General features: G+C 37.0%; 1 protein-coding gene and 1 pseudogene across 15 annotated transcripts; one reads left to right on the top strand and one right to left on the bottom strand.

Annotated features, from left to right (window-relative positions):
• The first annotated feature begins 305,032 nt into the window (after positions 1-305,032).
• On the top strand, positions 305,033-305,320 carry LOC148092460 (dynein light chain 1, cytoplasmic pseudogene; annotated as a pseudogene).
• A 44,768-nt stretch (positions 305,321-350,088) lies between these two features.
• Positions 350,089-839,380, bottom strand: ADGRL2 (adhesion G protein-coupled receptor L2). Of its 15 annotated transcripts, XM_016220628.2 has the most exons (23): positions 839,275-839,380; positions 813,310-813,377; positions 561,286-561,327; positions 495,193-495,365; positions 434,269-434,482; positions 405,408-405,517; positions 398,390-399,190; positions 391,232-391,525; positions 390,591-390,694; positions 389,543-389,728; positions 388,641-388,679; positions 385,421-385,604; positions 378,831-378,956; positions 378,340-378,545; positions 377,108-377,281; positions 375,471-375,680; positions 374,321-374,541; positions 372,817-372,883; positions 364,858-364,949; positions 362,849-363,017; positions 360,148-360,276; positions 359,505-359,601; positions 350,089-354,341 (listed from the first exon to the last, which is right to left on the bottom strand). In XM_016220628.2, exons 4-23 carry the CDS (start codon positions 495,263-495,265, stop codon positions 353,587-353,589), a joined length of 4,251 nt encoding a protein of 1,416 aa, XP_016076114.2. In that variant the 5' UTR covers positions 495,266-495,365; positions 561,286-561,327; positions 813,310-813,377; positions 839,275-839,380; the 3' UTR covers positions 350,089-353,586. The 15 variants fall into 15 exon arrangements, with proteins under 15 accessions (XP_016076114.2, XP_087676670.1, XP_087676672.1 ...); XM_087820548.1 differs by lacking the exons at positions 561,286-561,327; positions 813,310-813,377; positions 839,275-839,380 and adding exons at positions 357,384-357,436; positions 528,384-528,491 and having other exon boundaries at positions 354,235-354,341; XM_087820549.1 differs by lacking the exons at positions 561,286-561,327; positions 813,310-813,377; positions 839,275-839,380 and adding exons at positions 357,384-357,465; positions 528,384-528,491 and having other exon boundaries at positions 354,297-354,341.
• Between the last annotated feature and the right edge of the window lie 314,053 nt (positions 839,381-1,153,433).

The following is a 1,153,433-nucleotide window of genomic DNA, read 5'->3' as shown; positions in this document are numbered from 1 at the left end:
TAAAACTATGCTTCAATCCTGCAAAGGCATTGTGCTGGGTCTGAGATAGGTAGATATTAAAGATGAAAAAGGAGACTTCATGTGGGGCTAGCATGGTTGGAAACCTGGACTCAGAAATGTGCAGACACTTGGACATTCTCATAATGAGAGTTAGGTTGGACTGTAACTTGTGAAAACCTGCCAAGAATTAGGTCCTTATCCAGAGGTTGGTTTGAGGCCTAAGAATACTGTTTCCAGTAGTAGTCTAATTCCACTTTGCTTGTACTTCAGCTTACTGTAAGCATCCAGCCCATTTTTGTCAAACACAATGTACTAACTTGAACTATACTTCAGATTTTAGAAACTTAAAATCAGCGTGGCTCAGTGGTTGAGCGTGGACCTATGAACCAGGAGCGGGGGTTATTCCCCAGTGAGGGTGTATGCAGGAGGCAGTCAATCAATGACTCTCATCACTGATATTTCTATCTCTCTCCCTCTCCCTTCCGCTTTCTGAAATCAATAAAAACATTTTTTTTTTTTTTAAATGGGGCCTAAATTCACACTTAAATTTTTATAGCGATTGAAGACCTGGGGAAAGACAACAATTAAACAATGATAATCTGAAGAACTCTGAACACACTTCAAAGTAAAAATGGCTGGTGGAATGACAAGTGATCCACAAGATTGATATGAAGAACATTTCAGCATTTCTAAGAGACCCGAGAAGAGGGGCTTGGTAGAATTATGGCTTTCCCAATTTGTAGGATGAAGTCCCCAGATCACAGTTTGATTGTTAAAGGCAGATTGACTTGTGTTGGGAGCCACAGGTTAAGATATCTCACAGCATATAAGTTTTCTTATAATGGGCACAGTCCTCTCATTGGTTAAAAAAGAACATAAAGAGAGAAATGGACTCCTCAGCACAAATCACTGGGGAAGCATGTGTCATAGCCCTGGAAGACAATCATGTTCATTACGTGAAAATTCATCAAGCTGTACATATTTCATCCACTTGTCTATTAGCCTATTATACATAAAAGTTCACACACATACATACACATTTGAATAGTCTACATATAGTAAATACTCAAGAAATGTTAGCAATTATTATTAGAGGTAAATATATGGGGCAATAATTCCTTACTCTCAGGCTTGTGAAAATCAATTGTGATGACTGAGCCAGAGGAGGCTGCAGAAAGACATGAGAGGAAATGTGACATTCCCAGTAGAACAAGATGGAAATGAGTAATAGACTAGAAATGGAGTGCGTCTGGGTCGCACATTTAAATATTGTTCATCTCTTCTCAACTCCTAACCAGAAAGAAAGAGTGATTGAACAAAAATCACTAACTTATTACAGTTCCAAATCTTTCTCCTTTCTTTATAAGCTAAAGAGGGTTCTGGCCTTTGTACTTTTAGCTTGCTGCCCCCTTTCCAAAGAGAATTCTGCTCTTGCCAGATGGTTTGTTGGGTTTTTGTAATGCTAAATCAGTATAAGGAGAAGGGAACAGTACTTGAGAAATAGTATATTAAAGGGACAGTGGGAGGACGATATTCAGATCGTATATGTTTCCTCTGTAATGAGATTTAGCTTAAAAGAAAGATTTTTCTTTCTAGAAAATTAACACTGAAAAAGAAACTTAGAGGAAAAAATGAGAGAGAGAGAGACCTTGCTGAATGAATCAGTCAATATCTGGTTCAAAAACAATTCCCCATGTTCAGAGTTAAATATCAAGTGATACCTGAGTTCAGAAGACTGTGAGACATAATTACTGAATAAATGTCTTATCGTCATGAAAGTAGCAGATACCAATCAAATAGTAGCTTCTAAAGAGAGAGAGATAGCACTGTAGACCTTAGATTTATCAATATAATATTTTCTGATAATAGAGAGCAAAATGGTAGAGAGTTTCTGGAAGCAGCATCCTTGGCACGGTTCCCATCAGTTGGAAAAATAATTTGAGCTTGGGGCTAAAGGATGATTAACAGGTTGTAGAAACAAAATTTCTAGGAGCTTCTCCTTCAGTGTTGGGGAAATGGAGGAGAGATAGGGGAAGAGGTCTCCTGCCGGCCACACATGGTGGTGAAGTGATATCTCTGTGTTCACTCCAGTTCACTCCAGATTGATCTAAGGCTGCTGACGTGGTCATTTCACCTGGCTTCCTCTGTCATTAAGTTATAAGCTTCTAAACCCTTTATTGAGACCAGTGTATAGTCACTTGGCAAATAGCTTTCCAGACTAAACCATGGCCCACACCTGCTCCTCCGACCTCCTTGAGCATGGAAGACTGGGGCAATAGGGCAAGGTGAGGATTACCTCCGTGTTTTTTAAGGCACACGATATTGTGACTATCTTTAAGTACTCTTGACCTTTCAGCTATGGATACCTTAGACCGGAATTGTGCAGTTGTGGCCCCAAATTTTAGAGAATACATAAAAGGTATAGTCCTTTTTTCTTCTTCATGATAAAAGAGGGAACTGAAAAGGACAATGTGCCTTAATGTCTGAGTTTCCAGAATGCTCAGCTGGAGCCCTGCAACCTATTCCACTCCACTGGGGTGGGGTTGAAGGGTTGTGGCTAAACAAACATAGAGTTGAAAATGAAAAAGTGGTTTCCACTGCTTGCACCCACCTCAACACTTAGGAATCATTTTCTTGGAAAACTTCCCTTTATCTTGAGGAAGAAGCAAAAATCTTTGCTTACCAAGAAGAGGCGAGGTTCTAGCATTTTGCCATAAATACTAAACTCCTAAAAAAAAATAATTACTCTCTCAGTTCTCTGTTTGTATTGGTTTATTGAGCATTGGCTGTTGAAGGTACAGGGATAGATTGCAAATGTATTTGTGGTAGGATCAGTGTTGGTGGGGCAGTTTTTGCCTCAATTCATGGTAACTCCTTGAACTTAGAATTCAGAGTACTTGGAGTCATTTCTGTTATTTAAATTGCTGGCTACAATTCTAGGACAAGACATTTTTCATTCAAAACCCTGTTAGAAAGAGATGAATACATTTCTATATAACAGTGATTGGCAACCCAAAGCAATTTTGCCTTGAGTGGACACTTGGCAATCACTAGAAATATATTTAGTTGCCACAACTTCAAGGGTACTACTGGGATCTAGCGGGGAGAGGACAGGGCTATTGCTAAACATCCTATAATGAACAAGAGAACCCCCACAAGGATTTATGCAGCTCAAGTGTCAATATTGCTGAGGTTGACAAATTCTGGTCTAAAGCATATCTAAAAGTAAAATCTAAAGTTAACAGATATTTAATGGGAATCTGGTAGTCCTATAAATTCCATGTCTTTTGGTGAAAATGATTATTCCTAAAATACAATTAGCATTTTTATGTGTTTTTTTAAGGGTTGCATGTTCCTTATTCCAAAACTTTTGTGTAGTTAATTCCACTTGCAACATGATCCTTCATATCTCCAAATGTAACCTAGCTCGTATGTATACTGGTTTTAGGTCAATAAAAATTAATTACTAAGATTCACTGATCTCGTTTCAATGTTTTAGCTTCCCCAATTTTGGCAGTCACCAAAATCTGATGATAATTTCAACAATTGGATGGAAAATCTGAAAGGAGAATAAGCCCATAACTGTATCCCTTTCACACTCTTCAGAGGTACCATCAAACCAGCTCAGTTTATTGTTTCACCAGAAACAAGTAACTGCAAAACTATGTAACCACTAGGCCAGGTGGTAAAGCAACCCAGAGGTCAAACAAGCAAATTGACATAACATTTAAAATATGCTGTTTTGTCAGGGTGAATGACAGTTCTGTTATGTGCATAAAATCACAGATTTATCTGAATGCTAAGTTACTTGTCAAGGAGTCATTTTACCATTCTTTTTTTTATATATTTTTTTCCTTGTGTCATGTAAGATTCCTTGAAGCAACTAAAAAAACAGCCATAATCCATTTGATTTTCTGCCTTCCCATGAGAAAAACTTTGACAGATGATAAATAGCAACTGCTGACAATCATCAATGTGAAGCTATCAGGCTTTTACATTAAATACAAAAACAGAGTTGTAAAGTCACAAGGGATAGGACTTTTGACACATAAGAGACAAATATATAATCCTCAGAACTAAATCACTGCTGGGATCTAAGCAAGTGCAACAAAGCACAGCTGCTTTTAGAATCCCACAAAGTCAAACTACAGCTAACTTTGATATCTGGAACCTAATGCATGTCCCAACCCATGTGCCATGCTCTCCTTATCGAGAAGCTCAAGTGAAACTTGCAAACAACAGCGAATGCATGTGCACAGAGGAAATGGCCAGTTTATCATACTGTCTCTTTTAATTAAGGCTGAAAAGGAGACTCGAAAACAAATAAAAAATACCATAAAACCTAGTTCATTAGAATAGAAGAGCAGTTCTGAGGCAGAGAGGTTTAAGTATCCAACGTCTGTATCTCATTAAACCCGCACTAGAGCTAAGCATGTATGAACCTTCAAAGAAAAACAGTAAATTGTCCAGATTACTTGTCAGTATGAGGAAGTCATCTGCAAAGGTTACTTCCTTTATAGTCGAAGCTGCTCCCCCTTCTGCTGTTGACAGGTAATCAGAGTGGTTCACAGATCATTTTCTCACAGCTAACTCCTGGCTATTTAGTGGCGTTCCCTTCGAGTTATCTAGCCAATTTAACAGCCCAAGGTACCCTTGGGACCCAATTTCCACCTCAAATTATATATATTTTTGTGCTTTGGATTAAATGACTAATTTTAATGGGGAAATCTTATCTAATAGGCTGGGGAATAGCAGTTATTTCAAATTTCATACTATTCTGAATGATCCTGAGAACAAATTTAAAAGGTTTTGCAGCATACTGTTTATTTACCTAATTGCTAATACAACAGCCTTTTGGTTTTTATCTAAGCTTGTTTTGCCCTATTTTGCCTAATTGCCCCATGGGAGAAAAAAGGTGAGATAGACAGAGTTAGAGAGATTATTTCCTACTCTCCGATCACCTTTCTTTCTTACTCCTACTACTTGCACACACACACACACGGTTTGTGCTCTGCATGGGTTACAGTGCAGAGGTTCTCTATCACTGAAAATCTTTGGATGGTACCATATTTTTTGAAAGTCCTTCCAAGGATATTTGGCATTTTCTATAGCTGTGAGATTTTTCTAGATTCATTCAACATGTCTACATTTCTAATTGTGTCCTTTCAGTGATCTAATCAGTTTTGAGAATAACTGGCAACATATACAAAGATAGATTATGTATATTTAGAGTACAGTTAAATGGAAGGAGCACCTACGTGAAAGTTGGCAGGGGTGCTGATGATGTGACAGCGATTCCATTAAGAACTTTACATTGTGATTTTATTTAATCCTACAACAACCCTATTGGGGAGATTATAGTGTCCAAATTTATAGCAGTGAAGTAGCTTATTCAATGTTCCACCTTTAGGAGGTAGAAGAACCAGACCTTGAATTAGTTTTTGCCTAAGTTTTGGTCATTGATTCCCTTCAGTGCCACTCACAGAAATGATTAGTTCAATCACTTTCCTTTTTTATTTTTTCATTTAAAAAATAGTTTTATAGTATCTTCATTCAAAAGAATGAAAGAATGCATATATTAGAAGTTATACAGGCTCGTGTAACACCAATAAATGAAGAATAATGATTTTAAAAATAGTTAAGCTTCAAATTCTTTTTCTTTATTTTACCTTTTTAGTGAATAATTTTTATTATTATATTTACAAGTTTAGTCATTGATAAAAATATACATAATAAACATATTTTTAGTCTTTCACACTAACCAATTATGGGTTTGAGAAATTATTCTTTCAAACCTTGAAATATGAGAAAATGAGAACAACGAATTAGAATTTAAGTAGGTCTTACTAAGAAGTGAAATAAAGACATCAAGGAGCATAACCCTCCATAGTTAATTCAGGTCAATGGAAGTGACTGGAATTAATATTACCTTGAGGTGGACGATAGAATCCTAAGAAACTTAAAGGCACTGACAACCTAGATAATAGACATTTACAAAAAGAAATATTTATTTGTATTTACATGTAATTAGAAAAGTATACAGTGACTTTTATATTAAACTGTTAAGTTTTAAGCAAAATGAAGCATATAGTTTGTATAAATATCAGCCAGAAGTGATTTCTAATATTGGTTAGTTATTTTCCCATTAAGGTTGAATAGATGCTATAACTAATAAAGTTGTATACGCTTTATCTGAGAATACTCAGAAATAGAGCAGGTGAATATATCCATCTTGGGATACATTTTAGAACTATTTATTTACTAAGTGCATCACACAGTAGATGCACTGCATTTTCCTTTTGTTGCAGATTAAAGCAGGGGACCCTCATGTGAAAGAAACCAGCACTGTAAAAAAATTCTTAGTCTTTCACGGTCATCTGACCTTGATTGTACTTGAAAAAGGGAAGACATTTTTTTTCCAAAATACTCTCTGTCCTAACATCTATGTCAGCCTGATCTTTATAAACCAAATAATATAAAGGCAGAAATACTATGATACCTGGATGATTGTCCTAGGGATAGAGGCAAGAATAACTCTAAACCATGTTGACTGGCATGTATATATAGTGTCTTAGTCTGTTTGGGCTGCTGTAACAAAAATGCCTTCGACTGGGTGGCTTGAACAGCAAACATTTGTTTCTCACAGTTCCAGAGGCTGAGAAGTCCAAGTTCAAGACACTACCAGATTAATGTCTGGTGAATGCTCACTTGCTGTTTCAGAGGCAGTGGTCTTTGTGCTGTGTCGTTGCGTGGCAGAAGCGTGAAGGAGCTCTCTGGAGTCTCTCTTAGAAGGGTATAATCCCCTTAATGAAGTCTCCACTCTCCCAAAAGCCTTACCTTCAACTGTCATCCCACTGGGGATTAGGTTTAAAAATAATAATAATTTAAGTAGGACACAAATATTCAATTTACAGCATATAATATGGTACTTAATAATTTCTTATTTCATAAAACACTTAAGAGGGAACATTCTAATAAGAAATTTAAAATCAGAAAATAATACTTGTATAACTGAACCTTATCAAGTACTTCCTTATCACTTATTACCCCAGGTCCGAATTAGGACAAATTTACTTGTCTCCTCTTGCATTTCATTACAGAAGGGGGCGGGGAGGACTTTATTTCCCTATAGCTCAAGTATCTTATTATGCCATCAGTATATTATGGGCTTTTGCCATTTATATTTATCTGTCTCACCAAAAATAATATCTAAAATTATAGAAGACAAATAAAATTATAGCAATTTATCACCCAGTTATAGCAAGTTTGAAAGACAATAATACTACCTAGCCAAACCATAAAGCAAGATAACTGAAATCCCAATACTAAATATTTCACTAGATTTTATGTTCTTGCAACTCAGGAAAAGTGAACTTGAGGTAATCAATGGCCCTTAAGTAGAGATCATAACACCTGCTACATCCTATTCTTTCTCTAAGGATATTCTCTGGTGGCTATGGGAGCAGGAAAATGTGGCCAGTTAATTTGACTAGTTCTGAGTACTCATAAGGATAAGGTCAAAGGTTGAGTGCTAAACAGACCAGTAAACTTCAAACGAAGAAGACATCTGTTCCTCAGTCGCATATTGTTTCCCCAATAATCCTGGCCAGCTGTCTCAAACATTTCAATCACAATAGAGATCAGTGGAAACTGTGGAGATAGTGCATTGGTTTAGGGTAAATATATCACCACTACAGGTAAGAGAGATCAGAAGTCAGCCCCCCGCTGATGATCTGTTAGCAATTTTAATGCACAAGACCCCCACTTATTTTTAAAAATTAAAAATTGCTTTTGTCTACACAACGCCAGCAAAAGCATCTATTCAATGAATGCACATCAATTACAATATTTAACACTGCACGTAGTACAAATACTATTTCAGTGTTTTGTATTTTCCAGCTGTCACCAAGACAAAGCCTTCCTCTTTGTCTTATTAAATTTGTTTTCAGTTGCATTCAACGTTTGGATCAAATTGACATTTGAAAAACCTAGGAAGTGTTTATTTATTCCTTTTGCCAAGGAATAAGGCAGGTCATTCGCCCTGTGACAGATGGACCACAAAAGAATCAGAGAGTTTAGTGACTCTTCCAAAGAGACAGTCTATTAGCAAAGTATGAGGCTTGGACCTGGGTCTCTAAAACACAAAATTTTTATTGTGTCTTAAACCCATTGTAAACCAGTCATTATTTAAGCACATTTTGAATTTGGGATGTTAAATTATCCCTGCATTCTCATTGTTTAAAAGGGTTTTTGAATACTTAACAACTAACATAGTTAATGAGAAAGACATTATTTAAAACCTAGAAATTATTTCCAATACATCAAGTCATTCATTGTCTCCCACAACATTGTCTGTGATTATCTTTTCAAAAATATTGAATAAACGATACAAACAAATCACAAAATGTTTAAAAATTTGCATTGCTTTCTTACCAGGCAGTCTGAAGCTATGTAAAACAATCTTGAGTTCAAATATTATTTTCTTTCTCTAAGGAGACCAAAAAAACAGGCAAAACTCTTAATTTTATTCTAAAGTTAATTAAAAAGTGCCAGAGAAAGAGAGAGAGAGAAGTGTATAGACTTATGCTGGGGAAAATTCTAAGAATGTGTGTTGACTTTCCTAGAAACAAGGAAAGAAGCTAATATAGATTATAGAGGTTCCCCAGTACCCAGTAAATCAAGTAGCAATTTAAAAATCAGATTATTGCCTGGCCGGGTGTGGCTCAGCGGTTGAGCGTAGCTTAGGATCCAGGCAATCAGCCTTAGATTCCTGGTCAGGGCACATGCCCGGGTTGAGGGCTCCATCAATGACTCTCTCATCATTGATGTTTCTGTCTCGCTCTCTCTCCCCCTTTCCTTTCCTCTCTCTGAAATCAATAAAGATATATTTAAAAAAAAAAATCAGATTATTTTAAATTAACACACTCAGGATCAGAAGTGTGCTTGAACTTTAGTATTACTGTATCTGATTTCTGGTCCTCTTCAAATACAATGTCAACCCCTTTGATCATTTCGTTGACTGTGACAGGATTATTTTTATCTGTTACCAATATATTTTTAAGCACCAGTGATTTATTAGACTATCTACAATTTTGATCCATAGATCATTTAACATAAATTTGGGTGGTTTGTTAAATGCAGCTATCTTCAAATAAATCTGGCTAAGTGCTTAGACGGCCTTAATTGCAGTAGGTAATTCTAATGACTGTTAGTACCATCTTCTTTTTATGGATTTCTGGGCAAAAAGACAAAAGAAGGCATCTGATTCTCAAATGGTGAACCATTTTTTATTAAATTTATTGGGGTGACATTGGTTAATAGGATTATATAGGTTTCAGGTGTAGATTTCTATGACACAAGATCTGCATATTACTGTGTGCCCACCACTCAAAGTCAAATCTTCCATCAGTATTATAGATATATTTTTAATATATATATATTTTAAAGAAAGTGTTTCCTCATACCCATGAAATACCATCTTTCAACAAATGTGTTTCAGTGTGGCTATGGAAGAGGTTAAGAGGATGTCTAAAGGAAGAAGAAATATAATGTAAGCTCAATGTTTAGTTACTTTTTGCAATAATATGACTGAATTTCCTCCTAAATACCATTTTTTGAGGAGGGCAACTAAAATGTCAACCTCAACCAAAAGAATAATTATTAAAATACCAAATGCTAGAAATGTACATTTCAGAATAAAAATATAAGCCTTTTAGTTGAAAGATATTTGTGAATTTATTAATTATACAAATATTTATTTGACACTGAAGTTTGAGAAGACTAGTCCTCAACCAGGAGGACAACGGATGGGAAAAAAAGCTGACTCTGTCCACTAGTATTAAAATACACCTGAGACATCTTCATTCTAAAGCCAATTGTGTTCCCTTAGGCTCAGAATTCCTTTTATCTGTAAGTGAGCCCAAACAGAAAGGACTGATCCTCCTCGCCCCCACATATACACACACCCTTCCGTCTGTATATTGCCTTTTATGAAAGTATTTACTCTTCTGATTTGCTCTTGAGGCTTCTTTGAATATAAACATTGTAAGACATGGGGGCCATGCCATGAAATTTACCTAATTCCATGCAGCCCATATGAACGACCTTGTAATGAAGAGTAGCACAGCTCTACAATTCAATTTAAACGTGATTATAAACTGAGTGAAGGCAGGCACCACTGTACCTCCTTCATCATTTTGTGTTCCAGGGCTTGGAATATAGTAGGTGCTAAATAAATATGTTAATATAAGACATAAATGAATGAATTCTTAAAACTAAAAAAGTGAAAGGTACACTCTAACACCAACATATAATAAAGACTTTATTTTATTTTGCACAGATTTTTATCCTGGTTCTTCCAATCTTGCCCTTCTCTTTTCCCAAAGCATTTGTTCGTGACTGTTTAGAGCCCTTCTCATGGTTTGGCTTCCATAGGTATTGTTTACGCATCTATTTCCCTGATTAGACAGCAATCCCTTGAGGGCAAAGCATACACCCTCCCTCCTCTATTTATGCAGCTGGTACCTAGGAGAATGCCTCTCACAGGGCAGTGCTCAATAAATATTAGAAGGAATTGTTTTGACTGGTGTGTACATGTATATTATAATTGACTGAATGAGGCCCATGTTTATAAGGAACAAAAGAACACCCAGACACAGTGCTAGGCATTTTCCACATACAATTTCATTAAACATAAACAACTCCCTTAAGTAGGTCTCATTAAACTCATTTCAGCTTTGGAGACTCGAATTCAGAGAAGTAAGGCAATTTGACTCAAGTTGTAAGTGTTAGTAGAGGCAGAATGAGAATTGAAATATCTTTCCAAATCCAATGTCAATGCCCCTTCTACTATATTATGTTTCCTCTCTATTTGCCCTTCAAATGCTTAAGACAAAACTAAACTAAAACTTTAGTCCTTTTAAATCTGTAACCTATATTCTAGCTACTGTTTGCAGTTACCAATATTATAGTGCTAGAATCTTTTGTAAAGTTTTACCAATGGAAGGGTTAAACTTATAATTTAATCCATTTTTAATATCTTTAGTAATTGTACTTCAACAACCTTTTTTAGCCAGCTTTCTTAGCAAGCTTTTCCATTTGTCTGATAGACTCTCACTGTTCGGAAGTGTTGCCTAATTTACATTTCCCCCTTTTCAATTAGAAGTCATCATCAATCCAGCCTTTCCTCTCAGTCCCTAATAAACCTCTTACAGTTCTCTTTTTAGTCATCTTTCCTAAGACCATATTTGCTAAAGCCGGATAACCATTCTTCCTGCATAATGCTCTATCCTCTTAAATATTACATTTATTTGGTTGCCCTCCATCCTACCACTTTAATTTTAGTGATGTCCTTTCAACAGAATAATACGGTGATCTTCAGTGTACATAGCATGTTACTCGGAACACCACTTCGCTTTCATTCTGGGTCTGCCCAAATAACTTGGGTTGATTTAGAATCCATGCTCTGACTAGCCATGTCCTCTTTCAAAAATGTTTTTAAACACGGGCTTTGTCACTCTATTTTTGCCAAAGTATTTTATAGTGAGAATTTTAATATATTAATACACTTGTACAACCATTTCCTCTTGTCATTTGCTCAAGCCAGAGTCTATAGTGTACATTGATTTGATTCTGGCCTTTTATGATTTTCTATCCCTGTACTCATTACAGTTATATGGAATCATAATAGTCATTTGGAACCCTATAAACCAATTATACAAAACATGATTATGTTTGCTCTGTTCCTCAGTACTTTCTAATTCTTAACTAGAAATTTGTGTTATAAGCAGATTTAGATGCTCTGAAAGAATGCCTTACCTAAGGTCATTTCTACACTACTAAAAGATTCCTACATAAAACTAGAGTACTCAACTAAGTTCAATGTTTAGTATTTACTGTTTTAAATCCATTTTATTTATTTTTAAATAGGATATACATTTTTTCAACATAGAGATATTTTTAAAAATTTAATCACTTTGTCCTTTATTATACTTGTTTTCTAAGTTACTGTAGTCTCAGTCACTTATTCATGTACCTGCCTCTCTAAATCTGTACTGCCCCATACAGTATCTGCCAGCCACATGTGGCTATTAAATTCAAATTGATTAAAATTAAATTATTTTATTGCACTAGCCACCTCTCAAGGGCTCCATGGTCACATGTGCTCACAGTCTGTTGTATCAGACAGTGCAGGTTATGGAGCATTTTCATCATCACAGAAGTTTCTGTCAGAAGCACTGCCCTGAAGGATATACAGACCCCCACAGGGACTGTCTCTCTCTGAATGTTACGTCTTTCTCAGTACGCTGCTGTTATACAGCAATCAATAAATATTTATTCAGTTTATTTGTTCTAGAATAATTGATATTTAAAGTTAGTAGGGTTGGATTATTTTAAATATTACCCACTTTAATGCCATCACTTTATAGAAGATGGAGTTCAGCTCAGAGAGATTAATTTATTTCTTCAAAGTAAACCCAAGACAATATTGGTCTCCTAAAGACCAAACTACAGTGCTTTTTTACAAATTCACACGGAATTCCTTATGAATTCATGGCCTCTATGAACTTCTCATGCTGATATCAAAAATCACAGGGATACTCACAGAAAAAAATGTGGTAGCATATTTTTATGCTAAATAAAATTAAAATAAAATCACAAGCATCACTGTGATGCCACCATTAAAATAAAATCACAATCGCTGTGATGCCACCATTAACCACTCATTATACAATGACTGCCTATTTAAAATGGTATTAAAATTGTATAATGTGCGAACATGTGCATTATTGTTACTGTTTACTGTGAGGTATATATTAGCAGACAGAGATAAGAGGGGAATGCATGTATTTATTCATTCAGCAAACATTTACTGAGCATCTACTATGTGTTTGGCACTGAATATATAATAATTAACAAAGTATATGGCTAGGCCAGAACTACCATACTATGGGAACAGCAGACTTATAACTAGCACATCTCAAAGGGGGTTGTAAATACAGCAATAGAGGCCAATATGGAATCACATAAAAGAGACCACAAACTCCTCCTTGGAGAATGTCAGAAAAAAGCTTACTGGAATAACCCTGTATTCATCCATTCCTTCAACCAACAATGAATTAACATACAGTAAGTGCACCAATATTGTGAGAGAACACAGATGTAAATAAGCCAGACCCTATCAAACTGAATCCTCAATCTAGCCTAACAACCCACTCTTACAACACAGTGCCAGAAAGATTGAAGGATCTTAAGAGATCTAAGACCTTATACTAATATGCGCTTGGATTATCATTTGTCTGTCACATGACCATGCAATGGGAGTGATTGATTGAAACAGGTGTGCTATTGTTGCCACTAACTGGAAATCGTTAGAAACAAGTGTTTTCTGATTCTGGTGTAATGAACAAGACTATTGTTTTTAAAGTTCTATATTCCAGGCAACAATAATTCATATGGATACCAGCAGAACTTAGTGAAACCTGTAAAACGTGTAGAATTTGGAAAGTAAGTAATAAGCATTGTGTGATTATTAAATTATTATTCAGTGTAGCAATATTTCAAGTATTTTAAAAATGCAGCAGTAATCCATTCAAAGATTTTATAGCAAGGTGATAAGGACAGTGTTCAAAGTTGACTCTGGTATTACTAAATTATGCATTACCAAATGTTTGGTAATTGTCAGTTACTTAAATCCTAGACTGGGTCTTTCCACCAGCTTTCAAGGTGACTTCTTTTTGTGTCTGTTTTAACACCTATAAATCAAGGTAGGAGATTCTGAAATGATACTTGCTGCCTACTTTTGAAAGGTCTTTTGATAATTGGTAGGTTAATATCTATAAGCACACTACAATCATTGCATATAAAAAAGAAAAAGACCTCAGAAGATTCAGTCTTTCTTGGGGAGTTATTTCCAGGACCATGTGTGTGTGTGTGTGTGTGTGTGTGTGTGTGTGCTTTTCTCAAATATGAAAACATATTAGTACTCTTCAGCCCTGTGGTGGGATGTGATCCTCAATGAATTATCAAAAGTATTCACTAAAAATTGTACTATTTGTTATTTCCTCCAGAATTCTAGTGAGTAATGCTTTTAAACTAATGCTCTGTCAAATTTAATAGTTGTAATTGCCTAATTATCTGCTCTACGGTGATGGTAAAGCCTTTTAACATCTCACTTCCCCCCAAGGAGAATGCATTGCAGTTTCTTGAATGCTACCTTCCTCTTCTTTGGGAAATACTCAAGCAAATAATTCATTTTGCTCTCAGCTAAATAAACCATATCCCTGTCCTCAATAGCTATTTTTGTATTTGCTGTCCTTTTGTTTTGTTTTTTTAATTCTCTTTGCCTCTCTTCATAGGTCTCAGTTATACAACATGTTTTTAAATGGATTAGCATTCACATTCATAAAACATTGTTGTTCTTTTGTTTTGGGAGTTTGTCCATTAATTTTATGGTATTCCTTTCCAAAGGGCCTTTTCATCTTTACCTTCTTGAATATTGCATGTCTAGAAATATGTCTTTCATTTTCATAATAATTAACACTCTACTTATGCCACTTCTAAGGATTTATATCATTTCACACAATACAATTAATTAGCATTCATGACCAGATGACATTTTCATTAAAATGAATTAATTTTTGCTTGAGTTTATTTTTATTTGCTTGTTTTGATTTTTATACAATTTTAGCTCAGAACCTAATTGCAACATGCGAAGTACATTATCAGGATATTAGTTTTCGCCTTTGACTTTAAAACTGTGCCCCTGAACTTGATCTTTTAATATCTAGCTTATTTGAGTATCCAGTGTGGTGGATGCCACAAGATAAAAATATGATTGATACACAAAGATACTGGCCTGCACAGAGGATGTGATACCACTGTAATTGGCTAGTTATTAATAATAGGAAAGGAACAAAGGGAGAGGCCAGACATTATAAGCATGGTCATTTAGGCGGCTTCACCAGGAAGCTGCAATTTCACACTCCAGGGAACCACCAGTAATTTGTTGCAGAGCACTGGAGGAAGGGACTGGACAAAGGGGGGGACGATGCATGTGCAGTAAAGTTGGGGCAATGTTGGGAAGGTGCCTGTCAGTCAAAACCGAGAATAGAGATCATTGGCTAGAGCGGCCAGGGCCACTGCAAGCCTGTGAAAATTTGGGGATATATAATGGATATATAATACCCCAAACAAAGGGGTTCGCTCTCTTGGCTCTTGGTTCTCTTGGTGCTTGTGACTCTTTTGTTTGCCTGTGTTCCCTCCATAGCCATGTGATCCTCCACACACAACAGCTGGGAACACAAACTAAACTAGCCCGATGCTGAAGCAGACCCATGCTCCAACATGGAACAGAAACTCTGGGCAACAGCTTTAATTTTAGCCCCATTAAAGGCACAATTGAACTTCTTCCTTGGTGGAACTAAGGGAAATGGGATCTTGGAAACTCAGGAGTTTAATTCTACAGAAATAATGCTTTCTACAGTATCTCATTTTCCCTTGCAAGTCTCAGAAAATTCCTTTTCTTAAGATATTGCAAGAAACCCACATTCCCTAGCAATAGGTGGTGATAAGTAATGCTCCCCACAAATAAGATGCAGAGCATCTCTTTTAATAAAGGATGCAAAAAATTGCAGAGACAAATCTATAAACCTAGAAATAACAAAGAGTGTGTCTAGATAGGGCGTAAAGATTCCCAGGTACTGCAAAGCTCTCTACAGGAATATAGGGCACTCTGACAGGCTGGCCAATCATGAAACACATTCAGCAGTGTGAAACAAGTCCAAAGCAAAGGTCAGTAGTTGGAGGAATCACACTTAGGCCCAAACTTCAGACTTATTCAAAGTCCTCTCCTCAAGTTTATATTTTTAGAGTATCAATTCAAACCAATCAGTTGGGAAGGTATTTTATCATTGAAACAAATAAGATACTTCACTTTCTTTAACTTATTGAATGATCTGACCACCAGTCCCCATTCTGAGTGTGTCTGTGTCTGTGTGTATGCATGCACTGCCGAGTACAAAAGGATTGATTATATTGATAGATAGGCATGACTTTTATCTATCACACTTAAATGTTCATCTTGAAAACTCTTGCCCCAGTCATGGAATGATCTCTGCTACAAGGAGTCCCGTTTCCTTCAGTGAAGGGTAATATCAGAGAACCCAATCTAGAGGCTAAGATATCATGCAATAATCTATTGGAGATAAACAGAATGACCCAAAGAGAAGAGGGTATTTAAATCACTGTCGAGACTGAGCAAAAAATTAACTTTCTCCTCAACAGTCATGAGTACTATCTGTTATTTTCAACTTCACATGTTCCTTCTACCTTGCTCTAAAATGAGAGATTTTTTTATTCATGTTTCTCCTTCTTTCTGCTCATGGGTAAGCATTATGCCTATACTGTCACACATAACAATGTTATTGTGGTTTCTTCTTCTTTGACTTTATGCTGAAACACTAGGAACTGGCAGCAGACTTCCTCATGATTTTCCTTTTAGCGTCCCTTGAACATTAATACTGAGAAGAGGAGAAGCTATTCCAACTTTAAGCTAAGCAAACCTCTCAAAATATACACATTCCCAACAATCACAAATGACCCAATGGAGAAAAATACATGTTTACAACCCTCCTTTGGCTTTTGATTTCTATGGGCCCTTGCATCATTATTAGTCTTTTATTATCGATGCTTTTAATTCTGTTTTAATTTCTGAAATAGTTTTAAATAAATGTAGGAATTCAATATATTTATACTGTATCAGTCTGTGGATGAAAAATCAACCACATACTAAACCTGAAATGCTCAGGGGAGGCCTGCATGGTGGGCCTTACAAACTCAGAGACCGAAAGTAACCACATAGGATGGTCTGAAATTAAAACTCCCTAGCTAAAAGCAAGTCGCCATGGCTAGTCACATCCCAGGCCAGTAACTTCCCTGACAAAGGTCAATCTTTACCTTAACTGAGCCTGTCTGTTGTTTTTTTGCATCTATGATAACCGGCCTTTGGAATGTCAGGGTAACTTCCTTTTTCCAGACTCCTCAGGGCACAATTTCCCACCAGAGCCTGGAGACCACAGAACCCCTCGTTGTTATTGTTAACATGTTAATTATCAACTGGTAACTATCCTTTACATGCCGATGTAAAAGAAGTATCTGTCTATTTGTTTTACTCTATCCAATCCCAGAGATTTCCTCTCTTTGCTTTCTCACACCTCCCTAATCTATCACCAATGGATTTCATGTAACCCCCTTATAGTTTCTCCTTTGATTCAATGTATAAAATAAGTGGTAAAACTGCCATTTCCTGGAGCATTTTCTCAACCCATTGAGATTTTGCTTCCTGGCAATTGTCATCAGTTTGGTTGAAATAAACTCCAAAAAAAATCTCTACAGGTTTGGATGTTTCTAACATTGACAAGTCTCACTTTTTTCAAAAAACAAAACATATAAAAAAAACTAAGATGACAGAAAATACTGCAAAATTAACATTAAAAAATCAGCATAGAATTTAGAAAACTATCTCAAAAATCAAGCAAACCGTTTTGATAGGGCACATTTTTTCACAATACTGCCCGGTTTCCATAAGAACCAATTCTTTTTCTTTTTTTTTTTAAGAGAGAGAGGAAGAGAAAGAGAGAGAGAAAAGGAAATATTGATGTGAGAGAAAAACATGGATCAGTTGCCTCCCACACTCGCCCTGACTGGGGATGGGACCCACAACCTAGGCATGTACCCTGACCGGGAATTGAACCTGCGACCTTTTGGTATATGGGACGGTTACTAGAGGATCAATTTCTCCTTTGCTAGTGGAGTGGAGGTTCTGCTGGAATAAGAATTTCCAGAAGCCTCCCCGGAGGGTGAAATATGGTAGAAGACTTTTTTGGCGTGGAGTTACATTCCTCAGTCTCCCTTTTCCCATTTCCCTTGAGCCAGTCCTGAGTGGCGGCTGCTGGGAGTTCAGCAAAGCCAAAAGCAGGGCCAGCCTCCAGAGTTTCCTTTCCACGTTGCAGCCGGGTATAGTTCAGCATCCAAGCTACTTAAAGTCCAGGTTCAGCCCATTAATCCACTGTGGGAGTCCCACATGGCCATGAGCACAGGGGAGCCTATGTCATGTGGGCACAGGGGAGCACAGCCCCCTGCCACGGGAGTCCCAAGAAGGCCGGTGGGTATGAAAGAGAAGGAGTGTGATGCTTCTTTGTTTAGACGTATAAATACTCAGGTTTCTTGAGCTTGCAGTGGCCACACCTATTTTGGCCAATTACCTTTTTCTGGGTGTGATTGCCAGGCAAGCACCTTCCTAGGAGGTCAATCAGATCTGTACTGGGCTTGCGTCTACACTACCTTCGTCCAGTCCCTTCCCCCAGCAATCAGCGGGGAAGAGACTTAGAGAATGTTAAATGCAGCTTTTTGGCAAAGTTATATAAATGGCATGCTTATATTATCTTCCTTTCCTGTTAAATAATAACCAGGGTATTACAACGGCATCAGGACAGCTCTCCAACCAACTGAGCAACACCGGCCACGTCAGAACCAATTCTTAAATGACACTAAAACCCCTAGGTTATAGTACATTTTAGTTGATGTACTATATTGATGTCTTTCGGGTAACTCCCAATAATACCCCTTTAAGTATTTCCCAGAAATTTTTGGACAGCCTCCAGAAATTTTATTTCCAATTAAAATGATCAGAGTAAATCAGCTTCTGTGAAAATATCCAAAATGTAAATGAATTCACATGTACATGCTCACATTTTTGCGTTCTGTGTAACAGCATGAAAATCGTCAGTGGAGCAAAATGTCTCCTTAGGTCTACAGGATTTCTACAGATTAAGACATCATGATGAACTCAGCACTAAAGACTACCAAAAACATAAGGCAACAAGCCACTTTGAATGTAAAAACAATAGTTTTAGATTCCTCAAAGCACATCAGATATTACAATAGTTAAATACAGATAAAGTAATATGAGATTTCATTCTAAAGAGCAAGAAAACAAATATGAAAATAATTAAAATTTTAGGGATGAAATATATAATCAAAATTATAAAGCAAAATACACCATAAATAGAATTTTAAAAAGACTAGGACATACTAGGAAAGAAAATTAAAAATATATAACTGGCCCTGGCTGGTGTGGCTCAGTTGGTTGGAGTTCCATCCCGTACACCAAAAGCTGGAGGGTTCAATTCCCAGTCAGGGCACATACCCAGCTTACAGTTTTGATCCCTGATCTGGGAGCATGCAGGAGGCAACCGATGGATGTTTGTCACATCAGTGTTTCTCTCCTCTCTCTCCCTTTCTCTCTCTTTCTCTTTCCCTTCTTCTCTCTATAAATCAGTAAAATTTAAGAAAGAAAAATAATATTAAAAAAAATCTTAATTACAAAATACATAACTGACCCAGAATTCATATACTGCACTGTATAAAATGCAAAACTTAGCAAAAATGTGAAATAGGCACTAAACTATAGGAAACTAAAAAGGATTAATATGTATTTGAAAGCTACTCAGCTGCACACAAAAATAAGAGAAATAACATTAAAATAATAAAAGCATTGAGCACTGGTGAGGATGGGGAAATATAAACTTTTTGCTACTGTGTCTGCTGCCTTTGGGGTTGTAAACTGATGCAGCCATTTCGGAAAACAACCTGGTGGCAGTTAAATGAAGCACGCAGATATATTAAAACCCATTCGTTTAACATCTGTGCCTGCACCCAAAAGACACACAGAGGCACACAAATGGCATGAGCACGAATGGGCCTAATAAATGCCTTTTTTGTAAGGAGGGGTAGGGGTCATTGATGCTTTGTTTTTCTGTAGCTCTCCTTTTCTCCCTAATCTGCCTTTCTGCACCCTGCTCTCCTGCCTTCCCCTCCTGTCGCCCTCCCTTCCCCTCTCCTGTTCCTCTCTTCCATCTCTCTCCCTCATTCGTAGGTTCCCTGCTTTCTTCTCCTCATATCATTGTCTGACCACTTGTTTAGCTTTCAGCATCAGAGTATTTGTCTATCTGCCTCCCTCTCTCAACAGGCTGTGAGCTTCTTAAAATCAGGTTGAAACACATGATCTTTCAGAGACGTTGGCTAAGTACGGTGTCTGGCACCTAGCAGGGCACCAACGCACACATTTACAATGTACAAAAGCACAACATTTCTTTGTGTGTTATTAAATTGTTTTTGGATAATGTGACATACCCATTTTGAATCACATTTATCCATGTGATTCAAAATATTAGAAATTTTTTATTTGTGAAAGGTTTTATTTTGAAATATCTGTTGTTTGGGTTCTAAAGAGTCAAGGACAACCAGAAGCTCTGCTTAACCTCAGGCTCTGATTAAATAGTATAAACACTCTTGATTTCATGAAGCATTAAAGTTGAACTTTTACAATATGAAACACATATCTGTAAGCTATTACAAGAACCTTGGCCTCCTTTACTAACAATTTCCTTTCTATTTAAGAAATAGAAATTCATTGTAGATGGTGATCAACCTACATATTATGGAGAGCTATTTTGTATGTGTGTGTACAGCTCAAAGACAGTGATAGTTAAACTTTAGAATGAAAGTTATTTAATTGAAATATCTTTGTTTCAAACTTATGCCCCCCTTGAATATAAAGTAAATCATTTAAAATTTTTATATGTATTTTGATAATATCTAATTTCAAGGGGAAATAAATATAGAATAGTTCTCAAATCTGTAACACTGAATTAAGATAGAACATGACACAAAACCTATAAGCTGGAATCCTCATATGGAAGGCAATATATGAAACCTCTTTAGATTGTGAACTAATAAGGACATTTAAAATGCACAATTTTTTTTACAATGGTTCCTATTTGTAACACAGAGAACATAATGCCTACCTAGCTCAAAAATCATATAATAAGAATTAATTGTAAAAAACTAATAATTAGTAAAATAGTAAAATAATTAGTGCAATGCTTGGCACACAGGTTGCCACTGATAACTATCACACCGTATTTCTCTGCTCTTCCTATCAGACAGGGAGTAAATTGAGGGTATGGAGTGCCAGTTCTTTATATTTGTATTTTCACAGCATTAGTAACATAGTTCCTTAACATATAGTTAGTGTTCAACAGAAGTTTGGTAATTAGATATTTTTAAATTAATATTCTGATATTATCCAGTAAGAAAATTATTTAAAATATGATTTAACCTTAAATGATATTCTTTTTCAAAATTAAATGTATTGGTATTCTAAGTGCAAGAAAAAGAGAATATATGAAACATTGCATTTGTATATCATATGCTCTCATACAAGCACTACTGTTTTGAAACCTTTGAGAAGAACTTATCACAGTGAAAAAAGCAAGAGTCTTCAGAATCACACTCTAATTGCTGAAGGATCTTGATTAGGTTCTTCTATTTCTCTGCGCCTCCGTGTCTTCCCCTGTGTAATGATGCACATTCCCCAGGGTGTGGGATTCATTAAATGAGATAATGTGTATAAAGTACTAGTCTCATACTTGGCACATGATATTTTCTCCATTCATGTTAGTAAACTCCCATCACTCTCATCACTTCCCTACTTGTCTTATAATTTAGAAACCAATCCATCACTACAAAAATATAAAAGCTGCCTGTAATTCGATACCAGGCTTACTTATGAGAAGGTAGACAGAAAAAAGTCTCAATTGAATTGAATGAATCTTTATGAAAGTAATCAGAAAATGAGTGGATATATGTTAATGATCCTCATATTTACATTTCTACTCCTTAGTGATTCAGATAAGTATATACAACTATTTGCCAACTCTATTTGGAAAACTCACTGGCATAGCAATTACACAAAATCCATGCCCTAAATCCTCAAAACCTAGTCTTTTCCCAATGTGTCCTGTCTTAGTGAACTGCCTGATACTCACTCATTCCAATGGTGAAAACTAGTATTTTAAAGTCATCGTTAACCCCCTGTCTCTCCAGTTATCCCTTCTACCACCACCACCTAATATGACTGCTGATTTTTCCTTCTAAATACCTCTCGGACCTGTTCACTTCTCTTCATCTCCATCACAATTACCTTTGTTCAGGGTGTTGTCATATCACACCTGGACAAGTGCAATAGTTTCTTCACTTTCCTGTTAATAACCACGTTGGTCCCTTTCCAATTTATTCTCCAAAGACTGAAGAATCTCAGAGGGAAGCGGGGAGGGGAGAAGGGAAGATTAACCAAAGAACTTATAGGCATCTGTGCATAACCCATGGACACAGACAATAGTGCGGTGAAGGCCTGAGGGCGTGGGAGTGGGGTGGAGGGGGTCAGTGGGGGGGAAAGGGGGGACATCTGTAATGTTTTCAACAATAAAGATAATTTTTTAAAAAATAAAAATAATTTCAAAAAAAATTTAAGACAATAAAAACTGGAGTGATCACTAAATGAACAACAAAATGCCTAAAACCAAGGTGAAACAAACAAAGAACACACTGTGTGAGATCTCTTGAAATCACTTAAGCTGCATTCATTGGCATGGTCCACAAATCCCTGCACTGTCTATGTAGGCCCTGCTTAGCTTTTAAACAACACCTTCCACAACTCACTGTCATCTCTTCTTCACTCTGCTCTTTATTGGTGCTCAAATCTTTAAAAATACAATACACCTTCTTGCCTAAAGGACTTGGCACATTATATCTTCTGCCTGGAAAGTTCTTCTTACTTTTCCTGAATCTACCGTCTACCTGATTATATCCTACTTAGTCTTCAGAGTTTAGTCTAAACCCTACATCCCCAGAAAAGTCTCTTCTACCAGACTAGATCAGTTCTCTGCTCTGTCTTTTCCAGTCCCTCTACTTTTCTTTAATAGGGCTTATCACAATTTGTATTTACATATTTGTGCGTCATTTGATTAATTTGCCCCTTCCATTTCAGACCATAAGCTATTTAAGTCTGTTTGGCTCACTGCTGCATTCCTGTTAGGCTCACTGCAGCTGGCATATCACAGATGGTAAATAGCTACTGAATAAAATAATGGATGGATGAATATAAACTAAGCTGAGGCCGTCACTATTTCTCATCCATCTATTCCCCATCCCCTCTTGCCCAGTCCCACAAAACATGGGTGATTGTTGCTTATTTGGTATTTGTTTTTCAGAGAAAAGAAATGAAAGAACATTGGAGAAATGAGCATATGGTGCACAGTGGAAACCTTTTGCTAAAGTGAGATCTATAGTCATTTATAGTAATTGTAGATATCAGAGCAAACAGAGATAAAGTCAAGGAATCTGTTTTGGCCTTTAACACTAACTTTTCTCTGCTTTTCTATTTTCCATATGCTACTTTTTTGGTATTAATAGTCTGTCTGGAATGAGAAACAGGATGGTACTGAAGCACAGACAGACAACCTGAGCTCTATCTTCTACTAGAGAAAAAGACAGCAATCTGCTTGCTATCATCTAAAAGTCAAGGAAGGGTCCAATGAGTTTTTATACATGTATATATATGTATATGGAGTATTTAAGATCAGTCTATAAGGATCTAGGAAGTCAATATGTCTATTTAGAGTTGAAATGGCAATGTTGAAATAGGTTTTATCTCAGGACCCCCAACACTGAACTATTAAGAGTGGCTTCTAAAGAGATGTATGTTGACAAGAATTCTGACACCACATCTGAGCCACAGCCAAGAATGTTATGATCAATTAGTGATGTCAGTCAGGCTTTGAATGGGTACTGGTGGAATGCAAGCTAGGCATTTGCATTCACTCTTCAGAGACCAGAAAGTGGAGTGGAAGCTGGGTGGGGATTGGATTAGCATTCCATTCATTCCCATTAAAGGATTAAAAAATACATTTCTTTGGAATGGGAGCTCCATATCTCTTCTCTGCCCAGGTCAGACACGCTGTTCATCATTCTCGATTAACAATTTGCAAATTGGCCTGAGAACTGTAGATATAGAAATGCTAAGTGGTTTCAACCAAGATATTTATGAGAGCTCATGACAGGGTTAGAGGAATTTTCATTCCAGTGCCTTATTTTAATCAATATAAGTCTCATTTTAAATTCACAATCTGTGATGTAAAAATACCCGACCATGTTTAATGAGATCAATTAAATATTTAGCTTGACATTGTCAACAGGAAATGGAACATTTGCATGGAAATAGGCACCACTGCCTTGACTATTCTAAGTAATACTCTACTTTGCAGTTCAATTTTCTGGTCACTCTTGTGCCACAGAAAATGTCTCTGGAGATAATGTCAAGCCTGGCTACCCTCAGGGGAAGGTGGAGAGTGAGTATGCCTAGTTTGCATTATTTATTTTTTTCTTATTGTGAAATCCCAGCTCAGAGTTTCTTATCAGTGTTTGTTGAAATATACATGAAAAGGTTTACTGAGATCTATCTACTTCAACCATCAGCTGTCAGTGTGACATGAAGTATGTAATGGATGTCTCTAGATTCTCTGTGTCAACCTGAAAGCACACATATCATGTTTGTAAACACATTTTCTCCCATCGACTGTCGTCTTTCCTCTGCTTTAGAATACATAAGTTGATTAGAGTTGTGTGGGTGGAGTAATATCTGCAGTGCCAAACCACCTACACGCTGTAATGTATCACCCATGTCTCTGGGGAATCTAACTCACTAATTACTTCTCCAGAAATATACAAGAGGTCACTAGCTTGCTACCTTTCATCATTACTTACCCACCAATAAGAGCTTTAAAATGGTTGCAAAGATAAAGGAGAAAATGACGGACATTTATAAAACTCAGAAGCCAACCTCATTGGTAAGAGTTCAAATCACAGTTCAGATATATGCAGTAGATGCTGCAGGAAGCAGTTTGGAAAACAGGACAGTTAGAAAGAAGAAACCAATAGGGAGGAGAAGGAGGTTTCTACCACTCCTTAAAAACATATAGAATTGAACTTATGAAAAAAAAAAAATATATATATATATATATACACATATACACCCACACACACATGCTAGATTTATTTCTTGTAAACTTTGCAGCAAACTCTTAGCTCTTGGCTATGCTTTAAAATGATTATTTGTATAGTTTACACAAAGATTTTTAAATCCTTTCAAATATAATCTGGCAGATTGCATTTCCTGTTTTGAATTGAAATGGGGAACAAAGTTGAAGATGTCATCCTTGGATTTCAGAGCCCAGAGATCTGCCAGATGATGAAGCCCCCAGGGTCGAGCAGTCCTACTGTCCACTCATGGTTTCAGCACCTCTGTAGTGGTATCAGCATCACTCTCTACACTACTAGGCAAAGCCACTACAGAGCCTATCATTTGCCCCTAACCAATTGGTTCAACTGTGACTCTTCTCCAGTTTTCAGGTATGTGTGGGAAGGTTAGGGGGAATAGGGATGGCATCATTGTTTTATGGAGAAGAGGTGAGAAGAATTCAGATTTATGATTCTCTGAGGGATCAAGATATTGAAAATAGAGAGGGCTTAAAAAATTATTTTGCTCTTGGAAAAAAAACCAGGCTATTCCTCATTTTAAGTTAGAAAATCAAGACACAGTGATGAATTTTTAAAATATCAGTAAGTCTAAATGCATATTAAAACAAAATTTCCAAGACTGAGATTTAGTTTTATAGTCATGACAGTGCACTTTCCCACTGGTTCTCATTGACATGCATCTAGTTTGCATGTATGTGTAATCATAATTTCACGTACTTTCAAAAAGCATGATGGTATTTCCAATCATTCTTTCTGAAGAGGAAAAACTAGCCAGTATTTTGTGCCATTAGTTTTGGGCATCTGTTTGATATTGATTGTTATTGGGGAAATTGGGGTGTCCATTTCCCCACAGGGTTCTGGGGGTAGGATCCTTATGATATTTCCAGAAAAATAATTTTCTGAGACTCTCATGGGAAGACAAGTGATTTTTATTTGCATGGAATTATATCCCTAGGTTTCCAAAGTCCCATTCCAGTCATAGAACAAGTATAGCTGGGGTTTCAGTAAAGCTAAAAGCAAAGCCAGTGTCCAAAGTCTTCTTTTCATGTTGGAACCGGGTCTAGTTCAATATCAGGCTAGCAGCAATCCATTAGTTCATTGTTTGTCGGTGTCCACATGGCTGTGGGCCATGTGGGCGAATGCAGGAGAGTACATCCAGAGCATAGGAGTTCCAAGAGCATAAGAGGAACCAAGAGCACAAGAGAGCAAACTCCTTTGGGGGATTAAATATCCCAAATTTCATGCCCTTGCAGTAGCCATGCTCATCCTGGCCAATGATTTGTTCCCAGGTGTGACTGGCAGGCAAGTACCTTCCCAGTGTCACCCCAACTTACTGCACATGCGCCCATCCTTCCTCTGTCCAGTCCTTTCCGCCAGCAACCTGTGGGGAATACATCAGTGGTTCCCTGGGGAGTGTAAAGTTTTAGCTTCCTGGTGAAGCTGCCCAAATGATGTACCTATAATATTTGACTGTCTCTTTGCTCCTTTCTGGCTATTAAAATAACTAGCTAATTACAACAGTATCATTATCACCAGCTCCTTCAAGTCCTACAGTAACTGCTTTAAGATATTTAAGAGCAGATGAATTGTGCATTGAAATTGGCCTCCTCTTTGGCATATTGAGTTTCCTATTATTCTCATTAACCCCATGATCTCCGTCATAGTCATTAACAAGTAAGTACCTATTAGGTGCTAGGAGATACGTAAGGCCACAGCCATCTGGTAGCTTAAAATTATCCTAAAACATATCTAGCAGAGAACATAGAGGAACCTGATGAACTTTCCAGTCTGATATAATCATATTATATTCAATATTAGTAAAAAGCTTCCCTGATCTCAAGAGACCACTGACTGGCAAATACATGGCCTTAGTGTGTTAATTGGTTGTTTTCCAATGCTTTAATTTTTTTTCTTTCCAAAACTAACTCTCCACTCTATAAACAAGATCATATATGAAAGAAAAAACTACTGTGAAAAGAAGATTAAGAGGACATAGTTAAGGTACCTATGAATCTGAAGGGCAAGTTTATGTAATGTTGCTAATTTCAAAGGTCTGGATAAAAAATAGCATAAATTATGTTCATTTTTACCATACTTTTCAGGTTTAGTAAAGAATTATGACATTAAAATGAATCATTAGAAATAAGCAGAGTAAGAATTAGTATCTCTAATATGTAGATGAGTTTTATAAATAGATTTAGATAAATTGATCATATTCATATGACTAAATGATTGAACTTAGCTATTCTTAGTCAATTGTCTCTTACTTTATACATCTAAGAATGTCTTAATTTTTCCTGACTCACATAAATTTAAACAGTAATGGTAATTGTACAGTTATAAATTCATATCTTAACGATACAGAACTTAAGTGGGTTCATTGTTGAAATTATAATCATCTTTAAAAGATTATCATTACCTATATAACAGCCTAACTTCGACAGCAAGTGTATCAGTATTACCTTGATGGTAAAGTTTTGGTGAGAAAAGAACAGACCCCAGAACTTTCTTTGAAAACAAGCTAACATGAGCTTTTAGGGGAAGGAAATTTTAATTTTCTAAGCACTAGGAGTCAAGAGTACTTTGAAAAGTTTTAGGTGGTTTTCATAAAGCAAATTTCCTGTCCTACACTCTCCCTACTGAAAACTGATAGAAAAGCCACAAATGGGAAGATGGTACTCCATTAGTCCACAGTAATTTCCCTTGTACAAATTAATACAAGGAGTACACGGAAATAGTTATCAGTTTGCCTTCCTGCAGGGGTGCCCACGTGGGCCAGTGCTGAATCACTCCATGAGTAATTGGGTGACAACCTTAGGGGCACTGCAGACAAAAGAAATCAGCTCTAAAGAACAGACACCCCCACCCTGAAGACCTACATAAAAAGTCACTCTTCACATGGCTCTCTCGGTTTCCCTCCTTTTCTTTCTTTTTAAACAACCACAAACCACAAGCCCCGCCTAAGGGTGTTATATTGTAAACCATATGGATCACTAAGCTTTCAGCCCCTGGCTTCTACAGCTTTGTCATCCAGGATGCTGATATTTCTACAATTCACTGACATGACAAGAACAAGACACGCATCTTCCCGCATCTTCCTTTGGGGGGAGGGAAAAAAAGAAAATCTGAAAGCTGTACTTTATTAGTAAAAATTTCCAAGAAAATCAATCCATTTGATGATCCCCCTCTCCCCCAAGGCTGCAAGATCATCCTGGTATTGCAATGCATTATATGTTGTAGCAGGGGTAAGAAGCAAGACACAAAAGTTCAGTATCTGGGTCATCATGCAATGTTGAGAGGAAGCTCATACACAGCCCAAATGGTGAGATAATACTCTCATGCCATTGTTTGGAACAATAAGTCACCAGGTCCCAGACTCATATCTCTGCCTCCATCTGCTTTCCTGTCTGCAAAATTAAAAAAGAAAGTGTATTTATTTACTGATAGACTGTTCCTTGGTAACATTCTTACAATTTCTACATCCTGCTTAATCATGCTATATCTGAACTGTTGGGTTCATTGTCTAACTTCTTCTTGTAAATCATCCCTGCATTGAAAAAATATCCACAGACAGAAAAAAATTAGATATTTTTTCTCATAAGTCAAATAAAAGAAGTAAATCTCTATGGACCTAGGATTTGTGTTGTTATATTTCTGCCTCAAGCATCTACAATAAAATATTGAAAATGCTTAGTAGAGATTTTAGCTCATAGGAAGACCTGAAACAATTTTCATTCTGGCACAAGGACCATTTCCTAGGGACAGAGGAAAGGAATTGTGAAATAGGACTTTCTTCACTGAGGCAGTATGCAATGAGTAATGGGCAACCCTCTTCACTCAATTATTTATGCTCTGCATAACAAATCTGCACATAATTATTTGGGAGACAGAAATATGTCATGTTTTTAGATGCCCTCAGGTAGGAGCTGCATCTCTTTAGGATGCATTTTATAGGATACTGACAATTATTAGGAATCTTGCAAGTCAATTTTTCATGCAATGCAAAAATCGCTTTCACAACATCATTGCCAAGTAGTTGTCTAGTGTCCACCTTTAAATATTAACAAAAACTTACTAAACACTAAAGTAAACAGTAAGCTAAGCACATGCAAAGATTCAAAATAGAAAACAAATGCATAAATCTTGCCCTCAAGATTCTCACAATCTAGATAAAAAGAAATACATGTAATCAATTATAACAACAATGCTAAGAAAAAGGTGAAAGGTAATAATTCTGAGTGATTGGAGGGTGGGAGGAATTACAGAAAAAATTAATAAAAGGATGAGATCTTACAAATAAGGAGATTTTCCACAGATGGAGAAGGGATGAAGGACATTCTAAGCAAGCAAACAAACAAAAAGCACATTGAGAAATATGCAAATTTGGGAAATATTAAATTCATGTTGAAACATTTCTTTCTTCTACAGCTATACTGTCTAATATGGTAGCTACTATTAACATGGCTATTAAAAGATTGAAGCTAGTTCCAATTAAAATGCACTTCAAGTGTAAAATATACACTAGATTTAAGAGATTTAAAAGACTATAAAATGTATTATTAATGTATTTCTCCACAACAGTTTACCCTAAAAATTTAGTAGTTTAAAAATAGTAATAATTATCTCAAGTTTTGGTAGGGCAGGAATTTGAGAGTGAGTCTTGCTCAGGAGCCTTCCTGAGTTTCCAATTCAGATGTCCCTCAGGGCTCCAGACATTTGAAAGTTTGAGTGATGCTGGAGGATTCACTCCCCTGTGTATCACTCACATTCCTGTTAGCAGGAGACCTCAGTTCCTTGTTGGCTGTTGTTGGTCAGAGGCCTTAATTTCTTGCCACAACAGCCATCACCATAAAGAGTCTTCATGATTTGGGAGCTGGCTTACCAGAATGAGTGATTGAAGAGAGAGAAAGCAAGGTGGAACCTATAATGCCTTTTAATGACTTTGTCTCCAAAGTCAAACAATATCATCTCTATTTTATTCATTAGAAAGTCTATTTCACACTCAAGGAAAGGGGAATTTGGCCCTACCTTTTGAAGAGAAGAAATATGTTAAATATGTATACTCTTTGGCTACTAAGTATTTAATTCTTCCCACATGCAAAATATGTGTACTCTTTCCCAAATCCACCCAAAGTCTCATCCCGTCACAGTATTGGTTTGAAGTTCAGAATCTTGTCATCTAGATCAAGGGCAGGTGTTAGTGTAGGTAACTAGATATTAATAAAAGAAGGGATCAAAGGAAATCAGATATTAAGAAGCCTAACAAACTGGGGAGCTGAACTGGAAAATAGACCTGTTGACTTCACTAGGAAGTTACAGCTTTATACATTCCCCATGGTACATTGAGTCCACCTGCCCAGACTACAAGGGAAGGAATAAACAATAAAGAGGAAATTCCTCTGCTGGACACATGCCCAGTAGAAGCCAAGATGGTGCAGGGGGAGGTGCTTCTATTAGGAGGCATGTGCAGTAAGAACCAACATGGTTACCAAAAGGTGGGTCTGTTTAGCCTGGGGAAAGGATTAGATTGGATAAGGGACACAAAATCCTGGAAGATCTAGGAAATTGATTTATTAGTTTGAAAGGGTGCCTGGTCCTTCCCAAGACTGAGAAAATATAATACAAGCTAACAAAGGGCTTTCTCTCTCTCACTCTCCCTTTCTCTCACCTGGTAACACATGCTCCCCCCATTTGTTGACACATTTTCTCCCCATAGCCATGTAGGTCTAGCAGCCCCACGGCCAGCAACTGCATGGACTCCAAGCATGGGCCTGGGCACAGACAGAACCAGCCAGGGGTCATCCAGGACCAGAAGCTAAGCTAGCTGAATGAAGACAGATGTGGATTGAACCAATGGAGCAAAATGTCTGAACACTGGCCCTATTTCTGGGCCTGATGAAGACAAGACCTAATGAATTTTTTCCATGGTGTGATGGACTGAGATGGGACACTGGAAACCTGGGGTGGGCCTTCTATTTCCACCCAAATAAATATTACAACATATGTGGGTCCCTGGAATGCTTTCCTTGCAACTCTGTTAAAGGGCCTCATTTCCACCAGCAACATAGGTACATGTGGGTATAGTTCCTTATATACAGCTTCTCAAGTATAGTTCTGTTGTGGTAATTAGTTAGTTTATTAATATTAATAATAGGAAGAGAGCAAAAGGAAGTCAGACATTATAAGCATGGTCAACTGGGCAGCTTCACCAGGAAGCTACAGCTTCACACTCCCCAGGGAACCACTGGTCCATTCTCTGCAGATCACTGGGGGAAGGGATCAAACAAAGGGGGAGATGAGCACAGGCGTGATATAGGAAATTGGTGAAGTCAGGGTGATATAGGAAATTGCTTGCCTGTTGTCTAGCCTGGGGAACAATGGATTGGCTAAAAGGATGAAGATCCTACAAGCACACAAAATCTTGGAAAGTTAAAATCCCCCCACAAAGAATTCCCTCACTGCCTTTTCTGTCTTGCTCTATGACCTGCACTCACCAGTGTGCTTGCCTGTTCTCTCTCCATAGCCATCTGGCCTTAAGAAGCTGCATGGGGCCCATGGCCCTGCAAAACCCACACACAGTGGACTGCAGCTGGGAACACAAGCTAAACTAGCCAGATACTGGACTGGACTGGATTTTAATATGGAACAGAAATTCTGGGCAGTGGCCTTAATTCTAGCCCTGCTGAAGATAAGATTGGGCTTCTTCCATGGCGAGACAGACAGAGATGGGACCTTGGAGGGGAACCCCCTTAATTTTACATCATCAATAACACTTTCAACAAAATCCCATCCTCCTGTGGGGGCCTCAGTAAATTCCTTTCTTTGAGGCACCGCAAGAATTCCACTTCCACCACTAACAGGTCCTCTTTAACAGACCTGTAAACTAAAGAGACAAATTATATATTCCACACACGCGTAACATACAGTGGGACGGGCATAATTTAACCAGTACAGATATTTCTGTTTCTGAGGGCGGGCAGAGAAAAACTTGCTAGTCAAAACATTTCTGAAACTAAATGGGAAAATGTTGGGTATCTCTTGACCCAGCTCCATTCCTTCCCAGGACTCATTGTCCATGGCACTCACCCCCACTCTCTGGGTTCTTGTTTCTGCCCTCTGACTCATCCTTCCTCCCCTAAGGAAGAAGCCTGTGTTTTGCAGCCTTAGGTTTCCCAGCCTCTTTCCTGCCTGTAGAATTCTGATCATTGAAGGTTTCTTTTCACTTATCTTATACTTTTCATATTATCTTATACTTTTATGTCCAAGCTGGCACTATTTTTGTGAATGTAATCATTCTTAATACTTTCTGAATCTCCTGTGATTCTTACTAGGGTTCATTCTATGAGACAGAAGTCACACCTACAATTCCCTTCAGAATGGGTCCTATTCTATCTCGAGTTTCTCCTAAGATGGTTGAGGGACAAGACCCTCAAGTATTTAGAAGCCCTACTGTTGGAGAGGTTCTGGGAGGTATAACTTTAAACCTTTTCGAGAGACTTCTACCTGATTGAACTCTATTGCACTCTGAGGTAATACCTATGATCTTTCTGAAGTCTTCACAAAAGATTTTACAGTCCCGTCTGCAACTTCATCTTTGAATCATGTTTTCTTGAGAGTGCCATGCATGGATTTGATCTTTGCTCATAAAATATTTGATTTTAACATCTAAGTTCTAGCCAACACCATCTGAGTTGGCTAGAAATTTTCAAAAGCATAAAGTTCTTATTCTTCCCTGTTTAAGTCATTCCTTTAGTTTATTTCTCTCCTCTCATTTAACTATAAGAAGCAAGAAAAATCCAGTTATCATCTTCACCACTTTGCCTGAAAATCTCCTTAGCTAGCTCATTCAGCACATTTTCTACATTCCACGTTATTATAGGCAGCAATGTTACTATACTTTTTGACACTACCTAACAAGGCTTTCCTCAATTTCCTTTGAGCCTTCATTCACAGATCCTCAAAGGATATCATGTTTCTAAAAACAGGTTTTACAAGGCTCTTCTTATTATCAGTAACACTCTCCTTAAATATCTTACAGTTCCTACCCACTGCCTGGTTCCAAAGCCATGCCCACATTTTTGGGTTTTGTTACAACTGCACCCCACTTGCTCAAATCTGTATTAGCATAAAACTGTTGCATAACATATTACTTCAAAATTTTGATCTTAAAACAATAAACATTTATTATCTCACACAGTTTCTGAGGGTTAGGTATAAGGAAATAGATTACCTGGGTTGTTCTGACTCAGGGTCTCTCATGAGTTTGCAGTAAAGATGTCAGGTGGGGTTGTTGTCATCTAAGTTTGACAATGGTTGGATGATGTGCTCCATGATGGATCATTTATTTCTGTGGCCTCTGGCAGGATGCCTCAGTTCCTCGCTGGTTGTTGGCAGAAAATCTCAATTCTTCTCTGCACAGGCTTACCTGAGTGCTCTGACTACACAGCAGCTGGCTTCTCTTAGGATGAATGATCCAAGAGAGGGCAAGACAAAAAGAAGCCACAAGACCTTTTATAACCTACCCTGAGAAGTGACATATCATCTGCCATATTCTTTCAGTAATACCAGCCAACCCTGACTCAGTGTTAGGAGGGATCACAGGTAATCAAGAGCCCTTGATCTTGGCAGAGATCAATAAAGGCCATTTTCAAGCTGGCAGAGGGATAGAAAGATAGAAACATCTATAAGAAAGGCATCATTGATTGGCTGCCTCCTGCACACCCTGTACTGGGGATCAAGCCTACAACTGGGCATGTGCCCTGACTGGGAATCAAACCATGACCTCTTGGTTCCTAGGTCGATGCTCAACCACTGAGCCACACCGGCCAGGCTCACTTGTTTATTTTTACTTTTATCTTAATGTGGCTACTAACTATACATCTGGCTCATATTATATTTCTACTGGACAGCAATGTCCTAGAGAATACAGAAAAGAAGCAAAAATAAGATTGAAGGAAAAAAGCAAAAGACAAGTTGTGAAACATCCTGAATCCCCTCTTCATGCGTTTAGACCCTCTTCTCTAAGCAATGAAGACGCCTTGAAGAGTTGAGCAGGGACACGACAGTCTCAGAGCTGTGTGTCAAGGTGATTACCTCGAGCAGCAGGGTGTTAGATGGAGTAGCGCAGAGGAGACATTGAAGAAAGACCCCAGAGACAGTGAAGCAAACAAGGCTTGAGTCCAGAAGAAAAACCAGGATTGAGAACATAAAACATTGGGGAGTTGCATCCTTATGGGATCGTAGTCGAAGGTTTGCAAAGGATGAGCCCACTAAAAAGAACAGGGTGCATTCTTAAAGGAAATTTAAGACTTATGGGTGAAGAAAAGTCAAAGAAAAGGGAAGGAAGGCCATCCAAAGGAGGAGTGATGTAGGAGGACAGCAAATGGACTTTTCTGTCTTCGTTAGAATTGCTGTTGTGGGTTCTAGAACTAGTTTTAGGTCCTCGCAGAGGCTCTGGAGGAATAGAGCAGCATCCTACAGCAACTGCTGCACAGGACGGTTGTTTTTTCTCCACCCAGCAAACATTGCTTTTAAAACAGTACTTCTTTGTTATTCGCAGGTGGTAAACTCCTCCAGACACGTAATTGGCAGAGCTCTGATTAAGATATCTTCTCTTTATCTTTTGCCAGCTCCTATCTTCTATCAGACTTGTGGGAAGGAGGCAGTTGTGGATAAGCAGTTTGGGTGTCATCCTGAGCTCTGGTCTAAATGTTTATGATGTGCTGCTATAGAAGAGGAAGTGAAAGGAACAGCTGGCTTTATTCAGTTGAGATTGAAAAGGCTTTTAATGAAAAGTTTAAATTGCTCTTCCATCTTTGAAAAAATGCTTTGTCAGTAGCCCTACAAATGGTGAACTCAGTAGCGTTTTGCATTATGTAAAATATAATTCTTTAACTTTTAGGAAATATTTTCAAGTAACTTTTCCCCTTGTGCCAAACCTGTTTTCTGAATTTTTATATCAGTTCCATGGTTGGATAAATCATCATTGTGTAAAAGGCAGTAAGATTTTATATAAAGTGATGTTAACAATATTAATCACATTTATAGACAATAAAAATTTTTAGCACTACAAGTAAGGAAACCCAAAACAGTACAAACCAAAGGAATTGGTAACACACATGGAATTTTTTGTTTTTCAGTTTGCTACTAAAATTTAAAGCATTATGTGCTACTATTAAGGCTAAGCCTGTAAATAGGACCTAGAGAAAAAAAGAAAGTTTCCATTTTGATGCATTTTCTCCCTTAACCTCTCTGGTAATTTGAAAAGTATAATTGCCAAGATTTTTTTTTTTACTGCCCACTAGAAATTGGAACAAGATCAACAGTTCCCATAAGACCTAGACAGTTTTATTCTCTACATTGTTAAGACTTGTTCAGTCAATTATATTTGGTGATGAGTAAATATTTATTTTTTTCCATTAATGTGTAAAGTTTTTATTGATAGAGTAATTTTTATAAGTTAATTATATCTGGAAAACAAAGAAATTATAAGAGCGGTTGTCATTACAATTCCAAGAGTGATTCAGTGTAAAAAGTAAATTTAAATCTATTCTTTATTCTGCATATGTAGCAAGGTAAAGTGAACACCTTTTAAAAACATGTCACAGTATTCCTTTTCTAACAGGTAGCCTTGCACATTGTATTTGGTGAATGGATAAGTGAGAAAAATAAATAAATAAAAAGGAAAGGAAGGAACCCCATACAAATAGAAATAAGCAAGGAATTTTTATCTTGCTTTCTTGCTTGCTTCCTTTCATACATTCAACCAATATTTATTAAACAACTACTTTATCCTAGGCATGCTTATCTATGCTGGGAAATGCAAAGCTTAATTATATTTCTTCTTTCAATGTGATTATATATATTCCATCAGGGAAAGCAAGTATTTATACAACTAACAAAATCATTTACACAAAGTGATTAGTATTAGAATAATGATTTCTATCGAGGTAGCATTTATATATATTGTATAAGCTGCAAATCATTTTCACATGCATCATTTCATTTAATCCTAATAACAAACTGGTTTAGTAGGCAAGTTATTATCCTTGACACCATCAATTAATAAAACAGGAAACTGAGACATAGGGGCAGTGCTCAACAGCACACCCTTTAAGGAGAACAGAAAACAGCAATTGGAGTCCAGTGGAATTCTTCCTAAAATGTACAATGGATCTTGCAAGAAAAAGTAATTTTTTAAAGTGAAAATGATAAGCTTTTATAGAAAAACTGACATTAAAGTAAATTCTTCATGGACCAATACCATTTAACTCAGGAAGAAAGAACATCTCAGACAAATCAAACATTCCTTATGTAGACCTGTTCCCACAAATGAGAGATTCTAGGATCAGTAATTCTGGAGTTACGGGGTGATGACGCTGGAAAGGAGATAGTAGCCTGTATGGGAGAGACTTAGCTATCATCCTGAGTACATTGGCCTTTGTAGCTAAAGGTAAGGGGAACCACTTAGGAGGTGCTTTATTATTTAAGCAAAAGAGTAAAACAATATAGGCTTTGTGTTTTAAGGAGACAGCTTGGGTGCAGGTATAAAGAACGTACTGGAGGCAGGGAGAGCAGGTCGTGTCAGCACAGTGGACCAATGGGGGAAAAGAAAACACAAGTAAAGCAATGAAAATAGGGGAAGAAAGGTCTGCATAGAATTAAAAAATATTCTGGGGAAAGAAAAAAAAAAAGCAGGTAAAACCCTGAGGATTCTTTTTCATTCTCTACTGCCGAGCGATCCAATACCCAGAGAGATGTGAAAAAGGCAATTAGGCCTACTGTGCTGCAAATACTTATGTAAGAAATTTAATGAGAGAAACCCTATATATCCATTGCTTGAGGATTCTGCCAGAAACCAGGAGTATGCCTGGCAAAAGGTAAAAATCTAAAGATGTAACCAAATATTTCTTAACCGGTAAAGAAAATCCACAGCTGATTTCATGTTGTATAAGGATGTATCATAAGCTGTAATTATTAGTACATCCCGCAGGGATTTTTGCATTCTGAATACATAGTTAGAGATGGTTTTACTTCAGGTTGAAGCAGCATATCTTGTCATCACTTTGCAGCTCTTCAGATATTGTCAGTGTTCTTTGTTACATAGAGCAACCTTTGTGTCCTTCAGCTAATAAAACAGCAATAAAGGGCAGGGTCCCAGGGCCAGTGTTCTTTCCTCAGGGAAGGAGCTAGCAGCTTAGCAGGCTATCAAACACTTGTTGGGACTTGTTTCTGCTAAATAGCGCTCTTACCCAAAGGCACTGAAAATACTTAGGTGTTCCTTAATAATACTGAACATTTTTTGTAGCACTTTCTAATCATTAATTAGTTAATCTAAACACCATCCCTATGAGATAGGTAAGGATAATTATCCTCATTTTACAGATGAGAAAACAAACACTAAGAGGTTAAATGACTTTGACAAAGGATATTTAGGGAGCTGGGGAGGCAGAGCCAAAATACAGACAACTTTCAGACCTGGAAAAATAAAATGCTCTTTCCTTCAGCGTGAAGCAAATATAATTCTAGTATATTTAAGCAATTCATATGATGTAATTGTTTTCCTTTTGATCTAGATGACTTAGGGCCTTAAACCTAGTCCATTGAATCATTATTTAGTGATGAGTAGTGACTAATAGGCCAATATATGTTGCTGTTGGCTGCCACCAGCGCTAAACTGCCTACAAATGGTGGGGAAAAAATGTAAGAAGATTAAAAACCAAGTATAATAAAGAGTAACTTTGACACTGAGTTCAAGTGAAAACAATTATTAATTTTAATGTCCCTATATAAAGAGAAATAACTCTCAGGAGTTAGAAGCCCAATCAAAGTGTTAGATGGGCCAGGTACAGAAACTAGGGTACAGACGCTCACTAGGGCAGGAAGCCCCAATGCCTAGCAAAGGGCAAACCTGGGAAAACAAGAACTTTGCCCCTAGGGTAACCTATCCTCCCCCAGCATTTCCTCCCTAAGGATAACACCTAGGCCTCAGTTGCATTTCAGCTCCAGGCCCAGAGAAGCAGCAAGAAGACAGAAAAGTGGGCCCTGGCTGCCTCAGGACCAGCTACATTGACTAATGACCCCCAGCCCTGGCACCAACCAATCAGTGAAGACCACGACCCTGAGAGAGCACTTCTGGGAAGCTGATGGATATTCTACTGAGACCCTCCCCTGAGACCTCCCCTCAGATTCCTGCCTACAAGAAAGAGATAAACACATTCTGGACCAATGATCCAGCACGCACTGCCCCCAAGGGGAGCATGACAGCACCATCTCCATGCTTCTGAGGGGACCCCATGAGACTTGCGAAAGGGGAGCAATGGGCAGCAGCAGCTCATCTAGGGCTTACCCCCACCCCCTGAACCTGTCTCCAAGGCTCCCTTCTCTCTCTGAATTCCCAGGGAGCCCAAGCAGCCCAGACGAGGCTCTCCTATTGATTCTATGCTCTTCCTTGTTTCACTGTCCCAAGTATATTTTGCTGCCATCATGGACCCAATACCCTTTGACTCAGTGCTGTGTAGCCCTTCCCTTTGGACATCCCCATTCCTTTTTAATAAATTTTATTTTATTTTACTCACCCTTCTGAGACGGCTATTTAGCCTGCCAGAGCACCATAGACCATTAACCTTTCACAAAGCCTGTATCAAAACATGAAGAAAAAATCAGGACTTGTTTTAAACTATGTGATCTTAATAATACTGTCAGTCTGCAACAGCAAAAATTAATAAACACAGTCTAGAAACATTTACAACAATGTCTGCCAAAAAGATTAAGTGATTGGTGAATTCCACATATTTCAAAATAACTGATTGGTCAGGGACTAATTCAAGCTTAAATATTAATTTAAAATTTAACATTTATAGTACAGATATTTAAAATAAACAAGTTTACCAAAATCATGAGTTTTTTTCACATTTCTTATCTATATACAAAATAATGAATCTATAAAAAAGCAAACTGAGTCCTGTCCAGTATGGCTCAATGGTTAGAGCATCAGCCTGTACCCTGGAGGGCTGGGAGTTGGATTCCCAGTCAAGAGCATGTTACCTGGGTTGCAAGTTCGATCCCTGGCCCCAGTCAGGTGTGTGTGGGAGGCAACCAATAGATGTGTCTCTCTCACACTCATGTTTCTTTCTCCTCTCTCCTGTCCCTTCCTCCTCCCTTCCACTCTCCCTAAAAACAAAATCAATGCAAAAAATATCCTCACTCCTGAGTGAGGATTTAAAAAAAAGACAAACTGAAGTCAAATGTTCTTATCAACCATCCTGCTCTTCCTCAAATTCAGAGTTCCCTGAACTATTGGAATGATCTCAGCAGCATTTGCTCACTTGTGGCATGTCAACCAAAGAACATTCAGCTTAAGAAAAAGCCTTGTAAGAGTTTATTTCATCAAAATGATGACAAATGCCAGGAAGCAAAATCTCAATGGGTTGAGAAAATATTCTGGAGAAGAGCAGTTTTTGAAGCTTATTTTATTTATTAGAATCAAAGGAAGAGATGTAAGGAGGGTTACATGAAATCCATTGGTGGTAGATTAAGTGGGCAGGAGAAAGCAAAAATGGAAATCTCTGAGATTGGATAAAAAAGTAAAATGGAGAGAGACATACTTCTTTTTCATTGGTGGGTACAGAATAGTTACATTTACAGCACCTAGAGATGACATGTGGGCAAATGAGATAAGAATTAGGGGTTCTGTGGTCTCATGCTTTGGTGGGATGTTTTGACCAGAGGGGTCTGGAAATAGAGGTTACTCTGACATATCAAAGTTATGTTATCTTAGATGCAAAAAGGCAGCAGACAGGCTCACTTAAGGTAAAGATTGACCTTTGTCAAGGGAGCTACAGGCTTAGCATGTAACTACCTACCATGACTCACTTTTAGTTAGCAATTTTTATGTTCACACTATCTTATGTGGTAACTTTCAGTTTCTGAATTTGTAAGCCCACCATGCAGGCCTCCCCTGATCTTGTCAGGTTCCGTATGGGGTCCCATCTTCATCCACGGGCAATGGTCATATGAGTTGTAAAGTTGTAATTTTTTATCAGCATTAATATATATTCATAGGCTGTCCACTTGCATATTGGCTCCTATGGGACAAATATTACACAACTCCAATGTCTCAACATTCACATAGATACCAAGGATGTTGTTTTGCCCTAGCATAAAGCCTATTATTACTTGGCTAATGTAGGTAGCATTTGTGACATTAGGCTTCTTTTGTTTAATAATAGAACTCTCAATATAAAACTAATGCATGTTCCAGGGACAAGCAATCTCCTGGGAAAACCTACAAGGAAGGTAAAACAAGAAGTAATTCACTGTAAATAAAGAACACGTATGAAACCAATCTTTTATATCCTTCATTTGATTTGCACAGCATGTCTTTTTATTTTAAATTACACATTTTTTCCCCATGAAAATAGATATTTTAAGCCCAAATATAATTGAGGAAATTCTCAATATTGTCTTCAAGAAATAGATTTACTTGAGTTCAAAGCATTAAAGAGCAACTTAAATTTTGTAATGCCTTTTCATGGAATAAAGTAGAGTACACCCATTTTAAACTCAATTACAAGATTTCCTCAACATCCCCTTGAACCATTTCTCACTTCCCTCAAATTTTATCTGTGTTGTGTGCAAATATCTCTTCTCACTCTCCCAGCAAAACTTTTCTATCAACACCCTTCCTCTCTAATACTTCTCCCTCCACTGCCCCACCCAGGTCCATTTTACTCCCACTCTTATCCTTGTATCCTTGGACTGCTTCCAGGTTTGTCTACTGCCCCTTTATATCTTTTTATTTCTACACCATAATTCAACCCTTTTTTACTTTTTTTTCACATGAATTCTCATCCATCTGCTCAGCTGCACATTAAATCTTCCTGTAGATCCTATTTCCTTAAAGAGCTCAAGAAAAAGAGATATAAATATGCACCATTTGATATTTCCCTTGTTACAAATCAAAAGAATAAAGGAAAAATAATAGAGGACATGAAAAACTAATGGAAAATAGGAGAAACAAATGTTAACTCTGATACATATAAAGCTAACAAAGGTGAAATGACTAAGAAAGGTCCCATGGACAGAGACGTTTAAAAGCAGCCTTACAGGACTGCAGATTTGCCTCTGTGAAATCAAAAAGGAAAAGGAAACTGATCAGATATCATGGCAGCCAACATGCCTCCTTTAGTAGGGCATCGTTTTCCCAACAGGGGGTCTTTCTCCTGTATGAGCTTCTCAGAATCAGTGCTCACAATCAATCTTTATTGAGCGAGGACAATTTCAGTCTACTGAGCGAATCTTTGAAAACCTACCAAAGAGAATCTCTAAAGAGGGACTTCCTGCAGCAAAGTGACCCTGATAATGGTAAAGAAAGGTCACAGCCTCCCAACGGATGATAACCCACCACCAAAGCTTTTTGTTTATTTTTTCATTTCTCGTGCCAGTCACTGAGGGCATTAGATCAGTAATGCTATTGGTAACAATGATCTGAAAAAATGAAAAAATAAAAAAGACACTAGTAAATCAATAGTAAAGAAGAAAATGTTACTGGGGTTTTGCAAGGGAGATATATCTAATGCTGTGGAAGCAGCAAGTTGGTGCATTACTGTCTTCTGCTGGTGAGGACAGAGACAATGTGGAAGCTAGGGGTTGCATGTAAGCATTTCACTTGAGCATGGGGAAAAGAAAGGAAGTTATCTTTGGGAAGGTTTCATTGTATTCTTTTAAATAAAAGAGAGAATAGTGGGTTGACAGTTGATAATGAAGCCACTGGAAGACAAATTTGTTAAATATGTGGTTTATCATTAGAAATCTCTGGGGGGTGGGGCAGTGAGACAAGGAAGACAAGACTGAACTCACTTCTGAAGATGTACAAGGGTATATGTCATGAATGAATGAAGGTGATGGAACCAGTGGGAATGGGCAAATACATACATACATACATACATACATATAGCTGAAAAACATATCAAAAACAGATACTAATTCCTTGAAAAAAGGGATTATATTGAAGATGTTTCCATGAAATTCTCAAACACTAACAAATAATTCAAACTCCAGTGGAATCTTAAATGTATTTAAAGAATATTATTAAAACTTGCAATCTCCACAAAGAAAAATGTAGTAAGAAAGAGGGACGTGAGTGAATATATATTAAAATAGATCCGGAGGCTCTCAAAATTTAGTGAGTCTGAGAGTCACCAGGAGAATGGGCTTGTTAACAGATTTCTTGGCTCCATTTCCAAGGGATGGATTTTAGTAAGTCTGGGATGGGGCCTAAAATTTTGCATTCCCATCACCTCCAAGGTGATGGAGATGCTTCTGGTCTATGGACCACAGCTCGATAGCACAGACTTAAAATATGCAACCATTATGATAAATTCAGATTTATCATAAGCAATCAGTCACCAGAGGCCTTAATTTCAGAGTGGTTTGTTGAGACATTTGACACTAATCTCTCCATCTCTACACACCTCAGTTTCCCTTTATGTGGCATTAAGATAGCTATCCTTAATTTTCTAGCGCAGTTTGATAATTAGGTGCATTCTTAATGGTAGGTGAGGCCCCTAATTACACAATTAAGGTTTTAAAACCTTTTGAAATCTTAATGTGGAGAGGGCTCTCACACAAGCGTCTCCTCATTATTATTTTTAAAACCCCTGTAATATCAACCAAATCCAGCAGAAGCAATTCTGCAATCTATAGCCAATTCACACTTGCCCCAGATAGTAATTATAAAAACCTTATGACTTTTCTGTTTGTAAAGGCTGAAGTTTGGAAGGAAATAAGCAGTTTCCAAATGTCAAGCACTCAACAGAGCCTCCTCTTCTGCTAAGAGGCTGCTGCAGCTGCGACTACGGGTAGGAGAGTTTCCAATATTAGAAAAGAGATTTACTCTGACCAGCTTGCATTGACCTGTGGGGCCAAGAGTCATTGGTTCATTTGGCCTTTTCTGCAAGAAGGAGAACATTTTAACCATATTTCTTCCATTAAAAAAAAAATTTCTCTACTCTGACTCTATTTCTGGACACTTAGCTATAAAAAATCAAGAGAATTAAGACATTACTTATTTTTCCCATTTTTTTTTCTAATAAATGCAATGAAATCTCATTATTTCTAGAAAACATCTCTTTACCAAATACATCACAAAGGTTTGAAAAAGATGCCCTTGCTAATATTATCATGAAAATAATACTAAATTCACTAGAATTGGTAATGAAAATAATTAATTCATTGATCTCTCCTTCCCTCTTGACTTGCCTTCTTTCCCCTCCTGTCTTTGCATTCCTTTTCCATTTTCCTTTGCCTTCTCTCTACGCCTTCCTTCTATCTCCCTCCTAATAGGGACATTATATGATTCAAGTTAAAACTCATCAGCACCATCAAAAATTGATTCAACACCATTAAGTACAATCATGTGGCATTATTATCATCATTATCTCAGGCTGCTGGAGACGCCAGAGCCTGTTCCTCCCCTCCTCTCTTCCTTTCCCACAGCTTCCAAGATAAGAGGACCTTTATTCTCATGTCAACCTCCCTGGTTCTGAATACAAAAGAAAAAGTTATTTTCTCTTTCCTTCTCCTTTTCCCCCAAAACCATGCACTGCCGATGTAATTTCTGTTGGTTCTTCACTTTATTTGCTTTACCAGCAATTATTTGCAGCTCCTCAACTGAAAATAAATTGGCAAGGAAAGCTGGCATTGGACAGCATTTTAGATTTTGCTCAGTGGTGTAAAGATGTGTAAATGACTTCCTGTGAAGTACCAATGAACTAGATTGTCCTATTAACTATTTAAGTGAGCATGCAAGATTATCACTTCAAAGCTTCATCTGCTGCAATTATGCCTAATATGCCTTCACTGAGAAGATTCTGGATGTGATGTCGAAGGGTCATTTCCAAGTTAAAATCATGCCTCTCTCTCCATAGTAAAATAAGATGTCAACATAGTCACAGCTCACTGAAGGAGAGGGCGTGTACACAGTTGTCTCAGGGTTGCAGATCGAGTCCAGAGATCTCCTCTTAGATAAATAACTTAGTGTTGCTTCAAACATTATTTTATTTCCTAATTGGTAGGGCATACTTCTGTGCCGGGTAAATGGAATGGACTAGGTATGGCATCATCCTTAATTAATTGGTGTGCTAGCTACTTAAGAGGGCACACACCACTTGTGTTATTAAACAGTGTCATGTCAGATTTAAATGGATGTCATTATGGAGGTTCCTCAGGGATTAATCCTTGGGCTATTGTTATTTATGATCTTTATAAATGAGCTGACAAGGCAGTGTTCTGAGTGTAGTGTGCATCTTTATGCTGATGATACAGCCCTGGGTGGGATGCTCAGTCACTGAGTGAACTTGGAGGTGATCCTGTTCAGGGATGTCTTAGAAGGAAATTGAATTTTTTGCAACTAGGCAACAAAACACTTCTGCATTTTGTGTAGAAATTCTCCAAAATTAAGTGCATGCTAAGATAAAAGTTAAATGCCCAAGTATTTCTGTGGTCAGGATGATTTTCTATAAAGAGCTATTATTGGTTATTATTGACAAATACATTTACATTTAAAGCGTGTCAAGGAAGTTGTATTCAGAGAGAAGATTCAGAATATTTTGATTCAGAAAATTTATATGTTTCTGCTATGAGATTAATGGAGAGAAAAGAACCTAATTGGCTTCAGTGTATATATTCCCTCTGCCTAAGGGCGCTTCTTGACCTCCCTAGTCTGCATTAGGTAAGCTTTCCATGTATTCTCATTTGCACCTTGTGTGCACTTTTCAGTCTTCTCATCAGATTTTCAGCTTTTTGAGGGCAGGACCATGTCTTTAGCTCAGCAGTCTCAGAGTCTAGCCCGGCACCGGGCATACCTTAGGTACTAAGAAAATGTTTACGGAATGAGTGTGTTGGCCTATGTTTTCATCGAGATAAAAGAAAGAAACACTGCAGGGATTATGGAAAGAAAGGAATGTATATACAAAGTGGGAATAACAAAGATGTGGGATGTGAAGTTCCAGAAGGCTGCACTGGATGGAGTGGGGGAACTGTCACTTGAGGCTTCTGCTTGAAGCACTGCAATGTGTGGAATGTCAGAGCTCACTTGAAGAGTTTGAGAAGCTACAACTCTGGGAGAAATAAGAAATTGTAAGGGAGTCTGGGAAGCTGCATGTATGGTCAGCTTGGCAAAAGAGTAAGTTTCTGGAATAGACAGAGAAGCCATCATATCTGACAGACACAGTCTTCTGAGAATAAAGGCCTCTCCTCCTCTCTGCCTTCTCGTTTTCTAACTTTAACTTGTGACCATACATGGGAGGGGATTATGAGACTTGTAAGCTGGACTTTTCCACCACAGAGGAGATATTAAGAACAGAAGAAGGAGAGAGAGAAGGACTGATGCATAGCTGACAGGTAACAATCCCGTGAGATATAAAAATAAAGTGCAAGCATTCCAATGCAAAGGAATGTCTACTCACCAACCATTACCCCAGGTAGAAGGAGACTTTGTCTCAGGACACTATTTAGATGTGAGTTAAATCAACAAAGGAGAGAAAGTACCTGCCAACTACTGTGTATTATCTTTAAAGTTAGTCTATGAGATAATAGAATAAACATGGGCAAAAGAATAAAAAGAGCTACCTCTGCCCCCCAAAAGTGTTTCTATTCTGAGAAAATAGAAAAATTAACATAGAAAGCAGAATTTAGTTATTTTATTGAAAATGATTGAAGACACAAAGTCAAAAATAATTTTATATTTTATGATTTAACAGCTAAGCATCACAGGAATAATGCCAATTGTCTCTCTTTTGGGACATTGCTGTCATTGAATCGCTAGAAATAGTCTTACTTGTCCTGGCTTGACAGACAGTGATCATGTTGTGGTAGGTTCAGAAGCATTTCAAGTGAGCCCTCTTCTAATCCATTTACATCACAGTTTACATTTACACAATGAAAACCCACAAATAATTGTATTATAAGCAAATGGTTCTTGATTGTTGTAATTAGGTACAATATGAGTAAAACTATTGCAATTTTATATGTCAGACAATGTGCCATCATTCCTCTCTGGAACTAAACATGGTGAGAATGGACTTGGTGCTATGACTTCCATAAGACAAAACCCAAGGAGTAGGATAAAAAAGACAAATCATTCTCTCTTTTTCTTACATGTCTAAATATCTTGTTTCCCCCTAAAGATTTGTGTTAAATATAATGTTGCAGTGGAGTTCTCAACAAATAGAAACTGAAAAATAGTGTGCTTTAATTTGACAATTATTTGTACCTAAAGAAGATAGAACTCTTTTTTTAGGTAGAAATTCTGATAATATGACCAAATTTATAGTTCATTCATTTACTTAGTGAATATTTACCAAGAAGCACTTAGTATGTACATGGCACTATATTAAGCCCTATGGTGAATAAAAAGATGTGTAAGCTCTACCCATAATGTTTAAAATCTGATAAAGGAAATAAAATAAATTCACAAATAACTTTAATACAAATGTGAAAGATAAGTGTTAAAATATTTAAGTTCACTACTATGCAAGTAGTAGGATCAGAGAAGCTTTCTTGGATATGTCATTGAGTTTTGCTTTGTAGAATAGGTGTTCTCCAGTTGGGCTTCTGTCCCTCCACAAAACTGATTTCATCAAGGTCACTCATGACTTTCAAGCTGATCAGATGTTATCTTGCTTGGCATATCAACATTAGTAGACACAGTTGACTATTCAGTTTTTCTTCAGTTGACTTCCAAGACTTTGTAGCTGCGGTTTTCTCTTGTTTCCCTGGTTGCCTCATCTTAGCACCTTGGCTGGCTCTTACTGTACTCCAGCCATACTGGCCCCCTAGCTATTCTCAACATGTAAAGGCACTCTCCTACCTTAAAAACTTTACTCTGGGTGTCCTTCTACCTGGATCATTCTTTGTCCAGATAATCATATGGCTAACTCTTTCACTTGCTCCAAATATTTCCTCAGATGTTGGAGAGAGTTAAATGATAGCCCCCAAAAAACATATCTCCACATCTTGAACCCCCAGAACCTATCAATATACACTTATTGGAAAAAGAACCTTCATAGATGTAATTAAGTTAATGAACCTGAGATAAGAACATCCTGGATTATCCAGTTGTTCCAACAATAAGTGGCCTTATAAGATACACAGAGAAGAGAGATAGAGGGTGAGAAGGAAAACACACAGAGGAGAAAGCCATTTAAAGATGGAGACGGCGAATGGAGTTATGTACTCACAAGCCAAAGACAGACAGGAGCCATGGAAGCTGCAAGAAGCAAGCCAGGATTTTCTCCCCAACACTGCAGGAGTGCAGTCCTGCTACCACCTAGATTTTGAACCTCTAGCCTTCAGAACTGTGAAAGAATAAATTTCTTTTGTAAGTCACACAGTTTGTAGTAATTTTTCATAGAAGCCCTAAGAAACTAGTAATAGATGTCAAGTTTTCAATAAACCTTACCTTGACCATCCTTTCAAAAATGTCTTCTCATCTCTGCAGTGCCCCTGGTACTTCTGCTTTTGTTATCCTGCTCTATTTTTATAGCACATATCACTTCCTAAAATACTGTGAGTTTACTTTTTCCAATATATATTGTTTATTATCTGTCTCTCACTAGAAAATAGAATCCACAATGGCAAGGATTTTTGTATATTTTGTTTACTGATGTATCCCCACTGCCTAAAATAGTGTCTGGCATGTACATGTTAGGTACACAATAAACATGAGGGCACAGTCACGAACGTAGGAAAGGACAGGGGATGTTTAATGAACAATTAGAACCACAGTCTTGAGTTTACCAAAGTGTACTTATAATATAAACCTAGAAAATAAGAGTGGGAGAAATTTGGATTGCAGAAGACAAGGAATTCAAACTTAACTTGTGAACCAACAGAGCTTTATTTTATGTAGGGACATTGAGTGATCAGAGCTATGCTTTGTTGTACATACCTGATGATTCTTTCTTTGTTGGGGAAGTCACCTAATCTAAATTTCCTGGCCCCTCATGGCTTCTTCACTCATTTTTCCCAACGGAAGAGATGGTACTTATTTCATGGTGAGGTTGATAAAGGAATAAGCTAGACTAGTTCAGTGTACACTCTTCCTCTTTTCTCTCTTTTGAGAGACTGCTCACAGGATGTCATTTCCTTTGCTCTCCCACACCATTAATTTTAAGAGGGCCAGGCCCCTGCATGGAGTCACCTGCAGTGTTCAGAGCTGCTTGTGAAAGTGTAACTGATCTAAGAGTCATAAGAACAGCCATAGAAACTAAAAAGAGGTCATGCTTTCTATTCTGTTGCACCATGATATTACTAGATGAAGTCACCAAAATGGGCAAAGATTATTTCTTCACTGACATCAGATAATATAAGGTGAATTTTCCCCAATCTGTGATTTTCATATTACATCTCAGTTTGACATAAGTTATAAAATCAAAAGCCATCCATAAAGGCAAAAGATGTGTTCTGAAAGTAGAAATGAAGTGTCACTTTTAAAATGCAATTAGAAATATTCTGGAAACTGTGGTTAGAGCCATCAGGATACCCTGGTTTTTCTATAGACAAATAAAAAAACACTGTTTTTCAAGAGGACAGAAGGAAGATACCTCAGCCCAGGTCTAAGGTCTGTATTTTACCAGATCTTTTGATTTGGCCTTTTTTTTTTTTTTTTTTTTTGGTCTCTTGGCTTCAGTTTCCTCATGTATAATTTAGGGGATTTTTTTTCTTATAAGGTTCTTCTGAGTGTTAAATGACTTGTGTTCCTGAGAGCCTCCATCCTTCTATGAGAAGGAAGGTAGAGTAATTTTTGATAGAGTAACAAACACTCTTGGATTTTCTTCACTCTCTCATCAACCCATAGGAAGAAGGAATGACTTACCTTGGTGGGATGTTTGAGAGAAAGAAGTGACCATGTTCTGCTCAGTCTCTTCTTGTTTCTCTCTTGAAAGTAGCCAAAGTAATAGCAAAACTATTGTGGGTGCACATATATTCCATGTCCTCAATTCAGCTTTGATCAATAACAAGACTTAATTTTCTTTCGACCTCACTGATATTTATATTTATTTCTCATATGTTTCCAAACGTGGGTAAGGAAGGGGTACATCATTATTAATGGTTTTCCTCAAAACTCCAACATTCTCTACAAATGCAAATTAGTGCAATTATTATGCATTATCTTTGAGCTGTATACATGCAAATGACTACCATGTGTATTTATTTTGGCTTATTTTCTCTGGCAAAAGCACAGAAATATCTTTATCTCAGAGACCAAATTTTCTACACCAATAGCAAATCAGAAAAAGGCATAAAAGAAAGAAATGAGATTAAATACTCAGTATATGATACAGATTTGTTGTGCTTTATAATTATGCTCCTTCACTGTATACTTCTTTAAAAATAGGAGACTTCCTGCTCATCCATTTAAATGACTCTATGGGATTTGATTTGCGTGTGTGTGTGGGTGTGTGTGAGTGTGTGTTTATTTTTTCATCAAAGGGATCGCTCTTTCTTATCTTTAGAAAAAAATTATCAAAGAGAAGTTTGTTTTTCCATCACACCCCTGCAACTCCTTGGCTCCTTCCACTCCCCAGGTGAGGTCATTATTACCCCATACCCAGGGAAAAAGAAGAAATTGGCCTTGTGTTTTCTTCTTCAGCCTCAAATGGCTAGAAGACATTGCTTCTTGAGCTTAATCACTAAATAGCCTAATATCCTCCAAGCATGGGTTACATGGTTATTTAAAAGAAAACCATAGTTGTTTTAATATGGTTATTGTAGCCATACATTTCTTTTTTATGAGTTTTTGTATAGCACTATTACTTGTGTGGTAATCTTAAGGATATTGTTATAATTTGTTTTATGTGTTAAGTATCATAGAGGCCTTGCTAGCACTGCTATAGTTAAAGGTCTGCAAGCATCTTTTTCGATTCAAGCATATTCTCAGATTTAAACCATTTCTTGATACTGTGGGCTCCATATACATTGATTTAGGCCATTTGTTATTGGAAACTTTAGTCCTTTTTCTTCAAAAGTAGATCATCTCCAATTTTCTGTAAATGATGTCAATGAGAAATTGCCCATGTTCTACACACTCTTCTACGTGTGCACAGCTCTGCAGTCTCCTATTAGCCTAATAAATATCACTTCTTTTGATTCCTGTGTGTCAGCACTGAGTTTGTTCATGATTTATCCCTTCTTTCTGTTTCTCTAACTTTTCAAGCTGTACCATTAGTGCTCGGTTGTTTTGTTTTTGGTTGTTGTTGTTTAGTCTATCTTTTAAAAAATCATAGATTTGAGGTGCCATTATTACTCCTATGCCTTCAACCTATATTCTCTGTTTTGTTTTGTTTTAATTCACATAGAGAGATGTTCCTCTGAGAGGGCCATTCTGAAGTTGTCATGACATCTTATTTTCCTGGACTCATTCTAGAAAAGGTGTTGCTATTATTCAAGCAAGAATAATTTACTTCTTATGCTATGGATTACTGCATAGGTGACAACATTTGACAATGTATAGGAATGAGAGAGGATGAAGACTTCATGCTTCCAGTTTATTTTGTTTTTTAGGACTTACTCCATGCTTGTTAGGAATATATGTTATGTTTTGAAAGTTTTTTGGTTTGGGTTAACATATAGAAACACACTTTTACATGCTGAACATTCACTAATAGATGTATGTAAATCACAGATGGCATCTAATCAACTAATTATATAAGATATTTTAAATTTTAAATTAAATATCTACAGCTAGAGAATAAAGAGAAGAAATAAAATTATACTGTAAGTGTCATGGTCACTTATAGTCTCCAATAAACTGTTCTTTACAATGACATGAAAAAAGGACTTCTCGTTTGGATTAGAATATAGGAAGTTCCAAGATACAATCTTTCCCACCCTAACAATGAGCCACTTAAGCTCCAAAGCAGAGATTTTAAACCAAAACAAAAGCTGAGGAGACAAAAATAAATTAAATTCCAAAAAGTGATGAATTTTCTAGAAAAGATACACAGCTGCTTTCAATGTTGTTAGAGTGGTAGAGAAGATGGGAAAGTTAAACCAGACAACCTTTTAACAAACTAGTTGTGACCACCTGTGGGCTGATGGGATGGATTAGAATCACTAAAAGCCACTGAGTGAGTCTGACTCTACTTACCAACCCTTTGCCATGACACTTCACCAAACACACAGATGTAATATGCCAAAGGCTGGGAGAGACTTCCCCCCATGGTTTGTAGAGCCTAGTGTAAGTCAGTGGCAAGGTTGTGTAGGAGAACAGAGGGAAATCCCTCTGGCGCACACTCAAAGCCTTCATTTAGTGAAGCCTCTGGCTGCAAAAGATCTAAGAAGGGGCTGGAGAAATGAAAAAATACTCCTCTAAGACACTCTGAGCTTTGACTCAGTGCATGCAGAGGTCTTCCAAAGGTTAGTGCAGGCAAGCAGAGTGCAGAGACTAACTCCTGAGGTACTGAAAGTTAAGAGTGGAACTGTAGTGAAAAGATAATTCACCGGTGACTAACAAAACCATCAGTTGGGTATAAAGAAGAGAGAAATCACCCACAATTTGGAAAGCTAGTAGGAAGATTTTAAAACATAAAGAAATCTCTAGAGTCCCTCAAACACTTGAAGTCAGTAGTGATCTGCAACTAACTAAAGCTGCAACAAAGCCAAAACCCAGCTCAATTTCCTGATTAGACTGATACCACTGGTCACTCCAGCAGCCTGATAGAAGAAAATGTGCCTTTTTCTGGTAAATAAATATTATTTATTTTAGTCTTTAGTGATCTTTTACACACCATGTGCAACATATAATTAAAAATCATGAGACATGAGGAATCAAGAAAATGTCACTTACAACTAAGAGATACACTAGAAATGGCACAGATATTAGAATTATGAGACAATGATTTAAAACCCATGTTCTTATATTTAAATATGTTAAAGAACCTTGGGAGAAAGGTAGAAAAGTTCCATGAACAGTTGCAGAATTTGAGCAGGGAGAGGTAAACAACAACAACAAAAAGTGAATAGAAATATAAAAGACATTATCAGAAATGAACATTATGTTCAGTGGGCTTAACATGTAAATGAAAATAGCAGCATAAATATTCAGTGAACTTGAATACAGCTCAGGAAAAAATTATTCAAACTAGAATACAAAAGAAAAATATAAATGAGAAACCAGAACTATAAGATCTGTGGGACAATATTAAAATACTAAATGGTATGACATGAATACTTGAAATCTAAGATGGGAAGAGAGACAAAATAAAGCAGAATATTTGACTGAAAAAGAAATACTGAGAATTTTCCAACATTGATTAGATACACAGATCCTAGGATCCAAAAAGCAAAGTGAAAACCAAGCAGGATAAATTTAAATGAAACCCATCTTAAGCACTTTATTGTCAAAGTTCTGTAAATTAAAGAAAAAGAGAAAACAAAAAACCCAGCCAAAGAAGAAAGGTAGATACATTACACACTGAGAAACAAAAGAAAGAGTGATGGCTGACTTAGCATCAGAAACAATGAGGTCAGAAGGAAGTTGAGCAACATAATAAAAGAGCAGAAAGAAAAGAAAAAAAAAAATACTAAAATTATATATCCAGCGAAAAAACTATCAATTATGAAGGTGAAATAGAGATATTTTTAAATATTTAGAAAGAAGCTGAGAGAATTAATTCCCAGCAGAACTGCCCTGTGGAGCATTAAGGTTTTTCAGGCTGCAGGAAATTGATATCAGAGAAAAGAGCACATCATTAAGAAAAACTAAAAGCAACAGAAAGAGTGAATATATGGGAAAAATATAAGACTTTTGTTTAAAAAGACTATTGACCAGTTCAACCAAAAGTACTAACAATGTGTGCATAAGTAAAATATATGATAGTAGAGAGAAAGTGGGGTGTGGGGGGAAAGAAAGTATAAAGATATAAAGGGTTTTGTTTTTGTTTTTTAAAACTTTATGTTCTTTTATAGATATAAAGTTCTTATCTTGTTTTTGAAATAGTAAAATTATTATTTAAAGGTACTCTGTGATAAGGTAAGGTGCATATTCAAATCTCTGGAGAAATACTAAAAATAACACAGATAGGTATAGCAAACTAATATATGAGAAAAACAGAACACTAAAAAATATTTGATTTGCTAAAATAAAAGCAGAAAATGAAAAACAAGAACAAAGAATTGATGGGAATAATAGAAAATAAATATTGATCATTTTAACTTAGATCCAGCTGTCAATAATTACAATAAATGTAAACGGAATCAACACTCCCATTAAATGGCAGAGACTCTTAGATTGGATTTTCAAAAAAAGCAAAACCAATCTATATGTTGTTTGCAAGAGATATATTTTAATATCAAGACAAAAATGTTTTTAAAAATACAAAGTGTGAGGAAAGATACACTTTGCAAGCACTAAGCATAAAAAAAGCTGGTATGGTTATATTAATATAAAAATAAAACGTATTGCCCGGCCGGGCGTGGCTCAGCGGTTGAGCGTCGGCCTAGGATCCAGGCGATCGGGGTTCAATTCCCGGTCAGGGCACATGCCCGGGTTGCGGGCTCCATCAATGACTCTCTCATCATTGATGTTTCTGTCTCTCTCTCTCCTTCTCCTTTCCTCGCTCTGAAATCAATAAAGATATATTTAAAAAAATAAAAATAAATAAAACGTATTGAAATAAGCAACTGTTGTATACAGAATAATGCCACACACACACACACACAACACACAAAACATCCTAGTCCTTGAAACCTATGAATGTGTTACTTTATATGGCAAATGGATTTTTCAGATGTGATTAAGAATCTTCAGATGCTAAGAATTTCCTGGTTTATCTAGGTGCTCTGAATAAAATCACAAGAGATTATAAGTGAAGGAAGAGGGTCAAAGTCACACAGAAGTTGCTATGACAAAGAAAGCAAAGGAACAAAGAGCAAAGAGAGAGACTGGAAGATGCTATGGTGCTGGATTTTAAATGGGATATGGGGTTTCAGAGGCATGCAGGTCAAAGAATAAGATTGCCTCTAGAAACTAGAAAAAGCAAGAAAAGAGATTGTTCCTTAGAGCTTCCAGGAAAATACAGCTCTGACAACCCATTTTAAGACTTCTGACCCCAGAACAAAAAAGCAATAAAGTTATATTGTTTTAAGCCTGCGGTGATTTGTTACAGCAACTGGAGAAACTAATACAAAATTTAGCAAAGTACCATAATAGAAGATCAATATATAAAAAAATGAATTCTATTTCCATATACTAGCAATGAACAATCAGGAAATATTTTTTAACTATTGAGAAGAACATTTAGATTATCAAATATAAATAAATCTTATAAAATATGTACATAACTAAAAACTATAAAACATTGCTAAGTTAGAACCATAAGATTTTAGAAGAAAAAGAAAAGAATAATTATACAACCATGGGTTATTCCAAGATTTATTAGAGAAGCTAAAAAGTAGTAACCATAAAATTTTTTAATTTTAAAAATTTGTAGAGCAGCTGGAAACTCAGGCGGGGTTTCTATGCTGCAGTTTTGATGCAGAATTTCTTCTCTGGGAAACCTATTTTTCCTCTTAAAATCTTCAGCTGACTGGATGAAGCCCATTCACCTTACCAAGGGTAATATCCTTTACTTAAAATCAACTGATTACAGATGTTGATTACATCTACAAAACACCACACAGATATACACAGGTGTGTATTTGTATTCACAAACATCTAGATTAGTGTTTAATTAACTGGATACTACAGTCTAGTCAAGTTGATACATAAAATTAACCACTACAGACACCAATAAGAAAATAAATAATAAAGCCACAGTTTAGGGGAAAAAATTATAAAACAATTTTCTGAGAAAGAACTCATATCAAAAATATGTAAAGAATGTTTAAGTCCACAGAGAAGCAACACAATAAAAGTAAACTAAACACTTAGATAATTCGAAAAAGGAAATATATGAATTAACAATAAGCAAATAAAATGGCACTCTATGTTATTTCTTATAAGGGAAATACAAATTAAAATTATAATGAGAAACCATTGTGTACCCATTAGAAAATCGAAGATCAAAACTGCTGATAATACCAAAAGTTGGTGAGAATGTGTAGCAATTGGAACTCTCCTGCATTGCTGATGGGAGTAAAGAATGATAAAACACTTTAAAGAACTGTTTCCTATAAAAGTAAGTATATAGCTAATCTATACATTCGTAGTAGTAGCAATATTACTTCTAGGTTTATGCCCAAAAGAAATGAAACAAAAAGTTCAAAAGACTTTTACAAGAATGTCCATGATATCTTTACTCACAATAGCCATTAGCTAGGAAGCCTACATGACCATCTAGAGGAATGCACAAAAATCTGGATAATAATTTGGATAATGTTCAGCAATGCAGAATATTATTAAATAATATAAAACAATGTACTCTTGATACATGCAACAACATGGATGAATCTCAAAAACATGTTGAGATTGAAAGAAACCAGATGTAGAAGAACACATACTGAATGATTAAAATTTATATGAAGTTCAGGAACAGGCAAAACTAATCTACAGTAAAATGAACCAAAAGGTGATTGCCTTGGAGGAGTAACGGGAATGAACTCTATAGGGTGAGGAAAATGTTCTGTATCTTGTTTGGGCACCAGTTACAATTGTCAAAGATACAATTGTCAGAATGTATGAACCTGAACCTTTAAGGTCTTTATATTTTATTGTTTGTAAATTATCCCTCAATGAAAAAAAAGAAAAAATACAAAAGAAGAAGCACAACAGCTTATTGAAGAGACTATTTTACTGCTCTATAGAGGCAGTTTCCAAAGTCTTAGATTAGAAAGGAAAGGATACTCTAAAAAAGGGTGCTGGCTTTTTCCCAGAGAAAAAGAACTTTTTAGTGTGAAACATTTACCTCTAGAGACAGAGAGAGCAGAATAAAAAATAATGGAATTTTCCCTGAGACAAAACAGATCAAGTCTGATCAATTTGTGCTGATTGTATGTGAAGGAACAGAAGTTTGACACACGGAAGTAGTCTTGTAAAATGTTTGCTTAAACTTTTATAATGATCTACATTTTAAAGGGGAGTTCATTGAAATTGAAAGTATTTGAGTTTGGGGGTTTTATAGGTATAAAAACCTATCTTAATTGCATAGTTCCTTTAAGTCAGACACAAAAGACAGACAAAGCTTGCTAAACAAACACACATGGGGACCAGGGGGAATGGTTTCCTTAGCAATGTTACCCATATGTATTAAGCAACCAGCTCAAATATATGACAGAAGCCACACAAAGACGGAGTACTACATTGCCTAGGCTATTGCTTATGGACCACACGTAAGATTTTACTAATTTATGATGGAAATGTTTCACACTAAAAAGTTGTTTCTTTGAAACAATCTGTGTAGTTCCATAATCATGTCTCACACTACACATGTGTCAATACATATATTTATGCATTTATATGTGTACATGTAAATATGATTAATAACATAACATCTGGCATTTTGAGGAACTGAAATTGCTGGAATGTTCTACATCATTTTTCAATGATGACAGTAGCAAATTTTCTGACAGAGATTGAAGAAAGAGTAATGATGTAGATGTTTATTTTGGAAGATATTTTCTAGGGAGAGGGTTTTAAGCAAAGATATATTACTTGAATCCTAGAACTGGAAGGAATGAGGGGTCATCTGGTTCATCTTCCATGTCCAAACTCGAACTCTCTACTACATTGACTGATGACTAACCTGCCTCTGCTTGAATTCTTTCAACCACAGGGAAGTTTCTACTTTGGAAGTGAGCCTGATCAGAATCCTCTCTTGAGAAAAAATGAATGTAGAGTTGCATTTACTGACTTTTCGCTCTTATGAGCTCTGGAGCTGAAAGGTCACAGAGAGTCAAAACTGGAGTTGCAAATAAAGCTGGGGGAAGGAGAACTGCGAGAGTGAAAAAGGAGAGGAATGTAAGTTACCAAAAAGGAGAATGACAGAGAGAAACAGAGATAGGAAGCCATGCAGTCCTTGCCGGAGTTGCCTTGCTTCCTGACTATTTCTCTCTGTTTCTTCATCCAAGTGCCTTCCAACTTCCTTTGCTTGGGTTTAACTATTTCAAAATATGTGCCATTGGGCAAGATAGCCTTCTAGAAACTATAAAGTGATCTAAACAAATGAACAAAATTGTTTGACATGGTGACTATAGAAGCACATATTGCCTCACCACCCAAGCACCAGCCTCTTTTCAGCATTCAAAGAGATATGCGGGCTCTGAAGAGACAGAGCCCCTCTCTAGCGAGAAGAGGCTAGAGAGGGTGGCAGGGCTTTGACAGTCTGACACGACAGGACCCACTAAAAGATGTGACCCATTTTTGCCAATTAAAGTATTCCTGTTAAAATAACGATCTTTTTAAAGCTAAAAGTAACAAATCTTTTCATTAAGGGACCAGTGGTTTGAGAATGTTATTTTGTTCTGACAAAATGACAAGAGGAAGAAGAAACGATGGAGATTGTGACAGTAGGAGTTGGTCATGAATGAGGGTGATGGTCACTAATTTGAAGAGCATTCGGTCTTTACCTTTGTCCAAGAAAATGTGTTCACTTACTTCATTACAACGTCAGGTAAATTCACTGCTTTATTACGTAAACATGTTACAGTCCTGTGAAAGGGGACTTTTTTCCTTAATCTTCCTTGTCACTCATTCTTGACAGTTTGGGCGCATTCCCTCCTTACGCTTCGACTCTCTGTATACACTTACGTCCCTCCATAGTATGTAGACATCTTCACAATTGTAGGCATTTTTTTTCATGTTTCATATCTAGGAAAAGAAGTTCATCTCCAAAGTTGCCTATTGCTGACTTAGAAATCCAATTCTGTCGTATCTATGGATAAGAGTTCCTCTGGGTGTTACTAAATGATGTAGAATAGAGGGCTAACCTTCAGATATTTACCACAAAATTGGATTATAATTCTTTTTCCAAGAAGAGGAACTTGGCAATTATACATTTAAAAAAATTTATTAATCCCCATAGAGTGCCAAAAAGTACAAAAGTATACAAATAAAATGTCTGAATCCTGTTGAGTCTACTTCAGTACAGCCACATATCAAAGCCATTTAGGGAATACTTATTGTCTTTCCATGTTTTAAAAAAATCTTATTTAAAGAAAGAAGAAAGGAAGAGCAAACAATATGGTCCTTTTTAATTTATAATTGATTTTAGAGAGAGAAAGGGAGGGAGGGAGAAAGAGAGAGAGAAATAGATGTGAAAGAGAAACATCGATAGGTTGCCTCCTGCCCACACCCCAACTAGGGATTGAATCTGAAACCTGGGTATTTGCCCTGACCAGGAATCTTGAACCTGCCACCTTTTGGCGTATGTGACAATCTTCCAACCAACTGAGACACACTGGCCAGGGCAAATAATTCAGTTCTTAAAAGGTTTGAAGCACCTTTCATTTTAATATCCTTTTAATTTCAATAAATGCCCTTCTCTAAAAAGAACACTATTCTCATGAAATTTCTATGCTACGTAAATTCGCACAAGCTTATGATAAGAAAATTGGTAACATGTACTAATGTTCAAATATATACAAAGCCACAAATATATTTCCTTTTAAAATATGTTTTCAATTATTGATTTTTAGAGAGAAAGGAAGGGAGAGGGAAAAGGGAGATAGAGGTAGAAACATTGATGTGAGAGAGAAACATTGAGCATCTGCCTCCTGCACGCTCCCTACTGGGAACAGAACCTGCAACCCCGGCATATGCCATGATTGGGAATTGAACCACTGACCTCTTGGTGCATGGGTTGACACTCAACCACTGAGCCACACAGGCCAGGCTCTTTTCTTAAAATATAACCTTAGACAATAGTTGGACAAATACACATATATATCTATGCATATATGCTTATGTACTCATGTGTGCATGTTTGTATCACTGTTCACTGAAATAAATTTTATAATAGAAAAACTTGGAAACATCCTCAATATCACTCTAAATAATTAACAAAATATAGTATATCTAATCAGTAGAATACAGTTCAGCAATTAAAATGAAAAAGTGTATCTTTAATCAATGACACAGAAGCAGGTTAATAATTTCCATGTGAGAAAAGCAGTTATAGAACGGCATATATAGCATATAAAAAACTGTATGAATATGTGGGTGCACACACACATTCCATGTGCACAAAAATAAACATAAAAAAGGAGGTTTATAGAGATATTAACAGTAGTTACCTCTCCCTTGAGAGAATGGAGGTAAATTTTAATTTAAAAAATATTTATTAGTTATCATAGCATGTATAATTTTACAGTAGAAAAACTTTATAGCATTCTTATTTTTAAATAAAGACATTACTTACTGGATGCAGCACAGCAAAAATCATCGGCAGCTGTGTGTCTTAGACATAAAGAAATTCCATTTAACTTTCATATGAGTAGGTCATACTCTCATAATAATGCTTTTTAAAAAAAATATGTTTTTATTGATCTGAGAGAGAGAGGAAGGGAGAGAGAGAGATAAAAACATCAATGAGAGACAAACATGGATCAGCTTTCTCCTGCAGGCCCTCTACCGGGGACTGAGCCTGCAACCTGGGCATGTGCCTGAACCTGGAATGGAACCAGACACCAGAGACCTCTTGGTGCACTGGATGATGCTCTCATAATAATGCTTCTGATGAGTTAATTTCATTGAGTGTGCAGCTCTGCTTTCCTAAAGTATCTTTTAGACACTTTCATAGAAACACGTAACACACACTTAGAACATTGAGGATATCTGATTGGGTAGAGAAAAGTTTATACCAGAGTGAAAATGAGGAAATAAGGATTTCTTAATCTTCTGCTGAAAACATGTAGCAAGCAAGAGGAATTGTTGTGATTTTTTCCCTATGTACTTAAGAAGTTATCAGGAATTGAATTCTGAATCATTCTATTCACTTTTTTAAACAAATAAGAATATGTACTACTTTAGACAGTTTTTAACCATCAATTTCATTTTAAAGTTATTCGCTAATAAACTACATTTTGCTACCTTAAGTTACTCAGAACTAGATTTGAGGGAGAATATATATTCTGAAAGAAATATTAAGACAGGTTGTCAGTCTGAGATATTGTACAATGAGTGGGACTATTTGAAAGTAGGACTAAATAGAAAAAGCAAGGATTTACTTGACACTATATGAGTAAAAATTTTATGAGGGGTTTGTTATTTGGATATAGGATCCGTCAACATGCCAAAAAGCAATTTAACTAAAGGCCTTTATTTTTTCGCTACCACTTAGTAGCTTAAAACAACAACCTTTATTTTCTCACAATTCTATAGGTTAGGAATTCAGGCAGAGCTCCTCTGGGTGGTTCCACATGGTTTTAGCTGAGGTCACTCAGGAGGTTATAGTTAGTTGGCGGTTAAGGATCCAACATCATACATGGCTTTACAACATATCTGGTGCCTTAGAGTGGATGAAAAATGTGTTTCTCTTTCCTTCTCTCTCTCTTTCTCTCTCTCTCTCCACGTGGTTCTTTCTATGTGGCTACATAGCATGGGCTTTTTTACATGTGTATTAATCCCACACATCCAGCAGATCTGATGGTGTATGAAGTGTTTGTGGCAAATAGGAATATGGTATTGAGCCTCTGGCATCCCTGCTATAGGTGGAACACAGTTAAAAAATTTGGGATTTTGGAGAAAAGCTATGCTCTGAGCATACTTATTTTTCTTTAAGGAACAGCTTCCAGTTTCCTACTAAGACCCAGTAGCAACTCAACACTTGGCCATGGCAAACAAAGTTACAGTGCAAGCTGAGTTTCCCATTACAAACTCAAGGTTGTCTCACCCAACCAGCTATTTGGGCAACACCCCATCATCAAGTACAAGTGTTATATACAAGACTAAGCTTTAGCAAATCTCCAAAGCAAAATAAAATTACATGAGCAAGTGGCTCAGATTTCCACAGTCTCTTCCTACTACACTGCTTTTTCTCTTTCAACTCATACCTATGACTTCATGGAGAGTTTCCTATAACCACTGAGAAAAGAAGAAAAAATTGGCCTAGTTACAGTCCAGTCCTGCACAATATGCTGGCACTGCCTTAAGGTGGATGAATGCAGCACTATAGCCCCACTCAAGGTGAACTTTCAAAAAGAGTGAAGAAAGTAAATCCATCTGTCAGCAGAACTTCAAGTAATGTACCTGCTTGTTAATTTTGCTTGAAAGGAGATATGGCAGGAGGTATAAATATACACTGATTTATGGGTAATGGCTGAGAGGTCAGGAAGTTGGAGAAAACACAACTGGAAAATTAATGGCAAGAAAGTCTGAAGGATAGATATGAGCATAGATTTCTCTGATTAGTCACTGAGCATAAAGATATTCATGTCTCATGTGAAGGCTCACCAAAAAGCAACTTCAGCAGAGGAGGGTATTAATACTCTGGTAAATAAAATTACCTGTGTGAGTATCATATGTCTTCTCCACCCACCCTTGTTCTTATACAATAGGATTATGAACATAGTACCATGGTGTCAAGAATGGAAGCTACACCCAGGCTCAGAAACATGAACTTCCACTTATCAAGGCTAATCTGGATAAAGCCATTGCCAAGTATCTACCTGGTGAACAGCAGAAACCAACACTAATACCCCACATGGTAGAGATCCCCAAACTATTTATTTAGTGTCAGGCTGATTACATCTGACCATTTCCATTAAAGAAGAGGCAGAATCTTGTTCTCCCTGGAATAGATACTTATCTGGATATAGACTTGCCTTCCTTGCCGGCAATGCTTTTGCCAAAACCACCACTGTGAGCTTGCAGAATGCTTCAGTTACCATCTGGGAATTCTACTCAGCATTGCTCCTCAACTGGGAACTCATTTGTAGCAAGTGAAGCATGGCAGGCAATGGGCTCAGGTTCATGAAATTCACTGGTCTTGCCATGTATCCCATCACCCTGAAGCAACTAACTGGACAGAATGGTGAAATGGCCACTTGAATAATCAGTTATAGTACCAAATGGATGACAACACCTTCAGAGCCAGGGAGATGTGTCTGTAGGATGTGGTCTATACTCTAAATCAGTAACCAAAATACTAGTTTCTTTCATACCTAAGATTCACAGGTCTGGGAATAAAAGGATAGAAATGGAAGTAACTCTTACCACTATTAGTCTTAATTATACCTGAATGACTTCTGTACTTCTTAATCTTGCAACTTTCAGCCTCTCTTGGTATAGAAGTCTTAGTTCCCAAAAGCAATGTACTTTTACTAGGGAACACACAATGGTTCCATTAAACCGACAACTTTAGGGTCCTCATGTTAGTGAACCAAAGGCAAATAGGGGTGTTAATATACTGACTCTGATGATCAGTTCTCTTAATAAGAAATTGTGTTACTTCCCCATAATGACAGGAAGGGAGAAATATGTCTGAACATAGATTATCTTGGGCACCTCTAAGCATCCCAATTTCCTATGATAAAAGTTAGTGTAAAACTTCGGCAACAAGTAGGATACAGGTAGGAATACTAATGACACAGATTCTTCAAGATTGAAGTTTTGAGTCACTCAACAGGCAAAGAACCATGACCAACTGAGATGTCTGCTAAGGTCAAAGGAAATATGGTGTGAACAAAGAAAGGTTATAAATACAATAAATGAGAAGTTTTAATAGTTATAATTATTTTCTATTTATTTTTATATAAATATTTTAAAATATCATAACTTCTTTTTTGGTATTCTTTAATTTCCCCCCTATTCATTCCTCTTTAACCCATAGCTTACAGATATACTTTTTAAATATAAAATAACTTCCTTGGTCTGAACTAATGTCTGATGAGATATCATGATGGTGAATGAGACATTCCAAAAATCAAGGGATGGTAGTGATGGCAACAGGGCTGTAGGCAACAAAGACAAATTCATGTTCACAATGTTTTTATTCAGGTTACATGCAAGTGTTTCCCTGTTCATGATCGAAGGGAACTAATTAAATAATTTCCATCAGGCTACATAGAAGGCTCAGTGTTGGCTTTTGATATTGGCCAAGTTAGTCTCTAAAGAGGGATAGTAACCACATCAACAGTAATGACAGCAAGTCTATGATTCCATCCTACATACAACCTGAATTCCTGCCACTATGGCCACTTTGTACAAGAGCCCGGTGGGCAAGGGCCCAGAGAGGAGCTCCTGCCTCAAAAATTAGAATTATGGAAGTCATTTAGCCACTACTAGAAATACTGCCAGAATTGAGGGGAGGGGGGGGAACAGAAAGAGGAAAAACAATGGCTTCTCCCTTCTCTTTGCTTTCTGATCTCACAAGAATCCTGGGAATTATAATTTGGAAACTCTCAGCCCCATCATCACATAACAGTATCAAAGGAAGGGTAAGAGGTGAAAAGATAGGAAAATAGTTGTCACACCAGCCACTACATACTGCTGAGAAACCCCCACAGAAATAGAGGAATACCAAGAAACTGAGGTGTGGCATAGGAGTTGAGAGACATTACCACTGCAATTATTACTGGAATCTTCTAAGATTTCATAATCTGATCACTAATAAATTGTCTTTATTTTCGTTGTCATTATTTTTTTACCCACTCAATCATATCACCTTTTGTTTTTTAAAATTAATTTTCAAATATTTACTAATAAATTTGAAAACAAATTTTGTCTTCTCCCCAGAACATTACCTTAAAGATTGGGACAAGGCAATGGATCTGAAGTGATATGAGCATAGAAAGAATACTCCTGAGATAAGAAAGATAGACACAATTACCAATTAGGTTGTGACTCCACTTTAACCAACCTGAAATTATAGGAAATTTCCAGAGTGAAGAGTAGGCACATTTCAGCCCTGAAAAATATGCTCCTTTTTTCTGATTTTCTGTCCACTTAAATGATACTGGATCTGTAGTCCTCCGAGATATAGCTTGATTCAAGTTTTAATTGTTTCACACATATGTTACAGCTGTGGTTCTGGCAGATGTAACAGAACAGTATTCCACTGACAACCAAATAATTCTTGTGAATGAATACTGATTAAATGTGCAGTGCAGTTTAACCAACACAATGGGTCATTTTGCCCTATTAAGTGCAGTACATGAAATTCAAGCTTATCAAGAATGATAGCAATATTTTGTGTTTAGACCAATGCAACAAATTTCCAGACATTCTTGATTCTTCAGCTGACTGTCACTCTCTCTCTGTGTGAGCCTGGTAAGTCATTTAGACTTTAAACGTTTTCATTCTCCATCTGTAAAATGGGATAATTAAACAGACTTTAAAATGTTCAGATGAAAGGGATGATGCAAATGCAAAATAATCTAGTCATTAGGAAGACAAGATTATCTACTCATGAAAGTGAAAGGTAGTAGAAAAACTTTGGTCAAAGTAGAGAGACATTAAAAGAGATCCTTATCATCACAGGAAGCTAATTGACCAACTTACTCATAAGATAGGTATGCAGTTTATTCTGTATCTTTGCAATTTTTTAATGATAGTAGTGTCTCAAAGGAGCAATTCACTATGATTTAAAGGGAGAATTTTAAAGGCATTGCTCAATATTTTTTAAAGGCCTAAAATGCTCCCCACAAAACAAACAAATTAATTAATTTTGCTGTTTTGAGATAAACTATAGGAAAAAAAAAGTACATCTAATTATTTTAGATTAACACAATTTAGTTTCCGAACTTATCAAATTGAAGCATGGCAGAGATATTCTACTCAAGAGTTAGACTCTCGTATTGCCCTTGGTGAACAGTAGCAATGAGATTATGATATCACAATCATAGATTCTGAGCAAACTACAATATTACTTTCAGACATTTTTTGCAAGTAAGTTCTAAGTATTATTTTTTCCAGCTGGACCCTAAAATTGGGTACTGTTTGTAGGACTGATTAGAAAAAGTGATAAAAGTGGTAATATAACCCTGGCCAGTGTGGTTCAGTTGGTTGAACGTCCTCCCATGCACCAAAAGGTCACCTGTTCGATTCTCAGTCAGGGCCACATGCCCAGGTTCTGAGTTCGGTCCCCGGTCGGGGTGTGTATGGGAGGCAACCAATCCATGTTTCTCTCCCTCTCCCTTTCCTTTCCCTCTCTCAATTAAAAAAAAAAAAATCAATAAAAAGATATTTTTTAAAGTGGTGATTTTAATACATAAATACAATAAAATAATAAAAGTTACCTCTACAATTTTTGAGAAACATATTTAATTTCTTTTAAGTACTTTTTAAGGCATCTTGTTCAATAGTGTTTGCCAACCAACCTAATGTAAAGGATACTAAAAGACAGAAAGAGAGAATGTCTTCAAGGAAAGCTTATGTTTTTATCTGTACTTCAAAAGCCCCAAAGTAGCTAATTCAGTTGTGCCATCTCCAAGGACTATACACATCTTCTAGGAGTTCTAACTTTTAAGTAAAATGTTTATGTATAAACACTACATTTTCATAGTCATCAATTCCTTTTCTACAGACTAACCATAATAAGCTTTGTATGTAATTAACAGTGACATAATTTTTAAACAGTTCCAACCTTAAAGCCACAAAGAGGAATTACTTTGAAAAACCAGGTGTGAAAAGTAGGCATGGGGTGGGGGAAGTTCTGGGGCAGCAATTTTGCTTTTTGCTCTGGTGAAGGGAAGTATATGATTAATGAAATCTTAGATTTTTAAAACAAAGTGATTAGCTAGATAATTGCCTTGAGTCTCTTACCCAAAGGGGTACATTTACCAATAGCTTCCCTTTATAATTCCAGAGGAAAACTATTCTCAAATGTCTGTAGAAACACAATTTTAAAATGTTACAGGTTAATGCAAAAGGAGCAATAAATTAAACAAACTTAAAGCTGAAATCGCTCCTCTCCTGGATATCTTTTGAATATAGAATGATATAGATACACCCGTGTGGCATTCTGGGCTCCACTGGCTGTCATGAAGGAACTTGACACATGACCTTTTCCCTGTGGCTAGGGAGAAAGTTGGGGAATATTCAAAACCACCGAATTCAAGATATGTAGCTAACTTCAGAATAAGCTGAGTGAATGATGGCATGAGTTCAGTGTTATGAAAGGAGTCAAAAGCAGGGATATAAGAACAGAGAAAATTCTTGTTAAGTCATGAGACAGCCTATGATGATTGAATTTTAAAAATACAAAGAGTTGGTTGGAGATACATGAGCAAAGTCTAACCACCTGGAAAAGAAATGGCAAAGGTGGAGGGGTAGGAGGGGGAGGTTACCAGGGGACCAGAGTTAAAATCAGAAATAGGGCCAGAGTTTGGATATATGAGGTGAAAGCTAAAGTTTGATGATCATGTTGGTGCTATATGTTCTCTTATTTAATTCTTAAGATATCCAGGCAATGGCCAGTAGTATCCTTATAAAACCAGGTATTAACTAGAAAGAGGTAAAACCTGCATTAAAACCTGAATCTTTCTGACTTCACATCCTATGACCTTTATAAATATATTTTGTGCTATAGATAAGAAAACTGATCTGCCCAAGTCACATAAGTAGCAGATAGTAACAAAAACAATAATCCCACATGATGCTGGGATTAAAAATTCTAATAACCCATGGATACAGACAATAGTGTGCTAGGCCTGGGGGGAGGGGAGGGAGGCAGGGGTAGAGAGAGTCAATGGAGGTAATACTTTCAACAATAAAGATACATTTAAAGAAATAAAATATATATATATATATATATATATATATATATATATATATATATATACCTTATTTAATTCTCTATGCAAGAATTGCTATGCAAGAATTGGTTAAGGAAGAGACTTCAGGCAAAAAGAAATTTCAAACATGAAGCACATAAAGACTGACATGTGTATCCACCCCTTAGAAAGACATTTAAAAATGTTTCTTCATCAAGAAAAAAAAAAGAAAAAGACTAAGATTCATGTGACCCTCTCTACACTAGAAGTCAAAGGATTATTAATTCAAGATATACAGAAGGGCTGGCAATTCTTGGCAGGAGCTGCCTAAGAGAGTAATCAATATTCCAGGTAGGAGGTCTGGGGCCACATCCAAAAGGTTGGTTTTTATCAGCCTTGATATGCCATGGATGAATGGACAGATGGGAGTGGAAGCCAGGAAACACAGCCAGAAATTGGAAGTCCGGAAGATAGCCAACCCATGAATGAAACCAGAATTACTAATCACAAATGAGCCTAGAGAACATGTAAAAGTTGGCAAATGAAAAAATACTCTAGAAGCACTGGGTATATGGAATGACATTTTTCTCCCTAGATAGTCTATAGATTATGCAATCACATGGGACAAAATCATTGAATTATTATACTAGATCTTATAAGGAATACATACAAATTAACAAACATATTCTGGTTGCTGTGTTTTTGTTGCTACACACAAAGCAATGGACAAAAAAAAAGGCCTGGACCTCAGATGGCTTATACATATATATAAGAAAAATAAATGCATAAATAACATGACCTGACCATGTGGCTTGGTCTGTTGGAGCGTAGTCCCATACACCAAAAGGTTGCAGGTTATATTCCCAGTCAGGGCACGTACCCAGGTTGTGACTGGATCCCTGATTAGCACACATATGAGAGGCAACCTTTGATGTTTCTGTCTCACATTGATGTTTCTCTCTTTCTCTCTCCCTTCCTCTCTCTCTAAAACCAATTTAAAACAAACATATACTCTGGTGAGGATAAATAAATAATAAAATAATGTTCAATAGCAGTTAGTGCTAAGAAGAAAAATTGAAAATGATGGGATAGGAAGCTTAGGGCCTTGGAGGTCTTAAAGATAGTGAACATTTCAGGGAGAATTTCTTTGAGGCAGAAACATTTGACACAGACAGTAGTAAATTTAAGAAACTAGCCTGGCGAATACCAAGGAGAAAAGAACAAGAAACAAAAAGCCATGAAAAATAAACCATGTTTGAGCAAAATCAAGAAGACTAGCGTGGCTAGTACAGAAGGAGCAAGGTGGATGAGCTTGCAGAGAGACGCGGGTTCAGATCATGGAAGGCCATGAGGTAAGGGGTCTGGTCCAAGTTTGAGAAAGAAAATGACATCCTCGATTGACATTTTCAAAAGGTCAGTAGTCACAACAGAAAGACTAGTTAGAAGAATGGCTATTTGGATGAGGGCGGTAACATTGGAGACGGTGGTCTTTGGAGGCAGTATGTATGTTGAAGGTAAGTGGAAGAAAATTTGCTCATTAGTGCTGGGGATGAAGGAAAGAGAGGACTCAAGGACAGCTTTCTACGTGTCTTGGCCTGAGCAACTGAGTCAGTAAAAGTGCCATTTATGAAATGGGGAAGGTTGGAAAAGAAGCCAGTGCCAGATGGTGGTAAAGAGGGGCAGGGCTGGGGAACAAGGCACAATTGATGAAGAGCTCAGTATAGAAGTGTTCAGTTTGATAGGAACATTAGACATTTAACCACAGATGTGGAGTTGCGTTGTAGATACACTTAGGAGTTTAAAGGAATGGTCCAGGCAAAAAACTATAGAGTAAGATTCACCAATGTAGACATGGTATTTAGTCACAGGACTGGAGAAGACATGGATAAATATTTATTACTAGATAAATCAATCACTAGAAAAAAACAGAGTCCTGAAAAGGTTGACTAGGAAGAGGAGGTGCCAAGATTGGAACCAAGACATCTCCAAGTTTGTGTTCTTAGTCTATACTTTCCCAAATCCTCTCATATATCAGTGCTGATTTAATAATTGTCATAGCAGTCTTGTGAAAAAAATATTTTATAACCATTTACGTAAGATAAAATACACACAACTAGTAAATTATAAAACACTTGTATCCTATGAAAAATTGAAGAACTTAGTATTTAAAAGCAGAGGCTCAAAAGGTGAATTAGATGCATCCGATTCTGGCTCCATTGCTTGCTGTGTGACCTTGGATAAGTTAACAAAATTTTCTGTGCCTCAGTTTCTTTATCTATAGAATAGAGCAAATAATAGTACCTCCTTATAGGGTTCTTGTTATGATTAATTGTGATTTTATTTGTAACTTTGAAGAGTTCCTGGCAAGCAGCAAAAGTTATAATGGTGCAGCTAGGTCAGAGGCAGCAGAGTGGAAGGGTTAAGAATGAGTGCTCTTCTACCAGGTTGCCCGGCAGTGCATTCCAGCTCTTCATTTACTGACTATGCACCTCATGCAACTTAACTTACCTGGATCTCAGGTTCCTCATTTATATATTGGGCATAAAAAATGCATACCTCACAGGATTACTGTGACACATTAATATACCTATAGTATTTAGTACAACAAATGACCCGTAAGTGCTCAATGAATGTACGTATTGATATCTACTCTAAATCCATTCCAACATCCGATATACCCTAACTGAATTCTGGGCATCAGACAATAACTATTATAAAAAAGCTAATAAGCACACTTACAAGAGCTCAAATTTTACAAAATCCACACTCTGGATACTTTTATGAATCAAATCTATAAATATTTAGAGGCTTCTTTGATACCAATCACCATCAATGCTTTCACTGTAAGACAATAAACACCAAGCATTTTTATGAGCAGTTTTGTGAATAAGACAGATGCTTTTGTTCATAAATCAGATAGTGACCTCAATCATTAACAAACAAATCAGGGCCAGAGTGGCAAGAGAATGTGAAGAGTAATTTGGTAAGGAAGCCAATAAATTTATTCAACACAAATAATCTAAACAAAGAATTTATTCTTAATCTTGCCATGCTAATGGCTTCTGTTCCAATGAAAATGATTAAATCAAATTTGGCTTTAATTTGTTGAGTTTAGATACAGTTTCTCCCTGAGTGATAAATTACTGTGAGAGCAAGTCAAACAATGTGGAATTTACTAGGAGCCTAGTGTTGCATGAAAGTGGAATGAAACAAGAAACAAGCCAAGAGTTATTTAGCAGATAGTTCACTGAATTCAAGGAGAAAAAGTATTATGAGAACCTCACATACCTTTACACCTGTTGTTGATCTGTTAAAGAATGAATTACTTTTACCTCAAGGCTGGTCTATATCAAAATCTTTCATGTCATGGCCTACTGGGGGCTTCTTGGGACAAGTCATGGTCTGTGATCAGGACATTCTTTCAACTTCAAAGATGTCACAGACTCATAAGATGCTTCTGCTGCGAGACACGCCAGAACTTGTTTATCTCAACTTTCTCACTTTATAAACTAGGAATATGAACCCCTGAAAGGTTTAATGACCTCCCCAAATCCCACTTGGGAGAGAGCCACAAGTCAGATGCAGTTGCTGTGTGTTCTGTTAGTCCAAATGGGAAAGGGAGACAGGAACGAGGTGGACAGAGTAAACAGAGAGCTGCTAGACCCTCAGCCTGCAGTTTATTTAGTATAAAACACAATTTTCTAAAACTCTTCTTTCTCCAATTAAGCAGGTATTAACGAACTCTTCAGCTACCCAACAGCTCAGTCCCAACTTGTATTTCTCTATTTTAAAAGTTGTACTAGGATAGAGTGGTTTGGATTTGTTAACTTTAAATATTTTTTGAAGGCATTATTTCCATGAACTTGTCTATTTTTGCCATTTCAAGCTTTCAAAGAAATTAGTGGGCATCATCTGTATCTCTGCATCAGAAAAATCATAAATAAATAAATTAAATAAATAAATAAATAAATAGATAAATAGTGGGAGTGAAACTGAAAATTGTAGCAAAAGCAAGTTGAAGCACCTGCAAATGAAACAGAAGGACAGGCCACAGGGGGTAATGAAGGGTCACAGCAGAAAGAAGGAGAAAGGTAATCAGAATGACTCGGAAATTTTCACCTGGTATGGAAACAGAACACGGTAAATTTAATCTGTCATGAGGAGGCCAGCCTACTCGACACTGGCAAAGAGTAATTAAGGAGTCCCTCTCCAAAGAAAACTATTTTTATAAGTGGAAGTCAATGGGCTCACTCCCCGCACCGCCACCGGCTGCCACTGAATTTGTGGCTTTGCGTTACCTGAAGTGGCTGATTAAATCACTCGCACTTGGAGCCGAACAGGAACTTGCAGTCTTCACACTGCACTGGGCTAATCAGGCCAGCCACTGGGCAGGGGACAGCGAGACCTGAACTGCTGTCCTGACAGCACTAATGGAGGAGAGAAAGACCTGTTCAGTGCCCTAAACTACTCTGGTGCTGAGCACCGGTCCTGTCAGTCTACGGGGAAGCCAGTACCGGGAGACTGCCTAGTGCAGGACTTTAATGGTGACAGGACAAGACTGCTCGTCTTCACCATGCCAATCCCTGACGCGAGCACCTTTTTTTTTTTAGCTCTTACTCAAAATAGGAACTAGGAAGAATGAGGAAAACGCTAAGAGGAATAAAACAGTCCAGATTGTTATATTCTCATCCTGGCTGGTTTAAGCTTTGTTCACATGCATGTGCAAGTGATTTCAGCAGAGCCAGTACTAGAACATGGGTCCTCTGTCTTAGCCCAGGGCCCTTTAGAGTATGGCAGAAACTCTAATCCTTGCACGGGTCATCCAGGCTTTGATCATAAATAGGTCATAAATTTACCCAGCATCTCTACATCAGGTCAAATTCACAGTAAGAATTCTCCGGACACAGGTTTGTAGAAAGTGGGTCTTCTTATCAGTGAACAGGTGTATTTGTCAACAGCATACGTACAATTATCTTTTCCCATGTAGTTCAGCTCCCCAGAAGCCTGTCCAGGACTCACTGTCCTCCACATCCATTCTGACAAGTAACCTAACTTTATATTATTTAATGCTGTGCAATATGAATATATTCTTTTCTTCCCACCCACCCCTCTCTCCTCTCTTTCTCCCTTCCTTCCTTTTTCTCTTTTTTCCTTTTATTTCTACCATTATGTATAAGGAACTATAATAAATAATGCCTTAGTTTAGGCTGCTAGAACAAATCGTCACAGGTTTGGTGACTCATAAACAGCAAACTTTTTTTCTTACAAACCTGGAGGCTGAGAAGTCCAGGATCAGGGCACCAGTAAATGTCTAGTGTCTGGTAAGGGCCTGCTTCCCAGTTCATAGACAGTTGGGTCCCCTTATGAAAGAAAGGAAGAGGGAGCCCTCTGGGGCCTTTTTTTCAGGGCACTAATCCCATTCCTCAGGTCTCATAATCTAATCACCTCACTGCCTCCAAATACCATCACACTGGGAATTAGATCTCAATATATGAATTCTGGGTGGGGGGAACAAACATTCAGCCCATTCTACTTTTCATTTGGGTTTGGGTACAAAAAGCACCAAGCCAAAGTTTTCATATGCTAAGAACCAGTATCCACATTAATTGGTGGCATTTTATTTAAATTTGATTTCTGTGAACAAATCTACACATGGCTTAGTCTAGATTCTACCAATTGCTTTCTAAATACATTGTCAAATTACCTTGACATATAGAAGAGGTCTCTGGCAAGTCTCCCATTTTATAGAAAGCAAACTGCAACCCTGAATTTTAAATTTCTGGATGACCCATAACAAAAATGTAGGATTTGTAACAAGTTTATGATTTCTTATTTATTTATTTATTTATTTATTTATTTATTTATTTATTTATTTTGCTTAATCCCTTCACCTTTTCCACCCATCTCCCTATCTATTCTCCTCTGACAGTTGCCAGTCTGTTCTCTATGAGTCTATTTCTATTTTGTAAGTCAGTTTATTTTGTTCATTAGATTCCACATATAAGTGAGATTATATGGTATTTGTCTTTCTCTGACTGGCTTATTTCACTTAGCATAATACTCTCCAGGTCCATCCATGCTGTCTTAAAAAGTATGAGTTCCTTCTTTCTTATGGCCAAGTAGTATTCTATTGTGTAAAGGGCCCTGGACCAAGAAATAAGACCCAGTACTGACTCTGCTGGAATCACTAATGTATGCATTTGAACAAAACAAAAAGCTTTTTTATCCACTCATCTACTGATAGGCATTTGGGCTGCTTCCAAATCTTGACTATTGTAAATAATGCTGCAATGAACATAGAGGTGCAGATACTCTTCCAAGTTAGTGTTTCGAGTTTCTTCAGATATATTCTCAGAAGTGAAATCACTGAGTCACAAGGCAGTTCCATTTTTAACTTTTTAAGGTAACTCCATACTGTTTTCCACAGTGACTACATCAATCTGCTTTCCCACCAACAGTGCACAATCCTCACCAACACTTGTTTGCTGATTTATTGACGATAGCCATTCTGACAAGTATGAGGTGATATCTCATTGTGGTTTTAATTTGCATTTCTCTGATGATTAGTGATGTTGTGTGTCTTTTCACATGTCTATTGGCCATTTGTATGTCCTCTTTGGAGAACAATGCAAGTCCTATCAAGACACCAATGTTGTATTTCACAGAACTAGAACAAATATCCCCAAAACTTATGTGGAACCACAAAAGAACCTGAAGAGCCACATCAATCTTGAGAAAGAAGAACAAAGTTAGAGGAATCACACTTCCTGATATCAAACTATACTAAAAGGTCATAGTAATTAAAACAGCATGGTACTGGCATAAAAATGGACATATAGATCACTGGAACAGAACAGAGAGACCAGAAATAAACCTATGCCATTATTGTCAATTAATATTTGACAAAATATGCAAGAATATATAATGGGGTATAGATAGTCTATTCAAAAGATGTTGTTGGAAAAATTCGACAGATACATGCAAAAAAATGAAATTAGACCACCTTCTTACACCATACACAAGAATAAACTCAAAATGGATTAAAGACTTAAATGTGGATCTAAAAACCCCAAAACTCTTAGGAAAAAAAAAAAAAGGTAGTAAAATCTTGGACATTTCTCATAGCAATATTTTTTCTGATATATCTCCTCAGGAAAAGGAAACAAAAGAAAAAATAAATAAATGGGACTACATCAAACTAAAAAGTTTTGCACAGTAAAGGAAACCATCAACAGAATGAAAAGAAAACCCACTGAATGGGAGGACATATTTGCAGATACATCTGATAAGGGATTAATATCCAAAATTTATAAATAACTTATAAAACTCAACACCAATAAAACAACCAATCCAATTTAAAAACGGGCAAAGGACTTGAGTTTATGATATCCCACCTCCACATTAGAACATGGTAAAGAAGCAACACATTATTGTGATAACCTTGATCCTTCTCCTTGGGATCAATTTTTTCTGTACACTTGTCTTTACAGTATCAGAATCAGTGTCACAACTACACAAAATAAAGGAGCAATTTTACTTGCAAGGGTTAGCTGCAGGTAGCTCAGGTGCCTCACTTTCCGACAAATTAGAGGAAATAATATAATCTCAAGTCATTGAACTCTGACTTTGAATCAGGGTAGAGCTACCACCATTAAAACCCAGATCAAGACTTCCAGTAGCACTTTTAATGGCTCTTATATCTGAAGAAGCAGATTCAAGGCGAATCCTTCTTAGTCTCTCTCCCAGAGGTTTGTTCTTAGGTTATAGTGTTTGACAGAACTGAAGAGGTAGGGCTTGGAAGGTGGAAGAAGTGCTGAATATGCAAAATATTATAAGCATGATCTTTCTAAATTGCAAATCTGAAATATGCCACACCTCTGCATCCCCACTTATACTCCTTTAGTGGCTCCCATTGTTCTCTAAATCAATATGATATTCCAGAGCCCCCAATGTAGTCTCTGTTACTTTTCCATTTCACCCCTCACCACTTCTCTTCCCTCTCATCTGGAGCTATCCAGTTCTTAACCACACTGCGCTTTTTCCCATGGTCATAGGTGCAGCTTCTTGGCTTTCTCAACTCAATAGCAGTCTCACTTTGGTGTACTCTCCTTCCTGAGTCAACTAAAATCACATTTCCCATTCTATTTCAGCCAACATTCTAGATGTGTCTTACATTCTATCAAACAGATGCACTATAAAATGAAAAGAAAAAAAAAAAGAGGACAATAATTTATTCAAACAGAATAAATTTTAAAATGTATTCAAATATTTAAAAACAGTGCCAACTCCTATTTTTGAAAAGGACTTAACATCTAAAAGAATCATTAGCTTTAAGAAACACCCTATAATTCTAAACATAATTCCACAGGACTATATCAACATCTTTTATTAAAGAAAATGTTAGAGTTACTGTGTGTCATCATTTCATTCATTCTTTCAAGTAGATACTTGTTGGTTCCCTTCTCTGTGCTCAATGAAAGCACTATAATTGACATATGCATTGGTTTCCAGAGATAAGTTATACTGCAGTACTGAAGATTCTGCAAATCTCAGTGACTTAGAAAACAAAAGTTTATTTCGCATTCACTGCTAAAATTCTACCATGACTGACAGCTCTGTTCGTCATCTCTTCACTCAGGGATCCAGGCTGATAATATAGAGACTATCTTGAACATTCCCATTAACTGAGTCAGAAGGCAAAGATGTGTTCAAAAGAGTCTCTGCTCTAAAAACGATATATCTCTCTTTCATTTACAACTGATTGGCCGGGACTAGTTACATGGCCCAATGCAACCCAGGGGAGCCAGAATGTACTTGGAAGGAAATAAAATCTGAAATGTTTAATAAATATCACCAATGTCCATTACAATCTTATCTTCTGAATCATCAAATATTTGGTTCATCTTCTTTTCTGCATGAAAATATGCTTACCTTTACCCCAATAGAGAAAACTCTAAATTCCATACAGTCGTTACATCAAGTTCTTGGCTATACATTGTAGTTTCTACATTGAGGTCATGTGCGATAGTTTTCATATTCTAGCCACACGGTCTTTCTCTTTATCAGAACTATAAGTGAAACAAACAAGTCATTTGCCTTTTCCAAAAGCTATATAAAAGGTGGAACAGGAGCAAGATAACTGGTATAAACACTACTATCAGAATGGTGGAGAAAGAGAGGCACACTATCCACATTAATCCACAGTCCCCTACCCTGGAGTAGGGGGATGATTCTTGTTTAAGAAACTTAAATTCTGGGAAAGGTTCCCTAGCCCAGGGTTCTCTGTGGCCCTTAGATCTTACCTTTGTCTGTTATACTTTCTGGCAATCGAAGAACAGCCTACCCCTGTGGTCTGAACAACTTCTCCAGTCCACTTCCTGTCTGCAGTCACAAAATCTGTTAATCCAGGTTCTAGTTTCTTTCTAACTGGTATCTTTTTTGTTGTTGTTGTTTAATAGCTCTATGTGCCAACAACCGCACTAAAAATTCTCAAGACACCTATGTCATTCTCTCTTGACCTACTTGCACATACCTGGAGGCTGTATGGCTTCAGTGATAGAGCCATACCCCCACTCTCTTGTCCTTGAGACAATTTTTCTTCAAACTGAAGAGATGTATTGGGCACCCCTTAATTCATTTAGAAGTTTTAACAATAGATGTGACAACCATGTCCTTGATTTTATCCTTGACTCTAGGTTGAGTTGTAGTAAGTGTTTGTAGTTTAAAAAAACATCTCTCAATTTTAGTTTTTGTTGCTTGGGTTTAGAAAGAGTTGCCTCTTCTAATTTTTGGACTTTCTCTGTACTCTGTCATGCCTACTTTCAAACTGACCAATTATTTTCTAAGCTTGTCTCTTCCTTATATTGTCTTATCAAATGCCACAAAAAGCAGTCAATTTATCTTACTTACATCCTAATATCCAATTCCTTCCCTAAAAGTTACAAATTCATTAGGAATATCACCTTCCTTTCTTGTTATCCAAAGCAACATCTTAACAAAGTCTCATTCCCAAGTAACTTGGATTGCCTTTCTTCTGGCCTCCAATACCTGTTTCCTTGATACCTACAAAGAGCCCTCCACATCAAACTAATCCCATGTATTATAATTTTGTGTTTGTTTCAGTAGCATCCCACTCCTTATACCAATTTTTAAAGAAGGCAGAATGTGCTAGTTTAAACTGAGTAACACATGATCCCCAAATCTCAATAACTGATAACAAAGATTTTCAATTTCTTCATAGGGGGGAACACTTTTATATACTGAACACTTGGAATCAATCTAGCACTTTCTCTTTAGGTTTCACTATGGCCTTAGTGTAAAAGACTCATGCAATTTTTCCCTTAGGTGCTTTCAAACCTCTCCCTCTCAAGTCTTGAACTCATACACCACAAGCTGCCAGGAGAATGACCTGCGTATGATACAAATCTGATTATGATCCTTCAGTTTACATCTTTCAACTCTTTCCAGTCATATTGAGGATAAAAATCCCCTTTTTGTAAGCATATAAATTATTTTATGATATAACTACTAACTACTTTTGTAGCTCATCTCTGACCATTTTTAAACAGGCATCTATGTTACAGTCTTACAAACACTCTGATTATGTTTGCCTCCAGCTATAAGCCCTTTCTCTTATTTTTTCTCTTTTGTTAACTTCTACACATTTTTTAAAGACTCAACTAAACACAGAAAAATCATCCCACGACCCCTCTCCAAGTTGGGCTACTTGAATTTTGTCCTTAATTAGTATCCTGTGAATACTTTATTAAATTGTTCATTGCATTATAATCTATGGTTTATTTCTGTCCCCTACAGTTGACTATTAGCTCTTTGAAGTCAGTAACTACCTTGCTCATTTGTCTCAATTCCTAGAACAGGGACAGACATGTGGTAGATGTTTATTGGTCATTAATTCATTCAGTCCTTATTTATGGAGCACCTACTCTGTCACTAGGCACTGTACTAGACTCAGAAGACAAAATAATTTAAATAATTATTTTCTTCTTTAGCTCAAGACCCTTGCCACCGAGTACAAGTGATGTCATTTTCTGAGTGTGCCATAGAACTCTCTGATCCTCAGAGATGGATGAAAACATCTGATTCTGAGAAAGAGAGAGAGAGAGAGAGAGAGAGAGAGAGAAAGAAACCCATCTGCTTTAGCGAAGCTAGTTTACTGCCTCATAATTTTATGCTCTTGAAGTCTTGACCCTGATCCCTAAACATTCCAAAGGTAGCCTGATTCCATTACACAGGGTTTTGTAGTATATTTTACTAAATCTAATATAAGTCACAACACAGAGTTTTAATTCTCCTCTCATTTCTTCCTTCCTGGCACTATTTTCTTTTAGTAATGAAAAGTTAATTTAAGACATTTAAAGGTACTTATTTATATATTTTAAAGGTTGCAAAAACTTATTTATAATAATTATACAGATGTATAATCTGTACAGGTTTTGAACACCTGGAACAGGTTTTGAACACCTGGAACCGAGATTGTAAAGTGTGAAGCCTCATTATCTTTGTTTTAGTACCTGGATGTTTTTATTTCTATGGATTACTCCAATACCTACTACTTCTCAGCTTTCTTCATATTGCAAAATCTACCTAATGCAATATTTTATGCTACCCACAGGAATATGCCTTGTGTTTATAATTTTTAAAAAATTATTTGTTCCCTTTTTTAATAACCTCTCATAGCCTGGAAGGGTTTATATTGCCATATGCTCACCAAATTACTTAAACTTCAAATTTTCTTTCTACAAAATTTGTTGCTGTTGTTTTTTATTTTGCAACTATTAAATACTAGAAAAAGAAAGAAGGAGAATTCTAAATAAATAAGAAAGAAGTTTTAAAAATGTTTTGTGGTTTTTGATGGTAATGATGCAAATGGTAGAAAGAAATGTATTCAATCAACATGTCCATAACCCAGAGCTCAACTTGGTGGTGTGAAACCTTATGCTTAGGTATTTTTGACAAAAATGAGATATGTGGAGGCTGTATGTCATAATGGATAGAGAACAAAATTTGGAGTCAGGCACAACTTAAAATAAATTAAGATTCTGACAAATACCAGCTCTAAGCCCTAACCCATTTCAAACCACTGTCTCCTCTGCTTCAGTCCCTTATCTCTAGATTAATGGTAATAATCCTTGAACTTGGGAATAATCCAAGACTGCTACAGGATCACAGGTGAAGTAGGTGACACACAGTAGACACTTGAAAACTATATTATTTTTTTCTATTGTCTTTTAAGAACTAAAGATTATTCTCTTTTTCTCTTTAAACTTTTATAAGTTTATTCTATCCATCATTGGGAGGCTTCCCTCCCTTTTTCACAGATGATTACTTCTTTAAAAAAACAGAAAGGAATTATAATTATGTTATTTTGCATTCCAACCGCAGTTATGAATAATATTATTATAAGAAAAACTCCAGTGTGATCAGTGAGGATTAATTTTTAATAACAAATAAAGGGAAATGTAATATGCCAAGCATTTGGTGAACTTTAGTTGAACAGTCAGAGTCCCAATGGTTAGCAACATGGAATGGAAAGAGCAGGGTCCTCCTGCCACTCATTGTACCTGCAACTTAAGTCTTGGATAATCAGAGCATTTTGGAGAATGCAAATATGGACTAACAGATGGTAGTAACTTGACAACTTAGTAGAGAAGGTAAGTAGTGGTGGCAGCTGATCAATGTGCACCTAGACTTGGAATACAAATAAGATACAAGTAGAAGTGACCAACTTACACACACTGATCTTAATTTATGCCACAGAACAAAGATTTTCAATGAACAATAAAAAATTCAATAGAATGAACTCTTGAATAACCACAAATGCTGAACAAGAAATGGTAATTTTTTAAAAAAGTAAACAACGATAAAAGTTGCTCATAAAAGTTGCCTTCAAAAGCAGGCACACTCTATGATAGCGTGATGCAGTCTCAGATTCTTATATACTCCCCTCTCAGACTTGAAACCTGATGCAATCATATTATTAGCTGCTCAGATTCTATATGTATATGAGGAAAATAGTCTAAGATTATTATTTACTAATTTTATTTCCATTTATAGTCTTCTCTGACTCTTTTATTTTTCATCTACCAGTTCATGGTTTCACAAATTTTAATATATATTTCCTCTTTGACATGAATTACAGTACTGATTTCAAGGTTATCTGCAATAATTACCAATTACTAGGGCTCTTGGGACCTTGAAAGCCTTGAAAACATTGGTCAGAAGAGAGGGATATGGTCCTCACCCGTCCATTAAGTTGTGTCACCTCAAGAAAGTTATTTAACTTCTTTAGACTTCATTTTTTATCATTAGTAAAATGAAAACTTCAAGGTCTTTTGTGTAGTTCAGAGATTTTGGTTTTTCCAATAGTTCAAAGATTTCTCATTCTGTAACTTCATAAGTATCACAAGAGAGAGAGGTAACAATGGAAACTACTAATAATGATCTCTAACACTTAATTAGCAGTTACCATATCCAAGGTCTGTTCAATGCACTTTATATTAATAAGCAATTTAATCATCACAAGGAATTCCCACCTATGTCCCACTAGCCCTAGTTTTATAGATGTAAGATTTGAAGCACTGGCAGACTGAGGAACTTAAGACACTCAACTAGTAAGAGGCAGAGGCAGAATTTAAACCCATGTATGTCTCTCTCTACAGAGGCCATCTCTTTATATCTACACTGCTCAGGGAGCAGGAAAAAAGCTATAGAATGCCTTTCCCAGGCTTTGAATGCCTGGGAAAATATATTTGTGAAGAAAAAGGGAGCTATCTAAGGATGTTGAATAGCAGATATGTTTGACCCAATCTGCACTTGATGGAACAGTCCAGAAAGAGTATTACAAATTGAAAAATATAGAAAAGAAGAGGCAGAAAATCAGTTGGGGGTGAAGGTATCATGGTCACTGGGATGAGCAAAAGCTAGGTAGGTCAACTAAAATAGAGAAAATAGAAATGAAAAAAAGGGGTTAAACTCACCTGACATTGAAAATGTAGAACATGTATATAGTCTAAGTCATAGTCCACATTTTCTACCCTAGATGGCAGGGAAAATAGTGGTACCATTAGAAGATATAGGCAAATTTTAATGAGAAATAAGATTTTTAGGGTAAAGATGCTGAGAAAGATTTGGTAAAAACTTGAGAGCTAGTTTGAGGAATCAGAATTTAGTTAATGCAGGAATAAGTCAGAATGATGGTGGTAATGTGACATTGTCCTCCCTTTGCAAGGCTGTGACTTGGGTTGATGATGGGTTCACAGCTTCAGTGAGGTGGTGGTGAGGAAGGTCAGTGGCAGCATTGAGAGAAATATGAACACAATAAAATGTTCATTTTTGTTCTTCTTTCACCAAACTTTGTCCTTCTGGTCTGAAGAGAAAATGTCAGACACTTAACAGAACAAAATATCAGGAAGACCTCTCTTTGCTTTCATGACACACAAAAACAAGCTCTATAGGCACTGACTTCTCCAAATGTGGGTTATAAGTAATTCAAATAGCAGCCAAGGACACAGAATTAAGGTGCTAGGTAAGCCTTCTTTATGAATTTCCTAACCTTTAGAACTTCAGAAGTTTAAAATTCTAACATTCCAGTAATAGAAATTTTATTATAACATTCCCACATTTAAGAGAATCCTGAACATTCATTCCCTTTCAAGACACCAGTCACAGTAACTTTTAAATTTCTGTATACTTTTACATTTCCTGTACTGAACAACCAAAAAGCTTCATGTAAAAATCCACAGGACAGGGTTCTGATCTGCCCTTTTGTTTAAGCAAAAAAAAATCCATAAAAAAACTTCACCTTTCTTTTTATCAAGTTTGCTTATATTTTCACGCTTTTGTTTGAGTGACATGGTACCCCTGGAAAGGTCAGGTTTTTAAAAATTTTCCTCAGTGTACGGAGACTGGTGGGAAAACCAAACCTATGAATGAGGGCTAGCAGTGTCCACGCCACCTTTTATTCATTTGGCTAATATTTATCACATACTGAACATCTGTTAAGTATACACTGCTATTCTGGGTAGAAAAACATACATAATGACATGTGACATAATCCGTGCCTTTTCTGAGAATTAGAGAGAAATGGGCAAAACCAAAATGAAAGGAGCACATTAAAAATGCCCTATGTGTAGTAAGAATAATACTTTGAAGAAGGAAAAGATCATTTCTGCCCAGAGTGAACTGCTTAACATACTCCTGGAATTGTGTGCTTTCTCGCACATTTGTGTGTTCTAATAGACTCACTGTCTTTCTACGTGGAAAAGTCCCAAACCACCAATTTCATTTGTTTTATCTGGGAGATCTCTTCTCCTTCAGTACATTGCTGAAGAGTAACCCTTCCAGAAGGGGCCCATGTTGGATGAAAATGGTGCTGTTGTAGTTTCTTAAAATATAGATTACAGTGTAGAACTATTATATAATATATAAAATTATATTGTATCATATAGTATATTTCTGCCTTAGTAGGGACAATGTCATGAACTTGTTTGCTCAGCACTATGCACAAAGTCTGCAACGTGGCAGGCATTAAAAAAACAGTTTATAGAATGAAGGGGAAATGTGTTTTTCTTGGTTCTTCAAGAATGGACAGGACTCCTACAAGTAGTGATGACAGGGAGGGGACTCCAAGAAAGGGGAAAGTGGGTAAAAACACAAGAAAAATTAGAGGAATGAAAAACAAAGATAACAATTTTTTTTAAATGGAAGAGGTAAAAGGTAATAAAAGATATGATTTAAAGATAGGTAAAGAAAGATTTTTAAAGGCTTTAAATTCAAGTGTGACATATTTGATCTCTAAAATCTCTTTCACTACTTTTCCTATGCATTCCCACACTTCACCGAAAGTTAGTTTAAGATAAATCACAGAAGTTTATGAAACATCCAAAGAGCTTAATAGGTGTAGAAAAAAAGAGGGAAAACGTTTAAGAATGGCCGTATTTGGAAAGTGAGAAAAGGGAGACAAATCAATGAAGACAGAATGGAGGAGTTGTCAGCCTGAACCAAATCATGAAACTGCAATGAGGTAAAGGCTGAACAGTTCTGAGAAGGGAAAGGGGCAAATGTACCAAATTGGCAAAAGTGGTTAGGAGCTTGCAACCTGAGGAAAGGTACTGAAAATCATAACTCAGAGATTTATTACTGACTGACAAATGAGACAATTCAGTAGAACAGGAAAAGCATGAGACAGATGAGAAGGGCCTTAGGAAGGGGCAGGGAAAGGAAATCAGGCAGAGACGTAACCCACTGGGAAATTATATGCCAGCAGAGGGAATTTGCTGGTATGTGGTGTATATTATGGGAGGAAATTTTATGCTATTCCAGGTCCCATGTATTTGCTGATGAGTGTGTATTTTATGTGTTGTCAGGAGTTTAAAATTTTGGAGATGAAAAACTCTCTACTGACAATCTCTTTGTTTTCTATCTTTTATAAGTAAAAATGAGAAAAGCTGTCATACTCACATTCATTCATTCTACAAACACATATTTGCCAGGAAAGAAAGAAGGAAGGGTGAGAACAAAAGCAAATGGGGGGGGGGGGGGGGCGGGGTTAGTCCATTCTATTTCTTCAAAAAGCCAGAAGCCCAAATCAATTTACAGTTAACCTTTCAATTTTCCTACAATCTGGAAGGAGGAAAGCAGTTTTGGCATGCATCTGATATTTGATTCTGGATGTTTTCCAGACAGAGTCTCAATACAAACCCACTGTCTGCACACATAATCAGCTTAGTACTTGATTTGATATGAAAAACCCACAAAGTAAAAATACCACTTTGGGGACCCCCTGATTGACTTCAGTAGGAAGCTTTGAGCTATAAAACAGTGCTTCCACTTTAACACTTGGATACTCACCCTGTGTGAACTGGCTTATTTCCTCCCCAAGCAACCATATCCATATTCACATTTTCTAGATAATTACTTCTGATACCCAATTCACTTTGTGTTTGGAGACACTGATTAGAATCATGATTTTAGACTTAGAAAGAACTGGATGGAACATATGTCCCAACCTCCTCATTAACAGATAAAAACCCAAGGCTCCAAAAACAAACTCAAGGTTACAAAGCTAGTGAGTCTCTCAGAAAGAACTAGTGTCCACGTGTTCTGGCTTCTGTTCCAGGGCTCTGCCCCAATCATGCTTTTCACTGTGTGTTGGAAATTGCCAGCCTTCTTACCACTCATCTGTATTTCTGGTCTTGGTGTTGCCATTATCTTTTTTAGCCATGAGCACATTACTCTATGTAGAGGACTCAGTTTTGTCATGTGTAAAATAAGGGACTTGAATTAGGTATCTATAGTCCAGTCTAGCTAAAAGGTAACATAATCCCATGACCATCATGAAACCAATAGTCTTATTTGTAGGTCTATCGGTTTCATGTAACAGAAAGCCAGTTAAGCAAGTGTAATTTTAAAAAGGTAGATTTATTATCGGGACACAATCTCACAGATCCCAAGGTGAAGTACAAAGGACTTCACCAGGAACGAGTGAGACAAGATAGTAAGAAGCTAAGGAAATTCCTGGCAAGTGGAATGGGGAAACTGAGACAAAAATATTTAACAAGGCCAAACAATTTGGCCAACTTACACAGAGCCAGTGAATCACAAGACCTCATCTTCCATAACCAAGGACACTTGAAAACAGATGATTTATACCTCTCCTCCCTAAGCAGAGAATAAATAGCTTAAATCAACTTGGTTGGGGAGATAGAGAATAGAGACCCAATTAATGCCATTTGTGCCAGCCAAACACAAGGACTGATGAAATCAGGAGAACAAATAACAAAAACCTGACTAGAGCCAGACAGATCCAAGATAAAAGTAAGGCAGTGACGCTGACCAGAGAATAAACCCAAACTATATGCTCATTTTGATGCATCAGCGTATTTAAAATATTCCTGGAAAGCAGATGAATATTCCATTGAAACTCTCCCCTAAGATTCTTGCCCACAGAAAAGAGATAAAAACACTCAAGAAAAAGGATGCCAGTGCAGGCTTTCTCTGGCATGATCTTTTTACTTTCTTCCTAAAATCTAAGGGGCCCCACAAGACTTGCAACCAGGGGAACAGAGGGCAGCAGCAGCTCGTTTTGGGCTAACCCCCTGAACCAGTCCCCAAAGTCTCCTTGTCTCTGACTTCCCTATGAGCTAACAACAGCCCCGCTTTGGCTCATTTCTTTCCTATAACGTTTCTAGAGAATCACAACAGAGCACCACCTAGGCTCTCTCCTGTTGCTTCTTCTACCTTAAGACCTTCCTTTGTTTCACTGTCCCTAACTTTAATAATAAATGCACTCTCAAAATCACTTGGACCTGTCTTATGAAATCTGTCCTGCACAAAGTCAAGAACCCACACACTATAGGCCAGCTTGAGCAGACCCACTTCAGGCCTGGTCCCCATCCTGTGACACTAGGACTATAAACTGTGACTATAAAAAGTTTATAATTGATTTCTTCTGTGTCTCTGAGGGGCCCCTGCATTCTTATTCTTGCTAGTCTCTGAATATTAGTTTTATTTCCTCCCCTTCAGTTCAGTTCTCACTGCTTCATCAGGTACAGAAGATGGCTGTCCAGAGAGACAGCCTCCTTGTTGCAGGCAGTTAGACAGACACGAGCAGAGCAAGGATGATGGGCCAGGTACAGAAGGTCACCAGGGGTGGAAAGCCCTGGGTGCCTAGCCAAGAAAAATTGTAGGGTGGACCTCATCCCCAGGGTGACCTTTCCTCCCCTAGCATATAGCTGTCCATATGGTTTGACCCTCTGACCTTTCCTCCCTAAAGATAACATCCAGGCCTCAGTTGCATTTCAGCTCTAGGCCCAGAAAACTAGCAAAACCAGACAAACAATGCCATGGTTGACCTCAGTACCAGCTGCATTGGGTAATGACACCCTGCCTTGGCACCAACCAATCAATCAGTGGAGACCCTGACCCTGAAAGAACATACCTAGAAAGTTGACTGTTCTATTAAGATCTTTCACCACCCTTAGGACAGAGGACCCAGTGTGCTCTCCCTCCTGAGAGCGCTCTTAAGCCTTTTCTTTCCCCCCTCCCCACCTCCTTTCCCCCAAGCACATCACCATTACCTTTCCTCATTCCAAAGTTTCCAGGGCCCTTCCTTTGCCCCTATAACTTGTTTTCTCAGTCCATTTTTTTCTACTAATTACTTCTTCTACCTCTGTGATTTTATAAATAAATGTTCTCTTATAGTTTGAGTCTTGGCTCTGAATCCTTTCCTAGTCAGAATTCAAGTACTGAAGTTGCTGAATGCAGGCCCAGTCTGGCCCCACAGGTCTAACGCCTGGTGTCATTCCCGCTGCCCACACATTCCCACTCAATTCAAATGCTGCCGGAACCTAACTAGCATTTCTAAATCCCAATCCTAAACATCTTCCCTCTCAATCAAAGCTGGGTGTTCCAGCCCTGGTTCGATGTCTATGAAGCTCCATAAGTTGGGGCCAGCGTGAGAAGGTCAAAATCCACTCTCTCTTGTGGATTTGTCCTAGGCAGCACCCTCCAAGGACTGCTCTATATTGAGAGCTACCAGGATCAGTTGCGACGTGATTGACATAAGGATGACAATGGTTATGTGGCTAAATCAGAGATGCTATAAACCCAATATGAATGTTTGACCAAAATCTACCCTGATAATATAGATGAATATTTACCCTACTTAGCTATTTCAGACTGTCTTATCTTAAAGATTCCATACCCTGGCCTTTCAAAAGACTTACATGAAAAAGAAAAGTAAATTCAGGGTAACAGTTTAGAATGAAAATAAAATGTAAAGCCAAAAAAATAGAAACAACAAAACCTTCTCTAGAGAGGAGTAAACCCATAACCACCAGAACTAAAAGAATCCCCCACAAAAAAAGTAGTCTCTAGATACAGGAAAAAGCATAGTTATTCCTTTGGGAGGGCCTTGATTTAAAGGGATTAAGATAAATATTTAGGATAAAAATAGAATCAACTAGGACAAGACAGCTAGGAATTCAATGTGATTTCTCTTTGAACCGGAGCTGGTTTGTTATTATAATGAAACGAGCCCCCCACTGGCACATTTTCCACGACTTGTTTCCAGTCCTACTGAGATTTCTACCCTTCAAAAGAAAGGAAGTGGACTATTAGACTCTTGGCAGGGGGTACAGGAAAATCTATGCTGTTCTAGGCCCAACCCAGCAGTGCTGGATTAATGTGTGATTGAATGGATTGGCAATCATCAACCCCACACTCAGGAGGCACCTCCAAATTCTATCAGGATCCTCAACAAGGCAGTTTTCCCAGGAGAATTCCCCTCTGTTGCTCTCATTTCTTCTTTAATTTTTTTTCCCTTTCATTCACTTCCTTGAATTTCACTGGTTAGTTTTGCCAATCTGTCACCAGGCTATGTTTCTTCAAATATGTTTTTAAAAGTTGTTGAGGTAGGGAGAGAAGTATTCTTTATTGCATTTGAAGAAAACATCACATTGGGGTATCCCTATTTTAGTAATTGTACATTTTGAACTGTCTGAATTAATCTACTTAAATCAGTTTGAATCAGGCTGGGCCAGAGAGCTTTTTTTTATGGCAATTTAATCCCCTGGTCCTTAAGAAAAGAGGATAATGTGTTTCTGTTTCTGTTGTTTTACTCTAGAGACATCCAAAATATTATTTTATAAATAAAGACAACACTAAAATCTTGATTTTTTTAAAAATATATTTAATTGAAAAAAAGAAAGGTATCTTCAGTACAATCTATATGCATGTGTATATGTATCATATATAATATATGCTATTACTGTATATATGCTATATCAGAGTATATATCAGTTTATGCTATGTCAGAGACAAGGGCAAATGACCTAAAATTCATAGATGTCTAATTAAAACACCCATATCCATGGATATTGAGCCTAATCAAGACAAAACTTCTCAAGTAAGCTTTTAAGGACTTCTCGCCACAATATAGAAGCCTTCATCTGCCTTTTTTATATCATTACTAACAGTTTGTAAATAAAAGTATGTTTGCTTTTGAATGGGCACTTTCAGTTGTGAATGGCATTTTGAAAAGCAAAAAGTAGAAATAGGACTTGGGCTTGTCACTTCAGTGATCATACCTGCCTCCTGTGGGTTGATATTAGCCATTTTCAGTGTTCCCACGTCATGGCTCTCATGTACAAATGAACCCATTTCTGATAAGCATGTTTTATCTATGCGAGAATTTGGGAGCACTTACCAAGATGTAAATACTTCCAAAACTCTTAGGGTTATTTTCTCTTCAGATAAATAGGGCAAAAAACCCAGGCTCTAATGAAAAATAGTTTGCTGTCTTTTTCTGCTTTTCTGAATTATCAAGACCATGTTTTCAAATAAGTACTACCAGAGCCTAAATAATATCTCTAAATCCCAGTTCCAAAATTATTTTCAATCAAATCTGATTGAATCCAACCTGGTCAGATTTCTACCTAGCATAATGAGCTGGGGCCAGTAGGGCAAGCCAGAATCTCTTCATCTTCAGAGAAGGACAATCTTGTCTAAGTAGATCTAGTTAGGGATTATATTTCTAGAGATCCCTCTAATTAAGATTGGTTTTTGACATTCTGCACTATAGAACTTTCTTTCCTCTAACATTAAACAAAAGAATAGGAAATTTTAGAGCAGTGGTTTTCATACTATTCCTTTCATTCCACATTTCAGTTTTGGAAACTGGAGAATATAATAGGTTCTCTGTTTTAATAAAGAATTACAGAGAAACAAAATACAAATCAAATTGATAACAAAACAGCAGAATGAATGAAAGTTTTAAAAGACACACCTAATATATATGACTACCAACAAAAGTAGCACCTGCAAATCATCACTGAATCAAGATGCCCTGAAGATGAAGCATCCTTCCCCAGTAGAGCAGGAGTTTCACAAACATGTACAAGCTAGATTTCCAAAGTTATCAAGGATTGTGTGGCCGCCATAACTCTTATGGGGACATGGAACTATTGTCTTCTGTGTTCCAGTAACATGGGGATTTTGCTTAAAGATATCAAGTTTTGGTAACCCTTAACAATTCAACACTTTACTAGTTAATAGCCAAATTTCCTTTAGAATAAAACTGTATGAAATTGCAAGTAAAATGACTAAATATATGACACTACTTTTACTTTTCCATGCAGTTGGGAAGATAACAGTGGCCTACCACAGGTTTAAGGATGGAATGGTGGGAAACGTTGCTCATTTCATGTCTAGCAATTAAGAACTAACTCAGATCTTGGCCAGGTTTCTTGAGTGATAGATTTTGTGGGGAAGGAAAAACAAGAAAGTGGAATTATGAATGTTTGTCACCCCTCTTTCAAAGTCTCTCCTTTCTCTTCATATTTTTTCCCTCCCCTTTGCCAAGCATGAAATATAAGAGGAAAAAAAGTTGTGAATGCTTATTAATTGATTGTGTATATCTACCTATCATGTCATGCAAAGGCTCTTAAGAATGGTTTTATCTTTACATGGAGCATGGTATCCAATTTGTGTAGCTTTTTTTGTTTGTTTTTATTTCATTTTTTGCTGTTAGATGCTAACTGCCATGTATGTCAGGAAGTGCCTTTGCCCCAGTCTGTGGAATTAGACTGCTTTGGAATTTTCTATATTTTTGCTGCTGACCAGAGATAAAATTTGCGCTTCTTACACAACCCATGAAATTCCTCAGTAAAACCTCCTGAAATTCAATTATCAAAAGTGGTACTACTTCCCAAAGTTAAGATGTAGTCAGTAAAGGCCCCTGAAATTCTCCTGATACCCAATGTGATGGGCATATTCTACACCAGTGCTGTTTTCTCGAGGTAGTTTTTGATTTAGGTCTCAATCCTTGACCAAAATTGAGGGAAGATACCGATTTACAAATCCACCTGGAGGAAAAAGAATTCCTAGGAATTGAAGAACAAAAATCTTAACCAGTGATTAACTGCTCTTAAAGAAATACTCATTGCATTAAACAGTTATCTCACACAGTATTCCACCAAGTGTAATTAACTTTTGTTTTTATATGTTACCATGAGAGTTAGGAAATGTTCTCAGGAATCTCATCAATTAATGATCAATAATAAATAAAGATCAATCTTCAATTACTGAGCTGTAAAATTAAAATTGTGGAATTAAATCAGTGGTAAATTAGAATTTTATGCAGAACAACAATCATTTTACATGTAACCTTTCAGAAAGTAATCCATTACTTCTGCTTTAAATAGACCAAATCTTTTGGATAATGCTTGGGCTGTATTGTCTCTCTCTCTGCCTCTCTCTCCGCTACAGTGTATTGAGTGTTTACTATTTGTTAGACATTACATTTCACAGTTAATGGAATATCTATTTTAATTATCACAATAACCCTTTGGTTAATTATTATTATCCTCCCATTGAAAATTAGAAAAACCAATACATAAGCAGGTAGGATCACAATCCTCTAGCATATGGAAAAGTTGGAATCAAAATCTACGCCCTTCTGGCTCTAAAAGTGTTTTCTTAACTACAGAGCAGCTTTTCTCAAGAGTGACAAAAGCAAATCCCTTGCCTTTGCCTGCAGAAAAATAAAAAAGTCTTAAAGGCTAAACACTTATGCTTAAATTTATGTAGGGAGGAGCACATACATTTCTTTTCTTTCCCTTAAAGGCAGTTTGGGGGCATGACACGAAACTGACAACCAAAGAAAAAGTAAATATTGATAATAACCCGGGTGGTTGAATAGGCTTCTAATTTTTTATTACTATTCAGGAAGTGTCACTCAAACTAGGTTCCTTTATTGCAGCGGTGCTGTGGATCACTGTCATAAATTTTCTGTTTGTACAATTTTTCCTCTCATATTGTCAAGTATCTCGTGGTTTTATTAGTGGCTTGCCTGTAATTAGATTCCAGGTACGGACGCACACTCATCTTTCCAGTCAGAAAATCAGAAAGGCTATCACTCGTCTTCTGCTATTCCAGTGAATTGAGTTTGGGATATAAGATACGTTAGTGGTAATTTCATTTGTGGGTTGCACAATACCCAGTGACAATGGACTCTGCTCTCCTGATATTTCCACAACCTCCCTCATTTGGGATTTTGCTCCATCTGAACAGTTATGCTTTTAAGTGATCATCTCTCTCATGTTTTGGGAATTATGCAAACTAAAATAAAAAAATAAAAAGCATATAAGTGTTGCTGTTTCATTTGAGCCTTCAACATTCTCAAGTATCTGATGTTCCTTTTATCATTTTTGTAATTCCTGGTATCAGGAAAAAGACTGTGTTAAATAAAGCATCCCTCCTATAAACAAAATTTCCAGAGACAACTTATTGCTATATTTTTCTGAAATTCATAGGTTAATGACATTTATTTTTATTTGTAGATCAGCTAGCTGATTGTACACTGTAAAGTGCAGTTCTCAGTGATACATGCTTATTTTCTTCATTACACCCAAACGAAACTTTCAAATGATATGACTTTGGTTTCAATAAATTCAAAAAAATCTGTCAGCGAATCTGATATTGTCACATTTATGAACACCTTGTCCCCAGGGACTATCAAACACAAAGGGCAAAGAGACTGAGTAAACATTTTATAAGAAAGGCCAACAACAGCAATATAACCTATCAGATCATGAAGTGACCATCTTTGGCCTGTGTAAGAAAACACAGAGGTTCCTTTTTTTTCAGTCTGTTCAGAGGCTCACAGTTCAGGACACATGTGCACTTCAGAACAGATTCAGGTAAAAAGATGCTCAGATATTAAGGGAAATATCCCATTTTCTTTTGATTAATTAAAAAGGATTTTAGGAGAAAACTAATAATGTTCCACAGGGAAGAGAGGCCATTAATGTCAAGGAATATATATTAGCAATTATCCTACTTTATTGACAACCTATTTTCCTGCTGAAAACAAGAATGCATAAGATACATAAATTGTCATTAAATGAATATATGTAAAATTCACGAAAGCTTAAAAACAGATTGTCAATATGATGATATTATTGAGAATTAAAATAATTTAGTATTTTTTAGCCACCAAAATATATGAGATGACCTTTCAAATAATGTTAAATAAGTAAAGGGATTGTAATGAAATGAGGCCTTAATTAGACTGTCCTCATTTTGATCTTCACTTAAACATCTTCTAATTCCCTTTTACAGAGACACACAGAGTAGAAGTTGATGTAAATTTGGAATCAACCAGACAAACTCTGGGTGTTTATTTTTTCACAGAGGAAGAAATATCAAGATGATTCCTGTAGGTGAACAGAACAACTTTGAGCTAATAACAGTGTAGTCCTGATCTGGGTGCTCATTGACTTCTTTACTTAAAAATGGAATAATCCCTAGAAATCTGGATTTTTCAGTGCCTGACCTGGAATTAAGGTTATAATATGGGAGAATTCCTGATTGGAGCATCAGGGTTCCAGGCTAAAGCATCACAGTGTTGTGTGTTTGAACCCTAATGTTGACTTTAGTAGTACCCGGAGGTCAAGCACAGGGTTAAATCTAAGTGCATTTTTCTGAATGAAAGGCCTGCTCCGAACTTAACTCAAATATAGATTCTAATTTCCAAATATTTATTGAGCAACTTCAATGCAATGCACACTTTCTGACTATACGCAGGTGGGGGAGTGAAGGGAAAGATGTGTTTTAAGTTTAAAGAAACATAAACTATTCTTGCAAGGTAAGTATCATGAGGTGTAGCATGAAAATAAACTGATCTTTGAAGTTAAATTCCAACTGGGTTTTAAATTTTTTCACCTCTTTGATTTCTCAGTTCTTTCCTCCATAAAATGGGAGTGACAAAAAACTACTTCCTAAGGTTATTCAGATGATTAAATGAGAGTTTGTTCATGAGACATCTGGCACATTGTGCACACTCTGTTGATTGCAGCCATTAAATACATTTACAATACTTAGTAGTACTTGTACTTGATGTACTTGATAAAAATTAACTTTTTCTCCTAACACCATGCATCAATTTGAAAATGCCAAGATAATGGTTCAGAAAATAAGTATTATAGAAACACATTGAAGATTAAGACAACGGCATAGGCTTCACAGGTAAAGCAGGGCTTAAATAAGCATATGAGAGAAGACACAACCAGAAAACCAATGTATAGAAGAGGGAATTATTTGAATGTTTGAGGAATAATAAATGAGAAAAAAATCAGTCAAACTAGAGGTAAAATACTGTGATGTGGAATAGAGAACATTCAGATTAGAGAAGGGGCAGTTGGAGAAATTTCTAGTTTTTCAGGAACATCACATGGATGGCATTTTAGTCAAGTAGGAAAATTAAGGAAGAGTGCTCTGAAGTGCTTAATAAAATAATAAAAAGGAAAACTTTTCAATACATAATGTTGCATGAGTTATTTCTAGCTGTATTTGATCATCTGTACCTATTAAGTAAATGTTTGCTGCTGTGGCAAGCAGGACTCCAAATCTCAGTGGGTTAGTACAATAAAATTTTATTTTTCCACATAAATTACATGTTCCTGGTCAATGAGCAGCCTTGTATATTGTCAGCCATGAAGCCACACTCCTTCTGTGTTATAGTTTTATCATCCTCTAGATCTACAAGGCACTTGCTATTCATCAAAAGAACAGGAGAAGAAAGAGTGGAGGATTACCACAAGAGGCTTAAATTGTTTCTGTGTAGAAGGAGTGTTCATCATTTTTGGCCAGAATTCAATCACATGGGCCTTATCCAATTGAACAGGTGGCTGGGAAGAGAGAAAAAGTATATATTTTTAAAAACCCTTAGTAATCTGCCATATATCTAAGATGTTTGTCCATTCCGGCTGGAATTTACAGCATTCAGAGTTTGATAAACGTAATACAGGGTGGGGCAAAAATAGGTTTACCATTATGAGTATGCAGAACAAGAGTTTATTCTTGTATTATTATTTATTGCATTATTTTCCATACAAACAAATGTAACCTACTTTTTCCACACCCTTATATGAACAAGAAGAGATGAAAACTCATGTCTATATTATTAATCATGGTATCATTTTTATTTAGAATTGACTCATCAGTCTCAGGAGAAAACACTCGTTTTAATTTTTTATCAAGCAGACCTAAATTAAGATAAATGATTAGTTGGATTCTAAACTGTCTAAAAATTTAAGAACATATTTAAATTATTTAGGCCTGTCTATATGTCCTGATACAGGAGACTATTTCAATATTTCATTGTATTATATGTAACCTTTCCAAATAGCCATATTCTCTTTGTGAATTTCACATTAATTACTGAAAGAATATTTGTTGCTGAATATTAAAAAGTACCATAAGGTATCCAGATGTAGAATATTGTAAAATTTTTAAATGTACCTGAAAATTCTAAATTACAAAAGTATTACATAAAAAAGGGTATCATATAAACCAGTTTATAAAAAATATGACAACCAAGAAAGCGCATAATAAAATTCCTTTCTATTAATTTAAGTAGTGGACATAATATCCAGTGATTTGTTACGGGCTCAATTGTGTTTCCCTCAAAACTTGTATTTTAAAGCCCTAGCCTTTCCTACTTCAGAATGTTACTGTATTTGGAGATGGGGCCTGTAAAGATTTGGTGAAGTTAAAATGAGCTGCTAGGATGGGCCCTAATCCAATCTGACTGGTGTCCTTGTAAGAAGTGAAAATTTGGACACACAAAGTTTAGGCATATGTGCACACAGTGAGAAAGCAGCCATCTGTAAGCCAAGAACTGAGGCCTCAGGAGAAAACTAACATGCTGATACCTTTATCTTAGACTTGCAGGCTCCAGAACTGCGAGAAAGTAAATTTCTGTTGTTTAAGGTACCTGGTCTGTGGTACTTTGTTATGGCAGCCCAAGTAGACTACGACATGTGCTTATGAGATGACAGGTCTGATTTCAAATTGATGGTCCTAAACGCAAATATTTACCACAGAGTTTTTACTAAAATAAAGACCTAAAGTACTTCTGCAATCAGAAAGGCCAGCAAACTGAGTATCACCAGAGACCTGTAACACAACAATTCCTTTGATTAATCCTGGAAAATTGTGAAATATCACTTAATTTATATATTTTTGTAATGTGCTTATAACCTAATTATCTGGTATGTAGAATGCAAATTCTTATGGAAAAAGTAACAGTAAGGCTTTATTAATAACAAAAGGTTACATTTACCAGGAAGATACAAAATATTAATTTTTATTTACCTAAAAGCATGTCCTTAAAATATACAAAGCAAAATTTGACATAAATGAAAGAAGAAATCCAAATATACAATTATAAAAGGAGGTCTTAATACACCTCTTTCAATACTTGATAAGACAAGCAGACAAAAATCAGTGAGGATACAGAAATCTGTGCGACATGATTCACAAATGATCTAATTGTTGTATATGGAACATTGCATCCTACAACTGCAGAGCATTTCCAAGGGTGCATAGGAGATGGAATTACTGCACATGTAAGAATGCCTATCTTCTGTCTTTATATCCACAATTTCCTGATTAGAAAGTTTATATGTTATACTTTCTTTCCCTGAAACATTGTAGCCATTTGCCAATCTCTTTCACCATTGAAGAATGATAAACAAAAGTCTCTAAGGAGCCAATGAAAGGATTAATAGAGACATTATGGGAAAATGGTTAATTAGGACATTGACTTCATTCAATTGCAAAACTAAGACCAAACATCTGATTAAATAATGGTTATAAAATAAAAAAAAGTCACAAACCACAAAAATAAAACAAAAATGTATTAAAACATAATTGGAAGCAAAGCAAAGAAAAAAGATGGAAAGAATTATAAGTACTTCAAATGGGTTTTTAAAAACTGATAAAAATGTAATTGGAATACAACTGTTTTTAAAAATGTAGAGGTACATAGTATACAAAATAAGAAAAAGATTATGTTCATTTGTAATCTCAAATTGGAAATAAAGAGAAGAGATTGAGGAATTATAATAATTTTGTTAATGAACAAAACTGTAATTCAGCAGTTACTGCCTAGAGACATAGAGCAGTAAGTGTATTACAAAAATTATGTGTAAATGTAATCACTAAAAGAACTGACAATAAAGGTACAACTTACAACTAACAACAACAACAAAAATGTGCACACAAGACCAAGCATAGAGGAAAATATACTATTTAATAATACAAATAAATCAAAGAAACCATCAGAAGTGAAAGCATAACATAAAGGACTATGAGAGAACTAAGCCCAAACAAATCTGTCACTTCAATAAATATAGATAGGCTAAACATGCTTATTAAAAGAAAACAGGTCTCAGGTTGAACAAAGCTTATAAAAGATATAAACCCAAAATAAAGTGTCTTAAAAAGATCGAAAATCACATAATAGGAAAAGTCAAGGCAAATGCAAACAAAAAGAAGACAGGATAAGCAATCTTAATACCAGACAAAGTTGTGTTCAGGGCAAAAAGAAAAAGAGCCAATGCACTAAGAAAACTGAAAACCATTAAGAATAATAAGAATTGAGGAAAAATACTCTTAAATTATCTCTGTTTACAAATAATATATCAGTATGCCTAGGGAACCAAAGAGAATTAATGATAAAACTAGTTCACACAAGAAAATAATTCATTAAAGGGACAAGATTAAAATTAGTATTTAAATATGTATTTATATGCTTATTATATGTTAGTATAAAAAATAATGTATATAGATTAAAATAGCCAATTGGAGATAAAAATTAAAGAGAAAACCCACTTATAATAACACCACAAAAATTAAATATTTAAGAGTAAACTTAAGAAATTTGGGCAAAAAGAGAAAACTTTAAAAACATTCCTAAAAGACACAAAGGTAGACTTGCACAAATGGAAAGTGTTCTTCAGTATTGGAAAAAAAAAATTACTCCTCAAGTTTATTTTCCCAAAATATTATAGATTTAAAATGACCACAAAAATAAATTAGCAGAGATTTATTTAGAGATAGACAAGTTTAAGTTTATTTGAGAAAAAAATATATAAGAAAAACTAGTAAAAATAAAACAGCAAAAGAAACCTACTGTTACTGCACTCACTAGGTGCTACAACTAGAAAACTGACAACACCAAAAGTTAAGCAACTGTAATTCACATACATTAGATAAAAGAGCGGCAGTTCCTTATACAATTAAATACTCACACCTTCAAAATTTTGCTTCTAAGTATTTACCCAAGATGAATGAAAACATTTGTCCCCCAACTAGTTATTCAACAGTGTTCATAACAGCATAACTCATAGTAGCCAGAAACTGGAAACAGTCCAAGGGTCTGCCAGTAAAACAACAAAAAAAACACATGAAGAAAGTGTGGTATATTTATACCATGGGATACTACTCAGCAATTAAAAGAAATGATTTACTCATACACACAACATGGATGACTATCAAAACATATTGCTTAGTGAAAGAAACTTTTCACAAAAGTTTATCTGGTGTATAATTCTATTTACATGAAGTCCTAGAACAAGCAAAACTAATTTGTGGAGGGGAAAAAAATCAAGAGTGATTGCCTCTGGGGCAGGAGTGTGAGTGGAAATTTACTGGTAAAAAGAATGAGAGATTTTTACCGGATTGCAAGGTATATGGATTACAAGAATTTATTGGATGCTACATTTAAGATTTAAGATAGATTTAAGATTTAAGATTTGTGCATTTCATCATCATAAAAATTTACCTCAAAAAAAGAGAGCTCTAACAAATATTTAACCCCGTTATGAATGAGGTATTTAGGAGGGTGATAGTGATACCTGCAATTTATTTCTGAATGCATCAAAAAATAAGATGGAGTGATGGAAAGATGGACGAATAGATAGATAAGTATGTAATTAATTTTGTTACACAGAATTTCACACATCTGTAGAAATGTGTATATGGATACTGAGTAGCCATAGTGGTGAGTTGTACTGGTTCCCAAGCTATTATCTCTTGGCTCCAAACATCCCCTCCCATACTCCCCTCTACGATGCTGGCACTCTCTAAAGTATATTGTACTCTTGCCACTTAACTACTCATGAGGAAGCAATCAGACAAACCCAGACGGTGTGACATTCTACCAAACAATTTTTTTTTGAACTATTAAAAATGTCAATATTACATGATTTAAAAAAAAAAGAAATTGAGAAAGCTGTTGTAGATTAAAGAAGGCTGAAGAGAGAAATGAGTGCAATGTGTAACTCTTGATGGATTCTCAGTGGGGGGAAACAGCTATTAAAGACATTAGGGCACTAGAAAATTAGAATATGGACTGTGTATTAGACGATTGTAGAGTACCAATGTTACATCCTTTGAGAGTGAAAATATATAATGGCTATGAGTAGAATGTCCTCACTCTTGGAAAATAAATGCTGAGGTATTTCAGGGTGATGCATTAAATGTACATACATGCCAATATACATATATGTAAAGATGCATATACAAAGATAAAGGTGGTAAATGGGTGAATTTAAATGATGGTTATATAGCTGTTCATTGTACTTTTCTTTCATCTTTTCAAAGGCAACCATAAGACTAGAATGGCCCTACAAAATTGGCCCAAGCTTGGCCGAAGGGACCAGGCCTTTGTCAATCTGATGGAGGCTGCCCTGGAAAAGCAGGGGCCTGGGCAGGCCATTCTCCAGCTGAGGCAATCCTGGGAGATTTCTCAAAGTTTTCTTTCTACAGCATTCCCAGCAGCTGGGCCAATAAGTGTCCTTTATAGGGGTGTCTGGGCAGCACATCACAGTGTCCACTTTGGATACTTTAAGATACATAAAGAAACTTCAGAAGTTATTGCCAGAGGGGACATTATTTTCCCAGCCAAAGAAAAACAAATGGGAAGGCGGATCCTCTGCACTGATGTGACTCTTGATAACGCACCACATTCTCTCCTAGCATTGTTATTGCTGCCAAGGATTTATTTTTGAAGCTATCCATTTAAATCAACTCATGTTTACGTGACTCTAAAGAAAACAGCTCTTCTCACCCTGAAATTATGTGCCTGGTTTGGCTGAAAGAAATATGGTAATACATAATCTTAACTGAAAAACTGAAGCATAGTAGAGCAATTTTCTTCTGTGAAGATCAGGGTTAACCTTCAATGCCCTTACTCATATAAGGAAATATCTTTAACTACTATCAGCATATTTCATTAAGTTCACATTGCCCTTCAAGGTGCAAAAGGGCTTTCATCATTAAGAAGACAACAACTAATTAGAAATAAAGTTGTAAGAAAGGCACAGCCATTGCAGGGAAGGCATTTTAAAGGCTCTAGAAACCATTCAGGAGTGCAGAATAGAAAACAGAAACTAGGCTCTTTCACATGAAACTTTTTAAAGATGCAATGGCCTTGTTATTAAAATTCTAAGATTCATGAAAGGTGTGTGTGTGTGTGTGTGTGTGTGTGTGTGTGTGCATGCTCGCAGGCACACAGGCATGTGTTGTTTCTCGTGGCTCATAAGAATGGGGTTAATAAATTTCAGTTTACTTATGACAGTCACAATTGAAAATGTTTGATGGTTTTGCTCTCAGAACATAAACCATTACTTCATCCTGGAAATTCCAAGTTTGAGATTCAGAATATAACTATCAGACAATATCTTTAACATGAAAATTAATTAACTTATCATTATAGGTAATATAAGGAAACTGTAAGACTATGATAAGTACACAAAGATCCAGTGTCAAACTATGTGTCATGTATCTATCTTTATTTAGGAAAAACAGCATAATGCCTGACACATAACAGGTACATGATATGTATTCAGTGTATAGAGTTCAATGTCTCCCCAGTACTTTAGGAAGTATAAAAATAATGTTACTGGTTAAAGTTCTCTGTATGCTCCGAATAATTTTAATGGGTAGAATTTAATAAACAGGAACTTAGTTAACTATAGTTAACTATTAAAATTTTGTTCTTCACAAGCTTCACCAAATAAAAATTTGCCTAGTTTTTGGAAAATATTGCCATCTTTGTATAACAAAATATGATTTCTAAAAATCAACAAGCACATTGAATGTCTACTTCACATTTTGGTCCAGTGAGTTTTCATGCCATTTTCTGGTCATGTAACCCATTTAGAAGATGCAGTACCTACAATTTTTTTTCTTTTCTTTTTTCCCCCCTGAAAACTCCATGGGAGTGGGAGAAAGATTTCTCATTATTTTGAAGCCTGATATCAAATGTACATAAGACCATACTTAGAAGCTGCCAAACTGAAAAAAATTTCCCAGTTTACCTTAAAGCAGCTACTTACATAAATTAAATAAATGTGTCTGCATGAGGATAGAAAGGGGGAAAAGTCAATAGATTGAACCATTCCTGGACATACATACCTTAAAACAAGTTGCCAAAGCTATCCAAAGGTTAGTATTTGTGAGATAGTTATAGTTTTAACCATAAATTCTAGCACTACTGAGTTAGAAAAAATAGCTGTAGGGCAATTGGAGATTCCTATTTATTTTCTCAATTTATTTGGTACTGCCTTGACAGGACAGGAAGGATGAGTTGTTTGAATTTGAATGCAAAGTCTGTTTTCTATCCATTAAATCTGTTTCTTTCTCCCTCCTCCCCCTTAAAAATGTTTCCCAATATGGTACTTGTTCTGGTGTGTTTGATTTTATTTTGAAATATGTCTTTTGTAGTCTCTGCTTTGTTTTGTTTTTGTTTTTCTCCATCTTGAGATACTCATTTTGAATCTCTGTGTCAGGAAACAGAAGTGTTATCTCTAAATTAGAAGCATATGCAAGAAACTCAACCAATGTGGAATTTCAATGAACTGGTGGTTCTAATGTCATGAAACTCTGTCATATGTTAACAGAATTCTTCAGGAAGCATTCAAATCACAGCCTCTTCTATCAGCATTTGATAATAACCCAACATCTATGATCTATCAAGGTACTGGAGTCTCTGAAGAAAGATCATGACGTTCTCAGGCCAGTACAGAATAAAGTGTGCATTTCCGGTTGTTGAACATTTCTCAACTTTACAGTTGTTTTCTGAAGCTAATGCATGGCAAATATAAAAAGTAATGGACAATAAAAACACTCATTCATTACCTGAAAATAGTTCTCTTTAAAGTGATTGTATGTTTACTTGACAGTTCTCTCTTTGCAGGTTTAGAAAGAAAAGCTAATAAGAAAATTATATAGGCTTTTCTTTATCCAAATGCTCTAAATGGAAGCACAAAAAATGTTATTTAATAGTTCAACCACAGCATTAAATACATATTTTTAAAAGTCTTTTCCAGTTTATGTGTCACACCATGACATTTTCTTAAAGACAAGTATGCAATATAGATAATGTACAACGACAGTGTTTCTTACCTTAAGGTAGTCTGATTTATTTAAATAATGATGCTAAACTCTGGAAATCAACATTCAAGGGGTAGTGGGTGCCTTGAATTCTCACCACAATTTATAGGGTTCAAAAGGCTGTCACTTAATTCATTAACTAAAACCTACCTCCCTTCTGCCTCCTTCCCGCTTCAATTACTATCTCCTGAATTCTTGGATATTCAAGGCTGGAAAGGTAGAGCCATGAACAGAGGTTTGGAAACAATAACAATTCAAAGAGAATCCTAGGGCTATTTTTATTTCAGCCCAGTTGGGCCTAGTATCAAATGATTCCATGGCTGCTGATCTTGGTCCAAGCCATTTCTTACACTATTGTGAGGCAAGATCTGGAGCACAGAATAGCTACCTTCAACAAGCAGGTGATAAAATTAAAAAGCCAATTTACAATGCCCTGCTCCAGAGGCTGCTGCAAGTAAAAGGGCTGAACCATCCCAGTCCTACACCATCGGGAAAGGGTTTCACAGCAGTTTTTTCAGGCGCATTCACAAAGTGCTGTAAGCTCTGAAAGAACAGGGTCCATTTAAGTTCTGGTCACTTCTGTTATCTGCATTCACTGCACCTAACATAGTGCTTGAAACAGTAAATAGACACTCAAAGAATGAATGGACCAACACTCAAGAATCACTGTTACCAGCTGTTAGGGTCTCTTCCTTCCTCTGAGAGTCCCACAAATTCCCTGAAGCCAACCATGCAACCATAGTAAACATCCTCAGGCATACATATCATTTTGAGTGTGTGCATATATGCGTATATGTGTGTGTGTGTGTGTGAATGGGACACAGCAGTGATGAATAGTCCAGCCAAAAATATAAATTAGCGCATCCTGATCATGCTTTAATATACAGCTGTTACAGTTATACAACTTGAAATCAAAAGCACAAAACAACATAGCATTTAGAAAGTCAGATTTTTCCAGGTTTGAGTGTATTATTGGAGTTATTAAAAAATTTTAAACTCCTTAACTAGTTAATAGGGCTTTAGGTTTTAATCTTAGTACTAATTGGAAAACTTAGAAAATTATTGCAACCAAAATAATGATTAGATCTTAAAAGACCTTGAGCTGAAAATCAAATCATAGACCGAAATTTAAATCAAAGAGAAAAAAAATATTTAAGTAAAATGAAAATATATGTTTGTAGTATAATTTATTTGGTAAATCACAATACAAATATAATTTGATATTTATTTGGGACATTAAATCAAATTCACAATCATTTGAATTATATTCCTTATATCCATCAATACGAAAAAAATTTCTCTTTCCTTTCTTTTTATTTCTCAGCTCATACTGTCAATGACAATGCTTCTTACTTTTCTATTTGTATTAATTCTACCTTTCAATATTGTACCTCTAGATTTATAGAGGTGTGTTTTTCTGTCTTCTAGTCTTAATCAGATAATTACTCTCACAGCTCTAACTCTTAACTTGCCCATATTCTGAAATAATTTTAAACTAAGCTCATCCAAGATCTCTTTTCTGAGAATCAGGCTTATATATTTACTTAGACATCTCTATTTGGATGTTCTAGGAGTCTTAAACTCCCCTTGTCAAAGTTGATCACATCAGCTCCTGCTTAATCCCCAAATCACAATACCTTCCTATATTTCTTATCTCATTACCTACTAAGTTACTCCAACTAGTGCAAAGTCCACATCAACCACTCTCCCTTACCAACCACTCTAAACACAATTTAATCATTAAGTTCTATCAATTCTACCTTCTAAAGTTTTCTCTAATTTAGCCACTTCTGATTCAGGTCATCATGGTCCCTGGTTTGGCTGACTGCCACACTGTTAACTAGTCTGTGTTTGATCTACCCTCTGCTACTGACCCCCACCTCCATTCATTCTTCACTGTGCAACCAGAAAGAATCCTTACAAAGGGTGAATCTGATCGCTGTAGCCTGCAGAATTCTTCAATGACTCCCAAGTGCCCTAAAATTTATTAATCTAGATGCACAATCTGACATTCAGGAATTTTATTATCTTTCCCATTCCTTTACTTCATTGACTAAACCTTAGGCTATACTGAACTGCAGAAGTAAGCATATTACTCTCTGTTATAGACTAGATTGTAGCCTCCTCCAGTTCCTATGTTGAAACCATAACCTAAGATGTGACAGTAGATAGGTCCTTTAATGAGATAATTAAGGTAAAATAAAGTCATAAGGGTGGGGTCCTTATCCAATCGGACTGATGATTTTTTTTAAGAAGAGGAGGAGATACTAACAGTGCACACAAACAGGTAAGGTCAAGTGAGGACACATCGAAAAGGTAATCATCTGCAAGCCAAAGAGAGAGGCCTCACAGAAGCAGCCATGACAGCACCTTGATCTTGGACTTCTAGCCTCCAGAACCGTGAAAAAATAAATTTCTGTTGTTTTAGCCACTTAATATGTGCTATTGTTATGGCCACCCTAGCAGACTAACACACCCTCCTTCCATTCTAATCCCACTCCCCCTTTTCTGCATCCCATCTGCATTCCCCCAATGGACAGGCTAGTCCCTGGTAGTCTTTTCTGCGTCAGTGAAACTATTAATACATCTAACAATCTCGATGCCCCATCTAGGCAACACTGAATTAGTTGCTCCTCATAAATGACAGACACTGTAGTCCCTTATTATATTTAAATGGTTTAGAGTTAAAATTCCACCAAAATGCAAATTATTTGCAAGTAGGGAATATATTTTATACATTCTTTTATTACCAGGGCATTCAAGTTCATTTGTTAAACAAATGAATGAGCAGCATCTAGTATATAGTAGATGTTCAATAACTGCTAAATAAAAGAAAGACAAGTTGTGTCAATAACTTTCACTGAAATTGAGGAAAACTTCAAGTGACTGTAACTAAAGAGCTAAGAGTAACTGCAAAAGTTCAGTATAAAAGCAAGTCAAGGGCAAATCTAGCACTTCAGTTTGATGTCTAGACAAATGGGTAGCACAGGGTACATAAACAATAACAAGATACATGGCAGAAAACAAATTAGGTAGCATATTTGGAATAGATTGAGACATAAGTAACTGTTCTACATCAAATAAGCATGTGCATTTGTACAAGAGTGCAAATTTCATCTCCTTCATTTCTTTTTTCTCCTACATACACCTTTCGGAAAAATAGTTATAAAATAAACCTTTTAAGATTTCTTGAGATATTTCATGTTTGGTCCCTCTAATGGTTCTATTATGTCTCTTCAAAGGGGCACTTTTCTACCAGAGCAAACTTGAAAGAACAGAACATTTATTCCAAAAGCAATTTCCTTCCCCAGTTATTTTCTGTATTCCCTTGGCAGTGTTTTTTGATAGTTTTATTTGAATAAGAGCTTATTTGGTCCCAAACCAGTCTGTCTTGCCATTTGAACCTGTAGCCAAGTCTCAGGCCTTTGTGGGTGACCCTAATCTGCTACCATGGAAATGATTACAATCATATGCATTCACACAAGTGCATATTTTATTGTAAATGAGTTCAGATATTTATAAAAAACATTAAAGCAAACTCTTGGGAAATGTATTTAAAAACATATTTTGTTTCTTTGTCTTAATCCATTCAAAGAAAGTAAACAGGTTCCCAATAAAACTTTTCATATGTACAGAAAAAAGTTAAAAACAAAGAGATAATGGTGATGATGATGATGATGATTCCATATAAATATATAATATTATAGTGTTTGCAACAGACTGGTTTACAACAACCCCAGAAAGAAAGAAAGATTAATTTTAATATTCCCATTTTACAGATAAGAAAACAGACTCAGGAAAGTTAATTTACTTAAAATTATTCCGTTTTTCAACCAGCAGAGACCTTATAGAAATGTCCGGTGCCAGTTCCTTTGTTTTGCAAGTAAGAGATCTGATGTGGATAACATTACTGTGTGGGCAGCTGGGCTCTTCTGATGCTTGAGTTCCAAGCCAAGAATAAAGCCAGTTTCAGAAAAGGTACGTGTATTTATTCTTTTTTGACCATAATTTGTAAGAGTTGAGAGTAACCAAGTGGCCCCAAGTATCCCTGGGTGTTACTAAAGGGGGCCTACCTGGAAAGTTCACACAGCAATTAAAAACAATCTGTAGAAGATTTAGACCTTCAAGGGTCTTTTGAGGCCTACTTGGGGCCCTCACACCTAGTTGTCAAAGTGTTTCCTGCTTCTGGAGCTCCTGGAGAGCACGTGTACAGTAGGTTTTTCAGTTTTCTCCAGCTTTGCATCATTACCCTCATGATTCATCACACCCCTACTGGAGATTTCAAAAATAAAGCTTCTAGGGGGGAAAAAAAGAGCTCCTTATTAGAAAAAGGTCATGGATTCATTGTGTCAGAAGGCCCTTTGAATGCAACTAAATTCAGCAAGTATCCATGGGATGCTTTTCTGTATTCACAAAAGGATTTTAAAGCATGCCACTAGTAGCCTGAGAGAAATAATGTGACTTTAAAAAAAAGTATATATATTTTCCATATGGGGAGCTATATAACAAGTTTGTTTCTGTTTTCACTGAATTCCAGATCTGTTCCTTTTTTCAGCCCCTTGCTTTTCTCTGCTCTCCCTCTAACCCTGACCACAACGTCAGAACTTACCACTAATCTTAGGCCCTTCCTCACAGTCAGGCAGAGTCCCATCCAGAGCGGCGAAAGCAACCACTGCAGCCCCTTCCTGGTGCCTCCCTAGCTGTCCAGGCGCCCCTGTGAGGTCTGACATCCATTTCCCTTTCTAACCAAACCAGCTGGGATCCCATCAGGTAAGGAATAATGACCATTTTCTTCTCTAAACACACACTCCACCTGTCACTCAGCAGAGTCCACCTGCCACCTAGATGCGGATTCGGGGAAAGAGAGGGGCATTTCCCCAGTAATGCCATCTCAGGGACAGGACACCCCAGGTGCTTTGGCTTTACACGGCGAGACTCCAGATCCTCTACCAGATCCCCAGAGTCAGCCTCAGCTTTTGGATCTCCTTCCTCTATTCGCCCTTACCCCTTCTTCCTCTCCCACTTTCCTGCCTCTAGCCCTTCCAAACAGTGCTGCCAGGGTTCGGGCTCTGAACAGTGTCTTAAACTTGCAGTCCCCCAGGTGTCTCAAGTGAAAATTCCTGGGGCAGAGAACACAGAGCTCAGCACGTGCTTTCACAGGCAATGGGAAGGAATCCTGCCTCTGCCCCTGATGGCTTCCCTCCCTAGCAGGCTTCCTGACACCCCTGGATGTGTGGGGACACTGACATTGGCAGAATATTTCTTTTTTTATGGCTCTCATTGCTTTGACAGCTTTGATTTTATGGCAATTTTAATCACATGTGTCCCATTCCTTCACCTCTGGCATTTTGCAAATATTCCATTTCTCTGTCGCTGGGACCATAACTGCCTTCAACAAACTGTGATTCATCAAACTCTTTCCCCCATGTCTGTCCTTCTACTCTGTCCATGGGGGAAACCCCAGAGGAAGCCGCATCGAGCAAACAAGGTGATGTTAAATGATCATGAGTGAGAAAATCTATTAATTAAAAAGAGGAGGTGAGAGGGGAGGGGAAGAAAGAAAAATTACGTGTATAAGTCAACGCAGTCCCAAGGCACCACCGGCTGTAACTTATGCACTGACACTTTAAACAGGCTTTATGGGTCTGTTTACTCCGTTCACGACTGTTCATGAAAAAGTGCTACCAAGTATAACACCATGTACAGGTGTTATCTTAAAGATACAGCGAGTCAATGCATCATACCTGAGTTTTAACAATATTTTATTTCCCTTTCTTGTATATTCACAGAATAATGGAAATGGAACTGAAAAAGAGCTGGAGATGGAAAAGATCATGTAGGCTACCCACTCCGTCTCGCTCTGACAGAGGCTCAGTCTGGAGTAATACATCTTCAGTTTTGTCAGCGGGAAATTAGTGCATTCTCTGTGTCACAGCCTTCAACCACTTTTCTTAGCAGTTTATTTCTGAATAGCAGAGTTCTTAGACTCTGGTTGTTTTCCATTAAAACCAGACCTAAAAATTGACTTTGCCAGTTTTCTCACCCTCTCTCAGTCTAATTCTCTGGACGCTAGGTACAAATTTCTTCTGCTATGAACATTTATACTATTTAATATCACTTGGCTGATTCCCTAGTCCCCAGTCCTCCTTCAAGACAAATCCATTAGCTGGTTCTCCTTCTTTGCTAAGGAAATATATATTGCCTGTATATGCTGTGCCTAGGAAATATATATTGCTCCCCCCACGCCAACTGTATTGTGTGTACTGCTTTCTCGAGGTGGTGAGATTAGGATAAGGTTCAGATCTTTGCAAAAGGAAATGCCTCTCCCCTGCCACCCTGTTTCCAGCACTCTCTAAACTGGGGAGAGATTTGCCCATGAGCCCCTGCAGCTTTCACTCTTCACCCTGGCAGCCATTTCTGCCAATTGAACATCTATATTTCTGATTAATAGGTCCCACTTTGCACTTAAATCTTACTTAGCTGTAAGCCCTATTTCTATTCCAAGACAGTTTGGTCCATGTTTACGATCCTTCTTTTCTTGCAAATATTGGCATTGTTTTCAAATTTCATTACTCCCTTTTATAGATCATTAAAGATTTTCTCATTGTGAGTGAAGTTAATACTACAGTTTACTAACTACCTCTCCAGAATAATCGATTCATGGCCATTTTAAAACATTATTATGCTTTGTTTACTAAAGCTACGCCAGTTTTCGAGTTGTTGGCTTTGAGACCATCTCCCCAAAAAGGAAAAAATACATAAGATGCTACAAAATATTTTATAGAACTCATTGTCATTATTAATGGCTAAGAAATAGTTTAGAATTTGTGACATTAATGCAAAAAAATATAGATTGTAAGGGTCAATAGTTTATTCACTTTTTACCTCCAGATCTGGCATAATGATGCTCAATATAAACAGAATTAAATGTGTATTTTTAGTCCGGCCGGGCATGGCTCAGTGGCTGAGCATTGACCTAAGATCTAGGAGATCAAGATTTGATCCCCAGTCAGGGCACATGCCCAGGTTTCAGGCCCAATCCCCAGTAAAGGGCTTGCAGGAGGCCTCCTATCAATGAAACTCTCTCATCATTAATGTTTCTATCTCTCTCTCTCTCACCCTCTTCCTCCCACTCTCTGAAATCAATGAAGGTATATATATATTTTTTTTATAAAGTGTATTTTTATATAATACGTTATTTGTTCAGAGCCAAACAATTTTGAGAGTGTTAATATTTTTATACAAAACACTTAGTTTTAACTTCACAAACATGAAATCAAGGGTTAGGAAATGCTTGTGCAGATGTCCCAAAATAGTGCTTTGCAATTTACATGTATTGAGTCTAAACCATGCAAGATCCCTACAAGTGAAAGGGGCAATCTAAGGTACAGGTAAACTTGCCTAAGATCACAAAAAAAGATTAAGGGATAGAGACCGAATTAGAATACAGGTATGTCTTCCCAATACCAGGGAGGGTATGCAGAATATAGATTGAAAGGAAAGGCCAGAGCTGGAAGTCAAATGTGGGAGCTCTGTCAGCAGTCCAAGTATGCACGATGATACCGAAGCATGAAATAGCACGGTGATACAGGGAACACGAGAAACTAAAGACAGGTATGAAGAGACACTGCAGTGACTACAGTGGGAGAAGTACATAGAAGCTTGATCATAAAGACCTTGCTTTGTTTGCTGCCTAAAATGGTTTCAAGTTTATCCCAATCTATTGGGAAATGGAATCATTGTAGAGCTTTAAGCAAAAATACTCTTGGGATCCCTCTGGCTTATAGCATCAAGAATTGATTTGAAGAGAAATAGAACACATAAGGAAACCTGCTAAGAGGGATTCTTCAATAGTCCAGGTAAAGAATGAGGGATCTTTGCCCAGCTGGCATGGCTCAGCAGTTGAGCATCGACCTATGATCCAGGAGATCCCAGTTCAATTCCTGGTCAGGGCACTTGCCCGGGTTGTGGACTGTATCCCCAGTGGGGGTATGCAGGAGGCAGCTAATCAATGACTCTCATCATTGATGTTTCTATTTCTCTCTCTCCCCCTTTCTTCCTCTCTCTGAATTCAACAAAGATATATTTTTTAAAAAAATGAGGGGTCCTTGGACTCTAAAGTGGGGGCAGTGAGAGCAGAAGTAATAAGTAATGCTAATTTGTAAAGGAATAAGAAATTCATTTGTGGAGGAGAGATAAGAAAACGGGAGACTAGCTCACTGGTAACAGAATATGGTATGCCCTCCATTGATGTAGAAATGTATAACCCAGAAACTATTACAGAAGAAAGACATGTGTATATAAGGCTAGGGGCACTGAGGCAAAGGGAGGGACAAGCTGGATGAGATGGCTTGGAAATCATCAAGTTAAATTTGGTACATGTTGAATTTGATGGATACATCAAGTCTAGTAGAATATTAATGGTTGTAAGATCATGGATTGGATGAGATTACTCAGAAAAAATATATGAAAAGTTGTGTACTCAACTGTGAGAATTTTCCAAAATATACCCAAGACCCATCTTAGAAAAAGTTGTGTACTCAACTGTGAGAATTTTTCAAAATATACCCAAGACCCACCCTAGAAACTAAAATTCAGTAGCTCTGAGCTGAAGCTAAGGCTAATAAAAACCAACTAAACAATCAACAAAAACACTTACTAGGTTAATGAAGCACATCTGTAGGAACCTTGCTAGATGGATAGAGCCTCAAAGTGTCTAGGTTACTACTATTTCTCTGTTTTTATTGCTAGTGTGTTACAAACTATGGATCACAACCTATTGGTTACTCATAAAATCAATTTAGTAGGTTGCAATAAATGTTTTAGTAAAATTTAGCAAAATAGAAAGTATCAGAGCTAATTGCACATAGAAGAATAAGTACTATTTTTAATATTTTTCTATCTGTTTTATATGTATGTATTGTATAGATATATGCATAGTGTGTGTATGCATGTACTGATTTATAATATAAAATTAATTTTTTCTTTCACAGTCAAAAAAGTTTAAAGTCATTGCTTTAGATGACAAAAAATTAAGACAAAAGGTTAGAATTTCTTTTTTAATGTCAAAGTGGTCAAATTCTATGGAAAAAACAACTGACCTAAATATTAAGAAACATGATTTTATGTCTAGCTTCATTACCTATACATTGTTGGTTTCTGTGCAAGTTGAGATCTCTAAACGGCTTTATTATTTTTAAATAGAGTATATAATAGCACTTGTAAACTACCTCACTGACAGCAATTTAATAATACCATTTATGTCAAATGCTTTGAAATCTGAGAGAAATAGACTATTAAAAAAATTACATAAATTTGTGTAACTTTTGGGAAACTATGACAGTTATTTGAAACAACTTTTCTATAACTCATGTATTTCATTACATAGCTTCCTTCTTCCTGTTAAGTAACAATTTTAAATTGTATTTTATAATTTCCAATAAACCTTCCCATATATAATAAATTTAGCTCCCAAGAGAAGTCTACGAGGAAGGCAGGACAAATTGCTATATGTGCATTTTTAAGATGAGGACATCAGTCTCGAAGAGGTTAAATGATTTACCCATGGTAACCACAACATGATTATTAAATATTAACAGATATTTCTGATACAATTATGATTTCATTAGTTTATATACAATATGTATATTAAACAATTCAACTAAAGCTGATGATCTCAAGACATTTTACCTCTATCACTGCCTGAAGCCAGTACTGTAGATACATACTCTAAATAACTCAATTTTGCTATGAAAATATTTTCCTTTCATGTTTCTGTCCAACTCTATTTTATCCATGTCTCTATACCTCAAGGAATATCATTCTGTTCTCAGCTCAAGAACAGGTCCTGAATGATTTAACTCTATCAAGGTTAAACCATTCTTCTTATGAATATTTGGCTTACAGATGGACGTGTGACCCATTCTGGCCAATGAGACCTAATGGTGACATATCTGGATTTGACTACTGGAACTGCAGCAGCCATTCCGCAATCATAAGAGAAGCTGGCCTGAGGACCAAGACAATTCCCAAATTGTGGCAATAATAAAATGAAAAAAACCTTAATCTCTGATGACTCTGTTGAGTTGTTGAACTACTCAGCCTTGGGATCATCCTATATCAGAACTATTTATATGTGAAACAATAAACTTTCTCTCAAGTTAAGCATTTTGAGTTGTGTTTTTTGATACTTGCAGCCAAACGTATCTTACCCAATAAAAATCTCCATTGCATTTGGTTTATAGGCCAAACTTTTGCAACTAAATATCTTGTTTCCACTTAACTGCTTTTTGTTTTATCATTTTATCAATAACTTTTAAATACTTTAGTTCTAACTATGTTTTTACCCAGTTAATATAAAATACCATTTTATGCCTATTATGTGTGTGTTTTCATTGAGGACCTATTTTCTAAGCTTTTAAAAATGTATTTGAAGAATATAATATTTTATAAACCATTCAGAAACATATTGGATGAATATGAATAATGACATCAAATATATGCTAAAATCCCCATGCTAATAATCTCTCCCATGCAATTAATTTAGAAAATATTTAGTTGACTCATTTCATAATTTTTGAGCTACTAGACACCATATTTCTAACACAATAAATGTATTGTGTAAAGGGTATACTAACCTACTCAAATGGACAGGAGGGATACATGAATAATCTTAGGGTAGCATCTAATATCTTCTAAAATTTTATTGAAAATTTATTATTTGCATATTTATTTGCATATTTTTCTGGGTAGACTATCTGCAGCTTTTATCAGTCAGTGGAAAGGATTAAGAATCTCTGTTTATGATAAAATTCTATTCCTTTACTATTCTTGACTTAGACTGACACAAGCCAACACTGCTCATCAAGTAAAGAATGATTTGATCTTTAATACGCCACTTCATATAAACACAGCTCACATCACTGTTTATATACAAGGCTATACCACTTAGTGGAGGCTGAAAAATACTAGAAGCTTTCGATGTTTTTCCAGAAAGCAAGACGTAAATTAAGCAATTGGATTTTTAGTTCTGCACCATTTCATCCACAGCAATATAGAGTGGTTTAATTTTCTTTCCAATATTCAATAAAATAAGCTCATGAAAAATGTAGGAAAGAACTTTTAGAATAGTACAGTATTCATAAAGTTATACTACTAAACTTTGGAATACCAAGCCTAACATATGTATCATAGTGTCTACCATTCAGGGTTTATCTCTGAAAACCCCACCCCACCTTCTACTCCATGCATTCACATGCTAATGATAAAGGAAGTACTCTTCTCCCTACAATGAAAACTTACTCTGAACATACCATTTCCCTCTTCTACAATGTTTTCTCCTCTTGTATTCACTTGTTGCTTGGAATATGTTCCATTACTCAGTACTTTTTCCAGAGTCACCTCCTCTGAGAAGAACCTCCTAAAAAAGAATATAATACTTCTTCCTTTTTTCTCTCAAAGGACCCCAGGCACTCATTTACAAATATTTATTTAATGTATTCAGGCACTGGGGCTACAGCAGTAATCAAAACAATACTGCTCTCATGGAGATAATATTGTAGTTGGAGTAAATACACAATAAAGAAGCATATATATATATATATATATATATATATATATATATATATATATATATATATATATATATAAAACTATTATAGGTAAGATGGAGAGAAAAATACTCCAGGACAGTGTAACATTTGAACAAATCTCAAAATTGAGTGAGGGGTATCATACTACTTAGAGGAAGAGTATTCAGGGAAGATGAAACAGCAAATGCACAAGCTTGGAGGTAGGAGCCTACTTAGAATGTTTGAAGAAAAGATGAGAAAGAGAGGGAGTGAAAGAAGGGTGAGAGAAATAAGAGATGAGGTGAGAAAATTAGCCTGGTGCCAACTCAGGCTCTTGTAAGCTCTGGCAAGGACTTGTGTTTTTTACTTTAGTAAGATGAAAGCTTTGGGAAAGTATGATGACTTGACTTTATTTCTGTTTCTCAAAGCTCACTCTAGCTGCTCTGAGTAGACTATACAGGATTGACAGTGAGAAACAGGGAGGCATAGAAAAGGGTCCCGTGGTACCGTGGCCCAGGTTAAACCTGCTGGTCATAGCTTGTCCCGGGATGGCTGCAGAGACAGGGAAGTGAAAACTATGAATACTTACAATCCTTCTAAGGAAGTTTTCTATAGAAGAGAGAAGAAAAATGTTTAATACCCTGGAGAGGGTAGTGAGGTCAATAGATAATTATTATTAAGATATATTTCAGTATATGTTATGCTGATGGAAAAGATCTATGAAAGTGTTGATGATGTAGAATTGAGAGGGGCTAATTCCCATGTTCTTTGGTAGGTGAGAAGGGGTGGGATCCAGGATGTAAAAAGATGGAGCAGCCTTTGTGGACCAGGGAAAGAAAGTTCCATTACTAGAGTATACAGGAATGCAGAGAATTTAGATGAGGACACATGTGCAGTAGTAGACTTGGTGGTACAACTATTTGGACAGTCTCTTTGACATTCTATAGATGGGGAAAAGAGGGCAGGGGGATGTGGTAAGAAATTATCTCAAATATCAAAAGGTAGCTAACAGAACAGAGATGTATTGGCTAGCTGGGCAGCACTAAGAGGCCTTTTAATATTTTGGCTGTTGAGTATAAAATGAAATCAGTCAGCATTAAAATTCTTGAGTCCTAGTTGTAAAGTTTTAAAATTAGGTTTCTGGCATCTACCTTAAAGACTGAGATTCATAGTGAAGAAAGTCCCTAAACATATGAAGGATGTTCAGGTGATGCTGGGCAATCAACACTATAACCAATATAATCTACAGGTACTTACATATTTACTGTTACATTCCCATGCTTTTTACAATACACAATAAAAATAAGCCTGTATTAAATTTTGTTGAATAAATGAATAAATAAATAAATGGGTAACTACTTTTTATCATAGCAATTTGTTATTTTTGTTTGTTTGTTTTGACCCTTGGCCCCCACCTTAAATTGCACAAATAGTATAAGCTGAACTGGGGCATTAAAGCATTAAAATGGGATATTTTAGAGCACAAAAATGCTACTTTCAATCTCTGGGACTGTGATGAATATTTTCCTGTATCACTTTGAAGTTTTTATAGCATTTTAAAATGTACACATATTTTTTATAGTATGAGAGTACCAGAACCAGGCCCCTTTTGTTGACCATTTAGACAGTTTCCAATGTTTGATTATGATAAGCAATGCTGCAGTGAACATCCTTGTAAGTGCCTATTTTCACATTTATCTGATTGTTTCTTTAGAATGATTTCATAAATTTGAAATTGCCAGGTCAAAGAGTCACCAAATTTAAAAATTGTTAATGTGTATGCCAAACTCCCCTCCAGAAAAAATATACCAGTTTCATTCTCCACTGCAGCATGTGTGAGAATGTCTATTTCCTACACCCTAGCATATTCTACTTTTTTGATTATTAATCAACTTCTGATGATTCAGCCAGTGATTCTCGCAGTAGGGAGAAAGGTAGGTGGACGGCTGTCAGCAGATGATAAGTCAACAGATTTTTTGATGTGTAACATTTATCTGCAGGATTACCCTATGCCCAGTGGGATCCTTACCTGTTTCATGCTGATAGGAATGCTTAAAAAACTTCAGAAGGAAGAAAGGAGAAGAGGGGAGCAAATGTGTCCATAAAACCCACCCTTGTCATTATTGCCAATTCCATTTTTCATTAATAAAAAATATTAATTGCAGTGAAAAATATATGTCAATAATGTTGGTACTGACAAGTACAATTTAGTTTTCCAGATATGCTTGTTCCTGGTACACAGAGCTATCAAAGGCAAATGGAAATATAGTTTAGCTTATATATTGAACAATTTAGAAAGCATATATCATCTCTTGGAATGTTCACATCCTACTCAGGAATAACCTCTAGAATCCAAAGAAGAGATGATACTTAAGTGGATAGTCATTTTTATTACATGTTTGTTCCACTTCCCAAATTGTATTATTTAATACTTATTGATGTACACTAATGATCAGAAATATCACAAACATTAGCTCTCTCAATCCAAATAATTATGTTAGGATTAATCTCCCCATTTTATTGTTAAGATCTAAATAAACTGACTAAGGTTATAGCTAATAAATGATAGATTATCATCTTGAAATCAGCTTTATTTGACCCCAAAGCCCATAGGTAATTTTAAGCTTTATGACAAACTGTTACCTGAGATGTGACCAATGACCACTTAACACCAGGGTTCAGCCCGGACCTTGGGGCTCACTAATTGAGAATCGACCTATGATCCAGGAGATCGAGATTCGAGTCCAGGTCAGGGCACATGCTGGGGTTGCAGGCTCAATCCCCAGTGGGGGGCGTGCAGGAGGCAGCCGACCAATGACTCTCTCATCATTGTGGTTTCTATCTCTGTCTCTCCCTCTCCCTTCCTCTCTCTGAAATCAATAAAGATACAAAAAAAAAAAAAAAAAAAGAGGAAGCTCCACTGAGTCAATCCCAGAGGTCACTTGCCTCTAATTCAGAATTAGTCCCCTCTACCCCAATACAGAAAAGTCCATTACACAAGGTCCACGGAAATTTGGAAAACTGAGTTGAGCCTGTGCGAACTGGGAAAACCATGCAGAGTACACATCCCTTTACTGTTATTATTGGTTCTGGCAGGACCCCACCTCTCTCTGCACAGCTTGAACCCATTAGCCCTTAAATCTCCCAATCCCAGGAGTGCTACTCATAGCCAGAGCAAAGGTTAGAAAACCCTTATCCTTAGCACAAGTGAAACCTTGGCATCTTTATAAACCCACCAAATAGGAGCTAGTTAGGATCTGTACCCAGGCTCCTAGTTAATTCCTCTTGTTTCTTGTTAACTCTGCCCTACTGTCTGGCTTGAACTTGTACTCATTGAATAACCCTACCTAGTAAGACTCCAAAATCTGCTTATGGCTTCCACTTTGGCCTCAGCCTTTCCCATCCCTCTCCCTAAAACCACACTCTCCAGCTGTGGTACCTGGCCCACTGCTGGCACACTAACTCTGCCTTTGTTTGAGCAGAGCCAGATCTTTATATCTTTCCTAGAAAATGGAAGTTCACAAACGTCCTCAGGATACAGACTGAGCTGTTTTCTGAATGAGAATAGGATACTAAGTACATTTCTATAAATTTCCTCCTTTAGACTTCATAACAATTCTAAGGAATAAATCCTTTTTATATAAGTAAGAAAACCAAGGAACAGGCAGATTAAGTGACTCGTCTAGCTTTTACAGAATGGATGGAAGATCTGAACCCAGGTCTCAAATCCAAATCAAAGGTATTCCGTCTTATAATATTGAGATGGCACCACTCAGATCAGGCCTAAACAAGTCTTGAAACAGAGGTGGTTCCTTTTCATATCTAGATTTAGTCATTTTCAGCTGAACAAAAAATTCCCATATCTGGCCTATGTGTGTCCCTCATCCAAAGCACCAGACTAAAAGACAGACCCATGTATCAGACAGGCAGCCACCGCTTTGCACATAATCTATAACATCAGATATGAAGCACAGGTAACAAATAGACACCAATGCTTAGTAATAGAAGGATGAGTTAGTTGGCCTATGCGAAACTTAAAATGCACAGAGAATTTATAAAAATGTAAAAACTATCTTCCTGCCTTACACCCCACACAGTCCCCCCAGCAAGATACATCATCCCAACATGAGTCCCATGCAAAGGTGTCCCAATTAGTAAGAGACCTTAGGCATCTCAACATGTAAAATAGCATTCAAAAGGATTGTGATTATATAACATGCTATATTTCCCCCCAAAAAAAGAGAAAAAGAAAAATTCTGCTTTATAGTTCTCATTTAATTGCCCTCATAGATTAATCAGGAAAGAGAATGATGCTATCTCCAATCTCTAACCTTTTGATCTGCTCCCTACCAGGATTTATTTCATTTTCTCAAAACCACAAAAAGAATAAAACAAGGTGATCAAGGCTGAAGTGACCCCCTTTGCGGTTTTCCCTGACTTGACACACTTTTTATGGCTAAGCTGACTCATGTAAGATTTTCATTTAGTAAGTTACAGGATTACTACTGCTCTTACAGAATTTCTTAACAAAATGCCCATTTGTTTAGGTTAAACAGTGTTTTTCTTAAATGAATTGCCATAGTTACGTTAACTAATTACAATTAGAATTCTAGTTTGCACTAAGACACTATGACCACTATACAATTAGAATTCTAGTTGGCACTAAGATAGTGTGACCAGTATAACAACACACACAGATCTTGAAATCGACATAGCTAGTCTGCACCAAAAGAAGAGTTAGCTTCTGAAACAGTTCTTACACCATGCAGAATATTACTGGAACTGTTATTAGGCTTTCAATATACATTGTGCTGCATCATGAATACCAATACTATTGGTATTTATAATGTCATGAATTATGGTATTCAAGTTCACACAAATTGTATAATCTCAAATTTGCACAAATTGTATAATCACTCGAGCCGCTGCAGGGGTTACTTAGAAAGCAAATGTGACAACATTTATCATATTGATTCTTGTCTATAAACAAATAACTTGTATCTTCCCTCTCTACAGCATTTTCTTAAATGTCATTCAGTATTAACCAGAGAAACAGAATAATAACATTTTCGGAATCAGGATTAGCATTTAGGTCTTTGCTAGGCATTTTAAGATGTGAAGAAAATAGCCTTTAGTCTTTGTCTGGAGGAACAGAGGTGACGGGGACCTTACCAGTGCTCATGCTTATCTTAGTCTAGAGAATATAATGTATCATATTTCTTCCCTCAAACATCAAAGAATGGTCACTTGCTTACCTTTTGTGTGTGTGTCTGATTGAGTAATATTTCCTATAAATTTGAATCAATGGAAAGTTCTATACCTGCAGAACAATAGAATTATTTAAAACTTAAATGGACCTTGGTGAACTTGCATGTTATGAACTAAGTCTCAGAGGGGTCAAATGTGACCGATTCTACCTTTCTTTCACTATATACATTATTTTCTTAATCTTATTAGGAGCCTATTAAAGATGTCTTTCAGGAAGAAAAATAGAGCAATAAATCATGAACATGGTCAATTATTGTTCACTGACTTATTGTGCTCAAAATAAGAGGACATCAGATTAAAAATTTATCAGTTATTTGTTGGGCATTTCATGTGACAAAAGAGAAAATGTACTTTGTGCTGTTTGTCTACAGTTATTTACATCAATATAGCTACCAAAGTCTAAGTATTTGTCTAATTAGAATTGGAAGAAATGGGTGCATTTTAAATAGCCCAAAAATATATTATGGTACATAATATATGTACCATGTTATGATACTTAAATTTTCTTGTCCCCCAATTCCACATTTCTGTTTGTTATTGGAAATGGCCAGAGGTCTCATCGAGAAGATTTTAGAATTCTTTCACGATCATTTTACAGCATAGTTCCAACCCATAATAACAAATCTTAGCGATGTTTTCCATTCCCAAATTCAGTCAGAACACTGCTTCTTTCTTATCTTGAAGAAATTAAACATAAAAGATTCTTTGTGTCTAGATGGTCTCTGTTCTCTCATCTTTCCCTTGAAAGAAATTTTTTTTCTTCTTCTCTTAATTTACTCCATTTACCTGTATTATAAAAATTATTCCTTCCCACTTTCTATGCTAATTTAATCCCACAGGCCTCCTCCTAGTTTCTTCAATTAACCTCTTCATATTGGCTCTTATGCTTTCATTTTCAAAAAGTCTCAGGTAACTCTTGTTTTAAATAAATTTCCACCAATTATGTTTTGTTAATTTAGCAGTAACTCTTTCTAATAATTCAAAATGACATTCTCTGACTGATCTTAGCCTATTCTTTTCTGGACATGCCTTTCTGCTTTGATTTCAGTGATGATAAACAATCTTAAGGTTTTTTCCTATTGTTCTCTCTTTGATTGAACTTTTTATCTCTTATATTCCTATTTGTTTCTTAGGATTCTGCCCTCAGTTCTTCATTCTTCATTCTTTCTTCTAGGCTTTTCAATGATTTAAATTAATATTTTCAACTAACCTTTCTATATGAATAATTCCTGTGTTATTTAGGCCAACCCCTAAATTTGTGGATTGTTCATGCAATGATCCCGCCAGGTATTTCTGGTCGGCCACCTCTCTGGGCCAGCTCTCCTCAACTGGCTCATTCCATCCAGAAAGACCTCAGAATCCTTCACTAGATCCTCTGTGTTCTGGCTAATAGATAAGGTGGGGGGAGAGGGAGAGAATATAAGGTATTGAGCAGGAATTTTGCATTTCCTTTTGGTTTTGGTTTTGGTTTGTTTGTTTGTTGTGTATGAGGGGTTTTTTGGTGATTGTTATTGTTTTTGTTGTTTTAGACCTAGCTTGGAATTTGCACCTATCACTTTGAGTCTATATCGCAGTGGTCCAAACTCAGTGTTATTGTTACCCCTAACCCCAAAGAAGGCTGAAGTGTGGAGGCAACATCTATCAAGGAGGAAATGAAAGAGTGTTCTAATGAATGCATGACCATCTCTGCCATGACTTCCACACTCTCTGACTCTAGCTCTAACTTAAATCTGAGCAAGCTCTCTATTCACTGATGCTGCAAGATGTCTAGGGATGGTTTTCTCATATTCAGCCCACCAAGTTCAAAATTGACTTAACCATATACTTATAATTTTTATACACCCAAGTTTCACTGTTGTTATGATCTTTAATAAGTAAATATTTCTTCAGTGCCTAAAACTGTACTTTGCTGATAGAAAATCCTAAGTGCTTGTTAAAGAAATGTGCTAAAGGAAACAATAAGGCAGGAAAGAAGGAGAGATGGGAGGGTTTAGAATTGTAGATCAGGTAGCCAGGGAATGCTGCACTGGGAAGATGATGTATGGATAGAGTTGAAGAAAGTTAGGCAGCAAATTATTTTGATATCTTAGGGAAGAATATTCAAGGCAGAGAAAATCTCAGGTACAAAAGTGTTAAAGCAGGAGTTTTCCTAGTGTGCTGGAGGAACTAAGGAGGTCACTGTGGCTGGATAAAAGCACACTGAGAGGGTGAGAGTATATTAGTCAAAATCAAAGAGGGAATAAGAGAGATAGATAAAGTGCTATTTGAGGCTTGGAGGCACAGGAATATAAAGTTTTTTTATTGTCATTTACAGAGTTTTACCTGGCTCTGATACTCAAAATAGTTTTAAATGAGGCAAGAAACCATTTATGCTGCCACTGCAACATATCAGATGGAAGATGTTTGTAGCCTTGACCAAAAAGGGCACAGTGAGATGGCAAAAAGTGGTAAGATTTGAGGTTTACTTTGAAATAAGAGTCAATAGATTTTACTGTCATATTAGATGTGGGTTGTGAAAAAAATTATGAGTCAAGGATTATTCAATAACTTTAGCCTAAATAACTGAAAAATAGAATTACAATTAAATGATATGAGAACTATTATAAGAAGAGTAAGTTAAGGAGGAAGATCAGCAATGTGGTTTTAGGCGTAGTAAGTGTGAAGAACTGGTTTCCCCTCCCAAGTGGAGATATAAAGTAGACATTTGAGTCTAGAGTTAAAAGAGATAGCCAGACTAAAATTATACACTCAGGCATTGTCAGTGATAGATAGTAATTGGATCCACAGGAGTAGATAAAGTGAGGAAGAGAGCATAGTTTGATCAAAGAGAGAACATATGCAAGGAATGGTCCCTGGCATGCTCAAAGATTTACAAAATACCAGCAACAAACATAGGAGATAGAAAGGAGCAGTCAGTGAAGTTGAAGGAAAACCAAGGGAATGTGGTGTTTCTTGGAAGTCAAGTGGGAAATGCATTGTAAGAAGGAGAAAGCACTCAACATCTTCAAGTGATCAATCTCAACAAATAATCAACTTTGTCAAGTAGGTTAGTTAAAAAGAGATTCAAGAATTATGAGTTATATTTAGTAACTTAAAGGTTTTTGGTGAACCTGAAAAGATGGATTTCAATAAAGTCAGAGAAGCAAAACCTTGAGAGGAAAACACAGTGTAAAAGGAATTTGAGTGAATATAATTTTTCAAGGAGTTTTGCTATATAAGTAAATATATGGTATGTAAAGATTTAAGTAAATAAACAGAAGTTAGATTTCTATGAGAAAAAAACATTTTTATGCTAATAGGAAAGGTCCAATAGAGAAAAAATGATAAAGCAAGAAAGCAGTAACATTTATTTCCAATTGAATCCTAGAGCCCATTCTTTCCTTTGAATTACACTTCCTGCTGTTCCTATCCACCTATTAATTTACTCAGGCCAGTCATCAAAAATCGAAATCTTGCTTTTCTGCCACCGATTTTATTAATACTCCCATTTGTTTGCCAAGGAATTTGGAAATTTTGTGAATCTTTTTCTAGAACATTACCTCTCCCCCTCACCCTACCTGAAGACTGGATTTACATGATGGTGCCACTTCTCCAGGACCTTATGCAAGTGGAACATGCTCACTTTGTTCTATTTGATCCCTTGGACAATCACTTTGACTACATCATTGTCATTATAAGCTTAAATTCTCTTTTGTCTCTTGTTCTGACACACTTGCCTCCAGTGCTACACCTGCTGATTGGCCCCGTAATGAAGGTTTCCAATCTCAGTTGAACTTCACCTTCAGTAAGAAATACATTTATTGACAATGTATTGGCAATAGTCTGAGGTAGATGCTCAAAGCTTTGTTTCCTATTTTCATGTCTCCCTCTCATTCTAAGAATATTTGATTCACTCATTATACATTTACCAAGGGCCTGCTACATGTTTAATTCTCTGCTTGGCACTAGTTATACAAAGGTCCTTAACTTCAAAGATTTCATAATCTCTCAAAATGAAAAAAATTGGATTAAAACAATAAATCAAAGAGAAACAATAAAGCTATAAACAGAATTAAACAAACAAAAACAGCCTCTAATACAATTTGATACATGTTTTAACAGGGGTATTAAATTAAGTAAACACAGAAGAATAACTCTGCAAGAGAATGTCAGGAAATGTCTGGTAGAAGATGTGGTATTTGATTTGGAAATTAGAGAGTAACCAGAAAGTTTACAAGTTCAGTAAGAAGAGATTGGGCAAAAGGTAATTCTATAAAAAAGGACTTCCTAGAGCAAGACAATGAGACATAAGGTCATGGCTTTCTTGTGAACTAACCACTAGATTCAATGTTCTTAGAGTTTAAGTACAAGCTGAAGAGTTGGGACAACTTTAGAACCTGAGAAGCATGAAAGAGTTTTGCAAAGAGTGGGTGGAAACATGGATATGTCTGTTTAAGAAATATTACTGGGAGTTACATGGAACATAGACTGAAGAAGGGGAGAGACGTAATAGAGTTGAGTGGAAACTAAGGCAATAAACTAGAAATAAATGATAAAGGTCTCTAGAGCCATATTGTCAGGAAAAAAAAGAGTGAGCACGGTAAATTTTTGTGAAAATGTAATTGAAAAGATTTCTGATGGGTTGGATTTAGAGAGCTATAAAGGGAGAGGAGTTAAGCTTGACTTTGATACTTTTAGCTGGGTAATTGGGTGTTTATTGGTACATCAATTAAGATAATGAACACAGGAAGCTTTGAAATAGAATAACAAAACAGGAAAGCAACAAACAGGTTGAGTCTGAGATGCCTGTAAAAATAAATCTGAGTACATATGTCCAGTAAACATTTGGAAATTCAGATCTGGAGCTTCTGAGAGATATTGGGGCTGGAGATATTTATTTAGATGCCATCAGGATGTAGGTGCAAGTTCAAGTTGGAACAGTGGACTAAATCCTCTGAGACAGTGCCAAGTAAGAACAAGAGGACAGCATAAAAAAGATATACACTTTGAAGGCTACTAGGGTTGTTTCCAGAATATAGTCTCTTTGCCATTTATACTTGCCACCTATTTCCTCAATCTTATTAACCAATAAAATCTGACAAGGCCTAGCTCCTAAACTTAAATCTTAAAAAGTACTAAACCCCAGCTTCTTTTCTCCCAGTTTTCTTCTCCTTTTTCCTTTTTAAGAATTTATATTTTCAGCCCAGCCAGCACGGCTCAGTGGATGAGCATCCACCTAGGATTCAGGAGATCAAGGTCTGATTCCCAGTCATGGCACATGCCAGGGTTGTGGGCTCGATCCCCAGTGGGGGGTGTGCAGGAGGCAGCTGATCAATGAGGACTTTCTCATCATTGATGTTTCTCTCTCTCTCCCCCTCTCTTTTCTTCTCTCTGAAATCAATAAAGACGTATTTAAAAAATAAATTAAAAATTTTTTTAAATTATATTTTCAAAGAATGTCAGATGATTTCTTCAAGTTTCTCTTCTCTCATAGCTGGCAAATTAACACTGTTTAATTTGAAGATTCTGTGATTTTGGTCCATTATCACCCACTTTGTTTTTCTACTGGATGCATGTACTTTATTCTCAGAAGTTAGCTCTGGCATGTGGTGGGCATTGCAGGGTTTATGTTTAGCAAATGATTCTTCTGAATTCCAGCACACTTAACACTCCTTGTTGCCTCCCATCTTAAATGCCCAGTACATTGTGCAGCTTTTCAATTATGAGTTTCAGGATACATTCACCTATGTCACAAGGAACATCATCACAAAAACACCTCTTTTTTTTTAAGAAGACATACAAAGTTTACACCCTTGAATAAAGTACACGGTGGTTATACCTAGATACAGTATGGCTTGAGTTTAGCAATAAATTGTGAGCTGAAGCAAAGAGAAAGCACTGCAGTCTTGAATTGGGATATTTTTAGACTTTTACTTGAGCATATTCAGGTGAGAAACCATTTTTATTAATGCATTAGAAAGTTAATTGATCTGTAATATGCTTGAGAGTGGCCAGAGAAAATGGAAAACAAGAGTACTTATTCTGTACCCCACTCATATATTTAAACTCTACGTACTTTTAACTTTTACCATCAGCACTTAATATACAGATAACTCATTTTTAAATTGAAAGGTTATAGGATTATAATTTCTCCTCACTAATGCCTGATATATCACATTTAAAGAGTGCGGTAAAACACATTCCAAGGATTTCTGCACCTCACAAAATTTAAAGAAATTTCTTAACCAATGACTAAAATTCTAGCTTATTTGAGATTAAATATAATACAACTACTGAATGAGGTAAGCAATAAAAGTATTTCTATGTGTGTGTGTGTACCCTCAAGGATTCTTAAACTCTTTACTTATTTCGAGAATCTCAAAAATATTTTTTTATATAGGAAATTGTTTTCTGAGTTGTTACTAATCCTCAATCAAAGTAATTTTGTATCACTAGCAGATTCTGAAATTCATCCCTCTCTCTCCCCATCATTCTTCTCCACCCTCCCAACCTAAGTCATAAATATACTGAACTACTCTACTCATGGTATAGTTTTGGGGGTATCCATTTACATTTCATCTATGAAAAAAATGGCCCATATATTCTTATTATTTATTTTTCCTTCCATAAGCAAATTTTAATCCCTAATAGTACCTTTACTCTCTCATCTTCTTTTATGGTTTAATCTTTTAAAGACTCCATGAAAATCCTGTTAAAGTTTTATCCATCATACCTTATAACTTTTTTTGCAATTAAACCTTTTCAAAACCACCTTACAAGTTAGTGAAGCAAAATTATTTTAGAGATCTGTTCTCCCTTACTTGTGAGTGGTTAAGCACAGCCACAATTAATAACCAAACCCCGCTTGTGGCGCTGTGGTTTTGCAAAAATATCCTTAAGGGATGGGGTGAACCAATGTTGGGTTGACGACGGCAAAACACAGACTCTATGAAAACTCAAGGCTACTTCTGTACTATTTTCAGGATCAGTAATTTCAGTATTATGTGATCTGAAATTCCTTCCTGCCAGGATCCTGCCTTCCTTTCCAGAAGATACTGTTTCTCTGCCCACACTAAATGACAACATTCTCTTCCTTCACCAACAGCTGTACATCTTTCAGTTCTTGGGTTGGGTGTCACCAGCCTCTACCACGTGCCTCCCACTCTTCCTGCCTTTGCCTAGGAGAATGTAATTCTCTTAGTCATTCATAAAGGCTCAAGTGACAAATGAATTTTTCTACCCCTGCTGCTCTCTAAACTTTGGGAAGTATCAAGTGAACCATTAGCCATTTCATGATATTCAACTTGGGTGACCATGCTGGGAATAGCTGCAATTTAATGCCTTTTTAAATGTATGGTTATGGGCTATATCATATCCAGTTCTATTACATTTTTCTACCATATATTTTCATTTTAGTGTGCCATTAATAATTTATTTTCTTTATTTTTATTATCACATTACAATAATTGTTATATTTCCATTATTGTGTTCTTATTTCTTTTCATAATGGTTGTAAAATTAATAAAATATTTGACACTGTCTTGGGAGGTCAGCAGGATCCCCAAAGTGCCCCCGGTAAACTCCTCATGATGCACACTTTGTTCAGGTCCTATTTGGACATCTCTTGCAAATGTAACAGTGGACAACGAGCAAATCAGTCAATTCGTTATTTTTAATCTGAAAATTATACATAATATATACATCTAGCTATCAGATAATGGTGTTAAAAAAATGAAATCATTTTTTTTCTGGCAACATAAAAAGTCCATCATTCCTAGGAAACATAAAGATATGTGTGAAAACAAAATACCTCAAAGATATTATTTTATGACATCTAAATAATGTTAAAACATCTAATATTGTAGTTGACAATAATATTGACAGTGCAGCTGAAATCTATTTTTTAAATTATAAATTAAGGATCAGAGGAAGAAAGAAGTTTGATTTTTATAAATAGGAGAAAATCATATCAATTCAAAATAGGAATGAAAGAAAGATACCTTGAGGCCTGGTTTTAAATTTATTTGAGATTAGTCCTGCTAAACTTAAGAGGCAGTACACTGTTTTAAAAAGTCCTTGATTAGCCATAGTTCTTTTATTTTCCTATTTCTGTCTCTAAGTAGTCCTAAGAGTTTTTTTAATGTAGAAAATTGCTCATATCTACAGCAAATGCTTAATGGCTTATAATGTTGACGAGGGCAGAGACCATGTTGAGCTCACTGTTGCAGCTCTAGTGCCCACAACATCAGAGATTCTCAATAAACATTTGCAGAATAAATCAATAAATAAGATATATTTGTGTGTCTGTCATATCATATATGTGCTATTTAATTTAATATCTGATTAACACAAATAGCAGATTACATATGTAGTACTATACTTAGAAAAATACTATTTGGACAATCTTCATGGAATTTTACCTTAGTTTATTATATTGATGTTATTTGGCATCATATAAGCAAGGATGTATAGTTCTTTGTACACTAGAATATCAAATTCTGTTTTAACTTGAATATTAGGCCCACAAATGGTCGAGATTACAAACCCATTTAGTAACACAGTTATTCACAACATTATTTTTAAATGTAGTTTTGTTTCTTTTATTAAGAAAGAACCTCTAAAACAATAAACTCCAGCTATTTATCTCAAAAAAAAAAAAAAAAAAAAAAAGAATGCTATTGTAATATTGCTCTTTCCTAGAGAATTTACACATCAATCTTTTTTAAAACTCTCTATAAAAATAGGAAATATAGCCCAGCCAGCATAGCTCAGTGATTGAGCATCGACTTATGATCCAGGAGGATTCTGGTTCGATTCCCTGTCAGGGCATATTCCCGGGTTGTGGGTTCGATCCCCAGTAGGGTGCGTGCAGGAGGCAGCCAATCAATGACTCTCATCATTGATGTTTCTCTCTCTCCCCCTCCCTTCCTCTCTCTGAAATCAATAAAGACATATTTTTTTAAAAAATAGGAAATATAGTAATTTTTGTTTTTGCTTTTTGATAGCACATGACAGTGTGTGTCAGATATATTTCTGATCCACGCCTAGTACACTATTGACTACAAATTGATGAACTTCCAACACTAATTAGCAAATAAAATAGACATCTAATAGGACTCCTAAAAGATATGCTATAGTATAATGCAGCACTTTGAATTTCAGCAGAGCAGTCAAAGATAAAAGAAAATAGTATGTCAGTCTCATAATTGATCATTATGTCACCTACCTTTCCTTATACAAAAGCCATGCTTATAAAGTGTTTGCTAAAGGCCATTTCATTTTCCTCAGATGTGAACACCACATCTAATTAGAGAGGAAATTTAATTTCTAATAAACTTCCTTTCTTTGTGTGTTTAATGTTCTTTAATGTACTTCAACTTAGGTGTTGAATTCAGATCTTTGGAATTTTAAGTGATAAAAAAGTAAAACAATAGCAACTTCCATTTAGAACACACTAAAATAACTTATCCTTTTACCTAATGTTTGGTTTAGTGATATAAATGTATAGTTAAACAAATACACATAGAGCATGAAACTTCCCTATAATTATATCCTGGAGATACATACCTGAGAACATCTTATTTATAAAGTCCATTAACAGCCACTACTTTCTAAACAAGAGATCATGAAAGAAAACCATCTCATATAAAATTCCAAAATATATATTATATTGTTAGCCAGGTTCCAGTTTATATATTAAGACATAAAAAATGCATTTACAGATTAGAATCCCACCCACTCAGGCACCTGATAATTAGACCAGTGAAACCTGAGCATTCTCTACTGAGATATGTATTATTTAATTGTGCTTTGATTTTCTTATAAATTGGAAACTTTCTAGATGAAAGATAGGTGCTCATATTAATATAGAAAAATAAGATCAAGAGTCATGGAATCCTACTGAAGAGGCAGTGTATCCTTCAATGCATCCTACCTGGAGGCAATGTGTTCAAATGGGTAATTAGAGAAGAGTTTAAAAGGGAGATATTTATAAAGATCTTGGACTAGTAACAGTGGGAGCTACTCCTGGGTCTGATGGGAAGTGGAAAGGAGATGTTCATCTGAATGAGGTGACAGAATATGTGGAGAGGACCACCTAACCTGATGCTACCAACCCTTGGTGACCCTATAAAGTCTTCATACTCACTGCTTTTCCCTTTCTCCATGGGTCAGACACATCCAGAAGCCAGAAAAGTGTGGGCCACTGATGCAGGACATTATTAAAGCAGAGCAAAGTAGAGAAGGGGGAAATCACTCTAAAGGAGCCAACAGAAGATACTGAGCACAGGAGGGAACTGAAAAGAGAATCTATTAGAAGACCAAAAAACAGACAAAGAAAATGTACAATGTCCAAGGAAAAGCAATAGCTTATCAACTAAGTAGACAAGAAAAATAAATAAGTTATCATGCTGTCAGCAGGATGTCGCATCTAAAGGGATCATGGAAGAAATCAGTGAAGAAAGGGAATTAACGATTATAGCACAGCTACTATGTATTAAACACTGTTTAGGTAGTTTTTTTGGTAAGTGACATATTTTAATTCATATAACTTGCCAGTGAGAAAGTATAACAATTTTAAAGATATAGGAATTGCAACACATAAGAAAACCTGCTCACCTATTACCATTATAAGTGCATCTGTATATTAGCACTTAGCCACTAACAAACAGTTTCACCACCAAAGCAAAGGGATCCAAAATTCCCTTTAGGGTAATCCTAGTCTGGTAATGAATCATGGCCTCATGATTTTTCTGGCCAGGAGGAACCAATAGAAACTTGTGCCCCCTTTCCAGCAACTTCCACAGCTCCCTTTCTCACCAGCACCTCCAGAGTCAATGTGTATAAGATTGTGCTGCTGTGTCTGCCAAGTCACCTTCTACTAGATCTCTCATTCTCCCCCTTTAATGGAGCCAGGAAAAGTAAGTCAGGCATATAGTCTTACAATGCCTATGAAATCCATTAGGCAATCCTACCTGAACCTAAAAAATAATAACTCTACTTTTCTTCTAACTTAAAATTGGCTGTTACAATTGCACATTCATTCAAAGCTATTTCCAGCAAGTTTATATTGTAGCTATGGTAACACATATTTGTCTTATCAAATCCGTATTATCAACAAAATTAATTTTACATTCTTTTGCTCCAGCTTTACAGTTTTCCTTAGAGCCTCCCCATATGTAACCACAGCACACTCTTCAGATTTAATCACAGCTAACATTTCAAGAGGGGGGCGTACCTGGACTAAGGATCAGGACAGGGTTTATCTCATGGAATCTTTTCAATGGAGCTCTGAGGTAGGACCTATTATTAGCCCATTTCAGAACTAAGCAATGGAGGCCGAGATTAAGTGGTTTTCCATTGTTCCCACAGCAGGCAGTGTTCAAGACACACTTTAAGCTCAGGAATTCTGGTTCCATGGCCTGCATGTTGCTTCTCTGTTTTCAATAAAGTTCTGTTTCCCACTCCACCTCCCCCCACCGTGTCCCAAACAACTGACAGAGTTGTACTAAAAGTTGCCTTCTACTCGCTTTCTTAGATAGCCACATTTTCTTGTTCTTCCTGTTATTTATTTATTACTTTCCCTTGTCATCTTCTCTGGTTAGAAACACCACTTATTTCCCCCTCTACTTTGGACAATATTAAAGCATCTTCCAACACAACCAAATTGTCTACAACTTTCCCAACAAAGCCAATTAAGCAATGGATATTATCAGACCATCAACCTGTGTTCAAATTTGTCGGTGTAGCAAAACCACATTCAGCTAAATTGTACATTCAGACAAATAGCTGGTAAACACTCCTTCATGAAATATTTTACCACTTCTGGTCACGTAATTGCCAATCAGGGAAATAATGAATAATAAAATGTACCAACTCTAATGACTACATTAGTGACATGAAATTAAAATAAAAAACATTTGAGTTCTAGAGGCACTAAAGAGACTTGTTTTAATATGGAAAAAAAAAAAAAAAAAACCTCAAAAATTCCTTACTAATAAAAAATCCTGTGTGGAATCTGAGACCTAACAGAAAAACCATTTTATTTGAATTTCCTGTATAATAACGTTTTCAATATACTAATGTTTGAAATAGTGACTGACCAAACTCAGATGTGAGAAAAGATGGCATGAGACGTATCAGACAAGCCCTGGTGAGGTAGCTAAGTTCGTTGGATCTTCGTGTGCTAGCATTGCAGGCTCGATTCCTTGTTGGGGCTCATACAGGGATCAACCAGTGAACGCATGGTTGGGTGGAATATCGGATTGATCTTTCTTTTTATCTCTCTCCTTCTCTCCCTCCCTTCCTCTCTGGAATCAATCAATAAATAAAAATTAACAAAAATACCAGACAAAAGAAAATGAAAGATTTTCAGCATTCTTTAGGTAAGACACTAAAATGTTAATAGTTCCACTTTGATATACATAGCACATAAAGCTTCTCTATGTTTGTATTTTCTTTATATCCATGATAATACACCAAGAAGTCTTTTTCTTTCTATGACACTGATTAGAATTATTGTTTTTGATTCTTTGTTTTGATTCTGCATTGTCATCTCTTTTCTCAAACATAGCATAAAATCATTGTTTTTGCTCATTTCTTATGTTTTTGCATATGTAATTGGATAGGTACTCACAGGACTGTGGGACAGCTGGAATTACTATGAAATTGGTGACATAAATTTTGCAGCCAGCCTGACATTGATTTAAAATGCATTTCACACTGATGAAAGCTGGTGGAGTCACAGTCCCTGAGACTGAAGTCCTCTGGTTCTTCATCTAACAAAGAGCACCCGGGGACCTGCAGTGCCCCATAAACTTGCTTCAACTGTGAGGTGACATTCACCATAAAGAGACATGTTGAGGAGGTATACCTGAAAGAACTAGATTATCGGAAATGTACACTTCACTTAGGTGGAAAAAGAGTAGCTGGATTGTTCCTGTTGTTATGATATAGTAGGCAGTTAGACAGACATGAGCAGAGCAGATGCGATAAGCCAAGTATGAAAGGTCACCAGTGCAGAAAGCCACAGGTGCCTAGCAATGGACAATTGTAAAGTGGGACCTCACCCCCAGGGTGACCTTTCCTCCTCTAGCATATCACTCATCATCAGTTTAGACCCCCTGACCTTTCATATCACTGGTCATGTGGTTCAGACTCTCCCCTGACCTTTCTCCTCCTGGCATGTTGCTAATCATGTGGCAGACTCCCTTAGAGGAGAAACAAGGGGCCCCACTAATAGGCTCATATGACTCCCTTGCACAACCACATCCATAAGAATTAAACCCTAGAGATAACATCTAGGCCTCAGTTTTGTTTTGGCTTCAGGCCCAGAAAAACAGCAAGGCCAAGAGAGATGATGCCAAGGCTGATATCAGGACCAGCTGCGATGATTCCCTACCTAGGCACCAACCAATCATTAGAGACCACAACCCTGAAAGGGCACACTTGGAAAGCTAATAAATATTCTATTGGGATCCTTCCCTGAGACCTCCAGATAAAAACCCTCAAGGAAAACAACTCGGTGCATTCTCTCCTTCTCTCTCCTATGCCTTTCCTCTTCTTTTTTTGCCCTCAAGGTGTACACTTTGCTTTCTTTCTCCTAAGCTCCAAGGGCCTTTCTTTTGCTTCTGTAACTTGTTTTCTGAGCTCATAAAACTCATTGGCTCACTTCTTCCATGGCTCACTTCTTCCATGGCTTATAACTTCTACCACTGTGAACTTCTAAATAAACTCTTGCATTCTTTCTTAGCCAAAACTCAAGGACCAAGGTTTAACATTCTGGTACCATTGGTCATTAATAGTCAGATGAGTCAAATTAGAACCTCTTGTTGTCTTTCACTCAAAAATTATTTAATAATTTTTTCTCATGTTATTTTTTCCCCCTCAAAAGGCCTAGATTTTTCTAAAATATGAGATTTTCTGTAAATTTAAATTTGTCGTTATTCAGAAATTTTTACTAACTAGCTATGCAAAATTAGGCAAGTTACTGTGTCTCTCTGTGACTTGGTTAACATATCTATTAAGTGGGGGTTAACCTGGATGGTTCATGAGACATCTTCTAGCTCTAAAATCCAGATATATGGTCACAGTGAGGTAGGATAGAAAGAAGTTAGGGAAAATCTTGGTAAGTGGGATGAGAAATAGGAGCAGACATCCTCTCACCAGAGCCCCCAGTTTATGGCAGAAAAACCTGTCTCATAGTTGTCCAAGTCAACAACAAGGACTGGCTAGAGCCAGGTCATTCCGAGATGGAGGGAAAATTGCCCAGAGCTCAACCCCAATGCTCACTATGCCATCATTATAATGGAAACTGACACAAGTAGAAGGGGGACAAATGTCACAACACTTCTGGAACAGACCATGTTAGGGACAAAGCCTCCTCACAACCAGAAGGTGGAGTCAGAATTTGGAGCCACCAAACTTGAAGGCTCCCTCACTACACCCCACCTTGAAAACACATAAAATCACAAGAACTAACTGACCATGGATGCACAACTCATTCTTGAGTTGACCCATGTCCAGTCGGACATGTAATTTTCTTTCCTTTCACAGTGGTGCCCTTGCCCTGGCCTCTTTCTTTTTCTCTAACCTGAATAAAATTTGTTTTTCTCTCACTCTGATAAATCCTTAAAATCTTTACTGGGTGAGTCAAGGGCCTGGAGATTGCCTCACACATGAAGGGTCCCTCACAGTGTTGGGGCAAGACCAGTCCGCCCACCCCCCATGGGAAAGAGGAAGCGGTCTGGTAACAACAGTTTAACATGAGGAAAATGTTTCCCTACAATCCCATGGAGCTATCTTGAAAAAGTAGTTCCTTCTTCTCTATCAGGTATTTTGAATTCTAACATATGATGGACATCTAGAATAAGGAATAAAGACAATCTCATGTGGTTTTCACAAAAATCTGCAGAGGTATATTTCAAAATATGTTTGTTTGTGCCCACTTACATAGTAAATGTGTAGTCTAGCCACTTCCTGTCTCTTCCCTACACAATTTCAATTTCTTTTTTTTAAAAAAAAAAAAGAGAGAGCAAGAAGAAGACAACTAACCCTTGTTTCCTTGGCAAAATGATAGATGTTTTAGGACTGAGCTATAAGGAATCAACATAGGAAAATGGCTTTTGAAATATGCTATAACAAATCTGATTCTCTATCATTCAGAAATAGTCTCATGCTGTGGGTCATGCTATTGGCCTACAAACAGATTTTTCCAGTTACATAGACCTCATGTGGAAATAAAACTGAAGGGGAAAAAATATAGTTCACTAAAGTTGTCTTATTACCCAATAGATTTAAATCAGGTCTAATGGAATGGGAGATGTATGATAAGCAGAGGGGGAGGGAAAAAAGAGAGAGACATAAAGTATGTGCTCCTTTGGATTCTAACCAAAATCAGGACTTAGTGTTTTGGAGCATTTGGATTTGTGTGCTATTTTATCTTGCTTTCCTTCTTTCTCTCACTCTTAAGCCCCACCTATTCTAATTTAACTAATTCACATACACTCACACATACATTCAGTTCAGTCTACCTGCTTATTACCTATATCCTTATGTTATTGAAACCAGTTATAAACCATCAGCATGTTATGTGATCCAAGACAACAGACTCAGGTCACAGGGAACTTCAGCCATCGTCTTCTGTCACTCAAAAGATAATGCTAGCTCTTTTAAGTGTGTAAATACTGTAGAAGAAAACCTTATAATAAAACCACGTACAATCCTTTTAATTTACTCCATCATTAAAAAAATCTTTGTTTCCTTCAATGAATGCTCATTAATTTCTATACCAAGGAAAATGATGTTTGAATTTATTGATTTGTAACTAAATACCTACTGATGGCTAATTTTAATAGTGAGATGGGGGAAAAACCATTTATACTTTTACTCTCAAGACATATCATTTGACTTTTTTAGAGGAGGAAACCAGTTTTAGCACCAGGCCCTCAGTATGTAAGAAAATGTATATTATAGGCAATAGTATATTCATGGTGACCTCAGCTCCATGATTGTGCCTTTGAAACAACTCTCTGAGCCAAGAAGGACCAAAGAACCAAGTAGAACAAACCTCTTGTCTATTGAACAAGGAGCACATATTAGAGATTAAGCTTCTCTGTTTCCTCTGGCATTCGTAGGAGTATGCTATGCACACAACAGGTGACTGCACATATTCAAATCAAGGAGATACTCTAAATGATCTCTCCTTTATTCTAGATGGGTAACTGCATGGCTGAGAAGCAGCAATGAGTGGTGGAAATCATCATGGACAAGCCATCAAGTATAAGAAAGCCTCCACCTAATTCAAAGTCTCAGTTTCTTCAACTGTGAAATCATCATAATAATAATGCTTTCCTTATTTATTTCACAGGTTTGCTGAGAGCTTCATGTAAAATAAATAATATGATAGCAATAATAGCATCTTCATTGATTGAGCACTTAGATAATAAACACATGCTCAAAATTTCACAAGCGTTATTGCACTTAGCCATTAAACAAACCTATGAACTGAATAATACTGATCCAATTTTGCAGTTGAAAATAGCTAAGCTCAGAGAATTAAAATTTTACAGATTATAAATGGGAAAGCAGAGAGATTTGATTCTGAGGATTTTAGGTGACATCTTGTGTAAGTCATACCAAGGAGAATTTATTCATTAAATACCAACAAGAAGAGGGTTCTGTTCTCCTAGCCTCTATGTTTTCAAATGATAATAATGTTTGGTGGTAATAATTGCACTTCTGCTGATGTCAAGTTCTAAATTAATAGGACACTGAGTTGACAAAGTTACATTTAAGTAGAAAACCTATGAAAATTTAAAGAAGGGAAGTTTCTCCTTTCATAGGTAAAGCTCTCTCTCTCTCTCTCTCTCTCTTTCACTTTCTTTTACCTTTCATTTAAAGGCTGAGGGGAGGGTCTTAATACTTTTCTTTTCTTTTTTTTTGCCCTTGAATGTTGGTAATAATTGTCTTCTGCCCATGATACTGTCCCCTCATTTACCTAAAAAATGGCACATTTTTTAAAATTAAAATCTGCAGTGGAAAAGGTGATATTAGGCCATTTAAAGTCTCCTTCTGCCATTTGAGATCCAGTTAAGGGCATTTAGTCTCTCTCATTCATGAAAAGATGCAAATAACCCCTTTGACCAAAGTGCTATTTAATTAGACCAAGAGCACTAAAAAGTCACTTTCTCTCCAGTTATTCAACCCAGCTCTGAAAGACACAAAGGTCTGCCTCTTTTGGATGGTTTCTCCCTTAGGTAGATAATGGAAATGATTCTAGTTTGGCGGCTCCAATACTAAAGTGTCATAATGATGAAGTGTCATAGATAAATATAGGAATAGCTTCTTACAAATATTTTTCTTTCCTTTTTTTGCAATCTGGTGTTGCATACAGATGCTAGGAATAGGTAATGTAAATGGTCTCTTCTAATTTACATTTGAACAGGGGCTTAAAAAGGATCAGGGAACACCACTCTGCCTTGAAAAGCTATAGCCTAAAAAGAGTGACAGGGATTGTCATCTGTATTAAAATTATTACCAAGTTCCAAAAAACAGACTCTTGTTAAGAATGGATCTGTCTCTGCAGGGGATATCCAAGACCGTGGAGCATGGATAAAATATAAATCAAGGATTAAAACCAAAAATCCAAGTTACATTTTCAGAAGAGAATCTTACATTAAAATAGTGATAAAAGTGGGTAATTACAGAGAATTTATATATCTTTTAATATAATTAATGATATATAACACCGAAGCTTGAAATTTAAAGTCCATGTATTTTAAATTATGTTTCTGAATTTACAAATATTATTAGAATGAAAATAAGTATAGAATGGTTAAATCAATAAGTATGAACAGCATGGAGGGAACTAGAAAGTATTATGCTAAGTGAAATAAGCCAGTCAGAGAAAGACAAGTACCCCATGGTCTCACTTATTTGTGGAATATAATAAACAAAATAAACTGATGAACAAAGTGGATCCGGAGACATAGAAGCATGGAACAGACTGAGGGAGCTCAGAGGGAATGCAGGGAGGGGGCAGTGGGTGGGGAGAGATTAATCAAAGAACTTATATGTTTATAAGCATAACCCATGGACACAGACATTGGTCTGGGGAAAGCTTGGGGGTGGGATGGATGCTGGGTGGAGGGCATCAATGGGGATAAAAAGGGGGCATCTGTAATATTCTCAACAATAAAGAAAATAAATAATAAAGTCCATCTATTTAAAATTATGCTTCTGAATTTACAAATATTATTAGAATGAAAATAAGTGTAGAATGGTATAATCAGTAAGTATAAACTAATCATGGATCAGATTTTTGTCCAATGTGAGTATTACTGAAGGAAGCAAGAATTGCTTCTCATATTAAGCAGATTCTAGTTAACTTCAGGTTATTTACTAAAACTAATATTAATATTACCTTAGTTAACTTTTCATATATAACAAGTGCTGGGTAAATAAACTCTGTATGAAATCTGGAATGTAATTTATAATGAATTTGTGCTAATGATATTTAATGTACCTAGTTAAAATGGAAGCTTTATTGGTAATAAATGTTGCTCATTTACTTCAAAGGGAGTTACCAAACATGTGTAATTTGAAGGTAATTTAAGAAATAAAACAATGCTAGCTAATATAAGTATAATTTATAAATTTCCTTATGAAAATACAGTACATGTGTTATATATTTTTTCTTAATTGTTTACTAGTAAAAAAAACTTCTCAGATTCTATGGAATCTCCAAAAATTCAAACATATAACTGATAATGTTGTAATTAACTAGTTATTAATAGTAGAAAAGAAGCACAGGATGGGCAAACATTATAGGCATGTCATTTGGGCAGCTTCACCAGGAAGCCACAATTCTACACTCCCTAGGAATCCAACTAAGGGAAATAGATGCATGCCTAGTAAAGTTGGGGTGACATAGGGAATGTGCTTGCTATCAGTCATACCTGGAAACAGAGGTCATTGACCAAAATGGGTGTGGCCACTGCAAGGGCAAGAACATTTGGGAATATATAATCCTTGAAACAAAAGAGTTCACTCTCTTGGTTCCTCCTGGCACACTTGGCTCATGGCTCACACTTGGCTTCCTGGCATTCTCCTGTGTGGCCCACAGCCATGAGAACACCCCCACACAATGGACTAATGGACGCAACTGGCCTAATACTGTATTGGACCCTGCTCCAACATGGAATGGAAACTCTGGACACCAGCTTTGCTTCCAGCTCGACTGAAACCCCAGCTACATTTCTGTAACTGGACTAAGGGAAACAGGACTTTGAAAACCCAGGGATTTAATTCCACCCAAATAAAAGTCACTCATTCTCCTGTATGCGTCTAAGAAAATTCTTTTCTCAAGATATCGTAAGAAGTCCACCCCAGCAGCACTCAGTGGGGAAGAGGACACCCCCCCACACACTTCCACTGATAACATAACTATTTGAGAATATGTATATGTGGTAGGCAGAAATAATGGCTCCTCAAAAATTTCTGCACCTTAATCTCTGCCACCTATAAACATGCAACATTGTTACATGGCAAACGGGAGTTTGCAGATAAAATTAAGGTTGCAGACCTTAACCTAAGAAGATTATCAGTATCTTATTATTAGATGTTTTCAATCACAAGACCCTTTAAAAGCAGAGAATGTTTTCCAGACATTCTCTGGAAATAAATGTGGAAGAAGCATCTAGACAAGTAAGGCCGCAGAGGAGGTCAGTGAGAAATACAAAAAGGACTCGACCTACCTTTGCTGGTTTTGAAGGTGAAGGTAACTGGGAAGGCCACCAGAACCTGAGAAGGACTCCTGGCCCAAGGCCAGCAAGGAAATGGTAACTACAGTCCTACAACTGCAAGGAACTGAATTCTACCAAGAACATGAAGGAGCCTGGAAGTTTTCCTTGGGTAGAACACAACTCTACTGACAGTGAGGCCTTGCTGGTCTGCTAACCTACTCAACTGTGAGATAAGAAGTGTGTGCTGTTTTAAGCCACAAACTGTGTGGTAATTTGTTAATGCATCAACAGAAAGCTAATACCATACTGCATTATATATACAGTATAAACACGCATTAGCAAGTGAACATTAAGATGATCAAAATTCCCTTTCATGAGAGAACATCATGGAATCGATATGAATGAGAATTTAAAAATTCTAAAGTTTCAGAGAATAAATTTTTTTAAATTGGCATCTTAACTAATGATGTAAAACAAAAGAACAGCTTTCAAAAACTAAAAATGGGTGTTTGCATATTCAACATAAGCAATGGAACTCACAGTTCAGAGATTTTTTTTTTCCATTTTCCAAAATAAAGACTGTATGATCTTGCACCTTTTTTGTTGTTTCTTCCAAACAATTTTATCATTTTAGTAAAACTACAGTTTATTACTACAGCTAGTCTTTACTTATCAATGATACATATTTTGTGTCAATTTTAAGAAATACAAATTTGGTTTCATTTTTGAAACTTACATAATTGATTAGTGATTTTTGCCTGCACTTACTCTAAATGATTAAAGAAGAAAGTAGTTTTTATACCAGATGTATTTGTTGTTTTATTAAAAATAAGATATGGCACCTGCACATTCAGAAGCTCAGTTTCCAGAAGCCAGTTGATTATTTGGTTTTAACTTACTGCATCATTCAGTTGTGGGGAGTCTATTAATCCCTGTTCCTCACATTTCCATAAATAGGGAAGAAACTTTTTCTCTCCCCAAAAAGCACAAAGAGCATGGAGTGAGCACTCCCCTTCCCCCCTCCCTCAGCTTACTTCCTCCATGGAGGATGGCAGAATGCTCTACTTGGTGAGGCCCGAGAGCCCAGTATCTATTGTCTGCTCTGTCAGAAGTATTCACTCTTCCTAATTGTTTTTGTATTTAGAAATCAGCATTGATACATTTCAAAGCGTAGTGGAGTTTTGATAAAACAATGGAACATAAAGATAAGCCATTCAAGCAGCTATTTAAGTGTTGTGCTTTTGTTGCATTTCTACCTGATTTTTCAGAGGGAAGCATTGTCTCCAGTCTTTCCATTTTAGTAGTAAGTGAAACAGACAAACAAACAAAAACCCAGCAAATTCCAAAACTCTATAATGGAAATTGCCAGAGATCCTCAGACCGTTTACAAACATGTTCTGTCCTCTCTGCTCACTTAGCAATTTGTTCTTTTATTGGCAAAAAGACTTACACTCCTGCACTATAACTTTTTGAACATATGTATATTTCCTATCCCTCTACCTCCTGATCCCTTACAACTTTCTTGCAACTACTGATGCCTTTTTCTCACATTCATTTCCAATTTATCTCCAACTCCTATAGATTTCACTTTACAAGCACTCTGTCCCCTCCACTGCCACCACACTCACATCAAACCTATCTCCTAGCCCTGCTGCGTAGCAATTGCCTCCCTATATAGTCTTGTCTCAGTGAATTTTTTTCTACTCTACAAACTTGAAAATCTTTCCAAAATGGAAATCAGATAAACTCTCATGCTCTTGGCTGCATCTCAACCTTTTCTTGCATCACTCTCATCCACTAAGATGGCAAATATACCTTGAACTCTTGGTGGGTGTCAAACACATTGTGCTAAGTATTTCCCATGTCTTATTTCACTTATTCCTCACAGACCACTCTGGGGTTGCTACACAACGTGTCATCCCAGTAAGTATTTGAAAAAGTTGATGCAGAATGTGGTTAAATAATTTGTCCAAAGAGCCACCAGTCCAACATTTAGCTTTCTTTTAGTTTCCTATATGCTGCCTGTTCCTCCTTACGTTCTCTACATCTCTTTCTTTTCCTTACCTGAGCCACCTTCCTCTCCATCTTTGACTAGATCAACACTTCTGATTCTTTAGATCAGCTCAAGTGTGACTTACTTACAAAAGACTTTTCTGACTATTCCGTGCTGTCATTGGACCTTTATCCCTTCCTTCGTAATGCTTAGTGTATAATCAGTCATTCATGGCTGTGTTTGTCCCATCAATGTCTATCTGTAACACCAGACATTTCATTAGCTGGTGCGCTCCAAGGAACAGGAGCCTTGTCTGCTTCTGCTCACCATGGTGTCCTTAGTGCTTACCACTATCTAGCAAGTAGGTGCTAGATAAACATAGGATAAATGACTAAATTAATGCTTCTTTCTGCTTTTCACCATATTCTCTCTAATTAACTCGATCCCTTCACATGGTATTATACCAGCTGGCAATAGTTTTGGGGGATCACATCTTTCAGCTCCACCCTCAGAGAAAGATTCAATAAAGCCCTTTCTCCTGCTCTGGTTTGAAAACTTCTGGGGAGGGACTTTGACTGGTATGGATTGAATTAAGTCCTATCCATAGTCCAATTTACTCTCAACAAAGAGGTCATATCCTGATGCATTTCTGAATATCTGGACCATTCTCAAAAAGGGGGATGTTATGTGCTGAAAAGACATTCTAATTAGTGTCCACCACAACACCCAAGTGGATATAAATGACTAGGTCTCAAAAACTAGTCTAACTGAACTTAATTAAAATTATGGTGATATAAACTCCAGTTGCTATAAGCAAAACATGTTGCTAAATGTTTTACCCATGCTATTTCATTTCATATTTATGATAATCTTATGAGTATCCTACACATATTATTATTTCATTTCACACATGAGAAATTGAGGCTTAGAGAGCTTAAGTGATTTACTCAGAATAACTAGAAAATGGAAGAGTGAACCCAAATTGTCTAACTCCAAAGTCTGTGCTCAGAACTGCTATAAATCCTGCCTTCTTAATAGCAAAGCTATTTGAGTATATAGAGTAACCCAAAACTTACTACATAATTAGCCATATACAGATGCAAAGGAAAGGGTCTACTTAGTAATTACCCACAGAGCCTGTAATACTTAGGTGGCACATTGGGAGGAAGAATAAAAAGAAGATGTAGACAAAATACAGCAGGGGTTATTTCTGTTTAATGACAGTGAAGTAGTAAATGTAAATAAATAAGATTATGTGAAGTTGTGTTAAACATAGGCATGCACACACAAACAAACACATAACAAATCAGCAAGGAATTTCAGGCCATTCCAGTCTTACGTTTGCTGTGCAGACCTATCCTGGAGGGTGAATGAAGTCCCTCTCCCAAGAGAGCAAAGTAGGATAAATGAATGCAAATATTGATGAGAAACCATGATTAAATGCATGCATTTTAATTTTCAAAGTTGAAAATTTTATTGAATTCCCCCAAAGTATTGTATTCAAAATCTACTAAAGGGGAATCTCTAAAAAAGAAAATACAAGTTGAATATCTTATGCTGAGACTCTTTATTTTAAAGATTTAGGAGTGAAAGATAAAAGAAACTAATTTTCTATAAACCCTGGTACATTAAATTATTTAACAATTTAACACATTGTAACATTTAAAATGACATTTCTTTAAATGGTTACGAAGCATTGAATCTAATTGAATAAAACTATGTAAAATGCATTACCATATGAAGTCAATCTGATCAATTTCATAATAATACATATTATGATGTAGAATACTATTAAAAATGTATTAATATAGTTCTCTTTAAACCATTTTTCCTCTGATATTGGACATACAACCAAATGTTCTAATTTATTCTCTAAACATTATCTTGACTATTGATTTCTGAAATTGTTTTTTGGATGATTTAACTATGAAATATTTCAAGATTACAGTTTTATAGAATATGTAATGCACAATTAATTGTATTTTGTATGACTCTCTTAGATATCTTAGAATGTTCCTGTAATTAAACAATAAAAGTACTTATGTATTGAATTCTGTTCTAATTGTCATTTGTTCTAATTCTGATCTGTTTAAAAAGTGAGCTGAAAGTAGATTTAAAAATCTGAGAACCTTAAAGGATATGGTGCATTTATGAATCAGGTTTTAAACATTTATAATGGAACATTCAAAGAACTATTACTTTTAAAATAAAATAATAATAAAGTCATAGATTTTTAGCATAAAATAATGATATCTTTGTACTTGTAATCATTCAATCAATTTGCATATATATATTTCTATGTATCAGAAATATTTATATATACAATAAAAGCTGGAGAGATATTCAGTTTTGTATTTGTTCACTTGACATTTAATGCCAATAAAATTCTCTAAATAAATTATATATAGATTTTTTAAATAATAAGCATTGAGGAAATGAAGTATAGAGTAGTGGTGAGATCAGTGGAATGACTCGGTATCACTGTGCCCTCAGTCCAAAAGTTGGGCACAGCTCATGAGCCCCAGCAGTGCACAAACCTCTGTGTTTGTATCTCCCGTGGTCTAGATCCCTTTGCCTCCCTGTTCCTGAATATCTCCCCTGTCCTTCTCCTTAAAAACTCAGCCTCCCACAAACATCTTACAACCAACAAACATCACAATAAGGCTCATTCTAAGCACTACATCTGACCAACAACATTCAATTCATGTTTACGTGTGCTGGTGATGTGAACTGATATCACCAAGCCTAAAATTCTCCTTTATTTCCAGAACTTACATAATTAAATTCTGGCTGAATGCCAGTCCACTTGGATATCCTATAGGCATTTTTTATTTAACATTTTAAAAGCAATTTATACCATCTCTACTCCCTAACCCACACCTGTGTCTCTACCTGTATTCAGTGGTGCCAATATCTACCCTTTGCTCAAGGCACGGACTCAGAAGCTATTCTAGGTGCTTTCCTTATGTCAAGCAATATTCCTCATTCCCCAGCATGTCATCAATTACCACATACTGATGGGCTTCATTTCAGATTCGTGGCCGCTAAGTCCCAGTGTGCTCTTAGCAATCCTACAGGCTTGGTCAATCAGCTCACTCTTTCTCCTAAATGACAATTTCATAATTTTTTGTTATCCTTAGACTACCAATACCTATACCTGGTCTTCATTCTCAGATAATGATTTTGCATTTTATTTCACTGCTCAACGAAAGCAATCCAGAAAACCTTCTATACCTCCTGCTTCCACATCTCAATCTTCTGCCTCAAGACCCACCTATGTTGAGTCTCCTGAAGTCAGCCACTCGACACTCACCTGGTCTCCATTCCTTCTCAAGAGGTGAGCTCGGTCACCTACATAAATCATCAATTATTGATTTAATGGGCCATTGATTTTAAGACATATTATCATTTTATATACTAAGAAAGAAAAATATTTCCAATTAAACCACGACATAAAACTTTCTTATCACTTAGACTTGTTACTGAAAAATTCTTTTAGAATTAGCCAGACATAGGTTTTATTAAGTCTCATTCTTATTCAACTTGAAAATACAAGCGAAATAAATTATTTAAGGTATATCTAAATTTTTTTCAAATTCAGAATCCATCTGTTGCAAATCACTTATTTGACTCAGGGTCTTGTCATCCATTTTTTTCCACAATGTCATTCTTTATATGATTAATGGTGTCATTTTCATAAAAGAATTCTTTATTTTTTAATCCTCACCTGGGGATATTTTTTCTACTGCTTTTTCAGAGAGCGTGGCAGAGAGAGAAACATCGATGTGAGAGAGACACATTGATTGGTTGCCTCCTGCACAGGAATTGAGCCTGCAACCAAGGTGCATGACCTTGGCCGGAATTGAACCTGGGACCCTTCAGTCCAAGGGCAAATGCTCTAACCACTGAGCAAAACCAGCTAGGGCATGACAAGAGGATTCTTAAAACACTAAAATACTTTGATGTTGATCTCTTAATTAGTTTTGCATTATGTACAGCTAGCCATATTTTTTATTCCCTTTGGGGGAATATTACTAACTATATCTACTTCACTACTTCACTTCATTCCCACAGCACTGGTTCTTTACATGTGTAGTACTCATGTAGCCATTGCCATATCAACTACAGAACACCTCCACTGCACCATGATGCGGGCACTTGTTGATGTGCGTGCTTGCATAGGTAATGACGACCTTATTCTGAATAGTTGCCTGGCCACTAACATTTGTAAGACATCACTTATTATAAGATGATTCCAATTTTTAGATATGTTAAAAGTTCAGGATAAAATTAACAAAATTAAAAATATCATTTTGACTAGAACAATATTCAATATTTATTTATTAGACTGATGTAGATGTTAATCATTGCAGAGGTGAATTTACTGTGAAGTTAATGAAGGGCCTTTCACTGGGATAGGCATCTTCAAAGTCCCTGGAAGGGGACCCAGCAATGTGTTTACATGATCATAATTTTTGTAAAAATTACAAAGGTAAGGTATTTTAATGGCAACCAGTTAAGTTCGACAGCCCTTTCCACTCTGACTTCATGTGTATGGTCTGTCACATTGCCCCTCATGATCGATTAGCCATAATCCTATTTGCAAGAGAAGCTAATATGAAGAGACACTGAGTTTGGGATTAGAGGGTTTTCTTTATGTAGTTTGCAGTCACTTCTATGTACTGTTAAGCTGTTGTTAACCACCCTTCTAAGTAGTTATTGCTGCTATTCACTGTGCCAGTTCACCAGGTATCGTGACCTGAAGTGCAGGGTGAAAACTTATACAGTCACAGGTGCTAAGAGTGCTGAGCACTGGGACCACGGAAGAAAAAGGAAGTTTGAAATGTCTGAAGCCTGAAGCTAATCTATATAAAAACATACATGTAGGAGTCAGTTCTCATCAAAGCCTACTCGGAATAGTGCTCTTCTCTTAGAAATATACCCCGTGATGCAGTGCAATACTGACATCAACAAGAGTAACATAAAATTTATAATACGCTGTTACAATGAGGACATCGCCAACAAGTTGCTGGAGAGTTGTTAATGCGGAAAGTATTAAAGATCAGTTTCTGCCTCAGAAAATTTGAAATGTGCTGAAATCTTACTGCTACTATATGAACAAAAGTATGACAGAGATTTTTCCCAAATCTGACCCAAAAAATCTAAATCTTCACTTGACATCAGCATTAGCAAACTGTTTAGCAGAAAGAAATTTTCTCAAGTATTAATAATAAAACCCAAATTTTGATGAACCATGCTAAAGGAAAGACTAAATTGTCTTTTATCTCTCTTCAGAAAATGACATCATGATGTTTTCATAAGGAGAGAAGATGACAATACATACAGCCAAAACTGCACAAAAAAATGTATTACAGAGATGTGTGTCAGGCAGTCAGTTTAACAAAAGCAATGCTGTATTTCTCTGGATATTTGCAATATTTGCAGTATTTTGTATGTTTTTTATTTTGTCATTTTCTGTAAATTATTTTATCACTCTAAATTCATTTTTACTCAGACCAAAATTTTGTAGCTTCATGTTCTTTTTTGGAAAGGGAGCCCCCATAATGGCATTTGCGTCAGCCCCAGGAAACCTGGAATTTTCCCTGACTATGATTACCTTTCCTTTCTGGCACACTGACCTCCCTGAAACCTTCAGAGCCCTTCATGCTCCTGGTTCAGGCCTTTGCCCTTGCTGATTCCTCATCAGCATGTTGTTTCCAAACATAGCAACGTGATTTGTTCTGCACTTCCTTCTGGGCAACACTCAAAGATCATACATTAGGGAGGCTTCCCTCACCATCCTCTATAAATAGCACCTCCAACCACAATGGGATTGCTAGATAAAGTACAGGACACCTGGTTACATTGAAATTTCAGATAAACATAAGTAAATTTTTGTGTATGTTGCCCAAAATGCATGGAATATACCAGTAGCAAAAAAATTATACATTGTTCATCTGAAATTCAAGTCTAATCCCATGCCTTGTTTGTTTTGGGGGGGGGGGTGTTTTTTGTTTGTTTTTGGCTAAATCTGGTGATCCTACCTCCTCACTTTCTATCCCCCTACTCCACGGCATAGCACTGCCATTTAGTACACTACACATTTACTTTTCTGTTATTGCCCATCTTCCCCACTGAAATGTTAGCCTCGTGATGGCAGAGATGCTTTCCTGTGTCATTCACTAATGTATTCAAGCACCTAAGCTGGTGCCTGGCACATGGCAGGCACTCAGTGAATATTAATTTTCAGAAATTCATGAATAAACAGTCTAAACCTTACAACTTTACCTCTTAGCATTTCTCAAAGCCTCTCTTTTTACTGTCTTAATAACTCCTTTAATCAAGGCCCCAGGCTATTGCTATTGTGTTCTGACTGGTCCCCTTGCATCAAGCACTGCCGTTCTTAAATCCATTCACTATAAATAGGCATCCGATTGATCTAAAACACAAATCTCAGGAAACCACTGCCCTGCAAGAACTCCTTAACGGGAAACCATCAACTAGAGGAAAACATCCAAGCACTGTGGCATAGTACTTGCGGCCTTCTCCATGGTACCCCCACCTACTTCTCCATCTCACCCCCATCCCTAGCCTGCCCTTTACATTTCCATACTCATGTTTATTAGGTTACTTCTGCCCATCACACACTCTCACTTTTTTTTTTCATCAAACGCTTTCATATCCTTAAGGACTTATTTCAGGTATTGTTCTCCATAAATTCCTCCAGCCCTTACATAAGTGAGCTGAACTAAGTGTGGTTTTATCTGTGCTTCCATAGCATCCTGTGCATAATTCTTTCATAGTATAGTTTATATTATATTAAAACCACCTCTATGTTTATCCAGTGTGGAACTTATCTTTGATTCATGGCATACAGCGTAATGCATTGTACAAATGGCCTTCCATAAGTGTTTGTTGAACTAAATAAATTCAACTAAGTTATTCAAATTTAAGATACTCAAATCTATCAGATGGAGACTGCTGACCTGGGGTTATCGAAAGATTTATATATAATGTCAGGGGGCCCTAATAAAAAAAAAAATGAGTTTTTTTCAAAATCAGGGGAAACAATTTGTGAACTGGCTATGTCTAGAGACAGTAGAAGGTTCCAGATTAGTGCAAAGAGAAGTCCAGAATGGTGGGGACTAAACAGAAGAGAGCAGAGTCTCTGAAGGAGCCAATCATGAGGGTGGTGTCAAGTGGACCAGCAATGGTAAACTACTGAGATCAATAGTAGAAGAGGTCTGAGGAAGAAATGTGTGAGGCAAGTGCTAAAATCATCAAGCTCAGTGCCAGTGGACCCATGAAAGCAGTAGACATCCACATTTAGAACTTGGAAGGTTCATAAGTGTTGAGCTTCAAGTGAAGAGAGGCAGTGACGGGAGCTAGCTATTGATATATAATCCATCAACTGGAGAAAAGGGACAGGCTCACCCTCCCCTACCCAGGCTCAAGAAGAAGGACATGAGCAAGCTAGGTTCATGTGGAATAAATTCATAAAGGAAATATAAGAATCATCTCACAAGAATACATTTTGATTTTTAAAAAAGAGTCTACATTGAGTAAGAGGAAGAGAAACCAACAAAGAAATAGTATCAAAAAGGAGGTGACCTCTCTTCTTCAGTGTCTGGACTAAGTCTCATCTGCAAGTTGATCCATGGCCTATCTCTTTCCTTGCAGGGGTTTGCTGAGTGAAGAAAACAGAGGATTCCCTAATGACAGAATGACAATTCAGTCCTCTATTTGGTGATTCCAAAACCTGCTTTGCATCGGAATTTGCAAGGAAGCTTTTAAAAACTGCATGATGTCTATGCCTCCTCAACCACCCACTGACCTTTGCTATTGAATCTGAATTTTTGCCTGCAAACCTCAGGACTCTGTAGAAACCTCTCAGGTCACTGTGTTATGAGGTGTTGTCTTTGGAAACTACCATTCTAGTTTATGTCAGTGCTGGGCATGTGAAGGGTTCTTATGACATGCTCATTCCAAATCTCAAACCCTCTTCCTCTGATGGGACCCCGTAAGACTGAGAGAAAGAAAGAAATTCTCTTGCCAACATTCCAGGAAACTGTAGTTTCTTGAAGAACTTTTTCAAGCCACAACTCTGCAAAAACTTGTTCAAGGAAAGAAAAAAGTGAAACATACCACTATAACACACAGTTTTCCTCTCTTTACTTTCCTCATTTCTTCCATTAAAATCAATCCAGTAATAAGAATTGACTAAATAAATTCACACACACATAAAACAATTCACACAATATCCTACCCATCAGAAACTTTGGTATTTTTTTTCTTTAAAAAAGGCTCACTGCACAGTCTTCTCTACACAACTTTTTCATAGTGTTAGACAGCCTTGGAAGTGGAAAACCTCAGCCTTGGAAGTGGAAAACCTATTTCCATTCAAAAACAAAAAAAGCTCCTGACTTAACTTCATGGAAAAATATAACCCAAAAGAGGTGTATCAAATGAAGGATGTTGTGTCGAAAAAGAAAACTAGAGTGTCTCCAAGGAGTCTGAGAATAAGGTCTGAGCACTACAAGATGGAACCTTCCATCAGATTGCTGTTCAACTTAATTATGGTTTAAGATGTGCACATGTGAAATTAATATTCAGGATCCTGGTGATTCAAAAAACAGCAATCCACCACCATTTGAATTCATAGACTTGTAATCCATCTTTTCCCGTGAAACAGCTACTACAATATGATATCCGTGCTCAGATTTCTGAAGACAGAAAGCAGTGGCCCTATTTTTTTAAAAAATAATGTATATGTAACTTAAATGCAAAAGGGGGAAATTATATTAATACTAAGAGGAAACTACAAAGTTTCCATCTTTTTAGTCCCAAACCAAGTAGGAATCCCCACTTAGCTGTTTAGGTCTATTAAGAATGTGATTGCACACAGGCCAATGTCATATTCTTAAAATGTTCTCTGAGCCTCAGGCTATGTTCATGTTCACAGCTTTTCATGGTCAGAAGTGGAAATACTAAATTAAGGATGAGACCTAGACTATTCTGATGGAAACTGCACTGATAATAACCCATTTCTACCTGCCACTTCTTCTCATGGTTGCTAATAAACAGTGTCCAGAGACATGTGCCCCGGGGAAATCAGAAAAATGATTGTCTTCTCCATGCCTCCACTCTGGTACAAAGAAGCCCTGACTCCTGCTTTCTATGTCTCAGTATTTGCTTTCCACAAATGCCTTATACAGGCCATCCCTCCCTAGGGTCCAACAGATTTCTGTTCGGCAGCTACCACATCCTCCTAGAGCTTCCTGGCTCCTCTGTATTGGACACTTATATGTGAGATCACTGTTCCATTCTCTGCATTCTGCCTTGTCACTGTCAGGAGGAAGCAGCTTGGCACAGTAGAAACACTTCAAGCTTTGGAGTCAGGTTTAGGCTCTTTTACCCACTCATGGCCATGTGATCTTGGATAGGTTACTCAACTACTCTGAACCCTTTCTGTTTGTTTGTCTGTTTACCTAGGGAAATAGAGATGCACTGTACTAACAGGGCTGTAAATATCAAATGAGAAGAAAATATGTAAAATACCTAGTATTGGGACTACCATACATGAAATGTTTGGTAAACCTTAGTTCCTGTCACTGCCATAGAACGCAATCCACCAAGAATAAAGTTAACACCATTGAGTTTGTGTTGTGCTGATGAAACTCCATGAGGGCAGTTGAGAGAGTGGTAAGTCAAGCTGCCCCTGCTAACATGGCAGATCTGGCTCCTTTACCCTCTTGAGCCTCATCTCAGATGTATACAGCCATGCTCACTGCCAAGGTCAAGTGACAATGGCCTTCCCTAAACTGGAACATTCTGGGTTCTTGCTTTTACCAGATTCTTGCTGATACCTTTTTCCTAGCTCTTCCTAGGACTATTCTTTCTCCTTAGGTCTCACTTGAAATGTTCTATCCTCAGAGAAATTATTTCTGACTATCCCTATCTAAAAAAAAAAAAATCTGTATATTTTATATTCCAACATCTACTCTCTTTTTCTGAACACACACCACAATCTGTAATGACTTTATTTATCTGGTTGTGTCATATAATATAATCTCCCTTAGAATCTTTGTATTCTTTGTATCCTTCATGCCCAGGAAAGTGCTTGGCACATAACAGATGTACAATACAGGTTTTGATAAATGAATGAATGAAAAAATTATTGTCACTGCACTATTGCCTATGTTTTTTTAAAAAAAGCTCTTTTGGCTGCATTCCCATTTAAATAAAACATCGAGAGATAGTTAATCTTTTCTTAGCTTTGAGAAAAGACATTGTGAAAAAGTAAATGAAATAGTCTATGATGGTCTCTTAATATATACTCAACATATATTAATTATTTATGGTGATATTCTGTTAATTAAAGAACAGTAGCCTCAATATCATGAGAGAACACAGTATCTTCATTTCCCTTTGCCTTGGTTACCTCAACTATAAAATGAGGAAACTAACCAAATGTACATCATGTGTGCTATGAAAATTAAGTGAGTTTATACATGTAAAGTGCTTGAACTGGTACCTGGAATACGGTCAGTGATAAAAACAGCATTTCTGAAATTGATAATTACTAGAGTCAATGGCAAAGACAATTTTAGTGTAACTGAACAATTCACCTCACTGAGGCCACAGATATGGAAAAAGGCAGAATCCATGCAGTGCTGATGAACAGAAAGAGCCCTGCTGTAATACACAGGGTTAAAGAAAAGTATATAATACCTATTAGTGGAGAATTAGTATAGACTGATACTGATATTACCTGACAAGATGAAAATGTTGCTCCACTAAAATCCCTAGAGAGATTATATCCTCAAAAAATTCTGGAGAAAGCTGTATTTTTACTAGCAAAGTATAACTATCAAAAAGTTATTTTAAATCCATGCTGACCAAACTGATCAGAGATAACAAAATATATAAGAATCTTCTGGTCACATGAACACAAAGCTTGTTGGATAAAATCCACGCTAGTTGTATTTATAGTAATACATAAGTCAGCAAGTCCCTGGATTTGTCTGTTATACTTTCTGCTATGTATTATCATGACCCTTGAATAAAGATTCATTTCAGTACAATAGCTAGTAAGATTTTTTATACGATTTCAATACAAATACAGAGTTTTCAACTTACAATAAACTCAATGTGTCTGTTTATAAAGATAAAAAGGTTTTTTTAAATATCCATGTTAGTAGAAAACTAAAAATAGCAAATGGTCCTATATTTATATCTCAGTAGTCAGAATACAAATAAACATCCTTGGTGAAAACACATCAGTGCTTCCAATTAAGGCAATATAATTGCATGCTTTGAAGTGGAACAATGGAAAAATCTGACAATCCGTTGTATTAATATGAGACACAGACTTTAGAGACATATAAAAAAATAACATTTAATTTCTGTAAAGCATCTGCTTCTATATACTTTTTGCATAACATTTATGTATTGTGTGTAAATATACACATTAGATAGATAAATAGATAACTCGATAGATAAACAAATGTTAAAGAGCTAGATAAAATCTGGTGCAGGCCACTAATTCACTTTAGTAAGCCATTTCACTGTTCCTGCTGCAAGTTCTATTGTCTTCTGCAGTTTCATTGTTTTCAAGACAAGGTAGAGCTTTACACATTTATATTCAGCCACTTGATGTACTGGCCTGGCACAGATCTTTAACGACCTATGTGAAGGTGAAGGGGAAAATCTCAAATAAAGAAGCAGAACTTCACTTTAGGGGCACAGACTTGGGCAGACACCAGTGTTCTACCTACAGGGTGAAGAAAAAGGGTCTTTCTGAGAAAGAGAAGAGAAATTATTAAATGAACAAAACAAAACAATCTCCTTCGGTGTGATGAAAATAAGTTACTCTTTAGTGATACAGGGCTGGTTACTGATTTTAAAGAATGTCCTTAATTATCAGTCCTTGTGACCAGGAGATCTGCTTGCTTGTTAGCTTTACAAATAGTTGCTTGTAAGACAATGTTGGTTTGGCCCAATTCAAAGGCAATTTTGCCCAGTTCAAACATTCCAAACCTTCAAGGCATAAGACGTCATATAACGCAATTCCTTCGGAATTGGGGCCGTGACTCCATTTAAAAATGCTTCCATTTATGCCAAATTTTTATACTTTGCACTCATCACAGATAAGCTACAATTAGGAGACTTTTTTTCATTCCAATCTCTCTACTTCTGCCACAATCACAACAAATTCTCTTCTAACATTTTTCTGTTGTTGTTTTTTTAACATTAAAAAAATCTTAAGCTATTTTTTAGTACAGAAAATAATTTATATTTTAGCCATCTTCCATTAGAATCAATAATCCTACAATGCAAACATGCTACAGTATTCCAGGTTGTAGTAACTCTTTGTAATATAAAATTTTATGACATAAAATTGATTTATGCATAACCTGCACTGCTTTTGCTGTGAAATATTTACTGCTGTGGGTGTAGATTCTTTAGTGAAATGCACTGCATTGAATCCAGAGATGTACTTTAATAATTACTAAGGATTTTACAAAGTACCTCTGAAACTCTTCTTGATACTCATGAATAAAGTTTCAGTGTGACAGTCCAAACAATGAAATTAAAATATCCATCTCATAGGCAAAAGGTGTGCTTCAGGGTATGGCCATGCACACAATTTCTGCCTTGCTAAGACCGTTGTGGTAACTGAACACTCTGGGTTTCTTTGCCCCTATTGTCAATCTCTAACATCACAGGATACATCCATCAACAGAATTTTGAGCACTGGTTTTAAAAATTGAGTCAAAGTTGTAATTGATCAGTAATAAGTATTCACCATCCAAGAAACTGAGTCAAGATGTAGCATTACTAAAGGCATTCATTTAAATTTGAAATAATTAAAAAGAAAATAAATAAATGAATAATTTAAGGTTGAGCTACCATGTTACTGCTATGACTGTATCTCTCTTATCATGCTTTGCTTTATCACACATCACAAATGGTTCCTTGTTTACAAATTGAAAGCCAGACCCTCCACCAGCAAAAAGATGATGACTTACCTTACTGCAGTGGTCTGGAACTGAAGTCACAATATCTCCAAGGTATGCCTGTATCTAGAGTCCTATCATACCATACTGAGTCTAGATGTCTCTTTAACACAGATGGTTTGGCTACTACACATATATATCCTGGGGGGAAAGTAATCATTGTTTTTTACAAATTAAAAAAAAAAAATTGGTTATTCTTTAGTGTCACACATAGCTAGAGATAAATATTTAAAAAGGAACATTTATTCCTTCTTAAGAAAGAAAGATAAGGAAGTTAAATTTTACTAAAATAAAAAATGTGAGGGGATATGCAAGTAAACTAGGAGCAGCTCTCAGTAGTCAAATGGCATCATCATACCAGGAAAGTTCAACAATTACCATCTGCCTATGATTCCACTGCACAACTTTCAGGGGTTAAAACTCTATGTTTCAGACTCTGTAACATTGGGAAAATCATTATGCTAGCTTATTTAAGAGTCTTTGTAAAGCCTGAGAGACATCTGAAGTGTTGTGGCAGGCTCAGGGTCAGAAATGTGAAAGCTTTGGCACTCCTGGGTTAAGCGATCTCATAAACTAAGATGGAATTACAGCAAGAGGCAAATAATAATGCATTAACTTTTAATTTATCGTTGTCTCAGAGTTTGAAGGACTCTGAGAAGTTGAACAAAAAGCTACTAAGAATAACCTACTAGAAATACACTCCAAAGAAGAAAGTAAACAATGAACCTCAAATAGTTCAAGGCAAGGCACACCTAACAGTGTGTAGGACCAAAAATAAAAGTGTGAAGAGAAACTAAAAAGCTTTGAGACTGGCCTTTAGGGTGGTGCATATGAGAGGGGGAAGAATTTCTAGTTAAAGCTTTTCAAGATCCAACACATTATACTTTTTGATGGCCAATAGTATCGTTCTGACCTTGACTGCTGCTACAGAAAATAGAGGGGCATTCAAATATGGCCATGCATTCGCTCCACGTCAGTCAGACACGGAGGATAATGATGGCCCAAGAACAGAGGTCCTTTTGTAAAATTCTTTGTTCTCTGCGGGAGGAAAATCTGAGAAATATTCTCTATTATAACCCAAATAGCACTCTTTCTCACAGTCCGTAATAGTGGGGAAAGGGAAGAGGGTTATTAAATGAGTAAAAAAGTTTACTGAGGGAAATATATATAGTACATAGAGAAACTTTAGTTTATCGCATGCCATTAGAGTCTAGGATTCCACAAGACACTTTATCCATGTGAATTTATTTAATTCTAAAAACACTCAGAGGTAGTCATTATTATTTTTATTTTGTAGGCAAGAAAACAGAGACGGAGAAGACTAAGCCATTTGCCAAAGAACATTTAGTGACTGAGTGATGAGGCAAGATTTGTACCACAATCTTTTGAGTCCAAACTCACAGTTTTAACCATTTTCCTACCCATTATTAAATCTCAAAGTTGTGGGATCATCTCTAGTAAGTTCTATCTTTTCATCCAACTACTGTGGGAAAATATTATCTAGAACATCCTGAGTTCCACTGCATCCTATAGAGAAATAGCTGACCTCTACATGGTTATTAAGAATCTACCTATGAAGGACATTCACTATGAAGCTGCACCCAGCCCTTCTATCAATTAAATTCTAAAGGACCCAAGTAATGAACTCATTCCACTCAAATGACAAAGATACTGGTGAAGGGAATCAGACCACAGCAACTCATTTAGTAACTGAAAGGTTTCACACTCATTAAACCATAGCCATGACAGAAAAACTCCAGAGTTCTCTGAGAATATCCCGCTAATGCAATGTCATCTCCCTGGAAGTTCAACATTTTTGCAGAGGTTGTCTTAATGCCAAACAGTTAACCAAAACAGTTAAGTAAGACCTGCATCTTCGATCATCAAGTAAAGTGGAATATTCCATTTTTCTTATGTGCACATTATTTCAAATGTTCATAATGAAATAATCCTGTCCTCAAATTGGATTCATTTGTCTAAAATCATGCTAATAATTTTTTTCAATTTTTTTCTGCAAAATGAACAAATACTGTCTTACCACCTCCTTCGGTAATAGTATAAAAAGTATAATTTTGTGTGAATTCTGAGAACATCTCCATTTGACCTCAGTAAGATTAACTATTCACAATAGAAAGCCATTTCAAACACAGCATTTGGGAGGGGTCATCCATCAGAGACTAACACATTCTCCATGCTAGACTGAAGCTTAGGACTTAATGGCCAGTTATTGACAGCTTTCATCTTCACAGCTGCCCCTGGAATCTGTTAACAAATCTGTCCTTCTGACAGGCAGATACTAGAAGAAACTCACAGTATTCCAATGAACACAATAAAAGAGATGCAACCTTCTAAAAAACTATGCCTTTATTCTCTTGAACTAAGTAAATGTACCTTTTAGTGGTCATCAATCAAGTATAGTTAACAAATCTAGTTGTATAGTTTTTATCACCTTTAATAAAACTATTTCTAGCAAACAAATAGTGAAAAGAATTCAATGTGTCAAAATTTTCAAATTCTTTTTTTTTAATTGCAGTTCTTATATTGCAGTTCTACCATCATTTATGTCAGCAGCAGCCTATTAAAATATACGTAGTGTAATAACATTTACTCTTGATTAATTCTCAAAACAATCTTCTGTGATAGGTACTATTGATTCTTTTTTTTCTTTGCAGATAAATAAATTGAAGCTTTGCGAAATTAAGGAACATGCCTAGATTATACAGTCAGGTAGTGGCAGAATAACCAATTTTTTTTTCCCATTCAATAAATATCTACTTTTCCACAGATATAGAGAACTAGCCTTAGAATTGAAGTTAGAATAAACATTTTTTTCTATCTTAATGTGAATTAACAACAGTATCTCTTTAAAATTATAGGTACTGGAATAAAAGTGAGTTGAAATTAAATTTTCTTAAAGATATTTCTAGTCTAAGTCCTACATAACTTACATATAAATGTAGTTCTTATAAAGTCTAAATATATAAATATGTATATATTAAACAAATAATTGCTCAATAGATGAAGTAGAAAGCCTCCTTTGTAAAAAAAAAAAAAAAAAAAAAAAATTTTTTTAAATTGAAAGACTGAAATAAACCCTCTGTCAAAATTCTGATCATACTGCGATTATCACAACACCCATCAACGGCATTTCGAAGGTCCTTAAATTTTTACCATGAGTCATGTTCTTGAGTTGAGGCATCAAAGACTCTTATTAAAACAACTGTGCTGTTGGGTGAAGCTGGGGGTGTATCACATTAAATCATTATAAGCCACTAATATTATTCTACAATCCTACTTAACTAACTGTAATCATCTAGCAGGTCCTTGAAGAACTAGATCACCAAGAACAAAAACAGGTAAGTTTGGTACTAGAGAATGGAGAAGGGGAAGGTTAAGAGCATTCATAAATTTGTTATTTCTAAAATATACATTTGAATTTATTCTACCAGGTTTTTCTCAGGCTGATGAAATTGGTCATTGAATGCATTAATGCACACAGCATCATAATCAGACAGATATTGTCACATTCTACAGCATGCAGAACAGCTTGCCCTCAGCAGAGCCCTGCCTCCCCATAATAATACTAAACTTTTCAGACTGCTGGGGCTATTTCTCACGACGTCAACCATACATGGCTCTTCAGAGAACATTTTCTGTCACCTTTTCTTCTTTCAAGTTCTATTCTCTGTTACTTTTCTTTCTGTCAGGGGACAAATGTAGCGGAAGTGCCAGTGAAGGGTACATTTTTCATTTATAAACAATAATTGCATATTTGTGAGTAAACAATCACCTAAATATCAAAGGCAGGTCCCGGACTGGTGCCAGGCATAATAGCATAGCTCATACTGAAACAGCTCCTGGAATCGCAAACCACCTATCACAGACTCTCCTCTGAAAACTCCTCCTGGTCTACCCTATACTTAAATCGAGTATGAAAAACCAGAGGATAGTTATTTGGGATATGCATTATTTGAAAATGTATTTTAATAACAATTCCAAGTTTGGAGGGTTTAAATTTTCCAATAGTTCCATAGTTTTCTCTATGTTTGTCCAGATAGTCTCATATCCCTGCATTCTATTGTCAAAAAAAAATTTTTTTAAATAGCACTTAGCCATGATCCCTCTGAGAACACTGCTGAGGCAATGAATCATCCACTGTGTTTGCTCATCTGTTCAACCCATAAGAAGTCAAGTGACTACAGATTTAACATTATCTCTTCACTTTTAAAATGTGCAGAGATTTTGCCCTTTAAGAATTACTTCTCTCAAATAGTTACTATCCTAGTTATCTAGAAATCGCATTAAAAAACATGAAAAATACTGAGAACTCAATAAATAAATGAAAAAAAGGGCAAGGACAGCTCACAAAATGAGGAAACACAACTAGAATAAATACTGTTAAAAATTTTCAGGGTTTTATTACTAAAAAAAATTCAAGTAAACCAAAAAGAAACCATATTTAACCACAACTTTTTAATTGTAAACTAAAATTATGGTTGAGAGCATAAATCGGTCAAGGCTTTTGGAAAGTAATTTAGCTATAATATGTGTCAAAAGTATGAAAACAGCCTTTGAATTCAAAGAAATAAACCTAAATGTGAGGGACAAAGCATGTAAAAATTAGTTTATCCCAGAATTTGTCCTAATATTGGAAAACTAGAAATAATCTAATATCCAACAATAGGGGAAGGAGCTATGTAGCTGGTGTTACAGCTACTCCATTGTAATACAAGGTTAAAAATGAGATGAGGAAAGACTGGTCAAATGGGGGATAACTGTTGAAGTGGACTGATAGGTGCATGAGTTCCTTTACAAAAAGGAAATTTCTTAAACGATAGTGTTAAAGGGAAGGAAATGCATGTATGTTGGAAGAAAAACTATAGAAAGAAATGCAACAGAATGTTAGTAGTAAATACGTTTTCTTTTAAAGATAATTTTAGAGCAGTTTTAGGTTACAATAAAATTGAGGGCAGAGTACAGAGATTCCTATATATCCCCTGCTCCCACACATGTAGCCTCCCCCATGATCAACATCATTCAGCAGAATGGTACATTTTTTACCAAGGATGAACTGACATCGTAATCGCCGAAAGTCCATAGTTTACTTAAGGGTTGCCTCTTGGTGATGTATATTTAAGAGGTTTGGACAAATGTACATTAATGTACATCCCTCATTATAATATCATATAAATTATTTTTACTGTCCTAAAAATCTTCTATGCTTTATCCATTCATCATTCCTACCCACTCCTCTACTCCTGACAACCACTGAGCTTCTTGTTGTCCCCATAGTGTTGCCTTTTCCAGAATGTCATACAGCTGGAATCACATAGCATGAATAAGCTTTTAAAATTTTTTCTTAGAATCTATGTTTATAATCATTTGCAAATAAGCATTACCCTCTTCACAAAACCCATGGAAACCATGAGAATTCCTCCATGAAAGTAAAGAAGGTATTGATAAAATAAAGCCTTCAGAAAGATAAAGAAAGCTGACACATTAATAATAACAATTCAACTGTGGGAACACTAGGGAAAAAATCTAATTTTAAAAAAATATTATAAGTGAAGGAATGGTTTCATTTCACAAACAAAATTCTTGGGAAACATATCTCCCTGGCAATGAAACACCTTGGCAGGCTCAGAATCAAGACTGGATTGTGGACAGGGAAGAGCTAGAGAACAAAGAGGAAGAACCAGAAAGCTGTTCAATAACTGAATATTTCAGGGGGCAAAATAAGAATGCTTTCTGCACAAAGTTTTAAAAAAAGGAATAGACAAATGTGGTCCATAAGACATTGCTGAGATGGCTGTGTAATATTTCCAATCTGCAGAATCTGAAAGGACTTCTATTGTTTTCCAGCCCTTCAGTGTACTTTGGAAAGGAACCATGACCTGAGGTATTGTTGTCTTTGGAGACTAAGAGAAATGCAGTTCTCTGCTATCGTTCCTCTGATTCTCTCCAATTATAACCCATTGCAGGCAGTTATGGGTGGCCTTTGCAGGTCGGTGACTACTAAATAATTGGAGTTGAGATGTCAAATATTTCCCTAATGAGCTCAAGGTCCAAAGTAAATCCTGTACTGCAACCACAGTCATGAGGCATTTCAGTGTGTCTGCTCTGGATGGGTTAGAGCTGCTATGCCTCCGAAAACGTGTGCGTGATTCCTTGGGGGGGGAACAAAGAACGAAAATGAGCATAAAGAAGAAAGGAATCTCTTTCTGTAATAATTAAGGGGACTATCATTTTTAAATTGTTATTTCTATCACTGAGGTTTAGAGACTCAGCCCTAGAACGATTGATTCTGAACATTTCTAATTCTATTCAAATCTAACTCAATGTAGAAAGCTGGAGAAAAAAAGGATTCTTTGGGAAACAAAACACACCATAAGCCCTCTTCAGAAATGACTAGCATATTGGTGGAAGCTCTGCTATTTTTGTCAAAGGGGTACCTGGCACCTCTAAGCGCAGATAAACACAGGTGTTACTTCCAGACACAGCCAAGCCTCATCCCCCAGTGAATGCTCCAGGTCGCTGCCTGTCCTGTCATGTTGAGGTGAAGGTGAACCAGAGAGAGACGTCACTCCCAGCCTGCACGACTCCGGCTGCAGGAAACTTCTGTTCTAAATAAGTAGTTAGACTTGAACAAAGATACTGATGGTGTTTGCCACCCTAAAATTTAAAGGAACAATATTGTGATGAAGGTCTATCATTATCATAAATAAAGAAGCTAGAGGCTCACAGCTTTGGTTAAAAGTCTGTTCTGAGGCTCCATCCACTAAAGCTGGTTGACACGGCCTTCAAATAATGGTACCATTATAGCAAGAATGTGGAAGCTTTCAATTAGCAGATTGCATTAGAAAATAATTTTATGTAGTCCCTCCTCCTCATTGAAACAATCGTTGTAAGCAGCCCATGGTGTTACGAACACAGTGATCTGAATTATGTTTTATTAAACAGAAGCTTTCCAATCCTTTGAATCAGCATGTTGGCTTGGGAGCAGGTTTTGCCTCACCATTTGGAGTGTGGACACGTTTGTGCTTGTCTCTTTTTATTGCTTTGGGGATTTTCCCAATGTAAATCCTCTTGGAACTCAGCTCTCCAGCTTTGTACAGATGTACTGTAACTGACTCTTTGTTTATGATCCTGTATCCAGTATTTTTTTTAATGGGAGTAGACAGATTAGACACACTTCTAAAGGAACTATTGTGCATTGTGAGTACTGTGTGCTTAATTGCAAAAAGAAGAAAAAAAAAGCAGCTGCTTAATTTATGGATATCAGCAAAAGGGCCAGCAATTTCGACATGGAAAGTGGAACTCTCATCATTCATAAAGTTGGCAAGAGTTTCTTCTGAATTTCAGACTGAACAAGAATCTCTTTGTTTTTCTCCAATTACTTTTTCAAACAACTAAATTGAGTGCTCATGGAAGGTGCTTGTTTTCCTAAGTGAAGTCCTCTATTTCACCAGTGAACAGGTGCAGCAGAGGGAGTGGCATTCAAAGCATTACGAACGTCCTCAAATTCCTCGAGCATGCCTTACACTTAATCTAGATGTTTCTAGGGATCGATAAAGCTGAGCTTCTGTGGCCTTAGTCTATTCTTTGACATTATCTATAAAACCACCAATTACAATGGTAATTTTTCAGAATCAGGTAGACCTGGAAAAAATACACATTACTTCTCTAATGTATTACATCACACAATTTTGACTCATTTCCTTCTGTACTTGGCCCAGAGCCATCAATATCATAGGGACCCCTCAAGGCCTTCCAACTAAAACAGCGATGGTGTGTTGAAGATGGCAAGGGCAAGGCCAATGCCAAGAGCTCTTTTCTTGGCCTTATTTTTCTCCTGACTCTTTTTCTGATCTCTCCTTGGTCAAAATGCATCATTTTCCCTTCTAACAATAAATATTTGGGGGAATGGTCTGATGATACAAGGAGCTCAAAATGATCTCTATCTTGATGTATGGGCCACAGTTTTTCTAGACATTATGAGAACTCAATTGTACTTTCTTATGACACTGTCTTTGAAGTCCCAAGACTTTGGAATCTTCTTAAAATAAGACTGTGTGGAACAATAAATAATTAATGTCTTTAAAAAATCAAATTCTCTTGGGTGGGATTCAGAAAGTATTTTCTTTAATTATGAAAATATTTTCAGAGGCAAATAGTCTTAGAGTGGAGTTTCAATGTATTGTGAACAGATGATCTTTAGCATGAAACAATGTCAGAGGAGTAGTCACAAGGAGTACCTGCTCAACAATAAGTAAAAGGAATCAGAAAAGCAAACGCACACACATGGAAAATGTTGTTTTTAAAAATAAAAATGTCAGTTCATTAAACAGAGGCATTCCATCCTAAATTATTCCTCCAGAGCTTCTAAAATTCCCAAATGCAACAGATTTGGGGTTACTAATAATTGAGTCTGGATTCATGCCCACAAATTGAAGATAACATATTCCCGTATCCCATTACTAATTCCTTTAACAAGGCTTCCTCTGACTATTTTTCACTTTTTAACCCTTTTGGCTACTGAACTTGCATTTACCAGAGCAGTTTCATAGGAAGCCCTTCAATCTTACTTCTGCCCAAGTATCTGAGAGGCAGCTGTTTAATAAGATGTCCCAATGGTTACTGTCAAATGCTTTGGCATAAAGCCAGTTTCGCATAGCCACACTTGGATTTGTAATGTGAGGACAATATAATCCTATATACAAAAAGATGTATGTAAATGACAATTTGGCCTTATATCTAGAAACCCTCTGGAGAAGTAGGCATTTTCTCACTCAGTTGGATAAGCCAGAACCTAAAGTGAAAACATGAGTCAATGGTAGTAACTTTAATTTGAATGTATTATGTATTTGGTTTCCTGAACTGCTCATAAACTAGGCTCCAAGTTAGGATACTCATATATATGTAATTTTTAAAACAATTACCACTAGGCTAGTTCTTGTTCCAATTTGGTCACTAATTAGCTTTAGAAGCTAAAGCAAGATACAGCTTCTCAGGTGGTTTCTTCATTTCCTCTGCACGAGATAATAATGATAACAGATTTACATTCCTTACAGGGTTAATGTGAGGATTAAATGCTACCATACAAGGGAAAAGCACTTTAGTAAAAACACCATCTAAATACAGAGAGCCATTATTTATGTCCCCCAAAAATCTGATTGTTGGACCATCAACCCAATGTTCATGAGATTTTTATTTGCCCTTAAAGAGAAGCGAATGGGAAGCCTCATCTGGTTATGACAGTCATTCATTCCATAAATCCTTACTGAACTCTCACCATTCCTCAACTTGTTTGTTAGCTGCTATCTACAAAGTGATGACTAAGTTATATATCAACTTGCCTGCATGGAGCTTATAGTCCAAGTGCAGGAGCTGGATATTAAGCAGATACTCATAATAATTACATAATTGAAACCATGACCAAGAGTTATAAAAAAAGAGTGCATTTTGAGAGCACAAACAAGGCCCAAACTATATTTCGGGTTTTGATGAAATTTTGTAAATAAATGACTAAGCTGAGACTGAAAGCACAAGAAGGAGTTACCCAAATAAGCACAAAGGGTAAGACTGCAGGCAGGGAAAATAGCATGGATGAGACTTTGACACAGGAAAAGTAAGGGGCAGAATGGAGCTGGGTGTAGAAATGTAGGGAGAGGTAAGGTCACACCAAAATAGATGTCAGGGATTTGGAATAGATGGGAAATTTTTAACACGGACAGAAAGAAATCCAGAATTGTACATATAAACTCGTGGTTTCTTTTTTCTGATTGCCAAATTTGAAATGTATTATTGCAGCCTTTTAATCCTAGACTCTATTGCTCTGGATCAGTGATTTTCTCACTGTGCTCTCTAAAATCCTAGGCTTCTCCAGCACTGCCTCGGCAGGGGCCTGAGCTGGGCCAGGACAGCAGCATCCCATGGCTGCACCCACAAACCACCCCGCCCCCTGCCACCACCAGAGCAGGTACACTGTTGATTGATATATTGGGCTTCTGCATAAGAATCACAGAAAAGATTCCAAAGTCAAGGAAGGCAGGATGGTTGTGGAGGGAGGGAGAGAGGGAGAGGCAGGAAGAGAGAGAAAGAGACTATCTTTCATGAACAATAAGGTTATTTATATATGACCTTCAGCCACATTTTTTTCTTTTTTGCCTAGAGGAGTTGGTGTTTTATTTTCCAAGAGTTTATCATTGTTTTCTCTGCTGACTGCTTGCCCGTGGATCATCATATTATATCAGATCATTTGTCTTAAAATGGAGCCTAACTGGCTAGTCCACAGGGCCTCTGGAAATCTGTGATGCCTCGGGAGGCAGCCTTCTGAGTACCCTCTTTTATGGAAGGGAGAGGCTTTTTTTTTTCACTGGGTGATAGTAATTTGCCTTGACTGTGGTGGTACTTCCTCAGGCTTTCTGTCTGAGGTTTTAAAACCTTTTTATTGCAGCTTCCAGGGCTTTGTTCTGGATGGTTGATGGTGTTCTGAGACCTGGGGAGAGAAGAACAGCAACCGTGGTACATATTGTACAGAAAAGAAATATGGATGCTGAGCTTCATCTCCAGGCTGAAAAAAGAGTGCCAGCGACTGCCTGCTGGCTCGCAGGAAGTAGGAGGGGACACAGCCTTGCCCTCCCCTCCCCGCCCTATGCCCTGTCCCCCAGGTTAGCTAAATGAAGGCTGACATTGATACGAAATGGACTCAGGCGTGGCAATCCTGCAAAGGGTAATAAAGGAAAGAAAGTGTAAGGTTTCAATCCCAGAATCTCCCGAGGGAACCAGTGTTGCTGATCCATTTATTATTTTCTGTCTCTCTCCTCCTTGGTGGAATGCTACCTTTTAGCCTCTCTCTACCCAAGCCAGCAAAGTGGCAATCCCATGCCAAGTCATACATCAGTGAAGCTCCCAAATATTACCATTCATTTTTGTGGGTCAAAGTCTTCCAGAATTACCATTTCTAGTCTTGATTTGTCAAGGGGAGAAAGACACTATAGCAAACAGAGAGAGATGGTCCTGTTAATACCTAACTTGGAGGAACTTTATCAATCCAGGATCACAGGTTCAAACTAAAACAGTCCAAGACGTGTTGTAAAGTCCAACCTGCGCGCTTTAGTTTTAAGATCTCAGTAGACAATATGGCCTGCTTCACTGATGTGGCAGAGAAAAACACACTCACCCAATATTATGCATGCTGCCCAAAAATGTCTAGACTCCCTTGAAGGGAGGGTAGGGCCACTGACTCTTCTGTCCAATAAGTTGGGAGCTGAAGAGATACCCTGGTTGGATTCACTTAGGAGTGGCTGTGAGCTCCATAGTCTTTCATCTGCTTCCTGAGCAATCAGAAAGCCAGCTGGCAAGCCCAGAGGAGACATAAATGAAGCCTGCCCTGGGGTCACCACGCTGCAGGGACTGCTTGAAAGAGTCACTTTCCCATGGTACCCACTGGGATTTCACTGGGGGCCACCCAGTCTGCATCAACTAATACAAACCACAAGACTAATTTAAGGCAAATCTTCAATTATACCCCTTGATTCTTCAAGCTCTCCACCACTCTGATTCTTCAAGCTCTCCACCACTCGCTGCCGTATCTCTCCCAGTTGTGATTCTCTCATGTCGTAGGACTAACTTCAGTCCTCTTCATTCTCCTGAGCCTGCTTTCTCAAGGATTACCACTGAGAGAGCTGGGAATACCAAACTATTTCTTCTTGGTCTTAATCTCCTTTTACTTCCCTGGAACACTGGGTATTCTGCATTGAAAAATATAGCCTTGTTTTTCTTTAAATTTTCTTTTCCCTGTGTTTTTATAATTCTATTACATGAATCAACCAAAAAGTGTTTGTTGAGCAACTACGTACACCAAAACTGTCTATGTCCCTTGGACTCTGTACCCTTTATATTTCCCCATTGAGAAATCTTGTAGCTTTATTCACAGTTCCCCTAAGCTTTAGTTTCCTAAAAAATGACATAGTGGTTATAAAGAAACCTATTGACCAAGCAAGAAATATAGGAGTTGCAGAATCCCTACATCACTGCAACATGAGGTTTCAGACAGAGAGATAGCGACAGGCGCTCCAAGAACTGGATATTAATGGGATGGAAGAGACATTTTTGGTGGGATTAAAAAGCAGAAGGAACTGGAGGGCTCAGAGTTTGCTGTGTTTTTGTCAGAGGATGGAATTATGAAGTAGAAGAGTCCTGAGTACTGACTAAGGCCAGTTAAGGCCATGGGAGAGGGTTGTTAAAAGGGAAAAAGTTAAAAAAAAAAAAAAACACAACACAAGTTACTTGTCAGGTGCCTTATCCACAAGGAGGTCAAAGTCATCCATGGTGCTGGCAGGAGTAGTGATAAAGGGGAGGACTGTGAGATGATGCCAAGTTCCTCAACAAGGAGACTGACTGCAACAGAGCGGATGGTGATCAAAAACTCATCCAGATGTTATGAAGTTCAGGGTATTTTGTGTAAAGGTGGCATAGCTTGAAAGAGGCAATGGGAAAGCTAGGAGAATGCCCCCTGTGGAAGAGTTCTGGGCCCTCTTCACCTTTCTGAAATGGCTACTACCCTGGAACCTCGCCATCCACTGCACTGAAGTGGAATAAAATTGAAAACTGGACGGATCCTTCTAGGTGGGTTAGTTGCTGAAGTAATAGAAATGCCTCATTTTGAGCGTTTCTCACATAGAAAGAGGATTTCAGCACAGATTTCAGTCACATTAGAGAGATTTCTAGTAAATTTACGAGCTATTAAAATTATTTCTCTTAAATAAGTCTCTAGAGTCATCTTCATTGCTTCTAACTTACACAGGTCACTAACCAAGACTAACAGAGACCACCCACAGAGAAAACTAAAAATTTCGCTGGCTCTATTTCATTGGTTGTATGGATAGTATCCAAAGATTTTCAGCACCCGAGATTTCATAGGATTGTGAATTTATGTAAACCACCAACATTCTGAGGTTAGTGGTGCAAGGAATAAACAGAGAAAACTGAACAGATAATTCAAGCTGTGTAGCAATTTCGGGGGGAAAAAAAGTAGTTTTATCTCAGATTAATAGAATGGAAATTGTGCTGCTAGAGCTATGTTGCTCCTTGTTCCTGCCAAATCTCTTTTGCATTTGTATGATCAGAAGCTCATAATCCTATTGAATGCACACAAAATTGGATAATAAAGTTCTCCAAGTGTTATTGTTAGTATCTGCTCACCAATACAGAGAGAAAGCTGTATGCATATAAGATGTTACAATATTATAAACTTCTGAATCTTTTTAATATTTTCTTTTCAATGTTCAAAATATATGTCCAAATTAAGAATTGAAAGGTCATTTCTATCAGACAGAATAGGCATATCTATCACATAAAATAGTAATGTGATTAGCTATTGCTTGGATAGGAAAATAGAATTGTTACAATTTACGCTCTTTGCATCAAGACCTGAAGAAAAGTTTGGCTACAAAATGAATAGCTGTTCTGAAATGGCATTGTTTTCTCTTCTGCAGCACTGTGTTTGGGCTATGAAGTAAAGTGTTATCATCTACTACTGCCGCAGAAGGAGAGTGTTGTGCTTGTGGACCAGAATGTGTTCGGGGGAGACACAGGAGGCTGCTGATGATTAACAGAAATTGATAATACAATATTGATTCTCATTTCTTTTCTCATCTCCAAAATGCCGTAAGACAGACCACAAAGAAAATCCCGTAAGACAGCAAAAGTTATGAACAGAAACTCTTTCATTGAATCTCAAAGCAGCATATTAGAAGAATCTCAAAGGTAAATGTTTCCTTTGGAACATTACATTGGCACAATACCAAGCATATTTTTTATGAACCCTTAAAACAATATGACTCATAGAAATTCTATTTATAAGATGTGAGGAGAGAGAAATCCTGTCCAAATTCAGCTTTATCTAAATTTCAAAATCATTCAACTAGAAGAGGGGGTAAACTTGTCTCTTAGATGGGGAATATAGTACTTCAAAAATGAGATAGCAAGTTTTTGTTTCATTTTGCTTTGTTTTGTTTATCTGGAGTTAGAATAGCCCTTGAGAAGTTCCCTAGATTTCAAATTGAGTACAACAAATGGAAAGGGGGGGGGGGAAGCAAGGTGGGATGTGGGGAGCAGCGCTCTGTAACATATCCCCTGTTCAACATTACTGAATTATTTATGTGCCAGTTGCTAGCCACATGTTTATCATATAGAGTATGCATATACCTTTTAAACAATGAAGAAAAACAGATATAATTTCTTTTTCATCTCACTCTGGAGACGAAAGATTTGTAATCATTGAAGACATGTAACTGTGTCCTAAAAGAGCTTAGGTAATGTTAAAGCAAGAAAGCCTGCATGTCTGATGCTGGTACTCACATTACCCTCTGCTACTCTTATTTTAATGTCTCTATCCATTTAATTCCAACCAAAAGTCACTGTCATTTTTCTTTATTATAAACACAGTATTCAGCACCCAGGTTAATTGTTTCCTCTGATTCCAATACAAAGAAAGGAAAGCTTTATAGTTAAGAAAATTTAGCTTATCAAAATATCCCATTTGCAAAGAAAAAGGCTGAAAATTTTCTTTACATTTTTTAAGCACAGGATTTTCACAGTAGACAGAGTAGAAAGGAAAAAAAAAAACCAACCAGACAATATGAAAAAGTAAAAAGGAATAGAGAGAGGCCTAGAATAATGTAATACCCTACAGTATTAAATTTTTAATCTCTTACCAGGGCAAGCAATTCTTCTCTGTCGGACAGTGACATCCTAATGCAACCTCCCAATGTCCTGATGACTTTAGAATGACCCACAGAGCTTCTCTTGATTATGCACAGTTTTCTAGAAATCTTAGTCCCTGGTGGGAAATCACTACTTAAAGTTTTTCTTGTTGTCAAGCAAAGGCTAAGTAATTAATTTCTTGTTTCCTTCCCTACAGGATTATGATCTGTCCCTTTTCCCTTCCTTAAAAAGGATGGCTTCTAACACATATGCTAGCTCCTAATACATATTAACTCATCAATAAAATGTGTTTTATAAAGAAAGACTGACAGTATCTATCAGCTTTATTTTAGGTAAGGTAAAAGAAAAGCCTCAAATATGAAATTATTTTGACACTTAATCTAAAAGTTTCCAAAATTTTTCATGTAGGAATGGGGGGGATGGGGAGGGATGCTAAAGATTAACAAGAGATAGACTTCCAACAATATTTAAAGTAGAGTTATAAAAGCTCTCCATTAGTATTCAGAAACCCCACTGGTTTTAAGCGAGTTTCCAGTACAATTGGGGCTCTGGAGAAAGTGATTAAATAATACTGTATTTGCTCTAATGCGCATACGAACATTTGGCGGAGGCTATGTATGCTTTTCTGACATCAGAGCGTGATATTCCATAGACCCACCATACGGCTCCATTACGCAGAAGGATCCACTAGAGAACTCCTGCTATGGAGCAAAGCTGAAATATCTGCCTCTTTTATGCAGGCAATATTCCATTTTAAAATGTTTTCCAATCTGGCTCAAAATAACCCCCTCTGTGAACCAAATGTGTCCATTACCAAATATTCTCCATGGTTTTCCTCCAAGGACTGAGACAGCCTCCAGGTGTTAGCAATGACCTAATCATACAAGAGCCAGCTCATTTATCTGCCCTTACCACCCCCCCCCCCCAAATGTGGCTAGGCTTCCTTCTTAGCCTACTTCGCTGCAACAGCCCCCATACATCTGCTGATCACATATTTGTAAATCTCTCCTTTTATCTCCCCAACAGATGCAGGCAGTGATGAGAAATGCCGAAGCACACATTAGAGGCAGTGATGGTTGTCAGCCTAGCAGCGGCTGACGGGCCTCCTCAGGTCCCGCCGTGGAGCCAACGGGACGCCAGGAAATGGTTGGCTGGGGAGCCCTCCACATTGTCAGGAGCACTGGGGAAGAGATGCAAGAGAACCACGCGGGGAAAACCAGAGAATGGCAAATGTTTCCCTGAAGCGATCTGTTACATTGCTCCTTGCAGAGGGGATGCCTGGCCGGAGAGGAGGGGAGCAATAGGACTGAGAGGAAGGGAGGAAATAGAAGCCAGGAGAGCGGGACAGAAAGCGAAGATGCACAGCATGTATTGTAACCACTCGAATATTGGGACTCCTCCTGAACTTAATCCAACTTTCAGGCTACTGAAAATTTATTGTTTCCCTTCTATATGTGTGGAAAACAGGCAGAAAATGTGTAAGAAAAATAGAAAGAGGCAAAAAAATATATAAGAGGAGAGAGAGAGAAACTGAGGGAGAGACAAAGCCGAGAACTTGGGAGTCTAATTCCTATTTCTCCCTCCTTGGTCAGACCAAGTAAAACATTTAAAATCAGCAGCAGATATTGGCTGATTCTCATCATTTTGAAAGTGGCTATTCAAGCCTTTTAGAGAAGGAACTGGTCCTTGCACCAATTATTGGCCAAGGTATGACATGTAAGAATAGCACTTCAGGGACAATGGCCTTTTGATGACCATCAGGTTCCAGTGCTTCTAAATTGGCCAATTTTGTGTGTCAGGAGGCCAGGAGACATACAATCACATAAGAAAAACACTTTAATCCAGTCATTATAAGGAAGGAGCCGAAACAGAGTGGCTGAGGTGTTTATGGGTATAGCTGTAATTTCGGCTTAGGTTCATTCAGTCAAGAAGATTGTTTCCCTTCTAGTAGAAAACACTTCCAATAAGCTTGAATTACAACCTCAATATCTTTCTTTCTTTCTTTCTTTTTTCATGTTAACATGTGAAATAAAGAGACTTCCTCAATGTCATACTTACTTTTACTGCCTAAAAACCAATAAATACCTTCCCATTTGGAAACAAATAGATTGTTTTATTTTAATCTCTCAGCAAACTGGTGGTAAAAAAATGGGTTTTGCATTTTCCGTTTTCATTTACTTTTCTGCAATGGATCACTGGTATTAAAAAGATGAGAAACTAGACATCAGCTGCTATCTTCTACAGGGGTTTTCATTCATTAGAGTTCTTTCTCTCGCTCTCTGCTTTGATCCTATGTCTAAAGAAGAAAACGACAATGCACAGGAAATAACTTACCCTTTTGCAAATCAAGTATTGTCGGATGTGACATTAAGCAATGGCTAAGAAGATATACTTCTTAAACTACAGCGCCAGAATAACCATCTCAGAATTATTAGTTTAATTGCTAATAGAACTCTCAAGTGTAGTCATTTTGTACAGAATAAATTTTAGACAGTAAATTTTAACTTCAAAAAGATCTATGGAGTTTACATGGTAAAAAGTGAAATGGAGCCTTATCTAACTGGCTCTTGACCTTGAGCACCTTCCCTTCCAAACCAGACCTTTCCCATTTTCAGACATCACATGTGCTCATTATTTCTGGAGACCCAAAGAGGTTTGGAAGATATTCACAGAAAGGGGTTTGTACTCATGGGGGATGAGTCTACAGCTGTGTATTAACCTCTCTACTTAAGCAAGAATAGAACTAGGAAATAGGCCTAATTGGCAACAAATATTTAGGTATACAAGCTAAGTTTATTGTCCTGAAAGTTCACCCCTATCCAGTCATGATTTAGTCGTTTATGGACAGTAGAAAATGAAGAAAAATGCTCTCTCCACATGTAGGAGAACAGCAAAGTAGGTTGGGTGTTAAAGCAGAAACAGGCCAAGAACTGAGGTTCAACAGAATTCTGAGAAGCTGGGATTCAGGATGGAAACTTGGTTTCTTCCTTTAATTCTTTCTTTCCTTTAAAAATTTGTTTATTTATATATTTATATTTTAGGGCAAGGAGTCAGTCTTGTTTTTATTATCAGCCTTGAAGCCAGACTGGCACAACACCTTTATATTTGGGAAAATGCCAGTCTTGGGGAAGAGACAGACAGGCTTGACACTATACTACCGCTCCTTCCTCTTCACGCCCCTGCTGAGCCTGAGAGACAGCCACCTCCTCACACCCTCTAGAGTGCACATGAACGCAAGATGGAAGCCAAATGACACAGTGACCTGTGCTTTCAACATTTCTGCTGCCATGACAACCATGAAGGAGCCCACCTGGGCTTCCACTCCTTTGTTACATAATCTCTCAGAAACACATTTTCAAGGTTCGCATTCTTATTAATGGAATAAATGCTGCCCAAATACACCATATCATTAAGGGAGCTTGACTTTGCAACTCAAGACAATTTCTAATAATGTTGGAATTTGCTGTGTAGCTCAGATTAGCTTCAAAGAAAGGGCAGCTCGGACAGTATATCACTGCTTGTGTGACCCTTGTCAGCATATTAAAGCAGTGGTGCAATACTGGACCACACTGCATTAAGAGAGGGTAGAAGGAGATATCGTCTCTTGAATGGCTTGGGATCTAAAGCATTGGTCATTGCCTTGCGAGACAATAGAACTCTGCCAGTGAGTCTTCTATTTGTCTAACAATATTGCCTCCTAAATTCAGGTCAATCTTTGAGCTGAATCTAAGTGGGTCTTTACACCAAAATCTAAACTATAGACAAGCCTGTTTAAACCTTAGCGATGATACCTGTTCTGGGCAGCAGGGTGATTCATCAGAATCCACCACTCAGAGAACAAATAGCTGGGCTGTGTTATCAAGGTGTCTTTATTTTCCTGTTGGGTTCCTGTCTCAGTATGTTTACCACTCTGGTTTCACTATGTCCATAGCAGCTCCTATAGCCCTTCTGGGCCTCCTGCTAGTGAATTCCTGCATTACTCTCATAGAAAGTAAGAGCACCCAGAAAGATTAAGATTTAATAACTTGCTGATGGTAGTATCCAAACTCCTCTCCTTTATGATGTAAGTCCTTCCAAGTCCTGACCTATGCCAAGACCTCAGGCTTATGTTTTGGTTCTTTGTGCTTCCCCTTCTAAACTTCAATGATGACAAACTGATTGCTAACCATTGAATGGTCTATGCCGTTTCACAGCCTCACAACTTGACTTATGCTGTTCCTCTGTGGAACACCATCACCCCTTCACCCATCCACATCTCTTTCCTCTTGGCCAAAGCACTTCTAAGCTACTCTTTCTGACTCTCCAATAAGAATTAATGGGCTCATAAGTGATTTGCTGCACATGACTCCATCACAGCTCCTGCCACACTGCCTTGGGACTGCTTATTTACTCTCTTATACTCAGACAATTCTCAGAAGCCCAGGGTTTGCTCTATTATGCCAGATTTCTTAAAATACATTTTTATTGATTTTTAGAGAGAGAGGAAGACGGGGGGGGGGGGGGAGAGAGAGAAACATCAATTGGTTGCCTCCTGCATGGGCCCAACCAGAGATGGAACCCACAACCTGAGTATGTGCCTTGATGGGAATCAAACCGGCGACCTTTTTATACCAGATTTTTTTAACACCAAATCATGACCCCAGGATTAAGATAGAGGGAGAAGAATGAAAAGCAGGAAAAATTTAAAAAGAACCCAGCTACATCTGCTTGTGGACATAGAGAAAAGTAAAGGTAAAAAGTAGCTTTAAAAAATCTGTCCTGTCAGTGCACACATAAGTGATTTAAAAGTCACAACTTCAAATCACACCATCTAATGTGAAGTGCAAAAATATCTATGAAAGCGTTGGTGGCGTCTGATATCCAACACATATTTTAGTTAGAATGATTCTGCCACCGATATCAGTAGGGGAAAAGCTCTTTCTTTTAATAAATGGTAGTCGGACATCCATTTGAACAGTGTGAACCTCCAGTAACCTCTAAGAATATTCATCACCTGCCTTGTTAGATACCATTCTATGCTGGGAGGCAGACTCTGTGCCTTCTTTAAGTTCTTTTTAGCCCTCTGATTTTAATTCTTTGATTTTCTATTTGTGATCTTCTAGAGCAGAGGAATGGAGTGGAATTATTCACATTAACTCCATTGATATATTTTGAATAAAGTATAGAAGAGGGTTTTGAGTGAATCCACACTTACCTTAAGGTCTGTGACCTGGGAACTGCCTCAAGGCTTTCTCTTCAACCTCTCTTTGGGGCATTTCTAACCTATTCAATGTTTTTCTTAAGCTCTCCATTCTTTGGATGATTTCCTTTTTAGTATTTACGGAACGAGGCTATCCGTTACCAAACATGTGTCTACTTCTCTAATTAAGAGTCATCTCTAATAAATAAGCAAACAAAATAGTAAGGATGGAGCTTCATCAAGAGTATCTCAATGCCCACTGAACGTCTGTGATCTCAGTGTGCAAAGGACAGAGACCCTAGGTGACATTACCCTCTGAATTGAGTTGGCTCACATTTTTTTCTGAGGCCATCTGTACTTATCAAGGGCTCCATTCAACAATGTGATACAAAGGAAAAGCTTTGTGGCCATTTCACATCTCCCATTCTAAACTCCATAGACTCCCAACCATCCATATGTATTTCTTTTTTATTCCTTAAAGAAATAGCAATTCTGCTATGATTGTAGTAATTTCTCTAAGAAGGCTATTTCTTGCAATTTAAGAAGAAAGTCCTGTTTTCCTCCTCTGGGGTACATGTTGATTTTAGAGCCTGTGGTTAGGCCACATTCAAGGTGGAGTGAATCTCTAGTGGAGGTGGTATTGCAGCTACCAAGTCTACCCAGTAAAAGAACACCATAGGATAGGCTTTTTAACAATTACCCATTAGTTGGGCTGTAGAACCAAATGGCTATATTCCTTCCTCACTCATGTAGTCAAGTTTGTTTTAGTAAATCCTGTAGAGAAATAGGGGCACTTAATAGTCTCTTTAGAAATAACACCCACAAATTGAAATGGGATACCACTGTTCATGAAAAAAGTACTTTACAAGATGATTTTTCCACTAAAGAAAAATATTTTGTTTTGTAACTTGTTTTTGAAAACATAATTTGGGATTGTATAATGGAATTTTGATCAAAAGTGTGAATGAGTTTTCTGCAAGAAACTACAAATCCTTATATGCACTCCATTTCCATAGTAATTATATCTCTCAATCAAAATGTTATATGGTTCTTATTCTTACAGATAATAGAGAAAGCTACTGTGAGACAAAACTTCTAAAATGTATTAATTTTGTCCTAAAGAAATGCTAAATAAAACAAATAATTGCATATTCTTTTTTGCTGTTGCTCTATTCCAAAAATAAAAGGGAAATACATAGCTCAAGAAAGTTAAAAAGTATTTATTAAATATCTGTTATGAATCTGACACTAGAGTAACAGCTCAAAAAAGAATTGTCTAGGGGAAGATTTAGCCATCTTAAGGGTCACCTTTATTACTTTCATTAATGCAGGTAAAAATTACCAATGTATATTAGTGATGATAATATCAGTGTTGTAGCAAACCAACCACCAAATTGCATGGCTTAACCCAACAAAATTTAATGTATGACTCATTGACCAACTAATGCCACTGTCCCTGGTTAAGCAGCTTTCCACATTTTAATTTACAGACAAAGACTTTTTTATATTGTGGCTCTGCCTTCTTTTAGGGTCTTGAAAGGGTCTTCTTTTAGCCACTCAGTGAGGAAAGAGACTAGGTCACCTACAAGACGTATTTAAGGGTGAGCTTGAAAGTCATGCCTATCACTTCTGTCTATGTGCCAGTGGCTGGAGCTTGATCATGTGGCCACATCTAACTGAAAAGGAAGATAGGAAATGTAGTCCAGCTGTGTGCCCAGAAAGAAGAGGAAAAGGATTTGGGGAGCAGCTAGCTACATAATGATAAGAGCATTAGATGTAAATCAAAAGTCAGAATTTCAGATTTTGTGTATGCTGTGGGATAAGTTTTTAATAGTTTGGGGCCGTAGTTTTTGCATAAGTGGAGTTAGGCGTGACATTCTGATCCTATATGAGAAAGGTAGGAAAGCAAATCTATGGAATAACAGTAAAGTTGGAAGGAAATTAAAAATACAGTTGTTATGAATCAGAAACAGCAATAATGTCTGCCTAAAACATATTTGCTCAACAGCTTTATTGAGGTATAACTGACATTCAGCAAACTGCATGTATTTCGTGGAAACAGTTTAAGCTTTGACATATATTCACTTATCCAGATAAACATCTTACACCCCCAAATTTTCTCCTGCTGCATTGTAATCTCCCACACTCTACTCATCCATGCCACCATTTCTAGGCAACCACCAATATATTTTTTGTCATTATAAATTAGTTTGTCTTTTCTAGAATTTTATAGAAATAAAAATTCCTTTTTTCACTGACTTTTTAAACTCATCATTATATGACAGGGAATCATCCATGTTGTACAAGTAGTCTAAAGATTTATTCCTTATGATTTTCAAGTAATATTCCATTATATAAATATAACACGATTTGCTTATCCTATAAACTGTTGGTGGATATTTGGGTTATTTAAAGGTTTCTGCTATTACCAATAAAGTAGTTATGAGAATTTGTATACAAATATTTCTATGGACATACATTTTTATTTTGCCTCAATAAAGAATGGCTGCATCATGCTGTCCTTCATTTCTTATCTATTATTTTTTTGCCTCCTCTTGGGTTAACTGATCGATTTTTATGATTCCATTATATCTCTTCTACTGAATTATTATTATTTATATCCTTTAAAAATTTTGGAATTTGTTATAAGGTTTTTCAATATACATTTTAAAACTATCTGAATCTGCCCTGCCGGGCATGGCTCAGCGATTGAGCATCAACCTAGGATCCAGGAGAATGTGGTTCGATTCCCAGTCAGGGCACATGCCCGGGTTGTGGGCTCGATCCCCAGTTGGGGGCGTGCAGGAGGCAGCCGATCAATGACGACTCTCTCATCATTGATGTTTCTATCTCTCTCTCCCTCCCCCTTTCTCTCTCTGAAATCAATAAAGATATACTTTATAAAAAAAAACAACTATCTGAATCTACCTTCAAATAGTATACCGCTTCAGTTGCAGTGTTAGGGTTTTATAAGAATACATTCCAATTTTTCTCTTGTATTATTTGCATCATTCTTATTTTTAAACATATGCACTCAGCACACATTATATTATTACTATTTTTGATTTAATAATCAGTATCTTTTAGAGTAGTAAGTTGTAAGAAAAATATAAATTTCATTTTATTCGTTTTTCAACACTCCTCATTTCTTCTAATTGATACCATAATACATACTTTTGTCTGAAAAACTTCCTTTAAAATGCCTGCAGAGTAGGTTTACTGAGAATTAATTCTTTTCACTTTTGTGTGTCTGAGAAAGTTTTTATTTATCCTCTACGTTTAGAGGATATTTTTGCTGGCCATGAGTTCTGGGTTGACAGTGTTGTTGATTTTCCAGCATCCTAAAGATGTCGCTCATTTGTCTTCTTGCTTCCCTGGTGTCTGATGAGGTCTGCTTCAATGATTACCGTATTCCACTGTAAGTAAGGTATCTCTTTTCACACTGAAAACGGAATACAAAGAGATAATCTTGACGGCAGCTAGAGGAAAAAAAAGATTTTCACCACCACCCACCTTCGGCCGTTCGGTATGAAAGGGAAATAGAAGAACAATGGTTCTGGGTGAAGTTTTGGCAGTGGCTGCTCTCTCCTTCTACCAAAGAGCACCTTGAAAAAAACTGACCTCAGAACTCTTCCCATCATCCCTATTAGTGCTTTGTGGGGTGAAGGCTTTTATTGCAAGACTGTGAGAGTGTTTTAATATCTGAAGTCCCAGGGGCTTTCCACTCTAATGCCAGTCCACATCCGACCATTAGTAATTTGTTAATATCTAGCTATACATTCTTACCAGCTTTTATAACAGCTAGTGGTGTCTGCCCCAGGGAAGCAAATGCTTGGGTTCTGTTTCTCTGTGCAGATGTCTCACTATCACAAGATTTCCCATTGCAAATCTCTGATAAATTCAAGAAAAGTCATTAATCTAAAGTTTGTCCGGTATTTTTCTCACGCAATGTTTTTTCCAGGTCTCCAAGTTGAAACAGAAGTTGACCTGGTTATAGAATTCCTCCTTGACAGTTTTTCTTTTTGAGAAACGCTGCTCTACAATCTTCTCACTCTCATTGTTTTTGAAAAAAAAATGTGGTGCTATCCTTATTTTTGTTGTGGTTCTTCTGTATATAACATGTCTTTTTTATCTGGCATCTGGCTGGTTTTAAGATTTTCATTTTATTCTCATTTGGAGTAAATAGATTATTTTGTGCTTTAGTATAGTTTTCTACTTGGGGTTCACTGAGCATCTTTCACTTGTGGTTTTATAGTTTTCATCAATTTTTTTAACACTTTATTAAATTTATTGGGATGACAATGGTTAGTGAACATATAGGTTTCAGGTGTTGGTTTCTCTGTTACAAGATCTGTATATTGCTCTGTGTGCCCACCACCCAAAGTCATGTCTTCTTCCATCACCATATATTAAGACCCCCTTCACTCCTCACCTCCCCCAACCCCCTTCCCTCTGGCAGCCACCACACTGCTGTTGGTGCCCACAAGTTTCAGTTTTATATCCCACATATGAGTGAAATTATATGGTTCTTAGCTTTTTCTGACTGACTTATTTCACATAGCATAATATTCTCATTTTTGCCATTATTTCTCAAATATTTTCTTCTCCCCTTTGAGACTTCAATTACACATGCACTGGGTTTCCTGAAATTGTTCCCTGATGATCTGGTTTTGTTATTTTCATTGAGTCTCTTCCTTTCTCATTTTGCATAGCTTTTTTGCTAGATCTTAAAGTTTACTAATCATTTCTTCTGCAGATCTAACCTACCATTAATCCTATTTCAGTGCATTTTTCATCTCAGACATTGTTGTATTCATCTCCAGAAGTTTGATTTTGGTCTCTTATATCTTCCACATCTCTCCATGTCTCCTTGTAACATTTTCAATTCTTTCCTCTATTTTTTGAATATATGGAGTATAGTTATAAAAATTGTTTTAATCTCCTTTGCTGACTCAAACTTCTGTTTCAGAGCTGGGTTGATATCAACTAATTTTTCTCCTCATAATGAGTTTTATTTCCCTGCTTCTTTTCAGGCCTGTTAATTTGTTGATTCACACCAGAAATTCTGATTCATACCCTGTTAGGAGCTGGATGTTTTTATATTCCTCTAAAATTCTTGAACTTTGTTCCAGAATTTAGTTGAGTAACTTAGAAACAGTTTGATCTTTTGGGACTTGCTTTTAAGATTTGTTAGGCTGAAGCAAAAGTAATCTATATCTAATTTTTCCCCTCTACTGACCCTTCTGAATACTTACCCAAGTCTCTGTGAATTACATGATTTTCCAGTCCAGCTGGGAAATAAGCAATATTCTTGGCCCAGTGTGAGCTCTGACTACTGTTGTTTCTAATGCTATCAGGTAATTTTTTTCCTTGGTCTCCAGTATTTCCTCCTGCACATTTGCTGAGCAGTACTTTGCTAATTTACTCAAGAAGGACTCCCTGAAGATGCCTAGAGGCATTTTTTGTTCCTTGGTTTCTTGGTTGATTTTTCTGCCCCTCAGTCTTCCTAGACTCTCAGCTCCTTCCCCCCCACTCAGGAAGTCTGCCCAGCCCTGCATGGGCTTTCCCTCCCTGCCCTGCGGCAGGAAAATCCTCTTACAGAAATAAACAGGCAATTACAGGGCTTACCTCGTGTTTCCTGACGCTGAGGTATCGCTGTTCTTCATTCTCTAATGTTCAATTTCTTGAAAACACTAGTTTAGCACATTTTTGTCTACTTTTTCAGTTATTTCAAGGAGGATAACTATGTTACTGGGAAATAAGTTACTTCATCTTGGTTGACACTGCTTGATTGAAAGCAGCAGTCTTAAAACCATATTTGAATCCACAAAATATGTTGGTGCTTATAGAATACCTAGCTACATAGCTTCCTCCTTAGAAATACCCATGGAATAAAGTACTTGTGATAAAATGACAGCATGATACTGAAGAGTTTATTTTTATTTTTATTTTTATTTTTTTTTGCTTCTCTGTCCAACATTTATTCCCTTTTTTTTTCTATGACATTACATCAAAATTTCTTTGAAGAATCTGCCTTCCTGACTAGTCCATGTGGCATATTTGGGGCTCCATTCCTAGTTTAGATCATTGAAAAATCGTACTTCATTGCACTTTTACATTTTTCTTCTTATGAATGGCATTAAGCAAATCTTCATATGCTTAAGGGCAATTTGTATTTCCTTTTCAGTGAACTGTCAGTTCCTATCTTGGGTCCATTCCTCTTTTGGGTTGTTCATCCCTCTCTTAACAACTTCTATAAGCATTCTATGTAGCAGAGAGTTTGACCCATGTGTCTCATAATTTTGCATTGATCATTTGTTTGCCCATTGAGTTTTATCATGCTTAAGCCCTTTTTTGACTCAGCAGATGAACTTTATTTTTATATAGCAAATTTTTTTTGACTTAATATTTTAAATCATTGATAGGCTTTTTCTACTCTTCTTAAGGACTTCCCAGATGCCTCCTTTTCTTCCGTTTATTGTTTTATTTATAAGACCTTTTACAAATTAGTTTCTAACATTTATTAACAATATCCAAATATTCCAGTGACATAGCTTTTTTCTGATTTCTCCCAGGATTAATTGGCCCACATCATTTATTAAAATCACTTTCTTTCTTAATATTTTTATATTATAGTATTTCATGTATGTCATGGTCCCTAGCTAAAATATGAGCTCAGTAACAACACAGGTCACAAATTCTCTTTCTTTGTGTCCACAAAGTTCTAGTACAATGTGAGCACAGAATACAACCTACTTAAAGACTAGATGTTGATAACAAAGTATACAGGAAGGTATTATGTTCTCCATCTTATCAATTCTTCGGTATGTTTTGTTAAATGGTATGTTTCTAATGCTTAATTAACATTTTAAAATTCTGGCTATATGCATAATAAGTAAACTAAAGTTGTGTCTTCGTTATGCTATAAAAATAATTTGAAAATTTTATAGCATATACACAATGTACATGATATGTAAAAATGATAAATATATATTTTGTAATAGCAGCACTTCTCCCATAATTCAATGGCTTTATATAGTTTAATTTCAATTTTACAATGACTTTCACAGTGATTTTTTTTTATCATATTCTGGTTTCTCCAAGTCATATACCATAATCTCATTTGATACCTATGGTTTAAAAATCATTTTCCTCATATTTCCTAAACTCTTGATATTCTAAATATTGTGTATCTTGAAAAAGTTACATAACATTCCTGAACCTATTGCCTTACTTGTTAATGCCAATAAGATCTTAGTTTAAAGCTCAAGAATAAAAAAAACTAAAACCAAAACTATAATGCCTAGTATAGAGCCAGGCATATAATTAGTGTTTATAAAATAGTATTATCATCATTATGATTATCTTCATCATTTTTGTTCTAAGTTATTTCCTTTAGGAATTTTTTAATGGCATTTTTTGGTTTTTGGTTTTTGTTGTATTTTTTTAAATATCTCTTTATTGATTTCAGAGAGAGGAAAGGATAGGGAGAGAGAGATAGAAACATCAATGATGAGAGAGTCATTGATCGGCTGCCTCCTGCACGCCCCCAACTTGGGATCGAGCCTGCAACCAGGGCATATGCCCCGACCGGGAATTGAATCTCCATCTCCTGGATCCTAGGTCAATGCTCAATCACTGAGCCACGCCCGGCTAGGTTTCTTTAGTTTTATTTTTTAAAGACATCTTTCACTTGTGTGATTTCTTTCTTTTTTTAAATCTTTCTTTCCTTCTTTCTGTTGTTTCTTCTTTTTTCTTTAATATGCTCATTTGCTCCAATCTCGCTTTAACTTTACTCTCTTACTCTGAGCATAGCCTGTATTTCATCAGACGTCTTGAAATATTTGGAAGCATGATGTGCTATACTTAAATGTCCAGTTTTAAATTATTTTTTCTGTATTAGGTAAGCAGTACCTAAAAGAGGCTCTACAAACTTAGGTACCCAGCATTATCACCGACCCCTCTGAAACTACCATCTTGAATGAGGAATTTATTTATTGAATTTTTGCTATTTATCAGGCAACGTTCTGAAAGTTTTATGAGTGTTACCTCATGGAATCTTTGACAACACATTGAAGTAGATATTATGTCATATTTACAATGAGTAAACTTAGAGTTAATGATGTTAAATAACTTAACCCAAGGTCACACACAGCTGGTAAGTGGCAGGCACAAGATCTGAACCCAAATGTGCATAAGTCAAAAATCCACACGTTCTGCCTATAAAACCAACTGTATGCTTTAAGAGAAAGAAGTACATTCACCATGTCACTCAAAACAAAAACCTAGTGAGAATGACAGAATACCCCAAAATTGGCTTTGAACCTAAAAGATGCCTAAGAAATAGCCCATTAAATGAGTTCTGAACCACAGGCAGATATCACAGGGCAGGTTAAAAAACAAATGCTCTAAAGGGAATTTTCAGGGTGGAATTGAAAATGCTCTTTGGATCCACTATAATATTTTACCAAGGATAAACTATATCTTCCCTTCAATTACGAAGTGGACAAAATGTCAGCTTTGCTTTCATATATTTTAAAGTTCAGGATGGTCAAATATTAAACTTCACATCCTCTCAACTGATCAGTCTTCACTATGCACTGAATTCCTTTTAGAGTACGAACAAAATGAATTTCTATTGTATGTTGTTTGTTCTAAACTCCTGCCTGTATTTCTTTAACTCTGTTTTTAAATTAGTCATTTCCACTATCTCATGCAATCTTCTAAATTACTTTTTAGAGTGCTGGCTATTAATATTTTAGGTAGCTTTGATGTTTTACTTTATAGTCTTCAATTTTATTTTACATTTCACAGGTTCCTAGTTGCAAATAATCCTACAGGCAATTTTCTCGCACTGTGACTATTCCTTGAAAGATATGCTAATATAGCACGACACTTGTGATACTGGGGGTTAAGTTAATCACCCAAAATGAGTTGTATTACTGTCAGTGGGTGTATAAAGGCATCCCATTGTGAATTACAAGGAAGGCCAGCTTTAAAGCTGCATTTCAAAAAACACCCAAAGCTGGAGATGAACAAAAATAAGCATTTGTTTCAAAGTCCATTGAGCTAAAGAATCAAACATTTGTTATTTCTGGTGTCAGAATTACCAAGTATAAATAAAGCGACTCGTACTTTTCAAAATTTCATTACCAGGAAAATCCTTACAGATCTCACACTCTGTCTCTGGGCAAGACAAACACTACATAGCAGTTTCTATCTTCACATTTGTCTGCGGAGAAAGGAAGAAATCACTGTTTCACTTTTTGTTTCGCTGAATCACAGGCTAGTTCTAAAAACCTGGGCAGCAAATTGCCATCTCTGTTCCCTCGGTGAAATTGACACTCATGCCAGCGTCACAATCTAACCATGACTTTGCCAGAAATCAGGGAGCCGTACATCGTACATGTGTCCATCTATTTCCTTCCACTGTTCAGCTTTTCCTTGTGCTGAAGTGTGGATTATGCAGGAGATTTGAGGACCTGCCAATTATGTGACCCTCTCAAATCTTTGAAATCCAAGTATCAACCTCATAACTGTGAAGGCACCCCATCACCTACATTTCCAGCCTCCAGTATTACTTTGTTCTGGGGAGAGATTAACATTGCCTCTCTCCCCCACCCAGATGCAGAGCCACACTGCAGTTCCATTCTCTCCTACATGCAAAGCTAAGAGCATCCATTGCTGCCAGCCCTGCTCCTGATTGGCGGCATCACGTGCATGGCTACAGTGCTTTTCCATATAGGCCGCAGATTAAGGGCTGTCAGGAAGCCTTAATCCTTTCTGGCGGAAGGGTGCTTCTCTGTAGACTGGCTGCTTGAAGGCAAACTGAGGTAGAGTTCTGAGCTGCATTTAAAACAGCAGCAAGTCTGCACTTACAATGATCTAGATTTCTCATTTCTGTCTGGCAAAAAATATTGAAATGAGATTTAGTTACAATGTTGTGATACGCATTTTTATGAGAGAAGAAATACATTGTGAAAAGAGCTTTGCTTCACTTGAAAAGATCAAGAGAGTGGGAAGGAACAGAAGTTTAGCAAGAACATAGTATTTATTTGCCATGCATATTTGATAGGAGTTCATTAAATACGCAATGGAAGTGTCAACATAAAGTGCTGTTTAGATCAAGCTCTGAAAACAAACTGCTGTGGTTTAAGGTTGGAATATACTAAGCTGTGGTTAAATGCAAGCCTTTTTTACTATAAAGAAATATTTTGTTGACTATTGTTAAATAACCATCTACTTAGCCTAATTGAATTTGTCCTTTATTTATAAAAATTGATTGGTTAAATGCTTAGGACAGTGTGGTTGACACTTTTACATACCACCCCTTTGCCATTACATGGATTTTTCTCTTCTCACCCATGACATTCAGTAATTAGCAATTATCACCAGTCCGTGCCTAATTTGAGAGTATTTTCTCAGTCTCACTGGACCGTTGCCAAAGCCCCATCCAGTGAGGCAACAAAGCACAGAAGCATCTCTTTAAGGAACACTTGCTGTAGAACCGGAGTGCGTCTGACTGCACCGAAGCACGAAAACCCGCTCACTGGCACAGGAAGTGCTTCCTAAAACGGAGTAGAGTCATTTGAGTGTCCTCTGGGATTTAAATTTAAACATAGATATTCTGGATTAAATCACTGATACCTCGGGCATTCTGGGTAGCCTTCCTGCCACACTGCCTTCCTGACGATCATTAACATAATGCAAAAGCACAAAGATAGGAGACTACTGTCATCCTCACGTCCCATGCAATACGCAGGAAAGCTAAACTTGCTGTAATTAATACTGACCCTTTCTTTACTGGTAGCTCACGTAGCAATTTTTAGGGAAGGCTATCAGAAGAACAAATGCACAGTTAAACATTTTAAAACCCTGGCTTTTGCCTTACAAATGATTTCTGCCACTGCTCTGAACTTCATCCTTCAGGGTAGTAGAAATAAAGGTCAGAAGTAAAGATGTTGCCACCAGGATATATAAATACTTTACAAGCAATGAAAACATTGGGACTTACTCAAACTCATTTCAAAGTTGTTTAAACCCATATACTCAAATGCCATTTCCCTGATTAAAGCTAATGCAAAAATACATATATCAAATATTCTTACTGTCAGTGCTGTATTTTTTAGTTGCTTATTTTGTGATTTCTGAAGAACCTATTAGTGGAGCTATTGACATGAAGTCAGAGGTATTAATTTTTAAATTCTTTAACTTAATGGTAGTGTATATCCTTCTTTTATCTCCCTCTACTCAATCATTTAGATAAAAGGGTTCCAATGGATAACTATGTTTTTAAGGTTCAGGATTCAAAGGAAATGGGTATAAACTCTAAAATTAACTTCTTTGCATTGATGGGATAGTAGATTCAAATTACATGGTTCCAGTTATCTGTCATTCTTCTTTAGTTATATTCTGCAAATTTCTCACTGCCACCTAGACTAATTCCAGGTAAGGAGTTTCATATCTTACTTGGACTCTGATAAATGTGAATATTAAAATAGCAAGATTCTCTCTCTAGGGGAAGAAACAGGGTTTTCACATGAAAAACTAGGCAACATACATACGCCTTTGCCCAGTGGTTTCAACCAAAGCCATTTATTACTTTGTACAAATTTCTCTTTGGATAAATATATGTGAAAAACACTTCACTTGCAATTTTTTCTCTTTAAGGACCACCCACCACTTAAGATCTTAACTAACAAGGTGATACCAAAAACCAGCTAAATTGGTCCCAATGAGTGAGTTTCTGGTAAAATTTAGTTTTTTGTTTATATTTTACTTGATGCAACAATAAATATAGAAATTCATTTCACTAATGAAAAATTGGTCAAGTATTACTGAATTCTCAGAAGCATTTTTGTGTATGTTAAGAATATCAAGACAAGCAGGTGCCAAGGAACTGTAAAAATTCATTGCCACAATCTTTTCTATCGCACCCTTTCTCCTGCCTTTCCCAACATGTAGCTCCTTTTCTGGAGCTGCCTTTTCCTTTTAACAGCGTCACCATTAATTCAGTCAACCAAGCTACAGACCCTGAAGTTAACATTGACATCTCTCCCTTTAACTCCTTGTTGCTGCCTACAGTGCCTCTCCTCTTCAATCCCTCCTCTCTTCTGTTGCCATAATTATCTTTCTGAAACAAGTGTCAACCACAGCTCCAAGGAAATGTGGAAGACTGGGGAAAGGAGGGACAAAGAGGGTGATGATATCATTGATTACCTTTTTATTTATGTCTTTGACATTGAGCTATGTATTCTATTTAAAACAAGAATTGGTTTTGGAATCAACATTTTGACTTTGTGTGTCACACAATCAGGCAATCTTTTACAAATTACTTGACTTTATGAGGTTTTCTCATCTATATAGGATGCTCATACACAGGAATCCTTCTTAATCAAAACTCAAATTCACATAATTTTTTTTATCAACCAAGAATCTTAAATGAATAGTCTATATTAATTTTTCTACACTGTTTCATGTAACCAATATATTATAATTTAGCTTCCAGTTCTATCCCCACAACTAAACTACACATGTACAAATTCTCATCCCAGACTCAATAGGCATGTCTCAGCCTACATCTTAGTGAACCTATTTTCAGGATTTAGCTCTACTGACTTCTCAAAGAGTAATCAAATGTTCTAGTGCCTTTCCTGGTTCTCCCTATGTATTGACAGTTCCTTATTTATATCCTTCCTGGGCTTCTATTTTATTTAAACCCAGACTTTCCCTCCAGGTTCCATTCTGGACAATGATTTCTCTTTCCCTTTAGGTTTCAGATTTGCATATTTGCTTGACTGCTGTCATGACGTTGGCTGTCTCATGATCATTTTTAAATCAGCGTACCCTCACCAGGACTCTTATTACCTCCAACATGTCTCTGTTCTCTTAGATAGGAACACAGAAGTTTCTTTAATCTCCAAAACAGAAACATGCCTTTCTGTTTCCTCTGTACCACTCACCACATAATCATCTGATACTTAGAATTTTCTCCTGATAATATCTTGCTTATACTACCTGCTTTCTATTTTTATTCTCACTGATATAGGTCAGAGCCTCTTTCTTTTCTTTTTTTTTTTTTAATATATCTTTATTGATTTCAGAGAGAGGAAAGGAGAGGGACAGAGAGAGATAGAAACATCAATGATGAGAGAGTCATTGATCAAGCCTGCAACCGGGCATATGCCCTGACCGGGAATCGAACCCCGATCGCCTGCATCCTAGGTCGACGCTCAACCGCTGAGCCAAGCCCGGCAGGGCCCCTCTTGCTTTCTAATCTGAAGTAATAGCCCTCTAATTTTCCTCCCTCCAGTATTTCCTATTCCATACCACATCTTCCCCACAACAAATAAAGTGGCAGATCCAAAATCAAGATTCCTCTATTTAACATTTTTCAATGGTTCCCATCACCCATGGCTTCTTAGCATGATATGTAAGACTCTCTATGGCCTTGTCTATGTCTACCCGTGCAATTTCATGTCCACTCTTACTGCCATAAATATTGTATTTATTGTGTTATACGATATTGTTATGCAAATGACTCATACCACCTTCCAGTCATTAAGCTTTGTAGTTCATCTGTGCCTTTGCTTTGGTGCTCTCTCTGCTTCATATATTCTTCCTGCTTTGCAACTAACTCCAAGATTTATTCTTTAACACTCAGGAAAGGAAAATTTTCAATAAATTTCTAATCCAATTAAAAAGACTTTTCTCTATATCATCCTTACCACTGACCAAAATAGAGCAAAATTATAATTTTGTGTTGATTTCCCCTAATAGATAGAACCCACTGAAGAACAGGATCTGCCTCATAATCAACGTCACACTCTCAGCATCCAGCACAGCACCATACACAGAGAGGTGACTCTGAAGACACCCAATGTCCATCTTGGGCAACTGAGTAGATGAAGATGCCTTTCAGCCAAAACAAGAAATAAAGGGAGCTAGGCATATGGAGCTAGATTATGTGTTTGAGATGCTAAGGAATACTCAGATGAAAATATCTAGTAGGTAAAGAGGATATGAGTCTGAATCAGGTGTTAAAAAAAGGGATCTGGGCCAGAGATAAAGGCTGAGAAGTCTTAATTATATAAGTGATAATAGTGCAATAAAAATGTATGAATTGTTTCCTCTTTAGACTTTCATTCCAAAAGCTAATTATTTAGACCTGTTTTAATCAGAGTTGCTACTATGCAAAATTGTTTTAATTAACTGAAATACTCAAGAATCTGCATGCTTACAATATCCTTTGGACTAGATTAAGAAACAGTTTTGATTTCAACTAGACTGTTCTGTTATTATTTTGGGAATGAAAATTACCCACATGAGGCTATTAAATAATCATGACAAAACATATACATTGAAAGGCTGAGTTAAAGATTACTTAGTTCTAGCCCTGGCCAGTGGCTCAGTTGGTCGGGCATCATCCTGCACTGAAAGGTTGCTGGTTCGATTTCCAGTCAGGGCACATGCCTGAGTTGTAGGCTCGATCACAGGTAGGGGGTGTGCAGAGGTAGCCGATTGATGTTACACTCTCACACTGATGTCTCTCTCTCTCTCCCTCTTTCTCTAAAAATGAATAAAAATCTTTGAAAAAAATAAAAATTATTGAGTTCTAAAAGGCATGACATTAAAGATTAAGTGCTGCTTTGTGACATGAAAGGTGGACAATATGTCTGTAATTCTAACATGACTTCCAAACTCATGTTAGTTGGGCTATAAAAAAATAAAAATTTACTTATATATGTAAAGGTAGTATAACATTGTCCGGCTAGGTAATAAAAAGATAAAGGGCATAAACTAGATATGCACTTCTTTTCTAGTCACTAGAACTATGAATGGGATGCCGGAAACCTATCATGGACATAGAAATAATTTATTATTTAATATTTATCAAATATTATTGAGGACTTACTAAATGTCATCACTACTTGGCACACTGGAAAAAGAGCAGTAAAAAAAAAGGGGGGGGGGGAATTTTCCACCCTCATTGAGCTGATAGTCCAGTGAGGGAGAAAACAAATAATAAAATAAATATAGATGGTGCTAGATGGTGATGAGTCCTATGAAGTAAAATGAGACAGGAAAGGGTAATATAGTATGCAATGGAAGGGGCAATTAACTTGAAAGAAAGTAGACACAAAGGTTACACATTTTAACAATGATCTAAAGAACGTTCAAGAGTGAGCCTTGTGAATATCTGAGGGAAGAAAATTCCAGGCAGAGGCAAAGACCATGAAGTGAAATATTCTGTAGGTGTTCAAAGAACAGCAGAAAGACTTTATGTGAGAAAAGGGAAGCAAGGGGAAGTAGTCAGATTAGTAACAAGTGTCCCTATCATGTCAAACCCTTAGACCTTCTTAAGGTTGTTGGCTTTTATTAGATTTTATGCTGAGTGGGAACCATTGAAGGGAGTTGAGCAGAAAGTGTCATGATCTAACTTATTTTTATCCACTTCTAGGGCATCACTGTGGCTTCTGTGCTAAGAGTAGACTGTAGAGGCATGAGAACTGAAGCAGGGAGAGCAGTTAGGAGACACTTACAACAATCCAGGAAATGGGTTAGACTAGGATGGTAGCAGAAGATATGCTGAGAAGTGGACAGATTCAGGATATATTTTAAAGCTAAAATCATAACACTTGCTAATAGCTTGAATATAAATTATAGGAAAAAGTGAAGTATTGAGAATGACTATAATGTTTAAGCATAATCAATTGGAATAATGAGGTTGTAGTAGAGGATGCAGGTTTGAAGCAGATGATGGGAGAAATCAATTGTATTTTGAGCCTATTTGAGGTGTTTGTTAAATATCCCAATAGGGGTGGTAGATGGACTGTGAGTTAAAGGAGTCTGGAGTTTAGAAATGCAGACCGAGCTAGAGATACAAATATGAGAATTATCAATATATAGATGCTGGGAGAGAAAAAAAAGAGAATATGAAATAATTATCTAAGAGAATCAAATAGTAAGTAGGCTAAGGAAATTTAGTCTGATTGCCTGACAGCACAAAGGGCTGATTTATCTAGTTAATCATAAGTTAGAAGTAAAACTGAAAGGTGTAGGTACAAAATCAGCAGAGATCAATTCAACTAAGGTTGTAATTTTGCCGGTTGTGCCAGATGTTGAAATGGAATTGAGTACAAAAAATTTATTCGGGAATAATGCCCCTAAAATTAAAAGGGAGGAAACAAGATTGGAAAGAGTCAACCGGTAGACTCTAACACAGACTGACAAACTCCACTGGTGGAACAGGAAGACCATTAGAGAAGTTCTGCACTAAGTGAATTGGGTTAAAGCTTGGTACCACTGCCTTGCTCAGTCATTGGCTGGAGTCACTGAACAACTCCAAGGAGTTCACAGCAGATGCAAAGGTGTTAAAAGCTGGAAGCTATAAGCCAATCATACTCTTAGCTATTCAGCAATTTCTTTCTCAAGGGAGAATCTGAGCAACACATCTCCCCAAGTCTACCAGACCAACCCTATCATAACTAAGTGAAAATGAAAGATTATTTTATTAAACATGAAATGTAAGCTGTCTAGGAAAGAAAGTAAAAACATGAGATGTATAAAGGAGAGTAAGAATAGAATCAATGAATGTAGATTCAAGCAGGATTTACAGATTTTTGGAGTCAAGACCCTAGGAGAATTGCACTGAAACAAATAGGAGGTGGTGGTCATTATATGGGTTATGTGAACTTGGGATTATGGAAAGGTTTTTGGCAATGAGAAGGTTTAGGATGTGACCCTGGGAGTAGGTGGAAGACAAAAATCATTGGAAGAAGAGGTTAAGGAACTGAGAGGCTGTCATATGGGAAGGATCACCTATAACAATATTTAATTACCATTCTTGATGGTAATGATGGCATTTGATTGAGAAGCAAAGCTCCAGGAGGAAGTCTTTATGTAATGAAGGGGAGTGAACCAGGGATTGGTAAGTGAATGCAACAGGAAAGGTAGTGATAAAAAGATGATATAAGATTCAAAGTTGGGAGAATTTACAAAGAAAGGTGAGGAAAATGGAGCAGAAACAGTAATATGGACCAGAGTAGACACCTACCATTCAGATATAGTATAGTGGAGTGGTAGAAAAATTAACACCCACTGGAGAGGTTTGCAGAAGTAGCCATGTCTACAGCCAGCTTTCCAGTGAGAGCAAGAAGGTGAGACAGTTGTTTAGGGGTGGTGGTGACTGTTCAGAGGATTTGGTGAGTAATTATTACCTATGATTTCCAGAGCGCCCTGTAGCAAGATTTTCTGAACTGATCTAGGGCATTAGAGAGCAAGAGAAGAGAGGTGGCTGGGACTCTGGGGATTTTTCTATGGGAGAAAAACAGGCAGAAGCAATACACAAACATGGTTCGATCTGTGGATCTCAGAGCAGGTAATGGTGGTGAAGCTGGAGTGATAAGAAGCTGGAGAATGGGTGGGGTCTGGAGTTTCCTCCCAACTCGTCAGTAGAGACATAAAACATGGGGAGGGGAACTGAAAGCCCATATTATACACTGATGTTCTTGATTCAAGCACCGTATTAAGGGCATTTGCATTTTTGTACGTAGGTGATTTTACACAGCCATCGATGCACAATACTGATTTTGAGAAAGAATAAAACAAAAGCAATATTTTGAGCACTTAGACTACCTGAGACATAGAGTTCATTGTTTGCACATACTTTACCTCAACTAACTTCTCAACGCATCTGTAAGGAGGGTGTTTACAATTTTTTTTACTGCATGAGAAACCTGAGATTTAAGAAGGCCAAATGACTTGTCTAAGATCATAGCTAATTCACCGAACGGCTAGGATTTCTCAATTATGTCTCTTTGACTTGAAGCCTGGGCGAGGTCCTTTATGCTAACTTTAATACCCATTTTGCAGGATGCCTCCATGTCAATGTGGTTTTAAAATTTTATATTTCTGAAAAGAGTTGTTCAATTTTGGAGGTATGATGTTACATACATTTCTGTTATATGTATGCACACATATGGTTATATATTATCCATTATAATCATTTTCAATAAATTAGTTTATAATCTTGCAAAAAAATTTCCAATTCCCTAAGCATTCTTTTTCCTGACTGAAACCAATTTGCCAGGTTGAATAGTCACCTTAAATTTACAGATATAAACATCAGATTAGATGGGATTAAATACAGAGGTTTGAGGCGCAAAGCATTCACAGCTCAGATTTCCATCAAGAATTGAAAAGGAGGTCCACATAATAAGAACTGCAGGTCTGGAACCAATAAGTAGTGGTCAAACCAAAGGCCCAAATTCCATACAAGTTATGCATTTTTCACCCATATCAAACTAAGCTGTTAAAAATATATGTACCTTCATACATTTATGAGATTACCTAAGAGATATTAGCTATATTAAATTAACTTCATATTTCATTAAAATTATAGATTTTATTATATAAATAATAGATTTTAATAGTAATTAACAAGTTTGTAACACTTCAAGTAATTATACAAACAGCTCACTGTAATCATAAATATTTTTGTATATAATGTGTCTATTTTATCAAATATATTTTATTAAATGTATTATCAATTATTATAAGCTGTAGTCTATCCATTAACTCAAGCAATGACTCCATTCAGTTATATTTAATAGAAGAAATTATTATATTGTCATTTTTTAAAAATTATCTTAATGTATTATTAAAATAGCTGCTTTACAAATTATGTGAATTTTTTGGACTCGGCCAACAAAAGCATCCAAAATATTTGTCAAATCTTGTTTCCTAGGCTCTCTCATCCTTGTAAATACCAATCAGCCCATTAGGATGGTGATGAGGAAAGAGGGGATTTTAATCACAAAGCATATTTAGTTCCCAAAGAGAATAAATCTTTGAAGATTGATATTTACCATATTTCATGATGTCTGCAATGTATGTTTTCTAAAATCTGGATGTCTTTTTATAATCAAAGGCATCATAGATTTGACAAAATTTTAAAATTACATTAAATGTGTTTTAATCTATCGAGCATGGCAGAGCAATTCAGACTGGGTAAACTTCTTTCTCCACGGCTTCCAGACAGATCTGCAGACTCTGACAATGGCAGAGTGAACAGCAGAGACTCGTAACACAAGAACTCTCTGAGCAGCTACCCAAATATGAATATCCTTTATCCAAAGCAGGCCCATGCCCACAGAAGTGACACAGGTCAAGAGTGAGTGCCAAAATGATGAGTTGCAAAGTATCTGCAAACAACTAAGCACCACAGGGTTCACTTATCAGCAGCAAAATCTTAGATAAGACAATTCACCAACAGACCCAGTGGAGTGGACAGTTTTTTAAAAAGATTTAACTAATATTAAGTTTTTACTGGTGCCAAATATGGTTCTGACAATTTTATGTATGTATCCTCATTTACTTCTAAAAACAACACCTTGAGGTAAATATTATTACCTGATCTACAGATGTAGAAACTGAAGCTCTGAGACATTAAATAACTTGTCCAAAATCCGCCATATAAAAAGTGACAAATCAGAATTGGAATATAAGCTCAGTACGCCTTCCATTGCCCCAGAGCTCTATTCCATTGTCTGTTGGATGGTTGTAAACTCATGAGCAAAGACAGCCTCAGAAGTCCCTGTTCACCTAGTTCAGGGCATGAAAGCAAACTTTGGAATCTGAATTGAGAATATGCAAAAAAAAAAAAAAAAAAAAAAGAAGCACACACATGTCCATCTTCCCTCAGAGACTTCTCATGTCCCTTGTAATTCAATTACTTTTGTGTACATGCTATAATAAATTGCAATTTTCACATTACAATTGGAAACACTGATTCCAGAAATAAGCACTAACTATGGAATAATTTAGAATTGTAGTTGTAAAATAATAAATTATACAAAGAATGTAAGATAATGTGTCCCACAAAAAACTTTTCAAGTTTTAGACAAAATCTCTAGCATCTTTTTAGTGATTAACCAATATCTTATTAATATCTTACATTTAGTAAGTGTTGATTATGTGTAATACATTTAATTAGATCTCACTTGATCCTTATGGCAATGAGATTGATACTATCATTATCTTCATTTTTACAGATGACAAAATGAAGGAAGAGCGACATTAAATAATTTGCCTAAGATGAACTGACCAGCATGTCTAAATTGGTCTTTCAAACCTCAAAATCCATTTTATTAACCATTACGCTATACTCCCTCTCGGCCCTCCTGAATTGCCGTAATGTAATGTGAAGATGAAAAGGCAGTGACATTGTGAAGCCACGACTAGAGGAGGAAGGACGTGGGAATCCCTATAATCACCTGGCTATTTCTGATTGCTCAAAATTTTTCAAATGGCATGTGACATCTACTAAAGGCAAATTGTGCGTTGGCAGAAATTAGTCTATAAAAGGCAAAAGTATCAAAGTGTACTATGAAAAAGAAAAGGTATACATGTGGGGAAATGAGTTTTTAAAAAATAACTTAAGGAGAGAAACAAGATGGCACGTAGGTAGCAGCTGCACCCGCCGCCTCCCGCAACCACATCAAAATTACAACTAAAATACAGAACCACCAGCACTCAGAGCCTCCTGAGATCTGGCTGCACAGAAGCCCCACAACCAGGGACCTGAAGGAGCATCGGGACCAGGAGGAGGGGCGGAGACGCGGGCGGATTGGGGCTGAATCAGAGACTCGGCTACAGGCCCACACCCAGGAGGGAATCTTGGTGACGGAGGAGCGAGGGGGTCCCAGCCCCACAGCAGGCCCCAGCCCAGGGCTCCAGGGCTGGAAAGAGACATTCCCCACAACTCCGGGCTGTGAAACCAGCGGGGACTGTCCCTGAGGGTGGCGGAGGCTGTGGGAGCCCCAGCAGCTCCTCTCAAAGGGCCCGGCACGGACTCACTCGGACGCTCCCTCTGAGCCCAGCGCCGGGCAGCAGCCTGAAATGACCTGGGACACTCGGGGGGGACTAACCTGCCTGAAGTCGGGGCGAGAGCTGGAAGGGCGGCTTCCTCCCAGGCAGAAGGGCTGGCGGAGGCCATGGCTCCTTTGGCGGGTCCTCCCCGCACACAGCCGGCAGGCAGGCGCCATGTTTGAGTCGCCAGCACCTGACTCTCACCTTTGGCCCCGCCCCGTGATTCCCGGAGGCCCCGCCCCTCCCCACCTGCAGCTCATCCAGGCCATTTCCAGGGGCTTTTCTGTGCAAGTGGCCTCTCAAGCCTCATGCTCAGGACTTTCCTAAAATCTCTCAAACAAGCAGCAGCGGGTCCCATATGGCTTGATAAGCGGCCCCAGGCCTGGCACTAGTGGCAGCTGCATTGGCTCATAGCTTGGTCTCTCGTGGACACCTCCAAGCCCAGCACAAGCAGCAGCCAACTATGGTTTGCTGAGTAGCTCATGCTGGGTGGCCCTGGGCAAGGGACAGGCACAGGCTGACTTTGCACCTCCCGGGAGGCCCCAGAGACAGTGCACCTGGTGGTCAGACTCGACCACGCTGGATTACCACCCTACCACATCCACAAGTGACACACTCAAGGGGTGCACTTGGTGAACACCAAAGCCCCACTGAAGTAAATCCTGCTCCATAGGGGTGTCTCCAGCATAGCAGCTCTTTGGCTGCAGTTGCAGCTGGTCCTCACAGCTGACTGGCCTGGGGGTCAGTTCCTCCCAGTGACGCCAACAGCAACCAAGGCTCAACTACAACAGGACAGTGCACACAGCCCACACAGGGGAGCACCTAGAAGGCCCAGCTCAGGTGACTGGGAGGCTGAGCCACTGGACCCTACAGGACACCTGCTACACAAAGCCATTCTACAAATTCCAGGAGACATAGCAGCTCTACCTAATACATAGAAACAAACACCTGGAAGCAGCCAAAATGTGGAGGCAAAGAAACATGTCACAAAGGAAAGAACAGAACAAATCTCTAGAAGAGAAACTAAATGAAATAGATCCAAGCAAACTAACAGATAGAGAGTTCAGAATTTTGTTTATAAGGATGTTTAAGCAGACTATTAGGGAAATAACTGAGAAAATTGATAACATAATAAAGTACCAATTTCTTTCTTTCTTTCTTTCTTTCTTTCTTTCTTTCTTTCTTTCTTTCTTTCTTTCTTTCTTTCATCTGTTTTTTGGGCTTTTTTAAAATATATCTTTATTGATTTCAGAGAGAGGAAAGGAGAGAGAGAGATAGAAACATCAATGATGAGTCATTGATTGAGCCCGCAACCCGGGCATGTGCCCTGACAGGGAATCGAACCCTGATCGCCTGGATCCTAGGTCGAAGCTCAACTGCAGAGCCATGCCCAGCTGGGCTAAAGTACCAGTTTAAAATGAAGGCTACAGGAACTGCAATGAAGAATAATTTACATGGAATCAACAGTAGAGTAGAGGATGCTGAGAATCAAATCAGCAATTTGGAACATGAGGAAACAAAAAACACCCAACCAGAAGAGCAAAAAGAAAAAAGAATCCAGAAATATGAAATAGTATAAGGAGCCTCTGGGACAACTTCAAGAGTCCCAACATTCATATTATTGGGGTACCAGAGGGGAAGAAAAAGACCAATAAATTGAAAACCTATTTGAAAAAATAATTACAGAAAACTTCCCCTACCTGGAAAAAGAAATAGACTTACTAGTTCAGGAAGCACAGAGGGTCCCAGAGAAGAGGAACCCAAAGAGGCCCACAGCAAGACACATCATAATTAAAATGCCAAAGGTTAAAGACAAAGAGAGAATCTCAAAAGCAGCAAGAGAAAAGCAATTAGTTACCTATGACTGTCAACTGATTTCTCAACAGAAACTTTGCAGGCCAGAAGGGAGTGGCAAGAAATATTCAAAGTGATGAAAAACATGGAACTACAACCAAGATTGCTTTACCCAGCAAAGCTATCATTTAGAACTGAAGGTCAAATAAAGAGCTTCACAGATAAGAAAAAGCTGAAGGAGTTCATCACCACCAGACCAGCACTACAGGAAAAGTTAAAGGATCTTTAAGAAGAAGCTAATGAACAAAAGAATCTGATGAACTAAATGGGTCCAGAGACACTGACGCATGCAACAGATGATCATTTTTCAGAGGGAAGAGGGAAGGGGGTGGAGGGTGGGAAAGATTAACCAAAGAAGTTATATGCATATATGCATAACCCACAGTCAGTAACGGGCTGAAAGTCTGGGGAGGGGGTGGGAGCGAAGTGGAGGGGGTCAATTGGGGGGGAAAAATGGGGCACATGTAATACTTTCAATAATAAAGATAAATTTAAAAAATAAATAAATAATATTTTGATAAATATTTGGAAAAAAATAACAACTTCAATTTTCAGTCTCATGAGTTTTATAGTGATTTAAATAAGAGTTATAACATTCAATATTCTGAGGTTTTGAAAAACAGAATTAATTTTTAAATTCCTTTGGAAGACATTAAAGATTGCAGTGAATTAATATTTTTAATGATACTAAACAGATCTCACTAGGAAATTTAAAGGTTCTACAACAGAAAGTTCTCAACACTTAATTTTTGGGAAAACCTCAAACTCTCTTTTCTTTGATAAGAAAGATAAACTTGAGCATCAAAACATTTTACAGCCAGGTGGACAAGAAGGAAAACATTTCCAAATCTATATACCAAACTTAGAGAAACACTGGAGTCACTTGTAGGTAACATGTTCTTATATGTGAGTGTGGGTGGAAAGACAAAGGTGGAGCAAAGAGAATGGCATCTCTGTACAAAGATCAGCTGGGTCACACAATGATTGCTAAGATATTTATGAATCTCCAACGTTTACACATAAACTAGTATAAAAATAACACCTTCAAAATAAGTGAATCTGTGATTTTTAAAAGAAAGTTTTGGTAGATGATTCAAAATAGTCTGAAATGTTGAAGATCAAATATTGGTGATACAATCATTTGTAATTAGATTAACAATTTAAGCTAGTAATTTTGACAATAAAATAAATACATAACACTGGTGAGTCAGAGTGGCTCAGTGGTTAGAGTGTCTGCTTGTGCACCAAAGGGTCTTGGGTTCAATTCCCCTTCAAGGGCACATACCTGAGCTGCAGGTTCGACCCCAGTCGGGGCACTTGAGTGAGGCAACTGATCAATGTGTCTCTCTCACATCGATGTTTCTCTCTCTGTCTTCCCCTCCTGACCTTCCTCCCACTCTCTCTAAAAAACAATGAAAAATGTCTCCAGGTGAAGATTAAGAACAACAAAAATACCATTAGTGAGAAATCAGATAATATCTGAACAAGATCATGTCCTCATCAAGAACTAGTAATGAGCCAACTGCTAGTTACTTTTTTTTTTCCTCCAGTCTCCTTTCATACAATAAAAGTGAACACTTATCTCCATATCTACTTATCTTATTTTTCATTAATTGAAAATTTTCACAAGCAACCACAAGGTAATGACAAAAATATGGTTCCAGAAAAATCCACATCCACCTAAATACAAAAGATCTGTTAAAGAAAAGTTACACTTTTCCCATCACTCTGGCCTCGCTCCTTGCTCCAGAAATCACTCCCTCTAGCAGGCTTTCCCTACTTTTTATCCCATCCTCCTGGAATCATTTCAAATGACTTAGAAAGATGTGGTAGTAGCACTCATGTCATGCTGTTACTGTATGTGGGAAAGAATTATTTTGACTCCCGCTTTTGCCAAATAAAGTCTGACCTATACAAGGGATATGAGAGAGTTTATTATAATTCCAGATACTATCTCAAATTATTGGGGGGAAAAATGAAGTTGAAAATAATCAGGTTTTATTCTGAACATATTATCCCAATTTCAATTAAAAACAACAGCTGAATATAAAAAAAAAAAAAGCCTTTTACAACTTGTGGGAAATCTATTACTATCTTTTAACAACCCTCTACCTGACCCTACAAAATTGTGCCTTGTAGGTGAAAACAAGAGACAGGCTGTGAACTGCCTTCATTTATCTCAACTTGTTTTGTGCTGACACACAGAACAAGAGGTGGGCAGAAAGCCGAGAAGGAGGCAGTTGAAGCCCTCAGACAAGCGGAAGGGGGAATCCTGCTGAAGAGCAGGAACCCACATTAGTCCTCCCAGCTCATGCCACTGGGCTTGTTAACTACAATGTGTTCTTAATTTTTCTTTCTGTAGAGCAAAATTGAAACTGGGGAGGGAAAACGAAAGAGTCAAGGTAGATATTTCATCTCTAGTAGTTTTTTTGCCAGAAATTTAGGAACAGTTCTAGAAGGAAATCCAGTTCAGAGCATCTTCCCTTACTGCAAAAAAAAAGAAAAAGAAAGAAGAGAGAGAGAGAGAGAGAGAGAGAGAGAGAGAGAGAGAGAGAGAGAGAGAGAGAAAGAAAGAAAGAAAGAAAGAAAGAAAGAAAGAAAGAAAGAAAGAAAGAAAGAAAGAAAGAAAGAAAGAAAGAAAGAAAGAAAGAAAGAAAGAAAGAAAGAAAGAAAAAGAAATCTCATCTCTGCAGCCTCCTGCACATCAAACATCAGTGTCATTATTTTATGAAGACATCACTCCAGCAGCCATTAAGAGTGCTGGAGGTGACTGATAATAATTAATATATCTCTTCAATTACAGCCTCTGACACTATTACTGATAGGCATGTCATGGATAACGTTACATAACAAAGGATGTGTTGAAAGTATTTTGTTATATGACTATTCCATCACTTGCATTTCCTCTATCTGCTACTCTCCTTTCTTCTGCTAGGACTGATGTGACGGCTTCCAATGGCATTTGTAAAAGTCCAGTTGTATCTCTAGGACCAAATTTTCATGAACTAGTGCTAGATTCACCTGCAGAGATTTATATTGTTTCAAAAGAAGATTGATTTGCCTTAGCCAGTTTGGCTCAGTGATTAGAGTGTCGGTCTGCGGACAGAAGCGTCCTGCGTTCAATTCCTGCCAAAGGCACGTACCTCAGTTGCAGGCTCGAACCTCAGCCTGGGTCTTGGGGCACACAGGAGGCAACCAATCGATGTGTCTCTCTTACATCAATGTTTCCTTCTCTCTCTCCCTTCCATTCTCTCTGAAAAGTAATGGGGAAAATATCCTTGGGTGAGGAGTTTAAAAAAAAAGAGAGATCTATTTGACTCAAACGAAAAGTATTACCCAACATGGCATGTAGATGTTACACTTTCTTTAGTGAGGCCTGGGATTAAGGGAGTCTCAATTATGAATCCATATTTTTTTATGGGAGAAAGTCGGCTCTGTACTTTTTGAAAATTTATCTTTTAATGTACATTTTGTTCTCAAGGGGAAACTCAGCATCATTGTGTATTTCCTAAATTAATCCAATTATAATGATTTCTATATTTAACGATGAGCTACAAATGTTTTTAATCATGTCTCATTCCCTATGGAACAGCTAGCACAATACCTTTGTGTACATAATAAATAATTGCACAAAAATAGCCTTGTACACTAATGGAAAACCTGCCAATGCAAGGAATTCATCCTCAAAGCTCAAATCACTTTCTGAGAGGGCAGAAGCCACAGATTTGGAACCACACTAAAGTCTGTTACGCTCATGTTTTCTTTGGCATTCTCTACCCAGCCCAACTGGATAATTCCAACAGAAAGTATTCACCTTGAGGCCTAAAATTATACCCTTAAAATTAACAGGATAATTACCCACTTTGTATTTTTACTTTACTCTGAAGACACAACCTTTGTCTTGTGGCTTCCAGGAAGAAATGCTAAGAATTTGACAGAGAAAAAAACACACATCAGGGTTGGGAACTCCTTGCATTACCTTGAGCCCCAGCTTTGGAAAGCCAGATTGGGGACCAGGGGTCCAGCCCTGGAAAAGGCAGAAGGCACTTGATGACTCTTTTCATTTGTAATTTATATACGCTTGCATAAGAGTGTTCTTATAAATGATTTTTTACCCAGAAATGGGTGGAAATTTGTAAAATTATTTCAATGTGTTCAATAAGATGTTTGGCAAAGGCTAGCCGGGAATTATAGGGTGACTTAGGGTGAAATCTCAGTTATGTGCGCTCATTTGGAAGTTTTGGTTCTTAAACTTTTGAATATTCTTCAAAGAGAAACATTGAAGGAAATTGTATTAGTTTCCTGGGGCCACCATAACAAAGTACCACAAATTGAGTGGCTTAAAAAAACAGAAATGTATAGCCTCACAGTTGTGGAGTCTAGAAGTCAGTAGGGTTGGTTCCTTCTGAGGGCTCCAAGGCAGGATCTGTTCCATGCCTCTCTCCTAGCTTCTGATGGTCTCACGCAATCCTTGGCTTGTAGATGCTGTATTTCCTGTACCTATTTGTTTCTGTATTGAAATTTCCCCCTTTTATATGAACTCCAGTCATATTGGATTAGTGCAAGCCTTAAGGATCACAACTTCACCTGATCATTTGCAAAGACCCTATTTCCAAATAAAGTCACATTCAGAGATGCTAGGGTATAGCACTTAAACATCTTTTGGGGAAACATAATTCAACCCATAACAGGGATCGAATTATTTCCAAATGTTAATGATTTATTCAATATAAAAGTATGTTATTTAGAAAAATATAGCAGGGATTCTAAGCTGGCTAAGGTTTGGGGAGAGTAGGTCAGCAGATTAGGAAAGGGTTGGTGAGGGAGGAATGGCTTAATATTGTGGAGGAATGACTGATACCTGGAGGTATCAGAATCAAAATCAGGTGTGTTTTTAAAATTTGTGTTCAACAATAGAATTTTATATTTGAAATATGAAAACATAACTATTTTTTATATTACAGATAGACAGCCCTGGCCAGTTTGGCTCAGGGGTTAGAGTGTCAGCCACTGGACTGAAGGGTCCCAGGTTCGATTCCAGCCAAGGGCATGCACCTCAGTTGCAGGCTACAACCCTGGCCCTGGCCGGGGCGAGTGCAGGAGGCAACCAGTAGTGTTTCTCTCTCTCTCTCTGAAAAGCAATGGAAAAAATATCCTCTGGTGAGGATTTAAAAAAAAAGATAGACAGCATCCCTCATCAAAGTACTGTTGGCTGGTAGGAATAAGTGAAAGATATTTCTAGTGCTCCTCCCTCAACCATGCTCTTCCTCCAGGGGTATCAAAGTAGGTTGGGGAGTGGGAGTAGGTTGAGAATCAGCATGACCCTCTCTATCACAGGGAGCAAGGCTTTTCAACACTAAAACACTATTAGTAAGATAACAATTGACTAATACTGTACTCAGACATGCAAAGAAAATGGACCAACTTTCTCATAAATCACTAAATGCTCAACATTATCCCCTCCCTGTTGGGTAGGAAAGGGGTACAGAACAAAATATAATGCAATCCAGTAAATTCAGTCTGATCCCATTTGGATGACTTTAGTCTGCTCAGTAACTGCTCAATTTTTTGGATTGCCTCCTCCCCTCCTGCTTCTTGTCTGAATGATATTTAGATACTTGGTGGCTAAAAAGGTGACCAGGTTCAGATGATCTGAAGGTCCTATACGTTAAGGGGATCTCACATATCCTAGTGTCCTCTGGGCCCTTTTGTTGCGACTAGATGCCTGCTCTGGTCTTCTGACTACTGACGTCTGAGACACATTCTGATATTTTGGAAGATTGAGTGCCAAAGAGTGGGAGTTGGTGATCTGTAGCTTGAAAGCCAAATCCAGCTTATTATTTAATTTTATAAATGAAATTGAAGTGAAAAATGGCCATACCCATCCATTTATGTATTGTCTATTATGGCTGCTTTTGTGGAACCAAAGCAGCAGAGTTGAGTAATGGTAACAAAATCCAAATGAGCCAAAAAGCCTAAATATTTACTGAGTTTTAACAAGAAAAATTTGATAATCACTGACTTAAAAGTTTGCAATGTTTATTTGTATGCCTAAGAAAGTTATGCTAGTACACACACACACACACACACAAACACACACACATACACTCAGAGCTATGTTCCTGGACTCCTTAATATTATGCAGATTTTTTTGACACTCCTTCCTTGAATTTCCACTCCAAAAAAAAGAAAGCACAAGAAAACATAAACTACAAATCTTTGCTTTACCTTAGTCTCAATTTTCCCATCATTCAGGAGCACAAGAAGGGGTAGACCATGTCTTTATTATATCTTGTCCTTTTATCTACTCCTGACACATTCAAGAGAGAGAGAGAGAGAACTCATGGCCATGGACAACAGTGGAGAGATTACAGAGGAGAGACGGAGGTGGAAAGGGGCATTGAGGGGATAAATGGTGATGGGAAAATTAAAATAAAATAAAATAAAATAAATTTGATTTTTTTATTGTTGAAAGTATTACAAATGTCCCTCATTTCCCCCCCTTTGCCCCCTCCACCCATCTCTCACCCTTCCCCAGGCTCATACCTATCTCTTGTCTGTGTGCATGGGATGTTCCTATACGCTTATAAGTTCTTCAGTCAATCTCTTCCTTCCCTCCTCCCACCTTCCCTCTGAGGTCTGTGGGTCTGTCCCATGCTTCCATGTCTGTGGTCCTATCTTGTTCATTAGTCTATCCTGTTCCTTAGATTCCACATATGAGTTTAGCCCATACTGTTTTCTCCTTTTTCTAAATACCTATGGCATTTAAAGTCAATGGCACACAGCTCGAAAGTCTTTATGTCTGTATCATATTCTGTGTCATATCACAATAATCTCTGACTGTATCCATCATTAGCAGAAGGAACACCTGATCCATCTTTAGATTCTAAATGGTACTTTGCAGATGGTTTGCATCTGTTTATGTCTGGTATGATGAATGGCTAGTTTTGTTTTAGAGTTAATTATCAAAGTTCTCAAGAATAAAGAAAATATCTAATATTGCTTATTTATTTCACATAGAATACCTAGGAATATGCTGATGTTAACAAATATTTGTTGATTGATCTTTCAAGGTCACGTTCAGAACTTTTAAGCTACTGCAAACTACAAACTGCAACTACTACATACATTTTAGGGAGCTATACAAGCTCCTGGAAAGCAGGAAAGTAATACAGGCACACCTCAGAAATATTACAGGTTTGGTTCCAGACCACAGCAATAAAGTGAGTATCACAATAAAGCGAGTCATAATCTTTTTGCCGTTGGAGGGTCTTGCCTTTGATCTGTGAAAATGCAGCATCCCTGAAGCTCAGTAAAGCAAAGTGCAATAAAACAATGCATGCCTGTAGAGAGTATTTGTTTTATTATTTTTCTTCTGGCCCCACAGAGGAAACCTCAGACTTTTAAACTTAGGTTCTGAGCAACTTACTCTGAACCAAATATATCCAGTGCTTCTTTGGCCTTTATTCTATTCACTGCTTAGTTCCAAACTTCTCCAGAAAATTTGTTCCACTGCAAATCATTTCTAGGAAAGAAGAATTTGCACATTTTAGTTGGAGCCTCCTTGTTGTAGAAATGAAACTCTAGGGAGGGTCATAGTTTTCAAATTTTAATAGAGGGTTTTTTTCCTAAAGAAATGTAGGCTTCATGTGATCAGGAACCTTTTCTGGTTTGTTCACCCTTAAATCCCCAGAACCTAGACAATTGACTGCCACATAATAGATATTCAATGAATATAAATAAAGGAAAATATAGTTACAAGATAGAAAAGAAAGAAAAATAGTGATATTAAATGAAATTAAAATTAAACAAAATGAAAACTTGGACAGACACTCCAATATAAAAAAATATAAAAGTGTGTTCTAGTATGAATTTATTTTATTAGTTTGGATTCGTCATATTAACTCAGAAAGTCAATAGATAAGAAAATAAGATTATTGAACTATACATGAAACTTTGAAACCAGGCGCTATAATTGATGATTGTGATCTGATTTCAGCATGAGTTTCCAATTTATTTCTGCATTTGTTTGCATTGCATAGGCCAGAGAAAATCTTGATTTATACAGATGACTAGTGAATTTTTTTAACATCTCACTTTGTAATCTCAGAAGTTTTCAATTAACATCTTGCTTTGTAATCTCAGAAGTCTTCAATGAAACACATGTACTTGAAAGAGTAGTACCAAATTTTTGTTTGCAATTTGGAAACTAACTATAACTCAGAATTACAATTGATAAATAAATTTCTCAATAAGTTTAAATTTTTACTGATACATGTAAAATATGTGTGCATATATATGACATATGTATCTTGAAATATTATGAGACAGTCAATAATGTCATTTAAAATTTTCATATATCTCAATACCCATCTCTATCACATATTCAGAGTATATTAAGAATCAAATTTACCTTAATTTTCATGTCTAATCCAAATTTGAAGTTTCAACTTTATTGCTAACTTTATAAGTTATAAATATGATTGTTATGGCAGGCTAGCAATGTCCTATTGAGTTCCTTCGGCTTACTAAAAATGTCAGCTTATTAAAAACACAAGTAAAGCACAACCATGTTTTAGCACAGGACTTGTTGTTGTTATTACTTGGAAGAGAAAAAAAATTACTTGGCTCATTTGAAAGATTTTCATCGGTCCTTGGCCTTGGAAGAACCAACTCACTCCAACTGAAAAGGATATTTTGGAACTCATCCTCTACATAACAACAAATAATGCTAAAAATTCTGCATTATAAAGAAGATAACTGAAACATTTGTCAATTTCTATCATAAAATCGAACACTGTTTTGAAAGATGCTCATTAATCTGTTTAATAGCAAGTGCTTGTCTATACAACATACTATAATTATTTGAACTCATGTTGGCAACTGCTCTTATATGAATTAGAAATCCTACAGTTTTTCCAGCCATTGGTTTCTCAGTGCTAATTGCAACACCAATACATTTTTGACAATGGATTTGATGGCATATTTTTAAAATTAACATAAAACTTAAAACACTTTTTCCTGCTGTATGTGCTCCAAAAATTTTACCCAGCAATATACATCCTTTGTATTTACTTATATAGTCCTACTTTACCAATAAATTGGTATAATGCCCAGTATTCATACCTTAAAACAGTTGAATTATAATGGTTTTACATAATTCACTTTTTGAAATAAACAATTTCTTCATGAACAGCTTCTTAGTGTTCTTTTCACACAATATTTTAAGATAACGACAGCAAGTGTGTTCCTTGCTTGTTCATCAACCGTAATGGTTCCAAAATCAATAGCATAGGGTTGAATGAGTGCTTTCCTGATGTCCTGTGCTTTTGTCTTACTTACAATGTGATAACTTCAAATGATGCTATGAATATTTTTTATTGGTGGACTTACATTTATAAGTGCACTTTTTCAAGAATATAAAATGATGATTCAAATTGCACTAACACATTCTAGGAGACATGCTTTAATAGTCAATCTTTTATTTCAGAACTTGTCAGAATTTACAGAACAAAGAACTTTGCAAATTTGAACACAAACACAATGAGAACTTTGTGTAGAGGGCACTACACTTGGAGCTGGTATAACCTGACTCATGTCATCTGATCCTCATAATGTTCATGGTATTAACCATGAAATTTTATTTTCTTTTGAAACTTCCTGTTTTTAATTAGTGACTGGTTTCTAGTTTGAGCAGCAATGATTTCGCCTCAATTTTAACAATTACACTTCTATGCATATTTAATTTAGGCAAGTAACATCTGACGCTATCATAAGTACGATACGGTCACGATGCAGTGTATAGAGTTCACCTGCTATTGCACAATGGTTTCATAAGCCACGATAGGAGCATGAGCCGAGCAGATGTGTCTGAGCTTTGCCTGGCATTCAATGGAGCACAGTACACATGTGCTGAACTAGTGAACTCACTTGTATAATTTTACATGAGCAGACGTGGACAAGCTTAAATTCAAAGAAAGGCCAGAGAAAAACCTCCTCTTTCCTAATCAATTACACATTTGCAGGAAGGTTAAATATATGCATAAATAAGCAAAAGAAACCACAGACTGAAATCTGCCTGAAAACAGGTTAAATCCAGTGCACAAGGTATGCTTGACGGTCTCTAACATGCAGAAAATTGGCAAATAACATATTTTAGTGTTTGTTGTTTTTGTTTGGGGTTTTTGCTTTGATTATAGCTTTTTAAGTAATAAAATATAATTTTTAGTGAGAGAAAGTGATAAAATGATTGTAATGACCATATATTGGGCACTTTCTATGTGCCAGGCACTCACTGTGTTAAATGCATTCCATACACATTCTCTTTTATTTCTTAAAACACTAGGAGATAGAAAATATAATTTTTTTCACACATGGGAAAATTTTGGCTTAAAATGTTAATAGCCTAAGGTAAAACAGTTGGTAAGGGAATCTAGAGCGATTTCAAGTTGTATCTCTATGATTCCAAAATCTATGTTAATAACTCTTAAACTCTATACCTCTTCCTTGAAACTTACATAATCTCAAGTTCAATGTATCTCTGACCAATTAATTGCCCATGAGTTAAATTTTCCACCTGATTTAGCCCATTATCACAGCTTATAATTTTTTGAGATATTTTTCTGAATAAGTATTTTAATTTCATACTTTACCTGCCCAATGTAGTAGAAAGGACATAGAGACATATCTTTTTTTAAAGGTTGACAGATTTCAAACTTTATTTTTAAAAACCAGGATTTTAAAATCCTACAATTCTTACAATACTCTCAAATCAATAGAAAACTTTTATCACATCTATGCCCCACCAGAAAAAAATCTTGAATTTTTTTTCCAATTTTGAATATTCCAGTGATACTTCTGCCAAGCAATATTGAGAAAGCAAAGGAACCATAGGTTAGTTAAATCTCTTTATCTTCCCATGGGAACATGGAAATGCATACATGTCCATAGGAACATGGCTGCCTGCATGTACACATACACATGCACACACAAGTACATACACTTTGCCTTCTGTTTTTTTATCCCATCACTCAGCTTTCTTTACCACAAGTTCCTCTCTCTCCTGCTTCTTTAACCCAGAAAGAGCTTTCTCACTGACCTTCTCACAGTAGAACACTGCCAAGGTTACCCAATTGATTCAACTATTTGCCATTATCTCCACGTAGCCAGCAGTCAGGGACACTGCGAATCTCCTTTTCCTTCTCAAATATTCTTTAACCAATCATTTGCAATCATTTGCAAGCACTTCCCATTGCATGTCCTGTTAGGTAGAGATTGACCTCTTGAAATTGATCATCAGTCAGTCAATCCTTAGCACTGTGGTTATCAACTGTGCTTCTCCTTTAGTAAAAATCATAGTATGATGATATTTTGAAAGTGGGAGAAAATTTTATTCAATCCCCTTACTTAACAGATGAAGAAATTGTGGCTCATTATAGACTAGGCATAGTAAAATACTAGGAATGGTCAAGACTGCTCAATGAAAATGGAATTAGAATCCAGTACTACAGGCAGAGCTAGTGTATTCAAAAGTCCACCCTTTCAAGCACATTGTAGAGCCTGTGGCATACCACTCACACGGCTGAAATGCCGTCTTTACTGTGAATACACATGTCTATAACCTCACTCTTATGTATTAGCTCTTTCATCATATAACCAACTGGCAGCTACTTGAGCAAATGAATTCTCTGTCTCATTTTGTAAAATGATTTTATTCTTCCTTTATTATTCTATGATGGATATTCTTTCACATTCCTATTACTTTGGCATGACACACCATGCTGTCTTATGAAAAAAGCCCACACTTTTGAATAGACTATTATGCAATCTTGATATAACCAGTGTCACTTCATATAATGAATGAGTTAATAAAACACAAAATGATTGCTTCTCTTCCTCAATTTCTGTATATCATGGTTGCCGGCTGCTACAAGTACATACAATATAATAATTATTATTGCACTCTATTGACAAAATATATTGAAGACTTAACAACTACCGATGAGCAAATCTCAATGGGGTTTGAGTTGGAAGCACTTTAGACAAAAAAAAAGTGCTCACTAAAGTAGACTTCTCATAAAATCCTTAGGGTTCCTTAGTCTCCACTGAGAGAAAAATTCTATAATAACATTTTTCTTTTTATTTCTGGCATATATAATTAGAGTCGTAGCCTAGGCTATGAGTTAGGAGCTTAAATTCTATTCTCTTCAAACCCTTATTGCTAGAATGTGTGCTTCAATCAAAAGCCTTGCGGTGTTTAATCCTTCAGAAGAATACTATTTTTTTATACTCAGGCCAATATTTTTCTGGCTTATATCCCAGTATTTTATGGCCTATGTTTTATACCTGGAGCAAAATCCTTCCATCTCTTAATATTGTCTTCCTTAAATCCAATGAAGAATAATTTGTGGTATTTTCACAAACTGCTAATCCACATTCAAGTTGAAACATTTTTCTCAGCTAATTAGCATTATACAACAAGAATGGGCAGGCCTGGATTTCATTTTATCCAGTTCCTGGGTCAAATACCAAGCAGTAATAGTGTTGTTTATGCCCAATATTATAAAAAATGCAACCTTGTAATATGTCCTTAATAGTAAAATCATTAAGTATCATAAACTGGACATGTTGCCCAACCAAAATTTGTCTGTGTAGTCTATTTTCTCTCATCCTTAGTATGTACTTCTCTTTAGTACCTCTGTCTTTATTTCTCTCTCTCTCTCTCTCTCTCTCTCTCTCTCTCTCTCTCTCTCTTTCTCACACACACACACACACACACACACACACACAATATTCTTTCAGATTCAACTTGGAGTCTGTTCTCTCTACAAAGATAACTACCATGATTGCCCCCAAGGAGCTCAACCACACACTCTGGGAACTCAGCACATGCCACTGCTGACTAAATCTCAAGGTATGTTTTGTGGTCTGGCTCATTTCTGAGAAGTCTCCCTGAAGCATACAGGACTTCAATTCTAACCTTGCCACTCCATCTAGAAAAATTCACCCTCTAGCACTACCTTCATATTCTCCAAAGAGATTGCATGGAAGATTATGTCCTGTTCCACTCTACCCTGCTCTTGAGGGGAATTATGAAGTAGTCAAGTTGTATCTTTGCCTAAACAAACAAAATTCTCACTCTTCTGCTGTTCTCACATGTCTGTATCTCTTTCAGGAATTCCAAACAAGTCCTCCCTCCTTTAGATTTTTTACTAGGCCTTCTATCTTCTTACTGTCTTCCCATTTCCCTTCCTATGAAGTATTGGATCCCTGAAGGACCTAAGCATGTCCTAACTCCAGTCTCCCCGCTAAACCTCTCCCTTGTTCAGGATTCTAACTCTCACCTTTCAGAGCTCTTCATTCTCATAAGCAATGGAAGCTCCTTTAACATCACAGCTTGAGTTCTTTCCACCTAAGGCTTAAAATAAAACTCTATGTTCAGTCTGGATTATTACTCTCAAGACCTCCTTTTCAGCTGGGATTTCACTTTGTATTCTCCTGTGTTGGATTTCCCTGCTTTCTAAATCCTGTGATTTTATTTTATTTTATTTTATATTTTTTTATTCTATCACTGTGCTGAAACAGACTTTAGTATATTTCTAAGAAAGATTATACAAAAAGATATTTGTTTCTGAGAACTTGCAGGTTGAAAACATCTTTATTTCAACCTTCACACTTGATTATTAGTTTATGTCCCTTTATACAGAATGGGAATTCTTTCCTTTCTATACATCAAAAGAATTACTCCAATGTATTCCAGGTTCAAGTGTTGCTAATAGGACCATTTCTCCCTAATTCTTAATAGGCAATTAGTTGTTGTTGGTTTATTCTCTTTTATTTCTTCGCATGAGCTTCTAGGTTCTTTATCTCTGGGTGTAGCGGAGACAGCTAGTTGCTCCCGAGTATCCATCCAGTCCACTTTTCTTCATTTAGTAATAAAAGCTCTAGCATTTAACTAAGCACACGGCAACCCAAACTGAAGACTACAATTCCCAGCTTCCCTTGTAGTGGGGTGATCATGTGACTGAATTTGGGCCTCGTGGATGTGAGAAGAAAGTATGTACAGCTTCTGGAATGGGCTCTGAAAAGAGAGGGAGATGAGCTCACTTTCCATTTCTCGTCCCTGCTGGCTGTACCACAGGTGCGATGGCAGGAGCTAAACAGTCATCTTCAACCAAGGCAAGAATCATATTTTAAGAATGGCAAGATAAAAGGAGCTTGAGCTCTCGGTACCACGGAGCAGTTATGCTGCTTGTGTTTGGACTGATGCAGAGGACAGAAATAAATTTACATCATGCTTCCACCACTATTATTTTGGCCTCTGTAAGAGCAGGCAATAGTGTATCCTCGGTAATATTCTTCTACTCATAAAATTTATTGACAGTCCTTCTGGGAAGTTGGTGGTGCCTTTCAACATGGAGACATGTCTTTAAAAATAGTGAAACTGTCTTTGTACAATTTCTTTGATAATTTCCTTCCCTTTCTTTTCTGTTTTCTTTCTTTCTGGAGCTAGTTGTTGAACCTCCATAATTGGTCTTCTAATTGTCTTAGCTCTCTCCCTCCTATTTTCTACCTTTATCTTTTTGTTCTAATTCCAGAAAGATGTCCTCAACTTCATCTTTACAGCCTATTGAATTTTTATTTTAATTGTTATATATCTAAAGCCTCCTTTCTTGTATTGCTTTTTTATTTTTAGAATCCTGTTTTGCTTCATAGATACAATGTATTTGGTTATTTCTCTGAGGATATTATTAGGGAGGGTTTTTTTTTTCAGTGTTCTTCTGCTTCCTTTATTGCTGTTTCCTAAGAGTTCCATTTTACAGATTATTTCGATTTTGTCTCTTTCCTGCCAGAGACTTTCTTTCATTATCTGTTGACCTTATCTGTCCATTTTTATGTTTAAGAGCAAGGTATTTAAAACACTCATGGGAAGTTCTCTGTGTTAGGGTGGGACTTGCTAACTATTGAGTCTTATTATAAGGTGATTGAGTGACAGGCTAAACTTTTTGTGGGAGAAATCACAAGGAATGTCAAGATTTAAAGATTACTTTTTTCATTAGGGCCATTCTGCTTTTTTTTCAGAGGAAAGTTCTCCAGTCTCCTACCTGGGGTGGGAGGGGAAAGGGATGTCCTGCCATCTCTCTGCATTCTGCAAGAGGTGAGAGCTGGCTATCCCACCTTTCAATATGCAGAAACCAATCAGTCATCCTGTTTTCAGCACTTAACCTGACCTTACCCGTGGCTGGGTCTGAGGTACCTAAAATCAGAGACTTCCTAGTTTCTGATTTCAGTTTCTAAAGGAGTTGAGCTTCTAGTCATGAGCAGCAGATGTGGGTTGGCTCAGTGGTGGGAAAAGGTTAGAGAGTAAGCATCAGAGTCACTGAGCTGAGCCATGTCAAGAAGCTGACTTGGGGCATTGAATTGTTCCATCTGCAGACCCTTTGTGTTCATTGGCATTCCTGTTTCATGCCTCCACGGTGGCTGGCACCTCTTTTCTAAGTTCTGCAGAGCATATTTAACCCCCTCTCTTCACCACTCTCTTCTGCTGGTGTTCAGTATATACGTTCTCACCTTGCCTAAATTAGATTCAGTCCTCAAAACTCAGTCTCCCTAAGACTCATTCTCTACTATTGCCTTCTCTCCTATTATTTTCTTATGTGTTTATGGGTCTGTGTTTTTATTCCTCTACTTTTGCTGAGCTTTTGAGAGGGAATTTAGAGAAATGTGTGTTTAATCATCCAGATGGCCTTGTGCACATTTAACTTATCTTTGTGCAAAATATGTTGCAACTATGTTATACTGACCTGTTTGGAACCGCAAATTCCCCAACTTAATGTCTTAATTCCTTCTCAACATCAAATACAGTCCTTATACCTAGTGTCAATACAAAAGTGAAATGAATATAAATAGATGATTTGGTTTTTTTCATTCAGCAAACCTCTCTAGAAAGTACAATTTCTATTTATATTGTAAGCTACAGATATTTATTTTAAAAGAAAATAGACTCTTTTTTTCTCCGTGAATAACCAATATTATATGCATGACTCTGCTTGCAAATTCATTTACAAGTGAGGATAATGTTGGCCAAAGAGTCACACTAAGACTGATCCAGAACAATAAATTTCCCTATGAAACTTCCTGTTGCATTAACCCTGTTCCTCTAGGTCAAGCCCCTTGAGTAGTGGGAGAAAGCCATTGCTAGCTACTGTTTTAAAGTTTATATCTAAGATATAAATAAGTCCATTGGAGCCCCCTGAATGAGGCATGTCTGGTTTTTCAGTAAACTGTAGTCCTGAACTTCAAGTTACTGCCCAATCAGAGAAGGCAGTAGAAATATGTCTGCCTGTCTGGGTGCCTGCTGTAATCTCGAATGATAGACTTAGTCCCTGCTGAGTGTCAGTATAGGGAATTTTCATTTTCTGGTAAACAGAAACTAGTCCTAGAAAATTACATCTTGCTTTTAACAGTTGCATGGCATTGGAAAGCCACCAATATCCAGTTTCTGTTAGCGTTCAGATTCTATAATACTTTGTATCATGAGCCACTAAAAGCTTCTACCTCCTTTTACCCATTGTCATAATTCAGAAAACTCTGCCTCAAGCCTTTCCTTGAAGTTTCTTATTTTGTTTTGTGTTGTTTTTTAATCCCCTTTCAAACAATATGCTCTGTGTTTCCATTTGCTCAGTCATTGGATAAGACTGTACCTATAATTCTTCTCTTATTCAATTATATTAATTTGAATTTTACATATCTTAAACCCCATTCCAGTTTACACACTCAACTGGTTTTTATCAAAGCACAGAGCTGTGCTACGTTTGTCTATCTCGACCCTTTTCATTTCAGAAATCGGGACTTTGTTTGCTCCTCTCTTCTATCTTTCCTTTCTAAAATTGGTTTCTGACTCCTTTGGAGTTCATTCAGCTTTTCATGCCAGTTGGAAAAATGACAGAATTATTACTCAGATACTTCGTTTAAAACTTCACTTCTGAAAAAGAGATTTTTTTCTCCCTCTCAACTTTGTGACAGGAAATAGAACACTGAGCCGTCCAAGGCAGGAACAACTGAAGAAACAGGCCCCATGCTACAGTCATTATGTCACTTCTGATGAAGCTCAGCCTTCCACCCTTCAGGAACTTTTTTAGCATATTCAGATTCCAGAATCTACCCCAGACCTAAAAATCATTTAGGGTCTACTCCACTTACCCTGATCGAATGTCAATGCCCTAGTTTTTTATTCTTCTTTCAAATAGCTCTGGGTGACAAAAATACACCAGTGCAAGTCTGCAACCCGTAGGCATGTTACACACCAAATATGCAAGTCAAACATGACAAGTTTTCTACGATGGTCATTGAAACTAATGAAGTGAAAAAAGCAGACAAAGGGATTACGCACAAGGGGGGATTTTTTTTAAATGTTTTTTTTATTTAACTCATTAAAGTCTCATGCTGCTTTCTCATTACCAAAATATGAATAGGTTATCAAACATGGCAAGTTGCTTCTTTAAGCTCCCACACTCTAGACTCAGATATGCCTGAATTTGCTCTCCAACCCTGCCTCTGATGAACTATGTGACATTTTAACCAAATCATTTAACTTCTCTAAATAGCCATCTTTTCAGTTGCAAATCCTAGTAATAATACTTACTCAGAAGTTGATTTTGAGGAGTCACTGAAAATATGCACAAATGACATAATACATAAACAGAAAGCCTGATGCAACATAGGGACCGATATTTATGACATTATAATTTTATAAACATAATATCATTGTTGTCAATGAAAAAATAATGAATCACCAAAGTCTTATTAGAAAGAACTCTGCACTCTGATTCTGACCCATGACCTTGTTTGTAACACCACAATCATTTTTATTTGTTTAATATTGTATAATTGTTATAAAGATATTGAGCAGAAGCCAAATATGTTTGATAATTAAGGAAAGAAATATAGCAGCTTTTATAGGAATTATGGACTACAAATTTTGTCACTTGCCAAAATAGAACTTCTCATCCCTCACCCCTCACCTTTACCCTGGAAATGGTAAAAAGGTGCATTTCAAAGCCTGACAATATTTTTAATTTCAGAGATAAATGTAAATCATTACATTCCCATTCCAATTAAGTTATTCATTCTTCATTGAATATCCTATAGTTTACTCAATGTGTCACCTTTTTATTAGGAAGGATTTCCAATGTTCTGGATATACATTTGATACAATGAAGATTTCATATTAGTAAATACATAATGCAAATGTCAATCTCAGAAAATTTAATGAGCCTGGCTCTTCTATTTTTCAACATATTTAGGACTGAAGAAGTAGTTCTTACTCTTAAAGTGTGTAAAAATATCCTGGCATGCTTGTTAAAAACATGTTTTCTGGCCTAACCCCCAAAATTTTGATTTGATGTATTTGGGTTGGGACCCAGAAAGCTGCATTTTAATAGATGTACCATGTGGTCTCCATTACAGGTGAGTCTCTAAGCTCACTTGGAGAAAACTAAAGGAACAATCTAGAATATTTTGCTTCCATTTCATATGAAATTCTCAATAACATTATAAAAATGATTGTAGATTCCCCTAAAAACTGAGATCTCCTACATGCATCTTTTAGAGATGAGAAAATTGTTTCTCTATTCACACATGTACAAAATGTCTTTCTATTTTCCCCATTTTAATAGCAATCTTGCTCAATCTTACCTCAATATTCTAAAAAATAGATTTTAAGAAAATAAAACACAAACAACCACTGAAGCTAGAGACTAAATAAATCAAGATTTTTTTTTCTTTTGTTTTGTTTTACAGGAGTACGTATTTTTCAAATGGATGTACTTTGGAGCTATTTGAAGAGTGAGCTCTGAACAAGTAAGTGTGTATTCACTTAATATCACTTGCTATAGCATCTGTTGGGACAGGCATCATTAAAGTTAGAGTGGCAAGGCCACAACCAATTAAATATGAATCAGAAATGAAAATAAAGCAGATCTGAAATTATGATGTAAATTCAATGTAAATATATTCATTCATTCTTTTTGTTAGCTAGTATGTATTTATCATGCTTCAATTTATTTTTAAAATACATCTATTGTATAAAGCAAAATATACCCACAAGGGATAACAGAGTGACATTTACAGGCTCTTTGGGGTATATTTAAATGTATGTCTGATCTTCAAGAGTAAGCCTTTGAACACAAAAATAACAATGGTGCTGAATTAAAATAATCACCAAAAATCATCACTGAAACCTTCACAAAGTCTATCAGTTTTTTCCTGCCTTCCACAGTCTTATTTCTAACTTCCAAAGCATGTAGCTCATATCATTTGTTCATATCTTTTATTTTGAACTTGACTAACTTCAGTTTTCTAATAAACCTGTGGAACAGGACAGATTACAAGTCTCTGACATTTTCCAATATTCCTCACCCACACTCAAACAAATAGAAATCATACTTAAAACAAAATTAACATTATTTTTTTTTTTTTAATTTTTATTTTTTAAGTTAATCCTCATAGGAGGACACACTTATGGATTTTAGAGAGAAGGGAAGAGACAAGGAGAGAGAGAGAGAGAGAGAGAAACATTGACGTGAAAGAGAAACATCAATCAGTTGCCTCCTGTTGGCACCCTGACCTGGGTTTGAACCACAGCCTAGGTATGTGCCCTGACTGGGAATCAAACTCGAAACCTTTCAGTGTACAGGGCAATGCTCCAACCAACTGAGCCACACCAGCCAGAGATAACATTCCTTTTTTGAAACACTGCTGGAATATCTAGGGAGGAGTAATTTTTGAAATAATATTTTTAATGGGTATGTATTCAGAGTCTTCATGACCTTATTAGGCAAGTCATAGAACTTCTCTGAGCTGTAATGGCTTCATGTGCAAACAGGCGTAATAGCTCATTGTAGGGCTGGTGTGTACAAATTCATGGGGATAATGTATATAAAATAGCAAGTAGAGTATCTGGCAAGTGTAAGTGATAATAAATAGAAGTTGTATGATGAGACAATAAAGATGTTTCTGCTATTGAATTGGTCTCTCATTATTTCCTGGATGTATATTTTATCTCTTCTACTAGACTGAAAATTATTTGAGAACTGAGATGGTGTCACTATTTTTTTAATCACCATCAATCTGGCACAGTATTAGGTAAATAGTACCTGCTATGTAAATAGTCACTTAATTAAATTAGAGATAACCATATCAATTGAAGGGAGTGTAAATTTTTTCTCTTGCTAAAATCTGAGCTGTATCTTACCTAAGAACACTACTTGAAGTATCTCAAGCTTGGAATAAACATCTCCTGAAGAAAGCTAAGCATGACAGCATTAGCTGCTAATCAAATTCTATTTTGATGCTTCTGTGTGCCAAATACTATCGAGGCACTTTGCATGTATTAACTCATGTAATTCTTTCAACAACCATAAGGTGAAGAAACCATTGTTATTTCTGTTTCATGAATGAGGGAAGTGGGAATTAGATAGGTTAAGTGGCTTCCCTGGGTCACACAAGTAGTAAATGACAGAAGCAGGGTCTGAAAACCCAGAGTGTTGGCCACAAACTCTGTACACTTAACTGCTGTTCTATATTTTAGCTATGGCAGATTAAGAGAGAAAAAAGGGAAGGGTGAGAAAGGTTTTTGGTGTGAGATACAGAAAAAGAACCCATTTAAATCTAATGAAATGGGTTGTTGACCTTTACGTTCATCTGCTTCTCTTTCAAAATCTCAGCATAGTGAAATGATTGCTAAGAGTGTTAACTTCCTCCCTGAGGAACAAGTTTGTACTTTAATTAATACTCATCACGTAGCACAGGCAAAGAGACACATACATCATCATGGAAGAAAGTAATCTGTTGCATTTGGAACCACTTGAAAATTACTGATGCCAAATTTCACAGCAAGCTCCAAACTTTAGTGAGGTTGGAGCTACCTTGCCTCTAGCAGCACACAGAGTCGAGTCTGCCACAGAGTTACCGGGCGGGGAGGGCACTAAATTCCTCATTGGTTGTTATTCTTTTATCCCTCCCTAATGTTTTTATAGAAACAGGACCAGACTTCCTCTCAAATATCAATTTCTATTTTCAACTTTGTGAAATCTTCAAATGATTTAGAAAGGGAATACCAACTATTTACTTAACCGTTATCTTTATATTGGTTTTATCAGGGGTCAGTAAGCTTTTTTCTATAAAGGGTCAGATAGTAAATATTTTAGGCTTTGCTGGCCAAATGGTGTCTACCACAACTACTCAATTCTTCCTTTGAAGCGTGAAAGCCTCCACAGACAATACACAAGTGAAAAGATGTTGCCCTGTTCCAATAAAACTTTGTTTACAAACTTAGGCAGCAGGCCAGATTTGGGCCCCAGGCAACACTGTGCTGACCCTATGTTTATAGGAGTCCATAATTTTACAAGCCAAATTATTCTTGAATCATTGCAATTAGCCTGCCACTTTATCCCAATATATATGATCTTATTTAATTTTTCCAGCAGCTCTTTAAAAAAAAGCTCAGGCAGATCAAGTGGACCAGGGTTAAACATATAGTAGGTTATGGAGAAGTTAAGAAGCAAAGAATCAAACGCACATGGTTTGCTTATAAGCTCTGTGTCTACTCTGCCTGATACACAAGGCTAAAGCTTTTATGGCAATTTTTTAAAGAAGATCAAAATATTTTTCAGTTAAATGGGTTGTAACTAGAGATAGTTGGTTTCAGTAACAATAATAGTTGGTTAACAGTAACTTGGAGAGAATGAAAGAGTGAATCATTGACCAAAATACTTTGAGAATACAGAACACTGACCTAGCCTTTGACACATCGTAAGAATAAGAAAGAAGACTGCAGAATGCCTGCTAGTCTGATCCTTCAAAACAGTAAGGATGTAACTAATAGGTAGGCCAAGTTCAAAGTCTCTTTCCAAAAGTTTTATGCTTAACTTGTGTCTCATCACCATGAAATTAAATTCTGACTAGTGTGTTTATGAAATAATCTCAAGTGACATTGTGACTTCTTAAGCTGCCTTGTTATATATTGTCCATCTTGGTGCTATGATGTATGCTTTACTTATTTGTTGGAGTAATTTATATTTATTTGTTATTTTTTGATAGGTGACATTAAGTTTAACTGATTCATAGACTTTATACTACTTAATCAACTGCCTATAACTTAACTGATTTATTAAATAAGATAACCTGGAATTTAGAAAAACACCTCTTTCTCTTTGTACAGTTGTGTAAATAAAAATAGTAATTATGACAGAATCTTTTTTGAAACAATTCAGAACCCTACCATTTTATTCTGCTCTCTCTACTAATTCCTCTTATTCCAACACGCACTAATCTCTATTAAGACTACCCAGGCTTGGTCACCATGAAAAACATCTGCTTTAAAATCTAGACTAGCAGCTTTTTTTTTTAATGGTAGGCAGGATGCAAAAAAAATCTTGGAAAATTAACCTAGATGCCTGTCTGTGAAAAGGAGAATTTTTCTCTTTGGAATAGAGTTTTGTTTTATTCATCTTTATCTAAAAATTGTATGAAGAGAAAATTTTCAGTTTTCTATTCAATGGGAATAGAAATCATAACTTGCATTTTCTGATTGAATCATATGACACTTTTAGAACAGTAAATTAGAATGCTTTTATTATTTCTCAAGAAAAAAAAAACTATTGCAAAGTGTTCTGTCAAGTTTATGGAAAAGGAAACTTTAATATGTCATTTAGCAGAAAAAATGAAAGCAAATGGCAGCTTTTAATGAATGCTGTGGTGATACGCAGAGTGGTCACCATTTGAAAGGATAGAAATTGTGTCATACTTTATGTGAGAACTTGATCATTTGAAGCCAGGTTAACATACAGATAGTCACGGAGAGGAGGCAGGTATTTTTCTTTACAAGCAAAAGTCCTGTATCCCAGCATGTTCCAATTGCAGTGCCTTTATACCTCAATAGTCCTAAAGTGAACTACCAGTGATGACTGTACTTTACAGAGAAAATTCTTATCCAATCAAAGTAAAAAAAATAACTCCAAGTGTATTAAGTGGGGTTCTAGGATCCCCCAGAGAAATAAAATAATAGGACGTATATACAGATACAGATATAGATATAGAATGATATGGGTATGGTATAGTTCTGGGTAAAGACATAGACATGTATATGGAGAGAGAGAGTAGCCATCATAGATATATATATCAGCCTCCATAGTCGCCTGAGGCAATTCCTTATCTGTTTATATTTTGGCTCAGGTGATTGCAGAGGCTGACAAGTCCAAAATCTATAGTGTGGGCCACTTGTCTGGAGATCCAGGAAAGCCAGTGGTGCAGTTTCAGTCCAAACACTGGCCTAGGAGAGCTGCTACTCCAGTTCCTCTCCAAAAGCAGTCAGCTTTCACCCAAACACTCCCTGCACCTAAACACTGCTATGATGAACCTGGAGGAGGTCAAGAGGAGGGCAGATAGAATGACTATGAGGGTAGAAGTTTACCATATAAGAACAATGTTCTTTCGAAGCTTTCTGCCTAGAAGGGTGAAGGCTTTGGTGGGAAAGATCACCAAAGTTTACAAAATCAAATAACTATAAATAAATGCAAAAGCACTTGAATCTGCACCTAGAAGCTGTAAAAGGATGATTTAAAGACAATTCATTTTATATAAACTCCATATCCAATACAGCAGCAAACCCCGTTGGCCCATTACCTTTAAAATATCTCAGAATCCAACCACTTTTCACCACCACCACTGTTAACATTCTTTTCTAAGCCCCCATTATCTCTTGCCTGGGTTATTTCAGTAGTGTCCCAATTCATCATTTTACTTCCAATATTGCCTCCATACAGCTTTGTCAAAATGGCAAATAAATTGTTTAAAACAAGTCATCTCTTTTCTTAAAAGCTTCCAATGACTTCCTATTTCACTTAGAGCAAAAGTCAAAATCCCTATCATGGCCAACAATATGCTTCACAGTCAGGCCCCCAACTATCTGCTACTTTCTCCACTGCACTGTAGCCTCTTTGCTGTTCCTTAAAAATCCCAGGCCTGCTCTTTTTCCAGGGCCTTCGTACTTCCTCAGTCTTCAACCTGGAAATTTCTTCTCCCAGATTCTACATTCCTCACCTCCTTTAGGACTTTCCTCAAAGGCCACCTTTTCAACGAGGCCTTGTCTGACCACCCAGTTTAAAATTATAATCTTCCTCTCCCCATATCACAAATGCCTCCTTTCCCCACAGCTTACTTACCTCCATTTATTTTAATATTTTAATACGATGATCTTTCCTTTGGGATATAAGCTTAAAGGAGAGAAGGATTTTCAGTCTATCCTCACTGCTGGCTCCTCAGTGCCTGGAGCAATGCCCTCAACACAGAGTAGGTGCTCAATCACTGTTTGTTAATTAAATTAATTAATATCTTCTAATAAAAGAGTGGAGCTCTGGAAGAAAATGTATATATGCAAACAACAAAGGTGCTCATGAATTCCTGATGATTAATCCTCACAGGGTTTTATTTCTACCTCATTTCAAGATTCATGTCATGTAAAGCCACCACAGCTCCCAGGAAACACCTCCCTGTGCCACTCTCAGGTACAAAACACAAAGCCAAATAGGCCACTTGATCGAGTCAGTACAGCGAGTTCTATGTTCTACTCCAACATCTACTATTACTAGCGCTATTCATCAATACTGCTTCTGCCACATTTTTATCTATACTTTGAAAGGTGACATTTAAAATAATAGGTCCCTTCACATCTGTTCTCCTCCCTCTCTAAAAAGCAATCAAGGGACACTCCATGGTATGAAAACAAGCACCATGGTAAATGTTCAAATGACAAGGGGGAATGCCAGGAGGTTTCAGATTTCCTGCATCACGCCTATTTTTTGCAGAGGGGAAAGAAAGGTTTCATAATCTAAATCCATTCCTTTTCGAATGCCTGCTGCCTGTGTAAATACTGCTCAGATAAATGGCTCCTTGTCCAATATATTTGTTCCCCTGCAGTTGTTAGCAGGCCTCAGAGCAGTTGCTGCCTCAGTCAGTACTAGGGGCTCTCTCTCCACTTACCAGGGTCCTCGCACCCTACTTTTTGTCTCCTCTCCAGATGGCCTTCATTACAGAGAGAAATTTTACCAACAGGTGCTCCTTGTGCCTGGAAATGCCATCCCGAAATTCAAGGAAGAGCTAATCTTCTGTGTGCGTTAGTGGTGTGTGGGGGTTTAAATGCGTGCATGGTTTAGGAAACCCACACTCCGCGGACATATTTCTTGACACTGATAGGTTTGCTCCTCACTCTTAGCAAAATCTATCCCCTTCACAGGAAACTGCAGTCTCATCATCATAATTTCACTCCTTTACAGTAAGATGCCATTTGAAGAAGAAAAGAGAAACTCCTTCCTAGGTCCACACAAACCAGATATCCCGACAGTGGAGTTGAAATGGAGAGAATATTACACTACACAGGCTCCTGAATATTCATTCGCTTCTTTAACAACTACTTTCCCTCTCTGACAGCTTCTCCATTGGCAAGCGAAACCTTTTCTTTTCGAAATTAAAATCTGCCTCCTGTTTCTCAAGTTAGGTTTTTCACTAGTTCCACAGGCTGGGGGTTAATTGTTCACACTCTCCACCGACTCTTAATTCTGTGGCTGGAGGCCACTGCTTCACCACGTGCAAATCACGTTTTGCCGTGGAAAACGCACACTGATGCTCATTGATCTGAGCAGAAATGACTGAGGATGGTGAGGGAATTTGTTCCTGACAAGAAAAGTGATTTTGAGGCCTCGGTAGATGCAGAATCCTTTCCGCTGCGCACATTAGCGGTAATCAGGGAGCGTTGCTATGGTTCAGTAGAAGCCGGTACTGAACTTCACAGAACTCTTTCAACCTTCCCTCTCTCGCTGTGTAAATGCGAAAGTAACAATAAATCTTGTTGACAATTACTTCCACGTCTATTGGCAGGGAGTCAGCAGCAGTTTGAAGAGTATTGTGAGCAATCTGTGCAGTAGAGCCAACACCCATTAACTATCTCCCTAGTTTCTACTGTGACTTATAGAACATGTTATTTTTCCCCAGTGAGCAACCCCTCCAAATGCCGAATTAGTAATATTAGCACCAAATACCACTAATTTGTCAGCTAAGCTGTGTTTTTCCATAGCGCTTGCAGTGGGGTCCGATTACCCCTTTGCAGCAGAGCTGAGCAAAGATAAAAATCTGAAGACATTTTATTTATATAATTTTGTCGAGCTTTACAAAAACACATTAAAACAGTAGCAGGGGTGACTGAGATACAGTTCAAAAGACTCACCCGACTACAAAACAGAATCCTGGCGTTTTAACCTAAGCCTCCAATGAAGGTGGCATTTTGGCAACACCAAGACTCTTTTTGAATTTCACAAACTAAGTGACTTAATTCATCCAGTGACTTTCAAATGTTCATTCTGAATTGAAAAATAAGTAGTTCATTCTCCCAAAATGCTCTCCCAGAGTTTTATGAAGAACTAAGGGCAGAGAGCCAGGCAGGGAAGGGAAGGAGAAAGGTGTCCTCAGAGCCCCACAACTGTTTCCATCTGACACTTCTGCCCAGCACAGGAGGCCCAGGCAGGATGCGGGATCCCAGCTGCGGTGTCAGCTGCTCGGTAGAAGGGGTGGAATGTCTACTAGCTCGCTTGTCTCTAAGAGCACAGATGCTCCCAAAGTTTCAAATTCAAAAGAGGAGTCAATGTCGATTTTGAGGCCTGCTTGGTTCCTCAGAAACTGTAACTTTGAATTTCATTTAATGGAAAGATCTTAGTTAGGGGGTGACTCCTCTGCACATCTTTGAAAGCTAAAAGGTTTAAGATTCCCTAAGACCTTCACACATACCACCCAAGGGAGTATGGCCCCAAGGGTGGCATAGGGAGGAGCTGGAAGAGGACCTGGCCATGCAGACTGTCCAGGGACTCTATGGGTGCCATTGAACACCTACAGTTTCTTTCCTATTATTCTAGTTCTTTCCCATTCCATTTTCCAGAGACAAGACAATGTATGAAAAAAACTCATTACCTTAAAAAGTAAGCACTGCTTGGCCAATTTAAATTTCTCATTTCCTTGCCCAATACTAGTGAAAAAATACTTAAACTTGAGGCCATCCTATGACTTCGTCAAACCAGGACACTTTTGAGTGCTAGTGGATGCTATTGACGACATGCCAGAGGAATGGGTATAAGCCAATGGGACCCAGGACGAACTATTATGCCTGGACCCCTACCCAAATGAATGCTTAGGCCTTTGGGGGTGGGAAACATACTCTTGGATGGTTGGGGATGGGAGAGGAGCTGAGTTCTTTGCTCCTTGGCAGAGGACTGAGAATAGAAATAGACTGATTCAAATTTCTTCACCTTACAAGCACTTACTCTCATCCAGAGTTTAGCACATTACTGAGCTTGTGACCAGCATCAAATCCACATTCGTTCAGTTCAAGTGTCTTCCAACTTTAAAATTTACCATCTCCTGGATGCAGTCTCATGAGTGTACCTGCTGCTTTGGGCTCTCTGAGCATGCTTCTTGGTCAAGCAGCACATGGGCTCTGTAACCCTGGGAACAAATTTGTAGTCTACAGATTTGGGAAAGAGGAAACAAGAAACATGATGCAAACACAGGCTTTGGGTCAAGATCACACTTCTTTACTCTCTGCCTCTCTTTATTTAGCAAGTGATTTAACCTCTGTGAGTTTCAGTTCCCACTCCCATAAAACAGTAAAAATAGAGCAACTTTGTGGAGTTCTTAAAAGGTATAAACAAGATAACTAAGTGCACTTGATTGTTTAGCACAAGAGTGGTTGCTAATAATAATAGTATTCTCATTTTCAGTGTAAAGGTCAGTGGCCTGAAGTCTGTCAGTGTAGCCCTGAATTTCTATTGTCGAGTGTTAGCCCTCTTGGTCTTCTCACCATCCTGTAGTTTACTGTGCCCTAATTTTGGTTTCAAGGTGGAAGACACCAATTTACAAGCAACAAAGGATTACCTTGTCAGCCACTTGTTCTTTGCCTGCTTTTACTGTTACACAAAAGATTAACTGGTCAGCTGCAAGAACCAGTCCATTTCTTAAAACGGATGCCTAGACTCAAGTGTTGGCAGCAGCTTTCCCTAGATTTTTAAGTTCCAACATGCATGTAGATATTTGCCCGGTTCCCCGCTAGCATTTTTACTTGTACAATATTTCTTTGTGTGATTCCTTAGGAAGTGCCCTCAGAGAGTTTCAGATGATCCATCAGGCTGGGAGTGGGGGGCGGGGGAGGGAAGGGGAAAAGCCCTGTAGGGGTTCTCCATTCAGAAGGGGAAAGGGAGTGAGCTAACTATGAAAAATCGAATACAATTTTGCATGGTATGAGGTTTCAACTGGCTGCTCAGCTCTTTCCCAGATGCTGGAAAGCCAGAGAACCAATAGATCTTTTTTCAGCTGACAGTTCTTCGCACCTTGTAATGCCCTCAGCAAAACTGTTTATACCCGGTGACAACATCTACAGACAGTTTGTTCATTGTTCTTCCCCCTTCCCTTAAAAAAGCGATATGTCCAAACATAAATTTGAAATAGTAGTTCTTTCTTGCATGAGTCAAGCCCCAAGTGATGAAAATTCGAAACAGCAAGAGAAAGTGTGTGAGGCTCTGGAACAGCTACACCCAGACCTGAGGATGCCTGACTCTTACATGAGGGAAACAACCCACACCTCTTTTTTAGCATTTCATCAGTAAAATGCATACAATAGCATTGGTTTATATGGCTTCTATTAATCTTCTTAAAGGTATAAAGATAAAAATTTATAGGACAAATGCATGAAAAAGAATAGCAGCAGAATATTCCTTTCCCAGACAGCAAACTTTAATTTACATCATCTTATGATCCCGATGGCTCTGAAGGAGGAAAGAGTTTTTCAAGGAAAGAGTACCATAGAACACCCCCCAAAGAGAAGACAGATGCCTCTCACATTGAAGTCTGAAGTTGAGTTTATGTAGGGAAGCAACTCATGCCTTTGGGTGTCAAATCTGTTGCAGAATAAACCATGGGAACAGCTGAACTCCGAAGGGCATCTCAGCATACACAGGCCTAAGACTGTGCTAGTCTGACAGGAGCTTGTGTTGGAAAGCAGGGTCCTCGGTCTAGCCCCGGCACTGACCACAGCTACCTATTCAATCGACAGTGCCCATCCAACTATCTAAGCTGATGGAATTTTAATATATGTGGATATTGAGCAGAATTCAAATTCTACTATAGTATCTGTTTTCAAATAATTCTTCATGGGGGAAAAAAATTTTATTGAGAACAATTTTGGCAATATATCTAGACATAGAAATACTATATTATACTGAAATATTAACTCTCTTATTCACACAACTAGCACATAATTTTTGCCAGTACTAAGCTAGAGCATCTAGATGCAAATTTAAATAAGACATATGAAGTGTTATCAAGGACAAGACACTTCAGCTGGGGAGCCAGACATATAAGAAATAAATATAATGCAGTGTAATAACTACTGTAAAAGACTAGCACAGGGTGCTACAGTAGTAGAAGAAGATGTAACAAATTCATCAGAAAGAACAAATATGCCCTGGCCTTTAAAAATAAGTAGGAGTTTATTCCTGGCCCCCAGAAATAAATGTATTCATAATATTGTCCAATATTTTTTGAGACCCAATTTTGTGTCAGGTAGTAAACTAAGGACTTTATAAATATTATTTCAATTAATCCTCACAACAATCCAACAATATAGGTATAATATATGTATCTTATGGCTGAGGAAACTGAGGTACAGAGCAGTCAAGCAACTTGCCCAAGATCACACAGCCATAAGGTGGCAGAGTAGGTATAGTATGTTTATGAACTGGCCAAGAGTCTGATAAGAATTAATACATTATGCATGAGATTAAACAGGAAAGGAGAAAGTGTGAATCACCCAGGAGAGTGGGAAAGTGAATGCGGTAGAAATGCATTACACCACTATAATATTATGGTACTATTTACCATCATTAGAAAAGCCCAAAGAGATTCAAGGTACATAAAGAAGCCAGTGAGGACACTGGGTTAGTAAGGAAAATGCAAAATAATTATCCCAATACATTAGAGGTCACTGTGGTGCCAAAAGCTCCTTGAGAGTGAGGAAAGAGAGAGAAACCTGGAAAGATATGAGGGAGTAGCAGGGAATGAAAGGCTGGGAGTTTGAATTATGGGGAGATGTTGTCAAACCTTTAAGAGTACGACCTCAGAAAGGAAACGCTAAAGTAGGTGTAAGGAAAGATTCCTGGAGAAGTCGTCAAGGGACTGAGGAGCCAAGGACTAGAAAGATCAGCTCTGTGCATATTTATTTAAATCACCACGAAGGGAAGTCACGACTTTGGAGGTAATGCTGGTGAGAATGGCAATGGGCTACGAGTGAACATCGCCAAATGAAGAGGCGGAACCACCCAGAGGTCAGTAGAGGTCAGCAACAATGGGGGAGACACTGACAAACTGAGATCAGACTTGGGATCTTTAGAGTGTAAGGGAAAGCAAGTGACGTGGAAGGGCAAGGAGGAGCGGGGCCTGTGAGGGGAGGGCTGTGGGGAGACTAAAAGAATTCCCACTAGAGAGGGGTGTAAGTGAAGAAGTCCTCAGCACAGAGCCAGATTCCCAGCCAAGCAAAACCATGACGGGAACATTGAGAGAAGAAGTCGAGAGCACAGGATTGTTTGCTAATATTGGAACAGAGTCATAATGAAAGGGCACCAAGAGTTTGGAGGATGTCGGTACGGGTGAGCCTTTTGGGGATTAGAGTGGGGTAGGAAGGGGTGACTTGGACCTGGGACTCTCGAAATGACTGACATATACAGTAAAACATAGGGTGGGCTCCAGGCAGACAGCGATGGAGAGGCTATGGAGGGAGAGGGGGGTTCTGGAGCTTCCTTTCCTAACTGTGAAGATGGAAGCAGAAAGCTGTGGGAAAAAGGCACTTAGATTCGTCAACATTCCAATGTATTACAGTAGTAACCTGTTTTCACTGAGCTTATAATAAAAGAGGAAACTCATCTGAGCTGAAAAGGTAGAACAACCCTTTAAGTTCTCTAAGCCCAGAAAGAAAAACAGTAAAGGTAAACATGAAAGAGATGCCTGCTACCCAAAGTTGAATGTAGCAGGAGCGGAAATTCCCACGTGAAGTGCTGGCACCCCACAGGTGACACCCTGTGTCCTTCTACACTTCATGTCACTTTTAACACAGGAACCCCACCTTGCTGTGCATTCTTTGGCTTTTTCCTTTTGCCTAAAAGTGGCAAGATTTTTACAAAATTACTCAGTTTGCTTTTGTTTTAAATCACCCCAGGGTCGGGGGTTACCCTGACAGTAAGCTAAGGGGATGGGAGAGGAAAGATTAATCACACTTTCTTAAAGAACAGATCAGATTCTCATCCGAAAGACAATGGTCTTGGATATCATTAGGCCAGGAGAGGAATTTTAACATGAAGAAAATAAAAAGAAATAATCCAGAAGAAAATGAAAGGTCAAAGAATTGTCTTATCTTTTTTAATGCTCAGGGCCTCTGGTGAGCAGGGAAAAACTGAAATAGACGTTATCATTGTCTCTTGCCTCTGTGTGTCCCATTTCAGTTGCTTTATCTCCACCTATAACTTAGAAAGAGCAATTATAAGCAAATGGGGCCCAGCATGAGCACCTCTCTGGCAGCCTCTCAGGGTCAATTGTCTCCTCCCCGCTCCTGCACCAGCAGAGTGATGCATGGTCCCTTGGATGTCAGCGTGAGGAGCAGCTAAGGAGGCAAGCGGTCTGTGATTTAAACCCTTGCCTGCCTTTTTGTCCGCTCCGCGAAGAATTGCCATCAGGAAGGGAGTTTGGACAAAGCTTTGCTACTTTAAAATAACAGGAATGGATACAGAATATATGATGAGCATACAGAGTGATTCAAGGGGAAAAAAGCGATGAAAATCATTTCCCATTATAATCCCCACGAATTGCCTTACATCTCTAATATAGATCGCTTGGGAAATAATTTAAAAGCATTTAAAAATATCTCCCATTTTCTATTATGAGCCTTTGGATTTCCACAGTTTGAAAGAGTGAAGAGTCTGTAGCTTAGAAAACTAATTACAAAACATAAAAATGCTCAAGTCTAATGGAACATATCAGATTGGAGGGAGATTCCAGACATGGCAGGCAGTGTTACAAATGTCGCCGGAATGAAAGAGGCGCGTCTGAAACGGAGACAGTGTTTCTACCTAAATGTCTTGTTCTCCACATCTTTGTTTTACATTTTCTTTGTTCCTGTTGGCTTACTAATTAGCTGTGATTTTTTTTAATGCCCCTTACAGTAGGTTAATTTTGTCTAACTCACCAGCAGGGGTTTTTGTAATACATAATTCACAGAGCAATGTCAATGATTAAAATTCTTTCATTAACACAGCACCTTAAAGATAATAAATATGAAGCATTTAGCTCCCAATCTATTGGTGCAGAAAACCTCATTCTGCGTAGAAAGAAAATGCATGCTCAGATAACTTGACACTAGAGAACAAAATAGATTCTGTTTGGGGGTATTGCAAACACAAAGTCAAACAAATCAAAGAGCACTTATTTTGAGAACAATGCTGTAGCAGGGGGGTTTCAGAGAAGGAATTCTAATAATGCACTTGAGGAATGTGAGACGTGCCATCAGAAGAGCTCTTTTCTGGCATTTTTGTGGGCAGTGCTCTGCCTTTGTGGGTGATCAGCTGAAGAGAGGGTCATGCAGCATGTTTTGGGCTAAAAGTTGTCAGCAGTCAGGGTGTAGGTTGCTTTGCCTTCTACATGCCATTTCTCTTCAATTTCCTCAAGAAGTTGAACAGGTCAGACTCGTCAGGATACAAGAAGAACTATGCAATAATTAGACATAAGATATGAAATTTCAATTTGAAAAGTTTTAATAACTCTTGGAACATCTGTGTGTGTTTTTAACTCTATCACTTCCTTTCTACCTACACCCAAATGAGTCTTCTATTTCATTCGCTAAGTGCAAGCTCTGTTTGCTTCCATGTGTTCATCCTAACGCAAAAAGGATAATTGCAGATGCCTTGGCAACAGCAGCCAAGAAAACAGAATCTGATCACTGTGTGGGATTTTGCTTAGACCCTTTTCCCTCATGTATTATTTTCCCCCTCTTTCTCCTCTCCAAAGATGAATCAGATTATTTTTTGTTGGCTCTTCTGGCAGAGGAATGGCTATATGTATTTTGGGTCGTAATAATAAATAGCACTTCTCCAATTCAAAACATTTTCCTGTGTTAAATATGTGAATTGAGAGTAACTTTGCACAGAAGCAGCTTAAAGCTCAAAGACATGAAAGTAGAATTAAAAACCACAAAATTGTCACCGAGTCCAAAGGTTATGCCTCAAATTTAACAGGTGGCCCTGACATAATGCATTTTCTACTCTCAGCTATGGTTCTAACAGATTTGTCTCCGGAACCAAAGTGCAGCATCAAACGAAACCCTCAACTGGCATTTTGAGCTGAAGAGACATGGGCCCGGGTGAGAGAAGGGGGCTTCCCAACACGTCACCAGTTCAAGTAAATGGCCTGTGCACTTCTAGAGAGAGGTCAGCAGCAGGCCAGTCAGAGGAAATGTTCCTGGACTTGCTCCTGCTCTGTAATTTGCCTGTGGTTAATTTCATCATTTCTATTTTTACTGTTTGGTTGCTCCTATCATTCTCATAAGTACAAATAATTGCTCCCATTTTTAAAAAGAAAGCAGCAAATAGCCCCTTAGTAGGGCAAGCCACTGAACTAGCTACTAAAGTTAATACTGAATGCCAGTGAAATTTGCTCCTGATCAACACATTAAGAGGAACATTGTAGCAAATAGTTCTATTTTAAAAATGATAGTGAGGCAAACTTAGTTCTTTTAGGCTAGGCAGGGTTTTTAAACCAGAATTGTTTTTAATTTCACACATATAAACCAAAAAGAATTGATTTTTTTTTTCTTGTTTCCACTTATGGATTAAAGTCTGGGTAACTTGCCAAGCTTGGTCAACCGATTAATGTTAACGATAACAGATGAGGTAGGTGCAGAGCGATTGATACCCGTAACTATGGGGCAATATATACATATGATTCAAATAAATCAAGAATTTTATATGGATAGATTGCAACATACTTGAGCATCTGACTTTATCCCCCTTCAATGCCACATGAAAGAGGACAGTAAATGCTAAGAGTACAGCCTCTATGTCAGATCAGTCTCCTTCCTCCCAATGAAAAGATCCAGTTTGGAATTTTTCTTCTTCCTAAAGCATCCATGGCCACCTTTAACCAGATTGCTCTTAATGTGAAAAACTAGACTATTTGTCAATCAAATACTCAGACTTCCGTGTCAGTGCAGTCCACCTCCTCCACCCTAGACAACCATAATAACTAGCTGGATCTTGGCTTTGAAATTAAGCTGGGAGGGGCTTTGTATACAGGTTAAAAGTCATATCCTTTTAGCCTTTCATCCAGCCTTTCATCCTAGATATCTGTTGAGTTCCTACATTGAGTCTAAAGGTTCATGGTAAGGACTTTGGATTTTGTTTTGAAATGGGAAAGATTTTAAATTGAAGAGTGACACGATCTGAGTTCAGATTTTAAAAGATCCTTCTGGATGCTGTATTGACAGGAATCTTTCCTGGGGTAAAGACAGAAAGCTAATGCAATAAGAGGCTAATCCATCCAGGAGAAGGATGATTGTGGCTTGGACTAGGTGGAAAGGGGTATAGATATAGAAAGTGGCCAGATTGAGATATATTATGAAAGTAGAATCAACAGAATTAGCTGATGGGGCCCAAGAGAGACAGAAATCAAGTTCACTAAAATGTAAACTCCATTTTGAGAGGTGTGGGCATGTATGTGTGAGCTCAACTGATGGATCCCCACAATTTACAACAGAGCCTGGAATATATCTGTCACTCAATAATTGTTTGTTGAATAACTGATATGGTGGCTCCAAGGTTTGAACAGAGAAATCAGGTGGATGGAGTTGCCATTTATTGGGGCAAGGACAGGAAACGACTGCAAAGGCAGGATGTTTGTTTTGTTAGTGGGAGAGCGTGAAGTCAGTAGTTCAGCTCTGGACATGTTAAGTTTAAAACGTCTACTAGATGTTCAAGTGGAGAGATCAAATTGGCCATGTTCATCTGGAATATAGGAAAAAGTCAGAGATAGAAAATAAATTTGGCTCTTGTTAGGAAATAGATGGTATTTAAAGCTATGGGGCAGATGAGACCAGCTAGGTTGTGAATACCATAGAGAAGCTTGAGGAACTAGCCCAATATCACTTGTATATGTGTAGCTCAGGAAAATAAAGATAAACCAGCAAAGAAAGATTAACCAATGAAATCAAAGAGGAACCAAGAGTGAGTGGTGTCTCAGATACATAGAAAGAAAAGTATATGTCTTGAGAAGAATGGTTAAGTCATTTTGTCAAATACTGATGAGTCTATTATATATATATATATATATATATATATATATATATACACACACACATATATATAACCTATATGTTGCAAAATCCAACAGTCAATATATATTTTTAATGTATTTAATGGTCCACTAAATACCTAATATCAACAGAAGACATCTATGCGAACTGAAATCAGCTGCAGTCAGAGTTATGTGTTACCCATGAAATCTGTTTCTGAATCTACTGTCAAAGGATGTGATAAGATAGTTATTAAAGGCCATGCGCACATTCCCTGCAGTGCATTCGTAATCACTATCTTTACTCTTCAGGCCTATGCCAATGCAGTAAATTTTAAATTGTCCATTTATTTTTAGTCTTACAGGTAGACAAATCAGATCCACTCATAGTTAATAAAAGTGATTTTGTAGAAATAAATCATGAGACTTCTTAGAAAAAAGTAACTAAAAATAGTTGATTTAGCAGCTTTTAAAGACAATTTTTTTTACACATTATCTACCATATTGACACAGTGATAACAAATAATGCTATATATCAGCTAACTTCAGACTCAAACAGAGATCTTATAACTTTAGTATTATAAAGGAATCTGGTTCCCAAATTCTCCAAATTATTAACTATCCTAATAAAAATTCCTTATAACAAATCCACGATTATAAGATATTAATGGAACCCATTTTAAGCAAATGCACAACCTGTCATTTTTCTTTCAATTGTGTGACTTAATTAGTCTAAAAATGAGGCTGAAGACTAATAAGAATATTGTGGCCCCTAGATTATTTTAGTACATTTAAAACAATATTTTAAATGTTCTATTACATGTTTCTATTTTATACTTTAGCTACATTTGAATAGAAGTAAGTTATAATTGATGAACAAACAAATGAATAAGTGGATAAGTTAATACATTTTTAAAACAACCATTATTTTCTACTGAATTCAAATTCAATAGCATGTATTAATCATTTAGCTTTTGTGTTAGGCAATTTCACATGTATTTAATTTTCTAAATAAAAGCAAAACCTATTTTTTAACATAGTCACACACAAAAAAATATCTCTATGTAAATGACCAAAAGAAAATCAAGCATTCTACCTAAACTTTTTATCTTGATCCATTCAAAATAGTTAATTCTAATATAAATGAAAATGCTTATGGTTAATAAAAGCTATAATATAAAAATATATATTTAAACTAGAAATAAGACAGATATCCTTAAAATATGCATTGTCAGGGATAAAATTCACCTGTTTTCCTTGAGACATATGCAGAAATATAATCCATTTAATGATTATTTCAGATTTAGGTTCTGACTCTTAAGGAACTGTGCCACTAATTAATTATACTATTATTTAAAGTATAAGTGAAGGACTAATTATTTTAAAATATATTTTTGTTATAAATTTTGCTATTGTTAAAAAATCAGGAGACATCAAAAATGACCAAAAAAATTAATAAAGTCACATACAATATCACACCAACCACATAACAGCTTTAACATGTAGGTGCAATACTTTCTGGGTGATTTTTTTTTTTTAAGGTTTATATTATGTTCGATTATAAAACTGGAATCCTATAGTAATTAAATTAGGTTTTTTTTCAGTTGCACACTATAAATATTCCCAAAACTTTAAGTATCCAGCTATAAGATATTTTTAATGGCTGCTTAGTATTACATCAAATGAATTTGCCAGCCTTTTTAAGCATTCCCATATTGAACACATAGATTATTTCTAGTTTTCTCCATTATAAACAAAACTATAAGTAACATTCTTTTAGATAAATATTTGTACAATATCATAATTACATCCTTTGGCTACCTTTTCAGGTTTGGTTTATTATTGAGCTTCACTATATAGCTGAAACTATAGAAATGAATAGAAACTTGAAGGATTTGACTCTTTCTCTCAAAATTGGATCCTTCCATTCTTCACTTCCTTCTTCGGACAGAACCTAACATTTTGCGGGCTTTAGTGCTAAGAGATTTTATAAAGCCAAATTCTTAGAAAAACCCTGTTTGATAGATCCTATTATCTCCATTTCATAAAAAAAAAGAAAAGTGGGACTCCAAAAGGTTAAGTAAGCTGCCCAAAGCCACATGGCTTATAATACACAAAGCTAGAATTTAAACTTGGGTGCGATCCCAAAGGCCATGCTCTCTCAGGGCAGGCCCCATGCTTCTGTGGATGGGGAAGGGCTTGTCATTTATTGCACTTCAGTTCCTTTCAAAGTCCTGAAAATTCACCCAAGAGGCAGCAGAAACTGATAAATTAGATCCTAAAATACGTAAATTTTAAAACGCCCATTAAGGAGAGAAATTCTGTTGTTTGTAATCAGATGGCCTGAGCGTCGCTGGCTTGTTTTGGTGACATCTTTCTTTTCTTCCAAGTGCTTATGATAGTTCCCTTCACTTTCGCCTTCAGGAGCATTAAAAGGAGCTTGGTACAAACCGGGCAGATTTCTGCCTAGCCTTATTGTCTGGCCGGGCTGAAGGTCTCAACATCATCAAGACAAGCCTGGCATTACAATTAGCCACACTTCCTTTTGAGTACAGTCCTACTGGAATGCAATGCCCCCCCTCACCTGACACTGAATGGTCCCACTGGTGTGGAACAAAGCTCTTAAACATCATGACAAAGGTAAAATTTGACAAGAGAAAATTAATGGTTCTCACTCACTATGGCTCCTTCTGATAGGTTTTCCTATAGGCGTGACACCAGGCAGGGAGGGTTCAAAGGTCCCGCAAGCCCTTCTATATTATACTGAGCAAAAAGCTTCCTCCTTTTCAAGCCATCAAGAAGAGTTGAGAAATTTCACTTTAATTAATCAATTAATCACTATTATGTTTATGAAATATAAGTATTTATACAATCAAACTGAAAGGATGTTATCAAAGTCTGAGAAGTGTTTAACTAAAATTGCATTTTATTTTTTCCATCCCAACTCTCACCTCTCTAAAGTTCTGCTTATTGGAACGTTTATTTTTATTTTGCTTAACAAAGATATTTTCTCAGGACCTTAAATCAAATTGTCCATTTTTCCTAGGTTCTAAATCTTCTCACTACATACACCTGAAACCCTCTTTTTTCCAAACATTCCTTCTACAAAAAATTTTACTGAGCATTTAGGTAGTCCAGATGCCATGTTAGCCCCTCAAAATAGCAAAACTATTACCTTAGAAAGTTCTCTATGAGTAACTGGAATTAGTGAGGTTGTTTCTCCCTCAATAGCAGATATTCTGATAGACACATTTCATGTCTCAAATTTCACTTCCCAAGCATTGTGCAAACAATTGTACATTGTGCAAATATTTGGTTCAATTTACTTTGTTGGTTGATGTTGGCATTTGTCTGTGTATCTTTCAATCTGTTTATGCATATGCCACTCATATTAAGCTCTTAGACATTAAAGGATCTGTTTATATTTAACTTAGATGTGAACAAACCAGCAAGTATTAATACTAATCCAGATGGATGTTTCTTGAGTTATTTCAACAATTATAATATTCCCCTAAGTTCTTAATACATAAATGACTCTATTTTTGTGCAGTACCAGCCAAATATTCTTCTCAACACCAGCTACATTATCATGATAAGCTTAATACAGGCATAGCCTGGGGACCAAAATTATGTTGATGATAGCCACCTATTTGATAGGGAGAGTAGATGTATTCATATGTTCATCCATATAGCTTTTCACACTGGTCTCTAGCCAGGTTGTAATAAGATAAAGAGATCCTTGCCAGATCTTGTCTGGCAGATCAATGTGACTTGAAGGAATCTTTGGCCTAGAGTTTGATCAATAGATGCCAGAATCACCTAAAGAATTGAGAACATATGGACAAATGTCTGGGCTTCCAAACACTGATTAACTGTATTTGTTGATAGAATATATTTAGTTTTTCTGAGTATATTTTTAAAATGCCCCAATGTGGTAATTTTCTTTATGGGCGTGTGAAATTTGGCATGTATAGTTTTCTTTATTGACATGAATAGTTGTTAATTATAAAAGTCATGTGTACCTTACTGGAATTTAGGGAGATACAAACCTTTTTAAGTTCCCAGTGATCCCTAAAGAATAACCTCTTTCACTAAAATTCAAATCAATGAGATCACCATTTTCAGAAACCTGAGGTATCTATGCTTTTCATGATTGAGTTCCTTCTTTTTGCAGGGAGAGGGAGGGAGATTTGGAAAAGTTGTGGTTTGTCAAACACCAGATAATCTAAATAGAAAAATTATCATATATATTATGGTTTATAAAACAATAGGACAAGTCTGTCAAGTCTATGTTTTTAATTGAGTGGTTAGCCTTACAAGAAATTGCGTGTATACACACTCACACACATAAATCAAAAAGAGACCATTACACTAGGCCAAAAAATGATGGCAATTTATCTTCTGACCGAATGATGATTCTTACTGGTTCCATTCAGAGTGTATTTTTCTTACCAATTCTCTGTGGATGAGGAATTGTGTTAGCCTGTCATTCACATAATACACATAACAACACTGATATAAGGATCATCCTTCAACAGCGACATCATCTCTCAGTCTATTGCCTCAGTCCCCCTGGGTGGTTGCCTGGGTGGCAGTTAAATAGTTGCTGTAACCCCTGTGCTCCATGGTTCCTAAAAGAATTGGCCAAGGTTTTGAGTGATGACATTGAGAACCTCATACAAAGGTGGTACTTTACGTGAGGGCATCAAAGTCAAACATTCCCAAACCCCTCAGCTCCTCTGAGATAAAAGTGCTTTCTCCATTTTGGACTGTCAAAAGGTGAACAGAGAGAGGGGGAGAAGCCTGAAGAAATCAACTGGCAAATGTAACACAGATGATTTTCTTTCCTCCCTGTAGGAAATCACTGGAATGTATAGATAAAAGAATAAAATGAAATGTCATCGAAATAGTTGTGGGTGTCTTTTTATACACATATATTTTATCACTGCTATTAACTGCATAACTGTTTTAAACAAGCATTTTCAATAGTTACTTTTAACTTTTGTAGGTTTATTTTATAGTCATTCATCAAAAGTTTTATATATATATCAAAACCTCACAAATAAAGTTGACATAAAGTCGGTAAATTGAAAAAATACTTGTAATATCTGTAACGAAGTGCTAATATCCATGATATAATAATTAATATTATAAGTGCTTCCTAGGTAATGGGCACTGTTCTCACTGGTTAGCAGGTACTATGTCATAACAACCCCAAAGGGCGGTTCTATTATAATTGTCATTGAAGGGAAAGGCGGTTAAGTAACTTGCCAGGAGTCACAGTTACCGAGTGACAGAATATGCTTGTGAGAAGTGCACGAACGGCGCCCATACATAAACCTAAGGGGTTTGAATCCTGCCTGTCATTTTGCCATCTCCATACCCTAATTCAGTCTTACAGATCGATAGGGAAAAGATGAACTTCTCTTTAGGGCAACAAAAAAGGCCAATCATATGGACAGGTGATTCCAGAAAGAAGAAATACAAATTTCAAAGAAGTCCAAAAAAAGAGAAGAAAAACCCCACCAAATTCCCATCAAATGCACACGCCGTGTTGCAGGTGGGCTGGTTGCTCGTTTGCCCAGACACTGGCCTGCACGCCAGCTCCCTCGCCCACCTTCCTCAGTGTGCCACAGAGATACCATATTTTACATGACCTATGACATGAAAAAGTTGGGAAGTTCTGACTACCATCTTTGCTTTTCCACTTCCTCTTGTATAAATGAAGGTAATATAAGGAACTACCTCACAGCATTGCTGTGAAATGTAATGAAAGGATGTCCGTAAGCCACCTAGCAAAGTGCTGGGCACCTGAGAACCACTCAAAATTCACAGTGCCTACTTTAGGCTGAATGGGGTATGCTGTCCAGCAACCCATTAGCAGTTGTGAGAAACACTGTATTCCCCCTTTTCCCACCTACCAGATGCTTCTGTGATGTGCTAACCTTATTCACTAGAGGGTTTTGAATAAAACTGGAACAAGGTAGGCATTCGAAAACACGTGGAAGACCTGGTCCCACTACAGGCCTGTGCCCGCAGAACTCTGAGTTGGACTCCGACTCCTGTTACTGTCTTCCAGATCATGGCGAAGTTCAGTACCCTCTCGCCTCATACTCTGCGGAGTAACTATTTACATATAACACAGCAGACGTACAAAAGCTAATTACTATGTCCTGTAGTTCGTAATGCGCCAAGAAGCACCTCCTACAGTAATGGCCTTATCAGAGTATCTCCACGCACCACACGATGCCCTCTTAAGAACAGACACGTTTGTGTGATCTACTGGATCATGCATCATCCCCCTGCTCCCTGGAAGGAAGAAGTGAAATGATGGACAGTAACAAGGGGCGGGGAAAGGAGGTGTTAAGTCATATCCAAAAGAAACAAACATAAAATTATTTGACAGCAACAATCTGTGAGTCAACAGGGAAGCTTAGTACAATGAAGGGCAGTGAATCAAAATGATGAAATGATTTTATTAGTTTCGTTTTATTAGTCAGATCTATTACTTTTTTTTTTATGACCAGAGAAAAACAAAATAATTATAATCAATTTATCAAGGCAGACCCCAGTGGAAACTATACCTCTGATTCTCTGATTCCACTCCAGTCTCGCAGTGCCCACTGCCCTTCGACTAAGAATACTTAGCTTCCCAATTCACTCAGTCCTCAGAGGGAGGACCCTGGATGCAGCCAACAAAGCTTTCTCACAAAATGCCTTCGCAACACCGAGAGAAAAATAGTGTGTGCTATTGTATTTAAAAAGCACTGGAGATGGACACTTTTCAAAGCTGAGAGGGGGAAAAAAATCTTAATTTATCTTCAAGCCCCAGACTGTAAATATACTGCCTGCACTCACAGCAGAAGCTTTCCTCACACCACTGCCCTCTTTCGCAAGCCCCTGAACCTCACCTGGAGTAATCACATTCTCGGTGGGAGAGAGGGATTCAGTCACCATGATAGCTTATTCCCGGGCAGCCCCTAAGCAAAGACGACGCATCGTTAGAAGCCATTCCAGATTATAGATGGGCCCTGGATGATGTAGGCTGTTGTAGACAGGGCTGAGACAATTACCAAATGAAAGAGATATTATTATTTTAAGAAATCTAACATTTTAATACGGTGTGAAAAATGATGAGGGAATAATAAATGGAGTACATAAAAAGAGCTAATAATAAAAAAGAGCTTGGTGAGAAATCCCGCTGTCATATTTGCATTTACCCTGAAACTAATGCCATGCACATTTCTGAATGCAAATAATTCACGAGAGGAAGCAAAATGAGGATGTTAATAATCATTTTTCCCTTAATGAGAAGCTGTTCTTTGACTGAAAGGTGCTTTAAGATGGACTAAGTGAGGCTTAACAAAAGAGTTCCTTTTTAGGGCAATGCATAAATGAAGGCGGTTGGGTTTCATTCTGGGATTTAAAGGCGGCGGCATTAACATTATCATCACAAATATTATTTCTACATTTTTAAATAATAAAAATTCAAGTGTCAGTTTAAAATTCCTCCTTGTACTGACTTTAACTGAAAGTGATATTTCTTATGGGATTTTCAGGTATTAAAAGCATGTTTCAGTATTACTTTTAGCCGTGCCAGGCTTCTGCTACCTTTAGTAATAATCACTGATGTTAACGGATTGCTTATTATTGGACAGATAGTGTACTAGGAGTTTGACAAGGGTCACCCTCACCTTCAAGCTAATGAAACTCCCAGAGATGGAGGCAAAATTTATCCAAGAACACCAGTGAGTAGGCAGAATTTATTTAAACTCAGGAGACCAAACTGCCCTTTCCACCTTGGTAGCTTCCATCCCCTTTGATACTATGAAGAGACCTAAGCGTAGTAACAGCAACCTGTCTAGACTGACATGCAATGTAAAGCCTAGAGATGCTGTTCTCTTCAAACTGAGCTTAGCATCTCTTCTGTTTGCTCTCTTTCTTCCTTCAAGTAGGCGGCTAAGTACAGGATAAAAGTGTATAAAGACAGAAGAAGTTGTACAAAATGAGCCCCGATTACATATCTGTAGGTCTATATGCACCTCTCTGTATGATTCATGCCAGGATCAATGGCCAGACTACCAATGGCATTTCAATAGCAGAAATTCGTATTACTGATATGTTTCCATTTCATTAGTGAACTGACATGTTTTATGGCCGGCTGAAATGTTACTGAGTCAGTGTGGTCTAGTGGCTGATAATGTGAGTTTTGCAGTCAAAGTATGCTGGGAGGCAAGTCTGCATGGCTTTCACATTTCTCCACATCTTTTGAGCAGTGGCACTGGCTGACTTTGCTCCAAGCTATCTTTTCAAGCATGATTAAATAGGAAACAGCCTTGGAAGATCAAGATAGCATTTCCCCTCCAGAGCAAAAAGCAGCCATAATTAGTGCCCATTATTTAAAATATATATATATATTTTTTTTTTTTTTCTTCCTCAGCTCAGGTTTTCTCTCTTAAAACTCAGCTTACTGCATGTGCTAGTGACACCTGGGCCCCTTCTCACCACTCTGTAAAAACAGGGGTTCAGGAAAATGCTGATACTGTGGCTATTATTATTAATATGTATAATAAAGTCCTTTGTTTCTGACTTAAGAGTTTCGAGTCTCCTGCCAGCATGCATGAGACTATAGCAGGCTAACTTGTTAGATTGAAAGGAAGTTAAAAGTCTCAGACACTTCATAGTCCTTCACTAGACCCATATTAAATTCCTGGTTCTTTTGCTTACTAATTATGTAATGTTAAGAAAGTTACTTAAACTCTCTAAACCTCAGTTTACTCAACTGTCAAGTGGGGTCAGCCTTAAGGGTTTAAGTGCTATATGACATATATTACATTATATAACAAATAACACATGCATTAGCACAATGCCAGGCACATAGTATGTGCTCAATAAATTTACCTACTATGGCTTTTGTATGATGAAGGAATTACTTGGAATTAGGAAACAAAGTCTAGCCCCCTTTCTGTATAACCTCAAAAGTCACTCAACTCATCCAGGACTGGATTTTATTCTCTGTAAAATGAGACAGGTAGATGAGGTGATCTCTAAGTTTCCTCTTAGCTTTAAATTCTGAAACTTTGTTCCAGCTTCTCCTCACCATCTTCCTGCTATTCCCTTAAAAGTAGTTTCTCTCATAAATTTCTTCCATAGGTAGCAGATCAAGTGTAGGGCCTGACTAATACTAGAATCAAGCCCCAGTTCTGGCCCACAAGAGGAAAGTCTGACTGTTGCAGGAGAGGAAGTTGAATTGCTAAAGTCAGTTGAAGATGAAGCTACCAGTGTTGCTATTAAACCAAAAGAGTCGTACTAATTTTAGCTTTTCTCTCTGACTCACACCCAAGTGGCTTTCCTGTTGCAACTCAAACAAGGCAGAGACAATAAAAATGTAGAGGGGTATTCGTACATTAGAAATAATGAAGTAGAACCAAGAGTTGGACCTGTTGACCTGTTGCCTAATTTGATGTGGCATATGAGCAAGAAGATGAGAAGATCTAGCTATTTTCCAAATTTTTATTGAATTTATTGGGGTGACATTGGTTAATAAAATTATATGTTTCAAGTGTACAATTCTATAAATATCATCTGTATATTGCATTGTGTGTTCACCACTCAAAGTGAAATCTCTTTCCATCACCATTTACTCATCCTTTACCATCTTCTACCTCCCCCCAACTCCACTTTCCTTCTGGTAAACACCATACTGTAGTCTGTGTCTATGAGGTTTTTTGTTGGTTTTGCTTAATCCCTTCACTTTTTTCACCCAGCCCCCCAACCCCCACCCCTCTGATAGCTGTCAATCTATTCTCTGCATCTATGAGTCTGTTTCTATTTTGTTTGTTTCTTTATTTTGTTCATTCGATTCTGCATGTAAGTAAAATCATATGGTATTTGTCTTTGTCTGACTGGCTTATTTTACTTAACATAAATACTCTCCAGGTCGATCCATGTGGCCCAGATTAATCCATAGACTCTTCCTAGGTCTCAGTTTCCTCACAGGTACTATGAGGACACTAGATTAGATGATTCCTGAGATCCCTTTTGACTTTACATTCTATGATTACTAATGTCATTAACACTTCTTAGCTCCCCAAATAATGTATCTGAATAAATGACTAAATTTATCTTAACTTCAGGCAGAGAAATCAAATTAGTTGACAAGAAATTTTAGAATATACATAGCCAGGAGTGTGCAGGCAGAGAACGACAACTGTCATCTTGATCTAGAATCTACTTTCGTCTCAATGTGTACTCCACCAATGTTATGTCAGGTCTGGGTGATAATGGATACGTTTATTAATACGGATATTATCTGAATATTCCATTCTTGACCTTCTTGTCCATATTGAGTGCCTTCCTCAATAACAGTGATGCCCTTGCTCATTTCCACCCATAGATGCCTACATTTTCCTTCTTGCACCCAAGATACATGCTCATGAGACAATTGGCAGTGTAAGTATGTGGAATGGTGTCTAGGAACACAACAAACCAATCAGTGATTAAGCCCCAACAGTTAACTCATCAGCAGCAAGCTCTAACCAACCAATGTCAGGAAAATACCAATACCATTTTGTAATAATTGCAGTGGGAAAACATACAAGGTTTTATTCCCACTGCACATCAATGAAATTTTTATTTTAACACTTAGCAAGATACATACTTTTTTATCTCTGCCATGATGAAACGAATTTCTTCTGGGCTACGTTATCTTTATCGTTGAATCTACCCCTGTTATTCAATGTAACAATGCTTTGGAGTGTATCATACCTGGTTTTAAATTCTAGCCTTTTCATTTGCTAACTGTGTGACTTTGAACAAGTTACTTAACCTCTCAGACTTAATTACTTCATTTGTGCAATTAACATCATAAGGCCGACCTCACAGAGGGGTTGTTATAATTTAATGATGCAACTTTTAAAGTGTAAAGTACAGTGTCTGACATAAAATGAGCTTTATATATTGCAACTTTTAGTGTAGCAGATCATCAATATATATTTATTAAATAAATAGTTATGATTTCTCAATTATTGACTGTGTATCAGACCCTAAGTTATTATTCCACATAAAACTCTGTAATTTAGGCACTGTTATAGGTCTCAGTCTGAAAGATGAAGGACCTGAGAAAAGGAAAGTAAAGTGAAATGCTGCCATAGGTCCAACAGTAAACAGCAGGCATTGTAGTTCCAGAGTCCAAGCTCCTAATAACACACAGTATTAAATGAATGAATAATTTGGTTTCAAATAGAGCTAGGGAGCCAGAAGACACAAAAGATGATTTATTGTGTCCTTTAGTCTTAAGTCTCTATATTTTTATCTAGAACTAGATGTGGAACCACATTTATTAAATTTTTATTACCAGTTTTAAAATCTTCAAGAGTAGGACATGGAAGACACATTCTGACTAATCTATTCCACTAATTTCCACATATTTATGACCACCAATATCCATAGACAGAAAGAATAATTAGATAGTTCATTAAATCCCTTTTTTCACAGAAACATAGTCAAATATAATGCAAATAGGTCTTTCTCCATAAAAGTATTAGTTGTGTTAATAGTCACTGGTCGAGAAGAATAAAATGTAAAATTCTAACTTGCAGATAGAACATAAAAAAAGATTGCTTATGAAAAATCATTATTAAGCATCCTTAAAAAATCTTTACAATAAAAATTATATCATGTTTTTAACAGGGTTTCTTTGAAGAATTCATTTGCAAATAATTCTTTGTAATAAATCTTTGGCCATCTTCTATATTTTCAAGCTTTTCTATTGTTTTTCTTTGAAGATAGAGTAAAATGGGTTACAAATCTCCATATTGTAAAAATATATTCTAACATAATTACTCAACAACTAGAAAAATCTGTTTATGCTTTTGGTAAAATAATGAAACTATAATTCAAGATGCAATGTCATTCATCATTTCAATACAGAAAAAAAATAAGTGAGTTCATTAATTTCATTGTTTTATGTAAAAAAAAACTGAAAGGAGAAGAAAAGTTTTTGACCAAGATCTAAGAAGAAAAAAAGTATGATGAAATGGGCCTGGCTACTCAATGTTTTGTTCAGGTCTGCAGAAGAAACAAATCTAAAAAATGTAAAATGATAAAATAAAATAGAAGTTTCTTTCTCTTTGCACAACAGGCTGAGACAGATGTTTCTAGTGAGCAGGAGACCTTCTACATAGTAACTCACAGACCCAGGCCCCTTCCAACTTGTGGCTCAGCCACCCTTTAGGACCTCATTATGGTTATATTCCAGCAGGTAGGGGAGGAAACAGAGGTGGGCTTACCCTTTTTTTTTTTTTTTTTTTTTTGAGAGACCTAGAAATTGCACATATAATATCCACCACATTCACATTTCATTGGCTAGAATTCAAACATATTGCTACATGTCAGTACAAATGAGATTGGGAAATATGGCCTAGCACAGGAAAAAGAAGTAACAAGCATTTGATGAATAGCTAATAGCCTATCCCACACATACCATGTCATTCCAGAGTTGAAAGAATTCAGACATAGAGAATTTTTAAGGAATCTTCCATTATATCTTTCTAAACATACCCATATTCTTGAATATTTGAAGCAACAATTTACTTATTCTATAATAATATAAGATAATTGGGATCAAGATACATTTTCTGTTTGTCCCATACATATAAACAGCCTTTTCATTTTGGACGTTTGTCAGCATTCTCTTTTATTTTACCAGAGTAACAATATTTAAGAATCAGAAAATTAGAAATGTTATTTAAAAATTCTCTGATCTATTGTCCTACTTTCAGGAAGGTCAACACCTACACCATTCTATTTTAATGAAAACACTTTTTCAAAGAGGATTCCAACAAGTCCTGTATGCCCAATAATATTCTCTGTCAGGAAATTCTTTCTTGTTGCTAATTTAAATTTTTATCCTGTAGCTTAAGCCCAGTTCCTTTTTGATTTTTCTTAAACACAGGAAACAGATGTTCTTTTATCCTTTATATATTACACATTCCCACTTTTCACATTTAGCCTTGTCTTTAGCAAACTGAATAATCCCAGAACCTTTTCCCAACAAGTTCCATGCCCAAACCCTTTAACTGTATTTATGACTCTCCGTAGAAAGCTTTCCATCTTTCCCAGATTCCTTTTAAGTTGTCACGATCTTGAATGAGATCCTCTTAATTTACCCTAGTTTTGAAAGTACCTGATCTATGAGAATACAGGAAACACAGAGAGAAATGAATTTAATTTCCATGCAAATGATATTCTATCAACAATAAAATAAATTATCATCACTATACTTTGTCTTTTGTAGCCAGTTTCTGCTTTTTGACACATTTATCATCCCTTTAGACAGAAGTCTTGGCTCACGATCTAAGTTTCCAGTTACAGAACTGGCAAAGCCATATACTCCCTTCTCAGCACATCCTTATCTCAGGAAAGTCAACACTTTTACCCATAAATGTTGAGAATCTTTCACATGTTCACAACCAAGACACTTAAAATAATTCACATTCAAATAGACCCTTACAGTTTGCAAAATGCTCTAACACATGTATTCTCATTACCTCTTCACAGCCACCCTGTGAGGTAAATTACACATCTTTATCTGAAAGACAAGAAACCCCAGAAATGGAGGCTAATTGTTTACTTAACATCACATAAGAGTAGGTGGAAGTTATGGGTCACTAATTCAGATCACCTAATTCCAAGCCTAGTACGTTTGCAGAATACCATATAAGCGAACAGGTTTTTTTTCTTTCTTTATTTTTAGATATACTACCTAAGAATCCTAACAAAAATAATGTAATTATTGAAAATAAAAGGATGCCATGCAAGTTATATCAATAAAGCAGCTGATTTTAAAAGTATTTCATATTATTAAAGAAGGGTGTTGAAATATAGCTTCAGTGTCTTAGGAATGATTTTCATATCATGATTTCATAAAATACTGGCCTTCACCATGGTTCAATAAAACTATGAGCCCTGGCCAGGTGGCTCTGTTTGTTGGAGCATTGTCCCATAAACCAAAGGGTTGTGGGTTTGATTCTCAGTCAGATCACACACCTAGGTTACATGTTCAGTCCTCCGTCACGGTGCATATAGGAGGCAACTGATCGATGCTTCTCTCTCATGTTGCTGTTTCTCTCTTTCTCTCCCTTCCTCTCTGTAAAAAAAAATAGACATATCCTCAGGTGAAGATAAATAATAAGAGTATGACTGTGTATACTCTTAACAAGGTGACACTGTATTTGCTGCCTAGTAGGTGCTCAATAGATGTGCATCTGAGGGAAGAATCATTATCCATTATACTTATGAAATTTTTGTGGAGTTTAGCAGAGCACTGAAAAGCTTGGTCACACTTCTCACTCATCCCTAAGAAAAAAATACCAAAGTAGATAAACAGAGTAAAAAGAGAAAAGATCAGGAATGGGAATTTGACTAATTAAAAGGCACCTGGAGGGAAAAGATAAGATGAAGTGGAAAAGTATTCTTCACAGAGGATATCTAGATATGTCACCTGTAAAACACACACCTTTGTTTATAAGCAGGTTAAATACATATTCCTACTTCAGTTTTTGTTTTGGATTCATAACCTTCTGACTCTGATCAAGTAATGAATCATTCTATATGCTAATAAATACTGTACTAAGAATCTAAGACCAATAATGCCTAGCAAAGCCCTGGATGTCCTAAGGAGAGCGCCAGCTTATTAGAAGGCAGTAGGCAGGTTTGGATATTGGTTTTATTACCTCACAGAATCACTGATATTCCTGGCATTCGATGCCTGATTTCTAAATAAAAGTCAACTCTGGGTTCACAGGCTAATGAGTTTATAAAGAAACAAGGAAACTACAAATGAAAATGAGAATTTGGCTTCTTATTTTAAATGGCAGGGTAGAGATACAAAATCAGTATCAAAACTTCAGTCCTGATATTTAAATGACTGCTTTGGATCTTTTCTCCTTTTTTGCCTTTCTTCTTTATTTGATCAAAAGATGAAAACTTTAAAGTACAAAGGTTTCACCAGCCCAGCAAGCAGATTCATAGACTAAGTCCCTGAAAATTGTCCAGGTTCCCCTCCTTCAGCACCAGAAGAGGCCTGACTGGAAGCAGTCATTTCACGGAAGTCTCAGATCTTTGCAATGTTACTTACATTGTGTGGGTAATGAACCTTGGCCAGATAAAGGATTCTCACTAATGTATAATATTGACAATGTTTTCCATTCACCACGCAAGATGTACACAGATGGACCCTGATTTTCTTGATTTCTGCTCTACAAGACATAGAGTTTAATGCTTTGCACTGGATTCCTGGTGAGAGAGGTAGAAAGATTTTCCATGCTCCTCATAGAAGCTAAGGATCATGATTCAGGAAGAGTCACTTACAGAGAGTTTGGGGAACATTGGTGGCTGCTTCGATGTTCTTTGCACAGCAAGCCTGAGGGCAAAAGGTTATCAAAAAGGGAGAAGGGAAAAAAAACTTGAGGATTAAATGGAACTGAATAGAAATTCAAATATGCTTAAATCACTTTTTTTTTCTCTTGGGCTTTAATTCCAGTCTTTGATTAGCATTCTTCTAAAAAAAATTAAATGATGTTTTAAATATGGCAGTCCTTTTGTATCCATCATTTAATCACAAACCTTTGACTCTGGGCATTGTTAATAACATTAAATATTAGGCTTACATTGTTAGCTTAATAGTAATTGGAAAGGATGGCTTTGTAATTGTATGGTTTTCCTCACTCAAGTCTTTTTTTTTAATAAGTCCGTTTAAAAATTCAATAGACAGTCTAATACTAGGGTACTTACTAGAGGAACTGCTCATCCAAGAAAGAGGCAAAGCCAGTGCAAATCATTTAAATTTTAGAAATTAATGAGTTCTACCAGCTGAGTTTATTCTTAAAAATTACTGACATGCCACCTGAAATTTGTGTTAATTAGACATACAGTATCTTAGGTTTCTTAAATATTGCAAATCAGTTTTTAAATATTATTTGAAAATAAACTAAGTAGAATTAACAATCATTAACCCTCTATTGAACCTTCATCCCCTCTACCAAGTAAATTTTAAAGTAGGTTGTTTATAACTTAAAATTAACAGTATTGAATTATTACATTTAACTTAGCAACATATTATTTGAGCTTTTGTAATATCTATTTTTTTAGATTCTTTTTTATTTTGAAAATATCTAACTTTTTTTTCCCCTAATAAACTGGAATCTACAGATTTTCTCTTGCATATCTGTGGACTCAGAGGGAGCTGGCCTAAAATCACAATCTTTTCTTGTCTGAGGTACTCTTTCTTCAAATCAGTTTCATAAAAAACAGCTCAAAGTTAAGAAATGGTCATATTACAGCTTATAGAAAGAGTGCACACAGTTATTCAGTGGTTTGTGTGCATTATTGTAGAAATATTGGTATTAGAAAACCCAGTCAATATGAGCCAGTTTGTATCTATACAGCTTTTCTCTTAGTAAAAAGAAAAAGTGTCTTTATTTGTTCATTTATATTAATCAATCAATATAAATAGACAAAATGGGTAGTACCATTTCTGTAATGAAGATTATTAATTATTATTCACTGTCTCATTTTTTTTTTTTTTATCTTCACCCAAGGATATATTTTTTAGAAAGAGGAAGGAAGAAAAAGAGCGAGTAAGAGAGAGAGAGATACATCAATGTGAAAGAAAAACATCAATTGGTTGCCTCCCGTATGCACCCGGACTGGGGATTGAAACTGCAACCTAGGTATGTGCTCTGACCATGAATCAAGCCCACAGTCTTTTGGTGTAGAAACAATACTTCAGCCAACTGAGCCATCCAGTATGGGTACCTTCTCCTTTTTTGACAATAGAACTGAGTTAAGCTTGGCAAACATCCTCTCAGCTATAGACCACAAAAATCTACAGTTAGTATGGTCATTTGCCCAGATTCTAAGTAATAGGATTAGAAGAAAAGTGATGATAGATATGCTAATTGGAGGCCTTCTCCATTAAAAAACAAAACAAACAAAAAGATTGAGCCAGGCTCTTTGTTCTCTCTGATTGGGTATTAAAACAACTGAAACAGACACTGTGAACCCAGAGAAGACAGCTATGGGTTGAGAATGGCAGCATCTTCTCACCACCTTTGGATCCTCAAACTCAGGATTGTTGAAAGAGGAACAGACAGTTCTATCAGTTTAAATCACTACTCTGGATTCTCTTTGCTGGAACATTTTAGCCCATACACAGTTTAATACAGTTCCTATTAGGGAGAAAACAATATGTTGGTATGTTTAAGTAAGGACCACTGCCCAAACCACACAGGTTATGCTCTGCACACTCTTGAAAATGCCATTCATTGATTACAATGGACTTGGAAAAGATACTAGAGTTCACCGACAGGTACTGGAGAGCCATTGAAGGGCTCTGTGTTTTGAAATGAATAAATATGTGATTGGGAATGATTAATCTAAAGGCAAGGAGAACACAGTCTCCAGGACTTTGTTACCAATGTCATAGTCCTAATCACTCACACACACACACAAATGCTAAAAACCTGACCCATGGTAGCAAAAGTGGAAAGAGAATGGGCCTTAAGTTCATTAATCTGGATAGGCAAATAGAGAGGAATATACAGATATGAGTGGAAAAGTGATTGATGATTGAGGTGTGTTAGTTGTGAGGGGTTTGAGATTCTGTGGCTGATGTTTAGTGTGGTCAGTAGATAGTTGAACATGTGGCTCAGAGTAAGAGTTTAGGTTGCACAGGTGGATATGGTTACACAAAAGCAGGTATTAACATCATGGGTTTGGGTAAATAACCCAGGAATGGCAAAAAATGAGAAAGACAATGGGGCTAGAAACTTGCAGAACAGTTACAGTTTAGAGGTAAGTAAAGGAAGAGTGATCTTTGAAAGGATTAATAGCAATGGTCTTAGACTTGTAAAGAAAATCAAGAAAAATGACATTTAAGAATCAAAGTCTGCATGAAAGACCTGTAAATCAGACAACCACCTAAGAATTTGGTCAACTAGGAGGTAATTTGAGACTCTAAGTCAGAGGAGTTTTAGTGAAGTAAATTAAACAATTACAGCCTAAATTGAAACATCAGTGCATTCCTTAATAATGACATAGATAAGACTCTCAAAAATGTCATCAAGTAGTTATTGGGCACCCAAGATCCTTCTATCACTGTATTAGGTGTTACAGATATGACATGAAAGAAACTCAGAGTCTACTAGGAAAAATGGACTCGAGCAGGCACGTATTACCAGTACAAGTGCTACAGTAAGGGAAAACACGACGTTTCATCAGAGAATCCCATTTGGGGGACACATGTTTTAGTCTGATGTGGTAGGGGACAGGAGAGGGGATACATTCAGGGGGGTGGTATTGGGCAGTTTCTGCACTGAAGAGCACATTCCAGTTTGCCAAATGTGGAAGGCTGATGAATGTCCCCCCAAAGATGTCCATATTCTATTCACCAGAGCTTGTGAATATGTTTCCTCATATGACAAAAGGAATCTTACAAAGATGATTAAGAATTTCAGGATAAGGAGTTTACCATGGACTAGTCAAGTAAGCCAAATATAATCACAAGAGTTCTTATAAGAGATGGGGAGGAGGGGCAGAGTAAGAAAACTACGGTAGATGTGATGACAGTAGCAGCAGAGTCAGAGAGAAGGATCTGAAGGTGCTGTTCCACCTCTTAAAGATGAAGAAAGAGGCCACAAGCCAAGGAGTACAAGCGGCCTCTAAAAGCTGTAAAAGGTGTGAGGATAGATTCTCTCTAGTGCTTTCAAAGGAATGCAGCCCTGATGACACCTTGGTTTTAGCTTAGTCACATACATGTCAGGCTTCTGACCTTCGAAACTGTAAGATAATTGCGTTTGTGTTGTTTTAAGCCAGTAAGTTTGTGGTAATTTGTTATAGCAGCAATGGAAAACCAATACACCAAAAGAGAGGCAATAGGGTGCGGTAGTTCCCCGCAAAGCAAATGATACCCACTGAAGGACAGAGGGGTGTGCGTTCACATTTAGCACTTTGAGCCGTACCTCTAAACTTGGTTATAATATCTTGGTATTCCAAACCCTGTAGACAAGTGTTGCTGAAATACTGTCTGAAACACGATACCAGCTGTATCCTCCTACAGGGATTGTCCTAACTTGGTCATCTAGAAATGTTGCTCACAGACCTAAGGGTTCGGTAACACTAGAAATAAACTGCACTGTCCACGCAACCTACAGCCACTGCTCCTCTCTGCCCGGCGTGGTCATCCCCTTCTCTCTGGATGGCCCCATGGTAAACCTTCGACGTACAATACCCTCTACTCTGAGAGTGTGTATTATATCGTATGACCGCAGAAAGTTGAAAAAAGCATGAGTCAAAATTTTTATCAGGTTATTTTAAATATATAAACACAGTCTTCAATCACTACTTTTAATTAATCTTAGTTAACCCTTATATTTTAAAAAAACAACCATACTATTATATTGAACATACCATCCATGTGTATTTCCTCTTTTGTAAACAATTACTTCTGTATAAATTGTTGACTCAGACTATCCGCCGTGAAGATGCTACATTCACATTTAATTTCTAAATAACAGATAATTTATACAGCTTGCTTCCAAATATTTTCCAAGTGCAGAAGTGTGGAGGAAGGGGGGGAAAAAAATCGTGTAGTTATATAACTGTTCAATATATATTATGTCCAAGTTTAAAATTGTTCAAAGGAGAGACTCCTTTAGAGACTCCTTTAAAAATGAGAGACTAAACATCAAAATAATCCATGCTGGAATCACGTCGAAATAGTAAGAGCAAGTGCACATTATATTAAATTATGTTAAATAATGCTTATCATGCCTAAATAGGGAACTGACCCTCCTCTCAAACAGTAAAGAGAATCTAGAAGTAGAAAATCATGAAGGAAACATGTATTTGAGCATTTCCTAAAGTGCTCACAGATCACTAATCCCATACATAGCACATAAAACAAAGATATAATAAGTAATTTTATTATAAATTATTATTACTTATAAATGCTCAAGTATATTTTTTTATAAAATACTAATATAGTATTGCCCTTTAATGTGCATTAGTACATTAATTGCACTGAAAAATCCCACAGTAAGGAAAAAATTAAATTGGATTAACCTAGTGTTTCCCTAACTATTTGACCTTTGACTAATCCCACCCATTAAAATCCTCTTTAACTATTGTCATATGGAAATACTTAGGGGAACCTTACACTACTAGAGCAAGGGTCAGCTAAGTGTTTCTGTAAAGAGCCAAATAAGAACAACTTTAGGTTTTGCAGCCCAAGTGGTCCTTGTAAAAATTAATTCAACTCTACCTTTGCAGCATGAAATAGCCATAATTGGTATGTGAATGAAGGGGTGTGGCCATGATCCATTACAACTTTGTGTACAAAAGCACAGAGACCAGATTTAGTCCATGGGCCATAGTTGGCCAACCCCTGAGTTAGAGGCATAATCCTTCTCCCAGGAATAGAAGCTGAAAATTCACCATTTTATCTAATAGGGTTTGTCTGCAAGTGTCCTTCAGGAAGCAATGGTCACAAGGAATTTCCTTAATCTTTATTGTGGCATGAAAAGACATATTCAGGCAGTGATGGTCCAATTTTATCAACTGGGCTGGATAAAGACACCCCAAGTTTAAGATAGCTATGGCCTTTAGCTCAAAACAAGTAAGTATTTATTAAATGACCTGAGATAAGTGCACAGATTTTAGATAGCTATATGATCCCAAGCAAATGCAAAGAATTAAGTTAGACATATACCTCAAAAATAGAATTAAGGTAAATATAGTTATTAAATGTGCCAGGAAGTTTAAAAGACACTACTTATGTTCTTGATTTTATTTTGGTTAGTAATTGCAACTTGTAATTTTCATAAAGTAATATATTATTCTAGGCAAGTGACTAGATATAAGGGGTAAAATAATATAGTGATATTTATCCTACCAAAGTTCTCCTTAAAACAATATCATCATCTCATGTAAATAACCTCAAGTGACTAAAGCAACAAACAGTGATGTAAAATTGAATAATTTTTCCCATTACAGTCCTTTCCTTGCTCTCATTCTATTATTTAAAAGCTCAAATAACTTATCAAATTAGCAAAAATGTTAGCAAGCATTGCCGTCCTGGCTCCCAACATTAGTTTTGATCATTCAGCTCATTTCTTCAATTCTCTGGAGGTTCAAAAGACCTTTGGCAATTCCATGGAATGATCTGTTATTTTCCCTTGTCAATGTCATTTTCCTAATCTAGTAATTAATGAAAAACAAAAACCAGTTCCCTCCATGAGTGCTGCTTGCTTGTTTTTTGTGCTGCATTTCTACCATTTGCTATTTCTTACCCCCCAAAAATGAGGTTATTATTATTAATGACTAACATTTAATTAGGTTGTTTGATCTTTGGTTAAACAAGTTGGCAGATTTTCATTAACATACCTACAAAGATCAGTCCTACTGTTTTAATGAATATTGATGTCTTCATATAATGACAAAGCCCTTTATTTTCTGGCCACTGAATGACTAGGCAGTGATCACAAGAAAACATGTGATACACACTAAACAGCAATCCTTGATTTTTTACAAAAATCTAATTTCCGGTGAAGGATTTAGGTCAATAGTGTGTATTGTGTGATCATAATTACATCAAGGCAGAACTTCATAAACAGGAGATTTTCTAATTATTTGAATTGAGGCATAGCTGTTAATAGCTAGATTTATACAGAATTTTTTTTTATTACACATATTTATTTTAGTTTTGTTAATTTCAAAGATTTAAGGCAGAGAAAAAATAATGTGCCAGGACTGCAGGCAAGGCTGTCAACTGAACTGGGGTTTAGGTAGTTTAATCCACCCTAGGATCTACCAGGGAGACCTCCCCCCAGGTGACAGGTCCTGTTGCTGGGGCACAGTTGAGAGTTGGGAGGCAGATGGAAGAGGGCTCCCCACAGTAGTCTGAGAGTTAATAAAGAGAATAAAAATCTTGGAAGAGGACAGTAGTCTTGTGGGTGACTGATTAGAGGGGAGCCTAACAGCCCTTCCTCCAACTGGGACTCCGAGGCAGGACCAGGGTCGGTTGTTGACAACCTCGGTGTTCTGATGACAGGCCCATACTCCTCTTTACCCAGCAAAGTGGGGGCTCAGAAGTTAGCCAACTCACATATCTGGGGTACTATCTTTTAAGTTGTCTCCATCTAACTTTTAAGCAGAACCCCCAAACTCAATTCCTCTACCTTTGAAATCAGCTTTTCTCCCCCTCTGCACCTGCTACAGGGAATGGCATGACGAGCTGGCCAGGTACCCAACTCAGAAACATAAGATGATTCCTAGAATCTTCTCTTTCTCCTCTCCTCTTCCTCTTAACCTATCCTCTCCATTCCTCCTGCCAGGTCTCCAGAATGTCTCCTCGCATGTCCATTTCCACTGCAGTGTCTTCAAGCAGGCTCCCAGCATCTCTCATCTGTACAAACCCACCTAGCTGATCTCCACATCTTCAGCTCACAAACTTCAATTCATTGGTACACAGCAGCCAACAAGGTCTTTTTAAAACGCAAATCTGATCATGCCATTGCCCTGCTTAAACCCTGCAATGACTCCCCAAAGCTTTCGGGATACAGTTCAAGCTCATCCGTTTAGTTCAAAGCCCTCTGCCTGAGCCAGATCAGTGCCCTTAATAGCTCCCTCCCCGCCAGTACAGGAGGCTGCAAGTGCCCTATAAAAATCTGCTGCAGCTATGTTCTGGCTGCTCAGGAAATTCCTCCAAGCTCCACATCACACCCTGGTCGCAGCTTTGAGCCTCTGCTCTCGTCTGAGTTCCTGGTTTAAGTCCCTGCCCTCAAATCTAAACTCTGCCTGGTTGCCTCCTTAGCTGTAGGATCTGCTTGCTTTCAATTCTCTCCAAAGAGTGGTCTCTTCAGTCATCCTTTGTGCTCTGCTGCACACTGTGGCCCATGGACAAGGGGCACTCCAGCCCCTGCTCCTGACCCAGGCTCCTCTGATTCTGTTCTCCAGTGTTGCCCAGCATTGTTTCTACCTGCTTGGAAGAAGACAGTGGACTGTTTCTACAAATACATCTATCTCTGTGCTCCATCCGCACAGAGCACTTGCCGGTCCTCAAACAGTTCATGCTGTTGCACATCTCTGACTCCTCACACAAGCTGTTCCCTTTGCCAGGAATACACCCCAATCTTCTCCCAGCACGTACCCAGTAGCTTACTCAGGCCAGCACTTGAAGATTCAATACTCGGAAGCCTTTGGTTATATTCACCCTGGTCTTAATTCAAAAGCTCTCTTCTGTCTTCTGAATCCATCTATACAAGTCTAACATGGTGCCTATTGTTGAAAAGTCCTTCCATTTCCTTTTGCCTGCTATCAGACTGTCAGGGAACTATAATCCGTCTTTGTATCTCAGCGCCTAGTATAGTGCTTAATACATTATGATACCTAATACATAAGTTTTTAATGAGTGAATGATCAAATTAATTTTGTAGTAGTGAAATAGATTGAATAAATGTGATTTTGAAACATTTCTGAATATAATGGAAATTTCACATCGCCATGAGATGTAAACAGCTCCAAGTGTATATGTTAATATTAGCACTTTTATAACTAGACACTTTCCAAAATATCTCTAAGAATCACGTGACAAGCTTCTACTTTTAACTTAGACTTCTAATGTATTGACTTCTTTAAAAATAAGATCAGTGCCCATCAATTTCTTTCTCTGGAAGCCTACATGACGACACAGGGAGTCTCAGCAGAGCTTGCCATGTGCAGAATTATGTAGTGTGTTTGATGTGGATAAATTCCCACCAGGGAATAAAATAAGATCCCCTCATTCTTTCTTGTTGTGCATTTGCAAGGCTTTTAGGAAAGAATATTTGTATTGCAACTTTCTGAGCAACTTAGCTCCTGTGGTGTTTTTAATTGTGCTATTTATACCTGACACTATTATCCCTATGACTAGATGTAATATTACCAAACATATATAGTTATTGGACATATTTTTTAAATTGGTAAAGGCAAATGTGTGAAATATAGAATGCTGATATTATTTTGCCTGATATAATACTTCATAGTTTTAAGCCCTAACGTACACACACACACACACATACACACACCTTTAACTATATTTAAATAGTATGTGATGCATGATTTTAGTAATAGCCAACAATTACTAAGGGCTTACTATGAAACAGGAACCGCTCTGACAATTTTATGTACATTTTAGCATTTAGATCTTACAACAATCTGAAGGAACAGGTAATATTATTACCCCTTTTTTTCAGTTGAGGAAAAGAAATAGAGAAAGATAAATAGCCTGAGGTCATATAGCTAGTGAGTCCTAAAGCCAGAACAGAAATCCAGGCAGTCTAATTGCAGAGCTCTGCCTTTAATCTCTGCTATCTTGTCTTTGTACAAAACATATCATAATGTAAAACAAAGGTTTGCATGGCTTTACCAAGAAAAGTGATTAAAAAAATGGAAATGATCTTTCCATAAATGGAACTAAATGTATGCAATAAAACTAAGTAGTATTCATGTACTTTCTATCATATCTACCAATTTATCTCCTCTCTCTCCCATCTAACAGTGACCAACCTTTTATCGTTAACATATGGTAGAGACCTTGGTGTCCAAGAAAGAATGAATAATATTCAGAACACATACCAAGGAAGATAGGATTTGATCAATAAATTTTAAAGCCACAGATTAAGCCACAATAAATACTTTCTTTTCAGTATTCCATTTAATCCTCAATAATTGTGACATGAGGTAGAAATTATCATCCCATTTTATCCTTGTTTTCTGTGATTTACAGAAGTTAAGTAACTTTCTGTAGGTGGCAGAGCTGCTAAGTGATAAACCCAGGACTCAAACCCAGGACTCAAACCCAGGTCTGCATTGCTACAAATCTCAATGTGGTCAAGGAGTTAAGCACGTTAAGCTATAAAATCTTACTACTAAAAGAGACCAGGTATTGGGTTGGATTTGCTGGCTCTGTCCAGCCTGGGAATTTTGTGTTTTCATCAGTGCTCATTTTCTAGCTGCAGGATTATGAAACATAAGCAGTGCCAATTAGATAGTATTACCTATGTCAGGGAAACAAATTCATGAACATTGTTTTGCTCCAAGTTTTTTTTGCGCTCCCATTTTACTTATTTTTCAATTGAGAATGGGTATACTTACAAGGGACAGGATATTGAACTCTGATGTTGCTACAGAAGAAGGAATTAGGAGCTAATCAAGCTTCCAAGTGACCCTTGCAGAGCTCTCAGGATTCTATTTCCATATGAGTAGTGCTACCTATGAACTCAGTGCAACAGGTGAGTCTAAGAGAATTTTAGAGAAGCCCAAACAAAACTGATCATTCAACACATTGTTCAAAATACAAGTTAAAAAGTGAAAACATATCCTGAAAAAAAGATCTCACAAAGTATCCATTTTTGATGCTAGCATAAAGCCGAAAACACAGTTAATGAAGAGTAAAGAAAAGTAAAATATGTTCCATACTTAGCAAAGGTAAGGCTAGAAAGAGTAAAAAAGTAATCATTTAACAAAGCACCTCACCATAGTCGGCACTCAGTAAATATTTATTGAATAAATGAATGAGATTTACATTTACTTCTATAAAATAAGCTACATTCCACTAAAGATAACTGGTGAAATACATTATCAAAATTATTCTAAATATAAGAGGGAAGGGGGAGAGGGGTGGGAAGAGATTAATGAAAGAACTTATATTTATATATGCATAGCCCATGGACACAGACAATAGTGTGGTGAAGGCCTGGGGGGGGGGGCAGGATCCCGGTGGAGGGGTGCAAGGGGGGAAAAAAGGGGGGATATCTGTAATACTGTCAACAATAAAGACAATTTTTTTAATTATTATAAATAACTATAAATAAAATTGAGCTAAAGCCTTAAAATGTATTCTTTTAAATACAAACTTTATTTTACTATGTTAAAGATAACATGGAATTAATTTGAATTTCTTTTTCTACTTAAGTGATCACAGATATTGCTTGACACTGTGTGGGGGAGGAAAAGTGTCATTGGTCAAAATTCCCTTTCTGTATGTATATCCTTATTAGTCACTCATACAGATTAATATTGATGCAAATTAACTTCCTAATGCTGAAAATGTCAATTAAAACAACTTGGCCTGGTTTCCAGACCTAAATGTATCTCCTTTAACTATTTTTTGGATTCCTTTGCAATAACCTAGTTTTTAGAAATCCTAGTTTATTCTGGCTCTGATTCAATCTCCCAAAATTTCCTTTCTGTTTACTTGGAAAAGTTCCAAGTTTGTCTCTTGTCTCTGAAAGAAGATGAATGAAACTGAAATTGCATTTACTGTTGTTTTTTTGACTCTCATGTTTGTGCTCAAAAACAGATCTAATTTCTCTGATAATTTTTAAAAAGAAAAATTTCCAAATTATTTTAGCACTCACGAAAACAAGGTTTATTCACAGCTAATATTACATTATTCCCATTCTTTTATTAAACAGTAAAATCCTTATGAAAAGATAGATTGCTGTTTTCTCAGGTATACCTATAAAAATCCTTGTACATTCCCTAACATTTTGGAATAACCTAAAAGTTAAACTCTTTTTAGAGTTGAAGAAATTGAGGCCTGAAACAGATAGACCCATTCAAAAGCACATGGCTAATGAGTGGCTAAACTGGGACCGGAATCCTAATCTAGCACCGGTTCTGACTTCTTCTCACTCCTGTGAAGCCTGTAAGACTTTTCAGATTATTCTACTTCTGCTTTGATCTTCAAAGTTTATATGGAATGTTGAAAAGTCAACGATTTCTCTCATTCTTTCTAAAACCATACACTGTGATATCTTGATCTTTCTCAAAAGAGAAATAGGAACAACTAAACTTCAAAAATCATTATGTGCCATAAATATGGAGAAAGTACAAACCATGTACCTTGAGAAAATACATAGCAAACAGATGATAGATTGATAAGTACTGTAGATGTAGATGACAGACCCAGAGACTGATAGAAAATGCTCCCACTATTACATTTCAATACATAACACTTAACTCCTCAAAGGCTTTTGTGCACACAAGCAAAAGAACCCTCAGCTTAAGGGCATCTATGAATTTTTAGTAGTCTGGGCAAATATTTCAATTCAAAACTACATGTCTAGTATTGTCCTACAAAAATGTAAAGTACTTTGAATTGCTTGAGAGAAGATGTTTCACATGAGACAAAATAAAGTTATTATAATGATTTCTTATGCCCCATATTCTTTCTGATTATTAGTTTATAAAAGCATATGAGCACCTGCAAAAGGCTGAGAAACAAATATGTATCTGGCCTAATGTAATAGCTACGTTTCAGAAAATTTATGAATGAATCAATTTTTTGTAAATAATAATCTTATTTTAAAATGTGTTGCAAGCTTTCTATTTGAGGGAATCCTGCAGTAACTCTTAAAAGAATAATACAGAATATTCACTCTATAACAGAACCATCTAAGAGAGAAGCTGAATGGACACCTTAGCAGGCCCCAGAGGTAGCCGGCACTATGATGGAGTAAGACCTTAAAGATGTCCGATTCTTATTTGGAACATCTAGACCAGTTCTCAGCCTGGACTACACCTTTTAATCAGCTGGACAGCTTATAAAAAATAACAGGGCCCAGGCAGGTCCCATCCCAGACTAATTAAGTCAAAACTTCAGTATTGATAATACTAACAAGAACAGTTCTACTGGAATGCAGCTACCAAAACTTTAAAAAAGTGGATTCACAAGAAAATATGGAGGGGAGAATTAGAAACAGCAAATACAAGCAACTCCTTCAAGAAATTTTGTCTAAAGGGAAAAAAGAAATAATCACAAGAAGTAGATTCACAAACAAGAGAAGATTTTTATATGTTTGGGGGTTAGAGAAAGAAGGGGCATTGCTTGTGGGCTGGCCTCGAATGACCAAAGGGGAATGAGTGATGCAGAGCACAGGAGAAGGCACTGGAGCAGGACAGTTCATCCCCAGGAGAGGGGAAAGACAGACTGTGTGAGCACAGATGCAGAAAGAGGGAGAGTTCTGGTGGAGCAAGCCTACAAAAAGTTCCCTCCAATAGCTTCTGTTTCTCAGTGAAAAAAGAAATAAGGTCATCAAGTGAGAGAAAAGAATGGGGATGGGATTTTGCAGATCTGTAGCGAGGGCAGATGTAAAATAATCACGCAACTAGATGAATGAAATGCCTAGAGAAATGTCACCACATTGGCCTGTTGTACCAGAAAATCAATGCCATTCAAAAATGAAATGCATTATTCTCACATGCTTTGATCTTAGTGAGTCCATATGGGGTCCTAATGACCATCACTTCCTCTTATAGAAGTGTGAAACCACCCTCCTCTAGTTCATTCTTGTCTTGCCAGAGATCAATAAAGCTTGCCACTCTCTGATTTGCAAAATATTTCTTCCCTTTTTTAAAACTCAGAATGATATTTGCTTATCTCAAGTTTGCCGATTTCTAGTCCCCAGAATTCCTTAATCATAAAATCACTGGAAATTGCTCAGCAATCTCATTTCTGAACACTCTCAAGGCCCCTCAGTATAATTTCATTTAATCAGCACATGCGAACTCATTTAAAAATACTGGGCTCTCCATCTCTCCACCCCGAACATAATTCAGCATGGTGAGAAATCCCTAACGTATTCTCGCTGTGTTCTATTTTGTCTGTCAGCTTGGCCTGTTACACATCCAGTAAATTCTGTATACCCACTTTATTTCTTTCTAAACTCTTATATTATCTGACAGCCTACAAGCATTTGTAAGTACTTCCCAAGATTAAGTTAGATGAATGCACTCTTATCAAATGAATGCAAGATAGGAGGTGACTTTTGAACTTCTGGAAAACTATAAGCATTTCTGACACTAAGAGCCACTTATGCTCAGGAGAAATAAAATCATATGTTATTATTTTCCTCTAATAGTAATGTCATGCCCTTCATTCAGGCTTCTTCTCAGCTCTTGATTTACATCATTAAACTCTCCAAAACTCCTGTCCTTTCCTCTCTCTTTACCCTTCCAATTTTTCTAACTACTGCTTCCAAAAAACAACTTTCACAAAGTATTGTTCTGTTGATCTCATGGTGATGTGAAAAGCACATAACATTTGAACCCCCACAGGCCCTGGTTCAAGTCCTGCTCTGGGTTGTGGATTAGTTACATCTCTTTGGAGTATAATTGTCTTTATCTGTAAAGTGGGTATAATAAGAGGATTGCAGGCATAAAAATAAGCTCTCTCTCCCAATACTGAAAATATACTAAATGTTCCAAATATGTATATATTATGTTCCTTTCTTTTTCTCTCCTGCTCACAAATGGTCCCACTTTTCCAATAGGGCAAAATTCCAAAGTAACATTTTTTTCTAGTAAATGCAAACAATGATCTCCACCATTTTCATTCTTGATTTTTCATATTCTACTCAGATCAGAGTGTATTTTACTTGTTCATATCAAACTCTGATTTGTTTGTCATTTTACATATTAAAATATCATTAACTCCCAAATGAAGTTATAGCGATAGATAAAAATACAGATACAGAGAAATAACAATTTATAGATATAGGCTTAGGTGTTTATATGTATAGATACGGATGTGGATATGGCTTTATATACATGATTTTTATATATCATGTATTACATATATATACAATTATATTTTAGGTTCAGCAGCTAGGTATAAAGTCTGTTAAACCAGACAGACAAGACCCCAAGCCCTCACTCAGGAGCTTACTCTCTTTAAATTCTCTAAACTTGCATTTCTTTGCCTGTAAAATAACTTCTTCATTGCAGAGCTGTTGTATTTAAGAGGACAATGTTTGTAAAATTCTGGCATATAGTAGGTTTGCAGTAAATTGTTGTTCTATTATTATTATTTTCACAAATCTTATTTTTTCTGCAATGCCAGACATGTTTAATAGCAACAGTACATAAAGGCCTACTGAGCTGGATATTGCTATGACTCCATCTTGTTAATAGTAGTGAGTAAATTGGCAGAGTTGATGTTTTTAAATTTTAAAAGATGCCATTTTTTGACCGAATCTTGTAACATCTGTGCTTTGGCTGGGAAAAGATTAGGCCAATGAATAAGATCTTTTTCTAACTCACACATCAAATGAAATAGCTACGTGATACTATACTGCTGAAGTAGTCCATTTGCAACCCACGCAGAGAATTTTGTTGTGGGGCTCCTACACATAAATCAGTAATAAAAGTAGGAGCACGTCTACACATACATTCCAGCTTCCGGGACACAGTTCTTCATTTTAGTTTTTTCTCTTTCCTTCTCTCTCTCTTTCTCTCCATATAATAGCTCTGGTTTTATATATGTATATTTAGTAGTGCTCTTTACTATATATTACTAGTCACTATATACATATATATTTACTATTGCTCTCTGGATAATCAAACCTACCTTGACACTTTTACTATTAACTTTTCTGTAGTTTCTCCATTTTTCTAAATGCAATATAGAGCAGAGTCTAATAAACATTTAGCAATTTCTTCTCTTTACATCTTCTGCATTTCTTTTTTATCAATAATATTTTTGCTAAAATAAATGATAGCAGTATACCTATTTCACATCACTGAAGCTGACTGTGAAGGAATTTCAAGACCAGGAAAACAAAACAGAGATTATTGGCTTGACAGTTAGCGAGACTAGAAGAAATAAGAGCTGCAGTACATCTAGAAAAATTACCTCTAAATTGATTGCTGAAAGTAAATCAATATCTTAGCCTTTTTACATGTTGGCAAGTTAATGGAAAGGAATAGGTTTGTTTATTTATTTGAGTGATATTCAACCTAATAACATTTCAGTGAGTGAATCAAGAAAACTCAAGAAGAAAAATCCAATGTGACTTAAAGGAGGTAGTTAAATTTTGGAAAAAGTGATTTTTATCCTCCTCAGAGGAATGTTTATATTCTCTAAATTGATGAAGAATTGTTTTCACATGTACCTTATTTGACTTGCATTTCACAATATTTTGGATTAATAGATAGTATTAACCTAGAGCTTTCCGAAACTGGGAGTGCATAGTCGCCATTCTTGGTGGTGGTGGTGGTGGGGGGGTGTTAATTCAAAAATAGTTGTGCTTTTTTTTTTTAATACAACTAAAAAGGCAACTTCATGTAATACAAAAAATATATATATCAGATTGTGTGCAATAGATATATCCCAGAATGCACAATTTTTAGCTCTATGACTTGGGAAAGATATTTGACCTCCATCAGTTTTACTATTTCTCATAAATAAAATGATAATTATCATACCCACCTTAGAGATGATTGTAAGATTTAAAATGTGTATTTCATGAAAAGCACCTGAAAAATATCCTGAGAATGGACCATTAACGTAGCACTTACACTCCCAAGTAGTGTGTATCAGTTGTCTTTCTGTTGTGTGTGTATGCATGAGTACTTTCAAAATAAATATTTCTGAGGTTTTTAAAGTTTTTCTTTTAAAAACTTAAAACATCTTTCCCACTAAGACCTATTTTTTTTAAAGGGACTCGTAATAGGTTTGCCTTTGAATAAAAAAGTAGTATCTGGCTGAGCCATGAAAATTCTGATGAAGCACTGGCATATACAGGAAGAAATGGCAACTCTAAAAATAATAATAATAATGATAACAAGCATGTGCTTGCTTTACCCAAATGCTTCATATGTATTATTCCATAAATACTAGATACCCATTAGGAAACTGCTGTTTTATTTTATTGTATTTTATTATTTTATTTTATTTTTAAATATATCTTTATTGATTTCAGAGAGAGGAAAGGAGAGGGAGAGAGAGAGATGGAAATGTCAATGATGAGAGTCATTGATCGAGCCCGCACCCCGGGCATGTGCCCTGACCGGGAATCGAACCCTGATCGCCTGGATCCCAGGTCGACGCTCAACCGCTGAGCCACGCCCAGCCGGGCGGAAATTGCTGTTTTAAACTTTTTCTAATTAAACATTTAAAACTTGCTCAGATTATGAAATATAGTCCTTGTTCCCTAGGTAGTAATTAGCACACCTGGCACTTGTACTCTAAGTCCTGAGTGGGACGGAGCTCTCGATCGCCATGCCGTCAACGTCCACGTGAAGGGGGTATGAGTAGCTCTCAGGAATGACGCTTTAAGTGGGCATCGCCAAGGAAGAGAAAAGGAAAGTTTTATAAACCTCTGAAAGAAAACACTATAACTTACACCTGTTTCCAAATTTTTTTTCTATTTGCTTATACAAATCCATTTTCTATTTGCTAATCATAAATCCATTCTGTCAACCAGTGATCATTGGTGCCAATTAAACACAACAACTTGGCCTGTGGTGAAGAAGGACCTTTACTCAGTGCAAAGCAGCAGGGCTGTGAAATCGGCACAGCTGTGAGGCAGCCCCGCGGCCAGGGCCCTCTGCTCAGGCAGCTCTGGGCCTCGCCGGGCTGCTGGGCAGGGCACCGCTCTGCGCTCTTCCGGGCCAGTCTGCCCCGTCCTGCGCTGCTGCTTCTGCTCTGCCCCCCCCCCCCCCCCCCCAGGCATCTTGGGTGCTGCCGCTCAGCCAGGGAGACCTGGTGGGAAGGAAAATTACACTCCCAGGGGCAGAGGGCAGCTGGCTCATACCAGAAGTCTCTGCCAGCTCCCTGACTGGCATGCCATTATGCAAATGAGGACTGCATTCCTTGCAGTTTGATTGGTCAAACAGAGCTGCTCTGGTTGGTCGGAGCTATGCAGCTCCAGGTGGGGAGAGCCTCAGTCCTATTGGTTGAAACAGGATTCCAGAAACTGCTTTATAAGGGCCGGCTCAGGGGGCAGGGAGCGCAGGCAGGCAGGCAGGTCAGGGGGAGGCAGGCGGTTCAGTGCAGGCTTCTCCTGGACGAGCGGTTTGTGAGAGAGAGAAATCTGTGTAAAAAAGCTGCTAAGCTCCGTTTTTTAAAATGTATGCCCAGTTAGCCACCAAGAGCCCTTCTTAGTAGGTATCCTGTTTCTCCAGGTTCACAATTCCAACACACATCTCTTCAACCAAACTTTCTACCAAGGACCATGCACTCAGTCCTGTGTGACTTCAGAATCAAAGAAGGTATCAGATACCAAAATAAATATTTGATAATAATATTGGGGAAGGGGTATAAGTTTTCAAATCCAATCTTTAAGATAAAAATATTCCTCAAAGTTTCAAATGCCCCACTACAGAGAGATGCAATTCTATAAATTAAGGTATCGAAAGCTAAAATATACTAAAGGGTGTCCCCCCAAAATGTATACACACTTTGAATACTTATAAAGGCAGTGTTTATTAAAATACATTTCATTTTCAAAATTGAGCTATCAGCTGTTAAAGTGTGTATACATTTTTGGGGGACACCCTGTATTAAAGTGTAGTTGATAAAGGCTACTCCAAACTTCAGAGCCTGTGAAACAAATCCAAATATAATGATTTTACATGACTCAACACAATGATTATCAGCAAAATAAAATAAATTTTCTTATTAGTACATAAAATAGTAACAATTTTCTCTTTATAGAATTAAAAGGAAAATAAGCTTGAGAAATAAGCTGTGGGCACTTTGTTCGTTAAAATGTAAGCAGGGTAAAGTATGTAAAGAAGTAAGCCTGCTCAGGAAGTGAGCTTCTTTATTTTGAACACCTCTAAACTTACAAACCATGGACATTTAAGTGACATCCAGATAATATTTGAGCCTGTTTAGTTGAGCGTGCAAATCAGTAAAATTGTGTATATAATGGATGATTAAGTGAGCACATTGGAGCCTGTGCTTGCAATCCAAATTTACATGTGTAATCATCACACTTGTATTTCATTGAGAATGGTTTACACACACATATCTCAATTGTAAAGGTTTCATGCATATGTATTTTTATACCTATGGTTTCCATTTCTGATACAGACAAATAATCCCCTTGTATATTTTCCTTTGAAGTTCATCTTGTTTTCTATATTATTATATATGGCATAAGAAACTCTGAGGTTGTTGGATGGACTGTGCATTCATTGTTTGTTAATTGTTTTGATTATAGCTATGGCCCCTGCCTCAGATCTGGGAGCACCATAGAGTGAGGAAAGAGATAGGTTTTCTGCCTTTTGAACATGCTTTTTGCAACAGCCCTCTTTTTCTAATAATATCTTAAACATTTTAAACACCTAGAACAAAAAATTAATTTTTAATTGGGTAAAAAATAATATGATATTTACTTTCACACTTTAACTCTCACTTAAATAGAGCTAATTATTAAATTCACACTTTGCATATCTATTTCTGTTTGGAAGGTGACCTATAGAAATCTTTCAACATCAGGTTTAAGAGGGGGAAACTGAAGTTCCATAAGGCTGTGTGCTTTTCCATAGCCACTGCTTTTTCCCCACAACTTTCAGAAGAAAAAGATGGCGTGTTCTGTTTATCCATACAGAAGACCTACCAAGGATTTCAGTTCAGCCCTTCACAAGCTTCAACCTGACATCCCCTCTTCTTGACTGGACATTTCTATGCAGACGCTTCTCCAGTACTCAACAGAATGTTTCCCCTTTCTTCCTAAACCTATTCCCCATACTGTTCCTGGGTCACACAGTCAGGAATGACTCTTTCCTTTGATACTCTCATATGATCATCAACAAGCTTTTTCCATTAGTTCTTCTTTTCAAATGTCCTTCTTTTTTATCATTAGTTTCCACCCATCACATCTGGCCCTTTGAACATCACATCAGATTTACTGCAAAAGCAACTCCCCAGTCTTGTTGCTTCACACCCTGTCCTCTGCAGTCCTTCCACATTCTACGCCATATGATTCATTCAAAACCGCCTACATTATGTATTTGCATCTGTCTATTGTTTAACATAAAATAAAATTAACCATAACAAATAACAAGCATCAAGGGTCTAATATGGTGCCAGGTGCTCTGCAAAGTGTGTTATATCAGTTACCTCATAATAATCACATGGAGATATATTCTGGCTGACTCTGTTTTATAGATGAAAAAGTTTAAGTTTTGAGACATTGATTAATTTGCCCAAGTTTACATCATTAATGAATCTAGTAGTGTTCAAACACAAGATGCATGCAATTCTAGAACTTAAACTATTAACTGCTATCCTAAAGATATGCAGGAATGTCTCCTGTGAAAGAGACAGAAGCGAAAGCCATTTGGAAGGGGCAGGGTAAAAGTGAGGACCAGAAAAGGCATCTTCAGTCTTCTAGAGTTTGTACTTACAAGACAAGCAACTTAGAGAACCATGAGTTGTTTTCTTTAAGTTTTCTGTCTTTTGCCTCTTTATTTCTTTTCACTTAAATAAACAATGCTGTTTAATATCTGAAATAATAGAAGCAGGATGATAAGTTTCCAAAGGAACAGCAGTTTGGCTTGTGAAAAAGCTAACAAAATGTTATAATTAATAAATGAAACCATCACAGCACACACAAACACACACAAAGTTTCCTTTCTTCTGTAAAAAGACATCCAAATAGAATAAAACAGACTTTTAATGGCTTTCCTTTTTGAATATTTTTTGTATACTACATTTGGTAATCAGTCAAGGAAGGGACACAATTACTTTTAACCATGGGCAGAAGGATAGTGTAAAAATTGCATTTCAAAACTCTGTTTAGAGATGTAATTTGTGTCAACACCAAAGCTCATCACACAGACTGCTAGGCTTTGGGAAATCCAAAGGAAAAGTAAAAACAGCATACAGAGATGTTTCAGTTTTATATTATACGTATTTGATATCAGTCAAGAAGTTCGAACCCTTTTTATGTGGCATATGGTGAAAGAGATCACAATCTCCAAAATGTCCCTCTACCCTCCTCCCCCGCCCCCCCGCAGTTCACTAAAGACACTGGGAGGCTGAGTGTTTAGGTTTAATACTGGAGTCCAGGGGCTCCCCACACAAACTTTAGCCCTGTCTTTGTCAGGCTTCCATGATTGTAAACATCAGAAACTCATTCTGTATAAGCAGAAAGAGAATGTATTAGAGCAATCTTGGGGAACTCAAAACAGCAAAACATCTTTAAGCCAGGCTTAGAGTCAGCTCAGCATCAGTCAAGAAACAGCCAGCTTTGGGTGTCAAAGACACAGGACCACCTTGACCATCTGTCTCTTCAGGATTGCACAGGAGGGAGTAAACACCACCTTTCATATTCTCATAACCACCCCCACACAAAGGAAATAAGGTGATGGGTTTGGTCTGGGGAAAATGCCCACCTGTTGGCTAAGGAAGTGCAGAGACCCTTATTCAAGGCCCAGCAAGAATGCAAAGGAGAGTGAGGTCATTCTTCAAACAGAAGTCAGGGCACTGTTTGGAAAAGGTAATGGTGGGTGGACAGCCAAAAACCCAATGGTAAGCTGATATAACAGAGGCTGTTACAGAATTGCATATTTATTCTTTTCGGAAACAAGAATTTAAGATTATTTTATCTGAAAAAGAGAAAAACATGGAATTTTTTCATTAGTTTTTCACATATCCATATAATTGTTAAGAAGAGACTAATCCGTTGTTTTCTATCTGAACAGGAGTTGAACAGAGTTCAGTTCAATGAAGCCTGGTTCAGGTTAAGCTAAAAGATAAGCAAGATCATTTGCTCATCAGGCAAAATTCTGCTGTGATAAAGGGGATAAAACAAATAGTGGGTAAGCTTAATTTTCCCCCCCACTGTATTTTTCAATATGCAGAATCCAAGATCTTGAAAATACATTGGAGATTATCTAAGACAAACTAGTTATTTTATAGGTTAGGGAACTGAGATCCCGAGCATTAAAATGACTTGTCCAAGGTCACATTACTGCTCAGTATCAAAAACAAATCCACTACCCAGATTTTCTGATTCATAGTAACATGTACTATTCTTCACTCTTTTCTTAGAGCTCGTGTGTCCTGGTTGATTTAGACACTCACCATTAAAGGTAATTTCTTCAATTTGTTTTTGATTCCATCATCTATAATTTTATGATTTGGGATAACTTTATATCCCTAACATGTATGCTTTAAACGGCAATATTTCATCAAATCAGTTTGCCATTAATTATAACATACACCTCTAGGAAATTAAACAAAGTGCTGGCAATCAAAGTAGGACACAATGTTTTCTTATACTTAGTGAAAGAGCTCTTCCAGACTCATTAACACTTGGGTTTTTATCATGCATTGTTCTTGTTCATAGACTAAAAGGAAAATATAAGCAAAATATATTTTAATAGCAGCTTTAAAACACTTCCTCACATGTGGACTCGAACTCTCCTGACTGACATTTCACCTCAGAGCCATTGATACCATGTTACCAACATCAACCTCTATGCTTCTAGCGCATCAGGAATGCATCATTTCTTAAAATTGTCTCCAGCCTTTTCATTCATGCTACTGACACCCATTCTGCACTCACAGTCCTTCTCAAATAGCCCTGATGGGTTTTGGCTGAAATGTCAAGAGGTCGCATTGCCCAGCCACACCACCAAGAATAACAATTCAGCTCACACATGTACACACCGTGACACCAACCTTACCACTGCCACCTGGTCAACAGCAATTGCAAGACTCCGTTGACAGCACACATCCTCATTTCAGGTATGTTAAACTGGAAAGAAGGGTCAGAGTCTGGGGAAGGAGCGTCAGGCACTAGGTCCAGCAGTAAAGGTGGCAAGAAGAAGCTTCTGGAACATCCCAAAAAGCAGGCCAAGGAGAGGGTGAGGAAGATGAGGCAGTCAAGAAGCAAATGGGGGAGCAGAAGAAACTTCAGGAGCTAAAAGTGGAGATTTGGAGAAGGGGCCCCTGGCCATAGGTGGAATGAAGAAAACTGGCAAAAAGTGAGCTGTGCCTTGTGGGGCAGTGGTGGTCCTCAATTCCATTCCTGTGTTAACATCTGGATTCCTGCCCTAACATCTGTTGCCACTATAGTTAGAATGAAGTGTTGTCTTGGAGTCTGTTGTACATTTAAGGATAAACTTTTGTAAATAAGCTTAATCATAACCACGTAGTGGCTCATCTCTTTAGTTTTCTCACTCAGCCATTTCAGCCTTAGCTGTGAGGTAAGAGTAAACCCAGCCCGGAACTCTGCCAAAGTGTGTTCTTCAGGCTTCGTTCTATCCCAAATTCTGTACCACCTGGAATGAAAACAACTCATGTGAAATGGCCAAAAAAAAAGTGGAAAAATATGTACATTAAAACATGAATGTTATAATGAAATATATATTTTTTTAATTTTAGACCCTGAAAAGAGTACGAGGAAATAGCTTCCTCACTGTTATAAAATTTCCTAAGCCTTTTTATACGACCACATGTCTGTAAATGATGTGTTCTTGTGGAAGCAGAGTAAGCTTCCTCCGGTTATTTCTGGCTGACATTGTTATGGAGACTGAACAGGTACGTGTGCTGTTCCTATTTCCCAAGCTGTGCCCCAGGAGATGCTGTTATACATGCACTAGCCTCCACTTAGTTAGATCAAAACAATTTTTCTGTTTTCTAAAAAATGTAGAATTTTCAAAAATTAAATAATTCTCTACTTCCTTTTTTGGCTCAAAATCTTTCATGGAGGTCATAATGAGAAAGTAGCATTTTCTGGGAGAATAAACCCAGATTATTGGACACACACAAATAAAGTTTAATCCGCAATGATGAGCACAGTTCTGCCAGCTTGGGAAGAAACCCTAGCGTGTGCTCACAGCGTGGCCCATGGAGCCGCGGCAGCACCTGGGAGCTTGTGAGCAAGCAGACTCCAGCCGCCCCGGCCTGCAGAACCAGAATCTTCGCCTCGCCAGATCCCAAGGGAGACACAGGCACGTTATAGCTCGAGAAGCAATGGCCTAAAAGATGGGCTGTTCAGTTCGAGCTGAGTACACACTTCCCAGAAACTCGGGCTGCTGTAGCCATTTTATTGCCACAGCTGACATAAGTGGCTATTAGGCTCTGAGGTATTTCCAGGCCCACTGCTAGTTCCTAGCAGAGTTTCAGTCTTCAGAGGTGAATAAGGGGGGAAAGAAGGAAGGAGTGGGTAGTGAAAGGCACAGATCTTTACCGAGGTTACTGAATCTTTAAATAGTGGAGCAATAAAGAGGTAGAGAGGCTGTGAGTTGGAGGAAAAACTCTCTTAGCTCGATCATCCACTCTGTTTCACCAATAGTATTGACCACTTTCTACCGGCCTCACATTTACCCTTTCTGCCTCTCTAAAACATGTCTTCTCACACTTTCTCCGCTCTCCCTGTGAAGTCTGGAGTGACTCTTTAAACCAAGGACTCTTTAGCAGGAGTTCAGAGATTGCCCTCAGGGAGCCCGTAAATCTAATGATAGTTTAAAAATTGGGGTGTGGGTATATGTGTATATGTACATTTTCATAGAGAAAAAAATCTGTGCTCTTATCAGAATTTGAAAAGGGATTTCAGTCACTCACTCACTCAATCAATAGTTAAGAACAAATAGCGGTCTAAGTAAGTAATGTCTATCCACCATCTATTTTAAAGTCATTGATATAAACTTTTTAGTTGCAAAAATTATCCAGTTGCATTTGGAAATTGGCTCATTATGGGCTAACTAATACTCCCAAACTAGTTTTGTGCTGTCACATATCTTTTTGCAGAAAAACAACAACAAACATGGACATGGGAAAAGATCATATCACTTTACTCTAAGAGGACCTCACTTAACCATATAATCTTGTTGGCACCACTTCCCATTTTCCTGTCCTCCATTCCTTCATTCTCTATGTCATCTTTCATTCTTAAAGAATCATTGATGCTATTCCTCCCTCAGTGTTAGCTCCCCTATGACCTTCCTAAAGTGTGGCATAGCTATATTGTTCTATATTCTATTCCTCCCGCTTTGTCTCTCTGTCAATTTCAAATTTTCATTCAAGAAACAGCAAAGAAAGTTCAGAATTGGCTTTGGCTAGCTATCATAATATGCATCATCCTCTCACCCTTAGCCCAGGTGCCCACAAAAGAGGTGATATCTTTTAATGCCTTTGAAATCATCGAGAGAAATCAAAGAAACCATTTCCAATCCTATCTTTATAAGCAGAAGCCCATTGATCAGTGTAGGTAAAGGGATGGCACATCAAGGGGTAATGGCATTTAGAAAGTATGATTTGATCCACACAGCTGAGTGATCACAGCAAGCACAAATCCCATCTGAGCTGGGCAATAAATCTATAATCCTGGCAGCTCTGAAATATCTCATTCACGAAGCACAGGTAAGAAATCACCTCTAGTTGACGTTAAATTACCAAGCACATTTGCTTTGCAGTGGTCCATATGTAGAGTTTTACAATTAAGAGAACAATGTAGCCCCAGAAATTCAATACCATCAAGTACCTAACATCAAGGCCTGAACTCCAGTTTTTCTGCTAAATGGTTGGGAAATTTGGTCCCAAACACTTTTTCCCTCTGGGACTCAGTTTGTTTATCTAAAAAAGGAAAGAGTTGCATTCATATTAGAATGGTCAAAATCTAGAACACTGACAACACCAAATACTGACAAGGATATGGAGCAACAGAAACTCTCATTCATTGCTGGTGGAAACATAAAATGGTACCGTCACTTCAGAAGACAGTTTGGCAGTTTCTTACAAAACTAAACATGCTCTTAAAACCCAATAATTATTTTCCTTGGTATTTACCCAAAGATGTTGAAAACTGGTGTTCACACAAAAAACCTGCATGTATATGTTTATAGCAGCTTTGTCATAATTACCAAAACTTGGAAGCAATCAAGATGTCCTTCAGTAGATGAATGGATAAATAAGCTGTGGTCCATCCAGACTGGAATATTATTCAGCACTAAAAAGGAATGAACTCTCAAACCATGAAAGGCATAGAAAAAACTTAAATGCATATTACTAAGTAAAAGAAGTCAACCTGAGAAGGACACATGCTACATGATTCCAATTATATGACACTCTGGAAAATGCAAAACTATAAAGAAAATTTAAAAATCAGTGCTTACCAGAAGTGAGGGAAGGGGAGAGGAATAGGCAAAATGCAGAGGATTTTTAAGGCAATCAAAATATTCTGTATGTTATAATAATGGATATATGTTATTATATATTTTCCCAAACCCACAGAATGGACAAGTCCAAAATTGAACCCTCAGGTAAATCATGGACTTTGGATGATTATGATGCATCAATGTAGGTTCATCTTTGGTTCAAAATTCTGGTGAGCAATGTTGATAAGGGGTGAGGGGCTATGCATAATGGGAGCACAGGGAAATCACTGTACCTTTCTTTCAATTTTATTGTAACCTAAAACTGCTCTAAAAATATACACTTTTTGAAAAGGGTTGGGTGAACTGCTCTCAAAAGAAACAGGTTGGAGTAGAAGTTGAAACCTTGAACTGTATCATAAAAGAGACTTGGGTTCAAATTCAAACTCTGCAACTCACCATCTTCTGAGCTTGGTCAAATTACCCAACTACTTTAAGCCTCACTTTTTCATTTGTAAAATGAGGGTGATAATTGTTCTGACTGTACAAAGTATATAAAATATGTTTTATTATTCAATAATAAGGTCAGAATTCCAAGGGCATATTTCAGATTCTAATTATTGAAACATGTTTTCCCTTACTCTGAGGACTATTCTCCCTACTTGTGTCACTGTGAATATCAATTGAGGTAATAGGTCAAAAAGTACTTAAAAAACTGTATATTACTGTATTATTGATATGAGGAAATACTACTGATATTATTTTATCCCTCTTACTTTCAGAGGTACTAAATAAATAATCCCAAAAATAATGCTTTCATTCTAAATATCAAATTGAGTAATGTAAATTTTAAAATTTTTTTAAATACCCTAGTTCTAGAAAATTTTATTGTACAGAGATTTAAAAGACTATGTCTAAAATCCAATTTCTAAAAATAAGTACAAATATTGAAACAACATTTAAAAAGTAGAACAACTTATATTAACTGATATGGAGCTTGTTTTCTATTTTCAATAGTATTAAGATGAATCAGATTATTTTTATTAGGCCTAAATTTTAATAAGAGCTGTTAAATCACAGGTAAAATGGTGCCAAAGCCAAATGGACTTTATCTCAGCTCTGGGAAACCTGAAATGACTAATAATGAGGGAAAATAGAGCCGAAGAAATATCACATCTCAGGATTTTTACCCCCTTTTTCCTAATAATCGAGCTTCTTTCTCCCAAACATCTTGTACTGATCATTCACTTCTTTTCCTCTTCAAGCATTTAGGTAATACACACACACAAAAAAAGCTCTGGCTGTTTAGAAAACAAATCAAACCAAACACTTGTATGAAGCTACTGATTTCGATAAATCTCCATGTTATTTGATTTGGAAATTATTTACAGCTACTTAAACTGCCTCTTCCATGATTGAAATCTTTTAAAGTAATTCATTACAAATAGAATTTTATCAAGACAGTTAAAAATAATTTTTTTGTTTTGTGCCAATATATATTCTCAAAAGTCCTGTTGATGAAGCATGAGAAAAGGAAAATTGGTAAAAAGGAAGTCATACTTAGGCACTTTTTAACCACTACGGTACCACTTCATCAAAATGATGTTGACCTGTCAGTTATATCTTTTTTTCCTCTGTGGATATGCCTCCATGTTGCAGGGGAGATATACATATTGGCACGTATTGAAATAGTCTGAATCAAATTATCATCTAGTTGAGATGGGGATGTAGCAAGGGGATGTCTCCATGACTCAAAATCCCACAGAGAGGAACCACAGTGTCAAACTTGTGATATGGTGTCAAGATGAAATATGCTTTGAATTTTATTAATAGTAGGGAGCATATTTCACTGCTCATTCAAGTGTCATGCTAGAACTAGGTGAGTGTTGCCAATATAAGTGGATGGAGATCAACACTTTTTTGACACTCCTGCTACCAAGTGCCTATAAAATGTTTATACCTATAATTGTGTCAAATTATGCTAATTGAGTACTGAAAAGACACTATAAGTTGAAGTATTCAAAAAGTACATTTCTCAGAATCTCATGGGGCTCTTCAAGTCAGACACTTGGAGGACCTTTTTTCCCTTTACCAAGTAGTGTCAAAGTACAATGTCATAAAGTGTCATTTGCTCTTAATTTAATCTTTAAAAGTAAGTATGGGGAAAGCAAATTCATTTAAACTCTTGATTGTACAAATATAAGGTACTGAAGGCTTTAACTTCACTGGTTTTATTTTGTGGTGTGCGTTTTTTCAGCCCAGTGTACTAGTATCAGTTAGGAATATTTCTTTGATAGAGTGTTTTTATTATAAAAGATAGTTTGAGTGCAGCTCAGGATCTTTAACAATGTCAGCCCAGCAATAGACGTTAATATATCAGGTGTGATTGTGAGTCAGGAAGAAAATGAAATAAGATACTGGTTCCTAGTAGAGTTTCTTTTTTCCCCCTAATTCCTCTCAGGTCAAAATGAATAGGGATTTTTCTGAATGTCATTAGAGATGAACACAACTTCAATGACTTCTCAATTTTATTTTAGAATATTCTGCTTTCAGAAATATAGATAACAATCCTTGAGTTCCCAAATTCTGACCATATTCTATTAAAATCATTTTTCTACTTTTCTGTTAAACTGTATTTAATCCTTTATGTCAATGTGCTGAGGAAGATAGTAAAGATATACCTGAACTTTGCCTTAAACTTCTTTAATCTTTTTTTAAGCTCTCATTCATGTAACGCGGCTTCAGCAATCTGATTTCAACACCCCATCTCCCAGGGGGAAAATGCTAAGATTTCCAAGTTCAGAGACCAGTGTGAACCCAATTCTCCTCAACTAAAAGGTATTTAATTCTAACCACAGATTCTCCACAGTGCCTCCTGGAGGTCTTTCAAGTCTTTTAAATTTTAATGGCAGTAAAGAGATCTTTTGTACCGGCTAAAGGGGTCCTAGACCTGAGGGGATTGGTAGTGGCATATGGCACAGGTGGTCACAGAGAATTTTTATCTGGCGTGGGAAACATCAACCATCTTACGAGGCAGTATATGCCTCCAAGAACACATTTGCCCAAAACCTTTGTTCCTGTGATGGCTATAAGCACAACTTAGCAACCAATTTAAAATGCTGTTGTATTTCCAAGGCCCTTAATGATGTGGGATTCAGCTATGGAAGAAACCTACTGATAGTGCTGTTCTGTCACATTCCTTTCACTTTTCTACAGCACAAATGGAGAATAAATCTCTCCAGGAATGTTTGCTTGCAGGCCTGAGAGTCGATTCCTAGCTCTTGTCTCTAGCCTCAGCCAATTCCAAGAGCACTCTCCAGTGTGAAGTAGCTCTGAACTCTTTTGCCTGTAAACAAGAAACACCACAGTTTTCCACCATTCCTCACTGTCTCCACTCAACGTCCCTTCTCTCAGTTAAAATAAGTCGCTTTTTCTCATGCCCCTTTGGCATACTTCTCATATTTTTGCATGAGAAATTATGTATTCCAATAACAATGATAGTCCCGCACCCAAGGAGATCTGCTGGCAGATGGAGAGCAAGTTGGAGCTCACTAAGCCTGAGCTGACAATTAAAACATCTAGCCCAGATTGATGGTGATTGCTGTCTACCAGTTAGCCAAAGGCTTCACGACCCAAGCTGACAGTGGCAGCGCATGCCATGGCAAAGAAACAAAATCACAGTTGAAGTGTACACTTGATAAAGCCTTTCGTTTACATGAACAGCTTTAGCAATTAATTTCTTTGTAACAAAGAGAGCAAGAGATTACACTCCACCAGTGTCGTATGGCAAAAAATGGAGGAATGCCCTGGCCGGGCGTGGCTCAGTGGCTGAGCATCGACCTAGGATCCAGGAGACTGGGGTTCGATTCCCGGTCAGGGCATGTGCCCAGGATGTGGGCTTGATTCCCCAGTCGGGGGCGTGCAGAAGGCGGACCATCAATGATGACTCTCTCATCATTGATGTTTCTATCTCTCTCCCCCCGCTCCCTTCCTCTCTCTGAAATCAGTAAAGATATGTTAAAAAAAAAAATCTTAAAAAAAAATGGTGGAACGATTTTGAAAATACCTTAGCCCTCTAGAGCAAGTATAAAGAGTATTATCATTATTATGCACGACACAGTGAATTTCTGATGTACCCCATACAGAAGCTAAATTAAAAGAATGTCACTCCACACTATATTAGAAAAAAATTAATGAATTCACTCAGCGTCTTCATATGGATTGTGTCCCTTATCTTGGAAACATACTAGACTGTGGAAGGCCCATTTGGTTGTTATTCCTACAAGTGCAAGTGCTAGAACACAGTCTCTATAGGGCAGAAATGACCATCCTACACAACCTAGATTTTTCTGCACTGCTCATCTTTCCCTTTTGGAACCAGGCAGCAAAACATGATAATTGAAATAATTAAAGTTATTTTAGCAGATAGAAAATTGGACTGCTAATTCTCCCTTTTATAAATTAGTCTCTATAATCATTCCAGAAAGTAAAGAAATGCTTTTCAAAAAATTGATGATAGGAGTTTCTTTAGGGATCACAGGAGCTTCCAATGGTCAAAGGTAGAATAATCTGAGCAACAACAACAAAATGTTAAGTCGCCAAAAAAAGAAAAGAAAAGGTCCAGGTGTTATTATCCTCCTGCTTTGCCTAGGTCAGCCGACTGGGCCTCATTCTCCAGCTCAGCAACTCACTTCCTTGTTTGCAAGGAGGTTGTAGCAGCTCTAAGCTTCCTTTCCCTCGACAACATGGGTCAATAGGACAAGGAAAGAGGCAGCAGTAAAACAAAGAATAGAAATACATTTGACCCTTAGCAGCGCTGGAGTTAGGGGAACAGAGCCTCACACAGTGGACAATGCGCCTACAACTTTTAACTCAACCGTCAGCAAGTTGGTGATTCGCAGGTAATTTGTATCCACAGAGTCAATACAGTGGTTAGACAATCATATGCTTTACAAAGTTAGAAAAGAACATTTTTATCCACAGTTGGGAATTAGCAATTGGAAAACTGCGGCTAGGAATGTGTCCAGGTCATCAAAAACAAAGAAAAAGTGAAAAACTCCCACAACCAAGAAGAGCCTAAGGAGACACTGTGACCAACTGGAATGTAGCTCCCTGGATGGAATTCTGGAAGATAAAAAGGAAATTAGGCAAAATCTAAGGAAATCTGAGTAAAGTATGGACTTTAGTGAATGCATCAATAGTCAATCACTAATTACCATATTAACGTAAAATGTAATATAGGGGAAACTGGACGTGGGGTATAATAATAATAAGCGTTGCAATTTTTCTGCAAATCTAAAACTATTCTAAAATACGTAATCTCTCCAGCCCTGCAGCTTGCTCTCGTCATAACTCTGGCTCCGTCTTACCTAGGCCGTCTTGCTCTCTATCACCGACTCATGCCCAGGCCCACACATACACAGATATTGCGCTATCAGAGTCATTAGCCCTATTTGCCATACTTCTTTTTCTCCTGTCCCCTTTGAAGTCAGGCATAATCCTATTCCTTGCCTTGTCCAGTGAAATGTGAAGGGAAGGAAAATATGTCACTTTCAGGCACAAGACGAAACAGCTAGTGTTAGATTCACTGCGCCCCTTCCTCCTACCACAATGCTGGTAGAAGTACAGTCGAGATAGGCCTGCCATCACTTGGGTCACTGAGTGACTACAAAGACCAGAGTCCCCTGCTGCCTTCCATTGGAAGAGATATAAATATTGATGTATTTAGCCACTGAGAATCTGAGAGTGTTTCTACAGCATAGCTTGGCCATCCCAGCAGATACACCTATACACGCAGCATCTATCACTTGATAACACAGCGACTCTTAAGCATTCACATCGGAGAGCTAATTCTTTAGAGTACATGTATTTATCACAATGCGTTTACATTATGGGAGGAAAACAGATGTTTTTGGCAGAATTATAATAGTAATTCTATTCTTACTGACAATTTAGAACTTTTAAACTTTTTTAGTAATTCTCACATTTTATAGCTGTGGAGATTGATCTTTGGTTAAGAACAGGAAGACCTGTTTCTGTTGGAGTTGGTACTGGATTTTGCAAGTAGATTTAGGGTTAAATTCACTATGTCTGGAGATAATTTGGGAACTTGTTCTCTTTTCAAAGCACTCTTAACCTTGGTTCTTTTTCCTTAATGAGAAAGGACAAGTAAAGTGGCTAATATTTTTTTAAGAGAAAATAAAGGTTTCACAAAAAGAGAAAAAGAAAAATCTTGAAAACACATCCAGCAATAAAACAGTGGGAAGATTCATTTTTATAACATAATTTTAAGAGGAAAAACAATCTTTATGATTCCTATAAATAGGTTAGTTAGGTATTCCTTCCACACTGATGTACATTAAAAAACATAAAAATTGTTGTAGAGAAATAGACTAATGATCCTCTGGAGGAGGCATAAAACCACCATAATGCACTTGATAGTGCGGTACTTGGGGGTATCAGGAAAGGATAATTCCTTCATTTCCCCCCTCAGAGCTCAGTTTATGCAGGAAGCATTAGGATTTTAAAACTTCAAGGTCCTTAACCAGATGCCAGTCATGGCCATATGTTTTCACCTTCAATGACGTCTTATGGCACCCAGTTCCAAAATCAAAATTTGTTTTATTTAAAATACATTTGCTCATTTAGTGGAATTAACATACTTCTCCATCTTCACTACGCATACAAACATCACCAGGCCTGGGGAGTTTAACCACTGTTGTGCAAACGGCACTGTCTTAAAAATAGAATAAAGAGAGTGCCATAATCTTTTTCAAAAGACTATCTTAAAAGACTTAATTTTTCATGAAAATAGCCCATTCTAAAGGCCACATAAAGAGGTACTAGAACATATGACAGATTTTTCACAAAAGTATGTTTTTAAATATGTTTTATATTTTACATATACACCCATGTGTATAATATTCTGTAAGAATATCACTGTTTCATTCATAAACTTCATGTGAATGAGCCTTGCAAAGTATTTTGATTGCCTCTATACCAGTTGATTCATCACCTAATATTTATTTGAAATAGTGGAAGAAACTGAGAAACTGTTTGCTTATCGCACATACCAGTTTTACCATATCATCATGTCTGATATTGGATAAAGATTGAAAATGGAATAGAAAATTCTCCCAAAGGAAGAAGAAAGAACACTTTCAATGGGGCCAGATAAAGAATTGATGTCTTAAAAAATATATGACTTCTTAGTACAGTTATACAGAACCATGTGTAACACAGATAACTTTTAATGGAATCATAAAGAGAAATAAACTGTGTTTGGGTGGTGGGGCTGTGGGAATATGTTTTTTTTTAAAGCTCTATAGTAAAGTACTTTAAGGGAGAAAATGAGTTAATGAACAATAGTTAAGAGAAGTAAAATATGTTGAAAATATAGTTAAAATACTCAAAAGTTTAAGCATTTACAAATAAAATTTATTTTCCTTAGCACCTAAACTCTTTAAAATAACCAAATGGTATTTTTTTCTCCACAAAAATTCACTTAAAATTCAATGCATAACCTAGGAACCCAACTGAGCTCATCTCTGCTTCAGAAAATTGTGAAGTGCACTTTAAAGAGTTGGGGTCTGATGATGTGGTTAGGTTTATAATCTACAACAAAACACTTCTCTTTATTACTTACAGGAAAATCATTTTCTACAATGACTCACTGACACTTCTCTCTCTAATCATCATTTCTGCAGCATTTAGGTATAGGACCCATGGTGTCCTCTCCTCAGATGCCAACAGAATAACAATGAGCCAGCAACATGAACCAATGCAGTCACAGCCAGATGCTATGTAGCTTCCCCAGTGACTGCAAAGAATATACTAAGGGTGTCCTTCACAAGTGGACACAAGAGGACTTCCAGAAAGCAGAGAGAGTTACCATGCAAATATGGCTCATCAAGAATACAGAAACTAGGAAGAATTAGAAACAAGGATTTGTCACTGGTTGTAGACTCCAGATACCTCGCCTCTGGGTTTTCATAAAGCAGAGCTAAGCCTATGTTAGTCTTTGAGATTCATGTAGAGTGAGGAAGCAAATCTCTTGCCACTCATTGGCCCACCAATTACTGATGTTACCTGAAGCTCGTCATGCATGTTACCCTTTTAAGAAAAAAAAAAGAGTACCCCGAACAATCTATTGGAATTGAGTTCACAATTGGTAAAATGTAATGTTTTCAAACACTTTAAAATATTCTGCCCTGTGTACACTGTATTGGTTAATTTTATTTGTCCACTTGACTGAGCCACAGAGTTCTCAGAATTGGTCAGACATAATCCTGGATGTGTCCGTGAAGATGCTTTTGGATGAGATTAACATTTGAGTTGACAGAATGAGTAAAACAGTTTGTTCTCCACAATGGGGGTGGGCCTCATCCAATCAGCTGAAGGCTTGAATAGAACAAAAATGTTAACCTTCCAGCAAGAACAAAATTCTTCCTGCCTAATGGCCTTTGAACTAGAACATTGGCATTTTTCTTGCCTTTGGACTCAAACTAAAACATTAGAATTACCTGGGTCTCAAGTCTCTAGCCCTCAGACTTGAACTACACCATTGACTGTGTGGAGCCTCTGGTTTGCCAGCTCACCCTACAGATCTTGGGTTTTGCCAGCATCCATCATTGTCTGAGCCCATTTCTTATACTATGTATTTCTGGTTCTGGTTCTCTAGAGATATCTGACAAATACAGATACTTTTGCATAGGAGAAGGGTTGGATCTCTTAATTTCATAGCTTTCTTGGGCAGTGTCTGCATGTAAATGGATATAATGTTGTTTGAGTGAATCAGGCAATTTAGAAAAACATAGTTATCAACCAATAAAACTTGATTTTAGCTAATGGATTAGTCAGTTTAAAGGTCAAACAAGCTGCTCAGAACCAAGTTGAGAAGATATGTTCTAGTTTAAAAACTCTTACTGAGATTATAATATAAATTGAAAAGTTCCCAACTTCTCAATTTATATTTAGCCAGGAATATTTATTTCTGAGATTCTTTTGTTTTACACCATGAATTTATTTAGGGAACTTACATATGAGGCTCATGTCTGTTCCTGAGCTCCTTATTCTCTTGAATTATCTATAAATCTATAGAGAGTAAGTGGATTTACTCCCTCTGAGCATTTCTGAGCTAAGTGGATGGCCATCCAGAAGAGGAACTAAAGCATTCAAGAAGGACAAGAAGGATAAGTCTGTCTGGATCCATATGTGTTATCCCTTACATATGCATAGTTGTTCAAGGTGATCACAGGCCACAAGCTCTAATGAAGACCTGCTTTCCATTGACTTCTTAACCAGGCTCAAGGAACTCTAAGTTAGGCCCACCTTTACTGACTCCATAAGAAAAATATTCTTCAGTATTAAGAATGTACACTTGAGAGGGAGGAGGGGGTTAATCACAAATAATGTTTAAACTTCAAATTAAGGTACAATTATCAAAAGTTTTATGTAAGATCTGAAGACTTAAAAAAACACTGGGGAATACGAAGCAATGAAAAAAACATCATGTGTATAGAATATTGTATCCTTAGTATTTGGAAACTGAGAAATTTCTAACAGCTGAAGTACATGTCAGAAATATTATGGCCCAAATAAAGGAATCACGTATGAAAGGTCTTTCTTTAGATACCTAAAGTTTCCTATACAGTGGAGCTGGCAGAATATCAGAGGCAGGAATGATCTGACACATAATCTGTTAGCTGCTCTCAGAAGAATCTTTGTTCGGTAGTTGGATGGGTTTCACCGATTGCTGGCCTCTGAGGACATCAATAGTGCCACGTAGACAAAGAATACATAAAATAGCAGAAACAGGAAAGACTAAGGGGGGTAGTGCTGATGTCATAGTGCCTTAGTCCAAAAGAAAGAAATTTTTTTTCTTATCCTGATAAATATAACATAAGTCGTAATAATTATATGACCCTCTGTTCATAAACTCCTTGGGGAGTATTTCCACAAGTTTCCATAACAACTTGATACAGGTTTTTAATGTGGTTGTAACTTACTCTGAATCTATGATATCCCAGAATATTTTCTACACTTGACCCAGCAATCATCAATTGCAATAATATTAATTTCATAACAAACCTCCTTTACTAATTCAGTTCCAGATCTATTATAGTTCCAACATGGCCTGTATACTTTAAAGAGGCCAAAGTGACTGTTGAAAACTTTACGACCCCTAGAAGGAAAATTTAGTGTTCTTATTGCACCCATATTTATTTTTTTATTTTAAAATTTAATAAAATTACTTGATATATTTTACTTTCTCGATTCATAGTCCATTTGATCTACTCATGGCCATTTTTGCCTTTCGGTTCCAATTTGCCATTCCAAGACCTCAGAGGCTGTTGCTTAATAGAAAGCAGATAGTAGAGATAGATGATAGATAATAGAGAAGTAGGAAGAGAAATGGGCAGGAAGGCACTTTACTAACTTAACTGTTTTCTTTGCCTTAAATATTAAATTAAAATTTTAAGACATGGGGAAGAAGGGTTAGGTTTAAAAATCAATGAATAAAATGTTACACCTGCCATCTACTAGCTATGTAAATTACTAAGCCCTCTGATACGTTGGTTTCCACATGTGAAAGACAGAGAGAGAAAAACCAACCTTATATATTATATGTAAAATACCAAGCACAAGCATCTAGCATGCAACAATCCCTCAACCACCAGTAGAAAGAGGTCTCTGCCTCCTGCTATTATTTCTAGGACTCATATCGTTGGTCTCCTGCTAAAAATGTTAGTCTCATTCAGGCCCTGGGCAAATGTGGTCGGCCTCCAGGATGTTTGCACCCTGTTTTCTGGAACCCGTGAATATGTTATATTACATGGTTATAGGGGCCTTACAGATGGAAAATAAGGTTGTGGACCATGTTGGTTTACAATCCACAACCTGCTGGGGCTCACAGTATAGTGGCAGAAACAGACGCACACCGAAAAAAAAAAAATTCACATATTAGTGAAATAAACAAGTGATCTCAGGAATACAGTTCAAATTATACTTCATATTTTACTCACCTTCCTGGCCCAGTAACTAATGCCAACATCTGCCACTGACCAGGGTCACAGGTTCCTTGCCTCCAAGTGCAGGCCACAAGCTCGCATTGTTCTCACGCTTCTGGATTACGGTTCTTGTCATAGGTTTATAGCACCAAGGACGATTTTACATCAAGTACTTGGGATTCTTCAATACCAACTGGTTGCAAAATGCAGCTTGTGGGAAAAAGGTTAAGCTTATTTAATACAAAACTGAGAGAAGCATGGCTCTTCTTTGACATGCACACACAAACACACACTTCCTTGCACAGATCTTAAAATTTCTAATGTTAAAATTACTGCATCAAGAAAAATGGTTACTTTATCATGAAGAAAATCAGCAGAAACAATCTTAACCAAGTGAACACGGTCAGCATCACCACTAATAAGACTCAGCTATATCAGGTACTGTACATATGACTCACAGGTCACATTTGTGCAATTTTGCCCAAAATGCATAACCTTTGTCTAATTATGATAAAACAACAGACAAACCCAATTCTGGAGACGTTCTATGAAATAACTGACCATACCCTGGAAAAATGTCAAGGTACTGAAAGACAAGACTGAGAACCTGTCACAGACTGGAAGAAACTAAGCAGAAATAACTAAATGCTGGAAAAGAAAATAAAAGACACTAAGGGGGGGAGGGGGAACTAAAATGTAATTTAAAGAATCTTGAATTTGAGGAAATTTAAATAAACTATAACTAATTTAAGAGTATTACAGCAGTTTTAACGTTCTGCTTGTAATAATTGTGCTATGGTTATGTAAGTTTTAATATTAAGAAAAGCTGGGTAAAGGGTACATTGAGAACTTCAGGTATAGCTTTTGCAAATTTGTGTAAGTCTATAACTGTTTCAAGATAAGTTAAAAATAAAAAATAATTTATCATATCAAGGGTTAGATACTCCCAGGTAGACTTCAATGTAAAGCACTTCTCCATTTTGTTATAATATCCATGAGACAGCATCTCAAAAGCATCTTTCCAAAGTGAACAATTAAGGACAAGTCAGAAGCTCAGTCATGAGGCCTGTAAACGTTTTGATTGAGGGGACTGGAGAGAGCTGGGAACTGAATTGAGACAAGACCACTAATTTCACTCAGACCACCTGCCTGGTTCGGATACAAGCCAGTGACCTAGACATGATGGGCCATTACCAGCCCTCTGCTGGCATTCTGAAATGACTGCAGAAGAGACAGATTCAGGGATGGCAAGATTTACAAATGGCATGTGAACAGCAGAGGAGTAATGACTTTTTGTGAGCATCTGAGACACCTCACAAGTCACCAGGAGCTACGCTGCATGAAGTAACAGGGCCCAGTCACCCAAAATGAAAATTTTCCCCAATAAGTTGTGACATGCAATGCAATGTATTATGAAAAAAATCTCTAAATAGAACTTTTCATCACATTTCTTGAGACAATAGAATAAAATATTTAAAATACAATTATGTCTTAGTTTGCTCTTTTTTTGTCAAGCATGCGGCGACTTTTCCTTCCTTCTGAAGCAGTTTGCACCATGACGAGTGAAAGGAGAGAAAAGGAACTATGATTGTGTCAACCACAACTGCACAAATACATTTATTAAAAAGAACTCCCACCAGAAACGGAAGAAGCCTCAGTCTCATTCTTTTTATATACTAACTCTATTATGAACTGAAATGTCCCTTTCTTTTATTTTAAATTATTGTCATCCCCTGTGCATGTACCAACCAGTGATTTACACTGTCAGATGATAATATGCTAGTAAATTTGGTGTTTTAATGGCTATCATGGCTGTAATAAAAAAATTAAATCAGATGTCACATGCAGAAGGTACATTTTTGGCCTCTAACTATACACTGAATTATAGCAGGCTAAATATGATGAAGCAAACATGCATCTGTTTGCCGTTGAAAGCGTGTGTTGAAACCACTCTCGAATCAGCCAAGGAAGCTCTGGAGGCAGCAGGGAAGCAAGTAAAGGTGCTGGTTTCCTAGAATAAACGGTCCTTTCTCCCAATTCTTTCAACTCTGTCCTTATGATGAATCACTCTAAATTTCATCCTGTAGAACATCACGCTGGACTCTTCCCCTCCTCTGGTCCAACCCAAACCTTAGAACCCAGGCCCGTAATTTTTATATGCATATAATTTCACACTGTTGATGAATATAACACGCCATGGGTAAACAGCAGGGAGGGGCTAAATGGAAAACTCATTTGTTAGTTTTCCCACTTGGAGGTTGTTATTTTTTAAATTACGGATATTGGACACTGTAGGAGTGCCCTTTTTCATCCACACTGAAGCACTCCACTGGCCCCAGGAGTCACTAAGACTAGTGGATTTTAATAGTTATAGATCTTAAATGGAGGGTTAGAAATTGTTTCTTTTCATTACAATTACAACAAGGAATTAACCCCAAGGGTATCCACTTAATTTCATAATATATAGACTGGAACGCTAATGTGGCTCTTCTACAGTGTAATAAAGAGGCAACTGGCCCTTCTCTCCCCAGGGTGGGTTTCTGTAAAATGCATCACAAAAAAATGTAAAACGAAGAAGATCTGAAGTTAACAAGCTTCGTAGTGTCACCGGCTCTGGAGCCCGGCGCGAGCGGGCCTGGCAGGCACGGAGCGCTGCTTTCTTCGCAGTCCCAGCACTTTCTGAATCGCTTCACTGACACAAGGAAAATGGAAAGTGAGAGAAGGAAGAATAGTTTACAATTAAGCACGGAATGTCACAGGACAGGGAGTGGGGGCGGTGGGGGAGCGACTTGGAGATGGACTCCCTTTCTGAGATAGGAGGAGTCCCAGTCCTGTACACAGGCCACTTAGTCCTGTCACTTTAACCTTTTGCTCTCTGCAGTGACCTCAGCTCCATTCTATGGAAACACCCTCCCTACTTGCTGGAACCAAGATTTTCCATCTTCAGGCTCCAAACATCTGAAGACACTTCTCGGCAGAGATTTGAAATCTTGGATCCCTGCTGATTAGCCCTCTCAAAGGCATTTTTATTTCCCAATTTTTAATGATGTTTGACCACTGCTCTCTGAGACAGATGAGAGGAAGGACACTACTTTAGAAATAGAGCTTTAAACAGAAGTAGGACAGGGTCAGTGGGGCCGGCAAATGGCAATTCAATAAGAGCACAACCCAGAGTGGAGAATGTTCTTGTCTTACATTATGCATTTCCAACATGTATGGTCACAGTTGACCACTACAGGCTTCCAGCCAGCCATAACCTGGGCCTCACTTCTTCCTTTCCCACTGAAGTGTCAGCTCTGCAGAAATCTGCAAATTTGCCAGCCAAGTAGAGATAAACTGATGATCCAGAGAGAAGAAATTGCAGATCCCTCAACTCATTTGTTCACATCTATCATGTAGATCACATTTTCAGAGACAGATAAGACTGTATAGGATAGCCACACAGGAACTCTGGCTTCAATAAAAAGCACCCCTTTACACATCAAAATTCCCAGCTTCCCTCCTGAGACGGGAAGCAGGAGCTCGAAGCAGATGTCAGGGCTGCCAAGAGGGCCCCAGCAAAGAGAAGTCACTAGAGAGGACCAAAGGAGACATTGATCACAAGAGAAAGTTGAGAGTCCTTGTAGCTAACTCAGAGTTCAGTACCATTCGAAAACCTACGAGGAGTAGAAAGGGTAGTAGATGGCATGTTGTCCCAAAAAAAAAAAAAAAAAAAACACAAAAAAAACACAGTGAGGATTCTACCAAAAAACCAAAGAGGCAGTGTACATGGTTTCACAGATGATTCTCAGCTTAGCCAAGTGGCCAAGACTTTGTAAATTAAACCATGGACTCAGTATCAAGAATGGTGGGAGTAATGCATATGCTGGTCAATGGTCACAAACTTTTCTGTCCCCCTATTCCCTCATTCCCCATTTTATCTCCTTAAAACCACATCTCTATATGCTAAGTTTCCTGGATATATCAAATGTTGACTTATTAAAAGTGTGCATGGCAAATTAGCTCCTTAGGCGTTTTCCCCCAGTGACTTTAATTGTGTTTGTTCTGGGCTCATAAACTTGGGAAACTTGAAGCATTTAAAAAACACACACAAGTGTGGTATCCAAACGTTTTGGTTTTTCTAAGCTCAATGCACTCTAATTGGCTCATTCCTTTAAAAAAATATTTAATTAAAAGTAATAAGCTCACCTATGTAGAAATTTCTCATTTCTTTATTTACCTTAAATCTTTTCATGCAGGAAACTGTTAATGTTCTTTGTTTTGTATTAAACAGAATTAGGATACAAAACAATTCTCTAATTAGAATTACATAGGATATATGCCTTACAAGTTTGATTTTCTGAATTTCCCCCTGACATTTTCAAATTAAATATCATGTTCAATATCAATCTAACCAATAAAAAGCAATTTAATTTCTATAATGAAGCATGAGAATATCTGAATTTGGCATTATCAGGCAGTTTTTGTCTCTGTTGGATTATTTTTAAAGATATTTTAGTTAAACTGACTTAAAATAGTAAATTTCACATCCTCCAAGTAATATAAGACTGTTGCCCCCTGATGTATTATAATTATTTAGGGCTAAAATTTATTCATATCAAATCATACCTGGTAAAGTGTCTGAAGTACCTACTATGATTTGTTCTGCTTATAACACTATTTGCTGCATAGGTGTTATTTTCTCAAAGATTGTAAGCTTTTCAATATCAGATGCAGCATCATAGAATTGATATTTCAATATCTATAACAATGTCAGTGATTATTTTGATTGCACAAATACTTTTACTGCACAAAGTAATATCATACTTTTCAAATAATATAAATGTTTACTATTTTATAAATAAGATAGGCAAATCAATTTATAATAGATTGCCTCCCCCAAACAAGCAGGCTATTTCAAAAATAGAATATAAATACATCAAAAAATAAAACTTTTCTTCTTGACTAGATTCTAGTGATCACACCAGTAGATGGCCAGTGGAAGAACAAAAGTCATATCTGACAGCTGGACTGCTATGAAAATTAGAAACATCCCCCAACTCTTTAAGTCTGGCCCTGACCGTCTCTTGAACTTTTGTCCAACATGACCAATGACCCTGAAGACAGTGGTCCAAAATGGAATGCTTTCATTTCTATCATAAAACTGTTTCTTCTCCCATGTTTCCCTTTTTGGTGAAAGCAACAAATTATTTTCTCAGTCCACAGGGGGCATGTTAAGTTGACATATTATTAGACTTGCATTTGGATATATCAGGCAACAATATAGATATATGAGTTTGGGCAATCAGACTGGAGAGATAAACTAGGAATCACCAATATAGAGATGGGATTTATATCCATGAAATTACCTAAGTGGTGAATATAGATGCAGAAGGGAAAAAGTCTGAGAGCTGAGCTACAGAGAATTCCAAAATCTAGACAAGATGAGAGGAAGCCATCAAAGGATATGAGAAGGAGCAGTGAGATGGGCAGAAATCTTGGCTAGAGTGTGTCCTATATTTCTAGGGAAGCTGGTATTTCAGGAAGGAGAGCAATCAACTCTGTCAACTGCTGCTTATAGGTCAGGTTTAGATAGTTAACCACTGTCTTTATCAACATTATGATTATCAGTGAGCTTGAAATGAGCTGCTTCAATGAGTGCTGAGGGTGAAAACGACTAGAGTGATTCCAAAAGTGGAGTGGCAAAGACAAGGAGGAAAGATTGTAAGAAATCTCCAATGAAAGAGAGCAGATAACTGAGAGGGTAACCGGAGAGTATTTTTAAGATAGAAAAAATTATAGTATGCTTATGTATCAATATGCAAAGTGTCTAATTAACGATTGGAAAGTGAAAATTTGGTTTTGCGGTAGAGTAAAAAGATAGTTACTGTGTGATTCCCTTGAGTAGGAAAGAGAGGGTGGAATCCAGTTGACTAGTGAGGGAGACAAACAGGGGGAGTTCGTCATTAGCACCAGGAAGGAGGGCAGAGTCCCTGAGGTGGACAGATGTGGTGACAGCAGATGGAAATTTCTCATCTGATGGTTTATGTTTTCTTATCATTCAGGTCTTAGAGCAGCTGCCACCGCTCAAAAAGCCTTCCTTGACCACTCAGTGTAAGAAGCTTTCCTTTTCCTAAGGTCCCATACAACCCTATTTTACTGTCTTTATAGCACTCATGGCTTTTGTTGACATTTTTTGTATAATTTGTTTAATTGAGTGTGTATACATTTCCCAACTAGGAACATAAACTTTATTTCTATTCTTTACTACTATATCCTTAATTTCCATAACTAAAAAGCAGGGAATATAAGTAGAATCTTAATAGATAATTGCTGGATGAATAAATCAATGAAAATTTCAGAAACAAGCATTTCCTACAATCCAAATGATTTTAAATGTGATATTACAAGTCTCAAGTGTATTTTCCAGGCTTACTCATACAGGTGGCAACATCGTGGATAGTTGTGCCGGTACTACTTGCTCTATTGAAAATGCACACTCCCGAGGGTTTTGGAATCGTGAATTAGAGCATGCATGGACACATCATAGGCCGCAGACCAAGAGCATTACCCAAGAGCAGGAATCTCCAACACAAAACGTTCAGCGAGTCTTACTGAGGCTCTGACTTGGCGTCTGAAGAGGGGCACAGAGAAAGAAAAGATCAGTCAGAAAATGGAGAAAAGCCCAGGAACTCAAAACCATTAAATAAAAGAAAATTATCCTTAAATGTTTGTCTAGCACTTGATATTTGCTTTCTATAATTTTTATTAGAACTCCACCAAATCACTTCAAGGTCAGCTAATATTTGTTGGACTCACTTTTACAGGGTTGTAAACTGAAACGCTAGGATATTAAGTGCTCTGCACAAAGGAAGTTATCTGCAGCTGCAGAAACAGAATTTGCTGCCGTGCTGCCTGGTTTTCATAGCCCGACTAAGCCCACTATCCCTCTAAGAGCCACAGAGTGACGGAGTCTATGGCTGGATGATCACTTACAGCTAGCAGCAACAATTGGCCAATATATATATTGTTGTATTCAATGTTAAATGAAAAGAATAGGATATATATGTGTGTGTATACATATATATGTATATGTGTGTGTGTATATATATATATATATATTTTTTTTTTTTTTTTCTGATACTGATTTTACATCTAGCAGGGCTGACTTGCATTGACCTGAGTCAAGAATATTTATGAGGAAGAAATAGTGTTTCCATGAACACCAAGTCTAAATCTTGCTCAGAGTGTTTATGCCCTGGTCACTCTATGCCAAAAAACCTTTAGACATTACCCAGTGGCCCTGGGTTTAACCTGTTATTTATACAGTAGTCAGAGAGAATCCACAAAATTATCTATGGTAAGGTACCTTGGAAATTTTCCCAAGTTATTTTTCAAAGGTTAACTGGTATTGCTGGTCACCCTTGCCAAGTAGAAATTTAAAAAGGGAGAGAAATGAGGGAACCCAAAAACAGAGATAGAGATCTTCTGAAAAACAAGAAAGCTTAGGAGAACATGATCGCGTTTTGATTAAAAAAAAAAAAAAAGATGAAATTTAACAGTTTGCCCTTTTCTTTTTGTTTTCTCTAATTTTTAGTAGTGGGAGAAGCTTTGTTTTGAAAGGTAGATCATTCTTCTTCCAAAATGGTGTTTCCAAATGAGAAATAACATTCCATTCTCCTCTAAGTCTCCAGTGAAGGAGAATTTCACACCCCAGTTCCAAACCACATATTAGAATAATAACATTCTGCCTGAGGTGTAGAATGACTTCCATAATCCACCTCCTTGCTCATCACAGACTTTTGCAAATATAGAGTACAAAGTAATATTGTTTGATTATGTTCCCTCAGAATGAGGTGTCATTAGCTAAGGGGGGAAGTGGAAGATCAATCTCTAAAACCCATACATGTCTAAGAACAACCCAGGTTTCTCCATTATTTTGTACTTTCTTCATCCCTTCCTTCCCTCTTTCTTTTTTTCCCTCTATTTATTTTATTTATTTATCTTTGGTGTTTACTATCAATGTCAAAACTTCTAAAACAATCAGGTCATGAACTAGTCCCTAATAAATGTCATCCCCCAAATGATGTAGAGAAGAAGGTGGCCTTTGTTCTAAAACTCTGTCTTCCCAGGTTGGGTCTCACCTGTTGCTCTGATCATCCTAACTACTTCCCCCTGACCTAGGGAGCTGCTTCATTTTCTACTTCTGGGATTCTATCCTAAGACATCATCCAAATTTTAGGAAAAAGTTGTGGACAAAGCTGTATTCATTAAGCAAAAATGTGTAGAAATAATAATAACCCAAGTCTTCCAAATTAAAAATATTAAGTAAATTCTAATTTATATTGTTAGAAATAATATAAAGATATTTAAATTAAATTACAAAGAACATCCAATATATGTGGGAATGTTTTGGATAGTCAGTATTCAATGAAAACAATAGGATGCAAAATTGCATAATTATATCATGAGAATTATATCTAAATTAGGAAGGATAAATAAAATTAAATGTTAACAGTTTAGTTAAGATAGTTATCTTCTTTTGTTTTCTCTATATTCCAGATTTCTGTGAAGTTAAGCTAAATTTTAATTTTTTAGTTTAAAAGAGATTTGTGATGTAAAAGAATCCATGTTTATTCAATTGTTCCTTTGTCTTTTTAGGCATTTCTAGCTTCTTGGAATAGATGTTTGGGGGGGGGGGGTGGATTAGGCCAAGTTTCTATTGTCTGAGCCAGTTGATAAGGGCAGGGATTTAGAAAGAGAAAAAGTTATGTAATCAGTATTTTATTGAAACTCTCTGGGATTTTATAGGTTGTCTGTTTGAAGTTCCACATGTATAATGAAAAAACTGAGAAGGAAAAAGCTAGAAAAATATAAGGAACAGATATATGAGTGAATCCAATAAACATGTTGTGAGTTTAATGAAATTTTGTAGGCATAATTATTTCAGAGGGTCTGGAAAGAGCTAATAGTAGATCTATGTAGTAGAATGCTGCTGTCTTTTAACTCACTCCCCTGCTCCATTCTGACTAGTGACTTCCAGCTCTTTGCACCAGAAAGATCTATTTCTCTGGAGAGTCTGCAGATCAATGTTTACAAAACCCAGAGATAGTGCTGAAGATATTTATTGGAATTGTCTAAGTTCTAGGAACAATGCACATAATCAACGCTGTGGACCCCACTCTGTGCTGAGGCTTCTATTCCCCCATCTTCTGGGCATGAGAGCTGCTGACTGTCCACTCTGAGTTCCTCTCTGTGAATTGCCCTTGGTCAAAGCCACCTCACTCAAGCTACACCCTTACAGGGGGTGGCAGTCTGCACCCAATGAGGGTAATTAGGGGTATAAAGACTCAGTTGTCTTGCCTGGATTTAAGACAACTCCAAAGGCCATTTCAGTTCCAGATCTCCCAAATGGATCAGCTGGGCCTCTACTGCAAATACATTGCAGGTCAACCCTTCTCTGTTCCCAACTTGCTTCCCTCACTCCCCAGTAAACCTCCTACAGGCAAATCTCAAAGTCTATCTTCCAGGCAACGCATCCCAAGACAATGCAACTGTAGCATCACATAAGAAGTTCATTACAAAACTTTTAGTTCATAGTTAGTTCATTTGGACTGAAACTGTGTTGTTTTCAAATTCTTACTGCTGATAAAACAAAAACAGGGGCTTGTTTTCAGAGTTAGGGACCTTCTCTTCCCAACAGCAAAATTAGGTAGAGAGTTGGACAGTTGTCTATTGAATGTGATCAGTTTAGAAAACTAATCTTGCTTGAATACTCCTTTCCTTAATAACAAGAATTCTTTACACTGATTGATTTTCTTCATTATTTCTCTGTAGAAGTTGTAAGCCTGTATGATAAATTAATCCAAGGACCATCTTTATATTTGCTATTCAAAGTGTGGTCGCTGTACCAGCAGCACAGGTACAGCCTGCGAGCTTGTTAGCAACGCAGAATCTCAGGCGCCCCAGGCCTCCTGACTCAGAATCTGTACTTGGTCAAGATTGTCAGATGACTTGTGTGCACATTAGAGTTTGACAAGCACTGAACTGGACCACTGATGTCCAATCAGATGGCACATGAGCATTGTCAGAGGAAAACAAGCATTGAAGTCCGAAGAACTCAGCAGGAGTTCCAGCTCTGCTTCCACCTTGCTGAGCACCGTGGGCAAGTGAGTTTTCATTTCCTGGGAATCCATTTGCTCGCCCTTAAGAGTCTGTACAACAATATGTACCCTAGAGGATTATTATGAGGATTCATACTTGCTTTTATTTAAATAACTTTAACTGAGCTTCTGTAATGGGTCACACACTGTTTTAAAGGCTTGAGCATTATGAAAAACAATAGACTCAAGTCTTGGCTGTCAGACATTCCACAAACATGCATTGAGCAAAGACCATGTGCTAGAATTACAGCAATAAAAATGGTAGTCTTTTTTGGAGTGAAGACAGAACAAACACAGAGTAAGTTGTCACACACAAAAGAAATCAGTATTACAAAGGAGAAATATAGCTGCAGTGAGAACTTGTATTAGGGGAATCATCTAGGTTAGGAGAGGGAGTTCTCAAAATCTCTCCACCTTCGTGTTATTTTCTGACTAATGAAGGTGTACAGACAAATAAATATAAAATTCCAACACCATAGTAGGAATGAGGTAAAGAGTGATGTGCGGGTGCATAGGAGGTCCTATCTCAGATCCAATGGGGAACGGGGCAGAGGAGAGGAATGAGATGGATGGGACTGAGGGGAGATCTCCCAGAAAAAAAAAATGTCTTTCACTGAGACAATATGAGTACAATTGATTCAGAAAAATGTGGAGATTAAGGTGACACAAAAAGGAAGAAGAGCATGAACTAATTTAGGGTTTTAAAAAAGAAGTGACATAATCAACAACACATTTCTAAAGAATCTCTTTTATCATGGAAATAAATTAGGTTGATATTGCATTCTGTAAATGCCTCCTACCTGGTCTCCTAAGTCTCCCACTTGTTTCCTTTCAACCTGTTTTTGAATTCACCTCAGTGAGTATTTTGGACCAGACACTCACTTGGGTACTTTTCCTATATATCATTGGATTAAGCATGTTTTTTATCCTGAGGTTTTGACATCTGGGGCTCTGCTGGCTCTGAAGAGACTGCCCCTTCCGGGGATTGCCAATTCTTAGAGATCATAAACAATTCACCTTTCACATAAAAAAGGCAATCCAGAGCCCATACCCCAACCATCCTTTATTAGGCTCTTTCACTCACTACCCTACTGTCCTATCACCCCAGAACCAGTACAACTACAAACAGGTCCTAGGCCCCAAAGCCTGCTAAAATCATTCATACTAGTCAATCCCAACCCTTCTTACCCTGCTTTGACCATTCCTTCCCTCCAAAATAATACTAAAGGCTCTTGTCCACATGTTCCCCTCATTCCCTCTGCCACCTGACTAAACCTGGTACTTCCCCATGTGGCCCTGCAGGATATGACACACCTGCTCCTCTTGGGAACTATGAGTGACAAACTACCTTTTTCTAAAACAAACAAACAAACAAACAAAATAACTATACACTTTATTTTTATTTATTTTTTTTAAATATGTTTTTATCGATTTTCAGAGAGAGGAAGGGAGAAGGAAACAGAAAGAGAAACATTGACGTGAGAAATATCAATCGGCTGCCTCCAGCACACACCCTTCCTAGGGATCGAGCCTATAACCTGGGCATGTACCCTTACTGGGAATCTAACGGGTAACCTGTCTGTGCACAGGACAATGCTCAACAAACTGAGCCACACTGGCCAGGGCCAAACTACCCTTTTTAATGACAATCGCCTCCTGGTCTGTTGGCCCCAGCATACACAAATACAGATAAAACTTACATTTTAAAAGTTACCTCATTTAGCTTTTATAACATTCCTATAGGGTGGGGTTCATTCTTCCCCCCCTTTTTTTAAGATGACAAAGTTGAGACCTATCTATCTAGAGCCTTCTATTTTGGTTAAGCCAATATAATGTGGTAGAAAGAGTATAATATTTCTAGTAAAATAGATTGGCCATGATTCAAATCCCACCCAGTATGATTCTGGCAGTAGTAAGCAACCTCAAGAATCTTAGTTGCTCTATACATAAAAGTTTATTACCCATTTTCACAAACCCTCTGCAAGTCTAGATACTCTCCAGGGCAGTTCACTTCCCAGCAGTGAATCATGGACCCTTCCAGATCCTATTTTGTGGTTCCACCATTTCAACACATGGCTTCCAAGGCTCCAAGACAAGCAAAAAGAGGGCAGAAAGAATTCAAAACTAATCATGAATATCATTGTCTGGAGGTGATACATGTCACATCTACCTCCCATGCCATTGACCACAACTCATAGAATAACCTAACTAAAAGGAAGTCTTCAAAATATAGTGGAGTACATGGGTATTTGGTGAGTCTTACTGTCTACGACACACACTTCCACCACTTTTGAGCTTGGACAATATCCTTACCTCCCACCAGCTTATTACATTGTCCCAAGTGCAGAGTTCAATAGCTATTGTACTGAAAAAATATGTTGTGAATTATTCCTTCCATTTTAAACATGGATACAATCAGAGCTTAATATGTCATTTCTTTTATAGCCACTCAAGCCCTCTAGTTATATTTTCATTGATTCAATAACCTCCTTAATTCTTTATACTTACAATATAAATTATTAAAATTAGAATTTACTTCATTCTCATTGCCACTTTCAAATTTGGTTTTGGGCTTCTCATGTGCTTTCTCATTTTCGATCATTTTGGTTTTATTAAAAGTTTATACTCTAGGATCAGAATCACACACAGAAAACTGTTTCAGTTCTTTTTTTGGGTACCACAGAAATTAAATCTATCTATTTTTCCTTTTTAACTACTTTATTTCTTTTTCTATCAGCTACTTCTTCCTGTTTTATTTTTAGTGTCTCTCTGTATGTTTTAAAAGCCCCAAAACAAATAATCTAATTGGTTTAGTTAATAATTTTCTAATTGTAGCACCTCTTTGGGACTAAGTTGTCATATGAGGCCCCTTCATAGATCACAACTAAGTCTATATATGGTTGCCTTGGTCAGGGACATAGTCCTAATACAATCTGCCATAGTCATAGATGCTGACTGTCATATGACACTGTGTGCTCTTTAACTCATCTCTGGCAGCTTAGCTCAGGAGATAACTTCGGATAAAGCAAAGTCTCACAGTTTCTTGAATTCCTGTTCAAAATAGCATTGTAAATAACTTTTTCTATAAATATAGCTACATTTATTATTTTCAGTTTACTATGGCTTAGCATTCTAGAGAGCAGGAAAATATTGAACCATAGGGTCAGCCACCTGTGGCATAGTTAACAGGTAGGTTCTTCAAGACAAAGAAAAACATGTGAAAAACACATCTAGCCATCCTGTTTCTGCCATGCATATGACAGATTTTCACTGTTTGTTGTAGTATTGGACTTTGTTAATTTACATTTCGAATTATTATAGAAATGGTATTGTTACCATGACAAAAATGCAAACTGAATTTTTCTCTCAAACATAGGTCACCCGGTGAGCACAACAGAAAGCTATGATAATTGTAAATTTAAGCAAGAAGAGAAAACAGATCAATTCTGAGCAAAGGGCATGACTAATCTATAAGTAACCTTTATACTATGGAGCATTATGTAAAATATTAAAGAATTTTTAAAGGGTAAAAAAGAATTGAAACAAAACTAAAATTTATCTCAAAAACTCAGTTTCCCCATAAACATAAGAAAGACTCATTAAAGAAGGAAACTCATCAGTTAATTGGGTTCTGGACATTTCAGTGCAGCATTAGTTGTGATTAGGGAGGGAATATTAGAAGCAACCTGTGTCCATCACAGGAGAGTAGATAAGTCAAATGTGCTAAGATGCACAATATGGAGCATCAAGTGGCAATTAGAAACAGCAGATGAGATTTGGTCATAGCAACATGGATGGATCCTTTAAAAAAAAGAAAGGAAAAAAAACAGAATGAGATATGCATCTGATGTCATTTACAATAAAATGATATATGAAACAAAATTTGCACATTAAAATAGTTGCCTATGGTAGTGGAACTAACACCTTTCAATAAAATATCTAGGTGCACAAGAATTTCCTAAGTCCCATTCAAACTGCCCCATGTGTCATTTTCAATGGCCCAGAACATGAAAGGTAAGATTCCTAAACTAAAGTTCTGGAACCCCTTCCATTCTCGCAGCCTCTGCTCTGAGGGTAAATGGGTGGGGTAGCAATAAAAGGAAATGCATTTGAAACAAACAGGAGATAATCCTCCACACTGGATTAAGCTAATTTGTCTGCTGAGAACTAGGGAGTAGGATTAAATAGCATCTGAGATCCAAGAAAGAGAAATAGTACTCTCTCGTCATTACAAAATGTTTAACTTGACTGTATATTTTTAGTTTTTTGGGGGGGTTTTGTTTTGCCTATCATAATAGTCCATCTGACCATCAGGAGTTCAAGAGAATGTAGACCCAAACACCTACAAAAAGTACTGCAGTTAAGAATCAAACCTTAGCAGCCATGCAGTTGGTTGTTTAACCCCCAGCACAAATCAATCGAAAAGCAATAGACTCAAAGCTACATAGAAATGTGGATTAATCATCAACAGTACATCCATCACTTGGTTAGGTTTGGGAATCTGCGAGCCACAAATATTATGTTCCAACAAGTAGGATGTGACAAGTAGGCAGGAAAATAAAAGGCAGTCATGGTACTGAGTATTACAGGTGATCAAAAGTCAGGTCCCAAACCTTCACACAATTGAAAATGATTATGGAGTATTCCTTTTGATAAAGTTTCAGGGCACTAGATGCTGGTGAGCAACTTTCTACAATAGCTAAGGGAAAGTTAGAAGGAACTAAGTAATAGGAAATAGCCAAGACTGATTTGGAAGCTTCCAATCATGTGTAACAAAGCACATTCTGTTTTAGGGGACTGTGGCCAGGTGGGGCATTGGTTTATGAAGGCAGTCTCTACGTGACATGATTTATTGAGAGGCCCACAAACACGCTGACACAATTCCACACAATGGCACACTGGACAAGTTATATGGCTTTCCAAAGGAGATGTATACAGGATGAGAAATGGAAACAAGATTTTATGATTTAGGAAACAAATCACAGCCTTCCTGCAGTCACGTGTCCAACATTTAATCTCTAAGTTATTACAAGCAAAGAAGCCAACATTTCCATTCCTGCAGAATGACTGACACATGGTTTAATGTTCCGCTCCCCTCCTGGGAATGTACTTTCCCCAGGAGCCCAATGAAAGGAGGCTTGTCTGGTCATATCTCTGGAAAAATATCATTGACTCTGCCAGCTTTGATGTTTATTACCTTCCTACAGTGAAGCTACAGAAATTATGAAAAAAATATGTAGAAGTGAAACAAAGACTATGTCTCAATATATTCTCATTGAACTAGTTCTGTTTTGACAACATTCCTTCTTCTCCTAAGACCAGCGGTGACATTCAACACAAGAAACAGCCATTGTGGCACAGGCACAGCCAATCAAACTGCCTAAAAATCAACTACAGTGGTAGTGATGCCCAGTGGCACAACACAACCTAAAGCCCTACTGGGGTAACCCCCAAATACTAGAGACCATTTTTCTACTTTGTACTGGAGTAGGTCTAGAAAACTAGCTTCAATTTCCAGAACCATCTCAAAAATTTGCTGAAGGTCCCTATATAATCCCTGCTGTAGTTTCATATTACAGGGATTCCAAGTCTCTGCCCACCATTGGCTGCCCCAGGGAAACTCAACACATACAAAGTCAGAGCAGTCCCTCAAATAACACCCTGTCCCTGGATTTATCCTGAGAGTGAGATTCATTTCACCCCACATGTGAAGAAGGCACATGATCCAAGTGCCCACCTCCACCCAGCATTCTTTTGCACTGATGTGTTCACTCCTGAGAGGAGCTGGGGCAGGGAGAGGCAGCCCAGCATGGGAGTTCCACCTTCATTGGTTCTGTTCCTTCCTCCACCCAAAAGGCCCTAGTCAATGAACAGGGAACCCAGGGCCACTTTCCAGACCTGGGGATGCTCTCAAAAGGGATTACAGAAGAGACTCTGGCCCCTGGCTGATCTCACTAGAACTTTCCACACCTGAAAGAACAAACAAGCTAACACTGGCAAGTTCCCAGTAATACTTTTTATTGCAAAGAAATATAGATGTCATTCTTTCCACGTTGCTGGGGAACTCTTGTTATTTGTTGAAACACTAAAACAATGCTTTAAATATACACATATATGAAAGCATATGCACTGTACAGGGAATGCTATCCTGTCACTATTCACAAATACAAATTTTCTGACCACTTCTATGTAAGGACACGCTTCTACGCATTTAAAGACAGATATAGTATCTAGCTGGAGATACTAGAGCCAGGCTATATACCCTGGCTGGTCCTCTGAGTGGCTATGGAATCTTGAGTCCGTTTCTTAATCCCTTCAGGGCTCAGGCTCTTGAGTCTCCTCATCAATAACATGAAGGCAACATTGTAGGATCCTTGGGAGCATTAAAAAAATTCCACATAAAAGGTGCTTAGCAAGAGGATATGCCTCCACGGCGCAGACAAAATGGTCAGATGATCCTGATAACGCAAATCATCAGATTCTCTGGAATCCTACAGATAGTATTTTATAAAAACATTCACAATTTAATTTGTTATTGTGGATTTATTCAACAGATATCTCTTGAGAGATAACTATGTGCCAGACCTTGTGGCAGCAATTGAGAATACAAAAAAGAATGAGATACGGCCTGTACGATAGTAAAGATTACAATCAGGTGGGGAGACAGACATGGAAACACATCTGCAATGCACAGAGTGGTTTTAGATGGGGAACAAAGAAAGAGGGGCTTAACCCATATCAGGGGCCCCAAATGATATATGCCCCCCCACACACACCTCTGAATAGTGGTATTGTGGGGTCAAGATTTATATATATATTTATATATACGTAACCAGACTCACCAGACTTGTGAACCATAATCCCAATGATGTCAGAAGCAAATACTAGATCTTCCTATTTCAAGAGAACTCGGACCTTTCTTTTTAAAGTTTAACATCCTTTCCCTATCCCTAAGGGGCTTATGAACTGGGCTGTCATTAGAGAAAGGACATCTGGCTCTTGCTTGGTGTCTGAGCAGCAAACAGCCTTTCATTGCACCCAAGTAAGTGTCTTTTCCTGATATCTGTGGTCTGATTCCTTAGCATGGAGGTGGTAGCTTTCATGTAGCTCAGTCTTCTCTGCCCATAGCCTCTAGCTTCCACCTCAGCACTGACAGACTCAACTGACCTGAGATTCAGCCACATCCTCACCTGGACCCAGCTTTGGGTTATTCAATCCATAGTTTCCAATTTAAGCTATGGCAACATCCTGGAAGATGTGCTGTTTTCTAATTCTCAAATACCATCCCATGCTCCAGTTTTAAGAATTTTCCAGGGCCCAGCTTGGCATGGCTCAGCGGTTGAGCATTGACCTAGGATCTAGGCAAATAGGGTTCAATTCCCAGTCAGGGCACATGCCCCGGTTGTGGGCTTGATCAGTGACTCTCTCATCATTGATGTTTCTATCTCTCTCTCTCTCTCTCTCCTTTCCTCTCTCTGAAACCAATAAAGATACGTTTTAAAAAAAGAATTTTCCAGGATCTCCTTTCTGGATTTGAGGAGACTTGGAGACCTGGACTAGCTCCAGACTGGTTATTTTGTACTCATAGCACCATAATTTCTGCTCTACGGAGGATGCCTCTTTTGAGGTGATTATCTCCATGCAGAGTTCCAGGCAAGATGTGAGAACCAAGTTCCCTCTAATCAGAGATTTCTAAAGCCACTTGGGGTCCCAGTCCCACGCAGGCCCTGGAACCAGCCCCAGTTCAGGCCTCAGGAATCTTGATTTCCTCTCATTCTGTCTCTCCAGGCTCCTCCCCTCCAGTTTTCTTCTTTCCAGTATATTAGAAGATTATCTTTGTGTTATACTCTTTATTTTCTGTATTCTGTGACTTATAGTAAATCTTTCTTTCTTCAGTCTTCTAACTTCTTAATATTTTAAGAGAATAATTAATATTTAAAGCAAAGCTTCCTATTTCTCTTTTAACAAACCTAGGTATTGCAAGTTAATGTCTTGGCGTTTCAAAACTATTGTCTCTGAAATTAGCTTCAAGAGCATGTTTTGGAATTGAAAAACTGAACATTGTCTCCTTTGTTCTTGGCTGCGTTCTGCCCTCCTCCTGGAGCAATGGATATATCATGACTCAACGGGAGGGACTCTGGAGCCAAGGAACTAACAGGAATTAAAGATACAGAAAGGGAAGTTTCAAAATCATGCCTTCTTTGTCCCAAATTAAAAAAACACATATTAATTCCAAAAGATTGGGTAACAAAATAACATTGGGCACATTTGTTCTTGAACATACCTTTGCCATCCAGTGGCCTAGATCAAGTCACAGGAATGTAAAAGCAGAAACATTCAAAAACAGACAAAACTGTATCATAACCACCCTGACTCACAGAGTGAGTGAACATTCCAACTTCAAAAAAAGGCTTTGCCACTGTCTGCAATAAACAAGGTTGTTCTGGAGAGAGGTGAGAAGGACAATGGGGAAGGCTGACATAAATGACAGAAACCATAGATTTAAAAAACAAAAAACAAAAAGCATTTCCTATATGACTGCCCATGAACTGAACATCCAAAATGACCGAGTGATAGTTTCCACTATCAACTTTAGATATTAAGGACTATCGTTCTAGCTCTCCATGACTAACTTGTGCTTTCCTATCTGTCACCTAATTTGATTCTGTCTGTGAAATAAAACCATAGCAACCCATTTCCACTTGAGGAGCCTGAAGCTCACTGGCTTTCTTAAAGCCAAATAGAGGTAGCGGTAAGAGGAAAATTTAGACCGCCACACTCCCCACAAGAAAGGTTATTTACATTCTTCATCCTTATAAGCACTGCTACTTAATTTCCTTTTTTAGAAGTGATTAAAATCACTTCTAATTTTTATCCCATGCTTTATGATTATTTCCATATGATCTTTATTCTTTCCCAATATTGATAGGCTACAATTATATTAATTCATGCAGGTTCCTCCCAGCATTGTGTATGGCATGGCTTGCTTATCCTGAATTTCAAGTCATTAAGTCATCTCACCTTTATGTTTGATCTGTCCTCTGAAATTACTTCTAATTTTGAAGAAGCTTGCACTCTTTATGAGATGCCTCATGGGCTCTGCCTATTTATTAGCCACTGTTTATTACCTAAAAAAGATTTCTCCTTTGTCGCTTTCCAACTCTCATTCAAAGTATCTAATGTCTCAAGGCTTCCACTGACTAGGTCAGTTCTATCTAGGACTCTCCTTTCCATAGAGTGCTGTATGTGTGGGTCAGATCAGCACCCATCTTCTCAGCAAAATGTAGTATCAGTTATTTTAACTTAGCAAATTAAAAGTAGCATAACTCTAATCATTAACTTCTGCTACACAGTAATCCTGAAATGTAATGGCTTAGAACAACAATCATTTATTTAGCTTACAATTCTGCAGGTCAACAATTTTGGCTATGTATAGCTGGGTAGTTCTGGTCTTGGCTAGGTTCAATCAATTCTATCTTCAGTCAGTTGCCGGGTCAGCTAGGAACCAGTTGGTTTAGGATATCCTCAACTGGGATAGCTGTCTAGACCTAGGAACCAGTTGGTTTAGGATATCCTCAACTGGGATAGCTGTCTAGACTTGTTCACACAGCAATTATGGAAAGTTTAAAGAGAGCAAAGGGAAGATATAAGCTTGGAACTGGCACATCATTATTTCTGTCATATTCAATTGGCCAAAGCAAATTCTAAGTCCAGACAAGATTCAAGGGTTGGGTAAAGAGACTATCTCTTGGTGGGAGATGCTGCAAAATCACATTGCAGAAATGAGGTGATTTTTGTATTAATCCATCAAAGTATCTATGCTAAAAATGGTCAAATAATAAACTTTGAGTGCGATGAGAACTATTGCACTCTGTGTGGGCAGATAACACTGAATTCATAGCTCCCAATCTTGTCAGAAGGTCAAGATATCACTTTACTGACAGACCTGGGTTACCATGAATAGAATGTTTTTATACCAGGGATATTCAATAAGGTAGTCTTAAACTGGTTCAGTCCAGTCTCCTTCCATTACCTGCCACATAATGGCCTCAGGTGAGCCTCGGTCTTTGTTCTGTGCCCGAATATCAGATAGTCAACAACATTGTTTGCTCTCTGTCTCCCCAGCACTCCTTACCACTCAATATATGCTCAACACCCACGTTTCTCTATTTTTAGCATTTATAATCCTAAGGCTATTTCATCCTCAATACTGAGATGTGGCTTCCACTTCGGTTGCCTCAGCAGTGAAGGATTCATCCCCTTTTTGATGCCCAATACCAGTCATACATTTGTTCAGGCAATAACGATTTATCACACGTTGGCAGCTACGGCCTAGAAGTATTATATAATGGTAAACAAGACAATTACAGCCTCTGTCCTCATGACTCCTCTAATCTTTAAAGAGAGACTGATGTTTAAGCAGGAATTACACAAGTGATGTTCAATCGTGTTTATATATCCTATAAAGAAAAATACGAGGTAGTATAAGAACAAAACAAGAAAAATTTTAGTCACCTGACAGACGAGCAAAAATTGACCCCAAAAGGGAATGGAAGGGACCGAGGAGAGGTGTCTGAGGTGGGGGACCCAGGTTGGGTGTGGAGGAGCCTGGCAGGTTGGGAAGCAGAAAGATGGTCAGGCAGTGGCTAGAGCTGAGTATGGAGGAGAATCACAGGTGATGGGGCTGGAGGGGAAGAAAACAGCCAGCCTGCAGGAATGGAGCCGGCACTCTACACAAAGACGCTTTTCTCCAGAACTATGCCAAAGTTAGAATGAATGTGACTTCAGAATGAACCCACATTCACAATTGTTCATTTCATTTGCAGTTTATCATTCAAAGAATGTCTAACTTTTTTTTTCTTTTAATTTATCTTTATTGTTTGAAAGTATTACAAATGTCCCCTTTTCCCCTCCACCCTGCACCCCCACCCTTCTGGGCCTTCACCACACTATTGTCTGTGTCCATAGGTTATGCATATATGCATATAAGTTCTTCGGTTAATCTCTCCCCACTCGCCCACCCACCCCTGCCTTCCCTCAAAGAATATCTAACTTTTTAATCCACAGGTTCACCTTCAATTCTGACCAGTTCCAGTTTCTCCAATATTTCCTCAAAACAGGGTAGAATTAACTTTGGCTCAACCAGTCAAAAACTAAAGAGAGTTTCTAGGATAAAAAATGTTTTACAGGCTTGTAGGGACTGAAACATCTCCCAGAGCACAGAATAAGGGTGGTAGGAGAACAGCGTTAGGACCTGGTTCACTCTGCTCTCTCTCTGAGCGTGTTCAAGCTAAAAGTTATGCCCTACCTCCTGACCCTTAGAATCTAAAGAAGTTAGGCTGACCCCCACATTCTAAAGACTCCCCCAATCCTCTTTTCTGAGTTACTCTCCAAAGCCTTTCTTTATCTCTAATATTTTGTTTTAAATTTTTTTAAAATTAGAACTTGGAACAAATGTGTCTCATATGCAAATATTTGACTGTTTCTGTGTGTAAAATGTAGTTGAAAATCAAAGTTGCAAAAAAAAAAAGAAAAGAAAAGAAAACAAAAACCTTAAGAACTCAAACTCTGCCCACGTTGATTGGAAATGTGTGTGATTGCGGGTTTAGGGATGCTGGGGAGTTGCTCACAAAAGACAAATCTGGAAGGGAGATTACACTACGCTTTACTTCTCTAAGGCCCCTGTATTTGAAGAGACTGAGATTTTACCCCTTTTTCCCTTTATTTTGACTAACCAAAGAATTAACATGCAGCCATGTCCTGTGCTGCATTCCTCCTGCGCTTGTCGTTCCCCAAACCAGCTGTACAACCACCCCGTTTTAGACTTATGGCCATTGTGGGTTTCCCACCGAACACACAACATAATCCTTTATGTAATTCAGCATCTTTTTTCCTGCTCTTAACCAGCATGTGACACTTTGGTCCACACTGTTCAATTCACCCGAGTTTAAAGAAACCCTGAGTCAACTCTGAGGTCAAAAGTTTCGGGGTTACTCCTCTTCTCAGGAAGCCACTTTATTTGGGTGAGTGATGCCATTTGGCATCCATTTTCAGAGTTGAAACATAATATCAAATTAAAACACTTTTTTAAGAGCTCAGTTCCCACCCTGGATTCTGTTATCTTAAAACTTGAGCTAAAAACTTCCTGGGGGTGACTAAGTTTTCTTAGTCCCCGGCGAGGCTGCAGTGAATGATTCCCAAAGCCTTTTCTGAGAGTCGCCAAATTCGCTTTTCGCAACCCAAGTGTTATACATTTAAATGCATGCCAGGGGCATGCAAATTGAAAGAACGAATGAAATTTCTAAGTGGAAAGTTTTAAAATGGGTAAAGAGACAGAGAAAGCTGGAGATGCTTCTCAGCTTGGGTAGGCGCCAGCTTCTCCTGCAGGGTCTGGGCCTCGCTAACCCCTCTCCCCCGGGAGACCATTGCGGTGGGCCAGGCCCGTTCTACCGTAACCATGTGCAACCAAAAGGCGGTGATCGAAAACGCCAGCATGTTAGAGGAGACGCAGCAGGACTCAGAATGTGCTACTCAGGCGCTGGAGAAACATAGCAGAGGGAAGGATACTGAGGCCCATATTAAGAAGGAGTTAGACAGGAACAGGCCCACCCGGCCCTGCGTTGCCCGGGAACTTCAGGAGTTATGAGACACCTGAAACCAAACACTTCCTCGACTGCTGCCCAGGCCAATGGCCATTCTTCTGATCAAATCGTTTAAGGCATGGACTGTGCCACACGCTCGGTGATCCACCCGTAAACAAGGCCTGCAGCCCAAATCCCAAATCCCAGAGACCGAAATCTTCAGCCTTGCACAAAGGAACCCCTTGATCTTGAACCTTTGTGGTGTTGTTTTGTACAGGGCGTTCTCTGTAGTAATTTGCTGTGGTTTTAAAATAATTAGCAAAACATAACAACCAAGCAAAAAAGAAACCGAGAAAGCTTCACTTGAGGTAATAAAGTGAAAACAAAGCTTAGAGTTCCAATCTCACCCCAGATAGTGGACCCCAAGAAAGCGACTCTGGTTTCCCACGCTAATGCCACCTGATGGCATTCTTTCGGAGATGAAATGAATTAACATGTGTAATTCATTTCTTACCTTTTAGCTTTCCTAACATCTAACTAACCAGCACGATAGGGCAGGGAGTAACTCATGTTCTGCTTTTTTTAATGAACTAATGGAGATTCATTGATTTATGCAATCAATTATAAGTATGGGCAACAGCCAAACAGGCAAGTTACTTGAAGGGGAAAAAAATCCTCAGGTCACTGAAACGGTAATTAGCAAGTATTGTGGGGAGAGGAGGGGAGGAAACCGGAGTAGGAAAAAGACCTGATGAGGCAAATCGCCTTTAATTGTCCTTAAACGTTCTCTCCTCTTCTTTTGATGCCATAAGACCCCCTGCAGTTCCAAAACAAAATAAGCCTGGGTTTTGCTTTGCTCTTTTAAATAGGAACATAATAGCCACTGTGGAAACATGTTCTTAATCAAAGGTATTAAACTCCTGGCTGCTCTCCTTCGTTTGCAATTGCCTGGGTTCATTATTATCAAGGGGAAGAGAAGTCTAGTCACCATTTAGTTCCCATCTTAGTAAATTAAAATATTAATTACAAAATACGTTATTTTTATCTTATATCTTAAGCTATTAGATACTGTGGCTAGGGGAAAAAAAAAAAGAGGACTCACTTTTGCCTAAGCAATTTTCCTAACAAAGCCTTCATAGTTATTTTCTAGTTCCTGGAAATCAAATCAGTACATGAAATGCTGCATTCTGAGAGCCATCTGAATAAATTAGGCAGCAATTTCATTTATTTTTTTTGTCTCAGAGATAAGTGCGCAATTACGGTTGCCGCGTCCACACGCCCTGGACGTGCGGCCACTCAGACAAGGCCGTTGGCTGCCGCCAGTGCCAGGCAGGCTCGGGAGGAAAGAAAGAGCGTCTCCTTTTCATTTCCGCGGCACAATGCAGCAATCGATCTTATGCCCGTAGACACAAATGCTCAATCTCTGGGAAAGAGGCAAATAAAGCCACAGAATAGACATGAGAGCCAACTAAACCCTCATTGTCTGCCTCTTCAAAGACTCAAATTACCTGCAAGGTATTGAGGTGACAGGAGGAAGTCACAAGGAAACACAAGCCAATGGTGAGCAAACCCCTGAAGCATATGCAGATTACCTGGTCCCGCGGTGCCTGAAGTCATCACAAAATACACCAAAGCTGGGACTCTTTTTTTTAATATGTCTTTATTGATCTCAGAGAAAGGAAAGGAGAGAGATAGCGAGAGATAGAAACATAGATGATGAGAGAGTCATTGATCGAGCCCCCAACCTGGGCATGTGCCCTGACCAGGAATCGAACCCCGATCACCTGGATCCCAGGTCGATGCTCAACCGCTGAGCCACGCCCGGCCGGGCCAAAGCTGAGACTCTTTTAGGGCTGAGAGTTATGTACAGTAGTCAGGAACTGCGGGGGTTTTATTTGGGGAGGATCTAAAAGCCACCATTCTCCTTGCAAAATATTTTCTCCTTTGCCCGCTACCTGCATGGTTCCTGAAATTACATTCTTCCCCCTCACATTTGGGAGAACATTCAGTGTAAGAGGTTACAATTTAATTTCAGAAACAGCTAGAGAGATAAGACTTTACAGCTGACACCATTTATTAAGTGCCCACCATGTACTAAGTACTTTACCCATATTAGTTTCTTGATTCGTTATAATAATCTTATGAAGTAGACAGTTTTTATAGCACCATGTTACTCAAGTGAAAACTGAGGCTTAGAAAGATTAAGTCACTTGAACAGTTGGCAAGTGGTACAGGGAAGCTCTAAATCCAGGTGCCTAATTGTAAAGCCCTTGCTCTTGCCATATCTGCAGGCTTCTATCTGACAGTATGTGCTGGGGTTCGAGGGACAGAGTGCTGGGGCATTGAAAAACAGTGAGGGTCCCAAAAAGGGAGGTGAAGGGGCATTGGAGAGAAGGGTGAATCACCCCTACATACGCTGACTCACGGAAGGGAGGCCTCTCTTCGCCAGACTGCCAGATGGAAGCATTCATGCTCGGCCTGCTCATCCCTCCCTCTGATCATCATCCAAACCAACCTTCTTTTCAGGGCTTTGTGCATATGTCCCACTGAAACGCACAAAACCCACAGTCCCTCTGAGTGAGCAAAGTGGGTTGCAATTCTTTCACAAATGCTTTTCTGTGTCCCTGGTGAACTTGAGTCATATGTCCCTCCTCTCAGAAAGGGGCAGGCTCACTGGTCTCAACACAGCCAAGACCCTGGGAGTCAGGAGAGTGCAGGACATTACAGGGTAAGTGGGGCAGGGCACGGCTGTGTAGCTTAGGGCAAGCCACTTACTCTAGCTTCAAATACCTCATTGGAAACCTGGGGTCAATAATGGTGCCTCCTTCACAGGATCGCAGTGACTAGCAGATAGAAAACATTGAACAGATGTTAGCTATTGATTGTAGTAAAGTAATAAACAATTGATTTAACTGGGCAGGATAGGATTTCTCAACGGTGTGCTGTAAAACAATTCCTGAGCCAAATGAGTTTGGAAAACATTGACTACTTGACCTGCTCTTGCAAATGCACAGCGTAACTTAGCATATAAAAGACTCCCTTTAAACTGCAGTCTAGAAACCTATTTTAATATGTTGAACATGCTCATTCCATGAAGCACTCCTGAGGGATTAGTGTTTCAAGGAATTCCCTTTGGGAATTTGAACTAGGACAAAGTAATGTGCATTTAACTGCACTGGTTCTATTGCACCTGTTACAAGTTCATACACTATAACCAAAACCCCTCTTTTGGATTCAAAACTCAGCTGACCATTGAGGAGAATAGTCTTGAGCAAGTTGCTCATCTCTTAATTCTAGTTTCTGCATCCATGATTATGAGTCTGTCTTGTCAATGGTAAGGATCAGCTTTATTCATCTTTTAATTTCCAACATCTATCTCAGAGCCCAAAACATTGCTGGTGCTGAGAATATTTGTAGAATGAACTAGAGGCACAAAATGGTGAATCCAGTGAAAATTTATCACCAACTTGATTTAATCCCATAAACTTTTGCTGAGTCCATGCGAATCCTTCTGGAAGCAGACAGTGCATTAGGGGTGCAAAAGATTAACCGGGAGGTATTGCCTGTGAAACACAGAGGGCAGGAGCAGGGTGGGCGTGGAGAAGCTCAGACTGCAATGCGTATCTGATAGTCAGCCCGCCTCATGGGGAGCTCCAGAGCAAAGACTGCAAATAGCAAGAAGCCAAGTCCTAGGTCCCCACTGGGCTCAGTCATTGGCTGGAGGCTGCCCAGGAGAGTGTGCCTTTGGGTCAAATGCTGCAGCAAAGGCAAATCCCTAAAGCAGAGTATCAGCCAACCCCTTCCTTACAGCTGAATGGGAAGCTCTTCTATGAAGTGCAATTCAGCAGAGCACCTCTGTGGTTGCCACAAGGAGCCTCTGCTATGTGCCTGACTCAGTAGGTTCCGAGATAAACAAGGCTTAACATTTACACTAGACTGTAATGTAATAGGAAAATAAACTATTAATTTAAATTAGTCTAAGGAAGCAGTATGTGGGTAGTTCTTTAAGGAAATTAAAATCCGCTATGGGGTGATTGATTAGAAATTTCTGCCATGAACAAAGAAGGAGACAGTAAGTATCCAGACACATGTATTTGCCACCACTGGCCTACCCCTCCCCTCTGCCAACTCAAATTTCCCTCAAGGTCCAGCTGAAGTCTCATATTTTCTGTAATTATCTTGCATACAGTAAGTCCTCACTTAACGTCTTCAATAGGTTCTTGAAAACTGAGACTTTAAGGGAAACAACAAAACCAATTTTACTACCACTGGCCACTTGATAGAGAAAAAAGTTAAATTCCTACAGCATATTTCTGCTCACAGAAACATCACCAAAAAGACCTAAAACACTTCTAAATTCTAAACACTGAAATAAGTGTGAGCTATACATACATTTAAGAAAGATAAATAAAAACAAGTAATGTAATTCTTTCCGAACCAGCTCATTCCAGTTCAGGGGCTGGCTGAGTTCAGGGTCCCAGGTTGGCCAGAGCCCATCCTGGCAGCTCAGGCACAAGGCGGAACCTCAGCCTGGACAGGATGCCCTTCCTTCCCACACTCACGCAGGCTGGGCAATGGAGACACGCCAGTTCACCTCAGTGCACATCTTTGGGATGTGAGAGGAAACCAGAGTTCCCAGAGAAACCCCATGCAGACATGGGGAGTACAAACAAACTCCACACACAGTAGCCCTGGCTGGGTATTGATGATTTTTTTTCTCATCAATATTATAACAAAATTACCTCGAAACAATCCATGTCATTTGAGAACCTGCTATATACTTCTGTCTATTAAAGGTCTCTCCTTTTATAATCAACTACATGTATTACCTTCTCATAATTTATCACAGAATTTACATTTCCTGTATTATTATCCTACAGTTATTTCCTTCTCTTACAGCTACTCTGAATCACCAAACTATAAGCAATTTGGCATCATATTGTCTTACTTTTCCCTTTTTGAATGGTCCCACACCCCTTAACACACTGTGGAAAAATTACTAGTTGGTCGATATCTACATGCGGGTATATGGATGGATTGACTAGACTCATGGTTTGATAGGAAATCAGAAACCCTGTTGTAAGAATGCACATGTATTATTTCTTTCCTTTAGCATTAAAGCTACAAAAGACAGGAGTATCATTCTCAGTTGACATTTTTCTGTGTGTATATTTGTATGTTTCTGTGCGTATATTCCTTTTATTGGTCCTAGTACCCACTGGCAGATTATAGAGTGTGCAAGAGGGAAACTAAGCTTTAGGAACACTTCTATAATCTCCATCAGTACCATCCCACCATCCTCTGAAATGTCTAACTTTAATTTTATAATTTAATATAAATGTCTCTGCAAGCACAGCTTCTGGCATCCTGGCCACCAGTGCCCCTTGCAACAATGCTGCCACACTGAGCCTCACAAGCCAAAATTCTGGAGCTGCTTCTGCTACTTCCCTCTGAAATTCATACAAGCAAGAGTCTAGTCTCAAATTCTATTTTCTCCATCAAAATTCCCTAGGGACTGGGTAGTCAATTCTCGTTTCTTTAAATTCTCCACTTCTGGTATTTTGGTTCCTACCCAGCCTCTCTCCAAGGGTCAACTTTCTAGTTAGCTCTCTATAGCAAGAAACAAAAAGGGAAAATAAGATTGGGATGAATCACTTTTTTTTCTTTCTATAAAGCAGTTTTCCTTCTATACATCTGGTTGGGGGGGGGGGAAGATATTTGATTCTAAAATTAATGAAGTTGGATCTACTCATTCAAATTATTTAACCTTTTTTATATTTTAGCTAACATTAGTTTGCCAGTTCATAACATTCACAGCATTTAAAATAAATAGTAGTTTTCAGGAAAATCTCTTTAAACCCCAACCTAAGAATCAGTCCTCATCACATTCCATATGTTTACATGGTCATGATCAGCATCCCTGCTTTAAACGCACTTAAAAGAGTGTCGGAAGGTAAGTGATTTGCTGGAGGTCACAGTGAATCCTGTGAGTGAGGAATAGAAGCCTGCTGTTTGGACAGGCTGCCCCACGTTCTAATCACCTCAATAGCATTCAGTCCCACACACCCCATTACCACAGAGACACTTGCCCTAGAGCTCTGTCCAATTCATCTTTTAAAAAAGGGCTGTGGCCGTGCTCACACCACCCTTTTCACATCTCAATCTGATTCTGACTCATTGCAAAGTCTTCTTACCAAAGCCAAGTATGGCCATTTGGTTATTTTCAGATGAAATAATCTGAAATAATCTGTTTTTCTTTTTCAATATAAAATATCACTGTAAACGTTAAAGATTTTGCAAAAGCACAGGTGCAGAAATTTCCCCCCACTTCATGTTTTGCCACTGTGAGTTCAGTGAGTGCTCCCTGTGTGCTAGGCACAGGGCTAACAAAACACGGGCCGTGGCTTCAAGTTTACCATTTATAGTGGAAGACAAACAATTAAGCAGGCAACACGGTATAATAAGTTTCATCATAAGGGGAAATTCCAAGTGTTAAATAAGTTCATGGAGCTCTTGCTGGGTGGCTCAATTGGTTGGAGTGTCATCCCGTACACCAAAAGGTTGTGGGTTCTATTCCAGGGCACATATCTAGGTTTCAGGTTTCATCCCCAGAGGAAACCGATCGATGTTTCTCTCTCTTAATGTATATATCTATAATCTCCCTTCCTTTCTCTCTAAAAATCAATAAAAACATATCCTCAGGTAAGGATTAAAACAAAAGAAGTTTACAGAAAGTCCATTTCATCTCAGAGGATCAAGAAGACTGTTTAAAAGCCATGTTCTCAGGAAAGATTCCAGCCAGGTATCATGAATTGAATTATGTCCCCCTAAAAAAAAAGATGTGTTGAAGTCCTAACTCACCAATACCTCACAATTTGAATTCATTTGGTAATGCAGTCTTTACAGAGATAATCAAATTAAAATGAGGTCTTCAGGGTGGACCCTTACCCAGTGTGACTGGTATCCTTACCAAAATGGGAAATTTAGACCCAGAGCCAGACTAACAGAGAGGGAAGGTGATGTAAAGTCACACCAAAAGAACACCACGTGGGATGGGGAATTGCAGTGATGCATCTATAAAGCAAGAAACGCAGAAGATTGCCAACGAACCACCAGAGGCCAGGAAGAGGCAAAGAATTCCCCTACAGGCTTCAGAGGCAGCAGGGCCCTGCCAAAACCTTGATCTCAGACTTCCAGCCTCCGGAATAGGGAGACAATACATTCCTGGTGGGGTTTTTTTAAGCCACCAATGTGTAGCATTTTGTTAGAGCAGCCCTACAAAACTAACAGACCAGGTCAAAGAGAAGACAAAGGGGCATTCTAGGTAAGGAAAATCGAGAGGCAACTGCCTAGAGAGAAAACATCCCCTATGGCTGGTTTGAGTTAGTGTGCTGAAAACCTCGCAGTGGAAACGGGCCACTGAGAGCTGAGGTGTGACAGGAGTCAGGGCCCAGCTCTTGAGGACTTTGTATAAATATTTAGTCTACCCTTTGCTATCAGGGAACCTATGCAGGGAAACGTTTTAGATAGTGTATGTTCTGTACATCTGCCGATAAGCTCTGAACCCTGCACTTCCTCCGCAGCCAGCAGCTTGGAGCATCAAAGCTTCTGTTTCAGCACCACATCAAAACTCAGGAAGCTTTCAAGTCCATCCAAACACCCAGCTCTGGCCGAGAGAAGACCCGGGACTCTGGAGACAAGCAATGAACTGTCTCAAGGATCCTTCTGACAATAAGTATCTGATAAGTGGACCTTTATTTACATCCTGGAATGTCTCTTCCTGTTCCGAGACTACTCCAGACAGAAATACAAAAAGCTACGTCAGTTTGGTCTAAGAGAGGGCTGCAACCCACCACAGGCCATATGACCAGGGAGCAAAACCCTGAGGCTCAGCCCACAGCCAGCCCCATTGCCTCTGCTCTGTGCAGAGACGACTTGGCCCTGGCCGGGTGGCTCAGGAGGTTGGAGCGTTGTCCAGGACACCGAAGAGGTTGTGGGCTCCATCCCAGGTCAGGACCGGTATGGAAGGCAACCAATCAACGTCTCTCTCTCACATCTATGTTTCTCTCTCTCTCCCTCCCACCGCTCTCTCTTCATCTCTCTCTAAAATCAATAAATAAAAACAAAAACATATCCTGGGGTGAGGATTTTTAAAAAAAGAGAGAGATCTTAGGCCATCATCCTGGACCATGCAAACATGTTCCTTGGGAAGGGGCTAAAATAAGCCCCTTCAATCCCTCTTAGAAATATCCCCACACTAAAGAAGGTATTTTTAGCAGACTTCCCATAAAGTCCAGTTTCATGCATTTCCTGCCAGACACTTGACTGGAGAAAAGTTCATATGATCCACCAAATTGGAGCCGCCTGGTCAGTGAGGCAAAGCTTGGAAGGGCCGCAGCTCCACGGAACCCAGAAAAGGACTGGAAGTGGGAGACCCCTTCAGGAAGGGGCGCGAGCAGTCCAGGACTCCTTTTTTCCTTTGATGGGGACGAATGTCTCCTTAATGAGAGGAGCTGCCTTGTGGAAACACAACAGAGAAAGTAAAGAATCAAATGCCTGCATTTTCACAGTGTGGTTCCTGAGTCGGTGTTTAGAGCCAAAGTGTCACGTTTCAACTTCCTTATGCAGACGAAATTCCCATTTGAGGGGCCTGAAGGCTGGAGGGGAAGGGGCGGGGGCAGAAAGCTGAGCTTTCCTCCCTGCCGCACACGCATTGGGTTTGAATTTTGACGGCTCTGGGTTGCAGCTGGTTGTGCTTGCTTTGTTTTCTCTGCATTGAAGGGAAGGAAATTTAAATGCAGGTTTATTTTATTTTATTTTGTATTGTTGACCCTATTACAGATGTCCCCCTTTTCCCCCTTTTGCCCACCTCCACCCTGTGCCCCTTCCCTGGCCTTCACCACACTGTTTTGTGTGTCCGTGGCTATGCATATATGTTCATCGGCTAATCTCTGCCCTGTCCTTCATCCAGTGCCCCTCCCTAACCCCATCCCCTCTGACACCTGTCAGTCTGTTCCTGTATCCATGCCTCTGGCTCTATTTTGATTGTCAGTTTTAAATGCAGGCTTATTGGTAGGTTCAGCACCCAACTGTACAAAGCCCAAACAGCAGAGGGTTTTATTTTAAGTATTACAATAAATTTTTAATCATAGTAATCTGCATTTTCCTTACCCCTGAATAGGACTTTTTTCCTTCCTTCTTCTCGTGAGTCTTTGACCATAATTCAGTCATGAGCTTAGCTACCCCCACTTTATTATAACTTAGCGTCATATCCCCCCCAAGCTAACAGCAGCATCTTAATCATCTGTGAGTCCCCAACTCCATGGAATAAATATACCTTTAATTTCTCCCAAAATAATGAAGAGCATACATCTTGGACAACCACCCACTGCAGAGCCAAATCTGCCATGTCAGCTCATCACTGCACCTCCTGAGGGGTGTGCCAAACTCCTGCATGTGACTGCCGAGGACGCAAAGGGACAGGGGTACCGCCACCCAGAGAACGCTCTCCTGGAGCCCAAGCCCAGGCTTTCCCACCTCTGATTCTGTATGGGTCTTCCCTGCGTGGAAATATTCTTTAGAACACAGAAAATAACTAATTAAGTTAGCAGTTTAGAAGCTATTCTAAAGCATGGGAGCTGCAGCCCCACACTATTCTATGTTATACAGATGTTTATATACACAGATTTTAATATCGCATTTATATAAACTATGCATGCCATACATAATTTCTACTCTTTATTTAAACGTGTTCCTTGCAAAATGCAATAAACTCCATTATAATTATGGTAGCTTTATTTATAATAGTTTGTCTCAAAAATTCAAAGCATTTAATTGGCTTTCCCATCTACCCACACTGTCCTCATTTGCCTGAGGGGAAGGAGAGCATGAGTCAGTGGCTGAGTGTAGAAGGCAGTGCTCTGGAACCACTCTGGAGTGAACAGCAGACTGCAGTGCAAGGCTGGCTTTCATCCAAAAAGGGTTTTATTAGAGAAGTAGAGTAATGCCTCTATTAATGAAGATGCTATGTTCAAACAGCACACTTTATTGTCAGAATCTTTACTACCATAGCTTGAAATATATGAGGCATTAGGGATATATTCTAGTATGTCAGTAGGAGAGCCAATTATGGTCTGATCATATCATCAACACTACATGAAATAATATCACTTATTCTAGAAAGTAAAATAATTTTTATGAAAGAAGGAGGTAAAGTTTGGGTTTGGGGAAGTCTGAAAATGAAAAAAAGTTGTAAGATAAGCTTCCTGGTGTTGGGAGAAACATGTAGAGAAAGTGATTACATATATATATATGTATATATATATATATGGCTTCATATCCCATCTGAAGACCTGCAACCTCCACCTAGAATTTGTAAAGAAGTCACCTATTCTTTTTAATAAGAGATTAAAAAGAATGAGAGAACATATTGGATAAAGAATTAAGATAGAACTTTTATAAATTCAAAAACTACCACTAAGCCTTTTCATTTAAGAGTTAGCAGTCATCAAAGAAGAGAGATGATGAAGAAGTTTTCGTAAGTCCAGTTACTCAACAGACACAGTGTGGGGCAGTGGAAAGGAAAGACAGGTTTGGGGACCAGACAAGCCAGACCGTGTAAACTGACCAAGTTAGTTCACTCACTGAAGACGCATTCTTCTTCATCAATAAAACAAGTGCAATATTATTTACCTAACCAGGTGGTTTAGAGATTTAAGATTATGTAGGTAAAACACTTAGCATGGTGCCAGGCATATACCACGTGTTCAATAGAAAGGAGCTATTATTATAGCCAAAATATTAAATTTCATTTACCATCAGCACAGCCTCACAGAAAATGAGATTCAGTAGTATTCATGCCCAAATTCAATGTGTCCCCTTTTAAAATAATTTCAAATGTCAGCAAACAAGAGGGGAGAAAGTCCTATTTTTATGTAACAGAAAAAGATAAGTAAAAGGTAAGAGGCTGAAAGATTAAAACTACATTAAAAGGTAGTAAATCGATCTTTCACCAAGTGTAAATCATTGATACTAGATTCCTTCCATTTTTTATTTTATAAGGGAAGAGAAAAGCTAGTAAAAGAAAGGAAACAATAGAAGTGGGGGAAGAAAGGAATAACAACCTGAAGGAAAAGGAACCAAAGAGAAGAGAATGAGCGTGCTTACCCTGAGTTTGAATGATTAAAACAGAAATTTGGCAAGGCAGGGAAATATGGGAGGCAAAAATTGTTACATTATAAAGACCATATTCCAGTTTCTTGATTAAAATAACCACAATGCGAAATAAAATATATATTTTTTTAATTTTAATGTATTACTAAACAGGCATGGTATTAAGAAGTTCATGGAAATAAAAACAAAGGAACAGGACCCTGGAGAGAAATGTAATTCAATCTGGCTTTCGCCCCGAGTTTCTGCCCAGCTTTGGAAATCTTGGGCTTCCTTCTTGACAGATGCAGTGTGAGCAGCAGACAGGAGATAAAATCAGAGGTGGTTTAAGGTGGAAGATCCCAAAGGTCTCTATCCTCAACATAAGAGTAAACTTGAAATAAAATATGCCACATAGTAGTAGTTAGCAATGAGAATATCTTGCCATGATCTTGGTTCCGGGGGGGAAATAAAAAATATTTCCTGACAGTTTATAAATGCAACTGGCCTACATAGAGGTTAGTAATCCAAATTCGTGTTGCCTATATGATCATAAAATAAAACTGGATAATTTAATTTAACCTAAATTGATCCAGAGTAGGTAGTCCCAACAGGGAACTACCAGAAGAAAATATAAATTCTCTATAAGAAAATTAAGATTCAACCTGGTCCTTGCAGAATAACACTTAATCTATAAAGCATAAGAAAAATAGATCACCCACAGTAAACCAAAAAAAAAAAAAAAAAATCACAAAACATATTGAAGAGAAGGCACCATGAATTGGAATCAGGAAAAACAACAGGAATAAAACATAGGCCCATAAGGGCTTCAGAAATTGACAGTCTTATACAGATATAAAATGAATAGCATTGATTCATTTAAATAAAAAAGAAAAGCACAAACATTGATTAGTGAATGAGAGATTTTAAATAATGATTAAGCATATTTTAAAAAGAATCGAAATAGAACTTCTATAAATGAAAAATACAAGTATTTAAGTTAAAGGAAAAAATGGATGAATTAAACAAAAGAAAAGATAACACTAAAGAGAGATTTAGTGAACTGGAAAATAAAGAACTATCCAGAATGCACTCTGAAGGAACAAAGAAATAGAAAATATGGACACAGATTGTCAGACATAAACATGAGAGAATATAATCAAAGTTCCAGATGGAATTAATGAGAATATAGGAAAGAGGCAATATTCAGAGAGATAAGGACTGAATTTTTTTCAGAACTGATGAAGCAACACTAATGATCAGATGCAGGAAGCTCAAAAAACCTCGAACAGGAAATTAGAAGGACATGACACCCAGATCGATTAGGAGAAACTGTATGGCACAAAGTAAAAAAGAATATAAATTCAGCCAGAGGAAAACAGCAGCTCATCTTCAAGAAAACAAGGCAATTAAACTGGTGGCGACTTCTTCGTATCACCAATAGAAGCGAGAGACAGTGAAATGATATCAATGCTTTGAGAGAAAATAACTTTCAGCATAGAGCTTTATCTATGTTGCAATATGGAAGCAATCTTTCAGGAGCTGGGGAAGGAGGAGAGAAAGATATTCTTAGAGAGACAGAAACTGATATTTTTACTACAAAAAAAGACCTTCACTAAAGGAGATTGCAAAGGATCTCCACGCAGAAGGAAATAATCCAAGAATCAAGAAAAAATATTGAATGGAACGTCTCTTATGCGCTTCCCATTCTCTTGGCTGTACCTTCGATTCCAGCCACAGCGGCACCAGTAAATTGCAGGCAGACTTTAATCAGCTCACAGCACTGCACTTTCCCTTTCTGCCCTGGGAATTCTCATACATGGTCAACCCAGGACCAGCAAGTAATTAATGCCTCAAAGGATAACCAGAGCTTTTGACCAAAGGAACTGGGAGCAAATGAGTAATGCCCCACCCCCCACACTGCTCCTTACCCATAGTCTGCGTCTCCATTAGGTTCCCTTTGAGGTCCTGAAGGGTTACACGCCCAGCCACTTCTAACAGGGGTTAACTCAACAACCCGTTTGTGTGCCGGCTTCCCTGTGTCACTCCATCGTCCCTCAGTTACCATGCTCCCAGATAAACTACTTTCTTAAATCCTTGCCTCACACTCACACTCTGCTTTCTAAGGAACCCAGGCTAATACAACAATGTCTAAAACAATGACAATGATTAATTTGATGAAGGTGGGGACCAGGGAGCAAGGTATTTCAAAACAAAGATATTTCAAAACAAAGGCATGTAAGTTAGGAACTAGTTAAGAGTTAATCCTTTCTAAAGTCCTTTTATTGCTTGAGCAATGGGTAAAATGTTGAATAACTTTAGAGACCGTTAATTATACATTTTGAAATAACTATGAAACCACTAAAGTAATAGGCATAAGCCATACAATTTGCAAAGGAAGAGAGAAGAAAGATCGGAGGAAGGCAGGGAGGGGTGAGCTGGAAACTGAGCCAATACAAAGTAAGGCAAAGCAGGAGCAGGATAACAGTAACAGGTGGATACGTGTCATTATATGTTTCCCCAAAGCCACAGAATGTGCAATACCAAGAATGAAATGTAATGTAAACTGTGTTTTTGGGTGATTATGTTCTGTCAAAGCAGGTTCATCAATTGCAGCAAATGCACTCCTCTAGTTGGGGGTGTTGATAACACGGGAAGACTATGCATGCATGGAAATAGAGAGTACATGGAAAACCACATGTTCCTTTCATTTTGCTGTGAACCTCAACTTGCTCTTAAAAATAATAGTCTTAATTTTTTAAGTATCAAAAAAAAGGGAAAATAGAAAGCACAACATTACAAAGTAGAAACAATTCAAATACATCCATATAAACTGCCTAAGCCCTCCAAATAAAACAAAGATATTACATGGATTAAAACAAAATCCAGAGATATGCTACTTACAACAGATACCTTTAAAACATAAGGATACAGGTTGTAAACAGTTAATAAGAGAAATAAGAAAACCAAGTCCGGAATAAGCTAAATAATACGCCCAAGGTCGCAGGAGCCCGGTGCTTCTGTTCTGATGCCCGCATCCAGTTGTCTTCCATCGTGTCACACCGGCTACTGAGGACAGGCCACGGTCTTAGCACCTCTATGTACCTGCCACCATCCGGCACAGCAACAAAGCGATGCCTCGGAATTCATGCAACCGAAGGTGTGCGCGTGTGCAATTTATCAGGAGCGTGTTGAACATTCTCAGAAGAGTGACGCTTCATGTAATTTATGAAGAATGATTTGTTCCGATATCTCTAACATAATAACTGAGCTGCATTTCTCCCTAGAGGGTAAAATCGAGGCGTAGCTCAGCCTAGAAAATATCTACATGTGCGGTGATTCGTAAGGGGACAGGCGTGGCCATAAAATTTGCATTTATTTATTTATTTATTTATTTATTTATTTATTTATTTATTTATTTATTCTATGCAGATTTATTCATCTAATTTGTGCAGACACTGAGTAGGCATATGGATACAATGATAAATAAAAGGAACCAAATTCTTACCATTTTGGAAATCGCAGGCTAGTTGCTGTATACCAAAACTTCAAAGTATTTTAAAAATTGATTCGTTTGAACAGTTTAATTGTTATTACTTTTAGGAAATTTCTTGACCACAAAGTAAAATTTCAGCTAATCTTAATTTATTATCTGGAGAATCTTGGGCACATCATTCCGTCCTGTGGGTCATTAGCTTCTCTGAGGCTCATGTTTCTTATCTCAAAGTTTGAGACTAATCCTAACCTCTCATGGTGGCAAGTATCTAAGACTATGTGCCAGGCATGGTGATGTTCAATAAATGCCAATTCTCTACAGAACCAAATTAATACCACCGTGGCCTGATTTAATATGTACCATATCCCCTTTGTAAATATTAAGCATTATGCAGTCCAGGAATCAGGTTTCAGAAACAGGGAGCCATCTAGATGCAGCAAGATTGTTATTTATTAGAAACAGGTTTACTGAGGTCCAAACAAGAATGTAATGTATGTATATTTATTCATACTTTGTATCTATTACACAGATGATGGACTAGCAACTATGATTTGAATAATCTGCTGGCATTTAGTTGTAATAATGATCTCATTATGTTCTGAATAGTTAACACATATAATTTAAGGTATTGCTTTCCACCCCCAAAAAAGCATATGATCTAATGAAAACTTAAAAAGCAGTGTTTTGACCATGATCCCCAAGCTCACTCTTTAACCAAGCAGATGGAGAAATATATTTATTGGATATGCTGCATAAAGCTAAAGACTCTGAAATTAATAGAGACCTGGTTGCCACAGGATATGACTACACCTAATGGGCTATTAAAAAATGATTAATATATGTCCCAGTGGGTTAGCAAAGAGAAGGGGCACGATTTTGAATAAAAATGAAAAATTAATTTGACCTATCATGGCAATGAAAAGGGTTAGTCCATGTTGCAGAGCACTGACTGTGGAAAGAGGCTAAAAGCACTGGCTGGCTTTATGAGCTTCTAAAAAACAATATTTTTTAAAGAAAAAAAGCAGAGTTTACTAGAGCAAGTTTTACATTGGGTCTTGCTGCAGTGGCTCAATCTTTCAGTGTTAAGTGCTATTTTGCCTTTGATTTGCCATGTCGGTGTGCTGTAAGTCAATTGCATGCAAGGAGCATTAAACAGTGCCTTTGGGGAAACTACTAAACTCCTGAGGATACTGGGATGAAAGATGCTTTGTAATTGCAAGAGTTTATTATTAATTATTGTTATTCAGACTCTCATTTTCCAATATTTCCCATTTCAGATGAACGATATAAAGCCCCGTCACTGCCTTCCCAAACACAAACTGAAGATGCTTGAAGTATTAGAAAGCGTTGTGTCTTTACTATTCTGTATTCAGAGCCACATATGAATAGATTTTTTTTAATCTTCTCAGCAGCTATAAGATGAGCCATTAAATCTCTCACATTGTTTGGATGCCTCAGTTGTTGAATGAAACATTTTTTAAATTTGGACTCTTTTTTCACTGTTTCTTTTAAAACACTCCCTCTCCAGCTTCAGCTTGCGTGTTGCTGATTATTTCTTCTTATTACTATTACCTGTTGAATGCTGTTAGTCAAATAAGGAACATTTCTGGAAGCCACACACATTAGAATAAGTTATAGAGGTGACAAGAAAATTGATTATGACAATTGTAAAACTTAAAAAAACATACTCATTAAATATCTCTTTTGAAATAAATGACTAAAGGTGGTTAAATGCATTAATTTTTAACTAACCATTTTAGGAAATTGGGAGGCCAATCACAGCTGTTTCAAGCATTAATGATTTGGGGAGAAACAAAATTTCTTCTACCCTCAAGGTCCTTCTGGCTGTTTTCATAATCAAATAGACATGAGATAGATTAGCAACAGAAAATAACCAAATTTAACACATACATATGTATGAGGACCCCACATACATGAAAGAGTTGGAGAGCCCACATGCAAGAGAGGTTCAGAGACAGAAAGGGGGATTGAGGTATAGGAGACATTCTGAGCACCTTGGGGGCTTCACAGGGTCTTTGCAGGATGAAAAGAAGACAGATGCTTAGTAAATAATAGTTTGCCCTGCCATATAGGTGGGTCAAAAAGGTTATTGCTGATAATCTCTTATTATGGGCAGAAGTTTCTCTTGAGCTTATGGCTAATTGCCATTTAGCTCAAAACAAGCTGCATACCAGAGAAGCACATCTTGGGATGACTCACTCTGAACCCACACAGCAAAAACCACTAAATCCAAAAGATTATTCAATCAGAGGATCACTTCACATAATCATGAGAAAAGGTCCTTCCTGGTGAATGGGAAGACTGGGAATGGGGAAGATTTCTTGAAAAAAAAAAATAAAGTGCCAGGTTTACAGACACTTTTTTCTACTGACTGACCTTGGTTGTTTCAATCTTTGTCCCCCACACACAAATTCACATGTTTATGTATTCACAGGGGAAGGAGGACTATACCTAGTGCTTATTACATGCTAGACACTTGATATATTTATCTTATTTAATCTTTACATAACCCTAGAAAGCAGCTATTATTATTAGCCCCATTTCACAAATGTCCATAGTGAAACTAAAAAACATTAATTCGCCCAAAGTCACATGGCTAATAAGTGATAAAGTTGACTTTCACACACAGATCTTATTGAAACCAACCCTAAGCATTTTCCTCTATTTTTATTCATTCGTTTATTTTGTTGAACACCTACTATGCTTCTGGTTGTATACTGGCTCTATAGCAAGTGCTTCAGGGAGTAAAGAACTCCATCCTGATAAGTCTGCTACCGGGCAGGGCCGGTCTAAACAGATGTCAGGAAACATGAAACCAAAACCAAGTCTTCAAACATGAGTAGGTGAAGCCAGAGAGGCCAAGAGGAGAAGGCTTTGCAGGAAAACAGAGCAGCGTGGCAAAAGACAGATTCGCCTGAAAATTTTAATTTAGGAGAAATTTCTAGAATACAAGGTTCAAAGAGGGGTATAGAGAGAAGTCACAGGTTGGGTTAGGTTGGTGATCAAAAGTTGTTTTTTTTCAGATGGGAACATGAGAAAATTCTTAAATGTCTTTTCCACATAAAGAAGTAGAATATTCATAAAGCAATACAATCTGTGTGAGAAAAATCAAATAAAATCAATCTTCCGCTAAAACTGGTCAGAGAATGAAGATAAAAGGCATCGTCTAAAAGAAGGGGGGCTGGGGGAGAATGAAGAAGATTTATGGTGATAGAGGGAGACCAGACTTCAGGTAGTGAGCACATAATACAACATACAGATTGTGCACCTATAACATGTACTGTTATTAACCAGTGTCATTTCAATAAACTTAATAAATAAAACAAAGCATTGTCTGTATGTGGAGCATGAAGCAGACTGGCCTTCTCATAGTGGAACTGGATCTACCTACTCTGTGTGCACAGTCTGCACCCCTACCCCGGGCACCAGTGTACCCTGAAATGTTAGCAAAGCCTGGGTTGTCTCTGGAAGAGTGACTTGGAAATATGAACACGCTACGGAACCAGGTAATACCCATAAAGATGGCATATGGTATAGCATTCCCATTGCTAGCCTGCAACCCACTTCCTCCAAAGTCTGCAAAATGTACCCTGGAGCCCGCTCCACAGATAGTTCAGAGTAGTCCAGCGTAGTCTGTGGGACTTCCTCTTGATCTTCTGGTCTACCTGTGCATTGGCAGGTGATGGGACGAAAGAGGGAGGTGAAGTGTCCCTAGACTGGACGACACTACCGACAGATTGACTCAGGCTTGCACCGGGCTATGTGGGAGCCCCACCAGAGGCAGCTGCAGCCCCCCTTCACACACCATGACGGCCAGCCCCTGCTGAGATTCCCAGGGGCCTGACCGAGGGAGCCCCGCGTTGGAAGGATCTCACAGTGACGAGCTGCAGACTCCGGGTTTGTAGGTGAAGCACCGAGCAGCGTGCTTCGTTCTGGGGCTGGGTGGCAAGGGGATGCAGAACGAGCTTCGTTTTCACTTTCCATTTTCTTGTAGAACCTTCTGCTGCATAGATAAGTCCAAAGGTGAAGAATGGTGAGCACAGATTGGCATCACAAATTGCCCCTCAACATTTCAGAATCATGGGACTACGAAAAATGGGAATGACTCCACCAATCACATTGAAGTCATGCGACCTAGGCAAGCAAGGACTGTTAAACGAGCCTTGAAGGTAACCATTAGACCCTCAGCAGCTCACCAGGAAGATTTTTCCATTCCCTGTTTCTCTCTGCCTCCGTCTCTGCCTTTGTCTTCTTCCCTCTGTCCCTTGACTCTCTCTCTCTCTCTCTCACTGTATGTCCAATTTCTCCAGAATTCTACCACAATTCTATAGGACGTATCGAGGTTTACATCGTAGGAATAACACCTTCATTTGATAGAAAAGTCCCATTAGTTTCTTGACCAAAATAGGACAAACACTCTCACAATTAAACTATTTTTAGCAACAAAATGAGCCTCAAACATAATTTCCTTTTATGGCTCTCTAAAAAAAATCAAAGGAAATAATCTACTACAATAGATTTTTGTGTCAAAAGATAAAGATGTTGATCAATCAATCTCAGGGCCTTTCCTCTTTTTTTCAAGAATCTTTCTTCATGCCAAATGTTCTTTGCTTTCTTTGGAGAGGTGGAAGTTAGCAAGCTGCCAAGTGCAGATATTGTTTCCCACACATGGGAAAGAACTTCCTTGATCGGCACACATGCCGTATTAAAAAAATAAAAAAAAATTCTTCTGAAACTTGCCTCCCAAACTTGTGAATGAACCTATTATGCATCCGATTCTGTACTTTCTTAAAAACAGATTTGTAATGAACTATTTTATTCCCCTTAAATAATTTAAAATCCCAAAGATGCCGTTTTCAGCAAAGTTTTAGCACACACATGCATCGGTATGCGCTGCAGATATCAGATCGCACTTAATTTTTAGATTCAGTCACAGGTACATGTCAGGATTTTGATATGTTCTGCATTGGTTTAGAAGAGCTACTTATTACCACAGAGTCATCTCACCAGTAAATATTTATAGGCAATTTTATTTCTAGTTTAGGATTTGAGTGTCGTCTCCTACAATACCTAAGAGAAGGCATTGTCGATTTGCTATTTTAGCTTTTGATAGAGAGTGTGTTTACGGCCTGGCTGTGGGAGGTTTTTTTCTTTAATAATTTACAAAATTACTTGCAGTAAAATCTTCACCTGTTCTTTGTTTTCTTAGCAGCACAAAAGTGGAATTACATATAAAACCTTTCCTCCGGGAGATTTATGTCTACCACGAAAAGAAAATCTCCACTGAAATTTTTATGAAACATCAAAATTACCGTCTCCTTTAGCAAAACAATACAAAGGAGCCTTTTGCTGGGTGAGGAGTATTTCCATTATTTGAGGACACCATTTTTTTTTTTTTTTTTTTATCTCTTGTTTAATCTCTATTTTCCTGTGGCAGCTTCTTTTTTGGTTTCATCGATTCTCCTGTTTGTATGTGCAATGTGCTAATTTGTCTTTCATTACAGAAAGTTCCAAGCACCAACCACAGAGGCTAACCCCAGCCAGAGGACAGGCCTCCCAGATGGCTGTGCTTTTCACAGTTTAATTTAAAGTTGTTCCATAAAAAGACCGCTAGCTGGTCCTTTCTTTTCCCTTGGACTGACCACCCCACCCTTGAAGGGCAGCAGTCCCCACCTGGCGGCCCCAGTTTAGCTGCACATGGAAGCAAAGAAGCACAAATGCGACCCTTCGTTTGATTTGGACTTAAATCTCTCTTTATTGAATTATGTGGTTTATCGTCCACAAAGCAGTTATCAATTAATTACCGATGGAAATTTAGGGGATGTTACAGTTATTATACCCAGGGCATTAGACATATGTCACATAAAAGAGGCAGTCTCCTTGAAATTATATTAGCAAGGCTGCCTTTTTCCTATAGAATATTATACATTCTAATGTGAAAATTGAGTTAAAAACTTATTAGGAGATAGGAATGGCATGTTCCAAATGGTTGAAGGCAGGCTTATACACATTCCCAGTAAGCTCAGCAGAAATTTAAGAAATTGTGCCTGCTTTGTGAGACATTTCTTAAGTTCTTAGGACACTCTTGCCTTTGGTGGATTGGGGTTTTGTATTTCAGAGAGCGAATAGGTAGCTCCTTCAGAGTCCTGGCTCCATCTGATTCAACCCAGGGATTCATCCAGAGCCACCTGAAGGTACTGCTCAGGCCAGGGGAGCTGATGTGTGTCCCGCCAGGTAGGAGCAGTCCTAAAGCAGAGAGCTTTGTACCTATGCACCTGAATGCAGGGGCCAGAAAGGGCAGAGTAGAGGGAAATAATGGGGAAAGATAAATGGTGACAGGGATCCAGGATATGACTGAAAGAGAAGGGAAGAAAAGAGATCTTCTGTATCCCAGAACAGTGATAGCAATCATGGGGCATGGCAGGGCCACTGGGAAAGGGAAGCAGAGAGGACACTCAGATGGCCTTCAGGTGAGAAAGCTGCCAACAGGTTTAAAAAGATTATTCCGCTCTGCACTGGCCCGGAGGATGACCAGAACTCTCAGCCTCCAAACAAATGTTTCATGTCTGGGATAAAAGCTTATTTTGTTTGTTTGAGAGCAAACGGTGGTGGTGGTTGTTTCTTTATGTTTTGTTTTCTGTTTATTTTTTAACTTATTTCCGGAAAATACTTTCCTTCTTGGGTGAAAATAATTATGGAGTTGCATTCGTTATTTTTGAAGCTGCAATCTAAAATAGAAAATCAAAGTCATGGCTTTGGGACATTGTCCTACATTGAGTTTTAGAAAAATGATTACCATAGTTAGAGTTTTAAAATACCAGAAATCAGTGAAATGTTTTCATTTAGCTATTGCTTAAAGAAATCTGAACAATTCCTAAGTCAAAAATTTACCCTAATACATTGTTACTATTAAAACAGAAATCATTCCTTTCATGCATTCAGCATTCAGTTTTAGTTCATCCCTGGGGAGGGACTATCAGGAGTCATAAAGAGAGGACACAGCCCTTGGTCTCAAGAGTAAAGAGAGAGGCAGGAATGAAAAGGAACACTGGAGATCCAGGTTGATGAGTGATCTACCGGGCAATGTAAGAAGCGATGTGAACACCAAGAGGCGTGAGTGCCTAATTCTACCAGCAAAGCTGGGCAAGGAGCGCAGTGTCACAGCTGGGCCTTGACAATTCAAAAGGTAGCCAGAATGGGAAAACAATACCCCATGGAGGAGACGCGCAAGTCACATGACAATGAAATCCCCCAGGTCTGTTCTTTCCTAAACCTGGGATTGTGAAGGGCAGGTCCAATGACAGATTGGGTTGGCCTCCTCTGGTTCAGGTATCTGAGGATGACTAGGACACAGAGGAGGCCCAGACTTTCTATTCTAGGGGCCAAGATTGTCTCTGGGGGGAAAACAAACACACAACTCCACTGATTCTAACTTAAGAGTGAATATTAAAGGTACTAGGGAACTAGAAATACCACAGATTTTGCACAAAAAACTTTTCATGCAAGGCCTAACATGCCCCATTAGAATTTTGGTCATTCGCTGATGTCAAAAATAGTTTAAGTGAAAGTTCAGCTAGGTACTTATGGTTAGTTTTTAAGTGAACCACAGTTGACTGACGAAATACAAAAGATCATCAAACATGAGAATGAAATAAGTCTGTTGAATGGAGTGTTCTGAAGGTAAGTACACAGTATTTGGTTACATTTGGTTACATAGTCAGTTTAGGGGTCAAATGGCAATAACCCCTGATAGTCAATAGTGATGTCACATTTATTCTACTCTTAGAATCATTTTACAGTCCAGAAAGGTTTGATGATTTATTCAACCTTTGGATTATTAATGACAAAATTCCCCAAGTGTCCATATTCCTAAACCTATTATTTGAGCTTCTTTTCTGCAGTATATATACCTCCATCCAAAAGATTTTGCCAAGCTTCTCCAGATGCAAAACTTAAAATATAATATTCACCTAAGAAGTGTTTTTTCATACTGAGTGAAGATGAAGATTATCCACTAACTTAATCTATTTTTCCTCTTCTGCATACATAGTTTGATGTTTTTTGCCAATTGCAGCCATAGCATGAAATGACCTAAAACTGACAATATAACTCAGCATGGCAATGCTCTAAGTTTGCCTTAGAAAGAATCTGGTAAACTCTTATCTATATTAAACAAAGATTTGGAACATGGGAGGAAATTACTGCTTATGTTAGAATGGAAAAAATAATCGATTGACATATCAGAAGAAATCAGAAAAAAAAAGCAAAGCTCAAGTAGATAATGAATTTGAATTATTTGGGCTACCAAAATAACCCATATACTCCTGGTAGCATTAATTATTCAGATTCATGTTTTACTTTGAGTGTGTTGGATAATTGTCAAAATTGTACTTATTTTTTATTCAAATATTTATGATTAATATTAATCATAAATTTTAAAGCTTCATTTAAAACAAGCTTTAAATATTACTTTTGGTTCCAAGGTTGAAAAGTAAATACATTACCAATGCATAAACAACCCCAGTTTTTTATTTCACTCTTTAAAAACATGTTTATGTATTTGAGAATTAAATTCAAAGTCACTAAAGATTTTCTTTTAGCTCTTCTAAGATATTATAAAAGTAACATTTTGTTGTAGTACTAACTAAACAATACATTTATTCTTCCTGTCTTATTGTTAAGACTTTTCATTCTTGATAGCATATTTTGTTCTTTGTGCTCTTTATAATGACTATAATCGGAAGAGTTAGTTGCTATGGCTGAAAGGGTAACTGCCAGCAGGAATCCGTGAGAGCAAATTCATTAATATGCTTTATAGTATAAGGGGAATATGTAAAAAATCCCTTGCATTCATGTAATGTATTTATATGGTCACTCTACTAATTCCTAGGGCTGCCAAAACAAATTAGCACAAATTTAGTGGCTTGAAACAACAGACATTTATTTTCTTACAGTTCTAGAAGGTAGAAGTCTGAAATCAAGGTGCCAGCAGTGCCATGCTCCCTACAAAGGCTCTAGAAGAGAATCCTTCCTTGCCTCTTCCAGCTTCTGGTAGCACCAGGCATTCCTTGACTTGTGGCTGTGTCACTCTGTTGTAGATGGTGGGGACCAGCACCAGATGTTAGACTGGTAAGGTCGGACTGGTCCTGGGTTCAGCAACCTCAGTACTTAAGTTCTGGCTAGGAAAGAATTCAGAGCCAAGACTCAGACTATAAGAGAGCATTTATTTATAAAATCACGGAGGTAGAATAAGTAATTTGTAGAAGAAATGGGCTTAGGAAATAAGTTGCAGACATAAAGGAAGGGCCTTTGGAGTTTGGGAATGAGGAAGTTAATGGTAATGCACCTGGCAGGGAGGGGAAGAGGGAGGGGAAGGGGAAGGGGAAGGGGAAGGGGAAGGGGAAGGGGAAGGGGAAGGGGAAGGGGAAGGGGAAGGGGAAGGGGAAGGGGAAGGGGAAGGGGAAGGGGAAGGGGAAGGGGGAAGGGAAGGGAAGGGAAGGGAAGGGAAGGGAAGGGAAGGGAAGGGAAGGGAAGGGAAGGGAAGGGAAGGGAAGGGAAGGGAAGGGAAGGGAAGGGAAGGGAAGGGAAGGGAAGGGAAGGGAAGGGAAGGGAAGGGAAGGGAAGGGAAGGGAAGGGAAGGGAAGGGAAGGGAAGGGAAGGGAAGGGAAGGGAAGGGAAGGGAAAGGGAAAGGTGTGGGCATGCCCCTGGAAGGGAGAGCATTCTGGGTTCTCTGTCCTAAGGGTTTTAAGGGTGGAGATTTTAGGGGAGGTCCCAGGGGAAGATCTTAATAGAATATTTAGCAGCTTTCCAAGTGTGTCCTTTCAGGGTCTAGGTTTCCACTGATTGATTGGTTGACACCAAGGGGATCATCATTCAATGCAGCTGGTCCTGAGGGCAGCCTTGGTGTCACTTGTCTGGTTTTGCTGCTTTTCTGGGCCTGGAACTGAAATACAACTGAGGCCTAGATGTTACCTCTAGGGAGGAAAGGTCAGGGGGTCCAAAGCACATGACCGGTGATATGCTAGGGGAGGAAAGGTCACCCTGGGGGTGAGGTCCTACCCTACAATTGTCCTTTGCTGGCACTTGGGGCTTTCCATCTTGGTGACCTTCTGTACCTGGCCCATCACCCTTGCTCTGCTCATGTCTGTCTAACTGCCTACCACAACTCCAATATTTTCCCCTATCTTCACATGGCCCTCATCTTTGCACATCTCTCCTCTGTACGTCTCTTATAAGGACACTTGTCACTGGACTTAGGGCCTATCTGGACAATCCAGGATGGTTTCATCTAGAGATTCTTTAACTTAATTATATTTGCAAAGACCTTTTTCCGAATAAGATCACACTCACAGGTTCCAAGGGTTAGAACACAGACACATCTTTTGGGGACCACCATTCAACCTACTCCAGTCACCTTCCAAAGATGTTTACTCACACATTCGCTGCCATTAAATTGTCATTCTGTACTGTTACTACAGGGCAGGGACGAGAACACACTGAGTCACTGATCCTATGGCAAAGTCCCAATCCTCGTGATCATGTGACTGGGAGGAAAGAGCTCCGGGAAAAGCAACCCTGTTGTACATGCAGGAAGACAATAGACAGGCTCACTTAAAGTAAAGATTGGCCTGTGTCAAGGAAGCTAAAGGCCAAAGATGTGACTACCCACCATGACTTGTTTTTAGTTGGGAATTCTTATGTTCAGACCATCTATCTGGTTACTTTCAGTCTCTGAGTTTCTAGGGCCTGCCGTGCTAGCCTCCCCTGAGCTTGTCAGGTTTAGTGTGTGGTCCTTCGTTGTCCACTAAGTTCAACATCTTTCACTTGTGTACATTACCACTAGAAGACTTTACTGCATTTATTTTATATCTTAGGACACTTGTGAGGAAGGCATTCATCTTTAAGGACTGATACCTAAGGTGGAGAGCAGGTGCATGTAGGGCTATATGCCTACATCATAGGTACCAAAGATTTTACTATGATCACTTTCCTCGTCAGCACTGAGCCGATCCCAGCCAAGGCTGGCAGATCAGTGAGCTCCCCAACTCAAGAATTAATCTTGGTGCTATAAACCAAGTTTCAGTGTGCCTGGGACAGATACAACATCTCTACTCATCTGCAATGTTGCCCCACACCCTATAGGCACAGCATCTATCTCAACCCCATGTCAACATAGGCTTTGTGTTTTAGAAGAAATTTTAGACAGAGGTCCCGTGTAATAAAGAACTTAGCCAACTGTGGTCCCTAGTTCCTGAGAGGTTATCTCTAAATCCTCAGAACTGTCTAAGTGATAGGAGTGTCTTTGATATTCATATGGGCCTGACCACATTGAGTTCATGCTAATAAGATGATTCTAAGTGGGCTCCTCGATGGTTCGTGCTCATAAGGTGACTCAGGATGGGGGCTGGCCATGCCAGAAAGACCGACCATGTGATTAGAGGGTTGGGGCTTTGAGCCATATGCTATTAGCTGAACCACTGTGGAGAGGAATGCTAGTGGAGGTTGAGTGCAACCACATAACCATTGATTCAATCTGTGGTGTTTTGTAATGAGGCCCCAACATCAACTCTGGACATCGAAGTTTGAGTGACCTTCCCTGGTGGACAGTACTCTGCTATTGTCACACATCAGTGTGCTAGCAGGGTGCTGCACCCTGACCCCACAGGGAGAGGAAAAGAGAAGCTTCACATTTGGGACCCTCCCAGACCTCCTCCTGTGCATCTCCCTTTAGCTGGTCCTAATTTGTATCTCTTTGCTATAAGAAAACTGTAATTGTATATGTACTGCTTTCCTGTTGTTCTAGCAAATTATCAAAGCTGAGGGGTTAATGAGAAGCCCTTGAATTTGTAGTTGGAAGGTCAGTGGACTCTCAGCTTGCAGCTAAAGTGAGGGCAGCCCTGTGGTGGACCATGCCCTTAACCTGTGAGGTTTGGCTGAACTCCAGCTAGTGGGTATCAGATATCATTACAGCCCCAAATTTGCTACTTGCACCAGGGATTTTATATATTGTATTAGCTTCCTACTGCTGCTGCAAATCACCACAAACTAAATGCTAAAAACAACACAATTTATTATCTTCATTTCGGAACATAGAGATTAACTGTCAGGTGCCGCGTTCCTTCTGGAAGCTCTAAGGAAGAGTCAATTTTGTCTTTCCCAGTTTGTAGAGGAGACTACATTCCTTGTCTCGTGGCACCACATAATCTTGCCATACCCCCTGTGCTCCCCCTGCTTCCACTGTCACATCGCCTTCCTTGACTTTGACCCTCTTATAAGGACCATTGTGATTACATTGGGGCTACGCAGGTAATCAAAAATAATCTCCCCATCTCACGATCCTTACTTTCATCTCATCTGCAAAGCCTCCTTTGCCTCGCAAAGTAACATACTCATAGGTTTCGGGCAGTAGGACGTGGGCATATTTGGGCACCATTACTCTGTCGCCTTACGTAAGGCTTTTGGCACCAGAAGACGACTCACAAGCAGTAACCTCCAGTAGGTATCTGTTCAAAGGTAAAGCCACACTTTGAAATCGTTTCAGGAGGCACAAGTATATTTTGCTAAATGTAATCGGTTTCTGTCTATCTACACAGGCCGTTCTTGTTAAAATTTAATTATTACCACCCTCAGGGTTGTCTTTCTTTAATTTTTCTTTTTATTTCCTCTTACATACCTATGATTATTAACCCAGATGCTTTACACTAGAGTTTCTATCTGAGGATGGATAATAAGATTCTAAATTCTATTGCTAAATTTATTACATTCCTTCTTAAAATGGCTTCTGATCCTAACACACTCATTCTTCTCAACAGCAATAGAGCAGAATAGCAACAGCGGGTAAGACCATGAGTTACACGTTTTGGTTCCCCTATTTAACTAGTGTGTTCTTGGAGAAGCCACTAAAACTCTTTAAGGTTCAGTTTCATCATAAATATAATGGCAATAATAGTTTTGTTCAAATCATATTAATAATTAGATTGCTGTAAGGATGAGAAATTTAGTGCAGTGCCTTGCACATAATAGGTAAAGAAAAAAAAAATGCCCTTGAGGGAAAACAGTGTATCCCATGCTTCTGCTACTAGTCCATAGCCTGAAAGCATAGTAGGCATTTGATAAATGGTTTTGGAATTGGCCTTCCCTTGCTCCAAGTAACACACGCTGCTCAAGAACCTTAAGAAATATGCCCAGGATCATGTTTATATTTACAACTAGTTTTCACTAAATTGCTTTCTTTTGAACAATGTGGCTCATCGATATATTGAATTGACTAAATAAAATTTAATTGCAATTCACATTTGTAGTTTGCAATCTTTAAGCGATACACGGTGGGGGTCACCAAAAATGTTGCTGGGCCACTAATAGCACTCCTAAGCCTCATTTTATAGATTTTTTTGCCTCAAGTTTTGGGGTTTCTCATTGTTTCTTTCCTGTAGTAATCACTCCAGGGTGTATGTAGGGACTGGATAGTTATAGCAAATAGCAAACTGTGTTAATGGGAGTCAGGGAAGAACTTAAGTATTCTCCCAATTTCCAAAGGCAATGTTGTGTTATGTTAATACTTCTCCTTCGTCTTCCTGCCTCTAGTAGCTGAAAGTGAAGTCCAGGCCCCGGTGTGTTTGCACAGGTGTCACACATCACACATTGGCCCCTTTTCAATGGAAGAGCTGTTTTCTCCTGATGCTACTTGTCTGTACAGACCATGGACAGAATGGTGTGGACTAGGAAAATAGAGTTGACAATGTTTTACTCCAAATTTATTCCAGGAGTTTTTTGGGGTTTTTTTAAAACTTAGGATTTTCCCTGAATGATTTCTATTCTGCAGGGCTGGTGGCTCTTACTCACCAAATCTTCTAAGGGTCTTTTTAATTAGCATATTTAATCAATTTTAGTAGTATTCTCAAAGCCTCTGAAATCCTGAAGACAATAAACCTGCAATTTTACAATACAGTGACGGGACAAATCAACATTTCATTGTCAAAGAATGGAAATGCCTGGCCGTTCCTCCCGGTGTGTGACTAAGGCCAGGGCGTCCCTCTCACTCATTACTTTCACAGTGCAGATAGGGTGGCAACTGAACTGTTGATTCTCACATATGAGCCAATGGAACCCAGTGCTTAGGATATCAGGCTATGCGACCGTAGGCAAAACAAGCTCTGAGTGTAGCTTGTACAAGTGTCGGTGGAATTCCATAATTAGAAATGTCCTGAGAATTACCAGATAAAATTGCTAAGCAGTAGAAATTTGTAGAAATGAAATTTTCCCTTGAATTCAAAATATTATTAAAATCATAATGTTAAGTATAAAAAGACAGTTAAAAACAAAACATTCGGGGGAAAGGTAATAAAAAGAAACAGAGGAAGGAAAAAGAGATGAAAGTGAAGGAAAAGGAAGGGAAAAAAAGGAAGACAGAGAGAGAAAATTAATTTTGAGATGTTTAAACAGTTATTAACTCTGGCTGTTGAGACTGTATCAATTGCCTTTTCTTTTGCTTATCTCTGCTTATTTTTTGTATAATAATATGCATCTTATAAGCAAATACACACACACACATATATAGCACATATATGAACGAATTTATTTAGAAATATCTGCAGTGCCAGAATTCTCATCATACATTATTTTCTAACCTCACCCAAGGATATGTTTGTTGAATTTTAGAGAGAGAGGGACAGAGAGAGAGGGAAGGGAGAAACATTGATGTGAGAGAGAAACATCAATCCGTTGCATGCCCCTCGTGGGCACGGAACCCACCGCCTAGTTGTGTGCCTTGCCCAGGACATTAGAGTAGAGCATCCCTCACAGGCCTCCCAGATCCCCATTCTGTAATTTGGGCCTCAGTGGCCCTGGGAACTGTGGAAGTCCTACAAAAGAGGCAGCCCAAGGACTTTTGCTGCAACTTCCACGGCTGCTCCTGCATCAGGCCAGGGGATGCTGATGTGGCACCTGCCTGAGCCCCTTGCTGTGCTACAGGGAGTGTTTGAATGTCAAAGAAGAAGTGAGAGCCTGGCTCCTCGCACAGAAAATGGTGCACTAAATTTTGTCATTTTCCCCACTGTTTTATTGCCCTTACCTGTTGAGAGAAAGTGATTAAGCAGCGAGTGTTAGCTGTACTTGCAGGGCGAGGAGGAACCGTGCATGCGGGCGCCGGCTCCCGCTCCGCGCGCAGCTGATGAGGCGGAGGGGGGCCTGAGGAGCGGGACAGGGCCTGAGCCCCGGCAGGGCCAGCCCGCCCGTTCGCACTGGATGAGGGGCGGGCTTCCTCCCGGAGCTTCATGAAACAGGCCATTTCCAGCCTGCTTTTCCATCTTTCTTTTCCTTGCCTCCGGTCTCTGACCTCCAAGGTCAAACCTCGCCCCACGAAAAGCAAATGCACGGAGCCCGAATGTGGCCATTCCGCTCACAGCCTTAGCCTGATCTCTGATTTCTGCAGGACTTATTAATAGTGCGTTTAGTCCCACTGTGCTATGTTTATGCTTTTCTAAGTGAGTTAAATAGAATCAATTCCCGTGTCTACAGGCCTACGTCTCAGACCGCACTGCATTAATGCGGTCAAAATAGAATTATCCGACCTGGGTGATGCTGGAGCAGAAGCAAGCCCATTCTAAATAAGTATCACATTATGTTTTGAGTTCAGCGGCTGTGGTTTTTGTGGAGTGAGCAAGTAGCAGGTTAGAATAAAGGAGAGATTCAATATCACACACACTTAGGTATGATGGGCCGTGGGGAGGAAGGAAAAATGAAAGAGATCTTTGAAGGCTCTAAGTGAACGTATTTGGCAAATCCAGGCAGGGGAAACTCTCTAGACGCTGGAGGGAAAAGCATACAGGCATGCAATTAAAAGAAAATTGAGGTGTCTCCAGAAAGAAGGAGAGCAGGAACTGAATGAAGGGTGGAAAATTGAATTGAGTGGTAAGAAGATTAGTATGGGCGCACAGAGAATAATGGGTGGAGAGATCAGGGTGCCATGACTGGAAAGAGGTGCAAAAGAGCCTTTCTGCTTTGCTCACACTACCAGTGTGTATGGTGTGATTTCTTCGCACGTACAGTCAGAAGTACTGATTCTCAAATTTCTTCTCTTCTTGTACTTTCTGAGGAGTTATGAGCATCTAAATGCTTGACTAGTGTTTTTGTAACTAGCGTTTTTTTGTCGTTTGAACTTCTGATTAGCCTTTAAAAAGTTGCCAAGAAGTCCTGAACTTTAGGAGATTTGCCACAATGATCTGGGAAAGATGGCCCGCTTATTTGCTTGACTCATTCATTCAAGAAGCGTTTAATGAGCTAATCTGTTTTGTCAACTGCCTGGGTTGATTTGAATCTCTTTGTTATTTAGTCACAACTTCAAAAATATGCTTGGCTTTGTTTTTCATGTATTAAGGGAACTGGGGTTTGATTTGGAATAAACACATTTAAAAAACTTAAGAAAGTTAATAACCTGGGTGATTAATGCATTTCGTAATTTATGGTCAATTGTGTACAGATAACAATGCATAAAATGCAACCTTACTTTCTTAAATTAAATTAATACAGAGACAATATATTTGGCTTCTCTTTCCCTCTCTCGGACCTGACTTAGCAATCAAGTCCTGCAAATCCTTCCTCTATAACCTCTCGAGTAAGCCTGCCTTCCTATTCCCACTCACCTCTCTCTTACCTAAGATCCAAGCCACTTCAGCATCTCAAGACTGTCGTTCTCACCTCCAGCACCTGTTCACCACTGGAATAAGAATTACTCACAATGCGATCAGCACCCCTGTGCAAAAGAGTCATCGTTCTTCTCAGAAACTCACAAAGGCCTACCTAGAATAAAATACAAACTTTGCTGGAAGTGTCCTAAATATCCCACCATCTGTCCTCAGGCTCTTTTCCAAGCCAATTGTTCGCAGTCCCTTGACAGCTCCGTTTCTCTTAACTTCTCTGTGCCTCAGTTTCTTCATCTTAGAAAGAACTAATAGTGCCTTCCTCAAAGACTTATTGAAAGATTAAGTAAGTGTCTGGCACATAGTGAGCATTATCTCTTTCAATGTGATAATTATTATTACTTGTAGCACCAATATAAGTCCAGCTTTGAATATTTGAAGATATGAATACATATAGAATATATATATACACACACACACATATATCTCCCCAATTCTCACCTATATTTGCTGCTAGTGTTCCAAGTCTTATTTGCTGAGGTGCCTCCTATGATCAGGCTCTGGTTAAGCATTTTTCATGTGGTTCTCTAATTTAATGCACTTCATACAAACCCTGAGAGAATATCTGATTTTAACAGACCCCAAAGAGAATTCTTTTGGTGGAGCAAATAACTTGCTCCATTGGCTTGATCTTGTAACGAATCAAGCACCATGCGTAAGTGGACTCCATGACATTAAAGGAATATTCCAGCCTAGAGCGTGAGAGTTGGTTTTATCGAGTAGCACAATCTGTTTGAGACATGCTTTTTAAAGCTGCATCGCATAAAATCTGGTTTGGAATCACAGCTGCAAAGGGGTCCTTAGGAAGATTTTTAGGAGAGCTTCTGATCTCAAGCTGAAGCACCTGAGATAGAAGAAAATCACTTCTGTTTTTAAATATCATCCAAAAAGATTTCCGAACCATCTTTCATAACCCACTGCACAGCCTGTGTCTCAGAATATCCAAAATACCTGCCTGTAATATCAATTATCCTGCAGGATACACTTTCTGGTGTTCTTTCTTCTGTAGAAATGAAAACAATTAATGCCCTTTGGTATAACAACAATTCTATGATGGTTTTAAGTCCTCTTGTCCTTAGATTAAATAAATATCAGCATCTATGGGCTTGCTGCAATCTCATCATCTCTGTTTCTCCTCACTGAACTTGCCCAGAAATACCTCACTTAAACTCGTGAAGAACAAAACAGTTCAAAGAATTCTGGGCTCACTATTGGTAAATACAATAAGAAAGGTAACTCAGGTTCGTTGGACATTTTGCTACGATGTTGAAGTTGCCTATTTTACTCACTGAGCAGTTCTCCCTGGTAATAATTTATACCTGTTTGATACTAGTAAACCTGAATGTGTTTTAATATTTTTTTATTAAGTAGTGATTGCTTCATACTTTTTTCATTATTTCTATGAATAGTTTTATTTTCACATGATCTAATAATATTTATGTCTTTCCTTCATTACTCTTATGATACAAAATCTTTCTATAGCCAAACCTCTTAATCTACATTTTTTTAACTTTAAAAATTACAATTTTTATATTTAATGCTTTAATGTTCATGATTGAGCTTAGATTGTTTGCTTTGTTCTTTTAATGTCACCACAGAAAAGATCCTTTTTCCCCCTAAAAGTACAAATAGTTCCTAGAGTTTTACAGTATTGCTTTTTATACATTAAGGCATCATATAGACCAATGATCTGCTTTAGGGAAAACTGTTTTCAGTTGGTCTGGGTCCACTTTCTATTAGTTGTAGCTAGGTTAAATAAATGATTGACTAAATAATTGATATTTTATTTGGGTTTACTTCTCAAGATGCTTCAAAAAGTAAGGCCTGAACATAAGATGATAAAACCCCTGGTATTCTGAGTGGTTTAGGGGCGCCTATTTAGGGAACATCAACTTTTTACTATTCTTTCATGTAAGCAGGCCCTCTCTAACACAAAAGGACACCTGCGATTTCCTAATATAAATTCGAGGTGCAAACCCACATGAGAGCCACCTCGAGGCTAGGAATTCTCAGACAGGTCCCTGTAAACTGTCTGATTCCCATGCTTTCATGCACCACGAAAACCAGGGATCCAGTTTCCCAGGTTCAGTGCAGCTCTCGAGGGAAGAGGCAACATTCGGTTTCAGTGTTTAGCTTACATAAGTTTATACCTATAGGTTCCATCTTTCTCTTCGTTTTCGGCTTTACTTTCTGATAGCTCATCAATGCCTTTTAAAGGACATTTTAAAATATTTTGTTTAGCACTTTTAACTGTATTCAGTGGGAAGATCAGTCAAGGTATCCAGACCTCTATTGCCAGAAAAAAGTTCATTAGTTAATATGATCAATATATACAGATATTTAACGTGTCCTTAGTATGCACCAAGAACTCTGCTAGAAATGGGGATACCAGGGAGAAAACATCCATCAAATTGTAGGTCATAGTGTCTGGAAGTCAGGGAATCTTCCGAGACAGGGTGGCGGGTGGGGCTCAGGCAGACGGGAGCACGGGAAGGATGAGGCTTGGGAAGAGACGCCGAGGCCCCAGCGGGCTGGAGAGCGAGGGGAGGCGGAGTGGAAAGCACACCTCAGTGGTTTGACTAGTTGGAGGCGGTCGGATCATGGAGAACTTTGAATGCCAAGAATGAAAGTTTTATTTTGCTGTCACTGGGAAGGTGTAGAAAAAAAGGAGCAAAATCTTAGAAAAATACACCTGGTGTTAAATAGTGACTATTGGAGAGTGGAGAGAGGGACAGGCCACCACGAGAAGGTCTGATGTTACAGAGCCTGTGCTACGGCGTTGTCACAGACACTGAGAAGACGGGGCACATCGAAGGCATGAGTTGAGACAGGTGTTTGAGGATGTAGCATGGTGCCTTGCAAATAATAGGCACTTAATAAACACTAGCTTTACTTTTATTTTCCTTCATGGAAAAGGAATTAAACTGAGACGTGGTGAATTACTGCACATAGGTGACAAAGAATGGGAAGGGCAGTGGGACCTCTATGTCAACTGAATTAATTTTATTGAGTAGTTTTTTTCTATCCATACCTCCAAATTATCAGTTTATTAACATTTTTTAAATTCCTAAAATCCAGGTCCATTACATAGCAACTACAATTGATGCTGATATGAAGAATCCTAAGATTTCAAATATTTTAAAAGTGCAAAACCAAACAGGGCCAATAGAATAACACTTTGAAATGCCTCAAATTGAATGTAGAAAAAAATTTGCAAAACCTATCATCAACTGAGATAATTTTTTTATTTTTTTAAATAATTTAGTTTCAATTACTGTTTATCTCCAATATTATTTTGAATTGGTTTCAGGTGTACAGCATATACTTTACATATACTTCTGATATTTATAGTACCCACCTGGCACCATACATATTTATTGCAATAGTATTGACTTTATTCCCTATGCTGTACTTTACAACCTAGGGACTATTCTGTAACTACTAATCTGTACTTTTTAATCCCTTTACCTTTCACCCAGTCCCCCAAACCCCCTTCCCTCTAGCAACCACCAGTCCACTCTCTGTGCCAACTTGGCTGGACCAGGATGCCAAAATATGTGGTCAAATATTATTCTGGCTGTTTCTGTGAGGGTGTTTTTGGATAAGATTAACAATTAAATCATGTTCATGGACTTTGAGTAAAACAAATGGCCCTCCATAGTGTAGATGTTCCTCAACCAGTCAGTTAAAGGCCTAAATAGACTGACCTCCCCTGAGAGAGAGGGCATTCCTCAGATTGACAGTCTTCAGACTTAAAATGCATCATTAGCTCTCCCCTGGGTCTCTGGCTGCCTGCCCACCCTGCAGGTTTTGGAATTGTGAGCCTCCATAATCATGTGAGCCAATTCTTTAAAATAAATGTCTCTCTATATATCCATATCTATATCTATACACATCCTGTTGGCTCTGTGTCTCTGGAGAAATTTGAATAATACAACAAATATCAAAGCATTAAATTTACTTAGGAAAATTCTCCCCTTACCTAGACTGTTCATTCGTTTAGGGCAAAGTTTATACTGGTTTTCTGATGATCAAACTCAACTCTATGATAAAAAAGCTTTTTCCAAGCTTTAGTGGGTGATAAAAATACTCGAGGATATTCTACTTCATTTCAAACACCTCTTTTCACTTCATGAAAGTAAACCTTCCTTACAAAATTCTATTAAACCCAGGCCCAGGATCATTTAAACTGCATCAACCTGTTACTGTTAAATATTCATATTGCCACTGCCAAGCGATATTGTATTTTAATACCAATCGCATTTTTAAGAAGAAACAATCTTGAACTTGCCGAAACAGATCCCATTCTTGAAAACTCCCAAACTTCTGTCAAACTCCCCTCAGCTCTTTATTTTCTTCAGCACATTCTCAATTTTCCGCTCTCCATGGCACTGTTTGTATATTAGTCAATGTGTGTCAAGATGATGATAATTAAATTTCACTTGAAGTTCAGAGACAAAGTGATTAAATTTGAACTTGAATCTCTTTAAATTAGGTGGCTCTCTTGTTTTTCACGGAAGGAAAATTCTACTTGAGTGTTAGGAAGAATATAATTATCTTGTTCAAGATACTGGATCGTTCAAGAAACAATGCAATATTATCTCCGGTGGGAAGAGGGTAATCAGAAATTCAAAGCAGCTTTTTCTGAGTTATTTTACATTTTTAGGAAGGAATTGTACTTGCCTCGTGCACAGACATTCGCCATGGCCATAAGACAGAGGACATCAAAGAAGGCTCCTGTTTACCTCCCTCGGTGTAAAAGAAAAAAGGGAGAAAATATGATGTCTCCGTGGGGATGAGGGAAGACGGTGGACAGTCTGAGCGGCAAACGCTGCTACAGTGGCCCAGCAACGACAGCTGCAGGTCCCTGCCGCTCGGAGCTGCACGCAGAGAAGGCTGCCCTCAGAGGCTCCCAGCTGCGGGGACCCTCCAGCGCGTGGGCCTCGTCGCCCGCCGTTGGGTTGGGGGCAAGAGGGGGAGGAAGATCTTTCCCCAGAGCCGGGCCTGGCAGATAAGGACCGGGGACCGTGGAATCCAGCTTTGCCTATCAGTAATCTAATTCAAATTCACCTGCTAAATTGAAGGGCTATCCAATTTCCCGTCGCACTGTAACTTTAATTCGGCACTTTCCCTTATCTTACATGCGGCATCGATTAAGGAATCTGAATGCGAAAGTCAGAGTTGCACTAGAGGCCCAGGCTGCGCGTCGGCGCCGAAGGGTCGTCCCTATTCTCGGTGTGAATTGGGAGCAAGCGCTAATTAAAATTATAAGCTAGAGAGAACATGCATTGAAAAAAAGAAGCCGTCCCTAACCAGTAATTCCAGGGATAAATCATACTTGATTTGCTAACATATAGAAGTGTCCGGGAACTATGATCTACAAATGTCTCGAATATGGTTATAATCAGTCTGCAGGATAATCAAGGAGGCGTATAATTAGAACAGGCTCATCCCGTAACATTGTCTCACCTTGAAACAGTGCACAGCCTCCTGTCTCAAAAGTAAGGACTAATTCAAACACAGGCAGTTTTCGCATTTGAAATGCTCCGGGACAGGCTTCTAGCATTCCGGGCACACAGCTCCGGACTTCCGACGCATCCGGGTGAAGTTCATTGAGCCTCCCGCTCTTTCTGCCCTCCTCTCCCTTCACTCGGACCCTCATCGGCTACAGGAGTGTGAAAAGGATTCGAGCCTGAGGTGCCTTCATGGGGGCTCCGAGCCCCAGCTGGCGATTTGCAGTCAGTAATAAAGATAGCAGACAAGAAACTCTAAGAACATAAGCCAGTCATGTTCTTTTATAAGCTACAGACGTCCTAGAGTTCTTGGTTACACCATTGTCATCAGGTGGGAAAGCACAGCTAAGCATGCACAAGAAGAAACCAAGTTCTCTTTCTTTTCTTTTTTCCCCCCTTAAATTTATCTTTACTGTTGAAAGTATTACAGATGTCCCTTTTTCCCCCCTCCCCATTGATCCCCTGCACCCCGCATCCGCCGTATCCCCAGGCCTTTCCCACACTATTGTCTGTGTCCATGGGTCATACATTTATGCATATAAGTTCTTAGGTTAATCTCTCCCCACCGACTCCCCCACCCCCGCCTTCCCTCTGAGATCTCTCAGTCTATTCCATGCTTCTGGATCTATTTTGTTCATCAGTTTATTTTGTTCATTATATTCCACATATGAGTGAGATCATGTGGTATTTGTCTTTCTCTGACTGGCTTATTTCACTTAGCATAACACTCTCTAGGCCCCACCATGCTGTCTCAAAGGGTAAAAGATCCTTCTTTTTTATAGCTGCATAGTATTCCATGGTGTAAATGTGCCACAGCTTTTTTATCCACTCATCTACTGATAGCTATTGCAAATTGCACTGCTATGAACATCGGGGTGCATAAGTTCTCTCTGATTGGTGTTTTGGGTTAAAGAAACCAAGTTTTGAACACTTGCTACTTGCCTTGTCATTCTAAGCTTTTATATGGTCACATTTATTCCAAAGAGGAGGCCCACGCAGTTGATTTACAACACAGAACAAATATGTTTAATATGTGTCAAAGGTGATATTCCAACCCATCTCTCTACAGATCCCAGCCTGTTCTTAGCTAAGGCCTCATTTCCCTCCATTCTCTTCTTTCTGACTATAAACATGCCAAGTTCATCCCTGGCTCAGAGCCTTTGTACTGCTGCTCCTTGTGCTTGGGATATTCTCCCTCCCGGTTTTCACACAAACATCTCCTCTTCACTACTCAGGTCTCCAACTCAGCCAGCCTTCCGCAGGGTGGCCTTTCCCAGCTTCCTGGCTAGACCAGCCCGGTCACTGCAGTGTTTACTATTTTACCTTTCAGAGCACTGCGGTTATGCGCCCAGACCCTGAAGCTAAACCGCCTGGGCTGGGGCCCTGCCCTCTGCTTACTAACGGCAGGACATAAGGCAGTCTCCATGCTTCAGCAACCTCATCTGTAAAATAATGGTGAAGAGGACAGCCACTGGGTCTACCTCATGGTTTTGTTTTGAGAATTACACAAAACAATACTGATAAAGTACTTAGAATAGGGCCTGCTACTAAGCCAGTACTCCTGGCCCTGACTGGCAGCTGAAGGCAGCTTCCTGGATGTCTAAATGTCCATTACGAGCCTGGGAATCTGCTTTGCTTCTATGCCCTCCACAGCTAGAGAGGTAACTGGCACACAATAAATTATTGTGTATTTCACTGAGTAAGCACTCAATAAATTATTGTTGACTAGAGATTGAATGATTTATACCTCATTTTATACTGGCCTTCAGGCTTTAGACGATGATACTGGATCGGAGTCTTAGTTCTGCTACTCTCTGGCTCTGATATAAAACTAGTTATTTAACCTATCCAAGTTTTATTATTTGTGAAAGAGAGATCATAATAACTACTCCAAGGCTGGATACATAATTTATAATATAGTGATCAATGGAACATTATACAGCAATGAAGAGGAATGAATTACATCTGCATATGCCTGCATGAATGAATTTCACATGCATAATGTTGAAAAGAAAGCATACACAAAATATTATATATTGAAACGTTTCACTTTACACAGTTAAAAAACAGGCAAGGTTAAACTACAGTGTTGGGAGTCAGGTCCCCTCAGCCTTGGAGGTTTCAGGGCTTGAAGAGGACACTGGGCAGCTTCTGCAGTTCCATGCCCCCCCCCCCCCATTCTGGGTGCTAGTTTCATTGGTATGATCATTTCATGAGAAAACAGCAAGTGCTACCCTTATAATTTATAAACTTCAAGCAAAATTATAATAATGAATAACATCCTTGTATGGTTGTGAGAATTGGATGAAATAATGTAAATTAAGTCTGAAATAATGTAAATGAGACACAGAAGGGAAACTAAACACTAATTTCCTCCCCTTCTCCCAACATGCGCTAAAAGCAGCAGACGTCAGTCCCGGTGCGCAAGGGGCATTCGAGGCCCCTCTCAGTCCGGCTTCAATCTATCTACCCCGACTTTTGGCTCGCCGCACTTCATCACACACCGTATTATTCCGATCGCATTGAACTTCTCACTCAGACATCTCATGTCTTTTCACACCTGTTTGCTTTTCACATAATTTTATATCCACTCAGATGCTCCTTCTGTACTTTGTTCTTGCAGCAAACTTCTACTTATCCGTCAAGACCCAGTCCCAGCCCCCTCTCCTCAATAAAGCCTTTCTCAGCGTTCCTTTCAGTCCATCGTCCTCTCCTTTGTCATTTCACAATAGTGAAGCCTTTACCTGATCATGTTGTAATTATGCTTTTAAATATGTTTCGGTTTCAAGCCACATCAGTTTGATCATAACAAGGTCCTTAAACTTAGGCTCTCAGGTTCCTCACTCGCTCCATTTTTAATCTTCAGCAAGTCACTTCACCGTGGTGAGCCTGTTTCCTCCCTTATAAAAGGCAGGTAAGTTCTTTGATGAATCTCTCCCCACCCACTCCCCCACCTCTGAGGTTCGTCTGTTCCATGCTTCTATGTCTCTGGAAAGAACTTCCATGCATAAATGCATAACCCATGAACACTGACAATAATAGTATGGGGAAGGCCCAGGGTGGGGCGGATGCGGGGTGCAGGAAATAATCGGGAGGGGAGAGGTCATCTGTAATACTTCCAATGATAAAGATTAAAAGAAAAAAGGGCAGGTAATAATAGTTTTAATGCTATAGAATTGTTATAAGAATAATTTTTAAAATAACCTTATGTTCATGAGGAGTTTAAATACAGAACTTAGCAAACAGTAGCAATCAACATTAGTCATTACCATTCTTAATTCAAGGGCAAGATCATCCTTTATTTCTGTGTCCCACCACCTACTTTTGTACATGAAACTCATAGTAGATACTCAACCAATGCCTGTTAAAGAAAGTTAAAGCAAGAGCCTTGTCTACTGCTATGTAGGAAAGAACGGAAAAGAAGGCAAAATGAAGGAAAGAGAAAGTAGAGAAGTGGAAAAACTGACACATTTCTCTGCAGAAGATAAATGTTTTTAATTAGCTAAATTAATATTCCAGAAGGAGACTCAGAGGCTGCTCCCCTTTGCTCTCATTAACCTAGATCTCTGCAGGAAGCCGAGCCTTCCCTGGAGTCACCCACCCCTTATAGGTGGGAGGCTGGTGGCTGCAGGCACATTGTTCATAAAAGTGTCCCTGATATATTCCTGTAGCCACATGGCTTGAGGCAGACAATCCAGTTGAAGTCCTGATGACTTATTATTTTTCTGCAACTGAAAGTCATGAGATGTTTATGCCAGTCCAAATATCTTTCTAAAGAAAAAAGCTACCTTGCATCGGGTGCCTATCAGGTGCAGCGCTGCACTGAGGCACTTTGCATACATGGCTTCTAATGCGCACGGCCACCCTCGGCAAGGTCGGCCGGTTTAATTTTACGGAGAAAATAACTTCAGAGAGGTTAAGTAATATGCCTGCGAAAGAGCAAAGGCTTAAACCTACGTCTATGTGAATCTAAAGTTTCCATAACCATAATACCTCTACTTCATTAAATTATTTATATGAATATCTTATCATATCAAATGAAACACTAAAATTGGGGTACCTATGTAAGAATGACAGGCAGGACTGAAATACTGGAGAGCCCTTTTCAATGCCACCACCATCTTTGTGGCTATGAGTCCTGAAGACTGTTGAAAAAGAAAGTTAAGAGAAACAAATGAAAAAGCAGCAGAGGGATTTTGCTTTTTTAATAATGTGAGGGGCAGAAGGAAATTAAAAAGTAGAATTAGGAGAAATTTAAATATCAACAAGTTTATATTCCAATAAATATTAAAGGTTAAGACTAAGGAAAAATAAACAAAACTAAATGAGATTTTTTTAAAAAAAAGCATATGAAGCCAGAAGACAAAGAAAGGAAAGAGGAAATCCGCAGACTAAAATACAGGGTGGGGCAAAATCAGGTTTACAGTGTGAGGACTCAGAATACAGTTTATTCTTGTATTCTTATTAATTATTGTATTGTTTTCCATATGAACAACTGTCAACCTACGTTTGCCCTACCCTGTGTATACCCTAGTAAGAAAAAGACTAAAATCCATGAAATATCAAGATGACACATAAACGTAGATATGATTGAGAATTAGAATGTTTTTTTAAATCAAATAAATAATTTTTTAAAGGAGAAAATTAAGAGAAAAAGAAAACCAAAAAGTCTGAAGAGGAAAGAAATAAGAGGGAATTAAGGGGTTAAGGGAGGCAGGCAGGAGCCAAGCACCAACAAGGCCACCCAGACTCAGCCGGCTCCCGGGTGCAGCGGCCAGGAGCAGAGACTGTCCACCCTGGGTAGCAGCGGCCGCACAGACTCACATCCCTACGTGCTCTTCCTTTCCTCTGCGGCCCCGGGCCAGCTCCATAATGAGCAGTCCCCTAGAAAACCAGTGCGTGAGGCTTTCTGCTGCTGACGGCTGCAGAGCTCCTGGGGGACTCTGGGAGGCTCTAGGGGGCCAGATGAGTCCCAGAGACAGAATTAAACGGTGCTCAAGTGCTTGCGCTCCGGTATGAAGCTAAGTTGCAATTCCCAGCCACCACTTTGTCGTTGGCTACACTGAAGTACTTTGGTACAGGTTCCTTATGATTTTGAGAATTAATGCAATAAATCACAAAGCTCAGCACAGTGCCTGTTTTAGTAGGCTACATGTATAACTTAATTCACAAGGAACCCTTAACCACCTTGCCTTTCTGAGTTTCCCTGTAACTCTGGGACCCTGCAGGGCAATTTTTGGGGAAAAAACAAAATACAATACTTAATTCAAACTCTTCATTTTTCAGAGCAAAATGTCAAAGACAAAACTAGATTACGAACTTGAAAAACCCTAAATACTGAAATACACACACACGCCAATTACTTAAATTTAAAACAACATTAACTTTTAAAATAATTTAAGGAACTCAAATATTTTGACTTTTCACATGACTTTCTCACTGTTGTTATGGCTTGGTTGTGAAGGAAAGTAAAAAGCACAAAGCACATAATGGAATAAACTGCTGCTCATTTTTTGTGTGATTGTTGATCACACTGCTGACTGGGTAAACCAGTATTGTTTTATTGGTCAAAGGCGGCCTACAAACTCAACATCCTGAATCAAAATCTGTGATTTTTTTTCCTCCCTGCTACAACTCCCTCGTGATGACCTTTTATGTTCTTTCCAAGAGGGTCAATCAGTGACCAATAAAGTTTACATTCCACTACCACCCAGCTAATGCACCCACTTAATCTTTTACCAGAGGTATCTTCTTCTGAAACACACTGACGTCTTTAATACCTTTTTAAAATTTATTTTAGAGAAAGGGAGAGAGAGAGAACGAATCATCGATATGAGAGAAATACATCAATTGGTTGCCTCCCACACAGGCCCCGACTGGGGATCAAACCCACAACCTTGGTATGTGCCCTAACTGGGACTCGCACCCACCACCTTTCCGTGTATGGGAAGACGCTCCAACCAACCGAGCCACACCGCCAGGGCAATAACTGAGCACTTCATTTTACTTTACAGCTCTATAGACTCAAAACAAACAAACCCTCTCTGACTGCAGTCCCAGCAAAGAGTCCATCGAGCCTAAGGAATATTCTTGGAAATTGGAGTAAAGCCAGAGGTGGCGCATGTCGGTGAAATGCTCAACTCTGGAGCCAAACGAACATCACGCTAGTGTAGGCTCGGCCACTCCCCAGCTATAAGACCTTGAGCAAGTTATTTCTCTACTTTTGCAGAAGTGTATGAGTACCCCTCACAGAGGATTGCTGCCATCAAGAACATAACAGATGGCACAGCGCCTGGCATATAGCAAGCGCCTATTAAATGCCAGGTGCTAGCACTTTTATTCTGGTGCAATACGTAAACTTAGTAAACGGGACACAATCATTTTGCCTGCGGTATCTTTAAAAGAGTACACACTGTGCTTTGTAGCTCCTTTATTATAGTGTTAAAAGAATTTACTGTGTGCTACTGCTATGTTTTGGTTTAAAAGGCATGTATTTATAAAGATTGATATTACAGCAGAAAAACATTTACTGCATCTTTCATCTAATCAATATTTCTGATATCTATCATTATTGTTCCTGGGTGTTCTATATTGTAGCTGCCAGCCTTTCTAAGAGAGTATCAAAAGATCAGTCATTTTTTTGCCTAATAAAATCAAGCAAGAAAGCCACATTGCTGGGACTGCCAAATGCTTTTTAAAAAGCTCAGCTCCGACATATGATTTAAAAATGCTTATGTAAAAATATTCAATAAACTACCCAAACATTGATCATCACTAGTTTGCTTGAGATTAACTATGCTTTTAAAACATTTCTAAGAGATTTTGGTCTTACAGTTTCAGAAGCAAATAGAGAAATGTGTGAAAGATTCACGGGACAGTGTTTTTTCCCCACAGCAGGTAAAGATTTCGGTGAGCTCAATTGTATTGGGTTACTTGTCTTGTTATTTCTTATTTCAAACAATGATCTATAGCATTAAAAGCCAGCATACCCAACAGCATTTCACAGTGCGTTAATTCAGAAAAACTTCACCAGTTAAAACTGGGCTTTAACACGGTCTCACGTGTATGTGCAATCTAATGAACAAAATAAACTGATGAACAAAACAAATCCAGAGACACTGAAACATGCAACAGACTGATGTGTTTCGGAGGGCAAGGTAGGGGCAGGAAGAGATTAACCTGAGAACTTACATGCATATATGCTTAGCCCACAGGCAGACAATAGTTCGGGGGAGGCCTGGGGAGGGGCTGGAGCGGGGTGAAGGGAGTCAGTGGGGGAAAAGGGGGCATCTGTAATCCTTTCAACAATAGTTTTTAAATGGGCTTTAAAAATCGAACGGACTTCTGAAGACTTCTTCCTGAGAAACTGCACTCAGTAAACAGTACCATCACCAGGGAAAGGATGGCGACTCCAGAGGCCTTAAAGAGAGGAGGGGTGGTCTGATCCCAATATGTGAAAAACATGGCACACTTAATTAGCCTAATTACATGGTACACTTACGGCTTATTATTAACTCCCCCTGACAGAGAGATGTCAGCCTGGCCTTGAAAGCATGGTGGCCATAGTGCCTTGAGTTGAACTTGGACAATGTCCAGGAGCTTCCATCAGTCCCTTACATTTTGGAACAAAGCATCAGTGATATGCACCAAGTGTACACCGGTTAGAAATGTGACATCCTTAAACACCCAAGTTCTGGGCTTGGTGCATTTAGCTAACATATTGTGTTTCTATGCTCATTTGGAGACTCAAAGTGACATAACAGAAAATTCCCAGCCCATCCCATTCAAATGATAATGAAGGAGCCAGGAATTAGTCTCCAAACCCAGTACCCTTCACTCATCCTTCGGCTCTGCTCCCAGTCTGCTTTTAAGGGCCGCTGGACATCACCTGCAGGCTCCCTAGCAGGAAGCGTGTGATCAGGAAGGCCTTCTCACCAAAAAGCACCCTAATTTTATTACCCTGTGAAGCCCTCCGCATCTATATTCAACACGTCAGTACCTTTTCATACTCATGTTTGAGGTTTAATGCAACAGTTTCATGGAAAGAGAAATAATATCTGGAACACAGGTAGTTTTTTTTTATTTGTAAAACACTGCAGGAATAACTGTTTTTAAAGAAAATTTCAGTATCAATAAAATACGAAGAGCTGTTTTCATTACAAAAATTCAACTTGTATGCATTCTTTCAAGTTTTTCTACTTAGGTTATAACCACAATAAAAGTCTTAGTGAGTCAATGTTCTTTACAAAACATTATATCCCATGAGAGCATCATAAAGGTCAGTTTGAAGCCTGAGGTTCAAAGTTGAGTTGATGGAAAAGTACATTTTCTCCCTTTTCATTTAAATAAATACATAAAGCAGGGGTCCTGAAAACACTGTTAGAACAAACGCACATGAATATTTCTTTTGAAATCTGGCAATGAATTTGTGCATGGTGCTTTTCTTTACGGGGGAGAGAACAGTGACGGTGATTTTCTGTCCTGTTGTTATACTGGTTAAAATATTATATGTAACTACCCTCAAATGAATGTGGAGGAGATGGACTTGGCAACATATTTAAGTAACTTGAGACTTGTATGGATTCTCTCCCACATACATGATTTTAAAAGCCTGTACGATGAATATATACACATGTATAAGCTCTACTTTTCTTTCGTAACTAGAACACACACAAGCCTAGATTTTCAAATAAGTCAATCTGGACTAATCCCTATCAAGCTACATCTAAAACAAATTGAAAACAAGCATTCCTTATTATGAACAGACCAGCAGAGTAACTGTCCCTGGGAAGAGGTACAATAATGTGACTTTATAAAAGTTCACAGTTGTGACTATCACAAAGAGAAACAATCAAGGATGTAGACACTGTGTATCCAGGTGAAGTCTGGGCAGACCCCGAGAACCTACTGGGCTAATAAACAGAGTAATGCATCAGACAGTAGATTAATAATTTTAAACTTAAGAAATTAACTTGTTACTAGGAGGAAGCCTAGATGGAATTTAAGGCAACACTGATGTATTTTTACAAAGAAATCTGTTTTCAAAACAATTTTTCTTTTGGTGGCAAAGATGAATGATACCTTCCAAATTGTATTCTCTAATATAAAGACTCAAAATAAATTACTTTGTTAAAAGAGAACATGTACTTTTAAAAGGTACTTGTTCCCATCATACCAGTTTTAAGAACTGCTTCAAGAGAAACAGCTCTAACTGAATAATCAATGCTGTGTGGGGGTTTTAATTGGTAATTCATTAATGAACCAACCTGATCCTAACATAGTTTGTATCCTGGGAAGTACATATCACACAACACTGTATAGTTTCAGGCTTTGAAAGGAAAGAAGTATAAAATAGAAAATGTTTGATTCTATAATACCCCCTTCCAGCAAATAAAATTCTGTTAAGTGGCTAAAGAATTTTAGCCAAAGAAATATGACTATCCTCAGAGAATTAAATCTGTTTGAATAGAAATATAATTTCTTATAGTCAATCTCCAGCTTGTTAGGTATTAACTACATGTGAATATACTCCTCCATGGTTACCCTATTAAATATTGATACTCTGTTATATAGTGTCTACCTTACTATATCCACATTTAGATATATAAATATATACTTGAAAATTTTTTTCTCATTACTCTTTTTAAACTCAACAGGCATGACTAAGTGTGTCCCCATAAAATAAAGTGATTTCTAACTTGGTAGGAGCACTGGAAAGAACCACTAAGCTGTAGAAGAATTTGGTATAAACACTTATGATGTGGACAGGAAAAAATCTATTTGTTGAGATTCAATTATATGATTTTTAAACCTTTCCACGATAACAAATATTGTCATTCGCAGCTCCCTATAGGGATACTTATAATCCTCAAACTGTAAAAGTATGTTTTAGGAATGTCTTCAATAATGCTGAAAAATCAATTTTTTTTTTTTTTATGCTCCTCAATTTGACTGTAGAATTTGCAAGCCTTCTTTTTTCCACTGTTCTTTTTTAAGTTCTGGTGCAATCCAACAAACAAAAAAAGCTTTCAATATATTCCCCTGATTGAAACGTATGGGCCAAATTTTGAGCATGGGTAATAGGTAATCAGAATACAAATATATACTTTTTAGCATATAAAACCATCAGGTAACTTAATTGTATTCCTTCACATACCCATGGGTTATATGATGAAGGGATCTAAACATATCCAAGGGGGAGGAGTAGGAAAGGACCAGCGTGTTAAAGCCAATTGTGTATCATACATAAAAGTGCACATGTTAACTACTTGAAAAAATTCACATTTATTTACTGTCAAACCGTGTTAAACTTTACACTGGATATTAGTGATGGGCTCATTATTAACAGGTTTACACAAAGGGATGAAAAGAAAAGCAGAATTTGGCTGAAACAATTTACATTTCATTAGACTTTATCATAAAATAAATTAATTACTAAATATAGGCAGAAGGAATATGGAAGAGTAATATTTATGTTTTATTTTATTTAAAAAAAAAGAATAGGCACCTTTTTGTTCACGAGAAAGTTTGTGAGAAGTGCCCAGTGCGCTCTCTGCCCTCTGTTCCAGACTAAACAGAGGGTGACACCCCATCTCTCTAGATTTCACCACATTTGTGCAAGGCATGGCGTAACTGGCTTCAAAGAGCTTGCTCCCCATAAAACGCGCTCTTTTGGCAATAAGAAACTTCAATGTAAGGATAAAAACTAACATGTCAAAGCAGAACGCTGTATACAGTGGAAAGTAAGTGAAAATGGGTAGAACTTACCATGACAAAGTGTAAGAAAAAACATTTCATAACATGTGCAACCAAGAGCTTTTTCACAATATTTTCTTCAAACCCTTTAAAATTATTTTAATGACAATTCTATTTCAGTTGGACACAAATGTATTTATTTTACCCTAGCAATAGAACAAAATATAATTTCTTTAGCCATTTTTTTTTCTCATGAGAATAGTTCATTGTACAGTTGAGGAAACATACGAAATAAGGCCTGTGGCTTGATTGCTAGTGGTTAAACATGTTTTCAAACTTTGCCTTAATGTAAAAGACTTGCAGTGAACTGCAAACTGACGCAGAATCTCTCTCCTGCTTTTCCAAGTCTCGTCAGGAACAGTAAGGTACAGTAAATTTGTCCCACAGGATTTTAAAGCCTACGTCTTGTATATAATACAATGCAGGCCTACAAAAAACGGTGCAGCCATATTTACAAATTTAGTTCGCAAACTGCTGCAAGTAAAATGGCTGGAAAGTTCTGTTTTGCTCGTTTCACAATTTCTCTAAACAGCAGCAGAATCTTAAAATACCTGGTTGGCATCTCTTTTCTTTGTAACAAATAATTCATTTTAGTATACTCTGTGTATATACAAAGTTTTTTTTTTTGTATGTTTTATAAAAATTCACGGAACGGCAAGGTTCAGTCATCTTTCTTTACACTGGAGGGAGCCACGGGTGACCAGGCGGGCGCCTCGGGCAGAGTCCGAGGGAACCGCTCGGGGCCGCGGGGGCCGGCTTCCCGAGCCCTCGCCGGTGGCCCGGGCGTTCCCGGCCGCGATCAGAGGCTCGTCACCAGCTGCATCTGCCCTTCCCTGACGTCGCCCTCGGGAACGCAGCCCTCCTTGTGGATGGGGATGATGTAGCCGTCGCTGTTGCCCCTGCCCAGCGGGTGGCACGGGCGCAGCTGGTGGCCGGCCCCCAGGTTGGGCATGCTCTTGTAGTAAACGTCGTCGCTCTCGCTCCGGCGGGAGGGCGACAGGTCCTCTTCCAGGTCCGGGCTGCTCTCCTGGTAGGGAGAGTCCCTGAGGTTGGGCATGCTCGTGTACAGAGAGTCTCTGTTGGGCGACTGCAGGTGGTCCTCGGCCTCGGCCGTCAGCTGGGACGCGTAGCTGTCGGTGCCCTGCGCCTTCGCCTTCTTCTGCGGCTGGTACAGGAGCGAGTGAGTCCGCTGGGGGATGAGCGGCGCCTCGAGCTCCTTGGGGTGCAGCTCCAGCCCCGGGTTGTCCCCGTGCATCAAAGACGACGCGTCGGCCACGATGGCGTCGTCCTCGCTGCTGCTCCCTCCGATGCCGGGCTTGACGGGGAGCGTGAGCTCGAGGTGGTGAGTCTTGCCGCCGCCCCGCAGGTTGTTGTGCACTAACTCTGAAATGATCATCTTCTCAAAAGCGGTGTCATTCAGACTCAGTCCACAGTCCACGACCTGCACGCTGTCGTGATAGTCCCCTTTGCGCAGTGAGTAGCTGTTGTTAAAGTTACCATTTAGCGGTAGAGTATCCATGGCACTTGTATCCCTGGCATTGTTCAGTGAATGTCCTGAAACAGAAAACGGGGTTTCCGTTATTGCCTCCGCTCCTTCCGAAAGGATCGTTCATTCCTTTGTACAAGACGTTTTAATGTCGTTCAGGACAAAGTTGTATTTGAAAGCTAACACTTGGAAAGTGCCAAGCTTTCCCGCATTCCCAACTGTAAACAGTTGCAACCCCTTAGGTAATACAAAAAAGTGTGAAAGAATAATACTGTTTTTCCAGGGAGGGAAGATGGCATCCAGAATATTACTTCATCAATTTCGGGGAGACAGTAGTTCATTGATTTTGGGTCAAATCTCTGACACTTACAAAAAAAAAAAAAAAAAGACTTCACTCCATGCCCTTGCATAGTTAATGCAAAGCAATTCATTACTGACAATTACATTTCCAAGTACGAGACTATGATTTATAAAAATAAAATTAACAGAATTTGTCCTAAACAACACTAAATTAAAAAGGAACACGTCACATACAAAAACCAAAGGCAAATGTACAACAACACAAACCCACGTAAGTGGCAAGCAACTTTTTTTTAAACAACATCTAACATTTCCTTTTTCTGGAGATGAAATAAAAAAAAGAATGAAAACAATGGACAGATACAAAGAATTCATGTTAAACACACACGGCAGCCATCTCTCACACGGACTGGACCAGGGGCCCACAAGCACCATCCAACAACACGACAGACAGCAGGTGGAATGACTCACTTTGGACAACTCACATCATGTCTGTCTGCTCAGGCTATCTGGCCTAAGAGTAGCTGATATATAAAAGAAAGTAAAATGATTTATTGTAACATGATGAAGAATTTCTAAGCTTCTCAGCAACTTAGTCAGAGCAAGGGTTCAACAAATTAGATTACCAGCAATAGCAGCCTTTTAGTTTTTCATTTAATACGTCTTTAATTATTTTGAGATATATCTATATTTTTGATACTAATGCTAATAGCAATGGCCCCAGGCTCCTAGTGGTCAAGCGTTTGCCTGCAGCCCTGCAGTCCGCATCAGTCACAGTGACAGCACCGAATGAACCAGCAGCAGTCCACTGCACGAGACGGCCCACAGACACCACGGGCATGGAGGTTAAACGCAGAAATGTCAGCGATCTCTTCAGTATGGGTCACAGAAATTAAACCAAGAATAAATATTAACTATGGAATGGGAAAAGGGTGTCAGCCTTGGCTAATATATTTTTATCTCTAAAGGAATGAAAGATTGGATAAGTCTACTGAAGATATGAAAAGAGATTTAGGAAGAAAAAAAAATGGTAACATGCTCTCTTTGAATCAGAGTTGTATTTTCTACAGACACATAAACATGTAAACTAAGACATCACAGTGCTTTTCAGGCAAATGAAAAGAAAAATATAGGAAATTAAATGGAAAGTTAGGTTATTCATTCTCAAAATCCTAGGGGGGGGGAAAAATCACTTGTCTACAGATAGGTCTGAAAAAGAAAAAAAAAAGAATGAAATGATGTTATTGAAATGAAACTGACCACTGTGAGGCTGCTGCATTGTATGCAAGGCTTGGAGGAGTTTAGGAAAAACGTTTAATTCTTGGAAAAAATAGGAAATTTCCCTTTTTAGTGCTCACTCAACTCTTAAAGCTGCAGCTTATCCTAGAAAACTCAACTGCATGACCAATAAATATATGATAATTGTTTGATAAATTATCATTAGCAGAAAATGAGAAAATGGGGGGATGATATTTGTTGGTCACTCATGTTGTTTTAAAAATTCCGATCCAACTTCTAAATTTGAGCCACTGACAATTCAGTTGGTATCATGCTTCATGTATGACAAAATGAAGTTATGATATTTATAAGGGCTCCTTTACCGTGGCTGACACAATTCTCTAGCTTTGTGAGTTGATATACGCACCACAATCTTTATTTATAAGATCCACCACCGGAAAACACTTGGTGTTTTAAGTTACAGGTGACAGGATGGATGGATCACTGGCTAGGGTTTGTTTCCTACAGAGGTGAGATTTTTTTCTTTCTTTTTATTGTGGCTTAATAAATATAAATAAGTATACTGGGTAATCCAGAAAGTGTTTTCTATGATATACTGCAGATTTAAGCACATCTTTGATTGGTTTTGAAGAGACAACTTTTTCTGCCCAAGTTCAGGTAATTCACTTGAAGACTGTCCACAGCCTGTAGCAAGATGACTGTGGGAATGCAGAAATGACAAGTCAATTATTAAGCATTCTGGCTGACAGTACCTCAGGCTTTAAAAAGCAAATTATTTCAGCATTGCTTATACTTAAGCATGGACAGCATTTGCTACAGACCTCTATTGTTGCGAAAGGGCAGTACGGACAGATGTACTGTTTCAATTTGGTAACTTTTTAGTTGCAAATTGTGAACCACTTGCCCGCTGAGTCTACTTCATGACTGCTAGTTATGTTTTAATTGTGCCGGTTAAAAATCATGCTGAAAAAATTTACATTTGATAGGCAAAGTTAAGTTTTACTCCCATACTTGTCTCTCTGTAGGTTGCTAGAGGAAAGCATAAGGAAAGTAAGAAAAACAAGAGAATGAAAAGAGAAGCTGCAGTTACGTTAAAAAGGAATTTCAAGGAAAAAAAAAAACACACAGAAGCCAAGTTCCTGTGTTAAATTTAGCGGCAAATATCCATCACAAATAAAGATTATACGCTAGCAGTAATTATGCGATAATGTTTACCAAAATCTTGAAAATTCTGTTAAATATATAGGCTTTTTAAAAAATAAGCTATTAGAAAACACAGTAATACAGAACGGGTTAGTGACAATCTCTCTCCCCACCCAGTTAAAACACACACACAAAACTATAGGTATAAACTGACTAATATTAACTTTATTTTCAAAGTTATTTTAAGTATAAAAAGAAAAACTACCATAAAGCTGCACTATACTATAGTTGGGTTACATTGATAATGCTGGATGTAGTTTTCTAAACCTAGGCATCCAAATCATCTTTATTAACTAATTCATTCCAAAAGCAAATTCTATCGGCAAGCTTTAGAGTCAACTGAACAGTATATTACATAGATAGGATACCTCTAAATGATATAAATCTTGAAGATGGGCTCTCGGACCATGTGATGTCAGTCCTGTAATAATATATTAAGATTTATGCCACCTGTGTCAAAAACATGGATAATTATTGGTAAATACTATCGTGACTGAATTTTTACTATAATATAGTGCAGTTTTAGAAGCCTGGCATGGTCAATACCGTTCTTTTTCAATTGAGCAACTAAGAATGTAATAATAAATATATGGCAACTTGAATATTCTAGAAAAAGGGCAAAGCTCAGAGCTCTGTTTATAGCAGCAAAGAAAGGCAGTTTTATTCATAAGTATAAGCACACCTGGTGAGTTAAATACAGGAGCTGAAGGGGCATTACATACAACTGTTTCAGCGAGCAATGTGTTATAGGGGTTGTTAGTGCCGTGGGGTCGAAGAAGAGGGTTTGTTAGTAGGTAATTGCCAGTCATTCCTAAAGCAAAAAAGAAAAGAAAAGGAAGGAGAGGAAAGAAAAGACAAGACATCAGTTCTCTTATTTTAGTGTTACAGTTGCAGTACAGTACTTTTTGTATTCATCAAGGGTAGTGAACAAGTTGGCAACGAAAAATCTGCTGAAATTTTCTGACTGTATTTGAACTACTAATTTGAAGGAGAAAGGGTAGAGGGAAGTTAAATTTCAGTAATTCACAGGTGCTTTCTAAGTCCCCCAAGTAAACACCTGCTGAGGATGACATTTACTAATTTATACAAAAAATCACTGTTAAACAAAAATGGCAATTAAATGCACAGAGATCAACATTATGTTTCAAGATGTTACTGCTTAATATTAAAAACCTAACCACTGAGGCCCAGAAGAGGGAATCTCAAACTTTCAGAATTTACAGGTGTGGGATTATCCCTCATGAAAACATCTGTGTTAATACCAACTTTGATACAAGCAGGAGGAAAAACAACTTCAAACAGATAAAAAGTATGACACATTGCACAAAGCTTCTCTTAGTAAATGCAAGAGCACACATGCTGAGGAAGAAAAAGGCTGTGTATAATGAATTATTGGACCATTCACAAATTTTACATAACAAGAATTTTATTTGCCAGGTTTCAAGAATGAATCATTGAATAATTCATTTCCTCTTTGATAGTCATCTTAACAAAATTAGGTAAAACATCAGAGCCGTGGAATAAACACACATTTCACTTATTCTAATTTACAAATTACAAACCTTTCAATACGTATCAAACAAGTTTTGCATAGCTAATGTAATCTGACTCAAAAATATTTTAAGATTCAACCTGGTTTTGATGTCATACATGCTCCTTTTTTCACATTTTAAACCAACTCTTATCAAAGCAATGTCAACAATGAAAAAATGTCATTGTGATAAAACATTAAATGTTATATTACCAATCAGCACAACGAAACTAAAATTACCTGGATAAATTGCCTTTCCACTGATATATAAAACAACATGATTTTCTTCATACCAAACTAAAACTGAGTAAGCTTGCATGCAGAAATACGTGTGTGTACATGCACTTGTGTCTTTATCTTGCGAAATTATTTTATTTTCCAGCTTATTGTAAGAATCACATTGATGATGATAAATTTAAAGTTCTAATTGTAGACACATGAGAAACAGTTCAAAGAGAAAGAATTACTTTGTAAATTCTCATGTATTTTGTTTATGAAGACTTACTATAAATGTTTTTGACACTTTTTACTTTTTGAAAGAAATGTAAAATAAAAACTTCTGCAAACAGGAATTTTGGCATTGTTTAATGTGATTAGTAGTTATTCTAATTGTACTGATGGTTTTAGGAGGAAAACTCTGGTAAATGTCTCAGTTAAAAGAATAAATTTGTACTCACTAGGAAAACATTTGAATCTGTGGCAAAGTATATTTTCAGTAACTACTTTTTCTAGCCTTACTCCTAATGTGAACTCTAAAGTTATACTTTTTTTGTATGACAATACTGAATAAAAAGGAATTTATATGTACTTTAATAAAGGATAAATATTCACTCAACAGATTTAGGAGCTTGTGATCGATATAAACCCATTTGACAGAAAAGTTCCCAATTTTCTCTAGAATTACTGTAAATTGGCAAAAGGTACAAAATTTATATTGTAAATTTTCCTAGTAACTGACCTTGATTAAGTGTTGAAGTGCTATTGATGTCACCTGAGATAAAAGAAGATTCAGATTGTTTTCTCACAGTGTCATTCCACATCCTTCTTATACGACTCTATCAACATAAAATAGCAAGACAGACGTTATGTTAGTTTCCCCAAGCTCAACCTTATTAAAGACACACAAAGATTTACCCTAACAAACCGTGGACGACTATCTGTTGGGCTTTTAAAAGAAAATGTGTGTGGATACTGGCCTAAAATTACGCAAGTTTATACTGCTCCGTTGCTTTTCAACGAAGGGGCATTTAAATCCTATACTCTTTAAAAACCTTTTAGTTTAAAGTTGCCTTTCTTTTAAATGTGGAGACGACTAATTATTCAGCGGATGTTCACTGAGTGCCCACAACGAGCACTGTGCCATACATATAAGCCTCCAAGATGAAATGATGATGATACACTTTTTAAGCAAGTATACCTCTCATAAAAGGATGCTCGCACCTAAAGAAACACTTTCGAGCAATACTTCAGAAGAAATTAAAACCACAATACTAACAAAGCAAGTATCTGCTATCAGGACACCCTTACAATGAGACGGCTCGTGCCCCTGAACAGGAGCCGTCTGGGGGCTTTCACGGGGGGGGGCTGCCCGAGGCTGTTACCTGCGTGCCGGAGGAGTAGCGAGCGCTGGTCCTGCTGGTGGACGCCTTGGCCGAGCTGTGGGGGCTCTCGGTCGGGAGGCCGCTGCAGCAGTACGAGTGCCTGAAGCACTTGCCGTATTCTTTCCGCACCTGCGATGGGCAACCAGGCCGAGGCATCAGTACAGACACCGCTGCTTCCCCCTCTCCCCAACTAAACACGCACTGGCGGCAACCAAGAGTTCCACAGGTATTTTTCGGTGCAGACAATAAACTGAACTGACAAAAACAAGTTCAACTGAAACTGCTGAAATCGGGAAAATATCTCTGTCCGCTAGCACTGGCTAGTGAAATCTTTCAATTGTGACATACTTTATAACCTATTATGCAAATGTTATTAATACAGTAGTAATATTCTAAAAGCCTTGTTTTGTCTATATACTTAGTAACCCCAATTTTATATTTCGTGCTAAGAAAATAGGACAAAATGTTTCCTTGCTTAATTACATTTAACCACTCGTAATTCAGTCACTTAAGTTTTATACGCTTCATATCCTCTTAGGTAGGTCAATATACATAAACTTCTTTTACTGGATTGCGTCGTAGTTTTTGTGGGTAACCTCTTTATAATGACAAGGCTATTTTGGCACAAGAATAAAGAAAAAAAAGTACTTTGATAATATGCCATTAATAACAAGGGAATGTTTTCTGCATTTTCTGAAGTGTCTAGCTTTAGCATTTAGTATGGAGTCTAAGATGCCTATTCACTTCATTAGCACAAAGGAACTACTTATCCAACTTCCATTCCCATTAATGAGTTACCCGTGTAATTTCCCTCTTCCCCCTGAAGCTTGGATATATGAATAGATAGAAAAGTTATTAGGTCTAAAAGAAAGTTTAAAGTAAACTATAAAAGAGAAGTCCAAACACTCGCTAAATAACAGGGCACCTGGAGAGGTGGTACAAAACTGGAAGGAGTAGGTGAGAGTCCTGGGATTCTATGCAACTATATTGGCATATAAACATGTACTGCTGAGGCTGAGCCAGGCTGTGAAATTACAAGACAGACTAAAAGGAGATATTGCATAAGAAATTATTTTTTGAGCAGGTTACAAAAACACACTCAAAGGCTTCCCCCACTCACAGTTCTATGCTCAGTTACCTGCCTGCAAAGACCATGATTCTGACACTTATTACTTGCAAAATTGGATAATTAAAGTCACTAAGATGACCTTTTAAATCTAAGTGCACTTGCATTTTCCTCTTAGCTTTATTTAATTACACTTATTAGAATAACTAACAATGGGATTGAACTTTCAAAGCATTTTCTTTGCCTAAATATGCTCACTGAAGTAGTAAGAACCATGATTTTAACTAAATCAGTTTATATCACATTCTTAACAAGTCATAGTGGCCACACCCAATAGGATGTATCCAAGAGTAAGCAGAACATGTTCAAAAGTGCTGCATGATGTTTTTAAATGTAACTCTAATTAAAAAGCATAGCAAAATCTTTGTTCAATTAATACACATAACTCTATGAGGAAATAATGGCTATGTTTAGGCTTTATCTCAAAATAATTTGGCAGAAATTATGAATGTGATCATAGGCATGTATACAAAATGCTCATTTATAAAGTAAGAAATATATAAAAACCAAAGTAATTACAAAGGTTATACCTGAATAATGTTTAGAAATTTAAAATTCAATGTTATTAAATAACCCATGATACCTTACAAAAACTGTGTGCACATTTAATGGCTACTAACTGCTCTGAAATGCTCTATAATCAAGACAATGGCAATCAAAATGGTATTTTATCCAAATAATACTCTCCGGTGTTGGTGCTGCCTAATGCCTATATTGCTGTGAATGTACATTACCTGTCAGTACTGCATATTCCACTGTTATTATCTCAAAATTATAGCTTATTCAAAACTGATGGAAGTAACAACACTATCATCTTGTCAGGACTGAAAACATAATAGTTTTCACTTTTGCAATTCTATTTCTCTGTTCAATTTAAGTGACCAACTAGTAATGACAGAATAAAAAGACTGCACTGGATATGCAGACAGGGAAAAGATGGTACCTAGTGGAACGCTTGGAAATTTTAAACTTAAATGGTGCTAAACTATTCGTAGGTTTATATCTTCTTACAACAGATGGACGTATTTCATCTCCAAACAAACATTAATTTTTGAATCATTTCTGCTTACACCACTTAATATAAAAATCGGAACTCAATAATAAAATGTGAGATATTCAATTACTAAATTTTAGTCCCATTAAAATTACTCGAAAGGCAACATAAATGTTAAATTTTTGTATGGAGAGTGCTTTTAAATGAAGGGCACTTATCCTTTTACTAAATTTCACTTTGGACCACTGCATTCTCTTCCTCGAGCAAAGAACAAGATAATTTAACCCTTTCTTTATCTTGTATACCCTTTCCATAAAGCATTTTTATAAACCGCACTAGCAAAGAAGACATCTTAACGTAAATATCTAGTTTATAACAGTCCCAAATAGAGATCCAAAAACTGATGGCTGACATCTTTTACAGGTGAAGCCTGAATTTCCAGGCACGCACGACAATTAATTTAGGATTAAACATATAACGGTATTGAGTAATGTGCCGGTTGTAACTTAGCATCTTCTCTACTGTATCTATCATTTCCAATGAAAGAGCCAGCCAGCCGAGCCGGCGGGGAGGCCACCTACTTTCTTCTGGAGGGCGCAGTGGAAGATGAAAATGAACAAGCCCTGGAAGGCGTTGCACACGGTGAAGAGATAGGCCATGACCACAGTGTCCTCGTTGACGAACAGCAGCCCGAACGACCAGGTGAGGCCGAGGAGACACAGGAGAGCGAACGCGCCGAGCACCCAGGACCTGAAAAAGTAAAGGGAGTCCTGTTCACAGGGTCAGCGAGGGCACGGCGCACATCACACTTAATATGAACGGGTCAGTAGTAGCAGTTGACTTTCTCTATGTTCACATTCAGATTCAACAGCGTTTTGGCTTTAACCTCTCACTGATTCAAGGAAGAATGACAGCGTTTGGGACTGCAGCCTCCAGGGAAAACAGCAACGGCAGGTATGACCTTTTTTTACTCCAGAATAAACAAGGCATCAAAACTACATGAAAGTACAGGTGCAAAAACATCCCTCAGGACTTTATTGCCTTTTATGTGCATTTTGGTATAAGAAATTAGGAGTCCTTCATTAGTTTACTCCTGTATTTTTATTTCTGTGGGACACCCATGACACCGAACAATGTGACACATACAGAAAGGTTAAATGGCAGATAATCGGCTCCTAGACTTCAGATTCTGAAAAACTAATCTGAGGTGAACCTACGGTTTTATAACTAAAGCATGAAGAAGCCTAGCTGAAATGGGACGAAAAAAAACCATGAGAACAACTTGAAAATAAAATAATTTTGGAGAGATTTCATCATGAACAGCTTAAGGAGAAAAAAACTGCAGAAAATAGGACGGAATGAGAAGGGTTTAAAGTCGGTGCATTCCATGTCTAACTAATGATCTTACTTGATAAATGGCTTATTATCTTCATAGCTAGAAAGCATTATAAGCAGAAAAGAGAAACAAAATTATTAGGCAGAATTAAAATAGAAAGTAATAAGAAAGCATTTATATATTTTATAAATTAGTCAAAATTAAGAAAGTCAAAATGCAGAGGCAAGCAATCAAAAAAATAAAGGCATATTATAGTTTTAAAATACTGTAGCAAATTAGATATTCCAAAATAATTATAAGAATTAAGGGCAATTCATGACACTGACAGATATGTAAAAATATAAATCATGCCGTAAATTTGTTAATGTAGGGTTCTACCTTACCCAGGCAAGTCCGTATTATAGTAGCCATCACAAACACGGTAATTACTGGTGTAGATGAGACGACAGAAAGAGGAAAGGGGAGAAAAGAGAGATGCTAAAGATTAGCTCTCTCCCTTACCATGCAACATGCAATGAGGCTGGACTAACCTATCTAAAACATCTAATTTTTTAAAAATTACCCTTACTATAGATCTGCCATTTTTTTACATTTAAAATAATATATATTTTTTTGCAATCCCATTATACCCAACTGGTATAATATCTCATCAAAATTTAAATTAAGGCTCGTACTTAAAAAATAACTGGCAATGCTTCCATAAGATGACTCAGGAGTCAACAGCTATCAATTTTTTTGCTAACTGGATAGTGCTTTTCCACTGATAGTACATTGCAGTTTTTATTTGGCATTGAAATACGCTAAACATTTATTTAATTATCATAAAAACAACAGATAATCTCCAAGTTAACAACAGTAATAGAGTGTATTCTCTTAAGAAAGCAAGATTAGAAACTGCTCAGGATCCTTAAATCAAAAAAGTCATTTAACAAAAACAAACCGAATATAATCTTATCAGCCATGCAAACAGGAACATCATTCTGAACTGCACTTTAAATTCAAATGAGACGGCTACAATGATATGGAATTTCCACAAAGCTACTGAAACAATTTCTTGGCTCTAGATCAAGACAGAAATTAGTATCTAATTTTTGACCAATGTCTGTGACATGGTCACAGTGAGACTCAACCTTGTATGATAAAACCTCATTCTGAATAATTTCTACAGTTGATAGAAGGTACTCATGTATTCCCTGTGGAGAGTATCTTTCACTTAGTTTGTCAAGCACTAAAACTAACATACAACACACTTACTTAATGTTTTCCAACCTGCTCGAGTCGGGTTTCAGGGTGTTTGAATGCTTCACCATTTTGCACAACGTGATCACCAGGAAGATAATATTTAGCTGTTAAAACAAGTTAAAAAAAAAAAAAAAAAAAAAGAATTAGATCACTACAACCAAAGAATAAAAAATAAGATTCTGCAAATTTATTTGGTGAGTTAATGCAGTGAAATATCAATGACATAAGTATATAGTAGACAATGATTCCATTTTAGTTTACATATGTAATGATCCAGTTAAGTCTAAATAATAAAATACTCTAGCTATGTATGATCGATTTTTTAATAGATCATTTGACATGGAATTGCAACCTCATTAAAACAGTATCATGTGGTGATGATTAAATAAATTAGATACCTAAATTAGTTTCTTTAGCTAGAGGTACTCCAGGGCCTAAAAACCATCTAATGCAAACAGTGAAGTAAATTCCTTAGAAAAGGCATTTATATCACGTAGCTTATAATGGAAGGATTGCTGCGTATGAGACCCTAAGACTTAGCTGAGCGTTTAGCTTTTGATGTTGGCTGATTACATGACAGTAATAACATTTGCACAATCTATTTGTAAGGTAATTGTGAGGATTAAATGTAATAAAATATATGAAAAAGGTTAGCTATTTAAAGTAAGATAAACTTAAATACATATACATATATACTTGCTATTTACCTATTAAAAGCCATCAGTTCTTTTTTCCTAGTCTCTGTATTATATGGGAATAGGTAACTTCTGAAAAAGGCTCTTTGAGTCCCTCTAAAACATTCAGCCGTGCAAAAAAATGAGGTGGTAACAAAAGCAAACTGGGGAAGATGAAGCCTGGCACGGAAGGAAGGTTTGGGAGATGAACATGAGTGAACTCAGAAGAAAGGAGGTGGGTTTTGATCGAGGAGAGGTCAAGGTTTGTAATTTGTATTTGCTTCTACAGTCACCTGGCAGAATGTTGGACGGAGGGAAGGCCGTTCCATTTTTACACTGTAAAAGTAGAACTAAACTAGATTGTTCCTGGCTTTTTGACATTTTATTTAGTTCAGATTATCACTTTTAAAAAGGAAAAACAAGATTTTGTGAGCTTTATATGACTTAAAAGACAGTGCAAGCCCAAATGGTATATTCAGGAAAAGACCCACTAAATGTGGGAGGAAAGCAATTTCTTGGTGGTAGATAATAATCGGCTTAACTTTGTTACAATAAAATGATCCTTTTTACTAAGTCACAATACCATATGACAAAATGAGGACATATTTTAACCATATGTCCCTACTTCTAATTTTATATTAGGAAAAATGATATAGGACAATAAATAAAATTTCCAAGTCATTCCTAACGAGTTTAGGGGACACAGCAAAGACCCCAAGCTGTTTTTCAGTCCTTCTGTTCACTGTGCCTTATTTTCTCTTAGATGTAGAATTTCTTCTTAAGGGATGAAATGAGGCTAATAGGCACAATTTGCAAGTGTTGGCAGATAGTGTTCTGTGTTAATTACTTGAGGACAAAAGAAGCTCTCTGTTTAAAATGGTACTTAAAATGAATTTCCTAAAATACTTGTATAGAGAAAAAGCAAATACATTTGTAGAAACACTTTTTTAGTTTTACATTCTGAGTATTTTCCCAGTTGGTCACAATATAAATAAATGCTTACACTTTCAGGGATATTACACTGTGATACATTTTATTCAACAAGTATTTACTGACTTGACTGCCCCACGCAAGAATGTGCTTATTGTATTGTGGATAAGACAATTTCTGCCTCTGAGAAATTAGAGATATCTTTCTGGCAGTACAGTAAATATTAGATTTATTTATTTTTTAAAATATGACACAGTGTATCTCTAATTTTTTTAAAAGACAAAAGCAACAGTGCTTTTATTTTTTATTTTATGCTACAGTAAGCCTTAAACGTAAGGAATGGTTGAAAACAAGAACTCTAAATATCCTAAAAACAAACCAAAACCCACGTAAACAAAGTGACTACAACCCTTAGGTAAGAAAGGCCGCTTTATAGATTCAGAGTTAAAATCCTTTGAACTTCCTGACCCTCATTTTTGAATGTCCTAATGAAGTGTTTTTTTTTTTATCCCCCAAAACTTCTGGACCTAGTTTTTCTTGAACAATTTCCTGAAGCATATAGAGTCTCAATTTGGTGTTCATTATTTTCTAAGCATATTAATTATCCCTTAAGGAACAAAATAATAGTAGTAATAGTAGTAGTATATTCCAGGAAGAAAAAAGTTATTTTCCACTACAATGTATAAGCTATAAGAAAATAAAAAACATGAATGTGAAAAAAAATGTGGATATATAAAGTATTACGCTATGAAAAGAAAATGAGTAGAAAATGTGAAATCTTGGGGGTGAACCCATCCAAACATTTTTCAATGAAAAAAATCAGGTAAAAATCAGTGACACGTATTCAATAAAAATAAATTCTACTACATAAAAGTAGAATTGAAGCTAAGTATCATACAAAGACATTTTCATCTTGTTAAGACTGAGAACTAACCAAGTAGAAGGTGCCACAGAAAACATATCTCATTTAATCCTAAAAAATATCGACTGTTAGCTGCATTTTCCCCTCTCTCCTTTTACCCTACTGAGGTTAACATTATGTGTGTGTGTGGCTTTTTTCCCCTAGTAACAAATGTAATGCATTCACAATACATAAAGTTCTGAAAATTAAAAGGGGGGAAAAACCAACAACCTATAATCTTATTTCTGGAGGTTAGTTAGCAGGCAGCACTCCCCCCCCCCCCTTCTATTTCCTTTCTTGTTCTTTTAAAATATAACTAAATAGCCATTTTGCAAATCTGTGATGTTAAGTTTCTTGCCAAAGATTCCTTAGCTACTATAATGTCAGTGCTGAGATTTAGTATACTTGTGGTCTGGCTCCACAGTACACAGTCTCTCCAAATAAAATGAAGCAATTTATTCTGGGAGAAAAAATTAGCCTTCAAACAAAACAGAGATATAGTAGTTTTATATTTTAAAAAGTGTTCCACTTCTATAAAGAGTAATCCAATTTATAAATCACTCCTATGGTGAATTAGTTGAAGATAAATAGTAAAGTAATGACTGTATAAAATACAGCCTCAGAGAAATCCTAAATAACATGAGGTGTGCTTGTCAAATGACTTCCACCTGATGGACTTGCCAAAATAACTAATTCTCAATTTCCTTTGTAGAACACTACCATCCCATCACCAGCAAACAGCTAAAATGCCCATACACTTTCACTCCCACTAGCCAAACTGTATGCTTACCAGCTGCGTTTTCTCAAACCTGTTTGTCTTAAACTCACGTAACTAAATATCACACAGAGCCATAAAAGCTGAGTGCAAAAATAGGGGCTATAGTTTCTAAAGTATTTAATATCAAATGTTTCTAAGGGACATTTAAAAAGTGAGTCTCTTTAAAGCCAACTAAAAATAATAGAAATAAAATCATAAAATCACTGAAGGATATTTGACTCAGATGCTTTCAGAAGTGTCTGTGAATTCTCCAATTCAAAGAACTGAAATTAAATTATAGACGATCCACTAATATTTAGATCCCACGAAATGTACAGTTAAATCCAACACCAATTTAGCCTTTGAAATATGACTTGAAGTTAGACAAGTGGAGAGGCAATGGTATCTTTAGTAGGAAGAAATACCACCAAGTCAAAGTAATTATGAAAAAAAGCCTGCATAACATATTGAAAATCATAACATAAGGTGGCAAAAAAAGCTAAGATGCTTTTCTCCAACTCTACATTTAAAAAAACCTTCATGACAAATAAAAAAATAAATATCATTTAGGTATTGGATACTTTAATATGTTACTATCAACACATATGACAGTGAAATATTTTCTGGAATTAGAGCATATACTGAAATGTAAATAAACTTTTAAATGTGTTCTTTCATTTTTTTCCAATGCTTTAAAAATGCCAATTTTTATTTTCAGAGAATAAATATTGTTCTATGATCTTTTCTGGAGATAATATACTCTAATAAGAATCATGATTTTGTAGAGTAAAATACTTCAACAGATATGTTTCCCTTCTCTCCTCTACTCCTTTCTTGCTCTCTTAAAATACAACTGAAAATCAAAACAAACAGGCAAATAGAAACATCTTGGATCAAATCTATCATCCCAAATAGTCACTTGAAGACTGAAAGCATTTAATTTCAAATAAAGTACTGGATGCAACTGTGAGCTCTTCCTTCTTTGCACTTTTCCCATGACATAAATGGCCCTTTCCAGCCACACACTGCCGTGCTTCTGTTTTTTTCTTTTGGTTGGAGTACGTGATCTCTTTTTTCTCTCAGTTTTATTTCTTCCAATTTATTTTCCTGCATTTGGCACGCATTGAAAAGATAAATCACAACCAACAAACACGAAATCTTCCCATTTCTCACCGGAGGTGGGCCACAAGACAAGGAGGAGGGGCTGTCCCCACTGTCCGAGTGTTGCTCGTCTCCCTCCAATTCCAACACAGCCCCCTTTGGCCCTCATTCTTTGTCTTTCCTCTCCGGCATAAACACTACGGAGTCTAAAACACAGTATCTTGGGATAGGTTGAAAGGTGTTATGTACCAGTGAGAAAGGAGAAAGACAGAGTTGCAGCTATGTACACAAAGATTTGTCTAACCCTGGTGGGTACATGGCATCGTTCAACGATTCACAGGCTGGCAGGGCTGTGTTACATGCTGTATGTCAACTCGCCGGCCTAAAAGCCCATACTGGTGATCAATTTTGGAGATGAGGCAACTCATCCAGGAATTAATCACATTTCAGCTCCACCCTGTACGTGTACGTGTGTATACGTGTGCTTGCACATGCATGTGTGTACACAGGTAAACAGGTATATAGGCATCTCAACAGAATTCTGTGTAAAAGACTGACAGCAAATTCAGAAGGAAAAAATCTTTTCCTATTTAGCTAAAACATAGTAAATCCCAAAATGGGGGGATTCTTTCTCTTCCAATGACAAATGACACTTTTACCTATCACAAAATAACAATTGTATAAATTATCGTTTAAATAACCCTCCAGCATAGTTTGCCAATAAAATGAATCACTACTTAATGATATGCACAGCTCATCACCACCCATACTGATGACATGAGAAATTTAAAAACAGAAAAAGGGTCCACGGATTACAGGAATGCACAGTTTGTGTTACACAGTCATCAACCTGCTCAACTGAATCACATCCGCCTGAGCTTAGCAGCTTAAAATTCATTCCACAGCTTGCAGTGCTGACATGGACACGATAAGACAGAAGAACAGGAACACCACTCTGAAGTAACCCAACTGAACTGCACATGTTCTGACCCTTTCTGCCCTCCCTGGAGCTTTTGCTGCCTGGCAAATGCAACTCTAAAACTGCACTTGTATCTCCAGATCTTTGCTGTTAGCCAAGCAGAAACCGATTTCTCCCAGGGACGAGCAGCCAGAGAGGTGTTCTCTGAAGAAGACTTCTAAATGAGTGTGTGAGCTGAACTCTTACTGAACTGAATTAATTATTAACGATGCAGATGGAGCTGTCCAAATGATAAGAATAGCTCCTGAGGTGTCATGATCCAAGCTTTCATTAAACCATTTCAGGCATACTAATGGTTTCCCACTGCTCATTACTTACAAGCACTCTTCTCATAGATATAATAACTCTAGTGGCCCGTAGGCGAGACATTCAATAGAAACGCAGAAGTGGGAAGTTTCATCTTCCATAGCATGTTATTTTTCTTCATAGAACATTATTAAAGATGTACACTTATTTAATATTACTAAGCTTTAACAGATTCAATTCAGAAAATTTGGAAATGAAACATTTGTTATAAGAGTACTCCATAAAAGCGTAGAGGATACTATATAATTTATATTATTAAGATTTGTGTCTGAGCTACCCTTTAAAAGTCCTGTATTACCAGAAAAATAAATGCAGGTAAATATATTATTATTCAACAAACATGTATTCTACCATCCTATTGTATCTCAATTCAGGAGACACGCAAGACAATGTTCTACACTCTATTTCACTCTGTGTCTGCGCTGGGACGGTTAGAGGGCAAAGCAATTGCGAGAGAAGAATTACTCTCAGCATCTTTAACTGTGATTGCTACCTGCTGTTTTGTTTTGTTTTAAGTTGGGAACACTGCTCCCCAAAGCCCTTCACATCTCAACTTAGATGATTTGGTAGGCGATAATAATGACACTGTAAATGGGCAATGTAATAAAATGTCCTTTCCCTCTTTTCTTGCTGGAAAATAAGTATATGTGAACATTCACTGCTTCTGCCACGTGAAATGTTTTTTAGTACTCTAAAGTCAGTGTTTATCCTTAGAGACGGAAAATAAACAAAGCTGCAGTACAAAAGAAGTAAACACATATAGAACCAATATCCTTAAAAGGGTCTTCACAATTTTCAACATATCCGTAAGCTTGGTCAAGGGCTGAGGGGGGAAAAAGAAGCTTGAGTCTTTAAGGACCGTATCCCTTCATGTGAGCTATTTGTTTTATAATTCGAGATAGGTTTAGGCAGTGTTAACATCAGTAAACCAAGGACAAAAACTGGGGCAATCATCTGGATTGAATAATTCCAATGAGAAATCCACTTTGCTGGTGTGATTCATACAGGCATTCACCTCAAATTTTCATTTTGCTTTGAATAACTGTGTAAAAAATTCATTTTAGTGACAAATGTGCATATACTTAAAGTAGTTTTATATTTCCTTGAACTACTAAAAATTTTTCTCAATTTTATGAAATGCAAGTTAACCAGAGAAATATCCTAATAGGTTCATTTGTGTCACTTTTAAAAGAAAAAGAAGGGTTAACCTGTAATCAAAAGATGTAGGCAATATCTAAACTTGTTCATGTTTCCTTTTCAATGTTGTAACGGTCAATAACACCTATTTCTAACGATGCTATGATTAGTGAAAAGTTTTAAATACAGAAATCCAAGTATCTTAGCAGCCACATTTTTTTGTTTCAACTATATTTCAAATATTTGACTAACACTAACGTAAGAAGTTTAAAAAATACCTAACGTCAATATACTTATATCAAATTTATTTTAAAATAAAAGCTAGCTGGTATTTTAAGTCTTAGAAAACTAACTTTATTTCTAATGGACCTAAAATGGATTTATTATTCACTCATTAATCTAAGCTTAAAATATCTTTTTGACCACCATATAGTTTACAAAGTGGTCCCCTCGATATTTCAAGTACCCACCTGGCACCATACAAAGTTATTACAATATGATTGACTATATTCCTTCTGCTGTACTTTACATCCCCATGACTACTTTGTTACTACCCATCTGTACTTCTTAATCCCTTCACCTTTTTCATCCCCAAAGCCCCTCCTCTCTGGCAACCAACAGTCTGTTCTCTCAAACTAATACAAAATAATGTTGAATGCAAACTGTAATGGAAAAAAAAAAAAATCACACACACAAAAAATCTATCCTTAAAAGAACTTAGGGTATGGACATTTAAAAGTACTAAATTACTGTGTGAAAATTAAGATAATAAATATTAAGTTAATGTTCTTTCACTTCCATAAAACATTCATTTAATTCATAAATGCCATACAAACTTGGTATACCACTAATATTATAGATTTTGGAGACAGAACTTCCTGAATTAAAACTCTTCGTAAAAACACTCCACTACTCAAAAACAATATACGCTACACATATCAGTTATTCCCTTCTAATTATCAAATTCATTTCACATCATGCAATCTTAACATGGTTTATATATGAATAGATTTTCAAACATTATGACATGACATTTTTATCAAACTAAATTAGAAATGAGAAAAAGTACTTTTTAGAGGAGAGAGGATTTCAGAAACAGTACTAATTACAATAAAACAAATTATCCCCTTTTCAATAGCACTGCTAAAGCAGCAAGCTAGAAATGAAGGGAAAATAGTCTGCTTACCAGAATAATGAAAGAAACAGGTCCAATGAAACTCCATATAAAATAGTTATCAACTTGAAGCCAGCAACTATTATGAAAAGAAAAGAAGATGTATTAAGTAGCTTCAATGGACCCTCAACATCACAAGGAAAACTGAAATTCAAAAATCTAATGAACAAAACTATCTTTGTATTTGCCTTTGAAAATTCATTTGTCATGGACAAGAACAGTTTTATTAATTTTGAGTTGGCTTTGCCTTAAAAAGTAGTAATTTATTTACCTACTGGCTTTCATTTCAGTTTTTAAATTTGAGAAAGACGCAGTTATGTTCGTATGAGGGAATAATAAATCCCACCACATCCCAATCCCTAATTCTTTTTTTTTTAATTTTTATTTTTGTTTAAAGTATTACAGATGTCCCCTTTTCTCCCCAATGACCCGCTCCCCCCGTTCCTTCCCCCTCCCCAGTCACTCTCCCCACCAATCCCTAATTCTTAAGACCTCCGACTTTCCTAAGAAAAACTTGAAACTCAATATTCCAAATTATCTCATCATGTTAAAGTTGTCTTCAATTTTTGCCCTTCCGATCTATATGTGAGCTAAAGTGCTTAACCTCTATGAAACACAACAGACAAAAAAATGATTGCATTATGTTTGTTGCAAAACTGCACAGCATAAATATAATACCTCAACTGGGAATGGATGAATACTAGAGGAAAAAAAAATCAAAGCATCGACTCCTACAGTATTAGAGTAAATGATGCATAAACTTATTAAGACAGATTTCACTTAGTGGTTCATTTTTCATATAACACTGAATCCCCACTGAATTTCTTTTATTTGTCTTTCATCATCTGTACAGTCAAAAAGCTTTCTTTAGTCCAAAGAATCTTTATATAACTAATTTTATCAAAGGAATAAATAAACAGAATTAGAAGGCAAATTCATGCCTCCAGCAAATAAAATCCTTAGAAACATGGCTCTGTCCTACCTTCTGTCACTTTCCATAAATATCTATATTTTTATAAATGAAAGACAGTGACTTATTTTAAGCCTTTCAAACTGCCTGATAAAATATTATCAAAGTAAAACATATGGGGAGGAATGTGCTCCTGTCTCAGTTCAGAATGAGAGTTAGCTAGAGGGTCCACTGCACAAAGAGAGCTAATGAAGCATTAGCTTAAAACTGAGTAGTTAAACCTGTCAGATGCTTTAAGTTCAGAAGAATTTTTACTTAATATCTTTCTAAAGGCCAAAAAGTTATTTACTTTTTCAATTTGTTTCAGGTCAATCTTTTGTGTTAAAAAGTAAGTCCGTAATTTAGAATCTGCCTCCACAGAGTACAGATCCTCTGAACCCAGAAAATTACAAAAGACTTGATTGTAATTTGTGCACGGCATGCCCATTCTCTTTCCAATAAAGCTTTCAGAGGCTATTTGAGTCTGTCAGGGAACCTCACTGACAGCTAACAGGCTTTAAAAAATTATTCACTTGAAAAACACTCAGGTCGCTTGCAATTACTTACGCTTTTTTTGTTCCATAGCTGTTATAGTCGATAGCAGCTGAAACTCCAACCACTGTGGCAGGAAACAAGTAACCCGCAACATAGTAATATTTCTTCCTTGAATATTCACTTTCAAAAACTTCAACTAACATTAGGTAGAGCTGCACACCTTCTAAGCACATCCAGGCAAAAGCAGCCAAAAAGAAAAAGTGTAGAAGTCCTGCAAATATTGGGCATGCGATCTATAGAAAAGGGAACAAACAGAACGAGGGAGAACAGGTGAATGTAAACGGCTCGCTCCAAAGCCGAGGGTCCCTGCGCCGGTGCTCACTACTCTCTCTAAAATACATCGTTATTTAAACACTGCTTTCTTAAAATTCTTTTTTCCCCCCCAAAAATGGAAATACTGCCAAATTTGAAGAATTTAATGCTTATAGTATAATGCCAGGTGTGCTAGAAATTTTTTCACTATAAGACATCACTATTTGTAGTGAAATAAAAAATTTTTTTTCAAGGAATAAGAAAACATATCTTAATTTCTCTTCTAGAATTATCCATTATTAAATCTTTAATATTCTACTTGGAGATGATCTGTTTCCTAAGTCTGCAGAACAGCTGTTTCCAAATATATTATTTCTATTTTTTTATGTACCAGAATTTAAAAAATTTGCTTTGATGACACATACCTCAGCTCTAATTACCTAACATTATTTTCCTGTCATATGTGGAGGATTCTTACATTCACCCCAGTGCAGGTGAATACAGGGTGAAAAATTACTAAGTTCTGTTTCTAACATGGAAATCTCATGACAAATAAAGTGCTCAGAATATGAAGAAATGATCACTGATCAGAATAACTATGTGAGAAAACTAAAATTGTAAAAACAGGATCTTTCCATTTCAGTATCCCCAGCATTCTGCTAATCAAATTATGTGTCTTAGTAACAACCCCCAAGAATGCAACTGTACCTAAATATGAGAAATGAATGAACTCATGACAACTTTACTTAATGACTGGGCTGTCTTTTCATTTACTACAAATTATCCTTCAATTGTGCCATGTCAATTAGATTGTTACGAGGTCAAATATTAGTATCAGCATATGAGGGGATTCACACTTGTCATAATAATTTTCAGAGATCCAAGGTCAATAAACTGAAGGGGTACTTACCCTGTAGTCTGTCTTATCAATGCCTATTAGAAAAATAAATTCAGCAATGAAAAGGTTGATACAAAGATTCTTGTGAATTGTATTACGGTCACTCTGTAGGCCACGGAAGAAGCAGAAGGTAAAAATGCAGATGGCCAGGCAAACAAGGGAAATGACAATTCCCACCCAGGTGATGACTCTAAGGAGTAATTCGTGAACTCCGTCTTTGTACTGAAAATAAAAACGGATAAGAAACGTTAATATTCCTCATTACATCAACTAAAGGTGAGATAGTTTTCAAATGTGATAGCTCATCTGTTAATACTGAGCTCTCTGAACATTCATGTGTGTTCAAATAGGGCTTAATACTAAAAAGAAATTTTGATCATATAGGACAGATCAATATCATCAACTTTTATATCCAAAGAATGACCTATGAAAGTGTAAGATTCTACTAGAAAGTAATGCAAGAGCCCAATTATTTCAAAGTAATTGAAATAACTGCCTATATAAACATATAGAAAATATACTTAGTTATGATTTAAAATACTTGGTATTTAAATGACTTTCCCAGCTAACATACAAGTCAAATTTTAAATGTGAACTTTCCCTTTGGGTTTTTATATTTATATACTAAGAGTTGAGTACACAACAGATCTGAGAGCTTTCATGCTAAAATATTTTTATCTTCTGGCTATTATTTTCTTAATCACAAAAAGGAATACTTCCTGGGTATATACCCAAAAAACTCCAAAACATGTACGTATTCGCAAAGATATATGCCCCCGATGCTCATTGAAACAGTATTCACGGTGGCCAAGACATGGAAACAACCAAAGTGTCCTGCAACAGAGGACTGATAAAGAAGATGCGGTACATGCACACAATGGACTACTACTTAGACAAAGGAAGGGATGAAATACTGCCATTCGTAACAACGTGGATGGCCCTTGAGAATACTATGCTAAGTGAGTCAAGTCAGGCAGAAAAAGCTAAGAACCATATGATTTCACTCATATGTGGGATATAAAACTGAAACTCATGGATACAAACAAAGGTGTGGTGGTTGCCAGAGGGGAACTGAAGAAGGTCTTAATATATGGTGATGGGAGAAGATATGACTTTGGGTGGTGAGCACACAGAGCAATATACAGATCTTTGAACAAAGAAACCCACACCTGAAACCTATATGTTCATATTAACCAATGTCACCCCAATTAATTTAATTTAAAAAAAAAAAGGAATACACTAAGAAACATTCCAGAAGCCATTCCGACCTTTCAAAGTCTGCAGTTTTGCAGTGTGCAAAATGATTAGGAAACTTAAAAGTTGTGAAATGAGATTTGAACATTCATGATGAGGCGGGTATTAAACTTTAGAGCCCTCTCTCTTTCGTATGACCTATTGCTGTTCAGTCCCCAACCATCTCTGCCAAAGGAGAAAAATTTAGAATAAGTCTGTAAAGCCCATGATTTTGAGATGGAACAAGAAATATAGTGCCAAGGTTTCCTAAAATACATGGCCAGTGTACAAACAATTAGAAGTCCACATTATTCTGCTTTTTAGTTACAATTAGCACCCAAAGAAGGGATTGTCAACAAGCTGTTTTGAATCTCTAAGGTTTTTCTTTGCTACTAATTAGAAGTGCAAATACTTACTGTAATTTCTCTGTGGGCCATGAGAATTGCAAAATTGGTTAGGTGGCTGCATGCACACGTTGTACGAGTTTTATTAGTGTCAACCAGCTTGCAGCCCTGGGTAGACCAATATCCCATCATGGTTCTCTCTGAGTAGTTCCAGAAGGAGCAGTTTGCATTGAAATAATTGTCAGGCTGGGAAATAAAATGACAAGATAAAATTAGGATTTTACACTCTAAGATGGCAATAGCAATTGTTTAATATGTGTAAAAGGTAATTTAGATTAAACTTTGCATGTTTCGGACTATAAAGTTTTTCATCAGCAAAACTGTAGACTACATTATACAAGGCAGATACCGAACTTAAAAGGGGCTTTATAGTCCGAAACACTAAAGTGTACCCTAAATTACCAAAGACCCATTTTACACAATTACAATTTCCATCTTATGATTTTATATTCTGATCGTACAACAGAATCATTTCTTTTCCTTTTCTGACGTAATTAGACCCATGAATTCGTTCTAAGAAAATTCTATAAGAACCAAGTGTTTTAAAATCCATTTCGCACGCTGGGCTCATTTTTGTTCTCAGTGACACATGAGCAACGTTAAGGTTCTTAAAAGAGCGAAATCAGCTGCAGCAGAAATAATATCAATACCACACAAATTTATCTTTCTTTGCCCCTTCTGGAGATCCACTGGGCTATCGGTGGGCACTTTTCACTCTACATATAACAGCTGCCAAAATTCTTCAGTCTTCCAACACAGTGTAATTCTTTAACTACCAACTTGTACTCTAAGGCATGTCTCTTCAATCCTAGATTTTTAAAAGCACAGTACTTGATAACAATTTTGTCAAATATGATCAATAAAACCAAAAAAGATCTGCCACTCTAAAAAACCAGAGTCCTGTCAGTTAACACTCTGGTATCCTGCTGCTAAGGCAAGAGTTAATTTTCATTCTAAAACAAATTACAGTCATTTACATTTTCCTGTTGATTACTGTATTAGCTTTCATTAAGAATACACGTAAGTTCTAATAATCACTGAACCTCAATTAATTTTATGTTCACAGACTTAAATAAACTTATCTCTTTGACCTAGTCCAACATTTGAAATTCAAATGAAAAGATCCTTCCTTCCTCTCTGCCATCTCCCCATTCCCCCTCTCCCCATGTCCAGCATGTCAGCTTTGCCTTCCTTCCTCGCTGGTTTTATAACCTCCCACTACTTCACTAACATACATAACTTACATCAATGTGTGGCAGGGTGAAAAGCACAGGATCTGTCAAGTATACTCGGCTGGATTCTTTATTGATTGAAACTGAAATGACGTGGGAATTCACCGCAATGGTGCTATTACGACCAATAAAGTCAGCACCCAGTTTTATGGTTGCGTTTTCTGTACTGAGGAACTGTCCCAGGCTCCGGTAAATGATGAATACCAACTTTGCAAGTCCTAGAAAAATACAAACAGTCTCATGACTTTACAGGTACTGTGTTTACTACTATTAAAAAAAAAAAAAAAATTATATTAAAATAAGAATAAAATGAAAAAGTCCTTATGGAATCTTTATTTAGATTGAGTTCACTGGGAAACAGTAAAGCATTATTTTAAACCTGCTTTTAAATGTTAGGGGGTATTTGTTATATAAGGAGTCAAATACTCAGCATTTTAGTACGAAAAGGTATAACTGAACAAAAAAAACCTGTCCACAGGATTTAGAAGACGGTTCCGTCTTACCATTCCTGCTGTTCTGTTTGACAGTGTTTGCAGAGAGCTGGATTGAGCTGCCTGCTCCTTTGATGCCCAGAGGAAATTTGAAGTCTTGGACCTGTCCTTCTGTACTGAGTACTGCAACTTCCAGAACTGGATGAGGCAAAGAAATAAAGAAGGAGGAATAGGAGAGCATTGTTTAAACTACAAAGAGCAGATGATAATTGCACAAAAAACAGTTTCTTTTTATCTACTTACAAAACTTTACTGTTAGGGTTCAACAAAATATGAAATAAATTACTCTAAGAAGTTCTTAAGCCTTGACTATTCTAAAAAAATTTCCTATAATCATTTTCACATATTACATACGTTTCTGTGTAAACATTTTCTTTATAGTTTTATATTTTTGGTCATGAACTAATTCCAGACTTTTAGCCTATGAATATGAACAGTGTATGAATTCATAACACAAAAATTTCAAAGTTTCATTTAAATTATTCAAAACATTTCAAAAAGGTATTTTTGGCTCTTTATGTTAAACAACTTTTCCATGGGTATTTACATGTCAATGGGAAAACTATGAAGTATAAATCTGAATGTCTTTATTGCATGTATACATCTATTTATATGTTTAAGACACATTTTAATACATAAGACTACACAGGTCAGTTTTGCAATAATATATTTTCCTCCAATTTCTAAATGTAGTAGGACCAGCAAAGCTTACTTAGGAGAAAATGTCTGGCAAGATATTAAAATTCCCCATTAATTCTCACTAGTAACCATTAATCTTTACATATTTAAGTTGGGCAAAATAGGCCCCATGTGCCAAATCTGGCCTGCCACCTGCTTTTGGAAATAGAAGTCTTATTGGAACACAGCCATGCTTACTTATTTACATACTGTCTTATGGCTGCTTTGGTACTGCAATGCCAGTTAAATATTTGTAACTTAGACCTCATGGCCTGGAAAGCCTGAAATATATACTATTTGGGTTTTCACAGTAAAAGTTTGCCAAGCAAGGGCAACACATACTCTAACTAATTCAATAAATACAGTCCATATATTTTCTCTGAATATCACCCTCTCTAATGATGTAAATCCTTGCAAAGCTATTTCTATACTTCGACAAACATGTATGTGTACACACATACACACACATGATGAATTTACTCCCTTTATTCCTTTTCACAAAAATGAGCTTATACCATTATAGAGTAACTCTTGGGTATTTATTTATTTCTTATCTTTCAGAACTTTGTTTTGTAAAATACATATAAATTTAGCTGTGAATAGGAAATCATAATCCTGGGAGATTTTTATATGCTATCAGACCACATGTCAAACAACTAAAATACAAGTTTATCATGAAAGTCATATAACTCCTAGAATTCAACGAGCTGCAGAAGCTTACTGAAATACTTATTTTATTGGCCTATGCTTAGAAAGATTAAGCTGGTGGGCAGATGAATGACCTGCTCTCCTCATATCAGATGTGTGGGTAGGGGGTAAAGGGGAATTAGAAGAGTAACAAAAATGCACATCTAATATATGTCTCTTTCACGGAAAGGCACTCTAAATCGTCATTCTTAAAACAGGATGGAAGACAGGGTGAAAAAAGGAAATCCTTTGAGTTTCATGAAATGCTCCAAATACAGATATACATGTACAAAGAGTTCATTTCATTCAACAAATATTTACCTATTAGTGTTTTTGAGTGGCATGCTCTACCACTCAAAAATTCTATTTCTAAGCATATGTGTGCGTATGTCTAGAAGGCACACATACATTTGAACAAGATGACATATAAAAACTTTCACTGTAGTTTTCTTATAGTATCAGCAAAAAAGCATAAGCCACTAAAATATCTATCACTGGCACACAAATAACTGTGAAGTCTTCTTAGATCAAATGAATGAACTAGAGATGCATGTATCAACATGCATAAATATGAAAATTATCATAGCAGAAACAAAATATTCAATTACATGTGTAATGTGAAATCATTAACTTTAAAAACATAAAAAGTAATTGTTAAATGTACACCACCAGTAGAGCAAAAAAAATATTTTTTTAAAAAGCTTACTAATGCTAACAAGTAATTTAAGGATGACAGGTTACTCCCTTCTTGATCTGATCAGGAAAGAGGCGGCCCAGAGGATTTATAACACATTATCTAAAACTATTTCTTTCTCCCCAGTTCTGAAGTGAATATGGTAAAATACTAAGATGAGGCTCAGCTGGGTGACTGGAACATGTTTACAATATTCTCCATTTCTGTGTGCTTGAAATAATACATGTTCAACGGATTCCCTGAAATTGAATAAACGTGATTCATAGGAGCAGAGCCTCATCGACAACCAATGCCGTAGATAGGATTTTAATATATTCTCTGACCCCTTTCTCAAATTCGTCATAGAGTACCTGCTGCAATGAGAGGAGAGGGGAAGTAAGGAAGGGAGCACACAGGGAAAACTATGGCTTCAGCCAGGAGACCCACCACATCGCAGGCTCCATCAACCTGAGGCCGGGGGTAAAAACCACATGGAGCAGAGCCAAAGCCAAGCCTCCAATGGTGACTCGGCAGGACGAAGTATAAACCTTCTCTCGTAGGGAGCTGCTGTCACTTTGGGGGTTTTGTTACTGCAATGTAACCAGCTTAAATCGACAGATACAGTCATGCTGGCTGCTAAACCCATTGGGAAAATAAATGATAGGGAATTTTATAATGGATGAATTAGGCTGATAATCCTGAACCACCTAATCAATCATAAGCTCACAAAGAAAGACAATCGAACATGTGCCTCTTGAATAGGAAGCAATAGAAAGTTATTAGGGGGGAGGGGTGCGTAAAACCTACACCTGACCTGATCAAGCCTCCTGATCTAATTATCAGTATATATCGATCATGGTAAAATGGTAACATGAGGATGAAATATGCCAAATCCAGAATGTGGGATATTCTACAGACAAATTATCTGTTCAAGTTCTTCAACAAGAATGAAAAAGGTTTTAAAAAATAAGCTGTAGGCTTTTAATTAAAAGAGACTCGAGCAATGTATCAATCAAATGTAGGACATGAACTTTGCATTTGGTTTAAAAAATTAAGTAATTAAATATTAACAAATTTATAAAAATCAAGTGCATTTAAGCACCTGTTTGTTATCTTTTGAAGCTATTTTTGTTCATTTTTAAAGTATGACAATGACATTGTGTTTTCTTTTTTAAAAAGTACAGGATATTTACCAAAGTATTTACAGTAATAATAACATGTTAGGATTTGCTTTAAAATAATACAATAACAAGAAGAATAAGTGAAACAGGATTAGGGTAGATGTTGAAGCTGGGTAATAATTTTTTATCAGAATTTAAAACTTCTGCTGCTCTCAAGATATCATTAAGAAAAAAATTTTTAAAGTCACATACTGAGGAAAACATGCAGAGCACATATACTCAACAAGATTTGTATTGAGAATATATAAAGAGTCTTTATAACTTATTACTGAAAACAAAAAAAGACAATTAAAAATGAGCAAAATATATGAACAGACACTTCACAAAAAGATACATGAAAGGCCAATAAGCAGATGAAAAGAACAATTATCAACAAAATGTAACTTAGCAACCATACAAGGACAAAATAAGACCAAAATGAGATGCCACTACAAACCACTAGGCTAAAATTAAAAAGACATTTGAGAAGATAACCTTAAATGTTTGTAAGAATGTGGAGCAACTGGAACTCTCATTGCTGCTAAGGGTATAAAATGGTACAATGACTTGGGAAAAGAGCAGCTTTAATAGTAACAGTCAGAGTAGAAATAACTTAAATGTCTAACAAGTGAGTAAGTGTACAAATAGTGGTATGTCCTTAAGATGGAATACTACTCAGCAATGAAAAGGAGTGGACTATGGATGCTCGCACCAGCATGGATGAATCTCAAAAACATTATTTCTGCATAAAAGAAGCAAGGTCAAAAAAGAGTATATGTGGTATGGTTCCACTCAACGGAAGTTCTAGAAAAAGCAAAACTAAACTACAGTGACAGAAAACAGATCAGTGGTTGCCTGGAGCTAGGAGTACAAGAAGACTGACTGCAAAAGAGTATAAAGAACCCTTTTGAGGTGACAGAAATGCTGACCATGCTGTTGGGTATATGGGTGTACATTTGTCAAAACTCATCAAACTGTACACTTACAACTGTTCTTATTGTATATAAGTTATATCTCAAAGTTGATATTTAAAAGCCATATCAGATACAGTTGTAGCAGATATAATTATACTATTTTTATGAGGTTATACATAAGGGTAAACCATACAATAAAGTAAATTAAGGGTTCAAGGAGAAATCACTAAGGAGAAAAATCAAACTGTCTTAATAACCAAAGACACTGCAACCATATTCTAAATGCAGAAAAGAGAATCCAGAGAGTGAAGACATAAAAAGATAATGGGCCATCTTATTCCTCCATCTAAAACGGGAATAAGTCCTCAGGAAAAGTTGAATGTAATCCTCATACTAAATCATGTATAGTATTTGTCGCAAGACTGTTCATATCTTAGAAATAAAAAGACGTAACTATATTAAAATATGTAAAATGACTTTGACAGTAATAATTCTTGGGTAATCCATATATGCATATGGTTCAGGGCATTATTTTTGAGAAGTCAAAAATGTGTACTACAGCCCGGCCGGGCGTGGCTCAGCGGTTGAGCATCAACCTAGGATCCGGGTGATCAGGTTTGATTCCCGGTCAAGGCACATGCCTGGTTGCAGGCTGCAGCTGATCAATGACTCTCTCATCATTGATGTTTCTATCTCTCTCTCTCCCTCTCTCTTCCTCTCTCTGAAATCAATAAAGATATATTAAAAAAAAAAAAAAAATGTGTACTATATCCTATAGGAATTCCCACCCATAATGTTCTTTAAATTAAAAATTTAAAAACACACACACAAAAAAACAGTATGAAGAATAATCCCTTAGGGCTCTGAAAACAGAAAATATATTAGGAAAAATATATTCCTGGACATTTAAATTTTCAGACTATGTCTCAAACGGAGATAAAATATCTCAGACATATCCTCAGAGTTGTTCTGCATTATGCAAAGCTAATGGGAGCACAGACTATCAACCTGGCCTGTCAAATTTTCTGGCACACTTGGGAGAAGCATAAGAGGGAAATTTCAGTTTGAGGGATTTTTGTTTGTTTGTTTTCAAAACAGTCCTTAGAAGACTTAGCAAACAAACTGAGGCTGTAACATGCCACTTGAGATAACACTTTCCATGACTCATCTTTGTCTACACTCCTTTATCCTTACAGGTACATCACTGGGAACACTTGAGAAGACTTGCTTAAGGTATATCTTAGGAATTTCATTATACTAATAAACAAATTAACCTCAAAAATAATAAAAGCTTTAGACAGAAGGGGAGAGCTTTATTCATTCTGTATTACTACTAAGGCTAAGGTAGAGTCCCACTTCCCTTGTGACTGGTCTCCCAGATCAAGACTGGCCAAATTATTTGGACTTCACTGAATTTGAAGTTATTGAGTTATGTATCCTAAAACCTCACAGTAAATAAAAACAGGATTTTAAAAATACTTTCTTTCTTTCTAGAAATTCATTTATTTAAATAAAGTTTTGAGTTAAATCCAAGTATCATAATCTGGTTAATGTCTCTCTCTTCTAAATACCTTACTTTTCAGCATTTTTTAATATAAAGTCCCATGATTTAAGCTGACACAATTAGGTAATGAGATATGGCATCCCAGATAGCAAGACTCTGTTCATTATCTGCTGTTCCAGATATATACTCTTTTGGTGAAAGGCTAGTCTATGGGGTTTTTTTACATTTACGCTTGGGAAACTTTTTAACTTCATTTACTAAGGGGCACTACAAAACTTCATCTAAGCTCAAACTCGCTGAGCTGAATAACTGACAGTTTTAAATCAGTCAAACCTAAATTAATATAATTTTATTGTACTTCTTTCAAATATCATCACAAGTTAATTCTTGACTCTTGTGGCTAGCCCTTTAATTCTAAATCATGCTTCAAAACTTTCGGCAGCTATTTTGCAATCTATGAAGCATGGGTATTCTGCTTTACAGAAGATGTAGTTCACTGACCACATTTTCACCTGAAGGTAGTTGTGTTTAATACAAACATTTGCCTCAAATTCTGTTTGCCTAAAATATCTGACTGGGAGAACACATTCCAGAAAGTTATTTAAATTCATTAGGAACATAATATATGAAATGGAAAAGCATTTGACACAGTTCCATAGCAAGCACTTTCATTACTTCAGCAATCCATATTCGGGCATTCAAGCACTCTAACACATTTTTCCTTTAATGATTTTTCAGTTGGAATTTAAAAAAAAACCACCACCACCACATGACACCAACTTTTAAAAGATATAAGAAAAATTTTGGCTTTTGCATTAATTTTATGAAATGTGATCAATAATGTCTCTTGTTAGCAGACAAAAATAATTCAACAAAAGAGAAGTCTGGCCCTGAGAAATAACTCATTGGATTCAGAATGGAAACATCATTCTCTTAAACATCTGTCTTCTAAATCAAAATTAAAACCTGACAACAGATTCACTTACCAATATTTTCTGTGGGCATTGAGACTCTGGTTGGTTCTACCAGATTGTCAGCCAGGACAAAAGCTCCTTCTTCCAAGGTATCCAGTAACATTGTTGCAGTGTGTGCTTGCTCCGAAGAATTCATGTGCTTCCAGGATTCCAGAGCTTCAGGTTTCAGAAGGTTGTCCACTGTGTCAACAATTGCCTGCATCCATTAGGAAACCATCATTAGTTCTGACTACTTCTAGTACCAAGGTGATTTTCAATCACTGACTAGTGACAATTGTAATATTTATCTGTCATGATGATTTACTCTTATTTCAAGATGGAAGAACACCTTGACAACATATATCTGGTCAACTTATAACATATCTTACTATTGCAAAACAGGATTAATTGAGGATTAGTAGGCTACTATTTGATTATAAAGAGTAAGTGTAAAAAGATGGCTTTTTCGTTTATCTAATCATCTCAGCTGTTGAAAAGATAGACAACCAGCGACAGCTCTTAACCTGAGGTATTATTCTTACATGCACAGTCACTCCTAGTTATAATCTCAAAACTTGAATGTTCTAAATAGAAAACACTGATGCCTCTGGAGTAGCCTAAGAGTTATGCTTGAAAAGTAAGACATTGTTTTTTGGAATGTGAACCAAAATTTAATAACCAAAATTGTGCCTTATAACGTTGTCTATTAATTACCATGGGGGAAGGGGGATTTCAAAGTCTGTAAATTATCTGTGAACATTTTCACTCTTCCAATTCCCTGTCCAGCTAAAAAATTCTTGAGTATACCTTAATTCATAAACAGTGATCTGTTTTTAAAGGAATCAATAAAGCAATCAAAATATTTAAAGCCTATACTAATAATGTAATGGAAACAGGAAGGCAGAATAAAGTCTTCATAAACACCCAAGTTGTAAAGATTCACGGATGTAGACTTATTTTATTATTACGCAAAATAACATTAAATAAAAATATAACCCCGTCAGCTAAGCAACTGATTCAGGCAGGTTTTTGTACTGATTTACTGTAGCTGTTTACTAACTATGGCTTGGACAACTGAAATCACTAGATTTATTTATTCTATCCCATTTACCTAGTCGTAATGTGTCATGAAGGCCAAATGTAAACTGTCCTGATCTACTGGTAATCACAGATGCAAAAAGAACATACATTGTACAAAGGACAACAAAAATTGCTAATTTGAGAGATTATATTAAAATGAGCAGGGGGAAAAGTTGTCCGAGGCTACTGTCAGAGTAAGATTAATTAGCTTAATCCATCTTAATATCCTTGTTCTGTCTGCCTTGTGAGCCACCACGACCTTCCTGGCAGGTGAAGATACTTCCAAGGGGCATTAAAGGCTTTTTTCTTTCTCTATTGGGAGATAGAATACTCAAAATGCTCACACTGATACTGCTGCAGCCATTAACTAGAGTGGAACAGAAATTGGTCTGCTGAGGCCAGATTCATTAGTCACCGAGAAATACAGACTAGAGCCTCTAATCTAAGTTACAAATGAATCCTCTGTCACAAAGCAAGAAACCGCTTCATTTGCATAGTTTAAATCAGCTTCTGATTGGTAATTTTAGGAGTTTTATTAGTCTTATCTGAACAGAGAAACTCATCTGTGACATGCTGGAAATGACACTGGTCAGAAATTAAGGCCATAGTGACATTTACTATGTATACACATAACTCACTGATGGCGTAGCTTTATTAATCTGAAATACTCCTTACCTATTATCATCAGTACTTTTCTCCTGGAATCAAAATGATCATTAGCCTAATCCTCTCCCTGGAGTAGTCTCTCCTTGCCACAGAAAAAAAAAGCTATTCTTTTTCCACTGAGACATTCGTCCTGGGCAACATACCAATTATGACATTTCACACATTAAGGATACGTTTAAGGTGAACTGAAATTTCAGCATGACAAATTCTATGCTCTTTAACAGTTATTTCTCTGCCCCCATTAAGGAGGCTAAAACGGGCCGTGGCCAGGGTGGCTCAGTTGGTTGGGCATTGTCCCATGCACCAGGAGGTCACAGTTTGATTCCTGTTGGGGGCACGTTCCCAGGTTTGGGGCTCCATCCCCAGTAGAGGGTGTACAGGAGGCCGCTCAGTGACTCTCTCTCATCGATCTTTCTCTCTCCTCCTCTCCTTTCCTCTCTCTAAAATCAATAAAAATGTATTTTTTTAAAAAGTAAAAAAGGGATTTTCAGAATATTGCTACCTAAAAACAGACTCTCCCACCACCTTTTCTTGTAAAGCTCTGAGATCCTACAATGTTTCTCAGTAACTAGTGAGAGGCCATTCTCTTTTCTCCAGACCTTGCCAACAATACTGGTGAAGCCATCGCTTTTGAATAGCCTCTGTTCTACAAAACTGGAAACTTATCTTGTTTTGTTGTTACATGTATAAGAATCAGTTAAGGTTTGATTTACTAGTGATACGGTCCCTAGATGAGCAAGATCAGAAAGTAATTATCCCCCCCCAAAAAAAAACATTTAGAATTCAGAATGAAACAAAATTGCAATGTGGTCCACAGCACTAGCATGGCATAACTACTGTTAGCCTCACCCAGCACGTTTCCTATTACTTGGATATACCTGGGAGAAAAACTGGCTGGAACAGACAAGGCTTCTCAGCCTAATAGCGGCTTTCTGTTCCTATCAGCCTGATAAAAACCAATATATAACACATATTGATAGCACTGTCAAATTTTTTTATATTTCATTTCTAGTAACTCTTCCCAACATCGACCTGATTCTAAAAATGACCCCGAAAATTTTCAGGACAAAGCCTACCTTATTTAAGAGTATGCCACAGATAAGAAAGCAGTGACTTTTTCATGCACATACATTAGGACTATACAGTCTTTGATATGATAAACTGCCAAGAATATATCATAGCTGTGTTGATACTCAAGTTATTTTTCAATCCACAGAGATGACAACAGGAAACAAGGAGACTATATGATTAGTTTCCAATTCAGAGGATATTTCATTAAAATTCTTGTACATTTGGATGAATGGAAAAAACAGCAAAAATTACAAAAATAAATTATTTGCTTATTCTGAGAGCAATATACCTGTGAAAAGCCAACATTTGTACAGCTGATATGGGGCACATTATATAATTATCAAAGACTGAAACACATTGGATCATGCAGCAAATGATAAAGCGTGGCAGGTAGCCGAGGAGGGGAGAAAGCAGGGTGACGGCACAGGAGAGATACCTTAAGGTAAGCCCTGCATGTCTTCTCTCGTTTTTGGAGCTTTTTAGTAAAAGAAAAGAAAATCAAAGGTTAGATTTTATCTGTTGAAAATGAGGAAAGAAGAAATCCTCAAAAATTTAGCTGGTACTCCCGATCAGAATGTATTAGGTACCGTAGTCTTCTGGGTTTCGTGGGTCTGCACGACTGCGAAAATTGTGCATTTCCAGTTTTTAGCTGTATGTTACAAAGTACACTAATCCAAAGGATCTTGATAAAACTAGAGACAAAATATGTGGTCAAAAAGGGGGCAGTAGGCTGCCTACTTTTTTCACCCTATAAAACCATACTAGCCACAAATTGTGGATTCGTGTGAATCTCATCTAAACGCTTATTTTATATATGGTTAAAATAACTATTAAATTTTTGTCACAGTATGAAAAATTAATAGCACTGATACACTATATTCCTAGAGGGGGAAACTTGTCCATCTTCCAAAACCTGCCATTAAAAACAGGTTTTTTTTCAGTGGCTAACATTCTTACAGGTGTCACAACGGTGTTGCAACCCTAAGCGTATATACAAAGTATGTATGTTACACAACACAGTCTCTACACAGAGTCTCCCCAAGAGCATGTAAGTCATTCTAAAGCAAGACTACTGACCATACGCAGGCAGTCGTTTGCCAACAACGAAGATCACCCTCAGGTAATTAATTTTGTTGTTGTTAAAGCCACATTGTGTTGTTGTTAAAGCCACATTGCTCCTTTCTCAACTGTAATTCTTTCTTGGGACATGAACCAAATTAGAAGTTTTGTTTCTAAGTGTATGTCAAAGGGGCCAGAAGTTTGGCAGTCAACTGCTATTAGAATCCAGGGCTGCCATACAAAATATCTAATTGAATATAACAGAAAATGCCTACTTACCTTGTTATAACTCCGTCCAGCTGAATCTTTTTCACTCGGTTTCAGCTCCTGCAGCTGTGCATCCAGAATGTCCACCAACTGCTCCATCAGCCTCACTGAAGAACTCACATCCCCAGCAAACACCGGCCCTTTGGTATGTTTAGCCAGCTCATTGGCAAGACTAGCAGCATTTTCTCCACTTCTGATCTGAAATGCCAATTTACATGATCTCAGTAAGATTTCTCGTTCTGTTTGTGGCTTCTCTCCTTCTGGGAATCTTTGTTGTGGTGAAAAATGTACTTGCAAATGTGTCAAAATCTGCAACTAATTGAAACCAATAACTTTCTCTTCATTGCAGATGATTAAAGGTTCTTACATCCTCAACATGCAAAATAAATTCTTAACCAGACATTTAAAAGAAACAAAAGGGAAGAAAAAAGAAAACCAGAAATCCTTTGTAAAAGTTTTCAGGCCGCACTCTCATTTCACTGTCACCATTTTCAACTGCTATTTTAAAATCTTATTTATTTATTCCCATGGTCCAGAAATTGAAATCAGAATAAAGTCAGTATGACACTAAGGGTTACCATCTACATTTGCACTTCAGAAAGGTAGATGGGAAAGGAGAAACTAAAATGTCACTGTCTTCCGTTATAATATCAAATAATTTTACTTACAGTCTACTGTAAATATTTATTCTATCATAATCATCTGTGATATAAACATCTGCTTGCAGTCTGTGGATTCAGTTGCAAACATAATGATATTTGATTTATTAGTCCAATGCACTATTTGTCTTACAAACATCAAAAGAAACAGAACTAACTAAATATGATTGAAATTAAGCAAGTATGTACTCATTAAAAAGCTTACCAAAGAAAACAGCATGCCCCAAAACATATGTAACTTTGAATAAATAGTTTACAGACAAAACTATGCATAATTTTTTTACTTTTATACTGAACAAAGAGAAATGAAGCTGGTTTTAACGTACAAAGCTAAATCATTTATGTTAGAAGTTAAAGCCCTCAATCACCAATGTGTATCATATTAAAAGGTTCAAACCAACCTTCTGAGCCAGCTGATTCACCCAGTGTGAGGTGCAGTTGCTGAGATCGGGGCCCTTAGGGTTCCATGTTCCAGTGGAAGCCATGCAGAGATACGAGGCCGTTCCTGCAACAGATGTACAAAACAACAGTGAAATTGAAACCATTTTTCTGCACGCATTTGGGAAATCGGCTCGGATGAGCCTGCCCTGCGTGCTAAACTTTGAATAAACGCTCATGGAAGCAGTTGACAATAACTGACAAAAAAGTAGAGTAAAATGCAGACTATAAACAGTAATTATAAAGTCAGCATAGAAATATCAGACATTTACAACAAACAACAAAAAGCCCTTGATTTTCTTGGGACTCATCCAAAATGATACTTGTGATGAGAAAGAGACAGCTGTAAGGAAGGCTCACTAGTGTCCATGGGCAAAAAATGTCAGGCTTGACCTAGGACTTGAAGAAGGAGAGGTAATTCAGGAGCTGACCTTAAGTGATTTTTACAGTTTAAAAACGACAGATTCCACGTTACTGAAGTAACTAGAATAATGAAGTTTGCTACTGTGAATATCTCCTTCCTCAAGTAAAATCACTTCGGTGTCATTCAGAATCTACCCAAAGTAAGATTTAAAATGTATACATAGTATTTTACAAGAAATACCTCTTGTTCCCTTGGGACATGGCCGTTCAACCATCACTCCCCTGTGTGTCTGAGGCCACCATATCCCCCTCGATTCTAATGCTTCGCAGAATCTCTCTGGCAGGGGAAAAATATTTGTTACAGGAGGAATTTTGGTTGTAGAAACTGCTGGAGGTGGTTTAGTCCCTTTGCTTCCTTCCTGTGATCCAGCTACAGTTGTGCTCATGGGGCCTTTCTGTGAAGTAGTGCTTGTGGTTGATACTGTGGTTTTGAACAGCTCAGCTGAAGAAGTTATTGTCACAGCTGTGGTAGGCACTAGGGAAAAAAGATCAGTGTGTTAATCTCAAACACACACTCCCATTCACACACGTGCACGCACATGCAAAAGCCCACCCATCCAACTACCCCAAAGCCAACAACATGAGCAGTCCTGAGAACATCAGTACTCGGGAGGAAAAATGATTCCAATTTATTCCTATTGTTGGCTAAGCGAAGGCAGTTTAGGCTTTACTATAGGTTTTACTGTATGACTCCAATTGTGTTAGGTTTACTTCTCAATGAAATATTTAAAAATACAGTTTAAGTATAATTTCACCATATATCAACTAACAGGAAACGGACAGCTTTACATAAAGTTTCAATGTACAAACCAAATACATTATGTCACTACGAAACGACTTACAAAAATTAGCTTCTTGTATAAATTCATATTCTATAAGCAATCAACTTCCAAGTATCAACAAAAGTCTGACGATTACATATAATTAGGACAATAGAAAATTTAAAGTCACCCACTCCACATCTTGCAGGAATATAAATACTGTGACATCTTTCTACCCGGCAGCCATTCTTGCTTGAGAGGTTTTGGAGCACGCCTGATTAGATCCAAACAGAAGATACATTTGGCGTGCGCGTGCTGTTTCACTGAGGAAACATCCGAGGCTTCAGATTCTTTACTTTTGAAAACGCAGGTATGAAAAAGCTACTAGTTCTGGGAGCAGGTTATAATGCAATCTCTTATCAAGATAACGGGTTACTTCAAATCATGCCTGATTCACAACCATACGTCACTGCATTCCACTGTATCTCACTGACCCTTCAGAGGCTACAGAAGGAACTACAGCGACGCACTTAAAAGGACAAATTTACAAAGACGTTTTTAAAAGGTTATTTTTTGACTTCCAACATTACTCTCAAACTGTTAAATCCAATAGGTTAAAAAATTAATGGAGCTTATGTTTCCTTCATTAAATACCATTTAATTAGGTTAAACAACAACAAAAAGTGTGTCAGAAAAACTTTAATACTATTACTTGAAATCTATTAGGTGATCACACTGAAGTTTTATCAATATTTATAGTTACTGGCTCTTAACCACTTATATATATGATGCCTTAAATTTAAACTGTTAAGAGTACAGCAAATTAAAAATAACTATTTTTTTCAAATAACCTTATAAAAAATTAACTTACTTTATGCTTTAGAAGACACAAATCAGAACACTAACACTTGTCAGAAAACAAGTTTCTGTTATTACTACATTGAGTATTTTAAGCTCTGGTCCATAAATATAGGGCGTCCCCCCAAAATGTATACACACACTTTGAATAATTACAAAGGCAGTGTTTATTAAAATACATTTCACTTTCAAAACTGAGCTATCAGCTGCTAAAGTGTGTGTACACTTTGGGGGGACACCCTGTAGCTGTTTATACAATTCTGACACTACTGGCAGAGCATGCTAAGTTTATCAGAAAAACTTGTTTCTAGTAGTGACAAACTTCTTGTTATCAATAAGTGCACTACACACTTTCTACACCTTTTTTTCCTTCTATAGCAAGAGAAACTTCTTAAACATATGTTTTATTTCCAGGGCATAATTTATTGACCATATGAGAAATGCCTGTGTACATAAGTCAAACATCATGCCCAGCCAGCTGCTGCAGAAACCTATTCAAACCCGTCTATCTTTTTCTGCAAAGCACTTGCCTGACATCTTGTTAAACCTCTGTAATTTTCTTTTGATTACAATGCAGCCAGGCTTTCAGTGCTTTCTCAATTAACATTTGTCAAAAGCATCACAGTCTTTTGCAGATGTGTCAAATGACTGCTGCCGAATCCAATTTTCAAGGGGAGTGGAGAATCGGAGTAAAAAGAGAACAGGGCAGAGCAAAGTGGTTTCGTGCTATCCTATCTCCTGTATCCCTCGACACCGCACCAAGGAGGACCCATTTAATCTCTGAAATACGTATTAACAATACTGCAAGTAGTGATCTGTTAAGATTCATAATAACTGAGTGAAGGGAGGTAATAAAATGACCTCTGTGAAATGTATACAATTTCATGCAACATTCTATAGCCTGTTTCCATGTGTTTTTCTGACCATTTTCATACCTTTTCACCTTTTGTTCATCAAAAGAAGTTCAAAGGGAATCAACACATTTTCAAAGGCAAATCACTGAAATATTGGGACATTGTGAAAATAAACATGAAAGAAAACTCTAGGTGGAAAAATTCAGCCTTTTTGGAGGTCAGCTAGAATTCCTGGGATTTTGCAAGGATGAAGTTTAGCAACTTCAAGGAAAGCAATTTTTTGGTAAGGTTGAAGTCAGAAATGCTGAGGTATTTTTAAAGATTAATATTTCCTTCCAGAGGTGAAGACAGGACATCAGATAATGATAAAAGTTTACACTTACTCAGCATTTATGTACCAGGCCCTATGCTAATCAGCATTCAAGGATCTATCAGATCACTTAATCCATCCACACCACAACCCCCAGGAAATAAGACTATGATTGTATTCCCTTTAAAGATGAGGAAACTGAGCCATAGAGAAGGTTAAGCAATTTGTTCAAGGTTATTTGCCTATCCTCTTAATGCTATGATTGTACTTTTCTAGATAAAGGACTTTCAGACCCTGGAAGAGGATGGCATCTGCCCTTATTCTGGAGCATTAACCTGACACTGTTCTGTGTAAATCTCTAAAAGAAGAAAAGATGTTGGGAGGATAGCATAAGATACTGGAGGCAATAAACTATAAAGTTTCATACTGAAATGTAAGCGGCAAGAGGTTCAAAACTCTAGAATATCCTACAAATGATAACAGAAAACAAGGCAACTCACAATAGAATTCTATTTCCAATGCAAACCCTACTCTGCAGAGCTTTACCCCAGTTATCAGGGAGCCATATCAAGCATCTCTTCTAGATTAACTGACTTAGTATTGTGCCTACTGTTATCATCTGAATACAGAGATCTAGAAACGGTGCAAATAAAATGCTAATAAACATATTTAACAGGAAGCCATGAAGATTGTGACAAACACATACGGAATGGTTCGATTCACTACGGCAGTGTCTACTAAGGCCTTGCTATTTATAACCAGCTTTTTCCCGAATGAAAAGATTTAAGGACAATATCCATTTATGCTAAGGGTAGCATTTCCATCATCCGGACCTAAGAATTAACCCGTGATTCACCGAGCAAACTCCAGCTAGAGTGGCAGCTGGTGAGGAAAAACTGTGTCTTCATTAAAATTATCCTTATTTCATGTTTAAAAATACTAGCCATCTTTTGTGGAGAGCGGTGGGATGATGTTTCAAGAAATGTGTATTCTATGCTAAATGCTTCCTAAAAAAAAATAAACCCGACTCTCTTGATAAAAATATTCCCTCGTATTACTGAAGTGTTGTACTTCGTAATTAGAGCAATTATTCAGGAGCTGTCAAAACCCAAGACACAATATTTTTTTGATAACATTTGGGATATCAAATTTGCAGGCAGATTATGCAAATATTAAGCAAAGCGATTCAGATTAAGAAAGAGAAAAGAGTTAGAATAAGACCGAAATGGGTTTTTCCTAAGCCCACTTTAGGGAGAAAGAGGGTGAAAGGAGAACCAGACCTAGGTTAGGTCAACGCAGCACATGAACTGAGCAGAGATCACAAAAAGCTAAAACTCAACAACAAAACAAAAAACCAAAAAAAAGAGAAAGATTTATTTAAAACCCAGGACCAAGGCAATGAAATAACACATTTGTGCTGTGAGAAACAAAAAGGCCTAGGTTTATAAATGGAAAAAGTACTGAAGCTAATACACTACAAAGCAGTGCACAACGAAAAATGAACGGAATGAATAATTTCACAGCACAATGTATGCCTCGCTGACACACACCGTAGCAAATCCAGTACATGAGACTGAATTTCCGCCAAACCAGTCAATCACCGCTGTGTACGAAAGGCAAAGACCTGATCTCTAATTGCTCGGTCCCATCAGCTTCTCAGATCTGGCTTCTGGAAAGCTGACAGTGGCTTATTGGTCTGACCTAAATTTATGGGCCAGAGCAGCTCTGCAAGGCCCCGCCCAGCTATGAGCACGCATCTTGGATGAGAGAGACTGGGGTCTCTCTAAAAGCCTATGAAGATAAATTATAAGGAAAGAGACTAAGAAACTATGAGTCAAACAGCCGCGAGAAAAATTCAGGTCAGATAAAACTTTTGTCCACTAAGAGTTTTTTATAAAGGGCCGATGTGAATTTTCACTTTCTGGGAATATATAAGAATGGTTCTTTTGGATAATAAAACACAATTGTAGCAACACAGTTACCAGATCTAAGTTTCTCATTTTCAAAGCTGGTAACTGCTCTTTCCAAAAAGCATCTAAATTATCATAGACTTTTTCATCTGAAATGGATCAAAGTATTTACTAGAATATAAGCCACATATGGAAAATGACATTACTCATCTTGTATTCACTGAGTACTTTTGTGACAAGTAGAGGGGCAATGATTCTCTATGAACAACCCTTCAGGTATTGCTTGATCGTGAATTTACATTTTTAAAAATTATTTTTGTTCTTGTTTTTCTAATGGAGAGAAGAGATTTAATACCACCCAAAACAAATGGAACAGCTGTGCAGGTAATACAGGTTACAAAAAAGGTTACCACAAGTGTCAATACAATGTTAAAATTGTGTCAGGTCCTGACATGTGCCTTTTATAAAACTATAGGATAAAGGAGAAACATGGTCCTAGCTTTTAGGGGAAAAAATGAGATATAGAAAACATCCCAAATTGCTGGCCTCAAGAGAAAAATGGTGTCTAAATTTAAAAATAAACAATTCTGAAATACTATCAATAACGATATTTATGCCCTAAAAGACGATTTAATTGAAGAAAATGTAACAATAGGACATTACTACTACAATTTTAAACCAAAAAGTTCTAGACATACATGAATTAAAGAAAAAGGGGCCTTGCACTAAGTCAGTGTCATTACTGATCTTATAAACAAAAATTGCATCACATATTTTAGTGTTCTATGACTCAAATTCAACTACAAAATAAATAAAAACACTGGTGGAGGAATTGAGACATCACAAGGCACATAGTAATACAGGCACATAGTGCTTTGCCATAATAGTCTATATTTCATTTATAACATGAGTTAATGTGTTGGGCGGCCCCTGACTTTGTATATAACTATTTGCACCAGTCTGTTACTGTATGATAGCAAATAACCTATAAAGAATATTTCTAGTCCCAATCCCAACAGTCATTGAATCAGACAGCCATTTGATGCAGATTTCAATGCACTGTGATGCGAATCTTACATTCTAGTACAAAAGACACCTCCACACAATTAACTGATGCCTCATTCAAACTGATATTTGAAAACCTGGTTCTCAGCAAATTTTAGATTTAATAGGAGTTCTGACTTTCCTAAACTAACAACGTCTTGAAGTTATTAATCTTTTTCCTACAACTCACTTGCATGTACAGAAAGTCTCTGAACCAGCACCGCTGAAGTTAAAAAGACAAATTAAATGTAGAACTAGATCTCAAGTTGGTGTTTCTACTATGAGTCAAGAACTGGGGCTTTAGCAAAACACCATCCACTGTACATCATGAATCATATTGATATTTTGAATAGCATCGGCTTTGTAAGCATAAGAAATCTGTGTCCAATGATGTGTGTATTAGAATATCATAATAAAAAATATCTAAGACAACAACAAAAAATTCAATTACAAAAGGCTATGACTTCTGCTTTTGAGGTTCTGATCCCATAACAATATTTAGAACTTAGTAACAGTATATCCTAAAATATGTGTGGGTACATGTAGTTATGTCTAAGTGTGTGGATGTGTACTGCTTTAAGAGAATAAAAAATATTAATTTCTGTTCCACCTTGTGGAAGAGTTTGATTTAATCACTCCAAAGAACATGCTGGATCCTTAAAATTTTGAAGTTATTCAGTTATGTGAGAATTCCAATTAACTCAGTAAACTGAAACGTTAATTCAGAACTTTAATACACAAATATTGTTCAAAGAGAAAACTCATAATCAGTGCAAGCTCTCTAAGAGGCTATTCTTTTAACATGAGTATGAGGTAATCTTGTTTTAATAAAATATTCATTTAATTTGACCTCAAAAATTGTTTCCCACAGAATTAAATTCACTTGACAATCTAAAGTGCATTTCCAAAGATTTAGCATTACTTCCTGAAGTAATGGTCCTCCATAAAGTTACTTGAAGAGAACACACAAAAAAATGCTAGCAGATACATCTTCATAAATCATCACTTGAAATCATTTAATGTTTTGTCCACGTGTGACAGTTAAAAGTCAGAGAAATACTGACTTAAAACCATTACTAATTTATCAGGAAATAAAAATGTGTAATTTTACATGATGATCTAGGAAGACACTGGAGGACTCCCTCGCCTGCACAGAGCGCGGACGCCAAGACTTCAAAGCACTTCCTCACGCCCGGCGTTGTACGTCAGGCCCAGCAACCCTCCGGGGACTTCCTAACACATTTCCCTTACCCACTGGCGCCAAGAAGTTAAAAGGTCTGCACACAGATTATAATCAATTTAGAAATCAGATAGAAAAGCAAACAACAAAAAAAGCTAACAGGTTTGTTTGTAGCTGGTATTATATTTTTTGCAGTGACCAAAGATGCTACAATTTTCTGAAGCCACCATTTCAGTGAAGAAATTCATAAAAAAAAAAAAAGAAAAATGAACTAAAATAAAGCTAAATTGTACACACTACGCAGCAACATGCAATGTTACAACATTATCCTTTGTGATTTATGAAAAGGGGAAGGAAAAAAAATTAAGTTATTTATAAGTACGCTGTTCACAAAAGACACATTAGCAAGCAAACGCTCTTACCTTGGGCAGGGTCAGGTGGGCCGAACTCCAGAGAGTATCGTAAAATGAAGTTGTTGTTCCACACGTAGAGCTGGTTATCTCTGGGATTGTAATCCACTGCAGCAATATACTGGTACTGGTTGGGGAAGGGCACGTCCACATACTCGCCCCGGTTTAAGCGGGTGTTGTAAATGTAGTCGATGGCGTTCTTGCCCGTCTCGCTCTCATTGTCTTGATAGACTGACCTGACCACGTAGAGGACTCCGCAGATCATAAAAGCATTCGACGCGGCGCGTTTGTCGTACACAGTCTCCCACGTTGCTTCAAATCGCAGAGTGTACGGGTTCAGCTGGCTAATAACTATCATTCCATTGTTCTGTTCAGTGGCATAAATGACCCACAGGCCATTTTCATCAACAGCTAGGTCGATATCAGTCTTTCCTCCCCACCTATATGGTGAGGTGTCGTGGTAGTTGGCGTAGTTAATTATGGCCTCTCCACTCTTAATTCTAGTCCTCAAGTCAAACTTCACAATATTCCTTGTTCTTTCTTTGTTAAAGAAGACAGCACCATCATACACCACAAATCCAGTACCATCGACTCGATTTGGAAGTTTGTACGTTGTTGTTTGGCGGCTGTTTTGGAAATCTTCTATAGAAGCATATTCTATTAAAGTATCGGTACGATAGGGAGTCCAGGGCATGAAATAAATTTTATCTGCAGCCTGAAGAGGGTCCTTGCACCAAGCACCTGCCTTTTGTTCAGCTTCATATATGCATGGTGAGTCCACAATTGCTTTCAAAGTCCCAGGACACACAAAAACTAACAGTCACAGAGAAAAGACAAGAATTAAGCCCAGTTAAAAAAAAATTACACCGGTAAATACAAAACTTGAGGGTCATAAATCAAAAGAGAAAAAAATTCATTTTATTAACATTCTATTTTACCAAAATGTATCCTTAATACACGTACTACCCTTCTTTCCTCAAGTTACCAAAATCAAAGTACCAGCACACAGCGTAGCTGGGGTTTATTGCCACAGATGTAAACCTAAGTTTAAGACCATTCATAACTGAGCTGAGAATTTACATTTTTGCTATGTGTTTTTATCAGATCATTTGGTCATTTATGCTTTAAAACTCTGAGCTTTGTGCATAACGCTGTACAAAGTACTTTCTTTTAGTCCAAACTTGGCACCCTCCCCTCCCTGGCCCGCTTAGGAGCCCCCCAAAACCCAAAAGCAAAAGACCAAAATAAAGCAAATAGAACAAAAACAAAACCCAATGTGAAGGCTTATTTAGAACTTTTACAGAAGTTAGACTGAAAACAAAGGAGCTTCAATCGAAGAAACAAATATTCGGGAAATGCAATTAGGGGCCGAGAAAAGTAAATAGGAGGAAAGCAGTGATGAAGCGACCAGGAGGCCCTGTAACCATGGCATGCTATGGAGAGGGTTCTGGAGACCAGGCAAGATGACACTTTAACAATAAAATATCCAAGGGTGTCCGAAAAAAGAGATAAAGAAACAGAGAAAGGACAGCTCCCCCTCGCCAACTTCACAATTTTTGTCCCATCGCCAGATTTAGCAGTCATATAATCTCATGGTAAACAGTCGACTTCTGTATGAGGTGCATTTATGAGATCCTGCTGATTATTTTAATGTGGAGTGTTGTGGGGGAAGGGAAGGGAGAAGGTAACATCCATAAGGCACATAACAGGGAGCTGGGGTTCAGACTGTGTACGTTATTTACCTTTTTGCTCCACTTCTATTTTAAGCATCGGAAGAAAAATAAAAAGAGTGAAAGGAAAAAAGAAAGAAAGATTAAAATAAATTGACTATTAGTCTAAGACTGAATTCGTAATAGATGCTAAATATAGGAAAAATAAGAGCTGCACTACTTTGGATCAAGAGAAACACACAACAGGAAAACCTAGCAGGAGAAAGATTCTAAAGTTACATAAAAAAACATGGATCAATCATTTTAATAGATTAAGGAGGCAAGACAAATACGTTGGCATGTTGCTTCACTTAGTGTACCTGAATAAATAATGAAATCCTTCACTAGTGCACGTTACGCATGCTCTTGCCTTTCCAAAGTCACTCGGCATTCTTATCAAGTTTTACTTTACATATGTATGCTACAGACACAAATGCATGCACAGGTGTATCACCCCCCTGTATCTTATTATGTGAACTCAAATTACATTGACTAAAATTAGGTTAAGCATAACAACAGCAAAGTATATTTATAAAAATGACAACTCAATTTTGACGCTTAGGTCAAATGTAATGAATATTAATATGGCTACATGTGGACATTTTTTCAAATATATTTATGAAACAAGAAATATATAATAATGCATCTCAGTACATGCTTTGTTTTTCTATTATTTTCTATTTTTACAAAAGTGCATCTTAACCATAAAAAAAAAGGCCTCCTTTATAGGAATATACAAAATTTCCCCCACTTACCCCGAATAGGGATTTTGAAGGGTGGGGTGAGGTGATGCCTCCCTTCCCCACTAATAATTGTAAATTTAAGTATAAAAATTATATATATTTCATATTATAAAATCAATTCTCTATAATACATATCTCAAACTTGTAATACTAAGACTATTAAAAAAGAGTAAGCAAAATACATACAAGGAAAAAGCAAGCACAGTAGGCAAGGAGAAAAAGGAAGAAAGAATTATGGTTAGCTTATTATGACATTGTCTACCATTGTCAATTTACACAGAAAGCAAGCTAGCATGCAACAACGATCATACCAAGCATTCAAAGCAAATACCTTGACTTCACAGACCCCCAGAAAAGGTAAATGCTTTCATAAAACAAACCTGATTAGTACAGTGATAAGCGAAAAAAATCCTCCCTCCGAGAAGTTTAAAGAAATGGGTTATGCAGTTAAGGAAGGGTGCTATGTGAGATTCTTGCTGGCAAATAGTATTCTAAGAATTACAAACCATAAAGCATCATTTTAGATTGTATGTAGGCTCTGAAGTATGTTGCCTGAATTTTATCAAGTGTCCGGGTTAATAATGTCTATGCTCCCTCTCCTCCCCTTATTAAAATGCATCAGGATGTGCTAGTACTGTATCTCCAAACTGATTACTCAAAGACACTGTAGTCGCACATTTCATTAAGATGTCTTAGAGCGGTTAATTTTTTAAATTTACAATAATTCATCAAGATTAAATACTGACCTCCTGAAATACTTTAGGGAGAAACATGACACTAATATTTTTGCCATAAAAATAGCATAGGCCTTCCACATTAAGCAACCGCCTCCCCCATCCAACTTGGTGCATTTAACTACTTTCAGGAAACATACTTGCTCTACAATGTGTAATTCTGACTGCATCCAGTAAAAAGAAGAAATTAAGTGTTACTGATAAGAAACACTTTTTTATAAACCACTAGTCCTAGAATGACTCCTCGGTGAAGAGCAATATTATACCTGCTTAGAATCAATAACGGAAGGGCGTGGGGGGAAAATGAGGACAAGAGAAATCATTAGTGTTGTGACTGCTCAGACTGTATTTTTATACAGCTATATTCTTTTAGGAAAGGACGATTTTACTGAAATAAATCAATTACATGTAAAGGATGGGAATAATACACTTTAAAATGTTATGTATTTAAAACAAGTTCAATAAAGAATGTAGAAAGTATATTTTGTTTTCCATTAATTGAAAATGGCTGGGTTTTATTATTTGATAAACTAAAGTGACAGTGCAGTTACTGAGAAAGATAATATTAAATAGGGAAGTCTTTTGTTTGCGATTTAACTGATATATTAAAAAAATAAAATGGTTACTAATTGTATCTAATTTATAATTCTGATGAAAACTAAGAATTATCCAAAGGTGAAGATAAAAAAAAGTAACTACATAACACCTTTGGTGACTAATGAATCAAAAAAGATACGGATACTTAAAACAAATGTTCTTATACATTATAATTTTTATGAAAATCCAAAGCGTAGGTATACGTCAAATTAGCCCATTAAAATTCCTCAACCCAGAATAATAGAGAATCACAATAAAATGAATGAAATTAGCATTCTTCATCACATGCCAAATATATACTGCAGCTTGTCTTAAGAGACTATATGAATAAATTCATAACAATATGGTTACTATTCTACAGACCAAACAAACATAAACACATGGTCCACTAACATCAGAGAAGGACTACATGGACATTAAAACAAGAAACTGACCCAAGCAAACTAAAGTCTATATACTCTGTATCTGAAGTGACACACTATTTCATTTTGAATAATCTCATGTTTGTTTATTCATGAATAATGATTTAATCAACCATAATGGCTACTTTTTTCAAATAAAATTTATAGCTAAAATCAGGATATAATTTTTATAATTTAATGATAATTTGAAATAGAATACTAAAATCAAAACCAAATCCTGCCTACAGAATATGAATTTCCAATCTGATTTGTCTCCTTTACCCTACAAGAACCTTATGAGTTCTCTTAAACACATACATTCAATTACTAACACTTCTGTTAAGGATAAAGGATGACCTGTGTACAGATATTTTTGACATAGACATTATCTGGGAAAGAATGTATGTCAGATATAATAGACGTGCCTGTCTATAAACATGCAAAGTAAAACAAACAGGATTTCTAATGGATTCTGTTGAGTAAATTAATTATAAAATTTTCAGAAACCATGAAAAATTTTCTGAATAGTTTTTAAAAGAAGAGAAAATAGCTTGGGATGTATAAGCTCCTGGAGAATTTGCTCTGGATAGAAACTGCCATAGAGCAGGATGGTAAGGGACACATAATAAATATTACCTGATGGTGACCATTTTTATCAACTAAGTATAGTGTAAGGGGTATGCAAATGGTACAAGTACAAAAACACTGTTAAAACAAGGGGAAAGCTAATGCTACAGGCCTAAAAAAAAACCCAAGTGTGAGGAATGGGCACAATGAACAGAACCACAAAGAAACAAAAAGAATTGAGAAACAGGGAAAAGAGATAAGAAAATACATAGTCCTGCATAAAATCAGAACCACCTAAAAAGATCCTTTGTATTATAGTTTAATATTAGTAAAAATCATGCAATTGATAGTGTGTCACTACTGTATGGGATACAGAAATTATAATTAAGTCAGTTCTTTAGCAAGAAGTACTTAAAAAAAAAAAAAAGGCCACAGACTTATTTCTGCCTTGTGCAAACATCTAGAAAGATAACAGCAAATTAATTCCTGGGTTTTACTTAAAGGACAAAAATCTACAAAAAACAAAAAAACAAAAAAAAAAAACAAAAAAAAACAAATACTTCTCTGAGTATAGCTATTTGTTTAGTGCACAATGTACAATACTTCTGGAGAACTGAAAAAGTAAAAAATTTGAAAGTTAGACGTTCCAGAAGATATCCACTTTTTCCTTTCTTAAACAGCACAAGAAATAACTTAAGAGTCTGAAAATAATATTTGCTTCACTCTGTTCTTGGTCTATAGACTAGATGACAGGAACAGGCTCCAGAAAGACACAATTCTTGGCAGCTCTGACTGATTCCACTGTATGGGAATGGATGGTGTATACTCCTTTTCTAATTTGAGGACAGAAACCATGCTAAATTCAAGCGAAAGGGACTTCATGAAACAAAATTTTGGTTAGCTCAAAAGAATACAATGTTCCTCTAGTGGCACAGGAGAATAGAATGTAAGCCACCAACACTACACACAGGAGAAGTGACATCAAGATCAGTGCACTCAGTAGGCTTCCAATCCTACAAATGGTATAGAAAATACTGAAAACATAAAAAGCATCCATTTCACAGTAACACAGGAACACAGAGCAGGAATGAAGAGAAAACATCAGCTGTGTTTGGCCTTTAACTGATACCCCACAAAAAGCCAATTTATCAAAACTGTGGGCAGAAGAGAGAGAGACAGCGCCTTCACACGATGCGTAAGAATGCATTGCTATCACACTGGACATAGGACATCTACTAGATTTCGGCCCTTTGGTTACAGAAAAACTGACATATGAATCTATCAGAACTAGTGATCTCGTTTTTGAGGTTCTGGAAAAAGTAATTTCATTATTTAGTTTGAATCTGAGTTTTGTTTTGTGTTTAGGAGGGAAGAATACCCAAGCTATTTCAAATCAATAAAATTGCTGCTAAAGAACTTTTCATTCAAATGCCTATGAATGGAGGTGACATCACACATTTTTCCCCCCACGTTTAAAAGTGAAGAACACAAGAACACTATCAAACAAACTAACTTATGAAAATTAGGTACTATCATACTGAAACTTTTTAGTTGTCTCAAATGTACAATGAATGCATAGAATACAATTTAGAAGTATGAATTTTGAGGTTCAGAAGAAAACTATACAGAATGAGAACATTAGTTGCAGCCTACTTAGATTTCTAATTGAATTTTAAATATCCCTTTATGGACCTCACTAAAAATGAACATTAGGCCAAATTAAAAATAGAAATATGTGCAAGGTCCTGTTATGCCTATTTTATTTAGTGTTAAGTTTTTATCAATGACTCCGGTAAAGAAATGCTCCCTTAAGGACAAAGGAACAAACAGCAAAGCACTGGCCTCAGTTACTGCAATGGTAGCTTTTCACAGGCACTAAAGTTACCACGACAGCAGGTAGCCATTCAAGTAGCTCACGATGAAAACCAAAGTCAGTTCCTTCTTTACAAAACTGTGAGCCAAACCAATTTGTCAGCAACTGGTATCGGGCAAAAGTACAGATTTCTATCTGCCCTACTGAATAGCTAATTCAAGTTTGTTTTCTGGAAAAACACTAGCCTTAAAAGCCAAACACTTAAGAACACAGACAGACACTTGGCCAGCATGACACTATGGCTTCCTTCCACACTTCATGAAGCTAATTGGAGGCCCAAGTCTGTTAGTGCTCTGCATGCATAATGGTTTTGTAGGCCATAAACATATGCTTCTTTCACGTGTGTAGTCTTTCAGCATCAACGAGGAATGCTGGAGAGAGTGAAAAACATAAATTGCATACTTACTGTAAGGGACACATTCATACTGGACTTCAAGATATTTGTATGTTCCAGGACACGGATCAGGAAACACATCTGACCCAGTAACTACTATACACTGTGTTCGATTGTTGCACCTGGAAAACAAAACGAATTGAACTTGTGTGACATAATTTATCTGCGTATTTTTACTAGAGAAATATAACAGAGAACTGACTCAGTTTTTCCTCAAGTAACTAGTACCATGACACCAAAAATCCAACCGACATTCGGTTTCGCTTCATTGTTAGACTTACAAAAGTCGTATTTTCTTTATGTTGTAATATTCCTGTATTGTGGGTCACGTTAAATTTTAACTCGAAGTAAAAAGAAAAGAGCTAACAGGTCTCTATTATTCTGCTATACCCTTTCATTAGAATTTCTAACATATTTAACATATACTGAAAAGAAAACTTCCCAGAACATATTTAAGAATTGCAATGACAATAAAATGCGGTACTATGACCTGAAGAGAACATACAATCACAAACGGAATAGCTTGAAAGTAAGTTTAGACAACACGTTAAAACAAACGAGGAGCCAGGTTTTCAGGGTTATCCTCTAAATCGGGTTTTGTGTTAAGTTTTCTATTACAGGCACTTTCTATACTCCTGAATCCCACACACCACAGCCCTTGCCATGACACGCCTGCATAAATAATAGGACACATTTAAAGCATTTAGCACAGTGCCTGCCACATTCTGAGTGTTACTGAGTGTCTAAACATTGTTCTTACTCTTTTGCTACATTAATGCGCTTACTATACTATTAATATGATACAACTATGAACCTCGGCTCTTCTAAATCAAGACTTCCTGAAATATAACATGAAAAAGAATGTCGCTCACATGATGCCTAGAATGTCCTATTTATTCCTACTGGAAGTATCTTCTTACTTTTGTGTTGTCAGTACATTATCAAGATTATTAGAATTAAGTTAGAATTCCAGGCAAGATATTTATTAAGTTCTAGGAATTTATCCAAATGATCTTTTTTATGAGCTTTGTGAAGGCAAGAATTATCCTTTATAAAAAACATTTGCAGGCTTTTATTCTATTTTCCAATACTATATAAATTAAGCAGCAAAGCAAGCAGAAAAAGAACACTGTAACAAAACTTATTTAACAACTTGCATACCAGACACGACATAGTGCATAAAATAACTGGGCTATAAAACGGTAAGTAAAGAATGAAAAAGCAGCCGGGTTGGTTTGTTTTTTAACCCTCCCCCTAGGATACGTTTTTACTTTGAGAGAGAGAGAGAGAAAGAAACATCGATGTGAGAAACATCAAATGGTTGCTTCCCGCACACTTCCCAACCGGGGATCGAACCCGACACCTGGGTACGTTCCCTGACGGGGAATGGCACCTGTCACCTTTTGGTGCACTGGACAGCGCTTCAACTCAGCCAGGCAGCCAGGGTGCAGCCCAGTTTTCAGCACAGGAATTAACTAAAGGACCGTGGAAGGACAACTGTGTCAGAGAGGGGTGGGTAGGCTAAGTCAGGCGCCTTGGGGCCATCTCAACTCAAGCCAGGCTGACTCTTCCTTAAAGAGCAGCAAGGCCTGGAAACTGCTACAGAATCAAAGAGGTTAAGTTTTCCAGGTCAAGGTATATTATAAACAAAAGCCTGAAACATTAAATAAACTATAACTAATATTGTTTGTGTGCATACTAAACTAAGTTTTATCATAATTAATCTACAGTCCTCTAGGCCACATTTTTTAAAAACACACCATACAAAATCATTTCCAAGAGCGTGCATAATGCAAATGGTGCCCCGTCACATTCTTATGTTTTACTCTCATAATTCTGTATTTCTTATAAATTGGTTCAATCGCTTGAGGAAATTTGCCAATCGTACTCAATTTAGTGTAAATGAATTATTTTAACATAAATCACAGAACCCAATTTTACATCCTAAAATTTTAAATAGCAGAGAAGATGAGTTTAAGATTTCTCAATAGGTCAATATCTAATGTTTCAACTAATGTTTCATTTTCTCCTTTGTTAAATTTACAGCAAAGAGAGAGCTCATTGCTTTTTTCCCAAGTGTCTTGATCTTCCAGGAACCCTCAACCGTGTGCCTGGGTCCCCATCAAAAACTAAAGTTCTTGGCATATATTTACACATACAAGGATCCTGTTTGTATCACCCTCACACCTTTCGGAAACAAAATAAACTCATGTGAGTTAGGTATCTCTTTTATACACTCCCTCAGTATACATATTATAACCACTCAACAATGTTAACCCTGCCATGCTGCAAATGGTTTTAAAACGTATCTAAAACATATTCATGATAGAAAGCACATAAAGCAACGCCACTTGTTCGTAAACTTTCATATGCATGGTCGCCATGCCCCTTTCCACAGACGCCTCCTCTCACGCCATCCAACCAAGAACAGGTGGGAGAGAGGGAGTTGTACTCAGGGCTGAAACGCACAGAGAGCACCAAGGACTTTCGACCAAGGTGACAAAGGATGGAGCTCAAAGGGTTTGGACATTGATATCTTTTTTCAAAAATAAAGCATATATTGATGATTACCCAATTTTTTCCCGCTTAAAGATCAGAAGAATAAATATGCCTTTACTATGGAATTTAAATTTTATTTTATATTTTTCAATGTCACAGTATGTTTAGAAGTATACAAGGGATGAAGCAGTCCTGCTTCCATTATATTTTAAAAGACCAACATCATTTAAATGAAGAATAATTGCTCATATTTACTCTTTTTGATCTTTGCATTAGTCATCTTACCAAAATTACAGGTTCAAATAAGTGCCAAAAGCAATCACCATCATTAATAATCACACTGTACAAAACATTCACTTTAAGAGAGCAAACAGAGTTAATTCTTGGGCTATCTTCCTAAGTAAAATTGAAGCCAAGGAGACTTAATGGAGTTCCTGCAAGTAAAATTATGTATATTTCTAGAATTCATGGCATGTCAAGATGTCAAAAACATTCATTTTATATATGATACATTTAAAAAAATTAATCTTGAAGGGGGGAAAAAGACATTCAGGGGCTAAAATAGTAAAGGGTCAGCAAGAATTGGAACACAAAAGAATATCGCATTTGTATACCAGGATCTTGATTCATGGGAAAGAAAACCAAAGCTTTCAGAGGTCCAAATGACGGAAATAAAAATACAGACTACGTACATTCAATGATGAAGGAAGCAACTAGCCTTAAGTTTCCACATACAGTAAGTGAAGGGAAAAGGAAATATCCAATGGGAGCTGTTAGTACAAAAAAAAATCTGAAAACTTCTTAACCAATACACTGTTGGTAAGACTGTTATCATTTAAGACGACAGGGAAAGAGAAAGCAATTAGCCACAGAAGCAAAGTAAATTCCCACCAATTGCTGTGCTTCAAGTTTTCATTGTAAAGAAATGGAAATGGCACAACTAAATCAAGAAAAAAAAGGCATCCACTTGTTTGTATTCTCAGCGCAGGGCATAGTTCCTGGGTATAGTTCCTGGCATAATTTTCTCCCGGGGGCGGGGTGTCTTCATTAGTAAAGATATGGTTGTACTAACAACGTATCAGTATATTATGTTAATTATGTGAATTATGTTAAAAACCTACACTTTTCTCAAATGTTAAGCATACATTTGAGTATGAATGAGAACAAGGCGGAAGGGAAAAAATACAGTTTTTTAAATAGGTGGACCTTTGATTATGACTTGAAGGAAATGGAATTACTGTTTCTCACAAAGAAAATGAATTCTAGATATACATTACATACTTTAACTTTTAAAAAAATTGATCCTATTTTACTTCATATTTGGAAAGATGCACAGATGAGTTAGGATAGTTAGGCACTGGTCCTCAAAATGTGGTCCTCAGATCAGCAGCACCAGCATCAACAGGGCACTTGTCAGAAATGCATTCTCAGGCCCTACTCAAGACAGAGAGACTCAGAATCGGGAGGCCATATCCCGCAATCTGAGTTTAATTAGCTCTTCAGGTGATTCTGATGAATAAAAACCACTGGGTTAGAGAAAGGTTTAGGTACTTTACCTTTAGTAAAGAGTAAATACATAAGGAAACTCATTGTTTGCTCTATAAATCTTAGTAAAATACAAGTGAAATAGAAAATCATTAAATGATTAATAAGGTTAATACAGCAAGTACGTATCAGAGTTTACAATGTTAATATGACTTCCTCTGCTATTTTAATTGTGAGAATCAAGGATTTTAGTTGCTCTAAGTTTGAGTGAGCAGGCTAGTTATTTATAAATTCCTAACACAAGGTGTCTAAATAAGTACAACTTCTAGGAACGTGCATATATCGCATGCAAGCCCATTTTTAACAACAGAGAGAAAATATCTTTTCCTAAAAGTTTGTAGCTAATGAAAATTTTGAACACTAAATAAATATTTTTTGATATTCCGTAAAAATAAACTGTGTTCTCTAGGAGGGCACTGTTAAAAATAACAGTAACACAAAAAGATTCACTGTAATCACTGCAAAATTTTCTATATTCAACCTTTGACTTATTTATTTAAATAAATTTAAACAAAGTGGCTCAATTATAGAAAGAAATAATATAATTGTTTTAGAAAGAACTCAAGAGTTGCATAAGTGCAGCCCTTGCAAATAATATCTAAGCACTTCTGGGGTATAATGTATGATTTACACCTAGCAAATAAATGAAAAAGCACATAGGTACTCTTGGTCTCAAATTCTAAGCATTTAACCATTCTTAATACTCTAAACACATTTCAAAAATTTCCAAAAGTTGGCATAGATTGTCAAAAGGCTAATCATTATTTCACATCACTGGGTTAAGAGCACTATCAAAAAATATCACCTATATGTTATTTCTACCCATTATTTTAGATTTCAACTTTCTATCATAATAAATACTTCTTCCTCTAATCTTCTTACTAATCTAAACTATACAGAGTACAACATTCATCCTGAGAATTCCATGTCACTAAATTAAATCCAGTAATAAATGCTTTGTAACATTATCAAGTTCAAATACCAGAACAAAAGTATTATTTCTGATATTAATATTCATAACTTATATTTTAATCGTAAAACCCATCAACTACAACCAAGAAAATCCTAAGTCCTGCTTTATAGGCCATAAAGCTGCTTTAAATGGAGCAAAAAGACTGAATTTTAAAAATTATTTTAAAACTCATTCTTTTAAGTCTTTCTACTAAAGAAGAAGAAAAAAAATCTACTCAGGAATGAAGCCAAATGGACTTCTCAAAAGCTGAAGAAAATAAAACCGAGTAATATTAGAGATGAACACTTTACTAATCTGCTTCCTACGCGCAAGGGAATAGCAACGTATTTGTTTATTAGCAAACTTAAGAGTATAATATTTCAAGTCAGTGATATTGTCCAGGTTTGTGCACAATATGTAAGAAAAAAATACTTCAAGAAATACCTAATGAATCTCTCAACCATCGCAATTAGGAGATAGTAAAAAGTGAAAAGTATTAAAACAGCGTGTTTTATCTTGCAGATGTAAATCAACGTTCTTGGGTTTCAGTATTAATTTTTAAGGTAAATACAATATTTTTTAAAATTAAGATGTGTTGTCAAGAAAAATGTGTAATTGATAAAGGGCATTTTATAAATGTATAAGGTCATTAATTTACATATTCCTACATAAAATTTACTTAGAAATTGTCATGCAAAAAATAATAGTAGTAGAGTATTTGAAAGAAGTGTCTATTTTGGGGAACAGCAGCACAAACTATTAATATGCTGCTTTTCCTTGATCTTTTAAAACTGTGAATGAAAGGCACAATGCACACGTTACTTATTATAACCTGAGAATAAGTTTTGCAAAAATCAGCGATATGGCATATCGGCGTATCGTGAATTGTTCAGAAGCAAAACCATTTGCTAATTGGGGAGATTAGTTTTTAAAAGCGGAAGCTTTAGAATCCGAAAAAACTGGACTTCAGAATAGAAAGTTCCAGCACGGCTGCTTGCTTAACCGTGAGTCCGCAGCAACGCAATAAACCGCACAGCCTCGGCTTTCTCATCTGTAACACGCAGGACCTTCTCTAGAAGTCTGTTAAGGTTAAACGCGATATTGCAGGCGAACTCTTTGCACAATCTCTTGACAAATATGAATTACCCAAAACGGCAAAGAAATCATTAATAAAAATAACTACCCCCTTGTATAAGACGGACTCAGACTTGCAAACCTTAAAGGGGCAGAATGTTGTATTCTTCCGTAGTCCCTGTACGGCGCGTGATTTCCCGTGGACAGCTTTAAAAACAGCCCAAACTAGTCATGCAAATTTGTTTCCTTTCCAAGTCTAACCTTGAACTACAATGTCCAACAAATTGCTTTAACTCTTCTTTTGATTATCTTAAGCTCATTATTGCACTTTACCAAGCGCAAAGCATGGAGACGAGATTCCATGTGTACCAAGCGTAATCTATTGCGAGAGTTGTTTTCATCAATAGCCTTGTTCTGCTGATTAAGCCGGGGCTTCTGTTTTGGCAAGATAACATTAGTTTCTCCAGTCAAGCTCCAAAAGCCATTGGGAATCTTGAGCAGATCATTAGATATGCTGCAATAAAGCTTTCGTACATTCTCTTTTCCTCCTTAAATATTTCACTGCCCCATCATTCCTCGTCTCGACGGCACCGCATTATTATTGCATCTCCCCTAAAACTTGCACTAGAGCTATGTCTCCAGGCCATAGGATGCCATTTTCAATTGAAGCTTCTGCTTGAAAATATAAATTAAGAAAATTTCATTATCTCCTGCCAGGGGCCATTACTCACCACAGTTCTAAGGAAGATTAAAAATTCAAAATCTACTGACTTGAACAAATACTCCAGCATTCAACAGAAAAGCTCAGTATATCATGACAGAAACTAAAAATCAATGTTGCAGAAATCCGGAATCATCCTCTAGAATTACTCCAGTTCTTCATGGAGTCTGTACGTTCAGGGAAGGCTGCTTCAACAATTTCAGTCTCTTAGTGGCATCGTTATTTTAAAAACTCAATTATAAAATGCTATCAGTAATAGGTCTGTTTCTTTCCTGAGTTATCTTCTGTCTTGGTTAAAAAGTGCTCAGTTTTTGGAGATGAAGTAAATGTTTTCAAGGTAGCAAGGTATCATGTAATCATACGCCTTTTGAAAGTGCCAAAAATAAGCAGAACATTCACAGGAGTGCCCTGGGAGAGTTCAAACCACATCCACATGGAGAATTTTATCTTCTAAATGAACAGAACATGTACAGTTGAATTATCGCACAATAAACCCTTTCTTACCAATGAAATAGAAACGATGCTCATTCCTGAGCTTCCATTAATAAAAAAAAATTGTAGATCAATAAGTAAATTTTATTCTATTTGAGTACACTAGTAAAAAATTTTAGAAACATTACCACAAACGGTGAAAACAAAAAAAGGACACTGGCAACCGATAAAGTCTTACCGGAGGTGATTGTATGCCTAACACGTAACAGGAATTCAGTAATTATTTTTGAATAAGTGAAATAATGATGAATAGTTAACTTGGCGGCTTCTGCTTGTAAATAAGCAGTTAGTAGAAAATAAATACCAGACAACCAATTCTGCTTCAATCAGCTGTGTTTGATTCTCAGAGAATTCTGTCAATTTGGACATAGTTTGGTATAATCAAAGCCAGTAACACTTGGGAGGCAGAGCTACCTAAGGAGCAAGGGGAAAAGCACCTTTTGCAGCACAAGTCACTTCTTCACACACTAACAGTTCCAAACGAGCAAGGAACATAGTACTGCAGGCACCATAACCCATCTTTTTTAGTCCAAATTTAGAATAAAATTTTATACACATAGCAGATGACCTTAAAACATGAAAGGTAATTTCCAATCCAAAGAGATTTGCTCAAGCAAAGTAATAAAAGAAACCATGGGGATAGGAAGATACAGGTAACAATCATCCTCACAGATGAAAGAGGGAAACTGAGTTGAATGTTAAACCTAACCTTTTATTTTTTTTATTGTATAATGAAATGTTTTTTTATCATCTAAACTTCTCTTCTGTAGAGCTAAGGAAAGTGGGTCCTGCTTTCTTTAAATATTTATTAATGATGATTTGTGAGCCTAACTAATTGCAAGGTAAACATAACATTAAGAAGCTAAATGGTGTGTAATTAATATGGTTAAAAAAGAGGTGTTCTACAATATCGGTCCCATTTGTCATACAACTGTGCTCTCATAATTTATTTAATAATTTGTGTATTCTAGAAGATTTCTATTCATCATAAAGTCGTTAATTCTGTAGGCATGTTAGGAAAGTGTATTCTCTAGGCATTACAGAATAGTTATTTAAAGTATTTTAAAATCATGGAAATAAAGTTGAATTTTTGAAATAAAGTTACTACCAACATCTTTAGGAAAATATGCTTGAATATTGGTTCATTTCTGGGTACATAATTTGGGGAAAAATAAATAATTTCTATTCCATTTAGTTTCCGATATACTGGTATTTTCAAAAAATTAAATATAATCCTGATTTTTTTTTATTACAACTGTGATTAAATCTTTACAAGTGTATTTTTAAAAGTATAGAAAAAGCCAATTTATTACTAAAATAACTCTAAGCAAAAATACAAAATATCTTTCTATACTATCAATATACAAATATAAACCTGTATCACTGAAAAAGTATACAGTATGTAACAGAAATAGAAAGCCAAATAAATAAACATCAGGTAACCTAGAGCAAATTAATAAAGGCTTGATTAAGATCATGCTCAGAAGACTGTCATTCTGTTTTTCAATATGTTCAAAACAGGAATAACATAAAAGTGACACCTTCCATAATCATTTGTGTCAGAGTAAAATATTGTGTCAGGAATAATAACCACAAAGTATGCATACTGTAATATTTATAGCTAAATTTGCATCTTAAAAACTTAAAAATATCCTCAAAAATTCCACATTAATTACTGAAATAAGCATTTTGAAATGGCATTGCTGATCTGCTAAAGACAACTTTCTATATTTTAGGAACCTTTGAAATTCCTTGCAGTTTTTACTGGACCTTGGGGTCAGTTTAATGCAAATTAGGCTTGACTCACTCAGAGCCTTATTAATCCAGTACAAAATCTCTTGTTTTCAGAAATGCACATTCAACATAAATGTGCCTGCTTTTATTAGCAAAGTAAGAAGTATTTATTTACAAAGCATGCCACTGAGACTAAATTTCATTCACAGGGTCATCAGGTCTAACTGCTTAGTGAAAGGAAAAAATAATAATTTAAAAGTGGGGATAAAATGACAAAATATTGAAATACTTTAAAAACATCACTTGTGTCCAAATTTTCAAGAAGTCTGCTTTTAATCATTCAGAAGAAATTATTATGACCTGTATCAATTAGGAGCAATGAGTTTTTAAAATTGTTAACCTACTACAGTTTGCACTTGCAGAGACTATCACATTTTTAACAAGGGAAATGGGAAATCACTATGGGATGCCCTAGTTAGATTAAATTAGCAAGAAACTTGTTACCAGACCATATAAAAGACATACAGTAGTAAGACATGACCTTGCAGAGTCTTGGAGCCAATCTGTGATGTTTTTCCTTCCTCTAGCCCTTGGCTAATTATGTGGAAAGTTACAGACCCTTTTGTCGTGGGTTATTTTTCTTCAAATTGTGAGGGGATTTTTAGTTTCTAAATATTTAATTAGTCCTATTATGATATGAGAATTGTTATACATGCCAAGCATTTTGATTTTCATATTCTATTCCTCCTAATTATCCTCAGATTTAGATTGGTCATCCCACATCTTTTCCCTTTGTAATTATTTACTTCTTAAAGATCATTTGCTGAAGAAATACTTTCACCCTGGTGGCTCTTCTTTTCCACAAATGGCTTTTCTAGTCCGTTAATTACCCGCTCAGAGGATTAGAGTTTGAAATAATGCAAAAAGAACCTACAACTAAAAGGCATTTTAGAGGGCAAAACTGAGTAAACCAGATTTCTGTCACTGCTATTTTAAATTCACCTTAAAGATTACTCCCTTGGTTTGGATATGACTTTGATAAACAGGAAAACTATGGCATAAATATTTTTCTGCCTCCCAAGATGTTTGATGGGGTGTCATTTAGTGAGTATTATAAATCTCTGCATATACACGAAATGAATTCCTAGTCTAATTGACAACTAATATAATTTCCGCTTTTACAGACCTCATTTTGATTATAGCACAACAACAAATGTTCACAGAACTTCCTATACAAATCAAACTGAAAGCTTAGAAACAAAATCATTAAGACTTTTGGTAGCATGGCTTTTAAAATTTTTCTATCTATAGAAAACATTAGATAAAAACAAACAAACAAATGTTTTGTTAAAGCACTTAATCAACTCAGGAAAACTTACTTTTTATTAAAATGAGTACTTTCTATAAGTGCTTGGGGTTTGGGTTTTTTTTTGGGGGGGGGGCAGGTTGCAAATAAGCCCGTTATTTTTCCTTTACCCAAAGTGAATTATTTTGGTATAAAATCTTTTACAACTTTTAGTACTAATATTTCCTCATTAAACTTATTTTTTAGATGAACACATTTTCCTTAATATAACTTTTAAAGTATTTTATTTTCCTCCTACAACTTATATTTTGTTGGTAAAATATGAGACACAGTTTGTAAACAAATATATAGGAATGCCTTGGTAAAAGTAGATGCAAATATAAGAGCAACATTTTAATATGACTTGAACTCATGAATTAATTTTGGAAGACAGAGAAATATGTAAATCTTTCTCCAAAGGCTCAAAGTGAAAACTCAATCTGAAAACAAGTACTATGCAAATATTCTGAAAGTCAGAAATCTTTTTCTATTAATTACCTAGTTTTAATTTTGTGCCTCATAAAAAGTTATCTCTGGTTTCCTTACACTGTTCTTTCTAATCTAGAAAGATGCATCTGAACTAAATTCTCACAGAAATCACTCTCTGTGTACACTTCTTGAACTACTTCCTTAATGCAAAGGAACATTCGAAAGACCTTGAGTCTCCGAGGTCGAACACTTTCGGGTTCGGGCACTAGGCTCAGAGTCTGAGGAGCTGCTGTTTTCCAGCTCCAAGTGGTGCCCTCTCTGCAAGCCTCAGAGTAGCAACTCCTGATTATGCGCTCGGGCAGGAGGGAAGCACACACGCGGAAGCATCAGCTGAGGAGGGGCACAGAGAAAGCCAACCCGTACCCTACGCTGGCCGATCAGTATTCAATTCTTCCCCGATTGTCCAAACCTGAAGTGACCTTTCTCTCCTTTCCCGATGGCAATAACTGCAGATATATTTTTAATATATCTTTCTATACTATGTATACACTTATTATATATTACATATATAATTATATAATTATTTTGGCAGTTAATTACATTCTGCTTTGAGGCAACTCTTCTTATAGTTTACATTTTAGTTATTTAAACACATCAAGTATTTTCCATGTTTAGAATCAAGCCTTAAGCTCCTTTTTCTTTCTATTCTTTTCCAAACACCCCAAAGAGTGCTGGTGCCTGAGGTCTCCTGCACAATGCCCTTAGTTGTTTCTAGGACCCTAGTTTTATCTCTCAAGTTAGATACTGTTAGGCTTCTTTTAAATCCACTGGCATGCTTAGTCCCGTTTACAGCAAAAAGGACTCTCTCAGTAAATACTTTCTAAATTGGATCTCTCATTCTTCCGTGTTTTGCTAAGGTTTTATCATTGAAGAACAATTTGAAATGTCCCATTGATACATACTAGTTGTCATTTCCCTAATAAAAATTGCACAGATGTTGTACAGATGTTTACCTAGCTCTTCTGTAAGATAAGAGGTGAAAAACAACACAGGGAAAAATCTGGAACCACAGACTCTTGGGATACTCTTAGGAGGAGAGCAAGTGTAGAAGGCTAAAAGCAATCCTTAATACCCCTAATATAAATAATCGAATCCATCAGAGACTTATAAAGAGGTAGATATTCTGTGGATCATACACTCTCAAAATTAGTGGAGTCTCACCTGACTGATAAATATATGGCAAATTTCACTGGCTTACTTCTGATATCTCAGAACTCATCTTTAATCATGACAAAATATTCATAATCTAATCCTTTTATCAAATTGACTATCACTGCAGGAGTCTCATGGGTTTGCACAATTAAAAACCCCATGTTAGCTGTATATAATAAGGCATTACATTTCATGCAAATCCTTCTCTATTGAAATAAGTGCCAAGCTGACAGCAGGAAGCGGCTGATAAGAAAGCAACAAGGCACTGCTGATGGCACTCTCGATAACGGAACACCTTCTCATAGGCATTCCATCTAGTGTGTTACTCAAAGTGCTCTTTAAACACACACTCACAGAGATCAAGGGAAGTGTCCTCTCGCTGCACCTCGGTTACAAAGGCAAGAAATTATCTAAAAACAGATAAAGAGAGAGAGGGAGGGAGGGAACCATAATTTTATATCCATTCTGGCACTAGAAGCTGTAGCTTAAGACATTATCAGCAACATAAGACATAGCTAAGTTGTAGAAATACCTAGTTTTGAAAGCAGAGTAATACCCTAACTATACCACATCCAAGCAATAGCTATGCAAGAAAAAAAAATGAACAAATGGATATAAAGTTATCTATTACTGTTCTCGGCTATAAAAAGAGTGAACTCTGTATTGTTTCAGAGTTAATATAAAGGGCGTAAAACCCTAGTATTATTTTCCATATTGACATTATAGAGTCAAAATCAAATTTTTATATATATTTTAGAGAACTATTCCATAATTTTGAGAAATACAAAGAACACAATCTTTGAAAAACCCTTTCCTCCTTAGCCTAAATGCAAGGAAAGAATGAATCCACAATGCCCCCAAGGAAGAAGAAAGCTGCTAAGATGGGGCATGCACTAGAAAGTTTGGAATGCTGAGAACCGAAGCTGCACAGCTCCCTTACCAGGCCCATGGAGGTATTTCCTCCACACACAGCACTTTTTCACATATCAGGCCACTGCTCAACACCTCCCACTCCCCATCAGATTCTGGAAGTCCACTGTGCTACCTCAGAGATTTGACATCCTGTTTCTGTCCTTACCACATCTTCTCCACCAGGTTATGATGCCTTTGAGGGGTTAGTGCCTGTTTTAGGAATCCCTGAGCCACGCACAGTGCGTAATGCCGTGCCTTATCTAAAATGTATTAAGTCCATAAATGTCCGTCTATAGACCTGAAAATATTCTTACCAGTCGTTCATAAGTAAATTTAGAGTATCTGGCACATTAGCTTGTACACTGTACACCTCAATAATTATTTGGTAGCATAAATCAGTGAATAAAAGATAAAGATATAATTTTCAGAAGTTAAACATAGTTCCATAACCGTAAGACATAAACCAAATTAAAACACCTCTGATTATGTGGTTTGTATGTGTTTTTAAAAATTACAACGAAGGTAGAAAGCTTCTATTCCGTATTATATTCCTGGTCTGAATTAGCTTCATATCAGTAACTTGTCTGAAAGGCTCAGCTCATCATGACCTATAAAATGTTAGACTCAAAAGCTTTAAAGACCGCTAACACCATGTACAGGCTTGGGAGTACCGGGCCGTGTGCCCTGAAGCAGCAACTCTGCTCTTCTGAAAGCAAACACGGACTCTTAGGCCACAGATATCAACGGGGTAAGCACATTAAATAATGAATGGCTAGGAAAACATCTTTGTCTTTGCCGATTAAAGATACAACGCATCCTATATTATATTATACACACTAAAACCTATTAAGCTACTTTAAGATTCTGCATGTCTTACAAAAGTTAGGGCTAAATCGAGACTGTTGTAATTTAGTAAAACGTATTTGAAGTTACATAGATTTTGCAGCCAGAGTGTTTTGGAATTATTTTTATTTGCAAAAAGCATCCTAATACTTCAAGTACTACACTCACACATAAAATTACATATTTTATGTTAGGAATCACAGTAAATTTACTAACTATATTTGGTATGTCATTACGAAGAAAAAGAAACACGAGAAGATTGCACTACTGCTCTTATCTTTGACCCTTCACTTTTCCATTTCAGCAACCTCATTAATGTCAAAACGCCATTAGAACGTCTGCCCACTCTTAAATCTCTATAGCCTGAGCAAGGCAAAATCTTTTTCAGGAATGCTTTGTTTTTTTTTCTTTTTTTTTTAATACAGCTAAAAAGCTTAATAAAGCCACAAAGGTCAGAATATTACCTTTTTTAAAGAAAAAGGACCACATGACAAAGATAAACTTAAGAATGTAAAATGGCATTTCTTCTTCGCTTTAAAACTAATTTCATTTTTCAAAAACTTTAAAGCGTTTTTCATTGCCAGATTCCTGTAATGTATGTAACCAACACCACTGATGAAACTTCTTTTTATACTTAACAGTATCACCTTTCCTAGGTTGGGTAACTCAGGAAGAGGAATTTGATTGCGGCAAAAATCTCTGAGAGGCACACAGTGCTTTCAAAACTATTGGTCAAGCCCTGAGAAAGCGGATCAGGGGGAGTGAGAAATCCAATGTGGTTGCAACAAAGGCCCAGCAAATTCCTCAGGGAGGGAGCACTGAAGTTGGGAAAACCTTTCAGAGAAGTCTCAAAATGAAGCCAAAGGTTGAGGGAGGCCAAGCCTTTGTGTTCTGGCATTTGATGAGGACTGATGGGGAGAAGAGTTTAAGATCCCTTCAGCCCATGGCAGCTCCTGGGCAGGGGCCCACTGTGAGCCCATCAGCAGGCAACTCCCTCGGGCAGCTGGGGGAGAGAATGAGTTGCCTGATCCCATGGGGGGATCTGTATGTAACCAACACCCTCCAGAGGGTGTACCACAACATCCACTACACAATGCTGGAACAGTAAAGAGGTTAATGAGAACTGTTCTCATAACCAGCTCTTCTAATGCTACTTCTCATGGTTTCAGGGTTTTCATGCTTTTTTATAGTATTTTATCTTCTTGTACACACTGACATGTCAATCCTGTTTGCTAAGCGATATTCAATGGGTTTCCTACAGAGCAATGAACCTTAACAGGCAGCTTTTAATTGGCCCACATAGGAAACCACATTACTATTAATTCCACAGCTACAGCACAAAATAAAACCATTGCTTCTCTAACTCTAGAGCAATTAGACCTCTCGGCTATTTGGCTAACTCTGCTTCATGATACCCAATGCAGTTAATTATATTTTTTGATGTTAATAGTCTCTGTCAGTCTCAAGCATAACTTGTCTTTGATGAATATTTAAATTATATTTGAATAAAAAATAATCTTGGTTACATTTCATATTCAGTAATCATCACAGCTTAATAAAGATCTACTCGTCAAGAGTTGAAATAAATGGTAATGCACATATGAAGGTCCTAAATCAACGTATCAGATAATATATGGGTAATTACCATAGCTACCTCTCTAACATATGTGTTTATATACATTTTAAAAGGTATGTTCTCATTCACATAACAATCCACAATTAGATTTCAAAAGTTACTTATAAACATTCTTTTCAATTACATATATACAGAAATCCATGAATTAACGATGAGAACATCTTAAGACTGGGTCATAAGATAATTTAATGTATGAAAAAAATTACCAAGTTATAAAATGTCCTAGAAAAAATAGCATACATTCTCTTGCCTACTCTAGCTGTATTGTTTTGGCAAATCTGAAGAGTGGTAAGAAAAAAAAAACTTTGATATACTCAAAGATTTTCTGATTATGGATCTTTTAGAAATCCACTGAAATTATTACTAAAAAAAAGAACTTAAAAATAATAGTTTTCTACATATGGAGGCTGTCATGGTAATGGGGGGGGGAGGGGTGTGTGTTAAAAGAAACTTCCAAAAATGGGGAATGCAGAGAGTGGGAGGAAAGTATAAAAGCAAAGCCCATTAGTATAATTTCTTTAAGATTTGTTTACACAGCCCGGCTGGGCATGGCTCAGTGGTTGAGCATTGACCTAGGATCCAGGCAGTAGGAGTTCAATTCCCGGTCAGGGCACATGCCTGTGTTGTGGGCTGCAGCCGATCAATGACTCTCTCATCACTGATGTTTCTATCTCTCTCTCTCCCTCTCCTTTCCTCTCTCTGAAATCAATAAAGATATATTTAAAAAAATAAATAAATAAAAAGTGATTATAAAAAAAAAAAAATTTGTTTACACCTCATTTAGTTTAAAACTCCTTCAATCTAGTTATAGTATAACATGAAGGGTATAAACCAAGCTTTTTTTAAAAACATAAACTGTGAAAATGGTTTTTCTCTCTCAAATTTTTTACTGAATGAATGCTTTGTTACCTTACCTACTTAATTAATGCCCCTTAATAAATTATATTAGTTAATTTTTTTAAAAATATACCTTTATTGATTTCAGAGAGAAGAAGGGAGACGGGGAGAGAGAGAGAGACACATCAATGAGACAGTCCTCATGGACCAGCTGCCTCCTGCACGCCCCCTACTGGGGACCAAGCCTGCAACCCGGGCATGTGCCCTGACCGGGAATCGAACTGCAATGCCCTGGATCCTAGGTCGATGCTCAACCGCTAAGCCAAGCCCAGCCGGGCATATTAGTTAAATCTTTAAATTTTCAATCTTCTCCCAAATCCTAAATTTTTGGAATACAAAGACACAATGAAATAAAATAAAAAAGATATGCCCATCTGGCATGACTCAGTGGTTGAATGTCGACCCATTCACCAAGAGGTCACTGGTTCGATTCTCCGTGAGGGGCACATGCCTGGGTTTCCAGCTCGATCCCCAGTAGGGGGCGTGCGGGAGGTAGCCAATCAATGTTGATGTTTCTTTCTCATTGATGTTTCTATCTCTCTCCCTTCCTCTCTCTCTAAAAATCAATAAAAATATATTTTAAAATAAATAAATAAGATATAATAAAATGTCCTAAATTGCACACATCAACCTATGAATGCCCAGTGGAACACTGTGCCAACTTCCTGCCTGAAACTATAACATTATAAATAAAATAAGTAGAAAGATGTGGACAAGTTTTCTGAGGTCTAAAGCTTAAAATTTAAGCATACTACTTTAAGGGCAAAAATTGAAAAAATTACAAATAGAAAACCAGGTACCAAAGTGAATGCTTATTAAGAAATAAAATCAAATCACAACAAACAAAACATTTTTTAAGCCTACAAATACCACAAAACTTAAAGGTTTAGTCAATAATTTCCTGACATTCCTTATAATACTTTCATTATAATTTTTTTTATTGCATAAACTATGACTGTCTCTTTAACAATTTTAGAGTGTCATGTTCTAGAATTTTGCTTTTCCCCTAGAACGGCTGATTAAAATTTGCTTCTAATTATTGATGGCTGGGATACATAAAACATACATCTACAATGTCACAGGTGCTCATGTTTAGTGACCAGCTATGGCCTGTGCCCCACAAACAAAGATGTTTTGATTATGATTCTATTTTATATGATAGGCATTAGAAGAGGGGAACAGGGTGGTTGATTTCTAAGTATCACATTTGATATGCTCTCTATGTACCTACCACATGTACTTCACCAAGAATATATAGAAAAGAACTTCTCTTTTGAGAACCAAATCTCCATTTACTGTTTTACACACTTAATGACTGAAAGAATTTTCCCCAGAATAACTTCTGGCTCCATACATTTCAAACATTATTTCTCCACATATTTCAGGTGCATAGAACACAGATATTGTAATATGACACCTGGTTCCACATTTACGTCATGATCAGTAATGCAGTATACTGAGTAATAGGAGTATTTCTAGAGGTCACTTTTCTTCACCAGTAGCTAGCAATAACTAAACTGTGCTTGAGTGTCTGCAAACCACATAAAAATGCCCCACTAAACCCAAACTGAATTTATCACCAACTGAACCTCCACTTAACAGAATCCCAAAACGCTCTTGGCTACTCCTAAGTGACCATAAATGAGGGAAGTATAACAAAGTAGAAGTCAAAGAAGGAAATTAAAACCTTAAAAGATTGTTTTTAGATATCATACTTCAGCAAATTTTACAAAAACATATGACCCTGTGAGCAGATTGCTAGGGGCCCTAAAAACACCTTGGAAAGAGCCTGTGCAAGAGAAGGGCTCTGACGTTTAAGATTCATTAGTTTCGTGGTAAATCTACAGTAACAGAGTAATATTTCCACAAGTTATAGGTGACTTCAATAACAATGATATATCTACAATCTGAAAAAGAGAACGGAAAGACCACTGCTGTAATCTTAAGCCAACTTATATACAGAATTACTCACTTCAGACATCATTCAAGGCCACAGGGACTGTGTTCAGGTGAGTTTGAAAACTATGTCTTTATTGGTTACATATAACATGTGAAGAAATATTGAGAGAACTGTGACATATATTAGTACATGACATACTTTATTGATTTATGTGAAATAAACAAATATTAGGATGACAGAATGGGCTCACTTCTTTGTATTTCTTCATTATTCCTAGAAATATGAGATATATTACCACTAAATCTAACTGTGGAATAGCAAACAGCACTAAAAACTGTAACTAAATTGCTGTAAGATATTTCATAAAAAAACAAACATAACAAATTTAAAAGAATAGGTCTTTCAAATCTGTAAGACAGATAAATATGCATTAGTAAAACCAAAGTACCTACAATAACTTTCCTTGAACATGCACAAATTAAGAGTGTTGACACTGCTGTTTTTGTTGTTGCTGTTGTGGTTAATCTGGTCTAGGGTTGCACTATCCTTACATGATATATGGAAAAACCAACAGGCCCATAAAAAATGACAGTTTAAGTTGTTTTTAAATAATTTGATATAAAATCTTTTCCTCACTTCATTTAATAAAATTAGTTCTTAGAGTACATCATGAATAATATTGACTCACAATCCTGCTTTTGATGTGGCGAAGCAGAACTCAACTGCCAGTAAGAAAATAAAGTAAGGTTTTGTAGTAAATAAATGACTACAGGGTGGAGAAAAGGGTATTTTCTCCACCAAATAACATATATGTAATTTTTAACTTAGAAAGGATAATGAGGGTATGATGCTAAATGAAAGAAGTCAGGCAAAGAAAGACAACCACCATATGATTTTACTTACATGTGGAATCTAAAGAAACAAGACGGAAACAGACTCAGACACAGCGAACAAGCTGATGGCTGCCCATCGGGAAGGCGGCGGGGGCCAGGTGAACAAGGTGAAGGGGTTGAGAAGCACTAATTGGTGGTCACAGAACAGTCACAAGGACGTAGAGTACAACACAGGGAATCTAGCCAATAATATTGTAATAGCTACGTATGGTGTCAGGTGGGTACTGGAAATATTGGGGGGTCGCTGTGTAAAGTGTATGACTGTTTAACCACCATGCTATACACCTGAAACCAACACAAAATAATGCTGAATGTAAACTGTAACTGAAAAGTAAAACAAAATTTAAAAAAAGATAATGAAAAAGGAAAATTCTCAACTTCACACAAAATTATATTCGGTTGTTATTTATCACATAATAAAATGTATTAAATAAACAGCATATTTCCAGACAGTGAAATTATCCCAAAGCTTCCATGAATGCATGTATTAATTTCCTAGTAATAAACATGAGAATATGAAGTTATACTACATATGAAAAATAATTCCAAATTCTTAAGTGAAGTTACAATTCATAATTTGTTCTTCACTTTTTTATACTGGCAGAAAATATGCATCGTATTACATTTTGGTAGTCTTTGGCTGTAAGTTTTTGAGAGGAGGGAGAAAGGGAAGAAAGAGAAAGCTAAATCCAAATAAAAAATAGTGACTATGCTTTGATTTGAAAATGTAAATAAAATTTCATTTCTATTTCCTACAATTATAATTAAACACCTATTTATATTTGTTCAAAGTACAATTTTTTTAAAAAAAGATGCTTGTAAGCTATATTTGTACACTGACACTATTAGTATGACATCAGAGAGCAGATACACACAAAAAGGAAATTACATTTAAGTCCAAAACGAAACACTCAAATGGGTATTTGAAAGGAGTCTCATGTAAACACGTATAATGTACTTTCATTTAGTTATTTAACATTTGATTGTCTAACATGGAATTGGGCTTGGTTTCTGTCAATTATCATAATTAATTTAAATGTACTTGATAAACTGAAAGCAATATTTTATTTTATTTTTATCATTTATTATTTAAGCCTCACTGGAGGATATTTTTTATTGATTATTTAGGGAGAGGAGGAGAGAGATAGAGAAAAAAATCCATGTGAGAGAGAAACAGACCGGTTGCCTCCCATACCCACCACGACCTGGGGTCGAAACTAAAACCTGGGTATGTGCCCTGACCGGGAATCGAACCCAAGCCCTTTCGGTGTACAGGAGGTCACTTCAACCAACTGAACCCACTGGCCAGGGCCAGAAAGCAATATTTCAGTGTGTAGTAGGGAATGTTCTAAGTAAAAAACTACGAGGTATATGACAATATATGCAGTAAGGGAATACCATTGTCACCTCATCTGTAACACTCATCTCTCAAAAGAGAAAGCTGGAATAAATAATACTAAGACTATGAAAACATTATTATGATATTACTGTAATGTGTATGTCAAATAAAGGTTCCCATTTACTTTTATTTATTCACCTCTCGGCTTTGGTTTCAAAAATAAAGACAACTTCTAAAAATAAAAACTGAAGCAAAATCATCAGTTGAAATGAGATGTGCTTTGCTTATAAAAACTAACTTCCCTTTCCCTCATCTGACCAGTATTTGTTCAAAAATAAAATCAAGTTCAAAATTTTAAGGTATTATTCAAGCCTCTTAAGTTCACAGAATAATACTTAGGAAATACTGAAGATCAGCAATGCAATGTCCTTAAGGAAAATGGTCCTGGCTTCCTAAACCAATGGGCATAATATAAAGGGCAAAAACCTACTTATTTACCAGAAACACCAGTGAAAAACAGCAATTCACACTTTTACTCTCAGTCTTCATTATCCAGTCAAGTTATTTGACTAATGTTCATTTTAAAGGGAGAAACAAAGGCCCCTGCAGGGCAGAATCTTTGATGTGACATTGTTTCTTCTACATTTGCTAATTAAGCAGGGATGTAAGGGATATTTAGATGATTTGTCTTCTAATCCATTTTATAATTCATTTGTCTTTCTTGCACACTAAATGTGACTGTTTAATATGGTTCATGTTTATTACTGCCAGTAGACTCCCCTTTCTATAATGAGTGCTTTGCTTTAAATGTCCATCAGTAAGTGACATGCAAAGTATGTGTCCAATTAGATATACCAATTAGAGCTTTAATGATTATTTATTACTGTACAAAAGTTCCAGAGTCTACACTAGCAACCTCCTAATCCTTGGCTACAGAGGTTCTTGTAATTCCAGTTAGTTCTCTTAAAACAACTTAGCCAAGAGTAAAAGAATTGGTGGAAACCCGTCACCAAACAGAACATAACCTAAGTACATCACGCAGAGATGATGAGACTGTAGCATCTGAGTTATTAATTTTTCCCAAGATACATTTCATCTTAATGGACAAATGGTTGGTAAGCCTGACACCACAGATAGATAAATGCACTCGGGATGAAGAGCATAAAAGGTAAGAACGTAGTTTCTGAGAAATAGCAGGCTTAACTCCTATGAGAATAAACAGGTACACAGAAAAAAATACACTAAGCCAAAGAGGAGTATCCCTGACCAGTAAGTATTTTGAATAAAATATCACAAAACACTGAATTATTTTTCCCTCGAAGTCAAGGCCATTAATAAGAAAAGAATGTAAACATCTTAGAAAGAGGTTTGAAGTTTACTGTTACCCATAAAGAGAAATCCGAAAACAAAAAAGTTAATTAAATTTAAAAAAACAACTCTTTCATACAGCTCTGACTTTAATACAAAGCTTCTTTATGAAGACTGAAAGATCAATATAGAAGTTGAGAGGGCTGTATGTCAAGGAGAGTATAACCACACTGAAATCTATAATCACGAAGTCTGCCAGAGAACACTGGCAGAACTGTGACTGCATTTTAATGGATTTTCATGGCTAAATTCTGAGAAGCTTCCAATATTCATCATGGAAAGGTTTTAGGTGCGTATATCTTCTTTCTTTAAGTATTTTACACACTTTTAATCTATTAGTATGCTTAAAAATAACAAAAGTATATGTTTAAAAACCCAGTTAACAGAATTATGACTTAAGAATAATTATTATTTAAGAATAAACTTTTATGCCACTAGGGTATTAATTAATGACGTTATAGATATGGACAATTTGATGTTTCAGACCCTGTGGCAAATAATTCAACCTTTTTAAAGGTCCACAAAAGAAAAACAGGGATACCGTGTTGACACACCTCCCCAAGGATTTCTTTAAATGAGAAGATATAGTAGCCCCCCACCTATGAATTTCACTTTCCGGGTTCCAGTTACCTGCCCTCAACCACAGTCCAGAAATCTTAAATGCAAAATTTCAGACATAAGTAATTCTTCAGTTTAAAACTGTGTGCCATTCTGAGTAGCCTGATAAAATCCCCCGCAGTCCACTCTGCCCCACGCGGGACAGGATTCATTCCTTTGCCAGTGTCCGCACTCTGTCTGCTTCCACACCCACCCGCTGGCACTCGCAGCCGTCTAGCTCAACTGCCGTGGTGTCACGGTGCTGTGTTTAAGTAACTATTATTTTAGTTAGTAAATGGCTCCAACGCACAAGAGTATCGGTGCATAGTTACCGTGGAAAAGGCTTTACATTGCAGGCAGCAGACATGAACACAAAACGTGTTCAGACGGACGGCGACATGCTGCACCAGAAAGCACCGAGCCCATACGAAGACATCAGCAAGGGATGCCCTGAAACGGGTAACACCGAGCGACTTCGCGCAAGTACGGGATGGGTACGTAGATTCAGGAACAGGTATGGCATTTTATCATCTCACAGCATCACGAGAAGGGTGAGCGGAGTACAAAAAGATATTTTGAGGAACCACCTTACATAGCTTTTACTACCATATATTGTTACATTTGTTCTATTTTATTACTAGTTATTGTTCATCCTTGCCTTACCTGATTTATAAATTAAACTTGATCGTAGGTATGTACAGGGGTGAGCAAAAGTGGTTTTACTTGTTCGTGTGGAAAGTAACACAATAATAAGTAATAATACAAGAATAAACTCTGTGTGTCGCATGCCCACAGCTGTAAACCAACTCCTGCCTGTGCCTGTTTGTACAGAAAGAAAGCAGAGTATATGCAAGGCTTGGTGCTATCCACAGTTGCAGGCATCCACTGGGGACGCCCGGATGCACCCTGTGGGTAAGGGGGGACCCCGGTACCTGCTGTCGTACTGGCTGCAAGGACAGCTGATGCCCCAAGGGTAACGAAAGGGAGTTTGAACAGGGGAGTCCCGAGTTCCTCTGCAGTCTAACAATCTGCTACTTAGTAACTCTCTTAAAATAGAAACAATTGTCTATGTTTTTCCCCTCCTACAAAGGGTCCCTTGTCGAGGGAAAGTTCATTCTGCTTATTCCAGACTAAGGCATGCTGGCCCTTTCTGCAGCCTTACTTCTAACCGCACACTGGCAGTTTGCGCTCCACTTTCTGTCCCACTCTGCGTCTACTGTAATGTAAAGAGCCACGGGACGGAAAAAGGAACACACATATATACACAATAATGCGTTTTTAAAAAATTCTCATGCACACAAGAAATTGTCACCACTTGAGTTGCCATTTTAACAACGTTAAATAAAATGGAATTATTATACTTGGAGATAATAGGTTGGGGCATTGATAGGTTTATAAAGGACAGAAGTTATTAAATGGGGTAGAGGTTGGGGGTAGATTAATTTGGTTCCTATATATCTGAGTTCACTTCCATCATCCCAACCTTTGTAGAAAGATCTAGGCTCTAAAATAAGTCTTGGCACTTACTTAGCTTAATTTAACTAAATTTACTCAAGTTCCAGAAGCTAGACTCGAGAATCCCTGAATTGTACTCCTACTTTATAAATCTAGATGTGTATGCACTGTCTGGTTCCATGCGACTACGGGACCGCCTAATTCTTCTGATCTGTGCAAGGATGGATGCTGCTTTCCTGATTTCTATCCTGGAAAACACCACCTTGAAATGCTTAATGTGTTCTTTTATTTGAGCTCTATATAGAATCTGAAAATCTTCAAAATTAATAGGAGAGAAAAAATGTTTGTCTCTTATATTTTACTGCTTGCTTATGAGACACCCTCCTCCTGTGCCTGCTGTTTCCTGGATGGTAACTTTACCTTTGCCCCTAAAGGAGGGTGTTCTCTAGAGCTCTTGCATGCTCCGACCACATAACCTCTGTGGGTAATATCATCTGTTCACTTGCAACTATCAACTTCATGTTTATGTTTGCTTCATCTATACATTCTTTCACCACTCTTGTGAGTAATAAATCTGTATAAACAACTACCTGATGAACTATTTACTTTTTATATGCCATCCTGTTCCCAAATAAACTTCGGGGAGCTTAAATGGGTAGTATAACAACCAAAAATATGCTTAATTTCATTTAATAAGAACCCTAATATAGTTTTGCTGTGAGGTACTAGTCAGTTGTTATCTCTATGTGAGCTTGAAAAAAAAAAAAAATAGGTAAAAGTTTTTAAGGAGCTAGGCTAGTTCTCTAAGTCTAGGACACTTCTTTACTTTCCTTGGGCAATTTCAATACAAAAAAGCAAACAGAAGAAGAAGAAAAAAGAGTCTATGTCTGAACCATCTACACATACCTTTTCTACCAGGGAGAAAAACTGAGGCTTGTATTCTTACTATCTCCTTGAGAGTACATGTTAATAATTTTAGGAGCTCTTTGTATTGACAGGGGTAAACTAACAGTATGGGTTAAGACTTTAAAACTGAACCTACCCATGCACATTAACCTTATCTTTAATACTGAAAACAAAAACAATAAACATTTACTTTCAGATGTCTAAGCTAAAGCTTACGGACATGCTATAGGGCAAAATCTTAGGCAACAGACTAACCTAGATGAGAAGGCACAGATCCTTAGAGTGAAGACCATGGACAAAAAGACAGTTATAAGCAATGCCGGGAGGGGATCTCAGGTTCAATGCAGCACTTCAGTTTAAGACACTAACTAGGTTGTACCCAACTGCTGCAAAGAACCAATACTGCTGGCAAATTCTAATTTACTTATACATCAAATATCTCAGAGTAGTAGTCGGGTAATTTTTATCTTTAATAAATTCAAGCTGTTACAACAGTTCATATTTTTTTAAGTTACCCTACTAGTATCTTCAAAGAGTGCTAAAAAAAATTATCTCTAATGGAGATTATTTTATAAAGTATTAAAATACGTACCATTTTAGAAAGGAATTTCACTTCTCACTTTTTAGATTGAGCCATTTGGTGTACTTTGAAGACAAGTACACTATCAGTTACTAATAGAGCCTTGGTTTCATGCTTTAAATGAGCAGGAAATAGAAAACGAAGAATGAATAATAATACTTTTACCACTACCACATTCAGAATTACAAGTGTATTTATTTACTTGCCTCTCAGCTGCTGAAGTGATAGAAAGTCTGTGCCAATCTCCATCATTACAGGAAGAAATGGGGACTTTCAAATTTAATAGAAAAATTCTAGTGCTTTGAGCTTTCCAAGAAGAAATTGCCTACATTTTTTTTAAAAAGTATCTTTTCTATACTATTGAATACCACATTTTTGATGACTATAAATGGAAAAATTTGCCAAATTATTAGGAGTTTGGTGAAAATAACTCTTACTTTATTTGTACTGAAAATATTTTTAAATTTAAAAAGCAGGGACAAATACTGTACATGCTCAAAAATTATTCAGTAATAACTCAGCTGCAAAAATATTGTCTATCCATTTTTCTTACAGCTTTTTGCAACCATGTAACAGTCGAGTATTATAGACTGCCTTAAACGTTTGTATTCTACATACACAGAACGAGTACTTATAAGCTACCACTATAAAAGTCATTTTTAAGTCATCTTAGCATTGTCCTCCTTGTCAATAAAGTGTCCATGTTTAAACTGTCACTGTGAGCCCAGCCGGCATGGTGCCTCAGCGGTTGAGCATCAGCCTAGGATCCAGGCGATCGGGGTTCGATTCCCGGTCAGGGCACATGCCCGGGTTGCGGGCTCGATCCCCAGTCGGGGGCGTGCAGGAGGCAGCCGATCAATGACTCTCTCATCATTGATGCTTCTCTCTCTCCCTCTCTCTTCCTCTCTCTGAAATCAATAAAGATATATTAAAAAAAAAAAACAAAAAACTGTCACTGTGATAATTAAGTAATTATAAGCCACCAGTATAACACAACAACTTGAAAACAGGGCTTCTGCAGCCAATTTTGGAATTGAGCCCTTATTTACACTAGTACACATAATCTGTTTGGAGATTTTGAAAACAAAAGTACAGGAAACAACTGTATGCTTTCACGGAATTTAAGTACCTCCAAACTCCAGTTCCTTTCAAAAAGAATTACCAAAAACGCAGCCACGTTTTTACAACATGACGAGACAATAAAAATAACTTGGTATCTGCCTTGCGTATTTCCTATAATAAGTAATTATGTTTATATGTAGAAGTATAACGAGACTTATGTATTTTACTATTCAACCGTGACTTTAAAAATGTCTAACTCCCCAGACAAAAACAGGTTACCTACAATGTGCAATTCCTCAAGGTCAGCTCTTCCGGTTTCTTTCTACCAACTCTCACTGCTTTCTGCTTGTCGGTCGGTAAAGACAGGTAATTACACAGACTAATTCTTCACTTCCTGTTTCTCTCTGGCCTACTTCTAAATGCTCAAATCGTATCACTTCCTTTGAACTGTGAGATCAATACGTGAAGAATGAATAAGTGGTTAATTATTAATGGTTGCCTTTATTGTCTCTTTAGCATAAGCAGTTTCCATATTTTGAAATACTATGTGCAAACTGTTTTATAATTTTACTGCAGCACCGAATCTGTTCTTCCAAAGAAAGGAAGTTGTGTTCGGTGGTTTGCTTCTCTGGCCAGATTTTGAATTCTACACAGGCCATAAAGGACTTCAGTTTTAAATTTAAAAAACTTTTATCAAGTACCATTTAAGAAAAGATTTAGCCTTAGTTGTTTAATAACTACCCTTTAAGAAATAAAAATAAATATATTTTATGAACGTCGTTCACTAGTATTGTATACATTCTCTGGTTTCTTAAAAACACCCACTTTGGTCAGTATCAACATATAAAAAACTACTTACTATAAATTACTATGCCTGTACTATCAATAAAAATATGCTAATATATATTCTCTGTGAGATTAGAGATCTTATAGCAATTCATACCCACACTCTTATGGCATGGATTTTTTTAAAAATCATTCTTCCATTTTTTCCTTCATTGCTCCTTTTCACCTTTGGATGTTTTGAGTGTAACTACACTGACCAGGCTTTTCTAAAAATGTTGCTACTCTACTTTGAGGTAGAATAGTAAATAAGCTAGAAAACTAGACAGAATATTGTGTCCAGAGGGGAAAAAGAAGCAGAAGAGGGTGAAGGCTTTAGAAAGAAAGGTGAAGGGTTCTTCCTAGTAAACAAAATAAAAGGCAGTAATGTATAACAGATTATGTGGTACTTAAGTTTTTCTTCAGACAGTCTCTATGTTCCAAATACCAGTGACTGATGGATATTAACTGCACTAAATCATAACTACCCATGATTTTAATATATATGAGAAGATTCTAAGCAAAACGCCAAGGGTACCACACTTGGAGGAAAAAAGATGCCAAGAGTCTGGTGCTCTGTGTTCAGGGAGAAGAAATGCGACACCAGCATCCGTAGCTTTTTTTGTATCCTCTCTATATGCAGGAAGGGAACTGTCCACTTGAGAGATAGAAGCTTGTAACACACTTTCCAATAAATCATCTTTAAAACACAAAATTAACCAATGGTTTATCACCCAAATAAATGGGTATGTGTGTGTACAAATAAACATCAGAGAAAGTGTGTGCACATTATATGCTTTCTTCACTTGAATTGTTTTTGTTTGGCTTTGTTTTTTTAAAGCTAGGGATAAAGAGAATGAGCAGACAGGCCACAGGCTGGCAGGAAATATTTGCAAAAGCCCTATCTCATACAGGATTGTTACCAAAATATAAAGAACTCTTAAAACTCAACAGTAAGAAAACAAAAAAAAGGGCAAAAGATCTGAACAGATACCTCACCAGTGAAAGTAAAATGGCAGGTAAGCGTATGTAAAGCTGTTCAACACTGTGTGTCATTGGGGAGTTGTGAATTAAAACAAGGAGATACTATTACACACCTATTAGAACGACCAAAATCTGAAACACTGACAACAAATGCTGGTGAGGATGTGTAGTAACAGAAACTATCATTCACTGCTAGTGGGAATGCAAAGTAATACAGTAACTCTGAAAGACAGTTTGGAATTTCTTACAAAACTAAACATACTCTGGTACCTCTCTGTACTCTCTGCTATTTTTCCTGTAAAAATAAAGTTTATTAATTTAAAAAATTAAGGTGCAATTATTCCCAGACTCAGACATTTAAACATTCTTGATCTTAGAAAATTACAGAATTCTGAAGCCCTAAAATACAAGATTACAATTGAAATATTACATATTCATACCCTTTATTTTTTTATCAAAGATGTGTGTCACATATTCTTTCTGATATGTCAATCTATACAAAAATGATAAACATTTAAATGAACATTTATAAAGTAGAAATCAGCATTAGTGGGTAAAACTCAATTTAACAAATAGGCTGAATTATGGACTGCTTCCAGTCTCTTTAAAATATTATAGTAATTTTACCAATTTGGATGCAGTTGCTACAATGGGATAGTAACACATGAATATTTACCTTTGAGTCATAATTTTGAAGGCATCTGGGAGGTAGCAGTCTGTATTCTCCATCTGAAATGGGTCAGCATCACATATCTTGTCGTCTGTCCGACCATAGTTAGCGCTCTCAATCATGATGACGTCACTGCCCGGACATCGCAGATCTATAGAATAACCTTCACAGGACAGTTCTCGCCTAACTAACCCAAATGGTAAAGCTGCTCTGCTGAAACCTTTAAAGAAATAAGATAAAATTAAATTAAATTAACTTACTTACAAAGTATATTATTTAAATAAGGCATTTTCAAGTGATATAATTCTGGTCCATATTCAAGAGATGTCACACAAACTGTGTTTTTTAAGTCATCCATTCATACATTTATTTAAATCCTTGGTTCTTTACTATGTGTCAAGAATTTATTTTATATATATATATATATATATATATATATACACACACACACACATACACACACACACATATATATATATATAAAATATTCCTTTAGCTCAACTACTCACCTTTATAAGACAATTTAAAAATACTCTAAACAAAATACTTTCCAGTGTAATCTAACCATAGTCACTAAGTGGATTTTTTGAGCGAATTTAAAGAAAAATGACAAATTTAACTAATGCACTTATAAATATTGACAAGCTTTACAAATATAGAATGTAACAACTAATGAAGAAATGGGATTCATTTATGCAACTGAATAAAAACTCGCCTATAAGCTGGCCTTATATTCTCATTTAATGCAGACATATTCAGTCCTGTTAGTAGCATTATCTTAAAAATACTTTTGTCTTAGCAGTTTCCCCCCAAAATAACTAAGACACTATGACAGTAACATACTATGGCACAATAACTTATTTCAATTTATACACACTGTATTTAAAACTGACAAAAGTCAACAGATGGGCATTCAAAGGAGCCAGCACTGCTCCAGGGCAGTCCAGCAAGTTGAAACAGCCGGAAAGGGTGAAAGTTCTCTAAGATTCAGTTCTGTAAATCTACAGAATGAAGATAAAAAGCATCTGTGGTGTTTCTTTTCCTAGCTGTGTGGCTCTAAAAGGAGATAATGTACATATATAAGCGCTTACTTAGAAATCCTGTATGAATTTATGTACATTGCATTAGGCAGAGTATACATAACTACCGTTCACGAATGCTATGAAAAAAGATTCCCAGATGAAATAAAAGATTAGAATTTTAAGTGTAACCATTTTTCAACCAGGAGTCCCAAAGTAGTAACAGAGCATAAGAGAAAGGGTAAAAACAGCAAAGCCAAGAACAGTCAAGAAGACCTGTGGGGGAGGCACGTCTTTGCTACCCTGGTTGGCTTACCTGTGGCTTAGCTGCCGTATCAGAAACCTCCCCTACCCGCCTCAATTGTTTCATTTCAGTTACCTAACCTACTGCCATCTATAGTATTCCTGTTATAAAATACCAGCAATAATTTTCTTATCTCTATCCTTTAATTACTCTGCATCACATGAATTATTCCTTATATTCCCTTTTTTACTGAAAAAACACAAACCTTCAGAAGTAAACTGTTCTAAGGCAGAAACTTCCAAGTTAAAAGCTGGGTTGTGTCCAGGTCAATCCAAAGCCAAAACCTAGCTCTCTTTAACTTTTACTGCAGAATGCCTCTCACTAATTCATTGAAACAGAAAGTCACCTGGATAAACATGCACCCTCTTTCTAAGATGCAAATAATCCTCCAAAAGGGGTACTGGGTTACACATTAGTAGGATTTAGAAAATTAGCAATTCTCAAACTTGGCTGGCCTCTCAGTTCTACTGAGAAAACTAAAGGAATAATTGAAATGACGAGAGAAGGAAAGAACACAGTTTGGAGCACAGAAACCTTTAGGGGATTGTGGCAAACCCCAACTTCGGTAAGTTTTCACTAGGAAGGTTTATGGTCTTATGAGATTACTAAAAGTGTGTGGAGAGGTGCATTATCAATGAAGAAGAAATACAGAAACTGAGCTGGGAAAATGTCAAGACAAACAGTAAACAGGCCAACCTTTCAAAGGGTTTGTTTATGAACTTCTCCAAGTTCATAAATAAACTTTATATATACTATTGCTTTCTCCCATTTCCAGATACTAGATTGAACTGCCCTTACAAAGAATCCAGCTTAAACTAGTAATATTGTATTTGTTTTAATTTGAAATATTTTTATGGTTTCAGAAAGGACACATTTCTGTAGCAAAAGCTATGTGGAAATTCAAACAAGTGACCTCATAAAATTTGAGAGCACGGCATAATTTAAATAAAAACATTGCAATTAACATTAATTTTAAAAATTCAGTATTTTTGCTAAGTAAATCTTATGAAAAGGCAGAACAAAACTTATTCCTAAACATTTATTTAACCCCTTTTTGTATACACTAGTGACTTACTATACTGAGTCACACAGAAGAAATCATCACAAGTATGGCCGCTAATTCTTTTTTTTATATATATATCTTTATTGATTTCAGAGAGAGGAAGGGAGAGGGAAAATCATCAATGATGAGAGTCATTGCTCGGCTGCCTCCTGCACGCCCCCGACTGGGGATCGAGCCCACAACCTGGGCATGTGCCCTGACCGGGAATCGAACAGCGATCTCCAGGATGCTAGGTCGATGCTCAACCGCTGAGCCACACCCGGCTAGGCTGGCTGCTACTTATTAATCACACTTTCTTCCTTTGTCCATGAAGTAATTCTTAATTGTTTAAACTGGGTATTTTAAAGAAAAAATGTTTTAAATAACTTGCCAAGGCTCTACTATTGATTCCTAAACATGACTTGGCATCAGAGTCATCTGGTAAAGTGTTTTTAAAATGACAGATCTTCAAGCCCTAATCCAGATCTATTCAATTAGAATCTCTGGGTTCAAATGAAACCAAGATATCTGAATTTGGGGAGGAAAACTGTGAGCTTATTTGCAGCACACTGATATATAATAACTACGATGTGCCAAGAATTTCTCCAAGGCCTTATAAAATAGTTTTTATTTCTCTATTGAGATTATATATTTTTAAGTCATTGTCATCATATTTCCCCTTAATTCTCTAAAGTAGTTTTATTTTAATCTTTGAACATATTCTTAACAGCCACTCTGAAATGTTTATCTGCTAAATCTAACCTCTGAGCCCATGTCAGAGGAAGTTTCTACAGAATGCTTTTTCTCCTGAGTATGGGTCAGCTTCCCTGTCTCTCTGCATGTCTTCTACTGTTTTGTTGTTGAAAACTAGACATTGGAAACAATACACTGTTAGGAACACCTGATTCAGATCTCTTCCCCTGAGAATTGTTACTGCTGTGTTATTTCCTATTTAGTATCATGACTGGATTTAAATCTGCAGGTTTGTCTCCCCAGTAGTATACAGCTCCTATGTCTCTCTGTATTGTTGTTACTATTATTATTTTAATTCTTTTTTTAAAATTTATCTTTATTGTTGAAAGTATTACAGATGTCCTCCCTTTTTCTCCCACTGACCCCCCTTCCCCATACCGCTCCTGTACCTCCACACCAGGACTTCTTATTTTTATTTTCTTGCCTGGGCTTTCTGGATCACCTTGTCTCTGCCTAGCTTAGTGATCAGCCAATGACTGAGCAGAGACTCTTCACAAAAACCCCTAACCTGTAAGTTCTCTAACCTCTGCTGACTGACCTGAGTGTGTGTTAGGGAGAGTGTTCAGAATCCAGGACACATGGTCAAGTCAGCCTGGGTTATTTTTCTTCTGGACACATGTGTGTAGCTTCCAGTTCATCAAGAAAGCACAGAGAACTCTGGCTTTTTCATTCCAAGATTTCCTGGTTATGTTTCAGACTGGCCCTCCAGTCTCCCCGCCTGGGACCACCACCTCAGGCAGAGCTACCAGTTTTCCAGTGTTGACCACTTTTACTGACAACACTGCTGGGCATGGGTTTCCACCCTCCACTCCAAATCAAGCCAACTTTCCCTGGCAGCAAAGTCACTGAATTTCAAGGTCAGCCTTACCTTATTGAAAGGACCAAACAGACAAACATAGCTAAGAAGTTAGGGGTTGGAGTGGGATAGGAGGAATCCTAGGGTAAGAAGGCTTGTTCACACCAGAAATTCTACCAGCTTTTCATCACTAAATGCTTCCCAGTTTCTTACATGGCTTCAGTTCATTTCCAGAGCCCTAAAATAATGGCTGATGCTGACAACTGTGAAGGGAAAGGATTTGCCACTCTGGTCACCCCATCATCAGCAAACGTTCTTCTAAAGACTTTACAAATAAGTACTGACTATAAATTCTCAAAACAACTGTATGAAATAGGTATTGTTAGTATCACCATTTTACAGAGGAAGAAACTGAGGCATGGAGAATTATATTGTCCATGATCACACATCCAGTAAGAAGGAAACCAAGGTCTGAAACCTGGTAATTCAGTTCCCAGGTTCATGGTCTTAAATATTACTGAATGCTTCTCCAAATGACAACAGGCAGCAGGTCTGGGGACTCCTCCTGCTGCGGGCACAGTTAGGGTGTACTTTGTGCTTCTAGTCTTAGAGAAAGAAGGGCAGAAAAGGAAACAGTGCGTCTGACGGCCAAGTATTCCACGACATTGCTCTGCCAGCATAATCAACATAAAGAAATTCCCAAATTAAAGTCTTTTAATCACACAATTACTATGACATTTATTCTAAGCCATATTTTCAACCAATTCCTATTTCAACAAAGAAAAAAATAAGCATCCCAACAAGTAAAGTGTAATCCAATCCATCTCGCAACCCTGACAATCGAAGAAAAAACTTGCGGGAGGCCCTGGGAGCCGAAAAATCAATACTGCAGCTTTGTCGGTATTTTCTGTATTACCAAAAAAAAGTTGCAAACAACCTGAATTATCATAGAGGAATGGTCCAATTATGGTTCATCAATACCAGGGAACGTTATATTGTTTTAAAAGTGAAAAATATTTTTTTCTATGATCAAATAATATGTGTTTAATAGTATAAAATTTAGAAAGTACTAATAAAGAAAAAAAGAAAAAAATTCATACTTCCAGATGTGGAGATCATCTTATAACATATCATTTCTTGTGTTTCTCAGGGTGTATGAGTGTGTGCGTGTGTATGCATGCATATGTATGTATACTTGTTTTTCCAATACTTGTTTTTCCAATAAAAAAGATATCACATTAAAAAAAAATACTGCAGCTTTGTGCTGTGCAGATGTGAATGCTGCCAAAGAGGGTGCTCAGAGTACAATGAACTGTTTTGCTCCATTTTCTCCACTCTAAACAAATGATTTTGAAAAGACGATTTTTCCCCCAGGCTATAAAATGTCAAGCAATGCTCTCTATGCTTTAGGCTAGTGACTGGAATAAATACCTCCCAGCAACAGGTGCAGTGACTTAGGGCTGAAATCACTGGCATTCAGGGGATAACTCCTAATAAACAGATGCACTGCTACCAGATGGGAATCTGTGAGACCAGAATTGGAATTCTATCATCATTGGTGAGCATTTTTGCAAGAAAACATGCTGCAGTAAGCTTAGACTTGCGATGGACTTACGTGATTGAGGACATTTTGCTTGTCTAACACTGTCTCATTCAACCTGCTTTGTGCACATTTCTGTAAAATCATATATCCCTATAAAAGTCTTCTTATTGAGCCATAATGTAAGAACTTCAATGTTCTGGTACTTTTTCCTAATTACTTTGAACTAACCCCTGCCATGGATGTTACTGCTCACTGTCTAGGGTCCCAGTAAGCAACATGACTTTTGGTTACCGGGGACGTCTATGCGACTGGGGCTGTGATTTCACACTCTGTTGAAACATTAACTCAGGCCACAGTCTATTACCAGTGCTGGCATTCGAAATCTCTGGCTTACTCCTGTTTATATATGTTAATAAGATTTCTTCCTAAAATGGAAATGGGAAAAATACTTAATGAGGAGGGGACAGGATGTCAACCAAGTTAAATTCTAGCTTACAAGCTTCCAGAAAATGTATTTCCATTTCATTATAATTTAGATGAAAAGAGAATGTGAAAAGCAAACCTACAAGATAAATTATTTCACTAAAATAGTTCAACTTTTTCTTTTACCTCTGCATATTCATGAGGTTGTCAAAACAAAAGTTAAAAAAAACAACCAAGGACCTGTAATAAGACTTTTCTTTGTATACAGCATGTTAAAAACTTATTTCATGTAAGTTTGCAGACTGTCACTCTACTGTTTTAGTTATGCTGTTAGTGCATTTAAGAAATAACTTTATCAATCAAACCCGAAAACATCTAAATTTTTTTATTCATTAACATATAATCCTTTTAGCCTGTCAGTATTGTATGTGAGGAGCCTAAATTATGACAGTAGAGAGAGAAATACCAAGTTCTTACAAAATAAAGTGTTCATCATTTCCTCAGGTACATTTACTTCTACTTCCATACTCATCATTTAATATAATCTTTTCACAATTTTATTATTTTTTTACTGCCCTTCTGTTACCAGAAATTCCATTAGCTCTCCTGACCACACCCAATCTCAGAATGTTTATTCTTAAAAGAGGTCAAATAAGGAACAAAAATGCAAAAATATGAGACTTGTTCCCTCATCCAGTGACTCACCCTGTAAGTCATACCGGCTAAAGCATTCTACTCCTTTCCTGCCACTGTATTTCGTCTGATGAATAAAGCTATTTAGGGTTGGAAACGTCACTTAAAGTATTCCCCAGGTAGGTCTCCCAAATCAAAGAAAGTTAAAAGTAGGATTCTAAGACCTTTCATTAATGCCTTGTCACCTTTAAATATAAAGAAGAAAAAATTTTAAAACCCACAAAATATTATTAACCATCATTTAATTTTGAATATTTTTTCATAATTTCATTTTTTAAAAGCTACATTTAAGTTGAATCACGAGAGGGACAACATTAATATATGAATATAAGATCTCCGTGCCAATTAACTTTCATTTGGCAACAATAATTTCTGAAGGAGTAAAGAAGATACTAGTGTAACAGCTGTCTTCCTCATTAAAGGCATCTACTACATAAGAGGGCCAATTAATACCAATTCTAAAACTTATTTGAGTTAACTACATTGAAACTTCACTGAAACCACCCACTCATTTTGCTCAGTCCCAAGCAAGAACCCAAAGGCAATCCCACTCAACCACTGCTGGCTCAAACGATGTCCTAGAAGAGATAGGCTGTGTATTTCCACATACATCAAGTATTTATTTCTCACTTCAGTTGGAAAGATTAAGATAACCTGAAACCAGCCTCGACTGTTATATCTTGACTTTTCACAAACTGTTACCCACACCAATACTCAGATCACTTAAAAAGTGTCAGCCATTTACTCTTTTCCCACTGAGGAAAGGAGAAATGTCCTCTTTCTTCCTAGAAGCTATAAAAGTCACTCTTTCCCCCAAACCTCAAAACACTAATACCTGAAGTTAGGATTTTTGGGGGTTTTTTAAACTAAACACACTAATACTTATCAGAGACAACAGAAAAGATTTTCTGCTAAGGGTAAGAAGGCAGTTTACAACATGGTTCTAGAAGAAAGAAAGAAATGTTTCACGAAGTCTTTTCCCACCTCAAAAACATAACTCGTAAGACCAACACTGATTTCTCAAATTTCCCCTAAACAATGCTTAAAATTTTATTCTAAATTATGCTACCTACATGAAAAACTTTAAATGCAAATCTAGACTGTCACTACTAACATCTAAGTCTCTTCCGTTACCACTGAAGGTTATTTTTATCTCAGGAACAGTTGTAAAGATAAATATCTAAAACATATACAGAACTATGGAAACAACTCATCAAGTCAGTAATACGATATTTAAAAAATTACTTCGGTGAACATTATATCACGGTGCTATTACTTTTCTCAATGCTCCTGGACCAATTAAAAACTGTGAATGACAAAATGAGTGAAACCAAATGCAGGAGTGAGCCTTCAAAATACAAAGTCAAAACAATCAAAACCACCACCAAACAGAAAGCAGCATTTCCAACACCTCTTTGGCAACCCCACCTAGACACTTACTGTTCATTCATTCACCCGCTTGTATTTCTGTGCTGAGCCCATTCTAATGCCTCCATTAGACCCTCTGGAATAAGCCGGGGAAACTAACAATTCCCACGCTGGGGGCGCCACCACTTCCACAGACCACAGAAAGCCCACTCCCCCAACAGGCCTCCCCGAAACAAAGGACTATAAAAGGGCTGCTCGGTTCACTGCGTTAAAACAGAAACCACTTTTCAAAATTACGTGAAGGTTATCAAATGATTCGTTCAATGACAATATAACAACTTTCACTTCATGGGTGGTTTTGCTGTTATTATTTTTGTGTTCTGGGGTTGAGGTTTGCTGAAAAAAAATTTTTTTAATCGTTACCTGAGGATATGTTTTGTTTTTTAAGTTAATTTTAGAGAGAGCGGAAGGGAGGGAGCCGGATGTGAGAAACATCAACGGGCTGCCTCCCTCCCGCCAACCCCCCGAGCAGGGATGGAGCCCCAAGCCTGGCGAACAGGACATTCCAACAAACCGAGCCACGCTGGCCAGCCTGAAGTCTGCTCAATTATTAATGAAAAGGCGAGGCTCTAACGAACACACTCAACTATTGTCAACTGTGTGCCACCAGAACATTCACGGAAAGAGGGACAGAGGGCGAGAAAATTTAAAAACGATGCCGTAAAGATACAAAATGTTGCCTTCACAAAGAAATACTACTACTTTCCTGCAGAGTTGAAATTAGCTTCTCTCTTGCCTTGAACTTCCAACCTGAACATCGGGAGAACTAAGACACATCGCGGCGGCGAATCGGCATCCCCGCGTGGAAGCCCCGCCCCGGCAGACAGCCCCCGGCCGCCCTTCCTGCTGTTCCCTGCGGACCGAGTGCAGGGGGGCAGAGGCGCTCAGCTCCGGGCTTCAGACACTAACACGTGAGGGTTGACCTTCAATGACACAGGTTTCCACTGCACAGGTCCACGTATGGCACAGGTTGGTTTGTTTTTTTTTTTCAACAAATGTCATAAAATAAATTTTCTCTTCCTCATGATTTTCTTAATAACATTTTCTTTCCTCTAGCTTACTTTAGATTGTAAGAGTACAGTCTGTAATACACAGGAATGCAAAATGTTTGTTAACTGTTTATGTTCTTGGTAAGGCTTCCCAGTCAACACTAGGCTATTCGTTTCGGGGAAATCAAAAGTTATACACAGATTTTTGACTGTGCCAGGTCCACATGCCTAATCCCCACATTGTTCAAGGGCCAACTGAACAGGGAGTTGTAAGAAAAATGGCTCATAGGGAACCTGTCTGAGCCAGTGCGGTTATGCCCTAGAATACTACTCTAATGTCCCTTCCCCGGTACTTTAACTAAAACCCGACTCAAGATTTACATTTAGAACGCCAGCAAAAAGATCTTCATTCAACATGTTTAAAAGCAGAGAAAAACTGACCTGAAATACAAGAAACTAGGATCCTGGGATTCAATAACTGTGCAATCAACTTTTTAGTGTACTCAAGTGAGTTCAATTTCACTGTCATGTTCAGCCGCAAACACTTTTAATGTCACCCTTATAAAGCTGAATGTTACCAGACTTTTTAAAAAAGCCCTTACTATTCAAGGCAAAAAAGAAATGCAGGCAGCTTGCTAACAGCCTCAAAAACAAGCAAGTGCTTCTTATAAGAAAATCAGAGTAAGTTTAGGCGAATCTGATTTATGACGACAACAGGCATGTTTTAGAAAATCACATCTCCCAAGATAAATTGTCCAAACAAATAATAAAGGTTAAACGCTTTATATAAGAATTGGTCAACAACCATGAGAGCAATTCCAAAGTAGGCAACGGAAAAGAACAGAAAGAGGAAATACACAATGCTCTATTTCACTGGGAAGGACAAACAGAAAGCCGAAAGTTAAAAATAGGTGAAATTTTCTTCTATCAAATAATCAAAGGTTTGTTTGTTTGCATATTGTAAAACAGCCTCAAGCATCTCTGAGTCTACACACTGGTGCAGTCTTTCTGAAAAGAACCTTGCCAAATTCCTTTTATAAAAATATATTTTTAAAAGAATCCCAAACTTTAACAAAGATTTGGATAAAAAGATATGCATAATAAATAAAAAATTTGAGACAAAGTAAAGAAAAATGGAAAGTTCAAAGACAAATGCCGCATTATTTCACTTAAATGTGGGATCTAAAAAACAAAATAAATGAACAAGTAAAACAGAACCAAAATCATAGATACAGAGAACAGAGTGATGGATGCCAGAGGGGAGGAGGGTTGGGGGAACTAGATGAAGAAGGTGAAGGGATTGAGACGTACAGACAGGTAATTACAAAACAGTCATGGGAATGTAAAGTACAGCATAGGAAATACAGTCAATAATACTGTAATAACTACGCATGGAGCCACGTGAGCACTGGAAATAGCTGGGGGAACACTTTGTGAAGTATCTGATTATCTAACCTGCAATGCTGTACACCAGAAACTAATACAAAGTAATATGGAATGTGAACTGTAATTGGGGGGAAAATTTTTAAATAAATTGGTAATATAGAATATGACACAACCCTAATAAACAATATTATGTTAGAAATATAATAACAAATACTAGAAACAGTACTATAATGAAGACTATTTAGTGATTTGGAAATGTGCTCCCAGAAAATTATACAAAATAATTATAAATCGACTTCAATATATATTTGCATAGGGGGAAAAAAAGGGAGGAAATGGAAAGCCTTTTTGGCATAGCAGTGACCAGCTCATCAAAACCACTGGGCTATCCGGCCAGTGTGGCTCAGCGGTTGAGCATTGCCCTATGGTCCTGGAGACTGCGGTTCGATTCCCAGTCAGGGCACATGCCCAGTTTGCAGGCTTGATCCCCAGTAGTCATGCAGGAGGCAGCCGATCAATAACTCTCTAATCATTGATGTTTCTATCTCTTCTTCTCCCTTCCTCTCTGAAGTAGATAAAGACATATTTTTAAAAACAAACAACAAAAAAATACACACTGGGCTCAGAAATCAGGGAGCTGATGAAAACTGGCCACCATTCCTGAGGTATCATGAAGCAGAACTTGGGTTAAAGTGAGTGAGTGAGTGAACAAAAAGGCACTCAACCTAGAGGGTAACAGAAATCCTATTTCCCTCTATGAGAACAATCTGAAAATAGACCATCTTTCACCCTGAGAACTCAAGTATTTCCTTCATCTTCTTGGTTCTTAGCAGCTAGACTCTGCATTCTGATATGGAGATCCTGGTGGGTTCCCCAAACACTGCATATATCCCGTTTCCTACACCACAATCCACTCCCTTATTGCATCTGAGATACATTTTCCTTGGATAATCTGCGTGCAAACACACTTACTCAATAAAGAAAGAAGTATTTTGCTGAAGCAGGGGGAGGGGTCTGTCTCCTATAGACTGCATGGGTTTCTCCTACTCCTTACCTCTCGCAACTCATAATTACCTTCTTCCAAATTTCCCAACTCAACCCAGGCTTCTTCCCAGCACATGCCATGCTTGCCACTTTGCCGACGTACATATATTAGCCCTTACATGCTGAAAGGTAGATAAGTGATCTATTTTTATGAAATTAATTATTCATATAAAAGAAAAAAGCAAAGGGTACCTGTGACACCAAGGGGCTTTGTAGAAAATCCCATGTATTTATTCCATATAATTCAGGAAAATGTACCAAGTTAATCTGTTTACACTATGGAATTGAGTCTTAAATAATTTATTCATAACCTAAAATCTAGTATGTTCATTCCTGCTTTTATAACTTTCTTCACACCATTATCCCCACTTGGAATTCCCTCCAGTATACGCAGTTGCTCCCCCACCCCCCTCGTTTAGGGGTCATGAGCTCCCTCCTCTTAAAGCTTCCACAGAAGAAGACACAGCGTAAGACTATCAGGAAACTAACTTAAAAGGCAAGCTTGATTCAGAAATAAGATAATTTTTGCCTTTACACAAGTTATGTGGCTAAGACTCCCCAAATTACAAAAAAAAAAACCTTGTTAGGTTTTTCAAAGAAAAGCATTAAAAAAAGGAGGGGTCACTGTGGCTATGGTAGCACCACTCTTGCACAACGAGCCTCACGGAAAGGCAAAGGGCAGAGCGAGCGCATCTCTACGCCCAAGGGTGCCCCCAGAACGCGGAAACGGGGGGCCGCCCCTGCCTGCAGGGGACACTCTGTCCATCTCCCTGTCTTCGGACATCTGATTTCCAGTTTCTGCTCTGCTCTGCAACAGTATCTTGGCAAGCTTGTCAACCACATTAACCTGAAGGAAAGTATCCACTTATATCCCACAGGCCGGCTAATTGGCTTGCTTGCTTCCTGTGTGCTTTAAAACCTAGTTCTTGGCTGCACATATAGCTTGAGAGTCTTGGCCTTCTGGGACAAGATCGCTATTTCTAAGAACTTCTGAACCATATGCTATTTTGCAAATGCACACTGTTCAGCACAGACCATCAAGATTTGAACCTGGGTGCCTTTGTTTCCTAGCTGAGTGATGTTGTTCAGAGGTAAAACTCTCAACTTGAGTTTCCCTATCTGTAAAATTTGGAAAACAGTAACTCCTATGTCTATAGAATTTTGTAAGGATTAAATAGGTTACTACATTGTAAAGTCTTCAAAACAGCGCTGAGCAATTACAAGTGCTCAATTCTGTCAGCATACTTTCCTTAAAAGCGGTGCATATGGCACCTGGGTATAAGTTCTGGATTCCATCTCCAGTGATCTAAGGAAAGAGCCTAACTGGTAAATTATCAACCAGATATAACTGAATAACTCATTATACGCAGATAATTTACAGATTATGCAATCATAATTATAGGTCATTAGAAATCAGCTAGTCACTATTGTTCCTCTCTCCCCCCAATACTTGGAGGACACAAAGTTCATCTGACAACTCTGTGTGCGTGTGCATGTGTGTGTGTGTGTGTGTGTGTGTGTGTGTGTGTGTGTGTACACACGCCCCTCCATATGCATACAATACACTGGAAGATAGGTCAGGAAAAAGGACAGTGACTTGCAAGAACTTAAAATATTCTACACACTGCGCACATTACCTCACCTGATTATCACAAAGATCCTGGCTGAATCCACAGAACATTCTGGCTGCTCGGTGGAGTATTACTCCTCTCTTTTTAAGATTAGAAACAGGAGAAACCTCCTCTGAGGTATCTTCTCTGACCACACCCGAAGCTATCTTAAACCTTCCATCCTGTTCTAATTTTGACAACACACCAAGGACATTCTCTGCATTTACCACAAGGCTTCATACTTATCTACTTATGTGTTTCTCCCTTTTAAGACCAAAAATGCCTAGAAGGCAGGAATGAATATTTCCTCTTGTTTTTAGCCCAAGCATCTAGAACACTGCTTGGTTGTTGCAAGCACTTAACTTGATGTTAATTTTACAGCTCAGAAAATGGAGATTTATCCAAGGTCACGTTACTAAAAAAGGAATCAGAAGACGGGCTTTAAGGCTCCTTGCACTATACCACGGTATCTTGTCAAGTCCTATCAGCAGTTAATTTTTGCAATTCCAGGCCACTTCGCTTCAGCACCCTTTTAGCCTGTTTACCATGGGTATCGTTGCCACCCTAAGAAATCTCTCCTAGACATTTAAATAAATCCATCAAAGGCACCTTTAAAGGGACATGAATCATTTTTTCATAGATTTTCAATACGTTATATTAAACAATTTGCAAACTATATTTCTGAACATATAATTCCCTCGCCTAGTTACACGTTTGTATATTATAAAAGTGGAAATTTTATTTGAAATCCTGATAGGCAAAATGCCAGTCACCCAAAAGTTAGTGACAAGTACTTTAATGATGAAAACTTCATTGTATGCAACATTACGATTTTTTTTCTGAGCATTCAGATGTCAGCATTTTTTATTACCCAAACCGAATGATCAAAGACCGTAACACCTCTGCAGGTTTCAAAGGAAACAGGACTAAAAAGTTCTATATCTTGGTCTATTGCCTTGGTAACCTTTGCTTTCACTGTCTAGTACAAAGTCAGTTTGTTGAATAAATTAACTATCATACCAAAATTCTGTTTCATTGTTTCTGAGGAAATATGCTTGCCTACACATATTTTGTAATAAGCATATATTGGAAGTCTATATGGGTATATCCTCTGTGGATCTAAAACCAACAAAAAGCAACAAAACCAGATCATTCTACATAGGGAGCCAAAGGTCAAGTTTTCCGAACTCTGTAAGGCTTTAAGAGTTGGGGTAGGCTCTCTGAAGATGGAAAACAACCGTGTGCATTTTTATGTAGGGGTTGTCGTCTTGCCAAGGCCCCTATATCTTGGTCTCCTATTTCACTAACAATTTTACCTCAACCAAAATAATCAGATGCACCATTTCTAAATATTCTTACCATTCATTTTTTCAGACTCAATGTGTGATATATATATATGGTCTGCAATAATAAGAGATAACTGTGGTGTCAAAAATCTAGTAACTTCAGTAACAAAAATTATGTAACTATCTTTCATAAGCAACTCCACTATTTTCTCAGGTGCAATTAGGAATTTTTTCATATCTTCCCGGTGTCCATCATGCTATAATATGAACTCACGTGCTTTCTGCCTAAAGATGAAATAAAAGTCTGGTTGGGGGTACAACTACTTTCTATTCTGTTCACAACTATAATCACAGCACCTACAAAGGTGGGTATATGTTAACATGCCAACAGTAATTTATGGTATGTCCAAATGTTATTAAATCAGATTTTAATTCCTTGAGATAATTTCATTTGTAATCTTTTGAACTCAATTTCCTATTAATTACCTTACTTTTATTGCGTATTTCCATTGTTTAGTTCATTTATTCTTCATTGAAAGGTTTACTGAATGGTGGCCCTGTGCTAAGCAAAACATAGTATATTGAAATGAATTTTGCAGTTCCAACTTTTAGCAGCTCAGTCTTAAAAGTATGAAGCAGGAGCACATCATACAGTGAAAGGCGAATAACCTCAGAAAAGATAGAAAACTATCGTGACAGGAAAGATGTCAACGAAGGCTCCTCGGGAAAGGCAACATTTTTAAATCTCCAATATTAAGAATACACAAACTGAAACAGGTAAGGACTGACCAGAAGAGAAATGACAGACCTCAACAAGGTCATTTTTATAAATTTATATTTATTGTTGAAAGTACTCCCCCCCCCCAGTGACCCCTTCTCCCCACCCTCACCCCCCCAGGCCTTCACCACACTATTGTCTGTGTCCTTAGGTTATGCATATAAATTCTTTGGTTAATCTCTTCCCACCCACACACCCACCTCCACCTTCCCTCTGAGATTGTCAAGAGTGTTTCATGCTTCTGTGTCTCTGGGATCTATTTTGTTCATTGGTTTATTTTGTTCATTAGATCGACATAAGTGAGATCCTGTGATACTTGTGTTTCTCTGATTGGCTTGTTTCACTTACCTACTGCTATTATTTTATTCTAAGAACTTTCATTTTAAAGATATACCACATTATATGAAACGCATAGTTTTGAAAGTGTTCTATGAAAACATTTTTTCTCACTATAGTTTTGTTTAATCAGCAAGGCTAGCCTCAACTAAGGCACTCAACGTTTCATGTATATTTACTTGGGTATTTTGCAAAGGTATCAAAAGCTGATCCAGTATTTCCAAAATACTGAAGTGAAACTCCATGGGCTGAGAAGCTCAACGATAGTGCGCTATATAAAGACTGTCAAACTAATACACTGTTTATCAAAAGACAAGTTCCTGTCTCACTGTGACAGCCTCCACTCTCATCGTTTTGTGAACGGCCCTTCTCAAATTCTCCCATAGCTCACTGTCTCCATAACTTGAGTCTGTCTGTACTCGGGCTGAACACGCCTCTGCTACACCTTTATCTTTCTAAAGGCATATCCAATAGGCGCAGGCTTAAGGGGTCTGACAGCTTGCCCTGCCTGCGTATGGCAAACAAGGCCTCCTGACTTTCTAGTCACTTCCAAAGCTTCAGACTCCTCTCTCTCACTTCTATACCCCAAGTGAATCAAACTGTACTCATCTTTCAAGAATATATTCTAATGTCATGAGGTATTTCCAAAGCCTGGCAATCAGAGAAAATCACCTGTTCTTTACGCCGTCGTCGCTTTTATACAGGTCTAAGTGATCCCACTTAGTAATTAGGAATAATCACAATTTATACAGGCACTGTTCTCTCAGAATATCAAGACTTGCATCACTCTTTTTATCTTTTTATTCCTAAAAGTATCCGTATGTGATAAATTCTATTTTTTAAAATTGCAATCGAAAAGCAACCTAAGCAATCAAACTATCATCTTGGGGATATTGGAACTGAAAGAGACTTGTAGCACACACATCCTAGTATTTCTTTATATGTATTACATTATATACTATTAAACGATATCCCACAGGCATAATACTCTGTATCAAGACAAAATATATTTATTATGTTCATACACAACACAACTCTCATAAAAAAGTGTTCTTATTATAGATAATGTACTCTATTTGCTATTCTCTTTCATTTAAGTGCCGTTCATGCCCACTAAATACCGTCTTCACAAACTGATAATGGGAGGCACTCTACAATTTGAAAAGCACTAATCTAGTCCAAATCCTAAAATAAAGAAATGAGAATCCAGGATGATTATGGGAATTCCCCAAAGTTCCTGAACTAGCTTAGCTACTGTCAGACATTATATGCTAAGATGCTGGTCACGCTGCCTAGGACAGTGTTCTGCGCAGTCTCATTCACTCTGTGTATCCTTCCATTTGGTTCAGGAAGAAATCTGAAGCTTCCAACGAACACTCAAAGCTCCACTCTGGACAAAGTAATGATTCTCCTTAAATCGTATTTAATATCACTTCTAAATTTATTTATAATAATCCCTATTAAATAGCAACCATATATACTCGAAATGTCTAGCTTTGGCTAATTACACTAGAGGGCACTTTTCAATATCTCTAGACTTCAACGCTAAGTGCATCTTCCTGAGAAAGTGTGTCACATTCCTGGAATTTCAGAGCTATGGTCTTTTAATCCATTACCAGTTTTCTACCAAGGGATTACTGTCTTGTTTTTCTTACATTAATTATATATAGAATCCTCAGGCAGAAATTCTGACAGAAAGAATGTAAACGAGCTAAGCAGATGCTATTTTAATTAAAAAACAGTACACGCGAATAATTCATTTTGGATAGGAATTCAATAAAGGTTTAAAATTATTTTTATTTGTCAGTTTCTCTTGTTTAAATAAAAACCCCATGTTAAAAAGCTTATCAAACTTGATTATTAATAATGCAGAGTAAGTAGTCAACATAGGGCTTCATCTGCAAAGTTAATAAGTATCTGAGAAATATTTGGGAAGAGAAAAACATAAGAAATGCAAAATTATCTGATGGTTAACTCACTCTAAGAAGCTGAACTTTTGTTTTCTGGTAAAGAATTACCTGATTACCACCAAATTTAAAACACTATAATTTGGGCAATATAAAAGGTATATAATTATGCAAATAATTGCCAAAAAATGTCTTTTAACATCTAAAATGATACATTGTATACAAACTATTTTAACATTGCTTTCAACAAGAAAGGGAAAATGCACTTGTTGCAGCCACCATTTTCTGAAGATGGGGACATCGGGGTCATATTTAAGTTTTTAGTAAGTGTTGATTAGACACATCACCCAACATAAGATCCATTTAATTTCAGTTAACTGTCGCCGAAGATGACCTGTCTAGATTTTCACAAAGCCAAGGATAAGCCTAATTTGTCCCTGTTTTAGAGCAGCCTCGGTTTGGAATTGTTTCAGGGGACATCGTATCAACAGTAACAGGATATTCAAATTGGGGGGGGGGGGGCTTAAGGAAATCCCAATCCTTAATTAAAGCACAGAACAAGGTTTTCAAGTAATAAATAATAAATCACAATGAGTCCTCAGCCTGGTAGTCAAGGAAACTACTTTGCCTCCGCCCTAATTGCCGTGATCCCCATGTTGCCCTTCTGGACACCACGCCTTATCATGCATTCCGGTCAGAGGCTGAGCGAGTCGCCTTTCTCTTCCTCTCGGTCAATCACGTAACATGCATTGAGCGGGACTGAACAGTGCCACGCGACCACACAAATGCTGGGTTCAAGGCCTTTCCTTTTCTGTCTGGAGACAGTAATTAACTGGTAAGCAATCTATTCCTATCAGGCCTCAGATAAGAAAGGGAACCAAGGCACCTTGGCCGTCCTTTGCAGCTGTGTTTATAGGAAGTTTTTACTAATTGAAACCAATGACCATTAATATCTTAACATAAAACCTAAATTTTTTTTTAAAAATCCCTTTGAATATAATGATGAAATACTAAGTTTAAAGGAGCTATAAAGACAAATATTTACATTAAAACATTAACTTTACATTTATAAACCAAGTTTATAAGTAAAACAGTAAAATCAGTGCCAAATATATTATCACTAGCTCAAAATGGTTTACATAACTTTCTCCTCCTTACTTCTATATTTTTTTATATTGGTCATTTTTAGAATAGTAACTATTATAAAATAAAATCTTGAAACAAACATGACTTTATGTCTCTAATTCTATACACTGTTTCCATTATTTTCTATTAATTCTTTTTACTTCCTTAACTAGATTCCATTAAAAATATTTGTTTTCTAAAATAATTCTACTTGTTTTCGAAAGTATTCTTTTAGTTCACTCTGATGTATTATTTTGTGTTTTGTTTTGTTTTAAATATATCTTTATTGATTTCAGAGAGAGGAAAGGAGAGGGAGAGGGACAGAGAGAGATAGAAACATCAATGATGAGAGAGTCACTGATCGAGCCCGCAGCCCGGGCATGTGCCCTGACCGGGAATCGAACCCCGATCGCCTGGATCCCAGGTCGACACTCAACCACTGAGCCACGCCCGGCAGGGCTGATGTATTATTTTGGAACAATATTTTTAAGATCACACAATTCTGAAGCTCTCTCTACTCAATTCAACTACTAGTGTAAAAGCAGCATTATAAATATATTTTTTATTCTATCAGTCTACATTAAAAAATCAAAATTACCTTCTTCAATAGCAGGACAACTACTATGATTCAATGTACTTAATCTTCTCTGTTTTATTTACTTGAACTAAATACTGGCTCACACATAAGCCAAGTTTCTCTAGAACTGGTGACTTTCCCAGCTATAAAGATAACAACACTGATTATAAGAGCTTTTGAGAGTGTTACATGAAATAATACACACACAGCGTTTAGCTCTGTTCAATACATACAGGGAGGGGCAAAATTAGGTTTACAGTCTGTGAGTAGAGAAACACAGTTTATTCTGGTATTACTTATTAATTAATGTATTATTTTCCATATGAAAAACTGTAAAGCTTTTGCCCCACCCTGTATTTAGTCTGAAATCATCCAATACATTGTAGCTTTCATCATTAGCAATTTCCCCATTTTCAATTTAAAATTAAAATACCAGGCAGGAAACCTGCAATTTGGAAGACCAGGTCAAAAGGTTTGGTAAAACTTTGGTAAAAGAATTTCACAATATCCTCTAAGAAATGGTATTCTGTTAACAAATAGTTCCACAAAGAAAGATGGTGGCAAGATTCTTTAAAAATCATTCACAAAAATGTGGTTGTTCTCATAGGATGAACAACAAAGAAAACAATTTTATCTGAAAACAGAAAAAAAATTCTCAATCCAAAATATTTATGTAAGTGTAAAAATTAGCAACTAAAGAATTTTTCTTTTAATATTTGTAGTGTGTCCCTACTACCATGGCTACACTTCTGACTGCAAAAACACCATGCACCTTAGATTTTAAAGAAGAAAGAAAACCTGTATCTTGCCTAAGCAGGTAAGCAAGAAAACTAGTTAAAAAAAATTTTTTAATGTGATAATTATGGGAATTCAGGTAGAACATGAGAAATGGAAAAATAATAAAACTGAATTGGCTGATACCTGGAAGAAGAGAATCTAGTGTCAAAGTTTGGTGCCATATCAGGAGAAACCCAGGACAATTTACTAGGGTAAGTAGCCAAAAACATAAGAAATCTCATAGTATAAAATTTACTGGTTAGGTATTTTCTCCCCAGTTTCACAGTATATCCTAATAAGCCCACCGTAAATTGAAAATATCCTAAAATCAAAAGCGCATTTCATACACATAACCTACGGAACATCACAGCTTAGCCCAGCCTACCTGAAACATGCTCGGAAGGCTTACAGCAGCCTGCAGCTGGGCAAAGTCACCTTCCTGCCCCTGCCCAGCACCACGAGAGTCTTGTGCCACCTACAGCTAGCCCAGGAAAGAGTCAAAATTCAAAGTAGTTTCTACCGAATGTGAATTGCTTTTGCACCATCATGAAGTCAAAAAACCTTAAGTCAAATCATTTTAAGTCAGGGACTATCTGTGTCTCATTTTAGAACCAGTAACTACAAAGTGTGCTTGAAAATAGGTCGCGGGGAAGGGTACCTACGGCAAAGCTCGATTATTCATACAAATAGGTGTAAAAACAACATGCTCCCAAATGTTCCTATTGGCTCCACTATGTTCGTCTGACACTTACAGTGAGTACTGGCATCTGATTTTCTTGGCCCAACCAACAACTCAAAAAGTAGTTTAGTGCTCAAGTAGTATTAGAATGTTATGCTTTTTAAAAAAATTCTCTGCTTACGTTCTCATATAAAATACACCATCATAGAAAAGAAAATGGGTAACTTCTCAGACTAAAGCAACATACCCCATAAAATCCTTCCTCTCCCAAAGAAACACACTAGCTTAAGTGGGGAAGTTAATTATGTGCTTTGGTTTCACAAGCCAACTGCTGTTGCCAGCTGCATTCCAAATAAGAGTAAACAGAGACAGTTTGAGCTGTCAACAAAAGACATAATTAAGTAGAAAAAATGCTGTCGATAAAACATGGCTACAACACTTCAAACTTTGAAAACACAGAGGGACGACAAGATCTGGAATATACTGCATAGTCAATACGTCTTAACCGCTAACAAATTGGGTCAAATAAGAATATTCTACTAGGAGAAAGCTCACAAAAACAAATTTGTGGAGAAATAAAGTTTTATGCAACTGAAGGTGAAAACAGTTTTTCTCAACCAAGATTATACACAAAAGAATAAAAGCTCTACATAAAATGGTCGAGGGTCTTGTCTGTATTTCCCCAATTCTGCTAATCTAGATGCACTGGAGAAACCTTAATTACCTACCAGATCTAGCTGAAAGGGGCTAGTAGAGCATCTTATGAACTATAAAAACAGGCTCCATATTTTTTAGCTTAAATGATGTCATGGAAACAAAATGCATTTAGTCTCTTCCTCAGGGTTACCTTCTCCCCATAAAGTTAACTTGTATGTTTTTAATGTTCCTAATTTTCAAACCGTGTTCACGTTTACTATGTTATTATCCAAATAAACAGCTCTAATTATTTGGACATGCTTTGCAGAAAGCATGACTTTTTTACTGGGGGGGGGGGGGGAGTTTTTACTGTAACTTTTTTAGATAAAATTGAATTCCACTGTGATGAATACCGAAAGAACCTAGAATCTACGTGGAACACTTTATTAGTAGTGTATCTGGCTAAATCCTACAATAGGTTTGTTAGAAAGCAGTGTCTCTTAAACAGTAGTGGAAACCTGTCAACTCTGCAACCACAAGGATTACTGGAGGGGGGAATTTTGTCCATTTAGCACCAACCTAATTCTTGACATTTAATCAACTTTTTTATTCTAGTTAGAACAACATGTCAGGAGTTATCATTTGTCTATCTTCACATTTTTCCTCAGATACCTAAAATCAAAAAGCAAATTCTGCAAATCCTATATAAGCTAATGGCTTCTACATCTACCTCTGGTGGGACGTCAGTTGAAATAGTGGGCATGGGGGACGGGGGGTAATCGCTACACAATTTTTACCTTCAAGGAAAGAAAATGGGTAGTGGGCAAAAAGGAGCAAACTAATGAAGCAACCAAGTATTCACTGACCACCACTTAGGTGATTTAGCGGAATCTGAAGCAGACACAGAGCAAGGTTAAAACAAGACACTGGTCTTCACCTTGAGGAGCCCGAGGTCTATCGGAGGAGCAAAGAAACAAATTCGTATTAGAATCTCCACACACAGGAGTGGGCAAAAGTCGGTTTACAGCTGTGAGTACAAGAAGCAGACTTTATTCCTGTATTATTGTTTTTTAATCATTGTATTATTTATTTGTATTAAAACTGTAAACCTACTTTTGCCCACCTGTGTGTGTGTGTGTGTGTGTGTGTGTGTGTGTGTGTATAATTATTTAATTATGTGGCACAGACTGTGTGGTGTAAAAGAATGGGGATAACAAAAGATTAATGAGAACTGAAGCCATGGGGGGGAAAAGATGTCATGAAGAAGGGAAGATCTCAGCTTAAACTTAAAAAATGATCAGACTGACAACACAGAGAGGAAGACAACCGGGACTAACAATCTCAAAGGTGGGTCTGTCTTTCTTCCTTTCTTTCTGTGTTCTTTGTAAGTTTGTAAAAAAAAAAAAAAAAAAAGTGATATGAAAAAGAAATGCAAACATTAACACAGGGTTAATATTTAAATAAAGAATTAACACCTTACAAAAAAAAAAAAAAGGTCTACCACTCATTACTTTGAGCCCTGGATCCATCAGATCTCCAAATCATTTCATAACAATATATAGTTTCACATTTAGCATATAAACCTGTTTATCCCATAATATGTAATTTGAGTATACTGGTATTTCAAACAAATATAAGAAGAAGTGGTGTCCGGGATGGGGGAGGGAGTAATGCCACTACATACAATGTCAAAGACTGTAAGATGCTGTTGTACTGGTTAAAGTCAGGATTTGAGGGGGTAGGACTAAGGGATTTTAAAATTGTTTTCTACAAAACACTCTAAGTTAAGAAAGACTTAAGGCCGACTTAATCTTACATCTCTGTACAAATCAGAGAAGGTTGTTTTGTGTCTTTTAAGGAGACAGGGAACATGGAACTGCTTAAGAAATAACTCCCTTGACGATACGGGAGACTTGAGTAACACGCTACAAAGCATCGCGACACAGGCACCCATAAGGATAGTCACATGGTCACTGGAGGACAAGGGCAGAACATCAGGGTATCTCTTTAGAGTGAGGTGACCTGAAGAATTGTTATTTCCTTTGTTTCCTTTGTTCAGATAAATCTCAGCACATTTATAAGACTTGTTTTTGTTAACAGTGCTAGTAATTAGAACTGAAAACCAAATTCATTGTTTTATATTTGAGTTTCTATAACCCTTGATTTTTTTAGTACAGTTTTGTAGAAGAGTCATTATAAGAATCTTCTTGCACTTCACTACAGATATGCCTTGAGCAAATGCATTTTAGATATTTTATTCTGGATTGAGTAATTAAACACCAATCAAATAGTTAGAAAGCTTTAAAATAGGACTTAAGAGTTTGTCTAACATTCTAGATGAAGAAATGATAGCCCAGATCTAAGTGTCTGCCCAAGAATACATACTTAGTGGTGATTTAGTGGCAAAGATTGAAGCAAATTATTTACTTTCAACTGTGACGATTCTAGTTTCTTCAAACATTTACTCTGCAGTATTTTCAGAATTTTCCTAAGTTTGTTCAATAATAACCCTGTGTTTCAAGAATAATTCAGTTTCTCCAGATATTTCCTAATCACACTGATTCTGAATCTATTCATGTACACGTTGCATTTCTAATCCTACAATGCTACTTTCAGTCTGGTCCTAGGTTGAAAATACTTCAATAGTCTCAAAGCCAATCAGAGGTACAGCTCATTCCTTGATGGGGGTCAAGGAGTGGGTAAAAGCTTGAAGCAGATAAATTATTTTCATATTTGATTTCACTATTAGGCTAACATATTTCTTTTAATTAAATGGTTTTGAATGAAGTATCTTCTTTCAGAATGCATGTATATGTTTTAAAATTGCTAATTTTTATATGAATTAATTGTACTAGAATCCAGTAGAACCAAAATGCTACCACATTATATCACGTACATCTTTTTAAGAAATTAGTAATTCCTAGTGTGTTCAAGATTAGGACTATAAACCACATAGGCCTGTATTTATTTCAGGTTCCTTATGATGCCATTTACTCTAGCTTTTAGCCTTTTATGTGACACTGAGCTGTTTTATAATTATAAAACAGCTGAAACGGACAACCTGATAATTTAAAAGGGACACATTACAGCATCTCTCTCGAGTACTATAATGTTTTAATTTCTTTTTTGAAGACAAACCAGTTGGAAAGTGACCATCTGCTAGTGTCTTAGTATTATTCAGAAAAAGTAATGAATAAATGTCCTTTGCTGTGAGGAACAGACCATCACAAGGAAAGAAATTCAGAAAAAATAAATATGAAGCTAACATAGACTGATTCAGTGCCATGTAAAAAGGATTTTTCATTAATTATTTACAACTTCCAAACAAAACAACAATTTTTAAATGCATGCTTTGATGAAAAGTATAAATAAATCTAAAACCTATTATTATACTAAGTCAAGACATGTTAACAAAGCAAAAAATTAAAAACCAAACTTCCTATCAATTCTTTTCATATTTCTTCAATGTCCATTCATACATAGATAGGTTATGCCTGCAACATAAATACTGTCCAAACATGTAATTTAAAAAGCATACACATACTAACATGTTTCATAGTTTGCTATATTTTCCTGTATTTTGAAAATTTTCCCAAAAATAAGTCATCAGTATTCAATAAGTTGGGTAAAGTAATAGTTGTTTATTTACAAATAAATTAGTATACAAATGTCAAATCAATTACTAAATAGATTTCTAATCTAGGTTATAGTAATTTCTACCTATGTGTAATGTGTAACAGCAAGTATATGAGCTGTTTACCTACTGAGAAACTCCATCATGTTGGGTTATGTTAGGGAAGAAAAGCGAGGCAGGCACCATAACAGTCTCCCTGTGCCTACGAGATGGGCTTTAAAATAGAAAATTCATTCACTGGGAAAACTATGGATTCCCTACGTCTCTAGGGAAGGTGAACAGGGAAGAATAAAACTCCCCCCCAAATTCTAATACAACTTTAGGACTAAAAACTGCAAATGCTTATTCATTAAAACCTGCATAGTATTCTAATATAGTAAACAAAGGAAAAAATTACAGATTTTTATAAATATTCATAGTCCGTTTTTTAAATCTGTAAACATTTACTACTGAGATTTTTCTTTCTTTCAAACACAGTAAAATGGCCTTTGTCAAGCCTGACTCACGATGAGCCCCAGTTAAACATTTTAAATAGTTATGATTGCTACTATGCAGATAAGCCACACTCAACAACTTTAAAGGGCAAGGTATCCATACAGCTATGTATTTAAGCCAGCAAGAAAATTTCTTCTAAGAGGAATCTCTAACATTTTTTGCAACAATACCAAGTGCTTTTCTTAAAATGGTCTCAGTGCTTTGCAAATATTAATTTCTTTAATCCTCCAACAGTGCTTTTATAATCCTCATTTTAAACATAAGTAAAACAAGCCACAGAGAGATTAAGTGGCCCAAGGTCACGGACAGGAGAGCACTCCCGTTTAAGACAGAACAGGCTGAGGCGCACACTCAAGCACTCCGGCCCCAGACTATGCTCTTAAGCACTATGTCATGCCACATTAGTCATCTCAATTGAAGCAATAAATTTTGATGCACAGAGATAAAGGCAAACATTTTTTTAGTTTGAAAGTCAATCCTGAGAAATATCCCACTTTATGTCATCTTAAAGTGAGAATATCTATCATAACAAAATGTTATTACTTCGCTGGCACTCATAAAAAAAAAAAAAAAAGAGCTATAGCAGGTTCTCGAATAAAGTTTCATTATCAAGTTGATGAGGGGCCAAAAAAAAATCAATTTCCAGCCAGGGCCACTGTCTCTGGAGTTTGCACGGCCTCGCCAGCTAGCTGTGTGTGAACTGTCTCTGGGTACTCCGCCTTCCTCCCACATCCCGAAGATGTGCACACGAGGTGAACTGGCTTACACACATTGTTCCAGTTGGAGTGAGTGTGGCCTGCAAAGGAAGGGGGTGCTGTCCAGGGGGGTCCCCCCTACCACCCTGAGCTGCCAGTGATAGACTCAAGCTACTCACAACCCTGAACTGCAATATGCAGGTTAGAAAGTAATTACCCAACTTGTTTTTCTTCATCTTAAATGTATGTATAGCTCACATTTATTTCAATGTTCAGTATTAGAAGTGTTTGGGGTCTTTACTGCGATGTTTGGTTATGGTTTTTGTGACCAGATTCTTGTTTATATCAATTAGCCTATGGTAAAATTGGTTTCCTTATATGCCATTTCATTTCAAGTAGCAGTTTCCAAGAACCTATTGAAGATATTAAACGAGGAATTACTGTACTAAAGAGATGATTACGGAGACGTGGTCAGGGGCTCAGTTGGCCGGAGCATCGTCCCACACACCAGAAGGTAGAGGGTTCCATCCCTGGTCAGGGTGAGCACAGGACACAACTAACAGATTGATGTTTCTCTCACATGGATCCCTCTTTCTCTCAGTATTGCAGGATGAGTAGAGCAGGAGTGGTTAAGAGCACCCAGAGAATCCTGTTTCAGAAAGGAATCAATTTTACTTTCAGCTCTACTCCACAGAGACTAAGTTGTGTGTGCGTGCGTGTGTGTGTGTGTGTATCCAGCACCAGTCCATGGCTTGGAAGCCAAGGCTGAGAGTTTCTGAAGCTGAGCTTCATCAGTAGTTACCTATATAAAAGCCAAAGGCAAGGAGTAACAGTAAAAATTAATAAGCATTTTTCTCAGTCTGAGGTTCTGAGTTACCCTGATTCTGCCACTAACTTATGATGTTAGCCTGAGCAAACATCAAGTCATGAATGATTTCTCAAGTCAAAAATGAAGGAGTTGGATTAAATCATCTCCAAAGTCCTTTTAACTTCTACGGTCTTTAACTTAGTCACTCAATTTAAACAAGCATTTATTGATACTCAGGTGACACTACCTGTTATTACCTGAACAGCTCTTTAACTGTAAAGCAGGGATTTCTCTCATGGTCTGAAATGGTTTAATAGAATCAATGGAAGAAGTAATTTTTTAGAGTACATTTAAATGAGTGTAAAAGATCACAGAATTTTCATTTTAGTATAATTAAGAGCTTTACAGGAAAATAAGACATACTGAACACAATTTAATGAAGATACAGTCTTAAAAATAAACGTTGGCATTCTGAAATACTTGAATATTATTCCATTTTAGAATATATTCAAAGTTATGAAAGGAGTAAATGAAAAAAAAGATCAATATACAAAAATCTGCTTTAAAAACATAATGGGAACATATTCAAAGCATATGATAAAACCAGCCTAAATCTCAATTTGGCCAGGTATTACAATTTTATTTTTTTAAATTTTTTGTAATACATTTCTATCATATAAATCAGATGTGGAAAGCATTTTGATGGTTTAGTTTTTTTTCAATATTCTTAAAATCGGCTTAAATATGCCAACTTTTTTTTTTAATGTCAACTTTTTAAATAACCTTAACTGTTCCATTAAAGACCAAAAAAATGTGACAATTTCTCAAGGGCTAGATTCTTATTCAAATGAATAAAGACTATTTCACAAGCACTTGATATACAGTATTCTCCTTTATGTACTTTAAGAAGTTGAAGTACTATAGCAAATGCATAATTGATTTATGGGAGAAAGAGTTCAAGTGAAGGACATACTGTTAGCTGTGCATTAAAAAGTCAGGGTGGAAGAAAATGTACCTCCTCTGGAATATTTTTAAAGCCATAATTAAAAATACAAGTGCCAGATACAGGTGATGTTCTCCATTTCCCATCAGCACGAAAGTCACACAATAAACCCTAGGTAGCCCTCCAAACACAACTACCAAGGGCAAGCAGGTTATATATATCAAACCACAAATGGAAGGTTTTTCCATGTAAACATGTAAGAGGCTTTTACACTCAAATACTTTCCAAAGAATAAGACTTAACTGTTGTTCCAAATTTACAAAGTACATCAAGAATCTAATTACACAGGACAATATTAAATAGGTTCAAATATATCATAGTTCAAATCCTACGTAACAGTAACAATGCAATTAAAAGTCTGTTGAACATAGCATATTCCTAATGTTTCTCTCACTGCAAAGCATTTAATAAACTTTACTTAGTAATCCTGTGTTGTGAAACATTATCCCATACCTCCGTGAACAGCTACTCAAGCCAGTCAGTCACTTCTCCAGCCACACCGAGAAGCTAAGTATTATTAGGGGAGCGGGCTGGCAGCTGGACAGTTGCTCACTCTGCCTGTCACATCCTTTAATGCAACTCGGACTTGCCTTTGTTCTGACGGCAGCAAACAGCTGCTTGCAAACGAGCCACCATCCCTGGGCTGCCTCCCATTATTGCCCACTTTTGTTTGACAAGGTCACTTGCTGCAGGGATTTGGGAAAGAAAGGTGTTCAGCCTATCGCGTTTAGGACATAAGCATTTAAAACATAAAGCAGCCAGGTATTTTTCTTTTGGCAGCGTAAACAAATCAAAAACAAAAAAATAAAAGTTCTTAGCTCGTTGAGCGAGTCAAACATCTTCCCTTTAATACTAATTTCAAAGGCCTAGAGATGTATCACAAAGGCAAATGGCTTTTCCATAAACCCTCTTTCCTTTAAATCTGCATGGCGATTGTATAAAAGACAGATTTAATCACAGAGTAATATTGGTAAGCACATATTAATAAATGCTAATATGTTGCTCCCCTGCTGTTTTACAATGAGAGAGTTCAGATCCAGAAGACAGCAACTGGAGAAGCATTTTGGGAAAACATAAGGGTACCTTATAGTTTTTTTCCTGATTTTACATTTCATTAAAAATTTCATAAAACTAATTTCATGACGGGTAAAAAGGCAGAAACCTCCAGGATTAAAAATTTCACCATTTCATTCTATTTGATTGTTACCTTTAATGAACCTTACATAATATAAATTAATCCAGACTGAAACTTATTATTAAAATGTTTAATCAATAATCCACCATTGCTCCAAAAGGTATAATTGACACTATAAAGCAAAGCTCACCTTTAATTTTCATCTTGACCTATGATCTTCAGAAGGACTTAAAGCTACATTATGACAACCTCATACAATTAAGTTGTTTCCAAAGAGAGGCATGCTGAGAGAGTGGAATGGCAAGTTTTCGATGCCATGGATGAACATAAGGAGGGCAAGTTGGAGCAGCTGCCCTTCTAAAATGAATCATGATCGTGTAGTTTTGAAAGTTTATGAGTGGGAAAGGGCCTAGAACACTCTGTTCACATTGTCAGGATACAACCACTAAATGTCAAACAGAAATCTATAGCTGGTTACTCACAAATATAATTTCTCACTATTCCATCTCTTGACTTATATCTAAAATTAGTTTTGTACATTTCTCTCATCTTGATATACAACCACCAGAAGGAATGTGAGCCTATATAGTAAACTTTATTAATGGATAACTATAACAAAATGAAATTCTATTCAGCAACACTGGCACTTTTGGTGTGTTCACTGGTTAGAATTAGGTATTTCCATATTGGGGGGGGGGGGCTAAGAATCATATGATCATCTCAATTTCCTTCATTCTCTACTCAAAGATTGCAATTTTAGTCACTGAATATACTATCCAAGTTCTCAAAAAATCCTACCTTCCTTCTATCTAATATACTCGGCATATTTAACCAGACCTTGCCTTGCACAGAAGTCATCTGACTCCTGAAAATATTTTTACTACCTTAGCTAAGCTTGCTTTGTATACCTTGTAAAGGCTACTCCCCTTTCTCTGATTTTTAGGCATAATTGATCTTCCACTTATGACGTTCAATGAGTTTTTCTACATTTCAATCAGAATGTGTCAAAGCACATTCTAAAGCACCACGTTTAGAGACATTAAAGAATAAGTATTACACCTGATTTATATTTGATTATCCAGTATTAAGTATTCACATAATAAAAAAATTAAAAGAAGCTAATGGTAATCCCTTATAACAGCCTTCACTTTTGCACAAAGATTTGAATACTTTAGTAATTCATTTGTAAGAGCATAGGACCGATGATTTTCAGCTTCATTTATATTCAAAGGCAAGCAAATCACCCAAACTCTTTTACATCCCTACACTTCCCTGTCAGCATGTTAACAGCAGGTGGTCTATCAGCACCACCTTTGAAATAGGTAGGTGGATTAAAACACCTTTACATTTTAGTCAAGACCCTGTCTCTAAAATAAACATGAGCTTTAACTCCATCACCTTCTCTACAAGATGCAGTAATACAGGATAAACATAGTACTTAGCTTGTTCTTATTTTAATCTACATTCCACATAATGGTTTCATACCACGAATCTGATCACTTAACTCCAAAAAGTTAAGCATTTAAACTAATAAAGCTGACAAAATGATTAAGTACAAAATGAGAAGTGTTTCTGATATTTTATTTTATCTATTTTTGCACACTACAGACTTATCAGCACTCCTTCATACTGGTGAACACCGAAGCACATTTTTAACCCCTTTCGCAGTAAGAAAATCATAATAATATTGGCCATGTGCTAGCTCTAAGAAATCTAGAATATATCTACGCATATATGTATAAAAATACCTTAGAGTCGTTGGTTGGCAATGACTTTTCAGAAATAAAAGTAAAAGTAATTAAAATAATTTCTAAGGACATACACTTCCTTCTCCTTCATTTGCCATGAGCATTACAAGAGCCAGACTGAAACACAAGTCAATCAGCACCAATACTTAATACACTGTGAATAAAGAAGTCTTTGTGAGAGAAATATGTCAATACAAAAAGGTCAGAGAAAGTGCAAATAATCAGCACTACAAGAGCTTTCAAAATAAAAATATGAAAAATTACAACCACATACTTTAAAAATAAGAATCTTTTGAGGGCGGGGAGGTGATTCTGCCACTGACAGTTTTTCAGACTAAAGTGAAGACTTCTAAGGAAGTCTCCATGTCCATGAAAACAGAGGGCTGCGGCTAACACGTTTCCACTACCACTGGGGCCTCCTGCATTTCCTCCGAGATTAGAAAACAGGTAAGGGACAAACCAATCTACATGCTCATCTTAAAAACAAGATGCAAACTTTAATTCCTAAACAATTTTAATCTATCAGTGTCCAGCGACAAATTAATATTTAAAGTCAATGAGAAATGAAGTAAGACCTACTAAACACTGACTTAAAAAGCAGTTTTATTTTTCATTTTTCACCAACAATCATTTACATTATGCTGTATAGTTCATCTGGCCAGATTTTAAAAATATATTGTTTTCAAAAAAAGGCCAGGAAGATTATCATTTACTAATGCTTTAACTAGGCAATATCTTTAACTAGGTTAAAGTGTACAAAGTTTTTTTTAAGTAATTTTAAGGGAATACTAGCCAATATAAATGTAAAAATTTTCATGAGCACAAAAATGAAACTCAACCCCAAAAAAGTATGTTTTTGGTTGTTTTGACTATGCTAACATATAAATGAATAAAGTACAGCTAGAAACCATTTTTTAACTGTTATTAACAACAATAAAAACCAGAACCTTAACCATTTCATAATATTCGTTGTCTGCAAATAAATGTGAAATGCTTTCATTAGGACTAGTTGTTCTGACAACTTAATATGTAGTTTATATTCCTATATCTTCAAAATAATTTCAAGCCCACAATTTTCAAATAAGCTAAGATTAGATTGTCATTATGGGTACTTTCCAAAAAGTGAAGCTATTATTTAAAGTTCATTAAAAGTCCCCATTTCGACCTCTGTTTTATTTGAAAATTGATTACTGCAATTAGAAATGTTACCCTTATAAAATCTTATTTGTGTTAATATATATCCAAATGTTTCAAGGAAGTATTTAGTTTTTATTTTAGGGCATTTCAAGTATAAATGAGAAAAATAAACACAGGTTATTCCTTGTTTTCAGACCAGTAGATGTGCTTCATACGATTTAAGGAACCCAAGTGTTCCAATTTAGATAATAGGAGTAAATAAAAGTTTTTGTAAAAAGTCTTCCGTTTCAACAAATGTTAAGTTATGAAAAAAATGTATTTTTACTGAATCAATCACATTTTATTCTCATATAAACAGTCTCCTGAATATGCATAAAACGTTTTATGTGAAGATACACGCGCCAACATGTATGAAATTAATTCTGAATAATTGTCCGGCAAAAGCCAAGTCTTTCATTTCATACAAATCCTATGAGCATTATTAATTTGTTGTTGCTGTTTTCTAAAGAAAAATGTGCATTTCCTATTTGCTAAACTTTGCCACAGTACAGCACCCAACATTTTCAAGAGAGGCAGCCACTAAGCATATGCTTGACAATGCAACCAAATTACTAACAAGTTGTCATATAAAGACACAGACACTCAGTAAGTGAGCACAGTAGAGTTCAAAGTCATCCTGACCTCGATTCCAATCTCCCTTGAAAACAAAAAAATCTAATATCCACCTAAATAAAAAGAAAATACGCATTGAATATTGAATGTCTCTTATCCCACTGTAAGTCACATTTTTTTACATTTTATAAACATTTAATAAATTAATGGTTTTGATGATCGATTTGACTGACATTACTCCTTCCTCTCTCGACACGACAGTGAGAAATTGTACTTTGTACATTACAGAGTGCAGCTGAAGTATTCAAACTATACCTGTATGTTAGTACTTTCCTATCATGCTACTTTAACATGGGTACACGCAGGTCCATCCACCACGGCTGGAAGTCACTGTGATGGTGACAGAACACTAATAACAGGGGTGGCCAACGGGAAGTGGATTCTGTGGGAAACGGAGCAGCAAGATCACAGTCTTCACTGAGAACATGAACTGGTCCGCGTGTCCTCACACTGCAGTTTAAAGCAAGGTAGCTCAAGGCCACATAATCCTTTTTTTTTTTTCCTTTTTAAATCAAAATACTCTGATCAGGTCCTGAATTTTTCTATTCTTACAGTATTTGAAAATAGCTGAAAATGAACACACTTTGAAGGTGAGAATGAAAGAAAAAAAAGGAGGGGGGAGAGGAAACAATCTGATGCTCTTTTATCTCAGACAAAAGCACCAACATTCATCCAGGTTGTACAAACCAGAACCCAGGACACCACCTTTCCCATCTCCAAGTCTGGGTGGTTCAATGTTTTAAGTATCTCTTTAATTCATTCCCTTTTCTCTGTCTCTACGTGTAGCAAGATAATCCACTTATTGATCCTTAATTACACCAGCTCTTAGCATAAAGATGAAAATCCTGAACACAGGCCACAGGGAACCACTTGGTTTGAACACAAGTTCTCTGAGCCCACCAGCTATATTTTACTTCCATTAGTCAAATGTAGCAGGCACCCTTCAGTTCTCCACACAAGGATAACTTGACCCCCCTCCCCCATTTGGTCAAATATCCTCCCATTATACACACCAACTCCTTTTTTATTATTATTAAATGCTGACAGCATACTATATGCAAGTTGCTAGTTATAACAAAGAAAGGGTTCCCAACCCCCTGTAGCCAACATTCTAATGCAAATAGCAGATGCCCACTTCCCCCCACCCCCCAAAAAAGATGTAAAATAGAGAAACAGATTCATGTTATAATAAGTACTAATAAGGAAATAAGTGAGGAGTTAACAAAGTAGTTTATGCATGGATGTGTGAGAGGAGGAAGTTTAATTGGGCAGGTAGCTTCTCTGAGATAAAAAACATTTACATTTTTTTAAATATGTTTTTTATTGAGTTCAGAGAGAGGAAGGGAGAGGGAGAGAGAAACAGACACATCAGTGATGAGAGTCGTTGATCGGCTGCCTCCTGCACGCCCCCTACCGGGGATCGAGCCCTGACCTCCTGGTTCATGGGTTGATGCTCAACCACTGAGCCATGCTGGCTCGGCAAAATATTTACGTTTTAGCCTAAAAGAGAAGTAATTGTGAGTAGGGGGATGGGAAATGATTCTGGACAAAGAAACTACAGGTATAAAGGCCCTCAGATGTTTACAGAAACGGAAATAAAACGAATACACCTGAAGCTAAGGGAGGCCTATCAAAGCCACAAGTTGGAGAGAATCCTAAGTAAGATCTCTTAGGGGTATACACCAATTGCGGCCACCAAAGGGTTTTTAATAGAAAAAGAAAGCAACCCAATTTACATTTTACAGAGTTGCCTTCTGCTAAGCCGTGGAGAGTAAACAAAGGAACAAGGGTGAAAGGGGCCAGTGTAACGACCAACCTAACTGTACGCTAAACTGTGTCTAGCTTTTCTTCAACAACATAACCAGTGTCCGAAACATAGCAGTGGCACAGACGAATATCATCAATGAAACCCTTAAAGCATAAAACAAAAAGGCCAGTAAATCTCTCTCACACACACACACCTATCCAAAGAGAAGTTTTATTATTATTTTTAATAATTTTTTTTTTCAATTACAGTCGACATATAATATTATTAGTTTCAGGAGTACACATAGTAATTAAACATTTACATAACTTGCAAAGTGAGACTCCCATAAGTTTAGTACCCATCTGACAACCTGCACAGTTCTTACAGTATTACTCCCTCTGCTCTCTCTTAATCCCTGCGACTATTTCTATCCCTGCCAACTTGTACTTATCCCTTCCTTTTCACCAGTCCCTCAAAGCCCCTCCCGTCTGGCTACCATCAATTTGTTATCTATCTATGAGTTTATTTCTATTTCAGAGCTTTTTATTAAGTAGATGTCAAGGGTTTAATATTTTGTGTCTATGTGAAATATCATATTTATCTGGGAGTTCTTGCCCAGCTTTTATCAGACTCTCCAAGGAGACCACATGCTCCAAAAGTTTAAGAGCCATGAAAGCCTACATCATACCATAAATCTAGAAGGTAGAGTTGTCCTTGGACATAAAGAAATAACTATCTAAAATAAACAATAAAAAATCTAAGTTCTTCACAGATGAATAAGTTAACTCCTGAGATTCACTCAAATGAAATGCTAATGTCATACAGATTAAATTTTTTTAAAACATTTCTTATTTTTGACTTTTTGTTTTTTCTTTATAACTGCATTTCATTTTGTACCCAATGATACTTTTTAAAAAATGTTTATGGGTAAGAATTAATCTGCAGATGATCAGATATGGTTTTACACAATTATTTAACTAAATAGTTTTCAAATACAGAATTAAATGTAAAACTCACCCATTTGCCTCAATTGTGATTTCTCTCTTACATATAGTAGAGCTGCCTCCTACTCTGACTTACTGATACGGATCTACTACACAGGACGTGCACATAGCAAAGGGTTTCAGAACACCCCAGGAAGGGAGTTTGGTTTGTTTTTACAGCACCCAAAACAGAGCTCCCTCTTCCCATGGGGCTCAGCAAAAATCGCTACCTTAGTCACCAGTCGAACAAAACACTATTATATCCAGGCTATTTTTTTGTTATCTTTGGAAAGTTAGACATTTCAAAACACTGAGATTTTAGTAATCATCAACTAGTAATCATAATAGTAACTTATTGTCAAAATCAAGTAAGGGGCATAAGAATTTTGAGATATAAAAATACTGTAATTTGTACAACAAAATCAATTGGCTACTATTAGATCACTGAAGGGGAAAAGTTGCTGCTTAAAAATCTATTTTAAAACAACTACTTAAATTAGTGGAGTTTTGTTCTGCTTCCCAAAGTTTAGAAAGTAACCACTGTTCTTATGTAACAAAGATCTCAATTTCTCCTGTCTGGAAACATAATGCAGTTCTTAAATAACTTTGTATAATTTATTGGTAATCACAGACAGCAATTTATATTCTAGCAATGTAAGCATTTTCTTGGCACTTAAAATTCTCTATTATGAGCTCACCCTTGGTTAATGTGTTAAAACTCAAGTAAGATTCCGATTCATGGTATACACAAGATCCTGAGAGTAACTATTTCGTGTAAAATCCCAAATATCAGTGAGATACCCCTTTATTTTGTGCAAGATACACAATCAAGTTAGTAGCTGGATCATTAAGACATATTTGCAGAAGTGGATCTTGCGTGGGAAATGTATGTCATATCAATAAAGCATAGTTTTAATAAGAAATTCCAATGATTTTCATGAAAATTTATACGTTACTATTTCTTTAAAATAACTCTTGACCGCCACAGTAACAAGGGAAATTAAAACTGAAGTGCAGTTTTATTTCTTTAAAACAATTTGTTTTAGTAAATAGTGCTTATTTATCTCTAAATACTTAAAAACAACAACAGGTATACAATAAGTTGTATTTGTTCATCGACCCAATAGATAGTCAATGTACTAATGTGTGCCAAGTACTATTCTATGAAACAAAACTTGAGGACACAAAAGGAAAAATGACAGGACTCTGTCCTCACAGAGCTTACAGGGGGAGAGACACACAAATACAGTATTTACAGCTACTAGAACTGTTCAGAAGGAAATAAACAGGGTGATGTAACTTGGGAGGTGCTTTCCAGAAGATAGTTAGGAAAAGCCTCTCTAGGGGCTGACATTAATTAAAGCCAAGACCTAAAAGATGAAAAAAAAAAAAAAAATCTGTGATGTGACAAGCCGAGGAATGAGTTCCAGACACAAGAAAAACTCTGGCATGTTCCAGAAAGAGAAAGAAGGCACGTTCATAAAACATTAACATTTCTTTCCTATTCCTCCAAGATCAGCATGCCTTAACGAGAACAAGGACTCCGGAGCAAAGTTTGGATCTGAATCTCAACTGTACTAACTTAAAAATTAGGTCATCTTGGGTATCAAGTCGCTAAAGCATTTTTAACCCCTTTTTCCTAATCTACATAGTGGCCATGGGTATAAGAAATCTTCAGCAAACAAAAAATGCTCAGTAAATTGTTCCTTCCAAAACTGGTGGCACTTTCATTGTTCTAAACTTTAAACAATACCAAATGTTTTCTCTTTAAATTTCACAATCTATGTAGAAGATTTTAAATAAAATTCTTCCAAACAAAATTTTTAATGTCCCTCAAAATAATCAAGTGTTCACGGAAAGTTATGATGTAAGCCCTCCCCCCCCCTTTAGGGGGATGAACTGTCTCCCTGGGAGTTGTCTGTGGGGCATACAAACAGCAGAGGTTACTTACAAAGTAACCTTTCCTGGGTATCTCTCAGGAAAAAAAACAACCATTGGCTCAAAAGTAGTAGTTAAAATAACTAATCCCACATTTGAGAAAATAGAGGAAGTTAGGAATAATCAGAGATTACTTCTTAGAACAGGTAAACTCTGAATCTCTGGTGCTCAGAGCAAAGTGATCTTTTTATACAGGGAGGGATAAGGGGGGGGAATCACAATCTTTAATGTATTAACTATGTGAACGTTTCATAACCCCAAATAAAAGTGACCCAAAAAATAGCTACAATGTAGTAAAGCTGCTAAAAAAAGCTTCCGGTGATACTTCACATTTATCTTTGATTCGGTAAAAGTCTAATTAGAAAAATTAGATAGAGCTCACTCACCAACTTTTAATATTTTGATACATTTTAGCTAATAAGTAAAAACGAAAGATTGGCATGGAAGTAACTGGAAATACGTTGGCAAGTGTCACAAATGGTTTTGTCTACCAGTTAAAATTACATTACATTTACATCCCAGTTTTAGAAATCTAGATGGGAAGTGGAAAGACAATGGAGCACGTTGGCTAACCTAGTATCTCTTTTAAATGTCTGTTTAGAGGGAATACTGAATAGAGAAAAAGGGAAGGGATACTGACACACATGGAGCATATTCTCTCTGTAAAGCGGTGCATGGGAGCTTTCACAAGTTTAGAGATGATGTAAACTAGACAATCAAATCTAAGGAGACAGGAAAATCTCATTTTCCTACTTAACTAGAAATATATTTACAGTTATTGAAAATTTCATATTAACAAAGATGCAAATGAGGCTAACCGTCAAATTAAATAGAAACAGTGCGATAATCATGCAAATATTTTTTCTTAATTTTACAGTTAATAAGCCACTGGTCAACTCATTGCTCAGTTCATTCTCTGGTGCAATTTTTGCATAAGTCAATGATGGCTATGTGGAGGAAGAAGAAAAAGAATTCTTCTGTGCACTGTCTCAATGCTGTAGGAAACACATTCAATTTCTTCTAAATCAGAAGCAGGTCCTCACCAAACATGTACACATTTGCGAAGTGAGACAATGCCTTCAGACACATCACTTGGCAATTAATTTTGCACGCAACAAAATCTCCGTGCTTAGACAGTTCTGAGCTCACACTGAGTGTCTTATTGTTAGAAGAATACCAGAATTAAGCCACAAACTATATGTGACAACTTACTATTTTATGACATATAATTGTTAACCCACTAAATGCAGAGTCAAGTATAAAATTAAAAGACCGAAAATGCTGGAAATGTAACAGTTTTCATAGTTTTAGTGACTTATAATAAAGAAATATGAAAACCCAGCAGTTTTAGGTCTCCCTCCACAATATATTTTTTTTAATTGTAATTATTTTTCAACATTCCTATAAGTACTTAAAACTGCTGAAAAATAAAACATCTGCTGCTATCCAGATAAATTTGCTTCTGGTACTAAGCAACTATGAGAGTCTAGGGGTGATTTAATACTTTTGACACATAATTCAATAAGTTTAGGACAAATGTATTGACTTCTAATATTTTCAGACAACTTCATTATTTTATTTTACAACTAATGTATGTAACTCAGCTACAAATTTCTGCGGGTGAAAAACATGTTCATTAATTCTGTAGGGACTCAATGCAGGATACCCGGTTTCTTGGGTTTCTCCCCTTAATTGCCCCTAATGTAAACAATCTAATCTCACTTTGCAATATATCATATTTAAATAATAGGGCGAGGCTGAGGTTTTCCCCTCCCCTTCCCTCCCTTTTTCCATCTTTTAATCTGCTCACTACAGCCCACCCTTGGCAATTGAGAATCTACACAGGACAGTGCCCCTGTTGTTTAGGGAAGTGTCTCATTCCTCAGACTGGGGCGGGGAGAGAGCAGGATTGTCAAACAGGGTTTGGGATGACTTTTTCCATTTCTAGAGGATAATCCTTTCTGGAACCATCATTTAAAAGCCGAGGCTCCTCAGGCACTAAGCAATACTCAGGAGGCAACCCAGAAATGCTGTGACCAAGCACTCTAAATCCCAACCGAAGGCTATACTGTGGTTTGGGGACCTCAGAAGCTTGCAATACAGTGTGAAGACCAACATGAGCAGTCCAGTGCCCATCCTCGGTTCTCAGTCCTACACAGGGTACAGGTCAATAGCTGGGAACCATACAAACTGATTTCTCATTTATGTTTTGGCACCACTAGCTCCAGATGTTGATCACAAACAAATCCTCTAAATTCCCTGCACTGTTATACCACCATAAAAAGAAGAGTGCTTTGCCTGTGTGAAACCTACACAGAATGTTGCCTGTAAGAAAGTATAACCGTAACACTAAAAATCATAATCTCAGCCTTCCCATGTGAGCTCCTTTTCCTTTGTCTCTCAGTACTTAGAAACCAGTACAGTTTTTATGTTATCTGGTTTCATGAGCAAATGTTTTTTCTGAATCAAGGTGCGATCATTTCTTTTCACAATAGTGTGGCTAGGGATCACTCATCCATGCATTCCTCCAATATTTAATTAGCATCTCCTCTATGGCATACACTGTCCTAGCGGCATGGGAGACACTGGTAGATGTGAAAAGTGACGTGTGAATTTGTTTTGTCAAATATAAGGGTTATGAAAAATTAATATTTCTCTTTTTTCTCTAGAATTTATAAAAAGTAAATCCAACCCCGGCAACACTGCCCCCCCCCCAAAAGGCTTACTCCTCACTTTTCATTCATGTATAGTCATCTGCTGGGAAATTCATTAATTCATCAATCTATTCAGCATTCATCAAATAGTTACTCACTTAAAAATATTAGTTGTGCCTTGCATGTTCCTGAGGTTTGGGAATAAACACTGAGCCAAGAAGAGTTTTAAAATTAAAAACACATATTCTGCTCGAATGAGCAATTTTATTTCACTATTTAGAGTCGGCATATATATTGGCCCCCTTCCAATCTAATTTCTGAACTTTTAAGATGAGGAAACTGGATCAGATAAGTTAACTAACTAGACCAAGATCCAAAAACTTGGATTCCTAGATTACTTTTCCTCAAAGCACCTCGTGTTACGTAACCACAGGAAATTTTCCCAGTTAACGCGGGACCTAAGTGACTAAACCCTTACAATATGTGATTATAAAATTCGCTAGAGATATCGCACATGTAATACGTTAGCACATAAACCAAAAAAGGGTTTAAAGTAAAAGCAAGTTATCTGCTATTTAAAATATAGAAAACCAAACAAGTGGGTTTTTTATTTTTTTTTAAATCGTTACTTTCTGTGTGTTAGAACTGCAAATCTTTATTTTTTCTTCCTAATTTTCTGTTTGCTTAGAATTCAATAACGTCATTAAAATACTTCTATATTTTTAGACAGCCTCACACAGCATTCACAGTCTAAATGACCAAAAAAAACAACTATTAATCAAATAATGTTAAACGTTTTGTTTTGTGTTCATTTTTATACTTATAAGAGAATCTCTAATCATGGGAAGATGGAAGAACAAAACATTTCTAGAATACTACATCACAGGAACAAAAACAACACTGTTCAATTGACGTAAGTAACTTAAACACATTGTATTTCCATTAAAATTAAAACATTTACACAATCATGTCGGAATGTAAGTGGCCAATGGTTTAAAATAACTCAGTTCTCACTGAAATACTCTAAGACACGGTCACTATACTTTGCTCTTAAGCGGTGCCGCTCCTCCTGTCTCAGCCCTGCATCCTCCCAGCCCAGCGAAGGCTTCGCACAGCAAGAACTCAACAATGCGGCCTGTGCGGGATGAAATACCGCCCGGCTCGAGGAATGAACCGCGTCCAGGAGCGCTCAGCGGTCCTGGCTGTGTCCCGCGCGTGCCCAGGCCCGGCTGCCTCCATCCTGAAGCGCCCACGGGGTGAAGGCTCCTGCACGCGGCCTGGCTCACCAGCGCTGTGACCACCCGGGGTGCCGGGCCTCCAGCGGCCGCAGCTGCTCACTGCTCGGACACTGGGAGGACTGCAACCCAGCGCTCACCCTCCCACCTCCAGGGTCGGCTCCCGAGTTCAAACACAGTCACCTTTGTCTGTCTTTTTATTTCCTTATTGCCCCGCTCCAAACTATTCATTTTAATTACTCTTTTGAAATCAAATGTTTTACCATTCCCATACATTTTCAAGGGCCGATCTCAAAATACCAAGGAGAGTCAAGATTTAGATGACAGCAGTGAGAACGAAAAAAGATTAATTGCTGTATAAACACAAGAAAAATTCTTCTCTCGAGTCCATATATCATTAGATCAGCGGTATCTATAGCCAATGATATTCTATCTAAAAATGTCAGAAAGTGGTCCTTTCCAATTTTATTCATTTATTAAATAACTCATATAAATACTGTCATATACCAAGAACCTTCAAATTTGAAAACAGAAAATAAAGTATATTCAAATCACAATGTAATCTTTCAACTGTGTGTTTATTGATCAGGAACAACCCTCTCTGCACTGAAGCTGTCGATGGAAGATAAATTAGAGAGAAGGTTCCCAACAGAAGGAACCATGAGTGGGCTGATAGAGGCTTTTCTTCTGCTTTGTGGACACAATGCCAAACTATAAAGTCAATGCAGCTGAAAAATAAAGCTAAGTAAGATGTCTGGCACCAGAGACAAAAAGCATGTGTGGAATGCCTTCACCTTCCACTTTCTCAACAGGCTGCCCGGCGTCCAGCAGACCCAGCCAAAGTATCCATAGTGGGTGTACATTTACGAACCTCTTTTAAAGCCATTTCCCTTTTACACACAGGCACTGCTTAAATTATGGAAGGCTTCGATCTCAGACACCACACTGTGTACATCTAGGAACATTCTAAAACTAAAAATTAAAATAGATTTTCATTATTGTACAAATCAAAGAGCATCGAGAAAGCTGTATCAGTCATGAGGATGAATGAATCTCATTTATGCATTTATTATTGATTTAACGTGCCTAAGTTTCCTCAGGTACAAAATTTAGAAAATAATACGAACCCCGCAGAGCTGTTGGAAGCATTACCCAAGTGAATGAGCAGAAAGCACCGAGCATCCTTGGTACCCAGTATGTGTCCAACAAAATACAGCCATTGTTTTTAGATTTAAATTGAAAGTACAAATTAGGGAGAGACATTAAAAACTAGTTATTTCTGCCCTGACAGGGGTGGCTCCATTGGCTGGAGCGTTGTCCCATAAACCGAAAGGCTGCCGGTTTGATTCCTAGTCAGGGCACATGCCTAAGTTGTGGGTTTGATCGCCGGACTGGAGGCTACCAATCGATGTTTCTCTCTTTCACTCTCCCCTTTACCCTCTCTCTAAAATCAGTAAAACATATCCTTGGGTGAAGATTAAAAACAAAACAAAAACCTAGTTATTTCTATATGCCGATTAAAAAAGTTTTCCAAACTTTACTAATGTTTATTGTTTAGTGATAAAGTGAGCCTCATGTAACATGCCTATTAAGGCCATATGGAATATTAATATTGAATATCTAATTCTTAGATTTTTTTTTTTAATTCTGTGAGTATGCCCCACTGACAAGGCTGTCCACCTATGAGCTTACTATCAATAATTATATTTTCAATGGTAGCAACTTCATTAAACTGACCACATAAATTACCCATCACATCCATTTCTCTTTTCATATTTCTCATCTTGGTGAATTCATGATCCACTTTGACTGCCCACACCCATCACTCACCATGCCTAGATATAAATCACCACTTCTGCCAGCACCGAGTCCATTTTAACTGAAAATCATCTGCCTATAGGCACTGCTGGGGGGCAAAGCCGATCTAGGAGGTCCTACCAGCAACCCAACACAACTCTTGAAAAAGACACGGTTCTTCGAATCAAGGGCAGCCAGTTCATGACTGGAAGAGCACTGCATGATGTGACTTCATACAGAAAGAAGAGCAAGACCTTGAGTTTTTTTCTCTAGAATCTAAATTGGGAAGCATGGGGCAATTCCAGAACTAGAGCAAGAGATGAAGCTGACTGAGTGGAACACTGGCAGTCATCCCCAGATAACACGAGGAGGGAGTAGAAATTCTGAGTAAGGAAAGAGGGAAAAAGCCAAAGGGCAAGAAAAGCCAGTTCATTTCCTGGAGAAGTGCAGGCAGAGGAACCCATAGCAGGTAAGTACAGAGTCCCAGAAACGCTTGCTACTCCAGATCTTGGATCTGTGCTGGATAGGACCAGTTTCCTTCCCTCTTCCAAACTCCACAAGAGCACGCCAGGCAGTACGGCTGCTCCTGGATCCCTCGGGAGTCCAGTTTATTCTATTCCTAAACGTCCGTAACGCACCACTCCTTACCACCAACCAGCTTGAAAAATCCCTTACCAAATTCTATCAATTCTACTTCTGAATTCTACTTCTGAAATCTCATCGATTCATTCCTTTTTTATGTAATCTCACTGCAATTATTCCAGTCTCATTCCTTCTCACCTAGATTACTTCAAGTTTTATTTAGCAAAAAGAGAAGAAATGACCAAACCACAGGATAAATCCAGCTCCCAGGTGTATTTCATTTGCCCCATCAGTATTTGAATTTGTATTTTGAATTAGTTGTCAACATTTAAGAGATATAACATTCAAAACCAATTTCTGACTTTTCTTGGGGAAAACAAAGATCAGATCAACTGACAACGTACTCACATTGGCAAAGTATCAAAATATTGACAAATTAATCACCTGAAGCTGAGTAACATCTGTCCGTTTTAGACAGGCATGCATTTTCCAGTTTTGTTTCATTTCTTTATACTCTGCCTCATTTTTTTTATGTTAATCGCTTGGCCCCATAGGAACTTGTTCAACATTCTCTCTGCTTTCAGCAGTAGACTCCATCCAATCCAAATAAATACATCTATAAAAAAATTCTATAATCACCTTTGAAATTATTTAATGATTATTCAATGATTATAACCACATGATAAAAATCCTAACTCTTTCACATAATCCGGCCCATTCTCTTTAACCTGTGCTATGTCTTGTCACCCTTCATCTTGCAAAAACACTGAACTGCCTGCAATTCACATTTTTAGTGGCAGTGTTTTTGTACATGCTAGTCCCTCTCCTGGAATGCTTCATTCTTCTTTAGCTGGCCAATTCCTACCCATTCAGGTATGTCTACCAGAAAGCCTTCCTTCACACAGCCAGTTTCAGCTGTGCCACTTACACAGCTTTCTCTACTTTCCTTGTAGGCATCATTAGGTACCATAATTATTGTAAAGTTCATTAAAGGCAAGAACCATGCCTAGCACATAGCATAGTCCTGGCACATTGGACGTGTCCAATAATTACGGATGATTAAATAATTAAACATCTCCTTTCTAAGCCACAACAGTTCTAAAGCGTAGGCATTTTCCCCAATTTTATAATAAGTAAGAAAATGCAGACTCAAGTTAAATAATTCACACAAGTTCACATAGCTGGTAAGTAAAAGTCAAGAATCTAAACCAAAAGGCCACATGTTTAGACCAAAACATGTGGCCCTTGAATATATTCCCTTTCTCACTCCCATGGGAAATTCTAGTATAAATGTAATTTCACTACAAGCTTTGTCAGTGAAAGGAAACAGAGACCAAGTCAATACAAAAGACAATAATGTCTAATCCTAAATCAAAGCTGACAGGATAAATCCTGTGAAATGGTCAGCAGTATCACTGAGATGTGACCGGCTGTCGAAATGCCACGACAACTTTCACAGTCCTAGGCAAACTAGACAAAACTCCGTAAAGTCTTCGTATGTTGAGTACTTAGCTCTTCATTATCTTACCATAGTAGGAAAAAATGATTAGGAAAAACAAACAAAAAAATCAATCTACAATAGAAAATGTATTAAGAAAATTCAGTGTCCACAGGATAGGCAAAAGATAGATCATAAACTCTTTGAGAAAAATATTTATGACAGTCAGGAAAACATAATTAACAGAATTCATCAAAAAATAATTTTGATTCAAGTTACTAAATTTCAAGAAAATAACTATTATAAATTCTTCAAGCACAAATTAATTTGAGCATACTTAGCAATAGCTTGTGATAAAAATTCGTAAAGCATTAAAAAAAATCTCTCAATTTTGTTTTCAGACATCACAGTACTATATTACACAAGTATCTCTTGAAAAAAATGACAAAAAAATACAATTATATTATATAGTAGTAAAACCTTTTCAGTATGATCAAAAAGCCTAAAGAAACAAACAAAAAAAATCTTTAATATGCTTTTAACATTTGATTAGCTTTCCTTTTTACAATCTTTGAAAACTTCACTGCTGATCCACATAGGTAGATGTCAAAGTTTTTTAAGAGACTCAAATATAAAGCCTAATTAAAATGTTCTTGCTTTTTTTAAAAACGCCAGTCCCCACTTTTTTGCCCTCACCAGTATCTCAGGGCCAACAAAATACTGACAAGTATTGTTTTCAGTACATTTGGGAGTAAAACCCTTGAGAGCAATAATCTTTTGTATACAGATGGATATAAATGTTTTCAGTGCTCTGTATGGCATCTTCTTGCCACATAAGCACCTGCAGTGTTGCAGCGTCCTGCTAGGCATTCCTAAAAACACCTGGCCAAGCTGTTTACCAAAAAAAAAACTAGACAATGGATGGGATGAGGGATAATTAACAAATAAAACTATTCCTGGCACTCTCTCAACATTAAAGCAGAACCAAGCTCCAAGCAGGCACCTGGTGAAGGGAACTGCTAGATGTGATAATTCCAATTTACACATTCAGCACAACATTCTGTCTGCCTGTCAATTTGAAACAGTTTCCTATTCAGTGATAACAGATACCCCAAAAGAATGCAGTGTCAAAATGCTGACATGAATTTCTTATGCACCAACTAGACCCTCTCTCCTCTGGACCAGCTGCATCTGCCTTCTTCACTCTTGGAATGGACTGGCAGTTGGATACTGTTTTCAACTATACCAACAACAACAACAAAATCAAATCCATAGGGAAAACTTAAAGTATCATATCCTCACACAGGATAAATACTAATCAAATGCTCTTAAGCACAGTTAAGAAAAAAAAAAATTCACAGAAGATAATTTGCCTTTGGGTTGTAGACACACAATACGATATACAGATCATGTGTCATAGAAATGTATACTTGCAACCTATATGATCCTATTAACCAATATCACCCCAACAAATTTAATTAAAAAATAAATAAGAACTCAGCGTCATTTGATCTTAATTTATATAGTGTTGTACTACTCAGCTGCCAAAACCATAAATGTACATATTTTTATTAAATATGAATTTACCTTAGGACACACCTTGCTAAAGGATGCACAAAATAGATCAAGATAAAGTGCAGATGCTCACAGACACAGTTCAAAGCTTCGGTGACTTCATGCTGACCACAGTTCCCAGGAAGGAGCTAGGCGAGGCCACTCTGCCTGCTCCGGGTATAAGCTGCCTCTATAATGGCTTGCTGCAAAACAAATGCTGAACATCTTTTTTTTTGCTTTTCACTTTTCCCCACCCCACCCCCATAAAAGTGAAAATCCTCTTTGGATTTCTTTGAGTTAGTGAAAACAAGTACTAAAGACAGGTCTTTCTTAAAAGCCAAGTGACATAACGAGAGCTTGCAAATAGCAGGGGACACCTGCATAAAAATATTTCCTCTGGTTGCACTGTGCATCTACCTCAATTTCTACTAAATAGAATTTTTTTCTAAAAGAGAAAGACAGCATGTAAAATCAGTATTCATTTGCAAATGCTATTTAAATAAAAATAAGAAATTTTGACTTCCAGTATATATCTACACACACACACACATATACACATACAAGAACGTATACAAAGATACGAACATGTACATACATAAATATATATGTGTGTGTGTGTATATATATATAAAATTAAAATACATATTATGAAGATTCCCTGCCAAGGCCATCAATTCTAATTTTATAAGCTATAAACATTTTATTTTATTTTTTTTGTGTGTGTGTGTGTGAGCTATAAACATTTTAGTATTAGTAAGTCATTAAAACCACATTAACCAAAACAGTAATATATTTTCAAATGTAACATATAAGTCTATGTAAAATACCATTATAATAATAAACACAATTATTTATTAGAAGGATATAATTTCCTTCTTATATCTAAGCTACAATCAGAGAATTTTCTAGTTATTAAAAGAAGAAATTCAGAAGAATTTTCTAAATGATTAGAGATATTCATCACTCATACTTTTTAAAACTGATGCTTACATAATTACTTTTCTTCCAAAACATTTTCTCAAAGTGTAGAAAGCAAATGGCACCATTAACTGGGTTCATCATCGGATTTCAAAAAGGAAGCTCCATTTAGGGCATAAAAGTCAACAGTAACTGATTTAGTTATTGTAGGTTATCACCAACCAGACAGTTAAAAGCACAATCAAAATTATTTAAAGGGTACCAGAAGGAGGAGAAAGGGACCAAAAAATTGAAAACCTATTCGAAAAAATGACAGAAAACTTCCTCTACCTGGGGAAGAAATAGACTTATAAGTCCAGGAAGCACAGAGGGTCCCAAACAAGAGGAACCCAAAGGCCCACAGCAAGACACATCATAATTAAAATGCCAAAGGTTAAAGACAAAGAGAGAATCTTAAAAGCAGCAAGAGAAAAGCAATTAGTTATCTACAAGGGAGCACCCATACAACTGTCAGCTGATTTCTCAACAAAAACCTTGCAGGCCAGAAGGGAGTGGCAAGAAATATTCAAAGTGATGAAAACTAAGAATCTACAACCAAGATTACTCTACCCAGCAAAGCTATCATTTAGAATTGAAGGTCAGAGAAAGATCTTCTCTGACAAGGAAAAGCTAAAGGAGTTCATCACCACCAGGCCAGCACTACAGGAAATGCTGAAGGGTCTTCTTTAAGAAGAAGCTAATGAACAAAACAATCTGACGAACTAAATGGATCCAGAGACACTGACGCAGGCAACAGACTATCTTATTTCAGAGGAAAGAGGGAAGGGGGGGTGGAGTGTGGGAAGAGATTAACCAAAGAAGTTATATGCATATATGTGTAACCCATCGACACAGTCAATAACGGGGTGAAGGCCTGGGGAGGGGGTGGGAGCGAGGGGGAGGGGGTCAATTGGGGGGGGGGAAATGGGACACCTGTAATACTTTCAACAATAAAAATAAATTTAAAAAAAAATTATTTAAGAACTGGGGCTGCAGTCAGCAACTAGGGTTGGACTTTAAATCTTATTAAAGTATACTCAGCTGTTAATCCCAAAGACCCCATTCCTGCAAGCTGTACACTTAACATACAGAGACACCTGTTTGTTTTTTACATTCACAAATTCACCACATTGTTTTTAGGTGATCATTAGTGAAACTGCTGTACCATCAATAAAGTATGTATTCAAAATATTGCTTTGGTACTAACGTTCCTTGAATGCACCTATTAATGAACTGAAGTATTTTTCTGAGTGCCAAAGTACTATGAAAAATACAGAAATAAGTAGGAAATTGTCCCTAGCAACTAGCCACTTGTGGCTACTTTAAATTTAAATTAACATTAAATAAAATAATGTACTTTTTCAGTCACATTCGCCATAGTTCAAGTGTTCAATAACCACTTGTGGCTAGTGACTGACACTATATAAATTCAAAGGATTCCTGTTTATATGAGAAAAAGTCCCCTAAACTATCCTAAAGAACTGAGTAGGCAGGAGGGTGGATTTTTTGGCATTGTTTTCAAGGAACAATTAGTAATACAGCTTGGCTGGAGTTATGGGAGCAAAACTCCACGTCAAAGTCAAATTTGGGGGTCCTTGAATTTTGTAGATTTTGTTTTACTCAGCGAACAACTGGTCACAGAATTGACAAGATTAAAAAAGTAATGCATATATAAATATATAAAGACAATGACTAACATAATATGTAACAGGTGTTCAAAAACTGAGAGGAAGGGTAAGGGGGAGAGGAGGGAAAGGATGAGGTGGTCTGGGGTACAACAAAGGGGTGCTGAGAAGATCAGGCAACAGAGCTGCTGGCTCTTAACTTCATTCACTAGGACTAGACTAATATTAAACAGCTATGAGACTCCAGTGAAGCGTTGTGGTTAAGTCTCAAAATGATCTATTAATGCCAGCAAATGCTTTACACACACACACACACACACACACACACACACACTCTCTCTCTCTGTCTCTCTCTCTCTCTCTCTCTCTGTCTCTCTCTCTCTCTCTCTCTCTCTCTCTCTCTGTCTCTCTCTCTCTCTCTCTCTCTCTCTCTCTCTCTCTCTCTCTCTCTCTCTGCTCCAATACACAGACTAGTAAGAAACCAAAGTAGCATTTATCACTAACAGTCATAAAGTTGGTTTCAGTCTGGGAAAGTTGTTCAGGGCAGCTGTGGGGAAAAAGAACACTTAGGAAGGGCCAGTTAAATATCGCACTGTCTACCGACCACAATACAACGTCAACCACACTGTGTCCTTGGACTTCTTGGTATTCAGCATTTCAAATCTATAAATGAATCCCTGATTTGCACTCAATTGAAATGCATTCCAAAATGCAAAAGAGATGCTATTCATTCAAGTTATTTGTATTTCTCCTCTAAACGTATGTATGTGAAGCTGTCAAACTATATATCAAGGACTATATGAAGCGATTAAACATTATTTAGGAAGGTTCCCACTGTGACAAATATCTTCACTGTTTTACTACTTTACTAAAACATGAAATCTTAAGTATGTGTGTGTGTATACATATATATGTATTATCAGTATAAAATAAATGCAGTCTTCCCAAAAGCCAAAATATTACTTAAAATTAAACTTATTTTAAGTTTTTTAACAAAGTCACTAGAAACAGGTGTTTGGACCTTGTCAGAAAGGTTTCAATTTTACATCATTACGTTTTAACTTGCCTAATCAGTTGAACAAAAGTACTTTATGTAAAATGATTCTTTTAGTTGCCTTAGCTACAAATCCCTGCAGGATACTATAATTGAAATCTACTCACGTAAGTTAGGAATAATTAGGGCCCCAAATTAAGCCAAACACAAAGTTAATTCAAATAGTCAGCTGCTGTCATTTAAATGGTTACGGAGTTTTATTGTTGCTTAACATTTCTGAATGCCTTTAAATGTACTTTGTTCTTCTCGTCTGTATTTAGTATTTCAGTACAAACAGAAATGGGATCAAGCAGCAAAGATTCATCAGCCTTGAGACGGGAGTCATACCTATATCCAGTTTTTGTCACTAAAAGTTTTCTACTCAATCTTTGCTGTCAATTAACAACACAGTTGAAAGAATGGAAGGACAGCTCTCAAAGGCGAGCTTTCTGGTAAATAAAGCAGGATCACAGAATCTACAGTGAGTGCCATTAATGCAACAAAAGTAAGAGCTTTTAAAAGCTAACAAGGATAGTCTCTATTTGCTTAAACTCTAAAACAAAGCAAAGGATTCAAGGAGCTTCCTGTTGTAAGCAAACAAAATGGAAAAGATAATGCTAAAAGCCCATACCAGAAGGAGGGAGGAGATATGAAAGCAAGCCTTCAACTATTTTAATGATAAATGTTAATCAGTGTGAACTGATAAACTAAATACAGCAAAAGTTAAAAGTACTGTTGTAATATTTCAGTTTTTAAATGTTCTGATAGGTAATCATTCTGAGCAGTTGTTTGCACTTTCAAAGAGAAACTGTGATTTAAAATAGATATATATGCCTATGGCTGGCTATAATTTCTGAATATTATTTGAAAATTGCATAGAGTTAGTGAGATTGGTTTTATGTTTTATACATTTCAAAATAAAGTGATTTCTAATATAGTTTTAATCTGAAACTGTAATGATATTAAAAACTTTGACATAAATGAGCTTTTTCAATTGTCACCATTAAGTTAAACAACGTTAAGCAATAAATTTTAAAGTGCATCTTAAATATTCCTGTGTGACAACCTGATGAGGTAGGAAAATACAACAATGACCTGAAGGTAAAGATTCAGTTCTACAGGAAGAAAAATGTAGTGGCAGTCAGTAGAGCGAGACGGAGGGACAATCTTTGCAGGCCTTAGTTTCTTGATCTGTAAATTGAAAACTTCTACATGGCTAACTAATGTCCAGTTTGTGATTCTCGGTCTAAAATTCTTCAGTTCTACCAACAAATAAAACCGAAAGATATTTTCACCTCTAAGGTACCTATATAGGTTACTCTTTGTTTAAAATTTCCTACTTACTTTTTATTTGGCTTCAAAAGCTGAAGAATCTAATGAACTTCATGAAGAAATAAATGCAATTTGTGCTTTGTATTATCAGAAAACTAAAATAAATCCTATCAGTAACCTATCTTTATCCCTGATAGGAAAAGTAAAAGGAGATGTTACCTACTACTTAAAATAAATAAAATCTTTTTATGATTCTACAAAGCAGAAAAATGACTAGATGACCTTAAGGAGATGAAGTATCTTTAAAAGCTCTTTGATAACCAGTGTTCCCTCCCATCCTATACTCCTTTAGGGTGCTTTCTTGTCAGGGAACTAATACTAAACTGAAAAGGACAACAATTCTTAGTTTTTAAAAAATGCTGACTTTGAAAAATTAGTAAAATACAAACTTTTTCTACATGGGTTAAGACAAACATAATATGATTTTATAATTTTACTTCAAGAATTAAGAACATTTGTAGTAAAATCCTATTTAAAAATAGTGTTTCCATGTAACAGAATAAAAGTGGGACAGATCAATGGGGAATAGAGGGAAATTTTAGGGAGAAAAGGCCAGGCTGCACTGTGACTCAGGGATTTTTCAAAACAAATCATCAGATGAAAGGTCAATAGAAAGCATATAAATTAGGACTAAAAGTGTAACAAATATAAAAATGTTCGGTAAGGTTTCATGGTGGCTTAGTTCCTTTTTAAAATAAAACAAATTAGGAAAGTGAAAGTGTTGTTATTTCTACCTCTCAACTCCATTATTAAGGTTAGAAACAAACCTCGATTTGCAACGGCAGAAATCACTGTCACGCAAAATCTAATTTTCTAGACTAAACATTTTAATAACCAAAACTCCTTGATACAGATGCCCTCTCAGCGCAGCGGCCTCAGCATCACCTGGGAGCTCTGGAGGCCCATCCCAGATCACGGAATCAGAATCTGCCTTTTAACAAGACTCCCAAGTGCATTCTACATGCATTAAATTGCAAGGAGCACTGTTCTAGATAAATAAGATTAAAAACATCCAGCGTGACCTCCCTTAAATAGCTTCTTCTCCAGTACACAACTCCTCCTGAATCTTCCCCTCCCAATATAACACCCGCTCTCCTCTCCTAGACGAGACTTCCTCTCCTTGCACTGGATTCCATTTCTTTTCTTTCTGCCTGGAAACAAATTCAGGTATCTGACAGATCTACTACAAACCACCAAAGAAGAAAACTATTAAAGGTACTTTCCTTAAACAAGGGAACACACGTTACCTATACCACCTGTCTCCTTCACTTTATTTACCAACTGTTTAATCACCTGCCACCACCACCTCATCACAGGGTTGGGCCACATAAAAGTGGGTCTTTGAAAACCCAACAGCTCTCTCCCCACTACCACCAGCAAAGCCTCCTGTGCACCTTCTCTGCTGCGGCTGACCAGTGTATAAAGTCCCTCACTCTGATTAACACATTGTCTGCAATCAAGACCTGACTCACACTAGGCATACCTACCGCCTGATTTGGATTTACTACAAAAAGGATGGGTCAGGAAGGGGAAGGGGAGAGAGAACTAATGATTAATACACACCCTAAACACACACCAATTAGATACAAAGAGACAGGTACAAAGCAATAGTAAAAAGACTCTATAAATAACCAGCAAAATAAATATTAATCTTTTTCAGATTAAATCTGTATGCAAAACAATCCGTCTCCTTTATCTGAATCCCTCTATTTTTCCCCCAGGAAATCCCCCCTTTTCTCTCAGAAAAAAATAAATTTATCTCTTAAAAATAAAATTGATTAAATAGAATAGATGCAAAAAGAAATCATTTTAGTAGAAGAACACTATTACTGAAATCAGAAAAACCGTGACATTTTCACCCACTGTTCAATCTGTATACATATAAATTGTGTTCATGTCTTTTTTTTTTAACTATTGTGCATTATCCACTATATTCTCAACTTCATCTACTTTGTTAGGTAAAATCTGATTCATACCCAATGATTTAATATTAATCCACTTCATTTTAAATTAACTGAGACCTTAACTTTCACCTTTTAACAAAGCTGATTCATAATGGGTTAAAAACATAAATAAAAACATTTAAGAGCTACAGGGAAATGCAAGTAAGTAAATAATCTCAAGACATGGATTTTTAAGCATTAAAATTATAGAAGATCTCACAAAAGAAAATAGCTATCCATCAAAAAGTCCAGAAAAAAAGGGGGTAAATAAAGCAAGTGAAATAAAAATATTGGTAATTGTTAAATCTGTGATTAGTTACTTTACAAAATCCTCCCTTCTGCTTGAAATTTTCATTATAAAATTAAGCAGTATGAATTAAACTAAAAGGCAAGTGTATTTTTTATAACAAAAATGACCTAAGGATACCATCAAAGAGTTTTATAAAAACGTAAGAAAAACGGTAAAAACATAAACAGAAGAGCTGGCAAAGGTAATTGAAAACTTCACATCAAAATTAAAATTGGCCAATGACAATATCCCCCCCAAAAATGTTTTTGTCCTCACAATTAGCCCCCAAATTACAAATATAATTTACAATCAGACACCCTTTTTCACATATGAAGTGTCAATTCTTTTAAAAATTTAAAATCAATGCTGGTAAAGTGTGTAGGTTGATTCTTTCACACACTGGTAATCAAAATGAACATTGATATAACCCTTCAGAAAAAACTGGAATCTGTCCATGTGCCTGATACAATAAATCTGAATTCTACAATTCTAGTGTCAGGAAATAACCAGATATAAAGGAAAAAATTTATAATGTATGTATTTTAGATATACTTGAACGAAATTAAGTTCAAACGGCCAATGAGTAGAGAGGGGAGCTTAAATCATTTTGGACACATACATGGTAAATTACAATGCAGCTGTTAAAATCTATTATCTAAATATATGACATGATAATAAAAGTTATGATAATATGAAGAGCAATCAGAATATAAAAAGTATACGGAGATGAAAAACCCAATTTTGTTTTATACATCGTAATTGTGTTTTATCCATAATATCAAGAACGTGTGTCAGAAACAAAAAGGAAATGTGTCGTGGTTCTATGAAGGTCCTAGACTTACGAACAGTTTTAAATTCTTACCTTAATTTTTCTTATTTTTTTTATCTTTTCTCTTGAGACTGTATTACACTCAAAATCAAAAGGGGGGGAAAAAACGAACTTTTAAGAAAAATAAGCCCTCAAAGCAAGAAGAACGGCAGGAGTAAAAGTCAAACTCAGTGGAGTCCCCTGCTGATAAGGAGGGATTATAGATGTTTTTGCTTCCTGAAGCTCTGATAGGGAATTCCCTTCCCAGCCTTACATTTTAGCCAAGAGATCCCAGGGCTGGGGCTAGGTATTCTCCTGGAATCACTTCTGTCAAGTTGACAAAAGGAGAGTTCAAGAACAGGGTTGAAAGATGTCAGGAGATATTCGCTAATCCACACTGATGTCTAATACATGCAGACTGCACGGCTGTCATATGTCATTCTCTGTCATGCAAGAGGTGAAAAGAAAATAAAGAGTACCACAGGGTACCAAGCATATGCTTCAGCGAGGCACTCCCTCAGTCACGCGGCAGATAAATCTGTTCTGGAGACACACCAGTTCAACATTAACACTCAGATGTGCTCAATCATGTATACTCTCTTACTCTCTAATACCGAAACCTAAATATAGACGACATAAAAAAGAGAAAATGTGTATGAATTCAAAAAATTAAGGGAGAGATTCACCCAAACTTACAGTATTCAGTGAGTAATTAACACAACCACCGTTCAGCAAAATTAAGGAGTTTTACATGCTTCCCGTGCTTTTAATTAAGCCACCTTTACTGCACTATTGATTCTTTCCAAAGATAGCAATGCCTGTGATAAGTGCCAAACACAGGTGTAAAATCAGTATTTCAAAAATTTCCTTTTGTATGGACAAGTTTATAACCTCTTTTAGCAAGTATTTTTCATAGTTAACAGACTGAGGTAGTCTTTTCTGTCAGAAAATAAAAGTTTGCAAAAATTTAAGCCAAGCAATACAACGTTACTGAGGTCTGTCGGGTGACTGCTGTGTGTGAGACACTGATTTGTAACACTTTACCACCAGTCACAGGCCCACTGGTGAATCGACGGAGACGGTGGATAAACAAACCTTTTCTAACACTGAAAAAGGAGTGAGAGAGGATGACATAGAATAAAAAGTGGGAGGAAAAATGTAAAGGAAAAAAAATCAGGCACTGGAACTTCACCTTCATGTGAAATATGGCATATTTTGACACTGAATGTCAAACCGATGAACAAAGTAAATTCCAACTTAACTTTTTAAAAAATGCCAGTGTATCCTATTTAGTCTTATTTTTTTCAATTTGAGCCACACTCAGAACAAATACACCTTGCTTCTGAATCCTGGTATTAGTGCTACAAGGCATATCATGTTTACAATATGAGCAGCATCATATAGTTTGTAAATGGCACTAATATTTATTTTTAAAACTGAATTGCATCACAGCCTATGCAGAATAAAGCTGGTGCAATCAAATTACATTACACTCACATAATGCATGAAGGAATATTTAAAGTGTCCTAAGAGCAACATAGTTAACTCTCTTAAGGAGTAAAATCACATTGCTCTGCACTAAAAATATAAAGAACATCATTTTTTTAAAAAATACATTGTTTTAACCCAATGTTAATTTACATAATTTGTGAATTTTAAAACCAAGGTTACATTTGCTCTGCAGCGAACACAGATATGCTGTACAATTCCTATTAATTTAATGGGAGTTGTGGCTCCCATTAAGTTTAATAGGAGTCATACTGCCAAATCTCCATGCACCTTGCTGAAAATTTACCTCCTAGCTTTCAACTAATCAAATATACTGAAATGAACAAAAATAGTCAATTTTGCTAGACTGGGAAATCTAAAGTCCCTACAGTAAGTTAACTCAGCATTATCATAGCAATAGCCATGTAGTTACCGCCAGCAAGAAAAAGAACAAGGTTATCAGAACGAAAAGAGACAAACTGAAGCCAGGGTTTGGGAGTTCCGAAAATGTCACATTTACCCGTAACAGAAAATATGTTCTGCTTGTTCCAATCTGGAGACAGTTTTTCAATTTTGTTTTTTTCTTTTTTAGTACACTGTAGAAGAGAGTAACAAAATAATTCCTTTTTGAAGCTTAAAATTATACCCAAGGAGCTTCAAAAAAGGAATGAAGAGCCACATGAAAAGGTATAGATAGTAACTCCCAGTACACAACTGGTTGCAACTTCTGAATCACAATGAATTAAACCGTAACTCTTTTTCTAAAACTGGTTTTAAAAAGTTACTTTATAGCCTACACGCCCCTAACGCCTCACCTCATCCAACCTCACTCATACAATAGGCTGTAGTGCTTCTTAAGTGTGGTACTGAGCAACATCAGTGTCACCCCAGAAGTTTGTCGGGAATGTAAATGCTGGGGTCCTACCCCGGACCTTCCAGGTGATTCTGCGGCTCCTACAGTCTGAGAACCACTGTAGGAGTTTATTTCATATCTACGTTGTTTTTCTCTCCATTGGTTTTTTCCTCCACTACCATGCTCACCACTGTCTTTAGTCAGCTGCTCTTGAGGTTCAGCTCAAGCATCATCACTACTTCCTGACATACACCCCACCCAACTCAACCACCCTTCGCCTCAATACCCCTGTGAATGTCACCATCACCTTGTCCTAACAACTATGTATTGTCCCCTCTCTAACAATTAAGACCGTGACCCTCTTCAAAGAGTTATGCTATGTATATGATGGATATAGACTGAGTGCTTAGCCAGGCATTATTCTAAGAACTTGGACACATCAGTAAACCAAAAACGTAAAATAAAAAGATCCCTGTGAAGCTGACAGGTTGACGTACTGTGCATACCGTGTGGGTGTGTATAAATATAAATTTTATACATTTCATTATACGTGTGTTAATAAAAGAAAGTAAAAATGACTATAGGTCTGAATTATTTTAATCCTTCTTAAATTTATCCTTGGTGAACAAACCTACTATTCCTTCCACTAAATTATAGGCCACTCTGAAGGAAATACTTATATGCCAAAAAGTTTTTCTAACTCATATATAACACCTAGATCTAATTTTTTTTTCTGCCACACAACTAGCGAAAAGACCCCACAACCAAACATCATTTTTTAGTAAGATATCATTTACCCAAAGTCACTGTAAAATGTGCTTAAAGAATTTAAAAATACATTAAAAACGGGTACGATACTATTTCTACAGCTATGTTCTAAAATTGTCTTGATGTATATAAAATAAATACTTGTAACTGTATCTGGAATATCTGGCATTTATACCTGGCATAATATTTTTCTTTGAAATAAGGATAAGCAGAAATGTAATTTGAGTTAATTAACTAAAATTCTGACTAAAGAAATCTAATTACATACCCACTGCATAAAAATTCAACCTGAAATCCATATTACTGACTTTGCTGAAGAACTGCTATTATTTGTAACTTGTCACTTGAGCAAGCCTTCATATGTCTGACTTATACTTTCCAGGGCTCCATTATATACCATAATTTAATTCTCTAGGACACAAAAATTCAATTTACTTTCCTACTTACTGATACATGATTCCACAGTGGGTTACTATGCTTATAAAAATCAGCCCAAAGAATAAAAACACACCAGTTTCTCAACAAAACTAATTTTTGAAGGGCTTGAGGTTAGTTCTCTAGGAATCAAATCAATTCTATGAAAAACTTACAAAATAGTTTGAAGTCTGCTCTTTTATAATCATTTTTTATTTGGAAATTCTAAACATCATTTTTAAAAATACACAGGGAGTAGAAGCTTTAAGGATAAACAAAACACTGTTCCTGTTTTTCAGAAACGTAAATTTTAATGGGTAAGACTTGATTCTTAAATATTAATTGAAAGACACAGAGAGAGAGGGAGATGAGCTAATTCTAACAATTAAACCTTTATATAAATAATCAGCTTTTACCATAGTAAAAGTTATAGAAATGCTCAGTGATTTTCTCTTATAGACGCACAAAACATGATGTATTTAAAACGTTCATCTGAACACAGAACAAACAAGTCCTTCCTGCAAATGTGGAAATTCACCTCTCCTATGTATAGATGTAAAACAAATCCAAAATTATGTTAAGCCTTTAAAATCATATACTAAGTTAAAACACTACTGTAAACAGGAGAAAACAGCGCGCCAAAAAGGAAGGCATGGTTTACGGCTCAACCCAATACAAAGGCTTGTTTTGTTTTTTTAAAAAACTTGATCAGTGACTACTATACTTAAAAACCTAATGTCTGCTTTGTATTACAAAGCCAGAAAACTGGCAAAACCAGGCTAAAACAAATGGCCATCATGGGTCCCCCAGCAAGCACTCTGCTGCCTGCTGCAGACCTCCACTGGCCTGGAACATACGCTCAAGTTACTTTGTCTGCTGAGCCCCAATAGGCATTTGAGGTTTCCACCCCTGCGCACAAGACGGGCCCAAGAGCAGAAGCTGTGCCTGGCACATTTTTTAATCCTAAGCACCTGGCTCAATTTAGCCACTCACTAAGTGAGCAAGGAGGGAGGAAACCTTATCTGAGTCTATCTGTAAGGATCTAAGTACTGATACAAAAGTGCTCACCTCCCTCAAGTTCTGAAAAAGGAACAATCGTGTAAGGGACCGGATGATATTTAATGGTTGAATAGTTACATTTACATCTTCTTTCCTGTGCTCTCACACCCAACTCTGACTGGTTTTCTCTACAGGTGTTCACAGGGCATTATCTGCTCTCTGGCAATAAAGGAAGAGCATGTCATGTAAATCTTTTCTAAGACAAAACCATGTGAAGCTGTCTTAACAGCAGGCATTCGCCTGTATACTCCCACAACTAGCCGTGTGTGTTTCTCCCAGGTTCTTATCACCCGTAGAAGGGAAATGCTTCAGAAGCAACACCCTGTGGCCTGATGTGCCAAAATGAAATTTCTCTTAATAGCAGATATGAATCCTGACCTGATAGGGGACCCCAGAAATAAAACTGCAGTATCTCATGAAAAAGTCTCCGTTTGCTAGCCCCCTGCTGAGTTCCGCTACTGTGCCAGCAAAGGGGTCTGTATCTTGATTGGAAAATTTTTTCATTATGTGAACTAATGAGCCATTGGTTCCTCACCTGCAAATTTTCTCAAATGTATAAAATCATTCAAACATAGCAGCAGAAATTTAGTTAGTCTCCAACCCCCCTCCCAAAAAAAAAAACAGATGCAAAATTATAGATTACACACAAGATTTTTATAACAATCCAAGCCAGAGATTGTTATTATTAAATTCCGTTTCTGCTCATTGCTTATCATTACAGTACTGTTCATTCAGACATATTACATTTCAACGTTAGATTTGGTACCTTTCAATTCTGATGCAAAGAGCAGTATTCTCAAATAAAATATTAACCCATTTGTAACTTTCATGTGTGACTTAAATCCAAGTCAATATTATTTACATTCTGAATACAGAAATTCTGATTTAAAAATATTCCTAAATGTGTTATTTATTTGAATTCTATTATTAAGTTATGGCAACATATTGCAAGTAGGAAACTTTGAGGGGAGGAGAAATGAAGCAATTTTGAAATAAGCAATTCAAATAAAATTCTTTGGGCAAAATTAAAATGTTAATAACATTTTGAAGCTTATTACAAAGACATTGGAATAATAATCATAGGCCTCTTTTTCTCCACCTATTGTTTTACTAATAGGTATAAATGTGATCACACTTAAAAGTACATAGTAAGCCAATTTTAAAATTCTAAAACTTTTTTCAAGAATACTTAATTGGGACCAAAACTATCCATTGCATTTTACATGCATTTCTCAGAGATCTTGTAATCTTTACAGATTTTACAAGACTAACATATTTTCATGCCAAATACAACTACCACTATCAACTAGCTATAAACTTAACACATCTTAGCTCCATATTAACTTCTGACCTGCTCTGTAAAAGGCACCTGGAAGGGTGTTACTTTCACATGGAAAAATATGTCTGCAGAAATAATGGACACCAGGAAATCCATACAGTAATTGATAAATGATGGTTCCAATTATTTCATGAAGCCTCAAAAGTGTATGTAATTCTTTAAAAAATCAGGTGTCATTAAAAAGATATAGGTAACATTAAAATGGCAGCACTATAAAAACTGTCTTCCAGGGGAGATGAAAAATTTTATTTAATAGTTTTAGAACTATGACCACATCAAGAAGCAGACAAAACTAAAGATGAAAGTAAAAGAATTGCTACAAAACACCTGCAATTTTACCAGAGTAAATTTAGTCCACAAATGTAAAATATAAAATTAAAACAAAGCTTTCATTTATTTATCCCAGGATTACTTACAATTATTATATTTATAAATTTATGTAAAATATAAATCCAGACTTCTAGCACTTTCTATAATATATAGCTGTGTCATGAAAATAATTCAACATTCAGAAAGTCTTTTTTAACACCTGTTCCTAAAATAATAAAATAATACTCTCTAGCTACTTCTACGTAAGTAGCATGGCATAGTTTCAGTGTCCTGGATGTAAACAATAATATCTAAACTTCATCTTACCTTCTGTGTTCGGTAAGAAGCTGATTATAATGATGAACCACAGACTTCGCATTCTGCAACCAGAAGACACCATTATTGATCCCTTTAAATATATTCTTTGTATTCCTCAATGAATCTAGTTAAAAACGCCCAGCTTCATCGAACCCAGCAGTCTGCATCATTGATCCTCATATCTGAAAAACAAACAAATCCATCATTTACTCTACGGTTCCAGTTTATTACCAAAAAATGCAAAAATAGTCATAACAATAACTCTCTTTCCCCCCTTCCTCCCTCCATCTCCTAAATATTAAAAAAAAAAAGGGTATATACTTTGATTCTATATCCAACACGGAACCTGTACCTGTACACGCTGGATAGGGGAGCCTCAAATCTCAAAAAAGATCAAAACCCAAAAGGCACTTACAGACAACCAGAACATATGAAATCACATATAAATTCCTAATGAGTTTTTCTTTGAAAAGCTTAGAAAGTCATTCTAGAATAATTCATCTGTCGCTCCATGCCAATATTAGTCTTTTTATCACATTACAGTTGACCCCTGAACAACACAGATTTTAACTGTGAGAGTCCAGTTATTATCAGGAAATACCTGTACTTTTTTTATTATTCACCTTTGAGAGCCTCCAGATGCAAAGGGCTGACTGTATGCCCTGATCTATGCTATTTTATAGGGGACTTGAGCATCTGTGGTTTGGGGATGTTCTGGAACAAATCCCCACAGATTCAAGGTAGAACTTTAAGTTTTTGGGGAGTCAAAAGTTATATGCAAATTTTTCAACAATACAGGATTGGCGCCCCAGCCCCTATATTGTTCAAGGGTCACCTGTACTAGCTTTAATACATAATGCCTCTAACAAAATTTTATAAAAACATATATTTTTTTGGTTCGTTTCTAGTAATAGTAACTAACAGTAATATCATCCACAATTTTATCATGTTATCTTGCAAGACAGAGTAGAGATACAATCAAATGGTTTCTTTTTCTGTACAAGGGTGCACAATTTTTAACATATGGTTGTTAACTTTATATAATGATGGCATTCCAAAACACCACATTTCCAGATACCACATATCCAGTTGTTATTTCTCTGACAGCTATTATTCATAGAGGAAGGAAGCAGTTTCACAGTCTCTTCACGATTTCATTTGAAAGCTTAAGATTTTCATATATCGGCTTTCCTTACAGCAAGATATAACTTAATAAGATCAAACCTATATCCTTGATTAGGTTGGTCCATCCACCCAAATAAAAACCCAAGACCAGCCCTGGCCAGTGTTGCTCAGCGGTTAGAGCATGAGGGTGGAAGGTTCGACTCCCAGTCAAGGGCATGTACCTGGGCTGCCGGGTGGATGGATCCCTGGCCCTGGCCCTGGCCCTGGCTGGGGCATGTATGGAAGGCAACCAATCAGTGTGTCTCTCTCACGTCGATGTCTCGCTCTCTCTCTCTCCCTCCCTCCTTCCTCCCCTTGCATTCTATCTAAAATCCATGGAAAAATATCTCGAGTGAAGACTAACAAACGACAATTAAAAAAAAACAACCCAAGACCATAATGATTTTATCTCCAAGGTTGCATCTCTATTAAAAAAAAAAAAAAAAACTGGAAGAGAGGTGGCAAAAAATATATAACCCTATATATAACCCTGAGCCAAGTCTAATTCTGACCGGCCCTTAAGGATCCAGTTCTTCAACTGGAGAGACAGCATGGAAATTTCAGACATGCAACTTAATCACTATTTCTCTGTTCCTAGGATCAGGAGACCAGGTCGTCTGCCGAGTTCCACTGAAGTATTTTACTTTTAGGGTAGCATGAGGAATCACAGAATAAATAATAGCTTTATAATACATGTAAAATGCAGGCAGTTCCCAAATATATCCAGCCTCCTGGTCCAGCTTCTAAGAGTAAAGAAATTAATTTTTTTTCCTTTACAGAGACATTTTAACTGTTTCTTTATTTTTTATATTAATTTCCTATTATTTTCTTCTAAGTGATACTCTCACCTAATTTTCTTAAGCTATCCCTTAACCTGTTGCAAATAACATTTTTAAAAGTGGGGCAGTGAGGGGAATAAACTCCACTCTGAGGTTGTGTCTATAACGCAAATAAAATGCAGTCATGTCGTTCAGATGCCGTCACTAACACAAAGAAAATTTAGACAACAAATTTTCCTAGGTAACTTTGAGTTCTCTGTTTTACATTATCTGAGCTACTCTGCATTTGCTACATGTTTCGTGTATCATATGTGATTCTGTTAGCAGTTCATTATATTTTATTATCAGTTCCTTATAATGTAACTTCAGGGGAAAAGCTGTCAGATTTAAATAGTTTGGAACACTTACCACGTTATAAAGTCACTATATTCCTTTACCAGCAAACACACCGAAAAGAATGTTAAGAAATTAATCTAAAGCTATCATCTACTGCTTTAATATAAAGATCCACAAAATCATAGATGAATCTAGCAAGAAATTTCTGTACTCAGAAGTCTGTCTTATCATGCCTACAAGTTCTAGAGATGAAACTGCCTCCCCATATATGCCTCCATCACCCATAATCAACCCAATTGTTTTTAGCTGTCTCTGAAGACAGCTAGGTATCATGATGAGGAGAGTCATAATTCTTATTACCCAGTTCTGAGAACATCTCAGATGCTTCTCTGTCCAAAGAAATATGACAAAAATCAAAGAAAAGAGCAAGTTTCCTCTTCTGAATGCCAAAAATACAAAAAGAAGAATGATACATTGAAAATTAACGTGATGGAGACCCAGGGCACACAACCCTGCGGAACTGGCTAGCTCCCTCTATCCATTTTTCACTCTGAGCTCCCAAAGACTACCCCAAAGACAAAACCAAAAGTAAACCTGCAGTTCACAACTGCTGGGGCAAGGTCCCTGCCTTAGAACCGCAAGCTCTACTCTGGAAAGCAAAAAGAGAAATCAGATCATTTCATGGCCTGTCACATCGAAAAGTCTCATCAATAAACAATTTCTTAGACCCTGTTCAATGACCTGATGAAGCAAGTAGAGTAATTTTAATGTGTGAAGGAGGTACATTCACTACCACAAGGAGAATTAAGTGAGCCTTTGGAATGCTCCTGATTCCAGCAAAGAATTCTGACTGTCCAAGTTTGGGTTGTAACGGGCACTTGCATGTCAATGAACTAATGCACACAGGCCGATTGCCCACATGCACAACTCCTGAACACATTTCCACTTTCTTAAAGCGATCCAAGATCAGTCTGTCTTCAGTCATCAGCTCTTTGAAAGAGTCCTTGTTTGTGGGAAGAAAGGGAAGGAAGAAATCAGGGGCTGATGACTGCCTTCTAGGAAACAGCTGCCAAGATAGGAAAACCTCTGTTAGTGAGGGGGAAAGAAGGAAACCACACAGCCAAGGCCTCTTTTGTGGTCTTTGGCCAGGACACAGTATTTTATGAACAGATTTGAACTACACTAAAATTTCACTGTATTCATAAAATCTGAATGCAAAACACAATTTTTAAAAGTATGCTCTAGTCAATTATGAGACGGTATAAATGACTGTTTCTAACAAACAGAAACTGGTTCTGGAACGTAATAAAACCGTAGCTTCTTTTACACAAATAAAGCTGAAGTTTGCCCATCACAGTGCAATGAGTAAGTAAAAAGAATAACAATTTTATTTTTTTTCATTCTACAACCTAGATCCAATCACTTTCACATCAAATAAAATTATTTTCAAAAGCTCCAGTTTTGCCCGGCCAGAGTGGCTCAGGTGGTCGAGCGTCATCCTGCGCACTGAAGGGTCGCCAGTTTGATTCCAGGTCAGGGCACATACCTGGATTGCAGGTTCGATCCCCGGTTGGGGCAAGCATGGAAGGAAGGAGACCGATCAATGTTTCTCACATCGATGTTCCTCTCTCTCTATGGCCCTCCCCTCTCTAAAACATGTCCTCAAGTGAGGAATTTAAAAAAGGCAAAGCTCACGTTTTAAATGCAATTTTGGAAACTAAGTCAAAAGATTTTACTGCTGTGATCCAAATTAAGAACAATCTTTCCATTTAAAAATGTTAATGAAAACTGAAATACTTAGCAAACCACAATCAGCTAAGGACAGAATGAATAAATAATCAAATATGGTGAAACTTAATCCCAAGAAAACACTGCTCCTAAATCAAAATCGAGCCAGAGGACACTCACAAGCATAGATGCCAACTCTGTAACTACCTGCAAAATGAAGTTCAGTAAAAACAAAAACAAAACAAAACAAGAAACAGAATCAGAAAAGGGCTATTAAATTTTCTTTCCACACAAAAGGGTAACATGGTCCCACATATTAATAACCAGTTTGTTTTTAGATTTTTAGAAAATGCTTTTTCCCCAAGGACTTCAGAGAAGAACTGGGAGTGTAAAGACACAGTGCACAGATGAAACCCCTGCTAAGTAATGGCTCACTTCTTAATAAAAACAGAAACAGAACATTTCTACTTAAACTATAAATAACTACGACTTTTTAAAAGATCAAAGCCACTTCTAATGTACAACCTCGTACATTTTTTCTTAGCCTCCAAGTAAGAAGATTCAAACAATTTCATACTAATCTTGTTTCTATAAACCACATGCCATTGTCCACCAAACCTCAGTCAAGATTTTTTTTTTAGATCTAGGTATCCTATTACTCTGTCATGTAAAAAGTCAATTAATGCATCATTACTACTAAACCTTCCAAAGCTGAAGAATGACTTCCAGGAACATGCCTCAGCACTGTTTATATCCTAACAGTCTTCAACGTTTTATACACCACTCACAAGGTACAGTTACAGGTACTGTCCTTTACACAGTAACCTGCTTATATGGGGTTGGGCAAAAAGTAGGTTTACAACTGAGTACAAGAAACACACAGTTTATTCTTGTATTATTACTTATTAATTATTGTATTATTTTCCATACTAACAACTATAAACCTACTTTTGCCCCACCCTGTATTTATTAGCTGCATTAAACATCCCATCCCATGCCTTAAACTGTAGGCAAAATTAGGAAAACATCACTAATAGTTGTGTATTTATTATGGAACATTACCAGGAAATCTCATTTAACCTTATACCAGATGACGCCTATTTAGCAAAAACAGAAAAAATAAAAATCATCTGTTGGTAAGCATCAATGAAAGTACAATAACAGCATGCTTCAAGTTAGCAAGAGAAAAAGATCATTTAAAATTGTCAAAAATTGGTTAACTACGGTTGATATTCTATTAAGAGCAAAGCCACCTTAAAGATTCTTATATAAGCTTTATCTTTGATTTCTATCAGAGACACTGGACTTCTGTAAACACTGGATATTAAATGCAAAACACCTATAATGCATGAGGAGACCAGGGAAAGGAAAGAGCCATCCAAGCCTGAGGCCTACGAAAGTCACCCCTCCTTGTTACTATGCACTAACACTGCGTAAAATAAAACATTAATGCTTTGGGGATAAGCCTAAGATTCTACGCACTAAATGTATGTCAACTCTAAATGAAAGCTAAAGATAGCTGTACAAGATCACTCCTTCTGATCTTATTTGTGCTATAAAATTATAAGCATTATGGGACAGAATCCACTAGCAAAAGAAAGCTGCTTTTCTTTATTTTACGAAAACAAAAACAACAAAAAAGGATACCAAACCAACTCTGCCCCCATGCAGTAGAAAATGAAAAATAAATTAGTTGCGTTTCAATTTAGCTAAACCTCACTCGGTGTTCATTTTTCAGAAATATCTTATGTGCAGCCCTTCCAGATCAGAATTTCCCTTTCTTGTTAACCTAGGAGAAAACATCAACCCCTTGGGAGTTTTCTTTCAGTAAGTTGTCTACGTAAAACCCTTGCTATAAAACCCTTGCTATCACTAATCAGAAAGCCTTTTTTAGCTCCAGGCATTCAACGTTCTCCGACTTTGAGTTTCTTTTCTTTCCCACACAAGGACAGGGTTGGGGCTGTGAATGCAGAGAGAGATTTTAAAACCACGTGGCTGACCACTAGTCACCTTCCTCTTTCTGTTTCATTTCTACAGACACTGGTATCAAGTCTAGAGTAGTTTAATTAAACTAGTTATGCTGAAGTTTCTTTAACATTCATTATTGATCTTACCCTTTACTGAAATTTCTTCGTTGTGAAGGAAGAAATTCTCCTATGAGAGGGCTTAGTGGAGGAGCAGAAAAAGAGTAGTTCAGGAATGCTCCCAGCAAATTACATCTGCTATCTGCAGTAATATCTATCTAGGAGTCGTGCTGAGCATGCAGAAGAGGCTTGTGGCTGTGGACACTAGAGGCACAGCGCAGGGCAGTCTGCCATTCTCTTCATTAAAATCCTTCCAGTTGAAATAATAAAAACAAATGGCTGTCATTTTCAAACCAATGCAGAGAACGTTTTATGACTGAACATAAACTTGCAAATGAAGTTTCAAAAGAAAATAAGAGCTACATATGCCCAATTCAAAATATTACCTCATTTATCATGAAAATTTGATGGCTTTCCCAACTTTTCTACCAAAAAAAATACATAAATCTATTTGATTAAAATAGTTTGTATTAAAAAAAATAAAATAGTTTGTATTTATTGTTAAAATTATAACATACCTACAACACAGAAGTTAGTTTTTCCCTAAGGGAAAGCTATTGTTAAATGGCAGTCCTCTCCCAACTTTAAGACATATTGCCCCTTAACTTTCCCACAGCTGAGAATTCTCATGCAATTTTATTGAGCTGAATACAAATTATGGGTACTATGGCTAGAAATATTTCCTGAGTGCCTGTTATGTGTGAGACACATATCACTTATCCTTATGAGGTCAATATTATAAAGGTCAGGAATATGAGGTTCAGAAAGGGAAACTAATACCACTAGCAGGTGTCAGAGCTTGAATTCCAATCAAAGCTAATTATAGTCGTCCCCCCTTATCCATGGAGGGATATGTTCCAAGACGCCCCCAGTGGATGCCTATAACTTGAGTAGTACTGAACCCTATATATACTATGTTTTTTCCTATACATACATATGATAAAGTTTAATTTATAAATTATGAAACTAAGAAAATGTGGTCTCTCTCAAAATATCTCACTGTACTCTACTCACCCTTCCTCTAGTGATTATCTAACAAGGAAAAACAAAGGCTTAATAAGCCAAGAACTTTCACCTAATCATTGATCTCACCTAATGACTGAACTAATCATTGGTCAGGCAAATAAATAAAAAAAGCCAATGTTGTTCATGAGATGCAATCTTATGTTTGGCTCACTGCACTGGATCCTTTGTTCATACATGATTGTTAGTACCCATTCCCTGAATCAATATTCAGATTCCCTCTTGGTCTATATAACCACTAAATGAAATAACGAGCCAGGATCTATTGTATATATTAGATCATCGATATGACCATCAGAGGTTTCTTAGAAGTAATGAGGTAATCTGAGTAAAATATGTCAAGTGACCTTAAAAATAAATATAAAAAATTAGCTAAAAAATATACAGTAAGAAGTTGAAGAAAATTTTAAGTACATAGCACACTGTAATCAATAAATGATACAACTCATTTGCAAACTATGTCAATACATAATGTCATCTAAACCTGCAATTCTCACTTGTAAAATAAAGTAGATAATATTAACACTGTAATTGCATGCACGTCAGTTTAAGTCAACGAATATCTAGTGATTACGTTCTAGGTATTGATATTGAGTTCTGATTAGTGTTACTTATTCATTTATTATTTTTACCTTATATATTTATTGGTCCTACGTTAATTCCTAAAGGGTTATAAAACAGATTAAGATATGATTGCCACCTTCAAAAAGTGAATAATCTTCTAAGAATTAAACACAAGAGAATTACTAAAACCCAAAATATGAATTAATAATTGCTAAACTCCCAAAACCTTAATGGTAATAAATGTGTTTTGTACCAAAATAATGAGAAAAGACAAAGAAAAGTGAAAATTGAGTTATCAGCTGTTAAAGTGTGTATACATTTGGGGGGGAGACACCCTGTATATCTGCATCTACAAGAAAAACTCAATATAATAGCAGTTTATTGAGTTGTAGAGAAGAGAAATATATCAATTATTTTTGAAAATTATCTTAACTTACAACATTAGAAATAAAGTTATGGTCAGTGAATGAACAAAACAGACTCTACTCCCAGTGTTACACTGAGAATCTGTGTGGATGGTGTGGCTGACTTCTCTAAAGAGCATTATTAGGAGGCTTAGATGGAAAGGCAAGAGAAATATTCATGGACACAACTATAAGAAACAATAATTAACAGTCATTTTGAATGGTTGTTAAAAACAAAATTAAAAACAAAAACTTTAGTTCATTAAAATATATTGTTTTACCTGTGCTTCTCAACTAAATCATGGAGTAGAGGGGTATGTGGTTTCTAGAAAAGGGGTTTTCAACTTTAAAATGTAATTTTATAACCTCTTAAAATTTCGAATAACATTAAAGTAGTAATAAAACAGTGATGTTTAATAAAAAGAAAGGTAGGTTATTAAACAGCTGAGAAAAACTGACTAGAAGCTTGAACTACCTGTCAAGACTCTCGTACTTGGTAAAAGACTAATGTCAAAATTTCTGCAATTTTTTTAAATTTTCCAATTCAGAAAACTGAGATAGATACACCCCATATACACCACATATAAAGAAAAGCAAAAAAACAAAAACTACTTAATAAGAATACCAACCAATGATAATAACTAGTGACTCTCCAAATCACTCAAGCTAAAAACTATTAGTAGTATTCCAGTCTGTTTGGAAAGGTTAGAAGGAATTACGTAGACATATTATAGAGCAGGGATCAGTAAACTTTTCCTATAAAGAACCAGAGAGTAAATATTTTAGGCTTTAAGGACCATACAGTCTCTCACAACTATACAACTCTGCCATTGTCGCACGAAACCCGACACAGACAATGGGTAATGAATGAGCAAGGCCGTTTGCCAATAAACTTGACTACACAAACAGCCCACCAGCCATAGTTTGCCAGCCCCTGCTGCAGATGAACAGGCACAAGATAAAGAGAACTGAATGCAGTTCAGTCCAGTAATGAACTGACCAATAACTATCAATGTCTGCCAAAGTAATCAAACCAACTTTAGCTTGTTATTTTAAGAAATTAATTTAAATGTTAATGTAAAGGTAAATTAACCATGCTGAAATGAGAGAAATAAAACAAAGCAGCATTATACTGACCAAAACAAATTAGTGTTTCAGTACGTATGTAGCAGAGCCATAAGTACAGCTTACAGTGTTTGGGGAGAAACTCCAGAAAAGAAAATAAAGGACATTACCACAGTAACCTATCTTACTACTTTGTTTGGCAGGAGAAAATGTAAAACCAATCAAAACAGGCAGTAATAGGAGACTGAAAAGTAATGAGGTTTGGACAAGACTCCCTGAGGTATTCTACCATTAGTAGGATGGTTTCAAATAGCTGCTGGTAAAAGTGGCTTCAAACTCCTGAAATTTCTGTCACCACTGCTACTCACCCATATGAAACAATGGATATAGCCCAGTTCCACACCGTATTCAACAGGAAACTGCTGAATTCTAATCTGTTAAATTGCTCTATAACGCTAAAAACTCTATGAGGCCAAAATCACCTACCTTAGTCCAAAAAAACTATGGAGTCACAATAAATGAGCACATCTCTTTTAGAACAAAAAGTATTTCTAGAGCTTTACAATTCCCACTATCAAGGTTCTACCCGATCAAAATACTTTGCTACTATTACAGTAAACATTTTTATTGTCTGCAACCTAATGTTTCTTGAAATTGAACAGTCATGCTCTAACAAACCGCAGAATAACATTTCTAAGCTACAATTAATAGTTATCACATTAAAATACATGAAGGCTAAACTTTTCTATCAATTTTACATATAAGACAAAAGAGTGGAGGTTACAAATTTTTAATAAGAGCATTATATTATGGGAGTAATAATCTAGGTGTTTTACTGAAAGTGAAGTGGATTACCATAAATGAAATTTTAAAATATCCTTTCCATTTTACAGATAACACAAAATGAGTTTCTTTCATGTCTCTAGAGATAAGGGTAAGTTTGCACAATATTTAAATAGTGCCTTCACACACACACACACACACACACACACACACACACACACACACACCCGCTCATGAATTAGTAATTCAGTGACATTAATACAAGATAAATGATAAAAAGGCTAAAGCACACGGGCCAACCATAAACACATCTTTCTTTCAGCACAGTTAATACTTCTCTGCCAATTATAGCTAAAACTTTTTAAACAGTTTTCAGTACTGTTTTTACTATCTAAGTAGCAGCTTAGGCACACACAATTTCACACAATTCAGGCTTAATAAATCTCCCGCTGGTACCAAACAACCATTCTAGAGGATTAAAGTGCAACATCTGTTAACATTAATAATGTTTTATATAGCCATGTATTAAAGAAGCCTCTACTCTTAGTCTCCCAAAAAACCTTCTAGACCAATATACTGATCAAGTATGGACTTATATGCATATCATTCAATTGGTGACTTACAATAACAAAGAAATACATTAGTGTGAAATGGTAAAAGAGAAACAAAATCACATCCACTATGAAGTGACAGATTTTCTTTGGACCACGCTTACTAAATGTGTACAAGTGTGCATGGAGATATATATATACACATAAATGAAATTAGCTCAGTCTCTAATAGTTTTTAAAACCAAAAGCCCTCTGGAGCATTATTTATTGTAAGTATGGGTAAAATATAGCTCTGTTAATATAAAAGGCACTTCATTTTAAAGAGGTATAAACTCACTCACTGTTTTATTGACACTTTCTCTGAAATGTCTTAATCCCCCGTCATTCCTTTAATTCCCTCGGCCCTAACCTTTCTAAACTTCTGCAAAAATCTCATGGCTGATTTCTCACCCTCCATCCAGCTTGCCAACCTCCATTACACTAATCTTCCTAATTTCACTCTAAACCATAAAAATGTGTAAAACTGGAACCAATCCTAGAGATCACTATAGGTACAAGACAAAGAAAACACAGGGATTGTGAGTTGAAAAAGGCAGGTCTCTGAATTGCTGATTTTAAAATTTTCCCGTAAGTACATGTATTATTATCTCACTGTAATTATCACAACAAATGTAGTACCTGTATTTTAACAATATGGAAATTACAAGGGGGGGCTGGAGGGTCGGTGGTAAATGGAAAAAAACTTTAAAATGCAGCAAGAAGTAAAACTGGGAAAAGAACTTCAAAAATATTTAATGCAACTCTCTGCTTCTATCAAACTTACTTGCTCAGTAATTCTGAATATGCCTTTCAAATTAACTTTTAATCTGGATTGTTTTTTAACCATATGGAAAGCATTTCCCCTCCTTTCTACCTATCAAGAGACTTGATAGGTTTAAAAACCACCCAGGCCATAAAGCCAACCTGGCCACCTCAAACGGGGAGGGGGGGCCTCTCCCTGAGCAAATTCCTACGGTCACTACCTGTATCATTTTTATGATAGCTGTTACCTTATGACTCCTCTTCAACTAAGCTCTTAAGCTATCTTTAATATCTCATCTGTCAAAGTTTTCAATATTTACCTTTCTTCAACATTCGTCTCGTCAAAGCAAACCAAAAAAATGTCCAGGACACAGACCTACTGGTTCAAGGCACTGCGGCTGGTATCCTTAGGAGCCACACAGTGATGCAGGGGACACGGAAATGAGCCAAGGGCACGAGTAACTTGTCAAATCGCTTCGACGTGATTGCGACAGTAAGTGCTCCACGTGGACCTTGACTTTTGCTCTTCCCTTCAATCATGATGCTGATTAATAAAGTGAATGAACAACAAAGCAACCACATTTCTCGAGAATTACTATATAACTTTCAAAGGGTTTCTTTTTCAGCTAACATCGGAGCCTGAGAATGACCGACCATCCTTTGTCTCCTGTTCTTCCTCTTGAAGGATTAAGGTAGCTTGATTTGGGGACCGCAGAGGCGTGCCCTCACCTCCATTCCTTTGTTGGCCTACCTACCCTGTTGCTTCTGCCTGGCACGCCCTCTGCCACCTGCTCCCAGACCCACCCCTTGGGTACCTAACTCCCTCCCTTCCCCCAAAGCACAATGCGCCTAACCTAACACGGTCACGCCGGGCCGGAGCAGCCTTTTCAAATCCTCGTTAAGGCAACTGAAAAGGGAAGCCCTGGCTTTCGCATCTACAGCCTCAGTGCCAGGCACCTTGGCCAGCTTGGCAGGTAACACCTAAGAATTGCTTTTGACAAAAAAGCAGGTTGGCTGGTAAAGAGGGAGGAGAGGAAGAGCTGGGTGGGCAAACTGAACCACGGGCGGTCACCAAGGCGAGCAGTGGGAAGGACACACAGCAGGGAGCGGAATTCAGAAACTGAGGTGGGAGGCGGAAACATAACTTTTTTTAAACTGGAAACACACTTAGAGGTCTCCTAAAATAGGACTTTCAAAGATTATTTTCCCCGTTTGGGGCTATTTTTTAATTAAATGTTTGACTAAATATTGAGGAATGCCAATTGAAAACACAAAATAAAAATGGGTATTTTTCAGAAAGTTTAATTTATCAGGTTTGACATAAAATAGTTTATCATTTTTATCATTTATACAGGTCAAATAAACCACCCTTAAGGGAGAGTTTTAAAAACCACTGAGCCTCTTCATTATAAGAGTGAAGAGGCAGTAAGGTCCAGTTAGTGGGGAAACTAAACCTGCAACTCAGGTCCAACCAAATTCCAGCAGAATAATCCCTTGATGAAGTTTTGCTTCAAAATACTTGAAAATTTAACAGTGTCGACAAAAACAATTTATAACTTAAAACTTTTTAAAGTATTACAAAATGTGAAATTATACAACACTATAAATCTCGTAAATTTGCTTTTAAATAAAAACTGGAAAAAAATTTTTAATTGACATTTATTTTCAAAGTACACTAAAAATGCAAGATTTTTTAAAAATTTTACTGAATTTATTGGGGTTACATTGGTTAATAAAATTACATAGGTTTCAGATGTACAATTCTATACTACATCAACTGTATATTATATTGTGTGCTCACCACCAACTGCAAAAATTGTTGCCAAGGTAGGTTTCCACATCCACACATCTTCCTAGCATTATTCTGAATTTGAGAAAATACTATTTCCAATAGTGTAATTCCTCCTAAAAGTGATAATTTGTCAATAGAGGGCAACATACAGGTACAATAATTTTTATTGCCACTCAGAACAAAGAATATAAAAATTAAAATCCACACTTCTTTTCTCCTCCAAAATTATGGGACTGACATTAGCACTCCAATGACAATCTTGGGCTTAGGTCTCAACTCTATATGAAAAAAGCAGTACATTTCACACTGGGGACTAAACTTCAGTCATCTGATATTGCCTATAATGCATGCAGCAGTGTAGTTTTGTGCTTTTTTTTTTTTTTTTAAGTATTTATGACTTACTGAGGCTGTTGAAAAACCATGGCTATTTCTAAATCCTAACTCCACCTTTCCTCAGATCATCATTTGCAATTTAATCAACTTCAATATATGAATTAAACGTTGACAATAAAACTAAGCAGCATGTTTGCAAAAAGATATCTGAATATTAAGTATGAAATCTAACAGGTTTTAATAATTAGAATCTGTAAATGGTTTAACATATATGTCTGTCCTAATTTAAGAACACACCCTTCTCAAAGAACACCTGTCAAATTAAATACAAGAAACTGTTCTGGCATTTCATTAAATTAAAATATTGAAACCCTAAAGCTAGAATGTACAGATTTAGATTTTATTAATACTTCAAATCAAACCATAGTTACTATTAGTTTCATACAGTGCAATTTATAGTAGTCCTCTGCTGTGAATGCAAGAACACAATGAAGTTTTAATCAAATTTTAGGGTCACTAGAAGGGATTTTGGAAGGCCAACCACCATCCCTACCTCCGCATGAAAACTATGATTTCATAATTAAAAGGTAAAGATAATCCACCTATGATATCTAATTACCACTGAAGAATGGCTCCTTGCATACCAGAAAAGGTCTCTGATGCTAAAATCTGTGCCACCTTTGCTAAAAGTTTACATGAGATATTAAATGCTATTGTTTCAATCTGCTAAGTGACTAAATGGTTACACCATATACTTGTTAAAATCTTTTGTTGAAACTTTACGTATTTTTTCTTATGACCATTAAAAATGTCTTTTTGGTTTTTTATTGCTGACCCTATTACACATGTCCCCCATTCCCCCCCCTTTGCCCACCTCCACCCAGCCCCCACACCCCCTCCCTGGGCATCACCACACCGCTGTGTGTGTCCATGGGCTATGCACGTATGTTCTCTGACCAATGTCTTCACCTTCTTTTATCCAGTCCCCCCACCCCCTAACCCTAACATTTGTCAGTCTGTTCCGTGTATCCATGCCTCTGGTACTATTTTGCTCGTCAGTTTATTTTGTTCATTAAATTCCACAAATTAGTGAGATCATATAGTATTTGTCTTTCTTTAAACATTTCTATTATATTTTTATGGTTTCCTTAACCAACTAAATAAAATAAAATTCACACTACAGTATCAACAACCACACTGAGTTACCCTCCCTTTATTTCATGTTGAGTATCTTACGCTAATCTGTGCCTTCAGCATGATTGATGCACCAGGAGAGAAAAAATTCAGCCTCCGTACCAGGACACGTGCTGACAGCACCCTCTTCTACTTCCTTTTAAAGCTGGTAATACATGGGAGGATCCTAATTTGGGGGATGATTTAGGAGCAGGGATATGGAGCTGTGACTGTAGGTCAGGGAGAATTACAGAAAAAAATCCTACTTGCATGCTTTCCATATGGTAATTCAATCAGACCTCAGATTATAAAAGTAAAATGAGGAAAACTATCCTTTTTACTTAATCACACAGCAGAAAGTACTGACAGCTTCTGGTGCATGGGTACACATCAATGCTCCCTGTTTTCACTCAGAGCATCCATCCCAACAAAGGCCAGTTAGGCCAGTCGCTGGTTTATCATCTAAAGAAGATAGCAACAATAATAGAAAGCCATGTAATAAAAAAATAATAATAATAGAAAACCCTTAGCATAATTGAGAGCAGGAGGAAGAATCTCCCAAACAAAAATTAGATTAAAAAAAAAAAAACAATCTAGAGTGAAAACAGATGCCAAATGACATGTTCCACTTAAATATGCAAATCAATGTGAAACAAATTTAATCCACATCAATAACAATAATAATAGGCACTTACTGAGAGCTTGCCATGTATGCAGCTCTATGAAGCAATGACAGTTTCTCTATTATAAGGAAGCAAGAATACTTTTGTATTAGCAAAGACAATATCAGTACTAACTCTTTTTATTTATTACCTTTATCATTCCTACATCTACAAGAGGAATCTGAAATTGGTTAGATTCTAGCAGAAGTTATTGTGATCTTCATGATCAACAACAATAACTGTTTATTCAAAAATATATTGAGAGCCTACTCTGAGTTAATCACTGATGATAGGTGCTGATAGGAGCTTTTAGTTGTTTTTCAGCCTTGTCACCCATAATTAACTAGATACAAAGGATCAGCTATAAAACCCAAAAAGTTATTGCTGAGTCTAAAGAGCTGAAAAGCTATTGAGAAAATGATTTCATCATTCCTATAATGAACAATATGTAGCTGGGAACGTTCCTATATACCAAAAGAATAAATATATAAGTTTGTGATAACAAAAGAGAAAGCATCACAAATTGCAAATTTTTTTTAAGTCTTTGATGGCATAGAAACTCCTAAGCTTTCTGAAAAGAGGCAGGCTGGTCTCTAAAGAAACCTAAGAATATCAAATTAGTTGGTTCAAGAGCTACTGAGAATGTTACTAAAATGACCCTAAACAAAGAAAGTATCTCAACAGGTCTAACCGTGACACGGCATTCTTTCACAAAAATAAAGATTTCTCTCTAATCAGATTATAACTGACTTTTATAGTCTTGATTATCTTATAGAAACTTCAAATAAAATACAAATAAACAAGCCAAAATCTTATAACCTTAAATCCACATAATAAAATTTTTCACTTTAATCAGCACTTGAAAAAACAGATCATTTAAACATATGTAGAATATTTTAGAAACACCTATAAAGGAAGCAAAATTATATTTTTTCACAAATATCACATTAAAAAATATACATTTCAACTTGGGGCAATTTGGGGGGTAGCTGGTCTTAACTTTTAGTGTAATGCATGCACCTCAAAGTACTGTCAGAAAAATGGGCTCACTCCTCCCTTGCTTTTAAGAAGGCTAATGGCAGGAATGAATGACTGACTTTTCTGGAACCCAGGCTTTGATTCCTAGCTCTTCTCTACCCCAATCAATTACTAAATTCTATCCCACCATTATAAAACTTTTCCCATCTGTTTACTGCCATAGCCTCTCACCTGGACTGTCATCCAGGCCTCCTAACTAGGTTTCCATTTCCTCCAGATTTTCCCCACTCTAGTTCATTGATTACACTACCTTGAGAGTTAGCAATTAAATATAACACTTTCTCAATAAAAAATGTTAGCATCCTTTATGGCCTACATAATAGAATATAATCTTAGCAGATTAGGCTCTTTAATAGCATGTCCCAAATTAATATCCAAGTTTCCTCTCCTTCCACTTCCTGCGCAATTCGTACCTTCCATAGGTTCTCCTCAGGGCACCGTTTTCTGCCTTTGTTTCCCAGCGTCTTTCCCTCTGTCCCGTCTCCCCCCCCCCCCCAACCGTTCACCTGACAAAATTCTCCTCTGCCTTCAGGTGCACATAAATGGGGTTCCTTTCTCCCATACTCATTTTGAATTCACTCCACTGACCCTATATTTCCACAGCCCTTCCTCTACACTTCATGGCATCTTATCCCAGTATCCCTTATATTAAAATTATCTGTAGAAATGTCTGTTTTCTCTCATGAGTTTGTAAGTACCTAAAAAGCACAGTCCCTGAATAGTACATTTCTCCAGGCTGGGTCTCAATAAACGGCTGTTGATCTACAATGACGAGAATAATTAAAGCCCAGAAGTTAATGGATAACTAGATGAAATGAGCTGACAGACAAAACTGTTCTTGTGAAGGGTGAAACAATCAGTGTTTAAAAACACAGACTTTAAGACCAATGCAAGCAAACACATAATTTTTTGGTCTGACAATTTTGGCAAACTTGGTGCTAGAAGTTCTGTCACTTTTTTAAAACCACATGTGCTGCCACAGTAACCTCTGTGGCATCACAGGAAACCAAAAATAACATCCTGAAAGTAAAACTCAAAGCATAAAAATACTGTGAATTAGTCAAGCGGATCCAAGCCCTCACCTGTCACTCAGACATATGCGGCACTGCTGGGAATGGCTGCTCTGAACTACATACAGAAGCATAATGTACTTGAAGAGAACATACCCACATATGAAACAACAGATTTTTCAAGATAATATGGGTACGACTTTTATTTTAATTGGACTCTCAAAAAAATTCTTTCATATAGTAAAAATTCTCTAGTACTGTGAACCTTGATACAATTTAATTTATCCAAGGTGACAAGGCTGCCAAAAATTAATATTTACTTCATTCAAATATACCTTTATGGTCTTAGTTGTACCTTATAAAGTCCCTATAAATGAAAAGTTGGCTTAAGGAGTTTTCGTTGGATTAATACATACTTGAATATAAGTTAAATCCAAAGATGGAAATCTCTGCCTTTCAGTTATACAACCAAATACACCACTAGTTATTTGCACTATACTGTGAAACATAAAGATAAAATTCTGATTATTATTTAGAACTAAGAACTTTCAATTTTCAAAATCTGTAATATATATATATAAACTGCTGATCTAGATTTATTGTTCAATTCTCTATCTGCTATGCTTTTGCAGAATCAATAAAACTCAAAGTCCATGTAAAAAAAACTTACTACTAAAGATAGCTTCTAATTTGCACTGAATTGTCAAAGTATTTTTCAATTTATCCATAAATCTTGAAACAACAACAAAAAAATGGACTGAAGTCAGACCTTTAAAGCTGTTTCTATCTCACCATGATAGGTAATGTCAAAATATTTTAACCTTGATATTAAACACTTAAATTTCATCAATTTCTGACTGCACGTTAAAATGATGTGAAATATTGAAGCTTTCATAAGAAATTAATGTTCAAATAGATTAAGCAGAGCTTTAAAAATTCATAGTATAGTTGTGATACTGTCCAAAAATTAACCTTTATAAGCAGTGTTAATAAAAATTAACTAGCCAAGTTTATACACTGTTTCCTGGAATCCTTCCTAGTATTTTTTGACTTTCCAACAGCTTCAATTAATACATGTTATAGTTCTCTATCTACAAGCCAACCCTTATACATGGTTGCATATACTTTTTAAAATATCTTTTATGCAATAAATTAATGTCAACAAACCAAAACAGTAAAATTACTACAAAAGTTTATGTTTTACATTCTAACAGAAAAGGAGATAGGGAGAGAGAAAAAAATCAACAGATATGTAAGTCTTACACATAATACAGTGTTTATAAGTTTAGGTAAAATAACTTAATTTTCAGCCAGAAAACTGAAATCAAGAGAAGAAGAAATCCTGGCCAAGAACTAATACATGTATTTGCCTTACCGTATTTTGGTTGATACAAATCTAAGTAAAACAAAGTAGGATGGTAGGCCAATCACAAGCATAAACTGTGCCATGTCGCTGCCCACACAAATTATTTGTATACACAAACTAGTTTTTTCTTTTAAAATCATTTTATTCATAACACAAATTTAATTATAGGAGGGCAGTATCTATACATTCCTCAATCTGTCATTTAAGATGCTTCAATGAAAAACTTCTATATTTTACTTGAGAAAAAAGTACATGAAATAAAGCTTCTGTTTTTTAGGTTGAATAAGAGTATGAAACATAAGCTCAGGTAACAGAACCTAATTTTCAGCCAGAAAACTGAAATCAAGATAACTGATTTGTTTCAATGATTAACTGGATTATTGGACTAGATGTTAAAAACACCTTTTATAAGAGTTGAATAATGCCAAAGAATGGAAGTATGGCAAATATCCCTTTTTTAAATTATGGAGGGATAATTATATATATTGGGTCATATAGAAACACCCTGAAGACCACCACCGTATAATTCCACATTCATTAAAAAACCTATACATTAATACTAACCCTTAAATTTATATCTTGGTTCTTTTTAGAAGGACAAACAGCTTACTTGGGAAGTTAAATAAAAAATATGGCTTAATTCTTTTAAAAAAAAGAGATATAAGGCCTCAGACATCAACTCAGAAATGAGTTAACATCAAATTATTAAAACATCTGAAGAAAACATGTTATCAGATGAAATATCAAAAATATTAAAACCATTTACAAAATGCTGAAAAGGTGTTAAGAACCTAAAAAAAATCTGGTGTTATCAATTTTATAAATACATGAGTTTGTGATGACTTAACGTATCCTTTAAACAGGCAAAATCATTTTTAATAAAATAAGCTAACAAATTAAAGCTTTACTTTAGTTTATTTTCAATTAAAAGTTAATATTGTGATTTAATTGCAACCTTGTGAATTTGCTTCTCTTGATTTTCACAGAATTAACAGGCAATATAGAGAAATGAGGCTATTAGTGTGTGTAATCTACAAGGTTCTCAGTATCTTTAAAATACTTAAGCAATGGTTATATTACAGGCTATCGAATTTAGTATTGTTCCAACAAGCTCTATTTCTTAGTCTCCAATTTTTATTTTTAGGAATATTCTTAAATTATTAAGAATCAATTCTAAATGTTTCTGAAAAGTACAACTCTAGAAAATGTAAATTCTAAGATACTTATGATTTGTTCCTGGATTTTTTAAATCACAATGTTATTAACAGACTAATAATTGTTTTAAAAGACATAATTTCATGTAGTGAAACCAATTATAGTTTTCCAGGCTGCAATGCCGGAAGAATTTATTGACTTCCTAACATATTAGTAGCACAATACAAGGAAATCAATAAAAAATAAAAATACATTAAAATAGGTGTGAAAGACTACATTAAAAGAGGCAAAGTATAAAAGTTATGTTTAACCACCAAGTTCAATGTAATTCTGTCACTATAATTTTACAAAATATTTTATAAGCACGAATCAACCCCAAATTCTTATAAATACAAAGATAGAAAAGTGCTTTTAGGATGTATTCTTGAATACCTTAATATGTTGCAGCCTTTATCTGAATCCCACACGGCAAAGAGCTAAAACATAAATTTTCTTTAAGTATAATTCAAATAATTTCAAATGTCCAGGTATTAATATCTGCGTTAGCCAATCGCTATTGTGGGCCAGTAATTACTACAGAGATAACGAAGCATTTGTAATCATGCTTTGACAAATAGTGAAATACTGGGCGAAGCCATTTCCTTGAACCTAAACTAACTTTTTATTGAGGGTCTCTGATGTAAGTAATAACTACCTTTCTGCTTTGACTTATATTTAGTCAAAACAAAATGCCTTTTAAATCAATAATGTGATTTAATAGCATTAAATTTTTTAAACCACTGCACAAAAAATTCAGTAATTAAATGGGTTTTCTTTTCCTTTTTAAATATAAATCCAAAAAGGCAGTGTTACTGATCATATTTATAAGGAAATCACACAAATATGAGATATAATTATCTTTAAGTAGAAAGCAATTGCAGTTATTTCCTGAGGCATGGTATTTACTTTTATATAAAGGTAACACAATTACATATAAGTTATGGAGAAGATTTGTGACATCTTATAATTTATTCTTTTTTAAAAGGAACAGAAATTTATTCACTCTTCAGAGCAGCTTGGAATTAAATGCACCATCATGTGAATGCCACAAAATCATGCTAAAAATGTACATAATAAAAAGTGGTCTTTTTAAATCTTGGTTAGATTCTAGTTTGAAGAAATCAAACAGATATAAAGGAAGGTCTTTGAAATACATAAAAAACACTAATAACATTTATCTATTTTTATAATTAAAATGTAATTATTTTTTAAATCCTGGTATGTTTGAATAAATGGTTTTTAGCTGCATGTTTTGTTAACTTTCATTTAAAATGTTAACAAGGTAAAATATCTGACTCTTGGTTCAAAGAGTATATAAAATGTATCATCTTTTTTTTTAAACATGAACTTCATTTTTATAAAATTTATATTAAAATATTATTTCAAATATATATTCATAACACATATTGCCCTTATCTGAAGAATTATTATTATTCACATTATATTCTACTCATAATATAGCATTTTTAAAAACTTCAAATAGATGCAGGAACAATTAATGCAAAGGCATTTACTCTTAAAGTATATACAAATGAGCAGATATATCATAATTCATATTATTTTTTTATTCAAGAATATTCAATAAAAATTTCTTTGATAATTTACAAAGAATGTCAGGATTATTTAAAACTAAAAAGCAACTGCCAATAACTCCCTTGTTATAAATATCCCCAAATTAATAACAACACTTTCACAATAATTTAATTAACTTTTCAATAACACATTTTGTGTGCGATGGATTCAAATCTCACTATTTCACAAACCACTAGGTAGTCTACCTTCAAATTTAAGACAGAACAAGTACTTACCCTAGCTGTGCCTTTCCAATAACCTCACAGAAGTTATGCACGACGTGACAGTTACCTCCTCAAGTAACAATGTTCCTGGAATGAATTCTCTAACTACATGACAGTTACTGTTCCTCAAGTCACAATTTTTCCGGAATGATTTCTCTAGTAACCCTTACCTCACTGTGAAAGGAGGTGTGGCATTTGAGGAAAAAGGGTAATGAACTGTAATACTGGATTTTCTGGTGCCTTTTATATTTAGCACCAACTATGATAAGAAATCTCTTTTTTATCATATTAAGACAATAAAGTAAAGTTGGCAGTACAGGATGCCTATCAGTAATTCTATGGAAAAGGAACCTTTATATACTTTTGTGAAACATACCACCGTAATCCTACTGAAGTGTAATTGCTGTTGCAAACACTCTTATGCTGATAGGAAGGAAAATGCTCTACACAAATGTAGCATAGGCCTATTAAGATAATACATGACCATGCTGAGAGGGTAATATATATATAAAAGCCCATGCCAGTACCATAAATCTCTTTATTACACAAGTTTCCTTACTTAGGGGTCATTCTGCGCAGCAATGACAATTTGACTTTTCACATTAGCAAAGATTAGCTAATAAAATAGTAAGTCCACAAGAATAAATTTCATTAAGAAACAAAGCCTCTTAAAATACAAAATAAATATTTCTGTCTTATCATTCCTTGGTAAACTAAAGGGAAAAATAAACTGCTACATCTATTTTTATAGACGTATAGGTGGAGAAACTTTCTTTTTTTTTCCCCCAACAAGCAATTTCTGAAATAACATTACTAAGCCAAAATGTTAAACCAAAACTACAAAGATTCATTTTATTAGAATTTAATATAATATTCTATCCTAAAGTTTCCCGGCACAATTAAGTATATGCACGTAAAGTAGAAACATTTGCTCACTAAAAAGATCCAAATGTTCCTAAAAGGTTTTTATCACCTTGATTATCAAAAACACCTGATGGCAAAACTCTCAAGTATTTCTGAGTATCTAGCTTATAATTTCTTAGAAATTTAGTTGACACAGCGTTCATAAATAGAATTCAGTTATTAAGTACTATCTTGCCTGCATTCACTTTTTTCCAAGTTAGTCAGCAGTTTTCTAAACCATTTAATATTATGTCTTTCCTGGTAGTTTCCCTATTTAAGTGTCACTGCACTGATCAGTCCATTATCACAAATAAAAGTCATTAGTCCAAAGTAATCATTCTTATTTTTAGAAATGAACATATGCAACTCATATAATTTGATCTATGAATTAAATGTAGGGGAATATAATTTACTACTCACGGTTTAGTATGAATTTAATAACCTTTTACATAATCTGGAAAATTATCTTTAAAATTTGGGTCTCTCTTATAACAATTACTAGACATTTAAACAAGACATGGTTCTTTGGCCATCCTCCCAGAGTTTTAGCTAATCATTTTTTTAAAAAAAAGGCAGAATCTCTAAATTAACCTGATTACTTCCTTATTTTTCAAGTTATTTTTACTAATGAAGAAAATGTGAATTAACAAATTCACATATGTTAATGTGTGAATGCAGGGAATGATAAATACTTGGCACTTACTATACTGGATTTCGCTATAATTGGCTAATCCCAAAATGCTTTACTTTCCTTAGAACAATTTTCCTCAAACAAAAGCAAAAATATGTTAATAAGACATAATATTCAAATGAGATATTACCCATTTATACTGCCTTGATTATTTTATGTCATAGACAAGCTCCCTCTGCAGGTAATAACAAGGGTTAGCAAAAATATTCAAAACATGTAGGCAGTTCCCAGCACAAAGGTGCACGCAGGTCACTGTTGTATAAAAGCACTCTTTTTCTAGCATGGTCCCCTCCTCCTTACCAATTATCTGATTAAAATACCTGCTCCTGAGAATGTGTGGTTCAACAAGATTATTCTTGTCCTTCATGATGGCTAAGAATTCAGCGTGAACAGGCAGGACACACAAACTTTTCAGTCCCCCAAGAGCTACCCTCACAAGGTGCATTTCAAGGCAAAGAAAACATTACCTTGCTTACACAGCAGCAGCCTAAAATGATAGACCACCCAAAACAACGCTGCCCAGCCTGTTTACCAGACGCATCATCACAGGGTTGCAAAGTGAACAATAAAGGTGGCACTTCAGGATTAATTTACAGTGAGATACAGATCAATTTTGAATGAATGCAGTAACAACTACATTTTATTACTTAGAATAACTCTAAAACTTGAAGCTGGAGAGCATTTACTTCTGAAAAATAAATGATTTTTCATTAATTCAGTACAAAAAAGAAAAACTGATTTCGCTTGCAAAATGTTCTTTACCCCACCAGAGTATTTTTTGCAGAATCTGTTTTAGGTTTCTGTTCACACACTCTCCCTACCCCTTCCCCAGGTATACAGATAGAAGGTGCATCTCTGCCAAGGGAGGGAAAAAATGTTAAGAATGGTTTCAAGGTCTCGGGGGCAACGTGTAACCAAAACTGGTTGTTGAACAATGTTTGATGCCCCTCCCCTTTTAAGACTGGCCCCTTTGCAGAAATGTAAGGCAGCTTCAGTTTCACGTACCTAAAAATGACCTGAATGAGCAGGTTTGTAAAAACGGTTTTTAAAAAATCTAATATCCTTACTAAACAAGCGAAAACTATAAAAGATATGCTAACTTTCATGCTAAAACATACAGAAATACCATACAGAGGTATCGGTCATATGTTTTCCCCACTCAAAGAAAAAAAGTTAAGGGAAAAGGCAACTTAACAACAAGCATTGTTCTCAGTGAGTTTTTTGCTTAAGAAATTTCGTTTCACTTATATTTTTAAAGAATGAGGCCCTAGACCTGGTTTAAAACCAGTAATATGAAAAAAGTGGCTTCCATCAAGGCTGTGGGCACCACACACAGCATCCGCAGTGGGCAAACGGAATGGGGGGGGGTGGCAATGGCCCTATTGTTCCTCTCTAGGCAGCGCTCAAGAGGAAGCACCTAACATCTAAATACGATCTTTCTAGTGACAAACAGAACTTTGAAAAGGGCTAACTGTCCTTAGTAAAGGTGGAAAAGTCTAGGGCATCACAATTTTAGTATAATTTTCATTTGTTGATTCATCTGAAGCAAATTAAGGTGTTTCCCAAACTGCCTTGGATATTAACTACAGGAAAGCCAGTTATACTAAAGAATTAACACACACCATGAGCACTTTGAGATTAAAAACACGAACGAGTGGATAAAACACTGCATAGAAAATGTGTTCTGTAACTTCTAATCAATAACCACAGTAATAAACAGTAAAAAATGGTAGGCTTTTAGTGCAGAGGAATAAAATTTCCAAGTGGACCATTCCACTGGAATAAAGAACTGATCCAAATAGAATACTTTGCTTCAAAGTAAAGACACAGAAAATCATTTCAACATTTTTATATACATTGTAATTGAAAACTGATTAAATATAATCTACATAAAACAAATATACCAACTGAAGATCACTTCTAAAATCCTGTAATGATTCATCCATTATATGGACAACTGATGTCACAGTATTCAATTTTAAGAACAAACAATTAAAATTAGAACTCATTATAAACAAAACAGAGAATTCTCTTTTGCTGTCTCTATAGATAGACACTATTTACCATCTTCTACAAGAGAAAGCATTAGTCCAAAGCAAGGTCACCTAGCCTGCCCCCAGCAGCCAAGAACCATTTTTGACAGTAATTGGGGTTAGATTATTCTGTCCTCTAAGTCCAGAAGGGTAGGCCGGTGTAAAATACCTACAAAATGATGCAAAGTGTGGAGAGGACAAGCATTTCACAGTCCAAAGGCAAAAAATACCTTTGAGAACAAAACAGAGATTAAATAAGCCATATCATTTGCAAAATCCGTTTAAAAAACAGTATCTTAATCACACATATTTCCATTTTAAACTTGCATTTGCGCTAATTTTCGGCCAATAACTGTCAATCAATCAATAATGATATATACAAAGGAAAATAACATGAATTGCATGCTTATATATACACGTGTGTTTACATATAATCTGACCCAGAAAGAAGTTAAAGTATGATCTAATAATTAAAAGAGCAAAACTAAACCCTTTTTCAAATGAAAAGTCTCACAATGCATTCTTCTTTACTACTACAATGGCTAAATATTTTATTATTTTTCTTCCAGAAAAAGATATAGGGTTGTATCTGGATTTAGTCTACAAACTATGTTTGAATTATCAGGGTCTGAGGTTAAACATCTTTTCAACTTCTGCCATTTCTCACGGCTAAGAACTAATAATTCGTTTTCTGTTTCTTTTTTCCACTATCAGATATTAAAAAAGCAGAAGTGACTTAATGCATCTTGAAACAGAATTAAGATCCAGTCAGTATTCCAGGAAGTTAACTTCTGTTTTAACTTGCCTGTTTTTTAACATTAGAAAATAAGTCTATTTTTATTAAGGTACTATCCTTCTTTTAAAAAAGAAAAAAGTCTCCCAAAGATTTTCCAGTTCTAAGCAGACTTCTTTTAAGGTGACTGATTTCATACTGAAATTCAGAGATTAGGTGTAATCCCTGTGTGTGAATTCTAATGTTTTTAATGTAGTCCTCACAGATTGGGGGGGGGGGGGGGATCAATGAAAAACCCAACAAGGGCCTGTTTTGCTCAGCATACGATTTCTTGTCAGGTAGTGATTAATGCTGTGCTCTGTAGAGGGAGACATTATATCCGGGCTAAAAGAGACCTAAATTTTACCCTCAGGCAGAAATCTGATTTAAACATCTCTATTTAAAGTGACACTTGTCCTCCCTTTTCAACTGGTTTCCCCCAGAAATTCCAGGAAGTTGACTTCATGACCTAAAAACAGCCGAGTGGCTGTGAACAGTAGTTGTGCCTGTTCTGCACTTCAGGAAATCTGGGTGCCAGAATGAATCAAGGTGTAGGGAGTAAAACAGGTGCCCAGCTACTTGCTATGATCAATCCCATGCCGCCTTACTTCCACCAGAATTTAAGAGTTTACAGTTCCGTGTATTATTTCAAGAGTTAACAGGAAAAATGTCTATGTGTTTCTGTTGCTGATAATAACCTAGCTCTCCCTACTGATGGACTAGGTTTCTTTTGATTCACAAAAATCACATCTGATATGACACTGATCTGAAGTATCAACTGATTACAAACTCTAGAAATCCAGAAGAGCAACTCCTAAAACACAAACCTCTAAACCAAATGGGAACATACACAAGTGGAAACGGTTTCTTGTACGTCATGTAATAGCTTCCATAAAAACAAAAATGGGAAGCAAAAAAAAAAAAAAAACGTTCACATAACTAAAGCCACCAAGTAAACAAGATGTATGTATATTACAACAGACACCAATATCCTTACACTGTGAAACATGGTAACTTTTGATATTCTTAAGCTATTTAGACACTGCTGGCAAGTTCTTACTAACCAAGGTAATCTAATTTCTGTTGCATTTCAACTTCAATTGATTTTTTTTTTCTTTTAGCCGTTTTGGTAATTGAACAAATTTACACAACTGTGATGGGGTTTTACTTACCACCACACAATGCATAAAATCCTCTATGAAGATAAACTATATTACTTCATAAAACTGCATTTTTGTTGTAATTAAACAAATTGTATTTAAACTTGCTTTGTGCTTCCAAAGCAATCAATAGCACTTTGCTATAAACTGCACTTCGCTTGCAGGTGTTAGGCGCTTAGTTCCTTCATTCAATTTACCTTTTTTAAAGATAATTTTTATTTGCAAAATATGGAAGTTTTCTTTTTCTAAGAAATAGCTTTTTAAAAATCATTAGATAAGAAGCTACTGAAAAGTATCTGCAAATTATTTCCTCCATTTAGTCCATCAGATAAATGACCTAAAGGGATTTTTTTAAGTATTTTTGGATGGTTAGGACCTTTTTTGACAAAATGATCCACTTAAAAAATATATATCTACTTACATCAAAGCAGCATTAAGAGACTTTCATAGTTTATAATACATATCTATCCTAAATCCAAAACACCACACCGAAGCCTTGAATAAAATTTAAGAATTACACACCCTACTTACAGTTACTCTTTTAAAAATTATCACACTAGGTCAAGAAATGTCATTATTTTAGGATTCTGTTTCCCTAATTCCAATAATTAACTATCTCTAGGTTAAATAACCCATTTCCTTAACCTTTTTCTTAAAGCATTAAAAAACAATCATCACTACTTGACCAATCCTAAGTAGTAAAAGGATTTCAGAAAACAGTTTGCTTTTCTGATAACATCGAGTCTAATTACAGTAATCTAGGTGATTAAATACTTTTCAACCTTTCAACCTTTAATCAAGAATTATTTGAAGAGGTGACTATTTGGGTGGGGCTAGACACTAATTAGTGTTATGTAAGAAGTTAAGCTATGGTTTTAATCTATCTTTAAAATAGGAATGTTTTCATCTTTCTTGAAAATAGTTACAAAACAGTTACCTATTTAGGTAATGTGAACTAATATTTAACAAATTACCTTAGGTACTGATACGACCAAAACACAAACGGGATTACAAGTCCTTTTCTGGTCTAGCAGATAAGGTTGCTATTTTTAACCCATGATCAAAATTAACAATCTGTGCAGTTTTTAGCTAGGCATTTTTTCAAATAACTAAACAAACGTGTTGTGTGGTATTTTTTAATAATTATGCGCTTTATTTCTAACATGTACTAGCTTGGAAATAATTCCACTTTAATTTTACTTGAACCTTTTCTGCAGAAAAGCAGACAGATGTTAAATGCGTACCTTTCCTTCTAGACACAAAATCCGATACAGTGACCATCAAGAGGCAAAGTGTACAGTTTTTGAAAAAACTTTTTTAATAAAAATAACAATCCTATGACACTAAATTCTTCAAATTTCCAAAACTGTACTTCATTCCTAATCTAAGTACAATTGATCTGTGCTCTTAAATATTAGGAATTTGATAAGTGGTACGGATTTTTATTAAAATGAGAACAGATTTATCTCAGGTAGATACCAGTGTGTTTAGCCCATACCTTAGACTAAATTGTAATGATCTCTTCATCTCATACTACACCTGTCAATAAGTTGTTACTTGAACACTTATTGAAGTCAGGTCAAATAAATATTTTGATAGAAAACAGAGCAATAACATTTTATTTCTATGGTGTACGGATTTCTAATCCCCTCCTGACCTTCCCAAAATCTCAATCTTACCTCACATATTCCTATATTAGTTAAGACATTAGAATATTATTTTAAAATTTTTAATAAAGCACAGAAAGCTTCAATAATGATCAGAGATCTAAACCTAATAAGTAAACCTTGGCATCAAAAGCTCTCCTCTTGATAATTTTAAGAAAGGAAACGCCCAGAAGCTTGGTGTTAACGTTTCTGCTGATTGTGAAAATTGCAGCAATAAAAACTCCAACAGCTCGTCTTAAATTAAGACTTGTAGTACACCATGTGAGATCTGTATGTTTATATTAGTTTTTATAACATTTGGAAGTTTTGTTGTCTGCTTTGATGTTAGTCCATTAATAAAGCAGGGAGTCAAAAGGCTGGAAAAAAAATAAATTTATTGGAAATTCTCAAGTCAAAACCTGAATTGGTTTGTTCTACCCCACATGATTCAATATTCTGATTTCCCCAACTACCTGCTCCCAGAGCTATCTGCATTTCTAAATTCCTTTTCTGTTGCCAACACATAGTAACCCACAATGATTGAAAATGGCAGCTGGAGTGCTTCTACAATACATTAATTTTTCTCTAAGTAGTCCAATTTTGTCATCTGAATGCTGAAAAGTCTTTTTGCTGCATTTTACACCTTCAGAGATTTGCTGAATTTATGATCACGATCATGTAATACGAAGAGCAATGTTTTCAAGACAATTTTTAGATTATCACTAACAGCTCTGAAGGATAATATGTTTTCTTTATAGCACACTGCATTCAAAGCAAACTAGTTAAACAGCAACTGAAGTGCAATAATAGCAATTACCTCAATGTACGCTTTTTTACCTAGAAAGTTTTCTTAGAAAACTGAAGGGATCAGATAAATAAACTACCATAAAATGATTTCAGGATAATGATGTACAATTTGAATGCCACTAAAAAAATAAAAATAAATAAAATATCTTAATCTGAAAAAATTATCATCCTATTAAGCTGAAGCCCAAAAATGTTAGGCAATTAGTACTGTTTACTCCAGAAGTGTTTGTTAGTGTTAATTTTCACTATTAAAAATAGAAACAAGGAGCTCTGAACATTAATTTTTTTAAAAAGCCCTCCTCCAATTAAGGGATATCAATTTATGTTCAAAATCAACCAACCATCAAAGGTAAAGCTTTAAAAAATAAGAACTTACAAATTTTCAAAACCTTCCTTGAGGTTCATTTTCATCTTGAACCAGGTTTTAGGAAATCTTAAGCTAAATAAATAAAATCAATACTTCCCCAAAAGTTGAAGAGAAAAGTTCTCTCTTGACACATCTGCTCGCCATAAAATGACCCAAGTACTTGTTCTTACTTGCTTCTTTGCTCATGGATGCTGAATCGTTAAAAGAAATTCAAAAAATGAATCTTTTCGCAAATGTAAAAAAGCATGAGCGAATACACTATAAGTATTAATAAAAATAAACCAACTGCACTCTGAATTCTAGCATTTACTGTTTGATAAAATGCCAAACTTGAGACAAAACAATATTCAAGCAGAATCCTCTATTTAAATACAATTCACACAAAAACTGAGTGTCACTTAGAATCCTCTTTCAAACTTAACACTTGCAATAGAAGTTGCAGTAATAAAGTTCACGCTGAGTTTTAATATTCAAAACCCTCCACTGATTTTTTTCCTATTAATTTAGCAAGTTTATTAAAAATAAATATTTCTAGGTGAAAAATGAGTGTGCTTTTATCACAAGATTCCTATTATTTTGCAGACTCATGAAAAGGCTTCCTCTCCCCCATTTTATTAATATAACAAAGTATAGGCCCTAGAAAAGTATTAAGTTGGAAGGAAAAGCTTTCTCTTCCACTGAAGGGACCCCGAAAAGCAGGCAACAGTGACTATCATAAAATAAAAGGTCACCCTTTTTCTGGGAACAAACCATTTATCAATAGAAAATAATTGTCTTGCCATTTGCAAGGACTCCATAGCAATAGACAATGTTTTTCGCTCACATAATTACAAAACAGTAAAAGTTCAGAAACACAGCCTGAATCCACCTCCCTATTTCTACCCTTTACAATTCTCATTGCCCTTTGGGCCTCGCTTGGAAGCAAATGGAAGACAGGCTGAAGTTTTCTCAATTGAGCTGAAGCTAAGAAACCTTTGATATGCTAATAGTCCCCTTCAAACGGTAAGAATTCACACTTGCATTAATTCAAACAATTTGTGCAGAATGATGTGAAATGGCACCTCTTTTCGAGGCAAGCAACAAAAGGAGAGAATCGGAATGTCTTAAGGAACTAAACAACAGAACATTTGTTCTGCAGTTTTCTCTCTATCACGCATAAATTTACTCGAGGGTGGAGAGAGGCACCACGGAAAGTTCCGTAACACACCTGAACAGAAGCAGATTTTCTTCATCAAGGGCTTCTCAGGAAGATACTAAACTTAAAGTTACAAAGTTACCTTTAACCTAGGTCAAGAGTCCCGTCACCACTTGGAATGTTGCCAAAGACGCCACACGAACCAATCTATTTTTCTGCTACGGCTGCATGTCGCCTCCTTAGTGCCCATCTCTGAAGGTTCGCCCAAGATCAAATCTGATTTAGTAAGAGACTTCCCAACAGGCAATTATTTACCAAACGGATGTGACTTTTCTTCGTTGTGCAACTCGAGTTGAGCAAAGAGCACACCCGGTGGGGCCCGTTCCAGACACAAACACTGACAAGGAAATGAATGAACCAACCGCGTCCGTTAAAGCTACGCCTCTGGAAGCGAGAGAGGCGCGCGCGGGGCTAGGGCTGCAGAAGAGAATTTACGAATTTGGGGCGGGGGCGGGGAGAAGAGCGTCTCAGAACCTGGCCTTTGTAACGGGAAACATATGGCTGGTGGCTGCGGCTCCGACGCTCGCAGGCTGCTCGGAGAAGCTGCTAAGCAGCCTGACACCTTTCAAGAAACAGGAGGAAAACATTTCCTCGGTCTGAATCCGAGACCACGCAGTTTGCATCAGGAAGAACCGAATGAGGGGGCCGGGGAAGGGGGGAAGGATGAGGGGGTGGAGTCCCCAGGAGACGGGAAAGACGGACACCGCAGGACGTGTCCCTGCAACTGCGCTTTTAGAGGACAGTGTGAACAGAGGATTTAAAAAAAAAAAAAAAATACACCGAAGACATACGTTCCTTAGTCTCCGCTCAGCGACACTTTGGCACAAAGTAAAGCTTCCAGCGATTTCCCCGACCCAAGCCCCCGTGGTTCGGCGAAACGAACAAACTTTGCGGATCCCAAGCGAACGAGTCTCGCCGGCGAGCCTCCCCACTGCCCCGGCGCTTTGGCGCTGCGCTCGCCCTCACCTCTCCACCAGAGGGGCCAGTCGCCCCAGCCAATCACGCAGCCCACGCTCCGCCGGCCCGGGGGATCTCCCCTTTCCTCGCGCTCCTCCCACGCCTTCTTCTCCCCGCCGCTCCCCACCCCGCGCCCCCTCCGACCAACAGGGCTTCCCGAGGCGCCCAGCCGCACAGCCACCCCGGGAACGCGCAACTTCACGCACAGGCCCAGCGCGGCCCGCTGCTGCCCTCTCACTGCGGGTCCGGGAGGCGGTCTGCCCTCCCCAGGACCCGCGGGTGCCGGGCCCCGCCACCCTCCCGCCCCGCCGGGCGGCCCCTAATCGTTGCCAGCCCCAGCGCCGGCCCGGCCACATCTGGCTGCGCTTTGCTGTCATCCGCGCCTCTCCACACCACCTAACTGCCGACAAGAAGAAACAACAATCCGAAACAACTCGGCCCGGCCCTCCCCCTCCGTCCACTTCCACTGAGCTCGCTCCCAGCGCTCGGCCGCCCCGCTCCCCTTCCAGCCCCGGACGGGTCAGGAGGCGGGGGGGTGGGGGGGGGTCAGGGCCTCGCCCCGCGAGCAGAGCAGTCCCGCCAGGGGCGCGCCTCATACCCCCCCCCCATCCCCAGACGCACAGGGGAAAAAGGTAAACGGAACCTTTCGACCCAAGCTTTCCGAAAACCAAAATATGCAGAACGCAATCCTACTCCCCTCTCCCCCGGCGCCCCCTGCAACTAGACTGAAGCCTCGAGGACGCGGTAACAGCTCCACGGGAAAAGGAGACGCCGGCTGGACCGGGTGGGGAGTTCTGCGTAGCGATCTCCGAGGGCAAGAGCCGGGGGAAAGGAGGAGGGGGCGAGCAGCCCGAGCGGGCGCGGGTCACCCCCTCGGCCCCGCAGAACATAAACAAACAGCGGCGCCCCAACTCACCCGCGGCTCCCCCTGCGCCCAGCATCCGCCCCCGGGCAGGAGGCGCAATGCAAACAGGTCTCCCAAGCCCCGCACAGAGGCACATTGTTCGCTCCTGCGGCTCTTACCTCGGTCCGCGAGCGCGCCCCGGGGGCGGGCCGTCTGGCGGGGGGGCCGCGCGGGGAGAGGCGGTCAGGACGCAGGCCGGCCTCGAGCGGGTGGCGGGCCGTGGAGTCCGCGCGGGAGGCAGCGCCGCGGCTCGGGGCGTCCTCCTGCTCGGCCGCCGCCGCCGCCTCCACCTCCAGCCAAGCAGCCAGCGCCGGGCGGCTCCAGGGGTTAAGTCAACATTTTCCCGCAGTTTCCCACTCGCCACTCCGCGAGAGGGGTCTTGAGCACACACGCGCCCCCCGCCCCCAGACCGCACGCTCCCTTGGAAAAACAAAAAATTCGGGAATCAGAGCGAAGGAGGTGGCGCAGGCGGGAGCCGGACAGAGGCGCTGCGCAGACTTGGGAGTCCCCTCGGAGCGGCGGCCGCGGGGGGGGCGCGCAGACGCGGGCGGCGCGCGGCCAACTCAGTTTGTCCAGCGAAGCCCCTCAGCCCGCCGTCCGCGCCGGCCGGACTCGCATCCCTGGCGCCGACCCTGCGGCCTGGGGCGGGCGACAGCGGTGGCCCTTCCTCACATTTCGGGTCTCCGGGCCGAAGCGGAGCCGTGGCCGCTGCCCCACGAAAGGCTGAAGGCGAGAGCTCGGGACTCGGGCAAGCAGGGAGGTGCAGGGAAGAGCCGCGCCACGCACCCCGACGGAGGGGAGATCCCCCCCAACGATCCCAAGGAATTCTCCAGTCAGCTCCCGATTTCGCTCGGGCACCTCTGCGTGTCTGAGAGCGGAGAGTGAGAGAGGGGGAGAGAGAGGCGAGGAGACGAGAGGAGAGACGGGGGAGCGCGAAGTCCTGACACAGACTCCCGGAGAGGTCTGAACTGGAGTCACCTCCAGCCGCCGCCTCCTCCCCGAGCCCCCACCTACACGCCCCCGCCGGAATTCGGCTAATCATATAAACATATTAGCGTGCACAGCGGCAAAGGACAAATCTCTCCCTCCTGATTTTTCCAGCAAGGGGCTGGGGCAAACTTAAAAGAAGATTACAGGCAGCTAACTACAAAACGCGGAGCAGATAATCTATAACTCATTGCCGCCCAATGGCCATTTTCCACTCCATTTGAGCAGCTGCGGCGGCAGTGCGCCCGAGCAGGGGGAGGGGAGCAAAAGGGGACACTTACGGGCTCGAGCTGTACGAGTGGCGGTGGCCAAGCAGCCCCCCGAGGACTCGCCGGCCCCGGCTCCGCCGGCAGGGCGGCCGCAGGGCTGTCCGGGCGGCGGCGGCGGCGGCGAGGGACGCGCGCACACGGCCGCGGAACGCACCCCGGAGGCAGCCAGCGGTGGCTAGCGCCCCTCCCCTTCTCTCGGCACACCCCCCCGCCCCCCACATCAGTTCCGGGGCTCCGAATTCAGCCTCCCCGACCTCATCCGCACACACCCATTCAACCGCTCCCCGCACCCCCACCCCCAAACTCCACTCACTGCGCGCTCGGTGCTCCGCGCGCTCCGCCGGCGCGCGCTCTCCATCCTGTCCACACACACGCACTTTAAACATTTATTTATTTCTGGAACGGGGTGAAGGGTATTTGGGAGAGCGCGGCGGAACCGGGCGCTCCGGCCTCGGAGGCGGGACGCAGGGGCATGGCCAGCGGCTCACCGCCCCCTCCCCGCTCCCCTCCCGGCCCGGGCGCTTTCCCCTCGCCTGCGCTCGAAGGGGCGCCCGGGATGCGTCTTTTACCCACCCGGTCTCCAGGTTTTCTCTTTTCTCTGCGCGGCGAGCCGCAGGCCCCGAAACTTTTGGTCTCCGCAGCCCTCCTTTTGTGTGGCTGCTCCGAGGAGAAAGCACGTCTGTTTGCCGCGGCTGCCTCCGTCCGGCTGCGGCGCGCGGGGGACGCTCCAGGGTTAATGTGTCTTTGATACCTGAGATTTCCGGCGCGCTCGTTAATGAAAGTTACATTTTTTAAAATTGAGATGACTTTTTCTTTGTAGTTCCAGAGAGCTAGCCAAACTTTGACTTTATTGACTATATTTCACAAGAGCGTTTTGTTTGTTTTTGATTAAACTCACCAGGATAAGCAAAGGAAGGAAAGGAGACTGCAAGGCTCTGTACTCGCAAGTGCATTCATTGCTGTTGGGTCTGTTTCCCTCATTTCCTTGCATTGAAACTGCTTTTGCTCCTGTCCTCTGACCACACTTCCTCGCACCTCTCGGTTGGTAGTGTCAGTGAGCAGCCAGGCAGCGCCAACGAGGCATCCAAGGTGAAGAGCACAGACCACGACGGGGCAAATCATGCTTGAAAAATGTTTAAAGGCCAGTTAAGTGTCCTCTGCGTATGAGGAAAATCAAACCTGGATTTTTTTTTTTTTAATTACACAATTTCTGAGCTGAAAATGACCGAGTTTTCAGGTGTTCTTTCTAAATTACTAATTCTACTAATGAATGCAACCATCAATTAAAGAAGTATGTTTGTACTGGTTTTCAAGGAAAAACTAAGTCTCCAAGATTTAAATCCAGCAAATACGACGAAACTTGAGCTGCTTTGCTTTCAGAAACAATATGTACTTTTTGTTGCTGCGAGTATGTTGCAGTCATCATACTTCAGAAATCATTTCAAACAACAATGTTATTAAAATGTCAACAGCAGGTTGTGCAAAAAACATGAAGACTCTAAATACCTATCAGTATTTTGTCACAAAGCCAGATACTTGTAGTACTAAAGTAAATCCAGCTACTGGTCAAGTGTGTTCTTAACTTGTGAAAAAATCATAAAAGTTCAAAAGTGCAAATAACTGAAGCATGCTCTTTTGGTTGATTCATTATAATTCTCAAATTAAAATGAGAATCCTTAATGATCAAATTTCTTTCTACTTCATATATTAATGTTTTAATATTCTCACCATTCCAAAAGGTGAGAGGAACCACTTAGAGCATTTGTGTTATAAACTACATAAACACTTCCATTTGGAATGTCTTCAGTAATATAATTGAAATATTATAGATGTAGGATATAAACTAGTCTTTAAAAAAAAACCAACAAAAAAAACACACACACAACATTTATCCAGAGCTGGTATGAAACCTTAATTTGTACCTAAGTTTTTACATCTGTCAGAATGTATACATACAACAGATCTATCTAGGAAAATTAAATTAGGCTACTTTAGTTGAACAAAAGGCAGAAATATAGAATTCTCAAATCTCAGAGGTCATTTATATCATGGTCTCCTTAGGAATTTAAAAATTAGTTTATTCAAGATTGTAAACCAAAATATGTCAAACTAATAATAATTTGCATTTACCGAAAGATTTTAGCCCTTTCTTTTGTTTATCTTTGAAGGTTTTTCTCTCATCTGGGCATGATTCACAAGAAGCCCCAATGAGTGCATAGATCAGTCTAATCCTATTTTCTTTTGGGAGGCAAAACTTGGACTGAAGTTTTTATTTAGTGAGCTTAGTAAGTAATCAATAGAAATTTTTGCCTGAATTAGGCTGGCCATATGTTGGCCTATTTACTTATTTATTTAACTCTCTCAGAAAGAATCTCTGGAAGAACCCAGTCTACATTCACAGGCCTGACATTTTTGATGCTCTGGACATGAGTGAATCATTACTCACTGCTTAAATCTAAAGGGACTACATCACACACAAAAGGAGGATGCATGGGAAGAAGTTGTCAGAAGTGGGTTAAAACTATAGGGAGTAGAAAATGCCTCATACAAGTTTTTCATTTTAATTCAATAGGATGTGTATTTTATAGGGTTCAAAGGGTTCAACACCTTTTTTTTTTTAAGAATATAATAAGCTTGTTTTTAAAATTGCATCTAAATGTATTCCTTCTCTTGGATAATGTTTTAAATATTGAAGAATTTTTCATTCTTTCCTTGTACTTTACACATAATAATGCTCCAACTTTCTTTGTACCCACAAGGAAGAATTGAAATAGCTTTTAATTGCATTAATATATTCAAGATTAAGCTGTTAGCCACAAACCTGCCATTACAAAGGAACACTTAAATGACACACACACATCCAGAAAACATAATTTGCTGACATTTCATGACAATTCAAAACATAATTTATAACAATACAGGTGTTATGGTAGAAAAAATGAAATGAGAAGCTTAATAATGTCTGCAGATGTTAGCAAGTTAAGAGGAGTTGGAGTATGTTATGCATTCCCCACAATGCAATCAACTTAACTACTCAAACTATATTATTATTTAAGTAATGGCAAAATCATTGACTTATTCAAAATACTTGCTAATTGTTTTTAAAAATAAATTCTACAAAGGACAAAGGAAACACCCATTTCCATTTGTTTTATGTTAAATCAACATCCAACCACTCATGGTGATTTCATTCAAAGAAAACAGAAGGAACTCATTAGCTTATGTGGTTAGAGAGATTGATGGGCTTCAAACATTTTAACCATACATGTTTTTTCCAACTGTAGTAACTCATGTTTTTAATTTAAGCAACTTTAAGAAACTGAAGATTATTTTATTCATTGGGTTCACATATTTCTGATACAGAAATTATGCTAATTTTTAAAGCTATCTACCATACAAGCATTTTTGTTTAGAGGGAAGTGATGAAGTACTTGTCAGAACACATGTATGAATAACAATAGTTTGGGTGCCAAATTAAAGAATCTGAAGAAGTATGAAAGTGGGGTTGGTTACAAAGCAGTGTGATTATTGTAAGTCTGTAGAACACAGTGAGGAACTTCTTCGCCACCCAGCTCTGGCATTGGTGTGGGCTGGGGTGGGGTGGGGAGAAGATCCAGAACTTGATAGCGGGCCAAAAATTGTGTGAAGTTTGAACTACACAGCTACAGAGAACAATGAGTGAGGGTAGGTGGTATTCATGATGGAGAACTTGCTTTGGCCTGTGATGGGAGCTCGCTCAGAGTTCTAAACTGACACAAACAAACAAGACACATGTGAAACTGTTGTAGCTTCTGATACAGAAATGGAAATTAAATTAGCTACATTTCATCCTAAACTTGCTCAGTTTCCTCCTCTTCATTGTTACTGTTCAGTGATGCTTAGTGCTGAAACTGGTTTTGCCTGCTCTAGAAAATATTTTAAGCTCTAGACAAGATCAAAGCAATATGTGACTACCAAATGTAACTAGAAGTGGTTGAAAGTTGCTAGCTTTGTTTTTCATTTTAGCTTCGCCATGCATGTTGGCTGAAAAGAAATCAAAACTCATTTTCCATGAGAGCAGAAACATATGAAAGCATTTGGCAAAGCCAATAAGTTTTTAACTATTCTCCCAGCTCTCTCCAGGCTAACTAAATCTTTGTCCAAGAAGGCCAAACTCTATCTAAAATGCAGAAATGCTGTCTTCAAAAATAATGACACTTTAAACTATAGTATAAAAGTGATTGTGGTGTACATGCTTAATGATATTATTTGGAAGAATATAATCACATATATGTTCTTAAGTACCTATCATTTTGTGATTTATACTTTTTAAAAATATTCAGCAATGCAATGATAGCATGAATCATTCTGTGCTCTCAGTGTTTACATATGTGTAACTGTATATAAAGGATTATAAACTTTTTATACCATCAACATTATGATACTCAAAAGCAAGCAACTTTTTAAAAATTTCTCATAGTCATAGTTGCACTGAGTCTTACACAACTCAAAGTTCGTCTTTCTTAGATTGTTTCCATAACTCCTGTTAATCTCTACACTTTGAGAATCTTCTATAATTGGTTCTTATAGATCATCGTCTATCAATGTTTCTGTCAAACCATGAAGTATAACTGTAAGAACGCTCATTTTATTAAAATGCTATCTATAACTTTTTATAATAATTATTTCATTCATCATAAATACTAATAATCAAGTGTTTTTTATTAAAGCATATCATTGAAAAATAGACCTCCCTTTCATTAATATACGCAAACCTCTGTCAACAATACAAATGAAATGTCTATTTTTTTTTTAAGTTAAACTAAGAGTAACCTAAGATCATACAACTCATGGTTTTAAATATAAAACATTTGAATGGGCAGTTCTTCATCAAGTATTATGCATAGCTTAGGGGCAAACAAAAGCAAGGCAATGTTAATAGTAGATGCAACTGTGTAGTCTATTGAATCTAAACCCTCAAAGTTAACCAAACAGCAATTTCACAGAATTCCAAATTGAATTTTAGTGCCTCTGAAAATATGACTGTGATTGTTTATATCACAGTTCATTGTAGGATAGCAAAACTTGCAAAAGGCTTTTAAGAATCAGGAAACAGACTCACAAATGCCCTCTTTGCCTTTTAGAAAGTGAGTCAAAGATACAATTATGTAACACTTCTAATATTGTCATATTACAATGCATGAAGTTTTCTTAATGATACAGCATAAAATAATAATTGTGATATATGATCTTAGTATTTTCTAAACAAAAAATTGTTTTGTTTCAGTTTTGAAAATATTTTATAGTCTAACATTGTGTAACATAAGGTGTTTCACCTTGAATTTGGTTCATTCTTCTGATTGTTGTATATACTACACGTTACTAACATTTTTTGTTCTTTTGTTCTATAATTAATATGATAGTTATTTTTTAACTCTACTTATATGCTTTATTTTTAAAAGGCCTTTATTTGTTGTGTATATTTTAGTAAAAAAAAAAATTGAGTATGTGAAAAGGAGAACAGCAATTTGCAAAGATTTTTCTTCTAAACCTAGCTCTCGTCATAGTTTCTTGATAAAATAATAGAATGTTGCTATCTCTGTTTTTGAGAATAATTTAAATCTTTATAATTGAATTTTCAACTTACTGCAACCCTTTACAATGCATTCTTAAGGTCACTATGAAATCAGTCACTTAGGTCCTAGACCAAACAATGATGTAACAGTGATATATTTTTGTGATAAGTAAAAGTGCTTTAGAAAAGAGTCCATTTCTTTGAAAATCAGCATCCAAATTTAGAATCCTACTAAAATGTCATTTACATCTCAAAGGAGTACTGAAATAATTTGGTAATGATAAAGTTTTGTTGAGTGATAACCAATGGGGAAAAAAATGTTTTTGGTTAAAAAATAAAAGTACACAAATAACGTCTCCAGCTATTCTACATTAGAGAGAAGTTGCTGAGTCATCACCTGGATAATATGTTATTTGCACGGTTTTGTTTGAGTGATGGAGACATGTTGAACTGAACCATCCACACTCTTATTTAACTGTCCTGGTTACAGAAATCACATATCTACAATATAACTACAGAAGATTATTAGTGCTTTAAAAGAGTGCTCCCCTTCATTATGGGAATGTAATTTATGACACCAATTTAATTAGTACTATGTCCTTACTACCTGAATTAATGACCCAAATTCAAACCACATATATTTTGTTGTTCAGACAATGTAGAATACACTGCAAGAAAAACTAATTTCCTGTTTATTATCTAATGATAATTGAAACAGTTATTTATTATAACATTGGGTTGTTGCTATATATGAAGTGTCATGTCTTAAAGAAAAAGGTCACGGAAATAACATGAAAAATATTTATAGTTTGTTAAAGTAAGAAAAGTTGAATAAGAATGCTAGTTATAAAATGTAAATGTTCAAGAAATCCAAGAATATAAACTATTTTTTACATAATATGGATCCCCAGAAGACTATCATTTATCATTTAAAAATAAACATATAGGTAATCAAATAAGGAATCTGAAAAATATTTTTAAAAATGAATTTTGACATTTTATATAATTACTCAAAATTTACTGTCTCTCCAGTGCCCTATTGCAAAATGATTTTAAATATGACATATATAAATCAAAACATGTTATGCAGGTATAGATTTGAAATGATAATACTGGTCTCTTTGTTTATATTGAATATTTCTGTACATGGGAAGCCATGTAGCATCAAAAATAGATACTAGATTGAATATTTATAAAACTATCTTTAACTACTTAGGTACATTTATAGCTTATCAAACTTTGGAGGTAAAATATTACACCTTATAACTGAGGGAAGTCTATCGTTGCTTCAATTTTCCAGTTAATGAAAGAAGTGTTTAAATACTCTGTAGTTAGATTATTAACTTCTACAAAACTGAAACAGATGTGTGTCTTAGTATGCCATTAAATTTATGATTTACATAGAACCCTTACATAGAGCTGAGCAGAGGCCAATGATTCTAATTTGCTCTAGATTTACAATAACCTGATCTGGTTTTTGTAAGTATTGAAACACTTTAAACAAAATTAGAAAGCAGTTGTGCTTTGTGTGATTAAAGATGCAATTCCCTTTGGAGTAATGAGAAAAGTTAGAACATGTTTCTTTCCTTATGGATGTTTCTATTATAAACACGAGTGCTATACATTATATATTTTTGTTATTATGATTTCCTTGTTTTTAATTATAAAATAAACCAATTGAATTTCACTGGAGTCTCAATTTGAAACAATGCCAAAATTTAGCTAAAGAATGTGTACTGAGCTCCATAAAAATCCTTAAAATTTTTCCCAGGGTCTTAAGGTCTTGTTATAAAAATACTAGTTCACCATAATTTTCTAGAGCAAAATATCTTTCTAATTAAGACCTACACAGCAAAAAGACTTGAGTGCTAAATACATTTCAAACCGTAGAAAACATATATAAAATTGTTCAAGACTAATTATTACGGGTTCAGAGAAATTACAAACAGAAAAAAGTTTATTTTATCTCATTATACATATAATAATATTTACAGCCCTGTTATTTAAACCTCCTTCTGCTTGCTTGGTGAATTATAACCCATCAGCTCCTAAAAATCAAATCTGTAAAAATACTTTATTTTAAACACTGAATACTGTTTCCTTAAAAATCAGCCAGAAATGTTTATATAAATATTATTGTTAGCATGTGTGTGTGTGTATTTACGTATATGGAAAAATAAGTACGTGCAAAAGTATTAATTCATTAAAAGTTTGTCGCTCATAAAACCTTTATTAGCCCTTGAAGTCTTTGCCAGTTCACATAAAATGATTTATCTTTTGAATAGCAAGGTTCCATTAATCTGTTTGACAAAGGAATTTTTAAATCATGTAAATAATTTATCTGAATGAATTATTTAAATTCGGTGACGTCTCCGCACGCACGTGTGCGTGTGCGCGTGCACACCGGTGTGGATGTGTGTGTGCCTGGCCCGCGGGCGCAGGGGAGCCGGGGGAGCGGGGGCGCCGCCCTTGGCCGCGCCGGGCTCTGGCCCGCGGGCCGCACAGGGCCCGGCGGAGGGCCGTTTGTGCTGCATTTGGCGGAACCGGGCGAGCGAATGTCAAAGGAACGTGCACACTGGCCCCAGACTCATTTTGACATCTGCAGTTTCACCGAGACTGTGGCTGAAAGGACTTTCAAAATGTGAGGACAATAAAGGCCGTTACTCGGCACTCACAGAAAGCCTGCTTTCCTCAGTTCATCCTCTAGGTGCTACTGGGGAGTGGTAAACACATTCTCTCCCCAGAGAAAGGAATCCTCCGTGGAAGCAAAGGGCAGATACGCGTGGAAAATGAAAAATAGGCGCAAGAATTTATAAGCAAATACGCAAAAGTGATTAGGACATAAAGATTTACATAATATGCTTAATATGCACGGCATTCGGGAATTTTAGCTGTATAGCATTTCTTCACAGACTATTACTTCGCAAAATTTTCTCTCAACTAGATCTTATTGCTCTTTTTTCCCCCTGAAGATTCATTTTTAACATAAAAACAATGAAAATGATTGAATAAACCCCCAACTTTGGTGAAGTTATAGAATAAATTATGACAGGTTATCATCAATTTTCTTTTTAAACATGCTACATATTATATGTATAACATACAGCATGTTTTAAAACTATATATGTAGTTTAAAAACTATATATAGTTTTGTCTTTAAACTATATATGTTTAAAAACTAGATAGATGGTAGATAGATAGATGATAGATAGATAGGCAGATAGATTACATGATAGATAGATGATAGATAGATAGATAGATAGATAGATAGATAGATAGATAGATAAATGATAGATAGATGATAGATAGATAGATAGATGATGATAGATAGATGATAGATGATAGATAGATAGATGATGATAGATAGATAGATAGATAGATAGATAGAGATAGATAGAGATAGATGATAGATAGATAGATAGATGATAGATTAGATAGATGATAGATGATAGATAGATAGATATAGATAGATAGATAGATGATGATAGATAGATGATAGATAGATATAGATAGATATAGATATAGATGTAGATATAGATATAGATATAGATATAGATATAGATATAGATAGATATATGATAGATTTTACTTTCTAGAGTTGCCTTTCTTTTGGAAACTTTATCTAATTTTTCCTTTGGTATACTATCCCCCTCTCCATTAGGTTTTGGTGGGTTCATTCGGGTTATTTTTTAAATATGTTTATTATTATTATTATTATTTTTAATTCTCACTCCAGGATATTTTTCCCATTGCTTTTCAGAGAGAGGAAGGGAGAGGGAGAGAGAAAAACATCAATGCTGAGAGAGAATCTTCTGTCAGTGCCTCCTGCACACCACCCACTGAGGATCAACTCAGGCATGTGTCCTGACTGGGAATCGAACCATTACCTCCAGGTTCATGGGTCAACGTTCAACCACTGAGCCATGCCTGCTGGGGCTCATCCAGGTTTTATTTTAATTTTCTGTCCCATCTTTTCAACAAATTCTTTCTAGCTTTAATTTTCCAGGTAGGGTCTAATTTTATGAATATTAAAATCTCAATCTGTTTGTGGCATTTAAACTATATCACTTTATACAGATTACCCACAGTACTCAAACCTTAGTAAGGAGGGATGCGGCTGTTTAATACAACTTTTAAAGGTCCCTGATATACCAAAGTAGCATTATGAACTCTTGGGAAGGCAATAGTCTTTAAAAACGTCAGGACACCTAAAACTCCTTTTTGGAACTTCCTTTCTAGAAGGAAGCTCCTCTCTCCCTGACCACTTGGCCCCCAAAATACTTGTAAGTTGTATGATACAAGAAGTGATATTACACTGTTCAGAATGGGATGCACCAATCAGACAAAATAATTTTTGAAACACTTCACCTTCTCTCAGGCTTTTGAAGAACAAAGATCTCTTTACTGTCTACAAAGGGCCTGAGCTGTAGTTGGTTGTTGAAAACTATTTATGGAATAAATGAATTAGGATCCTATAATCATGAACACCATTATAATATTTAGTTCAATTATAAGGCTACTTGTTTTCCAAGTATTATAACACTGCTTTGCTGGTATGGATATTACAAATCAATAACCTAAAAATCTTATACAAATGTACTTATCACAAGTGTACATATAAACATATACATAAACTTACTTATTAAAAAATTGGTTTAGTCAAACTACTGAAATATTTTCATAGGCCACATGTAAATATTTTAATATCCGCATGAATTAGTCAATGCAACGAAAATTTGAGTGTTTTCCAAAAAAATAATTTAATAATGTTTGTGTGTGTGTGTGCTTTTAAGTAAATACAAATGCAAATGTATTGAGTGTGTGTGTGTGTGTCTGTGTGTGTGTGTCGGGGAGGTGGGAAAGAGCTCAAGGAAGGTGGAAATTAATTTGATGTTTTGAATTCAGAGAAGTTGAAAAGCGAATGACCCATTTTACATAGAACAGTCCTCCCTTCTACTTTTCCTATCCCAACTTAAATAAGATAAAAATGCATCCAGGGAACCTCAGAAATTAGAATCAATGGGACTTACATGAAGCTTTTCAAGGATTATATTTTGCACCCTAGTACTTTGGTTTTATTCAAAGCAAAACATCTGACATTTTATACATTATGGTAAAAAGTATCATACTTTTCATCTTAGCTCATTTATGATTCACTAAGCACTCAAAGACTAGAACCCTACATCCAAGAGCCAGAAAGCATTTTAACTAAGTTTTTCCTACCAAATCGCCAGCAAATTTTGATGATATTTCCTTAAAAGAGTACTTTAATTAATCAAAATTTCCAAGGAAGAAATACTTTGATTTCCTGTCGATACTTTAAATGCTTTTTTTGTTTATATTCCAGTTTTTTAAAAAAAAATCTTTACAAAATATATTAGTATAGCACTTTGCTATCTAAGAAAATCATACTAAATATCATTTTCTCTTTCTTCGGCGACATGGAATTTCTCAGTGTTGAAGGGCCGTCAGAATGAAATTGAGGATCATAACACATTACACATCACTGTGTTTACTGAGTTATTCCATCCCCACTAGACAAGAAGCTCCTCAAAATCTCACTAAACTCCATATGCCCTGCTCGTAGCATCCATACAAGAGAGGTCCCAAACTGCTGACCTGTATACAATCTAGGCAACAAATTTAATTTACTGGCCCCATAGATGGGTCACACAGTGTACTGGGGTTTTTAAAATTTATTATTTGTCAACTTTTAAAAATGAGGACGGTTTTCACCAAAATAGAGATTTCCAGCTTCTGGGGGGGGGAAAAGGAAAGATATGGCAACATTTTGCGTACACTACCTCGTAACAACATTCAAACAGAACAAAACAGGCACTCTCTTCTCTGACTCACCCACGTTCGCCACCATGCCCTATTTGTTACCTCTTCAAAAGCAAGACAACTTATCTTGTGCAATGAATCCCCCAATTTGTGATGTTTTATGTTCTACTTAACAGTGGCATTAACAGAAAGTGAAATGTAGCTTCACCTATATCTCTATAAAGTGGGAAATAGGTAGGTAAGAGGAATATATAATTCAACCAGCTCCCAACTGCCCTTCAGTCATTAACTTTCTGTGCCTTGCTTCTGTGAACATTTAAATCTTTTGGGTTCCAGTGATCAATAATTGGTACGTGAATGAATGTGTGACTTACGCTGTCAATATACATTGTAAGATATGAAGAAATGTATTGAATTGTAGTAAAGTGCTTGACTGTGTCCAAATGTTTTGCATATATACTCTCTCATTTGCGCACTTACTGCACAGCTCAGTATTTAAGTTATAGAGCCCCCTTACTCTTACTCATTGGCTTATCCTTTCTACTTACATTCACATTTACTGGTTTTCCCTTTTTCTCCCCACTGGACACCACTTTCTGCCACTCCTAAACAGTTATTGACTCTTGCCTTCTTTTCTTTCTGTCAGTTTCTCTATGTGGTAAGATATCTTGACAGTAACAGATCATGATTTTGATGATTTTTGTGTTACCTAATATCCCGTAAATATAGTTCACCAAGGGAAGACAACTGAAAGGCTCTGTCTTTTCAACCTAACAAACAAATGTGAACAAAAACCCTTTTAAGGATTAATACACATAGTTTAAAAGCTATTAGTTAAACAAATAATTAAGATATGCTGGTGTAGCAGAAACAGCTAAACACAAAATGTTTTATGGCAGACAAGCAAAGCCTTTATTAAAAAGCTCTATCTGATATTCTCAGATAGGTTCAAAAATATTCTTTCTTACCATTCTACTTTTCAAAGGGGAATATTTACTTAGAATTGAGATTATCGACTGAAATTGAGTTAGAAATATATATATATATATTTTACTATCCCAAATTTATGTTATGTTTCTTACTTGTATTATTATCATTATTCCTAATTTGATATTTTATATTTCCATATACAAATTTTCAATATGATTATAGGTCAAAACATTTTATATAAACAATAACTCTGCTTTATGTAAGTGTGTCAAATAGAAAATATGATCATAATAAATTACTCCACACAGTGAGACTCACCTATATGAAACATGCTAGTTTTAAAAAATCCCTACTTACATTGTTTGCAAAATATCCTTTATATCTTTTTAAAATCCTGAGTAATATATAATTTCTGAAAAGACTGAGTGTTCACTGTAGTAGTCTTATTGAAATACTGCTCTCCTGCATTTAACAGTTTTATAAAACTTTAACTATTCTTTTCAGAACAAACACCTACCTACCATTTATTAAAGAATTATCTAAGCAGCTTCACCATTAAAACTTTTAGAACAGTCTAGGCCTGTGTGGCCGGGCACCATCCGGTTGCCGGTTCAGTTCCCCATGGAGCATGCAGGAGACAGCGATCAGTGCTTCTCTCATCCATGTTCCACTCTGTCTCCCTCTCCCTTCCTCTCACTCTAAAACCAACAAAAACATATTTAAAAACTTTAAAAAACAATTATATCTGTCAACTGTTGGGATAGCCTCCATTTAAAAGAAAACACCACAAATAATTTCCCAAGTAACCTAGAAACTAATGTTGGTATATGTGATTGGATCCCCTTCGTATTAGAAGCGGTCTTTCCTATTTTTTGCCAAGCAAGTCCCCTCTGAATGACAAAAATAAAACAGAGCTCCTAGTAATCATAGTTTTTACTTTTCAGAAGTCCTGTCTTCTCTCCTTTTTCACTTTTCCTGACAAATTGCAAACTAAAAGATATATTGAATGCATAAAAATGGATAATGAATTCGGCCAATTAACTTAGTTTATGTCCATATAAAAATATGAGACATTTTTACTATTATTTTTGACTCTTAACAGAACACATACGTGGAGAAGTGAAATTTCTTTTCTTGATGCTTAATAAGCATCCAATGAAGCTGGACCTTGCTGAAATCATTTATATTCACTTCTTACTTAAAATTCTGCAATTTGGTACAGTCAAGATTTTGGTAAATACCATTTTAAATCACTTTGCTCTGCAAAAGTTTTTTAAGCACCACCACGGAAGCCCTTGGCATATTCTTTCAAAACAGCCACAGATGTTATTTTTAAAAAAATTAAAACTATATCAATCATCAACCATTTCTTTTCCCTTACCTTGAAAAAGATCTGTTGAAAGGGATCTGAAAAAGCATTCCTAAAGTCAGGTCTAACTTCACTTAACTTTGGTTAATGTTAATTTTAAAATGCTTATTTTTTCCCTGCTTTGAAAAACCACATAACTTAAAAGCTTAGAATTTGGATGAGATCACCTGGGTTTAGCTCTGAGCTTCTCCATTTTCCCCCCAAAATCTTTATTGTTGAAAGTATTACAGACGTCCCCTTATTTTCCCCATTGACCCACTCCCTCCCACCCCCACCCTGTCCCCAGGCCTTCACCTTTCTATTGTCTGTGTCCATGGGTTATGCATATATTCATATAAGTTCTTTAGTTAACCTCTTCCCACCCTACCCCTACCACCATTTTTAAGCTGTGTGTCCTTAAGCAAGTTATGGAAGCTTATTTTTCAGTTAACTGTTTCTTTCTTTCCTTATTTATAAAATGAGAATAATAGTTACACATATTTTATAGTGTCATTGTGAGGGTTTTATGAATTAATATAGGTAGTACCTGGCACATAATAATCTTCAAATACTTGCTATTATTTTGGTACCATTAATAAAAATAGGTGATAATTCATCAAAATGCTGCTACCTATAAATGTCTAAAATTGTACAAGCTAATGTGGTACAATTTTGAATATTCTTACATATTGGATTGTATTAGAGCAAAGAAATTTCAAAGTACATTTTGAAATATACAGCTTTATATTGACTACATAAAAATTTATTATCACTTGTATGCTGGTGTTGTTACTGGTATTTTTGATTGTTCTGTTATAAGTTAGCAATTGAAGAATCCACTCTCTTAGTTATTATATTCATAGCGTATGATTTTCATTCTTTTTTAGTCAAAAGTGCTTAGTTTTTCTTAACTCTATAACATTAGAAGAATATCTGTTAAACTGATTATATTCTGAAAGACCTAACACAAAGACAGCTATCCAATAGGCACACTAACTTTTATTTATTGATTTTTAACCCTTCATAGTCCAAGGAGATTTTCAGGGGATTTACAAACAAATGGGAATAAAACTAATAAGAGTAACTAAGGATGGTGAGGCAAAGAGAAAATAAAAATTGAAAATTAAAAAGTAGGAAAAGTCAATACAGGCAGTGAATGCATGCCAGCCGTTAGTCTAAGAACCACACAAAGAGAAAGGCTGTTGCAAGCTCCCCAGTGCCCAGCAAATCCATGACCTAAGGATGAGACGAGAGAACCCTGACTAAACGGTGAAGCTGGTCAGTGCTTGTCCTGCAATCCCCTCTCTCCTTGTGGTCTGTCTTCTCCGTTATTGAAGTTAATACAGTCTGGTTTTGCCTCTGCTACAAAAATATCCATCCTTTTCTTAGAGGTTCCTTTAACAACAAAACCTCCCCAAAGGCTAATTTAACTTTTTTCTAAGCTAAGTTACTGGGGGGAATCCTACACATACTTCCAATGGCTCACTCTGGCAGATTCTTAATATGAAGGATCTGGGGGAGTGGGGAGAGAGACCCAGGTGGTTTGGGTAGAGTATCCCCCATTTCCACTGCCAACTCCTGGGAAACATTGCCTTAAAGCAAATGGTACAATATAACTGAATTTAATGAATTAACCCTTCCTAGCAGGGAAAATTATTACCTCAGAGGAGAAACAAAGGCCCCAGTGGGTCTAACTAAGGTACACTGCTAGTTAGCTAACAGCTGGGTTCTAACTCAGGGAATAGTTGACAATTAATTTTTTTTTAAAGTATATCCATCTTATTGTACACCACAGGATGAATTGTGTTAGAAAGTAATGCTTCATTAATATATTGTACTAATGAAATAATAAACTTGACTTAGGTTATTTGGGGATATGTCTTCTTGGATTTGCCTTTGTTTGCTTGTTTATTTTTACTGGATTTTGTTCAAGAGGAAGAGGGGAGCAGGATAGGGGATGAAGGTTAATCCAGCATCACCTATGTGTCAGGTATCATGAGGACATTTTAATGTTACTTTGTTTTAGGGTTGGCATTCAGCCGGCATGCACTGGCAAGGCTTGCTGATGGTTTATGACCAACATCTGTTCTGATCTATTGGTGCCCAAGTGCAAGCATTTACACATTACTAAATATTTCAGTGTTACTCCTACTATACTTCATCTTCAAAATAAACCTCCAGGGAGGTAACAACAGTGGAAGCTGGAGGCAGCGATACGATTCAGGGACCCCCGGTCCTGACCTTGCCTGCTCCTCAGCAGCCTGCCTAGAGGAGGCTTCCTTGCTTGTGCTAGTTTGGCTCTAGAACTGGGGAAGCCTGATATTCGTAAGCATTTTTTTCCCCCTTACATGGAAGTGCCTAGGCCATAGGTATAAATTTGTCTAGAGTTTAAGTTTTAAAAATTGTTTTTTTCAACGCTGGCAGTGGTGTTCCTGGCAGCTGTGTGGCCCATAGGGAAGCAGGGAAGGGAAAAGCCAAGCCAAGGTACACTGTGTCTGTGTGCACCTGCTCCTGCTACAAATGGCCACCTGGATCCAGATGGAATCCACTTTGCTATTCTTGGCTAAATACGTTGGGAAATGGCAGGTGTGCATGTAATAGCTTCCTGCCCATCTATAACCAACCTGAGATGCTGCAAGCCCTGTGATACGTGAGGACATCGTGACAAAGAAAGGTAAACTGTCCTAAGGTGCCGAATGGTAAAAGAAGTAGAAGATGGGTCTTTGAGACTCTGATGCCTACATATCTTGCCTCAACTTTCTTTTAGCTAAAAAACCCTTTCCTCTGAAAACAATCTTACACGGCAGAGCAATATGTTAAAAAGAAACAGGTATGTCTGCTCTGATTACACCAAGATCAAGGCCAGGGGTTCACTGCTCACTACTGTTAGCAGCCCCGAAAGAACCTCCAGAAAATTCAGCGTTGTGCTCTTAAGGGCAGAGTTGGAAAAACACAGACCTACAAAACGCTGCTGTGCTCAGCCCCATGCGGGGCGTTGTTCACCTTGGTAAATGATTCATTCAACAAACACACCGGGTGGCTACGGAGTGCCAGACTCTAGGAATAAAAATATAAACAAATACTCTCTGGCGTCAAGAAGCTCATGATCCAAGGAAGGAGAAAAATACAGAAAATAAATAAATGAAACCAGAACCACCACTGATACTGAGACTTTCTGTATCAATTCTCAAAACTGTAGGAGACAGGAATGCTTAGCCCTTAAACAGGTAAGAAAACTAAAATTAGAGGAGGGTGCCACACTTCCCTGGAGGGACAGAATGCGGAAAGATGACCATCCTGGTCTCAGGGATGCCCAAACTCAGGCTCGCTCTTCTGGGGGATGAAGCCTACAATTTGTTTAAATGTTTAACAAAGTAGGAAGCACATTTAACCACGAATTTACATTTAAAATGCAAATCACTTAAACACAAAGGGGAAAAAGCCCAGAGAAACCTATGGATTAAATTGTTAAAATCATTATTATAATAACACTACTTTACACAACCACCATTATTACACACCTATTATCTCTCCCATTCTCACAACTTCTGGAGGCATTGAAGGGTAGATAGTATTATTTGGATTTCACAGAAGGGGAAAGTAAGTCTCTGGGCTAATCATAGAAAGGGAGAAATGTACTGGCCTAAGGAAAAAAAATAACCTTTTCTTGCATTGACTCTCCCTAACTAGGTGTGATACTATGGGCAAGTCCACTCACGTTCTACGGCCATAACTTGCTCATAAGTAGAGGGTTCAGATCTTTTGTCCTCAAATTAAGGGCCTGTTAATTTTGATGTGATCAACCTGCAGGCTAGTAGAAGGCTTGGTCATGAAGAGAATTCACCTGATGTTCCATGGGGCTCTAGGATTCCATGCTGCTTGCTAATAGTAAGCTGTAGGGAAACTTCCTAGTTTCTGGGCATAGAGTGTGGTCATACAAACAATTTAATCTTAAATCCATCTCTTTTAAGTTATAATTAGGCCACGCCCATGAAAAGGTAGGTAAATGGTCCTTGCTGGTTAGAAGCTATGAACCTACATGTAAGTTTGAGAACCTGCGGGGGGAGGAACACTGGAGACAAATCTAGATGAACATATTTTGAGAGACAGAGAAGGGATTGCACCACGAGACTGCATCACAGAGTTCCTGCCAGAGGATGCCTTCCCAGTGCGGAGCACGAAATTCCCAGGGCAGCAACATAGCTTCGTGTCAGGGACTTTCGTTTTGAAGTACCTGCAGAAATTTTCATTCCTCAAAAGCAAAACACTGACGATTTCTTGACCGGCTTTGCTGATAATTTCGTTTCCCTGAAGGCAGAGTAAGCAGTCAGGGGAACTCCTACTCTGGACCCAATTCTGACAGAAACCGGTAGGTAAAATGGAAATGATTGGAACCTTGGGGAAAAGCAACCGTGTGCTCTTAGAGTTTGATTTAAGTAGTGTTCTGCCTATGCAAACACAAATGATTCTAATGAGCAAGAAAATGGGAAGGAAACTAAAGAAACCAGTGTGCTGCACAGGGACCTCCCGACAGGCTCTGAATTTAAAACAGCACGCGCAAAGGATGGTCAAAGGGGACACGTCATCAAGCACAGGCTGATGAAGGTAGCACAGGGCTATAAAAATAACATCAGCAAGACTAAAGCACAAGCTGGGGCTTGTGAAAGATGCTAAAGAGAACCCAAAATGATTTCCTTAGCATGAAATGAGGAGGAAGATCAATACAGGAACTGGCCCATTTTTTTAAAGTAGAAGACATAAAATTCATTCATGAAAAAGAGAAAGCGAAGCGCCTTCACTCCTTTATGTTTCTTCCTGTTGGCTCATTAGTATCTCTGCTCGCCTGTCATCTCTTCAGAGAGGACCCTAACCACCCCGTCTAAAATAATTCTCTCTGACACTCTCTAACCCTTCAGCTTTTCATTCTTCAAATCACTGACTGCCATTACTTTATATACTTGAAATTTTCTTTCTCCTATATTGGGATATAAGCTTGATGAGTGCAGGGAATCTGATTTGCTTGGTAGTGTATCTCCAGGCCTTGTAGGTACCAAGCACTACTCAATGTATCATTGCTGACTGAATGAATGAAGTCAAGACCATTAGACATTGGTTAAAAATTGAAAGCCAAAATAGATAAAAGGATTATAATATAGGTAACATTTACTGAGAACCTAGTAGGTGTCATGCACTAAGTAATTCTATGCATTCTTTCATTTAGTCATTACAGAAACCCTAGAAAGCATGCATTACTATCTGGTTGAATCTTTTGTCTGGTTGAACTATTTGTCCCAGATCATACAACTAGAGCAGTGTAGAGCTAGGATTTTAGGCAACACAGTTAAGTCCATAGTCTGGGTACTTTCCCTGTATGTTATACTGGGAGAACCTGGCTGCTCCAGCTATCAATATATCTCTTGACCTCTGTGAATTACTATCAGAGACCTTCTAAATGAAATTATGAAGTATTTACCTCATTACCTTTGAGAAATGGAGGAGAGGGGATATGAGAAGAATACTTTATGTTAACAAAATTGCAGAGTCTGCACAATCAGATCTATGAAACTGATATTGCTCTTGGGGGGGGGGTGGGTAGCCTGGATTATATTTGTAAAAGACTTTTGTGCACATTTTAAAAAATGATTATTAGGAAAAGTATAAGATCAATAAGAATAAGCTATTCAACTCAATCTCATAGATTCTTTTCCGTAAAAGTTAATAAACCAAGTATATCAGGGCAATAGATATATCTGGAGTCTAGCAAATTATTTAATATGATCTTTCTTTATATCCTTGTGGCCCTGATGGAGAAATATAGGTTTAGGGTTAGTGCTCTTATGTGTTTTCATAACTGGCTAAAAGATTGCACCCAATGGCGATGTTAATGATTCTGGGTCAGCCTGGAGGAAGGTTTTTCAAGTGGTACCACAGGCCTTTGACCTTGGCCCTGTGCGAAGTGAACATACTTATCAATGGCGGAGATATAGCTATAAGAAGGCATGCCTATTGAAAAATGGTCACACGGGGAGGTGAGTAAATAAAGAGGTTCGATTATAGATCGGGATCTAAAAGTTCTTAACTGAAAAATGGACAGAATCTAACAATATGTGATTTGGTTGGAGTAATATTGCGCACCTACCTTGGGACCAAAACACCAACTGCCTGAATTTGATTTGAAGGATCTGTGGCTTAGCAACAGTACTCATGGGGAAAAAAGAGTAGCTTCACTTGGTAGTGAAATCAATGGTATAGGGGGGTTACAAGAAGGAGGAGGGAGAAGAGATGGGGGAGGAGGAAGGGGGGGCAGAAGCTGAGGCAGGGACAGGAGAAGGAGAAGAAGGGAGAGGGAGGGAGAGGGAGGAAGGGAGAGGGGGAGTGGGGGGAAGGGAGGGAGAGGGGGAAAGAAGGGAAGGAGAGGGAGAGAGGGAGTGGGAGGGAGGGGGAGAAGAGGAGGAGGGGAGGGGGAAGAGAGGGGAAAGGATGGGGAGGGGAGAGGGTGGGAGGGAGAGGGAGGGAGGGAGGAGGAAAGGGAGGGAGAGAGAGGGAGGGAGAGGGAGGAGAGAGGGAGTGGGGGGAAGGGAGGGAGAGGGGCAGGGGAGGGGGAAGGGAGGGGAAGGGATGGGGAGGGGAGAGGGTGGGAGGGAGAGGGAGGGAGGGAGGAGGAAAGGGAGGGAGAGAGAGGGAGGGAGAGGGAGGAGAGAGGGAGGAGAGAGGGAGTGGAGGGAGAGGGAGGAGAAGGGGAGTGGGGGGGAAGGGAGGGAGAGGGGCAGGGGAGGGGGAAGGGAGGGGAAGGGATGGGGAGGGGAGAGGGTGGGAGGGGGAGGGAGGGAGAGAGGAGGAAAGGGAGGGAGGGAGAGGGGGAAGAAAAAATATTTAGGCTGCCTGAATAAGTTTAGGATTGCATAGAGTAATGGAGGACATACTCTGATTCTATTTCAAGTTCTTTCAATTACCATGTTCAGTTCTGAGAGCAACATTTTAAGGAAGCTATAAATGGAAAGATTATAAAACTTTCAGTATTGAGCAGCCTGCATCTCCTATGAGAAAGGCTGAAAGAACTGAGGTGCTTCAGCGGGAACTTTGTTATATTTGATAGCTATACCAGAATACTACAAACATAATAATAATTTTGATTATTACTCAGCATTTATTATTTGCTAACAAGATTTTTGACATTTTACATTAATTAATGCTAGTCACAGCTGCAAGAAGCGGGTTCTGGTTACAGATGAGAAAACTTAGGCTGAAAGAGATTGTGTAACAAGCCCAGACAACGTAAGCTCGCAAGTGACCATGCTGGACTGTGACCTCAGGCCTGTCTTCCTCAGCACTGCCCACGGATCCTGTGCAGCAGATTTCCCCCAGTAGAAGGAAACAAAATCATGTTATGTGTGTGTGTATGTTTTAAGTATGTGATGATGAATTCTGTAAAATAACAGTGAACCAAAACTCTTTGAAGAAAAAGTCTAGAAAGAGGTATATAAAAATTTTAAGTGTGGTTGCCTTGGGTACTGGGAATATGGCTATTTCTTTCTTATACCTATTCTTTCCATTTTCCAAGTCTTCTTTACTAAGACTTAATAAAAGTCTCACCTATTTTTTTTGAATTAAAACCTATGTGGAAGAGGCATCAGCTTTATTCCAAATGGCCCAAAGAAGCTGAATTAAGATGCAGCTCAATGAGGCATTTTTCCATTTAAAAACAGAACCCATTGTAGTCAGAATTTTTCAAATATACAATATCTTGATAGAAGAAATAATAAGCTTGCTCTTCCTGGAGATGCTAACCAAGTTTGGAAACACTAAAATCTTCTTGTTCTATGTGGTCAAAATTATAATCCAAAGAATCCACAATGTTAGAAATAGGAGCCAGGAAGAAACAACCCAAGGGCCAGGAGATTGGTTAGTCTATCACTTCAAACTGAGCCCTTTCAGGCTGCTTAAGGGGCCTTATTGTATAAGTACTTTCAATAAAATATTTGTGCAATGCATACGTAAATGTTTACATTGAGAACAGGAAGAGGAGGCCATGGATAATATTTAGGTTTTCTAACAGCCTTTTACAAAGTATGCACGGACAGCAAAGACTGTACTGAAAGACGTAATGCTCATTTGTTTATCCAAGTTTCAGGGTCCTCCTGGCTGTTGACGTCTGAGCACAGGGTAAGTGGTCCCTTCAGGAAGCGTCATTTGGGCAAGACCTCTATTCGCCCGCTCTACCTCTCTCCCCCATTCCAGGCTTGTGAAAGGACCCCACTTCCCCCCCTCCAAACTAGGAGTTTTATTGACTAAATTGAAATCTCCAAAACATGAAGAATCATGTCATGTTTTAATCTTCTTATATTATGTAATGCTTGATATAAAAGACACAAAACAAATATTCATTGAATCAATCAGTTTGGCAAGTTTTTCTTAAGGGTTGTCATTATTTGTTATTTTTTCCTAGAGTCAGTTTTCCTATCTATGAGTAGAACAAAGACCCATTGCTTCAGCCTTGAAGCCTTTTTGATTTAAAGTCAGAAGAGAAGTATAATTTTTCTTTTCAGGGTAAAACATTTTAGATGTTTGCCAAATGATAAGGGCATATGTGAGTTTATAATATTAAGGATTATAGTAGAATTTGAGACATTACACTCTTCTTTTTTAAGGTGATCTCTAAACCCACTTTCACTTGTGATCCTACCACACAATTTGTAGCACTATGAATAGGCCAGGTCACAAAATAACTACAAGAGAAGTGGATGCTTCAGCCAGTTCTTTCACATAATTGGAGGGAGGAGTGAAGGGGACATCCTCGTGCTGAAACACCAGTTTTACATGCAGAGAACACACTGGATAAGCTTCATTTATTTTTACTGTTGTATATATTAAAGTGACTTTATGGTATTTCTGTAACTTCTCGGAAGACAGATATATTGTAACGTAAAATAGATATGGATCTTTAACAAGAAAATTCTTGAAATACACCGTTAATAGAAAAGAATCAACTTCAAAAAAGTGTTACTAGATTTATCATTCATAAAACACTGTGATAATGGAAGGCAAGAAGAAACAGTGCACAAAAGGCTGAAGTAAGAAATTATGGGTAAGCTGTCACATGATCATTAACAAAAAGGCGGTCAAATTAAAGTAACAGATGTCCATTAGTCATAAGATCAACTTAGGAACATAGTAAAAAAAACACCCATTTCTCATCCACATGCCTGTAGATTATTATTCAACAGAATAAGACTTCAGGAGCCTGAAAATCTGCAATTAAAAATATGCCACCCAAAATTCTGATGCACAGCCAGGTTTAGGAACCATGGACGATGTACTGGGGATGAGAAGAGAGTCCCCAGCAGATTTTGCTGTCACAATCAAGTGGCATGACTACGAATGCTTGATTTTGAATGATGAAAGCTGGTGGTCACTGGTATATTTCAAACAAGAAAAGGAAAGCCTAAACTAAGGTAGTAATAGTTGGAACAGAGAGTAAAGCAGATATTTGGGAGATTTGACAGACAGGGTTGTTTCCTTTGAGAACTCTCTCCCTGGTTTGTAGATGGCGGTCTTCACCCTGCATCTTTATGTGGTCTTTCTCTCTGTGTGTCTGTCCTAATCTCTTCTTCTTTTTTAAATTTTTAATTTTTTTCAATTACAGTTTACATTCATATTATTTTGTATTAGTTTCAGGTTGTCCTAATCTCTTCTTAAAAGGACACCAGTCATATTGGATCAGAGCTCACCCCAATGACCTTGTTTAACCTTAGTAACTTCTTTAAGGGCTATCTGAAGCTATAGTCATATTCTGAGGTCTGGGGTTTGGACTTCAACATGTGTATTCTGGGAACTGGGGGGACAACTCAGCCTGTAACACCTAACTAGTAAATAAATTAAAATGGACCAGGCAGGCGCTTAACATAGCAGAAAATGCTCCATAATTTTTTAAAAATTTATCTTTATTGTTGAAAGTATCCAGGTGTCCCATTTTCCCCCCCCAGTTGACTCCCCCCACCTCGCTCACACCTCCTCCCCAGGCCTTCACCCCATTATTTACTGTGTCCATGGGTTATGCATATATGCATATAACTTCTTTGGTTAATCTCTTCCCACACTCCACCCCCCTTCCCTCTTTCCTCTGAAATATGATCATATGTTGCATGTGTCAATGTCTCTGGATCCATTCAGCTCATCAGATTCTTTTGTTCATTAGCTTCTTCTTAAAGAAGACCCTTCAACATTTCCTGTAGTGCTGGCCTGGTGATGATGAACTCCTTTAGCTTTTTCTTGTCTGAGAAGCTCTTTATCTGACCTTCAATTCTAAATGATAGCTTTGCTGGGTAGAGTAATCTTGGTTGTAGGTTCTTGCTTTTAATCACTTTGCTGACAATTTTTGCCACTCCTTTCTGGCCTGCAAGGTTTTTGTTGAGAAATCAGCTGACAGTCGTATGGGGGCTCCCTTGTAGGTAGCTGACTGCTTTTCTCTTGCTGCTTTTAAGATTCTCTCTTTGTCTTTAATGTTTGGCATTTTAATTATGATGTGTCTTGCTGTGGGCCTCTGGGTTCCTCTTGTTTGGGACTCTCTGTGCTTCCTGGACTTGTAAGCCTATTTCTTTCCCCAGGTAGGGAAAATTTTCTGTAATTATTATTTCAAATAGGTTTTCAATTTTTTGGTCTCTTTCTTCTCCTTCTGGCATCCCAATAATATGAATTCTGAGCCACTTGAAGTTGTCCCAAAGGCTCCTTATGCTATCTTCATATTTCTGGATTCTTTTTTCCTTTTGATCTTCTGGTTGAGTGCTTTTTGTTTCCTCATGTTCCAAATTGCTGATTTGATTCTCAGTGCCCTCTACTCTACTGTTGATTCCCTGTAAATTATTCTTCATTTCAGTTCCTGTAGCCTTCATTTCAAATTGGTCCTTTATTATGTCATGGATTTTCTCAGTTATTTTCATCATACTCTTACTAATATGGTTGAGCATCCTTATAAACAAAATTCTGAACTCTGTATCTGTTAGCATGCTTGGATCTATTTCATTTAGCTCCTCTTCTGGAGATTTCTTCTGTTCTTTCCTTTGTGACATGTTTCTTTGCCTCCACATTTGGCTGCTTCCAGGTGTTTGTTTCTATGTATTAGGTAGAGATGCTATGTCTTCTGGAATTTGTAGAGTGGCTTTGTGTAGCAGGTGACCTGTAGGGTCCAGTGGCTCGGCCTCCCCAGTCCCTGAGCTGGGCCTTCTAGGTGCTCCCCTGTGTGGGCTGTGTGCACTGTCCTGTTGTAGTTGAGCCTTGGTTGCTGTTGGCGTCACTGGGAGGAATTGACTCCCAGGCCAATCGGCTGTGAGGACCAGCTGCAACTACAGCCAAAGAGCTGCTGTGCTGGAGACACCCCTATGGAGTAGGATTTATTTCAGTGGGGCTTTGGTGTTCACCAACTGCGCCCCTTGAGTGTGTCACTCGTGGATGTGGTGGGGTTGTAATCCAGCATGGCCGAGTCTGACCATCAGGTGCACTGTCTCTGGGGCCTCCTGGGAGGTGCAAAGTCAGCCTGTGCCAGTGCCTTGCCCAGGGCCACCCCGCATGAGCTACACAGCAAACAGAAGTTGGCTGCTACTTGTGCTGGGCTTGGAGGTGCCCAGGAGAGGCCAAGCTATGAGCCAATGCAGGCTGCCCCTGGTGCCAGGCCTGGGGCCGCTTATCAAGCCGTATGGGGCCCGCTGCTGCTTGTTTGAGAGATCTTAGGAAAGTCCTAAGCATGAGGCTCTAGAGGCCACTTGCACAGAAAAGCCCCTGGAAATGGCCTGGATGAGCTGCAGGTGGGGAGGGGCGGGGCCTCCGGGAATCACGGGGCGGGGCCAAAGGTGAGAGTCAGGCGCTGGGGATTCAAACATGGCGCCTGCCTGCCAGCCGTGTGCTGGGAGGACTCGCCACAGGAGCCATGGCCTCCGCCAGCCCTTCTGCCTGCGAGGAAGCCGCCCCTCCGCCTCTCGCCCGGGTCTCAGGCAGGTTAGTTCCTCCCCGAGTGTCCCGGGTCCTTTCAGGCTGCTGCCCGGCGCTGGGCTCAGAGGGAGCGTCCGAGTGAGTCCGTGCCGGGCCCTTTAGGAGGAGCTGCTGGGGCTCCCGCAGCCTCCGCAACCCTCAGGGACAGTCCCCGCTGGTTTCACAGCCCGAAGCTATGGGGACGTCTCTTCCCGGCCTGGAGCCCTGGGCTGGGGGCCTGCTGTGGGGCTGGGACCCCTCCCTCCTCCAGGAAACCCCCACTGCCGAGATTCCCTCCCGGGTTTAACCGGTGGCACCGGGTGTGGGCCTGTAGCCAAGTCTCTGATTCAGCCCCGACCCGCCCGCGTCTCCTCCTGGTCTCGGTGCTTCTTCAGTTCCCTGGTTGTGGGGCTTCTGTGCAGCCAGATCTCAGGAGGCTCTGAGTGCTGGTGGTTCTGTATCTTAGTTGTGATTCTGATGTGGTTGCGGGAGGCAGCGGGTGCAGCTGTTACCTACGTGCCATCTTGTTTCTCGCCCCATGATGTCCATAATTTTTACATTCTTCTCTTAATGTACAGTCCCTTCCTCTTTCATTCAGGTTATGCAAAATCTCAGGTAGAAAGTGACTGGAAATAATATTACATCTAGGGAGGGCTTCTTGTTAGAATCCCTCTAAACACCAGAAGTTTAATTGTCTACATACTAGTGGTCCTAAACCTTGCCATAAAAAAGAATCTTAGGTAATTCTTCCTACTTTGACCCACCTCTGGAATAAATCGGAGAGAGCAGGTACATTCTGGTCAAGGCAGGGCTTCTAAAGACCTCACCCAGGGACTCTTTCAAATTCCCTTCCCTTGTGGTGAAAAAGGTATTAAAGTTGTTATTCACCCATTGCCTTCTATAACTATCAGCATGCAGGGAAAACATCTCAGAATTTAATTTCTTTATAAAAGTGTACTTATCAGGACCGTTTTGGTTGCAAGTTACAGAAACAACTCAAATAAGCAAAGGCAATTTACTGGTTCATGGACCCCCTAGAATGTTTAATAACTGGAATTAAGGCCCAGAGTCAGCCTTCCTTGGGACCCATCAACCAATAAATTCTCACGGTGCCTGAGATTCTGTTTTGTAATTCCAGTTCTAAAATTACTAAGACAGACTATGGTAGAAACTATGAGAAGTTTTTGTTTCATATTCACAAAATGGATTAAAAAAAACCAAAAGTACCTGACAATATTAAGTGCTAACAAGAATGCAGCACTTGTTGGAACACTTATCTCTACACTCCTGGTAGGGGTGTACAACAGTTAGGGATTATCTAATTAATATGAAATTTTCTATGACTCAGTAATTTCATCTTCAATCATATATTCTAAAGCAGTTTCTCAGCCTTGCATGATTGACATCTTAGCTCAGATATTTCTTTGTTGTGGGGGCTGTCCTGTGTCCTATAGGATGTTTAGAGCACCCTTGGACTCTGCCAACTACAAACCAGTAGCATCACCCAAGTTTTGAAACCAAAAATATTTCCATATATTAACAAATACTCCCTGGGGTCAAAATCATTCTAGGTTAAGAACCACTTGCCCTGGAGAAATTTTTATACATTTCCACTTATACATGTTCACAATGTTCACAGCAGCATATGATACAGTAAAAGACAAAAATAAAAACTGAAAGCAACCCAAATATCCGTCAGTATTGATGTCATAGAATGGAATACTATAAAACTGTATAAACTAATGAATTGTATTTATGTGCTGCAGATGGTTGAAACTCAGGAAGATATGTTGAATGGAGAAGTTACAATACATATATTTTCATTTACATATTATTGCAAACATGTAAACCAAACAATAATATGTTTAGTGATTCAAATACATGAGAAATAATTACAGGGAAAAGCAAGGGATAGAGAAAATTTAGGATAACATTTAGCTTTGCTTAAAGAAGGTTAAGGAATTTTAAAAGGGTAGACAGAGAGCTTGAAAGGTCACTGGGGACTCAGACATTTATGATTTGTTATTTCTTATTCTGTATTAAGAATTTTATTTTTAGCTACTAAATATTAAAAAACACATTTTCCCTTTAAAAATAAGAAGCAATTATTTTAACCTTATAAACCATGTAAAACAATTCAATAACACACCAGAAATGTCTTTTTATTTATTTCATCATTTTGATTTGTGTATTTGAACTGATATAAAATGGTAATAAATCATTTCGGAAGCCAGCTTTGGATATTGCTTAGGAAAGTTTGGAGGTTAAAACAAAATCTATTAACCACTCATCAGGAAAGATATCCAGTCTTCAAAGCAATGGCTACTAACAGACAACATATTCAACCAACTGCTTTTAAAGCAGGGCTTTTTTTTTTTTTTTTTTTTTTTAAGGGATAATCTAGTGGCAGTAATCAGTGCACAGAATGAACTCCCTCTTGTAAAAAGCCTATCAATTGTTTTTTGCTAATTAAGATGAATATTATTCTTGTGAAATGAACCAAAATGTTTGTTTGAAACTGGGAATCCCAAAAGAGATCTATAATCTACAAGAATAATTACACGAAATTTTAATTGAAGGAAAAGGAGAGGACTGTTTTTATCTTTGCTTTATTCAAAATCTTAAACGTAACCAATCTGTTGGCCAATTAATAATGATTTAATATTACTATCATCTGACCTAAAAATTGGCATTGGGTAAACTGGAAAATGTTGTGGAATTTTAAAAGATAGGTGGCAAAATGACTACTGGCTACAGTTAACTCCAATTTAGAATTTTTGTCATTAATGAAATAAGAACATTTTTTTAATGTTCTCAGAAATAAAGTATATTATGTCATTGATTGAAAACTAGATGATGTGACTTTTCACGGAAATATGCATTCAATCTTTGTTCATTGACTACAGCCAGAATAGGGAATGAAAGGAAAGATCTCTTTTGTTGAAATGCAGATTAATTATACTGAGAAATTTGTTTTATTTAAATAGTTGGCATTTATCACTAAACTATTTTAAAAACTTGGTACTGCTGAAAATTTATTCTATTTAAAGTTCAGCTTATTTATTTTATTTTTTAAAATTTATCTTTATTGTTGAAAGTATTACAGATGTTCCCTTTTCCCCCCATTGATCCCCTCCACCCCACATCCATCCCCCCAGGCCTTCCCCACACTATTGTCTGCATCCATGTGTTATGCAAAAAGTTCAGCTTTAATAGACGCATGTCAACAAAACATATATCTACATTTCAATTCAGTTCACCAAGTAATTTAGAATGGCTGTGTGCTTAAATTTGCACACTTACAAATCAAAACGAAAGAGTTTGAATGAGCAAATGTTTTATTTATCCAATAATTTATTATATTGACCTTGCACTGGTTATGGACAGAGGGTTAATTTTGTTTATTTGCTTTCCAAAATGTCATGATATGCTAGTTGTACTAAAGGTGGTATAGAGTGGACACAAAAAATAGAATTATGAATTTTGATTCTCCAATCTAGCAGATTAGTATCTTGGCAGCATGAAATTATTAAAAATATACATTTCCATATACAAATACATGTAGGAATTTGGACTTCCAGTCTTTGCAAAGGCTAATGCTAGAATTTTCTCTCACACATAATATACAGTGTTATCTCATTCAAAGCAAAGTGAGAAAATTCAGATTAAATTTTAAGGTACATTAAAAAAATAATTATATGGAAGTAAGGTTATCAAAATACACAATGCACAATCCTTCTTTTATGCAATATAATTTGAATGAGACCTTCAATATAAGTGAATTTTGCAAATGAATGAAATTTGCCCTTTTAGTCATTAAAACCTTTTTCATCCCAACAACTCCAAATCTCACAGTATTATCTCATTTTCTGTATAGTAAGTTTAAGGATATATCATTTTATTGCAAAATCCCAGGGCTAGAAAGGAATTTAGATTTTATAAAAAATCTTCCAGTATAACTCCCTGATTCAACACAGCAGGAATTTTAAAACCAAGTCTATGAAATATCTTACTCAAAATCATACAACTGGTCTTAGTCCCTCAATTTACTTCTGGGGAATGGGTACAAAACGACTTTAGCTTTTCAATGCATTCCTCTCTTGTCCCTCTAAGCTTTTATAGTATCCCTTTTAGTTTGTGAGCTAGACAATCACACAGGAGGTTCTGGAAGTGAGGATTTAGGAAGTATTAATGTGAATAGCATTAGCTACTCCACTTTTATGATAACAATACACTTTTCTCACTTGTGTTCAGCATTATCAAATATAGAAAGGTGCTCGTTAGAGCACCCCCCCCCCCACATGCTCCCCAGGTTCCTCCTAAAACTATCACCTTGTTTCCAGATAAAGTTGCTGGACACATGAGATAGAAATACAATTTAAATTTTTATGGTAAATTTTCACCCTATAATAAATTAGTCTTGAGAAGAAATCTTTAATCTCAAAAATATTCTATTAGTTGCACTATTTATGTTTACTATTGACTTTTTGGTTTATTTACATTATTTAATGATTTGCTAACATTATTTTAGGTTAAAAGCAATTCTTGTGCTAACATTTCTTTATAGTTGTCTAGAAGTCCACTATCCTTTAATTTCTTTTAATCTTGGATCTTAAAATAATTCTGCACATTCAAGTTACAAAGATAACGATTGGTTATAGGTGGATAAATTATACAGTAGATTTTAGATCAAAGTTTCTGTTATTATTGAGTAATTTGATCTAATTTAAAATGTGAGTTTATTTGAAAAGTTTTGCCTTAATGTTTTAGCTTTTTTCTAGCTAGACCTTCTGTTCTTCTGAAAAAAGTTCATAAAATAACAAATTCTTATATACTGAAAACTGATGTAAAGTTGCAAATCTTTTTATTTTAGTTTTTCCATGTGTTTTTTTTTCACACATATGTCTGAATTTTAGCAATATTTTTGTATTAGAGTAAAATTAATAAAAGTAATAGCTTTACCCTCACTGTAAGTCTTTTATTTTTTATCCAATTAATTTTTTATTTTATATTTTTAGAATTTTTTTCTGGGATTGGGTGGTTTTTTTAAAAATGGTATAAAATCATTTTTATTATAAAATTGGTACAAAGAGGTATTTCCTCAATTTTGTATATACACATTTCATTAATAATAAATATACTGTTTTGAATAGCCTATTTCTCAAAAAATGCCTTTGTTTTGATTATAAGACTAGTACATATTTACTATAGAAATTCAGAGAGTGAAGAAGGAATGAAGACTATTAAAGTACCCATATTCCTACTGTTATGAATCTTTTTTCTAAGCCTACAATATGATCCCAATATTCTCTCCCCTCAATACACAAGCACCCAACATATAATGTCTGTATTTTGTGCCCTAATTTTTCACTTAACATAGCACTTTTTGATGATTGGTTTATTTCAAAGTGATTTTTCCCCCCTACAGTGAGAAATTCCTTCTTTTATATGGAATATCTAAGAACCCAGGGGGAGGGGGGACTACTTCATAGGGGACAGTAATAACTTGCTGAGCAATATCATTTTACATCAACTTTTCTCACTCAATAAGATTAATTTTTATTATTATTTGAATTATAAAGAGGTGATGGTTAAAGACTATAATTAAATATTACCTTTTAAAGTCATAAAGCATAAAGATAACAAAAGTATGTGTTTAGACAAAATCATACAGTAGCTAACTTGCCTGGAAGTTATGACATACGTTCTTAGAAAACAAATACTTTTAAATTCACAAATGCTGCAAAGCCCTGGTCAAATATAAATCACAATCAGTTTTTATGTAACAGTACACATTCCAAAGAATTCTTATTCACTCAGTCTCAATATGTATCAGAGATATGCTTTTTCTTTCTGCTCTCAGAATGTGAACCACACTTATTTCTAGATCTGTGTGTATTTTAAAATAAATTATCCCAGACAACAAAACATTAACTACACTATATTCACCTGCAGTCCACCAGGGAAAGCAAAACCTTATGGTCCCTTCGAAGAGCCTCTAGCATATTTGGTGAGAATTCTGAAATGGTTATAGAATTTGAATGTAACATCTATTCATGTCAAGTGTATAAGCTACCTTATAATTCTCAGATCATTCAACACATTTAACAAAGATATTTTATTATAACAACTCACTCTTTCTCATTTGTGTTCAGCACTATCAGATATAGAAAGAGCTTTTTACTCACCGTTCTGGGAAAGATGAAATCTATCATTGTGCCATAAATACCCTGGAAAACAAAGAAAATATTATTTGTTATACCCCCATCCATGTGGGCCATAACTGGCAAATGCAATACATCAGCAGCAAAACAAAAATGAAGTAAATCTACGGCAGAGAACACAGATCAGTGTCTAAGAATCCTTCAGCTCGTGTCACATGCCTTGGGACACTGGAGGGTTAAGCAGTTGCTGTGATAAGTACTTTCAAAGTCAAGAATAAAACATTTTATTTCCCGCAAAACAAATATTATAGGATCAAGGGAATATTGTCATTAGGTGTTTATTTTTTCCTTCTACCCTTTAGCTCTGTTGAATTTTACATTGATACACATGGGTCAGCTGTAGAGTACCTGAAACTCTAAGGGAAAATTGAGGGGCAGTCTCCTTTCCCGGAGTCAGCATAATGACCATTCTATCCATTTATATGTAAGCATATTTTCTGTTTGGAATCTTGAACTAAAAATCTGATGTGAAAGCTGAGAAACAAAATTAGGAGTCCAAGCTTCTTCTTTTCCACTCAAAATAAATGATAATAAAGAATCTTGCGTTTTCTTATCATTTTCTCTTTATTATAAACAAGATTTGAATTGTGTCACAGGGTAAGAATGAAAACAAAATTGTATTTTGAAATGATATTTGCTATTGAATTTTTTGTTTTGAAAACTTTAAATGAACATCTACTTTCACATTTATAATTAGTACAAAATAAGCTCAATAGTTCTAATATAAAGGAACATGTCAGAGTGTAAGAAAATATGTTTCTCTTATATCCTGATAATGAATGTTATTAAGCTTTGGTCATTTTCTGGTTTTGTTTGTTTGTTTGTTTATTTTTAAGTATCATAAACTTTAGAAAATAATCATACTGAGTTCATTCTGCAAGTGAAAACTACCTAAAATTTCAAACTACAAATGTTGATTTTCACAAATATGCTGACTTTTTGCTAGAGAATAAAATTAGGATTTGAAATGTATCCTAGTTAAGGTTTTCACATAGAGAATATCTTAAGAGAATATCTTATTTTTTTAGACATTTTACTCTTATAGAAACATTTGGATAGTAAATATGGAAGTTGGAAGTTCTGTGCTGATTTATGAATTCTCCCCGTGAATGCAGTTTCTTTTAAGGAAACTATTTTTTATAGTTAATCCAAAATATTAATTTATTTCAAAATTTTGCATTTATTGATTTTTTAACAAAAGATTTGTAATGGAAAATTTAAACTTAGAAATACTTTACTGCATCTGGTTTTTATTCCTGAAGAATTATTAATACAACTTTTGATATTACAAGTCATATTTATAATTTCTAAATGGCTAAAAAAAATTATTGAAGTATTTTTAAGCACCAGCTCCTGAAGAGGGCAGCACGTTCTAGATATTATTGAATTCCAAGCTCAAATATGACAGATTTGGCTTCAGTACACTTTTTTTAAGAACTCGAGGGGAAAAAAATGGATATTTTTTAGATGTCTACTCCCATGATACAATAATCCAGCAGAAGTTCTAGGCAGCTGCATCCAAGGTCAAAGCTGTATTTGATTATATTAAAAGAGAACATTCAAATTAGACACCTAAAAGCAATGTATTTAGAAAGGGTACAACAAAATTCTAGTAAGAAGACTTTCCATGAGGAATATGTTTTATCTTAATACCGTAGACAACTTTTCCTATTGGCAGTGCATTGACTGTCAAAACTATTAAAGGGGTTAGATTTAATTATCTTACTTCTTGCACATTTCATCTCAATTGCTATGGCAACACTCAGTTGCCTCAGCAGCAATGCACAGTTTAATCAGATATTTCCTCCTCGTTTCTCTATCAGCCAAAACTGTAGTCAAATTTACAACCAAGTCCTGATGAATCTGATAACACTTCTTACAATTTAATGGGCAACCTGCCTCCACCCACACATACAAATATTTTCAGAGAGGCTTGTAGCTATTGGACAAGCATAAGACTTGATAAGAATACGCATTTGGACTTTCCTATTTCGTTGTTGGTATTTCTTTTGCTATTTCTGCCACCTTTCCTTTATTAGAAGTTTTCTCCAAGTCAAAACACACTCTAACAAGTCACTACCAGGGTCATCTGACCTCAATAGGCAAGCCGAAGAGTAAAGAAAACAACCTGCAGCATTCAAATATCAACCCCCCCAACAAGCCTATTGAATTATTTACCTTTTATCGGCACGTACTTTGGATTGGCACATCAAAGAGGCTTTTTCTATTTCTTGAAAGCAGGTAAAGAAAGAAGGATAATAACTGAAGATAGGGCAAAACCTGATATAGGAGGACTTCTATAGAGTATCAACCTTAAATGGAAGGCCAAGCATGGAAATAATTTGTCCAAGCCTCAGTAATACAATTTTAATGAGAAGTAAAGGCATGATGCATTAAATTGTTGATGTCACTTGGGTGAAAATTAACCGTCTTCAATGTTGGACAAATTATCACTTGAGCATTTTGCAAAAGACTAAAGAAACTTTTGTGGGCATATAAGAAATATTTAAACTGTCTTTGATTCTGATGTAAAGTGTTAGCAAATTATATTTTCATAAATGTTTGGAATTTTGCAAATTGTAACTATATTTTAATTTGATCCTATGCAATAAAAATGTTTTGAAACTATAATTAAGAAGCAGTGATCTAAGTTCTTCCTAACAGTTTTAGTAGCTGTTAAAATATGTATTTAGACAGTAAACATTTAATCCTGAAGTTGTATAGTTCTCTGGTGAGAAATTTTACACCAGTGGCTGACAGTAGTATTTTAACATTTTTTTCAATCAACACTTGGTACTGTCTAGTAAAACTTTCATTAATGTAGGAAGCCTAAAATATGCTTTCTATGGCTGGGTCTACAGAAAGATTACATCTTATCTATTACAGATGACTAAATAGAGCATTCAATCAAAATTTAATCAAACATAAAAAAGATTATTTAAAATGCAGGTCGTATGTATTTTTTTAATTTTAATTGAGCCAAGTATTAGCAGACTATGTTCAAAATGTGGTTATTGAAAAGCTAATTTCTCATTAATGATGAAGTTTGGGAGCCATATAACCTTAGGAGTATTCGCATGTAAAGGAGACAATAGTGTTTTAGAAAACTGAGACTAATGATAGAAATCCAGATAAGCGGAGTCCAGCTCTATATAAAGAAAAGCTTAACCTAGTGTGGGGAAGGCCTGGGGTGGTGGCAGGAATGGGGTTGAGGGGGTCAGTGGTGGGGGGAAAGGGGAATATCTGTAATACTATCAACAATAAAGCTTAAACCTATGTTTTAAAAAAGAAAGTTTTAGAAATAAAAAAAAGAGAAAAGCTTAAAACAATTGGAAGTGCTGAAACAATAGCACAAGATATGAAGCAGCAATTTCCTTGTTTAGGTGTATTCCATGAACTGTTTGCATATGAACTTTTTATTTTCTGTTACTTGAATTCTGGGACAACATTATAGAAAATATAGTAGAAGCACTCCTCAAATTTAGACCTGGGAGTTAAGATGAGTCACTTCTTAATTTTTTTCAAATACCAGTGTTTTATGTCAGTATGATCATGGGAAGCTAGCCATGATCTGCAAACAGCATTTTCAGCTGCAAGTTTGCAAATCCTACTCTGGAGAAATGGTCTAAATGTGAAAGCCAAACAGTTCTTCATGAAGAGTTATCTAAAACCTCCAAGGGAACCTGCAAGTCGGTCCTAACTGGCATTTTTTCAAGAACCTCAGTAGGTGCCAGGGAGTGACTAGAGGAGAAGCCTGAGTTCCCCTTTCAGTGTTGACTTGGCTCTTCTACCTAAAGCTGGGGTGCTGCCTAACAACACACGCCTATGCCAGACTGGTTCTCAAGATGAAAGGAAGACTTTGGCACTGTCTTCAAACTCTATGTTCACTTAAATATTAATTTCTCAATTAAGGGTCCAGAGTTTTTATTCTGTACCCAGAGAAATTAAAAGTTGAAGAGAAAATTGCACATTATGTGGGAATGCTCATCTTCAGTGAGATTGCTGAGTAAGATAAAGGAAAATTGTAACCAATTTGAAGATTTTGTATATTTGAGGAAATTACCAATTCTTCAAAGTAATGCCCACTTTTTGTGTGACACCAGGTCCTGTAAAGTTCTAGTTTATGTCAGTTGGAAAGAGTCTTTTTACTTTGTTTGGTTTTGAAGTTTCCTTGTGTGATTTTACTCTCAAATCATATTGAAGGAACCAAGGGGCTCACTAAAGGTCTTGCATAATATCTAACCTTAATAATGTATTCCAGTGCTGTTTGGAGCATGAGATCTTTTGAAGAATGACTGTCTACCAGAAGCATCTGTTTCTATCTAAAGAACTGATGACTGGTTTTGCAATAATAAGAAAAGCTAACTTTTACTCTCAAAGAATATGAGATGTTACATACTTTATTAAGTATTTTACCTCCCCTGCCCTCCAGGTCAAACCTTCACATTAACTTATGTTGTTTAAAATTCCACCTGCTGAGATTTTGCTGGCAAATGGTCTTAAAATTTGTTTCCAAAATGCTCACCCACAAAAGCTTTTACTAGCCAATTCCATTTGGTTGGCTGTGCTCCAACACAGTTTCTGGTGAACACAAACATTAGCTACAGAAAAACAGAAACTTCCATGGCACCCTGGAGGAACTTTTTGATCTGAAAGACACTACTGGTAAACTAAAGTGTCATTGCAAATTCATGAACGTTTCCTTATGTCATGAATAGCAGCAATAGGAGGAAAGGGCTGCATTTGTGCAATGGTTGTTCCATGTGTGTAAACCTTGTCCCCAACTTGAGATCAAAGACTGTCTTCAATCAGCAAGTATTTATTTAGTGCCTACCATGTCTAAACTTAAGGAGTTAGGAAAGGACAAATAAGAGCTATTTTAAAATTCTGGTATTTGTTGAATGAATGAAGAAAGTCATTGCTGTTCTGTAAAAACACAATGGTCTATATGATTGTGAAATTGAAGCGAAACAATGAAAGCACAATATATCTTGTGTTTGTCTATAAAATTTTTAAGTATATTTTAACATCACTTCCTTTATTTAAGTAGTTTTAACCCCCCCCCAAAAAAGACACAAATCATGTAGCTTTATCCAATATGGCCTGGCACCCCTACATCTACCCACTTGTACTTCTTGCCTGTGGAACTTAAGGTATCTTTACGGAACCATTATTGCTCTGATTGTGAGATTAATGAGGGCATAGAAAGTCTGACTTTTGTCTGTGTTTTGGCCAGTGCAACAGGGCCTGGTAAAAAATTGTAAGCATTCAGAAAATGATTATTCAATGAATAATGAATGAATAACAAATAAGAATGGCTCTGGCTGGTGTGGCTCAGTGGTTGGGCTGTTGGCCAGAGCACTGAAGGGTCTCAGGTTTGATTCCTGGTCAAAAGCACATACCTGGGTTGCAGGTTCAATCTGGGGCCCCAGTTGGGGCACATTCGGGAGGCAGCCAATCACATTGATGTTTCTCTCTTTCTCGACCCCCTGTCCCCCTCCCCCCCTCTATGAAAATCAATGGAAAAAATCCTCGGGGAAGGATGAAAAAGCAAACAAACAAACAAATAAATAAGAATAACATGGTGTTGACCTAAATGCAAGAGTATTCAGCAAGGTTAGTGTGGCTTGAAATGGTCTTAGTTTGGTGGAAGATATGGAACTTTTCACTGGACTTTCAAGAATGGATGGGACTAGACAGTAGGCAGGAAGGAAATAAGGTATGTCTAGTTTAGTAGAGTTAAGAACATGAGCAAAGGGATTGCTTTGGATGCAAAAATATTAATGAAAGGATTTCACTCTTCTTGATAGGACTATGGGTTTTGTTATGGGTTAGTGATTTTGTTTGGTTTAGATTCATGGATGTTGTGAAACAGCGTTTCTCAAACTTCAGTTTGCATACCTGGGGATCTTGTTAAACTGCAGACTCTAATAGGTCTGGATTGAGTTGTCAGATTACCTGGTTCTAACAAGTTCCCAGGTGATGTTGGTGTTGGTGCTGGTACAAGACTCTGAATTGCAAGACTGTAGAAGATCCTTAAAGCCAGAGTCATTTGGCCTTGATACAGTAGGCATTTGAGAACGACTTTATGTTCTCAGGCAGCTACAGATGATGAAAACCGCATTTAGGAGGATTAGTGTGTCAACCTCATGAAAAGTATGCTAAAGAAGGGAGAACGTGAATATAGGAAAACCAGCTGGGAGGCTGTCTTACATTTTAACTGAATATTTCACAGACTTGGTGCTCAATTACTTGTTGATTGATTAGTTTGTACGGACATGGTGAATTCAAAAGCACTTTCTCAGTGGATTAATTGTAGGTCCAGTGACTCTTTGAAAACAAGTCAAGTTTACGTAAAACACATGAATGTTCTTCCCCTCCTTTCCATCTGGAAAAACCGTATTTATTCTTTAAAAGACTTGAAACATTAGCTCTTCTGTTATTATCTTACTACAGAATTGTAATTATGCCTTCACATGTATCTCTCAAACTCAGATCTTATTAGATCATAATGATAATGATAATAATAATAATTAGCAATAGTTGTACAGCTACAGGTTTTTTTGAGTGCTTATTAGTAGTGCCCGACAAATTGCTAAGTTTTATAATTAAATTCTTATAACAATGCTGTGAGGAATACTGCTGTTATCATCTTCATTTATATAGATAAAAAAGAGTACTTGCACACCCTAATATGGTGTCAGCCACATACCAATAAATGTTTATTCAGAGAATGATACATCAAAATATGTTCTAAGAAATCGCTGATTTCTTAGTGTAGCTTCTATTTTTGCTTGATAATTTGGCCTTTGTTCCTTGATCTCCCATAATTATAACAATGGCTAGGAATTAGTGTTTCTTATGTCCCAGGTACTACTTCAAGCAATTTACATGTGTTATCTCATTTAATGCTCATATAATCCTATGATTTGGATACTATTACTCTTATTTTACATATAAAGAAAATGTGGCACAGACAGATTAAATAATTTGTTTAAGTTTCCATAAATATAGAGCAGAATTGTATTTTGAACCCGCCCCAATGTGTTACTTGTCTACCTTGACCTCAGTAACATGGACCTCTATTTTCTTACATGAACACTATACATTTCTTCAAATCATAATATTTGTGAAAAGTTGATTTTCTTGCAAATTAAGAAAGATTTCATAAAGTTCATGAAGACTTATTATTATTTCTTGGCTTCTATCAGCACACCATGATGCCTGGCCAGGAGGAACTCCCTATGGGCGGGCAGACATTTAGACATGAAGCAAAGTCTCTTCTTGAAGGGCCAGCAAATCTCAGATAACCTGGGCCCCCATGTGCTTCACCTCTCCAGGTATACTCTAAATCCTTCATACCACAATTCAGTTTTCTAAAAGAATATAGAGTATATCCCTTAAACAGAAAGGCATAGTCAAAAGATACTATCCTTTAAACTTTCTTTGCTTTTAGGAAAGGATTGTCAACCTCTGTGATCCTTTGTTAGTAACAGGAATAAGAAGATGATCTTCCAGATATTTTAAATGCCAGATATGAGAAAAATTATTTCTTGATGGACCCACTAAGCTAGAGATTAAATACGAGTAAAATATTTTAATTTATTCCACCACATGAGCTTAATATTCTAACCTAAATGTTTAATATTTAAATCCCAAATTGTCAAGCTTGATAGTGCAGCATCATAATTTCTGAAATTACACACTTTCATATTTTGTTTTAAAGAAATTATCCAGTTTTCCCAAGTATACCAATATACTTCTAAGCAAATCCATCTTGATAGCACATTCAAGCCCCACTCCAAAAGTTTACTTGCTGTTCTAATTTCGGCTGTGCCTGTTGCGCAGCCAGACCGATAACACTGAATAGACTCAGTGATGTCTGTGGCGCCTGCTAAGATTCTCCTCGCACGGGGCCTGCACGGCCTGTTCTTGCTGGGCTTCACTTTAAGTTCATGCAGCCAGGGAACACTGTAACCTACTATTCGGCATGCTATTTGAAAATAATTTTATTATATGAATGTAAGTAAATATGAAATGTTACCTGTGCACATAATCAGTTTCACTAAGGTTCCTGTCTCTAGGGAAGTATCATAAACAATTTTCTGTTTAGATAATATTCATTGATATTTTAATACTTAGTGTTGCTATTTGGCTCCTTCTTACTATGGTATATAAAAAAAGCCTTTAATATAAAACAAAAGAAAACAGAAAACTATCACTACAACTATAGCACCAAACCTCTGAGAGGACTTGTTTTCATTATAACTCCCACAAAATATAATTGCTCTTTTTCATTATTATTCCACTTTATTTTTAAAGGGGCTGAGGGGAGGAGATATCTCTGCGTTCTATACTACAAATTGTATTATAAAAATTCATTAAATATGAAAGAATTTTAAAAATAAATTAACCCCAAAACAATTTCAGGATTATGACAAAATTTCATGGAAGATATTGAATTTGAAATTTTAAAATTATTTTATTTTGAAACAAGTTTAAATCACAAAAATATTGCAACTACAGTACCAATGATATTTTTCCTGAATTATTTAAGAGTAATTTTCTAACATCATGACCCCATTACTCCTGAATACTCTAATATATTTTTCCTACAAACAAGGAAATTCTCCTTTAGAACTGAAATACAAAAATCAGAAAAGTGATATATCACTACCACATAATCTTCAGCCCCCATTCGAATTTTGCTACTTGTCTTAATGACATCCTTTATAGCAAAAACATCTAGTTGAGAATCATGCATTGGATTTAGTTATTATGCCTCTTTAGTCTCTTTCAATCTGGAAGATTTCCTTCATTTTCTCATGATTTTTATGGATGTGACATTTTTGAAGATTACAAATTACTTATTTTGTATGATGTTCCTCATTTTAGGTTTGTCTTCTACTTAGTCATTTTCTATCTTTGGCTGGAAAATAGCAAAAGGGATTCAGTATTCATCTCAATGCATCCTATCTGTTGACACATTCCTTGTGATGTTAATATTAATCTCATGAACTCTGTAAAATTGTTCTTTTACTCCCTTTTTTAATAAGTATATTGTGGGGAAGTACATTAACTTTCAATTTATTTTTTTCTTTATATAAATATGGACTCCTGAATGTCCATTTTTTCCAATGGGTTATAATCTGCTCTTACCATTATTTACTTTGATGTTCAAATAGGCTCAGCTATGGGCAGTGTGCTTTTTCTTTCTTTGACATATCCCTGGCGTTGAGTACTTCCATAAAGGTATTCTAGACCCATTTTGTCTTTTTCATGCCTCAGCTCTGGAATCAGCTATTTTTCCAAGAAGTCCTAGGATTTTTTTCAGTTGGGAATAGTGTTTAGAAACCAAAATTTGGGAGGCAAATGTGCCCATTGTTTTGAGGGGGTGTCATTGTTCTCAGGATCTGGAACCAAGGAAATACATGTATGAAAAAATTCATATATATATATATATATATATATATATATATATATATATAAGCATATATACATATAATCTTTATCTATCTCAATATCTATACACTAGGAATTCACACTGATATCTTTATGACCCAACTGGTGCCACAGGATTCATTGTAGTTTCTCTCTTTTAATATTTGTAACTATTTTTCCAACAACAAAAACCTTATCTCCCAATTATCTTTAATATATTTACTTATTTGATCAATCTCCTTGTGTATAACCAATATCCTATTGCTGCTAAACAGCCCAGCCTCTCCACACAGATGTCCTCACCCTCCTTGAATGTCAACACTGCTCTGTGGACTCTGCCGCGTTCCCAGCTCACACCCCCTGTGGAAGCCACCTTACTTACTCCTACTTAATGGGTTTAGGACTAAATTGTTTGGAATGAAAGGGAAGGAAAGAGAATAAGTAGGAAAGGGGAAAGGAAACTGAAAAAGAAGAAGAGAATGAGAGAAACTTGAGATATTTTTAAAATAGCTTACTTGTCTGCTGTGTGGATTCTTATGCTATGGCCTTCATATTTAATTGAAAATTTATTTTTATTTGAGAAACTAAAACAAAATAATAAGTCTGTTTTACCTAACTAGACTTCACATATTTGACAAATATTTATTGAGTGCCTACTCTGTTCTGTATAATAAATTTTGGTAAAAACCCAATTAACTGCAGTTCTCAATTAATCAGTATATTTTACTTACTTGCTTTTCAGGGAAATTGGCCAATTATAAGAAATCACATCCACATTGAAGATTTATTCAAAACAGTGTCAGTCATAAAGCCTGTATAAATTTTACCATAACTCCCATGACATATATTATACAATATAATAAGAAATGATATTCAGAACTATGACCCTAAGAAAGAATATGAAACTCAATTACAATAGAAATATTGTTAGTCTCACTACAGGCATTTTAGAAATCTTTTCAACAAATATAGTTTTATTCAGTTAGCCATAAAATCATATTCCTCAAATAACTTCCAGTTTATTTATTCAACAAATATTTAAGAAACTTTACAAGTGTCAGGTATTGTTTAAGAAAATAAAAATCTATCAGATTTCCTGTTCTCATGGAGCTTACCACTTAGTGAAGGGGGAAAAGGCAATAAATAGGCAGAATGTGGTATGCCAGGTTATTTTAAGTGCCAATAAGAAAATAAAGAAAGGTGGTGGAATCGAGTGTGAACAAGTAGAGGTGATAGTAGGCGAGCTGTCTTAGACTATTTAGTGTGTTTTTTTCTTGTCATCTGTTTGTCGTTTATCCAGTGAGAATCTCTTTCTCAGTATGAGAAATGTATTATTCTCATACTTGTTTTCTGCTTTTCTTAAGTATGTTTGGGTTAAATTAATAAACTCTTAGCTGCATCTAAGTCATTTGTAAAGACTGGAGAGATATCAACAGATTTTAAATTGGGGATGGTAGGAGGGAAGAAAGAGTTAGCTGGGAAAGAAGTTTGAGTGGATTTTTAAATGAAAAAAGAAACTTTCTTATATTGGTAGAGTTTTCTATATGAGTTACAGTATCTTCTTAATTTTTAAAAACTTATAATTTAAAAATAATTTTGTAGTAGCTGAATGCTACTTCAAATATTATGCTGGTAGAACTCATGTGTTGTTGAACAAGAATGAATGGAAAGTGAAATGACTGAAATAGACAAAAATCTATAAATCTTCCTATTGTTCATTAACCACTTTCCAGATAAATGTTTCACTAACTCCACAAATAGTGACTCTATTTTAATAATTCAAATTGTGGATATGGTCCAAAAGTCTTCATTATTCTCAAGCAAAATTCCTTAGCTCAATGGATATCTGTCTACTCCAATTATATCATTATAAATTTGAAGACTTGATATTATCAGTTAAAAGGAAAGAAAAATATGAATATGAAAGTGGTTAAATTCTCGGGTAGATTAGTAAATGTAAGTCAGCAGCATCCATCTGAAAAACAGTATTGGACAAGGAATTTTGAGACCTGGCTCAAACTCTTCCTAGTTGTTGATATATAACTTTAGGCAAATCATTCCTACTTTCGTATTTCCAGTCCTTGGTAAAATGAAGATGATGTTAGTCTGTGTCTAAAGTCACTATTTAAATACGAGATTGTAAAATTAAACAAACCCAATAACAAAATCTACCAGCCTCGTGTGTTTGTATATACACACTTTCTCTCTCATTACATGCACATATACAGTATTAAAGGAAAAATTATTATTTTTTAGTGAAACTTTATTTATTTATTATTTTTTAAATCCTCACCCAAGGATATGCTTTTATTAATTTTAGAGAGAGTGCAAGGGAGAGGGAGAGAGTGAGAAACATCATGTTTCGATTGTTTGCCTCCAGTATGCACCCAACCACTGCAACCTAGATATATGCCCCGACCAGAACTGAACCTGCAACCTTGTTTTTTTGGTGTATGGGATGACGCTCCAACCAACTGAGCCACCAGCCCAGGCAGTACCTTGACTTTTATATAGTACACTTATTCAAGTAGAGAACACTTTACACAATAGCATATTGTATCCTCAATGGCATTTCATAAAATATAGATTAACAGTTTTAAAATTACTTGTTTCTTTCACTCATTTTGCCTTCATAACACTTAACATCTATACTTTCAACTTTAATAAATTCTTCCTTTTAAATATATACCAATTTAGTTTACACGTTGCATACACATTTGCGAAGGTACAATGACCACTTACAATTGGTATTCTAGAAATCAAAATCAGAATGAAAAACTTTCCACAAAATAATCAGAATATATAACAAATAACTGTGAACTCTCATTTTATCACTCTGCATTATAGTATTATATAATTAGTTGCATTTTAGTTTATTTGTCTTTAACCAAGCAGTACCTGAATCCATTAAAAGATTTTCCTCTGACATACCGGCATGCTATTATATCCTTCTTGGAATTGATGGGCACATAAGTACTCATTCTTTGGACTCAGACCACTTTACAAGGTGAACAAAGTCACATAAGTACTTATCAAAACCTCAACTACAAAACTAGCCAAGCACCTGATGGACGGCAAATTTGGATGGGAGGGAGAAACAGCTCCGATTGTTTATAAGCTCCCTGATAAAATGCACAAGCACTGGTAGCCTAGAAACCATAGGAGGAAGGGTGTAAGCAGGGGTGTTTGATACCTAAGGAGAATCATTGTTGTTCCTGTTTTACAAGTGAGGAAACTGATGCTTAAGAAAGGATAAATGACTTTTCTAAAACACACACATTTTGTTTCTCGAAAACACACATAGCTGCACTTTAAATACAATATATTTGCATTAAAAGTTTCCTTCTTGGTTTTCTCCTTACTAATATAGGTGATAGTGTAAAGCAGATTAAAGAATTGAGAATGTTTATGTCAGGAAGTTAAAGTTTGAGCCTAAATTGCAGGATATAAGAAGTGTCTGTTTTGTGTAATTATATTAGATTGTAAATAAAATCATTAAATAAAAATGGGGGGAAAGAGAGATACATGCTTATGCACTTGGTAAATTTTATATTGCTAAAAAAGTTAAACTATTTTTGTTGTCAGTATTATGACGTGTTCTCTTCCTAGCCACATACTGTCTTTCATTCCCTGATAACCAAGGATTCCCAGGGAAGGATGCCTCCAGCTACCATGAAAAAGGCTTTCATATTTATTGTCTCCTGACATACTTCCTCTCCATCCCTTGTTAAATGATTAAGGTACTGGAGTACTTTGGTTTGTTCTCAAATTGTTTCCTGTGCTGTCCTTGGAACAAATGAAGTGCAATGGCTATTGGAGATAACATTAAAAAATTCATGAAACAGTATCACCTCTTAAATAGCATACAAAAATAACCTTCCACCATAATTTAATGAGATTTAATTTCAGCTGGAAACAGACACATTTTATAAAGAAAATGCAGCCGAAGAAATAGGAACCTAAATGGGGATATCTGGTTGTTCTGTTTTGCCCTTCTGCTCTATTTTTACCGGTGCCTAGGCCCTTGGAGACATTATCTTTGGGTTGTGTTTGGTGCACTGCAATAAGGCCGGGAGAGACCATCCTCAGCCCTGAGGCAGAGGACACTGAGGTCCTCCCTGGTACCTCAGCATGTGCTGCCTTTTTAATTAAGTACTTAAATACAGCTGTTGGGGTTTTTTTGTAAAAATTTTACCTATAATAGTAACATTTTATCTTTATGGTTCTCCTGGACACAGATGGTATAGTGGTTACCGGTGAGTGGCCTGGGAGTCAACCTGCGTTCAAAAACAGACTCGGCCTCTATTTGAAATTTCTGCCACTTAACTGCCCAAGTGACTGGGCAAGCTGCTTCCTGTTCAGAAGTGGGGGTTACGTTAGTTCCTATTTTACACAATTTAGACGTATTTTAAATGAGATAACATAAGTAGCATTTAGAACATTGCCGAATGTGCTCAGTATTTTAATGGATACTGATTTCTCATGAAATTTTGAGCACGTCCTAATTTAAGATTTAGAAACACGAGTGCTTTCACGTGTTTATAAACTGCTTAAACATCCATCAGGAACTTAGGTCAATTTCCTTAAGAATTGATTCATCACACTCCTCGCATTCCCACTTTATTTCCTAAATATATCCTTAACTTCCCACTTCCTAACATGCATGTACCATCTCAGTTTTCCCAGAATAAATACACTCTATCGCCACTTATATCTAGCCTTGTCCTTTCCTTTCCCTCAATGTTGTAATGTATTTCATTGTTTTCCATATCACTCACTGATAACTGCCATGTTACCAAAATAGACACATCAGTTGCTAACAGAGTAACTATGCTGGGTGCTTTTCATAGCACAGAGAAAGTCTGTCCTAAAATTAAAGCACATAAAAAAAAACACAACAACAACAACACAAAATAAGATCTATACTGCTACATATATAAGGTTACAACAAAAATTGCATGTGGATATTACAGGAGGAACAGGGAAATTTGCTCTAGGAGAAAAAAGTGAAACGTGAATTATAAGTCACAGTAGGTTAATAGAAGACTGTTAGCTCTGGTTTTCACTTTTTCTTATAGAACCTTTTAATTACTGCATTTCTAATGCACTTACATTTGCCAGTAGTTCTCTTTTTTATTCTTCTAATAATAGTTCCTAAGGTACATCCTATAAATTACCCCTTTCCTTTTCCTCTCCCTCTTCTCTTTAACCAATTCTGAGAAAGAGAGAAGAAAGCAAGCTGTAATTTTAAGTAACTCCTTTGGATTAGGTCATGTGCTCCTTTAAAAAAAAAAAAAATCTCTATCATTAGCACTGTGCTTTCCTGCCCCCATTCTTATTACATGCCAATCTATCAGCGGTGGCCACTGCATCTGGCTGCCTTTTTTCTATTAAGACACCAGCTCGAGACAAACAAGGCCTCTCCATTCATTCCCAGCATCCTTTACTTCTTTAACTTGTTCTAATTCCAGGTTTCCTCTAAGGACCCTCGATTTCAAAACCCTTCATTAGGCTGGTCAAAGGTACTTCAGTCGCTCTGTTTCCTTGTAGTCTGTAAAAGGCTAGCTTTCTCCCCAAACTCATTTGTTCAGCTTTGCCTCTTAACTTGCTTACCTCTTACATCACTGTTTTGGAAGGACAGCCCCCCCCTTTTTTAAGTTCTCTAATTCCTCTTTTCTTTAAATGCTTCTGGAAATCTCACCTCGAGAGTAAGTAGAAGAGCTATGTTACTACTGCACTTGCCAAATAATTTAAGAGATGACTCTAGGTCTTACATTTGGCAATAAATGGCAATAAATTGCAATCCAGGAATCCTAGGAAAAGCAGTTATTTGAGGACAGAGAAAATTTTGGTAAGAGTGACCCCATGGCAAATAATTAAATGTAAGAAGAATAGATTTTTTTTGATTTTTTTTTTTTTTTAAGATTTTAAAATTGATTTTTAAAGGGGGGAAGGGAGAGGGAGAGGGGAAGAAACATCGATGTGAGAAACTGATGGACTGCCTTCTGCACCCCCCACTGGGGATCTAGCCCCAACCCGGGCACGTGTCCTGAGCAGGAATCGACCTGGCGGCCTCTTGGTGCATGGGACAGTACCCAACCCGCTGAGCCACACTGGCCAGGCCGGTATGTTTCTTCTTATAGAGACATTCATTCATTTAGTCATTCATGCATATCATAAATTTCCCAGACCCCCCCCCCCCCCCATGCTTAAGACTAGGGTGATGACAATCCTAACTGTAAAATATTTCCTTTCGGGGAATGCTCATTTCTGGAATAAGTTATTTTTTGTTGTGTTCTTTGCTTCCATTCCTCACATGATGTCATGTAAAGCAATAGGTACAAGCAAGACATCAAATGCTTGATTTCAAGTGTTGAATTCAATGCCGCCTGCCTAAAAATCCTCAACCGGGAGAGTTTAAAGAATGATCCTAAAAGGATGCACTTGAAAAGTGAAATGTTTTCATCTTTGTGTTTCGGTTCTAGCTTTCCCACTAGTAGAAGAAGAGTGTGAGGATTCGACAAGATGGAGAAAAGAGAGCTAGTCCTGTGTTGGATAACAGACCTTGAGTGAGTAAAGTTGTTTATGACTCCTAATTATAGTTCATATGTTTTTATAGATTTGGTTTACAACAACATTTTTTTATACTCAGTGAACTAGGTAGGAAACATATTCCCAGTTTAAAAGAAAAAATTTAAAGGAGCACAGCTAATAGGCAAAGGGAGAATTGAAGTTAAAACATAGGTTTTCCAAATCCTGGCCCCAATTTTTTTTCATTATAATGTAACTTCTCTCTTTTAAAATGTATATGCTAATGTAAACCCACAATGGTAAAACTTCAGCCTTTTTATATACAAATAGTAAAATATACACCAAGCACATTCACAGATAGCTTATGTTTTATATGTTTCATAAATAATACTATATTTGAAAACAAATTAAATTTTTATCAAAATCTTTGGCAAAGTTTGTATTTCCTTTTTTTGTGTTCATTTTTTGGATAAAATTTTAATATATATTTTTTACATTACAGTAGGAAAAAGCATGTATACTTATATTTCAAAGTGAAGAGAATTTTGAAATTCCAAGGCACAGCTTTGACATCAAAGATATTCAAATAACCACTACACCAATAACATTAATATGATTGAATATTGCAGCCCTCTTGGTTGGAAATATTTAAAAGTTGTCTTCAGTTGATTCCTCTTACTTAGAGAAATATAGCTTCTAAGGGGAAATTAGTCAGGGACTATTAGTATGTTAGCTTTTAAAGAAAAAATGGATAGGTTTGTGTAAAATTCACACAGACCTTTAAATTTTAAGTGCCCAAGATCTCAAGTCTTGTAAGAAGCAAAGGTTATATTCAATGAAATTTAATATGCTATATTTAATTATTTGTTCTAAGCATGAGTATTACTATGTGAAAGTTGATCTCAGGGTATGAATCTTGAAATGTACAGACTACGTCTCCCTGAACTAAGTTTCAGTGTCTCAGGGGTGAGCACTCCAGGTGCTAAAATATACTGCCCCAAAGGTCTGTTTTCTAAAAGTAAGATGGTTCTACTTTCAAGGAAAGCATAAAATTATTTTTTATATGCTTCCCTTTTCCTTATAATATACCTTTTTTTTGTTTGTTTAATCACTGATTCCTTTTTTCCCATTTCCGATCTCCATTTTGGCCTCTCTCTTCAACTTCATTTCACTCTAATTTTCTTTCCCCTTATCCTGTAACCTGTCACTTTTCTCAGAATTCCCTTATCTTGTCTTCACCTGAGATTAGCCTCCAGCCTGTAATACACAAAAGGGGAGTAAGACCGTTCGGTTTACTGAAAACATAACACTCCAATTTATAGCATATATTTTTCCCATCTGAAGCCTTTCTTTCTGTGGTAATAGAAACCTTTAACCATGTCTTTCTCCATTCTGTTCGATAATTCATCACTCTGCTTTTCCACACTCGACTTGCAGGTTGTGACCCCCCTTCTCCATTACTCTCTCTGAGATCTGACCTTCTTTCAGCCCCTTTGCTGCAGTGCATGCCTTTCTCCTCTCAAAAGCTCCCTCGCTTCTCTTCACAGCAACGGATCTTCTAGATACATCACCTAGAGCGGGGATACAGAGGAGAAAGCCCACCAAATGATCTACCTTCTAAACACTAAATGTGAATCCTGGCTGGAGCAATACATGGCAAAACTGTAGAGTGCAAACAGTAAGCACTATGGGGGCTTAACACCTTGGAGTCATGTCTCTGTGGATGTCCGAACTCCACATCTGTGTCTGGATCACCTTGCCCTTTTCTCAACTCGGTTAGGGCTCTTCAGTGCAGCCTTTCAGGCCAAAAGGCATTGAAGCTGTAACAGAAATACTGCTAAGCCAAAGAGTTTGACTTAGCTTTATGAAAATAACCAAAAGTGAAAAATTGCTTTTAAGCAATATTGGGTTAATGGCTGCTACCCGGGGATCCAAAATAAATGGCCACTTTAGACATGGCTGCTACGGAAATCATACTCAAGAACGCCAGAAACTCATTGTGCTTTGTTCTGATTCAAGTAAACCTTTCAACCAGTAGGCCTAGGTGCTCAGTAGGCATTTAACAAACACTGGTTTAATGGATGGAAAGAATAACAAAAATTTTGTCAGAGAAACATTTGGAAGAAAAATGCATGAACTGTACAGTCTTTTCTTTAGTGACTTCACCACAAGAGTTCTGTTAAGAAACATGTATCATTGTAGAGATTTGTTTGGCATGCTGGGGAGAGCGAGTCTAAGCTTGATATCTGTAGGGCCTCTGCCGAGGCGAGTATCTCTCGCTTTGTTTACCTGCTTTGTTTAATCAATCAATCAGTCAATATGTATTAATCACCATTAATAGGTTAAGCTCACTTTCTACTTTTCTCTGCTTCCCATAGTGTAGGGCAGGGGTAGAAAAGATTCGTTTTCATTATGTTCTAACATAAATAGTTAATTAGACCTTATTCTGGATCCTTTCCCTGGTCCAGGCCAGGGCGTTTTTTTGAGTGAGCTGATGGCTTTGCGTCTAAAGTAGAGGAAATGGGTTGATGGACTTTATCGAACCATTAATAATCTATTGAGCACTTGCTATGTGCAAGTACTATTGAGAATGCTTATATGAATGATTTCATTTTTAGCTTCCCAACACATCTACTCCCTTTTCAAAGGTGAGGACATTAAGGTATTCCATTAAATAATTTGCCTAAGGTCATGCAGCAAGTGGTGGAACCTGAGGTGGAACCCTGCAAGTGGACTTGAGAGGCTGCACGATAGACAACCAAGGTTGCCCTAGGATAACTCAGTTAATGAATTCATCTCTTGTTATGTGAGGTTGTGGTTTTGTTTTGTTTTGTTTTGTTTTCTGTCTGCCTGGCTTGCTTCACTGGATTGGTTCATGCTGAATAGACTGCCTTGTCTACAGCTGCCAGCACAAAAGGTCTTTTTGAAAAGCTCTTTCTCTTGGCCTGATTATTCCAAAAGCAAAAGCACCAGCACTATCAGGAGGGCACTAGGCCTCTGGTCCCTGGGGCAGCAGGCATAGAGGAGCACCTGGTGGAATGAGTGACAACAGAGGCAGCCCATGTCCTGCTGGCCAGAGCCCTATAGCCAGGTTAATTGTTGCGAAAATGGAATCTAGAGAAATGATCACTTAGGTCACCAGGTTAAGGGTCCCAGGTAAAGAGCACAAAGTTCAGGGCCTAAGGTGAGGCCAAGACAGCACAAATAAAATGAGGTGGGAAACACAGGTGTTAGAATGTCAGACTGCATTAGGAAAAGTTACACCACATCTCAGGCTCACTGTGCAGAGCGAGGAAAAGTGAAAACTCCAGATGTGCAACAGAAAGATGAATACCCCACTGAATTAGGTGGGGTCTCTTCTGAGGCTCCCCCTAGCTGCATGTCAGCTCCTCTGTGCCTAGTCTGTCTACTTTTCTGTAAGGTCCTGATGGTGAACAGCATACGTGTAATCTCTCAATTTCAGCTGTAGATGGGGAAATCTCTAGAAATCTGTGGAAAGGTTTCATTTTCCACTCTGCTGTTTCATTGGCTTTCTTTGTGTTGGGCTGCCCCTACTGATGGAATTGGATTGAGACTGAAGAGCTTCGTCAGTACTTTCTGAGTGTAATACTAGAAATTACTGTAAAATGGTAAGGGTTAGCTCAGAGAATCTATCATTCTTTCGGTCCTGAGAATTAGGACCCCAGGTATGGGAGGCATTGATTAATATATTGCTTATCAGTTAGCTCAGCATTCAATCTTGACCTAAATCCAGATCCTGCCAAATTGCATGGCACCATGAAGACATACTTGGGCAATGTTGATACATTTTCTGCATTGCAAGATATACAGAGTTTGTTTATTTTTTGACATCATTATTTACTGATGTTTACACCTGAGGGTGCTGTGATCGTTCTTACCAGATTGTTTCCAATTTTGCATTCTAACCTGGGTTTCAGTGTGTTCTCAAGTCTTTAGTTATATCTTATGTCTCAAAGGATAGTTTGATAATTTCAACAATAATATTTTATGCAGTAAATATATATTAGGTTGGGGAATTTGGACATCTTCTAGTTTTGCCACTATAAACAGGTATACATTGTTTTGACTTTGAAGGTCAGACCTGAAAGGTTCTATTGGCCAGGATGACTCCAGAAGCTCCATGGCTAGTATCCTATTGGTTGTTTAGTCAACTTGTATTTGTGCACTCAGGTCATGCTGACAGTATTATAGATTCTTGAGGCCCTGGAAAATGAAAGGATTCTATGAACTTAGAGAACATAAATATATGAAAATATCTGAGTCACAGAAATATTTTCTCTTTCATGGTTCAGACTTATAAGTTAGAAAAATTGGGCTCCATCAATATGACAAAAGTTATCAGTTGGAGCCCAGGGGAGAGGCTGAAATTGAGGGAGTCTCCCTAGGGCTATAAATGGAGAAGAGGAAAACCTATAAATGGGTGGGGCAAGAATGTCCACATAAAACTCCAGCTGTTATCTCTTCTTTATTCCTGATCTACTTGTCCTCAGTGACCAGTTGTAGTTTGTTCATGATACCCAGAGTCCAGAAGAGTAAAGAATCAGATTGAAGTTACTAAGCATAGAAGTCTGGATCTGAGAGAGAACCAAGACTGCAAACTGAACATGGCCTTTTAGACCCATGTCATGGAAGAGCACATTCTCGCCCAACAATGAATTGTTGGCGAGGTTAGGTTCAGCAGAGCCTTAAGGGAGGAAATAAATCATAGGAACCCAATTGATACAGGGTGTTAGAAGAGAAGGGTGACTTCATTCCCTGCCGTAGTTTGTGGAATGATGCTGGGGCAAGGCATCCCCTGTAATACTGAGGGAAGATAACTCTTCTCCCTGCCTCTTGCCCTTCTTTGTAACTGCCTCCATGATTCACTGCCTAAGCTCAATAAGTTGAGCCCTTTCAGCACAAAATTTTTAATTCATCACAGCCCCAAGATACTTTTATCTGTCAGCTCGGTGCTGCATAGTGGAATGACCGCAGCATGGAGTCAAATTGATATCAGCCTGAATCCTGATTTTGACGTTTACTATCTGTTCCTCCTAGGGGAGTTTACTTCTATCTCTTTAAACTTCAGTGTCTTCATTGTAAAATGAATAAAATGGAACCTAGTGCACATAGATGATTAAAGGGTTTAAGAGATAATATATACCTGGTATAGTGAGTCACACATGGAAGTCATCAATACATGGAAGCTGTGTTTATTACTTCCCTAGACCAATATCTGTATTAGTTTCTTGTGGCTGTCACATCAAATTATCACAAACTAGAGAAATTTATTCTCTCACAGTTCTGGAGGTGAGAAGTCCAAAATCAAGCTGTCAGCAGGGTCTAGAGGCTCTGAAGTAGAATCTGTTTCATGCTTCTCTCCTAGCTTCTGCAGAGGCCAGCAACCTTTGGTATTCCTTGATTTGTGGACACATAACTCCAGTCTCTGCCTCTGCCTTCATATTCCTGTCCCTTCTGCATCCCTATGTGTCTTCTCCTTTTCTGTTACTTGCAAGGACATACATAATGGGATTTAGGGACCAACCTAATTCTGGATGATCTATCTGGAGATCTTTCCCTTAATTACACATGCAAAGACCTTATTCCTCACATTCAGAGGTTCCAAGTAGACCCGTCTAGTGGGGGAACGTTGTTCAATCCACTATGAAACATGTAATTAGCTAAACTGTATCCCCTCAAATTCCTAGGTTGAGGCCCTCAGAATGTGACTGTACTTAGACATAGGGCCTTTAAAGAAGCAAATAAATTAAAATGAGGTCATTAGTGTGAGCCTTAACCTAGTTTGACTTGTGGTTTGTTTGCTTTTTAATTTATTGGGCTGACATTGGTTAATAAAATTATATAGGTTTCATGGATACAATTCTATCATACATCATCTGTATATTGTATTGTGTGTTCACCACCCCAAGCCAAGTCTCCTTCCATCACCATTTATCCCCCTTCACTCTCTTTTACCTCCCCCACCCCCCCTTTCTATCTGGTGATCACCACACTGTTGTCTGTCTATGAGGGTTTTTGTCATTGTTGTTTTGCTTAATTCCTTCTCCTTTTTTCACCCTTCCCCCCTACTGCCTCCCTGACTTATGTTTTTATAAGAAGAGGAAATTTGGACACAGAAAGAAACACCAGGAGTGGGTACGCTGTGTGAGGAAGGTGTGCAAAAGTGGTCATCTGCAAGTCAAGGAGACAGGCCTCAGAAGAAATCAAATCTGCTGACACCTTATCGTGGAATCGCAGCCTCCAGAACTGAGAGAAAATAAGTTTCTGTTGTTTGAGCCTGTGGTATTTTGTTATGGCCACCCTAGCAAACTAATGCAATGTATATTAATGATTGGCCTTTAGTTTCTTTAGGTGTTGAACAGTTTGCACATGGAATCTGACTCCTTCCAGTGTGGTCATGGGTCCCTTGTTTGAAGTGACCCTATAAAGGGAGGGAAGCCCGCTTTCCCTCCTGCTCAGATACCGCTTAGTACACCAGGCTGTGTTGCCTCACTGAAACTGCTTGATTTTGTAGCTGCGTTGAATGAAACACAGTGAATATAGTCAAGTACCTGATAACTGAAATTCTACAGTGTCTCAGGCCATCATAATAAATATTATGGTTATTGTGACATCTAGATGGTATAGAAGATATAGATTAAAGAGTACTGGAAGTTTCTTTAAAATAAAAATCCTTATTATAAGCTTTGCTTGTAATCTACCTTTTCTTTTGCAATTTAAATGTAAAAAAAATCTGGTTAATTGACAATTTTGACTAATAAGATAAAAGTCCTAAGACATTTAGGTGATATTCTATCACATTCTGTTTGTTAGTCACCTAGTCTACCATTCACCATTAGCAAATTCTAAAAGTTAGCCTTCCTGAGCCTGAAACTTTGCATCTTTTAATTTAAGGGTTTCAAAAAAAAAAAAAACACGCTAAACTCTTACATGTTATCTTTTTAAACTAGCTTACGATTAGCACAGCTGTTATTTTAGTTCATTGCTTTATTGCTTTTGTAAAGAGCTCAGGGGTTTTTATGAAGGTGCTAAGCTTATAGTGTTTTTTTAATCACCATTTTAGTTATCATTATCTTTGTCCTTTAAAAGCAGCACACCTGTAAGCCCATGCTGACATTCAAATAATATACATAAGCAATTAACAGTAAATATTAATAATGATATTGGCAAACTCTAAGACAGCAAGAACAAAGAGTTAAAAAGCATATTTAGTTCTCTCAAGCTTTCCTCTGACAAGTAGACTTTCACATATATTTATTGAGATATTTATCTGATGTGTTTCTTACGACTGGCATATCTAGAGATTTTAGGACAATACATCAATGAGTGCTCTGGGGGTGGATCCCATGTTGTACTTTCTTAACAATAGTTGGCAGCAGGTAACATTCCTTTCTTCTGTTCCTACTCTGACCGACTCCGAGGTCAAGATAATGAATATATGATCTACTTACTGCTCACTTCCCTTTGAAAAATACATGAGTTTCTCACAGTTACTGTAATTGACATGTTCCTTCACTATGTTAACAACAATAAATACGGCGAAAAGCAAGGCACATGGGGACTAGTGATACTCTAATCTCTGGCTAACACGCACATTGGAGCCATACTTGGTAGCATCATGATTTAAGTGCCTTGAGCAAATTGTCTTGGTCTAGGCTGTAAGCTCTGTGGGGGCTGAGTCTCTCGCTTTGCCATTGTATCTCTAGTGCTTAGCACAGTGCCGGACACTCATGAGGTGACCAATAAATAATTTTAATTGCTAAATTAAGTAATGAGCAAACTGCAAAGTGTATCATCACTCTTCAGTGGGAAAAACTATATTTGTTGCTTAGTTAAGAGTGATAAATGGTACTGAACCCCATCTGGCGATATTAAAACAAAAACAAAAAACACATAGGCTTGTGTTTCCTCAAGGCTCAAGCAAAGAATTATCAAGATGCAGAGAGAAACACATACACATGCACACATCTACAAAATAAGGAAATAACAATTACTATATATATATATATGAGACAAAGCATAAAGCAGTTCAAATAGAATATATAACCATGGTATATATGCTGTACCAAAAATAAAATAAAAAATGATAGAACATTTGAAATCTTACTTAGGAAGTCTCTAGAAATGCAAAATTAAATTAAATGGAGTTTATTGTGAAAAGTCCTTGAAGAAAACAAGTTTTTAAACATATTTTGAAAAAGCTGAGAGTTCTCATTTGGCAAGGAGAAGTGCACAATTGATAGATTAGAAAGCCACTGTAAGAACTTGAAGGGCCTAATGGAATTAAGGGGCAAAATTATGTGGAAAAAAACTTTAAGGAACTCATGCGACATAGAAACATTTAAACAGGAAAACTTGATGTAGTATATGTACAAATGTTTGAAGAATGTATTAAACATAATACACTGGTTCATTTCTGTAAATAATATCCTTGGGTCCTAGCCGGAGGGAGGCTGGTTCAGATAATGGCTTTCTGAAGTCAAATTGTTGTACTTGCCTGCACAAGCCTAGTTAATAATCCTTCAAAATCTAACCACCTGTGAGTGAGATGTGGGGGAAGTAGTAATAAATAAACTATTTTACTGCACCTCAGGGAAATACACTCATAATTTTACCCTACCTGAGCCATGGGGAGGTAATTGTGATACCTTTGACAGGTTTTCCATTAAATCACAGGCTTTGTCTGTATATATGAGGTGATGCAGAGAATCAAGTTGATCAATAATGTTGAGTAAAGAATAAAACAAGAAAACAAAACTTTTCCCTCAATTACCTGAATCATTAAGGTAAGAGGGGGCTTTATAAAGACCACATTTTCTAGACCAGTGGTTCTCCTTGTGTTCGAAGCAAAATAAGCCCTATCTGTTGACTAAATAAATAGCAGGGTTTGCACCAATTTCTTTGAATAACTGTTATGATAGTTAGTAAAGCAAAGTTTAATTTACAAATATTTCTAACCTCCGACAGAGCACAAAGTGCCACTGCCGCAGACGTGGGATCAGTTCTCAGAGAGAAGGGGTTGGTTAAGGCAGCGCAAAACATCTCAAACAGCGTTGGTGACAATGCGCCTGCTTGGGCCATTGCGTGCTTTTTCCAACAAAACTAAAAGTGGAATTCTTCAAGATGTTTTCCGGTATAATATGGGCCTACTAACTGGAAAAGGTTAGGGACCACCGAACTAGACAATTGCTTGGATCTGTGCTGACAGTTGTGACTTTCTAGGATCATAGGATTAAAGAGCATTTCAGCAGATTTGACATCTTTGGCTGTCTTTGTGATTGATGGTCTCTCATCACGGCGGCTGAACCGTGATGATACTATTCCCATCGGTCATTAACGAAGGATGACATTTCACACATATTGCCACAACTGGAGGACATATCTGAACAGTGGTAGTAGTGAAACGACAGCATGGCCAATTCCGTAAATTTAGCCGTTTATCATATATTACAAGATCTAGAGTACATGGTCAGGGTGATGGGTGTTAATGATGGAGATGGCTTGATTTAAATAGTTTATTGTTCATAGGTGTAAAGTAAGTATGATCTATTTCCTTTTTCCTCAAAATAACCCTGGTTAGAACTGGGACGATGAGCTGTCAGAAATCACTTAAATGAGAAAAAAATTATTTAGTTTATTCCATAACAGATTTAAATTACACCAGAATTGAAAGGGGGTGGATATAAAAATCATAAAATGTAAAGAAAATGAAAATATGGAAGAAATACACAGATCATCAAATCACGAGTTTAGAGGAATGATTTTGCTTAGGATAGTGAGTACAGTTAATAATGGATTATCTCTAAAAATGCTTGAAATGTGGCATTGCAATAGGTGGTTCTTTTCATTTATTTAATTTTTGCACAGTCAGATAATTTTGAGAAAAACAGTACTGCAGAAAATACTAAAATTGCTAGATACAGCATCCCAGTTAAAAATAACTACAAATAGAAACCTGTACTTGGTAGAACAAAAAATAAACTTAAAAATAATTGTTTCTGTGGAATCAAATTTCTTTGACAGGGACAAATGGCAAAATACTTAGGTTGAAAAATAAATATAGAGAAGCTTAGCCATAGAATTAAAACTAGATTTAAAAAAAATAAAAACCTCAATTATCATAAATGATTTTCAAATGATGATTGGAAGATTTGTAAAAATTGTATTTCAAGTTAGATTAGTGAATTATTACATAATAGATAAGCCACTTTCTCCTTACATTTGTATCCCAGCACCTAACAAATACAGGCACAACGTGAAATATGCCTTTTGGGATATTTACCAGTCCTAGCCCTCTTCTTTGAAAATTAGTCCCATATCTATAGTGGGTACTGGGTTCTGTATTTGAACTGGGTGATCCTTCCCTATCATCCTAGCAGACTGAGCTGGGGACAGAGAGAAGAGAAACACCTGCTCCAAGGTGGGTGGCTCTGATCCTATCTTTAGAAAATTTGGAAAAGGAGCGCAGTCAGTTAAGTGCTGGAATAGGAAAGACATGTAAATGCAAAGTCAGTGAAGAGCCATGTTTGTGCACGTGCATGTGCTGAGGCTGAGAAAGTCACGAGGGGAAAAAGAGGGAGGGAGAGAGAGATAGAGAGAGGAAGGGAGAGACAGAGAAAGAGAGAGAGAGAGAGGGAGAGGGGAAGAGAGGGAGAGAATGAATTAGGGGCAAGAGCAAGAAAGGGAGGAGTGAGAGCGAGAGAAAAGTAGATGCTCAGTGAGAAAAAGCCCCCACGAGATGTCCTTGTCCTAGATGACCTGGTTATGGTTCCACATGAGGTTTGACTGGAGCTCCCGGCCTTGGTATCTGAGTTTTTCCTATAGTTTTTAAAATAAACATCTATTGTGCCTAAGTATTAGGCTGAGTCAAATATAGAGCATGGAGAAAAGGTAAAGTTCTGCAGAAATTAGGGGGACAGTTCACCGTTAGGGCTCTAACATCTCTTTTCTTTCAGGCTTCTCCACTCGGTGATTTATTAAAACACCGTACCTGCGTTTGCAGGCTCCACGTGTGTTGAGGTGTGACACTGCGGTGAAGCGTGCTTGGTGAAACTTCTAGGAGACTGGGATATGATTTCAAAACATATGATCTTCCTACTAGATTTTGCTTAGTCAAAACTTTAAGATTTTGGGACAGTCAGCCAAAATTAGGCTACACATTTCTTAATTTAGGAAATGTCTTTTTGCTTAAGTAAGGATGATTTGACAAAATTTGTACTTCTAGTAGAAATAAAGAAGTCAGAACAAAACTGTAATTGATACCAGTTTCTGTCTACAAAAAAACCCACAAAAATAAAAAAAAACCCAGAGTTGCCGAGGGTTAGGGGAATGGGCCATCTCATACTTGGCTCTTAAATTATAATTGCAACTATAACAATACTCATTCATTTAACAAATATTTATTGAATGTGTTCTAGATGTCCAACACTGTTCCCGGCACTGAAATTCAGCAGTGAACAAAACACTAAAAAATATCTGCCTGCCTGGGACTTATGTTTTTCAAAATAGTTAAAAATGTATATATTCTTTTAAGCTAAGTGTTGTACATCTATCATCTATCTATCTATCATCAGCTATCTATCATCTATCTATCTATATCTACCTATCTATCTATCTGTCTGTCTGTCTGTCTATCATCTATCTATCTATCATCTATCTATCTATCTATCTATCTATCTATCTATCTATCTATCTATCTATCTATATCTATCTATCTATCTATCATCTATCATCTATCTATCATCTATCATCTATCTATCTATCATCTATCTATCTATCTATATCTATCTATCTATCATCTATCTATCTATCTATCATCTATCTATATCTATCTATCATCATCTATCTATCATCTATCTATCTATCTATCTATCTATCTATCTATCTATCTATCTATCTATCATCATCTATCTATCATCTATCTATCTATCTATCTATCTATCTATCTATCTATCTATCTATCTATCTATCTATCTATCTATCATCTATCTATCTATCTATCTATCTATCTATCTATCATCTATCTATCTATCATCTATCTATCTATCTATCATCTATCTATCTATCATCTATCTATCTATCTATCATCTATCTATCATCTATCTATCATCATCTATCTATCTATCTATCTATCATCTATCTATCTATCTATCTATCTATCTATCTATCTATCTATCTATCTATCTATCATCTATCTATCTATCTATCTATCTATCTATCTATCTATCTATCTATCTATCATCTACCTATCATCTATCTATCTATCATCTATCTATCATCTATCTATCTATCTATCATCATCTATCTATCTATATCTATCTATCTATCATCATCATCTATCATCTATCTATCTATCATCTATCATCTATATCTAATCTATCTATCATCTGTATATTTCACACAATGGAATACTATGCAGCCATTAAACACAGTGTTTTAAAAGAATACATTAGGTTAAAAAGGAATAACTACAGTAGGTTCGCATCCTCATGAAAAATGCACAAGTACCCACACACATATGTTTCTTAAAGTCAAAAGAGATATATATTAAAACATTAAAGGTAGCTACTACTGTGTGATGGGATAATACATAATTTTTTCTCTTATTTGTCTGTGTATTTCTCAATTTTCTGTAATAAGCCTGTATAACTTGGAATCTTTTCCCTCAAGTATAAGATTCATGATATTTAACATTTTCACATATTTAAAATTGAGAATTATAAGCTCCATGCAGGCAGAAACCTGTCTGTTTTGGAAATTTAGTTGAATCAATGAATGTGTCAGTGTCAAAAAGAAAATTCCTATACTTCAGGCAAAGGAGTACATTTTAGTGCAGTTGTCACTGTGGGTATTTGACATTAATGGTACCTAGAAGAGAATCAATCCTTTTGTTACTTCAGTTGAATTATTTGTGTCAAATATCCCACATGAATTTTAACTTAAATTTGGATCCATATATGTTGTTTAAAATGTCCTTTGAAACAATAAGCGCTGTGCATAAAAGATAATTCCATTTATGGCAGCGGATCTCTAACAATAGCTTGAGATGAATTCTCATTTAAATCTGAACAGCTGTGTCCAAAGTTCCTACTAGATGCATTTTAATTAAGGAAATAAAACAACAGAGGATAGGAAAACTGCAGGTGATAAGATACAAGCCATACAATGTGAACTTAAACTCTCAGTCTAATAAGTGTTAATAAAAAGTTCAAGTTTTAGGGTACAGTATTGTGAACATCTGTTGTTTTTACCCCCTTGGCATCTATATTTCCTATTTCTGGACTTGCTTATTAAAAACAACAACAACAACAACAAAAACCTTTCCTTTGGGGAACCATTTCTCAGCCCGTGTAATCTAAATAGGTCTGACCCACACACCAAACTCTAAAGTTTTGCTGTACAACACAGTAGTGGCTATTTAATTTAAGCTTAAATTATTTAAAATAAAATGTAAAATTTAGTTCCTCAGTTGCATCAGGCACATTCCAGTGGTTAATAACCACACACTTGACTTGTGGTCACCCTACTGAACAGTGCAGATTGTGGAACATTTCCATCAACACAGAAAGTTCTCTTGTATCATGGGGTTTAGGTAACTTCATAAATCCCACGTGACCCACCGCCCAGGGAAGGACACACGGACCCAATCAGGTTAGTGAGGGCCAGGCCCAGGACTTTGCAAGGGGTGAGGTGAAAGAAGCTCCCATGGCTCTACTGGAATAAAGTAGAGGCTATGAGACCAGGGCTAGTGCAGTTTCCACAAGGGACAACCTGCTGTGTATGGAGATTGTAAGGAAGAGAAAGTGCCTACACATTGGAGGGAAACCTGATTTTAGAGCCCATGAACCAAGAATGCCTGAAGACTACTGCAGATTTTTAAATTACAAAAGCCAATAATTTTCCTTTTTGCTCAAGATAATTTGGGCCTGTTCTGTTGTTTAGATATATAACTTAAGGAGTATTGACTGAGATATATAAGAGAAGGTGAATTAAATAAAAAGCACTGTGGTTGTCTTTTTGATGCCACCATAAAGACTCAAAAGTGACATCAAGGATGTACAAAAAGATTTTGAGTCCAACTTTGTAATTCAAAGAAAGACTGATATGTAATTATGTAGATAAATGTATGCTATTGTCATTTAGCAAAAAGAAATTGTGTGTGTAAATTTGATATGGTTTATTTTCTAAAAAGCTGTTACCAAATAAGTGGGAGTGTGTTGCTGTAATTGATAGTCTCTTAGGATCTATGACTATGATATACATTTATGTTAATATATAAAAGTTGGGGAGGACAATAAATTTTTTCCCATGTTCATCAGCTCATACATTTTCCAGATTTGGTTTATAGATGCATAGGTTTTATATGCTCTTTTCTTATACTGCTTGAAGTGGTTTGTAGTTGACTTTGGTATAGCCTGCTTCCAACTAATAACTATATAATCTTTTTGTATGGAATAGTATTCCTTATGATGATATAGAAAGAAATTTATATAACATATTACTAAAATTTTGACATTTCATATTTAATTTTATATTTCTTGTCTCTTGTTTCCCACCCCTCAATTTTGTAGCTACTATCAGAAAAAAATAGTTAAAAACAACTGGAATGAATAGGTAAAGAAAATGTAAAGACCCAGCTTGTTAACATTAAATAAAAAAATAGTTAAATTTCAGTGCAGGCTTTTTAAAAGCATCTGTAATACAGCTAGGAGCTTCTGCCTTAAGTTGAGTTGAGCTGAGTTCTCCACTTTCACTCCGATAGCTCCAGTAGCAATTTGCTTGCATAATTTCCATTTCATTTTCATAATAAAACATAGTTAATGAGAATGAAAATGCCAACGAAATAGATGTGTTTCTAAAAACGGCAGGGGATGGGGTACGGTAACTGGACAGTTTTCTAACGCAGTTCACAAAATCATGTGTGTGTTTTTTTTCTTATATCGTATTCCTTTAATAGACTAGCCAGGAAGGGAGCCTGGTTAGAAGAAGATAGCCCATTTGCAGAAAGGCTCCCTCAGGTATCATCAGTGGGAAATGTTCAAAAAACACTCTTGAGTCAACATGCTGACAGTGATCAGGAAAAAAGACCAACTCCACTAGCATCTGGGCTGTATACAAAGCACCATCACATACCAGACTTGGGGAATGATATATGATGCACCTGGAAAAGTGCATTTGCTTAGGATGAACTCAATTCCAGAAATATGTGGAAGATTGGAGAGAGTTAAGATGAAAAAAAAATAATGAAGTGACTAGGGAGGTGAGGTTAGGATGAGGCTTGGGAGGAAAGATTAAAGCAACTAAGTAACTTTTAAGATTTGACCTGATAAGAGCCAACAAATATTTAAAAATAGCAAATACTGTAGAGACAGAGTTAATGACCACAGGAAAAGAAGCAAAACTGAGAAAGCTAAAATTCTGGCTATGCATAGGGGGAATTGAAAACAACAAGAAAATAGTAACTTTTGGAATATTAAGGAGTCCATAGGAAGCTTTAACTCATTGCAAATTTACTACTACATGCAAAGACAGCCCTGGGCGTTGGAAGAACATTGTAGGAACAGGTGGTGCACTATATGGCTGGAGATGTGCTTTTCTACTTAGTATTTCTAGAAATCTATTATAATATAAAAATTCAGATTTATGTTGAACAAGGGCATATTCCTTGCCATGCAGAGAGGTTTAAACCAAACTTTTAAATAACCCATTATTACACAGTTTGCCCTGGGATCTCTGACTATCAGAGGGGAGAAACAGTTTTTAATCTGCATTTTTTCCGAAACAATTCAATTAAAGAAAATAAAAAATCTGAAATCCTGCCCACAAGGGTTAATAACTACGAAGGTGTCCAACAGATATTCAGTCACAAAAATTTAAATACTCTTTTCATTAAACCTCTAGTTTCTTTTTCCACAGCTAAACCCAGATCATTGTTTTGGGCTAATTTCTGAGGCTATTTAATAACACCTCCTGCTAGACTTCTTGTGTAAACTCAGCAAGAGGAAGCATCCAGAGTAATAGGAAAATACTTGTGCTCATTTTACAGTTCAAATTCATACTTTTCTTTACAAACAAAGATCCTGCTGTTTGAGTTTGGCAACTGTTATACCAACTGCATTGGGGAAGATTGGATTAGGAGGCAAAGCTGACTATGCAGTAAAGTCCCCACTCTCTAGCAGGATTTTTATGTAAATTCTATTACAGGTCCTACTTTTGCAGATAATGAAATGGATACAAAACACTTCAAGGTTTCCAAGTCAGCAAAATAATGAATAGGATAGCTTGTAAATGCCTTTAATACATTTTTGACATTTGGTCACTCATAAAAATGGGCTTTGTATTTCTTTTTTCACATAGGTTTTCTTTTTTAACGCTGCATTCTAACAGCTCATAGCTCTACAGGTTATTGCTAATGTGTGAACATGAACTACATAGAGTTCATCACACTTTAAATTTCAGTAAGTGGCAAATTTTGCATGATGTTCCCTTAAGAAAATATGAACAATTTTTTTCTCCCAAAATGCCATTCCTTCAGATCAAAAAAAGAAGCGCACATACTTTATATACTAAGGGTAGTGCCAGAGGAATATGCTTTCATAATTAACTAGCCACAAAATTAAAATCATGTAGATTGATCTATAATTATTCTTTTTTATAATTTGTGATGACATGTATGGGCAAAAGTGTATTTTCAAAAGGCTAGTCTCTAGAGACAATATGTTTTCAGGTTTCCAAATGGATCTTTCTTTGCAATAGTCAACGACTATAACAGAAACAGTCAAGAAAAATATTCTGTAGCACAATGTATAAAATGCATGCTTTGCTTTCTTTCTGCTATTGCCATTTTAGTTCCATATTCTACCTTGTGCTTGAAGGTGGAATTCCCATTATAGTGTCAGTGGAGAATCCAGGCATGAGGTAAAGGAAACCCAAGACTTTGTAAAAAAAATGACACAATTCTCCAAGTGAAGAAGGAATGTGAATAAAGTATGCATTTCAAATATAAAATATTCTAGTGATCCATTATCTCATTAGTATAGTTGAACTTTCCAGGAAAGTGTGCTCCTCTTTACGCTGGATGACTGACACAGGTGCAATATTCCCTTTGGTGTATTTAATAATTTTGTCAAAATAGGCAGTTTATTGACATTTCCTCTCATTGTCGAAACAAACAACATTAGTCCTATAAACTCAGTCTCATTGGTAGGCAAATTTTGATGGTGAAATGTCAAACATGATGCATAACCTTTGAATTGTAGTTGGCCTTTTGGGAGCCATGCTGTGCCTCTTTCCAAGGGAGAGAAGCCCAGCCTTGGGTCCCTGTGGATCTATGTCGAGTAACATAAGACTGGCTCATTACTTACATTCTAGAATATTTCACTCTCATGGAGCCCCCAAATGTACTCAAGTGTTCTAGAAGCAAGCATAGAGAAATAACTAGATGGGAAAATGGAGACAATGTGACCAACCAATGCTAAACAGAGGCAAAAGTCTCACATGGTACTATTAATAATTTTTAGTGCTTACTCAGGCTTGTACTGATTGCTCTATGGGCATCGCCCCATATAAACTTCACACAGTCTTATGAAGTAGGTCTATTATGGTCCTCACTTCACAGATGAGAAGGCTGAGAATCAAAACAATTTTTTGAAGATCAAATGCTATGTAGTGGAGTTGAATTTGAAACAATGTTCAGCATTCTTAAGTGTTTTAAATAAGTTCTTCCCTTCAATCTTCCCCATCACAACCACCACAAACAACAACACACAAAAAAGTAATTTACCTTCCCTATATTGATATAAATTATTGAGTTATAATAGACATATAATATTATATTAGTTTTAGGTATACAACATAATGATTCACTATTTACATGTTAGGTGAAATGCTTATCCCTATAAATCTAGTTAACACCCATCACCTTAGATAGCTATAAAATTTTAATTCTTGTAATGAGTTTTAAGATCTACTCTCTTAGCAACTTTCAAATATGGAATACAATATTATTAACTATAGTCACCATGACTGTACATTCTATCCCCAGGACATTTATTTTATAACTGGAAGTTTGTACCTTTGACCCCTTTCACCTATTTTACCTACCCCCTCTCTGCTCCTTGCATTGATATTTGTGGCTTTATATTTTTATGTTGCTTTGGTGGTTTTTAACCTGGTTTAATGTAGGTCTAAGATTGTGATTTTGTCGTTATTGGTGGTAGTGTGCAGCTTTTTGTATGACCCAGACAAATCACAGTTGGTTACCCTGGTTTAATATTCCTCTAAGAGATTTTTCTTCCAAAATGCTGACCATCCAGGGAAGAGAAGATAGAGACTCTTTACTTTGATTTTCCTCAGTTTTTTATTTCTCAGATAGAGATTCCTGTATGATTCTGACCGTAACAAAATATACTTTCTGGGAATATAATTATATTTTTAATGACAATAGTAAAGCCAATGAATGAGCATACACTAATGTCAGGCCCTGTGCTAGATACTTTGAATATAGGAACTCATTCAACACTCACAATGCTGTGGAGTAAGGATTATCGTAGCCATTTTATAAACAACGAAATGGAGCTCAAATAATCTAAGAAATTTGTTTAAGGTTATGCGAAGTCTATAGCAGAACTGAACCAACACAGACCTTTCTGCTTCTAGGCACTTTGCTCTTTCCTTCACTACACTGCCTGCATGTCCAGGAATGTGGGCTGTTTCAAGCTACTTCCTTTAAGGCTAGAAATAAACTTTTAAAATCTGACTAACTGTTAGAGATGAAGAGTGAAGGTCAGGCCCTAGCCAGGTAGCTCAGTTGATTAGAGTGTTGTCCACATAAGCTGAGGTTGTGGGTATGATCCAGGTTAGGGCACACACAAGAATCAACCAATGGCCCTGGCCTGTGTGGTTCAGTGGTTAGAGCTTAGGCCAGCACACCAAAGGGTTTTGGATTGGATTCCTGGTCAAGGGAGGTAACCCAATCAATGTGTCTCTCTCACTTCAAGCTCTCTCTCTGTCTATCTCTCTCTTTCTCTCCCTCTCCCTCACCCCGAACCCCCTTCCTCTCTCTCTGAAAATCAATGGAAAATATATCCTCGGGTGAAGATTAACAACAGCAAAAGAATCAACCAATGAATGCACAAATAAGTGGAACAACAAATGGATGTTTCTCTCTCTCCTATTTTTAAAATCAATCAATAAAGAAACATTTTTAAAGAGTGAAGGTCATTAGTATTAAATGCAGTAGCATAAATGCCTTTCTTTCTTATCACTTGCATCTTTCTTCAGGCTGCTCATGTCCCATTTTCATATGAAATGGTACCATACATTTCAATACCTTGAGAAATTCTGACGTGGGGTTTTGGCTGTCCTGGCAGTGGTTGCCATAGCGAAGAGAAGAAACAAAACATCCCTAACTTTAGCATCGCCGCACTTAAAGGTGCCTGTGAGAACAGGGTGCTTTGCCTTCCTTCATGTGTTTGATTTCAAAACCTCAGCTATTAATTGTAACACCAGGTTCAGCTAATGTGGACAGTGGACCTAAGAACTCGGCTTCCTTTGACTTCTGTTCCTCATTATGTTCTGGGTGCTTGGTCTCACGAAGACGCAGTGCGAGAGAAAGCAGGGGGGATACGAGATATTTCCCCCAGCACTTGGCAGTTTGACATGTAGGCAGATCTATATTTGTCTCTGTCTCCTGCTTTTGAAGGTAAGCTTGTGGGGAGTAGCATGCATGTCATGTCACATTAAGTGCTCAGCGCACTCTTACTCAACGCTTAACATAATAACTCTCATACTCATTCAAGAGAAAAGCCTCCTTTTCTTATGTCCAGCCAACTGAAAAGATTCACAAGGATGATTTTAAAAGATTGAAAGGCGAATTTAAGCACAAAAATTTACAAGATGCACACACAGAGCAGAATCTCACAGTGGTAAAATACACTATCCGAGTTGTTGCTCTTTCTCTTGTTTAGACCTAATGTCTGGATGACATGTTTGTTCAAAGCTGGTACATATTGTATCACTCAAAAGTACATGTAGCCTCTTCAGAATTAAAAAAAGAAAAAAGAAAAATCCATCTGTTTGTGAATAAATCTGTACTTCTGAGTGGCCTGCTTGCTTGAAAGTTTATAGTACTTATTTTACAAAAAAAAAAGAAAAAAAAGATTTTACTAAATTAGCTTCCTCTAGAAAATAAATCTGGATATGATCAGGAGCAGCCAAAGCAAGAAGCAGTAAAATCCAAAAATAATATTACAAACAGCTTAAGTCACTTAACTTTATATAAATCTACTGAGGAGGAAAGAAAATGAGAGCGAGAGAGAAAAAGACTGAACAAAGCAGGTTAAAAACTGGGAGGAGAGAACTCTTGCATCAAAGAAAAAGAAACAAAAGAAATTATAAGCTATTCTTTTACTGGAAAGAAATTATTAAGACTTACACCTATAATACATCGAGTAGAAGCAACTATAAAAGGAAAAAAAAACAAAACATGCCCAAACCTGTACTTGGATCAAGGTGGAGTAGCTACCTGCCACAGTTGCATAAAAGAGTCTCAAGTTATTGTTTCCAGATTATTTTTGAAATAGGAAAATACTCAAGTATGCAACACAGCAAGTGCCACAGTCATTAACTTCTAATACTGAATTAGAATTTTCCAAATCTTCCTTATTCCCTTTACAATTTTATGCCTGACTTCTGTTTTATCATGTATATAAATGTATCAGAAATGATACATATTTTTTACTCTACTGTTATTTTTTAAATTGCTAGGCAAAAATTACTCCTCAGATATCAAGCACACATAAAGGTGTTTTCCCCCTAAATTACAAAAAAAAAATTTGGTTAAGGTGAAATGATTAGGAAATATTTTAAAACCAAGAAATATCTAAATGCATTTGTTTTTAAGACGTTTGATACTATAGAGCCCCTATCTTTTCCTAATAATAAGTTATCTGTTACTCCTTGTTGTCTGAGACAATACCAATTTATGTCTCTTGCTCTGGCACAATTATTAATAGCATTCCTTCTACTCTCAAAGGTATCCAAGTTTAGACAAACATTGTATAGTTACCTCTACCTAATTTCAAGACAGCATGGCATGGAAAGATCTGAGGCTTTTGAGACAGGCGCCCTGGGGTCTGTGCCTATTTCCTTCATTTACTTACTGGGTAAACGTGAGCAGTTACTTACCTACTCTGAGACCGATTTTGTCATCAGCAGCATATGGATAGTAATAGCTCATAGGCTTGTTGGGATAACATGTGAATGCAGAAGTATTATGTCTGAGCACACACAAATGGCGATAATGAGAACACCTTCTAAGATTGCTGTGCCGTTAACTTAAACGATGAATTTATGCACAGTGCTCAGCACATGGTAGATACACAAAAATATACTTTTCGTTACATTCATTCCCTTAATCATCATTCTCATTCACCATTAGTGGCTGTTTGTAAATATTAGAGTCAATTGCTTATTTCCTTCTAACCTCGTCTTTTCTGGTACTTGCTGATGTCACATCCATGGAAGATGTTCAGAAATTTGCCTTGTACCCATAACAATCAGGAGTTCTGAGCACTTTCCCAGCATTTATAGTCTGTTCTGAACACTAACTGGACAGCACTTCATCTAGGCCCTGGGGGAAACGCATTGGTTTGTTTGATATAAGAACGACTATCTCGGAGTGCTTCTCCAAAGGCCCCTCGATGCGGACGGGTATGAATCTGACTCTTGAACAATCTGGGCCGGTCCCAGACTGTCCCCTCCTGAGAGAAAATTTCTTTGAAGTCTCCATCTGATTCTTAAAAATTCAAGTGGTTTTGGTTTGATTTCGTTATATATCTGGTTTTGTTTTGAATCTTAAAATGCTTTAAGAATCTGCCACTGAGGTAAACTGGTGCTCCAGCGAGATGGGCAGTGGGGGCTCCGGGCTTACCTGCCCCCTGAGACACTGCTGCCCCCTGCCAGGTTACACGTACTCCGGTCTGAGAAAGAGCAGAGGCTTCCCAGTTATACACCTCTGGCTCAGGAGCAAGTTCTGCACTTTATGCACTTTGTGATCTTTGGCATATAAATGCCCCTTAATGCCTCTGAACCTCAGTCTTCTGGTCTTAACAATGGGGATACTGTAAATACCTATCAAATTGTTTCATAATTAATTTGATAACGTTTGTAAGATCACTATGTCACATATTAGTAATTCAATCTATGCCAGTGATTTTGCACAATGTGTTAGTTAAAATGGTTAGTGATATCTAGTCAGATCACATTGATGAGCACTGGTTTGGATTTATTTCTGTTGGGACACAGAGCCCCAAGGCATAAAATAGATGACATCTGGCTGACCACATAAAAACTTCTGTGCAATACAACATAGAACCTCATGAAACTATCCAGGTTCTCTTCTAGATTCCGAAAGTAACTCAGCTTTGAGTGGTAATAGCGTACTGATGACCTTATTTGACTGGGCATACATGATGTTTGGAATTCAACTGCCATATAGAAACCACATGGTTGAGATCTCTTTGGCCTTTAGAAAGAGAGTTAGTAAAATGAAAACACAAATAATATTCTGAGGCACAGGACTCAATGAGCCAAAGACTTCATTCTTTACTTGCCTGACACTTAGGTATCCTTCAGGATCCCACTCAGACATAACTTCTTTTGGGAAATGTTCCTAAAAGTCACAGTGCTTTCCTCTGTCATGATACTGATTTACAAACCACCGAAAATTCACGTCCATTTATCTACCTGCTCCTGTAAGCTTTGAACCTCTAGAGTAGTAGTTCTCAAGGTGAAGTAAGCAGACCTCTCAGGGTCCCTGAGACCCTTTTGGAGGATTTGCAAAGTCAAATCTATTTTCAAAAAAATGCTAAGACATTATTTGTCTTTTCCACTCTTGACGTTTGCAGTGATGGTGGAAAACATCAGTGTACAGAACTGCTATCACCCTGAGTGAAAGCACTGGCATCAAACCCGTATTGTAGTCATTATATTCTTAATCACCTCACACTTGCAGTGGAACAGAAACAAAAACAATACAAAGAACGAACAAAAAATAACACTCTAATTTCAATGAAGGATGTCTTTTAAAAAGCAATGAACATTAGTATTCATTTTATAAAATCCAAATCCCTGAATACGTGTCTGTAATAGCCTGTGTGACAACATAGGATGTAATTAAAAAGCTCTTCCCCTGTACACTGAAGTAGGATTGCCTGGAAGAAAAGAACTTGTGAGATAAATGTTTGAGTTGCAAGCTCAAATAGCTGCTCTTTTCACGGAATACCAGTTTTACTTTAAAAAGCAACTGATGGGCAAACTGTGGTTACTCAGACTTGGGTATTTCACAGATATTTTTCTAAATAAATAAATAAATAAATAAATGCAAGTCACTTCAAGGAAAACAACCAATGATATTATTGCCAATGCAAAAATTCAAACATTCAAGCAAAATTACGATCTAAAGAATAACTTGTATCTGCAACTGTGAGCTTGACAGCTTCCCAATGTGTAAAAACTTTTCTGATAAGCTTGGTGGTGATATTAACAATGACAATTTTTAAAAATGTATATAATTCAGTGAAACAATATTTCCCAAATAACCAGTGCATCTTGTTACAAAATCATATAGTAATGCATGGGTAAAAAAATCTATTCAAAATGGGAAATTAAATCAATGTATTTTAATGCAATGGTTTTAAAAAATTTCTTTAATATGGTTTCAGATTCCATTTTGCAACTAACCTTTAATGAACTACTATTAGTTGAAGTTGGATTTACTCTTAAAGAAGAATATCACAATTATCTAAAAAGGCTATTAAAATATTCCTTTTTTTTCTTTCAAATATCTGTGCAAGGCTGATTTTCTTTATGTACTTCAAATGAAATATATTGCAATAGGTTAGTATAGAAGTAGATATGAAAATTCAGCTGTCCTCTCTTAATCCAGACATTGCCAATATTTGCAGAAAGTGTAAATAGTGTCATTTTTCAGATTACATTTTGTTTTAAAAAATAGTTACTTTTCATAAAGATGTGTTTTTAAGCTAATATACAAGGGGTTTATTATTGCTATTTTAACTAAATTAATAAATAAACATTTTTTAGTTTTAATTTTAATGTGATAAACATTTGGTGCTAGTACCCATATGAATGAAAGCTTTCGGGATCCTCAATAATTTTTGAGAATGGAAAAGGGTCTCAAGGCCAAGAAATTTAAGAGCCATTGTATGAAGGGCAATGCCATTCATCCTTCTATCCACAGTGCCTGGTATTCACTAGATGCTTCATACATGTTTGTTTAATAGATGGGTGGGTCATGAGTTACTGAATATTGTACTTATGTTGGAAGAATCTTACACTAGAATAGAAAATATCTTGATATACAATATGTGAGGAATCAATTAAAATGCAATTTAATTTTTTCTCTTACCATTGTTTCTTGCCTCATAATGCCTACTTCCAAAACTGAGATAAGGAAAGGGAGAACTCTTTGGTCACAATTAATCGCTTAATTAAATCACTCCAGAAACATGTTCTGGGAAAATACAATTTGCCAGGCATTCGGTAAGGTCTCAGTGGTGATAACGGGGACAGGGAAATAGGTTATTTCTCTTAATGTCCATTATGTAGCAGCCAAATCAAATAATTTACTTGTTTAATTATCAATTTATGTATTTTACAACAATATGTTTGGGATGGGATAGTTTTAACACCTTTTGAAAATTTTTACAAGTTTTGGTTGACTTTTATTTTTCATCACTGTGTTTTCAGGCATATTTAGTATCCACCTCTGTTTCAGTTTTCTGTAACAAAAATCTGAATGCCCATTAGTCAGAGTGGTATGGAGGGGATTTTGATGGGCAGAAAACAGGGATCTGAGGGGACAGAGTAAGTGGAAACAGAAAGAGGCTTAGAATAATTTATAGCTTAAAGTGTCATAGAAACAAGAATCAAGTCAGGACTTTTTACAGATTTCTAAACCCTAGGTGTGTGTTTTTTCTTTTTGTATTACTATTTTTCTTCCTTTGAGACAAAGGCAACTCTGTTCTCACCAAAGGAAAAAACCAAATAGGGTAAATATGTGAGTTGGTGGATGTGTTAATTAACTTGATGGGCAGAATCCTTTCACAATGTACGTGAACATTAAGTCACCATATTAAATATCTTACAGTTTTGTCAATTATAATTCAATAAAGCTAAAAGAGACAAAGTTAACTCTTAGAAGATAGCGTCTTCTTGCTAACTCTGAATGAGAAAAGGTAGAAACAGTTTCAAATACATTATTCTAGTCGCACTGAATAGAGGAGACTATAAATCTCTTGCCAGGAAAGGAGCACCTCTGAGTTCTGCTGAGGTAGTTAACACACTGTATCCAAGCGCTAAAGTTCCCTAAGTAGTCCATACATGCTGTTCTACCCATTCATTGTAAGATGCCTTTGCCCCCTCACTTTAACATTTTTGAAATTGGGATAGATTGTTCAATCAATGATATATCATAGTTTCATTAGCAGAGTTTTCAATTTTCTTTGTAGAATATAAAATATTGGGGCATCTTATTGTTGACAGCATCTTGTAGTCAATGGAATATAGTAGCCCAGAAAAAAAAAGGAAAAAAAGAAACTTCATTCTATAGTTACATGGTAACAGCACAGTCAGGATAATGGCCTCTAATGCCTTGACTTGAATTGGCTCTACTTCCTTTTTTGGTCTTCTTGGAAAATAATGGACTCATCTAATGAGGAATAAGCTGATTTACTTCAAGGCAAAGGAAGCAGGCTTAAGTGACACTATTTGATTGCTGAGAACTTCAGAGTTTGGTATATAGCCTGCACAAGTCCAAATTCGGGGGAGGGATGCCAGATGTTCAGTTAACGTATAAATAAGATGAGGTCACAGACAGAGATTTCTATTTCAGGAGTGCACCCTAATTTTTGTGCTTCAAAATATTAAATATTTCCTCAGCTTACAATTGAGTATATATATGTGTGTGTGTGTATGTATATATAGATAAATGCAAACAATGGCATATGTAATTTTTCTTTGTATTACCCCTTTCTTCTGAAGCGCTAAGGAAAATAAATGTGTGCAAAAACATTTATGCCCACATCACTATCTATACATTGGTTAAACAATCAAAAGTACTTCTGCAGATGCATGTATGAAAATTAAGAGCATTCCCACTTCTTCAGTCAAGACAGTCATGTGGTTCTGGCTGTACATACACATAATGGAAACAAAATTGCTTTAAATAATCAAAATACACAAAGGCACATTTTTCTGAGTGATTGGAAATAACCCTGACAAATGCTCACATTTGGTAAATTATGAGCTAGCCAAGTTACGTCTGCATAAATATAATGAAAAACACTTTTTAAAAATTTAGTAAGCATATAAAGCAAGGCATTGTCTTGGTAATGAATTTCTTTGACAGATAAACCAACAACCATGCAGAGCAAGTTTATGAAGGTTCCTCCCTGAGGGCTTGAACGAGAGAGAGAGGGAGAAAGAGAGTTTGTGTGTGTGTGTGTGTGTGTGTGTGTGTATATGTGTGTGTGTGTCTATCAATACATACACACAAACACACATGCAGGCAAATAAAAATTCTGCAGATGTGGAGATGTTCTTCCAACTAAAAAAATATAGAAAAAGCCAAGACATATCATGTAGCTACTTCTATTTTGAGGAAAAGAACACAAACTATGTGTAATTGAATGCTATAGTAATATGGCACACAAATAATTTATATTCCCCATATGGTAACACAGAGATTACCTATTAGGTAGAATCATAATTATATTCTCTTCCAACAATCTAGATACCACATCTCAGCTGCACACTTAACTAGGCATCTGTATATAGTTGGAGAGGATTTGTAGGTGGCTCAAAAAAAATGTATTTGTACAGGGAAAAAAATAATTTCCTACTCACAGGTAATATGGCACTGTTGGTTACCAGATTGCTTCAAGTAGGTTTGAGCACTGAGAACTACAACATGTGGCTACATCAAAGCAAAAGACAAGGAAAGATGTAATTCATTTAGAATTTTCTATAATAGCTTGTTTCTTAAGCTAAGCATATTAAAGTAGGGAGACAGACTTCTCTGAGTTTGCTACATGGAAAACAAAGCTATTCTGAAAATTCTGTAGACTTTAAAAATCACCAGTAGCTGAACAACACACCTTTACACAAAAGGGATGTTATCGAGGCCTTTTCAAATGGACCTGCCATATAAGACAAAAACTTTGCATGCACATCTATGAGGGCAAATCATGTTCAAAAAGAGAAAATAGTCCAGGGACAGTGGGTGTCGAGCAGATGACTTCCTTAGGGGGAAACTCTTTTAATTCCCAAGCATGAATTTTAAGAAGAGCCTGATTGCCTTTTACAGTCTTAGTCATCTTTGACCATCATCAGCTTTTCCCCATTAACTGCCACCCACCTTCCCTTGACATCAGGAAGTAAGAGCTTGGGAGAAACCAGAATTACATCAGGCCTCTGGTTGGGCAAAATGGTATAGCAGACCAAATCGAACCGGTGCCATTGCCTCACTCTAGAAAGCTTAGTGCTTTGCTTTAGTTTCAATATTCAAATACACTGGAAATATTTGTTAAGAACTTACTTCTCACAGTATGATTTCCCCTCCCATCATTTTAACGAAACCTCTCTCCTGAAGGTCATTATGACTAATTAATTGTGACATCCAATGTTCTCATATTTCATCTTCCTTGTCTGTGTCTCCACCTTTTCACCTGACCAGGCCCTCCTTGCAGAAACTCTCCACCCTTCCTCTCTATGGACAATCCCAGTTTTCTTTTTAACTCGGTCACAGTGACGTTTGTCTCCTTCCTCTTCACACTTTTCATATATGGAATCTAAATGTTTGTTCCTCAGCCCTCTTCTCTCCCCGTTCTCTCTCTCCCTCGGCAATCTCATCTACTCTTTGGGTCTCCTCTGCCGATGACCTTCAAAACTCTGTCTTTGGCCCTGTTGTCTCCTCAGAGTGCCAGGTACTGGTTTCCACCTACAGACCTCTGTTCTCTACAAGGGGAGGCTCTGGTACCTCAAAACACCCATTATGTCCAAATTGAATTCAGTGTCTTCCCTCTCATGTTTCCATCTCCTCCTTGTTTCCCATTTATTTTAAAAATGTCATCACCAAGGTAGACTCAGATATGACAGCTTCCTGGCCTGTTTCTACAATAACTTGGAAAAACCCTGTCAATACTTCCTCTGAGATATCTCGGTCATGCATATCCTCTCTTTCACCCCCTCTCTTCTATAGACTATCCAAGGAACCTTCTCAACGCTCTTTAGGTCTTCTGCATCCAAACCACTTTGTATATTGCTACCAGGAAAATCTCTTTAAAATACAATCTGCTCATGTTTCTGTGCATTTTCTTTCATATCTGAATGCATTTTTTTCCTCCATTTGCTTTGCCAATATTTTTCTTTCCCTGAAAAACACATATCTCTCTTCTTGGTGCCTCTGTATCATCAAGTGTTCCAGTCTAACAGATTTTTCTTCCCATTTCATGGTGAGCTCCATAACCAGGGCCTGAAATATTTATCCTCAAATCCTCTACACACGCTGTGGTGACTGATGTAAAGAAGACCCTCAGGAAATCTTTGATTTTTGGGTTGGGTGGAATATCATTACTTTGTTTAGAAACCTTCAACATTCCCTATTTTTACATGCTACAAATTATTTCACCGGGTCAACAGGACCCTGGGATTTGGGATTTGGGAAAGGTTTGGGGAGTGAATAGCAGAAAGCAGGGAGAGAGGCCCAAACAAAAGGAAAGGGAGGGAAGCAGCAAGTGGCAGGCTGGAAGCCTGAGACAATCTTTGCCTTGACCTTTTGCTGACTGAGGGCTATCTCATCCTTGGAGGCCCAGACATACACTTATCACAGCCACCAATCTCTCCAGGAATCTCAGAATGCTCAGGAACCCTGCTATACCACACCCTGCACCACACCCAGGCCTTCCATTCCCAGGGCTCGTCCTCTTTCCACTGACAGCCACTCAATGACTGATGTGCCAGCTGAACTTAAGAATACACCTGTCCTAAAATGTTAATGGTTACTCCAGACATATTAAGCAAAGACTCAGACTTGGGGCCTTCTCTCTCTTTGCCAAGTGGTATGTAGGCACTGTTTTTAACCCTTGTTTTTAGGAGATGCTGCCTTGATTTTGGTGCCTAACCCAGAGAGTATGAGTCAACAGGAATCTGAGTTATGTAGGGGGGAAGTACTGTGATAAGGGAGACCTAGGGAGCCCCATACAGTTTCCTCCTGTTAAATAAATACTTTTACCGTCACCAGCAAGGCCACAGGTGAGCAGGGCAAGGGAGAAACCCTGAATAACAGTAGATTTTCCCCCAAAGACTAAGCTCTTTTGTGCATTAGTTTACTTCATGTGCAGATATCTTGCCCACAGTTCCTCCCTCACTGTAGAATACAAGAGTGCTAACCTGTAAACAATGACGTTAGCTGTACTGATCCTGGAAAATGTTAAACTTACAGATGGTTAGGTGTTACAAATCTAGTCCCATTACTCACTTTACTGTGGCATGAGTTCATGTCGAAATGAAGCTTTTACAATGACCAGTTTCCATTAAGCCATTGTTCCTCATTTCTTCACCTAATTTCATTGTAAATTATTTTGCCCTACCTTTTTTTTTTCCCCTGGTAAGAAAGTAAGGTCACTTTTTATCTCTGTGTCATGTCTGCCTTATCAACTATGCCCTCCAGGAGGTGATCTCACCAATGTCTTCTCAAGATCAAAGGTATCTTTCCCATACTCTCTCAACTTTCCTTATCTCTACCTCAGGCTTTCTCGGTCTCCACCCCCCATTCCTCTCCTTTCTTGGAATAAGATTTTTAAAATAGCTACCTGGACTGTCCCCAATTCCTGTCCAATTAAGGGCATATTTCCCATTACACACCCCCATTGCTGCTGCTCCACTAGCTCTTTACTCTCCTACAAATATGGTCAAATATCCACTTTCCAAAAAAAAAAAAGCCTCACTTCTTTCCCTTTACTTTCTATTTCTAATTTTTCTCACCTTCATTCTTCTCATTCCTTGAGCTATGTGTCCAGTACTCAGGAATCCATGGAAACAGTTCCTGTTGACCTAATCATTACTGAATCATTAACTATTGCCAGCCCATCTATGGTTCTCACTCTGTAATAATCAGCAGAGTTGACCATTCTGAATCACCTGGTGTGTTGTGCGTCTACACCAGGTTACAAACTTTCTTCATGTCTGTGGCTAGAGCCTCTTCAGATTTCCTGAACACTTTCTATGACAGAGCAAATCCTTTTTTTCCTGCTTTACACATTTACTATCTTTTCTTCTTACACTGTAGTTGTTTCATGAAATTACTTGCATCAACCATGAATATAGGCCCTTTCATATATCACCACAAGCCCACATTAGAAGTCATTTCTTACAGACAAACTCTAAGATTTTTTGCTCTCCTTGATAAAGATACCAGTATATCCACATGCCACATATTTGTTTAATATTTAGGTCCCAGCCAGGTGGAATTCTTAATGCATACACATTTTGGAAATTTATTTTATTTTATTTTTTCTGAGCTTGGGTGTCCAGTCATAATAGAACTAAGAGGAAAAGTTGTTTGAGCTCAGGTAGTTGGAATTTATTGTTAGCCCCTCAAAATCCCACTTCCAAATTACTGTGTTGTATATCATGGAGGTATCCTTGAGTTCTTTCACTATTCTGGATTTTCTTCTTCCTTCTTGCATATTTTTTATATGAAGAGTGAGGGAATTATTACCACTCTGAAAGTGAAGTAGGAGGTTAGGTGGTTGGGTGAATGTTTTTAGCTGTCACTTTCCCTCTTTGTACATACACATACCCCACACCTGTAGGAAGTCTTTGGCAGGCATTGGAATAGACTTTTTAGGAAGGAAGGGTCATGATCTCTAGTTGGTGTTCCTCAGAGTGTCACATCCTGAGCCGATGGAGAACACAGGTAGAGGCTGCCTGCTCTTGGTCAGACCAAATGGTGTGAAGTGTCCTATATGCACTTTCTCCTTGAGAAGTGACTATTCTTACAGATAAAGGCTCTCGGACAAGGCTACTGACAGCCTTCCTCCACAGTCTATTCTTGTTGGGCTTGCAGGATGGACTGTCTCATGCATCCTTCAGTTTCTATTCAACCCTGGGGGCAGAGGCAGCTCCCTTCACCTCACACAGGAATGGAGTTGAAGAAATACCAGGGAGGGAATAGTCTGCCAGAAAGGCCATGAGAACTGTGTTTATGGACGGCCACAGATTCAAGTTTCTGCCATGTGGGTTTCTCCAAGATGACAGCAACTAACAGCATGCATTTCCCAGGGAAACTGAATTAGGTTCCCTCAACAATTCTGGAGACAAAAGAGATGGCAAATTCTGGGCCTGCATCGCCCCTGCTTACTGTTGTATATCTTCTGCTTTGCAGTGTCTCAGAGAGATAGGGGCTCCATAAATATTTGTAGAATCAAAATGCATTAAAATGCATTGGCAGGATAGAACCAGATTTTTGAGACTTGGGAAAATTCCTTATTTTCTTATGCCATTTTCTAAAGAAAATAACAGATATTCCTAGGGTTGTGATTTGGGAAGATTTTTTTTTTTCCTAGGGCATTGTCAAGGAAGTTGGGAATTTGGTTGAAGCTGATCTCTGTTAAAAGATTCAGAGGTCAGGCTGGAAAATCTCACTTTAGTACATTTCAAGATTTAGGTGTTTTGTGAAAGAAATTAATCCTTTCCATGAAGCCTCTGGACCTAGCTAATGCTGGACACAGGATCCTAGATTTGATAGACAAGTAGGCAATTCTATTGTGACCATTACTTTATTCCTCATCAGGTTTAATTATAAATTTACCTTTACTGAAAGCAGTTTCACCAATTATTGAAAAATGACCATTTTGGTTAATTACATACAATGTCAAGTAGAACTATCCTATAATTGGTATGAATGTTACTGACATCAAATAGCTCTAAAATCAGCATTATAGCAATGTTCGGTGTACCCACAACAGTTTTCAAAGAACTGAAACCATTTTATTTTAATCAAGAAAACAAGGTATGTCACAGATGAAAGTGACACATGTATTTTTGTGCTTATTATTTAAAGGAAGGAGAAACATCTGAAATCTGTTTGCTAACTACAGTAAAATACAAATTAGCCTGCAGGCACCGTGTGTGCTGTACCCTGTCTGCTTGCCAGCCCTGCTTAGTCCCAATGTATTAATGAGCAAGTGCAAGTATTTGAACAATCAGCATTTCTGCATTTGCATGCAAACTCTCATGCTGTGTAATTATACACAGAGCTGGCACTCAAATTAATTAAAGCTGATTTCTTTGTGACTGCAAACTGGTCATATCCTCGGCTTTGCCTTCCTATGAAGTCATCACTCTACATTCAACGTGACACTTCTATCCCTGGCATTCTTAGTAATGCTAATGTTCGACAATTGTTAGTCTGGCAATATTTTAGATTGCAGCTGACAATGGCTGGGTGTTCTTGTGCTTTTCCTCGCCTCCCTATTTCCCCCACTTCTGGTATAAAGGACAGCTTTGAACCCTTGCTTTGTAATTATCTCAAATAATAATGCAAACAAATTACATATATTGTTTCAGATAGTTCCCTCCCCTCTTTGAAGACTCCACCCACTTGATTAGTGCTTACAAACAATTCATCAAACTTAAAAAAAAAAAAGGTTTTATTTGATGGTAGCAAACAATTAGTTTTGATGGTTTTAGTCTTAATTTTGAAAAGGCTTTAACAAATGCTGTTTTATTTTAATAGATAAGGATCTCATAATTCATGATCAGGGAGATTAGGGGAGAAAGAAGCGGCAATGACTGCTAGATTTGATTAAGACTTTCTTTCGAATCCTCATCAAACAGAGCAGTATTGCAACAGAGACTATTATTTGCCAAAAAGATCCATAAATGTTAACTTCTAGGGCAGATGGCTTTCCCCAGCCCTTCCCCAATAAAACCCTCTCCTTTTGGTTTGTCATTTCCTCTGCAGGAACTGTTTCTGTGACAATTCCTTTGAAAAAGACATCCATAAAGCAATGAAGTTATCAGAATGGGTCTCTTTTCATAAATCCAAATCTCTGAATATAGGTGGCTACTGAAAACCTCGTCAGGTAGGGCCACGGGGGAGGAGCTGCTCTCACACATCACTCTGAAATCGTTCCTTACGCTCAACCACAGTTCACCATCTTCCTCCTTCCTCTGAATGCCATTAGCCAGAAACCGCACAGACAGCTATTGCAGGGGCCGGGTGTCTCTTTTTAGAGTGGACACCAAACAGCTCTCTCCCTCAAGTTCAAGATCCTGAAATAGACTGCCAAGAAGATTGCCTCAGTAATCTACATTTAAAAGGGACGATGCAGTAGGGAATCTCTTTAACATCTATCTCTAGCATCAAACCAAGAGAGATAATTGCTCTTACCTTATCAACAGTACTTCTGGGTCCACATAGAACATCAGTTAGCAAGCTCCCTTCAAATTCCAATCGGCGTACAAGTGAGAAAGGAGCACTGAGCCTTTCCCTGAGAGGCTTCTGGGGAGATCACAGGCACAACACTATTATGATCCGAAGCCTGCCCTGCTGTCGTGTCATGAATTTCCTACGCAGACAGGTGTCATATTGGCATGGATGTTGTTGCCAAGTCCTCTTTAAGAGGTGGGCGTGGCTGTGAGCATGTAGCCAGTTCCACCTGTCTCTAAACCCTCCTAACCTCCAGTGCTTTCAATATTTCACTCAGGTACCCAGTGACTTCACGAGTTACCCACGCACTGGGCCCGACTCACAGAGGTGTGGGAACAGTATCGAGTTAAAGCAGCCCCGTCATTGTAGTACACAATGCTCGTTGCTACTGGCAAATGCCTAATTGCTGAATCAGGACTGGGCTGCACTGAGCAGGACCAGGCAGTTCTACCGCTTTCTGTTTGTTTCCTTTTTAGAACCCATGCTCTTCTAATTAACCATCGAGCAAAAATAGATTCTTTTTTATGTTCAGTATTTAAAAATACAGCTTTTTGTTTTTTAAAGCAGAGAGAAACACTATATTTTAACTTTTTTTTTTTAAAGCAAGCACTTGTGAAACCAAAGGCAAAGAAAATGAGAGTTCCTGAAACAATTAAAATGAACATCACTGCATGTGTTGTTATTTTGGTCTTAAATTTTCTGATAGCAAATCAGATACATTTATTTAGTTGTGATTCTTTGTCTTCTTCTTAAGAGAAAAGGGTAACAGGAGAAGTGTTTTATAAACTTCTTTAAAAATATGTTTTCATTGATTTCAGAGAGAGGAAGGGAGAGGAAGAGAGAGAGAAACATCAATGATGAGAGAGAGTCATTGATGAGCGGCCTCCTGCACGCCCCCTGCTGGGGATGGAGCCTGCAACCCAGGCATGTGCCCTGACGGGGAATTGAACCTCCATCTCCTGGGTCATAGGTTGATGCTCAACCACTGAGCCACACTGGCTGGGCTACAAACTTCTTAAGAAAAGGGAATCTTTTACTCCTTAAGGAGTAGTAGTAGACAGCAGGCACTCATTTAAAAAAAAAAATTTTATGGAAGGTGGTATTAAAATATTTCACTGGCTACATAGCTCTTTGTTGGCATATGTGTAAATGGAATTCAGGTATGGAAATGGCAAAACAAGATTTTAGAAACATTCCAAGTTTATATGTTTTATTTATCATTGTAAGTATGACATGATAGGAACAAAGTCTAGAAAATATATGGGGCTGAATAGATGTAAATGGCATGTCTGACTTACAGTTTCTACCCACTTTATCAATATACTCTGGAAGTGGTGAGATATTAATTTTCTCAGGACCCTTTAATTACTTAGTGATATTTAAATCAAGCAAAATAGTTTTTTGTTGTTGTTTCTTTGGATTGATTTAACCTCAAATATCAAGTTTGGTCCAATATCCCACCCAAAGCAGGAGTTTCATATACAATATTGTTGTTGTTGTTGTTTCAAATTATCCACCAACTAGCACAAAATTGGCAGGCAATGACATTCAGTAAATTTTGATAAGTAAACGTTTAGTGGTACATTTATAACAGTATATATGTGGACATTGTAAATGATATAAATCGACTAACCTGAAAAATTTTGAAGGCTCCTTTCCTGTATGAAGCTTATTTATTATGCCCGTGAATGTGAACAATAGTCATTTGCTAAATAAATTGAAGTTAAATAACTTTGATGAGAATACGCTACTAAGTCTAAGACAATCCATTCTCATTTTAGCTAGAGATCTTCCTTATTTTTCACCAATATTGTCTTTTCTTTGTATGAATATTTTTCTGAAGCTTCACGAAGCTTTGAGGATAAATTTAATCCTGATTCCACATGAAAGTTATTCAACTATTTGAAAAATGGCTATCATTTTCCCTTAAGTCTACTCGTTTTTCAGGCTGAACATTCCTTTAATCATTCTAATATGAGATGGCTCGTAAGGCCTCTCACCATGTTGGATAGATTCCAGTTTGTCCGTGTCTCTCCTAAATGTGGCAACAGAACTGAATGTATTACTTGAGATGTGGTCTAATTATGCAAAGTACATGGATCCTGATGCCTGCCTTGTTCTGGACTTTATTTCTAATAATTTAGAATTTTATGAAGGCAGGAAATACACTCTGAGGAGGGATTGGCATCATGATCCTATTCTTAGTTCTTGAACTTTTACAAAACTTAAGATGTCTAAATCTCTTTCATACCAAGTTTTGTCTAATTAAGTTTCTTCCATCTTGCTCTTGTTGCATTTGATGTTTTGGATGGAAATAGTGGACTGTATATCCACCCATCCCAGAGCTCATCTTTTGTACTGGCCTATTGTTCTAATTATTCGTGGCATTTTTGAATCCTGATTTTGTTACCCATAACCTTGGTTACCGTATTTCATTTTAAAACACATCTGGCCCAGCTGGGCATGGCTCAGGGACTGAGCGTCGACCTAGGATCCAGGCGATCAGGGTTCGATTCCCGGTCAGGGCACATGCCCGGGTTGAGGGCTCGATCCCCAATTGGGGGAGTGCAGGAGGCAGCCAATCAATGACTCTCATCATTGATGTTTCTATCTCTATCTCTCCCTCTCCTTCCCTCTCTCTGAAATCAATAAAGATATATTTTTTAAAAAATTAAAAAAAAAAAAAAACACATCTGAGTGGGTGAGGCACTGTATACGGCAGCGATGATACCAAAAGCAAGAAGACACGGTCACTTTCCTGAAAGAGCTCACAGCATACAAGGAGACTGCCGATATAATTATTATACCTCCATCATTTCTTTCAAACCACTGGGAAATGAAAGTGGCAGTGCATGTCTCAGAGATCTCTCTTTAGATTGACAACAATCAATCAGCCTTAGTTAATGAGAAGAAAATATAACACCTATCATTTTAACTGAGCACTTATTTAAGTATAAGTTAAAAAGCACTTCATGTACATTCATTTAAGAAGCACACATCTTCATGACAGATAGTTTTAACCCCTCATTACAGTTGAGGAGACTAAGTTTCAGAAAGGATATAAAACTTGCCCCAATTTGCATAGCTGATAAGTTGCAGGGCTTCAATTTGAACCCCAAAGGCTCTGTGACTCCAAAGTTTATTCTTAATCACTTTTAATCACTCTTAAGGAGGTACTTCTGCCATTTTTGGAAACTTCCTAGCTATACTATAAACTATCTCTAATTTATTTTCTAGGAATGTATGATTATTTTGATTAAAAGACTTGCCGAAATTCAGATAGACTCTCTTTTGAAGAATAAAAGTAAATTAGTTTGCTTGGGTTTGCTTTGTTGTTAGTGAACCCATTTAGGTTCTTTTTTTCTTTTTTTTTTTTTTTTAATATATTTTTATTGATTTGAGAGAGAGAGAGGAAGGGAGAGAGAGAGATGAAACATCGATGAGAAACACTGATTGGCTGCCTCCTGCAAGCCCCCTACTGGGGACTGAGCCCACAACCTGGGCATGTGACTTGACCAGGGATCCAACCAGTATCCTCTTGGTGCTTGGATTGATGCTCAACCGCTGAACTACACTGGCCAGGTGCCATTCTGATTCTTGATAGTCACTGCCATCTTCTCAAAATGCTCACTTTTACTTTGCTAGGGACTGATATCAAGCTCATTGCTTTCCTATTCTCAGAATCTTTCTTTTCTTTCTAATAAAATCAGGTCAGCATCACCTCATCTCCAGTTTTCTTGATACCTCAAAAATAACTGGCAAAGAAAAAAAAAAAAGCCTGGCCGGCATGACTCAGTGGTTGAGAGTCGACCTAGGATACAGGAGATCGAGGTTCAATTCCCGGTCAGGGCACATGCCTGGGTTGTGGGCTTGATCTCCAGTGGGGGGCGCGCAAGAGGCAGCCGATCAGTGACTCTCTCATCATTAATGTTTCTATCTCTCTCCCTCTCCCTTCCTCTCTGAAATCAATAAAGACGTTAAAAAATAATAATAATAATTGGCAAAGGTTCCATGAACACACGTGAACTTCTTTTTTTCCTGAAGACACTAGAACATACTTATGGAGCTATCTGCTTCACCTCCTTGAGGTTCACTTACCATAATGGGAATTACTGGAAGTAAAGTGAACATTGACTTATTCTGCACAGTCTTACATATACAATACACTTCAAAAACATTTGTTAAAAAAATCTACACAGTGGAGAGGGGAAAAAGTCCTGCTTTATGAAAAAGAAAAAGACCACTATTTTCTGCTGTCTCAGAAAAGCAGCACATATCACACATGAATGGTTCTTTTGTTAAGGAAAATAACTAGACAAATGTGGATGAGACACTTAAGTTGAGAAAGTCAAGGTCCTGGGCACAGCCTGATGGGCAGCACTGGATAAAGAGGGGGCTAAATTTCTCTCTAATAAATTATGAACAATTTGTCAGTCTGGGAAACAAGACTTGGTCATGGGAAGAAGGGAAAAGAGATGAAGTGATGTGAGGTGTTGCCCAAGAACGTGGCAGAAAGCCCAGAACACAAGAGAGGAATGGAGCCAGGGAGAAATTCTGAAGCTACTCACACGCAAATCTCAAAACATAGCTGCCTCAGTGGGGGCTAGCCCAAGAGATGGCACAGAAATAAGAATATAGGACAGGGCCCCTTTCTTCAAGATAGAAATATAGTGGATAATCCTCATTTTGTAATATAGAAAATGTCTTTGGAAGAGGCAATAAGCTTCTATTTGGTAACTTTTATAATTACAGTTTGAGTGGGTATTAGGAAATAATAAAACCCATATCTTCTTATAATATTCTATTGATGTGATTTTTCCCTAATAGTACATTTATTAATATACTTTTAAGAGCTGTATTAATTCTTTTTATGGAAGAGTATATATCTTACAACATAGAAATGCTTCAGCTTGGCCAGGTATGACTCAGCGGTTGAGTGTCGACCTAGGATTCAGGAGATCACAGTTCGATTCCCGGTCAGGGCACACGCTGGGGTTAGGGGCTCGAGCCCCAGTTGGGGGTGTGCAGGAGGCAGCCGATCAAAGACTCTCTCATCATTGATGTTTCTGTCTCTCTCTCCCCCTCTCCTTTCCTCTCTCTGAAATCAATAAAGATATAAAAAGAAAAAAAAGAAAGAAAAAGAGAAATGCTTCAGATTATTTCTGGTAGGTAAGCATAGAATGAAAGAAAGGTACACTTTCAAGAGAATGCAAAGCCCCCCAAATGTGAAAGATTTTTTAAAATGTGACTTTATCTAGAAAAGACTAAAGCATCAGTTTCATATGAGTTTCATAGGAATAACCAAAGAATTAGTAGGAAATAAAGGCTTTTGAGACTTTTTTCCCAGAAGGACATTGTTTATATGTACATTGATCATAGTATCTCAATATTCCTAAAATAATCTTAATAAAAATATGTTTATTAGTAAAAATAATCCATTCTGATGGAGAGTATAAAATAATTTATATATTATTAAAAGAGATTCATATATACATGTATATGTATATATGTTTACATGTGTGTGTATATAACAGGAAGTTTAAATTCATGACTTTAATCAATGTTTGAAAGTAAAAATGTATTACTGAGGATGGTTCTCATTGGTAATATGCATTATTGGAAGCACCAGCATAGTGGTATTATGCTAATGCAGTACGGCTGGAAGACGAACCTCCCTGAAAAACTCAAGAAACTGAATACTGAACAGTTAGTTGCAGAAGGGCGATGATGGGACCTGGTCTGGTTTCATTATCTGAGATGAGTGAGAATAAAATGCAAAACCGAAACATAAAGGGTGCAAGGCATATTAGGTATGAGGTTTCCTTTTTGTTTTAATTAGCTAAGTGTTATTAATAAGTGCTTTGAAATATATGATCCTTTCTTTGATGCTGGCTATTTCAAAGGAAACTATTATATGGGCTTATACTACATTATATTATAATTCTAATAGCTAACTTTTTTATTACTATGTGCCAGGTATTATGACAAACATTTTATATACGTTATCTCATTTGTTACTACCACAACTACATAAAGTAGATAATATTATCATCTCCTTTTGACAGAAGGGGAAACTGAAGTACAGAGAAGTTAAGCAACTTATCCACAGTCACACTGTTAGCAAATAATTGAGCCAGGACTGAAATTCAGGTAGCATCTGGAGACTGTATATCTCTACTCATTTATTTTGCACCTACTGCATGCTTTCTTTATGTGCCTACTGTGTTCTTAAGCATTTTTCATACAATTTACACCCTTACTTTTAAAAAATATGTGTGTGGTGTTTTTTTTATTTCAGAGAGAGGAAGGGAGAGAGAGAGAGATAGACACATCAATGATGAGAGAGAATGATCGATTGGCTGCCTCCTTCCTGCACACTCCCTTCTAGGGATCAACCCTGCAACCTGGGCATGTGCCCAAACTGGGAACCGAAACGTAAGCTCCAGGTTCATGGGTGGACCCTCAACCACTGAACCACACCAGCTGGGCAATTTTATAGCCTTATTAGGGAGAAATGCAAAGTTATAATTTATTTTGTGATGCTAAGCAGCCCTTAATATCCTATCAAAAAGTGAGTATAAAATATACTTGTATCTGTTAAGACTCACCTGAAAGGTCAACTTATTTATGGAAATTCTGTTGATTTCATTGGGCAGAACTGACCTCTGTTTCCCTTGTGTCCTATACCCTGTACAGATACCTATATATGCTCATAATATTCACTGCACCTATTTACTTACATGTGTACTTATCTCCAGGGCCTAGCTTGGAGTTGGAACACAGTAGGAATTAAAAAACTTTTGTAGGATGAATTAGTAACTGGGGCTAGTCCTTAACTTTTCTGCATCAGTTTTCAACACATAATTTTCCTTGCTGGGCACCAATTTGTCTCCTGCTGGGAGAAAGCAGAGTATTGCCTTCTCTAGACTTTGAATTAATGTTTTATTTGTTGTTGTTGTTTACTAACCTAAAGTGGTAAAGAAGCATGAGTTTCTCAGCTCAAGCCGGAGCACTTTTGCTAAATACACGGATGGGCAAAAGTAGGTCTACAGTTGTAATACAAATAAACAATACAATAATTAATTAATAAGTAGTACAAGAATAAACCCTGTGTTTTGTGTACTCACAACTGTAAACCTACTTTTGCTCACCCCTGTAAATAAGGTAAAAATACTGAATCAATAAGCTCTATGTTGGATTACCTTAAAGTTGCCCAAAGTTTGCCCACATTGCCTATAATAAATGGCTCAATGCCCTTTGCCTCAAAATCTTTATTATTACTAATCTGACCCATTGTTTAAACCGAGAAGGAAGCCCTAATGTTTTCACCCCAACATAGACCCGGGAAAAGAGTAAGCCAAGTGCAGACTAAAGTGTTGGCATAAGACTCCTCTTTCCTTTCTCCGTTCACTTACCTGACATTTATTGAATAAATGAGAGACTAAGTAAATGACAGCATGGGGAGAGGTGGGCTGCTGCAGGTGTGCTTGGAGATGGCTTCAGGAGCTGGGGACTTTTGAGTGAGGCAGTAGGATTAAGGGCTAGTCAAGAGAGGGAAGAATGGCAAGCAGACAGTAGGAAAAGCCGAAGGAACAGTGCCAACCATGCGGGGACATGGGGGCACATGATCTCTTAGGCAACTGCGAGAAGTTCAGTGAAGAAGGAGGTTCTTGGAGGAAAGGAGAGAAGGAGGTGGTTAGCCACACAGTCCTGTGTGAATGTTTTATGATAAAAGAATGCAGCAGTAGAACTGTGCTTTAGGTAGACCACTTTCATAACCTTATGAAAGTCCTTTTACACCAGGAATGCAAAAGCCAAATGCTTAAAAAGACCACACAAGTAAAGGTTAACAAGTGAGGAGACTGGAGGTAAGTCAACAGGAAGCAGTGGCACTGTGTGGCATGGGGCACACGAGCCCAGAGTTATCTACTGATACCAGAACTTTCAACTCTTCTTGATAAGTCAGTTTTTTATATGAAATATCATATTTTTAAAGTATTGACAACTAATTTAATGTTTTATTAAATATGATGTTGGTAAAAAATGTGCTTGTTATCACTTTATAACCCTGATTTTTGCTTTGTGTTACATAAAATAACTTGGTAGCATTTGCTCTCTCTCAAAAGGTTATTAGAATCATCTTGTAGATAGTTAGGAAATCACAATGTACTACAGCAATTGAAAGATCATTTTTATTATTATTAATGCCACCAATTCTCTTTTTTTTAAAATTACTTGAGGGAGGGAGGGAGGAAAGGAGAGGGGAGAAGAGAAGAGAAGAGAAAGAAGAGAAGAGAAGAGAAGAGAAGAGAAGAGAAGAGAAGAGAAGAGAAGAGAAGAGAAGAGAAGAGAAGAGAAGAGAAGAGAAGAGAAGAGAAGAGAAGAGAAGAGAAGAGAGAGAAGAAGAGAAGAGAGAGAAGAAGCGAAGAGAAGAGAAGAGAAGAGAAGAGAAGAGAAGAGAAGAGAAGAGAAGAGAAGAGAAGAGAAGAGAAGAGAAGAGAAGAGAAGAGAAGAGAAACATCATTGTGAGAGGATCAGCCCACAACCCTAGGTATGTGTCCTGACCTGGAATTGAACTGGAGACCTTCCAGTGCACAGGATTATGCTCCAACCACCTGAGTGACATCGGCCAGGGCCCAATTCTTATTTTTTTAACATTCTCATTTGTGTCTCACTTACTTTTTTCCATCTTTATTTTTATCTAACAGTGATCCAAGCAAGAGCGTGGCATACCATAGCATGACATCAAAGGAATCAGTCCAACACTCCTGACTGCCGATGAAGATTGGTTGGCACCTCTGTTTCAGTTATGTGAGTATTAGCTCTTCCTTTGGCAGAAGGACGGGTGTAAACACTTTTGAAATACTTCATCTAATTTGATTATACTATATATATGAAAGCCATTTTGCCTCAGCCTACAGAACTCTGGATAATCAAAAGTCTAACAAAGAAAACTCAAAGTAGACATTACCCAAGCGTATTGGAATGAGCTATCAAAATACTCTCTATTTTTAAATTATTATTTCTTTTCTACAAAGTAGAGATTCTCATGTACTTATGGAGTTTTTGGCCAAAGTTTTGTTTATTCTTACCCAATTTGTAGGCTAAAAAAACAAGCAGAGCTGATACCAATAAATACTAAAAACGGATCCTAGAACTAAAGATAACAATTAGATATTGGCAGAGCTCCCCAGATGAAGTTGCAGAATCTCTTTCTTTTACTTTACGTCTTTAAACAGGATTTATCTCATTTGTCTGAGATGATTTTAGTGTGGTCCTGCCAAACAGTGACCTCTCCAATTTTCTATGCCTGTCCTTATGCTGGTGGAGAGGTCTGTACAATTTTCATAGGCTGTATTCAGATTCTCTGTGGCATGTGTGCTTTTTTAGAAACCAAAAATCTCATAAGCATCCTATAAATTTTACCCTGCTGCTGATGGAAACTTCTTCAGAAGCAGCACCAGAACAACCGGGTCTTCTTTAAGTGCTTCTGTAAAGACTTATTTCAACAGCTGTGGTGGAGGATTCCACTGCAGGCAGCCCAATAAGGTTTAGATTAAAAACGGGAAATAAACCTCTTGAAGTAGAATTCTGAATGTACCTACCAGCAAGAGTGAAATGAATCACATGTTTCCTGTAGGTGACATTTCACTCTATGACTTAAGGAATCTCAGCAGGAAAAGTGTAGGTTTGCCTAGAGAGGAGTGTAGGAAAAATTTACAAAGAAATGAAAAACCTAGAAATGAGGTAGGCAGGTTGCCAATTCTCTGATTTTTTCTTTTTTTTTTAAGTAGGAATATTCAAAAACTGAACCTTAGGCATAGAGAGTCAAAAGGACCTTTTAAACTTTCCAGAAATAGGGCTGTAACTCCATCTCTTCCAAGATAGTCTCAGATTTCATAGTGAATAGAAGTTGGGTACTGAATTTTATGTTCCGAATGAGGCTAAATGCAAGGTGACTACTGCAAAGATCAGATCTATGGCCTGTGCTATTGGTAGTCTGAGTCACAGAGAGAAGTGGAAGTACTCTGTTCATGCTCCATGTCAACTTATTTCCCTTTGTCTTTGTCCACCTATTCCTGTGAATAAGTTGAAGTCAGAGAAAACTTTGGGAGAGAGTTAGAACAGCCTCAGATGTGGGGGAAGGAAAAGACAGATTATTCTCCAAAGATTGGATCTTATCGAGAAAACCAAAGGGCATTGCATTTGTGAAAACACCGGTAGGGCTTTCGTCAAGAGTTGCAAAATCACAGTCAGATAGAGCTTCAGGGAGTATGTAAGATCAAATCAGTAAAAAATACTTAGCCTAAGTCTCAAACAAACTGGTTCCTCCTTGCCTTTTGGTGACCTTTCCTCCTATTCCACTCCTGGGAGTCACGTCTAAAGTTCCATCCCTCTGTACCGTCACCCCACACAGGCCCCACTCCAGGCATATCTGCAGGTGGGTGGAATGGGACGGCAGAACAAACGGGTTTGGGTGTGGTATCCTGTCCTAATGTCAAAGGGTCACAGCCATTTGTTTTTAACCTTTGCATTTATATATCAAAATGAGGATGTGCAATATGTTTTGAAAATCTGACACCTCACATAATATTTTCCCCTTTTACAAACAGATCAATTAGTTGAGTTTTTTTTTTCCAGTTGACTGTCGCTGCCACAGGCCTGTGAACTTCTTAAAGAGAAAATGTTGGGTATTTCTGAAACCCAGAAGTACTTAAACATAATAGGTGCTTAACAAATCTAGGTTGAATAAAGTAACAATTCTTAAAAATTTAATATCCTCTTAGCGTAGTTACAGGTTAGAGATAAAGAAAGTTATGAACTCCTAGGGACAGTAACTAGGCAGACTCACAATATGAACTTAATTCTAAGTCAGACTAAGATCACTTTATGATGAAGACTGACAAATGCTTTAGTTATAATCATTAGCCAAAGTAACCTACTCTATTTCCTTTACATTAAAGGCAGTATTTGAATACATTCTGTATCAGGAAGCAGTTCTTAAGATTTGGGGGTTATAAATCCTTTGGGAATCCAAGGAAAGCTATGAATTCTCTCCTGAGTAGGGAGGGGGGGAAGCACCTTCACATCTACTAAAACAAAACAAAACAAAACAAAACAAAACAAAACAAAACAAAACAAAACAAAACAAAACAAAACACAACACAACACAACACAACAAGAAGCTTTGTTCATGAACATTCTGAAGCACATTCATGGACAAACCTGTATCCCAGGTTAAGAACTTTCATAAAGGCACAGCCCTTGAATAGTAGTGACCTTCAAAGTCCAGGAGAGGGCTTTCAAGAAAAGGTTTATTTCAAGATTCCGAACAGTGGACTTCTATACAGCACAATCACAAATTCCATCCATTCCAAGAGGCTGAATTGAAAGAAACAAGCATGCATGTGGAGCTGCCCCTCTCTGCAGAGGTAATGGAATTTTCATGCACACCCCACAGGGCAGAAGACCTCAAAGGCGCTTGTTTAAGCCAGATGACCGGCTGCAGTATTGTGGCCATAGCACACTGTCCTCACGTCCAAAGAGACACACAGGAGGTTCACTGTGCTGAAACACGTTAACATAGCAAAGGGATGGGGTTTGTGCCCTGGAAGCTTAATGGGAAGGGTAAAATATTTCCTAAACAAATTAAAAGACAAATTACTGTCATTAATCACTCTCTCGTTAAAATGGCTTTTCCTCGGACCTAACATTTAAGCCGATGACTAGTCATTCCCTAAGATTCAAAGGCCAGGGAAGAACCTGTGAGAGAAAGCAACTTGCATCTCAGTTGTCCTTCCTGACCTCTCATCTCCTCTCTTCCCAGCAACTGCTAATAGTTCCTTCTTGCAAAGGCAGGAAAAAAATATCTTGAACTTACTAACTGAGCCAACTTCAAATTGCCAAACTAGAAGCTGAAAGGTTGCGTTTTAAAATGCTTTGGCAGCCAAACAGATGTATTTCTAAATTTCACTCCACTTCATTCACTGGCTTCGCCTCCACTATTTTTAGGATGCGTTGCTCATTTTCTTATCATTTTCCATTTCATTGCTTTTGTTTCACATTTGAGTAACTGTAGGTCAAATGTACTCCAGACTATTTTGTGAAAGACATGTGAAAATCAAATCGAAACTGTGTGATTAATGATATGAATCATCTGTTTCTTAAAAAACAGGAAGGTAAACAAGTGCCTGGCAAAGCCCCACCTGCTTAGCTGCTGTTGCGGTGCTGGGCATATCAGGAGGAAAACAATTCCCCCTTCTCAAGGCTGAACTAAAATTAGGCCCCACCTGCAAGATGTTAATGAAAACTTACACAGCTGCATTCCAGAAACAAGTTACCCAGATTGCTTTTGGAAAGCTCTGTGTAAAAGCAAACGTGTTAGCTCTTTGCCTAATTCTCAAAATGTATTAATTTTAATAGCAATTAGTAGCACAATAACCAACTGATAAGTAATCTCAAAATAGATCCAATATTATCAAATAGGAGATATACGGTAATTTTATCCACACATCCTGCTGGGTCTAACCCCTCACTCTCAAATGCAGACTTCCTGTCTCTTTTTTGGCACTTGCATTCAAACGGAAGACACCAGAACAAGTGAAGTCACTGGAATGGGCTGTGAGCTGTTCCCCTAGGCTCAGGGGAGCGCCCCTTATCCACACGCTGCTTAATGGGAAGGAGGGGGAGCACAGGCTTCCTTTGCCCTTGATTTCTTTTGCAGATTTTCTAGCTTGCTTTGGAAGAGAAGCCTCAAATCGGAGCCAAATCACATCAGACTCACATCTACCTTTTTCTGACTTAAGATCCACTGGCACCCCAGTGTTCTCATCGGAGAAGGGGCTCTCCTCCGTTTCCATTTCCAGGTCAGGTGTTCACAGCTCCATTCTACAGGCCACAGCACTCGGTTTTGATCCCCAATACTTTTCCACATCATACTCCAGTGCCTATCTTCCGAGAGAAAGATGTTTATTTACTAAATTACATGTGTCAGAATTTTTTTAAAGCTGCCATTTGGGGATGGAGAATCTCTGCCTTTTAAAAATGCCAGCCTTGAAAAAAATTCCTCTTTATCATTTCCTTAACTTGCAATTTAGTCTTATCAAAGGAGCAGGAAATGCCTACGGTTGTTCTGATTTGGTCTACGTTCCCGATGTTGTATAGATTCTTAATATTTTCACAATTACAAAAAATTGTTTCAAAGTCAAATAGGCTCAATTAGATCTCAAGCAGCAAATTTGGTTTCTGTTAGAGATTAAATAACGAAGAAAATAGCAATGCTAACAAGTAGGAGGCTGCCTTTCATTACCCTATCTGATTTCATTAGCCTAATTCAGGCTTATTAATTATTGGTCTGATGAGCTCATCAATGTAAGTATGCCAGCCTCATGATGGTTGCATTTGGGGAATATTCAGTCTTTTTTCAAGACTTCTACACAGCCCTCAGATGATATTCCTGTTTCATTTCCATTTCAGGCTGCTGCCCTACTCAATAAATGTATCTGAACCGCCTATGAAAGCAACACTGCCAGAATAAACATTTTGTTTATTACATAGCTCTGCTTGCAACTGTCAACAAAGAAATGTAAAAGGAGATTTAAGTTTTCATTCCTAGATAGTGAACTCCTGTGTGTTTCTACAATGCAGGTCATTACAGACTCTGCTGCCCCCTGAGATTGAGCAATTCTTGTGCGCGGCGTAACAAAGGGCTGTGGATCTGGCAGTGTGGGAGTGGGCTGGGCCACTTAGATAAGTTTCATTCACTGTAGGAGCCCAAGGGAACTGCGCATCAAAGCAGCTGCACTACTTCAGTTCATGGTGTAACTTTACACTATTTTCCCTTTAAGTCGCTACTAATCCCTTGGGTTTACATGTTTTTGGGGACTGCATGGGAGAAAAGCAGTGTGAAATTGCCTGAAAGCCTCCTTATAAATAAGACTTATGATATAGACCAGCTCTGTTGATGAAAAGACTGTGAGAAATGCCTTTGAGGGCCCCCAAGAACCATTTTACAAGGCTCTCACTGTGATTTTTTTGGTCTCTATCTAATGACTGCTTAAAAAAAAAAAAAAAAAAATTACTAACTAGGTTAAAAGCTCACTGCCCCCAAATTCAGTTGGAAATGGAGGCTTAGCATTAACATAAATCCTGTCTACATATTTACTAACCAACATTGCTTGTTTAAATGTGATCTTCTCTCTGGAAAATATCTTACTCCTTTGACAAACAGAAGAAAGAGAAAGCAAAAAAGGCAGGACATTGGGGACATCGGAGATTGGAACCCTAGATTGAGATTCCAGGGACTCTGGATTTGCTTTCTCAACTATGTGTAAGATACCAGCGTGAGCCATTTATATGCTTCATTTACTTAGGTCAATTCTTTGAAGTATTATTGTTCCATTTTAAAGGTAAGGAAACTGAGGCTAGTAAATGGCAAAACCATCCATTTAGCATGGGAGTGTCTTACTCTAAAATAATCATGATTTTTTTCTTTCACTTCCAAACAGGGGAGGTAGAGGAAGTGCAGAGGACATGGAGATGGAGAGTCAATAGAAAAACATTCTTCTGTCTTTATTCCCTTGGGTTCTTCGTTATCACTGGGGGCTCTTTCATGTTCACTCTTATGCTTCTGGATGTTGGCCTGACCTAGCTTACTCCTTTTATGAAAACACTCACTCCTCTTACACCTCCCATTTCCTAACATTCTGTCCTGTCCACACCATCCTGTGCCCCCTTCAGTTTTCCTGGTGTCTAAGCCCTCCTACAAACAGCCATTTGGAAACAATTTTGAGGTCCACCTACTTTCCTGTGCACCTGTCTATTGTAATTCAGAGGATAGGGACTGTGTGTTTTCTACTTGTCATGTTTATGTCTCATACTCTGTGGGTACCTAATAAATGCTGAATAATAGCAGCTTTATGACAGTGCAGAACCAGAAACACAGGTTCCTACATTTAGTATTTCATCACCAGCAAGGAACATTTGTTCACTGTCAGCACAATGCTGGGCGCAAAAGGAAGTTAATTACTGAAGCTGGGCTCTTACATTTGTACACTAAGATGTTTAACTTTTCCCTCTCTTATTTTCTTGACAAAAAAAGGGGAGCACGGAGATCAGCACAGAGTCTTCTCATTAGATCCACAGCATTCCGAAGATAGAGGCTGGTACTTTTGTGAGGAAGGGGGAAACAAGGTACAGAGTGTGCTGAATGAGAACTCCTTGCGAGTGAGTACTGAAGCCACATACTAAGGTCAGTTTGTGCCCTGGCCCAGGTGTTGCTCAGTGGTTAGAGCATCAGCCCACATGCAGAAGGGTCGTGGGTTGGATTCCCAGTCAAGGGCACATACCTGGGTTGCAGGTTCAGTCCCCGGCTCCAGTCCAGGCACTTGTGGGAGGCCACCAATTGATTTCGCTCTCACATGGACGTTTTTCTCTCGCTCTCTCTCCTCCTCCCTCCCTTCCACTCTTCCTAAAAATCAGTGGAAAAAATATCCTCAGGTGAGGATTAACAAAAAAATAAAAATAAAAAACCCCGCAGAAGTCAGTTTGCTGTTGCACAGTATCTAAAATTAGTATTTTCTAAGACTACCGAGGAAAAACACAACCTCTGTGTTCATGCTGTGTCTAAATAAGCAGAGCAATTTCAGCCATTTAAAATCGATAATTTAAGCTGAAGCTTCATTTGCTTGTAATATCAATATAATTGACTCAAAAGGGTCTCTCTCTCTCTCTTTCTTTTTTTGTAGACTTTCCTAAACAATGATCTCAATTCCATTTCTTTTACTCCCCTGTGTGGACAGAGGCCACAACCATACAGGAAAAATAAAAGGCCACATGCAAATGTGGGACATTAATTCATGAGCAGACCCATTGTAACATCGGTTTGTTGTCGTTCTCAATCATTAATTCAGTAAATATTTATCAAATAGTACCTACCACATTCTTGGCTCTGTGCTGTACAGTGAAGCTCACAGTTCAGTGTAGAGACAGACATGTAAACAAGTAATTAATAAAATATGGTGTGCTGTAAGGGAAATAAGTCTTACGGGAATGATAAATTCTTCCTATGTGCTCTGAGAAGGCGACATGTGGGAGGTGACATTTCAGCTGTGTCTTAAAGATGAATAGATCTTCACTGTCAGGGAGTGGGGAATACATCATAGGTGAACAGAACAGCAAGTGCATAACTAGAAGTCCAGGGGAAAGGATAGTATAGTGTGTCTATTATCTAGAGTATATGGTAAGAAATAGTAGAAGATGGTGTTGAATTATCTAGTGATGAAGGCCTTTTTTGTATCACTCTAGGGAGATTAATATACAGTATTTTATGAGCATCAGGAAGTCATGAAGAGTTTTAAGCAGAAGGATAATATGATTATATTTATTCTCTAGAAAGAATTCAGCATAAAGAATGGCTTGGCAGTAGCTGAGTTTGTAGGTAAGGGTGAATTACATGGCCATTACTTTAGTCAAGGCGTAAGGAAATGAGAGGCTTTACTTGGGAAATGGAAGAGAAAATGAAAAAGAAAATGTAATTGAGAGATATTTAGGAGGCTGAACTGACAGGACTTGAAAACTAATACAACATGTGTGAGAGGGAGGTCAACTTGAACAATTGTCTTAGAGATGGTGGTGTTATTATGGGAAATGATATTAACATTTTTTGGACTCCAAAAATTTCAAGAACTTTACTGAGTTATTTTCATATGTTCAATTATTTATATCTCACAAAACAATGTGACATAAAAAGCAGGTAGTTTTGTTCCCATTTTATATGGAGCTCAGGAATGGTGAGACTGGCTAGTTGCACAATAGAGTCAGGACTGGAACCTGAGTCTTCTCAAAAGTCAATATGTCCACACATTTCTACCATCTTCAGGTGGCATTAATGAAATTCCCTTTTACAACTCTGACATAGATTTTAAATCAGAGTAAATCATAAATTTGATTAAGAGGGTTACAACAAATTAAAAATGTTCATTTTGAGTGAAACCATTCTTTTTTCTAAAAGTATTTGTTAATTCTGGTTAAATGCCTGGACAAATATTTTTGCTGCCAAACAACAACAAAACAGAAAATCAACTTAAACTGCTGATAACTGCTTTGTAGTAAAAAGGTTGACATCTTTTTGTTAAGGAAAAATTTTTGCCATAGAGCCTGCTAGAGATGAGGCCTAATACATGAGTAGGATGACATAGGTTTTCAAATAACTAATTATTTGATTTCAACTCAGTTTTTTAATATTACTGATTCAAAATATTTTGGGAAATTATTATCAAAGAAAAATGTTTCTGAAGTTAGCTGAGCAAAAGTTTCTTTTTTTCCTAATAAGCACAGTGGACTTTTCTTACATAATGAAAGGTTACTAGATGAGGGGTGTTTGTGTGAGGGAGGGCTGTGCTTTTTCATACTGAGGTCACTTAGTAGTAGTTGTTTTCAAATTTCTATTTCTCAGTTAGGTCATCTTATTTTAGTATGGTGGATGCTGCATTTCCTAGCATCTACTTCTGCTTTTGTGGTGATTTGGGAAAGTATTTATTTGCATGAGCTACTTGCACCTGGTCTGAAATCCATAAAAGAGTAGAGGGTAGGGGTGGGGTGGGGGGCTGGCATGGCCTTCAGCATTGTCTTTTTTCTTTTTTTCTTATTTTATTTTATTTTTACATTTTTCATATGAAACATTTTCCTGCAAGGATCTTCTATATAGAGTTGGAGGATGCTTTTGATATGTAGATCAAGCAAAATGGTAAATACATAGCCCTCTCTTTTCAAACATTCCCTTATTCTACATCTGCTTGTCCTGTCACTTTCTTTGATTTCCATGAGGCCTGCCCTTGGGTTTGTACTGTAACTTGGTATCTTTCCATTGTCCCTTACCACAAAAATGCTTTTTAAGAAACTACATTCAGAATTTAATCCATCAAGCTTTAGCTCCTCTTTCTCCTCTTTCTGTCTCAAGATTTAGTGACTAAGTCTTTGCTTTGATTTTCCTTCTCTGACTTTGAGGGTTCTCACTTTCCCTTTAATTGCTACAATCTGGTGTCCCCTTTTGCCTGGGAGTAAACAAAAACAGAAACAATTGGTGAAGAGACACATGGGCTCACGAGCTCACGTGCCTGACTAGCTGATGGATGGGAAGGTCTGACTCTCAGGAATGAGGCCTTTTTTTCATTCCATGCAGACTCATTTTTGGGATGGGCCCTATGCCAGGCATAGTGGTAAGTGCCTCACATTCATAGAGTCCTCCAACCAACTTGCAAGGTAGGCCTTGTTACCATCTCCATTGTTTCAGCTGAAGGAATCAAATCCAAAAAAGGTGAAGTATCTTTCTCAGGGTCATTCACCTAGTAAGTGATAGGAGTGGTTGATAGACCCAAGTTTTTCTGACTTCAGTACCTGAATTTAAATAACTAATTTATATATTTTTCATCGGAAAGCTTCCCAGTGCCACTGAAAAATAGTTCCCTAGATTGGAGGGGTAAGTTATCATTATATTATTTCCTGAGTTCTAATACTCCAGAGAGTATATTTCCTCTGATGCCTACGCACTTGTTAACAATCTTCTAAAAATAGGGAAAACAGAAGAGTTGCCAAGGTCACTCATTAAAAGAAAAGAAATATATATTTTATTGCAAAAAGTTAAAACTTGAGCTGAAGGATAAGTATTGGGTAATGTTGGCTCTGATTCTCTATTGGCATGTCTTATTTATTTTCTTATAATAGCAAACAGTATAGAGAAATGATCACTAGGTGTGTTCTGTATTATTATGTGTTAGTTTGGCTAATATACAATTTTTCAAAATACAAATACTATTTTGAATACATATGGAAGTATCTTGGCAGACCAGCAATACAAATTCTTTGAACTATACATTAAGAATATATAATTTTATTCATTTTTCAAGGCAAGAGAGAAAAATGCTACATGAAAACTTTAAAATGAGAAAAACATCATTAAAATTATTAAAATTTCTGTATTAGAGATTCATGGCTTCCAGTCAAGATGGCAAGCATAGGTAAACACAGTACTCACATCTTCCCACAAACACATCAAAACTACAACTAAACCACAGAACAGCTATCATTCAGAACCACCTGACATCTATCTGAATGGAAGTCCTACAACTAAGGATTTAAAGAAGAAGTCACATAAGACTGGTAGGAAGGGTGGAGACACAGAATGGGCTGGTCCCACACCCATGTGTGTCAGATAATTGTGAGGGATATCTTGGCTGTGGAGTAACCCCTGATAAGCAAGGGGTCCCAGCCCCACACCAGGCCCCCAGCCCAGGGTTTTAGTGCCAGGAAGAGAAGTCCTCATACTCCATAACTTCTGGCTATAAAAACCAGTGGGGGCTGAGGCTCAGTGAGATGGAGGGCTGCTTGGAGTCCCGGGCAGTTCCTATTAAATGGCTCACTCATGGATTTACTCAGACTTACTGGCTCTGAGCTCTAGCACTGGGGAAGAAACTTGAAAGGCACCAGGGACATACAGGGAGGAACTGAATTGTCTGGTATCAGGGAGAGAGCTGGAGGGGCAGCTTTCTGCAGACATCATAATTAAAATGCAAAATGTTAAAAACAAAGACAGAATCTTAAAGGCAGCAAGAGAAAGCAGTTAGTTTCCTACATGGGAGCTCCCAAAAGACTGTCAGCTGATTTCTCAACAGAAACTTTGCAGGCCATAAGAGATTGGCAAGAAATATTCAAAGTGATGAAAAACAGGGACCTACAACTAAGATTACTCTACTCAGCAAGGCTATCATTTAGAATCAAAGGACATATAAAGAACTCCCCAGACAAGAAAAAGCTAAAGGAGTTCATTGCCACCAAACCAATATTACATGAAATGTTAAAGGGTCTTCTTTAAGAAAAAGAAAAAAAGATAAAAAATATGAACAATAAAATGGCAATAAATACATATCTATCAACAATTGAATCTAAAAAACCAACATAAATGAACAAGCAAAACAGGAACAGACTCATAGATACAGAGAACATTTTTATGGTTGTTAGACGGGAAGGGGATTGAGAGGATGGGTGAAAAAGGTGAAAGGATTAAGAAGTACAAAGTGGTTGTTACAGAATAGTCATGGAGCTATAAAGTACAGCATAGGGAATATAGTCAATATAATCTAATAACTATGAATGGTGTCAAATGGGTACGAGATTTATTGGGATGATCACTTAGTAAGTTATGTGATGTCTAATCACCGGGTACTCTCACCTGAAACTAATATAATATTGTATGTCAACTGTAATTGAAAAATAAAAAAATATTTAAATAAACATTTAAAAAAAGACTGGGAACAAGAAAAAATTAAAGATTCATTAGACACAAAACATTTTCAAATGTGACTTTATTTTATCCAAATTGTATTCAAATGTTAAATTTTGAAATATTAGCCAGGACTCTAATAATTTATAAAAATCATTTACCAGGGGTCATTTCTTAAAAGGTAAATATGATGATTTGGTGATCTTAATGAATAAAGTGGATCACCCCACAATGCATTCATCCACAGTCATTGACAATTATAAAGATTCAATTAAAGCATTATACACTACACCTCTATTATTAGAAAGCACTGGTTTATGCTTTTTTGGAAAAAGAATAATAAATAAATTTAAATAAATGTATTTAACTTAAATTTAAATAAATTAAATGAAAAATAAATAATAGTGATTTCTGTTCCATAGGAGTTCACCTTCTAGTAGCAAACATATCTAGTTGCATCCCATAAATATTATAAACATGACATATTATTAGATATGCATGGATTCTATTGCCAGAGAACAGAGAGTGAGAAGAAAGTAATTATAGCTTAAGGAATACAGGTTTCCTGGAAGAGATGGGATTTTACTGGGTCTTGAAAAATGGACAGAGTTTTGAGAGGTAGGCATGACTCTGAAGACAGATATTGGTTACTTTAAGGCCAAGTCAAATTCCTGTTTGTGCCTTTTTTTTTCTTTGAAAAACAAAACAGATAACATTTCTTGGAACAGGTAAGTGTTTGTATCTTGACATAAAAATTTTAAATGCTGGATATTCTTTGTTTAAATGCCAGAAGTAAGATAATTTTCTTTCTCATTATGGGAAATAAATAAGGCTAAAAGCTGAAAAATTATAAAAGCCACTTGATTAAATGAGGCAAGCAAATAAATGCTTTCTAAAAGTCTCAACTCAGTACACTCTTTCCCTGAGGTTAGTTGGAACTAGTCCACAGTCACAATTTCTCCATCATATGGGTGGGCCAGTCAATGTGGTGCAGGCAATAAAATGTGTAATCAACTTTCAGATGTTTTTAGACATTCCCAGATCACTTTGATCATGACTAACAAGAAAACTGCTGTTTTAGTTGATAATCTATAAATCCTCAGGGGGAAGTTTAGTCCAATACCCAATAGAATATTTCACATTTTATTTTAGAAATGTAGAATAACACAATCTAGAAATATATTTATCCTTAAAACTTAGTCAATTTTCCATTATATAATCTTGGTTCAATGTTAACGTTTTAAATTGTCATTTCCCACAAGTCCAGGGACCTCAATAATTGAGATAAAGTTGATTTCGAAAGCATGTACCCTTTAGATTATGTTTAATCTGGGTAAAATGTGCAGTGATAACTTTTAGAACAGCTTTCAAAACTGCTTTTAGCAGTGCAACCCGTGACATCCCTGTCCCTCTTCATGTAGCAGAATTTTGCTCAGTACCAGGAAAAATAGTTATGATGGCAGAGAAGAGACCAGAGTAAAAGTATTCTCAGCTGAGTGCTTTTTTAGAGATGGAAGATGTTCTTAAATATGTATTAGTTCTCTGCCATAGGCATAGTTAACGTGAGTAGTTAGTAGGACACCAATAGCAGCATCCATCCAAGAAAGCGACATATAAGAGCTTGTTCAGAGTAGGAAATGACGTAGAGAGGAAAATTTCAGAGATGACAGCTGTTTAAATCTAATCAAAACCTCTTCTATACCAGGAGACATTTAGTCTTCCATCGGCTCTAATATGTATCTTAGAAATCTATACAGTTTTAGAAGGTTGCTAAAGCAACACTTGAGAGCAATACAAAGATAAGACATGGTGACATCACTCATAATGAATTAATATGGAGGGGGATAGGCGAAAGGCTGTTGTCTGGGACGCCGTCTGAGACAGGTATCTTAAATAATGATAAATCTAAAACCTATGTCTTTTGAACTTACGCTACCATGTGATTTTTATTTTTAGCACACAGTATTGAAATGTCCCTTCCCAAAGTAACAGCATGTACACACACGAACACACCCATACTCCACTGAAACCGGTAATATCCACACAGGCCTCGCTACTCAGAGCGTGGTCTGCAGGCAAGCAGCATGTGGGAGCTTGTTAGAAACTCAGATTCTGCAGCGCCACCCCAGACTTACTGACTCGGAATCTGCATTTTAACAAGATCCCTGGATGATTCTCATGCACCTAAGTTTGACAGGCACTGATTTAAATACAAGTTGCACGTGGTGATTGCAGCAGGGGGTTGGGGGGGCAGCGCAGCAGGAGGGGGTTGAATGTGGAAGAGGGCATAGAGGGGATAAATGGTGATGGAAAAAATAATAATAAAATAAAGTACAATTTGCACAGTCTCTCATCCTTAAAACCCATGCATCTGAATTTTCAAACCATTGCAAATTTCCCGTGTCTAAGGCAGTATAGTTTAGTGAGTGGTAAGAGCAAATGTTTCCAGAGATTCCCCGTGCAAATGGCCTGGAGCCCACTTCCAGGCCAAGCTGGGCCTCTTTCCTGGGTCATTCTTCCTAAAGGTGAGGCCGTCTGGGGTGGAGAGCAGGTGAGAGATGGAGACTAGACACGCAGAATGGAGCTGGGGGTGGGAAGGGGGTAGGGCTGGTCCCAAGTTCAAGCCTCCATTTGTAGTCTTGCCCAGGCCTTGCATATATTAGGGTGCATGGCAATTATTAAAAATCAATCTGTGGCTATAAAGCTGATGATTTTATGCATTAGAGTGTCTAGTCTTGAAAAAAATAATGCTTGCGATTCTTTCCACCCCCCTTTCTGCAGCCCTGGTTGACGGGATAAAAGGTGTGAGTCCAGATGCCATGCCCTTCCCTTTCATCTATTTTCTCTGTTTCCATTCACACTACGGCTGGTGTGGCACTGCTGAGAGCAATGTTTCCTTAGAGACTCACATCGCCTCTCGGGCTTCCAGGCTCTGTGCCAGCGGAGTCTGACAGCGACACAGAGGGCAGGCTCCTTTCCTAGATATACAAGCACGGCTCCGACGGCCGTCAGTGGGAGTTCTACAGTCACACTGAGAGCAGAGTACAGTCCAGAATTGGAAATTTGTCCACCAGGTAAGACACCATAAGTGGCCTGGTTACAGAGGAGTCACATTCCACAGTTAAATAGCAGATGCATTGAGAATTTAGAGGACAGTTTGTTCTCTCAGGTTCTAGAAGGAGAAGCAGGTGAAAATAAGTCGACCGAGGGCCAATCATCATAGGAATTTTTTAAATTCCTTAAGGAAATTATGCAGTAAGCTACCCATTTATTAAGAGGTCTTTTCAATTGGCCATTTCACCTAGTTAGACGATTCTGCAAATAAAGAAAAATTATCTGAACACCACAACACTTTCCTTATACCTTATTTTCTTTATCTGCCCCCCTTAATTCAACCCTTCCCCCAGGTCTCAGTTTGAATGAGAAGCCATCGTAGATTAGCTTAAGTGCCCTCTTTTTTTTTTTTTTTTTTTTTAATCCTCACCTGAGGATATTTTTTCCCATTGTTTTTGCTGAGAGAGTGGAAGGGAGGGAGGGAGAAAGAGAGAGTGAGACATAGATGTGAGAGAGGGACATCGATTGGCTGCCTCCCGCACGTGCCCCCACCAGGGCCTGGGATCAAACCTGCAACCAAGGTAGGCGCCCTTGGCTGGAATCGAACCTGGGACCCTTCAGTCCACTGGCTGATGCTCTAACCACTGAGCAAAACCGGCCAGGGCAGATGCCCTCTTTTAAATGTGCTTAGGGGCATCCTGCATTTCTTCTTCATAACACCTATCCATCCTAATTAAATATCTGGGTAATCATGCGTTGTATGTTCGTCTCTCCAGGTAGACCTTAAGCTTCATGAAGACAAGGGCCATGTCTGTCTAATTATGTGCCTGAAACACACCGGCCACTCAATAAATACTTGTTGGGTGAATTCACATTCAGTAGCCTAAATAGAAACTCCAAACGTCTTATAATAAAGCACGTCCACCAGGATTTACAGGAATTTATTGGATCCTCACCAAAACCAATTTATGATTTAGACAAAATCAAGTGGATTTGTTTGTTTGTTTTCCTAAAACCACAATAGACTCAAGTAGTAAACTAGAAGGGGGGAAGGGTGAAGAAGGGTTGAAAAAGACCAACTTGATTGACAGCTTCGCAGAGGGAGAAGATGGAACACTACAGATGAAAGAGTGAAAAGACAGAGCAGTGTGTACACAGATAAGGACTGCAGAAGGTGCCTTTTGCAAAACTTCAGAATCCCACAATTAATGTGGGTAATTATAAATCTCAGGTAAAAAATATAGGTAAAATTATATTCCACATAGGCTGCTTAGGAGGGCAAGAAAGTACATATTTTGGAGAGTTTTTGCGTAAATTATCTAAAAGCAAGTTTGTAGCATAATAAAAATAATAGTATCCATTGTAATACATTTTAAAGTATATAAAGCATTTGATTTTCATAAAATACAGAAGAAGGCAAGCTGTAGTTGTCAGGAAAATTTGCTTACGTGGAGCACCTTATTCTAGGGTGAAGATGATGAATTAGGCGCTATGGCAGTTTTCTCACTTACTAGTGGAAGAGTACTTAGGCTGATTTTTTCAGTCATTGGAAAGAGATTTGATTATGATTTCAAAAAGTTTTAAAACCCAATATTCTTTTCAATAATAATTTACAGAGAGTTGGACATTATATTTAAATTAAGTTACCTAAATCTTACAATGGTGGTGCATAAATAATATAGATCTTATAAATATGCAGCAGATGCAAATTTTATTATTTATAATATTTTAAAAGTAGATGTGTCTTGGACATTAACTTATAATTTTACATTAGTTATGCTGCTGAATTTTGACAGTGCTCTTTACAGAATGCTGAATTTTACAAAAAACACACACACATAGATTCTCAAAATCATGCTTACTTTAAGGTATATGAGGAATGCAAGAATGTATTTTACATTTTCAAACATCGCTACTATCCAGAATTGCATTTGAAATTGCAGTTTTAAGTGCAGAATTGCATGTAAAAAAGACAAAGTATCTTAGAGATGATAAGAACTTGTTGCCTTAGCCAGTTTAGCATCGTGGTTAGAGCGTCGGCCCTCGGACTGAAGGGTCCTGGGTTTGATTCCAGCCAAGGGCATGTACCTCGGGTTACAGTCTTGATCCCTGGCCCCGGCTGGAGCGGGTGCAGGAGGCAACCAGTTGATGTGTCTCTCTCACATCGATGTTTCTCTCTCTCTCTCCCCTCCTTCCACTCTCTCTAAGAAACAATGGAAAAAATATCCTTGGGGGAGGGTTAATAAAAAAAGAGAAAGAAAATACAGAAGATATCAATTTTTAAAGGAAAATGCTACTTCTATACTCAGGCACTTCCTGTGTGATTTCAAGGCACTTACGGTCTTTGTATAATGTACCTTTGTATGTCCTCTACCCGGAATAGTCTTCACGAGAACTCTGTATACTTGGCAAGCTCTACTAATTCTTAAAGATTTAGTTTACTCATCTATCTCTGAAGAATTTTTTTCTTTTCTTACAATTCCATGCAGAGTTCATTAGGAATCACTTTCTTCTCTGTGTCATTGCTGTGCCTTGATCAACCCTTTCTCATTGTCTGAGTCACACAGTATTTACTTTATTTCTTTACATTTCTCCACTAGGATATCCTTGTGGGAAGGGACAATGTCAGATTCATTTTTTATTGTGTTCGCAGCATCAAGTTCAGTGCATGCTGCAGCATAGTGACTCAATAAATACATATAAAATAAATAAACGTGACCTAAACATCACACATATTAGATCAGTTCCAGTCTAAAGTTCTACCCAGATAAATATAATAAATAAATTAAATGAGTTTAGGCAGAGACATATATTTATGGATGTCCTAGGACTATAGAACAGAGAGGAGAAAATGATAATGCAATACTATGCTTCATAGACTAAAATAAAAGTAGTTCCTTAAGTTGTCTCAATTATCTGCGCCCTCAGAAAATTTTTAGATTTTGGAGACTTATGTTCTTTTTCAATCACTCCCTGGTAAGCAAGGCAATCAACTGAGAAATTTCTTGAATCTGTGCCTAGTTAGGGAAACTCATGAGAATCGAAAGAATCTCATTCAAAAACTGTTTGGTACCATTCATGGAATGCATATTCTAATCAGTACATGCTGTATTTTTTTAAAAAACGGCACAGATTATTTCAGAAGGAAGCACATCAACATTATTATAGTGAAGCTAGAGTGGAATTATGGATTTCTCTGCTGGAAATTTTTTTTGCTTTTCTGAGGGTTGCACATATACATGCAGATTTTAAGATACCCCTGAATTATGAGAACATGAGAAAAATATTTTTATTATAAACCTGGGATATAGTTTACCTTACTATATCATATATTTTAGAAATCTGAGATATATGTTAAAAAATGAAGTTATTCTTTCATTTGTTTATGTGATAAATATTTCTTTGAGTATTAGTTATAAGGCATTCTGTGGGTATTATGGGAAATACAAAGATTTCCTACATATGAACAATTTAGAAGTGCAAATAACAAACTAAAATGGTTAGTAAAAAGAAAAAAGACAGCATGCAGTAGTTTCTTTTTTGACAGTTTTTAAGGTATTTTATAACCTGTAGTCACCATTCAGGGAAGTAGGCTATCAGTGCGCAGTGACTCTTCTAGCCCTGTGAACATGAGAACCTGAATAAAAAATGGACATCCTTTCTTCTCCATCAAAAATCAATACTATATTAAACAACACTTAGTCACCATATTTATTTATCATACTTGAAAAAATCTATAAATCATATGCAGGAAATGCTATGAAAATAAGGAGCCAATTTTTTTAAATTGAGGTATAATTGATAGACAAGATTATATTAATTTCAGGTGCACAACATAATGATTCAATATTTGTATATACTGCGAAATGATCGCCACAATAAGTCTAGAGAACATCCATCACCATCCATCGATACGGATTGTTTTTTCATGTGATGAGAACTTTCAAGACTTATTCTCTTAGCAACTTTCAAATATGCAATATAGTCTTATTAACTAGCCACCACGCTGTACATTACATCCCCATGACTTATTTATTTTATAACTGGAAGTTCGTACCTTTAGTCTAGGAGCCAATTCTTAAGATACTCTCTTCCGTTGTCATGCTTCTAAACTTGGCTTTAACAATTAACGTGGCCAGCAAATGCCTGGACTCTACAAATAGAACATTTAACAGCAAGAGCAAATGGCCAGATGCTCACTACCCACTCAATCAATCAGGCCTAACTTAACAAAACGACCAAAGTACAGCAGTTAGTCTGGAAGAATTGGACCAGTATACTATTACCTAATGACACGGGTGTAATTTTACCAGCAATACCTGAAGAACGTTTAAGCAGGCTGTATTCCCTTTTTTCTCCTGTACTCTATCACAGTTAAGTAATACCTGTCTGGTAGGATTCAAAATTATTTACAGTGAGAATGTATGCAGTGGGGAATGAGGGTGGGTTAGGGAAGCACAATCCTGTTGTTTTCAACCCAGTTGATCAGAATTTGGTGAATAACTAGGGTGACCATATAATTGATTGTTGAAAGTCATTGCTTTTCAAGTGAAGGTTGGGGGGGTGGGGTAATTATGGCAGACAATTGATGTAAACTGGAACTATTCCAAGCAAACTGAGATGTATGATTAATCTATGAACAATTAGCCATAACTAGACAGTTTTAAATTAGTTAAGACAGATCAGTGAAGTTAGATGTTATACAAGCTGCGTAAGGGAAAAATTTTTAATGTTTGGATAACATAGTTGATTATCTAGTTTTTTAAAATGATGTCATTGACTCAAAACAACTTACTCCACTGAATCTTCTATGGTTTCAATGACATGTATTTACCTACTTTTCCCCCCAAAGAATAGTTAAGGATTCTTCACTCTTATTTTTCTAAAAGCTCTTGTCATCTAAAACTCATATAACAATACAAATTCCTGGGCAACCAAAACCCTCTAATGATTAATAAGCAAGACGTTTCCATGCCTCTGGGACAGACTGGCGAATCTCAGAGGGAAGGGAGGTGGGGTTTGGGAAGAGATTAACCAAAGAATTTATATGCCCTTATGCATTGTCCATGGACACAGACAATAGGCTGGTGAAGGCCTGGGGTGGGGGTGGGGGAATAAGGGGGGAGGGGGGAAATCTGTAATACTCTCAACAATAAAGACAAAAATATAAGCAAGACGCATAAGGCTTGAAGCCAAACAAAGAGACCAATAGGACTTAAGGAACCTGGGATATTGTTTTGACTCTAATGCTACTACCAGGTAGGACTTACCTTCACTCTGATTTAAGTTTTTAATTGCTACAAAAGTGATAGTAACACTTCGTAATTTCCTAGAAGTGTTAGTAACACTTCTATAGAAGTGATAGTAACACTTCTTAATTTCCTAGGTAGGGCTTATGGAAATACTTTAAACACTTAAAATGTTTAAGTTTAAATATTTTATTTTCAGAACCTTTAGAGTGATAAAAAAGATAAGAGAGGAGGTGTAAAGAGCCTGAGAACACATAGAATTAAACAGTGTTTGAAATACTACAAAGAGAAATATGTTTAAATAAAATGGAAGAAAGATAGATATTCCTGACTAGAAAACTTTCAGCTGTTGGTGATCTGCTAACATTTTCAGAAAGCCTTCCTGAATCTTGTAATTCACTCTGACACTTAATTGTTATTGTTCATCTGTGTTCCCTGCTAGACTATATGCCTTGTGAGACCCAAGTATGTTTTATCTATTATTAAACTGCACAGTGTCTACCCAAAGTAGATACTCAATATTTTTTTACCAAATTTATTAATGTTGATGACAAATTTAGAGAAACAGAATAAGACATCTCTATTTGAATATTAATACTCTGCATCAGGTCTTTTCCAGATTCTATTTGCCTTTGAATTTTATGCTTGGGCTTTTTCAAAGATTCCTTTTCCACTAAGACCTGGAAAAGGAATCTTATAAGAACTACTGAAGGCTCTGTGAGTTTTCACCATAGAATATTCCTTCCTCTACTGTGACACAGGAAGAACTGGTTTGGAAATTGAAGGTGGCTCTGTGCAAATAATCTATTTACTTTCGGAGGTGTCAGCTCAGTTGGTGAGAGGACAGCACTAATAAGGGTTTTATTAGCTTTACCCGGAGAAAACTGCCCCAGAGTCACAGATTGCACCTCCAAGCTCAGTGAGTTCTCTTGGGTCGTAAAGAGAGTGCAGATTACTCAGTACAAACTATTAACAGTTTGGAAAACAAGCAGCTGATGGTAGATCTAATACACAAAAGACAGCACATTATTACTTTGCAGAGTTATAAGACAAATTGAACCCATCAAACAAGTGTACACTTAAGTATACTCTTGTCATCTGTCCCCTTTAGATCACAGCTCTAAAATGAGCATATTAATGAAGGAAATGTTAAATCCAAATTTTTAGATGGTCCTGGCTGGGTAGCTCAGTTAGTTAGAGAGTCATTCTGATACGTCAAGGTTGAGGGTTTGATTCTCCATCTGGGCACATACGAGAATTAACAAATGAATTCATAAATAAATGGAAGAACAAATCTCTCTCTCTTCCTCTCTCTCTCTCTAAAAATCAATAAATAAAAATTAAAAATAAACCCCACAAATTCTTAGAATACTGTATATCCAAGTCAGTATTGGAATCTCTGCTTGGGAGGGAGAAAATCTGGCCATGTAGTATTGGTAATCGATTGTCAAAAGGGCAAAAATCAATCTGAAAATCATCAGTAGTGATCACATTAGGCACTTACAGGGTGATAGATTCTGAAAATATTTATGTATTGAAATAATGGTTTTCTTTGCAAGAATGTGATTTCCCCCCAAACAAACAGCATTTCACTGTATGTGAACCTCTGTTTTTCTAATAAACATTGATTCATGGCTCACTACCTAAATTAATGTCAGAGAAAGAAAGTAATTCAGAAATATTTTTGATACACTCTGTGAAATTCAGTGTGAGACATCTGATTAGAATGTGGTAAACCAGTGGAATGCACTAAAAAAAATGCACTGCAAGAAAAGGTAAAGGTGACAGTGACATGCAACAGCCATTTACAAGCCATTTGGGAGCCATGAAATGATACTTATTAAGAGCCCTTCCATACATGGCAATGTTCTAGTGTCATAGACATTGCATGTCTTGTGTTCAATCCATTTTTTAAATGAATGTGTTCCCTAGAAAGGTTGATAAAAGAAACCAATTACTACTTTGACTGAGTCCTCAGATAAAAACAGAATCCAGGTCTTAGAAGGGGAAGACCTGCACAGGTTAAAACCCAAACAAACTTTATACTAAATGCTTTTGTGGAATAGTTCAGAGTTTACTTCTCTCATTTCCACTGGCATGCTCTTTTGGGAACAGGTGCAACAAATATCCATCCCTGCCTTCTCCAACATGTAACTAATAGGCATGCAATAAAGCAGGTTGCATATTAGAATCAAGCATTTAAAACAGACAATGATTATGTATCCAAACAATAAGACATAATACATGATATATGGTAAAACCACATGGCAGTGAGCCTATCAAGAACAGATAGGCCTTTTGACTTGTCATTCTTTCTATTTTTTATGCTTTATAAATAACATGTCCTCATAACAGTGAAATAAGGACACATATACACACTACACACAGGCACACAGGCACACACACACGCACACAAACAACTCCCAGTTGACTCTGTTCCTCCTGGAGGAGAAGGGAGAGTTGGAGACCTAAGGGCTTGATGGGATGGAGTCGAAGTGCTACCCTCTTAAGATATTTTAACCATGAAGGAATTCCTTTAGTAGATTAGATTTACCAAATCTCAGGCTGTGCTATAAAACAAAACTGGTTCATACTGGAGCCTTGAATTGTGGTCTCTCCCTGGTAAAAACTGCATGTCTCTCAGAACATTTTTAAAATCACTTAGGGTTTGGAGTAAAATGTTTCAGAATGCTGCTCTTTAATATCTGTTGCTGAAGAAGATTCAGAGGGTAAGATACCTAGAGATTTCTCAGAAAATGTTGTGGTAGATAGCATAATGAAAATATCATTTGCCAGCTTTGGTTGAAAGCCAAACATCTGGCACACAGAATCTAATTCTAAAAACAATGTTTAGCCCTGGCCAGTATGACTCAGTTGGTTGGAGCGTCAGTCATCCTGTGCACCAAGGGGTCATGGGTTCAATTCCCAGTCAGGGCACAGACCCACATTGTGGGTTTGATCCCGAGTCATGCAGGAGGAGGCAGCTGATCAATGCTTCACTCTCACATCAAAGTTTCTCTCTCTCTCTCTCTCTCTCTCTCTCTCCTTCCCTCTCCCTTCCTTTCTCTCAAGAATTAATGAAAAGAAGTTCCCTAGAGAGGATTAAAAAATAATAAAATAATAAAAAACAATGCTTAGAGGCCTGTTATAAAGGTGAGATTCAGGAAGATTAAAGACCTTGCCAAGATTACAGAGCTAGTTAGAAACAGCCAGGGATTGAATGTTGGTCCATTCAGATTCAGAATCTGAGCCAGACAGATCTAGATTTGAGTCCTGTCTCTCACTAGAAGTAAACATGGGCAGATTTCTTAACTTCAGTGAGGTAAACCTCCATATTTGTATCTAAGATGAAAATAATGCTTACCTGACAATATGGTCAAAGGTAAAATACTTGAGACAGGGTATGTTCAAGTGTTGAGCACAGGGCGTCTTCCCTCTGTGGCCCTGCCTTCAATAAGCAGTAGGTCTGTCAAGGCCCTGAGCTGGCTGCTGCTAGAGACACGCTATCCGTGAGTCTCTCTCCTCCCACAAAGTGTCGGAGGTGTAGTGGGAGAGAGAAGACAATAACTCATTATAGGATGCCTGTGGATATTTACCCCAATATGCAGAACACATAAAAAGGGGACACTCTGTTTGAAGGGCTGTGGGTGTGTGTAAAGAGGACACTGGTCCACCCACTCATCTTTCCCAGCTGCCTCTGGCACTCTGGGCTGACTCCTTTGAACCCGGGGCTCTGAAAACAGTCATTAGGCAAGATAACATCTGGTGGACATTTAAACATAAAACCCTGGTTTCTACTGTCGGTGCACAAATATCTGTAATAAAAGGCACAGGTATGATAACATAACATATACGTGCATTCGACAGAGGAAGATGACAGTTGCCTTTTCATGGAAGGGGAAAGAAGAGGGTCAGCGATGGTATCACAAGGAAGGGGGCCCTTCACGGAAATGGGTCGAATTTTAAGAGGCTGAGATCACCAGTGAAGAGGCAGGAGAGGAATGAAATGTATTTTAACCTAACCGTATCAGGAGGAAAGGTAGACTATGAAAGGGAAGGAAAGGAAAGGAAAGAATGCAAAGCATTTTGGAGACGTGTGAGCAGCCTGAGCCCCCGGAGCTGGGAGTGCACGTGTACAGGAGGCGGGAGAGGTGGGCCTGGAAACCCGAGGCGGTGAAGGACCGTGTTAAGAACATGGGTTTTGCAGTCAGATGTGGGTTTGAGCTCCTGTTGAGACACTAGTTGTATGAACAGGGGCCATTGAGTTAACATCTATGAGCCTCAGGGTTGTCTTCTGGAAAATGGAAATAATAATTATAATAGAGCATGATAACATTTATTTAGCACTTATTCTGTGCCAGGCATGGTTCTAAGCATTTTAAAGGTGTTAACACAGCTGGCCTTCACAACAACCCTGGGAGGCAGATACAATCATTGCCACAGGTTTGCAGATGAGTAGACTGAGACCAGAGAGGTTAACAAAGCTGTCACGCAAGTCGCCTGTCACATAGTTGATAAGAGGGATTGGAATCCAGGCGTTCCGGTTGCGGAATCCCCCTCATTATGGACCTCATAGAGTGTGGTGAGAATTAAGTGAGATAACACCCATAATATGCCTAGTGATGGGGTTCAGGACATGCTATCCCAAAGGATGGCACCTTGGCATATGGAATATTTTAAGCCTGAGGAGTTTGAGAAAATGGCAGAACCAGGAAGGTCAGCGGCCTTCCATCCCAGGCCTCTCCTTTTCTCTGGACAGAGGCCATAAACCCCTGGTGTGAGAGGTGCTTTCCCTGTGCCCAGAGGAGAGAAGCATCCTTAGAGCCAAGAAGAATCCTACACACAGGCATTGTTAAATGTCCCTCCCCTCTAACCTCCCCCACTACAATTCCCTCTCTCTCCCTAACCTACCCTATTTCTACATGACTGCCTCTGTTCATCAGTCCCAGCAGAAATACAGTCAGGTCTGACTGTTCCTTTAGGTTTTCATTTCCTTATACGCAGTCTCCCATGTTGCGTACACTTTGTATTAAAATAAATGCATGCTTTTCTCCTGGGAATCTTCTTTTTCATTTTCTTTTTCAGACCCAGCCAGGAACCCTAAGAAGGTCCAGGAAAACTTTCTCGCCCCTCTAATAGCAAAGTGTCAGGCATGGACTGAGGATTTGATGGAGTAAATCTTTACATGGAAAAGCAGAGAAAAGTGGGGTAGAGAAAGAGGTTGATGCCAAGTCATCTGAAGGCTCCTGAATCCCACACTTAAGGGGTAATTTTGACATTTTCCAGTTGGCAAGTTTTAATTATATGTGGGATTGCAACAGGCTTGAGCTGTGATTTAAAAAGATTCATCTTGGAGGATATGCCGATTTAAAAAGGGAGAGATGAGTAGAGACCAAGTAGACTTTTACTGTTATAGTCACTAAGTGGGCAGGGAAAAAGGTGGTGGCCATGGAGACAAAGAGGAGGAGACAGGTAAAAGCTATTGCAGACACTGAGATGAAAGGTGAAGCAAACGAGTGGTGACTCAGGGTTTCGAGGCTGGGTGACTGGGAGAATGCTGCTGATGCCATTAATAGAGATGCAGAAATCAGGGGCAGAAGCTGGGCCTCGAGGGGAAAAATGATGATTGCATTTTTTCACAGTTTGAGTCTGAGGTGATGACAAATCATTTAGGTGGAGAGACAGTCATTTAGGCAGTCAGCTTTGCAGAAATTCAGCTCCATGTAACAAATACACGATAATATCTATACTTTCTCAGAACATCCTCTTGATTGAAAATTTTGAGCACATACCTATTATCTATACAAATATATATACGTATGTATTTACTGTTTGCACATATTTTTGTATATTATAAAGAATAATCACATAGGAAATAATCAATAGAAATAGAAATTCTCATTTTTTCCTGCTCCCCAATGGGTGTTCTGAGTGCCCTCTGGAAGACATGTAGCCCACTGTGGAGATGACTAATATTTTAGATCCTTTCACAGCGCTGGGGAGGAGCTTAAATGCACTGTACTGAACAGAGTGACCTTCTGTTGCTGCTTCTCCTGTGAATGAAAACCACCTCTTCTCAGGGTCTCTTGACAGGGCGCATGGGAGAAAAAGGGCCAAGGACTTCCCTGTGCTACGAACTTACTCGTGCACACAAAGGCCCGTATGTAGGGTGTTCAGTGTAGAATTGTTGAGAAAGGTGGAAATAACCTTAAGGCCCATCAGAGGGCAAAGATAATACAAGTTATAATGATAGATTACAATGCATTATAATTTTATAGTTACAATTATAAAGTGTAATACAAATAATAAATTATAATACATCATTCTATGGATTAAAGAATTAAGGTAAATCTGCATGTGCATGTAGGATTCTCCATGATGTATCTCTTAGGTAAAAAATTAAGTTGCAAGAGAGACAATGTCTTGAGGAATACCGCATGATTTTGAAACATTCTGAGTATGAATAAATTTATATTGTATGATATTATATTATATTTACACATATATGTATATATATTTGGCATGACATTGAATTTGAATTAGCCTCTATATCAACTACCAATTTATAGGACTTACAGAAAATGAAGGAATGTGTTAGATAACACCAAGGGAATGCAATCAATAAAATCCAAACTGACAAGATCTGTTTAAGACAGATGATCAAATTATTCAGTTTATTCAGCAAATTGCAATGATAAAAAAAAAAAAAGAGAGAGACAGAGAGAGAGGGAAGGGAAGGGAAGTATGATAAAAAAGATTTTTAAAAATTAAAAACTGGCCCAGCCTGTATTGCCCAGTGGTTGAGCGTCAACCCATGAACCAAGAGGTCACTGGTTTGATTCTTGGTCAGGGCACATGTCGGGGTGTGAGGCTTGACCCCCAGTATGGGATGTGCAAGAGGCAACTTACACATGTTTCCCTCTTGCTGACGTTTCTATCTCTCTATCCCTCTCCCTTCCTCTCTCTAAAAATCAATAGAAAAAAAATTCAAAACTGGCAAAACTATAGTATTTAAGGATGGCCACTTGAGTAATAAATTACCCTCTCCATATTTTATTATTTTTACAGTAATGTGTTCATAGGCTATTTGTATAATTAAGCATAATATTAAAAGAGACAAGACAAAAACATAGTACATACAGGGTGACTCGTTGGAATGAAAGTTCTAGGTGTATGTTAGAGTGAGAATGTTACTTATTAAGAAAGCTGAAGCTAGATCGCCTTTAGGAGGATATTGTGTTCAGAGATTCATAATTACAAAACTTTCATTAGGCAACCGGAGAAATGTAGGTTATTGAAGAAGGAGTGAAATGAATTAGCTTTTAAGTTTGTTTTCTCTGAGATTTCTCAACATTCTTGCCTTCTTTACTGTTGGACTCCCAAATAGCACAGACTATTTTTTTTTTATTTGCTGTCTCTGACCCTTGGGGCTAGATCCTCAGATAGTATAACAAAATGGGCATTAGTCATGTACAGGAAGGTTATTAACTACTGATATGAAAATCTCCTGGGTGATGACAGGAGTGTTCTGTTAGTCAAACCGATGCCAAAACATGACAAACTAATGTCAAAATATAATGAACATCCAGTTCTAGAGGATGATTAAACTCAAATGCTGTGGAGTCTAGTAATTACGGGGGAAGCTCATACTCTTTTGGTAGACTTTATTTTCCACATTTGCTTCAGGTCTTTTTTCCAGAATCACATTTTTTTTTTTTAATACATCTTTATTGATTTCAGAGAGGAAAGGAGAGGGAGAGAGAGAGATAGAAACATCAATGATGAGAGAGTCATTGATTGGCTGCCTCCTGCATGCCCCGGACTGGGGATCAAACCCGCAACCCGGGCATGTGCCCTGACCGGGAATCGAACCCTGATCACCTGGATCCTAGGTCGATGCTCAACCGCTGAGCCACGCCCGGCCGGGCCAGAATCACATCTTTATTTGGTTGCGTTGTGTAAGCCCTTAGAAAATTTTGCTTACAGAACCACCATTATAAACAAGTGCCATTGTTTTATTAAGCTGATTGGCCATAGGGGTATTTGATTTGTGGGTAAGTACTTGCTAATCTGTTAGCGAGACTCTGCCCCAGTTCACTTTTTAGCAGCTCTTTTCATCATATTTTGTTGTTTGACATTTAGATGCCATTAGAGAGGATAGAAATTGTGCACTTTGGTGTTTTTCCTAATTCTTGTAACCAGTCTAGAACTCTAAACTGAAATGAAGAAAGAAAAAAACCCAGTGTGCATCTTTCCTTTTCCGCAACCAACAATTTCCATGCTATTTTGCAAATATAGGACAGCTGCTTTATTGAGCTAAAAAAACACTGCAAAATGTAATGATAGTACTTTGGACTCTATTCTGATCTCCCTTCAACTCCACACAGCTTGGATTTTTCTGTAATTTTAATGAAAATGTGGCATGGCACATCTCTCTCATTTAAATTATGCACTGTCAGTATTTTCCTTCTTTGCGACTGAAGCACTTCTTGGGAAACATGCCAGGTACAAGAGGGGAGGGTGAAAGCCCAAAATAGAAAAGAGAGATGGGGGGGTGGCGGGGGAGGAACCGGACTAAACAAACACACTCTTCACACAGCCATGTTTTTAAAGACTTGCAAACGGCGGGGAAATGGGGTACAGAAGTTCAAGTGGGATTAAGGTAGCTTTAGCAAGCCTAAATGCAGCTAAACATAGGTCAAAACAGGGCTATAACTCGAACCTTAAAAACCTGCTGATCTGTTAAAAACTAACACAGGTTTCATTCACGAAACTACATCTTATTACTACTTAGCTACTTAGGACTTGATAATCATTTGTAAAAGTCAGTAGTGTTTCTTGATACCAGGTAACAATTTCTCAATTAACAAAGCCTTCTGCCTTCACCTGCCCTGCTCCTCTTTTGTTTTCCAAGCAAATATCAATCATCTACTTATTTAACAAGTGTTTGTTAAAAGCCTGAGTGAAGAACAAAACAGAGAGGGTCCCAATTTATTGTCATCTCTGTCAGAATTCACATATACACAGAAATAAAATTCTCTTGGGGAGAGGTGGTTTTTAAAAAATATATATATAGGCCCCTTATTTCTATCAGTGAGAAACAGACATACAGACTTGGTACCATTTTATAAATCACTCTTTACATTTAACCCTCACTTTAGCCTGGCATGATAAATATGGTTCTCGACCTATTTTCCTGATTAGGGAGGAGTTTTAGAAAGGTGAAGGAAATTGGTGGCCATCACTGCAGATCTACAACATTAACTTGCGTCTTCTGACTGGGAATTAGTGCTTTTCTGAGTTTGGTGCAGTGGTTAAGAACATGTGTCCTGGAATCCACAGGATTTAGGTTTGACCACAGATCTGCTCCTTAGCATGACCTTGGGCAAGATACTTAACCATTGAAAGCCTGTTTTCTTTAACATGGAGCTCATGACAGACTCTCCCTCAGAGGGCTGTGGGAAAAAGTCAATCATATAAGACTGGTGCTTAGCACAAAGTCCAGACCCAGAAAGGGTTACCTAGAATAGATTAACCCATCCTTCAAACAGGATCAGAAATTCTCTGTCAGCTACTTATAAGAACTCTTTGAAACGAAGAAACTTCAGTTGGGTGGAGTAAGAGAACCAAGACGTCTGGGATTAACTCTTAGTGAATATGACTGGTCAGGGCTAATGCTGAGCATAGGGAGTGCCCAAGGACCTCATTTCAAAAACAATTTTTCCACATATTAAGAGATTCCTTTAGGATAAGTCAACAGATGCTTTATTTTTATTATTATTATTATTATTTACTCTTCACCTGAGGATATTTTTTCCATTACTTTTTCAGAGAGAGTGGAAGGGAGAGAGAGACACACAGAGAGAGAGAGAAACATCAATGCGAGAGAGACACATCCATTGGTTGCCTCCTGCATGCACCCTGAGAGCTGGGGATTGAGCCTATAACTGAGGTAAGTGCCCTTGGCCAGAATCGAACCCGGGACCCTTCATGGGCTGATGCTCTAACCACTGAGTCAAACCGACTAGGGCTCAACAGATGCTTTAAAGTGCAAATCTTCGGGGGTAGAAGGAGCAAAGTGATAGCGTTTCTCAGAGATCTCCCTGTTATAAATTCTTTTAGTCGAATACTATCATTTTTGAGATCTCCTGCACAGCTGGAAGGAAAGGGACTCTGGTGTAGGATTGCTCTAGAAAAGATAGAATCAGGTGGAAGGTGGGATGCCTGAGGTCAGGATGGTGGGAGCCTGAGGGCCCTGCATGCTTGGATGAGGAGAGGCAGGACATTCCAAGAGAGGGAAGAAGAGTCTGGAAAATGTGGGAGAGCTCCAAAATAAACTTCCTTTATTTTGCAATTTCAGTTGGAATTGTTAACTGCCCAGTGTCAGTAAAAATGCTCTCCTTTGGCTTGCCTTTGGCACTGCTGTCATGGGGCTGAGCAGGGACACCTGGTCAGGGAAAACCCTGCAGTTCCAAGTGTCCAAGGGCGGACACTTGTCGAGTAGGACGAGTCAGAATCCCTGGGAGTGCAGAGCTTGTTTTCTTCCTGAAGCCTGCTTGCATTCATTACTTGAATTATACCTTTAAATATCTTCTCTGAAATATTTCAAGCTAGAAAGCCCAGGAATACCTCTTCCCCGTTACTACTTAAGGGGTTGGTTAGAATAAAACCTGAGGCTTATGGAAATGTCACTATGTAACACGTATCCTAAGAGCTATGCAAAGCCCCCAGGTAAGCCATCCTTCTCCGAGGATCAGAAATTCGGTTCTCTTTGGAGCCCATTAACTCTTCAATCCTCTTTCCCCGTCTACTGCCATCTGTCCTTGTGGCATTATGTTTTAACTGCAATTAAAATGGCCCTGTGCATGATTTTGTGCCCAGTATTCTGGGAGAAGGAAGATGTGTCTTTTCTTTGTTTTGCCTCAGTAAACAGAAAGGATTTACAAAGTGTTAGGCCCCAGCACGTGGATGCGCTCAGCGGTGAGCAGCTGCAGCTGAGGGAGATCTGTGGCCAAAGGCAGAGATCCCTGAACTGAGCCTAGAGTTCTGAGTTTGAATCCCAGCGGGGTCCCCTATTTGGACTGCAGTTTCCAAATCTATAAAATGATGGAGTCAAATTTTGTTGGTCTGCGGTTCTAATCCTCTCAGTTGGCAGGATCCAGTCATCCTTGATATAAAGGTGATTTTTAGCTCAGTTCTAAATTAGCAGCCATAGCCCCTGAGTTCTGATCTCGCTGCTGGCTCTGGGACATAACAGGCATTTGCTTTGAAATCCTCTTTTTTTTCAGCCTCCATGTAGAAGCAGAAATCTCAAAATACTAGTTTATCGATTCCTCCTATCATTCCCACATTTGGTTTCCTTTGCATTTGCCAGCCAGTGACTCACATCTAAATAGGTGGAGGTCACATGAAAAGAAAAAAGGCAGAACGTTAAGTTAGAGCTGAGCTGTAGATCAATGGTTGCAATTTTACCCCAAAGCAGGGCTGTGCTTTTGGAAGGACTAAGATTTATTGGTTTCAACCCATGAAGATGTAAAATGTGCTGTTATCGCGTCTCCCCAGAATGTGTACTGGCACCAGCCTGGGGAAGCTGCATGGAATATCAACTTCTTAGTTGCTTTGTCAGTCCTACCATCCATTTCGTGAGTCCAAAGTCCAGCACGTTGCTCATGCATAGATGCTATCTCGTTGGCATGAACCTTGAACTATTATGCACCATGAGTGATGTTGATATGACTGGTACTATGGCTTAGATATTGACATATTTAAATGAAGTGAAATCTCATGGTATTCTGAATTCTGAATTTAAACACAGTGTAAACTTTCATGTATGTATTCACTTAAGGTATAGTTATTCAGTTGGTGTAGTAAACTGTAAAATGATGGAGGCAGATTATGTGCTGGAAAGAATCTGGATGAATTAGATGCAGAAAGAATTTGTGTGAATTTTGTTGCTGCTGCTAAATTTACCTTGAGTGTGATACTTTTTCTGAGCTTCAACTTTCTCTTGGGAACAACAATATTTATCTCACAAGATCTTTGCAAGGCACATATAGATATGAAAAAATGTTTTATTAGTTTATTTACTTAATAATAATTACAGCTCCCATTTTAGAGTTGGCAAATGTATTTGTACATATAGAATAGCATTTTAATCTCATACTGTTGGCAGTGAGAATGGCATCAGGTGTTAAACTGATAGAGTGAGACCAGACCTCAGTTCAGCAACCTCAATACTTCAGTTCTGGTAAGAAAGAATTCATAGCCAACCCTCAAACTGTAAGAGAAAGTTTACTGAGAAAGTCACAGAGGTAGAAGAAGTTAGTGAAATAGGCTCAAGAAATAGAGCCTATAAGAAGAAATAGGCTCAAGAAACAAGTTACAGAGGCAAAGGAAGGGGCACTTGGAGCTTAGGAGAGAGAGGGCTAAAGGTAACACACCTGGAGGGGGACAGGTAAGGCCAGGGCCTGTTCTTGAGAGGGAGATCTCATTGGGTCCTCTGTCTTGTGGGTATTTTTCTGGAGGTATCAGGGAAGAATCCCAATAGAATATTCATTAGCTTTCCAGGTGTGTCCTTTTTAGGGTCATGGTCTCTACTGATAGGTCAGCACCAGGGCATGGGGTCATTAGTTAGTGCAGCTGGTCCTGAGGTCAGCTGTGGTGTCATTTGTCTGGGCCTGCTGCTGAACATAACTGAGGCCTAAATGTGTTTGATTCGGGTCAGAAACTCATTGTCCTGGAGGCTTAATGCTTAAGGGCTATTCTCCAGCCTGTTTGTTCATTCCCCCTTTAAGGAAGGGGGGGTGATCTAACCCTCATGACTAGCAACATGCCAGGGGAGGAATGGTCACAGAAGGGTCCAACCGCATTACCAACAGTTTGAAAGGTCAGTGAGTCTAAACCACATGACCTGTGATATGTTAGGGAAATAAAGGTAACCCTGAGGGTAAGGTCCTTGTTTTCCCAGTTTTGCCTGTTGCTAGGCACAAGGGGTTTTCCACCCTGGTAACCTTCTGTAACCTGGCCCAGCATCCTTGCTCTGATCATGTCTGTCTAGCTGCCTACTACAATACCACCTTGTAAGGCTGGAAAAGCATGTTAGCTTCATTTAAGAGATAAGAAAATTAAGGTGCGGAGTACTTGGAACCAGTCATTTCTTCAAACTAAATCCTAGACCCAAAGGCCTTCCTCGGAGGCAGCTTATTTGCTAATCAAAAAAATGGGCCTGCTGAGTGGTTGAAAGGTCTGTCTCCCCTCATAAGCTTGGAGGGAGACATTTCTGACCAGTAAATATACAGCCACGCCTCACTGGGGTTCCTGTTAATATACATGAATTTTGTTGCAGAACTCTAGTATCTCATAGTCCCTCAACAGCCATAACACATTGCCTTTCAGGAGGGAGGTGAGTGCATTTGCTACTTGAGGAATTCTCTGATATTGAGATGATCTGAGTACAATCAGCATAAACAAAGAGTTTTCTAACCAGAACATCACGATTTTTCACACATCAATAAGTCATTCCTAGTGGATTGTGACTGGAGCCCTTAATAAAGTGATTTCTGAAACTATGAAAGTCTCTTAAGTCTAAGAAATAACTCTCTTCTTATATAATTCTTTAAGTTGTGCTATAGTCTTTTATTCTGCAATTAGAGATAAAGCTTGAAATGCAAACATCCATGAGAACAGTAGCAAATTGAGTTATATTTGTACTAAAGCAAGTGATACCAGATTCTTTCCTGAGGAAACATTTACTGGAAGGAAGATCAATGTGCAAACTCCTATAGGGGAGTTGGGAGGGATAGAAACCAGAAACTGTGATAAGAAGGTCTAGTGAAGAAAAGAATGATTGAAATTACAGATGAGATAACATTTTTACCCCTTAGATTGACTTAAGTTATTTGATAACGTCAAGAATTGGCTAATGTGGGGAGTTCTCTCATACTCTGCTGGTGGGAAGAGAGATTGATATGGTGACTGTAGAAGATGAATGAAAAGTATATTAAAATTAAATTTCATCTCAATATCTAACCAAAGGAACATCATACATATGACCAAAGAGACACATGCTAGGATGTCCAGTGCATCAGTCTTTATTATAGGAAAAGAGAAACAGTCTAAATGTCCAGCAAAGGAAGAATAATTTCACTGAATAGAACACAGTCATATCATGATATATTAGGTAGTAACTGAAATGAATGAAGACAATATATATTGATATGGAAATGTAAAATATACTATAATCGGATACCAGGGGAACTGCCTTGCGCTTCTCACTCCTCAAACCTTCAGAATGTTAAAACTAGGCAAAATAACCTTTGAACTAACTGCCTAGAGCATCATTGTATTTCTAACAACTATTTGCTATGACTACTGGACTGAAAATTAAAGACATTCTTTAGAATTAGCATCACCATGTTAGCTTATCTGCACCTATAAAAATTCCTTCCTTAGCTTCTTAACACCCATAGAAATTCCCTCCTTCTATTCATGTACTTAGCCCCTTGCTTTCTCAAAAATATCCTTGCTTTTACCTCCTAATGGGTACACTATTTGGGTTTCTGCCTGAATTAGTGCTTCTCTTTTGGATCTCAAATGCTTGTCGTCTCTCATTTTGGCCTTTTATTTTTAGGTTAACAGATAGTGCATATTGTGAAGTTAATGAAGAAATTACACTTCTCCCTTAAACCATACAAATGTTTATACCTGTTCATACATGTATGAGAATGCAGAGAACGTTTTGGAAGATATATACTCAAATTGATAAAAATGATGGTCTATAGATCTGAGACTGGGGGGTAGTTGATGAAGGATATTTTAGTACTATAATGCTGGAATATTTTACTGGAATGTTCTCATGCATTTAAAAAAAAAGAAATGCACCTTGCATGTGTTAATACCTAATTGACAGGTACTCTAAAAATCAAAAGTGAATCATTGGATGTGAGAGCTATAAGGGACTCAAAAGGTTTTAAACACAAGCCACCCCTCTCTTCTTAAGCATGGAGAATTTTCTGAAGGTCACATTGCTTATTAGTGCTTCAGATGGACTGCTATCCTTAATCTGACTTTTGCTCTAGCCCTCCCTCTGCAATTTGGAGCTCACTCTCAGGATGCCAGTGCATCTTGCTAAGGTCCTTGCTGTGCAAATATAAAGTGTTATTATTCTTATGAATGCGGGGTAAGGGGTCAGGACAGGGACAACTCTTGACTTCGAGGACAAAACACTGACTTCACCTGGTTCACATCTTACTTTGGGACTGGTGAGAAGAGTCTATTTTATATCCTTTAAAAAAAAATTTCAACTACAAGAGTAGAAACTACTCAGAAGTGTGGGAGAATAGGCAAGAGAATGACTCTTAGATGTGCTCTTTATGGCTTTATACTTCAATAATATCAGCTGAAGCTCTACTAGCAACAAAATGAAAATGACTTTGCAAAGAAAATTTGTTAAATTTTGTTTAGTTAAACAACTAAAGAACATTTGATTGTAGTATAGCGCTAAGTGCATTCCGGTTAAGGAGATCTGGTTTATCCCAGCTTGCCCCATAAATGTTGTGTGAAAAATCTGAATACAGGTGTCCCTCATTTTATTGTGCTTTGGTTTATTGTGCTTAGAGGATTTTAAATTTTACAAATTGAATACAAGACCCTCCACCAGCAAAAAGATTACAACTCACTTTATTGTGATACTTGCTTTATGTGGTGGTCTGGAACGGAACCTGCAATGTCCCTGAGGTATGCCTGTATAGCATGGGAAGAACGATACTTTCTTATTCAGGTTGCTGGTAAAAATAAACATAATAAAAATGTGTGACCAAAGCTGCCACACTGATAAAAGTGTACAATAAATTCTTGTTGAACTGAATTCTATTATACTGCGGGGGTTCAGAATGAGTCACTCTAGGATGTGGTATGCAGATTATTTTGAGCTAAAGGCAACTTTAGCTACAGGATCAAGAGAAACTTCTTCCCCTCCCTTAACTACCTAGAGGAACTTGAATTAGGGGCCTTGCCCATAATAAGAGGTTATCAGAGATAACCTCTGCTGATATACCTAGAGGCAAGGACAAACTTCTACATGTATTTACTAAGTATCTACTCTTCTTATCCTACAAAGCCCCTTTGAAGCCCCCAAGGTGCATTACCTCATCTCTAGCTCAGGATGTCTTATATAACCCCCCTTCCTACCTCTGAACCTCTCCTGCATGGAAGGTCTGTGATTTTCTCAAGTGTGTGGGGTGCCCATACAGGTAGATGTATTAAATTTGTTTATTTTTCTCTTGCTAATATGTCTCATGTCTATTTGATTATTAGACCGGCCAGAAGAGCCCTGAGGGTAGAGGAAAGTTTGTCCCTCCCTCATAATACTGTTGGTCAGTACTCTTATTTGAGACCTTTTGCAAATTAAAAACAAAGGAAGGTAGGATGTAGATGGGATAACAGATGTAACATATTTTGGAGACCTGAGATAAAGAATCATAGAATTTGGGGACTTGTAGAAGTTTAGATACATTTTCAGTCATTCCAACAGCCTTTTACAAATAAGAAAACTGGGAGGCTGAGAAGGTACATGACTTGCCTAGGGTCAGTCAGCAGGAGAGAGCCTATCTTCCCAGTTTCACTCAGTTGCTTTGTTTTCAGAAAGTTCAGTGATGGTTTCTTTTGGAAGTAAGAATGCAGACATTCTTTCTACTTCCCTAAAGGATGCCGGGAAATAACCAACTGTGGTACATTCTGTAAACGGTGCTCAGTGAGCGAGAGGATTGTATTGTTTGCCCTGGCCATGTGCTGCCAACGCCTCAACCATTTGTTAGGTCATCAGTTTGACCTGTTGCTGTTAATACCAGTGGGGGCTGGGAGTGTAACTGCCTCAAGGGCTTCTGGTGCAAAAATATGAGTGGAAGAAGCAAAGTCAAGACTTGGAAATGGGACCTTGGGCTGGTTAAGTGATGTCACTTAACTTATTCTACCATCAGAAAACTGTTCTTTTTCTTAAAAAAAATTTTATTTCCCAATTAGTTTTTCTCAATAGGAGTACCAGATGTTCAGTAACTGGAATTACACAATCCTGTATTTTCACTGTCTGACATAATGAAAAAAAAATAGAGAGCATGTGAAGGTTAAAATATTTAGACTTTAAAAAATTGAATTAGAGCCCTGGCCAGTGTGGGTCAGTTGGTTGGACAGCCTCCTGTGCACCGAAAGTTTGCCAATTCAGTTCCCAGTCAGGCTACATGCCTGGGCTGTAGGCTCAGCCCCAGGTGGGGGGCGTGTAGGAGGCAGTGATTGATATGTCACTCTCGCATCGATGTTTCTCTCTCCCTCTCCCTTCCTCTCTCTAAAAAAATCAATTAAAAATTGAATTAAAAATGTATATATAATGTCATAATTTATGATAGAGATCTTAGCCAAGAAAGGAATTGGGAGGGCTTATGGGAGAAGCTCTTAACACCCCATGTCTGTTGCTAAAGCCCTACAGGAAAAGCCCCATTTAAAACAGGGCTCCATGGCAGCAACAGCCCCTCTCCTTAGCTCCCTCTTCCCTCTATAGAAAGAGTTTCCTGCTGCTCCTTGCCGTGTGTGTGTGTGTGTGTGTGTGTGTGTGTGTGTGTGTGTGTGTCCCACCATGCCTGCATGTTCCAAATTGCAGTCCTTTCTTTTTCCTGAATAAATCCTTTTTGGTGATGGAGCACCTAGTCAACTTTTGTTTATGGTCGACAATGACAATAACAGTGTTATGTAGACAAATGTGGTACTTTTTATAAGGTACATACTCAAGCCAAAAAATAACATTCAGTAGTTACACTCTATATTGAATTTTAATATTTTCATAATTACTTAAGAAATCTGTGCCGTTCCTTTCTTGAATGTTTCCATGGGGGTTGGGGGGGTCATTTTTCGATGTATTCACCATGTGTGGACAGATTATATACAATGAATTCAAACTAAAATTTTGAGTTTTCTTCAAGATTCTATGCAATTGTTTAAAAACAATTATTTCTAGAAAGAATACTAAATAAATCAACATTTTACAAATAATAAATACAAAATATCAGCTGCAATAAGCAATAATTTTAAAAATCCAATCTACTCCCCAGACGCCCTTTGCCAAGTCCCTTGGTTTCTATGAGGACATCTGGAAATACTGTTCCTTAGCTTCAGCAGAAGCTCCTTCCAGCCTTTCTTCAGCTGTGCTAAGTAGCAAAAACGGGCCCTTGGAACCCAACCAACATGGCTTCAAATTCTTTCTCCACCACTTACTAGCTGTGAAACCTGGTTCAAATTATTTTACTTCTCAATTTTCTCTTCAGAAATGGAAAATTATAATTCATACCTTGAAGGTTTTTTTGAGGATTAAAGGAAATAAGCACTCCTTTACCTCACAGGTATACAACCCCGATGAAAGCATTTAGCATGACGCCTGGCCGGAGGTGTGCTCAGGCTTTGGATTTCCATCTTCTTCCTCCTAGGTCAGCGCGGTGTTTCCCAACCTGTTTGCAGAAAACCCACGCATGGGTTTCAGGGTCAAATAAGTTTGGGGGAAGGCACATGCTCAGTTCTCCTCTTTGGTGTAAGAAAATGCACAATAGCATATTAAAGGTTCTAAGGAGGCTTAGTCTGGTGTTTTCCAATCTTATTTGAACACAGATTTTCTTTAATCTCTAGAGAACATAAATTAATGGTTCTGGGGAACTCAGCATGGGGAAAACTGGGCCAGAAAATTGGGGAAGTATGGGTAATGGCTTTAAGGCTCCCGAGAACAGGGAAAAAGCTTAGAAAAAAAATTAGGGACAGCTTGTGTGGCCGTCCATTCCCATTAGAGTTTCCTCCCTTTTTCCAATTAGAGTATGGGTCCCTTAGAGGAAGGCTTTCAGACTTTCCTATCTAAGTATCCCTAAAGCAAGGGACACTGCACACTTATTTTATCATGAAAGCCCATGAGAGCCTCCTATGTTACTTCATAAGATATCTGTTTGTTTAAATATAAAAACAAAAAATTTAATTATTGAAAAGTAAATAATTGAGTACTTTCACACACACACATTTTTCTGATCAGATTTATGTTCTTGGAAAATGTGTCCTATTTCATGCTTATTGAATATATAAATGCAGACTCTGGTATAATAATGAATGGCCTTGGGAGGGGTACATAAACTCCAGTATAAGAAGCAATGCCTGAGTCAGCTGGTCAATAAATATTGACTGCTTCCTCTTGTTCGGGTACTGTTTTGGGAGCTGAGCAAGAGGCAGAAAGAGTTTATATTTTTTAAGGAATTCTTATAATCCTGTGTCCCATAAATGTGTGTGTGTGTGTGTGTGTGTGTGTGCAGGGATGGGGGGGATTGTGTGCTGAGTGTGAGCAAAGACAAAGTGAGACAGCCAATAACAACGATACATATGAGAACTTTTAGCACTGATCGGTGCTATGGAGAAGATACAACAGTGAGAGAGTGACTGACAGAAGTTACTGGGACTAGCGGGCCAGGGAGGCTCTTTGAGAATAAAACATTCAGGTTGAAGGCCACTGATAAGAAAGATCCCATGCAAAGGTTTGCGTGAGGAGCTTTCTGCATTGACGGCAGAGCACCTACAAAAGCCCAAGGATGGGAAACGGTTTGGCATGTGTTTTAGTTTTGGATTTCTCATAATAGACCCAGAGATAAGAAGTGGGTTGCAGGTAGTTTATTTGGGATGTCACTCCGTGAAGAACCGTAGAAAAAAATGAAGAAAGTGGACAAGCGGAGGAAAGAAAACAATAGTGTGTTATTAAGTGAGCCATTGCCCTGGTTAACGGGGGCTTATTTCCCGGGGTGAGGCCCCTTTGAGGGACCATGTGGAGCTTACCTCAGGCTCTTCCTCCAGGAGGGCTGGGAGGCTGCGTCATAGATCTGCCTTCCCCACATCCCACTGGCTAAGGATTATTCTCGGGTGTGAACACTCCTACACTGTTAGGTTGTTCCTGTGGAGGTCAAGCAAACTCCTGAAGAACTAAAGGAAGTCCTCAGGCAAAAAAAGAAGAAAGGCACAGGCACTGAAGATAGAAAACTGTCAGTATGCTGAACACTCTTCAGCTGCAGGGGGCATGGCCGGGCGTCAGCGGGGTCTCTTCCACAGTATAACTCCGAGCTAACTCCGCTGGAGCGTACGGGGGGGACCATAGAGGGAGGTGAGTTCAGAGGGGCAGGCAGGAGCCAGAGGATGTGTAACTTTGCCTTTAAAAAAAAATTATAGTTTATTGATTTTTAAGGGAGAGGGAGAGAGAGAAACGTCCCTCAGCTGCCTCCTGCATGCCCCCCACTGGGGATTGAGCCCAAAACCAGGCACGTGCCCTGCCCGAGGAATCGAACCCATAACCCTTTGGTTCATGGGATGACACCCAACCAACTGAGCCACATGGCCAGGGCTAACTTTGCCTGTTTTAAGTCCATTTGCAATGAGTAGCTATTGGAAAGTTTAAAATGGAAAAATAATTTGATATGATAAACTTTTAGAAAGAATAACTATGGTTGTTTTTTGGTTTTTGTTATTTTTGGTGGAAGATGGCCTGTAAGGAGGCAAGAAAAGAGGCAGGACGATGGATTAGGAGGCTATTAGCATATTCCAGGCAACAGATCATAGTCAATTGGGTTTAGTGGTAGATCATTAGTTTTTTGGGTTTTTTTTTAAAGTATATCTTTATTGATTTCAGAGAGAGGAAGGGAGAGTGAGAGAGAGAGAAACATCAATGATGAGAGAGTCATTGATGGGCTGCCTCCTGCACGCCCCTGACTGGGAATCCAGCCCACAACCCGGGCATGTGCCCTGACCGGGAATCGAACCGCGATCTCCTGGATCCTAGGTTGATGCTCAACCTCTGAGCCACGCCCGGCTGGGCTAGTTTTCATATTATTCAATCTATAAGCAGTATTTGACACAATTGACCACTTCTTCCTTTTTTTTTTTTTTTTTACTGTCTAATATCACTTATCTGTGGAATCTAATAAGAAAATGAACTCATAGATACAGAGAACAGACTCGTGTTTGCCAGAGGTGGGATGGGAGGTATGGGAAATGTGAAGGGGTCAAAATGTACAAAGTTCCAGTTATAATATAAATAAATCCTGGGGATGTAATGAATTGCATGCTGACTGTAGTTGATGATAACAAAGTGCATATTTGAAAGATGGTAAGAGAGGATATCTTAAAAGTTCTCATCACAAGAAAATAACATTTGTAACTGAGATGACGGGTGTTAACTAAACTTACTGGGGTGACACCTCCTCCTCTTGAAACAGTCTCGCCTTGGCTTTCAGAAACCTCGCTTTCTCTTGATTCCTCTACTAACTCTCTCGGACTTTGGACCCAGTCTCCGTTTTTGCAGTGCTCAAGGGCTCAGTTCTGGGATATTTTCTCTATCTTTACACACTCCCTAGGTGACCTCATGTAGTCTTATGGCTTTAACTACGAGGGGCATCCGTACTTTTCCAAATGTATATCTCTAGCCCCGTCCTCTCTCTTGAACTCCAGAGTCATTTTTGTCCCTAACAAATTTGTCACCATTTTGAGGGTCTGATTAACCTCTCAAACCTAACATGTGAAGAACTGCACCCTTGGTCCTCCACACCCCTGTCGACGTGGCAGGGATTAAGGCTGTAGCAGTGGGGGTGGTGAAATCAGTTGGTTCCTGAAATGTTTTGGAGGCAGAGCCAACAAACCGTAATGATGGATTAACTGTGAGGAACTGGAGGAATCAAAGATGGAAGCTCAGCTTTGACCTGAACAACTGGATAAAATGTGGTGCTCTTTACCAAAATGGAGAAGGTTAGATTTGGCAGAGAAAATCGATGCTTCTGTTTTGACTATATTAAGTATGAGAGGCCCGTTAGGTATCCAAATAGGATGTGTGAGGTATTTGGGTGCTTCATTTAAAGGAGAGATTCCCTCGCCCACATCTGTATTTAAAAAGCCAAATAAGGATTTTACAAAGATGTGGCCCATATAACAGCTCTCCGTTCCTCTCCATATATTGGAACTACAGAGTTGAAGAACACTTGGCTAACTATGAATCACTCGGGAAAGAGTAAAGGATGATACGGGACAATAAACAGTCCTCTGCAATCAATTTTATATTCACTGGCAGGTGAGCAACTGAAAAGGTTAGGCAATCATTGTCTAATAGATTTTGGTATAAAAACTCTACGATAGCCAAGTCAGTCTTTTGAAAATCCTCTGGTCAGATCCTTCCAAAGACTTCCCATTCCTCTGAGAGTAGGAGTCCTGACTATGTCTGATTTGGTATGTGTATGGCTTTTTACCTAGGCTCACTCTGGTGTTGCTCAAACGTTTCCTACACAGGGGACCCTACTTAGACCATCCTGTGTGAACTAAGACTCCATCACTGTTTATCCTTTTACTGTGTTTATTCTTCATAATTTTTATCACTACTTGAGCTTAGCTTATATATTTATTTGCTTATTTTCTATCTCTCTTATTAGCATGTAAGCATCACTAGGTCCTGAGCTTTACTTGGTTTGTTTTGTTTGATGCTACATCCCCAGATCCTAGGACATTGCCTGGCACATGAGAGGCTTGGTAAAGATTTAATTGGATAAACCAACAAATGATTCTTTTAAAATTTATGTCATCAAAATCCTTCTTATGAGGCTTTAGAATGTACAGAATGACACAAAAGAAATATTTGCTGGGCAGGAGAAACTTGCTGTGGTAGAAAATCTCAGAGCCTAGATTCAAAGATCGAGGCAGGCAGGCAGGCCCTATAATCAGTCAGCATCAAGGGAAGCTCTAGAAATTTAGTAGGTTTCCCACCAGCCATTCAGGGAGCTGTTCAGAGCTTTGGTGCTTGATTCAGGGGTAAGGGTTGGGGAAAGAGGAAGTTAGCAGGCAATAATCATATTGTGTAGGTTATCAAGACTAGATTTGAAGCAAAATAGAACAAATTAAGCTTAATTATTAGAACTAGGGTATGTATTAGACCAGTGTTTCTCAAACTGTGTTGTACATCAGAATAAACTGGAGAGTTTTCAACATCCCCCACGATGAGGTTGCACTTTATACCAATAAAGTGAGACTATCTGGGGATGGGACCCAGGTGTCAGTAAGTGATTCCAAAGTGCACATAAATTGTATTATTCAATGTGGCCCCCAGACTGGCAGCCAGGGCATTAGCCAAAACTTGTTAGAAATGCAGAATTGCAGGCTCCATGCCTACCTACTGGATCAGAACCTGCATTTTAACAAGACCTGGGTGATTTGTATGCACACTGAAATTTGAGAAGTGCTAATACAGACTACAAGGTTGGAGCTGGGTGGGAGAGGAGGTCATTAATCCTCAATTCCCTGAGGTGAATTAGAGGACCATAAATCCACTGTGTTCACTGTGCTCTCTGATTTAGATCAGAGCTAGATCCAGAGCCCGCGAGTGCGGGTGGAGGCAGGGGCCTCGCAAAGGGAGGACACATGCGCTTAGCTCCGAGATGAAGGCAGTTAATGGCCTAGGAAACCAGGCAGCGTTTAAATCCAGTGTGTGGTGGCTGGTCAGAGATAGGATTGAAATGACAGGTTAGTTCCAGACTGTAAATGAGCCACAGATGGTGATGGTGTCGGAGCAGGTGAGGGACATGATTAAATATATATTTTGGGCTCAAAATGACCAGGTAGAAATTCTTAATGTACTCCTGAAAAAAATAAAATCATGAAGTGAGGATAGCACAAGAGCGAGAATAAGTGGGGCTTTTTTCCACTCTCCTTCAATATTAATGTATGTCCACAAGTTGTGTAGCTTATTATTTTAATCATCCAAATAGTAAAAACATCACCTAAAATTAGGAGAGCATTTAGAAGCCAACAGTAGATTAGAAATTGTTTTGCTTAGTTAGCTTTGTTAGGATTCTGCTAACTTCTCTCCTTCAGAAATATAATTTTTATTTCCATGTCAACAGCACGGCTGACATGGTTTCTGTGCCACTCCACATAACTATTCTTCCAATTGCAAACTTTAAAGCTGAAACACATTTTCCACTTTTTAAGAAAGTATCAGTATGTTCAAAAATTCCTCCAGGCTGCTAATCAAACCCAATATATATACCTTCGCATTCACGTTACCTCATTTTAAATGCATGTGCCAGTTTCACTGTGAAGAGTTAAGAAGATGTAGGAAAACTAAGTGAAAGAAACTTGGGGGTGACCCAGGGAATCTGGTTGGTGATGGAAATGGTCCCTTTTCCTATTACAAAGTATCCTAACGTATGAATTCTGTGTTTTTAAATTGAAATTGGCCTTTGACCTGCTAAACTATAATCTTTCTGAGGCAGGGTCAGATTCCAGGCTGTAATGCCTTTCTTTCCATGGAGTAGGCGCTCAATAAGTACTTGCTGAATACCTGACTGAATCATTACCCGTCTTCAGTGTGAAGGCCTCTGGCTTGTCACTGCCTCCCACCCCTTCTCCGGAGGGGCATTGCCCGTGGCTGAGGGAGCTGCCTTTTCTAGAAAGAGCTGAGAGGTAGACTTCAGAAACCACAGCTTGGCCTTGCTTTCTCTCCACTGCCTTATTTTGCTCATCTCTCTCCACAGGTGTCTCATGAAAACACTCTCAACATAGTTATACGAGAACTCGGGTCTCAGACTCAGCTTCTAGGAAATCTGACCTAAGACATTGTATATGTGTGTGTGATGATTATGTATATGCATGTATGTGTGTGTATACGCACAAAACTTGCCAAAATTTTGTTCTACATTAGAAGTACATTTTACATTTTGATCCAGTAAAAGATTAATAGGTATGTGTATATACGCACACACACATTTATTCGTTTAACAACAAATGTTCATGTATTGCCTGTTATGTGCCAAGCACTGTTCTCGCTCTTATTTGTTGGGGAAACAGCAATGAATATGGTGTTTACATTTATAATACAAAACCTAACTTTACCATGTGTCACGCAGGCCGATTTACTGTATTCTATTCTAATATTGTCTTTTGTAATCTATTGTATTCTGTTCCTTTCTTTTAAAAATGCCGTTTACAGCCACTAAATTGATTTAACAATGTGCTTGAGAGGTGTTACAATCGGTTTGAAAATATTGCCTTAGTTAGTGTCATATCTGATTTTATGAGGTATAAAAAGGTTTTTGTTAATATCTTCAGGCATTCAATATGATATAATATTTAATACCAAGGAAAAATACCTGCAAGTGGCATATGCATGATATTATTGTCTTCTTCCTTGAAGGCTCCTATGATTCAACCTTTATTTTTATTAATGTTTCTTTTCAAAATACCCTTTTCATTTTCTTCAACTAGAAGTCAATAAAAGAAGCTTTCACCCTGTGTCTAAACTGTCAAGGTCTATAAGAGAAAATGCACTTTAAAGAAGTAGGAGTTAATGATCACTCATGCACTATAAATTCTATTGGCAGATACTCTACTAGCTGGTAGATACAAGGATGACTTTCTCCTTGAAAACTAATGAGACTTAGGAATAATATACAATCTGTAATTCAGGCTGACTATCCTCAAATGTAAGAGCTTTCAGGTAATCTTAAAAACCTTACCTAAAATAAATTATTATTTCAGTTTATTTCTTATAAAAGTAAAGATATCATATATATATATACACGCACACATATAAAACTATGTATGTAAAACTATATATGTGTGTTTGTATATATATATAAAACTTTAGTTTTTGAGCCTAAAACTTCATTTTCTTGAGAAAAGATTATGACATATGTTTGCCATTGGATTGATTTAGAAGTGAAAGAGTGCTGGTTTCTATATGTATTCTTTCTGGAGAGGGGCTCAGATAGGCCAGGGCTAAAACACTTGTGAATGGTGGAAAGAAAGCATTCTCCTAAACATAACCTTGATTTAAATACTAATTCTACTAAAGAAATAGGTGGCATAGGGTTTCCTTATGACTTTCAGTTTTTTTATTTGTAAAATGGGATAATAATTCTAATTGCACAAGGTTGTAGTGAGAAAAAAATATATGATAGTACACTGAATGACTGGTTCACTGTCACTCACTACACACTCAGTAAATGTTCATTTATATCAATCAAGACTCATGAAGAAGGGGCATTTAGCTAGCCTGGTGAGAGAAGTCATAGAAAACATATGAAAATTCTGCTTGTTTAAACACCCATTGGACTTATACACCCAAACAATAGCTCTGAGAGGCTTCAGATACAGGGTGTCCTCCAAAAATGTGGACACACTTTGAATAATTATAAAGACAGTGTTTATAAATATACACTTCATTTTCAAAATGTAGTAGAATCAGCTGTTAAAGTGTGTATACATTTTTTGAGATACCCTATAGAGCCCAGTGATGATGACCTCACTCTGAACATCTTCAAAACTCTTCTTTGGGAACTTCTCTCAGAATGAATCTGACTTTACAGTTACATTTTAGGATTGATATAATTCAGTATTTACCCAACTGGATTCGCTACTTTTCTCATCAGGCTTAGATCTCAATGACTTTTGGTTGTTCCCAAAGTCCAATTCAACCTTAAAAAGTTAAACACTATGCAGGACCTGAAGGCCACATCAAAAACGGAACTCTAAAACCACTGTGATTCACCACAGCTAATGTGTTTGTTAGACTCTCTGGTTGCTTACCAAGAAGATACAAGCCACTGATGGTGATCCTTATCAACTAGACAAGGATGGCTTCCAGACGCCCTCAGGATCAAACCTCAGCTATGGGCAAGGGTCCGGCTGGGGAAACTTGTGGTGCTCTGAGGCCCAGAGCTTGGAGTTGGAGGCTTGGGAGCTTGTGAAAATCTAGAGTTCAGGACTCTCTCAAAACTCCATGCTTAGAATGTGTTTTAGCTGAGATTTGGCTGGATGTACGGATCTGATCCAGTTTAAGCTGGCTTATGCCCTTGCTTCTCAGAGTCTGCTTTTACTCAGAATGAGACAGTTCCCTGATGATCACAGGAAAAGTTACTTAACCCTTCTGAACCTCAGACTTCTCCTATGGAAACCGGGAGCAGTAATAGTTCATTTCAGTAGGGTTGTTGTGAGATTATGTAAGATAATGAAAATAAAGAGCTTAATGGGGCATCTGACACATAGTAAACTCCCAATAAATTAGAGCTATTATTATTATTATTACTATTATTATACATAACAGCTAAATACAGCCCATTCTACCTCCGTGCCCAGCTCAATGCCTAGGAAACCCAGCTTAATTAGAGGCCTGGCTCTCTTGGATTTACCCCAAAGGGGATACTAGGCAACAATTACTGGGGTAGGAAACCATTTATAAAATGTCTGGAGTTCAGATTATGGGAGAAGAGAAAGCCATTAAAGGCACCAAGCTAGTTGGATAAATTGAATGTACAGGGTTTGGCAAAAGTGGGTTTATAGTTGTGAGTACGCAAAACACAGAGTTTATTCTTGTATTATTATTGATTAATCATTGCATTATTTTCCATATAAACAACAGTAAACCTACTTTTGTTCCATCTTATACATTCAAGCATGCTTTTTTTTTTAATTAAAAAAAGGTCATATGCCTTTATAGTTATAGAAATATGAATTTGTTATAGAAATATGAATTCAATTTTCATGTTTTCTGAATCCATTACATATTTCTAGAATAATAAGAATAATAGTGAGAATAATAGCTAACACTTACTGATAACTACGCAGGATGCTACAAAAACCCTTTGAGTGGAGTGTATATCTGGTTTGGCATCACTATAATGAACAAAATGTCAATACAAAAAATGCAGAGCTATCCCTTCCCCCTAGCTCTCCCACCTCCCCACCCACCCATGCCCTTCACCATTCTGGTGTTCAACAGTGTGTAAGGCATCATTAAACTCTATAACTGCCAATTTTCTCTTCCCACTGGTAAAGTATAGGTACACATGCATTCATTTGCACATCAGCAAATATTTATTAAATGCCTGCTCTGAGACACTGGTCAAAGGACTGAAGTAAAACATTCCTTCATGGACCATCTAGGGGAGAGGACTTGGAATGTCTCTGGGGTCCCCTCCCCTGGCCAGTTCACTATGCTACAGTGAAGATTCTTTTCAACTAAATTGTCCACGTGTCAATTTTTACATGTTTTAAATGATGGTAACACTTTTAAGTGCTGGTAACAATGACTGGAAGGAACAATGCTCCCTTGGTCCTTGGTGATGTTGGTTGGTCTTCAGTATTTTCCAGTCAAGAGGTGGAAAGGAGTGGAGCGCTTCTAGGGAGGTACTACTAGGAATCCAAGCTAAGAAGTTACCCATCACTGCTGGGGCCTGGTAGGAGAAGGCTTACGCCCCTGTGTTTTGGGTCTCAAGTTCCTGCAGCCTAACCCAATTTCCAGTCACTCACAGGGTGTGTCACTTGGGATTGTTACTGTGTCGAAGTGGAAAAAAAATATAGCTGAGATTGCTGCAGGCTAGTCACTCTTCAAAGGCAAATGAAAGAATGAAAACCCTCTCTGGCAACTTTTAAGACAAAGAACTTTTAAGTAAATAGTGTCCACAATTCAACTTGTGCGAGGCATGCCATTATTTTTAAGTATGACTTCCTCCAAAGAAGGTTACTGCCATTAGGAAGTCATGGTTGCTGGGGGAGTGTGCGTTTCAGTGTGAACTATTGGATGCTGGTTGTTGTTTTTCAACTTTTAGGTAACAGCACCCCAAAGAGTAGCTACTATAACATATAGAAAGGGCAAAATTTTTAATACTTTGTTAAAGCACATTGGGAATGTCTCTTTTGAAGGGGTAAGACAGCTTAAAAATTGGCTTTCTCTGAAGAACAAATGAGGCTCAACTCTCACCACATAGATTTGGCAGCTCCATTGCTTTATTCCATAAGTAAAATCCCACTGATAGCTGCTCCTGTCCTTAAAGACTGGAGAAAACGAACAGCTTTACAGAAATGATAGAGTATCTAAAATAACTATTCTTTATTCATTAACCCAAAGAAGAAAAACACTTGAAATAACCAGAGGGAAAAATACCTATTTTCATGATCACCCAACATGTCAATTATTTCTCTTTTGTTGAATGTCAGATATTCTGTAACCAAATCTATTTTTACAAATAGGGACAAGGTAATTTAGAGGAGAGAGGGAAGGAGGAGGGGCGGGAGCAGGCAAGGAGTGGGAGGAGAGGGAGAGCGGGAGAGTGTGATGTGTCTCCCACCAGTATTTCTATGCTCTTTATATTGTCATTAGTTTTCCTCCTGATAAGCATTCTGCCTCATTCAGGCAATATATTACACTAAAGAATCTTTTTCCTTTAACTCTCCTGTGTCTCAGTTTCTTTATTCTTTAAATGATGATAACGCTTGTTCTGTTTCAGAGTAAAGGTGTTAGGATTGCTAGTATATTATAGATAAAAATATTTTGAACTCCCCAGAAAGACACAATACAAAGTATTCTTATTGTCGTCATTATCACCAAAGATACTCTATACTTTCTTCTTATTGAGCCTTCGCTTCCCAGTATCTAGCCAAAAATAGGAGCTTAATGATGGTTGTAAAATAATAGAGCTGCAAAAGAGCGGAAAAGATTGTCGAATTCAGGCTTTTCTTTTATTCAGAATTGGATAGTGGGGCTTAGAGACATGAAATAACTTTTGGGGGTTACCTCCCCGAACAGTTTCCACAACTATGAGTGATTTTTCAAGACTATGCTGCCAATCTTCTCTCTCTTTGCTTATTTTCTTAGTGGCTTAAACTATTTAAACTTGAACTACAATCTCTATTCTAAAGTTTCTCAGATTGACACCCCTATCTCTGACAGGTGTGTTCTTCCACCTCACACCACAATTGCTTTAACATCATTAACATCATTAACAAACAATTGTATTTGTTTCCTAGGATTGCCATAATAAATATGAACCCTGATGTGGTTCAGGGCAAAATTGATGCCCATTCAATATTTCCCTAAATTTTTGAAGTCCCTTCAAATCCTAGCTCTATCCAAACTGATTAAATAAATTAAATCAAACATGTAAAATGGATATTATATAAGAAACATAAAACTAACAGTGATGTTATAGGTCATTAAATAACTGGAAAAACATGCATGGTATACTGTTAATTCTACAATGCAGGTTCAAAGGATACAAGGTGCCAGCTTTTGAGTATGTATGCATGTAAAAAGACTGGTGAAATATTGGGCAATATTGACAATGGACATTTTTCATGCTGTTGTTCTAGATGATTCTTATCCTGTTATGATTTACTTCCTGCAATGAACACATAATATTAGTTCTGTATTAAGGAGTAAAGAAGTTATCATTAAAAATTTTTTAATGACCCTTTTTTACAAATGTATGTTCTTTTTAAGATTCGTTTGTATATTGGAAATGAGATAGATTGGATTTAAAATGGTACTTGAAGAGGGACGAGAGGCAGGCTTTGAGGGACAGGCTTTCAACCTATGGTAGAACCACTCATTCTTGCAAATCACCAAAGAGAATGTAAATGCTTGGTAAACTACAACTGGTTGCAGAGGAAGAAGTGGGGAGTCACACTGTGTTTTTGATCCAGAAGCGAGTGTGATTTTGCCCCTCTGTTTGTTTAGGTTAAGGTCAGATTATTAATTTCCTATTGCTGCAAAACAAATCGCCACAAACTTTTGAGGCTTAAAACAGTACTGACATCTACTATCTCAATTGTCTGTAGATTATCCATAGATTTAAAATTTCAGGCATGGTTTATTGGGGCCCTCTTCTTAGGGCCTCACTAAGCCATAATCTGGGTGTTGGCTAGGCTAATTTCTCATCTGGAGGCCAGACTACAGAAGAATCTACTTTCAGGTTCATTTAGGTTGTTGGAAAAAGTCATATCATTGCAGCTCTGCGACAGAGGGCCTTGGTTTCTCACTAGCTGTCAGCTGGATGCTCTCAGGCCTTAAGTGCCACCTGCAGTTCCTGTCACATGGCTCTCTCCAAAGGGAGTTCATACCCTGGCTGGTTGCTTCTTCAAGCTTATAGGAGAATCTCTTTTTCCAGTCTGCTAAGACAGAATCTTAGATAACAGTGACACGCCATCAAGTTTACATATTTATTAGCTAGAAGGAAGTCAGAGTTCTGACAACACTCAAGGGCAGAGGTAGATTCTAACACCTGGTCACAGAGCTTATGCAACCACCTTGGAATCACAAAACCAAAGCACATTGGGAAGCCTCCAAGAAACAATCAGAGAAAGAGCAGGAAAGACCAACTGCACCGCGAGGCCCAGTCTCTTCCCTCCTCAGGCCTTTTCAGGTAGAGGCTGCTCTCCTAGGTAGCCAAAGAGAGAAAAGCTCTTCTGCCTTCGGAAAGCAGAAATAACCAGAAAAGAACACAGCTACATATGTCACAAAATCACCAGGGTATAGGGAAAAAACCCCACAGCACCCTGTCCACTCCTTTGGAGTTTCTGATGTAAAGCCTGTAGTACCAACTTGGTATTTCTACTTTTTCAAAGTTCCGTAGTTGATTCTAAAGAGCTTATCTGTGCTTCCTAACGAGTGGAAGGCCTTTCCCTTTCCAGTCACATATTTAAGCCTATGTAAGCTCCTCTCTGCTTCCATGTTCACGTAAAGCCTTTTCTGATGTTTCCAGTGCATGCTAAATTTTCCTACCCTGAACTTATATATTTAAGTGTTTACTTAGAAAAACTACCACACTGGGTGGTAAGTTTTCAAGTTTTTGTTCATGTTTTTTAGATTTTGTTCTTCGAGCACAGAGTTCTCTTCTCATATTTTTTATTAAGTGGATTTCTGAGTAGATCACAGGTATACAGTTTAGTTTCATTAATTTGTTAAACTCAGAAAATAGCAATGGAGCACAGGTTACTTCATTTCCAAAGAGGGACTTAACTTGGATTCAGAAAAACGATTGTTTCAGATGAGAATAGTCTGAGGAGACAGTATGTTACAGTGGATTGTTCTCAAATGCTACATAGTCATGCACAAACTACTTAACTTTTGGCCGTATTTGTATATTTTTGTACTACAATGTACATAATCACAATCTTTTTCTTTGGGTTGAATCTTACTTGACCTCAACCTAAATAATACTATGTACACCATGTACTTTGCATACTGGTTATACATTTTTCAATTTCACCTGAATATATACATCATCACAATAAAGTATTGTCTGTGAGCCACCTACAATTATTTCCTGTAGCACCAACAGTGCTTACACAGCTTGTTAGGAATTACACAGAGCAGCACATTTCTAGTCTCAGAACCTTGCTCTGTCTCTTTGAGACCTTGGCCCTCTGAGTCCAAAATGTAGGAAAAGGGTAAGAACAGTAGCAACCAGTGTTTATTATTAAGTACTATGTATCTGGTAAAGTTCTAAGTGTTTGCTATGTATTTGTTTATTCAATCTCCAAAACAATCCCTTAGTATTATCCCTGCCCCTTTGTTTTTTCTGACAAGGAAATTAAGGCACAGAAAAGTTAGGTAACTTCCTCAAGGTCATGCAGCTGGTAAACAAGGCCCAAGGATTTGAACGCAGACAGTCTGACTCCAGAGTCTGTTCCATTAACTACTTCATACACGGCCACCCTGGTTTAATCTGGTATTATGAAGATTAAATGCAAAACAAAACACACAATACATCCCCCCTCCCCACACACACACAGACACAGGCGCACACACCTCAGCCAGCCCCAGACCTAATTTATAGAAATAATTCAATACAATTTAATAGTCTTTCTAGAGGATATGTTGGTATATTTTATTTCCTCCTCACACAGGGATCACAGTTTTTAAGCCTCAGACTGGATAAGTCTGATGCCTTCCCGTTGAGGCCACTAAGAAAACTTCAGACAACTTTCCAGTGGGGTTAGAGAGCAGAAGTGCATCTGATTTGAAGAAATTTTACATTGATCCCTGACACAACAAAGGTGGCTTAAATTGACCTTCCTGAAAGTTTGCAGGTCATGAAGACCAATTAGTTGCTATGGTGTCAATAAGTGCAAATTGCTTTAGATTGTTGGTGAATAGGGAAATCTCCACTGGGTCAGTGCCCAGGGCAATGAGGTACTAAAGGCACTGCAGGTGGTTTGAAGGCAGACATTAAAAAAAAATTCACAGCTGTGCTGGGCTTTGGCGGTTCACCCAGCAAGGGTGATGTGTTCAGGCCTCTTCAGCCGGTGTGTGCAAATCAAGGTGCTGTTCTCAGCCCACGCATCACTCTGTGATTTAGATTAATTTCATTTCAAGGATCACATTCTCTTTAGACATAGTACAGCAACTGGGATTAGGCAGAGTTGCTTATTTTGCAGAACTTTTGATTATCTGTAAAACATCAACATATATCTAATTAATGATCCTCCCCCCAAGCAGTCTTCACTTTAAAAGACTTCATTTACAGTTAACAGAAAACTTACATATAAATATCTGAGTTGAAATGTGGAAACGAAATGCTCAACCTTTCTGAAAAACCAATTCAGAACTCAACCTAGACATGCCATTATATTACAGTAACAATTAGAAAAAAACTTCTCCAAATTAACAATGCATATACTGTCACAATAAACAGAGTTAAAGGAGATAATTAAAAGTATTTTTATTCGGTTAATAAGACAAAGTGTCACAGTTGAGAATGATTACTGGGAACTTCTGCAGATAGCGTAGAGCTGAACACCTTGTCTTTGTAAAAACGTAACTATATCCAACAATTGCAATATGTTTTATTCATGTGGTGTTTATGTGTGGATATGCCCAAGCTATTTGCTAGGTGAGCAGTCACACTTGATAGATCCAAGAGGGAATTTCTTGGTACAATGAACAAAAAGAGCTATTTTGTTCTTGTGCTCCAACCTCAGACCAAGGGGAAAAAAAAACTGTCATAAAAATATGGTCACCTTTCTGCCTTTAAAACTATGCTGGTGCCTGGGGAAGAATTCTCAGAATGTAAAAAAACTGGTGACATTACATGGGAAACTTTCTGTTCTTCCCCTTGTAATAGTCAATCTTGTTTGGACAGTAGCCTCTGAGTGGACTGGGAACAGTGCATTATGAGTGATGGCAGGGGATTCAGGGGCAAGGGATCCACGAAACTATAATATGATGACCAAGAACTGATGTTTCTATTAAAACTTTACTATTTAAGCTTTGTTTCCTGATGCTTTGATGTAGTGAAATGTCTATGTCGAGTACTATAATCAAAACTACCTAGGATAAAAATAAATCACTTAATGTACCGACTTAATGCTCTTTTATTTTCCCTGCCTTGCCTACGTTGCAAAGACAAAGATGTACTCCTTATAATTGGAAGGGGTAACAGGCAACATGGCCTTTAACATAAAGCTTTTGTTAGGTAGCTATAAAAATGCAGCAATTGAAAATAAAGAGGGTTATAGCCTAGGGGAAGGTCTATAAGCAACTGAGGTTATGCCCTGGGGTGTCGCTCAGTCCACATTTCAAGGGGAACATTAGGTCACCAGAAGAAATCAGAGTGGGTGGAATATTTTTGTTGTTCATTTTAGTTCCAATGACCCTGGCAAAGGGCTACTTACTGAAGTGTGTTTGTCTGTGGAGGTAACTCTACGGGGAATATTTTAGATTACGTTACAGGAATGGTGTATGTTATAGAAACACCTTTTAAAGAAACATGGGCATAGAGCTGGCTCCTCTATCTTCCTGGTAGAACTAAGAAGCCAAGTTTGTTCTTGAAAAGGAAAAGGCCCTCTGTGTGGGTTATGTGCCCTTTATCAATGCCATTCTTGTAAATCCTTGGCGATGGAGATCTAGTACTCAAAAGCAAAACAGGAAATGTAAAACTAAGACTATTACCAAAAGCCAGGAAGGAAAGCTGCTCGGCATGTGATCTGGGACATTTGCAATAGGGAACCCAAGTGGGGGATGCCTGTGAGTGGTGTTGGCTGTTATCTTTTCAACAGTCTCACAGGCTGAAGGTCAGGGAACTTGCCCACGAAAGTGAGCGCCTGACCAATTTGAAAACTTGAATTAAACACTAATGAGTAGGCAGCCTGAGGTGGAAAGTGACAGGGTTCGCAGTGATGAAGACTTGGAATTAGTACCTTTATAAAATACAGGACAAAATACAGAGGCAGCAAATTAGCCCCTAGGCGTGGACAGCTAGAAAAGGACAGTTTCTCGGAAAACTCCTCTCTCCTCATTGAGACAAACGTGAAGGGACTCGGCCTGACAAGAGAAACTGAGCCCAAATAGGCAACGCAGGGCCAGAAACAGGCAGACTTTGCAAAATTCCAACTCTCAGGGGAGCGTAGCACCTTATTCCTCTTTCCTGAACTTCGTTAACATTCATTTCCAGAGTTTCCGTCAGGGAACCCGTCGGAGCTGCTAGCGGTGTGGTTTCCGCCTACGGGGATGGCCTGGGAAGGCCCTGAGCCGGCTGAGATGCCTGGGCTCCTCATGCTTCCCGGGGTGGCTCTGCCCATGCCGCCAGCGATTCTGTTCTAGGCCTTGACGTGGGTGGAAGTGGGGAAGCGGGGGCCCTGGGTATAAGGCGCGGGGCTGGGGGAAGGCCTGGCGTATGCAATCTGGAGCTGTCTGCTTTGAAACTCCCAACTTAATCAGCTGAAGGCACATCCATACTGGAACCACTCTCTGAGATGCCATTTTGGATATGAGAAAAAATTAAAGTGCAAGAAAACATAAGCTTTGGATTACTTCCTCCGTGTCATCCCTCTCAACTAGAGTTTAGCTTCCTGAAGATGAAGACCAACCGTTTTTCATTTAGATTGGGCCGCCAAAGATGCTTGTTGAAGAGACGAATGGAAAAGCAAAATCGAGGAGCCAAGATAAGAGTGGTCTGCAAAACTCTGTGTTTATGTTTACTGCTTTTTAATTTACTGGTATCTGCTCCTAGAGTTGCCTCCTGCAGTGGGGGCTGCCTTTCCACCGTCTGTGTACATGCCCTTCCAGAATGCCCTCGAGCCCTGGTTTTGGCTTCTTGAAGAACTGGAATCTAGGGGTAGAACTAGAGGTGGAGCTAAGAGATGGAGAGTCAGGGGTGGCCTGACTGCTTAGGAAGATGTCTGTGATAACTTATGCATTTCTAGATTTACATGAAAGATGTCTGGACCACGGGCTTATCTGTAAAGAAGAGATTCTGATGCCATGAAATCTGGTTTTAGAAGCCCATCTCCCCAACACACACACACACACACACACACACACACACACACACACACACACACTCCTACGGAATGTGTGTCGAAGAGCCCATTGATTTACAGGCACCTCATCAAGTAACATCTTTTTTGGACTCCATATCTGTGCCTTTATAAGGGATTAAGTCAAGATGGCTAAGGCTCACAGGACCAAACTAGAGAGCCCTGGTCTTGACTGGTCAAAGAGAAAATGTTTGTCTATTTATCTTGTACACTGGTATGGCCTAGGGCGCAGGAAGGGCGTTTCAAGGCATTTGGAGGTATTATGCCAATAACCATCCACATACTGAGCTGCATGGACATGTTCGGAGAGAAGTGCCAGAGGCAGCGATGGGTCTGGTTTTATTTAGCACATTTAATAATGATCTGGAAGAAGGAGAAACACATTAAAATCACAGATTATACTCAATTGACAGGTGGTATAAACATAAATGAAGGAAAACAATAGGATAAGAAGAATTTAGAACCTAAATGAGTTTCTGTCAGAAAAAAAAAAGGGCTTTCACATCTGCCCAAAGTCTCTTAAATCAGCAATGGAAATTGTTTTAAAAGTCATTTAGCTCAGAAAACGTTTGTTCACAGGCATTGCTCACATTTATAAGTGCTAACTTCTCCCCACTCTAGCTCTTCTTATTCCACTGGAGTATACTGTTTGTTCCTATTGTTTAAAAATACAAATCTGGTCATGCCACTCCTCGTCTTAAAATCTTTGAAAGGTTCTGGGTTTCCTACAGGATGGGGTCCAAGCCCCTTAGCCTGGAGAAGACACTTCCCTCACTAGTCGTGTCCTTCCCAGCCTCTTTCACATGCCTGTCTGCTCTGCACTCCTCATGGCACCTGGGCTGAATTATTTGTAGCTCCTGATTGCAGCCCACCTTCCTACTAACTGTACCGTCTGCTCCCCACTCCACTCCTTTCTCCTCTCTGGGTCATTTCCACATGACCTTCAAGATTTAGTCCTGGCCTCACCTCCTTCACAGGCTGTTGTACCCAGAAGCCATCCTCACCCCTGAGATGGTTTGGTGCCTTCCTTGGCAGTGCTATCACACCCATTGCCCACTTCTAGCATGTTGACAATGATAATGGCTGTTTATTGAACACTTAATTATGCTCCAGACTCCGTGCTATGTGTTTTCATGCATTGTCTCTGTAATCATTACAACTACCATAGGAGGCAAGCATAATGATCTCGGTTCTATATATAAGAAAATCTCACCTTAAGTTAACTAACTTGTCCAAGATGGCACAGCCAGTAAGTGGCAGAGCTGAGATTCAAACTGCTTCCAGAGTTCACTCTTTTAAAATTATACTATTACAATAATTTGTTTCCTTGTCTGTCTCCCTTCTTGTGTAAATTTCTTGAAGACAGGGACCACGCCATGATCACCTGGTATCTACAGTACCTTGCATGGTATACACAGCTTAATAATAACAACAAAGATCATTAACATTTAATGAATGCTAATTATGTGATAGGAAATTTACATGTATTTTATGTGCATTACTCACAAAACATTGCAGAGTGGATAAAATCATTTTTCGTTTATACTGGAAAACCTGAGGCTGAGAGGTTTCAAGATTATGTAGATCTGTCCCCAAAGCCCTCACTCTTTTCGATACATCATTTTGCGTTCTCATATAACAGAAAATAGGCATAAAATAGCTGTAGGATTCCACAACAAACAATTCCTGATGAAACCCCAACTTAAATACATGGGAGAGACCAAGCACATGCATACATATAAGCTCTCTGTCTAATTTTTTTAGGCCTGTTGATCTACTTTACTTGAACCCATTCTGATTTGCTTTAAGCCTTAGTTTCAAGGGTACTTGCTTATTTTTGTGATTAAATTGAACATAGATCCACATACTATTTGTGGCATCAAAGTAGCTTTGCTCTTACTATTGTTCCCGCTCAAGGTTTTCTTGTTTAGAAGGATTAGCAAGATCCAGACCCTGGATGGTGCCCATGAGACATAGTGGAAGACACGTTGACCTAGATTGGAAAGAAGGCTCTTAATCCAGTTGTGTTATTGGGTTTGTCACTTTTTTCTCTGCATTTCGGTTTTCTCGCCTACCAGCTTCCTAGGTGTTAACTGTCAGCCAGCTACATCAACATCACTGGGGCAGTAATTGATAAGTATTGATTTCTTGGGTCCATTCACAGAGATTCAGATTCTGCAGGTGTAAGGCAAGTGTTTTTGGAATCTCCCCATGTGATTTGCTGCTGTTAACTTAATCTAAATGATTTTTAGCTAATAGATAATGCATTTATTATCCGGGCTCACTTCTTGGAGGCTCAGGAGAATATATTTTGGTTAAAATTGATAATTTATATATACCAAAGGCTTATAAAATGAGGGCCTTGCATGTAGTAGGCTTAGTGAGTGGGTTTCACATTCACTACTTTCACAAATGAAAGTGTTATCTGGAATTTAAAAAAAAACAAACATAATGATAAAAGCAATGGTTAACATTATATAGCAGTTTGAAATTTTTTCACATACATTACTTTATTCTGTGCTCACTTCATAGATTATTTTCCTTTTGCAAATGAGGAAGCTGAGACTTTCACACTTGTCTAAAGTCACAGAGTGAATCAGGAGCGTGGCCAAAATTTGATCTTGTGTCACCTGAATCGGGAAGCCACGGTGTATTCAGTTCCTCAATAATGACCTTGTAGCCTATGGCTCTTCATATAAAGACTCTTGTAGTCTTTATATGAAAAGGAGCTACATTTTATTTTTAGATGCTTAAGATAAGAAGAATGAGCTTTTTGATTGTGAGCTGCTGAAAGGCATGGTTGGCATAATGCTGCAGAAGGGTTTCATAGGCCTCTAGCAATTTCCACCAACTTAAAAAAAAAAGTGCCAGGCTTGGTACAAGAAACTGGCTTGAGAACCACTGGTTTAGAATTTGCGACCTTGCAGGGAGTGACTTATATGTTAAGGATCTCATTCTTTGATATTTATTCTGCTCCCCACCCACTCCCCAAAAGATTGTATTTCTCCCTCAGTCCAACCCCATTTTAATAAGTAGTACCACAAGCAACCTAACTGCCCAAGCCCCAGACTAAAGTTTTAATTCCTTTTACCCTCACTCTGCTTCCTAATTCCCATTCATCCATAAGTCCATTTGGCTCTGTGTCCAAATATATCCTAACATTGTCCATTTCTCTCCACCTTCCTCTCTCCATCTTCCCTAATACCACCTTAAATTAGACCACCGTAATCTTTTTTATAAACTGCAATAGCCTCTAAGTGTTCTCACAGATTCCTCTCCTGCTCCCCTGCAATCCATTCTCCTCACTCAGCAGAGGGAACCTATTTCAAAATATAAAATCCATGTCACACCCCTACTTAAATCTCTGCAGCAAATTTCCATTTCATTTGGAATAAAATCCAAACTCCTTAAAATGGCCTTCGGTGATTGAGTTTCCCTTCATCCCTCCGAGCTCATCTCTCATTCTGAACAGTCTCTCATCGTACTAGTCACACGGAGCTTGTGTCGGCACCTTGAACACATCAAGCTCACTTTTGTATCGGAACCTTTGCATTTTCTTTTACCTCCACATGGAATAAAATTCCCCAGGATGTTCTTAAGTCTAGCTGCTCTCTTCACTCAGATATTAGTTTGAATATCTTTAGATATCACCTGTCCTTGTCCTACAGACCTTCTCAAATAAATTGTTTTCTTTTCTTTAAGAACTTAGAGAGGCAACACTGTCATTTCCATAAAATGTATTAGAATAGATTTTGTAATCTAAGGATAAGTTAGCTGACGTTACACCCAAATGCAGATACATTCTCATCAGGAATTCCCTCCCCTACTAGAGGGCGGGAGGCTCTTAGCTAACACTGTATGGAAAGGCCACACTCCAGAGGAGGCTACTACAGACATTTCAGCTATCTGTCTCTCTGATAAGCATATTATGTTAATTAGCATAATGCATATCAGAAGTGGATTTTTTATTGGTGAAACTAGTGCCTTGTTAATTAGCAGAATGAATGCTAGAAATGGACTCTGACTAACAATAATAATAAAATTAAAGGTGGATGCGTCAAAAACATTTTGGTTATATTTGGCATGAACAAGATATAGAAAGCTAGAAAACACTCTCTTTTTAGGATTGGAATACAAAGCTTGACCTCCATATTGCCCATGTCTAGCCACTGGTTTAGAAGTCTTCTGGTGGCCTTATGCTGACCAGGAGGGTAGCAGAATACTTGTCACATCCATCTTGTGGATGAACAAGGGGGATGTACCCAAAGTGGCCTCACAGAATGATCTGATTGAAAATTCCTAATAGGCCAGTTCATGGTGGATAGTCATGCCCCAGACATATAACTTCATTAGTAAAAGGTTTATCTTTGCCTTTAGCAAGCCGTTTATTGTTTCTGTGCATCTAGGTGAACGCACTTTTGAAATGCCTTTTTACAGCCCCTCGTTCTGAACCGTGACCATCCTCAAGAGAGCACATCATCTTGTTAACTCTCCTGTAATACAGCCTCCACCTTGCTTTCTCCCACCTTCATAAAATCTTTACATTCCCTTCCTTAATTCCAAAGGCAATAAAAAAAGCTGCAAACTGCCATTTCTTGGAAACATTCACCTCAGTGTGTTGAGGTCTTGCTTTCAGGTGTGTCCTCTGCTTGGTTCAAGTAAATTTTTATAAAAATTAGCTACAGGTTTGAACTTTCTTATATCAACAATCTTGAGGGAACCTTTCATGTAAGATGGTGGGAATATCTAAAAAAACAGAGAGATGGCACTCCATCAAGTCACAGAATAGGTTTTTATTAACCGTTATACCTATTTGCTAATAAATTTTATTTAATAAAAGTTCTTATGTGTGGTAGAATTTGGTATGAACCTTACTTTCATTTACAACCTAATAGCAAGGTTGTAGGGGGAGTAGCTCACCCTTACCTATTTCAGAGCTTGTGGTAGTATGCATTATCTACCAAAAAAAGAACCCAAGGCTTTGTGCATACCGAATAAGCTTTGATTTACTATGCAAGATAAAATTCATTTGTGTATTTGTTTACTTCCTTATATCACTTTTTCACCCCACCTCACTCCCACCCAATGTAAGTCTCCCAAGAGCAAAGGTCTTTTTTTTTTCTTTTAAATTTTTTTAACAAGGGTAAATTTTTAAATATATCTTTATTGACTTCAGGGAGAGGAAAAGAGAGGGAGAGAGAGAGATACAAACAAAAACGATGAGAGAGTCATTGATCAAGCCCACAACCCGGGCACGTGCCCTGACCAGGAATCGAACCCTGATCGCCTGGATCCCAGGTCGATGCTCAACCGCTGAGCCATGCCCGGCCGGGCACAAGAGCAAAGGTCTTAAGTGATCTCTTCCCACAGCCTAGACCAGAACTGCACCCAGGAGGCACTATTAGTCACTTAATAGCTATTTTAAATTTCTGAAAGAGAATAAAGGGAGAGAGGGAGGAAAAAAAGTAAGAAGAATAGAACAAGAAACAGGGGTAAGGAAAATTGAGGGGAAGAATAAAAAATAGGTACATGGAGAAGTCAACAGCAGGAGTCCTTAGTCTTTAAAAGGCAATGAAGGAAAGTGGTAGTTGTGCTTTCCAAAGAGTATTTCTTGGAATACTGGCCCTATAGATACTATGAAAAAAAATAATTTAGTGGTTAAATAAGATTAGTAAGAACTCCATGAACCTCTCCCTGGAATATCCACAACGCACACGAGCATCGTAAGGGCTCTGCGAGGCATTTTAGGGAGCACACACACAAAACAAAATGCTTTGCTAACTTTGTTTTACCCAGTATTTCCTAAGCTTATTTGAGTGAGCATGGGATTCTGTTTTTCTCTGTAACACTTATTAACAAACTCTGAAAAAGGCTTTAGAAAAGCATAAAGGCGGTGGGTGGGAAACTGGCAAAGAAAACACCAGTGCTTTCATTATCCTGTGAAGCGAGTTCAGGGGCAAAAGTCTAACCCTCCCGTCCCCGGTGCCTTGTGAACAGAGCGCATCCACAGCTGTGTTCTAAGCAGCCAGGGAAACAAACCTCGGTCTGCTTCTACCTCCCGACCCACCCTTCGCCCAGAGGAAGAAACATGGACTGAACGGCCGGACCTTCCCGAAGCAAGGAAACCGTGAGGTATCTGGGAGCAATCATGCTCTGAAAATTGGATATGAACGTGCTACCCAGTGTAGCAGAAAAAATGAACCCGTGAGAGCTGCCAGTACAGTGAAACCCACTTCCTACATCCTTTTAAACATCAGCCTAATGCTCACACATGCTCAATGCTTTCTTTCCTTGGCCCTGGGAGAAATATTATGAAGGTGTTTCACTTTAGTAAGGTTCATGAGTTTATGGCCTTGAGAATGCCCTTGAGAATAAACTCTAGGGACTGTGAGAAAGGAAAAGAAAAGCTACTTTTAATGGATGTTGTCTCTATCTCCTTTCCAACTAAAACATCGAACTTTTTTAGATTTTCTAAACTCAGCACCGAAAAGTGATGACTACTTTTCTTCTTTTATTGTTAACTAAAAATCAAATCATGTTGGAGTTAGGTAAACACATTTTGGGAGAAATTTCTAAAATAGATATGCTCTAAAATATGGGCAATTACTAAATGTTTGAATAACGCAAGAGACATATGAATGTCTGTAAAGGTAAAAAAAACAATAATAATAATGAAGAGAATGTATTCTTTCCTACCCCTTGAACATCATATATGCTTTTCTTTCAACTTGGAACTCTTTGATCTGATTTTTGCCTTTCTAACTGCCATTCATGCTTCAGTCCTCGGTTTAGATGACATTTATTTTGTCAAGTGTTTTCTGACCTATCCACCTAGTCTAGAAAAAAAATCTCTGGGTACCCCCGCTGTAATGTCCTTTACCACACTTGGTTGTGTATTTAATTGCCCATTTGCCATTAGATAATAAACCCCAGGATGGCAGGGACCACATGTATCTCATTCATTGGTTAGTCCTCAGAGCCTAACAAATTGCCTGGCTGGAAATCAGTGCTTATTAAATTGTTTGGTTAATATAGTTTCAGTTTATTTAACCAGAATATAATCTACATTTTGATATCCAACATTGCATTTGGAGAAACTTACACCTGCATAAATATTAATTCCATGTTCATATATATACTAACAGTCATAGTCACTCAGAGAAAGATATAGTCCTGGGCTTGGCTCCAGGGTGATTGAACCAGAATTCAAAGAGAAAGCTTAGCTTAAGAATTATGGAAATTAGAAATTAAAGACTTAAGAAATGAAGTTTCTGAAGTAATCTTGAGTTTTGCAAGTTCAAAGAAATGATTCACTTCACGAAAGCATTGTTTCAGTTATAAAGTAGAAGTTAGATGACCGAGAAGCATTTCGTTGTTTAAGATATTTGATTCATGGACATGTACAAGAGTTTGATTTCCTGTTTTCTAGGCACATGATTATAGAAGCCAAGTACTTATGTGAACACCACAGATAGAATAAGCAAATAGGTGAAATACTTATATTACACACACACACACACACACACACACACACACACACACACACACACAGAGGGTGTTTTTCTAAAGATGCTCATTTGTATGTGTGTTTGTATGGCTTTGTTAGGATATGTGAGAGACAGGGATGAGAAGAGAGAGAAATGGAGAAAGAAATAAAGAAAGAAAAAGAAAATAAATTGGCAAAGAGAGAAGAAACAGAGTTCATAGCCAAATTCTTAGGTTCCTACTATATATAAATTAACCAAAGGAAACCAAACAGATATTTGATTGACATAAGCTAAATTGAAGTGTGTGTGTGTGTTTATGTAGGAGTCAATTCTTAGTAGTCTACTGTGTTCATTGGCCTCTACAGAAATTGTATCAAGTGTCTGTAAGCATTGATAAAATTCCCCTCTATACAAATAAAGTAAATACTAAAGTAATTTGTGGACAAAAGTTTGGTCACACATTGCAGAAAGATCAAGCGAAATGAAATAGTTTGGGATTGTAGTGTAATTGGTTGCTGTGGGGCAAATAAATCTTTGCTGGCCAATCAGGATTATACATAATGGTTTCAAAATAGCAAAAACCAAAAGCAAAATCAAGGATACATAGGGTGGGAATTTTGAAAGGTAAGCTCAGAGAGAATATGGGTGATGCTGGGACAGGAGTGAAGGAGCCAAAACTATACTGTGGGAGACAATAGAATCAAGGAAGTAGGGAGAAATTTTTGAAAGTCAAGTCACAGAACGTTCCATTTGAGTTCAGTACAAACTATCTTACTTTATTCTAAAAAAAGCTGCTTGAGCATTTGGAGAGGTACAAAGAAGGAACAGAAAGATAGAGGAGCTCACGACAAGCTATAAATCTTGACGCTTAAATTGAGTGGGGGGAGTTGAAACAGTACGTATAGTGCAGAACTTGTTTAAGAAAATGACAAATGGTGTTTCCATTTGTGAAAGTCATTTACAATTGGCCATTAATAAAGAGAGTGGGATAGAGGGAGCCTTTACAGAAGTTTTAAAATTTCAGTCATCAGATTTAGCTTATTTCGTTTAATTCCATTTAACAGGCTTAGAGTTGATTTTATTCAAATATGTATAAGGTCTCAAATGAAAAACATTTTGGTGATTTGCATGGCTATTTTCAGGACTGCAAAATCTAATCGTCACAGACAATAGAACCAGACTGTCGGCAATGGAAATAAGGGACAAAAATGACTGATGTAAATCAGCCGTTTTAGAAGTTAGGTTTCTCCCAAGATAACCCAAATCAGCTCAGTATCTTTGCTCACAAAGTTGATGCTCATAGAAGTAGCTGATGACATTCTCAGAGAGACTGACAGTCCTGCCTGGGGCCACGATCTACTCAGAACACACTCTCCCGATGGTGCTGCCTTCTGTGGTGAGGAAATAAACCTTTTCATCTTGATGATGAAGGGTCTCAACTTGCTTTATTACTTGGGGCTTAGTTTAAACTCCTTTCCCTTTAAGCGTCTTTGGGGTAACTGTTAGAGCCTTTGCTCACTTTATATCCTGGAGATCCACTGGGTACTATAATTATTATAATTGTGGGCCATAACTGCCTTGTTTTGGGGCCATCTGCTCTTCTCACTTGGATAATATAGTTTGTCGTTGGGTGCACATAAATCACAGACAGGATAGTTTTCCTCTTCCTGACTTGACAAACACCAAGCACATTAAGAATTCAGCTTTGTAATTAAGCAGGGCCCAGTCTTCACAGGCAGGGCTGATACAGAAGGATTTGCAGCCTGAGGGGAGGGCTCTTTGTGTTGACCTTGGGTGGCAGGCCTTACAGCATCCGAGGGAATTGCTGCCCCTACATTGTCCTCATCTGTGACCCTAAATTGGACCCCCAAGTTATGTGGTTAGTAGAGCACTGGGCACTACATTTGGTGTGAAAAGACCTGAGGCTCAGTTTCATCTGTAAATTTTCTTATTTTGGAGGCTGAAATGAGACTATGTGCCAGTGCTTTGCTATATACTCTAAGGAAGAACCAACTGGTGGTAAAAAATAATAAACAAATTGAGTCTTTCTGGAAGCATATGGGTGTACCTTTGCAGACTGACCTCTGTGTTGCGGCTTATAACAGGGGCAACTTTTCATTGCCTCCCAACCCTTTCCCCTACCAAAGAACCTAGAGCTCTCCACTGTCGACCGCACGTGGCTCAGCGGAATCCCAACGTGCTGTGTTCTCTTTGTGAAGATTTCATTGCTGCTACTCTCTTGGCATTGAAAGACATGATTTGACTTGTCACCTGGACTCTCATTAGAGGGTCCCCTCGGTGGGGTGACCAGCTGTTTTGATTTGCCGCCAAGAGTCTCAGTTTTTGCAATGAAAAATTCTCATCCCCAAACCCCTCAGTCCTGGGCTTGATTGGCTCTCAGTACTTAGTACTCACTCAGGAAAACTCAACAATGTGAGATGGTTGCTTGCACTTGGCACTATTGCTTGTTACTCTGACAATTCACTTTGACTTTAACTACTTATTTGGTTCTATTGGAATGCAACTTGAGCTTACCCCTGTGCTATGCTCTAACTAACCCAAGGGTTTTCAGGCTGTATCTCACTGAATTCCAAGAGTCCACGGAGAGCCCTGCGTGGGAAGTCAGGGACAGGGAGCTCCAGCTCTCCTCTCACCATTTCAATGAAACTAGCTCCTCCACATTCTGTTTAAGATATTGGGTCCTATGTAAGATTGACCAGTGGAAAGATGTTCCTTTGTTAAACAAAGTTTAAGAATCATCACCTTGACCAAGTTAAATAACTTTATTTAGACTTTATTTAATAAATAACTTTAATAAATAACTTTATTTAGACTTTAATAAATAAGCCAGTCTGCATTTAAGAAAAGGGTAGGAGTAGGGCTAACCTTTGATAGAACAGCCTTTGCTTTTCCCCCTTCTTTGGTTGGGGATGAAAAATACTGCACTTGTAGTTGTATGTTGATAATTGTAAAATATTTTCTCCAACTGTCCTCTCTTTCAGAACTTCTTTTACCATTCTCTCTGATAGGAAACACACGGTGTAGTAGTCAACAGTGTTACTCAGAATGTTGGGGGTTGATTAATAGATGGGACTTCAAAATGCAAGAAAACAATATTAAAAACTTACAGTTTCAAAATTTTTTTTTAGTGTATCAGAAATGTATGGTATCATGTGGGTCAGGCTGGGCATTGGCATCTTGACCTGGTCTTATTGCAGGTTGACTTCATTACGAAGGGAATTTATTACATAGATATGCCTCTACATGTTCTGAAAAACAACAACTACACAGTAATTATGTGTTGTAATGCATGTGCGCGTGCACACACACACACACACATTGACGAACCATCTTTGGAAAGAACCAAATCTTGAGCTAGAACCTTTAAGGGAAGCAGGGCCAACTTCCAAGTTTCAAGAACAAATGGCTAACTGAGATTGGTGAGAGCTTCTTGGATTTGGTCAGGCGAGAAAGGCCTAAATTCAGGTTATATTTGGAGGGGAGAACTAAATATTTTAGGCCAAAGGAAAAATGTTTTGATGAAAATTCAAAGAAGTAGGAATAGCTATTAGAAACGTGAAAGAGAGAGAGTCCTAGCTTTAAGTCATTGATTCTGTTCAGTTTTCCACTCATTCATCGCCTTCCCCCATCATGTGATATCCACACCAGCCTTCCTTGCTCTACACCATGATTCCTACATCTCTCATTTTGCTGGTTTCTTTCTATATTGGTCACTTCATTTTTAACCTTTGAAATTTACTGCTTCACTTTTTAAAAATTAAAAAACACACAAAAGAATTGTATTGAGAAATGTTGCTTTGGAACACAAAAAGAATTAAGTGTTTATCTATATATGTGGCTTCTAGAATAAGGTTAAAATTTGGGGATGGTGACTTGCTGACGCTCCGTCTCTTCAGTCCTGTCACCCAGACACTCTCCTTTCTCATAATATCATCTCATAAAGTTTTTCCTCTTCTCTTTTCTTTCATTCTGCCTCTTTTTTTCCCTGTATGTATATGGGGTTTTTTTTTGCTCTCATGTTCACTAAAGTGTTATATGGCTCTTTCCTTCCAGAGTGGAAACGCAGGCAGGACAATGAGGAATTATTCCTGAAATATGAGAGAGTCACTATTGTCACATATTTGTAGAATGGTGAGAAAACATCTGAGGAAATCTCGGAAGGACATTAATAACTGGGAAGAGATTGGCCACATTCCCAGATAAAACTAGAATATTTTGGTGGCTTTCCTGGTGTTCTATTCTGTTAGTTTTTAAATGTACTCTTTCATCTTTTTTTTCTCCTAGCAAAACTGAGGAATAGTTTTGGGTAAAAAGAAAATGGCTTTTGTCACATTATGCTTCCACAAGGACATGGGGGAAATTATTGTACATGAATGTGCTAATATGATTCTAAGTGCTTTCAAGCTTTGGGTTTAGTTCTCTGTGTGGCATGTAATTCCTGAGGGACACGCACCAAATTGATAAGCTCAGTGCTAAAGTGAGCTGTCTCTTCTAGTCTCCAGGAGCCTCTGACTGACTGTAGTGTCAATTGTGCACCACCAGTATTGCTGCCCTGTAGAAGAAACATTTCAGCACACTATTGATATCACAAGCAAATTAAAAGACTCACCAAAGTTAATATTCTCACATTATAACAACATCTCCTATAAATTATTAAAGCCCACGCAATTTATTACTCATGATGGGGCTGGGGGGTGTAAAGCAAGTTGAATCATGAGCCATGCTACTTAATGATTTATTTTTTTGGTCTTCAATGTGTTGAGGTTTATAAATCATCCTGCTCAACTCCCCACTGCACCAAGGAAAAAACAGTTGCTAGTCATGCCCTTCTCTCACCGATGATCACCTATGCACAGGGTGGAAGCATGATCATTATTTCAGCATCTATCAGCAGCCTCTGTGTTACAGACTGGCTGTGCCTTTTCATTACTATAATGCTTAGGCATGGCATTGAATGAACATGATTTAAGGCTTTAGATGATAGATCTAAGCCTTTTCAGAAATAAATATTAACCTCATTATTTAGGCAAGGAGACCAAACTGACCTGTATTCTGTCTCAAGGCTGGTAAGTACATCAAAATTTACTTAGGACTCTTGTGCTCTCAAGTCTGGTTTACCAGCCTTACCCCTAGTCTGCCTTGATTATGTTTCATGTTTTACAATAAGTAAATATATATATTTTATTCCACTCTAAGTGGTATGATTTATCTCTAGTTGTGCCATTGGCTTGGGCAAGTCATTTAAGTTCTCAGAGATTTGTTTCCTAATCTATCCAATGAGTAAATTTGTGTGGACTCATCTCTAAATTTCTCTTCCCGATTTAAAATTCTGATAGTCATAGTGTGTAGCTGCAACCTGGGCAGTGATTTCCCCTGCTGGTGGAGTTTCTGAGCGCCCTATGAACATTTGCCCCATGCATCTCTCTGCTTTTGCCCTGAAATAGCTTTAAGAGGCATGGGGTCTGTGCTGGGCCTGTCTGCCCCTTCTTGTCTGTGCTGGCTGTAGGAAGATTTCAAGAGGAAAAACGCTACACATGAAAAGACTGAGAAGTTAGAGATGGCTTAGGACAGCCGAGATTCTTCTAGAAATGATGAACAAATGTTGTAAAAACTCTAAATAGATCCTTTGGGGTTAGTTTACAATTCAAGGCCTTTGGTGACCATTTGGTCTGACTTTTTTGCTTGTTTACATATGAACTCTTAACGAAGAGCCTTCCAGTCTTGATACATTCCTACCCCAGGCCGGAGTTCCCTGGTACACAAACACTGATCTGGGCTCGGAACAGCCACTAGCATGTCAGATTTTGAAAACAGTGTCACGTTATATCACTGCCCTAGAGTTAGTGGTAAAATAAACACTCAAATGTAAACTAAAAAAGCATGTAAATACAAGTTGTTTTAATACAGTTTCTCTTGTAAAGGCAGTTTGATAAACACTCTTCTCAGAATTAAAATAATAGACATCAATAATACATGGGCTACACATTTAATTTGCTTTGCAGAAGTCAACAAACATGCCTGCACTTTTTTTATGTGGAGTCTCAGAACTTGGGAAACGTAGTTTGAACTTTTAAAGTGTGTTCTTTTAGATGACATGTGATAAATTTGCCTCAGTATCCCAGTGTCTGATGTCACCTGAATGGAATTCTGGATTTCCTTCCACTTAAATATACAACTTTGGGGACATCATGTAAGCTTAGTCATTCAATTTTCTCATCTAAAAGATGGAGACAATAACAGTCATTTCATAGGGCTGATGTACAACTAAAAAGAGATCATGATCTGTGAAAGTTATTTTTTACACATTGTCTGTATAGAAAAAAGATTATTGCTTTAATCTTAATTAATATGACTAGTGAGTAAGCCCATTGGAATTCTCCATTTTAATCCAAGTAGAAAACTGAAATTTTACTTATTTACTACGAACTCCTTTCTCAGGTGACATTTACACATTCCTTTCCCTGCTAGAAGAGGCTGTGAAATGGATGGGGTGAAGGAGGTTCCTCACTTGTACCTTCCACCTCCCAGAAACTGTGTCATGTTACAGAAACCTTAGAACACAGAGTGGCTGATGGTTTCGCAACTTGCTCGTTGATTAAATTCAGTAAGCATTTACTGGCTCCCAACTACTGTATGTGCTAGCCCCTGTTCACACAGTCAGATGGATGAGTGCAGGAAGAACTGACTAAGCACAGGAAAACGATTTTCTGGTGTTGATATCTTTTCCCCAAATGCTTGAGTGCTAGGATGTGGTGAGGATGGGTGTACTTGGGAAAGTTAAGTTCAGGCATTTGTTGGCTGAGATCTTTTTACAATCAGACATTGGACTTATTGTAGAAGTTGAAGGATAATTCCCCACTGCTGAACAAAGGCCTCGGCAGCCTTTGCTAAAATGTAAGGGCCACTCTGCTGATTAGAGAGAATCATTGAACCTTAGGCTACCCTACGTATACAATGGAGCCCACAAGCACCCTCCTAAGAGGGGAGGCATTTAGATGAGGTCTTTAAGACTTAGGTATTGTGTACCGTGAATGAACATGAAAGGTTGGTTGGCATAAATAGCCATTCATTCTGTCAACAACATTAATTGAAAACTCAGGGGTGCATAAAGCCCCATTCTCATTTATTGAGTAAGCCTCCGAATACCTTCACATCTGTATGCAAATATTTCACAACTGTGAAAACCTACTAATACTGATGATTGAGTGATGCTGACGTTATGAGGCTGCCAAGTGGTGACACATACGTGCTGGCTGTGACTTTTCTGCATCATGTTTGCCTAACCACTTGTTTGTCATATTTTTCTGCAATGGACGTGTCCTTTAAATGTATCATGGCACTTGTAAATACTAAAATTTGTTCCACTGTCCTGGGCAAAATGCCTCCAACTGGACGGAAAACTTTGGTGACATATTTTGGCAGGGTATTAGTATGCTTGCTATGTAAAGGACAATGGATTGATATTTCTTTGCATTCTGTAAAAGCTGTAAGTTTTGAAAAATTGTATTATACGCATAGGGTGAATAAATCTTTAATTACTATAAGACCCTTCAAAGATGGACTTTCTGTTTTAGTATATTCTCTCTTCTCTATTCTCCCCCCTAATTTATACTTTGAACACAAGGAATGCCATCTATTTTTACTATAGCAGGGCACCTACCAAACAGTCAAGGGCCTAGTTCCCTTCCTGGCCTTGCCTTTACCATCTGTAAGACTTTGGGTTGATAAAATCGCCTGGCCTTGCTGAGCTTGGTTAGCAGCCTCTGTCCCGCCCCACCCATGTTCCCTCAGCATTCACCTCTGAACCCTGAAGATTACTTAGTGTGAACACCTGTGACTCTGGGACTGAAGACTTTTTTTCTGGCTTCAATAATATCCTCAGCATACAAAAAAGGAAGCCCAAAGCAGCCAAAGTTGTTATCTACGGAGGCCAACTTCAACCAAAAATGGATGGGGAGTTGGTAGAGAAATATCCCAGCTTCACCCCTTGTTGGGCTAATACTGAGATGTGTTCCACACCATCTTCCAGAGTTCCCCAGCAGGACTGAGCTCCAGTTGCCAAATTGGAGACTGCTCTGAAAATACACTTTTTATTGGCTTTTTTCCACTCCCTGTCTCATTTCTCACTCCCTGTCAGTGTTTTCTGGGATCAGCTCCCATATAAATTAGTGGCACTTGAATCCTTGTCTTATAAGCTACTGGGGAAACCCAATCAAAGTAGTCAAGTTTCTCTTGTGTAAAATGTAAAATATGATACCCACCCACCCAGGCACTGAGCGGAACAGATACTGTAACGTGTACAAAGTGCTTTGAAATTTGTGGAACGCTAAATAAATTCACACATTCTAATCATTATTATAGCTCTTGCTATTGTGTTTTCAAGCTTTAATTCCAGGGTATTAAATATTTGCAAATATGATTCTCTAGCTATGAGCTAAAGAGAAAAATATCTGAAAATAATAATGGAAGATAGGAAGTTATTGACAGAGGGTAGAGGATTGGCCCACACAATGAGGGGAACTTTTCAACTACTACTGTAATACCACCCGACACCCACAAAACCTTCTCCCCCAAAATGACAGGTGTCAAAGACAAAGAATTAGGAAAGAGACAACTGGCTTTTCCCTATTGTCACTACTTTTCTAAGGAAGAAAGGTGTCTTTTCGTTACATTAAAAATTCATGGAGCAGGGACTGTGTTTAAATCTCTGTGTTGGAGAGTGCTGTGAAAAGGTAATCATACTATTCAAATATTCAGAAAGATAAGGCAAAACCATCTTAGTGACCAAAACCAGATGGGGGGGGGGGCAGAGAGTGGGAAGAGTTCAAGGAGCCAGTTTTACATAGTAGGTCCATTCACCACCCCACAGGCAAGCTGAATGAAAGACAAGTTAACCCTGGCGTCATCTCCCAAATAAAAGCAAATGTGTGGGGAATTTTTCAGGGAAAAGAAAAATCTGCCAAGGCAGAGGTTTTTGTTACGTTAACCTCCTTACTCAGAAACCTGTCTAGGAAAAAAAAAAAAAAAAATCTATGCATTGTGAAAGCAAAATGGGGGAAGAGATGATAACTCAGATAAAGAACCGTGGTTGGTAGCATATTTAATAGCCTAGAGAGATATGAAAGCAAATGCCAAAGCAGTACATTCACATTGCAGGTTCATCTAATTATATCTTGCTGACTAAATGAGTTTTATTAACTCAATGAAGAGCTGAGCACTTCACTTCAGCTTTTGTCACACCGTAATTTTCTCAGATATTAATCGATTGTGACCACACTTGCCTCAGAACTGAGCGTACTACAGAGTGAGTTTAGCTTTAGCATGCAGTTGCCTGCCATGCTGAAATAATGATTATTCGTAAATGTTAATGATTTTAGCAGTTGCAGGGGTACTATCATGCAGAACGAGATCTGCCATCCAAGTCACAATGTAGGTCCTGCCAAAATATTCTTGAGATGTTCAAATAGGTACCCACAATCGTGTGGTTCCCTAAATACTACTCGTTTTTTCCTGGGAAGTCGCAGTGAAGAAATGTCCTCTGTATTTGCTCCCACGAAGGCTTTTGCTCATCTTAATTCATATACAGACAAACTTTGTGATCCTTGGGTCTTAAAAAATTCTTACTGCATTTCTAATTTTTAAACCACATGTGGGCCCTTTTATTTTTCCTGCTCCCGTAATGCTTAGCTGATGCTGCTAGGACAGCACTTGTCATACTGGATTGTAGATAGTTCCCGAGTGGCTGTCGCCTGCGTGAGACTGTGGGTTCCCTGAAGGCAGTAACTACCCCTTCACTTCTGCGTTCTTAGCACCTGTCACAGACCCTGGCATTTAGTCAGGGCCCAATAAGTGCTTGGTGATTGAATCAAATAGACACAATGCAGTGTGTTGATATTTAATGTGCTTTTTGATTCACATGACACCAGTTGCTCCTTATGATGCTCTCCCTAAGTCTTCAATGAAAGAATGAGGCTGTTTTTTACTTTTTTTAAATGAGCTTTTAAATAAGAAAGGCATGATTGCATTTGGGTTAAAAATAATTTAGTTTTCTAGTTTATCTTTCAAAAGCTGTTTGCTGCCCAATGCTCTATTGATTTTAAATATTTTCTTTCTGAAGAGCAGGATTTCCAAAGGACTTGTAATTTTTTAAAACAGATTTTTACATTGCCAAGGTAAAGACACAGTAGGTGAGACCCATCCTCCCCTGATAAGTGTGAAAATTCCTACTGTATTATGATCTGTTCAATTCCAGCCACTGATTTTAAATAGGAAAAGAAATGGAATAAATGTGTTTAAAAGTCCCAACTGTTGAAAAGTTCTGTAATATAAAATATACAAACTTTATGCTTCCTTATAAAAAGGAAGCTGGTAGGATTAGAAACCACCTGCAGAATAAATATTTATGGAGCAGAATGACAACTTGTCTGATCTAAAGCACTGGCATACACTTTCTTAGCTAATGTTTGATGAAGCACCTCCACGTATAATTCTTCAGTGAACTAAAAGAAGAGTTTCATTAACTATTTTTGAAAGCTAATGAGGCCATGATCCCTTTCCAGATGCTTCACTCGTCAAATAATTGTGATCTTCCTTCCAAATCTCCCTGGTTTCTTGGTTCCTGTTATCTTGTTTATTGAGCAGTGATTATAAAGATGAAGAGGAAGAATACAAACACGAGACAGATGATGGGGATCAGATGTATTTCATGTGGGTCCAAAGTGTAGAATCTTGTACTCTGAGCATTATTATAATTTCAAAATTAATTTTATAAATTGAAAAGTTGGAAACTGATCTCCTGAAGCATTGTCTATAAATATACACACAGTAATATTCTTTATGAGCTTCTATAGGCACAGCTGCAAATCTGTGTATGAAAACTGCAGAACAGTTTAGAACTCTCTGAAGGTTCTTCCTTATGGTCAGCCAGGCCACCAAACTTCACAAAGTGCAGGCATGCTTTTCCCTTACCCCAGATTGGAGGCTCTTAAAGTTTTATTACCTCAGATGTGGATAGAGAAAAAACTGTTTTCATGGTTTTTGCTCAGAAGCATAGATACACTTTCAACTTTTCTCTACAGAAGGGGATCAAGAATATGGCTCATTGCAGAATTTCCCTTGGGGTCTAGGAAGGAGACTTGGATTTTTGCTTGAGAGCAGACTAATCTAATTCTATTTTCTAGTATTCTGAAGTGCAGAGCTAAGAGGAAATAGAGCCCATAACACAGTGCAATTAAGGGTATGTTGTAAAAGGTACATATAAATATAACAATAAAAATGTCGAATCTCTATTTTGTACACCTGAAACTAATATAACTAATATAATATTGTATCCAAACTATACTTAAAATAAAATGAATAAATTTTAAAAATAAATAAAAATTTTTCCTTGGTAAAAAAATATATAGAGAGCAATATATAAATTAATGATCACAATAAATGTTACACCTCCAACAATAATAATAAAGCTAACATTTACTAAGTGTGTACTATGTACCAAGTGCTATTGTAAATACTTCCATGTATTCATATTTCTAATATTTAGATCCATTTTACGGATAGGAAACTAAGACACAAAACTTTACGTAACTGGCTCAGGTTCCCAGGGCTAGTATGGGATACAATGGGATAGAAATGGAAGCTTCTGGGCTCCGTGGTGATTGTTACTGCACTATGTAATATCATCACTAGATGATATGAGAGCTTTAAGCTATTTGCTTTGCATATGGTACTGCCCACGTTTCCCTTAATTGCTCCCCAAACTGTCATTCAGTTCCATCCGATTTGACTACGTTGGTTCTAGCATGACAAATGGGCTAAGGAAAATGATAACCAGTAAATGCCTATAAAGTATGTAATAAAAACTAACAGAAATTATTTTGCAACATTTTTTGGCATCATTAATATTCTTTTTATTTTAACCACCCATGTCCACCCCTTAGAAATTAGTGAACATGCTTCCAGGCTATTAACAAAAGTTTAATTGGGTAAAAGGTTTGCCCCAGGGGAGAACCGGGGAAGCACCCATACCCCAGCTGTTGTGAGTTTTGGTTCACTAACAGCTGCCCTCGGCTTCTGAGAAGGGAAACTATGTTGTTTGGAATGTCATTCCCCTGGGGCAGCAGCCACCAGTGATTAAGTGATGGGAATATAAAAATTCTCCCCTTCCAAACCCCGGCTTGCTGTAAGAGTCCATTGAATTCTAGCACCTCAGAGCTGCCTGTGGACCAGGCTCCCACCCTTTTAAGCTCAACACAAACCCTTGCTTAGCTCCTTCCCTGCCCTCATCTGTCTCCTTCCTTCCACTTCTCCTAAAAGCACTGCCTCAATAAATTACTTTTATAAAAATCTTTTTCTTAGGGTGTGCTTTTAGGAAACCTCGGCCAAGATGTATGGTACTGCAAGTAGACCTCGGAAGCAGAGGCTAGTGGGATTCTAGAAGATGGCAAAGAGGCCCCTGTTGCTGGTGGTAGGTACAGTCTTGTTAGTCCCTGGCATTCTGGATCAGTGTGCCTGTCAAAGATCAGAAATCAGGTCCCTCTGGGGTGGCTCAGCAATTGAGCATCAACCTATGATCCAGGAGATCACAGTTCGTTTCCGGTCAGTGCACATGCCAGGGTTGTGGGCTAGATTCCTGGTGGGCGGCTTGCAGGAGGCAGCTGATTAATGACTCTCACATCATTGCTGTCCCCATCTCTCTCTCTCCCTCACCTTCCTCTCTTTGAAATCAATATATATTTTTTAAAGAAGTCAGAAGTCAGCAGACTATGGCCCATGGGCCAAATCCAGCTCCTTGCTTTTTATAAATAAAGTTTTATTGGAACACATTCACTTATGTATTGTCAGACAGAGCTGAGTATTTGACACAGAGACTGTTTGGCCTGCAAATATTTAATATCTGGCTGTTTACAGAAAAACTTTAGGTTAAAATGTTTACCCAAGGTAGTCAACTGGGTTGAAATATGATAAAAGGGATACCTTAGCTAGTGCAATGTCTCTGGCTTTGAGAGACGGGGAATTTGGAACTATGACTGTGGATTTGGGTGATCGTAACTAAGTCTCACTGAGGCATTGAAGAGAGAAAATGACATGTTCTATTAATTACTACTGCTGTATAATGAGTTATCACACATTTAGTAGCTTAGAAATCATATGAGTACCCTCTTCCTGCTTCTTTGGGTCAGGAGCCTGGGACGGCTTAACTGGGTCCTCTGCTATAGGTCTTCTAGAGGGCTGCAATCAAGGTGTCATCCAGCACTGGGATCTCATCTAAAGGCTTGACTGGAGAGATGTCCACTTTCAAGCTCCTGTGATTGCTGACAGGATTCAGCTCCTTGTGAATTGTTGGCTAATGGCCATCCTAGGTTCCTTGCCACATGGGCCTCTCTCCAACGGGTCAGATTAGTTCACCAAAGCCAACAAGAGAAGGATTCTGCTGGCAAGAAGGAAGTGACAATCTAGCCTAATCATGAAAGTGACATCCCATCATCTTTGTCATATTCTGTTGTTTAAAAGCAAATCACAAAAGACAGCCCATACTCAAGACAATGGGTTATACAGTGGTGTGAATGCTGGGGGTCAGGGCTCATTGGGAGCCATCTTAGAGTCTGTCTGCCATGAAAGCTCGGATCTATTATTCAGAATTTAAAGCATACTGTGGGAGTCAGAAAGACTTATTAGAAGCATTTAAAGAGACACTCATCTATTTTAGGTAGAGTGAAGACAGATTTGAAGATCAGGTTCACATCATAAGTGTAAAAGTGGCAGAACTTTAAAGAAAGCTAAATTCTCAGCCTACACAAGTCCAAATTCAGGGCCCTGGAATAAAAGGAATAGGATCCTGAGGTTTGGGAAAGGGAAATCTGAGTCCAGGGATCAAAGGGTGACTATAACATAGACTCCACTCACCATCACTTCCAGCGACCCATTCCTGCAACTTTAGGTTTTGTGAGCCTATAGGTTCTAGGTCCCAGTGGAAGGAAACTTCCACCAAAGAATACAGCAAGAGTCTCAGTAAACTTAAAACTATGACTATTTCCAGATTACTTTGGCTCCTTGCACTAGTATACTAGCTGGCACAAAAAAATTACTATATTGACAGGGAAACTGATCTGATTATCGTGAGGAGACAGCAATGCTGTCACATATCAAAGGCAGGGAGCAATGTGTTTGTCACTCAGGTGACCCATTGGGGTGTATTTTGTATTCTCATACCTTGTTTTACTATAATGAACACGTACAGCAACCACAACCTGATTAGGGCATGGTAATCAGGTGCTCAGATGACTTCGAGATAATAGTTTGGTTTACCTCTCTTGGCAGTGTACCTAGACCTGCAGAAGTATTGGCCCCTAAGAAGAAGCAGCTAAAAGGGGGACGGAGGAGGGAGATGATGATTATATTATGGTCTTGGAACAAACTGCAGCAGGAGAAGCTATAGTGTATTCTGCTAACTCTTTTCTTATATATTCTCTTACATAAAGGCCAGGGATGTTACTGACCAGAATCCTGAAGCAGCTGTACCTGGAAGGAGTGCACTTAATGTAAGAAGCCAGTGGGTCTGAGCATTGCAAGGGGTGGACTGCAGGGGTTTTTGTTGGCACTTCTCCCATTCCCCAGCTGTGGTGAGTGTGTGTCTGCTAACAGCTCATTGCTGACCCTTGCCAAAGATTTACCCTTAGGAGAACAGTGCCAGTTCACCTGAGAATTACCTTCCCAGGGGTGAGAGGGGCTATCCCTGTGGTATAATTTATATTCAGAGCTCCCCACAGGACCAGGCTATCTAAAGCCAGTTTACACTGAGACCACTTGGCTATCTTCTTGGGCTTACTGTGCTTCTCTTGCCCCCTTCTCCTGAGGGCTCTCCCTTAAAAAAAAAATCATTTTCAGAAAAATTTCAATCCCAGGCCCTGCCTTAAAATTCTGACTTAAGACACCATTTCTATTAACTATACTGGAAAAATGTTTTTTTTATCCATATCACTCTGACCCAAACCTGATAGTATGTACATAAAAAATTATACAGATTGAGGTTGCCAATTTTTAAAAGAAAATTACCTCCTAAAATCTCTCCTTAATTTAGCACCACAGCCAAGACTTTCAGTCATTTTCAGTTCTCAACTTCACTGTAACCTATGACCATTAATCAGTTCTTGTTCCTTTCTAAGCCTTCCTCTGTACTGATGACAATTATCTTTTAAAACACGATTCTGATCATGGCACCCCCTAGCTTAAACATTTTGGTGACTTTTCACTGTTTCCTAGACGAAGTCTCAACTCTTTAGCATAACATACAAGCTTTGTTTACTGGGCTGCAATGAAACCAAATTACAGCAGACACTTGCCCTGCCATACAGCCTGCACACCGCAAACCGCATCAGGCGCAACGACTTCCTATTCCCTGAAGAAGACGTACGCGGGTGTGAATCCCAGCTATTCTTTCTGCTTATATTTCAAGACACAGCTTATTTATTAACTTTTCTGGAAAACTGTTATCAACCAACCCCGCACTTTTTTCCAAACTCCAGGGAGAATGAATAACACCTTCTCTGTGCTCTTATAGTGCTAAGTACACACCTGCGTTATAATGCTTGCCGTATTTTTGTGTGCGATTGTTTATTAACCTGTCTTTCTCTGCCACATGACTTCGGATTTTTCAAGGATCCTGTGATTTGTCTCTACATCTATAATAATTATCACATGACTTAGCATAGTATCATCCTCAAAAATATATATATATATTTAAGAATTTGGCCTATTTTCAGATAGTTCCTCAGCCTGACAAGTTGATCAGTTCTATTCTAGTTCCTGCATCCAATTATTTTCCTCTTGTTGTGAATTTGGGAAGTGAAGAGAGTTTCTGGACAACTGTCCACTTATATCAGATGGCTGTCCATGTGGTCAGTCCATCATTGCATAAGTTTACATAAGTTCACTTCCTGTGCATTTGCCTACAGTGACACACCCTGTGATTTGTTTCAAACTGGGGCCGAAAAATAAATTTCTAAGCGGCACTCAGTAGCAAACCTGAGATTGAGCAAGGTAACATAAATGCAAGCTTACATATTCTCTCTCCTTGAAGGTGGCAGCAAGCATGCGAGAACAGAGAGAGACGGCTTCACAAGTACCCCACTTACTTCATAACTTCTCTCACTTGTAGTCACTCTGGAGGCCAGTTTAATTGGCCCATGTTTCTGTCATCTAGACTTCCAGATAAGCAGAAAATTATACTTTTTTTGGTTTGTTTTCAGCTTTTTCTTAAAAATTATTTCTTTATATTTTTGAGGGGCTGGATTGTAGATCTAGCCTTAAAAAGTTCAACTAAATGTACTTAAGAAAAATCCCCAGTATGTTATTGAAATTTTATTGATGACCTTGGAATAAACAAGAAGGTAAAAACAAATATAAAGGCTCTGTATTATAGGAACTCAATGGTTAATGTGGCATAAAACCTGGTTATGAGAATCTGACCTGATAATACGCATTGTTTTTCTCCAGCCACATTCTCAGCCTTGGCTCCTTCAGCTCCCTCTGACTTCAAAGGAAACACTGCATGACGAGGGAGGGCACACAATAGAAGAACTGGTCCCATTATCCCTCTCTGTTTGGAAATGGGTAAAGATTATAGATATGTTTTCTTCTTTCTGTGCTTTGGACTATAAAATGTCAATTACTTCAAGCAAACCCCCCTACCTAGACTAATGCACAGATTTGGATTATACCAAAATTGCATAAAATTGGAAACAAGATATTAATAATAATCCATAATGGTGTAACATAATGGAATTCATGTTTATTTTCATTGGCTTTAGCTCGTACAATAAAAAAAGTAAATTAGTTTAGAGATTTAAATTTCATATTTATTATACCCTGACCTTTCTTGCTCTTCCCCCACCACTTCGTATTTACCAATGAGGTAACTAAAAAGAGCCTACTTCTTCCCTGTTCTGCTATAGCATATTATTGCCTCTTTAAATGTGTTTGTGAGTGTGTGTGTGTGTATTGATTATTTTAACCAATGTTTGAAAATAAAGTTGTAATGCTAAAGGCCAGAGGAATGAATTAGCCTGACCTGGTAATTAAAAGACCATACATGGAGTATGAACCAGGAACCACTGTTGGACTTTTCACCCTCAACTCGAAAGGAAAAGGCAAGCATAATAATCCCACATCACCTCTGAAAATGATGTCAGGAAATGTTTTCTCAGAGTCAGCTACTGGTCAAGACTTACATCAAGTTAAACAAAATAATGAAGGATCAGGGATTGTGGAAGGGCAAGAGTTCGAACAGGAGACCTTTAGCCCTTGGGCCTGTGATGCATAATAATACTTCCTGTTTGTTTCATGGGTGGTTACCATTCCCCCAAAGCAAACACATTTAAAATGTCCATGTTAGGGACGAAATGCTGTGGTTCCACTCTTCCTTTTTACGGTTATTTTCCACAGAAGTGAATCAATGCAATTTGAATTACCAAGTAAAAATAACAACAAAATCCCCAATGAAGTCTTTGTGCTTATTAAGCTTCCAGAAAATTTGGGATTGTCCAAACTACGAAAGAATTCTACAAACTATGAATTTCATCAAGGTTGGTTTGCTGTTTAAATGTCTTTAATAAAGATTCTGTGTCCCTTATGACAGTCTAGATCGACTACAGGATTCCTTATTAACCTATCAAATCTTATAGCAATAACAGTAACTGGAGACTAGACTGCAAAAATGCTTTAGTTTGAGCTATTTCACAAATATAGAAGGCTGCAGGTGAGTAACATGAAGGTATTGTTTTTCATTACAAAAATAATTTGGAAATGTATACAATATAAATGAGGTTTCTATAAATTGAATGATTTAGTAAGCCCCCAGCTTTAGTGGTTTGCCATTTTTTAGCCAGCATTTGGGCTTGACTTACCAACGCCCTGAGAAAACAGAGCAAGAGACTTGAACACAAGCCTATCAATCAGACAACTCTACAGTTTGTAAGTGGCAATGAATGACATTTCCTCAGGAAAATCTTGGAAATTACCAGTGTCACACATTTTATGAATCCATGTTTAACCTGAGGCCTAGAAACCAGCTCCTCTCCTTCCTGTCTTCAAAATTTCTATTACAAACTGTACTATGTTGAAGTTTATATGATGGGCCATTTCAACACTTTTGTTTAGTTAAATGAAAGTGCATCACTTTTAAAGAAAAGCCCTATTGCCAAAAAATATAAACAGCCCTAACTTTGATTAATATAAATATTTAAAAAGCAGAACATTCTGTTACATCTTACAAAAACAATTCTGCTGTAGCTGATGGGAAAGAGAAAAAGTGCTTTCATACATTAGACAAATCCAACAAAATACAGCTGCAGAACCAAATTTTAAGTAAATATGAGTTGTTTGTCTTTTCACAGGGCCAAGGTATTTACTTAAATGTAGTTGTTTTAGAACACTTTATGTTTCATTAGTAAAAATGAAAGTTTTTTTTGTTTTTTTTTATTTTTTACAGTTGTAGTCTGAAGTATTTGATTTAAATCGCAAAGTCCTCTGATTAAAAAACGCCATTAAAATTATTCCTCCTGCCCAGTTTCGGGTTTTGCTAATAAGCCCCTGGACAAGGGATGTGTGAAATGAATAGATGAAGAAAAACGTTGACAGCAAAAGCGAGGTCTGGAGGGTGAAGTTAGTTTATTAGGCCCCGTTTGTCACGAATGGCCCTGCTGCACATATAAAAGCAAATCCCTCTACCTTAGAAGATTAATTCTGAAGGAGGCACTCTTGGGTCAAAGTATACATAAGCGTGTGCCTAATCTCAGCGAAATCAGGCTATTTTCTCACAGCAATTAAGCAGAGGTCTGGGTTTCACCCACAGTGTATTTAAACACAGGATACAATTAAACCCCAAAGTATTAATATCTTTGCTCTGCAAAATTGCCCAGGAAATAGATTTTGCCCTATTCCAAATGAAAAGCAAGGCAAATTAAGAGAATAACTTGATTCTTAGTTAAGTTGCTTAAAATAAAAGTGTTGTATTTTCTTCTAATTGCAAATGTTGTATGCACATAAAGACACTTCTTACTTTACAAGAGGGCAAGAGTTATACGCTTTCTAGTTCCTTTAATCTAAACAATGAATCTTACAAGTTTGCATGAAAATGTACTGTAATGAAATTTCTTATTCAGCATATGTTAGAAATCAACTCCTCATAAAAATCTGAGAACTCACTGTTTACCACCAGCAAAATGTCACAACTAGGAAGCTTCACAACCTATGTAAAGAGTAAAAAAAATAAATTTAAATCTTAAGCAACCAAGTGTTTACATGGATTGTTTTCTGCAGAGGTTTTTCTTAAAGTCATTTTATTCATATACTCATTTCAAGCCAAGAGGTAATCTTCTAGAGAAAATTATTGCCAGTTTAAAACAGCTTCAAAAATGCTAAAAAAAACCCACAACGCACAAACTTTTATTTGTTGTGCATCGTTCCCTAAAGGCAAAATTTTAATAGTACAAAAGTTAATTGAATAAACCTTCACTTTTATACAGAGCTTGAAAGAAAACTGGTATTTAAAATATTTTGCTTATTTTGCAATTATTGTTACTTCTCTTTTGTCTACATATTAGATTAATATTCCATTTTATTGCCAAACTAAATTCTCTTTGACTTTTTTGGGGAAGAGTAGTAGATGAAAGTTGGCCTTGGAATTGAAAATGAAAGAAATCGTTTTTTTATTTATATAGCTGATTCAATATTTATTTCATTTATGTAAAAGTTCCTAGCACGATGGTTACTGGTGTTCAATCCAGTGAGAAATCTTATAATCCATGACACAGAGGCATGTTCTTAGAAATTAATAAAAATGAAAGAATGAAGCAAAATAGATTGAGTCAGGTGTGGGATGGTATGTATGTGTGTGTACTCACACATTTTCCTACCTAACACACTCCACCGCTGCTTTGAAGGGGGGCTGAGTGCTTAAGGTAGAGCGCACAAGGCAAAGTCTACTTGAAGCCACACTATAAAGAGCTTAGGCACTTTTTTGATGTGTGCTGTGATATGTGAGAAGGCATGCAATCTGAATTTTACGAAGGATTGTTGTAAGAGGACCGATGACTTTAATAGTACTTCTTGCTGACATTACTGGCAAATCGGTCTACTCTGTAACCTTTAAAAGTGCAGCATAACCCAAAATGAGTTACTTATTAAACAAATGTTCTTTTTTTTTTTTTTTTTTTAGTGCAACTGACCTTTAAATGATTATTTCTCAGCACTTGCAACAAAGAGAATCTCACCTATCACCTTTACACTTTTGATGCTACGGGGAGTAGATCCGTAACCTTTTCACAACACTTAACGTGCAGCACAACATGGAATTAGGGACGCTAATGAGCACGTTTTCTTTCAAGGAGGAAGAACTATTACTTTATGAAATCGTCGCAGAACACAGAGCCTATGGAAACATATAACAATAAATCGTTATGTTGATCAATCTGCAACTGTTTTAGAAAATATAACTCCAAAGCATCAAAAAGTAAATTACTGCTAATGAGAGTTTCTACTGAAAAAAGTCTCCCCTCAACTTCCAGCGGGTGTGTGTGTTGGGTTGGGGGTGGGTATTGTGATTTAAGGAATTGTATTTGATTAGAGAAAACATTGTCTTTAGGCTCAGGCACTTAGTCAATTTGAGAGCTACACCTACATGCAACTAGCCCGCTACCCCTTTTCACTAATTGGGAAAAAAGCTTTGAAACTCCAGAAGTATTGATGGAATTTTTTCCTGCAATGTTAGCGATTTTAAGATTGTGCTTTCCTCAGAAACATCTTTCCTCGTAAAGATGTAATGGGTATAATCAAGTTGTGGTTCTCCTTAATTAAGCGGAGATGGTAATTATAAACTTTATTCTCAGGAATCAAACCAAATTCAGCACATACTAGGAGGAGCTCATGTTTACTGGGATCACTTTACTAATCAAAGGAGATCCATGTTCCTTTAAGTCTCAATGACTTTTTCTTGAGCAGATAGCCTAGTTTACACTTTAGTGGAGCTACTGAATTTGATGTTTCATTAGCCTAAATATTTTCCCTCTTAAAGAAAAGCAATATGCCAATTTTGAAAAATTCCAAGAAATGTTTCTTGATCTGAAAGATTCAAAGAGGCTTGACATACATTTTACTGTAACATTAAGATACGAATAACTGCTTATGTTCTAGGATAAACTTTTTTTTGTTCCAAAGCTGACCTTATTTATAAATACTGTTTTAGAAAGGTTTTGGACTCTTTTTTTTTTTTAACTTTTTTTTTTTTTTTTTTTAGAGAGAGAGGAAAGGCGAGGGATAGAGAGAGAAACATCAATGAGAGAGAAACATGATTGATCGGCTGCCGCGTGCACTCCCCCTGCTGGGGATCAAGCCCACAGCCCAGGCATGTGCCCTGACCGAAGATCTAACCCGTCACCTTTTGGTTCACGGGTTGACACTCAACCACTGAGCCACACCAGCTAGGCAGGTTTTAGACACTTAAAAGTTTTAAATATCAGCCTTCTGTAGAATAAAAAATCATTTTTCCACCTGCCTTTTCTCTCTCCTCTTTTCCTGCATCTCTTCATATATTGAGATGACTTACTGAGAGACCTGAGAATTCTTTCCTAAATCATGAAGAATAACTGTTTTTGAAATATTGTTCACTTACAATTCTCTTTTCGGCTCTGACTTGGTAATATTTTGTAAAACATGAGGGGCAGCCACATGCCTTCATCAGAGAAATCAAAATGAATGTCCTTTGGAAACATTGGGCTCTAAGAGAAAAAATATATATAATAGCAGGAATATGACTTATTTGTCTCTTTCATTTAATTTACAAAAAGGTAAATCAGTTCTTTTATTGGTATGTAATCACAAAGAAAAATAGACAGACTTAAGATGAAACTGACTCATTGTCAAGACTCCCTCGGTCTTATTCATTAATTTTCGTGGCTGCCGACAAACAACAGATGAAAATCAACAATGCTGGATAAAATAATCATCAAGGGCTCCCATGTCTGTAAACTATTTAAATTCTTGAAACTGAATATTTATGATGAGTGATGCTCCTTTAATGTATACCATATTCCCGCCAGTCCTCAGCTCTGGCTGCCTTCAGGAACCCCAGATGCTCCTGTCCTTTCTCCACACTCACCTTTCCCTCGGCTTCATCGCAGCCCCTCTGCTAACACCGTGCCACTTAGAAAACTGTACGCCTAGTGTCGCCTGCAGCTTCTCGAGGGCCCGCTCGGTTTGCAATACCCCTCTGTCCTTAACAATAGTTCAGGCTCAAGATCCTATCTGCCCTCTCAAAGGCAGCCCCGGGAAGCAGTTGCGAGGTTTCCTCGGCGCTTATCAATACAATGTAAACCAGCGTGGGCTTGCCTCCTTGGGGTTGGGGAACCCGCCGTTGTCTGTGGGCACAGACAGCACTGTGGTCACAGATGTGACTGGTTAACTGTACAAGCAAGGGGGATAAACCCACATAACAATACTTCATTCACCAAGGAAATCTGCAGTGGATTACGGCTTCTCTATGGTTAAGTCTGGTCTTAATTTACTGCTTTTATTCAGTTTTCAACCACAAACGAGCCCCTTATGAGGCATTCACTATGCAGAATTGACAACTCTTTTTATCTACTTGAAAAATATTTTTGGATAATAATTTATGGTTACAAAATATTTTAAGCAGTTTGAATAGTTATATTATATTCTTTCAATGCTTAATGATGCAGGATCCCCGGTAAAAATGGAATGCCAGGCAATCTGGTAATTTTACATGCAGTATTCATAACAACAGAGCAATTTGGCTATATAGAAACACAAATTAAAAAAAACAACCCCAAACCCCTACATATTACATAGCAAGTCTTTTAAAGACTTTTAAAGCTCTTAAATTGTATCTCAGGAGAAAGTCAGAGTTCAAGAACTAAAGGCCCTATATATATGTGAAAAAATAATTTTGGCAACACTGTATTTTATTTATGGATTATTATGTTTAAAATAGCATATTTTGAACAGCCTTCAGAAGGAAAAAAAAAAAAAAGCTGCTGCAGGTCTCTCTGAGGACACAAGGGAGAGTTCATATGCCATTTATATTTTATACATGAAACTGAAATGTGTGGGTAAGTTTGTACTTTTTTCACCATCAAACGTATTCTCTTAATTTATATTCTGAATTAATACCATCTTCTTAAAAAATCCATCTGAAGGTGCTCATTATTATTGGGCAAAGAGTCGTTTTCAAGGACTGATTGCAAGTAACTGGAACTACTCTGGAAACCTCAAATAGGCTGGAAAGCATCATATACGTTTAATAAGTGGCAAGCGCCAGTAACAGAGTGTGTCATTTTAGATGTACATCTCCTAGTTCTGCCAGCCAGTGACGCTGTAACTGGATAGGGGACCCATGTAAATAAGACGGAGTGTATTTTATAAACAGAGACAATGGAAGTAGTGTGGCTGATGTTTTCTGAGATGATCAGAGCTCCTTTTGCTTTGCTTTAGATTAATTTAAACTGCCGGGTACACAAAGCTTTATAACTTTTCTCTTGGCAGAACTTGAGCCCTTTCAGACTCATTGATACTAAGGGATTCTTCCCATTGCAGAATGAACTTCCTGTCAATAAAAAGGGAAAACATTCAACTGAGGCACTTGCTGTGCTTTCCTCATTAGTGGCTACACTGTCTTGAGCATGGAATGAGTGTTTGGGGAAAAGCTTCGTCAGCATTAGCATAAAAGGACATTGCTTTTACAAGGAAGAACACTTTATGGTTTTCTAAAAACGTCTCTCCTCAAGTGCCGTATGTCAATCATATTTTTAAAAAAAACCCAAATTATGTGTGTGCTTCAGGGGGGAAAACTACATAAATGTGCAATAGAAAAATAATGAACTAAATCACTTTGGTTAGTTAAGCAATTATTGCTTCTTGATCGATTCAAATGTTTGGTTTCCATCATGAAAACAGGTGGGGTTTGTTTTGCTTTATTGATGTTGCTGGTTTATAATTTTGCTCAAAAGAATTCTGTATGTGTTCATTCTTGTCATTTTAGAACTTGTCATGTTCTGCCTTTAATCTGGTTTCATCACCTTCAGAGATCTAATGAAGGTGTCAAAGGAAAGGTTAGAAAGGTGACAAATTAGACCCAGAAGTGCCAGATTCAAATGCCACTTAATATAATTCCCAGATCATTTCTATTAGAATAGTTTCATTAATAGAATAGAATAGCTACCTTCTGTTGTTTATCTCAAACATGTTAACATATAGATGAGAGCAACTTCTTAACAGAATATAGCAGTTTAGAATTATGACAACAGCAATCAACTAGCCTCGTTAGTCCAGGCAAAAATAGTTTTTAATCATCAGAGCATAAGATTGGGGAAGATTTGGTGTGTTCTCTATGATCCACGTGGTACATGGACCCATAATGTTTTACACCCTGCATATTACATCCTGTGTACCCGGATGCTAGTCTCATTTCTTCTTCTTCCTGCCAAACATTGTATGTGAAGTGAGAGTGGGAAAGTCATTTAACAATTAATTTCCCCACTGTAAGACATTACAAAGCTATCCGGGCTAAATAACTTGTTTTTTAAGTCACTGTGCAATTTCAAGGTTTTAATGGTCCTTAGAATATAATACCCTGTGTCATTTATTTCCTGAAATGAAAGCTAGTTCCAGCCTTTGAAATTCATGTAAAACAAGTGGTTCAATATGGTTTGAAGAGAGAATAAAAACTTGATAAGCAATTAATCTACCCTGAATGTGTTCCTAATGGTTTGAGGCTTTTCTTACTGATTAAAACAACAACTAGATTTAATCAAAAGAAAATCAAATAAACATATATCCATATCTTTTTAAAGAGAATTTGTGAGTGTGAAACCCACACACAGTGGGGCAGGAAAGAGAGAACATTTAATTTAAAAATAAAGTTGTTTCCAGTTGAATAGTAGAAACGTTCCCCCCTGTGTCTCAAAACCATGGGAGAAGGCCACAATTTGAAATAGTAAACTGGATCGGTGAGCATAGAGAAGGGGCTCATTTCCTAGGAGGACAATCCTGCAAATGGGGAAAGAAGTTGGGGAAAGAAGTTGTAGAATTACTGCTGACTTGCAGAGGCCCAGGCTTAAGAGTGAAAGTAGGCCAGAGACGTCACGGACACTCAAGACTTAGCTACAAAGCAGAGCTGAGCCTGGTTGATGTGTCAGCTGGCTAGCGTATTTCCAAGGAGCCTGGTGAGAACATAGATGAGACCTGCCAGCAAAGTCCTACTGTCTTAGGGACACTGCACAGGCAGAGGAGATTGTTGTCAGGACCGTGTGTAACATGAAGACTGAAGATCCAGGACACCAGGCATAGAAGGGAATGGGTCTCAGTGGTTAGTGGCACTGAGAGAGCTAGAGCCAGGGGCAAATTCACGCAGGATGTCAATATTCGAGGCTACAGGTGAAAAGATCATAACTTTTTTCAATAGAAACTATATGTTTCTCCCTCGGCAAAGTGGTGTGGGACTGAAATGGCAAATCGAAAGATACAGAAATTAATGAAACATTGAATGGTTACCAGAGAACAATAAACAGGGACAGCAATTACAGCCGAGAGCTTGCCATGAGTAAATGCTGAAGGAGACTCCAGGGCTTCACTAGGTGAGGACACTGAAGAGATATTTCTTGTAGGAAAATGGTAACTATCATGGCATCCAGCATCATGACGTGCATGTCCATGACTGGCTGAGACTGAGCCATGGCTCCCTGTTTCTTCGTGAGGGAGTACTGGAGGTTAAATAACTTTATAATATCATACTTACGTAAGTAGGATAATTGCATATGTACACACACCTAAATTAATTGCTTGGTAAAACATATATAGCCTTTACCCAAATTGTTGAATTAATCAAGAACAAGAACACTGGTTGCCAAAGTCCCAAGGCGTAGAACACTTCTTTAGGTGCCAGGTAGAAACACCTGAAATGTGGGTGAGCCCAATTAGGCATTCCATCATATTTTTGGCACCTAGCAAGGACTGGCCTCCACTGAATCTGCTGCTCACTCCGTAACCGGATGAGGGCCGCATGCTTATCATCTGAATGGGGTTAGTCCCTGATTGGAGGATTGCCAAGTAACCCAATTTTAGAATAGCACAGATTTTAATTATATGTTTCATTTAACTGGCACCTGTCCTTGGAGGCTGTCATTAAAATCTAACAAGCTATGATGTGGGGACTATTATTATCCATGATTTATAGAGAGTCAAAAATAAATAAGAAAGAATGGCTGAGAGGTTTAGAGGAGTGGGAGAGTTGGAAGACTACAGATTCCACTGGTGAAAAAGTGTACCATGCCAATTACCTGGAAGATGGAAACCCAGGTCGTTGAATTTCTGCTGTTTGAGGTATGACTTTGCTAAATATCCACTTCATCCACTATTTCATGTTGTGGGTAGAGTGCACCCCTCTTTCCCTGGGTAAATTGGGAAAAATACCTCCTAAGCAACATGCTTCATCCTGAATACACAACAGTTTTAAAAGAACTTCTACCAATTTTTACATTTCATACTATGTGTCTTCTACATTTAGTCTGCTCAAGAGGAAAAGTGTGATGAGGAAAGGGGTTGTGGTATAGAAGAAACAAGAGGGATAATATGTTGATAATCGCTGAATTTGGGGAGTGGGTATATAGGGTTTGTTATACTATCCTATTTAACTTAGTGCAAATTTGGAATTTTCCATTATAAAAAGTTAAAAGAGATTCAATTTAAAAAAAATTTAGATACTTGTACAATTTTATTTGGGCAAATTAATTCATTTTATGTTGCAAAATTTGGCCATAAACAGGAGAACAGATCATCTTATATTAATTATATTATATTACTAGGCTTATCTTAATGATCCCAGTGTAACTATCCCAAGTACTCCTAAAAATGGAAAACCAAGAATTCTGTATATACTTTTCTAATCTCTGCCTTTACAAGCAGTCTTTTTATTACAGCCCTAGGTTTTCAGACTGAATGCCAATGTGCTTCCCGTTTAGATCAAATTTAGCTTTAACTAAAATAATTAGCCTTTGGTCCTATTTCTAATGGAAATGTAAGACTTTAACTGTTCAGTGATAGCAGCACTATTAGATGCTGCTGCTAACAGTGATCTATATGAAATAATTAGCGGACTGTTTCTATTATGGATACATGCAGAATTTGTCCCAAACCAAAGGCAAAACACTAATAACAACTACTGCCTTTTAACCTTTCCATGCATTTAAATAAAAAGCGCGTACTGGAGTTGCACATTAATAAGGTCTGTTAAGCTTGGAAGAATATTTCACGTTCATCTGTAGTTCATCAGACAGGTTCATGACCTCAGTGGAACTGCTCCAGCTCCTGCAGTTCTTAAACCGGCAGAGGGGGAGGATGCTAAATATTATTTCATGATCAGAAAAGTTTACTAGAATTGACAGAAACAAGGAAACGCATTTTGATATTGAGTATATGCTCTGAAATTAACACATATAAAACTAAAGATATTGGATGGATTGACTTTTATTCCTCTTGGAACCTTATAAAAAGCAACTAAAGAGAGCTAAATATAATTCTGCAGTTTTATTCTTAATGTAGGAAATTTAAGCGTCAGTCTCCACTTTGTGTCTGGAGGTACACGCAAAGGGGGGGCCACAGCCTTATTTCACAATTTCTTAAGTTACATGATGATGACAAATATACAGGGTGTCCCCAAAAATGTATGCACACTTTGAAAAATTGTAAAGGCAGTATTTGTTAAAATACATTTTATTTTCAAAATGTAACAGAACTCAGTGGTTAAAGTGTGTATACATTTTTGGGGGGGACAAACACCCTGTATAATGTTTCCTTTTTTTTTTCCTCTCACTAAACAGTGTCTGTTTGGGAAGCATCCTAGCGTTCATTTTTCTCCCATCTCCCCCACGGGTCCTGTGGAAGGACACTGCGTGTCAGCCATTCTCCATTCAGGGCCCTGCTGCTAGCAGAGGTCCCACTAATGCGGTGAAGTCAGTCCAGTTACATCTCCATCACTCAGCCTGAGAAAATTTCATCCGCAGAGCGGATTCGTGCTACTTCTTTGGATCTGCCACTGGCAGCACAATAAGGGATGAATGAAATAAGCACTCAGCAGCTGAATGCCCTTAAAGACCACTTGGGAACTTTATTTGGTGCCAAATAAAGTGACCTGCCAGTGTCAGCTGCAGGAAGCATATTGTACTGGGCTCTGCGGTCTGGCCCCATTGCCTATTCATTTCGGAGGAAATTTTCAGGTATTGAATGTTAATCCATGATGTCCAATTATAATTTGGGACCCTTTTACACGAGAGACTGGGCTTTACCCCATTTGGCAATTAAATCAGAACTGCCTAATACGTGATTTTAATTTCCGGAAAGCAGGTGCTTCCTTTGGTGTCACCAATCTCTGATTTTCCTCCCGTCTTTAGCTTAAGCCATTTTCATTTTCACACCCTCCCCCACCCCCGCCCCTTCTATGAGTATTCACTGCCTGTTAGATGGTTTTCCTGCTATAGTCTGCAGAGATTCCCATAGGCTTCTTTTACAAGTGCTTATAAATTAAAAAAAATATTCATTTGGTAGGTATCTGTTTGATCTCTACTTTGTAATAACTCGCTATATTGTTTTTTTAAAGTTATCTGAATAAAGGCTTGTTTACGACATTATCTAACACTTGCAATTATGAAGCGAGACTCTCCAGAAATAATTATTGTCTGTGTTAACTTTCTTTGTCTCCTATTTTTACCAATTCAATTAGAGACTTCTCTAACAACTCAAAAACAATTGTTGTTTGAGTTTCTTTAAGGCTGCGTGCCTCCTCCAAACAGTACTTTATTGTTCAAAGTAAGTATTTGAGAGAGCTTCTGAGCCAGATCCTATCTAAAGAGAAGTTCCCCTCCGCACATACGCATAAGACGGTGCAGCCTTATCTTCCAAAGCTGCTTTGTGTGAGGCTGGGTCAGTACCAGCAGGGCCAGTAGAGAGGAGATTGTGAAACCAGATGTCCGTGTGCCCAGGCCAGCCTCTCCATCATTCCATTGCTGTGAATGAGCAGCCGATTGTGCAATTTTTATTCCCACACATGAATTATAAAGTACTGCTGAAATACTGTTGCTATGAGGGTCATCAGTAGGGTTAAATTTAAACCTTTGGTGGCCGTGGACAGGCCTAAGTCATTGGTAAGGGAAATGAGTAAAAGGGAGAGAAAGCGAGCAAGCAAGCAAAGGAGAAAGAACAGAGTAGAAATATGAAGGAATGGGAAGGGCAGAGAAGTTGCAGGAAGGAAGAGAGAAAGAGATGCTTAAATCGGAGCACAACTAAATGCCACCATCAATTAGCTTAATCCATTCACCCTCGGCTGTCCTCTGCAGGCTGAGACCATAGATGCCTCTGCTACCTAACTGGACTCCCCTGAAGTCGTATAATTAGCTGAGGATTAGCAAAACCTGGAAATCTTTAATGGGACCGTGGGCAAGTATTTCTTTTAAGAAGAGCAAAGCAACCAAGTTTTGGATTTGAAAGATGCAAAATGAGATCTTTCAAAAAACACTCTGTCGCCTAACAAAAGGGTATAATTAATATTTCGGTTAAAGAATTAGTTCTCCAAGAACATAATAAATATGGCTTGATTAAAACATGGGTGAAATTGTACGTGGTCATGTTTCTAAAACTATGCTCTAAGAAACATCTATGTCCTGCCAGATATTAACTAATGCTTTCTTTAAAAAAGTGTGCCCCTCAAATACATTTTGAGATACTAAACCATATTTGCCTTCTGGGTGAATCACCATGCTTATTACCATATTACAGACACTAAGAAGTCCTGCAGTGAAAAAAAGCACTTTTATATTGAACCCAAAATGTAAAAATAATTGGCTATGAAACTTTTCCCCTTAAAACACTATTAATGATTTGCATTTTCTGAAACACAGTTATAAATATATTTCAGTATTAGTATTGTTGTTGTTGATTTTGTTTTAAAAAGTAGAAATAGCTGGAGTACGTGGTAGATATTGTCTTTAAAGCCAGAATATTAAACTTTTATACATCTGTTTACATGCAGTTCATCAAGTTGGATATAAACCTTGTACCTTCTGACGTTGCTCGTCTTTACCATCCCTGTTTCCTTCTTTGTGTTCCCATCAGCCTCTAAGTACATTAAGAGCACGGTCCATGTGTTGCTTTCCCTTGTAACTCGGAGAACTCGCATAGTGCTTGGTGCATTGTAAGTACTCAATAAATGTTTGTTTGAATGAATGAGTGAACACTGTAGTAGACTATAGGTACAACCACATTAGAATGTGGGTTTCAAAAAAATAATTCTTGGCCTCAAAATAAAAATAACAGAAGTGAAGGTGAGAATGACTCAACTGAGCTGGTATTTAACAGCTTTGTCAGAGGCCAATAAATTCCTCACCAATTACTCTCTTGTCTGATGCTTCATTGCTCCTGTTACCTGGCCTCTTTGAAGTCAACGTTCATTCTTTTCTCATTTGTTTTTCAGTCTTTATATCTTTAATTGTCTTCCAATAGCTATTTCTTACCTGCCCTTCACTTTTTGTTGAATGACTTCTTAAAAGCGAAGCTAACAGTAAGCTTCATATGCTCTGACAAACTTATCGAAAAGACAAGAGGCAACAAAGGCCTACAGCAGAAGAATGTGTGGTATAGAAGAGGTAAGAGAGGCAAAACGTTCAATTAATTCAACAAATATTTATTGAGTGCCTATCCTATGCTGGGCAGTGCATAAAGTCTAGACTATTCAAGGTCAGCCAAAAATATAAAATATTCAATAGGCAGGTACAAACAGAATTAAAAATTATCAAAACTTCATCCCCCCAAATCAGTTAATATGCTAGAATGAGTTCATATTTTTAGAGCAATGATTGATGTGCAAACTGTTTGTCTTATCTATTATGCTCTGTATTTATAGAGGTTCATTTTTGCTTACCTTGAAAATACTGCCAATTTTCCTAAAGTGGAACAATATTGTAAGGGTCAGTACAAAACCATGTAATATGATTGTCACATAAAATTTAAAGTAATTTTAGTTACCTTAAATCAAAGTAATTATTCAAAAGTCCACCCAAGAATGGTTTTGACCTAAAATTGTTAAACTGTGCCCTATGAGCCAAATGCGATCTATCATGTGTTTTTATAAATAAAGTTTTATTGGAACACAACTTGGCCCATTTAGTTACATACTATCTATGACTACTTTCATGCTTCAACAGCAAAGTTGAATAGTTGCAGCAGGAACTGTATGGCCTTGAAAGCTGAAAATGTTTATTATCTGGCCCTTTATAGAGGTAACATAGACAACCCTGGTAATTTGGGTTAGAGTGAAATGATAACTTGGGTGTGTGCAAAATAACAGATTAATGAAAAAAAGCATTCAACATCTCCCTTTGTATATAATCATGTTCCTATATTTGAATATGATGTGAATACTATTCTAGAAATTCTTATACAATAAAAATAATATCCTCTTTATTAAAGATCTAAATCAATAACTATTGGAATTACATTTCAGTGCTGTTCTTTTGTTCAATATCTGTAAGTATAGATATGAAAAACTGAAATGTCTAAGTTTTGTAGTAATACATTCTATGCTGCGAACATAGAACTTGTTTCAAGAGGTAGTATACTTTATTGGAGATACATAGACTACAAGATAGCCTACTTCCTGATATCCACTTCTTTGTGTAGCCTCATCTTACACAACATAGGGCTGATTTGTGTAATCAATAGGATAGTGCAGAAATTATGGAGCGCGACTTCTGATTCTAGGGCATAAAGGACATTGTGATTTCTGTCTTGTTTTGAAAGAACCAGTTACTTCCCTGGCCAGTTTTGCTCAGTGGTTAGAGTGTCTGCCAGTGGACTGAAGGGTCCTGGGTTCGATTCCAGCCAAAGGCACATACTTCGGTTGCAGGCTGGATCCCCCACCCGGGTTGGGGAAAATGTGGGAGGCAACCAATCAATGTGTCTCTCTCACATCGATGTCTCTCTCTCTCTTTTTCTCTCTTTCTGTCTGCCTTCCACTCTCTCTGAAAAGCGATGGAAAAAATATGCTCGGGTAAGGGTAAAAAAAAATAAAAAATAAAAGTAGGAAAAAAAAAAAGAAAGAACCAGTTACTAGTTACTATGTCAAGCAGACACTCAAGCAGCTCTTTGGAAAGGTCCATGTGAGACGGAACTGAGCCATCTGCTAGCAGCCAAAGAGGAACCAAAGCATCCCACTAACATCACCTGTGAGCCACCCTTAGAAGCCTACCCTCAAGCCTTTAGATGAGGCTCCTGCTGACATCTTGAAGACAACCTCCTCAGAGACCTGGAGCCAGACCACCCAGCTAAGTCACTCCTGAATTCCTGACCCTCAGAATCTACGAGATGATACATGCTTACTGTTTAAAGGCACTAATTTCTAGGGCAACTTGTTATACAGCACATTAGATAACTAATATTGTATATGAGAGTGTGGGCTCTGGTGTCATACAACTTGTGTTTGAATCCTGGATCCACCATTTGCTAGATGTGTGACCTTGGGCTGATTACTTAACTATACTACATTGTTTTCTCATCTGCAAAAATAGGGATAAAATTGCCCATATCTCATGGAATTGTTGTCAGGAACTCAATGAGACAGTGCATGAAAAGACTGCCTGGCATATAGTAATTGCTAAAGAAACATGAACAACGATTTGCTTTTACTTATTATTAGAACTGACTCTAAGGATCCACCTAAGAATTCTTTCAAAACTCTTATTTTCGGCAACTAAGTGAGTCCATAGAATTTTAAAGAACTTATATCCTACATGCTTGGAACACCTAAGGTGAATGTGGTAAATCAGTCAAGCAAGTAGTGTAGAGGAGAGGCTATTGTCAATAGACCTGAAAACAAGATACGTATTACTGCTCCATAATATTACATATAAACAACAGAGAATGGAGAACAGGCCGCTACCCAGGAACATAGGTAAAACTATATAGACTAACCCCAGACACAAATTTTAAAAAACAAAATGACAAATGTAATTTTTGGTCTAATTTTCTAAAGCCTAAACCATATGTATATATATATGGTTTATCCTTTAGATGAGGCTCCTCATATCGGGTAAGGATAAAAAAAAATAAAAGTAGGAAAAAAAAAGAAACAACCAGTTACTAGTTACTATGTCGAGAAGGCACTCAAGCAGCTCTTATATATATTATTATATATATAATTTTTTTTGTAAAAATAAAAGATAAATTGCAAAATAATAAGATTCTTTGCAGGTTGTTTGAGTTACCTAACCCTTCTTTAATCCAAGGGATTATTGAATAAAACCAATGTTCTTTCAGAAACACTTACAAAATCTGTTGTGGATTACCAATATCATCAGTTAAACCTGTTTCAAATTTATTGCTTTCATTCAGGTTAAATAATAAAAGGGCCCGTTTGTCCCACTACATGTATATACACGACTTTAGCTTTCATCATTCTCTACAAGTTTAATCCAGTGATTTATGTTTTTTAATGTATATTCAGGGAATCTGTTGAAGAAACCCAGCCAGACGGGCAAAAGAGCTGGATGGGATTAGTAGAATGTGTGGAGGATTCAAAGCTGGTTGATTCAGTTCACAGAAAGTTAAAAAGAGAAAAAGAATATAACACCAGCACCCTTCTTTAGGTTCTAATCATTTTAATGACTTTAGCAAAAGAGAACAGGCTAAGGTCAAGGAAGTTCGGGAAGAGTGATCCCAGTTCCTGAAAAGCCATTGCTCTTTCTTGTCTCCGTTCCTTTATTTTCTTTTTTTTTAACAGTGGGAAACACCTCTATCTTTTTCTTAGAGACAACCTGCCTTCTCTTTAAGTCATCATATTAATGATGCAATCTGAGCTTTCAGAATTGTTGGTGAAGCCACTGTATTTCACTTAGCACCAGAACCAGCAGCAAAAGTGAGGAAAACACGTGGTAGGCTGACTTTTTATTTAAAAAATGTTTTCCAGCAATGAAACATATTACTTTGAGATCTTCTGATAGTAAGTTCTCAGATTAAAAAAAAAAAAAGACTGACTTACTACTGATGACTTTGAACATTTAAACACATTCACTTTAAGAATTTCAGAACAAAATATTACAATACATGGAGAAGTACGGTTTTCCCAATAGAGTGAAGCCCATTCCACTCTATCACATTAAAAGCTTCCTTTCATAATATTGTTTTGTTTAGTGTAAAAAGTATTTGAACAAATACGCTCTTTTCTATTAACTTCTTTCGAAACATAGAGGACAAATGAAGACTTGATAAGCATATTTTAGTGCTTCACTGAGCCCAGTATGTAATTCTAAGTATCTCTAACCCTCACCTTGTCATAACATCCATAGTTTAATGGACTACTTTGGGCCATGAAGTGTTTTGTGTTCATTAACTTTTAAAGAGGAAGAGAAATGCTATGCAGTTATCAGCATTTGGGACAGAATATCAAGTGCTCTGCGTATTTTCCTGATTCTGCCTCTGACACAGACCATGCATAGAAACGCGGCAGATGAGAGGGAGAACTCTGCTGTCACCAGAAGCTTGTGTGATGATGGAACCGTACTAGCCCTGTGTGCCCGAAGCTGTACCCGCCCCTACATGTTGCTTTTAAACACTTGAAGTGGGTGAGCACAACTAAGGAACTGAATTTTTAATTTTACTTATTTTAATTTTAAAAAATTTAAATGCCACACGTTGCTAGTAGCTACCATATTGAATAGCACAGGACTAGATAATTTATGGCCATATTTTTGAAAAGGCCAGGTAATTTCACAATTAATTACCCTAATATCTAGCTTTTCAGTACTCGAATTCTCACATTGATAAAGTCTAAAAAGATCTTTGGGTTATTTTTAAATGCTATAGACACAGACTTAAATTTACTAGAGAAATTTAAGTCCTTAGAAGGATTTTGCGTATGCAGACAGTATGTGATTTATTTAACTACTTTCTGCAAAAAGTTGAGCTGCTTAGATGAAATTTAACTTAAATTTAGCTGTTTCAAATTTACGATCTATTAATATAACTGAATTTCTTTGTTTCAACCTTGTGATTACTTTAAAACTTCTTCAATCAAGTATTGAGAATTATTTTTCAAAATAAATGCTATCAGATTTTCTACTTATATAAGAAGTGAAATGTTTGTCTCAGCTTTGTCTCAGGCAAAATATGCCTGGAGATACCTGATATCATATTATTTGAAATGTTGCTTACGTGATGGTTTGAGTTTGTGTGACTTGAAAGAGGGTGAAGAAAGCAACATTTGCAACAGATTCCTGCATCTTTATAATTGGCGGGGGTTTTACTTATTATGTTAACATGCATCTTATCCTTATTACTTCAGCTGTGAAATTCTTAAATCATCATTTTATTCTTTTGTAGTCTCGCCAGGATGTATGACAAGATTGTGGGAAAGTCATTTAGATTCGGGTTTTTTGTCTGATTCCTGTTAAACGGGCAATGCCACTATTATCTCCTGGTATGTTATTTTAAACCATGTGATTAACCAAAACTAATTAAGAATAATCTAATGGCAACCAATACACATTTGGGGGAGTAGGAGTATTTTCAAAGTTCATAGAAACACCCTGAAATTTACTTTCTCTTATAACTCTCTGTATGCAAAATTCTTTTTTGTTTGAATCTACCAAAACCATGGGGTATGCGGTACTTCTGTACTTTAAATTTATTACTTTTCTTTCTCGATTTGTGTTCTCCACAGATTAACTCCATCCATGTGCCTCATAAAGAGCTGCACTGTCACTATTCCAGCCCCCCATCTATTCTGCGCTGCCTGTCAATCACATCACCCTCCAAGGTACTTCACTGCACACAAATCATGTTTGAGTCGAGTCTACTTCTAATCAATAGATCCTTATAGATTGTTTAGAACACCTAAATCACTTCCCAGAAAATATCTCGCCATCTCATTTCTAATGGGAAAACATTAGATGAGATTTCAATCTGGGCCACTGAAGAAGAAAAGCTAATGTACTCTCCTGGCCCATCGGGGGCCGAAACTCCATGTCACTCTTACATGAAATGGAAAGATGTTTTCTCTCAAGTCAAAGACACACACCACAGGAACATTTTAACTGGGGGCAGTGTGGATGAAGGAAACGGGCTGAAGGGAGCGCACGCTGGCAGGCTGTTTGAACTCGGCAGAAAGCTTATGTGAGGCCTTGAAACCTCTGCAGTGTGGTCAAGGCGAGCAAGTTCTAAACACCCAAGTGCCTCTTTGAAACAAACTGCCTGGGAACCTTTTTCCCCCCCCTCTTTCATAAAAGAACAGCAAATGTGGCTACTAGTGGTACTTGGGGTGGCTCAAAAACAGTCCATTTATTATCCATATTTCAAAGATAGTTACTGTTTTAATAAGATAAGTAGTATGCTAAGCAGCTATTCTTAACAATCTATCCTGTTCTTTACTAAGGGGAGTAGTGGCAAAATTTGTATTCATATGTTGCACTTTCCAGTTAATAAAATACTCTCATGTAGAGCATCTCATTTACTCTTACAGTAAACCTGTGAGGTGAGGCTTGGATAAGCAAGGGGGGGTGCCTGTGTGCAAACAGCTGGTGTCTTTGAGATGTATCTCTAGACAGGGTCAGAAAATTCCATAAACTGCCTTGTTTTCAGTATATTATACAAAAATGGGTTACTTACATCTACTACTTTGTTATTCTGATATTTTAGATGAAAATTTAGTTCTGAAAAGAAAGGGATTTGTGTCTAGGTGACTCCTAGGCAGATGGACACTTCCTTGGGCCATGCTGGACCATGGCATGCTGCAGTCTGAGTAACATTAAGCTCCTCCTGAATTAAGATGAAGGCTTTTGGACATTTGCTCAGGGGTTCTGCTAGAGACAGATGCAGACCAGAGTCAACAGAGCCTCAGTCCTCAATATTCTCTGAGAACACTTTCTTGACTGTTGTGGGCCGCTTCTAAGATAGCTCTCAGTAGTCCCCTCCTCTTGGTATCCATGCAAAAGCCCCTCCCCTGAGTATGGGATGAACCTACTGACTTGCTTCTTAAGTATAAAATATGGTGAGTGAGATGGTGCGTTACTTCTGAGATTAGGTTACAAAAGGACTCTGGCTTCTGTCTTGCCTACACTCTGTAGCTGTCTTGCTTGCTCAACCTGACTGAGGCCAGCTGCCGTTCTCTAGGCTGCCCTACGGAGAGGCCCATGTGCAGAGAGCAGAGGCCCATGTGCAGAGAAGTGAGGGACGCTCCAGCCAGCAGCTATGAGGAACTGAGGTCTTTAGTCCAACCACCCATGAGAAACTGAATCTTGTCAACAACCATTTGAATGAGTTTCTCTTCCAGCCTAACCTTGAGATGACTGCAGCTCTGGTGGTCACTCTGATTGCAGTCTTGTGAGGACCTGATCCAGAGGACCCAGTTAAGCTGTGTGCAAGTTCCTGACCCACAGATACTGCAAGATAAAATAATTATTTGTGCCCGGCTGGAGTGTCGTCCTGTGCACCAAAAGTTTGTGGGTTCAATTTCCAGGCAGGGCACATACCTGGATTGTGGATTTGATCCCTGGTGGGGCAGATGCAGAAGGCAACCGATTGATGTATCTCTCTCATATAAATGTTTTTTTCAATCTCTCTCTCTCCTTTCCTCTCTCTAAGCATGTCCTCTGGTGAAGTTTTAAAAAAATAATAATTTGTTGCTTTAAACTGCTGCTTTGGGAGTAGTTTGTTACACAGCAATATATAACTAATACACTGACTTGAACAGAATTTTTTCCCTACCTTTTATGTACACAATGTCCTTCCCACTATCTAGGCTGACTTTTGGTAAATGATTTGATGGCAGTAACTATAAAACTGCACAGTGGATAAGATCATTGCTTTGAGATTAGAAACATCTGGGCTGTGTCTGGATTTGCCATTTACTAGCTCTAAGACACTGGAGAAGTTATTTAATATATTCAATGCCCCTTTCCTCATCCGTAAAACAATCTATCTGCACCACCTACCTCATAGGTGTTTTTTTAGTAAGATCATGAAAACAAAACAAAAGTGTTTATCATCTAATAGGCACTCAGAAATTGTTTACTATTTTTATACAATTATTCCTTAATTTGAATTTAAATCAATTAAGTGCATCTACCCACTTTGCTTTTGCATTTTTATCATTCTTATTCCTATGGAAATAATTAATAATCAATGGCATTTTGTAAATATCAGTGAACAAACATAAGCTACTGCTTTGGAAAGAAGGAACCAAAGAAACATAGAAAGAAGGTGAGTGACTTCTCTTATTTTGATATTGCTTACTGATAAGAGATATGGTTAGGTTAGTGGTGATAAAAAATATATTATTCCTCATGTCTTAAACTCTGCTTTCTCTATTATAACTATGAGTATTTGGGTGTATCTACAAATACATTGTATAGAAACAAGAAAATTGCTACTTATATTTATATATAATGTGCTTGTTTTGAGATTAAGCTTGTCATAAGCAGGATGAAGATTTATTAGGAGACATAGACAAATGCTAGCATTAGAGTTAGGAGACATTGTAAGTCACTGAAGTGCGTATAAAATAATGCCTTCTACATCATACATGACATTAATAAGATAAACAAAACAGCCAATTGTATATTCACGACTCCATGAGCTTCCTCTTTTCTTTATCTCCTCTCTTTCTTTTTAGGTCATACTTTCCAAAAAAACAGGCTAGTAATTAACCCTAAATGATACTGTCCTAATCCCTAAGTAATCAAAGAACGTCCATTAGCAAAGGAAATAATAGTGACCTGAACATCAGGAGAATGAACAGCAATAAAAACCATTCTAAAATATTTTACAAGACACAAAAATAATCTAAGTGCAGGATAATAACTGGTGTGTACTGTCTTAAAATAGAAGCCAAGTTACAATGATTTTCATTAGATGCTTCTCAAATCCTATGGGGTGACATGAGCCCATTTCCTCTGTCATATTTCTGAAGAGATAATTGCAGGAAATATTGTAAACAATTTAACATTCACAGGTCATATTGAGAAATGTTTATAGATATTGACAGCTAAATACAATGTATCACACAGCACCTAGCACAATGTGGCATCCGCCTAACAATGAGACTCAGCAAGTCAAAGTCAAAAAGTCAAGCTTTGCTTTAGTACTAAAGAAACATAGAAATATTTGTTGAATGGGTGAATGAATGAATGAATAAAACACTTCCCAAAATTATGTTTATATGAAATATTATAGAGACAATGTTAATTAAAATAAAATTTTCTTTCATAATATTTGTTTCCAAGCATTGACCCTTTGATTTAGAAATTAAACAGCAATTAACCAAAAATAGGAAAAGTAATTCTCTAAAGACTTTACTAGACAGACCTAAGAAAAAATATTTCCTAATATTCACAGAATGTTGGTATCGATATTTTTTTAAAAAACTAAAAAATTTATTTAGTTTACAAAAAATTAAATTTGCTAAAATCTTAAATAATAGAAATATCTACTATGAAACAGTAGCAAATAAACAAAGTTTCTATGTAAATTCTATTTTTACAGCTGAAAATGTAAAATTTAATATTTGGGGCTATGTGGAAACAAATAAAATTTATTTACATTTATTGAGCATAAAAATATTTAAATGTGGATATAGAGAAATGCAGTTTGCATTAAGAAAAAAGGTTTAATTTCTCAACCTTACATACAGAGTCTGGTTGTAATTACTTCTTAGCCTTTAAATAAAAATATGAGAATTTATATACAGAACAAAGTTACTGGAGTTTTCAATGGAATTACCCTTTTAACTGCCTGAGAGTGTAAAAAATTTTTGAATTACTGTATATTTTTCCTAGGTACTTTCCTTCTAAAGGGTCTCTTTTTTGCACAGTTTTGTTTCCTCTTTCTATTTATATGTTCCTTATTTTATATTCAATATTTATTAAATTGTACTTTTCTTTACAACTAGACGTACATATTAATGATTGTGAACGTTGACTGAATTCCTTGAAAAGACATCTATGCGCCTGTTCTCGTACCTTAAAAATTATAAATTTTTAGATATTTTAGCTTATTCATGAAAGATTTGAATCAGAGGTGTTTTTATACAAATGATGCAAAGTTTTCAATTTTGTAATCTGCCAGGAAAGGCATGGAGTTTTGACTGAGCATAAGATAGCTAAACAAAGCAAAATCTTGTGCTTCTAAGCTCTGTATGGTCCTTGCTCGTATTAGAACTAGGCCAGGATAGAGAGTGTTAATTGTTGCATGAAAATCTTATCACCGAAGTAATACCAGTGCAAAATGAAACATTTTAATGGATTTAAACAGAAAGAAAGAACAATGATAAGAGAGAAAATGATTTTAAAAATGAGAAGTCTTATAGCTAATATTTATTTAGTACCTACTACGGGTCAGGTACTGTTCTAGGTCCTTGGGTTACATACATCAGTGAAGAAAATCCACGGAAAAACCCCCTCTACCCTCTGGAGGCTTATAGTCTAGTTGGGGAAGGGGCACTTGGGCGAAGGGAGAGAAACAGTAAATAACAAACATGGTAAGTGAACTATGTAATATGTTTGAAGGTGATGTGTGACAATAAAATAGTAAGTAGAGGAGGAGAGGGAACATTGAGACTGTGGAGGTAGGATGAGGGCGTGGCTGACATGGTGGGATACAAAGTGGGGCAATGATACCTGGGTCGGACTCAGAAAGTGACATTTGAGCAAAGACTTGAAGAAAGTAAGGGAAGAATCCCAAGAAATATTTGAAGAAAAAGCATTTGAGGTCGAAGGAATAACTTCAATGAAAGCCCTAAGTCATGAGTGTGTCTAGTACATTCAAGGGGCGGCGAGAAGATAAATGTGGCTGGAACAGAGACAGCAAATGAGTGAAGGGAGATAGGTTTGTGGATAATGCGTCTGGGGCTGGAGTGGTCTTACAGCTCACTTAGGGACTTTTAAACTACTATGAAGGCTTTGACTTTGGCTTTTGTCCTTCCCCCTCCCTCTCCCCCTTATCCTCATCTCCCTCCCCCTCCTCCCCCTTTCCCTTCCCCTCCCCTCTTCCCCCCTCCTCCCCCCATCTCCTTCCCCTCTCTCCTCCCCCTCTCCCCTCCCCTTCTCCTCCCTCCTCTCCCCTCCCCCCTCCTCTCTCTCCCCTTCACATACTCCTCCTTCTCCTTCACCATGGTCACCTTCACTGGCATTTACTGAATATTTATCTTGATGTGAACCATAATAAGATTCTAAAGTTTTAGGAATATTTCCACAATTTTCTTTTCTTTATCATTTCTATTCAATCCAAAAACATGTCTTGAATTCCTAATATGTGCAAAACTGTGTGGTAGGCACATTTAAAAACTAGAGACTGTAGTCTTCAAAAACTAGAGACTGTAGTCTGCTGGTCACTGACTATAGGATATAATTCTCTAGACAGCTCTTGAACAAGACACAAAGCTAAGTGTTCTATATGCATTAACCGACTTAGCCCTCCCAACAACCCTGCAAAATGGATGCTATTATTTTTCAGTTTTAAAGATGAGGAAAGTGAATCACTGAAAAGTTAAATAACTCATCCAAGATACGCAGATAGTAAGCCATGGAACTAAAACTAGAGCTCAGGTATGTTTGACTCCAGAGCCTGTGTCCTTGGCCATTCACAATACTGCTTTCTATTGTTCCTTCACCCATACTCTTTGAAATGTTTTGTTTGTTCACTCGTCTATTCATCAAGTATTTATTAACATCCTACTTTCTCCTCGGCACTGTTAGGCATTGTGGAGCTAGGACAGCTGCAAGGATCTGTGTTGTCTTTGTGCAAATTTTTAAAAAAGTGTCTCTTCCTCAAGGCATTTTGCTTTCTTCTGTTATAAAATTCCTTTAATATCCTAATATCCTGATCTTTTAAGAACAAGATATTTGACTGCGAATGCTGGAAAATTGTCATAATAAATATACAGTTTTATTTGCAGATCCCAAAGTAGAATATATATGAAAGCCAAAATATTAAAGGTGTTCATGGTATAAATGATACCCTTTAGATGCAATGTCCTTGTGATTTGTACAACTTGAGTGCTGCTCATGATGCCCTCTATGAGACAACTGAAAGAAAAGAAAACATTGCTCCCTAGAGACAAGAAATAAAACACCCATAGTAGGTCAGAAAACTCATTTTTTTTCTACAAGAGCTTTTTGGGGTTTTATTGATAGACTCTTTCAAAATCTTCCCATAGGAACTCAGATAACTCAGCAATGTTGAAAATTATTTTTTGAACAGTAATAAGACAATAAAGTTTTAGGAATGTATTCCTGCCATTCTTTCAGAATGGTCTCTTATTCTTGTCAATTCTATTCAGTTAAAAAATGCTTGTTGAATTCTGAACAAGTGCAAAACTCTGTGGTCCATATTTTAAAAATATGTATCATAGCGTATGGGCACAACCCATTAACTGTGATGCACTGGTGTGCTATTAAATTGTACATGATACTAGTTCTTCATAGTATTTCTATCCATCATAATGACATTAATCAGTTACCTGCATAGAAGATCTTTTTCTCTTAAAATCAGAGCATACCTCTGCCATTAATTTTATATTAATTAGCATTATCCTTAAGAGATTTTAAAGTATGACTGGTTACTAATTACTTCCATCTTCACAAATAAAGAAGAGAAGGTTCAAGGAGGCTAATGATGAAGCCAGGTTCAACCTCAGAAATTTCAGACCCCAAAGCCCACCATGTTAAGCTGCCTCTCAGCATATGGTGGCAGAATGACCAATCCCCAAACCCCTTGCAGGTTGATAGAAAAATTGGAGGTAGAGATTATGGAAGCAAGAGAGAGCACACAGCCAGAATGATGATTAGTGAAGATCCTACTTGTGCCAGATGCCAGCTTGCTTACACCTACCCAGACCAGTACAGTTCCTATGGTTCAGCACCACTTCCAATGCCTGAACTCTGAGCTATAATTTCGAATCATGAAATAGTGCCAGAATTTGCTGCAAGGTTCATTATATCACTTTTCTTCCCCATCTGTACTTGCTTTATGGCTTAGATACAGTGCTTTTGAAAGGTAATTTAAAGATATCAGGGGTCTGAAATAACTATAACAAATACATATTGAAACTTAAGCAGGGACCAGGTATTATTATAAGCATTTATTATGTTAACTGATTTAAGAAGTGAGAATTAGGTTCTCCCCCCCCCCCCAAGAACAAATTTTAAGAGCTTAGGCTTAACTTGGAAATATATCTGGAACTGAAAGGGTGGGTAAAAGAATGAATATAAAGGAGTCTTTGCACCTCAACTCTCCATGTAGCAATGCGGCCCTAAAGGCATTGTCAACAAACCAGTGGGTGAAACATTTCAGCCACAGGAATGAGTGAAAACATGCTTATGAAAGGTGTTCTGACTTAACATAATTCCTTCATTCAAACAGCCATTTATTTTCTACTTCTTTGTGTGATCTATAAATAACTAATTTGAGAAATAATCTTTTTGGGGTATTATCACAAAGAAAGTGAGACTTTCTTATAGCTGATAAAAATAATTTTTATAAAATTATTTCTTAATTCCTTTCATCTTCTTTAAAAAAGTATGTCTGTGCTCTGTTTTCCCAACACGATTGTAAGACCCTCAAAAGCAGGAGCTAAATTTTACACCTTTTTGAGATTTTTACTGTTTACCCTTCTACTATACACCTTTTTGAGATTTTTACTGTTTACCCTTCTACTATGCACATGGAAGTCTTCATATATTTATTGATGATTTTTTTTGTGCAACTGCTACCATTGTCATTAGCTAGTTATTAATCATAGGAAAAGAGCAACGGGAGGCCAGACATTGTAAGCATGGTCATCTGGGCAGCTTCACCAGGAAGCTGCAACTTTGCACTCCCCAGGGAACCACTGGGGGAAGTGGTCCAGCAAAGGGGAGATGGGCACATGCAGTGAGGTAGGGGTGGCACAGAGAAGGTACCTGGCAGTCTAAAATGGAAACAAAGACAGTTGGCTAGGGGAGGCAGAGCTACTACAAACTTGTGAAATCTTAGAAGATTAAAATCCCCAGACATAGGAATGCTCTCTCTCCTGCTTCCCTGCATTCTCCTGTGTTCCTAAAAGCCATGTGGACCCATGTACACTGGACTGATGGACAGCAGCTAGGAACACAAGCTAAGCTAACCTGATGCTGGATTGTGCGTACGTGGAAAAGAAACTTTGGGCAACGGCTTTAAGCCTAGCTCAGCTAAGAACACAACTAAACTTCTTCCATGGCAGAGCAGAGGGAGAGATATCCTTGGAAACTCAGGGATTTAACTCCATGCAAATAAATACCACTCATTCTCCCACTTGAGTCTCAGAAACTTCCTTTTTTCATGACATTGCAAGAAATCTACTTCCACAAGCAACCGGTGGAAGTTATCTCCATCAATAACATACCTACTATGTGCCAGGCACTGGGTTGGGTGAGAAAGTACAATGGCAAATAAATGCAGTCCCTACTATAACTGTCATTGTCAGGGAGAAGCCGGACAATAAACAGGCGATTTTATTAAGCATAAATACAATGTAGAGCAATATAGAGGCGCTCACCAGAATAGAGGGGTACTGAATTCAATCAGTGATCAGGGAGGACTTCCCAGAGAAGGTAAGAAACATTTTGAATCATAAAGAAGGTAATAGTTAAGAGAGGAAAGGGAAGTGCAGGTGAAGGGAACTACAGGAGCCAAAGCCTTAAACCCACCAGCAAGAGCTGGGCACTTTAAATACTTCATTCTGGTTAGAAAAATAGTGAGATCTTGCCTTGATGAGACTAGAGAGGCAAGCAGGAGACAGTTTACAAAGGGAGCTCCACCAATATTTGTTTTTGATGCTTTTGAGGCCCTTGGTAGGTGACATGATTACAGCTGGAATCCCTGTAGGTGTGGCTGAAAGAAGGTGTCTACACAGACCAGTCATTATGACAAACACCAAGTGCCTCTCACAAAGGACAAAACAAAAGGCATCGGGGTGTTCTCTTTACAAGTTAATCCAGGGATCAGTGAAAATGGGTGAAGAATCCAGGTGTCATCTGTCTTTTGACTTGCATGCTATAATTGTTAGAGTATTAGAAGGAAGGTGGAATCTGTTCAGTAGACGAATACTTTTCCTAGTCTCCAAACTGGTTTGGATATCCAGGTGTCATCTGTTTCTTAACTTGCACGCTATAATTGTTAGAGTATTGTGGAATCTGGTCAGTAGATTGGTACATTTCCTATTCTCCAAACTTGTTTGGATATCATCTATGTGACCTTTAGATAAAGGTAACCTGAATTTTATAAGCTACCTACCCAAAAGATAAGCAAAATAGCTTTTGTTCTATTTGCATTTTGCAAATTAAACATCATCTGCATATCCCACTGCAAGCAGCTTTTGCGTCTCTCAATCTTTCCAGGCCCTAAAAGTGTTTCTCCAACACAAACTCGGTACTGAACTTTGAAGAAGAGTCCACTGCAATAACAGTAAAGTTTAATGATGCATAACTTTGAAAGACTGACAAATTTCCAGCCAAAGTATTGATTCTTTCAGAATTTATGAAGCACATGCTGTATTCTGTGTCATTATGGTCCATTTTTGGCTGGAAGAATCATGTAAAATAGATTTTTAAATGAGTGGTAATAGCCAGACATAAAGAAGGTATTGATGTGTGTCACGAAGGGTGAAATAGCGTGCCAGATTAAAGCAGCTAACAAATCAAAAACAGCGGCACCCTTTACCTCTACAAACACAAATTTGCTTTTCTTTTAATCACCCCTTCTACTTACAGCTTTGCACATTTACAATTTTCTTTGTTATAGACCTCTTCTGAAGAGCATTAAAAATGTGTGAAATTTTTGCATAGTTGCATATACTGCTTTGGGGGATACTAAACATTCAGAAACTGGTTGCTGAAATTTGGCAAAGTCATTTGCACTTACATGTAAATAATACCCTCTGTAAGTAATGCTGAAAGCTTGTACTCTAATCTTTATTACCTGCATATAAATGGCAGATTTAGTGGATCAATGTTTAAATATTTTTATGCATTCAACAATTTTAAAGTAACACTGGAAATTTTTGTTTGTTTTTCGGAAGCATAAAAATTTATTCTTCCTTTATTACTTCCAGCTAAAGCTCTTTTCTGTCCCCAAATGATTTCATGGAAGACATTCTTACATTTAACTTGTTTTTAAAAAGTATAGAATTTGTTCCTCTGGTCCTCTGCTGCCTGCTTTCGCCTTTTCATCTTAAATGCCTGTTATGAATTAGTTTCTCAAGAAACCACTGAAATGCAAGTCTTTTTCTCCCCCGTCGGCACTTCGTTTGGACGCACTGGGGGAAAGTGGCCTCAGAGACCTCCCTGCAACCCCGGCGCCCGCTTCCCTGGGAGGCGCGCTCACCCGCGGGGCGGCCAGTGCACGCGCCGCAGCACAGCCGGGGCGCCCTGGGAGCGCGGCAGGGAAATTAAACGCCTTTTGTTTCACTTACTTGAGCAATATGGGAAGATTAGCCGCTTACACCCTTTCAGGCGTCGGACCAGGCTTAGCCTTAGTCAGGACTCACGGCCGTGACTCGTTGTTTCCTTTTCTTTTCTTTTCTTTCTTTCTCTCATCTTCCTTCCCCTCCCCTCCCCCTGCTCCTCTTGCCCTTCCCCTCCCCCTGCTCCTCTTGCCCCTCCCCTCCCCCTGCTCCACTTGCCCCTCCCCTCCCCCTCTTGCCTCTCCCCTCCTCCTGCTCCTCTTGCCCCTCCCTTCCCCCTGCTCCTCTTGCCCTTCCCCTCCCCTCCCCCTCTTGCCTCTCCCCTCCTCCTGCTCCTCTTGCCCTTCCCCTCCCCCTGCTCCTCTTGCCCCTCCCTTCCCCCTGCTCCTCTTGCCCTTCCCCTCCCCCTGCTCCTCTTGCCCCTCCCCTCCCCCTCTTGCCTCTCCCCTCCTCCTGCTCCTCTTGCCCTTCCCCTCCCCCTGCTCCTCTTGCCCCTCCCCTCCCCCTGCTCCTCTTGCCCCTCCCTTCCCCCTCTGCTCCTCTTACCCTTCCCCTCCCCATGCTCCTCTAGCCCCTCCCCCTGCTCCTCTTTGCCCCTCCCCCCTCCTCTTGCCCCTCCCCTTCCTTTCCCCTTCTCCCTTCTCTTTTCTCTCTCCCTCCCCCCCTCCCCTTTCTCTTCTTTCTCTGAGGAAAGCGGTACTTATCTGGAGAGCACTCACCTAGCGAACATTAAATTACCTGAAACCCTAACTTTAAGAACTAACATGTATAGAAAGATCGCCTGGTTGGGATGGGAGGGAGGGAAAAGGAAACTGAGGAGCTTGGCTTTCTCTGAAAGTAATGCTGTGTTTGAATTCCACACACCTTTTCAAAGCTAGAGAGAGAGGCCACCAGGTCTAACTGTGCTGGGGACCCAGACATCCCAGGCACAGGCATGTCTCCCCCACATCCAGAAACCCCATGAGAATAAGTTATGCCTCTTTTCCAACGCCTGCTTTTCAACAATTTGGAGTTTATCAGCCTCAAAAAAAAGTAATGTGGCCGGAAGAAAAAGGCTGAGGCTCTCCACAGACTCTCCTCAGCCCAGGAAGCCTGAAGGACTCTTCAAGGTCTTCGTCAGCAGTGACCGAGCACACTCATCTGCACCACGGCAAGCTGCTGAGGGACCAGAGAGAGGTGAATCTCTACTAAAAACCTCCTTCCCAGGCCAAATGCAGGCCAATTCAAATAAAGCAGGCCAAGCGCTAGACAGAACGTTAGGACGAAAGCTCAGGAAACAGGGCCCGGAGTCCTGATCTCCAGCATCTCAGGAGCAGGCCCGTCTACACCCTGCAGTTCCCTGGGGCGTTTCAATTCATGGTGTCTATTTTCATGGGGTTTTCAATGGAGATCTTTCAAAAGAACAATCTTTAGTTCTATTTGTGTGTTAGAAGAACTAAGATTTTAGAAAGGTATGAATTTTAGAAGAATTAAAAAAATGCAGCCCCACTCAAAGATATTTGAAATGCAGAGGCTGTTGTTTATATTTGGACCTTAATTTCCTGTTTGCTTGTTTTTCTAATCAGATCAGCCTTTGTTAGATACTAAGGACAGGCTATACACATACAATGTGTACATAAATGTACATAATTGTAGCATTTGGTTGTGACAAACTAGCTTTCCTAAAATGGAAGATTTAATAGGTGAAACGAGGAAACTTGTCAATGTAATAGCATATTAGGTTTTGCAAATGAGCTATTCCTAAGGCAACATGAATTGCTTTGCTTTTATATTCCCACAATCGTTTGTTCATTTGACAACTAACATTCAGAATCCATCTTTGATCTTGGAGGACTCATACAAATCAAAGTATAATAAATACTCTTCAGAACTTAAGGTGACACTCAGACAAAAGATGTCGTCTGACAGACTCCGCCGTGACCCCACTGGGGATGCCAACCCACCACAAGATCTGACATCGGGGCTCGCTGTGGGCAGGCTTGCGAAGAGGGCAAGCTGTCTTTAGGGCTTTCAACATTGCCTTGTACTATATTTCCCACCGAGCACCAGGGACCACCCTCTCCAAATTCTAGTTACCATTTATTAATTAAGGGTTTGTTATGTGCTGTACATTTACATGCATTACTTCAGATTCTTACATCAACTTGCAGGATCAGTATTTTATCCCCATTTCACAGATATGAAAATGAGTTTCAATGAGTCTAAATACTTCTAAGGGGCAGAGCTGGGTTTCAACCCCCAGGTCTGCCTTCAAAGCCCCTCCTCAACCTCATGACATCATTCATTATGTCTCCTCCTGAGACCTGAGGATTCCCTGTGGAGTTCACACCCAAACTTGTTCTTCCTGTTTGACTCTAGATTACCTTTGGCTTTGAGGTTTTGGGATATAGGCGGTAATAAATAGGTGTTTTTGGCCTGGGGGGTGGGGGGTGGGGCTCGGAGGCTAGGGAAGGCGTACATAGTTCTGCTTTTATTACTTTTATTTAATTTTAATTTTAATTTTATTATTTTATTTAACTTTTATGACTAGAATTCTATGTACTTTCTGACACAGATCTTTTGGAAATGATACCTTCACCTGGAGGAGCTAACAGGATAAATTTAAGCAGTGTCTCGTACTGTTGATCAGGCAGACGACTGACTGCCAATTTAGCGTGCTGTTAAGATTAGCCGTTTGTGTTGGCCTGATGCTGCTGTGAAAACTCCTGTTAGCTTCTTGGAACCACAAAGCATGTGGTGAGAAATTTTTCTTATTTTGTTTTGTGAATATCTGCCATTTGATTTTCACGTTAAAACATAAACTGACATCTCTTGGGCTTGTAACAGAAATTTTCCATTGTGAGTAAGTCCCCCAAAACACACTTGGTCTGTAGAGCAGCCCAATATTTGTTAAAAATCACTAGAAATCAGTATTTCCATTAAAACCCCCCATGTGAAGTTCACTGTGTAACTTTGGGCAAGCCACTTAACTGCCCTAAACCTTTAAACATAAAATAGTGATCATGAGGATCAAGTGAGATAATATCTGTACAAAAGGGCTTTACAAATTGTTAAGTATTATACAAATGTAAAGGCATTTCTGGGTATCCTTCTTAATCTGATTCATTCTTTCTGAGAAGCAATCCTGCAGTATAAGGCATTGACTTGAGCCTTCCATCTGTGATATCCTTTGACCCTGCCCCATGAAGGAAGAGCTAAGACTCCTAGATTCTCTCTGTAATTTACCTCTGCTCTGCAATAATCAATATGTTGTGAGCTCTCAACATTTTCTCCTCGGATTTTCTAATCCTGACTAAATGGCAAATCCTAAAGTTATTAGGTAGCAAGGGCTCATTTATCAAATCCTTAGAAGCTTCTCTTTTTGGATCCCCCCCTCCCTTATCAGTTAGTAGTTTATCTTTTCGAATCACTGATTGCTGTCAAGGCCTCCTACTTGAGATAGAAGGCAGGGAGTAACAGAACCATATGAAGAATGATAAATGTAGATATCTCTCCATTCCTTTCTCCCCACTTTCTCCTTACCTTGGGGGTATCAGGTACCTTTCCTGTCCATTCATCTGATTCTCCAAAAGTACCTCAGTGCCCCCTGCAGGTTAGAGGAATTTCTCCTTCCACAATCTTGCTTACACTTTTTTTAACCCTCTCTTGCAACCACTAGAACCACGTTCTTCTCAAGGATGCTGAGATCCAGAAGAACTGTTTGTTTATAGTATTCTCTGAAGTGTGCTATCAAATGCAGGTGTTGAGGAAAATAACCCTGAAATGGCGAGTTCGATCTTTGTGCAATTTAAGGGTAACAACTGATCCCATATACTTGGCATAACATTAGTAGCTATGAGGTCATATGTAAGTGATAAGCTTAGGAGACGTAACAGGTGAGAAATATGAAGTTTAAAAGGGCCAAGTAACTTTGAGATGTTTCCAAAATGATCTTGCACTGGTTGCAGGACTAGAACTCAGGTCTTCCAGCATCTACTCAAGCAAACTCCCCTTTACTGTATTTTGAACACTGCTCTCCCTTTCTCCCGTATTTTAAAAAGGATCTATGTTGTCCTCCAGTTGGGTATCTCGAAAACATAACCCTAAGAGCTACTAATGTCATCCATTCCGCTTCAGTAGGTAGCTGATGGACAGGGACCTCCAGCAGGCCAAAGGGATCTGCAGGGCAACACTAATCCAATTTGTAACCACATCCTGGTGCTACTGCAAATGTCTCAGAGGTCAATGGTACAATTTAGTGATAACTAGAAAGTGTAATAAACATGGGAGAGGGCTCATTTCTTGATTTACTTGAAAGTTGCCTAAAGCAAGCTATTTCAACACACTACCCTGTAATGATCCTTGGGCAGAAATCTATTGGCTCTTTCTAGGTTTATATGATCTTGAAATTCTTGAACATTTTCTGAACCATCCTTTTCCTGAAATGTCACTTATCCTGAAATTAAAAATTGGCATTATTGATCCTGGATTTCTAGTGCTTATTCTAATGCAGAATCTCCACTGACTCAAATTCTTTAGGAACCAAGAATTTGGAGGTCAGGAAAGCCTTCGTCTTTTGAAACGAGATTTGGAATACAATGTTGAAGGAAGTGATGCTGCATTTTAATCTAAATAAAAATCTAAAAATCCTGAGATGACCATATCTAGATATAGGTTCTCAGAGGCTACAAGTTAAAGGGGGCTCTGTGAAAACAGCAAGTCTTTAAACCACAAATCTATGTTTGTTCAGCTTCCGGGCTTCCCCTCGCTAAGTAGTGTTAAAGCTATTTAACAGTATTTAATTGACATTTTCCCCACTGTTCTTCTTGCTACAAGTCTTTCATACCCAAGTTCTCCCAACTGCAGCTTGTACATGAAAAATTACCTTAGCCTGATTTCCAAATGACTAAATAGTTTGATGAAATTTCTATTAGAATTTGATGATATTGATACTTCAAGTGTCATGGTGCAGGGTTTTTCAAGTGTCAATTATGACCCTTTAGTTAGGCTCTGAAATCAATTTAGTTGTTTGTGACCAGCAGTAAAAAGAAAAACAGAAAAGAAAGTAATAGAATTACATGGAATATAAAATAATGAGTAGATTTTAAGTATTGTTTTGTGAAACTCTTTCTTTAGTTATGTGTGCATCTGGATTGTGAAACAGTATTCTAGACTGTAGTGGATAAGAGCAAGAGCTCCTTACCAATTGTGTGAATCATTCTAAGCCTTGCTTTTCTTCTCTGAAAATATGTGTAAAAAGGCTTTCATAATTGGGTTGTTGTAAGACACGTAAAAAATAAAATAATGTTGGCACACAGCATCTGACATAGTTAAAACCAAATATTGTTATTTTAGTGGGAGTTATAATGAGAATTGTTTGCAGTCATACTTGAAATAATATTTGAATCATTTGAAATAATAAATCAAAATACTTACACTTCTCCCTTAAATAAAGTTCCCTGGTTAGCTTTTACCTCCTAAGCATAGAGCCCCAGGCAAGAAGCTGGGCATTCCCAGGGTTAAAACAAAGAATCCCTTGATCAGTTTTGGATTGCATAAGCAGACTCTTTTGAGACAATACAGTAGTCATAACATTTGGGTTGTAAGAAAGAAAAAGATTTTCTAAATTCCTTTATTTCTTCTTTAACATATTGAGTAGCTGGCCAGACAAACAAAGCTAGAGAGTTTTAAAGAGAGGAGGGCAGGATAGGTTAGGAAGAAGGTGGGAAATTCCTGGCCTCTCAGTTCCCACTGGATTCTGGGTAGAAGAAGGCAGAGAGGTAGGTGAGCTCCAGTTTCTCTTCTCTTCCAGAATTCTTGGAAGTGAGGGTTCAGTGGGAGGGAAGTGTAGAAATGTAGTCGTGAGGTTGAAGGGAGGCTGAGGAGAGAGTGACGTCTGCCCTCCAAGAGGATACTGGAAGCTGTTGCCTTACAAGCTTCTGCTTAAACATGGGGGCTGTTACATCAAATGAAATTCAGTGGCTTCACGTGATTTTGTACAGAAAGGTCTGAATTTAAGCCTCTCAGAATCTCCCTCAGTGTCTGGGGTAGATAAACACTACTAGAGAGCCTTAAAGAAAGGAGGGCAGGATAGCTATCCAGAAATTCCTAAGCATCCTGTGGAAGAAGCCAGAAGAATCTGGCTGAGTTGAAGGACCTGCCCAGCAACTTTGCCAGTGGAGGTTGCCTAAGAGGAATAAAGCCATCTACCTTTAGACAGAAGTCCAACAGGCAGTCACACTCATGAGTCAGGGGCTATATCATGTCGGCAAAAGCGGAGATGGGAACCAGTCAGCAAGGGGAAATGGTGCCCCAGATCATTGTCAGAGTGGAGAGAACAAAACATAAATGATAATCAGTAAGGGCAGTTTCTAGCAGTTACAGAATGTCCAGGTATGGATAAGTCACTCCTGAGATGTCACCAGCTCTGGGAGTGGCCAAACCAGGGAGGCTCAGGGAACATTCGTGCACTCCAGGACTCCACCTCCCCTAAGATTACATACACCTCACTCACGCCACGTATGTCCAGGTGGAGAGAGCAGAACTCTGACAAGCATTTCCCTGACTCATGCAAGCAGAAACCGGGTGACATAAAAAGATGCATTAAATTACCAAATAAGACGGAACCAACAATTTCACCAAAATAACTTTTCTCAACTACCTGGTGGGTGTGGGATTTTGAAGAAAGCCTGATCAGTTAAAAAGAAATAAACCCCATTTCTTTGCACCTCTGAGCATAATGTAAATACATTTAATGGTGTTTCTGAATTATCATTATTACTGTGTCATATCATCATATCTATGGGAATTAAATTTTTCCAAGTCTTTATTTGCTCCAGTCTTTATATCATGGAGTATTTCGAGTAATTACTCCTTTGGTACAAATGAACAATGATATAATTTAGATGCTTCTACTGAAAAACTAACTACCGAATCAACCCCAGAAGATTCTTAAATAATGAAAAAAAGGGAGAAGCCAGTCTCTGGTTTGCTAAATAAAATCTTGCCAAGCCCTGGTACAACCCCCAGTGCTGGACAGAAAAACAATGGCAAAATTTTAAAGTTTAGAGGGGACTTTTCTGCTTTGATAGTTAGTTGAAATTCAACTATAAGTTTTGTATCTTAACCGTTAGCATTTTTTTTCCCTTCCCCACAACTGTAGGGGAAGGTGGTGGTGTGGAGGGGTTACAAACTTAAAACAAAAAGGGAAAAGATAGGATAAAAAGTACCTTTTATTTTCAGGGCACTCATCTGTTCAGCATCGTTCCTTCTCCCCCACGAACACTGGCAGGATAAATGGCTGTGTCGGGCACGTCAGCAGGGAGAGCGCAGGGCTCACCGATAACCGAGGCCCACGGACCATCTTATAATGAAGGTCAGGGCCGGGCCAGCATGCGTCCTTGTGGCTCTCACTTTCCATACCAAAGGAGGCAAGATGATACCCTGGAAAGCACTGGAGTATGTGGATCACATGGGATTGAAACCTCTCACTCCAGTTAGATAACATGGGCACTAGTCCATTTCCTAGCTGTTACCTGAACCCAGGTAAATGACTTAATCTTCCCAACTTTAGGCTCCTGTTCTGTAAAATGAGGATGTGAATTGAAGCTTCTCCTAAGGCTGCTGGCATCTAAATGAGATAATTCACTTAAAGTGTCCATCTCACTATCTGGAATTTAGAATGGCTTCATTATTCTTTCATCCTGTCAGGTGGCATTCAAACCTCACCACCTATGTGACATTCAGTAAAGTATGTAAGTTTTATTTTGAACTGTGGTTCCCTCACTTTATAAATGAGACGAACTCACAGTGTATGAGAGTGTTCAGAGACCATGATAAGAAATATATGTCAAGCTCGTCTCTTGCTCTGCTAACTCCCTTTGCCTTCCTTCTGCTCAGTCTGTGCAGGAAGCCTAGAAAGTCGTCGGGGAGATGGATCAAGGCTGTCTTTGAGCCTGTGTCTTTGTTGCATATCCGAACTGTCTTGGTCTAAGACGTGAGTAGGTGGCCAAAGAGAAAGCAGATGAGAGACGAATGGCAAGAGCATCACAAGAAGGGAAATCAGGAGTTAGAGCAGAATGAGGAATAAGAATCATGCTGACCTCTGGGCCATTTGCTGCACCATTGTCAGAGTTATCTTTCTAAAAGTTCTGATCTTGCTTAAAACAATGCAGTGGCTCACTATCACCTCCCACAGAAAGTCTAATTGCATCGAAGGTCACCTATGATAAGGTTCTGGCCTCCTCTCCAAGATTGTTACCTGCTGTGCCATACCATGTGCCCTCCCTAAGCGGGGAAGGAGGGAAGGAAAGTAACGAGGAAGTTATTCTTGAGATAGAGTTGGCAGGGCTTGGCAACTTGGCGAAAACTTAACATCAGGTAGAGGAATGGTAGTGATGAGATTAGAGAAGGAAAAGTCACTAATAATATTAAACTTTCCTTCTCACCAGATATTAAATTAACTGGCAGCAATGAGTTCATAAAAATGCAAGTGACCCCTGATGTACATATTTTCTAGATTCTAAGACATAACTGACCATAATATACATCATAAATTCTATAAAAGGAAAAAAGGAGGCACGTTTACATGATGGATCTTGAGTTTAAAAGCATGTGAAAAACAATACCTCTTTTCAACTCATTCAACAAATATTTATTGAGAACCTAATATATTCTCAGCCCTGTTCTAGGAACTGGGGATGCATCAAAGAAAAATAAAAGTAAAAATTTCTTTCTTCCTGAAGTTTACTTTCTAGTGAGAGGAGTCAGAAAAAAATATAATAAAGTACTTAATTATATAGATAATAAATACAATGAATAAAAGGTAAAGCAGGATAAGGGGAATTAGGGTTGCCAAATAGGTGAGGGTAGAGGTTGGCATTTTAAACAGGTGAGAGTACCTACTGAGAAAGTGCTGTTTGAGCAAATGACTTGAAGGAAATGACAGAGTGAGCCCTGTGGCTCTCAAGGGGAGACCCTTCCAAACAGAGAGGGTAACCAGTGTAAATATGTATCATTCATGTAATATATTTTCCAGTGTTCTATAGTCACAAGAATTTGGAAAATAAAGTCTACATACTATATTCCTTTTCTTGGAGGTCAACATAAGCATTAGAATATTAAGGTATTGTGAACACAAAATAAAAATATGGTTTTTTAAAAAACTTTATTCAACCCAGCATATCCCAAACTTGTTAGATAACATAAACTGTTGTTGATGGACATCTGTTAAGATCTCCAAGAACATCAGTGTTTTGTGGAACAGTGGAAGAAATGTTGAGTCAGGGGAATATTATTTCTATAACCAGTATTATTTGCTGAGAAACATCTACAGTAAAACCTGAATAATCCATTGCTGAATTATGAGTATCCTTTATATTTCCTTTACGCTTTGAAGTATTAATGTGTGGTTATTAACTAGGCATTCAGTAGCAATAATGTCATGATGCTATTTTATTGAATTGATAATCAAAATAACAGGCCACTATTCTTGGATTTTATGACTCTTCAATATATTAAATGTTATTATTAAATACATGTGTTATTGACCATCTTATTCTGAAAATGTCTTGCAAATTAGGGCCCAAATGTTTAAATTATGTCCTTACCCTTACAGAGATTTGAAAAGTTAGTTGAGAACACACTCTCATTCACGGCTGAAGCAATGCGTGCCGGCTGTAACCATGCCCCGCCTAACAGGAAAGGAATGTTCAGAAGCATGTCTGGCTAATTGAAACTACAGGGTGCAGTTAAGTAGGCAAAGTGTTATGACTCAGCTTAAAATATGTCCAGGATATCAAAATCACCATTCCCTACTCCTGCAAAAGACTCTGGGAATGGGAACGAGCCCAAGTGTCAGGTCTTTGGCTTCTTTTTAGTTCTTTACACACTCAGAGGACATCCACATTACCATCCACAAGACTGGGGTTACTGTTCAAAATGTGAAAAGCTGGGAGTTTCTAAACTCATGGTATGGAGTGAAAACTCTATACCATTGACATGAGGCTATTATAAGAAGTTCTCCAAATGTCAATTATTTTTTGAAAATTTTCCTCAAAGAGTAATTTAAGCAGCAAAAGTGTAGTCCCTTTCATCTAGGACCTTTAAGTCTGAGGCATGTTACTCTCAGTGTATTCTAAGATATTGCTTTGAAAAGATATTTCTAATACAGTCACTTATTTTAAGTGAGATCATTTGCTACATTTGATCTTATTTTCTTCTTTGAAATCAAATTGGTACCTTATAATTTCTAGAATGCAAATAGCCTGTGAATTTGTCTCTAATTGAGGCAGAAGTGTTTGCAAAACTAGATCTGTGAAGAGCACAGAGTTCAGGATCACTGCAGGCCGTGTGAGTGAGAGCTGGGGATATGCTGGCAAAGTCTAAATTGAGTGTTCTTTGAATCTCTCCACCACCTGGTGCAATCTGGTACCTACCCCATGTCCAAGACCTGGCCTAAATAAAGAAAAATAGAATATGTGGAAAAAAATGAAGTACTTATTTGGACATTGCTCAGATCCTGATTACTGGCACAGGAAAACCAGTTTATAAATATAAGGAACAGCAATGGTACAAAAATATTATCTTCAGATTTCTACATATTTTCCCTGTTAACCCAAAGAAATGATCATTTATAAGGTGATGGGGAGGTTCGATGAGGTTATTGATATGGTTTCCTATATGTTAGTTGTCCCTTAGTACATTATAAGCTCCTAGAGGTCAGGAACAATACATCATAAATCTTTACACTCTCGTGCTGGACATATGGTAGGACCAAAAAAATATGACTGTTCTTTGGTTGATTGAATATAGTATTAGTATAATTAAATCTTTTAAGCTGCACTTTGCAAGGTATTTTTTTCTCTTTTATTACCACTCTTCTGTCTTAACTGTTATCATTTCTCCCTGGATTACTGGTTTCTTTGCTTTCTCTTTTTATTTTCTTCCACCAAAAGCGAAATTGACGTTAAACTGAAAATTGATTTATATAATTTTATTTGAACTCTGTAATGTCTTAACCTTTCTCTGGAAATAAACTAGAATGCATCCAAATTTCTTACCAGGGCCTATTAGTATCTGTATGATCTGGCCTCTGTTTATTTTTCTGTTCTCTTTTTGGGTCACTTTCCCTCTTCCCCACTCCACACTACTATCTAGCCTCACTGGTGTTTCTTTTCCTACCTGCACCCCCCCTTTCCAAGTCTTATGATCTTTCTACAGGCTGTTCCCACTGCCTGGAATGCTCTCTCTATCCCCACAATTTGCATAGCCATCTCATTTTTTTTTGTAAAAGTCTGGTCTTTTTTGATCACCCTATTTAAAGTTGGTCATTTCTATTAGTCTCTTGGTTAGATGTTTATACATTCTTTTCATAGCACTTGCTATAAAATGCAATTATTTTCTTTCTATTTAATTTATATAAAGGAAGAAATTGTGCCAATATTGCTCACTATTATATTTCCAGTGTCTAATTCAGTGTCTGGCATGTGGTCAGCGTTCAATACATATTTGTTTAAATGAATTATGACAAAGTCATAAAGTAAATTTTTTCATTAGGTTTTGTGTTTTTCCCATTAATCAACCCATGCATATGTGGTCAATTAATTTATGACAAAGGAGCCAAGAATATACATTGGGGAAAGGACATTCTCTTCAATAAATGGTGTTGGGAAAACTAGACAGCTACATGCAGAAGAATAAAACTGGACCACTATCTTACCTCATACACAAAATTTAACTCAGAATAAAGACTTGAAAATAAGACTTGAAGCTATAAAACACCTAAAAGCAAACATAGGTGGTAAGCTCCTTCACATAAGTCTTGGCAATGATTTTTTAAAAATCTGATACCAAAAGCAAAAAAAGTAAAGAGGTGGGACAACATCAAACTGAAAAGCACAACGAAGGCAACCATCAACAAAATGAAATGACAACCTACTAAATGGAAAAAAATATTTGCAAATCATATAGCTGATAAGGGGTTAATATGCAAAAGATGTAAAGAACTCATACAATGCAATAGCAACAAACAAACAAAAAACCCTAAACAATCCAATTTTAAAAATGACCAGAAACTCTGAATAAACATTTCCAAAGAAGACACAGAGATGGCCAACAGCTACATAAAAAGATGGTCAACACCACTAATCATTAGTGAAATAAGAATTAAAACAACAATGAGATATAACCTCACACCTATTAGAATGGCTATTATAAAAATATAAGAAATATCATGTGGGCAAGGATGTGGAGAAAAGGGAACCTGTGTATCTTTGTGGGAATGTAAATTAGTGCAGCCCCTATGGAAAACACTATGGAGGGTCCTCAAAAAATTAAAAATATAACTACTATATAGTGAAAACACTAACTGAGAAGATATATGCACCCCCATGGTCATTGAAGCATTATTTACAATTGCCAAGGTATGGAAACAGCCTAAGTGTCCACAGATGGATGAATGAATAAAGAAATTGTGACACACACACACACAGAGGAATATTATTCAACCATAAAAAAGAATGAAATCTTGCCATTTATGACAACAAGGATGGACCTGGAGGGACATTATGCTAAGTAAAATAAGTTAGGCAGAGAAAGACAAATATCGTATGATCTCTCTTATATGTGAAATCTAAAAAATCCCCCCAAACCAAAAACTAAGCTTTAGATACAGAGAACAAATTGGTGGTTGCTACAAGCTGGGGGTGGGGGGGGGGGTAGGAGAAATGGGTGAAGGGTTAAAAAAAAAGATCACAGGGCTACTTTGTGGTAAAATTCTTATCTGTGATATGTTGGAAGTTAGACCAGGTGCCAACAGACCTTGTAACCCCAGAGCTGTCTATATGACATCGATTGACATTGTCTATATGAGTTGTACTGTCCCTGGGCAACGTTTTGGAAATTTGTGGAGCCGTTTTTGGTGTTTACAATAATTAGAGGAGGACATTTTGTGATAGAAACAGAGATGGTAAATGTCCTGCAAGGAAGAGGAAAGTCCCACAGAACAAAAATTTTCTACATCTCACATGATTTTCAAACACTGTTAGACATTTCTATAAGTTAAAAACCTGTTTGCAATTATCGAAGCCCAGAACCTAATTCTATTTTACTAAAATTTTTTAAAATTTTATGTTGTTTTAGCACACTTATTCATTAGTTCAAAGACCATGTAAATTGAGGGAAGTTTTTATGTTGTCTTATTCCAAACTTTAGTCAGAGTTGTATACCACTTCAGGAAATCACACAGTAATGCTGCTTCAGCATCACATGGCCATTAAGTTCACAGAGATTCTGCGTATGGGTGCAAGCGTCTGACAGTCTCGTTACGGCTTCTACTGTGGTTGTGCCTGAACATCTACTATGAGTCACTTCAGAAGTTATGTGTGACATTTTCAGATTATGCTCTCAAAAGAAGGAAGCGTGCGTTCCTCTACTTCTTGCTCTTTGGTTGAAGGCAAACGCGGTGGCTGGAGCTGGAGCAGCCGCATTGAGTCAGGAGCTAGCACCGCAGCGGAGGCTGGCACAGCAATTAGACAGGCGGAGCCTGTGTCCCCAACACTGTGCAGCTGCTGTTCACCACCAGTCCTCGTCATCTACACTGTGAGAGACAACCAACTTTTATCTTGTTTGGGCCTCTGTGTTTCAAGGTTTCTTTGTTATAAGTTCTTAACTAGCTTCCGACCTAATATATATATGAAGAGTCTTGTTAAATAATCAATCTTAAAAACATTTTCAATGATAAATGCAAAAAATAGCATGGGTATAAAACCAACAGTTTGAAAAGGACAATTATCTATCACCTATCTATCTATCATCTATCTATCTATCTATCTATCTATCTATCTATCTATCTATCTATCTATCATCTATCTATCTATCATTTATTTATTTAAACTTTCACTATAACGAAGAAGATGGAATTGACAAAAAAACTGAGAACACAAAAAATTAGCAGGTTCACTCCTAATAAGAATAAAATAATTTTAATTAGAAATCATATTACTGAGAGTTCTAATTCATAACTTAAAAAACACAAGTATATGTGTTTCTAACATAAGCATGATGCTTTTTTTCCTACCTATATACATATGTAAATATACAAATAAGTATATCAAGTTTCCATTTGTATACAATGGGATGCCAAGTTTCCAAATGTATACAGTGGACATATTCTACAAATGTAAAAATAGTAATTTGAAAACAGAATATATATATATAGGTTAAGGGATTTGACAATGTTTCTGTGTTTAACAAGTATTTTTTAAAACTAAAGTCATACTTTGTATTTAAAGTGTACAGCCATCTTTTTTTTAAAAAAAAATTATCCTTAATTCGTATAGTATTGTCCTACTGGGAAGTTTATATTTTCACATAATGACCATTTCGCTGTGATGAAAGGACCAAGCCTACTTATACAGTGCCTAGCACAGTGCCTTGCATATAGTAGGCTCTCACTAAACCAAAAGTCTGGCCATAGGAATGTTGAATGATTATATTCCTGAATGGTGTACAATTGTACTGGCTCTCATTTTATAAATATATTGGGTTTATAGCCCAGTTCTTCCAACAGAACTCAAAGAATTCTTTCTATAAAACAAGGACCAAAGAAAACAAGCAAAGAAAGAAATGAAAACATGGGGGTCATATTAATCAAGTGAGACTCTAAGAGTAAGAGCAGATTCTGAAGATAAAGATGAGAACAGAAGTCATGGCTGCTGACTCCCCCATTTCAGTGGTTTCTATTAGCTGACCACATTCCTGCCCTCCTTAGAGAAAATCGATGCCCATGAGATTATCTCTACGCATCTCTAGTAAATAAATAGCTGAAATCTTTTTTGTTTCAAGTCATCACTGTGAGGCAATTGTTCACATGAAGAATTGGGTTTGTTTTTCTCAACAGCTCTTCAATTTTCCATGTTGCCAATTTTTTAAAAATGTAAAACATTTTCATACAATGAGCAGACAGCAACTACAGAGATGAAATACAAAATTAAAGAATTATTTAGAGGGTATTTCACTCAAATATATACATATATATATTTAATCGTCACCTGAGGATATGTTTTTATCGATCGCCAGAGACAGAGGGAGAGGGGGGGCATCAATGTGAGAAAGAAACATTGACTGGATTGGTTGCCTCCTATATGCACCCTGACTGGTGATTGAACCCTCAACCTAGGTAGGTATGTGCCCTGACTGGGAATTGAACCAGTGACCTTTCGGTGTATGGAGGGTGCTCCAACCAACTGAGCCACACCGGCCAGGGCTCAAATGTATCTTGACATGCATTCAGAAACAACAAATGTTTGCATGTTTATTCAGACCTGTAATTTAAAAAAGAATTTGGAAGGAATTTAAAAAGTAAGGGAGATGAGCAGTAAAAACAGCAATCTTCAGGTGGATGCCTATATTTAACAGCTAAACAAATCAGCCTTAAATTGCATATCTGAGATCCACATGCTTACATCTGTGCACACATCAAATCTGTGTAAAATAACTCTACTTACAATGTTTGTATGTGCCACTAAGAAATTTTACAAATTATGTCTGCAAATACACTTAGAATGCCCCTGATGGCATTTTCACATGTGTTTCGGAATGTTAGGCTTTTTCTGGGTATTTCATACCCTGCCTCTCTAATCTGTATTTAGGTTTCAAACCTGCTTTGTAGGAGCTGTATCTAATTCAGTGTTCTTTGCACCATCAGTTATACTGTTTGTACTAAACAACTGTATATCATCATCGAGGTCCTTAAAGTAAACACAACATAATTTCATCTGCCAGAATCCTGCTGTGCATTTATATGCTGCTTTTAAAAACACATAACCCCAAGTAAATTGCTTAACATGGTCTGCTGTACAATTATGGTCTGTTATTTCTTCTCCCTTCTTCTTTTTCCAGCGTTACTTTAATTTCCACATCCCCTCCATCTTTATTTCTAGATCAAATCATTTTTACTACACATTCTTTGAAAAGATAAGAAGTTCTTGGTCTGTGATAAACTTTGACCATTCAGAGAACAGGCCAGGGAGAGAAAAGGGCACACACACTCTCTCACACACTCACACACACACAAGAAAGAAAGGGTCATATCATTACCGAGCAACATTCCAAAGATAGAGGCATTTAACTAGGGGACGGGTAACAACAGAACTTTAATTTGAAAAAGATTGGAAAGCCAAAGAGATATTTAAAATATTTTTAAACCACTCTCACATCTTTCTTTGTTACTTCTTTTCACTTCTTTCAAAGAAACTTGACAGCTCTGAGAAAACAAAACCCTTTAACAATTCTCGAAGCTTAGCGTCTCGGTCCTCAGAATAGAAGTCTTTCTACGTCGTGTGCACTTAGACCAGACTTGGACTAAAGTACTGAGCAGAAGCTATTTGAAATCACTAAGATTCACCCACAGATGCCAAAAGGCTTAGAACCAGCAAGCCCTGATTGTGAGTTAAAAAAGAGGAGGGGGGATTTCTTAAATGTATGCTCTTGTCATTGAAATTTTTAAAAAATCACAATTTTCATCCAGTATTTGAATTAATAAAGCATCTTTAAAAATAACTTGCATTTGATTCTGTAACCTTTGAAAACACTTTAAAGAACAGTGGCATTTTTCTGCTCTTACCAGACACCAAATATTCTCAGGCATTAAACCATGTAAAGTGTCTCTAAGATGGAACATGACTGTTAGAATTTTATATTTATAGAATTGGGGTCAGTGAGGTATAGTCAGAAAGTTAGGAGTTTAAGAATCAGAGGGCCTTGCTAGGCATCTGCCTCAAACCCTAATTAAATCTAATTTTGACAAGCTATTTAATCTCTAAGTCTCAATTCCCTTATCTGAAAAGGGGGGATATTATTATTTGTCTTGTTTTAGCTCAAAGTTATTGTATAGCTCAAGTGAGATATTACCTGTGAAAGTGCTTTGATTCTGGTAAAGCATGTTGCAGATCAAAGGGATTATCTTTTAATACAACTCTAATTAGCAGATAAGATAAATGAAACCCACCGTGGGTGGGTGATACCCACATCTTAATGGACGCAGGACCAGAATTAGAACTTGGGTTTGCCATGGTCTGTAAAAGATTTTGTTTTTTTTCAGATTTTCATGGTGAGGCTTTGCCTGAAAGTGGTCCCATGTGTTCCCCTTCTTTTCTGTATTCACGTGGTGCTTTTCTCTCAGCCTAGGGAGTCCAGACTCACAGAATGAGCAAAGTCAGAATATCTGCCTAACTCGGAAGGGCCTAAAACAATGCTTCCAGTTGGTGGTCCTCACGCTCCTAGGGTGGGAGGAGGGAGTGGATATGGAGTGATTTCCAGAATGTACACCAACCTCTGTAATGGAATATATTATATAGTTTACGCACATTTGTATCACTATGCTTTCAATTTATGTAGCTGCTATTAAGATTTTTCAGATAAAATTCATTTGAAAGCACTATTGAATTCAAAGTAGCACTTTGTAGTTTTTTTGTTTGTTTTGTTTTTTAATTAAGGGATATTTGAAGTATATACAACTACTAGGAAAAACACCTCTGAGCCCTGGCTAGGTAGCTCAGTTGGTCAGAGCATCATCCCAGTACCCTAAGGTTGCATGTTCCATCTCTGGCCAGGGCACATACAAGAACCAACCAATGGCCACAGCCACTTTGGCTCAGTGGTTAGAGTGTCGGCCTGCGGGCGGAAGGGTCCCAAGTTCGATTCCGGCCAACGGCACGAATCTCGGTTGCCGGCTCAATCCCCGGCCCTGGTCTGTGTGCTAGCGGAAGGCAACCAATAGATGTTTCCCTCTCACATTGATGTTTTTATCTCTCTCTCCTTCTTCCCCTTCCACTCTCTCTGAAAAACAATGGAAAAAATATCCTTGGATGAGGATTGAGAAAAAAAATGAATCATCCAATCAATGCATGAATAAGTGGAACAACAAATCTCTCATTCTCTCCCTCTTTCCCTCTGTCCCTCTCTCTCTTTCTCCCTCTCTCTCTCAAAACAATACTACTACTACTACTATTGATATAAAGACCCCTGAGGCCTTGACACATCGGGACATTTTGGCCTAATCTATTTCTTCCTATACTGGAAAGTAAGTTGGGAAAAAATATTAGGGAAACATGTTAAAGGGCAAAAGTATGTGAAAGTACCCCCAACCCAAGTGCATCCCTCTTTAGTTGTGATGGTGATGATAGAAATTATGCTCTTTTATTTATTGATTTTCATAATTTATTTGGGTTCCCACATGCTAAGAATGACCACTAATTATTTTCTGAATTTAGATTTTTTTTAGCTTGAAAAATTCCTTGGAATAACTTGGTGAGATAGTAATCTCGGCAAACCAAATTATTATCCATAAAAGTCTAGGGCTTAAGTTCATACTTATACTCAATGGATACTGAGATTGTAGAAATTTAAAAAAGAAAATGTATGCCCTGAATTTGGTACATAACTCTTGCAAATGAACATGTCCAGGAATTCTCCTAGCAGAATAACTTGAAAAGTAAAGGAAAAGTTATGGTAATCTTATTTTATGTGCTTCTGAGGCTTTATAACAAAATGTCAATTATGTATAAAATTTTAAATGTAAAATGGGAAAAGTGTGAATAAGTATCACAGGGACTAATTAATAATAATAATAGAGCTACAATTTATTGAACTCCTGTGCACATTTAAACTCTAAAATAACCCTGAAGGGTAGTTACTAGTATTCCCATTTTGCAGATGAGGAAATTATAAGCCATGGAGCTTATTAGTGGAAAAACTACAATTCAAACTCAGTTCTAACTCAATCCAAAGTCTAGGATATAAACTTCAGTAATCTGGTATGATGAAATGGCAACAGAGAAATTCAAATACATTTGTGTACCAGCTTACACAAATGGCTAGTGGTTCAGAAGTGGGTCCAGGTTTTGTGGTGTCTGAAGCTCAGAAAAATTTAAAAATTTAAAAATAAATTATATAGGGGCTCATGCTAGTGAGGAGTCCATTGACCTTCCTGTTAAATTCATACTGGAATTGGTTTCAGGAATCCAGGTAATATTTAACCCAGGCTCTTCATTTTAGATCTAATTCTAGTCTTAACTTTAAATGAAGAATACCAGTAAGCATTTGTACTAGGCATTAAGGCAGTGATCTCCAAAGTTCGTTTTCTACCTTTTCTTTTTTTTTAATATGTCTTTATTGATTTCAGAAAGAGGAAGAGAGAAGGAGAGAGAGAGAGATAGAAACATCAGTGATGAGAAAGTCATTGATCGGCTGCCTCCTGCAAGCCCCCGACTGGGAATGGAGCCCGCAACCCGGGCATGTGCCCTGACCGGGAATTGAACTGCGATCCCCTGGATCCTAGGTCAATGCTCAACTGCTGAGCCATGTCCAGCGGGGCTGCTCTAACTTATTAAAGGATATAACAAAATCCCTTCCATGACTGTGGTTCACTAAGACATGGGTTCTTAGCAGTAAATGTCATGGGTCTGAGTCAAGACTCACAGCTTCAGGATAGAAACTTTGATTTTCTGCTTAAAACTAATAGATTGTCTGTTCAACACCCTAATTCCTTATTGCTGGTCCACTATGTATCAAGTATGCTGCTAGTTCTAGATTCCAACAGAGAACCAGACAGATAATTCCTACCCTAACAAAACTTCTCATTTTTTGAATTTCTGTCAGTTATATCACTTGTTCTCAAATATACAGGTTTAAAAACTTGGTGTAACCCATGACATTTTTCTTTCCTTCTCACATATCCAATCTAGTATTTTGATTTTTTCCCCCTGTGAAATGTCTTTTGATTCATTCTTAATTCTCCTTTTCTGCTAACACAAGTTCTTTTCTCAAACTTTGATTTTTATAACACTTTCTTTCAAAGTTTCTTCTTTCAACAAATATTTATTGTATACAGGCATACACCTGATAGAGTGCCAGGTACTTAGCTGTCTAAATGCTGATCTTTTTCTTCTCTAGCACATACTAAAAGTATGACTTGTCTCACATCACACAGGGCCTCTGGAGGTTCCGTCCCAGTGTAATAAGCCCGAACCCTCTGAAGCTGAGTGTGATGAAGATCCCTGGGATGTTTCTGAGTTCATGCCATCCTGAAACAGGAGCAGTTTGAATTGATCTGAAACGGGATGCATGCCTGCCTGGGCTGCATCCCGGGCCTGTACTGGTCTGAAGAAAAAGCTGAAGCCTGGAAAATGTGAGAGGAAGGTCCATTCATCCTGAACTACTGGGCCAGCCGCTACTGGAAAAACTGATTGGGGATCACTATTAATTGATTGATTGCAATGTGCACCGAGTCCCCATTCTATTTCAGGCATGCAAGCCCTGCAGCCGTCATCTGGCTCAGATTCAGACCTTCAGCCTTCTCCCCTTCATTACTCTTCCTCACGCCTATGTCCTCAATTTTCGGGGCACATTATATTTACTCTTCCCTGTGTAGTTGCTTATGCAACTTCTCCTGTAAGCCCCAGCTCTCTCTTTTTCTGCCTTAAGACAAAATTTGTGGCACCTCAAGTGTTGTTGCTCAGTAATATTTAGTCTTTGGCCATCCATTGGCGTCTTCCACGCATGTCAGTCATGTACTTTCTGTGTAATGGTGGAACTGTGGACTTTGGGGTCTGATGGCTGGGATTTATTCCCGAATCTTCTATTTACTGGCCTTGATATGTTGGGCAAATTAATTAACCACTGTAAGAATCAGTTTCTGTGCAATTAAATGGGGCATATGTTGTAGTACCTCCCTCGTAAAGTTGTTGTGAGGATTAAATAAGACGCTCTGTTCAATGTAGCTGGTGCATACTATGTGCTCAGTATACACTGCTCTTAGTATTCTTATTGTCTATTTTAACCAGCACGTCGAGGATATCTACCTCACTGACTCCCTTTCTGTTCTCCATTGCACCTAGTACAGTCTGGACAAAGAGTAAGCATTCGATAAATTCTTAATTGTGCCTAATATATATCGGGTGGTTCATTGTAACAACTAATGCAGTTATGCTCAGAAGAATGCCACGAGGAACATCTGAAACACGCTGTTTAGTCTCACTACAGTCTATTATTAGCACCACCTTCATCCTATTTTCTTGGCTCTTCTTCCTCATGTTTCATATTGAAAGTCACTAAATGCTCTGGATTCTTACTTTAGCATTTCTCCCAGATCTGTTCCTCCCTGTTGTTTCCATTGCCCTTCACCTCTACACCAGCTGTTTTGCTGGGCCGACCTCCCCTTGTGGGGCCGCAGCTCAAACTTCCTTCCTTGGATTCGACTCCCCCCACCGCTGCCAGGTTAACTCCCTAAAATAGCATTTTTCATCATGTCTTCCCTCCACTGCTCATTTACTTACCTAATAAAGTCCACACTCCTACGCTGGTTTTTAAGGCTCTTCATAAATCTTTTTTCACCTTTCCTAGCAACGTTCAGATTTGGCTCCGTGTGGCCTTAGTTCTAGTCTGGAAATCTTCTTCATTGTCCTCTTAAAACATTCTTTTCATTTCCCCTCCCGAGTTTGGCTTCTGCTGTTTTCCCTACTTTTAATGTACTTTTTCTTATACTCCTCATCAATACAAATCCTGCTCATCCTTCAAGATGGGCTTAAAATTCTATTTTACTCATAAGGTTTTCTTTCTATATCAGTCAACAGTGAAGGGCTGATCAGCTAATCCTGCAGTTGATGTCTATGGAGCGCTCCCTCCATGCCAAGCACTATGTTAGGTATTCTGATCACTAATATGAATGAGGGTCTGTTTCCATTCTAAAGAATCTCAGTTGCTCCCTTTCTGTGGCACTCATTGGATCAGTAATTTTGGTACCAAATGCATAATGCTTATTTTAACCCCACCAACACTACTTTGAGGTGAGGAACTGAGGTTCAGGAAGGCTGTATGACTTGCTCAAGTTCATACAGCTGATAAATGATCTTCATTGTCTTTCAGGTTCCTAAAGGGCAGATCCATGTTGGCATTTTAATTTTTAATTTTAATTTTTTTGTGTGTGATGTTAACGGTACCTAGCAGATTAAATGCTTACTTTGAATTCATTGGATAAAAACATTTTGATTTTCATATATTGATTTTATTTTTGCTTTTGCAACTTTTTCTGTTAGAATGATTTAAAGACCATTGGCTTTGGATTTTTAATAACCCCAAACATATCCATTAACTTGATAGCCATAGAAGTGCTGGAGCCAGAGATGTGTCAGAATGGTCAATGTAACTCTCAAATCAAGTAAATATGTGTACACAGCAGCATAAAGTAGGTGTGCTTGTGTTAGCAACTTACTTTAGAATTTTAATAACAAACCAATAGACAAAAATACTTAATTTAGTTTTTATTTTTTAAATATGGAGAGTCTGTATACTTCGAAATGACTTCCCTTTGGGCAGTACTGATACAGGTAACTGCAAGGTAGGTGCATTTACTTAGAGAGAAGCTGTTTTTGAAGCAGGAAAAATATAAACACTCCCCCAAAACAAAATCTTCTCCCTCTTGAACATATAGTTACTTCAGAGAAGAACCTCAGTGGTAGGGAAACCTAACTGGGCCTTATAAAAGTTTAACAGAGAATGCTGTTAAACATTATGTTTCTTTTTTTACACATTCAAAGCAATTTTCCTTTGAAGATGCATGACATCCTGGTTTTTCTTTCATCGTATTTATTTTCAAAAAGTTAACTTTATTTTATGGCCATATAATCTATTTATAAGTAGTTTGCTACTTATCAAACTATTATATCTAGATGAATTTGTTGTACAAATTCCATGTGAACCTTCTTGTAAGGAAAATATCTACAGTACATAGTTAAAGTGCAAAACAGCTGACCAGGGTTTTTATTGTCATAATTTGTATCATTTCTGGACCACTATCACTAGACATTAATGCCCATAGAGTCAAAGTTACTCTGTATGTCTGTGTGTTGCACAGTTGCTTTCAATTATTAATAAAACAAGCAAATATTAAATGAGATGCATTAGAGGGTACAAGGAAACAAAATGAGCTTGCAAATCTGCTTAATTTTATTTCTCTACTTTTATGTAATTGCTTAAAAATGAGACAGAAAATGCAGCGAGTGACCTCTCCGCACTCCTTCTTCTCAGTGAGTGCCCTTTGTTGTGCAGCAAGGTGAGAATATATTTTTTAATTAGTAGCACCCACTCGCATTGTGCTTATCTACCCTTATTACACATCTCTCATCAACTTCACTGCCAGGTAAATATCAACCCATGTATTAAGAAAGAATGTTAAGCAATTTGAAAGTCTCAAAGATAATCATGGCAAGAGTTAGAACATTTGAGCCAATGTTGTGCTTGGAAATGTCTAACCACTGCCTTTCTCCTCCCCAACTCTAATAAAAGCCAGATTTCTGGTGTTTGCTGACTTCCTTGGGGTAAATTCCCCCACCAGAGTCGATTTCAAGCTACCAATACAATGTCACTGAACATAGAATTGGAAAGACATTTTACAAATTATGTCAGAAAGTACACCTAGGATGTCTATTTTGACATTTGTAGAATATCAGGCTCATTGTGAGTGCTTTTTTCTTTACCCTGCCTCTCTAAATTGTATTTAGACTTCAAGCCTACTTGTTTGAAGGGAGCTGGCTCCAACATACCACTGAGCCATTCACCCTGTAATTAGAAAATATATGGCTGATACCAGTCACATGTATCGGGTATGACTATTAGTCACAAGATAAGGTATTTAAAGTTTGTTATGTTGAAATTTATTTTTTGAATATTAATGCACTGAAAAGATTCTAATACAAAAGACACAAAAAGTGTGAGAAATTCCCCCTGAATCCTAGCCACAATGATTTATTCCCTGGTGATAAACGATGTTGTTAGTTTTGTGTGTATCTATACAAAAATGTTCTATGCAAATGTGTATAGCCTTTCCCTTCATTTAAAAAATGGAAGTGGTAGCATACTATACATACAGTTTTACAACTCATTTGTTGTTATTAATACATCTTGACAAATGTTTTATATTTATCTATGAAGAGCTTTCTCATTCTCTTTTACACCTGAATAAATATTAGATTGCATAGGTGTTCCATTATAGCTTTGAACTGCCTCCCATTGATGTGAATCTATTTAGATTATTTTCTATCTTTTGTTTCAACACACACAGTTCTAATTATGGCATTCTATATGTGTGGTTTTGCACGTTTATGTATAGTCCTAAATACATTTTCAAATTAATTCCTAGAAGTGTAATTTCAATTTCAAAAGTTTCCTATGTTTGTACACTGTATTTTATTTTATTTTTGCTTTTGCCAAATTGCTTTCCATAGGGGTGGAAGAGAGGCAGTTTCTCCACATTTTCAGCAACATAGTATACTATCAAACTTTTTGGTCTTTGACAGTCTTATGCATGAAAAAAAATCTATAGATGATTTTGATTTGTAATTCCCAGATTATGAGTAAGATTAACTGTCTTTTCTTTTATTTAAAAGTATTTGCTTTTCTATAAAATTTCTGTATATTTCCTTTACCCATGTTTTATTGGGTAATTTTTTAAAAAATATTTTTAAAATTGATTTCTAAGAGAGGAAAGGAAAGGGAAAGACAGAAATGTCACTGATGAGAGAGAATCATTGATTGGCTGCTTCCTGCACTCTTCTTACTGGGGATTAGGCCCACAACCCGGGCATGTGCCCTGACCGGGAATATAACAGTGACCTCCTGGTTCATAGGTCAACGCTAAATCACCGAGCCACGCTGGTTGTGGTTATTGAGTAATTTTTTTATCTTTATATATGATGTAGATAGATTTTGGATCTAAATTATATTTTTCTACCTGACTACCCTAGTTTTTCAATGTTTTTATTAACTAATTGATCTTTACTGATCTGATATGCCATCCTACATATTAAATTCTCTATGCTTTTTAATCTTTTAAAAAATATATTTATTTTTATTTTTATTTATTGATTTTAGAGAGAGAGAAGAAGGGAGGGAGAGAAACATTGATTTGTTGTTCCACTTACTTATGCATTCATTGGTATGTGCCCTGACCAGGGATCAAACCTGCAACCCTGGCATATAAGAATGGCGTTCTAACCAAATGAGCTACCCAGCTAGAGTCTTTTTTTTTTTCTTTCTAGATTTTTTAACTGTTTAATTTATGTTGGGCATGTTCATGTGTGTATGTATGCATGTGCATGCCAATATTATACTGTTTTAATTATTGAAGCATTATAAGACATTTCAATAACTAGAAGGTCTAGTTCGCCCTCATGACTTTAAAAAAGAAGAATTTTTGTGGCTCTATTTTATTGTTTATTTTTTTTCATATGAACTTTGGCATTAACTTATGCCCAAAATACCTAGATGGATATTTTATATTAGGAAACCACAATATTTATAGGTTAACTTAGAATGATGGGCATCATTATGATGTGTAACTTCTTATCCAAGAATATTGTATGCCTCTCTATTCAAGTCATTTCAGTTTTTCTTTTCTTCTTTTTTTGTTAATCCCCACCCAAGGATATTTTTTTCCATTGGTATTTGTAGAGTGGGGGTGTGGGAGAGAGGGAGAGAGACAGAGAGGCATCGATATGAGAGAGAAACACTGATCGGTTGCCTCCTATATGCACTTTAACCATGACCAGGGATCAAGCCCACAGCCTGGGTATGTGCCCTGACTGGGAGTCGAACTCGAGAACTTTCGGCATATGGGTCGACACTCCAACCAACTGAACCACACCGTCCAGGGCAAGTCATTTCCGTGTTTCAGTTGCTTTTAAAGTTTCATCATCTAGTGTTTTCTCATTTTGGGTGGGGGGCTTAAATTTATGCCCAGATATTTTGGTTTTGCTGTTGCTGATGAGAAGCCAAAGTTTTACTGTACTTCAATTTACAGTTCTTGAATGTTGGGAAATTGAGAAATAGGACATCTCAGGACATATTCAAAGATGGAATTTCTATTGAACTTTTGAATGTAAATAAATTACTAGAAATGAGTCATAGGCTTCTTGTTGAATAAGAGTAAGGCTTGTATACTCAATTTACTGGACTGGAAAATGGATATAAACTAAAAAAGAGTTAGCTTTATCATCATTACAATTTAAGAGATAAAATATAGACTTTATCTCTTATTATAATTACATGCTAGTTCACTGGTTTAAATTATTTTAAATGTTAAGTTTTTGTTCTTTTCCCTTAAAAAGTCAGCAAGTAAGCAAATATAAAAGACACCAAAAGTAAAGCTGAAACTACATACGCCTATAATTTCTTAATTTATACCTTACTTACATTACAGGAAAATCTGGTGATTCTAATCCTTCTTGATATGGGCTGCTGGCCATTTCTGCTACGGCTAAAGCAATTTAGCCATGTACACTCATCGAACAGCAATAATCTCTTAAACTGACATATTATATTCATAATGTTGTTCCAATCATGTTTCTCATCTCTTATGGCAACTTATTCTTTAATCACAATAAGCCAGCAATTCTTTCTTCCCTTTTCTCAAGTTTCTTAGTCCGTACCATACCATCAATTCTTAGCACTGGTGTTGTTAAATCAGTACATAGTTGTTGTTTTTTTAAAAATAATGTACCTCATTTGGATGCCAATGACAATATCTTCTCAGTACTGACCATGGCAGACACAGGTTAATAGACACAGGGAGGGTATGGACACTAAATCATACTGTGTATTGTGTATACTCAGCCAGAAGAGAAGAAGAATTTAATTCCTCCACATCATCTTTTCCCACGTCTCAGTAGCCTGACACCTTCCTCAGTCACCTAACTAATGTGTGGAAAGAATGAAAACTCTTGGAGAGATCAGTGACCCAGAAAGTTACAAACCAAAAATTATGAAGCATCGAATGACATGCTGCTCATCATTTTTCTTCTTCATAAAATCCACCACTTAAAGACTCTGCTTAGTGGAGCTACATAAAAAGGTTCTCTAACCGTGTGGTTTATAGGATTTTAATATGGCACATATACATAAGTGAAAGATATTTTTATTATAAAATTATTACGTGCTCATTAAAGAAGCCTTAAAACAAAGAGAAATGTAACAACATATTCCTGATTCATTCATGTTCCTAAATTCAAACACAACCTCTCCTTCAAACCTTATGAAAGCATATTTTACCCATATATATTTTATATACAATTTTATCCCACCTAGCATATTAAAAACTTTTCTTCTTATAATATATTAAAATTGTAAAATAGTTTAAAAATAAAGCATAGAAAACACTATAAAAGACTTCTCTCAGGATGCAGCCTAACTATCTACAAGAGACAGGACTATAGCAGTGAGTGCATGCTTTGGAGTCAGACAGCTGTGGGTTCATCATCTGCGTGTATCTTCCTCTCTCTGTTCTTTACTTTTCCCCTTCGGATTGAGTTGCTGATTTTTAGCTGAGTATATGACCTCCCGGAATGAAGATGACATTTCCTTGTCTTCTTGTGACTTTCTTTGTGATATGCACGAAATGGGGTAAGAAATTTCCTGGCTTTACTTTAAAGTGAGGGGATGTGCTCTTCCTGGGCCCTTCCTCCTTTCAGCTGGCTGGAATGCACACAGGCAGGCTGGAGTGCTAGCAGCTGTATTGATCCCAGCAGCAAAAACACACTTCTTGGGGGGGGGGGGGGGGGGGAGCAATGGAAAACTGGAAAAGCTTGAGTCTCTGCTGACTTTGTGAAATGCCATATTTGCCCCAGACTGCCTATCATGAGCTTTTATGAGAGACTTTTATGTGTGTTTACCCAGTTAGGCTGCAGCAGTTCTAAATCACTCATGGCTTTATCTAATTCTAAGTAATAAAATTGTTTTCAGTACCAAATAATAGGCGAACAGTGGTTTACACCAAAAGGATGCGTATTATTTTCATTAAAAACAAACAAACAAAAAACCCCACCAAACTAAACAACCCCTCAAAAGCAGTCAGTCCCAGGGCAGCTTGGCAGGGCACAGCAATTGGTAGGGACCTGGGTTATTTTCCTGTTTCCTTCATCATTCCCATCATTTTGCTCTAATCCCTTCATGATCCCCAAGTGGCTGTTTCAGCCTTCAGCATTATCTACTTACATAAAAAACCTTCAAAGGCAAAAGGGGAGCAGGAAAAGAAAAAAAAAGGTTGAGGGAAACTATTTTTAAGAAGCTCCCAGGAAGTTTATTAAGTGCCATTGACCAGCATTATATCACATACCCATCCCTGGACTTATTACTTGCAAAAGAGGTTAGAACTACTCTAATCATCTTAGATTATTCTTGATTCATCTCCTGGGGCTGTTTGCCTTTTCTCTCAAACAAAACCAGTGTTCCCTTAGCAATAAAAAGAATAAGAATGGTCGAAAGATCTGTCATGAGCTGTATCTGTCTTGCTAGCCATGTGACCTTGGCTTTATGGCATTCTCTATATAATGGGGTGACAATGATGCCCAACTCTTAGGAAGTCAAAAGAGATGCTATTTAAAAGGAGCTAGTAAAACACATTGCTCATAGTGGATGCTCAATAAATACATAGTAGTTTTTATGAATATCATTTCTTTGAATTGTTGTATCTTAGTTTACTTAACGAATCCTATGTCAGGGATACTGAGGGTATTTTTTGCTTTTTTGGTTATTATATATAACTCTAAAGTTAATATCCTTATAAAATATTTTTTCTCTCTGTTTAGGATTATTTTCTTGGGTGTACTCCTAGAAGTGTAATTATTGGGTCATTTAAAATCGGAAAATAAATTGTGGCCCTTTTGGAAATACAGGAATCTAAATAGAAGATGGAGTCTGAGAACAACATGTGTGTATTTTAGCCACTTTGGACTCCCAGCCTACTTTCCTTTTATTGCTACCACCACATGGAACATCCCCAACTTTCTGGTCTTCTTGCAAAGGTGGGCAATTGGTCCTGACAAGGATCACATGAAGCTTTGGAGAGAGAGCCATACATGCATTTTTGTTTTGAAAGAAAAAATGTAAAGTGCATACTATTTTTGTAAATATGCTTTAAAAGCCTTATCATTTTGACTATTCATTTCAGTTTTGGACACTTATCCTACGTAAACAGTTATTGATATGGGCAAAAATTTGAAGTAAAGATGATATTTATAGTATTGTTTATGTAACCAATACAGAAACAATCTGAAAATTAAAATTTGAAATCATTACATTTGAACAGTACTTATATTTGAATATTTGGATGATTAAATAGTTCATTCCAACATGGGAGCACCAGACAGCCATTTAAAATGTAATGTACTCTTCTATAGCTCTGTACTGCCAGTGAAAAAGGGAGTATGTGCTGTAGAATTTCATTTTTGTAAAAAATACAATTCATGTAGGTTTATGTACGGAAAGTACAATGGAGGGATATATATATATGCGGCAAGTGTAAATGACAGTTATCTTTGAGAAAAGAGATTGCAGGAATTTTTAATTTTCTTCTGGCTACATACTTTTTAAAAAATCTTTTCACATGGGAATTTTATTTTTTCCCTATCATTTTTCTTCTCAGAGAAGTAACATTGAAAGTAAAAAATAGTCAAAACTTTTAAAGAGGTTGTCTATGCACACCACATAACAAAGTCGATGGCCCACTCCTACACTGTCATAAAAATACACGCTAGAACATTATTTATTTTGGGCTAACAGAAAACATTTTTTCCCCCTGATGTCCGTGGCCCCTTAAGGTAATGCCTCTCTCTGAACAGATTCTGGCTAGAAGGACCTATTTTCATGTTCTCAGCAGAGAGAGAACCACATTATTAACCATGAATAAAGGGAAGTAGTCATTTTAAAACCCCTGAAAATAGTATTCGGAGCAACAGATGCAGATTGTCTTAGATACTTCCCTAAGACATTAACGCTGCAGTTTAACCTATTTATTGTCACCCTTGCCTGTCCTCCTCCAGTGTTATCTGTCTTCATGGTGACGGGAGGGACACCTCTGCCCAGACATATGTCATCTCCTGCACACTGGCAGGAGGTGAAGAGCTCGTTTCAGTCAGAGACTAAAAGATGGAAGAAAATTAGATATAGGCTGGCACTGCACATTTCTCCTTCATTAAATTATAAATAATGTACTGTTAATACTTAAATCAGGAAGGAGGACCAGAATTAAGAAAAAAAATTGACCCTGTTTCTTTTCATTGTCTCACTTTCTCTTCACTGTGTCAGTATCAAAAGCATATCTATGTACCCCCCATTGCCAAGGGTATATGCATATCTGCAAGTGCACAACATCGTAGAGATGGCAAGACAAATGCTTTATTAAATTTTATGCCTGATGCAGTATTTTAAGTTTGTTGTCTTCAACCTAAATTTAATATTTTGGGGTTTTGGTACATATAAGCTTGACAAATCAACTTTCTGTTCTTGAGTTAAAGGCAAATCAAAAGCGTTCAGAAAACTTCATGAACATCAAATGTCAATTGCAACACAAGATTTTGATAGAACTCTAACTAAATCTGAAACATATGGATTGAATTTTCCTTGCAATATTCTAGTGTTTGGAAGGAAAATCTGTGCAGAAATGTGTTGTGGGTTTTCTGAAACCCCCAAAGTTGAAAGAACATTTTGATTTATTTAGATTTAGAAATGGGATAACCATTTTGCACCCCGGGAAACTTAATTAAGTACCAAATTCAGTTCAGCACTGCATGGCACAGGGGCCTGAATGAGTGAATTCCCTTTTCAGTTGTATTGAACTGTTTAAATACATTTGAATTATGGAACCTAATCAGTGGAGAAGCCAAAGATTTCTTTCTGGGGATCTAACTACTCCATATAATCTCCACCAGCTTCCCCTCAAGTCACCTCCAATAAACACATAATAAATAAACAATAAACAAACACAATATGCAAACCCAAACAACGATACCACCTAAGTAAAAACTATGAGGTTGTTATACAAACTAAGCCTCCAGACAAGTTTCCCCATCCTACAGAAATTCTTGTGTCTCCACAGAGTTAAGTGCATAGAAACACTGCCGGACCTCCCTGATTGCTTTGTTATTTTGGATCTTATCTCATACCTTTGCCCTTCAGCTTGATTTGATTGGACTACTTCCCAATCCTCAGTAAAGCTCCATCAAGGAAACCCTGGTTTCAGCAGTTCACACCTGCCTGTTACTTCTACTTCGCTGGGTTGTGGGGAGTCACAGAAGATGACTGGAAAAGGAATGGGCTAAAATAACCCCTAGAAGACAACCAATCACATTGCTATGAACTACTCCACCCTTATCAGATTATGGTTGCCATCTACTGGGTTGTCCTTCAAATTTGTAGCTGCATTTTAGAAATGTTAGCTCTTTCAGGTTAGGAGTCTTTTCCAAATTAGAAATTCAGTAAATGGAATTCGTATAGGACTCCCTTTTCTTGCCTTTCTAAAAATGTAAAATCAATACACAAAACACAAAAACAAGGTAAGTATGAGCTCAAGCCCTGGCCTGGTCACTCACTTGGTTAGAGAGTCTTCTAGATACTCCAAGGTTGCAGGTTTGATTCCCGGTCAGGGCACATACCAGAATCAACCAATGAATGCATAAGTAAGTGGAACAACAAACTGGTGTTTTTCTATCTCTCTTTCCCTTCCTCTTTCTAAAATCAATCGATCAATAAAAGAATAAAGAAAGAAATAAGCTATTGATTCAGGTAAGTTTTGGATCATGTTTTGGTTACTACGTATATAAAGAATAAACACTTAAATTCTGAAACCCATTTTCCTAATTGTAAATATGGGAGATACTAGTAACTTCCTTACTGAGCCATTTGAAAAAATAATGAAATAGATTTGTTTACCTGGCAATTTTTTTTAAATAATATATCTGTATTGATTTCAGAGAGAGGAAGGGAGAGGGAGAGAGAGAGAGATAGAAACATCAATGATGAGAGTCATTGATCGGCTGCAGCCCGCAACCCGGGCATGTGCCCTGACCGGGAATCGAACCCTGATCGCCTGGATCCTAGGTCAACGCTCAACCGCTGAGCCACGCCCGGCTGGGCTTACCTGGCAATTTTTTGCACATAGTAGAAGCTCAATTAATGTTACTTTCTTCTCCTCCTTTCTTCTAATATCCTAATAACTACATTTTTTTTTTGGTATTTTAGTTTAAATCATCAAACAAATCATTATTTAAAACAATAAAATAAAAATCAAACATATTATCAAAATAACACCCAATGCCTGTTATAAAGTCCTCCAATTTTTGAAGTCCAGGAATACAGAGATATTACAAAACATTCATTCCAAAACCATGACCAATTTTCTAAATTTCTCCTCAACAAACTGAGACACTGTGGAGAAATAATTAGAAAATTAAAAATCTCCTCTCTTTCTAAAACAGATCAGCTCAAAAAACACACACAAAAACACATAAATCCAATTAGAAAAATTTAAAAAACATAGGTATCTTAATTTTTCATACACCATATGTAAAAATAAACATTTCCTCCAAGACTACAAGAACATTACAAAATTTAAAGATACATGCTTTTTTCTCTAGCAGGTATCAAATACTGGCTTGAAAGATATTTCCTATTAGCAGGCATTGGGGACTAGGTAAAAAAAAATTAGCCAAGAGAAAGCAATGATTCTGATTAAGTAAATTCCGTTGAACTCTTTCTAGTAAGCATTATTCAGGTCATGAATGCTAATTTGTCCTGCAGGGGGCTGTGGGTAATTACCCAGAAAAACTATCAGCTTTATTGAGTTGCTACAAAACTGTATTACTGAATGGCACACTGTAAAGGAAGACAACCTTGATACGTACTCGCAGAAGACGGCAATTTTTTTTCCCTCCTGGGAAGATTTTATAGCCTAGATAGAAATGATAATAAATGGCATTTTGTTTAGAGAAATAAAGCCATATCAGTATCACTTCCTGTTTAATAGCCAAATAAAATTCCTGTATGTGAGAAGTGTCACCAAAATACCCTAACAACCTTAGCTTTCTGCATATTTAACATTGTGTGGAATCAGAACCATCTTAAAAAATGAAGCAAATATGGCACATTGGCCGCATTCCAGCAACTACACAGAACTGCTGACATTACTAAAATCTAGATAATTTAGTCCCATATGGGAATCCATACCACAATTATATTGTCCTGCTCTGACACAGTCCTGATTTTGCACTTCTTTAAGCCTGGCTTTTTATAATTTTAATTCCCTTCACCAATAAAGCAATTTGCACTCACATAGGCTTTCTGGCTAAGAAAGAAAGGAGAAATCTGTTATATGACCTTGGTCTCTTTACAGTTGATTATAAGGAAACAGACCCTTCAACTAACCCATTCTCTCATATTTTTTTAATTGATGGGGAACATCGCACTATAAACCGTTGAAAACTACACACAGCCGGCTGGAAGCTCATATATGAAAATGTAGACGTGTCTAAAATCACGTTGTTTGCTCATTTAGCACGAAGAGGTAAAACCCATACTCAGTTCACACAGACTTACATCATGGACAAACACTTAGATATTAAGAAGTAGCATTCCCCTATAAAAAAATGAAAAAAGCTGTTACAAAATGTTGAGGTTTAAAAAGTTGTTTTTACACTTCCCCATGCCTTTCTGAAATAATTTGAAAAATGTGCTTGTTCAATTCACTAAGGCCTAAACTGACAATTCATAAGTTTGACAAAAAATAATCATTTTCACAACATTGCTTTCTCTATAATTTAGTCCAATATTCACATGAAATATGTTTTTCTTTTCCACTCACCTTGCCTTAAAAGAAAAAGCAACACAGGAGAAACATGTGGAAAGTATGATCATGTCCGACAATTATACTTTGATGGAAAAAGGGAGATCACTCATTTAAGAAATCATTTGGCCACCTTCTTTGCCATACACAAAGAAAGTAAAGGTGCAAGTTATCTATAATTATTAACAACAATACTTTCAGAGGGCTGAAATACTAAAGGAGCAATCAATCCTAAAGCTCCCTTGGCATGGGTGCATTGAAAAGTCCGCCGTCTTCTTTAGTTGTGGTTTTAGTTGAAAGGGAGATAACACCCCTTAAGGTACTGGTAGCATTCCGATTGTCTGTGATTGCTGATTTTAGAAGAATTTTATGTCATGTTTAAAATGATCGAGTGACAGTATATGGCTGTAGCTAGCTGACATATTTCATGTTGTTTTAGATACAATATAATTTTTACTTTGAGGGGTAGGGGTAGGTTTTATTTGTTAAAAAGAAAATTGTCCAAAATCAAGAAATATCTCCATATAGCCTCTGTTTACCATTCACACTTAGTACAAAGATAGAGTTAAAATGCAAAGCTTTGATTGCATTCAGAGTATTAATGTGATTAAGCTTGTTGGGCGTGCTAGTCATTTAATTTCTTGGGAAGACCTGTGTGAACTTGTATATATTCACACGTCAAACCAAGAAAGCTATTTTTTCCTTGTCAAATAGTTTTGTAAAAGGAGCCCGAAAAAGGCACTGACTGTGAAAAAAGACAAGCCCATAATGGGGAGTTCAAACTGTTCATATGTACTAATAATAAAATACACCCAAGTATTTTTCATTCTTTCTACACCTTGACAATGACGAAAAGGAGCCAACATCATTTTTCACCCCTCGGGGGAGTAAAAGCGGCTCTCAGTTTTCACTGTAACTATAACCTATGTCTAATAACGGTCTTTCAGTAGAATTTAAAAAAAAAATCAATATTATCACCAATGCATATCTTCTCTGGTTCTAGCCTTGAGAATATAAAATTGTTTTTTATCATGGCTCATTTTCAGGGAAAATGAGTACCACATGTATTCCATACATAGTATTAAAGAGTTTGAATGAGTGTGTTTGTCAGGTTAACACTTCTGGTTCTAATAAGGAATTTCGTTTTTCAGCTCTCTTTTCATTACTCACCTAGGACCTAATCTACCATCCTTTTTCTGAAAAAAAAAAAAAAAAAAAATTCCCTTCAGTCTCAAAATTAGGCCGCTAGGGTACTTGCATGTTCCTGTCGAATTTGCTTTAAACATGAGAATATGCACCTGAGAAATATTATTATATTCGGCTTTCCCATTATCATGATCACTTCGAACACAGCGAGCTCGGTAAGTAATAATTATTAACATGAATGTTAGTTCAGTCTAATTTAGTTCATTAGCAGGATAACTCCTTTGATTTCTAGAGAGGCAGCATGACACTGTAATCAGTGGGTAGTAGCTGCCTGTTTATTATGTCACTGGTTTTATATTTCTCCTAACAGTGATGTTTGTTGGGTGAGCAGAAACGGAATCTATAACAAAGCCCCACAAACTTTCTTTTCTGGACTTGACTGTGTGCCAGAGAGACCAGAAACTTCCTTCATCTGTCACCCTGGAATTCCCTCTGTCGGGCAGACTTGCGAGGATTAAGAAAGCTGTCCTGAGCATGTATTTCAATAAATCCTCACATAACATTCAGAGTGGCTGCTGCCTGAACAAGTTCCTCCTGTTTGCACACAAGAAATGGCTGGTACAAACAATTCAATAGAGAGCCTGCCTGGCACAGTGAGTCAGGGTGTCAGTTCAGCTTCGTGCCAGTTGTTAATCCATTTGCTTTACATAAAAGGTGGAAAATAGGGCTTTGTTACTTGAACTAGTTCTTCGGGCTCTGTGTAAAGGGGTCTTTTTTATCATTCATTCTTTTAACAGTTTCTAACATCATAATGCTTCTTGTTAGGATTCTGGCGATGTGATTTCTACCATAATATAGGCAGGCACTAGGTTTACAGTAAATTCATATGAACTGTGTGTCAAAATGCTGTCTATTTCGTATCAGTTACAAAGCACATATCCGAACAGGGCAGAAGGTCAATGCAATGTAGGGTGGCAGACAGACTGGTAAAAGGATAGTCGAGGAAGCAGCTTTTTGTTTCTGTACCACTCTAGGCAGCATCGTTTTTGCCATGTTACTTACATACTGTTTTCTAAGTGATTTCCCATGAAAGGAAGACCATGCACCTTGAGCAAAACAGGGCTATGTTGTCCCAAAGAGGAGAACCATAGGCCATCAGATCCTAAGGTGTAGTTAATGGGGCGTCAGAGTTACTAGCATGCTTGTTGGCTTTGTGTGTGTTTGTGCACCGATCTCTAATTCATTTGGGCAGCTGAGGTCTCCATTACTCTAGATGTGAATGATTCTGAGAGACAGGGATTTGATGCCCAAGAAATGTGGCAATGGTTGAAGGAAAGGGGGAAGCAATGTACGACTTTAATGAAAATGTGATTTTAGCTTGAGAAGAGGGAAAGAGAAGCTATGATATTGCATACATTAAAAGATGGATGAACCATTTCATTAGTGGATCAAAAGTTTCCTGAATTGAGTCTAAAGAAAAAGGGCACATGGGCTGGGAATTTTTTGAGCTTAGTTGTTCAAACTCAGTCCTGAAGGTATTTTAAGACTAATATGTAATATATGTTTTAGGTGACTATTTCATCTTCTAAAGGTTATGTCAGAGGGTACATCTGGAAAATAAATGAACAGTGCATGAAACATTCCTTGTGAGATGACAACACCCTCATGTGTGGTCCCCACATTGCCTTTTGGTGTGCTCCATATAATGTTGACTGCATGGGCATACGCCCTGGGCACAGGCCTCATGCCAGTAGGGCTTGGCACTTGTTTTCATGCTCTGCTGTCACAATCTTTGAGATTCTTCTATTTTTTTTTAACAGGCCATGCTTTATTATGTCCAGTATAACCAGGTTGATATAATATGGCAACAGACAGTGAATGTCTTATTTTGAAACAACTTGTGGAAACAGACTTTTATCCCCTTCCTTAGTTCTAATTTGATGTTATTAACCACTTCTGTTATTTAAATGGACTATTAGGATTAAAATTAATGTGATTTATCAGAATGTATTTCCTATTAATTGGGGTTTCTTTTTAGCTCCTTTCTGTAACCTTTATCTTCCCCCCCAGTTATATTGAGATAGAATTGACATAGAACGTTGTTTTATTTTAAGGTGTACAATGTGATGATATGATACACATGCATATTGCAAACGATGGCAACAATAAGGTTAGTTAATACATCCATCATCTCCCATAACTACAACTTTTTTTTTTTGCACGAAGAGATCATTTAAGACCTAGTTTCTTAGTAACTTTGAAGTACATAATAGAGCATTGTTAACTGCAGTCACCATGCTGAATATTAGATCCCTGGGACTTATTCATCTTATAAGTGGAAGTTTATACCCTTGACTGACATTTCCCCATTTCCTGGCAACAACCCCCAGTCCCTGGCAACAACCATTCTACTCTCTGTAACTATGAGTTTTGGTTTTTTAAATATTCCACATGTAAGTGAAGTCATACAGTATTTGCCTTTCTCTGCTGACTTATTTCAATTAACATAATGCCTTCAAGATCTATCCATATTATCATAAATGGAAAGGTTTCCTTCTTTTTTATGGCTGAATGATATTCCCATATACATGTGTCACATTTTCTTTATCCATGGACACTTAGGTTGCTTCCATGCCTTGGCTATTATGAATAATACTACAATGCCTATAAGGGTGAAAAAAATCTCTTTGGAAGAGTGATTGCATTTCCTTTGGATATATACTCAGAAATGGAATTACTGGATCATATGGTACCTCCATTTTTAATTTTTTGAGGAACTGCCATACTGTTTTCTATAATGAATGAACCAATTTATATTCCCCCTAAAGAGTGCACAAGGGTTCCCTTTTCTCCACATCTTTGCTAGCATTTGCTATCTCTTGTCTGTTCTATCATAGCCATTCTAACAAGTGTGAGGTGATATTTTGTTGTGATTTTCATTTGCATTTTCCTGAAGATTAGTGCTGTTGAGCATCTTTTCATGTGCCTATTGGGCATTTGTATACTTTCTTTGGAAAAATGTCTAGTCAGGTCCTCTGTCCATTTTTAAAATTGATACTTTTATTTTTTTTTGCTGCGAGTTATATGAGTTCCTTATATATTTTGGATATTAATCCCTTATCTGATATGTGGTTTGCAAATATTTTTTACCATTCCATAGGTTGCCTCTTCATTCTGTTTATTTTTTTGCTGTGTAGAAGCTTTTTAGTTTGATGTGTGACATTCTTAATAATTTTGTCTTTGAAATTGTGTTGTAAAGTGAAGTCCGATAAGACAATGGAGCATGCACAGGAACAGTGGAGATACACACAATGTATGAGTCTATCACTCCTTGCCTCCTGATTCACACAGAACATTTGTGATGCCTCGTGAGTACAAAGTTCTGGTGGACCCAATGTGTGGGAGTTCACTGAGTCTCCAAGGGAATACAAGGAAAGTGTGTTACATATGCTACTGAGGTGTGTTGATGACATAGAAGGGAATTAAAATGTAAGCCTTCCTCACTCTTCAGTAAGATAGAGTGATGGTACAACATGCATATATCAAGAAGTAAAATGAAAACAGCTGAGTTAGTTTTACATAGTGTTTCCACTGTTCTGATAAGAATAAAACTCATATACATATCCAAGTTATAAAATATGAATTGTGTAATTTCAGAAATTCCACGTGACTTAAAAGCTCTTACATTTGCATTTAAAATGAGCATTGCACAATATAAAATTGAATGGTAAAATTTATGCTAATAATTTAAAACATTACTCTACTTAGAATGACATTAAATAGCAAATAAACACCAACACAAGTCAAGAGAAAGAGACCTGGAGGAAAAAACATTTTTTCCCCTCTGCTTTTTTGAACAACAGGCCCCACATTTTAATTTTGCCCTGAACTCCACAAGCTATATAGCTGGCTTTGAAAGTAGAAAATACTTCTACCAGGAAAACAGAAAATGTTATGTGTCCCAAGTAGCAAGAAGTAAACTTCCCACCTTCCTAAACTATTTTGTCTTTGAAGGAGTGTCCTTCAATCTCGATTACAACAACAGTAATTGGAGCGCCTTCTTATGATATCAAGAATCCACTCAGGCAGCAAGCATGTCAGTCCCCTATCATTGTTCCAATCAAGTCAGCTCAGCAACTTGAAGGCTATCTTTCTGGTTATGACAAATGATGTATGACCAGTTGCTCCCACGTGCTGCCTCTCTCCCAACTAGCAGGATAAATGGCCACCATATAATGTTAAATGAAGGACTTGAGAGTAACACACTTCCAAAACACGCGGTCACCAAGGAAATGCCACTAATTAGGAGTCAAGGAGCAAACAATTTGTAAATGAATTAGTAAATGAACAATACCCTAGGGGTCCCAAAGACTTAATTTGCTTTCAGAAGATGTGCAATTTACTCATCCACACTGGTAAATCAATCTATTAGAACTGCCTAATGCTGGTGCCCCATGCAGAACTTTACTATCAATATCATCTCCTTTTGTCAGGGAGAAGGCCCGAGGGGCTCCCTCTCAGGGGAAGTGTTAGTTCACATATTTCCCTGGAGTTTTCACTGGCCCCCAGTGGTGGATCAAATTAGCACATCTCACCTGTGCTTCAACTGCCATCTTCTCCCTGACCACCTTCTCTAAAATAACGACCCTTTCCTCTTGCTATTGTTTTAAAAATTTTCTCCATGGCACTTAACTCTTTCTGACACATTATATACTCTACTTGATTTGCTAATTATTGTCTGTCTCCTCCTAATAATATAGTCTACCAAGACAAAGTCTTTGTTTTTTTCACTACTGTATCTCCAGGGCCTAGAACAATGCTTGGCCTAGAGCAGGTTCTCCATAAACATTTGTTAGATAAATGAATGTGTGTGTGAGTGGGAGGGGAAGGAGTGACTGAAGAAGGAGTTGAAGGTCAAGCAAGTTTGAGAAAGACTGGATTAAACAAAACTCAACTCCCTTCTTTATTGCAAGATTTAAAAGAGCCTTTGATAGTTCAATATTCATTGTCAATCTCCAACAGCGATAGAGTGTACAACCCAATTGGAATATGGAACTCTTCCCCACCCCCCCATTTAGAATAAGTATTTCTTGGAACACAGTTTGGGAAGTGTCATCTTAAGTGGTAATTTATTGACCTCACAGAATTTTAAATGAACCTTTTATCAGAGTAAATCCACCCCTTTCCTTTAAATTCTTAATATTTTATGAGGCAGCCTTTCATGGGCTGATGAGAAAGGTGCTACCATCTAGGTCCTGCCCTTTCCAGGCTCATCATATTCTTGGATTTCATACAAAAATAAGCTTACTTTTGACCTGTATTTGATGCAAATGCCACAGTTTTGTTTACTCTGCCCTTCTGTTCTCTGCATTTCCTATAATTCTGCATGCTCATCAGTCTCTCAGAATAGAAATAGAAACTCCTCCAAGACAAACAAAAGGACCCCAATGTGGTGTTTTCCAAATGATTTTAATGAAAATGGTGTAATGATATCAATACCATTTTAAAGAACAAAAGCGGAGGGAGATCTGAGAAAGTAAAAACAAAATTAAAACTCAGATTTTCTTAGTTCCAGATTTCAGAGCCCTGATATTGTAGTTGATGTTAATGTAGAAAAAAAGAGGCATGCTCTGTACCTTGATAGGTGAGCCAAAAGATAAGCATACTGAACACTTTCAGAACAGAGTATGAACTATTATGAAAACAGAATTTCAAGTTACAGAAGCCCTAAGCAGAGATAATTTGCATTGCACTTTCAACACACATAGGAGCTGACCCAGAGAGCTAGTAAAATCACATAACAGAAATACTGCAGAACAGTATACCTATAAGTTATTGAGAGGCACCTCTGGACAAATTTTCAGACAACCTTGGTAAAACCCATAAAAATGTACTCATAGTTTGAGGGCTAAAATGTTATATCGAATAGAGAACAGAATGAGTTTTATAAATAAAAATACTTTTACGCTTGCATTTCTCTAATATGGACATCAAATTTATCCTTAATTAACATGGCAACAGCAGTGAACTTTGCCTCTAGAGGGTCCTAATGAGCACTTGTGTTCTTTATGACAAGAGGTGTGAATCCAATACGTAGGAATTTTTGACCTAACTTGAACATATTACCATCAATTTGAGACCCACAACTTTGAGATTTTATCTTATAGTTTCTAAATTTATATTAGTTCCCTTTTGATAGAGCTGAATTATTAGTTCTGTATATCAAATAGTTTTGAGGGGAGGGGCCCTATTTGTCTTTAAGAAACTTTTTTTTATTATGGTAAATATATATAACATAACATTTAGCATTTTAACTATTTTTAAGTACACATTGTTTTGCAACTATCACCATTAACCATCTCCTGGACCTTTCCATCATCCTAAATTAAAACTCTGTATCCATTAAACAGTAATTCCTCATTCACTTTTTCCCAAGTGCCTGGTAATCACTATTCTACTTTTGTATATATGAATTTGACTATTCCAGGTACCTATACAAGTGGAATAATACAATATTTGTCTTTTTGTGTCTGCCTTATCTCACTTAGTATAATGTCTTCAAGGTTCATCTATATTGTAGCATGTATAAGAATTTTCTTATTTTTGAAGGCTAAATAATACTCCATTATATATATTCCCTCCCCAAAATCAACAGTGGTGGTGAAGATTTGGAGAAATTAGAACCCTTGCACATTTCTGGTAGAAATGTAGAATGGTGTAATCTCGATGAAAACAATATGGTGGTCCTCACAAAGTTAAACTTGGAATATATATATAATGGAATATTATCATATATAATATAATACATATATGTCTATACACAAAATGTAGTATATATATAAAATATGTATGTATACCACATTTTGTTTACCCATTTATACACAGATGAACATTTGGGTTGTTTCAACCTTTTTGGCTAGTGTGAATAATGCTACTGTGAACACTGGTTTACAATTATATATTCAAGTGCTTACTTTCAATTCCAAGTTTAATTTTTTGAGGACTATCATACTGTTTCTGCAGTGGCTATGCTATTTTACATTTCTACCAGTGATACGCAAAGTTCTAATTTCTCCTCATCTTTACCACTACTTTGTTTTTAATAATAGTCATCCTAGTAAAAAATTGTTTTATCTTTTATGTTTCATAAATATTTATCCTATTTATTTTGTGTAAAACTCTGATGATATGATTTCTAAGTGACTGACACTAGTTGAGATTTTTTTCAGCCTACGAATATATTATTCTTTGTGCTAAAAAATGGTCTATTAGTCTTGTTCAAGAGAGCATAGTTATACTGTATTCATTTGTAATTAGAGAGTATGTATATATGGGGGTACATATCTATCTACATCTATATCTGTATCTACTTATATCTATATGAGTTATATCTATCTAAGTCTGTTATCATCATTCTGTTTGTTTTTGGTACATTATCAATAACTACTGCCATAAGAATAATGAAAGAGAATATAAAACTACTATCAGAATTATATAAAAGTGAGGCCAAATATTTCTTCTGACACCTCATTTTGTATGTATTTAGAGAAGTGGTGGGCTTTTGTTTGGGGGCTTGCTGGTGATGGAATCAGTATATCCCTTTTTCACTTTCTGCAGGTGCTCCCTGCCTGTGAGGTTCTCATGAGGGTATAGATTCCAGGCTCCAATGATGAAACATTTACTTGTTGGGACCAACACCAGTGAAGATGCTCCTGTTAAATAAGACAAACAGGTGGCTCAATATTTTGTGATAATTTTTACAATCAGGTTCAAGTCCCATTCCCTCTTCTAAATTAAGTGCAAGAAGATCCATCACCTCAGCCAATGACTTCCATGGCAGGTGGTGCAGATCTCACCATATAGGCTGCTGAGATCACGGGTGTGAATCATAGCATTTATTCTGCCTAAGGCACCCGCATAGGAAAGCACAGCCTGGACCCAGCTGATTAAGCTGTAGCATAAAACAACACTTCAGTAGTCAGGAGCATGACAGCACACAATGGTTTATTGGACCAAAGAGTATAACATTGTAATTTACTTCTCTAATACATGTCATGTTCTCTCTTATTGTTTCCCCCTTATGAAGTGAAATATGTAGGTAAGAGATTGCTGTACAGGCTTCATGTGTTATGCCCCTCCAAAATTAGAGGGTAACAAACTGTCTTTATTACCCAATGCCTTTGGTAAGCTGCCACAAATCACAGGAACCAGTGCAGGTAAGCATCTAGTGGTTTAAAAAGTCAAGGCAAACTAAAAGACTTCATGTCTCTGCCTGAAGCTATTTTTGAACTACAGTACAGCTAGACACAATTATTATACTTCCTGGCCCTTACTTTTTATTACACGTTCCTAACCATTTTTTTTCTTTCTTATTGACAGGAAACCAGGATTTATAAAGTCTGGCTCAATGCAAATATTTAAAGAACTTAATTTTTTTTTTTCCCTCTACCCAAAACATAACAGTGTAAGTTGAATACTGTTTTGCTGAGTATATTTTTCTTTTTAAACTGGAATTCATGGCTGTTCAGCTGAAAATGGCACTAGTCACAGATAATTTAAAGAGAATAGCTTGCTTGTTTGTCAAGCAAACATGTGTAATCTGATGAAATTATTAATGTCATAGTGTTAACTCTCTTCTCATAAATACAGTTAACAGTGCTGACACTGCAATTATACTCAAATGTTCCAGCTCTTTGCTTGTTCGCTCAATCTGTCAGTCCAGGACGCGGGAGACAAATTGTGGTGGGCACTTGACAATGCACAAAAGAGATATAAACCTCTTCTGATTAAACGTTGATGAAAGATTAAACGGTTTTGAATGCTTGCCAGAGTCTTATGATATGACATTTTTAACCGGTGGTAATAAAAAGTTCTATTCAATAGAGGTTTTTAAGAAAAAGATTATAAAGATGACATATATATGTGCATACGCATATGTTCGAGTCAGATGGATCACAGTCACCTCTTACCTTCAGTTCAAAGTTTATAAATGAGATAATATCCGTCATGATACTGGCCAGATTTTTGCAGTCATTTTTCCTAACTGGGAAAAAACAACTTCCTTGAGCATTACCCGCATTATTGTCCTCTATTGTCTTCAGTCTCCCAGTGAAATAGTTCCTCACAGGATCCCATTCACAATGAGCGGTCACTGCTTTCATTTTGTAAAATTCGGACTAGAAGCTCTACCACACCTATTCGGTGGGCAGTCAGGCACCAGAAAACATCGAGCATGTGCATTAATCACTTCACTGTTAAACTCAGTTCACATCTTTTCATTTTTGGCTTTAGGGCAAATAAAAATAGACCAGTTCATAATAACAGCTAACGATTAGCACTTACTCTTTCCCAGTAATGTTCTAGGGAATTTATGTAGTTTGGGTCATGTAATCCTTATATGAAGCAATTACTAGTATTTTCCTCCTTTTGTAGTGAGGAAACAGGCCCAGCAATGGTAAACAACATGCATAGAGCTACACAGCTAATAACAAGTGGAGCTAGGATTTGACTCAAGATATATTACAATATAAACTTGCAATAAACCTGTAATTAAGAACCTATAAATATTCTTATCTTCTTAGATTTATAGATGATATAAAGCCTTTTTGTTCCATAAGATGAAACTTACTCAATCCCTCAAGTTTCCCAGCTTGCATAACGAAATTCTTGAATGAACATCAAAAAATAATTATAGTAAATATTTTTAAAAACCTTTAGCATCATGGACTGGTAATTGTTAGTGTTCATATTAAAAAGCACACTATATTGAAAAGTTTTTTAAAATAAAAAACAAAGAAACCGCTTGGATTTCAGTACTCTTAGTGCCTGGAGCAAATGCATCCATTAAATGTTGAAAAGAAATGGGGAACCCAGACGGGGTGAACCTGGCTACCTACCTAGACCTTTTTGTTGACTTACTTGGAGCAGATAAATTGAAATAATAAAGAAAACTGGCAGCTTTCTACTCGGTGTTATTGCTGAAACCTTGTTACAAATTCAGAAGCAACCTATACGAGTTGTTCCTGGTGCTTTTCTTCTCTGTATATTTGGTTACAGAAATTGTGTACTGGTGTTCTTTCTTTTCAACTATTCATAACATACTGCAATACTTGAGTGAGGAAAGATCATTTTAGGAGCATAGAGAAGGTTTAAAATAGTTCATAAAGGGGGAAAATTATCAGGTAGAAAGGTGAGAACAAAGCAAACTCGCCAAAGGGGGAAAAGAAATCATTTTCTTTCTTAATTGTGTTAAACAGTTGTTTCCCACTCTGAAAGTTCATCATATTTGTCATCAGGGTAATTGATCTACACTTGTTACTAAGTCTGTTGTTTGCTTTCTGATGAACGGATTCATTAAGTTCATTTTAAATCTCGGGCTTCTAAATTCAATAAGCACTATAACATTTCTTTCCTTGTATGGGAATTCGAAGGTCTTTTTTTCTCTCCCCTCAACAGCTTGAATTCCTGTCTTCTGATTAAGATAGATGAAGCATTTGCATTCTATCCATATGCATAATCCTCTCTCGGAGTCAACCTAAAATACCGCATTTGTTGCCCAGATAGACACAGGCAATGTGTTCAGATTCCTCGGAAGCTTTTTGTTTTGATGTGTAAGAACCTTTACCTTTTCAAATGCAACAGAAGAGGTGGTCACTAGGTGACTCAGGCTGTTAAGAAAGCAGAACAATCACTGTGTCTTTTGTATGTGACAGAAACTGTAATTGATGATCTCATTCCCCCCCTCCCATTTTTTTGCTAAAGAAAAAAAGAGAGATGTGCAGTTGACAGACATTTTATTAATAGTTTCTGCCAACTTGCCATGCATAAAAGGTTTTATTGGTTGCAATGCCAGTGTAAGAAAAAGTTCTTTTTGATGAAATGTTCAAGATGGTTGTTTTATGGATGAAAAATGAAGGCAATCTGTCTGCCGCCACTGAAAGTTTGGGTTTCAATAGTACGATTAAAACTATTGTGACAATTCCTATTATGTCATTTAGCCATCTGCCTCCTACCGGTCCAGTCAATGATGACATTACCTAGGTCCTCTCTATTTAACAAGAAGCCCTGCCAATATTGTGTCTTATGGTTAATTTATGAGGGAGATTTATTGTTGATAAAAAATGTTTGCATATTTGGGGATTGCTATTCCTCCTAAAAAGGGGACATTCTTTAGTCTCATGTTTGAGGGTTAAATATTCAGCTGGACAAACAACGACGGATGTTTATGTCCCCTAGAAATCTACAAACTGTGCAAGAAAGCGGGGACAAATGTATACCAGGGACAAGCTCTCATCATATGTGTAAAGTATGAATTTCAGTAAGCATCTATTATTTTCTTGCTTAGCAGTTAATTAAAAGCACATCTTCCAAAATGTTTTCTCAATATTGGCATGTTAAAGTCATAGTTATCCGAATTGGAATTTATCTCCTTTTAAAATTGTCTCATGCACGTTTTTCTTTAGAGTGGATGTGTTGTTTTAATGATCTCTGCTCATCAGGGGAGGAGAGGAGAAACCCATTTTACCATATGGATTCGCGATAAAGCCGTGAAGGGGCTTCACTGTGGCTTTTGCTTAATCCTACATTACAAAGGAGTGAGGAGAAGAGGGATATTCAATATTTTAACAGGTCTTTGCACTCTGTGGCAGCCCAAATGGAATTTAATTAAGAAACGTGAGACGTAAGGTAGTAAAGCGTTGCAATCATTGACAAACTAGCAAACATACCTGCTTTATTTTGCTTATCATTGTCATTAATTTAAACAGCCCTCAGTATTTGCCTATATCGTTTACAAACCACAATTTTTAAAAGTCTTAAATAGCTCACATTTTGGGAGAAGGCAGGCAGCTGGGAACATGCTCCCTGCACAGTGATCTTCAAGCAGTCGTGCGTTTTCTTTGGGAATTTTTCTGTAAGCTGCCTTATTGGGAGTATGCTAATGACACCCGCCCTGATTACTGATTTCCCCTGAATCCTTACTCTTCTGTGGGCAAGGCGATCAGAAAGGGAGAACAGGAGATTTCCTTCTTGCTCCTGTGCCTCCTTCAACCATCTGCTTTATCCTGATTCATTTGAATAAAATCTGCAGTTTTTAGGTTCTTTGCTCTGACATCCTAAGGTACTGGGAAGCTTAAAAGGAGTTAATAGTTACCTATCTATGTCACAAATGTTGTTCTCTGGTGTTCTGAGTGCAAACCCTATCCAGGGTTTACATGGGCAGATTAATTTTGTAAAGTAAAAAAATGGGAATGCAGGTGAGCAGCTTCCCTATTTGGAATGTGTCAGTTCTGAACACTGCACCTTGGGCACAGACATTACAAAAAACAAAAAGAGTAACTGATGTATTAAAAAAAACCTGTTAAGAAAATAATTGTTTATTCTAAATCTCCCAAGGTGAATTAAAAGTAAAACCGAAGAACTGGAGAGAAAGAGAAAGAGAGAATTTGTGAAAGAGAAAAGTTGATGTTCACCTTTTTTGGAACATTTGTAAGTATTCTGACAAGAATGCAGGAATGGGAATCATGACTTCTGGGAGCCAGCCCATATCTGCCACCAAAGGGCTGCATTCACTTAGGAAAGTTAGTTAATTTCTCTGAGCTTCTCTTTCCTCCTTGGTGACATGAAATGAATGCCACAGGTGATACTAAAGGTTTTCTTCACCAGTAAAACTGTGTGATTGTCTTATTTATTTCCATGAAACACCGTGCAGATGATGGAAAGTTACTCTATGGTTTGGCTTCGATCATGCCCAGGGAAAAACCATTTCAAAAACTACCCACATTCCTAAGAAGGATTCAGAGCTTTCTGATTACACTTTTAAAAATGATGAGTATAGTCTAAATTTTAAAAATGGGACACCATATCTTGCTTAAGTTTACGGAATGGATAAATTGCTAAGAATGTTGCTGATTGATAGAAGCACGTCTTCACTTCAGTAAGTGAAAATCAGCAAGATTCTGACACTCAGCAAGACAGAATGAACTTAATATGCAGAATTGGCATTTAGGCAAGAGCGTTTGCAAAACTTGGTGCTATTAAGTCAGTGAACATTGTCAAAACATGAAGGAGACATAAGTTTGTGAATGTTAACACTCTATGGGTATGCAGCTCATTTAAAAGTGAAGAGAGCTGTTAATGTAAAATTGTTTCGGAAAGTGCCTTGATCTTGTCCTACTCACCCACCAACTCTTCTTATTTCTCCACATCAACCGTCAAGCAGAGAACAATCCAGCTGCTCTCATGCTTCAAACAGTTACGGGAGTTTTGGACGGGTGCATAACATCTACTGACCGAAATTTCTGATGGGGCTGCTGGCTTGTGCTGTGAATGACCAATGACCACTCCACCCAGCCTTACAAATGTCATTCTTCTGGTGCTTTCTCTGGCAACCATTCCTGATTGTATCCTGATTTCTGTTTGATAGTTCTGGCTTATTATAAACCGAGTGGCAAAGCTAAGACTTGAATAGAAATGAGTTCACTGTTATGTTTCAGCTGACCAGAGATAAACTTGTACCCAAAATAGCCTCCACTCCCTTCCTTCCACATATCCCAACAAAGAGAAGAAGCATACAGTCACTCTGTCTTCTTTTCTGATGTATTATACAAATAGAACACTTTTGAGAAATAGAACTAAAAACAGGAGAGCACAGCATATCTTAATATTTCATGAGGTAAAATTTCAAGGACCTCAAATTAAAGATAGGCAGGTAGCCAGTCATAAATGGAAATGTTTATTGCAACCATTGGTTTGATGGACAGAAAACATTCTTCTACTAGTTTAGCTTTTGGCTACTGTAATACTCTGTCTTATAATTAGACATGCAGGGGAACCTCATATTGCATCTGCTCAGTTATCATGCTATTGCATTTACTTTTTTAGAACTTTGCTTTTTGCTTTCTCCTGAAATATATTTCACAGATCTCCTTGAGGCTGAATAACTTTGCCTCTTTTAACGGTTAGAGTTGTATAACATTTAGTGTGGGTATTTCTCATGCGTACTAGGAATATATATATATATATAAAATAAAGATTTTTATTCCATTTTTGCAGGTTTTAACCTATCACTTACATGTACGTTTATATTTGTTTCTGGGTTTGAAAATATACATTATATATTCGATGTCAGAGGAGGTCATAATCCAAGTCATTTTATGCTACTCACATACTTTTCTATTCCCCAAACAGATGAACTTCCTGATCTGTTTCTGGATGAGAAAGAAATCTAGAGAGGAAGTGTATTTATCAGTCCCTATGTCAGCAAATTTCCTGTTAACGTCAGTAGCATCAGCACACCAGAACAGTATCTGTATGGCAGCATTGAATGCCTTGCTGTTTAAAATCTCTTTCTGAACCCAGAATATTGAACATTCTATACAATTTTGAGGATAATTTTATTCACATGAAATCAGTTTTTCCAAGTTTAGAAATGGAGCGCTCTTAGTTTAAGTTTAAATATTGCATAGCGATGATTTTCAACGATTAGAAACACTTTTGTAACATACACGGCTAGGCCCAAGTAGTTCTCATTTATGACCCATTATTTTTCTAGCAATAATCTAAGTATTTCTGTTTTATTAAATTTCTTATTCCCATGTGATCTTGGTCAATAAATTGTTGTTATCAGAATAAAGTTCTTCACATTTAACTGAATTTTGAACTTATGAGATGTACACAAATCTACTGGAAAGGCGATATTAAAAGAGTGAATAGAATTTAAAGTGTTCACATTGGTCATTTTACAAAAATACTTTGTAAAAGTGTCTCCCCTATATATTTACCTCTTGCTTTTCTTCTTTTTTATTAACTCAAACCACATATGCAAAGTCAAGAGAGTTTTCTAATGTGGTAAAGATAATTAAAATATTAGGTTGGAAAAAAGATGAAATAAATATCACTAGAGATCAGCAGTTTTATTTCCTACTAGAAACCAACAAAAAGGTTATAATTAATGCATATACTCTTTACTAAACTATTTCAATGAATTGAATAAATATATTATTATGTTAGCTAAGAAACCAACAGTTTCTAAGAATTTGTGAGAACTATGTGCTTTAGACTGATATATCCACACATTTTTCTACATCTCCTCTTCCTATCTTTCAAACAATAAAGCAGCAATTTTCAACCAGTGTGCCTCAAGAATTTTTAAAACTTGCAATACCTGACTATTTAGTCAGGGCACTGATCTCTTTTCCCTTAGGCTGTCAAAAAAAGACAACAGCCAACGCAACAATAGCCATCTGGTGTGAATGAATCAAAATTATACCTATCTTTTTGTCAGATGGGCAAAAATATATTTTTTAGTGTGTCAAAGAATTTTAATAATTGGTCTATGAGTGTCATGCGATGAAAAAGGTTGAAAAATCACTGCTCTAGAGTATAGCCTTGAAATGGTTATATGAGTTGACAGTGTTATTGAATATACAACTTTGGCTCCTTTGTACTTCAGCAATATCCCTCATTTTCTAAAATATTTGAAAATGGGTTTATATTGCTTAAACTTTAGGTTTAATTAGGCCTCTTTCATATTCCTTTGTTTTAAATTCATACAATTAGCCTGCCCATTATTTCTCTCTGGTAGTCTTGTCACTTCCTGCTACATTTCTCAGGTCTTAGACACTTTGAAACAGGTATACAAATTTATTGAAGTTATTTTTTCCCTGTTGAATCAATAATCGCAAATTAGGCTTAGAAATGAAAGTACTCAATCATTTGGAAATCGCCCAAAAGTGAGGAAGGTTTTCTAAGTCATAGATCCAAAGTGTGGGACCCCCCCCCCCCCCATGTGCTTGTCTGAAGGTCCAAGGGGCATGAAGGACATTTCTGTAACTCTGGAAGTGAGAGACAAATTCACAACCTATCAATTGTATTCTGGGAGAAAATCAGAAATAATGATATAACTTGATATACATTTAAAATAATTCCCATCTACCTATTAGCGTAACATTTTATTAAAGTTTCATCGATTTGTAGTAGGCGTTCTGCACTGATCTATAAATAATTGTACTTAGCTTTTAAAATCTCAGAATGCGTATTTTTTCCCCTTTCAAACAGGTAACAGTGATGACAAAGGTGTTGTTGTTTTACAATTCTCCTCTGGCTTGCTTTCAGAGACAACTTAAGAACCACAGCTTTTTTCAACCAATGGGGAATATGCTAGGAGTTGAAACAGAAAGATGACAAAAGCTTAGTTCCTGTCCTTGAGGAGCTTCTAGTAGTGTGGGAAGACCAGCCTTATAAACATGATGTCAATAAAATTCAGCAAGAGCCAGAGAGAAGTCTGCACACACACAAGGGTTTTGACCATGCGTGCATTGATTGTCTTGTTTACTCATCCGATTTGCTAAACAGGGCTACAAATAACTCTTGCCTGCTTTCAAAACCAAACTCCTCTCAGAAATCACAATCTCCTGATGAAGATATCCAAAGGAAAAATTTAGGCACATTTTCACAAGAAAGCTAACACAGTGGTTTATATACAAAAGACACTTAAAAAGAGCTGTTGAAACTGTACATGCACACAAAGCATGAGGAGCGTGTTGTACATAAAGCAGAGATGTTAGCTTGGTAGGTGTCTAATAGGTGAAGGTTAACTCTAAGTCTTTACTTTTATGTGCTGATCATCTTTGATCTTCAGTCCTTCACTTGATTCATCATTTATACATGATTCATTGATAGGCCAGTCAGGCTGGACTGCTAATCAATGTTTACTTGAGTGGATCTGGTTTTCTCTTTCCCAAATGGTTGTGGAGTCAGGGGCAACCTTCCTGATGCAGAAGGTCATGAGATTCTGGTACCTGTTGATACCTGTGTATACTGTACACAGTGCTGCCTAAGAAATTATTATTTCCCTAGGAGACCTGTGCATTGCTCTTGAGGCATCTTAGAAACAAATCTATTAAAATAAAATATTGCGTTTAAACCAAGGCACAGAAATACTGTATAGACCATCCAAAGGAATATTTTGATGTTCATGTTTTAATTCTGCTTTGCTATCGAATATACTTCAAAGTACACATTTTAATATGTGACAGAAAACCTTTCATCATAAACACATTCCTAAAATTATTTGAAATCTTTAAACAGGACAATATGAAGACTCCTGGCTTTTTATATGAGTTAATCCAACCATTGCAGGCAAACTCCCCTTATAGTCCTTTACATTTTTCCTCTGAATTCTTCTGATCTTGAAAATCCCTTAGGGATTTTGATTTATTTTCCCAGTTTCTGATTATTTTTTATTTTCACTTTTCAAGCACATTTTTTTCCTGTTTCGATTTCTTGGTTTTCTTCTTTAGACTCAATTTCCCACCTAGGCTGAACTAATAATGTTCTACTGAGGGACCCCTGAATATCATAGTTTGTCATAGCATTTAAGGTATACTGTACATTTATCATCCTATGAAGCTTTCAGTTTTTCTCCTTAATTTGGTTTCTGGCTTAATCACTAAAACAAAACAAAAAATAAGCAAAACAAAAATAAAACTAGATTTTTCAGACATACTATGGGTGGAATTCATCATTTCCTTGTACAAACGTCACTCAAATTCACCTTATAGGAAAGGCATCTGAGATATGCAAACCTCCTAGTTTTAAAGAGGAACAAATAAATGATATTTGGACATTTCAAAGTTGTTTTCTTAGCACAATGCGTGGAAAGATTAAAAAAATAATTGTAACAATAAACTTTTCCTTCCCATGTGGGTATTATTTCCTTTTAAGAGGTGATGCTTTGTGCCCAAGTATCCTGTTCATGATGCAAAGAACTAAAATGCTACCTACATTGTGTACAAGGTAACGTCCTATACATAGTTCATTGCTGAAATAGAACTGAACGACATCATAGTTTAAGGAAGAAAACTAAAAGTGGCTCTCCCTGCCACTGGTTTTACTCAGTAGTAATCAGAAATCCTTGCAAGTGTTTACACAGTACAAAATCCTTGTAAAGTCAGAGTGGAATGAGTCTGCTATCTGACCCAGCAGGGGTTCCTTAAACACCTGTAGATTTGTGGAGTTCAAATATCTACTAGGGTCTGTGTGGAAGTTCATTCAGAAACCTGGAGCCCAACTAAAATGATACGTGGACATGGGCATGTTGTTTTGTTCCTCTGTAGTCCCATGGACTTTTGAACTAGAACAGAGAGTAAGATTTAAGAATGTACTCTTTAAATAATTAGATATAATGAGAAAATATAGATGTATTTGTCTTTTTAATCTACTTGTGTGATTTTGATCAATCAATCTCTGAATTTTGTTCTTAAATTTAGATTTATAAAAACCAGATCAACAGGGGATATCTTTCACTGCATTATGTGTGCATAAGTAGTCTCCAGCAGATATACACTTACATCTGGTGAGGGCAGCTGGCCCTTTTATATTGAAGACGTACACAATTTAAAACATGAAAACTTATACGCTTTGGAAACTTATAGCCTTTAAATATGATCAAATATAGCCACAGAGTTGTCTTAATTAACTTCATCACAATTGCTTTCTTTGGGGGATTTGATTTGATCTTTTGAAAATCAGAGACACCATGATTTAGAGAATGTTCAGTCTTATTCTAGGGAGTTTCAAAGGAGCTTATCTTATAATTCTTAAACATGTGTCTTCCATTTCCATCTTAAAAGTTTTATGAAAGGAAATATGCTTGAAAACACCTTGTTTAAGCTCAAACATCAAGTCGCATTCAATGTAAAAAATAACCTGGTCAACATCTCTCCTATTTTTCCCCTCTAATCATTCTGTGTCTGACAGTACATGTGGAAATATGGGTAAGACCTCATGATGCCTGCCTTCTTGATTCTGTTTACACATTGCTAAGTAGATTTGGGGTTGTTTGTTGTTTTTTTTTGCTTCTGAAAAAAAAAAATATTCCTATGCAGTTCTGGGTTTTATGTAGTGTTATCACAGAAAGAATGAATCACCCTGAAATATAAATAACAGTTTATCAGATGATTGGCTCATACATGCATTATTCTGCCCCCCCCCCTTTTACTTACCCCAGGAATACTCTGTTACTTGTCAGTACACTTCTATGCTTCTAAATGCACAAAGCTGCCTGAGTTTTCAACTCAGCAGCTTCATATTCCTGACTCATCTATCTTATCTTGTTAGGATGTAACAACCATTAATCTTTTAAAAAATAGGTTAAGTAAGATACAATATAAAAGGCACTTATCACTCTTAACTTGAACTTACAGGTCTAAAAAGTGTCCCATCAGAGGCTACATAAGAGAGACATAGTTTTATAAACAACCCTATGACATTCATATTAGGGTTGTGTTCAGGTTTTATACAAAGCCTGATGCAAAGTTGTTTTATTGGTGAGTCGAGGTCCTGAGGATGGCAGTTTGTTCCCCTTCATGGTGTCACATGGTAGTCAGTTTTTTATAGTAAGTTTGGAGATGACCCAAATGAGAAAAATAACCCCCCAAACTTGGGTAAACTCACACATAAATATATTGGTGAGAATAGGAGGGGTCAAGGTGGAGACTGTGACAAATTTAAATAAATGTAAGAATGTGTATAAGGCAGGATATAAGCTTAAAATGATAATCTATAAGAAGGAATTATTTTTATCACATCTACAAACTGAACCTTAGCTAATGTCTACTGTGTTCATAAATATGAAGTAAAGATGTATTCACGCTGCTATGTAGTTTAACAGTTTTACAATTACTATTATTCTACCAGCACAAAGCACTGATAGTGATGAAAACACAAGTTAAAAGTAAAGGAAAAATACTCAGTGAATTCTTATAATATGAAGTGAATATTTATGGCAACTTGCATATATGGCTAATTCAGGCATTTTGACTTCAGGCATTTGACTTCAGAATAAGAAAAAAGATAACAATTGTATGTATTTTTTGAATTAAAAAAAATTCCCTAATGTATTACTTTGGTAGTAAAAGAATAATATACATTTTTAAGGAGATAAGAAAAATAATCTTCCATTAACACTTTTCCAAAGGAAAACAATGCAGAAACATACAATACTTTATTCAATCTTTTTTTTGGTGGGGGGGGGGAAGGTCCACAAAATTAAATTCTGCTCTTTATGTCAGAAATAACCAGTATCTGTTTCTACTGAAGTCAAATAATTGATTAATGTAGTCATAGCAGTGCTAAAATATCGAACAATTTGATATTTTAAAATAATATAAGCAATTGGTGAATTAGATTTTTATTTTTCAGGGCAACATTTAACCTTGTATAGATACGGTCTTTTCAAGATGAAACAGGAATTAGTGAGGTCTGTTAGGTGACAAAGAGTTGTAGGAAACAGAAGTTGAGGACGTGACTATCTGGAAATATCAATGGCACATGTGGATACAAGTGTGAAGGTCCTATGGATTTGCTGGTGATTGGCTTAAAAAGATGGGAAGTGGATCTGGGTGAGATGGAGGGGAAGAAAGAGGGAAGAGTGCATATTTAGGAGGGTGGAGTTCAGGAATAGGAAAATAAGAATTTACATAGGAGTAGTTACAAATGAGTTAGTTGTAATCTGCCATTTCAAAGCGTTTTGTGACCCTCTGTGAAAACCAGCCCATACTGTAAATGGGGCCAGAAGTGGGTTAGGGAACACTGTAACCTCATTTTACCTTATTTAGCTATGTGCCAGAGATCTCAGCAGGTAGTTCCATTAACTCCCACTAGTTAAATGAGAAGAAAAGGAGGTTACCCAGATGAACAACACACAAATCTTGGTTGTCCTCCACATCAGGGGGAGAAAGGCTGCTGGCTGCACTCAGCTGGTCCAGCCGCAGGCAACTGCCCACTTGCCCCAGGGCTTCTGAGCTAAGGCCCATAGTTCCTCCCCGCAGCCTCACTGGAGACAGTGGAAGCAAGCTCGGTGGGAAAACATTGAAAGTGACCTTGAATATTGCATTGTTATAATTTATTTCTCTCTCCTTATGGAATTAATACATAGCCCCAACAGGGGAAATGTTTCCCGTGGAATTTTATATCTGAGAGAATTTCAACAAGAAAGTTTTGTTTCTTCTAAAGCTTGAATTTTGTGGAATTATCCTATTGTCATTTAATATAGCTTATTGAGTGTTGTAGTTTATAATTTTAATTAGCACCTTTATCATTTTCACAAATCATTTTCTAATATCTCGTTATTTTTAATATGTTTAAAATAATTGTCACTAGACACTGATAGAGACAACTGAAAAACATTTAATGAACAAATATTTTTAGTGTTATTCAAAGTCCAAATTAAATTTCTTTAATTTGTATCTATTTTTAATTTTAATGAGTGGTTTTACTGAGAATGGCTGATTTTAAAAAGTAAAGAAATCACAACTGCTGAAATACACATATATTCTAATCTGGGAGCCCTAGACAGTTTGGCTAAGTGGTAGAGTGTCGGCCCCTGGGTACGTACCTCGGTTGCAGGCATATCACTTGCAGGAGGCAACCAACCAATGTGTCTCTCACATCGATGTTTCTCTCTCTCTCCCTTCCACGTTCTCTGAAAGAGATGGAAAAAAATATCCTCAGGCGAGGATTAAAAAAAATTTCTAATCCGGGAATACTAAAATGTTCAGGGCATCTCTTCTTTATGTAACACACATGTTGATAAAATTATTTTTATAAGTAGTAATTAATTTATTTTAAGGCATTATATTGTGATGGTTGAACATGGGCTCTGTCATGAAATTGGCATAAATTCCTACCCTAGAAGTCCTTGTCTTTTTGCACCTCAGTTTTCTTATCTGCAAAATAGATTTAATAAAAACTACACATCAAATAACTTTGCTATGAGAATAAGTTTATAAAAACATGTAGTAGTTGAATGATGAATGTTGGCTATCACTATCGATCTATTATTTATTATTATGATGATGATGATGAATCAAGTAAAGTTTTAAAAAATGTGTACTTCTTTTCCCCAATATGTTTACCTATACTTTTCTGCTATTTAAAAAATATTTCCCATCTGGCTTATACTATAAGTTCTTGAAATCAAACCTATTTGAACTATTACTCTGCTTCAGGGCAAATTGTGAAGATTAACATCATATAGTTCTTAACTAACCAACTGAAAATATTTCAGTTTCATCTGGTAATACTAGATTAGCCACCTATATTTTTTTGTATAAAAAAGAAATGAAGGTAACATTTACTGTGTTAAATACTTGATATTATCTAGTCTTCAAAACGGTGATGTGAGCTTTTTATGATTTCATGTATTTTACAAATGATAAAACTAGGCTCTGAGAAGTTCAATTACCAGGGCTCAGTAACATGGTTAATAATGTCTGAGGCCTTTACAAATGCCTAAGGTGTCCTAGCTGCCCTTACTTCTTTACTAGGTTAGAGATTCTAGTCGAAGGTAGTACTTCAGTCTGGAGTGGTGAGCGAGTTTCCAGCCTTGTGCTGCGTATAGCAGGAACTAGGCTTGGGATCCACCAACTGTCATCAGCTTGGTGATACCAGCCCTGACTTAACTTGTCTGAATTTTAGTTTCCTTACCTATAAAATTCAGAATTGTCATGAGACCCAAATCAGATAATGTCCAGAAAACGCTTCACATGCAATTTAAGATATGATGGCTTATAATGACAATTTTAAAAGAGTGATCTTGAAGTTGAGTGACCAAATAAAGACATCTGGTAGATTGCTTAGAATATTATATAAAAATTAAGTAATTTTAATGAGCTATTAAATTTCTTATCTCCAAACTTTATGTATCTGTTGCCTAGAGAGTATATAAAGGGGTTTAAGAAAAAAATAAAAGAACACACAAATGTTTTAATCAACAACTCTTATCTTGGGGACAGAAGTAAAGAGACGTACAAATTGATCAGAAAACTAGATAAAAATGGTATTAACATAATAACTTTCAAGCACAACACACATCAAGATAATTTATAAGTAAATGAGTTAAATACTGACCAAAAAAAACACCTGTATAGAAAAACAAAAGACATTGTGCTCTCACGTATAGCTCACCGTGCAGCCTTGGACATTAGTGCCTGTGCTATTGAAGAGCTGCAATAAAACGGTATGCATCTAGGAAGCATCCCATTGAAACAAGAAAGAAACCTCAAATAAATGCATGCATATGCTGGTATTTTCCTTATAATTTGCACTAATCAGCAAGTACCACCAAAAATGCTAAAAGCAATCCACACAAACTTTGAACCACAGAGAAACAGCGATGCTCGTGTAGAGACATCCTTGGGGTGTGTTTCACTAAGGAGAATCTGAATGCTGCTACTATTAATAAGACCACAAACTGTAGCCGATCAAACAAGAAGGAACCTTGAATGTATTTGCTGGGAACTGCTTAAGGCTTAAAAACCAGGGACTTGAAACAAACTGTTCTTATCACCTTTTTCCAAACAGAGATTTAAATTTACAATGAAAGTGCCAGCACCAGCTGTACTTAAAGAAAGCGCCACATGTCTCAATGAGATCCAAGAACATGGAATGGAACCCCGTTCAAGCCGGAGGTGTTGCCTTGCTCTAGCCAGCTGGGTGACACCAAGCTGAAAGTGATGAGGTGCTAATTAAAGTGGATGAACAGAGTCTCATTGCAGGCACCTGTCAGAGGCTTCAGAAGAATCAGCTAGAGCCCCAGGCATCTCTTCCCTGGCACCTCACCTTTCAGATTTGCCCCGTTATGGTTTTAGTTGGCAATGACTCTTCTTGCCCTCTGCACCTATTTACCAGGTCTCCTGAGGAATAATTATCACATAATGCAAAATGTTGAGCCCAGACCCTTTCTGAAAGCAGGGATTAAAACAACAACAACAAAAACCCCAGATAAAATCTATGTTAAAAAAATAAAAACAAACAAACACACAGAGGCATAAAACACAGATGTACTACACCTATGGGGACGAAGCAAAAAATCATATATAAAAATACAGGAAATGTTCTCTTCAGTTTTGCAACAGTGTCAGATTTATTCCAGTTTCACTCCTCTTTCCATTGAAATCACACAAAATGATGCTATAGCCAGAACTACAGCATATAATGACACATAATTTAGAAATATTTGCAGCAGCCATAGCAGCTGCTTTTCAAAACAGAGAACATGACATGACCTAAAGCAGCTGAACCGCTAAAATAAAAAACAACAGCACCTTTTAAATGATGACTTTAGATCACCAAAGTTTTCATGACTTTAGACTGTTTAATACACTGTACATTGATGATTATCCAATATGCAGTATATTTATTCAATGTTCTTGTGCATCTGGTTAGTTTTTATATGATTAGTAAGCAGACTACTGAATCGATTACCCAAATGAGGCAGTGTCAAATTTAGGAGTTTGTCTAATCTAAATTTCTTCTCCACCCAAAAGACTTTTCTGCAACGGTCCTGAGTCTAAAGTCATTACTTTTCCATGAAACTTATTTCTTTGTTCTGTAACACCACTTTTTAAGACGTTCTTTGATAAATTGACTGAAATCTATATTCACATCATTTCTATTCACTGTTCCAGTTTTGTCCTCTATAAAAAGAGAAAAAACCCACCTCGCCCTATACATGTTTCCTTTAGGTTGACATAAAAATGTTATTGTCTCTCAGGATAGTCAGGTGTCGTAGGAATCCCAGCTCCACAAATTTTTAGCTTAGTGTTCTTTTGGGCAAGTTACTTAACTCATTTAGTGCCTCCAATTCCTCATCTGTAAAATGGGCAACATAATCCATCTCAGAGCATTGTTGTGCGTATTCTACGTGACAGGTGTAAACCACAGCAAAGTGCATGGTGGGTACAGAGTATTATTTCAAGAATAAGTCACTAGCAATGGCCAATCAATCTGGAGAACAGGAGGAAAAACGGGTTTGTGAGCAGAGAAGATAAATTTCATTTTGGGCAAGTTGAACTGAGGAATGTGTAGACAACCATGAATATTTCTACTGGGCAGCTGGAGCACAAGGCCAACATTTCGGAAGGCCAGATTAGGTAGATAAACTCAGGCCTCAGTGATATAAAAACAAGCTATTAATCGGTGGTTGTCACTAACATTTCCAGGGCAGACACCGGGAAAGAGAAAGTTGAGGACAGAATCTAAGAGGATACTTATATTCAGAGAAGGAGGGGCCAGATGAGGAGCTTGAGAAAGAGGTAGGAGAAAGAACACAGGGTCTTGTACATTAAAAATAACACAAAGATATCTGAAACAAGGTGTAATAAAAGATATTTAACGATGCACTGAAAATGGGACATTTAGCAATTTTTTTTGGATAGGAACTCTGTGAGATTCCAGCAGAATGAAATGAATCCATCGTAAGGAGTTGAGAGGTTACTGGGAGAAGAAAACAGGAAGGTAACCAGGCACACCATCTGTCTAGTCAGAAAAGGGGGAAGGGTCTTGGCGTGAGGAGAGGGAGCATGGGCGGAGGCTTTCACTTTGGGATGGAGGGCGGTCATTGTCTCCATGGTTAAATAGAATCCATTTTTTCTCTTCTTCTTGAGCACTGAAAGAACAGTTGCCTCAGCCTTCCAGCGCTCTTTGCACCCGTCATAATTCCTGTAATTTTACTTGGAGTGGCCCATCAATCATGCACTCCAGTTCTCTCAGTAATTTAAGGTATAATAATGGAGAGGCCTGTGATGTGAGCTAGTCTGACATAGTCAATCTTATTCTCTTTTCTTTCCCCTCCCTCTTTTTGGTTTATGTTTTTTCCCCCAAACCATATATTTATCTTAAATTTAAATGTCTAGTGTAAAGAGTTTTCTTCTCAGTGAAAAACACTTCAGAACTAGCTCTCGGTGTTGACATAGCTAAGAGCCTCTGACACCGACGGTGACTCTGGCTCCCCTGAACACTCACTGGCTTTCTTGTTGTGGCAAGAACTTTACCCGCTAGAATAGAAATGGAAATAATTGGCTTTTGAGGCCCAATGCCCCCTTCCTGCACTGTGATTATGACACTCCTCTCTACACAGATTGTAATAACCTTAAATTTTTTCCTGGATAACTTTCTCCAGGGAAGTAACTGTTAACCCAAGTTGACACTTGAACTGGCAACAATTTGATATCTCTACGCTATTTGTTTTCTATTTGATTTACTTGTCCCAATCTTTATCCCATTTGCTTTCCTTGCTTGTTTTTTGTGCTTCTCTGCCTATCTCCTCTCAGAATGCTCCTCTGAGTTCATTGTTGCTTTTTTCCTTAAGAAAGATAAGGTCATTTCAAAGAAATGACTAAAGGTTGTAGCATTCTTTTTCCACCACCCATGAAATAATAGTAATTAGCCTAAAAAGGCCCCAATTTTTATCCTAAGAAATGTAAAAATAAAGGATTCCCAATTCCCTTTCATGAAATATTATAAAATATGCATAAAGGCTTTTAAAAAATCTTTTGATAAAAATCTTATCTATATGGCTTAAAGGCTCGTTGCCACCTTTGGACAGAGATACCAGGCAGTGAAGAAAGAAGGAGTCCAACCTTGGGACATGGGCCAAAGCAATGGAAACTGTATGGTTAACCTGTTCTTGGGGGCTCAGCTGATTGCGCTCAAATCTTTTTAGCTAAGTTCACATGCCCAGATAAAATCATCATCACCCTCTTATACTTTGAAATACAATGATCATGAATATGCCATGAGTATATTTTTATGCACATGGGTATATATTTTCAAAAACATCCAGGCACCAACTTTCTTAAACTAGAAGTTTAATATTTTATCATATTCTTATTGACTTTGAAGTACAAAACTGATGTCAGTGAGTTCTCAAAAACTAAGGAAACCGAATACTAAAGTCTTAGAAGCTTGAAGAACTAATGATGCTGACGGAACGCTTTTAGGCCCCAGATCCTCAGTGCAGCCATCACGTAGCACCCAACAAAGTATTTTGCTAGAAAAGGTTAGAATCTGTACCGATGGCAGCATATATCTTTGCAAATTTACAGTCTTTTCCACTGTTATTTGAATCTACATAAAATAATGAAGCAAAGCATTGATCATACTCAAAACCCAATCTCAAACAAAATGACCAGTAATTGAAAAAAGAAAAAAAGAAAGGTAATTGGCCATGAATGATGGAAGAAATTTCACTGAGGATAGTACTGACTGAAAGAGGTTCAATAGCGCTAAAACACTGGAAATATTTTGAGCACCACAAGCCGAAATATGAGACTATTGTCAAGGAAAATTTTAAAAGAGTCCTTGATAGTATGGTATCATGCAGTGATTTGACTACACTCTATAATTTCTAAAATGGACTGCATGTGCTGAACTGACCAGAAATCCCTCCTTTTATGTACCAGTCAATTTATGCTCATTAAATGACATAGGCATTGCTTTTCCTAACACGTGTTGAGTTCATCGAACATGCTAGACTCTTAGAGGTGCAAAAGGAAGCATTTTCCCTCCAATTATTGCCTTCAATCATATTGTAGCAGATTCCTTTATTCATCTATTGAATCAGTATTTATTGCACACTTACTGTGTGCCAAGTACTAGCTCAGAGCTAGTCTCCTCTCTGAAATGGGGTAACAATTGCTTTTTATTCTCACCATTTGAACCTCAACTGAAACTCTTGGAAAGTCAATTCAACCTTCTACACCTACACCAATCTTTCTTGCCTATCATACTATTTCCTTTGTCATTCCCACCCTCCTTCCTTCATTGTCATCTCCTTCTTTACCTCTCTCCCCATGTCTGGTTTGCTTACATTGATCCATCCAGCTCACATAACAGACGTGGGAGTCCTGACAGTGAAGAGAATTTCCATAAAATGACTGGAAAATTAATGAATAGGTCCCTCAAATAGATCCTCCTGCCCTTAGTTTCTTCTGCCTTCTTTCCCCAGTTTCACTCTCTTTCTTCCTAAAATATTTAATATGCTAACTTATAATCTTATTTAAAACATTTGGCAACTTGCAGTGTGGGTGCAGAAAAGTGGGCAAAGAACAAAGAAACTTTCTAATATAGTACTAAACTTTAATTTCCTGTCATAAAATTTCATTACAGTGCTGCTTGCTTAGGCTTGCTTAGGGCTAGCCATGTAGGATGCTTCTATACTAGGGCACATAACCAGCAATATTTAGACTAAAGATTTCTTTCAAGTTCGTGGGTTTTCCAAGTTCCCTTGTTAATTTTTTTGGCTGAAATGAGCAGATAGGCAATATAACACGCATTCAAAGAAAAAAAACATGAAGTTGATATTGGGGAAAAATACATCTAATAACTTCCTCAGATGAGGATAGATATGGTTATTTTCTTTGTTTATTTGATTTTTATTGGTTTGTTTGTTCTGAGGTCCTCTTTTTGTATTTTACATGTAAGTCATGACAACCTAATGCCAAAGGAAAGGTGATTTAAGTTATGTTTTTCTATATCAGTATGGGGTTTCAAAAATAATAAAGCTATTTAGTATGTTCAGGGAAAGGTTATGGCTGTAATTTCAGGGTTAAAGATTGAAGAGTAAATACTTCAATCTCCTAAAGCTGTGTTTTGATAGGAATTTAAATTTTCTTTAGCCAAATTGCTAATAAAATAGCCAATATCCTGAAGGAAATAATTTTAGAAATACCTTAGATTATTCTTCTCTCAGAATTACTATTGGAAATCTGAAAAGGTAAGATGCTACCTTTAAAATAAAATATAAGGTGAAGGTCTTATCTAGTTATAAAGATCTTATGTTTCTGCAAGTAAAGTAACCCTGCAAATAATCCAATTAGGGCAATTATATTCTGTCCTTCTACATTTTTCTAAGCAACTCTAATGTAATTCAGGCTTAAAACTCTGTTTTCTACTCAACATCTGTTTACACCTGGATGAGGTGAAGCATTTCAATTGTCAGTGGCATGAATTCCATAAATATTTCAGAAAATGTTTCGAAACCCTTCACTATTAAAATATCTTGCAAAGGGAATACATTATTTAATCATTAAGTAGGATACTAATGTGTCTTTATTAAACCTTTTAGATAAACATTGTATTGACATCTAGTGGCTATAGAGGCTGATAACAGATATGTTACATTGAAAGCCCATGGAGTATCTTAATGTTTTTCATTTAAAGTTTTCTTGGATGAAAAATGGGCAAAGTATACATAATACTGAATAATGCTAAGGTATTGATAAGAACATATAAAGTCTCTTTGAATTGATATGTTTAATACCAGGGATGGATTTGGGGTGGTCTGGAAAAAAAAAAAAAAAAATCAGATTCAGAGCTGTCCAAGAAATAGAGGAAAAATACCTAGCTATTTGGTAATAGGTTTACCAAGGCATGTAGATGACTGTGTAAACTACCTACAGAGTTCCTCCTATGTCCCAGCCCTACAATGTGCTACAGATCTTATCTCATTTAGACCTTAAAAATATCCTCAAAATAAAATATTATTTACACCTGTATGTTACCAATGAGGAAACATGAAAGGTTAAAACCCTTGCTGAGGGTTACACAACTAGCAAAAAACTCCAGTCAGGGTTTGAAGCAAACCTGTCCAATTTCCAAGTCCAAACTCAGAGAGTAGCATTCTGCCCTTTATAAATATATAAGTAACTCTAGATGTTAATGACTTCAATTAAAAGTAACAAATAAAAATAACTGTGTCAGTCATTTAATTCAGTTTTTAAAACTCACTTTGTGACATTTTAAACTCACTCTGTGACAACAGGATCTTGCTTTTAGATTATCGAGCAGTTATGCTCCTTGCATGTTACCTTCAGCTTATTTCCGCATGCAGGACCTGACATACATAATCACATGACACGTGTGCATTACATAGTTTCGAAAAGCAATACATCCAGAAAGAAGATGGGGTTAGCTCACTGGTGTATACTTATTTGACTTTAAAAAATGTTTTTTATGTTTCCTTTGAAAGAAGACTTATTTGAAACTCTATCATAGAAAAGTGTAAGGGCAAGAAATAAATTTACAAGAGTGAGTTGAAAAAATTCAAGGTGATGACCCGGCAAATGAGAATACAGAACTTAAAAGAGGTTAATGGACACTAGGAAGGGAAGAGAGAAGGCAGGAAGCTGTTGGGTGTAGAACCTGATGGGAAGGGGTATGGTGGGTGGGAGAACTGGGGGACAGAAGCAGGGATGACGATGGATTTTACAAAGCTTAGTTTATGTGGAATCAGGGTCTTGAGATGGATGGCAAAAGGGCATCCACGTTTTGAAATAATTTTTCCAATAAGTGTTCAGTTTGCATACTCTGACACAGAACAGAACACAGGCATAGATGAGTACTACTATCAGTTCTGTGTCTTCCTTTCTGGTTCTTAGGATAATCCTGGTTCAGAGTTAGCGGCATGAGTCTGGGTAAAATCAGTTGAAGAAATGAAGAAGAACATGGGTCAGGAACAAATGCATTTCTAAGGCATTTCCCGGAAACCTAGAGAGGCTCTTGGTCACCTGTGTCGTGGAATAGCCCTCTTTGGTGCATAAGCATTTATTAAGTGTTGCTATCAATTCCCAGCAGACTCTCAATCAGATCTATAATCCCTGGTTTAGCTCGGGACAGGGGGAGCCCCTGGGAGAAGAGAATCGGGGGATGTATTGGATAGGATGTGTTTAAAAAACACACTGATGAGGTGTTCCTAACAAGCAGGGGAAATGACAAAAGTCTGACAGCATTTTGTACAAGAAAGCAGTGAGTCTATTGGGAGGAGACGAGGAGGAAACTAGAGTCTGAAACAGAGAAGTCCACTATAATGAGATAGAAAATCACTAAGGGTCTTAACTGAGCTCTTGGATGAAGATTGAAGAAAGGAATAGATTCTGCCTGTGGGTTTTGGATAAAGAGAAAGAAATAGGTAACATTAAAAAGGAACCCTTTTCATGCTTAAACCGGCAGTAAGATACCAAAGATAGCTAAAGATAGGAACACGAATAAAGGCAGAAAACTCAGAGGGATAACAGTTGATCTGCAGTAATTTCGGGGATGAGAGAGTATAAAAAGGAAGAAGTTGAGAGGGGATGAGAGGCTGGAAGCAAGTTCGGGAGAGAAGCGCTGAGTGTGGTGATGTGACCCTTCTCAGAAAAGACAGCCCATCAGGGAGCCGTATGCCCGAATTCACCGCCGATGCAGAAGCAGTTCTTTAAATGATCTACAGGAGAGAACACTGGTGTCTTTTCAGCCCGAATTAGAGAAAACCGAGGCAGTAAGCATATGCAGCCCCGTTTCCCCAATTTGGCTGCACATTAGAATCTTCCAGAAAGCTTAGAAAAATCCCTTTATGTCCAGGTGATTCTAGTTGGTAAAGCGTGGGAGCCACTCACAGAGCATGCCTTGAAATTTTGGAGGGAAGCAGAAGGGCAAGTGGTGGGTTGATGGGTCATAAAAGGGACAGAAACCATCTCCTGATATGGAGTGTGGGTTATTAATGACCCACACAAATCCTAACACCACCACGCACTGGGCTGGGCTTCTTTTCTTGACCTCTGATTTCCAGCGAGCCCCCCCCCCCCAGGTTGTTTTTGTTATTGTGATGCCTTGGATTTTTCTCTGGCTATCTCACTGTATTAAACATACCGAGCACACAAATTACAGAAAGTTGTATGTCAATAGGAAAATGAAAAATGCTAGGTTGACGAAAACTTGGCATAAATTAGTCACAACATATTCAAAAAATGCAGCTTGAATGATGGGCTACACACAGGATATGCATAAAAATCTGATGCAGCGATCATTTCACGCACAGTGTATTGAATTTATTCTATCTTCCCTCACATATTAACAACTTATGAGGTATTGGAAATGTTTCCATTCAAATTTGTGAGGTGACTTCCAGTCACACATTTTGCTCTGCTTCAGTTTTGTTTTTTTTAAAACACACACACACACACACACACACACACACACACACACACACACACACAGCTTGTGTGCACTCTTGTCACAGAAGACATATTATCCCAGAAGCAGTCAACTCTTACCAACACATCCTGAAAAATGGTGGCAAGCATCTTATTTTTCTTCTTTGATTGGGTTTGTTTAATTCTGTATTATCTGCCTTTGCTTTGATGCCAAACGAGATTAAATTTGCAAATACGGCATGCTAAATTTATAATGTGAATTTAAAACAAAATTACTTATAAGAAACCAACATCAGCACCTAGGGACGAGGCTGAGCTATTAGCATAACTTACACCAGTAAAGATATTCTACTCTAATTATTTGTGGCCAATTATCAATTTCTGGTCAATGCTAGTATCATTCACCATAATTATTTCCCTAAGGAATGTTCCCTGGATATATTGGAGAGCCTCATCATATTTCTTCTCTTAGAAAAACAATACTTGTTGTTGTGTTTTTTTCCTACAAGATTTTTAATCTAGGAGAAAACAAAAAAATCTATGAGAAAGCCAAATCTAAACCTTTACTACTGAGGATTTCTCTAAGATCTTAAATCTTCAGGTCTTAAATATCCACAGCCTTCCTGGGAAATTTCTAGAAAGAATGCCTAAAATATCGCTGTCTCATCACCTTACTTTTGATTAATTTCAACTATAAAAATATTTTTTGAGATTGTAAAGATTAACTTATATTTCATAAGTTAACATTTTAAACATTAATCTGTTTTCCTTATATATATACATTTCCCTTCTATTAAAATCAGTTGCAAAGCCTGCAAACAGGATGCTTGCATCTGAATTCCTAATAACTCTTCCCATTGTCTCATTTCTGTTTGAACCTGTCAATCAGCAGTGAAAAGTGCTAATCACTCCCAGAAACTCCCATCTTGCTCACAAAAGTACCAGTCACTGAAAAAATAATACCAGATTGGTCATGGATGGGCAGGGAATCTCACTGGGGATCTAAGGACACAATGGAGTTTATTAAGTCCATTTTGCTCAAGTCCAGCTCTCCCTGCATGCGAGGGTTCAGAACTTTAATTTCAAAGTCAGCTAAAACCGGCCAAGGTAACTTATATTCATTAGCCCAGCTCTGACTGAAGCGCTGTGAAATCTCTTGGTTAGTGCTTTTGGTTCTCGATAATAACAGCAGCATTTATTTTTCCTCTTAATTCCACCCCCCCTCCCCCCCTTTAAAGAAGGGAGAGAGACTTAGTTAGATGCTACTTGCTTTAAATTCTTAATTGGCCCATGTTCTTTTTTCGGCTGCTTATTATTTCCGAGCTGCCCCGCCTGCGTGACCAGGCACCCAGGGGAAGCTATTTCTCACGCATTCTCCCGTGCAGAGGGCCCCCGCACTGGCCACCGAAGGGCAGGGATGAGGTGTGTGTACAGCACGGGCCATGAGCACCCTGACCTCGGGTCGCACACGCCGACGGAGGTCAGCCGGCTCATGGTCCGCATTATGCGGAGCACCAACTTTCTTCCAGCCTTTCTTTTTTTTCCCAATTCTTTTTCTTTCTAAGGGCAGCTCATTTGCTTTGTGCGAGGTGGCAGCTGCAGGGGGCTGGTGTGGACGAATAGGGGGAAGGCGGCACGGCCCTTAGAGAATAAACAGTAATTACCTTGCAGAGTTCCCTAGAGTGACGGGCACCTCTCGAGCTTATGAGGACAGGACTGGGAGTATACAGTACTTGATTTCTCTTATGTGTGTTTTCCCTTCAACACGACAAGGAAGCCACATCGTTTAATTGACTTTAATTTCAGTTTACGTATTTTTGTGACTTTTGCTGCAGTTGGCGAGGCATTAGAATGCACAGAGTTGCTAGCTAGCCCCGTGAGCCATGTTATCAATCGAAAGGACGAAGATACGGTGTGCGTGTGAGCACATGGATGTGTGGAAGTGGCGAGTTATAGGGCATCACGTATTCCAACTTACCACTGGGTGGCTTTTGTTTTTTATTGTTTGGTGAGACTGGCTTAGAGGAACTCCAGGATTTATCAAAATTTGAGCGTGAACGGTGGTTTTAGCAAGGTCTGGCATAAGCACAACGGGAGTGAAACCTCTTTAAGGCAAGCCAGACAGGTATGTGTGGGACAGTCCCTTGAGGAGGGTCAAGCTGGGCACCATTAGACATCAAATTGTGCTGTCCCTGCTGCAAGGCCGTGGGTCCTGTTAAGTTCCTGTGAAATCACAGGGGACTGAATTTGTTTAACCTACACCTCCAATGTATTCTTTGACATCGTGAAAATCAGACATGTTTTGGAATAACTGTATGCCGTTAGCTGGCTGGGAAATCGAGGCCTAGGTTGTTACTTAATGCATCCAGGAGAAAGGAAATCAAATTAAAACCAGACATGTGAGCTCGATAACACTAAGAGTGGCTTAGGCTTGATAATACTTTTGATATAAGACAAAGTAAAAAGGAAGGCATTCCCTGAAGCATTGTGTCTCTGGCTTCCTGCAAATTACTTGTGGAATGCTTCTCTGACAATTTACAGGTATCTGTACATGATATATTCACATATATACATACGCACAGATGATCCTCAACTTATAATTATTTGACTTATGATTTTTTTGTAGGAACAGTACTTCAAAATTTGAATTTTGATTTTTTTCTCAGGCTAGCGATAGGAATGACACTTTCTCATGATGCTGGCCAGCGACAGACAGCCACACAATCACCAGGGTAAACAATTGATACTCTACAGTAGACTCTGTTGCCAGCCTTGTCTGTATATTGTGTTGTGAGCGCATTTAAGGTAAGCTAGGCTAAACTGTGATGTTGGAAAGGCTAAGTGTATTAAATGCATTTTCAACTTAACAATACTTTCAACCTACAATGGGTTTATCTGGATGTAACTCTGTCATAAGTCCAGGAGCATCTCTAGGACCCTTTCACACTAAGTTGTAAATATTAGTTAATTGACCTTTCTCACCCTTTTGAAAATGGTTTTTCCCTTTTCAAATTTATATTTCCACTGCTTAGCCCAGTGTCTGACACATTTTAGATGACTGAAAATGTTTTCTGAGCCTCTAATAACTGATCCCAGAGGGATTGGTTATATTATTCTGGCAGATGCTGAGATGTCCTGTGATTAGGATACTATTTATTTGTCAGTACTATTAACAAAGCAATGTTACAAAAATAACAAAAGATAGAAGAACTAAACAATGCCTGTACCATTTCTCCAATCCCAGTAGTACAAAGGAAATACAGATGCCAATACAGGGATCTAAAACTTCCCTGGAGCTGGTGCACCAACATCTGGGGAACCTAGAAAGGTTTTTTTAGTTTTTAATATTACTGTGAAGCAAGATTCCATTAATGAAAAAAATCTACTGGATTAGCAAGAATCATGCCATCAGCATCTGCCACTTAAAAGCTTTAGAATTTTTCTGAAAGAATTTTCCCTTCCTTCTAAATAAACATGGAGCAAAATTAATTATTTAAACCTGATAGATATATAAAATAGGAGTAAATGTATACCTTATTTACACACTGCCTTACAGAAATAAAGTCATGTGTCAAATATCCAAAATACTAATGAATTTCTGATACCTAGTTTATACATTGCCCAAAAAATAATACAAAAGCATTTTCAAAATTCAGATCTAAAGATCCCAGCTCAGTTAATTCTCAACGAGTAGCTTTCTGTTGAAGGAATTATTGCTTTTATGTTGAGTAAAATATTTGTAACTCTAGGAAATCAGATTGTAGCATCTGAAGCTGTCGCCTTAATAGTGAAAGGTTTCACAAAACAATACCGTGGGTCTAAACAATGTAGCTGACATATGTGACCACAGACACCAGGATATCACTCAGACAATGCCACCAATAGCATGAGTGACACTTGACGGTGGAATAGTGGGGCGACTGGTACTTAGTGGTCTTGCGCTTTGTCAAACATGCCTTTTTTATTTCTTTTTTTCTCTCTCCCTGGTGGCTATTTGTCATTCTTGGGAGACTGGAGACTTCCCTTCCCCTGGACCTTTGTGAACTCTGCCGTCTTTGAACATCATGGATACTGTGAAAGAAACTATTTACTAGGCAGTAATTATATGCCACCCCTCATGTAAAGGTAAATGATAATGAGGCATGTGTGAAGAACAGGCAGTGCTGTCAAAAGGGAAAAGAGCGGCTTTTAAAACTTAGAGCCATGCAAAATGCCTCCTAGACTTGCTCTGGAGTAACTGTATCAATTAACCACACTAAAAGCCCTAACTCAGATGGGCACTGCACACAGCATGTCTACTAGTGTTTTATTATCAGGTCCATTATGATGAGTTCTTATCCTAGACAAAGGGAGAACAGAAAGAGAATTCAGGCTGACAAATTAGTCTTGAAATCAGTTTCATTTACATAACGACTGGAAGTTCATTAATAACAGAGTTTTAATTATTCATGCTCTTGTTTCACCAGATACAGCAGTTTCCCCCCTGCTGCGTGGGATGTCTGGATTAGCGAAAATGAACCCCCGAGAAGGGAAGGGATGGGCTGCCCGGGCCTCAGAGGCTGCTCTGTGCTGCGCCACCAGGGATGGGAGCGGGGCCGAGGCGGAGGCCTGTGCGTGCGGATCGGGGCTGGCAACGCAGGTAGGGAGGCAAGGCACAGGCGCTGGGCAGAGAACAAGAAAGCTGGGCCGTGGGGTTCTTTGGGGCTTATGTTAAATGTTTGTGGAAAAGAGAAGGGGAAAAACGCAACTTTTGTAAATTTATGCTTGATGGGAACTTCCACCTGAGATGCTAACACTTTAAATATCCATCGTTTCAAGATTTCCTGATGGGGCCCTGGCTGGCTGGCCCAGCTGGTTGGAGTGTCGTTCCTCCCTGTTAGGGCGTGTGCAGGAGCAGCTGATCCATGTTTCTCTCTCCCTCTCTCTCTTCCTCTCTAAAAATCGATAAAAACATATCCTCAGATGAAGATGAACAAACATGATTTCCTGATGGGGCATCCTTAATATGATTGTGTGTGTGTGTGTGAGATTCTCTTTAGATATAGGTGCATGTATAGAGTTTATTTTGGTTGCTTGCATAGAGAGAGAGAGAGAGAGAGAGAAAGAAAAGACTCTCCCCCCCCTTCCATGTGATCAGAACCAATCTGAGAACCAGGTTTAAAGTTGGCTTCAATACAATTTTCTTTAATGAGAGCAGTGGTGTTATTTTCATTCTTACTGGTAATAAGTAATGACACTAAGGATACTTTCCTGCAAAGAACTAAAACTGTTTCCACACACATCAATCTCCTGATATACAGCCTCAGCAGCACCTCATGAAGTAAGTAGTTCAGGGCCGAGTGGGCAGGGGATTATGGCATTTCTGGTTCATTTGCTGTCTACATATTTCACTGATTTAGGTAACTGTCTCACAAAAAGAGAATCCATGACAAATAAAAACAAGATTCAATTGTTCCCAACACCTTGATAGTTCAGCGGAGATGGGGAAAGAGGCCAGAGGGGCACCTTGCCTCATTTTGAAATCAGACAACAGCTGCAGGTCTGGGTTTCCAGGGCTGTCTTTAGAACAGCTTGTAACAAAAGTTCTTAGTTTAGGGGAATCCTCATTTAAAAAAACCAGTAGAAACGTTTTGAAAAAAGAAACATTTCAGTAAGGAGAAATGACATTTAACACGAGCTGACCAAATACCAAATGTTTTGCCTACATTCTTCTGCTTGATTTAAACTTCACAAAAATTATTGTATCCATTTTACTGAGGAGGGAATGGAACTTTAGAGAGACCAAGAGAGCAGCTAGTAAAGGGGGGGTGGCATTAGAATTCAGTCCATGCCTGTCCGACACCAACTCTGCCCTGCTACATACACGGTTGAAGGCAATGATTATTTACATTTTTATACAAAGTTTGTCCAACTTGTTTTATTTTTCTATGTTAATTTTCTTTACCACCACCCCACTGATAAATGATTTTTTACAAAATAAACACAACAGCTTGTCTTTTCAGTATATGGAGAGCTTTCTTAGCTCTTGACTAAGAAAGGCCTAAAAGTCAAATATTTAAAGAGTTAATAATACAGAAGCAAGGTGCTAATATGAACAAGGCCTGTGTCTAGTTAAAAGAAAAATTGAGTAAGAATTAGACAGATCGTGCTACCTGATAGCTTTAAGTCACATGCCACATGTGTAGATCGGGTAGGAAGAAAATTAATCATCAGAAGTTGCCACCTCTCATTATTTTGTTTGCTTCTAAGTGGGCATTTTTGTCCACATACTGTGAATGACAACCACGGACAAATAAAGTTAACTCTTCCCTTTTTATTTTTCTTTCCCTCCCTCCCCTTTCCTTCCTTCCTCTTTTCTTTGTTTGGACTATCAGTTATTTATTCCTACATTAAAGAATTCATGTTTCCTGGCTAGTTTTAACTTTTATGTTACTCCCTCATTCCTTCACTCCCGGCCAGGTGCCCCCGAGCCCTGCTCTGGGCCTGTTCTATAAAGCGATCGTTATGTGGCAGATTTTGAATGACTGATTACTGCTTCGGAGTGATCAGAAGCTCTCAACACATTTAAAACATTTCATCTTTTTATCTCTCTAAAGTATATATGTATAGATGTTAAAGTACAAAGAGGTTATAAGACATGCCTAAGGGGGGAGAAAAAGTGTTTCGAAAAGATAAAACAAGGTCCTTTCCTAGGGAGCTTCCCACGTGATTCCAGCGTGATACACAATAAAGGGACAGCAGTGTGTGAAAGGCAGAGTCGGCGCAGGTGCCCGGGACATTACTGACACTCTGACGTCTGAGACGGCACTTTCTCAAAAATTGCCTTAGCCAATCTGAAAATCAAGCCATGAAGGACACTATGTTATATCTCATACCGAAGATCACTATAAAAATCAGATATTTTTAAAAGATAATGAAAACAAAACCTTTTGAAAGACTAAAACAATTTAAAAAAATGCTTTAACTGCTCAATGGGTGGTGTGTTTGTCCTACTTTAAAAGCATATTTAGTTCTATTTTTCTGGGCTCCTTGACTTCTCTTAAAACTTATAAATATTGCCAAAAGACAAAGAAAACAATAGAAGGTTGTAGGGGAACGTGGAGGAGATGGAGGACACCTCTGGGTTGCATTTAATTGGGCTGTTCTTCCCTGTCCCGTTAGGTGGGTGCTGCCCTGGGCAAGCAGGGGGGTCTGCCTGTGCTGATATTTGATTTCCAGGTGCAAGTGCTCACTCAGCTAAATCCTGACCATGTGCCGCCATACATCTCATAAGCACTGCTGTTTCTCATGCTGCATATAAAACGTCCGCCTGACTGAGAGGCATGCGAGATAGATGGTCCTGAAGCAGCAAGAATTCCAGCAATTTTGCAGGAAGACAGTAGGGCATGGAAGTGTTGCTTACAGCCTGTGTCCGGACCTGTTTTTTGCCAAGGAGGAGCCTAGTAATTGTTATTGTTGCCCCTTTCCCTCCTTCTCTTAGGAGACTTCCTCAACCTTTACAGGGAGAAAAATATATATACACACATGGTTTCCTCCTGTATTGTGTTCTAATAGGTAATGCATCCTTCGGGTACATAAATAACATGCCCAATACTCAGCATTGCACGCAATGAAACATTTTATTATCATGAGGAGAAAATTTTAAATGTCACCATTTTTCAGTGAGGCAGCAATTTACCAAGTGCCACACAGTACAATGGCACTGTGGAAGTGGAGGTGGGAAAAATTAAGATTTGGCCTGTTAGCTTAAAAATAAAAAAGGTCTTTCATAAGAGGCAAGAAAGTGTTTATTTGAGATCAATTAAGAATAGCTACTTGGGAATCACTAGTTCAGGCAGAGGCCCAAATAATGTTTCAATTAGGAGACAAAGGCAATGGGTATTTATGAGAAGGGGAAGGGTAATATTTATATCAATAGAAGGAAAGCATTTTGGTGAAGATAACAACATAGCGATGTTAATTCTAAACAATATTTCAAATTTTCAGTCCGGTAGTCATCAGTCCAGTAGTCTTAATATCTGCTATCCTGTTACCTTTGCAAACAGATTTTTGGGACACAAGGTTGCCTCAGTCCCCGTCCAAAGGTTATTTTGCCCTGTTTTAACATTCCAAAGGTTTGCCGCATAAGGCAGCTCCTCTGGCGTAGCAGCTCCGGCTCCATTTTGAAGTGACCCCATATATATTATTTACTGGCCAATTCCAAAGTCCACATCCTTGTACATCCTGCCTTCTAGTTAGTTATCAAATATGTCCCAACCTCCTTTCCACCTTCCATCTACAGGCTTCTGAAAGTAAGGTCCTTCAGGGCAATTACCAGGTTATACTCATTTGCCCTTTGATACAGTGACTGGCACAGAGTAGGTTCACAACAAATTTTGTAAAGAATACTATAAGTCCAAGTTGCAACTTTATAATCAAGTTACTTTAAGCTTTGCACAAAGTACCTGCTTCTCCCTTTTGGTTGGGTTTCTACTGACCTAGAGCAGATCTGGATAGCCACCGAACAGGGTGCTAGAAGGCAGGAACAGTGTGATATACCTGGTCATAGCCTGGGCCTCCAGACTCGCTGGCCCTGCACCAGCAGTCTTAAATTTGTTGATTAAAGTCATCTACACAAACAGGATGTTCACTCTGAGTTTCTGCAGAGGAATCCCTTCCATTGCTAGATTGGGAAATTATCAAATCCCAGGGTGGCACATGCTTTAGAATTATGGGGATTTTTCTTTCACAGTTTTGGTTCTAAAACCCATAAGCAAACCTGGCTTGGTGGATCCAGAAGTGATAGAAGGAAAAGCGAGGAGCGTTCCTGGGATGCAGTCTTCAGATGAAAGGACTGCTTTTATTTTCTGAATGTTTGTTTGGTGACATTTTCAAGTTTGTGGTCCATGTACTGCGATGTTCTTGCATGCTCTCACCAGGTGTTTTACAACGAAGCACTAAACTCCCACTTGTCTGCTCCAAGAGGAAACCTTCAGGTAGGTTTAATGCAGAAGATTAAGACTGCATTAAGATTAAGTCTGAAATGTTCTGCTACCAATTAGCCCTCTAGTATTTCTGTAAGCCTTGAATTTTTGATGCGATCAATGACACCAGTGGAGCCATCTTCTGTGGAGTGGTTATTAAAGATATAAAAATCAATACAAAGATGATACTTGGAAATCTATATCACAAGATAATGAATCATCATGAGAGCCGACAAAGAAGAATGTCAGCAAACCAAATAGGTTTGTGCATCACAAAGTATTTCATGCCAGTAGAATTTAAGCTAAATTTTGCATGAGACAGAAGTCTTCAGGCTACACTTATGATACATTTGCATGGCAAGGTTTAAATAATATGAAGACACAAGCCCAGCCAGGCAAAGGTCTCCTACTGCATGTGGGGGGTGAGAGGGGGAGGAAAAGAATAAAATAAAAGGAAATTGAGAATTGAGGTGTTCATGACTGAGCCAATAATGGCATGATTTAACTTTAATGACAAAATAGCATCAAAACGTTCTCTGTCAGTGATCCTCATTCAATTTCTTTTAAATGAAACATTATTTGCCTGCACGTTAAGTCCTAAATACTGATTGTTATTGGAGCTGTGCATTGAAGCTTCACAGAATAGTCAAAATTTAATTTGACCTGGGGATTGATTTTATTTCCTTCAAAGGGAGATTTCTTTTTTCCTTCCAAAAGTGAACTGGTGCATGACTTTGCAAGTTCATTTTGGTTTTCTTCTTGACACATCTGTAAGTGACAGGAGAACATTTATGTGTTTTGTCCTGAAAGGGACGTCACGATGTTGCTAATGATGCCACAAATGACTGGGAAGCTATTCTTTGGTTTTAGAGATATGGATTCCCTATGATTTGGCATCATTTGTTGCCAGAACAAAGCAAAAAAAATCAGCAGGCCTGCCACAATCATCAGTCCACTAAACCATTGTATCTTTAACAGACAGTTTCATGCCTGAGATTTCCCAATTTACAACTACATAAATAAAGTTTTATAGACAGGGATTAGGTGGGGTGTGTTTTTGTGTATATTGGGTGGTGCAGAATCATAAATGCCTCTATTTTCTTCTTTCTCGAAGCACGTCCATGAGTCCCTCCTTGGAACTCTTAAGTGGCAGCCTTGATGGAGGGACATGCTCATGATCACCGCGAATCAAGCTCTTAACATCAAAGTCTGGCTCTTCATTAATCAGTAAACTTAACTGATTTACAGAGAAGTCTGTTATTCTTGGAGTTTTTTCATCTTCTTCTCACCCTGGTGCCAACACAGTTTCCAGAAAATGAAACAATGACTGGTTTATGCTATTGCATATTAAGTTATGTTTTCTCTGTGTTCTCATTGCATGTTTCAAAGGTTGACTTAATCAGCTGTGAGTTGTTAAGGAGTAAGTCAGGGTGCAATTCCCACAGATTTTTTTCCCCTCCCAACGTATCATATAACAATAAGAGAGCTAGACACACCTTGTGTAGTTTTAACAAATCTTTGCAGTTTTGACTTAATTTGTTTCCCTCTGCTTTACCCCCTGAGGCTCCCAAAGCAAATGAACCATTCAGTAGCATAAAACAAGGGGAATTAGTTTAGACTTCAATAAAACACAGACCTCTTGCAGCCCGTATCTGCCCTGATGCAGAATGTCTGCAGTTTAAAATGTTGCAGTGTCTTGATTGTCCTGACACCTCACGATTGTCCTCTTGAACTCCATTACCTGGGGACCTCAGTACTCACAGCTCTTCAGTTCTCAGGCCCAGCCTCCATGGTGCTCATACTTCAGCTCCTTTATCTTTGTCTGTAAAATCTGCACTACAAATGCATGGATATACTTTCCAATAGTTCTAGACTCAGGGTTTAATGTGGATAGTCTCTGATATCTCTTTTAGGTGGTGTGTGAGGAAAAAAAGGTGTAAGAAATGCAATTCTCATAGGCAAGGGGCTCATAGGTAGCATTTAAAGAAATAAATTTTTGTGAAAGAAAGGTTTTTGCATTTCTTCGAAGCTATGAAAATCTTTAGCCCTCAGAAGTCGGTTGTCTTGTTTGCTTGGGGATGGGTTTTGATGCCTTGAAGAGTATTATGTATTCATTTACAAATAGCTAGTGATGATGTGCTGGGTGTTGGGTGCTAAGGACACACTTGGTCTCAGGGGAATTGTGAGAAAGGTGTTCAGTAGCCTGTGAAGCTGTTTCTCCTATGAGGTTACATTTTAATACTTTTTCTGTGTGAAAAGTTGGTTAGCATCTTTAAAAGCTTGATTAGCAAACAAAACTAAACTGGATAAATGTCTAAACCTGGGTGAAATAAGCAAACACTGTTTAATAGGTGGAAGAAAGGAGATGCTTAGCAATTATCAAAGAGCAAAGTCCTTCCTAATAGACCAAATGATAAAAACTTGAACCCCTAAATTGCTCAGGTTAGTCACATGGAGAAGGTTAAGTTTTCAGACAATGTATGTTCACCAGATAAAAACGGATAAGTTCTTGATAAAATGACCTGAGGGGATAAAAAGGCTAGACATCTAAAAGGTGCAAGTCCAACAAGAAAATTTCCTCTTCCATGCAGTTAAGATGGGTCCACGAACAGAGGAGAGAAACCCACAGAGGGCATTTACATTGCATGAACATAAAATCATTTTGTAGATCTATAATTTAACTTAGAAACCAAGAAGAGAAATGCATTATTTTATAATGCCATGTTTTATATAATCTAATATTAATATTTTTTCTAGCTTCTTTAAAATAAAACAGAGTGGTTTTAATTTACAGGAAATTAACACACGATGGAGAATTACCCAGGAGTTGCCCACATACCACATCGGAGTTATGTCTTTGTAAACAAGCCCAGAAATAGGAATACTTCTAGACTTCTGTGAGTCAATGCTCCCCTAAGCCTGTGACTGGTCAACCCTCCTATTGGCTACTTGGCTCTTATGAATCCAGAAAACTGGGTGAATCTAAATCTTAGAGGGCCTACTTTTAGGAAAAACAAAGCAAAATAAAAATACATTAAGGCAGGAAAAGTTTAAGTTAAAACACAAACTACATGTGTTAAAAAAAAAAAAAAAAGACTGGAAAGAAATACAGCAAAGTGTTAACACTGCTTTTATTAAGGTGTTGGCATAAATAATGGCTTTTATTTTCTTGTTTGTTTTGATATTTATAAATTTTCTACAATAGCATTTCTACTCTAACCAGAAAAAAAAAAATCAATAAAAAGTACAATCTAACAGTTGAAACTTTTGTTATGTACAAAATGAATACATTTTACCACTGGTAATGCCTTTGGCTAGAGAGGAAAGATGATTTTCATAGAAGGATTACAATGTTTTATATTTAATTAATTGGAAAAGCTTAGGGCAAAATCAGAACTACAGATTCTGGAAGTTGAATAGAGTGAAGATTTGATAGACACAAGGAAGAAAGGTAAGATCAATGTAACATCTTCCAGACAGTGAAAACAGTCTGTTGCAGACTGTGTAAGAACATAAAGAATGTGAAAACAAGGCAAAGTGAACCTTATATGAAAGTGAATAATAAATAAGAGATTAGAAAGTAAACTGGCCTTGAATCTAAAAGTAAAGAGCCATGACAGGATTCTGTATTTTGAATGTCAAAATTAAGCAACTCCACTGGGAAATAAGTTTATGGAATGAACAAAACCTTGGCGTCAGATTGATTTCTACTTTAGTGGGGCTCTAAGTCATTAGCACTGGGTCTGTTTTACTAACACTATAGCTTTCCCTTTACTTCCAAGAAAAAGCACATATAATGCTTTTACTCTTCATAATTCACTTACTTAGTCAAATATTCATTGATTTTTCTGAATCTGTAGCCCATCTGCTTGCAAAACATTCACTGACTACATGGGACTAAATAATAAGTATTGGTTGATGTTAATGTACATACATGCAATAAAACTGTCAACTCAGTCATCTTTCTGGTATACCTGAGTATATAAGAAAAGCATCATTAGACAGTGGAGGCAGCACTGTCTGAAAGGTAGTATGCATAATAGAAAGAACATGGTCTTTAGCTTTAGAAAAACATAGGTTCAAATCCTGACTCTGCTACTTGCTACTTGTTAATTTTGATTATATTAAAATTTTGAGCTTCATTTATTTATCTTTAAACTAGGGACAATACCTTCTTCCTAATATAAATTTTGTAAAGATTAAATGAGTGATACATACATTAAAGTATATAACAGAATGCCAGGTACACAATAAACTCTTAATAAATGGTAGCCACAATTGTTATTGTCATTAGCATTCTCACAGTTTGTCAACACAATGAAACTTAGAGTTTCAAGAACAATATCTAATGTGAGTTTTCTTTGTGTGAGTCAAGTTTTCGATTATTAATATGAGAATGATCTCATTTTTTTCCTCAGATGGGAAATGGTTAATTCATAGAACTAGATATAAAAAGGACTGACTCACCTACATTCTCAAATCTTTCTCTGTCAAGGTCAATGGTACCAGTTTTCTCTTCCTCAAGTGGTTTAATTTGGGGCTGATCAGAAACCCAAAGAAGGCTGATGGGCCAGCAAGAGAGATACAGAGGCTGAGTCCTCAGGGAAAGAATGCTTATGCTTGATGAGCCTCTGAGACTTTAGGTTTCTATTTCAGATACATGGGGCTAGTCAGTGAGCTTTATATCTAAATCCAACATTTGGGTCTTAACTACAGTCACGTCCTGAGATCTTCACAATTGCAGTCTGAGAGGAGAGCCTCATACTCCAGTTGAGTTTAGGATTTTGGTGGGATAGCTATTTGCACTTCCATTGGGCACAGAAGAGTGAAAGACATGCTTGCTGGGATTTACTTAGCTTTCAAGGTGAAATGCCAGCCCTTTCAACTGCTCCCTTGCTTTGCTTTCATTGGTCAAACAGCAAATTGTGTAGAACCCAGATAATATAAATATAGGACAACTGGTTATTTATCCCAGAGAAGTTTTATATATCTCAAGCTCTATTCATTATTAAAACACCTCTTCCATTAGAACTTCTACAAAATTCATAGTTTATAATATTGAGATGAGCACATACATATATTGTCACTGATGTAAATATTTATTTTCTATATGTTGATTTTACCTCTATAAACTGCAGAGAGCAGGGACCACACTTTATATTCTTTATATACTGCTTTGTTGTGGAGCAGTTTGGGACATGTTATAGACCCACAATAAAATTAATTAAATGCATTTTTTTTTTTTAATCTTCACTTGAGAATATATTTTTCATTGACTCTAGAAAGAGAAGAAGGGAGAGAGAGAGAAAGAAACATTGATTGGTTGCCTTGCACACATGCCCAGACTGGGGATCGAACCCACAACCTGGGCATGTGCCCTGACCCAGAATCAAACCCGCAACACTTCAGTGCACAGAACGATGCTCTAACCACGGAGTAACACCAGTCAGGGCTAAATGGCTTTTAGTTTGCACTTTTTTGTAATTTTAAAGTTTCAAGTTTGACAATAAAGAGGATCCATTTTAAATGAATCCTTTCATTCTTGAAATGATGGGATCAGTGGGGCGAGAGGAGAGGGCAGACAGGTGTCAGGAAAGATTGACGGCAGAATGTGAATTTGGTGCATGTTAGAATCTGTGGCTGGAAGCTTTTCCTAAGAAATCATCTTTCATTTTTGAGGGTCCTTTATTTCTTCAGATGGATGCTAATTGCTCAAGATCACTCAGAAAGTTGAGATGTAGCTTTGGGACTAGAACCCCAAAATGCTATCCCAGTCATGTATTTATAACAGTGACACTTTTCCTGCTACAGGAATAGACAGTATTCATTCATGTTTCTTACATTACCATAGCAATCAAAGTTTATTTATAGCATAAAAACCCTAGAAAAGTTGTGCCGAACTATTTTAACATGAAACAATTTTAAATTTCTGAAGTACTAACTAAAACATTGTCTTAATAGGTAACATTATCCTTTCTACCATAGATATTACTTGTTTTGCTTTCAATATTATAGTGGCATAGGGCTCAATATTATATTTATTAAGACAATACTATTGGTGTAATTATCATTCAAGATTGTATTAATTAAGATATGATACATTAACTGGATTATATTTTGAAAATAGAAAAGTGAAAGAATATTCACACTAATATTTGGGTAAGAATTAATACAAGAAATGGTATATATTATTTTTATGAATAATTTTCTCTTCCAATAAAAACCTATTATTAATACCTATTCTTTAGAAGATACATATTTTTTCTTACTTTGCCAAATTTGCCTCTTTAAATGTTTTTAACACTAAGTATCACTGTTGATTGAACATTATAATAATTATGGTTAATTTAAAAAGTATTCTAATTTCAGTTGAGGTCTTCTTATTTAAATTAATGTCTTTAAATGGCTTAGCAGATGACTTGTTTAAACCTTATAATATCATTTTCTGCATCTGGGTTATTAAAATAAAAATGTAGTCATAATCAGTGATAGCATTGGCAACAAATATCTAAACTAAGTTAAACAAACCATACCCCTACACGTGTTAAAGATTACTTTCACATACTTTTTATCTTAAAAATTAACTTGGGAAATAGAATAGTGACAAATTACATTTTGGAGATGAGAAAACCAAATCAGACAACTTTTGGATTGAACCCAGGTGTTGCAGGATTCTGTAAACCCTACACTACTGTTACTTTATTTTCTCTGATCTGCTGCCTTCAGTCTTGACAGGAAGCTGGGGGATGGATTTGAGAAATAGATTTTAGCTAATGGGGGAGGGGGAAATCCAATGACTTGCTCTGACCACCAAGCACCATGGTGTTGCTTCAGAACTGTGGACGGATTTGAGTGGAAACATGGAGTATTGGCAAAACCTACTGGAGAGATGAAGTCATTCTCTCCCCATATGCAGGCTTATTAAATTCTAATGGTAATCATAATCATCCGTTTGTGATTTGGAAGCACGGTGCCTCCATCCCCTTGAAAGGCTTTTTGTTTTGTAGGTTCCTTTTTATGCTGCTTCCTGAAACTCTATGCCAATTGATGTTTGCATGTTTCTGAAATGGCAAGGAGCCTTCTAATTGCTTCTCCTGCTACACTGTGCTCCAAGCTGGCAGGCTCCCTGCTTTCAGGTCACCTTACCCGTCACACCACCTAGGGCTAGCCAGGGGTCCATTCAAAGGGAAAGGGGATGCCAATTATTTTCCTTCCTGGCATTTACATGAAAGGTATAATACAACTCCTTTAGGAGGGAGACTGCTAAAAGGGAATTGGGAGTTTGGTTCCCTTAGTAATTCCCACAATCACAGCGTTCCTGGACTAAAGAAGAATCGGAAAACTGAAACAATGTGAGGAGGTGGAATAGACGCGCTTTAGTTAATCAGTGAATGTAGGGTGTACTAGGTGCCAGGCAATATTTTAAGTGCTTTACATCTACTCATTTGTTTCTACTATGCCACAGCTCTTGGAAGTGGGTACTGTTAGTTCTCCCACTTTTAGATGAGAACATTGAAGCCCATAGCATCACAGATAGTAAAGAGCGGAACCACAATTTGAATTTGGATTGGCTCTGAACCTAGGTTATTAATCATTTTGCTGTAGGTGAGATTAAAGATATGATATCAGTCCACCTTAATGTAGAATCCGTAGCTTCGGGAATATACAATTATTTAACAAGCAAAAAAGCAAACGAAGACCATGATTCAGAGAAATAGAAATACTATGAGGCCCCTCTCTATAAATCCCTCAGCCCATACTCTCTCATCTGACACCACCTGCAGTACCAGTAGCCTCCTTGGGATGTTTTGTACCTCTTCCTACATCTACAAAGAAATACATCCTAATCATTTCAGGCTTCATGTACGAAAACGACAGACCTAATTGCTTTCCACGTGACACTGTGATTTGCGATGTCCTGACCTACCTCAGGGTAGGAGCCTCCTAAGATCACGAGCATACTTCTGTGAGAACTCTAGGCAGGCAGGCAGCCTCGCGCAGTACACGACAGGTAACCTGATGCTGAAAAGTGGGAACCCGCAGATGCAGCCTACTCTTCCTTCTGCACTACCCAGAACCATGATTCTACCCTCTGCTGAAAGATTACCCGGTGGCATAACTTAGACAATCTCCAATAGATAAAGGACAACACATCGCACAATGCTGGAATTCACACTATAACTGAACCCATTCCACCTTATTTTGGAATTAATCATTTACCTTAGGATCTATGTAGGCTCCATGCTCTTCAGAATTGGTTGTGATGTTTAGAGTAAGTGGTCTGCGACCTAGAGAAGGGAGACAGACAAACCCACAGTTTGAAGTCAGCATGGAAAGAACATCAGGAGGATTGAACATACATTCACATGTGTGTTAAATATTGCTTTGAGTCAGATGCAAATTATAAAGGCATTTCCCAGTTTGGAGGGTGAGCGAGGAGAATTTAGATGAGTCGGAATATCAGTGTTTGCAGCCCTGTGCTTTGAGTATCAGCTCCCACAGAAAGTGAAAGGGTCTGCAATGATTCCTGGAACTGAACAATGTAACTGAACCCGGGAGGGAGGAGCAGGCTGCTCCTGGGGAAAGGGGTTAATAAAAAGATCAATTGCACTCTTATCTTGTTAGTCATTAGATAGCCCATTGATGCCACCTGCTTACTTTCAATGTAAAAGTACAGGCCAGCCATTGGAAAGCTGCCACCAGGGCTTTGGACCCCCCTTTCTTTCTGCTCTAGTGATAGGAGGGGAAAGGCCAGACTCTGACCCTCAGAAGCTGAGCATCTGCTCCTCGGGGAAACGCAGATGTGAGGGCAAATCAAGAAGCAAGTCTTTACCAGGGCAGAAGGGAGGGGGCACGGTTTTCTCTTCGATGAATATACCAGAGTATGAGCAGTTGGTAAAGTTAATATTAATGTGAACTCCTGAGACGTTTCAAATGTAAAAATGGCTGAGAGGATTTTCTTTCTTCTCAGGCAATTGTCTGTCTCAGATCTGAAGTGGCCATATATTAAATATGCACAGATTATTACAAACATTTTGTTTGCATTAATGGTCTTTGAGAACCACTCTTTTTCAGTTGTCAACTTTTCTTTCCCAAAAGCATTAATGAAAAAATGGTTTACCTGTCTTAGTTTAGTATCAGTTGCCAACGATTAAAAGTTCAAAAGAAAAATTATATATTTTCTAAGGCAAAGTGAGCAGGTGCTCACCACTGGTAGACAGGAAGAAACTTTACTGTTTTTTTATAATGGTAATAGGATCTTTTTCCTCAGATGCTATTATCTACTTCTCTCACTTTCTGCAAACTCCAGCCATAAGTGGGTCTCTCAACTTTTTCTCTCATCTCTGATATTACACTTAACCAGGCATCAGGTGTGTGATGAGAGGACTCCGATCATCCCACCTTTGTAGCATAGAGATATTCATTTCTCTTTAAATAAAAGTAGCACATTTAATTTACCTTGCTTATTTTTGGTAGTATGCATACTTATTATTTATTGGTTAAGACTATTCAAGCGGTTACCATTTATTTGATTACCAAGGAATAACTTTCTATGTTGAACATTCCTATTTCAGTCAAAAACATTCTGTAAGCAGTAAAATGCTAATTTAGGAGAGGAATGGGGAAATGTAACAGATACTGAAAATTTCTCAAAGGAGTGGGACCACGGAGCTAACTCTCGACTTGTTCACTAACTGCTCTCTCTTCTGCTCATTTTAGTCTCTAAGTCAAAGTATAGCATGTAAGTTCTGAATACTTAAAACTCATTCCAACTTAAGTAGTAAGTAGATGGACAGATTTTCCATCAAGCGAGTCTTGTACCTGCAAGGGAAAATCATACACTGTCTCTAGTAAAAAAGGACATGAAGTTTATCAAAAGAGCTGACCTAAAAAATATGATGGTTATTAAAAAATATTATTTAGTAAATTTGTAAACAGTCAAATTCCAAGATGACAATTTGGAAACATTTGTACCTTTTGGAGGCTTAGATTGAGTTGTTAGCTGTTTCTTGAATTTAAAGGGGTTGGTAAATATCATTTTAATATTCTTGATTGAAGTATATGGTGAAGAATACCGCTCCTTTATGTTTTTACATGTGTACATGACTAGTGAGAGAGCAAGACTAAGATTTTGGAGACCAGCAATTTTTAGTTTTTCAACATACTGTAAGTTTGGCATGAAATGAAGTAGGATAAAAAAGTACTTCATGAATACAAAGGCTAATATCAGACTGCTGAGTGAGACTGCAAAGCTCGACCTTACAATGGCAGATGAGGAATAGACATTCACCCATCCACCATGTGACGTGGCATCACAATGACAGTGTTTGGATGGTCAAGGCAAATCCAATACTGAATTTTTCTCCCTAGCTCTGTGTTTTATGGTGAGGATCTAGCATAGCTGGATGAGTAACAAATAAAAATTTTCTAGATAGACTCACCTCTCGGCTTCACACTGCCCTTGGTTAAGTATAACTACAAATGGGCATAATATACAATGGTTGAAAATACTAAAAGAATAAAGTAGCACTTAGAGTCTTGTCTTCTCATCACACTACTCAGAACAGCACTTAATTTAAAAGTTATGAGTTGTTCATCTCTGGAATTTTCCATTTAATATTTTGGGGCCACTACTTACAGTAGATAACAAACTTCAGAATGTGAAACTGCCAATAAGGGAGGACTATTGTATTAATTTTGTGAGTAAACCTAACAAGCGCAGCGTTAACCAAGTGTAGTCAAATGTACAAAAGATGTTATTTTTTGCTGTAGTTTGAAATGTCTTGTCAGAATTTGGCTTACTAGTCTCCTTTGAATACTACCTTTATTTACGTTGTTGAATAAAAGCTATTTTGAAAAGAGTTGCTCTGTGTATAATTTCTTCAAATTTTGAAGTCAGTTTCTTAGGAAACATTTCCAAGTTCTGAACAATTGCATTTTAATAAACAAGTCAGATGTTTGAATAACTATTATTTCTCATGTAGTGGTAGCAACAGTATTTTAAAAAAAGCAAACTCAGGGCTCAAAAACTCAATTAAGAAGGAGTATTTCTTACTGAAGTATAACTGACTAACAATTTTTCATTTCATGTGTATAACATAGTGAGTTTCTACTTATAGATATTATGAAGTATTCACCATGTCTAGTTATATGGTAACCTCTGTCACCATATAAAATTATTACTGTACTATTGACTGTAGTCTTCATGCTTTTCATTACATCTCTGTGATTTATTTATTTTATAACTGGAAGTTTGTACCCTTTAATCTCCTTCACCCATTTTACTCATCCCTCCAACCCTGTCCCTCTGGCAAACACTAGTTTGTTCTCTGTATCTATGATTTTGATTGTTACTTTTTGTTTTTGTTTTGTTTTTTAGATTCTGCACATAAGTGAAATCACATGGTATTTGTCTTTCTCTGTCTGACTTTTTTCACTAAGCATAATACTCTCCCTGTTGATCCATGTTTTCACAAATGGTAAAATTTTATTCTTTTTTTTATGACTAATATTATATTCATCTATAGATGGGTACATAGGTTGCTTTCATATCTTGATTATGGTAAATAATGCTGCAATGAACATAGGGGTACATAAGTCTTTTGAATGAGATTTTCATTTTCTTCAGATAAATAAATTACTGGGTTGTGTGATAGATCTAGTTTTAATTTTTTGAGAAACTTCTATACTGTTTTCCATAGGGGCTGCAGCAGTTTACTAATAGTGTACAAGTGTTGCATTTTCTCCACATTCTTGCCAACACATTACTTTTTGTCTTTTTTTTTTTTTTTTAATATTGATTTCAGAGAGAGGAAGGGAGAGGGAGAGAGAGAGAGACAGAAACATCAATGATGAAAGAATCATTGATCAGCTGCCTCCTGCAGGCCCCCGACTGGGAATGGAGCCCACAACCCAGGCATGAGCCCTGACAGGGAATCGAACAGTGATCTCCTGGATCCTAGTCGATGCTCAACCACTGAGCCATGCCCGACCAGGCACTTTTTGTCTTTTTGACAATAGCCATTCTGATAGGTGTGAGGTAATATCTCATTGTAATTTTGACTTGCATTTTCCTGATGATTAGTGATGTTGAGCATCTTTCATGTGCCTTTTGGAGAAAGAATATTCTTTAAACTGTAATTCAGGGGTGAAAATCTATGATGTCCAAGAAAAAATAAGTTCCAAGTAATAAAAAAGTAACATTTTCATTATTACAATGATGAAAAAGAAGGAAGTATAATTATTAGTATATGCTGTGGAAAGAGCACATCATACAACATGAGCAAAAGCTCAAGAATGAAAAGAAGGCTGTTTAAAGAAGTATACCCATCTAGAGAAAAATGAAATGAAATGAATTTAAGTAAAATAGAGGCACATTCCAGTATCATCTTATGTTATCTTTTACAACTAAAAGAGAAAAATTTATTTTGATAAGTTTTGGGAAAACTTCACAGCCTTCATATTTCTGTTATTTAAAAATTCACTCATCTTTTTCAGGAAGGAGATTTTGTTATTAGCCCTACTTTATCAATTAAGAAATGGAGGCACAGAGAGAGACTGCTGGGCCCATACAGCTCATAAAAGCCGTAGAGTCAGGATTCAGACGTAGAAAAGTCAGGCTTGGAGCCTCTGTCCTTAACCACAGTGCTGCAGTATGTCTTGCGCAGAGCGAGTGGTTTTGAAAAGAGGCTTGCTCTTGTTAAAACAGAAATCCTACAGATTAAATGAAGTAGATAAGTTAGCAAAGTAGACATTCAAGGGCATGAGGCTGAACTTGAAAGTGATAGCAACATGCATGAGAAACAGGTGAAAGAGTGGGTTTCGAAATGAAGCAAATGGCCACTTATAAAATCATTTTGTTACACTTTTGCAAGTGCTGTGAAGGCAAGCTCAGGATTCTATGAGACACTATATTAAGGGCCCTAATGATTATTTAAGGGGTTGCTCTAAGGGAAGTCTGCCTTCAGAAGGGGACATTTGCTGGGAGACCTAAATCATGGGTAGGAGTTAGCAGGATGGGGAGGGAAAGAAAGACACTATGGATTTGGGGGCCCTCGTTAGGCAGGAGGAACCTGCAAGATTCAAAGAGTACAGAAATCTGGGACAAATATAAGAGGAAAAAGACCCTAAGGATTTTGGACTTTATCCTAAAGACCTAAGAGTAATGGGAAGATATGGAAGGGATTAAGTAGAGAGTGACAAAGTTAAGGCTCAGAAAGTTTAAGGAAACTGTCCACGATCATACAGCTACTAATTCACTGAGCCAAAAGAAAACCCAGGTCACCCCAGCTCCAAGGTCCTTTCTCTCACAAAACTATATTATGGCGCAGGGCTGGGCTGCAAAACGTGTAATAACCAGCTCTCTGAGGAAAAAGCAATGACTGTAAGCATTTTCTGATATCAGTGATGTAAATACCATTGCTGATTTCTAGGTACTAATATGAAGTTATCAAATATAGAGTTGGGAAGAGATGCTCTGTGTCACACCATTTTGTGGAATTTTTAATATTCAAATACAACAGGTGAAAATATCCTCAGGAACATAGAAAATGATTCAATGTACATCAATCATTAGAAAGTGATGAGTTCTATGTATTTATTACTTCTGTTTTTATTATAATGTATTCACAATTTATACAATTAATTTTTACTAGTGACTCTCTGGGGAAACAAACAGCTTGCTAAACTGGTGACAATTTAATAACAGAATCTTTTGAGTAGGTATAAGCTGGCCCCAGCTCACCAGGGTTACCACCTCAAAGAACCATTTCCTGGGGGCACATTTTTATTTTCCTGTCTTAGTTTGAGGAGATGGTCCCAGGAATCTTAAATAAAAGCTCAGGTATGTCTTTGCACTTATCTCATTATGTGGAGCATCAAAGTATATTCAGTGGGAATAATGCACGTGTGCTTTTTGTTTGTTTTGTTTTCCCCACAAACAGGACCAGAGCAGAGAAAGGGGCTCCTGGGGGGCAGGGCTGTGAAATATCCTCCGTGGGAAACCAAGTGACTGAGAGCAAACATTTCTGGCTGACTTCTCACTATTGCTTTTAGACAGAGGAGCAAGTTTCTGATTTCAAATACAAACTTGTAACTCTTGAATTGGATCTAGACCCGCATTCTCATCATTCATTTCTATTATTGTTGTGCAACCTCCTCTTAGGGAAACCATTGGGTCCTCAAATAAAATGTTCAGAAACATGCAAATGAAAATAGCTTAAGCTCTCAGACTTTGGCAGTGTTACTTGAGTTGCTGTGGCCTCAGAAAGGACAATCATAATATTTTTCTGGCTGTCTTGATTTAGAATTTGAATCCCCAGAAATGATAATAGAGAGGGCAATTATCAAAGAAATAGAAAGGGCAATTATCATTAAATTGAAAACACATCACACATTCAACAGGATGAATGACTGAGCTAAAAACAGATTTTGTGGATCTTGTGACTGTTCCAAAAGAACTTAATGGAAGCAACTTCATCTCCCCACCTCCTCCAATTAACCAGACTTTGGATATCTTTTCCTTTCTTCCCCTTAGAAGATAACACAAGGCCTGTTAATCTACTCTGCCTGAATACTGACACTACTTAGGATATGTAAATGTATGAGACTAAACCAGTTGCTGTTTGCCTACTGTTGGGTTTTTTTTTTGTAGAAACAGTAGAGAAAAATTAGTTCTCTTGTTTGTACATTTGTGATTGCAGGGGACTGTAGACACCCATTTCATCTGTTCTTAACTCTTGCAATGAATCTTTTTAAGTGAGTGAACATGGTATTTTTGTTCATGAAGTTAAATAATAGACTGGACATTGAATTTCCCCTAAAGGGCTTTTGTCTTGAATTGATGAATTGAACAAATTAAAACCCAAACTATGGGGCATTAGTTATCATTACTACAAATATGGAGGTAACATGTGAGTGTTTATAAATGCTTGTTGTGGGGAATTCTTTACATTTGAATAGACTATTTTGAGGAGTAGAATTATAAACATTCTCTTGAAGGGGTAAGGTCTGGAAGGAGAAAAAAAATACACCAAATTATTGTGTTAGTATATCTGTATAGTAAATATAGCAGTGGCAGGAATGGCAATATCTGCTTATATAAAGCCTAGTATGATTTGATCCAGTAGATCCTGATAAGGAATAATAAGGGTTTTCTCCTTTCATGTTAAGTGGGATTCACAGAGAGATAAGCTTAGGCATACTGATTTTTGTAATATATGGACCAAGGAGAAGCTAAATATGGAACGATGGAAATGCTGAGATGAATTTAATTTATATTTATTTAATCTGACCTCTGCTTTTCCCATTCTGCTCCTTGACAGAGCCAATCATCTCCCATTGGTTAACGTTTAACCAGGCTAGGTTTGTTTACCTGAGAATAAAGAACCATAAGGTGATCCCATCACACTGTTAGTGATAGAGCTCAGACACTATAGTAATAGACAAAAAAGGGAGAGAAAATAATTCAAAAGAAAAAAGGAAAGAAAACTAATATTTACTAACCACTTATTACAGGGTGGGGCAAAAGTAGGTTTACAGTTGTGAGTACACAAAACACAGTTTATTCTTGTATTATCATATATTCATTATTGTATTATTTTCCATATGAACAACCGTAAACCTACTTTTGCTCCACCCTGCATTTGCCTAGTACATTGAATATATGCAATTTTAATGTTGACGCTGTTGTATCAAACCTGTTAATGAGTGCTGTGTTTGTGGGTCCTACTGGCCAAAACAAAACCAAATCAATTACTTTTCACCATGCTATCCTGTGACTTCTGCAAGTACATTCACCTTCACTTTGGAGGCCTAAGCTGTGTCTGCCATGTGCCAGTTCTGGTGTTGTGTTGCTTGGAGAAAAGAACACGTGCAGTATTGTCTAGCTGCCAGCAATTTTCCCATGTTAGTGCTGAATATTTTCTTTTACAGACATAGGATTCTCTATTGCATCATCTCTTTTTTCTAGCTTGCATCTTCCACATGTTCTAGAGCAGTCTTTCAATGAAAAAATATTTGGTAACTTTGTCAAAAAAGAAAACAGACACAATTTCTGGTTGTGGAAAATAGGAGTGCGATTGGGGTTCTATTCCATAAATATTTGTTTTGAGGAAATAAATCATTAGCTTTTTCAGTTCCATCTTGGTCAATAAATTTATTTTGAAATACTAAGCTCTAAAAAATAAGAAGCAGTTTCCCTTTAAACATTCCCCAAAGTTCTGAGCGTTTTGAATTTGTTGAAATCTCAACAATTGCCATCTGTTGATTAAGTAATTTACTTTTGGACATCCTCACTAATGGGGTTGGCACTGGGAAATCCCCCTTGAATTCCGGGAAGCTATTCTTTGGATATGATGTTTACTTCCTTTGATGTCATAATTTCTCTTCATAAATTTAAACATTTATTTTTAACATGATTGTCCATATTCTGTTTCAGTTTCTGTGTCAAATACTGGTGGAGTAGGAAGGTCAACTCATGAATCAATATACTCATATCTTGAATGTTTACTTAATAAAAAAGTGAACTTAATATTATTTTAATATTTTTTACTGTATTTGCAAACATGAGAGGAGTTTTAAACAATAAAAATTGAAAACCCATCTATTCTAACATAAAGTATAAGTCTAATATATTCATATCAATAAAGTTTCCTTATCATTAATATTTGGGGGGATTGGTACATTTTTATTAATTGTCCAGTTATTATTTTTGTTTTCTTTAATGATTTTTCAGATTTTTCTAAAGAGAGAGAAGGGGAGAGGGAGAGAGAGAAACATTGATGGGAGAGCAAAATATCAATCTGTTGCCTTCCGAATGCCCCTCCCCCAGCCCGAGGGATTAGGCCCACAACCTGGGCATATGACCTGACCTGGAAAGAACCAGCAACCCTTTGGTGCACTGGATGACACCCAACAAACTGATCCACACTGGCCAGGGCTTGTCCAGTACTTTTGTTGAAATCCTTTTCAGTTGTATTTAATGCTCACAGGAATCTCATGAGGTATGTATGCCTTGTCTGATCTTACAGATTTTACAACTAAAAGATGTTAAAAATTTTCATGTCAAGAACCAAGCAAACAGTGGAGTCAGAGCAAGGACTGAGAGCCAGACCAGTCTGATGCTAAGGCCTGCGAGTGGCAAAATGCAGTTTTTTTTTTATGACCCCAACTGTGGTCAGCTCTTCTGGAGGCAAAGTAATTCTTGTTCATCTATTTTACGCTTCCTAGAACAGTTTTAGTTAAAAACTGTCCAGATGAGAGATGATATTGTTCCTAATTTTTAATACATTTAAATAAATCAGAATGTCAACCTCTCTGCTCATAATCCTCCCCTCACCCCAATCATATTCCCATTTTACACAACCCAAACCCAAAATGTTTCTTCCTGCTATTTCTATATTCAATAGGGGTTCGTTTACTTATTCACTCATTAATTCAACAAATATTTATGGCACTCTCATTATATAGCAGACATTTTTCTAGGCCCTGGAAAAACATGAAGCCCCTGTAGTTGTGAAGTTTATATTTGGATGGGAGGGAGATGTATACATACAGATATGCAAACATAATTAAAAAGTAAGGTCAAATAATGATAAGTACAATGAAGAAAAATAAAATAGGATAAGGACATAGAAAATACTACAATAACTTTTATTGAAAATATATTACTATTGCCAGATACTGGTCTAAGTACCTTATACAGATTAATTCACTTATCCTCACAAAACTTTATGTGGTAAACATTGTATTTGTGGTAGATTGAAGATGGTGGCAAATTATTAACCACTCCTCAAGACTGAGAGGTAGAGTTTAATTCCTCACCGTCTGAATCTGAGTTGGCTTTAGTGCCTTGCTTGATGAATAGAATGGGCCTGAGCCTAGCCTTTAAGTTGACTGGTGACTTCTGTCTTGTTCTTTTGAAGCCCTGAGCTGCCATGTAAGAAGTCAGGCTAAGGCTTCCATGCTGTGAGAAAGCCCAAGCCACACAAAAAGGTCAGGTATAAACTGTGCCCCAAGAGAGCTCCCAGTGTACAATTAACCTGCCTGAGCATGAACCATGTTAGATGGCCAGCCCCCTCATGCCTTCAAATGATTTCAATTCCTGCAGCTATCTGACTGTACCAGACTGACAAACTCTAAGTGAGAACCACCCAATTTTGCCTAGTGAAGGGATTCAGAATGAGCTGCCCCAAAACATATCACTTTGGCATGTGGACTACTTTGAGCTAAAGTCAATCAAGACCCAGCTAACTCAAGAAAAACATTTATCTCTCTCTTAATTGCCTAAATAAATTTAAATAGAGGGACTGGTCAGCGGAGATAACTATAAAAATTATGGGCTAGGTGTTGGAAGCTGTGGGGAGCCTGGCAGGGCCTGTTTGTTGAAAGTTCTTTCTGTATTCCATGGTCTCTGGTTGGCATGACAAACATCTGTTCTTCCTCTCTTCCCGAGAATTGTGTTCCTTTTGGAACTCCAGATCCCTAACCCCTTCTTAACTCAGGATGGCATATAAACTTCAACTACCAGACTGAGGGAACCTCCTATGTCTTTGTGAGGCTTCTGTACATCCATAATTTGTTTTTCTCCTGTTAATCTGTCTTATGTCAATTTAATTACTAGATCAGCCAAAAGAACCTAGAAGGATAGTATACATTTTTCCCCTCCCATACACTACTTAATCCATAGGAAAGAGAAAGAATAATAAATAGTTGTTTTAAACCACTAAGCTTTGGGGTGTTTTGTTATGCAGCAATGAGTAATTGGAACAATTATAATCTTTCTTTTATAGATGAGAAAACCAAGGGAAAGAAGGGTTAAGTAATTTGCTCACCAAATGGTAGAATCTAGAGTCAAACCCTGGGAGACTGACCCCAAGCACGATTTTGAATTCTACCCTACATAACCTTACCCCAGAGTGAGATCAGCATTCCCAGGGCGCCTCTGACTAAACTTGGCAGTTGCCGACTATTTTACGTTTCATTTTCTCCACTGAATCACAGCAGTTAAAACGCAGGGCACACTGCCATTGGAATATGATTGCCTAGACGGGGTACTTTTGTGAAGGAACCTTGTCGTGTCCTTGGCCTGAAAGTATTGTGTTGTCTGTGACCTTATGTGGATTGGAATCTTAAGAAAAATAAGAAGTATATGGAGGAGATTGACCTGTGCTAATCTATAATCTTTTCATTGTGTTGTAAAATTATGAGAATTATTCAAGTGAAATAGGAAATTGCATGGCATTTGGATGAAAGGAAAGGACGATAAAGTAATTTTGTTAAATTAAAGGGCCAATAATTGTCACCAAATCACATTTCTCAGCATACAAATATGCTACGTCTCTCGTCTAATACCCAGAACTGACATTCGGATGGGAAAGGAGTGACCGGATGTCTGTAGCATTAACTAAGGAGCCGCTGAGGCAGATGTTCCTTTCTTAGCAAAGAAGGACAGATGAAAGTGCAAGGGGCCAATCAAGCCCACGGGATGATTCCAAAGACATTTGTCCTTAGGGTGTTTACAGTTTACTTTAGCTGTGTTTCTATTCCTGAAGACTTTGTGTACACACACTAGAACAGCTCACGATAGCTCAAAGGAAAGAAGTCTGTGGAAGCTGCAACCCCCCCACCCCTACTCCCATCCTGGAGCCTTCCAGGGGAAACTCCCGGTACTCCTGAAACTTTCCTGTCAGACTATTATACAATCCAGTGCCTTTTCCAAGCAGGAAATAGGATGTTCCAAAGACAACTTGACCCCCTGCTTGAAAATGGAGGTAGGGAGGCGCGGTGGGAGAGCCACACAGGCAAGGTCTAAGTATACTTAATTCACAGACCCACTCACAAGTACAAACACGTTAATTTTGTTAAGAACGCACATGATAACATTTCACTTAAGGCAAAATCCCAATCATTTATTCTCCTCTGGAGTACTTCTTATGCATCCTTGAGTTTTTAAAAGTTCAAGTGTTGCATATGAAAATCAACATAATTACAGAAAGCAGTCCTTAAACAAGAATATCTTGTTTTGTTTCCTGCGTACTCACTGGGGTGGCTCATCTGAATCCTTGACAACATCCAACTCCAAGAAGAAAACATTAGGACTGCGCGCTGATCTTGGTTTTCACATGCAGCTCCCCAGCAGTAGGGCTGATGTCCCCACGTGTAAACTGACAATCGCCCGACTGTTTACTTTCCACTCAGAAAAGCGATGCTGCTTTTCTCCATTGTGCATGGTCTCCATAATCCTAACAGTCATGTTCACTCAGCAGTCAGCCTAAATATATTTTTCCCGGGGGAGTTTCAAATGCACGAGCCAGATTAGCATCTCTGTGGCTTGATGCAATCGGTGACACGTTCAATGGTAATAAACATTTTAAAGGGTGGTCAGTATTAAATTATTTGCTGAAGAATGATTTTGTTCCCTAGGTAGACAAAAGTTAGCAATAACTTTTGGGTAGTAAATACATTGGTTGAGGGATAATACAACACCCCGAACCTCTTGCCCTCTTGGCATTTCATTCTGTGGAAAGGGAGAAAAAAAGCCCAATTGTGTGTTGATGAATTAGAAAACTTCATGAACATTCAAGAAATACACATGCCACTACAAATTAACCATTAGCAGGGCAAGGTATTCATCCTTTCTGTCAGATTCTGTGGGAAGTTTGCCTTGTTAGCATTGAAGCCCAAAGAAGTAATACTATCCTACCAAAAAAAAAAAGAAAAAGAAAAAAAAGAACAGGCGATCTCAGTCCTGGAAAAATCAATAGCGAGGTTCTTCCCGTCCGCATTTAAATCCTAAAATTGAAAATCACCAAATGAAATCCTATTTCCTCTCAGCTTCCAGTTTGCCTCTGTGTTTACAGTGGAATGCGGTTTTGCATTTTAAAGCAGTTCCATCGTAACCCTGGAAGTGATCACAGGGCTGCTAATTCGGTCTCCAGTTTCCACCCCTCCCCCATGCTACAACTTTGAATTTGAATGGGACCCGAAGATTTCTCCGGGGGCCACATTTGTGGCCCTTGCTGCACAGCAGCCTCTGCTGCTTTCAGCTGGTTTCCTGGCATGTTTCATGGGGATTTGTGGTGAGTGGCAGCTCTGGAATCACTTTTCATTCTGTCAGGTTGTGGTTAGGCTTAGTGGGGTTTCTTTGTTAGACTGGCCACTACTAGTCAATTCCCTTGAAAATATCTGGTTTTCTCTTTTTCTCCTAAAGATTAAAAAAAAAGCAGCTCCAGATTCCCCACCTTAACCCCCAAACACAAACACAAAACAAACACGATATCCCTTGGAAATCCTGGGGGGTAGACAGAGAAGAGGGACCGGCCCAGATGCTCTCAACATCCCAATTTAATTTTGATGTCAGACTGTAAAAGATCTTGGGAGGGCCCTGTTTCCCAAACCTGCTCTGCGGACATGCTGTTTTATGAAAGAATCAGGGATATATTTTACCACCACTTTTTCAAGTTAAAACAAGATAAAATAAGCCAAACATGTAAAATGTGAACTTGGGGAGCACGGCGTTTCTTTTTCTTTTAGAACAAACCTGGAAAATAAGAATTAAGTGCCAGAGTTGGTAAAACAAAACGAAAGCGTCTGAGTGGGTTTGGAAGGAGTTTTCCAAGGAGGCGAAGGGAGATTTGGCACTTCCAGCACACGTCTTCTTAAGCCAGCGCTTAACAGAGTTTTGTATTTCATGAATTAGTGTGGGGGGGAAGAGAACAACATAAGGTTGCCAACGTTTTATGTTGCCAAGTTAGGCTATTACAAAAATACAACTAACGTTGCATTCTTACATCATTTCTTAAAAGAAAGGACATGTTAACATTCCTGGGGGCTGGGAGGCAGGAGGGAAGCCATATCTCAGAGTACCAGCCATCCTGAGCAAGAATGAGAGCTGGCGACGTTCACACCAACGTGCCACCAAGGCCTCCAGACACAGCCAGATCCTGCACCATACCAAGCCCCTTCCCACCTCGTCACCTTTGCACCAGCCATTCCTCTGACTGGAATTCTGTTTCCTGGGACACTGGCAGAGCTCTCCACTCAGACGTAACCACAAGAGACAGGGTGTCCCTAACCACACTGTTTAAAGCCCCTCTCCCCAGGGCTCATGCCAACACACCCTCCCTTCCGCACCTCATCCCTGTTCCGTACTTTGTTTTATTTCTTCCTCAACTACTTGTTACAACTTGGTTAGATGTTATCTAGCTCCTCTATGTCAATATTAAAGTTTATGAGGTCATGGGCCTCATATCGATACCGTTGTAATTTACCCTGATTATGGATAACTGGAAAAGAGCAACGGGAAGGCCAAATAGCATGGGCATGCCATTTGTGTAGCTTAACACTCCCAGGAAGCCACCAGAAAAGGGAATAGACGCATGCCCAGTAAGGTCTGGGTGAAATACAGAAGGTACTTGTCTGTCAGTCACCCATTGGAACAGGTCATTGGCCAGAGTAGGCGTGGCCAATGCAAGCACCGGCCTATTTAAGATATTTAACTGCCTAAACAAAGGAGTTCATGCTCTTGGTGGGTGCTCTTGCGCTCTTGTGTTTTCGGGACTCTTGGGACTCTTGCTGCACTCTCTTGGCTCCCTTGCATTTGCCCACATGCCCACAGCCGTGTGGACTAACGGACTGCAACAAGCCTAATGCTAAACCAGACCGACTGCCATGGAACAGAAACTTTGGACACTGGCTTCGCTTTTAGCTCTGCTGAATCCCCAGCGGCACACCTTCCAGGACTGGATTAAGGGACATGGGTCTGCGGAAACCCAAGGATGTAATTCCACACAAATAAAAATCACTCATCCCCCTGCAAGAGCCTCAGAAATTTTTTTTCTCTTGATACCGTAAGGACCTGACCCCCAGCACCCAGTGGGAAAGGGGATCCCCCACTTTCACTGATAATAATATCATGTGTTCACTTCTTTTCCCCCACTACCCAAAACATTGCCTGGTACTTGTGAGGTATTCAGTTCGTATTTGTTTTGTTTATATATGTGTATAATTTTATAATCCTTATTTTTCTCATTTTATTGTGAACAAGAAAAAAATGTATGCAGACCCTGCACTGTTTGGTGTATGGAAATCATTGTTTTAAGAAAGAGATTGAAGAGTCCTTGGTGGTTCAGATGAGGGCACAACTGGAGGAGGCAGGCATCTGGTGCATGCATTCTTTGCTGCAGCCGATTTTGAATAGCACGGGTGAGAGTCATGTTTCTCAGGTCAGAACGTAGGCTGAAATCGTGCCCATGACTGATTTAGGGGATGAGACATATTCCTTAAACAGAGCGAAGCTGTACTTACATCCCGTTTGTTCCTCCCCAAATTACTGAATTATGTAGATTAGCATGCGTTCTTAGCCTTCCTGGCTCTTTTCACCTCTTGAACAGTGTGTGCAGGTTTGTTGTTGTTGTTTTAGAACAACAAGAGAATGTTTAGTTACTATTAGAGTGTAAAGATCTATTGGATTAAAAAAAAAAAGCATCAGTAGCCTCCAGGTGACAGCACAATAAACTATTGTCTCTCACAATTATTCCCTGTAAAATAGTGGAAACTGGGAAGTCAGGTTCACAGACGGGCCTTACTACCAAAGAGAATGGGTCTTTGTAGCAAAAGCTATCTTTGTAATGCATTATGTATAGCTCACAAGTATAGAGAGTGGGCTTCAAAAGTGTATATTCCAAATTTTTGTGCCATCTTGTGTTCTGGATAAGTGGTCCAAAAATTTTTCCTGAAAAGTATCACTTCCAGGCATGGGGAGCACATTTAGATACCCCACCCCCACCCCCTCCAAATAGATAATGAGTCCAGTGTATCTAATGCAAGTTTTGCACAGATATTTGTTTCTTTGTTTTTAAACTTGGGTCCAATATCTGCCCTTGCCACACTTCTGAGTAGCCGTAACAGGCAGTACAATATGGTACACAAATAAGAGATCTGGCAACTGGTAAAGGCAATGAGAGTTTAGAGTACATACAGACACGTGTGCATGTGTGTGTGCTTATGTTGTATATATATATGATAGGGTCAACAGATATTGGTTATTATATGAACGATGATGAAATTAATGGAAAATGTGAAAGTATAGATCTTTTAAAGTTTCCGTCTCTCTCTCTCTGCCTTTCCCTTTCTCATTCTTTTATGCAACAGAATGGAATGGGGCTGGGGAATTTAGAAAGCCTCTGCTGATTAATCCATCATATTTTGACAACCGAATTCCCAGAAACAGAATATTAGCCTTGTGCACAAAGTGACGTTTTGACCGGAATCTTTCAAGTGGAAGTATTGAGAGAAGGGCTGTCCCATATTGGGTCCTCAAATCCTGGCAGCTTCTAGTATTGTTATTAATTACCCCTATTAACAAACCAAGGATTTCAATGTCTGACCAGCCAATTCCATCATCTCAATACCATCTCACTTAACTGCGCTGTCAGAGAATGTTTTGTAAGAATTAAAGACCAATACCAGGCAGTCAGGCAGGGAAGACTTTTACACTGAAGAAAAGAATCAAAATATTATTAACTGGTTTCTAAAAAACCCAGAAAAGTGAGATTTGGAGCCATCACCCACCCGATGAACTTGTCTTATTTTATGACTGTATATCACAAAGATTAAAAATAAAGCCAAAGCTTAACTTCATTGCTATTTGAAATTAAAAAAAAAAAAAATCCATTTACTTTTCAAAACTGCCCTGGTACAATAACAGAGGTAGGTATATTTGGTAAAAGTGGATTGTGGACAGAGTAGCTGGTGAAAATGCTCTTAAGTATTCACGTAGGACAAAAATCTTCCTGGCATTAAGAAGTCTCAATTGGTTTTTCAGCTGTGCTGTGGTTTATTGTGTGCTTTAAATCAGCTCTAAGACTACACTACATGCCATTGTGTTTGTTAGAAAATCATTATGGTGCAATTAAAAGCAATGCTGTTTCACAGACGAATGTGGAATTTTCTCTGTCTGATGACTGCACATTTCCTTCATGCCTTTTGTGCTCATCTCCACTTGTGATGGTCAAGAGATACAGCTGTCAGAGCAACACTCAACAGGTGGCAGATGCGAGTGATGCTTCATACTTTATTTGGGATATTCTCAGACACCGGAGCTCAGGGCTTTCGTAAATGCTGATGTCTGACTTTTGTCAGGCCACATGGGTCTGGAATGTTCAGTGACAAAATTCATCTTCCTCCAGAAATGAAGAGAAATGGAAGTGTCTTTAAGAAGTGAGATATGCAAGAGAACACTAAAATGTATTGTCCTTGGGAACTTTTTGACCACCGTGTTATAGATAAGAATAGAGAGCCTGATACATCGGTAGGTAGATGGATCACTTTTTCTTCAGGACAGTGAGTGAAGATCAATCAGTCCTTTCATTTTTGTAGAGCTCTTTCAAGATGGGCTTTATATTTTTATAAAAAAGAGCAATTTAACCTTGGCTGCAATACTGACATGAACTGTTGAATGACATAATCTGTGATGAAATTAGTCAAAGTAGTTTAAGAATTAAGTGGCTTCTTTTAACATCACAGGTAGCATTTTAACCTGACACATTTATGCATCTATCTTATTACTTATACAGTACACGTGTGTGTAGCATTATTATTATTATTTTTTAAATCCTCACCCGAGGAGTGTGTACATTTTTTACATTGATTTTTTTTTTTTTTTTTTTTAGAGAGAGTGGAAGGGAGGGGAGAGGGAAGAGAGAGAGAGAGAGAGAGAGAGAGGGGAGAGAAACATCAATACAGGAGAGGAACATTGATTGGTTGCCTCCCACACTCATCCCTGGATGATTAAACCTGCAACTCACGTATGTGCCCTTGACCAAGAGTCGAACCCAAGACCCTCCCAGGCCACATCGACCAGGCAAACATTATTATGGGAATAAGAAAATAAGAGGAAGTTGATTGACAAAGGTGCAGAACAATCAACGCCTCAACAATGATTGTAATTGCGCTAGATTTTTCAGTGTTTGACATCAGAATGACAGATTCCATATGACTGATTTATCTTTCTTCCTCTGATACATAAACCCTTCCAGGTTCTAGAGACTCAGTTCTGTCCAGTGAACAGTCTGGGCTGTCTGGATGTATGTATTTTAACACAAGGACAAGACACTATTGAGTAGCAAGTATATGCCTTGCTTCTGGGTTCTAGACTGACTCCCGCATGCCTGCCAGCCAGCTCAGTCTGCCCGTCAGTGCCACTAAATAGTGCTCAGCTATCTTTAGTTTGACCTGAATGTTAATACAGGCCTGTAAAGCCTTAAAGGCCGCTAATGTGGGGATAGCTATGTCACAGAGGGTTACGTTTGATTATGTCAACATTGTTGTCTTTACTTTTTCATGTTGGCAAAATCATTCCCAGCAACTCACAAAGATTCACAGTTCTTCTAAGACACGACACTCTGACATTTTGACATTTTTTGCTTGTCCATTCATATCCCAGAAGAGGCAGCCTCATGTGATATATGTTTTTGGATAATATATTTGTAAGTAGGTCTCACTGGTTGGTTTTTGAAAGTTTTTCAGTGGATAAAACATAAGCAATAAAAAGTTGTAAAAAGACATCTTTCTGGTAAATGCCTAGCAGAGCAGAGGCCATAGGGAAACATAGTAAACTACGTAATAGTTTTGAGGCAGATTATGCAGAACAAGAGAGTATTTTGGGACAAAAGCATTTCACTTATTCTAAGAGCTGAATACGTGTCAGGTATTATGACAAGTGCCTACATGTTTTATTTCATCCTCACACATATGTGAGTGGCACTAATTCCCATTAGACTAATGAGAAAATAGTAGCATGAAGCTGATACATAATTTGCTTAAGGTTACACAATAAGATGGTCTTTCAGATCCTTATAATTTCTTACAAGAGTAAATAATTGTTTCTTCCCTAAACAATAGTATGACTTTGTGTATACAAGATGTCCCATAATATTCCCACTGGATGTAGGTGCTAATTAATAAAGCAATGAAAAAATAGATTTTTAAAATAATGAAAGGCATCTATATAGCTTTTAAAATAGTTCCTGTAAAAAAAAAAAAAAGTTGGATGCTAATAAAAGTATGTGTTCTTTTAAAGAATTCAGGTATTTTTGTACTAAGAAGAATGTTAGCAAACAATCTTTTCCTTGATATCTCATTGTTTTATGATTGAAAGAAACATCATTATGAGCCTGTAAATAAAACTAAGATAATATTGGAGACCCTCTTTCTATTGTCTGTAGAAGGTAATATGTTCACAGTTGAGATAAGTGTGGGGTTGACATGACAGGATACATTTTCAAAATGAGCAGACCATAAAAGTAAACCATATTCTATGCAATTAAACTTTATGTTTTCTGCCCCAAATTTGAAAATAGCAACCTCTTAAGTCTGTCTTACTCCAAAGAGCGATGACTAATTGGAAATCTAAAAGTGAATCCTAGATTTTCATTTCACCTCAGAACGACATATTCAGGGGAGGTAAAAGGAACACGTAGTTGAGGTGCTCTGTGGATACCTCTTGTATCTTGCCACAACACTGACATGTAGTTTGACACCACAACGGCCGCTCAAACACTTACATGGACAAAGCAAACCCGCAGTGGAGCAAAGCACCATGAAAGCACATGCAGCGTGAGGAGAAAGACCACTGTCTCACGTAACTGCTTGCAGTTGTGAGTATACTATCAATCTAAGACAAGCAGGGCGTAGGATATTAAGGCTATAATTGCCACTTGAGATTACTCTGTGGCCCAATTCAAGTAGATGAGAAGAGTCTAGTTTTGTAACAGTTTTGGAGCCTTGCTTCGTGGTATCCATTATTGCACAATTTTAGTTTTGAATCAGTATGAGCTTTACCTCCACTTACGAGGTTCACATCCCCATAAGTAAAAGAGGGATCAATAGTAAAAGGAAACCAGCAAATTGTAGGTTTTGCAATAAATCTAAGGCATTAGATGGACATAATTTAAACAGTTGTTTTTCTTTTCCTGAGGAATAAACACACACTCGGAGAAAAAAAAATGAGGCTCTAAAGGGATTACGTATTCCTAAATATTTTACAGCTGTGATAAATGCAATGCTGTGCTTTCCTTCCACTGCTGAGTATTTGCTGATGATCATTTACTCACCAAATGAAAACCCAAAAGATGCTCTTTGAGGTTTTCTGTGTGGTTTCAGCATCGGCCCTTCTGTCCGTGTTTCACTCCACGATTGTAAAGAGCAACTCTTTGCATGTGAGAAGGCAGATGCTGGTGATTTAAGCAGGGAAACAGACCACAGTGCTTTAACTCAGCTGATATTTAATGATTTACCATTTAATGTAGTTCATCTTTCATAACCCTGAGTTCATAGAGAAGCAGCTGCTATTAGGGATGTAATAATATTGAACTTCCCACCAATGACCTAGGAGAGCTTCTTTGGTAGTTTTAGCTGCTGGACCCATCTGGCCTTTGCCCTAAGAACGACAACTGAAGGAGAGAAACAGTTTACTTCCCGTCAGTGAAGTCCTGGACAGAATGTATAATTACGCCAGATAAAGATTTTCAAATAAAAACTCCTTGTGTTAACATCATTCTGCAGTGTTGGAGGGCAAAATCATGCACTTTATCTCATTATCAAAAGAATGCCGAGAAAACTCAGGAAACATATGGAAAATCATGCTGAGCTGAAATCAATGAAAAGGGTGGAGGTGTCCCTGGCTTCAATCTGGAAGATAAATGCATTTCTTTATAATTTCTATTTGCTTTTATCAATGTGGGAGTTTTTTGGTAAGGTACTTACAAAGGCTTTTCCCCTCTAATTTTAGAAGATAATTAGATAGATGTAGATATAGAGATTTAGAAAGATGGATAGATTGTTAGAAAAATAGACAGACAAGATACTTAAAACAACAAAAGCCTTTCAAAAAACTAAAACAGAAGAGAGACATTTAATGAGATTGAAGTCTTTTGAGGAAGGATGATATGTAATATGCTGATGAGAATTATGGTATTAATGTTATCAAATAAAACGCTTTAAATACTTTTTAGAATCTAAAGCATTACATAATTTAATAACCTGTTTTTGCTTTGGCATTATTGGTAAGCAATTGAAAAGCAGATTGTAGGCTAGGTTGCCTCTTTTTTTTCTGTCTTTCCTGGTCAGGGCAAAATTCTAACATCTGTAAATTAGGATTTACAAGGAAAGAAGGGGATTATAAACTTTCATTACAATTACAGGCCTATCAGACAACAACTGTTGCCTCGTCATGACTATCTAATCCCTTGATTGCCTATGGTAGACCAAGAATGTTTTCCTTGTCCAACAATATATTCCTAGAAGACAGTAAAGGCAGTTATACCTTCACAGTGAGATGTTTTCACTGTGAGAAACATACTTTAGTGGCGTCTCCTCTGATGGGATTAGATAGACTAAAACTACCGTATGGCTCCTCTCTATCCCAGAGCAGCAATTTTTATTCATATATCCAGGCTCAGCCCTTTTTTCAAGGTATTTTCCTATTTAAAGAATTTTTCTTTCAAAGCTTTGCCCATGGTTCAAAAGCATTTGTATTTACCTCTGTGCAGCATTTGAAAATACTATCCTAGAGATATTTATGCATTCGCCAAAGTTTGATGATGCTTAGTATCTTGGATTTGTCATTCGGCAAGTAAATAGGTGATTTGCATAACATTTATAATTTTGCAATTATGACATTTAAAAAGATAAAGAAGACTTTCTGTACGAGGTTGCAGAAAAACAGTCAAACGTGTAAATGAGCTCTACCTTACACTTTACCATTGTAAAGCTGTTGATAGAAAGTTCCTTTGCCTACTTTTGCGGCTGAGTTCCACTGCCTGGTCTACTGCTTGTCCAGTGCACAGGCACCCTGGATTCTCAGCCTCCTCATTATTTGTGGAGGAATTCTTTCAATTGTTTATTTATTTGTAACACCTAACGGAACTCCATGTGGGGAAATGGATACATTAATGTAGGGAATTGGATCAAAATTATCATGATTTTACTTAAAAGGGAATGATCAAGGTTTTATTCTATTTTAACTTGGAACTGTTTAGATAAGTTGCCACAAATTGAAAAGCAGGTATAAATGTACCAACCTCAAACAAGTTAGCAAGTTTGATTTGGAATCCTATCCAAATTCATTCCTTCAGCCTCAATGCAGACAGGTATTTTACAAGATTTTTATTTCCCTATTTGCTCAATTCCAGGATTTATAGGAGTTCTAATTTGAACCATGGCAGAAATGCCACCACAGAAACAGTGGGAGTTTTCTCCACAAAATTTTATTATAATTGTTTCCAGGCCCCAGGGTATATTATCATGTGGAAGTATATATTTTAAACAGGCTTTCAAATTGATTTAGCCTGTTAAACTTTCAAAATAAAAATCTACCCTTTTTTTTTGGTTTTAGAGGGGAAGATATTCTGGTTAATTATATTTTGATTAGCCCTCGTATATCTATCAGATAGATATTGTAGGACATTATGTTTTCACAAATAGCTAGAATAGATTTCAGTCTTTAGTGAGTGGGACTATTCGGATAAATGCAGTTAGAGCACTCAATGAAACTGAACATTTCACAGTTGTCTATTAGTATGAACATTTCTAAATAAGCCTCTTAAAATGTCTTTTAAAAAATTAAAAGTAAATGTGATATTTTAATGCAAAGAACGTGTCTAAATGTGACACATTTGACTGGAGGTGGATTTTAGGGTTAATATCAATCAAAAGCTCCTAATGCACCTTGGGGACTATTGATTTATATTAAAAAAAATCATATCACACAACAACAATATTCAAATTCGAAAAGTTTAGAAATATATCAAATCTTCTTAAAGAAATGATCTGTCAACCTTAGAAAGAAGAAAACCATGTCTTGAACTTGAATTATGAAATAATAAGCCAACATTTCTCTGGGAGAATGGCAGGCCCTAATATAACAAGTAGAAGCTTGTCACAGATTATCTATCTACCCTGACCTTAAATAATGTCACTGTGTTCACAACCCATAACGTGATACCACATTACTGAAGGACTTGTAGAGAGAAATATCTCATTCAGAGGTTAAAGTAAGGTGTTATTGACATAGGGAGGAAAATAGATCCCACTTTGCTTATTTACTGTCTTCTAAAGTCATAGAAAAAACTTGCATTGAGACCTAATGAAATATTTTAAGAGAAAATTAGAAAAGAAAGCATTAAAGAAGCACCTAGTAGAAATCTCTAAAAAGTATTTTGTAAAATGTTAGTCAGTTGTTCAAAATGGATGATTTTCATCATAATGAATTACCAGTTTAGAATCAAATATGGCGATTAAAGTTTTTTTTTTATCATCAACATGTGAGTTCTTAAACCATCATGTTGAATATTTCTCATTTTATTCCTACCACTTTTAGAGGGACAAAAACAAAAACAAAAATCCTAAGTATTCCTCCTAGGTCACAACAGATTCGGTGTAATTATAAAATGCAATTCAGAAAAATTTAAATTGTATTTTACAGGAAAAAGTAATGAGGAGGTAAAAGAAGATGTTTGTTGTACCTAGAATAAAGAATGGCCTGATAAGAAAAATCTCTTTAATTCTCAACTTAGTGATTCTTAATTCATGTTGTAAGGATCAGTTGCCTGAGAATCACCTGGGAATCTTGTTAGAAATGCTGCAGATTCCTAGGCTCTGTGCCAGATCTACTGAGCCTGATTCCACGAGAATGAAATTCAGACTCTGCTTTCCTACAATACATGGTCACAGATGCTTCTTAAGTATGAACAACTTTCAGAATCACTCTCTTAAAAGCAAATCTTTAGCCTGTATGATTATTTGGGATCACTGCTCAAATAAAAAACAAAACAAAAAACAGTGAGATTAACTCTGAACCTGAAGGAATAAAGAGAAGTTGAATATTTCTATTGCATCCTTGCATTTGGTTGATTATCTTGTACATGGAAGGCAATCAACCAATATATGTTAAATAAATGGATAAATGGCATTTTAGTCATTACACAAAGACAAATATTTGGTTATAAAATAGACATGTTAGAATAGACAGTCACAATTAGGAATTTTCAAAGGAAATTATTTGATCTGCTACATGTATATGACAATATTTGGGACAAAAAATAAATAAATAAGTTAAGCTACAGAGGAGGTAACAAGGGGGGACAAGGGGCTAAGTTAAGCATAATCCTAAACTTACTAGCAAGTCCCTGCTAAAATAAGAGATAGAGATGTTGAATTTGCTAGCCATTCTTTTTTTTTTTTTTTTTTTTTAGCATTTAATAGTTTTAAACAGTAAGTTTATTTTGGGTAAGCACAGGATAGTTCCTGTATTTAGGGATAAATTTATTACACTTAAAAAAATCAAGAACATGAATATTCTTACCCTTATATATATTTGCTGAAAGTAAGATTACTTCTATTTTAGCAATGAGGAAAACAGGAAACATGTTTTTATATATTCATTCCTTCATTCAGCAAATATGTATTGACTGCCTACTTTGTTCATAGTTAAATAAGATGTGGTCCCTGGCCATGAAAAGCTCATAGCTCAAAATATTGAGGAAAAAAGGCTAATTTACATAACAAAGCGATAAGGTCAAGTATAGGTCTATAAATACGTTGCGTTGTATTTTATGGATGATCAGTAGTGTATCAGGGACTACACTTTTCTTTCTTAAACCTCTGTCGTGAGACTGCTTGGAGGCCACATAATTTAACAGGTAAATATAGACTTGAAGGTGAAGGTCAAGGACTAGCTGCAGGAGTGCTGCCTCCATTGGTCTTTCAGTGTTAGCCCAGAAAAAAATTTCTCCTTTTTATCACAGATGGTTACCCAATGAAGTCAGATGCTCTGATTTGGGTCATACTCATTGGGAGTATTTGTGAGCAAAAGGCATTTGCATTTATGTCTAATTCTCTTTGTTGAAGCGAGCTGTCATAAGCTTAATAAACACGTACTCAAGTTTTTACAGACCGTCATTAAGGGCATAGTATTTCCCTTTCCTCCCGTCATATCTTTGTTAGGGACACCTCCTTCCCCACTATTGTTAAACTAGTTGTGTCTACATCCTGCTTCTTTTGTAATAATCTGTTTAATCTCTTTAATAGTTTTGTGTACTTAATTAATGGACCTGCCCCTGACTAGTCCATTATTAGGCCACTATTGAGTAATTTTAACCAAGAGATTATATAAATATAGACACTGGTATCTCTTAATCAAGAATGTGACAGGTAGATGAAGGTATCTGGCAATAATTGAAATCAGTAACTCATTAAAAATTCTTCCCTGTACTGCTAATTTGTTTGTAATAGCCTTCTAATTGCAGCATTATAAACAAAAACAAATGTGGATTGGACTACATGTAAAAAGTATCAATCTTGTCTTTTCCAGCTAAAACAATTTTAATTTCTACTTCTGGTACAGTTGAAATAAGGCTAGAAAGCTGCATCTCGTGCCCTTGACTGATAAGCGTCTAACGTTCAGGAGCCTTTTCTGAAAGGTGGTCTTCCTTTACAAAATGTTTGTTTTCAGTTGGTAGCATTGTTTAGTCTAGGAGAAATCAGAGAGACGCAGGTGCCTTATGAATAATAACCAGATGGGAAGTGGCAGATGATCGAACTTCCTCCTAGACCCAATGAGTCAAACAGGAATGACAGAAGATTTTCCTTTGAAACCGCGGGGAGAGTGACGCTGAATTTAAAAATGTCTTGTACAGTCAGACAAATGACAATGCCTTACAGAACCCTTTCTTAAAGACACAAAACGTGTTTTCTAGAGCTTTTCCCATCACCAAAATACAACCAGGCTGCGATTAAGCTTCAGCAGCTGTTTAACAGTGCCAGAAACACTTACAAACTTCCCAGACGTTTCCTTCACACAAAATATCCTCCAAAGAGCACACGCCTCATTCATCCAGCACCAACTCAGAGAGAAGAGTGCCACCTATTGAATCGTGGCCTCAGTATTCACACCACCTGATGGGTCTTCCCAGGCTTCCCCTCCAGCCACCCCCGACCAGCACATCCTGTTTCCCGCAGAGAGCTGGGGTAATAATGTTCCCAGGTGGTCTGATGCTCACACGTAAGTGTGCTCATATCACACTATAATTTGAGGAAAACACATGAATTCTAATCAGTTCTTCAGACAACCAGGCCTCTCTTCTCACTTACTAGAATGGAAAAAAAAAAATTCACTTTTATTACCTTAAAGATGCCAAACAGTGCCATTTTATTACTGTGGGAAGCTGGAAGTCATTTCCGAACTCTTTTGGCAAGGGTGCTATGTAGAGCATCCAACTCAGTCCTTTAAGTGTCTTCTGAGAACCACCACACAGACCGTGATTTACTGTCTCGAAGAGTTGAAGGGACCCTTTCTACCCTGAAACTGAAGAAAGAAAGGTGAAGCATGTTTAAGAAGCATCTCACGAGACTTGCAAGAGTAAGTGTCAGCACAGAGCGAGCCAAATATAAAGAATTTTTTGAGAACCCACAAGCACTTTCCAACTTGTAATTTTTAATTTGTTTTAAAAGAGTATGTTGGTAGCCTTTAAAAGTTGTGATGACTTTTGTATATTAATCGATTGGTAGATCTTCAGGCCACTTTCACAAACTTTTTGTATTTAGTGGCTATGTGGTTCGGTTTCCCCCGCCCCTTGCTGTTTGCATCCAAAATAGGTTTGGTACATTTCTGCAGCAAATGCATTGTCACAGTTAAAAATGTGTATATATTAATACATATTTACACATACACATATATATACACACAGATATACATGCACACTCCTGCACCCACATACTCACATACTGTGGCAATACTAAACTTTATAAACACATATTTGAATGATTAAGAAAAATTAAAACAAGAATCAAATGGAGATTTTGCATATTTTCTCATTTATATAACCAGATGACGATAAGGCTCCAGTTTTACCCTTCCTGCCACTGAGTAGCAACCAACAACAATTTGAATTTATGTGTTCTTTAGCTGACTCAAATTTCTAGCAGTTTAACATTATGTAAGCAGGGACTACTATTGCCATCAATTAAAATAAACTCACACACACATATTTTGCCCCTGATGTTATTTTGTTTGGAGATTTTGACTGGCAAGTTTGTGAGGCCGTAAACACTAGGTCATTGGAGACAAAAATACAGTGAGAGAAACAAGATATTTAACCATTAGTCAGAAAATACATAACACTGTCGTTCCTTGAAAATGGTAGGCTCTTTATCAATATCTGAAGAAATAACGAAGGAATAAATTACCACTGTGGAAAATAATTTATCTATCACATCAAAAAGGAGAAGCAGTCGGATAGTGTAAAAGGAAATCCAGTAAACTCTTTTTCTTGACAAAAATCTGAACTAAGGGCTTTAAGTAAAAGAACAATCTTTACTCCCCTTTAATTTTTAAGCTTTGACTAGTAATTGTCCAATGCGATTTCAAAGCAGTGGATAACTTTCCTCTGGCTATAAAGAATCCCAAATCTTCCATGGAGAAATGTCTCTCCAGTAATTACATTCTTAACAGATTATTATATTCATAAATTGTATCATAAAACACCTATCATTGTAGGATGCAGTTTCCACGTCTTTTTTTAGGTAAAACTAATGTGTTTGTTGTTTTTTAACAATGTTGTGGAAATGAGGAAAACATTATTTTTTCTTGATCTGTCTGGTAGGTGAATATCATTTGACACTCACTCAGAGTGGTATAATATTAAAATACTGGAAATACTATGATGTCTGTTCCTTGTTAGGATCAGGATGATATGTATCTGTTCTGAAAAGGAAGATTCACACTTGGCAATAGGTTTAGGATTTCATGCTGCTTCACTGCTAAATCTACTAAGGGTAACAGAGGCCAAATCTTCAAGTGGCACCTGCCAGACAAACGGTGGAGGGAAGCAAGGCCTTCAGCCAGCCAGAGAATGCGCTGCAGCTCCTCTGTCCAGAAGGTATCTGGGATGTCTGACTTAGAAGGAGTGAAAGCACTTGCAAAGCTTTGATATATACATGTCAAAAAAAAAGTAGAGAAAATTTCCAAGAGCAAATATGTCACTAACTTGCTGAGTCTTCATTAATGGCTATTAAAGGGAAAAAATGGAAGAAAGAATGGTATTTAAAGATAAGGCAGGAAAATGTCAGTTTAAAAAAATGTTCCCTTTTTTAAGGGATATGTCCAAGAAGCTTTGTTAATTTAAGGCTGGCACATACATTGGACTGACTTATACATTTCCTATATGTATATGTCACTTATTCTTGTATATTTCTATTCATCCATCTACCTATCCATCATCCATCCTTTATCCAATCATCCACCCCAACAAAATATTTATACATATCTTATTTATAGTATTTATACATTTTATTTTTTCATCCATTCATAAACTCAACCTGTTTTGTGTGCCTGCTACATGACAAACACTATTACTAGTAATATACAGACACAGGAGATGGTGCCCCTTTCCTGAAGGAGCTTAGAGTCCAGTTGGAGAGCAAGTTAAGAATTTCAATATTACATAGTGTGTTAGATGCTATGATAGCATGGCCTTAGAAGGATAGAAGGGTTTGTAGGTCAGCCTGGTGGATCTAGGAATGCTCACATTAAAGCTGCATTTTTTAAAGGTAAGTATGAAGAATTAGGCAGATAGTAAAGAAGAAAGGTAATTCTAGACAAAAGGCATGGCATATGCAAAACCTGTCCTTCCATGTTCCTAGCAGCATTATTTACAGTAGCCAAGATCTGGAAACAGTCCAAGTGCCTATCAGGAGATGAGTGTATGAAAAAGCTGTGGGACATTTACACAATGGAATACTATGCAGCCATGGAAAGGGAAATCTTCACTTTTGTGACAGCATGGATGGACCTGGAGATTATTATGCTAAGTGAAATAAGCAAATCAGAGAAAGACAAATACCATATGATCTCACTGATATGTGGAATCTAATGAACAAAATAAACTGATGAGCAAAGTAGAACCAGAGGCATGGATACATGGATCAGACTGATCACTGTCAGAGGGGAAGGGTGAGAGGTGACTGGATGAAAGAAGGTGAAGGGATTAGCCAAAGAACATACATGCGTAACCCATAGACACAGACAACTATTTGGTGATGGCCAGAGAGAAGGGGGGATTGGGGTTGGGTGGAGGTGGGCAAAGGAGGGGAAAATGGGGACATGTAATAGTGTCAACAACAACAAAACAACAAAAAACCATGTCCTTAATAATTGGTATTCATTTATATTCACAACATAATCATTTAACAAAATTGATTCTTTCACAGACAACGGGATATAATGATTCAATTAACTGACCTGAAGAGGCAGTAGAGTTTAATGGTTAGAAGTACTAGCTCTAGAACCATACACTTATGTACATCTGGCATGAAATAAGCTCTCAATATACGTTAGTTAGAATATTTTTTCTTCGTTAAAATTAACTTATTGGTAATAATGATGCTAACGATAGGTTGAAGGCATGTCTGAGAACTATCACAGCTGCCATTTACTGCATTCAAAAGCTATAGAGATTTCTCCTTTTATACAACTTAAAACTGCTTTCAGCAAGATAAAGCACTAAAGCTTCATTTACATGCCCTGAGTTCAAATTGTGTCCAACTCTGAGGCCTTGGCAAAGTGGCTTAATGTTTGTGCCTCAGTTTCTTATCACGCATGGGGATGCTAATGACCCTAATGTCTCCGTCATGGAGCTTCTGGGAGGATTATAAATGGGACGACATGTAAATGCAACCAGCATCCTGAAAGTTTTGTTTCATCATAACACACACACACACACACACACATACTTTAGAATACTTAGAAAACACATAATAGCTAATCTAAGAAATGTGAAAAATATCTTTCCTAAAATAGTTTCTATAGTATGAGAGATCACATATAAATATTCTCGTCTGCATTCACTAGCTCTGGAAACACTCGAATGTTATTGCTGACTTTGATAGGCTGCCTTTGCATCTTTGCCAGAATTTGCTCTGGGTTGCAGCTATTCATAGAATGCCCTTGAATAATGCGATAGGTTGAATTTGAAATGCTCCTCCAATCATTTTGGAGGCAGTAATAATGACAACTAAAATGCTCATCTAAAAGATGAACTAAGCACAGCATTTTCTAATAAAATCCATCTCTCTTTTCTTTTGTCCTTAGAATAACTCAAAAGAAGATAATATGCTGCTATTTGAGTAAATAAACATTAAACATGCTAACATAAGATGAACTTCCTGTAGAGAGATCATATATGATTTAAAAGACAACTAATCTCAACTGAAATACAAATATAAAATGGCTCTGAAAAAACCTAAATTATAGAAAAACAGATATTTCACTGGCTCTTTCCTGGAATTATTTTTAATTGCAAATATTTTTTTAAAGGCTGAGAAGCCAGCCTATTCAAGCAGTATACACAGACTAGCTTGGAATAAATTCAGCATATATCATCACGCTGCTAATACTATTAAAATCTTTGGTCTCTCAAACATCTTTTCTGCCTTTTCCCCACATACCAATTACTTAATACTGTTACATCTGAGGTCAGGGCTCCTTACTCTGCCTGAAGGAGTATGGAAGTTTCAGGCTGGCATAGCTCCTAGTTTATTAAAAAAATTTTTTCTCGCCTGCAACCTGATTTCTTCTGGGTCTGACCTAATTCCTTTGATGCCTGGGGCTTGGAGGCCTGTGCTAATCTGCATCCTGGATGTGTGGAGGAAAAATGAGACAATTGAAAGAACTGCACGTGGGCAAGAGTGCTCTTCAAAATCAAAATAAGCATTTAGAAAGCAGGACATTTTTGCTCTACCCCATCCTTTAAAGAGGAACCTAAATTCAATGCATGGCCTCAAATACAAATGACCCTCTCTCTTTAATTCTTTGCCTTTTTTTTAAGCTGGCTAGTAAAACATTTTATGGGGAAGACAAAAAAGGCAATGGCAGAATGCTAAGCAATTGTTAGCAACATACAATGAATTCCAATGTAATAAAACACACTTGTTCATGAAAAATAAGTCATGTTCTGAAGTCATAATGGGAGAAAATGTTTGTGCCGCCTTTGAGATCGTACAAATAGTCTAAGCTTTGTTACTAAGCTTTGGAACGTGCTGACTTCAGAGCTTTTCAGACCTGTTCACTAACTTACTGTTCCTCTGGGTCTGTTCCCAGTTTTTTTCACTCGGGGAAGCAGGTTCTTCTTACTGCTCAAATACGCATTCAACATCTTGTAGTCATTAATATACCAAAGGCAGGGGGTAAAAGGGGCATATTTTCAAAGTGTCTCCGCTCACTGGATTTTGGAGTACAATGAATCCCGGAGAAGTGGGAAGGTGAAATTTATCCCTTCTCCGTAACAAATCACAGGTTTCTTTCTTTGAGATGTTGAGAAGTTGTGATTTTGTTTGCATGGATTTACCCAAAAGGGGGGTGGGGGTGGGCGTCCATTTGTGATTTGATTAATGACAACTCACAAAGCCGTCGGTACACCTGCTCCCATCAGAAGAGATGTACTTTATGTAAAGCAAGAAAATGATCAGTAAACAATAATTGTTTTCAACACAGTAGCGTGCCTTGGTTCAGGGTGATTTTCACTTCACAGATGTTTAAAGTCACTTGGCGCTCAGCCTGCAAACTTGTTATTCATTTGGCAACTAAATTCCTGTTCCATAGCCATGTGACTAACGTGCCATAAATAGAAATGATCTGAATTTCAGAGCTAGACCTTGGGCCTAGCCTCGCTGCCTAACCTACCCAGCTTTTGTGTTTCATGATACATTAGCAGACTGAAAATGCCTTTTTTGTCAGTTGTTCACAACACTCATTCATTAGATATTTAGAGCTGCTAATCACTATAAATGTATGTGCTTTCTGTGTTCCTCTCTGGGGTGGTGGGTGTAATCTCCTTCTATTTGCACTTGTATTTTAGTAGCGGATACACCAGTGAGCAGGAGAGCAACCCTACCTGGGTGCTTAGGAGAAAAAGAACAAAAGTTTGGAACTCAGATAACTCACAACTTGGAAAACTAACGTGGCCTTAGTCAATAATGACTAAGACATTAGAGGATATTAGTTTAAGTAATTAGGTATGAGCGCTTTGTGTGTGTGTGTGTGTGTGTGCATGTGCACACTATTGCTATCTTTTAACACTTCCCCTTGGGATCAGTATTTTTGCACTGGTAAAGAATTTTTGCAGCTCAATCTGAACATTGTTCCTAACAGAGCTGGAAATGCCATTCCAAAACACCAAAAGCATCCACATCATTTCCTATCTGATTCAAAAGAATAGAAAGTCATATAGCGGTACAAGACGGTGCCACTTTATTTCATTAGCCCCTTCCAGGAAACTAATGAACATCTAAGAGCAGAAAATCCAGCTATAATTTAAGACCCCAAATCGTGCATTAGAGATTTCCTTTAGCAAAACTATCTAAAACAACCTCATAGTTTGTAGTTTATATTGTTCAATTTTGAAATACATTCTAGTTTGAGCATTGGGCAGGTAAGAGATTAATTTGCCTTTGTAAAATTGCACACCCTTGGGGGCAGTTGTATTTCATGCATAGGTGAACAGGAATTTTTTAGCAGCAAGGGTATGGAGCTCACATTTTTAATGCCTTCTACTTTTTTTTTTTTTTTTAAAGCACAAATTTAAGCTCATGAGGAACAGATTCCCAATTTTAAACTCATCTTTTGGTTTAGTGTTATAATTTATGTGGGTCTTAAAACAACATTAGCTGTGAACTTTACATATATACACACACATATATATTACTTCCTCAGACACACAAAAATTTTATTATCAAGTATAGTAGAGGAATAATTTAGTTCTACTTTAATTAATACATATGACCTATTTTGTAAAGGATGCTGCCTATAACTCTGAAGGAAGAAGAAAAAATGAGCATTGTCATGCAGTACATGTTGGAGAGATCGCCTATTTTCTTGCTCTATTTTTGCAAAAATGAAAAATCATGATGAATACAGATTAGACTGGCTAAGTATAAAGTTTACTCTGTCAAAATTCCCTGGCATACAATTTTATTTTTACAAAATTCTGATGAGCAATGTGTGGCGCTGAATTCCTCCAGCACGCTATACTGAACGCTTGTAATAATGATCGGAGCAATTACAAACACAATAGATGCACGTCGGCTCCAAATGAGATCTAAACTCCTGATAAAAGGAAGGTGGGGCGTCTTCCTTTTCTGTTGAGTGTGTCTGGTGGAACAGCCTCGTTGTCTATAACTAATAGATAAAAATGTAAAGAGGTGATTTTGTAATACAATATATAGTGAAACAAACAAAATTGCCTAGGTTTTTACTTGCTCTGCTAACCCTTTTCTCAGATGATCTTGGCAGCTTTGCCTCCCTCTAATTTTGCTAACATCTCATGGATCTAAAACTGTGCACCCCCAACCCTCTGGCTCCTTCCCCTCCCTTATTTTCTCCTTCCTGCTGTTTCATTACGTTTTCTTATGTGCATACCATCAAGTCCTCTTGGACACATAATAAGATTTGTGCCAGACTATGTTTCTTGGCTTTAATGGTTAGTTAGCTTTCCAGAGTACACATGCTGCTTTATACATGCTTTTATTACTGACATCATGAGAATGCATCTTTCCTATGTTTACAGTTGGGTGTTCACCCTTAAATAAAAGCAATGAGATCAGGTTGTTTAAGAGAATCTTTGAAAGGCAGAATAAAAACAGCTGTTATCTGCTTGAGCCATTTCATTTCTTTCATGATCTGAATGATAATGATGTGTAAGCAGCGGGCCGTCTGCAGCTCTCCTTCTCCACCATACATCAGAGCCTCCTTTAGGCTGGAACTGGGTCTCTGTCCCAGGGTTCCAACAGGATCGTTTCAACCTCACTTCTAACAGGTGTTGGTGTTTGCAGGCGGGGGTGAGGGTTGGAAAAAACACCTTTGCTTGCTCCCCACCAACCTCCTGGATTCAGGAGGCTGGTTTTCATTGGCAACCTGGGCTTGAAAGTCAAACCAGGTCCTTGCTGAAATCTCTCTCACCGGGAACAGATTACAAATACTTCCACATGTCAAGCAAATGAACAATAGGGTGGTCCTTATTAATCAAAGGTCTCCGAAACCAAGTACAGATGGTAGCAATGAACTCCTCTTCCACGAAGAGTTCTTGAAACCGGGAGAAAAATATCTCACAGAAGTGCACGTTTCTTCAAGTGGCGGCCAGACAGGGATTGAGGAGCTTAAGCCAAAGGTAACCAACACAAAACACAACAAAACAATAAAATAAATAAACTTAAAAACAACAACCACCCCAGTGTTCTCAATGATCCGAACCGGAAGGTTGGTTGAGCTGATTTCCATTCAGCACTCCCTCATCACAAGCTGTTTCTGACGCTTCCGTGGCGTTTGCCTAGAGACTGACAAGCTTAAATTGGTTTTAACCCCCAGAGCCCCTTTTCATATCGCAGATGTTGCTGATTGGGGAGCAGAGTTCTGCTTCCCCCAAAGTCAGTGATTTTCAGGCTCTGGTGGCGTCTACCACGGAGAGCAGAACTCCTCTCAGACAACAATGTCGTTTGTTATTTTTAATTAACAGAAAAATATCAATAGGAGTGGCTGAAGTTGCATTGTAGTCAAAACCCTGAGAGCGAGCAGAGCAGCCAGGCAAAGCTATTTAAAGAACAGCCCAGAGGCTGGACCACGGCTGCCTCGCATTTTCCCACCCGAGCTGTATTACCTGGGCCTCCTGGGGAGCGGAAAACTGGGTTGGGGAGTCCCCTGGGAACAAAGGCTCCTTGGGACTTTCTGTATGACCAGGTGTTACTATTTAGGAGGAGAGTGTTTCAGATGTTTTAGCAAAATTGGTTCCACTCAAGATTGGTGTGATTATAGTCCCTTGTAGTTCTTCAAGGTGAGGGATCAAAAGATGCTAAGATGTCACTCAGTTCACCCGGCCTTATCTCAAAACAGTGTTAAACCTAAATTGCACTTGAAAGGTGAAAATTCTATTGTGAAGCCCTTAACACAGAGGGTCTGTGATTTCCACTGATAAAAAAATAAAATTAAAAATTCCATGATATAAAAACTACCAGACGTCAATTCTCTCTCTCGCCTAAATCTTTTATACTGCAGCTAAGAGTGTACTTCCTACTGGTCTGTTCTCAGTAAAACAGAGCAATATTCAAAATTGTTTAATGTATGGGTAAAAATTTTTTAAAGTCTCATCTCCAACTTTTTAAAGATAATTACAGTAGAGATGGGCAATTTTTCTACTAATAGATTAAATATGGGTCTGAAACCTCAGATTAATTATAATCTTTTTCAAGAGGACTAAAATTTTATAACTCTTCATGAGAAGATAACATTTTATTGGATTTTAAAAGGAAATGAAATAAAAGCATTATATAGAAGAACAATTCCCTGACATGCCATAATCATGATTCCACAATGACTTTTGGAGGGAGGGAAGATTAGCCAACTAATTTTTAACTTATTGGAAAGTTGCAAAAATCTTATGAAAACAGCTTTTATTATTATTTTGGGAAATGTGAGATATTATTTAAAGTATGACATAATATAATTCAGTATCTCAAATAGTTCCCTAAATTTGTGGAAGTAGACTGGAATTTAGGTCATGTCTTGTCCAAGATAGATCATCCAATTCTAAGTTAACACCCCTGCAAAAGACTTAATTCTTCCAGTTTTTTCATAGTGTTGGGTAAGTGATACTATCTCAGAGAAATTTAGTTTTGAGCATGCTCTCCCACACATATTGGGCATTCCTCAGAAAATACTTACATATGCTTTTAGACTTGTTACTGAACCATCATAGAATTCAGGGCCATTTGTGCACTCTGTGGCATAAACTAACATAGTAGTCTCCACATTGAGAAGACCATGAATGATTAAAACAAGTACTGAAATCTCAACACTATTGAGGAGTGACTGAAAATTGAGACTGTAAACATGTCTTTTAGAATCTTTGCTAAAAGACATGTTTACATTCAATTTAGATATTACACAAATCTGTAAGTAGTATATAATATTTTGTTATTTTCTACTAGTCTATTATAATAAAATTAAAAATGAGATGGCACATATCTGTCCATTGGAGGGAACCCATTACTAAGAGTGCACAGGAGAGAGAAAAGAGACAGAATGGTCATTTGAATGACAGAGTAAGAGGACAGAATAAAGGAAGACGAGTGCTCATTCTTATCTAGAAAATAGTATTAGTCTAGGGAAAGTTGGAACAAGGACTCATCAGAACACGGATACATAGTGGAACAGAACAGGAAAGAGCATTTTTAAATGCTTAGAATATTTCAGGCATTTCATCCAGAGCTTTCTCTATGAGTATTCAGAGCCTCTGAGTGAAGTGGCTGAGAGCATACATTTGGGGTTTGAATCTGAACCCTGCCTCTTACTAGTTTAATGACCTTGGCTGGGTCACATGTAACATATGATAAAAAGTCATGAGAACCTTCCTTTTAGGTTTGTTATGAGGATTAATTGAGTGAATATTGGGGAATTCTTTGAACAGTGTCTGGGACACGCTAAGCACAATATAAATGTGGATTAAAGCATATTCTCATCTAATTCTTACAAGGACTCTCTATGATAAAAACCACTAAAGCAAAGATAACTGAGGTCCCAAGAGTTGATGTGATTTGCCTAAGATCATGTATCTGGCTAGGAGGTTGGAATTCTGCATGTCTGATTCCAGGAGTCACAAGCTTCACTGTGCTATATGGTGAGTAAATAGGGCATGAGGTCTATTCATGAATTTTTAACTGTCAAATAAGATACTATGATCAGATCTGATAAAAACCAAAAATGCTGACTTTATCAGTCTGTAATCTCTGTCATTTTAAGAAGGAATGGTAGATAAATGACGAAATATAGACACACACAAACTGCAGTCAATGTATATAAAGTGTTCTTTTGTTTGTTCTTTTCTGGCAACTCTTAATTTTAAGCGCCCCCCACCCCCCCCAATACCTGTGTAGTAAATATTTTGACAATAACGCTCATTTTAATATGAGAACCTATAGGTATTTTCATTAAAGAAAAGTGTCACGCAAATTCCCATAGATACTCCATTTTTTGCTTCTATTGTGGAATTAATTGCTTGTTACCAAGGTCAGCTCAACAAGGGCATCTTCCCAGATTCCTCTGAGTAGATTAGACTTGTTGGTTAGATGTTCTCTCAGCTGAATAAACCTTTCTGTCTTATACCAGTCACACTTTTTATTACTCACTTAAAAAATTATTGTTTAAAAAACAAGTGTTTTCTATTCCACTGAAAGCTTCATGAATGTAAGCATTATTTCTGGTGTGCTCTTCTTTTATCTCTGACACCTAGAATGGTATCAGGCATAGAGTGGGATAACTGCTCAGTGATAAATGTTTGCCAAATAAATAAACAAAAGTCACTGGCCTCTGACAGGTAGTTTGAGGGTATCCGTGGTGAGTAGTTTAAATAAAGAGTGGTTGCATACCAGTGCCTATTGGGAGCTGTGTGAATTAGAATGTTCTGTGTACATTGCCATTTTGTTGTTATTTCAAGTAGTAAATATTGAAAAATAATACTAAGAAAACTGAGAAAAAACAAACAACCCTCCCCCACACACAAACCAACCAAAAATCCCTAGAGAACAAGATCAACTTAAAAGGAAAAACATGAGTTATCGTTTTGTTTCAGTAGAAGATGGGGAGCTTAAGAGAAAATTTTAAAGTTTTTTGCTGTATTTTTTAGTTCTGAGTTGAGTCTCCTTCTGTAATCTTATTAAAACAAGCTGGCTGTGGTTAGAACCTGTAGGTTAGAACAATGTATATCAAGAGGGTTGATGAGAACAGTAATATCACCTTTATGTGGTAGATTCTCTCGCTAGGTATCAAGAAATCATCACCTGGTGGCCTCTGGGGCAGGAACTCGTATGTGATTAATCAAGGAAGCACTTTCTTTGTTGAACTCTGGAGAGAAATTTCAGTACCCAGCAGGTGAAATAACATACTAGAGAGCCAGGGAGGCAGAGTGGCATATTCTCTCCTGACCTCAATTTCCCAGAGACACTGTGTTGTCTGTTTGTGGATGACACACTCAATGGGCAAAGCACCTGGCCAAGAAAACAGCAAGCATCCAACCATAACCCCATGGTATAGGGAGAGAGTTATCTCATTTAGTCAAGAAAAGAGGCTAGATGTTACTGATATTTGAGAAGAAGGAAAGATAGACTAATTTGGTTACCTGTTTCATAAGAAAGTGTGTCATCTACTAAGTCTTTCCTCGCCAATTCATATGTTTAGTACTCCTCTTGGAATTGCAAAAAATAAAAATCTGCTTTTAATCCTTTACAGAGAAAGACTGGTTGTTCTATTATTTCTTCTCTATGGATGAACCAATGATTATCTTCAAAAGGAGGATGTTTTGGGGGGATTTAATCATTATATACATTTGGATTGATTTTATTTTAAATTTTAAAATTGGACATAATCATGTGAGTTTTATTCCCTTAAATAGACAACCCATTAATGCACAGTGAGTTTGAGCAGGTAGCTGAAAATGATGCTACTTGATTATGTCACAGATGACTAAAACATTTTCTGAAGCTGATAAAAAAAAATTCTCAGAAATCAAGTACTCTCATAAACACCCTGGAAATGAGGACACTGATATTAACATAATAGGTGTTCGATTATTAATTGGACAATTGATGTATACCTATTATATGGGGTAGATTCCCTATTTATTATCCTTATGCATCCATTTCTTATAGCTCTACTCAACATTAAACTTTGGCTCGGTTATTGCATAAGGACCTTACATGATGGAGGTGAAAAATAGAGAACATCTTTCTACCTCTTGTTGAATCACATAGGCTTCTTATTGGTGCTTCTTTCTCACTGCTAAATTAAAAGAGATAATAACCTCAAGTAATTGAAAAGGGAGAAGCAACTTGTAGAATCTTCTTTCCTTACCAAATGTTAAACTGGCAGAGATTTCATTTAGAGAACAATAGGAACCTGGACTGTTTAGCTGTTGAGGGCCCCACCTATGAAATAATTGGTGCTTATTTTATAAAGGTTCTTTAACTTCAAGAGAATGCCCTTCATGAAATTCTACATATGTACCATGATTTTTCTGGGTCATGAAGTTTTTGTGTTTTATCTGAACTTTTTGTATACCCAGGTTGTAATCATTGATCACCTCCCTACCCCAAAATGATAAAAACAATTGGGAACATTTAAATATTGCTTGCTGAGAATTTCTGATTCCTTAAAATGTAATTGCTTATATAATTTTTACCATACAATTTATCTCCTCTGTAATGAGAGCCTAGGGAACTAGTTATATATATGTTTTCTTCCTCTTTTCCTTTGTAATGTTAGATCTCCATTGGAGAGAAAGGATTAACAGCTGGAACTTATAACTGTTTGGAAACATCAACAATGTTGAAATTTACACTCCCATGTGCAGATGTTATCAGACAATCAAAAAAATGTGTACAAACAATGAAAGAGAAAAGCAATTTTACTGAAGCATGATTTGGTTGGATAGGGCACTAAAAGTTACACTTGTCTGTTTTCAGAAAAACATTGTGAATCAATAAGATGAGATGAATTATATTAAAGCAAGATTTTGTAAAAGCTTTTCTAACTCAGTGATAGGTATGGTCTCGACTACATGACTACCTTTATGAGACATGAATGGTTTTACCCCCACCACATCATATAAGCAAGAGAGGCTGAACTAATAAAAAAACCCAAAAAACTGCCAGTTGGCACTCTTTCCTACTGGATTTCAAGATTATAGCCAAACATGTATTTCCCTAATACTATTGGGCATGGTCTCTTAATAATATGCTCCCAGCAGAGAGATTGGAACAAGTCTTCCATTGCTAATTTATATCCTGCTTATCTAAGAGAGATTGGCTAATCCAAATATGGCATTTTAGGATGTGGAATTAGGCTAATACTACTCTAATATAGATTTTTTTTTTTTTTTTTTTTTTTGCTTCCTTGGGGCTTTATCTGTCAAGCTAGCTTCTTTGTTAGCATTAGCTTGCTCCTCGAGTATAATTTAGTAGAAATTGGTAAAAATAGATGAGGCTTTAGTACCCATAAAGACCTTAAGGCTGCAAAGTTACATGGGAAAATAGGTATAAACCTTAAATATCTCATATATATTTAAAACCTTTCTCCTAAAGTAAACTTTATTTTCACTCCTTGCATTGAGGCAAGGAGTTTCTTCTTAAGTCTAGGAAAAGTTGCTTTTTTGTGTGTGTGGGTGGGCTGGTGTGAAAGGTGAGGCATGTATTTGGTGCTTTCACACATGGTTAGGTGATATCAATACTATCCAGATTTGAAAATAACCTTTAATTGTGGAGGTATTGTGCAGTGGTTGAAAGCAAGCACAATGGCATTAGACAGACCTGGATTTAAATCTTGGCTGTGTAGTTTGCAGACTGTATGACTTTATGAGTTACCTTCTCCCATGCCTCATGTTTCTCATGAGTAAACTGGAGATAATAACTGCTATGAAAATTAAATAAGATGATACACATAAAGTGTTTAGTACAGTAAGTAAAGCACTTACCACAGTGGTAAGGGTTGATTACATGGTAGCAATTATTATTATTATTATTATGATTGATGCATTCCAAAACATTGAACATTTACTAAAAGTTACTAAAAGCGCCTGAAGAACGACTGCCTGCAAGCATTGGTAGGGAGAGCAGAGCTCTAGTTCATCTTTTTCTGTGTTTATGTTAAAATAGCAGAATCACAGGGCAGCTCTTCCAGGTAGCATTTGCTACATTGTATTGCAATTCATGTTAACATGACTGCCTTTCCCACAAGTGAGACAAGCAAAGGGCCATTTTTTATTCATGTATCACCAATCCTGAGCACAGAATAAGTACTCAGAAAATGAGTTTGCTGCATCAATGAATTAATTTCAGTGAGTCTCAGATAAGGGCATTCACTTATCTCATTTGTTAACAAACTTGATTGCCTGTTACACTTCAAAACAACATATGCTAAACTAAAGCTTAAAATAAATTTCTAACTCACCAGTTATCAAATAATTTTAGCAGGAGGGTTTCCTTTAAATGTCAAAAATTGTCATGAGTATTTGTACTTGAAATAGCCCTTGATTGGAAAATACAAGATGCAGCAACTGCCAAATGTAGCTCCCACATCTATTAAAAACTGTTAATCCAAAGGGTGTCCATGGCAGCATCTATGTAATTGCAAAACAACTAAAGACAGGTCATGAAAACATAATAATAAGTGCTTACCCATAGTGGATTGGTTAAATAAATGATGCTACATTTATATAATGAAATACTTTGCAGTCCTAAAAAGGAAGATGGCAGGTAAGTATGTGCTGATATAGAAAATATCCAAGCTATATTAAAAGAGAACATCAAATTGCAGCATGGAACATACAATACAGTTCCCTTTGTGTGTAAAAAACTACACAAATCTGTTGGGAAGAGTATGGGAAATGCTGGAATAATATACAATGTATTGAAACGAGTCTGATAGGGAGGAGCTCTTACTTTTCATATTAGGTATTGCCTATTATCCTGTTTGAATTTTCTCCTTATGAGCACGAGTGATTTATGTTTAAAAAATCAAAATACCATATCTACTTATGCATTAACTCCCTCTCTCTATTATATATACAATATATACATATCATACTGCTTCACTTAAAACCTGTATGTTCTGCCAATAGCTAATGTTGGGAACCTGCCTCTATGTGAATGTCCTTTGCAATAATTCTGCAGCTCTCCCATAGTTCTTTCATCGCCAAAATAGGAATCCGTCTCATGCAGTTTCAACTCTTTTACCTTTTTCAACAAACAAATAAATAAACACACAACAAGCATTCCAATGTTTGTTAGCTGCACCATTCTCTGTTCATGCTCAGGCACTGCTACAGGAAAGCCCAAGACTAGAATGGGTAAAAGCAGAAGTCTTCTGATACCAGAATGAAACCTCAGCTCCCCTCTTGCCTTGTTCTGGCACAGCCTAAAGTGGGAGTGAGGGGGTAGAAGGGTGGGAGGGGTAATCCACAGAACACTTAATGCTCCAGGGAACCCAGTGTGAAAACCACCGCCGCCATCTGCATTATCAGATCATCTGGTTGACTCAAGGTCAAACAAGCTACAGAGCTGAGATTAGAATTCAGCTTAGCAGATGTGAGGTTATATACAGTTCCTTTTCAGCCTTATACTAGCTGCGTATTGCTCACTTTCTCTGACCACTCCCATCCAGGGCTAAGCAGGGTGACTTGCATTTATAGATAACCAAAACAACTGTGCAGTTAATTAGTGGTTGAATGATACTGAATAAGTTAGATGACTCTCCCAAGATCATTCAGCAGATGAATGACACACGGGATCAATCCCTGAAACCCCATTCCCAGTTCAGGCCTCATAAACTCGAAATCATACTTTGCCTGAGTCATTTGTCACAAGGCATTTAGCTTCAGCTTCTACAGAATCTTAAAGTCCTTTGCAAGTGATTGTTGATTTTTCAATTTCTTTAAATTTAAGAAAAATAGTAAGCTATTATGCAATATTGCCCTCCTCTACATCCCTCCATTAATATCTATTTCAGCCCATTGTCTATTTTCTTCATAGTTCTTATTATAACTCACAATCACTTTATTTGTCTTTTTGCTCTATTTTGGTATGAGTCTCTGACTAGAACGCAATCTATATGAAAAAGACCTTGTCCCCATTATTTATAGGGTCTTATTTTCAATAATGGCTACATTATTGAATGTTGAATGGTTCAATAATGGTTACATTTTTCAGAGAAATCTTCTTGCTGAAAATAACAAAAAAAAAGATGCTTAAAAGCATCTAAGAGGTGACAAGATAGTATGGTCTACAGGACAAAATTGAAGGAAAAATGGGGATCTAGAAAAGCAAGTAGAGCACTAGTGCTTAAGTTGCCCTTGCCCCAAGGGTATTTTTGTATTCTGTCATAACAGAGCCATATTTTGGCAGACACTTGGAGGGTGTCCAAGGAAGGGAGTATAAGAGGACATCTCTGGAGCTGGGGCCCTAAAAGTCCCCAATCTCAAAAGACAAGGGAACCAGCAGTAACCATACCCCTTCCTTTTCATTCCCTGCTCCTAGGGGATCACAATGAGGGTTGATTTGGCACATCACGAAGCAGGTGAGAGAAGGAAAGAGAAAAACAACCTGTCCTGAAGAAGTTATTGCCAATATTTTTATGGATTTGCAGCCTATACTATGCGTTGCTTTGGTAGTCCTGGTTTCAATTTATGAACTTGATTTGAGATGGTTCCATACCATTCGTGCCTCTAGGTGTCAGGCAGAAATGAACATATATTTGTTTGGAGGAAGAAACCTCCATGCTAGACCTCAAGGAACGCCTGTGACTGACTACGTCAGGCAACAAGCACGGTGAGTGAGCACCAGGAGAAACAGCGGTCAGAAAGGGCAGGTCTACAGACTTCAGACATTGGAATTATCAGTCAGAGAGACTCAACGGACTAGTGCCACAGTGAAGGAGTTAAAAGACAAGTTTGAAAATAACTGCAAGGAACAGGAGCTATAAAAAGTGACAGAGAAGATCTAAAAAATCTTCTCTTAAAAATTTTTAGAAAAGAACTTCAAAAACAAAGATTAAAATCCAATGGATAGATTTAACAAGTCATAAAACTCTGATGATGTAAATTAAAAATATTTAGAAAAAAGCATGGAGATGTGAAAAGATGGACAATAGAGAAGAAAAGGTAAAGATATACAGTATAGAATGATTCTAGGATATGTTAGAGTCCCAGAGGAGAGTTGAGAGAGGATGAGACAGGCATTATTTGCAGAGAAAAGGGCTGAATTTTTTTCTCAGTTGAAAACAGATAAAATCCACAGACTCAAGAAAAACCCCCTATTCTCAGTCAAGATAAACAGAAAGAAAGGCATAATATCTGCATCACTGTTAGATTGCAGATTGCAAAAAACACAGTACCTGAAATATGGCAGTTGGTTAACAAATAACTGGATAAATGAACTAATTTGTACTTAAGACTGAAGGTTTTGAAGTTAGACTGTCATGAGGTTGTCCAGTCATCTGCCATAGACCAAGTTACTTTAGGGTCCTCTTCTGTAAAAAGGTTAATTATAGTGTTTACTTCATATGATTGTAGAAAGGGTTAAGTAAGTATTTAAAGCTTGTAAATGAGTGCCTACATGGAAAAAAAAGTAAACTTCCTTTGTCATTATAACATAAAAGTTAAATGACTATTTGCATGATTTACTATTTATATATGAAAAATTTCTTAGTTTATTTTCCTTATTTTCTAAAAGTTTATCTGTACAACAGACACTTTGTTGGTGTAATCTGCTTGTCTGTGATTTTGAATTATTTTAGAAAGATATTGGTGAATAAAATATTCTACAAGTTTTGGCACAAACTTGAAAAAATGATAATGATAACAATTAATATTGGTATATCGTTTTAGAAGTTCAAAGTGCTTTAACATACACCATTCTATGGCCGACTTTTCCAACATTACCAGAATCTGGAGAACGGGTAACATTCTGTGGAATCTTAAATCACAAACAGTAGTAGCTGAAGTTAATTCTGAAGGTAAGGATCAACTTCCACTAAAGTTAGAACTATATTAAAATCAATTTTAAAAAGCCACGATTGTCTAATATTATGACATATTGACTAACCACTCCTCAAAGTAATGGCAAGACATTGGTCTCAGCTATCCTCATATGATATAGATAATATTGAGAGACAGCAGAATGGACAAAGACAATATCAAGGAGAGTAGAGCTAGAGGAAGATTTAATGGTGCAATCTGAAAGTGTGCCTCTAGTCATGAGAGGGTAGCAAGAGCCATACTTCATAGTGACCATTGATTCAATGAACATTTATTTAGTACCAATTCTTGGCACCAAACTGGTCAAAGATGTTTTAAACTTGATATTCACATATCACATCATGCCTTTTAAGGTATTTTCATTACCCTAGTATATATATTCTTTGTAAGGCATGGCCACCAAAACTATAGGGCACCAGCACAAAGACAATGTATACTTCTAGATTGTTTCTCTGACACCAGAGAAAATCATGGCAAATAACACTCTATATTCATTTGGTCTTGGTTGGGAACCTGTTATCATGGGATTACCAAAGAGGAGAGAAGAAAAACATATCTTGAGGATATTTTGGTGCAGAATGCCAAAAACACTGTGAGAGAAGGCTTTATGGTGGGTAGCAAACAAAACCAGTTCAATTACCACCTTGCCACTGGTCAAGGACTACTGGTCACCTTTGAAAACAAGGTCAAATCAGCTAAGGTAAGTGAAATATTTTCCTGCTTGCTGGGTTTATTCTATTAGGTCCTTTATAAAAGAGCCTGTGTCTGTTTGATTTCATTTAGATAGAAGAATAGTCAGACATGTCATTAGATTACAGTTGAATTTGACCTCGTACCTGTCATTTTTTATGGTAAAGAATAGGACTTTTTTTCAGGAAAAAGAAATAAGTTCTTGCAAGTTAGAGACACTGAAACCTAATAGATTGTGCTATTTAAACAGAAAACAAATTAAGATTGCTCTGGAGCCATTTTTTTTTTTTTTTTTTTGTAATTAGCCACAAGTTCCTAAAGGACATTAGATAATTATAGAAACGTACTGAGCTATGTGGTCTCAGACTTCAAGTTAACACTTATTTTCCTGGTTTCTGAAGACCTTTTACTTTCTTTAGCAATTATTTCAGGACCAATCCTTTTTGCTTCTGAGTAAATCTTTATATTTACTTAGCAGCAACTCTAGATTAAAAAAATAGAATTGTGTCCTTAGTTTTCTTTCAGGGAACCATCTTGATATAAACATTGCAGATTATATTTGGTTTTTAGTTATTGATTAAATATAGGACATATTTTATTATTAACACCTTGTTAACTCATTTTCCAATGATTCCCATAACGTTCTCTAAGTCTAGAGCAGGCACAAATTGAAAAGTAAAAGTCTCCTTCCCTACCTTCTTAGATTTGACTACCTACTCTAGACAAGGAACCAGTTTTAAGAGTTTCTTGAATATCTTTCTGGTAATTTTCTAGTCATACACACACACACACCTCTCTTTTTCTATGCAAATGAGATTTTACTACCTTTCAGCAACCTATTTTAAGTCACCTTAAAGAACATATTTCCCACCATATAGTACATCTAGATGTTACTCATTTTTAAAGGCTCCATAATGTACCTTGGGATACGTATACTCTAATTTATCCAACCAGCTGCCACCTGATAGGCATTTAGATTGTTTCAATAGTAAGCAAGCCACAGTGTACATTGTTGCATAAATTGTTGCACATTTATATAAGAATTTTTTCTAAAAAATAATTCATAAAAATAAAATATGAGTGAAAGGGTTTGTGCATTTTTAGTTTTAGTTTTGACAGACATTGTTAAATTTCCTTTCAAACAAGTGTTGCACCAAGTTGTTTTCCCACAAGAGTCCACAGAGGCTCTGCTTTCCTTTCCTAAGAGTTGGCCTAGACCGAGTAACATAAGAGCCTTTAGATTGTTATAAAATGTGTCTTATAGTTGTTTTAATTTGCATTTCTTTAATTATCAGAGAAGCTGATCATCTTTGACAAACTCTTCTCTGGAGAACTTTTTGTTGTTGTTAAATAATGAAGAACATATGGTCATCCATGGTGGCTTGAGTAACCACACACACACACACACACACACACACACAGCTCTCCTTCTCTCTCATCCACTGTTATGGGACACTCAAAACCCAAAAGCCTTTTTTTTAGCTGTGAAATCTTTAAGTGATATTTTTCAATGGGAAAAGATCCGGTTGGTCACTTTGATATACAACTAAAATCAATGAAAAAGAAATAAAAAGAATTGAGTTTTCAATTTAAAATAACTCTAGAGAGAAATAAGCTCTCTCTATATATCTACCCTACCCTCCAAAATGGTTAAAAAAAGACATTTGGAGTGATTAATGGAAAGAGCAGATGATGTGTGAATTAGGACAATAGTGGAGGCTTGAGGACTTCTCTTCACTGGTGCGGGCTCAAAGTCTAGCACAGTGCCTGACTTTTATGTGCTCAAGACAGATAGGATGAATGAATACATGGACAACTGTAAATGTTAAACATGTAAGTAAAGTAATTAGGAAACTATATTAGAGGAAGAATCTTAGAAATTTTTTTTGATTAATAGAAATACCCCAGGCTATATGTTAGTTGGGAATGCTGTGGATTCAAGGTTTGTCATCACAAAACTAACAGAATGGGTTCTCTCAACATACTTAATGGGATCTTAAGATAAAAACAATTATATCAATCTAATTTTTTGATTTCTCAATGTTTCTTTAAATGTAGTTTATCTTTGACCAAATACATTTCCTAGTTTATGCCCTTTATTTGCCTCTGTTTTTCCCCAGTGCCTCATAATTTCTCTCAATGTAAAAGAAAATGTTAAAGTTGCTTTTAGAAAGCAAATAATCTAGACAATGGCATGAAATTGAAAATGATGCATTTTTACCTCAGGCATGTGTGGGTCACCAGGCACACAGTATGCCTAACGAGTAGTTCACAAGAGCTAACCCTATGGTGTGTTAGTCCTTAATGGACATCCAGATTGTAATTATTTTAAACTAGAATAGAAATAGTAGTCTCAATAACAATGGGAGAAGTCCCATATGTTGAATCTGGGTGATTTTTTAATTTTAATCAGGCCAAGGAAAACAAAACCTGCTTTATAGCTATGAATGTTGATGTGATTTGGTGAGAGAGCAGAGGAATTGCTAACTGTTGGTGAGCAGCAGAACAACTCCCCTAGGAAAATACTATATAACAATGGTTATATAATGTATGTCATGCTATGCTGAGACTCATTTAGAACCTTAAAGCACAGAAGGGCTCAGTCAGGCCAGTACTTGGGGGAAGAATATCTACAAAGTTATTTTATGTCAATAATTAGTGAAACATAAAAACAAATATTAAGGGAGAAAATCTAAACTACTGTTGAACAAAGGACTCATGACCACTGAAGGGCATGACCTCCCTCAGCACAAGTCAAACCAGACAAGCTTAATTGTTTTGTGTTTTTTTATAGGATTACCAAATTGGTGAGTAAAGGAAGGCAAGTGGGGTTATAAGATCAGGACTTTAGGGAAATGTTTGATACAACAAGTATTATTTGTTTAAATTCTTGGGTTATAAGTTCATTATTGGAGCATTGTAAAAAATAATTCACTGCAACCACATGAGGTTTGATCTTAGGAAAGAAAGCATGAATCAGTATTATAAAATCTATTCATAGAGAATAGCAAATTAATATATAAAAAGGAAATCATATTTTATGTCAGAAGGTGCTGAAAAGGAGAATGTAAACATCTACAGAGATTCTTCATGAAAACACTGAAAGAAATAGACAGTAGAGCATTTTGGGAACAAGATAAAGAGTCACTCTTTTAAACCAACAGCGTGTATTTATTCAATGGTGAGACCTAGGAATACAGTAAGGATCCCCACCACCATAATTATTTTGCATTATTATTTGGGAATTTCTGATTAACCAATGTAATGTAAAACCAAAAGTGGAGTATAAATCCTGAGCAGTTATAATCCACAAAGAATCATATGAAGTAAAATATTATGAATATGACTTAGAATACAATTCTGTTTAATATAATGCTAGAAATACAATTAAAAGAAGCCACCTCAAAGCATCAATAAAAGATATCAGTAACGCAGGATAATCTTAAAAAGAAATCTCTAAATCATATATAAAAAATTAAAACTATAGCTGTTATCTTTATAGGTAAAATATATGATGAAAATTTTAAACTTTAAGATCTTTAAGAATGAAACAATTCTGGATGAACTGATTGAACCTCATTTATTTATATGTGTAATATATTTTCCACAATTATTTATAGGTTTTATGTAAATGAAATAAAATAGGAGCTTTTGGGGAAATTTAAAAGATTTTTCTAACATAACATTCATTTTAGAAAGAATAAGCGAGAGAGACTATCAAAGTAAATGTGAAACAACCACTCCCACCACCACAACTATAAAACACATTATAAACTTATCATAAGTAAACCTATGGTTGTGGTATAAAAATAGACAGCTGAATGGAAAAGAATAAATAACCCAGAAATGATTATTGCTTATAAAAATGTCTTGTATAATAAAGTGATTGTAAATCGATAAAACTGGGAGGAGAGGGTTTAGTCAAAAAGGGTCAAGGATAAATAGCAATTTGGTAAAAGTCATGAATTTCTTTACTTCACATTTTAATTCCAAAATAGGTTCTAAATGGATTAAAATGTTAAAAATTAAAAAACAAAATCAAACCATATTAAGGTAAAAAAACAGAAGTAAATAAATAATTTAAATATTGGATAGAAGACTATGAATTTACACATGATTAAAAAGTAATTATAAAGAAAAAAGTGCCAATAAATTTAGTTTTATAAATGTAAAATCTTTATTTCATAAAGAATACCCCATCTATATTTGATAAAGAGTTAATAACTTTGTAATTTTAAAAAAAAGCCCATACAAATTCAAAAGTACTGGGCACAGGACAAGAACAGACAATTCACCAAAGAGGAAATACAAGCGGTAAACAAACACATGCGGAAATGTTCACCACATTAGTAGTCAAAGAAATGCAAATTAAACTTAGACTTGAAAAACAAGTTACAATGTGTTTTTGTAGCTTAGTCTTCTGAAGAAAAAAAGGGAGAAGAAGCATTCTGAGTCTTGGGAATTCTGTGTTAGGGAAAGAGTAAGGTGTGGGCCTAAAGGAGAAAACCATGTCATAAGGACCCTTCTCCTGCAGCTCTCTCCCTGCCGGTGTCCTGAGTGAAGGGGCTGGGTGGTGGCCGGAGGGGTGAAAGAGGGCAGCTTGGAGGAAGAAATCTGGTCAGCATGATATGTATTATTTTCTTTAGTTAAGTTGAAGTCAGAATTTTAATAAACAGCTAATAACAGAATTTTAATAACAGATGCAAAATATGACATATCTTTCAATGGTCACATCAGCAAAAAATTTAAAAGAAAATATTCATTGAGTATACTTAAAAAAAAAAGAAAATATTCATTGGTAGGAAGGGTTGTATAAACCTGAAATTTTGCTACCTATCACATCATTTATAATATTGTACTATCATTAACAACCGCTTATAGAGTGTTAAAAGATTGGGGGCTACTCTCAAATATTAAAATGCATGTTTATTAAGTACTATGTTTTGGGCATGGCAGGGAGCACTTCACATGGGCTCTCTAATTTAGTTCTCACAATGAGGTATATGTTGTTATTGTTATTATTACCTCATTTTTACATAAGGAGAAAGTGAGTCTCAGGGAGGTTATGAGTCTTGTAAAGATTACATCGCTAATAGACAACGGAGCTACAGTTTGAACCTTGACATTCTGATGACAAAATCTACCCTTAATCACATAATACATGTAACGCAGAACACCACGGTACGCACATTATTATTATGACTCTAAAAAGCGCATAAATATTCAAAAAGAAATATATGAACATGCTGAGAAATGTGGTATTAAGGTGGGGCGATGGATAATACATCACTTTCTCTTTCTGACATTTTGAAGAATTAAGGCATAACACTTTAAAGTAAGATGTTTTCTAAATGAGGAACAATTGCCAGGGAATTAAAAATATTCACACATATTGTCCCATCACAAATCTGTCACACTGATGGGAAACCTCACAATCAACCTGGACATAGATTCATGATAAGTGTAACATGGTCCCCTCCAGGGACCTCAGAGGTAGTATAAGCCTCAGTAAATTTGAGGGTTTTCCAATCGAAACTGCTTATTCAGTCTGTCTTAGTGTGAGTATATATCAAGTAACATCCAGCCAATATCTGGATACGATTTTAACAAAATTGGCCTTAATTTAAGGTTTTGCTAATTTTGGTACTGACAATAACTATAAGATGAGGACGGTGATGATGATGATGGTGCCATTTACTGAACATTTTATTAAATGGCAGACCATGTACTGCGTACTTTTATTGCATCTTCTTGCTTTCAGAGCAACCTCACAATTGTATTATCTTTATTTTATACTTTTGCTTGTGATTGATTTCGCCCCCTAAAAATGCTATTTTTTTTCTGTGCTCTGGTTTGGTTGTTTTTGATAAATATAAAAAGACATGTGTTTATCTTCCTGACCAAGCACTGTGCTGTTAATGTTGGCAGCCTCTGTCTGAACTCATTACACCTCCAACAGTCACAGCCCATATTCAGTCTGGTGGGGTCTCGATGAAAGTGCTGGCCAATTCCTGAGTGCTTATCTTCTGTCATGCACAAATAAAGTGTCCCTCATGCCAAACTGCAAAATGTTGAGGGGTGGATAATTGATAGAAGATATGGAAGGGAAGGAATGAGGGAAGAAGAAGAGAAAGGTAGGGAGGAAGGGGAGGAGGGAGGGAGAGGGGGAAGGAAGGAAGGAAGGAAGGAAGGAAGGAAGGAAGGAAGGAAGGAAGGAAGGAAGGAAGGAAGGAAGGAAGGAAGGAAGGAAGGAAGGAAGGAAGGAAGGAAGGGGTAGGCTCTTAATGAACAAGGTTTTGTACCATATAATTTTGTGAAATTACTATAGGCTTAGCCAACCCAGTCAGCATTTTGGGAACACTGTGGTGTCTGGGCTGCCTCCACAAAGCGGGCTGGAAAAATTCCCAGATTACCAAGCCACTAGGCAATGCTTTCTTGATTGGCAGGATTCTGCTCTTCCCTTCTCGGCCTGGGAAAGTGGAAAGTAAAAGATAGCCCACAGGCAGCTGGGTAAATGCCTAACGGTCCTCTCAAATAGGCTAGCAACAAACTAGTCCATACAACTTTAGACTTCACAATTTTGAACTGAACAAAATGGAACTTTTAAAAGTTTGTAAATTGACTTGTGAAGAAAGGCAAAGTATGTCTATATTATTTAGTCTAGTGAACGGAAGAGTGAACAGGGTCAAATGCCAGAAGTCGCAGAGGCCAGTCCACTGTAGAGTGGAAGCTGGTGCTTATTACTCTCTTGGTAATGATGTCATTGTTGTAGAATTAAAAAAATTGAATTCATTTATTTTATTGATTGTGGTAAGCATAGGTCCCAATATGGGTCACTTTGTTTTAGTTAACAGAATGTCAGAGGATGTGTTCTTGCTTTTAAAAACAGCATGGAGTACATGAGAAGAAAGGCATTGTTGTGGTCCCAGATACTGTATGCATGTTTTATTCCGCTAATGTCCTCTGTAAGTAACATTGTTAAGGAAAAAAATGCTGCCAGCCAGCCTTTGTTTATCCTTAATGAACTTATAAGATTCTCTTGATTGAAGCTTCCCTTTTTACTTTTTTACAACCCGTCCCTTTAGTAATACATTTTGAATCTTGCCAGGGATTTATGTGAAGTTCATTTGTCTACCATTGAGAAAATCAGATTGAAATGCTGTTTGGCATTGCCACTAGAACATTTTCAGCTCCCACTATGGTCATGCCCTCAAGGCTCATTCTACTTAGAATTTTTCTTTTTTCCCCCGTTTTATTTTATTTATTTATTTTTAAAATTTATCTTTACTGTTGAAAGTATTACAGATATCCCTTTTTCCCCAACTGACCCCTCCAACCCTGCACCTGCACCCCCTCCCCAGGCCTTCACCACACTATTGTCTGTGTCTGTGGGTTATGCATATACACATATAAATTCTGTGGTTAATCTCTCCCCACCCACCCCCACCTTCCCTCTTACAAAGGCCAACATTTTGAGAAGTGGGATCAGGAGCTATTTACTTTTTCCTCCTTGAAGCACTAAACCAGGTATAATTATTCATTCATTTATTCAATGTTTTCAACATTTATTGAGAACTTCCTAAAAGATTCTGTAGAGAGGTAAGACTTGGTTGCTACCTCTTAGTATTTACCAAGATAGGATAGTGGTTCTTGAAGTATAGTTTCCAAATTAGCAGCATCAGCATCACATGGAAATTGTTAGAAAGATAAACTTTAGACATAGTGAATCAGAAATTCTTTGAACCTATATTTTAACAAACTCTGTCCCCTGGGGTAATTACAATAATGAATATTAAAGTTTAAGAACTATTGGAATAAGCTACATGTGTAAGAAAATAATCATAGTATTATACCACCATCATTGTGAACATGCTTCTAGGGCATAGAAGAGTGACTAGCCACAATAATATGGGCATGCGTCATAATAAATCTGAGCGGCAGTCATACACAGAGGTGGACAAGTACAATTTGGTTTCAAGAGTTCCTTTATGGAAAGAAAACCTTTCTTCACCTGCCTGTTGATGTACATTATTTTAACAGGGGTAAAATTTATTATTAAACCATCATAAAATTAGTTACCTCAAAACTGTTTTTGGAGTAAGTGGAGTAACAAACAGCAAATTAATCCAGTAATTAATTAATCAAAAAGCCATAAGCATAGGAAGCCAAAATCTGATGAGGTAACCTACTGAAACTTATACTAAATTATAACCAGCCAGCCCTGCAACAGATAAGCTGAGCAGGTTGTACAGGTGCTCGAAAGTGGAGGCAAGTAGGGCGCAAATGAGAAAAGCAAACTTGACTGCACTGATTGTTTCTCCCCTGTAAATGACTTTTTTGATCTCCACAGTGACAATCTTTGGCCTTGCCCAACACCTTTATATCTTAGGGGGACATGGCTCCTGAGCTCTAGGATACACTGACATTATTTGAATAACTTACAAAGACTTTTGTTCACTTTTTATTTCTAAACAGAGTTTGACTTTCTTCATCTTTATTCTCAGACGATTCATTAATTGAAGCACTGCTGTCATAGTTTTCCATTTTTTTAAAAATTGATTGATGCAGAGTGAATAAGGTCTTTCTGACACTGCAGATTTAAGGATGACCTACCGTTTCACATAAACAATAGACAAGTTGTTTGTTTCACATTGGTGTGTGGTATCTAAGATCTTTACGCTACAAGGAGACAGAGGCCTCAGTGTCCCAGGTCTCCTGTGCCCACCCTCACATGACTGCCCCCTTCCGTTGTACCAACAATACACCTCCATTTCAGCACTTCGTTCTTTGTTTATCTGTTGATATGTCTGTCACTTCTATTGGAATTTGAGCACACTGGGTTTTCTGTCCTCTCTCATGTGCCCCAGTAATTAATACAATGTTTGAGAGATGGTTTGTTTTGTATTTATTGAATAAATGAATGAATCATCACACGATAAAGTGCATGATTTTTCTTGTTCAAAATCATGACATACTCTCTGGCAAAGAGCCTCTATATTTCCTAGTAGACAATTACAGTAGAAACTACCACAGAGATTTAAGGGTAATATCTTTACATTGTATCAGGTTATTCTCGCACGTGATAGCATATTTCATTTATAAAGAACAAAAGTGATTAATTATGAAATGCATATCTTACGTTGTGCTAGATATTTTACATTTCTTATCTCACTTTATTTGAAACAAGCAAGTGTTTACACGTGAGAATCTGAGCAGACATGTTTAATATTTTTAATGGAAACAGTTTTGGAAATCCAGGTTTAATTCCATAACATCCTTTTCATTTACACGTTTCCTTCATCATTATTCTACTCTCCATCTTTTAATCACCTTTCTCCAGCTCTAGTTTATCTCTCTGCCATATGTTGAAGTAACTTGATATGTAACAGTAGAGCTTGAGGAAATAGCTACCCCAATTTGTGCAGAACAGTAAGGTTTTATCTCCATGGCCGTCGTCCAGGGAGAGGTTGTTGGCTCTAGTGGCCTTGGTTCCTTTAATGGTTCTGTGGGTGGTGGCAACCCTAAAGATAGTGCCTTTCCACTCAAGGCCAGTATTGATGAACTGCAGAAAATGAGAACTTATTCTACTTTCCTGTAACATCTGCCTCACTTGGGTACACATGGCCCAAATAGATTTTTAAAAGCATTTTATGAGCACACTGAAAATTCCCATTAAATGCTAGACTAGAGAACTCACCAAGTCATACACTATATTGAAAACTGTCCTTCATGAGACTTCAAAGGATAAGCCTAATGCATTTTTCTCATCTCTGATATCAATGATTCTATTATGCTTTGTGAAACTTAATTCTTTTGGTATTTCCCAATGAAAATTTATTACATAATATGAAGTTTTTAAAAGCACAAGGGAGTAAAATCATATTTAATGAGGGATGAGATGATTTTAAGGGCTACAATGTGTTCCTAAAAGGATTGGGATCATTCAAATTTCTGAAATACTCTGCCTTAAGCATTCTGATGGTAAGATGAGTTTTAACTGTCTTCAGAGCTTACTATCTCTGAAAAAAAGCCTGTTTTGCAGGGAGGGTCTTCTGAGAATAAAACACACAAGTATTTTTAGGATGCCTAAATTTAGTTGTACAAATAATGTGAATATAATAATTTTTATGTAAAAATGATAGCAATTATTTAAGTTGTTTTGATACATAAACTTTAAATGAATCACCTTGTTTAGAATTTTGTCTCAGGTAAAACAGACAAGAGCATTACCTCAGATAAAATTAGAATTATTTTCTATTAATAAGTATCGCTTTATTCTATGAAAGGCAAAACAAAACAAAACCCAAAAAACCTCCAGCAAAGATTTAACAGTTTTGGCCTTCTTAAAGTTTTTTATCTTTTCTTTAAAATTCTGGGTGAATGCCAAAGTTCAATTTCTACTATACCAGTTGTAATCCATAAAAAAGGTAAAAATCAATTAAAGTCATATATTCTAGAAAAGCATCTAAATGTATGGAAACATTATTAAGTTACTGCCTTTTTCTGTTTATTCTGGCAGTTCGCCTCCAAATTGTGTCCAAGTGACTTTGTTTCACTGCAAAATAAAGGAAGCTGTGTATTTTCTTTGCTTGGCAAGTGAGGGTAGGACTGATACAGAGAGGAACTTCTTTGGTAGTGTATGGGGTTCTGCGGAAACTAACTGATGACATTGCCTGTAAAGAAGATACTCTCGAGGTTATTTCACTGGCTGTGGAAATCAGCACAGGCTGCTGTCCAGTTTACAATACTTCAGTATCAAAAGCTTAGTGATAACAAAAATTTATAATTAAAAATAGCTAATCCCAATACCGAAGGTAGTCTAGTGTTTCCTGAAAGACTGCAAGTGCTTCATGCAAATTAGTGTTCAAGTTCAATGATGCCTTATTTTATGTGACTTGTTTTTCTGGCATAGTTTTTCTGAACCAAAGGTTTTTTTTCATATTCATGGGAAATATAAATTGATTTGGTCTAGCTTTCCTTTGCCCATGGAAAAAAGGAAGTATACATGGCCTTTCAAGTGAGCCAATCACGTCAGAATAAGGTCATCTATTCAGCTGAAGCAAGATTGCTTTTAGAAGCAGAACAAAAGCCCTGTATAGGGAGGCATGCATTTGGCCAGAAGTAGACTGTATCTGAATGCTTTGTGCAAAATCCGTTAACCTTAACTCAAACAAAAAACAACCCTGGAATGTTGCATTGTGCCAAGGGGCTGGTTGCTAGTCTCAGACAATTAATGTGTGTGTATATTTACATATATGTGTGTGTACTTATATATATGTAATGTGTATATATATATATGCACACATGTATATATACACACATATGTATATATGGGTATGTGTAAATGTATATGTAAATATATATGCTTTTGTACACAAGCACACATATTCTTTTTAAAATCTCTGGTATATATCGTTTGATGGAAGAATAAACATACCTTTCTATTATTATATTTTGGGGATAATTTTTCAAAAACCGCATGCATTTAAACATATTGTAGCACTTGCTTGAAAAGGGTAATATATTTTTAAAAAGATCTATCAATTAAGCACAACAAAAAATTCTACTAAGCTATCAGTACATACATTAATATCTTTATGCTACTGTTGATTATAAATATTTAGAGATTTTTCCTTTGATATATCCTTAGATGATATTGTTTTAAGGGGAAATAGTAGTCCAAACTACAAACATTTTAATTATAATTTTATTCTTGTTGTCAAACATTGAATTTATTGAATACCCAAATGTATACTTGTACACCCTCTCCATCTTTTTGTCCCCGTTTCTCTTGATTGATGTATCACTATCTCCTTCTGTCTATGTCTGTCTGCCTGTCACACACACCCACACGCGCGCACACACACACACAATGTAATGGAAATATATAGAAGATTCAGACTTGCTGGAGGTGGAACAGAAAGTTGTCTTGCAAGATTTTTTATAGTAACAGAGAAGGTCCTGTAAGGGGGTTATGCCTGAAAAGAGGTAGAATTATAAGAATAAGTTCCTCAAGTGAATGGGCATGTGGCGATGTCAGTGCGTGCATTTCATGCACCAGTGAAGTACGCTCAGTGGGATGAAGAAACACAGAGCAGTGGTGTGGTGGAAAGGGGGTAAAGAAATAGTGGGACAGGCTGATAGTAGATGACTATTGTAGGAATGTAAAGTGTGAAGAAGAGACATTCAGGACAGAAGTTGAAATCGCTAAGCATCAGATGATACAGGTCTTTGTATGCCATTGATGCAGTTTTGGCTTTATCTTATAAGTGTCAAAGAGTCATTAAAAGATTTTAGACAATGGTCCCGGCCAGTGTTGCTCAGTGGTTAGAGAGCCGGCCCACTGACCAAAGGGTCTCAGGTTCAATTCCCAGTCAGGTGCATGTCCCTGGGTAGCTCCCCACCCTGGTCAGGGTGAGTGAGGGAGGCAACCAATTGGTGGGTGTCTATCTCACATGGATGTTTTTTTCTCTCTCCCCTCTGTCCCTCTCTCTCTCTCTAAAAAACAATGGAGAAAAAAAATCATCTAGTGAAAAAGTTAATGGTGGGAGAATTTATAAATTATAAGTATTCATAGGGTGATTAAGATCATCTTGGGAAAACATGTAGCATAAAAAAGAATAGAATTATTGATAAACCCCAGAGGTATACCACTCAAGGAGAGATAGGAGAAGGGGAGAGATAGAAAGGATTAAGAAAGTAGAAGTATGAGAAGAGTCTCTGCCATAGAATCCATAGATGGGAGGCTTTCAAGATTGTCGATTTGAAAACAAGTCACTAAAATTCATTAGATAACCTAAAAAGATACATAAGGCTAAACTTTAAATATTGAAGCACTTCATTTTGTTTTATTTCAAAGGAAGCTTAGTTGAATCCATGTTCAAATATGAAATTCAGGTTAGTGCAAAATACGTTCACATCAAATCAGAGGCCAGAGAGAAACAAGCTGGCGGCGTAGGCAACAGCTGCCCCCGCCGCCTCCCGCAGCCGCATCAAAGTTACAGCTAAACACAGAACCACCAGCACGCAGAGCCTCCTGAGACCTGGCTGCACAGAAGCCCCACAGCCAGGGAGCTGAAGCAGCACCGACACCGGTAGGAAGGGTGGAGACGCGGGCGGGTCGGGGCTGAATCGCAGAGACGCGGCCGCGGGCCCACACCCAGTGCCGCGGGTTAAACCCGGGAGGGAATCTCAGTGGTGGGGGTTTCCCGGAGGAGCGAGGGGTCCCAGCCCCACAGCAGGCCCCCAGCCCAGGGCTCCAGGGCTGGGAAGAGACGTCCCCACAACTCCGGGCTGTGAAACCAGCGGGGACTGTCCCTGAGGGTCGCGGAGGCTGCGGGAGCCCCAGCAGCTCCTCTAAAGGGCCCGGCACGGACTCACTCGGACGCTCCCCCTGAGCCCAGCGCCGGGCAGCAGCCGGAAAGGACCCGGGACACTCGGGGAGGAACTAACCTGCCTGAGATCCGGGTGACAGGTGGAGGGGCGGCTTCCTCCCAGGCAGAAGGGCTGGCAGAGGCCATGGCTCCTGTGGCGAGTCCTCCCCGCACACAGCCCGCTGTCAGGCGCCATGTTTGAATCGCCAGCACCTGACTCTCACCTTTGGCCCCGCCCCGTGATTCCCAGAGGCCCTGCCCCTCCCCACCTGCAGCTCATCCAGGCCATTTCCAGGGGCTTTTCTGTGCAAGTGGCCTCTCGAGCCTCATGCTTAGGACTTTCCTAAAATCTCTCAAACAAGCAGCAGCGGGCCCCATACGGCTTGATAAGCAGCCCCAGGCCTGGCACTAGTGGCAGCTGCACTGGCTCATAGCTTGGCCTCTCCTGGGCTCCTCCAAGCCCAGCACAAGTAGCAGCCAACTACGGTTTGCTGTGTAGCTCATGCTGGGTGGCCCTGGGCAAGGCACTGGCAGAAGGTGACTTTGCACCTCCCCAGAGGCCCCAGAGACAGTGCATCTGGTGGTCAGACTCGGCCAAGCTGGACTTCAACCCTACCACATCCACGAGTGACACCCAAGGGGCGCACTTGGTGAACACCAAAGCCCCACTGAAGTAAATCCTGCTCCATAGGGGTGTCTCCAGCAGAGCAGCTCTTTGGCTGTAGTTGCAGCTGGTCCTCACAGATGATAGGCCTGGGGGTCAGTTCCTCCCAGTGATGCCAACAGCAATCAAGGCTCAACTACAACAGGACAGTGCACACAGCCCACACAGGGGAGCACCTAGAAGGCCCAGCTCAGGTGACTGGGAGGCCGAGCCACTGGACCCTATAGGACACCTACTACACAAAGCCACTCGGCAAATTCCAGGAGACATAGCAGCTTTACCTAATACGTAGAAACAAACACCTGGAAGCAGCCAAAACATGGAGGCAAAGAAACATGTCACAAAGGGAAGAACAGAAGAAATCTCTAGAAGAGGAACTAAATGAAATAGATCCAAGCAAGCTAACAGATACAGAGTTCAGAATTTTGTTTATAAGGATGTTTAAGCAGACTATTAGGGAAATAACAGAGAAAATCGATAACATAATAAAGTACCAATTTGAAATGAAGGCTACAGGAACTGAAATGAAGAATAATTTACAGGGATTCAACAGTAGAGTAGAGGATGCTAAGAATCAAATCAGCACTTGGAACATGAGGAAACAAAAAACACCCAACCAGAAGAGCAAAAAGAAAAAAGAATCCAGAAATATGAAGATAGCATAAGGAGCCTCTGGGACAATTTCAAGAGGCCCAACATTCATATTATTGGGGTGCCAGAAGGGGAAGAAAGAGATCAAGAAATTGAAAACCTATTTGAAAAACTAATTACTGAAAACTTCCCCTACCTGGGGAAAGAAATAGACATACAAGTCCAGGAAGCACAGAGGGTCCCAAACAAGAGGAACCGAAAGGGGCCCACAGCAAGACACATCATAATTAAAATGCCAAAGGTTAAAGACAAAGAGAGAATCTTAAAAGCAGCAAGAGAAAAGCAATTAGTTACCTACAAGGGAGCACCCATGTGACTGACTGTCAGCTGATTTCTCAACAGAAACTTTGCAGGCCAGAAGGGAGTGGCAAGAAATATTCAAAGTGATGAAAAACATGGAACTACAACCAAGATTGCTTTACCCAGCAAAGCTATCATTTAGAATAGAAGGTCAGATAAAGAGCTTCACGGATAAAAATCTAAAGGAGTTCATCACCACCAGACCAGCACTACAGGAAAAGCTGTAGGGTCTTCTTTAAAATGCCAATGAACAAAAGAATCTGATGAACTAAATAGATCCAGAGACTTTGACACATGCAGCAGAAGATCATATTTCAGAGGAAAGAGGGAAGGGGGGTGGAGGGTGGGAAGAGATTAACCAAAGAAGTTATATGCATCTATGCATAACCCATGGACACAGTTAATAACTGTGTGAAAGCCTGGGGAAGGGGGTGGGAGTGAAGTGGAGGGGGTCAATTGGGGGGAAAAATGGGACACCTGTAATACTCTAAACAATAAAGATAAATTAAAAAAAAGAAAATCAGAGGCCAGAGAATTTAAAAGATTGACAAAGAAATTTCTTCTTGGTGTAATTTAATGTTTATATTCTGCATAGCAAAGGAAATCATCAAAATGAAAGGCAACCTACTGAATGGGAAACCTAGAATCTGTATAAAAGAAGTTCTGCATGTAATTTTACAATTATTTGTTTTACTACTTTTTGGTTAGTGTGGTTTTGTAGGGCTTCTGGAGTGTTAATATAAATACCTGTGCACTGAACCTGATTCTTTGAATACATGCTATTTTTAAAAAAACACATTTTGCCAAATTGGATTTACGATTTCTTTTTCCGGAGTCATTTGTACATATCCAGGTGAGTTCCCTAGTAAAGAGCTCACGAAGATGATAGAGATGCCTGAGATTCCTTCTACCTACATGACTTAAGTCCTCTACAGATACAGAATGTGAAAATGATTTACCCTCACAAAAACCCAGAAGTCTGTCAATTAAATGCTCTCCAAAAAGTCCTTCTTAATGGGGTTTACTCAAGAATTTCTCCATTTCATATTAGAAATAGAAATTCATTAATAGAGTATTCATAGAGGAAAGTACCATTGTATTTATAAGCTTCCATTATTACCCTATTGTGTCCTCAGTACAGTATAAAGAGGCATTAATATATCTCCCAGTGTGTATTTCAGAAAAACTCTTAACTTGCAAGTAAGAAAGCTGCCTCTCTGAATGGGGAAAAGGTAAAATAAAACACAGCTCTTTTACACCGTTATTGCTCCACCAAGATAACATTTAAATGAGTTGATTGGTTAGCAGCATACTGGATGACTTTTGTTATTTCTTTGACCACGTGAACCAACTGTTCAAGGTGCAGGCTATACATAGCTTTAAGCTTTCTGGTGATCACTCTTATGTGAGAATTCTACCCAGTTGATAGTTCTGCAGTCCCTCAGAGGGAGGGTAATTCTGTACTAGAACACTTTTTTTTGTCAAACTTTATGAAAAATTTTTTATGTATAGACATCTCCAGAGAAAAAATTATTCAGCTGGATTACCATAGGATTGACTCATTAATAACCTAATTTGAATAATGACTAAGTTACCCTTTAGCATGCTTGACTGTAGCAAGGGGATTATTGAAATATCAAAGAAAGCTTCCTTTTCCAATATTAAATCAACGTTTCCTACTGTTGATCTTTATGGCTATCAGGAATACTGTATATTACTATATTTTGTCTTCTCATTATAATACATTTTTAATGTCAGTGATTACATCCAAATACTTAAATGACTTAAATATTCATTTTTGCCTAATAAGTCTCTATTAGTAAACAAATACATATAGCAACTACATAAATGCTGATAAATAAAAGAAGACCCATTGTGGTGAATACAATAAAGTGATATATATGTGTGTCTAGAATAATCTAACAGAAGGAGTGGTAGAAGGTCCTATGGGCTAATAATCCCAAAACATAACAGGGTTGCAAGGATTAAAGGACAGGAAACAACCTGCAAAATTAAGGTGTTAGGATAGGTTAAGTAAACTAGATGTATCCACCTAATAATAATAATGGAATATTACTTGGTCATTTGAGAAAATATTTTAATAACATGAGAAACGTTGGGTATCTAAATAAATTATAAGGAAATTTTAACAAAATATTAGCCATATGTGATCACTTGAGTGATCAAAGGGTGGGTGTTCTTCCCCCATTTCCCATACTCAAAAAACAGGAAAAATGCAAGGACTATAAATTCTGTGAGGACAGGCACTTTCTGATCTATACCAATCACTTGCCCTCTTTCCTGAATAAAGCAGAAAATGTATCTTATATTTTTTGAAATTAGCTTTCATTAAAAATTTTTTACATATAAATTTTAAGGCCTCTACTTCCTCATTTCTGGTGAAGAAGTTAGAATAATGATATGAGAACAATGTAATTCCATTAAGGACTAAATTCTTATTGTGTTTCCAACTCTAAGCTTTCTGATCGTCAAAAAAATAATAGTCAAAAGACAGCTGCAAAAGTTATAAGATTAACCTTGAATATAATGAAAAGAATTCTTTAGAAGAAGCGAGGATTTACACAGCTCTTAGTTTTGAAAAATCTTCTCATGTGACACTTCATAGACAGAGCAGATGCAGAGTAATATAATGAAAAAAATCATGCTCAAAAAACTTCCCTACATTACATATCAATGTGAGATTCCTGTGATGTTTTACTATGGAAACATCTAATGAAAGCCGAGGACACCACACTAAAGTATCTGGGAGAATGCAATCCTATTGAGGGTCCTCTAATGTTCAGCTTCTTGGTATGTCTTAATCCAGACACAGTGCCTATTAAAGCCTGAAGAAAGAAGAGGTTCTCTATTCTTAATTAAACATAATTCAAGAGGACCAAGGATTTTTGAAGAATGAAGAAAATTTGTTTTTGAAAAACAATCGTGTACTCTACTAGAGTAGAGAATTATTGTAGGGCTGGCAGGAAAAAATTTAAAGATAGGCACTGGTCTTCCTGGGGTTGTCTCTCAATCTGTTTTCTTTTAGGAAAGAAAAATTTTTTAATTGCTTTGTGTTTATTCCAGTGCCTTGCATAAAATAGGTGGTAAATAAGTGTTGTATAGAAAAGAAGGAAAGGTGTTTATACCTTTTTGGACTTCTAAAGGAAGTTTCTATTCCACTCTTGGGTACCTAAAGTGGAAAATAAAATTGACAGGGCACATTGCTCGTTTTTCTTACTAAAAATATAGAAATGTATATTGGTTCATTGATTCATTCATTCAACAAACATTTATCGTGTGCCTCTAATGTACCAGTTCCCTTTATGATACAGTGATTTATAACATAGGGTCCTTGTCCTTAGGGAGCACTTGTCCATGGACTTCTTCACGACTTTGGGCCACCCTTTGCAGAATCAATAGTCCTGGGCAAGAACTCTGATGTGATTTGTCAGATTTAAAGTGCTGAGAATGAAGCGTAAGAGCCAGGAGAGCCATCTTTTCTCACTAAGAATGTAGCCCAAATCCCAATCAGGGTAAGTTTGAGTATTACTGAGAGACTAATTTTCTAAAAAACACATTAGAGTATCCCAAATGGCATTATAATATTTGCACTCAGCAGTCTCCAAAATGGCAGCTTAGAGACTTTGAAATCAGTGGAGCTTCGCTCAGTGGGAATATACACACTGTGAGAATGCAGCCCAGTGTATCATCCGGTGAATGACACCCAATAGGATAAACATGCATTTGAGCTGTCACTGTGGTTGCCGTTTTTCTTCTTCTCCTTCTTTGATTAATAAAATGCGAGGGGAAACAATATAATGCACCTAGCATTGCTCAACAGTGCAAAATTGGGTCTTTATTTTTTTCTGTATCTCTTATTATTTACTTTCCTCTTTTATCCACAGATTGACTACTCAGTTTTTCCACAGATATTAGGTAAGTAGACTTTCTCCCCAGGGTGCATTAAAATGTTTTTGGAATGCTTTGGAAAAATATTTTGTTTCCTATGTCATATCTAGAGTGAAGACGGGATGTGAGAGATAAGGGGTGCCAACTTATTTTTATGAACATGCGGGTTGTTTATTTTCTGTTTTCCTTCCTTCATTGCTTTGCTCCTCCCATTTTCTCTTCTTTTCTTTATTTCTTTCTCCTTCCTTTTAATAAATAGTTACAGATCACTTTATAAGGTATTGGAAATATAGACATGAAAATGATACATGATTCCTATTCGCATGTATTTATATTTTACTTGAAATAGACAGACAGTAAGCCCATCTATGAAAAGATAGTAAGAACAATGCAGAAAATAAAAGTAGATAAAATTATAGAGACTAGTTTGAATGAGTAAGATACGATAGCATTTTTGTGGTGGAGAAAATTCTCTTTGATGAAATAATACTAAAACTGAGAATCAAATGACACAGTCAAGCAAGGATCTGAGGACAGAGGTCCAAGCAGAGGCAACAGTAAGTTCAAAGGCCTTTTTTAAATTGTTCTAGAAATAGTAAAATAGCTAGCACGAATAAAGCTTACAGCAACAGAAAGGAAAGCATGGGGTGTGAGGAACGGGGAGAATTGGGCAAAGAGTAGATCGCATGGGGTCTTGGGAGGCCTTGTCTAATGTCTGGATTTTATACAAATAGAAAGTAACAGGAGAGTTTTAAGTTAAGGAGTGACACAATTTGATCATTACTAGAAAATGATCGGGCTGGCTGCTGTGTAGAGATTATTATTTACTGCAGTGGTGACAGATGGCTGTGAAGATAGATTCTGGATAAATTCTGGAGGTAGAGCTTAAAACACTTGCTGATGGATTGGATGTTGAAAGGATGAGGAATCCAGGGTGACTCATAAGGTCTTGGCTGGAAAGTAGTATGGTGGTTTCTCTCACTGAGTGTGGAAGACTAGGAGAGAGACAGATTGGGAGTATGCAGTATATGTGGGTAAATAAAAAGTTCTGCTTTGGGCTATGTTAAGTTTAAGATGCCTGCTGGACATTTAGGTAGAGATGACAAGTATGCAGTTGGATACAGAATGCTGGAGCTCAGGGGCAAAATCAAGGCTGGCAATAGAGACTTAATTATAAGTTCAGGAAGCTAGCTAGACCTGCCCCCTCTTCCCATACACCACTTGAGGTTGTGATATACATGCACTGTCTTATGATTAGTGGCAGAAGATTGGAGAAACCATTAGGAATAAAGCCTAAGACTTCATTGTGAAACAATGACAACTACTTGATGAGTGTCATATTATTAATACTTTGACGTAGCTATTCTCAGAACAGAAATCACTTGTGACTTCCCCAAGGAGTTCCTCTTATACCTACTGGGAACTTATACCCAGATCTCTACAGACAGTTCTAGTGTAGTGGAAAATGGATGAGCAGAACAATCATGAGTCTCTACTCTAGTAAATGCTTAAGCCAGATTCCAGAGCAAATTTCATCTAAAACATTGAACTTCCTAACTCACCCTTTCTCTCACATATATACATTTTGGCTTGTAAAAATATACTTCAGTTAATTAGAAATTTTGTTTATGAATTGGTCCATATAGTGGAAGAGTCTGTACATGGAGATGGTTTGTGGAACTTCTTTTTTGAAAGTGTAGGCAGAATGGAAGACACAAATAATGAATGAAAGAAAGAAAGAAAGAAAGAAAGAAAGAAAGAAAGAAAGAAAGAAAGAAAGAAAGAAAGAAAGAAAGAAAGGTAACATCTAAATGGCTACTATTGAAATTTAAGATTTAAATAAAAACTTGGAGTTATTTCCTTCTTTGAAGAATGTAGGTTGTCAAAGATAGATTGGAACTATAGACTCCGAGCTCTATGTGGACAGAAGCCTTTTCCATCCTGTTCACTGATCTACTGCTAGTCACCCTTGGAGCACAGTGCCTCGCACTGGAAGATGCTCAATAAATACACCAGAATGAAGCAATCAAGCTTAAGTATTAAGCAATTACAGTCATTTTGGAAGCCTATATATTTATTGTTTATATTTCAGAAAGCGTCTAAACTTAAGAATGATCTGGTCTCCATTTGTATATGTCATGCCCCCATATACAAATTTGTTTTTAATCTTTTGGGGAGAACCAAAGGCCCTTCCATATCAGGGCTTTTAAATATGCTCTTTTCTTTTCCCTGCATTATTTCCTCTCTTTCTTCTCCTTCACCCTCTTCCTTGAATTAACTCCTTTCCCACTTTCCAAATTTTAACTCAGGTATCCCTTCTTCAGGGGACTCTCTTTGATCCCACTGAGTAGATTTCTCTCTTATCATCTGGTGATTCTCCCAAATAGCACTTATTAAAATTCTTAATTATACACTGTTTAATTGATTAATATCTTGCTTTCCCATAATTTAAACAGGCCGGTTCCTCTCCCCATTTTATCCAGGCAAGGACAACAGTAGGTGCTTAATATAAATAAAATATCTTCATGATATCCAAAGGGACTTAATCCCAAAGAATTATGGACTCTCTAAAATGCAAGAAAAAAACAAAACATAACAAGGCTGTTTTATTTATTCTGGCTGATTTGTAACCAGACCAATGGAAATTAATGACTGTCAATGAAATTGTCACCAGAGAGAAAATTTCATATATACGGTATCTCTGAATTAAAGAACACAAAAGTGGAGTTTTTCACTGAACACACATCTGTTTTTGAATTGGGATTATTCAGAGATTCAGACTGAATTTATTACCACAAAAATCTAGGGCACCATCAGCTGAGAGAAAATGTAGATTCATTGCTAGTACTTTACCCTAAGCACGCAGGGCAGGCAATGGCATCCTCGACTTAGTCAGCAAGGCACCTTCATTTCAAGAGAGATGAGGTCACTGCTTTATGTCACTGCCCCTTATTCATAGGATGTGGGAAAAATATTCTTATATCTGCTTATGAAAAAAATCTGTCTTCCCACATTGCCTTGGAAATTCACCCTCTGTCACACCGTTTGAAAAGTGTAAAATTTACCTGGTTTCCATAAATTAGCTTTTGTGATTATTTTTTAAAAATTATGTCGACAAGGAAATTAGAGGTCTAATTTCCAAACTGGAGGGCTTCATTCTTCTAAGTAAAAAAAGGCTAATATTAATAAGTGCCTTTTAGTTTAATATGTGTAATAACTTATACGAAAATGATTATTACTCAGCATTTGCTAATTTGCTTTATTATTACCCCATATTTCTATAATATTCTAATGTTTATCAAGCACTTGCACTTATTTGATTTTCACAAGAGCATTTTGAGCTATGCAGAAATTAATATCCTCATTTTGTGAATGAGTGGATTGAGGCTTAAGGAGTTTAAATAACTTCAGACTCACAATTGTTTCGTGAAAAGGGAATGCACATTAGAGTCAGGAGAGCTGAATTTGTACACAGATTTTATTAGTTACTGGAAGTAGGACCTTAGGCAACTACTCATTAACTTTCTGCCCTTCATCCCCACCACTCCTCACCCCTGCCAAGCTTATTTATTTGACCTGAAAAGTGGTGGTATTATTATTTATCTCATATCTTTGTTGTAAAGATTAAATAACAAAACATATCTGAATTTAATCAAAATTCCAAATGGCACTAAGAGTTTTTACTAAGCATAGTATATTTTTCTGTAAAGTCTTGCCACATAACAATAAATAAGGGGGTTAAAAAGTTGCCACTGAAATGCTGAAAACTTTGAAAGAAACATCTGAAATTGAAGGCTCTTATGACTTTGATTAAATTTAGTGTTAAATCCTAGATCTAGAAATAATCTCTCTCTGTCTGTACCCCTCAGAGACCTAGCTTTTCCAGGATAATCAGCAACCCCAGAGGCATCAAAAGACAGTAGCCCCAACCTGACTAATAGTCACAGGGTGTGTACCCCTGGGAGGCTAAAGATCACATCTTGATGTAAGCTATGTTTTAGTTTCTGAGCCCTAAGGTGAAATGACCCTCTGGCTACTTTCCCATGAGTCTGAATAGAGGGACACCAGAAAAGACCTCAGAACTGTCCTCAAGATTTGAAGAAATGATTCATTACCCTTAGCTCACCTCCAACCACTCAGCCCCCAACAGGAACCTGAACCCCCAACCCACAGTGTCTTGTGATTTTGCCCTATACAATCTGTAACCTACACACCATTGGGGAGTTCAGGCTTTTGAGCATTAACTTTCCATTCCCTGGGTGGCACCGCTCATCAATAAAATTACCGATATTTTTCCACTGCAATTCTCGGTGTTTAGTTTGGCTCTGCTAGGGCTGGTGGACAAACTCACTTTGTTCTGTAACACATCTAGTGCAAGGGTGAAGATAGATGATTTTAATAAATGTAGGGCTTGGCAAAGTAATCAACTGAATGTAAAGGAGCCTAGAATAAAAACTTAAGGGGTGGCAGGTGTTATATTTTCAGGTGTAGGATGTTTACAAGCTAAAAACAAGAGAGAGGAAATCTGGGAGCTTGATTACAAAATACTAGTCTTCCATAGCCTCTGCATACAAATCCTGAGACAAACAGGGAAACCACCAGCAAGGCCCCAAAACTCTGTGTTCTTCTTTCAGTTTGTCCCTTTGGGCTGAAGAGGAGGGCCCAGGCGGGGAGGCAGGTCACACCGTGTTTACGCTCTTTCTCACAAGGCCTTTGGGTCTGAGCAGCCATTAACTAGCCTTCACTTGGACAGATGAGCTTTAAGTACCTGGTACCTTGGATGAAAGGAAATCTGTGACACTTAATGGGCTTCAAAAGGAAACCTTCCTAATGCTCTCCTGAAGACAGACAGGAGACACCGAGAAGCTCTTTAGAAGGCTCCTGTCAGAGAGACTTTTGTGGACATCGCTGAGGAAATAACCAGGGATTCCTTCACAAAGAACTGGATGTGACCCTCTCACTTCCTCCTTTTTCTTTCTGTTTTCTCTATTTTGAGTCCTTTCAACGAAAATTAGTTTCAAGCTTCGTAATGTGCCCAAGGTCATACAGTAAGCGGAGGAGACAGAAGTTGAATCCATGCCTGGCAAAAATCCCACATTGGTTTCATGGATACACAACCCCCTTTTTAAAAAATGTGATTTGAGAATCTTTTCCTCCCTGAAGGGAGTGATAGCATTTTACAAGTTATAACCTAAGCCTCAGTGAAATTTTAGGTTGATTTTAGCATGCTTAAATTTTTATTTTTTTTTAACATTCCTGTTAGAGATGACACCATTTCCCTTAGTTCATTTTAAATCTGAGAACAATTGTATCAATATTAGGGGTGGGAGTGAGGGAGGCATTTGAGAATTGTCCTGGAGTGCTATCTCAGGTCCTTTCATTTCTACGCACTGGCAAATCATTACCCAGTAGAATAATTTCATGTCAATTGGTGAAGCATTTGGTTAAGGTTCCTAAAGCAAAAATGTTCATATCCTATCCAGGATGAAAAGAATAATGCAGAAGAAAAAACATGCAATGGTGGCAATTAGAAAATATTTCTCTTAATTTTGCACAAGATGCGGCTCTTGGGCAGTTCTCAATGTTATCTGTATAAATGCAGAACAATGGTTTAACCCAGGGGTTACAAAGACAGTGACAAGGTCAGGCTGAAAGGGAGTAGGTTACCATTAATTGGGGTAATGGCAGATAAAAAGTGGCTTTTATTGGTCTCAAAACACCTGTGAGAATTCAGAAACTGCTATATGTGTGAGAACAGGCAAAGCTGTGGGCTCAGAGTGATCCTGCTTTTAATCACCTCTTGTCTTCCCAGGAAAGGTTCTGCATATTGTTGTGTGCAGTGCACTTTCTGGGACTGCAGTGCTTTCCTTCCCAAAAGCAAGCAGACCTTACATTCCTTTTATGGACAATTAGGCTCCTTCGCTTTTATCTTATCCAACTAGGCACCTGAAGTACTTGGTAATGTACTTTTGTGCCATATATTCAAACAAGTTTATAGATTAAGAGAATATATATATATATATATATATATATATATATATATATATATATATATGGAAATATTTGAAACTCTGAAAATTATATGCCAAGATTCAACCGAATATAACTTGAAATGCATAAGACTTAAAAGCTAGGAAAATTGGGATTTATGAAAGCATAGAAAAAGCCTGTCTGCTGTAACGGTAAGTAGCAAAGAACATTACAGAGACCAGCTGTGAATGTCTGGCATGTAATTTTTTCCAATGCAGTTGCTTTTCCTAAAATCTATATTTTACATCCCTTAGAATCTTTCTGAAAAAGATGAAGGGAAGATCGTGATATTTGTGATACAGCCATGGGTTAAGTGGCATTTAATATTCTGATTTCAACCACTTAAGTTAATCAGCAGACAATTAGTAAGATTTATCTGGTAAAAGGTATGGAGCTGGTTGACCTGAGGAGTACAGAAGCCCACAAATGTACTTGCAAAGCTTGAAGCCTGCTTTTGAATCAAAATATAAGAATCCAAAGAGGGAATTGATTATAAAAGATGAGGTAGAATAAATTCTAGGTAAGTGGTCCAGAGAAATGTATGAGTGCGGGAGAAGGAAGCCTGTGTTTGGATGGGGCTTTATGATGTAAATGTGAGGCTGGCGATGGGCTGGTTTCAAATGGAAAGGCACCCTGGGAGGGGACCCAATGATGAGAGAATAGATGATAGTTACTACTTCAACCCTGGTTCTTCTATTCATTCGATCAACGTTTATCAAGAGGCTACTGCATTTCTGGTAGTGGGTTAGGGGCAAGGAAATACAATGTTCAACAAGATATACACGTCCTTACACTTGAAGTATGGGTTTACAGAGGTAGGATGGCATGTGTTTAGTTTAAGCTCTGGGGAGGAAATAGAATCCTACTTTCATCATTACCTAGTTAAGCAATGTTGAATAAGTTCCTAACACTCTATGATTTATTTCCCCTATCAGTGAGGAGAGACTGGTAATTGTAGTTTGCTTGTAGGCTTATTTGGGGGGATTAAATAAAATAATATATATCAAGTGCTTAGTGTACAGTAATTATTCGATAAATTTGAGTCAAGGTCTGCTGGACTTCAAAGTCCATGCTTTCTATCATGTATCTTCCTCCCACAATCTCATACCATAGTTCTTTGATGCTATTTCTCTCCCTTTTCAACCCTACAACTTTTCCAAACTCCTCAGATTCCTCCTCTGATTCTCACCCACTGAATGCTACACTTCCCAGGGGTCCACGCTTGACGCTCTTCTCTTACTCCATGTTTTATTCCAGGACTCTCTCTTCCCTCCACATGGTTTCAGCTACCATCAGTTCACTGGTGGTTACCAGCTGCTAATCTGCAACTTTATGCAAGACTTCTTTTGTGAGCTCCAGAACCACAGCATCCTTGACACGTCCAAGCTATCACTCCAAAGCCACTTGAAATGCATCACATTCACTCTTTTTTCCCTCTTGGGTTCTCTCATTTTTTGAAGACATTGCTCTCCAGGCACCAACCTTGGCAACAACCTAGACTCTTCCCTCTCCCTCATCTTCCCACCTCCAGTCAATCACTATACCCTTTAAATCTTCTTTACATATTTCTCTTCAAATTCATGCCCCTTGCTCTAATATTCTTGCTGTTTCACTTATAAAAACTCCCATCATCCTCCAAATTCTTGTTTGCAGGTATGGTGTGGAGCCCCCAAACCTGCATCTTTCTAGGCTCAGGTGTGTTTGGAGGCCCATATTCTAGACTATGATTGCTCTCCTTCCAAGCTTGCCCCTCCTCAATCAGTCTTTATTTAGACAACAAACAAATTGGATTGTGACATTCTTCTGCTCAAAAATCTTCAAAAGCTCCCTAATAGCTATGGAGTAAAAGGACCCAGGTTGAACTGTCCATCATGACATGAAAGACTTTTGGTGTTTTCCTCCTTCTGTGTCAGTCCACTCTCATTTAAGGGTGGTGCCTAGGTGCAAAGATCTGGCAAATCCCTGGGTGCAAACCCTGGCAAGTAAAGGGAGGTTAATAATAACACTCAGCTATTAGGGTCTAGTGATTACTGACTAATACATGCAAGAATGCAGAATATTGCCCACTATTTAGTTACCATTCATTACATGTTAGCTATCATTACTTCTAGCCCTTCTTGCAACCCCCAATATTCAATCTATGTTCCACCATTACTACCATCTCTGAATATCTTTAAAATATTAGTTTTGTTTTTTTTTAATCCAACTTCCTAACCCAACTTGTTTACCTGAAAAAATCCTTCTATTTCTATTTCTTAAATACTAGTTTAAATGTCTTATCATTGAGGCCTTTTTAAATTTTTTGACTCAAAAAGTCATATTTAAATACTCTTCTCTTTTCATTTCCATTGCTACTGCTTTAATTCTAATCTTAAATTGGGAGGAAGGAGAAATAATACTAACATCCCTACTATTTAACCACTATTAGCTTTAAGAATTTAAGGTAGAATTGGAGGCACAACAGAATTTCCCAAGTTGTTCAAGACTGTCTTCTTGGCCCAACTCCCACTGGGCATTCTAATATTTTTCCCTAACAAACTGCCTCACCTAGGACTTAAACTATTCTTTACACCATTTCAGGCTGTTCAAACTCTACTTCTTACAGCTACAGCTGAAGCTTGTTCCAAGTTACATTTCAACTACGTTGGGTGGGGAGAAGAAACAGCATATTTACTTGCATATATGTTTCTAGATTTTGTGTCACTCTAATTGATATGTTGCAAATAAATAAACTGCAAAAAGATTTCTGAAACTAAATCTCAAGTATGTTCTGCCCTGGTTGGTGTGTCTCAGTGGTTAGAGCATCGATCTGGGCACCAAAGCGTTGCAGGTTTGATTCTCAAAGGCACACACCTGGGTTGCAGGTTTATTTCTCTCTCTCTCCCCCTTCCTTCCCTTCCTTCCACTCTAAAAATCAATGGAAAAAATATCCTCCAGTGAGGATTAACAAAAAAATAAAAATAAAACAGGTATATTCTATCAGAATGTCCACTGGCATCTTGAGACTTTGTCTATCAGATATTTGGGGTGATGCAAATTCTGCTCCATTGCCAACAACTTCACACTGGCATCCAGTTTAGTTGAACAACGGTACTCAGTGCGGGTGAGTCAGGGCAAGCTGGAGCCCAGAACACATGCACACACCTAGTGCAGGTCTTTGCTGTGACTCTTTTGTCTGTGCAACCTATTGAGGCTGTGCCTTTGAGGTTAACAGCAGCGAAGCCTTTGGAAAACATGTGTGTATGCCTGCTGCCATTCTCTGGCTTCTGTGTTTTGGCTACCTGCCACTGAAATGAGTGGCTTTCAAATTGCTTGAAAAGTGAAATGGCACTATTGTATAATTTTAGAACAAGGGAGCTACTCTTAATCTTTTTAAACTGACTTAGACACTTGTCAGTTATTTGAAGGGGTTTATAACTTTGTCACCTACGTAGTCATTCAGGTTCTTAAAAAGCAAGTACATTCAACAGAAATACTTTTTATTGGCTGAAAATGGAAGCACTAAAACCATTATTTCACTTTAACTTGATTCTGAGCATCGGCATCTTCCCTCTAGAATTCACAACTTCTTCCACCTGCATGCAGGTTTTACATTCTGAATAAAGGACACCCAGGATTTTCCATAATTAATCTGAAATCATTTTTTTTCCCCCTTTGGACATCTGTAAAATACCCTGTCTTTTCAATAGGATTTCTTCATTTGGCTTAGTATCTCTAGATTGCTATTTCTCTTTGGTATTTAAAAATTCATTTTTGGCCCAGCTGGTGTGGCTAAGCGGTTGAGCATAGACCTAGGACCCAGGAGATCAATGTTTGATTCCTAGTCAGGGCACACACCTGGGCTGTGGGCTTGATCCCCAGTCAGGAGCGTGCAGGAGGCAATCGATCAATGACTCTCTCATCATTGATGTTTCTATATCTTTCCCTCTTCCTTCCTCTCTCTGAAATCAATAAAAGATATATTAAATAAATAAATAAAAATAAAAATTCATGTTTGTTTATTATTTTTGTCATAATACATATAAATGATTCTGAACTTGGGTAGACTTATTTGCAGCATGGGGTGGGGAGAAACTCCCTACATATTATCATCTTTTTAAGTGAAAAAATATATATCTCTGGTGAGAAAAAGAAAAAGCTTAAAGATTTTAGTTTTAATGTACTTTGAAAATTACTAGCAGTTTTAGAAACACTAGTGAAACAGAAAAGTCAGGGTTACAAAAAAAATCTCACACAAATAAATAAAAAACATCTGGTCTGACAACTTGTATAAGTTCCAGACTCTTGCAACTTTAAACTGCCAAGCGTTAAACCTCTGAAAGCCGAGATTTGTAATGGAAATGCTAAGTGACCCTTAAAAGGCTTAAAGGGATGCTGTCAAATAATTTAGGGTCAAATTTTGACCAACTTTTAAATTGTAGTAACCTGGTGGGAAATACATTCCAGATTTTAAATATTTTTTATTTTTATAACTTTGCATATTTATTCATGAAAATCAATGAAAGCATAATGGACATTGCTAATTTAGAACCCTGCCTTTGAGTCATATAAGTCATTAAAAATGAGCAAAATGTTTCTAAGATCAGAGATATGCTGATAGAAAAACCCACGTCATTGCTACACAAGCAACATTTAGGTCATTTGTCTAATGCTGCATCACAGTCAGGTTACACAACCATGTGTGTAAGCAAATGTCTACACGTAAAAAAACCCTAAAATTTTAAAATTGCAGCATGAAACACTAAACTTGTCAGATATTTGAATCCTGCTTTATTGTCATTACAATTTGCCACTGAAAGATCTAACTTTGGTAGACTATGCTTCTATGCTTTCTTCATACTTCCATGCAATCTGCCCCCATGTTCTGTCTGGAGTCCAAACCATTCTATAGTGATGAAAGAAATTCTATATTCTAATATTTTCCATTGGTTTCTCTTCAGTCTTTCATGCTATTACACTGGCTTCTTCACTGATTATTCTTGAGATCAAATCTTGTCAATTCTTTTCAAATTGCCTCCAAAATAATTTGGGGTAGTTTTTCCTGAAATCCTTGAAGATCCAATTTAATCTTGGTTTAAAGGACAGATGTTTTACAGACATTAACTTTATTAATCTCAAACTTTTGCATACACTGTTCTGTGCAGAGGAACATTCTCAGGTAGGTTGAATCAGTGCATCATTTAATACTACACATCCTACGGAGAAAGAGGAGTTGGCATAGTTACAGCTCTGCACTAATGAAATCAAAGAGAGTTGTCGTTTCATATTTTTTTCCCTTAAAAATTCATTCCTAAAATCATGATGGGCTTTTCAATGGCGGTAAATCTCAAAATAAGAGGAATGAAAGAAAAGTGAATAATAAATTGTAAGGTTGCCAAAATATTTCACAGAATACTCAAATGGCATTTCTAGTAATTATTTTAAGTTTGATATGGGTAGGAAGGTGCAGGGGCAAAAAAAAAAAAAAAGACAAAAGGATATGAGAATACAAGATTGTAAAGTGCTATCCTGACTAGGGAATGACTATCTAAAACATGTGGGAAGAAAGTATTTTTTTTTTTGTTTGATTCCCCCCCCCCCCCCATGAAGCATTAGAAGCTGGTCACTCCCAGAGACAAGGTACAGAAATAGATAAATGTGTGGTCTGATCTGATATGGCAAATTGTCTGTTCCCATATTTTTCTTATATCTGCTTCCAGCCAAGCATGAACGTGCTGATGAGAGAATGCTTGGATTTACTGAATGAATGAATGCTGATGTGTGTGTGCAGCTTGCAAACCAGGTCTCTCCTTAACATCTTTTTCTTTAGATTTTTGGAGAGATTGGTACAAGGGTGTGTGTGTGTGTGTGTGTGAGAGAGAGACAGAGACAGAGAGGCGGAGAGGCAGAGAGAGGAGGAAGCTTTTTAAGAGTCCAAAATTCAGAGGACTAACACTGTTTGTACCTTCCTGCCAGTGTTGTCGTCAGTTACTCTTAAATTCCTATTTTTCCTTCTCAGGTTAGTTTGTGTGCTAAAGTCTCTGGCTCCCAGGTTAAAAAGAAATGAAAACAAACAAGGAAGTTTACACCATAAGACATGAATAGAAAGATCAGCTTGTGACTGAACACCACATAAACAAAGGAATTCCCTGATAAGAACAACCACCTGCCACTCAGCATTTGTCCAGCAGCAACTGGTTACAAGCAGACACCTCTTTAGTGGCTGCAGAGTGAGGCCTGCAGAGCGGCCCAGTGCCAAGAGCCAAGATCCCCACCGGGGTAATGGCTTTGCTTGCATTGATTTAAGCCTAACCCTAGCTCTTGGGAGGCAATTTCGCTCAGGTGCCATGATTCTTTCCAAAACAATCAATAGTTATGAATACACAATCATAAAACTTTTTCAATGAAGAAAAAAATGTACACGGTTTAAAGTGTAATCAAAAATCACTGTGACCGTTTGAATCTCTCGGAGTATTACTGCAGATTACTTACGTGGGTGCAGCAGAAGGTCACGCAGTTATATATTCTCTTAAAATCAGTGAACACATAATAGTTTTTGCTACTCTGAACAAGAATCATTAAACAGATTCATAAATCAATGAAGCATACAGCCGCATTACTTTAATTATCATTTCCACTCAGATGGTTGCTTTATACAATATAATTGTTTACTGTTTCCCAGTATTACACTAAAAAGGCTTGGTTGGGCCACCTCATATTTTATACTGTCTCAACTTAAACACCATTTTAATTTTTTAATGACAGTAAGGAGTCATCTTTGAAAGCAGTTCATTGTGAACTTTTTGTTGTTGTTTATTTGGGGTTTTGCTTTCATTTACATTTTGACATTTTAAAAATGTGGCTCTCAAATTCAAGAATTTGCTTTTTTTTATGTTTCTTTTAGCCAGGCTCAAGGAAATCATCCCATGTTTTTAAGGAGGTCATCTTTGCCCCCCCTTCTCATATTCACCCCACTGTAGACCTAACATACACATTGAGCCTTTTATCATAAATGAAGTGGAATAGATATTAAAGAAGTTAGACTTTTAAGAATTTAGATTCTGTATAGCACTAACATTAAAATCCCAGAGAATCTGTCATGATCCTGTTTGAAAACACCAGGAGTAGCTAAATTAAGTTAGTGATGTGTGTGTGTTTGGTAGTGGTGGGGGGTATGTTTTAGAATCTTAGCTAGAGAATTTAAGATCCATTAGACCTTAAGGCTCTAATCCTGTTTAATTCTATGCTCTGCTCTCCAGGCCCAAGGGGGTGGCAGTGTCACCTCCATGGTTCTTCAGGGCAGCCCCTCCCCTTAAGCTCTGTGGTGGGAGTGGCAGCCTGGATGATATCTGAATGCTTTCGGGTCATTTTCCCCCCTTTTCTTGAAAAATAACACATTTGCAGCCAAATCGCTCTGTGGTCTGCTCCTAAATGTTCAAAGAAGTCCAATGGCTTCCTTCAACCTGTCCTTCCTCTGTCCTCTGTATTTCAAACTGCAGTGTCTCTGCTGGTATAAATTCTCTGTTCCTGGCTTCTGCTGAGATGAGTGATTAAGTCCATAAGCTGCACCCAAGAGCTTTTGTCAAATGGTTGTTCAGCCATACACTTAGTGTTTTCTTCAACACCAAGTGAGAACATGAGAATAAATGAGAAAAGTGAGAAAAATGAGAACACGTTTTTTCATTTTTTGCAATATGGATAAGCTGAGAATTTTCTATATCTTCCAAGTTCTGTTTCCTTTTGCTTAACAATTCCTTCTATAATTCATTTTTTCCTCTTGCATTTTACCATAAACAGTGGGGAGGACCCAGGCTGCATCTTCAATACCTTCCTTAGAACTTTCCCCTGCTAAATATCCAATTTCATTGCTCTCAAGTTCTACCTTCCATAAAACACTAACACAATTCAATCAAGTTCGTTGCCATTTTTTAAAATGAGGGTTGCCTTTCCAGTAATAAATAATCTAGTTTCCAATAACATGTTCCTCATTTCCACCTAAGACCACACCAGAATGACCTTCAAATCCACATTCTACAAATAGTCTGTTCACGATTATGTGTGTATTCTCTAAGAAGATGGAAGCTTTCTCTCCAGTTCTCTTATCTGCCTTCTGAGCTCTCATCAAAATCAACTTTAATGTCCATATTTCTACCAACAGTCCTTTCACCACAACCTCAACTTTTCCTGGCAGGCACCTCAAACTCTTTCAGCATCTACTCATCACCCCATTTCAAAGTCACTCCCACATTTTTAGGTATATGTTGCAATAGCACTCCAGGTCTCCATACCAACATCAGTCTTTGTCAGCTCGGGCTGCCATGACAAAATTCCACAGGCAGGGGTGGGCTGAAAGAACAGAAATTCCTCATAGTCCTAGAGGCTGGAAAGTCTAAGATCAAGGTGCTAGCCAATGTGGTTTCTAGCTAGACCTCTTCCTGGCTTATAGATGACCATCTTCTCCTTCTGCACTCACAGTGGGGAATGAGAGAAAGACATGGAGTGACAGAGAGACACAGACAGAGAAAAAAATCTATCTTCCTCTTATTATTGGCTGTAGTCCTATTGGATTAGAGTCCCTTCTGACCTCATTTAACCTTACTCACCTCCTAAAATACCTTATCTCCAGATATGGTCATATTGGGGATAAGGTCATCAGCATACAAATTTGGGGGGGGGGCAAAATTTAGTCTATAGCTGTCTCTGATGTTGCTGCAATCAAACACAGAATGTGGGGCAGGTAGAGTTTGAATAAAGATCTACCCTTGAGGTAAAGATGGTTTGCCAAATTGTTCCTTCTAATTATGAGATTAAAATGCCACAGAAGTGAAGTATTTACATTAGTCAAAAAATTACAACAATTTCAATAAATATGACTGTGACCTATTTCTACATACATATAATGGATACCTTTCATTTTGCAAATATTTTGCAAGCCTGTGTAGGAAGCATTGTATTCCCAGGTGAGTATTCCCCTGTCCATTTCCTTTTACTTCCCTTCCCCAACCCAAATACCTGTCATATTCCTCAGCATGCCATTTAGCTTTGGGTTAACAGACAATACTTTTATAAACTTGCCGCAGAAACTGTTATGGGAAAGCAAAGTGTTACTGTTGCTGTATTATATCCTGTCACAGAAAATCAAATGTGAAACAATAGGAGCTAGAAATATAAAAAATTATTTATTCATAAAATCCAAAATCCAAGAGCAGAGCCAACAAAAGCTCAAATCTTTTGAAATGGTACTTAGAAAAGTGAATAGAATATATAATGAATATTTCAGACTTCATACTCTCAATTGAATGTCTAGGTTTTTACTAACAAATTTTAGATTATGATTTTAAATTTTCCTAAGCATTAAATTTTACATCTCTCTGTATAAAGTGTCTTACTTACTGTCTTCTTTTTTGCCTCTATGCTTCTCCCCACACCTCTCATTCTTTCTAAATAATTCTAAATCTAGGACAGTTATGGCTAGTAAGCAAAAGTAGTTCACCTGAATTTTCCAGGTGCTGTATAGATTCTGTGCCATTACTATTTATAAAGATGAAATTGTTCTATATGTGTATATTTTATTTTGGCATTGACAGACTAGTTATCACTTCTTTTTCTAATATTTTAGCATAAATACTATTAAGTCTTCCAATTACTTTTAGGAAGTCATTTTGTGGGGATGGATGGGACAATGTAGCAGGATGCATGACTTTCAAAGCCTATTTGACCAGTGTGGCTTTTCCAAAAATATTTTGTATTGGAATATGGGCAACTGTTCTTGAGATAAAATATATCACCCTGAATAACAGTGACGGGAGTGGGGGGAGGGAAGGGGGAGGGAGAGAGAGAGAGAGAGAGAGAGAGAGAGAGAGATTTCTCCCTCCCTTGGATGTGGCCCTGGCTCAGTGACTGACTTTGTCCATTAGGGCTGCTATAACAAAAATACCATAAAATGAGTAGCTTATAAAGAACATAAATTTATCTCGTAGTGTTCTGGAAGTTAAGAAGTCTAAGGTCAGGGCACAAAGGAATTGGTTGTTTGATGAAGCAGCTTCCTGGTTCAGACATGGCCATCTTCTCACTGTAACCTCACGCGGTTAAAGGAGCAAGATAATCTTTATTACAAAGCTCCAGCCTTTTAATAACACTCCACTCTCTTGACCTAAGCACCTCCAACGGCCTTACCTCCTATTACCTTCCCACTGGTGGTTAGAGCTTCAACATATAAATTTTGGGGAGACAATAGTAGTGACTTACATCTAACTAACCATTTTTTGAGAATGGCCCTATATTTAGCTTATTTTTCAAGAAAGAGAGAAGATGCTATGTGAGTTCTAAGGCTAAGTCATGAAAAAGGTGTAATTTCCACCTGGCTCTTCTGCTTTTGGTTTGCTCATTCTGGGGGAAGCCTGGATGTCCTGTTGAGCAGCACTGGGGAGAGGCCTGCCTGGTGAGGAACTGAAACCTCTTGTCAACAACCAGCACCAACTTCCCAGCCCTGTGAGTGAGCCACATCGGAAGCTCAATCAGCTCAGTGGGAGGTTGGTAAATGTTCTGCTCTCTGAAACAATGCATGTATCTCTATATCTGCATATACATACACACTCATATTAGCCATAAAAAAATTATAACATAAATCTTACCAATAATAATAAAATATATAATATTCTTTATGATAAATTTAATATACCTGTACTTTAGTATGATCTATTTCTTGCAAAATTCATTGTAAGTTTTTTGTAATTTATTGCCAACAGTCATGTCACAAAATCAGACTTTGAGTAAATTCTTGATTACTCGTCAATTTGTCAAAGAAGTCATTCATGTCACGATGAATGAGTGTAGTTTTGTGATGAGTGCTGGTTAATATTTTAGTTTATATTAACAAATAAAACAAAAGCAGGAAAACAAACTTGTAAACTGAAACTTCACTTTTCATCAATAGCACAAATGACTTCTCTGCTGAATTGGAAAACAGTTTTAAATACTGGAAAACTATTGCAAGTTTTTATGGTATTGACAATGTAGCAGCTATGGACACAACACAGTTATAGACACACTGCATCATTAACACTTTCTGCATTACTTTCTTAAGTCTAGGCAAATAACAGAACATTAAATCAAGCCTCAATCTATAGTGCTTGCCCATTTCTATTACATAAGTACTCTCACCATGACCACTTTCAACCGAGTGACTTATGCCACAGGATGTGGAGCTGGGTATAGATACAAAGTAGTACACAGCTCTATAGTATTTCCACTACACAACCATAAAAGTAAATTACTTCAAAAGCATTGATTGCCATGAAACAGTAAAAGTATTAAAAGTGATTCATTTTGACTGTTACTTTTGATTTTAATAAAATTTATTTATACATAATTTATTATTTTTATATAATTTAATTTTTAATAATGACTATATTTAACAGCTAGCTTGTAAAATTCCTGAAAAGTTAAGAATCTTCTCTTGTAAGCTGAACAAGCTACAACACAGCACAGCTGCTGACCTGGCCAGCCTATTTGAGGACTATTATTTTATCTGACATCTTAAATGCAACCCCATGAGAGACTGAGTCAGAACCACCCAGCTAGGCCCCTCTTAGTTTTCTGACCCATAAACACCATGAGTGAGGTTTTTGCCACGAAGTCTTGATAAAATTTGTTACGTAGCGATAAATAGCTAGTACACATACAAACTTTAAAAATTAAAAATGGAACTGCCTTATGACCCAGCAATTCCATTTCTGGGAATTTATCTGAAGAAACCTGAAACACTAATTGGAAAGAATATATGCACCCCTACATTCATTGCAGTGTTATTTACAATAGCCAAGATTTGGAAGCAGCCCGTGTCCATCAGTAGGTGAGTGGAAAAAAAGCTGTGATACATTTACACAATGGAATACTACTGTCCCAGAAAAAGGAAGAAAATTTTACCCTTTGCAATGGTGTAGATGGACCTGGGGCACATTATGCTAAATTATATAAGCCAGTCAGAGAAAGACAAATCCCATATGATTTCACTCACATGTGGAATTTAATGAGCAAACTGAACTACCAAACAAAATAGAGACAGTCTCATAGATAGGGAGCAGGCAGACAGCTCTGGTGGTGGTGGAGGTGGGGGGATGTTGGGGGCAGGGTGGAGGGATTGAGCAAAAAGGAAAAAAAGAGTGAGAGAACTCATAGACAGAAACAATAGGGTGGTAATTGTGGGGGAAGAGGGGTAGGTGGAGGTGGAAGAGGGCATAAAGGGGATAGTGATGGGAAAAATTAAATTAAATTAAATTAAATTAAATTTAAAAACTTTATATTCAGCCCCAAACTTTATATTCAGTAAAACATGAAAGTTAAATAATTTTTTATTTTCTTACAAATGAAACAAAAAATCTTACAGGATAAAATGAAGCATAAAACATAATTAATTTTACATTTTGGGGAAAATTCTACATGCAAGGGAAAATGATCTTTTATAAATGAGAAAATGATTACAAACATCATTTAGCTGTTTGATATGAGTACAGAGTGTTAAGGGGAAGAAAATCACTAATTACATGATCTACAAAGTGAAGTTTGCTTGAAAAATAACTGCTTCATGTGGAATAATTGCTTTATGATTTTTAAGAACTTAAAAGGCGAAGTTTGCTGATCTTCATTGTGAAATCTTTCAAATTCGCTCATTTGACTCAGACAAGGCTTTTGTTTAAAATATTCTATCAACCAGAAATTAATGAGGAAATTTCATGTCGTATAATCAACAAAGAAAAAAATTAACAATCAAAATACGCTAATTGATGTGTAGCTGGCTTGGCTCAGAGCATCGGCCCACGGACCAAAGGGTCTGGGTGATTCCAGTCAACAGCATGCACTTCAGTCGCAGGCTCCATCCCCTGCCCAGGTCGGGGCCCATGCGGGAGGCAACAAGTCGATGTATCTCTCTCACATCGATGTTTCTCTCTCTCTCCTACTCTCTCTGAAAAGCAATGGAAGCAATATCCTTGGGTGAAGATTTATGGAAAAAAAAAAAAAAAGTTAATTGAAGTTATAAGACAGAGCGATGTAACATAGTTCAGAAATTAATGTGGAGGTTAGTTGGTAAAGGCTGCCAAAGCTTTTCTACTAGGATTAAACACCACCCTTTTGTGAATCAGGTGATGTCTCATTTGAATATTTGGGTTTCTCAATATGGCAAACAGTTTTCTCCCCTCTTTCTCTCTCTCTTCCCTTTCCCCCAATCTCCCTCACCTCAAGCCCACAAAATTGAATCAATCATAAATCACATAAATTGTGACTCTTGACTCACTTTCATCATCAATCGATTTATGACCCTCATTTATTTTTTAACATTTTGTAATTTGATGGCCCCGTATCAATCTATCACTGAACCCAAACACTAGATTATTGACAACAACTTACATGTGTGTTTTATTTCCCTAAACTGTCACATAATTATTTTCTACCTGAGGTGTTATGGACTGAATGTTTGTGTCCCCCTCAGTTTCCTAAGTTGAATCACTAACCTCCAGTGGGAAGGTATTAGGTGGTGAGACTTTTGGGAAGTAGTTAGGTTGAGATGAGGTCATGAGGGTAGTCTCCGTGATGGAATTAGTGCCCTGATAAGAAAAGGAAGAGATATCAGAGCTCATTCTTTCCACCTTGTGAGGATACAGAGAGAAGGTGACCATCTGCAAGCCAGGAAGAGGGCCCTTATTAAGAACCCAAACTGCCAGCACATTCATCTTTGACTTTCCAGTCTCCAGAATGGCAAGAAATAAATGCTTGCTGTTTAAGCTACGCAGTCTATACTATTTTGTTATAGCAGCCTGAGCAGACTAAGACATGAGGAAACTACGGTTCTGATTTTGTGTTAATTTTTTACTGGCCTTAAAAAAATATTTTATTGTACACACATAAATAATTTACTGTTAAAGGAAGATTAGTGTATACAATTATGTAAGTGTATTTATTTTCTTTACATGTACATTAAATTTTTTTATTTTTGAAAAAACATGTTACTTGCACTTTTTTCCCCACAGAATACTGATAAACATCTCTAGCGAAACACAGAGTCGAATTTGGAAAACACTGATGTTGTGATAAAGAGCCAGATTTTGCAAACAGAAAGAACAGAACTCAAGTTTAAATTTCAAAACTTACTAGCTGTCTATTAGACCAAAAGTTGTCTAACATTTGTGGACTTTAACTTTTTTTACCTATAAGGTAGGAGACAATAATACTGACCTCATTAGGCTGTTATAAAGACAAAATATTAAATGTAAAGTACTTACTAAATATATTAAAACTCAATTTTTTTATTCTAGTTTTTTTTTAATTTTAATTTTTTAAATTTATTTTTACTTTATCTTTATTGTTGAGACCATTACAGATGTCCCCCTTTTAACCCTACTGATCCCCTCCACCTTACATCCATCCCACCCCCAGGCCCTCCCCACACCAATGTCCACATCCATGGGCCCTGCCCATAAACATACAAGTTCCCTGATTAATCCCTCTCCACCCCCACTCCCCTCCCCGCCTTCCCTCTGAGATTCCTCAGTTTGTTCCAAGCTTCTATGTTACTGGTTCCACTTTGTTCATCAGTTTATTTTATTATATTCCAAATATAAGCGAGATCATTTGGTGCTTGTCATTCTCTGACGCGCTCATTTCACTTAGCATAATACTCTCTAGTTCCCTCCATGCTGTGCAAAAGGCCAAAAGGTCCTTCCTCTTCACAGCCACATAGTACTCCATGGTGTGAATGTCCCACAGCTCATCCACTCATCTACTGATGGGGACTTGGGCTGTTTCCAGATCTTAGCTATTGTAAATTGTGCTGCTATGAAACAGGGGTGCATAAGTTCTTTGCGATTGGTGTTTGGGGTTCCTTAGGATATATTCCTAGAAGTGGGATCACTGGGTCCAATGGCAGGTCAATTTTTAATCTTTTGAGGAACCTCCATACTGCTTTCCATAGTGGCTGCCCCAGTCTGCATTCCCACCAGCAGTGTACTAGGGCTCCCTTTTCTCCACACCCTCGCCAGCACTTGGAGTTCGTTGAGTTGTTGATGGTGCCATTCTGACAGGTGTGAGGTGATACCTCATTGTGGTTTTAATTTGCATCTCTCTGATGATTAGCGATGCTGAACATTTTTTCATGTCTCTTAGCCATCTGTATGTCCTCTTTGGAGAAGTGTCTATTTAGGTCCATTGCCCATTTTTTAATTGGATTGTTTGTCTTCCCTTTATTAAGTTGTATAAGTTCCTTATATATTTTGGATATTAACCCTTTATCCGATGTGTCATTGGCAAATATGTTCTCCCATACAGGGGGCTCCCTTTTCATTTTGTTGATGGTTTCCTTTGCTGTGCAGAAGCTTTATATTTTGATGTAGTCCCATTTGTTTATTTTCTTTTTAGATTCTCTTGCCCTAGGAGATGTATCAGTAAACATATTGCTATGAGATGTGTCTGAGATTTTACTGCCTATGTTTTCCTCTAGGATTTTTATGGTTTCATGCCTTACATTTAAGTCTTTTATCCATTTTGAATTTACTTTTGTGTATGGTGTAAGTTGGTGGTCCAGTTTCAGTTTTTTGCATGTATTTGTCCAATTTTTCCAACACCATTTATTGAAAAGACTGTCATTACTCCATTGTATGTTGTTGCCTCCTTTGTCAAATATTAATTGACCATAATGGCATGGGTCAATTTCTGGGTTAAAAAAACAAAGCTACTTATTGAAAAATTAAAATTTGTTAGATTGTTTTGATTAATTTTTTACCCTGCTGAAATGGTTGACCCAAGGAAATTTGAATTCCACTGACATTTACTTAAAATTTTATCCAAATTGCCATATGGAAACTTTTCCAGCTATCATTTGCTGTAAAATGGTGACATGACCCATGAATCATAGTGAAGGCATATCTTGATATCAACTAATATCATAGCCAAATTCAGACAAGGCCAATTGATCTCTTCCAAAATCATTATAAAATGAACAGAAAATTGTCAAACACCATGTAATAAAATTGGAATACAGATCTAATTTGGTTTGATCAATTCCAGTGTAATTCTAATTCCTCAGTATTTGTTGTAATTCCTATGAATTCTTACCATAGGCTCTAAAACATATGGACATTTAAGTGATCTTTAATATAGATCTACTTGGATGTTTGTTATAAAGATTTTACCAAGGAGAAAAATTCCTGCAGGAAATTTTGGTTGCTGCTAAAATGGTTGCCTTTTCTTATATACCTGTTTTCAGCATATTATAATTCCAGCCCTGTAGCTGGGCCTAAAACAATCCTTATTTTTCAAGTTTGATGTCCCAAAGATCTGTCACTAATTCAGAAAGTCTTATTCCACTCCCAGAGACAGTACACAACACAATTTGAGTTGAAAGTATTTGCCTGAACAACATTAAACTCTACTCAGCTCCTATATTTATCCCCTCAGGAAATAACTAGTTTTCATAAAATTCACATATCCTAAAAGAAAATATAAAAACTTAAAATTTGAATTTATATTGGTTTTATTTCAAAATTTTATCTGAAATAGATAAATTTTTTAACATTTACTATAGTCGTGGATCCTAATCCTCCATTAATGTTGATGAGTTTTAGCAGATAGGTATATAAATGGGTACATAAATGTATATAACTCTCAGTGAGCTCCACAAACACATTTTTATGGAAATATAGAATCATCTAGAAGTGTGATCACATAATGTAGCATAACTATTACTTCCATTAAAATGTGAAGAGTCAGAATAAAATACATGGTGAACTATTGAAACTTCCTTTTTGCAGCTGGCTTCTAATTTTTAATCACTGTCATCAGAGACTATGCTTGGTATGGTTATTGTTACTTGAAAGTAAAAAAAAGCTGCTTTTATAAGGAGAATGTAAATGTTCACTAAGTTGAGAAAACTAGTATTTGAAGAAACTTAAGTGTTTAAATGCCAGGTGATGAAATAAAAGTATAAAAATAGGCCTATTTAAGAAATAAATCACAGTTTTCTAAAAGGCAAATAGCTGAGCTGATAAATCATTTTTGTCTTGTCTGCCCTGTGTGAAGAGGCCAAAGAGATGACATGTCTTTTAAATAAATCTATATGCTTTTCTCCTTTAAACTATCTTTGCTGCTATATTTATTACTGGAACTAAAATAGTTCCATGGCCTTTCAAAAAAAATTTCTACTCCTAACAATCAATTTGAGTTTCCTTTTGAATAATCTAACATTTTAATTTTATTTCCTCTACAGGCAGAAGATTCAGCACAGTTTTTAAGCCAGGATCTATAATTTTGAATGTCTTAAAGCATGCATTTTACCTCAACTGCATGTTATTTCACAGATGCATTATCAAGAAATTATTATCTTTTCCGCCACTCATTGACCACCCATTAGCTTAGAAAATGCACACAGGTTTCAAATATATGACTGGGACTAGGGTAAAAACAAGATTAAGCACAACAATACATATTTATTGACAATGTGGAGAAGGAGCTTGTTTTTGAGAAGGTTTCTCCTTTAAGACATGTACGGTTCCATTTAAAAAGACCTTGAATACTTCCCATGAGAGAAGCCTGGGTGAGCTACAGTTATTGAGCATCAACCTAAGTAAGGTTTGCTCTAGAATGAAGTTCTGTGCAGACCATCTCACACCTGGGTGCACATTTCTTCTCCCCTTCTCCCTGGGTACGCCTCTAAACTCTGAAACACCATTGAGAAGCCACTTTCTTATCTGGTGTGCCACAGACTTTTGCCATTGCTTTAATTGGGTCCTTACATTTTTATTGTCATAAGAGTGCAGACAAATGGCCCCTTCTTTCTTACTTTTAATTTTAATCATAAATGAGTGTCAGAGATGGCTTTGGCCACAGATAATATGTGAATGCGTCTTAGAATGAGTAATTTTCTTTGACACTGCAGCTTAATTCCCTTCCTATTCAGCCAGGACCATGGAAAGTCCAATCAGATGACCCTGCTACCCTAGTAGAGAGAAGAAATTGCTTCTGTACCAGAAGCATTGATGTAAACTCATGACCTAGGGCAAGCTCAAGCTGGGCAAAGGATTTTTGACTCTTCAAAAAAGCAGAAGCTGGGATATTAATGATAAAGTTAATGTGTTCCCCTATTTTTAATCATACATTGAAAAAGTGTGAAAAAGACAGAATGAAAATCCTACTTTAAGTCTATATTTTGTAAGAAGAGAGTTAATAACATACTATTGGTTTGTGGCAATGTCTTCAAACTATTTTCATTATAAAATGACAGAACACTCACACAAGCTTCCCAATAAAAATCATCCTCTTATAAACATAGCATTGCTCAAAATATGTTCTTTAGACTTCCTCATTTATTCAGTTAGTAAATAAATTTTTTGAGCACACTTTATGAGGTACACTCTTGCAGACACTGGTATACTGGAATGAAGACAGCACAGTTGTTTTTGATAGTCTCTTAGGAGGAAGAGATATGGGTAAACAGATAAATGTTGCATAGCAAATCAGAAGTCCTGCTAACACAGAAACATGGATGAAAACAGAGGACAGGACACAGGAGCCCAACTAAGCTCATGGTTAAGAGAACTTGGAGTTGGCAAGTCAGAGAAAGGAGAGAAAGGCATATGAGGCAGAAGGGTCAGTGTGTACAAAGGCAGGACGAAGACAAATTCCAGGAGACATTAGTGCTGGTGCTTCGACAATCATGAGTATATAGGCAGGGGCTAAAGTGAATCTCACCTAGAGTGAGGATACTAAGAAAGAAGTAAGTGTCAGGTGAAGAACTAAAGGGGGAAAAAGAGGGAACCGATGAGGAAGAGTCAGAAAGATAGCAGTTGAAATTTCAAGCTACATTTATTTGCTAGGCACTGTGGGAGGAACTGGGATTACAAATCAAATAAATCATGGCTGGCTCTCAAGGTGTGGTCAGTAACACTGAGAAACATAACATAGGAAGTATTATGATTATAACTGTGAGTGGGGGTGGTGTATGTGTCATGTGCAGGTGCAACATGCATATGGATATGGTGCTGAAAAGCAAGGCATTTGAAATCAGACTGTTTGAGTTCGAATCCTGGCTCTCTCAGTTACCATTAATTGATTATTTTTAATTTTAAGTAAATTTCTTAATTATTGCTCTGCCTCAACATTCTTTCTGTGAAATGGAGTGCTTTGCCTGTAGGGTTGTTGCAAAGATGGAACAAATAATTTATGGACAGGTATTAATGCTCAATAAATATTAGTTATTACGTTCGCCTATATACACAAGGCACTATGGGAACACACAAGAGGTACATCTACTAAATTAGACTAAATATTTAAGAGAGAGTTTTTAAGATTCAATAAATTGAGTTTTGTAGGATGAGTAGGAGTCAGTGCCACAGAAAAAGATGAGGAAGAGCATCCCAGGCATTAGAATAGTGCAATGAATGGGAAAATAAGAAAATAGTAAAACTCTCAAAACAAGTGGAAGAAGAGGGCATGTTAAGATCCCAGAGGTCAAGAGCAGAATTGAATGAGAGCATGGACACTGCAGTCAGTCAGACTGTTTGGGTTCAATTTCTAGCTCTGCCATTTGGAGGTTGTCTGAATTTCTTCAAGTGACATAATCTCTCCGTGCTTCAATTTTCTCATCCGCAAAGGAAGGGCACCACTATTTCCTAGGGGTGGAGTAGGGATTACTTAGAACATTATCTGGAACATGGTGAATGCTATGGAATTGTTAACTATTATTATTATATTTCCAGGTTTGTGGCAGAGCTAGCCCAAAGTAAAATCTGCAATTGTGAAGGAGGTTCTTGGGGCCCTGAACATTTTTTGCCCTTTCTTAGTTATTTAATTTCTATTGCTGTGAACTCAAAGTTAGCCAGCATGTAGTCATTGATCTCTGTACTATCAGTTAATAACTTAGTGCCTGGTCCAGTTAGATGTCATTAAAACCTTTGTTGACCGTATTAAGAGGAGTTTTAATTGTAATACGTCAACAGTACCTTTAGGGTAGACAATTTCTAAAGTATAAATAAATGTGTAATTTTCCCCACTTAGAGAAGATTATTGAAAAAATAAAACTAGAATTTGAGAGTCATATTTCACAGACCTAAGTACTCTGGTTCTATTTGGATCTCCATTTGCAAATGATCTGACTGAAGACTTTGGCCAACTTGCAGAATCCAAAATGCACATAACAGAACCTTAGACGACTGAGACTGACCTTTTGATACAACCCCATGTTTTAAGAATCACTTTGAACAAAAAAATATGCCAGAGTATAAAATGTATGGCAACTCTTGCATTTTATTTTTTGGGGGGTTATTTTCTACCAAATTCTGTAGACTAATGGAGATTTTTAAAAAAGTAGATCGGGCTAGTGGAATAATTTGATGGCGAACTTGAAAGATGACCATATATTAGCAGCCATGGAAACATAAGGAAGACTTGGTCTCCTCTAGTAAAGCGAATGGTATTTCTCTGAGAGATCCCATAATGTGAGGATGACACATGCAAAAGTTTATGACATTTTCCAGAGTATGATCCGATCATGAAGACACACGAAGTGAGGGTGAATCATCCCTCACTCCCATGGATGACGGTGCTAACAGAATAACCTTGTGCATTTGACAGCTGTAGATCTACAGTCCCGGCTGCTCTTCATATAACCAATCCAAGACCTGGGTGACAAGCACAGGAAAATTACCAAGGCAATGAACGAGCATTTCCTCAGATGGAAGATCATGGAGATTGACACAATTATCTGGCTCCACCAAGATTCACACTCTCACCTGGTTCTGTGTCTGGCTAATATTTGAAAGTATAAAATGATTTCTAATCAACATGAAGAGTGAAATGGGCATTACAATGAACTACTGTGGAACCATTCCCTTACCTAATCCTTGATTAGTGTCACAATAGGCCACATTCATATTTTTATCAGCATATTTACAAAAAGCACCATTATTATAGCATGCACAAACAGTTTTCAGAAAGCCTGGAACTAGGTGTTGCAGGCAAGAAAGGGAGATGAACCAGGTCTGGAAGCGTCAGAGTGGCACAGCAGAGAAGATATTGTGGCAAGGCCACTGAACATTCACCAGGACTGAAAGGAATGATAGAGTGAAGGTCATCACAATGGGACTGTGATAATAATCTCCCTTGTCTCACAAACAGCCACTCTTAACACAGCCCTGCAATTAAAACAGGGGCATGAAGAGAAGGAAATGTCAGGAAACTTTGGGATCCAAATTCCTACTACTTTTAATATATACTGAACTTTTTTTTTTTTTTTTTAACACCATTGCCTCAGCGATGGTACAGGAGTCTGGCTATTAGTAAGATTTTAAAAATGTTGAATGAATAAAGGAAGAAAGGAATCTCAAAACCAGTGAAAACTCAGACAGATGATGGAAAAACTGCATTCATTATATTCCTTCCTCCAAAATTGATTTTGTATGACCAATAGTAGGGGAAAATGGAGGTAGAAAGAATGTGTGAGGGGCAGTTAGTATCACACAGGCAAATTATATTTAGCACTGGTCAGGTGGCTCAGTTAGTTGGAGCATTGTCCTGTACACCAAAAAGTTGGGAGTTTATTTCCCAGTCAGGGCACATACCTAGGTTGTGGGTTCGACCCCACATTGGAGTGCGTACAGGAGGCAACCAATGGATGTTTCTCTCCCCTTTCCTCTCTCTCTAAACATCAACAAAAATATATCCTACAATGAGGATTAAAAAATTACATTTAATCCTGTATTTGCTCATCTGTAGTATGGAAGACATTTCTGGGTATTTTTGTGCATCCAAATTTTATTTCTCAAACTAAATTGTGTTTGAGAAATAAATCACAACTTTTGGTTTGGGGTGAGGTACTATCTTATATAGACTTCGTTTTGATATTTTTTGTGTGTGCCATTAATTAATGAATGATACCAGTATGGTGTACTGGAAAGACATTGGACGAAGAGTCAGAAATTGGGGGTTAAAGATCCAGCTCTGGCTATGTGATTTTAAATTACTTAGCTTTGAAATTTCATCTGCAAAAGGGAGCAATGATATTCAACAGGTATTTATTTATTCATTTGGTGTGGGTTAGATAAAGTGATTAACAAATAGCTTTTGAAAAAAAGTGGTAATCACATGCAAATATTTAAAAACATAGTTTTATCTTACTGTTATCATGGCATTAATAAGGCTTTGGATTCAAACCGATGTGGTGTCATATTTTGGCCCTTCCATTTATGTGACCTTGGGCAAATTACTTAATCTCATTTCTAAAAAAAAAAAAAAAAAGGAATTTGTGATGGTTAGTCATAAGTGAGGAAGGCTTATTAGTGGCTTAGTGGCGCTGGAATTCACTGTGAGCCCAGGAGCAAGTCGAGCCTGGACACAGCGGCTTCATTTCACCGTCGCCCTGGATGCCTTTCCTGGCCCTGGCCCTAGAGCACCTCCTGCAGCCCCTCCGCTCCCGCGGGCGTCCCGCGAGGATGCTTCTCGTCTCTGACCAGCAGCCAGTCCCCCTAAGGTGCCGACGGATAACCAGCGTGTGATAATGACTCTGGGCAGAGGTGAGCCATCATTTTTCACAAGTACCGATTATAGAAAAATAAACGTGTTAATAGGCCATAAAAAAGAAAAAAGAAAAAAGGGCATACAGTAAAAGTCACCTGAAATCCAACTCTCCCACTTAAACGTTGTCAGATAACTATTTTCTTCTTCTCTTTATTAAGTCCTTTGGGGAAAAATATATCCATATAACATCAATTCATTGGCCAGAAAGCCATAGCGGTAAAACTGGCATTTCTTTTAAGCTATTAAAATGTTTATGTCTGGATATGCAGTGTATTTGTGGATGTTTAACATGGAAACCATTTCCCAAATTTTTATCTGAAAATTAGAAAAGTATTTAAAAGGAGTACAACTCATATGGTAGAAATATTGGTTCATGGGTCATAGGAACAGTTAATAACAGCTAACATTTTTGGGAATTATTCTATGTAAAAAACTGTGATATACACTTTACATGCAGCATCTAATTGAGGCTCACACGATTGCCAAGATCTAGGTTTTTTTTGTTTTGTTTTTTTCCCCTCAAGATGAGGAAAACAAGACACAGAGAAGATGAGGGACTTGCACAGGCTCACAGCCAACAAGTGGTGGAGCCAGTCAGAAACCTGGGCTGGAAGGCTCCAGAGCTGTGCTATTAGCCATATGCAGTTCTGGGAATTCTGGGAGAGGTCCCATACCAGCTGTTTCTTCAATCCCATCCTGAAAGCTGAATCTGGAGGCTGGGATTGCAGACAAATTCATATCTAAGCAAAACTGGATGGGGCTACTAATAATGTATTGAGTATTCTTGTAGTGACCAGAATTGAATATAAGGGATTTATTTTTCATATTTTAATGTATAAATAGAGATAACAAAACTATTTTGCAGTTTGGTTAAATTACCACAAATATTCTACCTTATTTCAGTAGACGATATCTTAGACAGAAAACTGGAGCTCACTGCCACCACCACCATTATGATGGCATCGTCACAGGAAGAATTATAATGATATATTACTATAATTGTTGAGTGTTTATTGTATGCGAGGTGCTGTGTTAGGCTCTTTACACCATCTCATTCAATACTCACAAAGCTTGTGAGAGGTAGTTAGTATGACTCCCATTCTACTGACCAAAACTGAAATGAAGCCTAGAAAGTTCAGTGACTTGCCCAAGGTCTCACAATTAGAAAGGGAAAGAGCAGAGATTTGAAACTGAATGTGCTCAAATGGGGTTCTGGGCACTTTGTTAAGACTGATTTCTCCTCTTTTCTCTGCCTCTCATTTACGTCTCTGTTAAGCAGGTACCCAAGTCTCTGTCCCCACCTGGTAGCACACACCCTCCCTCAGTCACTGAGCACCAGCCCGCGGGGACCTTCTCTCTGTTCTCCAAGTGCTCTTTCTGTTGCTGTTCATCTGAATGAGATGTTCTTTCCTGAGATCTTCCTGTGTCTGTCCATTTTTCTCACTGAACTCTCAGTTCAAAGTCACCTCCTCAGAGAGGCCTTCCTGATCACCTGATGTAGCACCCCAGCCTATCTGAGTCACTATCACATTACCCTTTCAAAATGGCCTTCTAACTACTTACTGTCCAATATTAACTGCCTTTTTTTTTTTTAATTGAATGCCTTCCCTAACTAGAATGTCTGTAAAAGCAAAGAACTGCTACTGCCCCCCTTATAATATAATATCACAGTAAATGTTTATTGAACAAATGAAGAAATGGTGGATGAATGAATGCTGGAAGCTCATGTGTTTTCCAGGCCTACCTACCTGGATTCCTGACTTTATGATTGGCTAAATTCCTCACACCGCAGTGATTCTTGCAAGTCATTGTTGTTAAGGAAGATAGTAAGGTCAGCAATTAGCCACCCTCCTCAGTGACTTGTGAAGGAAGTCTGCTTTGTATCCCAGAGCCCGGTTTACTCATTTCATAACTTACAATTTATTCACTGGCCATACTTATGTTAAATGTCTGTAATAGCCAAGCCACTGTGCCACGTGCTCAAAAAGGCAGGAAATTTAATTAATATGTATTTGGTGCCAAATATGTACCAAACCAAGATTATGTTTTCTTCTACTTAAAGAAAGAAAAAAAAAAAGGTCCTATTCCATGTGGCCCCTATGCTCTGCTCTAGGAAGTGTCAAATAAATCAAAGAGATAATTATTTCTTTAATGGAAATTGGGAGGAAGAATGCCACAATGGGTAGGATAAGAAGCAGTGTAGTGGGAGAGAATATGGATTATGGAGTCAAGGCTGTATGGGTCCAAAACCAGATATGCTGTAGAAGACCCGAAGGAGAAAAGTCCTCATATGATCTGCATTTCACAAATGGGAAAAGTGAGGCTTAGTGAAATCAAGCAGCTTGCTCAGTTACACAGGTAATAAATGGCAAAGCTGAGACAGGACACAGGCTGATTCTAGAGTTGTGCATGTACTCTTCTGCTCTAATTTTGAAGTGCTTAAAGATGCCATTGGAGTTGCAAATACCAAGAAACTCCTATCCACACTTCTATTACTTCAATTAGGCTCTGCCACACAAAGTAGAAGGGAAAGATTCTGGTAAGTTTCAGCGGCAAAATGTTGCCAGGGGACAAGCTACTACAGAACAACATCCTGTCTGTCACTTTCCGTTAAGATTGGAAATGACTTTGTGTGTGTGTGTGTGTTGTGGGTGACATGGAAAACCCTTAGCTCTGGAGGGCTAAGAAGGTAAGGGAGGTGCCTGGAGTAAAGGCAGCTAAAGGGCTGGGTCCTCTGGCTTGATGCTGGTTTAGGCACTAAGAATAAAACAAGAAAATATTTTCATTTACTATTTTTTTCAGCCTACTTCCTCTAAGTAGGAGAGCGGATTCAGGGTAGGAACACTGGTTGGTAAAAAAACTATGCATTTGGGTTATCTATCTTTGAGTCCTCTATGTGGCAGGGTGATGCTAAGCAAAGCCCTGGCTTAATAAATGCCTTTAAATGACTTATTCCAGTTCCGTCCCTTACAACATCATGAACAACGTTTGCAAGGTCTAGAGAGGTTTTGCGACTTGCTCAAAGCTGTACAACTGGATGACGGTAGAGTTCATTTCAGAAATTAGTTTCTTAATTCTCAGGCCACTGTTCTTTCTAGTGTATGACCTCTAAGCTCACTTGATTGTGAAATATTACAGTCTCATGATGATTCATGTTTGTCTGAGGAAAACAGAACAAAGCCAAACTAGAGACAGTTTTAAAAAATGAAATAACAAAAACTACTAAACACAGTGTTTTCAAATTTCATATAAAAATCCACTTCCCTCCCTCTTTTTAAAACCAACTTTCTTGCTTTCATGTATTACTGGATAGAAAAAAGCAAATGACACTTATGTTAGGGATATTTGGTTCAATTTCATATGAAGTATTATGGTTATTCATTTAAATATATATTTCCTCAGAGGAGTTCAACATTTTGGGTATATTTCAAGTTGTATAAGATTCAAAGGCCATCTAATAATTCAGGTAATGGCAAACAAGAACATTTGCGAGGGATTAAATTGTATTTCCATAAGGAGGTCTGAATTTAACATTTCTGAAACTCTTGCAACATGGATATCACTAAATCTGATGAATATAAATCAATTTGGACCCACGAGGCATTTATCCAACTTGATTGGCATATGAAAACTATAAAAATTCTTATGTCTTTTTAATTTCCCAATCTTTACAAAAAATATTTCTTGTACTGATCAAATGTGTTTATAAGTAAATGGGAGACTCCAAAATAAAGGCAGAAATTGTGTTGTTTATCAGGAAAAGAAATGAAATTGTGAGAGTAAATATTCTACAACTCTGAGTGCATATATTTCTTTTGACTTCTCCCATGATAGCTCTGAATATAAAATTGTGATTTTGCACTTAAATGAAAGGTGTGGAGTTGGGCAATTTTTTCTTCTCATTTCAGCTGGAAAACCACTACCACAGCATCTATAGCAGCAAGTACCTTTGTGAACTGCAGAATTTATTTCTCACATCAAAACATCAAGTACTGCTTAGGCCCATGGAAGGAACACTTACATTGGCATAATATGGATTTAACTTGTACCTAGGTCAACAGATACAACTACACTGACATAAATGACTTCACTAATTTATTCTTGTGTATTTTCTAATATTAAATATCTTGTTTAACTTATATTCCAATCTGCTGTCCAATCAATTGGTGAATGTACTCTGGTTAAAAATGCTCTCATGTAATCTTCAGGGAGGCAATATTAGGTTTTTCATCATAATGCATACTAAGCACTCATAGTTCCAACTCTTTTTTATATTCAGCAAATGTCAATAAATCTATGGCATGTAAAAGGGCACTGCTAACATGGCAGCTATTTGATTTCTATACTTTGTCAAATATATGTACCTCTTAATTCAATAATCCTTAAAGGCAATGCTCATTGCGGTTTCCCATTCATGATACCTGACCTTTCCTTAATGTCAAACATCATTTTCCACTAGCAAGGGAATAAAGTATATTATTTACATAAAGCTAATAATTATTTGGGGAAAATAAATATAACATGGAGATCGCTGTTGTGAAAAAGTTGAGCACTTATTCATTGCTCTATCATGCCTGTGACTTCATATTTTATTGTCTATATTTCTACTATCTGAATATCATGGTCCTAAAATATAAAGAATAAATAACATTACCCACAAAAGGTCAAAATTTACCTAATCATTATTTCTGGGCCTAATAAGTATCATGAATTAATTCCCAAACCATCCATTTTACTTGCAAATGTGAAATCTAGGTTATCTATTGCCTTTAACATTCTTGCATATTTCTATTTCAGGGCAGTCCCATACTACTTGATTTTTTCAAAAGACAAATTAAATGAGGTATGAGTATAAGGAAGTGAAGAGATCTAAATGTCAAAAAACCCTCTACTTTTATATATATATTGATTTTGGGGAGAGAGGAAGGGAGAGGGAAAGAGAGAGGAACATTGATCAGATATCTCTCGTACACACCCCAACTGAGATTGAACCCACAACCTGGGCATGTGCCCTGACTGGGAATTGAACTGGTGACCTTTTGCTGCACAGGGCGACGCTCAACCAACTCAGCCACACCAGCCAGGGCCCTCTACTTTTAATTAATATTTTGATTTGATGTAGATGTAAAGTAAAACACTCATTGTCATCAAATATATACAGAGAACGTACAATTTACCATGTACTTAGCCAGGCGCTATGGGACATGCAAATAAGTTTAAGACATGGTTCAAGCACTCATAAAATATAGGAGTCAATCATGTATGTACTTTTCAATCAAATTTATCTATGTTGTTGTACTTTAAAATATTTTCATCAGCAGGTAATAATATGTATACTCAGTTTCACAAGAATATCCTCTGAACAATCCTGGCATGTTTTCTCAAATGCACATAGCAGGTAACAATAAATGCAGACCTTAAACACTTTTTTTGCACTTCTACATGGTGCAGATGTCATCCTCCAAAGGTGTGAAACAGTTCTTTCCAGGACACTATTAGAATACATTTGTTGTGACTGATACATCTGTTGGTAGCTGGTAGTGATGAAGATCAGGTATGTCATGTGTTAACAGCTTTTGTGTACTTAGATGATAATGCCATGATATAATAGGAAAGATCCATTAATTTCACTGAACTTTAAATATCTCCCAGCTTAAAATAATAATTTCTGACCTAAGGACATCCAAACTCTCCAGATAACTAACCCCTGCAATGTTCTTTGACTCTGATCAATACCTTAGATATTTTTGGATTGAAGTCAGACAAATTAAATTTGCATTCTCGGTATGTTACCCAGCAGCAGAATATTCTCCAAGGAAGTGTACACGTATGTTAATATAAAAATGTGTGACCTTTCTTTTCTTTAATCAGCTATAACCTACAGATGTCATGGACCAGGCAGTGTATCACATGTATTTCATTCAGGAGCATGTGACAGGTTTAGAAATCTGTTTGAATGAATCCCCATTGGGTCAGTACTTGAGATTATCTTCTGACCCTATTTTTCTGTAAAACATCAACATATTTCAGATATTTTTGGTCATCCTCATCATCATGATGAGATGCTAAACATCGTCAGGAAAATGCACATTTTAATAATCCCTAATCTCATGATGTGGTGGTTTATTAGCTTATAGCAAATACCAGCTAGAAACTCTAAATCTTCTTGGATGACCAAAACATGTTGCCATTTACTTAAGAGCAATTTAATCAAAATGACAATTTTCTTTCTATTTCACCTTGACTCAAATTAAAAACTGATCATCAGAAATGTGAAAACAAAAGAAGGAAATCTGCACCAGCAGAAATATCAGATGATATTTCATCTGTACACATCACACTAGGCTAGACTAGAGCAATATAACAATGCGCTGGTAACTCCAATGTTTCGGGCAAAACAGAATAGGAACAGTTTTTCTCTCTTAATCTCTTAAGCTTTGAAATAACAGTTGCTGAAAGCATAGATGCCTATCATTTCAAAGTTTCAGAAGTAAAAAAGAAATTGGCACCTAAAAAAAGTTGGTGGTTTGGGCAATTTTAACTAAATAGAATTATTTTAAAATTGCACTTTACATTTGGAGCTTTCACTTCTAAAATATGATGCTGCTCAGACAGGCATATGCAGCTAAAAGGATCTTAGTTAACAGAATCTCCATTTAGCTTTTGAAGAAATATTTTGCATTAGATTTGAAGTTACAGGTTCCCTACATAAGCCATCTTGGAAGCATATTTAAAGAGAAAATATCAAGATTATAGGGCAGAGACTATTAACTGCCCACCTAAGTAATAGTATCCCTATATTGTTGGGAACAGCAATGTGTTTACAAAACTACCTCTTAGCCTCTTTTCAAAACAGAGGTGGATACTGAGATATAAATATGAGTGTGGATATGTGGTGGTGGTGTTCAGAGACGGATGCAATAGAATCATTCTGCAGGCCCCTTTTCCCTTTTCCTTTCTGATGTTTGGAAAAAGAAAATAAAGGCTAGAGCATTAGTGCTATCTTGCAAACATGAGGGAAACTTAAAGAAAAAAAGCCAGCATGCAGGATGGCCCAGCAGAAAGTCAGCAGAAGTATGGATGACTCATGACTATGGAGCCGCCATACTACTCCCAGCCAGATGACCAGGCTTTTGCGTGACAAATTATGTATTTGCTCTTTTAAGCCACTGGGTTTTACACTACAAGCATCTGGACCCAATTCTAATATAGACTGACAGGTCCTCCATAGATCATGTAAAGTATCATTTAATAGCAAAACAAAAGGAATGATACCCTTATTTAAATAGTCCAGGTAAAAGGCAGACTATAAAATGATAATTTAGTACATGGTGCTCTTTGATGTTTTGCATCAATGCAGTGTCAAATAGCATTTTTCTGTGTGTGGAAGGGAAGGGACGGTAGCTAGAGATAGCTTATTGTTGAATTGGGCAGATATAGATATCAGAATTGAGGTGATGCCGATCCCTGGGTAATTAGCCATGTTAAAACATTGGAATATTTTTCTCTCTATTTTATCAAAGTGGAAGGATGTGATGTTTACTTTGACTAACTACTAAATTATCTTTTTAAGGCATGCCTAATTAGTAGTTTCAATATTATTAATTCATTTGATAACAAGTTTTCCAGGATAATATAAAAACATTTATTACATAAATACTAGAGTTCAAGAAACTTGACATTATGAGGGTGGAGTAGAGACAGGAAGGAGACTTAGTTATTGCTTTCAATATGGTACTGAGGCTTAATTTTCACCTTTTTTTGGGGGGCGGTGGATGGAAAATTGGCTTGACTTTTACATTTACAAATGTCTGAGATTTAGGATAAAATCAGGTTTCATTTTCAAGGGGTAACAAAATTTGATGTTTCCTTTTTGCTTTACTGATAGCATCCTCCTGGCATCAGTAAAGACCTTAACATTTGACTTTCTCAGAAGTCTTCCTTCCAGTGAAAGAGATAAATTCCCTCTTCTTTGGATTAAGATTACAGCCACCTAACAGGAAGCCATTGGGTGTGTGGGAGACTTCCTTTTGAAATTGACTGTAAAGAAATGTTTGTGCTAAGTCTCTTCTGAAAAGGAAACGTTTTAAAATCTGTGGTATCCTATAAGTGCCCTTTACTGTACCTTCAATGAAAGGTAGTAGTCTTGTTGGTCTCCAGGACACAAGTTCCTAAAATCCTTTTTTGTTTATTTATTTTAATATTTTTACTTAAAATTTTTAAATTATTATTTAATTTTCACCCAAGGAAATGTTTATTGATTCTACAGAGAGGGGAAGGAAGAGAGAGAGAGAGTTGAGAGAAAGAGAGAGAGAGAAAGACAGAGACAGAGGGAGGTTGAGAAAGAGAGAGAGATGGATGTGAGAAACATCGACCAGTTGACCAGGGATCTAACCCTCAACCTAAGTATGTGCCCTGACTGGGAGTTGAACCTGTGACCCTTGGGTGCATGGGATGTGGTTCCAACCGAGCCACACCAGCCAGGCCTGAAAAACTGATTTTAACCACCATGGTGCGGTGTTAGCTGGGAGCTGTCAAACTACTTCACTGGGTTATTCAAATCTAACATCGAGCAAGATAATAGCTCCAGAAGCAACTAATGGCCTTGTCCACAGTACTGAGAGCATGTATCAGGATGACCCATACATTTTAAGCAGACTTTGTATTGATTCACAACTCTTTCAAAGTTTAAAATAGGGCTAAGTTGTATGTAAGAGCCAAGTCATAGAACAATGATTGTTTAACATACCGAGGGCATGGTATTTGATTCTACCTAAGCTTTTTCAAATGCCAAGAAGAATCTAGAGAAAGATATTTGATATTGACTTTTAGAAAGTCCACATAGATAAAATTAATAAATCTTATTAAAGTTTATTTTAGGGATATTGATTTTAAAGTAGAAATGCACCCACAAAGAAAGTCCCATGATAAAGGCTAATGTGTAAATTCCTTTAAAACCCATAGTTACTGTAATTATATGGAGCATTTTACAAGCAACTGGGGACTTCTTTGGATAGATGACTGAAATTTAATCAGTTTCTGGCACAGGCTGCCTGCCTTTCCCACCTCAGATTTCCAAAGCACTATTTCTAGGGCAGACCTGTTCAGATAGCGAACCTGCATTATCACATTTGATCCGCCTTTGAGCACTTTCCAAAAGAAAGGCTTCCACAGATCTCCTAGAAGATAAAGGGAAGGGATGGTTTTTCTCAATAGCACATGTTCTTCCTCCCATCCCATTCCATTCTCAGCAACGTTAATTCAGCTCTACAGTCTGGATTTTATAATCACATGGAACATTATGTATAAAATGCATAAAACATCGATGTGCTAATGCTGCCACTGGAGACGATCAGATGAGAAGGGAGCATATCCCTTTGTACTCTCAGGGCATAACTGTTTGCCCTAAACCTCTTTAAAAAAAAAAACACAAAAAAACAACTCATTGTTTTCTAAGCATTTTGGATTTTATTTGTATTAAGTGGCCTAGGCCTACTAGTGTGCTGAACAGAAATCTGAGTTTGATATAGTTTTTAGGCAAGGAGAAACTGGAAAAATAATCACAAATGATGAATGTGAAAATTAAGCTACCTTTAGAGTTTATGTTTTACAAGCGTGAAATCGATCAGTTTATCTCCCAGCTGATTTAAAACATGTCTGATTATTTTTGATGGTACAAGATGTAATGGTCTGAAAACCTAAATAGAATTCTTGGACACATCTTTATTAAAATCTGAGGATCTGAAGATGTAACTGTCTGGATTGATTACTATATTTTTGTTATGGGGAAAAATAACAGCCCTGAATCACTGCTTACTGGTCACATCTTCCTTAATGGGCTTAATACATTTCTGTCCCTACAGCAAATTTATGTTTTTTTAAAAATTCTTTTGTATTGTAGTTCCCTTAAACTTAGATTCTTTAAACAAAGTTGGATTGAAGTGCGACATTTGAGTCCTAGAGATCAATTGATAGTTATTAAAGATCATGAAGAATGGCCCATTAAAAACAGTTAGTATATGACAAATAACAACGTTTGTGTTTAGTGTGGAAATTTATCAACTAAACAGAGGACTTATTCCTGAGACCTGAATGAAAGTCTACTTGAACCAACTTATTAATCAGTCAGTGCCCTAGTCTTACGGAGTGTCTTATTAAAGAGCTCTAGATATATTAAAATTGAACTCTAATGTGATAGGTACTATCCGTGAACCACAGTCACAAAACATACGATTGTTACTCAAGACTTAGTCTGTGAAAAACAAAAACAAGAGGAGTGGGATATTTTGCCTCAAAACTCTGGCTCTAATGTGGATTGGAGGGGATAAATGGGGGAAACAAAACCGGACATCTGTAATACTTTCAACGATTGAAATAAATTTAAAAAAATAAATAAAAGAGGAAAAAAAACAACAGAAACAAAACACTGGCTCTGATTAGGTATAGTGTCTGTCATAGCACTCCTAAGTGTGCAGCCAAGATTTCCTCCCACTCTCCATTTAAGGCAGGATCACACACCAAGATATCAGGACAAACTTAAAGACAGTCATCTTTCCACCTGCACATATTTATATAGATCACATTGCAGAATCTTCTTAAATTTATAAAGCTTTTTTTGGGGGGGAGGGGGAATTAGGTATTACTGATGAGGAAACAAAAAAGAAAATAGTATTCTGGCTGGCAAGGGGTATTAATTCCCACTGACATCCTCTGGGCCTAGGAGAAATCATCACAGCTTTTCATCCCCGGTGGAGTCTGTAGGGGGTAGACACCCGTAAGAGCTCTGAGTCATGAGCATGAGCACTCATGACAACTGGCTTAAATAACATCTCAAATGACAATGCCAATCAGGGGGTATTGATTGCCTGGGAGTGCCGGATGGAGGAGGCTCGAGGCTAAGTTTAAGCACAGCAAGATATAATAAATTAGTGACATTTGCAAGAGGAGAGTTTGGGGTCATGATGGAAGAGAACTCTCGGCTTCTAACCTTTGTGGCTCACTTCTGTCATGGTGCTGACCTTTGCTTACCCGAGAAGGAAAGAGCTCACATGTCAAGAAATAGCCAACAGTCGCTTGCTGCAATCAACAACCCTTCCGGTGGAAGGGTACCAGGGCACGCCCAGTAGCGACCGGCAATTAAATAGTTTACCAAACACCTGCAGTGACTTAAGTGAGAATCTTCTTTGTTTTCTCCTCATGGTTTTAAAACTTGGTATCTGAAATTGAACATAACAGTATTGAAAGAGACTCAAGTCCAGTCTTCCACAAACTGCAGAAATCTTTTAGAAAATATCTCTTGTAAACTTTGGTCTCTGACAGCACAGCTTCTGTGAGGGGAAACTTATCCCCTTCTAAGGAAGTCCTCATTTTTTTGAATAGTATAGTTCTTAGAAATGGTTCCTTTGTGCGCTGAGTTGAAACTGACCTTCTAGCAAATTTGACTTTGTGGTCATGGATCTGTTCTTTTGAAGAAAACACAACATTTCTGGATCTTGCTTCTGGCTGACAATTCACGAAATATTCACCCAAATAATATAAGAATTGTCTTTACAGTTTTTGTGCTGGTTGTTGTGGTTTTAAATAATTGATGCTGTTCCTCAAACTTATTGTGGCCAAAACAAGGCAATAAGTTTTATTTTTTATTATTATTTTTTTTAATACTCACCCGAGGACATTTTTTCCATTGCTTTTGAGAGAGAGCCGAAGGGAGAGAGAGAGACAGAGAAACGTCGGTGTGAGAGAGACACATCGATTGGCTGCCTCTTAAACTCACCCTGACTAGGGCCGGGTCTGAGCCTGCAACTGAGGGTGGTACCTGCCGTAGGTCTGAATCGAACCTGGGACCCTTCAGTACGCAGGCCGATGCTCTAACCACTGAGCAAACTGGCCAGGGCAAGGCAGTAAGTTTTGCTTTAAATTTTCTTTACCTCTTTCTCAGTAATTTATGTAGTTAATCATACTAGAAAATGGGAGCCTTGCTTGGCACTGTATTTCCATCCCAACAATTACATTCAATTCATCATCAAATTCTCTTGACATTACTTCTACCATGTCTTTGAGTCTCTCTTTTCTCTGTCTCCGTCTTCTCCACTTGAGGTCAAATGACCTTTTATCTCTTGTTCCTTGTGCAATGGCCTCTGAAGTAGATCCTTCACCACTTTTAGCCCCTTCCTAATACCTTATTCACAAAGTCAGAGTGATCTTTGTTAAGGCAAATCTCCTTTTCTTACTCTGGGCTTAAATTCTTCCATAGCTTCTCCTGGCACTTAGAATACAAAGCTTAATGTGGCTCCAAAGGGCTGTGACAACCTGGCCCCACTGTCCCCTCACACCATTCTTCCCTAAGCATTGATATGCTCTCATCACCCTCTCTTCCCTTTTCTCAGTGTCACTAAGCTCTTTCCCACCATAGAGGCCTTGATTATGAGACTTTGCCTATGCTCTTATCACTGCTTGGAATAAAGTCTGCCCTTCTACCCCATCTTTATTTATTTTATTTAAATACCAATTCTTCAGAGAGTCTTCTCTGACAATACAGCTTTCCCTTCCCTTTCTTATCACCACTTGTTATCAAATGTTCATGTGTGTGATTATTTAAAGTCTTGTCTCCTCCTCTTGACTCTAAAGTTTGTTAACAAAGGAATTAAAGATAAGTTTCTTTTCTATTTTCTTTCTTTACCTCATACTTAAGCACAATGCTTGTCACAGGGTGCCAATAAATATTTCTTGAAGGAGAGCCATTTCAATTATTTATTATATCTCCCCTTAGTCTTCTTTCTGGGCCAGACACTTTGATTCCTTCACTATTCCTCATATGACAAAGTTTTTTTAACCCCTCTCTAACCCGGCCCCATTTTTTTTTGACATACTGCATATTTCAATGTTCTCCTTTAAATATAGAGTACTAATTTTAATATGCTAAATGTGATCTAACAATTAGAGACACACTAATGGGACTGTTCTTTCCAATGTCCTTCTTACAATGTCTTTTAATTTAGCCTAAGGGGGTGGTATGCTTTTGGAGCGGCTGGATCTCACCATCGGTGCATATTAAACTTACGATTAACTAAAACCCATAAATCTTTTTCTTTCCAAGTTTTCTATCCAGGAAGCCCCATTCCCATTTAAAGTTGTGCATCTAATGTTTTTTAACTGATATACAGATTTATCTGTTACATTTATTAGCTAAATTACATTTATTGCTTATTGTCATATATGTTATTGATACTCTTTTCCAGGTTTGTTTCATGTGGAATTTGGATAAACATATTTTCTTTGTTCACATTCACTGTAGAAAAGGCAAGGGCTAGAGATAAAGCTCCATATTTTACCCTTTCCTCACCCTCAGGGAGGTGTCAAGGAGCCACACTATTTGGTTGATAATGTGTATATAATTATATACTATATATAATGTACATGCACTAAAATTCATATATATTTAATAAGCTTATTTTAAGTTTTTAAAAAATTTGAGCATTTGCTTTTTAAATATGTTGGTAAAGGGATAGTAGTTCATCTAAATGTATAATCAAAAGCATTATATTTCTTTAGCTTTTGAAATAAGTGTGCCTCAACTATTTTAAAATCAATTAATAACAAAAAGTTTTAATTATTAAAGTCTAATAATAACTATATCTTGGAACTTCAGCTATATACAGCTTATATTGTATACCTGAAACCTATATAATTTTAGTAACCAATGTCACCCCAATAAATTCAATAAAAAACAAAAATGGAAACAACAACAACAACAAAAAGATTAAAAGAATAATTTAAAAAAATTTGACCTAGAAGGCCTAGACGACAAAATGGTAAGTGGATCTTATTCCCCTCTTTAATTATTGTTTTATTTAAAGAAATAAAATTAATGAATGCAATAAAAAACTTGCGACAATTAAACTCATGATTATTTTAGCCCCTATAGTTTTATAGAAAGGTTCATTATTCCAGTTCCACTCAGGAAGCATTTGCTGAGCTGCAGCTCTATGGTCAGCCTTGTAGAAATGCTATTCCCAAAGATACATTGGCACATCGGCCTGTTGTGATCAGTGGAGGAGAGATGGATGGGATTTTCCTAGTTTGATGAGAAATTTACGTTTCATAGCCTTTCTTACTTATGATGCATCTTGTTTTAAAAAAAATCTGGTTTTGTGTTTTTGATTACGTTGTTCTGGTGAGCCAAGGCAGGACATGGAGATGTAGAAACCACTATTGGGTTTACTAAAGAAATATCTTTCAAACAAACTTGCAAACAACATCATAAAATTGACAGGGGTTAAAGTGCACATTACATGTAACAGAAGGATGGAAGTAGGAGAAAAGAGGATTAGAGTGGTTAAGAACATGAGTGATGCTGAATATTATGACTTCAGTAAGAAGAAAACACATAAAAGAATTTCTTCTGTAAATATTTTTCTAATATAAATCCAATTTTAAGTTATAGGAATGTTATTGGGTATATTTCCCAGATTATAAAATAAACCCTGGATTGATAGTGCCCTATCACTGCTATTATTACTAATATACTAACTTCTGCAACTACTGCGTTAGTAATAGACACCATTTATTGAACTAACTTTTATGTCTATGAGTTCATAAAAAATATTTTTATATCATTTTATTTGTCTACATAACAACCATGTGAAGGAGGTGTTAATAGATGTGGGTACTGTCCCCAATTTATGGATGAACATGAGGCTTAGGGGGGTTAACTTGCATGAGGTCTTATAGCTTCTATATGGCAGAGCCAGAAATGGAACATGTATCTTTCCATAAGCTCTACTGAAGTAAATTTTTTGTCATTTAGCCAAATTAGCCACTTACATTGACATTTACTAATCAGAAACATGCCAGATTTTGACTTCACTCTTTCTCTTTTATTTATTTATTTTTTTTCAAATATATCTTTATTGATTTCAGAGAGAGGAAGGGACAGGGAGAGAGAGGGATAGAAACATCAATGACGAGAGAGTCGTCATTGATCAGCTGCCTCCCACATGCCCCAATCGGGGATCGAGCCCGCAACCAGAGCATGTGCCCTGACTGGGGATTCAAACGCGATCTACTGGGTCCCAGGTTGAAGCTCAACTGCTGAGCCACGCCCGGCTGGGCGACTTCACTTTTTCTCTTGGTGGCATTATGAGGAACAAAGTATTGCCAAAATGTGGAGTTAACAATGTTACTGTTGAAAGGGGTAGCAATTGTTGGAGAAGTTAGTCCTGAACACTCGTTGATTAGTACCAATCAATAAGTTAACTAATCACTTATTGTTCGATTGTACAAACATATTTTCATAATTTCATACTGTTATTAACCATTTTCATAAAGTAAAACACAGAGATCAAGAAAACATAGATCATAGAAATAACAGTGAGTTCATTAAAAGCATCTGTGTTCTTTAGAGGTGGAGAGTGTTCTTCCCTATTTTATTGGATACTAGAGTCATTAGAGTTTGGAAAATTTAATGATGTAAATGTGAAAATATGCTTCCTTTAGGTATGTGTATATATTCATGATATTATCTTGGAGTGTCTTCATTAAAATGTATACTTTCTGGAAAAATATATATACATGCAATCATGCCATGTTTCACAAACACATGATTATGTTTTAAAACACATCCTGCTATATAGACATAAATAAATATGTAGGCAGACCCCCTACTCACAAATGGTTGTATTTCATTTTTTTTTTAAAGTAAAACAGTTATGCGTTTAGGCAAGCAACTACAATCTATATATTTCATTCATAATGCCTGAAGTAGTATCTTATGTGTTATTTAAGCTAAACCCACACACCCTAGAGATGAGCTTGATTTAATTCAACAACAGATATTAAGAGGACAGTTATGTCCCACAAACTGTATTAGATGTTAGCATAGAAAACAATACTATAATGAATAAATAATAATACAAGAAAAAACTCTGTGGTTCACATACTCACAACTGTAAACCTGCTTTTGCCCTGTCTTGTACTCGGGAGAGTTTAGGTTTAGTATGGGTCCAGAAAAGCACAGCAGTCATTAGAATCCAGAGGGGTACAGTGGTGTGGCAACGGAAAGAGGTGTTATCATAATCAGACGACAAGCCAGCAGTTTTCAGAATGAGGTGCTGAGTGCCCTGATTGTTCTCTCTGAGGCATGAAGAGAGGTTAGCCAGATGCTGGTCGGGATGAGGTGGCATCGGGGTGTGGGAAGAGTGGTAATATCGAGTTGAGACACATAATGAAAAAACATCTCCTTTCCTATAAGAGAGGATTTTTCATCCTCTGAGCTATGGACACTTGGGGCAGGATAATTCTTTATTGTGGAGCCTGTCTTGTGTGTTAGCAGCATGCCTGACCTCCACCTACTAGACGTCCGTAGTACCAACACCCATCGTGTCCACCCCACCCCAACCAAAAATGTGTCCAGATATTACCAAATGTCCCCTGGAAAGTGAAATCAACCTAAATTGATAACTACTTCTGTAAGGAAAAAATATATAGCTATCTTTGGGCACTAGATTAATTTGCTAATTCCATTTTGACCAAAAAAAAAGGCAAATCGTATTTTGCATTCTTCCAGGTTGCTCTCTAGATGTCCTACATTGGGGTGGGTGAGAGAAAGTTACGTGATTTTCTTATGTACCAGCAACTATCTTGGATTTAGTATTTACAATTTAGGAATTGCCTATTTATAGGCATGAATATTGGTACATACACTACAGAGATATAAATCAGAACATTTCTGATCTGGCCATGATATTTAATGATTATCTAGCTGTTATTCCTGTGTCTTGTCAGGAAAAAAATCATAAGCTTACCAGCATACAATGTATGTCTTCTGGCAGAAATAGGAGTTGAATCAAATACCGTGATTCGGCATGGATTCCAAGAGTCTCCTTAAGTGGGATGTCTGTTTAGTGAAATTTCATTATATTCCTCCTTAAACAAAGAATAAACTATGAAAATGATAAAATATGATTGGTTTGAACCACAATATATCCAACTTTAATCATTTTCTAAATCCAAAGTTATTTTTAGATGAAAGCAAAGGAGGTCATTTCCAAATCACTCTGTGAAACTTAAGCCTACCCAGAGGAAAGGTAATTTTGTTTGATCCTGAACATCAAGTGAATTTGTTCACCAAATCATTTATTCCAAAAGGTAATTAAAATAATGTAAAATTGATCCAATATATGTTTAACAAAATTAACTAATTATAATCTGCTTAAACCATTTAACCTTTATAGTTCTTGTAAAAATGTTTGATTTTCTTTGAGAAAATAAACAATGTGCTTAAAAAGGTGGTGCCTCTTTGTCTGTGTTTCTTTTTCTTTTCTCTCTTTTTTCTTTCTTTTGTGTGTGTGTGTGTGTGTGTGTGTGTGTGTATGAGCTTATGCTATGATGCCAATAGAGCATAGAGTAGACAAACAACTAAGGGGAGAAACTAAGATTTCCCCTTAAGTCAAGAGCATATGTGAAAAAGAAAAATATTATAAGATGAAGAATAGCACTCTACTTTTTGGTAGTAACAGTGATTTCTGTTACAGTAAGCATTTAACACCTCAGGACTTACATCAAACCTCCAAACACAAATGAAAGGTGCATCAGTGATCCTCATTCATGTATTCTGATTGATTTATGGACAAAAATATATATGGAAACTTAGCATTTGTTTATTTTCAACTGCTTTCCATTTACTCAAATCATTGTCAAATATACCTTAAAAGTTCAACAAATTGAAAAAGCCTAATTGTCTGCCTCAGGCTACATTTATTTTATATTATCTAATTCCATTCACAGACAGAAATACTGAGCATCTGTCGAGATCTGGAAGGGTTTATGGGGGTTCTTGCATCCATGATAGGTATAAAATAGGCATGTAAGAGGAGAAATCTGCAGTGACAGCTCTGTCCTTTAAAAACGGTGGGAATACTAGGAACTACCTCAGGGAAAAAATAGAAGTAACTGTAGGTCCCCCGGGGCCTTCCTAATCCACGTCTGTCTATTATTAATTCATTATAACTTACTACTTTATTTGGGGGGATAAAATTGTCATTTATGTCACTCCTAAAACCAAATGACATTATAAAAGACACCTAGTGGTAAAAGTATTAACAAAAGCAACTGTCACTGCTACACAGAGACAAACAAGTTATTATACATTGGGGAAAAAAAGAATCCGAATATTTTTGATCACAGTGAAGCAAGTCACCCATTATACTGAGGTTAATTTGTTGACTCATGATTTCTATTTATCCAATGATACTGAATCACATGAACAAACCTCTACATCTAATCAGATTTTTTTTATTGAATTGTAACCTTTAATCCACCTTCTTCTTGATTATGAATGACAGTGACCTTTATCTAATTTAAAGCAGACGCTCTCATGCAAAAATATGCAAACTACACATGTAAATTCTGAATCAAACTGAAGATGTTCATAATATACTGGGAGAAATTATATCAGAAGACATCTATATTAAAGCCGAATGAGAGGTCTGAGCGTAAGCGAATTAGTCACCAAATGAACAGGTTGGTCGGAAGAGTTGCAAAGACCAAATGCTGTTTTTATTTCTCAGCTTCTATTTAGAAAACTGAAATGTCAATATACATATCAATTTTTATTATTCTACTCAGCATTTTGTGGCATTCAGGAAATGATCACAATGTAATAAAGCCAGACAAAATTATTTTCTCAGAGGGGCTGGCAAACTGTGCCTGAATATTCAATTCATTTTCATTTCGATTCATCTTCTGCAGCACAAAAACCTGGGGAAATTCAGCCCCTGCACCGGTGGCAGGCTGGCTTCCTGATACTGTTTTATCTCATTAAATGGGAACCTCTTGCCCAATAGCAGCTGGCAGTCAGTTGTGTTTCTCAGATATATTTAGCTACTTCTATCTCAAAGAGAAGAGTTAAAGAGAAAGAAGAAGCCTGCTCGCACTGAGAATCAGATGAACGAACATCCTGCCCCGGACCTCCCTCTCCTGATCTCTCTTCTTTGCACGGGCTCTTTTGTTTTTCTGTGGATTAATACAAATGGCTCTGAGCTGACATTAGGGAGGGCAAGCCCTGCGCTGGACACAAACTCAAATGCCGCCTAATCCTGCCATCCATTCCCCTTTCTCGTCTCAGGCCGAGCTGCTAATGCAAACTGGACGTTGGTTGGTGCGTTTCACATTACACTTCGTCTTCTGTGAGTCCTCAACTACCAAAATATAAGCATATTACAAACGCCTAAAACACTGAGTCACGTGTCTGCATTTTATTACATACACATGTATGTGGGGAAAGGAGTTATGTATGATGAAGATTATGTCCCAGCAGGAGGCCATTGAGAGCATTTCGCTGTCAGAACCCCACCAAACTATACCTGGCACTAGTTTATGCTTTTCGGATTAACACCAGGGGGTTGTCAGATTGCTGTCTCTGAAATAAACAGATTTACCCTGACAGATAATCAGCATTTTGCACTGCCTAATACATGTTTATCTTCCACTATTGACATAATTACACCGAAAGTGCACTTAATGTAATCTTTCATAGGAAATTAAATAGGTTTTAATGATACATTTATAATGGATTGGGGACAGAGTTGAGGGAGAGAAATATCACTACTGGATGTTTTGGGAGAACACATACGTGAGCAACGACGACGGAATCAATGAACAACAGAAAAAAATCAATGACGGTCTGTGCTTAAGAAATTCATTTACATAGTTTCCAAAGAAATCCGAAAAATCCCACAGGGCTGTGAAATACCCCCCTGATTTGCTCCTGTCCTGATTCTTCTTTCTTTCTGATATGTGCGCTCTGAGCTTACCTCACACACAGAAAAAGCTAAAAATAAAAGAGTCCTCTTAGATGGATTTTGTATTTGACTAATTCGTAGCCAACTCTTCTGAAAGTTCTCAGCCTGGCTTGTGAACTTGGGTCCTGGAAATCCATAGTGGCCTGCACAGGCCCTACTAGAAAGACTATTCAGCGAGCTCTGTAGCTAGTGCCTATCATCCCAGTGCCCGGGAGCACTGGCAGGCATGGCATCTCAGGAGCCGTAGGAAAACTAACGCAAGTTGGTCATTAGGCATCAGGCTGTAAGGATATTAAATCAGGGCCTCAGAAGCAGAGGTAGGTGAAAATATTAATTTCAGTCAAAATTACAGATATAATTCCTGGCATAGGAAACATTTTTTTAAAAAGATTTGTTATTCACAGCAAGCTATGATCTACATGTGTCACTGCCACGTGGGAAGGCCTAAGAATTTTAAGTCTGACTATCCTCTGATACTATGTTAGTAACAGGATCAGTGCTTTGTTGTCCTATGAATCTCTTCTCTTTTCTTAGCTACAGATTAAAATTAAGCCATGAAACATTTAAACACATATGTCTATGAGTGGGATCCAGGGTAATGTAAATTGGCTTTTGAACAGAAAACAAAATGAAAATGGAAAAGTACTGTTAAGTGTCTTCTATGATCCCAGCCTTGTTTGGGCAGATAGCAGATATTATTTTATTTTTTGCTATAAAACTGAGAAGTGGGTATTTTTATTTCCAGTTTCCAGATGAGGAAGCTGAAACTCAGCGAGATTAAAGAATATCCCCAATTGTTGGGATTCCAACTCAGGCCTGTCTGCCTGAAGCTAGTGTTCTTTTGGCTTCATTAAGCATCCTCTGCACATTCGGTTCACATGATTTTAAATGCCTCTGATTTTTGTTTCCCAGTCAGGGATGCAGACTTTAAACCAGGGCCCTATATAGTTTTCATCAGTTAGAAATATACCTTCACAGTCACCTGTAGGCTGCTCTGTCTCTCTCCGAATCCAACGAAATCCCAGTAGCCAGTATGCAATGGCTTTTTACACACTAACCAGAAGGATTTCACAAATAGTCTTTAACATCTCCAGGGCTAAGGGCTGAAAAATAAAATGACTCAGAGCTCAGAGGACGGTCTCTAGCACGAGGCCAGAGTACCCCAATGGAGAGGGGCAGCCAAATGTTTAGTGCCTTTCTCCTGAATCTTCAGAGAAATGGGGCGATTTTTGTTTCCCCTGGGCCCTGGCACACAGAAGGGGATAGATGGGCAGCCCCGCTTTGTACCCAGGTTGATGAACCCCCAAACTGGTTTTCCCGTTTCCCTCCTGCCAACACTGGTTCCTGAAGCCTGCCCGGTATTCCGAGCATCCCACGCTTTTTCCTGGCTGACAGTCTACCTTTGAAGCTGCCCTGAAACCCGCTCCTCCGACAGGCTGCGTCTCCACCCTGCTTAGGTGTTGATGCCGGCCTGGGGAAGCCTGGGTTTGCCAAATTTTCCTTAGAATTTGATTGATGGCTGTAAGCTCTCTCTGCGGGATTTCTGACTGGACGGACTGTTTGAAAGTTTGCTTTGAAAGCCACCTGATAGCCTATTTTGCTTTCACCCTTACCTAGGACCCCAACCCCGCTTAGTGTATTCATTCCCAGGGAGCCAAAGCTTCAGGCCAAAGAATAGTTTCTCTTGAGATTAACTACTATTTCTATTCCATTTATAGTATATGAGGATTTGATGATAGGAGTTAAAAAGCTGTAAACTGTGGTTGATAAGCAATGCCAGGATCTGAAATCTTTAACATCTTCTAAGCCCTTCTTTCCCCATCTCAGGATATCTCTCTTCCCCCTTCTTCTACCAGCTTCTAAATGGCCTTAGTTTCTCTTAGTTGTTTTTATCTTACTCCTGCTCTTACCCATCTTAGTTCTTTTGCCAGTTGCCTTTCTTTTCAATTTCCAGAATGAGGAAACATAAATATATATATATACATATAATTTTATCTACTGGATTAGTCTCTTCTGTTGCTGTTTTTAAAATTGAACATGTGTAAAGTTTCATGTGCTGTCAGAGCTTAGGCCCAGTGTCTGCAATACAGGTAGGTCTTAAGAAATGCTTTGAATGAATATATGTTTCACTGTTTGCACTTGAGGCACATTTTTAAAAATGCATAACCTAAACCAACTAGATTCTTAATGATTCAAATATTAAGCAATAACAGTCTCTGGCCTTCATACTGAGACAATGTCTGTGAAGGACACAGAGTAACTATTACTGACTTTTACCTGTAAGTAGTTTACAGGTTACTTGGGATATAACAATATGACCCACAAAACGACTAGGGAAATATGAGGAAAGAACAGTTAGTGGCTGACTTGTGTGGAAAAAGCTGTGGGTGCTGTGAACATGCAGGGAAGAGGTCTCAATGACTGTGTGAAGGGCACCTGATGAATACTTTTGGGAGAGAATAACAAATATAACAACAGCCAGAAAGAGACAAACAGATAAACAAGACTTTCCAATCCTGGCTGAAGCCTTTTTACAAATTCTGGCTTTACTTTCCAAACTGTGGATTTTATTAACTAGTGAAGTTTTATTTTTCAGCTCAAATGTGTTGATAACTGTCCAGTCTGAACAGATTGCTAATACATTTGAGAATAAGGTATGATTTTTTTTGTTTTGTTCCTGTTACAAGCTTTCCAAGGTAAGAAAAATCTTTTGATTTTACATTTTAATTTTGTGAAATTGACATATTTTTAGATAGGAAATTCAGTTATGCTGCTGAAGCATTTAGCAATGACGGACATATTCTTCAAATATTTTTAGGTTAGTCTTAACTCCTTTCAATGTTTATATCAACACATAGCTCATAACCACCATTCCCGGTTCTCTTCCCACCCCCTTTTATTTCTTTCAAGATAGGAATATCAACCAAGTAATGGAGAAATCAAATCTGAAAGGAATGTCTCACAGGCTAAAGAACTCACTCAGCAAGAGATGATGGAAGGGGAAGCTCAAATTTAAATTCATTCCCAACCTTTGCTACACCAATGGTCGATGTCTACCCTAGCTAATCCGGGCAAAACTGATATATTAAAATAACTTGAAAGATAGGTTCTCAGGCTTTCTGCCTGCCAGCAGATAGGGGTTCTGGATACACAGGGCAGTCCATCTGCCTGATACTTCAAATAAGATCTGAAAAGAATGCTGGTATCACAGAATGGCATCAAAATTGTTTTCCATTACTCAAAAAATGTGCAGGTTGCTCAATTGCTGCTGACCCATGCCCCTCATATTTCTGCCTCTTGATTACTTGTTAATGCTGTTCAAATCTTTGTTCCCATTACATATCTGATATACAAAGGTGAAATGAACACAGTCTTTGAATCAGATTTCTATGAGTTACATGTATAATATTTCATCTTTTCACACTGGGAGGAAACAACAGTGTGAGCTATCCCAAATAAACAGACAGAAGTAAAGCCATAAATGTTTCCCGGTATGGACCTGTTCTTGCCCATTCCTTTTTAAGGAGATAACACCTTCTGACACCAGGACAGATAACCGTGTGCAGTGTTTCAGAGTCCAGCACTTAAAAGGTACACTTTCTTTCATTTGTTTCCTTTACCTGCTTTGCTACTATGCTGGTCTATTTCAACTGGGAAAATTTTCATTCAGATGAGCCCAGTGGAAAGAAAGGCAAGGAAAAGGGCTTCCTTTCACCACCCAAGAGATTTTGAAAAAACATATGACAAGACAGGAAAATATATATTTTTTCTGATAAGAACAGTTGTTTGCATGCAATTTTTAATTGTTACCAGAACTTCAATGGAGTTGCAAGGAAAGGTAGTTAGATAAAGCCTCGGGTTAATTTCCATCATTACCGAGCACTTTACACCACTGAAAAGTTCCAAACATATAAAGCGATGTCAATCTTGTTCTTTAGACAGAATTTTAAAAAAGGTGTGTGTGGGGTGGGGACAGTTGCTTCAAAGGCTGTCAGAAGACAAGTCAGTAAATTACGGATCTGATTTAGTTCTTAACTCCTTGAGGTAAAAAACAAATGTTCTGCAAGGCTCACCATTCCTGGCATGCATTAAATGAAACAACTTTAAAAAATTCTGCTATAATGGTAATGCAGATAGAAGTGAAGAGCTAGAAAAGAGTTGAGGAATCAGAATCAGATATTTGTATCAAGACTACAAACAATACATAGAAATGTTTTTGCTGTTGGGGGGAGGGCAACGTCTTTATTATATTTAGATATCTGAGCTAATCAGCCAGGAAGACTTTATTGGGTGATGTTTTGAAGCCAGTATCAAAATAAATGGCTTCAAATCCCAGTTCCGCCACAATTGTGTGGCCTTGACTAAGTTACTGAACCTCTCTGTACCTCAATGTCTTTATGAAAAGGAGATGATGGTCCCATGGACCTCACAGTGTTATGCAGATTAAATTAACACAGATAAAGCAATTAGCCTACTGAGTTTTCATTTAATGTTATAATCAATCCATACACAGCAAGGAGTTCTGAGATTTAGAAAGTGTATACGGGATGATACAATCCTTCCTGAGAAATTTGCATGTCTACAGATGATAGAGGCATTGAATGTCTGCTGATGAAGCACTTCGCTTCCCCTCAAGCAGGGTTGCAAGAGTCTCTGGCCCCGCTGAACACTCCTGAAGTTACAGAGAACTTATTAACATCCTCCAAAGCATCCTTTTAAGGTGCTAACGTATTCTTTTCACTGTACTCAGTAAAACTAGCAGGAAAAGGTCAGGTGGGAATAACGTGGTATTATATGCAGCTACAAGGTTTTCTGGCTCTAGAGATCCTGCTGCAAGGGGCACAGAAATGGAGTTAAACTGTAGCTCATCTCCAAGACTTGCTTAAGTGAGTTACTAGGGGAATGGCAAGTTTACAGAGGAAGCAAAAGAAGCCCAGGGGAATTGAAGGCTGTGACCGTTTCATTTAGGATGCACGCTAAAACCTGACTTAAGGCATACAACCTAGGCCTTTGGAGAGCTGCCTGGGAGGTTTGCAAACAAACGTGAAAGTCTGTGAAATATGTGCTTTTGAAATAACTCTGAAATGATGGTTTGAGAATCTGTGGAGGGAATGCCATCAACCCTATCACGTACTGGTAATTTGGTTGAAAAGAGAATGCCTCGTTGTTTGCATTTTCTCTGTCCCCTGAAGATCTCCCTGGGCACTTTTTATATCTACCCTCAGCTTGACTGCTGACAGAGTATTACATGGCATTCCTTTGTTCTGAAAGGGCATCCTTTAGTTTCACACTAGTCTCAAGTTCACACAAGCAGGCAATCCCACACACCTTTCCATCTGTTAAGGTTTTCCTGTGTCAGGTGCTCTTCTCAAACTCGTTTTAAATATGAAAGAATCACCCTCTACCATTAGTAACGAGTCCCTTTCTTTCCCCGTAAGGCTGAAGATGTGAGTGGAATCCTCCAGTGACAGCGTCTGGGAAGAAGATATTCACGGGCAACTACACGATTCGAATAGATAAATTTAATAAGCTCTTCCCGGGAAGCCTCAGTTTACTCTCCCACTTAGTATTTCAAAGAGTTTTAAAGAAATTCTAATTACTGCCTAAGAAATAAGTCAAATTTCTCTTCTCTCACTGTAAAGGGCTTTTATTACCCACTGCTATGAAACATATTTCTTTTTTGTTTCTGTTGCTCTCCTGGCAGAGTAGCCTGCATACCAATAGGCTCACTAAAACGCCACGAAGCAGAACCTATTTATCTGTTCCATTCTATGTACAGTAACCTAACAAATGCCAGAGACAGAAAGATTGCCCTCTGCACAGTAATACTTGTGTAGATGTCTTCTTTATGCTAACAATGACAGGGCTTCATGCCTTGTACTGTACTCAAAAATCACAGTGCATTTTTTTTTGCAGTAGAAGACTGCATCAAAAAGAAAAAGAACTGCACATTTTTGGCACTGAAATATTTTACGTGGATAATAAATTTTTCCCCCTCAAACTCCACTAACTACAAGTATCAACCCAGAAGATGAAAGCTAAGATTTATGTCATCAAAACTATTGAGCAGACCAGAGGATAATTTTTTCCTCTTTTCAGGACTGTCAACTTTGTTTACTGTTTATGTTCAATTCTATACTGTGCAAAAGATTAAAGAGTCTTGTCATAGCCACATGTCAAACCTTCTTAGAAAAGTCAGGTAATAAATGTTAAATTATATTAATAAGGAGTGTTTTCAAAGACATATTTACTTATTGAAATCTAAATCATAACTGAAATGTTGTAATTATATTTGTACTAATCAAAAAGCGATTTTTGAGCCTGTAATTTTATGACATTTAGTATGTTTTAAAATTTTAATGACTAAGAAATGATTCAAATGGTATTATAAGTAACTTCAAGAAAACACATATGAAGTTATGTAAGCCCAGGAACTGCCTTCATAAATCTGCATGTATATCGTCAACTCTGTTAGCTTCTTACATGCATTTTCAATCCAGACTTAACCATTTGGCTATTGAAATGAATCAGTTTTTAAAAATGACATCAAATAGCGTTATATAAACATAAGTTTTTTGTTGCCTTGCCACATTAAACTTTTTTTAAAAAATGTCAAGTTTAATTAATCTCAAAACAATAAATAGTAGCATGTATTATGACAGTAACTGAATCCTAACTAATTATAATACTTTTGCATAACCTAGTAACAACTTACAAATTGTTAGCAATAAGGCCAGTTAACAATAAGGCCTTCAGCTTCTTGCTTTGCAGCAGAATGAAGTAAAATCTATCCTTTCCTTGCTGTTATCAAAAACATTTCAACAGTTAGTTTTTTTTCACAGACAACACTGCAGGAAGGTTCCAGGTTAAAAAAAAAAAAATCAATCAACACAGTTGTATTTTACACTTGGCTATTATTGGCCAGGGTACACAATAAGTTAAAACATCCTGAGAAATTATTTTTTTTTAAAAGGGAAAACTTGATAGGGGGTTGTATTTCAAGATTAGAGAGTGGACACTATAATCCTTCTGGCATTGTAAAACTGAAGCTGGCTGCAGGGAAAATAAACATTAGGTACAATCCCCGGCACTTAAACAATTGTATCTATACGTTAAGTAACAAAAGCAAAAGCGTGAGACACCTGGAACCACAGCATTTGTGCCTAATGCCAGCAACAGTATAAAGCATTCAAGTGACATTTGATAACGAGAAGACAGCGGAGGCATTACGCACGTCTTTAGAAGAATCAGACTTCCTACCTTGAAAAGACAGATGGAGGTAAGTTCCTTTATAAAAAAAAAAAAAAAAAAAAAGTTGTAAGTAAAGCCAGGCAGCAGTTGCAGTGAATTGAGTCCTTTCAGTCACTGTATACCTACAGCAGCTCTGCAATAAGGGGAGAAATGTCATGGGAGGAGCGGCCGTGAGCGAGTGACCTCCTCAAGCTGAGTCCTCCCTGTGAACCGAGCAGGGACAGCCACTGCTCCTGATTTGCATGGATTATCCCCCCTCGCAGACGCGGAGCAGAGACATGTAAATTGAGCTGGCACAATGGCAAGAAGATGGAAGAGTGAATGAATGAGGGACAGCGCCAGGGAGGGAAAGAGAAAGGGAAACAGACACGAGATCGGGAGCGTGGAGGAGCTGGTTCGTGCAGAACCGTGTCTCAGAAGAGCTACAGCTCCCTCTTCATGTCACAGTTGTAAGATAAGAAATGTTGTCATTAAGAACCGGTTAATCATAGGGAAATAGACCAGATTAGCTGATGCTCTCTCTGATCCAATTTGTTATGAACATTTTATGACTCTTTCTGTTTTGTCATCAGGATGAAAACCTTTTATTAGTAAACGGGTAAACAAATTTGGATAAAAGCCCGAGTTTTGAATGAAATCAGAGTTTTGACTTGATTGCCATAGATGTTAGTGAAGAAGCCTGGCCAATTTGTTAAGTAGAGTATTTATTTTGGAAAACATTAATCCCTGTTAACTATTAAAGAGCTTGTGGTATACAATTCAAAGTAAAAAAAAAACTAAATATTTATCAATAACTGATTATCTGAAAGAACCCAACTATACAACTAAAAGAGAGCTTTTTAAAAACCTCTTTAAGTTGCTGATTTTGTTTTATATTGTCTCTTGCTGGGATTTCAAAATAGAAGAAATCTCTCTTTCTATAAAATACAGATGTATCTTTAAATATACAGTTATTATTTGCTTTTCCACTCAGCTTCTGCAGATTTTTATATTGTCATTTTAAAACATGAGAAAGAGGACAGGGGGATATGATTCTAACTCATGCTAACTGTCACTCAGTAAATCGTGGCAGATCTCAGAAGAAAAGAATAACCCTCATTTAGCAAGTTAACGTGAAGCCTGCTTTCTCTTTGTGTAAAGGTGTCTGCAGATGCCCAAACAGCCAGGCAATTAGGTTGATTCAAAGGGAAAATTCGTCAAACCAGCTGGTTGGATGAATGGATCACAGCCTCCGGGAAAGCAGCATTAACTTGGTCTGGACCAAATGACATCCTTTAAAAATATTTCAACAAATGACATTAAAACTCTCCCCATAAACATATAAGCGACATGTGCACAGAGCAGCAAAAACAGTTAGATTTTTGCCATGGTTGGGAATCCACATCCTGCCAGTAAAGATAAAGAATTGAAACACACTGTACTTACAGGAACTCTGACTTGATGGATGGCAGTGATGCTTTAAAGGAAATCTCAAGGAAAATGCCAACACACATTTCCACGTGGTTTAGGAAAGATCTGGAATCTCTGAAGTGTGCAGACTTAGCGATTACAACAGCGTTTAGGAAACAATTGCTTGGAAACGAAAGGGTGAAGACAATAGTTACTTTATGTTTGTGATATCCAAAGAGCCTGCTCCCTGAGTGGATGGTTTTTTGATATCAGTTCAGGCACAGCTTGTACACAGGTCAAAGTTGGAATGTTAATGAGGTCTTAATATTACTTTTCAGGTTGTAAATTCTTTGGAGTCAGGGACCATGACATATTCTTTATACCAGATGCTTAATGAAAAATTGGATTCAGAAATTATTATCTCTTCTGTATGCTCATGAAATAAAAGGAAATGAATAACTAGAATGTCAACATCTTGCCATATATAGGGTCACAATGAGAGTAGCAGTAGTGCTAGATTGTAAATTGACACATAAGCTTAAGTTCTCCCTTCCTTATAGCAAAGGGTAACGTACAGAAGATATGTTTAGGACTTGAGTCACAACTTCCTGGTCACCAGCGCTGACGAGGCCAGTTATCAGCTTTGTGATCAGGAGCAAGTTAACTTGATTGTAAAATGGGGATAATAAAATGACCTTATTATATGACTGGTGTAAGGAATAAAGGGAATGATTTAGCATAGCACCTAGGTAAATACATAATCAGTGTAAGCTATTTTATAATTATTATAAATATGTTTTTATTGAGCTCGACTATCTCTATCTGAACTTGGAAAGTGTTATTTCAGTGTCTGCTGGACGTAGAAAAGAGGTAACTTCTGTCTCTGTTCTTGGCTTTTTCTGGCCATCATATGAGAAGGGCTCCTCCCAGGTCCCTAACAACCAGAAGGACTGGCGCCTCTACCTTTCTACAAAAGACAGAAATAGAAATACTATTCTCAGGAGATCTAGAGAGTTGTAGCAGCAGATCCAACCTTCTGTATAGAAATAGGAAATGGCTTGTGTGGTACAATGTGAAGGGCACCCAGAAGCTCACGGCCCAGAAATATCTTCCCATCTGTCCTATCTTATTTCCTGAAATGTCACCATTAGGAGCTCATTTCTATGTTTTACTGGCTTTCCATTCTCTTTTTCAATGCACATATTACTGGCAGAGTTAACGTATTAACAAGTGTATACTTAGAGTAACACATGGATTCATAGTAGTTTTAATTATTCCATCAGAGATTCTGTCTTCCAGTAACTAGCTGAAGCTCAGCAATGCCAAGAAAGAGCCAGATTTCAACAAAGGTGCAGAGAAAGTGCATTTGGTGCACAACGGTAGGTGAGGAGGGAGCTCTAACAGGGATGGAGCTTCACCGGGGCTGTGTGCCCTCGGATCTGCCAAACTGGGAGGGCCGCAGTAGGCGCTCAGGGAGTAGTGGGGGGTGCTGGTCTCTGGCTCACTGACATGAGGAACAAGGCTTCATTCATTCATTCATTCATTCATTCATTCATTCATTCATTCACTCATTCAACAAAAAGGCATTGAGTGTTTTGTTAACAAGAATCTGGGCTACATATATGAAAATGGGAGATCCTTGCTCTCATGCCTAGTGAAGATGATGGAAACAGATATGTAAACAGATTGATTGTGATATTGGACATTTGTACAAAGGAAAAAAGTACAGAGGAGAGAAGGCAATGAAGGCAAAGTGCAGTTGGAGTAATTAAGAAAGCTTTACAAACTCGAAGTGGGCAATGCTCAGTGTGACTCTTGAAGGCAGCAGGAGCTGTTGGGGCAAGTAAGGGATGAAGAACAAGGCAGCAGGTGTGTCCCAGGTCACGTGAGCACGAATCTAGAGGTAGGGTGGCTTTACAGAGACAGCCAGTTGGGATAATCATTCTGGTATGCTCAGAGCACAGAGTAGAGGCTGAATGGGAAGGGTAGAGAGATGTGACTGGAAAGGGAGGAAAGAACTGAAGAACAGGTCACCATGAGGAGGCACAGGGCACCAGCATGACAGAGCCTGTGCACCCCTGGACCTTTGTGCCTCCCTTCCTCTATATGTCTCATGCTTGTGTTCATTCGGCTCCCCAGCCTTGTGAACACACACATAGAACAATGTTAAATGACAAGGAGTGCTGTCCCCAGTGAGAAAAGGGGATATACTGACAATTAGATTAGAGATTTAAGTCTTTAGGGAGCTGAAATACTCTAGAATTGTTTGTGAGAGTCTGACACCCCATTCCCTCACCTAAAGTGCTGTATGGCATATTCATATATGGATTAAAATTAATTGTGTTTGGAGACTTTGGGATGTAGCAAATCAAGGTAGAAACCACTGCTGGCGCCCTGAAACTCATTTAGCATATAAAAAATACAGCACTTTGAAATCCTCAGTGAGACAGATTACCAGCATTTATGCCATTAATACTAATGATGGTTAATAATTGGAAAATCATATTTATAAGAGCAATAACAATGGCAGAGTCAAAACAGATATCAAACCTCCTAACTCTAATATAAAATGCTATATTATAAGCTTCACATTTTCTTCTATTGCCTAAATCTTAGTTATTTTGACATATTTATCCAGAAAATATTGAAGTTTCCCAGGAATGACAAATTGCTTCTTGTAAATATTACACTTACAGTAAAATTCACTGTAAGATAAATGGTTGCATAGATATTAGACTCAGTAGTGAGAAATATATTTGAATTCTAATAAGGACTGGCTCAAGCTTAACAACAATTAATAACTGTCAATTTCCCATAAACACAATGACAAGTGAAACCTCCAAAAAGGGCACCTAAACCACAAATGATCAAAAAATTATGCTGATTAATAAAATGACCAAATGCATTAGAATTCTTCTAAATTTTCTTTTGACTGCAGTTCTCCCCTCATCTTTCCCCACCATGGTTATGGAAAAAGTGCAGCTTAGTTCAATATTCAGCTCTTCCCCCAAATATTTTAAAACTACTTAAAGTTCTGTGGCAACAAGGAGGTGTACCACTGGATCTCCATTCAAGAAAAATCTTGTGGTTTTGCAGTAAGGAGTGAAGTTAGCTGGCAGCCCCCAGCTATCATCACCTTCACAATTCACCTCCCCAGGCCTTAGACAATGAAGAAGCACAATGGGGCTCTTAAGGCCTGTCCATGTCGGCCCAGTACAGGACTCCTTCGAGGCTTTGCCTGCCCAACCTTGGTGCCTCTGTCATCATTTGACTCATAGTCTTGGGTTCCTGATAAAACTCTTTGACCCCTAACTCCTCTCAGTGTCTGCTTCCCAACAGACACAAGTTCCTAACAGTCAACAATAGTTACTTGATGTGCAACCAACTTTTTATTTATTGTTTCTTACTCCTTCCCTTCAATTTCTAAAGAACTCACCTTACTCTTCATATATCCATAGAACGCATAGATAGTTCCTCACGATGTCTCTACTTCCCAGGTGTTCCTTTTCTTTGGAAAATAAAAGATTGCTGAAGAGTTAACTTCTCCAGGAGTTGCTCTCAAGGAATTGCCTCTCATATTACTTTGTTTCCACACCTCTGGTGTACTCCATACAAAACATAGGCACACTACCAAAGACAGAATTGAATAGTTCAGTAGACTTAATAGGCTGACTGCAACACAGATAAGCAGAGCAAACAACATGTTGATGTACTTAGATCAATAAGGATCTGGAAGACATTCAGGCTCCGTGCCGAAAGAAATTCACATTAAGCAGGGTTTGAAAGATGTACGAGAGCCTAAAAGGAGCTTACTGGTAGGCAGTGTAAATTCTTTGTGGTACATGGAGTAGCAGAGAAAAATGAATGAAGCTTTAGGAATGAAGTCATTAGTGAAAACGATTGGACACAGGGATTTTTAATTCAATTCTTATCTCTATCACCAAGGCACTTAAATGCTTCCACTGCAAAAAAAGAGTAACAACTTGCCACTGCATTTCATTTGTAAAACACTCAGAGTTTCCCAAACAATGGCATTTCTTAACAATAAAGCCGTATCACCATTAATGAGTTCTTTGCATTTTTTTTTAAAGAAATGTTCATCCTGATAAACTTTTAAAAAGAAAACACCATATCTTTATTGATTTCAGAAAGAGGAAGGGAGAAGGAAAGAGAGACAGAAACATCAATGATGAGAGAGAGTCATTGATCGGTTGCCTCCTGCATCAACCCCCACTGGGGAATCGAGCCTGCAACCTGGGCGCGTGCCCCAAGTGGGAATCGGGAATCGAACGGCGATCTCCTGGATCCTAGGTTGATGCTCAACTGCTGAGCCACGCCCGGCTGGGCCAGTTCTTTGCATTTTGGATTCTAAGATGAGCACCAGTTAGGAGGAATAGGACACTTTTGAAAACCTTTGGTTTCTGCAAGGCATTCCAAAAGACACCCAAAGAAGAGATGTACCTGAACTCTGAATCTTAAAGAAAAATGGGTCTACGTAATACTGACTGTAATTCAAGAAGCAACTATATTGTTAACCTGTATATACAAATACAACTATTTCAAAGAAAACTAAAATAATTTATTGTTCTAAGCAAAAATGAAGCAAATGAGTATTTAGCTCTTTTAAAAAGTTATCCCTAATATTTATAATGCTTTAAAAATTTAAGAAATAATGTTTATTTTGACCACTTCTTGCACATGCCCATATTAATTCATATATAGGCAATAATTTACCCCACTTGCAAATACAGGTTATAGATATTGAATGTATAAAGATCCTGATGCAGAACTCAAGAGAATGGAGTGATCATGACATATGCAGATTAAGTAGTATTTTAATTTACCAATGGATTCTCTCATTCATTCATTCATTTTTTTTAAACAAACGTATCTAATATCTACTGTGTGAGGCAATAGTTGTGAACAAAGAGAAACTTCTTTCCTTTTTTATAGCTAACAAGGAAATGGTGCTGCAGATTGCAAAAATTACAGCAATGCCTAGTACCTTCTCTAATAGACAGGTGCATCTATTTTCTCCACCATTGATTCTGGGCTGGTTTTGTGACACCTTTACCAATAGAATTTGATGGGAATGAAATGGTTCCAGTTCTGAACCTAGGCTTCAGGAGGCCTTGTAACTTCTGCTCTCACACTCTTGGATCCCATTGACTGCAAGGTAAACAAGCCCAGGCCAAGCTGTGGAGGATGAGAGACCCCATGGAGACAGGCCCCAGTCATCCCAGCCACTTCACTTGAGGCATTTTTACTTACTAGCTAATTGCAGTTGCATGAGTGCATTCAGCCAAGATCAGTGGTCCATGACCCAGATCAGAAGAACAGCCAAGTTAAGTCAATTAACCATGAGCTAAATACACGTTTTTTGTTTTTGTCTGTTTGTTTATTTAAGACACTAAGTTTTGGGGTGGTTTGCAAAAGCAAACAAAGACAACTGACCAAAAAAAGAGCTGTGATAGGAATAACCTTAGGGTGCAGATCGTAGAGACGTGGTAATGCAATCTACTGAAGTCTAGGAAGGCTGTCAGAAGGAAATGACACTTAGCCTGAGACCTGATGGTGGAGAAAAAACAGATAACTAATGACCTTGACCCCAGAATACAAAAGTTTTATAGGAAAAGAGGCATTTTTAACATATACATCAAAAGTAACTCTCAGAAATTCAGGCCCAAAACCTGAATTCACCTTCTCGCTATCTCCTTTACTATTGTTCAAGTACAGGCCACATAGTCTCCTAAATTATTGCTTATGTTCCCTTAGATTCTGTTCTGTAGTCTCTCTGCTTCCTGTCTGTTGGCACCACAAGAACTAGAATAAACCTGCTAAAACACAAGGCAGATCTTGACACTCTCCTACTCAAAACTCTGTGTAGTGATTAAATGGCAGCCTCCCCAAAAGATATGTCTACACGCTAATGGCCAGAACTTGTGAATGTGACTGTATTTGAAAAAAAAAGTCTTTGTAGATGTAATTAAGTGAAGGATCTCTAGATAAGATCACCCTGAACTGTCTGACAGGCTATAAATCCCATGACAAGTGTCCTTACAAGAGACAGAAGAGGAGAAGACAATGACCCAGAGGAGAAAGCCATGAGAACACGGAGGCAGAGATAGAAGTGATGTAGCCACAAACTAAGGAATGCTTAGGGCCTCTAAAAACAGGAAAGGGCAAGGAAAGAGTGCACCTTAGAAACTGTGGAGGAAGCATGGCCCTGCTAACATCTCGATTTTAGATTTTGACCTCCAAAACTAAGAGAGAATAAATATCTATTGTTTTAAGCCACTTAGTTTGTGGTAATTTGTTAAGACAACCCTACAAAAATAATACACTACCAATGGCATCTTATCTCACTCAGAATAAAACAAAAGTGCCAGAGTCTCTACAAGACTCTATCCGGATCCCTTCCCCTACTCCTGGCCCCTCTGACATCTTACCCTACACATTTCCCCTCATTCTCTCCACTTGAGCCTCTCTGGCCTTCTTGCTGTGCTTCCAACACATAAAACACGCACCCTCTTCAGGGCCCTTGCATTCACTGTACCCTCTACATAGCGTGCCCTCCTCCAGATATTGCACCAGCATGACTGTTTCAGGATTTTTCTGAAATGTCTTTCATGTCGTGAAGACTTCCCTCATCGCTCTATTAAAATTCCACCTACTGTCCAGCACCCCCTGTGCCCAGCCCAGCCTTGTCCTCTCTCCCTGCCTTATGTCTCTCTATAGCACTTATCCTCAGACCGAATATACACTGTATTTATCTGTTTGTTAATTGTCTTCCCACCTAGAATGTGAGCTTCATGAGAGAGACATTTTTGACTTTTTCTCATGGCTTTAGATCCAGCATTTAGGAGAGATGCCCAGTAAATACTTGTTCAGTTTAATAATGATGTGCTTATGACTTGAAGAAAGTGTTTATGTGGGGAATCTGGGAACTCCCTACTTCAGCTACTTCTGGGGAATGTTTCCAAATCTCTCCAGAATTCCCATTAGCTGTTGAATAGAATTCATGCTACTAATTCTCTGGAGGAGAAGAGCATAGATGCTTTAATTTTACAGGACAATGACACTATTCTGTTATGGCAAGAAGATCATATCCAATTTGTAGTTTTAAGCCCCTTGGTTTCCACCTGTCACTTTACATTTAACTTCATACTAGACTCCAGAACTCAGAGTGAAATAGTAATGAGGGATTAGCAGCTGTGTTAGCAATAGGTAATGCAAGTTGAAATTTGGGGGCTCAAAGAAGGTTTGAAGGAAAGAGTATCAAAAGGTGGATGCACATGTAGAGAAGTCTTGGGAGGAGGGACAGAGAACATGTATCCTGTGCCAATTTTCTTTGATGAGATTTCAGAGAATTTGGGGTATATTCTTACCAAGTGGTAGCTTCATCATATAAATACATATAGAGTTTGTCCTAATCTTGTCACTTCATCCTTTGACTATAAACTTAAAATGTCAACATTAAATTAAATTCACTTACCAACATATATATATATTTATTTTTATTTTTTCCCCCACTATTCTTACTCACCAGAAAGAGAGAAATGGATAAAACAGAAAGCTTTAGCTCTCTTGTCACTGCATCTGTGTTATCTGACTTTAGTGATTTTGCTTTTTTATGTAACTCCAGAGATGTTTGCGTAGCAACAAAAAGTGGGATAAGATTCTATCCTTTGAAAAGCAATGGGAGAGTTGAAATAAAAATGTAAGTGATTAGCAGAGACATAAATGAGAGGCTGTATTCAAGAAGTGGAATTCAACTAAACCAGTGTGTAAGCATCAAGGAGTTAACAGTGTTGTTGTATTTTGATTAAGGTTGGAGTCTGGATTTGATTCAGATAAAAATCCTCAACTGCCTGTTCCTGGCAAACCAGGATGGCCCAAACATGTCTGTCTGCAAAATTAGGCTGGGAATAACTCCCAAACAACATTTCTGAAAAGATTTTTGGGACTTTCTTCTTTGACTAAGACTTGAAATTCTGCAGGGATTGCAAGAACAGTCTTTTTTAATGTCTTGGCTAGAAACTGGGAGTGAAATAACACAAGAAAAATGTTTGCATGTACTTGCAATGAAAAGTTACCTACACTGATTCATATACTGAAACAAGTTTGAGTGGAATTTTTATTTTTTAAAATTTTGCTCAAGACACAAAGAATAGAGAAGAAAATTTAACTATCTGCTTCATTTTAGTGACAGAGGATAATAAATTGATACGTACTTAAATAAAAATTTCAATAAATCTAGACGTTGGTCATATATGGGGACATGAGAAATGCATTAGTCAGTAGGAGTTAAAAAACACATTGCAATATCATTTTCTTAGTGCGTTGAGTGAAAAGAGGGTAGATGGGATGTTATTTCTTCCATTCTTGCTCATACCTAGTAGAAAGTGGTCAGTTGAGGGAATTTTTTGACATCTAAGTAAAATCACTTAGAAACTATACAAGTTACCAAAACTCAAAGAAAGTGATGGAAAAATGAGAAAGGTGTATTTTATTCATTCAACAAAAAATGATTGAGCATTTTAATATTAAGGATACAGTAGATAAAACAGATATCCTGGGGTTTGCAGTGTAGTGGTTTAATGGGAGAGGCAAACATTAAAGTAAAGCAATAGCCATTTGTCGGTCATTTGGTCTACTGATCTTCTATCTATCATCTATCTATATCTATCTATCTATCTATATTTATATTTATCTATCTATCTATCTATCATCTATCTATCATCTATCATCTATCATCTATCTATCTATCATCTATCTATCTATCTATCATCTATCTATCTATCTATCATCTATCTATCTATCTATCTATCTATCTATCATCTATCTATCTATATTTATATTTATCTATCTATCTATCTATCTATCTATCATCATCTATCTATCTATCATCTATCTATCTCTATCTATCTATCATCTATCTATCTATCATCATCATCTATCATCTATCATCTATATCTATCTATCATGATCTATCTATCTATCATCTATCTATCTATCTATCATCTATCATCTATCTATCTATATCTATTATCTATCTATCATCTATCTATCTATCATCTATCTGTCTATCTATCTATCTATCTATCTACCTATCTATCTATCTATCATCTATCATCTATCTATCTCTATCATCTATCTATCAATCATCTATCTATCATCTATCTATCTAATCTATCATCTATCTATCATTTATCTATCATCTATGTAATTAGAGGCTGCAATATGTTTTATGAAGGATTTTAATTAGGTACTATGATATAAATGAATGGAGGACCAGAGTGCTCAATGAAGACTTCAGATTTAAGAACACAGAAGAGTAAGAAAAAAATCATATGAAGGATGGGGAAAAGAACATTGCAGAGAGGGGAGGCATCATGTACCATACCTTGGTTGGCATGGGAAAAGCGTTTGCAATCTCTGAGTATGGAAAGAGAGCTGGGGTGGGACTTTGAGTGAAGGAGAGTGTGGCAGGAGGTGAGGAACTGGAGAGGTGAGAAAGCCAGAATGTCCTGGGACTTAAAACCTCAGTAAGGATTCTGACTTTATTCTGAGTATAATATAAAGACTTTGGAGAGGTTTGCATAGTGCCTCGAGGTGGGACAGGGGTAAGTTAGAGTGACTTCGTCCAGTTTCCACTTTAAGGTCACTACTGGCTGCTGTAGAAGATGGCCTGAGGCAAATTATGAGTGAGTGGAGGTGGGGAAACCAAGGAGGTGGTCATTGCCACAGGAGAGAGACAGCGTGAAGGTGGCTTGGAGTAGGGCGGTATACGGAAACAAATAGGAATGGGCATATGCAAAATAAAACTGGAGGCAGAAAAAATAGAGGGGCTCGGTGCAGGGAAAGGATACAAAAAGACTTAGCCCTGAAGGCGTGGCTCCACGGTTGAGCGGCAACCTGGGATCCTGGAGGTAGCTGTTCCAGTCCCGCTCAGGGCACATGCCCAGGCCACAGGCTCGACCCCTAGTTGGGGGCGTGCAGGAGGCAGCCGATCAGTGACTCTTTCATCATTGATGTTTCTCCCTCTCTCCCTCCCTTCCACTCTCTGAAATCAATAAAGACATATATAAAAAAATGATTTCTATATTTCTGGCTTTAGCAGTGGGTAGACGACCATGTCATTCGCTGTCTGAGATGACAAAGACTTGGGGAAGAACTAGATTGGAAGGAAATAAAGATTTTTGAATATGTTGTGTTTGCAAGACCCATGATTCCTCTAAGTGGAGACATAAAGAATGTAGGCTGTTTGATGTATGAATCATGTGCTCAGAATAGAGGCCTGGTCTAGGGATATAAGTGAAGAAATGTAATTACTGTTAAGTGCCTCCTCTGTTTAAACATTCTCCGTGGATTCCCATTGCCACAACATACAGTTCCATATTTTTTAAGATGTTGTTGAAGCCTATCTACTATCTTGCCTTTATAACTTCATAGGATTTGTGATACATGAATTTATTTTTCCTGGATTCTAGTGTGAATTAAAGTGTACGTGACAAGTGAAAAGTGAGGTGTTCACTTATGCATGTGACCTTCCTTCAGCAAGATAGTGTCCTCTATGTGTTCACACTTTATTTTTAGCTCAGTAATAACACTTAATAGGCTTCATCATTATTTACCTATTAATACTCCTTCCTACTCTACTAGAACATGCAGTCAACAAGGACAGAGTAGTTCTTATTATTTTTGTCATACCTAAAACCCAATACCCAGGGCCCAGAGTGCTTGACATAGTACATGCTTAATAAATCTAACTGGTGAGGCATATTAAACAGAGCAAATAATAATTAAACTTGCTTGGGGAATTTTATAGGCTCTATTAGTTCAGTTCTGGAATATTGTTAAACCAGTTCTGGGAATTCCATAAGAGGATAAACTAAATGTCAAAATATGACATATTTGATCTTGCATGCAATGTTAAATTGGGGTACCTACTAGGTACTGTGTTTGGGAGTGATAGTTATGAACACTTCTGCCATGCTTGGTACCCAGGGAGGCAGTTAAAGGGAGAATATGTTGTAAGAAAAGGAAATCTGAGGTCTTATTTTCCCCGCAAATTTGGATCTTACACATGCCATTACTGAAACAAATAAGTACCATTTCTTTCCACTTCTAAACATGTTTAGACTACTCCTTGAATATTTCTTTATCCCTTCAAGTCTGTCTTGGAAGCGAATTTTCAACTGATTTTATTTCTGTAACAATAAGTTTTGGAGTCAAGGAGTACATTTTATGATATACTGTGGTTGATCTCATTCCCTAGGGATGACTTTGTCTAGGCATGAGTCCTGTTCCAGTTCTGCCTGGTTCTTCTTCAAGAGAAATTAAAAATATCTCTAGAACTAACCTGATTTCCAGTTGGCAGCAAGCTCAAGACCTCTGGTGTATCTAGTTTTTTAAGCCTAAACTGTTTTGAAGGCTGCAGCAAGTGCCAAAGACGCACAAATTTTAGAACTGCTTTACAATTCAGAATGCAAATATGGCAACGTCTAGGGGACCTGGCCCATCAAAAGGAAAAAATGAAACATGAAGGGCTTATGTTTTAAGAGTGTTTTCCTATTGTGTGGTAAAAGGAAGAAATTGTAAGAGCGTGGAATACGGGTTACAAATTCAAGTGCCATCAGAAGGTAAAGTGAATGAGTGAAGCAGACCCAGTGCTAGACAACAGAGCAAGCATGCCCTGCACAACCCCAAATCATACACAGTAATTAAGAAAACAAAACATGAGAGAGTGAGCCTTTAGGAATGTACATAGATCATGCTACTCCTCTGCTTAGAAGAGTGATTTTCAACCTTTCCATCTCATGATTTCATGGCACATATAAACTAATTACTAAAATTCTGCTGCACACCAAAAGATATATTAATTTTTTGCCAATCTTACAAAAAAAAAAAAAAAAAAGGTATAATTTTGATTCACTCATACTGGATGACTCTTTTTGTGTTGGTTGTTGTCATTTTTTAATTTGACAATCTAAATGAAAACAGGTCAGTGCCCTGAATAAATGGTCAGGTATTGCATGTTTTAAAAATTCTTGCAGCACATGGGTTGCATATTGCTGGCTTAGAGCCCTCCAATATCCTCCCCCTTCTCCCAGAATAGAAAGTAAAGCCCTTCCACTACCTGTGAGGCCCTACTTGACCCGGTGCTTCTCTGACCACACCTCTTTCCACCCTCTTCTGTTTCCAGCTGTTCCAGCCCCTTGGCCCCCTGTCTGGTCCTTGAACACAACCAGTGTGTTCAGGTCTCAGGCCATCCTATGTGTTGCATCCTCTGCCTGAATGATCTTCCTCCAAACTGAACACGAACTCTTTCAGTTCTTGTTATAGATGCTGTTCCTCATATCATAGCGGCACTCTCTCCATCACTCTCTAGTCCTCTTATTCTGTTTTATTCTTATAACATTTATCATAATATTTATCACAAGCCGACATTTTAATTTTTCTGAAAACATTTGTAATGAATATGCATTATTACTTCAGTAGACTCATTTTCTTAAATATGTGTGTATATATATATATATATATAGTTTGTTTGTTTGTTTGTTTGCTTTTTAACCAGCATACCTTGGTTTAATCCTGAATAGACATTTTGATATATGTGTGTACTGAATGAGCTAGACTTTGTAGGGTTTTAAGTAGCATACAGTTATATTCTTTTCCTCAATTTCTTTTTTAACATTCTCCATTGAATTTTTTTGTTGCCCCAATATGAACTCTTGGGCATATTTTCTCACATTCCAGATATCTTTAAATAACACACAATCTTGCTCTAGATTTTAAAATCTGGTTCAGTTCATTATCAAGGTCTCATGCTCTGCTCTAATATAAAGCTTCAGCAGCTCCAGTGTGGGCCTGATTCAGCTGAGGAAACTGCGATGAGGAAGCATGGTGGCTCCTCACTCTTTCCATGTCTTACCATTCCCCTCCGCCTCTGATCTTTCCCAAGTCAGAGGGAAGGAGCGGTAGAGGTAATAGTTGAAGGTGCTACTGTAAACTGGAACAGGTGCTCTCTGGATGTGGCAGATACCCAAATGTTGCCTTTTTTTTTTAAGGAAGAAGTTTTGTGGACTCTTCAGAAATCTCTCTTCCTGGACTATTCCTTGGCTCTGACTGAATGCCTAAAATCAACCACCAGCGTTTGCATTCAGTATACAACTCCACTTTCTCCTTAGATCTTTCTCAAGCTGATTGAAGCCCAGCTACCCTCTGTAGGTCTACTTGGTACAGAGGAGAGAATTCCTTTCTTCTTGCCCATCATGGCTCCACTCCCACTTTTTTGGTGGGAGAGTATCTCTCTCTCTCTGAGGGCTTTGCTCTTTTCCTGCTCTGCTTTGCCAACCACTCTCCTTTGGATTTGCCTTGTGCTCACTTTCAAACTCCCGAAGACATATGTCAGGTGTTTTGAATAGTTTTCAAAAAAATTCCTTCATTGATCTCGTCTACACATCTACAACTACCTTCAAAGAAATCCTTTTTCTATCAATCTCCTGACTTATTTGTATAATACCTTCAAGGTATAGTTGCTAGTTTCATAACCTTATAACATGTTCTACATAGATGTTCTAGCATCTGCTGATTTTAGCCTTTGGAACCTTGAACAGAACTCTAAGGAAAAAGAGAATGCTACACTTAATATTCCATTACACATAATAAATGTATAATTCATGCAAATGTATATTTGTATCACTTCATTTTTTAAAAAAATGTGTGTTTATTGATTTCAGAGAGAGGAAGGGAGAGGGAGAGAGAGAGATAGAAACATCAATGCTGAGAGAGTCATTGACTGGCTGCCTCCTGCACGCCCCTTACTGGGGACTGAGCCTGCAACCTGGGCATGTGCCCTGACTGGGAATGGACCTACAATCTCCTGGATCTTAGGTCGATGCTCAACTGCTGAGCCTCGCTGGCTGTGCTATTTGCCTCACTTTAAAAGGTAGACTTTTTTTTTCTTCGGTGTTGCAAAATCCCTATGACTAAGACAGATGCAAATAGTTCATTAATTCTAAAAAATATGCTATAGAATGATGCAATTATGTAAAATATATGCATATATTTGAATAATGTTATATATTTTACTTATATGACTGCACCATATAGATTTAATAGTTATTTAACATGAAGAAAGATCAATAGCAAAATCTGCTAATATATTGGAAATTCCATTATAGTGAGGGCATTGTTCTAAGGAAAAAACACAGTTGAATGAGTTTAAGGCATTTGAGAAAAGATTACAGGCAAATCTCAACAATTTCCGTGAAATGACAGAATTGGTGAACAGTGTCAAAGAGAATAAAGGAGTCTTTAAATTTCACAATAAATAACATTTTCTCCTTTCTTCCCCTTTAAAAATGAAAAGAAACAATTTTAGGGAGAATCATGGTGAAGCATTATGAAAGTAATAGAACATGCTAAGGAACTATTTCTGTGTTTCGTTATACATCTTAATTTGCTGTTCTGATATCCAAGATTTGCTTAAACAGTTAACTACTGCCAAACATAGCAGTAGTCAACTCTCTGGGAAAGAACTGATTGCACTGTCTGCAGCAAACAGACACTGCTGGACTCCCAGACAGTATGGGGGCCAGCCCAGACCGAGCCACACGGCAAGTGATGGAGCTCTCAAAGCATCTTGCCTTTAAACAATTAAAATTTGAACTTGCCAAATTTGACAATGGAGTTAAAACACCCACCCTCAAACAAATCCTGAGAAAATCAAACCTAAGGCACTAAAATACACAAATAACGTAAGCTGTAAAATAATACAGCATTTTTGAGTGTCACTCCTACATAAGAAAGCAGCGTTCTTCAGAACATTTTCTGCTATCTGAATCTTTTAAAATTGTATTCAGGCTTTGACAAGAAAAGGTTGGGTGCAAGTCCCCCAATGCCTCATCCTTAGTGTAATAGTTTAATTGCTTGCTAAAGAGTGGAAAAGGGACTGACTCTGCTGTCCCCAAATTGGGACTTTGTTTATAGGATTGAAACATTATAATGGGCTGAAGCCATTAGTGACTTGTTCATTTGGAACAGATTTAAACTCTTACAATAGGAAAGTGATTCTAGAAGGAAGAAGAAGCATATGTATATTCACATATCCTGTAGATTATTAATAATAAATAAATAAGTATTTTTCTGACTTGGCCTTAGGTATTCCTTATAAATTGAAAAGTAGGAAATTGCTGAAAAATAATCCAAATTTCACATTTATTCAGTCAGTAGTTAAATGTTCTATACTGAGAAAAACACATGCTAAAGTGAAATCTCTAAAATCAGTGTGAATTATTAATCATTGAAACATATATCTGAAGAAATGAAGACAAATATTACCTTTGCTTTAATGATCTCCATAGCTCTAACCAAAGCACTATACACTACTCTAGAGACACAGTGGAAGTTCATGAGAGCCCAGGGACAGACACCAATGAACGTTTAGACCTACGGGAACATAGGTTCAGGAGCCATAAGGACAGAGGCCACTATCTCCAGGTTATATATACTGAGGTCATTTCTGTTTCTATCTTCTCTCTCTCTCTCCTCTACCCTCCCCACATAGGCTTCCATTCTTAAATTTAATAGTTAAGTGAAGTCCAAAAGAATTAAACCTTGGTTCTGTCTTTATCTTACACCTATACAATAAGGAGAATTTAATTAATCTCTCCAAATTTCAGAGTTTTCATCAATTATACAGGGATATTAACAGCATCTATCAACAGGATTAATAGCAATATGAGGCTTAAAATAATGGATGATAAACATTCAGCATAGTGTCTAGCACAGAGCATGTATTCATAGTTTGTTAGCCATTGTTACTTTTCCTTTTCTGTCACTAATGTTTGGCCTATAACAGTTTACCCAGCTTTAGAGATTATAAAAATTTTTAGGCCTAATTCTCCATAGCTAACTAACTTAGTGTCTTAGATGCTCAATTCTGAATTCCCAAAAGGACAATGTGATTGGCTTAGGCCACACCACATTCTTATAAACTGTCTGCCTTTTCATTGGTGCCCATCACTGGTTGGAACAGCTATGCTTGGAACATAAGAGAAAATAGAGAATCAGGTGGTTTACTGTTCATATAGCTGTTGGAAAGGCAGTTTTCTTTAGGAAGCATGTGTAGGTTGAGGAGGTAATGTCAGAAGTCCCTAGGAAACTACAGTGTCCTATTTTAATGATAAAATATAGATACAGTCTCAGTATTGGCATACCTTGTAGATAGTTCAGATCTCCAAATGTAGCTTAAAGATGTTCTGAATTTTCAGGTTTCCATGACTGACCAAGTGTATTGGATGAGTTCCTTCTCTTCCCTTCCTCTGATGACACGTGGTAGAATCTGTGCCTAAACATGAGAAATAAGTGGCTGTCAACGTGACTGAAGTGGTCAGTACTGTTTGCCACAGCAGGTTCTCCCAGTCAACCCAGAAGTGCCACAATCAGGATTGATTATTATGAAAGCCAGCTGTGGCTCATCTATTTCATTGCAGATGGCCACAGCCTTTGATTCCATTGAGAAAAGTAATTTGTCACCAAATACTCAAATGCCGCCTTCACAGTGTTTTACTTTCAAAGACATAGGGAGGGTAAATGACCATATGGAACTGAACGTGGATTTGTCAAACCTCTTACTGAGAGTCTTTTCTGTGTGTGTGTTGCAAGTGGTGAAATGAGGACTATTGGTTCCTGGTTCTAAAGTTCCTTTGCATAAACAAATTTCAGTGAGTTCAACTGGACAAAATTTTTGGCCATTTGCCACAGACATGACATGTCTGGGTTCACAGCTTAAAAAAGTCATACAGCTCCCTACAAAAAGACAAATGTATCACTCTGGTCATAACAATATGATATAATAATGTATGAAGCTTCTAACAAATGGTTTTATTGCTGTACTCATTGCTTCTAATTTTGATAAGCATTTAGGTTTCCATACAAAATTACTTTCTTCATTTCAGTAATAAAAAAAATAGATGAAAGAGTAGTTTGGTTTAAGAGTCTCTGTTTTGCTCAAGATAAGCTGGTAAAAAGACATTTGCTGAAGTTACTAAGGACCAATTTTCAAAAGTTCACTGCTTATTTGAACCCTATCAAAGAAACTCACACTTGTAAACCCATTTTTCAGTATAAATCCGAATATATGAATAATCGATGTGTGTTTGTGCTCTAAATTTTCATTAAATATAAGTCAAATGCTGATCTCTCTCCTCAGTCTTGTGTCAGGTTTACTTGAGTAAAATAAATTAAAGAAATAATTGATCAAATAAAGTTTTCTACCAGGAAATCCACACAAACTGAGTAAAAAAAGGTTTAGGAAAAGTAAAGAATTTTCTGATTCCTACAAATGTATTCTTTTATCATTTTTAAGAGTTTATTCTTTTGGTCATTTGAAGAGCTAATGTTTACTACCTAAATGAAATCAGATTGCTACCCAGAGTAACAAACTCCCAAAAGAATAGAAAGAGATGTTTCCAGGGAAGAATTTGAGAACTCTTGCTTAATAAATTGCTGCTAAAACTTGAAAAAGAAAATATAAAAGAAAATAAATGGCAGTAGATCTTTGCAAAACAAACCAAGTACATTTCCAGCATGTTATCTGATAATTTTTAAAGCATATGTAAGTCATACGTCACAATGCTGGGTAAAATATGTATGTGATTGTACTTATGCTACATTTTCATTTAAAGGAACATATTATCAGCTTGGATTGTATGAATAAGCTGAAATGTAAACCTTTAGGATAATATGAGGAATTTATGTGGTTAGACAACCTTAGATTCTGGATCTTTCTATAACCATGTCCAATCATCAGCTACCTAGAAGTTTGCTTTACTTACTAAAAAACAAACAAACAAGTGATGATGTTTATCTGAAACTCTTATAGTGGATGGAAAAGCAGCAAAGATCAATAGGTTAATATTTATAAACCAGAATTCAGGTGATAAAAATGTCTGAAGATACATAAAATAAACATTCTGCTAATGACAGACTATTGATCATAAAAAAATTACTTTGCTCCAGGGTAACATCTTTTATGAGTTCTGTGGGTTGTATGTATGTTAGTCTCAGAGAGTTATTAACTAACAGTAATAATTATCATTTAATAACCCTGAGACTGTTGTGGAGAGCAGAGGTCTCAATCTGCTTTATACAGGGATTTTTTCATTATTATCAAAGTTTTATACCTGAGACATAAAAAAATTAAAACCTTTCATAATGCTTTGACAGATAAAACAAAGTATATACTAAGATGGCATAATAAACTCTACTGTTTTAGCTTTACACTCAGAAATCTTATAAATAAAAATGATTTTGAAAAAAATTTATAGTGTGTGTAATGTTTTTAACTTTTTCAAAGAAATTCCTGTATTTATATTTTATTTTCTACTTATGACAAACAAAAGAAATACATGGATATGAAGACAGGTCAGAGAGGAATTACTGTTCCTAATTATAATTGATGATATTCGCATTCTTCTAGTCACCTAGATTCACAATTTGTTTCATCTTTAGTTTTTCTCCTTGCTCACTACCATGAACCATTTGTCAGTCCTGTATATCCCTAGACCAAAATATCTTACACCCGCCTATTTCTTTTTATTCCCATTGCCACTAGCTCAGGTATCATTTGGTTTCACTGTATCACTGTCTTTATCTTCAAATTGGCCTTCCCATCACTGGCTCTGCCCTTCTTAATCCATTCTTTACTTTGAAGATTCACTTTGCTGCTATCTCTGCTCCAAACCTTCCAAGGTTGCCTACTTAACCTACATTCAGTACAAATTAAATGCTCTGATTTCCCTTTTCAGTGTTAAATCCTGGTTAAATACACAGACTTTGGAACTGAACTGAAGTGAGTCTGAATTTTGGTTTTAACTCTTGGTCTTTGTATAATCTAGCAAATATTACTTAAGATCATGGAACCCATCGTAGGATTTGTGTGAGGTATAAATGACACAATTAATTGATTAATTAATTAGACATATACTTATTAAATATCTATTATGTACCAGGCATTGTTCTGAGACTGGTAATAAAGCAGTGAACAAGGGTTTCTATGGAGGATAGAAATCAAACAAACAGTAGGTGTACACATACACACAAACATACTTGTTAAAATACTTTTTTATTTTTTATTAGACTAAAATTTATAGAAAAATTATCAAGAGAGTACAGAGAGCTTCCTCATACCCAGTTTCTGCTAATATTAACATCTCACATTGATACATTATTAACCTTAAATTTATAGTTTATTAAGATTTCCTTAATTTTTTCCTAATATCTCGAGAGATCTCATCCAAGATACTACATTATATTTAGTTGTCATGCCTCCTTAGGCAACTCTTGGCTATGACATTTTCTCAGATGTTCCTTGTTTTTGATCACCTTGCCAATTATTTTAATGTTGGGTAAAGATATGTAATAGAGAGAAAAATAGGCTAGATAAATGGTGAGAGAGTAAAGGGGCTGTTACTTCAGATAGCATGGCTAAGCAAGTCAACTTTTGAGGAAATGACAGCTGAAATGAAATCAGAATATATCAAGAGATCAAACGATATAATTACCTATGGAAATTCTTTTAGACCCAAGAAATGGCAATGTAGACACCCTGAAGTGAGGCTTGGGTGGGTTGAACAAGTAGCAAGAAAGCCGGTGTGGATGGAATTAAGTGGGTGAGAGACAGAAAGAGTGGGAGTTACTGAGTTCGGTAGGGCAGTCATGGGAATCATGTAGCTAGGGTCTTGGATTTATTCTGAATGAAACGGAAAGTCCTTAGAGCATTTTGAGCAGGGGACTAACATAATTTGTTATACATATTTTAAAAATAACAGAAATATATAAATAATTTTACATCATGTTACTATCATAACGTTTTTTGGTTACCATTTATATACCAGAACCTATACCTGACTTGGATTACTATTTTCCCAATCACACTCCAAGCTCCTTAATTTCTGGCCTGTATTATTTCCTTTGCTGGACATAATTCTGTCTCATCTCTCTTTTAGAATCTTATTTTATCTCAAGATCTATCTCAAATATCACTAGTTTTAGGAAACCTTTTCCAGTCCTCTCTAGGACATGCTCTTTTTCATGTTACCTTGGGAAACATGATTATGTTGAAATATTATAGGATTTGGAATTGGACAGACTTTTGTTTGAATCCAGGGCTGATCTATAAGTTATTAGGTTACTCTGAGTCTGAATTCTTTAGAATTTTATTATGACAATTACCTGATCCCTCCTGTGACAAGGGTTATTAATATTTTTCTATACTTAAGTTTTATGTAGGGCCTACTCTTTGCAACTACTTTGTTAAATACTAAGGGTGGAGTAAGAGGTAAAAGAAAAAGTTTATAGTAGAGCCCTTGTATTCAAAGGAACTTTTACCTGAGTGGGAGACAAAACATATGTAATATATGTGTACATATATATTACAATGAAGTGAATGGAATGGGAGAAATGTGCAGAAAATGGACTGAGTATAAAAAAAAGCATCCTTAAGATTCCAAAAATAGAACACTAGTGCTAGGTTCTGTCAAAGGCATTCTGGAATCACTGTCCCCTGCATATCCTTGATCGTAGTAGCTACTCAAGAAATGTTAGTTGAAATAGACTCTTGATTGTATAGAGGAGAACACAGTCATGCTAGGTATGCCCGAGCTCACAGTGCCATTTGGAAGGGTTAGGGCTAGAAGAGAGCTTTGCTGATGCCCTGCCTGTGCTGTGCTTGGCAGAAGGCAAGTGACTCCCTTTGGTTGCAAAATTACTTGGAAAATTCCTTCAGCAGAAACTTAATTGAACCTGGGGATCCTCAGAATTTCTTCATAAAGAAGTGGCATATAAATAAGAATTAAATTTGTCAAAGAGAAAACCAAGACCAGGTCTGGATATATGCTTTGACCTAGAGAAGTAAGACAATTACTTTCCTAAATCTTAATACACATTGTAAAAAGGGTATTGTAAGTGATATTTGGTAATGGCCTGGCTTTACAGCAATGGAAAATGCCCCCCCCCCCCATTTCTGGCCTAATTGCCATGAACACCAGCCAGCTAATTATCAGGCAGTCATTGAGTGGGTGCCTGTGCATCCTTCTAAAGCACTTTGATTATTTAAAAGAATCATTTAGATTATGATGGTGTTTTTTACTTGCCCCAAATGAAGTATTTACAAGAAGCCCATAACTTTATCAATAAATGCCTTGACAAAGTTCTTTATTGAGCATGGCATGTCACTAACAGAGCTAATCACAGGGGTGGTAACTTATCACCTACAAAGTGCTTTTGTACTAATTCATTAATTTGTTCCTTACAATAGCTCTGAGGTAGCTTTTTCTATTAACTTTAGTTTTATAAATGAGGAAACTTGCCCAAGTGAGCTTTCAAAGACAGTTCATTTTATAAGTGGTTTACACAGGATTTAAACCTAGATATTCTGACACCAAAGTCCACCCTCTATAATAATAAGTTAAAAAAATATTAAAATGAAATAGCACATGTTGACACATTGATACATGGAATATCTATGTGTATAAGTAAATAAATATTATATATACACACACACATAGGTCACCCCTGATCGTGATGGGACTAAGAAAGGAAATACTTGTGATCTTTACTGCCTACAGTATAACCTGGTCAAGGAAATTGAAAAAAAAAAAAAAAAAAAAAGCCTACATGGCCATTACTCCTCGTGGCCTTGTTTTCTGAAGGTAGAGTGAGATGGCTTGGCCATAAAGGTTTTGAGATGAGCCAAATGCAGTCCTCTGATCATTGGTGGAGGGATTGTGGTCAAATAGCAAACAAGACAAAGCTTGACTTCAACAGTATTATTTTTCTCCCTTCTTCACAGAGAAGTGCCCCTTTATCTTATCTTTAACTTCAGAGTCTCAAGGTCCACCTGTTTTCTTCCAGATGACCAGCCTCTCTGGAGTCCTTCATTCAGCTCTGGCTTGCAATCAAAATGCCTAAAGTACTTTGATCTTTTCATTTCCTCATCAGAGCAGCCCCTTGGTGCTGCTGATCTCGGCATGGTCTTAGGGGAAAGCAAGCTCATGGACTAATTCAGGAACTGCTGTTTATTTCTATTCTTTACCAAGTGACTTACATCTTATAGGAGATTCTCCTCCTCACTCATTATTTCATTCATTTTTTTCACTCAATAAGTATTTAGTGACCATTTATGCACCAGGCACTGTACTAATTTCTGTAGAAAAAGTGGTGAACAAAGAGGCATATATCTTGCCTTCATTAATATTTTTTTCCTACCAGCAAGTACTTCTGTAACAAATTAAATACAATTGTAATTAATGCAATGACAAACATGTTCAAGATGTTATAAACACCGAAAACCTTCCTGTGTCTGGGATGTTAGGGAAGGTTTCTTGAAGAAGTGATTTGTACACTGAGATTTTAAGATGAATAAAAGTTTGAGGATAAAACAAACATTGATTACACAATGAGAGAGTAAATAAATAGACTTAGTAAGAAACTCAGAGATAAATCAAACCCAAATTCTGCACCCAAGGTAATTTAAATATTAAAGGTAAGATTAGATTTATCTATAAATACAGTAGAAGATATAAAGTGTCATAAAAAATTTATAGCCAAGTTAAATTTGAGTTCAGAGGAAGAATGAGAATATTTCCATCTTGGAAGGCTAAGGATGGAATTTGATATAGGGTTTCAGAGATGGTATAGTGGCTGCTGAGATGAACCACCCAAATCTGTCTTTTTTATCAAGATGCTTGTATAGAGAAAGAGTAGAGCGAACTTCTTAGACACCTTTGACAATCAAACACGGAATGTCATGCAAGTTATGACAGTTATGACAAGTGCTATGTCAAGATTGAGGTAATGGGATGTAAGGGGATGCCCTTAAGAAGGGTTCAGAATGCTCAGAACCACAAGTCTGGACACTTGGATAAGAACTCCATCTGGGCATCGATATGAGTGGGACTCTGCCCATTGTGGGCTATCAGAACTCAGGGCTCCACCCATTGCTTGAGCCTGGCTGTGTACCATGGGTCACGCTCAGGCCCTGCTGAGCTTGCGCTCTGCCATAGGTGTGCTGCCTCGACAGCTGCCTGACTTGAGAGCGACACCGACCCTCCGCCTTCAGACACCACCAGTCCCTGGGACTAGCTCTGTTGTCCTCTAACTCCCTCTCTGTGTGTAATCTGAGTGTTACTCTATTGGCTTATTGGGGAGGCCTCCCTTCATAAACCTGGCATTGTGGAAAGACACAAATGTGTGTCAGTGACTCTCCTTGGGGACATGCCCTTGCTCATGACAATACTCATTTCCTGTGAGCAGTGGGTGATAAGAACTCAAAACCATGTCCCTCTGCCGTAATTGCCTTTGACTGAAAGAAATCTGTCACTCTCAAGTTTACCCCTCCTCCCAGGGGAGCCCACAACCAGGGACGAGGTAATGTGGCAGCACAAAGATCTGGCCTTCTTGTCTGGAATGAAGTCTCATCTCAGTTTCGGGGCTTCCAAGGCAATCAGCTAAAGCCAAACCTGCAATTATATCACATTTCAGCTTCTTCTTTCTGCCCGATGCTGCTTCCCTTTCTCCTCACTCCCACTTCTCAGTAGTACCACTCAATAAACCTATGCACACAAATCTCAGAATCTCAGCTTCTGTTTCCTGAGGAACCCAACTTGAATCAGTTGGCACTGGGAGTGATGCTAGAAAGTGAACGATAAAATGAACTTTTGGAACTAGACTGACCAGTTAACCATAAGTATTGGAGTATGGATAGCTCAATTGTTAAAACTTTCATCAGTGGTAAATTGGACTTGGGTTAAGATATTGGTGGAAGGGGATGCACTAGTGGTAGCAATATCTCAGGTGTTTGAGAGGTTTGAGGGAAACTGTAATTGTAAGTGTCATGCATTAGTGTGCTGCTGTAACACTGGAGATAACCAATGGAAAGCAGAGAGTAATCACCCTTTATAAACTAAGTGTGAAAAAGTTAGAGGGCCTCCCTGAACAGCATAAAAAAGACTCTCATCTACAGTTGAAAGGCTACAGAAGTTGAGGGTCAGCCCAGGGCTTAATTATAAGAGTAATAAACTTCAAGAGGATGTTGATTTATATTAGCAAATTTGTTATGCCAAGGTAAGAAATGGCATAGGACATCTAAATTTCTATTCTAAGATTCTTGAATCTTTAGATTCTCTGAATTCTCTGGGAATACAGAAGCGGTCCTCTGGTTTCTCTTAAAGGCTGCTACTTGAAGATGACGTGATCTCTGCTTTGCAAAACACCATACTTAGCCTCTGAATCTAACCTGACCTTTCCCTCTGGCTACCAGACCAATGAAAGGGTAAAATCACAATAATTAAACTGGTGGATAAGCACTGAGCCTGCTAATTTCAGAAATTAACTGTACCCTGACAACAATGGGGATGGCAGGATCCCAAAATAGCAGGCAATTTGGAATAAGATAAGATGTGATGCAAGCAAGGTAAAAGTGGTAACCAGGATGTGGTGAGATGTTGACTCATGGAGAGCAATAAAGAAGATTAATAGAACATGTCATTTCTAGGTAAATGGGAAGCTATCAAGGGTTTCTTTATGCATGTTTAAAAAATTGATAGCCAGGTGGGCAAGGGAAGCTGCCATAAATAAATCAGATCCCTTGCTCAATGTCTATAATTGAGCCTAATTTCAGATCTGGAATCTTCCATTGAAGAAGGCCCCAGAAAGAAAGGTCCTGAAATACTACAGCAAGTAAATATAATAACTAACATCCCAGTTCTTGCCACTACCTAAAGTACCTATGCCATTGTACACTGGGCGAAGAGTATCATTCAGACATTTTGAGGACTGTTGGCTACAGGTTTCAGTTGATCTTCATACCCCTACCCATTAGCATGTAGGAAGTCCAAGAAGAGGCATACTTGGTGGGTGACAAGACCCTCACATGGAATCCTTTGTCCTTTTGGAATGAAAGCTGTTACGTGGAAGGCCAAGCAGAAGCCTCTGAAACTGTTCCCTCAAACCCTAGCCAACATAGTTGATTAAAAATAATACTGCATTCTGGAAGGAATGGCAGCTATTAGCACCACTATAAAAGACAGAAGATGTGGGGATGATGGTCCCCATTAAACCCTCCATTTAATTCACCAGCCCAGTTTCTATGGAAACACAGATGGAGCCTAGACGACGGCAACAGACTTCATCAGACTCAACCAAGTGGTAACATCAACTGAAGCTGCGGTGCCAAACATGCTGTCTTTGCTAGAAAGATTAATAAGGCCTCAAGCACATGGTATATTACCACTGAACTGGAGCATGTATTCTTTTCCATCTTTATCAAGAATGAGGACCAGATGCACACTGAATAGTCACAGGAGGACAAGAGTATTTATTTATTGTCTTGTTCCCTGTCTGTGCTCTCGATCAAAATATAATTGGGCATCTAGATCATCTCTACATGCCTCATAACATCTTATTGGACTACTGTGTTGATGACATCAAGTTAATCAGACCAAATGAGCAAAAGGTGGTAAGCACATTGAAGGCCTAAGCAAGTACGTGCTCTCTGAAGGACTGGAGATACATGCTACAATGAGTCATGGAACTGAATCATTGGTGAAATTTTTAGGAGTCCAGTGCATGCTTGGACATCCCTTTCAAAGTGAACACAAATTATTGCACCTTATATTCTTACCACTAAGGAGTAAATATGGTATCTGGTAGGCTTCTTCAGGTTCTGGAGGTAGCATAATTCATTTAGAATTATTACTCCTATACATTTCCTGAGTGACACAGGAGCTACCACCTTTCAAGGAATATGCTCTGTGCAATGCAAGCTGCAATTCAAACAGCCGGGGCATACTGGCTATACAACATCCTCTGATGTTTTAGGTATCTGTGGTGAGTAAAACTCCAAAATAGAATCACAATACAGACATGCAGTAACTTGGAGCCAGTCATGCTATCTAAAGCATAGACTGATACACTATTCAAATAAATAGCTCCTTGTGTACTACTAAGTTCTGGTAGACATGGGGAATCTGACCATGAAACATGAAATGTTCATGGGTCCAGAGATACCCACTGTGAGTTGAGTTGTGGCAGACCCAGAGTCATAAGTTTGGGCAGGCCCAGTCACTGACCGTTATAAGATGGAAGTGATTCATCTGGGATGGGGTGTGAGTAGAGACATGGGTACAAGAGTCTTGAACAGATTGCCCAGGACCCCATGTTTCTATCACAGTTGTATTGTCACCTTTTCCTTGGTTTACACCTATGGCCACATGAAGGGGTGTTACTTATGACCAGATGGTAGAAGAGAAAACCGGCTGAAAGTGTTTCACAGTTGGGCTGGCTTAGAATGTGGGTACAAATGCATTAGCGCTCCACTCAGGGATGGTCCCAACAGAGTGTGTTAAGAGGAAATTTTCCCATTAAGTATAGTTTTGGTCATTGTACCTAGCTAAGCATTTTATGCAGAAAAAGAAGTAGCAACAGCTAAGAATATACATGGGCTTGTGGACAGTATCAAATGGCTCAGCTCATTGGTTAGGTGCTGGAAAAGAGAAAGAAAATAATATTCAAAATAAAGAGGTCTAGAGAGGAGGCATGTAAATAGACCTATGTGAGTGGTCACAAAGTGCAGTGATCTTTGCATTACATATTAATTTCTACCAGAGAGCATCAATGGAAAAGTCACTAAACAACCAAATAGACAGCACTGCTCAGTTGAAATCAATCAGCCTTTTTGTCATCAGCCACCCAAGTACTACCAAAACAAACTTATAAACAGAGTACGTAGGGTGGGAAGGCTGGAGTTTCAAAGTCTGTGAACCTGCTTACCAAGACTGATCTAACTATTGTTATTTAGAGTTTAACATGTTGGTAACAAAAACCAGTGATGGACCGCTGATATGGCACCAGCTCTTGAGGAGATCAACTAACTTAATAGCAAGTTGAGTGCACAAAATTTATTTTACTCTGGAAGGGGCTGTGATTAACACTGACTGAAACCATAATATATTCCTGGTATGGGTTTCCATTTCCAAGCTTACAGAACCTCAGCCAGCACCACTACCTGAGAATGCTTGTTCCACCAATACAGAATCCTGCCTAACGTTTTCTTGGACCAAGGAAGTTACTTTACAACAATAAAGGTGTAACAGTGGGCACATACATAGTCATGGGATACACTAGTCCTATCACATACTGCACCCCCCAGTCTCTTGAAAGTACAGTTGAGGTGCCAATTTGCTGATGATACTGGCACCATGCCATAGGATGCAATATTTAATGAAATACATGACCATTATAGGGTGCTATGTCCCCAGTAGGTGTAATATATAAGTCTGGAAATCAAGGGGTAGAAATATAAGTGGTCTCACTTCTCATCTTTCTCAGTAACCTACTTGGGGGGCTTGTGCTCCCCACATTTGTAAACTCAATGCTCTGTATGTCTAGTTCTTAGAGATGGAACACTTACCTAATGGGATACCTCATAAGTTTCATTTAATTAATTAATTTTTAATTCTCACACGAGGATATTTTTTCCATTACTTTTCAGAGAAAGTGGAATGGAGAGAGAGAGGGAGAAACATAGATGCTAGAGAGATGCATTGCTTGGTGGCCTCCCTAATGCACCTTGGTCTGGGCCAGGGATCAAGCCTGCAACCAAAGTATGGGCCCTTGGCTGGACACTTCAGTCCCTGCGCCAACACTCTTAACCACTGAGTCAAACAAGCTAGGGCATAATTAATTAATTAGTTAATTAATTAATTAATTAATTAATTAATTTTCATTACAGTTGACATACATTATATTAGTTTCAGGTCTATAACTCCATGATTAGACATTTATATAACTTACAAAGTGATCACCCTGATGAATCTAGTATCCATCTGATGTCATGCTCCTACCCAGTCACATCAGATTCTTTTTGCCAAGGGACCAACAACAAGGAGAGCCATAGTGACCTTTGTATGTTAACTAATCCCTATAATCAGGAGGAGGTAGGGCTGCTATTATACAACAGGGGCAAAGAAGAATAGCGTAGGAACCCAGGTGATCCACCGGGGCATTTTTTGGTACTCCCCTACACAATTTTATGGTAAAAGGAAAAAGTGGGGCAGCCGTGGTCTGAGAAATTAGGGATTAGGGTTTAGTTCTTCCTGCGTAGTAAATACTTAAACCAGCAGAGATGCTAGACTAGGAAGGACAATTGTATAAGACATAGCCTTGGGTTCTACTTTGTCCCACTTACTTTACTCTTTTGAGTTACCCAAAGAAAAAAGATCAACCAGAATTCTGGAATTTTTTTTTTAGGTAGGGTGGACCTGCTCTATGAAGCAAGTAGGTCTGAGTGACACAAGGACTCAGAAGAAGTGGCTGTGCTGTGCTGGTCTGCTTTCAGGATCTGCCTGATCTTGGCTACTGAAGCTAGTTGCATCCCTCTCTCTTCCACCACCAGTTGAAGAAAGCTGCCTGGCCAAAGGCTATGTCTCGTTTCCAGGGCAGTCTGCATCAATGACTGCTTGATATAGGGGTACAAAGGCCTGCCTGGTTCCTATACCTAGACTGTGCGTATCTCTGAAAGGCCTGCCTGGCTTCTGAGTTCTCAGTAGGATCAGCTGAGTTCACCACTGCAATTTTATCCTAGTGCAGTCTTAACCTGTGCCCAAACAACCCCATTTCCCTTGCCCTTTTACAGGTGTTATTTCAGGGAGCCCTCTCCAATTAAACACCTGTGTACTCATTACAGCATCTTAGAGTCGGAGGAGAGAGTATTTCCTTTTAAGTAAACAACTTGTATAAATTCACAACGGTGGAAAGTGATAGGTATGAACACTTAGTAACTTATTGAAGTTTAGGAAGTACAGTGGGCTCTTGAACAACACAGGTTTGGGGGCACCTACTCCTGTGCAGTAGAAAATTCACGTGTAACTCTTTTTAAAATATATATTTTTATTGATTTCAGAGAGAGGAAGGGGGAGAGAGAGAAAGAGAGAGAGAGAGAGAGAAACATCAGTGATGAGAGTCATTGATTGGCTGCCTCCTGTACGCCCCCTGCTTGGGATAAGAGTGGGAAACCAGGACATGTGCCCTGACCAGGAATCAAACCCCAACCTCCTGGATCATAGGTCGCTCTCCAGGCTTGCGTATAACTTTTGACTCTCTAAAAAATGTAACTACAGTCAGCTAGCTGCTTCCCAGGATTCAACTGGCTCTGGATTGAAAACAGTACTTTCCACTGGCAGTTGGGAATCCAGGGTTGCGGGAGTGCTGTCAGGAATGTGAAAATACTACTTTGAATCTGAGGTTGGTTGAATTCCTGAATTTCAAGCCCCCAAATGCAAAGGGCTGACTGTATTTATTGAAATAAAAATAAATAAATAAATAATAATAAATCTACATGTAGGTGGACCGGCTTAGTTCAAACCTGTGCTGTTTGAGGATTATTGGGAAATATCCTTGGAAAGAGAGATTGAAGCCAGATCATAAAAGACTTTGAATGCTGGGCCAATTGCCTTGAATGCCAAATTTAATTGGCCATGTGAAACATTCATAGCTTTTGGAGTAGGCGACTATACTGATCTGAACTTTTCAGTGGGATTACTGAACAGTGTATAAAATGCATTGAAATGTAGGAAGAATTCACATGGAAGAAATGTTGGAGGAATTACCTTTGGTTTCCTAAGGGAGGACTCATTGCTTTTGGCAATGGTTAGTAACAATGGAAATGGTGAGGGGAGTTCTGATGCAAGCTTGTGGAAGTAAACAGGGCTTGGTATTTGATTTGATGTTAGGACACATGAGAACTGGCAACATGCAATATTTCTGGAAGTTTCCAAAAGACATTTTGGGGCCTTTACAGAACTCTAGAGGAACTAGGAGGTGCCAGTTGCCTGGGTTTCCCTGGAGATAATATTCTAGAAATCTTCAAAAGGCAGGGTGAAGCTTTTTGTTCAGCACTTCCCTGCAATAATCTTCATAGCTGAGTACAAAAATGTTTCCTAATCACGGTGCCCATTTTCTCTCTAGGTTCAGCCTGCTTCACTCATTTTATGGGTTTGTTCTTTTGAGGATTAGCTGTGACAAACTGTGACTAGGCCAAATAGCTGCTTCTCTGCACCACAAACTAGGGCACTATTGTATAGTCCCCTTTTGAGAGCAATGTTTCTTAATGACTCCAAGTTTGACTTAATTATTCTTATTATAGTATTACTTAAACATGTTTAAACATAAAAATAGGTATAAACTGTGTACTTATTGGCTTTATATAACTATGTATAAGAAAAATCATTTCACAAGTTCAGGTCAATAAAAACTATTAAACTAATAAAATTTAAATTAAGAACATTAATTTAATGGACAGATGAAGTCGTTTTTGTGGAAATTAAATTGCTGCTTACAACGTAAATGACAATCAGGCTCTTCTGAGAATGCCAGTGTTCTCTTATAAGTTGTTATGACTTAATTCTCTCACCATTTTCTATAGTCCAACAATAGGAAAAGATTTATTAGAATTTCAAAGGACATTAGTTGACTTTTACTGAGCAGGCACTCTCTCATGTATCTATAAAGTACACTCTCACTAGCCTTAGACAATTAAAGGGTTACTGCTTGATCGAGTGATTACCGGAACACAAAGTGCATGTGGGAGCTAAAAGCAAGTTATAGTATTTGGCTATAGAGTTGCCATCCAAATGATCCATGATATAATTATTGACAAATTTTTAGGTTATCATATCAAACATACATATAATTTTTTAGGAGTTCAGGAGTCAAACAGACTTTTAAAAAAAATAAGTTCCTTGGTCCACTGATGGGCTATGGACTTCTGCAGTGATGTTCACTTTTTATTGTTGTTGTTGTTTTGGAGTAATGACAAGCATTTCCATATCATTTAATCTTAATTTATAATTAAAGTTTAATTAACACTAAAATACTATGTAACTTGTTCAGAGTTACCATGATTAAGTGTTTATAAGTCAAAATTTGTATAATCCTAGATTTGTTGGATTTCTTTCTTTTTCCACTCAGTGGACTGGCTGCCACACAGGGCCTGACGATTTTGAGAAGATCCTAGAGATGAGTGGCATTTTCTCCATCCTCAGGAAGGCTGCTGGCACGAATGTTGTGCAGCCTGTCTTGTGTTGGTGATGATTTTCAACATTTTACTTGGTTTTTATTTATAAGTTCCTTCTAGCTTGGCCTCATCATGATCCACTTTGTTGTGTATTGTTTATTTAACTCTATAGTGGGTAAGAAGGCATAATTTTACCACTAATTTTATGTTCCCTAATCTTATAATAACTTGACTCTAAGATAGGTATTGTGAATCATATATGAATCATTCATATTACCTAACCCTAACCTCCTCCCAAAATTTATTGTACAGTGAGTGACATTTCATTGCTATCATGCAGTAAGATTTCTAATGGGAATTAAGAATGGGCAAAGTAAGGGAGTTTCAGGGATATTTGCCATGTTGAAAAGGCTGCAAGTTAAAACAGTTTGGGAGCTACTATTCTAATTAACAGGAGATCCCAAAACCAGTTATTTGTCTTTGTCCCTGGCATTCCTCCATGAAAGTCACACCTAATAATGTGTTCTTGAACTAAATTATCTTTAGGTAAGCTTATTTTTCAGTTTGCTGCTTAGAAACCTTGGATGACTGCTCCTCATTTAAATAAGAAAGAACATGGAATAGATACTTAGTGTAATTCTAGCCATAATAGGTCAGATTTGGTATAAAACCAGTACATGTTGGATGAAATCCAGATGGGTGTAATACCAAATGAACCAGAAGGATCTAATTATAACACTTGCACATCGGACAGGGTCTCATAGAATGGATTTCAAGAATAGCACAGTGAGAATGTAGTGCAAATGAAAACTAGATGGATAGTCCTTTTGATGGATGAGGGATATAGGTAGAATAAGGGAGAGAAGAAATGTCTTGGGGAACACAAATGAGGATGATATAGGAAACCTGAGTCTGGAGTTATTTTGAGCATTGGCCTTGGGGTATGAAAGGCAAATGAAACAAAAAGCAAGGTCTATGAAATTTAGTTGAATGTTAGAGAAGTCCCTAGCTGAAAACATTTGAAACTGTTATACTAAAATCAGTTCAATATGTTCAGTATTATTATTATTTTTATAACTAATTTATTTATTTTAATACTGTTGAGCACTGTAATAAACCATACTTCTCAAAATTCTTTCTGGCACCTTTCTGGAAGAGGGTCCTGCATATTTTCTGCTTTTTGGGTTATTTAAGGCATTCAGTTGTCTACTAATTTCCCTAGGTGTCTTAAGTACAAAAACATGAATTTAAGACAATAAGGGAAAGGCTTCAATTTTTTTTAAAGAAAGTGGCTGAGGGTTATGGGTAGCCTAGTAGAACTTTGTCATATCGTATTTCATTTCATATTTTCATTGTGTTTCTTTATATTTACATAAAGTTAAAGGTCTTTCCCATGAGATAAATAATAGGCCTTGGTAAGTACAGATCAATGGCAGTAATTTTGGAAGAAAGCTTGGTGGTTAGTCGATGGTGGGAAGATTTGCAGAAGCTCTGGTTTTTAAAAGATGGCTTTTAGTGCTCAGCTCTTTCTACAGAGTGAAAGATGACATGGATAAGTGATATGTAATTCCAACACTCTTCCCTGGAAAAACTGGAATTACCAAGATAGTCTGTCTATATAGATCTATTTTTGAGTCTAATTTCTCAAGCTATATTGATGACACAACTAATGGGTTTCTCTTCCTCTAGTTACTTATTTTTCTATCTAAATCTACACATGCACGAAAATTACAAAGTGAATAGCTGGAGTTGCATTAAGACAGTTTTTGATTCTGTGGCATCTTAACCAAACCTTTATTTCTTTATTTTTCCTCTACCTAAGAATATGCATCTGAAATGATATATATGTATTTTTTAACTCATCATAGTAGTTATTTAAAAAAAGTTTTCTGATTAATTCAGTGAATGAAACTCATACTCTGCTTTACCTCTGCACTTTTTCTAAGCAGCTTGGTAAAAGCTATGTCTAGGATATTGAAATTCCAGGACACCAGGATAAGTAAATGTGTGGATTTTAGATCTGGGAACTAGACGTGGCTTGGTTTCAATACAGTTCTGTCTTCTCCAAGTTTGCATAATCCCCACACGCTCCTTCATCCATGACTAGCTGCTCCCACACACTTCTTGCCTCTGGGGTCCTTTCTGTTTATGTCCTGCCAACCTTGTCTTCTATTGCTTGCCAACCATGTCCTCCAATTAGTCTATTTTTCCACTAGGAGACATTCTCTGGTCTCTTTAAGTGGCTACATACATTGAAGGAAAGGAGACAATTTTGAACAAAAATGTATTTATACTTATTTTGCCCTGAAATTAGAAAAATTTTAATCGCCCCTCACTTAAATTTCTTCAAATCGCATATAGTAACAAAGTCGTGTATAACTTTATTATCTTTTTATGCATATGAATAACTTCCTGGACCTTATCCAAGTTTTTTAAAAGTACAATAAATCATTGATTGTGTCTACATAATGGCCAATCATCCTGCTGAAAAATTCAATCAAGTCATTTGGTTGTTTGATCGACAAGACACCAAGCGTGCAGATATTTGTTTAATCGAAAGATATCGAACTGCCTCTTAATATTTGGATGAATGGCTGGCTATTGTTTAGATAATAATATATACATATTTTTTCATTTAGTTATTCAGATTTCAGGAGACACAGTTTTGTGGGTGCTGTTAACACCTAGAGAGTAATTTATGCACTGTGAGTTCATTGCTAATATTTTTCTACAATCAGACTGATTCTAAGAAATAAAAATGTTACTTTCAGTTTACCACACAGGCTTATTTTATTCTGTATTTCTCATAATCAGTAGATATATATGTATATATATAGTAATGCAGACAATTTTTAGAATTGTTTTAACAAACAAAAATTTATTTTATTATGTAGGAATATATTAAAATAATAACTAAAAATTTCATTTTTTATTTCTCTTACAAAATGTGGTAAATAAAGGATTTAGACATAAAGGGGTGGGTAAAAGAAACATTTACCTAATCTTATATTGGTGTGAATATAGAATTCTTTATTAGAAAAGTTGCTATTTATTATATCACTGGTATCAACACACTTTTTTTGACAAATGAATATTTATTTGCTTAATCAATTTAAAAATTTTCTTCTTTCCTTCCTAATTTTCTAAGTATTTACATAGTCCTTAACTTCAGCAAGCATTTTACACTAAATTTACCTGGAAATATCCCTGTTGCATTGTAGATTTTGTTTTTATTTGAATTTCTTTATGATACTGTTTCTATAATATTCTGAACTTGTGACTCCACACACACATACACTAGTATATATAATAAAAATGAACAATCAAATCAAACAATTCTTTGGGCTAATTTAATCAGATTTTTCTGTTATAATAATAGAATTTCATTTCTCTTTTCTTTTTTTTAAATTTTCCTTTCTTTTTTTTTCTTTTTTATTAATCCTCACCTGAGGATATTTTTCTCCATTGATTTTTAAAGAGAGTGGAAGGGGGGGAGAGAGAGACATCAATTGGTTGCCTCCCCCACTTGCCCCTACCAGAGCCAGGGCTGGGGATTGAACCTGCAACCTAGGTATGTGCCCTGGATGGGTAATCCAACTGGTGACTCTTTGGTGCATGGGCCGATGCTCTCACCACTGAACAACACCTGCCAGGGTTCTAAGATAAACTTTTAATGAAAATATCTAATTTGTAGGAAATTTAAAATTAAAAAATAATTATTGGTTAATAGCTCTTGCTTAGATAATTCAAACATCTTAATTTGTGATTTAAATAAAATAGAATTTCAAATAATTTGATAAACTAAAAATCAGAAAATTTTATACATGGAAATCTTCACTCTACACATAAAATTTTTTTGCTCACATAACTAGTTTGAAAATTTATATATTCTTAAAATTTTTCTCTCTTTAGTTTCTATTTCTCAACCATATTGTGTGCACCTCACAATATTTTATAGTCACTTTATTAATCTATACTAAATTTTTATAATGACTTCTTTGTAAATTTATGTTTATTTCTTTACAGAGTCAGCAACATTTATTATCAGAAATATAATTTTTGTAACTGTGTATAGTTTCTGCAGTACAATTGGTTATAACTGTGACAAGTTTTTGAAAGAAGAAGAAAAATTGTATAGAACATAATTGGCTGTAACTGTGACAAGTCTTTGAAAGTAGAGTAAAGTTATAGAGAATATAGAGGAAAACATTACATAGCAATGATTAATGCACAGAGCATTTATGCAAGAGGTAGATTTATCTTTATCCATGGCACTATATGTCAAAATATTTATATGTCATTTATACAGACACATATATACTCCTATATGAGTCCTTAAATTTTTTGGTCATTTCAATTGTTTAAACAATAACAAAAACAAAGTGGAAGTATACCTTCCCAAAATTCTATGGAAGTAATTTCAGCAAGTAATATTTCTACAAGAACAAAATAATAATGAAAATATCACTGTGGTCAATAACAATGAAAAGTTTCTCTTTTTGTAGCAAAAATAACAAGATAAACATTTCTTAATGAAAGGAGACAAATAGCATTAAATATCTAAAGAAAGCCAATGGCTTAAATGAGCACATATTAATGAATAAAAAATTAAATGAAGAGTTCACCCCCCACAAAATCACTATTACTGATAAAAAGAAATATTAGATGACCTTCTATCATTAGGCTTCAGGCAGAATGAATTTGAGTTTGGCTTCCCACTGTCAGTGCTAAGGAGATTAATGATGTAGTTATCATTGAACGTGATGCCCTTCTAAAAAAGAACTGAATTTGAAATGCAAATCAGAATTTATTGAATCTTGTATGACACAGTGCAAGAATTAAAGAACTCTGGTTTATGATGAGAAGGAAGGAATAATAACTAGGTAAGAACTAAGTTTTCAACAAAGTAACAAAACAAAATAACCAATAAAATCAGATTTGGGGGAGTTTCACTTTAATATATAAGCAGATATGTTTACTAGAGAGGCAATTAAATTTTTTTAAATCATCTTGTAGGCATCTAATCATTTAGCTACCTTCCCTTCGTCTAAGCCACTTACTTAATGGGATCAAATGAAATCCACATATAAATCTTAAATGAAGAGTTCACCCCCCTTAAACTCCCATTGTTGAAACAATGAGAATTGCATGTATATAAACACTATGACCAATAATTGTAACCCTTATTGATGCCAGTCATAGTGGACTATCTCTTTTGTCTTGAGAATTGAAGGAACCTGACAGACATATCCAAGAATCTATATTTATATTCTATAATGCAACATGAAGACATATCACCTGTTCTGGAAACTCTGTACAATCTTGGACTTTGTTGGACTCAATCAAAAGTATTTTAGTGTGTAAGAATGTGGTTTTGTTGTTGCTGTTTTTTTTAAAAAAATATCTTTATTGATTTCAGAGAGAGGAAAGAAGAGGGAGAGAAAGAGATAGAAACATCAATGATGAGAGAGTCATTGATTGGCTGGACTGCCTCCTGCACACCCCCTACTGGAAATCGAGCCCACAACCCAGACATGTGCCCTGACTGGGAATCGAACCCCAATTGCCTGGATCCTAGGTCGAAGCTCAACCGCTGAGCCACGCCGGGCCAGGCAAGAATGTGTTTTATAATCTAAAGGTAGATGTGGAGTTACCATTCAAGGAACATGAGTAATTTTTTTTTAAGCAAAAACTGAAGGAAAACAAACTAGATCTCTGTTGAAACAATGTGGTTGTCTAACTTGGCCAGAAAAAATTAAAGATGTCATAAATAGGGACTAGCTGAGGCTTTGAATTCTGTGCAGCATTGTGATGTTTATAGAGTATGTATTACATGTCAAATCCAGTCACAGGAAATATAGACAGTATTCCCTCCTTAAAGTAACTGTACTTACCTTTCGTGTGTGTGAATGTAAGAAATATTTAGATAACAACACATCTTACACTGTGATTGGAGATAGAGTCAACATGTGCTCCAAGAAGAGAGAGATCACCTTGGACTGGTAATCAGCTTAGCCATGAAGACAATACTAAGTTTACAGAGATAGACAGAAGGAGGACATTATTTCAGGAAAGGAGTGTAATATGTTAAAAGTAAAAAGCTTGAATAACCATATTAAGTTGAATGATAATAATAATAATAATTAGAATTATAGCCAATATTTATTGATTATTGTGTGAGACTCTGTTCTAAGCACTTTACATCTATTTACCTCATTTCAGCCTCAATATTTGCCTTATAAATGAAGAAATAAGAATCACAGAGAGGTATGTGATTTCCCTAGAGAGCAGCTGAGATTCATACCCAGGTAATCTTGGGGCCAGTGTATTTTCTTTACATCTGAAATGACCAGATGTAAAGTGTGTTGACCCTGGGAAAGAATCAAATTAGTGCTGACTCAGTATAGACATCTTAGTTGATCTTGTTAACTAATGTCAGGTAAGATACACTCTATTTTAAGATCAGATTATTATATTTCTCTGTCTTCAGTCATAGGAAACTTCAATTACAGCATTTGTGAAAATAATTTACTGCTCATATGGCCAAAAGTGAATAATACATGGTCAAAATGAAACATTATTGTGTAGTAACTTTTAGTTTAATTGTCTATTTTACTGAGGTTTTTTTTTTTTTTTTTAACTCCCTAATCCAAATTGAGTTGGTTGACTCAGGGAACAAAATCATACAAGATAAAGTTTGAAATAACCAGTGGTTTAACTAGAAAAATGGAAAAAATGTCTCAATGTGTGGACACGGTCTAAATGCGTGGACACGGTCTTTAATAGAAAAACCATTAAACGCTAAAACTTGAGGCAAACTTACAAATTCTCTTCCTAAATTAAAATCCAAATTAATATTACTAACTCATTACACTATAGAGCTGGATATAAGTGTAATTAATTGATGTTAGAAATATCATACAATTTAATAGAATTATTTTGCTAATAGATTTTCAAGTGAGATTTCTGACTGTAAAATAAGTCATTTTGATGGACTCTTTTTGAGAATTTTAATAGACACAATTAATATATATTATTTATGCCCAGCAATGTTTTTTTATTATGCACATGTGCCCAAAGGCTTAGGCAATAGGCGAGGATTTAAAAAAAATAAATTAAAAGAGTAAGTAAATTAAATAAAAGTAAAGCCACATGTTCCTTTGGGTGTGTGTGTCTAGAGGAACATATTTATGTGACTGTTGGCTATTCCACATGTTAAACTTGCGTCTGGTTTCAGGTAATCTTATGATTAAAGGTCTATTCCCTAAATAGTCTAGGGCAGTCTCTAGTGACACACAGAGAAGACAATGCATGAAGACTTAAGTCCAGCAGATCCTCCACGATCTTAAAGGATCCCTTCAGTGCTTGATATAGCTGCGAGGAGTCTAGAAATTTAAAGGGACACAATCTCCGGAGTAGGTAAATTTGGAGAGGTGTTCAGTAAAATATTAGATCGTTTAGATCCTCATACAGTGTGATTCGAGCCACTTTGCACTACAAAACCTGAAGAAAAAAAAATGGACCAACCAAATTCTCATCTTCTCCAAGGGGTTGTCTGCAAAAGAGATCAGGAGAAACAATGTATTTCTCTATCTGTCTTTCTCTTGATCATTTAATCTAAGGGAGGAAGGGAAAAAAAACATGTCTGGAATGCAATGTGAAATTTTTTTTAAATCTGCTATTATGGATTTACTTCCAATCATTCCTTGACTGTATGATTGTGTATTATGACAATGTCATAATACCAATTTTTTTGATGGAATGTCAGAAACATTTTAGAAGTCTGTGGTTCCCTGAAAACTGAAGTGCTTTTATAACTCCATAAAGTTACTATAATAGGCTTTATTCTTTCTTTTAAATGACTGTCAGAGGGACCTACCATTATCCTGACACTTACACATGAGCAACTTTTGCTTGAGCTTTTATACACCTTCATGGCAACACTCAATGTCTGGGCTCTTTTGTGGCTTCCTCAATTTGCTTCTCATTACATCTAACCTGTTGAATGTTTTGTCTGTTTTGATCAGCAAGGTGAGAAGTGAGCTGAATTCTGAATATTTTTTGCACTGTTTGTCATTTCTGCTTAAGAAATATTTACCGAAGTTCTGGACCCATAAATATGAATTAGATGTTGAGATTTTAATGATGTAATGAAAGAGAAGGCATTGCCCATTATTACTATATCCAAAACACTCAGAAGTACAAACAGAGGAATATGTCTTTATCATCAGAATTTAATATGAAATCATGTTCTTCTGTCATATAGAAAATTTGTCATAGATTTTATCTGCAATAAAAGCTATGTCAATGGTGCCACATAATACATTTGTAGAGGTTAGATATTTTAACCTTCATCTTTGAGCAGAATTATAATATTAAGTAACCCACTGAAACACCACCAGCAGATTATTAAGAATGTAAAATTTTCTGCAGACATTAATGCAAAATAGCATAGGAATCCACATATTGTAGCACAGTGGGGTCATTTTGAATAATGTCCTTGAAGTGATAAATTTATTACATAAGTAAAAAATATATGATTAAAAATTCCATCAATCTCATGTCCTTGTCATGGACTTGTGTTTTTAAAGTCCAGAGAGATTATGCTGTTGGGTTGGTTAAACTCTCACAAAGGCCTGTGAAAACATAACAGCCCCATGACTTTAATGACTTCCTTTTTGAAATGTGTATTGTTATAAACCATGCATAATGAGCAGTGGATTCTCAGAAATATAGCTTTTACTTAAATGGATTTCAATTTCCACAATTTATATTAAGACTCTATTTTTAAATTCTGTTAATTAAGGAAACAAATCTAGAAATATTTGTAGCTGGATGAACTATTACCTGAATTAAAGTTGCTGACATTCACTTTTGTGAACTTGTAATATCTTCTGTTTTCTTTCTACTTCTATTTTTTGGTGTGACTCTGGGGACAGAATTTACTTTCTCCTTTAACTGCACATTATATTTTTATCTTAAGAGGTGAATTTCAGATGCTTCAACTTTATCAGGCAGTTCAGTAACTGCTGAATATAGAACATATATTTAAATCACTATACTCAGAATTGAGTTATGAGAGAACGATAATGAAGAACTTGCTGAAAAAATAAAATAAAATGCATTTTTAGATTTTCTTTTTCAATGGATGTACAGGAGAAACAAATACAGGTTTTACTTAAGAAAATACAAGTAAAACTTTACTTCTCCCCCTGTTTTTATAGCCCAGACAGTGGAATTGTCCGAGCAACTGAGTGCCTTTCTTAAGGCTCACCCTGGTTTCTGGTCATTTCATTCTGAAGTGTGGAATGTATTTTGAATACAAGATGATTTAATTTAGTTGGTTTAATCCACAGTTTCAACCTTTGCCTTTTCTTTTAAAACAAGTCTCATAAAAGCATCTGCAGAAGCCTTGTTTTGATTACCCTTTATCCCTCAGCCTTAGATCAGTATCAGTTTTTCCCCCTTGCTCATAATCCATTATAGAAAATACTGTAGATTTCTGAGCATGACCAAAACTCCACATTATGTTTGCAATTTTTCGTGAGATTTGTGTAGTATAAAGTAAAAATGTTTGCTTTAAGAGACATCTGCTATAAATAAAATGACAGTGTAAATTTTCAAGAGAGCTGCAGTTGCTATAAAGCCTAAAAACATGAGCCTTTCAGAGCTGGTTCCAGCACTTAGTGATTTTCCGATAGGTCAACACCGTTGACTTCAGTGTTCTGGAGCCCCCACCAAACTGCTGGTTCTCCCAGCCTCCCTCCTGGCCCCCCAAATTGCAATGAAATTAGTCTGTAATACTTTCAACGCCCTTGCAGGTCCATTTTCATTCTCAGGGAAACATGTGAATGGCATTAAAGTACGCTTTCCACTCTCACAAAATATTTCCTCAAAATACTTGAGAAACTTAAACCAGTTACTTCATATTTTGATAGTATCTTTATGGAACAGAGTCAGCCAGCCTGAAAGGGCCAGCCATTCCGGTCAGCAACATATTGTTTCAGAAGTTTCCAGAACTCCTCATTAAAGCTTTGCCTCAGGAGAAATTTGTTAGGGAGAACAGAGACAAGACTGGCATTTCTCTTTCTAAATTTTCCTGTTAGTGTTCTTTACAAACAAGTAACAGGGTTCCCATCATGTGCTTTTATTGAATGACAACTTTTTATGTTTCCTGAAGTGAAGATATTCATAATGGGCTGTGGTCAGAGACTGAGTTGAGAAATCCAATGAGTCAGGAGGAGCCAAAGATACAGTGAAGTTCAGAGGAAGACAGAGCCGCTTTATTAAAAAATGGTCATTGAAGAACATAAAAGGAGGGAACTCATTCAAACACTCTCCATTGATACCAGTTTCTATTTTTTAATATAGAAAGTAAAATCAGAGCATAAAATAGAACTTTATATTCAAAATATAAAATTCTGTAGAATGGCAAATATATTCAAACTCTGACCTTAATAAGGGCTCCAGGGGTTGATGAAGAAAAATGTAAATTAAGGCTCATTATTTTTCAATAACGAGAAAGGAAGCGGCAACTAGTGAATATTTCTTCATTTATTTACTGCATATCTAGTATGAAAGTACCTTTTGGTATTTAGAGATATATTTAAAATTGCTTTTTCATTATAATACCCTAAAGGCAAAATTATGTTATTGGAAAATTGATTTGGTATCAAATAAAATAAAGATAAGAGTTTAAAAGGTCTACGCTATTCAAATGACAGAAATTGAGCGTGCAAACAGTATTGGAGGTTGTGTTACAACAGTTTCGTAAACCTCCCATGTTTATTGTTCTCAAAAATGACTTTTTGTAGCAATTGGGGAAATGTTAGGCTGACACTTCTATAGACAGCAAGTGCCTAACACATACAGAAATTGCATAAATTGCTATGACTATCAAAACCAATTGCCAATTTTTCTTACAAAATACTTCCCCCCTCTTATAAATGGTTTAATTTTCCTTTATCTCTTTGAGTCTTTTATCTTCTCCAATGTCCTACCCTGCAATAGGTGTGAAATTTTATCAAAAGCTTTCTGATATTACCATAAATTACTGTGTAAGCAGAGCTATTGCTTATCTGTCAAGGGGCCTTTTTCCCCTTTCTTTAGCAATTTTCTCCATTTCTACGTGGGTGAAAGGTTTTTTCTGCTGTTTCTTACCAAAGGCTGTACCTAAAAAGGCATTGACTTTTAGTAAAGGGGATGCAGTAGAAATCTGTCCAGAGAATAACATTGTGACACCAAAAGGGGTAAGAAAATCATTTTATCTGGTGTTTCTTGAACAAGTATTTGGCAAGAATAATTTCTATATGGTGGGATATATTCCTATGTTAAATTCAGAAAATGTATGTATGTATTATATTTTCTACCTTTTTATTTCATTTGGTTGTATATTTGCATGTAATGACTATTTGTTATTTTTCCACTTATTTATTTTTATACATGTTTCATTCGTGCAACACGGTAAATGTTACTCTTTTGATAGAAATTATTTTACATGGTTCTTTTCTACCTGGTGAGTCACACTTTTTGACAACCATGTAATTATCTTTTCTATTGTGAGTTTTCTTAAAACATATTCAAGGTTAATTGGATGGACATTATACTTTGGAAAGAAGTTATGATGATATCCTATTATAAGCTGTGTAATCTAGAAAGAGGGTGAATATTAGGGTTGTTTTATTACTGCCAAAGGCAGAAATAGAGTGAAATTTCTATTTTGGTCAGTGTGGGGAAAGGTCATTTTGAAGATCCAAACATTGAGAAGGATTGTCATTATAACAGAATATCTAGAATTACTTTAAAGAAGAAAACCATAAAGCACTTGCTGATGTACCTGGGGGGGCTCATCAGCTGGCTAGAATTTGCTATTTCACACTCAATGACTTGTCCTCCTATATCTCTAGTTTTATGTAAATGCAACCTCAAATATATTTTAAAATCCTTTACAAAAATTAGACAACCCATCCTTCCCTCTATAGTAACCCCACAAATGGATTAAAAAGTGAAATAGAAAAGGTGTCTCTAAATCTAACAGTACTGAGATCTATGCAGCAATGTAGAAAATATTAGTATTTATGACCAAAATACTGTGAATACTAAGTATGTCAACAGTGATCAAATTGTTTTCAAAGGCAACAGCAAAGATAATAACCCTCAAACTATTAGGCTTCCTTCTTGAATGGTAATTTTCTTCTCAGCACAACTACAACCTACAGATGCGTCCACTCTGACCACAGGGCAAGGGCCACCTCTGCCTAGGTGATAGGAAACAGGCTTAGGCCTGCATGTCTTATTATAGCTCTTCCTTTATCACTGCCTTTCCCTTGTATATTTAATGCCTTTGGTAAGAGTAAAATTGAGAGTTCTGCTTCTGGGGATGATCCATTCCGGGTTCCACACTTACAGCTCCCCGCAGAACTAGTCGTATGAGCTTGGACAAAAGCCATATACCTTGGGCGAGTCAGTTTCCCCATCTTCAAAATGGAGACAAGAACAGAAACTACATCAGAATGATTTTGTGAGGATTAGAAAAGTTAGTGTACTTGTCTATTACCAAATGAGTAAGAAATACACAGTGCCCATGTACTCCCCACCCTCAATTCCCATACTGTTATTATCTTTCATCAGTGTGATACATTTGTTATCATTTTGATAAACATTATTATTAACTAAAGTCTGCAGTTTACATGAGCATTCACTTTTTGTGCTGTTGTCCTATGAGTTTTGACAAATGCATATTGTCACGTATTTACCAATACAGTATCATACAGAATAGTTTCACTGCCCTAAAAATTCCCTGTGCTCCACCTATTCATCCCACCCTGCCCATCCCAAAGCCAGTGATGTTTTTATTGTGGTCATTGTTTTGCCTTTTCCATAATGCCAACTATTTAGAATTTTACAGTATGTACCCTTTTCAGACTTGCTTCTTTCACTAGCAACATATATTTGAGGTTGCTCCATGACATTTTTGTGATCTGATAACTCATTTCCTTTTATCACTGAGTAACATCTCATTGCATGAATGTACTGCAGTTGGTTCATTCATTCCCCTATTGAAGGCTATCTTGGTTGCTTCTAGATTTTAGGAGTCATGACTAAAGCTACTATAAACATTTAAGCATAGGTTTTCTGTGGACATGTTTTCAACTCATTGGGTAAAAGCACAATTGCTGGATCATATTGTAAGATTATGTTTAGCTTTGTAAGAAAGTACCAAACTGTCTTCCAAAGTGGATGTATCATTTGCATTCTCACAAACAGTAAGTGACAATTTTTGTTGCTTCACATCTTTGTCAACATTTGATGTTATTATGTCAGTGTTTTGGATGTTTCCCATTCTAATAGATAGGTAATGGTATCTCATTGTTATTTAATGTATTTATTTTAAAAACAAATATCTATTGGTTTTTATGTTCTAAGGAGTATTCTAAGAACTAGGATTACAAGTGTGACTAAAACAGACCTCCTCCCCACTAAAAATAAAATAAAAGGCCTCCAAAGGAGCTTACATTCTATTTCAGTGGATAGAACCTGGGAACAATTAGTGGGAAAATGTGTATCAACTGTAGGTTGATGATAAGAGCTATTATGAAGGAAACTTGAGGAAAGAAGAGTGATGGGTTGAGGACTACAATTTTAAATTGCATGGTTAGAAAATGTGTCACTGAGAAGATGGTATATGAGCAAAGACCTGAAGGAGGAAAAGTAAGGAGTCATGCAAAAAACTTGGGGAACTGTTTAAGGCGGAGGGAATAGCCAGTGAAAATGGGGGACAGGAGCCTGCCTAAATGGTTTAAGGAGCAACACCAAAGCCAATGCATGCAAGGAGGAGATGATATCAGGGAAGTCCCGGGGGCCCTTTTGTAGGACCTAGCAGGACATGGCAAGTAAGGGCTCTGAATGTTACTTTAAGAGAGGTGGAAAGCCATTAAAGAATTTTGAGCTGAAAAGTGATATGTCATGACTCACTCTTTAAAGTATCATTGGATAGCCTTACTGAAGAGAGATTTTGAAGGTCAAGTGGAGTAGCAGATAGACCAGGTAGGAAGCTACTGAAGTAATTCACACAAGAAACAATGCTACCTGCCTGCTTCAGATTTGAAAAGAGTGATTGTAAAGTGCTTGTAACATTGTCAAAATAATATTATAGCTAATAATATTTTCCTTACTAATGTAAACCTATAAAAAATCAATTTTTATGCATCAGGTTTCCAATTATTATAGTCTGATGTTAATTATTCAACTAGTTTCAGTATAATTATAATTGTAGTTATAGATCTTTGAAAAAATCCAACCTTTTCTAATCTGAAAAGTTGAAAAAGTTCTTATTGGACTAGATAAAAGTGATATTCCCAGGATGTGCCTTTTAATATTTTCCACTATTGAAATATATTTAGCTCACTTAAAATATAACTTAGTTTCAATTTTCAATCCTTCTAGCTAGCAAATGAAAGTGTCATGTGAAGAAAAGGCAGGGGATTGTTCAAGTTTGAGGCTCTTAGACATTTTTTTCTTTCCCAGAAGCAGCGAAGTTAAGGGGAGAAGTGTGGTTGCGATAGTTATCATTCAGAATTTTGAATGGTGGCACTTTATTTGGATGTTAAGATCTCTGAGAGTGAGACTGGGGTGGGGAGATTGTGAGGACATAGCCTCCCCCCCCCAAACAAAAGATTAAATGTGGAATCTTAAATCCAGCTAGGTGTGAATGGGAGAAACTGAAATCCACTCTGTTTTCACCCCACTTTGGATAATGGTTGCTAGGCCTCAGGGAGCTTATGAAAACATCAAGTGCACTACAAATGAGTAAGAATTCTAAGGGAACGCTCCAGTAATTTGCTACCTGTATGTGGCATTAGGCAGTTTTCTAAATTGGTCCCAACAATGACCTAAGTGTAGACATAAATATAGACATTAGTTCACTTAAGAAATATGTACTGGGCATGCTCTATGTATGAAGAGCTCTTTTAGGAACTGGGGACAGTGAGGTAAATAAAAGAAAAAGTCTCTGCCTCATAGAACTTACATTGTAGTGAGGGAGACAGCAGATTAATATTTAAACAATTGAATATACAACAATGATCTGCAGTGATAAAGGCTAGGCAGAGAAACGTGAAGCAGGGTAAAGGGAGAAAGTGTGAGAGTGAGCGTTTTGGATCGACTGTTTAGGGTAGAGAGTTCTGAGGAAGTGACACAGGAATGAGACACAAAGGCAGCAAAAATGGAAATGCAAGCCATGGAAATATTCCTCAGGAAAGCATCCCAGGCAGAGAGAATTCTAAGTGTAAAGGCCCTGAGGTGGGAACATTTCTGGTGTGTTCTAGGAGCAGCAAGGAGGCCATGTGACTACCTATTGCTGAGGGAGCGAGGAGAGGGGGGAAGGAGACGAGGTGCTGGGAAGGATTTGGGGTTTCTGTGTCTTGGGAAGCCGCGGGTGGTAGAGATGCCATCAAAGTGTTATGACTTGACTTTCATTTTGGAAAGAGCACTCTGTAGAGCAGAGAGAGTAGGAAAACAAATAGAAATAAAAGGTTGAGTCCCTGGCTGGGTAGCTCAATTGGTTAGAGCATCATCCTGATACACCAAGGTTGTGGGTTTGATCTCTGGTCAGGGCACACACAAGAAGCAACTAATGAATGTGTAGGTGGAACAACATATTGATGTTTCTCTCTCTCTCTCTTTAGGGTCAATTAAAAAAAAAAAAGAAATAGAAGGTTTAATCAGACAACTTTCACAGGTACCTGTGGACACTAGGGCTCGAATTAACTCAGTAGTAAAAAAATTGAGATTCACTTGTAGGGAGAGGTGAGTGTTTGCTAAAGTTCGAGGTAGGGGGAAGATTTGCTTCTTGAATAACCATGTGAGTGATATTTTACCAAATGAGAAATGCAAAATTGGGGGAGAGAAGTCAGAGTGTAAGAGAAATGTTTTTAAAGTTAGAAAGCTATGTTATCTTCTTGAGTTCATCATAAAGCCCACGACAGTTCTGAAACAAAATAATTTTTATTGTTTAAAAAAAAACACTCTAACTTTATTGCCTTTGAGATGAGCATAAGTATTTTCTATCACAGTGATTCTCGAAGAAGTTTCTCTGGCACATTGGTGGGCTTCAAGAGACCTCCTGAAGAGCCTCTTACTGATTGAAATGTGCACTGGTGGTCCTTTTCGTTCTTAAGGAAGATTCAGGCTTTATTCCATAGCCCTATCTTATCAGTTTTTTTTTTAGTTTTGTTTTTTTTTTAATTACTGAGAGGTTTTTGTTTTGTTTTGTTTTACTAGGAACCAATGATATTAGCATTTGGTATTTATATACCAAAAGTATCAATTTGCTGGAGCTTACTGAAGGCTGATTCAGTTCCATACTTAGAAGTGTTGACAACACTTGACAATATTTCCTCAGTTTTAAAGAAAGACAATTTGTTATAGATGAACCAGAAATGTTGTCTTGAATTGGCCAGGATTTTAATTGCTGTTATGCTTGCTTTTAATTATGAATTAATTTTTAGTGTAGCCTAATTGTTACCATTTTAGTTTCTTATGGGATGTTCCACTAAGCTTGCAGAGTATATATTTGATGTAATAGTATTTTTAGATGGTAATATCCCAAAAGCATTGAATCCCAATATACTGTGATTTGAATATGAATTATCTATACCCCCCATTGCTAAAACAGATGTCTACATAATTTCCCTCTTTCATCCTTCAATTTGCTTAGGCAATGACACTATTGTGATCGCTGAGTAAATTTGCCTCTAGAAGTGAGCAGGTAGGGTACGTGGACTATGGAGTCTTTGCTATGATCAAATAGTTTATTTGACAGTTTAGATCAAATAGTGCTACCCGTTGGCATACACACACATCTTCATTTCTTCTCATTTTTCCTCTTTATTTTGGAGTACTTTTGTGATGAGTTTTATGTGTTTTTCTTCTGTGAGTTACCAGATGTACAAAGACGAGTAAATGGAAACCACATTCAAAATCTGGGGAATTTTCCATACACTGCATTTAGAGTCAGAAGGTCTGCAATTAAGTTCCATATGTGCTAATTACTAGTTATTTGATTATTGACAAGTCACATAACTTTATAGCTTCCATTTTTTCATCTGTAAATTGGAGTCATAATATTTTATACTCGTGAGAATTTAGTGAGATGATAATATTAATGATAGAATATATGAACTTTATTACAGGTCAGGCACTATTTAAAGTGCTTTGCAAACACATCAGTTAGAAAATGATAATATTATTATTCAATGTTTAGAGCATAATGATTGAAACAATAAATAATATAAAAAATTATTCTGGCCTTGGCCGGTGCAGCTCAGCTGTTGGAGAGTTGTCCCATACACCAAAATGTGGCGGGTTTGAGCCTCAGTCAGGGGACATACCCAGGTTGCGGGTTCGATCTCCCGTAGGGGTGCGTGCAGGAGGCAACTAATTGATGTTTCTCTTTCACTCTTTCTCTCTCTTTTTTTCTCTCTCTCTCAAATCAATAATAAAAAAAATTTTAAAAGTTATTCTGGTCAAATGCTAATAGAATAATTTTAGTGAGATTGACAGATTGGATTTTGTAATCAAAAGCATCACTTTGAGATGTGAGTGAAGAATTCATGTTATGCAGAAAACATTGTAGAGTACCTTTCTATTATATAGGATAAAACTAATTACAAAGACTCCTTTAATAAGAGTGAATGTATTTATAGCTAAAGATGCAACTTTGCATCAAGAATGTATTCATTTAAGTGGAGTAAAATCCATCCCCTTCTGGAGATAGGAATGGTTAAGGCTAAATGAATTTGCCAGTATACCCTCTTCAGACATTCACTCAAATGGTTATTTTCCCCTTATTTAAGCACAAGAGACAAATTAATTTTGACACATCTGGCAACTATCTGATAACTGCCAACTTATTTTTTAAAAACTACCCAATAGCAAGAAATTTTGATTATCAGAAATCTTGTCTGAAAAGGGCCAGATACCAAGCACTAAATGAACTGTGATAATGATCTGGAAACCAAATTTTGCTGCAAGAATAAAAGGGCTATATATAGCTGTCAGTGAAGAAATACAGGGCCAAGTTCAAAACAAACGAACACCAAACACCCAGGAAAGACAAGGGAGGGGGTAAAGCGCATGGGAGAAGGGGAAGAAAACGGAAACGGGAACAGAGATTGTTTTCCCCTAGGTCCTAGTGTATGAAGAATGATTCTTAGTAACGTTTGCACAATACTTCCATATTTTCTTAGGTACATTTAACATAACAATGAATTTTAAAGCTGGACCAGATTTTCTTCAATTCTCATAGTCCTGATAAATCCTCTTGGAAAAAACAAAATTGGACCATGGCTTTCTCCTAACATAATTTTTTCTTATTCCATACCCTTGACAGTCACACACCCCACACACCTCCCCTCCCCCCAAGTGGCTTAGTTAATAAGTCAGTACATGAATAGTAATGTGATGGTAATAGGAAATCCCAATGGTTATACCTAAACACTGGTTTCATTAACTAGAAAGCCTGCAAATGTGGGTAAAGTTTTAAATAATACAAACAGTATTAGTTCATACTTGTGCACCAGTGAATGAGCCTGTGTCAATAGTTGTCAACATGTCACATAATGCTGTTCTTATGTGGGGACTCACAGACTCATTGGTGAAACACCTCTCCTTGGTGGTGAAAACTGGGTGAAAAAAGTTAGTATTCTGTCTTAATGAGTCTAAAAGGTGCTCTAGGTATTATAGAATTTCAGTGGGGAAAAAACAAGTTTTGGGGTTTTGAGAAGTGATTATACTAAGAACTGCTCATTTCTTATGACTATTACACATAAAGTTCTTTTATTACTCTTCACGGCAATGTTTTCGTATGCAACTTGTTTCCTAATTTTTCTATCTTGAAGAGACAACCTATCAGATAGCCTAAAATTATTTACCTTACCTAGGGACAACTACCTTAAGAAAAAACTGTTAATGAAGGGCAAAACAATTATCCCCAAAGTCATGAGATCACAAAGTGCTAAAAAAGTGCAGGGACTCATGACAATGAAGCCCCTAATAGGAGGGGAAAGATGCCACCACTCTGATAGCCACTGGGAACCCCAGTATGCCACCACAGAAAGGGATGTGTAGCATAAAGCCACCGGTGACACTGACTACTTTGAAATGTTTATAAATTAAGGATTTGAGAATTATCAGAATCAGATCAAGTTTGAACCATTTAAGCTAACAAAACTACATCTAAACCAAAGTGTGGTTAAGACGCACTTCAGAGCTTGGATGGCTACCTTGAAGGTCCTGCTGCCATCTACCAGCTGTGTGACATTTGCAAGTTATTTAATCACGCTGTCTCAGTCTCCACGTCTGCAAAATGAAGACCATAATGAAGTCAACCAAATAAGGTAGATTCTATGAATCAATACATAAAAAAGCACTTACAAAAGTGCCCAGTGCCTCAAATTGGCAAATACTATGCAAACGTAAGCTTTATTATAATTGATTAGTTCTTCAAGGTTAAACTTAAGTTATACTAGGTTAGTTATCTCCCGAAAATTACTAAATTGCCTGTCTAAGGCCAGTCTTCTGTAAAATATGCAGATAATGGGGCCTAAAGTGTTGGCTTAGTTTGATAGGGATAGGTATTAAATCCAAATAGGTGTTTGTTGTTACTATTTTTATCATTACTATTTTATTGCAATCTCAAAGCATGCTACTAAGTGTTTTTTTCTTTTTCTTTTAAGGTTATAAAAGTGACTATTTTAATTCTTCAGTGCCATTTAAGCAATTCACACACTGGCTTACTCTGGAAAGCATACAATTGTGTTTACTAAAACATATGACGTATAATGTAAGTGCTTCATTCCTAGGCTTTGCTTTCACATGTGCATATTAGGCCCAGTGATAATAAAGTAACCCTGGTAAAGTAATGCATGCTATATAAATGTGTATAATGTGCTTCACAAGACCACTTTCATCCACATGTTCATTATTTGAGTAAAATGCAAATATCTGATTGAATGTAAAAACTGATCCTATACATATTTATTTGCTCTATTTTCAGGGTAAATTAAGTATGATAACTACAAGCATAATTTCAACTGACTTCTATGAAGAAGATTTCACAGTCACCTGAAGCAATAGCCAGCAGCCATCAATATGGAAAGCCACCAAAAGGAGCTTGTGAAATCTTGGGAGGATTTCTTAAATCTTATGGAAAAAAGAGAAAGAAATTAAAAGAAGGTTTTTTTTTCTCAAAAAGAAAGCTGAAAATGTAAGGATAGAAACCAAGGAGTTCTTAATCTACTGGTATTTCAACCTCTTACTACCCAGATTTATCTTCCATTGTTCCATTATTATGTGTCTCATTTCAGCACTACTGAAAAATTCCTGCATATTCTTAAGCCATGAAAACATGTGCAAATTGAGATGTAAAAGTTTTCCACTTTAAAAACCATTGCAAATTGTTTCTTTAAAGGTATCCCACACTATCAAGGGATGTAATTAATGCATTAAACGAAGGTAGATTATGATATGGTGTGGTTCACTATAGGAAAATATAAGCAAGCTTACTTGATTTTATTTCTATCAAAATGAATCTTGAAAACTTCACTGATGATATGTCTCCTCTTTCAATGAATTGTTTAGAGGATACCATAAAAGACAGAAGTACTGATAAAAAATAAATGGACCAGGACAGGTTTTGTGAATTCCAGATCTTGCTGTTGGTATGTTTATAAGCAATGTGTGAATGTTACAATCTGACTTTTTTTTTTGCTCTCTTTAGAATACTGTAAGCCAAAATATTATATGTAAAATATACTTTCTTCTTGGCTTGTTTTTCTGTTTTGTTACCTTCAAGTTATACTGTGTTTTTGACATTATAGCAACTTGGAGTTTACACCACTACATTTGGCTCTATAAAGGGCCTCTGATACTGTAGTTTGTTATATTTATGTTTTTAAAATAAAAAGGCAATATGCCCTTGAGGATAAACAAAAACTCCAACTCATTTGCAATGTGACTTGTTCAACATTACATATAGTACATTTATATCACTCATAAAAGAGAATATTCACAATTTTTGTACTACCTCTAGAATCTCAAAATTTTTCACATTTGTGTTTCATGGCATCTTAAGGAAATGTGTAGTTTTAATGAACATTTAATCTAACTGAGGGTTTTAATTTTATTTTTTTTAAATTCTGGACAAAAACAAGAGAACAAAGGTGACAACATAGAGCCATTTACATATGAGACCCTTATTTGTGTGTGTGTGTGTGTGTGTGTGTGTGTGTGTGTGTGTGAGGAGTATCCTACGAAAACTTACATATCTATGAGAATGATCAGAAAAAATTCATGGCATTATTAATAACTTTCTTACGATAACTTTTATTAGCAATTTTCACTAAAAATATCTCTTTTAAAATCTTTATTCTTGTATCCTATTTTGAACCTCCTTCAATGAGTTGTAGTTATTCCTGTATCCAATAACAAATTATACACACACTCTCACAAACACACATTCCCAAACAAAACAAACTGAGAAACATTGCAAAATTTATGTGAGTTGCAGTATATTTTAGAAAATGGATGAAAGATAAAAGAAAACTAGAAAAAGAACACTAATACAGATGTGACTTCTCTATATTTTCCATGGACTCTCTACTTCTATCAGTATTTAGCAAAAGCTAAAAATAATCATTTCATAAAATCTTCTCATAATGCAAAATTTCTGATTCTCTCATGTGAATATTAATAGTACTTTCTCTCTCTTTTTGCATTCAGAAGGTGTGTTCACTTGCAGTGCTGCCTAACTTGATGTGTCATAAGCCACTTAACCTCTCTAGACTACTGTTCCTTAATGTGAAAATTTGGATAAAAATATTGAAATCTGTCTACCTCACAAGGTTGTTGTGAAGATCAACATGAAGTTTCTGTAAACTTATAAACATACATATATAGTTTATATAAGCAGTACTTAGTTAGACACATAGTATTTGAGCCAAATAACCCCGGTCTCTTTAGCTTCTATAGACGTCTACTTCTATTTTCTGTACTTATTCTGCAGACCCTGATTAAACAGTGTCCCCATTCTCAGTGATGAATGTATGGTTGAGGTGTTTGAGGGAAGGTTTCAAGTGAGATGTCTGGGTCTCACTTTCTGTATCAGCCCTCACTGTTGAACTGCCTGAGACCAAATCAAGGGCTATGACATATAGTTAGTTGTACAAGGGGTGTCAGCAGTGCCTGGTGGCCAGAGGGATCAGATCCAGCTTCCCCTCTGCTCCTCAGGGGTGCTCTGTCTGCATGGAGCTGGGAGCTCTTTTTTCTAGTCTTCAAAGGCCAGAGTGTGGGCTGGCCCTGAGTCTCTTCCTTGAGATCATCACTCATCTCTTCCTGTGGAACAGGATAACTCGTACTCTTCTAAGAAATGCCAGAATCTTTAAGAAATATTTTAGATCTTTTTTCTCAAGTTCTTAACCATTTCTCAGACAACAATTTGGAAAATTTGCCCAATCACATTTTTCTAGCTCAAATTCCACACAAATTAGAACTGTACCAGAGACAAAACTCTATCAGCAAGACAGAACATAGTGCCTGCCATTCACTCTTTTGTAGGCACTGACCTTTAGCCCTCAGGCTCAAAAGATCACACACCTTTCATAAACTTTCTTATTCTTATTTTTGCAGTTTCACTATATAATATTTGGGTAGAAATTATCTGCTGTTATTGCAAACTTCAACATAATTAGTGTTCTGAAAGTATACTGTTGATATGGTTTGGGAAGTTTTAAATCTTGGCTTGTATACAGAGAAAAGTTAAAATTTTAACTATGAATGTCCAATTAATCTACAGAGGGATCTTTATATATTCTCATATATTCTGTCCTTGAAAATCCTGTTTTCCTTTCATGCAAAATTATTACATAACCCAAGAATATAGACTTATTAAAACATATAAGTTCTCAAACTTGTGGCCTGTTCCTGGAAATAATTACACTGATTGAAGCACTGTGAACTGGAAGTAGAATGTTTTTGTGTTGCTGCAGGAGAAAACTCTTAGGCTCCATAAATCTAAATTGAGTGCCTGAGAAAAAAGAAGGCCTATAAAGCAATGAATACCTATTCTAGTAAAGGATGCAGAAATTTCAATAAAGAAATAATTGGTAATCTTGAATTCAGTGACAGAAAATTATAAATCTGTCTCTTTTATGAAGTCTCTTGTGTGAAATATGGATGAGTTGAGGTTATAAAAAAGCATGTTTACCAGCAGGAGCCTAAATCAACAGCTTTGAACATGATAGTTCAGAAAGTAGCAGGGAGCCACTGTTCCTGACATAGGCTCCACTGACACTTATTTAACTTTTTTTTTACTTTCCCACTGCATCCGTTTCTTCTCCTGCCCTGACTCTCTCTCCTTTTGTCCTTGGTTAAAATAAACCATCACAGCATTAAATCTGTCTACTACAGTTAATTACTTCAGTTATGTGCTAAAGCATTTAGTTGTAGCACCTTCTCTCTATGGGTTTTGAAGAACAGTTTAATATTAGTTTGTATGGTGGTTGCTGTACATCTTCAAACCATAAAGACCATGTCAAGTGCTCGAAGGGATAATGAAATATTTATTTCTAGACAAAAAAATTAAGTGGCTTAAAGAAGAAACTCTTGTCTATCCCATGAGTGGCTTTTAAGACATTGATATCTATGCTTTGAACATATCTATTCTTAGCCGCTCGAACCACACGTAATGAGCCCTAAGTAACTGTCTGTCTTCAACTGCATAGCACACAGATGAAAACCGCCAATCTCTTTTTTTCTGTCAGAGCGCAGCTATAAGAAAAGCTCCCTTTAAAAAAACACCTATAGTTCTTTTTGACAACATTATGCCAATATAAAAGACTCATTACTGTCTTGTAAACTATGGAGGAAAAAAGTACATCTAATGCTTAAAGAAATAGTAGCACCGAACTATATTGTAGTATGTATACATATGCATTTGGTCATGCTTTTCCATACTTATTTCATTAAATACTTTATTTGCGGAAAGGAAACCCCAAATGTCAAGTGGAAAACTTTTCTTCATTTATCCGTACAATAAATTTGTATAGCATATTCTTTGTGTCAGGGTTTATATGTAAGTTATCTTATTTAACCAAATTAAGATAAAAATGGATAGAAATAAATTAGTGTTATAAGAAATGACTTAAATACCACTGACAATCAGTACTGAGCAATGAGGAAGTAAAAAAACCAGCAACTTATTTTTTACTATATATTGTTCACCTTAAAATCGAAAGCTCCATTCATATGTGTTCTAATCATTTGATGACATCAAATTTTCTGTTTCACTGCCAATTTTTCTGCAAAGCAGGGGCCCTGTGAATGTTTAAGTGACTCAAATAATAATTTTTTTTGGTAAATGGTTTGTGGGACTAGGGTAGGATGGGAAAGGATGTGCAGGCAAAAGCACCGGGGGCAATCTCAGTAAGGACCGGCTACAGGCTTGAGGACAATTCTTCAAGCAAAGAAGATGCTGGTGGATATGTGAAGAGCAACCACTTAGAAAAGCTTCAAAGCAGCAAGCTAAAAGGTTGGTAGAGAAATCTTTAAAGAGTAAAGGCTTAAGGGATCTTTTTTTCTCATCAATGATTTTATAAAATATACATGGCCCACGTGGATTATATGCACACATTATGTCGACGAACATGCTGTCATGAGACTCTCTTTTCTGTTAATGTTCCTAGAACTCCTTGATAGAATCAATACTCATAGCCCTGATTCATTAAAAAATACATCTGTCTCCAATGAAAGCTTATGGAACCCAGGTTTTTAAGGCTTTTCTGTTTAATATTCAAGACCTGGATTACCAAACAGGATAGATATATTACTAATGCCTGGGCTTTGCAAGCATCTGCAGCACTGTATTTAACGTTCAGAATTGGTATTCATACTGTAATTACTATTAGAAAGCTCCACCATTCGACTTTACAGACAAAGAAAACATGTTTATAGTCTTATGATGGCCTGAAAAAACGCAGGCTATCCAAGAATGTATTATTTCTAATCACTATCACTTTCAGAAGGTTTAGTCTGCTCTTAAGCCTCTGCTCTCTATTTTTGTTGTTCTTTTATATTGGGGTTTGTTTGGCTTAAAACCTAGTTTATTTCTTCCTGAGATGATATGACAACTTCTATTTTAATTTCTCTGTAGAGCTTCAATTTTAATAGTCCCACTAGGAAGTAGATTGAGAAAGCAGGGCTTGAGCATTGAATAATTACATGTGGAAATTTGTCCACCCACAGGTAGAAGCAACTGCCAATAGCAGGAAAAGTAGAAGTCTCAAGGATGGCTGTCCTGGTCCCCAGTGCAATCTCTGGCGAGGCTTTTGCCAATTTACATCTACAAGCCAAATAGCACTTCTATTGACACCTTTTCCAAGTTGTTACTTTTAGGGTCTCTTCTGTCATGCACTGAACACAGTGTGGCCTCAGTCACTCATTTAGCCTCATGAATTTAGCAGCACTCAATGCATCATTTGTCTTTCAGAATAATGGTCCTCAGCAAGGCTGGGAACTGAGCTGAAAATGGGATGATTTTACCCAGAGTACCAACAGGATTCCACACCTCAGAGTTACCTCTTTTCACTAACAAATAACAAAGTAAATTGAAAGAAATGTACCACTCTGGTGTGTGATGTTAATAGTGGGGGGGATTGTGCATGTGTAGGGTAGGGAGTATATGTGAATTTTCTGTATTTTCTGCTCAGTTTTGCTGTGAATCTAAAATGGCTCTAAAAAATAAAGTCTATGTAAAAAGGGGGGGGGAGTCATACTCCATTTATACAAATAGAGATTTGGTTTCATGCTTCATGTTGATTTTATATTTGCCATCATTAACTATTTACGGTGCACTTATTAGTCAATTTAACAATCTTAAGACAACTTTTTCCATTGTTGTGAGCTGAATGCAGCTTTCTATCCAGTTGTGGCCTCATGCAGGAAATTGGAAGAGTATTATGCATTATTTTTTCACCTAAGCAGTTGAATGAATGATGGCAGTTGGCAAAATCTTGAATTATAAAAATGGCAATGTAGAAATATAAAATTCTTGCTTTTGATACTTTTCTGCATGTATCATAATATAGAAAGAAAATAAATGGAAGAGAAAAGTGTATGAGAAAGGACACTGAAATAAGTGAAAGTTCAGTCTTATTGAAAAACAAACTAAACATAGAAGAGTGTTGGTTATTTTCTTTTTCTCAAATGATCATTTATTTATCCTTGTATTTTGTTCACTATTTTTTTTTAAATATATCTTCATTGATTTCAGAGAGAGGAAAGGAGAAGGAGAGAGAGATAGAAACATCAATGATGAGAGAGTCATTGATCGAGCCCGCAACCCGGGCATGTGCCCTGACCGGGAGTCGAACCCCGATCGCCTGGATCCCAGGTCGACACTCAGTCGCTGAACCACGCCCGGCCGGGCTTGTTCACTATTTTGTTAATTAATACATCATCTTTTTTGGACATATGTTGATCGAAAAGACATCATTGTAAATCAGAAATGAGATGTAGTATTAGAGCTTTAGAGTGTGTGTAACATTGGAAATATATTTGATAACATGTAAATGAACAATTTAACTCCCCTATCAGAAAAAAAAAGAGCTTGGATATATCTGAGTGGCATTCACTGAATAAAGCACATGCCTTAGAAGGATCAAGACCGTATACAGGCAGGAGCTTTCTAATCTCTGTCCCACATGCATATTGCATGCAACCACTCAGGACTTAGAAATCAGAAAAACAGAATTCACGATGTGAGCCTCGGTGTTCAGCGTCTTGAACAAAGAGTTTGACACTGTTCATTGCCTCACAAACAGAATTTTCAAAATCCCAGACAGCCGAAGCCTCGTACTCTGCAAAGAATGCTACGCTCAGAGTTGAGAGAAGAAATTCAACAGCACTATGTACACAGTCTGTGTGGGTGTGATAGAGTCCTACCTCTATCACAAAGCCACAAATGGATTGTTTTTCCCCAAAAGAAAGTTTAATTCTTTTTCCAAACTCTAGACTTCTTTTCCCCCCTCTTAAAATAGACAGGTTTGTTTGTTTTTTTATATCAGGTTTGTTTTTTAGAGTAAGTGATTCAAATGTTCAGAGGCCCGTTGTCAGCCAAAGCTGTTTGTGGGGTTTCAAATTGCTGGGAGGTACTAACGTGTCCCTGTGCAGTCTCAGATTCACAGTGAAAATTAGATTCTCTCACATTAGGGCAAACGACACAACTAAAGCATGAGGCAGTCTCCCCCTCTCTTCTCCCTGGCTCCTTTTCAAATAAGTTAGCAACAGAAAAGAAAGAACTACATGACAGCTCATTCCGACTGCACTGGGATATTCAGCAGACTGTAGAGACAGCCTGATTTTCTTCATATCCACAATAAAAGAGACATGTTAGAAAGAATTCAAATATATATATATATATATAAAAGGTCCTTTCTAGCTGTGAAACTGGCTGCGCATCACTGAGGAAGAGAGCAGAGCATGAGGAGGCTTAGCCCCTGAATAGGTGACCCTGGGCGAAGGTAGCAAGCTAAACCACAAAGAAGCGCGAAGGGGGAGAGCAGGGATCGATGTTTAGCAGCGCAGAGAGACAAGTCTGGATCCTAACCTAAGCTGCCAGCCCCTGGATGAGCAGTTTCATTGTTCTCTTGAAGAAACTGCTACTTCAGCATTTAAAGTGAGAAGAGGCTTTGACTGTTCTCCCACTATCCCAGTAAAACGTACTGTTGCATACTAATGGAGGTAAACACGAAGGGGGGAGAGGGGGCCCAGGGGGAGTGGGGGGATTGAGAGGGAGACCGGGAGAGGCAGGGGGAAGGGGGAAGGCCCAGGTCCCTAGATTACTTACTATTCTTTTCCCTTTGCAAAAACAGTTTAGAATTTAGAGGATCTGAAGAGCAGAGTTCTCAAACCACTAAAGAATCCGCTGTTTTTCTCTCTCTAATTTTAATAGCAGTGGTCGTCCTCCAAGAAACCGCCTAGTGACTAAGGTTTTAAGGAACTAAGATAGGAGGTCTGAGGAAAAGCGGGAGAAAAGCAAGTGCAAAACAAAGCCAAAGCAAATATGCTAAGCGAGTCCGTCAAGGTGAGTTTGTCTGAATTAACCCAACCTCTCTGCAAAGTTTCTCACTGAAGCTGCCTTCTCGGCGGCCCGTGGCGTTAACTTCTAAAACGTTAATGCTCCAGCCAGATGCCAAGCATTCCCGAGGCCCCTGACCATGGGCATGATTAGCCATGCTTGTTAGGCGCGGTGGCCATGGGGTCTTCTCCGCAAAGAGAAATCAGACTTTAAGAAGTCATTCTCATTTACACCTCTACAGATTCTCACAACGTGGAAATAAAGAGGCCACATGATGAAACCTGACAGGACGTTAGGCTTGCTGCACAAAGTGCGGACAGCTGACGAGGCAAGAAATAATACAGTTGTCACTGGGCTGTGTCACCTCAACACGGAGCAAACAACAAGTGCGTTGTTAATCAGTGCAGCTCTCTGGCTGGATAATCCTGACCCAGGAATTGATAAATGGGAAAACCATACGGCCTCAACTCCGTGATTCATAAAACACATGAATATTCATACCATCTCCTTTGGTCAAGAGCCCTTCTACAGGCTTCTAGGCAGGCTTTGAAAGAGGAATACAAATCGTCCCTTGCTCAGCGGTAAAATACTGCTTCACTTTTAAGGCCTATTTTCTCCTATTAAAAGTGAAGTTGAGCAATACACGGAGGACAGGGAACGCAGTAAATGTAAGTAAATGACAAATGGCTCCTCAGGAAGTGCTGCACTTCAGCTTTTTCATGCGGCCACATTTGGAAAAAGATTAAATCTTTAAGGGAAACGGAATACTTACACTACCAGAGAAAGCGTTTTCAGCTCTGAAATACTCAACCTCTGCATTTATAAGGATAATTTATTTTCTAATATCTTAACATCTGGATTTCTGATATGCTTGATACAAATAGTCTAGCTTGTGTATGGCATTAAAATAATTTTCAGCGTAATTTTGATATAGAATACAGCAGCATATTCTTAATAAAATCGGTATAAAAAGTATTTAAAAGTAAAGTTTATGGTATCTGTATCAATTAATTTTACCTTTAAAAATATATCTAAATTATAGTAAAATAAACTCAGTGTACATATTAACAGAAACTTATGCACTAAGATATCAATTAAAATCTTATAAATACAAGTATACTTTAAACACACTTGTAGTCAATGAGTTTGTGGGGAATCATGTATTTAAAATGAAGAATTTGTTCACGGTTGTATCTCTTGTAGAAATCGATTTTCATATGTGACTTTTTTTTAAATCAGAGCACCTGTTGCTATACCTCAGCTATGATATAAAAACCATCCATTATTTTGGACCTCAAAATCAAAGCAAAGGAAAAAACAAAAATTAAAGAAAAGAGTGGTGTTATGGGCTACATAAAAGGACCAAAACCTTCACTATAAGAATATTCTTCAACATCACTGAAAATACAAAATAAATGATGACCAAACATGACTATCTGTAAAATAAGGGCTGGTGAAATAAAATAAGATATGCCCATATGATGAAATTCCAGACAGCAATGGAAAGCAATAGCTTGAAGAATAATTAATGATATATGCAAGTTCTCATTATATTCATAAACATGGGTTAAAAATTGTTAATGCAGTATCATCCTGGTATATATATGATTCATGTAAATGTTTTCAGGGATTTTTCAGTCCCCAGACTCTCCCCTTTAGTTTCCCTCAAATATATTAATTCTGCCTGATCACTCCACTTAAGTCCATTTTTTTGAATTTCTGTTTAATGAGAGGTTGGTTTTAAATAGTTTTTTTCTTTCATTATGTTAGTTTTGTCCCTCCAACTAAATCATATGCAATTTGAAGATATAGGAAAATTTAATATATAATATATATTTTTCTCTATTACCAGCAATATACTGCACATAATGGAGTGTCAACATATTCTAGTTGTGATTGTTCTTTGACTTTTCTGTTATTTGGATCTCAATGAAATTGAAAAAGTAATTCCTCTAGCACAACACATGGGAGAAAGTACCTCTCCAACGAGTGACATCATTTTCCTTTCACTCTTCGTCGAAAAGATACAGAATTTTAAAGTGGTCCAGAATCCATTTTCTGTTCTGCTGATGATTTTTTTCTATAAATCTTATTTTATACATAAAATGAAGTAATGTTTCCGATTAGATAAACACAAGCTCTTGCATAAAATACAGGGTGTGGCAAAAGTTGGTTTACAGTTGTGAGTATGCAAAACAATTTATTCTTGCATTATTATTTATTAATTATTGTATTATTTTCCAGATGAACAACTGTAGATCTACTTTTGCCTCACCCTGGATACACATTAATTCCTACCCTCCATAGCACTAATCACTGTTAGTAGTTTGATGTGAAATTTTTAGATGGTACTTAATTGTATTCAAAGCTCCTACCAACCAACATTTTATTATGAAAACCTTCACACATACAGAAAGGTTTAAAGTACTGTACAGCAAACAGCCATATACTCACTACTTAGATTCTATAATTAACTTTTAGTTTATTATATCTTAAGCTTTTTACATGTAAAAAAAAAAAAATCATGCTGCTTATTCCTTAATCATTAAATTACTTTCATTTTACAGACATGCAAAGTATGTAATGAAAACAGTGTCATTAATATTTCTTCCTGGTGTCTGAGGACATCAGTTTTGGAGTGAAACAATGAAAACTTGACAGGAAGTGAAACATGTATCCTGTCCACTTAAAAAACACCAAACCCAAGAAGCAGATGTTAGTTGATTTCTGAGTGTCTTCGTTTCCAGAAATGTTGTCAAAGTCTACTGTTATCTTTTAGATTCAGCCCTGAAAGATTGGCTTTCCAGTGCTGCAAACTTTATATCCTATTTGATCACATTCAGGGCCCAAAACAAGTTAGTTTTTTACAATTGCTCATTTATGCCTTTGCTGCTGTTAGGTTTGTCTTCAAGTTACATAACAACTCTCCAAATGAACTCCAGGACAAACATTCTAGGATTTTGGGAGTAAAGACTTAATAGCTCTTAATTTAGCCAATGATAGTTATTTAAAAAGAGTGGGAGGAGAAATGGCAATTTTTTTTTAAAAGCCTGTGATGTTAGCCCAGCAAAGCACTTTAAGTCAAAAATAACCATTAAGCCTCAGGTGTTTTTCTTAATCTACAAAATGAAGTTAATACAATATCCATCACAAACATATTTTCAGGTCAAAATGAGACATTTACAGCCTGTTAATGTAGTGACTGACTGTTGTATAATAAACAATTAATACATATTAGTATAGGCTTCCTAGTGCAGTTCTTATTTTTCATAGAGAGCTAAAGTGAAAATTTGCTATAATTATAGTTTTTCTAAAAAAATAACTATATGGTTAATATACGCATATATAAATGTGTGTTTAAATAATTTCATTAATTATATAGATATATCTTCCAGGAAGCCTATAATTATTCCAAGAGCTTTATACTATGTTTAGAAGTAGTCTGTGTAATGAAGATACAAGGTCAAAAGTTGGTGGTGTGCTTTGGGGACAGAGAGAGGGAGGGAGACTCACATACAAACATATTATTCCTTCATTCAGCAAGAAGGAAAACCATTCTGAATCTATCTACTAAGGCACCATGTGTGGCAGGTTTGTGAACAGGGTAAGATGCCACAAATGTGAGAATTTATCATTTATCACCAGAATTGTAGTCTACCTTTCAGAGTTATCAGGACCCAGCGAATTCAGGACAAGACCTTCAAAGGAAATTATATATATATAGGCTTACTTATAAATATGTTTTAGACCTATCTCACATTTTGGTTTAAATACAGTCTTTCAGTAAGTGACCCCGATTTTTCTTTAAATACCTTCCCCTTTAACAATCGCTTTAAGTGATTGCTTTAAATCAAAGCACTAACATATTTAAGAGGCAACTTAAAATTGTTTGGGTTCTAATCCTTTCATTTTTAGGTCTGAAATTTGCTTATTCCTCTTGATTTAATCAGTTTAGGCGTGAACATGCCCCCCTGGAGCTTAAGAAAATGACAAGGACTCTTCCAACAATGCTTATGGACCCATTGAGACTATGCTTAACTTTCAGTGATGGGGATTTAAGTAAGTCTGGAAAAAGATTTAGCTACACAACTGGGAGAAAGCTGTAAGGCTGAACTTTCAGACATTTACTTACTAAAATTATAACAGACATTATTAACTGACATTTAACGTGAATAACTCTGGGCAGATCCAGACTCAACTATTTTTGTCCGTCAACACTTTGCTGACAGGTTTAATAGACACCTCTGTAAATTATTTTAACTGGTATTAATAATATCAGTGCTTAAGCCCCCTCAAACCTTATCCCATAGATTGACTCCTTGTAGATTAACTGAATTCAGCAGACAAGAGCTGCCAAAGCATTAGCATTTCTTTACATTTCAGTCTTGGCTTTATACTAAGATGTCAATGTTTACTTTAAAACTCAATCCAACCTCTAAAAAATATTTATAGTTCATGTGCCAATGATGTCTCACACTACGGCACAGGGAATTATAAGTAATGTAAATCGGCAGTGATAAACTTGCTTTGTAATAATCTCAGAGATGCTAGCGGTACATGGGACACATGCTTTTTCCATCTATTATTAAAAACATCTGATACATCTGTGAGAGCTGGAGCTCCTCCCCCCTCCCCCCTTGTGTTCTGAGTACTGGGAACAGTTACAACTACAACATTTTAAGAGACTGATTTTTTTTTTTTTTTTATCTTCCACACACACAAAACCATGAAAGAAGCTTTTACAGGAAGTAACAAATACTCCTAAATGACATTTCATTAAAAATGTGTTCCCTTGGCAAGCGGACAGAACTACAAGCCATGCTTTTACTTGGCAGAAAAAGTGGTGCAGCAGGCAGTGTGTGAAGCGAAGGAGCACCCAAACCGACTTTGCCACGAATGTGAGCAGCATTCTGACCTAGAAAATAAAAAGGCAAAGGAATTTTATATGCGCTTTCATATCTTCAACTAAAATTTTTATGGAATTCTCATTAAAAGCAAAGAACAAACAGAAAATGCAGGCAGTTGCACAAACTATGCCAGTACAAATCTCCTAGGTGTATTCTTGGTTTCATTTATTAAAATCCTACATTGTAATAATAAAAGCTAAGTGTTTTGTTTTTTTAAAGAAGAAGGAATTTGGTTATGTATTTATACTGTGTGGATTAACTTGACAGATCAATGATATTATGTCAGACTTTTCCTTATATAACTTTTCTTCATTTTAATTTAATTTAATTTTACTTTTTGGCCAAATCAGATTCTGTTAAAGCTCCAGAGCATATTAACTGTCTCTAGGATTAATTGGTAAATAATAAGAAAAACTTTAAATCTGTAAGCACAGTGGTCATTCTTGCTTAAGACATCTGCTTATAGTAATTCTATCCCCAAGAACAAATTATTAATCTGAGTTATTTTATTCTCTCCTAGATAGAAGCATGCCTAAGTTTCTTCCCCTTTTCCTCTTCTAAGTCCTAAAAAAAGGAGATTATTGTCATTGAAAAATCTTCTGTCTGTGACAAGCTTTCACATCCTCAGTAAAAGAGTTCGCAAAGCAGAGTTAAAACCCTACCGGGAACGGCCTTGTCAAATTGTTTTCCAAGATTACTTTTCTCTTCATTAAAAAACTTTGTAAAATAATAATGAAGAATAAACTGCTCCCCATTAAGAAGACTAAAATCACTCGTTTTTGACTGCCCCCCCCCCCCGGAACTGTCTCTTGGTTCCAGTGCAATGTCCCTGATGTTCTGGAGGAATTCTTAGCTTCACATTCACTGTAAACAGAAAAGAGTCATAATTATGTTACATTTGATCCACATCAAAACAACTGATCCATGTATCGATTTACATAAAGTAAAGCACATAAAACATTTCTGCTCTTCACCCTGACTTCGCCACTTTCTAAGGAAAGTTTCATTTTGCATACTTCATTTGAATACAAAACCATCCCGTTGAAATTTGTGATGTTAAACAAACCATACCAGTCATTCAACTTTTTAATTAAGGATTCAGCGTTCCATCCCCTCGCAAACATTAAAATTCAGGTGCAGTCATTAATCTTTCTAAACGAATTCACCTGTGGCTAATACTGATGTATTTTCTATGAGGCTTGTCATGGGCTGCGTGCGGCCTGCACAGCCACTCTGCAGTTAATTACACAGGGGATTAGCGTTCGTGTCAGAAAGATAAAGCCTCGCTAGCAGCCCTGGAGAGCAGGCTTTTGCTCTCTCTCCCTCCTCCCCTCATTTTGGAGCAATGCCCTATTTCATTTTAACATCCACATCAGTATTTAACAATAATACGTGGTGTTTATCCCGATAGCAGGCCCAAGTCAGGGAAAAAGTGAAAAGGTTGGCATGAAGGGATGCTTATTTTAAGGTTTTGCTATAATAATTTGCAAGGTATGGCCCAAATCCCAAAGAGCTGAGAATAATACGAATTAAATGTACCTTTTCAGTTTTAGGCACCTTTATTAAATGTATGAAGTGGTTATTTTTTTTTCTCCTGAATTTGTGAATTGAATGATAGTTTAATGCCTGCACTCATAAAGCCAAAAGGAAAAAAGTTTGCCAGCTTTAGTAAAAGACCCCCTTGAGTTATATAGTGAGTAAAATTTACATGAAGTTTTTTTTAACATAGTTTTATAGGCTAGGCTAACAGCAATAACAACAAATAATGAAAAAAAAAGAAAAACAAAAACTAGAACAGCAAGTTAGAGGAATACATTTTACTTTAACAATTTAGATCAATCATATGTAATAATTGGATGTAATTTAAATAAAATCGGAAAATCAGAGATTATTTTTGTAGTTACACATTAAATTTTACATATATACAGCCTAGTTGCAATTAACTAATAATTTTCTTTAAATTTATTATCCACAGTATAGTTATTCATTCTCAGAAAACAGAGGGAAAAATGTGTAAATATAAAATACAGGGGAGATTAAATAGAAATATGAGGTACACAAACTTCAGTTAAGGACAGTCTATATAATTACCTTAATCAACAAGAAGTTAAAGAGTCTGAAATGCCATTCGATACATTAAAATAAGAGGGAAAATAAGAAAACTTTTAAAAAGGAAGTCGCCCTCAAGAGAATAGAAATGTAGTTTTAAAAAATTTGTTTCATGTGCTTTAAACAGATTTTAATTTTTCACAAAATATCAAAAATATAATCTTTAATATATTTTCATGATATCATTATACTTAGAAATAAGAAGCAATTATTCCTGTCAGAAATTTAGGTGTTTCCAAAATATAGGCAACTGCTTATTATTACTTTTTGTAGTTGGCAGCAAGTAGGCACAGCTACCTTGTTTGTCTAGTTTTGAATAGTGAACTGAAACATCTATTTTGTAATCACCTAGGAGATGGTCAATTTGGTTATATTTTCTCCAAATCCACAGTGTCTTTTGTTCTGAGAAGACCCAGACTGATTGCTAAAATTAAAAAGATCAATTAACAATAATTTCCAAAAAGTTTACAATTTCTTTAAATTAAAAATTTTAAGTGCAAACACGTGAGGATTTTGACTTTTCAAGTTGAGACCCACTCACCTGAACACCAGCTCTAAAGACATGTTTCTATAACAAATAGCAGGCTGTTAGATTTATGTACGTAATTTGATTTAAATGGGTTAGAATGGTAATGGAGTAATGCTATGGCAGATGCTGAGCCTGGAGGTGGACTCTTTTAATAATTACCGCCTTCGTCATACATGATCTGAAATAGAGCCAAATTTGTCATAGGCCATGTACGGCTCATCTAAGAGTTTGGTTACTAAAGGACATCAGTGCTGTTTTCTCCCCCTAGTAGATGTGACTGTGAACAACCAGGCCCTTGAATGTGACTGTGGTCCCTTGTTCTTTTCATTAGGTGCAGGGTGGTAAGTGGATTCTTTTCTGTGACTTTCCTAGTGTCTTACATTCCTATGTCTGAAGAACTCTGGGTGTTTTCATGGTGCATGAAATGGAAACAAAATTAGTAATACAAGCACCTATGGACAGACAAAAGCTTTGCTAAGAACAAAATTACATTTTTACCCATTCAACTTTTTAAAAAGCTTTCAAACTTAAAAATTATGGGAATTGTTTTTTTTTAAATTTCTATCCAAGTTATAGAAGTATGTTCCTATGACTTTTTAAATTATCCTTAACACAGTAGGCATTTAACACCCTTGAAATGTTACTTTATCCCAGTTGCTTTCATATTTTTTTTCCAGCAATAAACTTTTCTTTGAAGTAATCTTTAAAAAGATGTTTTCCTTTTCATCCTCAAACTTTTATATAAAAGTTATTACTCTCTTGACGGACATTAAATTTGAATTAATCTGCTAAGGGAAATAGAGAGTATAATTGTGTTTGAATAGTGAGGTTTTCAAATTTTGTGGTATTTTACTGTTTTCTTATTCCTATTAGGTTTAATACTGATTGTAGTATACCTTTAAAAAATTGGTTTTCTTTTTGCTTTAACTTTACTGATTTAAAATCATGCAAGCTTTATAATACCATGCTTTATTTAAAAAATTCTCTTGGATTTTTACTACTTCCTAGCCTCACTCTGCCCACTTAAGACAGCTTTTTGTGAGCCTTTATAGGTACATTATTTCTCTTCCTCAAAACTGTTAAGAATGTAACAAACTACTGACAAGTTAGAATGTATAGCTAACAATCTTTCATTTTAACTCACTTCAACTAGTATGAATGTTATCCAGGAATGCATTCTGAGGTTTCTGAAATTCTTAGGTAGAACAGAGTTAATAACTGGATTAATCAGGTTTAAATATATATTGACTTTCTTTAGGTGTGTTATAATAGTTGGGGCTTAAAAGGATGCTAAGTTGTATGTATTAAGTGCAATAGTAAATATATCTTGGCAATTTTGAAGACTGCATTTGTGGTCTCTGTCGTTTTGACAGTTGATGGGAAAGATCTAAATCCATAGACAGTCAAAATGATTTTTTTTTTGCCAAACAGCTATGTCATTATAAGTCATATTCATTCTATAATATTGCAAACAATAACAAAGCTTTGTATGATTTCTTTTGCATAAGATAGCCAAGTTGACTCCCCCAGGATTTGTTTGGAAATGTTAATAAATATGTGGTATTTGCCCTAAGCTAACATTTTTAGAAATATTAGTTTGCAATATTTACTCAATTTTGGTTAACATTTATTGGCTGCGATTTTATCCTAAAGACTAATAACATTAAAAATATATGTATATGAATACATGTACATGCCAGAGTATAGAAATGTGTTGTATATCTTCAAAACAAAGGAAAAATATAATGAGGTAAAATCAGTGGAAGTAATATTTGAGGATACTCTTATAAATTCTGATTTCAAAATTATTAGGAAGTAGAATGCTGATTTAAGATATCTTCTTTTTCAGTGGAAAACATCTTATTTCTCAGTGTGTTTTTGATCAAATGAATAATAGATAAGTTAGGCAACACTATGCTAGAAGATACATTTTGTATACACACAATTTTTCAAGTAAGCCTCATCTAATTGTCTTCATTAAAGAAATAGAAAAGGCTCTTATTTTAAAAATCTGCTCCATTCATTAGGTTAGAATCAATAATTATAATATCAAGTATAAATTCCAGGAAGTTATTTTCAAGCACTATTTCAAGATGATTTTCAGGCCATGACCTTTCTTTTCTTTCTTTCCTTTTTTTAGCTTCAAAATTCCAGATACTGGATAAATCTCTACTTTGGCTGCCAGTTATTAAATTTAAAACACTTAATATAAATTTAAACTCATATACTGAAAACAGTATCCTGAAAGACAAAGACAAAGCTCGGCATTGTGAATTGATAAGATTACCATTTTCCTAAATCGTAGTATTCCTTTCCAGGAATATTATTTACATTCTTAGTCTTATAATTCAGGATTGCAAACTTTCTTGTTCATCAATGTCTGCTCAAACTGGAAACATATTTCTTAACCTATGGAAGAAAAAAACATTCCATCTACCTTTCATGCAGGTTACACATAGTAGACATATGCTGCGCCCCGAATAGGCCCATGCCGTGACTTCAGTTTTATGGCAGACAGCTTGCAAACCTACTGACAGGATATAATATAAACACGCCAGGCTTTATGGAATTAGTCGATGCACATGCAAGGTTAATGTAGCATCTGTGATGCAAATCTGTGACCATTCTAATAGCTCTGTTTGTAGACCAATGCCATTTCTCAGATCTGCTCTTGAGTTCCATTAAGCAGTTTTCTAGTCACCATTAACTTCAAGCATCATTTATGCAGAAAATATATGAATCTATGGAAAGCAATACCATTTACACACCACAGGATGCTGTTGAATTACCAAAGCACCAACCGCATTTAGAATATCCTGGACTGACAGCCTGTTCTGAAGCCTCGCTTTGCATTTCTGGACACATGCTCAATTTTTGCTCATGAGTAAGCTGGTCACTGGGTTGATACATTTGCTATGAAAGGCTTCATTTTTCTCATTTAGAGGTTCAGCAACATGTCTTGCCTAGCATATTTACAAGATGTCATATTCTAACAAGCATGGAAGAGACTAGAGTTGGGAGGAAATTTCACACAGGACAAGCTTTCTTTATTATCTGAGAGCTCTAAGGCTGAGAGCCCAGCAGGATTCATCTAGTCCACAAAGGCTCTTCCATCCTGCACACAGTATGCACTTAGCCAGAACAACCACACATCCTGCTTTCTTACCAAATGACATTTTCTGGCTGCTCACTTCATACTTGTCACTTGTATACAAAGTGTAGTGTCTAAAGAAAGCATGATCAGCTTGTGCATCACTAATCTCATTACTGTAATAGCTCTGAAAACATGCAACAAAAAAGTCACTGGTAAGCTACTACGCATACACATGCCATGCTCAGCATGCACCTCATTGAAACATGCAATTCACCGGCTGCTGAGAAAGGCAGCAGTCAGCAGTGCCAATTGGACTCCTCACTCCCTGCTGCAAATGAAGAATAACTCCTCAGACCTAAATGAAAGGAGCGCTGACAGGCCTATCTACCTTGAGGAGCTATCAAGCACCAGGCTACGGCGGAACACCCACCAACCCTCATGGCCCGCTGAATGTTTCTCTTTTTGCAAACTGGAGCAGGGAAACTCGTCTGTTCAGTTAAAGTTTTCTTATTGTCATTTATTCTTCCTTTCATTAGAATATGACTCCTTAAGACTTCAATTTGAGGTCTATTGAGACCCAGATTATATCATTATTGTTATGTGGTATGTGACACACTAATCATAACCATTACCATTTACAAGTCTACAGCTTCATTTAATTAGCTGTCTGACATGGATTTTTCAGTTAGTTCATGGGGAAGGTCAGCAGTGGTCAGAGTGGCAGGAGCATCCTGACACTTTTTTGAATGCCAATTATCAGTCTTGGGTAATGAGAGTGACTGATAGACAAGTTAATCAGAGAGATCAAAACCTAAGGTATGTGGCTTATGGAACTGTCCAATACTATTAGAAATCATATAGGGTAGTCTATGTATTTAAATAAATATATATCCATTTATTTAGAATTAAAACCTATATCTTTAAGCTTACCTCCTTTAATTTTATTACAAAATAAAAGTTCATATCATGGATATATGGGTATATATGGTATTCTTAATGTATATAATTGATTTAAATAGACAATAATAATAAATCATAATATATGTTTTGAGAATGTTGTTAATAATTTCAGATATTTTCTGTATAAAGTTTGTGGGCTAAGTAACATGTATAGTTTGATTGTTCCCCCTTCCAAAGTTGTCTTTCTTAAAATAACTGGAATCTTCTTTCTGATTATTAGAATTAAAAATGGAATTGCCTTATGACCCAGTGATTCCATGTCTGGGAATTATCTGAAGAAACCGAAACACTAATTTGAAAGAATATATGCACCCCTATGTTCGTTGCAGCATTATTTACAATAGCCAAGATCTGGAAACAGCCCAAGTTTCCATCAGTGGATGAGTGGATAAAAAAACTGTGGAGCCTGGCCAGCATGGCTCAGTGGTTGAACATCAACAAGAAAAATCTCAGAGACAAAAACAACAGTATGGTGATCACCAGAGGGAAACTGGGGTGGGGGAAGGTACAAGGGGGTAAAGTGGGGATAATTTGTGACGGAAGGATACTTGACTTAGGGTGGTGAATACACAATACAATACACAGATGATGCATTGTTGAATGATATACCTGAAACCTATGTAATTTTATTAACCATTGTCACCCCAATAAATTCAATAAGAAAAAAGAATTAAAAAGTTGAACACGTTATAAGAAGGCTAGACAAGCAGTTTGAACTGTTTTTCCTAAATACATACTTTTAAAGCCAACGTTTTAACCCTTAATTTAGTAGAGAGAGTGCAAGAGAAATTCACATCTCAGAAAGGTTTGTTAAGTGTGGAGATGGAGTGAGTGCTGACTGGGGCAGTTTGTCAGATACGTGAAAGGCCAGGGAAGCAGTGTGCAGTGTAAGTTCTAGGACCGGACAGAGACAGCGATAGCCAGAGACAATCTACTATTCAATAGGTCTTATTTACTTGAGCTTATTCTAGACATACACTGAATGGTCATGAAAGAATGAGATAAAAGGAATGTTAACTTATTAAGGTGATCAACACTTAGTTTGTGGAATCCTTCAACTTTACAGAATTTTATTTGTTGTTGTTTATACCAGTCACTGCTGCTTTTTTAAAATTTGATTTTTATGTTTCCTATGATTTATATCATTATTCTACATTCCAAATTTCCTAAAATGGTGAATGAAAACCCAATGCCATACGTGAAAAGCACTAAGTTCACAATTGTTACTTTGTAGCTTCATTCCAAAAAACTTATAAAAAATAGACATCTGGAAAAGTAAATTTGCCTGCAACTCTTTGTTTTTGTTTGTTTTTTCTCTGAGATTTTTCCTGTTACCACAGAATACTTCAGAAAATAATTTTAACAACTTATAGAAGGTAACAATATACCTGGGGAAATATGGATTTTAAATTTTATTAAGAAGGTATGAAAAAAGACAAATCTAATGTCTGGATAAAGTCAAAGACTCAATGGGAAAAGTTGGGAATCAGTGCTGACTTTCATGTCTTTTGCTATAAAAAAATAACTTCCTCTTCAGCGTGGGACAGGCCGGAGTACAGACATTCAGGTTCATAAACACCAGGAGATTGCAGAAATGTGACTCTAAATGGATCACCTTGATTTACCTTTTATTCAAAAGTAATAATCTTCATTTATTATATTATTATATTGTATTATAATATATTATAAATTATTATATTATATTATTATATTAATGATCTTATTTTATTTTTTATTCTTTTTAAAATATGTCTTTATTGGTTTCAGAGAGAGGAAATGAGAGGGGGAGAGAGAGAGAAACATCAGTGATGAGAGAGTCATTGATCGGCTGCCTCCTACATGCCCCCTGGGGATTGAGCCACACCCCGGGCACCTGCCCTGACTGGGACTCAAACCTCAGTCTCCTGGATCCTAGGTTGGTGCTCAACCTCTGATCCACACCAGCCGGGCACTCTTCATTTATTTTGATTGGATATCTTCTTTGAAAGTATAAATTCCTCGTCAAATGTCAAGGACAATATGTCACTACTATAGTATGGTGGGTGATTAAATAAATTGTTAGAGAATCTCTATAATTTTATTTTTATTGGGAGAAAGAGCATACAGTTAAGTAATCATAACATTGTGCAAGTTATCATTGTGTTTAATTTTGAATGTATTGTTACTTTACAAAAATTTTAAAAACTCAATGTAGTGTTAAATATCAGAACTTTAAAAAACACTATAAAATATTGTCTAAGACACTGAGAAAGAACACGAATGATATTATCTTTGAGAAATAGTGTAGGAAAATATTTGAAGCAAAACTAGTGACTAAAGAGTGAAGAACTTTTAACACATTCATTAATTAGCATCTTATTTTTAGGAGGTAATTTATGGGCTTGTGATTTGAAATTTGCAAGTGGAATTTGTGATCCAACTGCAAAATATGAGATACATAACATTTAAACAGATCTTTGTCATATAGAAAATATAATAATTTATTCAAAGGTACACAAAGAAAATATGTTTTTCCAAAGTTAAAAAAAAAAAAGGGGGTCAATTGACTTCTCAATACAAACCAAATTCTAGTTTAATGTATTAATTTCCTCCCAACTCAAAACACCAGCCCCTTTTTGCTTTTTACGTAATGTCTGGATTAAGTCAAAGACTTAACATGGAACATAGATAATTGCTCCTGGCTTCATGTCTTTGGCAATAAAAAAAGAATGTCTTATTCAGTGACTAGACATGCACAAGCACAGAGATTTAAGTTACAAATGTCTAACGGTCGAAGAAATTTGATGCTAAATTATTATGTTGATTCTAAATATATACTGATTTTTATTATGGAATAAAATGAGAATTTATTAATTGACTTTTGGCATTTCTTGAAAAAATGTTGTATACAATAAAGTAATAGTGAGTAACATTTCACAGATTTAAAAGGGGAGAAAATGTGTGTGCTAATAGAATATATTACTAAGAATTATGAATTTACCTTTCATGTATAGTAATTTGCTTGGAAATTATTCTTTGATGTCTTTTGTAGAAAGTAATTTGGTTTAAAATTTAGCTGCAAAGGCTCCGAAATTCTTGAAACATTAGCACTCTTCTTGACTTATTAATTATTTGACAAGTTTTTAAATGAAAATCTTATTAGGAAATGTTAATTACCTTGCTTCACTTCCACAATTTTGCCATTTCTTCTTCAAACTATATTTAAGTTTACACTAGAAGCAACAGTGGCATTCTACCTACAGATTTTTCTATGCATCTAGTTTCCAATAAAATTAATATCACATACAATATTTATTCAATACATATATTAGGTACTTACTACAAGTGAGGCATTGTACTAAGTACTAGGATACAAGGCTAAAGGTTTATACTGAATAAAGATTTTTTTATACCACACTTGACAATTTCCAAATAAAAAGCTACTTATTTTACCTTTTTTTATTTAACTTTTTCATTTTTAACATGGCAAGAATATGTGCAGTGGTTAGAAGTAAAAATCAAAAGCTTCACTTATGATATATTGATCTTTGGAATTCACCAGAGAAGGTCAGTAAATTAGGAAGTTAAGTAGAAGTCAAAAGGAGCTGTAACATTTTATGGTGGCTAGGTATTAACTGAACAAACTCAAGTTAATTCTGCAAACCAAACCAGTGACATAGGGTTACCAAAAGTAATCCCACAAAGATTACATTGGCAGTGTTATGGATAAAATCTTTTTCTTTTCCCACCAAACTAAGGATAACTTTAAATGCATTTTGATTGTTTTTAAAAATATTTTAAAAATCTTCCCCTGACACTGAGATAATAAATATTGCCAGTAAGGATGCCAAATGTCCAATTCTTTATTGTAATTAAAAAATTATGAGGGATAAATTCTATTTAATTATGGCTATATGCATAACCTTCTTTGAATTATGACATGTATATGTGACATGTAGCAAACATATATGAGAAAAGTAACAAAGAAAAGTAACATAATTTGACAAAATATGATATTTATTTTATACTACATGCATTTATCATAGTGAAAATATAGAAATCAAACTAGTGTTAATATAAAACTATACAAAGTGTTTATACATTTGTTTGTATCATAAATAAAAAATATATATTACATATGATGAAATATTATGGAGGTGTTTTTGTGTGTGTGTGTGTGTGTGTGTGTGTATGAAAGCAGCGATATACTTTGCAGGGATATAACTGAAATGCTTTCACAAATTGTTTCACACTGGGTTGTATGCTGCATAACTAGCTTACACTAATAATAAAAAAAATGAATAGGTTTCATATGATTCCTGAAGTTTTCTTTAATAACCTTAAATATAAAATTTCTTCAGTATAGATACTAATGACTTAAATTTTAGTATTTTTGAGCTACATAGAGCATAAGTTCTACCATAACTTATCAATGCTTGTTTTACCTCTAAATAACAATTTCCCACATCGTAATTTTATTATGCTTTTACCTAAATGTCATGTAAGTAAATTTGGCATTTTACCAGATTGTGTGACAAAACACGAATGCCATGCATTATAGACAAATCTTCTGATTTACTTTATAACAGTTTCGTTTAGTATTATTTTTTATTTTAAAATAAAAGCAGAAAACCAAGAACACTGAATAAGAAATAAATATTTATTTGTTTAATCACAAAGGATTACATCCCACAGAGGAAGGCTGTATTGAAACAAGGGGCCCAGCATAAGTCTCAGCTCTGACAATTACTAGTTGTGCCGTCTTGGACAAAGGACTCTCTTTGCCTCTTTTCTCTCATTTGTAAAGTGAGAAGGTTATAGTAGAACCCATTGGAAAAGATACAGAAGGCTAAAGTAAAAAATCCACAGCATGTGCTGGGAAGCAGGAAGCATCGGTAAATGTTGGCATTATTAGCTGGTGTCACCCCTTTTGAGTACATGTACATGTTTTTCATCATAATTTCTTTTAGGTGATTTTTTTTCAGCTTGGTAATATTTTGGACAAAGACAAGTAGATGAACAATAGATGTTCTTTAACCCACAGTTTTCTCTGAAAATGATTATCTTGCTTTTTGATACAAGTTGCCAAATATGGATAATACTAGTGATTAGAAAATGATTAAGATCCAGAGAACATGCAAATTATACTGGATAGACGAAAACAGAATAGAGGGACAAGGCAGCGAGTTTGTTTTTCTCTTCTCTTAACTGGGCTCTGTGAAATACAAGGGTGTAACAAAGTAGTTTTTGAACTCTAAAGAGAATTATTTTATTGAATTTTTATGACATACCAAATTATTTAATTAACATTCCATTAAATAATTAAACATTTAATTCACATTGGGGAAACAGAAGCAGAAAATGCCATTATAATTTAAAAAAACATGTATTAGGCAATTCTATATTCTAGGTATATTACTAGGTGTTTTTCATTGCAAAATTAAACTATCGGTCCTTATCTTTCAAAGCATAGAAGTGCAGAGCAATGCTGATAATACAAATTTTAAAGGACTTAGAAACAACTGGAAAAACAGGGAACTAATACCAGAGAAACAAAGTTCTTATTTGAAGTACACACTGGTGGGATTAGACCTTATTTACTCTGAGAACTGTGATTGTATTACCTGCAGAATGCGGGGAGGGGGCTACTATTGTATGCTTTGTATACTAGCAAGGTTCAAAAGTTCACCACCCTTTTTTACACAGGGTTACGTCTGCCTGTTTGGGTTTCCTCCAAGCTCCTTCTGCCCTCCTGTTCGGGGCACGTACACACACACACACACACACACACACACACACACACACACACACACACCCCTTGTAGTTTGAGTCACCTGTTCTTTACTAATTTCCCCAGACCTGCACTTGGATTTTACCTCTGCACATAGGTTAGCTGTGACCCTCAGTCCACTTACTTAAACTTCATGAGCCTCAGTTTACTGGGTTCGTTCATTCATTATAATAAGTTCATTATAGTAGTAACTGACTCATATAATTTGTGTTACTGATATGAACAATGAGTAGGTAAAATATTTAAGCTAATTATTAGGGTTACATCTTCGCTTTAAAATACTTCTATCACTCCAGGGAACCTAGATCTTCCTACACAAAATGTTCATGTTACAGGATCTCTATGATATCCCCCAATTGTGAAACCGCTGAAAAATTAATTTTACAAATACATAAGATACATCCGCCGGCAGCAAAACACGGCTTTGAAAGAAAACTCTGAAGCCAGCAAGGGTTTGACTAAAGCCAGCTTCTTTGGGAAACTACCTGGTTTGCAGAGGTGACATTAATTTTCTTCCTACTCTCAGAAATTTGACAACATTACTTAAATATCTTATTTCCTTCCTATTTCTCAGAACTCCCTTGGTTCATCCTCTATATGTTTCCTTTGTCCTGTTATCTCACTAGACAACAAAGCCCCTTGTGCCTGAAAATTCTTTCCCTTTGGATCTGTCAAATCAAGGCCTTCTGCAAATTCCCTCTTTACTCCAGCTTTTCTGTAGTTTGCTATATGCACTAGATAGAATATCAGTACGACAATAGGCACCTTGGAAACAGGCTGATAAATAATAGATGGGCAGATAGAGAGATGGTAAAAGATGTTGACTCTTTCCTTCCATAGTGAAAAATGAGAAAAATAGCAGGAAAGATGAATTGGGAATGGAACTAGTATTAGCCAAACTTTTAACCATTGAACCTTTTCTTAGAATTCGGTAATGTATATATCATAAATAATAGCCAAGAAATATTTCTTTTCATTGTGTGGAATAAATATATTCATTAGGGCTAATAATATTAAATGGTTTAAGTTTCAACAACTATGCATAAATAGTAACTTAAGTAGATGTAAGTATGAAGTAGTAACTTCATTAGATTTTAGTATTTACCACTTATAAAGATCAATGCTCCAAGATAAAATAGCCAATATTTATACAGAGTTTGCCATATTCTAAGCAAACTAGCAAGCGCTACACAGATTAATTTGTTTAATATATACTAAAAAAAAGTAGGAGAAAGATACTATTACTGAGGTTCAGAAAAGTTAGAGAACTTCATAATAAATAATTAGTCTGAGTTTATTCCTTTAGAGGCAGAAGAGCGCAGGTATGGATGCTGACCATTGATGCTCTAGAGCCAGTGCTCTAAGCCTTTGTGCCAGAGACCCTCACCAGCAAACAAACGCTGCGCGAACAGCAAGACATGCTCTATAAAAAGACAAAATAACTTTTGATTTCAATGGCATTGTTTTATGTTAGAACATGGTTAGCCAAATATAATGTGTTAAATTATTCCAGAATCAGACATATTTTTCCATGTCCAGGAGAGGTTTTAATATAAGCTATTTTCTTGCTTGTATGCAGACAACTTACAAAATAAATATATTTTGTATTGTCTGTTAATAAACACTTCAGCAGAACATGTTGTCTTATGTATGTCCAGCAATATTTATTTCTCTTCTGACAAAAAATGGCAAAGGTTTAAAAATATTCGACTATTCGACTAAAAAATAGTTTTAAAATTTTTTTCTTAATTCCACTGTATTTGTATTTGTATGTGCACTTGAAAAATATTGCCACCCTGGACAATGGGGTTCCTCTGAGCATTGTCCCGCATACGGAAAGGTCCCCAGTTTGGGTGAGGAGTAAGTGGGGGTGATATAGGTCAAAGGGTGACAATTTTCTGTTTTATGAGGAATAAGCTCTGAGGACCTAATGTGCAGCATGATCACTTACATTTAATAACATGGTACTGTATACTTGAAAGTTGCTGGGAGTAGATTTTAAGCATTCTTGCCACACACACAACAAAGCTATGTGAGATGATGGGTGTGTTAATTATCTTGATCTTGGTAACCACTGTGCAATGTATATGTACAGCAAATCGTCACACTGTACACTTTAAATATATACAGCTATATTTGTCAATTATTTCCCAATAAAGTTTAAAAGAGAATATGTCAATTAACTTTTAAAATCTGGTTTTGGGAAAAAAGAGGATAGCCTCACTGCTTTCTTTTTTCAAAGTGTTCAGTTGGTAATCCAACTCCCTTTCCTGACACAGGGACACATACATGCATACTTCAAAACATTTTTCAAATAAAATCTGAAAATAATTGTGTGTTTTAAAATAACCTATAATTTAGCAAAAAACACAAGGAACTAGGATTCTCTCATGGTATACTTGATATGCAAGAAATGTCACGCTTGTCAGATTCCACTGCGAAAACACACAGGTTGCCAATCTCCAAAGTCCCTTTTGGAGTCCTTAACCAAAGCTGAATTTGAGATATGAAGAATATTAGTCTCCAAACGATATGCCCTGCTGACTTCTTTTTCTTTTAATAGTATTAAATCAACTCTGAACAGAAACCCTTTATAGTTTATCATAGGCTGGCAGCCCAAAGATACAGGTAACTTTTATTTGTGGTCATTCAGGTGGGGCACCCCAAGTCATTGATATACATTCATTCCTATAACATAGTTTTGAAAGAAAAGATTATCTGTTTTCTTCTTTGTTGTTGTTCTTAATGTAATATACCTACTTCTCTGCTTTCTTCCCAGCCCACTCTCTCTGGACCTCCAGGAGAATTCTCAGAAAACCAAAAACCAAAAACAAAACCAAAAAAACTAAAAACTAAAACCACCAGAAACAACAACAACAAAGCTAGGACACACTTTTTTTTTAAAGAAAAGAAATGCAAATTGAAATGTAGCTTCAGAATGCTTTCATTTTCTTCCCACATTACATAACCTTAATTACCAAATTAAATTGTCTGTAATGTAAAGATTTATTAGTGTTAGGCAGGTAGTTCACGTAATATGCTGTAACTACAATGACTTCTACATGAGGCGAGAAAACAGCTGAGAACTTCTATTTTGTAGTCAAGTTAGGCAGACCTCACATGCTGTTGGTTAAATACCTCCACTGTGCACTTGAGTAGGTCAGTTGTTCACTTTTAAGTTATTTCAAACTAGACTAAACCAAGAAAATACATCAGTCACTTGTATTTGCTTGTTTGAAGAGGGCAAAGAATCCAGAGAAAATGGCAATTTACAAATTTTGTTATCAACCAATTATCAGGTAGCTATAAAACCATTGAATATAATAGAAGAGTATAAAATTTATATTTTTTACTGGAAGAATGAGAACTTTCAAAGTGTGGAGAATTGTCCAATAATTTAAAAAAATTTCATTGGTCAAATGCTATTTTACTTATGACTTTGTTAAACAGCAAATTAAAATTTATTTCTGTTGCTGTCTATTAGGTGCATATAAACTAAAAAGCCTAAAAAATTCTTTTGGGTATAGAAAGAGGAGGGTATTGAATACAAGGACTATTTTTCTAATGTAATGAAAAAAAATATATCTGACATGAATTTAATAAAATTAACAAACTCTGAATTTAAAAATGTAGAATATTTTGCTCATCAATTTTCTGATTTTGTTTACATTTCAAAATCAATAATAGAATAATGTAGAATATCCTTTTTAGCAATAATTAAAAGGAAACCTTTAATGGAGAAGATTTTCCATATTTGAAATTTGTGACACTAAAAAATAGTGTTTCTTATTTCAGTTGAAATCATTACAATGAAACTCATTACCTCTTTTGAACTTAAGCAACCATTCTACTGTTACCTGAAAATAACTAGTTTGAAATTACGATTCCTGCTGTTGTTCAGATTTCATCCTCAAATATATATATTGTTAAAATTTTCATTTATCCCTTATGCTTAGAACAACAAAAAAGTGATTTAAGTGAAATAAAAATTACTTTAAGATTTTAAAAAGGCATATATAAATAAACCTACTGAGGTTTAAATTTTGTCTGAGCCACTTCTAGCTTTGTGTGAATTTAGGCAAATTAAACTTTGTGAATGTCACTTTCTTCATGTTTAAAATGGAAAAAACATCTCTCTCAAGGGATACTTCTAATGATGAAATGAGAGTCTTTTTATGTAAGAGACCTAGTTTGCTACCCGAGTCATTTATAAATTGTAGAGTGTCGAACAGAAGAATTGCAGAACGCCAAAGCTGCACAGGTAATTCAGGTACACGATTTACAGCTGCAAGGGAAGAGAAAAGCAGCTCCCTCCGCATTTTCCCACTCCCCCTCCCTGCCTCCCCTCTCTGGCTTCCCTCCCTTTCCCGGCCCCTTCTCTCCCCCATCTCCCCATCATTTCTCCCCCCCCACCCTTCCTTCCTCTCCTCCGCCTCCTGGTCCCTTCAGATGTTTAATCCCATCAAGCACAGTGTCTCGTGCTTTCATTTTTTTCTAATTTGAACCTCAGGGCAACCCTAGGAAATGCCTGTTATTATAGCACATTTGTATTGTTAAAAAGTACGCTGACCAAGGGGACCTGCGTGACCAAACCATTTTGGTTAGTTAAGAGTAGATTTATACTTTCTTTTTAAATTTCTCAGTCCATATAGACAATCTTCATTCTAAGTCAGCACATGTCTATTTTCTCTGGATTTTTAAAATCATTGTAATAATTATTTAAATTATGTTTATTGCTTTTTCTGATGATGAAGCAATATATAATCACTGCCAAAAATCAGAAAATACAGAAAAGCAAAATGAAATAAAGTCATGGCAACAATCAGGAATAGCGAATGTGTATTAACTCTCTGATTCCATAGGTATTGAGGGCTAAGAAGAATCTGAGCAGTTTGCCTTCCAGAAATGTATCCACATTGTCCACTTACCATGTATATGGTCAATTCTATTAATTTTTCTTTCTTTTATTCAACACTTGATGGGGGCACCTGCCCTGTACCATGCACCAGCCTAATCACTGGGATAAAACAGTGAACAAGGCTACATGGTTTCCCCTTTCAGAGTCTGCAGTCTCGTTACAACTGCTGAATACAATATATTTCGAGGTAAAGTTTCCTTAGTGGACTTATTCTAAAAAGATTTTAATCAAGACTTAATTTATATATTAAGATTTGGGACAAGAATTTATAAAGTATTGTGTGGTGAATTTCTATCTATGCGGAGTTATTAGAGGTGCTTAAGGAGGTAGAGTGTGGTACCACCCTGTTCCACCAGGAGTCAAAATTATTTTTGGAAAACACCAGAAACAGGTCACACTTATCACAAGTAATAATCGAACATGAAAGATCAAACCAATAATTCCATAGTTGTAAGGCCTTGACAAGACAAAGTTGAAATTTTTAAGATTTTTAATTTTTTTATTTCTATTTGATGTTTTACTAAATAATGAAGCTCTCTCTCTCTGTCTCCCTCTCTCTCTGTCTCTTGGTGTGAATAGAGTAGAAATTACATGTATTTAAAATCACACAAGGTCTTTTGCTTTATTTTTCCATAAATTACACACAAATCTTTGATTTATTACTGGTATTTAGAGGTAGAGCTCTCTATAATTTCCTTCCTCACATTGATTTAAATGATTTCTTGATATTTGATTAACATTAATAAACAAACCATATGTTAATATTGTGATTTTTACTGAGGTAGAGCCTGTGTAACTTTAAAAGTAGTGTGAGTTGAGATTTGCATCAGTTTAATATTTTTCACTTATAGTCTGCAAAAGTTTAAATAAAAGAGGGAATATGCTTAAACATATAGAGTATAAATAATCACTAACAAGCAAAATAGAGACAGGTTCATAGAGAGAGAGCAGGCTGACAGCACTGGGGAGGGGTCTGGGGAGGTGGAGAGATTGAGCAAATCAGCAAAAACTCACGGACGCAGACAACAGTGAGGCGACTATGGAGGGTAGGGGTGAGTGGAGGTGGAGGGCATGGGGGAATAAATGGTGATGGAAAAAATAAAATAATATTTTAAAAGCATGTATTTTGGTTCTGGTTTACATATCTATCTGTTATGATATAATAAAATAACTTTTTTCCCACCTATTTTCTTCTTTTTCTGTTTTGTAGTCACAATATAGTATCTCTCACCTGAAAGTCATAAGCTGAAGTCATTAATAATGAAACTGTGAACATAAGTAAAAACAGAAGCATGGAACTATGCTTCCATTTCTACCTTATGTCTGATCACATTAAAAATGAAATAATCTGCCCAGCCAGCTGTGGCTCAGCAATTGAGCGTCAACCTAGGATCCAGGAGATCGGGGTTCGATTCCCGGTCAGGGCACATGCCCGGGTTGAGGGCTCGATCCCCAGTCGGGGGCGTGCAGGAGGCAGCCGAGCAATGACTCTCTCATCATTGATGCTTCTGCCTCTCTCTCACTTCCTCACCCTTCCTCTCTCTGAAATCAATAAAGATATATATATATATTTTAAATTAAATAATCTAAGGTTTTAGAGTGTGTGCAATGGGATACCTGAAGAGCCTGTTAAAGTCCACAGCCCCCTTTTCTACTGTACTAACAGGACCCACAGGACATCAGGGTCTTTGAATATTGTGAACAATGCACCTGGAAACCTCAGTCAGTCAGCAAAATCTCAAAGGTTGCACCATGTAAAAGTCAGGTAATTAAACACTGATTACTTACTGTTCAGGAAAAAAAAAAAAAAAAGAGAGGGCTGGGAAAAGCTAGGTTCAGAGGTCTAATTTCACATGGAAGGTTTCAGGGAAAATTAAGCTTTTAACTATATTCTGCTTGACTTGATTTGAAAGCAAAGGAGAAGAAAGCAAAGATTCTAAAAGCTCTTCAGGGCTGTCTTTTTGCAGCAGAGCTTTGTGCGTTGACAAACAGCCACGGTAATTCATTTAGCCATCTCTTCCCCAAACAGCATTGAGATTCCCCTTCAAAATTTGGCTGCGACTCTTTGGCTTCATTATTCTTGGAAAATATAAAAGCTCCTCCTCTTTGTACTCTTGGCTCCAGTTGAAATCTTTTCGTTCTCTAGAGACAGCTAATTTCTAATAAAGTTTGCAAACATAGCAAAGTCCATTTCACCTGATGCTGTTTAATTTCTCCTACATGAAAAAGAAAAAAGAAAAAAAGGCCATCCTTTATCAGTTCTAAATTTGACCTAAATTCAACTCTACAATCTTTCCAATCGGTAGTACATACCCTTCTCATTCTCATTCTTCCTGCTATAAGAGGGTATTTTTTAACATTTCATGGATGGATTTGGGGATTATTTTACAGAAATTGTTATGCTGCTTGCTAAACGTAATTTGTGTTTTGGAAATATTACCAACTATCTGTTCATATGAAATATTTACTCCCTTATTGGGCTAGAATTACCTGTGCCAAATTTGTGAAATATTTTCTTGTTCAGTAGTTCCTAAGAAGAATGCCTACTTTTATTGATATTAAGAATAAGTTTAATTTATCAATACCTACTGAAATACAAACCTAAATATGTGAGCTTGTTCATACTTCCCATGGCATAAACATTTCAGTAGGTTAGATACTATTGCAAGGACTTTTTGTAGCAAGAACCAAAGAGCAAAGGAGAACTTCAAAACATGTATAAGATGCTTAATAATTAAACATCTTTGAAGGTACTATTGGTGAAATATCTTATAGTTAAAAGAAAAAATTTGATCCCTAAATAGGTAATATTTTTAAAATGTGAAACATTTTTCTCTCAGGCATCTCCCAGGATGTTGCTTCTTTTTAAATAATTAGTTTTATTTTCATGTGAGAATTGTTGAGAATAGTAGTGTAGGCCAAGATGATTCTCATAGATCTCGGCAGCCAAACTGGAATTTGTATAATAAAAAATCATATATATGTAATTATAAAATAAGATTTTAAGTGCTGACATTTTTAATGAGAAAAATATTTTAAATGCTGTTTAGTGCAACCATAAGCATAAGTTCAAAGTCCGGGCAATATTTCTATTTTCTTCTTTTGTGGGTAAACTTTTTTCTTCCAGGCAAAGAAACCACTGTTCAAGGGTGAATTCCCACCTGGAAGACAAATGGTTTTCCAAGAACATTTGTCTAGCGAGAAGAAAAATATGTTCTTTTGTAAAGAACAAAGATGGCATAAAAGGGGTATTAAGATGGGTTTCGAAAACTACTAGTGGAAATATGCTCTGTACCAATAAGCCTGTAACTGAAGTTCTTTTTGAAGCATTTGGATCTGACTTCTGAACATTTCCAGAGATTTTGGGTTTCCGCACTGTCGTGGGTGTTAGGTGCAAAAGAGAGAGGAAGATGTCGCTTTTGTGATGAACAAAAGTGAACATTAGCACCCCTTATGAAGAAACACAACTCCTGGATTTCACCAAGAACAACAATATGGTTGTGGATGGGTTTATAGTAGAGAGAATTGCATTAGAAATCTTTTGCAGGAATGACCTTCAGAAATATACTAAGACAAGCAATGTGGGTGGTCACTTTTCTGGCTGAAAGAATAACACAGGAACTAGAAGTCAAAAATACTTCATTTGTTATGGGATCCTAGCCTTATCTTCATTCTGACAGCATCTCCTTTCGCTTGTTAAAATAAAAATAGCAATCTCCAAATTTAGTATAGTTCAAAGGGACTGTGTCAAAATGAGGACATGTTCTTGGTTTGTATTCTCTTTGAGCTTTTGATCTATCCATGACCGCACAAAATCTCTTCATGATTTTATTCTTCAGGTCAGCATGAACTAACTTGATAACATAACCCGGTACTTCATAGGGCACTTGTGTACTCTGCAGGAACTTTTTCAATGTAAATGCCAATAGTAATAGTTTACTGCTTACTAAAATTCCTTTTAGAAAGCATGCTTGCTAAAATTTTCAGACTTGGAAAGTTGTTATAGGTTAATCAAAAGCTAGAGAAACTCAAAAGCAAGTGACTCTGCTTTGATAAATCACAATTTAATTTTGTCAAGCCTGTTTCTTTGAATATGTACAACTAGGTAGTATATAAGGGAAACATAATCATTGGCTGAGATTCATGTGCTCTTTCATCATCAAAATCTTAGCGAGAGTTAATTCATATCTAATGACAACAGTAATCTTTTCAATGAAACATTTTACTTTTTCTTTAAGTTTATTTTTAAACAACTAGCCAAGTAACACATTTTAACACAAAAGTGTTCACGTTACTGTATAATCCAAGAATTTTGGAAGCAGGATTAAATTTCTTTTAAAAGTTTTTCATAAAAATATCAAATTCATAGTAAGATTGAAATTGTATGTGCTATGTTGGATCAAAGAGAAAATATTTTGGTTAAAAGAAACAGAAAAATATGGGCAGTAGTGGCTGAAACAAAGAGCGGTTTATCTTTCTCCCATGTCAAGAGTTTTAAAATTGCTGGTGTTGGTGGAGTAGCTAAATGACATCAAGATCAGCATTAGACTTTCTGTCATGGTTTTTGGATAGACAGAAGCTCCAGTTTAGACATCAAGTCTCTGTTCAAGGCTGGAGAAATAGGTGAGGGAGTAGGGGATGAAGGACCGTCAGTAGCCGTCTGTCATTTTTAGCAGGAAAGCACATGTTTTCTCAGATACATCTCAGCAGGCATCTCTTTCTATTTCATTATCCGGGCGGTTTCATGGTCTTCACTCTCTGTTGAGGAGGCTGGAGGAGGCAGGGTTTGGGTGCATGTGGCTCCTTCAGCCTCCAAAGTGAAGGCAAACAAGAAAGAAACATTGGAAATGGGTGTTAAGCTAACTTTGTATGGTGCTTATCTCATTTACTTTATTATTCCTTCTTTTAAAAAAATACAAAATAAAACATTGCCAAAGGCTGGTAAATGGAATGTAAAAAAAAAAAATCTCACATTTCAATATTTCAACAGAACAATTGTTATTTTATTTATCTCATTCTAAGTATTTATATTCACATGTTTTGAAATCAGGTTATAATTATATTATGCTATAATGAGATAGTCTCTTTTTCTTTTACTCTGTATCATAAGGCTTTTTAACATGTGTACATAGTTATTTTAACCAATGCATTTCTTTAAAGAATATTTTTATTTATTTATTGTTTATCTATTTATTTATTATTTATTTATATTTATTAAATATGCCTTTATTGATTTCAGAGAGAGGAAGGGAGAAGGAGAGACAGAGAGAAAAACATCAATGATGAGAGTCATTGATCGGCTGCCTCCTGCACGCCCCCCACTGGGGATCGAGCCCCCAATCCTGGCCTGTGCCCCGACCGGGAATAGAACTGAGATCTCCTGGATCCTAGGTCGATGGTCAACCGCTGAGCCACTCCAGCAGGGCTTACCCAATATTTTTAATGGTTATCCAGGAGGTGAACTTAGCGCTGTAATATATAGCCCATGCATGGCATCTTCACATTCTTCATATTCATATTGCTACTGTTAACAAAATTTCCATTTAAAATATAGTAGCGACTTACTGAGGATTATTTCATAGGTGTCAGTGAGCAAACAGGACACAGAGAACAGGACACAGAGCCAGGGGAGGTGTAGCTCAGCCGATGAAGGGTGCACCTCCGTTAGACACCCGGAGGGATTTCTGAAGTATTTTATCATGCAAGTGTCAGCTTTACAGAATGTTCTCTAGAAAAGAGTCATATCGGACGATTTAGTTTTTGTTCCGATTGAAGTTGGAAGAATAAACTGAATGATCTCTCAAAGTTCCTTTAAAGCCTGTGGGTCTGTGGTCACCTCTCATTTATTTATGGCTCTTGCTCATAAGTTATGAGTATCTTTTAGAGAAAGTGTGACTTCCTTATATTGAAGGGTCCTTGGAAAATGCCAATATTAGGATTTAACACAAATTTTATGTTAAAATAATTGTGTTTTTAAAATCTTTTAAAAATTTATTGGGGTGACATTGGTGAATAAAATTATGCAGGTTTCACATGTACAATTCTGTACTATATCATCTGTATATAGTCTTGTGTGTCCACCACCCAAAGACAAGTCTCTTTCCATGGCCATTTTCCCCCCTTTCCCCCCTTCTACCTCCCCCAACGCCCTCTCTCTCTGGTAATCACCATACTGTCTTCTGTGTCTATGAGGAGTTTTTGTTTTTGTTTTTTGCTTAATCCCCTCACCTTTTTCAGCCTGCTTATGCATCCCCTCCCCTCTAATTGTAGTTTTTTATCATTCCCTTTGAGGTTTAAGTTATAGAAGAAAATAAACTATCATATATGTTTAAGCTTATAAAGCATTCACAAAAGGAGTAATGAAACATTATTAAAAAATTTGTATTGAAATTAAACAGGGTATTTCCAATACGACACACCAAAGGATTTCACTAGCTTGAGAATAACAAAAGAGCAGTCATGAATAGAATGTAACAACTTCATAGTATTTAAAATAATTCCCACTTTAAATAATAGGCTAGATGAAACCATCAAAAGGCATTGTACGCTATCCAGGGGAAGGTTTTCTATAAATCAGCTCTAAGATTAGCTATAAGTGGAGCTATTGCTATGGTAACTTTTTTTTTTTTTTTAAATATATCTTTATTGATTTCAGAAAGAGGAAAGGAGAGGGAGAGAGAGATAGAAACATCAATGATGAGAGAGCCATTGATCAGCCGCAGCCCGCAACCCGGGCATGTGCCCTGACCTGGAATTGAACCCCAATCGCCTGGATCCTAGGTCAAAGCTCAACCGCTGAGCCACGCCCGGCCGGGCTATGGTAACTATTTTTGATAATAGTAAAAGTGTAACAAATACGGATTAAAAAATACCTACAACCCTTGTCCCCACCATCACCAGACAGTAAGTTTTCCTTTCACAAAGAAGTCATTGCCAAAAATAAAAGCCTGCTAACAGATAGGCTCCTTTGCTGTGTAGAGAACCCTTGTTTTCAGCTGGTTCCTTCTTTTTTTTGTGGAATGTAAATACGCTTCCTTCAGGGTGAAAGTGAGATTTATCCTGACTCATAAAGGGTGGAAAGGGTTTAGTGAAAGTGAAATCTGTGGAATGCACACACTTTTAAAATATGGTTTCCTTCCTAACCTAAGCATAAATCATAGTTTATAAACAAATTCTACCGTTCCCTCCTTTCTTTCAAAGTAGACATGACTATAATGTAGTATTGATAATTTATATCTACTGAGAAAAACACCTTTTGTACCTTTTTTTTTCTTTTTCTTTTCTGAAAGCTTCTTGAAAAATTATTTTATATCTTTTTTACTTTTGGAGGTAAAATATACTTTATTTATGATGCCATTTAAAAATTAGTGCTCATTTTCAAATATAGTTTAAAAGGAGCATAGATGAAGATTTGCAATGGAAGACAAATTTTATAAGTAGTTTGCAAAAAATACTTTAACCTCAGTCCACTGGATTAATGCCTCAAATCTCTTTAGGAATACTACAAATCAAATATTGCTTTACAAAATGGAACATAATATTCTGATTAAGGCAACAGGAATAAAAGCTAAATATAAGATACTGCATTTTTGATTTAGTAATAGACCATTTCTCAAAAATTAAGTGAAGAGTCCATTGAGCCATGGTAGTTTCCATCCTTCAGTACGCCTGGCCTGTTGGCAGGGTCACAGATGTCAACACCCAGTCCCTTAGACATTTTCATTAGCATCCTAGTATTTCTCTACTTTGCTGTAAAAGTTTCCCAGCACTAAGTAGGTGGTGCTTGACCTGGCTACTTAAAGCAACATGCACTATAATTCAGATGAAAACAAGTCCACTGAGCTGGCTCTTGTGGAGTATGGCTAATCACTGGGTTACTCAAACACAATGGGCAGAAGAAACAGAAGGAGATTGATAGTCCACCTTCAAGCCCTGTGCAACTGGTACAAACTGCCTGAAAATGATTTCAGTTAGGTCAATTTGATGTACAGTAAACAAAGATATGGGATCATTAATGAAGTGAAGGGCCTATATAGTGGCAGAGACTATGTAATGACAGGATTATAGAAAGGAAAAAGACCTTAGACTGTGTGCTTTATTTGAATACTACTTGCAAAAAAATAATATGCTAGGTTGTCATCACAAGCATCTACAGATGTTTATTAAACACCTAGCGTTCCAGGTACTGTGTGTACTGTGGATGGAGTGGTGAGTCATGTAAAGTCCCTGCCCTCCCGGGGTATACATGTTCTGAAAGGAGACATGTAAAAATACATTATGCACCTCTTATGTTAGGTATTGAATAAAGAAGTTATTATTTGCTATTTCATTTAATCCTAACAAATTTACAAGACTGTCTTAGTCTGTTCAGGCTGCTATAACAAAGTATCATAGACTGAGTGGATTGTGAACAAAGAAATTTATTTCTCATGGTTTTGGAAGCTGAACATCCAAGATCAGGGAGCCAGCATGGTCGAGTTCTGGGGAGGGCTTTCTTCTGGTTGCAGACAGCCAACTTCTTGAATCATCACATGGCTGAGAGCAAAGAACAGCAAGCTCTCTCCTGACTCTTACAAGGGCACTAGTTCCATTCATGAGAATCTGATGAACAGTAAGTTTTCAATAATGCCAGTTGCTACTGCTGCTGCTGTTGTTGTTTGACTTGGGAAATTAGCAGGGAAGAGGTCATTAGGATTGTTGCAGGGCATGTGAGGGAACTAGATACCCCATCCACTACTGACAACCTTTGAGACATTATGTATTGCTAGTTTAATCATTTTATGATTTTTTAATCATTATGATCATAATGAATACTTTTCCATTTTCGCCAGAATCATTTCCTTGTTTTTGAATAGAAAATGAATGTGCTGGCCTTCTGTTAGTTCAAGAAGTGGAGGGTGGGGAATTGTGCTCTATCTAATTAAAGTATGATTCATTTTATGCACAGAGACACATTTAAAACATTTTAAGAGTACGTTTGTAGTACACATTCAATAAAACTCAATAAGTTGCAGGCAATTAAAACAATACCAATAAAGTCTATAAGGATAAATAAGCATATTTTATTATATTTTAATATAAATCTTTATTGGAATAAATATACTTTTTAAATGGTAACCTGATATTTGTTAAAATGAGGTTCCAGAACAGTGTTGCATGTATCTCCCCCATTTCCCCAGCTAGTAGGCTTTACTTGTTCTAGGAAAGAGACAATCTCAGTTTTAGTGCAAATGCCTTGAAACATTGGAATAATCACCTGAATTCTCTAGTAAAAGAAAGCTAGCTTAAAAAAAAAATCTTCTTTGAGTGACATGGGTCTGCATTAAAAAAAAAATAGACAATAAAAACATTTTGTGTAATTATTACTTTCACTGCAACACAATATGGGGCATTAAGGGCCCATATCCTGGAGCTATAGGATACCTTATTGCAAACTCTTTTCTGGTCACTTAGAAGGCAATCTTCCCTTACTATTAATTAAATGTCAACTGTGCAAGCAATCAGCAGTGAAATTGAGCATCTATTTCTAAGAGGGTGAGAAGGGTTATTTTTAAGCTTCATTAAGTCCTTTGTGCTTTCTCTTACTCATTTGTTGCATTGTCTGCTTTTGGCACAAAAGTGTCAACAGGTGTAACAAAGTTTAAATGGATGCATGATGCCAACTGCTTCTCTATCTTTGGCATGAGAAAGGACCTCCTGTAAGAAGAGCTGCCTCCTGCAGCATTTTGTTAGCTGTCATTGGCTGGAACTCATGTCATAGTACAAGAGGCCAGCCAACTTGTGAGTAGGCAACATGCCATCTAAACAGATGGGTATGGGTTTGGCAGCCAAGAGGCCAAGTATCTGCAACAAATGTAGGTACCAAGGCTTCATTTTTGACTGAGATTGCCGAGATGTCTGTCCTGATATCATATCAGCTGCTGTGATGGGTTTGATTAGTTTTTTAAGGCACAAATTGCATTCAATGTTATTCTAATAAACATTTAAATACTATTGATTTGATGGAATATTGAAAACTTATTAATAAAAGCGAAGAATTAAATTGGCAAAGAAGCATTTTAGGATAATAATTAAATTTATAAAAATTCAGGTTGTACACTGATATGCTATACATTCATGCAATGAAGGTAAAACTTTTATTACATCTTTATATTGCCCCCTTAGAGTACAACTATTCTGAGGGAGAGAAGAATTTTGAGGGTATATCCATGATAAATATACAATAAAACTTAATAAAATAGAAGCAATTAAAATAATATAAATAATGCATATTATTCTCTAAAAACTCTATAAGGAAAGAGGCCTTGTAAGTCTTAATGTTGCTACTTTTCTCAGTGACAGTAAGTGCTCAATTAATGATTGTGCAATGAATATATACTTAATATATTTTTCTGCTTACTATGCAACATTTGTTTTTCATGTTTCAAATAAATTCAATTTAATGTAATACTTAAAACATTAGATAAGTGCATTGATTGACTCTCTGATGACTTAGAGTGTGTTTAAAAAACCTCAGTCTAAATGTATAGATACAGTAAGTCCTCAGTCAATGTTGCTAATAGGTTTTGTGACTTTAAGTGAAATGATGGATAATGAAACCAATTTTACTTTAGGCTAATTAATATAAACAGTTGAATTTCTAAGACATCTCATCAACATTTTAACAAAATGACATTGAACAAAATGTTATTTGAACACCTGTTGTGTATGAAGGAAATCCATGTTGACTTGAAATTTGCATTTTGAAATTTTGTCAGTGTCAAATATATCAGATTAACCTCATGTTTACTTTACATATATGCAAGGATAGACAGAGAAATAATTATATCCACAGGTTGTATAGACATATATTTCTTAGCTCTGTCCCCTGAGATGTATTCAAAGTAGTGGTACCTACTAGCAATAAGCAATCCAAACACACAGATCTTGGTTTCTAAGTACCATTCTCCAATAAAAGGAGGCAGGATTCCTTGGAGAGATGACTAATTTTAGGGCTGGGGCATGAAATAAAAATTCGCCTGGAGCAGTAAGAAAGTATTTAAGAAATAAAAAAGGCTTGGGTCATGTCAAAAGGACACTAGAGCCAATGTAAAAGAGACCCCAATGGCCAAAGCTAAAACATTTTGAGCAATAAAGTGAATAATGATAGTATTGGATTATAAGGCAAGAATAAAATTAAATACTCATGAATCCATACTGATATAAATAAATGATAAACAAACAAATAAAAGATGGAAAAAAAACTATATCTTCCTCACAGAATTCCAAGAAATGAAAGTACAAGAAATGAGGAAAATAGAAAATCCCAATTAAAATGCCACAATAATAATTGCAGCATGATGAATGCTAAAGGTAGTGAGTCAGACTTTAAGGAGAAACAGGGTATTTGCACAGCCTCAAAGTATATCTCCCAAATATTTATTAATTATTAAAAATTGTTCGCTACTCCTTTCTTGGGGTGGGAGTTAAGCATAGGCTGGGCTTAGTAACTTGCTTCCAAAAAAAAGAGTATGGAAATTGAAAAACCGTGGAGAAACGGAGCAGACACCAACCACCTTAGCCAAGTGATAAAGGTGAACATCAGCAGAAATGTCACGCTCGTGTGCACATCCTGACATAGTGTGAGCAAAGGACACATCACCTCTGTGACGCGCTCCTCCAAATCTTAGCTCAGTTTAATCCTGAGGAAACATCAGACGGACCCAAACAGGAGGACATTCTACAAAATACCTGACCAACACTCTTTAGAAGTGTCAGGGTAACAAGAAATAACGAAAGAGAGAGAGCTATCAGTGATTTGGGGCACCTATGGAGGCGTGGTAGCCAAATACAGAGTGGCATTCTAGACTGGATCCGTGGGAAACCCGGCGACGTCTGAATAAAGTCTCTGGCTTCCTTAACAGTACGGCATCACTGATCATTTCTTAGCTCTAAAAAATGGTCCATGGTAATGTAAGATATTACGGGAAGCTGGGTAAAGTGTATATGGGAACTTTCGTTACTATCTTTGTAGCTGTTCTGTAAATCTAAATTTGTTTTAAAATCAAAAGTTAAAAAATTTGAATTAAAAAATTCTTATCAATTTACTCACTTATTGTTTGGCTTGGGTTTAGAAACAGAGAGTAGAATGCAAATACAATTTTTTATGATTTTTTTTGAAACAAGAATTTTTTTGTACTGTTATTAGTATTACAGAATAATTTAAAGTACCTTGCTAAAACCTTTGTTTTTTAATTCAAGTACATATCAGAAGCCATGAATATTAGGTTTATCATATTCAGATCCGGCTGTAATAATAGAAACATTGTGACTGTATAGTTTTTTATTCTTTAAGAATAATCAACTTTTCAGGCTTCTATTTTATCCACAGACTCCTAGAGATGGTCCTTTAAGGGTCATTGTTTTCTTCCCTCAATATAAATCACACAAAATCTGAAATGGATATCGAATGCTAACTTAATCTTGAAAAATCCCTCTAATATTAACTTCAAAAATGCCTGTATAAAGTGGAGTATCTTTTTACAGCTAATTAAAGCTAATTGTTTTTTAAAAAACTCATTTAAAATAGCACAGTAAAATTCCCCTAAAATGCTCTCCAGGTTCCACATGTGAGCCTACCTGGAACAGAGCACCTGAAGACTAATACATTGCTATAGGTCGCTTAAGGGCTTACAAACCTCAGAACAAACCACTTCAGAAAACTTGAGTTTCTTATATTTGTTTAGGAATGAAAAGTGATACTGGGTTTCCTGAATAGTAGGGCTTTGGTGACATTACATTAAAAGTCTGGATGTGGTGTTAGTTTACATTCTTCTATTTATAAGCATCTTGAAAATTGCAGGAAATGCTTAATAAAATCCTCAGATTCAAATTGCATTCCAAAAGAGCAAAACATAAAGAGATTTGCTGTAATTGTTTGAACTTAGTTTTCCCCATTTTGCTACATTTCACCAAACTGGAAATTTTTGTCCAGTGAGACATTCAGCATCCGCATTTGAGTTCTGGGAAATGGGCTGATGGAGGGAAGATCTAGAAGAAGAGAGTTTCAGTGGCCTGATTTTAAACATCTTAGTGTAATATTCAAAGGCTTTCTTGTCCGACCCAAGTTTATTTTTTAAGTTATTTAGTTGAGGAAGTATTTGGTTACAAGGAAAATAGAACTGCTCAAACTAACTCAAACAAACAAATATATAGTTATTTTTATTATTTTTTGGAAGGATGAATTAATTTTAAGAACTAAGGGCTCACATAGAAAATATAGGCAGGACTGGAAAATAATGATATAATAATAATAATAATAATAGACATTGCTTACTATGTGTCTAGTACTGTTCTAAATACTTTCTGTATATCATCTCATTTAATTTTCACAGTAGTCTAAAGATAATTTCTGTTTATATTTTACCCTACTTATGCTTCCTTTATCCTATAGAAAGGCTTAGTAACTTTTGTAATATCAACATGCTTGATACTGAAAGAGCTGGAATTGGCTCCCGGTGGTCTTCTCCCAGAGACCATACGTAGACATTCTACCATGTGTTTCTCTGTATGCCTGGCTTCGCTCCCCCTTCATTTGGGCCTCTTTGCTTCCCCATCATCACGGCAGCTTGCCTGTGCCTGCACTTTGCCATAGCATTGCTCTGCCGCTATGATCTTGCTATTTTGCTTCCTGGGGCTAACAGACTCAGTTTCTCAATATTCTTGTTCCAAATTTTTGGAAAAGATAATCTAGTTCATCCAGCCTGTCTCAGAGATCTAACCCTGATGCAATGCGGTGAGAGAGGGAGAGGGAAGGAATGAGAAGAGCAGGTCCGGGTCATTTTACACTAATCTGCCACATCTAGTCCTTTAGATTCTAGATTCCCTTAGAAAGGTGCAAGAATTTAGACGTAATGGCTAGCACCTTCTTCCACCTACCTTCCTACTCTTATTTTTTATACCTGTTTTACAAATCTTTTGTGGTAGTCAGCCAGGTATATTCATTAGTCTCTGAACACATCCAATGCATTCCATGTCAGTGCTTTTGTCCATTCTCTTTTTCTGGCCTGGAATCTATTTACTCTTATATCTCAACCCTCTGATTAATATGCTTCCAGGCCAAAACCAGGTAGTATTTTCCACCTCTGAACTCCTACAGAGCTTGTCTAACTATATACCCTTAGTGCTCTGTCAGCTTTTTTCTTGCATTGTTATTTATACATTTTATTAGTTATGTCTTTTCTTCTATGTCAGTTAATCAAGGTGTAAGTTTCTTGAGATCACAGTCTATGTATTTAAATTTGTATTCTAACCACACCTGTAGTAATGTTATACACTGATTGAAAAAAAGAAAGTATATAAAGATCCAAAAAGGACAATCAAATCAGAAAGTGGAGATTGTTGGACTGAGGAGAAACTGGAGATTTTTAACTTGAGTTTTCATTTCATTTTGCCCCACTTTTAAAATCCTTTATAAGAAATAGAACTGAATTTAAATTACTGGTGAGTCAAGGTTTCTCTCTTCCCTTCTCAGCAACTTCACCTAGTTCCAGGTAAGTGTTCTCTGTTGATTAATATTCTAAAGCCTAACTAACTTATGAATAAGTTAAGTATTAAGTTCTTTTACATGTTCCAATGTCAATTATAAACCTGCTAAAATTTTAATTTTTAATTTCAGATTTTAATGTAAAACACAAAATATATCAATTATACATTTAAAACTGAAATTATGTTTTTATATGTGACTCTAGTGTGCCAAACCTCTTAAAAATTATGAACACTTAAAATATATTTACTTCATTATTTTCATTTCTGTTTCATATATGTCTGTATTTCACCGGGTTAGAAAACATTTATTGATTAATTTTTTAAAAACAGTTTTAAGTTAAATAATGTAGATTTGTTTTCCTAATTCAGTTTCTTTATGGGTGACTGCTATCCGTCCCACATGAGAACAGTAAAGACTAGAGATGCGGGGCCATAGTTCTCCAAGGCAATTTGTCTCACGTTGCTATTGATTGGTTTAATCTGTTCTATTAGTCACATAGCTTTAATTTTGTGTTTTATTTGAAGTAACCCTACAAACTCTAGGCAAAATATATTCATTCAGTTATGCAACAAAGATTTATTGATCTCCTGCTTTGTATCATCATTCCAGGTTTGGCCCAGAATATAATTCCACATATCTTGTGCCTAACATTGGCAATCCCTCTACCTCTCTCTATTTTGAATCCACCCCTCAGGTCTCCTGCTATGTCCCCAGGGACCTAGATCCACGGTACAGAACATCTCCTTCATCTCCTCTCCCTGGGAAGTGCTTGGTAACATTCTTCTCAGTTAGGCAGCAAATTTATTTTTTCACAAGATATTTCCAAAGATACAATACCTTATCTTAGTAAAGATTTTCAAACTTTAAGCACTTCTACTAAGAGGAAGAACTATATTTTATATTGTGGCCTTAATTGTGTGTATCTGTAATGAATGTCTTATGCAATAATACTTACTCTTAAAAATGGATGTGGGGAGGAGGGGATCAATGGGGGTAAAAAAAGGGGCATCTGTAATATTTTCAACAATAAAGATAAAAAATAAAATAAAAGTTTAAAAAAAAGAAAAAAAAAGAAAAAAAATCACAGTTAATATCACTATCATTGTATTAATAATGAAGCACAACATTGTATTCCATTTCATTTTCTTAAACTACTCCTCAGAACCTACTAAATTTGCCTCAAGGCCTACTAAAGGGTTACAAGCAATAATGACTTTATTGGTGGGTACTTCTGGCCTGAAAGTGACTTTTATGCACACCTCCAATTATAAAAGTGCAGGCCTGCTGTTTCATAACATTTACCCTCATTTCCCAGGCCTTTCTGCTTTGTTTTAAGAGAGGACAGCTTTTTGTTGGACAAAAGTGAAAGAACCAGTTGAGGGAAGCTCACACCCTTAAAGAGTCAATTCTCTTTCTATCATTCAGACTCCACAGGATTCTTGGGAAAGTCTTCACTGAGCAATTAAACACTGGGAAATGCATCTGTATATCCAAATTTGGAAAAGTGATGAATATTTAACGTTGCCTTTAGATGCCGCTCTAGCCTCCCTCTTCCTCCAGTCTAGTGAGTGTATGCTGATTGTACGCGTCTCTCCCACAATGGGTCCAAGTTAAGTTTATGCAAGCATCATGGCAAAATAGTTATTTTTTTCTGTGCTCAAGAGGATTGTATAGCATCTGACATGATCAGGCTCCTTACTGAGTAATGCATATGGAAATTAGATAATCGATCTGTGACAGGATAGTAAGAAGCTAGGAAAATTCCTGGGCAAGTGAAACAAAGAAACTGAGACAAGAAAATGAAAACAAGGCCAAATAGCTTGGGCAGCTTGTGAATCACAAGGCCTTATCGTCCGCCAACCAAGGACACTTGAGAGCAAATGGCTAATACCTCTCCTCCCTAATCAGAGAATACCTAACTTAAATCACCCTGGAACTACTAAGGCAGGAGGAGGGAAGGGGAAGGAAAAAAGGAAGTTTTATTTCACCCACTGAACACAGAAGTCAACCATCTTAGAACCTGCCAAACAAGATGATTAGGTGTATGTACAACTTCCCACGAAAAGCTACAACAAAGTAAAAGGAGGACTTTGAAGCCTAATCTGCTACCCAACATATCTTGCAGAAGAATCTTCAAACCTACAGAGAGAAGGTATAAAACCCCTTGAGCCCCAACTGGGCCACACTTAGACCCTGAGTTGCCTGCTTGTGCTTACGCCAAGTGTATTTTTAATACATTTGCTTGCTTTGCTTCCTTAATAAACTTGCTTGCTTTGCTACAATGTTACTGCCTGTCCATCGCTCATTTGCAATTTTCTTACAAGACTGACAAGAGCCAAGGAGGGGACAGCCCTCTCCCTCTGATTCAGGGGACTGTCTAAGAACATCTTTTCTGGAGCTGATAACAGTTTTACAGCAAAAGGTTAAAATAAACTTCAAGAATTTAAATGAATAAAGCTGAAGGATGTGCCTATGAGTGAGAGTGTGTGGTAACAGTTGTTGCAGAAGACACTTGGTTTTTTTTGTTTCAGTAATTCTTAAAACAGTAGTTTTGGCCTCATAATTGAATACAACTATGAACAGCGTCTAACATAATGACCCAAGAAGCATCCTGGACTTGAAAAACACTTCGGCAGTTTACTTAAAAACCTTAAGTACTTATTTTCCTAATTTAGGGAAATGGTTTTGGAGAAACATCTGTTAAAAGTCGGGGTATAAAATAGGATACCTGCCAAGGTATTTCATGCTCTAAGGTTAAGGTCTTTCCACTTTAATCCACTGAACCAATAAGCCAGAGTGAGCCAAGCACAAGGTGAACCACATTTATTGCCCTGCTGTGGGCACTTTCTCTTGTCCTTGTTTTCTAGCCTTTAAATTTCTAGGCATCTTGATTTCTTATTATTTTGATTTTGTGCGCATGGTCACCTGTGATTTTGGTTATGCAAATGAGAGACAGATGGGTCAATAGATACTATACTTAACCTGTTTCATTACATAGTAATTTCTTAAGGAGTAAGGTTAAATCCTTTGTCTCCTTCATGATGATCTATAACCCCAAGTGTTCTTTTTATAAATATGAACAATAAATACTGTTTATGTTCTGACTAGCTGCCCACCAATGGGATATTTTACAGATTCTTTTCAGAATAAGGGTTCGAGAAGATCGAAACAGAATTAACCTTTTTACAAAATCATTCTAATAAATTCCAAACTTTAATTCCAATTTAAATATGATGATCAAGAGCGGAAGGAAGTCTTATTGAAGTCATTATGCAAGACACCAGCCAAAGTTAACTGTAGTTGGATATCAAATATTTGAGTTTAGTACCTGTAACTAAACTTGATTAGTTAACTGTAACTAAAGTTGATTAGTATATGTACAGAAAACTTAGATCTGATGATATATTGTATTAAGGAACAGATTTAGAATTAGTTTCAAATTGGCAGAAGGTATAGCATAAAAATTTCCGTGCCCTGATAAGTCTAAGTGCATGTGTAAAAATTCACACACGCACACTAACACACACACACAATGAGAGAGAGAGATAGAGACATATACAAGATTAATAGAATAGTTAAAATATAAGCTATGTTTATATACCTTAATAGCCATCTTCTACATTATAAGACCTATACTCAATTTCTTATTTCTAAATGAACAAAAATAAAATGCAACACGTACACACACACACACACAGTCTCTAACTTATTGTGCTCCTAAGAAATATAAAAAACTAAGACTTCTTCTTAGTCTACGGTATCCTTTTAATAACGAACTAAAAATCTTTCTTTTTTTCCTTTTGGTAACTAGGTAGCTCTAAGACAGATAGTTTTGTTAAGTTATTTAAAAATGAAATAAAAGGAAGCATATTTATTTTTTTTACTTGAAAACACAATCATTATACCAGAAATGTCCACATTCCTCTGCACCCTCCCCTCCCAGCATCTTCCCCTCTGGGCAGTCAGTTCATCCTAAAGCCAAAGGAGAAGCTTCTAGACCAGCTCTCTTCATGTGAGCTCATCCTGCCAGCCCAAAAAATGGGAGAAATAATTGCTCGGTTTATTTGGCAAAACAATAAATAATTCAAATAAGAATAATTGAATTCTATCTACCCATGGGTTTGAGCCTGGAAAGTGTCCTTCTTACCCACTTCCCCTCAGCTACGGCACATCACTAAGTTCTGTTGACCTCCAACATGAACTCTCATCTGTACTTTTCTTTCCATTTTTACTGCCAACATCCTTCACAGGCAAGCCATCACTGTTCCCTATTTGAAATATAGCCTAATAATATGTCTTCCTTCTTCTGCTCTTGCTCCCTTTCAATCCATTATTGACATAATAGCCAGTGATCTTTGAAGGACCTCTGTCAAATTGTGCCACATTCTTGGTTTCTCTTTAATTTGGAAGCAAGCAAGTTAAAATGTCCATGTCTTAATAAGACATTTCAAGATCTTGCTCCTGTTCTCCAAGTTCATCTCACTCCAACTCTCTTTTCCCTCCAGTGACACCAGTGATGTTCTGTTCCCCAAATTCTCCAAGTCATAGTCCTTGCATGGGCTCGACCAACTGTTTGCATTTCTTTTCTCCCCCTGTAACTCTTCATTTGGCTGAGTCCTTGTATTTCAGATATCAGGTTTCTTTTTGCCTTCTCAGAGAAATCTCTCTAGATCAGCCAAGCTAGGAAGCCAAACTAGTCTTCCTTATTATTTCCTCCCACCCAATTGTATTCTTTTCTTCATTCCTCTTATCAAAATTTACATTTGCACAGGTCTGTTTGCCTGCTTCATCAAACTGTTAACTCCAGGAGAGCAAAGATCTTGTCCCTGTATTGTATTCAACACCAGTGTAGTGCCTGAAGCCTAATACAGTATTTATTGAATGAATAAACTAATTAGTTGTTATGCTAACAAGCAACTTAATTCATTAACTCATATTCAGATACTATAGCGTATGGCCCAGATATACTTTTTTTTTTCAATTTAATGAACTGGATAGGACCTTAAGTACTTTTATAGGATAACTTGGCTTACTCTTTTAATTGCTAAAAAAATGTCTTGTGGCCTTAATTATTAGCCCTAAAATGATTTTATATCTTTTAAATTCTAGTGCTTGTCTTGTCTGATCAACAATGATGAGTAGTCTCCACTTTATCATAACTGCAGGAGTATATTTTAAACTAGTTATGGAAGAATATCTCTTCTGGAAGAGAACCTAAAGAGAAAACAATCCGCCTGTTTGTGAGAAAGGTGAACAGGTAACATTCAATATAAAAACGTTACACAGCCACTCCTTCAGCTTCAGCAGCTCAGAACTCTGAAAATAATCTAGTTTAACTACATCACCCTCAATATTTTACCTAGAATCAGACCTGCCTAGAGCCTGATAGAAGCAACTGCTTGTACCACGTATCCATGTCCTTCCAATGAGACATGCTTAGTTTAAGAGGTTAAATTTCCTTCAAACTGACTGAATGATTGATTGTAACTGGGATCATTAACAACCAACTGGCAAATAAAGTATCTTTTCTGGTTCTTGGAACAGTCTTCTTCCCAGGGAGAGGAAATTTATGTTCTTTAGTCCAATGGCACAATAGTGAGCCAAAGGCAGTTTGTTGCTAGTCTGTCTTTGATATTGGATCTCCTTTCTGGATTCTGTCTTTGTCCTTATGACCAAATCTCCTGAATTCAGATCCATTCCCTAGAGATTTGGGAATTGCTTTCTGCCTTGGAATCTCAACTGGAAAAACCTTTTCTCTACCAGGGGCTCTTTTCTGGACACATAGTATTTCAAAGCTTTGGCTTTGGGGCCAGCCAGATCTAAGTGTATATTCTCAGTGCATAAACATTGTGATTTCCCCCCCAAGAAGTTATGTAACTAAGCTCAGTAAATCTCAATTTTATTATCTGTATAGAGAATATGATAACAACAATTTCTTTACAGAAATGTTGTGGGAATTGTGATTAGGCCCCTAGTATGTTTAGGACTGCTTTGAAGGTATTGAAACTTCTGTTTCTAGAAGTAATCAAGCAGTGGCTAGTGGTTCATGCTGTATTAGCCTTAGATTGCAGAGACCATCCCCATGTCAGGAGACAAAGCTATTGAAATTCCCATCTTCCTGAAACTATTCTTCCTCATTGTGTTCTATGTCAGTTAATGGAATTATCATCAACCAAAGTGCGCAAGTCCAAAGCTCAGGAGCTATTCTTGATTCCTCTCTTACCCTCACTTTTTATACACAATTCACCAGCAAGTCATCTGGGCTCTACCTCAAAGCATTTCCTGAACTATAGTACTTTTCATAATTTTCATTCTAACTACCCAACTTTCAGTTATTATCATCTCTTATCTGTACTACTTTAGTAGCTTCCTGGTCTTCCTTTTAGTCTCATGTCCCTAAGGTACCATTTTCACATAGCAACAAATGAATATTTTAAATATATAAACTCTACCATAGCACTCCTTTGTTTAAAACTATGCACAAGTTTTGATTTTATGTTAGAATAAATTGTATCTTCTTTCCTTGGTCTTCAAGGCCCACCTAGTCTGGTCTCCAACTAACTCTTTGACCGCACTACCTTCATGTCTTGCTCTTGCTTGGTTTTCTCACCACCTCTTTTTTCCTCACACATCCCAAGTTTTGCACTTATGGTTTCTTTAACTCTGGAACACACTTTTCCTAGGTCTTTGCTTGGCTAACCCATTCTCATTATTCAAATGTCAGCCTCAATGTTACCTCTTCCGAGTTGCCTTTCCTAATACAGTCTTTAAAGTAGGACTCCCTCCAACCCAGTTACTTTCCTCCCCAATCCTGTCACCTATTTTCTCTATAGCAATGGTCATTATCCAAAATAATTTTATTTTTCATATCGCCTCCTCATGCCTCCAAAATATACATTCTATAATTACAGGAAACCCCATTCCTCATTGTACATTGTATCCCAATTTATATAACAGTGAAGGCACGTGATAGCTGCTCAAGAAACTTTTGGTACATCTTACTTAATGAATATTGTGAGTTTGCACTTTGCTCTGCTAATTGATGCTAGAAACAATGTGAAAAAAGAAAGCATAAAAGAATGGTTTATTCTACAATACTTGTGCTATCTTTTTAACAATTAGAACCACACACACAAAAATGACAGTTTTTAAAGACCTGACCTTTTTAAGGTGCACCTACAGCTGAAAGGGCATGCTTAATTTTGTTCCTACCATATCTGCATACTTAATTAAACAACACTTGGCAACAAGGTAGCACTTCAAAAAAACAAAAACAAAAACAAAAGAACCCAAGAATAGCTCCTTTGACATTTCTTTATTTTTAGAATTGTTAATGATCTATTTTTCTTCCCTTTGGAGAACAAATTCTTAGATATGATTTAATAATTTAAAAAAATATAATAGATGCTAGTAATTACAAAATGAATTCTCTTTGAATCTTCATTCTTTTTAAGGTTTGCATTTCAAATTAATGACTTTATATGTTCAACAAAAAAAATTATTTGGTTATCATAGATTAGGTACATTATTTTCTCCCAAGGAAAGGAAGCCATTCACCTAATTGTTCTATGTTACTGTCATTAAACATTTTGACCTTCACTATAGGGAAAAAATGGACACTACTGATCAGTAGAGAAACTGAGAACAAAGGGGTAGAATTAAACTTCACCTCAAGGTACATTATCCCCAAGGTTCTGAAACAGTCATTTTTGAATAGCTAAAGAACTAGGACATTATTGATTACAAACAAGACTGAAGAGTGCATACAAATATGACCCTTAACTTTTGAACATATAAAATTTTAGACTTGGGTAGACAAAAAAAAATGACACTGACTAATGGACTCAGGCAACATGGACATTGCTGTTGGTCTTAGAACATTTGATTACTTCAGAAGTACATTTTTCAAATCTCTGCCTATGTTTCTGTCATTGTGTCCAGAAAATATGACAATAGTGGTATAATAGGAAGAATTTTATTATCTGTTTGAAAGAAAGTGTATACTTATACACATTTTTTATGACCTTGAAGTAGCAAAGCAAGGATAGATAAGAAGATTTATAGAACAAACTTAAAATAAAACAACAAAAAAATAAAGGCAGATGGGTTCATTTATTAACTCAAGATTGACTCCTTTTTTTACAATTCCACATATAAGTGATACCATGCAGTATTTGTTTTACTCTGTCTTGCTTACTGCACTTAGCATAATGTCCTCTACTTTCATTTATGATGTCACAAATGGCAGGACCTCTTTACTATGTCAATGGTATCTCAATAAAGCAGAAAAAAAAATTAAGAAAAGGTGAAGAGATCTTACATTGCATTAGGGAAAAAAAAATTATTAGTTAATAAATAAAGACCATGCTTGGAAATCAGCCGTTTTACACACATGTGCAAATGTGTAGATTTTTATATATGAATCAGAATATGGACATAGATAGATAGTTCTCATTGCAAATAAACACAGAAGTTGGAAGTACAAGTTACCAACCAATACTCACTTTCCAATGGTATGATTGTAATGCAGTGGAATGGTGAAGAGAAGTTTGTGAATTTGATTTAAATAACATGTTTGATATCTTTTGGACCCTGGGCATGTGCTGATTTTCCTAGCTACCTAAAATATGTCTAATGATTTCCACATGCATATTCCCACTGAGTAGAAAGCATATGGGACAGTTTCCGAGATGGTGCTTGCAGCAGCAATGAGGAGATAGGTGAGTGATTCCTGAAAGCTACTCTTCCGTTGACTGGAGACGGGGAAAGGAGGAATGTCTCAGAGACTAATGTAGCTTTAAAGAAGCATCGTGAAGATTGATGAGGGTAAACAATATGTATTAAATAGTCAAGTTCTTAGAATATGACAATAAAAATATGCTTGTTGAGAAAACACTCTGCATGTAATCTTGATGTTGAGAGAAGCAAATTGAAACATCTTTAATTCTCCAAATTAGATGTCAAAAGAATCTGGACATAAGGTTTTTCATCTACTATGAAAAAAGTTTCTTACGTTCTGACATAAGGATTATGAAATCTTTAAAAAAGGTATATATGATACCATGTCCTAAAAAATGTATACACACTTTAACAACTGATAGCTCAATTTTGAAAATGAAATGTATTTTAATAAACACTGCCTTTAAAATTATTCAAAGTGTGTGTATATATTTTTGGCGGACACCCTACACACACACACACACACACACACACACACACATATAAAATTTGGACAATGTATACTATTTAGTTTTCATTTAATATAATATTATAGAAGATTAAAAATGATATCCATAGAAAGGTGCTAGAGGTAAATGTAGTAACCATGTGACTTGGACAGTAAGGGGAAATCAGAAGTATCTGAAATGCTTACCAAGGGACTCAAATTGTTCTGTTAGCGAAAAATTGAATTTTGGACCCATTTAGTATATGATCACACTTCCTTATATACTTCCTTGCAAATAAATATAGGTATATCTTAAAGGCATAATTTTGATTCAACAAATTTTAAGCTCTTTGAGGCAAGGACTGAGTCTTCACTTATATCTCCATTGTGAATATAGTAACTGGAACATAATAGAAGCTCAATGAAATCCTTGCTGTTGAATGATTGAGTTTATCTTTTAAACTCTTGGGAGACTATATTTTCTTTCTCTGTATATCTTTTAATCTAATTATTGACTCCCTCATACTTAGAAGACTTGAATGAGAGGCATTATGTTAATCACACAGTCATCTAAATAATAAGTTCTAAAAGAAGATATACCATGTGGCTTGAAGATACACTAATTTGTTGTGTGACCTTAGACAATTCATTTAACCTCTGAATGAATTATGGATGTTATCTAACCCTGGGCTTCTTTGATATGATGGTATCAGAATTCCCATCTTTGAAATGAGAATACTACTACTTATATCCTGCCTTCTTCACAGGGATAGTATGTCCACACCTGAGATAATGGTGAGACATCATTTGGAGGTCTTTGGAGAAAAGCACTGTTTAATTACAACTGTTACTGTTTCTTAGAGTTAATGATAAGGGGTAGAAGAGATATCAACCAAGTTATATTTAAGTACATCGAGGGTAGGGACAAAGAAAAAAATGGGAAAAAGGAAGCAAAACTACTCAAATGATTGTTTCCTTTGGATGACCAAAAATTAGAATGTTTTTCTTTTATAGAGGCAAAGAGAAAATACTAAAATAAAAAAGTGAGAATAACAAATAGTATTTTTATATTTTTATTGGAACTTGGATACAGAATAAAATAAAGGGGAAAAATTAGGAAGAAAGAAAAGTTTTAATAAGGTTTCTAGTGCACTTTTTAGAAACAAGCGCCTCTTGGTTACCTGTCTGTGGCTTATCCGTTTTCTGTACTATCTAGGTTAAATCTGCACCCCCGGGCAGGCTTCTCCCTTGTCTGCATGTTTCTGGGTCAAGTCCCTCTTCCTGTGCCCTCTCCCTGAGGCAGTTTTTATGTCAAGAAATGCAAACCAATTTTAATATTAGGCTAAGGTAAACATAATTAGAAGGGTACATTTTCTGCCAAACAGGGGAAATCGTACAATGTTTTTCAAAGTCAAATGTAATTTTTGTCAAAAAAAAAAATACGTCTCACACATCTCCAAAATATCATCATATCAAAGAAGCCCAGGGTTAGATAACATCCATAAGTGATTACCACTTGTCCAATGAGGAGAGTATCTTTGAAAATAATTTCTAAAAGTCTCTAAGCCTGCACTGTCTTGCAAAATATTCCATGAAAACCCTCTAACTTACTAACAAATTGCAACATCATAGAAAGATATGTAGAACTCTATAAATATTTACTATCTATAAAATTGCATTCCAGGTAATTGAAAAATCAGAAAGTAAAATAAAGGAAATATGGGACTAGGTAAACAGAGAGAATGATGTCCACTTAACAGTTGGGTAATTTAATGACTAAGAATAGAAAAGTGGGCATTGAAAGTGTAGGAATAGGTGCTTGAGGACGAGAACTTGTTTGCCTTGTTCCATCATCACATTCAACCAGCAAACAGAGGAAGGGCTCAGTAAACTGTTGTAGAAGAGTGTAGGCAAGGGATAAAGCAAACCTTAAATCAATAAAAAAATTAAAAAAGGTAAGGTGCTGGCAGAAGGAAAAAGGTAGTGCATGGGTAATGAAAAGAAAACAAATTTCATTTAACTTTTAAAAAGTTCAATTTTTTTTTAGCCTTGTAGATAAATTTTCAAGTCCTTGTGATACTCATATTTTGCTTTTCCCCCTATTTTTTCTATTCTTTAATGTTTCTAGTCAAACCAGTTTTGATATGTTGTGTTCCTTGGCAATTTACATTCTTATACATGTTTTTAGTCCTGAAGCTTAAGCCTAGAAGAGATGAATAATTTTCTAATTAGCAACAAAAGAATCACCAACCCAGATGGCAGCTGGGTTGTTAATAAGAGTCTTGCCAAATAAGGGAGATTCAATTCTTAACCTCAAGGCTGAGGGCCCTCCTTTGCCTGATGCCCTGCTGTTCCAGAGGATGCTAGACTCATGAGCCAGAAGATAGAAATTCCAAACAGCCAACTGGACATGAGTGGATAAATCCTTCACACATCTTAAAGCTTTTCTATCCCATAACTGCTGTTGGTGTTGGCTTTTTCTAGTATGTAGATTTTAAACATAAAGCCCACTCAAATCACTGATTAATGTTAAAATATTTATAGTGCAAAATTGACTTGTTACCCTTTCCCCATATTTGACAAACTCTAATCTCACTTCTTCCACAGACTTAGTGCCAAAAAGCTTTCTAAAGGCAACCTGAGAAGAAAGTCAATAAAGAACAATTTTATGTTAACTTTCAGAGGTCACAATCCACCTGTTTCCTGAGACAGAACAAATTCAGTGGTTTAGAAATAGTTTTGCCTAGTGCTCATTTAAAAAAAAAAAAATCATTTTAGAGAAAGGAAGGGAGAGGGAAATATAGAAACATCAATGAGAGAGAACCATCAATCGGCTACCTCCTACTGGGGATTGACCCCACAAACTGGGCATGAGCCCTGATAGGGAATTGAACTGGTGACCTCTTGATGTATGGGAGGACACTCAACCAACTCAGCCACACCAGCCAGGGCCTTAGTGCTCTTTTTAATGAAATGCTCTGATTTAAAAAAAATTACTTGTTTAAGAGAAGAGTTCAGGCATTTCAGTGATTTGAAGGCAACGCAAGTAAAACAGGATGATATGATCAGCACCTCAGAAGTCTCCTCATACTCCCTTCTAGCCCATAACCCCCTGAAGGGGAACCACTATCTTGACTCCTAAGAGCATCTAGATGGTATCACAGAGCAATGGCACAGCACAATTTTCCGAGAAAATTCCCCCCATGTGAAGCAGCACAGCCGCATCTCAGCCTTGGATCCAGTCTCTGGGGGCTTCCCTGGGGGCAGAGAGTAAATTGCATAAGCACTTTCTGGGGGAACAAATGATGACCACAACAAAAAAAACCCAGCAATAAAAGTAGGTAAACTCTCCTGTGTGAGAATTCAGTGCTGGACCCTTTGACCTTAGTCTTTTTATACAAATGGATCTGAAATCTTAATGGGGGTTTTATGGATATTAAGCATGGAAAAAAACAAAACTACACAGTGAATTGAGGGAATAAGTTGCACATTTCTAGGATCTTTGAAGACAAGCAAAGTTTGTCAACAGGCTGATCTTGCCCATCTATGATTATTAATGGTGTTCAAAGTTTCAAAGCTTGACAGTATATTGTTCCCAAGGTTTCATATTTTCCTGTCTCTGTTTCTATCTCCCTGGTAGACATGCAGCCCGCTTTAAATGAGGAGCTCTTCCTAAGAGGTCGCTGCAAAGGATTCTATCTATGCACACAGATTTGAACTAAGACATATCCTGCTAATTATAAATTGTTACCTAACTTTCAAAAAGTGTGAAAGGGGTAGGAAAGCGATGAGAACATGATGCCCTTTTTTTGTGTTTAAGATGACAAAACCTTGAGGTTGATTTAACAGGGGTTGTTTGACTTTAAAACTCATATGCTAAAAGGTCTTGTGAAAAAAAGATCTCGCAGGTCACACTGTCAAGGATAAACAATCACTCTTAGGTCCTTTGTTCGGGGCCACCGTGAAACTTAATCCCCGAGGTGTTTCTGTCTGTCCCTGCATGCGTGTGGATCTGCCACCCCTCTATTCCGGGTGCTTGCTTTCAAGCACAGAGCTCCTGACTGGAAGGCATTTGATTTCTGGTAATTAATCAGCTCATCATACATGCTGTGTTTCTCCCCCAGGCCCAGCTCAATGAATGATCCAAATCTGGCTTCAGGATAAAAGGAAGCATTTATGCTCTGAGTGCGTGGAATGAAACACTGATAAACAGTTCTGGGTAAAACATTGAATTCAGATGGCATTATTTTTCTTTTCAAGCCATAAGTTTTAAAAAATACACATAGCAGAAAACCAAAACCAAAACAAAAGCCAACCAAAAATATGTTGGATGCCCTTTAAACAGAGAGCATTTTGTCCTAATAAAAAGAATTATCAAGATTTGCTGGTGTTTGGGAGTCTGGTGCTGCAGCCTTTTAAAGTGTTAGCCTAGAATGTTAATGTTCATTTTTTAAACACTATTTTCTCTGAATCTTTATCCTCAGTACTTTAGCTCGGAATTTCTTCTTTGGGGTGTCTCTGTAATAACCCACTTACTGCTAATTTTATCAGTTGTTGTGAACAATCTGAACTCCTGTTAGTTATTCTTCACGTCTAGGGATTCGGCAACTTTTATTCTTTTCAATTACTCACCTTGTCTGCTCGACAGCCATTTGTAAAGCCAGGCTCTCTTATTAGAACTGAGAATACCTTTATATATTGTCTTGCAGGTAATTTTGAGCCCTCTTGTTTCTATAAATAACGTAGTCCTATAATGGGTTCCCCGCTTTTGCCAATTATTCTGCTCAAAACTGAGCTTAATCAATCAATTGGTTGTCAAAAACATTTCTGAATTGGCTGTACTTGATTTATAGAAGCTAGGCATGAATGTTAAGCAGTGGGAAACATGGTGTATCCAAACTATAATGAACTTTCATGATTTTGAAGGCAGCATGCATTTCAAGTAATGTCAAACCCACATAATTTTCTCCAAGTCTGATAGTATTACTCATTGCCACTGTGTAATAATAGTATCTTAACAAATTATTTATTTGAAACATCTGACATATAGTATTCTGCAAGGATAGGTTTCATCAGAGGTTTTCAAGATGTTTCCCAGGAAACATTTGGCAATTCTGGAGACATTTTTCATTGTCATAACTGGGTAGGGGAGACAATACTGGCATCTAATAGGCAGATGTCAGGAATGCTTCTAAGCATTCTACAATGCACAGGAGAACCCCCTCCCCATCAAAAATTGTGAAGTCAAAAATGTCAATAGTTGAGATTAAGAAATTCTGTGTTACATATATTTGCATATATTTATTTTTATTTAAGAACAGGAATACAGAAAGTGTATCACAAATATACAACTTAAATAGATTCCACAAATTAAATACAAACACATAACAGCAAGATCAAGTAAAACAAGATGATTTACACCCTAGAAGCCCCCTCATATTCCCTCCTAGCGGATAACACTTCAAAGGGTTATCACTATTCTGATTTCTAAGGGCATCTAAATGGAATCACAGAGTAAGTAATGTATATATGTTACATGAACTATGTAGACATGCCTCTCTCCTTCCATTTGAATCCTAAAAGCCACTGAATCCTACAAATTGGAAGTAAGATTTATTCTGACTCAGGGAAAATTGGGGAACTTTGAGTTTACAATGCATTTATTGAAAGGTGCTATTTATTATTGCTTGAGCAATGAAAGAGAAGTTATCTCCAGTGCATATCTGTTTACATATCTTCACCCTGACTCATTTCATCCTTGTTGGGCCCCCTGTTGCCAGGTGATGGAAAGACCTGATGTCTGGTAAGAGTCAGAAGCTTTACCATGATGGAGAAGGGATACCAGCATTCATAAAAGAAAGCAGACAAGGGCTGGTCAATAAAATAAAATGAAGAAGTGTTCTCTGAGCTTTTGTTTGTTTTACTTCAAAAGAACTCACATACCAAGAAAGAGCCCTGGAGGCCATGAGTAAATGATGCAGACTCCTAGCCAAATGGGAAAAAGTGCTTAAGATGTCATGTCTTATACCCTTCTGCTGTTTCCAATTTTTCCTGCTTCTTAGTTCTAAGCATACCATCCACATAAGTGAAATAAGCTCCATTGGTCTAGAGCTTAAGTTAAATATCAAAATCACTGCATGCTGACCATGAAAACTCACTCATGCTGAACATTTGTGGGTTATCAGGATCAAAGAAGACTTCGATATTTATCAAAAAGTTTAGCCTACCGTGGCTTCGCCTTCATTAACCTGGTATGTATTTGAAGAATTCAATAGAGTTAATGCAGGCCAAACCTGAACTGATTTTTTTTTTTTAACTTAGGAAAACACATCCTCTTGAAGAGATATGTATCAGTTTTTAAATATTGAGAAAGGGCAGAATAACATAAGGTTCACACATGCTATTTGGTTGTCTGAATGCAGTGAGCTCTCTGCAGGACTGAATTATGCTTTGTACATGAAGGGACATAAGAACAGACTTGTTTTTTATAGAGAGCTTCTAATACTAACTTGAGGTACTATGGTAAATCATACTGAGCCTAGACAATATGATTTGTTTGGGTTAGATCCAAAATTATTTTAAAACTACAAACCTAGTTGCAAAATCACCAGCTACTACAGACGTCAGAATAAGCAAAGAAAGCCTCCAACAATTTCACTTTCAAAACTATTCCCCACAGAAAAGTCTGGATGATCAGGTGGCCTCCCCTGACTCAGAGACAAAGAGAAGTTTACCTTAAAAAAAAAGCTATGCTTTTATGGCATCATTTCCTGGCTGCATCATTTTCTTTAAAATTTTTCAATATTATAATCACTGCTGTGTTTATTGCCACTTTTTATTCCAAAGTATTTCTTACTTGGAAGCTGTTGGGGAATAGTGCTGTTGAGGGTGAGGGTTAGGGTGAGGGTGGGTGGAGATCAGAAAGTAAAGATCTCATTTGCATCAAAATGATAGATTTTTCAAATGATTTCCTTGTATAAAGGAAATGCTTCCCATCAGAGAAGGACAGACAGAGAGGGAGAAATTCACAAATTTAAATCAAGAATCTAAAACCTTTCCAATATTTAGCATAGCACCCACCTATTATTACATAATTTTAAATACATCATCTTATTTAGCATGGAGATAAAGCATAATAAAACATTTTTCTAAGAAAGTATGTTTTAAAAAATCATTTGCTTTTATAATACATTTTGCTTCTTTTATTAAACATTCATTATTTTTACAACAAAAATAAAGATTTGCCATTTCCCCCTTAGGCGTAGTTATAATTCAAGGTCAGCTTTCTTTTTTACACGTCTAAGAAACATATTTTTGGTAATAGAGTTGCCCGTGCATAAAAAGTACCCAATGCTATACTTATTTGAAAATATCACTTAATTTCTCGAAGCATAGAATCATTGATAAAATTACAATTTTAATGTCATGCAAGCTGCCCTCTGTTTTTTCTTTTAGTGCATCAAATTTCTTGCAAACTAAGGTATACATAGCTGCAACATTCACAGGATTCAATTGGTGAGGAGCTTTAACATTCATTTTAAAACAATGTTTCTCTGAGTGTGGTCTGGGGATCACCTGCTTCAAATTCCTGGGGAAGCAGGGGATGTTTGGCCAAACATACATCTGTGGTCCCCACTGTAATTTTATTAAATTGGAATACCAGAGGGTTGTGCCTAGCAAAATGCATTTGAGTATGTTTGTAATTCACAGGTAAAGGTTGAGACTCACTACTCTAGAAAAGTCCGAAGTGCTTAAATAATCTTCAAAACTACAATTTCTCCAAGGAAATGAGAAGTACTTTAACAAAATCTATTTAGAAGGCATTCAGAAAGAAACAAATAGCTTTGGTAGAAAAGATCCAGATGTGAAATTATTTCAGAAATACAATTTTGCTTCTTTTTTTTTTATATTATTGAAGTTTTAATCTTAACACATAAACAGATATCAGGATTTTAAAAATAATTTTTGTATTAATATAGCTAGCCTGACATATTTATATAGTTAAGCTAACCTTGAAGTAGAAACTGGCATTATGCATTTTACAGTTGAGAAAACCTAAACTCAGAGATGTTGTGACTTAGTCAAGGTCACATAGATAGTAAATTGTGGAGCTATCATTTATAACAAGCAATTGGATGCTACATAGTTTCCCTTCCATTTTTCCATTTAAATATTATAGATGTTGAATCTGATTGTTACCTTAGTTAAAGTCAAAGCTGAAAAGGAAAAAAAAAAATGCTAGGTAACCCCTTATTCCACACTCAGCCTGTACTACCACTCTCTGGCAAGGGAGGGTCCTGGTGCTTGGATTTGCTTTGGGTGGGGACATCATAGAAGGTAATTTAGGTAAGGCGGCATTGCTAGTTCCCCATCTAAGGTAGGCCACCCCCATGCAGGATGTGGAGACCCCATTCGCCCTTGTTTAGGATCTGAAGAGCTGAGTTTGAGCCTGAATCTGGGCCTAGTATTGAGGAAGCTCCACTGGCCACCCAGAAGACACGCTCAAATCCCATGAAGATCAGCATTTAATTTTTTTTTTTAATATATCTTTATTGATTTCAGAGAGAGGAAAGGAGAGGGAGAAAGAGAGAGATAGAAACATCAATGATGAGAGAGCCATTGATCAAGCCCGCGACCCGGGCATGTGCCCTGACCGGGCATCGAACCCCGATCGCCTGGATCCTAGGTCGACGCTCAACCGCTGAGCCACGCCCGGCTGGGCAAGGTCAGCATTTAAACAGTGATGGCAAAGAGGGCACTGCTAGGCCGTACTAGCCAAAGCAACAGCAACGCTTGCCCGGTTACAAAACAAGACCTTTGCCCTCTTCCCCCAGCTCTCTTCCCTAACCCGACGCCATAAATGGAGGTGGTAGAGAGGTATGTAAAGTGCAAGGGACGCTTTTATCTCCAGGTTTGTTTGTCATGCCCAGAAGTTCAGTTTCTGTTTGGAGAGGAAGAGCTTCAGGTACAAGACTGATGTTTTAAACCAACTTGAATTGAGTTTTCATTGTCAAAAGCATCCAGAACTTTGAGGTGTCTCCTACTCTCTTTAAGGTTGAGGAATTAAAATTTAATACAGCTTGACTAATAGCAGTGATTGAGAAAAAATCATACTTATACCACCCTCTCCCCAATTAAGATTTCTCTATAATCTGTTTACATAAACTATATACTTCAAGCAGAATTTCTTCATTATCATCCCCAAAGTTATACTGAGAGTTCATATTAAGTGTAGTAAGGTTTTGTAAGAACCTTTGGATATTTCCTAAAGGATAGACTACAGGACAGTTAGCTCAAGTATGTATGTGGGCATATGCAGGGACACGCAATAGTGTGAAGGATCAGAAGATATTGCTTTGGCCTTAATATTGAAACGACTATTTACGGACTTGAAAAATATAGAACATTTGGCCCAGCCGGGTGTAGTTCAGCGGTTGAGCATCGACCTAGGATCCAGGCGATCGGGGTTCAATTCCAGGTCAGGGTGCATGCCCGGGTTGCTGGCTCAATCAATGACTCTCTCATCATTGATGTTTCTATCTCTCTCTCTCCCTCTCCTTCCCTCTCTCTGAAATCAATAAAGATATATTTAAAAATATATATATAGAACATTTGGATGCCAGTCATCTTCTATCATATATATAATTATACATTAGCAAATAATTATTTACTTCAAGAGATAGGTCCAAAACCCAAATCATCTATGGCGGCCTTATTTCTTGTAGCCCAGCAATACACTCTTTGTACCAAGCCAAGGGTGTCAATATTAAAATCCTAATTTTGTCGCCATACGGCTAGCAATCCTTATCCACTGGCAGCTTAGAGTAGAATTGACCACACAGAAGAGAAGCTTGGCGCCAACAGCTCCATTAATAACCAGAAGTGAGGGCACCGCAGCTTCAGAACCATCCATTGCAAATGCTTCGCACACAGCTCCTCTATATTTGGCTACTACCTCCTGGCTGTCTCAAAGCTTTCTCCAAAAACATGGGGTCGTTACTGTAAGAACATGAAGATGGGTGGATATGTGGTGCCACAGGAAATGGCAAAGATGAGCAGTACACAATGAATCATTCAGGCTTGGAATGAGAACACAGCACAGCTTATCTCTGTGTTCATGCTGCCGCTTAAATTCAGTTGCTAGCGAGGAAGTTCATAGCATTCATGCCAGTAGCTGACTCAAATTTTAATTCTCTAGGGAAAAAAAAGAGGGACTACCCTCTAACTCTATGAAGAGTGCAGAGAATAGAAAGGCTTGATAGCAAGCCAGCTGAAGAGTTTCTGATTTATGTAACCATAAATACTTTTTACAGGTGTATGGCTACCCCACAGCTTACATGTCATTCATAGCATGGAGCACAGTTCCGGTATGAAGAACCAGCAGGCCACCTGTCTTTATTGAAAACGACACATTGGAACATATCTGTGTATCTGCAGTTGTTTGAATTGGGAGAGTGAGCCAAATTATTTTACCAGAAATCCTCCCGTTAGGATGGAATGTTTGCATGTGTATATTGTTACAGCACTCAGGGATTGACAGAACACTTCACTATTGTTGGGGACCTGTCTCATCACTCAAGGAATGTGTCTGGCCTGCCATCCAGGACATCTCATCACTTTATGGAAGATTTATTCCAAATGAAACAACAGGTCTGAGTTAAACCTTGTTTATTCACTTCATTTCTTGTTGCTCCAGTTTCCTCTGGTATTTTTCATCCAAGAAGTAAGTAGACACAATTGTTTGCTGAGAAGCTTAGACGGGGAGCAAAGTTTTGACCTGCAGACTGTTGATCACCTACAGTGTATTATCAAGATGCAAATGCCAGGAGATAGGACACAACTGAGTTATGTACCATCAAGACTCAGAATCATTTGTCTATTAATTGGTGAAAAATAAAAATGTACTAATGAAGTTTTTTTTTGGAAGATGTCATAGACTTAAATACTGTGCAGTTGTTGGATATTAGGACATAGGTTGAAACCAAGTGCATAGAAATGCATTATTATTAATGCATTTGGTAAACTTGGTAAGAGGTTGTGATAACATTTGTAGACATTTTGGCGTGGCATATCTTTCTGAGAATTTTCAGGGGCAAGATGCAAAATTTTGCTTTACAATCAAATGCATTTGATATCATGCCCTATTTAGAAGCATTTTCTTCTACCAAGAGAACTCCTAACCTAGATTTCCATGGCATATTCATTTAAAGGCAGTTATTCAGCATAATCATAGAAGGTCACATGTGTCATATTCTGTCAAACCAGTTAATCATCTGGCCAGTCATGGTTTGGCCTCTGATGCTCATCAAGGTATATTTTGAAGCTTTTAGAGGAGCTTGATATAACATCACAGTCCAAAAAGAAACCTAAATATTCTTCATTTGCTTAAAATACCGATTACAAATTAGTTACACCACAAATGTTTTAAAAAAAGTTCTTGAACAATTTACATATGAGCTCTTTATCTTTGAGAGGAAATGGAAGCTTAAATGTCAGGGAGCCCAAAGACATTTCTGCAGCAAAGCTTCAGAGTCCATCTCAGGCTGGAATCGTCTTTCCTTTCCTGCTTCCATCTGGCAAGATTCAGCCTGCCTTCCTCTCCTTTCGATAGCCAGTGTCGCCCACTCTATCTTTCGAGGTTTTGTTATCCACCCAGAAAGAAGGCAGAGGCTTGTGAAGTCTGGCCAGTTTGACCCTTTATTTACATATCTTTGACAAATTACACAGACTTCTTTTGTTTTAAGAATTTTACTGCTAATTCCTCTGGGGAAAACACTGAAGAGATAAAAATAACGAATGTGGGAAAGTGATAAAGGTTACAGACATTTACAAAGTTCTTAGCCTATTCCCCTGGGGGTGGTTCTTGACTCTCTTCTGAAGACAGGGATTGGAAATCTCCCTTTGAATTCTGTCCTGTGATTTTACTTCTGACAGTGGGACTACTCCAAATGTCACTTCTCCTCTGCCCCATCTACGGAGTAGGTAATGTGCAATTTTTATCCTCGAGACAGATGCAAATTTTCAAGCTTTCCTCTGTTAAACTGGTTTTTATTCACTCAGGAGTTACACCTCTCAGACACTTTCTCACAATATGCTATATTCTACTACCTAAAGTCTTGATTTCTTACCTCCACCAAATAATGCATGTTACTTTTTTACAAACTTAGAGGTATGTTTCCTTCTTCTAGTCTTTTTTATTTGAATCATAAACACACTCAATCTTAATTATCTTCATTTTTTTCTCATATGTAAATACATCTGTTTAAATTTTTTACTTTCCTAGAGATTTTCTTGCAGTGTGACATCTAAGGATACAAATAATTCCACTTTAGTACAAGGTAAGGTTCCTCCATTTAGCAAATGTATTTGTCAGCTAATGATGCCAAGGACTCTAGTAGGCATTGGGGAACAAACCAAAAATTTTCAGCTGTGAACAAAATGACAAACTTTGCCCTCATGAAGGTTAAATTTTAGTGGGTACAGGCAGTCAGTAAACAAAGAAGTAAAACACATGGTGTGTAAAATGGTAATAAATGCTATAGAGAAGATAGAGCAGGGAAGGAGTAGATATTGCTGGTTTGTAGAGGAGTGTTTACAATTTTAGGTGGCATGGCAAGGAAAACTTCACAGAAAAGAAATATTTGAGTAAAGCCTTTAAAAAGGTTTGGAAGAGAACCAGGTGGATATCTAGAGAAACAGAAAACTATGAGCATCATCAATCCAGCTATCTACTAGATAGAAGGAAGAGCCAATGCAAAAACCCAAATGTGGGAACATGCCTGGCATATTCGAGGAAGAGCAGGAGGTTTACTGAAGGTGGGTAGAGCAAGTGAGGGTCAGAAAAGCTGAATAGGTCAGAAGAATCAGAGAGAGAATACTTTTTCCCTCTATGGTGACTGTTTTTCCTAATATACTCAATGTTGGTAAGGAATTTTGACAATTGCTATATAGTGCAATGTCTTTAAAGATATCCAAAAGGACATTGATCCAGAGATTTTTTTATTACTCAGTCTTTGGTTACCAAGAGTGCTATATCTAATTCAATCACTCCAACAAATTATCAAAATGGTTAGACATTTGTCCAATTTTTGGATTTCTTCTTGGTAATCACACCAGAAAACATAACACCACAATAAAACAAATATAATAAAATAAAATTTAAAAAAAACAAACAAAAAAAAACCCCCAATAACATTGGTAAATCAGCTAACTAATGGACCCTTGGTGGCAAAGTAGTTGAGTGCTAATGAGATCCAGAGAGTTTAAAATCTATGCCAGTAACACTTGGGACTGAGGGGAACTCATTCTGCTGGTGCATTCTCATGGTCCTCAGAGATAAGAGCTTGAGATCATGTTCCTTTTAGGAACTTAGAGCAATCGCAAATCTGTTATTTCTAAGAAAACAAAACCCAAATCCAACTGGCTTAAATAATAAAGGGAATTTATTGACCCACCTATAACAGAAAGGACTGGAGCCCTTAAATTTCAGGGATGGCTTAATACAGCAATGTAATGATAGCATCAAGAATTATTTTTATTCTGATTTTTTTCCATCCAAACACTCTAACATCTGCAAGGTTGGTTTCAGCCTAAGGTTAGCTGTCCTCAAGATGAAATTTTCTGCTGGAAGCTCTGAGAACTTCATATTCACATGATGCCACCTAGTGTGAGAAAACCAATGTCTTTGTCCTAGAATTCTCAGCAAACTCTTGAGGTTCAGTTGGAATGAATTGATGTGCCGGTCTCTGAACAAATCATACCAGCCAGAGGGATATTATGTGAGGGAAGCCAAGAAATGATTCCAGGCTCTCCTGAAGCTCGAAAGCTAAGTGAAGAGTAGCACGTATTTACCTAAAACCAGATAGAAGATGCCAGGGAGTAAGAAATACAAATGTTTCCATAATGATGCAATACAAATGAATTGTCTCTGTATTTTCAGGGCTTTGAACTGTCTGGTATACAGTAGGTGCTTATGTCAATTGACTTAATACATAAATGTTTACTGAATGAATAAACATTCCTGATTAAGAATATGAATGACAAAGAAAGCATAATATTTTTTGCTTCTGTGTATTTTATAGAAAACCTTGTATACTAAAATCCATGTTGAAATCTGTGTGTCTCAGCTGTACTGCTGCTAAGGAATGACCTTACCTCTGATTTTACCTTCAAAACTGTCAATAGAATAACTTAAAGGATAAAACACGAATCTGGTTTGGAATAAAATTAAGGCACCCTAAGAGGGAGGAAGAAACTCACATTCAGAGAAGTGTAGTAAAATTCCGGCAAATGCGCTTCACATTTTAAAAATGGAACAACTTTTCATTGCCTCTTCCTCGAAGTCATAAGTCAAATTTTACTTTCAAGTAAGCTCTTCTGTTTTGCAAATTTCTCAGTTCATCAGGGAATCCAAGGGTACTTAGAAGTTATGGCTTTGCACGTTGCTAGATAGCTTATGTATGTTATTTCACTTAATTCTCATGAAAGTCTCACAAGGTAGTGTAGAATAGAAGTTAAGAATTCAGATTTTGGAATCAGACTACCTGGAATCAGATCCTGGCAACTTCACTTACTAGCTTTGTGACCTTGAGCAGGCTATTTAATCCTCATGGCTCGATCTCATCATCTCTAAATTGGAGCGATATTGTTTATCTCTCGAGTTTGTTATAAGGAATAACTGAGTTAAAGTATGAAAAGTACTGAAGAGCATGCCTGGAACATGGTAAGAATCCAGTAAGCATTATCTCTTATTATAAGTCTGCTGCTGCTGCTTCTTTTCATATGTGGGAAACTGAGGCTCTGGAAATCTCAGTTACCCTCCCACAGTCCACAAATTGGAAAGTCAGAGAGCTAGATTTAAATGCAGGTGCATTTGACTTTGACATCACAGCTTTTTGTACTATGCATTGAGGCCCTCCAACACTTGTGTTTCTTCTGACATTTATATACAACTTTCCTACTATTAAATTGTTATCTGGGTGAAATCAGACTTTGAGTATTCTTCATAAGAAGCACAGGATCCTCACACAGGGTTTGACACCCTGTGGGAGCTCAGTATATACTGTTAATGTGTTCAGAGATATCCTGCAGAGAATCCTTGCTCCAGGTTGGCACTGGGGAAGACACCAGTGCTAGAAAGTCTCTTTGAAAATGCACATCTTTGCCTGGGAGAATGGGTCTCATTAGCCCTCCTCATTCGCTTTCTCTCATAAATATCATGCTACAAAGCAGTTTATCAGATCAACTGTTTAAGGTAGGTAAATTGGAAAGGCATAGAAAATCACATTAACAGGGTTTAAAAATAAGAAAAAATTATTGGTTCACATATAATTGAAAGGATAGGATGACTGAAATTCCAGGAGTGGCTTAGTACAGCAATTTAACAATAGTGTCAAGATTGCTTGTGTTGTAATTATTTTTTCATCTGAACACTTAACAGGCAAGACTAGAAAAGATATGGCAATATATGTGAACAGGGACCACAATAGTCACCAGTTCTGGTTAAAGATGGTGCAGAGATACGGGACAGTTTACATATGAGCATATGAGGCACCAACACTTAGGCTGAGAGAACTCAAGCTCCTTCCTGTAAGTAAGGATTGTTGCTCTTCTATCTACTTGCATGTTCAGAATAGTTGTAAATGAAGTCATTAAGAAAACCTGTTTTAGTATGCAGCGGCTGGAATAAAACACCAATAATGTTAACAGTGATGGGGTAGAATTCTAGCTATTTTTATTTGTTCTCTCTTTTCCATATTATCCTTTATAATGTAAGCAATTATTTATATGAAAACAAATTTATTTAAGAAACATGGTACCATTGAACTTTTAACCCAACATGAATTGGTTAGAATACTATTGAAAAATTTCAACTTAAAAATTAATGTTTATCTTGGCCTATGTTGAATTAATGATGGTTTCTGAGGAGCTACATTGGCAGAAAACTCATGAAAAATTATGCTACACAATAAGTAGGAACAATTACAGAGAACTGTAAGATGATGACTATTTAACCAGGGAGATAGAACACCCCCCCCACACACACACACCCCACACACATAAGAACCAAACACATCACAAACATAAAAAACAAAAATTCAATAAGCTTAAGTATTCAGATATGTGCCAAAGAAACTATATCAATATATTATACTTTTTACATAGAAAGATTTCCAGGGTAATTGAGTCATCTGATGAATAAAATGTGGCATATTAAAAACATCATTATAATTTCAGTCTTAAGAGTTTTGGGTTTTTGTTTTTTTACCAGAAGAAAAGGTTATTCTGTGAGTGTGCGCACACCTTTAGGTGATTTATGCATTATCCAAAACATATTTAACAACATGCCACAAGACTGAGAGCTAATTACATTTCAGAGAGAACAGCTGATCTTCCAGTCCATGTGTTTTACTCTCCACTATTTAAAAGGAAGTTTAAAGACAAAGACACATCAAAAGATGCTCCTTGTCTGTGTGAAACCATCAGAGGGATCCTGAAATTCAGTGGGATCTAGAACATTTTGCAGTAAATGATCCAAAAGGAGAAAAGCAGATTAGCCGGATCTCTCACTGTGTAAGCATGATCAAATTAGGCTGCATAACTAACCCAAAACAGCTAGCGAGGGAGATAAATGGGCAATAGGGTAAAAAGTCAGAAAAGAATAAAGAATTTTCACAAGAAAAAATGACCTTTTGTTTTTGGAAGTAGAGCTCCTGCCAAAAAGGAGACCGCTTTTGAGTAAAATTTAATTCAGAGCATTGAGCCCCATGAAATCCCTTTGTCAGCATTTTAGTACTTTATATATTTTGTCTATAAACCAAAGAGAGAAGAGAGCATTTTAATGCATTCCAACTCTTCCAATATATAAGTTTTATTTTTACTTACTTCTATTTTGGAAATAATTAATATACTGGAGAAAAGAAATGATTTTAAGAAAACCTAAAGCTGAACACAATTTGGTTTAAACCTATTTTCCATTTTCTTCTGCATTTAGAAATATACAGTAATTCTATTTTTAATCCTTAGGAACTTCAGTCCATGGTGCATTACTCTTGGAATTCTCATGCTCTAGCCTTTCTTCAATTTGTATAAATCTTTCTCTAATTCAATTGAAGACAATGAAATATATTGATATTTATAAATGCTAGGTTCAGCCAGAGAATATAAATAGAGGCTTTGAAAGAGTTCAGGAGTTCCACAGGGATAACTTTGCATCCCAGACTTTCTGATGGTCATTAACATAAACTCTCAGGATCCACTCTGGTTCTTTAGTTACTGGAGATCTCAGGAAATGGGGGTCTCAGAGCTTACAAAAAAGAAATAGGTTCCAGTCTGGGTAAAACCTAGCTCAATTCTTACTCTGAAGAAATTTTGAAAAACACAGTTATAGATCTTATTTGGAGCAAAGTTCCATTTTCTGTTTTACTTTTTTGAGCTGAATCAGAAACATGAAGAAACTTGAAACAGAATCCCTAGAACCTGGGCCACTAAAGCTGCCCAAACATGAATGTTTTCTGCTACAGAGTAATGTAGAGAAACTCAGGTCTGAACTAGGGCCTTGCAAGCTATAAATCTGGTCTGGGATTTAGAGCTATGGATGCCATTTTTTCTTGTGTATATTGAAGTATCTAGAAACTGTGTCTCTACTACCCTAAGCCTGGGTTGCCATCATCATGTGTCAAGTGTTGCTAGAACGACATGGAGGCCATTATACGCTAAAATGATAACAATATTCATGTCTTTTGGGGGGGGACTGGTTATGAAGCAAACAACAAATTAAATAGGCAGCTACACTTACTGTGAACTAGAATCCCAAATCAATATTCAATGCTTGCAACTGTCCTATCTATTCAATTCTTGGCTTTGTGTTTCTCCTTTGCATTGTTATAGCTTTATTTAGTTAGCTAGTTGTTTACAGCTACTTTATCTTCAGATTTTTCTTATTCAAGACAAATTGCATTTAAATCACTCAGTTAATCATTAAATGTATTTTATGAAAAAGAAAGCCTAAGCAGGCACATCTGAGGCAGTGACAGAGGAACAACCTAATCATTTATTTAAATGAGATAACCTAAATGTTTTATGCATAAAAGTTCAATAAGTTATAGATCTCAGAAGTTAGCCTGTGTTTATCAGGATTTTAAAAGCCTTTTATCTTCTACAAAAATATTTCTATCTAAACCTTGGTAATGACATTTCATTTAAAATAAAAGGAAGGCTCTGAAAAATCCCCACAACTTGCCTATTTATAATCGGGAATACTGATTAACATAAATTCAGTTTTTCATTACAGTGTAACGAAATGATAAGATAAAGCTTCAGTTTCAAGGTTGAAATAATACAGCTTAATTCACTGTGTGTTTTCACCTTGAATATTTTGTTTTTAACTGGAGTAGTTATGTTCCAAGTAATTAAGATGCCGCAACTCTCTTTGAAGCCCCAAGAATCTAATCACTTATACAAAAAAGGTTTTATTCCCACAAGTTAACTACTGGCAATTGCACATATTTTTGAGAAACCTCACATTCCAGAGTTCTGCCACACCTCCTGACTAAAGAATTGGATAAACTTTGCTTCTTAGTGTCATCCACACTTTTGTAAAAGAAAACAAATTCACTTTTAACTTCACTTAGATTTTTGCCTCTTTCACCAAAATGGTATATAATAAAATGATTTTTATTGAATTTTCCATAGACGGGCAAAGCTTCCTAAACACCAAGCTTTATTTTCTTTGTCAGAAAATAATCAGGATTTGTAGCCATTCCACTTAAACCTACTTAATTCTCCATTCACACTTTTCTTTCAAATCCTTCACCAGAAGAGTTACAAAGCAGAAGTCCACGAGCAATCTTTCCTTTAACATTCTGCAATGCCTTCTTGATATTTTCATTCAACCAAATGAGGTTTCTTTTATTTATTTTTGGCAGAAAGTTACATGTTAGCCTCATAAAATTTATACAATGGAAGCATTTTCATCTGTGACAAGTGGACAGTACCAATTAGCAACCAAACAGAGCAGAAAATGATTAAAAAACTGTTTCACAGTTGACACCTGAGGCGACTTGAGAGCAAGGTGGCAGCACATTTTATAATGCATGTGGCCATTTCTTTCACACATTCCAGAATAACTAAAGGATATTTGAGGCAGACCTTAAGGATCATCTGACATCATGCAGGAGGGAATTGCCCAAGTCTACAGATTGTGAAATACAATTTTATATCAGAACAAGTGTTACTCTTATAAGCAATGTGTACAGTATATTTATGGTCATGCTGTGACATTTTATCTTTGGCCATGGCTTGACACTAAAGAGTTTGGAAATACTTTTTCTACTACCATTCAAAAACATGTACTGGTGCACGGGAGACTTGAGAGCTAAACCAGATGGGATGAAAGCCAAAACCCAAGTGTTATCTACACTATTCAATCAAGGACATTCTGTTATTCTCAAATGGGAGATCAGAAGAATGTTGCCCCAAAATTTTAAGTGGCTAAGCCCTTATGAAATGATTATGTATATATTATGTTTATTCAATTTGATGGAACCCTCAGAACCCTGTGAAAGATTTCCTAGCTTCTACAAGAAGAGTATTGAAGAATTAAATTTGAGGACTATTTTTTATTTCTTCTGTAACAATGACCCAGGTGAAAGTGAACCCCCAGATTTCACAAACCCTAGAATCCACCACATTTGACCTGCATTGCTCTTCATTATTATACCCATGGCTCAATTGCCTGCATGTTCTCAAAGACAAAAGATTTCAGTGAGTTAACAGGGCAGAAAGCAAAAGAGGTAATAACTGGCCACTAGAACACTGTCTTGGAAACTTTTAAACAAATACCATCTCACAAAAGCAAAATTAGAGCAAATATAACACAAGAGAGGAAATAGTTGAGGTAGGTTGGGAGTTTCACTTTCAAATCACAAGTATTTCTGACACCTTAACAAAATTAAATCCACATTTTATCAGAAGAATCTTAAGAATAACACTGAGAAAAAAAGCTATATTTTCAACATTGATCTGTGCAAATGTTAAAAATAATATTCCAAAATTTATTGGAACTATTCGTTACTCACCACATTATTGAACATGGACTCATGATTTTGGACTTTGGCAGGAAAGATGAGCTGGACATTTTGGATATAATTCTGCTTTGGATAATGATCTTCATGGTAAGTCCAAGTAGAAGTGGAAGTGTACAATTTGCTTCTGCTAGTATCTCCATGAATAGCTTTGTTTTGACACTAGAAGTTTGAAAAACAATCCTCAGATTGTTTTTCTGCATAATCAGAGATGTCTGCCAAACTTCAAACATCATGGTCATTAAGTTGTTGAGGGAGGCTGATTGACCAAATGTCACCTGAGTTTGCAAGAAAACATTCAACCAAAGTAAAGGTAAAATAAGCATAAAAATTTAGCCTTTAAAATTTTGTACTGATTTCCTCTAAGCTCAGAGCACTTTATAGGTATTATGTCATAAACCCTAATACATCCCCAATATGGTTCCAGTCCAGTACTGACAGCGCAAAACCTTCTTTCCTTAATTTATTATGTTGAAACTTTAATATCCCTGTCAGCTCACCTAATAACTTAGATTATAGGCGCCACAGAAATAATTAGATGAATAGATGGAAAAATATATCGAGTTAAGGGTTCACCAAGTTGCATGTCTGTTATTACTGAGGATCCATTAACCACCAGTTTTCTATTTAAGCTTTTTCACTGTGCTAAAAGCCTTCATATATATATATATATATATATATATATATATATATATATATATATATATATTTTTTTTTTTTTTTTGGTGAATGGCTATCATCTTCCAGGCCCAAGACATTACTATTTCAACTAGAAGACAGTAAAACATTTCTGAACAAAAGAAACAGTGGAGACTCCCATGTAATGGATCCCTATTTATTTTTAAAGTAATCAATAGTTGCTTGCAAGTAATTGCACAGTATAATCTGTAAGTAACTTAAGACTGTAAATACACATTTGAATTATGAGACTGTCTAATTTGTTCAAATTAGAGGATAATTTACAGATATAATCCTGAGACATCTAGTTTTGGTAAATCATCATTGTTGCTCTTGTAAGACTGGCTTTGTACTATCCATTCCTTGTGAATTTTAAAAGAAGAGTGAACTTCCTTGAACTACTATACTGATTGAAGTTAAATACTTCATTTCTATTGAAAACAATGAAACTAATCACACAAACACAGTTGGTTTCCCATTCAGCAGCCTTGAAATATTTGAATATCATAATGGGCCTGCAGCTGAACACATTTTGGTCTTCAAACCCGGGGGGGGGGGGGGGGGGGGGCGGGGATGAAGTATCCTTCTTAATTCACCATGCACAAGTGAATAATAAAAGAGCTAAACCACAGAGTGTTGTTAAAAAGATGCCTCTTGAAAAGGTTGCAAAGGGCTAATGTCCCTTGTTCCTACTCTTAAAATGAGTGGTACTGAGCATTGCAAACATGCTAATTATTTCTGAGAAAACAATGCATTTAAAAGTAGAGGTTTACTTTTTAGGAAAAAAAATGCACAAATGTCTTCTATCAGTAAAAGGATTTTAGGAATCATAACTAATGATGACATTATAGTTCAAGACATTGTGCTACACACTTAACCCAGCATGTGCTCTGAAAACAATAGTTATGAAGAAGGTATTGTCATCTCTATATTGAAATGAGGAAACTGTGAATTAAGCCATTTATTCAACTGTACAGTCAGGTCTGTCTGGATTCTATAGACTTGAGTTTAGACATATAATACCTTCTCTAAACTGGCCAAATGAAGCTACCAGTTTGGCAAGTGTTTTGTTTGTAGGAGAGCATTGCTTTCTGCATTGCTGCTTATGGACAAAGCATGTGGATAAAGTGTGGTGAGCAAAGCAGAAAACATTGATTTTAGTCAGAACCAGCTCTGATTTATGTCTCAAATTACACCGATCCTGCTAAATGCGAACAAATCTCTCAACCTTCTTTCCTTTCTTTGTTTTAATCTGCAAAGTTGAGATAATACTTATCTTCTATGTATGTTACAAGACTATTGGGAATATTTCTTGCACTTAAAAGAACATATTAATTTAATTCAGAGCTTTGACAATTTTGAAACAGTTGTTTCTCAAAAGGGGTGCCCAACCCTTCTCCCTGGACAGTTTTGCAATGATGACACCACAGTGACTAAGGTCATAAGAAGTGGCCACTTGTAGAATGCAAGTAAGTCCCAGGACCCCAGTAGCTCAAAGCAATGCTGAAATTACAGATGCAAAAGGTGGAGTAATTTGGAAGTCCCACTACACCACAAACAAAATCAGTTCCATTTGATGTCTGTACATTAGGGAGAAAAATGCTCTACCCTACTTAGGATGCTTAGGAACTTTCTGTTCACACTGAAGTTCAGTGAGGACATTTTTCACAGCTTGTGAAGACTGCCACAAGGCAGCTAAATTGCCTTTTTGTTGGTATAACAAGTACATGTAGTTACAAACACAAGAAGTGTCTGCTCTAATATACTTTCTGTCAACTCCTATTATCTCTACAAATCAACTCTTTCCTGACTTGCCCATTTCTTATAGTGGCATTTCCACCTTCCATTCACCAAGGCTCAATAAACTAATTCATTTCTCAACAAATATTTATTGAATGTCATTGTTGTTTCTTCCCACTTGCCTGCCCCACAGATCCAATCAGTTTCCAGGTCAGCCACCTCAAATTTTTTTGAAATGAAATTAGGTATAAATATATTGCAAAACAAACAGACAACATCAAATCACTAAATTTTATTGAATCACTCTCTCCAACTATTCTGAGACCCTGTTTCTTTCAAGTTATATGTACTGCATAAAAATAAGAGTCATGAAGAAATTATAACAGTTCTCAGAAAAATTCCCCCTTATAGTTCTCAATAAACTTCTCAGCAAATTCTTTCTCTCACCTCATTTATCACATACCTTTGTTGACCTCTTCCCACGCCTATGAACTCAATCCAATTGAGTATGTAATTTGTCATTAAGACATGACTTTTTATGAAGCTTTATTCAATTGCTCCAACTGAGACAATCTTTTCTTCTTCTGAGTGTCATAATCTCTACTCATTTTATGATAGCTTTGCTTTTCTACTTGTAATGGATTACGAGATTTTCTTACTATTGATTTAGAAGATTCTTAAAGGCAATTTTTCTAGAGAATCCCAGAAATTATAATCTACACAGCATAGTAGAAATTTAATGGATATATAACTAAATCAATCCTTATATTTAACAATTTTCTACTGAAACTGAAAAGAAATTCCCACTAATATGTAAATGACTTTCAAATTATAATTCTCCCAGAGGTGCTTGTATTTTAAAGAAAAGATGCAGTGGACATTTGTTACTTGGCTTCAAAGCATGTATTTTCACTCTTGTGAAAATGGCATCTAAGTTTTCTTGGGAAAATCCCAGTACTCTGTAATTATTTCTTTTCAGTGGAGCTCATTTCTACTACTTCAGTGCCAGGGGCAAGGCATAATGCACAAATCTGGTAAATGGAACTATTTTTATTCCTTTGTCTTTCTTTCTTTCTTTCTTTCTTTCTTTCTTTCTTTCTTTCTTTCTTTCTTTCTTTCTTTCTTTCTTTCTTTCTTTCTTTCTTTCTTTCTTTTCTTTTCTTTCTTTCTTTTTCTTTCTTTCTTTCTTTCTTTCTTTCTTTCTTTCTTTCTTTCTTTCTTTCTTTCTTTCTTTCTTTCTTTCTTTCTTTCTTTCTTTCTTTCTTTCTTTCTTTCTTCCTTCCTTCCTTCCTTCCTTCCTTCCTTCCTTCCTTCCTTCCTTCCTTCCTTCCTTCCTTATTTATTTCTGTTTAAAATGTTACAGATGTCCCTTTTTCTGCCCAATGACCCATTCCACCCCGTCCCATCCCCCTCCCCAGTCCCTCTCCCCACCATTGTCCATCTCCTTGGGTTGAGCATATATGCATATAAATTCTTTGGTTACTCTCTCTCCCTCCACCCACCCACCCTCTTCCATCCTTCTGACATTCGTCATTGAATCTATTTTGTTCATCTGTTTATTAAGTTCTTTAGATTCCACATATAAGCGAGATCATGTGATGTTTGTCTTTCTCTGCCTGTCTTATTTCATTTAGCATAATTTTCTCCAGGTCCATCCACACTGTCCCAAAGGGTATGAGATTCTTCTTCTTTACACCTGAGTAGTATTCCATGGTGTAAATGTCCCATAGCTTTTTTATCCACTCATCTACTGAGGGGCACTTGGTCTGTTTCCAGATCTTAGCTATTGTAAACTGTGCTGCCATAGGGGTACATATATTCTTTCTGATTAGTGTTTCAGGATTTTTAGGATACATTCCTAGGAGTGGAATCACTGGATCAAAAGGCAGCTCCATTTTAAATTTTTTGAGGAACCTTCATACTGTTTTCCATAGTGGTTGCACTAGTCTGCATTCCCACCAACAGTGTACTAGGGTTCCCCTTTCTCCAGCAGGAGTTGTTTGTTGATTTGTTGATGGTAGCCATTCTGACAGGTGTGAAGTGATGCCTCATTGTGGTTTTAATTTGCATCTCTCTGATGATTAGTGATGGTGAGCATTTTCTCATGTGTCTCTTGGCCACCTGTATGTCCTCTTTGGAGAAGTGTCTATTCAGGTCCTTTGCCTATTTCTTAATTGGGTTGTTTGTCTTCCTCTTGCTGAGTAGTACGAGTTCTTTGAAACCCTAGTTGTTTGAAGAAAATTGTCATCATATGTTATATTCAAAGAGTACTTTATTATTTTCAAAGTACTTTTTCTGACATTTTCTTATATGATTTTCAAATTGAGTTATTGAAAGTAGTTATTATTAAGCCTATTTTACAAATGAGAAAACGGAGGGTGATATGGTTAAATGACTTACTTAGGGTCATGTTATTACTATGCATTAGGGCTAGAACTAAAATTCAGCTCTTCATCTTAGCTTCTATACTGTTTTCCACTCTATCAACACATTTACCAGAGGACTGTACTATTCCCAAGAGCTATGCACATGAGGAGAAATCCTTCCAGAGCAAGTGGAAGCTGGGAAGTGGACAGAAAAAAAGCAGATGGAAAGGGGAGAGGTGTTAATTTTAAGCAAAGAGAAAGAAAATTAGTATTCAAAAAAACTCATGGGATTTTTTATTTGGGCTATGGAAAATTTTAATGGGGTAAGAGTTACCACTTTCAAGCAGAATTATATTTAAGTGTAGAGGAAATGAGGCAGATACCATGGACAAGTTGAGGCCAGATGTTAGAGGACTTTAAACGTCAAGCTAAGGCAATTGAGCTTAATTTTTTTGGCATCGAGAAAATCATTGATGGTTTTTAAGTAGAGGAGTGATGTGGGGAAAAAATGTGAATTTTTTTAGGAAGAAAATATGGTGGAATGAATTAGGAAAGAAATAAAGACATGCAGATCAATTCAGAAAATATTCAGATTAATCCACAGGAAAAATAAAATATTCAGAAGGTCCCTGTTAGGATAAAGTAATCTAGCTAAGATTAAATTAATTTCAACACAGAAGCTTCCTATTCTGTAAAGCAAAGCTACTTTGTGTGTGGAAGTTTAGTTATTTCCAGGTGCCTCAGGTGGGACACGTGCACGCAATGTACTCTTACTGGAACATTTGCCTCTGTACTACTCTGTGTTTCAGATGGTGACAGTTTGAGTGTGATATGTTGCACATGCTTCTTTGGAAACCTATGAAGAAACATCAAATGCATGTGTCATGCAATGCATAACTTAGAATAAGACTTCCTATTTCTTCTGCTCAGCAGCTGCAATTGACACTTTTTGGAGTTTGAAATGCCCCCTGTGTCTCTTTGGGTTCAGCAGCAGCAACTCCAGGAAAGCACCTTAGTAGCTCAATGTTTAATTCCCAGCGTGCATCTAAGGAATGCAAAGTTTCCTAATGGAGGGGGAGTGGTCCATCGGGAAGCAAAGCACCAGCGAGGAGAGAACTAATTACCAAAGGCAATATCATCTGTGACATCAAGGTTTACCCCATATCTCTCTGCCTCTGCCTCTTTCCTTCTCTCTATTTTTTTTAAAAGACATTACCCTTTTCCCTTTTTTATTTATTTTATCTTTTAAAATGTCATTAAATTTATTTTTTTCTAGTTTGTTAGTTTAAAACAAAGCAAAATACAAAGGAAATCACATATTTGCGGTCAAGTCAGTAGACTCTCCAGTTATCCTGACCATTTCTTGGTATGCATGTCACAGTGCCAAATAATTGAATGAGGAATTGTTTACAATGGTGACTAGAGAAATAAATGATTGACTGGACTCAGGAAAAAAGCCTGCTAATTAACTTGCAGGAAAGAAAAGTCTTTTTCAGGCCTGCAGCCATTCCTTGTCAGGTTGGAATCTCATTAGCTCTCTCGAGCTAAGTAAGGTCCAGCCCAGCAGGGAGAACTCAGAGGCTTCCTCCTGCAGCATTGGTGACGGCGGCCTTCCTTTTGCTCTCTGTAATGAAGGCCAAGGGACTGAATTTCTGAAGTTTCTGTTGGTGGCCCCTTTCATAGGGAGACTCACACTGAGGTAAATACCAACCACAATTCTCTCTGCACATTGTCTATTACTTTTTAACACAAAAAATCTTTCTGTTAAGGGTAGATAAATATTTTCTGTCCTGTCTGAGTTTCTTTTAACGACATGAACACTTGACTCAGGTTCATGGCAAGATTTCAGTCTCACTTGAAACTGGATAAAAATTTTCCCCCCATAATAAACCGATGGAATTTGAAAATCTCAGAAGCCATTTCATTCTGAGATTAATCGTAACTACTAGGGCTATGAAGAGATCTTGTGCACTATGATTGTCGGATAATCCAGTGGACAAATGTGAATTTTCCTGATGGGCTTTTGATGTATTAGGCATTATATGTACTTTTTTGAATAGGAAAAATAAGAAAGAAGAAGACCTGTCCTGGCCAGTGTGGCCTTGGCCCACCCACGGAAGGGTCACAGGTCGAATCCTGGTCAAGGGCACATACCTGGGTTGCAGGTTCAATCCCTGGCTCTGGATCTAAGGCAACCAGTCCATGTGTCTCTCTCATATCAATGTTTATTTTCTTTCTCTCTTTCTGTCTTTCTCTCTCTCTTTCTTCCTCCTTTCCACTCTAAAAATCAATGGAAAAAATATCCTTGCGTGAGGATTAAAAAAAAAGAAAGAAAGAAGAAAACATTTAGTAAGTAGGAAGAAGAAGGGAAAGGAGAGATACATCCAAAGAAAAAGAAACAAAGAGGAAAAAAAGCCAGGAGACAAGAAGCAGTAAGAACAAAAAAACAAGAGGAGAGGCCAGGAGAAAGGGCTTATGCCAGGTGGAAATTCTGCTTAGTGTCCTAGCCTAGCAGACACAATCGACCTATTCTTAGAGAGTAAGTAGCGGCATGGCTTTTCTCGTATAAGAACTAGTGAACAACAAATGGCCACCAAGGTTTGTTTATTCTGGATAGCAGAAATCATTTGGCACTTCCCCTGGACATGATTCAGAACTAGCGGGATGGCAGGTCAGAGTGTTTTCATTTACTTTGATGAATTATTTATAAATAAGGGAGAACACACAAGTTGAATGAAACTCTGCAACATTTACTTCCATTCCTCCCAAAAAAGTCTCCTCAGTGATTTCATGGGTATAATGTAAGCCCTCATTGGAATTTCTTACTCTGACTCTCCAAGTCATCTAAATGTCACATCAGGGTGCCTGAAACAGAGCTCTGTAGATCAAATTTTACTTCCGTCCACTCCAGTCATTCATGGTGTTGTCTCGGTCAATAGCATTGTCCTCAGAATGACAGCCAAAGAACTTGCCTAGGCCAAGATAAATGCATTAGAAAGCAAAGAGGAATGCAGCTCAATGGGCAGTGAAAATCAATGAGGACAAATTGGCCCATTTTTGCCTCACTGACTTGTACTGTCCATTAAGCCCTATTTGCTGGTTCATGGTTGCTCACTTCATTTACTTTCTAATCCTTCTTTTGCCAGCTTGGCACATCTCCAGGTTAGTGCAATCCTGTTAATTGCCATCGCCTGCTACTGACTAACTGTGACACAGGCCTTATCACCTCGTTACAGGGATTGGACATGAAAGTCTACACATGAAACCCAGCGTGAGGCCTGCTTTGTTTATGATTGGGACTTAAATCAGACATGATCTCACAGCTTCCTGGGAATGGAGATTTTCCATGGCCTCATACCTCCAAAGGAGCTGGGAATTGCTTTCGCTGACTTGAGTTTTACGGTCTCATTGCCACTGTGATCTCTGCAATGACCATAGACAAGAAAGTTTAAAAAAAAAAAAAAAAGTGGAATATTCTACGATAGGACCACATTTTTTGAATTTTATTTCCATGCTCAATCCAGGCCACCTAAGCATGAAGTACAAGGCTGCTTTAGAGATTTATTGCCTTGTGTTTTAACTGCAAGTCTGTTTTTTTCATTAGAGAGTGCGCTTCTCAAGGGCAAGAAAGTTACATATTTTTATTTTTTGTTCCCAGCAGCTAGCCCAGTGCTGGTCAATCATTAATTTGTTGGTTGAGTGCAGCATTAATGGAGCACCTGCAACAAGCTGGCTCATTCTCCTAACAACCTTATGGGGCTAAGTACTATTATTTCAATATTCTTCATTATGGAAATAAAGGTCAAAGAGGTTAAATTGCATGTCTGTGATGGGCAAAGCCAGAACATAAACTCAGGGTTCCTGACCTTAAATTCCCTAGTTTTTGGGTGTTTTTTTTTCTATCTTATATTAAAGAGTCTTAATACATTTTACTTCACAGTGAGACCACGAGCAGTGAATCATATGCATCAAAACATCTTCTGATAAACTGAAGACAGATTATAAAGTTTTTGTCTTCATAAAATTGCTAAATATGTTGAAATTTTGAAAAACATGTAAATCTTATTTTATAGCATATCACGTTTTTACTGAAGTATCTGATAATGTAAAATAGGAAAAACACCGTTTTTCTGAGAACATTTGAGTTATGCCTTCTCCCCCCCTGGTTGTTCAAAAAGAAATCAACTTGGGGCTGAACTTGATATTCAGTAAGAAATTTGATCTCTCAAAAAATATATAATGACTTTATTTTGTGAATGACAATCTCTATAATATGACTTTTTTAGTTACTACATAATGGTTGCACTCAGGTGCACATAAAAATCTCTGGTGGCATGGCTAGGTTGGCTTAGCAGTTGAGCATCGACCTGTGACCCAGGAGATCATGGTTCAATTCCCAGTCAGGGCACATGCCTGGGTTGTGGATTTGATCCCCAGTGGGGGTGTGCAGGATGCAGCCAATGACTCTCTCATCATTGGTGTTTCTATCTCTCTCTCTCCCTCTCTCTTCCTCTCTCTGAAATCAATAGACATATTTAAAAAAATAATCTCTGGTAATTTTTAGCACCTTTGCCTTTGCACAATCAGGAGTTGTGAGAGCCTGAGGTCACTCTCCTCCTTTACAGACAGATTCATCTCTGGGCGCTGTGTAGCTCCAATAGTGAGGATATGAGAGAGAGCAGTCACAAACACTTTGTCTGAATCAAGCCTTACCTGCTTTGACCTTGAGTGTTTATTTGCCAGTTTATTCAGCCAACACTTAGTAAACATCTACTGGTGCCATCCTGTCCCCTCAGATTTCTTGGTGAACATTACTTTTTCAGACCATTGATGTATGGTTTTTTAATTAGTAACTCATTATTTGGTCTAGCCTTAGTTACCTTCTGAGCTAAACCTGAATTTCAGAAGTCTCTCTTCCTGAAAACTCTTGTCTTTTCCTAAAGACTCCAGTTCTTACGTTCAGATGGTAGAATGATTTTGATCCAGACATAACACAAGGGAAATGTCTTAATGATATCTATACTATCTAATACAGTCATCTGAGCTCAGACAGCCTGGTTGTGCAAGCATTCTTGCAATTCGAAGTCATACATCTATGATAACTTTACATTCACCCCAAATTCATATATAATGTTTAAACTAGATTAGGCCTTCTGAAATAAAATGGGAGCAAGTTTTGTTGCCAAGCAAATGCTGTACTATCAACCATGAAAATAGCTCTCCTATTAAAACCAAATGAAAAATTTAATTTCTATTTAAATTTTATATTGAGTTATAGAATTCCAAGCTTAAGTTTTAATATATGCTTTATATTGTATTAAAGAAAACTATTCTAGTTAAGTGAGCAACTAGTGAACTGTGATATTAATATGCAAGTACTGTATATATGTGTTTACATAGCTTAAGAAGAGATACAGACATGACTTAAATCTTTAAAATGTAATATTTATAAGCAAATGCTTTTATAATTCTTATATGCAGAATGGTCTCTAGAGGTGTATATAAAAATAATTATGAAAAGTAAATGCAGAGAGGTCCTCAATGGAAGTATTAGTATTCAAATATGTTTTAACTCTCAAATATATGTTAAAATAAAAATACAAGGTGGGGTAAAAGTAAGTTTATAGTTGTTTGTATGGAAAATAATACAATAATAAATAATAATACAAGACTAAACTGTGTTCCATGTACTAGCAACTATAAATCTATTTTTGCCCCACCTTGTAATATTTATTGTTGCAGTAGATTTCAAAGTAATTTATCAATCAATATTTTGCTTTGATTTTATAGTTAGAGAAATATTTAATATTTATTTGATTCCATATTAGATGACTTATACACACACAATACTAAAAAAGAAATAAAAAGTAAAGGAAACTAGTAAGTTATTTCCCCTTATTGTTTCTGGGAAAAATTAAGAAAATGTTGTGTGTGACCAGACCTGGATACTTCCACATACATTTTCCACTGTTTCATTTCACTTTAATGCCAATATCAGAATTCTAATAGTTTATTTAAGAATTCAACACCTAAACTTAGGGAGTAAGAAAAGTCTCACCCATATGGAAATCTGTGCAATAAAAAAAGCTTAATATCATCAGCCAAGAAAATCCTTACTTAAGTACTGCAAGCAAATGAAGAATAAAATGAAGATACAGAGACATGAAACTTTCAAGAGTTTTTAACTTTTTTTTGCAACTTTATGCTTAACAAAATCAAGAATTCTAAACACATGCCATTATAATTTTTATAAATGTGCTTATGAATACATTTATTGCTTTAATTACATCACATAATAACACACAAACAGGTTGCTAAATACGTTCTTAAATTCAGTAAATCCAAGAATTAAAATTAAAGCTTAAAGCTGCTTCATAATAATTAATTTGGTTGAATTCAGATATTCTGTCACATTGTAATCTTCAAGTAAGAAGCTTTAGATATTTTTAAATTACTTTTTCTGTGATTATTAATTGTACTTACTGAATTTACTGATTAATATTTTTGGTATTTTAAAAAAATGTGTGCATAAAAGGAACAATGGCTCAGTGGTTGAGCGTCGACCTAGGATCTAGGCGATCAGGGTTCGATTCCTGGTCAGGGCACATGCCCAGGTTGTGGGCTCAGTCCCCAGTTGGGGACCTGCAGGAGGCAGCCGATCAATGACTCTCTCATCATTGATGTTTCTATCTTTCTCTTTCCCTCCCCTTTCCTCTCTGAAATCAATAAAGATATATTTAAAAAAAAAAAAAAAAAAGTCTGTAGTTCAGTTGGCATGAGGAAGTTAGGACTAATGAATCGTGATATTTTGTGACATTTGATTAATAAGGTTTTTTTCTCTGTTTTTAAGTAGTTTTTGTATACTTAGAAATTTTCTGCCAAGTTATGATCAACTAGTGACTAATTTCCCCTATCATCTCTTTTATTCAAGAAATGTGAAATGTCTTTGTATCATAAGCAAAAATGGTTGTTTGGTAACTCCTTTAACAATGCTCTCAGTTCTTACATTATTGGATGGAGAAGCAGGACAAAAATATCCCAGATAAATTGGTTTAAACATTTGTGAAAAAATATTTTGTGGGATGACACTAAAAGCTAAGGGGCCACATACAAACAACCTCCAGTTAAGAGGATTATACTCCACAATGTTTAAGCGCCTCCTTGACCATGTTGTCCCAAGAAAAAAAAATTATCTTAAAACTTAAACTATGCTTCAGATTTTAGAACTGTTGGTCAAAACTTAAGTAATAAGCATATAAAAGTCATGTGGAACCATCGACAGCTCATGCATTTCTTATTTTGTTACAGTGGCATCAAGGTACAGATTTTCAGAGTTGTTTTTGTCACTTGGTCCCTTGTCCACTAGCAGTCATTGTTGGAATGCCTTGTACAATGTAAGCACTTGATGAATATAAGCGTTCTCTAACAGTTTAACTAGTTTATCATGGTTGCATTGAAGAAACATTTATTTTTTGTATTACTTTTCAGTATTTTACGGAGAATAAATATGTTAAAGGTTGTGTTGAGGATGTGTGCAATATAAGGATAATACTAAAACTTGAAATGTGAGTTTCTGGTGGAATATTAAAGCTTTGCTATACACCACAGGTGAATCTGAGTAAAGTAACTAGATGAACCCAAATTGAGGAAGGCAGATTGGTGCGCCCCTTACTGTGAAGCTCTAATAATTTGGATCAGTGCTGATGATCCACCAGAACACACCCGAGTCTGCCCTGCAAGATGTTTAGAGCTCTCCGATGATGAAGAGGAGCCCTGCTTTCATTGATCAGTTTTGGTGTTCTATGAAATGTTAAATATGTTTTGAAGATTAGTTCTGTAGATAAGGAATTAGGTGGATAAAACATTAAATGTCTGTAGATAGCCAGAGAAATGATTAGAGGCAGAAAGGGAAAGGAAAATGATATTTGTCTAGTACCTACTACATGTTTGTTCCTGTTTAGGACTTTTTTACATTTTCACAAAATCTCCCTCATAAGGAGACTGAAGCTCAGGGTTTCAGAGGAAATAAAATAACAAAAGCAAAATGCTGAGATGAACCCTTCTGCTATCCATACCCATTCACAAAGTTTAACAGATTCATAAACTGCTTTCCGAAGTGGAATCTGTGGATATTGACAAATCCTGAAAATCAATTTTTTCATTAAATCCAAACCACTAAATGCCAGTGATTTACACATATGAACTGTGTTATGCCATCAAGGATTGACTTTTTTAGAGGAAAGTGACATATTGTTAGAGCAGGGAGTTAGCTTTTTTATTACATAATGTAATAAAAAGCCATGAAATCATGTAACAGAGAAATTATATGACTTTACCAATCCTGGTATTGGCAAAGTTACAATGAAAAATTTGAATCTACCAAAGCCTATTCTTGTACCTTTACATTTTTCCATATTGCTACTAAATTGGAAGGTTGTAAGATACTTGAAATTGAGAACATGTCTTCTATTTTCTTGTCATTAACTCTTAAGCATAAACATACTATAATTTCAGTACAAATGTGGCATTTGATTAATATTTGATTTACTAATTTATTCATTCAACCAATATTTTAAAACTTTTTATAGGTTAGAAATTGTGTTGGAGAAAAGGAAATAAATATTATGCTTGTTCTTGAGATTACATAATATCAGGTGAGAGGCAAGGACAGAAGTACTTAATTAGACTGGGTGAAAATTGTAGCAGTGGGAGGGGACATATGAGCTAAGAGCAGAAAGACTGGGTTTAAATTTTGGTTTTGTGCATGTTAAATGTGTGCCTTGAACAAGTTACTCAGTCTCACTGAATGTCTGTTTCTTCATCTGTAAAACATAGATACTACCTAGTAAGTTGTTAGGATTTGGTCTTTACTAAGCAAACAGGACCTGATGTTATCAAATACATTGTTGTTGTTATTATTATCATTATTATATATGAAGTGCTATAATTTTGCCTGTGAATCAGGAAAGACACTATTAAAGTAGAGATATTAGAAGGGATTTGAAGCATGAACAGTAATGTATCAAGCAAACAAAAAAGTATTATAAGCACAGTGAACGATCAGTGCAGATATAGGTGCGTAATTAAACTTAAAGTAGTTGAATTACCCGTTTAGGTGGGTGAAGGCAGCTTTGCTAGTCCTGCACTGAAAGTAGCTTAAACGCAATGACTCACTCCTGCACTCTCCCTGAGAAGAAACTGTGTGTGTGCCTGTGTGTAGCACTCAGCTTTGAAGTTGTTTGAACTGGTTTTCTTCAGGAAAATAAGAAGAATGTTCTTTACGACCTATAGGTTACATCCTTTCACAGGTATGTAACACATAAAGGGAAGCCATTATCAGGTAACATGCAGTTGCACTAGACATTCTGTTGCACTGCACCAAAAAATTAAACTTTCTAAAGTCTTAACATTTTAGGGATATCATGAGTAAAACTAGAAAAATCACTTCCTGGAGCCAAAGAAATTGGGTTGATACACCTTCATGCCTAAAGTTGATGTTCGATAATATGCAGATGGACCCGGTGAACTTTTGGCTATGTGGGCTTTGATTCTGATCAGTGAACATTCAGAGGCATGCTAGCGTAGGGCATGAATGGGAATCAGTAGATTCAGAGAAACTAACCAAAAAAGACCCAGCCAGGCTAGAACTAGTCATATCCCAGTATGGGGAAGGTACTATAATCGTTTCCACTTTACAGAGTAAGGAAATGAGACAGAGATATTAAGTAACTTGCCCTACATCACATCTAGTTAAGTGGAATAATTAGACTGCAATGGCTATGCTCCTAACCACCCCTTAGTTAAGATCAGATCACTTTGGAGTACATTGAATTTAATATCTAGATATAGGTATCTAGATATATTGATACTATATAGGGGGTTGGAAATTTGGCTTTGGAGATTGAGAAAAAAGTGCCTGGAAGGTTTTGCCTTTGACCAAAATAAGAAACACTAGAGAGAAAACACGGTGTCAGTACACAGCTGGCACCTGTGGCAGTAGATAGACTAGGCTGGAAGATAACCAAGTGTAGAAGATGAAAATGGAGTAGCCAGGTTAAGGTGGGAATTTGGCTATAGCAAAAAGCAGCGAGGTCTAAAATGAGGCCATGGAGATTTAATAATTAATTGTCACTGGTAAATTTTGGTGAGCTGGAAAACTTGGAAGTCAGATTTACTGTGGGTTGAAAAGTGAAATTAAGTGAATAAAGATATTAAATAGAATCAGACTTTATTCACCTGCCTGGCACTTAAAATACTACCCAGACAGATCTCATTGCTTATTTCAATATAAGACAAAAATTTCATTTAAGCCTGGTAGGTTCTAATACTCAGAAGGAGCCACCTGGGCAGGTTTAGAGTAGAATCCAAGGTGCTTCACAGTTCTCATTCTCTCATCTCAGTTCATCTAAATTTCCCAGGCACAGCAATAGAGAGTGCTTAACTGGAAGGAAGGAATAGGCAACTCTGAGTTTCAATCCAGCCTTGTGACTTAAAAACATTGTGGCCTTGGGCAGTTTCTTAAGCTAAATCTTGGGCTTTTGACATATAAAAAGGAGGTATTGATAGTACTTATCTCACAAATTGTTCAGATGATCAAATGAGTTATTGCAAGTAAAGTATTTATCATTGTGTTTCACATAATTAAGTACTTAATAAATGGTAGCTGCTGTAATTATTATTTAGCATTATCATCTGTATTTTAATTCCTTGTGATTATGCATAGTGATTTGTCATCTGGGAAACTGCCTGACTTCCTTTATGGATATAATTCAGCCATAAATACAGACCTTTGTTGTCATCTGATCTCAATACACACAAACACACACACACAAACACACGTGGTCACACACAAGCATTACATTAATGGCAAGGGCATGAGATTCGGAGTGAGATGATAAAACCTGGAGTCCAGTTACATGGTTTTCTAGCTGTTTCCTTCCTGGGAAAATACCCTCTTCTCCCTGACTTGTAATTTTTCTCATCTGTATAATTGGGAAAAGAGTACATTTCTTATTGGACCACGGTAAAAATTGGATGAGAAAACATTTATTTAAAGAGTTTTGTACCAGCACTTACTGAGTTCAATACAAATGTTTGCATTCATTTATCTTCATGATTAAATATAAAAAAATGAACTCTTCGGTGGATTCTTTTTTTCTTCAGTTGACACTTTTTGGTTGAAGGTACTTTGCTCCTTCTATTTTTTTTTTCCCTTGTGAAAAGTCTCCTGTTAAGCCCGAGGGTCAGTATCTGTTAGAGCCAGCCTGTCTCATGAAAATATACAAGCACAAACAACAAAATCACTTTCAAGAAGCTTTTATGTTGGGCATGGGAAAAAATAACAGCTCAAAATAGATGAGCCATGTGCTCACCATCAGGGTTGGCACTGCACTGGGATCTCAGGGATCTGGTGTATTCAACATGTTGTTACATTTTGCTCTTGTTCTCACACTCTTTAATCCAGAACCAAATTTCCACTTAAGTCTCCTGATAATCTCATTTACCTCATGGAACAACTGCTGCATACCCATGTGGCTAGGTTTTCGTCCATAGTCTCCTTTTTATCTCTCTCATACTTGCTAGACTTTCACTTTTAAATAAAATGGTTAATAATTCCTCTGGTGTATTTGAGATGTTTCAAAGTATTTTTTTCAATCTAGTTTAATCCGTGCTTAATTTAATATATTAAATCTTAATTTAATATTTTATAATTTGAGCTAATATATTTAAAATGCATTACATTTTAATTTTATATATTCAATCACAGTTTAATAAAGTTCCCTTTTAACATCTTTTTAACATCTTGATTAAAAGGACTGTTGCACAGTAGTTACGCCTTTCAATTAAACTCCAAGCACTGTTGTCTCAGTGGACCTCAGCATTACATCAAGGGCTAGAAGCCTCAAGTCCGAATAAGAAGGAAGAACACTGGTAGAAAAGATAGAAATCTTAATATCAGCATATATTTCTGCCCCTAGTGACTTCCGTATTAGTAAGGGTAATGCTAGTTGTTGTAACAGGCAAATTCCCAAAGTTCAGTGGCTTAAAACAATGGAAGTTATTCAAATAATCTATCAAACTGATGTTCCTGGCCCATGTGTGCGATTCTTTTCTAAATCGTGGTTCCGGAACCCAGTCTTGTTGCATCTTGTTGATCTACCATCTTCAGTGTTTGTCTCAAGATCATGTAGAAAGTGAAAGAATGTTGGAGATCTCATGAAATGGGTTTCAATAAGCTGGGTCTGGAAGCGGCACATTAGGTTTATTCCTGTTTACACCCAGCTGTGGCACCTGCCTGCCGGCGCTGGGGGGGAAGGACTCAGCAAAGGAACAGTGGCCTCTGCTGCACTTATGTCTGGGAGAAAGCTGCCCCTCCAGCCCTGGTCCTGAAGACCGGGACTCAGTTTCTCCCCATGTGTTCCTGGCACTTTTCAAGCTGCTGCCCCAGAGCTGGAGATCAAAGTATGTGTCTGAGTAAGTCCCTGAGGGCCCTCTCACAGGAATGCCTGGGACTCCAGCAGCCCTTGTCGCCCCCAGCCACAATCCCTACAGGTTTTCACTGCCAGAGTTTTGGTGATTTCTCTTTCTGGAATTGGAACCTTGGGTTGCGGGACCTAGTGTATGCCTGGGACCCTTCACTCCTCAGTGGAGGGGGGCATCCACAGCCGAGATATACCTCCTGATTTTTATTCACCACACATGAGTGTTTCCAGGTCCCCGCCTCTCCTACCAGTCTCGATGTGGCTTCTTCTTTATACCTTTTGTTATAGGACTTCTGTTCAGCTAGATTTCAGGCAATTTTGAATAATGGTTGTTTTGTAGTTCAGTCGTAATTTTTATATGGTTGTGGGAGGTTTCATTGGCACGTTTACTTACGCTGCCATCTTAACCCTAAATAACTACTTTTGAAAAAAATCAAACTGAATGGTATACCAGATTTCAACCATTCAATAAAGAGGCAGTAAATAAAGACGTCTCGACTTCCATCAAATATAGAGAAACAGAGCCACAGATTTTCATTATAAATATTGCATTGAAATTTTGCTAACAAACATATTTTGAATGATTCATTAAAAGCTCATGATATATGGATAACAAATAAGCACATGAACAAACTATCAACATTAGTCTTTAGGAAAATGTGAACTAAAACCGCAATGAGATACTACTATGCACCTTTTAGCATGGATGTCTCAAATTAAAAAGCCTGACCTTACCAAGTGCTGACAAGGAAGAGAACAAATTGGATCTCTCATCCAGTGCTGGTGGATGTAAAATGGCATGACCACATTAAAAATTACTCAGCGATTTTTTAAAGAGTTAAACATACACCTACCATATGATCCAGCTATTTCATGCCAAAGTATTTTCCCAAGAGACATAAAAACATATGTCCACATAATGATATGTGCATGAATGTTCATAGCAGCTTTATTTGTAGCAGTCAAAAACTGGAAATACTCAAATGTTCATCAAAAGCCAACAACTGTGGTATGCCATGCAATAGACTACTCTTTGAAAATAAAGAGGGATAAATACTGATACATGCTACAACATGGCTGAATTTCAAAAAATTATGCCAAGTGAAAGAAGCCAGAAGAAATATAGTGCATATTGTATGATTTCATTTATGTAAATTTTAGAAAATACAAACTAATCTACAGTGACCAAAAGCATGCCATTTATTGTCTGGGGATAGGAGGGGAGAATTGGCGGGAGTGATAACAAAGGACTTTAGGATACTTTTGAGAGAGTTATAGATAGTTTCATTGTCTTGATTGTGATAATGTCTTATGCAGAAGGGAAATCTTATCAAATTGTATACTTTAAGCAGAGCAGTTTACTACTTGTCAAATATACCTTAATAAAGTTGCTTTGTTTAAAAAATAATGTTCAATGAAAAGAATTTAGCATTATTTCTGGATATTCCCATCTAAAATGCACAACCCAAACTTAAAACCGAACTGAAGGACAGTCTATAAAATAACTCACCTGTGATCTTTAAAGTGTCAGGTCCTAAAAGCTTAAGGAAGAGTGAAAAATTATTGCAGACAAATTAAACTAAAGAGGCATGACAATTAAATGCAACGTGATTCTGAGCTTATTTTTATGTTTATAAGACACTATTAGAACAGCTGGAAAACTTGACTGGAGTTCTGATTATTAAATGGTAATAATTCATAAGTGTTAATTTTCTGAATTTGATGGTTGTATTTACCCAAGAGAAATTAAAAGATATATTTATACAAAGAATTGTACACAAACAGCAATAAAATATTTATTAGTGATATTAAAAACTGGAAACAACCCACATGTTCATCAACACGTGAATGCATAAGCAAATTGTGTCATATCCAAGCAGTGAAATACGACTCAGCAAAAAAGAAATCAAGCACTAATACACACAATGACATGGATAAAGCTCAAAATGATTATGCTGAGTGAAAGAAGGCATTAAAAAAATACATACTCTATGATTCTCTTTATATAAAATTCTAGAAAATGTGAACTAATCTTTAGCGACAGAAAGCAAATCATTCATTGCTAGAAGATGGGAGGAGAGAGCCAGAAGAGGGATAAGAGAGGGGCACAAGGGAAACTTTTGAGGATATGTTCATTCTGTGATTGTGTTGATGGTTCCACTGGCGTTTATGTAAGTCAAATCACATCCAATGGAACATTTTAAATATGTATAATTTATTATATGTACGTTATACCTCATCAAGGCTATTAAAAAAGGGACGTCAGAAAGAAAAGGCTTAGCTGAGTTCTTAACTTTAAGTAGCAAAGTACGAGCTTATATCCCGGGTGACCGCCTGGACTGCTGCAGTTCAGTGCTACCAGCTGAAGGTAGAAATGTCTGCCTAATAGACAGTGAAGTTGAGATTCTGGTTAACATTTTGTGTGCGTGTGTGTATGTGAAATCTGAGGAAGCTAACAGAATGTTTGGGAGTGGGCCAAGGAAAATCCCTCGAGCAAAGCCAAGGCACGACTCAGAAAATTTTTTTCAATCTGCTGCACCTTCCAAATGAATGATTATTAATCGTTTTTGATTTCCTGGTGTGGAAGTATTTCACAGAGAAGCAGAAGCCCAAAGATGCCAGGAAAGTGCCAGAGAGACTCAGCTGTCCCACAAGAAATCTCAGAGACACAGTGCAACTAAATGCTTTGTCTCTACCAGCATCAGGGTATGTGCTGGGGCAAGTGAGTTCACGGAGTTGCTATTGTGCAAGTGTCAGGAGGGAGACCAACACCAACACTAGCTTGTATTTTCTAACTAATCAGAATCCAAGGCAGAAAAGCTAGTGTGATTCCCTTTCCTCATCTTCCTTCGCTCAGCAGCCTTTTCTCAAGAACTGATTCCTCAGGCAAAATTACTAAAAAAAAAACACATGCCAAAAAACCCCCATGTCTTTGAAACTCAGTGACACACTTATATTTCATAAGTTACACATACTGATTCACGAAAAACCTTGGAAGACCAAGGGTGGAGGCTATGGTAATCATTAAAGTGTTTATCAGGATACTTTTGGTTCCCCTTCTTTAGGACATGTGTAGAATTATACTTCCTGCGACTGCCACAAAACTTCATTCTCTTCTCTTTGACCCTGGGGGACACGTGACAATTTTTGACCAATGAGCTGCGAGTGTGTCATTTCTGTACTATAACATTTTAATTGCTCCCTGCAGAGCTCTTTTTCCTTTAGCTCAGAAACTGGCAATGCTGAACATGGTGCTTTCAAATTCAGCCTGGTCCCATTTTGAGTATAATGAGCTAGAAACCCCTTGCTTGCTTTCAATGGCCAAGGTGTGTGAGCAAGAAAGAAGCTTTTATTGTTCCAATCCTAGTTATTCTGCTTATTGTTTAAAAAAAAACCACTTACATTTCATAAGTTACACATACTGATTTTATTCCATTTATAGTAAGACATGGACTGAAGTAGAAGTAATGGTTGATAGAAGCAAATTTACCCCAAGTTCACAGTTAGTATCCAGGATTTTCTACTGCATTAATTAGGCTGCAAAATGGAAAATTATTTTCATTAACACACGATACAGTCTACGATTATCTCATTAGAGCATTTACATTAAAGTCTACATATTCTGTGATAGAAGCCAGGGATCACATGAAACAGGTGGCAACAAAGATAATGTGGGCTGCTGAGTATCAAACATGCAAAGTTTACTTCTGTTCCACAGACTGACACGTACGGAATTACCGGTAGCTAAATTTAGAACAAAGGTAGTACCTCCTAGAAAAGAGTGAATGCTTGTTTATCTGGACTTAATCTAAAGAGTAAGATAGCTGCCTTAAGAAAGAAAGGAAACTATTATCAGAGAAGCCCAAGCAAATCTCCACACATCTTTTAAATTTTATTGCTTATGGCATTGGCCCACCCAAAGGTAGTAGTTAATTCTAAATACACAGGCTCTTTCAGAAAGATAGCCTGAGATTGTCTTTTTTTTTTTCTACTGCTCACTGAGACATGATGTTACAAATGCTCCTTTCAATAATTTGATAGACTCAAGCTTTGAGCCAGAGAGAACATCTGTTGGAGAACATGGCAATATTCTCCCTATTTATGGCCTTTTCAGTCTAAACCACAACCTCATTTCTGTTGTGAATACCCGTCCATTGAAAGCATAGAAATCACAGTGATGAGATTTTGAAAGAAAGGAATTGTGGAAATCACCCAACACCTCTCAGCGATGGGGAATACTTCTCTCTATCCACTAGATCCAGAGACTTTTTAATAAAATGTTCTATGGAGTTGGTCCCCATCATGGCTTCACCAAAGGGAGAGATCGAGACACTCAGCCAGAAATAAAATTAAACAGGGCATGAGTCACTGCATTTAAAGAGCTTTTTAATACCAGAGACGTTATTGCCTGAACCAAACCCACTAAGTGTTCTACCTCAGAAAGATTCATAACTGACAACAAAAGTGATGTTCCAGAAATCAGACTGAACATGTATAATAAAGACAGAAAACAAAGCAGAAGACCATGCATGTTTTTAATCCGTTCAGTGTTACTCAGCTCTGGGATCCAAAACTTTGGGAGGAAATCAGAAAAAAAAAGGGCCTTTTTGCTTTTTCATAACTTAAAGTACTTTCCATGTTCATCAAGTTGGTTTTCTGATCAATGATATTTAAGAATTTATCATGATTAAGTTAGAAAGAGGAAAAAATGAAATAGATTTGCCTATTATCCAGAATTACTGGGTCATAGTTAAGCTTATGAATATTTAGCAACTTCTGGCAAAGGGTGGGTACCTTCTGTGAGTACTGTTATCTATGTGGACATCAGGGTCTGGTAATTCTAAGGGCAATGGCTATGTGCTATGGTGTCTTTTCCAGGAGGATTCTACACATACCTTTGCACTTGAGGTCAGAGGTGGAGCTCCAGATGTTTGCAGGAGATGTGAGTGACTTCCTGACATATCTGAAATAAAGGGAAAAAGAGACAAAGAAATAAGGGGAGGGGGCAAAAAATTATGAATCCAGATAACAGGCTAAGAAAAAGTGTGGGTGAATATAGAGTTTGGATAATGTCATGTTTTTCTATATGGAGGGACCCAAAGTCAGAAAGAGATCCAGCCATAGGCCTTACTGATGTCCTGATTCCTTTCACTCTTGCCTGTCCTGTTACCCACTATCTCACACCCTGGTCCCAAATGCATTCTACACTCAGCAACCAAAGTAATCTCCTAAAAGTACATATTATATGACATTACTCATCAGCTGAAAATCTTCAATGACTTCATACTGAAAATATAATGGAATATGCCTTAACAACACCCTAGTATATTGTGATTGATATGACCCCCCAACCCTCCCTTTATTGGTCTTCCCTCATTTTTTATCACTTCTTTCCTTTGTTTATTATGCTCCTATTATAATGGCTTTCTTTCTAATCCAAGGACATACCAAACTGCTTCCTTTCTTAGGCTGTTGTCCTTGGTGTTCACTCTGGTAGCTGAGCTTTTCTCCAAATATTCACATGTATTGCTTCCTCTGTCTCATTAATAGGTTCTTAGCTCAAATCTTATCTTTTCAGAGAATACTTTATGCAGGTTATGTGCCCCCCAATTGTTCTCTGTCACATAAACCTTTTTGTATTTTTTGGTGATTGTTATCACTATGTTTAATTCTTATTTATTTCTTTTGCCTGTTTTAATCTGCCCTCACTTCAGCTCTGAAAGAAAATTCTCTGGCAGTAGAAATCTGATTGCCTTTTACTATTACCCAGCTCATGGAAAAGTGCTTCTCATACCATAGATATGCAATAATTTTTTGAATTAATCTAAATGTCTTTTGTTCAAGTTGTGTTCAGGGAAAACTAAAAAAATCTAGATCAGCATAAAATGAAGTTGGGAAATTAAAAAAACAGCAAACTAAGGAAATAAAACATTTTATTAAGGGAAAGTAATTGTCTTTCTTGTTTCAGCTTGGTTACATGTGAGATTTTCTGTTTCATGTTTTGCTCACTTGAGAATCAAAAAATTAAATATACATAAGATAAAACAAATTGACATTTTTGTGTGTGTGTGTAATGAGTGGCAAGCTGAAAAACACACACCAACTGGATATTTTTAAACCAAGCAAAATTGTAACTCACATATTATAACTCACACTTGTAAAGCATTTCCTTGCTGCATTTTTCTAACAAGGACTTGCCAACCTACTCATACATGCCACTTAGGTGTTTAAGCAAATGGTCTGTGGTGATAGTATTGGGAACAGAGGACTTGGAGTTTGGGTACAAGTAAGGCCACAGTTGGAGTCTCATTTAATTTTACTCAGAGCAAAACCTCTCTGTCTTGGCCATAGGCACAGTCCTTGAATCTTGGCCAGCTGTGTACAAAGGGAATCTCCGTTCTCACAGAGCAGGCAACGTGCCCAGGAAGGCAGCTAAGTCTCTAGTGATCCATCACACTGACGCAACACATCCTGCTGATAAATTTGTATCATGTCCTCAGACAACAGTCAGAATTTGTGTTGAGTTATTTGCAAAGACAAATAGATATTACTTTACACACTAGATATAGAGGTCTTAAAAGAGTAAACATTTTTGCCCTAGCTGTTTTGCCTTAGTGGATAAAGTCTCCGCCTGAGGACTGAAGGGTCCCTAGTTTGATTCGAGTCAAGGGCATAGACCTCAGTTGCAGGCTTGATCTTAAGTCCCTGGGGCATGTGTGGGAGGCAACCAATCTCTCTCTCTCTCTCTTTTTCTCTCTCTTTTTCTCTTTCTCCCTCCCTTCTACTTTCTCTGAAAAGCAGTGGAAAAAATATTTTCTCATGAGGATAAAAACAACAACAAAAAGATTACATGTTTTTGTAAATAATGATGTCTTTTAAGAATATTAAAAGAAATAATTATTTATAAGAAACTTTCAAGGAATTCTTTTCCAGAAGGAATAATTTTGAAAAATGGACAGAGGTTTCTTAAAATGTTCTCTGACTGTATAGATTTGCTCAGAAATTAGGTGAGGCTGATCAAACTGGAGCCAGTGCCTGCAGCCGAACAGAAATGAGAAGAGCATATAGCCTTTAAACATAATCTGTTAGAATCTTTTTATGACTAGGTTCTACTACTAACATAAAAATATGTGAAAATATACTTTGATACTGATTTAATTTGCACTTGTATGCTCTAAAGTTTATTTTGAGTTAGCACTCTTAGATCACAGGAGAAGCTTCCCCTATCCCATGCCATATTTTTAAAGGGTTCTGTTTTGACTACTATCTGTCTACATCCCTCCTCATAGGTGAGGCATCCTAGGGCACTCAATTCTGACCATTCTAAAGGTTTCAGAGGCCCAATATTTCCAGCCCAATGTCACTGAGATAGTTTCCAAGGCCTGTGTGGGTCTTTTTCCCAAATCTGCCTTCCTGAAGGCAGACCTAGCTGTTGCTGGTGAAACAACCCTAGATGTGGGTGATGTGAGTAGAGCATGGAAAGTCTGGCTGGAATGTCCTCATGAAGGGTCACAAGGCCTCTCTGAGTACAGCAGAGAGTGGAGATGAAAAGAAAAGGTTCATCGAAATAGGCCTGGGACCTGGGATTGGGGAGGTTCTCTCTGTCTGTCATGTTCTAATGAACTAGCTTTCCCAGGCTTAATGAAGATTTATTTGTCAAAGTGAAAAGTTAGAGCATATTTTAAGTAATAGTTTCATCGTATGTCATAATTTTAAATATTTAGACATATGATAGGGGGGTTTCCATTTGTATTTTTGCCTCAGGCTCTGCAAATGTTAGGAGGAGGCCTATTTGAATGTCTGCAATGTTTGGAACTGCATTAGACACTGAGCTGTAAAAGTGTTTGGAGACCTGACATTAGGACGCTATGTATCTGCCCACACACTGGAACTCTGCACTGCTTTGGGTCTAGCCAGATGTAACAGAGGGCAGCCTCTATCTTGCTTGTCTCATGTTGGCTGGTGGCACATGTGAAAGAGCACATGGCTGCTTCAGAGGGTGATGGATATGCCAGAAAATGATCTGGGGGACTCAAGGAAACTTTGGGTGTTGGGGTTCTAAAAACGTGATTCCTCTCTGAGAGAAGATTGTACCTACCTCCTCCCCCCTATTAAAATCAGACTTGGCCGTGTGACTTTCTCTGGTCAATGTGATGTAAATGGAAGTGATATAAGCAATTTCTAGCAAAAGCTTTATGAGCCATTATGTGCACATTATAGTTCTTATAAGTCATTGTGATTTGGGAATTGTTTTTTACGGTAACATATCTTAGACAATCAATGGAGGTGAATATAATGAAGAAATGCTATGTAAACTACTCAACCAGGCGCCACTAAGATCATGGATGTCAGCACTAGATGCCAGTGCACAAGGATGTGTGCCAGGATTAACCTGCTATGCCACAGCGAGAGCAGCAAGGATGGAGGATAATGTGTGGACATGTGGACCAGAGACCCCTGACCTGAGGCCCAGGCTATAATTAAGCACCGGAGGTGAGGGTATGCTAAGGGAGCAGGTGTGAAAACCTTAATTGAGTCAAAATTCTGAATTGAACTCATTTAAAAAGCAGATGTCACTGTTATCTTGAAAGAAATTCACCAGTAGCTGGAATAAAGGCTGCAGAGCTATGTTAATTTTACTTTTTTAAGAAAATAAATATTACATTTTTATTAATCCAATTTTCTGACTGAGAATTTGAACCCACTCTAATAATAGTCTGTAGCTAATATTTCTGTGCACTTAGTAGTCGCAACAACTTAACAGAGAGGTTCTATCATCATTTCAGTTTCACCGAAGAGCAAACTGAAGCACATTGTGAGTGTTGCCTTGCCCAGGCTCATTGCTCATGCCCACAAGGACAACGCCATGCCTCATACCTAGGCTTGAAGTCCACGTCCTAACCTACCACACCCGGAGCATAGCCCGTTCGAGGCCTGGCAATTGGCATATAATGTCTCTGTCATCCATTTGGCTGAATTTTTCATATGGGAATTCAAGATAGAGGTAGAGGGGAGACAACAATAATCACCCCTTATATCTCAATAGTATTTTAATTTTGTCTCAGCAATAACACACATTTATGAGGGAGGTAAAGCGGAGGTTGCTACTCATAGTTTTTATAAATTAAGAAAGAGGTTAAATAACCTATTCAGAACTGTGCTGCCTATGTGCCTGTGGTGAAAACTGGAGTCCAGGGAGTGCTGTTAAGAATTATGTAGTCCCTGAGGCTTTAAGTGACTTGAGATAGGGGCAGAATTTTCTATTTTTAGATCACAAAGATATTACAATATTCACTAACCGAAGGGATTATGTAATTTCCTTTTTAAATTGCAGTTAAAACCCTACTAAGAAAATGTGAGGGCAAATCAATAAATTTATTGACTGAGGGAATTTAATAAAATACTAAATATAGGCTTGGCAGTGAGTATGAAGGTAGAGACTGAGCAGGCCCATTGCTGAGGTGACTCCTGCATCTACTCCCTGCCCTCATCTCTGCAGGCTTCAGATCTGCAGTTCCAAGATTTCTCTGCAATGCCACCCTGTCAGCCCTTAAAATAAACTCAGCCCATTTTCTTCCCACATCCTACCCCTGCTTCTGGCTTCCTAGGCTTGTAATATTAGAAGAATTCTCTGTTACACAGTGTAAGTGCCTCAGGGTTATCTTTAAACCTTCATTCTATATTGCCTCGAAACATTTAGGTACTTGTCTCTAGATTCTCTCTCTTTCATTAAAAAATATATATATATTCGGTACTTCTTTCTAACCCTACTGACACAAGGCTAGGTCAAGCCTTCATTACTTCTCTATCATTAAAGTAATAGTCTTGACATCTATACCTCCTCACTCTAGACAAGCACATTTATTATTTATTAAGCTAATTTTGTTTTTAACTACAACTCTAACTCTACCATGCTCTTTTTCAAATTTAATCAGATTCCCACTGTCTATGAAATTAAACACCACTTTTTCCCCTAAATTCAAATTCAAAAATGAAAATATATTTCTTTACTGTAACATTAAAGTCTCTTTTCTTTTCTGAATTGCTTTGCTGCATGTATTGTCATCTCTAGTTAGTGAGAGTGAACTTTGTATATTCTTAGTTTATAAGTACTTATTTTATAAGATGCCCAGTGCTTTCCCACCTTTATTCCTTTTGTTCTTACTACTCTTTCTATATTTGGAAATTCTTTTCCCATGTCCACTCTAAATGACTACACCTTCGTGAAGGCATTCCTGTTCTTCTCAGGAAGATTAAATATCTCATGCAATCATGAAAGACTATATTTTTATAGATATAATCACAATTGATAGTATCTTTATGCAATCACGATTGATGTGTAATAGGAAATTTAAAGTCAAGCTTGTGAAAGTCAGCTGTAAATATATACAATATGCATCCTGACTTCGCTCCACTACCTAGGCCAAAAGGCTATAGGGTACTGTTAGGTCTAGAGAAGAGAGATTGCTTTTATTCACTGTTTTATTCTATATAATGTATTATACCTAGATTGTGTATGAGAGACACTTAAAAACTATTTATTGAGATAAATTAAAGAATATTTACCTAAAATTGTATAATTTTTAATAGCCCCCAGGATACATAAAACTATTATTACTCTACCCAGTGCCAAAAAACAAACAAACTAAGAAAACACAAAATCAGAGACTGGAACTACTGAGGAATAAAACTGTACTATTATTTCATTATTTTAGAAATATATATTCTGCATTAATAATGAAATACAATATTGATTTTGGATATAATCATATAAGGAGGACGATTAAGAATTATAGAAACCTTTTGTTCTTGTTGGTTTCCTATGACTCTCATGAAAATTTGAAACTGTGTTTTATTATCCTCAATTCATTTATAGAAGCCTATATAAATTTTAAGACTGGAGCCCTGCCTAGCATAGCACCAAGATCAATGTCTCATTTTCTAGTAAATTAGAATCCAGATATTTATACCACAAGTTTACAGATTAATGAAAATATTAGCCATGGATAATCTGTCATCTGATCTTCACATTTCAACACTGAAAAACTTAAACTGGATAAAAAGAAATTAATTAGAATATCAGAAATTAGACTTATAAGGGACATCAAAGATACATTTAGACCTTGGATATGTTTATAGGGTGAACTGTAATTGTCCTCAAAATTCTGTTTAAGAAAACAGCATATTTCTTCGGTTACCACAGTAGCCTCTTGACTTCCCAAGTCCATTCCAGCCTCCTCCATTCCCTTAAAATGGAAATTTGTTCACAAGCCCCCTTTTCAACACAATTAACAGCTCCTGTTTCACTTGAGTAAAAAGCCAATGGTACACAAAGCTCTCCCTGATCTTGTCCTGCACCGCTCTGACTTTTCCATCTCCTGCTCTCCCCAGCTCCCTCCCCTTCAGGCATCCTGCCTCCTTGTTCCTGGTGAACGCTACAGGAGCCCTGGGGTCTTTGCACTCTTTCCGAATGGAAAAATCTCTTGCTTCATTGAAGAGTTTACTCGCATGTCAAAAGTTCACCCTCCACCTCTTTGCTTACTCTCTTGGTTTCTCATTTTCTTGCTCTATGTTTTGTCCTACAGAACTTTTAACCTCCTAGAATAGTATATATTTTGCTTGTTAGTGTGTGTGTGTGCGTATGGTCAACCTCAGCTGTTAAAATATAAACTCAAAATCAGGAATTTTGTTCTTTTATATTTCCCTATTGATTTATCCCAAGTGTCTAGTGTGGTGCATGTAAAATACGTATTGAATGAATAAATGAATTATATTCTCTTGGTTGTATAAAGTATTCTTTATTACTCTGAGTTTTAGTATATTTTTATGAAGATGTACTTGCCACCTTACTTCATATATGCTTGTATTTTATTTCCATATTAGTGCAAGCTGTCATTAACCTTATTTATTTATTGAATAAGCATGAAATCACACTATATCTTCATTTCATAATAAAGAATACACTGGTTAGGAAAGATATGAATGTCGAGGCAAAGCACATACTGGAAGCAATCTTTGAATATGTTCTAAAAATAGTTCTGATAGCCAAGTGTTTAATGATATAATGACTGTCTAATTGATAAAATGAGATTCTAGGTTCTTAGCACTTCATTAAAAGAAACTGCTTTTGAGATTAATTGGGCAATAATTACTGAAACTCTTTTAAATTCACCTTTATTTATGTTAAAGGGCCTTCAAACACACAGCCTATCACAAATATAAATTGTTTTACCATCAAAATTAATTTAATTAGTAAATATGACCCTAAACAAGATAAATATTCATAATGGCTGACCTGTATAAGCAATTAAAGAAACATATAAAATAACAAATAAATGTTTTTATATAAAGGGTACATTCATGGTTGATGGGGATAACATCATTGATATGTAACTATAGAATAACTTGCATTTTCTAAAACTTTATATAAATTAAATCATGCAATATTGACTTTTTTTTTTTGGTCCTGGTCCTTTCACTTGACATAATTACTTTGAGATTCATCTATGCTGTGGTATATATCAATAATTCATTCCATTTATTGTTGAGAATTATTTCAGTGTATAGATTCAGGACAATCTGTTTCCTATTTATATGTTGATGGACATTTGATTGTTTTCAATTTTGGCCTATTACAGATGTAGCTGCTATGAACATTCATGTATAGATTTTTGTGAAAATATATGCTGTTATTTTCTTGAGTAAACACTTAGTCTGGGTCATAGACTAAGACATTTCTAATGTTTAAGGAAACTGCTAAACTGTTTTCCCAAGGGTTTGTGTTATTTTATATTTCAAGTAACATGAGAAGTCTAATTGCACTATCTTTTATGATTACACTTTTTAGTGTTAGCCATGTGAGTGAATATATAGTGAAATCTAATAGTGGCTTATATATGCATTTTCCTAATGACAATGATGTTGAATATATTTCCATGTATTAATTGTCATCTGTACATATTTTTTAATGAAGTTTCTGCTCAACAATTTTGGTCATTTTTTATTGTGCTGTCTTGTTATTGAATTGTAAGAGTTCTTTATATATTTTTGTGGCACATATTCTGTTGGGCATACGTTTCGCAAACACTTCTAGCCTTTGTACTGTCTTTTCCTTTTCTTATTGTCTTTTAAAGAGTGAAGGTGTTTTGTCCAGCTGGAGTGGCTCAGTTGGTTGAGCATTGTCCTGTGCACCAAAAGGTTGCCGGTTCGATACCCAGTCAAGGCACATACCTGGGTTGAGGATTCAGAACCTGGTAGGGGCACAGTAGGAGCACATATGAGGAGGGATGTTTTCTCTCTTTCTTTCTCTCTCTCCTTTCCTCTCTCTAAGCTTGTCCTTGGGTGAAGATTAAAATTGAAAAAGAGTGAAAGTGTTTCATTTTGATGAGGTACTATTTATTTATTTTTTCTTTCATAGTAAATGTTTTGGTATCATATTTAGGAAATCTTTGCCAACTCTACATCATTAAGATGTTTTCCTTTATTTTCTTCCAGAAGTTTTATAGTTTTAGTTCATGTTCTGTCTATGATCATTCCATATTAATATTCTGTATATGGTAAAAGGCCATTGTCAATGTATTTTGGTTTTGCATATAACTCCCCAATTGTTCCAGCATCATTTCTTGAAAATATTATCTTTTTACACTGAATTCTTTTGACACTTTTGCCAGAAATCAATTGAATATACATACATCTGTGTCTATTTCTGGACTCTTCATTCTGTTCTGTTGACCTACTTATCTATCTATATGCCAATACCATACTGTCTTGATTATTGTAGAGTTTTAAAAGGTCTTGAAATCAGATAATGCCTGTCCTCCATCTTTAGAAACTGACCCTTTTGAAGCTTGCTTTTTAGCTTAGGATGGTTAAACCATAGTAACTTTTACTCTATGGCTATTTTAGGCAGATTTCTGGGGCAATTTCCTGACTATACCACTCTATGCCCCATGAACTACTATGATGTTTTCCACTATAGTTGGTGAAGACAAACTATTCCCAGCCTTCTGTGATCTCTACAGATTATTCCCTCTCCTTTGTTAGAGTAATTCTTTTTTTACATGCCTGTGCTAACCAATGCCCAGTTGAAGACTGAAAAGGAACTATCTGCAGATGTCTAGAACTCTTTTTTTTTTTCCTGTGCAGCAACCTCCTCTCTAGTACTCTGCTTCATGACTCCAGCTGCCCTGGACTCTCAGCCTCCTCATATGTCTCCTGAACACGGCTTCTCCATCTGTGTACTGCAACCAGGATACTCTCCCTCATGACAATTGTAGGGCCCAATGGTTTTTCTCCTTAGAGATCACTGTTCCACACTGTCTGCTGTCAAATATCTGAAAAACTTGGTTGAACATATTCAACCCAGTACCCCCCCCCCCCCATTATAGGTACCAGGGTACATCTGGTTCTAGTTACTCTGTCTTCACTGGAAGCAGAAGACCCCAACAGAGTCTCTTAATGGCTTCAAATCCATAGAACTTTAATTATACCACTGTTTCGTGAGCTGAAAAGAACTTAGTCTCACTTGGAATCATCTTGTCATTCATATCTCATCTCATACTCTACCTCTTTTTTATGTTACCTCAGTTTTTTTACCTTTTAGATGTTCTTTTCTTTCAGTCTTAGGCATTTCTGTGCATTTGTGCCTGGATATCACTTAACTAATCTCACACAATAGCAAGATTCCATTACATTTTTCATACACAATGATTTACTAAAAGTTGCTAGAAAATTATTGAGATTATATAGCTTATGTATATCTAATAAAGCTATGGAAATTTTAAAAAGGTTGAAATAATACAAAATATCTTCTCCAACTACAATGAAGATGGAGATCAAGAAAAGAAATAAAACTAAAAAAGCTTAAAAATATGTGGAAATTAAACATGTTGTTAAACAACTAAAGAAGTCCAAAGGAAACTAAAAAAGTACTTTGTGATGAATTCTGACCAACTATTTTTCTCTCAAGGATTTTCAATTGCCCAACAAGGTCTCATATATATTTAGCTCTGTTTCTTGACTCTTAAGTATTCCTCATTTATTGTTGCTCTATTTCGATGTGAATATGGCATTGTTCTACTATATAACTTTATAAAAACCTTTACAGCAGATACTCAAAACCCTCCCTCATGCATGTTTTGCATATTTTTATCACTATTCTTAACACTTTAGTATGACTTTTAGAATCCACTTTTCAAATTCCACAAAAAAATTAGTGGATTCTTTTTGGAACTGCAGGAAATCCATGATTAATTCTGTAAAATTTGACATATCTTTGATGTTATGTCTTTCCTTCCATAAATATGATATACCTTTCCATGTATTCAAATATTCATTTGATTCCTTTCAAAATATTTAAATGTTTTTCCTTAAATTGTACACATCTTCCATTAGATTTATACCCAAGTACCATAGTTTTTGCTGTTATTTGAATATAATCTTTTCTATTAAATTTTCAGATAGTTAATACAAATAAATAAAAATGATCTGATATTTCTACATTGATTTTATTTCCAAAAACTAGGCTACAACTCTCTTACTAGATGTAAAATTTGCTTATAAATTCTGTGAGAATTTATATATAAATAATTATTTTCACTTACATTTATGAAGATAATGACTTCATCTTTGCATATAATTCTTATTAACTTGCATTAATTTTTCTTGTCTCAATTCTCTGAATAAGAATGCTAAGAAAATATTAAATTAACTATTTGATATTTTGCATTCATGTGTTGTTGCAGATCTTAAAAGGAATGCTACTAGAGTTTCTTATTAAAAATGACAGTCTAGTTTTGTGATTAAAATAACATTCTTTTATTTCTAAGTTATTTTCTGCCATTATTCAGTTAATTTTTAAAATTAGTATTTAGAAACATGCTATGTTCTATTCATTTAAGGTAAATTGTGTAAATACATTTCCGAGGTTTAAATGTTCTTTCATTGCTGGGATAAACCCTATTTGGTCAAGATTCAGCATTATTGTTTTTCCTTTTCAATTTATAATTTCATTTGCTAAATTTTATTTAGAATTTTAGAATTATATACTTAAGTGCAATTGATTTATTATTTTAATATTATTTCCCAGTCATACTTCAAATTTATTTTCACTTTATTCAATAGATTGGTTAATTTTCCTATTTTCCTTTCTTTTGAAACACTAGCTAACAAAATCTATTCCTTGAATTTGACAACACTTTTTTAAAAGGTAATTCAAACTTTATTATTGCAGTGAGTTTGATTAGCAATGTTTGATTACTAATATAATATATTTAATGGTTACTGGTTTATACTGGTTTTCTATTAATTCTCTATTTCGAATTCATATCTTCTACAAAATTGTCTGGTTCATTATTGTTTTTATTTTTAACATAGGTTTAAATCCATTTTTTCCATGGTATTACAGATCTATTAGTTCTATTTCTTCCTATGTCCCCAGTAGTGTTATTTGTGTCTTTTTTCTGTTTTATAAAACCAGTTATTATTCTAGTTCTTCTATTTTATGGTTCCTCTGGGAATGAACCTTTGGTTTTCTGATCATTTCTTTTTTCTATTTTCTATTTTATTTAATTTCTGATATGGTCTTTATTTTATTTTATTATTTCACCTTTCGTTGGTCTACTTTTTTGTAGTTTTCTCAATTTTGAGACTGAGTACTTATTTATATTTAGGCTATTTTTAGGTGGAGAAAAACAAACTAAATCTCCAACTTTCTTATATCATCTTTGCTTCATCCTACAAGTTTTAGTATATAATACATTTTATGTTGCCCAGATCTAAATATTATATAATTCCAGATATATGGTTTATTTAGACTATTTTTAAAAAAAATTATCTTAATTGTTGAAAGTATTACAGATATTCCCCTTTTTCCCCCACCTCACCTCTCTCCCAGACCTTCACCACACTATTGTCTGTATCCATGGGTTATGCATATGTGTATATATGTTCTTTGGTTAATCTCTCACTACCCCTTCTCCCCCAGACTACTTTTTAACTATTGATTTCAACTTTAATTTTGTAAATATTTTATTAATGTTTAAAATATTTGCTTGATGGATTAGTTTTTAATAAAATTTTGATAAAATCTCAAAGTTTAAATCCAATGATGGATTTGTCAATTTTATTTTTAAATCACTGTTTTTATATTGCTTCTTCAAAGACTATCCTTTTATGAATATTCAAGTTCATGACTGTTATTTCTTGATGATGGATTACTGCAGCTTTCAATATTTAGCATCTCATTTTTTTTCTGTCAGCACTTTTACCCTTCAATTATGTTTTGTCTAATAGTAACACTGTAGTGTAGACCAGCTTTTCCTTGATTAATAATCCCATCAAGAATGTTTTCATCCCTTTATTTTCTGTGTTGCTTTGATGCAGAATATAACTTGATTAAACACACACACACAAACACACACACCCCAAACTAACCTTTCTGAATTTTAATATATAATCTATATAAATTTATTGGGGTTACTAAGTTTTATCATCTTATTTAGTACTTTTTAATTTGTTTCTTTGGGCTTTGTTCTCTCCTTTTTTCTTTAATACTATTGCTCATAGTCATTTTTTTCTCATTTTCTTCTACTTGTGGAACATTTTGAATCTCTGTGGTGGCAGGATGTAGAATGTATCACATAAGAAATCAAAACAAAACATTGCTGCTTGAAAGCAGAGGATGAAGGGTTCCGATCTGAGATGAAATTAGATAAGAATATTGGGAACCAAGTATTCAGTACTTTGTAGGATTTCAGACTTTACCCCAAGATCAAATAAAATTAATTGAAAATTTTAAATTAGATGTGCTACATAATCAGAATTGTATTTAGAAAAAAATCATGGCTGCTATGGAAAATAGATTTGAAATAAAAAAATGGATATGTATAGAGTGGTGTAGTTAGGAGGCTTATTGTAGCTCAGGCTAGATAAAGATGATGAGTTTGTACTAGAGTAGTTGCTATGGTTATATAGTTGCTATGGTTATAAAGAGAAATAAATAGACTTGAGAAATATAAATAAAATCAACAAGTCTTGGTAATAAATTTGATATGTAAAAATCAAGATTGATTCATAGGGTTTTTGCTTACTTAATTTGATGGAAGGTGAAATCATTAATTGCAATAATGAATATTGTGGGAAAAGTCCATATTTGGTTTCATTTTGTAAATATGGAACTTAAGGTGCTCTTGATTTATCTAAATGGGGGATGGTAAGAATACTGTTGGAGGTACAGGTGCACAGTTTGAGGTACACATTTTGGAGCCATCCAAATACAACTGGTAAGTAAAGATATGTGTAGATGAGATTATGTAGGAAGAGTACATGGATTGCACATAAAAAATAGGACTAAAGAAAAATCTCATTTTCTCTAGATGTCATCACTGGATAGAGAGAAAGATCAGCCTGAAAAAGTAGAAGGACAAGTCAGATGTGTTAGAAAAAAAATGAATAAAGTACAATATTCAGGAAGTTAAAGTTACTCAGGATGTTTAAGAGTTATTGTATACTTATTATTATTATTATTGTTCAAAATATTACAGATGCCCTCTTTTTTCCCCATTGATCCCCTCCACCCCACACTCACTCCCCCCAGGCCTCCACGATACTGTTGCTTGTGTCCTGGGGTTCTGCATACATGCATATAAATTCTTTGGTTCATCTCTCCCCACCCACCCCACCTTCTCTCTGAGATTTGTCAGTCTGTTCCATGTTTAGTTATTGTATTCTTATTTAAAGCTATCTCAGTGGAATAATAGTGGTATGTATCAGACTGAAGGAGTTTGTGTATTTAAAAGAATTTAAAAGAACTGGAAAAAATAAGAAGAGAAAATAAAATACATCATAGACATTTTCAAAGTCTCTAAAGAAGAAACCCAATAAAAAGAAACAGATCACATATTTAAGTATGCAGCTCATGAAAGCTTTTTTTTTTAAAAATAAAAGAAGAATTGTATCTATATAATACACAAAAATACTATCTTCTGGGCAACATGGCTGAGCTTGGATCTTAACAGGAATATATTTTAAAATAGCAATTGGATTTCTAAGATTTAAAGAGTCTTTTGAGCAAACAAGGCAAAAGATCATAACTTGTTTTGTGCCTACCTTAATCAGAATGAAAATAAAACTCACACACTAAAAAATACAGAGAATTTATGTGTACCCTTTGATAGTTTCAGACAAGTGCATGCCCTAAGGAATCATTGACCCAATCAAGGAATAGTTACCACCTAAATTTTTCTGATTCTCTTTCTAGTTATTATTATCTACAATAATCACTTTCCTAATTTCTATCACAGTATAATTTATATAAGGTGACTACAAAGCATATGTTATTTTGCTGCAGGTTTTTTTTCACTCAACATGATATTTTGGAGGCTTTTCTGTATTGTAGCATTCCCATATTGCGATATTACATTGTGTGAATATAACAAATTAACTTATCTGCTTTTCTGTTGTCAAGTGAGTGTAAATCACTTTTTTCATAAATTCAATATTTTTTTGTGTCAATTACTACCAATACATTATTTAATTTAAAAAAATAAATGCCAATTTAAAACTTATGCCAGTACATTTTTAAATTTTATTTTAAATATATTTTTATTGATTTTGGGGACAGAGGAAGGGAGAGGGAGAGAGAGAGAGAGAGAGAAACATCCATGAGAGAGGAACATGGATCAGCTGCCTCCTGACCACCCTCTACTGGGGATTGAGCCCACAACCCAGGCATGTGCCCTGACTGGGAATTGAATCGGTGACTTCTTGGTGCATGGGACAGTGCTCAACCAGCTAAGCCACCCTGGTCAGGACACCAGTATACTTTAAAAATTTAGGTACCTATATTTTTATTATGGTAACATATACATGACATTAAATTCACCATTTTAACCATTTTTAAAGGAGCAGTTCAGTAGCATTTAGCACATTCTCATTGTTATACAGTCACCACCACCATCCATTTCCAGAACTTTTTTATCTTGCAAATTGAAAATGTGTACCAAATTAAACAATAACCCCCCATTTACTCCTTCCCTGCACCTTTGGCAATCATCATATCATCATTCTACTTTCTAGCTCTATTATTTTGACTACTCTAGGTACCTCATGTAAGTGAAATCATATAGTATTTATCCTTTTGTGATTGGCTTATTGTGCTTAGCTTATTGTCTTCAGTGTTCATCCATGGTGTAGCATGTGTCAGAATTTCCTTCTTTTTTTAAGACTGAATAGTATCCCACTGTGTGTATGTTTTATTTATTCATTTATCTTTCCATGAACACTTGGGCTACTTCTACCTTTTAGCTATTGTGAACTATGTGGCTATGAAAACGGGTATATAAATATATGTTTGAGTCTTGGCTTTCAATTCTTTAGGGCATATACCTGATGTAGAATTGCAGAATCATGTGGTAATTCTATTTTTTACACTTTGAGAAACTACCATATTGTTTTCTATAGCAGCTGCACCATTTTACATTTTCACCAACAATGCTCAAAAGTTCCAATTTCTCCACATTCTTGTTAACACTTGTTGTTTTCTCTTGCTTTGTTTTTGAAAACAGCCATTCTATAGTGTGGAGTGGCATTCCAATAGTTTCTATTTGCATTTCCCTGATTGATGAGTGATGTTGAACATCTTTTCATGTGCAGTAGAAAATAGAGTAAAATGCCCAAGATGCTCTAGGAAAGGAAGTGTGAGTCAAGGATTTTTGACCTGACAAGCTGCCTTCAAATATATATGTTATTAAAAAACACAACTATTAAACATGCAAAAACTTAGAAAATGCTGTGTCCACAAAAATACCATGAAGAATCTACCAATGTATAACCTCAGCCAACCAATGGGTGTAGTTGTAGAACTGAGGTAAAACACGTGTACTTTTGTAAAATAAAGTTAAAAATGATGTAAGGTAGAAACAATTCCGAGCAGAAATAATATAATTTATATAAAATTAAACATCAGTGGGAAAGATAATAGTTGCACTGATTACATTATTGGTAAGACTCAGTAACTAAAGGACATAATTTTAGGTTGACTAATCAGGTTTAAAAAAGTATAAGCACATTTAGATATGCACAAATAAACAACTGGAAAGTTAAGACATTCAAGGGAGTGCTGTAAATTAACATTTTAATATGCATTGTATCCTTGCATTGATGGAAGGTCAAAGCCTATGTTAGTGCTACGAATTAAGGAATTGCTAGAAAGAACAAACAACAACAACACCCCCCCAACACACAAAACCACCTTATAGGCATTAAGAATAAATAACACCAACAAAGCAACATCCAGCATGTAAGTGGATTTGGTGGTAAAGCATAGGAAAGAAGAGGACATTATTCTGAGGGCTTTGTTTGGAGAGTTAATAAAAATGGTGCTGGTTTCTGAGTTAAGATTAACATAAGAAGAGATTTGAAAGGAAAGGCGAACATTTCTGTTTTTCTAGGTTGATGCTGATCTAGCTGGATTATCACCCTACTGGCGATGTCAATTCCAATTCTAAGTGACACAGAGTAAGTGCTATACTCAATTGAAAGAACAAATTCCAGGGACAGATATTGATCAGTTTTGTCTTTTGTTTACTCATAGAAAGAAACAATGTAGATAAGCCTCGAGAAAATGAAGACAACTACAAAAAGTCCAGGACAATGTGGTATATGGTAAGTGTGTGTAGAATTAACAAATGTCAGGAGGGAAAGGAAGGCTAATTAGGTGGAACTGAGTCCTGTTGATTCTATTTCTGAAAACTTAGCAGAGGTTGGAGCTACAAGGGGACTTCATTTGTCTATTAAGAAACATAGATGCTCTCTTTTCCCAAAGCTAAAATAAAAATATATTCCAAAGGAAATATATCACAACACAACAAGAAATATTTTTAAGCTGTGAGAGTGAAATTAATCAAACTAATAATATGTTGTAAAATAAATCTGCAATGATATAAAGAAACATGAGGAACGTAAAAATAAAATCAGAGTTGCTATTAACATCTACTCAAAATGAAGTGTGTATGACATAATATTGAACAGGAATACGTATACATATAATTCTCAATATATAATAACAACTATTTACACATGATGAAAAAGAACAGAGAAATTAACTGTTTGAAGTGCTTTTATTAAATAGGAAAAGTGCATCCAGACTTACATAAGTATTATTGGAGCTACTATGAAGACAGACAAATAAAACAAGGCAATTAGCTCTTATGAAATAATAAAAGAGGAATAATTTACAGAAGGATAAAAACTACTGGCAAAACAATGAATAGCTGTTCTGTTTATTTATTGAGAACAAAACAAGAAAAAAATAAACTTACCTCATAGACAAAGGTATTTAAATTTTGTGTGAGTTAAAACTGACTAAAAGGGTTTTGAGATACTGGTTGGATATCATTTTTTTGTTTTCTAAATTATTAAGTATAAGTCAGAATCCTCTTGTGTTTTTAGCAAGGCCAAATTACATAAGGCTAAACCCTGCATAAGCTTTTTGTCACATTTTTAATATTGGTGTTTAAGTATATAAAGGCTGCTTATGCCAAGAATGTTGACCAGTTTATCAATTTTAAACAAGAGAGCAAATGATCTTTAATTGTATCAGAAGAATTTGGGTAACTGCAGAGAAAATTTTCTGCTGGAGAGGAGTGTTAAGCATAGAAATGAAATCTTTTGGGACCAGATTATGATGAATAAAACACAAGGTGATGCTATACATCTGGACAATGAGTGGTAGGAATTTCACTGCTGAGTGCCCAGAGAGTCTGGTTCACACCCCAGTCACCGTTGACACCTAGGGCAGATGAGAGGGAGAAGGGACTTGTGGTATTAGAGCATAGGAGAGTGGTTTGGTGATCACTCTGTATCTTCTAAGTCCACTCTATCTTGAGCCAGTCAAGGGCTAATGCCATTGTGTTCACTTTGTACAAATCTCCCTCCAAATGAGAGACTTCTAGGACTGACGAATGTGGAGTGAGATCCTCTCACTGTCAGCTTCACTGCTAAGTTGTAGGTGCTTTTCTAACAATTTTACATGCATTATCTTATTCATTACAAAGAACCTGGTGAGGGAAATGAAGACAGTATTATTTCAATTTGCATTTTACAGAGGAAGATATTAAGACTTTGAATATTAGAACTTTACTCAAATTCCTGTAGCAAGCAAAGCAGGTCAGTCTCACTCTAGAGACCATACCCCCAATCATTATTCTATATACTGATTCAATTGTATTTTGAAAATACAGCAGATTTCAGTAAGTATCAATCAGAAAAGACTGAACTATTAGACTATGTTAATTTGTTTCCTGAGATTGTATTACTTAGAAAATTATAAATATTTAAAAAGTGTAATTTCTCATTAATAAATTATTATGTGTACTTACTGATAAAATGTCCAATATCTTTTTTTATGTTATGCTAATTTCAGATTTTAAAAACCTTATTAAAATGCATCTGTTATTTGCTAGAGTTAAAAGATTAGTCATTCCCCCTTATGCATGAAAAAATGGAATAATCCTTGTTTCTGACAACTTTTGAAGAAGCTGTGCTCTGGAGGAAAAACAAATTTCAATCATATGAGATTTTCCTTTCAATAACACATTTATGTCCTTTATTTGGCCTCCAGTAAAATACAATTATGTTGGATCACATTTCTTTAGATATATACAAATTAGGCATATTGCACAATGGCTAGGAATTACTTTCTTAATGTTTTACAATAGCTAAAATTAATTGAAATTCTTTAGGGAATATGAGGACAGAAGTGTGTCCTGTTCATGGTATAGTAGGAAATAATTAGATCTGTAGTGAAGAGACACTCCCAATTAAATCTTTATGGGGAAATGATTCTGAAATTAGCTTTAAGGAAATTATTGGAAGTAGATCATAGGCAAAATGTAATACTCCTGCATAGTATGAACAAGTGTATTTTATATCTCTGCATAGAACAATGTTATCTCCCTTAGAGTCGGGATATAATTTGTGTGACATATTAGAGAAAGTTAGGTCTGTACCAGATGAACTAAAAAGAGCATGGAAAACATTTTTGTCACAATGAGGAATAATGTTTATTAGCAACAGTCACTGAGTTATTTATAGTCATTAAATTCATATATAAAACTTAATAGGAGAAATTATGAATGCAAGTTAATATGCTAGAGTTTATATAAGACAGATACAGACTGATACAAAAACTTTTTAAATTTCAGTTTTATTGAGATATAATTGATACAACACTGTGTAAGTTTAATATGTACATCATAATGACTTGATTTACATATACTGTATTATGAAATGATTATCACAATACATTTACTTAAGTCAGAAAAATACTATTAGATTCTGAAAATTGTTTCTAAATCTCTCTGTAATTTATTTAATACATTGTTTACTAGACCATGTGGGAAATATTAAGATCTAATGTTGATTGATAAAGTTTACAAAATAATACTGTCTTGAATTCACAAGTAACATTATACATTTTAGGATATCTGAAGTAAGTATATGTGTGTGAATGCCCCAATTCTCATTTTATTGCCTTGTTTTAGCAGTTCTAGTACAACTTTTTTCTTTCATCATTTCCAACATTTAAATAACATAGTTTCAAATTATGAGCCATTTATATAACTTGATTTAATCAGAGCATTTTAGATTTAGAAGAGACTTTCCAATTTTATAAATAGTAAAATTAGATTCAAAGAGGTTAAATAACTGGCCCAATTAATAAAATCTGGTTGATAGTCAGTGACACCTTTGGAAATAAAATTGAACTCAATACTTCTAATCATAAATCTGAAGTTTGCACATGGAACCAAAATGCTTCTAGTGGGTATCTACATGCTTTCATTCGTCTATCCTTTCACAAAATTTCAGTGCACGATGAATAGAAACACATTTTAAAAGTTAATTAAAGGGCATTGATACTCATACTAAGGTTCAGGTTTCAGTGTTTTCCTGGATCATTATTGACACTTGATTATCTTATGGAAATGTTCTGGGCTCCAGGTTTTTGCCATAATATTCCAATTATAATTTACATAGTGCTTCCAGTGATTGGCAAGGAAAAGACTGCAGTGTTATTCACGTGCAGAATTTCAGTCCTTGATGAGTAAGCTATTATGCATAAAAGGAAGCATTTTAAACAAATTGATTTTCTGTGTAGCGCTTTAGCCCAAAAGGACTTTTCTGTACAAAAATCAAAATCAATAGTTCTAAGCAAAGCTAAGTTGAATAATGTCACTGCTTCAATTTTACGATAGTTTTAATGTAAGATAAATAATAAAGTTGCTTTGGAGTCTTTCTTGTTGGTTGTCCTAACTTCAGTAACAATCAGTGCATATTTTGTTATATCACTTGCTGTTGACACCAAAGCCACAAGTAGAATTTACAGTGGGGGAGGCACATGTTATGCTTGTCAACCAAAGGCAGTATGCCTGTCATGCCTTGTCATCTATTTAACCAAAACACTAGTAAAACTCAATTCTATTATGATAATTAAACTCTGAATTTATGGGTGTCATGTGAAAGAATGAAAATAAAGAAATTAATTCCTGCAACTATGGGCAAGTTGGGAACAATATTTGGGTAGTTTTATGTTAGTGCATTAAATTATGACTAATGATAATATTTTTTAATGTAGAAGATGTAGTATCTCCAAAGACAAAGGGCTATTAGGGAATTTAGATGATTATTCTGACAATTCAAGCTTAAATTGCACATTTGTTCCAATAGCAGATATATTTGGGGAGAGACTGACTGATGCAAACACTTAGCTGGAAGAAAGGAAAGGAAGTAGCTTTTGTTGGGAGGTAGCCTCTGTGTGGGAGGCAGCATAGACATGTTATTCTATGTAGGTACCAAACTAATGAAACAAGTATTTTGAACTCCTACTATGCTGGTAATAAGCTATATAATGATAGACAAGGAAGATACAGTTTCTGCCATCACAGAGCTTATTAATAACCTTGCAATGAACATCTAAGTAGCCCTATTTTATGATAAGAAAACAAGAACTCAGAAAATTGAAATAACTTGTTCAGTTACACTGTTAGGAAGTGTCAAAAGAGGGTCCAATCCAGGACTCTGTCTTCAAAGGTTGACATATTTCATGCCATAGTGCCATGAACAAAATCAGGTGAACACTGAGCATGTTACTAAATATAGGATAATTAACATGCCTATCTCTATTCATTTGGGAAATTCCCAGTCCCATGGATTTTTGGGGGTTAAAAAAAGTTTATTTTTCAAATCTTGACAGTTGTTTATGTCCAAGTCTGAGTACATTTCATTATATTTCACTGTCATGCATAAAAGATTTTTTTAAAACTCTAACTTGCATAAATTTTTGAAAATTAAGTTAATAAAGTAGTCAATGAAAACAAAGATTAATTATTCCAGGTTTGTCAGCCAACACAACCAAGAGATGACTGTGGTTTTCTTTTTTGAAATAGTTGTTACTAAGACACAAATTCATATTAACTGCTTCATAAATCATAGCATAGGCCCAACTAAAAAATTAATGAAAACACTCTAATGCTTAGGCATGTGTAAAATAGGCAAATCTAAGGCTAAAAATTAATACAACTCTCAAGCCTTTTACTTCTTTAGAAACTCTTTGGCGACTCTCTCTATGGAGCACGCCCTTGCCTTTCCCCATCCCCTTCCCCCAAGCCTATTTTCCTTGTCTCTCTCTTTCTCCTAAACTCCAAGGCTTCTTTTGACTCTGTAACTTGTTTCCTGAGCCCATTTCTTCTATAGCTCACTTCTTCTACCTCTGTGATTTTCTAAATAAACTTTCTCTTATACTTTGAGTCTTGCCTCTGAATTCTTTCTTAGCCAGAACTCAAGTACAGAGGATGCTGAACCCAGGTCAGTTCTAACCCCACCAGTCTAAGACGTGGTACCATTTTTACCACCAACAGTTGGGAACAAGCTCTTTATCAGGGTGACCCAGGCCTGCTTACCTTTCCAACCTCATCTCCCAGAGTACCCACATTTCTCACCCAGCGATCCAGTCACACTGCACTGTTCATGTTCTCAAGCAATATCTGTTTGCTGCCCCCACACTGCTACCTTGTCTGGACTGTCCTTCCATAGCCCCTGAAAGAAAAAGAAAAAAAAGAAAAAAAAGAAATTCTTTAACTCTGCTATTGCTCTCATTAGAAAAAATTTTAGTAAAAAATTACTGAAATATTTTGTGTTTTTTAGTTATAGGAACTTGTATAATTGTACCCTTTAAAAAAACTAGTTTGAAAATATTTAAGCAGGTAGAGATACCTGAGATATTTAATATTTTTAGTCACAGAAAATTGTATAATTAAATATCACTTTTTAAAACCACTTTGAAAAAATTTAAGCATGCAGATCATGTTGAATTTAGGTTGGGAAATGAGTATTTTTAAGGATATTTGAATGACACTATCTATATAAGTTCCCTGAGCATTTAAAGTGCAAAGGCCAGTTTCCTCCCTGCAGCACTTATCCTTATTAACATACTTATGCAACTATTTATTGGCCTTTTTTATGTACCTGGCATTATTTTAGGTACTTGGGACACATTAATGAACAAACAGAAAGACAATCCCTGCCCTCACAATGCTTACACACACCTCTTCCCAGGTTTCTGCAATTCAGTTTTTCCTGATTTTCTCTCACTCCCCTTCCTGCAAACATTCTTTACATGCTAATGATCTCTGAGGCTTTATTAACTTTTCTCTTTGTAATATTATTTCCCTGTATAATATTCTTGGCTTCAACTATCTCCAATATGTTAATGTTGCTCTGCAATTTATATCTTTCTGCCTTTGAGCTCTCTCTTGCATCCCAGTTCCATGTGCCCAAGTGTTTACGCAAGTCCATCTAGAAATCTCAGTGTCACCTCACACATCACTTGTCCTGAATTAAAGTACTGTTACCCTCTACTTCCCTTCCAAGGAAACTTTTTCTTTCTTTTGTGTCCCTTTCTTCCCTATTAACATCATCACTTACAGAGAATTCACTCAATGTGAATGTCTATAGTCTAAGTGATTAATAGCTCAGGTTTCTAGACTCAGGCAGCCTGCTCAGTAATATTGGCAACTGACTTAACCTATTGGAGCCATAATTTGCTTATCTGTAACTTAGGCATTAAAGGTGCTGGAAAGATTGACAAAGGTGATGTGATGAAGGGTTCAGCACCTAGTAAGATATTAATAAAAGTGCTGCTGGGGGAATACAAAAGTGGAATTCCTGTTGTTGGTGAGAGTGGGGTTCTTGGAGCATTGCTGAAATAAGAATTTTCAGAAGTCCCCACGGGAGGCTAAGAGGTGGTAGAAGATTTTACTGGCATCGAGTTACATTTCTTAGTTTCCAATGTCCTGTTTCCTTCAAGCCAGTCCTGAAAAAGGAGCAGCTGGGAGTTCAGCAGAGCCAGGAGGAGGTCCAGGGTCCAGAGTTTCCGTTTCATGTTTCAGCCTAGTGTGGTTGAGTATCCAAGCTAATTAAAGTCTATTAATCCATGTGTGGAGTCCAACACTGCTTTGCGGAATGTGGGCACAGGGGAGCTCATTCCCTTGCCCCAGGAGAGCCAGGAACCTGGTGCTCCAGAGAGAGAAGAGAGAGAGAACTTCTGTTGTTCAGAAGCTTAAATATTTAGCTTTCTCTCACTTGCGGTGGCCACCCCCATCCTGGTCACTAGCTAGTTCCCAGGTATGACTGGCAGACAGGTAGGCACCTTTCCATGTTATTCAGACCTTACTGGGTTTAAACTGCCTTTGTCCAGTCCCTTCCCCCATCAATCAGTAGGGAACAGACTTGGAAAGTGTTAAATGTAGCTTTTGGCAAAGCTGTATAAATGGCATGCCTATATTATCTGGTCTCCTATTTAAATCCTTTCCTGTTAAACCATAGCCAGGTTATTACAGCATCAAAAGTAGCTTTTGTTTTTAGTTTTCCTTGTATTATCATATTTTTATAACTACCACTGCTCATTTCAAAATGTACATGGCAAAGTCCTTGGATGCTGCAAAGCCATGGGGTGCTACTTCTGACTTTGAGTGGGACTCAGCACCACACCCTCTAAAGTTATTTCAGCCAGAGCATCTCTGATGTAAGGTGACTTATTTAATAGAGTTCAGTTTTGAATTTTGATTGAAATGGACTCTACTGTTGAGTGCAATTTTATAAGCCAGTGATGTTCTCCTAAGGATGTTTCTTTGTTTTGCTTTTCAAACCTCTTTCAAATACTACACTTGAAGAGCCAAACTTTCCACTTGGCACTGAATTTTTCCTTAGTTTGATCCTTTAAATGTGTGCATTTGGCCCAGAACCCCTATCCTACAGATGAACTCTACTGAGAAAATTTTGTGAAAGGTGGAGACATGCTGTGAAGTGTAATAGGGTAACAGTGCTGGCTCTTTCTGATGCGGCTTTAGTTAGACTAAGTTAGAGCAATGCCATTAATTAAAAGGAGGCTCTTTGTCTTTAATGCATTACACACATTTGCAAAGCTACTGGTCTCCAACTCCAAAGTACATTCCAAGAGAAAAAAAAAAGCCCCCAAAATGCCTGTGTGAAGAACCAGCCAAGAATAATAATTAGCTTTTTGACATAATCAGTTTCCAATGAATGCTTTGTTTATTTTAAGACAGCAGTGGCATATCTATTAACTTCCAACTTTGTTTCTAGCATTCATGCAAAAATAATGTAGATAGAGCCAAAAATCCCATGCTGTATTGAAGATGAATTCGTAGACAGAGAAGTTTAATAGTTAAAATGAGTTATAGGCAGTGAGTAACATATGCTCATATATATATGAAGTACAAGTTTTAGTAAAAAATATAAATGTGCATAATTGAACTTTCATTGTTTTTCTATTATTAAATGTAATTTAGAAATTGAACCCTATTCCCAACTCACCCAAGTTTCTACCAAGTAAACTCAAATTAGTGTTAGTCATTTCTGATTTTTAGTGAAAAAGAATGTTCATCTCTCACTGTTCCTCAGATTACATCCAAATTTAGAAAGTCTAGATGTAATGCACATGATTCGGATGATGCATAAATGGTGAGAATGCAGAGAGCTTCTTGACTATAGCAACCTTTGCATTATTCTGGACTCTGCAGAGTTGTAAACCATGATGTCATGTCTTTGATCACGGGTCTCATTTCCCAGAGCATCAACTACTTTAATTCACAGTTGACCTTGGCCCTAAATTCTGTGATCGATGCCACATGCACTGACAGCATCCACTTAGTTACCACAAAGAGACTTTCTCTTGTCTGGTATCCCTCGCTCAGCTATTTTGATCTTGCATGGTTTACTAGAAGGCCTGAAGAACATTCAGAAACTCTGTAGATGTTTTTTCTGGAACTATGAAAGAATTTGGAAATTGTTTCAGGTCCTCTTTTCCTAGACAAATTCCTTCTAATTTTCTGCTTTTTTGCTAAGGATTCATGTTGTTACAAGGATCTTTCCTTTTCCTCAACTTGGCTTTATGATACTCCTACTCTTATTATTCCTCAGGTGCAGAGAATTGGGTTTGTTACTCTCTGGCCCATGGCACATAATCAATGGTCCATCCAAAGCATTTCTGTATATAATTGATTTTTCTCTTATTTTCCATTTCTATTTCCTCCCTTTAATAAGGAGCTCCATTAACTGTGTTTGGTATGTATCCTTATATAAGTGTTATCCTGATAAGATTTATACTGTATTCTTGAGTATGTTTTTAATTTATATAAATAGCATTATGCTATAAATATCATCTTGCATCTATAGATTTTTAAGTTTTAAAGTATATCTATGTTGCTGTAGGAAGATTCAGTGTGCTTTTTAAAAAACTTTTATCTACTTCATTGTATATATCTACCATACTGTAGTAGATTAAACTATATGAAACTGATGAAACTGATATTTTCTTATAGTAAAAATAATCAAATATTAGCAATTTCAGATGGTTCTACTTAAACATACCCATTCCCCCAGTGACAGGCCAACTGGGCTGTGGCCAGTGTTTTGCAACCACAAGCAATGCATTGATTTGCATGCGTGGGTGTTCAGTCTGTTGGGCAGTGCTCACTCAGTTTCACAAAGAACTGCCAGATTGTTTTCCAGAGGCCTTCTCTGGAAGTTGTAGTGACATCTCAAACATCATCAGAATGGCAAGAAATAAATCCCCATTGCTCTTGAAACTCATTTGGTATAATTTTCCTTCCCTCTACCCAGGGCTCAGCCAAAAGGGCCAATTCTCTCTGTTCTCTGTGGGTGGCAGGAGGCATGTGGATTGCAACAAGAATACACACACAAAAAAGACCTTGGTTAATATTTGTAAATTATATCCTATTACATTGCCTTAATTTAGAAGATTTTCAGTTTTAATCTCAAAATCCTAGCTTGGATTATTTTAGTCAAAAAAGTAGAGCTGACTAGCCAAACCACAGAGAGCATAGATGCATTTGGAACCCCCCAAATTAGGGGCTCAGGAGGTAACAAGACTTTTCCTTCTCTAGTCTTTATTACTTTCTTCTTGTTAGCTTAATTCTCTCACACTGTAGACCAGTTTTTTCCACAAGGTGGGAAACACAGTGGCTGACAGCTTCTGAGTTTTATCCCATACATTTTTTTTTGCCACCTGAGAGAGATTACCTCTGTCATTCAGATTCATTTTGAAAAATCCTGTAGGAGTTTCCTGATATGCCTGACTTAGATCAGGGCTCAATGCTGGATCATTGGACTTCAGTCAGGGTAGGTATAGGTTTATGTATGACCATGTTAGCTTTAAGGGGATTGTATGAATGAAGAAAGAAGTTCCAGGAGAGAGGATAGACAGGTCATTGGCCCAGTTAGATGCTGAGGAGGAAGCAGCAGTGTAAGGGGTATATCATGTGCACCCTCCCATTACTGGAGAAACACTCACCAAGCCATCTCTCCTGTAATGACCATTCTACCCACACATTTCTCTTGGTCTATGCTCCTCTCATTTCACCGAACACAATTCTAGCTTTCTGGAATATCTCTTAACAGAGAGTGTCTAAATAAATCCCAATCGAACCAGAAAAGGGGCCTGTTCTTTTGACCTTGATACTGCACAAACAATTGTTAAAACAGACATCCATGGAAACAGTTATATCCCTGAGCTTCTGGAAGAGTTAATACAGTAACTATGTAGGTTAGAAATTGTTTGCTTCAGGATATCAGAGGAGTATCTATTTTCTATTCAATGATGAACTTTAAAACTAGATAGATTTGCTCTGCCCGTGTGGGTAAGAGGTTGAGCGTCAACTTATGAACCAGGAGGTCATGGATTGATTCCAGATCAGGGCACATGCCTGGATTGTGGACTCGACCCCCAGTAGGAGATCAGCAGATCAGTGACTCTCATCATTGATGTTTTTATCTCTCCCTCCCTCTCCTTTCCTTTTCTTGAAATCAATAAAAATATATTTTACAAAAAGAAAGATTTCTCTTAAAAAAAAACAAAACTAGATAGATTCTGTTAATGCCGATGTAAGATGTAACCCTTAGACATGTTTGGGATAGAAGATTACAAGGATGGTGAGCCAGGCATCAACCATCAATGACTACATGGGTTCAGTCCCCACTTATATTTAATAGCACAGGTGTATAAAAGAATTGTATATTTTTCTGTCTTCTCTCTCTCTCTCTCTCATTCTCTCTCTCAGGCTCCCTTTTTACGTGGCTCAGAAAAACCTCCTGTGGCCAATTGTGGGTTGAAGATAATTAGCCTTTAATTATCACCACTTACATTTTCACCTGTTCCACTTGCAAATCCCCAGAACTTCTAGTTTTCCAATTAGCGTATTCATCCTCCAACAAGCAAGTGCAGGGAAACAGCCTTTCCCTTTGGGAACTAACCCTTCCCCAGAAACCGTTCAAGTTATATTTTAGCTAGCATAAGAACACCCTTGAGATGATTGACTTATTTTTATTTGCAGTATCTCTCTGCAGAATCTCAGATCAAATGTGTGCCCTCAGTACAGTAGTAGCTTAATCCAAGTAGATGTTGGGAGTACCGTCTCTGGGGAGATAAGAATAGTGAATATTACTCCAGAGAAGAACCAAAGATTTACAATTCACTCCAATAGGCAAAACCTGATTTGCAATCTAAAGAAGACTTTTCCATTTTTCCTTTTTGGGTTGCAAATGAATAAAAAGTCAAAAGCAAAACACTGGAGTGGGGAAAGAATTCTGACTTAGAATATTTTTTATCTTCTATCAGGGGACTGAGTTTTTACATCATTTAACCTACAGATTGAAAAGACCTTTGGCTCACATTAAGGAGGGTGACTGTGGTGTAAACTTGGGGAAATAAAAAAATAAAATTTATATATATATATATATATGTGAAAATTCTCATTGAGTTAAGAAGAACTCATTAGCAACAAGATGGAAATTTTAAAATAGAACACTCACTAATCCTCCAAGAGCATATTGAAAAGGAAAAATGGGATAATTTATTTCACAATTTTTGAGGTTTTACATCTTTCTTTCACATGGTATCATATATACCTCATAGAAAGCTGTAGAGAAACCTTTGGAAAGACTGTTCTGGGAATACTACATGCTCATTAGCATGCAAATCATTTATCAGGATGCAAATAATTTAACAATAATACAGCCTGGGTCCCCAGAGTAAATGATTTCCATTTTCATTACTGTATATAATACAAATACCCATAATATTTTCCTCGAAAATTATAGTACTTATGTAGTACACTTTGATCTGACTACAAATTTTATCTCATTAATTCTTACTTTAAAGCAGGTAAATGAAAGAGGTTATTTTGCCAACTCACAGAAGAGGAAATAGAAGACAAAGGGTCAGCCTGATCATATAATGAGTTTAATACCTATGGTATCCAGGGTTTCTAAGCTATTGATTCGGCTTACTGTTCACTAGTTCTCTTTTTCATGTGAATTTTAATCAACATGTCACACTTCATTCTAATTGTAGAAAATTAAAAAACACACACAACACAATTAATGTAGTTAATTATCAAATACTGTAGTTTGAAAATTCAATATAATAAATTAAATCTCAACTTTGCAGTATGCAAGTCATTGAGACAAGTATCTTGAGAAACCTAGGGTGTGCCAAGAGTTATGCTTGTTATTCCTTTTGAAGTGTCATGATTTGCAAGTTACACAAAGCAAATTCAGTGTAACAGTTTAATCCTCCAGTTGTCAGCATTTTTATTCTTAAATTATGGGAAAGAAATGATATTATGGAAAAAAGGAAGGAATGGCAGAGCAGAAAAAAACAAAAAGATAAAAAAGAACAAAGAGTTAAATAAGACCTATTTTTAGCTACTTGAATTACTTTCTATGGCCATATAACCTATTAATTTCAAGTGAGAGGATAATTTGCCTATCTAAGGAAATTAGGAAGTACAGGTTAATATGGAGTTTTTTTGTTTATTTTTTAAAATATATCTTTATTGATTTCAGAGAGAGGGAAAGAAACATCAATGAGAGAGAAACATTAATTGGCTGGCCTCTGGCATGCACCCTACTTAGAATCAAGCCCACACCGAGGCATGTACCTTGACTGGGAATCAAACCAGTGACCTCTTGGTGCATGGGACAACACTCAACTACTGAGCCACACTGACCAGGGCTTATTATTTGTATTTAAAATTCTGCAAAGGGGATTGAACTTTGTAGGCCTGAAATGTGTCTCTGTTTTTCCCACATGGGCTATAGGTACTTGCAACATGGGTGAGAGCAGGTTTGCAGTTTATAATCACCCTGCATTTTTGGTCACTACTTTGGGCTTCATTGCTTACTCATTACTTTCTCACAAAAAAACGGCCAATTTTTTTCTCATTGCTATATATACCCTTGGTTAGGCCTCTTGATGATTTTGCTCCCAAGAAGCCAATAGCTTTGATGCCTGGCACAATGTTTTAAGCCAGTCTTTAAAGCAGTGATTCCTGAGTTTCTTTGGAAATGGTCTAATTTATCTTTTATTGTGTCATAAAATGCCATGAAGTTCTCCAAGCAAACAGTGACCTTGACAAGTAGAGACATGTTTCTCTATATCTCATGCTTCCAAAGAAATTGACCTTCAGTTCACATGATATCCAATATGTGACCTTGAATCCTTTCTGCTGAGATAGACTGTTATTTTCTGGAGTCATTAAACTTGATGTATTTGGACAACTGAGACATCTTGTCCCATTGACAACAGCAAGAATTTAGCTTGGAAAAACAAAGGCTTGGCCTCCAGTTCCTGATATTGGAAAAGGCCCATCATATGAGAAAGAGATTGGTCATCAAGCTTAAGTGCAACAAACCAAGGTTGAAGGGAACATTATTCACACTGAATGGAGAGGGGATAGGGCCCTTGGGGTTGTACTGTACTGGGGCAACCCACACTCAAATTTAATCGTGAAGGACACAAACAAGGAAAGTAATAATTAAAGCACCGTTAGGAATTCTAGGAGGGTAATCTAGGAAGGAAATAATTGCAGAACTGCACATCCAACCATGAGATAGTAAATCCTTGAATATGGGCTCAACAAAGCCAAGGAATATTCTTTACAATTACACATTTCTCTAACTCGAGCCTCCAACATGTGTTAGGCAAACAGGAGACACTCATGAATATGGCATCATGATGAAATTCTAAGTGGTGAATTAGCTTAGGGTAATAGTATGTTTGTAGTTTTATATTTTGATTTGCCATATTAGGTCCTTATCTCCCAGCAGTTGCTTTTATCTTTATATTAATATGTATCTGTATATGTTTGTGTGTGGAGCAGAATCCATCAAGTCCTGTGCTCCTATTTGATACTATATATTGTTCATAATACAACAGAAAAAGGAACAGAATATTTCGTATTCTCAGAGGAATTGCATACTTACAGGGAGACATTCATGAAAGTAGGTCCAAGAATAGATGAGAACTATATTACTACTAATATCTCCAAGTTATTACTCACGATTATATGCCAGCTAGTGGCACTTATTATTTACATTATCTCATTGAATGATCAGCACAACATTTCTGAAAATTAGGGCTATGGTTCCCAAATAGTGCATCAGACCAAACTCAGAAAGGCAAAGGGAGATAATTCTCGAAGGAAATACAGTGACATCAGTTGGTAACTATACAAATCAGTGTCTAAAGATAGTTCACAGTTTAGACAGTACAGTTTTACAAGGACATCATGTCTTTCACTGACATCATATCTTTGTGAAGCTAGATTTTCAGTGGATACAAAAAAAAAAAAGCAACGCAAAATTACATGTGGAACTGGAAATGATGGTGACAGTATTCACAATCTTTGAAATCAAACTTTAATTTCAAAGTTTGAGAAATTGTGCTATAACCAATACATACTAAGTTATTAGGATATAAATATATATTAAGTTTTTATACATAACTAGTTAATAAATAGAACCTATTAAATATTACTTTTGGCCTGAGGGTGCTGTAAAAAAATTACTAAAATGCTAAGAGTGCCTTGAATGGAAAATATTTAGGTTAGTATGTCAGTTAGAAATACTTTGGCCCAGTTGGTGTTGCTCAGTGGTTGAACATCAACCTATGAACCAGGAGGTCAGGGTTCGATTCCCAGTCAAGGCACATCCCCGGGTTGCAGGCTCATTTCCCAGAAGGGGGTGTGCAAGAGGCAGCCACTTAATGATTCTCTCTCATCATTGATGTTTCTATCTCTCTCTCTCCCTCTCCCTCTCCTTTCCTCTCTCTGAAATCAATAAAAATATATTTAAAAAAAAAGAAAAATAAAAAAAGAGAATACTTTAGCTACTAATAATTAACTCTGAATTTTGGTCGTTAAATAATAAGGGGTTATTTTTTCTCATCTAACTTGAAGTTTGGAGGTAAGACATTTAGAGCTACTGAGGTAGTTCAATAATATAATCAATACTATCTGTTACTGTTGTTCTATTTTGCCCCCTTCCTCAGTATGCTATCTTATGATCTCATGGTCAAACTATAGGTACCTTTATCCAGGTATTGCATCCATGTTCAAGGCAAGAATAAAGGGGAGCAGGGGTAGCCAGTGACATCTGCCTCTAAGATCAGGGAAATAAAAGCTTTCACATGAGCTGCCGAGCAGATTTTTATTTATAGCTATTGACCACAACTGTTTGCATGGCCAACCCTCGCTGCCAAGGGGTCTGGGATAAAGAGTGTTAAACATTTCTAGTGTCCTAGAGTGGAAATAGATGAGAAGATTGGGAAGAAAGTTTACTTATTTAAGTATTTAATTATTCTACCTCATTTAAGTATTGCCATCTCCAGGGTTATGGTATTGTCTTTAGAAGGGATTAATCCTACTAAATGGCTGACCTGGGATTAAGCTCAAATTTTTCTGTTTCCTAATTATCGTTAGGTACCACATTTACTTCTTTTAAAATGTTCCTTCCTCTGCCTAAAATTCATTACATCAGTTCTTGGAACACTAAAGAAATCCATGAGGGTGAAGAAAGCATTACCTAGCCTGTAGTATTAGGCAAGAGCATAACAGCTCTGAAAGGCAAACAGAAGAATTTTGTCTTTGTATGACAGGAAAGAGGAAGATGTTTCCCCAAGTGAAAACTGGTGCGATACAACCAGTGTAAAAGAAAAGTCAGGCAACAGTTTGGGTTGTCACAGATATGCAGACAGCATTGCTTTGAAGCTATCTCTTGATACCCACTGTGTCTGGATTTCTCTAATGCTTTGTTACTCTGCTGGCAGAAATGTTTCCTTTTCTCTGTCATTAGGACACAAAGCATTTCTTGAAAAATCATCTATCTATGAGTTAAAACCATAATGACAAAATCTGTTTTAGGGCAGAGGCTTTTTCTTAACAGATACCTCTAACCTGGTTACTCATGGGCAAAGACTTGATATGGAAATGGAAAACGATTCTCTTTGGAGCCTTCCCTCAAGAATCTGAGGCATATTATTTGCAAGAAATGAGGGAGAAGAGAAACAGTTGAGACCTGTTCAAAACAAAAACATTTTTGTTACCAACTTTTGAGCAGTGTTTCATTTCAAATATAGTGACATTAGACTCCCATCAAGTGTAAGATGTGGAATCACACTTGTTCAAGTATTTCATTTTGGCAGCAGCACAAAAGAGAATATAATTTGCCAGAAAATTATTCACTCTGCCTCCCTTAGTAAGTGGAGAATTCACTATCAATAGAAAGTTCCACAGGAGATCTATTCACTTTGTTACCATTAGGAGTCTGTCCCAATTTTTATTACATGTTCCTCTTTCTCTGGGTTTTAAATTTCCTCATGAAAATTAGATAAACTATAAAAATTGGAAAAAAAAAGATGTTTTGTCTTATATACCTGCAATTGAAATGGCTTGCAGAAGAATAAAGGGTCCTGTGCCTTAGAATTCTTTCTGCTTTGAGAAAACACATTCAGAGGACAAGTGGTATTTTGACAATATATGTTTCTATGTAGAAGAGAATTCCATTATTGCTAATCCTTAAGCTTGATTAGTATATTATTTTTATTAAATACCTTATATGACTTTAGGTTGTACTGAATGTTAATTTATCAATGGATTTCAATTATAAAATTCATATTAAATACATTTTAAAATGTATTTTAAAATAAAGACAATGATATTTTTTATATGTTTTTATTGATTCCACTGGGGATCAAGCCCACAACCTGGGCATGTGCCCTGATGGAGAATCGAACTGTGACCTCCTGGTTCATAAGTTGATGCTCAACCACTGAGCAACACTGGTGGGGCAAGACAATGATATTTTTAAATGCAAAACATGATTAAACACAGCCATGCTGCTTTTAAAAAATGCTAATTTATTGCTTTCAATTTTTAAAATTTACCTTTATTGTTGTAAGTATTACAGATGTCTCCTTTTTCCCTCTCTTGACACCTCTACACTACTCCTGCTCCCTCCCCAGGCTTTCACCACACTATTGTCTGTGTTGCTTTCAAATTTATAGTTGATGACATTTTTGGTCACAGCATTATACTGCCCAGTGGCACCTTGCAAAAACAGCTAATTATTCTTTTGCGTATGAAAAAGCCCTTTATACAACCATTGACAAAGAAAGAAGGATCCATGGGTAAAGGTATTTCTTCTGCAAGAGACACAGACCAGCATTGCATATTCAAAATTGGCCATTTAGATGAGTAATACCTGAAGATGCACAGAATCTTGTATTTTAAGAATTGAAGGCAAGAATTTAAATAAAGGTTACTCATAATATTAAATTATTTAAAAATTGATCAGTTGTTTCAGATAGCATATGAGGTATGAATGATTCTCTATATTGACAAAACCTTGTAATTCATTCATTCAATTAAATTTATTGTATCCTTACTTTAGCTAAATATTGTGCAACATGCTTAATAGACCATGATGAAGGTCAACACAGTATCAGTCACAGACTTGAATATACTAAAATGAATGAAATGTGAAAAATATGAACAAAGGGAAGCGTGGAGAAGTTGGGTAACAGAAAAAGAGACAGTAAGGTAGTATGCAGAGATTTGTGGGGCAGTGAAATCTTTGAGGACAAAATCAGACCCCCGAATGAGGAGTTAACCAACTAAAGTGTGTGTGTGTGGAAATGGGGAAAAAAATAGAGTGCATGCTGCGTCATAAACACTGCTGAGACAGACACCTGGGCAGAGAGGACATTGGCTGGGTTTTGAGGTAATCCATGTAGAGATAGAGAAGATCTCAAGTACAGTGATAACTAGAAAGACATTCTGATATATTAGATGTAAAAGACAAGAGGAGGCCATTAGGAAACTTCACTTTCTGATTCAACTGAGTGGGGCCTGTTAGTGAGACTGAAGACAGGAAAAGCAGATGGAGAAGTGAGTCACATGGTATGTTCAATTTTGTGTTTGTTAAATTTTACAAACCTAGAAGATATCTAAGTAAAAGATTATATGTTTCTGAACCTCAGATGAGACACTTGAACTGGATGTACACATTTGGAAGTTATCAACACATAGGCCAGCTAGTATGTGAAGATCCCATACATACGGATGGGATATTTCAGAGAGACTGTGTAGATTAAGAAAAGGTTAGGACCCAGTGTGTAACCTGAATAAACACTGACATTTAAAAATCTAGTAGGGAAGTAAATCCTATAAGGAGACCAATTTCCAATAGCTAAATAGGTAATTTTATAAAAAGTGTCATAAAATATAACAGGGACTGACAAATTTTTTTCTGCAAAAGTTAAGACAATAAATATTTTAAATTCTGTGAGTTATAAGGTATTTGTCCTAACTATTCAACTCCACCATAGACTCTAAAAGCAGTCATAGACAATGCGTAAGCAAGTGAGTAGCACTGTGTTTCAATAAAACTTTATTTACAAAAACGGGATGGACTACCTTTGGCCCTTGTGCCATAGTTTGCCAACTCCTGTAATACATGATCAGGAAGGCAACTAAAAGAGGTTATTGGAACAATGAAGGAGCAGTCCACACTGTCAAATGGTGCAAAGGAATGAAGTAGAATGGGGACTGAGGAATGTCCACAAGATTTAGCACAAACCTGTCACTGGTGATTCTGGCGAGAGCACACACGCTGTGGAGTGTCGGGAATGCTGCAGTATCTGCAGGAGTGAGTGGGAGGCGGGAAGAAGAGGCAGCATGTAGGTGAGAACTATGTGAAATTATTTCCAGTAGAGGACTGTAGCTGGGGGAGCTTGAAGTAAAGGAAGATTTTTATTTGCTTCTTTGTTTTTAAGATACTGTCTTCAGTATATATATAAAGACCAAGGGGTAGAAGCCAATAGAATGAGAGAAGGGATTCAGGTTTCTCAGAAGGCAGGCAGGGTGGGTATCTGAGCAGATACGGAGCGTTTGTCTTTCAGTGCAAGGGAGGACATGTCCTGTGTTGTAACAGGAGGACAAGAAGAAGGGAAGGTTTGCGGTTTAGTAATGAGACTGATTTCTGTGGAGTAGGAATTTACTCATTTGTCAGAATAAGTGCGGAGATTGTGGGCCCAAATATTTGAGGAGAGTGGGGAAGATTTAAGTTGAAGAAAATAAGAAAGGAAGGCATACCAAAGTCTGAAGAAAATTTAATTAGAATGGTGCCAATCAGCTAGATAGTGTGATTCCTGTGCTTCTTCACGCCTCAGTCCTTAGCACCCCAAACACATGTATAGACAATTGTATTAAAATAGGGAAGGCCCAGCCGGCGTGGCTTGGTGGTTGAGCATCGACGTAGGTTCTAGGAGATTGTGGTTTGATTCCTGGTCTGGGCCCATGCCCAGGGTTGCAGGCTTAATCCCTCATGTGGGGCGTGCAGGAGGCAGTCGATCAATGACTCTCTGCCTCTCCCTTCCTCTCTCTGAAATTAATAAAGATATATTTAAAATATAAATAAATCAAATAAATCAAATAAAATAGGGAGGGCTGCCTGGCTGGTGTGGCTCAGTGGTTGAGCATCAACCCATGAACCAGGAGGTCAGGGTTCAATTCCTGGTCAAGGAACAGGCCTGGGTTGTGGGCTTGATCTCCGGGAGGGGGGTGCAGGAGGCAGCCAAGCAATGATTCTCTCTCATCATTGATGTTTCTATCTCTCTCTCCCTCTCCCTTCCTCTCTCTGGAATCAATAAAAATATATTTTAAAAAAATAAACAAAATAGGGAGGGCTTTTTTCCAGGCAGATGTGATAAAGACTCCTGAGATGTGAGGAAAATAATGAAAATTATTGGAAAGAAATGGTGACGAGGTGGACCAAGGAATCTGGACAGAGAAGAAGAAAGGGTCGCGGGTCATAAATTAGGCACACAGATATATGTATCAGGAAGATTGTTGTGTAGAAGAGTACCTCACCTCTAAGGATTCAAAATAAATATATACAATAGTTAAAAGCAGTAAACTTCCCTCTCAAACCTTTATCCAGAACACTGATGCTATCTGCAATGGTTTTTCAAGCCCATTCTTCACCAGTACTGCCCAGTGAATGATGGTGCACATAAGAGTTCATCAATTATATAACGAATGATGAAAATACACTCATTCTGGAATTTCTGTACCCTTACTAGATCATCAGGAGCTGATAAGGAAAGAGACAAAGAGGAGAGCCACATGATAAGCTATGAAAGAAATAGGTAGAACATATTTGAAAGTAGTTGTCACTACTTGTGAAAATGCTGCAAAGCAATTGTTTATACATTTTTTTTTTTTAATTTCTTTTTGCATTGATAGTGGGATTCTTTTTTTTTATATATATATATATCTTTATTGATTTCAGAGAGAGGAAAGGAGAGGGAGAGAGAGAGCTAGAAACACCAGTGATGAGAGAGTCATTGATCGGCTGCAGCCCGCAACCTGGGCATGTGCCCTGACCGGGAATTGAACCCTGATCGCCTGGATCCTAGGTTGATGCTTAACGGCTGAGCCATGCCCGGCCGGGCAATTGTTTATACTTTTGAAAGAGATAACATACCACCTATATAGGTATGAAAAGATGTATCACAAATATGTGTTTTGAGTATCTGAGGGACTTTGGCCATTACTAGACAAAAAGTATAAAAAAATCAATGTCCTTTCAGGATATTAAGTAATTGAAGTAAAAACACAAGAATATATAAATGCAAATAATATCTAATAATATTTTTAAAGAAACTAGTATTAAGGCATTTGTTAAATTGCTACTACTGTCTATTTGAATTGTTGCCTTCCTTTATATCAGTAACTGAGTCCTTTTTTAATTTTTAATTTACAGTATTATAATGAATTTTGACTATTTTAATACCTCATCTTGTAATTATTTGATTCCCAAGCATTGAAAGAATATTCTCAAAGGGTAGAGAATGTCATCCCAAAGCGTGTAAAAGGCATTAACACTTTCAGGGTCTCAGATTAAGAAAAAAAATGTACCAAATGGTATCTTTCTCAAACCATACAAACAGGAAATTTGTTTTAAATATTTCAAATTTTAAGAAGTTTTTCCTCTGGCCAGGAAAAGATTATGCTTTTATTGAACCCTCAGCTCACCTTAGCTCACTTTTTTTTTTTCTTTTTCTTTTCACTCTTTTTAAAATTTATGGTAACATTTAATTCTAAATCACAATGGAATGAGTTAATAAAAATTATTTGAGAACAGATAACCAAATCCTTTTAAACATACCTAATATAAACCCAGAACATTGAAGTATGCAACTTGAATTTCTAGGAAGAGTGCCATTTCCATCCGGCATTTTACTTTCAAACAGTGAGCAACAAGGAGAGCTGTAGCAGTCCTGGTCATTTCTATGCAGATGATTGATAAGGTGACTTAGTTCAAGACACGAGAAAGACAATTTACTGGCTGACAAAATGTTGAGCTATGTATTTATATTCCCTCAATATGAAAAGCAGCCATAGCACCTAGGATTTTAGCTTCTAGCTTATTAACCTGCTGGATTTCACATGAAAATATTTTCAATTCCCAATTACTTGTAATAGCATGCCATCTTCTCTTAAGAACAAAGTTTAATTGCTTTTAGCACAACTTCATCACTTAGATGTTATTTAAAATACAGGCTTGTGTGTTAATTTGGGATATGGTCTGTTTTGTTTATTTAATTATTTAAGGTAAAATTGCAACCCAATGCTAACAGTTTACTTCTTTCCAACAAACCCTAAAAGCATACTCATTTTGAATGAGTGTATGAAAAAGCACATTAATGTTGAAAGTAATAATTAAGCTGCCTTTAGTCTATCTACAAGCTCAGCCTCATTATAAATAAAGACAAACAAGTGCAACATAAAGAACATTTATTCCTTTTTAATGGACTTTTAAGTTAGTTTCTCATGCAGTTGATGAATGTAATAAAATTAAATTAAATTAAAAGAAATGTCAAGAAGAAAACAAATTTAAAAATTAACAAAGCCCACAATAAATTTGCAATTACATGTCCATTAAAGGTTTTAAAGGGGGTTAATCTTGGCAAAAAGGGAAAAAAATCGACACTATTGGAGCTTTAGCAGGAACAATTATTATCATTGCAAATTACTTAAACTATTAAGCTGAGAATAATTCAGAAATATCATTAGCAGTCAAATTACTGAAAAAAACTTGTTTTCTTTCCCCCTTTGTTTAATTTAAACTTAATGTCTGCTTGTTCTCACACAAGCAGAAAATGCTGATAAATAATTCCAGAGCATGCCTAAACATCTCCCTTCACAGCCAGCTTCTAATTTGATCTCTGGAGACCCTTCTTGGTAGCTGAATAAAATATTTTCACTTATTCTAGGAAAGCCTCTGCCACCATACGTTTCTAATCTCGAGCTGCTTGGTAATGCCTCTAGATGAGGTCCTCAGCAAATCATTAAACTTGTTCAATAACAACGTGACAAAACACAGGAGATTTGCCGTTAGTGAAACAAAGAAGTTTTTCAAACAAGGGGGTAAAAAAACTTTAATAAGCCAACTTGAATTTCTAGGGCAAGTTTGAGAGATTATTTAACGTTGTAAATGTTCTGGCAGTCACCAGGCAAGGAGACTTCAAATTCACAGTGTCAGAATGCTTCACGAGGGCCCTACTTTCAAGCTGCAGAAACTCGCCCTGGAAATTGCTTTACTCCTAGAATGTAGTGTCCACCTCGGTCCCTCTCTGTGTCACTCCAAGTGTGCACGGGATTTCATCTCTGTGAATATATGAAACGCTGAACTACTAATTTGTTTGTTTTAATAAAAATAAATGTTATGATAATCAGATAATGGAAATTACTTTACCCAACTGTCTCAATCCATCAAGATGCAATTTGATGAAGTTAAATGAAAGACTTGTTAAAGGCAATTTTTCTTTCTAGGCTAGAAATTCATGATAAGCACTGATAATTTATGTCATATAAGACACATTAGCAATTAAGAAGAAATGTTAGCAGAATGAAGCAACTTTTTAATATATAAAGGGATCGGATTCCACACTAAAATGGGGATGGACTCTGACTGCCTGGGAAAGAGCAGATGCTGGGGAAGTTTAACGGTTTTAAGTCCCAAAAGCAAAGAAGAAGAGTGATTCGTGACTGTTGACAGTTCATCAATCTTGTTGTGTTGTTGGATTATTTTATTTTTATGTTGAAAAATTCTTACTCTGTAAAAAGTTTGTGGAGCCTGTTTTTCAATGTCAAAGTTTACTTTTACAAAAGGAAGTAACAGTAAATGACATTGCAGAGACAGAAATAGTTCCACAATTATGAATTTTCCTCTAAAACAGGTTTTCCAATGGCCAAAAAAAAAAGGCTTTAGTTAATTTTATTATTTTTATTTTTATTTCATGATTGCATGATATCCTCAGCTACCAGAATGTTCTGTGCTCTTGAATTACAGAGTTAATTACATGGCCTTTTCCTTCACCAACTCTCTTATCATCAGCTTAACCTTCAGCTTCTTTTCTCTTCCTTGTCTCTTAATGACTTTCTTACTTTTCTTCTTCATATACAACAGAATTTTCAGAAAATCTTAATGTGTAATGGAGATAATGAAGAGCCTGGAAGGGAGACCTGTTCAATGGCTAGCTCCCATCACCACTGTAATACTTACTTTTGGAAGCCAAGAGGAGCTAGCAGAGCTCTGTTCTCATGTACGTGCTGTGAGTTAATTTGGCAGTGCAGCATTTAAAGTTACTGTCAGAACTGAAACAAAAGTTGCATTTACTGAGTGTCCAAAACAAAACAACATATATTTAGACTAAAAAGGAGTCATATGTAAGCAGGAATGAGGAATTTTCACATTATCTTTTAACAAAGCTCAATTAATTAATTATATCTTTTTCCTTGCTCTTATAATGGTCTTTATACAGATATAGAAGTTAGAAAAATGCTCCAGAAAAGTTCTAGCATACATGTATAGAAATGTGTGTGTGAACACCAATGGTGTGGCTAAATGGAAAAAAAGCTAATACAAAAGGACTATTATTCCAAATCCTGTTAGGACTCAGAAAAGACACAAATATTATGCTAATTAGTACTTGAATAATAAAACATTTCTCTCTTTATGGTTATTTTCAGGTGTCATGGTCTGGTCCTGTAGGTTAGGGATTAGAGATTTCAGTTTAGGAGTCATGTTGCCTGGGTTCAGGCACAAATCTACCAACTACTAGTAGCTCTGTGACTTTGGACAAATTACTGAATCTTAATCTCCCTTTATCTCAGTGCCCTCATTTGGAAAATGGTGAGAGTTGTACGTATTCTACGTTGTTGTGTGAATTAATTGAGAAAAAAATATAAAAATACTTTTATAGTACCTAAAGCATTGTAAACGTGCAATCATGATTTATTGTTTTTATTATCATGTCATGATGATCAAGGTACAACCAGATAGGATCTTTTGTTATTGTTTAACTTCTAAATATTTTTTCACTTACCTACCAAAGTGTTCCAATCAGACATTACCTTCTGTGACTACTAGCCTCCATCGTATATATAGACTTTTGAAGTTGAGGAATGGGATTTTTTGGAGCATCTGCACTTGAATCAAGCTTAGTTGAACGTGAATTCCAGTCGCACTACTTACCAACCAGCATAGCATAGTGATTAACACTTGGACTCTGACTCTAACACTTGCTCAGAACGTCTCTGTGAACTGATGATAATAATAGGATAATCATACTTAGCTCAGAACCCTGCTCTAAGGGTTAACTTACTTTGTATTTGTAAAGAGCTTAGAATAGCAGCGTCTAGCATACGTGAGTGTTATGTGTTTGTTTAAACAAAGTCTCTACCACAGTGTGACCTTGAGTCCCTCTGAGCCTCACTTTCTTACTTGTAAGATCAGGATAATAATTCCTCTCTCATTGGGTTATGGGGAGGATTATATGAAGTACTACACATACAATGCTTGGCATAGAATGAGTATGCACTAAAAAATGACTATCATCATTATTAAGTCTCCTAATTGTCTACCATCTTTTTTTTTACCCCTCCCGTGAAGGCAAATCCTATAAAGATAGTTCCAAAAAATATTTTTTTGTAAAAGGTTTTTTCATTTCAATAAATATCTTTTTCTCTTTTTCAGATGGAGTATCCATTCTGGCAGGGTTGCTTCAATTCCATTTCTTTCAGGTCCACACTAAGGTCCTAATATATTCCTTCTTTTAATATACTATTCAAAGGACTTCAGCTAACATATTGGTGTTTATCAATAATGACTCGTACTTTGACACAATGGTACAGTGAAAAGAACCAAAGTTATATTATAGAAAGCTTAAACTTTATGTCATGCTATATTCGATGGACCACCCAGTTAGGAAAGACACTTCATATCTCTAAAGCTCAGTTTCTTCAAACCTAAAACCTAAGTTCTATGTTATTGAGGGTAATTGTCTATTCAGCCTTGTCTCAGGTGGTAGCAGATTGGTTCGACCAAAGTCGGTGGCAATGTCTGAATGAAGTCCAAACAACACCTTGATTAATATGGCGTCTGTAGAAACATTTGTGAGTGTTAATTCTGATGAATGTCAGAATTAATTTTTAGAATTTTACAGAATATTTTACACTACAGTGGTTCTCAAGGTGTGGTCTCTAAAGCAACAGCACCCAATCACCTGGGAACTCAGAAATGCAAATTCCTGGGCCCCACTTTTTACAAAATGAATCAGAAACTCTTAGAGTGAGGCCTTTGAAATCTGCACTGTAATAAGCTCTCCAAGTGATTCTGAGGCACCCTGAAGCTTGAGAATAATTGCATTAAATAATTTTAAACATTACTCTGTAGGTTCATTATTATTATTGACTCCATTTTACCAATGAGGTCCAATCAGGAGAATAGGAATCTTTCGATATACCTCAAAAAGAGATAATTTAATATAGTAAATTGATTACATAAATAATGGGGGAATAAAGCTGTTTCCAACTTTAGACGTATACAGATTGATAATACCTTGTCTGAATCTGGGGGGCCACCTTGCAAAAGGTAAAACCACAGTAGGACCTCTCTGTGTGTGCCCAATGAGTGAGTGGCTATCCAAGTAGCACCCTGAGGCACAGAATCTGCCAAGACTTGACATGAGGCAGAGAGGAGACAGAGGAATAGCACACTCTTATCTGTCCTAGAGGAGCCTGGGAAGTGTAGTTTCCTGTAATAAAAAGTAAATAAGGGCAGAGCAGGGAAGAAATCTGAGGGCCAATAGGCAAATAGATCACACAAATGGTTATTAAACCCAGTTTTCCAAAATTAGTAGTAGATGACAGAGCTGGGATTTTAAGCAAGGAGCTTACTCACTAGATTTTGTCTCTCCACCACTGTACGGTGAAAACAGAAACTCCTACCAATTTAGCAATTACTGAAAATATTCCAGAAGAATTCATGGAAAGAACATATTACACAGTTCAGATACTGAGATCTGGCTGACATCTAGAAATACATAATAACAGTTTAAAGTAGTTAAGCCTGGATTTTAGATTTTCTTTATGTTTGGTTCGGTCATCCTGGCCTGTTTACAGAAGCAGGTTAGATAGATTTTCCATGGTGGCTGAAATATAAACAGGAAATGATCAGAGCCTGTGACAGTGGATGGTGTTTGATGATAATCCGGGGCATAGTCACCAAGATCTATATTTCTTAGCCTTTGATTGATCTGATGTCCTTAGAAACATTTATGAGTGTTAATTCTGATGACTATGTGTTGTGCTGTTAGCACACCTTTAATTGTTAAGCTAATTGGCCTTGTGCTTCCTGAATTACTTAGTGAGAGTAATTATCTGAGGCCGTGTTGGAGGGGTTTGGTCCTGCTAGAGAACTGTTTTTGTGTACCATTTAAAATAAACCTGGCTTGTCAAACTGTTGTTTTACCCATTCCTCTTGCTCTCTTTCAATTTAGAGAGAACTCTCAGAGGTAAACCACAGGAAGACTTACACATGAAAATTCCCTGAGGTCAAAGCTAGTAGCTGTGCCAAGTTGGAGACTCTAGGCATATGACAGCTCTTTGGGAGTTAGTTTTCACATTGCCTGCCAAATAGGAATTTGAGATAAGCTAGGCAAGCATTGGGCTTTTTGCAACTTTACTTGTGAAGGTGAAAAATGAAGACGCTTCTAATTAGTAAAAAATGGTTTGTAACAACAGTTTGAATTCCAAATCCTGTGGCTGGTATAGCATACATATGGAAGTATAGTTAGTTCAGTTGCCAAAATTTACAATCCATTTCCTTTCTGCAATATTTGAATCCATATGGGTATTAGGGAGATCCAATTTCTGTCAAAATGCCTTCCATATTTATAGGACAAGATAGTTAAGCTGGAGCACCTTTTTAAGATGTGTTCAGGTTTAGTTTTAAAGTGCATAATCCACTTAGTTAAGGCAAAAAGCTAATAGGTAACTGCCTCAAGGTAATTTTTTTCTCTCATAATATGATAAAAATTACATTAGAGTATCTTAAAGCAACTTGAGAATGAAATTTTTCAGTGCTCAAGAGAAAGCAAATTGTAACATTATTTTTAAATGTAGGCAATACTTTGACCAAAAGGCAAAGAATTATCCAGAGAAATAGATTTGCCTTTATGTCTGTTATAATAAATACAACATATGGATTTGATTAAGTATGAATATAGCAACAGTAATTAAACTTATGAGTGTACTTGTAGGTTAAGGTTTAAACTGTGAATCTCAGTTGTATTAATGTAAATTATTATAATTTTATACATATAAAAAATGGGATAAACAGTAGTAAAGTTTTTGAAAAAACAACAACACATAGTATAAATCTGTATTAATTTCTTTAGGGTTGTTTGGTGGTTTATGGTTTATATATTTTAAGTTTGCATTACCCACTATAATTGTCAATGCTACATATTGTTTTGAAAAAGGCATGGCGCTTCACAATAACTAGATATTACTGCAATAACTTATATGGTTCTGTATGCATGTTAGTAAACATTAAAATGAATACATCTTCATTTATTTATCTTTGCTTTTCAAATATTTCAATCATTAAGGATTTACTGGAGACTCTATAATTTCTATAAGCAAAAAAATATTTAGTGGTTTGTATATGCTTTAAAATTCAATTCAAATTTTAAGTTAAAATTGTTATATTTGCAGACTCAATTGTTAGTGAATAATCTGACCATGAAGGAAAACATCATAAACAATTATAACTATGATTTTATTTGTTAAAATCTCATTGACTGCTTTTGGTATACAACAATGAACATTAACTATGTTATTCTCATCTATATAGTTAAATTTGAGGTAGAATATATTAAAAAAACACACCTCTTAGTAACTGTTAAACTTTATTAATTATGCCTTCTCACCCAATGGGAATTGTATTTTTGTGATCCAGTTCAGAATTTTATGAACTCCTTGCAGTATTTGAAGTACATATTGAGTTACTGAATGGTAAACTCATAGTTGGTAATTAAGGGGAAAAAAATAGGCGTGCCTATGTCACAGGTAGGTTTCCCTGGAAAGCGGGTTCTGAGATAAATGTTGGCATTCAGAAGGTTTGTTTGGATATGCTTTTGGGGATCCTCACCTATGGAAGAAAAGGAAAGGAAGCAGGATTTGGCAGCGAGGAAGCTATTCTACAATGCAGTCTCAAAAAAGGTCTCAGGTGACCCCATGGTGAACTCTAAAGTTAAGGTAGTTGGGGAGGGGACTGAGCCTTTTCTCCCTCATATGAATTAGTTGCTGGACAGAGGCTAAATAGGGAAGAGAGAATCATCTTTGGCTAGGCAACTCTCTTTAGACAAGATAACACCTAAAAGGCCTATTCCAGTTGAGGGCTGTTTTCCCCTAGCACTATATGCAGCTGAAGGAATATACCCACCTTTTTATATTTTTTTAATTTTTTATGTTTTCATTGATTTTTAGAGGGAGAGGGAGAGAGAGAGAGAAACATTGATCAGTTGCCTTCTGTATGCACCCTGACTGGGGATTGAACCCACAACCTGGGCATGTGCCCTGATCTGGAATCCAACCGGCAACCCTTCGGTTCATGTGCCAACACTCAACCAACTGAGACACATGGGCCAGACATCCATCGTTCTTAAAGGGGATTCTTCATGGAGTCCACCACAGCCTTCCGTAAACTTTCTGTGCGATTCATTAAGGAAAGGTAGAAGTATTAGAAGTTAACCTATAATTTATTCACTCCTTTTTCATTCACCAAAAATTTACTAAATATATTTTTTATTCCATAACTCAATCCTTCCACACAGTAATAACTCAATATTTATTGTGTGATTGTGTTAAAATGTAGTGGCCATTTTGAAAGAGAGAAAACATTTGTACTGAGACTTGCACAGAGGCATTAAGTGCTATTTTTCTTCATTGGTACTAAAGTTTATTTAAGAAATTATCTGAATAAACTTTGATTATTTCTATCTGAGTATGTACTTTAAGAATGCAGTAACTGTCTTTTCATCTTTATAACCACAGAACCTAGCAACACTTTTTGCTTGTGGAAAACATGCAATGATATTTGTTGCATCCATGAAATAGGTTTATGAAGGTCCTTGAATATTTTAGCAATAGGTGTGAATTTTATATTAAAGACAGTGAAGGAATTGCCGTTAAAATAAATTAAATGAGTAAATTAACAATTTTTAGGTTGAGGAAGATAGATTGGAGGATTGAGGTCAAAGATAAAGAGTCAAACTGGTAGGTTATTGTGATATTTCAGGCAGGCATGGAAGGTCTGAACTAAGGCAATGAAAGTGGGGTGGGGTGGGGTGCCTGGATTTGTTCATTGGTACAATATTGGATGTGTGTGTGAAGAAGGAGAATATGGAGGCAAAATGAAGAGAAGGATTTTAATATGTGGTAGAATTAAGTATCTTCATAAAGAAGAGGAAGCAGCTAGTAGTGAATAAAAATACCCCCCCCCTCAAAAAAAAAAACCAAAACAACCACCACCACTTCTGTATCATGACTAAGCTATCGTTATTTGGGTTAGTTAGCTAGTACATTTCAGGCGTACTGCTCTCTTAGGCCAGAACGTGAGGGTGACTGAGTAAGATCCAAAGACCTGGCATATTTCTGACAAGATGTATTTAACATTTATTCAACTACTACTTTTCTGGAATTTGAAAATCTGAGTCACCACTTCAATGCCTGTGCTGGGTAAGGCGAGTTACTTCAAAGAAGGAACCGGCCAGCTTCCGGCACAAACAAAACCAGGTTATTGTGTTGTTCTTCCTCCCTCCTCCTCTGCCCACTTCTCTTTCTTCCTCTCTCTTCCCTCCCTCTTTCCTTTCTTCTTTCTTTCTCCTTTCCTCCTTCTGACACTTCTTTCCTTCTGTCCCTAATTTTCCCCTTCTGTTACCAAACAAGGAATTGGGGGTTTGCCGTCCTTCCTTCCCTTTCCATTTAATATGTAAGCAACATCCCATTCTAGAGTAGATGCAAAAGGATGGTCCAGATTAATTAAATATTTATTCTTCCACCAAGTAATGCTTAGCTCACAACGTGCGTTGATTAAGATATAACTAATCTGAGAAAGCGATGCACAATAGCCAAGAAGAAGGGCGGGGGAGGGAAAAAGAAATCAAATTTAACATCACATTTAAACCAAGCCTGCATCTGCAATATCCTAATTGCTTGGTGCAAAGCTATGTATACCCATTTGGTATACTGTTGTTTTATTTATATTTTATTTCTACTAGCAGAAATAAATATTCTCATGGAATATGGGTTTTGGGTAAATTTAGTGTTCACTGCTTTTGGCTCACTAATTCCTATATGAAAATATGGTTTTAAATAAAATTTAAATAAAATTCATATGTAACAAATGTATGTAAGTATGATGTTTCCTTGGTGGCAACCATTGGGCTGAAAATTTTTCTCTAAAACATTTATGAATTATCAAGCAGGGACTGCAATTTTGGCTCCCAGGAAATACCAGATGTGGTGATGTAGTCATGCAGTGAAGTAAAAAATTAAAAAAAAAAAACAACACACACACACACACACACACAAAACAAAGTGGTACATCAGAGTGGTTTTTCTTTTAATCATCAAACTTTAATAGTCCAGAGTTGTTAAAAATATTTCAAATGTCCTAGAAAATAATACTTTCAGTGTGTGTGTATGTGTGTGAGATACCAAGAGTATGCAACAGATCACTGATCTCAGTTCCAGCCTCTGACTGGCATGGGGTAGCCCAGAGGCCCAGCCTCTAATCTCAGCTCCAGCCCTGATTGGCATGGGGTAACCAGTGGATGAGATGAGAATGTATGTTACCTGGATTTGAAATACTGTTTCATACTCACTGCTATAAATGCTAAAAATAGATTCTCTCTCTCTTTAAACAAAGCAACTTTCTAGTTTGTTTCTCTACTCATGGCTATATGGGTATACTTGAGCAGGGAATAAGGACAAGTTTGTAGGCCCACTTAATTTTTGGCTTGTTTATTTTCAGCAAGGTTTTTTTGAAGTAGGATTTTCTAGAAAACGAAATACTATCTTGCATGCATTTCTCATCTCTTTAAAGTCAGGTTGCCAGATGGCATTTTATGAAAGGAAAGTGATACTGTCCGTATTCAACCTGCCCATTCTCATATTTGTCTTCTCTCTGATTTAGAATCAAAGAGGAATCAGAAGCAGAAGAATTCATACCAATGCAATCAATAATCTTTACCCCCCACAATTTAAAGAGTGAAATAATTCTTAAATTGTACCTATATTTGGTATTTTAAACAGAAATTTGGTATGTTCTGCCTACGCATTAACTTTAAATATTATTCAATTTACAAAAGTAATACAAATAATGCACATAAAATTAAGCTACTATTTAAATGTTCTTATAATAGTAGTCTACAAATGCCTTAGCACATGTTCTTTAATTTTTATTATTGCAGAAATGTTTTAGTAATAGTTTTATAATATTTTTCTTCGCCAGTCTTTATTTAATATTTTTATTAAATTTCACTTTTTGTAAATTCAGACATTGATAATTCTGATAGCCATCTCTAAGAGCATATACATGCAAGAAAGTAAATATGCTTGTTTCTTCAGTTAAGTTGCTTCCACTCATTCTCTGAACGGCTCATATTTACTTCTGATTTGAAATCCACTGTGTCTCTGCTGCTCTACTTTTCCAGCCAAAAATTACCAATAATTTAAAGTTCAGCCCAAGCTCCACCTGAACTTCCTCCCCCAATGTCTCGGCTTAGATTTTATTTCCCATATATCTTACCTTTCATTACAGTTATTATGCAGAACTTATTTTGGCCCTTAAAATTTATTACCTTAAGGAGCGATACTAATAATAGTTATAGTGTATTCAGGGTCTACTATGGAGTAAGAATTGAACTAGTTGTTCTCATGACTAATTCTAAAATGTATAACAGCCCTGTAAGGTAAGAATTATTGTTCTCTGTTTTACAGATGAGGAAACTAAGTTTCAGAGAGTTAAGTGATTTGCCAACATCACACAATTAGTAAGTGTTAGAGCCAGTACTTAACACTAGATTGGGCTCCCAAACCCATGTTCTTTCCATTAAAAACTTAAAATATCATGTATTTTCAACTCAAATTGGTCGTAAGATACGGAAGTCCAGAAACCAAGTTTTAATTAAAAACAAAACAAAAAAATCCTCTCAGTTTCTGGTACACTGCTATAATTGTTTTAAGCTCAGAAAAGGCTGTCAGTAAAGGTGAAGGGATTAAGGGATTAAATAAACAAACAGTTAATTCTATCATTTTGTACAATTTAATTTATTATTAGTAGAAAAGCACTTGAAGAAGATGTAGGCTTATGGATTATCTTCATTAGTCCAATGATAACTAATTTGGGGGTAGCTATTAAGATTCATGCTTTGTGTTCTCAAGTGCTTTGTGGTGTTCACTGAACTCTTAATTATCTGCACTCATGGGGGAAAAATTCAGGTGAAAAGTTGGTGGACACATATAAAATAATTTACATTTGTAGTCTATTTTAAATGTATATATGAATAAATATATTTTATATTCTGGTGATTTACATTAAACAATAGGCTGAATGACACAACAAAATTAAGGTGATAAGAAACCTTCTTAGCTTTCTGTTTTTGATCTCCAGTAACTCAGGCCATGTTAAATATCAGTCTTTTTGTTGTTTGCATGCAGCACCAGTGTGGAGGCTCTGTCTCAGTTTTCCCTGCAGCAGAGAATGGTCAAGTGTTAGGGAGAGACTATCGCTCGCCAATATATGTGTCCACTTCTTGCTTGATTGTTTGCTCAATTAGATTTCATGCAGGTGGGGCCAAATGACTAATTCTGGCTAATGGAGTGTAACTGAAAGTGACATATGCCACTTCCAAATCTGGTCCCTAAAACCTACTGCAAATTCTGGACACTTTTCTTGCCTTGTCCTTAGGACTTAGTGAAAGATGTATTCAGTAGATAGAATAGAGGATGCTGAATGTCTGTGCGGAGCAGACCCCATCCCAGGTCTCCAAACTGCATTCACAATTCACTATGAAAGGTACAATTAAAAGCCCAAAACCAAATCCCTGTTAGTTTTAGGTTAATGAAAATCAGGGGACATTTGTTAACGTAGTTAGTATACCTTGACTATTGAAAACTGAATGCAAAGCCATAGTTAATTGAGTCTATGGATTGACAACAAATACATAAAGCATATTTTAGATACTAAGTTTCAATGTACAAAATTGCTATTTATTATAAGTAGATCAATGTTTACTCTCTGGAAATAATTACTGTAGATTTTACTGGCTAAGAAAAATTAAATATAAAATTGATTTTTTACCTAGTCCAAAAAGGAATGGAACTAAGTAATCATTAGAGTACTGTCCAGTTATTGATTTCATTTTATCCATTCAGAAATTTCTTGAGCATCTTCTATGTGCTTGATAGAGTTCCAGGCTACAAACGTGTGTCAGTGTGCCACACAGGTGACCCTCCTTATCCTCATGCAGTTTAGCTTTTAGTAGAGAAAGACAGGCCACAAACAATATAAATATTAACCATTTACTATGGTAAGTGATAAAGTGCTATAGGGAAAAAAAATAAAACAAGTTATATGGGATTAAGAGTGTGGAAGTGTGATAGAGGAGATGCACTTTATTTTTTTTAAGTCTCACTTGAGGATATGTCTTTATTGATTTGAGAGAGAGAGGAAGGGAGAGAGAGAAACATTGATGTGAGAGAGAAACATCTATCTGTTGCCTCCTGTGTGTGCCCCAGCCGGGATACAACCCACAACCTAAGTATGTGCCCTGACCCGGAATCAAACCCACAACCTTATTTGGCATTTGGGAAAGTTCTCCAACAAACTGAGACTCCCAGCCAGGACGAGATGCACTTTTAATGGAGGTGGTCATGGGCAGTTACTTTAAGAAAAAAAACCAAAACCAAAACCAAACATTTGAATAATACTTGAAGGAAGTAATAAGTTAGCCCAGAGTATTTAAAGCAGAGACAATCCCTGCTAAGGCCCTAAGGGGGAACATGGCTAGTGTGTTCAAGGCAAACAAGAGAATGTAAGTTACTACGACATTAAGTTAGAGAGTGTTTCTGTTCCCTAGGGCTGTCATAACAAAATGCAACAGGTTGGATGGCTTTAACAACACAACTTTATTTTTTCATAATTTTGGAGGCTAGAAGTCCAAAATCAAGATGTTGACAGGTCTGAATTCTTCTGAGGCATCTCTCCTTGACTTGCAGGTGGTCATCTTCTGAACAAATTTTTGTTCAAATATTTGACTCTTGTCCCAGGTATGTACATGTCTCATTCATTCACTCAGGTATTAATTCAAAAGCACCTTTCTGAGATTTTCTTGACCACTCCACATAAACCTGTAACCAACTCCCTCATCCTTGCCTACTTCCACCCTCCTACTCTGCTGTGTTTTTACAAGCTCTTGATATCACACATAATTTTAATTTTATTTATTTGTTTATTATCTAATTATCTCCTGTAGAATACAAACTCTACAAAGTTAAGGACATTTAAATTATATATATAAACATATATATATACATACATATATAATACATATATTTAGTTATACATATTTAGTTACATTTATATGTGTATATTGATATATATATTTAGTTACATATAACATATAAAATAATTATATATATATATATATATATATATATATATATATATTTTTTTTTTGGTTATTTTCCTTTCAAGTTTAATTGTTTCAATGTTCTCATTGAAGATATAAATTTTAGGAAAAGGCATGCAGTACATTTGGGCTTTTGGAATAGTGTTTTTTATTTACTTTCTTTTTTTAATATATCTTTATTGTTTTCAGAGAGAAGAAAGGAGGGAGAGAGAGAGATAGAAACATCAGTGATGAGAGAGTCATTGATCGAGCCCACAAATCAGGCATGTGCCCTGACCCGGAATCGAACCCCGATCACCTGGATCCTAGGTCTACGCTCAACTGCTGAGCCCTGCCCTGCGAGGCGTGTTTTGACTTTCAAGTCAAGTTTCCAATGAACTCTTTAACACAGTGGCTTGGCAAGCTCATCCTTCTCTTCTTGCAGAAACAGACTCTTCTCACCCTCCTCTCCAGGCTCCAAGGCCTTTTGGGAATCCCCCAGTCTCACCATTTGCTACAAGGGAGTCACACATTTCATGCATTTTTCCCATCCTCTCGTGGACTCATCAAGCTATGACAGATCTTAGTTGGGCCAGTCAGAGTCTTTCCAGTTTTTTAAAACTAAAAATGAGACAGTTATTTCTTTCCCAATGATGAAAACAACACTACTTGGAAGAAGTTGGTCTGCACTAAGAGAAAATGAGGCAGATACTTAGAGACTCAGATATAAGGATGTCCTCGTTAGAGTCACTCCCTTGGCTCCCCTTGTGTTCATATCCATGTGCTTCCTGCAGCCTGGTTGTCCCACCTGTCCTGTGTCAGAAACTAATAACCTTTCCTCTTGCCAACTTAGTTTGCTTTAAGTTTAATTAGCAAATACATGATTCAGATGAATACACTGTCTATATGGTAAATGTCTATCAAATGATTATCAATGTTGTTATAATTCCTACATTTCTTATATCTAATAAAGAAATATGAAAATACACATGAAAGAAAATCATCCAGTTTAATTTTATTTTCTGTTAACACTTCTGCAAGGGAAATTGCTATTATTTTCTCCAAAGTCCGGGAAAACAAATGATCCTTCGGGAATGGGCCATCACACTTGCGTGCTCCTGGTACGGATCAGGCACTTGTCACTTGTGGCTTCCAACACATATTTGAACGACATTCCCAAAGAGGGGCTCAATTAGTAGAGATAGAACCTTTTTATGAATCTGACCTTTGAAACCAGCAGAGTGGGCAATAGCCATTCACAGACCAACTATGAGCAATGTCAGGTGTGGAATAAGGCCTGGCAGGAAATATTTCATCAGCCTAAGCCCTGGGACAATCCCTGGCAGGCCTCGGAGGCCATCCTGCGGGCGCCCGTCCCCTCCACGCAGCAGCAAGGATGACGGGTTGCTTCTTTTGCGCACTGCCCACTCCGCTCGGTGTTCAGCTAAGAGATCAAATCGACTCAAGTGCGCCATAGTTCTGAGAGAATTACCATTGCGAGGTGACCCAGCTCTTTCATTATTGCCTTACTGCCGTAGAGAGGGAGCCCTGATAGAGAAATAAACTTCATATTTGTAAGTACTCAGTCTTATATTTGTCTAGGCTGTGTGTAGTGTGTAATTGTGCTGCATATTCTTTCAGCCAGAGGCACCTCCAGCCAGGTTACCCGAATCTATCTTTCCAGTTGTTAAGTGCATCTCACACCTTCAGGTTTGAAGTCGCTGTGGAATCGGTGACTGAAAGGAAGATAGAAATAGTTATTGGCATGGTACGCACAGGATTACGATTCTAATACTTTTCAGGGACCACATTTTGACTTATAGTTCTATCGTGTTCTTTTTCATTGCCGTGTTGCCAATTAACCATTCTGGTTGTGAAAAAATAGTAGTAAGCGTAATAATAATATTTTTAAATGACACGGTATGTCTGCAAAGACTTTTGCTATTGGCAAAACAGTTCCTCCAAATGTGTTTATTTCCTGACTCATGACTATATCTGCTAAAGATCTGGCCGTTGCTGAAATTAGAAATCCCATTAGTGACACGTTCGGGAAGGTCTTTAATATAGACCTTGCTTCTGAGTTGTGGGAGGAAAATCACTGGGTATTGCTCTGTCTACGGCAATGATCCCTGAGCTCTTTTAGTAAACAATCCATCAGCATCCACAGTTCAGGGGGGACATAAATTGTATGCATCATCTAACATCCAATAAACACTAACAAGTAATAATAAGAAAAGTTGAAGTGCAGGTTTGTAACTGCAGGGAAATAGACTGGGTACTAAAAAGGAAGGAAACATTTTTCTTCATAACAGCTACTTCTGTCTCTTTACGAAGTTTTATTTCCTTTGCACTCTTGTACTTTCATCCTGATGACATGGCTATTATTTTATAGCAGTTTCAAGCAGTTAATTAATGAACTGCACACAAGTGACATGGCACCACCTTGCCCAATTATCTCTAGCATCTATTTTTACAGTACAAAGCACTGCCGCTTTGTGACTTGTCTCCACTCCCAAATTGGCTCAGGAGGCAGTTACTTTAATAGCCAAAACAATGCAACAGTAGTGCCACACTGGTGACACAGAGTAATTGTAAATCATCATGTGAGACCTCATAAAGCTCACCAGAAAAGCCCGTAGATATCATGTAATAAACATGCTCTTTTCTACTGAGTTAAGCAGCTATTGCTCAATTTACCATGTAATCTCATGAGCTCCAGGCTCATTAGCTCATTTAGGATGAGATGTGCTATGAGGGTGTGGTGAACACATAGAACCAGAGAATCGCCGATACTTTTTAAATTGTCCTTGTTGTGCTTTATAAAACTGAGATACCTGTGTTGACAGGTTGTTATATTTCAGGTTGATTCCAGCAGCTTTGTCTTTCACTGCTTTTTCTCTATAACCCACCTTCTTTCTTCCCTCTGGTGACCAGTGTGTTTGGGCTTCTCACTTGCTCTTACCCACAACCTGGCTGTTCAATTTATAAGGCCAAGTAACTGCACTGATTTTTTTGGAGTTTGTTACAGTGATCTTTGTTTAATTAAAAACCACCCTAAATATAAAATACTACAATTGTTGTGCCCAGAAACATAAATGTTAGCTTTGAGTGGGTGACAATACACTTACCTGACACAAATAACAAAAAGACGCAGAGGTATGCTCTGTGGTTGATATGCTTCCTAGAATAGCTTACAGTATTCACCTGAAAGGATGCCCACCTTGTCATTTGTAGGACTAAGTGAGAATCCCAATTTTATCAACAAAAAGTACACAAAAAGCATAACATTTGTTTAGTCTATGTCATTTGTAGCACAATTTTAAATTACATTTGTATTACTCCAGTAACCATCACTATAGGGCTAAAATATTTCATATTTATTATTAAGATAATTTTTTTTATGAAACAGACTTGTTTACATAATAGGAAGCCTGGGATATAATTTCCTGCCATCTACCGGACTATGAAAAAAAAAAAAAGCCACATGTCATAGTTCAAACTGCCTATGTGCTCTATTATTTACTCTTTTTTTTTTTTTATCATTTGTGAATATTTCTGGCAATTCTCTTGTAAGCTTCTTTGAAGGCCCTTTTCATTTTTCAAAGTTCTACCTGACTATGACACTCTATCACAGTTGTTTAAATTTTTCTTTATATTAGTGATTTTATAGGTATTTTTTAAGGAAGAGTTATTTTCAACTAAATGTACCACTACTTGCTTTTATAAATACAATCTCATTTATAAGAAATCATTTAAGGAGCCCAGCTGGCGTGGCTCAGCAGCTGAGCATCGACCTATGATCCAGGAGATCGGGGTTCGATATCCAGTCAGGGCACAGGCCCGGGTTGTGGGCTAAATCTCCAGTGAGGGGTGTGCAGGAGACAGCAAATCAATGGCTCTCTCATCATTGATGTTTCTATGTCTCTCTCTCCCTCTCCCTTCCTCTCTCTGAAATCAATAAAGATATATTAAAAAAAAGGAAAAGAAATCATTTGAGACTGTATATGCCAGTAATATTGCTGTGAATTTTTAGAACTCCTCTCTTGCACCTATCTTTAGAACATATTTTTAAAACATATATGAAAACCTGCTTACATTTTATTATATTTTTAAATAAAAAATTATTAAATGCCTGAATCTTCCAGGTATTCATTAACTCCCAAGGGGTTCTGGATTATTCTAAAATCTATTCCACTGGCAAAAAAACAACTGAGGATGTATATGTGAATATGTCATGGATTTTGATGGTCTATCAAAAGTGGCATTGAAATGACAACCATATTGGAATAAACTGATGGCTTAGTTAAGATAAGCTCTTTGAGATTTTTAACAAGTTTTTATTTCAGTTCTAATATAGTTGTTAAAATTATCAGAACCATTATTTTATGCCAATGGCTTAGATAACTATACCATCATGAAGTATTGTTGCATTTTAATTACTTGGTTAAAGGAAATAAGTAAATGTGAGACCACATTTATATAAGTTATAGAATAACTAAATATAAAGAATCTTCACACAAAGTGTTATGCAACCTGTTTTATTTACTGAAAAAACTTTAGGAACACAAGGCAAAACATACATTACATGCTACAAAATTTAACACAGAATTCTGAATCTATTGTGTTGCACATAAAGATGACATTTTCTTACCTGCTAAATATGGCATACCTAGAGTTTGTTTTAATGGTGTAAGTTATTTAATTTATCATAACTGAATATAGGTGTTTGTATTTTAATTTTGTTGAACTTTTACATTAAATATAGACTGAATTGCTGGTGTTTTGTATGTTACACAGGAAGTCTCTGGTGGCAGCAGATGCTAGCTTAAGTTGAAAACAATTTTCTGATTTATTATGCCAAAACCACTTCTAGTATTAACCTACTTGGCTCATACAAATGTCAGGAAAGATAAACATCTACTTTGATTAAATAAATTGACAACTGATTACTTATTGAAGGAGGGTAGATTGCAGGAATAGCACCCATAAACAGACAGCATCTTATACATGTTCAGAATCAGATAAAGGTCAATTTCTATGCCCTGGTGTACTTTTTATATTGCCCTTGAAAAAAATATTACAAGGATGATGATGCCATGGAATGCTGAGTGGAAGTCTTGGAACTATGAAAGATGATGCAAGTTATCTGTGATGCACACACGGCTTGAAGCAGGAGTAATGTATTTGCTACCAGCCGTTATAAATGGGATCACAAAGTAGGTCCTTCTATCAGAAAAGTCATGTGAGTATAAAGTTGCCAGAGTTTGAAACATTATTGCAGGTTAGACCAGGTGGTACGTGAGGAACCCAGACAGGTTACAGCTTTTAACACATGTCCTAGAGGTCTCTACTTAGAATGCAAGATGGGCGTACAGTGAGGGCAGGGACACATTTATATAGCCCTGCTAAGGGGTTTACGTGTCTATCCTGTTGACTCCTCGCAGTCATCCTCTGATTAGTTTTATTCAACAAATATTTTCAAGAAGCTACTTTAAGCCAAGCAATGTTCTAGCTCCTTGGGATTCAATGGGGACTTAAAGAGACAGGGTCTTTGCATTCATGTTAGGGTTTCTCAACCTTGACAATACTGACATTTTGTGCCAGATAATTTTGTTGTGGTGGGATTATCTTTTCCAGTTCTAGGATGCTGAACAGCATTGCTGGCCTCTACCCACTGGAAGCCAGTGGCCTCCATGGAAGTTCTGACAACCAAAAAATGTCTCCAGTCATTGCCAAATGTCCCCTAGGAAACCAAATTCCCCCCATTGAGAACCACTGCTTTACATAATAGTGAGGGGATGACCTGCAGTGAATCAATCAACAAATAATGCAATTCCAGATAGTGAGAAACACAATAACGGGATAGAGAGTTACTGGTGGTGGGGGTGGGGATGGTGAGGATGAGTATTTGGACAGAATATGCAAGCGACCCAAAAGCCTTTCAAAGATGGAAGTCTTATGGAGCTACGGAATAATGCAAGATGGAGGAAAAGAGGTTAGAGGCAAAGTGAGAGCAAATGCAAAGGCTGTGGGTATGAAGAATCTTAGCCTAGAGAGGTTTTTGCATTTGCTCAAGGTCATGTAGGACCAGGATACAAGTTAGATTTGTCTGCTTCCCGAACCTGTGTTCTTTGCATGACCCTCTATTGCCTCAGTTTAAATCAAAACAACTGCAATTCAACTATCCTAGAGTAGAAATGTTATGATTCTGCAGGGGGAGGAATTGTCTGAATTCACAGCCAAAACACACCAGTGGCTGCTGTTGCTTATAGACTCTAGGAAGAAAAATGATGATACTAATAATAGGAGTAAAACCAGGAAACAAATTTCTCACAAAAATAACAAAAAAACATTACTATGCAAAATGTTAATATGATGATCCATATCAGTTCCCCTTTTTCCTCCCTTATTCATAATATAACCTATGAGAGACACATTCTTCCCAAAGATTAAGTTTTACAGGCAGCCACAATGAGTGGCATAGTACTGTGAAATTAGAAAGTCTCTTGATCTGATAATAATTCATCCTAAAATACAGTGTATCTCTGACTCCATGAATTAAAATATATGTTGACAAAGAGATATTGCCTTTTATACAAGGTAATATACTTGTTATGGATTTATAGTTTGTACATAATATTAAGTGGCCCAGACAGAGAGATTTCATTGAACTCTTGGGAAAGACTGTAACTTATATTTCCTGCTGACTTCTGTTTTCTATGGTTCCTTATTAAGATTTATGGGATATTTAGTCTTTGATTCTTTAATTATAATTGGCAGGTGTCCCTGAAGTTGTAAAGCAATTAAGATGCCTGTAGTTATTTTCTTAAAACAGCGGTGCTTGTGGACTTGATTTTTCTAGGGTGTTTATCATGCCCTATTTCCTCTCATTTTTCATTCCACATTGAGTCCCCCAAGGATAGCATCCTCGCTGTGACCAATACCTCAGGGCACAAATGAAGATAAGGAGCCCAGAGAATATACAGGTAAGTTTATTACACATGAGATTTTACTATATTAGTGGTAATGTTTAACACCTTACAACATGAGCTTGACTATATATTGTCTCTAAACTAGAGGTCTCCTTGTTTTCAAAAGCACTACAAATTTTAACTCTGCTAATACTAGAGGCCTTTCCTATTTATCCAGGGATAGTAAAATGTTCCACAGTTTATAAGCCCTTTATGTGATAAAATTGTTTTTCCTGGTCTATCAAATTTTTAGACATCTTAAAAACAAACAAGTGAAAACAAATATATTTCCTTGACTAACTCTACGAAAAACCTTTTAATAGTTTTATATTTTAACTCAGGAGGGACTTTTATATTCCGCAAGAAGTTTATATGTTTTCCTTTCTAGAAGGGAAAGATAGCTCAATTCATCTTTTACAGTATTTGTTATTTATATGAATACTTACAAATGGGTTATAACATGATATATACCAAATATTCTCATGACGTCTTCATTTATTCAAATAAATATTTATTGCTGTACTTCTATGTGCCAGGTAATGAAGATATACTTCTGGGGAAAAAAAATATGGTCCTTTCCTTCATTCAGTTTATAGTGTAGGAGGGAAATATTTATTTATTTACTCATTCATTTATTTATTCACTCAATACATATTTGTTGTATCAGGCTTGCTTTTGTTTACAGTGATAGAGAAGACAGGCAAAGTCTTGAATTCAAGAAGTATATATTCAGTTGGAAGGCACTAAATGTAAACAGATAAAATATATAATATAATGAAGAAAAATAGACCCAAGTTTCTGAGAGTGATATTGTACTGAAATATGTGGTAACACTCTTGATAAGCAACGCAAGACATTAAACAGTTAATTCCAGAGTAAGTAAGATGTACTTGTGTAAATTTTAGGTGAGACCACCCTACGCCTAGCTGGCTTGGTAACTGGTTTCAGTTTGGTAATAAATTGCTATGACTTTAAAAGCAAACCAGAGTTAAAATGATTTTAGCTCTATGTTTTAAATTCACTCAAAGAATAATTGGGTTTTCGAGCGTGAAGGAACTGGACTTTTAAATTATCTAGTGGACTCTATTTTATACACAATATACTAGAGGCACTGGAAGGTAAAGTGACTCCTATTTCCTTAGAAAGTTTGTGTCAGATCCAGGATGGAACAAAGGCCTTCTGACTCTCAGGTGACGGGCTCTTTCCATTATATCATGCTCTGCTATGATGATCTGTCAGAGATAGTCAAGCACAGGCACAATGACTGTCAGTCAACCTGAATATAATCCACTAAGTTATGCTAATTCCCATAAAAACTAAGATGACACACCACTGAAGGAATCCCCACTAGGATTTTGTTCATAGAAATTTGCCCATTTATGGCAAACTTATCCTACTCTTTGGAATCTTTTTGTTCTCTTTATGCTATCCCTAGTGTCATAAACTCAGAAATCTTCAGGAGTAAAGAAAGACAAAGTGAGGAAAAATGAAACAAATGAAAACGGTGCTCTTTTCCACATAAGTATCTATAGTGAAGACCCGTAGTAAATGAAATGGGTAAGACATGAGGTGACATGCCTGACATCCAATGTTTTGTCAATATCTGGTATTAAATGGAGAAAGGGTCTGTTCTTAAACAGGTCAGAGGAAAAGGAAATTTGCATGTAGTCATACAATGCTGGTAACAAGGGCTTTTAGTAGTCTAAAATAATTTAGCAAATGCAATATTATCATGGATTCAATGAGGCTTTAAATGTAATGAAAATGTGGGGGGAAAAAAAACACACTGCTGTTTTGAATATCTGGTAACTGTTTTTACTATTATTTTCAGTTTTAATTTGTTAAAAATGCTTAAAAATACTCAAAGAAGACAAAAATCCTTGGTTCCTTCAGAAAAACAGGTTTTTTTGCTTAATGAAGGTAATACCAGGGAGATAAATTCTATGGGACTATCAAATTGCTGGCTGGAATGCAAGGATCAGTGAGGACTTTTGTTTAGTAATCAGAAAGCCACATTTAGAAGTGAAAGAAGAGAGGCAATTTGTGTAATCCCTTGCAAAAAATGCCCTTTAGAGGGGTTTTTTCTTGGTCAGGAGACTAAACAGGATGTTGGAGAATTTCCTACTAAGCCATCCTCTAAATTTCTGCTAAGGTTATTTTTCCCCTTAATATATAACTTTCATTATCCCACGTCACCATTTAAAATTCTTCTGTGACTCTCCATTCATATTCAAAATAAAATTTGTATAAAGAAATATTTAAAAGTTTAACACTGTCAGTGTGGCTTTCCAGACCCCCCTCACCATCCAACACTATTCTGCATGGCTACATAACATTGGGATTTTATACACATTAAGCTCCTGCCACCCTTATGTGCTCTCATACTTCGGTGCCTCAACTCATACACTTCATCACCATGCATCTCCAACTACTCTGTTCTTCCTAGTGATCCTTCTTCAAAGCCCTGTTTAATTGTCCACTCTGAAATGTTTTTTCTTTCTCTGTGCATTTAGAGCATTTATACATGACGTTATATATACATCCTCTGACAAGGGACTAAGGTTATGTGAATGTGAGTGTAGAATTTATGTCTTAGTTACCTTACTATCCCCAGTACCACCTCCATGCTTGACATATAATCTGTGGTCGATGGATGCTTTAAGAATGAACAGGGGAAAGAATGCATGCACTCGAAGCCCAACCCAAACACAGAACAATATACAGGAGTGAGGGAATGCTGTGTGCTTGTCTCATAGACATTTGTAGATCGATTAGTGCTATTAAGCTGAAAGCAACATCAAAGGCAGCTTTAAAAGCAGAAGTCACAGCTGAAGGGAGTATGAAAAAAGTAGAAACAGCTTTCTCACATCTTTGACTTACACGTTATTCCATGTATAGGATAGGATTATGGACTGGCTATGCTTTTGAACCTCAAGGCCTTTTTAAAATAAAGGTATTTTCTAAGGCAATTGTTATAGCCACCTTCTTTTGGCTCTTATGCTGCTTTTCACCCCAATATGGCTCTGACCCTCCCTAGATTAATTGATCTCAATCATGCATTTCTAAATGTGCTCTAGCTATAGAGAAATGTAGATGACCCAGATAGAATGAACCTCAGGAACAGATAAAATGATTAGACCCAATATCCAAAAATCTTTCTTACCACAAGCAAATAGAACTGTGTGGCTCTGTAGAGCACCTAAAGTGCTGCAGTTAAATGCTATCATTTGGATACTTTTTGCTTCAAATAACAGAATATCTATCTAAAAGTCTCTTTAATAAATAGACTTGTTTATCTCGTAAATGAAAGAGTTCAAAAGTAGAAAAAAATTAGGTTAGCTATTCAAAGATATCAAATGCCAAGGCCATTCCCTACTTTCTCTTGTAGATGTTGGCTTTTCATCTTGTCCTAGCTCCTTTATTGTCTCAAGAAGCTTCTTCAGGTATCATAACTTTGAAAAGCAGAAAACTGGAACCACCATTTGTCTATGCTGGAAATAAAGTCTACTTGTGGTTCCTAGCTACATTTACAAACAGTGGTGACATCATCTACTGGCAGGTTCCAGAATTGTATAAATAACCCCCATTATGGCTGTTGTAGCACAATGACACACAGAAATCTGAACTTTTCAGATGCTAAATAGCATGGGACCTTAAAAAGAGTGAATCTATAATAAATACTTTGATATAACTTGCAAATATGAAAGATAATGATTATATAAGGGCTGATTTAATTTTTTTTTAAAAAAGACTGAAATTATTATCAGGACAGACATTTGTAAAACAAAGGATAAGTCTGCAATGCTTGTGTTATTATAATAAAAGTACTAGAAATTTGGGTTTAATAAAATTTTCTAAAAATTGGTTAATCTGTTTCTTTATTTAAAATTTTCCAAAATATTTTCAAATTGAAAATCTAAAGCCACTAATTATAATGAATTAAAAGAAATCAGTAAAAAATAGTCAATGAGTTAGTTTTTAAATTTTTGAAATTTACTTCCTTTGCCTATTTTTAAGGGAAGTTTTTGGGAAGACTAACCCAGGCTGGAGAAGAATTCTTTTAATTTTGTCAATATGAGGCCTTACTTTCTCCTTCCCCTTTACTCTAAGAAGTCAGGTTTGTTTTTTTCTTCCTGCAGAGACAAGACTTAAAGTAACTGCTGTTCACAGCTTGAAAGAACAAGGCCGTCACTACTTTCTAAGTCTTTCCTCCCCAGAGGTAGTCTCTTTAATAAATTGAGGTTTTAACCCTAATGATTTATAAAAAAAAAAAAAAAAAAAAAAAAAATGGTACAAGGGTAAAGGGTAAAAAGGCAAAACTCAACAGGCTGTATTATTTCTTTGTTATGTAAGAAATTGATCATTATAAATATATATAGTACTAATTAATTAAGCAAAATCATGAAAAGGAGATTATATTAAATTATAATATATTGTAATAATTGTTAAGGTTTCTCAATACGAAAGCTAAAATAATATACTTTCATGATAATTAACTCTCGGGCATCTTAAAATTAAAACAGGAGGTCTATGATCCTTCACTTGCATGTGGACTGGCCTTTGTGATTTGTTTGTAACTGAAAGAATTGTACAGAGGTCTTGCTGGTTGGCTCTCAGGGTAAGATCAGAAAAGGTCATGAAGCTTCTGCCTTATTCTCTTGGGATGCTCACTCTGGGGAAACCCAGCTGCCGTGTAAGTTCGACTGTCTAGAAACTGCCATGCTAAAGTCATCTCATGTGGGCACTCTGGCCAGCATCAACTGCAGTCATGTGAGTGAACCATCTGGACCTTGGGCAGAGTAGACTTCAGATGACTGCAGCCCCAACATGAGGGACTTGAGGCAAGAACTGTCTGGCCAATTCTTTCCCAAGTTCCTGACTCATATCTCATGAGCCTATCCAAATGTCTGCGTCAAGCTACTATTTTTAGAGTATTACTAATCCAGCAATAAGACCACTAGAAATTTTAGTGAAAATTATTTAAAATCAGCTTTATAAGGATAAATTGTAGAACAAATTTGTTCAAAATACTTATCTTTCAGTAAACAGAGACAGTTCCCAGGGTCTCTAATTTATTCTTTACTTTCACTTTATGTTTTTGGGAAAAGAAACATGCAGCTGATTTTTTTTTATTTGTATGTACCGTGTAATTTTGAAAGGATATTAAACCTTCAAAGCCATTGTAATCTTGCCATAAAAAAGAGTATTTTCTGCTTTCCTGAGAACTTCGTATATGAGATATGGCAGGGTCAAACCTAAACATGAATTCCTATTAAGAGATGTTCTTCTATTACTTTAAAGTAAATTTATATAACTTATTTTTGAAATTTCTAATAATTTGTCTAACTTCAGATACTGTTAGATAAAACACAAAATTGAGTCCAAACATTAGAGAAGAAATGAAAGGTGATGAAAATTCTCAAAATCTAGGTTGTGAGAAGTTTCAGAATCACTGGTTACAGGAAGAAAAAAGAAAGAAACAATTTGTGGGTAGTTGCAAATAGAGAAATCAAGATTAGTGATGTACTTTTAGTTGGTTAATGATGTGAATTACAAAAAAAATGTACAGTTAAAACCATACAAGTGAATTAATTATCTAAAGATGTAAGTAGGTTATGATCAATAAAAATATGTATACATAGTTGGCATTCAATAAATATTAGTTTAAAGTGTCAAAGATTGAATATAGCTCTGACAAGAAAGAAAACATTTGGAAAAACTTTTTTTTGCTTCTAAATATCACTCTTTCATTGTTTTCCCTTTTTCTTGCCCTACCTCTTTGTTACTCTTCCTGAATTCCTTTTTTTCTACCTGCTCCTTCCTGTTTTTTTTCTCTCTTTTTATGCATTTAGTTGAGTTTTTTTCTCTCTCAAGTAACAAGTCTGAGGGTTAGGGCTGGAGCGGGATTTCTGTTGTATTCCCAGAAAGGACTCAGCTTCTTCCATCCTTCTGCTCTACCTACCATTCTTAGAGCTTGGCTTTCAGCCTCATGGTCATAAGATGACACTTCATTTAGAGACTTGATTGTATCACTGTGCATATTAGGAGGAAGGTGGAAGGTGAAATGTGAAGGACAAATGTGCAAATAAAAGTAAGTCTGCTGAGTGAAATCTCTTTGGAAAGCATTCTTAAGTCCCATCAAAAGTACTCTTGTTGACAGTATTTGTCCATAAGGATAATCATAGCTACAAGAGAGTCTTAGGAAGTAAGTAACATTTTTTTGGCACAAAATCATCTTTTTCAAATTAGAGTTCTATAGACTAAGAAAAAGACAAAAAGAAAAACAAAAACAAAGAAAGAAAGATACTTACAGTCAAAAAGTTGCTTGTCCTTTACCCTTTAAGGTGGGGATCTAAGACTCATCCTCAAATTTCTATCTCCTCTAAACTCCTCTTTAGTGCTGGTCTTCAGTGCATCAATTACTCAACAGGTTTTATCAATCCCCGATCAAATCTGCCATTTTCTCTTTCTTTTTCCATCATACTACTGCCGTAGATTGAGTGGTAGCCTCCCAAACGATATCCTCACGTTTAATTCCCAGGACCTGTAATCCTTACCTTATTTGGAAAAAAGAGTCTTTGCAGATGTAACTAAGTTAAGAATTTTGAGAAAAAGAGATCAACCCGGGTTATCCAGGTAAGCCCTAAATTCAATGATCCTTATGAGAGGCACACAAGGCAAATTTGAAAGACAGAAGAGTAGACATGTGATGATGAAGGCAGAGATTTGAGTAATAGGGCTACAGCCAAGGGATGCCAGCAGCAATCAGAAGCTGGGAGAGGCAAGGAACGAAATCTCCCATAGGGTCTTTGGAGGGAGCATAGCCCTTTCACTACCTCAAGTTCAATTTCTGGCTTCCAAAATTGTGAGAGAATAAGTTTCTGCTGTTTTAAGCCACTGAGTGTGTGCTGATTTATTATGGCAGCTCCAGGAAATTAATACAACTATCCCTTTATTTTTTTTTAATTTATCTTAATTGTTGAAAGTATTACAGATCTCCTTTCCCCCCCATTAACACCCCCACCCTTGTACCACCACCCCACACACACTACAGGCCTTTACCACTACCTTAATCTGCGTCTCTTTGTTTGGCTTGGATTGTTGCAACAGTGTTAAATTATCTTCCTCTTTCCATTCTACCCTAGTCCCATCTATATAGTCACCAGACTAGTCTTCATATAACACAAATCTGATTATTGCTTTGTCTTAAACTTATCAATGGCACCCCACTGACTATAGGCTAACATTTAAATTCCTTCATACATCACACAAATGCTTTTACAATGATGACCATGTCTATCCATACAAATTTTGCTCTTGACATTCTGAACTTGAATCATACACAGCTTCTTGCAGTGCTGTGAATTCCCCCATTATACCATAATTAATTTTTTGTATGCATCCTAATCTCTGCCCAGAACACTTTTTTCATCTACCCAATAAGCTTCTTCTCTTCATATGCAGATATAACACCATAACTTTTTAAACTCAGTTTATTCCACTTAAAAGTGAACCCTCTCCAGGGTCTAGCAGTCTTAGTATTTCTCCAGTCTAGGGAGTAACAACTGCATAAGTATTTAAATCTTTTTGGTCAAAAAATAAAGAATGACATAGATTGCAATCATTAGAATTGGATGCCATGGAGATTATGAGTCCAATGAACAGAGAGGAAAGTTCACTGGCTTCAGTGAAAAGTAAATGATTAGGTACTTTAGGGATACAAATTTAGATTAAGATTTGGGTGCTGATGGCTGACTTCTGGGAATTAAAAAGTAGCAAGTGTTTAGGAAGTTAAGGGACTATAGGTTTTGAGTTCCAGAGAGCTGGCCACAGAAGGAAAAAAAAAAGTTATATGTGTCCAGTATTTTAATTAGCTTGTGGTATTATATTCTTTTAAAAACGAGTTTGAATTATGATTTTTAGGTGCTGGGCATGTTTTGTTACTGCCACTATGCTTTTCTGACTGGTATCTATTCCTTCTGCCTTTGCTAAGACTATCCTGCTTTTATTTAGAAGAATTGCCTTCCCCTAATTTTACACAGTCTTAATGAGACTAAAAATCAAGCTGTTCTGACTTACACTGATTGAGGTATGGTATGTGACCCAGTCTTGGCCGATAGATTCTCATGGTTGGTACTTTGACTCTGGAAATAATCGATAGACAAAATGGCCTAAATTCCTTCATTCCAGTGGAGAGCCTTGATTAGAGAGCTGAGTAGTTCTTGACATTTAAACTCTCACAGTTGATCTTGTTCCTATTTTATTTTTCACAACCTGGTTTATCTTCCCATTGATTCTTGGAACTGCTTGTCATTCTCCCAAGTTTTCCTGCTTATGTCAGCCATAGTCAGTTTCTATAACTTACAAGCAAATAACCTGAACTGCCCTAACAGATAAACTTGTTTATCTGGAGTTTTCATTAATATTAATGCATGGGGAACAACTTGAGAGAAGGGAAAAAAGAAAATTCCTTACTGGAAACAGAAGCTAATATTTGCATGATGGCTACTATTCTTATTATTGCTCATATTAAGAAAAAAAGGAAAGAAAAAAAAGTTGCCCTTTTCTGGGAGAAATTTTAAAAGTTTAAAGAACAATTTCAGAAGTCTTTGTAAGAAGTTAAATGTCACAGATTTAAGATTATTCAAATTTACACAAGAACTACTTAGAGGAGATCAACTAGATAAAAACTGGGATGTTTGTCATTTCTAATTCTGGTAATTAAGTGCTGCTCTCATTCTACTTGAAAAAGGCCTCTATGGAATTATATTAATGGCATAATGGAGAGTCAAAGAAAAAAATCAAAACTATTACAAAAAAGAATGATATTGAAAAATTCATGAGCTGGAACCTTCAGAAAAGCAGTGTTTATGGTGATAGATGATCAAGGTCACTGAGTGGCATGCGGTCTTCTGTCCAGAAGGACATGTCACCTCTTCTACTTCTAAAATTTATATAAAACATTAGAAATACTCTCATCATGAAGACCACAGTCAAGTTCTTTAACTGAAGTTCTTTCATTACAATCCTAGTATTTAATACTTATTTCTTCCTAAAAGGGTGATTGCTTGATTTCTGTTCTAAAGTGATTAATTTTGAGGGACTCAATGTGATCATTATGAGTAAAAATGTTAATACTTAATTATTTTTGGAAATGAGAAAAGTATCCTGCTTGGGCCTTAAAAATGTGAACCTAACAAACGGCAGTTATTTTCCACCTGTAATGAATATGCTGATTGTTTGCCTTCACCTACTCAGAATTCAGCATTCTGACTAGAAGCTCTATTCAGCCTTTTGTGACAGGGCACCTAGAAACAAAAGGCAGGAAGGTCTGAGGGGGATTTCAAAGAAACACAATTGGGAAAAACTGACTTATAGCCCTAGGAAATCAAGTAATTATATGACCTTAATCAAAATACTTTGTTATTTCTCATTCTTTATCTCAGAAATGGAGATTATTGTACCTAATCTGCTTATTTTATGGAATTGCTGTGAGAAAAAGAAATAAAGCAGGTGAAAATTTTTACTAAAAAAGAAATTCTATGTAAATGCAAAATGCATTATTAATTGAGTCATATATCATGTTCTATAATAATGTAAGGGAGTGTGTTTCTCCACAAATAATAGTGCTGATGAATTTGTTAAATCATAAATTAGATAAAAATTAAAAACAAAAATATATTCAAATAAAATAATATATATAGAACTTAAAAAGTTATTATATGCATATTCTCTCAAAGAATAGCAAAATGCATCACCCACTTGCAGATCCAGGTTAATTCTTTTTAAAAGAGAAAAAAAATCTCTAGCAATATTGCTAACAAGATGTAATGTAATATAGATGTTATTCATTTAAAACTCTAATATGACATTTCTCTTGTGTCTGTGACCTATATTATCATTGGTTTTTACTCCTAATGAACATTGATCCATATCTATTAGTCATATTAGAGCACAAATGCTCTCATATAAAACTTGGAGTCCTCCACCCCACCTAACTAGCATTTTCTATTCTTATTCTATAGCAAGTTGTAAAGCAGAAGGTGCAATGCAATTTTTTAAGTGTATACTTATTAAGACATTCCAATGCATTAGAAGCTTTCTGTGGTGGGTTATGTTGGCTGATACAGAAGGTTTACAAATATGGCCATTTTTTATAATTTCATTTTAATTGAGTCATATATAGCATAAAAGATAACTGCATATGTATTGTCTACTTAAATGATATTTCAAGGTACATCTTTTAATTTTACTGCTTTTATTGATATTGTTACAGTTTGTGATTTCCCCACAGCTGTTTTTATTTCGTGAAAATCATTCATCCCACGAGCATGACTAGAGCTACAAGCATTTTATAATAAATTGTTATGATGATTAAACACATGTAATTAAGGACTTCTTTGCATCCATCTCCTTGTTCTTTAAATTTTTCATCCTCTTTATTAATTTTATATATCAAATATAATTTTTAAACTCCTCAATTAGCAAGCTACATATGCTCTGTCTGTGTGCTGAGTGCTGTCTTCCCACACTGTTTCCACACACAGCGCACATCTCCTTCCCAGTCAGACTTTCCAGAAGCCCACTGGCTGTCTTCCTGTTCATGCTGCCGATGGCCTCCAGGTCCTACCATACCTGCGGTCCTTGGTGATGTCCCATCTCTCCACTACATCCTGTTCTCTTCTGCTCTCCCAACAATGTTCCAATTACATTTCCTCTTGGGCAGTTCCCCTGATCATCTCTCTCCCTCACTGTCTTTTTGCTGGAATGCCTGTGATTGTCACAAGATGCTCACTCTCAAAGTTGTGACTCATTATTTATTCATTCAATATTCAGTCAGTCCACAAGCATCTTTTCAGGGCCTACTTATTACCAGCCTGGTGCTAGGAACTGAAGTTACCAAGATGAGCCTGACACAGTCACTTCCTTTAGGGAATTTAGAGTATTGTTCTGGAGGGGACATTTCTGAATTTGAAGACCCAAAAGATGGTCTCCATTAAAAAAATTTCTTGACTCCAAGCAAAATTTTCCCTAGAAAATATCTATTATGGGATTCATTTTTCTTCCATGAATTCCTAAAGGATATAAAGGTTGCTTTGATGTGAGACAAAACTTTAAGAAACTTCAGTTCAATGTCACCAGCTACTCATATGTAACAACATGTGAGTAAATACTAGCTATTAATTTAATATTGTATTCTGAACCTCTAAAAAAATCAGTTCTTCATGAATAATAAAAATGATAATCACATTTTCACAGGAAATAAACCACCATAGTTTGTGTTATATTTGTGTCAGTAATTTGCATAATCAGTTCTTGGCTTTACCTGATACCAGACTGTGTATAAGATTCAGATTTTTTTTTTAAAGCTTACACAATTTCTTGTGCTAGGTGTCCCACAGGACAGCATTTCTGAAACAATTATAGAAGAAGTTAGACCCCAGGAATTCTAAAGGTGTGTAGACTTAGCCCAATATAAACAAAATGTAAAATCTAGACTAACCAACAAAATCCACAAACAATGATAATAACAACGTTGCTTTGCATTTCCAGAAGGTTTGGGGAAAAGTTTTCCTTCTATTGAATCAATTTACCTTTATAAAAATAAAATTCTATTTCATAGATTGTACTTTATGTGCAGTGATCCCAGAGATCCTATAAAGTATACACATAGAGCCAGTATTCAGTAAGTGGAACCGTGTCACTCAACATCTGAGTAAGATTCCTACTTATAATGTTTTTTTAAAAAGGCCAGATGGGAAACATTTTCCATGATATTAATGAGGAAATTCTATCCTTTCTGGGGCAGGAGGGAGGGAGGGGGAAGAAGGGAAGGTGAGAAGGAATATTTAATGTTGTAAATGTCTAATTAAACTGGAGAAAAGTAAAATCATAAAGATCTGACAGGAATGCCACTATAGTGGACCTCATAATATAACAAGGAGCTAAAAAATTACTGCAAATGTGGGCAGTGGTAATAGAAACAGTGATTAAAACATGGAAACTAATAGTCCCAATGAACTGTGCTGTATGGTATTTAGTTTTGGCTGCCACAATTTCTGATAGACTTTGAATAACTCGAATGCATGTAGGGGAAGACAGCCAGAATGGCAAATGGTCTGAAAATCTCATTTCTTAAAGGAACAAAGAATTGTTAGCTTGGAAAAGAAAACATCATAAGGGAATTTCAAGAGCTGTCTTAAAATATTTAAAAGATTGTAATCTTTAAGAGTGTAGACTTATTTTCCCCCCCAAATGATAAAAAAGAACAAAATCAGTTGAAAGTTTTACCGAGGCTGATTTCAATTCACTATTAAGAAGACTCAACTGTTAGAGTCATCAGCGAAAGTCTCTGGAAGGCAGATCCTGTTGCAACAGACTCCTCTGGGTCCTGGGGGCATCACCAGGCTGGGCCTGAATGTTCAGAGACAAACATTGACATATGAGGCTACATTTAGTAGATTATTATCTGTCTGACTAAAACAGAGAATGCCAAAGAATTTGGGCAAGGTAGTAAAGAGTTACTAAAAGCTTTGGTTAACAGACATGTTATAGTTTTTTGTTTTTGTTTTTTTAACTTAACTCTTTTCCTGTTCCTCTTCTTCGAGAAATTAGAATAAATTATTTGAAGTATCATATTTT

This window comes from Miniopterus natalensis, chromosome 9 (genome assembly GCF_054644295.1).
Source record: "Miniopterus natalensis isolate mMinNat1 chromosome 9, mMinNat1.hap1, whole genome shotgun sequence".
NCBI classification, from domain to species: domain Eukaryota; kingdom Metazoa; phylum Chordata; class Mammalia; order Chiroptera; family Miniopteridae; genus Miniopterus; species Miniopterus natalensis.
This window is presented reverse-complemented; position numbering and strand designations above follow the sequence as displayed.

Excerpts from the sequence above, each read along its gene's own strand:
- ADGRL2 (XM_087820554.1), bottom strand. The coding sequence starts at position 495,265 with ATGGTGTCTTCTGGTTGCAGAATGCGAAGTCTGTGGTTCATCATTATA. Across the intron at positions 363,018-364,857 it reads AGCAGGTTGGAAAACATTAA|GTCCTGGGTGCTCGGCGCGT; the intron begins GTAAGTGTGTTG and ends TTACTTTTTCAG. Across the intron at positions 360,277-362,848 it reads ACTGCGCCCTCCAGAAGAAA|GTGCGGAAAGAATACGGCAA; the intron begins GTAGGTGGCCTC and ends TGCCCATCGCAG.